Source organism: Cotesia typhae, unplaced genomic scaffold (assembly GCF_013202065.1).
Source record: "Cotesia typhae breed Kobodo isofemale line unplaced genomic scaffold, CoteBio_Ctyphae contig_5, whole genome shotgun sequence".
NCBI classification, from domain to species: domain Eukaryota; kingdom Metazoa; phylum Arthropoda; class Insecta; order Hymenoptera; family Braconidae; genus Cotesia; species Cotesia typhae.
Window position 1 is genome coordinate 4,763,098 of NW_027423757.1, and position 949,417 is coordinate 5,712,514.

At 29.8% G+C, this 949,417-nt stretch overlaps 50 protein-coding genes, 1 long non-coding RNA gene and 1 pseudogene across 104 annotated transcripts; 21 read left to right on the forward strand and 31 right to left on the reverse strand.

Moving 5' to 3' along the window:
* Window positions 1–233: 233 nt before the first annotated feature.
* On the reverse strand, window positions 234–32,143 carry LOC141530697 (uncharacterized). Its single transcript, XR_012479783.1, has 3 exons — window positions 32,064–32,143; window positions 31,670–31,948; window positions 234–383 (listed from the first exon to the last, which is right to left on the reverse strand). It is a non-coding gene; the product is annotated as an uncharacterized LOC141530697 (long non-coding RNA).
* Window positions 7,198–22,207, forward strand: LOC141531456 (dynein axonemal intermediate chain 3). Its single transcript, XM_074249292.1, has 14 exons — window positions 7,198–7,309; window positions 12,337–12,407; window positions 12,473–12,703; window positions 12,752–12,955; window positions 13,043–13,360; window positions 13,413–13,664; window positions 14,101–14,259; window positions 14,340–14,674; window positions 15,025–15,636; window positions 15,801–16,128; window positions 16,331–16,504; window positions 16,626–16,941; window positions 18,964–18,977; window positions 22,097–22,207. Exons 1-14 carry the CDS (start codon window positions 7,198–7,200, stop codon window positions 22,205–22,207), a joined length of 3,237 nt encoding a protein of 1,078 aa, XP_074105393.1.
* Window positions 32,144–32,887: 744 nt separating the features above from the next.
* LOC141530523 (serine/threonine-protein phosphatase 2A 56 kDa regulatory subunit gamma isoform) lies at window positions 32,888–45,467 on the reverse strand. 3 transcript variants are annotated; one of them, XM_074247684.1, is made up of 9 exons: window positions 44,565–45,467; window positions 44,291–44,350; window positions 40,085–40,259; window positions 37,994–38,196; window positions 37,455–37,849; window positions 36,960–37,293; window positions 36,640–36,858; window positions 36,001–36,222; window positions 32,888–35,814 (listed from the first exon to the last, which is right to left on the reverse strand). In XM_074247684.1, exons 1-9 carry the CDS (start codon window positions 44,565–44,567, stop codon window positions 35,665–35,667), a joined length of 1,761 nt encoding a protein of 586 aa, XP_074103785.1. In that variant the 5' UTR covers window positions 44,568–45,467; the 3' UTR covers window positions 32,888–35,664. The 3 variants fall into 3 exon arrangements, with proteins under 3 accessions (XP_074103785.1, XP_074103783.1, XP_074103784.1); XM_074247682.1 differs by having other exon boundaries at window positions 37,994–38,217; XM_074247683.1 differs by lacking the exons at window positions 44,291–44,350; window positions 44,565–45,467 and adding an exon at window positions 40,791–41,763 and having other exon boundaries at window positions 37,994–38,217.
* Window positions 45,468–45,812: 345 nt separating this feature from the next.
* LOC141530530 (dynein axonemal light chain 1) lies at window positions 45,813–46,962 on the forward strand. The gene is made up of 3 exons (XM_074247695.1): window positions 45,813–46,256; window positions 46,322–46,470; window positions 46,535–46,962. The coding sequence occupies exons 1-3, from the start codon at window positions 46,254–46,256 to the stop codon at window positions 46,926–46,928; spliced, it is 546 nt and encodes a 181-aa protein (XP_074103796.1). The 5' UTR covers window positions 45,813–46,253; the 3' UTR covers window positions 46,929–46,962.
* Window positions 46,956–49,291, reverse strand: Zpr1 (zinc finger protein Zpr1). The gene is made up of 5 exons (XM_074247685.1): window positions 49,160–49,291; window positions 48,721–48,878; window positions 48,381–48,633; window positions 47,713–48,132; window positions 46,956–47,625 (listed from the first exon to the last, which is right to left on the reverse strand). The coding sequence occupies exons 2-5, from the start codon at window positions 48,835–48,837 to the stop codon at window positions 47,093–47,095; spliced, it is 1,323 nt and encodes a 440-aa protein (XP_074103786.1). The 5' UTR covers window positions 48,838–48,878; window positions 49,160–49,291; the 3' UTR covers window positions 46,956–47,092.
* Window positions 49,292–49,433: 142 nt separating this feature from the next.
* On the forward strand, window positions 49,434–87,342 carry Mcu (mitochondrial calcium uniporter). The gene is made up of 7 exons (XM_074247687.1): window positions 49,434–49,695; window positions 59,894–60,107; window positions 83,819–83,989; window positions 84,113–84,231; window positions 84,379–84,525; window positions 84,614–84,817; window positions 84,959–87,342. Exons 1-7 carry the CDS (start codon window positions 49,591–49,593, stop codon window positions 85,241–85,243), a joined length of 1,245 nt encoding a protein of 414 aa, XP_074103788.1. The 5' UTR covers window positions 49,434–49,590; the 3' UTR covers window positions 85,244–87,342.
* Jv (javelin) lies at window positions 60,953–78,071 on the reverse strand. The gene is made up of 7 exons (XM_074249293.1): window positions 78,031–78,071; window positions 66,060–66,281; window positions 65,645–65,951; window positions 63,967–65,112; window positions 63,029–63,879; window positions 62,686–62,910; window positions 60,953–62,553 (listed from the first exon to the last, which is right to left on the reverse strand). The coding sequence occupies exons 1-7, from the start codon at window positions 78,069–78,071 to the stop codon at window positions 61,410–61,412; spliced, it is 3,936 nt and encodes a 1,311-aa protein (XP_074105394.1). The 3' UTR covers window positions 60,953–61,409.
* Window positions 87,343–88,845: 1,503 nt separating the features above from the next.
* LOC141530528 (2-aminoethanethiol dioxygenase) lies at window positions 88,846–91,231 on the forward strand. The gene is made up of 2 exons (XM_074247694.1): window positions 88,846–89,478; window positions 90,654–91,231. The coding sequence occupies exons 1-2, from the start codon at window positions 89,170–89,172 to the stop codon at window positions 91,047–91,049; spliced, it is 705 nt and encodes a 234-aa protein (XP_074103795.1). The 5' UTR covers window positions 88,846–89,169; the 3' UTR covers window positions 91,050–91,231.
* Window positions 91,232–92,092: 861 nt separating this feature from the next.
* On the reverse strand, window positions 92,093–95,487 carry LOC141530526 (E3 ubiquitin-protein ligase MARCHF5). Of its 3 annotated transcripts, none has more exons than XM_074247689.1 (7): window positions 95,220–95,487; window positions 94,767–95,007; window positions 94,508–94,670; window positions 94,224–94,432; window positions 93,309–93,627; window positions 93,030–93,210; window positions 92,093–92,949 (listed from the first exon to the last, which is right to left on the reverse strand). In XM_074247689.1, the coding sequence occupies exons 2-7, from the start codon at window positions 94,948–94,950 to the stop codon at window positions 92,794–92,796; spliced, it is 1,212 nt and encodes a 403-aa protein (XP_074103790.1). In that variant the 5' UTR covers window positions 94,951–95,007; window positions 95,220–95,487; the 3' UTR covers window positions 92,093–92,793. The 3 variants fall into 3 exon arrangements, with proteins under 3 accessions (XP_074103790.1, XP_074103789.1, XP_074103791.1); XM_074247688.1 differs by having other exon boundaries at window positions 94,508–94,682; window positions 95,220–95,486; XM_074247690.1 differs by having other exon boundaries at window positions 93,030–93,195; window positions 94,508–94,682; window positions 95,220–95,484.
* Window positions 95,488–95,791: 304 nt separating this feature from the next.
* On the forward strand, window positions 95,792–100,012 carry Pka-r1 (protein kinase, cAMP-dependent, regulatory subunit type 1). Of its 3 annotated transcripts, XM_074247691.1 has the most exons (7): window positions 95,792–96,071; window positions 96,579–96,640; window positions 96,698–96,941; window positions 98,084–98,393; window positions 98,595–98,861; window positions 99,500–99,703; window positions 99,775–100,012. In XM_074247691.1, exons 3-7 carry the CDS (start codon window positions 96,777–96,779, stop codon window positions 99,945–99,947), a joined length of 1,119 nt encoding a protein of 372 aa, XP_074103792.1. In that variant the 5' UTR covers window positions 95,792–96,071; window positions 96,579–96,640; window positions 96,698–96,776; the 3' UTR covers window positions 99,948–100,012. The 3 variants fall into 3 exon arrangements, with proteins under 3 accessions (XP_074103792.1, XP_074103793.1, XP_074103794.1); XM_074247692.1 differs by lacking the exon at window positions 96,579–96,640; XM_074247693.1 differs by lacking the exons at window positions 95,792–96,071; window positions 96,579–96,640 and adding an exon at window positions 97,863–98,006 and having other exon boundaries at window positions 96,926–96,941.
* A 990-nt stretch (window positions 100,013–101,002) lies between these two features.
* Phax (phosphorylated adaptor for RNA export) lies at window positions 101,003–103,373 on the reverse strand. Its single transcript, XM_074247831.1, has 4 exons — window positions 103,174–103,373; window positions 102,464–103,070; window positions 101,902–102,180; window positions 101,003–101,812 (listed from the first exon to the last, which is right to left on the reverse strand). Exons 1-4 carry the CDS (start codon window positions 103,222–103,224, stop codon window positions 101,550–101,552), a joined length of 1,200 nt encoding a protein of 399 aa, XP_074103932.1. The 5' UTR covers window positions 103,225–103,373; the 3' UTR covers window positions 101,003–101,549.
* Window positions 103,374–104,239: 866 nt separating this feature from the next.
* LOC141530622 (egl nine homolog 1-like) lies at window positions 104,240–110,680 on the forward strand. The gene is given in 6 exon segments (XM_074247830.1): window positions 104,240–104,660; window positions 104,733–104,957; window positions 105,288–105,430; window positions 105,433–105,984; window positions 108,936–109,055; window positions 109,890–110,680. Coding segments are annotated over 6 exon segments (1,476 nt in total). The 5' UTR covers window positions 104,240–104,461; the 3' UTR covers window positions 110,127–110,680.
* Window positions 110,681–111,390: 710 nt separating this feature from the next.
* Dnapol-epsilon58 (DNA polymerase epsilon subunit 2) lies at window positions 111,391–114,061 on the reverse strand. Its single transcript, XM_074247832.1, has 4 exons — window positions 113,807–114,061; window positions 112,646–113,197; window positions 111,852–112,533; window positions 111,391–111,710 (listed from the first exon to the last, which is right to left on the reverse strand). Exons 1-4 carry the CDS (start codon window positions 113,872–113,874, stop codon window positions 111,438–111,440), a joined length of 1,575 nt encoding a protein of 524 aa, XP_074103933.1. The 5' UTR covers window positions 113,875–114,061; the 3' UTR covers window positions 111,391–111,437.
* A 176-nt stretch (window positions 114,062–114,237) lies between these two features.
* LOC141530708 (leukocyte receptor cluster member 8 homolog) lies at window positions 114,238–118,408 on the forward strand. 2 transcript variants are annotated; one of them, XM_074247983.1, is made up of 6 exons: window positions 114,238–114,721; window positions 115,187–115,584; window positions 115,657–116,882; window positions 116,959–117,292; window positions 117,562–117,769; window positions 118,165–118,408. In XM_074247983.1, exons 1-6 carry the CDS (start codon window positions 114,564–114,566, stop codon window positions 118,325–118,327), a joined length of 2,487 nt encoding a protein of 828 aa, XP_074104084.1. In that variant the 5' UTR covers window positions 114,238–114,563; the 3' UTR covers window positions 118,328–118,408. The 2 variants fall into 2 exon arrangements, with proteins under 2 accessions (XP_074104084.1, XP_074104083.1); XM_074247982.1 differs by having other exon boundaries at window positions 117,562–118,408.
* Window positions 118,409–120,178: 1,770 nt separating this feature from the next.
* Rsph4a (Radial spoke head protein 4a) lies at window positions 120,179–125,300 on the reverse strand. The gene is made up of 10 exons (XM_074247323.1): window positions 125,116–125,300; window positions 124,866–125,049; window positions 123,828–124,015; window positions 123,641–123,728; window positions 123,502–123,561; window positions 123,234–123,356; window positions 123,006–123,138; window positions 121,811–121,950; window positions 121,458–121,696; window positions 120,179–121,364 (listed from the first exon to the last, which is right to left on the reverse strand). The coding sequence occupies exons 1-10, from the start codon at window positions 125,232–125,234 to the stop codon at window positions 121,217–121,219; spliced, it is 1,422 nt and encodes a 473-aa protein (XP_074103424.1). The 5' UTR covers window positions 125,235–125,300; the 3' UTR covers window positions 120,179–121,216.
* Window positions 125,301–128,562: 3,262 nt separating this feature from the next.
* Window positions 128,563–199,165, forward strand: Ppn (proteoglycan-like sulfated glycoprotein papilin). Of its 5 annotated transcripts, none has more exons than XM_074248975.1 (31): window positions 128,563–128,877; window positions 169,982–170,042; window positions 174,947–175,134; window positions 176,628–176,688; window positions 179,278–179,360; window positions 179,609–179,759; window positions 179,939–180,062; window positions 180,218–180,298; window positions 180,961–181,133; window positions 181,332–181,467; window positions 181,559–181,902; window positions 182,313–182,495; window positions 182,667–182,840; window positions 182,937–183,125; window positions 183,206–183,347; window positions 183,476–186,865; window positions 187,594–187,770; window positions 187,870–188,049; window positions 189,101–189,271; window positions 189,706–189,918; window positions 191,985–192,155; window positions 192,338–192,766; window positions 192,844–193,056; window positions 193,217–193,384; window positions 194,087–194,335; window positions 194,431–194,756; window positions 195,660–195,810; window positions 195,939–196,469; window positions 196,682–196,837; window positions 196,926–197,039; window positions 197,435–199,165. In XM_074248975.1, exons 1-31 carry the CDS (start codon window positions 128,861–128,863, stop codon window positions 197,635–197,637), a joined length of 8,949 nt encoding a protein of 2,982 aa, XP_074105076.1. In that variant the 5' UTR covers window positions 128,563–128,860; the 3' UTR covers window positions 197,638–199,165. The 5 variants fall into 5 exon arrangements, with proteins under 5 accessions (XP_074105076.1, XP_074105080.1, XP_074105077.1 ...); XM_074248974.1 differs by lacking the exon at window positions 128,563–128,877 and adding an exon at window positions 129,700–130,196; XM_074248979.1 differs by lacking the exons at window positions 128,563–128,877; window positions 195,939–196,469 and adding an exon at window positions 129,696–130,196.
* A 1,582-nt stretch (window positions 199,166–200,747) lies between these two features.
* Window positions 200,748–203,740, forward strand: LOC141530299 (potassium/sodium hyperpolarization-activated cyclic nucleotide-gated channel 4). Its single transcript, XM_074247324.1, has 8 exons — window positions 200,748–201,001; window positions 201,085–201,306; window positions 201,372–201,558; window positions 202,192–202,326; window positions 202,415–202,604; window positions 202,770–202,961; window positions 203,161–203,384; window positions 203,477–203,740. Exons 1-8 carry the CDS (start codon window positions 200,748–200,750, stop codon window positions 203,735–203,737), a joined length of 1,665 nt encoding a protein of 554 aa, XP_074103425.1. The 3' UTR covers window positions 203,738–203,740.
* A 17-nt stretch (window positions 203,741–203,757) lies between these two features.
* Window positions 203,758–207,731, reverse strand: Task7 (TWIK-related acid-sensitive K[+] channel 7). 3 transcript variants are annotated; one of them, XM_074248397.1, is made up of 7 exons: window positions 207,430–207,731; window positions 207,209–207,340; window positions 206,683–206,838; window positions 206,267–206,610; window positions 205,702–205,820; window positions 204,010–205,620; window positions 203,758–203,933 (listed from the first exon to the last, which is right to left on the reverse strand). In XM_074248397.1, exons 2-6 carry the CDS (start codon window positions 207,333–207,335, stop codon window positions 205,356–205,358), a joined length of 1,011 nt encoding a protein of 336 aa, XP_074104498.1. In that variant the 5' UTR covers window positions 207,336–207,340; window positions 207,430–207,731; the 3' UTR covers window positions 203,758–203,933; window positions 204,010–205,355. The 3 variants fall into 3 exon arrangements, with proteins under 3 accessions (XP_074104498.1, XP_074104497.1, XP_074104496.1); XM_074248396.1 differs by having other exon boundaries at window positions 207,209–207,343; XM_074248395.1 differs by having other exon boundaries at window positions 207,209–207,731.
* Window positions 207,732–208,086: 355 nt separating this feature from the next.
* Window positions 208,087–209,599, forward strand: Rrp46 (exosome complex component Rrp46). The gene is made up of 5 exons (XM_074248120.1): window positions 208,087–208,287; window positions 208,784–208,897; window positions 208,980–209,101; window positions 209,176–209,319; window positions 209,394–209,599. Exons 1-5 carry the CDS (start codon window positions 208,200–208,202, stop codon window positions 209,574–209,576), a joined length of 651 nt encoding a protein of 216 aa, XP_074104221.1. The 5' UTR covers window positions 208,087–208,199; the 3' UTR covers window positions 209,577–209,599.
* An 833-nt stretch (window positions 209,600–210,432) lies between these two features.
* Window positions 210,433–215,767, forward strand: LOC141530796 (WD repeat-containing protein 3). Its single transcript, XM_074248118.1, has 10 exons — window positions 210,433–210,747; window positions 210,823–211,032; window positions 211,678–212,585; window positions 212,664–212,859; window positions 212,951–213,178; window positions 213,626–213,895; window positions 214,001–214,243; window positions 214,326–214,492; window positions 214,835–215,057; window positions 215,139–215,767. Exons 1-10 carry the CDS (start codon window positions 210,577–210,579, stop codon window positions 215,280–215,282), a joined length of 2,760 nt encoding a protein of 919 aa, XP_074104219.1. The 5' UTR covers window positions 210,433–210,576; the 3' UTR covers window positions 215,283–215,767.
* Window positions 215,768–215,910: 143 nt separating this feature from the next.
* Window positions 215,911–222,739, reverse strand: LOC141530797 (F-box/WD repeat-containing protein 9). The gene is made up of 7 exons (XM_074248119.1): window positions 222,412–222,739; window positions 222,091–222,250; window positions 218,493–218,635; window positions 217,484–217,719; window positions 217,118–217,367; window positions 216,766–217,041; window positions 215,911–216,621 (listed from the first exon to the last, which is right to left on the reverse strand). Exons 1-7 carry the CDS (start codon window positions 222,511–222,513, stop codon window positions 216,538–216,540), a joined length of 1,251 nt encoding a protein of 416 aa, XP_074104220.1. The 5' UTR covers window positions 222,514–222,739; the 3' UTR covers window positions 215,911–216,537.
* Window positions 222,740–223,282: 543 nt separating this feature from the next.
* On the reverse strand, window positions 223,283–226,303 carry LOC141530508 (solute carrier family 52, riboflavin transporter, member 3-B-like). 3 transcript variants are annotated; one of them, XM_074247648.1, is made up of 3 exons: window positions 225,983–226,303; window positions 225,568–225,830; window positions 223,283–224,967 (listed from the first exon to the last, which is right to left on the reverse strand). In XM_074247648.1, the coding sequence occupies exons 2-3, from the start codon at window positions 225,783–225,785 to the stop codon at window positions 223,857–223,859; spliced, it is 1,329 nt and encodes a 442-aa protein (XP_074103749.1). In that variant the 5' UTR covers window positions 225,786–225,830; window positions 225,983–226,303; the 3' UTR covers window positions 223,283–223,856. The 3 variants fall into 3 exon arrangements, with proteins under 3 accessions (XP_074103749.1, XP_074103747.1, XP_074103748.1); XM_074247646.1 differs by having other exon boundaries at window positions 223,284–224,967; window positions 225,568–225,913; XM_074247647.1 differs by having other exon boundaries at window positions 223,284–224,967; window positions 225,568–226,303.
* Window positions 226,304–229,835: 3,532 nt separating this feature from the next.
* Window positions 229,836–233,732, reverse strand: LOC141530473 (uncharacterized). Its single transcript, XM_074247591.1, has one exon. It carries the CDS (start codon window positions 233,646–233,648, stop codon window positions 233,250–233,252), a length of 399 nt encoding a protein of 132 aa, XP_074103692.1. The 5' UTR covers window positions 233,649–233,732; the 3' UTR covers window positions 229,836–233,249.
* Window positions 233,265–279,794, reverse strand: LOC141530472 (uncharacterized). 4 transcript variants are annotated; one of them, XM_074247586.1, is made up of 5 exons: window positions 279,390–279,794; window positions 266,627–266,750; window positions 237,225–237,475; window positions 233,486–235,025; window positions 233,265–233,401 (listed from the first exon to the last, which is right to left on the reverse strand). In XM_074247586.1, exons 3-4 carry the CDS (start codon window positions 237,390–237,392, stop codon window positions 233,739–233,741), a joined length of 1,455 nt encoding a protein of 484 aa, XP_074103687.1. In that variant the 5' UTR covers window positions 237,393–237,475; window positions 266,627–266,750; window positions 279,390–279,794; the 3' UTR covers window positions 233,265–233,401; window positions 233,486–233,738. The 4 variants fall into 4 exon arrangements, with proteins under 4 accessions (XP_074103687.1, XP_074103688.1, XP_074103691.1 ...); XM_074247587.1 differs by lacking the exon at window positions 266,627–266,750; XM_074247590.1 differs by lacking the exons at window positions 266,627–266,750; window positions 279,390–279,794 and adding an exon at window positions 251,689–251,977.
* LOC141530300 (outer dynein arm-docking complex subunit 4-like) lies at window positions 238,104–241,939 on the forward strand. The gene is made up of 4 exons (XM_074247325.1): window positions 238,104–238,338; window positions 239,002–239,277; window positions 239,527–239,950; window positions 241,006–241,939. Exons 1-4 carry the CDS (start codon window positions 238,104–238,106, stop codon window positions 241,937–241,939), a joined length of 1,869 nt encoding a protein of 622 aa, XP_074103426.1.
* LOC141530301 (outer dynein arm-docking complex subunit 4) lies at window positions 244,263–246,653 on the forward strand. Its single transcript, XM_074247326.1, has 4 exons — window positions 244,263–244,420; window positions 244,601–244,882; window positions 245,327–246,044; window positions 246,219–246,653. The coding sequence occupies exons 1-4, from the start codon at window positions 244,263–244,265 to the stop codon at window positions 246,651–246,653; spliced, it is 1,593 nt and encodes a 530-aa protein (XP_074103427.1).
* A 15,270-nt stretch (window positions 279,795–295,064) lies between the features above and the next one.
* LOC141530302 (uncharacterized) lies at window positions 295,065–297,748 on the forward strand. Its single transcript, XM_074247327.1, has 3 exons — window positions 295,065–295,251; window positions 295,606–296,547; window positions 296,898–297,748. Exons 1-3 carry the CDS (start codon window positions 295,065–295,067, stop codon window positions 297,746–297,748), a joined length of 1,980 nt encoding a protein of 659 aa, XP_074103428.1.
* A 2,474-nt stretch (window positions 297,749–300,222) lies between these two features.
* Brd7-9 (Bromodomain containing 7/9) lies at window positions 300,223–307,472 on the reverse strand. 6 transcript variants are annotated; one of them, XM_074247581.1, is made up of 4 exons: window positions 306,935–307,472; window positions 306,837–306,865; window positions 302,173–303,855; window positions 300,223–301,501 (listed from the first exon to the last, which is right to left on the reverse strand). In XM_074247581.1, exons 2-4 carry the CDS (start codon window positions 306,853–306,855, stop codon window positions 300,810–300,812), a joined length of 2,394 nt encoding a protein of 797 aa, XP_074103682.1. In that variant the 5' UTR covers window positions 306,856–306,865; window positions 306,935–307,472; the 3' UTR covers window positions 300,223–300,809. The 6 variants fall into 6 exon arrangements, with proteins under 6 accessions (XP_074103682.1, XP_074103684.1, XP_074103683.1 ...); XM_074247583.1 differs by lacking the exons at window positions 306,837–306,865; window positions 306,935–307,472 and adding exons at window positions 304,954–305,079; window positions 306,345–306,560; XM_074247582.1 differs by lacking the exons at window positions 306,837–306,865; window positions 306,935–307,472 and adding exons at window positions 304,954–305,094; window positions 306,345–306,560.
* A 330-nt stretch (window positions 307,473–307,802) lies between these two features.
* On the forward strand, window positions 307,803–388,508 carry Kcc (solute carrier family 12 member kcc). Of its 4 annotated transcripts, XM_074248980.1 has the most exons (14): window positions 307,803–307,914; window positions 309,884–310,157; window positions 370,416–370,510; window positions 374,560–374,829; window positions 375,448–375,633; window positions 375,760–375,995; window positions 376,347–376,531; window positions 376,817–376,978; window positions 377,489–378,927; window positions 379,895–380,002; window positions 380,194–380,247; window positions 382,398–382,690; window positions 382,789–382,928; window positions 383,866–388,508. In XM_074248980.1, exons 2-14 carry the CDS (start codon window positions 310,064–310,066, stop codon window positions 383,955–383,957), a joined length of 3,354 nt encoding a protein of 1,117 aa, XP_074105081.1. In that variant the 5' UTR covers window positions 307,803–307,914; window positions 309,884–310,063; the 3' UTR covers window positions 383,958–388,508. The 4 variants fall into 4 exon arrangements, with proteins under 4 accessions (XP_074105081.1, XP_074105082.1, XP_074105084.1 ...); XM_074248981.1 differs by lacking the exon at window positions 307,803–307,914 and having other exon boundaries at window positions 309,019–310,157; window positions 380,194–380,220; XM_074248982.1 differs by lacking the exons at window positions 307,803–307,914; window positions 309,884–310,157 and adding an exon at window positions 354,786–354,886.
* Window positions 388,509–390,035: 1,527 nt separating this feature from the next.
* On the reverse strand, window positions 390,036–405,060 carry LOC141530869 (glutathione S-transferase-like). Of its 3 annotated transcripts, XM_074248242.1 has the most exons (6): window positions 397,806–398,042; window positions 397,401–397,627; window positions 396,074–396,265; window positions 394,246–394,413; window positions 392,583–392,725; window positions 390,036–391,826 (listed from the first exon to the last, which is right to left on the reverse strand). In XM_074248242.1, exons 3-6 carry the CDS (start codon window positions 396,219–396,221, stop codon window positions 391,659–391,661), a joined length of 627 nt encoding a protein of 208 aa, XP_074104343.1. In that variant the 5' UTR covers window positions 396,222–396,265; window positions 397,401–397,627; window positions 397,806–398,042; the 3' UTR covers window positions 390,036–391,658. The 3 variants fall into 3 exon arrangements, with proteins under 3 accessions (XP_074104343.1, XP_074104342.1, XP_074104341.1); XM_074248241.1 differs by lacking the exons at window positions 397,401–397,627; window positions 397,806–398,042 and adding an exon at window positions 404,862–405,060; XM_074248240.1 differs by lacking the exon at window positions 397,401–397,627.
* A 1,839-nt stretch (window positions 405,061–406,899) lies between these two features.
* On the forward strand, window positions 406,900–424,320 carry LOC141531523 (carcinine transporter). 2 transcript variants are annotated; one of them, XM_074249410.1, is made up of 8 exons: window positions 406,900–407,080; window positions 417,416–417,674; window positions 420,167–420,380; window positions 420,491–421,161; window positions 422,060–422,274; window positions 422,592–422,767; window positions 423,537–423,709; window positions 423,784–424,320. In XM_074249410.1, exons 2-8 carry the CDS (start codon window positions 417,424–417,426, stop codon window positions 423,881–423,883), a joined length of 1,800 nt encoding a protein of 599 aa, XP_074105511.1. In that variant the 5' UTR covers window positions 406,900–407,080; window positions 417,416–417,423; the 3' UTR covers window positions 423,884–424,320. The 2 variants fall into 2 exon arrangements, with proteins under 2 accessions (XP_074105511.1, XP_074105510.1); XM_074249409.1 differs by lacking the exon at window positions 406,900–407,080 and adding an exon at window positions 416,467–417,065.
* Window positions 424,321–424,551: 231 nt separating this feature from the next.
* LOC141531524 (solute carrier family 22 member 13-like) lies at window positions 424,552–440,124 on the reverse strand. Its single transcript, XM_074249411.1, has 10 exons — window positions 439,209–440,124; window positions 431,222–431,529; window positions 429,565–429,760; window positions 429,202–429,460; window positions 427,765–427,957; window positions 427,577–427,682; window positions 427,370–427,473; window positions 426,001–426,215; window positions 425,613–425,788; window positions 424,552–424,793 (listed from the first exon to the last, which is right to left on the reverse strand). Exons 2-10 carry the CDS (start codon window positions 431,485–431,487, stop codon window positions 424,566–424,568), a joined length of 1,743 nt encoding a protein of 580 aa, XP_074105512.1. The 5' UTR covers window positions 431,488–431,529; window positions 439,209–440,124; the 3' UTR covers window positions 424,552–424,565.
* LOC141530303 (uncharacterized) lies at window positions 432,565–434,460 on the reverse strand. Its single transcript, XM_074247328.1, has one exon. It carries the CDS (start codon window positions 434,458–434,460, stop codon window positions 432,565–432,567), a length of 1,896 nt encoding a protein of 631 aa, XP_074103429.1.
* On the reverse strand, window positions 435,097–436,661 carry LOC141530304 (uncharacterized). Its single transcript, XM_074247329.1, has 4 exons — window positions 436,656–436,661; window positions 436,273–436,552; window positions 435,419–436,014; window positions 435,097–435,345 (listed from the first exon to the last, which is right to left on the reverse strand). Exons 1-4 carry the CDS (start codon window positions 436,659–436,661, stop codon window positions 435,097–435,099), a joined length of 1,131 nt encoding a protein of 376 aa, XP_074103430.1.
* A 134-nt stretch (window positions 440,125–440,258) lies between the features above and the next one.
* On the reverse strand, window positions 440,259–447,729 carry LOC141531522 (organic cation transporter protein-like). Its single transcript, XM_074249407.1, has 8 exons — window positions 447,182–447,729; window positions 445,747–445,960; window positions 444,836–445,094; window positions 442,764–443,062; window positions 442,572–442,684; window positions 442,219–442,433; window positions 440,691–441,039; window positions 440,259–440,611 (listed from the first exon to the last, which is right to left on the reverse strand). Exons 1-8 carry the CDS (start codon window positions 447,490–447,492, stop codon window positions 440,437–440,439), a joined length of 1,935 nt encoding a protein of 644 aa, XP_074105508.1. The 5' UTR covers window positions 447,493–447,729; the 3' UTR covers window positions 440,259–440,436.
* Window positions 447,730–452,189: 4,460 nt separating this feature from the next.
* Window positions 452,190–457,947, forward strand: LOC141531520 (uncharacterized). 5 transcript variants are annotated; one of them, XM_074249391.1, is made up of 4 exons: window positions 452,281–452,530; window positions 452,670–452,765; window positions 452,833–453,681; window positions 453,892–457,947. In XM_074249391.1, the coding sequence occupies exons 3-4, from the start codon at window positions 452,886–452,888 to the stop codon at window positions 457,605–457,607; spliced, it is 4,512 nt and encodes a 1,503-aa protein (XP_074105492.1). In that variant the 5' UTR covers window positions 452,281–452,530; window positions 452,670–452,765; window positions 452,833–452,885; the 3' UTR covers window positions 457,608–457,947. The 5 variants fall into 5 exon arrangements, with proteins under 5 accessions (XP_074105487.1, XP_074105489.1, XP_074105490.1 ...); XM_074249386.1 differs by having other exon boundaries at window positions 452,190–452,530; window positions 452,833–457,947; XM_074249388.1 differs by having other exon boundaries at window positions 452,190–452,530; window positions 452,670–452,747; window positions 452,833–457,947.
* Window positions 457,948–459,487: 1,540 nt separating this feature from the next.
* On the forward strand, window positions 459,488–463,350 carry LOC141531525 (nuclear protein AMMECR1). Of its 2 annotated transcripts, none has more exons than XM_074249412.1 (5): window positions 459,488–459,630; window positions 459,923–460,134; window positions 460,515–460,625; window positions 460,722–460,927; window positions 461,243–463,350. In XM_074249412.1, the coding sequence occupies exons 2-5, from the start codon at window positions 459,929–459,931 to the stop codon at window positions 461,407–461,409; spliced, it is 690 nt and encodes a 229-aa protein (XP_074105513.1). In that variant the 5' UTR covers window positions 459,488–459,630; window positions 459,923–459,928; the 3' UTR covers window positions 461,410–463,350. The 2 variants fall into 2 exon arrangements, with proteins under 2 accessions (XP_074105513.1, XP_074105514.1); XM_074249413.1 differs by lacking the exon at window positions 459,488–459,630 and adding an exon at window positions 459,641–459,648.
* A 1,055-nt stretch (window positions 463,351–464,405) lies between these two features.
* On the reverse strand, window positions 464,406–465,776 carry LOC141531526 (transmembrane protein 126). Its single transcript, XM_074249414.1, has 4 exons — window positions 465,554–465,776; window positions 465,085–465,256; window positions 464,833–464,961; window positions 464,406–464,762 (listed from the first exon to the last, which is right to left on the reverse strand). Exons 1-4 carry the CDS (start codon window positions 465,667–465,669, stop codon window positions 464,508–464,510), a joined length of 672 nt encoding a protein of 223 aa, XP_074105515.1. The 5' UTR covers window positions 465,670–465,776; the 3' UTR covers window positions 464,406–464,507.
* A 135-nt stretch (window positions 465,777–465,911) lies between these two features.
* Window positions 465,912–775,836, forward strand: LOC141531521 (disks large 1 tumor suppressor protein-like). 14 transcript variants are annotated; one of them, XM_074249400.1, is made up of 24 exons: window positions 465,912–466,749; window positions 475,144–475,236; window positions 526,132–526,263; window positions 635,960–636,096; window positions 666,772–666,867; window positions 670,198–670,368; window positions 696,112–696,147; window positions 720,258–720,293; window positions 730,357–730,632; window positions 732,493–732,705; window positions 735,045–735,195; window positions 735,941–736,073; window positions 767,772–767,985; window positions 768,589–768,746; window positions 768,843–769,092; window positions 769,158–769,260; window positions 769,797–769,835; window positions 770,424–770,465; window positions 770,891–771,007; window positions 771,411–771,560; window positions 771,685–771,857; window positions 772,593–772,702; window positions 772,787–772,878; window positions 772,977–775,836. In XM_074249400.1, exons 1-24 carry the CDS (start codon window positions 466,728–466,730, stop codon window positions 773,084–773,086), a joined length of 3,054 nt encoding a protein of 1,017 aa, XP_074105501.1. In that variant the 5' UTR covers window positions 465,912–466,727; the 3' UTR covers window positions 773,087–775,836. The 14 variants fall into 14 exon arrangements, with proteins under 14 accessions (XP_074105501.1, XP_074105502.1, XP_074105506.1 ...); XM_074249401.1 differs by having other exon boundaries at window positions 465,912–466,746; XM_074249392.1 differs by lacking the exon at window positions 465,912–466,749 and adding an exon at window positions 471,207–471,366.
* LOC141530506 (facilitated trehalose transporter Tret1-like) lies at window positions 480,152–481,749 on the forward strand. Its single transcript, XM_074247645.1, has 2 exons — window positions 480,152–480,239; window positions 480,307–481,749. The coding sequence occupies exons 1-2, from the start codon at window positions 480,173–480,175 to the stop codon at window positions 481,617–481,619; spliced, it is 1,380 nt and encodes a 459-aa protein (XP_074103746.1). The 5' UTR covers window positions 480,152–480,172; the 3' UTR covers window positions 481,620–481,749.
* Window positions 484,963–490,348, reverse strand: LOC141530476 (facilitated trehalose transporter Tret1-like). The gene is made up of 2 exons (XM_074247594.1): window positions 489,217–490,348; window positions 484,963–488,891 (listed from the first exon to the last, which is right to left on the reverse strand). The coding sequence occupies exons 1-2, from the start codon at window positions 489,293–489,295 to the stop codon at window positions 487,519–487,521; spliced, it is 1,452 nt and encodes a 483-aa protein (XP_074103695.1). The 5' UTR covers window positions 489,296–490,348; the 3' UTR covers window positions 484,963–487,518.
* On the reverse strand, window positions 495,348–497,469 carry LOC141530475 (facilitated trehalose transporter Tret1-like). Its single transcript, XM_074247593.1, has 2 exons — window positions 496,963–497,469; window positions 495,348–496,883 (listed from the first exon to the last, which is right to left on the reverse strand). The coding sequence occupies exons 1-2, from the start codon at window positions 497,024–497,026 to the stop codon at window positions 495,496–495,498; spliced, it is 1,452 nt and encodes a 483-aa protein (XP_074103694.1). The 5' UTR covers window positions 497,027–497,469; the 3' UTR covers window positions 495,348–495,495.
* LOC141530477 (facilitated trehalose transporter Tret1-like) lies at window positions 498,197–500,844 on the reverse strand. 2 transcript variants are annotated; one of them, XM_074247596.1, is made up of 2 exons: window positions 498,418–500,844; window positions 498,197–498,307 (listed from the first exon to the last, which is right to left on the reverse strand). In XM_074247596.1, exon 1 carries the CDS (start codon window positions 499,298–499,300, stop codon window positions 498,434–498,436), a length of 867 nt encoding a protein of 288 aa, XP_074103697.1. In that variant the 5' UTR covers window positions 499,301–500,844; the 3' UTR covers window positions 498,197–498,307; window positions 498,418–498,433. The 2 variants fall into 2 exon arrangements, with proteins under 2 accessions (XP_074103697.1, XP_074103696.1); XM_074247595.1 differs by having other exon boundaries at window positions 498,214–498,336.
* On the reverse strand, window positions 501,160–503,905 carry LOC141531461 (facilitated trehalose transporter Tret1-like; annotated as a pseudogene).
* Window positions 506,363–508,430, reverse strand: LOC141530474 (facilitated trehalose transporter Tret1-like). Its single transcript, XM_074247592.1, has 2 exons — window positions 508,148–508,430; window positions 506,363–508,054 (listed from the first exon to the last, which is right to left on the reverse strand). The coding sequence occupies exons 1-2, from the start codon at window positions 508,224–508,226 to the stop codon at window positions 506,658–506,660; spliced, it is 1,476 nt and encodes a 491-aa protein (XP_074103693.1). The 5' UTR covers window positions 508,227–508,430; the 3' UTR covers window positions 506,363–506,657.
* Window positions 596,756–598,128, reverse strand: LOC141531530 (uncharacterized). 2 transcript variants are annotated; one of them, XM_074249418.1, is made up of 3 exons: window positions 597,450–598,127; window positions 597,101–597,344; window positions 596,756–596,913 (listed from the first exon to the last, which is right to left on the reverse strand). In XM_074249418.1, the coding sequence occupies exons 1-3, from the start codon at window positions 597,477–597,479 to the stop codon at window positions 596,855–596,857; spliced, it is 333 nt and encodes a 110-aa protein (XP_074105519.1). In that variant the 5' UTR covers window positions 597,480–598,127; the 3' UTR covers window positions 596,756–596,854. The 2 variants fall into 2 exon arrangements, with proteins under 2 accessions (XP_074105519.1, XP_074105518.1); XM_074249417.1 differs by having other exon boundaries at window positions 597,101–598,128.
* On the forward strand, window positions 619,430–621,939 carry LOC141531529 (uncharacterized). Its single transcript, XM_074249416.1, has one exon. The coding sequence runs from the start codon at window positions 621,305–621,307 to the stop codon at window positions 621,854–621,856; it is 552 nt and encodes a 183-aa protein (XP_074105517.1). The 5' UTR covers window positions 619,430–621,304; the 3' UTR covers window positions 621,857–621,939.
* Window positions 710,780–716,804, reverse strand: LOC141531527 (uncharacterized). Its single transcript, XM_074249415.1, has 2 exons — window positions 715,856–716,804; window positions 710,780–711,242 (listed from the first exon to the last, which is right to left on the reverse strand). Exons 1-2 carry the CDS (start codon window positions 716,283–716,285, stop codon window positions 711,100–711,102), a joined length of 573 nt encoding a protein of 190 aa, XP_074105516.1. The 5' UTR covers window positions 716,286–716,804; the 3' UTR covers window positions 710,780–711,099.
* Window positions 741,292–747,908, reverse strand: LOC141531531 (uncharacterized). Of its 3 annotated transcripts, XM_074249421.1 has the most exons (3): window positions 743,876–744,315; window positions 741,670–741,843; window positions 741,292–741,602 (listed from the first exon to the last, which is right to left on the reverse strand). In XM_074249421.1, the coding sequence occupies exons 1-3, from the start codon at window positions 744,008–744,010 to the stop codon at window positions 741,564–741,566; spliced, it is 348 nt and encodes a 115-aa protein (XP_074105522.1). In that variant the 5' UTR covers window positions 744,011–744,315; the 3' UTR covers window positions 741,292–741,563. The 3 variants fall into 3 exon arrangements, with proteins under 3 accessions (XP_074105522.1, XP_074105523.1, XP_074105520.1); XM_074249422.1 differs by lacking the exon at window positions 743,876–744,315 and adding an exon at window positions 747,846–747,908 and having other exon boundaries at window positions 741,292–741,843; XM_074249419.1 differs by having other exon boundaries at window positions 741,292–741,843.
* Window positions 775,837–777,823: 1,987 nt separating the features above from the next.
* LOC141531428 (uncharacterized) lies at window positions 777,824–926,864 on the reverse strand. Of its 2 annotated transcripts, none has more exons than XM_074249252.1 (12): window positions 925,600–926,864; window positions 925,350–925,518; window positions 860,103–860,220; window positions 833,019–833,134; window positions 787,052–791,615; window positions 786,313–786,630; window positions 786,130–786,190; window positions 782,361–785,977; window positions 782,170–782,292; window positions 781,917–782,083; window positions 780,804–781,015; window positions 777,824–780,714 (listed from the first exon to the last, which is right to left on the reverse strand). In XM_074249252.1, exons 5-12 carry the CDS (start codon window positions 791,594–791,596, stop codon window positions 780,296–780,298), a joined length of 9,462 nt encoding a protein of 3,153 aa, XP_074105353.1. In that variant the 5' UTR covers window positions 791,597–791,615; window positions 833,019–833,134; window positions 860,103–860,220; window positions 925,350–925,518; window positions 925,600–926,864; the 3' UTR covers window positions 777,824–780,295. The 2 variants fall into 2 exon arrangements, with proteins under 2 accessions (XP_074105353.1, XP_074105354.1); XM_074249253.1 differs by adding an exon at window positions 886,528–886,574 and having other exon boundaries at window positions 925,350–926,864.
* Window positions 810,159–811,172, reverse strand: LOC141531068 (uncharacterized). 2 transcript variants are annotated; one of them, XM_074248562.1, is made up of 3 exons: window positions 810,853–811,172; window positions 810,504–810,747; window positions 810,159–810,316 (listed from the first exon to the last, which is right to left on the reverse strand). In XM_074248562.1, exons 1-3 carry the CDS (start codon window positions 810,880–810,882, stop codon window positions 810,258–810,260), a joined length of 333 nt encoding a protein of 110 aa, XP_074104663.1. In that variant the 5' UTR covers window positions 810,883–811,172; the 3' UTR covers window positions 810,159–810,257. The 2 variants fall into 2 exon arrangements, with proteins under 2 accessions (XP_074104663.1, XP_074104662.1); XM_074248561.1 differs by having other exon boundaries at window positions 810,504–811,172.
* LOC141530326 (uncharacterized) lies at window positions 830,648–831,915 on the reverse strand. Its single transcript, XM_074247367.1, has 3 exons — window positions 831,826–831,915; window positions 831,474–831,680; window positions 830,648–831,396 (listed from the first exon to the last, which is right to left on the reverse strand). Exons 1-3 carry the CDS (start codon window positions 831,913–831,915, stop codon window positions 830,674–830,676), a joined length of 1,020 nt encoding a protein of 339 aa, XP_074103468.1. The 3' UTR covers window positions 830,648–830,673.
* Window positions 926,865–949,417: the final 22,553 nt, after the last annotated feature.

Below are 949,417 nucleotides of genomic sequence, written 5' to 3' on the forward strand. Positions count from 1 at the left end.
TTCAATAAAAGAAAAAAATTTGTTTTCTTATCGGTCACCACGCTCAAAAAGTGTAACTTAAATTAATATCAAAGAAAAAAAAATAGCTTAATACTGCATGAATAAAATAAACAAATAATTATAATTGCATAAGTTGATAAAAAAAGCTATGCAATAGCTTTACCGTGGCAGTCCCCTAGTGACACACGTGTTTTTTTTTTTTTTTTTTTTTTATTAATTAAGCTTTGAATTAAAAGTCAGTAAAAAAGTTTTAATTAAATCAGATATTTTTGGTAATAAAGTATTGTATTCACTCGAGAGTCTCATAAAAATTTAATTATTATTGAGGTTACTTACCAATATCACTAAGTTGTTGGTCCTTTTTACCTAATCTTCAGTATTACCTGAAAACAAATAAATAAAATTTTTAGTTATTTGTAAGAATAAATAATTCAAAAAATACTTCTGCAAGCACGTATACATGTCGCCCTATTTCTAAACTTTGCAAATTAATAATTAAATGTACGATGTAAAATTATTCATCACGCAAATATTTAGCTACTTAACTCATTCACCGCCTAAGTGCTGTAACTTTACACTGAAGCATATAACATTAAGTTACGCAGTACATTATAAATACAGTGTACATTGTAAAGCAAATGAGAACCTGCGGGAAATGTAAATATATAATGTTAAATGTCATTATTATTATTTTATATATATATATATATATATATATATATATATATATATATATATATATACATATATGTAATAGAGACGAAATTTCGTTAAGTCTTTGACTAATTTAGAATTAATCATTTTAACTGTTACTAACACATTTGATGTTCAAACTAAAATAATGAACGACAGGAACATGAACTTAGAAATTATTTATCACGATTTATGACGATAACGTCAAGGTTGTAACTATTTATAAAAGTAACTGAAGCGGATGTCTTGTTCACAGCAGCTCTAAGTTCGATAAAATCGAGGCTAAAGTGTAGAATGTTGTGTCGTCGTCGCGAATCTGCGGTTTTGTCGCTGGTTATCTGATGACGCGACCAAAAACGTTGTGAGCGGCGTAACCCTGGGTATAAGGTCGGGGAATGAGGTACGGAGTAGATGGAATGAAAATTTATATATGTGGTATGTCGTGTAAGAAGTTTTGGTAGAGAAGGATTGCCTGTGTTCTGCGGAGAAACTGGTAGATTTATCGCACCCTCTAACGTTCAAATCCGCGAGGAAATTACGGTTAAGCTATCTATATCGGGGATGAAATTATTCCCTTTATCGAGGAGATAAAAAAGTAAACTTGGACTAAGATATTTGTCAGTCGAAATATCTTATTCGTGAATTATATTTATTTTATTTTATTTTAAATTCACTTGGAGTAGACAATCACAATAAATGGTGCGGAAAATTCGTGAATAATTTAAAATAAATAGGAGTTTTAGGATTCTGAGTGGTGATTTAAAGTAAAGAAAAATAAAATCTAAAGTTCAAAATGGATACAAAAAAATGTACCGATGACAATAAATATGTATAGAGAGATAGAGGTGAGCAAAGGCAAGTCTGATGTATGTACAAGTACACAAGCCAAGTTTTACGTGTATTTTTATATTTATATTTATATATTTATACAGGTATATTTATATATGTATTTGTATATGTGTGTAAAGGTATTATACAGCGCAGTGAGTAGTGAGAGAAGTACTTTGGTGTACCACTGTCGTCTCTCAGCAAAGATAAATAAGGCAACACAGCATACGTTTTACATCTATTACCCGCACAGTGAGCAGTACGGTGGTACTCTTTGTTGTGCAAAAGATGCCTCCCGGAAAAATAAAACCAAGAATAAGAAGAACGGGTGGAGAGTAGAACGATGAGAAGCTGAGTAGATGGGTGAAGAGTGAAACGACGACGAAAGACACCGAGTACTGTACTGGAGAAGATGTCATGGAGGTGCAACGTCTACGCAAATTGAATACCAAATACTTCGTTTTTTTTTTTTAACTTTTGAAAAATGTTTCTGACACAGAAATGTGAATACCAAGTCTCTTCGAATCATTTAGATCATGACGAACATATTTATTATTTATTCGATGACAAGGTTTTATTTCACTTAAAAACTTGTTTTCATTTATTTTTTTATGTGATGTTATTTTTATTGTTGGGAAAGTCTCAATGATTTTTATAACTGATTAATCATAAAGAATTCAATCGATGTTTGTTTCTGATTTCTCGCTGTAGACTTGACAATGTTAAAAAATTGGGAAATTATTTTTTTACACCAATTTTTTTCTGTTTAATTCAACAGTTAAACTTTCATTGCTGTTATTCTCAATCAATTGCAAATAACAAGAAGAGACTCTCAATACCAAGTTGAAACGTCGCAATAATAATAATAACATGATTGTTTTCTTTTTCATTTATTAATTACAACTAATTGTCATTTTTTTTTATTATTTTATGATTTTGGATGCGATAAAAAAATGGAAATAACGAAAAGTTTCATAAATTGCCTGCAGGACAATCGCTTTCCAGATTTTTTTTTTTATTTATCTGGAAATGATGAAAACTTATCCTAACTCTTCATAAAATTTTATCATGACGATTTTTATAAGCGTAATTAATTTAGTAAGCACAGACATACAAGTTTGATGGTACCAAAGCACATAAAAACGTTTAAAACTTTAAAAGTTGTTTAACTGTCCGACAAAACAACAGAAGTTGAAAGAGTTGGGAAAACGCGAGACTTTCTATCTCTATATTCCTGGTCATCAGAAATGACTTAGTTTTGAAGCAAAAACGCTAGGTTCCACGTAGTATAGCGACTCGACACGTGGAAAAGAGAGAGTACGAACGATAAATGCGCAGAATGATAGAAAGGATAAAGTTAACAGACGTGGGATGAATCAAGTGAAAATAAACTATCGTGTGATAAACGTAACCGTTAAATGACATTTAATTTTACCAAGAATTCAACTTTGATGTCGATTGCCAAGTGCACTTTCAGTTTAAACAGACGGTGGGTCATTGTTGTTACTGAGCGTATGGCAAATTGAGTAAAAAGCTAATTGCACTTCTCTACCCCCCATCTCCACACCAGATAATTTCTCGTATACTCACGAGCACATACGAGTGTATGTATGTTTGTATTCACACACGGGCAGTTTTAACCCTCGGCCAATAATTAATTCCGGTTTTTAGTGTCAGGAATCCGATCGAATCATCAGGTTTTGCTGTGTGACTCACTCGCTAATGTTGCTTTTCATTAGAGTACAAATTATCTTGGGTCGATTGTTTTTATGGAAACTTCTCTGGAAATCGCATTATTCCAAATGTTGATTATAATTAATTAATTAATTAACTAATTACTTGATCAAAAAATCTCTTCGATAATTTTCTATCTAAAGTATGCCAAGTGCTATTGAAAATTTTACTTTGAAAATACCTGTGAATCGACACGATTAATTTGGTACGAATTTTGACGTTAAATTTCCTTAGTGTAAAATTTTTAATTAAATATTTAACTACTTCTAAGCTACTTACTTTGGTGAATATTTTAAATTTAAACTTCGAAGTGGAGTTCTGATCTAAGGATAAAAATTATAATAAGATCCACGAGAACCTGTCCATAAAAAATTTTAATATTCATTAAAATAATAAAATTAAAATTTTTTTAATTTTTAATGATTTATCCTGCATTTGGATTTGAGTTTTAACAGACGATTATTGATTTTAATTCTAAAGATGATAAGTCAATTTCTATCATATAAATATAACGTTTTTAAAGTCCGGTTAATTGACTAGTTTTCACACTTGGTAAAATTTTATAAATAGTGGTGTGAAGAGCGTTGCAGTACGAAGAGAAAATGAAATTAATAGTCAAAAGCGGAATAAAATTAAAAATTTAATGTTAAGTTCATTGTTTATGAATATGGTAAATTCTGATACACCAATAAATTGACTGTTATGTAAAACATTTTTTTCTATAACGTTTATCTTTTCTATATAATATTGAAGACCGTCATAATTTTTCGTTGTTCGTAGACCAGATAAGAAAATAACTAGAGTTCATGTCCCTTATTTAGATGCTCAGTCTGAGACCTCAATACATTTAAGATTACAAAATCGGAACAAACAAATAAATGGAGTTTAAACATTAGAAACAAATATCCAGAGAGTTCAAAGGTATTTCTTAAATACATTGCGGCACTCGAACTCAGACTGGGAAATTTTTATCATTATACTCTCATTACTGTCCAAATATTAGGCATAGAAGATAATATAGTATGAGTCAAAAGAAATAATAATTTTATGATAATAAACAAAATTTCTTAAACAATCTTTTACAATAAATTTAGTTAGATAATGTCTTGAGAATAATAAATAATTTAAGGTAAAAATAATAAATAAGAATTTCAAATTGAACAATTAGTAAATGTTAAAAACTAAAAGCAAATAAATTAAAAGTTACAAATTAATTATTAAAAGGAATTGACTAATTGTTTATTAAAATTTTTATCGATCACAAAAAAGAAATCATCCGATTATTGATAAAATCGTTCGAAGAAATTGTTTAAATATTAAATTAATTTAAGAAATGTTAATATTCAAAAATTTTCATATGTTAAACAACAAGTAACATTAAGATCTCCGTGTGCATTTGTGTGTGTATAGATGCGCCTATACATTAACATAAGTGTACCAGTAAGAGTATCGTTGTACAATGTGTAGGAGGTAAAAGCATACAAGTATAATAAGATAACTTGTGATCTATACTTGTACATCAAAATACGGGGAAACCGCCACCGCAGCATTTTCCGACACATCCGAAGAGAGGGTATTCAATTCTCCCTCCAATTGACAACGGAGGGCCCGTAAAAATCTCGGACCCGGGAAGCTGCTGGGTGTTCGCTCTCTTCGTGTTTTGACCTATCTAGTGTTAACATCATCAATAGATTACGACTAATTCTGTTTTTTTTTATACAACCAATTGTAAAATAAAGTAAAGTTGTGAAGTGAATTAAATTAACGAAAAGAAAAAGAACAAGATTCACCAATTGTACCAGGTAAAATTTAAAATTATTAATTTGTAAATTTTAACACTTTGAAACCGCATTGTATGAAAGAAAATATTAGATTTCACCTTTTTGTATTATTTGTAATGAATTTATAATTTAACCAATTTTTAGTTAAATAATATACTTATTAAATTTACCTAACGAACTATTTATTCAATCAAACCTATCATTCTCAATAAATTAAAACTCGGAAGTTCCCGGTCTATTAGTCTAACACGCTAGGACCAAATACTGTTAATCACTTCAAATGTAAAATTAATTAATTATCATAAATTAAATAATTTTTACATAACATGACCTTATTTTAGTACTAGTGGTTGTAGCTTATATTGGTTCTAATTTATAATTCAGAAGCCATGGTAGTCGATGAGAGTTAATTATTGACAGTTTAATAAAACAATCGAAACTTTTCTTAACATTTATATTTTTAATTTATACTCCATAAATTTCAGCTATTTTAAAATCAAGACTCGAAATTTGCGAATCGATTTATTTCTATTTTTTTCTCTGCTGTATTATTCTACAAGTCTTCAGTTATTTAAACTTTAAAAATCTTATAACAAAATTAGGTTGACAATTTTTTATCAAACTTTCCACGTCAATTAAGTCCTTTAGAATTGGAAGCTGGTAATATAAACTCTCGTTTAAATTTCGTTATATTGATTCAGTTAAGATAATAACTCATTGAATAAGAACGACAGTGCACAAAAAAAAGGATGAGAAAAAAGGTTTAAAAAAAATTGAGTAATAGAGAAGACAATGAAAGCGGAGCTTAAAAAAGGTAGCATCAAGTTTCTAACGAGATGAGTAGTCTCGTATTTCTCGCAAAAGATGTGATAAATTAACGACAGGCGTATAATAAAAAGACTCTGCTACAGCTTCCGCTTTGCGTACTTTATCTAATAATGATTGATGAATAATAGGATTATAAAAATAAATTTACAGTAAAAAGTAATATACAGATAAAAACATCAGTAAGGCAAAAGAAATTGGGAACGAATAAAAAATTTAACGATACAAATGATAAAATAAAAAACGTTACCAAGAAAAAACGTTATAAAAACAGAAATCTACAAGCCCAAACGATAGCCATGGGGCGGACACGCAACCTAAAACCTCTTATATCAATACAACCATCATTCTCAATTCGCTCTTTTATTTTCGATAAAGCTATATTCATGTTGAGTTGATACACAAATAAAAATTTACTTTATGTTCGCATTTATTTGAAGATTTAAATTAATCTTTTTATTCTATTTTCAATGGCCGTATTGTGAAATTTAATTGCTACACAGACCAGATTGAATGAAACTATTGAAATTCCGCACTATATCCTAACTAGTGAAAAAACTTTTCAATATAGCATCACATAACTATAAATAGTTTTTGATGTTTTAAAGTGCCTATATATGGCCTAATAAAAAAATTGGTCATATTAGATGATATATGTGTTTTCTTTATCCATAATTTTTTCAATTAGGAAAACTTCAAAGTCAAGGTTGCAGAGATTTCTCTGTTAACAAATTTTACGGATAAAAATAGATAGACCAAAAGTCAAATAAAATTTAATAATGAAAAGCTAAAAACAAACTCCATTTATAACAAACCGCTTGGACTGCAGATATCAATTCTGACTTTGCCAGATTAAAACTTTTTATTGGACATTAAATACCAAAATAATCTAAAAATCCATAAAGATATTTCCATATAAAATATTTTTTATCTTCGGCCATAAAAATAAAAGGAATAAATTCAACAAACAGGAGGTCAACAAAGAACAATAAAATATATCAAGTAAATGGGTGACTTGGGGTGTAAAATATGTCACTCAATAATTTGAAAGTTTAATGAGAAGCAGTAGATAACTTTCTATTGGCCGGTCTATAAAACAAAAACTCGTTGGAGGTTGAGCGAATAATTAAATTGGGCAGAATATGCGTGACTGTGCACTATCGACACGGCGTTGATCAGTCGCTGAGGGCGATCCAGAAATCGCAGAGGGGTTGTCGAGTAGAAGCTAGGGTGTAGGGCGTTGAGTGTCCACGAACATGCGTGACACCTACACACAATATCGCATCATCTCTCTCTTTCATTAATAGCAGCAGCAGCTAAAGCAGCAAGAGTATATATGCAGCGATTGAATGGCATCAGCAGCAACATAACAGTGATGGTAGCAGCAGTAGGACCTGGACGGAAATTGCTCGACCGAGAAGTGTTTGCGGCTGATCCACAGCATCGCGGTAACCCGCTCGCGTTTCTGCTGCTAGCCTTCGGCCTCTCTTGGATAATTGAAAATTAACCAAGCGTCCGTCTATCCATCTGCTAGCCACCCTCTAATCACAGTGACATCTCTCTATAGTATACAGTGATATCCTGGCGCCCTTTAACCTGCTAGACACTCTGCTCCCGCTTGCTACTTCTATCTCACCAGCAGGCCCTCGGCATACTCGTTAACTCAATCCTCAACACAGCCGGACACTAATAAGTAATCGGTCCTGACGCGGCGTTCACTTCTATAGCACAAACCACGTGCAAACAAGTGCCTTGTTGTCTAGTCTCTATTTTCGAGGGCACTTCTATATCTCTATGTGACACTTAACACAATAGGGCCTCTATGTTTTGTCAACGTCCGCATGGCTTCATGCCAACATTGTTACTCAAGAAATATATTTCATATTGTACTAAATACCTTTTTTTTATATTTTTTACTTTTTTCATTTTTATTATTAAAGTTTAATATTGAAGATCCAAGCACTAAAGTTTTTTTGTGACCAAAGTTGTGAAATTTGTAATAAAAGAAATAATGCATAAACTCAGTGAATTTAATTTTCTAATGGTAATGTTTTCCATTAAAAATTGAATATACTGAGTGATGAGTTAATGGATTATTTTTTCGTCAAAGAATTGAATTTCGTTAAAAATATTATTAATGGAAATGCTAATGCAGGAGAAAATTAAATTTATATTTAATCTAATTGAAAACTCACTCCATTTCTCTGAGAAAAATTATAATTCCCTATCATAGAATATTTTTGGATCAGATTATGCATTATAAAATCAATTGTATTTTTTCAAATTCTGATTGCGACAAATTATTGAATCATAATTGTATAAAATTGATATTTACTATATATATTTTTCTTAATAATTTAAAAAATTAAAAAATATTCGAGTAACTATACCAAGCTAGTTTAATCTTTCATTCAGAAACCATAAAAATTACATTTTCATTAAAAGTTATTATTAACATAATATTTTGTCGATTTTACAAAAAAAAAAAAAAAAAAAAAAAAAAAAAAAAACATATATGAAAAAGTTAAATGAACAGAAAAATATGACATCAAGTTTAGTCATCTTTTTTCATCTTTAATCAACGACAACAATAGATCATGACGGTATAAAAATACACGGCATCTCTTGGTCATGTCCTCGCTTGTATCCATCATACCCTATCCCAGACCGGAGAGTAGTGTGTACAGTAGCCGGTTCGTGGATAAACGAATCATATAGGACAAACCCCGTCATTGATTGACACGCTGACATGGATAAACGATATCAGATAGACGGCCCGAAAGTGCAATAAAAAATAAAAAAAAAAATATTACTGTCGAAAATGAAAATAAAAACAAAAATTATAAAATCACTCACGCAGAAAGCCAAACAATTTATACTCTATATATTATATATAAATATAGTGTGCCTATTATATGTATTCCTGGTTTACCGAGAACGATGTATATTGAGAATAAAAAATACATGCGGATATGGAAGTTTGTGTGATAGAAAAAAACGTTATATATCCCGCACATTCGCTGTGAAAAAGTAGCCGTACAAAAGAGAATAAGAGCTACTTGGAGTGGTTACTGCACCGGCTTCCAAATCCTGGACCACTACATTTCTTTAGCTCCCTTTTTTTACTTTATCTCGGTCTCTCTCTTCAGCATTCAGTGTTTTAGCGTGTTATTTACCGTCGAAGAGAGATTTATCTGGCTTCTGGCGGCGTCACACCAGCCGCACCCCGTTCTCGCAGACTCGATCCGCCCTATCCTACTGCCACTGCAGAGAGTGCTCCAACCATCCAACCTCTATATCCCGGTTGATCCAATATTTTTCCTGCTGCGATCCTCTGCTACTCCTATTCTCCCACTATTTTTGTTATCTCTGATCCTTTCAGAACATTCTCTGTTCTATTGTTTTTTGTGTTGTTCGACTGAAATTATTCAATAGACGGATACTTTATTACTGTAGACACGACCTTTTGTTATAAAGAAAAATTGAAAGCTCCAAGTTAAGACAATGAAGGAAAAAACTAATAAAGAAATTTTTTTTCATCTTAAAATGAAAAAACAGCTGTAATATGTCAGCCCGTGAAAAAATTTTTGACGGGCTCACTTTTCAAATCAGGCCATTTTTATAAAAATTAATAAACTAAAAAAAAAGGAAAAAATGGAATAATCATGAATAAAAATTCTGGTGTAAAATTTATACTCAAATACTCAATACAATTTCTCTCAAACAAGAGTATTTGATTAAATATTTATTTTATTTGATTAACTATTCTCAAAAAAAAAAAAAAATTCATACGATTTTTATTGATATAAGAAGAAAAAATTCAATAAACAAACTTATCAAAATCAAGTATGAAAGAAATTATTTCTACCTCAGAACTTGACTCTTTTGAAAGGAGAAAATTCAGCGATCATGTGCATTCTGTCGGGGAATTGTAATACTAATTTTAATCAAAAAATTATCTATGTAATATCTAAGATCATGCCAGTCAATTTCTTCACGGAAAATCATCCAACGAAATCTTAATGCCATCAATGTAATAAATCAAAGACTTTAAAATAAATTATAACAAGTCTTCATAACGCAAAGAATCATTTTCTCGAGCACGTTAATCTACCAGAAAAAAAACAAACCCCTGGAGATATTTTTGTACAATAGTAATGTAACAAAGTTGCTATCTCCGAGGAGTTAAAGTTCTTGCAGGATCGAGTACAACACATGCAATAGCAACAGCAACAGCAGCAGTTGCCGCGTAATACCGGTAGTAGTTACTATACGGGATACAGTATGATGCCCGAGCGCATCGTCAACGTAGATATGTGTCCCTCAGAGGTCGAATGCCAATCTCACTCATGTCTCCGGAGGTTTTATACCTCCCTCCAACATATCGTTCTCTGGAGTACTTTCCTGTTTGGATTGCGATAACCAAAAGTGCTTTTTTCTATCTCTTAATCTATCTATCACTATACAACTTTATATACGGTGTAAATGTGGAATACCATCAGAAATATATAAAAAATAAATTATCTTAAATGCATCAACAGGTATACATCGTCTTTATTATTATGACAGTCATTTCTGGAATATATACCCGCGAAAAAATAAAAATCTGCATGAGCATACAATAGTTGCTGTATACCATATATCATACAATGTGCAACAAGCCTCTGTGCTGGTACCGGGACTGTTACTAGAGCAGCTTTCTTGGAAATTTTATTCTCACTTTGTAGATCTAGACCACAGCATCTTAATCCGTTGTGTTCCTTTAGAAACTCTGAACTATACACACAAAAACTTACTTTACTGTTTCTTTTCCCGTTTCCACTTGTTTTCTTATTTGCGTCCGTATTCGTTTGACTACATCTTTTATTTATTTAATTTAATTTAATTTAAACTTTAAAAAAATAAAAATAATACTTTCATGGTTAACAGATGAAAAATAACATGGTAAAATAATGAGACGTTATTATACTATCTACAAGACACCTTTGGTTAAAGAAAGTCATCTGCATCTTTTAAATTATAGATCATATTCTTTACAAGCATTGTTTTTCATTGTTACACTTCTTTTATGATTTTTTCATTTGATTGATTTTTTTTAAAAAAAAAGTGATCTAGAATTTCCAAAACATGATTCTTATTTTCAGTTTGAAAAAATTAAATTTTACTTGTACAAAATATTGAACGGTTAAAAGTTTATTAAATCGTGATAAGAATAAAGCAAAGCCATTTCCACCCGACGGTTAAATGAAATAATGCAAATAAAAATAATTTTAGTGAAAGGAAATGTTATGCCCCAGTTATTTCGGAATTTTAAAATTAAATTATATTTTAAAATAAGCATCAATTTCTTTAGAAGCAGAATAAGAAAGAAAAACAAATTACATATTGTGAAATTATTTTTATTTCACACTGGTTATTCTATTTAAACTTCATTCTGATGGTAAGTGAAAAGACAGTAGCTTTGTTCTCACAAAATTGTCAATTTTGCCTCGAATTAATACATCTTTTGTTATATTTTCATTTTATCCATCATATTTAATACTCAACTGTATCCATTAAATTTAATTTAAATAAATTTACTTTAAATAAATTCAATTTATTTACTGTAATAACGAATGAGAACAAAAGAAAATTAAAATTTAATTTATCACCGTAATGCCGTCATATTTGTATAAAACAAACGAGGTGATTGTTTGTAAACGGTAACGACAATTAAGTGGTTAAATTGAAAAAATATCAAGTAAAAAATAATGGATTTTTCTGATAAATTCAATACGAGCTTTCATTAATTTATTTGTTTCATTGATTCATTTAATCGACTCAATAAATTTTTAGAAGCAAAATGAAAATAGGTGTAAATAATTTACTGCCTAAACACAAAACAAATGAAACAAGTGTCACTTGAGTTTTCAATCAAATATCGCTATTATTATTTTTTCATTTAAACTCAACGCATTCATCAATTTTCCAATAATATTGACACGCTATTCGTACGAGAAATTTATTGCGTCGTTCGTTACCGATAATCTTTAATTTTTCTATTAACACTTTTTATTTTCAATTGTTATTTTTATTTAAATTTTATTTTTCAACATACTTCATATACATTAAATGCACATTTACATGTATGGAAATAAATCTACTGCTATAAAGAGCTTGAAATAACCAAGTATCATACAAATTCACTCACATCACATTGAATCGAGTGTGCAGCTATGAAAAGGTCGACAAAAATTTCAAGTGAGTAATAACGTTTTTACTCACTACGTTTGATGATTCTTTCATCAACATTTTATTCACTTTTGCACGTAAACAGACAATTTTATGTTCATGTATGGATATAAAATGTCTGAAAACTACTTTTAACTATTTCATTAGTTTATTAAATAATTTTTTCAGGATATTATTATTATTATTATTATTATTATTATTATTATTATTATTGTTTAGTTACCTATTATTCTTTTTACGGCAGATATTGATCTAAAATTTAATTCCGTTGAAGAACATTTCGAGGACTTTGAAGATGATTCAAACAGCAGAGAAGTAAGAATTTAAATAATGATAAATTTATTTAAATTTATTAAACTTGTTTTTGCATTTAAATTAAGGGTGATGAAGCAGGAATGGTGGAAATAAAATTGTCGCGGTTAACCCAGAAAATAATCGGTTGTGAAATTGGGGCAAATGTGTCAGCTGAATATCCATGGAAATTTGTTAAAAAAGAAATTATTGAAGACAATCTTGATCTACACCGTGAGAACAGTGAGTTTTTTCCAATACGTCATAAAATATTCGAGTATCCAGATGATAATATTTTCATTGGTTATGCATCGAGTAATATTACCGCTGACGATAGCGAAAATCTCGGAACTAATGATGATAATGACAGTGATAGTGGAATATTTTTTATGTGTCTCTCGGAGTCAAGTCGAGATCTAGTCACACGTAAAATCAAAGCCAGAAGAATGAGAATTTATAATCTCATGAAAGAATCTTTCTACAAAGCAGCTGGTCGTTGGAAAACTTTGGGAAGTGAAGCGGAAATTGATGAATCAGTCATCAAAAACTCTCGACCTCTTTATGAAATAGAAGTGAATATAAAAATAACATTTTTCTATTCTTTATTCTTTAAAAAAAAATAATTAAAAAACTTGACGAAAATTTATTTAATATTAAAGATTAAAAAGCGAAAACGTGCGGACACTTTGATAAAATTGGTAAGCCGCAACGCCGAAGACCAGAGAGACGGTTACGTTGAGCTGGTGGGTACCAGGCAAAGCTTCAACAGCGTCTCTCGAAGACTTGTTTCACGAGGTAACCAAGCTAATCCACCGACTAGTGACAACGAGGTACAGATGACAACCAAGACTCCTGTAGACTCGTGGTTTCAGTACTCCTACGACTACACGCCGATCAATACCACAGATTTTAATAAAGATCTAGAGCAAGCTGCTCGGAAATTTCTTGACCGTTACAGAGAATTTACCTGCGAGCAAGTAAACCCTTTTATCTTCAATCCCTCCCCATTGACATTATTAATCTCTACAGGTATTTTGGAATGCCTCTTGGGATCTGCACGCAGACGATTGCAAGAATTTAGTGGAGGATGAAAGAGATACCCGAGTTCCAGTACCGCTGGCTTTTACCGAGTATCAAAGTTACTGTGATGTTAAACTGACCGGAAACAAAGTTATCAGTGAACTTTGTTGGCATCCATTGATAAGTAACATCGCAGTAGCAGCTTATTCGACTTATTCTAAGAGTCAAAGCATTGTGGGACCAAAATATTACCAGGATAATGTATTTTTAATTATAAACTAACTCTGATTTCAATTTCAAATTGATAGGCTTTTAGCGTATGAATTTTTCGTTAAGATGCTTTGAATAATAAAAAAATTAGTAGTTTAAAAAACTAAAAACAAAGGGCTTAGTAGAAAACTGAGTTAAAAGGAGAAAATGATTTTTAATAAGTATTTTTAAAATAAAAATAATGATTAACAATAAAAACAATTTTTTTGTTGATCACTCTATTCTTATTTAAAAAATTTTTTATTTTAATTTACTATTGAAATGTATTTTAGTTTTTTAAATGATAATTTATATGAAATTTTTTATGTTGACAATCCTGGTCAGAACATTAGACATTAAAAAATTCCGTTACATAAATAAATATCTACAGGTCAAACTACTAGAACCTATTAAAAAATTACCTAACTTTGTTAATTTATCTCTAAAGATCTTACGAGCTTGTCATGAGAATAACAAAATTCTCTTGTGGTCTTTGGAAGACTGTCTTGTGCCAAAGTTTATTCTCAATTGCTCTCGTGAAGTAACCGCTGTTAGCATTAGACCACTCGATGGAAATGTCATCATCGGAGGATGCTCCAATGGCCAGGTTTATTTACCTAAGTTGAATTGACGCTTTAAATAGTATAGATAAAAGTTACCAAGTTGTTTACATTTGTCTTATTTTAGGTAGCAGTTTGGTCAATTTCGGAGCAAATTGAATGCATAAAACTAAAGAAATTAAGTGATGACGATGCACAAACTAAGTGCAGTACGTCGATGAAGAATCTGATGAACTGGATGAAAGAGACTACAAGTTCGAGGATGATTTATCCTACGGCAATGTCCTCGATTAGAAACGGGCAGACCGGAGCTATAACTCAGATAATCTGGCTGGCGAGTTACAGTAAGCTCAACGAGAATGGAAAGTTACTCGAGTTGGAGGAAAACTCGGACGTTGAGGAACTCGGTTGGCAGTTTGTGACATCCAGTGAAGATGGCACAGTCGCCTTCTGGGATCTGAGGTCGGCAATTCCATTTCCTCATATTCCCCAATTGATTCTTCCCTCTAAATCCCGCAATCGCTTTTTTTGTTTCTTATCTCTCATTGATTTCTTCTTTTTTGTCTTACAACTTCTAGTTTCTCTCTTATTTTATTTTTTATAATTTTTTTTCTCGTTATTTTATTCTTTTTTTATTCGTTCTTTTCAACTTGCTCCCATAAAATTTTATCTCAAACTGTAGTCAGTGGGTCGCTCGCATTACCTTTCTATTCATCTTTAAAGTGCAATTCTCAAGTATAATTGAGGTGTGATTTTAAAAAGGAAGTCACCTCATATATTATCTATATATATTTCTATTTCCGTCATTGTAGAGTGCGCGAAGATATTGAGTCTCACCTAGGCATTGTATCCAGGCCAAAAAATACAGAAATAAAAATGAAAAAACATCAGCAAGTACTTGGACGATCGATATCATCTCTGAAAGTACACGACGGTCTATTGAGTCCTACATACATACTATCTGTTGAAAGAAGTATATCAAACTCAGAGTCCTGCAGTACCGTTGTCATCACCACAATGACCTTCTACAGTCCCAAAATCCAACGAGTTGAAGTTGAGCCATTTTCGATCGACTTGCATCATCACGACACCACCGATCCTGTTGGAGCCCCAAGATATTATAAATCTGTCGTAGAAAAACCGACAGGAATATCACAAATGCTCCGAATAATTATCGTGGGTACTCTCGATGGCGATGTAGGCCGAATCACGTGGGATGGTTTTGATTTTAAAACTGGACTAACAGTGAATCGCGAATCGGTCCGGTGGATCTGGCGGAACGAAGGCATTCACGATGGACCTGTCACTCATTCAATAAGATCTTGCTATCTTGATAATGTCGTATTAACTGTAGGTGGAAAAAGCTTCGCCATTTGGCGTGAGGATTTTGATGAACCCATTTTCTTCAGAAAATCCTCGATAAGGTACACAAATAAAATCACTTACTCCTTATCTACTTTTTCTTATATTTAATTCTTTCTTATCATTTATTTTTTTTTCTCATTCGAGTGTCTTCTCTAAAGAATTTTATAAGTGTACTCGTGCAGATATAACTGATTAGATAAAATAGTTTGGATTTAAAATATAGATACACCGCGTGCTCATGGTATACCGGCCGTCCAACGGTCTTTATGCTGGCACGTGCTGACGGCACCATTGAATTCTGGGACTTGATGGTCAAAAGCAACGAAGCTTGCTTCACACAAAGTCTCTCGGGTCAGATCATAACGGGAATTTACCCACACGAGTTTGCTACAACGCTTAAAGCTGACGGTACTGTTGCTACTGGGCAGTGTGTTGCTTTTTGTGATGTTAATGGCATGATGCGGGTCTTCACAGTGCCACCAGAATTTTCAGTCTTCGAGGAGGGTAACGTCCACTGGATGAGGGCATTTGTAGACCGTGAGGTCAACAGAGTAAGTTACATTCAGTATTCACAGAGAATGCCGGAGACTACACATTAAGCATTTTTTCTTTACAAGAAAACACATACCTTTGCTCAAATGGTAGACGGTAGACTTGTGTGTACTCTCTGCTACCGCAGTACTCCTCTTTCAACAGTATACTACGAATTCTCAAGTTAAATTCCTCTTGTTTATACACTCTTGAATATTGCAGATAGAATTAACAAGACAATGGACAAAGTCTTGGATGGACAATACTGACAACAACAAGAGTATCGAAAAAACTACCAGCCATTCTCAAGAACTTCGAAAAAAAGTTATTGAAACTGTGGACAAAACCGAACCCGGTCGGGTGGCTAAAATCGATAAGACAATTAAATCCAAACCGGTATGTTCTCAGAACAAAGTTTTATATTTGAATTCTTTCATTTTTTTTTTGTTTTTGAAACTTTTAGCTTTATTTTCAAGCTCTAGCTTCTGTATTGTAAACTGTTTTAATTATCCAACAGGAACGTACAAGACAATTTATTAAGGAAGCACAAAACAATTGGAAGACAATGGAATTGAAACGTATGCAACGAGTAATTTTGGCAAAGAAGGGGCTCCGTGCCGAGGAACTCGAGAGACGTCGGGAGCCAGTATTAAAGCTACGGCAGGAAGGATTGAAAAAAGAAGAAAAAATTCGTGATATGATGCAGCAGAGAGACCGGATATTCGAGGACACAGTGGCCTTCCTTTTTCCGGAACGGAACTACGACTACGGCTATGGCGATGGCTACGCCAACGTGACCACTATAAAGACGGAGAAACTTGATAACAAGGATAGTAAGGGTGTCAGGCAAACTACTACCAATACTACTACTACTACTACTACTACTACTACTACTACTACTACTACTACTACTACTACTACGGCTGCTGCTGCTGCTACCACTAACACTACCACTACTGGTGCTATTACTATTGGAACTACAACTACAATAACGTCTTGTACGAAAACCTCCTTTATTCATTCCTCAAAGACCAATTCGACTTTGGTAAGTTTATGATGATGATGGTAAAGCACTTTCGGTACTCTCAACCAGATATATATGTGTGTGCAGAACTTTACATTGTTCACATTGCTATTTTAGGTAACGCCAGACAATCTTCAACAGATTATACATAACTTCCAACAAGTTTCTGTGGATTTGGAAATTATGCGGCGAAATCATGCAAGGATGTCTGTTGATTCTTTTGATTGGCAGCAGACCTTGATTGAGGCACAGAAACGTGCTAAAGATGATCGAAAATGACGTCAAAGAGAAGATAAAAAAAATATAAAAAGACAGAGATAAAAATCTCTTTTGTCTGTTAGAGGACAACAAAGGAATGATAATTGTGAGGTACTTTTAATGAAATAAATTTAATTTACCCTATAAAGTGACAATCAACTATAATGTCAGTCTTTTGATCACAACTAATTCGGTGGATCGGTAAATTAAAAAGTAACATTAATTTTTTGTACTGAGAAAAAGAACGGAATAGAATGAATTAATTTAATGACCAATTAATAAGTTGAAATGAAAATAAAAAGTCAGAAAGAAAATTAAAATTAATATTAAATGAAAAAAATAAAAAATACGTTAGCGGGCCGCGAAAGGATGTGGATAAAAATGTCGATAAATCGGTTATACGAGGTGATTTTTCATTATAAAAACCTGGTTAAAAAGTTTATAGCCGCAGGGATAATGAATTTGCGATTTCAAATTATACAGCTACGTGATTTTTTGTATTTTTTTTTAGTTAAAATTCATTTAACATTCACATTATTCTGCGGCGCTGAACAAACAATCACGTTAAAATAACACAATAATGGTTTACATAACAATTTCCGTGTATTTAAAATAATTGATTGGTTTTTAAAAAGGTAAAAGAATTTTTTATATGCAATTTATATAATATGCCATAAAACTTATTAATATTTCATGAATAATTTTTTTTCTATTTGTATGAATGTGTGTTTTTGAAAAACATTTTTTTCCGACGTCAATACCTATTATTCAATATCATTGACTTTTCTTCATTATTATCCGGTACACAAAGCATTGACAGAAAACGATGAAAGGCTTTCAATGCCATTGTGCTACCCTCAGTCGCGAAATTAATCGCACTGTATAAAACAATAGGGAAATGACGTCAAATCAATTCGAAAATTCACCGTGTCTTTTATGGTTTAATTATTTTACAAGAGGACATCGATTTTTTATTCATCCTGATCAAGTTCATTTTTGAGTTACTCTTTTGATTTATAAATTTGCATATTTCCAAGCATACGTAATAGTATATTAACTCTCTCGACACAAATTTGTAAATAAAATGCGCTTCATTAAATACTTAATTGATGTTTATTAAAAAAAATTTTTTTTTTGGTTGATCAAATTTTGATAGTTAACCTACTCCTGCTGGTAATCTCGTTTATTAGCTTCATTAAAAATTTTGTTTATGAAACTAGCTCATTATTATTTTTTGAATCTATTGACTTTCCGAAAAAATTGAAAATGATAAAGCTTTTGAGTGAAATTAAATTATTAATTGTCAGTTTTTTTTCAACTCAAACAATCCATTTTATTATTTTGAACCGCCATCAAAATTACTAATTTGAATATTTTCCTTTTAATTATTCAAAATTGATTAATTAGAATATTTCAAATAACGTATTCAATTCAACAATTATTGACGTTACAACAGTCGTTTTAAAATTAAACGTTAAATTATTTATAGTTATCGACAAGAAATGAAATCGTTCATTGATTCTAGATTAAGTTTATACAGTTCAATCATAAGTTATAAATTAAATTGCTTTAGTTAATAATTCAAAGGTAAGTCAATATATCAATGACTTCGAAAATAAAATATTTATCCCAAGGAAACGATTTTCGACAAATTAAAAATTTTTTTCATTATGAAAAAAAAAATAATAAACAAAGTGCATGGTTTTGACGATTGTCACAGATTGTCGATTGTTATTGCCCGAGTTTGCAACTCTGCACAAAATCTCTCGACTGCAGGGGAGTTGGATTCTTATGTGTCCTTCAAATTTTATCTCTAGTTTTCTAACCGCATCTACCTCAACAATCTGACCGCTCATCAAATGCGAGGAAAACTTTTTTTTCGCCCTCGTTTATTGACCAAAGCCGAAGTACTTCGTAAAACAAAACGAAGTTCACCCTTACGAAAATTGTCCACAGTATGTCTTTGACGTCAGTTCGTTACAACTCATCAAGTACACATGTCCTTTATTGTTTTTTCTATTATTACTTGTCCAACAACGTTCCGGAGTAATCAATTTACACTCTGCTGTCTTTATTGGACACAGTTGAACATGAGAATTTAATAATAAAAATTTGTAGCTATTCATCATCCACGTGTCAACATGTATTAAGCTTATTAAATAAATTTCTGATAAAAAAGACCCTATTTACTCCATCACAGCTAATTATCTTGTTGCTGACTTGACTGTACATGTATCGGATAAAAATGAGGCTTGACCTCTACTGGATTTTTTCGTGCTGTCAGTCAAACTTGAAACAAAAATTCTGAGCTAATCAAAATTATTTCAACGTAGAGAAGAAAATAATTTTTTTTTTAAATAAAGATTTTTTTTAATTTCGGATGTAATTTTTTCCGTGAAATGAAACAAGGAATAAGATTAGCATTATAATTCTTGTTGGAATGAGCCTTATGTCAGATTACACGTGACTGAGTGTTAAAACAGGTTAACTGAGATTCTAAGTACCGAAAGGACAAGACAGGAGGATTGTCGAGGAACCCGAGAAGTTTGAAACAAGGAGTAGCATATATAGTGCTGTTACAGTAGAAACTGGGAGCATCAGAGTCCGAAAGCTGTAAGTATGAAGCCAACCAAGTTCACTGTAGAGTAACACGAAAGGTTGGACAGTAATAATCGTTAGGGACCACTAGTGACCAGCTAGTGAAATCTCCCTTGTATCGCCGAAACAAGTTAAGGGATGGTGAGACCTCAGGCGTCTGACAGAACAAACTCTCTACTGTATACTCTACTCCAGAAACTTTAGGGTTCTCGCTGCTCGCTCGGATATCGGAACCTTAAACCTTGTCTTACTACTTTAAACTAGGCAGTACGCTTGTGGTAGTGATGCTGAATCTGGGCCCCAGCTGTCGATACGAGATATTCTGGATTTCATAATCGAGAAAATCCAAACATTTATTTGTTTTATTAAAGTTATTTTAGTTTACTTTGCCAAGTTTAGGAAAAGACATTAGTTTTATTTTTCTTTTGGAGATCAATAGATTTTGTTTTAAAGTTTATTCATATTGACTGGAACATATGATTTTCTTTAGGATTCAAAAAAAATTTTTAAATAAAATGGTCAGAATCTTTTCAAAGTATCAGCTGATTTTTAATTAATTTACTACCTCTAAAGGGAAATTTATTCCAAAGAGGATTTTATTTATATTGTTGGTAAAAAAAAAAAAAAAAAAAAAAAAAAAATGAAATTAAAAAAAATCGCATCAATATATTATTTTCAATCTTTACAAGCAACATTTTTTCAGAAATTATCTCTCTAAAATTTATTTTCTAAGAAATCCTAAAAATTACAATTTGTCAGTTAATTAAAATAATTAATTTTATTCAATTAAACGTAGCAATGTTAATAATTTATAAGTTTTTACTTTTTACATCAGGATTCCTTAACAAGAGTTAAAAACAAAATAATCTTTATTTTTAATAAAGTTATTTATAACAAACTAAAACTTGTTTCAGGTAATTAAAATTTATTTCAGTCTAAAAACTCTGTACTCGGATGTTTTTCAGATTAAGATTCATATTTATTCTAAAATCACTCCACTGAAAAAAAAAAGTTCAAACTTACTTTGTATAGGGAGTGTTTTACTTCTTTAATCCATCCAATGCTCCGTAAGATAGGAGTGATAATTTACTTCCGATTTTTTACAACGTATATTTTTCTATTTTTAAAAATTGTATATCATTAATTGAATGTTAACTGCAAAATTTAGGTCATACACGAAGCACAACTGAGAATTTTATTATACCCTGAAAACCATTTTGTTTAAAATGATAAAAGCTGATTAAAGTTGAAACTATGATTAAGACATTTATTTCAGCTCAGATATAAAAAGAATAAGTGAATAAAACACAAATTGAAGATATTTTATAACAACAGAGTTAGTTGATAGATTAATATAAAAAATTTCACTCATTTATTTATATGAATGAAGTTTATATTGAATTAAATATTTTTATGGCAAAATGGTTCTAAATGTCTGAAAGCTGGCGTTATATAATTAATTGTCGTGTTAAAGTAAGTATACACAGTCTGGCAGATTAAATTTTTTATAACAATTATAATTGAATATACGAGATTTCAAATGGTGATGAATTTCCGAGCATCGTGACGTTGAATAAAGTGCAACAAAAACTCGCTCGGAAAGCATAACGGATAAAAATGAAGATTAAAAATAAGAATAAAAACAAAGTAAGTAAACAACAACAACAACAACAACAACAACAACAACAACAACAACAACAACAACAACAACAGTAATAGCAACAGCAAAAAGATAAAAGATAGCGATGAAAATAAAATACGAAGATATAGAGCTTTCTGGATGAAAAAAAAAAAAGAAAAGATAGAGAAAAAAGACTTCTAAAGTAACACGGTCTCGTCGCTCTCGGGTCTCATTAACATTTTACATTACGAGGAGCAATTTACCTGGGCATCCGTGACACGGTAAATTAATGAAGAGCGATGAGAGAATACTTTGAAAGGGTTAAAGTCGGTATTACGTTTACACCTTTTCATTAATTTATTTACATTTACTGGGTAAATATTATTAATAATACATCTTAAATTTCTCAAACAACAACTCAAAAATATTAAAAAAAAAAAAGATTTGCTTGAATTTTTCATTTTAATATAAACTTTATTTGTTCCAGGACAAAAACAATCGCCAAGAAGATTCACAAACAAAACGTTATGACGCTTTTCTCGGATTGTTTGAGTTCGACTACACACCAAGTAAAGTGGAGTATTGTGATCTTCGCTAATGGCACGGAAAAGCACCTAATGTTCAATTCTCTTTTTTATAAATAAATAACATATATAATTTAAAAAAAAAAAAAAAAAAAACAAAAAAACTGCTCAGTTCCCAGTTTAATTATTGTCTTATGCAGTAAAAAGATAATTAATGGCAGAACACCAGAACCATGTTAATTCGTCATTTAATAAATGGTTACTTTTGAAATATTATTTACGAGCTTTCTGTGCAGTGAAAAATACACATACATTTGCTACACATTTCAGTATATATTATACATTATTATATATTATACATTACTATAATAATAATCACAATAACAGTTACTAGCAATAAAGGTATACTACATGTCAAGTTCGTACTCTAGTATTAAATTCACGCAATCGTTTAAGTACCATCAGACAATGCTAGCTGATGTAATGATGTTCTTAAGGGGTCTCTAGTTCGGGTACAGGTTTAAGTTTAAATACACGTTGTGCATTGCTTTTACGAGAGGCGTTAACCGTTACTGCAGACGGGACGTCTGATTTATACCCCGAGTCGTAAAGCCGATTGTCGGTGCCTTTTATGTGTTTGTTTATAGACGTATTGAGGAGGACAGCTACACAAAAAGAGATTAGTCAACATCTTAGCCAATGAAATATCCAGATCATTCTTTGGCTTTAAAGTGCACACGATTGTCGAATAATACGTATTGATTTTTTGTCAATAAATTATCAACCACTATTAATTTTGGCGTATGTAATATACATCGATACCCACTTTTAATTCGTATCCTACAATATTTATATATATATATATATATATATATATATACTCTGAGTACTTTTGACTGTTATACTCAGATTCACCGTAATATAACCAAATTATATATGATATAGAGTTTATAAACATTGTTTTAAGTTTCGGATAAGGATTCAGTATCATATGAAATTTAAACATTCTAAACACACGAAGATAGAAAAGGGAAAGGGAATAGAAGGAAAGAATGACTTTTGGCATAACACATATTTTAGTCTCATTATAATGAGAGAATGAGACCCTTTTCAACTAGGACAACTCATTGTCTTCTATTGCTCCACCGGTGCAGCTTCTGGTACTCTTACAGCCACTCTTATTGCTATACGGTTCGCAGTGAAGTACAGCCCTCAGCTCTTAGATTTAAAAGTAAATACATCTCGAGTGTATGAGTCTGTTCTTGAGCTGCATAAGTATACCTGACCACGACACGTGATATCCGCTCCTTGACCTGCTTTTACCAAATTCAACTAACTACTATGTATAATGTTCAACAACTGGTCTCTGAACATTATTAAAAATAAAATCTTGATCTTGAATTTTAATTTTAATTAAAAAGAAGGAAAATATTAATTATTATTATGATTATAATTATTATTTATATTTTCAGATTTCTCTGAACCACGTTTAATTAATTTAACGTGAGAGTAAATGAGCAAAAAATGGTATTAGTTGACGACAATAAAACGTACAACAATATAATCTAATACGGGCGTAAAATGTTAAAACTTTAGTTGACAATTAATTAATTTAGGCAAAGAATAAAAGACACTATTTTAATAAATTCTTTAAAATAAGCAGAGTCCGTGAAGTCGTTGAAAGCTTTACCCGCAGAATGATGATAGTAATTGTGTTGCACGTTCCTGCGTTATTTTCATGACCCTGGGACTGTGTAGAGCAAAATATCTCGGCTTTACAGGCACTCACATTGCTTGAAATCTCGAGGATGAAATATTCCAGGCTTTCATTTCCCTCGGGGCATCGTGTCCTATTTAGGTGTCACCGCAAGTGCGCCTGTCCCGAGGATTCTACTCTGAAATACACGGCGTACCGCAGAGTCTACTGTGATACACACAATAATAGATTTTTAGAAAATTTTAATTATAAATATTTTCCATGCATATTATCCCTCTAGCTTTATAAATATTTATTCGCCAATTTACAAGCTAATTTATTATTAATTATTATTGTTATTATTATTAAACCAGAGCTGCTTTACTTTTTTTATGAAAATAATTATTTTCATCATAAATTTCACACTAAGTTTCGGTACTTTTTGTTAATTGAGTACTGGATAGAACAGAAATAGAATAATTTGTCGCGAGCATTCCCAATGATGGACACAAGTTATGGCTAATGAACGAGATCTCATCTGGGTTCATTCGATTAAATAGTAATCTCGAGTTAGATTGGATCGATTGCTATTACCGATCCTCTGTCCTTCTCTCTCTCTCTCCACCTATACTTCCTCACATTATTTCTCTTCCGCATCGACCTTCATTGCCAGCCTATTTTACAGAAGAGAGGAGATACACCCTATTCACTGCTATGATGCAGATCTATTCACGCTTCTCGTTTAAATATACTACACTGGTTCGTTTAGTACTCTAAGAGGTTATACCGTATATGTACAACCGACTCAGGTCATTGTTTGATCAGTCATTTGATATCGATTTAATTGGGCTACATTATAAATATATTAGATATCTGATGAATATATATACTAAGTTGAACCGAAAATCTGCTTTTTTTAAATTTTTATTACAAATACCAAAAATATTGTTTTTTATGTTGAAAAATAATGTTTGCAAAAGAAAAAAATTTTAGGTTTATTTCTTAAGCTCACTAATTTTGTTCAAAGGTTATTTTTCTTTATGGCCTTAAAAAAGTCTAACGATGAAAAAGTTAAAATTTCTGATCGAACATCGCCAAAATTTATGTTACAGAATTTTCTACGGCTTCTAAGATAATAAACTTTAAAATTTTAGCATTAAGAAATCTATTTTTATTTTGAATTCCAAAAAGTTTTTTTTTTTTTTTTTTTGACATGACACGATATTTTATTGGACAATCATTCTGATGAGATTATTCTAAAAATTCTCAGACTTGAAATACTCAGTCATTTATCCTTTGTCAACGCAGCGGGATAGGACTCCTTCGCTTAAGATCTCATAATAAAAAATAAAATAAATTTAATTCAATATTTTTTTTTTACCAGCCAAGCATTTTTTTTTCGTCATTAATATTTTAAAAATCTCAAATAAGATTTTTTTCTCCTTCTTTACATTAGCGTCCCATTTTCCATTTTCACTGTAATAAATATTTTTTCTCATTAACTATAATAACTTCTCTTTCGTACTTGATAATTTAAAAATTCTTAAATAGTTTGAATTTATATATTTTATTTTTATTAATCTCTCAGTCAAGTAGCCAAGTTGCAGTAGCTCGAGGAGGGAGAGTTAAACGAAGGGTGAACGAAATTACGATTACGGTTATTACTAGCATAATTATGATTACACGAATTTACTCAAGCAAAGCAAGTAGCGCAGGGTAAAGATAATCCGACTTAATCGAGCGATTTACACGGCAAGATTTTTACACTTTTCATCTCTTTTTATATATCTAAACTTATGATAATCTCTTGTATCGCTGCGTTTATGCATTGTTGTAAAACGAAAATTGACAAGAGTGTATGCAAGCGTTAAAGAGTAAGTGTACACACCGGCTGAAGTTTAAAACGTGACCCGGACAAATGATTTAATCCGCCAGGAAAAGCATCGGATAATGAAATGGAAAAAGTAAAAAAAGACGGATCACAGGAAGAAAAAAATAGAAAAGCAATGATCCTCAAGCGGAAGAACAAGATGAAATGGTTGAGAAGGAAGTCGATAAGAATAAATCCACCAAGTAACATTTTAATTCCTAGAATTGGCAGTCGGCTCGCGTCTTATATAATCGATCTTATTTGCAAGTGAATCAGAAACACAAAAGCAAAAATAAAAAAATGAAAAAAAAATGAGTAACTCAAATTCAAAGCTTAAGCCAACTAACGAAGTAAACTATGACTCGCTTTTCGCTTTTTTCCTTAACGCGATTTTCATCCGCCTTATTTTTCTCATTATGATCTTCCGTAACTACCAAAGAATGCTTTTTTTTTTTTCAACATATTTTTTCTTACTTTTTACAACTTCAAAGCTGCCCATTTGTAAGTCGTATAAAACGAGCTGTGACGCACGTAGCTCCATAGTTTCCCGGTAGATGCAAAAATTTTTTCTCCTCAAACTTTTCACTACGACTTACTTACGTACTTAAACTTATACTGACTAGTTTTAACCTATGACTTTTTCCGTGGTTTCCAAGCTAAGATTTTTTTCTCACTTATTTTCTTTGTCTACTTCAATCTTGTCTGCGAGCATACCTTTGTAGAACCAAACACAGAGATATTGTCTGTCAGTAAATAACTTCACCCGAAAGTTTATTGAGTGACACGCTTTTGAAGCACATTGGACGTTTTTTATTAAGAAGAAAATTTTTCATTATTTTATTGTGTTCATATTTTCTTTCACCTTTTCGCGGTCAGGCTCTTGCAGCGGTATTATAGTCACCAAGTGTGCTTTTTTACTCTAAAGTAGATCACGTACGTATATCTAGATTTCAGCCACTCAAGTAGTCTTCTCAATTTTTTTCTTTCCTCATTTCTACTGCTCTTTAAGTTATTTTTCTGCACGGCGAGATATTTTTTTTTTTTAATCAGAAAATAAGTCAATAATCGTCTTTTGATTTTATTATTTCCACATCTAGACAGTAATAATTAAACCCAATGATCCGTTATGTCTTGCCAATAATATTGATTTAAAAGTTACATTTAATTACGTTAAATGTTTAAAAGAATTAAAATTATATTGTCCTTTTATCAGTTCACATACTGACCCAGACTAACCCAAATATTTATCCGGAAAACATTCTTAAAAATATTCTGTTTTATTAAAAAAGATGAAACTTTTCAGAATGATTTTCCTAGTTCAAAAGTTTTTTCTCTTGAATCAAGTTATATTGTTTTTTTTTTTTTTTTTTTTTTTTTCAACGGAGTATCGAAAACAAGATATTAAAGTATAACAAAAATATAAACTCGGACTATACAAGCTAACTGACCTTTTATGGCAGATTCTTTTGCAACCTTCCTCGAATATTTTTTAGCGAATCGCTTAGTCGGAGCACGTTCTTGAAAACGAGATTTCCATTGAAACTTCTGGAATCGCTCGACGTAACTTTGACACGGATATAAAAGAATCATGTCAACTATTAATTGCCCTATTCTTACACTTTAAAAATTTTAAAACAAAAACGAACCCTCACAAAAATGATGTCAGCGTTAATTTAATTATTATAATAGCTTATTTGCTCTGTACTCGAGAGTTGAATATAATTTATGGCACCAATTATTTTTTAAAACAAATAAAATTGTTATTAATTTTTTTTTTATTTGTGTTGTTTTTATTAAATCATAAGGAAAAACTTTTGTGTAATGTACGGTGAATCGATTTATTGTAAACATGAGCATCAAAGTTATTACATATGTATTAAAAATTCTTAAAATTCAACATATAACAGCGTTTCACCTACAACAAAGCTCTCTTTGTTTTGCATCACAACGCTTTGTTTATATTAATGGCTCGACCATTAGTAACTCTATACCCGCTACATAATACATATATAACTTCGCAGATATACAACCTTGACATTTTTTTATTTCTATTTTAATCTCGGTCATAAATTGCATCATTTTATCAAACGTATTTTTTAAAATTAAAACAAATATTACTTTAATGCTTAAAAAAATTAATTATAATTTTTTTTAGAATAATTTATCAGCATGAACATTTTTTTTAATAAAGAATAATTAATATTGATATTGATAATTGATATATTAAAATAACGTATTACATAGTCACATAATAATTTTCCCTTGAACATAAATCTATATTATCCTGTTTATATCACGTGTGATAATGATTAATGAGCTTTGATTTACACGAAGCTGCTCTAGAGAGGATCACTATTTATCTGAGGAAGTTGATAACCAAAAATAGTTGATAAGAAAAAATCATGATTCTATATTGGTAAAATTTAATAAATTATAGAGCTTATATTATAATGCATTAAATAATTTAGTATTTTGTGAGCGACAAGTTAAATGATTTGATGAACAAATTAATACAAAAACGCAAAAAATATATCATGAGAAAAGTTAATAGAAGATCTGACAAAAACATGAGTTTGCTGAATAATGTGAAAAGTTTAAGTAAAATGTCACTTGAAAGATTTTCAATGACCCATGTACAAAAAGTGAAGAGGATAAACGACTTAGAGTATTAACGAGGAAGTAACAAACGTTGTTTGTTGTCAGGTACAACGATGGAATTAAAATTTTAATAGACATAGCTATTTTACATAAAGATTAACTTGTTCACACAATCAGATAGTTAATAAAATCATGAATAAGCCATAGTTATATCAAGTAGTCACAAAAAACTAGAAAATTTTAAAACTATATTTAAAGTTTTAGAAGAAAATCTCTACTCTACCCTGCATATAGAATGAGAACAAAATTCAATGGGACTGTGAAAAAAAAAATACTGTTGATACAAAACCATTCATTTTTGATAACTACATGGAGAAAAAAAAACTAATTTATTAATCAAGTAGAAAAATTTTCTGAAGTAAGAAATTTTACTTGATTCAAAAATTTTCATGCTTTATTCATCCATTAAAGATTTCTTCCCTTTAATCAAGTTAATTTTTCTATCGGTATATTAATGATAAAGTGAATTGCTACCATGCAAATATTGATCCGCAACTGATTTTTGATAAAAAATAATGAAGCTAACTACTCCTATTGTGAGAGAACTGCTCTGCTCAAAATCGTGATCAAAACACCGCAATGAAAATTATTGGTACTCTAGTAACCACTATTTAGAGTTGATTGTTTATACAATTCGTAACTTACATATAACGCTGCACTGCACGCAATGGATATGGCTGTGTTAGCAATGTAACACATTGCTGTATGACTTAATATGCCTGAGCACAGCTCATCGTAACCGCGGTATTAAAGCCAGAGCTTATATTATATAGTATACATTATACATCTATACTGCGACATAATATTATATCTCAAAGAACAAGCTGTAAACAGAGGTGGATAAGATTATGAGTTGTATATTTTCCTCACTCTCATTCTCAATATCACTATCAGCTGACAATATCTCTGTCGTAAGCCTCATCAACAAACAGCTTCGCGTTTATGTTACCCGTAGATGGAATTAACACCCATGGAGTATCATGAGTATGCAGATGATGTGACTGGATCAAGCAGCAGGGGGTTGAATGGTATCAAATCCCTACGTAATATTACTGTAATATATGCAAATATTGATTATACAGAATAATTTCCAAATTTGAATTGGTTATTTACTATATTTTACACCTCCTTGTTTAATTTCCTACTAAGTCAAAAATCAAGTATGATAATCTTTAGAAAACTTCAAAAACAACTTTCTAATGAAAATATATTGTCGTAATAACTAATTGTATGATGAAAAAATTTCGTAACAACCAGATTACAGAGCATCAAATAAAATAAAATAAATAATTAAAATTTAAACTACTTAAAACAAGCTTCAAAGGCTCGTTAAATATAATGTATCTTCTTTTAATCTTTTTGAGAGGAATAAAATATTAAATTACATGTAGCATGGTACTTTTTTGAGCAAAACTTTAACCTAGCCTTTGACTTCCTTTGAGTGATCATTGTTTATTCAAGTTAAGAAAAAATTTCAAATCCTACTCAGTACAATATTAACTTCCATGACGTTTTTATCTCGTTATTTATTTTTATTTTTATTTTATTTTTTTTTTTTTTTTTAATCATAAAAAGTCTCACGCGTTGATTGTCATAATGACGAAGATAAAGATGCCTAAAAGTAGATGTTTTCCCTCGACAATCTAGCACCGGCACGGTACGGTAACTCCCAGGCGGATGTCATGGTTTATTAATGAAAGAAAAATGTTGAATTGTCGGATCCTGAATGTTACTGAATGGCTTGATGGGACGGAAAACTGAAGAATTTATCTGTTTCGCACGCTGCTTGAATCACTCACTGAAAATTTGGTGAAACATTTACACAGGAATGTTTACACTATAATGAAATAAAATATATCTTTCAACAGACCCGAGTGTTTTGAACATTATTATTTTAAACTGATATTCCCGTACGCTTTGAATGTCAAAATGACAATCTTCGATACTCCAAACTTGTCTTTTGGTGTTTGACGATAATAACTCGAACAGAAAGTTGTCTTTGCCCTCTTGCAAGCTCTTAACATCTCTGTACACTTCATCAATTTCACGACTGTTGACGACCAAGAACAACAACGGGTTTGTAATTAATTATAAACAAACTTTGTCTACATACTTGTGATGTCTACTTGAGTATCCTTCAAAGCGTAATATATTATGTAATTTTTAATTATTCTGCTCATGTCCGTTCGCTGACTATTAACATCAAAAAAAGCAATTAAAAATATGGGAAGATAACAATCGACAATTTTAATTCATGAGTCGGAAGAGAAAAAAAAATAGAAAAGTAAGAAATATTTATAATAAATTTGAATTGACATAAAATAATAATTTTGGAAACTAAACGTATGTGTATTGTTAGTAATACAATTATTTAGTCGCGGATGTTCGATTGTTATCTGAGCCAGTGATTAATACGAGTCGATAGTCAATTAACCGGAACACTTTCAATCAGATACGAATCAGTCGTTCTCACTGATGACTCATATAAGAGAGGGTAATTTGCGTGCTACACATACATATATATATACTTAGCTCATTTTCTTGCTCTCTCGTTTCGTAAATCCACCACCAGCTACTGTGAATTGGCTTTGAGTTATTTTACAAGACTATTCCATCTGACATATTATCAAGTTCACCAATCAGATATTTTTGATGAACAAGTTGTTGATATATAAACGTATTTATAGTCATATTTAATCATTATACCCGGCGTTTATACAATGAACGTCAGTGTCAAGCTTATCGTCATATAATTGTTATTCACGTCATGAAATTTTGTGAAATTAATTTAACCACTAGATAAACGCTGTCTAATTATTCACGACAAATTTATCATATTTAGATGCTTACACATAATTTGTTTACTAAACAATTATAATTTAACGAGCCGAAAGAGAAAATGTGTGTGTGTAAATCAAATTCCTATCATACACTTCGACCTAATTAGATTTTGAACGCGATTTGGCAATCATTATGGAATCATTTTTCAAAAATTTGTTGGATAACTCTATATATGATTTTGAGAGTAATCGAACTCATCAAAATTGAGTGAAATGGTCTGAAAGGCCAACCATTTCAAGCATTCGAAAATATTTTTTATTGGAAAATAGCATTCAATATTATCAGCATTGAGTACAGTGGAAATTACAGTATCCATAAAAGCAGGACTGCGCACGAATTCCTGACGGGCTATTATTTGATGATAAAATAAATATCTAACTTATTAATTATTTGATACATTAAATGAAAATTTTTTGATTAATTATCCTCAAAAATTAATAAAAAATATTTAAAATTATGATAAAAACTCACCGATCATCAGCGATGATATATTTCCATCTTGATTTCACACGCACAACAACAATGACGTTAAAATTAGCTGTCACCTGACAATTTTTTAATTTTTTTTAACAAGAAAATTTGTTCTAAAAAATTATTTTGAAAAAATTGCATTTTTAATTTATTAAAATTTCTACAAGTCCATTTTTTTAATAATTTTTTTTGTTATAATTTATTTTTAAAAAAAAATTAAAACAATTGTGAAGTGACAGCTAAATTAAATGTCATACAGCAACAAATCACTTTGAATATCTGTAATTAAATTAAAATATTAGTAACCAACATTAGTAATAAATCAATTAATTCATACTTATTTGATTAAGATTAATGGATTATTTAGAAATGCTGAATCAATGATGTGAATTACCTGAATCAACACTGAATGTCATTCTCCATATTAAAACTCACCACTAATGCCATCTACAACCTTTCAATCTCACGCTTTTACTGTGTAGGTTTTTTAATGATTTTAATTAGAAATTGTTTCGAATAATAATGATAAATTCAGGAAAATTATTTTTTTTCTCTAATTTCTAAAGACTATTTAGATAATTGTATTACGTTAAATATAACCTTCACGATAAAAATAGTACACTCGTACCGGTGTTTCGAAAAGTACGCGACGGAATTATTATTTAAACGATTTTATTCAACGACTTAGTAAATTATTTTATCAAAATATTGTTATTAAATATAAATAAGTGACTATTTTATGTTTTCGAGCATTATTCATTAATTATTATCCGTATTAATAAAGTTCTTAACCGGACAATGGTCGGGAGACGCAATTACTCGAGACACTCGATGCTGGTTGACTCGTTTCTCAAAATGGCCGACAATAACGGAAAACTCATTTTAGCGCGAAATTTAAAAATGGCAATAGCGGCATCTACAATATTTTGCCTTAATATTCTTGTTTCTGAACTTCTTGTTTTTTTTATCTTTGAAACTGTTAAAAAAAAAAAAAAAACGTGATAAATGCATAATAACAATTCTGTTTATAATTATCTGAACTTTTTGATCCTTTATTTACTATAAAACTATTATATGTCGTCAACAAATTACAGACAAAAAATTTTAAACTATTATATGGTGAAAAGGTTACAATGATAAATTGATAATTAAGAAACAAACAGAGGAACCACCAATTTCACTGAATTAAATAAATAAACGTGAAAAGAAAATAAATCGCAGTTGTTTCAATTAAATTTTTAATTTCATTCAAGACTTTGGTGCTTATTTAAATTTCCCGATTCAACAATTTTCCCAGCTGCCTTTTTTGAATGTACTCGAAATTTATTCACAGCTATTGCAATGAAAGATTATTTTCCCGATGTATTTATTTATTTTTTTTTTTTGTTACAGTTGACTCAATAATTTTAACATGCAATTCTAACATCCAATTAGTGTCAAATTCATTTTGAACAAGTATTTTATTTTACAAGTAAACAAATAAAAATTTTAAAGACAATGAAATTATTTTCTTTCAGATTAAGCGCAAGAAAAAAACTTATCAATAAAAAATAAAAAGTTGGGTAATGCAATAATAATTTCTGTAGAGCATTAAAATGAACAATTTAATGTGTAATATAAGTTTTTACGTTTGCCCCGAAATGGAAAAAAAAAAAAAAATAAATAAAAAACTTGCTCCAAAAACAATTACATTATTTACATAATATTTACATGCGTGTAAATTACCACTGTTTATATAATTGTTCATTATCAAATACTCAATTATTAAATATTCAAATTCATTTAATATTAAACATTATATCAATCATAATCTTTAATTAAAACTCTATCAATTTATCAACTAATAGAGAACGTATCAAATATTTTGCTTTTAGAAAAAATACACTCATACATTAGTTAATATTAATTAATTAAAAATACAAGCAATAGAAAGGGGCATCCGTGATATAGAAATTTCAATCTTTTCTTTGTTTTAATAGAGACATTCTCAACTTTATATTTTTTTTGTTAATATTTATAAATTTTTATGTAAAGCATTTGCATACGTAACATTCATGCGAATTTTTATTTATTTATATAATCAATACTGATTTTTTTTACCAACATTGCTGCACATTCAGTTAATACTAATATATATTTATATTTATATGTATGAGATATATTTATTTTATCATTAATATGAAATACTCGCAAGTTTTGTGATTCTCCCCATGGGAAATAGAAAAAAATAAAATAAGAAAAAAAATATCAAGACAAAAATTATTATATATTTTTATAATATTATTGCCGAGCGCGCATCACAAAAATATTCGCGAAGGCCTTTTTTTTTTTTTTGCATTAAACTTTGATATTTTAAATTCGCTTCTTATTCATTTTATCATCAATCTTATGATTCATATTTTACACACTTGTATTTGCATATTTAAATTTAATTATCATTTAATATTTGCGACAATAACGATTGTTATATTTAATTATAATACTAAGGTATAAACAACATCCAGCAAAAGTGTTCTAATATTAAAATAATAAAATTAAAATTCAATTACCATTCATTATTGTATTCTTATTAATTTTTTTTTTTTTTCGATATTAATTTTAATTTTTTTCTTCATCTTTTGTAATATTAGCTTTACATTAATCAATATAAGAGCTTACTATATATATATATTTATATTTTTTTTTAACAAGGTTTATTAGTTTTAATATTAACATAACAGCCTGCCAGCAGCATAAAGACTTACAAGTTTTTTTAATTTTTTATCATTGATTTTTTTTTTTATTATTTTTATTTTTATGTTTAATAAATATCTCAGTATTAGCCACGACTTAGCAAGACTAAAAAATTTCTAATACCAAGTGATGATTTTTTACCATGTCAATGTTATTTAAGCAAACGATTCTAAAGTTTTATAAACGCTGATTATTATATTTATTTAATATTCTGACTTGCTGGGTAGAAAGGCATCTAGTGGAACATAATTCGGCCTGATGATACAAGAATTTTTACATATTTTTCTTAAATATCTAACAATTTAATAATTATAATAATAATGATATTAATTAATAAAAATAATAATAATAATAATAATAATAATAATAATAATAACTACCATCCGAGTGGCCTTGGCACCTTGGTGAGTGCTCGATAAGAGGCAGTCCATTTGATTCCCTAAAACCCGAGGAAATTTGGCGGTATTGCAAAAACGAACGGGGAAAAAAAGTATCCGTTTATTTTATTTTATTTTATCATTTTACTATTATTTTATCTTTTCTCTCTTATTATTATTTTTTTGTAGTGTTTGTTCATTGTATCGTAATATAATATTAAACAATTCTAACATTGTATTATTAATCTCCTTAGTCAACTCAATTCACAACTAATGTTTAAAATCGAATAGAATTAACTGATTAGATTTAAATTACCAAACTTTTAATTTTCTTTTTTTTTTTTTTTTTTTTTCGCATTTAATCATTAAGATGCTTACCAAAAAGCGCAGTTAAGCATTATCTATCTCATCGTACAAAAAGTTTTGCGAGAAGTTCTTCTCTTCGTTTATTTATTTATTTTTTTTTAATTAGTTTTTACATACAATAAATTGCACATTACGGTTTATTAATAACCGCAGGCAAGCTGGATGATTATTTATTTTTTTTTTTTTTATATTCAATTACTAACGTCGTTTATTATCCAAAAGATACTTATCATCAACTGTGACTATTGGGTCTGTAATTTATTTTTCTGTCATTAACTGAAGAATTAATTCGTTAGTTTTATGTTTTTTGTTCTTTAAAGTTTACGTAAGAGATGGATTAAATTTTTTAGACAAATATTTAACATTTGATAACAGAATAAAAAGCAGATATCCGGCATCCGCAACAGTTACTTTTTTTGCAATGTTGAAAAATTTCACTCAGCCTCAGAGATTTCAAACTCTTACTCTGAAATATCTGCATCAGAAGAGAGGATACATCGGAAGAGAAATCGGCAGGGACTAGCAGTTGTTTGGATCTGGTGGTGTAACGAGGTACTCATCCGCACGTTTATGATCTGAGAGAGCCCGCATTGTATACGAGTCCTGTGGTAGTTCACTTTTTCTTCGTAGCAACGGCTTTGATTTATTGGTATTTGTCATTTTCTTTGCCTGTATAATTAAATCATTTTATATTTAGTTTTTGATCATCAAAATTACGACTAAAAATATTAGGATTATTATTAATAATATTGTTATTTATATCTTTATATTTTTACTTAGATACGAGATGCATGTAATACGTGAATCATATTATTAGATACCGTTACTAATGTACTGATTACTTAATGCCCGTACCTCGTTAGCCTTAGCCTCGATTTTTTCTAACGTAAGCGGTGTCGCATCATTATCAGCGTCCTCGTCCAACGGTGGACTGTCCAAATGCTGCGACAGATTGTGCGAATTGTTTAGGAGACCTTTCGTAACCACCGTGTAACTTGGATGTCGTATTGCAAGTGCTTCAACACGATTCCATGCTTCATCACGATCTTTCAGCATTCGTTTTTCTCTTTGCCGATCCTTTAAATTAAATAAATGATTAATAAATTTAAAATATCAATTTGATGGTGACTTAAATTTTTTATCAATTGAAATATTTTTATTTTTTCTAATTAAATTCACTTTGATTCATCCGATTAAATTTTCTTTTTACATCCGGCCATCAGTATAAAAATAAACGGTCGAATCAAAAACAAAAAAAACAATTGAGGTAAAATTAAACAAGGATTAAACCTTCTAGACTGCAGTTGTGAATTATTAACTGAGTTAATAATACCCTATTAAGTATGTGCAAATTTAAGTAATTAAAAATTGAAAATTACAATTTAATTTATAACTAGTACAATTAATTTTTGTATCAAGTCTTGTAAGAGAATTATGGTTTATTAACTTGAAAATGAAAATTAGTTCAACTTGTCGACATTAATAAATAAATACCTGGAAATATTGCTGAGTACATTCATCAAAAACTTTTTGATTCATTTCCATGAGACGTTTCAATGCATTATAAATCAATCCATGAATTGTTTTATTCCAATGATTACGCGAATTTTTATATAATGCAGGATACATTATTGGTAAAATAAATGAGTAATTGTCGGATATTAACGACATAATGTATTCATTGTTCCAATAATACAATGTTCGTTCTGCCACCTATTAATTTAGTTGATAGAAATTTTATTATCATCATTACTAACAATAAATATATATATTTGTTTTATACTAATTATTGACAATTGATTTAAAATAGTTACCTGAAAGTGTGGGGAAGAAACGCACTTAGCAAGTTGTCTAAAAAGTGGATCCATAACTTTCTGAAACTCAGCAGGCTCGATAACATCCAGAATTTCCTCGAGTTCATTAAGGAACATGACCTCCTTGGGTGAGTGAGTCTTGGGCCAAAATTTAAGAAGATTTTTTATGACTGGCTCCGTTAAATTTGGATCTTTTTCAAGAAACTGTACAACACAGTATGCAAGTTGCGGATGATAAACAGACAACGACTTGGCTTTGTGAAGAGGTAAAAGAACTTTTAGCAAAAATATCTTGTGCTCTTCTTTGAGCGGTAAAGCAAAACCATTGATAATACTGTAACAATAATAAAAATAAATAAAATTGATATTATATTATTAATATCAATATTAATAATGACCATAATCCATTTATTATAAAATCGGATTATGTCCTACTTAAGAACAAATCATTTCAAGTGTCATATTATTAAAATTAAGTAGCGAAAATTGCATCACCTCCCAAGAATCTCTAGCAACTCGGCAATTCCATTATGATGCTCAGTTTCATAAATAAATCGATAGAAAACATTATTTATCTGCTTTCTAATGTACGCGCGTAGACCCAAAAATTTTCCATAAATTCTGTGAAGTGTCGTTTTTAAGAAATCTCGTTCACGTGGATCCTCCGAGTCAAATAACTCGAGCAGTTGTAGCACAAACTTGTGATCTATATAACGCTTGGCAATTGTCGGCTGAAAATCCGGTGACTCGAGCAGTCGTAGAAAAAATTCATAGACCAATTGTAAGTGAGGCCAGGCAGCCTCAAGGGTTGGCTCGTCCTCTTCCGGATCAAACTCGGCGCCATTCGGATTCGAGGACGGTGGGAGGGTCCGGAACAGATTCACAGCAAACTACAGAAAATTATTTTTCCACATTAAAAACAATAATACAAATACTCTGTAGGCGGTATATATACAACCATCTACCATCATAATCCGAAATTACAAACAACTTGAATTAATTAGTAAAATAATAATGATGAATAAAATACAAACCATATTTACTGCCTCGGGATAAACAACTTCTGTAATTACGCCTTTGTTCTTTGTAACATACTCGACCATTTCGAGCAATGCGCCGCGCTTCACTTCTTTCCATTTTAAATCAGATAATGGATCAGATTCAAAATCAAACAGCACGCAGCACTGCCGTAATTTCTGAATAAAAAGTTCTTCCCGTTCGTTTGGCGCTTGAGCTTCTGCAAAAAAATATTTAATTCCTTTACTTTGAGTTAATCAAGCATACTTATTAATGAGTGAACTGTAAAAAATAATGAATAATAAATGATAAATAATAAAGTAAAATAAAAAATATCCATAAAACTACCAATAAGCAACGGCTGAAGTGGTTGATAATGTAAAGCGGAAATTGGTTGATATTGTTTATTAGAATCATGAGGCTGTATTACGGCGGCAAATGCTAAACCCTGATGAAAACTCGGACTTTTAGGTAACCCACTACCCAAAGAAGGGCTTATACCGCCAACGTGAACCATCGTGTTTGTATTTAGAGGTCAAATTAGGGCAATGCTCCCTGCACCGGTTACTGGATCATTCAAGCTCACTCAGTAAAAGCTGCGTACTACCGGCTCACTAGAGCAAACACTAGTCCAATCAATGTGCCCTATTAATTTTTATACTTATTTTTATTAATACTTTTACTTTATCTATCACAAGTCCCTTAGTATGATGATAAATCAGTCGTAACCCCTTTGAGTTAATAAATTAATCAAAAATGGACGGAAGATATACAAATATAACTTTATTGGTTTTTATGATAATTTAAAACCAACTGGAAGATTTTTAACGTATCAAAGTTTCATTACAATTGTTTTTTTTTATTTTTATTTTTGTTATTATTTATTATTATTATTAATATAAAATAACAATGATAATAATCATAATATAGAATACAAATGTCAAATGTCAGTTTGGCAGTTAATCGATATTATTTCGTCGCACTGGTAAAAAATTAATTAAGATATGTATTAATAAAAAATTTATTTAAAAAAATAGTCTGCGTTAAAGTATTTATAATTTTAGTTGTTACTGTTGTCAGTATTGCTGTTGTAAAAATGTTAATCCACGGCATAATAGTAAATAGATAAGGTCTTTGACCAAACAAACAGTGTATTGATATTATGAAGAGAAAGACGACACAATTATTATTGAAAGTACTTTCTCGTGTGAGGGTTGTAGCACGCTTAGAGGGTGACTGTTTACTTCCATTCTATTCTGTAAAGGTTCGGGGCCAGGGACCAGTACATACTACGACCTCGCGGCGTCTGCGCGACCCCAACGAACAATCGATATCCTCTGACGTAAGTAATTTATTCTTGCAATTGGAGATACAAGAACAACAGAACGGGTCTTATTCACTTTCAATACCAATGTAACCAGCAGCATTGAGAAAGGCCAGGGTGCATCCTTTTATTTTTACCTTTTTGCCTTTTTTTGTTTCCAGCGACTTCTTCGTCCTGCGTTATTTTTACTACGTCTATTTTACTGCTCTTATGTTATACTCACCTAGCTCATTGAATTTTCATTCAATTTACCCGGGAAAAGATATTTTTAAATAAACTTCGTTACCATGAATTTATTTAATAATTTATCCCTACTAATGATCTCGTCTGATGATTCACAATTTCTTGGTAAAATATTTTTAGATTTTGTAAATTATTTAAAATTAAAATTAAAAAATTAAAATATTAATGTCTGAAAAAATAGATAGAATTTTTTTTTTTCCAAATATTGTCAAGTACATAGAATTTTTATTTCAATAAAACATAAACTGTAAACATGTAACTAAATAATTAAAAATCTTTTGAAATTACAAATGTATTCAAAAAGCTTTAATAAACGCTCAACCGTCAAAGCTCATAAAAAATATAAAGTATACTTTCAATAAATTATCAACTGTCCTACTTTTTTACATTCGCCCAGTTTCAATATAAATCCGTCGAATCGTTTGAACACAAAAAAAAACTATTTATAAATATCTCAAGTATTTTTTATATGTAATCTTCAGTATTAGTAAGCCAAAGAAAAAAAAACATATATGTATATTTATAATGAAATAAAACTTACCGGCAATGAAGGGTAATTTTTGAAGTTCACGATTCTTGGATATATTGAACCTCGAGCTGTTTTGCCTTTTGTCCTTCTTGATAACCGGACCACCCGGTTGGTATTTCATTTTGTTGATCAACGTAGGCGGTGGTGGAGTGCTCCCTCCAGGCGGTCCACCCGCCACCTTATTATTCTATCAACAAAAAAAAATAAATAAAACAATCACATTGATTAATAAAATCTAATATCTAAATAAGTAAAAATCATAAATCAAATCTATTAATAATAAATAGTTAATAATAGATTTTTGTCGGATTGTATATATATATATATATATATATATATATATATATATATATATATATATATATATATATATATATTATAATATAAAACATGCGAACAACACACATACAGATGTGTGTATTGATGTACACACAAATCCACAGGAGAAAATAAAATGGCCTAGATAGATTTAAAAAGTCATCTGACCGATCTCGACCGAGATAAGTCAGTATTATCATCATCACAGTTGGACAATTACTCATTTGCCCGTTGGCTATATTATCCAATGTATATTACATCTGTATTATATTATCGAATTCAACCTGCTATAGATAAACATCCACACAATAACCATTATATCAACAATATCAACCAACAATAATTCAGTATATCTACTTAAATTAAATTAAATTAAAATTATATAATAAAAATAACATGCCTTACGTCTGAAGACATTTCCAAAAGCTAAATTACTGAACGTTTGCATTTTATTTTGCATTATTGTCCCAAAAAATAACAGTTAATTAATAGTCACACTCATTAATATGATACACAAATTCAAATAATTATATCCACTGATTTTGTATCTGGTGTACATCATTGTAAATTTATAATTATCAATTAACGGAACAATTATTATTAATGGTAGTGCTGGTAGTAGTTAATATTGTTGTTAAGTTTTATCATTTATAGAAGTGTGAATTATTGAATTATAAATATCGATAAAAATAAACACATAACGAGATCATTAGCTTTCACTGTATGGTAACTAATACAAGGAATAAATAAATAATAAATTGCGTTTTAATATCGTTGTTCACGTCAATATAGTAGAGTATCCTTATTATCAAACAAATACTAATTATTAAATTTCTTCCTTGTTAATAAAATAAATATTTAAAATTTTTTTAAATTTATAATTTCTGTTTTCTTCGTCTTGGTCTTGGTCTTGGTCGAAGTCGTTGTAATCTCACAGCGTTGACAAGGTCGCAGTATGCCACTGGCAATTATAAAAATGACTATCACGCTCGTGACCGAGAATCGAATTACTTGCGACACCACGTTTTGGCGAGCAATCGGCCAGTGGCACGCTGATGATGCGGCTGTCATTGTAACTGTAATTACAATTACACCCGCTCTTTATACATCACTATCTTCCATTTAAATGTCTCAATTTCATACATAAATCTTCCATATACAAGTATTACAATAAACCAAAGTCTCAAACATGGTGACAACTTTTTTTTCTTAATGTATTCATTATGAACACACACAAATCTTCAATTTAATTACATTTAACAGATAAACTTTGTGATATTTTTAATGACATTTAAACTCGTTCATTAACACAATAATGTAGTTATACATTTTAAAATTATTTTTGTTCTTTAATTAGCTAAATAATATTAAATATAAGAGCGCGATAGTTATTAACATCAACTGATTCACACATATAACGCCGTATTGATAAAGATAAATACATCGCAGTCGATAATTGTCGTCAATCAATAATCTATTGGTTATTATTGTTATTCAAATTGTATTTTTTAAATTTTATTATTAGCAATATGTATTGTAGTAATATATTGTACATTAATAGAACAACAGGATTCGCAAAAAATGTAATTTAAAAAAAAAAAAAAAAAAAAAAAAGTCAACAACGTAGTGATGAATCGAGGAACTACGCGCAAGAGTTAATGTAATGTAATGCTGTTGTAATGTATAGTAATTCACGTGAATATTTTTCTCCTCACACTACCGATCGTCCCTGAAAACGACGTACACGGTGTATTGCGTCGCAGAGAGAAAGAGAAAATTAAGTTTTAAAAGATATATATCTTGAGAGAAAGAAAGATGGAGAAGAAGATAGAGAATGAGCTGTACAGACGCGGATATATGTGTTCTTTCCTATTTAGACTTGTTTTTACTTGGTCCATACACACGTAATGTAAACATGTTTGATCACCTTGTTCCATATACCTCAACACAGAGTTCAATATACTTGGACACGTTGTCATTACAATTTGCAATTTATCTTTTATTTTGCGTTATTTATTTATTTATTTTGGTGTAAACTTTTAATGTTAAGAACAAATACTGCTGAAATTGGCAGTTACGTTCGAATGAAGACATGGATAAAAAAAAAACTGGCTGTGTGGGATGCTAAGAATGTACGAATGTATTAATATTATAGGGTGATGTTTATATACACTGGACTTTAAATAGATTCAATCGGCTTTTTCTCATTTTTTTAACAAGAAAAAGAGTTAAGACACGAGCCTTAGTTTACGTTGTCAGTATAAAAATCAATTTTTATAGTTTTCTGAAGGACAAACCGTGTAGCTTTATTCAATAATAATTCTCAATTTTATATTTGTTCATTAGTTTTTTTTTTTCTTTTGTTCTCGAGAGTAATATAAATATTACCAATGAAAATTTTAATTATATACGTAAAAAGTTTACTTTTAATTATTTAAAAATAGAATCTCTACGATATTGATAACGATTGTCTTCTGCGCAATATACTAATTTACCTTTAGAAAAAACATTTCAACAATAATAGCAATGAAAATTTATAAATAAAATTATTACGTAAAAATTTGTTCAACCATTATTAATTTTCACAATGATATTATTTTACAATAATCTAATAATCAAGATATCTTGAGCCGTGCAAATGATATTGTTATTGATACGGCAACAAAACACAATAATAAGATGAGATATCGTGATTGTTGAGAATTAAATTTAAAAAATTACAAAAGAACATACACGAAGCTAGTGATATCTTTCACACGTTCGTGAAACATCGTGCACGAATGAGTTAAAGAGAGTAAAGCTCCGATGATAAAGTCACATTCAATACATAAATACATTTATAGTCTATATGTATATATATATAATTATATATCAAAAATATATGTATAAATAATAGACATCTATCTATAACAACATAAATACATAACTATGTATCTATGCAACATAAAAATGAACATTTTAATTTCCAGTTTACAATCAGTATTGTCCAGTTATCCTACATATTTATCTCGTCCAATATAGATCAACGAGCATATACATTACGTAATAAATTAATTACAGCAGTACAGGTCACGGGAATTACGTCTCTACACGACAAAGTACTAATACCCAAGCAATAAAATAATAAAAAATTATAACTAAATACTGGTTGTACTGGTGTAACATATGATAACATGATAAATGATGACGTGTCCAAGTAAAATATATTTATTTTGACGAGGTCTGCGACCGATACGTTGATATATAACCTAAGCATTATTTTTTTAAATTTCTTTAACACTAAACTCAACTGCAACAATTTAACAAACACCGTAGAGCTATTACATCAAAGTGCTTAGTCGCTGATTGCTGATTTCATTCAGTCTGTCTGTCAGTCTGACTGCCAGAAATCATCAATGTAAACCGTTAATGTCAGCATTTAACTTGTCAGATCATTAAAACAAATTAATTATCCTGACAAATAGCCAATATCTATTACAACCTGTTGGCAAATCATTTTCTTCAATATGATTTATTATTAAGTTTCTATAACACAACAAATTATTAGCTTACTAATTAGTTAACTAACTAGTGAGTTTTTTGATTATTAGATAATAAACAGTTAATGATACCAATACCTTCATCCATTGTCAATAAATTTTTCAAATGGTTTTAATAACATGATTATGATTATTAACAAACCCATTATTAAGCACCACACACCAATGCATTCGAATTAATGCTATAAAAGCATGAATACGTCATTTAATGACGTGTATGCATCAATTAGAGTTGTTATGACAGAATGAAATACCAGTGTATATACTTAGGAATAGTTATTGATAGTGATATTGATAATGGAGCTGTAATCTGTCAATTTAAACACACAGACAGACAGAGTTAGTTGACATTAGACCTCACCTCGTCCCCAGGTTCTGGATCCTTGCCATTCTTAGGCTTGTCCTTGGGCTTTCCTGACTCCTGTAAAGAATAGCAAAATTAATAAAAAAAAGTTAAAACAAATTTAATGATAAAGTTTTTGATTCAATTAATATATTAATAATTAATTATGTCTAATGAGCTAGTATGAATGAAAATATTAGTAATGAAAATAAATAATTTATTAATGTAATTGGGTGAATGATTTAATGATTAGTGATAAGTAATTAAAGAAAGAAGAAAAAAGAAACAGTACCATTTTCTTTGACGATAATATACGCGAGTATTGTTGTAAGTAGATAATTAATTAGCGCGATTATTTAATATTTATTATTATTAATATTATTATCCTTCTTGTAGTTGTAGTTGTTGTTGTAGTTGTAAGTATAGACTGTGTGTAGACCCTTTTGTCGTATGAACTGTTATTGTTTATTTATTATTGAACTAAATATAGAGCGAGGTGATGATTGCTGAATCAGGATACGTGTTACAAGACAGCGATGATGGTTGGTGGTAGCCAAGATTGCCGGGTTGTTGTGTGTGTTCCCCCCTAATTTTTTATTCAATTTTTTTTTTTTTTTTTTTTTTTTATTATTATATTTATTTATGTTGTTGAATTTAAAATTTATCTCTGGTAAATAATTAGTTTTCTTTTAGCTGGCTTAGTTTCTGTTGCACGACGACGACGGCTATGAAGACCAGACGACGACGATGACGAAGAGAGTAGATAGAAGACCAAGAAGAAGGAAATGAATTTAAATAAATCACGAATTTAGTTTGACGCATAAATACCACCACTAAATCATATAACAAAAACAATTTTTATACTTGTAAAAACAACACCCGAATTAGTTATTTAGAAATTTCATTTTACTTCAATAAACGCACCTTGTCTTTCTTTTGCTTGTTTGGCATAATTATTTAGTACGACTACTATTATTATTATATATTTATAATTATTTTAAATCACACTGTGATATTATTGTTGTTAGTTTTATAAGTATTACTATTTATTTTATATAATATAAATATCGGACGGACACGCTTTTTTAGATTTTAGCTTTACAATTATTATTTTTTAATCAAACTTATATAAAATAATCGTCGAAATATAACGGCTAGTACAGCCGACATCACTAGCACACGGCGTTCGTTACGCGGCGGCCATTGCCCATCATTTTGGTCATCTTTTCATTTGTGTTTTTCGCTCAGCGACAAAACTAATATTATATTAAGACAAGTATCGGTCGGTAATGTGAACCGCGACATTCTTATATCCATTATCAGTTATTTTATCATATATATTTCAAATATATCAACAATTACTTCCTTCTATTACGTATACACGATATATTTACATATTTAATTTATTTATTTTTTACACTGGTCTTTAAATATCATTCATTATAAATTATGAGTGTCTTTAACCATGAAAAAAAAATTAAAAATAATTAAATGTTTAAATATTTTTCTTAAAGTACTCATTAAATATTTTTTTTTTTATTAATATTTATGTAGTTTTTTTAAATTATTGTAAAAATATTTTTATTCAGACTTGTTGCGCTTTAAGAAATATCGATTTACATACAAAGTTGATTCATTCGAGTATCGACTGCTAATGGCGGGAAATATACTTGATTTTAAATTCGATATAATTTTTAAGTACAGAAATAATTTAGATAAATAAGAAAAATTATCGAAATAACAAAAAAAATTAGAACAGTACAATAATTCACTTGTAAATTATTTTATAAAAACTAAAATTTAAAGAGGCATTAAAAAATTTTTTAAGAGCAGCGAGATAATTAGCAGGTGTTGCTCTTGGAAACTATATCAAAACATTGAATGCAATAGTTTGATAACAAATGAATGTTAGATTCCTAATAGGTAGATAATTTCAGCAATTACAAATTTATTGATTTATCAATTTCAGTAGCGTGTGAAAATGGTAACTTACTATTTTAATGGTTACCTAAACTTAAAGTAAACTTTTATAAACTTGAATATTTTCAGGCAAAGTCAACTTCTTGCAAAGAAGCGATAGAAAAGTGGGAAAATGAAACTGGGAAAAAAGCGAGTGTTGAAAAAGAAGTTCTCTTGTCATTTCAGTGGCCTCCTATTGAAAAGATGGATCACCATTTGTCATTTTTAAAAAATGTTGAGTCAGTTACACAATTTTTTATTTATTAAAACTTAAATTTGTCATTATAAATAAAATTTTTTCAGGATGCTGTCCTTATCAACAAATGTAATTGAAAAAATATCAAACCTTGATTCACTGAAAAATTTAAAAGTCTTGTCACTGAGTCGTAATAATATCAAAACGTTATCCGGATTAGAATCAATCGGTGATTATTTGGAGGAGTTGTGGATTTCATATAATTTAATTGAAAAACTAAAAGGTGTTCATGTATTAAGAGCGTTAAAAATTTTGTATATGGGTAATAATTTAGTAAAAGATTGGAACGAATTCAATCGGCTTCAAGATTTATCTAATCTTGAAGAATTAGTATTTGCAAACAATCCTATAAATGAAAACCTTGAAGTTGAATCCTGGAGATCACAGGTGATACGAAAACTTCCTCAACTAAAAAAACTCGACGCTATTCCAATAATGTAAGAAATCTAAATTAATTAATTGATATAATTACATAAATTGATGGTTGTTTTATTCATTTTTTACAGACATGAAGATGAAGATTAATTTACAATTTTAAAAATATATTTTTGCTGTTAAAAATTAATTTAAAAAAATAAATCAGTCTGTTTGACTAAATAATTGTATCAATAATTCTCGACCTTCATGTCATTTAATCCAAGCTCCTCATTTTGTTCATCATTCCTGGTATACTTTTCAATTTTAAGTCTCTCATCACAACCAACATCAGCAAGACTCTGAATATAACTATTCCCTGCGGGATCATCAAGAATGATAGTAACCTCACGTTCGCCACTCAATACCTTATCTAATTCAGCAATAAAATCATCCATTTGCTTAACAGCCTCAGAATCTTTACTATCGCCAAATGCCGACCCGCCTGACAATTGTTCTCTGGTCGCCGCAATAATTCCTTCGACCGTAGTAAAACGTCCCCCCAACGCCGCTGGACCAACTTCTAAATCAAGCTCTGGTATTTCCATGGAACAGGTATCTGACTTTAAAACGTCACGACCAAAATCATCTTTACCTTTTACTAAGATTTCTATTCTCACACCCTCAGGTTCAATTCCACAACCGCTCTTGACCTCATTAGTCCGGTGACCACATGAGTCGCAATTCGTTGCCATTATTACGACTTCCTTGAAGTGTGGTATTTCTAATTTTAATTAAGGAATTTAATAGCTCGCAATAAATATCTGAAATGAAGAGATTAAATTAAATCGTGTATCGTGTAAAAGGATACTTGTTACTTTCATGTTTGTACTGCATGGGCAGCTACACTCAGGGCAATTAGTTGGAAATTGCAGAACTTCATTTTGCATATCTTCATACGTAAATTCACCTTTGCCAACAGGTTTCAATAGTTCATTGTTATACTCTGAATAAATTCCTAATAAATTATCTTGTGCTTGAGATCTTACGAAATGAGAAATTTTACAATTTCTGTCTGGGTGTGGAGCATTTGGATTTTCAACATAAACTTCTCCTGAAATGTCTTCAAAGATAATATCAAATGGCTCATCGATAACTTTAAGCCCACGTAACTTGGCAAGAAAGAGATCGATATCAATAGCTATTTCGGGATTTTCTTCACGTCTTCTCGGCTGGTCTTGCTCTAAGCCTTCAATACTTCTGTCAATTATTCCTTCTATAGTTGTTACCTCTGTAAGCAACAATTATGTATTACAATTTATATTATATCAATTAAGAACAGACAAACATTCTATTCAAATTTTTCTATTCGACGTCAGCTCTATTTAATGATAAATATTAAATCAAGTTGTTTCAATGAAAGAGGCAAAGGAGATAGAAATAATTTTATTTGTGTGAAAATACGAATGCTAATTAAGAATTAAGATATTTAGAAAATTCTTGTAATATAACTCGTATAAAGTATGAATGTTTACTCACCGCCTTTTTGAGACTGAGCCGGAATCTCAAAATCTAATTTAGGAATTTTAATACTCGTATAATCGGATTTAACAACTTGACGATTCAGGTCTTTTTCTGTTGTTACTGTAAGTTTTATTTTTATTCCTTTATCGCTTATAATCCCAGATTTTTGTATTTCATTGTTTTTATTCCCACAATGCGGACAATTAAACGACAATAGAACGACTTCTTTGTAGTAAGGTATTTTTGTCAACAACATACGAGTTTCACCCTATGAAGAAAAAATAAAATAATACAATTAAAGCTAACTTAATCTAATGAAAAAAAAAAAAATAAATAAATAAATACTTTTTCATACATTTTTAAGACAATTGCCACATAAACTTTCAGTTACAACTATTTCTGGATTATCAGCACTTAAATTCAAAAAAATAGGTTGTTTTGAATCGTCAATTTTCTTATCTTCGTCCGCCATGGTCAAATATTTTTTTTTTACTCAAAATCGCTAACAAAAATCTGAAATTATAAATAAAATTTTATTAGTCAAATAGAATAATTGTCAATAACACTGAAGTTTATAGACATTAGAAATTTTTTTAGAATTTTGTAGCAATTAAATTATTAAAAAGTTTCACATGTTTCAAAAATTAATAAAAATTACAAGTGAAAGTTTCTAGAAGGATTTTTTTTTATTGTAATTGATTTTTAAAAAAAATTTTTAAAATTAACAGCTGACCGCTAATTTCAGTATATTATAATTATTATCATCTTAAAAAATGACACTAAAATATGCTTACCTATATTTTACACAAATTAAGGTTAGGGTACTTTATTCCAGCCTTTAGACCTGGACCCCTTCTTCAAGTATTCAAAACTGCGTGCGCATTTGTGCTTAACCGATAATCAAAAAACGCGGCAAATTTAAAAAAATGTTCCCGGTTGATAACTACTAGTTGCGCAGAAGAACTTGCGCAGAGACGCCGCTGGCGCGCTCGGAACCCTATTCGGCTCCGGTGTTCGCTCCCAGTGGCTCGAGAGCGGCCGGTGGTCTCTCTCTCTCTTTATTTACATTATCGTGTCTCTAGTAGTCAACACGACCCGACCGCGACTCAGTGTAGGAGCCTCGAAAGAGTAAAGAAAAAAGCCAGACGAAAAACATATTTTTTTAATAAATAAAAAGTAGACCGACAAGTGTTTTATTGTGATTTTAACCGTGTTTACATTAAAAATGGCTGCCACCAATGTAACGTGTCGCGCCTTGGTTTTGCTCCGGCTAGAAATTACCCGTGGTCTGAGTGTTGCGTCCTTGGCTACTCCCCGAAGATACCACAATGTAAGTACAACCAGACTAAATAATCCATCAATCATAATTAACTTTTTTTTTTACCTTTTAGTTACACAGCAATGTACTTTTTGTTTATTTTGTGAGTATCATAAACACTTTTCATAAATCCATCGGTTGATCGTTGGTCAGCATAATATAATAGCCAGTCTTCCGACAAAATTATCTGGTATTAATTTTGATTGGTCGATTTATGCCGCCGTTTGTTCTTATAGACAACGCCAGCCTATCAGACCGAATAAAAAATTATTTTCAAATTAAACGGCTTGGCTACTATATTAGATCAACACCAATATGTACTATTACTATTATATTCATTCATAACCCATTGGAAGTGTCATTGAGTCTCATGATTCATTACTCATTTTATCATCGTCATCCAGTGAAATATCGTCAACGATTATTTCTTAGAACTTCACCTACTAACATAACCATCAGGTATAATTATTTATTTACACCTAGTAGAGGATTATTGGTATATTGTACTATCGTACAATCGACAGGACAACAATTAAATTACCACACATCCTATTATCTATACTACATCATTTCTATATTTATATACATAGACACAAGTTCATTATACATTACTCACGCCGTTATCCATCGGGAATAATAACTACCCTCGCAAATAGACTAACTATTCATAGAAAGTATAGTATTATTTTATTATCACATTTCACAGAATCATTATCTAAGTCCCCGGTGAATACTTCATCCAATCCGATGTTGTTTACTCTATGAATTATAATTTCGCTCCTCGTCAAGAGTACTTGGAAAATATTCAAATTAAAAACTCCGATATTTCTATCCAAACTTTTCCAAGTTTAACTTCGCTTTTTAATTCCAAAGTTTTTTCATTAAAAAAAAAAAAAAAATAAGCAGAAAGAAAAAACTATTTATCGGTTTTCTTAAACTACTGTAATTATTTATAACTACAAACTAACAAATGTAATACCCTAATGATACGCTTTTATTATCTCTAAAATATTCTAGTTTATCGATTTAGCCTACGGCGAAAACGAATTGCTTTATTTATTTTTTCTTCTTTTCTTACAAATAGTTATTGGTATAGTTCACTCAGTTTCTATAACGATAATAATAACAATATGTATACTATTGTTACATTGTATAGTACCGGAGCCGTAAAGTCTGGTGGACTTTTGAAGGCGGGTGAACGTAATTTTAATAATGCACCTAAATGTACCACACCATTCATTTTAATGGACGTTAAAAGGCTGTCAATAACTGATGAACGTAATTATTGAATCAATTATTTAATTGGCATGTTTCACTCATCGGTGACTCTGATATCACCCACCAGCTGAGTTTAATTAATTAATCAGACTAATCTACATGTTTTGTTGAATAAATATAGTTTGATATTTATTTATATTATATTAATTATATTATATTAGAAGTTGGATATTTAATTATATTATATTAAAATTGAAATATATATATGTATATAGAACTATGCTTATCGTCTTACAGCTGAGTGCAAGCGATAATACATAAATTCGCGGCTGTATTAATCGCTACGGGTCGTAAGTTTGTGGCGATCCATACACTATACTACTTTTAATCCAACGACTCCCAGAATAAAAGTGAAAAAGAAAAAAATATATAAGTAGTATATAAATATATGTTAAATAAAATACGGGTAAGAGTAATACTTTTATTGTAACGCGTGTCACATACGAGAGGTTGACAACCTCTTTGCAATTATTTTTCAAGAACGTGCATGTGATGTAATAGATTCATTATTATTTATTACACTTATGATTTGAACTATTTTCATTATTATTGTTATTTTTATTATTATTTTACCTGCTGCGAATGTATATGCTAAACACTAACTCAATATTTGATATGATTTTTTTATAAGTATATATATATATAAATAGATTTCAGATGTATTTCGACCCAAATGTGACATTTGACTTAAAAGTTATTGGATATTTCAGAGTAACCTTTCGCGAATAATTTATAGAACTCTAAAAATGGGATTACGGTATAAATTTTATTAAACTTCTACTAAATTTTATCATATAGAACTTCGGAATAATAAATTAAACATCTTTATCACCTTCCCATTAAACTCATTGTTAGTATTATCAAAAGATGAGGATTAAAGGTACTTACTCTAATTCTCTTGTTCTCATTCAACAATTGATGATAATGTTAATGAGTTATGAGTAATGAGAAATGAGTATGTCAATAATTTATTAGAAAATATTCGACGAATAATAGTACTTCAGTTTTAAAGAATGTTATTACAAATGTTAAAATCAACATTTCGGATAGAGAAGCTATTTTGTCATATCGATTGATCTTGACGGTTTAATTTTCTCCCACTAATTTGTTATACTCAACTGGATGTCGTTTTACCCTGCTCGACCGCATATCGACACATTTGATTAATTAAAAAATATTTGGTGAATTTAAATAAAGTAAAAAGCATTAAACGATGCTTTTTTTTTTGCTTTTGATAACCAGTTTGACTGCTATTATATGTTGTTTTTTTAACACACACGTGCTTAAGCTGCGGCTATACTTGACTCTTATTAATCCCTTGTGTCTGAACGACCTCTATTCAAAGCAAGGTAATTGGAAAATATTTGCCGAAATTAACACACGGGTCGATAAATTAAAATTTTCAATTTTTCTTCTATTTCTTCAATTAACTCTGCGATTCCAATAATAAAAAAAAATCTTTTACAATTTACTTTAGGATTTAATTGTAATAAAATTACGTTTCGGAGTTTAATTCGAAGCTTTTAATCCGCAGATAATTAAATAGTTTTTTATTGACTTAGTTCATTCAGAAAATCCAATTAATTTCTTTAAGCTCTACTTTCCGTCATTTAAAAAAATTTAGTTTTAAGCATTAACGTTAAAAAATAAAAAGTATTGATATTTCGAGCCGTAATTACAACTGTTTAAGCTCTGTGTTCATTAGAATGATGAATTCGTCAGTTAATTATAGAATTACAAAGAAACAAAAAGTACTAAGTAACAGTAGGGAAGAAAGTAATAAATCATTTCGTTGATTTATTACCAGACATTGTTGAACAACTTTATTAGAGTTTAGACGAAAAGTGTAAATGACATTTCTCTATAAATAAATTCAATGATTTTTATACAGTTATGCCTCGAGTATTTACTTACTTATCATAAATATATATATTGTTATTATTATTTTAAGTAGGCAGTAAATTTTATTTGGTCTTTGATTAGTCTGGGGAACTGTTTGAAGAGCACTTACACTTTGTCGTTATTGTTTTATTTAGAAATAGTTAGTAAGCTGTCTACTGATCAGAATAAACAAGTCATGAAAATACATAAATAATATTATCTTTGCGGGTTGTAGATATTTTTGGTTAAATATTTTATGTAGAATAATATTCGCGAAAGTAAAGTGAAGTACAAAGTCATATCGAGAACGAACATGCGGTGAGAAAGAATGTCGTTTCCGCGTGACAAGTCAGGAATTCCTTTAGTCGGATAGTAAAGCAGTCTACAACCATTTGACAATTGTCGAGTTTTTATACAAAGTTGTACTACAGTCTAAAACAAATGTAAATAAAACGGCAAAAGCAAACCACCTATTTCTTTGTCATCTCTATCTCTCCCGGCTTTTTTCTATTCGCTAAATCTAAGAGTTGGTTTCTTCAAGCGGCTACAGCTTTTTTTCGCACAATCAAATCTAAATTCATATCTTTCAACTCCGCGATAGTTTTTCCGTTCACGGTTAAGGCGACAAAGAAAATTTATTCATAAAAACAAATATAAAACTAAAATTTGAAAATTTAAATCTCAGCTCGCAACAAGTCAACTAAATATTTATTATTTTTTATTTTATATACATAGCAAACTATAGATGTATATAAATACTTGAAATTAATTTTGCGCAGATGAAATTGCATATAAAAACATAAAATATTTTTTTCGTGTTAAATAAAATTATTTATTTGGATGAAAATACTAAAAATGGGATGACCATTATCATTTACGAGTTTTAGCGTCGATGTAATTTTATTACATGCAAGGAGAGTATATGGAGTAGAATACAAGGTTGTCCAGGGGATTGCAGACTGCGGAGACTGCGACGGGCGCCACGTGGATCGATCTGCTTGCTCTTCCCCTCTATTGCTTTTCAAGCTTTCAATTCTTATAACTAAATCTTTCAAGGGCTTTGATAAATAGAAGGAACATCACATAACAGTATCTCAAATTTTCACTACTGAGTTAGCAATTCTCAACAATTTTAGTTCAAACTCACTCTCCCGATACTCTTGAGAGTCCACTTTACACTTTCAACAAGCAAGGATAAATAAATACAAACAAAAATATTAATAATAATAAAATCTTATCTGAATTATCTTTCTGAATATGGAAGTTAAGCGAAAAATTCATATAAGAATCATTTTAAGAAATGCACATCTGAAAAAGTGTCAATGCAATCAATAATGCAATATCGATAAAAAGTTTACTTTTTTTTAACTAGCAACATGACCTTTGCCAGTATTATGCCCTAGTTTTCGTGTTCGGGACAGCATTCAAAGCGGGGCGCCAGTAGAGGAAAATACAACCGTAGACGCTTTGGAAAATAATGGAAAAGTTTTGCTCAAATAAATCGCCCAGTGTATAAAAAACAAAAATTGTATTTATAAGAAATAAAAAAAAATCATATAGATCGATATTTTTGTAAATATATATTATATACTGGAGTGTCACGCGGGGAAGTTATTTCGTGAAAGAGCAAATTACGAAGTTGAGTCAACATTTTTCCGCATGACAGCATACAAACTCTATAATAATTAACCTTTTACTAATCTTTTTTTTTTTTACTGTCATATCTTCCAATGCGAGAAAGACACTATGTATAATATAATAAAGAACTTTGATGTCTCATTCGCAACGAAAAACTTACCTTTTTATTTTATTTTTGTTTATATATTTATCCTTTGTCACGTAATTTCGTGACAAAATTTTGAGATGATAAATATCAAATTAAATTTTAGATGTTATATATTTTCAGCTTTTAACTTAAGTTTTAATCCTCCTTTATGGGAAAAAAAAAAAATAAATAAATAAAAAAAAATAGACTTCAACAAATAACAATAGCATATTTTATGACTTTTTTTTTTTATTATTATGTACTTGTTGACATAGAAAAAAGTAATTTTAATAAATAAGAGGTTCTATTATTACTCACTTTTATTAGTAGAACATGTAGTGTGTTCAAGCCCATCTAGGTGAGAGGGCTATTCACAATATAGTATCCTGTTAGATGTTTATCGTATCGGACTAAAATTTCATTAGTTTATGTATCGATCAGTCAGTATTTGCTTATGTATCTTCCTCCTATCGAGTGCCGAGTAGATTAGACTAGACTAGAGGAGTTGTTTTTTATTGAAACTAAAAATTAGATAATCACCCTTGAATTACCCTTTTCAATTATCTCTTTTAATCTCTCCAACATTTATACTAAATTCTAAAATCGTAAATTCTAATTTTTTTTATAATTAAATGAAAATATCTGATTTTTTATAATTAATTAACAACTTTAATCATTATTGAATAAATTAAATTTATTTTGTAGAAATTAACAAAGTACAAAGAAACAATGATGCGCAATTTCAAAGTTAATTAAATTCACGAAATTATAATTATCGATAATCAATAGAGGAATTGATGAAAATGTCTACATTGATGACCAGTTCACGTATAGATTTAATACTCACATATTTACTCAGTACAACAGCGGGCAAAGAAAATCACGTGACCGCTAGTTGATGGATAAAAAATATAACATTACATTTATCCAACTTAACTGAATCGGCTTCGATTACAAGCAGTTAAGAAAATTTTTTTATTTTATTTATAAAAAGCTCGGGTTAAATTTTTTGCTCGTGTTCGTTACCGAAAGTGACTATTTTATTTTTAAAAACTTCCACTCATTCTATTTTTTATTTCAACTGTACCGTACTATTATCGGTGTAAAGTATAGCGTTGCCAGAGACAGAGTAGTAAGCACTGAAAAATTTTTATTTATATCAGTGGGTGACATCCCAATTTCTCCATTACACGAGGATCTACCATTCAGGCAACCAGAAAACAGACCGTAAAATTCGATAGTCTAGACCACCTAATGCTAGTTTACATTTCCTATTTCGTTTTTCCCAAAAAAGTCTACCAATTCTCCGAGCCGCGTAACACGAAAAGGTCATGGATAATATAAAGAGAAAATACGGTTCGGTTGAATAAATCTATGTGATGCAGTTTAGTTGACCCAAATATTGGGGGATGTCTCTTTATATTATCCTTTGCATTATTCTACACTCAGCATTGTCTTGATACTGGGATGTTGATCGATCCAGATTCACCCTTTGCATAAATAAATTCTTTACTAAGAAATAAATTACTAATTATCTGTTAAATACTTTATTTATTTTATTTTCATTTTTTTCTTTTTATCGTTTTGTCGACAGTAATAAATTGACCGTGACCCATCGAGGAATTGAATAATTATGAATTAAAGGAGTGCCGATAGAGATCAATAGAAATGTTCTTTTCTGTTCGTGAAAGAAAAAATAGTTCAGGTTAAAAATATACATCAGATTGTGAATAAATTTCGAATGACAAAAAAAAACAAAAGGTTTACATTTTACATCCTCTTTTATATACAATAAATATTCAGTTTGATAATAATAATAATAATTTTAAATTCAAATGACTGTCGAGAGAATAATTATTTATTTTAACGTTCAAAATTTTATCCAATATTGATATTTTAAATAAATATCAAAGGCAAACAATGCACCAAGCTTTATGAAAAAAAATTTAATAAAATTCTTTAGTGTAGGAAATCAAAGAGATTCTTTCATGATCACTAATTAAAAAAAAATAATACAAAAACCCGGATAGTTGAATTAAAACACTCGAAAAAGTGTTATCAATGGTCACTTGACGACAAGCTTTAAAATATACGTTTATATATTTAAATATGTATATATAGAATAAGGATGTAGCACGTGCTTTGATTTTAAAAGCGACAAGAGAAAAATTCGCATAGCGAGCTTGACGAGAGACAACTTTAATGCCTACTCTAATATTATGAAACTCACAAAAATAACACTAAACTGACGATGGTACCGAACGTAACTGGATGTATGCCAGTATTTACTTACACAAATTTAAATCTATCATAAGTACTAACAGTGTCACAGCTCCCAGAAGTTATTCCAACTTTACAAAGGAGCATTCATGTAAACTTTAATGATCATTTTTCTATTTTATATTTTGAATTTAAGCCAACAAGATTTTCATCAATTGTGGCTATTGCTTTTCATTAAAAGTATTTTTTTTTTTTTTTTTTTTTTTCCAATATATCATTTCACTCTGAAAAGAAAAAAATAAACATGCAAATTTTTTTTCTATACTTTTCCAACTTTCCTACTTCAACTTGCATCTGAACCACTCAAACGAATCTAACAAGTTTATGAAGTTTTAAATTCAAAACACCTCTATGAAAATATTTTCTATTGTCAGCCCGAGCACGCAGAACGGATTACCACGTTCGAAATAGATGATGCTTCTTTTAAATAAAAAGAAAAATATTTCGACATAATATATCATAGAATATATCATAGGTGTTTTACTTTTATTCATATTCGCCAAAAAACAGTCATTTATAAAAATTTTGAACAAAAAGGAATAAAACAAAAACTATTGAATTTTTTTTTTAAATCTATCATTATTCATGAGTGAACAATGCAAACTTTTTTGTTCTTTAAATGTGTGAGTTCTCTCAAGCCTATGTGACATCGTAAATATCACTCTGATAACCTGCGGGACCTTTACGTGAATTGAATTCAAGTGTAGAACGCTGAGGAATAAAGACCTTTTACTATAAAATACATACTTAAACACAAACTTCCTTCAATAACATTGATCGGGTGTAAATCTACTTAAGTGAACACTATAAATTGATCTCGCATGAAAGTACTTTTCTGTAACGTTAACATTAACCATAGCTTAAAAATTTCCACTTGAAACTTTTTTTCTCTGAATGTAAATAGGAAAAAAAAAATAAATAAATCAAAGTTATACTACAAGTTAAGTAAACTGCACATTCAGCTTGAATCTAATTGAATTCAGCAAAGTGTTGCTTTTCATCATGATTCAATGGTTTCATTAAATTTCCACCATTAAAATATTTAGCACTCAGCAATACTTGAATAAAGTGTTAATTTCACGCAATTTAAAGCTAAGGAATTATTAATATTAATAAGCACAAGCAACCCTTGAATTCATACAGCCCTAAAGGGGGTTTCATTGATCCACTTTCTCATTCCCAAGTACATGAACGAGATGAGATTTTTTATTTAATGCAAATAAAATTCTAGAATTACTAAAATCCTTCACGGCTAAAAAATGTTTATAAGTTTTCATTAGATTTTAAAGTCTTAATTTGTGATCAGACGTTTAAATTTTCAACAAACTTTTAAAATCTTCTATAGTTATCCTTGGTACCTTTAGTCGTTCGCGTGGTTCTCTAAATCCGGGTAACTTCAGTATATAGAATAATTTATATAAGCTATATCCTGGGGTATTTCCTGAAACTTCTGACCTGGTTGAACATTTAAATACTCGATGTAATACCCCAATTGCCGTTAGTAACATTTTATAGAGGCAATAATGTTCTAATCAAAAATCACGATTACTCTGTTTTTCCTACTATACAAGAAATCTGGTCTCATAATTTCATTTATTTTTTATCCAATTGTTTCTTGAGTAAAAAATGTATTTAAAGATCAATTGAATAATTTATTTTGTATTTCTGCAGAGAAAATAACGAAATATGATTGTCTTCCGGAACAATTTGAATACATTTAAAATATTGATGAAAAAAAACAAGTTCTCCCCAAATAAAAAAATATCAATTTGAATCAAGATTTTTTCACTAGTACCAGATTCAATAAACCTTATCAATCTTATCAGATTATTTGGTGGGGAGAAAATTCTTGTTGTTTTCTTCAAAGAAACAGAACCATATTCGTTCTCTTTTCACGTATTCGAGCTATCAAACGATCCTTGTCGCACATACAGAATGTACTCATGCGTAAATGAGAATTTTGAAGATAAATTGAAAGTTCCTAACGAAAAAAAAAAGTTTATTTGATAGATGATACATCAAATAAAATAAAATATTTGATGATAGGGGTTTATCAGTTGATTCATCTGAAAATACTTTTTTATTGCCGTAATATGACAAGAGAATAATTTCATATTTTATTATTTTCAATTGGAAACGATCAATATCAATAAGCTCGGTTAATAATTTGTCAGAAATAATGCATTCTATTAGAGTTGAATCGATTTTTATAAATGTTCATTCAATTATTAAAAATTAAACTAGAACTGGTAGGTAGGTGTGTACTGACTCTCTCGAGAATTATACTTCCATGCACGAATAATGATCTCATACATAACAAAAAATCTTTTTACATTTATCCGGTCGATTTATAAAAAAAAAGTCGAGAATTCTGTTGAAAATGCTAGTTGAATTTTTAGCGATGAAGTAGTGTGTGTGATGGAAGAGAAAAATTTAACTTGAAGAATTGTTTTGTTGCATTCGTTGCAATAAATCAATTCAGATGCACCCATCATTTTTCATTTTTATCCGGGTTGTTTGTTATAAATTGTTTATTTAAAACTAGAAAAAACAAATTAAAATCAATAGCAAATAAACAGTAGGAATAATAAATAAAAACTTAGGCTATATATTTTGCTTCTAGAATAAATTACCATATATTTGGTTAATATTAATTTAATCAGATTAAGTAAAAGTTTGGAAACCGTATCACGCTCAAATAATAGACGCTCAACTAATACAAACTACGGAAAATAAACTTCTGCCGTCAGAAATATAATTATAAGTTAAATTTCACTCGTATTTAATTGGAACTCGAATACTGAATCAACAGTTAATGCTCATAAACAATTAATCGTTAGCACACAATCTTGTTTTGCTAGTTTACAACCAATACTCATATTGAAAATAAAACCATCAAAGCCCTTAAACTACACTAAGTTATAAGTAATACCTATCACTTAGTATGCGCATACACGAACGATCTTAAAGTTAGTAAAGTAATTATCAAAAATAATTTTTTTTAAGGAAACATGGTGTAAACGATGGTGGCATATCTCACAAAGAAGTCTCTCAACAACAACAAGTACTTTTGGACCAACTATCAGCCCCATTCTTAGTAAAGAACAGAAAGAGTCTAAGGACACGAAACCCCAAAGTCAGCATCACCAACACAGACTTTTGAAGGATTCCAAAAATGAAAAGGATCATTCTGTTGAACCTGATAGTACGACTCAATCAGGTAAAAATGTGTTATTTATTTATCTATTTTATTACCGTATAATTAACTTTACAAGGTCTAAAATGCTAGAATCTTACCACATTCTTCCTCGATATACTCTCAGTAATTTAATTTAAATTCAACTTAACACGCCTATGCATAATTCTATGAAACGCGCAGGATAGAAGATGGATATTAATATTGGCAAGAAATAGAATTACAGTTATAATTAATTGCAGTTGTAAGATTAAATTCTGCATAGATTGAATTTTTCAAGAACACTAATTCAATCAAACAAAACTACCGAGTACGGGAGTAAAAGTTGTGAGACTTAATCTTAATCATAAAGTTATATCTTTTCAATAAGATATAATATGACTCACGTAAATTTAGCGGATCAATATTATAAGTGAATGTCGTATCGTAGAATCGAGGAATGACTCACATTGTTTCTTCCAGATTGCTGTCCATTTTTATCTTAACTCGGAGACTCTTTTGCTCAATGATTCTTTCTTGTATTATTGAGAAAAAAAATTCACCTTGATTAAATCATAGTTAGAGGCTTCACTTGCTAAGGTCAATAGATATTATCACAAAGCATTGAAGATCAAAGAATGCGATGACAAGATTAGATATCAGGGATACACATTAAAAATGTCTCGGGGAGTTTATTGATCACTTGTCGCCGAACTGTTAAGTATTATAGTAAATATAAAGTACTATTTCCGCTTGAAATAACTTGGTTAATGTGTGCTCCAAGTCATATAACATCCAATTAGATATACTTGCCAACAGCTTGAGGTCGACAGTAAATAGGTGAAAATGCATTTAATACACTTAGTTTTAAATGACTATTCCAATACTAATTGTTATTATTAAAAGTAAAATATATTTTGTATTAGACAATTACATGTTTTACATGATAAATTTTTTTTAAATATTTAGATAAATATAATGTAGAAATAAAAAATAAATTTTATCTATAGAAAAATTAAAAGCATTTTTTAAATGCATTTAATTAAAATGTATAATCACATTAAAGTAGGATGAATGTAAATTTACATATTCTGACTGACCGTTGACCGGATTTGACTTTGACTTTATGCTCCAAACATATTTATGTATATGAATACACGTCTATAACGTGAATATATATATTATCATATTCTTACAATTAGCACACATCATTTATTATTAAGCTTAATTAAAACATTGCATACCGCAGTTGAAACTAACAATTTACTGTGAATATGAATTCACTAAAAATAAAATACAAATTTATTTATTTATTTATTTTTTTTTTTTCTATTATGATATTACTTTTTAATCGCCATTTAAACTATCCTCAAGTACTTCAAACTCCTCGAACTCCATTTTACCAAACTCTTGTTTTTTATTCCAATGATTTTCATTAATCTGCCATCGAGTAAGAGCACTTCCGAAGCCATTGTTTGCAGCTAATGCCGGTGATTTGCTGTCATCTATTTTATCAAGCTTAAAATTGGCTTTGAAACCTGTTAAGTCACTGCAATTACGATTATCGTCTTTTTTTGGTTCCAATCCAATGACTACCGGTGGTTCACGTTTTGTGATACTTCCTTCCGTTTGGCTAGACCCCTCGTCAAATTTCGTATTGCTGTCAAGAGCTGTGATTTCTATGCTCGGTGTTTCTGCAATTGTGCAAGTACGCAAGTCCAATTTTTTTTTACAATCATCATAATGACTATTACTATTATTATTATTATAATGATTATTATGATAACTACTATTGTTACTATTTGCCAAGTTTTCTCTGTCTTCCAATTTGGAGCGTCTTTCAATAACTCTACCAGCTAATTCAAGTCTGCTGTCACAAGAATTGCTTTTCACTAATCGAAATTTAACGCAATCGTCCAGACCCAAAAGTCGTTCATGTCTCTTGGGCATTTTGTTGCTCATCGGTGATATGAGAGGTCCATTACACGTTTGAACGACCTTACCACCATAATAGGTTACAGAAGTGCCACATTCACGTATCTTTCTAAGAACATCCTGGGAAACAAAATGTCCATGAACCCGCCTATTGTCCTGGTCCCGCATTGAACTATCCTCATCACGACAGTATATCTCTTCATCCTCAGAAGACGTGCATTGTACGCCGCTGCCAGGATCAGTATCTGGATAATCGCTTGATACTCCAGAACTCACACTTCCAGCGTCCCAGCTGTTCTGGTTCTGACGCTGACGACGGTGGTGAGTCTGTTGTCGATAACGTGTCGCAGATATTATTTTATTTCTTGCACATCCAGAATCACTTGGGGAAGTATTTCCACTCCGTGCTTCAAAGGATTGAGCGATAATTTTCGTCTTCGAATCGCTTTTGGTAGTTCCTATCTCTCCTTTAATGTTGTGTGCGCTACGTGAACTGTTTTTATCAAGCTTCTCGAAAAGTCTCGTCAGATCTTTAGCTCTGCTAGAGCATCTAGACCTACATTGTGATCCCAAAAAAAAAAAAAAACATAAAGAAAAAAACAAAGTCAGCTTTATTACGATGCAAGATCATATCATAATAAAAAGACGATAAAATAAAATTGAATAGTTATTTAATTTAATGCATTACCTCGAAGTTTCTGAATTTCGCTCACTATTTTCGTCGGAACGTCCATCAATGCTGCTTAAATCTTTCATGCTTACACTTTTTCTCGGTTTTCCATGGCTTCTATCCGTGCTGGTATCTTCTGCACGTGACAAAGTTTTAGAACGAAGAGTTGCCTCAAACATTTCACGAACATTCTTGACCGTGTCAGGATCTGGTAGCTCCTCATCTATAAGCTCCCGATTAACCCTGTTCACCGAACTGATTATTTAATATTATTTCTCATTAGTCATAACTACAAAGTCTAGATAAATAAAATTAAAAAAAGCAAATACTGTTAAGTATAAAAAATTAAAATTTTTCATACCTGATTGGATGATAAAAGAAATGTTTCCGTAGATTCGATTGCTTCGGGCTCTTTGTCACGTCATTTTCAATCTTTCCATCACATTGCTGATTCTCTCCTTTCTTCTGATGTTTCTCCTTTCTGATGTTCTCTCCTTTCTTCAGTGTGTTACTGATTGTAGTAGTGCCATTAGTATTGGCGACTGTAACCCTGCTGCATGGAGCAGAAATCGCCTTGCTTTTATTCTGCATTGATGGAGCCTTTATTTCTACCGGTTCAGCGCGTACTGGTTCAATAATTACGACATTATTGTCGAGTAAAAGTTCTTGAAAAGAGTATTCTCTCAAATAATCCATCAGTCCGTCGTAGCCTTCACTTTTGTTTTGCACATTGCTGAAAATATTCTTACCAAATAATCTTGATTTGACGATTTTGTAACGGATATGATCAAATTCTGGGCCGTCTGATCCCTGAGATTCTATAGAGTCGACACAACTGTGTGATCTGGTTAAGTTAGTTTTGGGCTTCAAATATTTGTCAATGTTATCACTCTGTAGAGATTTATTTTTGAGACCACAATTGCCCGTATCGTCTACACAATCATCACCATCATCAATAGATCTACGCCTAGTATCGCTTCCACAATCAGAACCCAGTCCCAAATCAGAACTCTCAGATCTTGCTTCAAACCCCAGACTCCCTTTAACGGCATTACATGCTTTTCCAATTATGTTCGAAGTTTCCTTAACAATCCTCTCGAATCTTCCTTGATTGCACTCATTTTTAATCCCTTCCATCCCCAAGCTTTTGGCTTCGAAAAAATTCCTGGTTCTTTCAATGCTCAAGCGCTTTTCGCATTCCTGGTTCGGCTCCTGAAATGTAAATTAAATTGAGACGATAAACTAAACGAGATTAAATACCACCCCTTCCAACAAAGACAAACATAAAAAATAACTTACATCGGCTTTGATCACAGCTGCAGGATTTACGGGGATTGTTACTCCGGATTCAGAACTAAAATTATTATTATTATTTGTTTTTTCCTCTTTTTTAACAACTTCCAAGTGCTTTTTTACACAACTTTTAGCTTCGATATCGTTATCGATATTATTAGTGCCATAACTGAGTCTACGTGTGACTTCATTGTCGACAATTTTAAGCACCTGTGGTCTACGCGACATTTTCTCTTTGTCAAGTTTATCAGTGATTCCAGGAACCTGAGTTGATTTTATTTCCACAGTGCTCTTAATTTCCGTAACTATTTCTTTTTTGTCCGCCAGTATCGTTTTGTTATCAACAGTTGAGGCATTTGATTCAGCTAATAAAATTATACTATCATCAGCAGCGGATTGTAGAGAATCAACAAAATCGATAGATCTCGATGAGGTCTTCTCTTCAATAAAATAATTTGCTTTATCTCCGTTGTCTATTTCTGGTAGCGCCTCTCTAGCTTCCACTTCTTCAGCCACTTCCACTTCCACTTCCACTTTGACAGGTTGACCTTGCTGATTTTCCTCTTCAGTTATCCTTAAGGGCTCTCGATGGTGATGGTGGTGATGATACTGATATTGATGCTGATGTGAATCGGTTTCCCAAGCACCGTGACTTGACAACGAGACTAGACTACGCCAAGATTCTTCGTCGGTGTTGGTTTTACGAGTTTTATCGATTACTTTGAGAGGTTGGCTGTCGTTGTCGGTTTTGTTGTCATTGTCGTTGTCTGCATCGTCCTCGTTTCCACTTACCGTATGACTTTTGAATTTTTCTTCATCCGCGACATTACTTCCGAGGAGCACTGAATTGTCTTGATTGTCGTCAGAAAATTCAGAGACTTGGAGTATCTTTGGTGTGTGCCGTAATTCGGAGTCTTCGGACACTTCATCAGTCTCATTGAATGCTTGCACTTCCTCAAAGTTTGTGATACGTGACAGTTGGTTTGTCCTTACAGAGATGCTTGAATTGCTGTTACGATTGTCTGAATCGTCAAGTTCAAGTCGTACTTTTGACAATGGCAATAGATTCAACACGTCAAAATACTCCAATTCGCCCTCATCTTCAAATAAAATGCTGTCCAAACTTCTGTGCTCTTTACGTTTACGTTTGACCTAGATTTTAAAATATACAAATAAATATAATACTTTGATCAAACATATATACAGACAAAAGTAAGTAAAAGCAGAAGGAAAAATCCCCCTCTTTCTCTTTCTCTTCATGATCTGATATTAAATGTATACGCATTGCGGTTCTCTATGTGTAATATCTTTCTTCAAACACCCATTAATAAAATGCCAGAGCCAAAAGCGCAGTCGACTTTTTTATTTCTATTTCATGCTTTACATACTCGACGATTTAAAATTTAATTCGAATTCTTTTCTCATAAATTTATTTTTGTTTTACTAAATAATTAATTAAAATAAATCACTTAACCGTAAACTTGTAACAAGTTTATAAAAAGCGAGCAAAAAATAAAAACCCTGGCATTTGTATTAGCAGTGTCAACTGAAGAATTTCATTACGCTTATGAGTGATGATGCTTGTGTGAATAATTATAACAAACATGCAAGCTTTAGAATTATTTATAAAAAAAAAAAAAAAAAAAAAATGAATTGCCCCGAGCTGAAAGAATAAAATAACAACCTGTGAGTATACATCACACTGTCGATGAATCTCTTCAAGAGGCCAATTGTCTTCGACAATATCAACAAGGCCGCTGACGGTGTCGAGATCCTGATGACTCTTGTACCTGCGCGGAGTCCTTGGCCAATTAAGAATATTCAAACGATCGGGATCTTGACGGCTTTCGCTGCGGTTGCGATGTGTCTCGAGATGATAATAGGATTGAGTCTGTGTCGTATGGAGATCGCACGTCGAGTGGGAGTGATAGGGTCTTGTCTCCTGGTATCTCTCGTTCCCATCCGAAAGATGTTGTTGGCTCTTAGATAATCTAAAATAACCATTCCTTAATATCATTTATTTATTATAGGTTAAAAATAGATAAAAATTAAAAAGTTATCGGCTTAATATTAATTAATAATTTTATTATATTGAATACCTGTCCTTCAGAGAATTTCTGTCGATCAATTTAGCTCGTGGTATAAGCTGCGGTCTCCGAGGAATCAAGAGATTAGGGTCACCAAGATGATAGTTTTGACTTGCTCTGTCACTTTTTGCGACGTCCTCAGATATTACCGCTAAACTTCGTGTTCGCTTTAGTAATTTACGTCTGTCTTGAGTATTCTGCCCATTTTGACTCGTATCATAGTGTGTTGATCTTCTGTGAAATAAATTTAATACTATTTTAATACTTGTAATTTTGTTTTAATGGATTATTTATATCTTTCTTTCATTCTCAATTACAGTCAAGTACTCACAAGTACTCAGTCCATTTAATGAATCTTTAAAATTCATTAAAAAAATTTTTAGTTGCAAATAAATTTATTATGAATTCAATTTTGATAAGGAATTTTATTCAACTAAATAAAAATTTCGATTACCATATGCACATTTTGCTTGCACAAATGTTTACTTGAAAAATAAAAAGGCTTTTAAGTGAATCCATTTATTTATAGTTCAGCAGTTTTTTCATCAAAAGAAATTTAAATTTTGATAGTACAATAAATTTGTTGTTAAAATATTTTTTTTTTTTAATTATATCCTGAAGTCAAATTAAAAATTCATGAAAATTATGTAAATTTGAAAGAAAAAGTATTTTTATTTACTTGACAAAATTTTTTAGTAAAAATTAATTGAAAATGTGATGAGTGATGAAAGTCTCGATCAATTAAAAACTTGAATTACTTAAAAATAAAAAAAAAAATATTTAAATGGATGGAAAAAAAAAATTATTTGACGAGTTAATTATAGTTGGTACCTACTACGCAAGTTTATTTTTGAATAGTTTAAAAAAAATACGATAAATTGCAAGTAATATTTACACACTTGAGTTATGAGTATCGACTCATACGTCAAAAGTTTTTATTTGATTAATAAAATTTAAATTAAATAAATAATTACACCTGTACAGAGATGTTTTTAAACAATATTATTTACATAACAAATTGCCTCATACTCATAAAAATGTTGTCACGCATCGCGATTTCTCTTGTGCAGTAAACAAATGAAAAAAATTATTTCAAGGTTAAAACGCTACTCTGAATCACCAATTCAAGTCTCAAGGTACATATCCAAAAGTCACTGCTCACATTCTCCAAATATTTTAATAAAGGTCATTTTATTTTTATTTTACTCCGTCAATGCAACGGAAAATAAAGTTATATTTTTGATAAAGATTTTTATGTAAAATCTTCAGAAATCTAATAAGTGACGTGTAAAATGTAAAGCCAGTTAAAACCCAATCAAGCTTTCGCCGGTATAGCAAATTAAGCTGCATTGATTTTTCAGCAAGTGCGAACATGAATGGACATAAAAATCGCTTTAACTACTTTAAAAAACATCTTTACTGTGCAATATAAAACTAAACTCTATTTTCAGCGTCAGAGTTTCACATTCTAACTTAATTATAATTGATTTACGAGCACTATGAAAATTAACAAGAATGAAAGCGAAAAAATGACCTGGCCTAAAAAAGCGCGACCTGAAATACATAGAGGTAGAAAAAATTTTGATATTTTTTACCATTAACTAACAAGTTTATATAGTTATATAATGACATCCGCGTCCGAATAATAAACCCGAGGCTATCAAGATAAAGAAAATAATGAAATTATCTGTACGACAACATAAAAAGCGGATAAATAAAATCGGTTCGCGACACTGTAATATAAAAATTAAAAGGTAGTATCGTAATTAAACTAAAACAGCTATAAAATGAGAATACTTAGCTCGGCTACCGTCTTTGCTTTGTATTTTACTTGAATTTATTTTATGTACAATAAAATTCAGAGTATACAACGTAGAATTCCAAAGAAAAGTACCGGAAAAATCCCTAGAGTGCTCACTACTAGATACAGCTTAGAGACGATGGAAAACTTGGATAGAATACTACTTTTTCGCCACATTTCTCCTATCTATCTTAACTTTCTCAACACCATCAGTTTAGTGGAGTAGTTGGTATATATCTGGCTGCCTGTCGGTACTGTACGTTTGTTGAATTAAAAGAGTTTCTCACAAAAAGGATAACAAAAGACGACAAACTAAATGAAATAAAATGTTTTGGCTAATTGAAACGAGATGCCGCAACGACACAAATAAAATGAACTTTTGAGGAAACGCTGAGGTCTCCTCCATCCGTTTTCATTCATTGTCCTTTACTTCTTATTCTGTCGAGCAGAATCAGGAATTGGATCGTTATATAATTTGAATCTAGAGCTGGATTTTCATTGTATCGTCTTTCGGACATTTTAAGAGAAAAATTCGATCCGTGATGCTTAATTTTTTTTTATTAAGACGAATTTTTATTATTTAAATTTCAACGTAATTGAAATAAATTGATACTTTTATTTATATTAATTGAATAAAGCTCTGATCATTAAGCTTTAACAAGATTTTCGTCCCCTCGGTATAAATAATATCTTTGCTTTATGAACTGCGATTTATTGAAATAAAAAATTGAAAGTTATTAGAAAGATATGACTCGTAAATTATTAAATTAAAATTTCTAATAATTGAATTATTTCACAGTTATAATAATACAGTTTTTTTTTTTTTGTAATTAATTTATTTTCTTATTAAAAATAATAATTTGTATCACAATGTTGTGTAATAATATTTTTTACGCTCAGCCAGCATTAACTCAATAATTAAAATAGTTTAAAAAAATTAATTTGTCCATAAAAAAAAACATAATAACAAACTAAATTATTACATAAATTTACGATTTATTAAGTTCAACGGGTTTTGTAATAATGTTATTTAAAATTTCAAACTATCATAAATAATAAAATTCATACATTCTATGTACACGACGATAAATATCAGTTTAATACATTATCTCGAATTCTAAAATCTTTAATAAAAAATATAAAGAGAGCATATAAATTATCCTTATAAAATATTTATACTTTAAACTATCAAATTTATTATCAAGAATTTCCATTGTACGCTCTATTTTTTAAACGCTAATACCAATTATGCTTGCAATAAAAAAAAAAAAAAAAAAAAAAAAAAAGTAACTAATTAATCTCGTAAAATATTCTCTAAACGTGACTTTCGCGGCAAGTTATAATAATTAGTCACATAAATACTACTCTCAAACATTAATTAAGTATCAGCGTTATTTATACGCTTTGAAAAATAACTCAACACACGTAAGGAAATTTTTATATACATCCTCAATTTGATAATTGAGTAATTATTATTACTTATTTCAAAGTCATGCGTTTATCATATCTACGGAGACTGTATTAACGTCACTTTAATATCTCATTAAGAAAAAATTAACTCTCAAACAACCAATTATCTGCCGTAAAAATAAAAATAACTCTCTACTGCTATTAACTCCTTAACTCAATAAAAATTTTTGTTTAATTGCTCATTGTATTGCAAGCTCTCACTTTCTTAACTTAACGGATAACAGCTGCTAATTAATTCAAATACTTATTATGTCATAGTCATAAGTAATAAAGTAATAAATAATGAGTATAACTTCCCATGTCTAAATACATTACGGCCTCCCGATAGCCAATGATGCAAATCGAGTACTAATCGTTTATGAATTTCCGTTGGCTGAAGACAATGTCCACATAAATATATTCTCTCGTCCTTATACCGTCCGTGCCCAACGGTTATTTAGTACTTAATATAGGATGGGTGTATTATGCCCGTCTATGATGGTATTGTACAATAGCCTTGTATCTCCTCACGTATTCTTATACGAGTACAACCGAGGAATATCCTATGACCCTAACCGGAAGAAGTTACACACTTCGAGTAACTGATGCTTGACGTGACAGCTAACTATCTTGGTATATAAGTAAATAACACCGATTCTATATTATGCTATACTCTTTTTTTCGCACTAAATTATAACTTTGTTTCATTCGATTCTGTTTTTATTATTACACTTCTATTAGCTTGACCTGTAGTTCCTTCCACATGTTTCAAGAAATGATTACAATACAATAATTTAATAACTTTACCCACATCAGGATTAAAAAAAAGACTAATTTTATAGATTATTATTAAAATGCCAGTAAATATTGTCATTCTTAAAAAAAAAAATTGAAAAATATGGTTTAATGTAATGTTATGTGTTTATTTAAATGGCCGCAGGACTACAAGTCCTCTAGCAACCAGGACTCTATATTTGTTTTTACAGAGTATCCAAAATACAATGAGTAAAGAAAAAAAAATCGTATATAATATAACAAGAAATAATAATGATGATGATGATCATGAGAATAATACTATGATAATAATATGATATCTCTCAAGCCAATTGCTAACAAACCAAACTAAAAAGTAGAAAATTATTTTGCATGATTGTTAATAAATTAAAAATAGATATAGAGCGATTAATGAAAAAATGCATTTGATTGCAAAAATCATGCCCAAGGTGCTTTTTAAAATATTTTTATAATAATTTTACTTTCATAAATGTCTACCATTAAAATATATGCAACAATTTTATCAAGGACTCTACAAATTTTTAAAATAAAGTCGATTTTTCTTGTTAGTCACTATTCTTATTTTAAACTTATTAAAACTCATTCAAAATTATTTTTTTCTTTTAAGTTTGGTTTTTTATCAAAGCGTGTTTTTTTTTTTTTTTATTTTACAAACAATAATTTCACTAATTTTTTAGAAACTATTTTAAATTAATCAAATTTTCAAATTTAACCAAAATTTCAAGAAATTTCACAGGGCTGTTGTACCCGTGAAATAATTATAAAACTGCTAAATAATTATTTTCTAATTAACAAATTAATATGAAAACAAATTTCTAAAAATATTATTTAACTGCTTATAAATATTTAATGATTTATTACTTTCTCAATAATGAATCACGAATAAATAAAAATCAAATTAATAATAATCACCATATTCTTATTCTAAACTTATAAAAAAACATTCAAAATTATTTTCTACTTTTAAGTTTGGTTTATTATTAAAGCGTGGTTTTTATTTCTTGAAACTATATTTCATTCTTATGCTGAAATAACTTACTTCACGGTCTCATACAGTCAATGCACTTTGCACCGCCTTATATAAAATCCTCGTGATAAATTGGAGTCAAATAAACAACAACAAAAAAACAATTTATACCAATTTTTTACTATTTTTTTTTTTTTTCAATCGTATAACACAACGCTCGATGAAATTCATCATACCCGATCATGATCGTGACAAAGAAACTGAAGCTATTGTAAGAACATGAAAAGCGTAATCTAAAAAATTTTTTTGCACTAATGCTACGTAATCCTTGAAGAAGATATATAGAACAAAAAATAATAACAAAAGTACCAAAGCAATCAGATTAAATTGAAGCTTCAAAAAATCTTAACGTCTCTCGGATAAAAGCTATTATTAATTTTTTTTATTTCAAAGAGGTAAATAGAATTTTTTTTTAAATCTAACATTATTTAAAGTTATAATACTTGTACTTGCTTTTCCCGGTAAAATTTAGCAAAAAAATAAAGTTGTGTGGGAAAATAACAGTCAATAGAGAAAAAATTTGAAAATAAAAAATTATTAATACAGAAATTATTAATGAGCTCTGTCAATCTACTCACCGTTGACGGATTTAATAAAAAGAAAAAAAAATCACCACTTTTTATCTTATTCAAAATTTATACTTAATAAATAGTGATAGATATTTGATACAATATAAATAAATATCGAATTTATAAATAAAAAATGAATGCATAGACGAGAGCTCTAAAATGAGAATCGATATCGCGTGACTGTAATCTTTGACGGTAGCACACCTGTCCACGACACTCTGCTCGGTTCAAACTATGAACGAAAGTGGTAGTTGCTCGATTGGTGGCCTCTTAGGTCGAGTTATGGCCCGTCTTCCCCATCAGGCCGCACTGAAAACTTTTTAAGTAGTGGGAGGTACTCTGTACAATATATACGTGCAATGTTCTCAACCGTACACCACAATATAACATTTAATACCAAACAATACTCTAATGTGACTGGACTTTGTTGCGATACGTGACGTCATTTAGTCTTGGGACCAAGTTTAGCTTATTTGGTTATTAAATTTGCAAATAATTTACTATTCCAAAAAAAATACGCTTATCTCTCAATCTTAGCCTTTTAATAAAATTTTATAAAAATACAATAAAATAATGATAATAATTCATAAATATTCTTAAATTTTAAATTTAAGCATTTTATGCGCAGATGAGTCTGATAGCAATTATAACAACAACTAGAAATATGTTAAAAAATGAAATTAACATAGAATGGAAAAGTGAAATTAGTTGGAGTTAAAGATATTTTAATTTAATGTGATAATAACAGTCTAGTAGTCACGTGTCAAGGTCTTTGTGGACCGAGCATAACGTTATTATAATTTTTACATTTTTCAAACTATTTTTCACATCCCATGGTACAGAGATACACTGTGTGAGGCTCTAATTTGAATTAGAAAACACTCTGATTCATAAAACCATGACTCTCTCGTACATATCAACTTTGCTTTTATTATTTTTTAGCAGCAAAATAGTGCTTGGAATTTTTTTAATGCACTAAAAAGTCGAAAAAAATTTTTAAATAAAAAATCAATACTTGGAATTTTACTTTTTAAAACTTTTATTCGAAACTGCAATCTTTTCAGTTTTTTCCACCAAGTTCCTCTGAATTTATTACTACAGAAACTAGTTTTTAAATTGCTCTTTTTTTCTGTGAATAATATTAATCACTCAATTTATTGCTAATGTCGCTGAAAAGCTTCTTGATAAAAAAAAAAAAGAAAAAAGAAATTTTTTGTCAAGTGAAATTATTTAAACCCATCGCAGTACGAGAACGAGAAATAAGAAAATTATTTTAATAATCGGAAGGGAATTTTCTCATCATCTACTTAGTACATATAAAGTATATACCGTATACTTTTATATATCTGTACATATTTAGCAGCGAAGGTTGAAAAAAATTTCCGAGATTAGGTCTATAAGTAAATTATAGACTATAATTAGAGACAAATGCTCGGTAAGTCGGATAATTGGTTTAGTGAACAAGATTTATTATTGACGTTCAATTTGAATGTTGTCACATTGGTCCTCTTTTATTAAAGTTGATAATTTTAAAATTATATATATTTTTATTTTCAGTTGACTATAATTTTATAAATACACATACTAAAGACTAAACAATTGGAAAAAAAAAAAAAAAAAAATTGATGTATTTTTTATAGAATTAATAATTACTAACTTAAACTTTTGTTAACAAGACCTTGAGGTTACCAGAGCAACACACCTTCACGGCCTCTAGTTTCTTGTATCAATGACATTTAATTTTTCCTATCAATTATCACGGCTGGGTTGACGTTTGCCCTCATTATTTACTTTTACTATTATAATTATCAAGTATAATTCGAGTCATCTATTAAGGTGTCAGATTGTCAATTTATATACGAGGCAAGAGGAAAGTGGTGCCTGAATTTTTTCCCCGTCGCTGTATATAGCGCTGCTGCTTCTGTAGGTAATAGATGTATCCAATTACGCGAAAGTGTATTTATTATTATTATAAATTATAAGTAAACTTTAAAAATATCAACATTCTCATTTGTCCAACAAAATCTCTCAACACTTTTCATTCAGTTATTTTTTTATTCACTGACCACATTCACTGCCTGTGGTTTTAATCTCTCTCCGACTTATTTAAGTGGTTTTTTTATTTTTATTATGATATCTACGTTTTTCTGTTTTTAACAACATAGTAGTCAGAGATAACAAATCTGTTAAGTGTCGAATCGAATTAAACAAGCACCGGTTGTCTATAACTTTTAATTTATCACTCGCAAAACAATCGGAATAATTAATATGTTATTAATTAATCACTTACTTAATTAAGAGCTTTTTTAGGTAGATTATATCTCTCTAGAGCTTTTTGTGCCATTTTCGTGTCTAATTTACATCTCACGGAGAGTACACTTGACGTGAATAAAACCCGAGATGAGAATCTTAACTCATGCTTCTTACTATTTAAAAAAGAAATTTTATTTTCTTAATAATTCATACGTGGAAAAAATTACAAGAGATAGTGCAATATTTTAGATAAATTCAAACTTTATAATGTATAAAATTATCTTTTCATTTTTAACTGATATTTTAGAAATTTATGTCATATTTCATAAACTTTTGAGGAAAATAATTATGAGAACGTCGACGATAATTAGTAAACCTCAAAGTTAGAATAATTTGTTCAAGTTAAGGATGTACAGGTGGCACTAGGTAACTTTGATTTTTTTTACATTCAATTTAAACACGAATAAATGAATTGTGAAAATTTGAACAGGAGTAATCCAAATGTTTAATTAAATAATTTTGTGGGCATTTTTAAGATTACACTTTGTATTTTTTGTCTACAAATTCATCATAAATATTCGAATAAAAATAACAGAATAAAAGTAAATTTCTCAACAATTTAATTTTAAAAATTTTTCTTCTTGATTTAAAATATTTTCTCGAATCGTTAATATTTCATCAGTATATATATTAAGACAAACTACTTTGACACCCATCATCACTTCCTTAAGGATATAGATCAAAATTTATTATAAAATATTACGTTGAAGAATTTTAACAAAGGATATAAGAACAACCTCGTAATTTAACTTGAAAACTAATTCGCCGATACCAGAAATTTTTCGAAGATTATAAAATAAATTCCTTAATCTCAACCAATCAATACTCCCGTGTAGAAAATAATGTTCTAGATAAATTCCTCCAGAATTCTTAAATTTGTAGATTATTGAGGATCACGAACTTCGATATAAATATTTTACGAATATAATAAAGATAATTTACTAGATACAACAACAAATATTTTTAGAATTCGGATGTCCTCTAATATTATTACAAAAAACAAAATTATTAAAATTCCTGTGACATATCTTCAAGTTAAAACTACGCGTTCACTGAATAAAAATTTCATAAGCTAAATTATTAAATATTTACATCGAAGTTCTTGATACTTTAAAAGCCCAAATATGAAAACTCTTCATGAATTTATCATGAATTTTTTACACGCGATAGTAATAAAAGGATGAGATTTTCCAAGAGGATATTTTCGTAATCTTATATGGTGTAAAAGCTTACTCCGTAGATAAAAAATATTTTTATTCCAGACAAAGGTCTTCGACAGCAGAAAAAGAAGCGTAAACGTGAAACAACAAGAAGTAAGTGCTAAAAATACAAGCATCTGAAAAATCTACCTGAAGTCTATTTAATATCATTTATATAATACAAAAAGATAATATTGATAATATTATCATTTATTATAATTTTTATAACATGGTGAAAAAAACATTTATGCTTGCGTGTTTGCATCAACCCCTCATGAGTAGCTAATATATATTCCCTCTATGAAATATAAATCACACCTATGACGCGTTTGTTAATACAATCAACAATGACAAATATAAATAATGAATCATTTTAGTTTTTGTTGTCCAGCACATGCCGCAAGCACGAGAGTAATAATAAAGAATTACTCCATCAATATCTTTATCACTATTATATCGTATTTCTTTCGATCGGCGTTCCATTAAGGCTCTCAGATAGCACTACTGTAAGAATAGAATTTACGTCGTGTAAAAAGATCGTTTCATGCACTCACTACTATACTCACTGATCTAAAACGCATTTTACCTTTTTTATTCGTACTAAGAATTAATGAAAAAATATGTAAAATGAAAAAAAAATGTAATAAAAAAAAAGAAAACAACTAGATGTAAGTAAAAACTTGATGTAAACTTACAAAGTTTATAATTGCATCGCAAAACTTGGAATAGCACAAAATGTAACTAACAAACGTACATGTTGAGAAACAGATCGTAACTGAAACAAATAGCTTACTTCGAGTACATTTGAATATGTTCCCATGAGAACTTACAAACTTGAATAGTCGCAACCCCGAGCTTTCCCGAACAAAACTAAAAACGCACCTGCCCATTCATATATAGTATATAATATAATATCACAGAACAGTACAGAACTCGTGACCGGAAAGTGGAACCTAACCGGTAGAAAAGTGCACCAGGTGAAGGTGGCTCGTGATTCACCATTGAATAATCGACCTTGCAGATGTGACACTAAAAATTAATTTTAAAAAACAGAACCACAGTCGAATAAGAAGATTGCATTGGTGGAACTAAAACACAGGAAGCTCACCCGACCTTACCTTTATATACAACATCCTATAAACAGTTAGTCATTATTTCAATGGTTTAATGAAATCCAAGATTCAAGGTGATACTGAAGTTATCAAGCCTCCGACAATTTTGAGATTTTTTTTTAAACAGATCAATTGTTTGAACGAAATCTTAAAAAAATTATGAAAACAATTTTTTTTTAAATATTTAATTCGGACTGATTTCTTTTTTAATGAAATCAAAAAAAAAATCAGGTGTCTGCTGGTTTTAGTATCAGTATAATAAATATTTAATTATTATTAATAATCAATCCAGTTTTTTTTTCTTCTTTTAATTTTTTGCTTTGAAGATTAATAATATAAAAAATATAGGAAGTTATCAGTTCCACCTGAATTTTCGTCAGATTTTTATTGAGACTTAGATCTGATTAAAATTTAAAATTAATCGGTCAGGCCGTTTCAAAGATATTTAAAAAACAAAAAACCAAGAAAAATTTTGTTAAGTTTTTTGAGATAACTTTGAAATTATTTAAAAAATCGAACCAAAATTGGAATTACGTTTTTTCATGCTTACAAAATTGCATCAAATGCTGTAAAAAAAAATCAAAATCAAACAGCGCGTTCGAAGGACATCGCAGTTAGAAAATTAAAAAAAAAAAAAAAAAGTTATTTTAAAACAATTTTTAGATTTTAAAGCTCAAAAATCAACTAATTGGTACTTCATTTTTAGGGATTTCATTTTAAGGTCAACTGTTTTTCAGATTTTTATTTTTTCTTTTTCTATTTTTAGTTCTTTTCTTTCGTCACGGGAAATTACGTGTTTATATTTATATTTTACACTGATAATCTCACTCGGATATTCACTTTCCACACTTAACTGAAACTTACCATAGATATAGAACTGATTTCTTTGTTGCATAACCTAATAACCACGTCGATTAAATAAATAAATTAGAGATTTGTTTTGCCGTCAGTAACTATCAATTATTTCTTACAATTTTTAATCAAGTTATCTAGTATGTATAAATGTATATACCCAACAGTAACAACGACGATGATTTCAAGTTATTTATCTCAATTATGATTTAATTCGAGGGTTGCTCAGAAATAAGCCTAAAGGATTCATTGATGCGTTCAAGGCTGCGGCCCGCTGAAGAAACGGTCAGAGTGGTCACGGACTGGCGATCGTGAAAGTGAATAGTGTGTGCGTAAGTCAGCCCATTCGTTACGGATCGTCCTTATGAATTACGTCGTCTAAAATTCCTGTGCATTATATATCGCATTAAAAAATATTTTTTTATTTTTATTTATCCCAAAACCAAATCGAATAAAATACAATTCAACAGAAGATAAAAATGGTTAGATGCGCAAATTTAACGAAGCTTTTTACATGGTTGCCTCCAATTAAGAGTACAGTCAATAAGCGCTCCTGTCGGATTAATTTCTCGGTTAACTTTTAAATTTTCTCCCAACCGGAGAAAACAGCTAAATACTTAAACAGATATAGATATATCTATAAATGATATCGCGTGACACCACCAACTAAAACTAACTACAGTACAAGGACACGATATATGATAGAAGAACATTAAGATACTTTTCAATTACGCTGATAAAAGCAACTTAAACTTGCTAGCGAATTTATTCAACAATTAATTTAGCGTGGGAATAAATCCTAGTAATTTAGTAATAAATTTATCTCTTAAAAAATTTTTAAAAATCTTATAACATTTTTAACCCACCTGTCTTGATTTTCCGACTCCTCTGGCTCGACAAACTCCATTGTAACTTGACAGTAAACTATTTTCACCGAAAACATTGTAGTTTGTATACGTGCGATCCATTAAATTCCCCTTTTATTTAAATTATCTATAATTTGGAATTATTGTATTTTCCACTGCGCAAGAGATAACAACTACAAATATAAATCTATAATCCGAATTGCGTGAACTTGCATTAATATTTGAAGTATCTCGCGAATTTGTTGCAAACACGGCGAGTTTAATGGTACAACTGGTAGATGTATGGGCCATCCGAGTGTACCTGAGTAAACCTCAACGAGGGGAATGAGTGCTTTGTTTTCACAACAAATAGGTATTGATGTAAAACGTGATGCTTATGAAGGTGTATAACACTGGTATGTGAAGCATGCTGAACATTCGTTAATGAGTGAACCGAGACAACGGGTATTTACTATTAAAGTCCACCATACTAGCTACTAGTAACTGGTAACTAGTAACAACAAACAGATAATTACTGTGTTTACTATTTTACTAATATAAACAATATAAAATATAACGACAGAGTAAAGTAGAGCTTGTAGCGGGCTTTGTATACACAATAATAGATAAAAGTACACATTAATAAAAATAATTTAAATGTTGAATAATGCAGAGTGAACGTACAAATGTTGAATATAAAGTAAAACTAAAACCACATAACACGAAAAGAGTTCTCCGGTATGACCCAAACATACAATACGGATGTCCGGCGTTCCGCTATTTCCATTTTACCCCTTCTCATCCTCGTTACTCGTTACTATCCTCTCGAATCAACTCGCTTTCCCTTCTACTTTTTTCACTAAAATTGAGCTGTTGATAATAATGAATAAAAATTATTAATAATAAATAATAACAAAAAAACAAACGGGAAAAAAATATTAAGTGTATGTAATTATTATCGGGCTGACATTTCCGTGAATATTTAAAAATTTCTCTTTCCTAATATTTGGTATTAGAGAAATACTAGTAGCGTAATTCAATAGATTTCATCTAATCTGACGACCACGGATTAATGTAATAGAACGTAGACGAAGTAGTACATGCATGCATGGTTTGTGATGATGATGATGATGATGATGATGATGATAATGATAATGATGAGTTGAAACCGCAAATTTTCATTAAATTATAAAATATATAGTTGCAGTATAATTGTGACTAGATAGAATTTCGGTGTTTTGTTGCGTTGTTTTATGTTACTGTTACGGCAAATGAGAGCCCAAACGGCAGCATAAAGCCCAAACAATCGTTTCAGCGGGTAGGACGAATTCTCAGCTATATATGCCATGAGAGTTGAGGGCAGGATTATCTCGGCTTGCTACTGATAGATACAAAGCCAATACTTGACCGCATTTCACTCGACAAATAGATTTACGCTGTTGTTAATGTGTGCTGTAAGCATACATTAGCTTGTAAGCATACATATATAGGCATGCATATTCATATTCTTCTAAAACTGATGATGGTATGTCGATTATCGTAATTGGACTATTATCGTTCACCGTAGCGACATGTTTATTCCACATTTGAATAATGTACCTTATATTATGTTATGGTTATTATTTATTATCATATTCTCAAGATTTCTTTTATATTAATACTATTTATAATTCAAGTTTTATTTATTCATGATTCATTATTGAGAAAGTAATAAATCATAAAATAATTATAAGCCCTTAAATAACATTTAGAAATTTATGTTTTTCATTTGGTAATTAGAGATAATTATTGAGCAATTTAACAATGATTTCACGAAAAAAACAACTCTGTGAAATTTATTAAAAATTTTTTTTAATTTTAGGGAAATTAATCGGTAAATTTGACATTCGTAACTATTACAAAATATTTTAGTAAAATTATAGCTTAAAAAATCAAAAATTAAAGCACTTCAATAACAAAACAAACTTGATAGGAAAAAATAATTTAGAATAACATTTAATAAGCTTAAAATTTGTAAAAGTAAAATTGTTACATATTTTACAGAAAATTTACATTGATAGTTTTTTATTTATAAATTAAACATTAATAATAATAAGTTCGTTAAATTTTGCAATTTTTAGAGCTTTTTTTTCGTGTTACATTTTATGTATATTTTAAACTTCAAAAGTCAAAGATAAAAATTTGTATAACACAAAGATTTTACCAGTAAAGCACAAATATATGCTAAAAAAATTTATTTGAAAAATAAAAATTCAATATTTACATATTAAACTGATAAATTTAAATTAACCTCATTACTCGATATTAAAAAAGAAAAAGAAAAAACTTCTATAACGGATTTTTGAAATAATTGAATCCATAATATAATTTTGCACTAATTAAAAAAAAAAAAAAAAAACTGAAAGAAAAAAATTATACGCGGGAAGTGGAGTATCGCGACGACTCTTATAATTCTTCACGAGAGATGAGCAACTAGATCGCGATCACGTACTAATAATCGTTGCTTGACCGTTGGCAACATTAAGCCAATTAACAGTCAGTCATTATCTCATAAACCAGCAGCATCAAGTAAGTAAAAAAAAATAAAAGAAATCGTTAAAAAAAAAAAACAACTATTGCTATCAATCAATTACTCAGTCTCTTATTATTTACTATTACATGATTTCTACTGTACTGGTTTAACAAACGTAATTATTAAAAGTAACTAACGAGTGTTTGATTAGAATAATATCACGCGATAATGTAAAACGTAAAAGCTTGAATATAAATTCAGCTAGCTCTAAAATTATAATTTAATTAAAGGCAAAAGGGTGGCTGTTTTAACATACACAAAGTATGTTTAAAGTTTTGAATCACCTTAAATCAACTCAAGTAGATTTGAGTTGCACCTGGATAGACACAAAGGTTTATATTCAAGTCTTGAGTTCATATTAGCCTAAGTAGTCTTAGACATAAGACCGAGCCCCAGACCACAACCAGGAAGGAGAAGAACAAGAAGATGAAGAAAAGCAAGTAAAAAAACAAAAAAAGTTTCTTTAAGGATATGCACCCGACTACTCTGTAATCGCGATTAAATGAACCTTACTCAGACTTTAAAATTTTGGCATAAAAAATTCAATAGGAATTTCACGGGTAAATTTTAGTGCTAATAAAAAATTTAATTATCACTCAAAAATTTACGTTTTTAATATTAGATATTTGTTGAAAAAGAAAAAAAAACATGTTCGTTAAGGTGGAACGAAAAAAAGTATTTTTCTTATTTTTGGGGTAGAATTTATAAAAAAAATTCAATTTTTTAAAATAATGAATTGAATTTTTTTTTTTAAAGGATAATTTTTAAAACTATCTGAAAATTAACGAATGTGATAGTTTTCAATTTAACTTTCGTTCTAATATAAAAAAAAGAAGCATGTTATTTTTTTAAACTTTGTTTTTAATTGCAATAATAATCAGAAACATTTTTTTTTTCGCTCATAACTTTTAATTGACTTCAAAGGAGATACTCTAAAGTTTCTAGAATAATGAAAAAAATTTTATTATTTATTTTTAAAATCAGATGGGCCACTCCAAAATTTTGAGTAAAAAATTTTTTTTGGTTAAAAAATTATACTTCAAAAAAAATTTTTTTTCGCTCTATCCTATTGTTCATAAGTGTACATAAACAGTATAGTGCATAACCAAATAATAAACCTTTGACTTTGTTGTCGCTGTCTTTCATGAGTCCACAATGCATCACCCAAGTTGTTTGTCCCGCTTTGTACACCACCCATGATCGATTGCTTGGATCCAACCCCTCTTAAGAAAGACTTCAAGGGGATGAGAGTGATAGTTTGATTACACGTAAATTACCACTTTAATAGTATCTACTGATGACAGTGTGCCATTACAGTCCATTAATAGTGCAATTTCTATTGGCAATCCAAGATAATTCCATTATCATATCCTCAGCATTCCATTCACGGGTATTATATATTGAGTATTTGATTTACAATGTCAGTCGGATCCACTTTAAGACTCACTAGTTCAACACCAGATGGCCTGGACTCCCGATTCTTTTCACTTTTGGACACTTATTGTAAAAGTGTTAAGTTCAATTTTTTGTCCGTTTTCATTCAAACTTGAAAGTTTTCTTACGTTAATTTTCTCCAGAACGGGTCTTAGCTTTGTAGCTTCGACCCAAAATTCTAATCAAAACATAATTTACTACCGTAAATTCCTACCCATTATCCTTTCAGCTAAGAAGATTGTAATGGAATGATGCTCAGTACACATGCACTCGCTCGAAAGATTTGTGATCGCGTTATTATATGAATCAAGTAATATGTATTATCTCTCTCGAGTTATGATACCAAAGTAGATTAATTAAACGTGAAGAATTAAAGACTGTTTGCAATGACAGCATCACAGCTGGGTAAAAATTTACTAAAATTATTTTTTTTTTATATTAAATATAAACACAACACCAGTCGTAAGTTACTTAATTGCTCACAGTCTTGCGGTAAACTGATAAGGTAGATGAAACTAGTGTGAGAATTTGCGCAAAAGTTTAGCAGCGGGGGGTAATTGCCGATTGCGGCTTCTTACCACTTCCAACATCGAATGGTTCCACTAGATACACTTAACTTCCAGTACAGCATAAAAAGCCAGAGTTCCACTTTTCTCTGGTTGTCTTAATTATTAATTATAATTAATTATTAATACATTAGAAACTATTATGGGGAATAATTAACATATCCTTTCAGTATTTAAAATCATTAACATTTCTCTTTATTGATTTCTCTTGGGTTAAACATACTTACCGAATTTGTTTTTCTTAATTTATTCAATAAAAAGAAGATTATATATGTGATAGAGTCAGCTCTACACTATCAGCCACATTTATGGTAATTTGATAGTAGTTACCGGGTAAATAAGTAATTTGTAGATAGAGCAAATCAACCCTCTTCTTTGTGGAGTAACTCGGAGAAGATTGATATGTGGATAGAGTGTAAAGGCAGAGGAAATTGGAAATATATATAAAGCCTTGAGGGTATAGTATAACATATATAGATACATACACCGGAATTGATTAAAAGCCTCTTTCGCGGTTCCGTTCTGCTTCCGTCAGAAAAGATCATCGAACAGGCTATAAACATATAAGTGACTATACCAACAATAATAAATAAAATATCCATAGCTGCGCACTGTGTATGTACATAGATAGATGCAGTAGTTTATTCTCATTGCGAGTCTACACACTCTAATACCTTTTACTTAAAATCAACGGGCTCTTAACCAGGTTATACGGACTGACTACCGATTGCGCGATTATCACGCGAGAATTGACTCGGCTCGTTTCCTCTCGTTTGACTATATTATTCTCTATTCAATTTTATTCTCTATTATATTCTCTGTTGTTCAACCCCATGTTATGTTTACATCATCTGCGACGAGCATGTATATTATGTCCATCAATCTTCAGTCTGTAGACTAACTTAATAATAATATTCCTTGCCAGAATTAATAAGAAATTTCACTTTATTTTACTAATTTATTATTATTATTATTATAATGGCTGAAAATTAACAGGCATTTAATAATTTTTAAGGGTTTTCTTACTAAGAAATTATTATAAAAAAAATCTAAAAGAAAAATTCGACTCATGTCAAAATTATAAAAAATTATCATTGCAAATTTTTGAAAAAAATTTTTTACATCTTAATTTATTCAATAAAATAAAAAATAATAATTAGATGTCTGCCGATTCCAACATTATAATATTCATTAATAAACATAAAATTAATTATTTATAATTAAAATATTTTTCAAGGTGTGACAATTGATTTCCATCGAGGATTCCCGCGAATCACGGTACCTCTGCCATCACGAAAAGAAAAGTGCATCTTCAGCCTCAAACCAATAACTCACACAGTGGAAGATTTTATTCACATGTTAAAAGCAGAAGACCGTGGAATAGACAGAGCATGTGTTACGACATTAGGTATGGTCAATTTATCAAACTTTCAATCTTAAATATCATCTTTAAATTTTTATTCACTTATTTTTACATTTGTAATTATAATTAAATTAATCAATCACTAAAAAATATTTTTTTATTTTGCAGAGGGTCTCAGAATATCCAGTCATAACACGATAGAGTCACTTTTAGAGAGCGACTTTAAACTAGTCATCAACGACGTGACTTACGATGTCTCGCCACCTGAACAAGAAAAGTACACCATGGTAAGTTATTGTAATCGGCTATTCCTGACACATTCAAGTTTAGCATAAAAAGTTATCTCTAAACTGTACTTTCTTTTAAATTAATAGAAGAAATAAAATAAATAAAGAGTTTCAATATAATAAAACTAAATTTGAACTATATAATAGGAGACGATGCAAAAATTGTCGGACGTTCAAGTTACGGTGAGCCAACTATATGAAACTCTACAGTGTACCGAGCACAATTCGATTTTAGAAAGAGAGGTGATAGCTGAGCTGGAGCAGGTGATATTGGAGCTGCAGCCACTAGAAGAAGTTTGTTGTTTTATTTTTAATTATTACTACTATTAAATATTTAAATGCGCTATTTGGATAATTAATTAATTTTTGAATAAATTTTTAGAAAAAATTGGAGCTGGAGGTGGCTGCTGAAAGACGAGCGAACCTTCACTCTTGGATAGGACTCGTTGCCATGGCTGTGCAGTTTGGAATCCTTGCAAGGTTGACTTGGTGGGAGTATTCGTGGGATATCATGGAGCCCGTGACCTACTTCGTAACATACGCTACGGGCATGCTCTGTTATATCTATTTCGTCGTAACAAGACAAGTGAGTGCATGTGCAATGACGATTGATCATCCCCATGAGCATATAAACAGGATATATTATTTGAATTAATTTTATTTAGTAAAATATATTTATTTAAAGAGTAATTATATTTATTTATTTTTATTTTATTATTTTTTTCAGGAGTACATGCTACCAGAAGTTATGAACCGACGGTACTTAAAAGCATTTCACAGACGAGCCAAAGCAGTGGGACTTGATTTAACCAGGTACAATATGCTCAAGGATCAGGCCTACGAGCTTGAAACAACTCTGAAAATAATTCGTGGTCCGTTGTGGAATCATAAGAACAAAGTCGAGCAAAAATTACGTCAAAAAATGAGATCAAGTAGCAGCAGCTCAAGCTCTAGTTCACGTTCTCGCTCACCAAGTTCAAGTCCTAGTCCCGAAAAAACTAAACCCACGTGAATTAAATAATTAAATATAAATCTTTGACGACGTAATTATTTAAATGATAATTATGACTAACGACTGGCTTTATTTATCTATTTTTTTAAAGCACCTACGATTTTATTATTGTAATTATTAATTATAATTATTATGTATGTTTAACGAACGCTCAATCCCGTAGACACTATACATCGAATAACATTTAATAAATTTATTGATGATAATTGATAATGGAAGGAAAAATTTAAAGATCAATTACTATTATTGATAGAGTCCTCAATGGACTTTTGGTATCGATGAATAGAAACTTATTCTCCATAATTTGCGCATATCTCCAACAATCTCTTTTAAGGCTTTGTCTTTAAAATTGACCAAAAATATAATAGTTAAATTAATTATTCCGCATTGTCTGTGGAATTAATCTCACCCACGGGGCCATTAATAAATTAATCAACTCGCTAAAGATGACATTTCTCATTATAAATCAATCAATTCAATATATTATTGTAATCATCAATATTAGTCATATTATTATTTTTATTATCGTTGAAATAGTTTTGAATGTGATTTAAATGTACTTCGATAAATATGATCTTCCACAAGTTATTAGCGATTATCATTTATACTTCAATTATTATTATACTGATTTTCATATTATATAAATAGATGTTGGTTGTAAGCGCATATAAACCTCACAAATATGATTTTGTAATACTAAATTATTTAAGTAGTCGTTATAGTTCAACTTAAAAATGATTTATTACAATTTTTAAATATAAATTTGAAAAATAGTCTTCAAATAAAAAAAAAAAAAAAAAAAAATTTGTAAATAAGTATGGTTATTATGAAATCATGTTTAAGTAAAATATTTTTAATTTATTCTTAATTGTAATTATTATTATTATTATTATTATTATTATTATTATTATTATTATTCTGATGAATATTGTGTTTGACGTCACAAATTGTTGTGCCAATTTTCGTGGTTGTTCTAGTCGAATTTTCATATTATTTTCTACCTCGAAATAATAACCTCGTATATATTATTGATGTCATCATAACGAAGCTCTAATAGAGTTATTAAAGGATTAAAATTGACGCTCTATTAATCAGTAAGAAAAAACATCAAGGCTTATCAATTATTACTGTATACAGAATTAGTGTTTTCTTTTTATTAATTATTAATGTTCTTTAGTTTATAGCCTTCTAACATACACTTGTCATAATCATAATTAAATATTTAACTATAGATTTATAAATTTTAATGTTAATATTTTAAACTTAAAATTGTTAACAAAAATAATAGTCTTATACTATTCTGAAATTTTTCTTCGTCATATATTATTATACTATAGAAATATCTTTCACATTTTATCCGTCCGCGTCTGGATACGTGATCTAAAACCGGCATAATTAGACAAGCACAATGCTTTTGCACAAATAGAAACAATTAAAAATAACTAGATTAAAAACTTAAAAATATATTGGTATGATTTTTCTAGTTACAGAAATATGTTTTCTTTAAAAATTTAAATTTAAATAAAATTTTAAGCCGATAATAGATAATCAATTTTAATAAATCATCACAATTCATGACTCATTTACGCACTTAGTCTCGCACTCAACTTGAACTTTTATATAGGATTAATTGTTATATAAATTTCACTGTAATCAAATAATTATACTATTATAAAATAAAAAATTATAATGACAGAAGAAAAACTCTTACAACGTAAATTAAGATATTTATTTAAATTAATATACATCGCACAATCTTCACGCGTTCATTTATATTTGTATTTGTGAGTAAAAATAAAACAATTATTGAGTATGTTAAGTAAAAAAAGAAATTATTTCAGCTGTTAATCATTATAATTAATATATTAAGTTGTAAATTGTATTTATATTTTTGCTATATGTGTATTTTTCAGTTAGAATATTAAATAGAAAAATAAATTGAACGAAAAAAAAATATGAATATTTGTTAAATTTGAAATCTATTATTGTAAAATATGACATTATAGTTTGTCGATAATTGAATACTTGATAAATCAATAGGGAGATATAATAATGAATTAATAAATGCACATATTTTGGTGCCAACACCACTAATTAAAGTCCATTAGTTTTTTATTAAAAATTTATTTTCAAATAAATGTTTTCCAATAGAAAAAATAAACTGATGAATAAATGTAATAATTTTAAGTGAACAAAATGCAAATTACAATTGTAAATTAATATTAGTTGTATTGTTTTTAGTCTTGCAAACACTCTACGTCACAGCTATTTTAACTCGAGCTTGTTTAAAAAATGCCTAATATAAAATTAAAAAAAAAAAAATAATTTTAGATAATCAAATTGTTGTTATGTTTACAAATAAAATAATAAATTGTATGTAAATAAGTAAAAATAAATTAAGAAAACTAAAAGCTTCGTGATATTGTCAAATAAAAATAAATAAAGAAATTAAAATAAATGAATATTGAACTAACTATTTAGGTCTTCGATTGCGAAAGTACTATTATTAATTATTAAAAATGCTTTATAAATTATTACAGTAAATAACAATAGTTATTCAATTAGTTATTAAAATTTTTAAATTATTCTGTATTTGTCCTCTGTAAATGATTTTCAGCTTAAAAGGTTGACTATCTTTTATTTGAAAAATAAATTATTCCCTTTATAAATGAATTTAAAAAATTAATACTTTAAATATAATTAATTTATTTTAAACCATTATTTTTTTATCATGTACAAAAATAACTAAATTTTATCCATGCTTCATAATATCGCGTTACTGATGCCATAAGGGCGTATAATAAAAATCCTATTTTTTTTTCTAAGTCCAAAAAAAATTTTTAGTTTGGAAAAAATTTTTTTTTTACATTTCTTCATGTTTCACACAAAAATACATTGATTCCGAAAAAAAAAATTTTGCATACGCCCTTATGGCATTCGAGGTGTGTTTATTCGTAACAAAATTCATTTATTCAACGGTGAATCTTAAATTTTTTTATTTTAATCATATTTGCTTATTGATATTAATTTATTTATAATTTAACTTGAAACCACAAAAATTTATATAAAATTAAATAACTTTTAATTTTTTTCCGACAATAAAATTACAAGTAAAAAAATACTTGAAAAAAATTGCATGGATAATTTTAAAAATTTTTTAAATGTGAATTTTTTCTTCCAATTTTTTTATAATAATTTTTTCAATCAAAAAAATTATCAAAATGTTTAAATGTCGGCTAAAGTTATTTTTTAAAAATTTTTTAGCCTTTTTTAACATTCTCTAGTATTCCTGCTCCTCTTTACATTGATTTTTTAATAATTTCATGAATACGAGCACTTGTGACTATAAGTAACAGTATTAATTAAATTTGATGAAAAATAAAAAATAAAAATAATTTTATGAATGAAAATTTGTGACAGGTCTTAATATTTTTTCGACATAAAAATAAAATTTTATGAATGCTAAAACTAGTGAGGTTCAATTCACCCGCTGACAAAAAAGTTACCACGCATGTCTTTATATTACACCTGCTGAAGCAGTACAGTTGATTTGATTACATATGAATATCTACATACATAACTATACAGTATAACCATACATATTATAATAATAAAGTTAGCAGCTGTTTTAAATCATCTCTACTTGTAAATATATTGAGTAAATCTTTCAATAGAAGGGTCATAATAATAACAATAATAACAATCAGCCAAATATTATCAGACTAATCCTAATCAGTGTTTATTTAAAAAATAAAGATATCACCTTTGGTTGACTGATGTATCAAAATATTAGTTCTAAACCAGCAAATATCAACATTGATACAAATTATTTTCTCAAGTGTTCTCGAACAGCCAACTTGTTGATTAAATAATAATAATAATAGATTTATTAATTACAAATCTATATTAATAATAAAAATTGTTTGATGAGAATTCAAATGTCTCGAATAGAGTTATTGTGGAAGCAAGCGCTAAAAACATTCACTGGATGTGAATCTGCAGGTTATAAAATGTGTATAAATAATTTTGATAAACTCCACAGTATGATAAATGATATCAAGGCTGAGGATGTGGGTGTTGATAAACGAGTACTTGATCATGTTGAAAATGATGTTGCACCCATGTGCTGTATTGATATTTTTGAAAACAATGATATTACAATCGCTATTTTTTTATTGAAGCATGGGGAAACTTTACCTCTGCATAACCATCCTGGTATGCATGGCTTATTGAAGGTAATTTATTTGTTTATTTGTTTTTAATATTATTATGATATAACACTGAAGTTAGTCGTCAGCTGTTAATTTTTTTAATAAATTAATTACAATAAAAAAATGCTTCTGAAAATTTTCACTTGTGATTTTTATTAATTTTCACATGTGAAACTTTTTAAATTAATTTTTTTTTAATGACATTAAAGTTAGCAGTCACTATTTAACAAAAAAATTACATTTTTAATTTTTTTAAATTTCTACATGTCAATTTTTTTTGCCATAATTTATTTGTTAAAGAAAATTCTAAAAATTATTAAATATTTGCTAAATTTATTTCATTTTTTTTTATAATAATTAAATTGCTACAAAATTCTAAAAAATTTTTAATATCTGTCAACTTCAGTGACATATTATGACACCTGATGATTTTTAATTTTATTTAAAAAATACATTGATAACAAAAAAATGTTTTATAAAAAACGCAATCTTAGGTTTCTAAAATTTTTATTCAAATTTGAGAAAATTATTACAAAAAAATTTCACAAGTAGATTTTAAAAATTATACGTATAATTTTTTTTAACTTGTAATTTAATTGTTGAAAAAAATCAAAAATCGTTGAACGTCGGCTAATTTTAGTTTTATATTTTTTTTTTTAAATTAATTATTCGTTGAGTAAAATTGTCAAATGTCTCCTAATTTTAGTATCATAAATCAGCAAGTATCTGATCCATCTTTTAATTTATTCAGCTACTAAATTAGTACAAAAAAATTAAAAAAAAAAAAAATTGTGCAGATAACTAGTTTTGTTAAATTTCTACATGTGGAAATTTTTTTAATTTTTTAGAATAAATTTCTTATTAAGAAATTGTCAGATGTTTATTATTTTAGCGTATCATTATTTATTGCTATAATTTCCATAAATAAGCAACATTTCTTTTTTTATATTCAAGGATAATGGCCCGTTAAATTTATTCATTTTACATCAATATGATTCAGCATTCAATGAGTCAATATACGTAGATAAGAATTAATTTAAAAATGTCATAATAGACACTAAGTTTTTTGACAATTTCATAAAATAACATCAGTCATGGTGATTTTGTAATTTTCGCTTGAATCATAATATTTATTTTTTAAATAAATAAAAATTATAAATTTATTAAGGTAATTAAATATTTTAATTTTTTTGTTGCAGGTGATTTGTGGTACAGTTAATATAAATAGTTTCACCCCATTTCAACCAACTGAAAATTTACCAAATAGTACAGAAGTAGATGCACTGAAGCATCCATCAAAAATAGTTGAAATAAATGATCCAGCATGTGTATTATTACCACACGACCAAAACTTGCATGAAATAACATGTGTCAAAGGCCCAGCAGCATTCCTAGATGTCTTGAGTCCACCTTATGAAGGAGTATCCAATCGAATGTGTACATTTTTCAAGCAAATACCCACTTCAGCATCACCATCCTCGCCATCGTCGGAGTCGAAAGATAACTCACCGATAAAAGTAAAATTGATAGTCACAGATCAACCTCCGTGTTTCTACTCCACTAGTCTGAGATATCTTGGGCCTCCACTGAGGTGATCATAATGGAAGTGTTGATATATTAATTACCCAAAGCATTTCCACTAAAAATTTGCAATATTCATACCCTTCTGATCGTTTAGATTTGAGATAAAAAAACCCAGTTATTGACACTGGCCTAGTTAATGACACTTACAATTTTATTTCAATTAAAAAAAAAAAAAAAAAAAAAAAAAAACAAATCAACTCTAATAAATTAACAAATATAATTTGTGAGTTATAAATTTTAAGAAAATTGGTTTTTTGAGAAAATTTAATTTTTTTAATTAGAATTAAATTACAAGTGTCAATAACTGGGTCTTTTATCTTATTTAATAACTCTTTAGATTTTAAATAAAGCTAAGTACAAAAACTTTAGCATCTACTTAATTAACAATTAATTTACAGTTAAATGACACTTTAAATAAAAATTAATTTAATTTTTTACGTCAGTACTTTGTTATAGTACAAAAATTTAGCAATAAATATAATACTTAGATTACTTAATTCTAAATAAAATAAAGTAACTGGCGTGATATAATTTTTTATAGCTTATACGTTAGTGGTTATATTTTTACGAGTGTGATTTATTTTTGTTATGGGCAGTGAAATTTACAATTATTACACTTTATAAATTAATAGGAAGACATTAGAATCATTGAACTGTTTATATAAGTTTTAAATAATCCAAAATACATTTACCAAAGGTTTATCAGAAAAAAAAAACTAATATTTATAGTAGCAATTAAGTTATCATAACTATCATTCAAATTTTTTGATAAAATGACACCATATACTAAAGTCTTAAAACATTCTAGGCCAATTGACCATTTAACGTGATAAAAAATAAAATAAATTTCAGTCACAAACTTGATCGATGTAAATTTGTCTTTAATAATTTTATGTAAATAAGTTTAGTGTAAATAAAATAAAATATAAAATATTAATAGTTAGCAATCAAATGTAATGATAATTAAATACAAGTTAATAATTAAAGGTATTAATATTAGATATCTTAAAAACGAAAATGCCTTATAAAAATAATAAATTAATATTTTCTCATGTGATGATAAAATAAATAATTTTATTAATAAACAAAGTTGAAATTACAAACATTCATTAATAATTATACATCAGCAATCCCGAGCACCCTTAATTAAAACTTTACACGTTAAATGATAAATTTTAGTTTTTTTCTTTTGTTCCAACTATTTTTATTATTTATAAACTATAATTGAACAGATGATAATTTAAATAAGTTCATTCCATTTGATAAGAGTATTATTGTAAGATTATAAATAATTGCTGTAGAGATATAGAATTAAAACAATCAATAAACAATACAAAAAAAATATAATTTTAACTATTTATATATTGATATTTATAAATTATCAAATAGGGATAGAATTTATTCTACTATATCAGTGATAACTACAACTGGGATATTACCTATTGTGATTTGCTTTTTTTTTCTTTTTTAATCTATAACCTGTTTCTGCAGAGATAATAATTATAAAATGTTTATTTACAGCGTGATTTTCTTCCAATCCTTTGTTTCTTTTTTCTACAGTCGAAATATTCAAATTTCCACAAGTCCATATACATAATCTTAGTCTTGTCAAGATTTATTTTATACTACCAATTACCAATACAGCAACTCGTACATCGGAGATTGACAGTTAGATACATAATATATATAACTCCATTTAACATGAATTCTATTTTTATTTATTTATTCATTCATCATATTTTTAAAATAGTAAATTTACGTCTGACCATTTTCAGTGTTCTGTCGTCGTCTGTACATAGCTACATTACTGTCCGTATAATCCAGTATGCGTCTTTGACATTGTCTCACATACTGTTGTTGCTTGTGATATATCTTAAATGCTCCTTTTATCGTAATAAATGCTACGCCACCCTGTAAGTTAATTAAAAAAAAAAATTTTTTTAAAATATAAATTCATTATTTTTTTAACATTAAGTAAAATAATTACTTACAAGGATTGTACGTTGAAAATTAGAATTTATACTTTCGAAAAATATTTTACCACAAATACTAGCAATAGTAGGAAGTAAAAGGGCACCACAAATAATTCTCGTTGCACAAATTGGATCTCTCATTGGTGGTACATCTTGCGATTGAATTCGTTCTTCATCTGAATAACTAAAAATCAAAAATCTATTTAAATAAACTATAAATTTCAAAATCTGTGTTTGATTTCAATAGTCCAAATTAAAAAAATTTTTAATAAAAATTATTAAAAGAAAAATAAATACCTTTGAGGCAAAAAATGTCTAAGAATTGGAACCTTGCAAGCATATCTTCTAAGTAACCTCAAGGCTTGATCTTCCCATCGCAGCATTTTACCAAGAACAAGTATGATGGGGATTGTTGGCAACCCGACTAAAAGTACTAGAGGATCATACGACTCAAGAATAGATACAGCGTCTTTATAACCCACTACTTGCATCACCGTAACAGCTCCATATGTCACAGCAGTCCAATAAATTGAACCTACTACTATACCAGCAGCAATAAACGGACACACTCGAAAAATTACACCGTCTATTGTATCCAACACTACGACTAAAGGACCTGAAATAATGATAAAATATCAATTATATGTAATTGAAATATTATACTAAAATAAAGTCACTATGTGAGTGCCGTGACTTGTAAACTATAAAAAAATTAAAACTTTGCTTTATTAAATAATAAATTTTGTTAAATTGCACTGAAATTTTTTAACTATTGACGTTTTTAAAGATATAAACTCATCTCGATGTTACACTCATCAAGAGCTTTCATTTGAGTACCCACATGCATTTTTGATATATTTTTCATATATACATATATATAACATATATAAATATATAAAAATTGATGTGGGTATTCAAATGAAAGGTCTTAATGAGTGTAACATCGAGATGAGCTTATATCTTTAAAAATGTCAATATTTCACAAAATACAAGGTAATTTCATAGGTATGTATCTAGAGATAGAGCATTTTCGAATGCAGCCTAAATATTTATCATAATAAATTGACTATTGGTGAGAATGATATGAAATCTTGAAAAGGAACACAAAATTTTCCTCATTCTTTTAATAATATAGATTTCAATATTTTAGAAGTAAAAATCCTGACGATTGGACAAGTTAAAAAAAATAATATAATTTTAAAATTTACTTACCCATATGAGGATAAACAATAATATACTGTGTGTTACATTGCGGGCATGCAACATAAACTCCAGCTCTACCTTTTTGTTTTTCATCAACCCATCTCTGTATACATCCTTGATGGACCCATTTAGTAGTACCTCGGCAGTGACATGGCTTAACCCACGAAGCTGTTGCATCATCTTCATCAGTAGCAAAGCATACCCAACAATACCTTTTGCTGAATAATAAAAAATGAGTTTAATTGATGAAAGAATAAAAAATTAACAAGCAAATAAAAATTTAATATGCTTACTCTTCGTCAGAACTTAATGTAGGCGCACTAGCAGACGTTTGATTGGGTGATGATGCTCCATCAGTAACATCCCCCGAAGACTCATGCTCTGTTACGTTTGACGTTGAATTAAATGTCGGCTCATCTTCTGAAGACATTGTTGCAGCGTGTGTGTCTGAGGGTTCTTCAAAGGTCGCTAATAATTACTCAGTATTCAATTAAAATATAAAATACAAAATTTAAATTCAATTAAATGGATTTAATAAATCCGACTAATTACCATTTGTCGAATAACTACTCGATGGTTCTGATCTAAAGCTATTACTAAGCCCTCGCAGTATTTCTATCCGGTATCTCGTGGAACGTGATCCAGCTGTTGCTCCAGTGGTTTCAGTTCGTAGTGCTCGTCCTCGATTGTCTCTGCTTTCTAGACCATTTGATAACGTAGAACTATCTTCGGACATTGTATTTTTTGTCGTTGAAAATTACGCTACTATTTTCTCTGATGAGTTGTCATTGTCCTGCAACATAATTAGTGAATTTAAAATGAACATTCGAATAAATCGATGAAAAATAATTACATCATAAATTTTTTTAATCAGCTTAATAATAGTCACATTATGTTATATAGTTAATTAGATTTCAATTGTAAAAGAATTATACAATGCGCAAGTTTTATATCTAATAGTAATAATAATAAAAATAAAACTAATAATTCACATATGTAACATACCTTATTGTGTATATACTTGGCGATAATTTTCAATGCGCAAAAATTTATAATGATGATCAGGCGTTTGATATTAACTCTAATTGCAGCATTCGATTTCGTTGCATTTAATTGTTAAACATTAATTGTAGTTTTTTATTACCAACACTTAACAAATAAATAAAATAAATATTATCTGAATTTTGATAAATAGAAATTTATGCACGCCAAGCAAGATTTGTCGAGGTAAAAAAAATTTTTAACTTTTTTTTTTATATATTAGTATGCATAGTGAAGTTTGCAATTTATCAGTATATACAACTCTGGTGCTTGAAGTTAACTGCATGGCTGCAACAATTGCTTTGTACGCATGCGCTTTATTATTACTAACTTGTATCGATAATTTACCGATTATTTTTTAATATAACTGATGAAACTTACACTACCGTGCATCGATAAGAAAAAAAACTCTAGGAACATTGAGCTGTGTCATTGTAAATAATTATTTTTCAACAGTTGGCTCAACTCACTATTATTGATCTTGACATTTTATTTTACACATTATTGCATATCTTTATCTTCGAGAATGTTAATGACAAATATATAACATTAAAATAAGACTATATAAATAAAGAAAATAAAGTCTTGCGTGTGTAGAAAAATAGTAAACATTAATCGTGATTGGTAAGTCTTGCCAAACGATAACGACGATAGGTTCATTAAACGATTTCATTGACAAATAAAATTATAACAATTGACAAACTCATTAAATGTCGTTTTATATATTATACACCTACGTAGTATGTAAGGTAAACACATACATGAGTTTATATGTGACAGTAAGTTCGTACGAGTAAACATTGTATATTTTTTAATGTAAGTGGATAATTTTTTTTATATGCCTAACGGTTTGGAGTTTACATTAGTTAGTAACTAATAAAATAGGTATATACAAGTACACATGTACTTAGTCATAAAACAAGTGTACGTAATAAGTAATATGGATTTGTCAATAACATGTTTGTAAACCCATTTTTTATTTTTATGGAATGTATAGTTAATTAATATTTGACACAAGATAAATAAATAATTAGCAATTTTTAATAATAATTTTAAAAATTTGTAAAAATGAATTGGGTGGATTTATAATGACTCTACACAGGCATAATTCAATAACATTGTGTAAATTTAAACATTGCATCTAATATTTTTAGTGTAAATTCATTAAAATATAAAGATTAGGAGTGAAGTGTATTGAAATATTCAAAAATTTCATCTTGTATTTAATATTATTATTATTATTATTATTATTAATTATTATATAAATGATAATTTTAAAAATAAGTACAATTAATTTGCATATTTATTTATTTAATGTTTTAGTGATATTTATATGAAAATTTAAGAACACACTTGGTAGATATCTTTGGTTTCATATTATTGGAGTACGTATATATAATATACAATAGAATTGAAAATATAATAATTAAATGTGGTAACAGGTGTAATCAGACCTCATCAGGTGTATTATCATAGTACTAGTGTATTGAGAAGTAGATAGTTGGTGTTGGTGATTAAAATATGGCTGCCAATCTCGAAGAGGAGCAGAGTTTACGCGAATGTGAAGAATACGTCCAACGACATAACATTCAGCAAGTTCTTAAGGACTGTATTGTTCAATTGTGTGTGGGGAGACCTCAAAATCCGATACCGTTCCTGCGTGAATACTTTCAAAAACTTGAGAGGGTGAGATATTTTTCTCAACATTTAATTTCATTATTTTTATTTACTTTTTACTCATTTAATTTTTAATTTGTTTCAGTTACACTTTTAGAAATTACTATCACTTGTTTTAAATATTTAATAATTAATATTAATATAAAACAGCGAGCTTAGCGAAGATTTATCGAGATAATCAAGAAATTAATGTTGCATTAATATTGACGTTGGCAAAGAGTAAAATAAAATGCACGTGCGCGTGTCACGTACTCATATATATATATATATATATATATATATATATATATATATATATATATATATATATATATTATTACTTATCTCTGTCATCATCAACGTCATCACAACCACCATCACCATCACCATCGTGCATTTCCTTACTTCCTATATAATAACAATTGTGTACATATAATACACTTAGCTGTGATGAGGTTTTAAAGCATACGTATAGATAGACGTAGTATGTCATATGTCATGCAGAGGTGGATTATGATCATTATGATACACCAGGACTGAGTGTATCGTTCATGAGAGCAACTAGAGGGTTTTACGGTTATTGTGTGTAAAATTCTCGAAGGGGATTGACGGTCTAATCTTAGAATATGCTCAAAATATAACGAGTGACATGTTATATTAGCCAACAGCTACAATATCACACAAGTAGAAAGGAGGGAGAAGAAGTGGTCGTGTGTTTTTAACGTAATAACATGAAAATATGGAAACTCGATTTCATATTTTTGCCTCTTCAGTATTCTACTGCGTACGCGAGAGACAGTTTCATTATTAGTATACTAAATATTATCGCTAAAATAATAATAACTTTTTAAACAAATTATATTTTTTATTGATGTTCTTTTAATCATAACAATTAGTATTTGATAGATACACACACGCATAAGTCACTTACTCAATTAAACTTTGTTCCAGTTAATTCAATTTCTCCTCGGAGTATACTACTTTTATTTAATTAGTGAATCGTGTTACTGATATAGACTCGTGTTTCAGTGGCATTTTCTTACCTTAATATTACCATATTTATCTATTTAATTGTTAATTGTTATAATGACAGAGGTATTATTAATTAAATATCTTAAATTTCTTAAGTAAATTAATGTTTAATTTAATTTTTATTGTGTGGATCAATATAGGAACAAGCGCACGATGCAAAACAACAAATTGCGGCAAGTCCCGAGGACATTGAGGATCTTCCCGCGGGTCAGCAAGGTCCTCAAGTTCCGCGGCGCCGAGGTGGGATATCTGCCGAGCCAGTGTCTGAGGAAGATGCGACGAGTTACGTCAAAAAAGTTGTGCCCAAGGACTACAAAACTATGGCTGCGTTGAGTAAAGCCATTGCCAAAAATGTTTTATTCGCACATTTAGATGAAAATGAAAGATCTGATATTTTTGACGCCATGTTCCCTGTTACTTTTCTACCTGGAGAACTTATTATTCGCCAGGGTAAATACATTTATATTTAATTCAGCTAGATTATTTTAAATAATATTATTTTTTTATAAAAAAAAAAATAAAATAAAATAAAAAACAATATGACACGACTAACGCTAAATGCAACAGCTAATAGTCAATAATTATTTATATGGAAGATGACCTTTTAATTTTATGTAAGATGATAATTTAATTTTTTTTTCTCATGCACAGGCGATGAAGGAGATAATTTTTATGTCATTGATCAAGGAGAAGTTGAAATATTTGTTAATGGAGAATTGGTAACCACAATCGGTGAGGGTGGTAGCTTTGGTGAATTGGCGTTGATCTATGGGACTCCACGTGCTGCAACAGTACGTGCTAAAACGGATGTCAAACTTTGGGGTATTGATCGTGATTCTTATCGACGTATTCTCATGGGCTCTACGATTAGAAAAAGAAAAATGTATGAAGAGTTTTTATCTAGAGTATCCATTCTCGGTAAGATTTTTAAATAAATAAGTTATTAATATTAATTATTTTAGATAATTGGCTATCCAGTCTAATACAACAATTTTTAAAATTTCTTATTATTATTTATTCAATTGGCCATGAAGTCAAAACTTCTTGCGGCTATTTAAAATTGATACAAAAATTTTAATATAATATATAATATATAAAGTGGTGTATTAAATACTCAATTATCATTAAATAATATAACAATGAATACATATTGTGATCTATCCAATTCTAAAAAAAATTGATAACAAGTCGTACGAAACTCCTTAAAGGTTGCTAACATCGTACAATCAGCTGGCAATTGATTCCAGATTTTAATCGAAGATATTAAAAATAATTTTTCATACTTAACTGAATGATAAATCAGTAAGTCAAGATAGTCTTGACGAATATCTCCTCAAAAACAATCTTATATATTGTTAGCCTGTATTTCCCTCCAGGCCTAAACAATTTATACCTAAATTTGCCATTAAACATGAATTTGACTGAAAAAATAATTCCAAAAAATAATTATTAAAGTATACCATCGCCTTTAAAAAATGTATTAATATATTAATGATATTTTTTTTTTTCGGTCAACTTTAATAATTATATTCGGGTTTGGTTTGTTTTAATTTTAGAGTCACTTGATAAATGGGAGCGGTTAACGGTAGCAGATGCCCTTGAACCAGTTGTTTTTGAAGACGGTGAAACAATTGTAAGACAAGGAGAACCTGGAGAAGACTTTTACATTATTGTCGAAGGGACAGCTGTGGTACTTCAGCAACGTAGCGAAGGAGAAGAACCAACAGAAGTTGGAAGACTTGGTCCATCCGATTACTTTGGTAAATTATTCGTAATTATAATTATACTTTATTAGAACGAGTTAAATGATTAAATTATTTTTTTCGTGTAGGTGAAATTGCATTACTGCTGGATAGGCCACGTGCAGCAACGGTGGTAGCTCGCGGTCCATTGAAATGCGTTAAACTTGACAGAGCACGCTTCGAGCGGGTCTTGGGGCCGTGCGCAGATATTCTCAAACGAAACATCACTCAGTATAATAGCTTTGTTTCACTATCTGTGTGAATTATGCATGAAATTTGAATGTTATATGCTATTACTAAAAATAAATCTTAATTCGTTTATCGTAATTTTTATCAATTCTTATTTTGTTATTATTATTATTATTTCATATTTATTTATATTGTACTGGAAATTGGTACACAAATACACTGTTATGTTATTTTTATATAGTTAATAACTATGAAAATTATTGATATATTTAATAATCGTAGTAATATTAATATGTAACACGAATGCTCTTATATTGAGCTATTTGATTAATAAATTGATTTTTAATGATAATTTGTGAGCAAATAATATTGAAATTAACGTATTGTATTTTCAATTTGGCCTGAGTTAAAAAATTTTTATCATACAAATCTTCAATTACTAAACTATCGTTTACTAAATTCAAAACTCAAGTCAGATTTTAAAAATCTAAATTAAGATGAACAATTATTTTACTTGTAATTTGGTTTTCTGTATTCGAATTTAATACAACAAAAATTTTGATCCAAATTCATGTACCAAGTTCAGAGTTGTTGAGAAGATAACACGTTTGCTGCAACTACTTCCGTAGGTATTTCTGGAATATAATTTGAATAGATGTCATCAATATCAAAAAACCGACCTAACAAAAATTTGGACATCCCAACTTTATTCATTATTCCAAACTCTTACTTGACAATGTTTGGCACATTGTATAAGATAAAATAAAATAAATTATTAATTTCAATTTAAATAAAATAGTTTGTAAGATTTTTACAAGTAGTCTTTAAAATTTTTTAAAGCATCTGAATTTCATTTGTAAAAAATTTAAATAAATAGTTTTTTAAATATTAAATTAATAAATTGAATATGGTAAGTAAAAATTGAAAAAAATACTTGACAACTAATATGAATTTTTATTAAAAATATTAATTAATCAATAATTGTAAGGGTTATTTCAGTTCAATTTTTTATTTTATTAAATATTTATAAATATTGAAAAACATTGATTTATTAAAAGTTATAACGATTTTATTAATTGAATTACTAGCTACAAATATAAATTTAAATAATGAACCAAAAATGAATTTTAATTTTTTGACATCAATCAAGGAATATGTTAAAAATACGTATTACATTATTACAAAACTTTTGTTTCTTAAAATAAAATTTAAAGTTTTATATAATTATAACTTATAACTAATTAAAATTAAGAAAAAGTAAGACAAAAGATTTATGTCAATGCTTTAACATTCTAACTACTTAATAGTAAAACCAGTATTATTTTAGTTCTTTCAATATATTATTTTTCATAATTTCCAAGTGGTTAAACTATAAACTTAAAAACTTCAATTCTGTTGAATATTATTTAAAAAAATATATTCAATAACATGAAAAATTGTTGAACCTCAATAATACTGGCATCAAGTTATTACTTAATAATTTTTACAGTTATCATATTTTATAAACATATATAATATATAATTGTAATTACAAAAGAGTGAGAATGTTATAATTAAAAATATAAACTTTTCTTGAATTTAATAATAACAATCTCATAATAATTTTCACGATCATATTTTTAGACAAGTGACAGATAATTAAACAGATGTTATTATAAATTGTGCGTGTGTAACTTTAAAACATCTCCATAACATCAACATCTACACCAATATCAAGAAAGTCGTCGCTGTAATCTTGAACTCGTCTTTGATTGGGAGCACTATCGGAATGGTCAGGATCGTCAGTAGCTGGGCTTGGTGGAGGATTTGATACCGTACGTTCGGAGTCTATTGGAAGTCTATCCATGCCTTCACCACGTCTTAATCTTGCTTCCTCAGCTATTTTTGTGGACAACTCAGCTCTTGTTAACAATGCTGGTAAATCATTTTCTGAACCATCTTAATTTTTAAAATGAACAAATCGTTAGTTTGCTTACAACAATACCAATAATAAATAATAAATGATAATATTTATATAAATTACTTACTTTCCAAACTTTTCATTAATTGATTGGATTTTTCTCGTAACCTAGCAGAATTAATTTTCTTTTTTGTATGATTAGCCTCTTTTTTATCTAACGAAAATATTTCGCGTATTTGTTCCTGAGGTATATGTTCATCATTTTTAACAAGATAAAAATAAACACCACCGGGTGTTCGTCTTCTTGATCCATTCATTATTAATAAGCCACCATCTTCTTCGATTTCTTTTGTTTTTTTATAAAACTCAATAGACTTTTCCTTACCAATAATATCAACTATTCGTTCTGAAATAAAAAAATATTCAATTTATGACACTGAAGTTGACAGACATTAAAATTTTTTTTAGAATTTTTTACCAATTAAATTATTATAAAAAAAATTAAACTAAAAAGTTTCACATATGAAAATTAATTCAAATTACAAGTGAAAATTTTTAGAAGCATTTTTTTATTGTAATTGGTTTATTAAAAAAATTGTTAAAATTAACAGCTGTATTAACTATAAAAATAGTTTCAATTAATATAAATAAAATAAGATTTTAAATAAGAACTAATAGAAAAAACTTACTAATAAGAGCATCCTTTTTTTCATTAAGCTTTTCAGCTATATCGTTAGCAACCTCAACATCTGTTGACTCAATACTTGTTTGCAACTCTAAAATAGTTCTTACAGAACCTTTTTGATTATCAACATCCATTGAATTAGATCGTTTACCAAGTCGGAGCTTGACATTACGTCTCTCAGTGTGTGTTCTTTTATTACTTGTTCTGTAAGCCACTTCTTTCTCTTCATCAGAACTCACGTTATTCGAATGTTTATTATATCCATTCAAACGAAAGTGTCTCGGTATGTCGTAGTTCTCAACACTTCTGCCTTGATGCAGTTTTCTCGTCACTCCACATGAAACCAAGTTCTCAGTCAATGCTTCCTCTTGCACTTGTGTACACCATATTTTATATTTATTTGGTTTTTGAGAAGAATCAACCTTACGTCTACGTGCTTTCAATTTGGGTCTCTTTGTTTTAGCCAAATGAGAGTCTGAATCACTGGCAGAGTCTGCAGATCCGTCAGTATCTTCACTGTCATCGCTGTAATTTGGCTCGATTATCGTTTTAGGATTAGACGTTGTCTGTGGCCTCTTGAGAATCGTGTAAGTGTCAAAGGCATCAATCGGCTGTAAATTTATCATTTTTTAAGCAAAACAATTTTAAAAAATAAATAAATCAGTTATAATTTTTTTGAGGTTACTTAATTATGAAATATAAACGTTATTTTACCTCCTCATCAACAACCTCACCATCCTCTAGGATTAAAGGTTCAGTTTCCATTATAAATCAGAATTTTTTTTTATTTTAATTTATCACCTTAAACTATTTTTTTTTCTTTTCAATTATTTTATTTTGTTGTTCAAAAAATATTATAAAATGCGTAAATTTAAAACCGCTTTGGCAGGGAAATGTTTTATGAACGAATACGCAATGACACCATATACATTATATGTCATGTAGTATGTAAGTATGTATTTATTAGCATAAGTGAGTACATGCATACACATTTTGTGGTATGTGTAAGATTTTCAAAATCAACTACTTTAGCTATGTATGGTAATGATGACATTAAAGTTTGCTGTCATTTGACAATTTATTAATTTTTTTTAACTAATAAATTTGCTCCAAAAAATTGCATTCGTAGTTTTTTTTAATTTTTTAATGTCAATTTTTTGTATAAATTTTTTTTTGCCATAATTTATTTGTTACAAAAATTACAAAAATTCTTAAAATTATCAACTATCGGCTAAGTTAATTTTCATATGGTAATGATATATCTCTTACAACTTACAAGTTGTATTTTTTCCTAACCTATTAAATTTGAGTTTTTTCTTTGCTTATTACAGTTTGAGAATAAAAAAAATCAATTATGATTATACAAAAAAAGAGCAAGTATAATTTATGTACTACAATTAATTTATATGTTTGGACACCATATAAACAAACTTTTAAAAATAATTAAAAAAATATAACACTGAAGTTGACAGATATTAAAAATTTTATAGCAATTAAATTAATTAAAAAGTTCGACGTGTAAAAATTACAAGTGAAAATTTTTATAAGCACTTTTTTATTGTAATTAATTTGTTAAAAAAATTTTAAAAATTGACAGCTGACGGCTAACTTCAGTATTATAAAAAAAAATGAATCATCAGTTGTAAAGATAGTAATCTAAAAGGTATGTTATACGCATGTTTGTAAGTATATACAATAATAACATGAGTAAATATGACTATAGATAGATAGCATTTACTATTCGTAATTTTTGTTCATTCTTACTGCGATGGTCTACATACACTTGTTTAATTTCAGCGTCAGGTCGTGTACATACAGCCAAACACACAGTTGATAAACCAACAACTCGCCGTCTAGGTTCCATGCTATATACATTGAGTTACGAGTTGCAACGAATTGAGTCGTGTGAATATCGCGGAAGCGGGTGGCGTATGTGACTATGGTGCTTGTAAAAATGTCGTCGTTGCTGATAATTGTATAGACGTAAATAAAACTGAGTAATATGTCTCATCGAGTCAGTAGTCGGGTAGGAATATCCTCAGAAAACGGTGTTAATCGTTCATCATCACTAAAGTGTCAACAGCCGTCTTGTGCTGTTTGTAACAAAAAAGGTTTTTTACAAAGGTGTTCTAGGTGTAAAAATATTTTTTATTGTTCAAAAGAACACCAAAAAATTGATTGGAAGAAACATAAAGTTAATTGTATTAACGATTCATTATCTTCGTCCACATCTCCTTCATCACGTTTATCACCAACAGCATTGATATTTCCAGATGATGCTGATGTTCATTCTGCTGGTGGTGTTTGTTTAAATGATAGAAATAGCAGAATTAAAGTGGGACCTTCATTGAGCCACGAATCGTCCGATTGTTTGACAGATAGTAAAACATTGGTTAACCTAACTATTAATCACAGCAACAGTGAGATTTTTTCACGATTTATACCGCAGCAGACGTCACCAGTTAATGTCGATGAAAAAAGTAATCAATGTACTCGGGGTATGTATTTTAAGTAAATATTCATGCAATTATCGGCTGTTCAATTTCAAAACATAGTAACTGCCAAATTGATGAAAAATTTGATTTATGAATAGAAAATACTTGAATATAAATATTCTTAAGAAAAAATACTTGAAATTAAGGTCTAAGGAATATTTAAAAAAATAAGGCATAAAAATTTTGCAGTTACTGCGTTTTAAAATTGGGCAGCCGTGATAATAATTATTTATTTTTATTTTTTTTTTTTTTACTGAGAATATTTTACTTATAAATTCAAGACATCTACAGTATTTTCATTCTAATGATTGTAATTGATTTTATTGTTCACAGAATTAAACAATACGAAAGGTATTAATATAATAAACCAAATTAGTAAAAATATTGCACCTGCGAAAAGAAAATTAAAATCTAATGGAAGCTCACCAGAAGATAAAGGAGACACGGATAGTAAAAGTTTACCGGAAAATTTAGAGGAGAGATATTATTAAGTGCGACCGCTAAATTGATGAATCGTATTCCACCCCAAAAAATTTCAAATTCTAGTGAAAAAGCGGAAGGTGTCATTTCTGATACTTCGTTGCAACACGACGCGATGAAGAATTTTCCAGAAGTTGTCCTCAGAGGAGACCTCGACGTTATTTCTCCTTTTGGGTGTAGGGGTAGAAATAATGGTGACAATAAAACTCTTGAAGACATTTGTTCAAATGTTATTTACGATATGAATACGTACGGAGTTTGTGTTGTTGACGGTTTTCTTGGTCCTGACAGGGGTCTCGCGGTGTTTAAAGAAGTTTTAAGTATGTACGATTCTGGGATGTTTCAAGCCGGTCAATTAGTGTCTAATAAAGCTAGTCTTAGAAATTCTCAATCAATTAGAGGTGATAAAATATTGTGGATTGATGGAAAAGAAAGTGAGTGTAAAAATATTGGTATGCTTATTTCTCAAGTTGATGCTATTATTGTGAAAGCTAATAAGATGCAAAAAAATGGTACTTTGGGAAATTACACTATCAACGGAAGAACTAAGGTGACTATTTTTTAATTTTTTATTTACTCTATTTTTTGTTATAAATCATCATATTCATATTTTAGTTTAAAATACAATTTCTTTTTATTTTACAGGTATTTTAAATGAAAAATTTTTTAAATCATTAAATACAATCATTTGTAAATATAGCATGACTAATATCTATTTTAAGAATTTTAATTTATTTCATTGACCAAGTTTTGGAATACCATCGGAATTGCGATATAAATAAATACTCAGTAAAATAATATTTTATCATAGAAATGCTTAATGAGCTTAATAAAAATCTTCAATATTTTATGGTTGATGATTGTTGAAGGTTAAATTTTAATATATAATATTTTTCTTCCCAATTGCTCAGAAAGTAAACAATTACTAAATTGCAATAAGACAAAGCAAAGTCAGACTGCGGTCATTATATCTGAACGAACAAGGAAGACCTAGAGTTATGAATAACTTTTCTTGGATTCATTTACCACAAAATTTTTTTCGTCTTTAAATCCGGAAGTCTATCGTCAACTAATTATTTTGAGTGATTAAAATTTAATACTCTAAGTTCGATAAGCTGGCTCACGATGATAAACATGTATTTTTGAGAGATTGAACATTGCAAATATGTGGTTCACTTTAAAAGATAATTATATATAACTGTAGAATCGGTCACGTACGCCACAACCCCCTTCTCTCGGTTTTTCTTTTCGTTATTAGAAGCCACCCGCGTGCACCTTAGCGTGATATGTAAAACCTATATTGAAGATTAAAAGATTTTAACCAACTAATAATAAGCACTCGAACACTCAATTTATCATTACATTTTATCGAGTTTAAATCTTTTTTTCGTCTTTCTCTTTTTTCTTCAACGTCACGTAACCTTCTGCAAGGTGAAATTGTAATGAGACTAAAGAGATGCCGGATAGGAGTCGATGAAGAATTTTAAAATGTTTTACAAACTCCACGGTTATTTTTTTCTTTGTCATTCTTTATAATTACAAGCACGCGTTATTGAAAAAAAAAAATAAATAATAATTATTTATCTTTTTTTACTTTTAAAATATCATCTACGGAAAATTTTTTCACTTGTACACGTCATTGCTATAATTAAATTGACCTCGAGAAAATTTGCGAAAATTTATATTCGTATCGAATTTGTAAGAGTTTTATTTTTATTAAAATTTATAGCTACGTTCATACTTTGTCAGTATTTTATAAAATTACATTATTACTTTAATAAGTTGGTACATAAACAATGTTTTAATAATTTGTTACTTCATCGGTTATTTCCATCATTTATTTAATAGCAATTAAATTAATACGTTTAAGTACCTGAAAAACTTATTAAATTTTTAAAGATAAATGTAATTAACTTCAATAATAATAAAATATCATTTGTTGTAAATGACCTCCAAATGTCCTTTGGTCATTATTGTTCGTTTCACAATAAAGTTATAGTAAATAAATATCACTAATGGTACGATCGATATCACAGTATATTTTTTTTTTAATTTTAATTTAGATAATAGTTGAGATAGTTACAAGTACTTTATTCTCTGCTGTCTCGTTACTCATTAAATTTTCTTTACAATAATCAAGACTTTTTCACTTGAATTAAAAAAATATCAAGATCAGAATTTTTTACTTTTAATTCATTAAAATTACTGATGATATAAAATTTTTTAGTCCAACAGTTGAATGATAGCAAAGTAATCGATGGCATCGCCCCCTCTCAGCCAGGGCGTTTTTAATAACTAAAAATTATAATTTTGTGAAATACTTAATTTATCATAAGTTAATGTAAGAATTTAAATACTAGAATATACACCAGCTAACTGACTCGACGGTGGCTAATTTATCATGTATACTAACATGTGTTTACATTGATAGTGTTATCCTCTAGACTTTTAGTTTTTTTGTTTGCACTCAAAATAAATAATACACTTTATGCTATTTATAAATGTATATAGCTTCATTGAAATATTTTTATTTATTTATTTTGAGTATAATATTTCACATACATTAAATTTAATTATGCTTTACAAAATTCAAATTAAAAAAAAATATTTATTTTAAATGGAGTATGTAATTTTTCTACCAAGCCGTACTCACTCAAGGTCTGAGTAAAAATTGGGCGAAGGTTATTGAAGTGGTGGTAAAACCTTGAATTTAAATATTCAAACGAACCTTTATGTACTTGGCATAAAATACTCGATTGAATTTAACTATTTTGAAAGGAAGAATTTAAAAAAGGTTAATCTATTGCAATGACGCGTTTATAATAGTATTGATCCACGAAAAATTGTAGTTCACACCTATATACATCCTTAAATATTGACTTTGTAGTAATTTTATAAGGTAAAATTATGTTATAAGTTACTAGTTACTAACTGTTCGTGTTTTTTAATGGTCTTTTACCCAGCTGGGGTGATGACTCGGTTCTGTATTGAATGCACGTATGTAACAAGGGAAAGGCGTATCAAAAATGGTCTACGTGACCAAAGAAACGTTTTAAGAAACATCTACTTTCAGCGCAACGCTTCCATATTCTGTTTTTCTTTTACCTCAATAAATATAGCACTAATGTTAAATTAATGATAAAAAAATAAAAACAGAATTTTTTTTCTATAATCTATTGTGAAACATTTAATGGGCTGCATCACATAGCATTGGAAAAAAAAAATAAAAAAATAATCTTTTGTTCTTTTGATATCTGAGTAATAAAACTACGTATATTACTATTGTAATTATTACTATTCATAGAAATATTTTCCGTTCTATGAAGTGTCTTCCTGTAAACATTAGTGTTGATAAAAATCAAATGACGATTCTGTGAATTGTTTAATACTTTCCACATTTTATTCAACTATTTAATTGGAACAAATACGATTATTTAATTTATTTATACTAATGTTGAATATTTTATCTGTCTACTTATTGATTATGTATTTATTTTTCAGGCCATGTTAGCTTGTTATCCAGGAGACGGTTCTCATTATGTTAAACATGTAGACAATCCAAATCGTGACGGCAGATGCATAACTGCTATTTATTACCTCAATATTAATTGGAATACTATTGTAAGTCTATTTTTTTTTATTTTCTTCTAAACTATTTTTAGTTACTAATTTTTGGATCGTAAATTAATGATAAAAAAAAATTAAATTATTTTTTTAAATAAAAATTTTTACTTTGAAAAATAAATAAAAAGTAAAAAAAAAAAAAATACGGAAACAAAAATGAATATTTGCATTAGTAATTATAAATATATTTACTCGGAGACATTTTGGTCAAGGACGCATTAATTTATTTACCGATAAAATAATCTAATTGAAAAGTTAAACGAAATTAAAAAAAATAATTTACCTAAGGATTAAGATAATTATTAAAAACATTACGTAGATGTTTTTTTGTAGTTATTTTAATTAGTAATTCACTCGATATCTTTTTATCTTACCGGAAATTCCAATAGTCTAGTAAACATAATAGTAGTAGTTATAGATAATAGTAGTTATCATTGTAAATATTATTCAGCAATAATCATTACATTAAGTAGACAGTAAACTAATTTAATGCGTTGTAAAGTAATGATTGCAAGGTGATTAATAATAAAAATGATAATGATAATTAGTTTAGCAGCACTTGTATCAATAAATAAATTACTTGTATCATCACGTTTAAGATACAATGAAAAGAACTCAGAAATAGTGTCATTAAAATTGTAGAATAGCATCCAACAACGGTTTAGATGTCTCTCTACGTGCAGACTATCGTTACTATTTATATTTTTATTCAATGTATTGTAGTGTCGGTTGAGTATCGATGCGTCGGCTTTTATTAATACCACCAAGTAATTTTGTATTAAATGTTGCCGTGCATTGCAATTTTATTTATTTTTATTTTTAATATTTTAGGAAAATGGAGGATTGCTGAGAATATTTCCGGAAGGTTGGAAGGATCAAGTAGCAAATATTGAGCCACTTTTTGATAGAATTATATTCTTCTGGTCAGATAGAAGAAATCCTCATGAAGTTCAACCTGCGTATAAAACTAGATACGCAATTACGCTTTGGTACTTTGATGCCGCGGAACGATCTAAAGCTTGTCAGAAATATGAGAAAGAAAAAGATAAACGAAATCCTTTAAGTTAATTTTACTTTATTTGAAATATGTGATGCCGCTTGTAATTAATTAATTTTTTTATAACTGAGTTAATGTGATTTTTGAAACTAGAAACCCACTCTTCCACTCATAAATACAATTATTAAAAAATATTGTAAATAATTATTAAAAAAAAAAAAAAAAACTCGATTGAATACAAAACAAGTATTATCAAATAAAAATAAATGTATATTATATACTGACGTATAATAATGTGCAGGAATTGAATGATATTTAGTCTCACGTTAAAATTTAATTCAATGTTTATGTTGAATCAAAAAAGTGCAATGAACTCTTATGCTAATTTTTTTTCTCTATTTTAGTATTCAACAATACATCCATTGAATTTTATCTATTTATAAGTTTATTTTTTCTTTTTTCTCTTTGTTGTCTCTACTTTTTAATTTGTTTTCTTGATCAACGCAATACTTAGCATTTCATCACTGTCTTAACTGATCCTACTGATAATAATAATTATTAGATAGAATAAATAAATTTGTATTAACTTCATTAGACCAGTCTTATAAATAATATTTTAAATATTTGCCATTAGTTTTATTAATGGCTTTATAATTTAAATTATTTAAATTCTCTAGTTAGTTAATTAATTAATTAAATTTAGATATTTTACAGTTTCAATATTAATATGTAAATTGAGATTTATATAAGAATATTAAACTATAAATAAGATAGTTTGTAAAAAAAAAATTTTTAAATAGAGAAATGAATTACGGTATTTTTCTTCAAAGCTCATGTATTTTTCCAACAATATCAATTGAATGGTTAATTCATTTTTAACAGTAAGTTATCTACGAAATTTAGATTTAAATAAGTTAAATTGAGTAATTGTTATCAGGATTGTTTTTTTTTTATGTATTATCTACATATTTACCTGAGGATATTAATTTTTTTTATCATTTATATAAAGCGATACAATCCTATTATGATACAATCCTATATATAATGACTTATTGCAATTATAAATAATTTTAATATTACTATTATCTTGTATTTAATTGTATCAGCGATTTAAAATAACTCAGTATCTGATAATTATTGAACTTATTTTTTAATTTTTCCGTAATTTAATAAAAAAACAAATACTATTAATTTAAGTTCGCTATTGTTATTAATTAATTAATAAAAAAAAAAAAAAAAAAACGAACAATGTCTCCCAAAGTATTGTAAATCTATAAACAGTAGATTTTATTACAGAAAAAAATAAAGAAATTTCAAAGAGGTTATAAAACTAAATTTATTCATAATTAAAAATATATTTATTAAGATTAATCAATGTAAATTTATACATCGTCGTCTGCTGGTACTTCACATTCTTCAACTTCATCATTACCAGGTTTATAAACCTTGAATGAAAAATTATTACGTAAAAATGTACCAGGATTAATTACTTTACAATTCATATAACTGGTAGAGTATGCTTGAAATTGATCGGCTGCAACAATAAGATCTGGCGACGGATATAATTGTAATGTATGATCATACTTCCAGTATACTGGTACCACTGGTAAACTCATTGGGGTCAAGTGTGACTGACAAATAATTGATCTTGCGTACTGAAATAAAAGTAATTTAATTGTATGTATGCAGGCCTACATTTAATTTAAATTAAATTAAATTGAATTCTGTCAATAAAATTTAAAGGATTGTTTAATGTAATTAATTTATGATTCAAACCTGGGAGATCAATTACTTACGTGATCCCAAACATGGCCAGTCTCTGGATAACGGAATGTATGTCGACAAAATTTAGTAAGAATATCTTCGCGCAGTACCACTATTTCTTTAGTACAATATTGTATCCTACATGGATTAGTGGCTAAAATAGTATTAGGTACTGCTTTGATAAAATCAGCGAGAAGTGTTTTAGGCAATGGGCCTCTTGGTAAAATTTTAGGAGCACCCAAGTCTAGTGGTCCCGGTACAAAAACAAATTTCGAGTATTTATGAATATCTGGATATTGTTTTATCATTTGAGACAAATTTCTAAATCCTTCTTTTAATTTTTGTGCGCTCGAATAACTCGGTGGTGATGACAAAAAATGCCCGCAGAGTACAAATGCCACAGGTGGATCCTCTGAGTAACCTTCCATTATCACATGCAATTTATCAACAACTTCGGTGCTATCTAGCCATACATCTGATAAAAATACAATCATATTCATACTGTGCGATTGTTCGTATATTTTTAATTTTTCGGACAATTTTAAAGAAGTTTTGTGAGGACCACCAAACGTATTGTCAGCTCCAAATGACACTCGTGACTCTGTTGTTAGTTCTGCTGGTGGTAAACCCATTTCTCGTACAATTAAAAAACCATCTTCATAAATTCCTCTTGCTAGTACTACACATCCTTCTGCGATTAAACCTGATGCGAAAGTTTATTTTTAAATTAAGGAAAATTATTTCATTTAATTATTCGGGCATACTAATTTTAAATTAGTATTAAAATTTTTTAAATAAAGAAAAAAAAAAGTATTTATAAAAGGATATTGTTTTCTTGAGAGTAAGTTTAACGGATCCATCGCTATCTTCCAAATAAAACTGCCCTTCAGTAAGCTGGGATAATACTCCCATAACATAAACTTCTCCAGGTTTACTGCAGTTACTCAATAAATATTCAATGGGAGTCAGTTCATATTTTTCAACATCGACTTCACCCAATTTCCTTGGAGCAAACGGTTCCTGCTTAAGCGTTACTTGCTTCAGTAACTCGAGACGATCGCGAAAAATACTGGACTTACTATTAGCATCACCAAATAACTCGGATGATGCTTTTTCTAATACAAATTTCTTTTTTTCAATATCATAAACAACTTTAGGAATTTCTGTAGCATTTATCACATTGAAAATTGTTTCTGAATCCTGTAGAGAATCTTGAGGCCTCAAGCACTCTTTTATTGCATCTACAACATGGTTCAATGTAATATGTGGTGATTCCAAATTTAAATTTGACAATTGATCTGTTATTCTTATCAGCCATTCTTCTCGTTCATCAGCTTCAATAGATTTTAATTGTCTAGCTACATAAGTACTTACTTCCCTAAAAAAACATTATTTTATTATTATTATTATTATTATTATTATTATTATTATTATTATTATTATTATTATTTATTAAATTTATATTAAATTAAATTTGGTGTTAAAAAAATTTTTTTAATGGTAAAGTGATTGCTAACTTAAACGTCATTAATTATTTATCATTTACATATGAAAATAAATTTAGCTGTCATTTCACAATTTTTTTATTTTCTTTAACAAATAAATCATAGCAAAAAAAAATTATTAAAAAAATGGACTTGTAGAAAGTTTAATAAATTAAAAATGCAATTTTTTAAAAATAATTATTTAGAATAAAATTCTTTGTTAAAGAAAATAAAAAAATTATCAAGTGACAGCTGACTTTAATGTCATAATAAATTTAGCAGATATTAAATAATTTTTAGAATTTTTTTTAACAAATAAATTATGGTAAAAATAATTGACATGTAGAAATTAAAAAAAAAAAAAATAAAAAATGCAATTTTTTTAAAATCATTTTTTGGAACAAATTTGTTTGTTAAAAAAATTAAAAAATTCTCTAATGACTGCTAACTTTAATGCCATCATTTACATTGTGTTTTAAATCATATTGAAATTATTTACATACCTTGTGATAACAAAACCATACATTGAAAATGTACTTTGTATATTTTTAATTAATTTAGCATCAGACATTGTTTATAAAATTAATTTTATAACCTATTAAAATGAAAAATTTTAATAAAGTAAAAAATAATTAGAATTATTTATTTAATATTTAAGGAATAAAAATTTGTGCTTTAATTTAATGTTAAATTTAACAGAAAAAAATTAATTAACTAATAAAAAGAAAAAATAAATTAAAATAATAAACTGTGCAGTGTACAAGTAAATGTCAACAATGAAAACAATGATTGGATTAAATCCCGCCAATTTACTTTATCGGTTAAGTAAAGTTAATTTTTTTGGTAATTCTACCGGCGACACTGGACAATTCTATTGAGTAATTGACAAAGAAGAGACATCATAAAGGGTCATTCGTCTTGAGCGTTTGCAAATTGTAAGTGAAAGGAAGAGCGAAGACTAGTTCGGAGCGCAAATGTTACATATTTTTCGCAGCCATATTTGTGTGTTCACTATGTGTTAATTGATCGTTATTTATTTAACTGTGTTGTTCCGTGTTAATGGTTCAATTAATTTAAACAGAAAAATAATAATTTGTATAATTATCGAATTAAATATTATATATCTATATATTTTAAATGTGTAGTTAATTAAGAAGATAGAGTAAGGATATAATTATAGGAAACATATTCACACACGTTTGATTACAACCAGTAGGTCTACGAGTGGGTTTCAGTTGGTCTGAAACACATTGATCAGGCATGTCGGAAAGCGAGGTTGTCGCATCCCAACAAAAGCAGCAGTCACAGCAGCAGCAGCAGCACTTTAACGCACAGTTTAATCCCAACCCGATGGCTAACATGGTTTGGCAGTATCCTCCACAACCAGCAAATATGCACCAGTATCAAGGTTTTCCCAAGTAAGTTTATTTTTGCTCCAAAAATTATGGCGAGGTTTTAACATTTTTTTTACGACATTAAATGATATTAAAGTTAGCTGTCAATATAATTTTTTTATTTTTTTTAATAAATAAATTTTCTCCAAAAAATTATTTTTGAAAAATTTCATTTTTTAATTTTCCAAATGTCAATTTTTTGTTCTCATTTTTTTTGCCATAATTTGTTTGTTAAAAAAATTCTTTAAATTAATTATTATTTGCTAAATTGATTCTCATCGACATTAAAGTTAGCAGTCATGAGAGAATTTTTAAATTTTATTCAATAAAAAAATTAATTTTAAAAAATTGCATTTTTAATTTTTCAAAATTTCTAAATGTCAATTTTTTTTGCCATAATTTATTTGTTAAAAAAATTCTAAAAATGATCAAATATCTGCTAAATTTAATTTCATCATTTTTTTTTTTTTTTTTTTTTAAATATAACAGTCAGATGTATCCGCAAGGCTACAACCCTCAAGGACAAATGTATTACTACCCTCCAGAAATTATGACGGCATACGGATCAGCTTTTAATGGTCAACAGATTCCCCCTCAACAGCAGCAGCAGCAGCAGCAGCAGCAGCAGCAGCAACCTCAACAGCAGCAGAGTGTTCAAAACACCCAGAGCAACAAGTCTCAAGTACAGCAATCGCAGCAGCCTATCCAGCCAATGGTTCTAGATGATGATGCAGATCTCCCTCCTTTGCCTCCAGGACCGCCACCTCCTACTCAACCACCACCTCAGCATAATAATCAACCTCAGACTCTATTACAGAATCAGCAACAGATGTTTATGTATTACCAAGCAAATTATGGAGGATGGACTGATCAAAATGACATGTCACGTAAGTATTATATTTTTTAATTATTTATCAGATTAAAATTTTTGTGTATTAATAATTTATTTTAATGAATAGAATTCAATAATGGACAACAGCCGATAAGATTCAACTCGCCAAACAAGAAAACTGGCCTAGGTTCAGTACCAACTGGTAACAGTGGAGCAGCCAAGAAGAAGAGACGAAAGAATAAATACGTAACAGCTTCTCAGATGAACAACAACTCATTTCAGGGAAATAACGTAGTTACAACTTTTACTCCGGGAACAGATATAAAACCCGACAGTTTACCTCCGTTGCCTCCCAGCGAAGTTATCGCGCCACTTCCAAAATCAGCCCCACCAGCGATGAAAACCCCCGACGTTCCGGTAGTCCCAGCTTCAATTGTCTCTTCGTCTTCACCGACGAACGCACAACTTTCTCAAATAAATTCAAAAAAATCCACGGTAGGTAGCATCAAACCTTCTATCAACAGCAACACTACTACCAAAGCAGCTCCGGTAACGACATCAAATCCCAGTCCTGGGGGTGATTGGCCCGATAGTTTAAAAAATTATGTTAATCGCTGTTATGAAAAATGTAAGACGGCTGTAGACAAGGATCAGGTTGAGATCATTTTAAAGGGTAAAATAACACGCGCGGCAAATGACGGTTCGCTTTGGGTTAAGGATTGGGACATAGAACCACTACCAAGTATCCACAGCGAGCGTATGACAATGACGATTAAGGCCAAAAGCCCAATTGTAAAAGCATCTAATAACTCATTGACTATTACTATGAGTAATAATTTACGTAGGCCAGGCGGTCTCTCGACGTCACTTGGTGCACGTCTAGGGGCACGTCTATCATCATCAGGGCATCGAAGATCAAAGTCACGCACGCGATCAAAATCTAAATCAAGGTCGCGTTCGCGCAGTATTAGCCCACCGTCACGTAAATACCGACGTAGCAGTTCCTCATCCTCGAGTACCAGTGATCGTGGTGGTAGTCATGATTACAAATCGTCGTCTTCTTCAAAATCCTCTAAAAAAACTAATAATCGCAACAAGGATAATCATAGCGTGAAAAAATCTAAGAAGAATAAACAACCTAAGTCACATTTCTATTCTGAATTTGGTTTAGCTACAGGCAATGCTGAGGAATTAGGATCGAAGGAAAAACTACAGCAACGGGCAGCTCGTTTTCATGATTCTGTTAGCAGGACCGTTGTTGTTAAAGATGATACAGCAGACTTTGATTTCACAGGATTACATATCATTGGTACATGCAAAGATCTTGAGAAACCTTATCTGCGTCTTACCTCTGTAAGTTATTTTATCACATATTTATTATAGCTTTATTTATAATTATTTATTATTTTTTTATTTTTATTTTATTTAGGCTCCAGCTCCATCGGCAGTACGACCGGTAAGTGTTCTTCAGTCTTCTCTGGTTCATGTGAAAAAACGCTGGGTGTCTGAGCAAGACTACAGATACGCCTGCGACCAACTCAAGTCCATACGTCAAGATTTGACTGTACAAGGAATCAGAGACTCCTTTACGGTTCATGTTTATGAGACTCACGCCCGCGTTGCACTTGAGCGAGGAGATCATGAAGAGTTTAATCAATGCCAGACGCAGTTAAGAATGCTGTACCAAGATGTTGGTGGTGATAATCGTTGCGAATTTGTAGCTTATCGTATTCTCTACTACATATTTACTAAAAATACGCAGGGTATATTTTTTAATTACAGTAATTTTTTGCTTAAGATAAAAGACCCAGTTACTGACACTGGTCTAGTTGTTTGACACTTGCAATTTTATTTTAATTAAAAAAACAATATGATTTCAAAAAATCAATTATCTTAAAATTTATAATTCATGTCGGGTATGACCGAATGGCGCTTTTTTTTAATTAAAATAAAATTGCAACTGTCAATAACTGGGTCATTTACTTCATATAATCTTTAGTTGAATGGTTGTTAATTATTTTTTAATTTTTAGACTTGACTACGATATTGGCTGCAATGACAAAAGATGACAAGAAAGATGAGTGTATTAAACACGCACTTAAAGTACGTTCTGCGTGGTGGCTGGGTAATTTTCACGTTTTCTTCAAACTATATAAAACTGCTCCGCGTATGGCGGCATTCCTTATGGATTGGTTCATTGCTCGTGAGCGTAAAAACGCTCTGAAGACCATGATTAAGTCGTATGTATATTATTTTATTCGTCCATTTCTTTCCAATTTTTTTTATAACAAAAAATATTGGTTAGATAATTTAATTTATCGTTTACTTTTTATAACTTTTATTTCATTTATTTTTTCATGTACTTTATTTTTCTCTTCATTTACATTTCATTTCCAGATTAGTGATCGATTGATAATTGTTTAAGCAGATTGTACTCATTCCTATTATCCTCGTTTATATGTCTAACAAATCCAAGATTTATGTTTCAGGCCATCGTTACAGAAGAGTTTAAAAAAAAAAAAACTTATGAATAATTTATGAAATTATTCATAAAAATTCTTATAATTCTTTTTTCTAATTACTTAATATATTATAATTAAACTGTATCTAATGGATTTATTTTTCTGCTGTTTAGCTATCGGCAAAATTTGGCTGTTGATTTCATCATTACGGAATTGGCGTTTCAATCTTTGGACAAGTTTTATGAATTTGTCAGTGATTTTGGTCTTAATTATGCCGATTCCGAGCGACGGCTTCTTGATTGCAAGGCGAGCAGTAGTAGTTTAGGTGGTTGGTAAAAAAAAAATACCAACAAAATTCGTTATCCCTCTTGTTAAAACAAAACAAAATTATTAAAAAAAAAAAAAAAAAAAAAAAAACACTTGCTCGTAATAGGAGAAAACCTCGTGCTTTATCGCGGCATGTACATATGTACATTTGATTAATTGTGTATATAAATTTTAATGAATGTTATATATATATACATATATATATATATATATATATATATATATATATATATATATATATATATATATATATTATATATAAGTAGCAAAAACTATATATAATGTATATATTTATATAAATGTATGTATATAATTTTTTTATACATATAATGAGGCTTTTATTGGCCAAGCATTTCGATCAAATTTTCATCTTGACATGAGCTTAAACCCTCGGGACTGTTTTCCGGGGATATTTGGCTCAGCTTTTATCAATATACTCATACACAAGACGTTACGTGATACGTAAAAGATCTTTGAGTGGGTTGAATAAAATTTTTTATGAATGAAAAATATGAAGATGCTTCAAGAAGATTCTAATGCAGTATGAATGACGGATAAAACCTTTAAAAAAGTGTTTTTTTCCAAACTACTGCTTCATTTCGATTGTAATTATTTACGTAAATTTATGTACATACACATAAATAGATATTTATAATAATTGTGAATAATATTATTGCGGACACGACCGACAAGACGACGCTATTCACCATGTTAATTTCAAGATTAAACATCAATATCAAATCATATATACATATATCTGTCTAAATATATTTCTAATAGTATTTACATCAGCATTCTTCGAGGAATTGAGCTACGATCAATTTTCCTAGTGTCCTCAGTACTCTGGAAGTTTTCCTGGCGTTAATTTGAAGCCATTTGAGAGGATCTGGCAATTATGGAGGAGCAGTGAAGGACATCGACGGCTTGGAATCGGAATCGGAAGTGAACTTATCAATTGACAACTTGTCTGTACATCTTTAGTTATTGAATTAAGAGCAAAGTGCGAGGGATACAGATTTCTGTCAACAGCGGCAGCAGAAGCAGTAGGGGAACGACAAAGAAGAGGACTCAGTGCTTTTTTTTTTTTTTTAGTGATGAATTTACTTTGTATATTAAAAATCGGTTAATGGTTTATCGTTACATGAGATTAGAAACATAATTAATGAAATAGAAACTGCAATTTTTTTTTTATTTTATTTATTTATTTATTTATTTATTTATTTATTTTTTTTTTTTTTTTTTTTTTTTCATAACAAATAAATGAACTATTTCAAGCAGTACCACTAACGCATACACACATACACTTCAGTAATTAATTTAATCTCACTTGTATCGATTTACATCTGTAGGATCTAACGTGTGCATAATAAATTATTTTTTTTTAATTATACAATCAACTTTTAATTTATGTATGAGGTATTGATATTGTTTACAAATTTTTTTATCGTTATTTATTTGATATACCTATTTAATTATTCATATATCTTTAATTAGCAAAATGATCAAGTATTACGCTTGGACCCGCTCGTTCATAAATCCGCAAAAATATATTTAAGGTCGACGTATAATATCACAATATAATTTAAATAATACTAACGCATGGTACAATGTAGAGTAATCATTTAAATAAATAATCATGATTAAAAAATGGTATATTTTTAATTGAAATACCATGGTAATTATTTCAAAATTTTTCCTATGTTTCATCGTAGAAGTAAATTATAATTGGTCTAGTTGTTTAACACTTGAAATTTTTTTCTTATTAAAAAAATAAATTGTTCTTAAAAAACCAATTATTTTGAAATTTATAATTCAAAAATGATATTTGTTAATTTATCAGAGTTGTTTTTTTTTTTTTAATTAAAATGAAATTGCAAGTGTCAATAACTGGGTCTTTTGCCTGAATACTTTTTAGAGAATTTTTGTCTAACAATTATTGAATCATTAGTATTGCAAAAAGATGAAGGAAATTATTAAATTTATAATTATATTTCTACAATATAAAATTAATAATAGAATTGAAGTTAATTAAGTGAGTTGCGGTCAACTAAGACCGACACATTCTCATTTTTCGTCTTACTATATTATATTTATTTAAATTAAAATTTTCATTCGAATGTCTTCCTAACTTGCCTGATAGCTAGCGCTCTCTAGCTAATATTACTGACTGATGGTATTTTCTCGAAGAATTTTCAACTTTGAAAGAATCGCGGTGTCTAAAAATTTTAATTTTTACTTGTAAACATTATAAAAATAAATATTTTAGTATGCGGCTGAAATTAAAATTTCATAAAACCAATTTTTATCAAAAATTTCATGAAATTTGATGTACAACTAAAAATGAAAAATCACAAACATTTCTCAGTAAATTACATTAATGTCACGGTTGCACTATTTCAAAACTCAGTAAATGACAATTTTAAGATTTTTAAAAATTTTTCTTATTAAAAAAAAGTTTACGCGCCAAATTGATAAAAATTTTGATTTGTGAATAGAAAATAGTTAAATATAAATATTTTTAAGAAAAAATATTTGAAATTAAGGTCTCAAAGTTATAAGAAATGTACAGAGAAAAAAAAAATTTTGAATCAAGAGAAAAATTTTTAAACCAAGAAGATAATTTTGAAGAGTTTCATTGTCTTGGATCAAGACGGAAAATTCTTGAATGAAGTAAAATAAATTTACTTAAACCAAGAAAAATTTCTTAGTTTAAGAATTTTTTCACTCAAATCAAGGAGATAAAATCCTTCAAAAATATTTATTTGATTCAAGTAATTTTTTTTTTCTGTGTAGCAATACTAAAAAAAATCAGGTATAAAAATTTTGCAGTTACTGTGTTTTAAAATTGAGTAGCCGATCATTTGATTAACCTGATTCTAAAATTTCTGGTAATTAAATTTAATGAATATCAATTTTTTTTTCCACAGTACGATCTTCTTTTTCCGAGCCTTTCTTATACTGATTTTCAACAAGTGGCGGTTTTGGTGGACGATAATTACAAATATCATATTTATGACCCGATCCAATGTACAAATTACCACATACCCTAAAATAATTTGCACAGTAAATAATGAATTATGGTAACAAACACAGTTGCTTATTTATTAATTTAAATTTGCATAAAAAATTTTTTTAGTACCAGTTCTTAGCAAATGCAACAGCTCCGGGCCATAAATTAGACCTGACAGTAGCAATAGTTGTGTCCAGCTGAATTTCAGACGATAATCTTAAAGTCCATGCTGGAACTGCACCTAACAAAGTGTCTTTTGATAATGATGTTAATAATGACGGGCCTACTTCATCTTCATCTTTTTCTTCTTCTTCTTCTTCTTCTTCTTCTTCTTCTTCTTCTTCTTCTTCTTCTTCTTCTTCACTCGAGTCTTCCTGAACAGATTTAGCAGAAACATTTTTAATTTACATCACAAATCACTTTCTCTTTTTAGCACTATTTTTCATTGTTTGAATTACATCAGATTCTTCTTCAGATGAATCCCAGCTGATGGTTTGTCCATCTTTATAAATGTAACGACTATGGTGACACCAACTTGACAAAGACGGGTCAGTTAAGTCTTTCACAGATAACGGATGGTAATTGGGATTGATACTTAATTTTTCTGAAAGTTGAAACATTATTAATAAATATAGTCCAAAACTTATTTTAAAGTATGTAGTACTGTCGATACTGAATTGATAGAAGAATTTGTTAATAATTCATAAGCTTTATAAATTGTTAATAAATGATTTTTTAATATCAGATGATTTAATAATTGTTTATTAAAACTTAATAAATCATTTATTGAATGCGATATATTAATAGTTAATAAATCGTTTATTAAATACAATTTAATAACAGTTAATTAATATTTATTAAAAATGTATTCAGATCCTTGAAAAAAGTTATCACTTTTGTTCCCAAATTACAGGAAAAATCTGACTTTTTAAGAGATTTTTCAGAAAATTATTTCCAGGAGAATTTTTACAAGAAGTTTTAATAACTCTGAATAACTCTTCTGGTAAAGTCCCAAATCTTGCAGAAAATCTGACTTTCTAAGTCAAATGAAGACTTTTTCGGACATTTTAAGAAAATAAAAAACTTAATGAACTATTATTCGTACTTAATAAAATTTTTTCACAGTTATTTCAGAGAAATTTTTCCACAAGGGTAGTATAAAAGCAATTTTGTATTAAGAAATTGAAAATTTTATTTCTTAGCTGAAGAAATTAAAATTTTTCTCACAGTAATTTTCTTGTTAAAATAAAAAAAAGTTTTCTAGAATTGGGAAAAATCAATTTTGGATAAAAATTCGCAAGTTGTCTATTTTTGAGAATATTTTATTTTTATAATTAGAATAAAATTGCCAAAGTTTCGAACAACTAGGCCAGTGTAAATAACTGGGTCTTTTACTTTACTATGCAATAGTTTAATATATATAAATTATTTGACTACTAAAAAATTTAACAAAACATGATGAAATTATAATTTCACATGAAATTCAATGTTAGATGGAAAAAATTTCAAATAAAAAATTTTTTAAAAGATTCTTGTCGATATTTGTTCAAAAATTAATGGAAAACATCATCTTAACATAATGTACGAACGGATCCCAAATTTTAAACAGAAATTTTCGAATTAATACAAACAGTACTACATTATTAAAATGACATATCGAAGTATCAAAAATCCAACCTGCTTCTTCATCGTCTGAATTTTTAAAAATAAAGTATCCAACTGGAGAAATAAGTGTGGTTGCAGTAATTCTTGCAATTTGGGCACGTAAATAATTCCCTTCATTTCCAGGAAAATGAGGGAAAGTTTGTATCTGAATATTGAATTACCGATTAGTTTAAATAATCACGAATTCAGCAATATAGTAAAGAGAAAACGAGTGTTAAATTATGATTAATGAGGCTTCACCGTAGTTTCGAGACATCCCGTGAAATACCGGATGATTTGTCTTGCTACTACAATTTGTTGCGGCGTGACTGATGGCAATTCGATCCAGTCATCTAATCCTGGAGAATTGCACACTAAGTAAACCTGATGCACATAACATACCATTTGTTAAAAGCAACTTTTGCGAACACATATGAGTTTATAATAAATCACTGATTGCATAATTTGTTAACTTCAACTTTTGCAGAAAAAAAAATTACCATTCAATCAATTTGCAAATTTTTAATACCTTCTCGTTCAAACCGGTTCCTATTTTTTCTTCAATCTCCGGATTTTCTTCAGATTCAATCTACAAAATAAAAACAAAACCCTATTACACACAATTTACACTCGACTTCTATGAGCTCTAAATACTTTTGACATCATACTCTAAGTCGACGTAAAAGCTCTTCCTCACCAAGTTCTGCCTCAACGACGTAGTAATTCTTCGGACTTCCAAGAATCTTACCCCAGAATCTGGAGAAATTATTTAGCAGGATTAACTCTTATCTAAATACTAACTTACTCCAAACAATTTGGTTTTGTACAATGTTACGGATAATCTCTCACACTAACCGAACATTTAATATTTCTTTCTCGCTAACAAGTTTCCGGATACTGAGATTCAGTAAGATGCATTCCGATTTGGGAAACCCAACGTCAAATTGTTCCAAATAGTGAACTAGTTCTATTAAATTGGGAATTGGAATTACTGATTTTTCATAATAAGTTTTGATTTTATGTTCAACTTCTTCTGTAGTAGGCTGTGAATGTTAAAAAAAAAAATGTCATCATTAATTTAGTCTCAAGACTTTCGAGCTTGAAAAAAAAAAAATCTACTTGTTTTCACGGGTTGATAGTGCGCAAATAAAAATTTAACTTGATTTAGAAGAACAAATCATTAACCAAAAATACCATTTAAGGATTTAGATCTTCGTGAATTAAAAAGAAAAATTCTTGAATCAAGTAAAGTTTATTTTAACCAAGAACAATTTTTTAATTCAAGAACTATTATTAAATAATTATTTAAAGTTAATAAATATTTATTTGGACTCAAATAAAAAATTGGTATAAAAATTATACTCTGATAATTTTCTTATAAAAAAACTGTGAGAATAAAATAAATAATAAAAAAATGTCTGTAATAAAAATTACAAAGTTTCTTTTTACGGAAAAAATTACTAGTGTATCGTATCTTTATTTTAAAAAGGTTACGGCTCTACTTGTTCATGGACAATCTTCACATCGTATCGTAAATAAAACAAATTGACTTCAAAAAATAGATTACATTTTTCTATTAGTGTTCGGATAAAATAAATAAAAAATTTTTCCTTTCGAATCAAGTTAATTTTTTTCAGTGTAAGTCACCCTATACAGAAAAAAAAATTTCTTGGTCCAAAAAATTATAAGGAAGACCGAAGTTATTTTGGAGCAAGAAGAAATTTTCTTGGCTTAAAAAAATTTAACTTCATTCAAGAAATTTTCAATCTTCCTTAGGATTTTCTTGATTTAAGAAAATTTACGCTTGACTCAAGACTTTCTTTTTTTTTTGTGTAATAATCACCGTCTCGAGGTTTGTAATATTCTTACTAATAAATTGAGAATTATAAATACTTGGAAAAATTTAATAAGTCTTGGTGTTTCAACGAATTCAGTCGGTGTAATATATACTTTTTGGATGTTAGATCGTTTGATTCTTTTCTCTTTTAATTGACGGCTGTACTCTTCAAAAAAATCCACAGCATTTTGCGGTTGTTCAGAAAGAATTTTAGCCAAAAGCTCGGACAAATGATTGTATCTATAAAATGGATAAATTATGGATAAAAAATGAAAATTTTTATTACTTGCTTGTGATACTTCATACAAATTATCTCCAGAATCTGTGCTATGTCTCTTGAGAAACATCTTCGCTCTTTGGATATCATGTTGAATCGATAAAAGTTCCGGTTGAGGAACTTGATCAATGTTACATGACAACGGCATACGCTTAGAATTAATTTTCTCTGATCACGTCAATCAAAATACCGATCGTTTAATAATCAAAGGTACCGAAAATTAAATTTTAACGCTTTGTAAAATTAATAAAAATAATAATGAAGATTGTTTTTTTCACCTGCGTCAAATGCACATCTGGGTTATAGAATTAAATTGAATCATATAACGACTATCGTAAAATTTCAGGCATTCATTTTTCATTTGTCTATTTTATCTTTTTATTTGATATCTCTTTCTTCAATTTTTTCTCTTTCATTTTTTTTATTATGCTGCTACACATCCTATTCATCGTTAACATCCGGCCTAACTCGGAAAGAATTCTCGTTTGTTTAATTTTTTTTATTTAAAATTTTACTTAATTTTACTATCGTATCCATAATGTACTGCATGGCTTATCGAATGACCCAATTTTATTAACGAACCCGCGGTCAAAAATGGGAGGTTTTTTAAAACTTTAATTTCATATCGCCGATAAGATTCTTCACATATTAAAAAAACCAACATTATTTCCGGAATAAGTCATTTTTTTATTATCATCCGTCAAGTATTTATATTACATTGTTAATTGCATAATTATGTGACGAAAAATTGATAATCGTCAAAATAAAAAGATCTCTGAAACTTTTTTTTTTCAGTTGAAAAAAAAAAATTATTTTCCTCGATAAAAATAATTTATTACACGAAAAAAAAGATTTTATAAATCTAAAGATTAATTTATCGACAGGGAAAAAAATTTCAGTGATGATCTGTGGCTATTTTTATAATTCTATGGAATATTAGTTAAGTAAAAGATATAATAAAAATTATACTTAGAACACGCGCCAACCTATTTATCGCTACTTTGCACATCCTGGTTACTCTTCTAATCAGGATTTCTAAATGGGAACTCTAGTCTGGAGGACGATGGTCATTTCCTCTCCTGTTATTCCACCCCCGCAATTTTGATCACTATTTATTTATAATAGAGAAAAAATTTACAATATTGCACATTGGTAGTAATAGTTGTCGAAATATATTTTAAAATTAAAATCAAATTTTTTTTTGTAATTTAAATAATTTATACTAAAAAAATGTGTAAAAAAAATCGGTAAAATATTTAAAAATATTAATGCATAATGAAAAAGTTTATTACGTATACACTTGGAGTAATAAAGGTAATCCCGTTGCGTAACTAAGGCTTATTAATTGTGTAGTGTATTCATGGGGTAGAAAACAATGGTGGACTAGTTGGTTGTTACGAAAGCTCGTAGAGTAGAATGATTAAATATGTTTAGGAAAAAAGAGAATAAGTAAAGAGAAAAGACTTCTAAATACACTGACAACTATATTAGTTAGCTCAGCTCAGTGTACTGTGTATTATGTATCAAAAGACTCATTACTGCACGGGTATGGTAAGTACCCAACAAACAATGCAATAACTACATATCAAAGACCGGCACACATTGCACAGTACGGTCAATAAATTGTGCAAAATTTCATTGAAATGGGATAATGCAATATTGAATTTATAAACAATAAACCGTTTGAATACATATTGAATACTTGGATAATTTAAGCCATATAAACCTGATAGCCTACAAAATACTCCAATTTGTGGACGTGATCAATCGATTGATGACCACAAGTGCATTCAATAGATATCTGTAAAATACAATTTCACTTCCACATCACAGATTGTGAGTTCAATATTATTATTACACTTGGATTTTATTATCGTTCACTTACTTTTTATAATGCATTATCTGTATAAACACCGTTTAAGTTATTGTTAAATAGAGTTTAAAAACAGTTCATCTATTGTACGGATTCTTTATAATTTATTCTGTGCACTAAAAATCATTTAATTAGTTTGTTTTTTTTTTTTTTTTTTTTTCCAAAGAATTTTAAATAAATTTTTTGTACCTTAAATTTATGATAAAATATTATCAAGTGCCTGATCTTTGATCATTTTTTATAATTTAGTTATTAGACGCAATATTTGAGGCAAGTTGAATTTGAAATTGATTTCAATATAAAAGAATTCTAATGATTTTTTTTTATTTATTGATAAACATTTTTTAAGTACAGAAACTTCACGTTAATTAAAAAAATAACTTGGGTCGTTGAATTTATTTAAATTGATTAAAATTTTATATTTGTGTGTATCAAGAGCATGATATCAGTGGATGAGTGTTATTGGTCAGACAAGAGTACTCGGTTAACCAATTGTCGAATAGTTTAATATTACATTGCTGTTATCATGAAGCTGTGTAGTGAGATAGAATATATCAAATAAAATTAATTGAACGACGTAAAAAAACAAAAATTCATGTATTTTTAAGTGTTTCAAAAATTTATAAAACAAAATAAAATTTTTAAGTAATGAAAATTGTTGATTTTTCAAACAAACAGAAATCAGGCTTATTGAAAGTATCAGATCATTTAAATCTGAGTGTAACAAGAAATACTTCAAGACATAAATTAAATTTTTAATGTTAATTTATTATATACATACTTAAGCTCAGAGCGACCGTTTTGAGATATGTACTCTCAACTTTAATAAAGTACAAGAATAAAATCAATGATTTTATTTATTCACTTTATTATTGATTTTGAAAACAGCGATTAAATTTAGTAACAACAGGAAGAACATGTAAACAGGAAGAAAAATATGAATAATAAGAATTAAAAAGTTTAATGAATGAAATAAACAACTTTTTTAATGTAGTAAACTCTAGTAGAATATAAAACTAAAAATATGATTCAAATAAATCAACAATTTCCTGTTGATAAGGCGCTACATCGTATTTGTAGTGATGACAACGTCCATACATATCAAGAGGAAAAATGAAAGTAAAGAAAGTTCAGTGAATGGAATGTTGTTGTTTTTTTTTTAAACTATTTTGAAGAAAATTATATTGAGAATTTTTTCTATTGGTATAAAAATTGCAAAATAATTTTTTTTGAGGTGCGATCAGTACTCTTTATAAGTACAGTCTAAATATAGAGCGGTATAAATTACTTCCTTGGATAAGTATAATAAAAATAGAAATAATAATGAATTGTACTAATGATAACGCATGTTAAAAAAAGTAATAATGAAAATTCTAGGAAAGGGATGAGGACGAGTAGAGAGGAAGAAAAATAATCAACAGTCGGCTTGACTAGTGATGCTGATGGGAGTACTTGTGGAGGCGTATACTTGGAATGAATGAGCTGAAAATCCCCTCTTTTCTTTCATTACTTCCTTCTCTTTTATTCACCATTATTATTATATATTTATCTTTATCTAGTCTCTCGTCTTCTTCGTGCTTTGCCATCGGCATTTCAGTATACATCAGGGGTTACATCGTTCTCCACATGTGCGGAGGATAAACCTACCATACCATACCATACCATACCGTGGTTTGTTCATTCAGTTGTTCAGTTTGACATAAGTGCTTGAAGACACGCGAGACAGCTCAACTTGTTCACGACTTTTCAGACTTTTTTTTCCTCCGGGAATTCCCTGCCAAAAAAATATTTATCAGTGTGATATAATTTTGTATTTTTTTTGGGACATTTTTTTTCGAATTTTTTTATTTTAATTTCATGTAATAAAATTATTTGTACTGTGTTTTTGGAATCTATTCAATATGAGCCAACGATTTTGGTAAGTAGTTTTGATTTTTTATAATATATGTTGAAATTTTTAAATTTCTGTTTTCAATTCATGGGAAATACATTAAAAGTCAAGCATATCGAAGTAATAGGAGGAAAGAATTTGAAAATTTTTTGGAAAAGTAAATTTTTGGTTTATAAAAAAAAACTAATAAAATTACGTAAAACTAATTTTTAAAATTTAATTTTTTTTTTATTCCAAAAATGCTAAAATTTTACAATTTTTCCAAAAAAATCGCCATTAAAATTTTAATAAAAAAAAGGTAAAGCTTCTTAAGTCTAAAAAAATCTATTTACATTTTTAAAATTCCTCAAAAGTTAAAAACTTAACACTTTTATTAAGCAAAAAATTTTTACAGTAATTTTTATTACCATAAATTAAAAAAAAACTAATAGACGGTTGTAAATTTTAATCTTCCTGGTTGTTAACCTTTTTTAACATTTTCTTGCTCTTCACACGATATATGTCATTTACATACCAAAAATTAAATATTTATGTATTTATTATCTCATTTAACTTCTTGCAAGCTCTTTAATTTTTTGTATGCAAGCTAGTTTAAATAGAAGTAATTAAAGTATAATTACCATTAAAGCTAAAACAAAAACAATTAAACGTCGAAAATTTCATAAAACCCCTGAAGTATTAAATTTTCCTCCACTTAGGCTTCATACTAAATACAGTTCAGCTAAATTTTATCCGAATAATAATAATGATAATTAAAATTACGTACTCTGAAAATATCAAAGTTTACACATAGAAGCACTGATGGGAGGAGACCTAACTATTAAATATTTAGTACATAGTACATAGCGGTAGAGGTAATTAGCGCGATGGCAACAGTGTTCGTTGTTCGCCCTCAACTCTTTATCTGGAATTGTTACCAAAACCAAAAAGAGTAAAACCAAATAAAAGGAAGGAAGAAAGATTATAGTCTCATCTGTGTTTGGTGGTCCCTGACCGGTCGACGGTCGACGCAGCTTCTTAGCCTCCCGGCAGACAGAGGACGGCGCAGCTTCCCCATCGCGGCTACGGCACACTAAACTCGCTGGAGCTATTCTATTCGTTTTCAGTCAGTGTCCGACTCCCGTATGCGGAGGTGGTGTTCGCGCGCGCACCACATAACAAATCTCATTTCATAACATCGAATTGTGTATTATTTATCTCGAAAATATAAAAAATTAAAACCAATTTTGAAAAAAAAAAAAAAAAAAAAAAAACATTAAAAATAAGAAAAATAAACAACTGAGGAATTCCTTGTAGCTGCAGAGATCTGGCTCCAAGTCTGCAATGATCAACGTCCGCAACACGTGGTTCGTGAATATACATGTCATATATATTTTTTAAAAGTTTTAGTATTTATTTGTGTTACGCTTCTTTCCACAAGTGGTTGTTTTTTATTTTTAGTGAATTTACGACACACTTAATTTTTTTTTACTTTGTCATTATTTTTTTATTTAATTATTTACTAATTCAAATTAGCTCTTTGGCTTAATGAAGGGAACATTTTGTCTGCACTCTCGATGCGAATAGAATGCATTATTGAAATCAGATGATCACCGAACACATTAAAAAATCGTTTATTCGCATTAGCGATTGAGTATTTTACCCCCAGGTGACTATCGCGTGATTGCCTGTTCTTAGCTTCTTCCAACCGAGATTTTTAGATGATCGGAAATCCGTCTGTATCGTTAAGCTCTCTCACGAGGATCGGCTTCTCGTGACTCACGAGGTCTCCTTGGTCCCTGAAGAATGAGCGTGTCTGGATGCATATTTATATAAAATATAACCCTCGAAAAATTCTCCTCCAAGTCTGGTCCAAATAATCGTTAATTATTAATTACAACAAAGTTTAGGTGATAAAGAATTAATTGTGAAATTATGTAGTTTTTTATTTACTTAAATATTTACATCAACATACATTTTAGATACTCCGCGATACTTCACAATAATTCTGACCTTCGGTATTCGTTTTTTGTGGCTTAGAATGCTTTTTACACCTATGTACTAATTTTATCTTTTCTCAGAATATTGATAATACAACAAGGAAAAACAGGGGTAAAATGAGACACTATGAGATTTATAGTTAAGAAAAATGGAGTAAGGTAGCCATTTTACATCCACAGAAAAAAAAGTTTACTTGAACTAAGAAAATTAAAAGTAAAATTTTTCTTGAAATAAGAAACTTTCGTTCAACAAAATTTGATTTCGCTTGAGATTGTTATTATATTTATAAATATTTTTTCAAGTCCCAGAAATTTTATTTTCTAATCAAGAATTAATTTTGTTTGCATGCAACGTTGAATTTTTGTAAATAAAAAAATTTACATTTGAGTGTATGTTATTCAAAATATTTCTTCAAATTAGATCAAACAGAGCCGAAATGAAATAAAATTCCATGCTGAAATGAAACAAATTTTTCGAAGCAATTTCTAGAGTAGAGTCGGAATGCGAAAAAAAAATCAACAATTTCTAGCTTTAAAAATAAAAACTATCTTATTAATTAATCGAATGAAAAAAAAGTTTTTATCTAAAGTTTTACCTTAGTTTCTTTGCTTAAATTTAATTTGACCTTTAAAATAATATTTCAGTACCACAGTTTTCTTATCAATAGAACATTTCAATTTTACCTTATCAATTTCTCTTTTTCACGAGTAATTTATAAAAGGTTATAAAAATTAATGAAACGTATTTAATCTTTCATAAGATCTATTATACAAGTTGTATGGTATTAAGATGAATATTTATAGAGAATGATAGTTATTTTTAATCTTCTAATTGAAATAACTATGAAAATAATTTTTGTTTTAATGAATTCACTTATCAAATTTATTGATGCTATGTTTAAATTGAAATTTTAGAACAAAATTTTTTCATAAAGTGAATTTCAAACATTTGAAAACTAATAAACCATTATGCAGAAAATAATAAATTAATCATGCATAACTCTTATCTTCATAAGTTATAAGAATAAAAATAATCGTACTTGAATAACAAACAATGTAACCTGATAACCGAAGTCGGGAAATATCAAATTTACTCTTCCGATGAAAAAAAAGCAGAGAGCTTTGAGTATTCAATAAAAATGCTGTCAAAAAATAAAATAAAAATATTTTCGATCTAACCGGTTTAAACTACACAATAAAAGAAACGCTATTTAATTGCGCTGGAATGAGTTTTCGAACAGATACTGAAAAACTCGTATACTTGTGTATTGTCAGCGATACAGGAAGCGAAAATCCTACCAAATGCATACGACTAGGAACTAAACGGAGTCAAATTAAAAAGCCTGAAAAAATACGGGGGAGAGTTTTATATATATGTATATCTATATGTATCTACCCGATACTAACGCTCCTGTGGTGTTTCTATCCAGCACTATTATTTCTACTCGTTTTAATTGCATGTTTTTCTCTCAACTCCTGCTGTACTCTGGTACTAGGTCTCAGCACATACCGACCAGCACAAGTCGTCTAGTGAGCAGTGACGGTTTGGATAACACGTGTTTTACCAGCTTGTCGCTCTCCACACACCATTTGTCAGTTAAACGATGCAATGACATCGTTACCCACCCGCGATGCATTGATTCTTTTTCTGTAATTTATCTACTCAAAAAATCCATCTAAAGAAGTCTCGAGTAAAAAATTACGTTTATTATTTATTATATTATTTTAAATCGAGTTTATGACGTACAAGATTTATTTTCTCAACGTCTTAGGTCAAGTTTCCTTCGTATAAAGTAATTAATCATAAATATCTCAAGATCTCGGAAGATAATACAAGATTAAACGAGATTAAATTGAGAATAATGAATAAAAAACGTATATTTATCGTTACTCTAGTAGTTTAACATAAAAAATTAACGTTATACTTGTTACTCACCTGCTGAGAATAAAGAACTCGTTGTCATGGTTGTATTTTTTCATTTTTTTCTTATATATGTACGGTCTTCTGTTAACTAGCTGTGTAAGAATCTTGACAGGACAATGACTCATAGTGAACCCTTTTAAATATAAAGATGTCCCTTTATATTATGCAGCCTTTATCTTATTAGAATTATTGTTTTACTTTCATTTCTTATGTAATAAATTTTTTTTTGGTAACATTAATACTAAATCTTCTACAGGGAAATTATCTTATTACATTGTTTTTACCCATTATCTACAATTATCCATTAAACCGCGCAATGAGATGCGTTTTATTTACGGGTGAGAAATTGTATTATAATTTACTCAGTACTCAGCCAGATGTAGTTTAATTAACCAGATTTCTTTAAAATTTTATGATCTTCTAGAGATTTTTTTTTTTTTTTTTTACTGGAAAAATTTTTAAATGGACAAAAAAGGATGTGTTCGTAGAGACCGGAAAAACATTAAATTTTGAACCCAGTCAGTACAGATGTTAAATTTTGCTTCTGTTTATTCTGAAAATATTTAAATAACTAATATTTCATAGCTTAGTTATTCCCTATTGATTTTCGTGGAAAAAATAATTTTTCGACTTTACTTTTTACTGTTTACCCCTGAGTGCTCAATCGTACATTTTTATGTAAATTAAACTTCAATTAAAAATCATTCTTCAACTTACAAGTTCTCAAAATTCGTAATACTTATTACTTACATGTACTTTAGTACTTTCAGCCTGCGCAAAAAGGATCTGAAACCCTTTTTTCTCATCTCAAATAAACAAGTCACTTATCTTAAGAGGACCGGAGGACTGAAATATGCTCACGAGTGCTGGAAAGTAAGGCTTTTCAAAAAATAATATTCCAGTCAGTCGTCACTCAATCCCCATTTAGTGGGGTACAGAGGAACTTACGATGTGAGTTATGTGCTTATCATTTTCATATCTTAAAATACCAGGCGTACTCATATAATTCTAGTACATACTTCTCTATGGTTATTTCGGCGTAACGTAAGAGACGGAAGAGTAAAGGTAGAGGGTGAGCTGATATTTCTGTTTCATACTATTACTTTTATTATATGCATATAATATGTTTATGTATAAATATACGTATATAAATGGTATACTATACCGAGTTATTAGACTCACCCTCACTGAACACTTTATGAGGCGTTACTTTCTACTTAAAAAAAAAAAAAAAAAAAAAATACAGTCTAAGTGCTTAGCAGTAACTTTTTTCCAAATATTAACTGTCAACAACATGCGTAATATATTTACTCTTACGTAATATTATACGATATGCACACATTTTTGAGTAGATTTTCATCTTGTGTAATAAATATTATTATAATTATTAATAATAATAATAATAATAATAAATGAATAAAATGATTTGAGATGCGAAATAATTCAATTTAAACTCAACAAAGAAATGTAACAATCACACCTAAAGACATTTATTTATGTTGAATATAAATATAAGTATATATTTCTTCGAGGCACGTTTAGTTTCATTTAAAGAGCGATATGTTTCTAATAAATATATTATATACTGTATTTGTATATATGTAATATACAGCACTCAATGACGTTACAATTCAATTCCCATGTGATACTACGAGATATTTGAGTGTAGTGTGAGTGAGCGAGAAGACGAGAAGACCAGTGGGTCTACATGAACATGTGTGAAAACTTTTCCTTTGAGTTTGTAGTGGGAGGGTGAGGAGAAGAGAGTGAGTCCGTGACCCCGAAGCCTGAAGCCTACAGTACAGTATCCACTGCAACTGATCGTGTGTTTCACGGGAAACGCTTTTTGTCTATGCCGACGACTAAACTTCTATCCTCACATATGAGACATACTGATATTAAGAAAATATAATATTACGTCTTTACTCGGTTAAAGTTTACTCAGCCAGTCTCAGAATTTTCTCTATAATATCCCAGATATATTTCCGAACTTAATTTATCCTTTTCTTGACGCTTGATGGAAAAAATATTTTTTTTAATTCTGTTGCATTTATAATCCTTTTTCCCATTTCGTCTCGCAAACTTGTAAATTCCCTTATCCCACACTGGCTAATAATTATTCCTCCATTTCGTTTTATCCTAGTTGATAATAAAAGCTTCATTACCATTGATTGTTTGCTGTTCATTATTTATTTATTTTTTTTAATAATAATAATTTAATCAACTCATTTTTATTACTTATATTTCAATGTAAAATAGTCATATTATTGTTATTATTATTTATGTTACTCTGCAATAACATTTTCTATCAATTTAAATTAATAAATTGAATCCAAACATTCGTAATAAAAAATATCAAACAATAATCGAATAAATTCGATTGGATTTGATTTGCTACAAGAGAACAAATTTCTGTGGCAAGCAAGCTTTTTCAAGTGAAAGCAATTCGCTGAAAGGTATATCGGAATGAAATTTCGCATTCGATTGAAGAAAATGAAATTTGCAAGACTTCACATGTGAAACAGGGTAGTCAGTAGTACGGAGTAGAATACTGTTAAGAAATGAATACGAAATCCAATGAAAAACCTTTTTCACGCTTTTAGATGTTACAATTCGTAACGCCCTTGATTGAAGAAATAATTTATTCAATTGCTTAAATGCTGTTTTACTTTTTTAATTCTCTGAGAACTAACTTACATTATCATTATTAATATACAATTGAACTTGAAACAAAAGCAATAAATTATTCTTAGAAATAATTGAAATTATTAACATTAATGCTTTTCAAATTGAATTCTTATGAGGACAAATAATGAATTTAACAATGATGACATCGCTGGGAAGATATATACTGTGTGGTAATTTGTAAATATTATCATTAACCACGTAGATATTTATAGAACTATGCAGAATAGTGAACGCTAATACTATTGACGGAATGGTTATTTTATTTATCCAAAAATATTATCTATAAATCCGATTATATGGTTTTACTTATTTCATTTTAAGCTGAATAAATGTTTATGCTACTTGAGATTTTTATAATATAATATTTGGAGTCGACTCAATTACCAATTAAATTTTAATACTTTGATCAAGTTTTTCCAATTAACCCACCGTAAGCTTTGTCAGCTCAAGTACACGCGTAATTTAATTTTATTCGGTACACATGGTGTGTTGAACGAGTGTATAATGTCAAAAAAATTTCTATATAATTTTTTTGCTAAAACAGAGAGCTGAAAAAATAAACCTAGCTTAATATTTTTTTTTTTTTTTTTTTTTCCCAATTAACTCAACTTCAAATAGAAAAGATTGCTTTGATCTTCCTCGGGAATTAATTTAAATAAGTACAATAAATTTAATTTACTGAAAGTAATAAGATATATAATCTCTTCATCATGAGCTATATATGTAAAATAAAGTTATAAATTAGTGTAAAGGTAATAAATAATATTCAAAAAAATTTAATGGTTATTCTAAATAACGTTACATTATTTACTAAAGTTTTTCTCTTAATATTCTCAAATACAAAAATTAAAATTTTGAAGATTGTTGATTCATTATTATTTTTTTAGTTTAAAAACTTTTAAAAAAATTTTGATGTGCTTAAAAATAAGTCAAATTTAAAATTTTGAACTAATAAAAATTCATATCATTTTTTTTTTTTCAAAAAATTCCAGTATTTTTTAATTAAAATTAACATTAGATTATTTTTCACGTAAAAAAATGCTTTTATATTCTTAAGGATTAGTTTTATTATGCATCCATTTTCTATACTAATATTTTATAGTGCTCCAAATGTCACATAAATATCTGTTTAGTTCACTGTCATAATATTTTCACCTGTCTAATCATAACAATTATAAAAACTCCTCTTACCGAAAAAGAAAAGGTTACTTAATATCTTAAAATATAATAATAAAAATACAAACGTCAGTCTCAATTTCTTTTTTAATCACAATAAAAAATATAATTTCTTTACTTTTACTTTACTACATACGTATTTTATAAATATAAATATTTTTCTTGAAAGAAAAAAAAAAAAGAAAAAAAAATTATAAAAATTATAAAAATAGATCCGGTAGAAAATAAATATAAAAGATAAAAAAAAAAACTAAAAATCTAAATGAACTTACTACATACAGAAGTAATGAAGCAGTACACTTTTTATTGTAAAGCATTTTATGTTATGGTTGAAATAAAATATTAAATGAAAGAAAATACATTGGTTAACAGGGAACATGTGGCTGGTATATATATGGGTTTATATACATTCCATCGGGTTATCGGCAAGTCAAAGCTCAAAGTGGTAGGTCCGCCCTGAATATACGTCGTGAGGGCGTAGAGAATGAATCTGTACGTGGTCAAGAAAAAAACTAATAAAATAAAATAATTTTTTGTATCTGAAATTAAACCAGCTGTGTTCGTTGCAATAACTTGTAGTTCTTCAGGACTTTTATTTAGTTCTCAATTTTTATAATACTTTTGTTATTTATCAATCAAGTTTTATACATTTAATCAAACCTTTTTTATTGGTTCACATGCAATGCAGATGATTGATCAAAAATCAATTTTGTTTTTGCAGTTCTACAAATGAATTGATATATACCATTAGCATTAAGTATTACCGATTTATATTACGCATTATGTGTCATAAATATATTCATACATTAAATTTCCAAATAAATATGCACCAGTAATCGGATATGTATCATTGCGATATCCGGGGATTCATAAATTGATTTTATCATTTTAATCAATAAAAAATATAAATTGTTTAGTTGTTATTTTTTATTACCATTAATATGTTCACGAGACATAACAATTTTATTTATAAACACAACAAAAAATATTACTATTGAGTATAATTACTAAATTGTGATACACTTCTCACAAAAATTAAGGGAGCAGAAAAAAAATCCAAATTTTTGGGGGATTTTCAACAGGCTGTAACTTATACAAAAATGGTCGTACAGCAAAAAAAAAATGCAAATTGTAGCTCTAAGTGTTTTGTTTTTGGATCTGAGTTTGAAAATTTTTTTTTGAAAATATTTTTCAATTGCCAATCCTTGTAGAGAATTTATTCAAGTTTTTAAAACCAACCTCAAAATTTCTGTGCAATCATTGGTTGCTGAGATATTGGTAATCAAAGACAAAATGATCTTTTTCCATTCAAACATCGATATCTCAGCGAGAAATGCTCGTATCGAGATTTAAAAAAAACTAAATTAAATCTGAATAAACAAGCTATCCGGTCCATATGGAGGTTGAGTCGAAAAAATTTTTTCCACGTCCGTAGATTAAAAAAAAAAACCAAAAAAATTTCGAAAATTTTTTTTTCGGTGGTTTTCTTATGATTACTCGAAAAATATTTTCAAAAAAAAATTTTCAAACTCAGATCCAAAAACAAAACACTTAGAGCTACAATTTGCTTTTTTTTTGCTGTACGACCATTTTTGTATAAGTTACAGCCTGTTGAAAATCCCCCAAAAATTTGGATTTTTTTTCTGCTCCCTTAATTTTTGTGAGAAGTGTATATAAAAACAAAAACTCGAAAGATAACTTAAATAATGTTGGTAAAAAAAATATACATATATAGGATATGTTTTGACTTCAACAAAAAAATTTTTGGTGATAACATAATTATTGTATCGATAAATAATCTTGAATATGACTTGAGATGAAAAAAAAATTGAGTGACAGTAAATTAAAGCAAGTAAAATAATTTTAAAATATGATTAAAAAGTTTATAAAAAGTTTATAAAGTATTTATTGACAAAAAATAGAAAAATAAATCTGTGAAAAATTTTTAAAAATTATTTTTTAAACTTATTTAATAAAGAGAACAATTTGAAATTTTCCGCGTTTATATTACAAATTTTTCTAGACAAATCCGCATTAAATATCTATCTTTTCTCAACCATTGAAGACATAAATTATTAAGGAAATTGTCCAATAAAGTAGATAGTGGATCACATTCATATTTCCAAGTATCAAAATTGGAAAAATTTTTTGTAAATTTTTTTATGAGTAAAGTACAAGTTCTTTGAGGCGTGCAAAAGACAAAACCAAATTATCGAAGCCTCCATAGAAGTATTTACAATAGGCTAGTCACAAGTTGGACTAAAAATCAACAACCTGTTGCATCTTTTTCTCCCCTTGCTCGGTATGACCCGTCGATTGTATGAATTGTTGATTTCGCTTAAATTTTATTTATCTTCTTCGAGAAGCATAACAATATATATAAATTGAACTTGAGATTTATCTCTGTTTATCTTCGTTTCTAGTGTCCGTCACTGTTAAACTTCTTGCGAGTAGAGAGTGGCAACCTTCTCTAAAAACATTTTATTTCACTTAACTTATTCTGCACTCGATCTCTTTTACACTACAAACTCTTGAGATAGTTTTCCCTTCGTCGTAGTAACGTTTATAGCAAGTGAAGGCTTCACTTGCGCATGTTACCCTGATGGTACAAAAGCCTTAAACGTTGCACTCTGTTGCTCTCGGTTATTGTTGCTTCTTCATCGCACTACCGGCCCACCCGATGTATTTTTCTCACCACTTCCTTTCTCACTTCACTTCACAGCTACGTATGCTACTCGTATCCACTCTTACCAGCTTTTCACATCTTTCTTCTTATTCATTCTATTCTTCCACGTACATACTGTTTTTCTTTCTTGTACTATTCGCGCCCTCTACTCACACGTCACTCACTCATTCGCTTACCACCACCAATACACGTCATTTTTAAAGTCTCATAGTCTTCTTTTATTTTCATCCGTCGTGCTCTTTAGCTTCACGTCCACTTTACGTCTGTCTTTGTTTACAGTCTTACCATTTTCATTCTCTATTGCTTTTCCTCGTGAACAAAGATACTCATAGTGCTTCCTCTACCAGCTACTGATCTCTTGGTCTACGGTATTATTTAATAGAAGAGTGCAATCTTCATTTATTTCCAACTTACCTCGAGATTTCATTTCACGAAAAAATTGTCTTCAAATTTTTTTTTTTGTGTTGAGATAAGAGATAAGAAAAAACATGTGTTGGTAAAAGAACTCGGTTTTTATTACAACAGTTTTCCTTTTACGAAAAGTTGGTTTTTATTTATTTTTGTTATTAAATTACGGTTGTTAAAAATTATTACAAAATTTTCTTCTTCTCAAAAATTTTTATGTTACAGGTTATTAAAGTTATTTGTTAATTGAAGAAGAAAAAAAAATTCTTATCTACTCTGAAAAGCGCTTCTTCAAAAGAAGATAACCTGTCTTCTTTTCTTGAACTTGAACTCAAATTTTAATTAGTTCTTTGAGAATTAGTTTTTTCTGTGTAAGAAACATTGTTAGAAACTGCCATATCCTTGATAAAAAAAAAAAAAAAAAAAAAAAAACATTTTTATCAAGAAGAAATTTTTCTTTTAATAATATTTTCATTGAAATGAATCTTGATACCTGTTTGTCAGTCAAGGCAAGACAATTTCAGGCTAATGCAAATGATAGAATTCCTAAGGGCAGATTCTGGATGATTTCTGCTTGCTGTATTAGTTTCAGACTTCATTTGAATTTTACTAGAGTAGAATTTAAATATCTTTAGCCTCAAAATAACTAACTGAGTAATTAGTAATCAAACAACAATAAAAAAATAGGAGTGAATAAAAATATTGATTGAAAAAAATAGTTTCTCTGTTGAAAGAATATTGTAAAAAATTTTTTTTCATTTCTAAAGCTAAAAGAAATGAAGCTTGCAATTGACACCCAATCGAGTTAATATAGTTATAAATTGAAGATAACAAAAAAAAAAGTAGTAGATGACATAAGAATAAAGTAAGGTGGAAGAATTAAAATAGAAAGATATAGGATTTTGATTGTTCCAGGTGTCGGTTGTGGATATGGCACAGTAAAACCTGTTCTCATAGGAATGTCGAGGATCCTATTATAGTTTATAATACATATAATCCCTGGTGGCTTCCTTATTCAGCCTCGCTTTCGAGCTGGATAGTCTTCGTCGTCCCTATGACCAACATCTGGTTCAATGATTCATTCATTTCTTATACCCTCAAAACTCAATCCTTTTCTTCTCGCTCAAATTTCGTGGATAAACCCGTTTTAAATCGGCTTTTCATGCATATTGATCTCACACGTATATTTATAGAAGTTGACGAACGTTATAAGTTTTACATAATAATAATATAACTCCCATTTATTACTTAAAAACTAATATTTATTTTCCATTTATAGACTCTATAAATGATCACTTTTTATGTTTGTGGGAGATATAATATAAATAATTAAAAATTTTCTTTTATGTTAATATATATTTACTAGAGTAATCCAAATAAATATAAATCTAGGGCTGTCATTTTAGATGTGAAACCTACCGCATAAATCTGTCACAAACTGCTACATATCACGTGTCTGAATTATGTAGATTTAATATAAAAATCTGAGATTATATTGTCATATTACTTTTTATGGATAAATTACTCTCAGAGTATAAACAAATTTTTCAGCGTACATCACTCAAAAGTATGCTTCTATCAAGGAAATATCTTGTTATTCTAGCACTAATTTTTAAAAATTTAACTAAAGGGTATATATTAGTTCTTTGAATAATTTTCTTTGTGCTATATCATTTTTCTCAGTAATTTAGTTATATATACAAATTCTTAAATAAAGAATCTTCCTTATACTAAAATTATCAACTTTTAAGGTATTATTATTATTATTTTCTACAGACTAACATATTTATTAAATATCTTAGATTTAAGTGTAATTTAGTACCATTATAATATGTATAAAAGAAGTAATAGTAAAATAATACAAGAAGATCATAAAGACGAGAAGTCTCTTTCAGTAAAGCCCAAGGCGAATGTATCTTGTCATCTTATTATACTATTATATTTTCTTATTTATTATCATCACTGAATACAGAATTATTAATTATTTTTTTTCTTAGGAAAAATGTGACTTCAATCACGATATTTCATTTTAACGCTTGCTTATAATGAAGCATATTAATTTCAATTGATTAAGAATTATATCTTCTTTCAAGAATTTAAGTTAAATTGTAAATCAAATAGAAGTATTTTTCTTTTTTTTTAAATATCGATTAAATAATTAAGTGAGCAAAAAAAATTATTTTTTATATCTTAAAGTTGGATTAAAAAAACGAAAATTCAAATTTATCGAGATTCAAATTTTTTGCTTCAATAACACGTGTATAAAATTTATTTGATCAATCAAAATTTTGTCTCAACTCCAAAATGTCTTAAAATACCGAGTTTATAAATTTATTAATTTTTAATTTGAATTTTTGATTTCTTTCGTCGGTGTTAACGAATAAATGATTGAGTAATATGTTGATCTTGACCGTTAATAATATTATATCTCTCTTATATCAGTTAAGCAGACATAAATAAAGTTTTAAATTTAAGTCTCATATAAATATATATAGAATACATATAAATTTGCCGGCCTCTAAACATTTTCGGCATACCATTGTAATCTTCAATGTGGGTGTATAAGACGACTTAAGAGTCATAGACCTTACGGAGTATTTATAAACTTTTGGGTAACGCGATTATTCGTGTCATTTACACCCCCATCATGTATAAGTTTCCGCATTGTATTTACGTAAGCGATATATATTCGATAAAAAAGGCTCCGATATATAAACGTATATGTATGTAATCTAATTAAATGAATCGAAGAATTATTTTTAAACATGAAGCAATCCATTCTTATCTCGGTCAAAAATAAAATAGTTAGCTCCACGTCATGACAATATCGAGCTTTATTTGTACGCTAATAAAAAAGTAATGGTTTATTGATAAATGTAGATTATTGTGTTAGATACTTGTAAAAATGTGTCCCATCATTGGATCAGTAATTATCGATGATGGTGAAGCAGTTGACAAGGTGAATAAAACGAGTTTTCACGTTAATCTAGACGCAATCGCCGCTTCCGAGCTAATCTGTAATGAAATCTCTTTCGTTCCCACTTTATCGGTGTCTCTGTCACCCACACGTTCTCTCACTTTTTACCATCTCACTCGCGTTAACATTTTCAGGAGCACACGGACACAATATTCAAGAGATAACTGACGTTTATTATCCCACCAAAATGCCAGTGGATTCTGAAACTGTCGACGCATAAATGCGAATGTCGAGTGTACCAGATCATACATGATAAGTATCTCATTGCGGATTAATAATAGCGTGTTTCACAGATGCTCTGAATGTTAAATATGTATCTCTGTATCTACAGATACTGGGAAAACTCCGGCTGCTGTTCACTATTTTTTCATTCCAATAGTAAATCATAAAACCGTTTTAAAACTTTTTAATTGACTTTTTATTATTATAACAAACTACCGAAAAAGTTTTTGCATTTAAAAAGTATTAAATGTATGCCTGAAACGATTGTTCGTTAAGAAAAATGAATTTAAAAAAATTGGAACGTCCATCAAGCAACTATGTTGATACAATTTCAAAAAATCAATTGAATTTACTTTAACTTGTGTAAGATTTAATTATATTTTTTATTTTACACTATGTTTTGTATTTTAATTCACTTGAAGGATAGATTTGGTCGTAATCTTTATATCCAGAGATCGAAAATTTATTAGAAAAATAAAAAAATAAATGAAATCAACGTATTGAGGTTTATAAAAGTCTGTTTTTTTAAGATCCTCATTTTTCATATGAAACCTTTTTTCACCCTTACTCACTGTTATTTAAAAAATGGACAACCCTGTTTCCTCTTAAAAATCTTTCACCGCTTATTTTTTATAAATAAAGAAAACATTTCCAACTTTTTTTACGTTATTTTTCACCCTCTAAACTTTTTATCTAAATTTACCATGGTTTTTTATCGTCTACAAGATTTTGGCTAAAAACATATGTCTATTTTTTTATCATTAACCTCTCGAATGACTGATTTCTCAAAGTGTTTATTAATGACCAGGAGTTTCGGATGCTGGGGAAAATTCGTGTGTCTGAAAAAATTCCAACTATTAAAAAAAAAAAAAATAAATAGCCAATTTTCGACTTTTCACTAATTTTATTTTTGGTCTGAGTGAACTGGATGAGTAATAGATTAAAACAAAAAAAATTTTTTAGGCCAAAAAATTTCAATGTGCTTTGAATTATACGAACCGAAAGGATTTTATCTTAGAGACTTTATTTTTACATATGATTAGAATAATTTTTGCAATATAATGAAATTTTAAAATTCATTTAAATATATCACGAAATTTTTTCATTAATTAAAGTTGATTCAAAAATATAAATATGCTAATTGCCATTAAATTTGTTAAATATTATTGTCTGAATTAACAATTCTCTGCCATGTTTATTAAACACGTAACATTTTAATAACACATTAATATTTTATCAATGACAATTTATTCGAATACATAATTTATACTTTTATATCACATGTGGTTTGAAAGTAAATGAGTAATAATTATTTTATATTCCACTCTAACACAAGATAAATACAACAAATGCTTTTAATGAATTTATAATAACTAAATCCTAAACGAGGAAAATAATATTTATATAACTACAAATGTTACTATTAAAATTTAAATTAAAGTTTTTCTCTGTATTTATTTATCATAATTTTTTATGAAGACAAAAAAATTAATTACGAAAAAAAGACAATAATTATAAGCTCTTGAGTAGATATTACTGCAAAGTATCACACAAATATAGAATCTTTTAACTTTAATCACCGGAATTCTTTATTTACTACATAATTTAGGAATATGACTTTCCGCTTTTTTTTCACCGCTACTTCTATTATTATGCATATTTTATTTACATTTTTCAGCAACAAAAAAAAAAAAAAAAAAAAAAAAAGACGCGGTGCTTTTAAGTAAACCTGCAGTTAACAAATTGCCTTAAATCCACTCATTCTGGATATCGTCTTAGCTCAACAAATCATCGAGACACGGGTGAAGAGATTAAGTCGCGAGATAAGTATATAAGAAATAATTCGCGGAAAGGATGTGTTTTGTACACGTTAAATATAAACTTCGCGTGATATAATTTATGCCTGTGTTAACATGAGATTTGTCAACTTAATAAATTAAAAATTTTTTTTAATCAAATTTTTTTCAACTGTAAAAGTATATATCGCAAGCTTATCATTGTTTAAAAAATCGATGGAAACTTCTTATTAACAAATTGACTTATATTTGAGTATATTGTATCAATAAATAAATAAAATTGTTCAGTAGTAATTTTTTAATTTTTTTCAAATGATCTTGAAATTTTATCAGAGAATACGAAAATAAAGACTCTGTCAAAATTTATATGTTCTCATCTCTTTCAAAAAATATTGAATTCTGACCGAAATAAAAAAATTATAAACCAAGTTGTTTATATAAATAAGTAATAACTTTTAAAGTTAAAACTCCAAATTAATTAAAACTTAATTGCGTTATTTTTTATTCGTAAAATGAGAAATGAAAATTTTATAAGCTTTTCATTTTGAGATTCACTAATTAAGTTTCAAGATCATTAAAAAAAAATTGTCGATATTTTTGATAATCCTGAGTATACATATAGAACTTTTAATTTTTTTTAATCATTCCGAGAGGCCCTTCTCAATATAAAAGTAAATGATGACTATCGATATCTATTGGCATTATTGCTTAGACAAGAAAAATAAGTTGAGTAAAAACAAACTGATTTTTGATATGATTCAACATGTAAAATAAATAATAAATGAGATATTTACTATTCAACGCGGTATAATATATCACAGGATAAGCTTGATAAATCAGAATTGTATGATATAGAATTTGAATTGGTAGGGCGTATACGTCCGAATGTTAATGGCACTAGCAATTAATTCAATTGACGCGGTGGTGTGTGTCCTCTGTCCCAAGCGGCTGCAGCATCCGTGAAACACGCGCTTGCCTTTACTACTGGCAGGTGTATGAGACATTTGTGCATGAGTTGTGTGTCATCGCTACTGTCTCTATTAATTAGCGCCTCTATTACCAATACGTCCTTAATGAGCATCCACTCGCTGAATCGGCTATTGATCCTCTTCGTTCATTTATATTCAACATTTCTTTCATAGTAAAATTAAAAAAAAAAAACATTATTTTTTATTTTTTTTTTTTATCTTCATTACGCATATTCGGTACTCGACGAATGCCGAACTGTTAATTAGCTATTTTGAGTATGCAAAAAATAGGTAAAATTATTGATCTATTTTATTTAATTTCGAGTACTCAGTGCGCCAGCAATGTGTAATAACTTTCATAAATAATTAAACTATTAACAAAATTATTATCATTAATATTTATATTTAAGTTTATATTTGCAATCAACGAACTATACCAAATTTATGATCTATCAAATTCCGTGTAACCTTTTAGTGATATTAAATTTAAATGACTCATTTATTTTATTAACAAATTTACGGGAGTAATGTTAATTATTTTTTACGAGCAACCTTTAGTTATTACGTGTCTATTAAATTCAAAATATATGTGTTTGAGGGTGCACGAATTTTATGCTCCCACAGAAATATTTTTGGACATTTTTTGTTACCATAAAATCTATGATTGATAATAAATAATAAGTCATAATTATATATTTTGGGATGAATTTTAAAATTGTCTCAGTTTATGTTATTTTTTAATTGGAATTTTATATATTATAATAATTAATTATTTAGTTAAATCGTTAATTATATTTAAAACAATTCACTGAACTTTAAAAAACTTTTGCTAGTAAATAAATAAAAAAAAACATTGTCATCATTTAATATATGTAATTGAATCACAACAAACTTGAATCGTTAATTAAAAGTCGATTTTAAAACTTTTGACGTAAAATAATTTAACTTAATTATGATAATAAAACTGGCATTAAAAATTGACTTCCTTCTTAATAAAAGTACAAGTTCAGTACCCAGTAATGAAATAAAATAGAATTTAATTAATTCATAAGACTACTCTCGTAATAAAAATATTTTTCGACCATCATTTTTACAATAATTCTCTTTATAACTTTATCCGATAAAATTTTTCAGAATAATGGTTCTTAAAATTAGCAGACTAAGAGTTGGGAGCCTGTTTGAAAGCGATAACGTCAATGAATAGAATTTTTATTGCATACTAGCTAAATTAATCATCCGAGGAATGTTAAGAAAAATTTAATTTATAATATTATTATATTATCAATATTACATTTAAATTATCAGAAAAATGATTGACCTAATTATTTGAATTTATAATTACTGGTCAATCAATAAATTTCTTTAGTAAACATAAGATATTAGAGAGCTTTTTTTCAAATGAAACCCTCAGGGGTATGAAATTTATTGCCTAAAGCTGACTTGCAAAAATCAAAGATAAAAAAAAATATAGCAATTGAAAAAAAAAAATAAGCAATAGTCACGCACAATATTTTATAAGAAGAGAATTAGTAAAAATAACACGCAGTCAGTTGAGTAAGTACGAAATAACAAGTAGCTGTTTGGGGAAAAAATAACAAGGCGATTCGAATCTAGTAAGAAGGCGGTCGCGCTCAGCGATAAGAGTGGTTCGTTAAGAAGACGAGTAAAAACGTGACGTAGCCTAATCATATCCTTGATCCATGAACTAAGTACGTGGATTTCTCATCTGAAACAACTCATACGTACACATTCGATTTTATCGTCCTGTGAAACTTTGCGCGCCACCAAAATTATGGGTATAACGTTGTAATAACAAGCCGGGTACGAAAATACACCATCGAATGTATTAAACCAGTAACAACTCTCTTATTTGCACCATCAAACCTTCGATAATTTTATAAAATTTTTTTCATTTGAAATATAACGACAATTATCCTTGAAAACTCCATCAAAGAGTAATCTCTATATTTTAAAGGATAGATTGCACATCTCAAAGGTGAAGCGTTGAATTTCAACACTTCACACTTTGATTTCGGTCGCCGAGCTTAAGCAATTGCTTCACTCGCTTACAACTTTTATTAAAACGACTTCGTAAATTAAATGGTACAATGAACTTCAATTCAGAGTACAGAGAGTTTGACAGTTCTATTTCATATTTTTCATTTCTATTTCATATTATTGGTGACACATCTATAGATTGGCTTAATGGAAAAAAAAAAAAAAAAAAAAAAAATGAAAAGTACAAGGCGAAAAAGCGAAAACATATGACAGGAATTATTAAAGAAAAGATGAAATAAAATAAAATAGAATAAAATTGGTGAAGTAATACAGAAAAAGTTAGTGGAGTGTACAAGTAAAAGAGCCCATTTATCTCTGACCACTGCAGAGAAAGAGTTTTGTACCCGGAAGTACGAAATCTAAAATGTTGAAAGAACCACACGCTTCGCTGTTCTCGTATTAAATATATATATATATATATATATATAGAAGAAATGACAGAGATATAATTAAGATTTTGTGCTAAAAGAAGATTGACTCGTGCCTTTAACCTTGCCAGGATGATATGAATCATTTAAAAATATTAATTTCATAACAGTTTAAATGTAAAATAGCAGTTTGTATGTTTGATGGTGTTTGGTATGAGATATCTTGAATATAATTATAATTAATGATATAAAGAATCCTTTTTGTCTGCTCAATTTAGTAATACTTGGCTCAATTCGTCCAAGTATTTGAGAGAATTTAAGCTAACTTAGTTCATCGAGTTTCCTAAGTTTGGCTATTAATCAACCTACGTCGAGACTATGATCGGTTAGGATTCTATTAACTTGAATAGTGCTGAATATAAATTAATATTATGCTAAATTATATCCGTTTGTGGCGTTAATACATATGAGGGGCTTAATATTATTTAAAACTTGTAATGGTGAATTATTCATCACTATAGTTATATACAACTAATAATTAATAAGAATCAGTGCATAGTATACAGAATTATAAAAAGCTTCATGATTCACGGCAAAGTTTTTACTGTAAAAATATTCCATTCAATAACTTCTTTTAGCAATAAAAATTAATAATAAGCTGAATAGCGGGTAATAAAAATTTAATAAGTATTTTTAATTATATTTTCAGATCACATATGTGTCAGTAACTTTATTGTGAAGCTTTAATAAAGTTCTAGGTTATTGTTGCAATTTTTACCTTACAAAAATTTATTTAAAATAATAATTTTGACGATAAACATTTAGCGGTTAAAAAAAAAATAGGTATAGTTACGCATTTAAGTTATAAAAGAAAATAGTTATACAAGTACCTAGCAGGCTTCTAGAACTTGTCGCTAACGAATCTAATTTGACGCCTGCCTTTTTTTCACAAAGCCAGCTCTGGAATATGCTTACTCTACCTCTTCATTTTTAAGATTTTTTGTTTTTACTTTATTTTAATTGCAAAGAAGAGTACTTACAAACTTGGGAAAGCGATAACTTCTACTGCATTCTTTTAAACGCTCGTTAAACTTGGTTAAGTTTATATAAAAACTATTTTTCAGAAAGAAGCAAGTTTTAGATTTTGTCATAAACGATTACAAACATAAAAAAACACATAATAGAATCCGATTCTTTTTGGTTTTATCAAAAAAATAGTTGATATTTTTTTTATTCTCATCTTAATACTATTCAAAAATTTTCAACAACCTCAGGTCGTATAAAAAAATTTTTTTTTTAACGATCTTAAAATTTTGCTAAATAACAAAATAAAAAATACTTTTAAAATCTGGAAATTTATATTTTGTTACGCGAGCATTTTATCGACTAGCATGATACATAATTTTGGAGAAAATTTAACCCTCTAAAAAATAGATCTCTTATAAGTTTTAAGTAATAAGAAATAAAATGTGACGATACAAAGTATTAAATGGCAGTGAGGTACGTACATATACAAGTTTTTAAGTTTAATTGAAGATCAAGATGAAGAGGATGAGTTAAAGAGATGAGAAGCGCCACGCTGTCTGGTAAAACGAGACAGTGAGGCGGCATATATATAGTAGTTGGAATGCTCATGTGGTTTACTTGCACTTATTGCAATGCATCACAATCTCACTATAGTTATATAGATACATTTGTTCGTACGTGTACACACGTAGACATATACAAGAAAAAGAGTAATTTATTACATGTTAACTTTCGAAGGAATCTCATAAACTCTCTGAGGAAAACTAGTTTTGTCATGTTCCACATCACCCAACCTCAACAATATTTTAAATACTTTTATAATTTTGTAATTAGTTTTTTTTTATCCTCACATTTGAAAGACGCCAGATAGAATGGGTTTGTAAAAACTGCAAATAATATTACGGTATGGTATTTAATAAATAAATACATCCACATTGTAAGTTATTAAAGTGATCGAGGGTAAAGGTTTAGTATAAGTTTCAAGTTAATTAAATTAATGGAATAGAAGCGAATATGTAAATGATTCTTAATGAGGTATCATACAATAAAAAAAGCAATAAAAATGATTACAGTTTGGAGAGAAGATATCTCGATAATAACTATTTTCTTATGAGAAAATAAAAATAAAAATAAAAAGGAGAAGGAAGATATAAAGAAGGGTAATCAAGTGCAATTACGACATACCGAATACCAAGAGATAAAGATAGAGAGAATGGAGAACCAATCTGGTAAGCAACGTTTTGTCTGAAAAGCTAAAGTGGTTATATATATAAAGCCACGATCCTCCATAATATAACGATCATGTACAATCGGAAAATAAAATTATTAAACCAATGAACGCTTTACCTCCAATCTATATAATGTCATTATTTCTATTTTTCTTTATTTGTTCATTGTTAGTTTGGTAATTGTATACCCTCAAGGTACTTTCATTGTTCAGATGTGTGCTTCCAAAGTTTAAGCTGACCAATTAGTAAAGGTACAGATGCTGTGGAGCGAAAATTCGTTCGATCTTTCAAATATTCATTATAATGAATGGTGTTATTTTAATTTTTTCCCAACATCTGATGTTGATTCTCTGAATTATTTATCAACAATCAAAGTGAAAGAATATTTTATGTTGATTTAATTAATTTTTTTAATGCGAAGTTAACTATTCATTGACTTTAAATTAATTATCAAGTTTCAGAATAATTTTTTATGCAAAAAAAAAAAAAACTATTTTCAATTTTTTGTCAATAAAAATTTTTAATTTACTCAATATTTTTTATATAAAATTAATATTGAGTTATTGTTTCGATAGGAGCTCCTCCGTTTTTTTACAATAAAAAATTCGTAAAATCAACTTATTCAAGTTTTATTTTCATTTTATTCTTCGTTGCGGTGGATTTATGAATACAATTTGAAAAATTATAAAGAGTGTATATTTCGTTTACATTTTTCAATTTGAAAGTCAAATAATTACATATATTTTTCCTGTTTTTCATTGAATTTTTAAGGGATGAATTTGTAGAGTACTTTATTTTTTTTTTCTCAAAAAATAAAATTTTTAAGAAATAGTAAAAAAAAGATTTTGTATTTTTTATCAATTGTACAAAACTTTCCTTTTCTTTACGCTTTAAGTCAAATTTGAAGAAAAAAATTTTTTAGTAATGTTATGATTTATAATGAGATGCTCATTGTGATATATCGATAAGCTTAACGTAATAAAAATAGCATTAAACTATTCAAATATTCGAATTTTTGCTCTTCAATGCTGATTTTCAGTTAGCATAGTTAAGTCTTTTCAATATACATTCAACAATAACAACTTCGATATGTATGTACGAATGGCGCAGAAGAAACAAAGGGAAATAAAATATCGTCTCGATCTCTTCTCGGTAAACGTTCCAATTAAAACAAAAATAATGTCTTATTTTACCGGGTATCTCTTGTATATATCCTTTTCTCCATGTCTTTAGTCCGCGCAATGGCTAAATCTTATTTTCATTTTTATTGTTCGTATTATTATTTTCGTTTCGTTCTTACTGGTGGTTGTTCCATTCGACTGATATATCCAGGGATATAGTATGTTCTCTTTACCTTTACTTGTGGTAAACTTTGAAAGGCTTGCAGACAAATGATCCAAGAGAAGAGAAAAGAGTGAGAAGAGTATAATAGTGTGCTGAGGAATGGAACCTCGTCGTTGTCATGAGCGTTTTCAATGGATTAAATGAATGTCTTGATGAGCAAGACCGAGGTGTATAATCTCTCAACTCGTTAGTCGCCAACTATATATAATTATATATGATGATAGTCTTTTAAAAATTTAATCGCGACGATGATTTAATTTCACCATTAGCTAATTTGCTTATTATTTTTAATTGATTTCTCTCGTTAAACGCAATTAATCTAATGACTGATTGAATATTTATGCGACAGACTCAAATTAATGATAAATATTTGTACAGTAAGACGCCTTGAGAAAATGCAATTAAATCATGCGATCAATTTATATGGTAACGTGCAAACACAATTTCACTGAAGAATAAACGAAAAAAATTTAACACACAACACTAAACGTGTGTGTATAATCGCCAATTAAATTACTAGGGGTAAAATAACGTCGTCTGTTGAATAATATCACTTGTTTGCCAATGTAAATGCTTATGCAAGTAAACTTGATGACATAATGTAAATATGTACGTACTGAGACCCAGGACATCATATGTCCAAAGGTTCAATCAGTTTGTATATTTGAAACATACATATATACAATGTATATTGGTATATATTTGAATTTAACTTAAACCACATCATCTCTGACATTTCTCCTATCGGTTATCATACCTTTAAAAATAAAATAAAATGCAATGATACACTGTACATACACAAGTGAAATCGACATTTGCATATACTTTTTTCTTCTCTTAATATTGTAATGGTGCCCTTTAGCTTTCATTGTTTTAAATTCATATCATCGGTTTATTATTTTCATTTGTTTATTTACAAGGAATATTCTCATGAGAATCAATTTCATTTTTTATTAATCATGATTTTTTTTTCTGATTAAAATTTATAAACTCTTTTTAACTTATATAAATAGTATTAAAAATTTTTTTATTCAACTTCTCAAATTTTTCTACTCTCAAGTTCAAATTCCAAAAAATTGTCTCATTGACTAATGTAAATTTTACGTAGTTTGATGTTTCTCAACAGAAGATGATTTTTAAGGCAATAATTTTACCGTAAAGACGGATGTGTAATAAATTTTGAAACCAATAACATTTTAAAAATACTTAAACTCCCCTTTTTTATAGCAATAGATTTTTATTTTTATAATCTATCATTTTGACATATTTTTAAATGTTTATTATAAGATCAATTAATTTTATGCACTGAAAAATAATTTATTCTGGTGAATAGAAATTTTTTTTTAATTTAGCTTGGCACTTTGAAAATTTTTAAGGATAATTAGAGAAGTTTAAAATTTGCGGATATAATAGAGTTTTATTACAACATTAATAAATAAATTAGTGTTAATATAAAATAAAGTACACACAGACTTTTATAATAATTATAAATTTATACTTAAAAGTAATTTAAAAAGATAAAAAAGCAAGAAGCTGTAGAGGTATAGAGTGTCAAGGATCCATGAAAGCCACCACAGCTACCACAGTTGATTGTTGTACGGTATTATCTGGTGATCCTCTTGAAAGGGAGATGCAAGAGAAACCACTAGCTAAAGCTGAAGTTTAAAAAAAAGTAGAGGGAGTGAAGGAAGAAAGATGGGTGGTTATGTTGCAGGAAGAGCGAAAGAGGAGCAAAGTAGATATGACGTGAGAGTGAAAAAATCCTCCTAGGAGGGTAAGAGGGATCTATCGTTTCAAACGATCCGACTAATTTCAAACGTCCTTTACGATCATCCTCGTGTAGTGTATTACCAAGTAGTTCATATGTATATCTATATTCTGACTAGTATGTAATGCTCGAGTCTCGCATGCGAGGTTACACTTTTTCTCTGTCTTATTATATAGATAATCCCATCCCATATAAAAGTATAGAGCACTCGGGTTGTTTCCATTCCTCAGCGCTGCCATAGTCTACATCTACAAGTTTATACTCTTGTCTACTCCTATCTATATATATATATATATATATATATATATATATATATATATATATATATATATATATATATATATATATATATATATATATATATATATATATATATATATCCACTACTATATAACTGCGATCTTCTATGCCGTTCGGTTTTATATCTTCAGGGAGGCCCAAGGTTCTTTACACTAATCGCTATAGTTGGGACCACTCAAGAATTCTCATAATTCCTGGGTGCGATCCTTTCGTATTTTGACAAAATGATCCTATAACGTGAATTTTTCACTTAATAATCCCTATAATGATAATAACGTTATTTTTTATTCTCCACCATTAAGTTTTTTTCTCAAACTTTCTTCTACATTTCTCAAGTTATTATATTATATCTTTAATTATTTAATTAATGTTATTTTAAGTGTTGGTATCATGAATTTCATTTTTTAAGAATTATATGCATAAAAAATATGAATGTTTATTTTGAAGAAATAATAAGATTGAAATAAATAAGAAATACTAAATTTAATACGCACTTGATACTTCACGTTGATTATTTAATATTCATTTTCATTCTCAAAGAAAATTTATTTCATGGTAATTTTGAACGTTGTTAATTTTATAAAAAAAGCTTTTATTAAAGTACAAGTTCAATTATTGTCACAATCAATAATAATTTGATTTTTACAAAAAATTTCAAAATAAAAAAAACTAAATACATCAAACGTTTCAGATAAAAAAAATACATTAGCTGAAAAACGTGAAAATTAAAAAAGAAATTCGATTTCAAAGTAATTTTTAATAGTATTAATAGAACGAATTTTTTGAAAATTTTTCAACTATAAAATTAATCTTTAAAGTCAATAAAATATCGCTTGAATATTATTTAAAAGCAATATCTGTAAATATTCGTTTCATTTTTCGCGGCTTTGATCTTCTAGTGTATATCGTGGTTTCATCAATTCAGTGTACATTCACTACACCACTACCAACTGTCTGTTAAAAGTGCAAAGGATATACCCAAACAATTCCCTAGCTATTCATGTACTGTAAAAAAGTTGGATGTTTTTATGAGCTATGAAAAATGATATAATTTTGTGATTTAATCACATTAGATATTATTATAATTTTTTTTTTTAAAAACACACAAAGAAAAAAAAGTAACCGAAATTGAAAGAAAAAATTCTCAACAGAAATAATTAAACGTTTTTATAATAATAACAACTATATTTTTTTGTGAAAACTCATTTAAAAATAATTTCAATAATATCCTAAGTTAAGTGATATTGATATTACATATACTATCATCTTCATTAGCAAATCGTCTGACTCGACAATTTTCAGAAAATAATTTTCTTCATATTTTTTGCTTGCGACAGCTATAATACATATTGTATGTGCTTAGCATGAATTTACTTTTGATTTTTATGATAAAAACTTGCTGCATGCAAATTGTCTCATAAAATCAATAGGATAAAATAAAATCTTCTTACAGTGTAATTATTCGTGAGGTCTTTCATATGTAATGATTTATTAATATTCGTAAGCATAATTTTACGCATTAATAATAAAACCTATGTTTGACACAGCGTCAAATCAATAAAATATTATTGCTTAAAATTTAGTTAATAACTCTCGAAACGGTAAATAACTCTTTGTATGTGAATGGACAGAAACATTTTATTATAACAAAAAAAAAAAAAAAAACAATACGAATCACGTCAACAAAGCACAAAATAGCGAGCATTTTTCGATAAATGATGCCTCGAATGAATACATTTTTTGTCTAAATGTTCTATATTTTACAAATAAAAATGTAGATTAATTGGCAATGCATAAAACGAGATTCACGTTATTAATTTAAATGTTTAAAATCAAATCCTTGAACAGGCAATAAAAAACAAAAAAATCAAGCTGTTAAAAATAACGACAAAAAAATCGTCAAGTGTAACATGGAAAAAAATATTCCTTTGTATTTAAACAGAAAAATTGGAAGCTTTTATGTCAATATAACAACCTGACTATCACGAACTGTTAATGAACACTTTTATACATAAAAAATAATGCTTCATCACGTTGAAACTAACATTTATTTATACAAAAAAAGACATTTTACTGGTGACAAATAAATTCTTTGAAGTAGAATCCAATTACTGGGTTATTAATTCTAAAAAAATAGCAATAAACAAATCGTGAGTAAATTTACAAAGACCGGCGTGTCGTAAAGCTCTTAATTTCCTCCATAATATAATGTGAACGAAAATTATACTTGTATATCTTTTCTCATTAAAATACACACTAACATTTTTCACACACAACTGTGGCACTGAATTCTTTTGTTCATTTTTTTCTCTCTTTCGCCCTTTTAAATAATGTTACCATTGCTCACATTATATACATACATATATATATTAGGTATATAGACAATATGCTAAACCGTAACTCTTGCAGTTCTATCTTCTTTTCGACCGCTCATCCTTTTGTATTTTTTATTTATGACGAATTAGGTAACGTTAGTGTAAAAAATTATGATGGATTAATAGTGTTATTTTACAGCTGAATTTTTTTCATATTTTCTTTAATTGTTGAGAAAAATTGACCTTTCTTTACTGTCACTCTTCAATAGAATTTCATAAGTTCTAGTTGTATTTAATAATAGATAGTAATGGAAAAATAACAAGTATTGACTGATGAAATGTGTAGAATTCATTCAAGTCTATCGAAATATCTCATGAACGTAAAGATGATTTCTGGTTTAGAAAAAAGCAATCTTCTAGAAAGCTCATTATCCATTTTTTTTTCGATTAAATGGATTTTTATAAATAAATTAAACAACAAAAAAAAATTTCTTTGGAAGAATGAAAAAAATTCGAACTTTTTCGTTTATTTAACAAATTTGATTGATTAAAAATGATTTTCAATAAAAATTATGGAATGCTTGAAAAAAATACCAGCAATATTCACGTTGAATATAAAAAAATTTTGACATTCCCATTAAAATGTTACACAAAGCGTCAATGATTGTTGCTTTCAATTTCTTTCAATAATCCTTTCTCCTTTCCAATGAAATTTTTCATCAGTTTTTGTTTCTAAACTACAAAATTTTTCTCAAATAAATAATTAATTTTTTCGGTATTTAGCAGCTCTGAAAATTCACATATTTTACTCACAATCAACTTGATGGCTAGCGAATAATTCTACGGTTAAATAAACAAATATAATCATTAGAAAAAGGAAAAACAAAACAAACGATAAATAAAGCTTTTAGCGGATGATAAATTTGTCGTAAATGTACATACGTCAAGCATCAGTGGCTTCATGTAATAACATATTGATCAGAAGGTATACATATATGTTAATGATGACCCTCTCGACATTAATGTTTCTCGCGTATACTCACTTGGGCCAATGCAACACTGTATACAATTAAATGAAGAGAGGTACGCGTACATGCCTTTTTGAAGTCCAATAATGTGCTTGTCAGGTCAGCAAGTTTCGAGTGCAAAGCACACATTCTTCAACACGCAGTATACGATCAGTTGTGTTATGTAATCTCTATTCTTTCCCACGATCATTACATTACAGTTTTTTAACAGCAATAAAACAATCTCTCAATATTCTATTAAAATCCGGTGGGCTGTTTATTCGCTCAAGCTCAATTCGGGTTTGTTTATTTTTTCAGGAATAATTCAGTGTTGCTTTAATTTCAACAAACATTCGATTTGGCTTAACAATACTATGATGTTGCTGTTGTAAGACCAGATAAATAAATAAATAGGGGGATTGTAGTTGTTGAACTCTGACTTTTATGTTCATCCAGAGCCAGAATGAACCCTTAGTGTACTTAAAGTTTTATTATTATTTTTATAGAATATTTATGAAGGAATGCCGGATGATTAGTTTGTGTCTGTTGATCAGCCGCAAGTAATATCGTATCCAAAAGGAATATTTACTGCGATCATAAAGCTCAAAGAGTTAACATGTACTGAGTATGTAAGACGGCTGCGAATGGCTGCATAAAGTCTTAAAGATTACATTTGCACGCTTGCGGTTCATCACACAACTATATACATATAAGTCGGTGCCTTTACACTTCGCCCCCTGTTATCCTTGAGAAAATTGTCTAATATTCTCAATGTTCTCAATAAAAATCTAATTATTTTCTTTTTTAATAATTAATGAGACTATGTTTATTTAATTTAAATCTAAAACTATGTAATGGCGAAGAAAAAGAAGTCAGCTTATTTTTCTGTGTATGTCGAAGTGAACGTGGACTTTGAAATTTTCAAAGGAAAAAACAAGAGAGTAAAAATTTTCTTCTGTATATTTTATTTCCTTTGTCAGACTCTGAATGTCTGTTTTCGATTGTGAAAGAAGACTATAACTTCTAGAAGTTGAAGACATCATAGATCTTGAAGTAAAAATTCTCTGTTAAGTTATAAATGTAATCTTCGAAGAAATTTATCCTCTTTATTGGTAAATAAATGAGTCAATAGCAAAAACAATAGCTTTTCATTGGTATGTAAATTCTATATGCAAAAACATGAACTTCTAATGGGAGTAATAAATTATCGAATCATCTGATAACTATATTATTATCACGAGTCATTAGTCTCAGTAATGTAACTAAATTCACGACGGCGTTATGAATAGATACGATAAGTGATTGAAGACCGGTAATAAGAAAAAAATAATCGATTAAGATTCAGCGGGCCAGTTTTTCGTTATAATAATATTATTACAGAATCAAAGAACCTCCAATCATGATTTACATATTTACGTTTAATCATTTTTTTACGTCAGGCAAAAGTTATGATTGATAAGTTTTGAAACGGAAATTGATTTCTATAAATTGGCAATAAAAAAACATATTTTTAATTAAGTATTTACTTTTATTCACGTAAATAAAAGAAAATTTTTATTTTTTACTTAAAAAAAATTTTAGTAAAAAAAAACGTTTTCTATAAATAATATCTACATTGAGTAAAATAATTTTTAGTTGCAGGTAAGTGCATTTACTGAGTAAAAGTTCGATAGAATTGAGTAAACATTTGTTTGAACCAAATGTGTATCTATTCAATTTATCAGTTTACTTTTGATTCGATAAAATTCTTCATATCACGTTTACTTGCAACGAAAAGTTTTTCTCTCAGAGATACATCCGGTTGAAAATGATCGAAAATTCTTAAATTTTTTTTTTTTATCTAGAGAAATTATTTTAAAATCACCATTTGGAAATAAAAAAAAAATAAATATAGCCATTTTCACAGCTAGAAGTTGAAAATCTAAAATTAGTTTTTCAATGCTACACGTTGAAAGTTATATTATGACGAAACAAATGACTTGAAAACGCAACTCATTTGGCCCAATTACGGATACAAGGATATGCGGGGGATGAGATAAAATCTCATTGGCATCCGGGAAATATGCGTTATCTAAACGGACATTAGTTTGTGTATCTAAACCTACGCAGTTGTATACTAGTATTTTTAAATTTATTGTATATTCCATTTAGTACGAGGCTAAACATTATTTATTATAAAGATTGATAATTAATCGTTGATAATCTATAAAATTAAAAGAATGAGGAAAATTTTGTTTCCAGCGTATTTATATCATGATAATTATTATTTTTTTCAGTTAAATATAATTCCTTTGAAATGTTTTTGACCTGAATTGTGCTTTTTCAAAGTTTCATACGCTTTTCAGCGATAATTAATTAATTATAACCTTTTCAGGGTGGTTCTAAATAAATTTAAATTTCGTGCTTGATAAAATTTATTCATTTTGTTTTGTGCATGTGAATGTGGTTATATATTAAATTTTAACCCATATAATTAAGAGAAGAAGGAAAATTTTATCAGGGGCATATCTTTATTATCCCTTCCAAAAAAAAAATTTCTTTCATTATATTAATAACAATTTTTTTTATAAAGTAACTGATCATAATTTTTATCTTCAGAGTCTGATCCAATTAAAAATTTATTGTTAATATCAACTAAGCCGATAAAGTAAAATAGGTAGCCCATTTTTCTATATATATGGATCAGTATGATGTAAGCCACGAAAAAACGTACGTGATGTTATTTCAAACCTAAAATTATCTCGTATATACGTTTTAAAAATTCATTTACGATAAAACTGAAGGATTGATGTTATTTATATTACCGGCGAATTCAATGTTTACACAAAAAAAAAAAAAAAATGTATTGGATTTTATGAAATTCTCAACGAATAAAAAATGAAAAAAATTTAGGGCATTTGTGTGAACACTATTCAAAGTAAATTATTTATTGACAATTCATTTGAAATCCAATTTATTTTTGAGTGTTATATTTTATGCATTAATTGCTGGCTATTGTATAAAGTCCTGCCGTGACAGTCGAATGGAATAAACGAATACTAAGTAAATAAAAAATACGCCAAACTGTCGTACATACATTTACTTAAAAAACAAAAACAAAAATAATTTAGCGTTTTTAGTTGAGTAAGGGAAAAAATCCAAAGTGACGAACTATAACGTTGAATAATCTAGAATGTACGTCACGTAGCTTTACCTCGAGGGTTCTACACGGTAAGAAAAAAAATCCTGTTGAAGTAGGTAAAATGAGAGAAAAAGAGAAAGAAAATTGCAAGAGCAAAATACTGTCAAGGCAAATATGATTTTTAAATTATTCCAAACTATGAGACTGTATTTGACGTTTTAAAAAATGACATCATTGTTATGACTACGTAGTTCATATGAAAAAATATATAAAATGTGCGATGAGAGCAAGATACGTATACCAACGTAATGTAACATATGCTGAATTAACAAGTTAAAAATATCTATTACATCAAAGCATACCATCAAAATTGATTTGATCGGTGTCGCGAATATCAATGAGAGACAAGTTAAATATTACCCCAACTAACTGACAGGAACGTGATTTGATCTTCCGTTTAAAGATTACACTTTCGAAATATAAAATACAATTTATTTTATCATTGATAAAATTATCATAAAAATTATTTTTTGTGAAATATAAACCATCACAAATTCAAAATATCATAAATCATAAGTATCACTGTTTTTAAACCAAGTAATCATTTTGTATTAATGAAAAGTCAATCAATAAATTATTAATTATTTCTAGGTGATAAATTAATGTGCAGAATGAATAAATAGATAAATAAATGAATAGGGGTGATTTATTAGGGAATAAACTAATATATGGGTACTAATTGAGAGACTCAAAGATGAAATGGAACAAGTGCTCTGGATCGTAATTTTAGAATACTATAAACAAATGTTATGTATAATGGAAGGTATGTGTTACAATATTGATGTTTCATATTTGAAAATATTTGGCTTAGTCATAAAAAAGAGATGATCGCAAAAAATTCTGAGCAAACTACCAACGATTCAATCTGGTATTTTTTTAAGTTTAAAAGTTGAAGTTATTTATTGGATAATCATAAGTACGTGAATTTTTTTTTTTTTTTTTTTTTTTGATAACTTTTTACCCGTGATGCAAATGATCTCTTGTGGAAGGAACAGGATTTATAAATTTCAATTTGATGGTTAAATAAAACTGAAATATTTCGATGAGAAAAAAAAAGGGTAATATTTATCGTACAAGACCAAAGTAAACCCAATTTACGGTTCCCAAGTAAATATGGTAACTTCAAACATTTTAATGAGCCATTTCACTCTGTTTTCATTAAACCAATAATTATATTTAATTATATTGACCACTAAACTAAGTATATGATTTTAAAGGTAATATTATATTTTTAATTTAAATATAAAGCCATTGATTGAGTATACGAAAAAAAATTTTAACAAATAAAAAAAAAAAAAAACAGGAAGTATTTTTACAAATTATCATTTTTTTATTATGGAAAATCATTTTTGATGTATATTTCGTTGTAAAAAAGTAGAACTGTATAGAAATATTTAAAAATTTTTACCCTTTTTTTTAACAATCATTCAAATTTTAAATTATGTGGCGGTCTTGAACGGCAAAACTGATGCTCGGTATTATATTGTAATAGCTGTAAAAAAATGTTAACGACATAAGGATTATACGGAAATTATATGATGACTGTAAAATTTTTAAAAATGTCACATACGTGGTGCAGCGGTTATACTGCTATTCTTCCCTTTAACTCGGGTATAAAATTATAATTTACGATGAATTTTATGTACTATGCTTCAATAAAAATATATCTTAACGATTTCGTCTGTTATTCTCCTTCAAAATCAAACGATTCCTTGAATTCCGTCTAGACGTGTATTTTAAATTTTATAAACTAAATAAATTTTTATTAGAAACTTAAACAAAATAGCTAGCTACATCATTTTTTTAAAAATAAAAGCTATAGTAATAATAGTAACAGAATTATAACTCTAGAAAAGAGCAAGTAAAGTTTTTTTATCTGAGTTTATTATTATAAATATACTAATAAAAATTTGAAATGAAGAACTTGAATTAAATACAAAAAATAATTTGAAGCTCGTGTAAATCAAAATTTATATAAGACGTCCTCTGTTCAGCGATGAAGTTTCCTGAATTTGTAGTGCACACAAAGTTGGGTTCACGTTCCGCCCAGTTAGTCGCGTTGTTTATGGGACTGTCACCCGCAGGTATTTGCGATCGTATACCGGATATAATACGGTTGAGGGTCATCTGGAAGCAAAGAAGAGATTACAAGGAAATTCGAAATGCTTTTTCATATCCAGTTTTTCCTTCAAAGTTTGTATTGATTTCACAAAATCATTTATCTCTTGGAATGCGTGACCTTAAATTTCTTATCACAAATGTGTACACTTTAAAGAATTCAAGTAAATACATGATTTTTTTTTTCTCGATGCAGTCATTATTGACGTGAATGAAAAAAATAAAGATTTCGATTGCTTTTTTGCCTTCAAATGTTGGAAAAAAATTTTGGCTCTCATGTTTTTGTATAAAATTTCTATTTTATCTTTTTTTGATATTTTTTATCTATTTTTTTTTTTTTTTTTTTAGAAAATAAATAAAAATATGAATAATTAAAAAAAAAAAATTTGATTATAATTTCAACAAATTAAAAAAAAAAATTTTATAATTCAAATAGAAAGTTCGTTAAAAAAAATGAAAATTAAAACAGTTGACCCCACTTTTAAACATTTACCCAAAAAATGTTTTTAAAGAGATCATAGATAATATGACATACTTATCAGTCTATAAGAAGTAATTAATCGAAATTTTCTTCTTAATGTCAAAAATCAAAACTTAAAAATAAAACCTTATTATTATTATCTTAAAATATTCACTCCCCAAAAAGTTTTTATAAATGCAATAAATAAAATTTTTGTTGGGGTGAATCTTACAAAAATAAAAAACGATCTCTCCTTATTCACTTGAGGGTTAATCCACGTAGAGAATAGTACGACATTTGAAAAATTTATTTATTTTTATTTGACATACAATAAAGCTCAATGTCACATTAGAATCCGACATTGATAAATAAAATGTCATCAAATGTTTGATGACCGGATTGGATGAGTGAAATCCTACTAGCTTAGTTTTGTATTGTATGTGTGTTAAGCAGCACATCGACAAACTTTAAACTTGAAATGTTTAAAACAAAAATAAATAAAAGAGTATATATGTAGGACGGTCTAGACGTGTATCCTAAGAAGAAGAAGATCTAAGCCCGGTGAATGTGATGCTAAAACCCTTGACGGAATATTCTGGGTCCTTTACGTCTTGTAAATGTCGGGACGCCGTTTGAATAGCGTGCCCACAACCGATTACTTTCCGCCCGTGCCGTTTTTTTGCCGTTCAATCGCGGCTAGACGGCTCCGCTCGCGCGCATTTTTCATTTTGCCTTTATTTTTTTTTTGTCTTTTATTCCTGCTTAAAGTTCTGCTTCTTCCTTTCATTTTTGTTACTTCGTACGCCTCAGATCTCAAATAAAACAAAAGTCTGTTACTTGTTACTTTATCATTACACTAGTGCACAAAGTCAACTTCTTATATTAAAGATTCATTTTTTAATGAAAAGCGGCTTTTATTCTTGTTCGGTCCTTCTAGTTTCACGTTTCTTTGGATAGGTGCTGAGATGGACTCATTAACCTGCTATAATTATAATTAATTGTAAAAAAAGTAATATCAAAAAGATGGCTTGGTAAATAAATCACGGGGTTCAATGTCCTCATTCAGATCTCATGGTATTGTTATCATGATTTACCGCAATCGAAAATAAAATAATAAAGCTCTTATTCAAATGAGCAGGAGCTTTATAAACGTTGTCTCTGGGTAACAAAACCGTATAACAGCTAAAACTAAAGATAAAAACAATAAAATCTGTACAGTCAGCTCATAAATACACGGGATGAAAAATCTCAACAAAAAAATATAATACTGTACCATTGATTCACGGGCGTTGGAAATTTTTTTATCTATGCATAACAGTACAACTCTCTCTCTCTCTCTCTCTGCTATCCCTCAATAGTAATAAGTGACAACTATTCTTATTTTTTTATTACAGTTTTTCTGTCATCTGCTATTTTTTTTAATAAACATCACGGCTATTGTGATAAATGACAACTGAAATGTAAATTATGATCACCACTGTTTTTCAAATTATTTTCTTCATTATCGCAGCACACCAAACATTGCCGAGTTTGTTTATTATTAATATAAATTCAAATGTTAATATTACAAGGATTAATTAAGAAAATGCAATTGCATGGCTTAATTAATAGGATTACAAAATCAATTTTTTTTTTTCGATTGTAGAGTAATTAATTTATAAGCTTTGACTAATAAAGTTGTGGTAATCTTGTCGTATTGATTTTAGTTAATTCGAAAGTACATTGCTAAATTCATATCGGTACTCGTAATTAATCATTAGAAGAGCTTAGTAAGCTTTAAAATTAGATATAGAATCCCATTACATAATAATAGTATCAATATAACTATTGATCATTTTAATGTTATCCCTATATCTAATGTACACTAATGGCAGTTCAATTGGGTTTGGCTTTCAATAATGTTACCATCAACCCCTAATATCACTTTGAGGTTTCGTACGTGGTTTATAAATAACCCTTCGATTTACCAAACTATTATATTCCTATAGTTAGGCTTCATTAATCATAATATTGTTTTTGAATTTCCTGCAAAAGATTGGCTGGTAATTTTGAAGAAGATCTTGTTATCATCATCCGTAAAATTTTTCTTCCGTAATATTTCTTTAGGGTCCGTCGAAAACAACTATGACGTCGGTATAGCATCTTATCAAAGTTTTTATTATTAATTTATGAAAAATTTCATGATTAATTTAAATAATATTAATTTTTTATGCAAAATTGTTCATTTTACCTGATACATTTCTTAATCAAACTTTTGCGTTGATAGTTTCGTTTGTAAAAAAATTTTATATCACCTCAATTTTTTACGCAAAAAAAAATCACAAAATTTTGCTTAAAAATTTATTTTTATTTAAAAATATGTGTCTTTTAATTTGGTCAAAAAATACAATGTTCATTTTCTTATTTGAATAACAAACAAGATTTAATTTCATTGGAGATAATTCTGATGTATTCTTCATGATAGGTGGTGTAAAATTTTCTAGTCATGCTGTAGTAATTAATGTTATGATTTAAAAAAAAAAAATTTATAATAATATATTACAACACACATAACATCAACATGAATCATCTGAATTATATATTTTAATTTTTTGTTCACCATATTTTTTTTACGTTTTATGACACTTGGTACATGCACCAAAAGCTTCGGTAATTGATAATTGAGCGGATCATAAGTCTTAAAAGTAAATTCGTATTTTTAATTCAACCAAATAAATTACACCCGAGTTCTTTCGAGTATATTATCTACCGAAAGCCTGAAATTAGAGGGCAGGTACTTCGACAATTATTATTATTTTTTTTTTTTTTTCAGATTCAGTATTTTATTTTGACCAGTCAAAAATAATGAAAGTGTATATAGTAGAGCCGAAAGAATTATAATTTATACACCGTAATTTGCATAATAAATCCATTATTTTGTATAAGCAGTGTTTGATGAATTAATTTAACAATTTATAGATAGAATTATTATAACACCGAAAAATTTAACTACCATGTGTCTTATTAATTTTTCAGCGAACTTATAAATATTTACGGTAAATAAAACCTAGAAAAAATAAAATGATCCAATAGAATAAACAGTTGTCACAATAAAAAATACAGTAGTATATTTAAAAAAAAAAAAAATTAAAAAAAATAAAACAAAAGTAATGATCAAACATTCCATAGAGTTGCATGTAAAACGATTTAACTCACGCCATGAAATTATATCGTCGAGCATCTGGTCAACGCTTTTCTTCACTTCTTATTCTATTGCTCCGTCTCTTTCTTGTGTCTTTCGACTTGTCCTGTTCTTTGTTTTTCACTTCTTCCTTTTCTTTTCTTCTCTTTTGTTTTGTTTCTTTAGTCGAATTTTTTTAGTCATGTTGGTACACACGCTAAAAAAGAAAGGATAAAAACGCGGGAGCGTAAAGTGGACCCGCAACGTGGGAGATGTCGGAAAGAAAATAAAAAAAAAATTCAAAGCAAAAAAGTATTTGTTACAAAAAAATTTTATTTACATTTTCGATGAAACTACATAACGATACTACCATTCTAATACGTCGTATTCCACATTTAGAAAATTTTACAGCAGACGGTAAAAATATTTCATTTTTAACATTGATTTAATGGGATTCAATGGATGAAAATATTTAGTAATTAAACTATTTGACCTTTAAATTTTTAATATGACTTGCATAATATTGTTATGATTGTATTTTTCAAAAAAAGTCAATTTGTCAAATTTTGTGGGATACGACGTATTAGAATGGCCGTATCGATGATTGAATTTTTTTTGTTATTATTAAATAACTGAATCAAAACTTTCTGAATATTAAATGATATTTACTTATAATTACATTTTCCAATATGTATAGTATATATTGGAGTTTAATTTCAAGTATGAAGACTAACGAGATCCACCTGACGCTGGGAGGTCTCTCCGTTACTGATATAAATGCTCTATACTCAGTATAACCGCTACACTAGTACCGGTTCTAACGTCCTGCCACACTGGCCAACTCTTGGTATACAACCCTCCGAGGATTTACATATTCATAGGGTAGCTCTGAAACTCTCTTCGCCACTGCTGCTACTCTGGTTAAATCTCCATAGTCACTGAGCATTCTGTTCGATGTTATATATTGTTGCAATTCTGATAATAAATATTGCATTATCGAAAAATATTATTTACACTTTTGCATTGTTACATAAATTTCATTTTAATCTGATCTACTTTTGCTTTTGTTCTTGAGCTTATGGCCAAACTATAAAATTCTGCGTTATATTTTTGTTTTATTTAACAAATACATTACAAAAATACTTTTGATGGTGGTACTGAAGTTTATAATCGTCCATAGATATGGAATTATCAAAACCACTATCAATTTTGTCAAAAATTACTTTTTCGTTGATTTGAAAAAAACGTGGAGCACGCTTGTATTGATCATTCCTACCCTGAAAAAAAATCTTCGATTAAAAAAATTTTCTTAACACAAGAATTTACATAACTAAAAATGATCAATAAAGTATTTTCTTATTATTTGAAGAATTGGTCGAATTAATTCAAATAATTTTTATTTAATTCAAAGCGATTTATTTGTATAGTATAATTAAAACAAATATTGATACTCTTTTACAAAGAAATTAGTAAATTAAATGATTAATTTCAACAAATTCTTGAGTTAATAAATCCTTATATGGACGAGATTTTTTTTCTTTTTCTCAGAATACTATTATTAAAATGCTTAAGTGATAGATTATAGTAAAAGAAATTAATTTTTTTTTAAATTCACAATCTGTCAGCAATTTTTTTTCATATTTTTGAGTCATAATAAAGTTTTATAACATAATTAAACAGTAAGATATCGATCTTCGAAGTCAAAACACATTTTTGGTTCTAAAAAATTGAATTTTTGAGTAAAAATTTCTATAAATAGAGCTGAGCAGAATTTTAGAGCGATCCAATTATTTTTTAGCTAACTACATCATTCGTTTTTAAAATTAACCTATTCCCTATCTCAAAACCTTCCTCATAGTTATTTTTGGACCTATATTCAGTTAGACGACTACAATTGTCTAATTTCTGACTATGAGCTAATATGTAAAATCAATTAGACTCAAGCAGCTTCTTAAATTGAATCGATTTTTTAATTTTTTGTAAACTAATTCTACAATTGACTTGAATAAAAAATTAGCACTTTAATTTCTTCATAATTTTCATAATTATCTTCATTATGATTTAATTAGTTCTTCATTTTAGTTGCATATTAATAACTCCAAAAACTTATCTTGGCCACCGAATAACAAAAAAATATTTTAAGAATTAATTATCCATATACATTATTTCAAAATTTTTTATAATTTTTAGCTCAAAGCATAAAATAGTGTGCTTTTATAATACCGGTCATAAAATTCGATGATAGAATATTCAGTGTTACGAAAAAGAGGATATTAATAAAAAAGTTTTAATTGAAATTTTAAGCATGTAGAAAGTAATATAAAATAATAACAATAAAATACAATAAAAAGAATTAGTGTAAAGATTGCCAGTGATTTAAGCAATAAATTCTTTTAGAAATAAATGCTCACAAGTTTAGAGTATATTCTTGCTTTTATATATGTATATATAAAACACGCCTCAGACACTTGGGAGAATCGATGGGCAATGTTCCAAAAACACGAAACTACATCCACATGGATTGTCCAGATTGAAACAACTTAAAGTTATTCAATTTTCTCTAGCGTCAGGTTATTATGTTTAACTCGTAACTTATTACTAAAGCCAAGACCTCGACTTCACAGCACTTGTACTTGAATCAATTTTTATATTTATAATTTCATCTTAAATATCTTATCTTAAGTATTAACAAATTTGCATAATAAATGAACTTATATAAAGTAAGCGGTTAAATTAATAAATAAAACAAAACTCAAAAATGCAAATTTATCAGGGTATAAAATTTTTATCTAACCGTAAAAAATAATTGTTTAGTAAAAAGTATGGTTAATTAAGTTTAAAATACCATGCGGATCTTCTTGTTAAATTCAAAAATAATTTGTGAGTTTAGTTATAAGTTATTCAACCTATTGACCTCGGAAGTATTATTCAAACGGTAGACTAGAGAGAATTATAGAAAACGATTCATAATTTAAATGTTTTCTCCTTAATATTCACTTTCAATTCGTGTCAATACTCTTGTTTTCATATAATTTCTTATTTACATAACTGTAAAGGTAAATTACTATGACTACATGATTAGAAATCTAAGGACACTTAGAAGATATATACTAATGGTTTTATTTTTAACATGAACGATAAAATTTCTTCTTTATAACAGAGTACACTGAAAGAAGGATTTTTTAATATTTAATAAATTTTTTAAATGTTAATAAATTATTTTTTAATGTTAGACGATTTAATAAATATTTATTAACAATTAATAAGTGTTCTTTTCCTCTAGAAAAATATTTATCAAGAGTTTAAAAATAATTACACTTAATAAATGAATTTTTTCTAATAAATCAATTTATTAACAGTTAATAAATTCTTTTATCAGTGTTCATTTTTGTAAGCATATTAGTGCATTTAACAATAAAGAGAATGAGCCAATACAAGTTTGTTCCATCTTCTTCATTTCACAAGCGTAAAGCACAATTTCTTTAAGATGCTCGATACAAAAGTAAAATTTTATTTTAAACTTCTGTAGGCGTAAAAAAATATTTAATGTACATTAATGTTTACTTAAGAAATCTAAATATATTTGTTCCTTCCTCTGGACAAAATCTATTGATTTTCAATAATTCAAGAGTCAGCAACAAAGTTCACATAGATAAATTTAACTGAGATTTACTTTGAATCTCGTACATTGGTATCTATGTGTCTTCCATACATCGTTTGTGACTAGATGCTTGTGTCAATATTAGCTTAATAAAGCTCGTGTGAATCTGTGCGAAACTATACACATATACAAACACCTCTGCGTCTAAAGTTAATAATGTTTGCTCAATATACCCAGAGCTTAAAAAAGATTTCATTATTATTTTTTTATTTTACAACTTGTGCTTATATATGTTCATTACCTGAAATAAAAATAAAGAAAATTTTGTAGTTTCTAATTCACAAAAAAATCTAAAGTCATTAATATTTATTGTAGGTCGTTGGTGCTACTACTATCAATAACAGCGTGTCGAATTGCAGACGTAGCAGGAAGATTCGTAAGTTTATATAATACATACCTTTATTTCTTACTTGTATAAATATAAATATGTAAGATAAAATTATTGTTACTTCTATCCCATAGATAAGCTCGATGGTCAATGCTATTATAAATAATAAATATTAACACACAACAAGGAAGAAAATAAAGTTTTTATTGTAGTCAACAGTATGTCTCTAGTAGCATTATGCGAAAGGGTTCGGAGGTGGATACTTAGGTTGTGACCTTGAAAGAGTTAAATCGCGAGAGCGAGAGAGAAAGAAAAATATTTAATGAAAAAAGAAAGAAGCATGTCTCCAGGGCCCAAACGAGTCCCGGCGGCATTCCTCTAACTTTTATTGCTTTCTCGCTTAGACGCCAATAAGCTGTACGGTAGATTCAGGTTTCTTCGTTCTTTGCCATCCCTTTTTACCTTTCCTCCTTATTCTCATTTTCTTTTTATTTAGAAAATATTCATTGTTGAGATGATGATTAATCTTTTTCAATAAGAATAACATTACATAATAGACAAAAAATAACAGAAATTTTAATGAGAATCTGGTGTTTAATTGACAGGACTTTATTATTATATTTTACTTTAATGACTTCATTTGTACTGAAAAAAAAAAACAACATAAAAATTCTTGTAATACATGAGTGATAATTTAGTCCTTGTAAAAAATTCTGTAATTTTTTTTTTTACTTGACAGATTTTTTTTAAAAATTGTTTCTTAGAATTTTATGAAAAAATTTTCTTCAGAATCATTCAATTTTTTTTTTTGTAAAATAATTTGTTTATTTATTTCTTGTGCGGAAAATTTTTTTTTTTGGTGCGTAAAAATCAAAAAATTAAATAATTAGAAACCAATTTAAAGATTTAGTAAAAAATGTTTTATATCAATTTTTCTTTAGTAAAAGTAAAAAAAAAAAATTATCTCAAAAGTCTTTTAAAAATAGTTTTTTTTTTTTTTTTTTCAAATCGATAGATAAATATTAAACCATTAATTTTATCTGAAATACTAAAGAAAACAAATTCTTTTTTTGAACTTGATAAATTTTCAAAAGTGAGTAATCAAAATATACAAGGTAACATCACATAGAATGACTAAATAAATATATGTATATTTGTATATTAGATGAGTAGTATTAAATGCAAAAGCAAACTCAAAATATTTACGAAAGGTTTTCTAGGATTTGAGGAAAATGATTTGCAGTTTCGTAGAGAAGTCCTCAGAGAGGACATTGCACTTCCTTGACACGTGATCGCAGACGAGGCATTAGCATGAATTAGACGGACATATAATACTATACAAAGACGTAGAAAGGGTAACTAAACCAGTATAAGTCCTCACTAAGCTTTGCCATACATACAATAATACTCGTAGAATTATATACCCAGAAACAGAACTTGTAACTATGAGAATAAAAGCGAGGTCACTGGCTCACCCTGAAAGTGACCTCTCGTTTAGTTTCGTAATTTAGCCTCCGGCAAACCGCATACTCTGCTTTGGATAAGACTATGTAAACAAATTATACCTATATATTTGTATATAAATTCAAAGAAAACAATTTTGTATCCAAATAAATTCAGCAAGCTTCAAAATAATCGTAGCCTCGTGAAGAAATTTAAAAAAGTGGTTGACTGTTCAATTTAATGCAAACAAAGAAATCTAAATATAGTAACAGTGAAAAAAATTCGGGTCGTAACATTGTTTTTATATAACTTTTATGCACTACATTAAAACTGCGCCCCGAGCTTTTATTTTTTCGCTGCGTCGTTATTTAATTAATTGTTTTTTTTTTTTTTTTTTTTTGCGTTCAGTTCGGAGTTACAGCTATTTTTAGTATCAATATTAACTTTCGGTTAATGGAGTATCAATTTAGAAACGCCCGAACGTTCCGTTAATTGATTTATTACTTTAGTAAAAAATTATTTTTCTCTATTAAAAAAAAAAAAAAAAAAAATAGAAATAAAAATACTTTTAAAAGTTAAAATATACAAAAGCCGCTTTATTTATATTTTACCGGAGCGCACTGTCATAATATACTTGTAAAGTAAAATTTCACATGACTACCTTAATTTTGAATAAGTGACCATTCAGTTGCAAATTCTAAACTTACAAACAGTGTGAGTTTAATAAAAGCTCAGGAAAACCATCCCTGTATAGGAATATAAAATTATATGTACTCTTCACGCTCTACGAATTATTATAATTGTGTACCTTCCACTTGTGAAACAGTAGATGAATAATAGACTAAAAAAATTATGGCAACGTACATTGCTCTTGAAAACATTGAAATAAAAACCTAAGCTATAAATAATGATAATTTTATACCTTAAATTTTAATAATAAATTATTTGAGATGTCCACAAAATTATTATTGTATATCTCACGGAAATACTATACAGTCTGTTGTTTAATTCTGATTTGTATTATGTAGAGTATGTGTAAGGGAATTATGCATTTACGAATGGCAAACCTTCTAAGAACTTTAGAGAATTATGTAACTATTTATTAGCGGATTTTGAAGGTATGCTTAAATTGAGCCGAATGTTTGACCTCGATTTGGATAAATAAAAATAACATATAGAGGAGTCTGAAGTAAATAGATGAAATTTTTTTGAACATGGTAGTTTTTACGTAGCCGATAGAAGAGAAAACAGTAAATAGATAAAATAAATTATTGTACGGCTAAAGAATTGAAGAATTTAATAGTTAATTTCATTAGCATTTTTTTTAACCCCATTTCATGAATATTTTATTTTTTAAGCTAACAATTCATGATTTTTATTCCTCAAATTATTTTTTTTTGAGTCGATTTGTGATAAATATATCGGATCATCATAAAAAATTCTGCACAGAAAAAAAAAACTGAGAAATTTTTTTTTGATTTAAGACAATAAAACTCTTCAAAATTTTTTCTTGGTTCAAAACTTTTTCTCTTTAATCAAATAATTTAATAATTTTTTTTTTTAGTGTGGTCTTTCAAATTTTACGATTTATTCTTAATAAAGTTCAAAACACAAGTGATTAATCATGATAAATATAAAATTAATATTGAAAATACGCGTAGCACAAAAATATGAGTTTAAATGGAATAAAATGATAAATTAACAGACAGTATAGTAGTTTATTAACCATCTGATGACTCGTTAGAATAAATTATTATGCGAGTAATTTCTTAATACAAGTAGTGTTGCTCATCACTTGAGATATAATATAACTATATATTTATATTTTAATCATTTGATTTATCGCCAAGTGACTACACACAAACAAACGCGGATTAATAAAAACAACTCAATAAAATATCTCGCTCTAATAAAAAAACAAAAAAATATTTATTTTAAGAAATTGTATAGCTACATCATTAGGACATTGAAAATGTAAATTTGTTAAAATTAGGATTATAGTAGATAAAAATATAATAATTACATGTTATTGAGGTGAACTCGTTTGTAAAAGCGAAAAGGTAGATAGCTTAAAAAAAACATTCAGCACACATACTTACCTTATACATAAAAGAAAGATCGTTGCCGTGAGCCATTCATACAACTTACTTCCCCTCTAATTACATCTTCCGAGCAAAGTACATCTTATAACACGTGCGCATCAAATAACCACGTTAGTTGCGTCTACTGAGGGTTATTATCGCATTACACTTTAAAATAAATATAACAAATTTTCTTACCTTTCTGATTCGTTAAAAAAAAAAAGAACTCAATAAAATTATTCAGGCAATAAATATATTTTTTTGTGATAAAGAAGTCAGTATATAGTAGTTTCTCTTCAATAGAGCTTAAATTCAATGCCGTGAGCATATTACATTTAATTAATAACCCCATTAAATATTGAATGAATACTCGATATTTAAATTTTAAAAATTATTTAATATTAATTTAACAATGTCGAATCGGCATTTAAATTAATGTACCATTTAATTACCATCGTTTGATATTACATATTTGGTATTCTTAAATTAAATTTCAATTAAAGTATTTTAAAATACATATAGATATTTATTTACGATTTTTTTTTATTTTTCACGTAATTATTTTTTGAAATTTTAAAATTAAACATCTTTATTTGCAAAACCAGTTTCAATAGAAATTCTCAAGTTAAAAAACAATTTACATAAGATAATAAAATCTAAAAGTTATTCGTTGACATTTATACAAAAATAGGTTTGAATGATTCTAAACAATTTACCATATGAATGATAAATATAAAAAAAATAAGGATAAAAACTCGACATATTATGTGACTCTCGTACAACAAACGTCAGTGTTTAAATTTTTTGCACCACTTTGATTTCTCAGATTTGAGCCTCGTATCTAAAGTATGGACATTACTCACGACATTCACGTCAAAAACTCTTCGTGCCGGAATCCTAAATGGTGAGAGATGATAAAAAAAAAAAAAGAAAAAAAAACATTACAAGCCTACGAATATGCGAATACTGCTATGGACACGTGCCAGAGCAGTCTGGCCCATTGAAATGTTATATATGACATCGTGTGCATGTTCCATAGTCACGACACAGTCGGCAGTCAGTTTTAGTTATCATGCTACGCTTAAAAAAAAAAAAAATTTAACACCTAAATCCTCTCCGGTTTTATTTTTATTCTTTATCTTTTCTTTAAAAATAATTTCATTCAATTCGCGGCCCTCGAAGAAGTAAGAATTAATTTAAAAATACTATTCGCCGGGTAAAGAAAAAGTTTTAACTATGATATAGGATTCCTCTTCTATATTGTATGAAACCAAAAAAAAATTTTATTCAAGTGCATAATTCTCTGTTATTATTATATTATACACTTACTCCTGTCATATTTTTTGAAATCAAAAATTTTTTAGTGAATATTATATATATTACTGTTATGTAAATTCTTGTATTTTTACAACTGATTAACTGTTACAGCATCATATAAAATTTCGACATGCAAGGCACAGGAGACAACATACAGAAGGCTATTTGCCAAGCAGTTTCGTGGCTGGAAATGACGATCCTGAAGAGGGACTTTGGGGACCTTGGTCAGCACCTAGCTCGTGCTCTAGATCTTGCGGAGGCGGTGTAGCTCATCAAACACGACGATGTTTAGACACTCAGTAAGTTTATTTTGCATATTATACGTATACTACATGCCATTAAATATTTAAACCTTATGTGACTGGTAAATCAGGATTAACATTAAATTCGAGATCGCAGCGGTGCCGTTTTTTTTATATAAAACTCATTTTTAATTATACAAATTTTAAAATTAAGATTTAAATTATATACTATTGGTAAAATACTAGTCTCAAAAAATTGTTGTTTTATCTAGGAATTTTTTTTTATTGCTACATAGAAAATGTGTTTGTTTATCGATAATTTAAGCGCGCGGCTCGCGTTCAATTCTTAGTTAGGGTAAACATTATTTTCACATTATATCATCTGAGTTGTAAAAAATAGGTCTACGTGAGGTACAAAATCTAGTCAGCGCTTCATAAAAATCAACCACAACAAATATTAAGTCAAATTTTTCTTTTTTATCATTTCAATTCAAGAAAAGTATTGTAATTTAGCAAACTTTGCTAATTTTTAAAATATTTGTAAAATTACAAAACCGTTTTGTAAAATTAGTAACCTCACAGAGGTATATATGTTTTGTAATATTACTATACCCGATTGTAGTTTTAAATGAATGTTTTGCCTATTAGCTTCCAATACATTTTTTGTAAAATTATAATAGAAATTTTTAACAGTGTAGAATACAAATCTAAAGGTCAAATAAGTTCAGTAAGTCAACATTTATTGTTATTTGTTATGAATCGAAAGAATCGAATATTATCTATTTAAATTAGGTAATTATTTCACTATAAATTATACGTAAGAAACTGAGTGTGTTAGTTGTCAAAAAGGTTAAAAAATTAATTAATATCTTCATCAACTTTATTTGAAATAAGTATTTAGAAAAAGTAATTAAAAATTCATGAGGTAAAATTTGAAAAAAAAGTTTGTTTTATATTATAAAAAGCTTTAATTAATAGTTCTGGGTATTATATAGTTATCCATTGAATTTTCGAAACAAAGAGAGCGTGGAAAAAAATATATTAGTCGCGAACAAGGTAAAAAGAATCGTCGTCTCTATTCGTGCGTTTGGCTGAAATATAATTCACTGAAAATCGGTTTTGTCGGTAACCTAAATTTAATAGTATAGCGACCTCCCCGTGATATTCTCGCGTAAGAGTTGAATTATTTGGAAGCAGAACACCAGAGATTCAAACAAGAGGAAAAAGAATTAAAGAGAAAATTCAATGAAAAACTAAAAGATATTCTTTGTTAGTCATTTTTCAGCTTAAATTTTTGGCTCATTTTCCCACTTTATTTCTTTCCATTCATTTCTTGCACTCGTTCGCAAATATGAATCCCCTTTCTCTTTTTCTTCTTTTTTTCTTTAAGAAAAAAGCAGGTTACAGGGTGAGGGTGAGTTATCCGCGATATTGAACCCAGTGATCTGTGAAACCCGATTAGAAATTTTACTATTTACTTTTCTTTATCCAAGTGCTCCATAAAAATTTATATTTCCTATTTTTACTATTATGTTTTATATATCTTACAGCAACAATGGATACGACAGATGCACTGGAGCTAAAAAGAGATTCTTCTCATGTAATATTCAAGTAAGTCAATACCTTTGTTAATTTTATGTTTTTTTATGATAAAAACGCATTCAATTTCCATATAAAATTTATAAATATTTAACAATTTACTTAATAATATAACCCATGCAACTTAACAAATATTCATTAACGCGGTATTCTGATTTAGAAGCACAAATTTTAGGTGTTTTTTTTTACAGAAGGCTCATACTGATTTAATTAATGTAAATTGGTTCAGTAATATTTGAGATATGATGCCAACTTAAAGAAGTAACTTTATCTCTGAAAATATTTATAATTTCAAAAAATCCTTTTCAGGACATATTCTCAAAATTTTAAACTAAAAACAAGCGGGAAAATCAATTTTTTTATTTTTTAATTAAAATAGCTCTTCGACAGTGAATAAACTTTTTTGATATTGGACTTCTGGAAAAAACTAATAATAATTTTAATTAAAACTTTATCAACATTGTCCATTATATTAAGATGATTGATAAGAAAATAATACTTTATAGAAACTAGAAAATAAACTTAATTATATATTGTTTAATATAAATTATCCCTTAAAGTAAACGGAAAAAAAAAAAAAAAAAAAAAAAAGCATAGTTAAAAAGGGAGTGGATTGAAAACACACCAAGTGAATAAACAGCATTAATCTTTTCATTTACAAAGTTTGAGTTTATAAAAATATATATACATTTTTATGATATAAATGAAATGTACTTAAAGTTAAATTTGTGTAATGTATATATAGTAAATGAAATAAACTTAGACACATAAAGAATATAGGAACGGAGACAAGAGTCTTACTTCTATTCTGTCGTTGGGTTGAGACTTTTTCTTGAATTAATTAGTCGCCATCTCGTTGATAAAGAATCCAAGTTAAGTTAAGTTTCTACTATACTCTTCCATTTGCACAGTTTGTACTCTGTTATATACCACGTGCCTTTCTTTCTTTTATCTCTGTTATTCTCGTGACTTGAGATCCAATGATAACCTCGGGCGATTAGTATCATCTTTCTATACACACCGTCTAACTACCAATTACAACACGCTCAAATGATATCCAGAGACGGAAAAATTAATTTCTCTTTTTGTTGCTGCTGTTTTCCCCCGAGAAACTATTTCATGTATTTTATTTCAGCATACAAATTTTTCAATGTTAATACTGTGAAAAAAATAATGTTGTATCATGAAATTGATACTAATTAGTAGAATGGTAGAAGAAGAATTTTGTCTGTAGATGTTTATTTTTTTTTTTTTTGTTTCTGTCAAGAGTCATAAATGTCTTTTTTATCTTGATGAAATTTATCGGCAAAATACAAGAATAAGTGACAACCTTATACACAATAAATCTTATGATTTAAGTCAACTTTAATAAATGTCAGCTTCGGAATCTATTAGATAAATTCTGTTGTTAAATTTAAAATCTCGTGAATTTCAAAATATTGTTAGTTTTTATTCTAGCTATTAGTTTTAATATTCCCGAAATTATCTTGATAAAAAACAAACAATTACCTAATTTTATTTTACATAAATATAAATTTTTATTTCTATTAATTAATTAAGTAAAAAATCAATTTTTAAAACTCATGACTCTTAATTAATAAATTCATAAAATTACATAAAATTTTTTTTTTGAAATACAATTAAAAATTTTACTTTGTAGAGTTAATTTAAAAATACGATCATTGAATAAAAAATACTTTTTCTAATTAAAATTTGTTCTCTACCTTTTAAAAAGCAAAAGCTAGTTATCAACTGCGCTGTGAAGTAAAAAGTTATTAAAGTAAAGTAATTAAAAATTTTTGAAAAATTCTAAAACCTCCACAGGGATCATATAAGCTCAGACGAGACAAAATCAGAAACTTTCGAGATATATATTTATGTGCTTCTAAATAAATAGCATACGTAACTCTCAGCTCACATGATTCATATTTTAAAGCTTACCTTTATCTCCCACAAGAAAGTATGCATCTGAGAAAATGTCTCTGTTACATTAGCATGTCATACTCCGGCCTAACAGATATACACAGACGGATAAAAGTATAAAAATCCCAGCCCATATGTGACATTAACGCCATTTCTATGTCAGTTTCCTTCCATAAATCTTCAATGTATATCACGTGTTGTCCATTTCCCGCAGGGTCTCTTCTTTTCCATTTTACACGAATTACATTTTATATATATAATTCTCCCTTCTTATGAGAGGTCCCCAGTCAATTTATCGACGTTACTCGACTATAAAATATTTCTGTTTTTTTTGTTTTTGTTTTATCATTTATCCCGACCTAATCTCATAATAAATCAGTTTAAATCTAAAACGATCTATTATATATTCTTCATAAGCTGATACAATTTTACGATACCACGTAACTTCCCTAGAGAGTTAAAGACACTACTGCGAGCTGTTCACATTTTTTCTACTATCGAAGAATTTTTTTTTAACAAGTAAAAAGTTACAAAATGACTATTAGTAGTAAATATTTACAATGTTGCATAAATAAATTTTTATAAAAAATGATGATAATAAAATAGAAATTAAAATATAAGTTAAAGTAATAAAGTATGGAAGTTATTTAAACAACTTTATTATTTATTAAATTGTAGCCATGTCCAGGTGGTTCTGGGGACTTTCGTGCCGAGCAATGCGCCGAGTTCAACTCAGTGCCATACGAGGATGTGTTTTATGAGTGAGTATTATAACTTTCCAACAGTAGCCATTCATATCGGTGCACACAAATCCGGTAAAGCAAATCCTGTATTATGTATACACATTTTAAAACACATGTATTTGTATAAATAAAATAGAAAATTGCAAATAGGATTTTGCGGAAAAGTTTTGAGACAAAATAAGGAAACGTTTTCCCATATATTCCCATTAATTAAATACATAGACAAACACTAGAGGAATATAAAAAATAAAATAATTTAATTTCAGCTGGGTCCCATACACCGGAGCACCAAACAAATGTGAGCTTAACTGCATGCCGAAAGGTGAACGTTTCTTCTACAGACACAAGCTCGCAGTGGTTGACGGCACGCCGTGTGAGGTTGAAAAAAACGACGTTTGTGTTGAAGGGAAATGCATGGTAATCAATAATTACTCACTGGATTTTGTTTTAATTAATCCTTAATACTTTTTTTAAGACTCTATTGAAAGTCGAAAATAAACGAGTATGGTGTTGGAAAACGTGAAGTAGAATATCGACAATTTCGTCAGCCGTTAAATGAACTAAATTAAATATCGACTTTCTGTTGGATATTTCAGCCAGTAGGATGTGACATGATGCTGGGCAGCGATGCTCGAGAAGACGCTTGCAGAGAATGCGGCGGTGATGGCTCTGATTGCAACACCGTCAGCGGCTTCTTCGACACCGATGACCTCCAAGTTGGTTAGTCAATCCTCGAATTAACCCCCATGACCTTTTGCGCTCTTCCGGAGTCTAACTGCTTGTTCAATTTCGTTATTTATTCACTCTCCCTTTGCTTTTATTTAGTTTTTTCCTTATCCTAATAAATAGCTAATATAATTAACCCTCTATTTCAGGATATATTGATATTTTACTTATACCCGAGGGCGCTACTAATATTGCTATCAAGGAAATTGCACCTTCCAATAATTATCTAGGTAAGATTAGCATTAAGTGTTGTTTATGATATTTAAGTCATAAATGCAAGTTTTTTTTTTTTTTTTTTTTTTCTTAATCGTGTAGACATTAAATTAGAACTAATTATTTATTGATTTGTTTCATCAGAGTAAACAGATTAAAATATGATTTATAAACTCATGATTAATGATAATTTTAAATGATAAACTCCATCGAAATTTCAATAAAGCTCAAATATGTTTCTATTAAATAGCCCACGGTTTCAATAATTAACGAATAATTTTAAATTGAAATTAACAACAGATTAATTTATAGTGTAAATTTATATCTAAAATGCCTATGTAATTTACTACATTATAAATATCAACAGATTTCTATTATGAATAGTTAAATACTTCAAAGTATACAGTTTTAATATAAAAGCATGCTTTAAACGCAGTCAAAGCATGTATTTAATATCCATATTTAATTAAGCTTTATAAAGTTTCAGTAATTAATAAAACAATGTAATTTAAACATTCATCTACAATAGCAACACTTTGTACTATTCATTAATTTTAAAAATGAAAAAACTTTCATTAGTCGAAGATTAAATTAATTCAACATTTTAATCACATTGAAATTTCAGAAAAACTAATTAAACTTGGACTGTAAATTATTAATCAAAGAATTATACTTTTAGCAATCCGTAATACGTCTGGGCATTATTATCTCAACGGCAATTGGAAAATAGACTTCCCTAGAAGTCTTAAATTTGCCAATACGATATTTCATTACGCGAGAGATCCGCAAGGTTTCTCAGCGCCGGACACAATCACAACCTTGGGACCAACTAGTGAAGCGATTTATGTCGTCGTAAGTACAAATTATATTTATATAGATGTACATATTTATCTTTAGAGTACATAAATCTTTTTGTGTAAGATATACACTTAATAAATATTTACACAGATGTATTTATATATTTTAAAATATATCTATCTTATAATTAATATGCCAATAAAATTTCACTGAAATAATGACCTTTTAAATTATTACTTTTTACTTACTCAGTTACTCTATCAAGATCGAAATGTTGGGGTTGAATATAAATACAGTATTCCTAAAAAATTCTCTCCGCAAGCTGATCCTGACAGTTACACGTGGACTGCGGGTGAATTTTCCGAATGTAGTGCGACATGTGGTGGAGGTAAAATATTTTTTTTTTTTTTTTTGTATTATTTATTCACATCAAAACGGATATTGCATTTAAAAATGTAAATATAAATAAAAACTAACAGGATATAAATCAAGACGAGTTAACTGCGTAAGACGGCGCAATAATGAGCCAGTTGACGAGAATCTGTGCGACCCACAATTAGAGCCCGATGACACCCAGTCTTGCGGCGATGAGGCATGTCCACCCGAATGGGTGGAAAGCCAATGGACGCCTTGTAGTAAACAATGCGGCGAAGGTGGTGAACGTACAAGAGAAATCAAGTGTGAGCAGATCATCGTTGGTGGTATACCGAGCATCGTTGACGACTCGATGTGCATTGAGAAACTTGGACCGAAGAAAGAGACCACCCAGGAATGCAATCGCAATGTTACATGTCCTACGTTTCATTTAGGACCTTGGAAACCAGTAAATACTTTGTTTTATTTTTTAATTATTTAATACTTTAATCAGATAATATTTACTCCGATCCGTGACCTTCTCTTAACTATCCTACCGTATATATAATTAACTTGCAATCCAAAAATAAATATATCGTCTGAGTAAGCTAAACGATTAAAGAAAAATTAATAATATTTTACTAACTAATTAAAAATTTTTTTACACGTTGAAATTTAAATTTAAACACTGTTATTGAGTTTCCAGATATTTATTCGATGTAAAAGCTTTTTTAATTACATGTTTTACGAACTAGCTGAATGAATATCGTAATCTTTTATTATATTTAGCTAAACTCGACGGTGTTTTTTTTTTTTATTTTATCCTCCTTCAAATATTTGCTACTCATTTAATTAATCAAATATTTTATTAATTAACAGTGTGATCATTTGTGTGGAGAAGGAAAACAAACAAGAAAAGTAACTTGTTACAAAAAAAATGACGACGGTAAAATAGAAGTATTAGATGATTTAGCATGTGAGGGTGAAGTCCCAGAAAGAGAAAAACCATGTGAATTAAGACCTTGCGCTGGGCTTGATTGGGTCGTTTCTGAATGGAGTGGAGTAAGTTTTTTTTTTTTTTTTTTTTTTTTTATACATCTACAATATTATATTATATTGGATTCAATAGTAATTCCATTTTTCTTATTTTTATCGCTGTCCTTATTTTGTTTAATTACATTTTATGAGGGTGTACCGAAAGACAAACGATGATAATAATAAATGTATTTTAAGTGTGAAGATAAATGCGGACTCACTCAAGAAACAAGAACTGCTCATTGTGCCACTCAAGACGGTACTATTTATCCTGATGACAAGTGTGAGCCAGATAAAAAACCAGAGTTAACACGCGACTGTGAGAACACCAAAGGTTGTGAATATCAATGGTATTCAACTCAGTGGAGTGAGGTAAATAAATTAAGTACCTAATTAAAATAAAGATAAATAAATTTGGAAGTGTATACAAGTGGGTACATAGTTTTAATTTAAAAAATTATCTTTTAGTGCTCGGCTAAATGCGGTAAAGGTGTACAGACTCGTAAAGTTTTTTGCGCAACATTTGAAGACGATGTTACATTGAAAAAAGTTGAAGACGAAAAATGCAAACCTGAAAAACGTTATAATGATACGAAAGAATGTACATCAGAAATTGTTGAATGCAAAGGCGAATGGTTTGCTGGTCCATGGAGTAAAGTTAGTATATTATTAATCATTATTTTTATTATTAATAAAGCTTAAATTGACAAATATTTTTATTATTATTTTCATTTAAGTGTTCTAAACCATGTGGAGGTGGTGACATGATACGAAAAGTTATATGCTTGAAAGACGGTATGATTACTTCAACAAGTAATTGCGATGAAAACTCAATAATGTTTTCTTCTGAAGAATGCAATAAGCATCCTTGTGGTAAAGGTAAATACAGCAATTATTTTTAATGACTCTATCATACAGTAATAGTAAATTGATATGTCATTTATCCATTAATCTCAATAAATGAATTGAAAAAAACTAACGATTATAAAATGAATTATTGATTGTAGATGAAGTAATTCCTGTAGAGCCAGGAAAAGATGACATTCCGACCGATGAAGAAGATTATGATGATGACGACGATGAATGTGAAGTATATGAGGATGAAGACTTTGTTACGCTAACCACGAGCTTAAAAACAGATGAAGGCGAAACCGGATCGACAGAATTATCAAGTTCTATATCGCCTTTCGAGTCAACTGGTTTTAGTATGTCAACATTAGAAGATACAATGATGAGCGATGAGATGTATAGCCGTGGAGATATGACACCAACAGATTTTGAAAGTGGTTACACCAGCGGTGACGGAAGCGGTGACGATGAATTCACGCTATTTACTAATGTTTACACCGACACCTCGTCAAATAGAGACTTTTCAACAACAGAGGGAAGTGGAGCAACCACAGACGAGGATACCACAGATATGGAAACTGATTTAACCACAGGAGTTTCAGTTAGTGAAGAATTCGAAGAAACTTCGGGCTCTACCGATATTTCTGATGTTACTGAAGCATCGATGTCAACTGACTCAACAAGTTCGAATATCGCTAGTAGTACAGATGAATCTGCAGCGACCGAATCTTCTGGCTCTACCGATGGGTCAAGTATGGCTTCTTCGGAATCTTCGGGATCATCAGAAGCATCTGATGTTACAGAAGGATCTACAGAAGCATCTGATGTTACAGAAGGATCTACAGAAGCATCTGATGTTACAGAAGGATCTACCGAGGCATCTGGTGCGACGGAAGAATCTTCAGAGTCTAGTTCTAGCAGCACAGAACAATCGTTTGGTAGTACAGAAGTATCTGCTTCGTCAGAGTCAACGTTATTTGAAAACACAATTGAATCCTCGTCAGAAGCATCTACTGTAGATTCATCAGATATGTCTACAGAATCGTCTGATTTTACTACGACCGAGTCTAACTCATCCACCGTGGATTCTTCAACTTCATCAGACTCAAGCGCAAGTACTGAGTTAGATATGACGACAGTGTCATCAGAAACAGAATCAACCGAGTCATCACAGTCTACTGAATCCCAGCCGACAGATACAACTGAGCCAATGGAAACAACTTCTTCTGAAGAAACACCAACAACTTCTTCTGAAGAAACATCAACAACTTCTTCTGAAGAAACACCCACAACTTCTTCTGAAGAAACACCAACAACTTCTTCTGAAGAAACACCAACAACTTCTTCTGAGGAAACACAAACAACTTCTTCTACAGACACATCTGTAACTGAAACAACGGTATCTTCAACTGATACATCTGACGTCAGTGAAACGTCACAGAGTTCTTCAAGATCTGAGACTACGTCAGAATTGCCATTTACTATTCTGCTTGTTGACGGAGAGAGTGATTCTGAAGGCCTGCGTAAAGACCTTGAGTCGTCTTCAGAATCTTCAGAATCGACAGACGATACAACTGATGCTTCCGAAAGCTCATCTGAAGTTAGTACGACTGAAGTGTCTGGTTCTACTGATTTATCTACGACAGAATCATCAACAGAGTCTTCTGAAATGACAGAGTCTGCCAGCACTAATCAGTCAACATCAGATTCTAGTGATGCTACTGAGTCTGAAATGACAACTGAATCTGGAGGTACTACTGAATCAGGAGCTACAACCGAATCAAGAGCATCAACTGAATCTAGCAGCACTACAGAATCAGGAGCTTCAACTGAATCTAGTGGAATTACAGAGTCAGGAGCTACAACTGAATCTGGCGGTACTACAGAGTCAGGAGCTACTAGCGAGTCAGAATCATCCACAGAATTAACTGGCAGCACTGAATCAGTTGGTTCTACTGAGACTGAAACAGAAGCGTCGACAGTTTCTGGTGAAACAACAGAATCTGGAGCTACCACTGAGAGCGGTATGACAGAAGAAAGCACTGTGTCTGGTACAACTTCAACTGATGAAGAAGAAACTGACATGACTGGAAAATCAGACATATTGGACTTGTTTACAACGATAAGTCCAGTAGACGCAGCGATATCCAAAGAGCACAAACTCAGAAAATGTAAAATTAAGAGGAAGAAGAAGAAGTCCTGCAGAACTTCTGAGTTCAACTGCTGTTATGACGGAATTACGCCGGCTAAAGGACCGTTTGGAAAAGGCTGCCCAACTCCACAAACTTGTGCTGAGACCACTTTCGGTTGTTGTCCGGACGGGGTGTCAGTCGCCGCTGGGCCAAAGAACGAAGACTGTCCATCAATGCATTGCAATGAAAGTCTATTTGGATGCTGTCAAGACGGTGTCACTCCTGCCGAAGGCAACGACTTCGAAGGCTGCAAAAAGCCGTGCAACCAGACTGAATTTGGATGCTGTCCAGATAATGAAACTCCAGCGGATGGTGAAAATAATTTGGGATGTTGCAATTCTACTGAATTTGGCTGTTGTCCTAATAGGATCAAACCTGCGACTGGACCGAATGAAGAAGGGTGTGAAGAAACGACAGAAGAAACTAGAGAGTTTGAAAGTACAACACCCTTTGAAGGAGACTGTGCTAATTCCGCGCACGGATGTTGTCCTGATGGAAAAACTCCAGCGACTGGAGTCAACTTTGAAGGCTGCGGAGTTATTAATGCTGAAAATTGTACTGCTTCTTACTTTGGATGCTGTGCAGACGGTGTCACTCCAGCACTGGGTGAACGAGGTGAAGGATGTCACTCGGCTTGCGAGTCGTCAACTCACGGTTGCTGTCCAGATCGTCTTACTCGATCTCACGGACCTGGTGGTGAAGGATGTTGCTTAACGTCTCCTTATGGATGCTGTCCTGACAACATTCTCCCAGCCAGAGGGCCAGACTTTTATGGATGCGGGTGTGAGTACTCTCGGTTCCGATGCTGTCCTGACAATGTCACCGCAGCCCGTGGACACAACAACGAAGGATGTGGGTGCCAATACACACCCCACGGATGCTGTCCCAATAAATTCACTCCCGCAACTGGACCCAACTTTGAAGGATGTGCATGCTACACCTATCAATTCGGTTGCTGTCCGGATGGAGTTACTATCGCCAAAGGGCCTCGAGGCCATGGATGCGGCTGCGAAAACACTGAGTTCGGCTGCTGCTCAGACGACCGGACTCCGGCCAAAGGACCGAACTTTGCAGGATGCGCTTGTGATGCATCCAAGTACGGTTGCTGCTCAGATGGAGTCGAAGAAGCACAAGGAGAAAACTTTGAAGGTTGTCGCACTGTGCCGGTTGTTCCTGGAGCTGCTTGTTCTCTTTCCAGAGATCGTGGTTCCTGTCGCGACTTTAGTGTCAAATGGTTCTTTGACACTGAGTATGGTGGATGTTCACGCTTCTGGTATGGAGGCTGCGATGGTAATGACAATCGCTTCAAAACCCAAGAGGAATGTAAAGATACTTGTGTATCTCCTACAGGACGAGGTGAATTATTTTTTTTTTTTTTTTTTTTTTTTTTTTTAACAATTAAAGAATTTTATTTTATTTTTCATTGAGCCAAAAAAAAATTTTTGAAAATTTTTTTTAGCGAAGTTTATAAATAAGTGATTTTTATTTTATATTATTTATTTATTAATTAATTTTTAACACTAAAATCGAAATTCCTTAAGAGCTTTAATATAAGAAATAATGAAAAAAAAAAAATAGCAAGAAAGAGAAGTACCGGCTTGGCCTACTTTGAATTTGAGTTAATGTGTAAAAAATTCAAATATTAAAATATTTTTTATAAAATTTTGACATTCATAAGAACCAGATTTATGATGTTATTATGTTTATAAATTTACAAAATAATTTGAATATCAATTCAGATAAGTTGCGAAAATAGGTACATTGGCTACAAATGGTACTTTCATCCTATTTAAATCTATAAGTCTACTATGGAGCTGTTGCAAATCTCTCTCTCTAAAAAAAAAAAAACGCGTAACATAATAATTTTACATATCTTATTAGTAAATCAATAAATTTTACCATGTCTCAGAAAATTTTTTAAAATAGCATTATTTACGACAAAAATTTTAGGGAAAAAATTAAATAAAATTTTCGATAAGAAAATTTTATAAAATATACTTTTTTGAGCTTTATAACTAGATATATCTCCCTAACAAAAGTAATATAATATTTTTAACATAATTTTTTTATTTTGCAATAAACAGATGTTTGTTACTTACCCAAAAGTACTGGGCCATGTGAAGGGTACTACCCGATGTGGTATTACGACAGTGAAAGAAAACAATGTGGACAATTTATTTATGGCGGGTGCCTTGGTAATAATAATAAATTCAAAACTCACGAAGAATGTGAACAACTTTGCGTCGTTCGAGATGACAGCGGTAAATTTTATAAATTTATCCTTAATAGATTGGAAATATTACTTTAAAACTATTATCAATTCACGCCATAATTATTCATACTAATTATAATTATTTTAGATCCATGTGAGTTAGATAAAGAATCAGGACCATGCGAAGGTAACTTTACACGATGGTACTTCAACAAAGATTCTCAAGCGTGCGAACAATTCCGTTACGGTGGCTGCAAACCTAATACTAATAATTTCCCAACTGAAGTTGCTTGTCACCAGCAATGTCTTCAACCAGGGCGCAGTAAAGGTAAATTATAACACCTTATTCAACCCTGCTTGAAAAGAATGAATTTGTTTTATTTTGTTTTTTGAATTTAATCAACGTTGAGTTAAACGTACAGTGTAAAAAATTAGTTGAGAAAAATAAGGGAATGGCACTAACTCGTTTATTAGATGGGAAGAGTTATATACATTCAACATGTATGAAGTTGATGAATTTTACAGTAACCCAAGAAGTATGTTCACTGGACAAAGATCCCGGGCCTTGTCCGGGCTCTTTACTGCGTTGGTATTACGATGAAAAACGCCGGGCATGTAGACAATTTGTTTACGGTGGTTGTAAAGGCAACGGCAATAAATTCCGTACACGCGCGGACTGCGAGCAACGTTGTCCGATTCGAGGTATACAGCAACAATCAAAGTCGTATAATTTGAGGTGTTTAGAGATATATACACATATATATACCTCATCAGCTTTTATAAATATATACGCCGGTGACGGTAAACTTTGCGCTGTGCCCCTCGTTTGTCTAGGTTTCATTTATTTATTTTTTATATATGTCAATTAGTATTTATTTCATTAAAATTTAGTAATCATTGCTGTTGAGGGTGATGGTTTTTTTATTAAATTTATTTTTCACGTCAATCCTTTGATATCCGTTGCCTTTTTCGCATATATTTTTATTTATTTAATGCATTAGTATAAAATACGGGGAGGCAAAATTACGATTACTAAGAAAATTATTTACTTTCGTAAAAGCAGAGTCGTTAAATTTTTTAAATTGAAAAAAAAAATCAATTTTGAAATTGCGGACAAAATGAGGATAAATTAAATTAAAAAAAAAAAATTAATCATTCATTTTTATAATCTTGAAAAAAAATTTTTTTCATCAAAATTTTCATAAACCTATTTTGCTCCCTTGTCTCCTGCAATTTTTTTATTTTTAAATAATTGAGTAGTAATTAAAGTAATTAGAAACAAAGTAGAAAATATTATTAATATTTTGTATTGCACTAATAACATAATTAAAATTGCATGACTAATACTTATAAATTGGTGGATTTATGGATGATAATAGATTCTTGCTCACTACCAAGAGCTGAAGGTAATTGCACGGAAAAGTATTCAAAGTGGTACTTTGATCATTCGGAAAATAGATGCATGCCATTCTATTACACAGGATGTGGTGGAAATAAAAATAATTATGACTCTAGAGATGCATGTGAGGTAGATTGCCCTCCCAAGATTGGTAAGAATAACAAATAATTAACTTCAAAAAGTCTATATATTGCAGATAATAAAATAATAAAATTAATTTTCATTATCCAAATTAACATTCCAAAAAATCATTAATTTTAAACTATTAATTTCATAATTCACTCAATATAATTATTTAAAGAAAAACAATTATTTAATTAGTGACATTTAAATACTAATTTGCATTGTTGACTGACGGGAATTTATTGAACAGCGAATCGACGTTTATAAACTAATAATTCAGTTTCGACATTAAACATTGAATAAGCAAATATAACAAGCTTCAACATGTACTTAAGTATTTAAGTACTTAAGTAATTAAGTACGTGTACTTAATGAAAATTAATTTATGGAATCAATTATAATTTTAATTAAATTAAATTGATGTGGTATTATCATTATAATTAATTAAATTAATAAATATAGAGCAAGACCTTTGTCTTCTACCCGCACTTCTTGGCGAGTGCCATAATTACACTCAACGGTGGTATTATGACTCGTTTGAGCAACGATGCCGACAATTCTTTTACGGCGGCTGTGGAGGCAACGAGAATAACTTCAATACTGAAGAAGACTGTTCTAATAGATGTGTTGCTTCTGTGACTAAACCACCAGATAGACCACGAAGCTTTTCTCCAGGTAATTGTTTTTTTTTTTTTTTAATTAATTAATTTGTAACCGTGGGGTTTAGCACAGGTCCAGTTAGCTACCCCTTTCCTCTTTAGAAAGGGCGCCACTGGGATTTTAGACACGGTGTCCCAGAAACCGGAGGAGCATGAGAAGGAAAGGACAGGGTCGTGAGAAGTCCGAGAAAAGGCTGTAAATAAGACTGAGAAAATTTATTTATAAAAATTAAACTGATTTATTAACCAACTCCACAAACTTAACAATCTCCTTAAAACTAACTTAATTGTGAGAACCTCTCACCTACGTTAAATGGCCCTTGCCAATTTTTCCTATAACTAATTAACCAATTTATTCAACCTCGTCACTCCGACGGAATATCTCAATATCTTAATTTCCTCGTCAACCTGACGGAATACCATAAAATACCAACTAATTACCTCGTCAACCTGACGGAATACCAATTAACATAATTTACCTCGTCAACCTGACGGAATACCAGTTAAAACCTATTCCCGACTGCGCCCCCGACTCGGGCGTCTACGCAGCGGTTTCCTAACTTAATCCGTTGTACCCCCGACTCGGGCGTCTATACAACGTTTCTAAATACTCACTAAATTCCATACAAAAATCGTCCACCGGACGCTAACTTAATACACACTTTCTCTAATTACTCAAATTTCTTCGAATTACTAATTATCTAAATTCCTTGAATTTTACGCTTAACATTTCTTTAATACCAATTACCAAATTCACTAATTTAATTCATTACAAATTTTATCAATCAAAATTATTCAATTAAATTTATTAACTATTTTCAATAAACTAATTTACTAGATTTACTAAATTAATTAAATTCAGCCCAACGGCCTAGAATTAATTTTTTCAACATTTCAAATTTCAAATTCTACAAATTTAATAAGCCTCATTAAATATTCAACTTACATATATTCCAAAGTGACCTTGACTATCTAAATTACACAAATGCTTCTACTATTTCAACTTAATCAAATAATTTTAACTAAATAACTTCCCATAACTAAAAGGCTTGTAACAAACTAATTAATTGACGTTTATGAATAATTTACTTATAAAAGAATCTACTAAATTAAAAGTGACATCTGAGACAATAGCGATCATTAATTGACAAATTTTATTACAGTTAATTCGGCCTCTCAATTTTCAAATTCAAGCTTGGCCTGAAATAATTGTAATAATAATACCTGACTTAACTTTTACAACTCTCCAAACGTTAAGTGAAGTCCCGGTGGAAACGGGCGAAATCAGCGGCTGGTTGGTCTCTCTCTCTCGTCTCTAATAAACTTTCCGGCTCCAAGTAATGGGTTCCCAATTCCGGATCGTAGATTGACTTCCTTCTTGATGGTCCTGAATCTCGATGACAGAATTTATTACACAGCACTACACTGACTCACTGTTGTGCCAAAAGCCTCACTATCTCAAAGCGTCACTGGCTCAAAAGCCTGGCTCAAAAGGTGTTACTTGTTCCAAGGGCTGGCTCAAAAAAGCGTTACTTGTTCGAGGGCCTGGTTCAAAAAGCCTTGATGTTTCTTTTGTCGGATCTTTTATAACCCTTGACTCCGAGTTCTCGAACTTTCCTATTGTCAACCCCGCTTCGTTTTTTGGGGACAGCAGTGGGGACTTTCGATTTGCACGCCCGGTGACAAGTCTGAACTACTTGTCAAAATCGAACGGTAAGGGAAAACCCTCATTACCGTGGCGTCAATAAAGTGGTCGATAACGACCATGAGAAGTTTAGTTTTCCCTGTCACAAATTAAAGACTTTTTTCCCTGGTTTAAAATTTTAAATTAGATTGATTTTTTATTTATTTACTTTTCCCCTTCGAAAAAGGTAAAATTTTATTGGCAATTTCGTAAAATAATTTAGAACACCTGTATTAACTCGTTAACGCACTTAGAGCTAATCTTTTAAGCAGCTTACGAGTTACTGAATTTTTAACAGCTCAGATGGCAAAATTATGTTTCAATATTGCACGATTCATAGTGCGAAATATCAAAGAGTGCTTTAAAATCAAAATTATATTTTCTACGACTAATTTCAGCAATGTGTTTCCTTCCCGATGAGCATGGACCTTGTAGGGATGAGCAAGTGAAATGGTTCTATGATAGCAGAGACGGCATTTGTAAGCAATTCCGTTACGGTGGGTGTGCAAGCAATGGAAATAAATTTGAATCACGCGAAGAGTGTGAATACCGCTGCGGAGAAGTTCAAGGTAAAATATTTAATAAAAGTAGGAAAATCCAAAAATACATACCTCGAATGCTCATATTTTTATTTAAAAAAAAAAAAAAAAAAGTAATAAATCTAAAAAGTGATAAAAGTATGATAAATTTAATGAATCTTTCATTTCAAAATTAATTATAATAACAAATAAATGTACGTTTATAATTACAGACCTATGTTCAATGCCGAAAGTTGTTGGACCATGCAGTGGCTCAATAATTCAATTTTACTACAACCACGAAACAGATACCTGCGAAGAGTTTGAATATAGCGAATGTGGTGGTAACAAAAATCGTTTCCCGGATAATGCAAGCTGTGAGAGTAAATGTAAACGGAGACGACCACCACCGCCACCACCACCACCCGTACCAGAATCACAAGCATCAACATCTAGACCAGACTCTGATATTCTTCCTAATAGCCCTATTTGCTTAGCTCCTGTTGATGCCGGTCCATGTAATTCCGAAATTACGGCTTACTATTACGATCCTCAAACCCAGGCATGTCAAGCTTTCATTTACGGTGGATGTGAAGGCAACGCCAACAGATTCCAGAGTGAAGAGCAGTGTGAAAGACTTTGCGGTCGTTTTCAGGGTCAAGGTAATTGTTATAATAATTACACATCAATTAAAAACAATCTAATTTTAAATTTAATATAATTTTTTTTTCTCTTTTAGACTCCTGCAACATTCCATCAGATGCTGGACCGTGTAGAGGCAATTTTATAAAATACTTTTACGATCCAAATGCTCGCGCTTGTCGTCAATTCTATTACAGCGGTTGCGACGGAAACGCAAACAGATTTAGCACAGTTCTCGAGTGCGAATCTGTTTGTTTACACCGCGAAGAACCAACGCCCGCTGGCAACAATACTGGACTCTCTCACTTTGGTAAAAAAAAACTGACTCATTATTTTATTTTATAAAATAAAAACTAACGAGTTTTATTTTTTTTATTTAAATGCATGTATTGTTAAATACTAATTAAGTAAGTAGACAAAGATTTATAAAACTAACATTTAATGGTTGTGTAATGATGGTAATGGTTTAGCTATTTGCCGAGAGCCAGTGGATGTTGGAACATGTCCAACTGGTAATTACAAAAGATTTTATTTCGACGAAGAACGTCGCACTTGCCTGCCATTTGTTTATACTGGTTGTGGTGGAAATCGTAACAGATTCAAGACTTTTGAGTCTTGTATGCACACGTGCTACAGAGGTGAGCTAACTACTGGTGCAACATTTATTGCTCCACCAAATTAGTTTTTTCCAGTACTAACAATTTAACAATGAACCTCATTAATATCTTTATTAATAAATAACTAGCAACTTTGTAGTTACTACGTGATTGCCATGATTTGTGAACTATAAATAAATAAAATTTTGCTTTATTAAATAATGACTTTTGTCATATTGCACTGTACTTTTTTAACTATTGACATTTTTAAAGATATAAGCTCATTTTGATGTTACACTCATCAAGAGCTTTCATTTAAGTACCCACATGCATTTTTATATATTTTTCATATATACATATATATAATATATATAAATATATGAAAAATTGATGTGGGTACTCAAATGAAAGGTCTTGATGAGTGTAACATCAAAATGAGCTTATATCTTTAAAAATGTCAATAGTTCACAAGATACAAAATAATTTCTTAATTATGTATCTAGAGATAGAGAATTTTCGAATGCAGCCTAAATAATTATCATCAGAAATTGACTATCGGTGAGAATGATATAAAATCCTAAAAAGGCACAAATACAAATCAAGACCTATGCAACGACACTAAATTTCACCAAAAAAAAAAAAAAACGATTTTATCATATGACTATCCTGGACACAAAATTTTTTTAATTCTCTTAATAATATAGATTATAATAACAATTATACTAAGTATTAATTGCTTTACAGCAAGCAACGAAATAGAAGACGTAGATAATAAAAATGTGTCCAAAGACCCATGCGTCGAAGCGAAGGACGAATGCAATACAGTTCAATGTCCTTACGGCAAAGAAGCTTACGTTGACGATCAAGATTGTGAGCGTTGTCGATGTGCTGATCCTTGTAGAAGTGTTAATTGTCCAGAGGGATCTAGATGTTCGATAACTTTGGCAGCTTCGGCTGATCAAGGAACAGAATACAGAGCAGTTTGTCGAACAAGTAATTAAAATTTAATTATTTATTGATTTTGCACACAATTAACAGCTATAAGAATAATAATAATAATTAATATTATAATGTGATGGTTTATTTAGTTACCAAACCAGGTCGCTGCCCAATAGTATCGTACAGTACAAGGTGTGAAAAAGAGTGTGAAACAGATGCAGAATGCCCTGGTGAACATAAATGTTGCGACAATGGATGCGGTACATCGTGTTTAGAGCCTGCGTCTGAAGAACCTCTCGTAACATCACCACCGACTTATAATCTGACAGCACCACCTTATGGAGCTGAGCCAGCTGCTATTCAACAACCGACAGAACCGCATGTAAGCGGTGAAGAGGGTGGATACGTCAGTATGAAGTGTATTGCTACAGGAAATCCTACGCCCATTATCACGTGGAGAAAAGATGCGACGGTGGTAAGTCAATTTTTTTTTGTGCATCTCTACTTTTTAAATTCCTATTCCATCAATATTTATTTGTCTATTTATTTAAAATTTCACAAATTTTTGATGTGTTTGTATCAATTAAAATTTAATTCTTGTAAAAAAGATTTAATTTTATCTTCAATTTCCTAGACGTCTGTTTGTAGCGAATGAATGTACTAATCGATATAGACGATATCTCTCGAAAAAACACAACCAATCTACTTGATTCTTTTCGCAATCGATTGCAACTATTAAAACACACCTCGCTATCGTAAATCACTATCGTAGCCCTTTTAATTTAATTATATTAAAATAAATAAATCTAAGTACAACAAACAACGACTTTTTGTATTTTTGTGTCTGTGAAATGAAAGCCTATTAGCAAGTTAATTTAAATTTAATTTTATTTATCACTAGCTGTTACTCGCCCACTGTATTGAGCGCTTTATAGAATTGCATTTTTAGATCTAGATTTGGAATTTAATTGAAGTATTTTGCCATCCCGATGTCCGCTTTACACGGAAAGAACAAGATGACACGGGATATCATCCCAGATTGTAGTGAGTAAAAAAAATTCCAGATAGTAGCTAATATAATCCAGATTGTAATGAGTATAATCCAGATATCACCCAGTATAATCTGGATTATACTAGCTACTATCTGAAATTTTTTTTCACCACAGATATCACTGAATATAATCTGGGATGATATCCAGTTTCATCTTGTTCTTTCCGCTTACTGTTTGAAACTATGAAAATTTACTGGAATCCGAGTAAATTTTACAATTTACCTTTTTCTGTGTGGGCTAAATTTCATGTTTCAATAAATCCTAGTTTATTTAGTCAAAGGAACCCTATTTTTCTTAAATATATATAGATTAAAATTATTTTTTAGATTAATCCCGCAGAGAAGAGACGACGAATATTACTAGATGGAACATTAGAAATTATAAACTTATATAGCTACGACAGAGGAACATACATTTGTTTCGCTGACAATGGACTCGCGCCACCCGTTAAAACTGAATATCAATTAGAAGTCACAGGTAAGATTATTTTGATGCTTGTTAGTAATAAATGAATAATAATATTAATATTGAATGACAATTAATAACATGGTGTTTGGATTGACTAAATGTGTTTTTGGCATGTGGTTTATCTACTCTTACTCTAGAACCTCATGAACGTCAAGCGGCTATTGTTGGTGAACCAAATACTTATGTAACAGTAACAATGAACTCACCGACAACTCTTTATTGCTATGCGATGGGCTGGCCACGTCCTTTTGTAACCTGGTGGCACGGAGATCGCATGCTTCCATTAACTTCTGATCACTATGAGCAAGATTCTGAGTACACGTTATTAATTCGCTCTGTAACTTTAACAAATCTCGGTGTCTATACCTGCCAAGCTTACAACGGTATCCAACGGCCTTCCTCATGGTCTATGACACTCCAAGCGATAGGACCGGTCTATAATGTTAAGCCAGAATATCAGGAGTATACTAAATACCTTGTTGAGCCTCCTAAGCGGCCTAACAACACTGATAACAGACCACACTACCCATACAGACCATCACGAACTCAAGCTCCTCATTATAACCAAACTTACGTTCCTATTCGTAGTACTCGTCCTACTCCTAAGCCATATATTCCAGCTGTAATTCCTATCACTGAACCTCCACCAGAGCCATCTCAAATAAAAGGTGAGGTTTCCTGGGTACTTTTTGTTTTTGTGTTGCTTTATTATTAAAATAATTTTACTATTATTTATCCTTCTGCATGTTATTACTTAATTATAATTTATTGTATTTTTAAATAAAAAAAGTTTTTATTTTTTCCAGTTATTTTAATTGCTTGTAAATGATATTTAATAATAAATTTAGTAACATATTAAATAAATTATTTTTTAACACAGTACCAGTTGTTGTCAATGTAACATCATCAGGAAATAAATTCCCAGTAGGAAGTGATTTCAGTATTGCTTGTACTGTTGACGGTTATCCGATTCCTCAAGTACTTTGGTACAAAGATAATGAAATACTTAGAACAGATGGACGAATTACAATTTCTGGTAAGCCAAAATATTTGTAATAAATTTTTATACATTAACATATATAAAAAATATTTAATAATTTTTTAATTTTTATTCCTAAATATAGAAACAAACAGGCTTATGATTACGAACGCTGGTTACAATGATACTGGAAAATATCGTTGTGAAGCTTATAACGGTTATTCAAATGATTCAGCCGAAATAGACATTGCTGTTGAAGGTATAAAATTTTGTTTAAATCATCAATTGTTTGGTATCACAATAATTATTTTTGGGAATTATTTACAAGTGGGGTCAACCCTATTTTGGACCATGACTAGTTGAAAAATTAACGTTTTTTAATTTTTTTTTTTTTTATTCTATTCGGTTTTACGGCGCATTTATGATAAAAAATGTCGTGAAAGAAAAAAATAAAGATTTCGATCAATCAACTTTTTTTTTATATTTTTTTATTTTTTTATTTTTTTTTTTTTTTTTTCAAAAAAAAATATGTCAATAAAATCAAATAGAAATTTTGTTAAAAAAAATGAAAATTGAAATGGTTGACCCTACTTGTGAATATTTACCTTATTTTTTTCTTTACTTATAAATAACTGGCTTATAATTTTTTTACAGGCACACATATTGATCCCGAGTGTCAGGATAATACATTCTTCGCTCGATGTGACTTGATAGTAATTGCTAAATATTGTCAACATAAGTATTACGCTAAATTCTGTTGTAGATCATGTACTGAAGCAGGACAACTGCCTCCGGCAAATCTTTATCTCAAAGATTCAGCTCGAAGAAAAAAGAGATCATTTAGGAGTATTTTCTAAGCAAGTGCACGAGTCATTTCTTAAATAAAAGAAAAATAGTTAATATTAATAATGATAGTAGTTATAATGACAAAAGAATTAAAATTACTCCATTATGCCTATTTAAATCAAGACAAACCATTAATTTAAATTTATATATTAAATGTAAATGTCTCGAAGGCTAAATCGAATCCAATCGAGTCTCGTTCACTGCCAAAGCCTTAGAACGTTTATGCATAGATACTTATGGAGTACGAATTATAATAATAATTAAAATAATCTAAAGATGACCACAGTATCCATGTAAACACGATCTGAAGCTAATTAACTAGTCGTTAAGGAACTGCGTGTCAGTACTCTTAAGTCATCCACTTCTGTACAATTATGAGACATTCTTAATATTATTATTATTATTAATATTTTTATAATTATAATTATCTTGTAATTTTGTAAGTAGATTTAATGTCTGAATAGTTTAAATTTCAATTCTGTAATTTCCTGAATATTTTTTTCAACGATTTTATATTTTGCCATGAAAAATATCAAAGATGATAAAAAAAATGCTAACGATTATTTTATAAAATTAAATGATTAATAGTTTATAAAATATATCTTTTATGCCATTTATACGTACTTTAAACAATTAAATTAAATACTTTTTTGTATTGAGTTTTTAATTAATGTTTGCTTAAATTTTATATTAATTAATTTTCACAGAGTTTCCATTTTATTGGAAATTAAATATTAATATTTACATGTTATTTCATGTTTTATGTTTTAATTCTATTACGTCAATTTAATTACGTATTGATGATAAGATTATTTATAAAAATGTTTTTATACCATAAAATTTCGCGATTTTTTTTAAATTTGATCACCAAAAATATGATACATTGTATAGGTATATTTAATAAAATTAATAACCATAGAAAAATATAGAAAAAAATCTAAAAAAAAAGTTTAAGAACAAAAATATCAGTAAAACCACTGAATGTTTGTATGTTCATATAAATATATATAGATATAAATTTATTAAATCTTCTAAAACATATCGATCATCATCGACTAATTAAATAAAAATATTTAATCAATGAAAATCATTTGTAATCAGACAAGATATACATTTTTAAAATAAATATCGTCACTTTGCACTAGGCAATAACTGAAAGGATTTATCAAATTGTTGAACGTTTAATTAACTCATATTAATCAACATACAAATGTAAAAGAAAAAAAAAAAACATTTACTGTTAAAAATATTATTCTATATCAATCAGATTCAAAGAAAAAAACAACGCAGTGCCTTAAATAATGATGTAGATTAGTAAAAAAAAATTGGTAAAATGAAAATTTATTTATAATTCGTTTAAAAAATAAAATATTGTCTTTAGCCGTAATAAAAAAGACGTATCTAAAACATATATACATATATTGAAATGAATAAAGTACATATATCTATAACAATTAGTGTATAATAAGAAATAGTTTGTATCATTAATAATTAATAATTCCATTTTTTATGTTAATAATAAATTAAAGTTAGAATTTTTATGTACATTTTTTTAAGTATCTTTTATTTTCTTTATTACTTTTTTCGCAATCAAACCCACTTAGTCTTTTAATGTATGCTTGAAATATAATTGAATAATTTTCAAAGTACTCATCTGATTTTAGTCAAGTACTTTATATTAATATTTAATGGAAAAATGATTTACTTGATATTAAATAAAACCATTCACTTATTAATTGTAATATACAATCTCAAAATATCATAAATCTAAATGAAATAACCGATTGCAATTTCTTAATTGTATTTGTAATAAAAGTATTAATATGTAAACATATAATTATTATATTATAATATTAATAATATAATAAAATAAAAAAAACTATAAAAATATATAAACGTGTATGTAATGTCACGATAAAAAATGTTAAATGAAATAGTGAATGGTACCATTACACAATTATATATTATGGACAATAATATTATTAATTAATTAATATATATAATAAATATAAAAAATAATCATAAATAATTGGTATCCTCTACTATTAAGAAGATTGTTTATAAGAAACAATCTTATATTTGCTCTACATATCTAGAAATATTTTTCTTCGTTTCATATTGAATAAATATCTCTTACTGAGCAAATAAAGTTCATTATTTAGCAACCCTTTAAAATACAAAAAGTTATTAAATTTTAACTAGCGACATTGCAGTGACTATGTAACTGCCGTGACTTGTGAGCTACAAATGAATAGAATTTCGTTTTATTAAATAATTACTTTCGTTAAATTGCACTGTACTTTCTCAAATATTTAGAAGTTTTTAAAAATATGAGCTCATCCCGATGTTACACTCATCAAGAGCTATCATTTGAGTACCCACATGCATTTTTATATATTTTTCATATTTACATATATATAATATATATAAATATATGAAAAATTGATGTGGGTACTCAAATGAAAGGTCTTGATGAGTGTAACATCAAAACGAGCTTACATCTTTAAAAATGTCAATAGTTCACAAGATACAAGATAATTTCTTAATTATGTATCTAGACATGGAGAATTTTCGAATGCAGCCTAAATAATTATCATCAGAAATTGACTATCGGTGAGAATGATATGAAATCCTAAAAAGGCACAAATATAAATCAAGACCTATGCAACGACACTAAATTTTACCAAAAAAAAAAAAAACGATTCTATCATATGACTATCCTGGACACAAAATTTTTTTTATTCTCTTAATAATGTAGATGAGAAAAAATTAATTATTAAAATTATACTGAAATTATCAGGCATCTAACAGTTCTTGAAATTTTTATAACAAATCAATTATAAAAAAAAAAAAAAAAAAAAAAAAAAAAATTTTTAATACGCAGATATAATTTTTTTTAATTTTTACAGGTTAAATTTTTCTGCTAAATTTTTTTCATTATTATTTAATTATTATAAAAATTTTAAAAATTATTAGATGTCCGTTAAATTCAGTATCATTTATTGAAATTGATTTTAAGTTTTTTAATAATTTAATTACACTTTAATAAAATCATTTTTAATCAAGATTAATAATAATTTTAACAAAAAAACACAAACAATCAATAGTAAATGGTTGAAAAATGGCGACGAGTTTCTTCAACACGTGGGATTCAAATTTTGAATTACCGCAATCTAATATAAAACTTCCACTTTATTCACCAGAATGGGCTGAAAACGGAGAAAGTTTTTCTAGATTAAAACTTTCGTGTTTAGCAAATTATAAACATCCTAGTTGTGAAAAATATTTAAACAGTATTGCGTCAGTCAGTAATGAAAGAAGAAGACAATGTCAATATTCTCGTCCTTGGGTGATTCATCCTTTCAGCGCCACCCGGTATTTTTACATTATCTAATATATTTGTCACTTGAATTTTAATTGTACATCAATGAAATAACCACTAAAAAAATATACCACAGGTTTTACTGGGAGTCATTCATGACAGTTATTTATGCACTATCATTTATTATAATTCCATTTATGACCAGCTTCACAGTATTCGATTTTAAAGTTATTAGACTAGATAGAGTTAGTCCAATTTTTTATTTGTTTTTTTGGATCGACATTTTCATGAATTTCATCACTGGCGTTTACGGAAGAGATAAAAAAATCATAATACTTGATCAAAGAGAAATAATTCAGTAAATATAAAAATTAATCTCCTAATAATTTTCGCATGAAAAAAATAATATAATTTTCTATTTAGAAAATACATCAGCGGATTTTTTTCGATTGACTTATTAACATCTTTGCCTTACGATCATATTACTTATCACTGGAGAAAACTTCCAGGACCAAAGTCATCATTTTTTGTAGCTCTTATAAATGTTTTGCCAATGTTGAAACTTATACGATACGTCACTTTTGATAATAACGTTTCTCAATTATTTGAAGTAAGATAAACAATCAAAGCAATGATACTAAAATTAAGAGACACTTGAAAAATTTTATAAATTTTTTAACAAATTAATTAATGACACTGAAGTTGAGAGACATCTGATAATTTTTAGAATTTTTTTAACAAATAAATTATAGCAAGAAAATTTTATTTAAAAATTTCATTTTTAGAAGCTCTAAAAAATTGTAAATGACATTTTTATAAATAATTTTCTATGCCTAGTTTATTTTTCAAGAAAAATAAAAAAATTGTCAAGTGTCTGCTAACTTCAGCCTCATATTCATCCCAGATTATACTGAGTGAAAAAAATTCAGATAGTAGCTAGTATAATCCAGATTACAACGAGTATAATCCAGATACCACCCAGTATAATCTGGATTATACTAGCTACTATCTGAAATTTTTTTTCACTACAAATATCACTGAGTATAATCTAAGATGATATCCAGTGTCATCTTGTTCGTTCCGTGTAGGGCAAGAAACATTTATTTAAAAAATTCCATTTTTAGAATCTCTAAAAAATTATAAATGCAATTTTTTAGATCTAATTTTTTTTTCCAAAAAAATTATCAAGTGTCTGCTAATTTCAATGTTAAAAAATATTAACATTTTTTAAATGTATATTTAGTATTTTCAGATATCTGATTTTACATGTCGAATCAGTAAAATTTTATTAATATCAGTTTATTTGGTTTACTGGTTTACGTGTTTATGTTATTTGGTACCTGTACTTGTAGTTCATTTTGATCAAGTACTTGTTGAGGTAAGAGTAAAATATATAAATAATTAATGATTTATTTATACAACTTTTTTTTTTTTTTTTTTTTTTTTTTTTTTTTTTTTTTATACAGGATTGTGATTGCTGGCTAATTAATATTATTGATTATGATATTCCCATACGCTTTAAGAGTTCATTTTTTATAATCCTCCAAAATTTTATGACTACCGGAATCCATGCAATTGAACCTGAGTATACTGTACATACCATAATTTGTACTTTATTAATGATTTTAGGAAGATTTTTTTGGGTTTACATTATCGGTATTGTATTTATATATTTCATATCGACGGTCTAATTAGCAATTGATTGTTGCTTGATAAAAATATAAAATTATATCAAATGGAGTTAAACAATTTACTAATTGGAACGTCGATATTTAATATTTTTATTTTCTTCAACTAAATTATGCTGTTGGGAAATTTTAGTGCTTTTTTTTCAAATTTATAATGATAAAAATACGTCTCAATCTGGTTATCAAGAAACAATGAGCCAAATATTAGCGTACACAAGACAAAAACAGATGCCGCATTATATGAGAAAACGTATCGAGTCATATTATTCGTATCGATTCAAAAATAGTTACTTTAGAGAAAAAAAAATTTTATCTAATTTATCTGGTAATTATTTATTTATTTAATATTTTAATACAAAATTTCATCTCTTAAATATCGCTCAACATTTTTGTTACTTTTTTTTTTAAATATTATAGCTACTATTAAAAAAATTTCCTAGGACAATTTATTTGTATTTATTGTTGTATTATTATTATTGTTTATTTATTTATTTATTATTTATTAAAATAATTTTTTCTTATAGAAATTTTACGTGAAGAAATAACAATTTATTCATGCCGTCGATTGATAGAAAATTTAATTCTTTTTCGTAATCTGCCTAAAGATGTTATTACATCAATTGTATCAAGATTAAAATTTGAGATATACTTACCGAATGATTTAATTTTCAAAGCTGGTAATTATGGTGATTGCATGTTTTATCTAAGTTCTGGAACAGTTGCATTATTTACTCCCACCGGAAAAGAGGTAATATGTAATTGACTATTATTATTATTATTATTATTTTTTTTTTTTGTGAATAAAAAATTAATTATAAAAATTTCGAAATAATTTTACAGATTTGTCATTTAACAGAAGTGTCTTATTTTGGTGAAGTATCGTTACTAGTAAAAGATCAACGTAGGATAGCAAGTGTGATTGCTATTGAAGTTTGCGAAGTTTACAGACTCGATCGTCGTGATTTTCGTAAATACGTTGCAATTCACAATGATTTGTTTCAACAAATTGAACGCATGGCTATGACAAGAATGGAAAAGGCTATTCTTATTGAAGAACAACACAAAAGAAATCCTCTTAAACGTAATCAGCAATCAACATAATAATCAACGTATAATTATAATTACAAAGATAATTAATATATTTATTCAATGACTATTTTATTTTAATAATTATTAAAAATAAAAACACATTGATAGTCGTTAAATGAAACTTATAATAAAATTTAATTTTACTTTAAAAATATTGCTAGACATAAATATATGAAATGAACGCTTACAGAGACCTCAAAAATTCCTCCTGCAATAAAAATATAATTCTAAATTAAATATCTAATTATACTGATAAAAAAAACTAAATTATTGATTAATTATACCTCTTGTTATCTTCTTTAGCAGAGAAGTAAGTTGAATAAGCTAGTGGAAATCTATCAACGTTGATTATATGCTTCTTTGGATTATTGAGTAATAAGTATTGCTTCAATTGCGGATGTGAAATAATTTTTTTAAATGAATTTGTACTGACAAGTTCATATCAGTATTAGGTTCACCAGAAAGAATCGATGAGGATAAAGTATATTGGGCAGCCATTATTTTTTTAACACTAAATTATCTACTTGTTATATAAGAATCAAGTCTTAATCAACACTAACGATGGCTCTAAGAATTCATTGTTTTTCCATTAGATCAATTAGTACTGGCAGGTCGTTATCGTTACTCTTTCATTGAAACACATTATATTAAGTATATAATTGAAACATAAAATTTTATCACTTAAAAGCTATTAATTAATATCAAGGTAAAATAAATTCCGGGTGCCTAATACCACGTACATTGTACATATTAATACGGCATTAAATATTAGTAATTCACGAACAATGTCACTTCTATAATTTGAATATAATATAAAAAAAAATTAATTCAATAAATAAATAGTTATTTATATTGAGGTATTTATTAAACTAAATTTCATTTATTTTACGTCTAAGTTTATCATTTCAACATTTATTTTTGTTTATAAATATTTGACAATATTTTTTTTAATTAACACACAGAAACCATTTCTTTTTGCCAAATAAAAAAATAAAAATATGTAAATTATTATTAAATATTCATCACTTGACTTTTAACTTTTTATTTTGATTTTTTTTTTTTTCATTTTTATAAAGACACTTGATGAATAAAAGATGTCAACAATTGAAAATTTTTTTGAGCATCACAATAACATTAATAAATACACACAAATACAAATATATAAAACATAAAGACTATTGTACGATGCAAATTAAAAATAATTAATAACTTAAAGTACCTTTTGGTTTTCAGTGAATACTAATAAACTTCTAAGTTACTTTTTACTAACTTTTAAAAGTTACTTTCGCGGTAATTGTAACTTTATTAATGATTTCAATATAAAAATAATATATTTTTTGTTATCAGTCTTAAAATATAACCGACAACATGGCTTAAATATTTAGAAAACTTTGAATTGTCGGGTTTCTATATCGAGAGGGAATGAGTTTCGTAAGTAAGTTAATCACTTACACTAACATTTTTTTTAAATAAAAAAAAAATTTTTTTTTATAAATATTTATACACACACACACATACACATATTGACACTGAACAATAATTTTTATCCAGAAATATCAAGAAGTTCATTGTCTTCGTTATCAGCTTCCGTTAATCGACGAAGTAAACTACGACGACGAAACTTTTTCCATCAAACAGATGCACGTTTAATGCGAAGGCTTGCAGTACTTGAGGGTGGCTGATAGCCTTGATAACCCGATGAGTCAAATAACTCTGTATTTGTTGTACCAAGACACGTACACGAGCAAACACTTACACAATCATCTGTGTCATGAATCGGAATATGACCGGCTAAGATTTTACCATTTACTGCAACGACTTCACCGTCGAGTGTCAGTACGTGGTGCGACGCTGCTTGTAATTCACTGTCATCTCGACGAACATCTTCAGCATTCCTAGAAAAATTTACAATAATTACTTTTAACTACTTACTTATATCTTAAGTAAATAACGTGATAGATAAACTCTTATCTTACATTGTCATAAATCGCAAAACTAGCAAATTAATACTCGCAGCTACAACTGCTAATCCAAATAGAATAAATACTAAACTTAAAGCAACGTATCCTGGTTTTGTTGATAAAGCTTGATCGTTCTGCAAAATAATTTTAATAAATTAATCATTTTTTAGTTTTAAAAATACAATAATAGCTGTCAATTTTTTAAATTCTTCTTACAAATCAATTACAATAATAAAAAGTTTGGAAAATTCAAAAATGCACGCCTCATAATGTCATATTCTACAGTAAAAGTATATTGTGTGACTAGGGATGAAACAAATAATATATTACACCCGTAGGGAAGTAAAGTAAGAAATGTCTTAGATTACATGTAATTGTTGGCCGAGGCGAAGCCGACTACTAATTTTTTTTTTAATTTTTACATGTGGGATTTTTCTATTTTTTTCTATTAATTCTTTTACATGTGAAATTTTTCTAATTTTTTCTATTGATTCTTTTTCATAATAATTCCATTATTTTATAATTCTACAAAAATTTCTAATGTATGTTAACTTCAAATGATATATTTAAATAAATTTACCTGCAGTGCGACATAATCACCAAATCCGATCGTCGTTAAAGTGACAAAACAATAATAAAAGCTATCAAAATAATTCCATCCTTCATATTTTGAAAAAACAGCAGCACCTGTTGTTATAATAATACTTGATAACATCCCAGTAGCAAGCATCAAATTCATTTCTGTAGCTTCTGTTCTGTTACAATTCATATATTTCTTAGCTCTTCTGATAACAACTGAAGCAACTTTATTCAGACGTTCACCAATACTCTGGAACATTACTAAACCCAGGGGAATTCCAACCATAGCATACGCCATGCAAAATGCTTTTCCCCAAACTGTCACTGGAGTCGAATGGCCATAACCTTAAATTTATAAATTTGATTTTAACATCAAGTTGATTTTAAGATCAAGTTAATTTAAATTTTTATAATTACCAATCATTGCAAGTACAAGAGTTGCAAAATAAAATGCACCAGCAAATTTCCACTGAGGTCCAGCTTTGTGAGGTTTATTTTCTATAATAACAATTTCTACCATACGATAATCTTCTTGCGATATATTGTATTTCTTCATCATGTATCGTTTTATTTCTAAGAAGTATAATTGATGAAATATTTTTTTTTATAATTATACACATGATTATGATACTGAAGTGAGCTGACAGCTATCAATTTTTAAAATTCTTATAGCAAATCAATTACAACACCAAAAGTGCTTCTAAAAATTTTTACTGATAATTTTTTTTAATTTTGACAAGTGAAATTTTTTTATTGAATTTTTTTCTTAACAATTTAATTGTTATAAAATTCTAAAAAAATTTACAAAAAGCTTCTAAAAATTTTCACTTGTAATTTTTATTAATTTTCACATGTAAAATTTTTTAATAATAATTTCATAACCAAAAAATTCTAAAAAAATTTCCAATGTCTGTCAACTTCAGTGTTATAGATGATTACGTACCTGACAAAAATTCCCAACGTTTGCGTTCGGTATCAGATTCAAGTGCATCAAAAACGGCAGCTCCAATTAATAAATAAGTAAAAGTACAGACGACTAAGGATAAAGTTCTAACATTTTGTCTCTTCATGGTAGCTGCTGATTCGTCGTACACCATTTAATTCAATTTTATTTTTTAACATTAATATTTTCTGTACAATATAACTCCTTGACAATCACCTTACCTCAAATATATGTTGTCACTCCATTTAATTGTAATATATTAATTCTTAAAATTTTTTAATGTGATTATAAAATTGAAAAAATAATTTTTCAATATTACAAATAACAATACAAAATAACTTAAGTTATTATTTTATTTTTTCAATATGAAAATAAATTTCGCAAAATAGCCCGCAAAAGTACTGACGATATTTAATACCGCTATAATACGCCTGACCGAATTTATGCATTATATAATAAAAATAAATAATAAAAGAGCACTGTTTGAGCATAAACACGCAGGCTTGCTGATTTATAACTGACAGAATCGTATGGCGTAAGGAAAAATTCATCCGAGACGTGAGTTATTGATCGTCTCTCAGCTTCCCACCTAAATGAACCACTGAATAATATTCCATTTATCTAAATATAGGTCAGCTCAAATGAGGCTTGTGTTTTTAAATCTCATTAAATAAAAATTAATTTATATCAAAATACACAAATAATTTTAAATTTAATTATTTAATTAACCTGTTGATTCTATTCTAAACTTATTGAATTCTTAATTAATATCACTACATTTTAAAATTTTACCGCGAAGTAGTAGAACAAATAAATTTCTTATTTATCAACAGATATTTTAAATTATTTCGCCCGCGAGTTTCTATAGTCTGACCATATTGAATTTTGTTTATTGACATGTGCTTTTCGTAACCTCTAAAAAATTATATTAATCATATAATATTTTTGTTTTATTAAATATAAAAATAAAAATTTTAAATAAACAGACAAAATGACGGAAAATGATTGTTCATTACGAGCTATGAATTGTGAAATGAATTTATTGTCGATGCCTGATGGTTCTGCAATGTTTATGCAAGGTTAGTTTCATGGTAAAATTTATTTTTTATTTATAAACACACTGTTTTATTAATTTTTATGAAAATCAAGTTAGCCGACATTTCAAAATTTTTAGAAATTTTTTATTGAAAAAATTTCAATTAAATAATTAAAAAAAAAAAATTTCACTTGTAAAAAGCTTGAAAAAGTATAAGTGTAATTTTTTAAAAATATCTTTTCAGTTGTAATTTAATTAATAAAAAAAATTAAAAATTTTTAGACGTCTGCTAACTTCAATGACACTAAAGTTAGCCAACGTTTTTAATTTTTTGATTATTTTTCATTCATTAAATTATAGTTAAAAAATATTTTTAGAAAAATACACTCATAGTTTTTGAAGTTTTTGACAGGTGTAAATTTTTTTTTTAATTTTTTTGTAATGATTTTTTCAATAAAAAAAAATTCTAAAAATTTTGAAATGTCGGCTAACTTAATTTTTATTTAACTTCAGTGTCATTTATTTTTACTATTTATTAGGTAACACATGTGTAGTAGCTGGAGTTTATGGACCAATTGAAGCCAAGTTACAAAAAATGATACACGATAAAGCAAGTATTGAAGTTGTTTTTACTCCAGTTAAAGGACCGCCGAGTAAGTTTTTGATATTAATTTTGCTTTTATTTTTTTTAATAATCAATAATTAATACTGATGCTTTAATCATTGTCTTTTAAGGTATCGACGGTAGAGCTAAGGAATTATGTATCAAAGATACATGTGAAGCCAGTTTAATAACATCTCTCCATCCTAGCACGGCAATTTCCATAAATATTCAAGAAATGCAGGATGATGGCGGTGTATGTATCATAATTTAATATAAATTAATCAATTGATTTTTAATTTATTCATAATAATTATTTATTTTATTTAGCTCCTTGCTTGTGCTATCAATGCATCGTGTATCGCATTAATCAATTCGAACTTATCGATGAAATTTACCATAGCTGCTGTTCACTGTATGATTGATAAAGATTCCAAAGCAGTAGTCATCGATCCAGATGAAGTCCAGCTTCAAGTATGCTAAAAATATTTCTCATGACTTCATAATTAAACAATTGAATTTTATTTGATTAATATTTTTTATTGCAGAATGCAAAAGCCACATTTATGTTTGCTTTTGACAGTGTCAGAAAAGACATTATTTGTTGTAACGCAAATGGCCGATTTAATGAAGAAGAATTACTGAAAGCTACGGATAAGTGTCGAAATGCGAGTAAACATATTTTTGATTTCTATCGTGACATTGTTAAAAAATACGCTTATGTAATATAACAATAAATAATATGTTTTGTTAATTTTTTTTTTTTTTATTTATTTCCACGTTTCAGCTTTTCGGTCAGGAAATGTAGACTTTTGACGTCTCTTGCAATTTTCTCATTATTAATTTTGATATAAATTTTCTAATAATAATAATAATAACAATAGTTAAAAATAAATTTTATATTGGAGTAGAAAATGTGATAATACTGAAGCTAAAAGACATCTGTCAATATTTTGGATTCTTACAAATAATAATAAAGTTAGCCGACGTTTTTAATTTATTAAATTAGAACTAAAAAATATTTTTAAAAAATTGCACTCAGTTTTTCAAGTTTTTTAAAGATGAAATTTTTTTTTTATTTTTTTGTAATAATTCTTTTAATAAAAAAAAAACAATTTTTAAAATTTTTAGATTTTGGCTAACTTAATTTTCATTTCTTGCAACAACTAAATTATTATGAAAATTAATTTAGCAGTCATTTGATAATTTTTTTAACAAATAAATTATGACAAAAAGAAACTAAAAAATATTGACATGTAGAAATTTTAATAAATTACATTTGCAATTTTTATGAATCAAATTTGTTTATTAATTAAATAAGAAAATTAAAAAGTTGTGAATTGACAGTTACGCTTAATGTCATAAATTATTATGAAAGAATTTTAATAAAAAATTCCACATCTAAAAATTAAAAACAAATTATTTGAAAATATTTTTTTGTTCACAATTAATTTTTAATGTAACTCAAAAAAACTGTCAATGTCGGCTGATTTCAGTGTCATGAAAATGTGAGAGTAAGAAGTATTTAAATATCAAGGTTAAGTCTCATCCGCTCTATTCATTTAAGCTTATGAAAATAGAAACACGTGCATCGTTGTGAATACATAACCTATATAAAACTTAAACTAAATTGCTTGTAAAGCAATGGTTCATCAAAGTTTTTAAATAAAAAAAAATTGTTGAAATCATCGCATAAAATTATCATTTTGATAATATTAAAAAACTGTAATTATGGGATTAACAAAACAGTATTTGCGTTTTGCTCCTTCTGGAAATTTAAATATAATTTCAAGTTCAAAATGTAATGTCGTGTTTGTTACATTAGAAGGCAAGGATGGTAGATTTGTTGCTGCTGGTGCAAGTGAAAATGTTGTAATTTGGGATTTTAACATTCGAGAAAAGGTAAATATAAACTAAACATCTAAAATATTTAAAAAATTATTTTTTATCAGTTTATTTATTTTTTTTTACACATAGGCTCAAGTGTTGAGTGGAGAGAAGGCTGAGGTTACTCAATTAGCAGCATCACCGAATAAGCGTCATATTGCTGTTGGTTATGCCGACGGTACAATTAAAACTTTTGATTTACGTTCAGGAGAGAATATCAGTATTTTTGTGGGACATAAATCGGAAATTACCACGCTGGCTTATGATTCTTTAGGTCATCGCTTAGCCTCTGGTTCTAAGGTATTAAATATTTTTTTCTTTTTATTTATTTATTTTATATGCCAAGGCAATAAGCCTAATGGCAAGTACAAAAAATTTAACAGTTTTATTCAATCACGTAAGTATTGTAATGTACATTTAGAAGAGGTGATTTTCGGGAATTTTTTTGACAAGGAAAATAAAGGAATTTGGGGATCGGACTTTTTTTATTTTATTAAGGGTACATTAAAGATTATTACCCTAAATTTTTATTAAAAAATATTTAATTATTACAAAGTTATTAACAATCTCGTAGAGCACTTGAAAACATTTCCATCTCCATAGTCGGTTTGACAACTTGAAAACGAATTATCTGAAAATAAAAACCCAAAATGCTTTTTAATTAGTAAGAATGTAGTTATCATCGCACGTACGGAATTTTTTTAATTTTTATTTTAAAAAAAGTGGCGACGGATTTAAAATTTTCTCACTATTCTTACTTTTTTTTTTTTTTTTAACTCGGCTAAAAAATTTTTAAAATTTATGTAATATTTAAATAGTAAGAGGTTGCAAACATAATAAATTTTCAAGAGTTTGTTTCTTTATTTAATATTTAATATTTTCTTTTTACTTGAGCAAAAGTAAATTCATACAATTAAATGTAAAAATTATTTTCTATAATTCTAGGATACAGATATTATTGTTTGGGATGTCGTAGCAGAAACTGGAATCTGTCGTTTAGCAGGACACAAAGGAGTAGTTACTAAAGTATCTTTTATGAAAGAAAATAATATTCTGATAAGTGCATCCAAAGATACTTTCGTTAAATTCTGGGATCTTGATACAGAGTACAATTTCCATACGCTGGTAGGACACAGGTCTGAAGTATGGGGATTTTGTCTGGTTAAAAATGATAAATACTTAGTAACCGGATGTAACGACACTGAATTACGTGTTTGGAAAATATTTAACGTTGAAAATAACGACGATGATAATACACTAAATATTAACGAAGAGGAAGCAAATGATGTTAATTATCCACTGAGATGTGAAAAAATTGGCAGTATCTTACGTGCTGCTCGTGGTCGCGTAATTTCACTGACTACTGATGCTACTAACGACATTATTGGCTGTCATGGAAGTGGAAATAGCGTAGAATTATTTTACATGATTCCTGAAGATCAAGTCACTAAAAAAACAAACAAGCGACTTAATAAAGAGAAGAAAAAAGCGCTCAAAGCTGACCAAGATGAAGCAAGTATTTCTTTGGAAGCTTCTTCAACTCTTCATGATGAAGTCAGACGACTTGTCACGATAAATGCTACTAGCAAAGTTAAATCAATTGACTTAATTTTGGGTGGCGGTGGTGAAGTTCGTGTGTGTGTTGGGCTCAATACAAATTCTTTAGAACTGTACTCATTATCTGCCAACGATGAAAGGAAACTTAAAAATAAAAAAGATGAGGAAAATAATGTTATGTTAAAATCTTCTATCTCGCTACAAGGACATCGCTCTGATGTTCGAGCTGTTTGTTTCAGTTCAGACAATTCGGCTTTTGCAACCGCTAGTGGAGAATCTATTAAACTATGGGAGCGGTAATTTGGCTTTTATCATTATTATTCACTTATTTTTTTAAGTAACCATTTAAACTAAATAATTGTATTATTTTCTAGATCAACTTTGGTTTGTGTTAAAACTGTTGGTTGTGGATATGTCTTATCGCTTACATTTGTACCTGGTGACAGACATATTATTGCTGGAATGAAGGATGGTAAGATTTTGATCATTGATATATCGAATGGTGATATTCTTGAAGAAATTCCGGCACATCAACAAGAATTATCGAGTGTCGCTTTATTTCCCAATTTGGTATTTATTACAACTCATTACTTGATTTAAATATCTTATTATTTTATTTATTTTTAGGAAAAAAAATAATAATTATAAAATTATGTTACAGAAAGGGATTGCCAGTGGCGGGCTTGATAAAACTGTTAAATTTTGGAATTTTGAACTCATAGATGATACAACTAAAGAAACAAAATGCAAAGTATTGTCATTGATCCACTCAAATACACTAAATTTAGAAGAAGGTGTACTGTGTGTAAAAATCACGCCCAATAATAAGTACATAGCAGTTTCGCTTTTAGATTCTACCGTTAAAATTTTTTATTTCGATACTCTCAAGGTAATTATACTTTGAACCAATATAAAATTGAATATCTACGATATTTTGCGTTACAGATGCCATAAGGGTGTATAATAAAAATCAATTTTTTTTTTAAGTCTAAAAAATTTTTTTTTTCGAGAATTAACATATTTTAGTATGAAACTTGCAGAAATGCAAAAAAAATTTTTTTGGACTTAAAAAAACAATAGAATTTATATTATACACCCTTATAGCACTCAAGGTGGGTCCCGGTAGCCATAAGGGCGTATAAATTTTTTTTTTTGCATTTTTGCACATTTCGGACAAAACTACGTTGATTCCCGAAAAAAAATTTTTTATACGCCCTTATGGCTTTTCACCGGGACCTTTTGCCTGTATGCGCCTCAATAGCATCTAGAACGCGATTTATTATAGCATTGTTCTTAATTTAATTTTTTTAATTTACTCTTATCTTTATATTTTCAGTTTTTTATATCTTTGTATGGTCATAAATTGCCGGTTCTTTGTATGGACATTTCTAGTGACTCAACGCTTATTGCCACTGGATCTGCTGACAGAAATATTAAAATTTGGGGAATGGACTTTGGTGATTGTCACAAATCATTGTTTGCTCACGATGATTCTGTAATGGGTCTTTGTTTCGTTCCAAAAACACATTATTTGTTTACTTGCAGTAAGGATGGAAAAGTTAAAGAGTGGGACGCGGATAATTTCCAAAAAATTATAACTCTTCAAGTAAGTTACACTAAATATTAATAAATTTACATCACTAAAACAACGAGACTGTTTATTATTTATATATTGTTATTATAAAATCGAATTTACATTTATGCTTTGTAGGGACATTTTGGCGAAGCTTGGTGTTGTGCTGTATCGCCGAATGGTGTATTTGTAGTATCCTGTGGTGCTGATAAAGTCATAAGGCTATATGAAAAAACATCAGAGCCTTTAGTTTTAGAGGATGAAGCTGAAGAAGAACGTGAAAGACAAGAAAATGAGCTAGCTACAGGTGAAATTACAGCAGTGCCAGGACAGAAACAACAATTATTGCCTTCACGCAAGACGGTTAATAGTGAAAAAGCGGTAAGATTATTTATTTCTTAAAAATTTTTAATTCTATAAGAATTAATTTTTAGTAATTGTTCTTATACTATGTTTTAATCAGGCGGAATTGATTCTTGAATGTTTGGATGTGGTCAAAGAATATAATAAAGAATTAGAAAATGTAAAGCCTCCAAATGCAGCACCACCTTTACCGCCAATAATGCAGGCATACAAATGTAAAACTACTGATGAATATTTATTGGAAACATTCAAACGAATTAGAGCAAGGTAAATATCTCTAAAGTAAAAGACCCAGTTATTGACACTGGCCTAGTTATTTGACACTTGCAATTTTATTCTAATTAAGGAGGATCGATTTTTTTTAGATATATTGTCCCCCTTGAAAAAAAAAAAAAAATGTTCTCAAAAAAAAAAACAATTTTCTTAAAATTAATAATTCAAAAATTATATTTACTAATTTATTCGAGTTGATTTATTTTTTTTCAATTAAAATAAAATTACAAGTGTCAATAACTGGGTCCTTTACCTTATATAATTATTAATTAAAATTTCGTAATTTAATAAAATATTTGTATCTTTATTAATGATAAAAAAATTAATTATTAACAGTGACATGGAAGAAACTCTTTTACTTCTACCTTATGCTGATGCATGCGAAATTCTTGAATATCTTCCCAGGCTATTGAAGAGTGATTATCAAACCGAATTATTGGTTCGATTGGCACTGACTCTCATTCAAGCGCATCATGAACCAATTGTAGCGAATTCAACTATGTTACCGATTTTGGAAGAAGTCAGAGATTTAGCTATGAGTAAAATAACTAAATTAAGGGTGGGTTCAAGTTATTTTTGCTCATGATTATTATATTCTAAATAATTATTTCTTGTAATAATATGCTGTAATTTTTTTTAGGATACTGTTGGCTACAACCTACATGGAATGGCATTCCTGCAACGCAAGTTGGAAGAAAATGAGGGAGTTAAGTTGTTCCAAGACGCAACAAAAAAGAGGAAAAGTGTTAGGTCGAGAATTACAACGACCGTTTTTGTTAAATAAATTTTTTTTTAAAAATACATTTTTTTTTCTTTAAATATTTTATTTTATGGTTTCTTCGAATTTTATTTTAAAGCATAAAATTCGAGAAACATTAAACGAGAAAAACATTAAGTGTCTCGTCCGGTTTCTCGAAAAATTTTCCCGACATTAGGATGTACTGAAAGCTCTAAAAGATTAAAATCCTAAATAAGATAAATTTAGAAAAACTTTAAGTAAAATATAAAGTCCAAAAAAAAAAAAAAAATAAAGAAAAAGATTAGAAAATAAATAATTTTAGAAATAAAATAGTTTTTTATTTAAATAAAAAACGAAATTTATTTTAGGTATTTTATTTATAGATATAAAGCTGTCTCGATTACAGTTTTAACATTCATTAACTTCTTCATTATGAATAATAAAAAAAATATTCAGTAATAATTTTTTTTTTAATTTTACTAAAATTAAATATTTATTTATATTAGAGTATGTAAGTGTTATGTTCTCAAAATTTGAGATATTTAATTTTAATTTTTTTTCAGGTTTAGCCGCGTTAGGTAGTCGACAGACTCCAAATGGGCTTTGTCACTAGATCCTCTCTCAAAATTATAAGAACTTTAGGAATGGTTTCATTAGGAATAAATCAACAAAATTTCGTTAATTAAAATATATTGTAAGACTTAATAATTTGGGTGGAATCAGTTCATCTCCGGACATAAGTCCGGGGCCGAAGATGTTCATCCGCTGACTCCTCTGGGTTTGCATCCAGAGTACAAAGAAATATAAAAATTAATAAAATTGACAACGTTGCATCTCAGGATACCCTAGAGAAGTCGTCGGAGTCCAGCTCTCACGATGTTTAGGCTATAGCCCGGCGACTCTCTTATCACAAACGATTTCCGTTACTTCGCTGATGATGAATTTTATTCATCACCAACGAAGCAGTTAAAATTTTTTAATTAAAAATTTAATTAAATATTATAAATTTAAGGGGAACGTAACAGTAAGTAAAAATATTTTTTAGTATCCATAACTTACGTACAATTTTGTAAAAAAGTAATTATATTAATTGATGTAATTCATGATAAAGATTGTGGATATATATAATATATATAAGTATTTCATAGAAAGAAAAATTAATCATAATGTTAGAAAAAAAAAAAAGGCTAACATTATTAATGAAAAACTCATTAAAAATGGAAAAAGCAAACGTATTGAAAATCAGTACGTTATAAATTAATTTTGGCAGTCAAATTTCAATTAAATTTGTGTATAAATATTAGCAGGCGTGTTCAGTCGTAGGTCTCCATATTTGAATTGCGCTATCACCACATACGGCAAGTACTTCATTCTGGTATTCCATCTGCAAAAAAAGTTTAGTGAAATAAATAAAAAAAAAAAAAAACTACTTTGAATCTGTACTGGTTACATAATAAAAAAAAAAAAGACCATTCCAAAAAAATGCAATCATTAGTTTTCTATTTAATCTACTAATAATTATATTTACCCCAGCGATATCACCATGACGAGATTGTAAGATGGTGAATTGTCGAGGTGGATCAGTCGGACTTGAAATTCTAACAGTAGAGTCTAATGAACTGGTTAAAATACTTCCCGGTGTGACATGAATGCCCGTAATTCCTTTAGTATGTTCAGTCTCGTAAGTTCGAATAATATCAAATTCCTTGTGGATATCTAATATATGAATATTAGCAGCGCTATCTCCAATATATACAGTGTCTTTGTACATAAACATACTCATTGGGAATGACTCTTTTGAAATCTACAATAAAAAAATTAATTCATTAATAAAAAATACATTATTGTACTTAAAAAAAAAAAATCAAATAATAGTTAACCATTATTTTTTTGAGTATTTTTTGAGCTCGTTGATCCCAAATAGTTATACGCTTGTCTTCACTTGCTGATACAATGTACTGAGAGTTCATCTTAACTTTAAGTACAGGTCCTTGGTGAGCTTGGTATTCATTAACAAGAGGCGATTGATTTCGCGGATCTAATACAGAAATCGTTTTAGCAAACGACCCTGTTGCCAATAAATTAAGCTCCGGATTCGAAGCGATACACAGCAATGCACTCGTTTTATCTCTATAAAAAAAATATAATAAAAGTAAACGATTGAGGAATTAAACAACTGCACTGATATTAATATTGATTAAATTTATGATTAAATAATTGAATAGGAATTTAATACGATGCTGTACCTGAATAATTCAATTTTATTTACAAAATTAATGTCAACGTTTGATACGCCCCATTCTATAACTCTTTGATCCCAACTGCAGCTATAAAGTTTATTATGCATTAATGTTATATCGCGGATCCATCCATCATGTCCGAAGCTTTGATGCATTTGAATTTTCTCTTCATGCTCAGCAGATTTTAGCCTCCAGCATATCAACGATCTGTCACGTCCAGAAGAAATGCAAATTTGACCACTCTAAATATATTTTATTCAAATTTTTTATTATTAATTTTTCTCTTTAATTAATGCAAGCATAGTTTATTTAGTCAATTATTAATGATTTTCATCATTATTATTGTAATTATTATGATCGTTACTCATAATTAGTTATTCTGTAAAGTATATAATTACCTAATTAATAAGTAATAACATTTAGCTTTCATGTAATAGCAATTAAAAAAAAATTTAATGATATTTAATTCGCATAATTCTGAAATCAGTCGACTATTACTTTTTGGTTTGATTAAAAAAATTAATTAATTATTAAAAATTATTTTTAAAAATTTACTTTGACAGTTCTCTTAAATTCCTACATGTAGATTTGGATTTGTAATTTTTTTACAATAATTTATTTGTCATAAAATTCTAAAACTGATTAAATATCTCTTAATTCCTGTTTCAGGGGTACAACCAGTGTGAAATTTTCAAAAAATCTATTTTTTTTTTATATTTCGATAGGTCATACCTTTAAAAATAACATATCAAAATTTCAAGTTAAAGTAGGATCATTTTCGGAATTTTAAAATTTGTAAAATTAATTATTTTAAATTAATTATGGAGAAGGCGGGAATCACTCCAACAGTGATTTTTTTCTTCAAAAATTTTACTGTGTATTCTCAAAATATGTATTAATATACAATTAAAATTTTAAAACAATTCATACAGAAGTTTCTTTTATATTAATTCCCAAAAACCGCCTTTTTTTTAGGCTGTCACACTAGTTGTGCCCCTTAATATATTTTACTTACATCCATCAGTAATAATCCATCTACGGTACCATAATGTCCATCTTCAAGTGAAAAATTATCAAACGTTTCAACATTTCTCCATAAATACGATTGACGTTCAACAGCGACACATGACAATTTCCAAAATAATTTATCATTTTCATCTATAAAAAATGAATCATTATTAATAAAACTATGTTAAATTTTTTTATAAAAAATTTAAATTGTCGAGGATCTACTACTGTTAGTATACTTGTTAGTAGTGTTATTATTTTATTATTATTAATTTAAATGATAAGGGAAAAACTAATTTAGTTAGTAAAATCAGTAATTTTAATTAATTACACCGGCACACAAAAAAAAAAAAGTTGTCTGTACTTGGGACGCGCCACATATATTCCCATGTAATTTGACCCGCTGAACCCGAATTTGAGGTCCGTTTGGCCCCTACACCCTAGGATTTTGAGAAAACTGTAAAAAACCGAAAAAAAACGGGAAAATTGGGGGTTTTGGTGATTGAAAAATTTTTTTAGATTCTAACTATGCATGATTTTCATGTATTTCGATCTGCTTTATACTTATCTGAAGTGTACTCAGACCAGCAGCCATTAAAAGTCTAAGTAAATCCCGAAAAACCCATGAAAATTGCGAAAAAAAACAAAAAATTCCCAATATTGTGATAAAAAAATGTATTGAGCTAAATATATGATGATTTTCATGTAGGTTTATCGACGACATATAAATCTCCAACTTTTATAACTCAGACGTCTCGAAAACATCAAACAAATGTGCAAAAACCCCGAAAATTGGAAAAAAATCAAATGTAATATAATAAAAATCGAGTTATTATTCAAAATAAATAAAAAAATCATATCATTCGATCTGTGGTGCATAAAAAAAAAGTATTTCGTCCTAAGACTTAAAAAAATTAATTTTTTCGGAAAATATCATCAAAACCCTTTGGATTTGAATTTTAATTCGTTCTCCGCTTATATCTCACCCTTTTATCTTCAAACGTCCTGCATAAAGGGTTTCTCTTTCGTTTCCTCTCTTCTTCGGGTAAATCTCTCTTCAGAGTCCAACAATGATCTACCATCATATTGACATCCACTCATGTTTTGATGGAATGTTTCTTCTCTTTCTTCACTGAAATTACCAAGATTTTCAGGAAAGTGTGAAAGATGAGATTGTAAATAGTGCAATTTTGTATTCACATTCCCTAAAAATTTCGAGATACTTCCTTAAAACTTCCCAAGCTGCTCTCTCAATCTTGTGCATCTCATACTCAAGATTAGCATCCTGGAATTGAGTCCGAATTTGGGGTACATAAAAATTCCTTCTTTCAATTTATTGTCACTTATAGCTGGAAATTTTTCGTCCAAGTACTTAACACAGTTGCCATTTTTATCGAGAGCTTTGACAAAATGCTTCATAAGGTCAAGCTTGATATAAAGTGGTGGCAGCAAGTACTTGTAAGGATTAATGAGAGATTCTCGCATAACGTTGTGAGAACCATGATTCAAATTCTTTCTTGTTGGCCGTTCTTTTCTACTGTAGGGAATTTTCCAATCGTGACTATCCTACAAACATACAAGAAGGGATATATTGTGAACCAGATTGTTGGCTTAACTAGTGTAGCAATTTTCAGATCACCACAAACTTTTCAATGATTTTTGGTCAAATGAGCTACTGGAGTCGGTGCTTTGAGACTTCGCTTAGACAAAGCAATGAAAAACTTTCACTCCTCGTCCTGAAAGTGTTCGGCTTTAACTCATCAATCAAACTTCTTACATCTGAACAGTCCACTAATGAATTTTCGCCGTTTTAAAAATGTTATCAGATTTTTTTCCCTATCACGATAAAAATAAGCTGTTGTATTTTTAGTTAATAAATTTTTTTTTCTTTAAGCTGATGTTTCAGGGTTTTCACTTCTAGGAACTTTTTGGGCTCAGAATCGATTTCTTGCTTAAATGCTTGTGCCTGTAACCAGGGCACCTCCACGTGGTGACGGCGGGCAACAGGACCGTCTGGCATAGTCCCTGGGTTAACGGCTTGAATGCCGTCATGGCAGGCACAAGTAATAAGTGTTTTACGATGCAGGGACCCTTGTATTAGATAAAATAAACTATTCAGAACATCAATGGAAGGTTTGTGGTGATCTGAAAATTGCAACAATATTGCTAGGCCAACAATCAGGGTTCACAAAGTACCCCTGCTTCTTATGTTTGTGGGATAGCCGAGACCGAAAGAATCATTACATTCAAAAAGAATGGCCAACAAGAACAAATTTGAATCCTGGTTCTCACAATGTTACGCGACAATCTCTAATTGATCCTTCCAAGTACTTGCTGCCCCCACTTCATATCAAGCTTGGCCTTATGAAGCAATTTGTCAAAGCTCTGGATAAAGATGGAAACTGTTTTAAGTACTTGGGCGAAAAATTTCCAGCTATAAGTGACGCTAAATTAAAAGAAGGAATTTTGATGGACCCCAAATTCGGACTCTATTCCAGGATGCTAATCTTGAATATGAGATGAACGAGATTGAGAGAGCAGCTTGGGGAAGTTTTAAGGAAGTATCACAGCAATTTTTAGGGAATACGAAAAGTGATAACTACGCAACTTTAGTTGACGAGTTGTTATACAACTATAATACTTTAGGTTGCTTAATGAATACAAAATTGCACTATTTACATTCTCATCTTTCACACTTTCCTGAAAATCTTGGTGATTTTAGTGAAGAGCAGGTGAGAGATTCCATCAAGACATTAGTGTGATGGAAAAACGATATCAAGGAACGTGGGATGTAAATATGATGGCAGATCATTGTTGGACTCTGAAGAGAGATTTACCCGAAGAAGAGAGGAAACGAAAGAGAAACCCTTTATGCAGGACGTTTGAAGATAAAAGGGTGAGATATAAGCGGAGAACGAATTAAAATTCAAATCCAAAGGGTTTTGATGATATTTTCCGAAAAAATTAATTTTTTTAAGTCTTAGGACGAAATACTTTTTTTTATGCACCACAGATCGAATGATATGATTTTTTTATTTATTTTGAATAATAACTCGATTTTTATTATATTACATTTGATTTTTTTCCAATTTTCGGGGTTTTTTGCACATTTGTTTGATGTTTTCGAGACGTCTGAGTTATAAAAGTTGGAGATTTATATGTCGTCGATAAACCTACATGAAAATCATCATATATTTAGCTCAATACATTTTTTTATCACAATATTGGGAATTTTTGTTTTTTTCGCAATTTTCATGGGTTTTTCGGGATTTACTTAGACTTTTAATGGCTGCTGGTCTGAGTACACTTCAGATAAGTATAAAGCAGATCGAAATACATGAAAATCATGCATAGTTAGAATCTAAAAAAATTTTTCAATCACCAAAACCCCCAATTTTCCCGTTTTTTTTCGGTTTTTTACAGTTTTCTCAAAATCCTAGGGTGTAGGGGCCAAACGGACCTCAAATTCGGGTTCAGCGGGTCAAATTACATGGGAATATATGTGGCGCGTCCCAAGTACAGACAACTTTTTTTTTTTTGTGTGCCGGTGTTATTTACTGAATGATATTTTTGGTGCAAGTAAGATGCTACCAATATAATCTAACCAGGAGGTAAAATTGGAAACCGTGAGTTTGGCCACACACGACTGATCCTAGCTTTCCATAATGAATCATCATCTAAAATATTATAAAACTGCTTGCATGTCATCCCCAAACGATGAACCAGCGTTGATGCATCCAAGAATGAACATATGTGGAGAAATATCTGAAATTAAAAATTTGTTATTGTTATTATTAACTATGTAAAATGCATTTTCATCCATTTGAAATTATTTTAAAATGGCGTCGATCAGCTGTCATCAAAAAATTCAATCAATGCGTACAATAAATATTTAAATAAAATAAATTAATAGTTAAATAATTTACCTCTATTGGAAGTTCTTGGAGAGTTATTCTATCACACAATTCATCTTGTGAATTATCTTCTGACAAAATGTCATTGTCTTTATCATCGACTGTATTTGACATGTTTACTATTTATGGTTAAATAAATGTTTCATTCGAATTTTATAGTAATAAAAAAATATATACCCAATCACAGAATAATTATTATGTCTTAATCAATAACAATGTTTTTTTATTTATAATTCAATGGGAAAATTCATTAAATTTTATTATCAACTTTTTTTTAACTGTTTTCTCAATGTGTTTACTTGTCTTTTTTTAAGATCAACTTTCCAATGCCCGACAGAGAAAGTAAAACAAATAATTACTCAGCAATGCTGCCAACTTAGTAATTAGTTGTAATTATAATTATAATTTAAAATAAAAATTATTATACTGAAGTAGCGGTCAGCTGTTAATTTTAAAAATTAATTACAAAAAAAAATCCTTCTAAAAATTTTCACTTGTAATTTATATTAATTTTCATGACATTAAATTTAGCTGTCACTTCATGATTTTTAAAATTTTCTTTAATAAATAAATTATGACAAAAATGGACTTGTAGAAATTAAATAAAATAAAAAATGCAATTTCTTAAAAATAATTTTTTAAAAAAAATTTTTTTATCAAATTAAATTAAAAAATTGTCAAGTGATAGCTAAATTTAATGACATTTAATTTTCACATGTGAAACTTTTTAATTAAATTATTTTTTTTAATTTCAAAAACATTTTTAATATCTTTTAACTTCAGTGTTATTAAAAATTACAAAATATTGCATATTTAATTTATAAATAAATAAACTACGTTTTAATAACATTCGAAATTTTATTTATAAAACGTTTTATATCTCAACAATATTATACATTCGTACTTTAAGTATTTTACAAATAAACATTTAATTGTTTATTTTTTCATCAAAATATACATACTTTAAATATTTTATTTCATTTGTGACTTTTTATTATTATTCATTAACACTATCCACATTCAATAAATTGGTCTACATAAAAATACAGAATACTGTAAAAAAAAAAAATTAATTTACTTAACGTGCATAATTTTAAACTAAAAAAAATCATCATGATATTCGCTTATGACGATTTATAAATTTAATAAAAATCTAACATCGTTGCAAGGAATAAAAATATAAAAACAATATTATATTAAATTGGAAGAAGCAATCGTTGATTTGAATTAAATTGATCCCTATTAAAAATGTCTAAATAGATATCAATTCTTTCGTAACACATGTAAATTCATCCATTTAAATATTTTATTTGTATGTTGCACAACTTAAAAAATTAATTGTAATCAATAATTCAACTAATAAAAACAATACAATTGATTTAAAAAAAAAAAAAAAAAAAAAAAAAAAAAAATTGTTCAAAATTGTTTTTATATAAATAATAAAATAAGATTCTAGTTCAGTGAGCAGTCAAAGCTGCACAAGGTGAATAGGTTTGGAATATTCCACCGTATTTCATTAGCGTAAATATAATTGCTGCGCCTATCAGAGATCCAACTTGTGTAGCGACGCCTGTGTAATAGAGACCACGACCTGGATCTCCACTGAACAGCGTTGTGATTCCCATTTTTACAAAACCTAGTAGTCCTTTAAGTACAATCCACAAAACAACAACCAGCATTTCACCTCTCCACGTACCTTGAAGTGGCGGGGTTGGTGATTCAACAGCTAAGAACATTACAAAGCTAGAGAGTATCAAAATAATACCAGTAAGTATCGTAAAAAGTCTCAGATTTTGATGATGTCTAAAGCCATCAGATTTTGGTGGAGTCCAAATAAATCCTAGACACATTGAAAGTGGGCTGGCCATCGACGATAGAGTCACCGTTAAGTGATAAGCGACGTTACCATACGGCAAGCACGCGTAAGATTGTATGCTCGGTAAGATACTGTGGTCTAAGAAGCAAACGAATCCCATAATTGATAATAAATATATGTACATTTGTTTAGACATACACCATCCCGCAGTTGTCTTGTAGCTCGGCGGGGCGTTTGTCTCCGTTGGCAGTGTCTCTGTACATCCTGGTGGCTTAGAACGCTCGCCACGGGCAATAGGAAGTTTGTTCAACCCCACGAATGACAAAAAACTTAAAAATAATATCGTACCAAGTATCACGAAAAATACTTCCGTCGAAAATCTTGGTTCCGGATGGATTATTTCCAACGTTGCGTTTACATTTCCTGGCTTTATCACGTATTTACACTCTGAATTACCACCGACTCCTTGAATCAGCGCTAATACGCTGGGAAAGAATCCACTCAGGCCTTCGCCTACCAGATAAGACACTAGGTATATCTCACGGTAGTTTCTCATGTATGGTATGAATAATACCGAGCTGGTGCATCCTACAACTGCTGTAAGGAACATTAGACCAAGTAGGGCTGTTGAGTGATCGTTACTAAAGATCGTCGATGTGTTTTTGTACGTCAGCGACATCGTGTATATTGCTATTGTTTCTGTACCTATTAGACCATATATTATATAATGATCACGAGACCATGATGAATATCTACACAAAAAATATTTTATTACTTTATTACTTGATGATAAAAAAAAATAGTAGGCATCCAAAAAATTTATTATGTATTTTTCTTTTAATAAAATTGTATGCTAGAAATACATAGTAATAAATCTTGCGTCATTGCATCAAAAAATTTTGTGTTAAAAATTTTTATGTTAAATATTTAACACTTTTATGTGTAAATTTAACATTTATTGTGTAACTGACAATTTTAAGATTATTAAAAAAAGGTTTAGACGCCAAATTGATAAAAAATTTGGTTTATGAATAGAAAATACTTAAATATAAATATTTTTAAGAAAAATTACTTGAAATTAAGGTCTAAAAGTTCTAAAAAATGCAGCAATACTAAAAAAAATCAGGTATAAAAATTTTACAGTTACTGAATTTTAAAATTGGGCAGCCGATTATTGGATTTTTTTTGTTAATAATTAAGTTGAAAAAATTCTAAAAAAAAGATGATGTAATTTTTAAAAATCATTTTTTGTAAAATAAATAATTTTTCGGGTATCTGCTGATTTAAGTATAATAATTTTTTGGATGTCCAGTAAGTACTTTTACTATAATTAAATAAAAATAAATACTTACTTGGCATATAAAGTATAAAGTATTGGTCCCAAATTAGCTAATTGAACCAACATGACCATGTAGGTTGGTAGTTCCCATTGCTCAGGTGCCGACAGGACGAAAAGAGGCAATTGAACATAAATACCATTGATTCCAATCCATGCTCCAATACCAAATAGCACTGCTAATCCATCGACGATCAGTTTTCTGTTGCTTAATTTTTGTGATAAATTACTCATGATTTATCTGAATTTTACTAAGACAGATTCCACTGTTACGAATCCCTGAGTAGAGATTTTAGTACTATTATTTGTTGACGTTAGATATCATCAAGTTTTATCTTTTACAGCCTTATGCTTGTAATTAACTGAGATAAATTAAATTAATGATATTTAATTAGTTGTAATCCAATATGTACAAAGTAATATCGACATACCTTACTATTGGAATGTTAAATTTACAATATTTTTTAAATAATAAAATTATTTACAATTGTTCTTCTTTTATTTTTTAATTTTTGTCAATAATTATCTCCTTGGAATTTTGAAGGTTGGGTTTTCAGAACCGTGTCAAAAGTTAATCAATACTTTTATTTAACACATTGACCTTTCTTATCACTTATTATTTACAATTAGTAAGATTTTTAATTTATTTGATAAATATTTTTATTTATTTTTGTTTTTTGAGCAAACTTTTTTATTTTTACTCTTTTTAGGTCGAACTATCACAGCCAACAGTTGGTACACGAATGATCCGATGACACAGTTGCTTACCTTATATACATGTATATATCCACATAAAAAAGCGGGTTATTTAAAATGAGCGGTGTTACATAAAAATCTTTTTTTTTGTTGTACGCATGCGTAATAAATCACAAAAATGCGTTGGCTATTTTTAATCACTGCTTATTATAGCTTAAATCGTTTTAATTAGCGGATTATTTAAAACAATACAGACAGTTGCTATCTACTAAAAATATTTTTATCATTCCGTTTCGGATAAAACTATAATTGTAATAATTATTAGTTTTTAAATGCCATTTGTTAAGTATAAAATTTCAAGATTTTTCTGGAGCAAAATCATTAACCTTATTTTTAATTAATAAATAAATAATTTTATGGTGGAATTAAAAGCTTTGTTGAAATAGAATTGAGATAATAGTTTTTATATGAAGAAATTGATCTATATATTAATTTGTAAAATATTTTTATTAACCAGGAATGATGGGGTCAATTATTTCAATTAACTGCAGTCAAGAAATAAATAAAATAATTTTTTTTAAAGTTATATACTTGGTGTTCTACGTAAAATTACTACAGATAGAATTTTCTTCTTGTTCTGACATTATAGATTATGCGAGCTTGGAGATTTTTAAAAATAAGACCACTTATTTAATCTGAACATTTAACAACACTAATTTATTAAAAATTTATTATTACTTACTGAATTTTATTAAGCAATTGAAGAAATTGATTAAATTCAAATTATGTTTTTTTATGTTATTAATTTTTAAATTTACACAGTAAATAATTTTTCGTCATAGTGTAGTGTTAAAATTTTTGTGTTTAATATTACACTCTAGGGTGTAGAATTTAACATTCTTGTGTGTTTTTATTATTATTTTTACAAAGAATTTTTATATGAAAAATCCTGTAAATTCTACCTGATTTTGTTTGATAGTAGGCTACTATTAAACATAAAAATACTTCAAAGGTAGCTTTACAAGCATTATACATAGAATTATAACATTCGATGCTTGTAAAGATCGACCATCCTGCCCCCCCCCCCCGTCCATCTTACGGCTTAAAATAAATTTTATTATTCTTACAAAGAATTTTTAACATTCTTGAGTGTTAAATTATTGAATCAACACATGAGAATGTTAAATTTTACACACTAGAGTGTAATATTCAACACACAAATTTTAACACTCCACAAAATGATGAAAATTTTTTTACTGTGTAGAATAGATTATAATTAAATAGTTACTCTAGCAAATATTATTAAGATTAATAATAATGATACCAGTCGATATTGTTAATTATCACTCTAATTGTATACTTTTCATTATCTTTATATGTATATATGATGTACCTTTAATTACGTCTGTATTTTTTATAAGTTTGCCATTCGGCCATTAAACCTTGACATAATAAAGCATCTATCTTCTTCTTCAAAATAAAATCAGAATTAAATATTGAACGGCTTATAATTCTATAAAATTACCTCTTAATTAAAGTAACGCGTGAATAAAATTAAAAAGAATTCTTCACATTATTTAAAAGTATAATAGCTGCAAAAAACCGTCGCCTGAGGTATAGAATTTTGTGAGAATTCTATGCATACGAAGTTAATAAAAAAAATCCAATATTTTGCTATGGAATTCAAAGAAGTTGACTTATTAAACAAACTTCTGAAAAAAAAAAAAATAAAAAAAAAACGCTAAGTACTTTTACATTAAATTAAATATTAATCAACTTGAGAACTTGAATATTTTTAGCAGCTATCTTCCGGAATGCGAATATTAAAGTATTGAAGTTTATAAGGACCTACCGAGTTAACAAACTTTTAAAGAATTTTTAAAGCTTAGTCAAGCCTGGTAGCTCAGCTTATGAGATAAAAGCTTCAAATGCGAGCGACGGTATCGATTTCATGAATTTTCTGTATACATTTGCTGCAACATTACCGCACAGTATCTTTTGAATGCAGTCTGAAAAAACATAGATATGTTCTATATTATTTTAAAATATTGATTTTTAAATTCTACAATTTTTCCTTTAAAATAAAATTAACAATAAGGATACTAGAATAGAGAAGGACAATTATGAAAATGGTAAATAATAAAAGTCATTGTTTGAATATAGCAAGAATTTTATAAAAGACGAGGCAGACTCACAGATGGTTTAATAGTTTATCATATATGTATATATGAATGAGTGTTTTAAAAATTTTTCTTGAGTATTTTTGTGTTATGTATACATTATTTTTGCTGGAAGTCGCATGTGAAAACGAGAAATATAAGTTATGTGTGATTATTGTATTTATAATTTTTTTTTTTATCATTATTATCGTTAATTATTATTACAGAGCCCAAAAATTAATCAAGTGTTTTCAAAATTTTTTGATTTCTGGTCGAGTAAATAAATTTCTTTTTGTATTCAATTGATAAACTTATCTGAATAAATATAAATAAATAGGAAAAAATAAATTATCAGTAACTAAATTTTCATAAATTTTAAAGAATGCTTATTTTTTATTTTCATTGTTCTTTGAATTATTATCAATTCATTAAAGTTAATTTACATTAAATATTCAAGTTTAGAATAATGTATTGATATTCTTTCTTTATTAATTTTATTGTTTTAAGTGAAATCAAATATATAATATTCAGTCGTGTTTGTATTGATAATTATAATTGATTTTAAAATTATTGGAAAAGAGCTGATAAAATTGATTAGATAAAAAAATTTAATAGAAATATTTTGTTTATTAATCGTAAATAAGTACTGAGTGATTGGAATGTAGATTTTCTTAAGTAAAAATATTTAAACAAAATTTTATTAATCATTTTTGACATTGTCGTAATTAATCATCAAAAAATATTTTAAAAAGCGTTAATTAGGCTCACAAAATCAGAGTTTAATATTAATGTTAAATATAATTATTAATTTAATATACATCTAATATTAATTATTTGCATTTCATAATTTATAATATATAACACACAATATTATTTTGTTATTATAGATCATTTAATCATTTAATAGTTTAATAATATGTTTACTCTTCACTTCTTCAGCGTTATCGATTTCGTTTGAAACTCTCTCTCTTTCTCTACAATAATTTGCTCAAAATTTATACTAACGAGAAATATACATGTGTATTAAATTATACTGTGATATAATTTAATATGACATATATTTTTCTTTAGTAATCGACAAAATTACATTTAAAATTCAGTAATGAAATTAAAATTATGTACCCTGTTACAAATGAGAAGATACTAAGGACTTAAGTAATTACATATAATCATCTTCGTAATACATATAATAATTTATCTTTAATATAATATAATTAAATTTCATAATAATATATTTATTCATTTGTTCATTCATAGTAATAATAGTAATAATATTTATTTGTTTCGTTAAATTTATTAAATTGACAATCCCAACGCGTTTGGCCAGTGTTATTTCAATTAACATGAACGTTGCGTGGATATTTTTCAAGTAAAATATAATAATGTCAATCATATACTTTGTTTTTTTATTCATTATACAAAAAATATGTTTTTTTTTTTTTTTTCATTTTACCTTTATTTTTATTGTTATTTTATTTCTATGTATTCATTTTGCCACGCAGAGTAAGAGTAAATATGTATCGATAATCGGACGTAAAAAGCGTGAATAAATGAATGCAAGCATTCAATTCTCGTGGATCGATAATTCAAGTTAAATACAATTTGAAACTAAAAAATAAATAACGATGAAAAAAAAAGTTGCTATTCTCTCTCACTCGTTATCTCTTTACAATTTGGATTTTGTAAAAAAAAAGTTTTGTGTCCTGTCAAATATAAAGTTATCAAATTATTAAACAAGTTTTTATTTTAATGACATACTGTAATGTTATAATTAATATAATACTGTAATAATATTTTGCTTGTAATTAGCAAGCTAAAGTTTGTAACTATATTCAATAAAGTTTGAAACTGTCCGAAACAATTCTGAAAATTTAGAAAATGTTTGGACAGTTTAAAGAATTTTAATAAATGTCGTAAAAATCCTGGGAAAGTTTAGAACTGTCATCCGCAGTTTAGAAATTTTTTTAATTTTTTTGTAAATTCAAGAAAATTAAAAATGAACAATAATAATAAAGTTAAAAAGTTTGAAGTTAAAGTAATAATTCATTGTTATTAAGGATGTATTTACCGTAGTGAATACTACGGTTATAAGTTATTTAAATTTGTCTCTTTAATGAAGAGAAAATAAATAAAATAAAAAGTAACAATAGATTATGAGCTTTGAAGTATTAATGATGATGATAATAATAAAAAACAAATTACGTAAGAGAAGAAGAGAGTGAGAGAGTCTTATATATATATACGATTATCATTATATAGTATCTTTCATACTTAATCAGTTTTCATATTGAAGTGAAGGCTGGAAACTTGGAAAGCTCACTGGGTAATGAGCACAAGTCCTCGTCATAGAATAAATTTAAGTTTTATGCATACAGATACATATATCTATATATACATGTGTATATATTTTATATTGTGTATATATGTATATAATTAGTAGCTAAGCGCATTGGCTCAGTTATTTCCTAACGACAATATTATACACATATATTATATACCATTATAATAATTATACAAGAGTATTCAAAGTGATTGGATTATAAATTTTTTTTTTTTTATATTGTATCGAAGCTTTGTACTGCTACAATATATATATGAAGACCCGGGCTCATATATATTTTATTTTATGACTATTATTATAATTATTATTATGTGTCATTCTCGTCATTAAAATAGACACAGTGCTCTTTGCATTATTAGAAAGGGAAAAAATAAAATAATGTGTGCGATTGTCTTAATATAAAGAAATTGTTGACCGACTCAATTTTTTAATTTTTTTTTCTCTTTTTTAGATATAGTAAAATCGTGACTGCGAATAAATTCAAGCAATACTGAGCAAATAGAATAAATTAGAAAAAAAAGTACACATATTTTCTGGTTCAATAATATTAAAATGCATGTTATTGTAAAAATAGTAAAAATGTAATTAATTTCTGTGCATTATTAATTATTAATTATCAATTACCAACTACAAGTTTTATTTGCTATTGCATTAATGATGTAATATCGTAAAAAAGATTTTTAGTTTTAATTAATACCAGTGAGAGATAAAAAAATTTATCATAGTCGTTCATGATACTTGTTAGCTTTTTTTTTTGTTCAAAATATTTTTTGTACGTTTATTTTAAAGTCAGTATGGATGTAAGCTTTGTAAATATCGACATATGAGAGATCAGTTTACAACATGTACACACGTATATTTATATAAATGTATATATGTAGCAGACTTGTGGGAATTGTTTAAAGCAGGAAGTGCGCAAAATGTGCATACACGCTTGATGTTACTTTTATTTAAAATTTAATTAATATTCACTATGACTTGATATATATATTTTTATCAATCATAATTTTATTTAATGTAGTATATAATTGTAGTCTATAATATGTATATGTATATTAATATTAATATATAATTATTAATTGATAATTGTAGGTACAGATTTGTATTTTTGTTGTTAACGCATAACGATTTTTCGTGTTCACGTAGAAGAGCTTGCGCCAAGTGTTTACCGATAACAAACGGTAGATCCTCGAGGTTGGAACTGGTATTAATTGGATTATTAATTAATTTCAAGCTCTTGGCGTCACGTATACGCGAGTCTACGTGATCACAAAGATACGATTTCGCGCTAGATTATTTATTAGTAGATATGTACAAAGTATACAGACTCTCTGCTATTAACTACAACGCTATGCGTCTCGACAAAGTTTTTGAATATTTGTCACTTGTGACGTTGCTTGCTTGCGATTATATAACACTTTAGTTCTTTCAAATTACTCGCTGCTTAATAATTTAGTGATTGATAAATTAATGTTTCATTTAAATATATATTTATATATTAATTGGTGCTCAAAGTACTCGTATTAAATAAATTTGCCGTCAATTAATGAAACTTTTTTATTGAATTTAAATTCCCTTCGTAAATGGATTATGAGAAAGAAATAAAAGAAAAAAAAAGGATGCGATGAAATTTCCGGTTAATTTCCGTCACGTATGTAATGGAAGAGTGAATTGTTAATTGGTGATAAAAAATAGATCGCCAATTCGATTGGATAAATTTATTGTGTACAGAGAGAATTTAACACGGAAAGAACAATTTATCGAATAGTTGTTTCCGTAAATCGTCAATTCACAGCTTTCAAAAAATTTATACTAAATTACAACTTCATATTGTGATGAGTGTCTGTCTGATTGATCTACTGCTACCGAAGATATTACCTTTTATTTTACTCCGAATAATTGATATTTTAAATTTCGAAAAACCAAATTATATTCTCAAAATCCCTGATCCAATTTAACCTTTTTTTTTTTTTATTATTTCATTTTATTAGTAACATTTCTATCCAATCTATAACTTTTGCTATAAATTCCTTTTTTAATTTCTTATTTATTAATCATTATCATTATCATTAAAATTTATATTATTATAATTATAATTATGATATTATTACGATTGGTACTCATTACACATCTATAGTAAATACAGTAATGAACTCTAATAATAATTGTTGATCGATCATTAAATATATTTAAGCGACCGTTTATACATAGATGAGTGAAAAAGTCTTTTATTGTTTATATATTTATATTTCATATGTAATCAGAAGAAAAATAAATAAATAAATAAAATAAAATAACTTTTGTCCTGCTGACTGATACTTACAAGTAGATAGAAGTGTAATCGAAATGTTGTTACCTTAATTTACTATAATAATAATAAATAATTATAAATAATTACTATTATTATTTTGGTTGACTTGTTCTGACCTCATTAGAAAGATAAAATAAATTTATGTTTTGTTTTCATTCCGATTGACGACAATCAACTTGTCCATTCAATTCTCAAAGCATGTCACTCCTACGTGCAGCCATTTTAGCAGCCCTAGAGGCCAGAGCCCCGAGAGAGCACACTAGTCCGGCAAGAGTTTCCCAGAGAGTTGGTCGACGTCTCTTTTGATTAGCAGCCTGACCACGCCAGTATGAATCCGTAAATCCTGGAAAGTTTCGTGAGTATCCCCTGCAGTTATTGTTGTTGTTGTTGTTATTGTTATTAAAATTATTGTTATTATTATTATTACAGTTATTGTTAACAGGATCAGCAGTGGATCTAGATCTCGGCTGTTGTTTGACAACTCCCCGTCCTTGCCTGGGGTCAATCTGAACCAGAGGAGAAGAGTCACGATAGTAGGACTCCCGACGCATCTGTTGTTGGATCTGAACATTGCTGAGCCGCCGGTCCATCAAATTAACAAGATTCTGGTGCAACCTCTGGTCGTTTTCCTGGATGATAGGCAGCTGGTGGCCGCGTCTTGCCGGGGATCGATCGACTTGTCAGGCGTATTCGGTGTCGGTTGAGGCGGACCTTTCCAAAGCGCCAGCATGGGTTGAGTGCTGGGTGGTGGGTGGCGGCCTCCCTTGGACCTCTTCCTGCTGCTGGGCTTGAGCGTACGCGAGACTCTTCTGGTAGCTGAATAGTTGTCGCTCCAAGCTGTAGTTCTCGGCCTGTAAGGCGGCTATTTCGCGTCGCATCTGCTGGTTATGGACCCGGCAAACGTCGTCGTACTTGTGGTAAGTGGCCTGGAAAAGCAGATGGCTTTCATTCCACTCTAGCCTGACCTTCAGCTGACCCTTGTTCGTGAGAAAAGGACAGTGGTCGTCGTTAACTTCATTTACGCCGAGCCTCGTCTCCATAATAATACCCTCATCGGCTGCCTCCTGAGAATAGTATCGGCTAAATGGGGCTCCTGGCAGGAGAATCGTCTCCGCGTCCGGATCGTCCCCTCGTATCAAGTACGCGGACCAGCATATGTACCTCAAATGGTTCCTCGGAACGTTGTGGATGTCTTTGTAGACCAAGTGGAACCTGACAGTGTCAGAGTGCAAGTCCGCGCGCACAGCCCAGGCCTGCTTGTCACGGTCGTAACAAGGCGCTGCTGGAAGCACTGTTGGCCCTAGAGCCTGGACCGCGACCTCAGAAAATGTCCGTGCTTCAATCATCTCCAAAGACACACGCAATATACCTTTGTGAGCGATGTCCGACCAACGGACTCGGGTGTGCCAACCGTAACCTCGGCCCTCTGCGTCTGACAGGTCGTCGATTTGACCTGACTCGATTCTTCGCTCTCCCTCCCCCAGCACCATGCTGTATCTCACTCGACAAGGGTGGTCGAAACCCGTCAGACGGATCAGGTAGACGCTCACCTTACCCTCCGACCGTGGCTCGTCTTCTTTGTTGCCTTGGGGATAAACCGCTAGATTCCAGTCGAATCCACCAAACGTGAAGTAAGTTGTCTCCAGTTTGTTCGGTTTTGCTTGCCCGGTTGTAAACATTCCTGTGGGTAGTCGGACCTCTGCTGAAAAGACCGTTCTGACGTTTGCCATCGAGAGCTCCAATTGAAACTCCCCGTTGGTGTCCGCAAAGTTTCTGCTGTACAAATCTGATACGGGTATGTAATTGCGATTCCCTTGAGCTGGTGCATCGTAGGTAAACTTTACTCGCTTTCCGGAGAATCCTTCGTTTACGGAAAAATGCTCGCGGTTTAGAAGAGTGAATGTAAAGTCCACGTAGACTCGCAGACCTGGAGCTGCTCCTCGCCAGACTAGGTACACTCCTAATACCTGTAGATTTTAATTAATATTGGGTTATTGTTTGTTAGTTAAGTAATAATTAAAAAATTTTTTATCAAGAAAATCATTTTTAAGAATTTAAGACTTGAATTGAGTATAAAAATTATTTATTTCAGTAAATAATTTACTTTAATTAACTAAAAACAATTTTTTATTGATAGAATTTTTTTGCTTGATTCAAAATGATCAAAGTAATTCTTCAAAGTAATGTTTTTGAAGTAAAAAAAAAAAATACTTTGATTGGGAAAATTTTGTTGATACATGAAAATATAGTCCCGTGAAAAAATTTTCTAAAATGTCAATAGATGATTTGATGAGTAATATAAAAACTATTCTGATCAAGACACATATCAGGAAGAATTCGAAAAATTTTTCCGGGATTTTTAATCATTATTGAAAATGTATTTTATTATTTTAAAAATTGATTAAAATAATTTTTCTTCGACTAAAGTGATTTTTTATTTTAATAAAAGTTAATTTTTTTTTATCAGCGTAGTAATATAAATTATAATAAATTGTATTCGATTAAGATTGCTGGGCATTAGAGCAACTTGAGTAAATTTAACAATGCAATGATATGGAATTATTGATCAATTTGTATAATGTACATCCCAAGTCTTTGATAATATAGTTATCAAATCATTGGCAAGTATTAACATAAATTTACATACACTACACTGTCGCCAATTAAACCTCATTACTTTATTAATAGGTTTGTAAATTTATTTAAATGATTAACTTAAAATTTTCTTTTAATTTCACATGGTAAAGCTACTTAAAATTTTTAATTTCAAGTTATTTATAAATTGCTGAAAAATCACAAAGCTCTCTAAAAGTTCACTAGAAAAAAAAAAAAAAGAATATAAACGAACAAAAATAGTAAAGAAAATTTTTCAACGCTTGAAACCACTAGAAAGTTGGATAAAAGTTTAAAATTTTCTTTTTGGTTTTTTAATTCTGGAATAAATTAATATACCTCGGTGTGATGTAAATGACCGTATGATCATTGTAAATGGTAATTACTTTAGTTTTCACTGAGCACGGTATTTAATTTTTTTGAAATACAATTAACGCTATGACACCGTCTCTTGCAAATAATTAACATTCAGTAGTCGAAATTTAAAAAGTTACATTGTAAATTAAACCTTGTAATTTTCTAATTAATGTAATTAAACGTAAATGTTTAATATGGTAATAATAAGGAATAATGTAATGACGATTGTTTTGAAACAGTAACCATAAAAGCTAAAAGCTCTTTCCAACCCTTTACTCGTAATTGTGATTGGACTGTTGTCAGCCAAGATTTTACTAAAAATATTAAATAGTTAAATGCAAAGGACCAGAAGGAGAAAGCTTCGAAAAACGTAAAAAGAAGGCTTTAGCTTTTGTATTGTGTCTGCATGAATACTGGTATAACCACTGAATACTTAGGTGAAATATGAAAAAGGTACAAATTATCGGCTTATACTTTATGCTTTATTTTGTGGCATTGTTAACAGAAAAACTCTAAATATTCGTAAGAAGCTTACGGTCAAAGTTATTTTCGGCTTATGAAAAAATTATTACAGCTTTTTAAAATGGTATATACATTAATTAATTTAAATGAACTTAGCTATTCGGGCCTAGAATTTTTTTATTTTATAATTTATAATCTACAATAAATCGCGTTTTTAATGTCAAAAAAGTGTATCGTTAGTTATACGCTCTTTTGGTTTTTGAAAAATTTTTTTCTCTTATGGTATCGACTGAGAAATGTGAAAATTGACTAAAATAATGGAAATTAGATTTTTTTATGGAAAATAAAAATTCTTTAAGTCAAAAGCAAAAAGTTATTTTTAAACTTTTTGCTTCAGAAATTTAATATCAATTTTTGAAAATTTTCAATTTTTAGAGCCAGAACTGTAAAAATTTAATTTCTTAATTGAGAAGTTAAAAAATAAAAATCACATTTTTTTGACATACAGCTTTTTGGTTTAAAAATTTTTTTCTCTTAAACTCAAAAAGGCAAATATAAAAAAAAAATTATATATTTTATTATTTCAGTAAATTTTTAAATTCCTGACGTCTCTGAGATAATAGAGGAAAAAACATTTTTTTTACACCCCCTTTTGGTATTAAGAACGCAAAATAATAAGTTGAACAAAAAGTGTCTTACTGTAACTAATACTAAATAATGAATAATTTTCGTACCTTGTCGCCTCTTGAAAACGCTACAGCCCATTTTTGAAATCCGCAAACAAGCTCCTTGCTGGTGACATCTCTCTCGGGATCCCGTACAACGCTTCGTGTTACCACAAAAGAGAAGACCCGCGTGCCACCGCGATCTGGTAGCTGCGCGAATCTGTACAACAGAGCCATCACCGCATCACGAGATTAAACTCCAAGTTTTCCTATTTCTTCCTGATATCTTTTTTCAACCCCCTCTGAGCTGTCACGCGCACCTGCAAAATTTAATTTAACTTGTCCTAAATCTTAAATACTATTAATTATATAAAGTATTATTTTCAATAAAACTTAATAGTTAACTAATACAATAAATAATTGCTAATTAATCTTCGTTTAATATCAATACAGATGTATGTATTTATCAACTGAGTATATAACAACTGACTAATGAAATTGCTCGCGTCGACAACAATATCTGTTTATCAACCTGTCTGACAGCTTTACAGCCAATGTATATGCTATCTTCACTGCAATAATTCAGCATGTAGGTTAATATTGATTTTATAAGTAAAAGAAAAGAATAAAAAAATTTTAAAAAAGGTAAAAAGTGCAAAAAGATACGTCTAAATTACAAAGTTATTTATCAGGTAATTGGATAGCTATTGATAGCGCGGTTATTTTTTTCTATTTAAATGAGGTTAAAACTCGACTATCGTTCATTCGAGCTCGTATACCGAGAAACGGTATTGATTTTATTCATTTATGATTTTCTGAACTTTTTTTTCATCCCAGCAGCAGGAAATCTTTGAAAGTCCAAGTCACAAAATTAAACATTTGCCACGTCCCTGATATTCTGATGCATTATCGCTATCACTATTGATTTTGCAGTAACTAAACCCAATCATGTTCTCTGGCAAAGACTCGGAAGCTTTGAAACTCCTTCGCGAGCTCCATCGCCAGTGGGGTCTCAGATTCAATAGGACCCACCAGTATGAGCCGGCAGTTGCTGCGTTTGAGAAATCACGGGAAGAAGCCGGTGAAGATGATCCGAGAACCCTTTTGGGCTTAACCGAGGCATTAGTTAACTTGATGAGATACTCTCAGGCAGATATTATCTCCGAAAGATGCTTACAGATGGGTATGAGGTTTTGAACTTATAAGATAAGGTTAGAAGTTATTAATCACGAATTAACGGTGGAAAAAAAGGTACTTGATTCAAGAAAAATAAGCTTAAAAATATGACTCTTGTTTCGAAACATTCAATTCGAATTAATTCAAAGGTTGAATAAAGAAACTAAAAGAAAGCCAATTAAAAGTTTTGTGAATTTGACGAAGCACTTTACAATTTTTGAAAAAAATAACCCAAATTTCATCCAAAAATTTCTTGAAACAAGAATTAAGATATAAGGTAACGCTGATAAAAAAATTAATTTAATTCAAAAGACAATATTTTGAACAAAAATCATTATTTTGAAGTTTTATCGTCTTAAACTAAGCAAAAAAATTCTTCAATTAAGAAATTGCTCTTGACAACAAATCCTTGAATCAAAACATAGTTTTTTCTTGAAAATAATTTTGTTCTTGGATCAAGAACAATTCCCTTAAATCAAGTAGTTTTTTCAATCCAGCAATACAAAGGTAAATTTCGTGTAATTAGCTGTATTTTCTCTTTGGAAATTTATCAATCTAATTAACAGATTCCACAGAAACATACCTCAACATTTAATTTATAGCTAACTATTTACTAATTGGAGTTTTTAAGCGGATACTCAAGATACTAACTAATTTTTAACTTCATTAGCGCCAAATAACCAGCTGGCTAAGTGGATGAGGATAGAAACATTGTACAGAATCGGGGAATTCTCGAAAAGTTTGATCTTAGCTCACCAGGCAGAACACTCGTGCCGTTATCCGTTTGAGGATGCGATTCATCGTGCTAATGAGACAGTTGAAGATTGCCTGGGATATAACACATTGGAGGATGTTTTGGTAGCTCTAGTACCTTGGATGAAGAAGGTGGAGAAGCGGCGCAACGACCTGATATCCAAGTTGTCGGAAGTAAAGGATGAGTTTGAGGGTACTTGTCTTAAAATTCAATATCTTGGTTCTATTCCAAAGTTTTATCACTCGAAACTTGCCTAGATTATTTATGGCTTATAAAATAGTGCCTTGGAAAATTCAATTACCAAGTATCATAGATTGCCATTTTCGCTGGTTATACTGTAGATTATCATATCATTTGTCATTTTCACTTTTAGTGCAGTTATTTAAAATTTTTAATTAAAAATTTATTTATTAAGTAATTTTTGTTTTGTTTTTATTTTAGGGATCGATGAAGACCACTCTCGATTTCGTGCAAATGATCCTGATTACCAGGGCGACTATCGCGCTAAAAAATTCAACGACATGCTGACACGCAAGTACTTGGAAACGCTAGCAGTTGATAAGTTTTTTGCTGAAAATTTATTAAAAAATCCGGGCTTGAAAACGGCGAACGAGGAGGCTAGCCAGAGGCTACTAACAATGACGCAAGAGCTCGTGACAGGATTCGATAAAATAACGGAGGTTAATCGTCTTCGGAAGCCTCTTTATGTCTATTACTTCAGAAATAAGATTATGCCTCCTTCTTTGAAACGGACTAAGTTTAAAGATAAACAACTGCGTAAAGATAATATTGTTGTCGAGGCTAACTCACTTTTTATGAGGCTTCACAAAGCACGTATGGAGCGTGACTACAAAAGCTTCTTCATGTAACTAACTAACTAATTAATTAATAATTTTAATTCTCATAAAATTATATTTAATACCATTTTCGTGGTACTGACTAAGCTTTGATAACCTCTGGCTTGTCGGAGAAATTCATTTCCTCTGAAAGTATATTACATCCGAGTTTTTTCTTCATGATTGAATTGATATAAATATGGGTAAAGTCGTAAAATATTGATGCTATAAACACATGTATTGTTTATTTCACTCTTACAAATGTATCGACTCCTGGGTTCTTCATTTTTCAATTTGTAAATTATTTTTGTATTGATTTCGTATGGGTCTTTTTTATTGAGCTATTGACCCTTGTTAAGAAGATAAATAACTTTGATTATTTTTTGAGGCGGATCATTTTCTTCGACAAGTCAAAAGGTTCTTGGTTAAAATATCCGACAACGAAAATATTCGACTTATAACATCATAAAGAAAACACTCGAGAAACATTTGCTTGTTTAGGAGCTTTTTATGTTTACCTATATAGAAGTTATACATGAAACGTAAACTTTAAAATTGTCACTTTCCATGGGAACACTTAATGTGTTACTTGGAATTATAAGATGTAATTTTGAGAGTACGCTTGGATGGTACATCTTAGTTTACATTGTGAAAATTAATTTGATTAATTAATTTTCTCTTTAACCTTTGTATAAAAAAATATTAAAATTTTGAATTTTTACAAAAATGAAAAAAGGTTTATTAATTGTGATTTTTAAAATCTCTAAATAGGCATTTTCTAATTTTTAAACGAGTTGAAAGATTTTTGTTATTTTTATCAAATAAAAAGAAATTAAAAATTTAGCCCGCAAAGTGAAATCTATTAATAATATTATTTAAATCCATATCGGAGTGAATTTCACTTTCGGAGAAAGGAAATAAATTGAAAATCATTCACTCCGCATTTACTCTGAAAATTTTTTAAAGTGTGCATAAGCTTGGTAACAGAAATTCGAATATTTTCGTTGCAAAATAATTTAATGAAAAATTCACAAATTAGTTTACTAAGAAAAAAAAAGAAAACAAATGGAAAATAATGTTTTAGGTATGTTGACAGAGTAAAAAATAAATTCGATTCATACAAAGAATGTATGTTCCCGATGAAAAAAGAATGTTTAAAGGAACTGTACAGAATGATATCACGAGTGTACACGGACCCTCGAGACGTGACAAGTATTAAAGATGAGAGAGAGAAGATCAGATACTTAAAGCATCATCTTGGGCTGCGCGAGAGCACGTTCCCAACGGACAGCGATCTTGGCTGGGTACCGTACACCCTTCAAAGCCGAAAGAAAGCGCCAGAAGTATTCAGAAAACGTCTGGCACTGGCATCCGAGCCACTGGAGCTTGCGTGGTTATTTCACGAGTTTTCCAAGCTCCACGTTGACATGAGACTTCTTGATGCAGCTCGTTATTACGGTAAAAGGTCACGAGACATGGGTCTACAAGCTCAGGATGACAGATGGGTATTAAATGCCAATCATTTGATCATGAAAATTGAAATTCAGTCGAGGAATAAGAATGAAGCTCGGGATGCTGCACTCTTGGCTTACTGGTGCGCTAAAAGAATTGGTCTTGACCACTTGATCGATTTTTACAAGCGCGTCTTTATCTTCATCAGGGATGTCGATGTCGAAAAGTTTTTCACTATTGATACCGTCATCATCAGAGAACGCATGATGTTCAAATTAATGCCCAGAGAGCTAAAGCGCGACATGGATCTTTTATTGCAACGCGTAAATGTCATCCCTGCTAAACGGAGATTGTCGGTAATGCCGGGATGTAAGCCCAAAGATCATCATTTCAAAATGCCTTGCAGGAGAAATTCAATACTGGAGCAACGTCAGCAGCCGTATGCCCATCACAAGAGTCCATTTTCCAATCGCAATCGAGAAATGGAAATGAGATGCGATTTAATACGACAGTCTGCTCCTTCACGTGATATTCTCGGTTGGATGGACTTTGAAGATTACCTCTAGCATATATATTATATTTGTATATCCTATATTATATCCCAAATGGTGGTTATTCATGCCATACATCAAGTATTTGTAGATAAGAATTTGTGAATTCAAACAAAAGTAATATAACTTTGAGTTAAAATATATATTTATATATAAATAACTTCGAGCAGTGTAATATTACTGGTCATATTTTATATATTTTATCGGGAAAAATTTTTTACCAAAAATATTTACTAAAAGTATTCCAACTTCAATGCTTATCATTTTGCACATAAAAAATTATCGTATGGTTTGTAAAAAATATTAAGAAAGGTTACTAAATTTCTAAAGTAAGAATTTCATATTTTCATGCAGCCAACGTCAACATTTACAAGGTAAAATAGTTCATTTTAAATGCAATTATTATAACGAAACTTTAGTTATTGATTTAGTGCTTTTTATTTTTTAAAAAAATAATTTTTAAAGAGTGATAGTCATTATTTACTAACTAACCGGTATAAATCACTTTTTTCAGTATTTCGTTACAAATGTTGGCTTTTATACTTTTTCACATTATGCTTCGTAATATTTAATGTTATGCCGACCCAGAGTCCGATGTATCATTTGAAACTCTAAAAAATAACCAGTATCTCAGTAAATTTTACTACTTAGTTTTTTTGTGTTTATTTTTTGAAAAAAAAAAAAAAAAAAAAAAATAAATAAATAAATAAATAAATAAAAAATGTAAATGAATGTCTGATATCATAAATATAGAGAAAAACAATAAATTACAATTGGAACGTTCTTCTATTTTAGTTGTTTTGTAAAAAATATTTATCATTTATGGTGCTAAAACTGGAAATGATTAATGATCGTTGTAATTGAGTTCACCTAAAACGGAAGCTAGATATAAATGTCAACTGTACTAACGACTACGTTAATTTTTTGTTTCGTTTTTGTAGAATTTATAGGTAATAGACTGGACGTAGGATAAAAAAAATGGATGGTAAAAGAAAAAAATAAATTTTATTTGGTTTATTGGATGCAAGCGCTTGCTGTACTACGTTTCTGTCAAATGTAATGGTCGTTTTGGCGAGGCAATACCGTGTCTAATAGCGAGTATAGACATATATATCTGTTTTTGTAATATATAGTATTATATGTATAGCTATCTGATAAATGACAAAAAAGAGGGACAAGACTAAAACAAAGTTATCTTGAAAGTCAGTAGCTTCGATTAGGAAATCTCGTTACAATCTGCTACGCTCGATTTCTCTCCTTTTACGGGGATTGTTTTGTCGGTTGTTAGACGTCAACAGTTCTGTGATACAAATAACAAAGACCAAATAAAATATATTTATTTAGGTTTAATGTGAGAGTTGGGATAAGTTATCAGTCAAATCTTTATTATGATAGTGATTAATTATTTGATTGAATGTTTTATACTTGTAAAATCAAACGGTAAGATTCAATTTTTTTATCCGAGTTTTAATTTTTAAAAAATACCATTTGGCAGTCAGAATAGAAGTAGATTTTCCGGAGATCAAAAATTTGTAAAATTATCAAAAGTTAATTTAAAAAGAACTAGTAAAAGTGTAATAGTATCCAATTTAAAAAAATTTTGAATTCCTGTCATTTCTGAACTATCCGATCGATTTAAATCATCTTCGATTTTGAAAATTGTTTAAAGAATAACTATGTTCAGTTTGATGAAGATCAATTGAAAATTGTGGACACTATATCTCGCATTAAATCATAAAAATATATATACTGTAAAAACTTTCAGTGTAAAAATGACCCCTGAGAACTTAACACGGTCGTGTGAATATAAAATGACGTTGTGAAATTTTTGTGGCGTGAAAATTTTGTTTGAGTATTTTTTACACGGTTTTATATACTTTTTTATAACCGTTTTATGTCATTGAGTAAAATTTTATTTACAGCTTTATTTCTTTGTGACAAATTTTCTGACATTTCCTTATGTTGAGCAAAATTTTACTGAACAGTAAAATTTAGAGAAAGTTCTGTCATGAGGACAACTTCAATAGTGTCAGACTTATATGAATTTCAATAAAAATTGTTACGGCAAGTCAGAAATTCAACTTTGTGACGGTAACAACTGTGAAGTTATCAATTTAAAAACAAAATTAATAACACAAAGCTTGTTATTTTTTTTAATTAAAAGATCATTTCAATTTTTACTACAGGAAAAATTTTGAAGTTATCCTCTGAAAAAAAATGTTTTTTAACTAAAAACAGTTGTGTCTCTATCATAAATAAAAAAGAAAACACAACATATATAAAACATAGATGTCAAATTGGTTGTCAGAAGTGGTTTCCTTGTTAAGTTCACTCAAATATGGATTTTGATACTACAAATGAAGTTAGAGGCATGTCTTACGGTATGATGACGGAATTGGAGAAGCTGTTAAAGTTAGAGGAACGCATTAAGCAGAAATCAAAAGGCCGTCAATTAGCAAAAGCTTTGCATGAACAAGCAGATCTACTTTACAGCAAGTAAATTAATATAGAATAATCTGATCAATTTGGATTTAATTGAATTTAATACAGTACAGTAGAGTGCAGTTATATTCCAATGGAATATAATTTAGCGATCTACTTGAGACTTAATCTAAAGCTTGGTGATGAGAAAATTTAATCCCTACTTTGAATGTATTATTATTGTGTCTATCACAGAGGGGATTATGAGACAGCTTTGGTCCTCTACAATCGTGCGGCTACTGCGGATCCTCGAGATACCAGTCATAATGCAGCCGCTTATACGGTGTCCAGAGCCATAAGCTTAGCGACTTCTGCTGCCGGAGATGTCAAAACTAAAACCACCCATTTGCAAGAAGCTGTGCAGAAAATGATAAAACGTCATTCCGTGTTGCCATCAACGTTATGCCCGTCTGATGTCACCACCGAAATTCTCAGCAAATCTCAAGATCCACTTGATGATGTCAGCACTATTCTCAAGTGAGTATCTGCTCAAAAGTTATGAGTGGATGTTTACGATCATGATACACTGTAAAAAATTGAGAGTGAATATGGATTTAAATTCGAAAAACATCCAAGTACAAAGTTTCTTTTTTAAAATATCATTTTATTCAACTGAAATAAATTTCATATGCCAAATTACTAATAAATACTTCAAAAAATTTATTTCAAGTTTAAATTTAAAAATACGTATTTTATAATTTATTAACGAATGAAAACTATTTTTCATTTTTACTAATAATAAAAATTAAAGAAGTTACTTCACGGAGCTTTCTTTTATATTAATAATATAAATATAATCCTATATTTGGCGCGAATATCATTTTAGAAGGATTAAATAAATTAAAAATTATCCATTCCGCAAATTTTTTACAGTGTAGATGCTGGAATATAAATAAAAAACTGTTACATGACTCTATCCAGGTGCCTGGATTCACAAGTTAACTTTTCCGGTAACTATGTAAAAAATACGACTAAAGCCCGTATCCGAAAATCAAATGCCTCGAAATTGATGCTGAAGCGAAAGTTAAGCCAAAATGTGGATTTGGCCTTTAGATTTAGGTTTGTAGATATCAAAAGGTCCTTCGCTGCCGGCGATTGGGATAAAACCATCGAGATAGGACGAAATTTGTTACTGCAAAAGAAGATCACAAAGGACTTTAATTGTGTGGTGAATATTTATCGATATGTCGCGTTGGCTTTTGTTGGAAGGAAGAGACATGATCGCGCAATCGTCGAAGTTTCGAAAATGATACAGACGGCTAAGCAGTCAAATGATATTAAACTGATGTCTCGATCACTTGCAGTAATTGGGAAAGTCCATCTAACCTTTGGACATGTGTATGCAGCTGCTAAAGCATGGGAGAGACTGAATTCGGATATTACAGAGCCTATAGTGAAAGCTTGGCTGGTTCATGAAATTGGTAGATGCTATTTCGAGATGTTTCACTTTACGAAAGCACTGGAGCTTGCCAAAAGATGTGTTTCATGGTCAGAACAAGCGCAATCGGGAAAATGGCTGTGTTATGGTAAACTTCTTACTGGACAAGCGCTTGTTGAACTCGGTCAATTAACCCGAGCTCTTGAATCTCTGAAATTAGTCGCCGAAATGGCCGGCAAAGAAATAAATGACGACGATGTGGTAAGTTATGTCAAGAATTTGATTGAAAAAATCTATTTCGTTCAACGAGAAAAATTTAATCGTCGCAATTCGAATGTAATTGAAAATTCTGTTAAATCGTTATCGTTTAGTGATGAAAGTATGAAAAAGAATGCTAACCTTTTGAGAAAAGTTGATGACAAATTGAATCAACAGAGTGTTAATAAAAATAACGGGTCTCGTTTCGTCGATAAGTGGAGAAGGGCTTTAACCGAAAGTAAGAGGACAATGATAAAATCTGAGTCTTGTGACTTTTACTCGTCTAATGTGGTTACGGAAAACGATTTTACGACAAGACCAGTTTTTCTTGCACTTGACGATTTAGAGAAAGAAAATGGGACGGAATATCAGCGACGGAAAATAACTGAAGGGAAAGAGGAGCTGAGAGAACAACGACAAGAAGGATATAGTCTGGCGACATTATCAGATAAAATGTCACCAAGACTTACAAAACTTGAATCTTTGAAACTATCGTATCAAATGAAAGTAAAAGATAATAAAAAGTTCATACTTGAGGAGTGTTTCCAAATGGACGAAGATCACTCAGATAAGTCTATCTCAACGAATAGAACTTATGATGTAACAAAATAAAAAGACAACGGGTAGTATGATATAACTTGTTCATCAACTCTATCGTTACTCGATTCTTGTTCAACCTCGTCAAATAATTAACTAACTTTCAAGCATATATAATAGGGTGTGCCAAAATGTAACTTCCTTGATGGACCTTTTAAAATTGGAATTTTCAGTTCCGCTTTTGAAATCAGCTGTGTTTAGGCCTTTCCTAAGATATTTTGGGGTAAGACGATAGATTTTATTTTCATAGAATTTTTTCGGAGGAGGTTTAATTGGGCACTTCCGGCGAAAATTTGAATTTTCAGCGGAAGTGCCCTAACTAAGCTCCAGTTAAAAAATTCTATGAAAATCGAATTTATCTAGCTTTATTTTCATTTTAACTCTCATACTGGTACTGTAACTCATTATTTTCCTAAAGCTTATGATAGTGAATACTGTTAATTCCGTGTATACACCGACACTTTAATGAAACGATTGTGTACTCTAAAATGTAATGATTAAAGTTCTGGGTCGGGGATAGAAAAGCATTCATCACTGTCAAATGACGATCTATTCATAAAAAGCTTTTGAAAAAAAATTTTTCTTCTCAAAAGAATGGTTAAGTACCTCGGATTCTTTTATTTTTCAAGGTATTTAGTTTCAGTTTCATGTTGAAAGAAAATGGGGTATTTAAAAATTTCTACCACGAAATTTTAGTCAGAATATTACACTGAAAAAATAATTACTTGATTTAAAATAAATATTTTTATAAGAACAAATTTATTTTTAAGCGAATTGATTAAATTGATTCAAGAGTTTTTTCGTCTTCAATTATAGTTTTCTTAGCTCGAGAAATTTTACATCTTTAATCATAATTTCATTGTCCTTTGAAAATTTTATATTCTTGATTCAAAAAAAAGTTTTTTTATTCAAAACACCAAAAAATTTTTTTAATAAACAAAATTTTCACTTAAACTAATTTTAAAACGAAATTCATTTCAAGATTAAAATTCACGCCCGATTCACTTCCAATTTATTACAGTGTAAATTCAGTTTAAACAGAACAATTCAAGATTAATAGTACATGTACAAATTTACCTGTCAACTTGGTTTGTTAGAAAGATGTATTATCGTACGGAAGTTAAATAAATGCAACTCAGAGATTTACTAATCTAACAAACAACAATATACTAATCTAACCAGAAAAAATTGTCCACTTGTGTAGAACATAGATTTTATAAATGAAGCATACATAATTACAACTTCCTAGTTTACATTGAGTTTTGTTTTGACTAACTAACTAAGCATTTAAGTTTGTTACTTCAATGCAGATTTTATGCAAAAAATTTTGTTCTACGAACACAAAAGTCAGTTACAAACATATATTTATTAAAATTCTATTTCACTATAAATCTAAAATTCTTAAGATAAGATATTAATTCTAAAAATAAGTCCTCAAGTATAAAAAATAAATTTCTCAAGAAGAAACCACGATATCTCATTTCCCGCGAAACCGCAAGTATCCGCAGTTAGCTGTTAACTTTAATACAACACTAAAAATAAAAAGTTGAGTTTTATTTCTTGTCGAATTACAATATAGTCTCAAGCGGAATAAAACTTTAAATATCTATTAATATTTATTAAAGTTCTCTACATAAGAATATTGAAATCACCCCAGTCACTTTACAAGTAATTTACTCTATTTAAATTTACATATTCTCGATATTTTCTTGACGGCCCTACCCTGATCGTTTCTGGTTTACTTTTAACTCCCCTACCAACTATTTAGAACACGTAAATTTTCATTGAGACGTTAACTTAATAAGTAAATATTTAATTCATCGGGCGTATAATAAATTTTAGGTAAGTTATTCTGAAATTGATCGTTAGTATTCATGGGCTGGTTAATTTAGTTACAGAGTAGTGGCCGGTAGCTCCATTAGCCAGGTTTCTCTTGTCCAAGATTAATAGCGGTGTATTTGGATTGCATAGAAACGAAGATAGAGAGTAGATAGGCGGACAGAGAGACATTCTGACAAACCACCACATGTGTCAGATAATTTCGAGTAGATGCTGCACCCGGAACCCCGTTATCCTTAAATACGGCCCTTTAATATTCCTTCTTTAATCGCTACTTAATATTCTACGCGTGATAATGTTTATGGTTGCTGAGCTCCTTAAAGCTTTATTAGCATTCAAGTGCTATTTTATATTGAACTTAAGATTTAAAATTTTAAAAAGTACTTGACTCCCTTTCCTTCATTTACGAACCCTTCATTTCGCGTTATATTCAAAATTCAATGAATATAATTACGATTAAAATAATAATAATTTAACAGCTTCAGTTCATTATTATTTATATATTTTATGGTCCTATTCTCCAGAAACTCAAGCAGTTACAAGTGGTTACAAACTTCAGACAAGTACTGGTAGACACATTATGTAGGCGAATAATTATCAACACGAGAACCGAAGACTTTTGGATCCATTATCTAGATTGTTATTACTAAGCAGTTTTTTGTTAATTTTAGTGATCAACCGAGGAACTTTTGGGTGTATAATAATTTTGAAACAACTCTTTAAAATTCAAATCTTGTTTTGAAACTTGTTTTGAAATATTTACTTCGAATTAATTCAAGAAATTCACTAATTAAATCAAGAAAATTTCAATCGAGGATTAAGAGAAAATTCAACAAAGATAATCTAAACTTCACTAACAAATTTCTTGAAATAAAGATTAAGATACATATTTATCTTGAATCGGATAATTTTTATCTTCAGTTTAGTTTCTGCAACAATTAATGTAAATTACAATCTCTAGTTTTAAAATGCAAACAGTTTTTGCAAAAGATTTTGTTGCTGCAGCTCGTTATTTTTCCATTAAAGAGGTTGTTAAAAGTAATATCTACCTTGAAGGTCGTTAAAATCGAGGGTAAAAATTTTTATAAAAATAGTATGAACTTGACCCATTGATATTTTCGTTTAACAAATGAAATATGGATAGTTTCTGCACATTATTTGTTGAGTGATTGTGTATGATAAAAATATCGTGTCGATGTAGATCGAGATTAGTTAAGGTGACTAAAAACGTGAGGAAATAGCTTGTTTTGCCGCAACATTTCTATTTAAGCTTTTAAATTAACTTGACAATATTTCATGCTCCAATAATTATTTTTGATCTCCACTGCGACAGGAAAATCTGAGAAAACTAGATGGAAAGATATTTAATAATGTACTGCTCTTCCTTTAGAACTGTAATCCCTGCAGAAGCATATTGATGATTTATTTTCTCATTTTTTTCATGCTGTAACGTAAGCTCTTTTATAATTTGATTTTTTTTTTTTTTTTTCATAAAGCCATACTGTAAAAACATAGCTGATCAAAAGAAGCTCCCAATAACCAGACATATATTACGTCGAATAGATAATTGTTGGTTAGTAATTAAAGAAGTTTTATTCTATTGTTTGCTCGTGTGTCTATGCTGTAATTTTATTTTATGTATTTATGCTGAGACGAATAAAGTAAAATTGAGTTTTTCGGAAAAAAATAAAAAGACATTTCTAGGCTGAATATAAAATAAAAAAAAATTTTATACATCATACGTGAGATCTTGAAAAATTTGTTATTATAAAAGTTATAACGAAAAAGTTTCACTGAATTTCAGTGAATAGATTCAATTTTAGGATCAAATACATAAATATATACATATATATGAATACAACTTTCTTGTAATATAATATAATACAATGAAATATATTGTTTACTTCGTGAAGAGCACTGTTTCCAATGTTTGTTTTATTTTATTACTAAGGAACGAGAGGCGATACAGCAATTCATGAAAATAGAATTGCTGCAGATATGTCAAGCGAATATGAGTATGAATATTACAGAGCAAGAATGCAGGTCGGGCGCACAAAAGAAGGCGGTTAAGTAGCACGTATAATATATGGGGCAGCAAAATGAAATGGAGGAAAAAAAAACCAGGATAGAAGCCAAGTGGATGATAAGTATTAAATTCTCGACTATAAGTTGAGTGTAAGTCAAACATTGAATGACCTTATTGATGATTATTAAATAGTAAGTCAACTATTGACCTTAATATGATAGCATCGTGTTGAATTTAACTGTATACATTACATGAGATATGGCGATGTTTTATTACATCGCATATTTGTTATTTAATATTCATCACATAACTTGTCTTCCTTACTTCGCCTAATAAATCTCGGGTTTTAATATTAAAAGCATAAGATGTAAATTACTTTGTGAAATGTATTAGTTGTATGTGTCATCCTGAATTATGTTTGTTTTTGACAAAGCGTGAGAAAAATCAAAATTTTCTAACACTTTTATAATTGGCTCATTGAATTTTCTATATTGTTTTATTTACATTTATTTATGGATTCATTTTTCAGTTTTAATAAGATGCTTTATCTTGAAATTTTATAGGAAATGTCAGTAAATTGGATTTGTAATTAGATTTGATTTATAAAAAAAAAAAATATCATTTTCGAAAATGCATGAAGATTTGAAAATTATAACAATATGTTTTTGAAAAGTAATTGACTGTACTTGGAAAAGTATTTTTGATCATTGTCTAATGTCTAATTAGTCTAATTCATTCTCTTTAATTTTTCAAAAGTTAACATTTAATGAAAAAAAAAATACTATCGATTCTTGAAGAAAATTAGAAATAAGAAACTAATACTAATTTTTTTTTAAAGAATTTATAATGATTTGAAAAAAGTTAACAATTTTGTTGAAAATTAACAATTAGAAAAAAAAATATTGATAATTTTTTAAACAAGTTAGCAATTAATGACATCATTGACAAAAATACAATTTTTCCGAAAGTTTTAAATAAGTTAGATCATATAACAATAAATAACATCAAAATTATTTTTGGTCTTACAAATAGATTAAAAAATTTTCTCTGTCAAAACAGATCTTTTTTTTATCCCTTCATCTTCATGACATAATTTCTTATATTATTTTTTTTGCTCACCCGGAGAAAAAATCAGTATCAATAAAAAAAAAATGAATTAACAAAATTCCACAAGACATTACTGACAATCTGATTAACTGAAATTTTCCAAATTCTTGAGACATTTATCGGTAGTATTTCAGACACGTTACTTTTTAAGTACGAAGACAATTGTTAAATCTTTCAGCGACACATTAATTAAATATTAAGTACACAATAGACTTTTGGAATGTGAGCGATCGATTTTTACACTTTACACAGTATAATGGTTTCTAGACTTGGTCTACTAGTTGTGTGCCACGGTTTGCGTTGACAACGAACATGTCATGTTGTAATTTGACATAACGAGAAGAGTTGCCCCGGTAATGTCAACTAACATTATCGCGATTGTTATATACTATATACTATATATACATGAATGAGTCTGCCTATTATAGCAGTACGCCGGGGGGGGGGGGGTAACTACAAATAGGGCTATATTTAGTGTACATATTTAATGTTTGAATTTGTGATTCTTGTACATGATTTTTATATTTGTAATACCGAACACGATAGAAACCTTCGCTTATTGGTTGGTACATAAAATATAGAGTAGCGATTGAAAGATGCGTATTCATTAACATGCCACGTGTGAAACTCACACGCAACCAGAAATTTTATATGAATAACGAAGTATAGGTTATTTATTTATTGGATCTATCTATTGATTCTTTATGTCGTGTTGATATAGATATTTCAGTGTGGTGTAGCATATAATATACGTCCAAGGCCTGCTAAAACTTGATAACATATATTATGATGTCAATCGAGCTTTAGGTAAACAATAGATACCCATGCCAAGGCTAGATGCAACAATGTTATTTAATTTAATGAGTTTTAATAATAAATAGTTAATAGAATCTTGTTGAAGCTAATTTAGAAGTTCTACAAAAAAATTTATTATTCAACAATGTCAGCTTCGCTCAAAGTTTTAAATTTATAATTCACCTTAATTAGTTGGGAATTGTGAAAAAATTTTTTGAATGTCGAATTTAATAATTGATGGCGTTAATTCATTATCATACGGTATTTCAAATGATAAAAGGATTGGATTAATAGAATTTCAAGGGTTATTTTAATATTAAATCCCTGGTAATTATACTCATATTGTTCGGTATGTGTGATACTCATGTCGAGAAACGATCGAAATAATAGCTCACATTTCGTTAATTATATTAATGAATATTCGTAAAATACATAGCAATACTTATTATCTGTTATCGCAGATGTTATTGTTGCACACTTATCAATCGCTATTCTCTCTATATATGTTTAGATTTATCAGAGAATTATCGTGGATTGCCGTTATAATCATTTTGAATAATATCCAGAGGGTGAATTATTATGTTTCGTTCTAAATCGTGATTTTTAGTTTGGAAAAAAAAAAAAAATAAATTGAAAAACTAATCATGGAATATGTACGTTGATGTTGAGTGGTTTTTCATGAATATTAAATTTGAACTTTTGAAATTAAATTTAAAATATAAACGGAAAGGTCAGATGTTGAAATAAAAATTTAATGATTGCAAAATTAAAAAAAGTCGTGCATTTTTAAAGTCAAAAATAATTTTTGTATAAATAATTGAATGTTATTACTGTCTAGAATTCAAAAATAATAAATTGTGAAAAAAAAAATAATAAAAATTTTTCTTACTTTCATAATTATGTAGATAATAAATTATCACCGAAAAAAATATAAAATCGTGAAAAGACATAACTTCAGGTAACAACCTTTCTGATGGTATCAAACTTTCCTATTAAAATCCATTTTATAATCTAGATATGTCCGTCACAAAATTTTTCTTAAATGATTTTTTTTAAATCATCCTGTCAATATTTGACATTTAAATACATTCACATTTATTGAACAAAATAAATAAATAGACAAATTTTATCGAGTACAAAATTAGAATCTATCTAAAAAACTCAATTTATTATATAAATACACTGGAAACAAAATTTACTAATTCTCGTAATCATGCAGATAATAATTGGAAGTTAATTTTGTTCTATTTTTAAACGACACTATTCATAAATATTTCCTTTGTTTATATTTGTGCTTATAAGTTGTTTGAACTGCCATTAATGATTAAAAAATTGCCACTGTGTAATATTAAAAGGGCATACGCAGTAAAAAGTACATAAATAAATTTTTACAACCGGCTTGAAAAATAGATGGTGTATTAAAAAAAAACATCCACATGGTATAGAAGTATATGTGCCGGTATAAAATAAAGTCAATAAACTTCAAAGTCATTTGTCATCGACCGAGCATTAAAGCATGAACAATCCTTTCTATATTTTATTTACACACTTCTCATGTACGCATCAATCTTCTTTAGCTCGCTCCGATATATCTCAGAGAGGTAAATTTCATGGCAATATCTGGGAGATAGAAGTGATACTAAGAGAAAAAAGGGGAAATAAAACAGAGAATGTACATTATCTATAGATATAGACAGTTAGGTGTGCTTTAGCAAAATTGGATTCACTGTCTCGATATTCGATTATTGAGTCGATATGTCATTCGTGGCTTGCCAAGATATTCCTATCCTCATTCTAAGGAATTCAGAGCTATTCTCCCTCAGGCTTTACAAAAACCGTAGAATACCTCGATCCTACTTACGAGAGGATAAAAAAACGAATTAGAGGAATAAAATAAAATAAACTTTAAGAAAAGGAATATTTACATACAGAAAACAATTCCTACAACATACTATCGATTTTTTTTATGTTATCGTCGATCAATACAGGTAAAGACTTGACTAAAAAAATTGGACACTCAAAAGTTTAGTTAGACTTTTTTGTTCTTTAAAAAAATAAAAAAACAACTCTACTTTCATTTATTTCTTTAAAAGAAGAATAACTGTTATATTGGCAATCAAGTTTTCGGGTAAAAATAAAAAAATTTTATGTGTAAGACCAAGAATGTGCACTTTTTCTCAATCGTTCCTATTTAGCTAGACGCTCGACCCTCCTTATCTCCACATACTCCCAAGAGACTTTTTGGTTAAGACCAAATGACAAAGGTCAATTGGTTTTTGAACATATAAGCCCTTATTTGCTTGCTTCTCATTCCACTCTCTGGAAAACACGTTTCAGTGATCATTCAGATAGAAACTTCCACTAAAACATTTCCCACACGTACTATTGCGACTCTCATCAATCATTATTTACCCACAAGTTTAATGCCATAATCTATTAAAGTGATTATACTGTAAAATAATAATTATCATTATAAAATAATTGTATACAATAAAAGCTGATTTATTAATTATTAAGGGTTAAATTTCATTAAAAATGTAATAGAGAATTAGTGGCAGTAAATTGTTTAATAAAGCGTAAAATTATATTCAATCAATATACTCTTTTCTATTGTCTCTTCACCGTTATAGTTATAGTTATTGTTATTGTTATTATAAATGCTCTCCGGGCATTCAGAAGCACTTATTATATTATATCAATCTGTAAAACGATTCCCGATAAAATGAACAATGTTCTACAGCTACCACTACTAGTATGATTATTATTATTATTATTATTATTTTTATTATCGTTATTAAATGAAATGTTTATCTTGGTGAACAAAAGAGTAAATTTTGTCTCTGTAAAATCGAACTGCATTATTAAATACTATTCGAGGACTCCTAAGTAGAAAAGGTTTTGCTTTATCGATTATTTATTTATTTATTGATAGAACTAAAAGCTGTTATCTTCTCTGCGCACATATGTCTGATAGCTACTTCAATCACTTAAGATGCAATAAAAGACATGATAGGTAGTTTTTTAAAAAAGAACAAGTTAAAACTCTTCTCTGGCTTATAAAGCTGCCGCTTTTATTCACAATGCGGTACAAACATTTTATCGGTACAAACTATCTACCTTGTAATAAATTTTTCTTTTACTTTTATTTTTATTACTTATAGTCGAGTTTAATTAACAAATTTATTTTGTTCTAGATTGTGGAGTTTGTTGGCAGAAGCAAATGTGACGTTAAGAAATTTTAAGGATATTTTTTTTTCTATTTATTATGTCTAAGTGTGTATACGAAGAACATAAAATTTATTTAAAGGCTACTTTGTGAAAAATAAAATCCAACTTTTGATCCTTAAAAAAAATGTATGGTGACGATAAAAATGACAATATGGTGACCTTTGCGGCGTTAAAGAGAGTAACCAGTAGTCTACTTGTGCAAGCTAGAGGACCAGGTGAGTATTGATCGGGGACTGGTTGAGCTGGCGAACCGACGCACCACCGAGGTCCTTTTCCCTGGGATAAAATAACAATCTCGAGAGTCATTCATGTGCTGAGAGGCAACGAGGGGTGCGGTTTTTTAAAAGACGACACTTCTGACAAAAAATAAAAATAAAAAAAATTCTATTTAATTAATAAAAAAAGCAAAACGGAAAAAAAATTTTTAAATTGAAAATTTCTATCAGAGGATAAAAAAGTTTGAGATAAACTAGAAGAAAAAGCTGAAGTGATTTTTTAGCATGCCCAACTGTTGCACTGGCCTTATTTTTATTCCGTGTTTTTGTTGTTCCTCCCCGACCTTTTGAGCGACCAAGCCAAATTTGAGTAACAGGCTTATATTAGATGTCAAGTTGGAGGTTGGAGTAACCTCCATCAAGGATGGAGGTTAGAGAAGAATTTGAATACATAAATACTAGATAAATTAGTTTGGGATACGTTTGTGCTATTAAACGGGTTAATTTAGCGAGGAATGGAAGTGGGCGTTAATCGCTTAGGGATAAATCAATGAGTGGCGATGGGAAATTGCATGAGTATTTTATATTTATCGTAAAGACCGGATGTTGGCGGGTTGTATAGGAAGATAGGTACTGACCTGATAAACTAGAGCAACAGGCAACCCTCCGTTCGACCCGGACAGAAAAATATAGCGTACTAGGATAGGAGCAAAAAGTGATTGTGGATGAGAAGAATGAGGATCTGAATGTGGATGAGGACAATCGATTATTCTTTCACTCTACTCTTGTCAATTGACACGATTTAATAACTCGGATATTCTATAAATTTTTTTTTATTGTTTTTATTATTATTATTATTATTATTATCATCAACCTGTAGTCACTGTTTGACTGCTGAAAACTGCGAATTAGTAATTAATTAAAAAAAAAAAAAAAAAACTTTGATTCAATAATGTACAAAAAAAATTTTATCTAGCACGAAATTTGAATCTATTCAGAATCACCTCGAAAACTTATCGTCACGAATTAACTATCGCTAAAAAGCATGGAAAGCCTTGGAAAGGCATTCATTTAGGTCAAAACTTTTCCGATGTTTCTAAATTTAACAAAAAAAAAAAAAAATCAATCCACCATATAAATACGCCCGACACAAATGTTCCTTATTCTGACCAAGTCGAGAATCAAACCTGGACCTCCTGATTACATTTTTCCGGAACGATTTTTATCTTAAATGAATGTAATTCATTAAATAATTAAAACTACCATAAATTTTAAGAAAATATGATTACCCCGGATAGAGTTCTAAAAATATTTAATATTTGTTTGAGATTAATTGGAAACCCTGTAAATTCAAAATATTGTAGATAAATTCCAACAAACTGGTCTATGCTTCTCTGAGTTTATATGTAAAGCAACATCTCTAGCGGTAATTATTATTGTATACGCGGAAAACACTGTATTGAATTTCGTCGCTCAAGTTACCCGTCCAGATATAGTTCAATAATTATAACCTAAAGTGTCTTTAAATTTCATTGGAATGGTATTTTAACTGGTGGATTTTAGTTGGCTCGAATCTCTCCATCTCGGTACTGGCTAGTTGGTTGTTTGATGTGTCATAAGTTATAAAAGTTATAAGGATATTTTGAAAGGTAGTTTTAAAGTTTAGCTGGAAGGTTTTCAGTGAAATTGAATAGAATTGTGTTTAAAAGTCATCATAGAGAAAAATTTTTGAGAGAAAATAAATAAGAAAAAATGAGATGGTTAAGAGTTTGAGGATGGCTGATGGATCAAGAGGTGGAGGGGTAAAGAGTGCCGGAAAGTAAGAAAAATAGAAGCAGACTTACCGCAAGTTAATGAAAGAAAGAAAATTAAATATAGAAAAGAAGAAGAATTGGTATGATCGATACCGGTATCAATTACTCCAGAGGTTTTTCTTATTTTGCCTGGGGATCACATCTTGGGATTCAAATTCTTTTTCTCTATTTCCGCTTTAACTCGGCTTAATTTTTTCCCCCTTATTATTCTTTATTCAAGTCGCGATGTTTCTACCGGAGTTAGGTGCCGAAAAAAAGTTTGACGAGCCTGCCAGAGACTCGTAAAAAATTTAAGAGGAAGCAAAAAGTCGAGAGGCTTGTTGGCTTCCGATCCCCTCTTAAGATTATACAACTTTTTACGCCCACGTTTTACAAGAAAAGTGGTAATAACTGTACTTTTAGTCACTATTATAAAACGAAATTTTGAAAACTGTAATCGGGAATGTGATAAAAAAATTTCCAGCCCCAATTACAAAGTTTTTGATGCTAAATGATAATGGAGTTTTAAATAAGATGTGGGAAAAAATACATATAAACAATGTTACTAACGAAGTTTTAATGTTTTTAAACAGCCAAAATTATATGGTACGCCCAAGAAACATGGAGCGAAGAAATAGAACTAAAGAAAAGTTTGTATCTTGCTCCGCACTTAGCCCCGAGTGTTTAAACTGAAGTGTTGTCTCAACTTGACTGGCAAGTAGTACGAAGCAATCTATGGTCTGACAACGATACTTAAGAGAGATCTACCACTTCCACCTCTATTATCCGATTCTCATCAACTAAAACTTGAAAAGAACGCCCACGGAAAGAAAGTGTATCAATTTAATGATGAATAAGCGCACAGTGTAAAGTTTGCAATGTTAAATTGTTAAAAGTTTACTCCAACACGTGATTAAAACTAATTTGAATTGACCTCAACCTCTACTCTGGCTTTACCTTTACCTTATACCTATGTCTATCTTGAGGTAATGTATAGCCACAATCAACACTAGTAGTACAACTTTGCACGTGTTATTATTTCATTCGGTAAAGTTCTTTTTCTGATTCATTCTTCTGTACTACAGTGTAAACCTGACAGTGTAAATCTGCTCTAGGTCACTAACAAGTTGTTAGTTTTTAAAATTCCATCATTAATAAATTAAACATTAGGTTTATAAAGAGAAAACTTTCAACAAAGCCAACATCGCTATCTTTATCCTTTGCCGGCCCGGTAATGCCACAACCAACTTGGTAATTTCTTGTTTGCTTTGTTGTCTGATTAAGTAATTGTATGCTGACTTGTAGAATTATTCTGCGGCCCTACCTTAAGAAACAACAATTCATAATCAAACTTCGAATACAACCGTTTAACGAACCATAATGGCTTATAACTTAGTTCGTTAGATTTTTGGCATATTTTTAAAAATAACAGATGTGCTACACTGATATTTACTGATTTCACGTACTTTAGTCGATTTTAAATTTAATACGCGTACTATTAGGTTGAATTAATAACAAATTTAGTGTATACTTTTATTTATATTACAAGCTGATTTGGCAAATGTTATGCTGTCTAAATTTTAGAGAGTTGATCAGTGACATTTTTTTTTTTTTTATCAAATCATAAAATTGAGTATCGTCAATAAGTAAAAGTTTAAAATAGGCTGGAATTAATTCTTGAACGGGACTATTATCCCAAATTTTCTTCAAAATAATAAAAAATTTTTTTTCAATTGAAAATAAAAATACAAAATAATAATTTTTGTAGTTCAACAGAATTTTTCGACTTTTGGTCGTAATTGTAAAAAATTATTTTTTCTTGAAAACGTTTTTAGGGCTATAAAAAATGAAATAAATAATTTCAGTACATTCATTTTTTGATCATAACTAATGATCAAATTGATACGAAAATTTTAGAGAATAGAATATTAAATATTTTCCAAACTTATTAATTTTTTAATTCTTTTAAGCATATAAGCTTAATTCACATCATTAAAAAAATTAAAAAATACGCAAATCGGCTTATCCATTTTCGATTAATCTGAATACCAATAAATAGCACTTATGTTTTATTGATATAGAATATAGATATTCGTATCAGTGATTTTGTAGAATTACATCCTTTTATCCTGAACGAGTAATTTTCTCTTGCAGATATTATAGGTGTCTGATGATAGTTGATGTTAAAAGGGTTGGATGTTAATGTGCATTGAACCTCATTGCCATTTGATGAATAGCCAAGCCGGGGCATGAGTCCTTTTCAATTGGATCAATAGTTATCAGTTATCATTATCATATAATAATTAAATTATACGGGATTATTACTGACTAGGTGACGAGGTAGGTGGTAGATTAATAAAGTTTCTATCTGCCCACTGTTTTATGTTAAGTAACTTCTAGGTAGTTATTATTATTATTTGAAAATCTAAATAATTAAAATTAAAAAAGCTGAATCGCTTAATAAAATTTTACCAAACCGCGGACTGTTTAATTAATATTAAAATTCTGCTATAATTAAGTTGATTAAATCCATCAGATAACATTGAAATATACTTTTTGCATAATTGATTAAGTTTAGTGAAACTAAAAGAGTTGGTTTAAATGTGATCAGAAATTGTAAGAAAAGTAAAATTTATTGTGGTAAAAGTTTCAAGTAAAGTGAATGCGTCAGCATAACTTGGGAATTAATTCGAAAGATGCTCGTCGATAGTTTAAATTTAGAAGAAGGTATTGATAGTAGATAGTGGATGGTAGTAGTAGTAGTAGTAGTAGTGGAATATATATTTAAATTCAAAAAGCGTATTTATAGTTAAGTTTAGTGTAGAAGAAACTAATGATGACAAAGCGGTAAAAAGAGCTGAAAGAAATCGGCTTAGAAGTCAGGTGATTTATAGAATTCATTAGGAAACTAATTCCTTAAAAACAGTCTTTTGTACCTGATCAAAATGCGCAATCATTTATTAAGGTAAATGAAAAAAAAAAAAAAAAAAAAGTAAACACTTAATCAAACAGTCATTAACTTTGAAGACTATTCAGCGCAGGGAGCACTGTGCATGCATCCGTAAATTTGCATAATAAAATCAAATAAATTGGAGTATACTTGAAATTATCATGTGTAAAAGTAACTTGTTCTTGTGTACTATTCATAGAGTTTTATGATATATAATACATAATGAACTATACATATAGAGTTTGTGGCGGGATAGAAAGCAAGTTTCAAGTGACGGCTTACCCTGTGTAGTATTGAAAATTGTCGTGGATTAGTTTAGCTTATGTATTCGAATCACGTGAACTTTTTCTTTGAGGTAAATAAAAAAAGCTTGCGGAAACACGAGCACGTAAAGGAAATGCCAGAGATATTTTTTAGTTTAAATATAAATAGCTGTATATTCATTTTTTTCGTTTCATTTGATACACTTCTCTTTTTAGAGTTTATGAATAAATAAATAATATACGAGATGTGTTTTACCAAATTAACTGTTTTCATTCGATAGCCAAAAATAGAAAAAGCTTATCCTTGAGTTATACAGAACCAACATATCAGATAAAATCTCTCTTCGCAATAACAGTAAATGGTTATTGTGAATGAAAGCAAAACAAATAAATCCAAGCGCGGGATCCACTCGGACAGGAAAAATTTTGAAGAGAAAAAAATCGCGCAATTGGTGTTATTTGTGCATTGCTGATCCGTCTCTTTGAGCTTGCCCAGAGACATCATTTCAACAAACGTAATTCACATTTAGCACACTTGATTTTTACTCTATTTATATGAACATATATTACATATATGTTTCATGTATAGCATATCATACACATGTATTATATAAACCCCAGTGATCTTATGTGGAAACCTGTCAATTTCAAAGCTCTCATGTGCCTACTGATAGAGACTACGTGGGTTTATTTTTAAAAAATCTCTTCAGAAGAGAAAACGCTCTTCAGAAGAGGCGCTGTATCGAGTTTTGATAGAACTACTTATTGGTAAGCTTATTAAAACGTCAATTAATAACAATGTCAATAATATTAATAAAATAAGGCCATTCGATAGCCGAAATTAAAGTAGATTTCTCAGAGCCAAAAAAAAAAAAAATTGCAAAATCATTGTAAAAATTGTAAAAATAGTATAGTAAATTTTGAAGCTTTCGCAAGGTCTGTAGATTAATCAATTTCCGACATATCGGTCTTCAAAGCAAAATCGGCTTTTTGACTTTGAAAAATCGAATTTTGGAGATAAACACTTTATCAAAAGCTTAAAATGTTCGTTTTAATGTCAGAAATCTATCTAAGAAAAAAAACCTGATCTCTATTTCTCAATTTCATCTCAGGTATCTCGTACAATAAAAATAAATTAAAGCAGTAAGCACTGGATTAAATAATTACACGCAATAATGAAATACACGCGTAAATTAATCTTTCGGCAATGTAGTAAAAGGAACTTGAGAAGAGCAGTGCATCACTTGACGCATTAATAAGCTTCCCACAGGGTAGTTGAACATACGTCTTGAATTCTCGTGCTGCCACAAATTAAATGTCGTAATATCTCAAGCATCTCCTTGACTTGTTCCTCTGGTGTTGTCCTATCATCATTAATGTATATCCATACACCACTAAAATTTATTCTAATGGCTCTACTTGTATCAAGAATTTTAACAGCCGTAATTATTCTTAACTCGATAGGAGTTAACTACTCGTGGAACTTTATCACATCGACAATCAAAATCGTCATATCAATTATATTTTATTGACTACAAGCATCAAAGTTTGAACAAAATAATATCAAATTGTCTATATTCGTTTCAGTTTGATTATTCACGCAATTCTGGGTCAATATTAATAGGAATTTGTAAGCGGGTACACTCGGTCAGCTGGTAGTTCCAATAATGCTGCATAACTCGATCCAGGTGATTTATAACGATACAACTCTGGATGGAAGATTCGCTATTCTACTCAATTCTATATCTAATCGATATCCGGTGAAGCGTACGCCAGATCAATGAATGATATCACATCACAGTGAGCGAATCGACATAGTCGTCCGATTCCCATGTCTGATCGTAGATGAGACTGATCGTAATGAAGCGTCGACACGTAATTTCAAATTCGATGGTGGTGCTTGCACATCACATTTCTCCTTCTCTGTCTGCACTGAGAGAGGATGCATTAGTGCATGTAATGACCAAGTTGTTCCGGGGTTCGGAGATGGATATACATGTAGAGACGTAAATTGTATATTGTTTGTTGTATTATATGTGTTGTAATCTATTTCAGAATTTCAATATCTCTGTTGGACAACCAAACCATTGGCCAGTGTTACAGGTATGAGGATTCGCAGATATAAATTCAAATTTTAAATATTTTAGTACAATAATGAATAATCTATTGCCTGGTCAGAATTGCTAACTACCGCATTAATGTTTATGAATGTAAATTATTGAGAGAAGAGCGACCAGTAGTGGTGGTAATAGAGGTAAAAGTAGAAGTTGAAGTAGAAGCACTAGAGCACTCAGATTTGTGTCGGAGTTTTAAATATTCATTAACGACATTTTCTATTATGTATAAGTAAAGATCTAGAGTCTAGACTATCCAGACAGTAGACACAACGCTAGACAACGTATATCTGTTGAGTTCAATGCTGACGTCGTTTCAATTCGCTTTATATCTCAACTCTCATTTCAGACTGTGAGAATATTAATGCCTGGGTAAATCAAATTCAATCTAGCACCACCTTTGAGTAATGTCTTCTATGACATTTTCTATGCCTTCTATGATATTTTGTTTTGATTGTTCTTTTTTAATGATAATTTTTTAGATTTGTAAGATCTCAGCTGAATTTACGACCATCGGTCTAGTAGTTCTACTACTTATTCTGATAAAAATGATTCAAGACTCCAAATTCAAGTTTTGTTTATTTTATTGATATCTGATCTTCGTAGAATATCATCTATACTCAATAAAATATGAGCGAGATCGTGAAGAAATAATAATTTTTTATAAGTGGGTATAGGCTGGTATGGTTGCGGAGAAATGTGACGGAAATAATCATCTGAGTTGTAGTGTGCATTTATCCATATAAGAAAAATAATGAGTTTTATTCCAATTTCTCTCTTTAGGATTAACGCTCATATAGTATTTTTAATATACTATCGAATTGCTGTACATCAGCTTGTTATAAAACTTGGCTTAAGGAGCATATTTGATATTGATTTTTAAATTAATCAACTACCAAATAAATTTTTGTTGCAATATATGTTAATCGAAGCACACATTTTTAAAAAAAATAAAAAAATGTGATAAATTATTTTTTTTATTCTCATACACGGCATCATATGAAAAATTTTTTACGGAAATGAACTTATGCCGACTATCAATCATTTTCCATCTGAACGGTTACCTACTCTAAAATTTTTACAATGAATTTTTTGAGGGAAAATCTATTTTGATAAGAAAAATTTTCAACCCTTAATTCAAAAATTGTTGTCACACTCATTCATCTTTAAATGATAAATAACACTGTTGAGGAGAATTTGATAATAACACACATTTATGGGTCGGTGATAATTTTCCGAGTCTATTTTCGCTGGCAGTAAATACACCTTACTACTGGCAAATGGCCAAAGTTTATGTTTTTTGCGCTTATTTATAACTTTCGTAAAAGTATTTATGCAACTGACGTTCTAAAGCTTGAAGTGAAATGTATGAATGCATGTACATTTTTTTTTTTTCATTTTCACCTTTGCTTGGTGCACTCATGTGCTTTATTTACCATTTAAAACTGACTGTAAGTCATATTTGTATATAGTCCTACATGTACCTGTATATGTATTTAAGGATAGGAAAGCTACGCAGGCAAGTGCATAGCAAATGTGTTTTCGCGTTAACCTCGTTTGTGTGTACCTAACCCAACTTACCGTAAGTAAATAGCAAAAGCTTATTCCCAGTCTATATCCTAATATGTAGGGGGTATTTATATATATATATAAGAGATTCTCACGTATGTAGTCACTCATCACGATATCTCTGGAACCATGAGACCTAGAAACTTGAAATTTGGTATGCATATTCCTTTCCCCGAGTCTAGGTCAGCTAAGAACGGATTTTTCGAAATTCCACCCACAAGGGGAGTTGCGGGGGTGTTAACCTAAAAAAATTAAATTTTTCAAATATTGCTCCTACGGTCTTGAAATTTGGTATACATATTCTTTTCCCCGAGTCCAAGTCAGCTAAGAATGGATTTTTCGAAATTCCACCCAGAAGGACGGTTGCGGGGGTGTTAACCTAAAGAAATTAAATACACTGACATAACACGAGATCTCGGAAATTATAAGACCTAGAGACTTGAAATTTGGTATACATATTCTTTTCCCCGAGTCCAAGTCAGCTAAGAACGGATTTCACAAAATTCCACCCACAAGGGGGGTTGCGGGGGCGTTAACAATGAAAAATTTCCGTTTTTAAACTATAACTTATATCGACTTCAAATTTGGTAGGCATCTTCTATAAGAGATGTAGAAATAATCTATAAACGAATTTTACGATATCTCACCTTACAGAGGGTTGCGGGGGTAGGTATTAACAATCAAAATTTTTAATTTATAAGCTATAACTCTTACAGACTCCAAATTTTGTAGGAATTTTCTGTAAGTGATGAAAAAATAATTTATGAACGAATTTTACGATATTCTAGCCCAAAGAGGATTACGGGGGCGTTAATAATGAAAAATTCCCGTTTTTAAGCTATAGCTTCTATCGACTCTAAATTTGGTAGGAATCTTCTGTAAGAGATATAGAAAAAGTCTATGGGCAAATTTTACGATAACTCATGTCATAGGGGTTTGCGAAGGTGGGTGTTAACATTAAAAATTTTTGATTTCCAAGTTATAGCTCCTATAGACTCCATATTCTCATTTCAAATTTTTTTCTTCGAGTCAATTATTATTCATTTTTGAAAAAAGCCACGCAAACATTATAATGATTGCACATTGAAAGTTACAATGAATATTAGTTGGAATAATTCCATGGATAAAAGGTATATGCTAATTCGATGAAATTTAGAATTTGTGAAAGTCAAAACAATACTCTAATTAACTTTCAAGTTTAAATCTAAAAATACAATTTTATAAAATGCCCAGCGAAGCGGGCGGGTAACAGCTAGTATATATATATATATATATATATATATATATATATATATATATATATATATATATATATATATTTTTTTTTTTATGCATGTATGTGCTTTCTTTGTTCTTATATCGAGTGCACTAAAAGTACATGCATCAATATGTTTGAAGAAACATAATACAATCTTATCTAACACTCAGTGTAGCATTTTTCTCTGAAACATTTTTCTGATTTAACAGAATTTTTGCTGCCTTAAAATAAAATTCTTTCTTATCCACCCGGGAAAGTAAATATGACAACTTATTGAATAGCGGAGATAAAAAATGTTAAAAAAATCTTTTGGATTTTCGAGACTTCGATGATCGTTTTTCCGTCTCCGACGAGTCACCTCAATATAACCGCATGCTACCACCTCTTTTTTCCCGTTTCCCCTGATCTCCGACGGACGACCTAGTTACCTGGAAGGATCCATTTCTCAGGCACAAGGTGAGCGACGAGGCGCTCCAGGGCCCAGGGAATACAACATTATTTTCTCATCCTAACAATTCACGTCGTTATTTATTTATTTTTCCTCTTTCTAATATCTTTTTTCTTCTCTTTTATTGTCATTTTTACAACTTACAGTCGCGTTACTTTTCATTTTCATTTAATCTCTATTTTATTCATCTCCTGAGCACTATAAAAATGTTTTATTCAGAGAGTTTATTAATTTTGTTTTATAATGAAGTATTTTTCATATACAGTCAACAACAACTTTTTTTTCATTGTGCTCTATTGAGTTTTAATCAATAGCTTTCCTCGAGCGGAACATATACTGCTTGCTTTCAATTTACTTTCGATTGCTTGTATATGTGTACATACATTTTACGTGTATATAAATATAAGTGCATCAAATTTGTGTTCAAATCACGTTTAAACATGTCTTCTGAGTTTCATCGCCAAATCCCAGCATAGGCACGTACGGACCATGAACTATCAGCGTAGGCTAGAACAAAAAACGATTTTCGAAAATGTCTGAAGCTTTTTAGTGTTGTTTAAATCAGCAAATTTTTACGAAAAATATTTTTTTTTTTATTGAATTAAAATATTTACAAATTTGTTCGAAGTAAATTATATAATTAGGGTTTGTAGTCATTAATATTTAACAAGATTTAAAAAATTTATCAGTTGACAAATATGAAAATAATTCCTTTTTATAATTAATTTTTAGAAAATTTGCAATATAAAATAAATTTTTTTTTTTGCTATTAAGTAATTTAAAAGAAAAAAAATTAGTTTAAAATATATTAGATCGATCAAATGCAAAATTCACGGAAAATTGAACTTGCAAAATTACTGTCAAAAAATTTAAATAATTTTCTTGACATTAAATTATTGAAAAGAATTTATGGTGAACAAAATTATTTGTTATGAGCAAAACGTGACAAGATTTAAGAATTTTTTATAGTTTATAAATTTAAAAGTCAATTTTGAAAAAATACTTTTTGAATTATAATTGTATTAGATTATTAGATTAGCAAAATTATCAGATGAATCATTCTCAAAATTCAAGAAAATTGACGATACATAATATTTTCAAAAAGTACAATGTAGTTTTTAAAAAAATAAAAATGAAGTTAATTTATATCATGAATTGTAATTTATTTGAAGTTTAAAGATATAATTTTTATGTTATAAAATGAATTAATTTGTTTGAATTTGTCATTGAATAAATAAAAGAAATTTTCAATCATTCTAAATCGAAATAAAAATGGGACAATACAAAATATAACCAATGAATACATAACTCTACGCGTAACGCACTAAGTTTAAATCGAAGGGAGCTTTTATGCTGTAATTTTTTTTCCTCTACTCTGTATTTTATTTTTCAAACCAAATAAGCCATAGTCACGACTATCAATCGATTATACATTTATGTGCAGAAGAAATGATACAACACAATGTGTAATAAAAACGATAATGATAAATGATAACATTGAAAGTACAAAAAAATAATAACAATAAAAAAATAATAGAATAGAGTGAATAGATTTTCCGCATGATTGGAAGAAATTCGAAATCTTATCAATGAAAAGCATCACGCTTAATATACCGAGTCAACAATGCCGACCGGTGGGTTGAAATTGGTATACCCCTACAGCAATTTACGGAACATTCTCTTGGAACATTGATAATAGTTGATGACGAACAAGACCACGTAGATCAGTACTTACTGCTACTACAACTCAGTAGATCTCTCAACATTTTGGAAACCACAGAGATTATTGGCGTTAGACTGTAGCTTGTGGTGCACCTAAATATGTAAGCTACGCAAATTCTAAATTAATTAATGTTACATCAGATATAGGCACCAGATATATTCTCATATTACCTCAACTTTCAAGATATACATATAACACAAATACACATACATGTTTTACTTTTGTAAATAATACTACGTAGTAAAACTTTTCTGAGGGATTTATAATTTACATTGCGTGAGTTCTTTTAAACTATTATGCTCACAAAAGTTTATATTGTTACGTAAAGTGTAAGTACATAAAACTTTTTAGAAAAGTTTTTTTGTTAAAGAAGGCGGAGTAAGAAACTCGACGAAAAAAAAATTTTCAGGGACGTGAATTAGTTTGCTAATACGAATGTACGTAATCACACTACTCTACCCCTCGAAGGACTTAATGAATCGACTTTACTTATGAATAATTTTAAATTTTTGTTGAATAGAATGTTATTAATAAAATTCTTATAGTTTATGTTTGAAAAAATAACTCAAATTTTTATGACACGTAATAATATTTTTTTTTTCATTTAAATTGCCAATGAAATAGAAGAAGGCCATTTGACAGCCGCAATCGAAAGAGATTTCCCACCGGAACTAAAAACTTGTAATATCTTAGAAGCGAATGCAATGCAGTAAAATTTTTCAAAATTACAGAAAATTTTTTATTTTAGAAAATTGCAAAAGTATGAAAATTAAAGATTATATCATAAGCTTCCACATTCAATTTACAAAAATTAACTTGATCTAAAAACTACAATCTTAAACCAAGAAAATTTTAAATCAAGCATCAAAATTCTTAAATAAATTGAAATTTATTTAAACCAAAAAAAAATTTTTAACTCAAGAACTAATCTGCTAGATTTAAAATAATCTGATTCTTCAAAATTATTTGCTCGGTTCAAAATCTTTGTTTTTGAATCTAGATAATTTTTTTCTTAATTAGATGAGCTGACTCGAAAAATATAAAAATTTTTTAAAAATTGTGTCATAAGGTCAAGCATAATACTCAGGTGTGCACAAAACTTATTAAACGGTACTTCCTTTTAACTTCATAAATCATTATAAAGTATGTTTAGTATAGTCGTTTTGCATGACATTTCTTTCAACTTCTCCATAAATAATAGGATTAAATAAAAAAAAACTTTGGAGCAAACAATCAAAAGTTTGCTGAATGCATCAAAGGATTTTTAAAATATTTAAATACAAATGTAGGAGCAGGAAAAATATTTTGTTGTAAATATTTTCTATGCTTCTACTTTAGTAAAAGTATTCGGTGTTTAAGTATTTTTATTTTAGTTTCAAGGATAAGTGGTTATAAATTTAAGGATTAGATGAGTAACTAGTATTTCTAACATGCTGTCGCCAGATGTCAAAATATAGTTACTCTGTAAGATGTTTAAATATATTGTAGCTTGAGTGCCAGTGAGAGAATGAGTAAGGGTGTATGAAGTATGTTATAAGTATACTGTTTAGAGATGGGGGTGAGAAGGGACCAAGAGGCCCAAGTAATTTTAAAGGATAGTTTTGTAAGTTAATCTAATACCACCCAGGCTAGTGAGCAGTTGTATGTTATTTTCCCTTATCAATAAATCTATTATTATACTTTTAAAAAACATTGCCTTGTGCTGTAATTTCTTTTAATTAAAATAATCTAAAAATCTATATTCTACACAAAGAAAATCAAAAAAGAAAATACAGAGTGCCATAAAAGTTATAATGAAGAATTTTCCTTTTAGGGAGAAAAACAATAATGATATAAAAAAAAGAGTTTATTCCAATAATAAAGAAGTTTATTGAGAACGTAGAGATAACTTTTGAATTTGAAATCTCGTGAAGAATGGATAGAATTAACGAGTGAATAGAAAGGAGAGAAAAGATTCATTGGGATTTTAGTAGTTGTTATATGAGTAGTATGAGTCGTAGTAAAAGGAAACTTTTCCTAACTGTAACACGTTTGCCCGAGATAATATTCCATGGAAAGTAAATTCACAAGAGACTTTGTCATTCAAGAAAATATTCTGTGGGTTTTGTATATTTGACTATGTATGTGAGTGAGGCTAGTGCTCTTTCGCTCTACATATATTTGACTATACAGATAACAAATATTCTGTTGTGCAATCGCTGAAGTAAAGTAAAAGACCTGAATACTATATTATGAAGACAAGGACAAGATACAGAAGAGTTGAAGTACACACATTGAATAGAGCAAACAGAGCAAACAGAGCTACACGGAATATAACGCAGCGCACTGAGTACAGAGCATCCAAAGACGAATACAGAGAATTTAGATATGTATATATTGTATTAATTTATATGTATAATACACGTACACATGTACACATACACGTATGTGGGATTTCGAATCACAAAGTCTATTAGCCCTGTACTACTCCATCCTATGATATTAGGAATATATTATTCGATGCTTCTTGAATTTTGATATCTAGATTTGTTATAGTCGTATGGGGTCTGACGCGAGAGATTTACTTGCAATGTGGGTGGTAAGTACCAAAAATATAATATATTATTAAGGCCAGACGAAAGTAATAGCAGAAAGTTAAGTGGTAGGTATTAACTTGTAAATAATAATTGACCTCTCATCGTTTATTGTTTTCTATGTTGCCTCCAATTTTATCTTATTGCGTGGTAACATTAAATTGAATACAGAGTAAACAAACAATGTTGTATCTATATTTATAAATAACAATATTATTATAATTAAAATAAAACATGAAAAGATAAAGGATAAGAACGAGTAAATGAAAAATATGATCGAAGTTTCAGATAAACAACAGAAACAATAGTACTTAAGTTTAATTCATTAAATTTAAGTCTTTTATTTCTATTGTTTGCACAATTCAGGTGTCCTTAGAAAATAACATAGACCTTTTTAAACCCTCGACGGTTTCTTCGGGTTGGGCTAATTGAGTCGAAAATAAATAGTGAATATTTTTATTCTAGTTAATTAAGTCTTAATTTATAGAATTTTTTTTATATTCAAAAAGTATGTAATGTTTTATGATTTCTACAATTATATAAAAAATTTAATTTTTTGATTTAGTAAATTTTTCTTGGTTCAAAATAAACAGATTCTTTAAAATAATTTGAATTGTCTTAGTTACAGGTTTTTTCTTTTGAATCAACTTAATTTTTCATCAATGTCTAAAAATAACTTTTTATAGCTATAAAAAAATAATTTAATAAAATTAAAAAATACGATAACTTCGAATCGTCTAAATTCGCGTTTAAAGCTCTACTACACACATTAAACCTATAATTTTATCGCTTCTACAACAAGCAAGTTCTACTAGTACAAGTATTTGAAAACAAAAGCTTAAACGAGCTCCGCAGGAACATTTACAGCAAATTACATACGTAGGAAAGATCGCTGAGGGTTAAATTAAACTAATCAACAATTATGACGGAGCAAGATTAGGTTGATTATTTCCAAGGAATGTACATATAACCCAGAGAAGGATGAATTTTATTAGGGTAAAAAACGCACAAAGACTTCTCATCCGACTTTGTTCCTTCATTTAACTCAGAGGGTCTTCATAGAAATTCTCATGGACTTGAATCTTTCTATTCCGTCACACTCCCTCTGTATCTTTAATTTAGTGGTACTGTACATATATATATATATACACTAAAAGTAATCATGCCGAACACTTAAACGAGGATACTCATAGTTTTTCTCAGTTTTCTTTAGTTCGTTTTTATTTTTGTCGTCACCGTGCCATTTTCGCCGTGAGAAGACTTCTAATCGAGCATTCGCTTAGCAGGAAGTTTCATTCAAAGACACGTAGCAGCTTCTCTCTCTACTTTCGTCAACTTTGTCGTCCTTTAATATATATATGTGTCCTTGTCTTTCTCATCTATAACAAACAGGTGTACCCTTAACAGTAGACTGACAACTACCAGCCAGAAAGGGATTTTTCGATACCCCAACCCAAGATAGCTACTGTTACAGCTTAACACTTCATTCTCAAATGCTCTTCAATGTCTCTCTACAACATGATCGTGATAGAAGAGCTCCAGTATCCTTTACAGCAACCAGACTTTGCACCCTACATCTAAAATCTCTATTCTGGTAATGTAATCCCCGGAATGATACGATGATCGACTTGCCCGAGAGAATATTCACGGGCATTGAAATTGTTCGGATGCTCTTCACTAACTCCTTCCATTTCTACGACAGAATAGATATACACTGCTATTTTCAATATCTTGTTGTTTTGTTCTATTGTTTTGTTCTATGACGGTAATAAATTTCGAGCTATTTTACAACCTTTTGCGTGTATACATTTGGTATTATTTTATTTAAACTGGACCAGATAACCTGTAACCCATAATGCTTCCACAGGGGAATTTTTAAAGGTTAATAGCTTTCGGTTCTGGACTGGTTATTAACTTTTTTTTTTTATTTATCGTTTTTGATCATCTGAATCACGGTTACAGCTGGATATTTATATTTTTTGGCTTTCACGTATTTAACAATGTACTAAAAAAAAAATACTCAACAAAAACTAATGATACGGACGGTGTTTTTTCCAGCGATTTTATTGTTTTTGTACGTTTGATGTTTCTATTGTTTCACAATAAATATTTTCTCTTTTATCTAATTTCTGTGACTGGAAAATAAAAAATCATGTTAGAGTAAATGGATGTCAATTGAATAAATAAAAACAAGTGATCCCTTTTTCGATATGTGCTTTTACATCTTAAAAATTCCTAAAAAAGGTAACGTTTCATGAAATAATAGTAAAGTTCGTATCAATGCATGGAAATATTTTTGTAAAGGTTTAGTCGTCTCACAAAAAATACACCGTTTCACGAAAAATATTTAAATAATCAAGTGTGATAGTCCGGTCGATTTACTTTGATAGTCAGATCTAAAAATTCAATTCAACTTTTAATCGATGGTGTCGATTGCTCGTTTGAATATTCCACTGTTTACGAATTGGAGGTGATGACCCTGTTGTGTATTCAATAAATCGATTTCATATTTATAGTATTACGTTCAGATTATTCTTCAATAATACCCTCCAAGCAATTATAACGATTGAATTTTTTAGATTTCATATTAATTTATAGATTCGTCTCAACAGGAGGAATTTTTTATTTTTCGAAAAAAACTGAATAAATATTTAATACATCAGATAAAATGGTAATTATGCAGAAGTGGCTCCACCTATTTTTGAGAGTAAAAAATCGAAAAATTGATTTTTCTGAATATTTTTTTTTTTTTCAAATTGACTTTTTCACGGTGGATTTGTGATAAAAAGTATGAAAATGTAATAATTTGATTTTTTTTTTTTTTTCTATTTGAAAGTTAAAAATTTACGATTCTCGGTGTTTTTATACGAAATGGTGACGATCCTATTTTTTCCAATAAGTGAAATATTTTTTTTTCTTCAAGAGCGATAAAAATAGAATAAATTAGAAAAAAAATTCAGAATAACATAGTTTAAAAATTTTTGGTATTCAAAAACATCAAAATATTTAATTTTCACAATTTTTATCATAAATTTGCCGTGAAAAAGAATAATTTAAAAAAAAAAAACATATTTAAAAAGATCAATTTTTCGATTTTCGTTTTATTTCAATTTTATTTAAAATATGTGGAGCCCCATTTCTGTATAAATAGCCATAAAATTTTATTTTTAGTTTAAGAGCTATATCAGACAATTAAATTCAAGTGTATATACCAATCAAGATATATAAGTTTATTTTTGTAAGTTACTACGTATTTCAGTATGTATTATCTTCTTAATCAACAACTAGGAACCAATTTATTTTTTATTGATCTTCATTTGATCGACATTTTCACCCACATCAATAACAACAAATTCATGTTCATACCAATAATAAGTAACTATTGTTAATATTATTATTTACTCTATTAGAAGAAAAAAAATTTTTAGCAATTATTTTTTGATAAAAAAATTTTGAGTGCATGTGATTGCTCGATCTTACAAGTTGTATGTTAATTGCAGATAGTAGTATAAATAAAAAACCAATAGCAATGAAGTAAAGTTAAGTTTGTTAAAAAAATGTCCATAAATTATAAATTAACAGCACTTGCTTAATTGCCTGCATTAAATTAAATTTAAGAATATTTAAATTCAAGGTCTTATAAATGAACCAGCCAAGATTTAACAAGTTTTGATGTATACTTTTTTTTTATTCAGTGAGAATGAAAAATATAAAATATATTTTTTTGCAAAATCAAATGTATTGGGAGAAATTTATAAATGTATATTTAATGGAGTGAATGATGAAATGTGACAATGACTTAAAAGTTTTATTTTTTATAGTGCTAAAGTGGAATGCAGAAAGTAGTAAATGTTCTACCGATTGTCAATGAAATATGTAAATGTCAAAAACTTTTTGGCTAAGCCAAGTGAATGAATAAGAATAATTTTTTCTATAGATGAATGATATTGTGTTTGCGTTTACATATATAATATATTGTGTTATATTACTTTAGGATATATATTATGATGTATCGTTAGAGTAAATTTGACGTATTTTATACTTTTGGATCAAAAATAAATTTTATTATAAGCACGAAGAGGATTCAAGAAAAATGACGGAAATAAAGTAAAAGATAAAATAAAACCAGGAAGTATTTTGTGCTATAACTGTTATTATTTTTATATTTATGTTGTTCTAGTTGGGGAAAATGAGCGCTATTATTCTTCTACAGCTTTATTAAACAAAAAATATGTTATTTTTATACGAAAACTTATGTATCGTTGGGTCGTGAAAGTGATAAATAATTTAACGGGAGATATAACATCAAGATCCGCAAACACGTGTTTCCTTGACGAGCTTTAAAAATAATAATAATAGTGAGCTACGCGGTTTTCACAAGACATGAAGCAGATTTGTGTACTGTGTAAAAAAAAAATTAGTGTTTTCCTAAGCTCGAAATTTACAGAAATTTGGAAATAAGTTACTAAATCAAGACGAAAAACTTTGAAAAAGTTTGGCTTTACAAGTAAATTTATAAAACTCTGGACAATGCTTGACAACTCGACACTACAACCCAAGTTAATCTAGTTCAAAGAAACGTTACTTACAAGTTCGAGGAAACATTTAAAAACTTGACTTCCAGCGTAACTACAAACTTTAAGTTGTAGTTTAAGACTTCTTGTCGCTATTTTAGTACCACATCAGCTATTAGATTCTAAGACATGAAAACAAGGTTCATTGATGCGAAAATTTATTTTTATTTTCAATAAGAAACTATCTTTTTGAAATATTTAAAGCTTATAGAACATTGAATAGTATTAAACTCCCATTCATGCAAAAAAAACAAAATGGAGGTACTTAAAAGTTATCAAAACAAATTTGAATTTTTCTTTTGTTGGAACTTCAATCAATCTAAGTTACTTTTGTAACATAAGGTATTATCCGCGAACAAAATATCTGCGCAAAAGGAATGGAGGTGCGAAATCGTTAAAATGATAACTTGAGATTGTTTTTAATATCATTATTGATTTTGGTGGCTTTTATTTACAACAAATGTCAATTATATCATCATGATAATAATCAATAGATCACTTGGTCTAAAGAATAACTAAGTTGCGTTTCATCAATATCCGTAATATATTCATAGAATAAGGACAAATAAAAGTAATTCTAAATGGGTATTATGAGCAATATTTCCTAAACACTCTCTTAGGAGAGAGTAAACAATCGCGCTAAATTTCTCGAAAATACGGTAAAATAGTTAGCGGTGGCAATATCAGTAGTCAGTTACCACAACCGGCGTACAATCAGTTTAGTATGTCCCCGACCGATCATCCTCGTCTAAACTAAAATTGATATAATTTATTTCCTTTCACGAATATCCGCATCAGTTTCTTGGCAATCGCCTTCAGCCCAACCTTTTCCCGGCAAAAGTTTTCGTTAACGAAAGTGCCGAAAAAAAATTGGCATCCTAGTTGAATGACAACATCATTTTTTGTGATCGAGTATGAAAAATCTGTCATCTATATCCCGATATGGGTATGATTAATGATAATGATACATGAAATTTTTCAACAAAACCTGACTAAGATAAATAAAAATTCAAACTTGACAATTGCTATCAATCCATAACAAAAACATAAGTCATCAGTAATTTGTCGTTGATGTCGAAGGTGATATAATGAGTGATGTGTAGTTAATCTCCTCCCTCCAACACGTCTACACTAGCAAAGACAAAATTTTTAGATCTAGTACAATGATTAATACTAATGAAGAAATAATAATCGTAAAGAGAATAAAAAATAAATTGTTTTATTCAATTTAACATCAACCCCAAAAATATAGATTATTCACTTTGATTGTTGAAGTAAATTTTTTTAGCTTGCAAGAATTGTTTTTTTTTTTTATTTCTATTCAAAAAATTACTTGAAAGTTTTCATTTTGGATAAATTTTTTTTTTATTTCACTACTATGTAGAAATAACTCACTTAAAATTATACTCCGGAATTGAATTTAGACAATTTTCATCAAGTTACTAGAGAGCTTATATTAATTAAATAAAGAAAAATATTTTGCACTTTCAAAAAAATGTATGATTAAATAATTATTAATTTGCTTAAAAAACACAAATAATTATAATAAATTTGCTTAAGGACCAAGTTGTTTTTATTATATAATAATGAACGAGATGAATGTTTAATGCAGCGTTCCACAAGATTTTAATGAGCATACTAATTTTAATGGAATAACAGCTAAAACGTGATTTACATGTATAATAAATTTATGACAGTATGAGCATTAAATCACGACTATTTGAAATATATTATCGTGAATGGAATGATGTTATTAACGTATAAGATATAACGCATTGAAAAGGTGGGATTTTTCACGTCTGCATATATTACTACTTACGACTTAGTTGAAAAGTGCATAGCAGGGCGTATGAGATTAACTACAGGGTATAATACAGTTACAGTAGAGAGTAGAAGTAAGAGTTATGGTAGGTAATATAACTGACCCCAGAGAAGTACTAGTAAAGTCAAAGAATAGAAGCGAAGAATGAAGTAATACGCGTTACGGAAATAAATCTGGAGTGAACTTGAGACAAAAGAGTGAAAACAAAAAGCATTAAATGATGGAAGTAACAGCGGATGGAATAAAATAAAACAAACAATGTTAAACCTTGTGAGAAAACAAAGACAAGTTAACTTTGAATGGAAGTAAGAGAGGCAAGGAAAAAAGCCTTCTTCAGATAAACTCTCTACTCGAGTTCGTGAGATTTTTCAAAATTGCTAAAGCTAGTCGGCTCGCTGAAGATAATCATCATAAAGATAAAAAATTTAACAGTGAATAATTTAGAAATTTTTTTTTTTGAAACTGAGAAACCAAGAACTTCTTCTTTGTTTTATTTAAATTTGACTACTTGGGTGCTTAACGTTTCATTTTTTCATTATTATCAGCCAGTATCTTATCATAATATTTTAGCTCAAGATGAATTACTGTCCAATGTTGGCACTGCTTCTTAAGATTGTTTGTTCCTGAGATTTGGTGTACACAGAATTAATTTACTTTCTTAATTACTCTTGAAAATAAATAGTAATGATTATCATGAAAATAAAATAATAATATAATGTGAAGCAGAAGTAATATTTAAAATTAAATAAAAGTTAAAGAAAAAGAAAAAAAAGTAGATTAGGATGCTTCGGATGGCATAACATTTTAATGAAATTTAAAGTCCGACAAGCATGAATATTTAAGGTACCCTCGATAATTATAAACTGGATGACATAAAATAACGTACTCGTTATTGAAATTTAAAATATTTATATTTAATAATTTAAAATATGAATTTGAAATAAAACAGAATTTTATAAATTTTTAGTACGATCTGACAAGTATATGTATAATAATATATGAAACGGAAAGTCAATATTAGAATTTACAAGCTCTCTGAACTCTCAAGGGTCTTCGGACGCGTGTGTAATCCAAATAAAATTACATTCGTCCTCTGGTAATCGTACAAATAGAATGAGTAGCTGATAAATCTTCCCCATCATTTCATCTTAGAGTCAATTTACCTCATCTGTATCACTCAACGCCACCACTAAAAATACATTGACCAGTATATACTTTAATACCACAGCTAGAACTTTATACATTTTTTCCGGGATCTTATTTAAAGCGAATCCATTTCTAAAAATTAAATTTTCGCCTCATTGATGCTTCCTGCCCTTATTTTTCATCAAAAAAAAAACATTAAATTACAATCCATATAACAGAGCTAAATCAATGGTTTATCCTTCGCGTTAAATTTCCCAAGACACCTTAGAGTGCTTTGTCCTTATTGTCATTTTGCGTCCGGCAATTTTTCTCGGAGAAAATTTATCCTTTTCACCACTTTCTTTACAAGAGACTTCACATTATCAAAAAAGAAAAACTTATAAAGACATAGAAATTGTCGAGTACATAACAATCGTTCTTGGCTTCTGTTACTCAAACAAAGAGACCGAACTATTGTATACGATCAGACCAATTGCCTCAAAGAATGCTATAATTATCAAAAATATAAGATGAAACCGTTTTTCGAATTTCAATCACGCTATGCTCTTAAATAAATTACATTGTCAACTCTTTCCATACAATTCTTTATTTTATTTTACTATATTTATATTTTATTATGTTGGGATTGTTTTTGAACAAGAGAGTTTATTTTTATAAATATATTTCGTTAGAATTAAATTTCAAAATTTTTTAAATAATTTTTACAGAGTTTTCTAAAATTATATTTTGAAATTTTAATTTCTCTATTTTTTTCTCGAAGCATCTAATTATTAAAATTCACAATCTTAACTGTAATCATTCAAGTATTATTTTTCTGTGCAAAAAAATTATTTTGATGAATTTTTAGAAGTTAAACTTTTTTTTACAAAAATTTTTTAATTGAATAAAATCCACAATGTCTCTAACAATCCACAACTTCATTATTATCGATGAAATAATTTTAACAGAATTTGACGCAAACCCGTGGATACAAAATTTAACAACCTTATACAATACGCATACAAGAACTTAATTGTACAGTCCACAATTAATTATCTCACTTTGTTTATAATAACAAACCAGTAATTAGTGTACCGCAGAAGATAGTTTTGGGATAATCAAATGCCATAACCCGCAATTTAATTAACCAACATACTCGGTGGTAATAGACTGATAAATGATTAATGAAATTCCGATGAAGTACGGTCATGTTTACACACATGTATGCATACAAATATAAATAAGTACGTAGAGCTGATATGAGTGTAAGTAAGAGTGCATTAACGTCAACAGAAGAGTATAGACTTTTAACACGTCGTAAAAACGTACCTGTTACTCTCAATGATGAATGTTATCCAACCTCTGATAGGATGAATTATATTTTACCAGTCAATAGATTTAATTATTATAAAAGTCTTCTGGCTTGGCTTTGCACGTGTGAAATGGCGCGAAATTATCTTCCCTTCGGCGGGATAAAATTTGGTCGTAATAATTTTTTTTTTATTTTTTTTTTTTTATTTTCAGTTGCTATCGATGTTATCAATTTTTTTTTAATGATCGCGACAAATAAAACACGAGACCTGGCCAATCATTAAAGTCACTAGACAATCGGTTGATCCTGTTTGGCTCGCGGCCAGTGACCGAATTGACCACACGCTCGGACTTGTCTGTCTTTCAATGAGTAAGAGCTAGTATTGTCTACCTAGTGTGCCGCCGACGGAGGCGAACGCTCGCGTCGCGACGCCGCTCTGACGGCGTCTCATTGCTCGACCCGGGCTTGTATCACCTCTCTCGCCCACCTGCCCCTAACAAGCCTCTCCTTACACACTATCGCAGAGCTTTCAAGGCGCAAGCGTCATATATTTTTATAATACGTATGTATTATAAGTGTATACATATCAACTTGACCAACACTCTCGGGCGATACCATGTAATTGTGAATATATGAATGATTAGATTACAAAGTTAAGAAAAAGTTTTAATTTATGCGTCGGCAAAGTAATATGCAACACCGAGTACACTACTGTCTATTTTAATGCGTACTTTGTGATGTAAATTTTTTAATTTTACACTTAATTTCATGAAAGTAAAAAAGTTATAAACTTTATTGCTTGTTAAATTTATGATGTGGATAGTAAAATAAATAATAAAATTTGTTTTCAAATAATTGTTACTTTTTTCATTCATTACTTTTTTATTCAGGTGTTTATTTAAAAAAAAAAATTTATTTAAAATTTTAATTTTGTTATAAGATATTTAGTTTAAATTAATTCATGAAATTTATAAATTAAATCGAGAAAATAAGATTTAGAGATGAAGAGAAAAAGTTCGCCAGTTAAAAACTTTACGAATTCAACGAAGCACTCTACTATTTTCAAACAAAATAAACTATATTTCATCCAACAATTTTGTGAAACGAGGATTATGATACAAGGTAACATTGATTCAAGATATTGTCGACTTGTTTCAAGAATACTAACATACTATATGTATCGTAAAAAAAAAGTCTCTAATACTTTTCAAAATAGATTCAAGTAAAATAATTGGTTTTTATTTTTTTAAAGTTCATTTTGCTATTTTATGTGGAGAAACTTGTCCTAAACCAAGAATATATTGAAAAAAAAAAAATGAAGTTGATTCAAGAGAAAAATTTTCGAAGAAAAAAATTATTTTTAAAAGTTTAATCGTCTTGATTTACATAGAAAAATTATTTAAGTAAATAATTAGAGTAAACTACTTCACTCAAGATGATGAAAGTCTAGAAAAAATTTTTTTTGGTTCAAAAGTTTTTGTTTTTGTTCAAATTAAATTTTCTTTGAGTGCTTATAAAATTGTGAAAAAAAAAAAATTATCGTTAGTTTCGAAGAATTCTGTTTTTCAGTAAAAAATTTTATGTAAAATTTCGTAAAAAAAAAGTAAGTTTCGGAACGAAAGGTTCTTAAATAAAAAAATAACAAGATTCTCTTCAACATAATTTTGTTCTTGGATCAAAAATAATTCTTTTGAATCAAATAATTTTCTTTTATTGCAAGAAGTGAAAAAATATAAAATCTTTCATAGAAAAACAAATCTCGCAATTGTGTTATAATATAAATTTAAACTTTCATTAATTATTTTTGTAAAATAAAATAAAAGACTAATTATTTTTTACAGAGCAGTGAAACGAAAAAGATTATTAAATAATGTTTAATACTGAAAAGGTACCTGAATTTTTTTTAAATACAAAATTAAACTTGCAATTTTAAATGTAAAGACCTACATCAAGTTTCTAACGTTAAAAAGGCGAACATTTTCTTTTGTCCGAACGAATATTTGTATAAAAATGTGAGGTCTTTAATTATACATGAATCTTTTTTGGTTGTAATTTTTAATACATTGAAATTATTATTTTCATTTATTTTTAATTTTTTTAAGAATAGGAAAAATTTTTTTAAATAATGTGCTACTATTTTTGGTATGTATTTCCAAAAATAGGAGCATGTTATTATACTTTCACGGACTTTCCGTTTTAGAGAGGCGAATAGGTGATCAATAAACCCGGTTTTCATTTCAGAGATATTAAGGTAGTTGGGTCACGCAAGCAAAACGTTAAGAAATCTTCCAAACTTAAAATATGTCATTAAATGCACTCAATAAATCAAAAATAGTGACTATTCACGCTTTGACATCTGTAAGTACACCAAGTGAGTTTCGCTATTTTAGATTTAAAGAGTATAATGCACTCACTATTGAAATGTTAACGTAGCAATTGAAAAGCGTGGTAAAATGACAGATTTTTCCATTCTTTTTCTTTAAAGAATATTATCTTACTTACGAAAAATTAATATATTGAAAAATAACATATATTTTGCAAATTAAAAAAAAATTAAGATTATTACATCATAGTTTTAATAAAAAATTAATAAAACAAAAGATGTAATTATGAGACTATTTTTATAAAATTTTTACAATTGAAAAAAAAAAAAAAGGAAAATAAAAATAAAATAAATTGAAAAAACAAAAAGAAAATTCAATGTCATTAATATCTATTTATTTTAATTAAAAATTTTTATCTATTTAATATTTTATTATTTTAAACTTCCGAAATTAAATATTAACTTTTTTAATTGTTTATTTTTAATTATTAAATATAAAAAGTTTAATTGTAAAATTTGTGTTAGTTAAAATATTATCAACACCGGAAAATTTACAATATCGATTTAACACAAAAAAAAAAAATATTTACACCGCGAACGATGTTACTGCTACACCCATTTCGGTGTTGAATTTAATACCGGAATTTTTAACACCGTACACCGCATGGACTACAGTGTACAGTAATGCTAATTAATTTTTTAAGTAATTTTATGAAAGCTAATATTAAAAAAACTAATTGATATGAATAAATTAAGCAATTTAGTTCAATAATTCCGATTGTGTTTAATTATTGGTACGTATAATTGCTAAATTTAACTGAAGAAACAAAACGTATTTTATTAAATACTTTGACGTAAAAATTTTATTTCTATTATCGTTTTATAATATCAATAAATTCTTGGTTATTCAGATGATTTATTCCAAATGTATTTCCGTGAATTTATAAAACATAAATAACATATTGAAATGAATGTTTTATTAATAATATCTATATGATTGCAGAACGCCATATTTTGCGGTTTTATTATCCGCATAATTCCAATATTGAGTTTATTCAAAAATGAATAACTCTGTGGAATAAAATCAATCAATTTACAAATTTTTCATAGCTTGAATTTTTATTAAAATAAATAACAAGCAATTTCTCGAAGACTATCGTTAGATTTCAATCGTATTTACGTCGTAAAATCTAGGATTTTATACTGCAGTGAAGCGTAATGTACCTTTTTTTATTATTTTCGAGTCGACTCGGTTCAACTTTTCTTCTCCAGGTGTTCGATCGTATACATAACAGAGCAACCCTTCACTGAGTAAGTAAATTGAGCTTTGTGTCGCAGCATCTTTGCTGTAATCTCACGAAAGTGAATCGTATATCATCCATATGCTTCTTACTCGGCTTTCTTTACTCGTGCTCACTACCTTCCACTCTAGTACGCTTTATACTCTGTAGAATAAGTGCATGTTATATATTTACAGGCGTATCATACACTTAACTAACGATGCAATATGAAAAAACAGATAATAAAAAGGCTGAGGTCAGACCACCTTCATAAACGCGAAACTTTAATATTAAATAAATTTTTGCGGATTATAATTAAAAAATTTCTAATCTATCTTTTCTGTGCATATATATACATTTATTTTTTCAATTAAAATTCGATCAATAAAAACTAATCTCTTAAAATTAATTTAACAGTGAAAAATATGCAAAAAAAAGTGACGGAACAAAATAAAAAGGAAATAATATTGATAAATGTAATCAACGTAATTAAACAAGTTGACCTGCTTTATTTATATTGATTCGATTTCTACGATAACGGGAAATACTCAAAAATGTTATAATCAACTAAAATTTATCGGTATCATTGTCAAACGGATTAATGTTAAATTTTTATATTCAATAAATAAATTATATGCAAAGTACATATAATTTTTCAATTACAATCTATCAAACAAAATTACGGATTTAGTATTTTTATTACCATTGCAGGAATAGGCTGAAAAAATACAAGGCTTTCATCACAGAATATATATATTCATATTATATCATTAAGAATGGATAGCCAATAAGGGATGAGAAGAGTGGCTTCCGGTGAAGTTTTATACTTACAATTTTTTTGGTGGTTTTTCTGACTTCAATTGAAAGTATATAATGAGTTTCAGAAATATAATTATACCGGAAATAATTTTTTTTTTAATTTTTAATAATGGCTAGCTAATAGGAGGTGAGAGGATGGCTTTCGATAGAGTTATTCACTTTACCTTTTTTTCCAAGATACACAACAGTCCTTTAGTAGCATTTCTACAGTTTATTTCAGAATTTTCAATCATAATTTTTTTTTTTAATTTTTCGTTCCACACAACGTTTTAAACTCCAGGTTTATATTTACGTTCGGTACATAGTTTTTGTGTCCAGTAATGCGTGAAATAATGTGAGCCGAAGTCTTGTTTTTCAGGTGAAAATGAACATGATGGAGGGAATCTACGTGAATTTGTGCATTGGTCAGTGTGTTGGATTTCGAGGTGAGGGTATATCTGTGCGTCAGAATAAATGGGAGCAAGAGAGCCAGAGAAAAGTAATGGGGGTCGAGAGCGGTGTACATACTCTATACTATATTATACCGGTACAACGCGAACGGGTACGGTTTCTCTACCAGTAGTAGTGATGTTTATAGAGGTAAACTGAGTTGTAAAATTCGCATGCGCGTGTTAAAATTACCTCTAGGGATAACTACTACCTACGACTGAACTGACTCAACATTGACCATCTCCACTAGCGGATGATCGGTCAAGGCTGCGACTACTCACTCATCTTACTCTTGTATAGTTTTTAAATATCTGTCTTCAATAATAATAATAATAATGAAACTTTATCATAACTATTCTCTTTGATATTTAATCTTTTATCTACTAAAAAAACGTCTAGCGATCACACAAAGAACTGGATTCTGTTTCAATTTTATTATTAATTTAAAATGGTTTTTAATTTATAAATCCAATTACTGAGGATAAAAAGCGATAGATAGCTTCATTTACAGTTTTCAATATCATTCTACATTCGAATTTTCTAGTGTAAAACTGATTTTTTTTTTAGTTGCTGAAAAGAAATTTTTTATTTTTACTCAGAAGTTTTGTTCATAAATTTTTAATTAAATCTACAGGATTTTAATATAGAGCATAGAATAAATTTTGAAGCTTACGTTAATTTTTTTCTAATAAAATATTCTACTAATGTTTTAAAATTTGATACATTTTTAAAAAATCAGAAGTGAATTCGGAGTGAAGATCACCTTTATCACTCGCAGTACTAGAGTGAAGAAAAGAAAAATCTCTAAGTACGTAGTTTTTAGATTAAAATAAATTTTTAATTATTTGAAAAAAGTTTCATATGCTAAATTACTACCAAATATTTCAAACAATTGATTTGAAGCTACGAAACTACCCCGATAATCTTCTCTGAGGTAAAAAATGATCACTTGTTCGACCAATTTTTTTTATAAATATTAATTTAAATAAAACCCTTCTCGAAGTAAATTTCCCTCCGGAGAAATTAAATCGATTAAAAATCATTAACTTTGCATTTTCTTCGTATATTTTTTACAGTGTACCATGTTATTATATTTCTCATCAATGCAAAATTTTCAAAGTTAATCAAAGGTAAATGGTTTGTTAAAAGTCGTAAATTTACCGTCGGATGACTTCCAACTAATAAAGCTCGCAAGTTGCATTCGATAAGCATAGACGGTATGAAAAGTATTCCAGAAGTACTTTACGTGTGAGGAATATATTATACAAGTATGTAAATTCAGTTGATGAGAGAATGATGAAAAAGTGTGTGACCGGATTACGTACGGTTGGAAAAAATAATATGAAAGGTCGAGTGATGATACTAGGCTTTCAGGGGAAAATATTCATTCATCCGTGATGGTAGTGATGCACACGACAACTACCAGGACAACTTGTACATAAGAGAAAAAGAATGAAAGTTGGGGCTATTTTCAGATGTGGATCCTCTTCGCTTCTATTTCCGTGAGTTTGTTCATATATATGAAAATTTTTCACGAGAGACCAATTCCGTCCTCGTATCCTTTTATTTTATTTGTTCAGTGTGCCTGAGAGCACAGGGTACATCCACATGAGTTAAGAAGAAATTGGAGTCATAACTGCGAAAAGCAGTCTCAAGAGAGTGTGAATAAGTCAGAAAAGAACCAACTCAGTCTGCTCAGAGACTCGCGAATCAGAAAAAGCTCTAACATTTTTTTTAAATGGTACTTTCATTGACAAACTTATTTTTTGTTTCCGTGCTAATGATCAAATCATGAGTCTTTGAGGAGCTCATGTTTTTTTCTATATGTTTTAGTGAACAACCTCGGTGGAATCGATCTGTGAGAGAAATTTCATTTTAATTGATAAATAATCTTAATTTGCATGAGCATGAATTTAGCTCGTAGGAAAAGAGTAAAGAGGTGGAAGGAAATTGTAACAGTGCGGTTGAACGTCCAATTTACAGCGAGCCACGTGCACCACCGCACGTTTGTCTGAACAACATTCTGCGGTAGCGAGATTACGAGACAGGGGACCGATTGGTTGTGCTCTGTTGTGAAGATAGAACTATCAAATCGATTTTATCAAATGCTCTCAAGGACCGATAGATTTAATTTTTATTTTTATTTGTTCTTTTATTTCCTGTTAACAAGCATTCCGACTGTAAAAATAAACCAAGATTTTTTTATCGCTTGCGATCGAATTTATTATTTATTATTCGCATTTTTCTCCATGAAGAAATTTATATATTTTTGACCATAATATTGGTGAAAATCTCTCATAGATGGTAAATTTAGAGCTTATTTATAATTAGTATTTAGTTAAATCCACTATAAATTCAGTTTTAAATTTATATAAAATGTTAATTGATGTACACAATGAGAGAAAAAATAAAAAATCATTTTTTTACTCTCAAACAAAGCCTGATGTGACCATATATAACCAGATTAGGCAATATTATGAAATTTTTCATGGGTCCTGGAATAGATTAAGCGTTCTAACAAGCTATCATCAAATTATTACCACAAATTTTAAAATAATGATCGAACGAAAAATAAATATCAATGAAACATGGATATTGAACGTATTAAACTCCAAGTATCGACTTTCACCACTTTTTGGTCCCAACGATAAGGTTAAAGTTATCGCGTAGTTAAGAGGATAAAAATGTACGATCGACGACTACACTCTGAAGCGAAAATGTCTTTTATATATTCTTCCTGTCTGCCACCATGTGTCAGACTTTAAAAAAAGTAACTGAAGAGGAATACGAAAACGAGAGAAGCAAAAAAGTAAATAAAATGAAAAAAGGAAATGACGTTTAATCGAAAGCTCTCATGGGTTTTGTTTGATACTCTAAGGAACGTATCCGGACTCTATATCGATTTTCAACCGCTTTATATAGTCCTACCTGCTAGTCTCTAGTTCCACCAATTACCGGAGTTACACGGCGTTTTCACGAACGTCCATGAAAAAGAATAATCGTAAAAAGTGTCAAAGTGTGAGTTCATCGAGATTGAAACATCATTTTTTAGTGATAAATTATCGGCGCGAGTTTTCAGAGCAAATATATATCCGTCGCGTGTCAACACTATCGAAGATTTAACTACAATAATTTTTTCATTGATCACTAAAATTTTTTGTCTCCTGGATTATTCCAAGTTTGGAAAGAAATTCTCCGCGTTATCTTAACGTTTTTTTCCTTAATCTCATTCAAGAGTAAAAATTGTAAATGGCGAAAATTTATAGTTCTAGAAGATCAATTCGAAAAGTTTTAAATTAATCTGTCGATAAATCAATTTTATCTAATACTGAATGTATAAAACTTTAGCGGCTGCTAATATTTTTTTTTATTTTCGATACTCGGTACTTTGCCTTATGGTTGCAGTAGTTGTATAAAAATTGAACAGATTTCTTTTTGTTATCCTTAGATGTAAAAATAAAATTACAGACTGCAGGCTATTGAAATTTCAGTTGCAGAAAACTGATACATAGAAAGCACAGTTAAATAAAGGGAGAGAAAATACTTTTCGTTCCAGATGGTACACGTCTATAGCTCCGCTTCACTTTGGTAAATCAACCGAGAATCTATAGTGAACTTACCGCTATACTACAGGAAATTGTACATATATAAAGTCAAATGTATAGGTGTAATACTGCGAAACGCCAGAATTGTAACTACAATTCAGTGTTATTATTATTATTATTATTATTATTATTATTATTATTATTATTATTATTATTGTTGTTGCAGGTACACAGATGTAAGCATATAGATATATATAGATCAAGGTAGATAAGTGAGTAGACAATTACATTGTCGCTCGTTACTTCATCGCTCTTCGTATCTTTTTGCTTCATTGTTTTCGCTGGTCTACTGTCGGTCGAATATATATATAACAACACATATTTTTTCTCTATAATTTTGTTTGCTAACTTTCATCAACGTGCTTTAGTTACGAGAATAAAAACAGGATCATATTGTTTCAATATTTTCTGTTCAATATATTATTATATACTTTTTATATAATAATGAAAAACTGGTTAAATATATTCAAAATAATGAAATGTCAAAACCTACTGTGACGGGATTTTGACTCAAAATTCCGATAATACCCCATAGAAAAAAATTAACTTGATTCAAGAAAAAAATTTTTGAACCCAACCATCATTAAAAAAAAACTCTTTTTTATTTAAGTAAATTTTTATTCATTTAAGAATTTTTTACCTTGAATCAGGTTCATTTTTTTTAATTTTAATGAAAAAATAAAAAAAAAATGTGGTTCTACTCACTCAACTCTTCTGACATTTATGGTGGTTTGTTGAGCCATTTGAAGAATCCTACGGAATAATTGGCACCCTTCATCACCAAGAGTAGATCTGAAATGATTCAAATTCCTCTTTTATTGTATAAAAATAAAAAAAAATAATACAGTGATAATAATATTATATAAAGACAGTAAAATTTATCAGAAAACTGATTGTCATGTCACTCGAAGTGTAAATACCAACTCTCACATTTAAGAGAGTATGAAAAATCAAAAGCGAAGAGAGGATTTTCATTACGAACTAACATCAATTAAGAGTGTATAAGAACGGGATTAAACATGACTGGATTTGTTTTCCGTTAAAAATAATCTCAAGAACAGAGGGATTGGAAGCAATGAATGGGAAGAGAATATAGCCAGCAGAGTACAGAGGCTGGTCAACAGGAATTTGAGTTTGTTCTTTTGCTGGTTCTTTTACCGTTGTTGAAATTGATACCGCTTGAGTAAGTGATGTGAAATGGAATTAACGGAACAAAAAATGAAAAAACGAAGACAGCGACATTGAAAAAGAATTAAATAAAAAATTTTTAAAATAGAGCATGGTGAAACTGTAAAAACAAACAAATCAAATATAGTTACGTTACAACTATTTTATTCACTAGATATTTTGAGCGTACTCAAGAGAATAATAAATATATCAAAAATTTTACATTTTGTCATATTTATTGTTTCGTCTTTTATTCATATTTTCATTTTTTTAAATATTTTTCTTTTGTTCACCAGCGATTTTTTTTTATATTTTTTTATTTCCAATTTATTTCTGCTTTATATTCATTTTATTGTGATGTATGCATTTTTTTCCATTCTAGTTTTACTTTCATTTCATTGGGGAGAAAAAAATATTAATGAAATGAATAGGTGATTGTGATTACGTATTATAAACAAACTACGCGATATCTCAGGGGATAAAAAATAGTGAGCAGGTGTGGTTACAGACTAAGATTTGTATATGATTGTCGCTTTTTTTTTAAATCAGGATTTGGCTCATAAAATATCGGATTTTATGGAAATTCATCTATTGCTAATCAAATTTTTTTACGAGCAAAAAGCCTATGAATATAAGAACATGAATCCAAAAAAGACGGTCTGAATTTTTGAGATGTAGTAGGAGAACTCAGTAATGTTGATTATTTCTTAGAAATCAGGAAATGAAAACATCGAAAAATTTCCAAGAGATTTAGGGTGGATAAAAAAATCTATTACGGTAAAAAAATAAAAAAAGGGTAAGTTTTAATTTTGAGCGTATTGGTTTTATTAAAAACATGATAAATCCTCCGACTAAGCATCTAATCCTTGTGCTGCATATGGAACCGTGATATATTTAATATGTCTCTGAGAACGACGTTTTGTGGATTACTGTGTACAAAGAAAAAAACAAAGCAAAGAATAGACAGAAATAGAAGAGGTTGATGATAAAAAAAAATTTTAAAAAGATAACAAAGATATAGAAAAATGAACAAATGACATTGCCTCGGGACTTTGTCTCATTTGTTTACTTTTTTATATTAGTTTTTTTCTTTAAATTAAAAAGAGTAAATATGACTCAGTGTCGACAGAACGTAAATCAAATGTTTTTTTTTTTTTTTTTTAACTTTTGTTGCTTAATGAAAATTAAAATGATAAAATAAATGAAAGGTGGTATTATACTACCAAATGACTGTTTCTAAAAAGATCTCGTCAATGTAAGTGCAAGTATAAATCTATATATATATATATATATACAAAATGATGGAGAAGAGTTGTTTGAGAAAAAAAAACACTGCGATGTGAGAAAAAGAAAAGAATGAAAATAAGAACAAGTAGCTAGGTAAAGAAAATGTGAGTACAGTAAATAGGAACACCCGGAGGGAAAAAATGAGTGTCGACATGTGCATTTTCTCAGTACACGCAATACCAGATAATGATAACTGTACAACTTTTGTTAGGAGTTTTATCCATTTTTTTTCTTTTTATGCAAAATAGAGATGTGAATAGCGGGGGAAAAAGAGAAATAGGGTAAGCAAATGTACAATAAATAAGAGAAAAAAAATTATTAGCGGTTATATGAAGGAAAAAAAAGGTTATTTCTATTCAAAAAACATATTTAAAATAGGAATACAAAAAAAGCAAGATGTTGATGAAATGCGAGGGAAGAAATAGAGAAATAAAAGTGAAAAAGAGACGGGGAGAATTGCTTTGGAATTTTAATACCGTGTTGTAGTATTATATGTATAGTTTCGGGTTGATACGTCAAGTAGGTGTGAGTGCATGGGCTCTATTGTTTCAGTGAGAAAATTATTCGAGGGCGACGTTCTGCATCTCGAAAAGCTACTCACATAAGTGTTGTTCAATATGAGAAGAGACGACAATGTGTTTCGAGTTTATTAAGCACAATAAAACTATCGAGGATACACGAGTCATGTGTACTGACAGTAAATTTTCAGTCAAAAGACCATTTTCGTGTTTCTGGATAATATACACGATAATTTATGGCGATAATTATGGTCTTAGTGACGATGATGACCTAGATTTATAATTTTTATTAGCACGTCTAGTGTATATATATAGATTTTATATTCTACAGAATTAAATATAAAAATGAGAAGAGTCCAATTTATTCGATTTTTCGCAATCGATAAAACAATACAAGCACTCTTTTGTAGGTAGATAAAAAAAAGCTATGGTTAGAGTGTTGACAAAAAAAATGTAATGCTGAAAAATAAACATGAAATACTGCGAAAAATATGAGGAGTTAAAGAGAAAAAAATGATGGAATATTAGACAAAATATTTTTAAAGAATGACGATAAAAACTAAGGAAATCATTGAAAAAGTAAAGGCATGTAAATTGATGGCAACAAAAAGTAGTAATTGAGATTTAAAAAAAAGTTAATGAGTTATTAAAAAAGTGATAGAGAAAAGAATAGAACAAAAAAGATCGCCGCTTTGTGTTTTTTTTTACGTTTAGCTTTTTATCTAGTTTATGAAATTGGTGCGTGAATAAAAGTGCTTTCTTCTTCTCATCCTGACCCTACTGTAAAACGACATCGTCATCATCCTGTTACCGGTGTACAAACGATGGGTAATATCGCTAGAAAATACGATTAGCTTCATCTTTCTACTAGAAAAATAATAACCGACGCGAGAGTGAAGAAAAAGAAGCTTTTGAATTTTATATACAACCACTCAACATTAAATTTAAAGAGCTCGATAATGAGGTCGGTCGGATCTTCTGAAGTGTCTTTTTATTTTCAAATCTAATGAAAAAATATGAAAAATTACTTTTTAAATTTTCTTTACGGCTGTAAAAAATGACCGCACAAAAATCAAAGATAAGAAGTTGACAAATTTTATTCATGTAAGGAGAAAATTTTTGATTCATATCATATGCTATTGATTTATGCATTACGGTACAGGATGGCTTAACATGATATATATACAAATCCATAATTAAACTATCAGATAAATATTTTTTCACGTTGAAATAAAAAAATGAAATTCTATTTTTAAAGATAAACACAGTATTTTTATTTTCTGTTAAAGTAATTCGCCGCATTGTCATAATGCAAGTTCAGGACAAAAATTCAACAATTTTTTTAAAGAGATTATTTTAAGTGGAATAAGCATGAACCTTTACATAAATTGAAGATGACGGCACTTATTTATCTTTTAGATTTATTACTGTCGTGGCGCTTCATGTAAGTTTATTTAATTGCACCCAGTGTAACAGCTACAGATTCAGACACTCAAGTAAAAGTGCACGTGCAAAAATAAAATTTCATTACTCGCGGTTGTTTGTTAGTACTGCAATGACATCTGAAATAAAATCCTCTTAGCAAATTTGACCTGGAATAATTTTTCATATAAATTTGATATTAAAAAGAAAATCAATTTTTGTCACCGTTAAAAACTGACAAAATAAAAATAATTTGACTACCGGAAGGATTAAAAAAATAGTTATAGTTTAAATTAAACATTTAGTACTGTTAACTTTAATTTACCAATTTTATGAATTAACTCGGGTCAAGGGAATTGTCATGCCTTGGGTTATAACTAAAATTTAGATGGAAATTCGCTGCTCGAGGGTTTGTGTTTTAGGGATCTTCCTGAAAACGATAAACCTTTTATCTTTTATTTTTGACCTCAAAAATTAAAATTCTAAATTTGAACTGTGAGACTTGATATTAATGTTAAATTAAAAGTTTGTTGAGAAACATTTATTATTATTATTGTTATAATTATATTATTATTATTATTATAATCGTATTTTTATAAAAAAATTTTAAGGTGGCTCTTGCATTTGGACATTCGATTAGAAGAAATTGTTGTCTAAGCTTTATTGTGAAAAAAATTTTAACATACCGTAGAAAGTATTTAAAAAAAGGTTATCAGGAATTATTGTAATTTAAAAGTTTTGGATAGTTTCTGATCAGTAAAAGTTTGCCATTTTTATCTAATATTTTTTTAAACGAATCTAAAAATTTCCGAGAAATTTATCAGTTTTACACAATTAAAAAGTTAAAATCTATCAAATGCGCGATATTCATAAACGTGAGGTTTGAATAATGCCTTGAATTTATTTTTATCAATATATCTTCTGTTCGCTTATTGTTTTCATCTAATTGATTTTTATTCTAGATTTAACTCTCGCAGGCGGCAATTATAAATAATTGTTCTAAAAATAAAAAGTTATATCTGTAATTCTTATGAGAAAAAAAGGGGTTTATAAATAAAACAGGATTTATTAATAGTAACAGTGACAACAATCTTGACTAATGATTAAGGTCCAATTTATTACATTTTGTATGGCGTTCGATAGCTCACGTGTACATCTATATGTATTTATGTTTAAAATAATACCAAAAATGTTTTATTCATAAAGTCTGAAGAGAAATTCGTTCTAGATATTAGAGGTTCTAGTTGTGAATATGTATATGTATAAGTACATGTTTATTGTACAATATATAAATAGATACTAATAAACAACGAATGAATAATAAATATACAATTGATGCATAAAAATATTTAGCGGAATGGAATCATAAACTTGGTGACGGGAAAATAATATATTTGCATGCGATGTATTTTTATCTTAGTATTACTGTAATTGAACTGCCGTATAAAATATTAAAATTTTCTGTACATCTACATAACAGTGTCATGTATGTATTTTAACCTGACATGGCAATTTAACGGTTCACGGCTCTAAAAGTGTGCTGGCTTGTCGCGATTCTCGACTTAAAAAAAAATTATAACAAAAAATTGCGACACATTTCTTGTTAACGGAGAGATCGTAATAACGTCGAGAACTTGCGGTTTTAAAATGTCAAGTGAGCATGCTAAATTTATTTATATTTTTATATCACGCATTACGATCAAAGTACGATGATATTAATAACAAAATAAAGATAATAATAATAATAATAATAATAATAATAATAATAATAATAATAATAATAATAATAATAATAATAATACATCCTTAAACGAAATTATTTAAAATGAAACTTCATTTAATAGGGTACAAAATAAAACTCTTAAATTAGAACTTTAATTTTCCGGAAATAATCAATGTTACGGTTAATTAACAATACTGCGTTTTATCGATTTACTAGTACGAGTTAACTGGTATGTAATATATGAAACAAACCGCGAACCAATAATAATAAAACGCTAATGATCTTGTGTTAATTCTTAAAGGATTAAATTGCTCTATTAGCAATTGAGTAATTTTATACTTTTATATAAACTTGCTCGAGAATTATTATCGTAATGAAAATAAATTGTTGAAATATTTTAATTGGATTAAAAATACATTTCGCGTGCTGTGTATAGTTAAAGTGTGATTAATTTCATATAATATCTAAGCAACATGTTGTTGAATGCTGATAAAAAAATTACCTCGATATAAATCTAAAAATAATGTTATAATTTAAATATTAATTAATTTTTATATTAATTAAAATGAAGATTCTATTAAATTAAATTTCATTATTAAAATTTTTTTAATTCTATTATATTTATTGTTAATTTAAAAATCATAGTCAGGGGTTGATAGATTGATAGGTCGTGGGTGCTGTTATGTTGGGTGCTACATGTTATAGAGAAACGTTTGCTAATAGCATATGTGATTTAGTTATACACACGTTATACTAGTACAGGGAGCGCAAGAAGGCGCAATAAGAGAGAAGGAGGCTGATGTTTGAGTCTGTAGCTCGTTAAATCAAATCGCAAACAATTATTCGTGACTATTGTATAGTTGATTCCATTACTGTTGTTATTACATTAAATAACAATTATTCTTCGTGTCTCGCACTTCGAGATTACGAAGGTAGTATCACTACTTTTATGTCAATAACCATAAGTTCAGAGCTAAAAAATAAAACACAAGCGCCTCTTGGTTACTATGGCACTTTCTTATAGTTGTTTACTCATTCGTTTCTTTTGTGTCAGACAAACCACACGTCAGTGCATTAAGTAAACATTTTAAATTATTATTTTTATATATATTATTAACAATGGGGAGTCATAAGAAGAGATCCAGAAGCCGTGATCATTCGAGCGAGAGGACGTCTAAAAGACTCCGAAAGTTAGAGGATAGGATGGAAGAAATCGCAACGGGTTTTGCTGCAATAAGAGAAGCCATCTTATCACGAGAGGCTCCACAGTTAGAGATGCCTAATACAGACACACAAGTTTTTGAAGGTAATTTGAAATGGATTTTGGCTATGGTTAAACGTTCACACGAAATATTCGAAATGGTGACGTTTTTTCCCGATGCAATAAATATGCCTTCATGCCCGTGAGGCGAGTAATACTATTCAAATTAGAATATTTATAATATTTTTCTATGAAAGATTTGTTTTGCCCGTGAGGTAAAATAAGTCATACATGCTAATCAGACTTTACCTGAAAGGTTAAGTAGAGATTAAATTATTCTGTCTTATCCGAGAGATAAGTTTGGAGTAAAATAAACAAATTAACCGTGTTTGTTTTTCTTTAACAAATTAAACAAATGACGATTGGTATCGAAATTAATTTGTTTTAATTTGTCTGCAGAGACCAAAGAACCGGAGCAGGATCCTGCGGCAAATCAACATGTTGGTTCTGAAAAATCCCAGGTTATAGAACTGGATCCTCCGACCGAGGAAACTGAGAATCAGAAAGACGGATCTACAGAAGTAGGAGGTTCTTCTGCGGGAAATGTAAAAGATTCTGCTACATCAGCTGCAGACGAGATTCCATGGGAATTAGATGCAGATGGTCTTCGTATCTTTGGGGAAGATCCTGCGCAAAAAGAGCCTGAGTTGATCTTACACTCTAGTGTCGCTATACGTTGGAAAAAATATTTGTCAGAAGGTCTTAAAAAAGAGGTAAAGGATTCCCTTATGGAAAAATACCCTAGAAAGGATAAGCTTTCATTCGAACCACCGATTCTAAATGATGAGGTGGCGGTAAATCTGAAAGAATCGGCTCTAAAAAGAGACAAATATTTTGGAGCAACACAGAAATTGGCAGGATCTGCTTTAGCAGCGTTGGCTCCGGCAATCGAGTCGTTGGCACCACTGAGGGATGCAGAAAGTATGAAAAGATTAAAGCAGATCTGGGACGCTGCGAAGTTGCTAATCGAAATTCGTAGATCTCAAACAGTAGCACGTAAGGCTTGCATCCTGCCTACTTTGTCCAAGCAATGGGCTACTGCTCTTGGAAAAAGAGTAACAGATAATTACTTGTTCGGAGAGAATCTGGTGGATAAAGTGAAAGAGATTAAGGCTATTGGGAAGGTTGATGAGGAGATGAAGTCGGCTCCAGTTAAGAAAATTTTTGTATCACCTGGTCCTTTAAACGCGAAGAGCTCGTTGAGCCAGAAGAAGTCAGTGACTCAGACGGGCGGGAGAACATCAGTCTTGAAAAAACCACTGACTTCCAGATTACCACCCAAGCAATCAACTTACCCAAAGTCGAGTCAATATCGACAACAAAATCAGCGTTCTCAGAACCGTTAGTCCAACAGGACGTCGTAAGTATTTTTGCGGGTCGTCTTAAACATTTTGTAAAGGTTTGGGAATCGATCACTAAGGACAAGTTTATCATTCAGACTGTGAAAGGGTATAAAATAGCTTTTGAATCAACCCCCTTTCAAATTAATCCTCCACCGTCTAGAAATTGGTCGGAGCAGGAATCGGCATACATTCAATCAGAAATTGATAGGCTACTTTCAATAGGAGCGATTGTGGAAGCTGAGGAAGTACCAGATTAGTTTCTTTCTTCGTTTTTTCTAGTTCCTAAATCTGATGGTCAGCAGAGATTTATTTTGAACCTGAAAAAGTTAAATACTTTTATTGTTGCAGAACATTTTAAACTCGAGGATCTTAGATCAGCTTGCAGTCTTTTAGAACAAGGTATGTTCATGGGGACGATTGATTTAAAAGACGCCTATTTCCTGATTCCTGTGTGGAAACCACATTGCAAGTTTTTGAGATTCTCGTATAATGAAAAAATTTACGAGTTCGTGTGCTTACCTTTTGGTCTGTGTACGTGTCCATTGACTTTTACAAAATTATTAAAACCTGTCATAAATTACCTGCGTTTCAACGGTTGGATCTCGGTTGTGTACTTGGATGATTTCTTGTGCTTGGGTCAGTCGATTGGAGAATGCAGCGAAAATTTAACTGAAACTATTGTCTTGCGGAAGAGGTTAGGATTTATTGTTAATTATGAAAAGTCTAAATTGGTGCCCGAAAAGAAATGTAAATATTTGGGGTTTATTTTGGATTCGGTTTCTATGAAGATAGAGCTTCCGCATGAGAAGAAGATCGCAGTACGAAACCAGATTGAGTCTCTTAAAAAGAAAAGGCGTATGAAGATCCGTGATTTTGCGAAAGTTGTTGGGTCGTTGGTAGCTTGTTGTCCAGCAGTGGAATACAGCTTGTTACATTGCAGATTATTTGAAAAAGCAAAGATCCAGGCATTAAATAGAAGTAAGGGTTGTTTTGATGATATAATGTCAGTGCCTAAGTTTACCATAAGAGACTGGGATTGGTGGCTGCAATCTCTACCAAATGCAACTCGGAAGATTAGAAATAATCGGTATGAAAAAACGATCTATTCTGATGCTTCCTTATCTGGATGGGGTGCTTTTTGCAATGGTGAAGACACGCCAATGGATTGTGGGACCAACAGGAAAGGAGTCTTCATATAAATCATTTAGAGCTTAAGGCGGCTTTGTTAGCCTTGAAATGTTTTGCAGCTGATTTAAGAGATCTAGACATTTTACTTATGGTGGACAATACTACAACGTTGGCCTACATCAATAAAATGGGAGGCGTTCGGTTCTCTGGTCTTCATGAGCTAGCATGTGAGCTGTGGGATTGGTGCGAGGTCCGGCGGTTATGGGTCTACGCTACTTATATTCCTTCAGAGGAGAATGTCGAAGCTGATCGTTCTTCGCGAATCGATAACTCGGATGCTGAGTGGGAATTAGCGGATTATGCTTTTGAAGTAATTACGGAGAATTTCGGGAAACTAGAAATCGATTTATTTGCTTCGCGAATCAACACCAAGTGCGCAGTCTATTGTTCATAGAAAAGAGACCCAGGGGCATTTGCCTTCGATGCCTTCACAATCAGCTGGTCTGATTGGATGTTTTACGCTTTTCCTCCTTTCTCTATAATAACCCGAGTAATTAAAAAAATTAAGGATGATAAGGCAGAAGGGGTACTAGTAGTACCTCACTGGCCTATTCAGGTCTGGTTCCCAACCTTCCAAAAATTAGCAGTAGGGAAGTGGGTTCTGTTTGAAGCAGATCCTAACATTTTGGTTTCTCCTTGTAGATCCCGCCAACATCCTCTAGCGAAGAAACTTATCCTGGTTGCCGCCAAGTTATCTGCCAAGCATTATTGATAAAGGGTACACCTAGAGAAGCAATTGATATTTCAATCGCTTCTTTAACAGAGTCAACATTAAAAAATTATAATGGGACTCTAAAACTCTGGTGGCAATAGAATGAACAGAATAATGAGGATCCGTATGTTGTGTCAGTGGCAAAGATTTTGAAGTTTCTTTCAGAAAGATTTGATGATGGTGTTGGATATAGTACGCTTAACTCTGCGAGAGCAGCACTGTCATTAATATCAGCGGAGGATGTCACTAATAATCAACTGATAAGTTGATTCATTAAAGGGTCTTCAAAGATAAGGCCCAGCTTACCCAAATATGAGTCCACGTGGGATGTGGATCCAGTTTTAGATAAGTTGGCAACGTGGTTTCCGTTAGAGGAGTTATCTTTAGAAAAACTAACGAAAAAATTAGTGTTGTTATTAGCCTTGGGTACCGCCCATCGCTCTCAAACGGTTTCGTTAATTAAAATTTCTAACATCATTGCTTCAGAAAGAAAAATTGAAGTACGTATTTCTGATAGAATTAAAACTTCTCGGCCAGGGGCTCCGCAACCAGTATTGAAGATCCCTTTTTTCCGTGATAAACCTGAGCTGTGTATTGCACATACCTTAAACCAGTACCTAGTGGTGACAAAAACCCTGCGAGGAAACATTGACTAATTATTTGTTTCTTTTAACAAGCCCCATAAGGCAGTAAAAAGTGAAACAATTAGTCGTTGGATCAGATCGACGTTGGTCACTTTAGGAGTCGATAAGAGATTCACTGCGCATTCTACGCGGCATGCCTCGACATCAAAAGCATGTGCAAGAGGTGTGAGCATTGCGGAAATTAAAAAAGTGGCTGGTTGGTCTCCAAACTCAAGAGTTTTCGCTGATTTTTTATCATCAGCCAATAGCTATTGAAAATAATTCATTCACAGAGTCTGTTTTATCACCCAGTCTACTAAGTTAGTTATAATTATATTTCATAATTTTGAGTTAAATTGTTGTTGTTTTCATCAAACATTTGTTTGATAATAGTTACAATGAATTCATTTTTTCATTTTCCTTTGTATTACTTAAATAAATAAATACTTATATACAGAGGATTCTTGCTCTAAACAGCTACCTTCGTAATCTCTCGTGCGAGACACTCGGATAATTTAGATCAAACTTCGCCGGCTCGTAAGATCTTCCAAGTATTATTGTTAATTACCATACCATATTTCCGTTGAATTGATATTAAATGAAATAAATATTATTATAATGATATGTTCGCGGTAAGCACTGCGGAATTATCAATTTTATTTCGTTGGCAGATAAAATGAACAAGAGAGAAAGATTTTCAATTTGTTTGAAATATTATTTTAAAATTTTCCAGGCTGTAATACTGTTTGTATCTATTAAATTACTCACGATAGTCTATTTAACGTTGTTAGAAATTGATTTGAAAATTTTGTTAAAATAAACAATTTAATAGAAGCTTCATATAATACTCCGACTATTTTTTAGCGTTAATAAATAGTTTTTCTCGTTTTGACATAAAATTTATATTTAATAATGTTGTCTATTTTTTCAATTTTTTTTTTTAGATTTATTGAGACTAGTAAGATGATTAGTTTCTTTATCTGACGTCAGTGATTTATTTAAGCACCGAGTGCACGCGACGCAGCTGATTCTTCAAAACATGAGCATTGATTTTGTGATTAAAGACACAATAAACGAAAAAAAAACTCACACCAACCAATTTGTTATTCTTTTCGATAAATTACAATAATTAATCATGATGCAACGTTGATTTAAATAAGAAAAAATTAATCTTTATTAAAAAAAAATTATTTTAATTACCAATTACACTTATGTTAATCTTACAAGTTTTACACATTAGTCATAAACGTTTGCTATTATTCAAGATAATTGAGACAATATAATTATCTAAGCATTGGAGCTAGAAAGTAATTAATTTCGTTCTATAATAATTTATAATAAATCCAACAACTGTTGGTGTGTGCTCGATTTATCACAGCGATCATTACAAATTACATTTGCACATTCATCATTTATTTTTTATATCACTAAAAAAATATATTCAATTTATCTTCACTACTTAATTAATTCAGCTCTAATTTTTACAACGTGATTAAAATTTTTTAATGATGAAACTCAATAAATTTATTAAAAAAAAATGTTAGATAATTAATATAAAATTGTCTCAATTGTCTTGAAATATTATTCTCTCAAGTTTATAATAAATAAACCTGAAGAATCATAAGTTATTTATTTTTAATTAATATTATTATCATCATTATCATTATAAAATATACAATATTTAATTGATTAGATTATATTTTATTTAAGTTATTTAATCGTGATTCACGATATATATTAAGACTCGGATAAAATATCTTCTAGGGTTTTATCATCGTGCAACGGTGAGTGTCCAAGAGTCGGATCACTTTCCAAAAATTCACGTAATTCAGATTCAAGATCTGGAACACCAGTCGACTCATTATTGGCCATCAAAGTTGTTTGATTAGGCGCTAAACCGATTTGAATTTGCATTGGAGTTTGTGTTGTTGTAGCCAGACCTATTGTTGAAGTTGTTTGTTCATCAGCGTTGACAATACCGGCTTGAATAGGTGAAGTACTTGCCAATAAATTTGTAGCAGCTGGACCGGCACCAGCTCTACCAGTAACAACAGAACTAGCGGTTTGATCAGAATTTGTTTGGTTTAGTAGATCGTTTTCAGCTACTATCGTTGGATTATGAGTGATTGGATCTACTTCCATAGGCTCTGGGCCGCCAACTGGAGCTATTCCCATCGCACGGCGCAGGCCATCAACCGGTGCGATCGCTGACGGTGGCAATTTCTTGGCTATTTCCATTAAATTTTCAGATATCTTTTCGGCAAGATTGACTTCACTCTCGGGTGCTTTTGGTACGTTTGACAAGTGAGCAGGCGGAGGCCCTGATAACCTGTCATGTTGAACTTGACGCAATTGTCCCAACATTTGAGATGTCTCGTCTAATCGGCTTTGAAGTATCGTACGATCTTCATTTGACTTCATGTCATCTTCTGAAAATTGACAATTTTCATTAATATTAATCACGATAAACAATAGATTAAGTTTAGCAAACAACCCAGTTATTAAATTAAAAATTTAAATGAAAATCATTCTTTTAAATTTTAAAAATAAAATAAATTAACGATTTAGTTTTATTACGTGATAAAAAATTTTATGAGCACCAATTTATAAGTAACCCTACGTTTGATCCTTCAAAATTTTCTACAATCAAATACTTGACCCGAGAAATGACCCTCATTTTTATAAAAATAAAATTAATTATAATAAGCCACTTTGTTTATGGTGTAGGTTATTGATTAGTTTCCTACGGAATTATAATTATAATTATTTTTTATGTGCCTCGTCATCGTTTTAAACATTAGTATAATTTATTTTTGACATGCAAGCCTACTATATATTATAATAATCGCAGACTATGATAATAAAAATCTAAGTTACGGCGCGTTGAGGCTTACGGTAAGAGGTTTCTCTAAGATTTTGATTCCACAACTTAATTCACTTTATGGTGCTTTTAATTAATTACTTTAAGTCATAATAAAAAGCAAATTAAATCTAATTTATGCTTATTATGGGTTTATAACTTTGACATTTTTAATTCAGTTAAGGAAAATTTTTAAAATCAATAACTGGGCAGTTCAAGTTAAAATATAAATAAACTCACCTAATTCATCTAAAAAGTTAACATCGATCCCTAATTCAGATAAAGTTTTGAGCTGATCCATATCAATTTTAACTTTATCTTGCCCGTTTTTATCGAAATCATTAAACGGTTTTTCTAACAAATGTTCTATTTTCTTCTCCTCTTCTTTGAGCCTCCGTTTTTCTTCAAGCAACTTTTTAGTTTTTCTATGATCACCACCGGTAAGTATATCCAACAAATCATCAACCATGTTAAGAGTGTAATCGCAGTCTTTCGCAAAGTCGAGTATTGATTCAGCGTACTGTACAGCAGTTTCATCACCATAAGTCTGATAAACTAATTCTGTTTCTTCTTTAGTGAGATTTGCGAAAGTAGAGTCGTAACTCGGTGCATAAGAACCAAAAGCACCGTAATAAAGTGGCTTTACGGGCTTAGACATATTTCGACGGTCTTCGCGGAAACCTGCAAGTACGCCAGTACCGTGACTTAATTTACCAATCAATTGACCGAGCGATACCGGTCGTTGATTCGTACCAGGAATTACTCCATCTCCATGAACAATTATTTGTAAGCTTGTTGTACCGTCTTTCTTCTGTCTCAAGAAACCCATTTTAGAGTTAAGTCGTTTCATGGTTAATTTATCCGACGCAGCTTTAGCGGCACCACGTGCTTGTTTGAGTATTTCTTCAGGTGTGAGATCATCCGGCACAGCTTCAAACTTCCCGAGATTAGCGAGACGCATTTTACGCTGATTTTCTTTTCTCATTTCCTCAGCTTCTTCATTACGTTCCTCTTGTTCGCGTTCTTTCTCAATCTGCTCCTCAGTAACCAGGGTGTCTGGATTATTAGGATCCTCAACCCCAAGTTCAAATCCTAATTCATCTCTAGTAATATCATGCATATAAGTCAAGACCGGCCTCAATTGACGTAATTTTTCAGGCGTCACCATTTTGAGACCAACATGCAATAATTTTTTTGAAGCTTTGTAATAAATAGTCTCTGGATGATTGTAAATCATGGCGTTATCGCACATCAACTTAAAATCATCAATAAATTCATTCAAATTTTGATAATTATTATCATCAATTTTTTGCTTTATCGTACTAAAATCCATCGGATTTTTAATAATTGACGAGTAACCAGGTGCGATATTATCAGTCACCGGCCAGGCAAAAAATTGCTGGGGATCACGCTTTTCCATAGACCGCAATAAATGCTCTAAAAGTCGCTGCAACGGAGTACGTTCAGCTATTTTTTTCAAAACACAAGTCCGTGGCTCGCGATGAGGTGACAAAGAGCTCGTATTGAGACCTACCCTCTGTTCTGAACCAGAACCAAGCTTTGGTGGTGCTAAGTGGTGATTAGTAGCTAATTTTTTAGGTACCTCCATAAAACTTTCATCGACATCACCAACAGACTCCTGACTTGACTCTTCTCGGCGACGTTTCTTGTCCTTGTGATGGTGTTTGTGACGTTTATCCTTCTTCTTTTTCTTTTTCTTTAATTTCTTATGAGCGCTCACGTACTTATCGTACTCGGACTCATTTTGGGCTACTGAGTAATTCATACCCAGCTGCTGATATTGTTGAGACAACATCGCTGATGAATTTGGCGAATCGCTTCCGTATTCAGGAGTACCGCTGTTACCACCTACTTTGAGGATTAGTTTCAGTGTTGGTTTGTCTGGCGTCGAATAAAGTTCGTCTGAAATAATAATTTTATATTTAGTAATCATGATTTTAGATTTATTTATTCATTAAATAATACTATGATAGCTATTATTATTATTATGATTATTTATTCATATTTTATGTAGAATATCAATGATAATAAATTACAAGCTCAAGAACTACAGCATGCGTCAGCAGTCGCTAAAAAAGTATCATAGAGGCTTAGCATAAAAATTTTTTAATTTTTAATTTTAGTAAATTAAACAAATGATTACTCAGCGATAATTATTTGTTTGTTAATTATAATAATGAGGGTCCACTTTTTAAGAAGTAACAAAAAATGTAAGAAGTTGGATTTATAAGAGTAGAATAATAAAATAATAAAAATAATTTCAAGCTGGCTTTAGTTTAATATTAAATACAGTAGTAGTAGTAGTAGTAGTAGTAGTAGTAGTAGTAGTAGTAGTAGTAGTAGTAGTAGTAGTAGTAGTAGTAGTAGTAGTAGTAGTAGTAGTAGTAGTAGTACTAGTAGTAGTAGTAGTAGTAGTAGTAGTAGTAGTAGTAGTGGTAGTAGTAGTAGTAGCAGTAGTAATAATAATAGTAGTAGTAGTAGTAGTAGTAGTAGTAGTAGTAGTAGTAGTGACTTGGTCTTCACTTAATAAAACGAACTGGAAGCGAGGTTGGATGTAGATTTACTCATTACACGAGGAATCCACTTTTCATACAGTATTTTCAATTTAATAATAATTATTACAATAAACAAATAATAATTATCAAAATTTATTGAAAATACGCTAAAAGGGTCGGTAAGCAAAGCATTTAGTGGCTTTTATGGCCACAACTTAACAGCCAATTGATTGAAGTGCAACCACTTTAAAAGTTTTATTAATATTAATCAAACAATTTTATTATTCAATTTTTTAATTTTTTCAGTTGATAACTAGGAATAAAATGAATTAGCGTCGACTGGGTCGCACTTCAATCGATACAAATAATACAAATAACATTTACGTATTTATGTATGTATTTATAATAATAGAAAGGGATTTGGGGATTAAAAAAGTAACTCCCGAAATAAAAGTTTTTCTAGCTTTTCTCTCGTGCAACTAGTCGGCAGTTACCCCTAACTTACTTCGGTTCAGGAAGTTCTTGCTATGGAACCGCCGTATTTTCTCTATTACTTCCCAATAATCCACCTTATTACTTCTACTCCAATCTCACTCTCAGTATGTCCATGGTGAAAACGCAGTCATTATTCCTGTACACCATTAAACTATGAGTAAGAAGGATTCATATTAAAATAATGATGGATTATTAATTAAAATTAATATTATGCTTTAAATAAATTATTATAATGTTATATGTTATATACGAATTTTTTAATAATTAAGAATAAAAAATAATGGTGATGATACATCAACTGTTGATACCGCTTCATCAAATTTATTATGACTTTATAAAGTTCTGTGAATGTAAAAATACACATGAGTATTATTTATAACCAATAATCATGAAAATAACTTCTGAATAAGTAACCTTGGTAATAAAAATTGATCGTTAAGTAAATAATGAATTTAAATAGAAGATAAATAGTGATAATTGACAATTATAATGATATAAAATGATTAATTTCTTCAGAAAAAAATAATAGTAACAATAATAAAACTTCTGAACTAAGATAAACTGACTTCCAGTGACATTGAAAGGTTATTTAAGATTTATGATTATATTTATGATCGTTGATTGTAAATAACACTCAAATGAATATTTTGTACAACAGCAATTCAATCGTAATAAATTTTCCAAAATGTACAAAAGTCGATGCAACACCGTTTTCATTTTTTGTCCATGTACCTACAACAACAATTATTAATAATTATTAATACGCTATGAATATATGAATAATAAGTTTTTTATGTTAATTAGTTGTAAATTTATAAATATTAATTTGTTCTATTTATGATGCCATCATTTATTTTATTCAATCCTTCGTAAGATGAACTAATTAAGTTGAGATAAATGATTATTTTAATAGATTATTTACAAATTATTTTACAGTTCAAAAAAATCAATACCATTCAGATTCAATTATTTTACAATTAATAGAATATGAGTAATAAAAAAAATTAATTATTTTAACGTCTGATACAAAACGATTTGATTGTGGAGAAGTTAATTGAAAAAATGCAATGTAAATACTTTAAACTGAGAATTCTAACAGAGAATTGAGAAATGACTTTAAAACTCCAAGTTTTCTACAATCATGCGTGGGATTTTAAATACAAAATGAGTAATTGACAAATAAATAAGTAAATAATAACATAGTTTACCAATTAATTTCGATGAAAAATACTCGGAGAAATTGAATCTCAGACTTGGACTAAACTTTTCTGTTTTGCGATCAAACAATGAGGTAGGGTTTCAAGTAAGAGTGAAATAAAAAAATAAAAAGAAAAAAAAATACAACCCGGTATTGAGAAACTATAGAAAAAGAATACTTGTATAAATGAGTGTATTTCTTACCTTCGTGACGCTCACGTTTGTGTTTTTTATGTTTCTTGGGTCCCATAATTTGCTGTTGAGGCCACAGTTTGACGGCTTATTAAGTACGACGTTTTAAATAAGAAAGGGAACTTATTTTTTTTTTTTTTTTTTTTTTTTGTTACAGAACGACGCGATTGTTTTTTAACACATATACGTAATGAAAGTTGCGGATGCTGACAACTGTTTGGCGGCCATTTAATCATTGCGATTATCGACTTTTACCTTTCTATTGTCTTGCAATCGATAGTACTTTTAGTCGACACGAGTTAAGGTCGGCTGCACAAGATGGCGCCTCTGGTTAGATTCCAAGATAAAGTGTAGAATATTTAAAATTTTCAATTGAAAGTATAATTTTTTTTTTATAAAAAATAGTTTAGCAAACTTCAACAATTAAACTTTTATACAGGCATAATATTATTTTGTAGTTATCGCAACGTTTAGAAATTAAATAAAAATTAAAAAATCACTCACCATTTAATCTAAAATTCATCGCGAACACTCTGTAAAAAAAAGATTTCATTAATATTCTTATTAAGAAATTACAAAAATAATAAAAAATAATTTTTTACCTCTGTAGAAAAATGTAATCAGCAACTGAATTTTTTTTTTTTTATAATCACACTGAATTTAATCACAACTATAAAGTTTCAGAAAATATTTTTAAACTTAAACCACAAAACTAATTTTTTTCCCCTCCGGGTGTAAAGCGTCAACTTTAGCCCCGCTGCGCTAAACAAAGTTTCCGCTTTACACCTTCGTCAGGGAAAAAAATAGTATACACTCCTCGGGAAGTAAATAAGAAAGCCTCAGATCACATGTTTGTTGACCTCGGCTTCGCCTCGGCCAACAATTACATGTGATCTGAGACATTTCTTACTTTACTTCCCTCGGTGTGTAATATACTATTTTTTTTTTTTTTGACTGATCACTTTTACGCGGGCAAGGAACTTCAACACCACTTTCAAAAAATTTACACGATGATTTGCAAAATTTAATTAAAAAAGACATTTTTTAATTTATTTCTGACAAAAATAAATATAAATTAATCCGAGAGACACTTTTAAAACAACTTAAATGTATAATTTTTAATATACGATCCAAGCTACGATGTTACGACCAACAAATTAATTTACACTGACTATTTTACGACTTGTCACCGAATAATTTATACGTGATATTACTTACACATTAACCACTGTTAAATTTATATCTAAATCAATTTGAATAATTACATAATTAATACAGAAAACTGATGATAATAAATAATAAATGATCGAAGTCATTGCAGCGCAGCGCAGCGTGCCGTGTGCAAGAGCGTCCGTTGTTCGTTGCACAAAAACGACTGCGCATGCGCGCGTTTGAACAACATGGCGTCATAAACCCGGCACAGACATTCGACAACGGCAAGCCGCGCTGTGTGCCTTTTCGCAGAGTCACGAATCTACGAGTTGAATAATAAAACCGGTCGGTGATGTTTAAATTTATTAAAACTTTTTGAATTAATTATTTAATGTGTGAAATAATTAAGAATAGTTTGTAATAATCAAACGTAAGTTGTTAACGTCTTTGTTTTTAGATATTCGTTGATGACAATCGGGTTTCGATAGAATCTCAGGTTACTGTTGTGAAGCCGGCTTTTAATGCGTGTTAGATTTTCAAGATGTGTTTACTAAAATGAATGATCCTGAAATCAGCAGACACCTAAAATTTTTTTTTTTTTTTTAAGAATACATTAATATTAAGCAAATATTATGACATTCAAATTAGCTGTCACTTGACAATTTTTTAATTTTATTTAACAAAAAGATTTGTTCCAAAAAATTATCTTTAAAAAATTGCATTTTTTATTTTTTTTTTTTAATTTCTAGATGTCAATTTTTTTTTTGCCATAATTTATTTGTTATAAAATTTTTTAAATTATTAAATATGTGCTACATTAATTTTCATGTAAATATTTTTCGAAACTATATCAATAATATTTTAAAATTTCCTGATACTGAAATTGATATTTTCATAAAAATTGAATTATAATGAAACAAAATTTAGTAAGAAAAGTCTATATGTGGCAATTTAAAAATTTTTGTAACAAATTAAATTGTTATAAAAGTCTTCTGACTTCAGTATTAAAATTTTTTATTAACAATTGTAATTTCAGACATTATTAATTTTTATTTATATTTTACTTTTATAATTTAAAAAATTTCCAATATCTACTCCATTTACACTCATTAGTCAAAAAAGCTTAAAATATTATGAGTAATTTTTTACCATTAATATTTCAACATATTTTTTATCGTTTCTTCAATTTTGGGGTCGGTTTGACGAACATTATTTAATATTTACTGAAGTATTTTTTTATTTATACAAAACAATTAGTTAATAATGCATGAAAATGGTAAGGTAGATTCAACAAAAATCGATTAGACAAACACTAGATAGATGCTGCCCCCTTTTATACGTTTTCATAACCTCGGTAGTAGTTAGTTGTCAAGATTCAAGAACCGGCATTATTATTTTATTTATTTTTCTCTGTCCGCGTGAACCTACTGTACGTCAATACTAGTAGTCTGACAACCGGCATACGTACATCTGTATGTATTCATATTCAAATATACTTCATCACACATCGTCATCATCATCATCACCATCTCTATCTCCATCTTCAGCAGTATCTAAGTCATTCTTTCAATAAACCATTTTAAATAATTAAAACTGCATGCGGGCTTTAAATTAAATAAATAATACCAACTAACTTTTTATTTCTAGCTCAATTTTATTATCAGAGTTTAAAAATTCAATTGCTCACGGAGTATCATCATAAGAAACTCCTGTACTGGGCACGTGGATTGATTGATTCAATTTCAAAGGCACGAGTACGTCGCGTGTATCAACAATCGCGTGCATGAAGTGTTTATGTGTATGTTTATATGCAGTAGCTCGGTACTGCACATGTGAGGAAAAAATAAGGAGGGAGTAATGCAACTAAACGCATCAAGTATACATGTCCTCATATAACTTATATTTTTGATATTACACACATCATCAGTCAGTATAGTTTATTAATTGTAAATTAAAAAAAAAAAACCGGGTCTATTTTATTTTATTTTAGCTCATCAATTCGGTGTTGATGTCTTTTGTCATTCTATTTAATTTGTCTTCTAGTCTATTTTTTTAAATTAATTTTTTGTTGTCTAGTCCCCTCTAACGTGTGGGTCTCTCCCACTGGGATACATAATATGGGTAACAAGTAGTTAGTCACACAACTACTTTGTATACATACACACACACACATGTCTACGTATACATTTGAACGATAACTTTCCTCGTTTTCTCATCACATCATACTGTCCAGACCAAACATAACAGTCTCAGTCTACATTAATTGCCGGGTTTATTCACACGAAATATTGCCCACCGGTTTTAATATTTTAATTTATAAAATTGGTTCAGACAAAATAAACAATTTATAAATATAAAACGAAATTAGTAAAAGTTATAAATATATTTTATCTACTCAGCGAATGGAGTATTTGTTTACAAAACGTCGTAGAAAAAAAAGTGCGGGAAATTAATAATTGAAGTTTTTTAAAAATCATTGACAAGTACTATTTTAATTGTGACAAGTGAAATTTCTTTTATGAATGACATTAAAGTTTAAATTTTGAAAAGTTAATCGATCAATAAAAAAAAAAGACAAAATGCAGGAACGTTTTATTGTGACGCCGTCAAACAACACCGTAGGACAATATGAACGCGGTACACTACAATCTAATCTTACATCAGTTGAATTTGGTGAGTGGTTATATTATTATTCATTATTTATTATTTAGTATTATATATTATCTAAAAAAATTTTATGGAATTTTTCGCTTTCGAAATATCTGTAGAAATTTCATCAATCAATCAATAATCATTGATAATATTTTGTATTTTATTTTATTGTTCTTTTCTCTGATAAGCTTAAATTGAATTATTTCTTTTGTTTCTCAATAGCAAATATACATATTCAAATGTATGCACATTAATACATATATATGATTATGATTACAAGGTGAACATCTATAGAGCTTCAGTAGTTTTAAAAAATATTTTATTATGTTTTAAAATACTCAAATCCATTTTAGTAAATTAACAGGCAAGGACAAATGAAAAAGATAAATAATGAATTTATTTTAACTATTTTGGAATAAGTCTAATGACATGAGCAAACGTACAGTGAAGACTTTCGTGAGGAAACGTCAATGAATTTTAAAAATAAATATCAAGTGTCATCTTACCAAAGTCGTGCTAATGACCGCGGGAAAAAAAAAAAAAAAAAAACATTTTCTTAAGCTTTAGCTTTTTTTAAATATTGATTTTTTGGCTTGTTGTTTTATTTATTTGTTTGCTCGTTAATTATTTTAAATTTTTGTGGGATTTAAATCATAGGCTTTGAACCATACGACCCAATTTATTTAAAGCGATAATTAAAGTATCATCTGCTATCGTTTGTATGAATCATACATTCATACTGTCAACAATTTTCAAATAATTAACGCGGACTAGGCGAGAATGCAGCATTATTGACCCCCATAATTTTATATTTACGATTTAATAAATAACCAGTAAAAAGTGGATAAATCTAGATTCTTTTAAATCAATCATATATATTTTCCATTTATTTTAAACTGCTATAATTACGGGTAATTTATTTTGGAATAGAAAAAAAGTATAAGTCAATATATATATAAATACAGCTCACGTCTCTGATATTATATGCTGGTTTTTATATCTAAATATAAATACAAATATAAATAAATAAACTTGCATCAATTTATTGCGATAAAATATTTAAAATGACATATTCTCTACTTCACAAGTCGTCTATAATGTATACGGAGATACTAAGCCGTGTAAAATGATGTTGTTGCTCGTATTTTAATCTGTTGTTTTGTTGTTGAGAGTGTACTCTATTTTAGGATTTACTTTTACAGCACACCGTACATTCATGGATGTGAATGAACTTATATACAAACAGAAAGTCAGTTTACTTATGTATTAAAGTAAAAAAGCAAAGAGGATTTGTCGTCATCTTTACCAACTAGTTCAGTCCCAAAGGTTTCTAACTAAGTGCAGAAGAGTTCCATAAACTTTTATTCTCCAGATGATTCGTAACGTCAATATCTGTTTATCGATCTAAATATTAATTTAATGTTACGTAAATTTCTAATTCCGGGATCTATCAATTTATTTGAAAAAAAATTCCATTAATAAAATTACGCTTTGATGAATAGCTCGATACACGGGTAACAGAGTAATAAAGTTTTCCCGTAGAGTAGAGCAACGAAAAAAAATAAAAACTAAATAATCAACAAGAAAAGCGAAAGAGTAGAGACAAAAGGCAAAAAACATAAAATAGGATACTTTTAAGTTGATAACCCTCAGATTGTGACGCAAGGGTGCTGTTAAATCGTGACGAGTATAAGCTTAAAAGTGTTGCAGCTGCATTGTTATAAAACATGTAACACTGAAAAATTCTGACATTGGAGGGTCGATAATCGCACCCTCTTTCTTCTTTAACCCGTCTCGCTGTAACAATCACGTGCATTTTTTTAGCTTTTTATTTCTTTGCCTATCAGCAGCAGTGAGCTGCTTGGAAGGTTTAACCTACCGGTTCTTATCGCATTCTGCCTTTCTACCTTGTCTTTAGTTGTCTATTGTATCATAGTGAGCTTTGTACAAGGTGTTTCCAAGCACTGCTAGAGGATGGCGCCTCCAGTTATCATAAATATCTACCCTCTCTTGTTTGTTCTACTTCTGAACCTCTCTTCATAAAAATTACGTAAAATGTGTCATAATATTTTACGTTTTTATTATTAAATTTTAGTTGAAATTTAAAAAATGATCACAGTCATGTATGCATTTTTTTTTTTATTTATGTAATAAATTTTCCCCGGGGGCTGTTTCAGTAGTTTATTTATTTTATTTTGGTTTATTTAGATTAATTAAAAAAAAATACGATTTATTGTAAAGTTTGAATAGGAAACATTTTATTGAAACGTCAATTGATACGATGACCTAAATCCTTTCACTCCAGAGGATGTTTGCAAAATTTATCAGTCAATACAGCGACAGCAACATATAATTCGCAAAAACAGCAGTTTTTTTTAATTTTTTTATTTTTAATACAAAATAATGTTTTTATCCGAAAGAATTTTATACTCGCGCAAAATTATTTAGTAGATATTAAGACGTTATCTACTGTTGTCCCTTGCGACTTTCAAATCATTCTGAAATCAGTCTAGAAAAAATTCTAGAAACGTTATGGAATCATGATGGTTCCAGAGTGGTTTTGTGCCTATTTTCCAGCATGAAACCAGAGTGAACCCAGACTAAAGCCAGAGTGGAATCAAATAAAAAACAACTGCTACGCTCGGGAATCAAATCTGGGACCTGACGCTTGAAAGACTAATTCTTTACCAGTTTACCGATGAGAATTACTTAAATATCAGGGTTTTTAACAACTACAAGTAATGCAAATCGTATACATGATCAATGCGTAATGAACAAAATTTTTTATTTCGTTTGTAAATTATTAATTATCAATATACACTGATAGAAAGATTTATTAACTATTAATAAATTAATTTATTCGAAGACAATTATTTAATTGGTAAAATTTTAACAATTTAAAATTAAAATAATTTAAAATTTAGCTCGATCAAATATTAAAAACAAATACATGTAATGACATATAGTTATATATAAATTATATGTAATTATATGTAGTTATATAAAAATTATATATAATCTTAAAAACGAATGTATGTAGTGACGTACAGTTATATATAAATTATTTGCAATTATATATAGCTTTATATAATTACATATAATCTTAAAAACAAACATATCTAAAGACATATAGTTATATATAAATTATATGAAATCATATATAGATTATATATGGTTCTATAGAATTATATATAATTTTTTTTTCCCGGGATCAAACTGATCCCTATGTGAATTTCTAGTATTTTCAAAATAAAATCTTTTTAAGTCATACAAAAATTCATAACATTTAAAATTTTTTAAATAGGGAACCAATTAATAATGTATAATACTAAATTCACCTGTTGACTTCATAATTTAATATAATAAAGATAAAAATAGGCCTTTAACTAATTGTAAGTATTTTCAAATTACAAAATTTGTTATCTCTTATTTTGTAGAATGAAATGGTTGTTAATTATGTAGTCGAAAAATGCTATATGATTATCAATTTATTAACCATTTGTCGTCTAACTGTTAATATAATTAGGTAAATTATGAAAACTCAATACACTACACTCGTGTTAAAGTTATAAATATACTAAGGACAAAATTGAGAATTATTCGAATTTACTCTGAAAAGCGCTAAACCCACGTTGAAAACATTTTCAAGACATTCTGAAAACACTCTAGTTTCATTTTGAATTTACTTTAGTTTCATTTTGAATTCACTCTGAGATTACTTTGAATTCACTCTGAAATTACTCTGAATTCACTCTGGGATCACTGAATTCACTCTGGGATCACTCTGGATTCACTGAGATTTGACTCTGGAAAAAAGGCACAAAACCACTCTGGATCCACACTGGTTTCAATATGATTTCACTCTGACTCTGAATACAGAGTGATTCCAGAGTGAGGTGAAGGTTGCAAGGGATAGCATGCCGTTTAAATTTTTAAAAGGCGCTTACATGTCGGAATAGACAAAATAAATTTTTAAACAATTATATTACGAGCTTTTCTATGATATATGCTCTAATTCTTTAAAGTTGGAAATATTTCAATCGTTTTCGCAGTTTGATGTTAAATAAACGGTTTGTTTGATCATTTTTTAGCTCGATTGATTTTTACCTGAATTAATGGACTCATTCTTGTTCTGTTTTGCTAAAATTGATCATCGACGATATGAAATTTTGAGGGACTGCATTTTTCATGTAAGCTACTGTAAAGAGAAAATTTTTTAGTTTGTGCTAAATTGCTTTCAATAGAGTATAAAATGATAAATATTGTAAAATGACAACCTAATATTTATTTATAGACATTAGATATTTCAGTCGTATATTATGTGTTGGTAGCACGGACGCATTTTATTTGTTTAACTGTGGCACTGTGCCAGTGTCAGTGTAACGACTTTCTTTATGTTTTGTCAACAATAACGAATTATGTTACAATCCATAACTATTATGTTCAGTATATTCAAGATATATGCGTTTTTTATATACATATACATATATACATATATTTGCATTGGTTAAAATTATTGTTATCTCCAAAGCCTTGATATCCACTGTACTAGATTTGTATCGCTGGAATTCACATATGAAATAGCATACCAAAATATTACATTATGCCTCTTCAAACTCTTCCTATTTATTCATTTGATACAACTTTTAAATTCGTTATCCTGTTAAACTTTGTTATTAATGAAATGCAAAGTTACATAAATTTAATATAATAGCGAATGTCAGATTTTGCTGGCAGCAAAATCTAATAAACTTATCAGTGTTTTCAAGTAATTTTGATTTCTGATTATTGTTTAATTAAATTTCAATAATATAATAATATATATGAATAATGTATAATATGCATTATACACTGTTAATGCATTTTGTAATTAAATTAAACTCTGATCACTGTTAATGTTTCAACAGTAGTATTCAATTGTTCTGTTGACTCAAATTCACAACGAAACAGGGAAACTCAAACTTTGTTGACATTTAAATTTATCATCAGTTATATAAATGTTACGAATAAACATACTTAACGTTTTAACTGCTGATAATTTATAAAATTGCATTTGATATTTATATGAAGTGAACCCATAATTTAAAATGATGGGAATAATTTATGTTAAGCTGCTCAAATTTTAAAACAATTCAATTATTAGAATTTTTTTTTAATAATATTCTTGAAATATTTTATTTTTTATTAATAACTACACAGAAAAAAAAAAAGTTCTTGAATCAAGTATATAATTTTAAAGAACTTAATATTCTTGATTTGAGTAAAGAAATTCGTGGTTCAAAGAAATTTTTCTTAATTTAAGGAAATTCGTCTCGATTCAAGATAATTACCCTCTTCAAAATTATATTCTCGGTTAAAAAATTTTTCTCATGAATCATGTTAATTTTTTTCTATGTACTTTAGTGCGTATTTTTATAATTTTGATCTCGTAATTTGATAAAAAAAATTCATTTCTACCTCACAATGACTATATGGAGTACAAAAGCGTATTTTACTCGATCTTTTATCTTTATAAAATTAATTAATAATTCCTGAAATTTATTATTTGGAAGTAAAACGATTGGGGTGAAATAAGCTCTTTGAAATTTTTTATGAAGCATTAGATATTAAAATTTTAAATAACCTTGCTAAAATTTACTTGGATAAATCATGAGCAGCTTTGCGTTCATAAGCTGATTATCATTTTTTCATGCTTTTTAAAATCTATAAAAAATCTACTGTTAAAACATCTAATATATAATTATTTATGTTTTCCCACGGTAATTTAGCCCTATTTATTAATGTTTAGAGAGGAAATTAAGTTGAAAAAATTCAAGGGGTGAATTTTTTGCTTTATTTTCTCTTTATAAAAATAATTGATAATTATCAATATTAAATTTCGTTATTTATATGATAAGTTATAATTATATTTCCATCATTAGTATTAATAATGTAATTGATACAATTAATCTCCTCTCTATTACAATTAGCATTCAATTATCATAAGGACGAATGATTAATTATTTGAAAATAATAATAATATAAAAAATGAATATGCTTATAAGTTTGTTCATGTATTTGAATTTGTATTTTAATTGTCTTGTCTGTAGTGCCGTTGAATATTATTCCATAATGAGATATTCGTTTTGTGTTATTTTACAAGTTGGTAGTAGTCATTTTAATTAAAATACTTGTAATAAAATTAAAAATTAATATACAAATTGTAGATAATTGCTTGTTACGTCATAAAAACGATTTATCTCACTCTTCAATTCTAAAAAATTAAATGATAAATTTTAGTTGTTGATACAATATTTTCCACTAAGTGCATTGACGTATTCTATTTAATTAAATTGTATTGTGTGGTATTAAAATGCTTTGGGAATGACGCATAACTCGTAATCATATCAATTTACTGGGGAGTTCGGGCTGAACCACTATAGAGCAATAACAATTATACTGGGCATGATGATGGTGATAAAACATCTCAGAATAACTATTTTCAGTCGAGAATGTCAAATGTAAATGCCTACATACAACACTAATAATCATAACTAATAACATGAACCCACGATTTAATAGATGAATTAATTGCAGAGACAACCTCTAGTCAAAGAGTTTACCAGTAGTCTCGATGAGACTTTATGAACCCGTTAGACGCAGTATTTTTTAATCGGAAACCCGCGGAATTGAGAAATTAATGAAGAGCAATCTCTGAAGTAGGCAACATCAAAGAGAAACTATTCATATGGAGTTCATGGTCTTTTACGCTTTGGTTCCATCTTATTGTCTCTTCTTTACTCGATTCATTTATTAAACTTTGAAAAATATTTGTCTTCTCTTTATATAATTACTTATTAAAATTCTGAATACATAATTTATTAAATAAATAAATTATTCATGTTTGTTAATTAATTTTATTGTTATGACATTTTACATTTTAAATCGGATCAGTTCAACAATTTATTAACTTCGATTTACGGGTGATTCATTTTCCTGCTGCGACGCTATAATTCATATAAACATATCTATATGTACAAGATAAGCGTATGGAGTTGAATACACAACTATAGATGAGTACGTAATACCAGTACAGCAGCATCACTGGTTTCTCGCGACAGCAATTATTTTATTATTAGCCCAATTACAGTGTTTATTGTTCTTACACACTGATCATAATCAAGCCATGAACCAGCTATTACTTCGCATTTAATAGCATACATCGTACATCTCGCGTTCCGTCACCAATAGAACAATATGTAATCATTAAATTCCTCACTTTACAATTTATTATCTTAAAAATAGATTTCTTTATTTAAAGGCTCTTTTAAAATCATTTTAACGAATTCTCATATCTGGCTGTTAAAAAAAACTGCTTTTTAATCACTAAAATTTTTTTAAGATAATTTTAAATTTAAATAATATTTATTGTCAAAAAATCCGGGCCCTTTAATTATTCTTTCATTGTATTGTTATTATTATATGTTATTGGTATTTTCATTTTCCGGAATTAACTGAAGCCATATTATTTTATTGGAATACGGGGAGGTTATTATTTACCGAGAGTTTTAATCGAAAATATAATCGTGGTCAACCTCGATTGTACGAGAGTAACTAAAATCTATTTTACGCATAAACAATTTACGTTATTATGTTAATAGCATGTCCATTGATTAAAAAATAAATTATATACTATCGATTAGTTACGTTTTGCTACTTTTTTTGTAGAATATCATTATTTATTAACTCAGGTGTGGAAAGATGTCATCAACTTTTTGTTTACTTATAAAGCCTCAAAGAGCTTACCGTCAGAGTTAGGCAGCTCCTATACTCGGTAAATTCGTAAAACAAATTTGCGAAGATAATTAATAAATTTACCATGATCCTCAGACTCTATATTCAGGGTAAAGTACACAAGGCATTAAACGACTTTTCCAGAAAAAAATCCGAGCTTTCAATTATGTCGAAATTAAATCAGAAGGTTTGTTGTTTTACGATTCAAATTATCGTTCTAGTGAATGAGGGTGGTTAGAATGGCAGGAAAATTTGAGATTTTTCTAAAAAAAAAAAAAATTGGCTTGTTATAATGAAAAATCTGAACATTGGGTTCGGTTCCCGACAGAAAAGGTAAATGACTTTTGCGATTTCTCGATGGCTCTGGTCAACATTTTTCACGCCAAATAGTTCTAGTAACCCGTGAAATGCATCAATTGAGTTGGGTTGAAGTTAACCAGACTTCTACAAGTCAATTCGAAATAAATTTCCAGTTAATATTTCTCAATTTCTCGCGTTTTCACCACTATTTGATTTTTGTGGACCACGGAATTGTCCAATTTTCGTCCGAAAATTTCGTATTTTCTCAATATTTTCGCTGCTGAGCCATCTGGAAATAAGTTCAATAAAATTACCAATTATCATAAATTGAAAAAAAAAAAAAAAAAAAAACTTGCAGCAAAAAATAATGGTTAGCTATATAAATTATACAAACGAACTCTAAAATCCTCAGAGGAAATAAATGACGGTGAAAAAAAAAAAAGGAAATCAATAGGCAATTGAAAGCACTGCAGTAGTAATTTAAATACAAGTAGCATACCCAATCGAATGAGTAGCATTGTTGATAATCACGAATATCCCCCGATGGTATTTGAGCATAGATCCATACATCTATACGTTCTTGGTAGGTTAAGCGTGGTATAATTTGAATATAGGATCGAATGTGTGCTTATGTCTCATTTAATATTCAACATCGTCATATAACGTCATGTTGCTGCACCGGCAGTAGGAAATCTCTTCAAGGTCGCTATGAACTTCATAAACTCTAGCAATAACATTTATCACGTCCTTCTAAACTGGAATTAATTTACGCAACGTGCATTTAATGGAAAATGATTCTTTACTCTGCGTTAACCATTGTTATTTAAAGCCTCTATTTACATTCATACATCTGTATTTATAAACATATGTATATATAACACACAATATTAATAATTATATGTTTCGATACTATACTAATATTAGTGCTAATATTAATAGTAATAAAATATGGATATCGAATTTGGTTAACCACATCAATGTGCAATTTGATGTGATCTCTGGTCAAGTGGGTAACCTCGAGCTCCTTGTTACGTACCAACAAATCTGGATAGCTTTCAAAGTTCCGATCACATTACTGACCAATTTTCCTCTTTTTCTCTCTCTATCTCCATTTCTGTTTCACTTTATCGCCACAATACTCACTATTTAACTTTGTTGTCATCTACATTGTTGCTCTACTACACATATACTCCTGTTTTAATTTTATTCCATCACGACATTCAATAAAGTTACTAATTAACTTATTCGAGTTAGCAAATAGCAAATATTATTGGGCGTATAATAACCGGCATTGTCATTACATGCGCGGAAACGTGAGACAGAAAAAGAGGAAGGAAAAGAAAATTTTTTAATAATATTATCAAATTCTTTTATTTTTTGGTCGTTTATTTCGCTGGTAATGGCGTTGCGATGGACTTGATGTTTAGAGTGGAGACTTTTACGTGTGGATATGTGTGGGAGGTCACACCCTTTAGTTCCGTTCTTTGTGCGATATCATATCCTCTTTCTCTTTCGTTGTATTACATGTATGTACAGATATAAAAAGCGTATAATAGCATCTGTACTAATACTAATACTAATACCAATGCGAGACTGGAGAATTCATCGACCGACGGTCATGCCCTGGGCGAAACTCGAGCCACTCGCGTTAGCACCTTCTGGTTATTATCTAAAATTCTCTTATCCTCTCTCACTTTTGTCCGTCATGATGTAAAGCTTTCGAGACATTATCAGCGAGGGCTTTAGAACTTAAGCTTTTAGTATGTTTTTTTAATGCGCGCTATTATATCATACCCTTGTGTTATTATATTATGAAATCCTATATTCTGTAATTTAAATACTCTAAACTAACAAAAATGTGTTTTTATTTTAAGATATTTAAGATTTTATCTTGACACAAAAACTCGTTTTTTTTTTTTTTTTTATTTTAGTAAATAGACATTTTATTGTTATCTTTGAAGAAGTTATTTCTTAAGTCAACTTTAATTTTATGTTCGGTACCTTCATGCTTTTCAAAAAGTTATAAAATAAATGGGTGTACTTATATATATATTTCGCAAAAAACTTTTGTCAGTGTTGATTAAAATGGTGAAAAGGAAAAATAATGTCGAGAAAATTTATATATATTTTGTACAAAAAAAAAGTTGTGCTTGTTTTTACCCATATATTTTGAGTTATAACTTTATAAGTTGTAAATATATTTGAAAACTCATATTCAAACTACTCGCCGATGTATATGTGCATAATCTTTCCAGCTGGCAAAGGAATACCCTCAGAAACTATATGTTTTATATAGTATTCGATTAATCAATGTTTAAAATTTGAATTTTCAATTACTTCAATTATTGTAAATTTTATCATTAACAAGTTTTCCCCAAAAATTACATAATTATTTTTATTGAAAAAATTCAACAGATATTTAAAAACTTTAAATTTTATTAACTTTATTTTGAATACGAAATTTCAATTGATAGAGAAAGTAGGATATGGAGGGAAATTTAGTCTTGTTAAGAAATTGTTAAATTAAACCATGCCGTTTCTTGGTTAATAATTATTATTTATCAATTATTACTACCATAGAATTAAAAGTATAACCACGATTTCTAGTCTCGCTCTACTGTTATTTCCGTGGAAAACAGCCTATCGCGCTTAGAACATTTAATCAGACAAAACTATAATCAGCTGAGCTAAAAGCTTTGGGAAAATCCTCTGTTAGCAATGTAAGCTTGAAATATTCCTTTGTCTATCAGAGTCACTGTAATTACCATAATCGGCATAACGAGAATTTTTAAAAATTCCTGTAGATGGCCAAATAATTGTTCAACATTTCCCAAAAAGCTTCAAAGAAAATCTCCAACCGAGGTTGCATGGTCGCTGAATCGTATTTTTACAAAAAATTTAAATCTCGGATATTCCGTTCGAAAGTAAAAATATTTTTTTTACTTTTATAAGGAGCTTTATTGATGTATATACTTTTAGAAAAAACATAGAATTATAATTATTTTTGATAAATAGAACAGATTAATAAATAATTTAATAGACAGCTTGATATGATCATAATAAAATATAATAGGACATGTATGGCTCTGTATGAACATTTTTTTATGGGTTTTTTCTTCAGCACTCGATAATTGCTAGTATAAGTAACCGTGAATCTTCTTTTAAATTAAAGTCTCAAGATTTTATTTTATTTTATTTTTCTTCCTTTGATATAAAAATTTCCATTTGCATTTATTTACCACAATTTTTCGATAAAACTACTTCAATCAAATAGGTCAATTTGCCTTGATCTACTTTGTACAAAAAAAAAAAAGCTACCGAAAAATATTTTTTTTTGTAAACCTAAATATGTCGAACGTTCGAATAGCAAAGGAATAAATTTGAATAAAATTAAAATATAAAAAAAAGCGTTTAAAAATAAATTTTGATAGTCTAGATTGATTGTAGATTATGAATTTCTGCTGATTATTTACGATTAGTTTTAGTGCTGACATTGTATATATCTTTAGAAGAATCGATTCACCCTGGGTGTCAAGGTTAGAGTTGATTATACGTTGCATAATATATTCTCGACAATTGTGAGGATCTCCAGTATTTTAAGATATAAATCAATTTTTTTTTGTTACTAAGTTAAATCGCTAATTTTAATCTCCAACGGTTGATCTTTTCCGAGCATAAAATAAATTCAAATTCAAATAAACCCGAGCTGAAATAAATTTCATGCTAGATAAACTCAACGAGATCGAATCTTCGAAAGATAATAAAATTTTTAGTCTTCTCTGGAATTCTTGTTATGTATATGGTGACATGACTGAAAATTGCAACAAGAACTTTAACTCGTAAACAATGGATTCAATCTTGTTTAGTGGCATCTCCTCATGTATTTCTCTCATCCGTTATAATCTTTACGTCTCGCTGAAGCTATACACTGAATTTACTCAGCTTTCGCTTCTACAATTTATGGGGTATGCCGCGGGAAGTGACACTATGGATACTAAAATCTGAAACAAAGAATCCAGAAATATATCAGAAAAAGATTTTCATACATAAATAAATACATATGTGTGCATCACTCAATGCGTATATGACTCGTATAAATAAATAAAATTACACATGGATATTTTTTTTAAGTCACGCAAACGCATACATTTTATTTTACGGATATAAAATACTCATACAAATAAATATATGTTCATTCAGTGTGTTCGTGTATAAAATACAATACAATAAAACACAATACAATACAATAATATTTCGAATTGAGGACGGTGGAAAAATATTTGTGAGATTTTTTTATTATACTTTCTTTCATTCCATTGATTTTTCACCTTGACTGGTGTATAAATAGTTATATGCATGTACTTCTCTCTATTCTATACATATCTAAATTTTGTTATTTTTATAAAATATTTGCAAACACAATAATCTTTGAAATATCTTGGATGAAAATATCCTTGACACTAGAACATTTAAAATAGATTAAAAACTCAAATAATCAATTTCTCTTTATTCTGTGAAATACTAAAAATAAACTTTCGAAGTATAAGCACGAAGAATCTTCGTGTTTAACTCCTTTTCGGAGTTAGTAAATAAAACAATTTTTTTCATCAACAAATTGGGCAGTAAAACAAATAAATAAATAGCAGTAATTAAATTTGATAAAATCCGTGATGGTGATGATAATTGAGTCAGAGCCCGATAAAATATATAAGAAAAAAAAATAATCTTTATTATTCGCTAGTAAACAAACAAAAGATAAAAAAATATTATCTCGATCATCGTTTTCATTGTTTTCGGGTTGTTCATAACAGAAACAGATGCTGCTTGCAAGAATGATATCCGCGAAATAAAGAAGAAAAAACGAAACAAAGGTGTTGTTGAGAAAAAATAATAACAACAATAAAATAAAGATGATTTTGATTGAAAGAGAAAAAATTGTGAATGATTGCCGCGGGCGTGGCATCAGCCGTAGCCGTTTAGTAACAGCGACTGAAATCTTGAGGCTTTGTTTTGTTCTTATTGTTAATCTCTGGAGTGAGCTGAATTTCTTGGAGTTTAGTTGTTGTGTTGTATTGGGAGTTGGAAGACGAGTTGTTGAGTTGTTGGATAGGAAGAGTTGAAGATGAGGCCCTGAACTAGGACGAGGTTCATTGCCTACGACCTCGATGGTGCTCTCACTGTAACTTCGTTCATAAATGCAAGCTTAAGTTGATTGTTAACTGACGTCCAGCATGCAACCGAACATTTCCACTGAACTATACTTGTTAAATGTTATGTGTTGTTGTAATATAAGTATAAATGTGTGTACAGAGCCGACTATCCGGACATTATCCTTGCCCCTGGAAAAGGGGTTGCACGAGCGTGACAATGCCAATGTTTCGCAATAAACTACACGCTACGTTTTCCCATTAAACACACACATAATTAACAATGTCATACGTCGAATCAAGGACAATTACTTCAAAACGTTAGTACTTTTATATTTTTTTTTTTTGCATCATTTAAAAGTTAACCTTCAAGGTTATCTGTAAAGCTTTTTTTCATATCCTAGTAAATTTTTCCGTGATGGTAAATTTTTAAATTTAAATCCTTAAATTTATTAGACGTGACAAGAATTTTCTTGGCAGATTAAAATCCCCAGACGTTAAAAATCAGAACCATTTGTTTCAATTCTGTGGCTGAACGGCTATTTGATTTTCGCACAGCGTCCGGACGTCCTGACAATTTTTTACACTATTACAAAAATAGGTATACGAAGAAGAGAAAAATAAAAATAAAAGGACAGAAACGGAAAAATAATAAAATGAAAATAAAATAAAAATCTAGATGAAAAGTAAAAAGAAAATATTGGTTAAAAAAATTGCGACATGTTTCGAGGAGGAAAATTTTAAGGGTCGTAAAATAAATGGTTTAGTGGAGAGTGTTGATGATGATGATGATGATGATGATGATGATGATGATGATGATGATGATGACAATGACAATGACAAAGTATTATTGAGAATGATTGTTGAAGAAAATGTAAACTGCGATAATGATAATTTATTCGGTGTCATCGATTGTATGTCAGTTAAATTTTATCACGATTTATAAAAATAGAAAAGTTTTTATGCTGATTAGGCGCAGAAAGGTGAAGTGATCATTTGAATAAAAGGGATGCAAAGCATCTTCGGGTTTTTTTATTCTATTTAATTCTTCTGTTGAGTATGCACTTGGATAAAGTTGAATGAGTTAAGTTTCTTCGATAATTTCAGAGTTTTAAGTGAACAGACTCAAAACTTTATTTAATTTTTATATCCAGAGATGTTTTATGAATAGCTGTTTCACCAAAGAATAATTTATTGTGAATAATATTTAAAATAACCAGTCAAAAATTCAATTTTTATAGCTTCATATTTTGCGAGAACAGTTTGACCGTAAAAAATAGGTAAATTAATTACTTGCTGATTAAAAAAAAACCATTACCTTTTTTCACCCTAATTGTGCACGAGAGATGGAGTTCATGCGTCAGGTAACAAAGTGCCCGGAGATGAGTTTCCAAATGTGACCTCGTCGTCCGATCGTTAAATCGAATTCTTGCGAGGCTCAAATTAAAGTACCGAGGCAAATACTTTTTAAAAAATGCAATGTCTATAAAAAACGAATTAATCATAATAATAATATACTTTTATTGAAAGATTAACTGGCTCACTAAAACTTTATTGATACCGTTATTACCGGCATTAAAAAAACGTACGTAAAAATATAACCAATACTCCTGTTCCTATTTAAGAACTTTTGATAATAAAAAGTTAAACATGCATTAGCTTATCTATTTTATTACATTAAAAATTTTATCTTCATCTCAGCATTTATTTATCTTATTTACTTTAACAAACAGCCGTCAGAAATTTATCTCGTATTTTTTATCTCAACTTTAAATTTTTCAATTAAAAATTACAAAAAAAAAAAAAAGAAAAAAAAAGAAGATACTTTATTTGCTTTCATATTTTTCATTAAGTTACACAGATAGAATAATTTATTTTTATAAATTTATTTATTAGGAACCAATTTTTTCTTTTAATGAATATAACTAAATATCCCTTAATTATTAATAAATGGTATATTAACAATTAAGAAAGCTTACTACGTATTAGTAAATCTCTTTCCCAGTGTAGATTTATACACAAAGTACTTAACATCATAACTTGGCTCATAACTTATAATCTCATATCCGTTATCGCAAATGGAGTAACAGCTAAAAATTGCGTGTTTTTATCGTAAACTATCAACACGTCTAATTGTAATTTGGGTAATGCATATTTAACAGTCGAATATATAAATAAATAAATAAAAATGGTTAAGGTAAGAAAGGGTGGGTAATCGATAGAGACACTACATAGACATAGACATAGATGTGGACATTAAATAGCGAATAAGAGAAGGTAGAGGTTTAGGCGAACGGTCGAGTATAGCCTGGGGAAAGCGAATAGGGTGGCAGTTGGCAGTCGGCGACGCGACCCCCGGGGGTGGCTGGCCTCCCCTGGCGGTGGTCTAGCACAAGCACCAAAGAGGCCAGGGAGCTTCAAAGCCAGCCAGCTAGTAGTTGTAGGTGCGCACCAACGTGGTTATCAGCAGGTGAGTGGGGCAAAATATACCCCCGACAAACGTGGAAATCGGGCAACTGTCTCACTCAGTTAAACCTCGAGCTGTCTCTATCTCTATCTCTATATAACAGCTCCCAAGTTATATTCTCGAGTTCTCGAGACTGGCATACTGCTACTGTCGATTGTGCCCATCGAAACGAGACTCGGTTTGTGGAGCAGACCCAGTACGACAACGACACACTAAAACTTCCCTTGTTCATATATAATAATATTCGATTCTATATAACTTGGTTGGCATCGTGTCGTGACACTTAAACGTGCTCGGAGTTGTTAGTTGACGCGCGAGTTTCACCGCTTAAAGGTATTGGCTCTCTCAGTATCTGTCACTGCTTGTAAAGACAAGCATTCATCACATATGATATAATATCTCTTCTGTTGTTCGTCTCTGAATAAGACCAAAGACGAGCACTCTCATTTTACAACTAAAAATTTATCAACTGTTTTTATCGTCATGCACACCATTTAAATCGATATTTCACCTTCTATCTTCCTGGTGTGTTTGTGTTGGTGTCTCTCTCAAACTCTGTAACTTCCGTGCAACAGTTACTACCTCCGTGACATTTTACGTGTCCTGGTGACTTTTATTGTATTTTATTATTATTTTTTACGCTGATATGTCAAGATCAAAAGTGTTTCTTTATAGTTAATTTGTTAAAAGTGTCCGTATTTTATAAAAAAAAAAAAATTTTTTTAAGAAACATACATTTTTTTATTACCCGATTTTTACTTAATTACGGTACGGTCTATGATGTTAATTTATACATTATTGAATCTAATCTACATACTCTAATGTTGTATTATATTACATTATATGAAGGTCAATTAAATAATTGGTTATATATTTATAGTATTAGATACACGGTTGCGATCGAGGGAAAGCGTTAATTTCATAAACCTCGCATGTGACTAAATTTATAGGTTGTATTATACACGATACGATATATATAGTGCATACGCGACATACTTTGTCAGTTATTCAAGTTGATAAGTGTGTTGACGGTACATGATCGTTAACGGATATTTGAAGACTAATTTTTAACAATTATTTCACTGTTGATTAGGTAATCACCCTCTTTCGTTCAAAATTGTAGCTAATTAAAACTCTCCTGTAAAATTTATTTTTTAAACATTTAAATTGATGTATTTACACAATTTTTTGAATGACTAAAAGAAAAAAAAAAGAATTTCGTGTGAAAAGTTATAAAAAGTTGAAAGCTTGACATTTACAGCGCGAGAGGATTTGAGATAAAAATAAATACCACAGACTAAAAAAGAGGGTTTAAAAATTACTGTTAAACTAATTTAATTATAATTTACCGGTAATTTTGTTTTGTTGCTATTTTTTTATATTCGTTTCATTTATAGTACAATGGAGAGTGAAAAAAATTAGCGTGTCTGGGATATTAACGAGTTGTCTGACAACTTGGCGTAACTTTTCCCTTTGTCTGACTATAGATCCACTTCTACTACTCCTACTACTTACTACTACTACTACTACTACTACTATAGTATACTGATATCTCTACCTCTGTTTTCACCAATACAATATAATAATAATTTATAAAATACTAATGATAATTCCGTATCACATTAGACTCCGGACACTATAGTTATTACTAGCATGTCCTAAGTCGATCCTTTGGACGATTTAGTTCTATAAATAGTACCACTCATTGTCATTTGTCTACAGGATCGATTTTCGCGTGTGCGGTTAATGTTGCATTATATTATACGCTGAGTGTTTATATTTAATATAACGTCTGTTAGTGTTGACATATATAATAATAATAATAACTATAACTGTAACTATAACTGTCTAGTTCTCCTATTCGTCATTAAGACTTTGGAGTAATGAGTGCTTCCGGGGCAATACCATTAATTTTGGCCTCCAAGGAGCATGTTATTATCGAAGGCAAGTAATTTTTTTAATTAGTTTTTTTTTTCTTTAATCAAAATTAAAGAAATCCAGGGCAGTATTTTTTTTCCTTTTTTCGTAAAAATTACTTTGGGTTGAATGATGAAAATTGATTACGCCGAATCGTGCGGTGCCTTCAAATTTAATATCTAATTTTTTTACCTTTTTATCGTGATTCATTTAATCCTAGAGATATTCAGCTTTTTTCGGATTTAAGAAAGTAATTATGTTCAGATAAAAAACATTTGGGTACTTCAGATCAATTTGCTTTATTATTTGGAACAATAAAAGTTATTCTTCAAAATATGACCCTGGATTTTTAATTTACAATAAAAAAAGTTTCTTTTTTTTTATAATTTAGTTACACGGTCATCTGTTTTTTTTTTAGTGTAATTGAAAAATTAACATATTGAAACTTTTTTTTTGCAACTTTATGTCTAAAATACTGATTTTTTTAAAACTTTTTTTTGATTAGAAAATTTACATTTTTGAAAATAATTTTTTTTAAAATTGTTTCCATTTTTAATAAGCTTTGAGAAAAAAAATATGTGATCGTTCGAAAAAAAATCTGAATAATATTTTCAAGGGTTGAAAATATTGGTGGCCGTGAAAATAAACAACTACCCTCTTTGGAATTCGCGTTAACGTTTTAAAAAATAGAAAGCTTATGAAAGAGGATGGAATGATGTCGTTATCGTTTCATCGGCTAATGATTTATTTAAATTGAATGAGCCATTTCCTGCATCATGTCGACTAGTGTCGTCGGGTTGAGAGAAGCATCAGTGGCCCGTTAGCTGTAATGGGATAACTGAGCGGACACATTTATATATATATATATATATATATATATATATATATATATATATATATATATATATATATATAAACATGTCTGTATAGCTATATACATTTGGTTAAATCCCCACTCGACCCCTTGGTTGCTGGATCGATTTTTCCACAGTACCTAATCGTTGGAAAAATTTTAAAAAGACAGCTCCTTCATTCACCAAGAAACAACTTTTTTGATGTGACTTCTCCAGCTTTCTTCCTTCAGATAAGCCCTAAACATATATTTGATATTGATATTAGAAATATTATTTTATAATTTTTTTTTTTTTTTTTGGCCAAATCGGTGGAAAATCACTCGAATTATTTAATAGTTTTATTAAAGTAATAAATTTCAATGGCTCTGTATGTACATTAAGAATGTTTTACTGTTTTCAATGTGAGAGTTTCGAAGAATAAATTCAGCACGAGCATGGACCGAGTCGAGACTATTCAATGGGTTTTGTGTCTTGACTGCAATTGTAAAGAAAAATTAGAGCGATAAAGTTAAAACTGCGGGTTAAACGTTTTCTTGATCTTCCTATTGAAGTTGGTGTCTTTTTCTTGTTACTTATGCTTCTACTTGTTCTCTTTTTATTTTTTTTTTTTTTTTGTTTTCTCGGCAAACTTTTACCCTTTCAGTCTGAACGCGTCTGTTAATTCTTTTCAGAATTGCCATTTACATATTTATTCATTCAAATTTAAACATCCAATTTAGTTGGTATATTTTGATTGAAATGAGTTTTGAAAGACTAAGAAAAAAATTCATATCAATTTTTTACCCCGTGTTTTTTATTTTAACTTTAAAATGTGTAAGACATTTAAAAAACTATTTACCCACATTCGATTGAATTTTCGATCCATCTATACTATTTCTATAGGCAAATCATTATGTTTAAAAACTTTTACTAGTTTTGACAAAAAGAAATCTTTCTATCTGCTGAACTGATAAAAAATGTTAATTTAATATAAAAAAAAAAATCTTGTACCAAGAAAATCATAAAATATTTAATTAGAAAAATTTTTACAATATTTTTTGTTTGTTTAAAGTCGTATAAACTATTAAGGCTGGATCTAATAGGCTACTGTATGCCTTTTTATAATTTTATTTCGACAATAAATTACAAATTAAATGCACCCTAATGAATATTGACACAATTATCGACGGAAACTTTATCGTTCGGTCGCATTAAATATACGATAAACACATCAATTTTGCTTGATAAGTTATTTAAATACCAAAATATTGTTACAATTTATGACTACATTATTTGATAATGATGACCTATTTTATATACAAGTGTGCAGTTATATTTAATTACAAATTTTCTCGAGTAATATTTGAATTTAAATAACTTTTAAATATATCCCGTTCTGTAATTTAAACTCTATATACACCTATATCTATGTGATTTTATCCAAACTGGCGAAATTCAGTATGAATAGTATCAAAGCTCAATAATTAAATTTAATGAAAAGGTATCTGTCTTACCGAGTATGAAGTTACTACCAAAATACCTCCTTTGATGTAAGTTATCATTTTTTTGTTTTATATCCAATCTTTTTGTACAATTAAACTCCGAACATAAAACTCGGGCTCAGTCTATTGAAAATATTTCCGATGACAGAATTTTAATGACACATAAATAATAAAATAAAAATTTTAAAAACTTCATTTAAATTAAAAAAAAATTTTTCTTAAGGCTTGAATTTATTGAAGCGCAAACAATAAATTCGTTTTCACAAGTAAACCGTTCGTTAAAAGTTAGAGTTGACCCCATCGAAAAAAAATAAATTTTGATGAAAAACGTAATTGACCTCCGAGTTTTTGAAGGTAAACGAGACGGTGAGATGAATTTGTGGATAAAAAAATAAAAATAGTGGAATTCTTCATGTGGATGAGAATTCCAGTGAGCTTGTCATGTCCTCATGCTGTACCGAGTGGTTAAAAAAATAAAACGAATATATATGTGCACATGCATACATATGTACCAACTAACTGTATATATGCAAAAAATATGTGTATATGTGATCTCTTTTAAAGTCTGTACAAAAGAGAGCAAAAGGCTTTTTCGAATTAAAGCCAGCACAGGATCTCTATGTTCATGTCGGCTATACTATACTCCTGTGTACAGTCAGACGAGTCTGAAAATTCAACACGACCCACATTTTATTCTCATCTCTTTTTTTGTCTTTCTTCGTGTTTTACTTATATTAGTTTCTTTTCTCTTTAGTTAGTTCATCACGCTTTTTATAGTCCTCCGATTGAGATTTAAAGCCAGAATGAGTAACAAGAAAACGATCATCAGTCGGTTAGGTTTTATCTTAAAGTGATTTCTATTATTGCTAAATCTACTCATGACCTTCAATTCGGGTTGATTTAATTTAAGGTGACTATGGCATCGGATGAATTATAAATAAAGCCCAACTATTCTCGTCCTTAAATAGGCCGACATTATCCATAAAAAGATATGTTTATATTTATATGAACGAAAGGGAGCCTGAATTTTCGGTTATGAAATCGCCCAAGCTCAAGACAAAAGATGTAATATGTTTATCGATCGATCTAACACGCTTGCTCGGTGTTGCTGTTTCCTAGCGATAAATTTATCCCGAGGTATAATCCCGGGATAAATAGACCGGCATCCACTATTTTTACGATAAAATATACTGTTGTTCCTTTATATTATACTCACATACATAAAAAATTAAAAAAAAAGAAAAAATAAAATAAAATCTAAAATTGCATTTTCAATAGATAAAAATGAGAGACCGTGTGATAGTGGATGGGTCTCTTATATTAGTTTATTGTTAGTTTATTTTATTTTTTTTTTTTATTCTATTCTATTCTATTGGAAAAGTAAATAAACAGAAAGGGAAGAATAAAAGTTAACAAAAGCAGATAGTGAATCGAGTTATTTGTGCGGAGCTTTCGAGAGAAAAATAAAGTGTATCATCGTGCTTCAGTTGATGCGCGTGAGCATCGGCTAACGAAAGCCTCCAATGACGCTCTGAGTTTCTCGATAATGGGTGTCGAGGTAAGAGAGGGAAGCCTCGTAATATATAAATGTTTTATGAGAGCACACGGCCTTACTATCAAGGTTTTCTCCATTTAAAATCTCATCAAAGTACGCTAGTTTATTTTTTTTTCTGTTACATTTAATCAATTTTATTCAAAGCATCCTCTCTCAATCTCAATCTTAATCTTAATCTGCTAATGAGTATCTTCATTTTACATATTTTTAAATTTTTTAGTTATTTTAATTCATTTTTTCAAATTCTCGTTATTGTTTCTCAAACAATTGTGTAAAAAATACTATAAAAAAATAATTTTCCTACTTAACCCAATTTTAAGAGGTTATAAAGAAAAGTATAATCTTTTTTGCGCTTAAGTACAAAAAAATCAGTTTTTATCCGTATTTAATAAAAAAAAAAAAATAATAATAATAATAATCAATTAAAACTGTTGATTTAAAACAAATGTCTGAGCAAACGGCGAAACGTTTTTGTTTTAAAAAAAGTTAATATATTTATCATGCACTTTTACTTGGGTCAAGGTACAAGTACCGTGCACACAAGTTTATTGAACTTGCCATCGAACAATTCCGTGCTTAACTTGTTAATTCGTATCCAGTGTTATCGCTATAATTATTAAAACTGAACAGCAAAGTTTTTTCTTTGAATTTTTTTGATAAAAAAAATCTGAACCTTTTTTAGAAGCAACAAAAAAATTTTTTGTATTGACCCAACTGTAAATCAATCGGCAACTACTCGCAAATATAAAAAGCAATATGTCTGAATTGTGTAGAAAAATTTTTCAGCGTGTTTTTTTGGCATTGTGCCCTACTTTTTTGCTGTAATACGCCCTTTTAACATTAGGAGCGCTATTTGTAGAACTAAATCCAGATAGAATTGAATATTTTTATACTACAGAGTTATTTTTACAATTTTATTGATTCAATCAATCTAACGTGATAATATTTTCCCACAGATTCATTTCTTCCGAAGTAATAATTTATAATAAAATAATTTCTCTCCATAAAATTAAATCCTCTTTTCTAAGAGAATCAACAAAAATTTATTTTTATAAAAACCCTAATTTCGTAAAAAAAAAAAAAAAAAAATCTTTTCTACTGTTGGTCGTCATAATTACTACCGGGTCTATTATTCATGATCTTGTTATTGTTTTATTGAATGTAAAAAAATAAATGTCAAGTATTAATAAAAAACAAAAATTTAGCGTGACAATGAGCCGAAAAAATGATGATGCTTTTAGTGTATCTTCTCAACAATATCCTATTTAAATAAATCTATAGAAAGCGCAGCGTTGAGAGGATTGAGTGGAGAGACATTAAAGGGAGGACAGAGATATAATAAGGAAGACAGTGGATGGTGAGAGAGAAAATATGAAGTGTTCCATGAGAATTCAGGCTCTGTAAAGCGATTACACGGCAATATCCGTACTGGAGACTGGAGCAAGTTGTTGGTGAAGTTGTCTACGTTTGTTCAGCAGAAACCCAAAGGTAACATCATCATACATACTGTGCAGTAGCTATTTTACTCTCGACTACGCTGCTGCGGTATATCCTGGAAGCTCCCAGTCTTGTGTACACGCCAGCAAACCGGTAAATTGGGGCAATCGAGTCCTCGAACGGCTCGATACCTACTTTGCCACCGAGGTAATAATACAGTGACAAGAGAGTTGAGCAAAGTACGGTTGGGTGATAGTTGAAGCTGGAACCGAGTTGTAGACTGTATTCGTCAACACACATGTATATACAACTGTTCGATGTTGCCAACCTGGAGGGATACCTCAGTGCAGCTAAATTTCCAGCAAAGGGTCGATGGCGTGCTGAGTGCCGAGTACTGAGTGGTGAGAAGATAAGAAATGTTCCGGAAGAATATCGTAGCAGAGACGAAAAATTCTCAAAAGTACTTTTATTTCCACTGCCGTTTGTTCACGAATAATAAAAGTCAAAATCAAACTACTAAACCGAGAAATTTTCGCACAGCTTTCTTCAAGAATTTAAAAAAATCCGCTAAAACCATTTAGCTGTGAAGGACACGTCAAATAAAGTTTAACACTACCGAAAACCATTCAACAGACTTTGAAGTAGCACACTGTAAAAATAAATCTATCCCTTAGATATTTTTTATTTTTGACTCTTATCAAAAATTAAATCGACGACGTATCAATTTTCGCAACAATATTTCAGTCTGCGTTTGACAGTTTCCAGAACTTGAAAAAATATGTAGGATTGATCTGTAACTGTGGGGTTTTTCCCAGGTCCAGTTAGCTACCCCTTTCCTCTTTAGAAAGGGCGCCACTGGGATTTTAGACACGGTGTCCCAGAAACCGGAGGAGCATGAGAAGGAAAGGACAGGGTCGTGAGAAGTCCGAGAAAGGCTGCAAATAAAACTGAGAAAAATTATTTATAACAATTTAAAATAATTTATTCAATCAACCTACAAACTTAAAAAATTCCTTATAGCTAACTTAATTGTGAGAACCTCTCACCTACATTGACCCTTGCCAATTTATTCTTACAACTTAAACTAACTTAATCGTGAGAACCTCTCACCTACGTTGGCCCTTGCCAATTCTTCTTACAACTAAATAACCAATTTTCTTAACCTCGTCACTCCGACGGAATATCTCAATATCTTAATTTCCTCGTCAACCTGACGGAATACCATACAATACCAACTAATTACCTCGTCAACCTGACGGAATACCAATTAACATAATTTACCTCGTCAACCTGACGGAATACCAGTTAAAACCTATTCCCGACTGCGCCCCCGACTCGGGCGTCTACGCAGCGGTTTCCTAACTTAATCCGTTGTACCCCCGACTCGGGCGTCTATACAACGTTTCTAAATACTCACTAAATTCCATACAAAAATCGTCCACCGGACGCTAACTTAATACACACTTTCTCTAATTACTCAAATTTCTTCGAATTACTAATTAACTAAATTCCTTGAGTTTTACGCTTAACATTTCTTTAATACAAAATACCAAATTCACTAATTTAATTCATTACCAAAATTTCTCAACTAAATTCTTTAACAGTTTTCTCAAAAATTAATTCACTAAATTTACTAAATTAATTAAATTCAGCCCAACGGCCTAGAATTAATTTTACAAAATTTCAAATTTCAAATTCTACAAGTTTAACAAGCCTCATTAAATATTCAAACTGCATATATTCCAAAGTGACCTTGACTATCTAAATTACACAATTGCTTCTACTATTTCAACTTAATCAAATAATTTTAACTAAATAATTTCCTATAACTAAAAGGCTTGTAACAACTAATTAATTGACATTTATGAATAATTTACTTATAAAAGAATCTACTAAATTAAAAGTGACATCTGAGACAATAGCGATCATTAATTGACAAATTTTATTACAGTTAATTCGGCCTCTCAATTTCCAAATTCAAGCTTGGCCTGAAATAATTGTAATAATAATACCTGACTTAACTTTTACAACTCTCCAAACGTTAAGTGAAGTCCCGGTGGAAACGGGCGAAATCAGCGGCTGATTGGTCTCTCTCTCTCGTCTTCAATGAACTATCTGACTCCAAGTAAAGGGTTCCCAATCCCGGATCGTCCATTGACTTCCTTCTTGATGGTCCCAAATCTTGATGACAGAATTTACTACACAGCACTACTAGGGTGGGTCAAAAAAATCGAATAATTTATTTTTGACTTTATACTCTGAAAAATAGGTTCGTAGACACCTAAAAAGAATTCTCTCCAAGTATAAGCTCTTAATTATAACGGGAAGGTCCTCCGCTTTGCGGGTTTCTATTTTTTTCGAATAATCAGATAAAAAAATTTATATCTCGCTTCCAACTGCTTGGAAAAATATTCCGTGGCATAGATTTTGTGAGAAATTGAATGCTTTACAAAAAAGGTCTCTTATGACTTTTTCAAAAACTCAACCGATTAAAAGATATTCATAGTTGAAGTTTGGCTATTTTAAGGAAAATATTCGTTTTTATTATGAATTTTATAAGTCGATGAAAAAAATTATTTCGGATTGCGGAACTCATGATTTTGTAGGAAATTTACTGCTCTACAAAAATGGTCTCTTATGATTTTTTGATTAAGTGAAGCCGTTACGAGATATTCATCGTCAAACATTAACGAATATCAATATTTCCAGTTTTTGATCAATAATTCGATAAATTTTAATTTAAACTATGAGTTTCAGGAAAATTTACATAAATTTGAGTTTCGATCGATAAAGAAATGTTATAAACAATTTTTTTAATATTGTTTTCAGTCTTGAGCTTGTTTGATTGCATTAAAACAAGAAATTAGAGCATTTTTTTCGACATATAGCCAATGATTAGTTTAATTTGAAGTGAATGACATATTTCTTTGTCAAATTTAATATGAAAAGTATTGAATCAAGTGAGAAACAACCAGTATTTAACTTTTTTATAGATAAATTTTTTATTGAATTATCAATTGCAATATAATTGTCTATATTTTTAACATAACAGTACGCTATTACTATAAATAATTTCTTTTATTACAATTTGGGAATGTTTTTTGATGTTCTTTGACAACTTGCAATAAGTACTGGAATTGTTCTTCATTTTTTGTCAAGCATTGATTATATTCACTGACTAATGCAACAGCTCGCTCTGCTGAATCATTGACAACTTTTAGTTGTTGAAAGTATTCTTTATTTTCGAGATAACTCTCATTAGTAGGCCATAATTCAACATCGACATCAAGAAAGTCATACGGTAGATCGAAGATTTTGAAAAGATTTAATGACTTTTTAGACACAAAGTCACTCAGAGTTCTCTGCGCCAATGAATTCAAATCTTTTTAGCAATTACAAATCTTTTAGCTTTAGAATCTGTACCTTCACGAGTATTAACAGCTTCAACAATACGTTTTTTTACTTCTAATGGAACGCCATCGTCAAACAGTGATAAAATGGCAAGTTCATCGCTCAAATACCATAAGTGCGAAATCATTTTTTCACACGTAGCTGAAGAAATCAAAGGATTGATATGTTTGTACTCCAATAAATTTTTCATAAACTGCAAGTCATGATAAGCAGCAGTTGTTGCAGAAGTTGATGAAAACCAAGCTTTTAAATACAATGTGACTATAAAAATACAGAAATGACGAAGACCATGCAATTCTTTCTGAGAGAGTTTGAATTCATCTCTGAATAGATACATTTTCAAACTATAAATGGCCTTAGCCATCCATCTAGCATGATGAACAGCACCAGGACGTTTGAAAGAAATCTTTTCTTGAGGCATTTCTCCAAGGAAAATCAATGATAATTCCAATAATTCTTTATCTAACTTATTATAACATTTCTTTATCGATCGAAACTCAAATTTATGTAAATTTTCCTGAAACTCATAGTTTAAATTAAAATTTATCGAATTATTGATCAAAAACTGGAAATATTGATATTCGTTAATGTTTGACGATGAATATCTCGTAACGGCTTCACTTAATCAAAAATCATAAGAGACCATTTTTGTAGAGCAGTAAATTTCCTACAAAATCATGAGTTCCGCAATCCGAAATAATTTTTTTCATCGACTTATAAAATTCATAATAAAAACGAATATTTTCCTTAAAATAGCCAAACTTCAACTATGAATATCTTTTAATCGGTTGAGTTTTTGAAAAAGTCATAAGAGACCTTTTTTGTAAAGCATTCAATTTCTCACAAAATCTATGCCACGGAATATTTTTCCAAGCAGTTGGAAGCGAGATATAAATTTTTTTATCTGATTATTCGAAAAAAATAGAAACCCGCAAAGCGGAGGACCTTCCCGTTATAATTAAGAGCTTATACTTGGAGAGAATTCTTTTTAGGTGTCTACGAACCTATTTTTCAGAGTATAAAGTCAAAAATAAATTATTCGATTTTTTTGACCCACCCTAAGCACTACACTGACTCACTGTTTTGCCAAAAGCCTCACTGTCTCAAGGCGTCACTGGCTCAAAAGCCTGGCTCAAAAGGTGTTACTTGCCCCAGGGGCTGGGTCAAAAAGTGTTACTTGTTCCAGGGCCTGGCTCAAAAAGCCTTGATGTTTCTTTTTTCGGATCTTTTATAACCCTTGACTCCGAGTTCTCGAACTTTCCTATTGTCAACCCCGCTTCGTTTTTTTGGGGACAGCAGTGGGGACTTTCGATTTGCACGCCCGGTGACAAGTCTGAACTACTTGTCAAAATCGAACGGTAAGGGAAAACCCTCATTACCGTGGCGTCAATAAAGTGGTCGATAACGACCATGAGAAGTTCAGTTTTCCCTGTCACAGATCTTTAAAAAAAAAAAAAAAAAAAAAAAAAAAAAAGAAAATAAAAAAGGGTATTTTTATATTTCTTGTGAGTAAAAGAAACGACTAGACAGCAACAAAGTTTTTTATGATGTAACCGTACACTTTTTGAGCTTTTTCCTATTTCTCATTTCCTCTAGTATTTTTTTGCAAAGACCAATTTATTTAACGACAACTCTTTAGTTTGTTTTTTACTTAAATTTTTTTATAACCCGAGGTATCGTGTGCACAGATATATGTAGTCAGGCTTATAGTTTGGTGGATGATTACGCAACAGTATTTTTCGTAATTTTCATTTCCCCATGGAGTGAATCTCTTGTTGGAAAATAAAGAAGAAAAAGACCGACTGATAAATAGTCACTTGTCCTCCCCGTGGATTTGTTTGCTCTCGTGTCCAAGTTTCTATTTATACGCTAACATTTTCACAAATGCGCTATCCGAGAAGTCATTATGTTCACTTTGTCACTCTGTTAAGATTTTTTAGCTTGCCTTTTTCTACATTCTGCACCAGCGCAGTCTTATCTTCAATATCACTATAGCAAATAAAACTCTTACTTATTTTGCATATTTAACTACATACTGCTTTGCTCTTTTGTATCTTTTCACTCGTCATTAGCTCAATTGTTCTTCAAAAGCCCTTTAAAGACCCCTATTGCAGATGATATACATTATCTAAGAAAAAAAGGTTTTCCGCAGATTTTTACCTGAAGGTGGCACAAAAAATCAAAGGTTACATTGTAAAAAACTTGGAGTATTCTTGAGTTGAGCAATTTATTATGAAAAATTAATAACTTATAGCAATTATGTTAGAAATCAATTTGGGTTACAACTTCATTGCTCATAACAATTAATTGGTAAATTGAATCTATATGACTGTTACACTATAATTTCCGTACAATTTTCACCATCACCAGATACACACAGTTTAATCTAAATCAATATCTAGATTATGCAAATGCAAATATAGGAGCATCTGGGGAAACCTAAGAGCCGAGAACCGAGAGCTCGAAGAGAGAGACAGAGAAACCGAGTGACTAGAACAATAGAATGACTGATGAATCTCTCACATACAGTGAACTTGGATGTTGACATGAGAGTCCTTGAAATTCAGTGCCTGGCCAATTTTGTCATAAATTAGATAAGTTTGCCAGTTTTACTGTGATTGCCTGTGACGTAATATCATCCATATCCACTTGGTAGTTCTCCTTCTGCTCGTACTTCTGTAACTGGTTCTCCGTCTCGTGCACATACATTGATGCTACGTTATTAATTTATTCTAGCGTATGCCTTCATAATATCTTCATACCTTCATACCTTCGTGCTTGGGTACACTTTAGAGTCACGAGCCATCATGTCAAGCCTGCTGATTCATTTTTTGAGATTATTAATCACGCTTCGCTGTACAAAGCCACACACACCTACATCCTCTGCATATTTATATCTCACAATGCACATTCACACATGCTAAACATTGATAACAGTTTAGGTTGACATTATTGTACTTTAAAGAGAGCTTTCTTTATCATATCGGTTCTTTGGTTATTTTTTCAAACTCGCGATTCAGCGTAATGCAAAGTGTTGAAATGAATCTTTTTATGAAATAAAGTGCTTTATAACGTGAATAGATGAAGGATGTCTTTATGCTCAGGCGCCAAGTCGTCTCGTTTTTTCAAACATTTGGACATTACTATCTCTCGTGAATGAACTAAATTTATATATTTTTCTTTGTACATTTGACTTTAACACCGACCCAAATAGTCGATGGATTTTTAGTGTCCCCATTGGATCGCCAGCATACCTAAACTTTTTTGGGTTCCTGTTACTCTTAATAAATAATCTCATTTCTCTTATGCAGCAATTTTCCATGAAAAACCACAATACACTGAAAAAAAAAGTATTTTTTATTGTAGTAAATTTTTTTCTTCTGTAAAAAAAACTGGTATTCTTCTGGGGAAAGTATATAATTTCAATCTCCACAGCAATACGTATTTTGACTGAAGCGAATTAATTTTTGCAGTGGATAAAATACCAAAATTAAAATAATTGACACATCTTACAATTACGGCCGACTTTTTTTTTTTTTAATTGATTAATTATCAATTATTTTTACTATCTCATGACAACATGGGGTATTAATCCCAAGATTGAACACACAGTAAAAATACGGATTTTTACTGTAAGAATACTTTATATTCTGGGAGGAATAAAACTTTTTTAAAGTGTATAAATAATCCGAAGAATTGATCAATCTTTATTAAAAACAATCAGAAACTGGAGGTTAATTGGCTATTTGGTTTTCAAATAAACCTTTTAAAATTTAATCTCATCGCTCAGTAAAGCCTTGAACTTTGATTAAATAAAATTTTTAATTGAATGATAATAAACTTGGGATTTAAAAACTAAAATATTTTATGTTTCATTGTCATTGAATTTTTATCACCGATTCGTTTAGTTTAGTTTGGGTTATACATAGCCTACACTTGTGTTCTTTTTATCCAAGTTCTAAGCCAATAATGAATAGCTTGAAGTATCGATCAATAGAAGTTGGTTAAAATCTGGCGTTGAGCAAACGAGGTTGAGTGAATTAAGATTTCATTGAATGTTGGATTTGATATAAGAGATTTGTCTGGCTTTTGTAAGTGCTCCCAATGTTCTATGTCGACAAATCTCACCAGTGAAATTGAATTAAGGAGATCTATCATCTTTCTTATATATACAGATATATCCATTGAGCTCTTTAGAGCTTCGCAGCTCTTCAGACTTAAATTATTTATGAGCTTCTCTATAGTCCCAGTGAATCCAGAGCAACAACCACTGTTCATAAAATCACACCGCAAGCTCATGTGATGATTTAATCACACTAACTGCTTTCGTTAATAAAATAATAAATTCAAGAAAAGTTTTTTGCTAGATAAAGCAAGAGGTAGATTTCCCAAAGGAAGATAAATTATTGTAGACTGATAAATATTACTATTTTTTTTTCTCCGTGTATTTTCAAATTAACGATGAATATAATTTATAGACTTATCTTACGATAATTTAATAAATTCAAAACCAATTCTAAAAGTACGATCATTGAAATTTAATTTAATAAATTTAAAAAGAATTCTAGAAGTAAATGTCTTCGGTTTTCTTACGAATTTAAAGAGTCACTGAATAATTGTAAGAATTAATTAAAAATGCATATGAAATGTTAATTGAAGGTTATAAATACAGAACTAACTTGGATTTAATTTGATGAATTTTATTTTATATTGACAACTCGAATTTATAAATTTTCAAACCGTTTCGAGATGCGAAAAAATTTTTCAAAGTCATGTCATAAAACTCTTTAGAAGTGAACCTAAAATTCGTAGTAAAAGTGAAATTCAATTATAAAATTTTACCTGATTGGTTTCTGAGTAGACAATAATTCAATTTCTATACACTCAAGTACCGCATTCGATAGGCAATAAATGAGTTTAGACTATAGTGAGTGGTTTTCAAAAAGATGAAATAAAAAAAAAATTTTAACGAACCCGGGCTCTCAAATCAGGAGTTTGGAGAAGGTCGAATGGGGTCGAGTATGCGCTCTATGCACGATGGTCACTGGTGTAATACCGGCAAGAGGCAAGGAATTGTATGGTTTTATCGAACTGTACAATGTGGACACTGCGTTTGAGCCAGCTGTTTAGTACTCTCTTGATTGCTAACCACCTTGTGTGATGTTTATTGCACCGTTTCTATGTATGTGTGCATCTACAATTATTGGTTTTCATTATTATTCAAACTTTTTTATTTTTGTCGCTCTGTCACAACCCCGAACTTTATTGTTTTTCATTGATTATCCCCCACTACTACTCGTTGTCATCCCAAGTGAATACTTCCACCGTTTTATTTAATTTATTAATTTTTTTGTTTTTACAATTATCCTTAAATACATTTGAATTTAAAATAAACCCGTAAAGCGCTTTTTAATTTAAATTTAACTTTCAATAGATAAATCCATTTTGACTAATTGAAAGGAAGGTTGAACTCAAAGAATTCATTAAATTTAATTATTCAAAAAAATACTGAACTTTTTTTGTTTTATTTTATGAAAATATGTTGTTTTAATTAATCAATGTCAGATAAAATTTAGTCATGCTTTTTTTAAGCTAACAAATATTAAAATTACCGGGAGAGTCTTGAAGTTTATTTCAACTTTTTTTTCACGCCGATCGATCATAAAGTTACCAATGTGCGAAGGATGTCGCGACCAGATTTCAAAATTGTTTTTAATTTTATTTGTTGTATTATTATGCTTGAAAAGCTACAACATTGAAAACTTATTATTATTATTTTAATATAATGTTAAAGTTAAAACTGCTGTTAAATTACCGTGATAAAATATATCTCGGTGATGTGACAGGAAATTAATAAGAAAGTTACTTTTTAAATTGTTTTTATTAAATATTAACTCTCAACAATTTTAATTCTCTTTCTTCTTCTATTTTTATACTCTTTTTTTAATGCCTGTTTCATCAGTTTCATAACTGCAAGCCCATTAAAATTTTACAACATTTTTTTAAATAGTTAATGCGCGTATGAATAACTTATTTTAATCGAGCTGACAGAATTAAAAATTCGCAAGATTTCGTTTAATCTTTTATGCAAAGAAACAAAAAATAAAACAGGTTGAAAAGAGGAAGTAAATAATAAAAATAGAACTATTAACGAATGAAATACACATTAGATGAGTTTGGATAGGTTAGATCTTGTTAAATTATCAAGATCAGTAAGATAACTTGCAGAATCGATGGATAGATGCATCTTTTATAAGTCATCGGATCCTGGAGCAACGTTTTAACAGGATTAAGTTTTACTGTTATTCGATTGTAAGCCACCAAGTACGTCGTGAATAAAATATATATCAGTTGGATGTAGTATTAGTTGATAAACCATAATAATCTGTATGGATAGGTATATATATCGTACATATCTATGTATAAAGGAACGCGAGAGCCCAGAGCAGACGCAGACTCCATCATATCGATCTTTTTGCAATTGCAGACGAGCAAGATGCTCCTTGTAATGGTAACGATAGAGACACTGAAGATTGAGAAAATGAAAATTCTTGATTGAGTAACGATTCACAAGAGCTTACTCTTTTATTTTTCATCCTTATTTCTTTACCCATCTCAATTCTTTCTCTTTTCTTCGACAAATTTACGCTCAAATTTCCGCGTTATTAAGTCAGCAAAGCTTATTATCCTGCTGTTCAAGTTGATGATAACTTTTTAATATTTACTCTTCTTCTTTTTCACTATCCTCAATCCTGAACTTTGATTAACTTTTTAAAATATTAAAAATAATTCTATTTTGCATTGTAATTAAACGCTAATTTTTTAGTAAAGATTATTACAATAGTGAAAATTGGGGATAGATTGAAGTTTTAATGAAAAAATTTTCACTCTTCCATACAACTGAGTTTTTACTAAAAATTTCGTGAAAAAATTATCTGGTATGGCCAATTTTTATTTCAGGCTTGATATTCACCGTATCTCTTGTAATTTTTATTCGCTTAAGCCAAGCATTTGCATGTATCCAATATCTTTGTAAATATACTGAAAAAAATTCGATATACATGTTCAATTCATCATATACTCTAATATTCTAACCTAATATATATTTAAATAACTACATAGCTATGAGCTCTTTATATGCATATGCAGATAATCGTGATGTGGTTTTCGTAGAGGGCAAATATTAATTTCATCTCAACGATCACAGTATGTTACACAATAAAATTCAATATACGTTTTAATTATTTTTTACTATTTAATAACAAACCATTATAAATAATAACTCCACGTAACACAAAGGAGCTTACAATAATGAAAATAATAATAGTTATGTAATTATCATAATTATTATTATTATTACTCTGAAAGTACAAAGAGAATAAAGCCAGCTTTAAAGCTTTGGATATCGCTGAGTCGTCGAAAGCTCATGCACTTAGACCCTACCTTGTTTATAAATTATTTAAAATTTTAATTTAACATTTGCTGGCATATTTATTGTTAAAATAAATCCAGGCTGATCATAATTTATCTTCACGAACTAAATCAGGTTAAGGATGTTTTAAAGTGTTAAAAATTTTCATGTTGAGGGTTAAACATTTTTTTTCAAGTAGATTTATCTTCAAAGAAATTCACTGTTGAAATTTCAAGATAGCTAATTGTTCACATTTAAAAAAAAATCCATTTTAAATTTTTATAAAATGCATTGCTCTTATAAAATAATGAATAGTTGTAATCATAAATCAACAAATGTTAATTTTTTTTTAATATTTATTTAAAATTGATACTTTTAAAACTTTGTAAGTATATTCAAAAGTACGATGTGTAAAATATTCACTGGAAAAAAATACTTTTATGAAATAAATTTTCTCGACTTAAAAACAAATATTCTTCATAATTTCTAAGAATATATTTTCTTACTAGAAAAATTGATCAAAATAATTTTTTGGGAAATAAATAAAATTAAATAATTCATTTTAAAAAATTCTGAAGCGAGGACATTCTGTCTGGATAATAATTTCATAAATAGACAAATACACACTCTAAGTTACGTAATTATTTTTCAATACAAGCCTATCTCTATCCATCAAAACGCATTATTTTTCCACGCCCTCGCATATAATTCCCTAAGAAATTCCAAAATTAGCTATTATTGAAAAAAAATTGGTAGCAATCTTGAAACTTAGGTAGTAAACTAAAAATAATAATAAACAAAATAATTTTATTATTAAAAAGCGCAATTGAACCATTGAATTTTTTTTTGTCTGGTTCTGTTTTCAACAAAACTTTCAGTAAGAATAGTTTACTGTACACTGCCCTTTATATAGGTTCTCTAGACTTGTTTTTACGACTCGCTAAGAAAGTTTACTACGGGTATAAACCAGAGCTTTGGAAGGAAACCGAACATAGGGCGAAGAAGAGAAGAGAAAAGGAGTGAATACTGAGTAAAAGTAGAGTGAGAAACTTTGAACTTTTCGAGATTTCCACGGTGATTCTCTGTTTCTCACTCAGCCTGGCATTGAACACTCCCGTGCAATTTCATTTAGATTCCCGTTCTCTTCTATTACTATATTGCATTCTGTTCTAGTGCCCGCAGACAACTGGCTATTGAAATGAAGCCTTCAAATGTCTTCCTTCTCTTTGATGGAATTGCAGCCTCTGGGTATTAGCTCCTTTACTATAGTCTATCTGCTCCATACCCGTAAAATGTTTTACGTACTCCCACTCCCTTAAATCTCTTACGCGGTCAAACGAAGTTATTAGCTCGATAAAAATCCAATAAACGGTATTTGCTGTCATTCTTCACTAGACCCTTTAAATTACCCGATTTCGAGGATTTAAAAAAGAGAAAATGATAAAAAATTTTATTATTGAGCAAGGGCATTATTCCAAAATTTTTTTTTAAATACGAGAACTGCAAATGTTTGCCAAGAAACCGAATGGTAGAGCTTACACAAAATTTTAAAAAAATTTTAAGATGAAGACAAGTTATGAAGCAAATTTAATGCGTTAGCGCTTTAAGCTCTTTCCTCTATTTTGCTTCTTGTTTTGGTTGAAAATCGCGACTTTAGCTTTTGCTGCGGGTGGTATTTTGTTGGTGCTATTCCAGCTTTTTCACAATAATAAATTAAAGTGACTCGATTTATCGATTGTCTATGTGATGGAGGAATTCCAGCGGGGACAAGTGGCGTTGAATTTAAATCTGCTCGTTCGACATTTCAATCATTAAATTCTTACCGCGTACCATTGCTCTGGGCTTTATGTCAATCTACTTTTTTTCGGATAATTTATCTGTCTGTATTCAGATCTATTGTCTGGTTAGTTTTTCTCTCATTATTTTTATTTTCAATACTTTATTTTTCACAAAAATTAAAATAATAATCAAACCTTTTATATACTGTTGAACACTTTTATTATTTTTCACACGTTAAATTTTTTTAGCTTTTGAACACCTTTAAAGAAGATATATTAATTCTCTTACTAATTAATCACCTTATCCTGTTGATTAAAAAAAAAAAAGTCCCCTGAGCTCCGTTTAATTACTTAACATTTTCAACGCATTTAATCTAGTCCCAATTAATTATAATTGCTTTTCAATAGATTGTCGCTTGCATTAAAATCATTAAAGAACGATTAATTATTTTTTATTTTCTTTGTTTTCTCTACATGGATTTATTTTTAGAAAATCTTAGATTGTAATATCGTTAGTACGATCTCAAATCCTCAAAAATTTATGAATTTCAATGAAATTTCAATTATATACCTCCGAAATTTTTAATTAATATTTTACTTTATTCTATTAGAAGAAAACATCTACAAAAAGTCCATGAAATAAAGTGGCGATGGTATCAGGAAACCAGTAGTAGTAACAAACTCGGGTCAGCCGGCGAGATTATCTTCTTAGTCTCTTTTATACCCTTGTTTCAGCGATTGTACAAAAAAAATAAATCAGCTAAACAACTGTAAAAACAACTGAGACACACACAAAAAAAAAACAAATAAAGTTTTAGGATCCTTTTTGATGTTTTTTGACTTGAGAACCAAGTTTCCACTTTACTGAAGGACTTTTCCTCCGTTTGAGAGCTCAAATAGTTCAATTTTCCCGTGTTCATGATCGGAATTCTCAAACTACAGCTGTCTAGAGCAAAGTAAGAGAGTTTTGAAGGTTAATGTAGGACAAAGGCAAATAACTTTGAGGTTTTTGGCTCAATATTTTCGAATTATTACGCGATAATCGATAATGATTATGACTATTGTCTCCAAATTTAAATAAAATTTCACTTTCCAGTATTTGAAAAACTGACTACCCTTCAAGTCTCTAAAAAATTAAGATTGTAAATTATAAATTTTTCTCCTCTCAACTTGGAAAATTTACACTTTTAATCATTTGAACTGCTGTTATTAAAACTTCGCTGATACAAATTTTATAAAGTTAAGTCATGTAAATTTGAATTTTTATTAACGAATATATTGTGAGTACATTAATTTTGAGAAAGTTTCCTTCTCTTAATATTACACTAATTTAAATTCTAAACAGTTGTACCGGCAGCTAATTCAAAATTTACATCAAAATTACTAGCTTAAAAGCATTAAAAAAAAAACTAATTGATAATATTTTCCAAATTTAAATTAAGTCATTGTTATTATTTAGCATTTTCGCTCTTCAATATCAATTGCAACTTATCAAAAGCTAAATGCAACAAGTATAAATTGCCTATTATAAAAAATCAACAAGCCCATGCTCAAAATATTTATTAAAAAATTCCAAAACAAGTTTATCATAATGAATAATATTCGAGTGTTTTACAGTATCATTAAATCCCTTTGTAGCAGCCGAGGATCCAGTAAAGCAGTAGATATTTCGAATACCCAGAAAACATAATGCATGAATGCACTGCTCATTATTTTATTGTATTTAAGCATTGCTAATGGCTCGAGCAACATACCACCGGCTTTATTCGGGTAGCAGTAAAGCGCACAAAATAAAACGGGTTTTACGCTTGGAGCAAAACTCGGCTGAAACACTAGTAAGTTCATTAAATCGTTCGTAAACTCAGTAGTCACTAGTCGCGGAAATTATACACAGATATCCCCGTTAATCTTCTGTCTTTACACACATTCAGTCGGATAATCATGTCTCTAATTTACACTGTTTCATCGTGACTCCTAATTAGCTGTGCATAAGACTGCTTTCATTAACAAACCACTTACCTATTTGTTTTATATATACAACAATAATAATAATACATCTAAATATGTTCCTACACTAATACTCGTACTAATATAAATAAATGTACATTTAAGAGCTATTTCATTACACCGGAGTCAATGAATAGCGTTAAGTCAATATTCGAGTCACACCTCCATTTCTATCCTTACAAATTCTAACACCGCGTCTCTGGAGATTACTTTGCCCACTTCTTTTTACCTCTTTCTACAGATATATATTTGAATGTTAGTGAACCTTCCTTTCATCTATCACTTCCCGAGACTATTTACATTCAAATGCTTCATTGAATCATATAAAGTTAACTTTGAAATTCCATTCGGTCTAAAAATATATAAAGCGTAATTATATTTCAATTTATTAATTACTTTGATTAATAACAGCGCTGACATCTCTCAATTAATTATTTACATTTATATCGGGTGGATGATTGGGTGAAAAAAAAAAAAAAATTATCATGTAAACGGGCATGTATCGAAAAGAGAAAAATGATAAATGATGATAATATGCTTGATAAGTGATAAAAAAAAGATTCAACAAGAGTTTAAAAGAATTTTTTCTTCACTTAATCTGCTTATAACTTTGTTGGCATTTAATGACGACGTAGAGCTATCCCTTGCGTGACGTCACACCCTCATGACGTAAAACCCGGGAGCATTACGCTACGCAGGCGTGGTAGTAGTGTTGGTAGAATAGGGTGCGGTACGATCACCCAATGACCTATATTTTATTTTCCCTGCAGGTTGTGCCTCGAGATTTTTTTTTTATTCTGATCTCTTTGATCCGTTGATAACTCGCGGAGAGTTGTTCAATGGGCATGAATGCAAAAATAAAAATTTCTTGCAATTTTTTGCTCACATTACGTCATTTAGATTGACGACATTGACGCGTTTTTATAATTATATTTTTAATTATAATATTTATAAAGAAATTTTTATTTTTATGTCGGTTAACTATTAGCTCAATTTACATTTATAACAATGAAAGGTGGTAATTTGTCACAAAATATAATAGCTCTGCTGTTTATGGTAGTTAATAAATATTCGTGGAATGGTATAAAAAAAAATGTGTTGTATTGAGCTGAAAATTTATTACGAATCGAGATGTAGTTAAATAAAATCCAATTTACTTTGCAATATACATATTGAAGATAAATTTAATATTTTCTCTCGATATTTATTTTATTTAAAAATGTTTTTTTTTTTTTTTTTTTTTTATTATTATCATATATCATTATTGTATAAAATATTAATTAAATTTAAATGTTAATTTCTACTTTGAAAACACAGGATTTAAATCCGCCAGAATAATTTAAACGTTTATAGTATACTAATTACTAATTAATTGTGATCTATATTTGAATATTTAAAATTATATGTAAATTACTAATGATACAATTTCAATTTCATTGCTGGTTCGGTAATTCATTGATTTAGTTTTCCGGAAAATTTAAATATTGACAGAAATTTTTTATTATTTTATGTCATTAGATTTTTCAACTCAAAAATATATCGCATTTTAAAAATTTCATTTTAAAACACAAATATTCATTAAACTTATCACTACAAATTTTATTAACACGAAATATGATGACTCTAATTATACTTGATAAAATTTTCATCACGAACTGACATAACTATAAAATAATCAATGTAATAACTAGATAATTTTTTATCTCAGTAATTATTATACATAGCATAGCTATTAATTATGAAAATTCTAAGGCCAGCAATTATATTTCAAAGATTTACGATAAGTAAATTTTTAACCCCCGTTATTACTCAACATTACCTTCTTATACTTTCAAATAATTAATTATAAGAAATAAGCTTAATATTAATGAACATCAGAAAATTGGATAAAATATTTTAACTAGTTACAAAACTTAATTTGCTTTAAAAGTTCTTCCATATAATAAACTCTAACAGAATTAATTTTAAATTATAAAATAAAATAATTTTACGATTAATAATTAAAATTAATATTCTGAAAAGTTTACTGAAATCCACATTTAACTGTCTACCTTTCAAACTAGATAATTAATTATTATAATTATAAAAAAAAGGAGTTTGTAGGACAAGAACTGCAAGAAAATGAATCAAAGAGTTTTATTGAAAAGAATTTAACTGAATTACTAATGCTCCAGTTAAACAAAAAGTTCCTCTAATAAACGAAGCATGAAATAAAATAGAATATTATTGTCACCGTTTGAGAGAGTAGAAGGGAATTCATCGTTTTGTTAGTAAACAGTTTTCTCATTCGTTAAATTTGTTTGTAAAGTATGCTAATATAATGACAGTAATAATTAAAGTGGAGTGTTATAATAGCTGAAATAAGTTGAGTTTGTCCTGACATTTATTATATTATACATTACATCTCAAGTATTAAATCATAAATCTATAATAATAAATTCGCAGTCGTTTTATCCATAAAGAATCTGAATCTTGACGATGGTTCACTCATTCAGGAGCGTCGCAATAGATTTGGAATTCTCATTAAGTCAAACTACGGCTTCTATTTAAAATAACTTCACCTTTTCCTTTTTCTCAGTGTCTTTTTTCTTTGTCGTCGACGATCTCAATCTTCACCTCAATATTTCATTTCATTTATATTAAATGTCTTGACAGCATTGCTATTCCTATTATTATTCATCTATTATTTCGAGTAAACAAAGTTCATCCGATAACAATTATCTGTTGGTTATAATTTCTCATTTCTTAATGTAACTCAAAGTTATCAAAAAATCATTCATGTTGGTACATTTACTGAAAGTAAAATAGAACTATTTATTCAATTTTATTATTTAAAAACTTTTAACTCGTTTTAACTGTTCATTGAAATCCAATCATCTAAAATTCATATTATATTACTTATTAAACGTAACACATGTACTTTTAATTGCCCCTACTCGTTAAGTATTTAAATTTTTTCTCCGCCGAAAATTTAATGAACTATCGATTCCTTCAGGGAATTAAAAGGAAAAAATATTTAAATATTTTCAGCTTCAGTAATTAAACTCGGGTAATCATTTCAAGGTCTTCGGGTTTTAATAAAAGTCAAATATTGAATTTATTGAATTGGTTACGGAGGAATAAATTTATCGAAAGCATAAGAAAGTTAAATTCTAAAAAGTTTAAAACTATGATTTGAAATACAAAATGATTCAAAAATTTAAGAAAAGAACTTGATCTTGGTAACTAGACCAAAAAAATTATAGGTAATGTGTCATCGATGTTCATGACTTACGAAGAAATTTATAGCTTCAACTGCAATAAATCTTATCGAAATTTAGTCATGTGTTGGAATAAAAAAAATTGAATAGGATATTTTAAGTCTACTAAAAAAAAATTAAAAATTTTATTTAGAAAAATTATTGAGGGTTAAATTAAAGACTTTCGTTGGAGTAAAATTATTTATAGTCTGGAAAGTTTGATTTGAAGAACGACGGTATTATATCGACTCAAGTTTTTTTTGATAAATCATATGTGGTCCTTGGTCGGGCATGGCCGCACCACTAGGGGATTGGTTATAAGATTGAAAGAAAAAAATTTAAAGGCAAAAAAAAAAGTTTTAGGCAAGGCAATCTTGTTACGTATCTTATACAGATAAAAGTATGAATTCAAAAGGTTGGTACAATAATATGCAAATTGAATAGAGCCAAAGTTTCAAGACTTTTTACTGGGGCTGACACTTTAATCCAAAAATGATGGAATTTTTTAGCCTACTAAAACTTTTTGTACAAAGAAATTAGTCGAACAATATGCATTACTATCAGAGTTATTTTTGAAACTTATAGAGACATTTTTTTTAATTAATTAAAACATAAATATATTTTTTTATTACATCGCGAAATTTAGACATAAAAAAAGTTAATTTTTTTGATCTATGACATTATAAATAATAAATTTATAATTAATTTGAATGAATACGTGCTGATATAAATTGAGGAAAAGAACCCTCATTTCACGGCATTTCGCCGGAATAACGGAGACATATATGGTAAAGTTTTAGGTCTTTTAAGTTTTTATCAGGACGTCTATTAAAATATTATTACCCTGGGAACGTAACTAATGGAAAAAGCAATAGCAATATAACTGGGCGCACAAATCAAAACTACGTGATATATATATTGGTATCCCGAGTGGATTGTTCTAGTCTGCGAATATCTATCGTATATCCTATCTGTCTATCTATTTATATACATGTGAATGCAGATAGATAGATAGATATTATCGTGAAATCTGCAATGACGTGGTGGGATCCTGATCTCGTGGCGCTCAGGAGCCCATCAGAATTTACGAAGAGTATTCCTCCGGGTAGACGTCGAGACAATTGAAAAGCTCCAGATTATATTGACCGTGGAAAGTGGTATTACGATAATGATAATGATAATGATAATAGCACAAAAAAAGCTTTGTGTCTTGTTGATATTCAACAACAAGTTATTCTTGAATCGGTGATGTGCGTCCTACTTTGCAAAATAAAAATAAAAAAAAATAATAATAATAATAATAATAATAATAATAAAATTATATGTTTAAATGGTTGACATGGCAAGAACCGAAAAAAAATTAACAAATAAAACAAAAATGAAGTTTCAGATTTAGAAGAAAGGTTGAAGTTACTTTTTTGCGACCCTTTCAACTCGATTCTTTGATCTCAATAAACTTTAACAGCTAAGGTTATAGTAATGTCCATGAATAAAGAGAAAAAAAGTTTTAATCAGAACAGTGTGACCGAACATTATTTATGCCTGAGGTATTAACTCATTAATAAATTACCTCATAAATATACATACATAATAAATATTGTCTATACTATATTAAATTTATGACCGAGATTCAGTGTGAATAACTCGTCGATTAATCTGTCATGTATTGTCATCAATGTTTGTGCGCTGAGGCGTGGCCTTGAATATCTTATGATGCACCTCCACCACCAGAATGATCCAATCAATTGATTATATTGTTATACATATCACCTACATAAATTCACGATACTTAACCGACTAAAATAACACTAATAATAAAAAAAAATAATAATAATAATAATAACAAAACCACAATTTCTAATTAACAATAAAAGTATAAAATTTATTATTTCTTCTTTTGTTGATAAAATAATAAACAATCAAAAAAATTCAATAGGCATGCAAACAAGATTCCTGATAAAATTTATATATTTTTTTTTATTTTTAATAATTTCTGCTCAGTCGTTTGTAAACACAGACAATAAACTTTTTTTCGGTTATCTGAAATCATCGAGCCGGTAGGTGATTCAATCAATTTATTAAATGAAATTTATAACGAGATAAAAGCCGGATGAAAAATACACAAGACCAAAAATAATCAATAAATTAATAGCAGTGGTGTGAATTTTAATAAATATTTTATGTCACCGATTAAAAACTTACCACTGGGGTAGTCAAATCAATAAAAGCTAAGTATCATTAAGTATTATTAAAAAATAAAAAGAAAGAAATGATACTTAGTACTTGAAATTTCATACGATTAAAATAGAGTCAGGCGTATCGGTAACTTTTAGTGTCTATAATCTAGCGGTTAATATTTTTCAGTAGTAGGGCTAAGGAGTAGCAGTGATAGTACAAGTGGAGTAATTTACGAGAATTAGATGGTAATTTTGCGCTAGGATTCAGCCGTTCGCTGTTCGCCGCTCGCCGGTACCTCCTTACTCAACTTTTGATCCTGGTTCTATACTCCAGCAGAAAGTGTTATCGCGGCATAGTAGTGAAGCTGGTGCTGCTGGCCAGAGAAGCGCGCGCCAGAGTTTCATAGCACAAATGTGTGTACAAAGATAAAACTAACGCACACCATCCTGCGGCCTCACAATCATACATCTACGTACATTTATCCTACAAAATGTGTCCCGGAAAAGGCGCAAGCGCAGATATGAGGGTGGAAAAGCGGGCAGCAGCTCACTGCGCCCGGGACGTCACGGGTCGTGGTACGGAGCTGGAAGAGAAACGAGTGGAGAGCAACTCTGTACTGAGTGTGACGAGAGTACTAGATATAGAGCTGAGGATCACACGCCCTCTCATCTCGGCTAAAACTCTTGTGCCTTGGACCATTGTACACCGCACACTCCTCACATCAGGGCCGGAAAATAATTTATACGGTTACTTTTTTGGCTGTCAAAATCTCTCTCGTCTTTTGAGACCTCAAAAGTAAAATTATAAAATAATTTAATTAGGGCGGTGATAAAACGATTAATTACCAAAAGTGAATATAAAATTTTATTGAATTTAAATTTGATTCATTGTCGGTAATCAAGAGACTGAACATTTGACACTGTACTGAAAGTTTGGTTATTTTGGTGGAGAACCCGTGGTACGAGCTGAATACGGCTACGACTACGACTGGTGCTCTGAGTTATCGACCACGTTTGGCAGGTTCGATGGAAGCTGCGTCGAGGCCGCAATTCGCTCGGTGAGGACCCGGGGGTTGCAACGACTTAAGAGCACCCTCTCTGCGGAGGGTGAACAGTCTTTCGCTGCCTCCGATTCTCACTTCGTGCAGTTACACTCACTCATTATTATCAACGAGTCCTCGTGCTCAGCCTCCGCCAGTTTCAGTGCTGTTTAATGTTTGTTTCGCTCTGAGACGACCAAAGGATCTCCCTTTTTTATTAGTTTTTTTTTTCTCACCCCCAGCCGAAGTTTACACTGACCATTGTTTATTTATAAACTTTTTAATGTTTCGCGGGACATTCCAGTGACGTTTTTTCAAATACTTTCTATTTATAGTTGAATTATAGTTATATTATAAATGAAATATATTTATTTATTTTTAGATTAGAGTAACAATCAAAGGTGCCATTTGTAGACTGTTTGTTTTCAAAAGTAAATTTGGCTAGTGATTATTAATATAAGTATTATTATTATTATAATTATTATTATTGGAGTTATATTATGAAGATGAATATATTGAAGTGTTAAAAATAGTTACTGGGGAGAAAAACGACTCCCCGTTTTTTATTTTATCAAAAGGATTGAAAATTAATCAAAAGAAGAGGTCAAAAATCTAACCAAGATCAAAATATATTTAAAAAATATATATTTTAAAAATTGAGCATTTATTTTTGAAAGTTGAATTTAAAAGTTTGTTAAATAAATAACCAAATCATGAGTGGGGGATCGAAAACTTCGCCGGCAAAACTTGAGTCCGGTATGTTACTTTGATATATATTAATATTTGAATTTACTTTTAAAGATTATTTATTCTATGCACTATACTATAAATATGTGTCACTTTCAAATAATACTTTTTTGTTTATTTACTGTTACCATTGTATATTTAAGTAATTGCTGGGAAATGGGGCGCGAGGATTGACCAGTAATTAAGTCCACACCCCTTAAGAGTTTGAATAAATCGAGGGTTGATACAAATTTTCTCTAAATATCTCGTCAATTATTCAATTTATTATTTGAAACGTAAATAATTTTTTTATAAATATCTTTGTCATTTTATTAATTGTAAAATATTTGTTAGATTGTTTTTACATTCAGGCAATCAAAAATTCAGTGAAAATTCAAATTAATTTGATCGTTTTTTTTTTGCCAAAAATTTTTCATACCTTTATTTTATACAAAAAAATTTTTTTTAATTTATTTATTATGGATGTATGAAAGAATTTAATTAACTTATATATGATAGAAAATTAACTTCTTTAAAATAATCCTTGTTTTGATAAAACATTATTCCAATTATTTCTAGTATTGACACAATTAAAAATAGTATTTACTCAATTATTCTAGCCATTAAAAATTATAATTGCCTCCCTCATATAAAAAAAATATTTTTAATTACTAATTTAAATATTTCTTTAATTAATTAAATAAAAAATGGGTTAGTAACAGTAAAAAAATAACAATTAAAATATTGTTGTTATGAGATACATTTATTCATTAATGTGGGTAGGCATGGGGGTAAAAAACGGCATTTTTGTTTGATACGTACAACTCTCCAGTTGTTTTTATTAGTGCCAAGTGTTTTTATACTTTATACAATTTATTTTGGCGACAATTTATACTCATACCTTTTTTTTCTACACTACTAATTTATTAAAGCTGTTTATAAAGTTATAGCGTTAAATTTTATGTTTCATTTTCCAAAAACAAACGAAACCCTCGTTTCATAAAATGGAAAATAAAATGACGTTTATATTTCACTCTCTACTTCCATACATTCTTTATTAAACTCATGTATATTATATAAATGTATAGACAAGACATTTAAACTTATATCACACCGAGTCCAGCGTGAAAAGGTGACTTTATTGTTACAACTTATAACCCTTGGCCCAAGACCGTTAGAAAAAGCATGTAAAATTGTAAGGCCTCCAACCCACTTACATTTCTTCATTTAACTTTTGCCTTGTTTCTCACTACCAGTTTTATACATCCATTTAGTATTAACTCCCACTGCAGTTGACCTCTCGACTATTATTTAATAGATTTAATACCTCGTATAATACCACTGCATCAGTGCTTAAATTAAGCTTAATTATTGCTTTTTTTTTTTTTTCAATATTTTTCATTTTACAAGAATAATATCAAAGAAAAAAACTCGATAGCATTCGACTTTTATTTTGCTCGATTCAAATCTATTCGCACTCGTAAAAATAACTGTCGATTGCTATTCTAAATCTTTACTATTTTTAGTATTTTTCTTTTCACAAGATTACTTTGAGAAAAAAATTCAAATTAAACGGTGAATAAAATGAAATGGAAGTCTGATTTGAAATTGTTCAATTTATATTTAAAATCAATTTTCCTTTTAAATTATTTTCTTATAAAAATCTTACCAACATGTCCAAAAATGACTTCCCAAATTTATCATCGATAAGTTAAGAAAAAAAAAACTATCTATTACTTTCTTTAATCTAAAAATCGTGAGCAGAATTAATAGTAGCGTGTGTGACAAGGGATAAAAAAGACGAGTACAAACGAGGGTGAGTGACGGCTGATACCCGAAGTCTGAATTCGTATTTTACTCCATGACATATTTTTCTTGTCACCTGCATTAAAACTACTAGTTTTATATCTTCAATCGGTGACCCAAAACAAAGAGATAATTTAAGAAAAATGGGCCTTGTTTCAACTGTACTCAATTAGAAGTCTTGAAGTTGATGATAAATAAATGAAATTTGACATTAAAATTGAAATTAGTAAGTCAAAAGCTAGACACCAAGTACCTAACAATATATTTCTTCCTTGAGGATCAAATTAATCAGTAGTAGACTGTAAAATTTCACATTTGAAATTGGCTTCTATTGACTAAGCAAGTGTTCCAAGTACGTGATATTCTAAATTATGAAAAAAATTTTATTAGTTTCGTATTTTTTACTCCAGTGACACAGGTTTAATTTTGAGAAAAAATTTTTAATGACAAAAATTTTAATACGTCTCTTTAATTACAAAATATAAATTACAGCTTAAAAAATAAAAAAAAAATTTAGTAGCCAAAAAAACTAAAAAGAAGAAAATAATTTTGAACAATTTTTCATTAGTTCAAAATATGGAAAGAGTGAATAAAAGGTTACCACAAAAATTTATTTCTTGTAAAATAAAGTGTAGAATGCTTGATATCAACTAATGTAAATATTTGTAAAAGTAAAGTTATTATAAAAATATTTTGAAAAGCACTACACGCTTTTTTTCGAAAAATATTATTTTTTCTTTTGTTAATCATTATATTTTTATTTTAAACTTCTCATAAACCATTAAAATAGAAATTATTTTCTTATTTTTAGTTTAACTTGCTAAAAAAACATGAAACTCAGTTTTTTAAACTATAATTTATTTTTAAATTTGCAAGATTAATTTAATTAAATCCCTATTCGTTAGATTATAATATTTTATTTGACTAAAAGAAGGCCAATATTTACTTTAATTCCATAAAAGGTGTATTTTTAACCTGCAAAGTCAGTTTTTTTTCTATCCTAGTGATCTCAATCAAGATACTAGGATAAAGTTTTTGAATTATTATATTATCATCGGTCTGTGATACAAGTGTGCAATTTTCAAATAAATAAAAAGTCTTAAAGTTAGTAAAAATCATTCTAAAAAATTTCATTGAATAAATCGACGTATAAATACAGATCAAGCTAATAAAAGCATGTTAAAAAATAATAGCATCTTAAAAATTTTTTATTAAACTTCAAATCATTATAAATTTATTAAATGTTATTAATTGAAATTAAAAGAAATTGTATATTGTATTTTTCTCATAAAAAAGAACTAAAAAATGTGTTCTCATATTATTTATTACGCAATAACAAAATTAATTGCAGGATTAAAAGTAACGACAATACCGTTTGCGTAATTGTGTAATAAATAATTATTGATACCTGATTTAATAATAATAGGTTATAAAATATATGTTTATACGTATGTAGTACATATAAAATTAAAATAACTATACATTACAGAACATGATTATATCATGTTCACTTTAATTACGGTCGACAAGTGACGTCGTTAAAAATATACTTTTTCTTGTATTATACTGTATTATATTATATATTATATACACTAGACTTTATTAGATCTATGTATCGTAGAAAATGAAACTACAAGGGACAGTATAACCTCGATTAAAGAAATAATATCTTTTACCCTCATGTTTGATGACACCGCTGATAGGATATTTGATAACAAATCAGGTCACCGAGACCCATTACAATTATTATTTACTTTTTAACCTCAATATACCTGACGATGTCAGACAGTATAACAGGTCAGAATTCTATTATTTAATAAAAAGTATAAACATATGATTGGTTTGTCTCCTAAAAATATATCCTCAATTTTTATCATTGTTTATTTCTTCTTTACCGCTACGCCGGATAAAACTTTTATTAGCGTATAAGCATTATGCAAACATAATGTAAATAAAAGTAATGATAATAACAATAACAATAATTATAATAATAATAAATATACAATCGAACGGAAACGTTATTTCAATCAAAAACGTGAGTATTTTCCAACAATCGCGTTCGATTCAATAAATATTTTAGTTTTATTTCTAAGGAGTTATTTATTGAATTTTATTTAAGTTGACGGATACATTTATTAAAGAACTCAAGTGAAAAACTCAATCTAATATTCTATCGAAGATATTTTATAAAAGCCAACGGTAATACACAGATAATCTCTTTCTTTTTTTTTTTTTTTTTTTTTTTTTTACGCTTCAAACGGGCTTCACTTTAGAGGTTTATCTTATTAAAAAATAACTCCCCATTTATTTATTTATTCTTATTATTATATTTTTATTTATTTTAATTCATAAATTTTTCTATGCTCTTTCGTATGTTTGCTTGGTGAATATAACTCAGAGGTAAAACTAAGCAACTGAGGAATATTTAACGAGAGAGAATAAGAAATGAAACGAGAAAAGTTAACTTTAGTACCAAATGTAACTTTAGGGTATTATTTCTTCTCTACTCCTTTTTGACATAAGGTGATGATGATGATGAAGGAGATGGAGATCCTAGTAGATAACAAAGTTTCTTTCATAGAATTTAATACTTCCTTACTTTTCAATTATAATTAAACATTAATAATAACGATAAGAAATTCACTTGTAACACATTATCGAAAATATAATATTTCATACCATTCACTTCATCTTATTTGAAGAAAAATAAAACAACATATCAATCTTATTCAAGTTCCATTAAGGAAATTTTGTATTTTTTGTCAGCTTAAGCTATTCCAAGTTATACCACATGTTACGTGATCATCTACACTTGGATGTTATCCAAACAAATGTTTCAAATTAAATTTTACAAAGAGAAAAAAAAACGTAATCTCTTTTAATGTTTTTATCGTTCTATCTATTTTCAAAGTATTTACCAATAAAATTCCTTCCCTTTTCTTCTGTTCATTTATACATTTAACTGTCAATCTTTCACCCTTGACACTAAACATTTATTGCACATGTTAGAAAAAATTGTTTCAATTAAACTACATATTTTTTTTATTCCATTTTGACACAAATCATTTTCCAATCTATCAACTAAAGCTCTAAATTGAACAAAAATTCTGACAGCTTAATAAATAGTTCAAACCAAATGTTTATTTCTTGACAGCAAAAAATTTTTAAAACATTGTGTTCGATTGTTCAATTATCGGTAAATTTTTAGCAAATTAATTATTTAGTAATTATTCTCCGACAAATTTAATAATTTTGTATCGATGAAATAATTAAGTTATGCGTCACGTACTCAATTAAAACTTAAACTCGTCAATACCTTGTGGAAAATTTTTCGTATTTTACCACAATACTGAATTACCTCTTTTGTTTTACATTTATTTTTATTCATTATTTGTTTTTCAATTATCATTATTAAAAGTTTATATCAATAGTTACATTATTTGGGATCATTTTAACAAAGTACATTATGGTTTAATTACTAAAAGTTTTTTTTCATTCCTTACAAAACTTTAACAACTTCAAATATTAGTACTAAAACCTTTTATGCATTAATTCGAGTCTATTTCAACTTTCCTTTATATCATCCAAATCTTAATCTCAAACAGCAAACTTTTATCTTAAAACTGATTTCATCTACATAATATACTGCTGGTACTAGTTTTATTTAATTCCGAAGTCTTAAGACTCTTCTTTGATCATAAATAATAATTTTATAATTATTTAAACCAACATTTCGAACATTTTCGATCCGTTATAACTCTCAATTCGCTATCACAATAATTACACCGCTATAAATGTAGTAATAAAACTTTATCTAAGAATCAATTGAATCCATTATGTACTTAGAAATTCCAAAATCAATATTCACTCCCACGTATTGAGTAATATCTAAAATTAAAATTAAATTACTGATGATTTAATTAGTTTCCAATTTAAAACATTTAAAACATTCCAATTTAATTCCATGATCATCTGGTCTTCGATAATACATTCCATACGGTGAATTGTATTGTATTACAAGCTGCGATAAATACCAACAATGGTATCGATAAATTAATTTTTGATTTGCAAGATCAACTCGTTTCAATATTTCTAATCATAATTATAATCAGCGTAATATCGTGTTTATTTGTAATGAAAAAAGTTTAGACATGTATGACAGCTTCAATTTGTTTCTCACTTATCTAAAACTTTTATTTGATTAAGAACTTTGATAGTGACTTATAGAATATGTAAGAATACAGTAGACATTTTATTGCATTAAAAGTTGCTTTAATTACCCATCAGCGATTTGCATCTTTACTTTGTAATTAATTACAACTTTTAGTAATTGGACTTGAAAATAATTTTATTACTTTTCATTTAACTGATATTATAATTAAAAGATATTTAATGATTTTTGGAATTTTTTTAACAAATAAATTTATTTAAAACATACGTACAAAATTTTTATGTTAAGTTCAAAAATTACAAACAAGAATTCTTTAGAAAGGTCACCATGTCTAATTTTTTTTTTTTTTTTTTTTTTTTTCACATTAAATCTGTACAAATTCTTATTGCAAAGTTATGTTCTCAAAAATAATTTATCAAAGCTCTAGTTTGTTGTATTGAAATAAGACTTATTAACAAAAATTTTAACTTCACTTACTCTTTAAAATATTTCAAACAAATGTGATAAAAAAAAAAAAGATTTAACTTGAGACAAGATGTCTCAAAGGCTAAAGGAAGATTGTCAGAGGATTTCCTGATCTTGAAAAAATCGTAACATAAATCGGATTTACAGAGTACTATATTCACTAAAGTTTCTTCATAGCTGAATCCTAACGACATTTATCCACTACTTCAACAAAAAAAAAGAGTTCTTTTATTGGTATAAATTGATCAGCCACCTACCCATCTACAATTGTAAATATAATTATTACAATACCAACCGACCAAATTAAATCGGGTTCTAATTGTTGAACAATTTTCCAAGAAACTGAAACGTTTCTCGATTAATGAACGCGTAACTCAATACTTTGGTTAGACTCTTTCGATAAAAACATTTTCGTCCTTGGTAAATCAGGTTATAGTATCAAATTTCCACGGATAGTATTTATACTCCACTATGTTACCGGATAATGTCGTTTGATTACGAGTTTGGAAAATGATATTAAGCCATGTAATATGCGTCACTAAATACACAATTTAATTTAATTTAACATGTTGAAGTAATTAATTCAGTGTAACTTTAATGCAATTATTAAATTCATATCATGATCAATTGTTAATTTTTTTTTCTACTTTTAAAATTTGTTTATTATAATAATAAAATGCAATTCATTTAAACCCATCAATTAAGAATAAATAGTAGCAATAAAAATTTCAATAAAACGTGAAAAAAACTGGGAATTACTCTTGATAGTAGTAAAACTGTTGGATGACAGTAAACTACCTTTAGCAGTAATTATTCAAAGGACAATGCCTGGCATACAAGTGATGGTCCTCTGACCATTGGTTATAATTATCCCGAGATACAATGTGCAATTACGACAGTTGCATGTGTGACATGGTGACCTCGTATTCCCATCAACTATTAAACATTCTACATATCCAACTCGATCCCCTCATTCAAATCCACATGCATGCACATTTACATAGACATTAATGTTGAGTGTTACTGAATATGAGTATTTGACAAGTCAACAAAGTCTCTATCTATATATTATAATGGAATTTAGCCATTGACTGATTTCTAGTCTTGCTTGGATGCTATTAGAGTAACACTAACATCATTGTCGATCACCAGTGTCTCTATCCATCACCCGCGGATACACGTGTCACCACCATACACCCAAATTGCAATATATATCGATACCATATACATACATCTATCGTCAAATGTATAATTCCATCAATAGCCTGTATCATTTTGTCAAACGCAATCGATTATGAACTCGTATACTTGTACATAACTAGAGTTTGTCAATTACCTCAATCTCTTACTCGGAAATTCCTAAAAGCTATTCATCCATTAAATAATTTTATCCCCATTGTATTTGAATCGTCATGCCAAGTCAACCGAATTTTACACATCCGTTGGCTTTGCTCAATTGCTAATCAAATTTTAATGTTATACTTTCGAGTTACAAATCCATGTATTTGTTCATTATTTTGTGGAGAAGCGTAGTAGAATATTCTTTGATGAAAATGTCACAACTCTTGGGTAAAAAATAGTTCCGTAATTTTTTAAGTTCTTTATTACACACATTAAGACGGTGTAAATTTTCAGCTCTGTCCATGGAAATATATATACCAACAGACTTTTGAATAAAGTAATAATTTAGTATTTTGTATCGAAAAAATTTCACAGTTAAGTAACCGTGGAATTGTGGAGTGTGTTTTTATGGCTCTGAAGTTTTGTAATTTATTATTTATAATTTATCGATACGGATAATTTTTGTTCTTCTTATTGATAAAAATAAAAAAAATTGTATCTACGTTCATAGTTTTTTTTAACTTGAGCTTAATTTTTTTTCAATTAACCGATAAAATTGTAATAGGATTACGTTATTTTAAAATTAATACACTATCGGTAACAAAAAATTCCAGACAACTGTGAGTGAGCTTTAATTAAATTTAATCCATTTGTTTTATTTGAAGTCAATATCCAACTTTTAAAAGCTATTGAAGTCTGTTGTTTTGATTGAAAGCTGATCCTGATACATATTAATGAACACTGAAAAGTTCTTTTCTGAAGTGCTTGAGATCGTCCATATCCAATTGTATATTTATTTAATCCATATGATAATAATAATAATAATAATAATAAAATAATTATTTAGCGTGTATTTCTCATCATTGTATAATTCCGGCTACCGTCACTTGAATTATACTCTCGTGAAAAGGTCACGAACTTTAATTGAATAAATTGTTTTGTCTGTTGTATTAAGTTGAAATAGTGTTGATGAACGCGTTTCCCATAATGCACTGTCATTTTCGTTCGTAGACGTGCGATGAATTTTTCAGTAAGTAACTACTGTTAAAATCTTTTATGCACAATGTTTTTCTATTTATTTACTCTCAAATTTTTGATGTGTAAATATATAAATAATGAATAAAACAGCGGTAACAAAAGAGAGTACTCGAGGACAAATGGATTTTGACAAATGAGACAAGGAATAAATAACTTTGAAACTAGTGTAATTGTTACTTATTTTGTATACTATGCTAATAGGAAAACTTCTTGCTTTAAAATAACTCAGATCTTTTGAATAATTTCCTTCGAGATTTTCGAGGTCAAGTTTAAAAACAAACCAAATTGGCCGTTTAAAAATGACAATTCAAAATTTTCACAAAATGTAAACTATCACACTTACTGGTTTTTCTTAAAATAACTTTCGAACGCTATGACATCGAATTCCTATAAAATCCATCTGACAGCTTATTAAGCAAGCTTGAATTTTCACATCTACTCGTTTTTTAAGATCAAAAGTTACCTATTTTTCTATCAATTTAACGACATTGTACTATTGAATCCGTTCGAACAATTCTGCAAGTTTTTGATAAATCTAATAAACTTACTTCTATTTCAGTTACCAAATAGTTTTTTTTTTTTTTTTTTTTTGTTCAACCAAGCAAAAAAATGGAAAATTATTGAATCAAGTAAAATTAACAAATCCATAAAAATTTCTTAACTCAAAAACATTTTTACTCAATTCAAAATAATCACATTTTTCAAAATTGTATCTTGGTTCAAAATTTTTTTCAGTTTCTTCAGTTCAAGTTAATTGTTTTATCCGTGTGAAAAATTTCATCAACGGAAATTTGTTCATCTAAAAATTATCGAAATAACTTTTTTGGCCCATCAATTCTCCAATAAAAATTAAAAAAAAATGTTAATGTTCAATTGAAGCGAGAAATTGATAAAAAAAAAAAAAAATTGAAAAAACGTATAGCGGCAACACTAATGATGTACAAGTGAGATAAGATGTGGCGGATTTATATATGTATACATATAACCTGCTGACAGAGAAATTTGAAGCCCCTCCACCGTCATCGTCGGCAAATATTCACTCGTGCTCCAATTCGTTCAGAGAGGTTGCAAGCGCGATCGAATGATCGATCGTGGTGGTCGTCGTCTCTGGCGTCCACCCTCTATCTACTCTTACTCTATTCACTCACTGTTCTGTCTCTCCTCGTATCTATCCCTTTTACTGGTAGGTACTCCCTTCCCTCAGTCCTCAGTCCTCAGTTTTACTCTCTACTGTCTCGTAGGCTATTGCAAGCAGAGCAGAGGGTGAATCCTCGCGCGCGTGTCAGTTTCAGGGCCGGGTAATTGAAAGGTCACATCAAGGAGTGAGAGCCTACCGCTTTAAACACACACTCTCATCCTCACTAACATACATTTTATTATATTATATTATATATCTTGTAAAATGTAAACCTTCGATCTATCTTTCATTTTTTCACCGCTAAAAATATTTCTCAGCCAATCAGCTCACTACCGGCTCCTATGAACCACAACCGCAATAAACCTTTTTATTACTGCATTTTATTTATATTTTTTTATCTCTTCGAACTTTTTTGCCGTCTGCATGTAGCCGACCTATAAGTTCTCCAACAGTTTCTTTGGTGATATAAAAAATAGCATATCAAATGCATAAATTTTTACATCTCACACTTTTATTATCACTCAATATTTAATATTATACGTCTGATGTAATATAATTTTTATTTATATATTTATGAGACGTCTACGTATCTTTACGCTTACATAAATCATATATCTATATATTTATTGATATATGGATATCGATGGAGCCGAATATTACTATTTTTACTTACATCAAACCCTTTTATGATAATATTGAAACAAATATATACTAATAAATAATCTGACATAATAGAGATGTTAAATTTAAATTTTTACAAATTTTTATCGACAAAAATATTTTATTCATCTCTTTTTACACGTAAAAAGTTATTTACTAATTTACTCTGATGGATATTGAGTGATGTAAATGTACATTGATATTTTCATTCATATCAAAGCTTTTTATAACATTGACAAAAAAAAACTGTAATAATAAATATTCTGATCTTATACAGACTTAAATTTAAAAATTTAAGTAATTTTCTGGTTACTAAGAAATATTTTTTATTGGTGTATTTTCTTATTAAAATTTATTTATTAATTAACTGATGTACTGATAAAAAATATTAACTTTATTCAACAGAAAGCATCTTGAAGTAAAATATTGTTCTTGGTTTAAATTAAGTAAATAATACTTGATTCAAGATAACCAAAATCTCTAAAATGATCTTAGTTCAAGATTTTTCCTCTCAGATTAATTTTTCATCAGTGTAAATAATCTTGTATATTATTTTCTTTTATCTACATCAATTTTCATAACGACGATATTGGAAATAAAGACATATTAATAAATAATTTGATTTAATACAAACAAAAAATTAAAACAATCCAATTTTATAAAAAATTAATTTTTGAGTTAATCACGTAACTTCATATAAATAAAATAAAAAGATACTTTAACTATACAATCAATTATGAAGGATCTTATTAAATTATTCTCATTTTGAAAAATTTTCTTGTTCAAAAATTGAAATTCCTAGAATTACCCAGAATTTATTTCCAAAATAATATACATTCTCCAGAGAATGTAGAGGTATTCAGAAATAATAAGAAATAATTCGGAATTAATATAAGTAAAGAGAATTAGTAGCAACAGATGTTAATAATTATCAGTGTCCCATTTATTTGTGAGTATTACCACATTGTGAAATCCAGCTGAGCATGAACATAAGCGTGAATTTCTCATTACTGTATACAATATACAACATAAAGTGTCACATGTTAGTGATAGCCCAGTGTACTACGACCTACGATATATTTCGAGTTAAACATGTAATATAATATATAGATATATACATGGGCAAGCAGTATGTTGTGTTGGTTTATTTTATCCATTTGTGGTAGAGAGAACCCTCAAGGGATTATATCATGGGTGGTTGATCCCCCTCGGAGCCTGATCGAATCATCAAGGAATAACCAGGGCATAATACGGATTTTCAGAGAAAGATATTAGACATTAGACTAGTTTGGGTTGAGACGTTGGTTACCAGTGAATATAATGCTGGATCCTCGAGCTGATGCTGTATAGTAGCAGGAGGATCGATTTTACAGGAGTTGAGTCTAGGAAGCTCAAGCCAAAAGCTCGCTTGTTATACACCAGAAAGGAGAAAGGGGTGATGGAGTGAGGGGTGAGGGGATGGAAGTAGAAAAAGAAGAACCTTTTTGTCCCCAAATACAGTCATATAATGTTTCTCCGTTCTCGTTTATACGTCTGTATGTCTGTATGTCTGTATGTCTGTACGTCTGTATGTACTAACACACTAAGAGAATTCGGGTTCTCACACCCCCGATGATTCGCGTTTCCTCTAACTCGCGGAAGACCTACCGACCCAGTTTTCCAAGCCTCACCCGCCACACCCTGTCTCGCGCTATTTCCAAGCACTATTCTCTTTGTATATATGTTTAGGTACTCGGTGTACACATATATACATACACTGGGAGGAATATGCTGTACATATATATGAATGTACTCTGGCTTGCCATCGACGCCCTCTTTGGTATCCAATCCCATCTATGAAACTCTTCCACTCCCTCTGCTCTCTGCTCTCTTTCTCTGCTTCTGCTGCTGCTACTTCCTAGACTTTACATTTGGTTTTGCACAGTCACCAGTGACCTGCCTGATAATCCCGATTGTCCGTAGTAACCGTTGTGGTGAGCATGATAAGAGAAGTGTTTTCCAACAACTTTCAAAATTCCTTTTTCATTTATTTTTTCCGATAATGTTTTTACCTAAATTAATATGACCTCGTGTAATAATTTAATGCATTTAATTAAATAAAAATCATCGCAACCCGAAAATTATTAATTTACATAGCAATCAAGTCATTAAATATTAAATTGAAATTATAAAAATTAAATTAGAGAGAACAATCAAAAAATTTTTAAAAGAATTAAATTTATGAGATATTGTACTTTATTATGAAAGAATAAATAATTTTAATTTGAAATTTTTTTTACAAAAGAAGTAAAGATAGTACTTTTAGTTTAGATTATGAAAGTCGAGATGACTAATTTTATTCTTAATTTCTCTACTTTGTACAATTGATATCGTTACTTTAACAATAAGATTCGGATAAAAGTTGGCTGGAAAAATTAAAGTTTTTAACGTCACCTGAGGTCTCAATACTTGGCTATGAAAAAACTTTTTATTTCAGCGCAGTGGTAGAACTAGAAGAACAAAACTTATATTACATAACACAATTTCTGTGATGCACTGAATAAAACGTCTCTGCTGCTCTCCAAGTGGCTGAATATGCGCAAATATATAAATATATAACAATAAATACATGTATATTATTATATTAATTCGATACTGCACAAGAGAAAAGTTTACGAGAAACTTGTCTCGTTTTCAAAAGATAAATTTGAATTCTCAACTATTAAATTAAATGAGCAACTTGGTGACGTAAAGAGGTTGCATAAACGTTTCAGTTTTTTTGCTTTTTTCGCGAAGCATCTCAAGTACTCGGGGGTATTAAGAGTAAAATATTGCCGCTTAGAGGTTAGTAATTTTTACTAATTGTTAATAATTGTTAAAACTTAACAAAAAAATTTTTCATTACTTTTTTTGAGTTATTATTTTTCATACATTTGTACAAACTGTATTGTCGTTACGTTTAATCCTGCAATTAATTTTATTATTGAGAAATAAATAATATGAGAACATATTTTTTATAGTTCTTTTTCATGAAAAAAATACAATTTAAATTCTTCAGAACTTTAATTAATGATATTTAATGAATTCTTAATGGTTTATACTTTAATAAAAAATTTTTCTAGATACCGTTATTTTTTAACATGCTTCTATTAGCTTGACCTGTATTTATAAGTCGATCTATGTAATAAAATTTTTTTAAATAATTTTTACCAACTTCAAGACTTTGAATTAATTTAAAAATGTACACAAGTCTTAAGAACTGGCCACAAAATAGTAATTTAGTAACTTAAACCTAATGTCTTGATCACGATTATCAGGATAAAAAAAATGACTTATTTTACTGATTAAACATGCACCTTTAATAGAACTAAAGTAAATATTGCCTTTCTTTTAATGAAATAAAATATTATAATTTAACGAATTGGGTTTTTAATTAATCTAACAAATTTTAAAATAAATCCTCACGGTTTTTAAATAGAATTTTGTACGAAATATAGGTAATCATAGACGTTTATTGTTAATATGATCTTTGATAAATGAATCCTAATTTAGCCTGCGGTTATATAAAATATCTATAATATATACAAAGTGCTAGAGGGAGGGATAATTAAGAGATGCAATTACAGAGTGTGACAGTTATGCGTTTGTGTAATTTGTTTGTCGGAAACTTTGAGTATTAAAAAAAAAAATCCGGATAAAATGACGACAGAGAAATAAACATAAGAATAGAGAATAGAAAGAATAACCTATCGCGTATGAAACATAGACTTCATCCCGTCATTTTTACAGAAATCACGTTGACCTCATTTGCACAACTCTTTTGTTAGAAACGCATTCACATTTTGTTCTATTATCACGAGCGTACGTTTTGTCGGCGTTACTAACCCACTAACTATAGAATCTCGAGTCCTTCAAATGTCTATTTGCTACTTTTCATCTGTTTCCTTATATAGATACACATACATTTTTATCTTTTTATTTTATATTTTACTTTATTTTATAACGTCGCATGCATACATATCCACATCTTGGTCTAACCGATAATATTCTCCTCACGAAAAGGCATTTCATCCATCTGAATTTTTATGTGGAAATTCTCGGGACAATAAAAAGTAAAGGGCAAACTTTTTGAATTCAAACGTCTCCAAGTGATAAAGGATGTCTCAGTAGAACTGATATTACATATATAGAACTGTATAGATCAGACGAAAAAGTTTATTCGGTACAATGAATAACAATCCGCGAGAATTAAATCAAGTAAAAAATGTTTTTGAATTATACATCTATATATACTTATATTATTAGTACAAGAACATTTCAACATTTTTACGGTTTAAAAGTTCTTTGAGCCTGGAGAAACGGAGAAATATCATCCGACATTACATTCCATCTCATTCGAATTCAATTTTATAGTTGACTGTACGTAAGAATTTTCATCTCGTCATTGCAATTCTTTTTAAAATTTTTTCAAATACCTTTTTTATTCGCTCGAGCTTATATCACCCTTATATTGTGTTACGTGAAAACTCTAAGTGTATCTCGGGTCTTTCCATGACCCATTTTATTTAATTAAAAATTTATGTTTTTTTTTATTTATATAAAAATTGAATTCATTATAAATTATTATTGAAAAAAAAAAAAAAAAACATGTAAATGTATTTGTTGTTTATTTAATTATTGGAGTGTATAATATTTTTAATAAATGTAATGGATCGTCCCAATTAAAAACTGCAACGTCATTTCGCTCGGAAATATTAACACATGAAGCATACATGACGTATCTGTTGCTGAGCAATTATACTGTAACCTGATTAAAAATGTGACAGGTGAAATATAAAATAAAATATAAAATATATATGGCAAATGCGGATGTAGAATATCAAGTTTTATGTATTGTATCAGAAGAGTATAAGTGTATTAAGCTGTCGAGGTTAATAAAAAAATTTCTCCGTATTTTTCAGGCGATGGAGGCACCGCTGGGGATGGCGAGCCCATTGTCGGGGGTGGCAATTCCGGGAAAAAGCCTGGATATGAGACTAACCTTTACTTGTACAGCGTAAGTACATATATTTATGTGGATATAGATATGGGTTATTCAGGCCAGCGACTGTTTTTTTGAATCATTTTAAGTCGTTTAATATTCTGTTGCGTGCTTTATAAGTGCTTGTGTTGATTTTCGAGTTTACATTTATATCAAAAAAATCGGTTAATAAAAAAAAAAGAGCTTAAAAAATGTATGGTGTAATTCCATCAATTTTCATTGTTACTCAACTACTTATTAAAAAAAAATATATATATATTTTCGAATTGAGAATTAATAGATGTAGTCAAATAATTTGAAAGCTTTTTTAGATTGAATGATATCATATTTCAATTGAAATTTTTCATTTTTTATTCATTAAATTGAGAATTCATTTTTTTTTATTTTGAAATAAACAGAAAAATTTCCGAATCGAGTAAAATTGACTTAAAAAAATTCTTATTTGAAGAAAGTTTCGTTTTCAATCAAGTTAATTTTTTTTAATATGAAAACCTAATAACATGTATTGATTATCTTCAAGAAGCAAAAAAAATGTTGACTAAGGAATTACACTTTTGCTAAAAGGTTTTTTCAGTCAAAATAAAAAAGAAGAGTCAAATATAAGTAATTTGACAAATAATGACCCATATCCATAGTTTAACCCGTATAGTAATTTTATTAAATTAAACTCTCAACCGGCTGACGACTTACTCTCGATATCTGAAAACTATACAACAATACATTACAGTCAATATTAACGTAACATTTTTCATTGCTATTTTTCCTCCACTCAATCGACTATTTTCAGTAAAATACTGTTGTTATTGGCAGAATTCCACTCGTTCTATTCACGGGATAAATTTATACGTATACTTAAGAGACAAGTGGACAGAAAATCATTTGCAGACAGATCATTGTCCAGGACTTTGACCGTGATATATTTTTCCTCGATGATTATTATTATTATTATTATTATTTTGTAGTGGGTATAAAATATATATGTAACGAGTTGATAAATGAAATTTTTATTTAACATCGAGCACAGCTAACGGAGACAAAGGATATAAAAAGTTTATAAAAGAATATAAAGTTAAGGTCGAGAGAGGAGTATTTGATTTCGATCAGCGATTCTTGAAGTCTTTTGCGCTTCGGTCTTTTTCAATTTCAAACGTACTCCCAACGCCACTTGTCTCACATTGAAATATCTGCATTCACAATGTGGTCAATAAATATTCAATAGACTTTAAAGTTATTTTTACTTTTAGTGATGCTGTTGCTGGCTTTTAATTTTTGTTATTTTAATTTTTAATTCTCAAACTTTTATTTTATTTTATTTTATTTGTTATTTACTTTTTTTCCTTATTTTTTATTATAGTTTAGTTCAAATATAAAAGACAGGAAGGGGAAGGAGAGGAGAAAGGAAAGGTATAGATTTTTCTTTACATTTCGTAACCTCAGTTCGCTTTTAAAAGTAAAGTCGAGGGCCAGGAGGCACAGCGAATTGCCTGGAGGGTTCTACCGAGCGACAATTAAGAGAAGTCGAGTTGTTGGTTTTTTAATGAAGCACTCTCCTCATCTCAACGTGGTTTATACGTTGGCCCACTTTTTCTTATCACTGATCCTTCGAACCGCTATTTTTCTCATCTATATTTTATTGATCAAATTTCATAAAATTTTCCGCATCCACATTCTCACTCTTGGGTTAAATTACAAAAAAAAATTACAAATATCTCGTTTTTAAAATTTTTTAACTTAAAAAAAAAAAATACTACTACAGATAATATAAAAAGGAAAAAATATCTTTCAATTTAATACGTTTCATGTGTAAGAATCCCCGTTTTAGTGATTATATAGTTGTTTAAAAACTTTATAATTAACAAGTTGAAGAAAAAAAACAAGTTCTCAGTACTCTCAGGTTCTTATCCAGAGAAGAGATTTCAGCTGTCAACTTTTCATAAACTTTCATGAATGTTAAATTAAAAAGTCTTGTATGAGTTGGATAAATAATCTCATAAGTCATAAGTCTCAATTTATTTATTTTTAAAACTAAATATTAAGTTCCTAGAACTTTTAGAACCTAATTAATAGGAATTTATTCAATGGAATTAATATTAAGATTGTAAAAAATGAAAAAACTAAACTATATTGAATAATAAATAAGTAATAATCAATTGATAACAAATATTATTCCAAACAAGAAAATCGAGTTATTAAAAGTTAATTTACGGAATTTATTATTATTAAATAAAATACTTTGAATTAAAATTAAGGGCCAACATTCTGAGGGATTTTTTTTTTTCGATATTTAAAATAATATTTCACATTATACGTAAGAAAAAAAAGTAGAATAATTTTAAAAACTTTATCTTACTTAATAAAATGTCTGCGTAAGCAATACAATGTTACTTTTTTACATACTAAGCAGTGAATTAATTAATTCGGAGATCAAAGCGCAACGTGATACCTGTGCTGTAATGGGCATGAACTTTGTACACTAAAAGACTTGAACACCCCATCTTTTACTTTCACTGTCATGTTAATTCTTCACTTACAGTTTACATCCTTTGAAAATTTACAAAATTGTTGGACTCAGTGAGTGACATTACATAAACACAATTTAAGGGAAGTAACATTTTTTTGATGCGACAATTAGTGTTGTGTGTGTTATATAATATCTATTAAACTCTTTGAACTTCGTTGCACAAAATTAACTTTCGGAATTTAAATATCCGAGTACATTGCGTTGGCAGGATGTGACAGGCGCGATTATACTAAAGGGAATTTATTTGATAACATTTATTTACTAAATGAACGGGTGATTCGATCGTATTTCAAGTGGGCGTAGAGATGAACTCACAATAAAAAATAAATTGTTTTATTTTATTTCAATTTCCGCTTAATAGGGAAAAAATAAACTAGGAACGAAAAAAAAACTTTTGTTATCTAAAATACTTTAGTTTTTTGTTTTTGATCTACTTTTAGGGAAGTAACTAGTGATGCGAGACTTAGATGTGTCTGACAGTTGTCTATTCAAAAATCAATCAGTTATACATTCAAAAGAAGATAAATTGTAAATAAAGAAACATTTAATTACATCGAATTTCACGAGAAAATATCTATGCAAAAATTAATAAAGTCAATAATAAAATTATAAAGTTGATGTACAAAAATTAAGAATTTTACTATGGATGCAAATTTTCAAATTAATTTCCAAAAATTTTTTTTTAACTAATCTCTCACAGACAAATTACAATTTTTCTTGTTTTAAAAATATATAGTCCATAAAATTTAGAGTTTAAATTTTCTCTCCAGAAAACTTGCGAATAATATTCTCCTTATCTCATTCCACCGTGAGTTGCCCTATATAAAAATGACTTCCTTTAATATCATCAGAAATAACCGGGTATAAAATAAAAATAAAAGAGTTTCAAACATATGTAATCATAAGATGAAAAAAGAAAAATAATAACCGGTGATAAATTAACGTGAATACTCTCGCTGATTTTATATTCAAAGCTCAACACCAGGCCCTAGTTCTACCATTTCCAGCACCATCAGAATTAAAAGTAGGAGCTTTTCATTCCCATCACGAACAAGACACTGAAGCGAAAAAAGATGTAGTAAAAAGGAGTTAAATAATAATAATAAAAAGTATAACAACTGCAGCTCAAAAGTTATCTGATAGCTTCTATTACCGAGCAAAGATTTAAAGAACAAACTTTATGAGTTTGCGTTAAATTCACCAGGGGTTGCAACGACGTGCTGAGCATTTTAAGTTTTATCCCTTGTAATAAGATTATTGTTGTATGCACTATCAGTTAGCTTCGGCAACATACAAGTACAAGTTTAGTTCTAAGCTTGCATAGATTAGTTAGTCGTGTTGCTCTTACTATTAATACTAATAACTAATAACAGTGCCGTCAAAGTAAGTAATAGCTGGTGAGGAAAGTTGAGAGGAAGGGCATTAAATACTAAAGAGATATCGAGCATTTTGTTTAAGGACCTTAGTAATTAGTAATCAGAGAATTAATGGCTCGAAATAAGTAATGCATGTATAACTTAAAATTGATTTTGGTGTTTAATAGGAAGATCTGGACAATCGACCTCGGGTCACCACTCTACTCAACAATTTGGCGAGCTACAGCAACACGATCCCAGTCGCTACTGATCCAGATGCTAAATCACCACCACCTGCTGGTGCTCCTGGTGGCGCACGTATGGGCACCCTTGTCGGCGTATTCTTGCCTTGTATCCAGAATATCTTTGGTGTCATCCTCTTTATTCGTCTCACGTGGGTCGTTGGTACTGCCGGAGCTATTCAGGGATTCCTCATAGTTCTCTGCTGCTGCTGTGTCGTAAGTCATTTACATTGTTATTACTACTATCATTTTATTATCTTTTATGGATCAGAGATAAAAATTCTATTTTTTTTCAATACATTTGGTAATGGACTAACTTATCACGTGTTTTATGGTTGTAACTTGAATTTTTCATCTGTAATTTAAACTTTGAAAATTAGTGTTTTATTGCTGCCTGGGGTTTTTCATCCTAATAAAGTTTGAATTTAAATTTAAATTAATTTATTAGAGTTGATTTGTTTCTTTTTAATTGAAATAGAATTGCAAGTGTCAATAACTGGGTCTTTTACCTTAGTAAGTCAAGAAAAATTTCTTCAAAATGATTTTTTTGATTAAAAATTCTTTTGTCAAATCAAGTTAACTTTTTTTCAGTGTTCAATAATTTAAGCTTCAAAATTTTATTTCTAAAATCCCTCTAATCCGTTGTCCTTTTCTACCTTTATAAAAAAAAATCTCACTTTTTGTGAATGAATTTTAGTACTCTCCGTAACTTTTCAGCATTATAAAAATTACTTTCCTAGTAAAACAATAAATACCAAAAACTAAAAATAAACCTATCAACTATCTCAGTCAAATAAAAATGAAAAAAAAAAAAAACTAAATTTTTTTTTTCAGACCATGTTGACAGCCATAAGTATGAGTGCCATCGCAACGAACGGTGTAGTACCTGCAGGAGGATCGTATTTCATGATATCAAGAAGTCTCGGTCCAGAATTCGGTGGTGCTGTTGGTATGTTATTTTACACCGGGACCACTTTAGCAGCCGCTATGTACATTATTGGAGCTGTTGAAATTGTTTTAGTAAGTACTTTAAATCCCGACGTACACTTAAGCTACTAAATAATGATAATAACTTTAGCAAACATACATTACCTACTGATAAATATAATTTGTTATGGTTGTAACTCATGATTATTATTACTGTAGACGTACATGGCACCCTCGGCAAGTATCTTTGGAGACTTTACCAAGGACCCAAATATTATGTACAACAATTTCCGAGTGTACGGTACCGGGTTATTAATGGTGATGGGTACTATCGTATTTATCGGGGTGAAATTTGTCAACAAGTTCGCTGGAGTCGCACTTGCCTGTGTCATCTTGTCTATCATCGCAGTTTATGTTGGACTCTTTACTAATATCAACGGCAATGATGCTCTCAAGTATGTATTTTCATTATTTTTCCTCCTCCTTCTTCTTCTTCTTCTTCTTTTTCTTCTTCTTCGTCTTCTTATTTTTCTTCTTCTTTTATTACTCCTCTACGTGTAGTACAGCACACTTATTCTTAGCATAATAAAAAGTAATTATAATGTCAAGTTGAAAATTACAAAGTAATTAAGTAAGCTGCTGCACTAGGTCGGTGAGAAAATAAGTGACCCGAGTTCCTCGACCACGCGGCTTATTATTAACATTTTAATTATCACGCCACCACACACGTCGCCACTAACAACTATTAACTATTAACCATTTTATGGGAATTAATTAATAATAATAAATATCCCAAAACTTTTCAGGATTTGCGTGCTTGGTAAACGGCTGCTGAAAGACATTCCCATAACGGCGTGTTACAAAAACGAAACGAGTCCGCTTGCAGACATTTTCTGCAACAAAACCACCCAAGTATGTGATGCTTACTATTCTTCGCATAACGTATCCATCATCAACGGAATTAGAGGACTTTCTAGTGGCGTTTTTCTAGGTAATATACATTTTTATATTTTTTTACTAATTATGAAAGGCTTATACAAAAGTTGTTTTTCATTTTTAACTTTGCGCTTCAATTAAAAAATTGAAAATTTAGAATTCCGGCTATGAAAGTTGAAAATTTTCTAAAATTCAATAAATTATTTATTTTAGTTAGATTTTTAAAAATAAAGCTTTTATAAAATTTTGATGTTTTATCGTCCTAAGAGTTTTTTTATATCCAAATATTAAAAATTTGTACTCAAATTTTAATCTCTTATTTTTGTTGGACTTTTTTTAGAAAATTTGTGGGGCAATTTTCAAGAAGAAGGACAGTATGTTGCCTACGGAGCTGATCCAGTAGATACCGACAAGATAACAGAGTCTACTTACAATTTTGTCCCCACGGATTTGACTACGGCGTTTACTATTCTTATTGGTATTTTCTTCCCTTCTGTCACAGGTAATTAATAAACTTTCATTGATGATAACTGATGAAAAATAATTAGTAGTTAAACGAGGAAACATTTTTTTCAATGGGATTTTCAAGAAATTTTGAACTTTTATTAATCTTGCAACAAAATATCGGCAAATAAAAGATTCAAAACAATTAAATGACATCAATTACAGATTTAATAAATATAAATTTATAAATTTCCAGGATATTTAATATTTTAACGAACCCGTTGTTGAATCATAATTTTAATGAAATATTTAATTCTATATAAAAATATATAACCATTCCATGAATAATTACAAAAGTTAGTATTTTTCATTTAAAGTAATTATTTATCAAAGCAAGTGTATTTAATTTCCAAAACTAGTTGAAAATGAAACCAACTCAATGAATTAGCAAAACCAAATCCCGGATTAGCATGAATGCTAAATGAAAAGTAATGATTCCTAATTAGTATCTCCCACTGTAAATTAGAACAATGAATTAATCGATCTACGTTATTTATAAAATTACCAGGTATAATGGCCGGTTCAAACCGTTCTGGAGATTTAGCTGACGCCCAAAAATCAATTCCAATTGGTACAATATGCGCAATAATAACAACTTCAACCGTGTATTTATCAAGCGTGCTGCTATTTGCGGGAACAGTTGATAATTTACTGCTGCGTGATAAATTTGGTCAGAGTATCGGTGGTAAATTGGTAGTGGCGAATATGGCTTGGCCAAATCAATGGGTGATACTTATTGGTTCATTTTTGTCAACTCTCGGCGCTGGATTACAATCATTAACCGGAGCACCGCGATTACTCCAAGCAATTGCAAAGGACGAAATCATCCCTTTTTTGACACCATTTGCCGTATCATCGAGCCGGGGTGAGCCAACTCGGGCACTAGTGCTGACTATTGTAATTTGTCAATGTGGAATACTTTTGGGCAACGTCGATTATTTGGCTCCTCTGCTGTCCATGTTCTTCCTTATGTGTTACGGGTTTGTAAACTTAGCCTGCGCCCTCCAGACTTTACTAAAAACTCCGAACTGGCGACCAAGATTCAAATTTTACCACTGGAGCTTGTCCTTTCTTGGGCTGTCACTTTGCATCGCGATCATGTTTATGACCAGCTGGTACTACGCACTTCTGGCGATGGGTATGGCCGGGTGTATCTACAAGTACATAGAGTACCGAGGAGCCGAAAAGGAATGGGGAGATGGAATTCGCGGTCTTGCCCTGTCAGCAGCAAGATACTCCCTCCTTAAACTAGAAGAAGGTCCACCGCACACCAAAAACTGGCGCCCACAAATTTTGATCCTCGTTAAACTGACAGAGGAACTGGTGCCCAAGTATCGTAAATTATTTGCATTTGCAAGTCAATTGAAGGCGGGACGTGGATTAACAGTTTGTGTCAGCTGTGTAAAAGGCGATTATACCAAAAATTCTGGTGAAGCATTGGCTGCAAAGCAAAACCTCAGGCGAATTGCTGATGAAGAGAAAGTTAAGGGGTTTGTTGAAGTACTGGTCGCTGGAAATACTATTGATGGGCTCAGTGCATTGATACAGACCACCGGATTGGGCGGAATGAAACCCAACACTGTAATACTGGGGTGGCCGTACAAATGGCGTCAATCTGAAGACGACAATACTTGGCGTGTTTTTATTCAGTCGGTACGCAATGTTACTACGTCACGCATGGCTCTGCTCGTACCTAAAGGCATTAACTTCTTCCCTGACTCGACGGAAAAAGTCGTTGGGTACATTGACGTCTGGTGGGTTGTTCACGACGGTGGGTTACTTATGTTACTGCCGTTCTTGCTCAAACAACATCGCACATGGAAAAACTGCAAGATGCGAATTTTCACTGTCGCACAGATGGAGGACAACTCTATTCAGATGAAAAAGGATCTCAAGAAGCTGTTGTACAATCTACGTATTGACGGTGAAATTGAAATTGTCGAAATGGTAAATTTTATTATTATTCAATATTAATTTTTTTTAATATTAAGCTAAGCAGTAGAGCGAATCTAAAGCAGATGTATAAAAATATAAATCTGCTTTTCTACATAAAAAAATTTCGAACTCTAAATAAATATTTTGCTTTTATTTGAAACTTTTTTTAATAAAAACTTTTGATTATAGTGTACAAGTAAAACTTTGATTGCTTAAGCGTGTAAAAAAATTTATGACATGAGATTTTACTTTTTTCTGATCGTTTCGTTCATCTGTCGGATTGAGTTGTAAAAAACAATTTATTGTGAAATTTTCATTAGACACAAGAGTTTGGAAACCGGAAATTTTTTTTTACTAGTGACTTATAGTGATGCGACTGATTTTTTTTTCTAGAAAAAAATTTTAGTTTTAAACCGGGAGGACTTTTAAATCAACACAAAATTTTTTAATAAAAACTCTTGAAATTTTATCGGATTTAAAGAATCCCAATCAAAAATAATAATAATATAATTATTAAAAGCAAATACTGAAAATATTATATTTATTTGGCTTAGTACAAACAAAACTTCAATTAACTATTAAAAAAATATAACTTTGTTGAGAGTTGAAGCAGTATTAATGTATAGTACTTTGACGAACTTTGTTAACTTTGATAAAGTAATAATTAATCAAATTAAATTCCGCAAAACCAAACAGATAACTTTACCTTTAAAAGTTTATTATAGAATTCATCAGCTGCAGAAGCAGAGTAAGTTCAATCGAACTCGGAATAAGTAAATTCGATGTGAATAAATATAAACCAACCAACTTATCAAGTTGAATAAATTACTATTTCAATTGCAACAGAATAATTCAGGATTCTTGCATCCGTACATTTACCATTTTACATTTAAAAAAAACACTTCTTGTTTCACCATACTGCGCACAACGTCGATCGATTTCTGAATAATATTAATAATAATAATTCAAATTTATCCAGATGGACTCTGACATTTCGGCGTACACTGTCGAGCGTACTCTGGTAATGGAACAAAGGAATCAAATGCTACGCGAGCTGCAGCTGAACAAAAAAGAGTCCCAGGGATTGGTAAGTTTCCTAATTTATTCATTTATTAATTAATTAATTAATTAATTATTAGTTAATTAAAATTGTTTGGTTAAAAATTAAATATTAAATAACAAAATGCATTAAATTTATAATTAACGTGATGAATGATTTAAATAACGATGGATACTGATAGGAATATATCTCTTTGTTGTGTGCTCGTCACGGATAAGGTGCCGACATTGGTGGAATTCAACGAGGTACACACCGAAGAAAAGTTACCTCTGGTTTGTCAGATAGCACCCCAACTTCCCACTTCAAAGCCTTTAATTCCTAACTTACCTTGACTATCCTGATTATCAAGTATGATTTATCACCTTACATCATTTATCATTACCTCATTTATCATTCAACACGAGTACTCGCAGTATTTATTAATATATATATATTTTTACACCACTTTATACATTTATATACACCATCATTTATAACCATAAACAATAACAGACTTGTCTCGTTTCTTTTGTCGTTTAATTGACAATCATTTTATAGTTTAATCTAATATTTCACTGTTAAGAATCGTTTTGTTCGAAATACATTGTTCTAAATTTATTAATACTATTCATAGGTATTTACAAGATAATTGAAAATAATAATAATTATTTTTTCAGTTGCATTACGGAATTATTAACAAAAGTCATTATTTATTGTCAAATTAATAAATTTATATTTTGTTAAAATTAATCTTTGATTCATAAGAGCAAAATTTATATTTTTTCACTTTTTAAGTTTAAAATTTAACTGATAAAAATGATCTAAATAAATATATGTGTAGAGTTTTTTTTTTTTTTATTTAAAAAAAAGGTAAATTTTTTAACAAGACGTAATTTGTTGAGAAAAATTCAAAAATTTTCTGATGCGTTTCTTCTGATATCGTTTAAAAAAAAATATCAATTTTTTTATAAATAATTTTAGAGCACATTTTTTAGACAAAAAAAATTTTACAATTAAAAAATCGAAAATTTGTTATTAAAACATTAAAAAAAAATAAATGACTTAATTTTTTATAAGAAATATTCATAAATTATAATAAAAGTAATTAATAATTTTATTTGCACGGTAATATTACAATAAATACAATAATTTCATGACAAAGATTTTAAAATTAAAAAACTGTTGGTATAATTATCGGTGATAATTAAAATAACAGAAATAAATATTATTTATTGCAGGTATATTAACAGGTTACTATATTTTAAGCAAAACTCTCCACTTATATGTAAAAAATTTTAATAAATCTACTCAGTATAGATTTTTCAGAACTTTGTTTACAGAAAAATAAAAGTCTCCGTTTTAAATAATCAAAAAAAAAAAAAAAATTTGCAATAGTACTTACTACAATAAAGTAAAGAAAATATGTTCTATCTTACAAATTTATTAACTATACCAAAGAATAATTCAGGTGCAATTTTAAATAGATAAATTTAGCCGACTTTTATAGTGCCCGTAAACACAACGTTGTTACATCGGAATACATTTGAATACGCGAGATTCCATAGTCTAGATTCCGAAATACCTGAGCTGCTAGCGTAAATATCATTGGCTTAGACCTAAGATAGAGCTTTGTTACTAGACTCCGTGTAGTGGTCCATCTTACAGCATTACGTGAATAGAACTGTCTTAAAAATTTTATCTCTGCAGTTTAAATGCCGCCGAATTTATGATACTTATATTTCAGGAATTCATAAAATATATAAAGTTGTATGATTTACATTTCAGAAATTAAACAAAGTACCAACCTCATTAGATCTTTATTAACGACTACAGTAATTTAAAAAAATTATAATATACTTTTTACCATTTGCAATAAATAATATTTATCACCTATTAAAAAATTTTTGTAGCTCAATAAAATATTACAAGACTTAAATGTGAAAATCCTTTTATCAAACTTGTAAAATTGAAAATTTATCAGTTTTGCTGTTTACTTTTAAAACTTTAAAACAAGTATTGTATTTTTATAATGCAACTATAAATTTTTCTTGCACAATTTATCTATAAATTTACAACAAAAAACTCATAAATTTTACGATAAAAAACACTTGTCATAAAATAATAATAAATTTTCAACAGTGTTATCAACAAAACTTAACTTGACTTATTATAAAAAAACAATTACATTAATCCTTAGTCCCGTTAACGTTTTCACAGCTTGGTTGGCATAAACAATCATTGCCACGGCTTTGATAGATTTTTTTTATATAGAATTTTTGCTGGCGTTCATAAGAGCTTATTATGCTAAGTGAATCATTAATTGATTCCTTATTGAACCATTTCATTGAATAGTTTAGTTTTACCTTATCATAAATCCAAAACCAGACTGCTAATAATTAAAAATATTTTTTTTTTTTTTTTTTTTTAATTAAAAAAATAATAGGTACAAGCTGTCGTCGACCATCACCACAGCGTTGACGTGAAAACTGCAACCAAGGTGCGGTTCCAAGAACCGAACTCACAGCAGCCCAATGGCATTGAAGAGTCCCAGGATAAATCTGCGACTCAAGAGCCCGCAAGTAAGGAGGGCGATGCTGTTGAGAGCAATGAAAAATCCGAAGATGCTGCTGATAGCAAAGTTGTTGGCTCCCCTAAGCCCGACGCTAAGGAAAAGAGCGACAAGGAAACTAAGGAAAACGATACATCTGGATCGACGACTAAGAAACCTAATGCTCCGTAATTATTTTTTTTATTGATCTTTCATTTTTGATGAGTTGAGCGCTTGTAAATTTTTATTTTGCTCATGTTTTTTTTTTTTATTTTTATTGTTTTAGAGACCAAGATGACGTGAGACGTATGCACACAGCTGTTAAATTGAACGAAATTATAGTTCACAAGAGTCATGATGCCCAATTGGTAATCTTGAATTTACCTGGACCGCCTAAAGATACGAGAATTGAACGAGAAGCCAATTGTAATAATTATTTTATTTATTTTTTTTTTAATTAGTCCTTTTTAAAATTAATTTTTTCAGGAATTTTTTGACGAAAATTTCAATATTAATTATTGAAAATTTGTGCAAAAAAATTCGGTCTGATTGTTGTTATTAAGGGGCACAACTAGTGTGACAGCCTAAAAAAAAGTAGTTTTTGGGAATTAAAAAAAAAAAAAAAAACTACTGTATCAATTGTTTTGAAATTTTAAGGGTATATTTATACATATCTTGAAAATACACAGTAAAATTTTTAAAGAAAAATGCTCGAGTGATTCCAGCCTTCTCTGTGGATGAAACGTAAAAAAAAATTTTTTCGTTAAATTAGAAAATATTGTAAATTCATATTATTAATCATTTCTTTCTATGTTTGCTAAGAAAAATATTTTCAGATTTGTTATAAAGCAGAAGCTTGGAGAATTAAGAAAAGTAATGCATAATAAATTTAATAAAGAGTTAATTATGCAAAAAGTTTAAGATATTGTTATTGGGAAGAATAATTAATAAATTTTTATAAGAAAATTAAAATAGTTTTTTCAAAATATCATCTTAATAATAAAGTTCGTAAAGAGAAAAATTTTTTTTTAAACAGAAAATTTAATAAAATAATTGAAATTAATTTTTAAAGTTAGATTAAGCTGGTAATTTGACTTTTATCATAATAATACCATTAAATATAACGACAAAAGTTTTAATGTGTAAATTAATCACAAGTTACCACATTAAATGCGACAGATTTTCAAACGAAAGTAAATACTATAAAAATATGAATAAATATTTAAAAAAATCACTTATAGTTTTTCAACTGATTAATGATCAGTTTGTATAAAATTTTTGAATTATGTTATTTTAAAAAAGGACTTATGTTATATATTATTATGTTATTAATAAATAACTGATAAATTATAATATTTTGCAGATATGGAATTCCTTGAAGTATTAACCGAAAGCCTGGAAAAAGTATTAATGGTACATGGCGCAGGCCGCGAAGTAATTACAATGTACTCGTGAAGTGAACTGGCGGTAATTAATAACCTCAACAAACATAATAACTACAACCATCTGGAACGCTTCTACAACAAAAACCACCACCTTGACATCCTCCACCGTCTTACTTATTTCAGATCTATCGATAAGAGCGGGATGTCTTACACTAATATCGTGCCATCGTGCGCGGCATGACTTACGTTTCACTGCGTCACTATCATTTAAAAAAATGATAATTATTAATTAATTAATTAAATTAACTAAACTAACTTACCACTAATTACTAACTAATGATCTAAGGATTGCGTTTGTTTCTTACTTTAAATAGACTCTTACTATATAGCTCGACGTATGATTAAGTATAAACTAATATAACATTAATAATAATTTTAATATTAATTACTAAAGATAAGATTAACAATAATAATAACTTTTAACATAACAATAAGAATAACATTAATATTAATAATTAATAATTAATAATAGTTGTAATTTATAATTATATAACAATAATGATCGCACGAGGACGAGATGGAGATTCCATTAAAGCGGACTTACTTTCTGGTCTCGTGACGTCCGGATATTCTAACTTATCGATGCCAAAGTTACGTGCCAATGGATAAGTTTACTTTACGTGGATTCCGCGGGTAGCACAGCGTAAAGAGAAAAAAATTTAATTATCTAAAAATATTGATTGATAAGTATTATAATTAAGTAAAATGATATAGATATAAAATCAGTAAACGAGAAAAAAAAATTTTAATGGTAGGTAATGCACTCTTTGTTAGACGGCACTTGCTCTTTTAACCGAGAATGAAGCTATGAATTTCGCTATTAGAAAAAAATAATAATCGGCTCGATTTTATTTAGTTTAGACGCTGTATTACCTTTTCGTAAACTTTTGAGGTCGCTGTACAAAATTATATTATTTTTATGTTTTTCGACCTGCTGAAACCGAATATCGCAGTTATTTTTTCGAAATCTCGGGCCATTAATTCTTCATAACCATTTTAAACAATTGTTTAAAAAATAATTTTTTCGGGATTGGTTATTTTTTTTTATATTTTCGGCAATTTGAAGATAAAATTTTCCTAAAATTGACAGTTTCTACACAGAAAAAAAAAATTTCTTGAACCAAGAAAATTGTAAGAAAAACCGAAGTTATTTTGGAGCAAGAAGAATTTTTTTTGATTTAAAAAAATTTAACTTCGTTCAAGAAATTTTAACTTCATTCAAGAAATCTTCAATTTTCCTTAAGATTTTCTTGATTTAAGAAAATTTACGCTTGACTCAAGATTTTCTTTCTTTCTGTGTAAGTTATGAATTCTCGATTTTGACAAACTTTGATGATTAATTACACATAAATAAATTACGTAATACTAGGTTTTCTGCATGCGCCGCCGAGTCAAGCGAGTTACTCAATAAATACAATAACTTTGATCACTTTTTTTTTTTTATTTAATACAAATTACAACGGGATATTATTATTTTAATAAAAACTTTGAATATGCTTCTTTACGATCATGTAAATAAAACTTAGTATTACGTAAATTATTTATATGTAATTAATCAACAAAGCTTGTGAAAATCGAGAATTCTCAATTTTCAAAAATTCATAACTTAGAAATTATCAACTTTAAGAAAATTTTATCAAAGTAACTTTCTTCTTCAAATTGCCTAAAATATTAAAAAAAAAAAAAAAATTACTAATCCCCACAAATTTATTTTTTAAATAAATGGTTATAAATAATTGATGGTTCGAGATTTCAAAAAAATAACTGCGATATTCGGTTTTCAGTGGATCAAAAAACATAAAAATAATTTCATTTTGTACACCAACCTCAAAAGTTTACAAAAAGGTAATACACCGTCTAGACTAATTAAAATCGTCCTAAAGAGTAGTAAAACCTAAACATTCTTAGATACGAAGAACTAGTCTTAATCCTCCGAAAAAATTAATATTAATAAATTTTAATCCATCTCATTGAAACGCAAATCAAAATTTCAGATAAATAAAAATTAAAAAATTATAATTTCGGTTAAAGTCGAAGCATCTATGAAAAATCACTGCCAGTAATAATTTCTAAATGCTTCGGCATTTAATTGACATTTAAAATTTATTAAAGAATGATATAGGCTCATTTTTCTACATGCATTGTCGTTAAACAGTTGAATGTGTGTAATGTCACTGCTTGTTAGATTACTTAAAAACGAAATCAATAACTAATTTTATGAGAAAAGTAATTGTAAATTTAGGAAGCTAGAGTATGTAGTGATTTTATTTTTATTTTACTTTAATATGAATGTCTAAAGTCAAAACTAAATATTATGTACTTGAAAAGAAAGAAAAAAAAATGAAGAAACGTTAATTTTAATAAAATTCGCGACTGATTAATTTCATTTGGACTTTGTACTTTTAAATCTCAGATCTCGTGTTTATATTTATATTATAAATATATAAATATATATGATACTCAACCATACTGTCCAAGGCCTATCGGTCCAACCGAGACGAAGTATCGTTAATACTAAAAAATAATTAAAGAGAAAAAAAATAAGAAAGCATTAATTAATAGTAAATTTTAAAAATATTGTACGCCTTTTCTTACTAGAAATTATTAATAATTAATTAACAATTGACAATTTAATAAGTATTTTCATTCTTATATATTTTGATCCAATAATGAAAAATATATAACATGAATATTAGACTTTGATTGATTAATTAATTAATTAATTAAATAAAAAAAATAAATTTATTGATTTAATTAATTAATTAATTTTTTAAGAAGGTAAATAAATAAATTTATTGACACGGGCGTGTTGCGTTCATGTGTATCCGATTTTACGGCTATACATCTAGGCAGGCACTATAGATTCGTGATCTTTTTAATGAAAACTAATAATAATGATAAATAAAAAAAATCTATATATAAATAAATATGTGTATGATTAAAAAAATTACAAAAAAAATAATGATCGAAACGGTCGTGTAGAAAAAATTAAACTAGATAAATAATCCTGTCTACTTAATCGATGTCTGTACACAGAGATATATATGTTATATTACTTAATTAACAAATAACGATTGTAAGTCTAAATGAAACTATAGATTATTTATAAATATAAGCGGCAAACTTCTAAATGTTTGAGTAAAATTTATTTGGGCGAGTGTTAATTAATAATTGACTTAAAAAAAAAAAAATTATAAAAAAACGGAAATATTACTTAAAACTGAAGCAGGATTAATGTCAAAAAACAAAATATGACATGATATGTATTGTGATTAGAGAGCGTGGAATGGACACGCGGGCGTGTTGATGTATTTTAAACATATATTTAACAAGTTAACGACAATGAGAGACTAGAATGAAACATTTAAAAAATTAGTATTTAAATATCACGTCAACAGCTCGATTGTTAGTGCACAGCGACAGCAATAGTAGATAGGAACTCGAAAGTATGTTATATATAATATGAAAAATGAGTAAATTATATTATATTATATTATTTAATATTATATTATATTATATACGATATATACGAAAAATTTTAAATGAGACATCGCGATGACGATTTTAATTAACTTGCCCGATAATAATTCTGTACAATTAATTGACTATCAAAAAATAATTTCTAAATTTATAATAAAAATTACGATTTTGCATATCCTGCTGAATTTAATCATCTTTACTCGTCTATGAAATTCTATCGTGAATTTCATCTGAAATACATTTTATTGACAGAAATTGATAAAGTACTTGAATCAGATTATAAATATATATTTATATTAATATAGAATTGATACACGGATTATTATATGGTAAAAATTATTCCGATATTCGATTAAAGTGTCTCAGATTTTAGTGATAATTTTTTATTTGAGAATAAATATTAAACGAAGAAAATTTTTAAAATATTTTTAACTATTCTTCTGATAATCGGTTATTTATTAATCAATAAATCCGTCATGTTCAATCTCACTGTGGGGAAGATTAAAATCAACTTGAATTATGATTGAGTACTGAGTAATTTTTACCATAAAATTTGCGTATGAAAAAAAATATTAAAGCAATATAAATAAAACTTTGTCGACGAAAAATTCAATCTTATTGCTGCATCGTAACAAAACAAAGTATTTCAACGCAGAGCTGATGAATAGATTACTATTATATTTAATAGTAATTATTATAAATTATAAAATTTATTGAAAGAAGAAACAAAATATTATAGTTCAATAATTAAATTAAATTTTATTGTCAGTTGCGATTTGTATTTTATAATTTTATTACGTTGATTAATTGATTAATTAATTATATAAATATATAAATATTATTATTAATAACATATGTATATTATAAATATCCATGCGGATGATTATGTATTTTGTGAGTATATTAGTGATCGGCACTGCATAGTTTATACATCATTGTTAAAAAAAAAAAAAAAAAATTGATTATATTATTTTTATTATTATTATATAAATGAAAAAAAAAATATATAAATGCTGTTTGAATTAAGTTACTACGTTGTAAATACAGATTGAAAAATAGATAGTCAACGAAGATCAGACAATTAATGATTAAAATAATTTTAAATCAACAAAACCTTTTTCATTAATCCGTTCGTATTAAAAACAATATATAATTAATAAATAAATAATATATACCGTGTTTTTTTGAGTGCACAATTGCCCGTATGATCATTATCATGTAAAAACAAAATTAATTAATTAATAAATAAATAACAACGTACGTATTGTATTCTATATATATATATATATATATATATATATATATATATATATATATATATATATATATATATATATATATATATATATATATATATATATATATATATATATATATATTATAAAAAAGTTCATTAATTAACAAGCTTGGAGTTAATTGAATTATTATTATTATTAATAAGTCTAACTGTTGATAATAAAATTTTATTTTAATTTATTTATATCATTATAGTTTATTAGTTTGTTTTATTTCTTCTTTTGTTATTGAGAATAAAATCACCTCTAGGCTGTGAGATGCGAGCTAAGCAGCGATAATCTTGCTCGAAACCTCAATCATATGTGTCAAATGAATAAATTTAACCTTTATCATACTAACTATATAAATATTAATTAAAAAAAAAATAATAATAATAATCTTTACGTAAATTATAAATTATAAATATATAAAACACATAAATAAACATATTACACAATATTTGGAATCTTAATCACCCGTTAATGACGATCGAATTATATTTTAATCGGTTTTCGGCATTTAACTTCACGTACAACAATATTTAAGTAATTATTATTATTACTACTACTATTATTATTATTATTATTATATATATACATTTAATTATCGAGCCATACGAAGGTAAATGGATAATATATAAATATATAAACTATTTAAATTAATAGAAATAAGAATAAGAAAAATGTTTAACAGAAACAGTAAAAAGTATACACTTATTATTGCGATATTATATATTTGTAGATACAGAACAAAATAGTCGTCTGGCTAGAGAGTAAAAATATAGAGTCAATACTGTGAGATACCTATAATCCGCATAGATGCTAGTTAATAATTAATAACTTGTAATTAAATTATACTTAATAAAAATAAGATAAATTCTATGATAAAAAGAAGGTATTACGATTAAACTAATTTAAAATAAATTTTAAAAAATCACATTATTCCATTTAATTATTTATCTCCCATTTTATTTTCTCGATTACATTTATTCATTGTTTTTTACCTGAAAAGCTGCACGGAAAAAAGAAAACTTCAAAAATTACAGTATAAAATGTAAAATCGGTCTCGTCGTGATCAAAACTAAAAAAATTACAGTTTGAAGTAACATTTTTTTTAATTCAATTTTTTAATTTAATATTCAGAGCTTTCAATGTAAATATTACATTTTACAATATATCTTATAAAATTTGTAATAATTACATTTGAAACTGTAATTTTTCCAATTTCCATCACGAAGCGCCACGTTGCATTTCTTCAGTGATATAAATTCAGGAGAAGAAATGTTTATTTAAATTAAATGCATTGAAAATTGAATTTACAATAAATACTCAGATTTTTTAGAATAAATATTATTATTTATTATATATTACCATACTTTGTTTTCAAGCGAATTGGAACATTACAATAACATTTATTGTTTTTGTTTGGTGTAATCGTATACAACAGTTATGATATGATTCATTGACATTTATTTCTTCCTCTAGAGTCAACTACTATTTTTAATAATAAGAATATTAATTATTATTAATATGAAACTTAACGAACAATAAATACATTTAACATCGAAATTCTTGCAACAGTTACATGACAGTGATTGACTTTTTAATATATTTTATCGCTTTCATCGCATAATCACAATTATAATTAATAATTATATAAATCGACAATAAATAATTGAATTCAATTTTATATTTATAATTTGCAAACTTTTTAATTGAGAAGTACATTTAATATATATAAATTCTTTGAATATTCCGATTAAAACTTAATCATAATTACGTTATTGATTATTTAATATACTTATTACCCTTTTAATTGTCAATTATTATATTTATTTTAACAATGCAACGTACACATATCAACATCAATAATAGTAACATCTATACACTCAAACATATACATGCCAAATATATACTATTTATACTTTTGCAATATAGAGGAACCCGGGTACAAAAAAAAATTAAAAAAAAAAAAACGGAGTATGATTTTATGGGAAATTTTTTTTTTACGAAAAAAAAATTTATTTAACGTTTTTTCTCTTAAATGAAGACAATATAAATTATTCATCTATTTAGACTCTATAACATGAAAAATAAAACTTCATTTTAATGCCCTAGTTTCACAAAGTGCTTTATCTTGTAACGTTAATTGCATTCTTATATTATATCCTTCATTTTCACATAAAATTTAGTTTTTGACGTGATAAAATTATTTTATTATAACAAATGTTAAAATTAAAATTAAAATTTTAGTTTTAGAAAATTTATAAAATTAATAACAGCAAAAAAAATTGATTTATAATTTTAATTGATCAAACTTGCAATTTATAAAAATATTTATAACATTAATTTTTTCCGCGTGGTCTTAAATCATTTGATTAATAAAATCTGACGGCAAAATAGGGGCAGGTAATTGCGTACTTAACTCAAATCCACATTATGTTTCAAATTTATAAGATTACATCAGCTATAAAAAAAAATTGTCTAAATTTCAAATTAGTTTTTTATTTTACTCAAAATTCCTCTATACTATTAAAGATCGTAAATTTTATTTCTATATATATATATTAATTTCACAAGTCGTACGATGTAGGGCTGGTCATTATTTTTCCCAAATAAGAGTCACCCTAGTACTACATGACCCAAAAAATGAGTAACAAAAAAATAAATCCTTTTATTTTATAAATAAATAAATAACAAATAATTAAATTTTACTAATTGTATTTTAGATTGTAAGTACGTATATATGTAGCAATTTGTACGTATATCATGATATAATGAATTCAATAAAAATAAATGGGCGCAAGCCAAGTAGATTGTAGGTGGTAAACAAAAATAAATACAAGACTTGGCTCTTTGGAATATTATTGACTCGTTAATTAATTAAATATAAAGTTGAGTTTAGTTTTGTTGGGAGTTGTCAGTATTCGCTGATTAAGACGAGTTAAGCGTTTGCTTTAAAAATCAGTTAGCGGCCGTTTCGCAAGCCACTCAACGATCGCTGGAATCTCGTGAACTCGTTGTTTTAATCCACGAAGTCCTGGATAGTTATCTAGGGCAGCTACACCAAAAATTTGCTCGAAATTCTCGAGAGCCACTGCCAAAACAAAGTCTGCCCATGTTGTCTGAAATGTTTCATTACTATTACATTATCATGTATATTATTAAGAAAATAAGAAAAATTTTGTGTCCAGGATAGTCATGTGATAAAATCGGTTTTTTCAGTAAAATTTTGTGTCATTGGAAAGATCTTGATTTGAATTTGTGCCTTTTCAAGGTTTCATATCATTCTTACTGATAGTCAATTTATTATAAGTATTTAGGCTGCATTCGAAAATATTTCTAGACACATAATTAAGAAATGACCTTGTATCTTGTGAACTATTGACATTTTTGAAGATATAAACCCACCCCGATATTACACTCATCGAGACCTTTCATTTGAGTACCCACATCAATTTTTCATATATTTTGTATATATATATAGTATATATGAAAAATATATCAAAAATGCATGTGGGTACTCAAATGAAAGCTTTTGATGAGTGTTACATCGGAATGAGCTTATATCTTTAAAAACGTCGATATTTAAGAAAGTACCGTGTAATTTAACAAAAGTTATTATTTAATAAAGCAAAATTTTATTTATTTATAGTTCACAAGTCACGGCAGTCACGTAATATATTTTATTTTTCAAAGGCGTTTATTTTTTTTTGTATTGTGGTTGGAAATGTTTGCACAGATTAGCTAGTATTGATTAATTATTATACTAGACCATATAGTGTATTTTGATCAACAACAATATCAACCTTTGATTCAGATATATGTGTTGTTAGTTTTTCATTTTTTTTTATTTTTATTAATTACTTTGTTTGACTTACTACTGAGCCGACGGCAAATCCACCATTCTCAGCGATTGTTTGCTCAAACTTGTTAAGATAGAAGGGTATTGTTTCTTTAAGGAGCTTGACCTTCTTCTCTTCTTTTTTTAGAGGATCTTCTTCCGTTCTGTACTGAAATATAACTGTTGAATAATATTTGTGAGTATTTATATAATTTTTTAATTTTTTCTACAAGACTAAAATTTTATTGAAATATTCTGAAATTTATGATCACTCGACAAAAAAAAAATTTTTTTTCTCGTTTGAAAAAAAAATGATAGTGATAAAAAACTTTATCAAGACTATTAAAGGATAAAATAATTTCGAAATATTATAAGTAAAATTATTCACATAAATTATCTAGGGTAAAATTTTAAAGAATACTCGTTTAATTTACAACTCAAATGATCCCTTTCGCCAATACGCTTTTAAAAGTAAACTTTTCATTTTATATTATATTGAACAAAGTTTTAACGTGGAATTAGGAAATTTCATTCAAAATTCAAACGACTGTTTAAAACTTTTATAAAAGCTAGTAAAATATTCAAAATATGTTATTAAATTTAAACTTCGATACGACTGATTGAATGTAGTAATACAATCCAAAATGAAGTTTATTATGAGGTGAAGTAATATTCAGAAATAAAATATGAAGCTGATTTAATGCAAAGAGGATTTTATTCAACAATTTTGGTCATGGATAGTGCAATATTATGTTGACTAAAATTTTTTTAATTATCAGTCAGATAATCATGACAAATCATTAATTATTTTGCTATAAAAAATAAATTTTGAAAAGTCAGACAAAATTTTTTCAACTTTATTGTTTCCCGAATATTTGAAGTATAAAATTGATTTAAAAAAAATTTTTATTTGAGTTAATAAATGGATTTTTGATTAATTTTTTTTATTTATCATGCAATTGTATAAAAATAATATTAACAAAAATCATTTTTTATTTCAATTTCTTTTTCTCAAATATTTTTACTGAAATTGATAAAAAGAAATTTTTTTAGCATCAATAAACGAACTATTGATTGATAATTTTTTTTTACATTCTATTATTTTTTAATTAAAAAAAAAAAATACTAACAAAAATTAATAACTTTAGATGATAATAAAATATCGATTTTATGTTTAATGTTTTTAAGATGGTAAGACATGTATAATTGACACTTTAAATGATCGGTCAATACATCCTTGACCAAAATATCCCGACAAAAATATCCCAAACACAAAACACTTCCATCATATTCCCATCCTCGCAAATAATTTAGACAAAACTGGGTCAAAATATATATTATGAGAGGTAAAAAATTATTTTTTAAGTCAAATATGCTTAAAATTATTCTACCGTGTAAGCTTGGTGTTAAAAATTGACGTTGACGTCACAATAATTAATATGATGCTAATAAAAAAAGCCGAGAGATTTATAAAGCATTTGCGTGGGTTTTTAATCCCACCAGTCTGTATCTCACCCTTGAAACAATTCCTTGGCAAATATTTCGCTTAAAAAAAAAAAAAAAAAAAAAAAAAAAAAAAAAAAAGTTGATATTAACGATAAAGTGTAAAGCGTATTGGCGAAAAATGATGAGATTTCTGTTAAATAGAACATTTTCAGGGTAGTGTTTCTAAACTGGTATATTGATTTTAGGCTAATTACCCAACTTAAGATCCCCAAGAGTATCAACGAGTACATCGCAAAGCATTGACTCCCACTCATTTTGACCTGCAAGTCCGTATTTACGTGCGAGAAATCTTCCCACTGCATTGCTTTGGGCTATTGGTTTTCCGTCAATCTCCAGCACCGGCAGCATTCCGTACGGCATTGCTAATAAATCCACAATATTACTTATCATATATAATACACTTTTATTTCTTCCTCCTTTTAATTTTATGTTTAAATTCTAAGCGACCCATTATTTTAAGTTCACTGATCATTTTTAGCTAGATAATCTCGTGAATTTTTTTGGTATGGAAAAAAACTGGCGAAAATAAAATTTCATGGATTAATACAAGGCCAATTACCTTTTTTATTCGACGCACAATTTTAAATATTTATTTTCAAAGTTTATAATATTTTTTTTTCGCTCCCCATCGTACTTTATAGCTTTGGAATCATTGAAGTCTTAAAAATTTTATTTTTTTCAATGAAATCATTTTTTTCGTATTTTTTTTATAGAGAAATAATATTTTTTATCAAGCAAAAAAAATTTACCAAACAAAAAAGTATGGAAAAATAAAACAAGATAAAGCAAAGCATGAACAAGAAGGAAAAAAAAATTGGTTTGCTAAAGGGAAATATTTTCTTGGTTTAAATTATAAAACATTAATTTCCGTTCAACTACACACAACTTGAATGAAAAATTTCTTAACAGAAAAATTCATGTTGACATGGTCTCTATCAGAAAAACGGAAAAATATTTGAAATACTCGATCACTGATTATTTTCAATATTTTTTGTATTTATAGAGAATTACGCAAAAAATATAAAATAAAGTTAATAAAAATAATTTCGACATTAAAGATTCGTTAATTTATAATGTAAAGTATATCGCGTTACTAATGCTAAAAGAATGTATCTCATATGATACGTCCTTTTGATTGTACAAAGTCAAAGTGAAAATGTGTGTAACATTAAAATCTGTGGGAAAAATAAAAAAAAAACATTTTTTTAGCTCTAAGAAAAAAATGTTTAGAATCAAAAAAGTGTATAAAAAGATTTTATATTTACATTTTCTAACTTACTGCTTTAAAAATTGAATACTTTGAACTTCTGTTATTATTTCTTATTTATTTAGGACATTTTTCATTCTAACATCCCTATAGAATGATTGGAGCAAAAAAATTTTCTTTTCTTATACCACTGTCAACTCTGCAAAACCAGAAGGGTTTATAATTTGAAAAAACCCTTTTGGCATTTGTAACCCGATATAAAAATCGAGAAAATAAAAATAACATTAAAGACTCGTTATTTTGTAACGCAAATTACATATTATCCATCATTCAACTTTTTGAAATTCTTACAAAGAATTATAATAAAGAATAAAAAGAAAACCACAATAGAAAACCTGAAAAGAATTTAACTAAAAAATTTACATAACAAATTTTTCTATTTACTTTTAAATGAAATTTAACTGATTTTAAATTTAAATAGAAAGATCAAGTTTCATGAGCTTTAAAAAATAAAAAAAAAAAAAATCAATCTCCATATTTGATAGAAAAATATTTAAAACTCAGTAAAAGAAAGTTTAGCTTCTCAAACTCGTGCTAACAGTTTTTGCTTTACTTGTTCACTTGTTCATAAGTTCAACAATTTTTATGTTGCTTGAATAAAAAAAAGTTTCATTCACTTTCCAGTTTCCAGAGTGACGCGGGTGGATCTGTTAGAGGTTTGTACAAGCATGAAATTAAAGGCGTCAGATTGTGTTTGTTTTTTTATTTATTTAGGATTAAGTATTATCATCATTATCAAAAAGCCTTGAACTTACATCTCTTAACTTCAGGCCAGCGCTCCTTGGGGACTCGTTCATCGATGTAATCCACACCGGCGTGTGCAAAAATGTAACGGATGTGCTCGGCTCTTCCTCGGGCATTGAAGTAAATTAACTTATAGCTGGACTTTTGCTCTTCCGACATCCTGTTAAGCTATCCGGCTGGACTGTACTGGCTGCGCTGGAAATCTAAACATGATAAAACTACCCAGTTATTTCTTCATACATTTATTCATTAAAAAAATAGAGGTAAGAATTAAGTAGTAAAAAGAAAAAAAATTCCAACTTTTTTCACCCCAGTAAGAAATTATTTAAACATTAAAGTTATAATTTTCATGAATACTGAATCACATGTCTAACAAGTAAGTATAAAAAAAAAATTATGTTATTTGTGTGAAAATATTTTAAACATGAGTATACTTCGATACTTAGTAAATTACATCGATCAACACCGATCGAAGGATTTGTTTATTTATTAACAATTAATAAGTGATTTTTAAATATTACTCATTTAAACAAATATTTGATTGGAATCTTAAATGAGTCTCGATGATTATAACATTAGAATAGCCTTTTATTTTAATTACTAATGTGAATTTATCATGTATTTTGTATAGATAATATTTGTGAAATATTTTAAAATATATTTTAAAATTGAGCAAAAATTATCCAAGTTATATTCTTAAATTATTTAAAAAATATTCTACATAAAATTTGAAGGACATCAAAAAATATTTAAAAATATTTAAAATCTATGAAAAAGTGCCTCGAATGCATTATTTTAAAATTTCCGATTATTTATAAGATGTCCCAAAAATGTCCTTTATTGTGTCACGTTTTGATGTTCACGCTTGGGACATTTTTGGAATATTGAGACCTTTCATTCGAGTACCCACATTAATTTTTTTATATTTCACAAATATTGTATATTAAAAAAAAAATATGAAAAATTCACTTGGGTACTCAAATGAAAGGCCTCGACGGGTGTAATATCGAAATAAACATATCTTTAAAAATATCATTAGTTTCAATGATTGACATTGAAAATAATTAGAGTGATAAAATTTCTGAAACTTTGGGTATATAAGAACATAAAAAAAATTTTTTTCTCAAAAAAACGTTTTCGAGCGTATTAAAGAATGAATCGACAGTTATCGAAATCGTAATCAGATATTTAGCAAAATTATCGTTAAGTTACAAGCCAACGATGCCGTAATATTTCAGCACAATCACGAGAAACAATCTGATGTTTTCTATTCTTCAACATAGAGTTAAGTATTCTGTAGTCGGAGATGCGTGGTATATCATAGATTAGTAAGACTACCGTCTTGGTATTGGTCTTAGCCCAATTTGCCAGAAATCTTTATCGAGCGTTGTAAGATTCTTGAAGGCTGATTAAGTCAGAAAGGCAGCACACGCAACTCGATCATTAGTTTCGTAAATAAACTGCTCTGATAATCAGATAATGGGAAATATTTATTTAGCCTTTTTCAAATAGATTTTTTGGAGTAAAGTTATACGGGAAATCCTGCACCTCTCACAAAAACAAATCTAAAAAAAAAATTTATTTAATATTTATCAATAATGTAATTCAAATTATTTCTTTCTTCACAATAATTCAATACAATAGTCGTTTCTAAATGAAATTAATCTAGTTAATCCACTACCTTTACTTTAATCTCATCTCTCCTTACAATTATTTAATTAAAATTATTTTTAATTTTCCTACCTCTCAATCAAGGTTACACTTTTCTTTTCAATGAATAATTTAATTTTACGGCGACTTTTATTCAGTATTAAATTGAAAAGATTTTCACTCCAGTTAATATTTTAACTCAACTATGAATATGTAAATATATAAGACTAAAATTCATTAAAAATAGTCGAGTTTATATCTTAACTTAAAAAGTAAAATCCTCGTAAAAGTACTGTTCAAACCAGGTCATAATGTACTAAGTCACTTGTTTCTTAACTTTAATTTCTGCTACTCAACTTCCCTGTTCATATATACTCGATCATATTCATATACATATATATGACCTTTATCTTTATCTATATTTACCCATTGCATAGTGAGTATTTGAATACGAATGACAATAGCAAGGTCCCGCGTTTAGTTTCTCAAAGGAACGAACTGAAGGATAGTGGCCTTGGAGTTTTGTTTGTTTTGTAGCAGAGCAAAAATGATATTCATATATTTGTACACATGTTTTATTTATATAACTATGTTTCGCTTCATTTTCTCTGTATTGTGCTTTGTTTTGGTTGCTCCGCTCGGTATTTGGGTATTTTTTCAATACAATAGAATTTTCTGAGCGACTTGACTTTTTACACTTCTCTTTCACATTCTTTATCGTTATATTTCTTCTCAATTTTAAGTGATGAGAAATATCATCAAGACTATCGAATTAAATTTATTCTTATTTTTAAATATTCACTGATAAAAAATTAACTTGAGATAAAAATTCACGAACCTAGCAAAGTGTTGTGAAGAATAGCATTAGCTTGAATCAACTAAAATAAAATTTTTTTTGAATAAGAATTTTTTTTTTTTTTTTTTTCAGTGAATGAAAATTTTTCTCAAGAAAACTAGATCGATCAAATTCAGAAAAAATTATTTACAAGCATTGAAAAATTGATGATTGGTAGAATTTAATCAGCTAAATAATATTTTAAAGATCATTCTAATCAAAGATCTTTTTTTTTTTTTTTCTTTAGTGTTCGATGGACAAAAGTTCATCAAATATCGCAAAATACTTTTTTTTTATTCTCAAGGGACTAATCATTGATTTTATCAATGCTTTACTTAAGGGTAAAGGTAGCAGTTCTATTCGCCGAATGATCCTGTTCGAAAATACTTTTATTCTTATCTGATCAGAATTACTAACTTAGGGACGATCAAACGATTCAGGATCGTTCGTAATCTTAAACTCTATAATAAAATCCCAGAATGAATCATAAAAATGAAAATAAAACTTTAGTTCTTATGCCATAATTTGCTATCGTTATTATTATACTTTAATTACTTTTTAATCCGTATAAAAATAAAAAAATTTGTTCATACTCAAAAATTTAGGTCTTGAAATGGGCTACTTAATAAAATTCTCAAAAGAAACTCATTCATGACCGCAATAAAATTTTATTGCAAAAAGATTCAATAAAATGCAATCTTCTACTCCTTCGACGGGTGTTTCAATATAAACAAATTCCGACTGTAGTATCAGTCCGGCTACATCGGTGGATGCACAACATGCACTGAAAAAAATTGAAAGTAAACTCTGAGAGCATTTTCAATTCGCACTCTCGGCAGCGATTGAAGTTTTAACTAAATATAAATCTGCAGTTGAAGTAAATACAGTTTTTTTAGGTTTCGCGAAGAAGATTTTATTTTGATTGACATTTTTGAAAGATTCTCAATTTTTTTTTTTTAATTTATATTTAATTGATGTCAAATTTATTTAATGTAGATTTAAATAGAAACAAAATTTTTTATTTATCAAAAAATTGACTAACTATTAAATACTTAAATTTTTCATTTTATTACTAAATGATTACTTCTATACTTTTCTTTAATTTTTTTTATTTTTGTCGCAGATTTATACATAATATAAATTTTCAACTGGTTTAAAGAAAAAAAATTTTTTATACACCCTGATGGCATTTCTGACGCGATATAAAATTTATGAGGTAATTTAAAAATTTTAGATAATTTTTGTTTTAAGTTTAATTTTGAATAAAAATTACGATATTAACTTTGTGATTTTACTCCTACATACTCTAAATAAATCTAAATATAATCTCGGCTTAAAAGCAATTCAATTTTAATGTCAGCTTGTGTGACAAAAAGTCTTTGACTTAAATCCGAATTCTTGACTAAAAGTTATAAATGAAAATATTAACCAACCATCTGTTCAATAAGACACCTATTTCTTTATGTACAATGGCAATAGAAGCATTTTAATATTGTTCCATAATAACTGATCTGGTAAAAGAGCTGTTACAAGTGATGAAAATATTAAGTACATGGAATACAATACAGATATTTCTTTTAATAGCTCAAATAAAAGGTTTTAGGTGAGAAAGAATGGCGGCGATAAAAGATACTGGAACAAAAGGATATAAGGTATCATTTTATCGCATCTCCAGTTTCTCCCAATGAGTGTCACCGCGTCATTAGACTGTTTCAAGAGAATTTATTTTTATTTTTTGCTTTAGGTTTTCATTAATTAAAATGTAACCGCACACTGACTGTTGACCTGCACTACAATGGCAAATTTTTCTGACAGTATTATTTATTGGAAAAATCCACTGATAAAATGAATTTGTAGAAATCAAGTGAACATTTTTTTTTAATGTAAAGTTTTTTTTTTTATTTATGAGAACGGACGTGGTGAAGCGAAATCTAATTTGACTACGAATACTCACGTTCGTAGAAAACATACAGATTGTATAGATATATGATTTGATATCGTGTATTGATAATCGTATCCTTTCGAGTCTCCAGGATATTGTAGAAGATCAAAAGTATTGAAAGAAATAAAAATTACGAGAAATATAAAAATAGAAAATATTACTAAAAAAGACATTAATATCAGGAAGTAATAAAAAAAACCACACTAAAAGTTGGAAAAATCCAATGTACTGAATATATTTACAGTAGAATAAAATTGTAACAACTGTACATTTGAAATATTTTGAAAAATAAAACAACTTGCCTCACGAAATTACTGAGATTGAAATTATGTTACAAAATAAATGTTTTATAATATAATAAAAACTACTTTATAATATAATGATAATGATACTGACGTTGATTAATTCTAAGAAGATAAATTAAAAGCATCTACAAACCACACTGTTATTTTAATTGCTAACTTTTCTGAGCAAGCTTTTATTTTTTAAAATATATGTCGTACAAGTGCGGATCTTTGCATACATTGTCTCTGTACCATTTATTCATTCGCTATGTACATTATGTATATTATGTATACATACAGATAGTAGCATACTGCAAAGTTTATTCATCTAATTATTTAAAACAACATACTTCAACTTTATTATTTTAACAATTATTGTCTTCTACCTGGGACTAATTATTTTAATTAAACTACATTAGGGTAAATTCCATTTTACGTATTTTAAAATTATGCAAGTTTTAGATTTTAATTATTTGCATTTAATATGGGAGAATGATTTGAGTTATAAATTAGGAAAGTCAAATAATTTATAAAATATACAAAAAAAAAAAATTTTTATTCTCATATTTTAAAACAAATTTAATTTAATAATTAAATAATCATAAAAATTTTTTAATTATCTTACAAAATTGTTGAAAAAAAATTTTTACAGCATTGCTGTAGCTTTTATTAATTTTTTAAAATAGTATTTGTTACAAAAAATTCCACGCATCAAAAATAAAAAATGAAATGTTATTGTAAAAAAATTGAAATTGATATTTATGAATTTATTATAAAGCCATATTATTTGTTTAAAAAATATGAATGTAAAAATGAAATTAATAATAAAACTAATTTTTCAACTTTATTTATAAAAAAAAATGATCTTCAAATGTCGGAATTTATAATTTTTTCACATAACTAATACAATCATGTCGTTAAAGTTTCCAATGTTTCAAGAGTTTAGTCGATTCATCATCTCAAGTTCACTTGACTTTCTATTATGTATAATTTGTAATTGTATAAATGTCACTCTGACATCCGATATTTTAGTTTTTTATCAAACCATTTATTATTGAACGGTTAAAATTTATAATCAATAATCACTATCAGACTTCAATAAACTGACATTCATTTCAATGCTCTGCGCTTTATCTGTCTGTTCCGATCGAAATCTACAAACTGAAGCATTACTAAAAATTTATTCCAATGATAATTGTCACTTTGTAAGTCTAATTCCCAGTCGCTACAATTTACAATTGCTAAATATTCAATAATATTAAAAATAAATTTCATTTAAATCATTAACATTTATCGCAATTTTTAGATAAATAATTTATTTTTTTTAGATATACAGCGAAGAAATTTGAAATGTAAATAAAATTTTATTTTAATAAATTTTCTAGTCGATGGACTTTTTAGCTTAACACAAAATAAAAAAAAAATAATAGACTATTAAATTACAAGTACTTTTAACAAATTTGCACTAATCGTATTGAACGGACAATCGAATAAAGAAGAATAATAAAATCCGTAAAAAGTGTACAGTACTTTTACGTGAGAGTGCTAGATTGAAATTTCCCGCATGTACACAACAAGAGTATTTTGAAATAATCAAGTAAATCTCTTGTTGCAAAGGAAAATAAATAAAAAGAAAAATGGATTGTAGAATTTGACGAGCAATCACACTAATTGCAATTATTTCGACGAGTCAGCTTTAGCGAAGTAGATAAATTTTGAGGCACTTTGTGTTACAGAGGAATTATTGTTCTTAGCATTGTTATATAAGCATTTTGATATTGCTAGGTATTGTTTGGAGTGAATGGATTAATTAATCGAGCATTAATGGTGACGCACAGTGGTGCAGATCATCCAAAGAGATTGATTGGCAACATAGGATGCATTGGACTCCCATCGTATTATCGTATCATTGTTCTGATTCATTGTTAACTCTATTAATTAATAAATTATTGCAGTAAAATTGTTATAAACAAATTTTTTGTAAAAATAGTTTAATAGTAAACTTTTTTATCAAATTGATAGATAAAAAGAATAACTGGTCTGATCAACAATCAACGTTTTTTTAGATGAAATTTAACTTCGTTATTTTCAAATTTAAGGACCGAAATCAAGGTCTGTAATTTGACAGTGACATTAATAATCAATGTAATATACTTAGAGAACCAATTCGTACGCCCAGGGTCGTATAAATAACGACGTAAGTTAAGAGAAAGTCGTTACACTTGTGTTTTATTTTATTTGAAATCCCAATTCTCTTGACCAAAAAGTTAATCCATTATCTACAGATGCCCTACACCCTACATTATGTTAGATAATATTATACTACACGAAGGTAAATCTTTTGGAACTGACAAAGTGTGTCTTTAAATCTAGAATGACCGATAAAAAGCTGGCCAGAGTGTTATCGATTAGAAATATAAATACCAAGTTATGAATAATAAACGTAAATCTATCACAAGAGATTGTCTAAAACATAAATTGAGAGTTACTTTTAAATAAGTATTTGCCGTTTATTCTAGAGCATTGAGGTGATTGAACTAGTGTCGTAGAAGCCTAGGGTTTTCGCTGAAAATCAATGTTTTAATATATATATGTGCCTATAAAGTATTACTTTGTCGTCGAAATTTTTCCCTCGAATTATTCCAATTGGAAACACCGGTTTATTAATAGCCCACACCTCGAGACAAATAACATTCCACATTTATTTTTTCCCCTTTACCATTTAATATTTATTTTATTTAATTATTCATGAATTTAATTTTTTTTGTCAACAGCTCGAGCATTTAGCTCAAGATTTTTATTTATGCTGTCATCATCCTTAAATTCATCAATATCTATAATAAAGTTGTGAAAGATTGATGGTGTATCGATTGTGTGCTTTTTTGGACGCAAGGGCGTGAAAAAAAATTTTCATTGGGGTGCTGACTTGAGTTATTAATTATTTATACAAGAGTAATGATGTAGATTATTTACTCATCAAATATAAATAATAAAAAAAAAAAAAAAAAAAAACATCTCATTAAACTTTCCGACGGCAATTCTCTCGTAGTACTCGCTTATTAAACTCATTCGTTAAAAAATATTTTTTAGTTTCGTTAAATTAAACTTTGTATCAAAAATAATAAAAAGTGAAATTTTTGTTAATGTAGTAATACTTTTTTAAAATTAAAATTAATTACTTCTTTGAAAAAAAAAAAAAAAAAAAAAAAAACAATAATGATAATAATCTATTATGAAAATGAAGAGATGCTTTAATAGTAAGTGGAATATGTCACTCATGTTGATTACGAGGAACCATGAATAATTGTTGTTGTAATAATAATAAATCCCCGACGGATTTTTATTTATCATCCTACATAATTGAAATTAATTTTCTTGGTTAGCGGACGCGATTGCTCTCGCACACAGACACGAGACAACACAACAATATAATGCTTTACTTAATAAATATCCCTTTACTAATGGTTAATAGTTCATTAGATTTATTTGGCCATCGCTCCAAGTACCACGAGGTTACTCTTTGAGGTCATATAAAATATAGAATTTAAAAAATCAAATTAAATTTACTGATCACATCAATAAGAAAATTAATTTGATTCAAGAACAAAAAAAAATATAGAACTAAAAAGAACTCCAAATTGCTTTTAGTTTAAATTAAATAAATTTCACTAGATCTATGCGTTTTACTTCGTAATTCAAGATAATCAAATAGTTAGATAAGACATTTGGCATTTAAGATTTTTTCTCTGGAATCAAAATAATTTTTATATCTATACATAAATAATAAATCTAATAAAAGCATTCAAATGAATACCGATAAACAGTTTACTTTCCAATCCCGCAAATCTGATTTCACTTTGATTATATAAAAATAAATAAAAAATCTTTGAAAGCGTACTTTAATATTAAATTGATAGTCGAAAAGTCGATGAGCTCCGACAAAATATCGGAGAAATAGGAAAATCTAATTTAAATCCAAGATTTAAAAAAAAAAAATGAGTAAAGTTGTGATGAATGTCGCGTATGAAATTTGGCGGGCAAATAATTGTTAGTTGAATATCAGATAGATAAAAACACGAGGAACTTACTCAGAGGGTTGAGGGGAGCGAAACGGGTGCAAGCAAATTTGACGTTGAACAGACACTAGAGCTCACGAAGCTCGGTTCAAACTGAACGTTAAACTCGTATGAGTCGATCCGGAGGTTTAGTTCGCTCCGTCGTTCCTTCAACTCCACTTGCGCTCCTCTCTCACTCACAATTCGACCTACCTATGCTTCGCTGTACTAGTGTACGCCGTTAAAACGTGCCGCCGCGCAACCTCACTAAAATTTATGATGTACTCCCGCTAGGAGAAGAGGGTGGCCAGGACGCCCGGCGTCGGCGAACAAGTTTACACTCACCCATCGCCGGAGTATTACACTACACAACTACTCTCCAAAGAGATTTATCTTTTCACACCGGAATCGCTTCATAATCTCTTCGTTCGCTATCTGTCTATCTTTCTCTCCCTCTACACACACACACACACACACACACACACACACACACACACACACGCGCGCGCGCGCGTTAATCTTAACGTACGGTTGCAGTTATTACCGTTGAAATACTCATTTATTCTCTAAAACGTTTATCTGCTTATTAGAACGAACAATCAAAACTCATTACATTACATATGTTTTTTTTTTTTTTTTATTTTATAGAAATATTTTGTAATAAATAATTTGGAGTAAGGAATTTTCCTTTAGCTGACCAAGGTGGAGCTTAATCACTGAAATACAAAAAGTTTTATCTATAAGTTGGTTATATCAGGTTTATGAATATTTTACTCGACAGATGGTTATAAATTAGTCGCAATAATTAGTCTTGACTGGTGAATTTTTAAGTAAAGAAAATTTAATAAATATTTGCTTCATTATTTCCTATAGAAAAAAATATTTTTTCCTTTTTTTTCAATTACTTAAAAAAAAAAATTATTTTATTAAAAAGAAATTTTTTAATACAGAAATTTAGTAATAAAAATTTTGCGACATTCAATTATTTAAAATATTAAATAAATAAATGTTAAATTTAAAAAATTTGCTATGCAACACATAACCTTTCTTAATATTTTCTTCATTTAAACGCTTAGATGATAATTATTTCTCTCTTACAATCTATTTTAATTTTACTTAATTCTTGTTGACTTTATCAGAGTTTCAATGTTTTAAAATTTTAATTTTAAAGTTCAAAAAAATTTTAAATAAAAATAAATTTTTAAAGAACGACCTAAAATTTTTTTTAGTCCCAAAATAACAACAAAAAAGAGTTATAATCATTTATAAAAATGTAGAAATTTAAAACAAGAATTTATAACTTAGCTGGTGAATGATCAAAATTTTCAAAAATATATGGTAATAATGTACGAAGAAAATATCCGCGTCCGCGTGTCAGTCAAGCGTATCCGGGTGTGTTGACGTTACTTTGGAAATCAGAGTTGAGGATTTCCTTGTAACACTATCGTAGATGATTGTGTATTAGCGATAGCGAACAGGAGACGAGGACACATCAAATATTATGCCGTTAATTGACCAACCCAGAGCCAGTTAGTTTCATTACGTTCCCTCTATCTTCGTGAGTTTCACACAATGGAATACAGCCTCTTTATTCTCCTCTCTCTCCTCTCCTGCTCTTCTAGCTTCTTCACCTCATTATTTAAACTAATACATCGCAACCACCCGCCTGTACGTGGACGTCAGACCGTCTCTTATTGTTAATCCGATTAAATAATCTTGTACACAATAGCTTTCAACTAATACAACCAAGTTTGTTTTTAATTATTTAATAAGCTGTCTATTTACCGCTTTTTTAAATTCAAGCCTTTTTTTTTCATAATAATAATTATTATCATGTTTATTCACTTTATTAGCCTGCGAGTAATCACACAAGAGCAGAGAAAAAAATAAGAGAGCTAAATAAATTAAGCTATTAATAGTTATTAGTTTTAGGAATTAAAATTAACGGGCAAGTGTGATAAACCACGTGGCTGATAATAAAATAAAATATAGTCGAATAGTAGTAGAGCAAGTAGGATGCGTAGGATATATACAGCATGGATGACACACGACTGAGTCTGCCAATGCAGGGTCTTTGAAAAGCCACTCTCTGTGCGTCCGCAACTTTTGTTATCGCGTGATAGATTGGACGATGCAGTTTAGTGCAAGGTTAGTCGGCGATGAGCAAAGTGACTATCTGCTCTCTTGCCTGGTACTCGAAGTACTGGTGCAGCCATTAAGATTACTCTCTAAGGATCCTCATTGTTTATCCTGTAAGACATATTTATTTTTTTACTTTTTACCTTTTTTCACCTCATGATATATTTAAATTTATTATTTGAGGGTCATAAGTTGTTCTGAATAATTATAAATGAATACGCGGTTGTTATGAATATAGTAAAATACTTTTTTTTTGCAAGTATGACCTTTTATAGTTTTTATTATGCGTTACACAATATTAATACATTCTACAAATATTTAAAAAAAATTTTTTTTTCATTATTTATTTATTTTTTTCATTCATTTTTTTTTTTTGAGGATCGGATTTTAATTTTTAACAACTCATTTCATTAATTATAAGCTCAATTTCCAATCCAATAATTGACACCGCTACATCACGTTTCGAATCAGACCCATTAATTGTTGAGTGAGATTTAATGTAAATTTTACATACTGTAATATAATTACTAAATCAATGAAAGTTACGAAATAAATTCACTGAAAATTTAAGAATAATTAAAAAAATATTACTATTAATATTATTGAATTGAAGTCAATTGATAACATGAATTATCACTAACGGAATAAGAATTAAAATAGATCACTTAAAATGAAATAAATATCAAGATAATTAAAACCGGTTAATAAATTCATAAACCACTTCAAACGTACTGACAATATAAATACATAATTAAAAAAATTAATTAAGTAATAATCAATATTAACATTAATTCTAACAATAACAAAATCGATAACTCAATAAAAAAATTCATCAAATCAACACATCTAGATTGACAGAATTAGGACATCTGAAAATTATAGAGGAAATATCAGTTGCTAAATCGGAAGTATTACAAGCAAAGCATTCACTGTTCACATTGTCCGAAAAACAATCAACTCTAATCTCCTTACCATTACATAATCACACGAAAAAAAAAAACAGTGTTATTAAACCCAAGAATTACCGTTTATTGTTTTTACATATTTGCCCTGTTTGTATTTATAAAGTCCGTGTTACTAAGTACATTGTACAAAAATTTCCGTTCAAGTCATTGTTTTTTTATCGCGCCACGCTTAGTGTGTACAGTGTAGAATTTACTATACTAAACACTTACTTCCAAAAACCACATCAGGAAATTAAGATTATAAAATCTCAATTATTATCAATTGTCAAAATAAAAAAAAAAGAACACAAAAGTTTTATTAGGTTTATATTTTAAGAATGACTTTGAGCGCTTGCGAGTCATGATTACACAACCAACAGTTAGTTTAATTGTAAATTGTGCCACTGAGACGTGCCATATATATCATTAAATCATTTTTGTATTATTATTATTATTAATTTTTTTTCTTTCATTTCATCTCAATCGAGAGAGATAATAAAGACTCAAACGATATAAAAATAAATTTTTCTAACTGATTGAGTCGTTGAGACAATAAATTATTTAAAGAGAACAGTTTTTTATTATTTATTACTTATTTTTAAATGATTGATTGATTTTTTTTTGCTGAGTTGACGTCTCTTTATCCGTGATAGTTTTTCACCCTTATCTGTTGTGACACTTTTTGTCTATCTATATCCATCACATCACATCACATCATATGATATCGTATTATACATATAAATATAATACATAAATTTATAATGTATAAATATTATAGATATATATCAGGAATTGTCAGACAATTGTCAGCGGTAACAAGTGAGGCGGAGTGTCGGTATGATTGGGTGGATACAAAACTGATTGTTCGTGATGATACATGATACTCAGATTGGCTTGTTATCATCGCTATTTTATTGAATTAATCCGTATCATTGCACTCGTAGCATCAATGTCCATTAAATATTCCGACGACGCGATTCGCCAAGTACAATTGCTGGTCAATTCACGGTTGGATGTGCCTTTAAATGTGCTTAAGTGTCTTCAAGTGAATCGCGTCATGATACGCTTCTAATTCACTCAATAATTGTTATTTTTTATTCGCGTTAAATTATATTAGTTTAGTTAAATATTTTTATATCATAATGAAAATTTATAATTCAAATTTGGGGATGTTATTTATATCAGCGATATAAGATAATCCACTAAAGTCTGATTAATCCTTAAAGTTACTTTTTCGGAAGAAAAATAACATCATCAAGTAGATGGAGAAAATATTTTGTGGAGATTAAGTAAAATGAAAAGCTAAAAGTTTACGTGTCGTGAATAATAATTACTCGAGTTAATTCTATTCTCTATTCTGTTTCACTATTATGGTCATTTACTTTGATTGAATTAATCAAAAGCGGATTTAACTTTTATCCATCTATTGAATATTTCATATGTATTCTACTGAATAAGTATGCTCCTAGCAGATTAAAATTTTCTATAAAGATAAACATTCAAGATGAAATCAATTTTTCCAACCATCAATATCTTGTCTTCTTTAAAATTTATCATATTTTGATCTTTTCAAAACAGATAAATTATTCTATAAAATTTTAATACGGTGTTTAAATTTTTTACATGCATACTTTTTTTCAAGAAGAGATTATTAATTTTAACTAACATTTTTTATAAATAAAATAAATATAATAAAATTGATCAAATATCTTAAAAAAAAAAATAAAATAAAACAAAAACAAATGTTTACTCGAGCCTAGAAATGATTGAGAAAGATCAAAATAAAAATAAAATTCTCTGAATTAAATAATTTTCTTTTGACTAATAATGATTATTATTCCAATAACTATTTTCTGAACTAAAAAATTTTTTTAATCTGAATCATTTTGTATTTTTTACATTATTTTTAATACAGAATTCATGTTAAAATTTACAATTTGTGTTTTGCGTAGCCTCTCAATAATTATATTTATTTTCAACTAACTTTTACATAATTCTTAGTTTTTAATTAAATATATCCTCGAGTTCAAGAGAAGTTCATTTAGCTATTCAATGTAACTCTACTCAGTTTGCGTAAGATCAATGTATCTAAGCAGCGTAGACTTTTCTATCTTCACCCGCGAGTGTTGTCATTTGATTTACCAGATGCTTGACACTTAATTATATGCAAAATAATTATTTATTCAGTAGCTCCCAGCAAATAATTAAATTAAATAAAGAATTGTATTTAAATTGCATGATTTTTAATAAAAATACCGTGAAATTCATTCGAATGTGGACTCTCAACTACCGAGTTTTAATTTTTATTATGAAAATTAATATTCCATGCGGGCTAGAGTCGCGAGATTGATGTCACGTTTTCAAGCGACGCAATGTTACCGGGTCTCGCCAGAGGAAATACTGTTAACCGTTGCAGCGTAATGCATTTATTACTTTTTTTGATACCAAGTATAATTGTATACACCAATAGAAAAATTTTTCAATTGCGTAACTTTCATTTACATAAAACTAAACATCGTGTTGTAATAATAATGCTAATAATAATATTCGTCTGAGGCATGAAAAATGATAAGTAATTGATAATAAATTAAAGATAATAATAAGAGAATGAATTTATTTAAATATATACTGCGATGTTTATTTTTTTAATTTTATTTCTTAATTAAGAATCATGAATTTTTTATTGTTTACTTCATTAATTAATTATGAATTAATTCTTTGCTTAGACAGATTTATTAATAAATTAATGACTCTACTAATATCAGTATAAATTTTCATGCGACATGTGAGGGCAGGTATGACAACAGGAATCCCGCATTGAATAAAATTTTTTTAAAAATAACACTAACTACTTGTCATAAAAAATTTTTAATGATGCAGGCCTTGAGAAATATATGTTTAATAATTACATTATTTACTTATATATATTACTATAGAGAAAGAAAGTGAACGTTAAAATCGATAGAGAGTTTATTACGCGAGATTGAAATGCGAATGACAGCCAGAGATGGAAAAGATAAATTAGTGGGGTATTTTTTCACTCAACAAACAGACCAACAGCAACGTAAACTACTCGTTAATCGAAATATTTTTCAAAATCAACATTCTCGTTTTTCTTTCGTTTTATTTTCTCTTATCCGCACTCACCTCTATACCTTTACAACGTTTTATCACTACTCTCAGGCAGCAGTCTTGATAGGCAAGAAAAAAATTTAACTATGGACATGCTTGACAATATCATCGTTAATTTTTTTCCTGCTAACGGAGGGCTTAAAAACATAAACACTAAAAATTTTCATTTCCTCAATATTTTCCTAATTTATTTTCTACTCGATAAAATTACTTTATATTTATTTTAGTCAACAAAAAATAGTTTTTCCACTCATGGTATTTGTTTTTCATTAAAAATCATAATCTTATGGCTGAAACTAACAGGCGTCACACTTTTTTTTCTTTTTAATTTTTTCCTTCAACCTTTAAAGCTAAAGTACAAAGAGAAAAATTCTTACTTTCCAGATGAATTTTCCTTTGTAAGTATTTCGTTAATACATGATAAAAATAATAATGAAAATTAAAAAAAATATTATGATAATAATAATAATAATGTAGATTATATTTTTGATGAAACACTTACTTATCCAAGCTTAAGGTACTTTATTCATGTAATTCTTTTCTCAAATTCCGGTTAGCAAGGGCGCAATAATAAATTCCTACTTTGATACGATCCAACGTTGAATAATAGATGAGAACTCGCACACTCATCTATGTGTGAGCGCTGTAATACGGCTTAAATATAACACACATACTTAAAACGCTGGATCATGAGTCATTATTCATATTATAACTATTTCAAGTAATATAAATTGGCATTAATTTGATGTAAAAGCATACAATCTTTTTTTTTTTCATAAAAAAAAAAAAATAAAATAAAATAAATTACAACCTTAGACTTGGACTTAGGCTAAAATAATTAAGTGCATTAAGATTTTAAACTGATAATCCGCAAGTGTAATATTTTTTATTTTGAATCACAAATAAAGTAAGGAAATCACCGAGGCTGAGACCTCGCGTTTTTACTCATCAAACTGATCAATACATGGACATGCATATGCATTTCTTTTGTGCATCGTGATTACTGATTACTTATATGGTTAATCCGTCCAACAGTAACGACCTTCTTAGGCGTCTTTAAATATCAAGAGCGAAAAACAAATTAATTGTTTTATTATTATTTATTATTATTCAATTAATCCTTGTTCATTTTTTCTCGATTCCGGACATCCTACATTGTTAATGAATAATCTCATAGTTCTGTTAGAAGTTGTGAATAATTTCAAATGTTAAAATTTTTTTTGTTTACAAAAAATTTGAGTAAAATTTTTATTGCAATAAAAATTATTTATAAAAATTTTAAAGCAATGTTTTGAGTAAAAAAATTGTTAAAAAAATTTAATTGTCAATTCAGTAAATTTTATTGTGTTTTATTTTTTAGACAAAATTAAAATTTTCTTAAAGTGTACAGCTATAGTTATCAAATCAAACAAAAACAATGAGCGAGTTTTTTATCATTACAACTATTGATACTTTTTAAGAGCAAGGCAAATTTTGACTCAACATTCAATTTTTTTTTAATATGACCCCAGAATTTTTTTATTTGTCGTCCTACACTTTTTGAGTTCGACTCTTCAAATAGTGACGTATGTTCATGAATAATTAAGTCCGTCGGTATTTTAAAACCTCGCAAATCATTTACAATGTAGATTTTATTTCAAATCGAATCGCGTGTAAAGAAGCTCTCGATGGAACTAGAGTGTAAAAAAGTGACATTGCCGTAATTTAAATTAAAACTCACTCGGTGATTGAGAATATCGAGCGGTAATTAATCCGAGAATATAACTTTTTTTTTTAATTGCGGAAACAATGTTGAACAGCATTTATTATTCAATACTGATATAATAAATATGATAATTTCATTCTTCTGATTGTACATGGCTATATTTATATTTACATTTTCTTGCGTGTCAGATTATCTTTTCATTGCTCCAATGACTTTTAAAATTTTATCCTACTGACGATAAATCATAAGTTCTTTAAGTTTTAATTCATTTTAAAAACCCGTATCACTTAAAAAAAATAACCCGTAGATAAATTAATTTGGTTGCAACATTTTAAGTAATAAGTTGTTATGTACTGTAAATAATTAATGTTGATTAAATAAATAAATAAATCTGATAATTCTAAAGTAATTTGTAGGAATCAGAATATTTGCCTTATCCGTCTTTATTGAGGAAATAAATCAACTGTTCTTGATGAAGATATCACACTTCATGCTTCGATATTACTCAATGCTGTATTGAATTAATTCACGCAGATTATCGAACCAAAAATGTGATTTAATTTTGGTATAAACTGATCAGGAAAATTCAATAAATTTTGTTACAATTTTTTTTTTTATTTAATTACTAAATTTAATTAAATCTATTGTATTATAGCGAGAAATTTTTATGAGTGTAGAGTAAAGAATAATCGAAATTTTGAAAATTATAGCAAAATTTCTGGTATGTAGAATTTGGGATTATAAACATTCTTGAACTAATTTTTATGAAAAAGAATTTAATTATCAAAGCTAACGATTTTTATATATTTTTTTACTCAAATAAAGGAGGTAAAAAATTAATCATTTATTCAATAAAAATTTTAATTTAATCTTCCGTTTATATATTTAAAAATATTTCAATGTTTTGTTGATTAACTCAATGTAAAAATTGACCTGACGACAAAATGTTACTACACTATCGTAATTACTTATTAATCATCATAATTTTTGATAAAATGAAACGTATACAAAATATATAATTGAATTTTTACAAAATTACTATTAATACCTTTATTTAATGGATATTTTGACTTGAGATCAATTTTATTGATATCGTTGATTAAATTATTTTTTTTTATTTATATCAATTGATAATAATAATAATAATAATAAATGAAAACTTAATCAACAAAATCATTTTTATGAATATAAAAAATTGTATTTAAAAATAAATTTCTTTCAGAACTCTATTGTATCTTACTTTATTTAGCAACTAATAATTTTAACTAGCTAAGTCGAAAAAATGAACTTAGGTGAAATTAAATTAATTATTTTCTTATAGCAGTTAAGTTCATTTAAGTTAATTTTTTCAACTCGGGTGTTATTAATTCACCTGCGGCTAAAAAAACATAATAATAAAACGATTAAACACTGTTTTATTTTTGAATGGTAATTTCCAACGGAATGTTACCGGAGATAAGATTAAATTTATAACTATGACCGAAGAAATAAACTAACGCAACAATTTTAGGCTGAGGAATCTTGTCTCAAATTTACGAGACAACTTTCGGATGTGTTATAACACTAAATAGTTGTTTATTCAGACATAAACACTCAGGTCTTTGTTTCATAATCCCTCTGGTAAAATTAATTAATGTTAATTCTCATCAAAGAAAATTTATTTATTTGCCAATAAAAAAATATTTATATTTACATTTTTGTAATTCGTAATTACGAAGTGAGCAACGATTCGCTACATCGATTTCACAGACACAGATGACTAAGAAAGTATTTATATTTAATCTAAGTTTTTTGTAGTTTCCAACTTCAATGTTAATTGTTGCTGTGAATAATGAAATTTGCATGTGTTGCAGTTTCAAGACCTTGATGTTTATTTAATACGTTGAAAAGATTTTAAATTTTTGAGCTAACGCTAATTAAATCTTTGCAGCTCAAATTATTAATTTAGGATTTTAAATATTTTTTTTCAATAATTTTTTTTATTTTTGATATATGTATTTGAAGTGGAAAAAATTACTACATTTTTTTTTTATTGTACTTTACTTTAATAAAGTTACTTAACAAATGATTCGCGTTATATTTTTTATGTATGAAAATGTATTATAGTAAAGAAATAAAGCTTTTAAAAAAATTAACCGGTTTAAAAACCCGTTTCTAGAGAATTCGGAAGTCCAAAATAAATAATTTCATTACCAAACTTAATCTCAACACTGTGCATTTGTTTGTACTCAAACAACTAATAATAAAACAAAAACTAAAAATATTCTCATCTTCTGTAAATAAATAAATCACTAATTAAATCAAACACTCTGTAAAACTTATAAATATAAAAACAACCTTGATAATGATCTCAGTAATTCTTACTTAATACATTCAACTCTATGCCACATAATTATTAAGTACATACAAATAGTTGAGTAAATTTGTACATAAATATTTTGTTTACTTAATTAAAAACAACAAAAAAATTTTTATTGAAATAAATCACCATCTTTAAAAATAATAATTTAAATTTAAAAACAACATTAAAATGTCTTCCTACTTACAATAAAAAAGGTCACATTTATCAACTATCCATACTTATTAATTTATATTTAAGATGTTGTATTCTGTAGTCTGATTTAAATTTGAAGACTCGCTGATAAATTGACCTTTTAAATTTTTTATTATAACAAATGATGAAAAAATAAAATAAATTAAAAATAACTAATCAGCGGTTAGATTAATGTGTTTTTTTTTTTTTTTAATATACTTCTCGCTAGTAAATTAATCAGCTTAAAATAGTTTCACGATATAAAGATTAATCGTTATCATATCATCCCGGAATCCTTTGAACGATTTTTCGAACGACCCTTTGAACTATTTTTTTTGAATTTTTTTTCAAATTTCTAAGTCTTTGGGGTGGCTCGAAGGGTAGTTCCGGGGGAGTTATTGTCTTGATTATTTTTTGTAGTCTGTGGGGGTGTAAAAGGAGTATTTCGAAAAAACCGCAGCTTCAAACGACCCGTTGAATTATTTTTGTTGAATTTTTTTTTTTAAATGTCTAAGTCTTAGGGGTGGCTGAAGGGGTAGTTTTGGTATTTTGAGAATCCAATATACTATTTTCCGGGCTCTTTGACTTATTTTGAAACTGAAAAATCATTTTCAGTCTCAAAAGCAAAAAAATTTTTTTTTTGATTTTCGTTCAAAAAAAAACGTTCAGAACTTCAGGTACATGAATCCTTGGGCATAATAAGCGCTTAATATTGACAATTAAATGATAGTTATTTGTTAAATATTTATTTAACTCGCGGATGTAAATAAACCGACTCTTTTTGTCTCGCTATAATTTTATTTTTATTTTTATTGTTATCATTATTATTATTATTATTTTTACCGAGAAGCCGACGTCATTGGAAATGTCTAGCTCGCTGAATGCAAGTAGTGCTGCATATATTGACAGGTTTAGTAAGTTAAGGGGAAGTGCGTTTGACGACGAGTTTTACTTCGCCGAGACTTTTCTCGTTTTGCTTTGATACTCGTGCAAATAAAAATTCATGTGCGATTCTCGAGTCATATATATTATAATAAAAGAGAAGAGATACCTTGGAAAATTTTGAGTCCAGTGACGTCACCGCGAGTGAGACCAATGAAACGTGTTTAATAATTAACTTGGGGAATCTTGTCGCTACGCTAAGTGGGGGTTTATCTTGGATGTATAAAAGTCATAAGAGGCCCTAATGTCAAGAATAGTTATAGTTACACTTTACTTTAGATTGCAGTGCGGTTTAGTTCTAATATGTACATTTAATTATTTTATTGTTAATAGTTAATGTTATTATTAATATTAATATTTTTTTTTTCTACTATTATTAAATCAGTACTAAATATAATAGCTTGTATTTAGTCTTCAAGGTATAAAATATGGGCTAGTGTAGTGATAACATTATTGTTAATGTACGAGATGATTATTAAGTGGGAGTATGACCAAAGTCAAGCATCATTTAGCTTTCGGTACTCTTAGATCTTTATTGTACGTGGTATTGGTCGGGTCAGTTAAGACATAAGACATAACAAGTGCTTCAATATTATTATTTAAAAAATTTTTATTGGACGTGTAAATTTAAGTGTTATAATTTTTGATTTGTGATTACTGTTTTTTATTATTGTTAACAAATAATTTTATTTATTTTTAACTTAAAAAGAAGAAAACTTATGACTACTCTATTTTTCTCTGAAGGATTTATTTAAATAATATTGTAAATAATAAATAAACAGTGTATATATTATTAATTAATTATTATTCCGCTTCATTGACCCTGTTGTATATCTTCATATGTGAGTTATAATTTGCTTTATCTATTATGTACGAAGGACTCCGGATTTAATCAATTGCTAATTAGAATAATTGGTTTATTTGAATTATGGAGAAATTTACTTGATTAGCTATGTGGTTATTTTCGTCAGTTTGATTTTTACTAAATGTGATGATTAGAATTTTTTTTTAATTAATAGTGTTGAAATAAAAAAAAGAATATTTTTATCTTTAATTTGTATTGATGTCTATAAATTAAAAAAGCTATTTACATCGATTGTATAGATTAAAAGATTATTTAATTAAAAAAAAAAAAAAAAAGTTTATTTATTTGTGCTAAGTTGAACTAACTGAGTGTTTATTTTGATTGTAGATTAAAAAATGACGGTAGCAGTAGAAACTACCAAGGCTGAAGAAGGCGAAAACCGACCCAAAATAGAAACCTTTGATGACATATTGCCGTATGTCGGGGAAGCTGGTCGTTATCAGCTCATTTTGTTCATTATTTTGTTACCATTCACGTTTGTTTATGCATTTCTATACTTCACGCAATTTTTTTTGACGCTTATTCCTAATGAGCACTGGTGCTTTGTTCCGGAACTCAATGGGACAAATCTTAGTGATGCTCAAAAGTTAGTAAATTATTTTTATTTATTTATTGTAAAAAAAATTAATTAAATTTAAGTGATACAGAAAGTTTTGCTTGCACAGTAAAATATTTTTAGAATTGTGTTGAGAAAATTCTGTATTAAATGTTTGACATTTTTGCATGATAGTTCAAGTTATTTGAAGGAAAATTATTATCCCAATATTATCCTCGTTCTATTCATTCGAAAGAAAAGTATAATAAAAAATCCTTAATAAGTTAAATTTATGGATATTAATATTTAAAACAATAAAAAAATTTTATATTACAATACGTGATTGCATTTATTTTATTAATTATATTCCTTTTTAAATATTGGGCATTTTATGCTAAATTATTTTTCTATCGAAATTTACAACTCCGATTTAATTGAGTATTTTCTTTTTTTATTTATAATTTTTTTTGAAAAACGTATCTATGATATTTTTAAAATTTTTCCGACCAATTAGTTACGAGACACAAATTTTCAAAAATTTTCATTAAATAGCTATAACTTTGTTGAAACTAATTCAATTTAAAATTGTTCTTTCAAATTGAGTATTTTTTTTTTGATTTTCTAAAAATGTACAAAAAATTATTTATAGTTTTTAATTGATTTTTTTTTAATGTTAAAATTTAAATATTATTTTTTTGTGTAGTTTCTTCTATTGAATTTTTTTTCAGAAATTTTCAGAAATTTTTAAGCCTACTACGGTAATGGAAAAATAATAATCAACATCAAGAATTTTTATAAATATAAATTAATTCTAATTGACGTATCTTAACTAATTCTAAGTGTCGCGTTTTCATAAAAACTTTATTTATGAATTATAATTGATGTTCTATCAAGGATGTATTAATAATAAATATTAAATTAAATATTTATATTTAATAATCGCAAATTGTTAGTTGTAGTTATAAATATTGAAAACATTTTTCTTAGTATAAATAAAACATAAGTATACTGTTAGTTGTGTTATAGTTTCAGTACACCTTTTACTGTTAAAATAATCTAGATAAAAGTAATAATAATTAGCATAATAAAAGTAACACACAAAGAAGGATAGCGGCTTCTGTTTAAATTCCGTGAAATAAAAGATCTGGTAATCTATTCAACTGACCGTGATTCTTCAAAGGTAATTTCAAGAGTAAAAGAGCTCGGGGGTTTGACCTTGTGATCACTCTTTGAGTTAATAATATATTGTTAAAGATATTCATAAGACCAAGGTTTCAGTTTAACAGGGAATATTTATAAAAGAAAAAAAAAAGAATGGCAATTAAAAACCAGGTGATTATATCACACGAGTGAGAGTAAAAATGTAATAAATTAGAGTTAATTGAACTTTGCTGTGAATTATAAGTTATTTGATTAATTATAATGGAATTTTGCTGATGTATTTGCTGTGTGTATTACTTGTGTAATGGATTATTGTCAAGGTGTTTACATAAATTAATAAATTAGCTATTGTTACATTATTGACTATCTACTTTTTTATGAGCACAAATGGCCATTAAGCTGGCTAATTGTTTTACTTTAAATTCACTTTCCGCAATTGTTACAATGTTAAGTTCTGTAATTACATCTAAAGACTCTCGGTATGATTTCATTCTTACATAAATTAATTATTTAACAATTTCCCAAGCCAATACCTATTCCGCGAATTTAAAAATTGATTCACTGATCACTTACGAAATATTTTTCCTTTATATAAATATAAACAAAAATATGTCATTTAATTTAAAATTTTAGATGTACTGAAATCAATGAATCTTATTATTTTTAAATTAAAACATTAGACATCCACATAAGTATGCAAGTCATAGAATTGTCAAACTTGAATATTTTTCATTAAATGCTTGTTTCAATCTCTTCGGAGGACACTGAGAGAAAGAAAAATTATTGTCTAAAAAACGATTTCTCGGCTCAGGGATTGATTGAAATGAACCATCTAAATTTATTAATTTTTTGACAAAAAAATTTCAATATCTGCCTTCATAAAGAAATTTTTATCTTCAACAAAATCGTTTTTATGCGTGCACTGATAAAAAATTTAACTTGACTCAAGAGCAAGAATTTTGAACCAAGAACACAATTTTTAAGAAAATGAATTTCATTGAATGAAAGACAAGAGGAAAATTTTTTCAGTTCAGAAAACTTTCTTGATTTAAGAATTTTTGTTCTTGCTTCAAGAAATTCATTTTCTTGAAAATGGTGTTCTTGGTTCAAGATTCTTGCTCTTGAGCTAAGTTAAATTTTTTATCAGTGTACTCTCAATAATTACTAAGAATATATGTTCTGAGAAAATTATTTTTAATAGGAATATATTTTTTCTCTGTGTAAGAAGACATTTTCCGAAAACAAAAAAAAAAACCTTTTTGGTTTAGAAAAATTTGATTTTAACTACAAAATTTTTCACTTTTATATAGTTCTTTCTATGTATATTAACAAAAAAAAAAAAAAAAAAAAAAAAAAAAATTAATGAAAAAATCTTTATGCAGAATTAGTCTATCGATTCCACCAGCGAGTGATGTTGCCGAAGTCCAAGCTGAAGGCACAACACACTTTGCAAGATGTTTCATGTACGCTGTCAATTATACAGAATTGTTAAACAACAACATAACAAAAGCAGATCCTTCATGGCCCACTAAACCATGTCAGCACGGATGGAGCTTTAATTACACCGCTGTACCATATGCATCGATTGCTGCGGAGGTAATTATAATTAAAATTAAAATTAAAATTAAAATTAAATTTCCATCCCCTGTCTGAAAGTATAATTAGCACAAATATTAACAATAATAATAATTCTCGCGTAATTTCAGCTCGAGTGGGTCTGCGATAAAAACTATCTATCGTCAGCTGCCCAATCGGCTTTCTTCGTCGGCAGCATAATTGGAGGTTTCATATTCGGTTACATCGCAGATCACTACGGAAGAATACCGGCATTGGTGTCCTGCAACGCTGTGGGATTCTTCGCTTCAGTAGCCACCGCGTTTTGCGATAATTTTTGGAGTTTCGCGTTGGCGCGTCTAGTTGTGGGGTCTTCATTCGACAACTGCTTCAATATACTTTTCATAATAACGATCGAGTATGTTGGACCGAAGTACCGTACATTAGTAGCGAACATGTCCTTCGGTATATACTTCGCCGCAGCAGCGAGTTTATTACCGTGGATTGCTTATTGGATTGCTGATTGGCGTATGCTCAGTTGGATAACAGCATTACCATTAATTACTGCATTTCTCGGACCTTGGATTGCGCCTGAAAGTGCTCGGTGGTATTTGATGGCCGGCAAAGTTAACAAAGCCATCGAAATGCTCAAGAAATTCGAAAAGGTCAATGGTAAAACTGTCAAACAAGAGGTTTATGACGAGTTTGAAAAAAGCTGCAGGACTATGGTTGAAAAAGATAAAAAGTTAAACAATTACACTGTACTTGACTTGTTCAGTAAACCGAGGCTCGCTCGTATCACAGTTGTTCTTGTTATTTATTGGTAAGTTTTTCAAAAATTTTTTAGCATTTAGAATTTTATTTAAAGTAATTGGATACCTGAACTCCTTAAAACATTTATTTATCATATAATCAATTTTATTAAAATTTTTTTATTATATCATAACAATTTTCAATGATTTTTTTGACAGTATTTTACTTTAAAAACATTTATAACTCACATTTTTTACTAAGTAAATAAAAAATTATAGTAATTACCTTATTAGCCATTCTTAAAAAGTAGTAAACTTTTTAGATCCATAAAATAAAAATATATTGCCCATAAAATTATGGATAATTAAGAATCTCCATTTTCATAAAATTTGATTGAGAATTAAAGCAAAGATCTCAATTTTTGTTAAAATTTTTATGTATTTTCACAATTTTTTTTAATTAAATCGTTTTAAAGATTTCTATCATTGAAAAAATCATCCTTTGAATAAAATAATAAAAATTATAATTTATAATTTACACACTTATTGAAGGTTGATTTAATATTTAATAAGCTGTATTAATTGTTAATAAATAATTTTTTCATATTAGTTGATTTAATAAATATTTGTTTAGATCCTTGAATAAAAAGTTAGCATAAAAAATTTTAATATTATAGACAATATATATATATATATATATATATATATATATATATATATATATAATATTTATGATGTTCATAATTATCTAATAAAATAAAATTTTCTTCCAAAAAAATATTTAACTGCACCGAAAAAAAAAAACTTTTTGCACCAAGAAAATTTTAAGAAAGACAAAAGTTATTTTGGAGCAAGAAGAAATTTTTTGATTCAAGAAACTTTGACTTGATTCAAGAAATTTTCAATCTTCCTAAATATTTTATCCTAAATATATCAGTGTATGACAGTAATGTTTAAAATACTTTTCAGGCTGTTAATAATTTTAACATTCGACGGTCACGTGTGGAACATGAAATTATTGCATCCCGATGTATTTACGTCATTCTCCTTAGCAGCGCTGACGGAGTTACCGGCCGCAATATTACTGGCATTATTCCTAGACAAATGGGGACGTAGATGGATGGGCTTCGCATCAATGCTCATCTGCGGAATATTCTCGTTCATTGCACTGGCGACGCCTGAAGGTATAAATTTGATGACATGTTTAAACAGTAACTAGCAGTGTTGTGCTACTTCGGTCCTGTTATGTTATACACACTCGACTCTTGTTCAATATACTGTACTATATTGTATCAACAGTACTAACAGTTAGTATATAGTCTTGTTCGACATACTTAAGCTATCACCCCGACGGCAATCGCCACCCTTATGTAACACCCTACTCTGTGACTGAGACATAGACTGAGACTGAGATACTGGGAAGCTGTTAAAGCTGATGTACTCACAGCACCGTACAGGTACACATGAAGAGTCTAAATCGATAAATTTATACTTGATTTAGGTTCAATTACGGTCGCCATGGCGATTCTCGCTCGTCTCGGTGTTAATGTTGCTGCTAATATCGGCTTCCAGTATGCTGCTGAAATGCTTCCCACTGTTGTTCGTGCTCAGGGAGTTTCTCTTATTCATATTATTGGATACTTTGCTCATATAATTGGACCCTATGTTATTTACTTGGTAAGCTCATTTGAAAGCACTTTTACTCTTTATACTACATTTAGTGGCAAAAAGAAAATACATAATTGTGTCTCTTTGAGATATTAGTGCTAAATACCAAAAAGGAATATTACTTTCCTGAGCTTTGTCAATTAAGACGCTTATATAACCAGGAAAAGAAATAATAATTTGTTTTCCAACAACAAAGGTGTTTGTTATGAGAAAAATATTGGAAAATATTTTTAAAATAAAATTTTTTATTGTTATTTTTTCTATAATTTACTGGTAAAAAAGTCTAAATTATTTTTAAAACAAGTGGATAAATTTTTTATGAGTTGTGAGAAATATAAAAAAATTAAAGTATTTTTTAGGCATAACATTTAAAAAATTATTTTAATTTCTTTGTAAAAAAATTAAAAATTATAGAAAATACGTCAGAAAACATAATTATGTATTATAAACTGCCTTTTATATATTTAAGAAAAAATTAACAATTAAAAAAAAAGATTTTGAACAATAAATTTTTTATATCAATTTAAAACAACGAAACAATCGTGTTTAGATAGATAATTTAATTATCTATCGAAGAGCAAAGCGCTTATTTGAAAATTTTCATTTATTTATATATAAAATAGTTTTTAAGATTCCATTTGTTGTACAAGTATAACAGAGATACTTTCGTTGGACCAATAGAGGGTGAGAGAGAAAAAAGTGTAAACCCTCCTGAAGAAAATATTTTAAATATTGAAAATTTTTTATGATAACATTTTTAATTAAACATATTTTTCAGGCTGATGTTAAAAAAGAATTGCCCTTAATTTGCTTAGGATTAATAGCAATAATAGACGCTTTTCTTACATTAACTCTGCCAGAGACGCTAGATCAAGAATTACCAGAAACTCTTCAAGAAGGCAATGACTTTGGTAAAGAACAAAGTTGTTGGTGGGTTCCTTGCCTAACTTCGTAAGTATTTATAATAATGTATATTTTATATGGTTTCTATAATCAAATAATTAATTTGATTTTTTTGATTACAGGTCACATGAAAAGAAGAAAAAATACCGAAGAAAAGTAGGAGCCGTAAATGCCGGTTATAATCCAGGAAGTCTTACAAAAATAGACTCCACTAGATTATAACATTAATTGATAAATAATAAATAATAATTATTTTTAAACTCTCGTAAAAAGTTTGAATTACTGCAAATATTTTTTTTGGCATGGAAAAATTTTTTTCATTATAATTAATTTAGATTTTACTTTGTCATTATTTTTAATATTTAAATAATTATTAGTAATATAATTAGTAGTATAGTTGAAATCCATAAGATAAAAGTTATCAATGAAATACTCTATTCACTTGAAATCATTCGCGTACTTACCTGTGCCAAAAGACCGTCAATATTGTTTTAATTTAAGTATCATCTTTGTTATTATTAATTATTATTATTAATTAATAGTAGATAGTTTTTTTTATTAGATAAGCTACTAACAGTAATTAAATATTTAAAATTCAAATTAAAAAACTTTGTATAAAGAAAAATAATAAAACGCTTCACTGTACAGTACTTTAAGAATTTCAAGTGCACTTTATTGTATGTTGTTATACTTTAATCAAATGTAAATCTGTAATTATTATTAATTAATAAAGTTGTTAGAATATTGTTTACGTAAACGTTTTTCAGGTGTTAAATACTTTAATGATTATCTAGTAATTAAAAACTAAGACATTATTGAGAGTAATTAGTCTTTCAAGTATTATATTAGCTTCACTATAAAAATATATCATATACTTATTATTAATATTAATAATAATAAATGATTATCGTTCTATAGTACAATTGTTGTTTCCGTTTCGATGCCGATCAACGTCTATTTTATTGCAGCAAGGAAAAGACCAAAAGTGGTCACCTTTACTGAAATCTTCTCCTTGTTGTAACGTTTGAGGAAGCTCTCGTCCGGCTGTTTCCGGTAGAAATAATACTAATAATGACGATCCTAATGCTAGTACGCCGACAAATATCATTGGTAACCCAGGCCAAACTGATGCCTAAAAAAAATATCATTTTTAATGTCTTACTTTGGTGAAAAAAAATTTTTTTTAGAAATCAAAACTTGATTGATTTTTTTTAAATTTTCATTGAAAAATTTTCCTTATAAAAAACTTTGGTAATTATTTTCAAATGGAGTCAACCCCATTTTGGACCATAACTAGGTGAAAAATAACATTGTTTCATTTTTTTTTATTCTACTTGTTTTTACGGCGCATTTATAATAAAAAAATGTCGTGAAAGAAAAAAATAAAGATTTCAATAGCTTTTTTGCCTTCAAAAGTTGGAAAAAGTTTTGGCTCACATTTTTGGATAAATTTTTTTTTTTTTTTGAAAAGTACATAAAAACGATCAATTTAAAAAAAATGTTGAATATCACAATTGTTTAACAGATTTATAAATTTTTTTAAAAATATGTTAAAATTGTGATAATCAGATTTTTTTTTAATTGTTCATTTTTTGTGGATTTTTCAAAAAAAAAAAAATCAAATAAAAATTTCGTTCATAAATATTGAAATAAAAATTGACCCAACTTTTAAATATTTACCAAAGCTTTGAACAGTAGAAAAAAATTTGAAAAATCATTTAAAACTTTTTTTTAGAATCCATAAAAATCAAAAATATTTTAGTGAAATTTTAATAATTTTTTTTAATTATTTAGTAGTTGAAAAAATTTTTATAAAAAAAGATATCTAAGCTTATAATTGTAATGGAAATATAATTTTTTTTCCTGACATTTATATATCTAATCATTAAAAATTATTTTTATTTTAATAAAAATAAAATAAATGAAAATTGAATAAGAAAACAAATCTTACGAGATCGGTTATATAAGGAGCAACAGCGTGGGCTAGAATACCAAAGAGGTGCACTAATGCAACGCCTTGAGCTCTTACAGGAGTTGGAAGTAATTCAGTCGCGTATTGAAGACCAATATTTGCAGCCATATTTGCGGAAAACCGTGCTACTATCGATGAACTTAGTTTAGCTTGAGCTACACAATTAAAATAAAATTAATATTTGTATAATATAAGTGATAAAATTATATTTGAGATCGAGAAATAAGAATACGGAACACAATTGCTGTTTTAAAATAGCCGAGCATTGTTTACAATATCCTATTGTTCGGTCTCGTTTTCAATGTGTCAAACGTTAAGTAATAAAATAATAAAAACGTATTGTAAATATTGACATTGCGGTATTTACTTGATGGCAAATAGAGTTCAGCGAAGCTACAAGCGCCAATAGCACCGAGAGTGAGGAATCCACAAAATCTACGGCCCCATCGATCAAGAATGAGTGTAACAAGTAAACCAGCAGGTAATTCTGTTGCTGAAGCTAGGGTGAATGAAACAAATACTGAACTGCGTAGAAGTTTTAACGAGTAGACATGCCCATCGAAGCAAATAATCAATAAGGTCCTGTTGAAATAATAATGTATTTTTATTCTATTTATGATTTTGGGTTAAAATTAGTATTCTGAAAAAAAAAAAAAAAAAAAAAAAAAAAAAAATCCACTTGATTTAAGAGGAGTATCTTTGATTTAGGAAAACTAATTAATGAAAATCTACACAGTCAAAAATTTTTGTGTTATATATTTAACACTTTTTCGCATTAATTTAACACAACAAATATTAGATTTACACATAAAAGTGTTAAATATTTAACACAAAATTTTTTGACGCAACGACGCAAAAAATTTTTTGTCTTGAAACACGTTTTCTTAGCTTGAGAAATTCTACATTTTTGATCAAAAGAATGTTATCTTCGTGAAATACAATCAAATTTTTCATTGAAACATACAATTATTTAAAACTAACAATAATTTATTTTTCCTTCAAGAATTTTGTATTTTTGATTTTAGAAAAAATTTTTTCATTCAAAATATTGAAATAAGCTTGAAAAAATTCAAATTTTTTACTTGACCCCATTATGAAAGTTATTTTTGATAATATAGAAAATAACAAAAATCCAAGGATTGTTTGTATCCTTCAAACACGTTCACAATAATTTTAATCAATGGTACTTAGTATCTTAACTTAAACCAGGTATCAAGAAATTATTGAGTGAAATATGGTTTATTTTGTTTGAAAATAGTTAAGTGCTTCATTAAATTCGCCACGAAAAAATATATATATGAGAACATACACTTTTTTTTTGCCAAAAACGTATATGAAAAATTTATCACATGTTCTCAAATATAATGGATAAGAAAATAACTTTTCCAAAATTCGGTATGAAAAATTGACTTAATTTGAATTGATTATCTTGAAGAAAGAATAAAATTTTGAAGACAATATTTTTCTTGAATCTAGTTTTTTTTTTTTTTTTATTTTTCAGTGGAGAGGTAGGATAGTGCGATATTAAAAAAAATTTTTTTTTAATATTCAAAAGTGATTAATTAATATTGCAACACTGCTAATATATAATAGTTAATTAAATATTGATGTTACGCATTAATTTATTAATTAAAACGGTAATAAATATTCAAAAGTAATTATGATGCATAATGATTGTTAATAAATGAATAATTTATAAGATATAATAAAATTAAAAATAAAAATCATTTATTTACCAAAAAGAAATTAAGAGGATTGTAGTCCTAGCCAGTCGTGGTGTTTTAAATAGGTCAAATAATGTTGCAGATTCGACGCGATTATTGATATCTCCGGTATTTCTCTTTAACAGTACACAAATACATATTTTATTTAATTATATTTGTCACAGAAAGATAAATCAATACTTTAAAAATATCAATTACTGTACAATAAAATAAACTTACAATGAAAGCGTCGTAAATTCTGGGATCGGGATTTTTTCCGTTAATGCGGGCGACGTTTTTCAAATTTTCAACAACTTTTTCCCACTGCTCTGTGGATGCGTACCATCTAAGTAAGTCCCAATGAATTGAAAGCAATGCATTATTAATTGTTAATAGATATTTTAGGTTTTGCTTACGGAATTATTTACCGTGCACTTTCCGGAAGAATCCACGGTGTGAATAATCCAACAATCATCGGAATAGCTACAATGTAGGCGAAATGTCTCCAGTCACTAACATAATACGCCACCCAGGGCAGTACAGTACTACCAATTGCGAAATGAATTCCAAATGCGATGTTAAATACTATTGTCCGTCTATTTATTGCCATGTATTCAACAACTGAAATTTACTTATTCAAATTAATCTTTCACAAGGATAGTTAAATTTGGGATTCAAAACTTCATTATTCGAATAAATTGTGATTTACTGCAGGATCATTAAAATTATTATTAAAGAGGATAATAATATATTTTAATAATTACAATTACTGTTATTTGTTATTGAAATGAATAAAAATGGACAAAATTTTTATTACGTTTGCATAAATAAATTTAAGGGTGAAATAAATTGGAGGATAGTCACGATCGATAAAGCAAAGGAACTGTAAGTAAAATGCGAGCTTACTTCAAAGAGAAATTTCTTTTGAAAATTCTTATTTAAGAGTCACTTTAAATTTTTAGAAATAAAATTCTCGTTTTTAAAAAAATTTAAGATATAAATTTAATAGCTACTTAATTTACTTATTTAAAAATTAATTATAAATTGTTAAATTCACCCCTAAATATTGTATCCAATGAAAAAATTCAAATTCAGCATTCATTTTTATAATGTAAAAAAAAAAAGTTTGCAAAAATATTTTTCGACAAAATAATGTTTTTAACACATTAATTTGCATTTGTAGTTATAAAAATTTATAAAAACAATTAACAAAATATTAATAGTTCAGTTTTTCATTTTTAAATTACCGTAATGTCCGATCTACTGTTTACACAAAGTAAAATAACGCTTACACAGAAAAAAAAATTTACTTGAATCAACTAAATAATTTTGAAGAATTTCATCTTCTTGGTTTGAGTTAAAGAATTCTTAAACTTGGTTCAAGTACATTTTATTTGATTTAAGAATTTTTTGTCTTGATTCAAGGCAATGAGCTTCTTCAAAATTATTTTCTTGGTTCAAGAATTTTACTCTTGATTCAAGTTAATTTTTTTTTTCAGTGTATAAACCCAAAATTAGTATCAATACAGAATACCACATGAGCTTATAATCAAGTATATTAAAACGGTGAATAAAATTTATTTCTGATTTCAACAACGATACTTTTTCAAAGTTATCAGTTGGTCAGTGATTGAGATTCTACAAAAGATATGTCATGAAATATATGTATGCTTAAGAGTAATTTACGAGTTTAATACTACCGAGTGCGTATAAGGTCGATTTAACTATCTAAAAAATAATATTTAAAGTACTTAAACTCTTCGAGGTCAAGTTCATTTGGTAACAATAAAATAAAATAAAATTACACATTATTATTGACTTGTTAAATTTCTGATGATAATTCACTATTGAATAATTGAACTTACCAATAATGAGTGGTATATTAATACAGTTATCAAACGCAAATCCAGTAAAAAAACGACACAACGCAAAGGTCCAAAAATTGTTGGACCAAGCCGTGGCGACAGTTCCAAAGCCAGATACCAAGCAGCTGATAACCAACGCCGGTATCCGTCCTTTGTGATCAGCGATCCATCCAAATATAAATGAGCCGAGTATTGAGCCGCAGAAGAAAATAGCTTGCGAACTCGATATCAAGTATTCTTTATCGCATACCCAATCTAGCTAATCGACAAGGGTCACGAAACAGTCAATTTGGTCGCCTTATAAAATATCTAAGAAATTATTGTAATAATTATAATTTTAATAAATGTAATAATTTATCGCACCTCGCTACTGATTGTCAAGTAGGGAACTTGTGTTAAATTGTACTCCCATTTTTCACATTTGACCTTTTTGTCTGTTTTCCATGCCGATGAATTCAGATTTTTGTTGTACTGGACCAATTCACGGAAGTTTAAATCTTTTCTATTGCACTTGTCGTAGTAGGGAAACGTATCCATTGCGGGTATCGCCGCCTTTATTCTGTAATTAAGTTTTAAAATGATTGATTATATAATTATAAATATAATAAATCGGCTTCGCCCCGGCCAACAATTTCATAAGATCTGAGACTTTTCTTATTTTCTTTCTCAAGGGGTGTAATATATTATTGAGAATACTATTTAAGAAAATGGTTAATGTCCATTCAAGAGCGACTATTAACTTTACAAAAAAAATTTATCCCTGATTAATAAAAAGTATTCAAACAAAAAAAAAAGTTAATTCAATACTTTTTAATAGTTTTTTCTTCGTCTTAATATTTTTTTTTTTATTCAGGGATAGTTTACGCCATTTTGTGTAATCGTTGAAAATACTTCTGGTGCTTTTTCATATTTTTCGCTTCATAATTATTATTTAAATGATTTAGATATGTTAAATACTAAGTTTATTTTGTTAAATAGGCCTACATGATGGTACAATTCTTATGAATCATACGTGTCTATTCACTTTTCCGAACCTATGCACAAGAAACATTATGTTTACCTCTATGATATAAATGTACTATGTCTATATATATTTATCTATCTTTGAGAAATTAAATAGAAAATAAATAATGTAAAAGTGTAAATTTAAATAAATGACATTCGAAAAGAGCGAATTAATAGTAAGAATTCATATAGTTATTTAATTAAGTATTTAAAAAAAAAACATCTTGTCATTTATCAATATAGATTGTATACAATAACAATAGCATGTCATATCAAGTCTACTTGCAATTGAATATTTAATACCAATACATTTACGCTTTTTCTGAGGTAATAATAATAATAAATACAGATAATTATATTGTTTTCTAAGTAATGATAACTACTTTTACAGTTATTAATTTACTCATTCGCTCAAGTTATTTTTAAGTCGTACATACGATACTTTACGTACAAATCGATCCACGCGTACTAACGATTACTTCATTATTCGTCGGAAAAATAATACAATTGATAATATAATACAACAATTACTTTAATATGTATTTGTGAAACATAATGAAGACGTTGAACTTGGTAGTGTCATACCATTTATGAAAATATTTTTTTCTCGGTGATTATTTTATAATTGATACTTTAACAAAAAAATTGCTGTAACATAATAAATTATTTGAAATTTTTTATACTTTATTGTAAGGACACTCATAAAAAATCAATTTGATTCAAGAAAATAAAATTTTCAACCCAGATAATCATTTTAAAGAATTAAAATATTTTTAATCAAAAGAAAAATTATTGAATGAAAAAAATATACTCAAGTTTAGAAAAATTTTTTTGCTTGATTCCAGACTTTGAAATTCTTCAAAATGATTTTTTTCATCAGTCTAATTATAAAAAAAAAAAAAAAAAAAAAAAAAAACTTTAAACTGAAAAATGCGCTCATACAATTAAAAAATAAATTTTTATAGAATTTTACTATAAAAATATTAAATAAATGTTTAAAATAAAAGTTCCTTACCGTTCTTCGGCAGTGAGGTTTAAATCCTGCAATTCCGGAACATAACAATAGTACTCCTGTGGTACGAGTGTCAAAAAAAACGTCGAAAAATACAAATTTGAATAAATAAGCCCATAAGGAAAGAGCACGAGCAATAAATAGAGCTGATATTTTCCAAAATTTCCTACGTGAGGTAGAATATCGTCAATAGACTCAAATTTCTGTCTAAGAGCCGTACGTTCACTTAGTTCCATATCGTAGCTTCGTGTCTTCAAGTGTTCCTTCATAATTGCCGGCTTGTTAATCTGGATCGTATCTTGGATTTTAATCTTAAAAAGTATTAGTTTAATTTATTATTATGTCTTTCAGATGTATCTTATTTGTCTGTCTGATCAATATACATATATATATTACAAAACAATAATAATAACAATAAATAAATAAGTTAAGCAAGTAGACTGGTTGTTTAGTACTAATACCGGTACCTTCCCTCAAACTTGGTTAGGTTTTCTTACAAGTGGAATTATTTAGTGGTCTTGAAAAAGACCGTTTTGATTAAGACTAAGTGGTAGTCTTGAGATGACTTGTTAGTCACACACTCTTTAAAAAGAGTTTTGAATAGTGAGCCCTGAAAAGAGCTATTTAGATTTTAGCTCTTAAAAGAGCTGTTAGGATAGCAAAAAAACGTAGCTGCCGTTGAAACTGACTCAGTGTGTCTGATATGATCCGAGGTGACTGAATAAAAACCTTGAGTTGAGGATAGACAAGCTTTGCACGCTTGTTATCCGAAACACTGCACTGTAGATGGTAAGCCTTGCTCGCTTACTGTAGATCTTGTAGTTCTTTCTTCTTCTTCTTCTTCTTCTTCGCTCGATGGTTTAAAGTGGACTGTGTTGTAGCTATCCTCGCTGCCTCTTTTAAACTATCTGGTGATTTGAGAGGGGATTGAATTGTGTGAATGTATTGGCTCGCTAGCTCCGATGGACTGAGTGGGGATATCGAAGGTAGCGGGCCAATTACAACTTAGAATACTTTCCCACTATGACTGGCTCTCTCGTCATGGTCTGTGCGTTTGTTAATACCTGATAAAGATCTTAGCTAGGACTGGCTTTCTATTCATGATCAGTACGATTATTAGACTTAATGAAGACTTTGACTATGGCTAGCTCCTTAGTCATGATTCTTGCGATTGTTAGTACTTCATGAAGATCTTGACCATGATTAGCTCTCTAGTCATGGTCCGCGCGATTGTTGGTACCATGACTAGCCCTCTAGTCATGGTCCGTGCGATTGTTAATGCCGAATGATAGGTTTGATGGTTTTTTCAACATTCTCCCCCAATTCTGCAGGAATGCAGAATTTTACTATGATGTATCTTGATGAGGAGCTAATGGGAGAAGAGCTAACTTAACAATTGGTCTGGTAAGAGTTGTTGTAGCGGTCTTGAGTGTGACTACTCGAGTAAGTCCATCTTTTCCGGGGTGAAGTTGAATTACTCTCGCGAGAGGCCATTTTGAAGGGGGAAGTCTTTCATCAGTTATTAGCACTAAAGATCCTAGTTTGATATCGTCTTGTTTGTTGTGCCACTTTGAGATAGACTGATGTGCAGATAAGCATTCAGCTGACCATTGGTTCCAGAATTGTTGAAATCGTTCCTGAATCCGTTGGAATTGAGATAGTCTGGACTCGTTTACGGAAGTTAGAGATGGTTCAGGTATTGAGTTGAGCGCAGCTCCTCGAATGAAATGGCCTGGAGTTAGGGCTGAGAGGTCCTCTGGATCATCTGATAGAGCACTGAGAGGTCTTGAGTTGAGCACTGCTTCAACTTGTGCTAAGAGGGTAGAAAAATCTTCGAATGTGAAGCTGGTTTCCGATATTGACGATTGGAGATGACGTTTGACAGATTTCACTGCAGCTTCCCATTTACCTCCCATATGTGGTGCTCCTGGGGGATTAAATCTCCAATTGGTACCATCATTGGTGAGTAGGCGTTGAAGCTCTTTTGATTCTGATGTAGCCTGGGAGAAGAGACGTTTCAATTCATTGTCAGCTCCTTTGAAATTAGTTCCACAATCGCTATGTAATGTTTTGCAGATTCCTCGTCGACTAGAAAATCTTCGAAATGCCTTCAAGAAACCTTCGGTTGAGTAATCTGAGACTGCTTCAAGATGAATTGCTGATGTTGAGAAACAGACGAAGACAGCTATCCACCCTTTAAATTTTCTTGCACCTTTTCCTTGGAACGTTTTAAGAGTTATAGGTCCAGCGTAGTCCACACCAGTGGTTTCAAAGACTGGTGATGGAGTAACTCGAGATGCTGGAAGAGGGGCCATAAGTTGTTGAGTTTTGACTGCTCGAATTCGAGCGCATGTTAAGCAATGATGGATATAAGATTTAATAGGAGCTCTGCCGCCCAGAATCCAACATTGACGTCGTAGATATGCCAAAGTAAGTTGTGTCCCGCCATGAAGGGTTCGAGTATGAGCGTCAGCGATGAGAAGTTCTGAGAGTTTGCATTTACTCGGGAGTATTGGTGGATGTTTGCTCTCTGGATCAAGTTGAGAGTTCTGAAGACGTCCTCCTACTCGAAGTATGACTTGATAATCTAATCTTGCTGTTAATCTAGAGAGGGCATGAGACTTTATCAGTGGTTTTCCTGACATGATAGTGCTGATCTCAGATGAAAAGTATGCTTGCTGCGTTGATTTTATCCAGAAGAGTTTTGCTTTTTCCAAGTCTGCAGGTCCAATTGGAGATGTTAATATGTTTGAGTTGGGGATCCGTTTGAAACATGAGATGGCTCTTTGACAAAGTGCTGTTATTCGTAGTAACTTGTTAAGATCCTTGTGGAATGTTTTTACACATGGAAGATCGATCAAGTCCCAAATTGTTGGCTGTATAACTGCTGTTAACGAGATGCCAGGTCGTTCCTCGAGATCTTCTGTTGGAGATGGAGCTACGGAGATTGGCCAATATTCAGGAGATTGAGCTAACCATGGTGGGCCTGTCCACCAGAGATGATGCTGAATTAGTTGAGAAGCGGTTAGACCTCTTGAAGCACAATCTGCTGGATTGAGCTTTCCTGATGTGTATCTCCAACTTGCATTTGGAAGTGTCTGATGAATAGTTGAAACTCTGTTTCCAACGTATTCTTTCCATTTCATGGGGTTATTTTTAACCCATGTAAGTGTTATTGAAGAGTCGGTCCATAGAAATAAAGGGACATCCTTGAGTTCCAATGTAGATTGCGTATGCCTCATAAGTTGAGCGAGAAGTACAGCAGCTGAAAGCTCTAATCATGGAATGGTTAGTCGTTTGATCGGAGCGACTCTAGTTTTTGAGCAGACTAGAGTGACTTTCGAATTTCCTGTATGATCGGTGACTCTGAGATAAACAGCGGCTGCCATTGCTAGCTGAGATGCATCGGAGAATCCATGTAGTTGGATAGAGTACGAATTAGATTGCAGATTAATCCATCTGGGTATTCAAAGTTCAGTTAGCTTTGAGATATCTTCTTTAAACTTGGCCCATTTATGAATTGTATCAGGGCAGAGTTGATCATCCCAGTCTAGCTTCTCAAGCCATAGCTGCTGGAGTAGAATCTTTGCTCGAATTACTACAGGTGAGATGAGTCCTAATGGATCAAAGAGCTGAGCTACTTCAGAGAGAATCGACCTTTTAGTTATTGAGTCTTTTTCTGAGATAGTACCTTGGAATGTAAATTGATCTTGAGAGGACGACCACGAGATGCCCAATACTTTTGATAACGAATCATCAAAGATATGAACTGTTTACTCGTCTTTTAATTGAGATGCTGATGGGATGATGAACTCCTGACTGTTGCTTTTCCACTTATCTAATGGTAGGCATGCTGAAGCGCACATATGGTTGAGCTGCTAAGCGATTTCATTAAGAAGTTCAATCGTGTCAGCTCCACCGGAGATGTCATCTACATAACTTCCTTTCAGAATTGCATCTACTGCAAGTGGATAATTTTCTCGTTCGTCTTCCACTAGTCTCTTGAGGGTTCTACAGGCAAGATACGGCGCTGATTGAGTCCCATACGTAACAGTTGTCAATTGATATGCTTGTACGCTGCTTGTTGATCCAAAGAATTCGTTGCAAGTCCCAATCTTTCTTATGAACTTAAATTTGCCTAAACATTTTTACAATGTCTGTCATAAAGATGTATATATAGCGTCTGATCCATAACAATACATCAATGATGTCTCGTTGAGTTTTTGGGCCTGTGTGTTGAATGTCATTGAGAGAGACTTGAGAAGTGGTCTTGCACGACCCGTTAAACACGACTCTGAGCTTTGTTGAGGTGCTCTGTTCTCTGAGAACTCCATGATGAGGTAGATAATAAGGATATTGAGGTTCAGGGGCATCATTAGGAACCGCTACCATGTGGCCTAAGGTTTCATATTCTTGCATGAAGTCCATATACCGCTGTTTGAGAAGTTCGTCGGAATCCAGATGCTTGAGAAGTCGTTTCAGACACCGGTAAGCGATAGCTCTGGAATCTCCCAATTGCGAGATTTCAGCTGATAGTGGGATTCGCACCACGTAGCGACCTTCTTGGTTTCGTGAGAGTGTGCTAGTGTAATAGTCTTCACATTGAGCTTCTGCTAAACTGAGAGATGGCTTTATTTGATCTGGAACTTCTTTCTGAACCCAGAACTTTGTGAGCGAGTCTTGAAGCTCATCGTTTGTCACAGTATGAAGCGACCTGAGGGGGTGATTTCGTGCCTGAGATGATGCTGGTCCAAGAAAGGCCCATCCAAAGATTGTGTGAATAGCTAATGGCTCATCTGATTACCCTTTAATTATTGGAGATGGTTCTAATATTTGATTAAGCGTATCTGCCCCGATGAGGATTTCAACGTGTCCAGGCTTCAGGAAGTCTGGATCTGCTCTTTCTAGCTTGCTCAGATGAGACCAATGCTGATCTGTGATGGAGACTGATGGAATCTTAGTAGTGATTTGAGGCAGGATGTATGCTCTGATATGGACTTGCTTATGTGAGATGCAAGATTCAATGGTTAAGTTCGTTTGACCAAGGGTTTTACTTGGAGACTGATTACCCACGCCTAATATTGGTATCACAGCTGCTAGATGGTTGAGTTTTGCATCTTTAACTAGCTTGGCTGAAACTAATGTCAATTCTGATCCTGGATCGATGAGAGGACGAGTTGTATATGTTTTCATATTAGGAGACACTACAAGTACTTTGCAAGTAGCCAGGATTACTGCAGTTCTTGTTTTAAATGCTGATAAAGCTGTCACTTTTGCCTGAGCAGGCAATTGCTCTGGCTGAGATGACTTGGAGATGTCAATTGTCTGAGAGGACTGGTTGTATTTCGTGATATTGGCATCAGTTTGAGATGCTCTTGATCTGAGATAACTTCCTGGCTTGAGATGACTGCGTGGGTTCTGAGAAGACGGCTGCCACCGTCATTGTGGAGTTGATTTGTCTTCTGTTTGTGAATGCTGAGACAGCGATGTTAACTTTTCAGAAAAGGCTGCAAGAGGTGCTGGCTTTTCCTTGGGTTTTGTAAACAGGCTGTGCAACAATGTATGATGGCGCTCTTTACACAGCTTGCAAGTTTGAGTGTTAATACACTTGTACAAGTTGTGTCTACCTAAGCAGTTGTAACACAACCGCTCGTTCTGGACTAACTGAAGTTTTTCAGCATGAGGCTTTGCTGAGAAGTCTGGACAGAAAGCAAGGTAATGATTCTTGCCACAGTACTTGCAAGTGTTGTTCAAGTCCTTCGCCCATGGCTTTGCCTCAGTTAGAGATGACGTTCCAGGTTGGTCTGAGATGACGTGATGAACCTTTGCTGGTTGAGATGGCCTAATATCTGGTTTTATTTTTTTTTAAAGCGCTCTTGGACTGTTCTTCTATGCTTTCCAGAGCTCTAGCGGCACCAGTAAGAAAACCAGTTAACTGATCTAAAGATGGGTACTCCGTTGCTGACCCAAGGTGCATCTCCCAATCTTCACGAGTCTTGGGATCCAGATGATGTGTCATGAGGTGGACTATGAGTGAATCCCATTGTTCAACTGGAAGTCCAAGGGCTTTTAGTGAGTTAGTCGATTCAGAAACAACATTGAGAAGCGCATTGAGAGTAGCTGATGATCGGACTCCTGGCGTCTTCAATCGTAGAAGCTTATCCAGTTGAGCTGCTATGAGAAGTCTTTTGTTCTCATACCTCTTGACGAGCATGTCCCAGGCTACTTAGAAAGAGTCAGCTGAGATTTTGATGTTGGAGATGAGACTAGCAGCATTTTCACTGAGACTATTGCGGAGATGGACGAACTTTTCTGAGTTTGAGATGGCTGTGTTTTCACCAATTAGTGAGACGAACAAATCTGAGAAGGCTCTCCCATCTCCGAAATTACCAGAAAATGGTGGAATCGGAATCTTGGGCAATGATGATGGTCTGACTGCTGTACTTCCGGTTAAACTTACGTTGGCAAGGCTGGATCCGCTAGGAGGGTTAGCTGCTTCTAGCTCTGAGATTCTATCTTCCAGGGCAGCTTAGATATTTACAACGCACTGCATAGCCGTTTCGTAAGCGTTGTTCTTGATATACGGATCGTCTGATGGAATCTCGACCTTTGATAGGATGATTTTTTCGTGCTCAGCTTCAAACTTTTCCCAGTTTGTCTTGAGCATTAGCAACTTTGCCTTGGCCACGTGAATATTGAAGTTGTGGTGAGCTTCTGCCTGGACTTCCTTCTGAAGAGACATGATGAAGGCGTATTTGGACTGCTGCAGAGACAGTCTTGCCTGAAGTGCCGACATTATTGAGGATTTGAATAACAAAACTTCCCGCAGCACTTAGTGCTCCGCAATGCGCTAAGTCGTGAAATCCAATCTCAAGAAATGTCACGCACGCCAAGAGATGTGTCTTGAGATGTCGCTGATAACTACCCAAGTTGAGGGAAGATCCGGCTCGAGGGACCACAAAATGTTTAGTACTAATACCGGTACCTTCCCTCAAACTTGGTTAGGTTTTCTTACAAGTGGAATTATTTAGTGGTCTTGAAAAAGACCGTTTTGATTAAGACTAAGTGGTAGTCTTGAGATGACTTGTTAGTCACACACTCTTTAAAAAGAGTTTTGAATAGTGAGCCCTGAAAAGAGCTATTTAGATTTTAGCTCTTAAAAGAGCTGTTAGGATAGCAAAAAAACGTAGCTGCCGTTGAAACTGACTCAGTGTGTCTGATATGATCCGAGGTGACTGAATAAAAACCTTGAGTTGAGGATAGACAAGCTTTGCACGCTTGTTATCCGAAACACTGCACTGTAGATGGTAAGCCTTGCTCGCTTACTGTAGATCTTGTAGTTCTTTCTTCTTCTTCTTCTTCTTCGCTCGATGGTTTAAAGTGGACTGTGCTGTAGCTCTCCTCGCTGCCTCTTTTAATTACAACTTAGAATACTTGCCACAATGACTGGCTCTCTCGTCATGGTCCGTGCGTTTGTTAATACCTGATAAAGATCTTAGCTAGGACTGGCTTTCTATTCATGATCAGTACGATTATTAGACTTAATGAAGACTTTGACTATGGCTAGCTCCTTAGTCATGATTCTTGCGATTGTTAGTACTTCAAGAAGATCTTGACCATGATTAGCTCTCTAGTCATGGTCCGCGCGATTGTTGGTACCATGACTAGCTCTCTAGTCATGGTCCGTGCCATTGTTAATGCCGAATGATAGGTTTGATGGTTTTTTCAACACTGGTTAATTTTTTTATTTCCATTCTGTACTAATAACTTTTTATTACTCTTTATTAATGTAAATCATTATAGTTTTTATCCACGCACTATTTTTAAACACACACTCGAATAAATCCTTGAATCAATTGGTTTTATCAATCAACTTGTCAAAGTATTTATTTATTTTTTTATAATTAAAGTCTATTTTTTTTTTTTTTTTTTTTTCTATACATAAATCGGAGAAAATATGCATGATAATTTAAATAAAGCTGATACTTACTTGTAAAAAATTTTTAAAGATTGTTTATTAGCGATTATTGATTAACACACATCGCTTTTAATAAAATACTAAAAATCACTGCAATTTATTACAAACAATTATATTTAAAAATAAAAAAAATTTAATCAGTAAACATATTTCAAATTATCCGTTGACCTTCGCAGTGACAGAAAATTGCTTAGAAACTCAAAATGATAAACAGTAGTTGTACTAGCAGTTAAAAAATAATTAAGGAAGTAAAACTGAAATTGAGTGACAATGTGCCGAGGGAATGTTGTGGACTGGACTTTTGTAATGTAAGTTACTTACACGAGAAACAATTCACGAGTATGAGCGTAAAAAATAATAAAGAATTAGAAAGAGTAAGAAATAGTTCGGCTGTGTGGACTGAGAGAGGGCAATGTATTTCTGGGAGTTGATTATGTCACGGCCAGAAGCTTTTCACACACTTCTCTTGTTCTGTCTATAAATAATTATTGGATATATATAATGTGTGTATAAGTATTACAAGAGAGTGTAAGTGCAAGTGTTGGATAAAATGTCATAGGAATACATTGCTGTAAAAGTTAATATTTATTTTAAAATTTAATAACTCACACTTGTTTTTTCACGAAGAACAAATTTTATCCGTATTATCAGATTTAAATTATCAATGTCTGCTGTCTTGATTTTTTTTTAGTGTAAATATAGAATACAGAGCTATAACCAGATTATTTAAATTAGTTTAATTATTTTTTTTGAATCATGTTTTCATTTTATTGAGGGAAAATTCATTGTTTGAGAACAATTTATAATTGAAGAATTTATAAAAAAAAATTTTTTCATTGCCTGAAAAAAAATTTAAAGAATTTACCAAAGTTGATATGAAACAATTTCATTAAAATATTTATTGAAAACTCAATGCAAAATATTCATCAATAACGCTCCGATAAAAAGTAACAACGTTTAAAATTACAGTACAAAAGAGATCGATTAAAAAATTCGACTCTCGGAATTTAAGAATTATTGTCCACAAATTTCTACCACAGGTCGATTAATTTATAAAAAATATAATACATAAGTCAATTGTATTTTCTAATAATTACAATTATAATTATAATTTGTCTTCCCGAGACAGTAAATAAAAAACATGCAATATTATACAAAATAATGAAATAATGGTGTAACAATACATTTAAATAAAATAAAAAATAATTAATTTAGTTGGATGAAGAATAATCTAATGAATTTACAATTTTACAACCTCGACGGGCGCCGAGGAATTTTTTCGTGACCTCACGCTAGATCTTTGGATCATGCTACTCCTGAGTACTTCACCGCGAAGTGACAACCGTCCAGAACTGCGGATACTGTCTGCTCTGTAGGACCTGATGAATTCTGGCCTTTGCTCGTGATCAGCTTTCCTGTGATTGAATTAATTAATTAATACAGTTTCTAATTTATAATTTAAAACAAAGTAAGATTGAAAAAATTGATAATCACTTCATCATGCAAGGCATATCCCAGAGGCCTTGATTTTTTCCAAAGTCTTCACCATCCTGCAAAGTCTGCGGTAATTCTTGATCAAGTGTCTCGGGAAGAAATAGAGCCAGCGCTCCACCGATGATACCCAGAATTCCTAGTAGAAGTAGAGGTAATTCCGGTGATATTACAGCAAGATAAACGACAAAAGGCGCTATGATACTGGCAACATATCCCATTATATGAATGAGTGCCATGCCCTGGGCACGTACAACGGTTGGCAATAATTCAGCTGCGTATTGTAATCCGATGTTGTAAGATATGTTCACGAAAAATCTTCCAACTATTGCTAGTGATGCAGCATAAATACCTGAAATTTATTTAAAATAGTTAGTGCTTCTACCAATAATTAATAATTAATAATTAATAATAATGTATTATAATATAAATCTCTAGAATTTATGGTCTTTGTTCCGTAACACATAATTAACTATCCTTCTACTTAAAATGAATTTTTTAATAATTTTTAGAGAATATGCAGACTTGAATGATAGACTAACTTTTAGATTAATATTCAATCACAATATCTATCTTTAATTATAAAAATTTACATGAAGTATATCATTTTAATGGATTTTTAAACTTCGATTATTTGTTATCAATAGAATTTGTCGATTGATTCATATAAATTTTTAATACAATTTTTTAAAATATTTTTATTAATTTTTGACAAGCAAATTCCTATGAGGTGAATAATGTGTTAAGAAACTAAAATAAAACTCTTTCGGTTGAATAATATTTAATATTGAAAATTTTTTTCAACAGTGCCAATTAATCTTAACAATCAGTAAAGCCATTAATTTGACTCGTTTTCATTCGAGATATTTTACTCAAAAAATTTAATGTTAAAAAATTCCATAGTTATGTCAATAATATTAAAAAAAAAAAAGCGCGAATATTAAATCGTCAATAAATTATTTAGGAAGTGTTGAAAAAAATAAGAAAATGTATGAATAACATTATGTGCTTGTAAAGGTGGACCATCTTATAAACTCTGCCGCCCATCTTACGGCTTCAAATAAATTGTTATATTTTGTGAAAGATATCTGATGTGAAACATACTTTTTTTTTTTTTTTTTTTTACGTGGTGTATTTTATCCTAAGATGGTCCACCTTTACAAGCATGGAATATGATCCATATATGCTTGTAAATTTGCCATGAGGTAATTTTCTGTTCTTTAGGAACTATAGTTTCAGAAAAAATATAACTCAGAAGAAACTACTTTTCATATAAAATGTCTTTCACAAAATAAAATAATTTTACTTTGTGAATGAAACAGTTTTCTTATAATTTTAAAACGAAGTAATCTTCATTGATTATTTACAAAGAAGGCATAGATATTATTAATACTTAATTAAAAATGTACCGAGCAATGATCTGTGAGGATCTCGGACACGACATTTAGGAACAAACTCTCCAACCTACTGTTATAAATCTTGACTTTTTCTTGACATTTTTCGTGATATTTAATAAACATAAAATACTTACGGCTCGAAACTGCACAGGCTCCAAGGCTGAAGATTCCAGACACAGCCATTGAGCCGAATGCAAGCCAACGTCGTCCCCACCGATCGAGTAATAATGTCAGTAATGTATCAGCTGGCATTTCTGTTGCCGAGGCTATTGTGAATGTAATAAATACATTTAAGCCAAGATTATCGACGTTACGTACGTGACCATCAAACACCAGAGATATTGCCATCCTAAACATTAACGTACCGTTTATAGATAAATCATCATTACATTAGTAACCACGATAATAACGGTAGCATTAGTCATAATCGGCATTAATATAGATATAAAATAATATATTTATTAAATTAAATTAAATGAATACTTACCAGATTACAATTAATAATAGTACTATCTTCCGTAAACGAGGGCTTTTGAACAGATCGATTACCGAGTATGTTTTATTGGTGTCTTCAATAGAAAGTTCTTGCTCACAACTTTCCTAATAAAATCAAAACTCGTGAAAAGTTTTCAGAAATGAAATTAATGTAATATAAAGTAAGAAATTCAATTATAATTACTTTGAAGTATTTGTAAACGTTATCGGGAACCTGGGTACCGTTTATTCTTTCGAATTTCTTTAGAATATGAATAGCGCGATCTATTTGTCCTTGACTGACGAGCCACCTTGCACTCTCGGGTACCAGCCAGGGCGTTGCTACAGAAAGTGCAAGTGGAATGGATAAAACAATAGTGGTCATACGCCAGTCTGCTAGATAGTAAGCGATCCATGGAAGAACGCACGCAGCGGTTGTGAAGAACAATGCTATTGACATGTTTGCCACAAAGGTACGCCATTTCGGTCCCACGTACTCGAGAACTGAGGATTTCAATTGTAATTACAATTACAAGATTATTACTTTTACCTTTTAAGGAATTACATAGTAAGAAAAAAAGATACTACTACTGAAAAAATTTTCTTGATACAAGAACGTATATTCTTAGAAGCAGATATTGATATTAAATTCATTTAAATGGATTATTTCAATAAATTTGTTTAAAGAAAAAAATCCTTGAATCAAGTAAATTTTCCTGAAATTAGCAACAATTTTTCAAAATTTAGAGGCTCTTAAAAATGATTTTTTTTTTATTCAAGAATTTTTATTTTGACTCAAGTTTTTTTTTTTAAATGTAACATATCTTTCTCTCAATACATATATAAAATTTTGTATTATTGTATTGTATTGATAAATCTCAGACCTACGTCATTGAATGATTGTGACCTTCCATCATACATTCAACAGTTAATCCGAGCTGACCGCGAAAAAGTGGTTAATGCCATATAGGTAAATAATTAGTAAGTAATCGGATGATTGGTTGAGGTTTTTATAACTATTTTTTATTACTGTATATTTGATTACTGATTATGGTTGTGATTATATGCAAGGATATCTCCATTCTCTTGAGATATTGGCTGGTTTGTATAACATATGTCTGTATTAAATACATAATATATGTTTAAATTCGCAGATTTAATGCTGTCTTATGCAAAATCCGCTTACGTATGCACAATCTAGTCGATTTAACGCTATCTGTTTTACTCGTCACAGAATCTTGCTATAAATGACGTACAGCTGCGGTTAGTTACTAATGCTAGTGCTAATGACCTGATATTATATCCTTTACAATTGTATGTACCTATCTCTGAAGTATGTATGTATGTGTGTCTGTTTATCTCTCGTGACCTTTTATGTAATTAATATTGATTTTTGCAACTTGTTTCACTTACATTCATTGCAGGTAATTATCATTAAAAATATTAATTTTCAATAAATTGTTAATTGTGTGAGTAAAAAACTGTCTAGTCATTTTTAAAGTCATTATATCGTTAATTTAGATAAATGAATACCAGATTGTAATTATAGTGTGATTTAATAATGTGTTGTGAAAAAAAAATTGTAAAGAGCACTTAGAATATTTTGTTTAGACAAGATATCTCATGTACATGTATGTCACGGTGGTTTGTTTATTAAATTGTTGATGTATAATTTGATAAGGATGTACCAATACTGTGGAAACTTTTAAAGAAATGCTTGATTTTTTTATGCAATTTAAATACGAACAAATCAATTCGGAATATTTTAACGGGTTAACCTGAGCGTTTAATTAAATATTTTGAACATTACCTTTATGGAGTGACCCAAAAACGTTGACATTTTTTTGTACAGAAACTGCTGATAAATATTAAACAAAGAAATACGGGTCGAAAGTTAATATATTAATGATGATATTAATTCAATAAAATTAATACTTTACCGAATTAAGCAAAAATTGAAAATAAAAATATAAATCTGTACTCTAATATCTTGCTCATACTGTCTTAATTTCGAATTGATTATAAAAGATGTTTTTGATGGTGAATATTTTTACAAAAGATAAAGAATACATTAATAATAAAAACATTTAAACACCATAAATCAGAGGCACTAAGTTCACTGTCACTTTAAAAGTAACATATAATGGTAGTAAATTTTTAGAGCAATCAAAAGTTACTTTGGGACGTAAAAGTGTCATGAGAGAGGAAGATTTGGAAATTTATTTGATTTGAAATTTAGGGGAGCTTAAGAGAGCAAAGTTTAAACCTAATTCTTACCTAAAATGTACATCATGGTGAAGCAGTTATCGAATGCAAAACCCAAGAAAAAACGACATGCTGCGAACTCCCAAAAGGTATTAGAAAAGGCAGTTGCTATCCCGGCGATACACCCGATAACGTTTGCTCCTACTAATGCGGGAATTCGGCCGTACTTGTCGGCGATAAAGCCGAAAAGTAAACCACCCCATATTGCTCCAATAAAGAATATACTCTGAGCATATGTTGGGAGTGCTCCATTGTCACATACCCAGTTGTTCTAAAATAATTTTATAACAGTTATTAATTTTTGTTTGATGTTAAAATTTATTTGAGAAAAGATGTATAATGGGAAAAAGCTTTTATGGTTAAATGCTTTTACAATCATGGGGAAGTTAATTTAATTGAAAAGAAAAAAATTTTGAACTGAGATATTGTTTTTAGTTTCAATAAATTTAAATTGATTTAAGAATTTTTTTTTTTTTTTATTAAAGGCGATCTAATTCTTCCGAATAATTTTTTTTATTCAAAATATTTTTCGCTTTAATCAACTTAATTTTTTTATCAATATAATTTCATTCCTATACTCCGTTTCAAAATACAGTAATTGATGTTTATCCCTTAAAAATGTTATAAATATATCTCTGACATAAAAGTAGAATTTTTTATTGATTAATAGTGTAAACTTTCTTCTTATCAAGGAAATTTGAAAAAATTTTTAAAATCTCTATTACGAGAAATGTCTTGAAATAGGAAAGCCGATTAATCATATGATTATTTTTACAAATAATTTTATTCGTTAGTGTCAGCTAAGTTAATAAAATTATGACACATTTAAAATAATAAATGATCAGGTGTTAGAATAAAAACACTGCATTGATTAAAGAGCAGTCTAGTCTAGAAAGTAAATTATTCATTAATTTTTTTTTTACCTCTGTTGCAACAGTTTCATAAGGAATTTCAGTGAAATTATATTCCCAACCGTACTGACACTTTTGGACGGGCCAGGAAGGATCAGAGATGGGAATGATTGTAGTGCGGTTTATCAAAATCTGAGTGAAATTAACTTTGTACATAGAGCAACGTGAGTGTCCTGATGCACCGGCATTATCGTAAATTCCTGCCGGCGGTATTGCTAATGCTATTCTACAACACAATAATAATAATAATATAATACTAGCAATGTTTTTTTGCTATGAGGATCGGTTGTTAGTTTTTAAGAGATAATTTTATGGATTCAACTAGTAATTAATGAAATTATCTCTCAAAAAAAAAAAATAAGAATAAATATATATTACATAATATATATATATATATATATATATATATATATATATATATATATATATATATGTGGTTTTGAGATTGTAAATAATAAAAAGACCTCAATCAAATAGCTTGTACTCAGATATTTAGTTAACTGATATAAAAGAATATGACATTGGTTTTTTAAAATCGTAGGATGTGATAACTAGTTCTTGTGAGTTTCAATTGGTTCTTAGTATTTTTTTCTTTATTTTATCATTGTATTTACTTGTATATTAATAGCACGACACTCGTGAGTTTCATTAGATCCTATCAGTCGTCTTTAGTTTGTAATAGACACGATTTTTCGCAGATAAATTAAATATGCAATTTGCTGTTTAATAGTGACGATAAAGACATAAACGCAACGTTGTGTTGAAATCCAATGTCCATGCCATTTTTTTACTTTCACGCTCTCATTGCTCGTGTGAAGGTTCTGCATAAATATTCATTTTATTTTTAAATTTCAATTTTATTGTAAATCAATATTATTAAAATTAATGAAACTTTTTAACATTTTTTCAATAAAAAAAAAAAATATCACCTAATTGATAAATCAAAAAGTAAACATTGAAAATTAATTCATGGAGTTATAAAAAAATTACTGTCTTATTATTTTGAAAACAAATCATTAATGAATAGTTTTGTAATCTTAAATTGTAAATTGAGTTATTATGTAATGGATAATAAGCTGTTGCATTTTTTTTTGCGACCAAAAAAATCAAAATCTTTTGTAATGATAAATGATTTAATCTATACGAAGCCGCTTGTGCGATTATTTGTTTGATTAAATTAAAAAAAAAAAAAATACTTTTATTGCATGCAGGTAGATAAGGCCAATTGTAATTAGTTGATAAAAACTTGTTGTCTGAAGTAGATAGCAATTAAAAAAAAATAAAAATAATAATAAACGAATGGCAATGGCTGGTCGAAAATGAAATAAATGTATTGTCCGATAATTTTTTGCATAGCTGCTGGGCCTTGATTGTTTTAAATGATTAATCACTCCAACATTGAATGACGGAGTTTGTTAGTTTTTTGGCATTAATAACTCTCTCTTACCTCTGTTCAATGGTAAGGTTCTCTAAGCCGGGGACTTTACACCAATGCTCGCCCGGCACTAGTGTAATGAATATTTGTGTAAAGTAAACCCACGCGACAAACGAAGCAAATGGTATCATTAAAAAAAACAATATTTTTTGATACAGCCCAAACTCTCCTACGTAAGGCAGCAGCTCGTCAAAATCCATTCGTTTTTCCTCCTTTGTCTTCGGTTTACTTTGGGTAATCGTGAAAACTTCATTGTTATTATCGTGTGTTAGTGAATTCTGCCCGTTGCTATCATTCACGATGTAATTATTTTTAGTGGTCATAGCCAAGTTGTTTTGTCAAATTTTAAATTATTCACAAATTTATAAAATTAATATTATCCAATCAGAAACTTAAACTCCATCTATTTCAAACTTATCACTTTTAAATATATAAAAAATAATATTTTTATCTTCCTTTGAGTTAAACTGATAAATTTTTAAAAATATGAAGGTTGTTTTTCGAAAAATATAATATTATATTTTTCGTGTTTCAACAATTACAAATATCTTAGTTGATAACTAGACTTGATTAAACCGCACTGAAATCATTCAACGTGTTACTGTCTCTTTATAAGTTCTGACTAACTCACTCTCCCTCTCTTTTTTTTTTTTCTGTCAGTAGAGACTGAATTGGATACTTTTCAAGTATTGTTGAAAGTTGTTTAGATTTTGTTATTACTTTATTGCCATTATTACTTCCAAGTTTACTAATTAGTTTTAAACGACGTTGAAAGTTTTTGATCCTAATAAATTTCATAATTTAATGACGGACTATTTACTTTATTCTGAAGATAATGTAATTTTTGTATCGATTAAGTATTTAAACTAAGATTTTATTAAATTAAAAAAAAAAAGATTACATGTTAAATGAGGAGCACATTAAAGAGAAAAAAAATTTTGTTAGTTTTAATAATACGATAATTTTAAATAATAACATATTTAACTTAAGTAATTTATTTATAGTATTTAATATCAATTTAATAGACATATTATTACTTGACAATTTTTTTATATTAAGTATTAAGTTTTATGAAATTGTGATACAAGTTATTTTAGATTTTGTAAATACTGTATTTAATACAGTGATAGAAAAATTTATTGACCGTAACAAAATTTATTTATTTATTTAGAAATCATTTATTGAGTTATTACGAATAAGTAATTATAATTTGTTGTAATTGATATTTTTATTTTGAAAAAAAAAAAAAAAAAAAAGTATAATTTATACTTATAGACGATTTATTGATAGTTAATATAAAATTTCAAAACTAGTTGTTTCTTGCTTGAAAGAAGATATTAATTATTTACAACATAAAATAAAAAAAGTTTGACTCTATCATTATCAATGTTTATGATTTATGATACTTGTAAGTTTTGTTTATAAAATAATAAAATTAGTCTACATCATCGATTTAAATTTTTTATCTCCTCAAGTCAAAACAAAATTTCTACACTAAATTTTTTTTTGAGAGTCCAAATAGATATTTATTAAGTTAAAAAAATATTTATTATCGGTTAATGAAGCTCATTAAATAACAACAAATTCTTCTATCAGTGTATTATCGTTTCTTCTTATACTTCTGTGATAAAAGTACTTTGTTACATAATAAACTTCGAAAAATAAATGATGATAAATGAAATGATTGATAATTCAATTTTATTATGACTTTTAAATTCTGATAAACATATATTATTTTTACATGATTTATAATTGAAATAATTAGTGAGCAGTGTCTGTTGAAAGAATAAAAAATCATCTTGAGTCTTAATTAATTTTTTAAAACAATCAACACTTATTTTAACGTGTTCTGTTGCAACGCAGTCAAATGTCTCTAAACAATGTATAGCAATTGAAATGATGTCACGCATCAAAGTGTTTGTTTGAAAACAAATTTCTACCAGAAAATCAATACTGAACTAAAATATTTTCTTGTAATTTATCAGTATCAAAATATTAAACAAGTTTTATCACCGAATGACCATGCTTCATGATAAAGTTGCATCATTTTATTTAAATTTAGACTAATATAACCGGTTTTTGACAGAAGAGAAACGATATGTACTCTCCATTAGAATAATTATGATCAATATTAAAAAATTTTGTTGTAAAATAATCTATGTTGAATTTTTTACACAAACATTTCCATGAATTTATAAATAACTATATCATTAATTGATTAAAATGATTAAGATGAAACAACAATGTTCATATTTTTGATCGTGAGCGATAGCAATGATAGCAATGAAGTTTTTTTTTCATTAAGAACTATAAATAAATCTAAAGAATCAAGAAATAGTATTTTAGATAATAAGCTTTATTGTCAATGTCATGCGATATTTATTAATTAATTCAAGCTCAGTTTAGTGGAAAACAGTTCAAGACATTTATTAAATCTTTTGATCTTGAATAAACATACAGTGTACACATTAATTAATAAAAGAGTTAGTTACTTCCTGGAAAATATGTCACAAGCACTAGAATAATATTCATGCATCAGACATGATTAATATAAGTCATTGCTGAAGCAACTAATTTTCACGGACATTCCAATGCACTTGACAAGGTACTGTGTAATGTCTCCGTAAGGTCTGCTGTATAAATCGACTAATGGAATCATAGATTATTAGTTTATAAAAATTATTGAAATGCTAGTACTAATGTGTGATGCGAAAAAATTGTCGCAAAAAACTAGGTCAATGGTAATAATTAAATAAATTTTATAGTAATAAAATGCTACTTGGATTCTTAGACTTTACATTTATCTATCTAATTGATTTAATTATTTTCTCAGACTAACTATTATTCGATATTAATCACTTCTGGTCATTGAACGAAATGGCCTTAATATTTCTGATTTTCTTGTTACTTATTAACATTTACATAATTGGTGATTGTAATTATAATTACAATCACCGGCACACAAAAAAATAAAATTTGTCTGTACATTGGACCGGACCCACCTACGGACATGTATTTCAACTCGCTGAATCTGAATTTGAAGTCCGTTTGGCCCGGTCACCCTTCAGTTTTGATTGAAATGCAAAAAACCTCGAAAAATTGTGAAAAAATGCAGTTATAGCGATGAAAAAATTTTTGTGGACCCGGATCAAGTATGATTTTTATGTATTTCAATTTACTGAATCTAAATATGAATGTTAATTAGTCCTTTGAGCCGTCAAAATTCGAAGAAAATGACAAAAACCCCCAAAAATTGCAATAAATCATGAAAAATCGAAATTATCGAGATGAAAAAAATTTTTTGGATTTAGATTGAGTACGATTTTTATGTATTTTGTTCCACTGAATTTGAATCTAAAATCTTGTCCCATTAACGTTTTGAAATTGGGTGGGTCCGGTCTAATGTACAGATAACTTTTTTTTTTGTGTGTGCCGGTGTTATTAATTACAGAGATTTTATCTTTACTATAATTTGAGCGACATTGAAAATAAAATTTAATAACTAATAATAGAAAATATAACATGAAAATATTCAAGGAATTTTTTAATAACGACGGGGAGATGGTTCGTGAAATATTTAATTTCTGTTCAATAAATTTGATGGAAAAGTAAAAATCCATGTTTATTTGTAATAAAAAATAAATGTTTTGCTTATTAAAACTGTATTATATAAAATTATTAATTTTTTACATGACAGAGTAATAATCATAAACATAATACTCGCTCGTAGTCATGTATAATTTTAAACGTGGATACAATGGATTATTACTCAAGAGTACTTTATTATACATAATATATTTTAATGGTGATATTTATTGTCAGTAAGATATTATCGCTGTCTCCTTACTACTTAAAGGCTATTTGCATTCGCATTACTAAGGATAATTATTTATGAACATATACATATATAATAGTATATTGTGTATCAAATATTCATTTAATGTTTAAGTAGATATGAGACAGTTTTGAATGAAAAGAACAAAACTAGGTAAAGTAGGCAGTAATTGAATTGTACTGAAACTAAAACCACTTTTTAAGGGTCGATCACAATGACAGCGGGAAAAAATGACGCTTTGCGAGTGAACATCGGGAACGTGAGAGATATATCTTCGCATGTGCGATTAGTTTCAGTTATATGCGATTGTTTTTTTTATTCTTTTCTGCTTTCATGTTATTGGTTATTAAATCACTTAATTTACCTTGAAGGCCAGTCATTTTTTCGCAGTAAAATTAATGCAGGGTGACTCAGTAATTTTTTCCATGGAAACTATAACTGATCGTACAATGATCTGGCTCACGGAGAAAAAAATATTGCTACTTCTCTTTAATAATCTTTAAAAATGTCAATAATTAAGAAATGAGCTAGTATCTTGTGAACAATTGATATTTTTGAAGATATAGGCTCATCCCGATGTTACACTCATTGAGACCTTTCATTTGAGTACCCACATCAATTTTTCATATATTTTGTATATTTATATATATTATATACATGTATATATGATAAATATATCAAAAATGCATGTGGGTACTCAAATGAAAGCTTTTGATGAGTGTAACATAAGGATGAGCTTATATTTTTAAAAATGTCAATCATTAAGAAATGACCTCGTATTTTGAGAACTATTGTCAATTTTAAAGAAATAAGCTCATCCCAAGGTTACACTCATCGAGACCTTTGAGTACCAACATCAATTTTTCATATATTTTGTATATTTATATATATTATATACATGTATATATGAAAAATATGTCAAAAATGCATGTGGGTACTCAAATGAAAGCTTTTGATGAGTGTAACATCAGGATGAGCTTATATCTTTAAAAATTTCAACAATTTCATATAATCAAAGATAATTATAATGTTATCATACATAACATATTAATGGTAAAAAAAAATATAGGCAGAATTTAATCATGGAATATTTTAAATACATTAACTTTAATTCGCCGCAAATTTATATCTTTTTTTATTTTAAAAATTTAAATATAAATTATAAATTTCATGTGTCGATATGTATCAAGAGAATCGCGGTCTTTATGCCATCTGTGTTAGCAAAATCTATGTTAGGTAAAAAAGGTCGTCCTATCTAGCCGACAAAAATTTGACAGCAGCGCTTCGTGTGTTTGTGACGGTAACAATAACTCAATCGTCAATAAAATTTTATTGCATATGTGTATGAGTGTATTATGTATATTTTAATTGATAACAAAATTTGTTTTTTGTTTAAATAATCTTAAAATCGATCATTGTTGTGATTGTAAAAAATCTTTTCCAATTGGACTTATTTCAATAAAACAATTTTTCCATTGGATCTGTTGTATTTATGCTGGAAGGCTTTCTAGCTATCGAGTACGTAGGTTAGTTTTCTAATATCAAGTTTATTTATTTAATTTTCTGTCATTATTATGTAAAATAAACTTATTGATCAAATTTTTAATTTTTTCTTATTTGGTTGTTTGAAAAATGATTTCTATTTAATAATTTAATATTTTTTAGATAAAGCTTCAATAAAGATAGACGTCAGCTTTAATTTATTTATACCCGAAAAAAATTGTGGTAAAAATAATAATAATGGTAAAAAAATACTTTGTCGTAAGTAATTTTTAATTATTTAATAATATAACAATGTTTTTTCTACTTGCATATAAATATTTTACAGATAATCTGAGACGCTGGATATAATTTTGACAATTGATGAAAATTTATTAAATTATGACTAAAAACAATTCAATCAATAAGTTAGATCGTAATTATGACCAAACAAATGCAATATTACTTACAAATCAAAGAAAACGACGATCAAAAAGCCAAGTAACCTCAAATAAAACTCAAGACGTACCGATAAAAAACGGTATTACGCCGCGGATATCGACAAAACGAAAAAAATTGTGTGAACCATCAAAATTGCCCGCTTCAACCGGGAATCTACAAACTATCATAAATTCATCATCTACGGAAACAACAACTGACTCTACAAGTACGATTTGTAAGGAAAAATTTCTGGATAAATTGGATTTACACGTTAAGCCCAAGGTCAAAGCATCCAAATTTTTTATTTGTGATTTTTGCGACGAGGACTTTTTAACTCAAAATTATTTAAATTTGCACGTATTTCGGGCGCATAAAGACATAATAACCTGCAAACAAATATCGAAAGTGCATAGCAATTTAAATAACAAAACAAAATCAACATTACGGGAAGTTCGTCGTTATGTTTCATTACGTCAGCGTTACGATACGACAAGTACGCAACTGAGCAAATTCAATACCCGATTTGTCTCAAAAGTTTCAGAAGAACGTAAGCAGCGTAGGAAGTTGTTCCGTGAACAAATTCAAGCCAATAAATCCCAGAATAAACCAACTGATTCAAGTACAAAAATGTCTGAAGTTGAAGACAAAAGTAACCTGCAGGTTCCAACATCTACTGTTGAGATCGATGAGTCTTCGAAGGACAATCCAGCTGACAGTCCAACGTCAACATCAGATATCAACGAGTGTAAATCCAAAAGTAAGCGTTTGATTAGTAAATTTAAAGAGTTCGTACGATCAAATGGTGACGTAATTAGTTTATCTACTATAAAACAAAAAAATGATTCTAATGAAATTTTATCTCTGTTATCTGATGATAGTCAGACTTTTAAATCGCCTGATAGAAAGTCTGGACAGCGTAAAGTCGGTAATAATTCAATAGAATTAAAATCTCTGGATAATGTTTCAGAATCACCAACAGCGACGACTCCTCCTCCTAGACCTGAGAAACCCAGAATGTACAATAGAAAAAAAAGTCCGAAGGCTAATAAAAAAAATACAAAGGATCATGGGTATTGCGATTCGTGTATCAGATCGTTAGCTAAACTGGATACCCATTACCAAAGTGACATTTATGGAATTAGAAAGATAAAATGCGAATTTTGCAGTAATAAATTTGTGTCAGTCAATGGATTATTTCGTCACGTTGCGCTTTATCATTTGAACTGTACTTGTATAAGAAATAAATGTCATTGGTACGATCCATTTACTGTTGACCATAACCAACTTAGCTCAACTGCTGCGAGTAAAACTTATCGCTGTAATTATTGCTCAAAAGACTACGATGATTACAGAAAGTACAATTTTCACTACTACAGTTTTCATGAACTCGAGCCGGTTTCAGATGAACTGTTTGAAAAAACGCCAAAGTATCTGAAGGATGTGGACAATAATGTTCTATTTAAATCCTGGGTACCCAGTGCTTGCAAGACTAATTTCTTTGGTAAAAAACTAAACAGCGGTGAGTGTGATGAAGATTATGATAACGACACTGGAGATTTCTTACCTCTAGTTTGTCAAAAATGCGGGGAATTTTATTTTAACAATAAGGAGTATATGATTCACTTAGACAATTGCTACTACCTTCACTTGGCACCAGTCACACCGCTTACTGAGTACCCTAAAGAGTCTAGAGCAGTTGAAGAGCTCAGAGAGTCTAGTCTTAAACCAGAATCGAATCAAAATCGACGAGTTGACGTAGTAGTCAAGCCCAATATTAAATTGCAATTTTTCCCTCAAGATGTTAAAGCTAAACCAAGAAATCCCAGGAAATTAGACGCTAATTATGAATTATTGCGCAGAACTTGTCGTCGGTGTAACAAAACTTTCCCTACTGTCAAAGCACTTAGTATACATTACCAAGATGTTCATGAAAATAGTGCAAATCATAATAATGCTAATAATAAAAATAATAATAAAGCTGGTGCAAAAGCAAAGAGTGGCGAGAAAGATGATTCAGCTAATTATGTTACGAAAACTAAAAAAGACTACGACGATGAAAATAATATTACTTATTACAATTACAAAAATACACCGTGGTATGGACACAATGTTCGTCATAAATGGCAATGTGTTCATTGTAAATTATCATTCAAAATATTCCGTGCTTTCAGCAATCACTTATTCTTTGAACACAATGACGAATCGTTGATACACATTTGTGAAAATTGCCATGAAATTTTGACTAATTTGGACCAAATTAATAAACATTTATGTGTTAATGTTACCTCCTGGACATGTAAATTGTGTGACCTGCAATTCAAATCAGGATTTGAGTTCCGGAATCACAATACCCAAAATCATTATGAACTTTTTGAGCCGAGTGTCTGCTTGGCTTGTGGTAAAAAATTTTTGACTCATTATATGTTGATGAGGCATATGAAAAACAAGAAATGCTCATCAGAGAAAGTAATTGACGAATTAATCAATACATACACGAAAAAAAACAAGAAAAATGATTCTCCTGATCCTCAACAGACTCCGGTTGAAAAGAAGAAAGAAACCAAGGAAGATGCTGATGATGATTGTATCATTATTCTCGACGAGACTGGTGATGAAGTAGAATCAAGTAAGAATGGGAAGAATGTCAAAGATGTGGCTGATGGAGTTTTTGAATTAGTTGATTGCTCTGGGGACAATTTTGTATCCGAATTGGAGTCAGATGTAGATTCGAGAAAAACTGATGTACTTGCTACGGCTAGTGTAGCGAAAGAAAAAATAGATGTGGTTAGTAATAAAATAGAAGAGACGAAGAAACAAGTACCAGATACTGAAAGTGAAACTGTGAAAGAATCAACCGAAGAAACTACGAACGACGAAGATACTGTTGCTGAAGAAGAAGGTTTTGATGACGCGTCCATGGATGATGACTCTGCAATAGAAGACACTAATGATGAGGATTCAGATGATGGATCTGAAGATGATGACGATGAGGACGATGAAGACTTAGATGACGAAGATCTTGATGATGAAGAGCTTGATGACGAAGAATTCGATGATGATGAATCAGTAGATGTTCCAGACAGCGATGATTTAAAGAAAGATGAAAATAATTATGAGTGGATTAAAATCAACGATCATTGCAGCAAAATTATTGATTTGAATGAAGACACCTATGATGAATTGGAAGGAATAAAAAATTACGTATCAGCGAGTGATAAAAATTTGCCGGATTCAGCGAGTAGTAAATGGAAGAGAACTGATGAGTCTCTTACAAAGAAGAGGAAAAAATTATTAGATATTCACGATACTTTTGTTGCTCAAGCGGATCAGTTGAATGTTCAGGGAAAAATAAAAATCAAGGAAAGTTTAAATAGATCCGCAGAAACATCACGTAAATCTCCGGGTCAAGTAAATCGTTGCAGTATGTGTAAATTACAGTTTCCGTCGATGACCTTGTTGAGCAACCATTTCAACCGGAGTCACACCTCTGCTGTTGAAATATGCCAGCTTTGTTACAAAATGTACATCACGGGTAATCTAGTGAAGCACATGGTTAAAGATCATTTCAGATCGGACACTGACCTGGCTGATGCACTAGTTACGAAGGACGAAATAAGTATCGAAAGAGATACTAGAGATTTTATCAGCATAGTTGGGAAGGTTCAATTACTAGCCCTCTGTAAGTATCAAGAACCACCGCAAGCCAGCAGTGAAGAGTCGGTTGATTGCTCAGACTGTTCGCTGACGTTTGAAAATTCTGACAAATATCGGATACACAATGTCGAGGTTCACGATAAATTCTGCGCGCTTTGTATCATCAAGTTTCGCAATGGTCAAGAAGCGGCTAAACACAAGCTGGATGTCCACGGCTCGACGGCCTGCTACGTCTGGTTTGCGAGTAAGATGATAAACGCCATTGGTGATACTGATACTTTCAAAGAAACTGTTGGGTTGAAAGCTAAAAAACGTAAACTCAAAAATTCTGATGAAGGTAATAATCACAAAAATATGAATAGGAGTGTAAGCAATAGTAGGAATGTTAATATTGGCAAAGCTAATATCAATATGATTAATAATATGAGTGTAAAGCAAGAGAGAATGACACTCAAGGATAAAATTTTGGATATTCTACGAAAATCCCAGCCCACGTTGGACCGACTCAATTCACAGATTCAAACAACTCGTAGCCCACTGGATGACAAGCAGACCAACAAACCTCAAGCTGTTTGCCAGTTTGGAAAAGGAAGCAATTTAGAAGAGGCGTTAAACAATGATTTTAATGTAGAAAAGCCTCAGATGATGATTAAAACTGCAGTGAGAACTGATAAATCAACAAAATTAAATATAATTTCATCAAGAGTCGAGTCTCGTCAGTCACCGGCGTTTAGTCAAGTTGCAATAAAAAATGAAAAAGTTGAATCATTTATTGCGAATCAAGTAAATGAAGCCAGTGATAACGAATCGATAATTATAACTTGTGGTTTGTTGAGAAAAGATGATGGTCAGGATAATAATTATGATAGTAATGAAGATGAAAAACAATTTCTTATAGTAGTTAAGAAAAATGATCTTAAAAAATATAGAAATAATTTACAAGAGTTAGCAGCACAGTTTGTCGCATCTACGAACATGTCTACGGAAGAAATGGTTCGCTTATTAAAAGCAGAATTGGACAATATGTAAAATGTATATTATTGAAGTATTTTTAAAGACAATGTCTAACAATTTTTAATTGTTACTCTTTTAAATAATGATGATCTTCTTTATGTTTAAATGAATTTTTCTTCACGACACTTATTCAATCTATCTCATTATTATAATGACAAATTGAATACTTTGTGTAGATAGAGTTTGAATAAAAATTATTTCAAAAAGATTTATTTTACTTTTATAAATAACGTAAATGATTATATTTTTAAGTAGTTGTAATTATTGAAAAATTTGATAATTACCGTTGTAAGATTACTATATAAGAGAGAAATGTTTGACTAAAATATTTGTTCATTCACCATCGGAACATGTAGATTATTTGATACTTTCTGAAACAAAAATAAAAATTGATTTTTATATTAATTAACTTATTTATTTATTTTAATGTTAGGAAATTTTTGCTATTAAAATACCTTTTCAGCTGGCAGTTGAGCAGAAGCAGGACGAAATCCTCCAGAAGTTTCTTGACGTATCGAACAAAATCACACACTTTTCAGATAATTAACTCACTAATAGACTTTTAGAAAACATGACAAAATTATTTAATTTACTTGTTTGTAATTCACTGGTTAGTACATTAAACTTTTGAACGCCAAGACAACTGGGATCATCATCACGTAAATTAAGTATTGGTAATATAATGAAATAATTTTATTTATTCATGGCTAGTTTTAATAATTTATTGATGATAGAATTTTGAAATATTAGTCGCTGTACTACACAATATTTTTTTAATTCTATTTAATAAAGAAATTTGTTCTGAAAAATTGTTTTTAAAAAATTTCATTTTTAATTTCTTAAAATTTCTACACGTTAATTTTTTTTTTGCTCTAATTTATTTAATAAAAAATTCTAAAAATAATTTAATTTCTGCTATTTTAATTTTCATGATTTATCAATTTGAATCTCAGATGATTAAAATGTTATCTGACTTTTAGATCATTCGAAAATATGACATCTAAATTAGCAGATATCTGTCAAATCTATGAAAATTAAGTTAGCCAACATCTAAAAAATTTTAGAATTTTTTTTTACTGAAAAAATGATTACAAAAAAATAAAAAAAAATTTTCATTTATAAAGAAACTTAAAAAACAATACATGGAATCTTTTAAAAACATTTTTTAGTTCTAATTTAATAATTTAAAGTAAATCAAAAAATTTAAAACATCGGCTAACTTTAATAACACTGAAGTTGACAGATTTAAAAATTTTTTGTGAATTTTATAGCAATTAAATTATTAAAAAGAAAAATTAATTAAAAAGTTTCACATGTGAAAATTAATAAAAATTACAAGTGAAAATTTTTAGAGGCATTTTTTTATTGCAACTACTATGACATTAAATTTAGTTGTCGCTTCACAATTGTTTTAATTTTTTTTAACAAATAAATTATAGCAAAAAAAAAAAATATTAAAAAAATAGACTTGTAGAAATTTTAATAAATTAAAATAGCAATTTTTTAAAAATAATTGCCTAGAACAAATTTTTTTGTTAAAAAAAAATTAAAAAATTATCAAGTGACAGCTAACTTTAATGTCATGTAACTACTTTGTTAAAAAAATTTTTAAAATTGACAACTGACCGCTAACTTCAATATTATCTAACTTTAGCATTATTCACTTTGTTTATTTCTATCTACCGGTGTATAATTAATTTAAAATGAAAAAAAAAGTGTCTGCTGTTTTCACTATAGAATTAAAATATTCGAACTCAACTTCTCGCTTTCAGCAGCTTCCTCGTAACAGCAAAATTCAAGCACTGAACTTCAACACAGCCGCCATCTTGCTGAAATGCTTTAAAACTAAGACTTTATTCTCGAGCACTGGTGTCGCGGCGATCACAGTAGTAGCTGTTGCTAACTCATTTCCTGTATTGCTTTTGCTTTCTCCAGTATATATAAAAAAAAAAAATAAACATGTTTTGATCAACCCATTGTTCTCAACTTCACCGCAAAACAGTCCAAGCTAACATTGGCAACACAGCTGGGCAAATTGGTAACTCATTTTTGTTCAGTTAAGTCAGTTTTGATTGACCCGTCGGTGGTTAATCGTTAATGTCTGTTGGTGATTGTGGTGGGCCTGTTGGTGTCAGTTGATGTTGATCTGATAATCACATAAAAGTGGATACCTGATTCCTTATCATTCAGCATCAGCACCAGTATTCAAATTCAACTTCAACTCTTTTTTCTGATTGATTCGACATTTGACATCAAATTTATAATACAACATTAAAATAATCACAGCCTGATTGATTATATTAAATACTAAATAATTTAATTTCTACCAGATAAACATGGCTTCAGATGACTGCAGTACAAAAAAATTAAAATTAAGTAATTCATCTGGAAAAATGTCAACATCATTATCAAACCGTATCAGCGGTACGGAAAATCCATCAATAGTGCATCCTGAGATGGCCTTTTACTGCTTCGATGTAGTCTACTGTCAATTGAATCAACTCGACCCACCGAAGGCTCCCAATTTCAGCAACGAACCATTGTAATTTATTTATTTATATTATTTAATATAAAATAACAATTAATTGATAATTATCCTGTTAGAAGCTAGTAATTTGTAAGCTTTATCTTAAATAATAATCGCCATCTTGCGCTCTGTTTTGCTTTGTTTCCTATTCGACTCATGACCTCTATACATTTTCTTTGTTTAGCATCTTGATGTTGTTTTCATTATTTACGGTACATATTTACTATATTTTCCAAGTTTTGTTCAATACTTCTCTGATTTAATTTTTCTAACTTAATTGTCAAGTTTTTTAAACTTTTAATTTCAATAATCAATATTTGTTATTGTAATTTTGATGTAGATAAAGCATGACCTTGATGAGTAAATAATTAATTGTATTTAATATAATTTTACAGCCCGATTTTCGTCACCTGGATGATTGGGAAAGAAATGCGTCTACGTGGGTGCATTGGCACTTTCAACGCTATGCAATTACACTCAAGTCTGCGTGAATATGCTGTTACGAGGTCTTAATCTATTATTTATTCTTTTATTTTAATTATTATGAGATAATTAATCTATGAGTAAGTATAATTGATTGTTATGGTATTTTTATTCATCAGTGCCTTCAAGGACTCACGTTTCAATCCAATAACACGTGATGAATTACCACGTTTACACGTAAGTGTATCAATTTTACTTCATTTTGAAGATGGTGCTGATTACTTAGATTGGGAGTTGGGTGTCCACGGTATCTTTATTGAATTTTATAACGAGAAAGGAAACAAACGTACTGCTACTTATTTACCCAGCGTTGCTGAAGAACAAGGTATGTTTAAGGTAGTAAAGGTAAGTAAGGTAGTAAATTTAAGGTAGTACTTCCGCGAAAAGCATATTTCAAGAAACTTATAGAATTTTTTTAATCGAAAATGTATATATCGAGGTACCACCTTAATTCACATTTTATAATAATTAATTTACATAAATAAAATGTATTCTTATTATATTTTTTTAAAATGTAATATATTTAATAAGTTTAAAATTTTAGTTAAAAGTATTACAATAATTTTTAAAAAATGCAATTAATTAAATTTTACTCATGCATTGAACAAATAAATTTACAATGATTAAATTATGTTGAAAGGTTGGGACAAAATTCAGACAATAGACTCATTGCTTCACAAAGGAGGATATAGAGGTTCAGTGACACCAGACTTAAGGCGTAGTTTAAAATTGAAACGATATCAATGCGAAAAAATAACAGTTAGTTATCAAGATTATGTAAGTCATGTGAACAATAGACGTTGCTAACAAACGGCTAAGAAATGAGAATCTATTGCTATTCATCTACCCTCGCCTTTATCTATCAACAACAAAAATATTTCAAATAATGGAAATAAAATCATCAATGTGAATGGCAATAATTATCAAACGTCGAAAACGAGCGTTAATATTTCATCAAAATGATTATTCATATCAAAAATGATGTTATTGGCACCATCAGTTGTACCTCCAGCAATGCAACAATTTTATCCTTGGTGGAATACACCTGGTCTTAATTCAACGAATTATTATTATCATTACCCTAGTATTCATTCATATATAAGAAATAACACAAATTATTATTCACGTAAAGACAGTAAAATGGGCCGCAATTACTTTTAATTACTTTCATTTTTATTTTTAAATGGTGCCTAGACTATTCAAATTTAACGTTAATTAACATACGTTGTTTCAGACTTATTAAGAATTAATTGTCATTGTTATTAATAACAAAGTAATTTTATTAATAATTCAAACATCTCTGTATGTTTTAATAATCGTTAATTAATCCTTACTACTATGTCGTGTAATCTAATTGTCTATGTGCTTTCAAAATTATTGTTCCTGAATGAATATTTTAATTTTGCTTTTGTTATTACTATAAATCTTTTGATATTCCTTTGAAATTTAAGTTTGAATAATTAAATTACTTAAAATTATTATTGATATTCTCTATCTTGGTTTATTTAGTAATAAATAATTTTTTTACTTGTTATTCATTAACAAAATTAATACAAAGGTTTGTAATATCTAAAATTTATTTATATACGAGCAAGAAATTATTTGTTAATAAATTTGAGTTCTTTATTTAGTAATAAGTCTGAAAATCGGTTAAAAATGTCATAAGTAATTCATTGTATTCATAAATAATTACCTAGATTAATAGTTTATTATATATTAACTATTATTAATCTTATAACAATGAAAAGCGGCAATTTTATTTTTTTCAATTTAACCAGCTTGTTTAAAATTTCTGACTATTAAATTACAAAGATATTGTAAATTAATTATTATTATATAATAATGAGAGACAGTAATGTCGATAATGAACGAGAAGATCTCATTGTGATTTAAAATGAGTGTGATTAAATAAAAGGGACGAAAGCTCGGATCTATTAAAAAATTATTAGAGATTAAAAAAGTATAAATAAATAAATATAAACTTAAAAATAATTACGAGGTTTTATCTCGTTTGAATAAAGAATAAAATAAACTAATAGATGTTTAATATTTAAATAATGTATTGGTGCGTAAAATCATAAAATTAACTTAAAATATAAAAACGTTCTATATTAGATCGTCAAGTAATGTACTTTAATTAAATTGAATAATTATAGTACAGAGGATAGAGGATAATAATTATAGTATAGAGGATATTAACGACACATTTATATGGGTTAAGTATTTGGCAGTTTAACCAGACGTTTTATTAATATTTAAATATCAATATTGCCTTTCATATATTTTTTGCTTTCATTTACTTAGAGCAGCTTTCTGCCCATTCAGCTTTGTTGCTGATATTTTTTTCACTGCCGTATTAGTATAATTAATATTATCAATTATTAATCAATATTAGAATTAATTAGTGTAAAACAAAAAAAAAAAAAAACTTGTAATCGTTACTTATAGCTAATGTTATTAATTGTTGAGATCTCGATTTATGATTTCAGATAAGCAATATAGTCTAAATCATTTATAAAAAGCGCCCAACTAACTGCCAATGCTTTATAAAATTGTTATTTAATATTTAAATAGTGCAATTTAGTTGGAATTTCATTCAGATATTTTTAATTCAACTTCATTAGCTTAAAAAATGTGTCGTAAATTTATAATTGTTATAAATTATCAATATCAAACTTCCAATCGCTGTCTGTGTTGAAATAATTTTTTACGGTCAAATAAATATCGAATTTGAAGTAATACAATTATTATTTTTTTTTTTTTTTTTTTTTTTTCAAAATAAATATTTAAAATTTTTCAAACTTTCAGCAAATGTTTATCTTTGATCAATTTTTACAAAAAAATTAATGGGCTTTATTGGAATACTCATATCCATTGTTTGCTTATGTAATATCTATATTGTACTATTAGTTTTTTTGTTTTTGGCGTATTTAATCTTATAAAAAATTCTTGAATTAATATTGATTCTATTCTGTTTAAATATTAAGTATAATAAATATTTTAATTTAATTATTAGTACGTAAAAATAACAACAAAATATATTTATTGTACAATAATAATTCTACAATATTTGTATCAACTTTAGTAATTAACAGAATATTTTTGTATGTAGGAAAAAAAAAAGAATTTTTATAAACATAATAAAATTTTTACTTAGCATACTTATAGCAAATTCATAAATTTCATCTTTGACAAGCGACATTGACAAGTAGATATTGGTTTTAAAAAAAATATATTAATTATATAAGTATTTTAAGTCAAGAATTTGTTGTTAAATAAATAAAGGTTAAAACTTACTTTATTTTTAAGGGAAAAATTTGTTATTCAAGTACAAAAGAGATCAATTATAATGATGTAATAATTAAAAAAAATGTTACATTATTTTATGATAAATATATTGATACGTCCTCAGTAAGGTTGATGTCAAGTAATACTATTACTCAATAATTTAATTCTTGTAATTAAGTGAAAATATTGATTATTGCAATATGCGAGTAGAATTGAATCAACTGAAAATTAATTTCAATGGATTTATTTACGAGTTATAAATACGCCTTTAAAAAAATTTAAGATTTATAATCTCAATAATTAAATAATACAGTATTTAGATCCACCTGATTTGATGTATTAAATATAATTAGTAAAAAATTATAATTGATTATACGACGAAATATATTGTGCCTACTTGTGAAATTTCAATTATTTAAATGTGAACTTTAATTCAAAAATAAAATTAAAATATATGATATTAACAAAAAATTAAGTGCAAATAAACACTGTTGATGAGTAAATAAATTCAAAAATTTTCGTATTGATACACAATTTTTTATTCTAAAATGCATTTAACAAAAATTACTTCAAGTCATTATCATTAATAATAACTAAATAACAATAATAGAAAAAATTTATTGCTTGAGTTTTTGTAACTTAGCACTTTCTCCTTCTTTATGTAACTGTTCAGCAAACTTTATCAATTTCAATCTAACTGTTTGTATTGACATTGCTTCTTGATACGTAATAAAACCCGCAGCCAAAATATTAACAGCCGTCAGTATAACTAATTTAAGACGGAGTGGTTTCAAGAATTTAATCCATAATTTATAAATTTCTTTCCCTTCAGTAAAATAGGGTAGTCGGTAAGTTCCAATTCTTGCTGCTAGCTAAAGTATAACAAATCATTAATCAGTAAGCTAATCATTTAATTAATTTAAAAAAATTTTAATTACTTACGAAAAAATTAGCCAGAGGTGCAGCAATACAAGGATATATGATTGCAGCTCCAGTTTGAATTAAAACTGCTCTTGTTTCAACACAAAGTGGGCATGGTGTTAACTTTAAAAACAAGTCCTGCATTACGTACTGGAAAAAATAAAATATATAATTTAATTAGTGAATACTGTACTTTTCATTAAATGAAAAGTACAGTAACTGTTAATATCATCATTCATAAATTTTTGCTATAATGAATAAATAAAATATTACTGCAATATGTGGAGCCGTTGCAAAAATTATTGCACCAGTTGCAGTAGTAATCTGAGATGCTATCACACCCTGGTTTCGTAATTTAACTTTTAATCTGAAATGGCGATTTATCACCAAAGCTGTGCAACCGGCTAAGCCAGATAGAAATGGAACTCCGGCTTTGAACGGCCACCTATTTAAATAAAAAAAATGCAAATTAATTTAGTAAATATTTAATAATTTTTAGAACTTTTGTTAACAAATAAATTATGGCAAAAAAAATAAGAATAAAAAATTGACATGTAGAAATTAAAAAAAATTAAAAATGCAATTTGTTTTAAATAATTTAATTGTTAAATTAAAATTAAAAATTAATCAAGTGACAGCTAACTTTAATGTCATTAAAAAAATTAAAAAATAACATTCACAATTTTTTATTTTTAAAATTTATTCCTTAAATTAAACAAAAAATCTGCATAAGAATATTTACACATCACGAAAGTGAGGCCATTCTTTAATTTGCCGGTACTGATAAGCAGTGGCTTCGATTCTGCTAACTTGGATCGCACCTGGGGGTACACTTCCAATAGAAGGTTGCAATGCCATTGTATATAAAATATAAAATTAATTAAAAACCATCAAAAAATATTCGCATAACCTTATTTTCATTGAAAAACAATGTATACAACAGCGGTTGTAAATTTTAAACTTGCGTGCATCTTTTCTGCGCAATCGTTCCTCACGCGCATGGAAGTGAGTACGCATGCGCGTTGTTAGAAGACCCTAAGTTATAAAGACGGTTAGAAGATGGCGTCATACGCATCAGTCGACCGCTAGTGACGCTTTGCGTACGTTCCAAAAACACCTTTGAATTACCCCAGTAGTTTTTGCTCTAGATTTGCTAATACTCGATAGATAAACGCGAATACTTGTAGGTAGTGTTATTATACAGGGATGATTTTGACAGACGCATTCAACAAACCACCACGGGGTCGTAGCGTCGTCGTATGACGTCACAAGATGCAATCGACCAATCACACTAACCGGGAGTCAGTTTTCCGGCTGCTCTAAACTCGCGCTTACGCCATATTGCCGTGGTCGTGGTGTGTGTTTATGTATTATATTGTTATACTTTAACGTTAATTATATTTATTCGGATTGTTTATCGTGTAAAGTCCGTTTGCAATTGATAAATCCCTTATTTAATTATTAAATCTATTTTTTTCGTTTATTCTACGTGCTTCAGTACTTGTGACACCAGGGTTTTTTTTTCTCAGTGTAACGTGAGCTTTAATTGTCAGTATTTTAAGGCACTTGTATGCATACATAAATACAGTCCTGATAAATTGACACCGCGCGAATAGAAGACCCTTGAATCGTCGCAGTGTGAATATAAGGCCCTATATTCACGCGGCGTGATTATAAAACGTAGTAAATTTATCAGGAGTTTTCTGTGTATGAATAGTGACTCCTTTTATTTTCCCAACAATTTTTTTATTGTTTTAACATTTTTTTTTTATCATTAAAAATTAGTAATAAAATAATAAATAAATAATCAAGAAGTGAGTGATTTTAAGTGCGCGTTCAACAATCGAGCTGTCATTGTCATCATCTGATCAGCCCTTGGTAATTGTCACTAGAGTAAGCTGCGACAATCAGCTGAGATGCCTGTTCGTAAACAAGGTGGTAAGCTCATGAGATAATATTAGAAATTATAAGTTTATTATTTATTATTTTATTATAATAATAATAATAATAATAATAATAATTATTATTATTATTATTATTATTATTGATTTTATAATTATTATTATTCCATTGGAATTTTTTATTTTATCTTTTATTTTGAAGATAACCGCTGGGTAAAGTAGATTTCAACCCCTGGAGTTTGTTCCAATTCATTTGAGGTCACTCGGTCTTACAGCTGTATTGCAATTACAACTATATGACAATACCTTACGTTAATACAATTCGACTTCATCGGATGTAAATCGTGTATGTGTACGAGAAGTCGATATCATTTATTAGAAGTTTTTTTGGCGATCGTCCTTGTCATTTTGCCCTCGAGACAGACGAGACAATCAGTTTTATGTCCGTTTACGCAACCCAACATTGTTCTTCCCCTTCTATCATCGCACCGACATGTTAGTTTCCCGAGCAGTCTGCTTTATTAATGTAGGCCAAGATTCTGTTGCAATAATATCTGAATCCATAGATATATGAGTAGAGCGCATTGTCTCTGGATAAATGCCAAGCAAATGTTATAATTTCAGTCCTGGCACGACAGTCTTTGATCATTTTTAAAAAGTTTATGCTTTAATCATTTTTTAATATTTTTCATGGCTACAGCTATTTATTATTTCATTTTTGACTAACCAAATTGATTGATATTTATTTACACGCGGTATATATATATAAGCTCATTTGTCAGTTTTATTTTTATTATTTTCTCATTTATAAATATAACAGGACGGTATTTTTATAGAAATTATTTTATGCAGTCTTGTACTTTGTTTTTCAGGCGTTAATGATAATAAAAAATCGATAGGTTGGTGATACGAAAACAATTAACGACTAATAATTAATATCTAGACCGTTATTTTTTCATTATACATAACAATATAATTAAAAAAAAAATATCGTATGTGTTTAAAAAGCTTGATAGTAAAAATAAATTTTTTTTATTAATGTCAGCTGAAAGACTATAAGCTTGACATGAAAAATGCTTAGGTTAGCGATGTTTATATCTGGATGCCACAGTCATTTGACCCTATCATCGCGTGTCTTAAAAAATGTATAATAGCACTTGAAAGATTTCAGTCTCTACATATTAAGTGTCTTCTTTGTAATTCTTTATATTGTTTAGCGCAGATTAAGATGTAGACAATAGACTGAGTAGAGATCTGTGTCGAGGTATGAATTTAAAAAGCTTAATCTCTTGTCACTGATTTAAAAAAGAAAATATTCTTATTTTTTGTTCAAGTTTTGATAATAATAATAATTATTATTTTTATTTTTTGGTGACCATATTCGAATGACAAATGTCAAATTTGATGATTAAAAGTAACGTGATGAAAAGTGGAGTCCAATTTTGTTGGACGCTGGACAGCCGCGGATTCAGTGATGTCATTTACATGCAAATGGTTCGGTAGATTTTCAGTTTCAGTGTGTACACGTGGATTCACGCAACCGCGTGTGAACAATTGGATTCATAGTATGATTGTGGTCAGGACTTTACACATGACACATTGAATTATTGCAATATTCATGGATTCATTGACCAATGATAGAGAATAATTGACAAATAGTTAGTAGTACAGTCTATTTTTACTTTTATTAAGTTTTGAATAATTACAAGAATTTCGTTTTTTTTTAATTTTTATTATCATTCTACGCGCTCTGTAAATTTTATTTTTAATTCATCAATTTGATTAACTTTAACTCAATTAAATTTTGTTTGGTGGGAATACATTTTTTTAAATCGAAAAAAGTAGAAATAAAAGTCGGATTTCGTTCCGACATTTTAGGAATAAAACCTTTTTACTTTACCGTAAAATTAATGAATATTAAACAATCTAATCATTGATTGATTTTACTGTTTTTTAATAATGTAATAAATTTATTATCAATGATTTCAATGAATCTTGACGGTTATACACCAGTTAAATTATTATATTATGTATGAATAAAAATTTTAACTGACGATACTTAAGTTGCCTTATATCTCTTAGATGGCACTCGTCGCTAACATCCCTACTTACCGTGAAAATAGGTCTTACTGAAGAATCGAGGGTATAAATGAAATAAAAAGATAGATAAATAATAAATAAATAAAAAAGCCATGAGAAAAATAAAAAAAGAAAAAGAAGAAGCCTATGTCTTTTTGCCATGTCAGAGCTTTTTATATTTCGCTTCCGTTTTCTCACCGTCACCCTGTCGGAAATTGATTCCCAATCATTTTCTTGCCTCAAGGAGTCATCTCCCCTTGTTAAAAAAAAAAAAAAAAAAAAAAAAAAAAAAAAATAACCTTCAGAAATATATCTATCTATACAAAAAGAACACAGATAAAAGAAAAAACCGTCTAAAGATGCAGCTAATGCGGCGACCAATATCTCGTTTCCTATCCTCCTACACACCATACTAATACACATTTATTACATCCTCGAGATCTTTGATACGGGATAGGCTCAATGGAATATACGGTGTCATGCTATCGTTTCGAGATGACGAATTTAATGCGACCCCAGCTTGGAAATGGTACTAGAATATACTAGACTGAAGAGAGGTATCCAGTCCCCCAGTCGTTCAGTTCTGGCGAGCCGAGAGAAAAAATGAGGAATATAAAGACGAAAGTAAAAATAAAAAAATAGAGTAAACTAGTCTACTCGTGTTCTCCAAGATTTAAAAGAGTATATAAGCCGCAGTTCGCATTTCAGCATTCGGCTTTACCAACCTATTTCCATTTCCAAGATTTTGCTTAACCAACGCGCATACATCTTTAAACTCTGTGCAAATGTATTTCCTTTCCATTCATGCATATAATTTAAATATATATCATCACAACATGTACTCGTTTGCGCGTACATCTACATTTGTATTCAGATAATACAATGTCTCATATTGAGTAAACATCCATATGGATGGTTACATTTATTTTGGATTAATGTTCCGCGCATACACATTCGGTACTCCATAATATCATATGCTCTCATTCTCTTTACCCTGTACAAATATGTATATGTATGCGAATATGATAACATTAAGCGTGGTAATGTTGTTATTGTTGTTGTTGTTGTTGTTGTTGTTGTTGTTATTGTTATTGTTGTTATTGTTGTTATTGTTGATGTTGATGGTTTATATAGCCGCAAGCACAATGTCCTATGAGAAAGGAGATAAATTTCCCGTTGGAATATGTATTCAAGTTTGGCGAACGATCAACTGACACGTTCGGCAACCGGTTTCAAGCACTAATGGTTTTACTCGGATCTTCGCTTCCTCGACACTGCACTAGACTAAACTCCACTTTGGGCATACCCTGCTAAACCAACGCTCGCCATCGGTGCTTACAGTATCAACCGCTTCCAAAATCACCATTACATAAAGTTCCAACAGCAGTAATAGTACCGGCAACCGTCCACGAACAACAGCGTCCAAGAGTACTTGAACATTGATACGAGCCACCGTGAAATGTCGATAAAATTATTCATGCACTAGATAATACAATATTACGTCGGTCAAAGAATATCATTATTGTTATTGTTATTAATGTCAACAAACAACATCATGACACTGCCGTTAGTGAGCGAGTATGAGCTTTCGAGCAATGGCACCAACGAACAAAATGCTTTTAGGTTTAACTTAGTTTACTTTTTTAAATCTCCGAGCATTTGCGGCGATGGATGGCTGCTGAGTCGAGAGTGGTGGCCAAAACTATGTGGAACACATTCACTTGAGATTGCTAAATTTAGTCCGAACAAGAATTTGAATATAGAAGATTGGATAGTAGCAGTAGGCAATGCTAAGAATCTTTAAATCCGTATAGTCGAGAGATCATTCAGTGATTCTGATTACTCTCAGCAGTGGTGGGCTAGCTGTGGCTTTTAATGCAAGCTTTTCTGGCTGTAGGATACCCGCGGGTTATATATTTGACGGGATTTTAATCAGTACCACAAAAGAATATAGATTTTTTATTATTCTACATTCTAGAATCTAGATTCTATATGTAATACTCTATGTATATATTTTAAGTGTAAATATCTATGGAAGGATTTTTTGTCATCCTTTTTTAGTCACGTCTTGTTTTGACATCTTTCTGTTTCTGTGGATAGCATACAAACGCATACACGTACCACGTATATATGTGATAATAAAACCCTGCTGACATATGTATACATTTAATTTACCTCATTCGTTCGTTCATCTTCCTCATCACGTGTTTCATCAGTAGCCACGTGGTGTTTTGTGATAAATAAATATTATATACACTTTATGCTGGCAATGGGCCAGCAGACGTGTTGGTTTTATTTTAAATTTGGAAGTAGCAAAAAGTGATATGGTAGAAGTGAAGTAAATAAAAAATAAAAATAAAAAGCAATATTTTATATTATCTTTTAGTACAAAAAAATTTGTCAGACATAATTCGCTTCTAATACGTCAAAATGTGGGTACCGCTAGTATCAATAGCGTGGAGTATTGTTTACTTGGTGCAAAATAGATTGCGTATTACAGAAACTGGATTTAGTGCTGGAAGTTTAACAACAACCGCAACAGCGGCAACATCAACAGCACGTAGGAATTTGAGAGGTAATATTGACCTAATATGAAATTTATCGTCCAATCGTGCCGGTATCCAGGCTACTGGGTATAGGAAATCTTTAAATTTGGTCCGGTTGGGGGGATACCCAGAGTAACAGGAATTATGAGGGAAATTGGCGACGTGTTTGGCCTCGGGCCTAATGATACAAAGCCTCTCTTGTTCTCCCTCTATTGTTAGTTTACACGGTCCCTATCTTCGTCGTATTCTATTTCGGTGTCGATGTGAAATACGCATAATACTGGAGTTATGCTGCCCGAGCATCTCACGCGCATGATCATCCTACTATACTATCAACGTTACTACATTGCACAGATGCTGTCATATATAAACAGACATACAGACAGAAACATATATTTGGAGACATATATATGCTTAGTGATTTAACAGAGTATGAGGAGGGTTGAATAGAAGCCAGCCCTAGTTTGCCCATCTCCAATGGGCGAGACAGAGAGAAACAAAGTCACCGTTGTTGGGCTGCGGTATTAGGATACACATGGATTTGGATGAGTGGTTCTTCATCAATAAAACATTTTACATTTTCAAATGTTTCTGTCTATGTCATGTATCCAGGTGTAGGTGTAGGTGTAGGTGTAGTTGTATATTTATAAACATTTGTGTGCGAGTGGTACCGAAAGGTTCATGTTTGCACGTCGCGATTGAATTTTTCAGGAAAACTTATTTATTTAACATGATTTTTTATTTCAACTTCATTCACTTACTGATTCTATTTTTCCCATTGACAAGAACGGCTTAAATAGGAGGGTGGATTTTTGATCCGCCAATATTTATCTTCCATTTAGTTCTGTTCCCGCGGTGGAAAAATGTAGGATGTATTGATGGTTAGTCAAAGTAAAAGCGGTTGAAAGAGGGCGAGGGTGTGAAAGGAAAGTTAATGATCAATCGTAAATATTACTGTGGGATACATCGAACAGCTGGAAAAAGATAAATTTGTTATCGGTTCGTATTTTGTTACCGATTGAATAACTTATTTTAGCTTTGAGAATCATTTAACTTCAATATAAATTCATCAATTAGTTTTATACTTTATTTGATGTACCATTCATTTTGTTTTTTTTTTTTTATTTTTTTTTTTTTGGCGCTAAATGCAATGAAATTTTTTTCATGAAATTGTTGATATTGATTTCAAGTGTGTATCATGTAATCAGAAATAACAAATGTCGGCTGTCTTTTATTAAAAAAAAGTTTCAGAGTATTAAATATTTTTTTGCAGAATCGTTAACAGTGCTATGGTATTAATTCTTTTTTTGGTCTTGTAATGTTCTATTAACTGTCGTTAAATTTTGTTAAAGTTAAATAATCTTTCGACTTTATTCTTAATTGGAATAGATCCAAAATATAGCAGATGCGCCCCAGACATATTGGTAAATTGGTCAAGGTTTAGCCGGCACTGAAATGTTTGTTAGATAAATTAGTAAATTTTAATTGATGGAAAATTTGGTTGTACTTGGTGATAATAAATTTATAATATGAAAATAATTTAATAGTTTGTGCGTTTATAATAAACGCTTACAAGCTATTAAGAGATTATTTGGTCTATTTATATTTTCAGCGACGTAGTGACGTTGTGATTACAAAAGTAAATAGAGTTGCAAGGGTAAAAATACAAGCCATTACACTCAATACGAGCATCTAACAGTCGTCTCGACTACTATTATATGACGACAACGCAGACGATAATGACAACCTCTAATATTTTCACTCCCTCTTCTCGTCTTTACTTTGTACTTGACTTGTCTCAGCCAATTCGTTCACACACAACTTTTCCGCTTGTCGTAATACAACGTGTCTCGACTCGCGAATGTCTTAAAGGTCAAGCTCTTCAAAGTAAAACCTCACGGCATTTTCGTTAAGAAAATTTCTTTTTTTGCCCTCCGGGCGGAAAGTGGCAACTTTCGTCCCGCTGCGCTAAACAAAGTTGCCGCTTTCCGCCTTCGTCGGACAAAAAAATAGTATACAGCCCTTAGGAAGTAAAAAAGAAAACCTCAGATCACATGTTTGTTGACCTCGGCTTCGCCTCGGCCAACAATTACATGTGATCTGAGACTTCTCTTATTTTCCTTCCCAAGGGGTGTAATATACTATTTTTTGTTTTATTTATTTATTTTTTTTGAAATATTTTACATTTAACATACAAGGCCCCACACGCATTGTCAACGTCATGGATAAAGGAAATTTTCTATTTCACAGATGAATGGACATGAATGTTTATTTGTTATTATCATTATTATTATTATTATTTTTTTTTTTTCAGAAAAATTCAAGAAACATATTTAATATCATTTTTTATTGAAACCTTCACTTTGCTAGTTTAAGAAATATTTACATTCAATAGCTTTTATATAAAATATAAAAAAATATATATATATATATATATATATATATATATATATATATATATATATATATATATATATATATATATATATATATATATATATATATATATATATATATATATATATATATATATACGAAGCAATCGGGCAGACATATCTTTTTTAATAAAATATTTTTAATTTTCTAAAAGTTAAGTTAAATTGTTATTTGTTATTTGAGAAAAAGGAATTCAGTAGTAAATAAATTAATTTTTAAGTAAATAAAATATTCAAAAAACTTGAGATATGTTCTTGAAATAAAGTCTACGTAGTTTCTAATCTAAATTACCTAAGAATAAATATTAATGTCTTGAACAATTTATGCTATTTGCACTTGGCTGCTGTTTAATTATCGCGTTACTTATATCATAATCATCATTTCATAAAACAAATCTGTGACCTTTTAACTTGTTTTGTTGGAAATTTATTATTGTGATTATTATTTTTTTTTTTCCGTGTTTTGAAATTGAACTTGATTAATATTTTTTTGTCTTCATTGATGCTTGATTTTAAATCCATATTTTATATTTAACACGCGGAGCGGAGTTTCAAATTAAAGCACCAGTACAGGAACAACTGATCGTTTTGTTTCAAAATTAAAAGTTAAGTGGGTCAGGGATAGGAAAACCGTGTGAATACAATGGAGAGCAAAATACGTGGATACATCGAAGGGAAGCGTAGGTACAGAAGTTAAAGAGTAGTATAGAGTTAGAGAAAGAGCTATAACGTCCAAACCATTTTCTAAACGCTGGTAGTAGACGCTATGCAGTAGAGAAAACGGGTCTCGCGAATATCGATCGTTTTTACTTCTCCCGCTTCGTTATGAACGTTAAAATGTAAAGAAAAAAAAATAAATACAAGGTAAAAAAATTACGACGTTAGAATGCAATAAAATTTTTTAATTACCACGATTACTGCGAGATGAGGGTTGAAAAATTTTTTGCTTTTATTTCTCAAGAAACCTCGAGTGGAGCTTCAAAATGATATACACATTACCTTCCATAATAATAATACACATTTTCCTTTTGTACCCGTCATCTTAAACGTGTCTCCTCATGTATCGTCGAATGCACTTGACTCTATTTCGTAATTTTAATTTTCTCTTTTTTGTTAATTATTTTTACTACAAAACATTGCATCGTATCATTATCTTTCTATTTTACTTTTTATATTTTTTTATTAATAAAAATATTTTTTTTCAATGTTTGTTGATTTCTTCTTTTTTATTGGTCAAATTTTTTTTACGTAGTTTTGACATTGAAATTAAAATAAAAATTACTGGACTTACTGTTGAAAGTTTGTAAATTTTATGAATATTGAGCGTTATACTTTTATAGCTGACTTTCCTGTTTTGTTATCTTGTTCCAGGTGAGTGCCTCGTCCTCGTTCCAGAGCCAGAGCTGTCTACTAAAATTACAGCGTTATACGCTCACGGCATTTGGCGGGGAAATTTTAATACAGGTAGCGTAGTGAAAAAAATGATAAATTATCATATATCATACCGTATTTTATTTTTACATATGATTTATTATCAAAATTAATTATACTTCTCTACATTATTATTCACATAAAAATGAATAATTTGTTAATTATGTCTTTATTAAGTGCGATAACGGGATCTGAATTTAGTTTTTTTATCTACTATATATTACTACATTACAGTAGTGCTGCAGTGTCTCTGCATCGTGCAGGCATTCACTCGTTTGAATAACTTTCAGCAGCTTCACTATGCAGATATTCGTATGTCCGACGCGTAAAGATCTAAGAGAATTTTTCACTTTACTTTGCGCTATTGCACAGGTCAAAAGATTCATGAAATGAGGCTCTATTTTATAGAAAAAATTTCTTCATATCTATACCATACATACATTACATTACACTGTAAAAAAAGCAGTGTTAAAATGGACTCATTTTAACACCGTTATGTAACACCTGGATATTAACACCGGTGTAGCGGTGTTCTTTTGCGGTGTTAAGAATCCGGTGTTAAATCGGTGTAATAACGGTGTAACAGTAGAATAAATTTACACCGTATCGGAGTATGAATATTACATGATCCATAACACACAATTATTATTCAATATTTATCAAAATGAGACAAGTAAAATTCATTGAAAAATTTTTAATTTATAAAATTACGCAGAAATCGATTTAATGAATGTTATAAAACAAGCTAACAATATAATGGATGTTTTTAACATAATAAATTAATAATTTGATAACTTGGCTTTTTTTTTTCTGATATTTAATTTGCACATAAACTCATATTGTAACACATAATCTCCCATAGCTTACATAATAGCATTATATTATCATTATACAGTCAACGCTCTCTGTATTTGACTCACCCGTACAAGACCATTCTCTGTATTTGACTCGTCCTTGTCCATAAGAGCTGTGTAAAATCGTCAAATATAGAGGAAGAATGTGGTCAAATAGAGAGAGCGTCGACTGTAAAAGAAAATTCTTTGAATTTCACCGTGAATGGGTAATTTGTAAATTCTTAAATTGTCCCATAAACGTCCTAAAATTGTCCAAAAAATTTTTCATCCATTAATTACGGGACAAATCTACAGCTGTGCACTGATAAAAATTTTAACTCGACTCAAGAGCAAAAATCTTGAACTAAGAACACCAATTGGTAGAAAATGAATTTCTTGCGTCAAGAGGAAAAATTCTTGAGTCAAGATAGATTCTCATGAATTAAGAAAATTATCTCGACTCAAGAATATTTCCTCTTGGCTCAAGAAATTCATTTTCTTTCAATTGGTGTTCTTGGTTCAAGATTTTTGCTCTTGAGTCAAGTTAAAATTTCTATCGGTGTGCAAAAATAAATTATCTCTATGAATATCATTTAAGAAACGTTCAAAATTATCGTAAAATTGTTCTAAAAATATAATATGTTTCAAATTTGTTGTAAAAACACTCTAAAATCCTTCAACAAATTTTCCACAATTGTCTCAAAAATATCCGAAAAATGTCTTAAAAGTATTCAAAATTTGTTCTCAAATAGTTAAAAAAATGACTTAAGATTATTCAAAAAAGGTTCCACGTAAGATTTAAGGACAAAATTTCAACTAAATTGCTTCAAATAAATTGCATTGATTCTAAAATTATCTTAGAAATATTCCGAAAATCTTAAAAAAAATACTTCAAAGTTATGAAATAATTACTAAAATGCACTATTTTGAAGTTTCCGATTATTCATATGATGTTCTAGAATTGTCCTTTAATAATGGTATTAAAGTAACACGGATCGAAAATTTACATCGAGAGAATTTCACATCAGTATTTCACCCATTTTTACATCGAAATTTTTTACAGTGTATATATTTTAATTAAAAATTTTTATCGACTCAATATTTTATTATTTCAAACTTTCTAAGTTAAATATTTACTTTTTTTGATTATTTATTTTTAATTATCAAACATAAATAGTTTAATTATAAAAATTGTGTCAGTCAAAATATTATCAACACCGGAAAATCTATAACACCGACTTAACACCAAAAAAAAATATTTACACCGCGAACGGTGTTACTACTACACCGATTTCGGTGTTGAATTTAATACCGGAATTATTAACACCGTACACCGCATGGACTTACACCGGTTTTTTTTTTACAGTGTACATTACCTACAATACTATATGTATTATTTCATTTTCCGGACTTTAGCTTGATGGAACAGAGAAATTTTCGAAGTATATCCGCTTTCCGAGAAAGACATTTCGATCTATCATTTCTTCATTTTCTTTTTTATTTTAAAATAATTTCGTGTACAGTACAGCATTAAAGTAACTAACCGCTGCCGTTTTATATGAAAATTTAAGTTGAAAAAAATTTTTATTACCGAGTTTAATAATATTTAGCAAAAGTTATGATAAATTTTGAGTAATTTGTTTTACTCGACATAACTTTTTACTCGAAAAATAGAGCACTAAAAATACAAAATATTTAAAAAGATAACGATAAACTTTTTAGTTACATTATTATTAGAGTTTTATAAAACAAAAAACAAGTTTAGCCGCTTAGATTAAAAAGTAAATTACGTTTTATTGTTGCTATATTCCGTACATAAAAGTGAGACACAAATAATAAAATTTATAAATATATAAGTTTAACAGTTCAACAGTGCGCTTATGTATCACAAATATTTGCTCGGTATTGTACCCAAGAGTTTAAAAGGACATGTCATATGCGATGTGTATATGTTGAAATGGTAAAAGAGGTTAAAAGGGGTAGGTCGAGTGCACTCGATATTTTATTGAGTAATGCTAATATTTAAACGGAAATTCGTTTCCATAACCACCCACGAAATGCTAAATGCTAAAAATAAATTATAATATATATATTTAAATACAACACTCACGATATACGTTACTTCAGTTTACGCTTGTTTAAATTAACATTAAATCATATTATTAACCTATGCGCCGTGTGAAAATAGGTTCAATGTTTAGTAGCGAATCCAATTTCTTGATACCATGTCATTATGACGCCTGAATTATTATCAAGACAAGAGTCTTGAGGTATATGATAATAATAATAATAATGATAATTCCGTCAAGACTTACTAGTTCCCCGGCTAGCGACCTTAAGGGTTGATGTTAGAGATAAATTATGACAACGTGACAGCCGCTGCTCATGCTTTTACGTGATATTCTTCAGCAGGATATATCTATGTAGATGCGTATTCTCTAAGAGTAATGAGATGAAATTACTTACAATTAGTCCTCGTGTACTCTCAGAGAGTAGGAAAAGGCAGGCTAGCACAAAGCGCTCATCATTCATCGCATTCATTTATAATTTAACAGTTTATATTAAAGCTTACTTACTTTTATCTGCTAATAAAAATTTCTGTTACTTTTTCGTTCTACATTATACTGGAGAAGTGTAACTGAGGAAAGAGGAAGCTACTTAAGTATACCATTATCGTTACTATTAATTTTAATGAAATATTTTATTTAATTTATTCATAAAAGATTAATCTTTAAGCCGTAAAAAGCATCGTAAAATTCTCATTTTTAGATGAAATAATGCAGAGATGGATATTTTCCGTTATAATCCAGTTTTTTGTTTATTTCAGTATCTTGTGCTAGTAAATATGAATCTAGGTTAGTCGGGAGTCTGTTGAGAATCAAAACATAACACAGCAGAGCAGCTGATCTCTGCTCTGTTGTATTCGGCGGGAGGGTACCTCAGCGCAATAATTTTCGGCCGGCTTACCTGTCATGTTGACCACAGAGGGAGTCATTTACCCCTCAGACCCTTTCCAGCTGGCACTCTCGGGCTAACGTCGATGACAATGCGTGGTCATAAAGTACGTATATCCGTATAGTAGGTTTAATGTAGATAGCTAACGGGTGAAGTGTTGAACTCAAGGCTCCCAAGTTGTTGGTCATCGCGTACCGTCACCCTCTCTCTATTCCTCTATTCTCCATTTTGCATTCAGTATTATGCAGTCGGCAGTTTGTAGTCTGTGTTCGCATGCTCTCTGGCTTGATCTATCCGCAAACTCTCGCTTAGCTTCACGATAGTCTTGATGGTTGTCCCTAGGTGCTGCTATATTAGACAGCATACACTGTCCTCATATCACACATGTGTTCGTATTTGTATATCTTGGGTGTTTGGTGTTATTGGTAAGAACGACTTCGGTGAATCGCGTGCACTGGATTAGTCGTCTAGAGAGTGTAAATGGCACTGTGGAATTACGCGTAAATCATTGGCTTCGCTATGAGACTACCGTACTATACTGCTAGAGTGCTGAGTGCAAAGGTATATACAGATAGAGCAAGACAGAATATACAGAATTGCAGGAAAAAAAAAATAAAGAACATAATACAATACAAATAATAAATAAAAATGGATTAAGAAAATATACTTGACGGGTGACGAGAGTATGAAATGAAAAATTATAAAAAAATTACGGCACGTATTAGATTTTCTGCAGTTATCTTGAAAAGTATTGTACAGAGAGGGAGACAGGATAGGAAAAATGATTTAAGTTCTTTGCTGGTGGTACGCATCTGTGGCTTTAGATAGTCGTTAGTTATAAATAATGTCGTTATTAATGTCGAGCATATCACTTTCATGATAATGCCGATGTTTAATATTAAATTTGATCGCATTGAGAATCGCGTGACGAATATAGATATGCGATGATTTTTACTTTTTAGTTAAACAGTATTTGCTCATTAAATTTAGCTGATTTACTGTGACAGCGGGATTTAAAATTAATTATTATTATTATCGCTACAAGTTTTCAATTGTTGACAATGATAATATTTTTCCTGTCGTATGACTTCTTATCAGTTATGTTTTATTAAAACCACCCTCTTAACCGTAATGATAATCAGTTTTAATTGGAATTCTGATCAAGTTTCATTGACAGTAAAATGATTTATTTGAAAAATTTATTGAAAAATTGGAGTACGTGGCCGCAGTGGTTCGCCGCTTTTGACAGTAATTTTTATTATTTTTATTTATTGATAATTATTCATCAATACTAAAATGAAATTTATTTCAACAGTATTTTTAATGGCTTTTGTCTCTGGTCTCGAAACTGGATGGGCCTCCCCGTCGTTAGCAAAATTAATGAGTATTAATTCAACATTACCAATAAATGAATATCAAGCATCATGGATAGCATCATTATTGAACACAGGACGTTCATTTGGTGCAGTATTAGGACTATTAAGTACAGAATACTTAGGAAGTAAAACATCGCTAATTTACAACGCATATATACACGGAATTGGTATGACATGCTTATTGTTTGTTTACTCAGTTAATTGGCTCTATGCATCACGTTTTATTGTTGGTCTTGGCTCTGGAATGTGGGCAAGTATATTTCCAATTTATATTGGAGAAATATCAAATCCTAAAATACGTGGTGCATTAGTTTGTCTTATATCCATTGGAATGCCAATAGGTTTTATATTTGGCAACATAATAGGTGCTTACACCGAAATGTGGATATTTGGAACAATTAGTTTAGTGCCAGTATTATTGTTCTTAATTTTATTTATGTGGTTTCCTAAAACCCCTCACTTTCTTGTGCTGAAAGGCCAGATAGACGACGCACTGATTTCAATCGAATGGTACCAGCGTGATGCAAATGCAATTGTTGACTTAGTTTCAATAAAAAATTTCGTCGAGGAAAAACGATTTTTGAAAGCTACTGATTACATTAGAGATTTAATGCTGCCATTCAATCGCATCGCCTTGATTAAAGTTAACACCGTGCATTTCTTGTTACAAATGAGTGGATTTTGCACCGTCAGTTACTATATGGAAATAATATTAACTCAAGCACAAATAACATTGATGGATACTGCATTAGCAGTACCAACTATCGCGGGAACAGCACTAATAGGTGGTGTTATATCGATATATACCTGCGATAAATTAGGTCGAAAAGTTCTCTTAAGTACCAGCAGTATGTGTATAGCATTGAGTATGTTTTCTATCGGCATTTATTTTCATTTATTAAATTCAAAGTTTGATATTACGTCGTACGATTCGGTGATATTCTTTTTTTTCATAATGATTGAATTTTCTGTTTATTTGGGAATTGACCCCATATTAGGGACTATTAATAGCGAAATATTCTCACCAAATATTAAAATAATTGCCTGTTGCTTAACTAATTTTATGTCTGGATTATTTGCATCCATCGCAACACAATTTTATCAAACATTAGTTGACGCGATGTCTTTAAAGTGTGTGTTTTATTTTTATGGTGTAAATATGATATTGTTAGCGGTGTTTGTGTGGTACGCTTTTCCGGAAACCAAAGGAAAGTCACTACAAGAGATTCAAGATATGCTGAGGAAAAAGTGATGGACTAAAAAAAGTTTTTATATTCTCAGAATGTTAAATTTATTTTATATTATATTTGTAATCGAAAAGATCTTTTGTACTTTGTTATTGTTATAAGTAAAAAAATATATCATCTATTAATTTTTTTTTAGATTCGGATTTGAAATTTATTGAAAAACTTTAAAATATCACTGTACCTAGATATTGACATGGGTGAGAACAGTGGAATCTGGATGAAAAAAAAAATGTGTTACCCTATTTCTTTTTTTTTTCCTCCCACACCTCATAAGTTGACACTGTCATGAGGTGGTTTAGAGTCAAAAGTTTAAGTTCCAAGTTCGAGGAGTTGTCTCTTCTTTTTCCAATTTTTCTTCTCTTTCTATTTCTTCGCTTATAACTTCTACAATGGATTCTGTTGGTAAAACTAGAAGGAGTAGATTACTGACTCGCGTCTTCGGGCTTCTATTTTCAACTCAACTTTTTTTGGTATCTTTACATTACAGTATATAGTATATACATATCGAGTAACAAACATTAAGGCACATATGAGTAACAGCATGCATTATTCCGGTGCTAAATCGTTTGTGAATAATGGTGGCTATGAAACTTTCGGGACTTTATGAAATTACCTTAGTGTGTCGGTACTCCCATTAGCTTGGATCAAAATTATTTCACCTAACCCGATAATACTCCGCAAAAATCAACATTATTACAGTCTTAACAGTGTAAATTATTTTTGATGAAACACATCTCACGATAATTTTCATTATTTTATTTCTGTTATATTTTATTATCTTTACGTAAACATCATAGCTAATAAATTAACAAAGCTTAAGTAATTAAATACGTCACATAATTTTGATACGATCGTCGATACATACCGACGTATATCATAAAATTGGGTTGTCAACACCAATGTTTATTGGCGTGTACATTAATGGATTTAAACTCATAATAATGTATATATATGTATACATACAAGGAGAAGTAATTAAATTTTTAATCAACAAATTGATGGCATAAACCAAGTTCGTTTTTTCTAAAAAAAATTATTGACATTTACCACTTACAGTTAAAGTTGTAATTGTAAAAATAAAAAAAGAATTATCGGAGCATAAGATTAACACTTCCGAGTCCGAGGATTTACGATCTTCCAATCGCTTAACTCTCGCAAGGCGCCTGCTGCCAACTCAGCAGTTTTTGGTATTCCTAGAAAGTTATTACCACCAGAGTTTTATCATCTTTTGCACTATGCTTCCCTCACAGAGATGAAATTTCCTTATTATCTGTATAAATATATATATATGCATTAAAGATGTGTAATAAGATATTCTACCAGCTTAGAAGTTTGGTGGACCTGCATAGAATGACGATACCATAAAGGGAAAGTCCCAAGTCCAAAGGAAGGATTGTAGATGATGGCTCAACAGTAGTTTCATAATATAGTAACGGCAGTAGTCTGGACAACTTCGTGGAGTAGTATAAAGTACTTGTGAGACAAGTGGCTGGTTCTCAAGTCTCTTTACACCGAGACTTGGTGGGCTTAGAGTTCAAAGCTTCTCAGAGTACTTCTCATAGCCTTTTTTACGTTTTCATACAGTACTCATTATGTCATTACTTGTTTTATTTTTTTTCTCTTTGTTGTTTTTTCTTTTGTGCTGTTTTTTTCACTTTTAGTTACGCTCGGAAACTCTGCTCGCTAGTTGGCTCTGAAATCTTTCATAAATTGATGTCAAAAATAGAAAAAAAGAACGTTAAATCGGTATGAATTTATAAAACGCACTGCGTATCATTAAATAAAACTCGGAATTATTAGTCTGGAAGTTTTGATGTTTACACATACTAATGCTCATAGTTCATCCAGGCAATATATGGTTACATCGTATGATAATGGAAATAACCGAGGTAAGCCATGGATATGGTTTATAAATCGATAAAAGCTCTGGTGGATTGCCGGAAGTTGTTTTCCAGAAAATTTAGGTCATCTCCTTCCCTTCTCTTCCCTTCCTAACCCTTTAAATGAACGAATGAGAGTCATATACATATAACTTGGCGACTAACCAATGTCGTTTGCTCTTGTGTATCGTTCATATCCAGTGCATGACACATAGCTTCAGCTCTGTCGGAATAGTTCGAAGCAGATTGGAAAATTTAGCCGCATTCACGGCGTAATTCATTGACTATGACTCTGTAGATATGTGTGGTAACGTTGAACCGATTACACGGACTATTTATTACTTTCATCAATACATTTACTGCTGCACTTGTTACCATTATTATTATTAGTATAATTAGTATTGTTATAACTTAATATTATTATAATTTTTTTATTTTTCATTCTCAGATAACAATTGTTATGATTCACTGCAATAAGGTAATCAATAATGTAAAATTGATGCTAGACCATTCAAATTCTAATTACTGACATACACTACGAATTTTTAACTAACCAACTAATAGATTAATTTAAACAAACAATTTTTATTTTTATTTCTATTTATTTTTCTTCTGTTTTCAGTAACTCCATTTGTTAATTAACAAAATCAATTATGCCTTTATTTTTCTATTTAATTTAAGTTTACAACCGAGTGTTTAATTTGAAAAAAAAAAAAAAAAAAAAATCCTCGTATTCTTCAACAGTATTCATATTAGGTGACAAAAGTTTGAGCCCCGTGTTGTATAGAAGACTGCTTCTTCAGTATAGCATGGTTCTGTATTGATCCAAACATTTGAATAGAGCTTAGTAGTTTCCTGCGATAAGATCACGTGGAATAGATTTTTCCATACTGAATGTATGTCAAAATATTTCGATTTTTACTATGCATGTTCCCGGTTTTAGACCTAGTTATTATTAGCTGTCTAATTGGTTGTAAAAATTACATGATCGCGTCTCACTCGTAACTGATGTAAAAATAACGAACGTATGATGTATCACGGAATTAAATAAATATAAGGAGATGATCATTTATCTTTGATCCCTTACGTGTATCATTTGTTCTAAATAGTTCCCCTGCGGTAATTTGATATATATATATATATATATATATATATATATATATATATATATATATATATATATATATATATATATATATATATATATATATATATATATATTAATAAATAAATCAACAACTGCGTGGCTGATGGAGCAAATTCATTAATATTTCCTCCAGACCTCTTTCTCTCTCTTTCTTTTTTAAATAAATATATCATTTGCTAAGTATCAATTATAGAAAATAAATATACATGTGCAATGCGTTTGTTATGTAAAAATTATTTAATTTATGATAATTAATTAATTTTACATTTGAAGTGATTAACAGTATTTGGTCCTAGCGTGTTAGGCTAATAGACCGGGAACTTCCGAGTTTTAATTTATTGAGAATGATAGGTTTGATTGAATAAATAGTTCGTTAGGTAAATTTAATAAGTATATTATTTAAACTAAAAATTGGTTAAATTATAAATTCATTACAAATAATACAAAAAGGTGATATCTAATATTTTCTTTCATACAATGCGGTTTCAAAATGTTAAAATTTACAAATTAATAATTTTAAATTTTACCTGGTACAATTGGTGAATCTTGTTCTTTTACTTTTCGTTAATTTAATTCACTTCACAACTTTACTTTATTTTACAATTGGTTGTATAAAAAAAACAGAATTAGTCGTAATCTATTGATGATGTTAACACTAGATAGGTTAAAACACGAAGAGAGCGAACACCCAGCAGCTTCCCGGGTCCGAGATTTTTACGGGCCCTCCGTTGTCAATTGGAGGGAGAATTGAATACCCTCTCTTCGGATGTGTCGGAAAAATGCTGCGGTGGCGGTTTCCCCGTATTTTGATGTACAAGTATAGATCACAAGTTATCTATTATACTTGTATGCTTTTACCTCCTACACATTGTACAACGATACTCTTACTGGTACACTTATGTTAATGTATAGGCGCATCTATACACACACAAATGCACACGGAGATCTTAATGTTACTTGTTGTTTAACATATGAAAATTTTTGAATATTAACATTTCTTAAATTAATTTAATATTTAAACAATTTCTTCGAACGATTTTATCAATAATCGGATGATTTCTTTTTTGTGATCGATAAAAATTTTAATAAACAATTAGTCAATTCTTTTTAATAATTAATTTGTAACTTTTAATTTATTTGCTTTTAGTTTTTAACATTTACTAATTGTTCAATTTGAAATTCTTATTTATTATTTTTACCTTAAATTATTTATTATTCTCAAGACATTATCTAACTAAATTTATTGTAAAAGATTGTTTAAGAAATTTTGTTTATTATCATAAAATTATTATTTCTTTTGACTCATACTATATTATCTTCTATGCCTAATATTTGGACAGTAATGAGAGTATAATGATAAAAATTTCCCAGTCTGAGTTCGAGTGCCGCAATGTATTTAAGAAATACCTTTGAACTCTCTGGATATTTTTTCTAATGTTTAAACTCCATTTATTTGTTTGTTCCGGTTTTGTAATCTTAAATGCATTGAGGTCTCAGACTGAGCATCTAAATAAGGGACATGAACTCTAGTTATTTTCTTATCTGGTCTACGAACAACGAAAAATTATGACGGTCTTCAATATTATATAGAAAAGATAAACGTTATAAAAAAAAATGTTTTACATAACAGCGTTATTCACAACATGAGATGTATGACTGAATTTTCAATTATAATTGTCATCGATATCATATTGGATTATTTTATAAAATAATTCATTTCTGTGAACCTGATCGCTGATAATATTTGCTAGCCAATTTTTCCAGTAATTAATATTCCTAACTAACCATTATTCCGCTTAAAATAAAATTATTTCATAAACATACGCAAAGCTTCTGTTGATAAACATCATATCATTACAATTATTGTTATTCAGAGTAAATATTAATATTAATTTAAAAAACTTATTATTTATCATTCAAATGGCTTTGGCTTGCTTATTGATTTCATTATCCCTCCGGCATTGGTTAAAATTGCAAGCGCGTCGTTTTTTAAAAAAAATATACCCGTCGTTATTAATATTCATATACGTCAAAAATTTTTTTCTTTTATTTCAAGCGCAGATGTAGGTGCAAATGGCATATTACTCACGATGAAAATACATTATGTATCTAATGGATTGATTTTAACTTTAAAAATGAATTTTATAAAGCCAACAATAAAACGAATCAAATAATGGAAATAATCAACCACTCATTATTTAGTTTCATGTTTTAATCGGAGCTTTTATTATAATTTAACTGTAAAATATGGAAAAGCGCCAATTTATAAAAATATCATTTTAAATTATGAACAATGAATTGTGAATTACAATCATATCAAGTTACTGAAAAGACTATTAAGTTTATAATTCACGTTATTGACATTCATCAAACGGTTGCGCGAAATTCGATATATTTTAGCATTTACCACAACGTTTGTAGTAATTTTAATCAAAACTGAATATAAATAGATCAAACGCTCCCGTTAAGTGCATCAAAATTTAGTAAACATCTTGTTTTATCCATGTACATAGTAATATAGGATAATGTACAAGTTAATACATGATTCATCTTGCTTCCGTAATTATGTGTACAAGAATTGCACCTGTGATTGCTTTAAATTTATGTCCTAGATTTATAATAGATGTCGTCGCAGATAGGTTCCAACTGATTTATTGTCTGACAATTTACCTTGATAAGATAAAAACCAATCGTTGATGAATTCTCATTGTCTCAAATGGAAGTTATTAGTTAAAAAGTTGTGAAAAAATTCTATTTTCTAAGCAACCGTTCGTTACCAAAAGAAATCAGGTTTCTTTTTCAGTATATCAGTAAAAAAATGTTTAAAATTAATTTTGATGATTGAATATTTTTTAATGAGTTTTTTCTTATATAATTTTACACAGTTACACTTTTACGAATCACACTTTCGTCAATCAGTTCATTTTTTTTCTTATCAAGTAACATCTCTTGTATTTCTATAAGAGATTTACCCTTCGTTTCTGGGATAAACAATCTTATGTAAACTGCAATCACGATAAACAGTAACGAATATATCCAAAAAACATATTTTTCGGTGAAATTTTCGACCATTGGTTGGTAACTCTTGACAGAAGCAAATGCACATAATCCATTCACAGCATTAACGAACGAAACTCCTACGATTTTTACATTGGGTGCAAACACCTCACTCAATATTGTAGCAACTGTTGGTTGTATACCGATAGCAGAGAAAAGTTGAAAAATGACAACCGCAATTATTGACAACCACTGTAAATTTTTGTTATCTTTACTCAAATCCAACAACTGATAATTTAGTCCCAATAGAAACGTTGAAAAGGCTATGCTGATTGAAGAAAAGAGTAGCATATTACTTCTGCCAAATTCATCGCTGGTGTACGTTGCAAACAAACCGAAACATGAACTTATAAAGCTCACTATGATTACCAAATCAATTGGATTTATTGTTTGTATTTTGACGTTTCTTAAAATAATTTCCATATACGCAGGAACCGTATAGATCCCGCTGAATTTAGTGAGTGCCACAACAACATTTATTTTAAACAATATTTTGCGATTTGTCGGCGAATTGATGGCCCGTAACTTAGACACTAGTGTTGAGGTTCGGTTTGCTCGCATAAAATGTGAAAGAGCATCAAGTTCGTTGGTAACATCAGCATTACGATTATAGAATCTAATTGATTTTATAGCCTCGTCCATTTTACTATTGAGCACAAGAAAAGACGGAGTGTGAGGCATAATGCTAAATGAACCCAAAAATAATAAAGTTGGGACCAGACTGACAGTAGCAAAAAGCCACATGTCCAAATATTTTCCCATCAAATTTCCACAAAAATAGCCTATAAAGCATCCATTTACGGACAAAGCTACTAGGGCGCCTCGAATCTTAGGATGTGAAATTTCTCCGATATATAACACATATGCGCACTGATAAATTCCAAAACTAAGTCCACTGAGAATTCGTGATACGTAGATCAATGGTACTGACTTAATGATCAAGAAGCATGTCCAGCTCAAAGCCATCGGAATTCCAGTTATTAGGGCTGACTGTTTACTACCGATCTTGTAAACAAGTATTACACCCAAAATGGAACCAAATGTTTGCGCGAAACTTATAAGCGATGCTATCCATGAGGCCTCTGATTTAGTGATTGGAAGTTCTGAATTAGGGTTTGTCGTCGCATCCAGTTTTGATAAGAATGGTGATGTCCAACCTCCTTGTAATCCTATCACCGATGACATCAGAAATACTAAAAGTACCATCGTAAATATATTTATGTATAGTAACTTTATTTACACGGAAAAAAATAAATAGGTCGTACAACATGAAGTTTTACTGAATACAAATTAGACTTTTAAACTAAAAAAGTTAATAAGCATAAAAGAATTCTATTTTGGAGCTTTGTGATTTAAAAATAGCCATAAAGTCTTGTTTTTGAGCTCAAAAACAACGTAACAGGCGAAATTTGAAGCACTTTGCATTTTAAATTGGCGGGAAGTTGCCGGGGTGGCTTACAGGGTCAACCGTTTTCCTTATTTTTTTCCGTGTAGTTATTCCTTTCTAACTTAACTTACATTCAAAAGCAGCTAACCACTGAGGCCATAAAATAAAACGATTTCGACGATGAGAAATTATTTGCGATACACTGTCCATAGTTGAATATTTTTTTCATCACGAAGTAGTTTTACCATTAATTACTGTTTGGCTACTATTATCATTTTCACTTGACATAATAATTATAAACTTGAAATTTTGTTATTATCGATGATATCATTCTTTTGTTTAACGATAAAGAAACCGTAATTTAAAAATAAGTGGAAATAAATGTCGCATAACAGTAAATTTAATGCTTACGCCACTAATAGCGCAATTTTTTTATTTTCAAAGCAAGAAGTGAAAAAAAGCATTACGATTATATAAATTAGAATTTTATTGATAAAGACATATACACAATAAAACAAGCGGTGTTAAAATGGACTCATTTTAACACCGCCATGTAACACCTGGAAATTAACACCGGTGTAGCGGTGTTAAGAATCCGGTGTTAAATCGGTGTAATAACGGTGTAACAGTAGAATAAATTTACACCGTATCGGAGTATGAATATTACATGATCCATAACACACAATTATTATTCAATATTTATCAAAATGAGACAAGTAAAATTCATTGAAAAATTTTTAATTTATAAAATTACGCAGAAATCGATTTAATGAATGTTATAAAACAAGCTAACAATATAATGGATGTTTTAAACATAATAAATTAATAATTTGATAACTTGGCTTTTTTTTTTCTGATATTTAATTTGCACATAAACTCATATTGTAACACATAATCTCCCATAGCTTACATAATAGCATTATATTATCATTATACAGTCAACGTTCTCTGTATTTGACTCACCCGTACAAGACCATTCTCTGTATTTGACTCGTACTTGTCCATAAGAGCTGTGTAAAATCGTCAAATATAGAGAGCGTCGACTGTAAAAGAAAATTCTTTGAATTTCACCGTGAATGGGTAATTCGTAAATTCTTAAATTGTCCGATAAACGTCGTAAAATTGCCCAAAAAATTTTTCATCTATTAATTACGGGACAAATCTACAGCTGTGCACTGAAAAAAATTTTAACTCGACTCAAGAGCAAAAATCTTGAACTAAGAACACCAATTGGAAGAAAATGAATTTCTTGAGTCAAGAGGAAAAATTCTTGAGTCAAGATAGATTCTCATGAATTAAGAAAATTATCTTGACTCAAGAATATTTCCTCTTGGCTCAAGAAATTCATTTTCTTCCAATTGGTGTTCTTGGTTCAAGATTTTTGCTCTTGAGTCAAGTTAAAATTTCTATCGGTGTGCAAAAATAAATTATCTCTATGAATATCATTTAAGAAACGTTCAAAATTATCCTAAAATTGTTCTAAAAATATAATATGTTTCAAATTTGTTGTAAAAACACTCTAAAATCCTCCAACAAATTTTCCACAATTGTCTCAAAATTATCCGAAAAATATCTCAAAAGTATTCAAAATTTGTTCTCAAATTGTTAAAAAAATGATTTAAGATTATTCAAAAAAGGTTCCACGTAAGATTTAAGGACAAAATTTCAACTAAATTGCTTCAAATAAATTGCATTGATTCTAAAATTATCGTAGAAATATTTCGAAAATCTTAAAAAAAATACTTCAAAGTTATGAAATAATTACTAAAATGCACTATTTTGAAGTTTCCGATTATTCATATGATGTTCTAGAATTGTCCTTTAATAATAGTGTTAAAGTATCACGGATCGAAAATTTACATCGAGAGAATTTCACATTAGTATTACACCCATTTTTACATCGAAATTTTTTACAGTGTATATTTAATTAAAAATTTTTATCGACTCAATATTTTATTATTTCAAACTTTCTAAGTTAAATATTTACTTTTTTTGATTATTTACACTAGTCACAAAAATTAAGGGATATAAAAAAAATTCCAAATTTTTTGGTGATTTTCAGCGAGCTGTAACTCCGAGGAAAATGATCGCACAGAAAAAAAAAAAAAGCAAATTGTAGCTCCAAGTGTCTAGTTTTTAGATATGATCATGAAAATTTTTTGTCATCGTCAGGTCTGGAGAAATCCTAAGAAAACTACTGAAAAAAAATTTTTCGAAATTTTTTTTCGTCTTAAAAAAGGTCTACGGGCTTCAAAAAAATTTTTTCGATTGTTTCGTTTAAAAGCTCTTTTAGTAAATTTAATACCCTTTAATTTGACGTAATCAAAAAGCCTGTACGATAATTTGCCGCGGAGTTATCGTCAATCAAAGCAAAAAAGGTTTTTTTGACTTTGGAAATCAATAACTCTGGAAATAATGACCGTATAGGAAATCGAAGGAGGGTTTTGAAAACTACACAATATTCTCTATAAGAAAACGTAAACCGCTTTTGAAGAAAAAATTTTTTTTGAATTGAAAACTCGGACTGAAAAAAAGACAAAAATTCGCATAATTAAGGATATTTGGATAACTTGGTATAACTTTGGATAAAATGGATGAACGAAGGATATCGTTGGTAATTTTTTAACTTCAAAGTGTCCCCTAAAATCCCTAAGAAATTCAAAGCGCTGCGATTTTTTGTTCATAGTGCCCAGAAGCTTCAAATTCTGTGTTTTCGCAAAAATCACCATTATGAGCAATTTTGTGATTTTTATTCATTTTTCCATTGAAAAAATTTTTTTCAAAATTCTTTATTTTTCGATCAAAGAGATTGATTTTTCAAGAAATTTGAAAAAAAAAAAAAAATTTTCAATTTTTTCGAAAATTTTTTTCGAAATTTTTTTATCAAAAATTTTTTTTTAATTTTTTTTTTTATCGTCTTCAGAATGCTTCACTATTGTCAAAAAAATTAACTCAATTTTTTCTGTCCGCTACAACTGCCTTAGTTTTAAATCTCATTTTAAAAATTCAATAAAAACAAATTGATATACCCCCGCGGAGTTCGGCTTTTCCTCACACAAAACTTGAATTTTACGTTTTCTTTTTAGCCTAAATTCCTTACGTGAATTTTATGTAAGCTTTTCTTTGATAAGCACCTTTTGATATGCCTCGTCGACATTTAGCTGCCACAGATGTGGCTCGCATTGTTACCCTCCTTCAAGAGGGCTACAGTCAGGTGGAAGTAGCAGCTTCTATGGGAGTGAGCCAGTCCGTTATCAGTCGGGCCTATGCCCGATTTAACGCGACTCAAAGTTACGATCGTCGTCCGGGTCAAGGTAGACTACGAATCACTACCGAGCGTGATGATCGAGCTATCATTCGAGAAGCTCGTCGAAACCCTACTGCGCATGCCCACACGATCGCTCATCAATTTCGCAGTCGTCGACAACGTCCTCCCCAACAACACATATCGGCATCGACGGTTCGAAATCGCTTTCGAGAGCAAGGACTACGCGCTAGACGCGCAAATCGCGTGCCTATGCTCACTCCACGACATCGCCGAGCCCGATTGGCCTATGCTCATGATCATCACCATTGGGGTCGTAGACAGTGGACCAGTGTATTATGGACTGACGAATCTCGATTTTGTCTTCATGGCAGCGATAGACGATCTCTCGTTTGGCGCCGTCGTGGAGAACGAGATCGGGATGGTTTTACGAGACCAGTTACAGCTTTCAATGGTGGATCAGTCATGGTGTGAGCAGGCGTGTCCTTCAATACCAGAACCCCGTTGGTCATCGTTCGTGGGACGTTGACTGCCGATAGGTACGTCGACGAAATTCTGGAGCCACACGTCCTGCCTATGCGCACACGCATGGGGGCAAGACGGTTCATTTTGATGCAGGATAATGCTCGTCCTCACACTGCAGTTCGTACGCGAACTTTTCTCCGCGCCAACATCGTAACAACGCTTAATCATCCAGCGATGAGTCCTGATTTGAACCCAATTGAGCATGTTTGGGACATGCTTGGGCGTCGATTGCGGCGAGACTATCCGCAACTGCACAATCTTCATCAGTTGACTCAAGCGTTGTTACGTTGTTGGCAAGGAATTTCGCAACGTGATATTCGACGATGCATCAACATGCAAGAGCGTTTACGAGCTGTGATTCGGAACAGAGGTGGCAATACACGGTACTGAGCAGTTACTGCCGTGCGTACAGAGGTCATTCGGCAGCTGCAAACAGACAAACACGCAGACAAAGACACACACACACACACACACACACGTGTGTGTGTGAGAAGCGTAAATCCGACCGAGCAACCTCCACGTGGTACGCTTTGGGTAACGCTAATGCCGGCGGTAAAACAACAGTCGAAAAAATTGAGAAAATTTCGAAAAAATTTTCGAAAAAATTGAAATTTTTTTTTCAAATTTCTTGAAAAATCAATCTCTTTGATCGAAAAATAAAGAATTTTGAAAAAAATTTTTTTCAATGGAAAAATGAATAAAAATCACAAAATTGCTCATAATGGTGATTTTTGCGAAAACACAGAATTTGAAGCTTCTGGGCACTATGAACAAAAAATCGCAGCGCTTTGAATTTCTTAGGGATTTTAGGGGACACTTTGAAGTTAAAAATTACCAACGATATCCTTCGTTCATCCATTTTATCCAAAGTTATACCAAGTTATCCAAATATCCTTAATTATGCGAATTTTTGTCTTTTTTCAGTCCGAGTTTTCAATTCAAAAAAATTTTTTCTTCAAAAGCGGTTTACGTTTTCTTATAGAGAATATTGTGTAGTTTTCAAAACCCTCCTTCGATTTCCTATACGGTCATTATTTCCAGAGTTATTGATTTCCAAAGTCGAAAAAAACCTTTTTGCTTTGATTAACGATAACTCCGCGGCAAATTATCGTACAGGCTTTTTGATTACGTCAAATTAAAGGGTATTAAATTTACTAAAAGACCTTTTAAACGAAACAATCGAAAAAATTTTTTTGAAGCCCGTAGACCTTTTTTAAGACGAAAAAAAATTTCGAAAAATTTTTTTTCAGTAGTTTTCTTAGGATTTCTCCAGACCTGACGATGACAAAAAATGTTCATGATCATATCTAAAAACTAGACACTTGGAGCTACAATTTGCTTTTTTTTTTTTTTCTGTGCGATCATTTTCCTCGGAGTTACAGCTCGCTGAAAATCACCAAAAAATTTGGAATTTTTTTTATATCCCTTAATTTTTGTGACTAGTGTATTTTTAATTATCAAACATAAAAAGTTTAATTATAAAAATTGTGTCAGTCAAAATATTATCAACACCGGAAAATCTATAACACCGATGTAACACCAAAAAAAAAATATTTACACCGCGAACGGTGTTATTACTACACCGATTTCGGTGTTGAATTTAACACCGGAATTATTAACACCGTACACCGCATGGACTTACACCGGTTTTTTTTACAGTGTAGAAATTAAATGCTTATCGACTATCGAGTTGCATGCATACAGCAATTATATTGAGTATCAGTATGTTGAATTATTAAATGCCTAACTTAAAACACGAAATTTATTTCAGAATGCATGCGATTGATGGACTATAAAAAATTGCTCAAAGTGTTTTAAGTTATTTTGTGACAGTAATCCAGCACAATGTGAAAGTTAATACAAGACTTATTCTGCTTCTGTAATTATATAAACATGAATCGTACTTGTAACTCCATGTCATTAATAATAGATGCTATCCAAGATGCTTCCCAACTGATTTATCGTCTGTCAATGTAACTTGATATTACGAAGACCCATCGTTCATAAATTCTCATTGCCCTGAATGAAATTTATAAGCCCAATAGATATTACGAAAAATTATGTTTTTTAAACAACTGTTAGGTGTCAGAAGAAATTATTTTTGTTGAGTAATGAATATCGTTTTAAATTGTACCAATACTCATAAATTATGGTATCATAGATAACCATCGCAGCCCTTTGTAATTTAAATTCTTTTCCGGAAATTTTCTGATGTTTATTTCATTTTTCGATAAGATATTAGAGACGAATGTTTTATTTGAAATGTCGTCTTTTATAAATTATGAATGAATTTCTCTGTAAATAATGATCGAAAATACATTTGAGTAAAAAAGTAATTATGATAGGCATTAATAATTGTGAGTAAATCACTTAAAAAATTTACTTTACTCAATTTCAATTGTTAACGATCAAGCTGAAAATAATTATAAGTTACAGCAATTGTCTAAAATTAGTTAGAAAAACAAACAAGTATTAAGAATGTATAAACCAAACTTTTTAATGACAATAACAGCTTTTACAGATTTTCTGAAATTAAGATCACAAAATTTTATATCATATTAATTGTCAAAAAAGCATTATAATCATAAATTAAAATAATTTTATCTATGTGTGATAAATTTTACACTTTTTTAATGACTCTATTATCATCATCACTCGATTTATCTTCTTTGTTTGATTTAGTTTTAATATCTCGCGATAAAATTTCTTGTATTTCCGCTAGAGATTTACCTTTAGTCTCAGGAATAAAAATAATCGAATACAGTCCTGAGGAAAACATAAGAAAACTATAAATCCAAAAAACATATTTTTCAGATAGAACGTCTACCATAGGTTGATAACTACGACTGGCAGCAAATGCGCATAATCCAGAGACCACACTGCTAATTGAAGCGCTTAAATTTTTGACACTTGGTGCAAACATTTCACTTATCAACGTAGATGGTACTGGTATCAAACCTAAGGGAACTGAAAGTTGATAAACAACTAACGCGATTATAGAAATCCACTGTAGATTAGGATTAGTGTAACCAATATCTAACAATTGATAATGAAGTCCCCATAAAAACATTCCGATTCCCACACCAACAGATGAAATCAGGAGCATAACAGGTCTTCCATACTTATCATTTGTGTAAATTGATATCCAACTGGATACGATGCTCAAAACATTACCGCTAATCACTAAATCCGAAGGTACCACGACGTTTATGCGCGCATTCGTTAGCAAAATTTCCATGTAAGCATTTACGGTGTAGTTTCCACTGAGTTGAAAAAATGCAAACACAATATTTACCATTATTAATGCCTTTCGATTCACTGGAGTATTTAGTTCGCGTAACGTTTCTTTAAATGTTAGTGATTTGCTTGATTGAATAAACTCTTTAAGGGCTTCTAGTTGGTTTTTGACGTCGGCGTTGCGATCGTAGAATTCAATTGATTTGGCTGCTTTATCAATTTCATTGCGCCGTATCAAATAGTGAGGTGTGTGAGGCATAATGCTAAACGATGCTAAAAATATTAAATTTGGCACAAGAATTATGGTTGCAAACATCCACAAATTAACAAATTTTCCTATTACTGTGCCACATAAGTTACCTACCATAAGGCCTTGCATAACTAAAGCAATTAATGCACCACGAATTTTGGGGTGTCCAATTTCTCCGATATACAACGGAAAACAGCTGAAAAACATTCCGAAACTTATACCATCAAGTGTTCGAGACACATAAATCAATGTCACTGAATTTTTTATGAGAAATAACACCCAGCCAATAGCTATTGGTACTCCCACAAATAGCGAAGATAATTTTGTTCCGATAATGTGAACTAATAATGCTCCTAAAATTCCACCAACCGGACGAGAAAGATTGATTAGCGATGCTATCCACGAAGCTTCGACCTTATCTATTGGAAGTTCTGAATTTGGATTCTCTTGTACATCTAATTTAGCCAAATACGGTGAAGTCCATCCTGCTATTGAACCCATCATGACCGACAGTAGAAACACTGAAACCATCATCAATTAATCACTCAACTGAATTTTATTACAATTAATTGATCAAATAGTCATTTCACGTGTACTTACATTCTGTGCCTGCAAGCCATTGCTGGAATAAACCAAATTTCTTTAACGGTTTTGATGAATCCATAGTTAGCTGCACTATTTAACTTACTAGCTAATAATTAACAGTTTTATCATTATCAAACTCGAAACAAGTATTTTTGGTTCTTTTGTGGCAGGATTTAAATATTACTCTATTGTATATTTTAGACAAAGAACACGGAATAACATTTCGGGTAGTGATTAGTATTTTCCGCAGTAACAGAACTGACTGAAGATTAGAATCATGTTTCATTATTTCTTATATATGTGTGATAATGTTGATTAATCAATGATTGACACAGTAAACAAAATTTCATTTATATTTGACGAGAGATCTACATTATCAAATAATTAACTCGATCACAATATGTCTAAGTAGATAAGGTTATATTTATTAACGTTACCGCCATTATATTTATTAGCTTATTACTGTTTCTACCGTTAGAAGTAAATAAATAATTAATTAGATTCTTATGCAAATAAAATAATTATAAAGACAAATATTTTAATGATGGTAATGAACAATAAGTTCTATTTTTTATGATAACAGAATAAAAAAATGTCTATATTTATTTATATGATACAAATAAAAAGTGATACATAGGAGAAGTTTTTTTTTTTTTTATTTTTAGTATCAATTTTTTTATCTTCCCGCTGAGAAAGTTGAAAATTTCAAAATTTCCTAAAATTTGTTTTTTTGAAATATTTAAATGGCTCAACCGATCAATTCTAAAAACTAATCAGCTCTTATTCTCAAAAAACCATGTCGATCGTCACCGGTACGGTCAAAATCGATTGATTCGTTCGTGCATTATCATTGTCGAAAAAATTTGGAAAAAGTGACTTTTGTAAATCTTCAATTTTCTTAGCGGGACGTTACAAATATTATACGAATTTTTATTATACATCATTTTAGGTACAATATTTGAGTAAACCATTCGGCTGTATAGCTCAATCATACAAGACTAGAATCATTGATGTTACATCCTTTCACTTTCTCTGATTTTTTTCCAGAGGATAACATTTCATGTATTTCGATAAGAGTTTTATCTTTCGTTTCAGGAACAAAAACTATTGTATAGATTTCAGTGACGATCATAAGTAATGTATAGGTCCAAAATACATATTTTTCGGTCAAAATGTTTACCAATGGCTGATAACTTCGACTTGCAGCGAACGCAAATATCCCAACGTTTATATTAATGATACAACTACTTACACTTTTAACGTTTGGTGCAAACATTTCACTAACTAGTATTGCAGGCACTGAAAGTAGTCCTAAACTCGACATAATTCGGTACATAATTGTACCAGTAATTGATAACCACTGTAATTTTAAATCGCCATAGTCAAGATCTAATAATTGAAAATTTAAACCTATCAAAAACATTGCAAATGCAACTCCAATACTTGAAATTAATAACATAATATTTCTACCCATTCTATCAATTGTTTAGATAGATAACCAACTTGATACAATTCCGATCACACTGACACCAATAATGAGATCCGATGGTTTCATGATGTCGAGCCTTGCTTTAGTCACTATAATTTCCATGTATGCGGAAAATGCATATGGACCATCGAGTTGAGTGCAAACAGTAATTATACTAATCATTAGTAAAGTTTTCCAATTAATTGGTTTACTTAATGATCGAAATTCATCCCAGAATGAATGCGACGGATGAGCTCTTAAAAATTGTTCAAGTGCTTTAAATTCATTTGTGGCGTCGGCAGTTCTATTATAGAAAGACATTGATTTAACTGCTTTATCCATCTTATTACAACGAATTAAATAGTGTGGTGTGTGCGGCATCATACTAAACGACACCATGAATATTACATTAAAAACAAGACTCACAGCAGCAAACAGCCACATTTTGAAATATTTTCCCATGATGTTGCCACATAGATGGCCCATCAAAAAACCTTGGATGTTGAAAGTAATTAATGCGCCTCGAATTTTAGGGTGCGACATTTCTCCAATATACAACGAAAATGAGCTATAATACATTCCTATTCCTATACCACACAAAATACGGGATACATAGACTAACGTCACTGAATTAATGATAAAAAAACATATCCATCCAATAGCTAATGGAATTCCAGAAACCAATGTAGTTGATTTAGTCCCTATCAAATAGATGAAGATCGCACTTAAAATGGATCCCCCTGCTCGGGATATATTGATTAGAGACGCGATCCAAGATGCTTCGGTTTCATTTATCGGAAGTTCTGAATCCGGATGTTTTGTTACATCTAATTTAGCTATAAATGGCGAAGTCCATCCTGCTACTAGGCCAGTGACTAGTGTCATCAAAAATACTAGCCAAATATAATTAGTTAATTTAAATATTTTTAGCTAACCTTTGTAAAACATTTGATGTAATTTATACTTATATTCTGAAGCAGCCAACCATTGTGGCCATAAAGTAAAGAAAATCAGTTCCATAGCAATTGTTATTTTTCAATCAATTTAGTATTTATGATCTATTGAATAAAATAATACATGCCTTACAATGCTTACTACCAATATGAATTGAAATAATCTTTCAATCAAATTTTAGTTGGAATAGTTTTGTAATTGTAATGGTGGACTTGACTTGACAGGCAGCCATTGACTGCCTTCACTCACGGTTTTTTTTTTTTTACGTAGTATTCAAGTGATCAATTACCTAAGTCAATCGCTAGTTTCCATTATTGTGAATGGTTTTTGCAATACAATGAGTGAATTATATCATTTCTTAGAAGTTTTAATTTCCTTTAGTTATCTTTTGTTGCGTAAGTTTAAGAAATTAACATTTGTCGATAATGTCAAAAAAAGTGAAATATTAATTGTAGCTTTATTTAATAACTTGACATGATAAGTTATGTATTATTTTTAATGTTCATGCATAATACTTAAAAAGAATATTATAATATTCATATAAATGGGATATTCAATTTTAGTATAAATATAAATATTTATATGGAACTAAATATTGCTGGAGGGCCCGAATGACAAGTATTTAAATTTGGCAAAACTATGAATTTTGGTGAAATTTAATTTTTTTATAAGTTTATGCAGTTCCTATTGCTTCATTCACATCATTGTAGTAACCGACTCTTAGATAAAAAAATATGATGTTTTATAGTAATCACAAAATACCCACTTGAGTAAAAAAAAATTGTATCGAATTATAAATGATTCGATTGTATAATCATAGAGACTTATATGTAATTCTAATAATTATACAAAAATTACAAACATCATTATTTATAATTATACATGAATTATATGTGACGGATAGAATTAAAAAAAATTCATTAAATATTCATACGGTGTTAATAATTCTGGTGTTAAATTCAACACCGAAATCGGTGTAGTAGTAACACCGTTCGCGGTGTAAATATTTTTTTTTTGTGTTAAATCGGTGTTATAGATTTTCCGGTGTTGATAATATTTTGACTGACACAACTTTTATAATTAAACTTTTTATGTTTGATAATTAAAAATAAATAATCAAAAAAAGTAAATATTTAACTTAGAAAGTTTGAAATAATAAAATATTGAGTCGATAAAAATTTTTAATTAAATATACACTGTAAAAAATTTCGATGTAAAAATGGGTGTAATACTGATGTAAAATTCTCTCGATGTAAATTTTCGATCCGTGTTACTTTAACACTATTATTAAAGGACAATTCTAGAACATCATATGAATAATCGGAAACTTTAAAATAGTGCATTTTAGTAATTATTTCATAACTTTGAAGTATTTTTTTTAAGATTTTCGAAATATTTCTAAGATAATTTTAGAATCAATGCAATTTATTTGAAGCAATTTAGTTGAAATTTTGTCCTTAAATCTTACGTGGAACCTTTTTGAATAATCTTAAGTCATTTTTTTAACAATTTGAGAACAAATTTTGAATACTTTTGAGACATTTTTCGGATATTTTTGAGATAATTGTGGAAAATTTGTTGGAGGATTTTAGAGTGTTTTTACAACAAATTTGAAACATATTATATTTTTAGAACAATTTTACGATAATTTTGAATGTTTCTTAAATGATATTCATAGAGATAATTTATTTTTGCACACCGATAGAAATTTTAACTTGACTCAAGAGTAAAAATCTTGAACCAAAAACACCAATTGGAAGAAAATGAATTTCTTGAGCCAAGAAGAAATATTCTTAAGTCAAGATAATTTTCTTAATTCATGAGAATCTATCTTGACTCAAGAATTTTTCCTCTTGACGCAAGAAATTCATTTTCTTCCAATTGGTGTTCTTAGTTCAAGATTTTTGCTCTTGAGTCGAGTTAAAATTTTTATCAGTGCACAGCTGTAGATTTGACCCGTAATTAATGGATGAAAAATTTTTTGGACAATTTTAGGACGTTTTTGGGACAATTTAAGAATTTACGAATTACCCATTCACGGTGAAATTCAAAGAATTTTCTTTTACAGTCGACGCTCTCTCTATTTGACCACATTCTTCCTCTATATTTGACGATTTTACACAGCTCTTATGGACAAGGAGGAGTCAAATACAGAGAATGGTCTTGTACGGGTGAGTCAAATACAGAGAGCGTTGACTGTATAATGATAATATAATGCTATTATGTAAGCTATGGGAGACTATGTGTTACAATATGAGTTTATGTACAAATTAAATATCAGAAAAAAAAAGCAAAGTTATCAAATTATTAATTTATTATGTTTAAAACATCCATTATATTGTTAGCTTGTTTTATAACATTCATTAAATCGATTTCTGCGTAATTTTATAAATTAAAAGTTTTTAAATGAATTTTACTTGTCTTATTTTGATAAATATTGAATAATAATTGTGTTTTATGGATCATGTAATATTCATACTCCGATACGGTGTAAATTTATTCTACTGTTACACCGTTATTACACCGATTTAACACCGCTACACCCGTGTTAATATCCAGGTGTTACATAGCGGTGTTAAAATGAGTCCATTTTAACACCGCTTTTTTTACCGTGTATATGTAATTCGATATAATTACACAAAAATTACAAACTTCATTGTTTATAATTATTATATATGAATTATATGTAACGGGTAGAATTAAAAGAATTTATTTTTATTAATATCTTTTAAACATCTATGAGTATGATAACGGCTGGTAATAGTTGTGAGGATCATTGTGAGGATAAATGAAAACTTATTCAGAACAATTTTTTTTACTTCACTCCGTATATTTTTCTAAAACGTGAAGACAGTGTACGGACTAACCGCACTAGCAATTGACTGCCGTACTAGTAATTTTTTTACATTTTTTATAAATGTAATTAAACAAATGAGTTCAAAAATCACGCTAACTTTATAATATCAGGTATTTAGTTTTTGAAATATCTCTTTTTTACTGATTTACCGTTTAAATTGAGACATACTAACAATTTTTTATTATAAAATCAGGCATACAAAAAATTTAACACAGTATTTTTACTGTAGTTAACACTTTGTAGGATTCTGAAAAATTACACAATATAATATTTTATAGACTTTCATATTACAAAGAATTACTTGTCATTATTAGACTCTTTATTATCATGCGACTTGGCTTTAACTCTTCGACTCAGAATTTATTGGATTTCTGGAAGAGATTTACCTTTAGTTTCAGGAATAAAAAAAATCGTATACAGCGCCGTAAGAATTAAAAGCAGTTAATAAGTAAAAAATAAATATTTTTCTGTCAAAATATTTACTAGTGGTTGATAAAAAAAACTTGGTAGCCAAAAACGCAGATATTCCGATCAGTGAACTTATAATACAAGAGCCTACACCTTTCACACAAGGTGCAAAAATTTCACTCGCCAATGCCAAGGGAACCACAGTTAATCCAGAAGAACCAGCAATTTTGTATAAAATCATTGAAACAATAGATAACCACTGCAAGTTTGGATTACGAAAATTGAGATCTAACAGCAGATAATTCAAACCTATCAGAAATATTGCAAACGCTGCTCCAATAGATGAACTAAAGAGCATTATGGTTCTACCATATTTATCATAGGTTAAAATTCCTAGAAAACTGAATAAAATACTTATCAAACTCACAATAATCACTAAACTTGATGGTTCAACGATTTCTACGTGGGCATTGGCTAGTATAATCTCCATGTACGAAGAAAATACGTAGCGACCACTTATTTGTGTTAGTATAGCGATGATACTAACCATCAGCAATGCTCTACAGTTAACTGGTGTATTGAGTTCATGCAAAATATTTTTGAATGTTGTTGATTGATTAGCTTGGTAAAAAGCTTGGAGAGTGTTAAAAAAGTTCTTTTTTAACATGAGCTTTTCTGTCGTAAAGCAGAATTGATTTAGCTGCTTCTTCAACTTTATGGCAACGAATTAAGTGGTGTGGTGTTTGGGGCATTACGCTGAATGAGATCAAGAATGTTATACTTATAGCGAGACTTACTGCAGCAAACACCCACATGTTCAGGTATTTTCCCATTATACTGCCGCACAAAGTACCCACTAAAAATCCTTGCATAGTTAAGGCTATCAAGGCTCCACGGATCTTAGGATGCGCAATTTCGCCAATATACAGCGGAGATACGCTAAAAAGTATTCACATACCCACACCAGAAACAACGCGTGATACATAAATCAGTGGTAATGAATCGATTACGAAAAAACACAGCCATCCCAGTGCAAATGCCACTCCAGATAATATTATTGACAGTTGCGTGCTAATAACATACACTAGTACTCCACTGAAGATTGCGCCACATGGTCGGGTGAGATTTGGAAGAGATGCTATCCAAGAAGCATCGATGTCACTTAATGGGAGTTCTGAATTTGGATATTTTCTTGCATTTAGTTTGGCCAAGTAGGGTGATGGCCAGCTTGCTACCAAACCAGCATTTAATTGGATGAAACATACTGAAAAATTTCAAACATCAAGTCACGTATTTTATTAATTTATGGAAAAAATATTTAATATTGTACGTCTTACATCGTGCTAGGATTTTATATCATAATTTAGATAGTTAAATGCGATAGATTAATGTAAATCCTCTTGAATAAATTTTCATTCTATTGATTTTGACTTTGTGTTTTATTAATATTTCATGGAATTTTAAATGAGCAAGTGTATGAGGCATGGATTTTTATACAGGCAAACTTTTTGGTTTTTTATACTTACATTCTATAGTAGCTAACCATTGCGGCCATAAACTACAACAGCCTAATTTCAATGATAAATTTATTTTCAATAGTTATTATTAATTGAATTATTTGAATCACTATCAAATTATTTTTTCTTATTTCTCTTGTTATTTGAACATTAATGCAAGCATATTTACGTTATTTCAAGTTTATACGAAATAACGCAATATACATTTACCATTCTAAGAAATTACAGTTTTAAATAAGTGTGCAGATAGTATAATCGACTCAGCAATTTAGATAACGCACACAGTTAAGTCTTATCTGCTTCTTTCTGTTATTAGCCACTACATGAAATTTATCGTATCATTAAAAATAATAGAGTTATTCCTTACGTTTTTCAAGGATTAGAAGGAAATTTCTGTTTAATAAAAGCAGACCTACCCGGAAAAAACAAAATTTAACTGGTTTCCATCTCGGATGGAACCTAGTTCTATCTATAGTGAAAAAATTTACAGATGGTAACTACTTCTATGTAGATTGTAGTAGGGACAATTTTCGTTGAACTATTATAAAAAAGCATCGATTTAGCGACCTCTTCTAGCTTGTTACGGCGCACAAAGTAATGAAGCTTACTATAAAAAATGAAGCCAAGCATAGTAAATTTTAAACGAGACTTGTAGCTACTGCATGCATATCCACATGTTCAAATATTATCCCATTATGCAGTTACACAAATTATCCACTAGAAAGCCTTGCATGGTCGCGGCCTCTAGAGCTCCTTGAATCTTGAGATGTGAAATTTCGCCAATGTACAGCGGGAATGTGCTGAAATACATACCGAGACCAATACTACTAAGAACACGATATGCGACCAATAACACTGAATTCTCAAAAAAGGAACATTTTCATCCCACTGCAATGGGCATTCCAGAAAGCAGTGTTGATGTTTAAATGCCGATTGGCAGTTCGTTTTATTAAGCGCCCATTGATCGAACAACGTTGGTAAGCGATACAATCTAAGTCATTTCATTTAAGTCTGTTGGAAGTTAATCATCTGGATTTTTCGTTGCGTTTAATTTTGTTAAGCACAGTGAAATTCATTCCTATATCAGTCTAACCGTCTCTGTGTATACTGTATTCTACAGTATTTTTTTAATCGAAGAAAAATATATATAAAATTCTATTACAAGAAAAAAATTATTTCAACTAATAACTATTTACTTACTACGAAATTATTAAAAAACTTACATGTGCGCTGTAGATCACGTAGTCTCGCGAGAGCTAATTGTATCGCAATAATCATTAGTGAGAGGTTCATATATTGCTCTTCCAAAACCTCAAGTCTTTCTAACCTTTAGTAACACCTCCATTTTAACATTTAAGGGTCCTACCTAAAAGTGTTCTACTCTTCTACTTATACTGTAATGTAAGTTCAAATTTTTAATCCAACTCGACAATTCATGGCTGTTTATTTAAATGCATGTAACTAGAAGACATTGAAGTTAGTAGTCACGACTATTTTTTAGATTTTTTTTAACAAGTAAATTTGTCTCGAAAAGTTGTTTTTAAAAAATTGCATTTGTAATTTTTCAAATTTCTACATGGCAACTTTTTTTTCTAATTTTTTTTGCCATTATTTATTTGTTATTAATTATAAATTTGTTATTAATTATAATTTTTATTGCAACTAGTCATAAAATTGATAATTGTATTCAAGATCATTTTGGTTTGTTATTTATGATTAATCATTAAATGACGTCAGTATTTATTTGCCGATTATATTACGAAAGAAACAATTTATTAACTTGATAAAAGGTAATCTCAAAATGAAAGTTTCCTTTAGACATTGTTTTTTCTCGTTATAATTACTTTGTTTTTATTGTTGACGTTTAGAATCTATGAATGAAAATCTATATGCATTCGTGGTTTTTTTTTTTTTTTTTTTTTTTTTAATCGTATAAATTGAATTCAAACTAAAGAAATCAATGATTGCATAATTGTTTTGATTGTCTATACATAGTTGTTTTAATTAAAAATAATTTACCGTAATTATATAAACATCATGTCCACATGCCGTTTGTGAGATTAATGATAATGATGAAAGTATTTAATCACATTAATATTTCAGTTCAGTGATGGTTTCCAAGAAATAGAGGAAATGTTGTTCCTTATCTCAGCTAATGTAGTGGAATAAGGTGAAAATATTTTAAAATATATATATTAACAATAAACATAATTACAAAAATGTTTTCTTTTAATTTATAGAATACAAATTATTTTATAAAGAATTAAATAGTATAGAATATAATAATTTTAACTTGTAGTAGTTATGGATTTAAAATTAAAATTCATTACAGAGTATCATTCAGTATATAAAATATTTTTAATCTCGACAGTATATTGAATCATTTAAATTTCAACACACTCATTTTCAATTACATATGTCAAAAATATAAGCTAATATAAAATACAAAATATGAACAAAAATAATTTGTATGAATAAAAATAATTTCATCTATATCACACAGTTATCATACTTTTTCAGTAATTCTAAAATTTTCATTATACACTTGACTCTTGTTATTATGATTATTAAATTTAAATTTAATACCACGAGATAGAATTTCCTGTATCTCCGCGAGCGATTTACCTTTTGTCTCCGGAATAAATATCATCGTATAAATTCCGGTAGTAATCATAAGTAAACCATAAATCCAAAATACGTATTTCTCCGAGAGAACATCTACCATAGGTTGATAACTTCTACTCGCGGTGAATGCAAATACACCTGATATTCCGCTGCTTATACAAGCACCTATACCTTTAACACTGGGTGCAAACATTTCACTTATAAACGTAGTAGGTACCGGCATCAAACCAATTGCAAGGCTAAATTGATAAACAATAGCTGCAATTATTGACATCCACTGAAGATTCGGATTTTTATAACCCAAATCTAGTAATTGGTAATTCAAACCCCATAAAAACATACCCGAGGCGACACCGATACTTGACAGCAGGAGCATTATTTTTCTTCCGCATTTGTCATTAGTATAGGTCGCTATCCAACTAGAAGCGATACTTATGATACTTACGCTTATTACTAAGGTCGAGGGTTTTATTATATCTACATTAGCTTTTGTCAACATTATTTCCATGTACGCAGAAATGGTGTAGAGGCCGCTTAATTGTACAAACGCAAATATTATATTAACCATTAATAAGGTCTTGCGATTTAACGGAGTATTGAGTGCTTGCCATGTGTCCCTTAACGTCAACGCCTTATTTGTCTCCATAAATTGCTTAAGAGCATCAAGTTCATTGGTGACGTCAGCATTTCGATTGTAGAACCTAATTGATTTAGCAGCCTCTTCCATCTTGTTTGAGTGCACCAAATAGTGTGGCGTCTGCGGCATCAGACTAAATGAACCCAAAAATATCAAATTCGGTATGAGACTGATAGAAGCGAAAAACCACATGTCTAGATATTTTCCCATTATTGTTCCACACAAATTTCCGAGCATAAGACCCTGCATGATCAAAGCCACCAGGGCGCCTCGAATTCTAGGATGTGAGATTTCTCCGACGTATAGTGGGAATGAGCTATAGTACATTCCCAGACCGATACCGCAGAGGGTTCGTGATACATACACTAATGTCACTGAATTCATAATTATAAAGGATGCCCAGCCCAGCGCAAAGGGAATTCCGGCAAGTAGCGTCGTCACTTTACTACCAATAACATAAACAAATATTGCTCCTAAAATTGCACCACCTGGTCGAGAGAGATTGATCAGTGATGCTATCCAGGACGCTTCAACTTTATTTATTGGAAGCTCTGAGTCCGGATTCTCTATTGAATCCAGCTTTGCTAAATACGGCGAAGTCCAGCCGGATATCAAGCCCACCATCATTGACATAAGAAGCACTAGAAATATTTTTTTTGTTTTTATTATTAAATATGTAATTACTAAAATATATTTTTAACGGAACGAATATATGATTGAATTCTTTAACTTACGTTCTAAAGCTGCTAGCCATTGCGGCCATAAACCAAAACGATTATTTGGCAGGTGTGGAGATTGATTGGTCATTATCATTCGAATTAATTCACTAAATTATCACAAATTTGTCAATAAAAAAACACAACACTAAAAAATGATTAATTAGAAAGGAAGTTAATTATTTTTTTGCCGATTATTTCGAAAATATTGTCTCACGGTAAATGTCATCTTCTTCGAATATGATAAATCTTGGGTCGAATATTATTTCTCTATTGTTTGTTCTCAGCAACAGCAGCGTTAACTGAGGATTTAATTGATGTACCATACTATTTTATATATTAAATTGCCTCGCGTCGCATCGTTGGCGCACGATTAACTGACTCAATCATATTTTATTTACTGAAACTAACATTAGGAGAACCACTTAATGGGAGAAAATTATTTTTGATATACGCGCTTACGACACGTTTTAATAGATAACAGAGGTTAGTTTGTCAATATTTTTCATTTTATACTTTTACTGTTTAGTTTATCAAAGCCATGTACAATTAGTTTAAGCAAATACCAAAATTAATTATCAAATGATGTAAGTGTTTGATTTGGATTTTATTTTGACGGTGATATAAAAATATTATTATTTTATAGGACAAGCAATGATAATTCATTTTAAATCATTTATTTTTGGTAGTTTATCTTAATTTTATTACAAAATTCAACAAATATTATTTTATGATAATAATTTGTCATCATAAAATCTTTTGTTTTAAAAAATATTTTTTTTTAGATATTTATTACCTTGAATTTTTTTGATTTCTTTTTTATTTTTATGTTGAAAAATCGGGGCAATTAATTTATATCAGTAGTTTTTAAGTGCCGTAAGTTAATTGGTTCGTTCGATGAAAAAAAAAAAAAAAAAATATCGTTGAAAAAATTTTATTATTTACAATTGATTTTTATTAATTTTAATGTTCTCTATTTTTCTATTGGTCTTTAACCCAATGAACCGCTGATAATCCATCAATGATTTTTATCGAAAAACATATATTATTCACTTCGTTTACGGAACTGAGAGTCTTGATTATATCTTATTGAACATAATACATCGTAACGAAGGTCAGCTATCATTGACATTAAAAATACATATCAGTTTATTATTACTTAATCGTCTTCAGCCGGCTGGCTATTAATTTTCAATGTACAGGTTCTCTCACATTCAATAATCATAATCTGAACTGTCTTTTTAATTGTATGCACGTTACAGTACAAGTTTATATTATCAGATAATCACTTATCACTAGTCTTGTTAATTCTCTAATTAAATTAATTTGTCATCAGTTCGTTCATTATTTGACACCGCAATTATGAAACTAGATAAATCTACAAATAATATTCTCTAATTACAATTAAAATAATTATATGTTTGTCACGTTACCGGTGGATATCAACTAAAAGTTTTTTTTAGATATGTGTATTTTTGGTGTTAATATCTCAATCATTAAATGGTCGATTTTTTGTAATGCATAATTTATTGAATTAATTATTTTTGACGACAACCAAAAGCACATTGATAAATTTAGTAGTTTCATGCTTGAAAGTATATAGATGGTGGATACTGAGAACGGTTACGTGTCATCAAAAGATAAAAAATGAAGTATGTCTAAATTGAACGTTCCACTGACTCACAGAGTAGATAATATGTGTTACGGAAGTGAAATAATAATAATACGCTGCAAAAAAATTAATTAATAAACAAATTCTTGAACTGAAAATTTTTTCTGAATTCAAGGAAATTCTACTTGATTAAAGAATTTTCGGTCTTGATTTAAGACAATTAAACTGATCAAAATAAATTTTTTAATTCAAAAATTTTTTTCTCAAATCAAGTTAATTATTTTTTCAGTGTAATAATAATAATAATAATAATAATAATAATATTGACCAATATTAAATTTCAGTAACTTTCTATTGACTGTAGGTTACTCAGTAGTTGTTAGATGCCAATTTCAGAGCAAAGTTATTAGTAAAACTCATACCTAAAGGGCCGTCTTAAATCCAGAGCTTCCAGTAGTTGAACTTACCAAGCCATACAATGTTCACTGGCGCGTATCAATTACTCAATTATTTTTAAATTGGAATTTCAATCAAAACCTACTGTAGTGTTCTTTCATAAGATTTTTTCTTCCAACTTCTCAACCAAGAATTAATGATCATTCAAATCAGCATGTGGGAATATTTTTTAATTCGACTGTCTAGCCGATAAATAAATACGACATTACTGTCGTATGTCACGAAAAATTTTACTCAAATAAGAGCAAAAGGGGTCGGTAGTTTTTAACAGGTGAAAAATATTGGAGGTTGGAAAATTTTATAATAGCTGTCGGGTAAGCTATTTGTCCCGGTAAGTCGTTCATCTAACGTAACGACGAGTAATAAGGCGTAAAAGCCATTAGGTCGCTAAGATCTAATACGCCCTCCCATTTCTCCTCGAGGCACCAGCTCGGAGAACGCTCACGAGAATACGATGAAAGAGGATTTTTTACTTTCTTACAACGAAAGTACAACGAGGGTCGAGTAGTTCCTGAGGGTTCAATCGGTTTCCCCAGTCTGCTCTCGGGAAATTCGTCTCCTCTTCTATCTTCTATCTCACAAAGCCCCTACATCATTTCCTTCCTCTCCTGTTATGTGTCTCAGACCTTATTCCGTTCCATTCCTCCTCATCTTCTGCAGCGTACACATACTACAAACACTTTATCTCTGAGTTTTTCTCTTCACGAATTTTTCCAAATTTCGATTTTGAATCGGAACCACCGCAAGAATTGTCTCTTTGGAATCTTTAACAAATTCTACAATGTCAACTTTGTAAAAATATTTTCCGTGTCTCTTTTATAGCGTCCATCTTTCCAAGTTCTCGAAAACTTTAATCTTTACGTGGCAGAGGCGTTATCATTTTTTTTTTTTTTTTTTTGATACATTGAGAAAAATAGAAAAGACACATGAATGAGCGAGAGAGTGCTGCTAGTTTGGAGATGTAGAGGCCGGATTTATTTTTTTTTTTTTTTTTTTTGTCAATTCACCCCTTCTTAGGTCTTAGTCGTCTACTTCTACTCTCAGGTCTTTTATCTCGAAAAAGGTTGATCCAAAGTAAGAATAAGAGGTGGTTGCACTTCCTAACCGAGGTAAACATAGTCCGACACAACACTTAACTAGGAAAGTAAGTTGCGGGGGTGGATATGTAACAGTATAGTAATACAGCAGAAAGTGAGGGGTGGATGATTCGGAAGAGGCCAGAATCATCAGGGATATGGTTTGGTGGGAATGCGGATGAGATGGGGTAGTAGTGTAGCTGGGAAGGAGAGTTTTCGGTTTGAGTTGGTGCTACTGGGGCTGGCGGATGCTGCGGGGTCAGGGATGCTGCACACTAGGTCGTTGGGGATGAAAAGAGGCGACGTCGGCAGTCACTGGATTCTGGTCGTTCTGTTCGGTCGTCCCAGTGTTCTCTGTGGTGGTAGTTTTATCTTGCTTCGGCTGTGCTCAACAGTCGCATTGTACGTGACTCAAGCTGCACTGCTGCTGACTAAAATACTAAATTCCCGTGACAATCTGTCTATTTTCAGAAGACCCCTACTCGTTACTTGTGGATTACCGTTAGGTGTTCTTCTACCATTTTTTTTTCCTTTTTTATTCTATCGCTTGAATTTATTTTATTGTGAAACATAAATTTTGTACACCTTCTGTTTTTATAGAAATTTCTTTCAACATTTTTTCATTTTTCGTCGCCAACTTTCTATTGTTTACAATTCCTCTCTACCAGAGTACTGAGTGCTTATAAATTTTGGCTGTTTATGTTTACCCAATTAATTAGTGACCTCGATTCAAGGTTTATGCAGATGCCGTTGGATCCTTGATTCAGTTACACATTGTTGATTTTATTTACTGCCACAAATGGTTCTTGTTATTTTCGTTGTTTTGATGTTACTGTTCATTATAATTACTGTGCTCAGTTAATAATTAATAATACAGCACAACAATAATTATCGTATATTTAGTGAATTCGTGGATAATATTTATGTTAAATTAAATTGAATAAAAATTTTTTCTTAAAAAGCTTTGATTATTAAGCAGTTAACAGAAAATATAAAATAGTTTATGTCTAGTTTGAATTTTAGCTTGTTTTGTTTTGCCAACCGGCAGTGCGTGCTGCTGTACGAGAGTTTTGTTTGATTGTGTACAAATACGAGGAAAATTAATGATAAACATGAAGCACAGACAAATATTATTCAACATCATGGAAGGTATCATGCTTGTGGAAATTCAAGTACAATCGTATAACAATATTAACAGTAAAATGGTTTTGAATTTCTCCCGGGATTAATACTAATGACATGAGTAGCCAATACTTGATCACCGGTTAACCGTTTCAATATTATCTTATAATAATTCTAATCAAGATTAAAATTATAGTTACAATTATGATAATGATTATGATAATAATGATCATGATGAAGATGATCATGACAAGTGAAACGGCAACATGGGATTGTACAATTATCTGACAAACAGCCCTAATAGTTGTGCGAGCTAGTACTCATTTGTGATGAGCTGATGATGTGATAGTGACATGAGTGAATGCTGAAGATTAATGGATAAGTGATATGACATTGAGAGAATTCTGTCACCCGTCACGAATAGTTGACAGATAGAATATAGCGAAAAAAAATGGAGAAAAAGTGAAGCTACGGTAGCGTAAATATAAGCAGGAAATTCACTCGAAATGTACGCACACGTTCATGGAGAAAATGGCACATGCTGTTATCTACCAACAGTGCTTTACCTTGAACGTTACCGTAAGTTCACAAAATAACTAAACCACTTACGTACTTTTAGATAATAGTTTTTTGGGTTTTTTTATATGCATGTAATTTAGTTATCCAGATTAGCCATTATCATGAAAAACTATTTGAGATAAACCAGTTGCTGCTGTTTATCCTTTTAGAGCTTCTGCTTCTGCTTCTGTATATATATTTAGATTGAAAGAATTTTAAATAGAAACTAGAGATAAAAATGAGGCTTGGGTTGATATATTCATAAAGATAAGAGATATTAAATTAATTAAACGTCATTTAGGAACTATTTTTGATGGGTGATAATAAAAGCATTTGCAAAATAACATTATAAAGTTTGGTTCATCGTCGCTGTAAGCCCACGCCTGTAAATGAGATTTATTCTCGTTCCTTTAATATAACGGGTGACTGACTGTACATCCAGAATATTTAATATCAACTGAAAATTCAATGATGCATGTTGAGAGCATTTTACATGTAAAAGAATGTTGTCAAAGTATTAATTTTTTAATTATATTAAATCGGTGCAGCGCATCAGTGCACATTTAATCGATCTGCTAGAAAAACAAAATTTAATAACTTGTACACCACTTGTTGCTATCAAATCAGATGGAAACTTGTTCGCATTTCAGCACATTGAGGCTGTTGATGAGGAAAAAAAAGAGCAACCGTTTAGAATTGATGGTATTAAAAATAGCTTAAACATTTTCATATTGATTTGTAATACTTTAACATTTACTTTGTATTCAGGATAAATATTATGCGCAATACGTCATTCGTAATTGCATAATAAATACCTAGCTTATTCTAAGTATAAAATGATTTGATTTGTTTGTACCTGTTATTTACATCTTTCCAATTATTTATCATTATTTAATTGTGGTACGGGATTTTTTTAATCATCGAACGTCTTTCCAATTATTTTTATTCATGGCCACTCATTTTTATAACATTATTTCCTCATTGCAACTATTTATTCGATATCAATCGGATTTGGTTATATTTTTTGTATAAACGTGATTAATATATCAATCATTTCAAAACAATTGATAAGTTCAAAACCTGTTGCGTTTATGCATAAGGAACAATTTTTTGTTTTTTAAAATAGTTCTGAAAATTTAATTAAAATATTTTCAGTACGTGAATTTACAAAATAATCACAATAAAAGTAATAATAATCATAGTTGTAATAAAGAAAAATTAGGAAAACAGTTAACCCTAAAGGCCATCACTGAAATTTCCCGCTAATTCCATATATAAGCGCTTAAAATTGCACTTATGCCGTTTTTGAGTTCTTCGAGCTTGAAAATATAATTTATATGTTATTTCAAGCTCGGAGAGTTAGCTGTTCTATGCTTTTGAGTTCTTAGAGGTCAAAAGTCTAATAGAAGTTTAATAAAACACCAGTCTTTATATTTTCAAACTGCAATTGCTTTTGAATGAATAAACCGATTTTTTTTTTTTTTTTCTATTGTGAGGTCAATGATACCTCACAAATGAATCAACCGATTTTGATCAACCTGGCGCCGATCAACATGGTTACTCGATGTTGAGAGCCGATTAGTTTTTGAAATCGATCGATAAAGCCGTTTACAATTTATTCCAAAAAACCACATTTGAAAAAATTTGTTTTCGTAATTTTTTTAAGATTTCTCAAAATTTACCAGACCGAATCGGTTCAAATTCTATTAAAAATCTAAGTTTGGTCAACGCCTTTCGAATGGTGCCAACTACAATCAAATGGGGCAAAACCAATAAATTCTCAATTTTTGAAAATTTCCAATTTTCTTTACGAGAAGTTAAAAAATATTAATACTAAAATTTATTTTGCAAACATTAGAATTACTTTAATCGACATAAGCTCTCATTCCAATGTAATAATTTCACTAATTGGTATTTCGAAACTAATTATATTTAATATCGATTTACGGTTCACTTAAAATTTACAATTGCGCACTCGACTTCCAGTATCTCATTGATATTTTTTTTTCCTTTTTTATTCCAATTACTTTCATTGTCCGTTCATCCGAATTTTCGTAGATCTACTGAAAAAGGTCAAAAAAAGAATAAAAATTTTTATCCCATATGAACAATCGAAAAGGTTATCATTTGAAATGAAGGGTTTTTAAGGTCAGGTATAAAAATATAAAAACAAAGATCTATTTATTCAGATACAAAATCCATTTTCCTATCATGTTACGTCAGTAACAATACGCTACGTTGAAGCACTTTTAAATTGTTCGTTACACCGTACCTTTGAGAATTGTAGATACACATTTTTGAAACACCATAGTTGACTGATCACTTTATATGGATGTTGTTACTTTCCAAACGTTCTCATCTGTGACCCTGCGTTGCGCTGGCTCGTTTTTCAACATATCCAGTTTTGAATATAAAAATTCTCAGTATAGTAGTCTACAGTACGGTTCACATTTTTTTATCTATCCCCAAGGGCGTATGTGCTACGCGGAATAAAAATTATCCATACCCTGTTTTCTTCGTACGCGATATGAAAATACAGCTGTTTTGTTACAGTAGAACGAACAGAGTTTATTTTTTATTTTTTATTTTATTCAACTTTTACTGAATATTGTTACTGAGAATCCACACGAAAAGATTAGAACCCGACTGGTTCGTTTCTGCACCAGACTCGAGTGCAAGAAAAAATGGAAGAAAAATTAGTTTATACCAGACTGAGTCGTGTGCGCACCAGACTGAGTCCTGTGCGCACACGACTCAGTTGTGTTCTGCAACAGACTCAGTCGGGTGCTGCACCAGAATCCGTGCACGGGACGTGGGCCAACTTTGGCTTCCTGATTCAGCGCGAGCTTGGAACTCGGCATGCCTAATTCGGAACGAACCACCGCCGAACTTAAATTTCTGGTCGGGCAACTGGAAAAATTCATGATATTAATGATATTGACTTTGACGTCGTTGGTCGTTTCTAAAACGTTGCAGTGGTTACTTAAACTTCACTAAATTCAAAGTTACTTCGATGCTCGGCTGCAGAAACGTCAGAAGTTTCTGTCGAGTTATTAAAAATTAAATCAAAGGTTATCTCGTTATATGTTTGCTTAAAAAAGTAATTAAATTAGTATATAAATTGGCAGATTGCTAAAACGTCAAAACGTCGAGATTTGATAAAAAAAAACTTACTTTTCTAAAATTTTAATTCCTAAAAGTTTTCAATATTTCACATAACATTTTTAAAACATTATAGAATTCAATAAATGTTTTGATTCAATTAATACTCAGTTGATCAATATTATTAGTGGAAACTTTCTTTCTATTTTTTTTAAATAAAATGAAATCACACGTAACTTTTTCAATTTTCAATACAAAAAAAGAACTACCACGCAAGAAAAGTTTTAATAACATTTAAGTTTTTTAGCAAACAATGTCTATTTTTGACACAAATTAAACTATTCTACGTGAGAAAGCTTCTTCCATTGAGTATCAAAAGTCAACATTCCCGTTATTTGACTATCAATGATCGTATATTTTTCTCTTAAAAGCTTGTTCGTATAATTTATCATTTTTTATTTATTTTTGATTTTAATTATCTCCTAGAGAAGGAATACAATATCAATGCTTCAACAATAAATGCATATTTTTCAATATTGATCTCGCTTAGCTACTGGCGAGTTTTTTTTTATCATCAGAATAATATGAAGAAATTTTAATTGTACATACAGAGCTTTGTTTAATAAACGACTTAAAGTTAATATTCTAGTTTAAACAAGCACCGTAGTTTTTCTCTTTAAAAGCTTGTAATTACCATTAACCATTACTCCCCTATTTTTTTCATTTTTCACTTGAACACTCTAGAAATTTATTTACCTCTCCAAAGCTAATTCTAAAGTCATTACTAAAAAATAATGAATTATTAATCCATTAAATGGAATAATATAAATTTTTTTTGAGCTTGCACTGGGATCTTTTATGAACGCGTATGCATCCGCATAAAGGTCCATACTATATGAATAAGTAGTATAGTAAAGGGGATAGGTAAAGTGTGGGAGCAGAAGAGTAATCAATCGTGACGTAGATGTAGAGACCGTCTGGAATAAGTTGATCGGCGCCTACTTTACAGTAGAACATCCTCTTCTCTATTTTATTCTATTCTGTACTACTTTATACTAGCACTAGCATAGCTGGTCGGTAGATATACGAGCAACGACAGCACTTGATAAGTGAACGAAAAGAAGATAGAGAACGATCGTCTTCTGCATTTATACTATGTATATAAATTTACACATGTCTAGCACAATTATGGTATGCTTTTTCTTGGCGCCGCGTTATTTCATTTCACAGTGCGTACATGGATATTTCATTCGTTTGTTAATAGATAGAATAAAGCCTCAGAAGACATAAATAGACAAGCTGATACTCGAAATACTCATTGATAAATGGATTACATTTTTGTTTTATTAATCCGGGGATTATTTGATATCGAAAAACCAAAAATATAGTCAAAAGTTTTAAATAATTTTTTTTTTTTTTTTTTTTTTAAGTTAAATATTCATAACATAGATTTTTTTAATTATTTTATGACAGGATTACAATATTTTATATGTTTTGAAAGCACTATACAGAAAGAAAAAAATTCTTGAGTGTACAACTAATCTTTTTGACTAAAGAAAATATTTTAAAGTAAAGTTTTCTTGAGTCAAAAAAATTTTTTTGTTTTCAAGAAAATTTCTTCTTGCTACTAACCAACTCTGGTTTTTCGGAAAATTTTCTTTGTTCAAGTAAATTATTTTTCTGCATCTTTAGTCAGGCCTAGGTACGAGTGTTACTCTTTTTTATAGATTCACACTATTATCTTGGTTAATAATAAAAATATAAATAAAGAAATGAAAATGAATAAATTATTGCAGCACTCCAGTCACAGTTTTGTACGTCTAGTTATTAATTAAATCTTAATTACAGAAGTTAATGGCAGAATTAAAAACTAAAATTTTTTATTGAGATCTGTGACCGTGGAAGCCGGGATCCCTCTGCAAATTACTGAAATGAAAGCAGTAAGCACTGGGCGATGAATTAAATTATTAAAGTCAATTAAAAAAAAATAAATCTCTTAAATTGAAACAAAGACGCTTGTTGGGTTTATCTTTGAGAATAAGGGTCTCGAAGCATTTGTCTTGGCGAACATTATCATGTGAGAATGATATATGTGCACAGACTTGATCCAGACTATAATGTATAGTGTGGGAGTAGTTTGCGTGCGATTACCAGTTTTGAGTGTATGTAGACGCTTTCGCGTTCACAATTGCGAGACGAATTACGAAGCTGTATAAAGGGGCCTAGATGAAGGACTGTGAATGAGAGGGTTGATAGCATAAACAATGAGAGAGAGAGAGAGTTTATTCATGCCAAGGCACAAGCCTAATAGCAATATTCAGTTATAATAGATACAAAATTTTTTACATATTTAATATTAATATTGCAAGTACATAAATTAAAATTAATTCTAAGCATTTTACTAAATATTTTAACGATATTAAGCAAATGTTAAATCTTATCTGATTCAACAAATAACTCTAAATTCTAAATAACATTTGAAATATAAAGACATATTAAGGTAAATTTCACAATAATTGAGAATATTAAGGGTCATCAAGCGATTCTTCAATTATCCAAATTTAATAAATGATCAAAAATTTTATTTTTAAACACCTCCAAACTGCTTGAGTTAACAATGTCGTCAGGTAGCTCCTCCCACACTCTTATCACAGTAACTATAAATGAACGCTCTAAATAGGTAGTAGTAAAGTGAGGTAGTTTAAATACAGTGTGTTTTTTAGCTGCCAATCTACTAGAGCGTCGCACATCAGTTTCTTCCAAGAATGCATCTCGTAAATAGCCCGGTTTACCGATTTCCAGCAACTTGTAGAAGTTGCTACTTGTAGAAGAAGAGAGAGAGAGAGAGAGAGAGAGAGAGAGAGAGAGAGAGATTGATAGTTTATTAATGCCAAGGCACAAGCCAAATGGCAATTTTAAATACAATATGATTTACAAATACAATAATAATAGCAAAATTATATAAGTACATAAACTAGAATAAAAATCTAGTATAAAAATTTATATTAATTTTATCTGATTCAACTAACAAACTCAATAAATTATTCAATTAATAACAGCTGATAAAAGAACAAAGTTGGAGAATTTAACACTTCGAATCTAACAGTAATTTGCAGAGAACTTATCACTTTACAATAACATAATTAATAATCCAAATTCAACAAATGGTTAAAAATTTTATTTTTGAACACTTCAAGACTAGATGAGTTGACAATCTCTTCAGGTAGTTCTTCCCACAATCGTATTACACTCACTTGGAATGACCGCTCCATGAAAGTCGTAGCAAAATGCGGAAACGTGTAAAGAGAGTGTTCTTTGGCTGCTAACCTATCTGAACGTCTGACTTCGGTCTCCTCAACAAAAGAATCTCGCAGGTACTTTGGTTTACCAACTTGAAGTAGCTTAAAGAAGTAACAACTCATGAAGTACATTCTACGATATTTCACAGTGAGCCATCCCAATTCTCGTTGATAAGGTGTTATATGCTCATCTTTTCTAAGATTAAAAATGAATCTAATTGAGCAATTTATTGCACGTTGAAGTTTCAAGTCATTTTCAGATGTTGAGTCTACTAATACGATGGAACAATAATCAACAAGTGGTAAGATGGTTGATGATACTAACAATTTCCTGATGTCAGTTGAGAAAATGTTCTTCCGAACCTTGAGAGAATGCAAGGCTGAATTAATTTTGCTAACGACTAGCTTGACATGATCATTCCAACTTAGGTTCCTACTGATGTGTAATCCCAAGCACTTGGTAGTATCAACATATGGAATTATGACACCATCTATAATAATAGGTGGCAGATCAAAATTACTCAGTTGTTTCAACTTGCTATTTGAACCCAAGATCATTGCTTTGGTCTTGGACAAGTTTATCTCCAAGCCATGCTTCCTTGCCCAATCTGCAACTGATTGTGCATCAATGTTAATCAAAGAGAGAGAGAGAGAGAAATAAGGGAAACGGAAGCTTGCTTTACGTGTAACGGTGAACAAGCTTCTTGTACTCACGGGTACTTTTGTTGGCCTCAATATTTCATATCCGTTCGGCGGTCCCGTATATGTATTTTTATTATTACCCTTTTCATTCTGTACATATGATGTAAAAGCGGTCGTTTTCACCACTGGCAAAAACTTGTTAAATTCATCATTGTCATGTTAAAGCTGTTGGCACTTTTATTTCTTTCATTGCTTGAATAACTTTCGAAAAAATATATAACATAATGTTTATGCATAAAAATATATCTTTTAGTTAAAACATGTTATTTTATATGTTTTATTTTATTTTGTCCCGTATAATATTTTGAAGAATGAAATATAATAAAATAAAAAAGCACCTCATAAAAAGTATCTGGATTAATAGTAAATGAATTTCATATTTTTATTTCCCCTTTCAGCGATATATCTTACGGATTGCGTGCTGGTAAATGTCAAAAAAACATATCCTCATTTTCGATTCACACTGTAGAAATGCCTTTGTGTGTATAATGTAAGGATGTAGATCAAAAAAGAAAATTACTGTACAATATTTATACAGCATACAATCTATTATATTATAATATAGATGATACTATTAGATTTTTTTATATTTATTAAGTAAAATACGATATGATTTATTAATGCGAGTTTCACGTTTTTAAATTCATTCAATTTCCTATTGACAGATTTAATAACAATAAATCTTCTGGAGTATTTATACTGAAAGGAGAATTAAACGCGGAGTACAAAGAAGAAAATAATCACAAAGGAAACCTAGAAAAAGGTTTAGTTACAGAGTTGAGTATACTTATAATCAAGGTGGTATTTAGTCGCGATACGTGAGGTATTCATGGGCCACGTATTCTCATTTCTTTCTTGTTATCGAAAATCTTACCAATCACAAATTATACCAATCTTTTCGAGCTTACACCTACTTTATAACACTCACCACCTTAACTTTACTTCACCCTACATTCCGATAGCTCCTCTTTTTCAAATTCTTCGAATACTTTCGTAAATATATGTTTACTATCTAAAAATCGATACTTGAGGCTCTAACAAATTAGATTTACCGAATTTACATACATCACGTGATAAAATTTCTAACTTATAAATAATTTCATCGAAATGGCTTTGTTAAAAATTTATTTTATTGAGATATTCTATCCGGATTTGGCTTACATAAAATCAAATTAACTATAATTACAGTCAATTGAGGAAATTCGAGCTTGTCATACCGACATTGTCGACCCTAAAATGTAATATTCAGACGTAACTTTAATAATTTTTTCCCTTCTTTCTTTGCATATCAAATCGATAGACGAAAATAAATATCAGTGAAAAAGTTTAATCACATTTTTTCAAATATTTTATACCATTAAAAGAATGTACTTATTCAACATTGTAATTTTTTATAGAAAATAGTACTAACTAGAAATTCAAATCGCGCGCAACGCACGAGCTCTAATCTAAACTAAATGGGGATCAGGGACCATTTTATTCGATCGTTTGGTAAATTTTTTATCATAAGACACTTCTTGTACATTTGAAAATTAAACTCATTACTATGTAACTTTAACATTATTGCTATTCAAATTTCTAAGCTAATTAATTACGACTTCAGTTCATTTATAATTAAAACAAATAAATTAATTTCAAAAGCTCATTATTGATTAACGTATTTTCAACTATAATTAAACGTAGAAGTCTGTAATATGTATAATGATTCTCATTGTTCTATTTATAAATTAACTAATTAAAGTATATCATACACATTATTCAACGACTATATTATGTTTGGTAAAACCAAGATTTTTATGTTAATGAAATAATTATATTACAATTATTATAGAGAGTCACTACTAATTTTTCTCTTCATTGTGAGATGTTCACTCTTAATTAAAATATTTTTCGAACGTTCAGTCAAAATTTCCGCTCTTCCTCAATATTTTGTGATGCTTAACAATGTTATATTTTTATTTAGCTCTATATTGTAAACAAAGTTTTCCATTAATCAACAATAAAATGAAAAAGTTCATTTTTACATTTAAATAAATGTCAAACAAAAAAAGTAATTATGTTAATTACTAATTTTTCACCAAAAAGTTTAAATGGATTAGTAAACAAATTTTAATCGTCCAAATGTTTTTCATGGGATATCTTACCTCCTGGGTGGGACGATAATGACAGTGACAGTTAATTTATTTAACGCTGCTAGAATTTTCTCAGTCTCATTAGGCGCACCCTTGTGTATAATTTTCCTATTTTCGGCTTAAAGAACACTTGTTTTTAGATTGACTATCACTATCGCGATACAAACATCTTAATTATCCGTCGGAGGTTTATAGTGGAATATTAAATTAAAAATTACAATATAAGTTTTTGTTTGTCTTACATTAAAAAATTTTTTCTCAACTCTGGTTTTAAAAATGTATTTTTTTTTACTATAAAGATTGATTTATAAGGGAAATTGGCAGCAGTCTGCTTAACGATCACCGGATCCGTGGGTCAGAGTCTTAATCTTGTGGGTCTAATGGATGAGGGTCGTAGAAGCTAAATTTTTTTTTATTTCATACATTTTACTTGAAATGTTTTTTTCTTTTGGCACGTGACCAGATTTCTCAGACACTTTTATGTGTAAGTGAAAATATAAAAGGGTAAAATATCTAACGTTTTTGCGAGACGAATTATTGAGAATGAATATCGATATATATATATACACAGAAGACCTCCTTCTCCTCCTCCAAAGTATCTCGAAGAGCAATCGAAAAAAGAGACCCCGATAAAGAGTAGCACTTAAGGTGATTGCAAATGGCAAAGATTAATTATAATTAATTAACCGATTTTCAATACCATTATCATCAAAGCTGTTAGTCAATCGCAATTATATTGCACGTGTTTTTTGATACAGAGTTAATTTTTAAAACAAAAGACTTACGTAATATAACTCGAGATTTCAGCTTTGCTTTATTAATTGATTCCGTGAAGTCTTACTCTCTAGATGTACTTACATAATCCTCGTTAAAGTTAACATTCACTAATTAATTAAGCCGGTGCCTGAATTTGTAAACGGAATATTCATTGTTTTATTATACGGTGGGCCGTATCGATTTGAATTAATTTTCAATTTTATACGCAACACTAGTCTAAGCTTTACCGTATGAAACAACAATCGAGTTGTGTGTGTATGCATATGTGGATATTATTAATCATCTATCTGCAGACTGCGCAAATCTCACACAATTGGATTGTGTAGTTTTTTTTTTTTTTGATTTGCAATCACCTTTCTATTGTAATAGAACCTTATTGTTGATATTCTATTCATTAACGGCTTTTGTAAACGTTTCCAAAAGTCCGAAATTTATTGACCAAAAATACTTTTTTTTCAAATTTATTTTCTAAATCTATTTTTATACAGTCAAAGCTTAAGAATAATAAAATTGTATAATTTTTAAAAATTTATAACAGAAATTTTAGGGACAATTTTTAACATGTTAAAAGAGTTAAAATAAATTATCAATTGTTTTTAAAAATTTTCATCTTTTTTATCGTAAAAAAATGTTTCATGTTAATATATTAATTTTTTGTGAAGAGAAAATTTTCATTCTTTTATATTAAAGTTGGTCATCAAACTCAACGATTGGTCCTTGAATTTTCATTTTTTTTAAATACTATTAAAAAAAATAACATTCATAATAAATTGAACACGTTTCATCGACATTGTAAGAAAAAGAAAAAAGGAAAAAATTTGGATCTTGCGCTCGGTAGCGCAGCATTACTTATACACGCGTCATTACAGAAATACACTTTACTCGGTACCTTTTGTTTCGAACGTATACTCAGTAGTTGTTTCAACCTGATGGGTAAATAAATATAGGCTTGTATACAAACATATATCCGGGTATATAGCCGTAGTAACGTGAAAATGTCCTCACTCTTCACATACTGTTTCCCGGTAATAGTATTAGGTAGGTACGAAAAATGAAGGTGATGCACGAAATGGGGTGAGAGCCAAGAGCCAAGTTGCGATGAGCAAGCGAGAGGGAGCAAGAAATGCTAGCGAGGAAACTCGGTGAAAGAAAAATAAAAAAGATCAAGTTAAATAGAAAAAAGTTTAGCAGAACGATGTTTTTCGCTTGGCATGCCATTGTATCAGGAAGCCGATGCAATCGCCATTATTTGTTCAGACTCAGTACTTACGTTAAGGTCATTTTCGCGTCGCTTACCATACAGCTTAAAGTTGTGTGTACTTGCATGACATTACGTAAATATATATTGCAGTTGTTATTGATGTTGTTACTGTTATCTTTTCTCAATCTTTAGATTATCTTTTTCGGGACGATACTATCATTATTGTTACTGGTTTAATGTTTTTCTAAAATATGTAAATGCACAATTTTTTTTTCAATAAATATTCAATACTCTGAAACTATTTAACAATATTTTATGAATAAACACCCCCCGGTCTTTTCAAACTGAATTTATAAAACAAATAATGGAGCTCAGTAATGGATTCGTATCCATACCTCCGGATATCGTATCGGTTGTTCATATAATTTCAAAACAAGTAATCAAATCTAGTATTAAATTAACAGAAAATATAATAATTATGAAAATTTAATTCAATATAAATTGATGAAAATTTTCTTTTCTATCGTAATCATTTAAAATTTTCATAAAACAGAACTTTATATTGAACTTCCTAATTGACACTTTATCGTAAGATAGACAGTGATTTTAGTTGCTTGGTGAATCTTACTCATAAGGCCATGTTTTGAATAACTTAATTGGAGAATCTTTTGGCGTGTAACCAAAGGATTCGGATTCAATTTCGATTTGGCTGAATTATTTTTAAGGTACCAAAAATTTTCTATTAAAACAATCTACTCGAGTATTATTAGATTATTACTTTACAGAAGCAAAAGCTTATTATTATATCAAAAGTTATGAAGATTATCAAATTAGAATATTATCAGAAATTTCTTAATTAAATTGTGCGAAATAAATTTATCCTTTATTTTTTTACCTTGATTTTTTTATGATCACATAAAATATTTTTAATTCTCACAAAATATAAACTGCATAGTTTTTTTTTAACATATATTTTTAATTTCGCGCTAAGAAAATCGAAGATTTTCAAAAATCGGGAAGTTATTGGTTTCACGACCGTTTTATAGTAACCATAATAAGGTTAAGTAAGGAATTCAAACTCACATCTCTTGATAACCCATCAGTGAAAAAAATCTTCGATTTTCTCAGCGGGAAGTTCAAAAAATAAAATTAATTTGATTAAAGAGAAAACCTTTTAATCCATAAAAATAATTTGAATCAAGAAGAAAAATTCTTGACTCAAGTATAATTTACTTAAACCAACAAAGTTATTTTCGTGCAAGAACTTTTTTTGCTTAATCCAAAACTTAATCATCTTATTCCTGCTGTTATTATTGTTTGAAATATTTTAATCCTAACAAAAAACTACGTAACATTTCTATTTTACCAATCCTCTTCTGCTATTACTAAATTTTTTATTTTAAGTTTATCTGAACAATAATAAACTTATTATAAAAAACTAATAATAAATAACTATAACCACAACTCGTGTAAAAAATTTATTACACAAAGATTTATTCACAAAGTAAGTCAAGATTAAACCTTTAAATTCCATGCCTTCGATTTTATAGCAAGAGGAAAAAAGTTAAAAAAAAAAAAAAGAATAGAAAAACGATAGTCAGTGGAACGGCGACGCTGCTTCTCGTAACTTGCTTATTGAAAGTAAATTTAATAAAGGTCTATAAGAGCGTCGAAGAAGACGGTCTTACTTTCCATCGAACTGAACCTAGCAGAGCAGAGAGCACAAGGCTAACAGCTTTGACGTTGGTATACAAACCACGGTACCAGTCTCTGTCGACGACTGTTGGTAATCAAATTCAATCTCGAAGCTTATCACATTATTCAATGTCGCTATTACTTCCGCATACTTATAGTAAAAACATAAATGAAATTGTTGCTCGTCATGTCTTTGATCTATTTATTTATTCATTTTTAATGTAAATATAAATAAATAAAAAAAACGTATTTATGAATTTCTGATTACAGAGGCTCATCGGGCGTTGGAGTTGCTGGAGGATTATCATGCAAAGCTGACGAGACCGCAGGATAAACAGCTGCGGCTTGCTATTGAGCGTGTCATCAGGATTTTCAAGAGCAAACTCTTCCAGGCTCTTTTGGGTAAGTTTTATTCATCCACTTGGCTTATATTTACTCGGTACACATTGTACACTTTAGCGGAGACTTTCCTCGTTGAGTTAACACACAACCAAGAGTTTAATGTTTAATTCAATGTTTGCTGTTAAATTAACTTGGGTAATATAGTATAGTATTATATCAACAACAACAAACACTCTTGAATAACTATTTATGTGTAATTACAGTGTTGCTTGCAAAAGTACATGTCATGTGAGCTTCAGTGCACATTGCCTTGTGTTTAAGCTTGATAACAAGCAACAGGAGATATTAGATTATGTGCTTTAGCTCTATCTATCGTCTCTTTAACACACTAAATATACATTTATCCTACCGAGATGATTTTACAAATTATCACTTTCGAGTACAATATAAGTAGCTTGGCTAGTTATTGTTTTCAATTGATTACTGTAATTAGCTAAATTTGATTATGCTGAATTGTGGAGAGCGCGATACTCCGGTTGCTTTATGCAAATATACGTTATGAACCATTATGTATTATATATTATACATTTGGTCTGTAAATTGATACAGAAATGCTCTACATTGCTCATGTAGCAGTAATGATCACAAATGAGTAGACTTGTAAGGGGTCAAGAGGATATCCAAGTGGAATTGTTGCCAATTCATTGGTTGGATTTTCAAATGTGCATCGAGAAATGATGTATATTACTTTAATTTAATGGGATTTTATGTGAATATATGGTTAGTTCGTACCAAATCATTATTTTTTTTTTCGATTTGGTTCAGTTTTTTTTGTCCATTAGAAAAACTTTGTTGTAAAGTTTTAAGAACGTATGGAATTTATAAATTCATATGAAGTTATTATCTCCTTATTTTATTTCTAGACTAGCATTTATCCATTGAACGCGGTTATAAAAAATTCAAATTAAATTTTCAATGTACGAATTTTATTGTTAAATAAAATATTAAGCTTGAAATTTAATTGGGATATTAAAATAAGAGCTTCACATATAAAATATAATGAGAAATAATAAAAAATTTACTGTTTAGTTACATAAATAAATCAAATTTAGTTTTATTTCGAATAATTGTTCATTGATTTTTATAAAACTTGCAATGTTAGTAATAAATTCAGCTTGGTCTAAATCTTCAAATTTTGGCCTTTACAACTTTTTAACAAAATTTTCGTCATTTTCTGCCTGAAGAATTTTTTCAAAACAATTAAAAATTGTCCGGTAGATTTATGTAGGTTCATTATTCTGACTCGGGGTTTTATCGAATTTTATAGAAATAGAGCTTCGCTGAATATAGTTTCCACTGAATCTTGAAAAATAATTAGATTTAAAGAGTCTTAAGTGGAGTGTGTGATAAAATGATAATTGCTTTGATACAGAATTCATTTTTTCGTTTAGATTTTGATAAGTTTTTTTTTGAGAAAAAGTTTTAATTTTTAATGATGTAGAATGAAAATAAAGTTTATCGATTAATAAACATACGATTTCCCGCTTGTTTGTTAAAAAACTGCTGCAATCTAAAAAAAAAAAAAAAAAAAAAACTGAAGCACCTTTGGAAATACTTTGTAAAATTATAAGAAAAAAAGTTCAGAATTGAATGCGTCGAAGTCTTTAGAGACTGTTGCTTGCATATAAATAAAAAATATTATAAAGATAAGAATAATAATTATTATCATTGCAAAGATTGTGGTACGAATCTTCTTTACAATAAAACATGAAGCTGCGCGTCTTATAGGTTTCGTTTTATATTATTGTCAACGATAAAAAAAAACAATACCCACAGAATTGCTGCTGTTACAAGTACGAAGACTCATTATTGTTCTGCTGCTCTGTCAAAGATTAATCTTTTTCCGCGAGTCTTTTGTTTCAAAATATGTGTAGAGTTGGAAAAGGCTGTTGATCTTACAAACATTTTAAACATCTTCGACTTTGTGTTTTACTCGCGACAAAAAAAAATAATAATAATAATCATTAGCAGTTGTGATGAATGGATAATTAATTCCGACATTCATACCATGATTTATAATGGAAATAAATATTTGATACTAATATATTATAGTGCAATGAAAAATGATATTTTTTTAATTCAATATAAAAGATAAATGAACATATTGTTATACTCGTTTATTTTTATGGGATTCAGTTTGTTTTTCATGATGCGAATCAGTAATAATACAAGATCTCATTTATCAAATTAAATATTTTTTAGCATAAGAAAAGTCGGAGATGCTTAATATTAATCAATACATTTCGACTGACAGGTATATTTAGACAGAAATATGATATTTGATGATTTTTGTAAAAAGTTTTATCCTTCTCATGATTTCATTAAGTTCTGTCACAGAAATACAAAAATTAGATTACGCTTTTAACAGAAGTACAAAAATATGAAAATAGATTACAAAAAGATTATTACAAAATTTTCTAAATACTAGTTATTAAAAATTCCCTTGAATAAGTAAATACTTACTCATTTTCAAAGCAAATCGAATTAGTGCTTTATTTCCTACTTGAAGTAAGTAAATATTCACTTATTAAAGAGAATTTTCAGTAATTCATGAAATGAGAAAAAAACTTGATCGAAATTTTTCTTTGTTTAAATGAAATTTTCTTGCAAGTTAACTTTATATTTTAGTGCGTATTTTATTAAAATTAACTAGAATGAAATATATATGATATAATAATCGGGTTCTTTGTTGAACTTTATAATATCAATATTTTTCACGGATATTATTATTTATTTCAATCTAAATTAAAACGATTTAACTTAATAACAAATATTTCATTTCTTCTACACACTATTCAGTTAAAAACAATTTCTTCGCTCATTAAATAAAATTCAAATCCAAGTACACGGCCAAAGGTATGCTCACTTTTGTTCTCATTCTCAGATTAAACTCATAAATTCTCGCTCGTTCATTACATTGCCACGGACATAACATTAATGGTAACAGCGAAATCGCAAAATAGAGTAGGAGTGTTATAAAAATTTTAAACCGCAATTGTTTTTTTTATATTTTTTTTATACTGCGTTAATTTTTTTATTCCATATTCATAAAAAATCAGAAAAATAGAACTAAATTCATAGACGTGTATTTTTTTTACATTCTAATTAAATCTAAAAACTTTTTTAATCAAATTGTTAAATGAAATTCAATGTAAAAAAAAAAAAAAAAAAAAAAAATTTAATCCTATTCATTTTTTCAAATTCAATTAACTTTTATTACCTACATTAGAAACATTTTTTTATTTCACTGAAAAATACATTTAATGAAATATTTACCGAGTAAATTGTAGTATTTTTATGCCCCTTACTAACGCAATTGTTCCACGTTGATAAATATGTATAGGTATGTAAGACACATTAAATAATTCAACGTGCTAATTTAACTCTCGAGTATTTATTCACCGCCGAAAAATATATGCAATAAATAAAGATTATTTCTTTCACATTTTACGTTTTAAGTTGTAATTTTAAGAGACTCTAAATCATTTATAAATTAACTCAACTAATTCCTGAATTAACTCGACAAATAGTTAAAAAAATTTTTTCTTAGCGGGAAGTTAAAAAAAAAAAGGAAGAAACTTTGATTATCGCATTACTTCTATTCTACAATAATAAGAGACCGTAAGGATATTGCATTATGCACTACTACTTATACTTAGCAGTCGGACTCTTCAGTGAATTCTATTCTCCTTACTGTTCTGAGCGAATTAATTCACATTTTATTAAGCTCTCTAGAGCATCGTTGCATCCCTAACAAAGTTAAATAGTGGTTTAGAGTAGGAAATACACGATATACACAAGTCTGTCCGCTACCGCTAGTTTAGAGCTACACGATACACGCTTCAAACTTGGCTTTTGCCTTTACTTCAACGGTGCACTTACGGCTGCGCAAAGTTTATCCAGTTTCTTAGTTTAGCATCTGAAATGCAGCTTTGTACTCGATCTACGAACGACTCAAATAAAGACTTATTAACTATATTTATATCATTCACTTTATTCTATTTTTATTCTAATTAAAAGCATTAATTTAATTAGCGAAAGCTCCGAGATTCAAATCCTGTTCACGATACTTTAAATGCTGAATTTTAATAGATTTTTTTTTTTTTTTTATTAAATTATTCTTTCTGAGTAACATTCTTACACTATACAAGCCTTGAGGGCAAATGTTTTGCTTCACTCTTCCCTGAAAATCAGAACATTAACTTCGTTGTTTTTAAAACTTATTAATTATTCATTGCATTATTTTGAAAAGGAAATTAAGAGAGAATATTTTATTGAGCTCCTTCGTAACATGCGTTTATTAACTTTACCTATATGGATGTATATAACTATCCATTTAGAGGAATCGTTTGAACTTAATCAAAAAATAGGGACTTATACACAGAAGAGTCTAAAGTCTCTTTCGGACTTGGACCCAAAAAATATCGACAAAAAATTTGAGTACGGAAAAAAATATTCGATTGTTGATTTATAGTAAAAAAAAATTGTAACAATAATGTAAAAAGTCGGGTTCAAAAATTTTAGACTTATCATATTATACTCTAATGCTACCAATAAAATATCAGCAACAATCCATTAAACACTCTAGGATTTTTTTGCAATTAAATAAATTTTGTTGTTCTTCACTCCATTCTTTTTTTAAAACTTAGAAAAAATCAAAGTGTATTTTTTAATTTTCACCCTCAATATTTGAAATAATTTTTTTTTATATAATTATATAAAAAGCTTTTAATTAAATTTTGATGAATATCTTTTAATTATGAATATTTTATATACAGTAAAAGCTCTTTATTCGCGGGGTATATGTTCCATAAATATGCCGCGAATACAGAAACCGTGAATACGGAATGGTAATTTATATGGAATTATAGGGGATACGTTCCTAGGTGACAAAAAAAACAACAAATATATAAAAAAAATATTTTATTGAAATTTTTTAAAAATTTTAATTAATTATCTTACGGCTTAGGCAATGGTTTGAAGAATTTTGTAATTTTTTCTTGCTTGGCAGTTTTCAAAAGCTCCTTCAATTCAGACTGATACACAGCAGCTGCATTAGCAACTTGCCTCTTAAAAATAAGACTTCGTTCCATAGATGGATCAATGTTCATAAAGAAATCGCAAAGCTCATTTGCCATTCTTAAGCCTTCACTAAGATTTTTCAAATTAAATGTCACGTTTCCAGTGCTTGTTGAAGCCTCTTCTTCAATGGGCTGTGAATTTAACATTTCCTCCAAGTCGGTTTCAGTCAAATCTTCATCTTGCGATTCAAGCAATTCCTGAATGTCACTTGATTCGATCTGTTCGAACCCATCTCGTCATATTCCATTCGCGATTTCGGCTATGTTTGTAGTCAAAATTTGAGCTTGCACAGATTCTACGTCATTTTCCGCAGTCACAGCAGGCTACAATTTTTTCCAGCATGACTTCAATGTGTATGGATTCAGTTCTTCCAATGATTCTTTTATGTTTACGATGCATTTTGCTATGTCAAATTTCTTCCAGCATTCCATAACATTCATATCAGGATTGCATTCCATATTATCCAATATAATTTTGAAGGTTCGTCTTATGTAATAGAGCTTAAAGGCCTGGATTATGCCTTGGTCCATAGGTTGAAGCAAAGCCGTCGTGTTGGGAGGTAAAAATGTCACTTTTATATTTGGATGCATAGTTTCAAGTTCGCGAGGATGACCTGGTGCATTGTCCAAAACTAGAAGCGCTTTAAAGTCTAAATTCTGTTTTTTTAAATAAGTTTCAACTTCAGAAACAAAACAATTCCGGAACCAGTCACAAAAAATAGCGCTTGTAACCCACGCTTTTTTATTAGCACGCCAAAACACTGGCAGGTTGTCTTTGTTTTGATTTTTTAAAGCCCGAGGATTAAACGATCTGTAAAGCATCAGTGGCTTTATGACACAATCTCCAGAAGCATTAGAACATAGCAGCAGTGTAACTCTATCCTTTGCTGCCTTAAATCCAGGAGCAGACTTTTCGCTTTTAGAAATGAATGTTTTGTTTGGCATTCTCTTCCAAAACAGTGCAGTTTCGTCTGCATTAAATACTTGCTCAGGTTTGTATCCTCCATCAGCTACTAGGTTTGCAAATTCTTCTGGATATCTTCCTGCTGCAGCAGTGTCTGCAGATGCAGCTTCACCAACAATTTTGATGTTATGCAATGATTGTCTCACCTTAAATTTATTGAACCAACCTTCCGATGCTTGAAATCCGCTATCTGTACATTCACCACTAAAACTACCATCAGGTTCTTTAAAATGAGCGTAAAGACGCTTTGCCTTCTCCCGGACCATTGGACCACTCAGGGGCACTCTTTTTTGGTTGCGGTCTTCGATCCATAATGACAACGCCACTTCCATTTTTTCTATTGCTGGATCGCGAACAATTTTCGCTGACAGTGAAGTTGAAGCTACAGACGACCTTATTTTATCTTCGGATTTTTTTATCGATCGTACAGTTGATTCGTTGACATTGAATGAGCGTGATATGGATGCAAATGACTCTCCAAGGCGCAAACGATTAAGCATTTCTATTTTCACTTTAAGCGGTAACACAGATTTTTTTCGTGTCGAAACACGTTTCTCAATTTTTTTAGTTGACATTATAAACTAGGAAGAGTGCAGTAAAGACGTGTTACTCGATCACAATTTTTGTAACGAATGTGAAAGACGAAACAATAAAACACGCAAAGCGGCTTTTACTATAAACGGAACAACAACATTTAAAAATATACTTTATTTATTGAGTAATAAGGTTGCTTTCATTCTGTTTGTTTACATTCTCAAAAACACCGCTCGCGGCGAAGGCGGCTTGTGTCAAAGTCCTCGGCGATATCATTTAACAACATACTTTTTAAGTTGTAATAAGATCTATTTTACTTTTTTATTAGTCCATTTGACAAGGATATTGTGTTGGATACTTGTTGGAATAATTTTATTATTATTATGTATGTACTTATTAGATCCGCGAATAAAGAAATTTTTAGTCGCGAATATAGGAATTGGGTAGCATTTTTTTAATCCGCGAATAGTGAAAACGCGAATAAAGGAAGCGCGAATAAGGAGCTTTTACTGTATTACAAGAGTGAGAACAAGTAGTAAAGTACAAACATAGTTTCTAATTAAACCGTGTCGACAACTGACAAACATTTCTCATTATATCGACGACTATCTGCTATTGTATATACGCGAATACAACTCTCGTATATCTAAATAATATATAACATCTAATACTTTGTACATCCTACTGTAGTCGTAGTTTGGTGTGTGACATTTCACGAGCGAGCACACAATAAAACTTTTTCTAAACGGTATAATTGCTAGACGAAGAAAGTAAAGTAATTTTGGTTCGATTGAATCGTAGTTTTCGTTAACTTAAATTAATTAAAACTTTCATCTAATTTCATAAAAGTTTCATTGATTTTTTTTTTTTAAGACAAAATTCCGACCGTACAACAACTAATATTTTAAAAGCTTGGCTCTAAAAGTTATAAATTTAAAACTAATATTTTAAAAGCATGTGGGATAGGTGTTTACTTTTTTTAGTAAAATGTAACTATTTTTATGGAATTACTTTCTCAGTGATGTGATGTGAAAATAAGTTTGTTCATGAATATATATTAGTTTTTAGACATTAAAAAATGATATTTTTAGTTTTTTATTGGGTGGATTTTGGTGCAGTAGTGTTTATATCATTCCACAGAGTTATTTTAATGTCAGTTAATTTGCAAAGACGTGAGAGTAATGGATTTACTCAAGATATGAATTATTCAAACCTCAAAAATGATGATAAGTATAATAAGCGGTAATATTACGAGTGTTTAATATTTGAACTAATAGAAGAGTAGTGCATAAAATTACACCCTCTGTTGATGTATGTGCGAGCACAAGATGCTTCATCTCTTTATCTTCATAAATTTTATTCATGCATATAACGGCTGGACACAATTGTGGATGTTTATTAAGGACCGCTGAGTTGATGAGACACATGTAAATACTTTAGCATATTAAATGCTTCAGCCAGCTCATATCGTGCTTTAATTCTTATTCTGTACGTAATGGTATACCTCGTTGTTCTTAAACTCATTAAACAAGCGTAAATGTCCTTGCGGTTTCTTCCTAGTAGTTAATCGTTTTGTTGACAGCTTGTCAAATTCTTTCTACTAGTTGTTAGTTATTTAAGTCGATAACTGAGACATTTTTTGCTTAAAACACAATGTAAGAGGATTTTATACGGCATAATTTTTATTCTTCTTGTTTAAAAAAAAAAAAAAATACTCTTACACTGTAAAATATTCAGTTATTATCTCAACCTCTTTATGTCGAATCAAAATCCGCCTAAGTCGGAATTCTCTATAATTCGAATTTTTTTTTCTCTCTCTCTCCCTTGGAGCTCGAGTTATAAAAGTTCTACTGTATTAAAATCAATTGAACATTTTTTAGAAAAGTTGGAAATTAGTTATTTTTTTAGTTCATGAAATTCGAAATTTAAATAATTAAAAATATTTTTTTTATAAAATAATATCAAATAAAAGCCTGAAGTAATACTAAGAAATGAAGATGCTATTGTTTAATTAAAAAATTTTTAATTGAAAAATTTGATAGGTTTACATCTGAAAGATATACATATCTAATCAGCAGTAATTGATCTATAATTGAACTGCGTTCTAATTATCTCTGAAATTTCATTTTACGAGTATTTTTAAAATTTTTATTTAATCTATCAACTCATTTGACAACTTGAAAAAAAAATAATAATAACAATAATGATAAATTCAATTATTGTTTTCTTAAAAAAAAAATAATTACATCAACTACTTTTTCATTAATAAACATTGAACTTCAGTCTTCACCTGCCATAAATAAAAACTTTCCACAGTATTGATTGTTTGGTTTATTTTTTTTTTATAATATGCAATAATTGAATATTAATTAAACGGACGTGTTTGATAAAAGATTGTGCTCATTCATTCTTAATAACATTCAAAGTGAACATTAATTCACAACCACTGTGTATAGAAGCAATTATAATTATTGATTTTACATTTTCTAATAAACCTAAAAAGCCATTTTAACAATTTAAAAACAAAGTATAAGGCTAGACGGACTTTTATGCTGTACTTACCGCGACAAAATAGTGACTAGACATTGTAATATATTTTGTAAAAAGCTAGAGAACAGTCTTTTTTTTTTTTTTTTATCCGTAAGACGCAATATCGTTGCGCTAATGACAAATATTTCTCGCTGAATTGGCAAGCCAAGTCTGGTGTTTGACGTTTACGAGCAGTCAATGAACCCTCTTGCTTACAGCGAGAGCTATATTCGACTTTAAATGGGAATACCATCAGTGACGTTGTCGTATTTTGTCGATTAAATTTTTGTCAGCTTTATTAAATATCTTAAGACGTTGTACTTTTTTTCTCATTTATAATTTAGTTTGCCTTTTTTACAAAGATAAATATCATCTGTTAGAACAGAGGACTCGGTGACTTTAAACTAAAAATTAGTACAATTTAATTGAATAGGTTCTATGTAAATACAATCCCGTAAATAATTTTGTTAATATGGCCTGTTCATTTTATTATCTGTTCATATATAGTCATATCAAGCTACATAGAATAAAGAAATATTTTAATATAATTTTATAAAAAAAAAAAAAAAAAAAAATTTGAACCAAAAACATCATTTTAAGTCGAGAAGACAATTTTTTTGATTTTAGGAATTGTTCTTGATTCAAGTAAATTATATTCTTACTAAAATGATTTTCTTGGATCATAATTTTTTCACTTGAATAAAGTTGATTTTTTCATCTGTGTAAAGTTGTTTAAATACTGAACGAGAAATTAACTTCAATCCAAAGAAAAATTCTTAAACCAAAAAAATTATTTTGAACAGATTTAAATCAATTTGTTTTCAATATATGCCTAATGCGGCCTGATATTGGCATATCAAGTCATATTAGAGCACATATGTTAATAAACTCGTTCAATATTGACGATATTAGTCTTTCGGTCACTATTCAAGCAACAAAATATACTCGTGATATTAAATTTGTTGCGTTTTGTTAATAATTAGGAGGTATAACTTTACGGAGGTATAATTTTTTCCACGAGGTATAATTAAATGAGTTGATTGAGAGTTTAGCAGTATATTATTATTAATATAGCAGAGTGCAGGTAAAAGAGAATGAGTGTGAACAGTTAGTTGTTTATGTATCATATTTCCACTGTATGCTTTACTTGTACATGCCACCAACAACAGTTTGCTGTAAATCACAACTTCTGCATCCAAGACTCTGTTATTATATTACAGTATTATATGCATTCGAGCATGTGACTTTTCTCATTCCTGTCATTGTCTCATGAAATACAACTCCCGTGAACAGTAATTGAATCATAAAATTTATCTGAGATATTAAGAAAGAAAATAAGAGAAAAGAAAATAGAATGAACAACGACAATATCTTAAAATTTTTTACAAAACTTTTTTATTTAAGTTGTTTCATTTGATATTTCTCAGAGTCATAAAAGTAACAACAGTAATTTCGAAAGAGTACTGTATAGATAAAAATAGAGTAAACGGGAGGTGCTGGTGTTTATTTTCACTGAGAACATAAGACTTTGTTCTTAAAGTTTAGGAGTTAGTGTATTTTGAGTAAATGTAAAAGGCTACAAAGAAACGGTGTTGGGGTTCAGAGTGGTGTTTTTTTATTTTTTGATAAAGAGCAGAAAAGAGAGATGATGGAGACGGTGTTCATCATAAGCAGCTTTCTCATTTGATGCTCATCCGGGTGGGCTCTTGGCTCACTCTCTTTACTTGTTCTACTGCGAACCTCATTCGAGACCATGTCGTCTCGCTGAATATTCTTAAGTGTACACACGGAACTTTCAAGCTTTATATTATAGGTTTTTAACTTTCAGCTCTCGAAATTAAAAACTCGAAAAGCAAAGTTTCAGCGATCAATCTCCGCATCAAAAACCACTTCTTAATACATTTCTTTGGTTGTGTCTGGAAATGAATTTTTTTAATACTTACTGTTACAGTTTGAAGGAAAGAAAGACGAATGAATTATCGGTGATGAAAGATTCAAGATTTATTTTCTTTCCAACGTCACTGTTACTTTGATGATTTCATACTTGGAGCTCTTGTCGAAGTTACTGAAATTTTTTCATTATACTTTGTAACCGTGAATTTGACATGAAAAATTTCCGACCATTTTCAATAGTTCCGTTGAGGTTTTGATAATTTATTCTTCACATTTTTTTATTCAACTACTGAAATTAAAGTGCAAAAAATTTTTAAAGTAAAAAATTAAAGTGAAAGTAGAAAACAAGAGTTTAAGTAAAGTGAATAAATTATAAAAAAAATTTTTAATTATTTTTGACGTAAACAATTATTGTATCAATTGCGATTCATCACACATCAACATCAGTTTTCAATTAATCCTTGAAAATCACCAATTAATTGAAACATTGAATATTAAAAATACAGCTTCATTTTAAGAGAAATAAACTGAAAAATAGTAATTTAAAAAAATATGGAAAATAATAATTCATGCTATTGTTAATAATTTTTTAAGTGAAACATGAAACAATTATTTTTTCACGCTCCAATAATAAAAAAATAAAAAAAAAAATTCTTTGATATTTGCCATGCAAACTGATTGGAAAAACTTAGGAATAAATTTTATTTTTTTCAGTACTAAGCACACGAAATTAAATAGTGATAATTGATAGATTGAAGATGAAGCTAAAATCTTGAAGACAATTTTTATATAGAATCATACATAAACAATAAACTATATAAATGAATTTTTTGTTTGAAACATATTGATAAATTCATCATCATAAATTTATCATTCGAATAAACTTAATTATCATCATACACACGACAATAAGTTATTACTCAGATTTTGCACAAAATTTATCTCGAATACTCCAGATTTTTATTTATTGCGGCATTTGATACGATTTGTGAAAAATTTATACTCACCGAATTTAAAATGCATCATGTTCGTGCAGCTACAGTTCATTCGTCATTTATAATATAGTACAATTTTAATGTTCATTAGAATAAAAAAAAAAAAAACATAATTCAATCAATTTGTTGAAAATGTACATTCAAGTTTTAAAAAAATAGAATAGTTATGATTATGTGAATTGCCGCAATTCAAACAAATTTAATTAAATAAACTTTAGTATTCATAAAATTATTTTATATAGTAAAAATAAAGCAATATCATTTTTACCCTGCAGCTAAAGCTAATGAAAACAAATGTGGAAAAGTTTTGTTAATGTTTTTATTAGCCAATAACCTAGATTTAAACTTTTGCTGAAAATAACAAAACTCAACGTCATAAACTCCATTAACTTTGTAGTCTCTAGCTAGTGTATTCTCAAGAAAGCTATTCCCGCGATATTTATCTACCATTCAAGAGACTTAAATTATTAATCAGTTTTCACAAACTTTTCTTAAAACAATCAACAAGTTTTCTACTCATTATCTTCAAATCAATAACAGTGATATGAAGTTACTAACAAAAACAATCTCAAAAAAAGCAACAAAGAATTTCAAGTTTTATCATAAATTTTCTATCTTACCGGCCAACCTCAAGTTCAAGCTTTAACCATCCAACCTTACCGACCCTCGAAAGCTCAGCTTTTGTGGGCAACGAAGACATCCTACCTATCCATTGTTCTAACAACTCTCACCATTTTCACACCTCAGTACAGTCTCTGATTCTTTTTATCAACAAACTCCCTTATCACCTCCAGATAAATTCCCGAGAACTCCAGTTGAGGATTCAGAAATTCATGAAAGATGCGTCTTAAAAGTTTTCACCATTACCCAGTTCTGAACAAATGGAATTACAAATTTTTAGTTCTGAAAATGACAAATGTGTTTTACTTAAACGATAAAAAACTTAAATTACAAGTTTCGTTGTCCTTATTCCGTTTTTTTTTCTGTCTCAACGACAAAGAACTTGAAAGCATTAAGAAAAGCCAGCGGAGATGGAATGCATTCAACGTATTTAGAACGAAAGTTTTATGCATGCATATATATTCGAAAATAATGTATGTATACTATATATAAAACCTAATATAATTTATATGGTAATTACTGGGTTCGCAGACGGCATCTTTCGAATACGTAAATTTGTTCATAGCATTCAAGTGCAGACTCGTCTTCTGGTTTCCTTCTTTCGAGTTTCATCGTAAGATGCAATTTGCTCATACATCTTATTCTAAAGAATGGAGAGCCAGAATTAAAGCCACCGGAACTTTTATCCCTCTTTCGAATGAATATCAACGTCGATACACACATTCACATGTTTTTTTAAATTTTTTCTCATGTGTGTTAGCATGTGTGTCTTCATCAGCCAGTCAAGATTCCATTTATATTCTAAAGTCTAGTTCGTATTGGATGCTAATAGAAAAAGTCAGCGTGGTTGATGAGAAAGGAAAATAGATTGCTGTAAAGAAGGAGACGCAGGAAAAAAAAATTCGCTTAAGTTGAATCCCACGAGAAACCTTCTCCGTTGCTCTTCACTTTACAGTCGATGCTTCTCTATTCGATATTTTCATATTCTTCTATCCGTGTTGCGAAAAACTAAAAGTAAAAATAATAACAATGATCTAGTAGTTTAGTTTAGTCAGAACAAAAAAATAACGCGGCCGCAAGAAATTCTTTTGTTATTAGTTTCTAGTATTTATGGTTGCGGAAAACAAGTACGCTCATTATCATTTTTATTGTTAGAAATTCAGAAAAATTTTCGCTCTTGCTTAATTTTTCGGTAATACTATCCTTTTCTCGCGAAAAAATTTTTATATCAAACTATTCATGAAAATTAAAATATAATTATTCATAAATATGTGTACGTCAATTAACGACATGTTAATTTAACAAAATTGGTTTCGTAGTTGATTTAATTAAAGTAACATGACAAATATGTTCTTTAGCAGTATTAAAAAAAATTTTTTTATCTTATAATTTAATATCTGAAACAAGATTCTCTTCTAAGAAGAAAATTTAGTGATCATGCGCTTTATGTGGGGGATTTTCGATATAACTTTTGATCGAAAAATTACATAAGTCCATATATGCCTTGAAATGCATTTGTATATAAAAGATAATAAAAAAAGTTTTCTCTTCCTTAACTTAGGCATAGAATTTGTAGTGTGTGAAAAAACAAAAGGTTTTTGTAAAAAATTTTCTTCTTAACATTTCGAGGTAGCTCATTAATTTTTAAAATGAATAATGAATTTAATTTTTTAGTATTAACGAAATTTTTTTTATTAGTTTCAAATTCTACCCCCACGCAAAGAAAAAAAAATTTTTTTTCTCCACTCTAATATAAATCGCCAATTTTCCTATCAGGCCATAAATATGGACATATAATGTCACATGAGAATATTTTTTCACGGGTCATATTGATAATACGTACATTATATACATTTATTATGTAATATGAAGATGCATAATGCTTGAGGGAGAAATGAAAGGAATGAAGAAGATCCGCCAAGGTATCTTGGATTATAGTTGAATAAAGTTCTTAAAAGGATGATCTCTTTAGAGTTTAGAGGTTGAAGATCGATTTTGATTTGTGACCTGAATCCTGAGTTCTGTGTAATAGAAACCATCGCTCGCCATAACCATGGCCGTCGGCAACCACCGAGTCTCAATATCATTTCATTGTTAGCAATTCACTGGGGTGAACTCGCTGATAGTAAATAATAATCCACTCGGTTTTAAATACAACCAATAAATAAATATTTTTTAGGGATTTAAGTTCAAACCGAGCAGAGGAACAATCAATCGCGTCACGAATTACTGATGAATTGAGTATGGATTTTAATATTCGTTAAGCCGTAAAACAATGCAACATTGATTGAAAGCTACTGAGGCGTGATTGAAATTATTCATATATGAAATAATGTTTATATACATGTATAAGTTTTTAAATTTAAATTATTTTTTCAATAAAGTGAATCTAGATGAAATTTAATGTGAAAAAAAAAATTTTTTTTACCATTTATTTCTCTTGAAAATATTTTTTATCACCAGTTCTTAATTATTAAAACTTGTTAATTTGACGTTAGTGAGAAATTTATATAGTTAAATAACCGCTAGGTAACTCTAATTTATCTGAGATTAAATTGATTTCCAGAAGCAATTTGCATCCTCAGTTTAATATACCAGAGGCATCTAATTTCAAGTCATTAACTTTTCTCGTCTTCTTATTTAATGAAAAGTTTATTCTGAGCCCTCTTCCAGTTGCTTTTGCACTCACCAAGTTTCCTTTTTACTGCCCGAACTTTTGACGTATTAATTGCCCAATTAACGAGTTTGTCCTCTAAATCAGAAACATAACTTACAATTCAATTATTAGTTAGTTGCAATGAAAACATTTTCGATCGATTACCAGACCTGTCTCAAGTAATTCTGAGTTTTCTTTGAAAATTTAAATAAAAAAATTCTTAATCAAATCTTTTAGTTAAGTCTCCTTCAACATAATAAATAATTAATAATTATATATTTACTTATCTACCATCATGAAAAAAAAATTTCACACGATCTACGGAAATTTGCAATGAACTCGTTAAATTTCGCGCAATAAAACTATTTATAAAAGTTTAAAATCCAATTTCCGGACTAAATATAGAAGATAAATAAAAATCAATTTAATATTATTTTGTGGAAAATGAAAAATTTAATTTCCAAAAAAAAAAAAACTATATCTTTTTTTATTCGAAGTAATGTCGAGTTAAAATCAAAGCTTCAAGCACCGAAAATTATAAACGGATTTTAGATCAAATAAGCTGGAGAAATAGAGAAAAAATAATTGATCGTTTGCGATTGAAGTTTAACAAAGTTTAAAATAAAAATTGATTTCGAGACCTGTCTTCAAATCATTTTTTCAATAATTACTCCGTAAAAATTCTGATTCGAAAATACTATTTAAATCATTATAAATAAAGTATTTAATTAAAAATTTTTTATTAAAAATTTTCATGAGAAAGTGAAATCTGACGTGTTGTTATGTATTTCTACTAGGGGAAAATTCTTTAAAAGAAGGTTACAAAAGCCGGTGATATTTGAAGAGACGGTACTTATATTCAGCTGTCACAGATTCTTATTAAGGCCCCTTGACCTCATGGCAGAGTTTAAAGCACCTCGATTCAGCATAAAATCCACTAAGAAATTTTCCCTCCCTTTTTAGATTTTCCGTTGCGAAAAGTAAAGAGGAATTAAAAAAAATTTCACGATGGCTAAATAAACATTTGTTAATCGATAATCGGTTTGATATAGAAAACGATAGTAAAACATTCCGACGATCAATTACAGACAATCCGATTCGTTCGTTGTCGCGTCGTTTCAGTTACTGATAATGTCAGTTTGGATAATTTACGAATATCAAAACCCGTTATAGATAGAACGTAAATGTATATAGGTAGTTAGATACAATATATAACAGAACGAAGAACATAGAGCACCTCTACTTCACGTATGACGGATATTGTCAAATTCGTACGCTATGAATATTTGGTTCCTGCAAACATGAACTGGGTCCGAGCGACGAGTCGCGTTGGTAGTTAGATAACGTTAAATGGGATCTAGATAACAGATAAAATTTTATTGCCCTCAGCGTCGTTAATAAAAGCAAAAAATTACTATTTATATGAATACTGACTAGAACCGGGAATTTAATTTACTGTTGGTAATTTTAATGATTAAAGACACCCGTTTATTTTTTTTGAGGATGTTTGATCGAGTGCAAACGTAATGTGTGACTAGAAAATGAATCAAAAATTTATTATTTTTAACTTTTGCATTTAATAGTTAAATTATACGACTGGAAATTACTTCGACAATCAAAAATGTCGTTAAATTTATTATACACTAAAATATTCGTGACAAATCATTGTACTGTTTAAGTATTTAATAACTTCGAATATTAAAATCTTTTATGGATACTTAAAATGTTATGAAATTTAAAAAGCAAAAAATTCACGAAATTTATTAAAAGTTCTTTTATTATTTAGCTGTAAAATACTTTGAATTTTTGACTAATTTATGAAAAAAGTTTTCACCGAATTTAGATTAAATTAAAGTGACTTCTTCAATTTTTCAATAAAAAATTTACACATAAAGTTTTTCGATAAAAGGTAGTCTAATTTTAAATAAAGTATGCTAAACATCTGAAATGTTTTCTCGTACGGTATTATTAGAAGTGAATAAAAGTGTTTCTAACTAAACTTGATTAGAATTAAACCGAAGATAATTATTAAAATGTCAATGGTGATATCGTGACGATCATAATTTGAGTCTTCAAATTTTAAGTAGGTTGCTTGAAGCTATTCTCTGCAGAGACACGAAGATACAATTTAATTTTAGATCCATGATTGTGGAATCTGTTTGCGGTTTCACCGCGGTACGTACATTCAGATCTGCAGCCCTGCTCCCAGGATAGATAAATTCACGTGCCTATGAAATTTCATAATGTCACATTTCATCCCTCATCACGCTGCCAAATTATTTCACATTATTGCACATTTAGATATGTGGATTAGAATTTATGTTCTCCTGAATCATATTTAATTGGCAATTATTAATTATTAGTGTATTGTGGAGTCATTCGACCAAAAGAAGAAATTCAATCCGGTTATGTGTTGAAACAGTAATCGTTTATCTGATAAAAAAATTACATTCCTTCAGGAAAAATAACTTGTACAAAATTATATATTGAAATATTACAAGAATATAACTTAAAATACATAAAAAATACATGTATGCAAATATTATAGAACTGCATAAACATTTATAATTCTAAAAATTCGATTTTTTTTAGACATTTTCTTCATATCATCATACATGTATTTTTTATATATTTACGTATTTACGTAAATTTAAAAAGCGGATATTTAAAATTCGTGTATTTTGTTAATTATTGCGTGTAATATTAACATACACTAGTCACAAAAATTAAGGGATATAAAAAAAATTCCAAATTTTTTGGTGATTTTCAGCGAGCTGTAACTCCGAGGAAAATGATCGCACAGAAAAAAAAAAAAAGCAAATTGTAGCTCCAAGTGTCTAGTTTTTAGATATGACCATGAAAATTTTTTGTCATCGTCAGGTCTGAAGAAGTCCTAAGAAAACTACTGAAAAAAAATTTTTCGAAATTTTTTTTCGTCTTAAAAAGGTCTACGGGCTTCAAAAAAATTTTTCGATTGTTTCGTTTGAAAGCTCTTTTAGTAAATTTAATACCCTTTAATTTGACGTAATCAAAAGCCTGTACGATAATTTGCCGCGGAGTTATCGTCAATCAAAGCAAAAAAGTTTTTTTGACTTTGGAAATCAATAACTCTGGAAATAATGACCGTATAGGAAATCGAAGGAGGGTTTTGAAAACTACACAATATTCTCTATAAGAGAACGTAAACCGCTTTTGAAGAAAAATTTTTTTGAATTGAAAACTCGGACTGAAAAAAAGACAAAAATTCGCATAATTAAGGATATTTGGATAACTTGGTATAACTTTGGATAAAATGGATGAACGAAGGATATCGTTGGTAATTTTTAACTTCAAAGTGTCCCCTAAAATCCCTAAGAAATTCAAAGCGCTGCGATTTTTTGTTCATAGTGCCCAGAAGCTTCAAATTCTGTGTTTTCGCAAAAATCACCATTATGAGCAATTTTGTGATTTTTATTCATTTTTCCATTGAAAAAAATTTTTTTCAAAATTCTTTATTTTTCGATCAAAGAGATTGATTTTTCAAGAAATTTGAAAAAAAAAAAAAAAAAAATTTTCAATTTTTTCGAAAATTTTTTTCGAAATTTTTTTATCAAAAATTTTTTTTTAATTTTTTTTTATCGTCTTCAGAATGCATCACTATTGTCAAAAAAATTAACTCAATTTTTTCTGTCCGCTACAACTGCCTTAGTTTTAAATCTCATTTTAAAAATTCAATAAAAACAAATTGATATACCCCCGCGGAGTTGGGCTTTTCCTCACAGAAAACTTGAATTTTACGTTTTCTTTTTAGCCTAAATTCCTTACGTGAATTTTATGTAAGCTTTTCTTTGATAAGCACCTTTTGATATGCCTCGTCGACATTTAGCTGCCACAGATGTGGCTCGTTACCCTCCTTCAAGAGGGCTACAGTCAGGTGGAAGTAGCAGCTTCCATGGGCGTGAGCCAGTCTGTTATCAGTCGGGCCTATGCCCGATTTAACGCGACTCAAAGTTACGATCGTCGTCCGGGTCAAGGTAGACTACGAATCACTACCGAGCGTGATGATCGAGCTATCATTCGAGAAGCTCGTCGAAACCCTACTGCGCATGCCCACACGATCGTCGAATATCACGTTGCGAAATTCCTTGCCAACAACGTAACAACGCTTGAGTCAACTGATGAAGATTGTGCAGTTGCGGATAGTCTCGCCGCAATCGACGCCCAAGCATGTCCCAAACATGCTCAATTGGGTTCAAATCAGGACTCATCGCTGGATGATTAAGCGTTGTTACGTTGTTGGCGCGGAGAAAAGTTCGCGTACGAACTGCAGTGTGAGGACGAGCATTATCCTGCATCAAAATGAACCGTCTTGCCCCCATGCGTGTGCGCATTGAAAATTGAGTTAATTTTTTTGACAATAGTGATGCATTCTGAAGACGATAAAAAAAAATTAAAAAAAAATTTTTGATAAAAAAATTTCGAAAAAAATTTTCGAAAAAAATTGAAAATTTTTTTTTTTTTTTCAAATTTCTTGAAAAATCAATCTCTTTGATCGAAAAATAAAGAATTTTGAAAAAAATTTTTTTCAATGGAAAAATGAATAAAAATCACAAAATTGCTCATAATGGTGATTTTTGCGAAAACACAGAATTTGAAGCTTCTGGGCACTATGAACAAAAAATCGCAGCGCTTTGAATTTCTTAGGGATTTTAGGGGACACTTTGAAGTTAAAAATTACCAACGATATCCCTCGTTCATCCATTTTATCCAAAGTTATACCAAGTTATCCAAATATCCTTAATTATGCGAATTTTTGTCTTTTTTCAGTCCGAGTTTTCAATTCAAAAAAATTTTTCTTCAAAAGCGGTTTACGTTCTCTTATAGAGAATATTGTGTAGTTTTCAAAACCCTCCTTCGATTTCCTATACGGTCATTATTTCCAGAGTTATTGATTTCCAAAGTCAAAAAAACTTTTTGCTTTGATTGACGATAACTCCGCGGCAAATTATCGTACAGGCTTTTTGATTACGTCAAATTAAAGGGTATTAAATTTACTAAAAGAGCTTTCAAACGAAACAATCGAAAAATTTTTTTGAAGCCCGTAGACCTTTTTTAAAACGAAAAAAATTTCGAAAAATTTTTTTCAGTAGTTTTCTTAGGATTTCTCCAGACCTGACGATGACAAAAATTTTCATGGTCATATCTAAAAACTAGACACTTGGAGCTACAATTTGCTTTTTTTTTTTTTTCTGTGCGATCATTTTCCTCGGAGTTACAGCTCGCTGAAAATCACCAAAAAATTTGGAATTTTTTTTATATCCCTTAATTTTTGTGACTAGTGTAAATAGCAAAAACCGAGAGTTAATTGTTTCATGCCACACGCTAGAAGATTGAGACCAGTATGGAATTAACGTGTAAATTTACGTTGATACATAACATCACTATCCTTGATATACACATATATATATATATATATGTTTCTAACTCGAAATATTTGCTAATTAGTTAATGAGACAACTTCCCTTCGCCTTTATCTACAACGAAGTTAATCACTGTGAGGGTAAGAGCGTAGGTACTACTTGGTTGCTGCCTGTCAACTCTAATTAGATTCTCCGTGTCAAAGCTTCTGTCTCCCTTTATCTCCTTTTATTCCTATACCGGATCCATCCAGAGTCTACAAGAACGCGAGCCAAGAGAAATGAAATTCCTTGCAATGTTTCGTTAAATAAATTCACAAAAAATAATTCTAATTAACTTAACGACTGTTGTGTTTGCAGTCAGTACGAATAATTATTTTAGTTTTTCTTTTATTTTTGTTTTTATCTAACTTTACCTAATTATTCAGCATTTTCGTGCGGATATTCACAATAGAAACTCCAGAAAATAGTGAAAGGTAATAAATTTAATGAAACTAAGAGGATTGAGGTTACCAACGAATTTCAGATGCGCTTGCATACTAATTATTATATTTATTATTTAGATTAATACTGTAATTTAATGATACGGTTCTTCATAAATATCACTAATGTTTCAGAGTTTTTTATAAAAATTTTCTCAGTCAAAATAATGTTATACATAAGTAAATTTAATTAATTATTCAAACTGGACATGATGATCTGCGTAATATTAATTATATTTTTTTAAAGCTAATATGTAATATTTTATTCACTTAAAAAATTTTATTTAATTTTTGCGCTGTTTTTGATTATTCAAGCAATACTTGAAAATTTTGTTTCGAAAAAATTTGAACAAATATAATTAGTTTTATCATAAAATCGTATGCTTAAATTTTTATAGAGTGTAATGTAATTTAACGTCAACACGCTCATGTGGGTTTAATATAAATTTTTTGTAAATATTGCATTGCAAACATCGTAAAAATTATTTGTTATTTCATTATTATTAAATTTTCCAAAAGAAAAATAAAAAAAAATGTGCACTTTAAGTATTAAAATGCACGACGTAATTTAAAATTTTTTGTTATTTTTATACAACCGTTATATCCGTGAGATTATATTTAAAGCCAGAGCATACCAGCAGACAGTATTAATTTAGATAAAATATTCATCGTTAAGTGAGTTGTTTGTTTTAATTTTTAACCTAACGTGTAAGCCATTTAAAATCACTGAAACATTAATGAAAGTAGCATTTTCAACTTAATTTTCAGCAGAACTAATTTACCAAGTTAGAAAGTCTTAGTAGTCCATTTATTTTAATGAAAACTCTCTTTGCTCAATCCCACCTGCTCTTATACTTACCTTGTACATTAAACTTTTTCATTTATCACCAAGTAGACCATCGTTTACCCTCTACGTTTACAAATGTCCTACAGCGTCAACATTTTTGTAACAGTAATTATCGCCATCTTTTGTACTACTGCGATCGTCTTCCCTTATTATTTTTTTCTATTCTCCAGATTCTGCCTTCTCCTTATCTTTTCTCCTTCTATTCTCTTGATCCTCTGGAACCTGTAACGCTCTAATTACTTTTTTTTTTTTGTGATGATAATAAAGGTACATCACTGCTATCCGGTTAATGTAAAAAGTATTACTGAACTCTGAACAAAGTCGGTAATACTATTATTAAATTTTTTGATCTGCTTTTCTTTCTGTCCCTTATTTGCAATTGAAAAAATCTTTTGTTAAGTCAATATTTGCAATTTAATTTCTTTGCTTCACTTTGTAATTAATTTTTAATATTAAAATTTATAATATATTTTAATATTTACTTTCTCGTAATTTAAATTAAATTTCTTTGTTATCAACATAAAATTCGCTTTAAAAGTTCATTGTAAGTGTGACGTCTGCTGAAATTCAAAATTTTTGCTTTTTCTTTCCCATAAAATTTTTAATATCTAATTTACACGGAGAGAAAAGAATAGAATTTATTTCTATGTAGAATGGTAACCATTACCATGTTACATAGTAAAGAAAATTCTATTGTAATACATATTAGCATTTAGTGCATGATTTATATTCAGTTTTTCTCGTAACTTTTTTTTCTCAATATCCTTTCAAATTTTTGAATCACTATCTGTAATCATAGTCAAATTCGGAAATAATACGATGTATTAACCGCTCAATACTCGTATTGAAAATATAAAAATTAATTTAGTTATCTTACGGAAAACTTGTGATTTAGGGTTTAGGGATTATTTCATAGCCTTTACGCTCCACCACAAACTCCGTGACATAAATATTTAATGAGGAAAAGGCAAACTCCCGTATGTATAGTTCAATAAAAAAATTTTAATGAAAGTTTTATACAAACTTTTGAAATACTCGAGAATTTTTAAAATTACTAAAGTATCTCAACTTTTTTTTTCACTCTACAAAGTTTAAGTTGAGGTTATAAATTTTACAACGAAAAAAATAGTTAATTGATTGGAATTTTACAAGTTATTAATCCAAAAGTGACGTGCAATTTTTAATTTTTATTAAATTATTAATGCAATTAATAATTTTCACTTCTATGTTTCTGCATTATATATTATAATTATGTTCTACAAGGATTAAAAGTTGATGCAAGTATACACACAACATGTAAAACAAAAGTAACATTTTGAGGTACTTGGGGAATTCTATCATGTGGTTGCATTCTCGTAAATCCAGCGAGAAGTCGTTTATCGTGTGCTCAAGTACCTAAATCAATTAAATATCTCACTGAGTTTGAGTGCTAACTCGGAACAAGTTTAATTTTCATTGGCATAGTTTCATTCTCAACAACTTCGTTTTGAATGATAAAAAAAATTTTTATTCAACCCTCTCTCATCTAGAGATTAATTTACCTCAATACTAATTAAAATTATCCCAGCTGGAAAAATTAATACGTTTAACATACAATAAAATCTCTTCATATATGTGATGCATATAAAAATACTCTGCATTTTTGTCTCCGTGTTTATAAAATGTTAAAATAATGAATGCAATATTCTTTTAAAAAATTACAATTGATATATATTATATTTAATCAGCTATTATTTTTTTATAAGCCGTATCCAATATGTTGAACATATATATTTTTTTTTGCAGAGGATAATTCTAACTACCAATATTAATTCAATACTCTCGAAACAATTTTTAATTATACTTTACACTTTAATTATTCATTTAATCAATCGATAAAACTTCATATAACTAGTTAACCTGTGGTATGTCATTGCGCTCGATGCATTTCTTAACGTCCCCGACAATAGAGCACCCAGCCTTGAGAACTTTCTGTAGAATTTTCCTGTCGCACTCCAGCAACTTCATGATAATCCGCCTCTTAACTTTGTATTCCATGCAAAAATTGCAATCTATTTTCTTGGCGAGGGCACTGACGTTTGCCGTCAACGTAGAGATATTTTTGTGCAAATAGGCGAGTCGATTTTCACTGCGCATGCAGTCTTCAACAACCTTGTCCGCTTGGTCCTTTAATTGTATGGCATCGTTGTGGAGTTTTAGCCGTTCTTCGCATATTTTGTCTAATTCGACAGTATATTTTTTGTAGCAGGCTACCAGAGCTTCCTTCATCGTCCGTTGCATGTTGTCCAACTCAGGTGCTTTTTTGTCGACGCACATTTTTGCGATTTCATCCATGCTTGCGAGTTCTACTAAATAGTCCCGGGTATACGCAATCGCTCTTACAATCTGGGCAAAAATTATTATTGTTATTGTCATAAAAAAGAGGAGACGAAAACTACACTGCAAGAAATCAGAGATAATTTCGAAGTAAATATGGATTTTAATTTAAAAAATATCCGAGTACGGAGTTTTTAGACTGTAGTAAATTTTTGTGAAGCTAAAGCAAATTTTATGCTTAAAAAATACCAATAATTACTTTAAACAATTTTTTTCAAGTTTAAGTTTGTAAATATTGATAATTAAATTATTATAGAGAGAATTTTTCAAAAAATACTAGTTGTAAATTAAACTATAAATTAAATCAATTTCTTAAATTAAAAAAAAAATATTGATGTAATTTTTTTTTTTTTAATTTAAAACTCTCAACAACTTTCAAGAAGTTCTTTAAATTAATAATACCCTTATTGAAGAGAATTTAACTCGAAAGGGATTTAATCAATTAAAAATCATCCACTCCGCATTCTCTTCACAAATGACTTCCCAATTTTTTTTACAGTGTAAGGGAGGTTATTATACTAAGATCTCGATAATTTACTTCTATGTGTGCTCGGTTATCCAAATTATCCAACTCAGTGATAACTATTTCACGAGTAACAGAAATTAATGAGGATAATTGTCGAATAATGCGGTGTGATTCCGACATTAGCCATTCTTGAGTGACACTTTGATGAACTGATGTGCCCACGCCCATCACCTTCAAATTTATCTTCTTTTCTTTTTGGTTTTATTTATTATTCTTACGATTACTGACCCTATCACTCTTACTATTACGGTGAGATTAAATTTTTTATTTTTGACTTCCGTCTTAGTGCACAACTCCCGTTTTAATGTTTCAACTCAGTTCCTATAGAGCTGAATACAAGAAACAAAAGTTTCATATTCTCCTCAGTCGAACGTGCAAAAACCCCAACTATTCAGAGCTGAATTGTAAGACGATGACCTGGAGAAATTCAAAGTTCCGGCATTAAAAAACTGAAAAAAACTGAAAAAAAAAAAAATGAAATAAATAAATAAAAGATTTTTCTTTTACTAATAAATAAAACACCAGACAATATACTTGATCTTTTTCGGGAAATAAACATTTCACATTTTACATTTTCCTTATCCGGTCATCCGCAATAATAATTTTAAATTTACTTCCGCCGCAGTTACCAGGACGACCGACTCATTCCCGTCATTTAAATGAATAGCAAAAAAGGTTAGAGTATGACATAAGACATTATATTTTATTTCATCTTCCATACTATCCTCGACATTATACATTAAAACATTTTTACAAACGATAATTGAATTGTTAATTTCTACAAAAAAAAAAAAAAAAAAAAATGAAATAAAATTGAGTTTTCATTTTTTTCACTGCAATCATTGACAACGGTTCGTATTATTGACGTTACTAGGATACAAATGCAATGAACAAGAGATTCGTAATTAACTGCAGCAGAAGCAAACCCAAAGTTTGATTAACGATGAGAGCGTGTTGCATTTATGTGCGGTTTATTCTTCTTACAATCATAAATATATTTACTAGTGCAAGTTTATGTATATTGTACAATTACATTAAATAATTCATCGTTAAAGATTTAAATTACCTCGCTAATTTTCATTTATTTTTTTTTCTTTATTGTTATCCATCGAACGACTTGCAATTTTTCTGGGTTAAAAAATTCAAGACTACTCGCAATAAAATCTACAATAAAAATAAAACAAACGAATCGATTGTTCATTTTTCATGCGGATTAACTAAACTTAGCGCAATGTTCATGGCACATTGAAAAGTAAATACACATTGCTAAGAGGTTAGAGTTTAATTTATTCTCAAAATAAAAAAAGTTTAAAATAATATAAAATTTTAAGAGCCCATAAAAGTTAAAAGTGAGTGAATAATTTGTTTAGTAAAGCAATAAAATTAAAAATAAAATGGGGTCCTGCTGGTCAAGCAGATCGACTCAAGACTCGGACTCGATAATCGACATATCGATGGACCCCTTTATCGACATGACCAGACTCGCAAATATACCAGTGCCTATTGTTTGCGTAATTGGCGGCCCAGGAGTTGACAAAACGCGGCTGGGAAAAAATTTAGCCGCGGAATTTGGACTCACTGCGATAACCTGCTCGGAGTTGATTCGGCTGCAGGTCTCTGCTGACTCGGAACGGGGTAAAAAGTTCAAAAAAATAATGCTCAAGGGTCGCAACATCCCTGAAGATGTAGTATTTAAAATGATTCAGCTCAAAATGTTAGAATTTGAAGCGCCCGCGGGTTTTCTTCTAATTGGATTTCCAAGAACTAAACACCAAGCACGTCTTCTGCGCAGCCAAATTAGAAATCCTGATTTGGTGATCTACGTCTGGGCGAGCAGGCAGATGCTTGAAGACAAAATGTCCGGACGAATTGTCGCGAACGAGCGATTTGATGACACCGAGCTTGCGGTGAAAGTTCGGATAAGAAAATTTTTACGAAACGTCGAGGATATCATCAGGATTCACAAAAATTTCGTTACTATCGTTGACGGACAGAAGTGCTTCAATGACATTTTTCAAGCTTGCTACAATGCGGTCAATATTGTACTAACCAAGCATGAATACTATCAGCGAAATCGTCCGACTTGAAGCCTTTCATTTTTCTTAAAATAATAATAACAATTATATTTTGTTTAATGTATTTATCATTTAATTTGTTAATAAAAACGTCACAAATTTAACGGGATGAAAGATTTTTTATAGATAATTTACGAGGAAAAGCTGACTGACGAAGAAAAATTTAATCCTCCGGAATTGATATCAATCGAAGGGCCAACGTTTAAGAGATAGACGTCGCGAATGGAAAGAAGATTCGTAAAGGCTCCTTCTAACCCCAGTCGAAGTTGCTTCCCCGGATGTTCATGATCAATTTAGGGCATTGAAATTTATCGAATCTTTGACGGCGTTGAATACACTCTTAGCTTTTGGTAGAATCCATCAGTGGCATGCAGCGCTATCTCTATTTACCTTTAATTTATTTTGTTTGCTGCTTAAAAAGACTTGTAGATGCGGAATAATTGAACGATTCTGAAAGTTTTCGGTCACGTAACGGTCGTCAGGATCTCCAAGTAATATGGTGGCCTTTAAGATTAAACCCGGTACATTATTTAGTAGTTATTTTGTCTAAGTCCTTTTTACCCTTTTCGATCTCATTTTCTCTTTTTTTCTTCTTTTTTTTTTTTTTTTTTTCTGTTGACTCCCACATTCGCATTATTTACAAGCGCAAAGAACAGAGGGTAATGGAAGGAACAAGTTTTATCGTATGATCCATCCTAGGAGCTTTTATTGTAAATAATTGAACGATCGTAGCCGAATTATGGGGGAAAAGGAGAAAAAATAGTAAGTAGTGTAGTGCAGAATGTAAGATTGAGATAAATTGAATTTTCTTAAGATGTCACGTATCGTGAAATTCCTTTTGCTGCTTCAGTAAGGGATGTGGATGCTACAATAGTTTTTACTCGTGACGCTAGACATTTCGTGGGGAAAAAAAGAGGTCGTTTGGGTACTAGCTGGTATATGTACTTTAAAATGGTAACAATAAGCTCGAAAACTCTTGAAAATGGGATCAGACGGTCAGACTATTTGCTGCTGCTGCTACTGGTGCTGGTAGTACTAGACCATCAGATAACTTGTAAAACTTGCCCAATCAGCCGTGGGATTGCATATCCCAGTTTCCCTAGTGGTGTAACCCAGACACAGTCTGGATCGAATATCTTTCTTCGCATGGGTCACTTTAATATTATCCTTTTCATATTGAAACGTTTTCGTACTATTGTTATCTTCAGAATTAAACTTTTACATTCTGGCTCTGTGTAACCATAAAAGATCATGTCTTTAAACCTCACTGCTGTTAACTGAATATTTATGAGCTAGACCAGGATAAATGAGAGTCCAAAATTTTTTTTCAATAATTTACATATTTTTGTTTAATAAAAAGAAACTGAAAAAATCACAGATTTGTTTTTAATGATTGCTCATTTTATTTACGATAATTTTTGCTTCAATTTCAAAGTTTTTTGACAATTTTATGACTGTAAAAATAAATTATCTTGAAATTTTAAATGAAAAAATTAGGAAATTTATAAGAATGGGGGATTTAAGTTATTAGCTGATTTTTCTTAATTATTCTATTTTTGATGCAAAATATGAAAAATTATCGAACGTCAATATTAACAAATTTTCTAAAAATTCGTAATTAATTCTAAAATCATCTTTTTAAAAATATATACAAAATCTTAATAAATTAATTTTTGAAATCAATAAACTTGCTTACAACAATATGTTGATTGTAAATCCAATTTTGCAGTGATTAGGTCAGAATACTATTACCCTGAGAGTTAATTTGAAATTACAGCTTCAAACGTTCAAACCTCCCTTTGTTCTGCTCTGAGATGATTAGTCTGTTGTTCCAGTAGTGTAATAGTGCCCAGCAGAACAATAGACGAGAACTGATTAGTGTTATCGGATTACGAGCAATTAAGATATTAAAGAAAAATATTTCATTGATTAAACTGAGCAAATTTGACAAGTACAAGGATCGTTATTTTTAATAAGCAACCTTTTTTTTATTTTTTCTACATTTAAACAAGTTGAATGTAAATATCTTAAATATGTGAATCCTGTTTGGATCTTCCTTTTTGAATGATTGTTGACATATGCATAAAATCCACCTCAATTTTTGTAATCCCAGAGGATACGTTATCTTATCTTCCGTATAGTAGCAGTATCTAGTGGATATAAGAGATAGAAAATAAGAAAAAGCAAAAGAATAGAAGCAGAAGCCGGGGAAGCCTCGACAATGTTCCTTAGAGAGTGTATGCATTGCATTACAAGGAGCAATATTTTTGAGTTTGCTACCTCTGTGAAGGAAAGTATTTCCACTATAAACTACACTTTATGACTTGCAATTTCAAGTTTGTAAAAATGTAAATAACACCAGGGATCCCTTGCTCAACATCTTTGTGACTATCCCGCTTCTTTTGAAAAATGCTAGAATAAAAAATTCTTGGAAAATTTATTTTAATAAATTTGTCTCTTTATTTGAAACTATTACATCCAAAAATGAAGAAAAAAAAAGCCACGTGAATTTCAAGACTCAATTAGTGGTTTTTTAAATTAAAATTTTTAATATTATTCTCTTCATTTTACATTTTAATTTACTTCGCTTATTGAAGGTAAACATACCAATTATTGACACTATAAGAAAAGAGGTTACATTTTTTTCAAGATTATTTGAAAATGTGTACGATTATCGACAACATTCTAGATAATTAAATATACCATAAAATAATTTTGCTTTTACCATATTTATTCATCTACGCCAAGAGTTATTAAGCACAAAAGAATAACAATATCATAGAGAAAATTATAGTTGATTAAATAGATTATATAAACGTGATATATAATTGATGAAAATCAATACAGCTTATTACATATTAATATTTGAGTTACCATTTAGAAAGAGTACTTTCGAAAAAGCAAACGGTATTTCAATACAATAGTACGAACATGCCTGTAAATTAATATTCGCTTAGTCAGATAACTTAATTACGCAAAATCTATATCCAATGTAATCTTAGGGTTTCTCTCTCAAATACAACAGATCGGTAGTGACACACTATCTCTGCAGGTAACCAACCTATTCTAAGCCATACATGTTTGCGAAACCATCCAGATTGTCAGAGTTTCCGGTATTTCCATCGATTGTGGCTCTTCTCAATACCTCGTCTGCATATTCTCTACTCGTATACACATATGTGTATCTGTTCACTTGACCATCAATGTAATACTCTCTAGCTCCTGCCTCGCATTTACATCTGTCCCATATGTACTGGATATTTTACGTACTCTATTTATTATCATGTATCATTCATCAAAATTCTACATGCTTTTAACCATTTTTTACTATTATGTTTTAATTATTTGGATCATAAACTATACTGCAAAATTCACTCTGATCAAAATTTTTTTTTTTTTTCAATTATATATTTGAATAAAAGCTTTTAAAAATGGTTAACCTTTAATTGAATTACTGATTTCAGAAGTCAAAGTGTAAATTTATCACTTTTAATGATTTAAAACGTCTTAAGTTTGTAATTTAGGTAACCTAAATAATTCTTGGTAGATTTAGAGTTGACGATGGGAAATTTTCTTAAACTTATTTTAAGACTTACCTTACATCTACTATATGGAGAGAATTTTATATTAACTCTAAAAATACTTGTTTCATAGATTTTACTATTTTTGATGGTAATAAATTTTATAAAAGTTAAAATGATAAATATAACAATTTAAATTATAATCAGTACAATAATAAAATGATTCGAAATTATATATCTTTATTGAATTTATACATGTAAGTGCAATTAAATTTATTAAATATCTTTAATCTTTTAAAGAGGCCAGAAGTTAAATATCAAATATTTGTCTTACTTTTTTTTTTCTGAATTCAGCAATAATTTTTTTTTTTAATACCTCTAATACTCGTATTTTTCAAGAGGGTAATTATTTTGTTTGTAAGTTGGAAAAAAGGAAGAAAAGCATGTAGCTTAAACTTTAAGATACATTTTACGGATTTTTGCCCTTTTCCAGCAGTTTTCGACATCCAACTCTTCATGCTGTCTGCATACATCATTTTGTTCCCGACTTATAATACCCCTGCTTGAACTGCACCCACTAGCATTACCATCAGCATCACTGCCACTGCTCGCCGGGCTCCGGTACATCCCCAACAAGAATAATAGACCTTTAGATTATCATTCCGATGGTACTTGAAGTCTTTCTATCCATCTTAGACTGAATAACTTGCGTTGCCTTCTTTTCCCCTTCTTTTTTTCCGTACTTTCATTCAATATTTGATGCTGATGATATTACATCCAAAAAAAAAAGGACAACACACATAAGAATTCTGATTAAATTAAATTTTTCATCGTGAATAGATCATACAGACAATAAAACACTAATTGGCCTAAAAATAAATTGAATCCTGGATTAATTCTTAAGGACCAGCTTTAATAAATCCACAATAAAAAAAATTAAGGGTCTACGTTGTTAAAAAAAAAAAAAAAATTCGCATTTTATCATTGTCTTTTTTTTTTTTGCATTTACAGATAACTTTTCCTTTTATTCTTATTCACCCTCCGAGTATTAGAGGCTTAACACCAACGACTTGGGGATTGGAGTCTTACATATATAGGTATATACACTACAATATATATCAACAGAACCTGCCTGTGGCCAGTAAAAGAGGAGACTAAGTTTAAAAGCGAAATGGCGTTGTATATCATGTGCGAGTATTTTGTAGAGGTAAGGCACTGCGGTGGTACACGAATCTGCAGATGGCTCAAGGAAATTACACAATTCTGATACGATTGTCCACAAGTTAATAAAATAAATGGAACCGTGTTCCGATTTCGATAGTTTACCAGATGCTTTTAATGCACCCATAACAAACAACGTACACTCGTGCAAACAAAATTTATTATTAAAAGGCATGCTTGTTATGCTTTGCAAATTAAAAATTGATTTTTTTAACATTTGAATCCATCTGGATGTACCTTTCAAATTTAATTTTAGTTTTATTTCTATTACTGGAAAACTTACAGCTTTTTTACGCAAGACAGTAAGTGTGTCATAAATCATAACTTTAAGCGAGTATTTTCTTTTAAGGTAGTATTGTCGGTAGTGGAGTTACTGTTCAGAATTTAATGAAATTTGTAAATTTTAGTAACTCCGAAACCAAAAAAATTTTTACAAAATGATTATTATTATTATTTAAAATTTCAAAATTTATCAAATCTTTTAAACTTTTAATAGAATTATAGATCGTTAATTTTGAACATAGGTGTCGCATAATAATTTTTCTGAAAGATTGAAATATTCAATTAATAAAAATTAAAACTTTGTGCACCAAACAGATTAAAAATTATTGAATAAATATGTATTTAATTGCGTTCAAAATTCAATATTCTAGATTAATAAATCATCGCTTGAGTAACGACGATATTGATTCCAGCATAAGGATTAAAGTTTAATCGATAGTAGTAATCGAGCATTAATGTTAATTGTTAATATTCCGGCTTATAAAACAAAATTGATAATTTTGTTGATATTGCGAGAGTTTTGTGGACTATAACTACCGTAAAATAGATATACTGAATAATAGATGAATTATTCACGATACACCGGAAGACGAAATTAGCAACAGGATTCTAGGCAAGTGATAAGTTACGTGAGTGTAAGATTTCTAGCCTAAGGCACTTTACTTCGTCTAGACAGCTCGGTCTCTGCATCTTTACGGACCACTTCACTTCTAAATAGCTGCAGCTTCATCGTTCCCTACATACAACACCATTTACGTACACATGCATCGTATATGTCTACTTAACTAGAACTTGAACTACCTGTATCGCTGTACGCTCATATTTGAACTTTATCTCGCCGGTTTAATATCGTCATTTCAATCTTTATTGAGTAAAACAGATTTTATGTCGTAATAAATTCAATCTGGTTTCTTCATATTAAAAATCTAAAACATTGATGGACAATTAATGGTGTTTGTTTAGTGAATATCATTTTCTAATTGACAATGAATCGAATACAATTTTTAAAAATCAATAAAAAAGAAATTTTAGTTTTTTTTTTTTCTTAGCTATTGTATTTTATGACTGCCTTATCCTTTTTGTGAAAGTAAATATTGTAAAAAAATATCAATAAGAGAGAAAATAATGAAAATATCTGAGAACAAAGAACAAAGTGGTTCGAGTGAAAAAAAATCCGCATTTTCGTACTTCTAATAAAAATCTAAACCAAGACTCTGGCATTTTTTACGTGATCCGAGTACGCTAGATAGTCTTGGTATTACATCGCTATATCTTTTCAACCGAAAAGAGATTCTCTTTCTTTTCACCTACATATATATATATATATATATATATATATATATATATATATATATATATATATATATATATATATATATATATATACCCCATTTTGCGTTGTGTATAGTCTCGTACCCTTTCTCTTCAACTCATCTCTTTTGACGGAAAATATCAGTATATGCTTAGCCGTGAAAATGAAATTCTTGAAATATTTTATCCTGCATTTCACCAAAAATTCTATTTTATAATATATAAATATAGATATAGATATCAATCCTGATTATTTTTGATAATTAAAATTTTTTCTACTTTTTTTGTTTCAGGTAAGTTGCTTATTTTATTAAATCTCGAGCTGTTACCGTGAGTAAGTAACATGATTAAACATTAATTCTGATATAAGAATCGGTAATATATACATAACATTTTATGAAATCATATTAAGTATATTCTATTGAAAGTTACACTACTCCGTTGTATTGGAGCGTAAAGTGATGTAGAATGCCGTACTCATATAAACTGAGTTATATCTGTCGATATATGATTTTTATGTGGATATTTATATGCATTTATATGTACATTATTATATATAAATGTATAGAGAAAGCACAATTTCAAAATCATATGCTTCATCTTTAGCATATATAGTTGTATTTATATCGCATTCGGGAGACGTTCAATGTGCTGGCAATTTCTTTGGCAAGCCTGTCACGACTCAATGAGCATTGAACTCGTATAGAATAGTACTGAAATCTTGTATATTATTGAATTTATTAAAACGTTTGTACACAGAAAGAAAGAAAGTCTTGAGTCAAGTGTAAATTTTCTTAAATCAAGAAAATCTTAAGGAAGATTAAAAATTTCTTGAATGAAGTTAAAATTTCTTGAACGAAGGTAAATTTTTTTAAGCCAAGAAAATTTTTTCTTGCTCCAAAATAATTTCGGTCTTCCTTACAATTTTTTTGGTTCAAGAAATTTTTTTTTTCTGTGTAGTATAAGTGCAGTTTTAATTTTTTTTTTTTTTATCGTTTAATTATATTTTGAGATCTAAGTAATGAATCAGTTATTTGTTAAGTCTTATTCAGTAATCGGAATTTTCGGTATTGAATAAAAGCCACTTAATTGCTGAGCGAAATAAGAAAAAAAATAAAATTTAAATTTAAGAGTTAAAATGCTGGACAAATTGGTTGCAGAGAAATTTGTAGCGCTGGCGGGTCGAAATAACAGGACTTGATCCCGAATTAGAGAAGGTAGGTCGTGGTAAAGGCTGCGGTAGAGGAAAAGTACTGAAACAGGGTCGAGGGTAGCCTCAGGGCTTCATATAAAGTCGCTTGACTCTCGTGGCAAAGGTTTCCAACTGTTAGACCAAGGGGAAATTTTTTTTAAGAGTTTTAAACACAAAAAAAAAATTAGTGTAAATCCACGTATTTACTCTCCTGTTTTTATCAACTTCTTAATAAATTTTAGTTTTTTTGTACGAAGGAAATAAAGTTTTTTACTCACTTGTCAAATGTTTAACGTAAAATTAAAAATTAAATCAATTTTTACAGAAAATATTAGTGGTTAAGATTTTTGAAAATTTTTACAATTGTCAAAACTTAAAATTAAAAACACAAAAAAATTGAATTTTGGACTGATTATTAGAGAGAGCACTCAAAACATGATAAACTTTTTGATTTACGTCGTAAAAAACATATTCATCTAAAATTGAAATTTGAAGTTTTTTGTTTGAACATTATTTTATTATTACTTAAAAAAATTTTTTTAGATATTCTAAATTCTTTTAAATATTACAAGAGCAAATATAACGCTGTTAAAATTTTCATCGAGGTTCATGGAATTTCTAAATGAAAAAAATTAATAATAAAGATAGTTTGTAGGAAGTTATGAAGTAAAAATTGAGGTGATGTCAAGGTTTTGCTGATGATAGGGCGATGGAGGAAGGTTCACCAACAAAACTAGCGTTGTGAAAAATGACAGGTACTGAGGGTAGAATGTGGAAAAGAGGCGAAGCTTTCAACTAGAAGAAAGTGCAGTACGAGTGGTACGGCTAGTCTCCATTCACTAAGTGCTGCAATTAATTTTATTACGTTGCGTCTCGATTCAAGCTGCACTTTCTCTCAGGTCTCGTAAATACAGATACTTGTATCCGCGTCTATATTTATAAATGTTTACGTGAATATGCACGTAAAAAGCAGAGTGGAGAGACAGGAAAAAAGCAAGATAACAAGATTGCAAAAGATAGGGTGCGTAGAGTGCGCCTCGAAAAAAGTAAGATAAAAATGTAAATATAACTAGATCTCTCTTAGCCCGGAGTAAACTAAATGTGAGAGAGCTAAAACTTTATTTAATGAGTTGTGATATGCCAAGAAGAGGTTCACTTAAGAAGACGAAAAAAAAAAAAAATAACCTCTACCACCACCAGCATCTGACTTCGCCGCCACTACCGTCGCCACCACAATAATTCACGCCAAACCACCATTTCTCTCTAGTATTCCACCGGAAATTCTCAGTGATGTTTTATCGTGGAAACTCGATTAAACGAACCGCTCTGGCGTTACCCAGGTTATCCCCCTGACATTTCATGCAACTGCACTAAACTTGTAATTGAAAGTCTCCTCCCTCCCCACCTGGTCTAGTGTAAGTAAAACTGAGATTGAAACCGCGGATAGAAGTCCTAAGACGGAGCAGGAAGGACAAAACTTGAATTTTAACTCTATATATTTCTTTCCTCAACTATTTAAAAGTATAATTTTGTCATTTCTGCACCTGTCAACAATATTCCCCCATTAAGGTAACTCGAATTCACAAGTTTATTTCCCGGGCCGGTTATTTACTCATTTATTAGCAATATTATCATTTTTTTTTTTTTTTATTTTTTTACTTATCTTATTATTGTTCCTTTTGTTTTTCGAATAAAATTAAAGAGAATAACCACCGTGATAAAGAAAAAAGTTATCGTGGACAAACAAAGTGTCCATCTAGCCGGAAGAAAATTCTTTTACAGCATTTTTATGTCTCTGACGTTGTACTTTATAGCGAATGTGAAAAATTTTTATCGATAAAATATAACAATAATTCTTCGTAGGGATTTCTATCTATAACAGTAATATCGTTCAAGAAATTACGTTTGTTTCGTTACAGTCCAAAGCTATATAAATCAATCTAATTGTCATCAGCTTTGATTTTTATTTTCGTCATAATTCTTTTCTATATCTATGATATTGTCTTTATCTTCAATTATGTTTCAAAGCTCACTAGTACAACAGCTTTTTTTTTTTTTTTTAAATAAAAAATCGAATTAATGGTAATATTTACGTGAGATTGGTTCTTTGTTTTTAATTCAATTTATAAAAATAACAATAATAATAATAACATTTTTTTTCTTCGATAAAAAAATGAATAAAATAGCCTTGATATCATTAAATAAAAATAACTGTTGACGAAATTGTTATAAATGTCTTGTTTTTTTGTATCGAATAGTTTTGGAAAGAATCGAGGATATTTACGTAACAAAAAGTGTGACATATACGAAACAATTAGACTGTAACTGTTAGAGATATCTCAGTATAAAAGATATCAGTAAAAAGCGAGTGATAGCTGGGGACAAGAGCGGGGGAGTAAAAGAAGCAAAGAAGCAGAGAAAAATAGAAGGAGAGTGAGAGAGAGAGAGAGATAGAGAGATTGCGGGAGATATGGAAGAGGGCGCGAGTGAACCGTGGCGTTTGCGCTTAGGGGTTGTTGAGAATTCAACGGGGATGGTTTACTCCTAGGGTGGACGACGGTTGGTTGCGGCAAGGGGAAGGCGTGGGATCGGTGAAAGCAGTCAGTGGCTCGCCGCGCGCCACAACGATCATCATTTCATCTCTTTCTCTATTTGTAATCTTTTGTATTATTAATATCCCATTATTGTAAGTACTATCGACACCATTGCTGTTACTCTAAGTATTATTATATACACCATCATCATCGTTATCGATACCGATCAGTTTAGTGATTACACTGGATTTAAACAGTGATAAGTGATTTTGCTTCATTTAACAATTACACTGTGATTATTGCGAGTGTAATAATAATTACTGTGATTGGATTTAAAAATCTTTAGAAAACTTGGAATTCTTGTAAATTTTTTGAACTCAGTGACTTGAATGTTGTGTAAATTTTTCTGGTGTTTTCAGTGAATTTATTTGAAAAATAGTGATGCATATTTTTTGAAAATTAATATTTGTATTTCTAATATTATTATTATTGATACAGTAAAGATCGATAAGGTAATGTATGGAGTTAGATAAAAAGATTTAAACTTTTCGATATGGCTGACAATACGCGGGCGTAACTACTGAAGATTGAAATGTTATTTTAGTTTCTCGTTATTTAATTTACAAAATAGAATTCCATTTATTTGGCGAGCTGTCTTGATCAGATTCAATGAAAAATGGTTTTAACTATAATTTAAACCGTGAAACAGCGAATTAACAGTGATCGTGGTCGATCGGGATTATAATTAATTATCCGTATTCTCGCGTTGTATTTGAAACATTTATGTGTGCATACAATGTTTGTATGAAAATAGAATTTCATTCATTTGCACTAAGATTTCAAGAATATTATATGCATCACTGATTTAGGATAAAAAATGAGTAAAATTGACGAGAAAATTATTATGATTGAAGAGGAGACATTGAATTTTATTATAAAGATCAAAAAGATAGTCGCTATTGTTTCCTTTTTTTATCACAAAATCCGCTCTTTTATATATCAAATCATTTGATCTGCGACTTCTTTTATAATAATTTAGAGTTCTTGATCTTTCAAAATAACATTTTATAAAGTAAATTTATATCTACACGTAACATCAAGGATTAAAGAAACTTCAGTACTTGAACATGAAATATAAGTAATACGATTGTACAACAAGAGAAGGAATACTGGGTTTCACGATTTTTTTTTACTTTTCCTCAGTTGTATTTCTGGCTGAGTAAAAGAATAAGTATTAAAGAAAAAAAAATGTTGGGTAGGTTAAGTTAGGTAGGAGGGGTACAGGTCAGAAGAAAAAGAAAGTATAATAAGCAACTATTCTACATTTGAAAAGTTTTTAGTCGTAATGTTTTGCCGTTGTTGTGCAAGAATGACAGGATAAAGGTAACTGGGAAGGATAAAGTGAGCCGGTAGAAAAAAATAAATAAAATGAAAATGGAAAAAAATAAAAAAAAAAAAATAAAGGATGTATATGTCTAAAATAGTAAAATAAAAATGTACATAAAACGGTGAGACTGGAAGAAACTGGTGTGGGAAGAAAAGGTAACGAGTTCCACAAAGTAACGGCGTAATAAGAGCAACAAAACTTACGGACAATGTTCTAGGGTCACTCGTAACTTGTAGCGCGTTATATGACACCATGTACATCCAACAACTGTGACAGCTATAAAGAGATAGACATAATTTTGAAATATCTAGTGGTGGATATTTTTTTTTGAACTATTATTGTTAGTTATTTTATGGCAGAAAACATTTACGAACTTTTTTTTTTTTTTTTTTTAATTACTCGGTTTTATTTACTAACTTTTGTTTTTTTTTTTTTTTTTTTTTTTATTTTATGGTTTTTATAATAGAGAGTGAAGAGCGAATAATGAGAGTTTACTAGCTTGAATATGATTATAATTAATTTTTTTTATATAAATAATATATTTTATGTGGTTGTTCTACTCATTCCGGTGTAATCAGAAATTAAAAATGTAAAAATATGCTGTTGAAATAACTTTTATAAACTTTTTTTGTTTTTTTATTTTAATTATTTCTTCTAAATACATTCTCATTCCTTGAAAATTTTTTTTTTAGTTTTAATACTAAAATACTTTGTGTAAAACAACCTGAAATTAAAACGTTTCTTCCGTACATCAAGCATAGAAAAAAATTCGTGAATTTTATTGAAAGTTACATTAAATTAGATCAAATTTTTCAAGTTAAACAGACATATATACAATTCGAGCAAACGGTGACTCAATTAATTCACATAAATTGAATTGAACCTGCGTTTTTTATGATAAATAGAGACCTAACCTTTAAATGGTCATGCATATTTTAAAATCTTTTTTTTTTCTTTTAAAGCGAATTCGTTCAATGTTTTGATATCGGTAATGGTGAAAAGTGTTCACATTTCCTCTTTCCCAGAAAATTCTTGGCCGTCGTAATAAGCAATAAGCAATATTTCATGCACATTAATTTGCTAAGTAGGTCACATGATATTCGGTCAATTTATTGTAGAAATGATTTTGTAGTTTATATTTTCACGACTACATATTTTTATGTTTATTTTATATTTTTATATTTCGTTTGGCAATTATTTTTATTCTATTTTTTTAAAATTGATATTTACAAGCAATAACTTAATTTTCCTATAAATAAAATACCTTTTAAATAATTTGTGATAAATATGTACATACATATATTTTATCAAATATTTACATAGGAGATAAAAAATAGAATAATTTCAAAAAATAGTAGTGCATCAATTTCAATGAATTCATAAAGTGTAAATACAATATAAAAAATGAAACACCATCGACTACTTTATCGAAAAATCAAACATAATATTACTCTGACTCAGAGTTGGAGAGATACGAACAATGATCCGGAATCTCTGAAACATAAACTGCCTGAAGCAAATAAATCTTCGCTACAACGGAGTTCTTTAAAAAATTTAGTCCTCAACTATTCAAATTATACTAATATATATTTTCAATCATTCACTCAATAATTTAGGTATAAAATTATTATTATCACATTTGGAAGTTAACCATAATTTAATTATCAAAAACAATACCCGCATTGGTTATTAATTTTCATTTCATCACTCGACTGCCGTAGATTTTGATTAGGAGTGCATTAATTTAAATTCAGCTGATATGACGAATAATTTCACCGAACAAAGAGATTCAAAATTTAACATTTAAATATCATACCACGGTATTACATTAACTCCATACATCACGATTTTTGTATTTACATTTATATTTCTCTTTCTATTTCCATTTGTTCGTTTTTTTAAAGTACAATCGGAATTGACTAAATTCAATGGCATATCAAGAAGTACTTTGCATACGCGCCGGTAGACTGCCTGAAAAATCGAGGACCGTGACAGAAATTTTCAAAGTAAAAACATAAATATATTCGTTGCGAGATTTACTATTCACATAAACACCCACTGCATATACATATATACACATAAATATTTTTACACAAAAGTATATCCTCCGAGATACATACGTAGCTAGTGTACCATACGCACGTTTGATTCCATTGGATTTAACGTCGCCGTGCTTATAAATCAAACTAAAATCGATTCTCTCCTCATATTTGTACTACTCGAATGCATACTTTAAAAAGTAAATAAATATGAAGATCGTCTAGCTTAATTTTTATTTGGTCGGACTATTTCTCTAAAACTTTTTCATCTCCACAGTTTCAGTTGAATTAATAAAAAAAATTTCCAACATTCACAGTTATCTCATTCTAATGCTGTTTCTCGTAGTTTTTCGACCTACTTGCCGGCTTCACCGCTCCTTATAATTTTATACCGTCTAGAGCTCTATAATACTGGTAGTACAAGCTCTAGGTAAAGCCAAAGCTAAAGCTAAAGCTTCAGTTAAGAAAAAGTAAAAGGAAATAAAAAGGAAAGTATGTAAACTAAGAGTCTCGAGAGCTAGCTAACCTCATCTCCTATCTATATTATTTTTTAAAAACTCATACGCGACATTATTATTATTATTATTATATTTTTTGGTGCTCGGGAACACGCTCATCTTCTTCCGGTTTCTTCCTCATGCTGATTTTCTTTTATATAATGTATATTCTGGCATCTTTGTGACATACATATGTATATATGTATCTATATCTACAGAGAGCGTTCAACTGTATACATCTATAGAGTATTAGTCGTTATATACATGCAGTCACGTCGTTGATGTATGGGCTGAACGGTAGATCATACTTTCAACGTACGTTCATTCTGCCCTAAATCTCCAAACGTTCTTTTTTTAAATTATTTTTATTCTTTTTTACATTTCACTTTTTCTGCACTCTTTGAGCAGCATAAAAATATCGTAAATTCATGCATCATTTTATGATAAAAAATTTAAGTCGAAAATATTTATTCGTCAATCGTTTGATATTGCGGATATATAAGAATAATTTTACATAGAATCGGATGTTTTGAATAGTTTTCAGTTTTGATTTGTTTGTTTTTTTGATTTCTTTAAAGTCTTTTTCTATATAATAAAAAAAAAATTAACTTAATTCAAGCGTGAGAATTAATTAAGAATAAAAAAAAAACTATTTAAACTAATTTAATTATTCTTTTTGCTAACGTTAAATTTTTTTCTATAAACTGATGGTGAAATTTTTGGATTTTAGTTAAAAATCTGTGAAATAATGGTTTAAATCTTAGTACTTAATTCCAAAAATTTTAATATTCGTTGATTTTTGATCTTTTATATTTCAACATATTTTTTAAAGTTGATAGGTTTTTTAATGTTGACGACGAATTAATATTTATGTACTTACAATACATTCATATCCATATTAATATATGTCAGCGTTCAAATATATACATTAATAAATATCCTCTAAATAAATGACATCTTAAAATGATTTAATAACCTAAATCATATAATTCATGTTATGATAAATAAATGTTGGTTTCTAGAAACATTGATTAATTAACGAATATCCGTTATCATCATCATCGCAAATCAAGTACATTTTCAAATAATCAAAATATTCAAAGTTGTCAACACAAATATCCAATTAATTGTTATCTTAAGTGAATCCATTAATATTAATATTAAGGGCAAATTTAATTCAACGATCGAATTATGATTTCGACAGTATGAATAAACATAACATAATTTATTTGATAACATAATATTTACAAATATTATGAAAATTATATTTTGAAAAACAAAAAAAAAGTTTGTTTTCCTGTGTACAAAATTCTGTGTGATGAGTTTATGCATCCCTACATTAAGCCAAAATATGTGGCATTACAGTTTGGTATTAAAGCTTTATCATCGGCGCAAATCCGTATTAAGTGGTGTCCTGAGTGTCTTTGAGTCCTGTGGGGATTTAAACATACGCTATGAAGGGGTTAATGGACAAGTAGTTTGAGTTTAGACACCACGTGACGATAGCTAGATTACCCACTGGCAAAGTTTCCCTCGAGAGTGCACTACTGCTGTGTAGTAATTTAACTACCGACACTCGTTCTCCTCTAATAATTATGCACTTTTAGTGTGTGGAAGTTTACCCTTCACATTCGACTTTTGTTCCTAACTGACACATCTACATGCTTAATCAACGTGTGCCCGTCTACACACACATCCACCTACGCCGCAGTTAATTACTTTATGTTATTAATTATACTTCATTTGAACAGGATGTAATTACATGAATTATTTTTATAATTTGATATTTTTAATTATAGAAACTGTTGATAAATTATTATTATTGTTCCAAAGCAGTATTGTTGCAATTTACTTGTCTCAATGTTATTTTAATACAAAAGCTAGTTTTTAATGATTTATGATTCGACTCCATGATTATCTACAAATTATACTGTAGCATAATTTTAATTAAAAGAAAAAAAAATTTTTTTTTAATGTTTCAACAGATATTTTTGATCTATATGCATAAATTGAGAGTCGTATTAGAATTTACGACACTTGCCTCAAATTATGTTATATTTACGGAATCTAGAACACATTTTGCTCATATGAAATTATGGGCGAGTAGGTGTGAGTTTACTAAACTATGTTACAAATAATGTAACACAATCTTACCATGTAAATGGTGAATGGACCATAATCTTAGAAGGGTGTGGTTAGTTTAAGTCTCTTAAATTTTTCAGTGATTAAAGCCAGCACACACCTGTTGTCACAGAGAAATTTTTTGATTAGTATTTTTTTGGAAATAAAACTTCAAATTGAAAACATTTTAATTAAATAAAACCGATTATGGCAAAATTTTCTCAGAATTACGATATAATACCGGCTACGTTTATCTTTAGAAATAAAAAAAATAAAAATGGATCTTTAGATAAAACATGAAATCTGAATACAAACAATTTTTTAATAAAAAAATGAAACTTTAATCAGATATTCGTTACTTTTAACAGCGTAATTAATATCATAAAATATCTTGTTTATTTATAAAAAAAAAAAAAAGAGTTTATAATCTAAAATTCCTGGTCGTTTATTTAAATGTTGAGCCAGCCTCGGAAGAGTGGAAACAAAATAAGAAAAGAAATAATTTATAATAGCTATTGTCTGAAAGCAACGGAAGAATATTAAATAAAAGCCGAGTAAGAAGTGACTAGTGCCGATGATTTATGTTGGTCTTTTCAACAACCCGAGACTAACGACTGGCGGGTAACTAAAGCACAGATAGATATAGAAAGAGTCGAACGCTGAGTAAAGTAATATCAAATGTACATATATATGTTAAGAGTTTAAGGATGGGGATAAGGAAGAGTGAGACTTAGTAAGGTGGGTTAGTTTCAGCGATGATGCAGAGGAATACGGATAGGGAGTGTAATATTAAGAGGAGTCAGAGTCGCGGTGACTTGTCAGCTCCGAGGGGTTAGAAAGGGTTATCTTGCGGACGTAGGAGATTGCTCTCAGTTCTCTGGTTATATATTACTGGAGAAACAGTTGAAATGGTGTCTACTTAAGCCTCTAGGTATAACCTACGTAAACGAAACGATGAGAATATTTGCGCTCCCCTCCGCCCTCTACTTCTCCGACTCTACAACAAACCCATTGAGATTCACTGTAGTTTCGCGTGACAGCGACAAAGCACTTCTGAATTCTAGACAATGAATTCCGGTGCCTAGCCTTTGGACTCGAATAAACTACTCGACTTACGTGATTTGTCTACTATACTCTCCTCTTACTATCACTTAATGCACGTTATGATGCTCGATAATCATTTCATATTTTCCAAACAGAGTATTTCCTTGGAATGATTTCGTGTTAAGAAAAAATGATTGTTTTGAATTCTAAAAAGCTCAAAGCAAACGAAAATTAATCAATTAGTTGATTTTTGAGTTAAAATATCTGATAATTGGTCAAAAAAATTGAATGTGATTTCAAAAATATGAAAAAAGTAATTTTTCAGCCATCATAAAATATTGATTTTTATTTATTCAATATACTTTTCATTTATAATTCTCAAGCAGTCACTTTTTAATTAATTATTATTTATAATATTAATACAAATTTTTTTTTATTTGTTCATGGTAATAAATTTCCCTTTGTTTCTGTTAATTTATGGGAGAGACAAATTATTTTTTAATTAAAAATTTAATGAATATATTTTTTTTTTAATTTTCCAATATACATTAATTTAACACAAGCAGAGTTTTTTTTATTGTCATTTTATTTTTAGAACAAAAATTTATTGACAGAATTGCTCCTACGTATTGAGGATAATTTACCAAAGCTCGTGAATTTTTAATAATATATGTCTATTACAGAAAACTCTACAGAGCAAAAGGGTAAAATTTATTCATATTCCGAATGAATTTTCCAAGAATGTCTTTTGTTAATTAAATATTACGTTATATTATGCCCAAGAGAGCAGTACTGTGCGATTTAAATTATTTAAACATTTTGAATTGGACTCTAGTGAGTAACAAATTTATTAAATGCTAATAAAATGTATTTATTTTTAATGAACCGTATTTAAAATAACTTCAAAAAATATATCATAAAAATTCAATAAATCAAGAGTAATGTACACTAAAATAAATTCTCAGACATATATGTTTATTTTAAATATATTTTACTTAAATTTAATATCATTAAATTAAAAAAAAAATTAATCAACAATTTATATAACTAGAAGCTTCAAAGCAAACTTGATACAGAAAATAATTTTTTTTTATTAAGTTTACTTCAATAAAAATTTCATAAAACTTTTCCTTCAAAGAATATTTCAATTATTGGAGAAAGTAATTACTAAATTTTGGATGTCTACGGATCTTTAGTAATTAATATTTTAACTTATAAAGAAGTTTAAGCCAATATTCAACAATTTGAAGAACAAAGTTATCCTTAACGCTACTGAAACAAATTAACTAGGCATGTTCTTTATTAAATACTGCATTGAAACTCTGTTTGCGTCGAACCTGAAGCAGTGGATAACCGCTCTGTTCATCAAACATTTTTTTTCTATCCACTCGCTCATAAATCGACACTGTAGTGCAAAAAAATTCTATCTAGCCTTGCCAAAGAAAAATAACCTCATAAAAAATAGTCGCTGAAATAAATTAACTTTAAATGAGCGTACGAGTTCATAAGAATTATTTAAAATAAATTAAAACCCCGTTGAAAATAAATTATAAATAAAAAATGAGCTAATAAACGGAAGTAATGCGGGTGTATGTCGAGGATTAGTGTATATTTCAATGAAGAAGTAAGGTCTTTACACTGTTACTGAGTTGCAAAAAGACAAGTAGACCCTCGAGCATTTTTCATCAAGAAGTTACTCCGCGCTCGGGCTTTATTTCGTGGATAGAATTAATTAATGTAAAGACGTTTTCACTTACTCGCATTCACTTGGTCTTATTATTACCCTCTAGACGCCTTGGCTTCTTCTTCTTCATCATCATCTCTTTCTTCGCCGACGCAGAGTTTTCATTTATTAACTGTAACATAATTACAGCAGTTAACCAATTCTGTGCGTCATTATTCATCGCTGTACTACTGAAAATTATTTTGTATTTAGCATACATTATATTTCTCATAGCTTGCTTAGAGCGCCTTGAATGTAGATAAAAAAGTAACCATATTTTCAATTTAGAATGGTAATCATTACTGTGTTAGATGGTATCGAGAACTTTTTAACCATTAGAGTCATGAAACAGAATAATTTTTAATTGATACACTGAAAAAAGAAAAAAAAATGGAAATAATCTTAAACTTATTAAATCACAACGTAATAAATAACTTTTTTCTCATAGCAATTTTTGAAGTATAAAATTAAAACATTAATTTGGATGTAACTGCTCATTTTTACGCTGGTATCAAGATCAACTACCAACGTTATGTAATTATTAATATTTCTTAATTAAAATAAAACAAAAAATCTTTAACTTTTTTGTTATTTTCTAAGAAGACATAATAATTATTTTTGAAACACGAAATTAGATATCCTGGAAATAGTAGATCAGAATGGGTATAATTATTCTCGTACGTGAATTTACCGTTTCTGGTACCACCGGTTGTGATAGTGGCGAGGAAGAGAGAAAAGCGGGAGCTAACGTACGAAATAATTGCTTTGAAGTTCTTTCACGATGCACAAGATCCAAGTGTGAAGAGTCCAAGCACGTGCACATGCGGATTCTCGATCCACTGAAAATCGTCTAGTCGGATGCCGACGAGAGCTCAACCGAACCATTGAGTCGTGAACAACTGACTCACCTCACATACAATTCAACCGTCAAACTTACCGATTTGATTAATACTTTATTATATCCTCACTACTCGCTTCCGTCTACATTTAAGATTTATGAAGTTTATATGAACTTACTCACCTGTCAAATACAGAAATTTCACTCCAAAGTTATTTCGTTTTGACGTTTTTCATTACAAGTAACATGTAACTGTTATTAACTTTAATTATCTATTTTTAACGCTGTTAAAACATTTACTGCAATTAATACTTTTCATAGATTGAGTATAAATGGTTTAATTAAAATTTAATTCAATTATTCGATAAACATTTTCCTTGTTGATTTAATAAAATTAAAATTATTAATCAGTTATAAGCTATGAATGATTTAGTTTGTGCAGAAATTATCGAAGCTGAAATAAATTTATATAATAATAATCCGCTATAAAACTTTCTGATAAGCCTGCATATGTCCTGATATGATTAAATATACCTTGATATAATTTTTCGATCAAAAAAAGTGTTAAAAATTCTCAATAGAGAGCTCATTATCACCGAATCTTCTCCTTATAAGAGAGTTAAGTTCTAAAAATAAAATTTTTTTAATTTATTTTTGGAGATACTTATTTGCCATGGATTTTTCGTTTAATAAATTACTCAATCACTTTTTGTTAATTAGTCTAAAAATTTTTAGAAAATAATTGACAAATATAAATTATTTTTTTACTCTAACAAGTAGTTTGATATGATCAAATCAGGCCATTTATGAAGTTTTTTCCCCGGTAAGAACTCTAAGATCAATTTGATCACCATGAAATCAAATTAAATATATATAAATAGCGTAATTTATTAAAGTAACAACATTGTTATCTGATCGTACATAATGTAGATAATATTCCATTTATATCAGAAATAAAATCGTTTGCTGGTACTGAGTATTCTATACGAGAAATTTTCAAAGCAATTGAGACGACGAAAATGGAGTCTGATCTGCAGAAAGTGTCAATAACAGTCGGGTCATTCATACTCTTGTACATATATTATATACATATATACATGATACTTTGTCGTTGCTTATATCTTATATCCTCATATCATTGTATTATATAGTATATATCACATACTACATACTATATACTAAATCATATTGTATTATTGCTTGGATATGTGGAGCGTGGCGTTAAAGTGATATTAGAATTTGTATATCGCTTAGACTTACCACTACATAGCGCATTATAAATACTATAATATATTTCGGACAATATAACTTACGTAATCGTATAATTCCTGTGGATTGTATCATCCCTTCTCTTCTTATTCACATATACATATATATTGCTTTTATCTTTATATTTCACTATTTCTCTCATTCCCTTTTGTGCTCGACTTCTATTCGGTTGGATGCAAAACAATACATCACATACAAGCGGATGTCCTACGACTCTGCAACTCATTCACTAGTCATGTTTTCAGCTCCTCCACCTACATGCATACATGCATATACATCAGCCGACAGTTGTCCAAGTGTACTCGCTTGAATCTATTTCTGGCGTGTTATGTCCTTTAATTTTTTTCTTTCACTCTACTCATGTATTTAAAACTCTAAAGTTAAATAAATTTATTTTAAAATCGTTTTAAGCATTTAACCACTTTGATTTACAATTATTTTAACATAAAACTCATTTCATTTGAATTGACTAATGAAATTTTACAAAAAAAAAAATTTAATTCATGTCATTAAAAGCAAAAAAAAAATGAAACATGTATAATATAATTGCGCGACGCAATAACAATATTAACATCCTCGTTTTACGGAATTCGTAATGTCGAAACATGCAATGTGATTATTTTATTTCTAATTGAGCTTGAATCGTCCGTGTCGCACACTCGCATGCGTATAATTCAAATTTAGTTAACAAATTACTCTTCATGTGTAGGTACGTAGACTGTAAATGTGCATCCACGTAATATGAGTACCAACATTTTCCTGCACTTTCCCAGTATCGCAAAAGTAATGCGAGTCGTATGAATTAACAACTATATATATGTGAACGAAGGCAGGCAATTCGACCAGGTGGTCAATTTCACAAATGACCCTCGATGTTGTGGAGATAACTTCCGCTATGGTGAGCTAGATAAATACACTGTTGTCAGAATTCTGATAATAAAATGCTTAACGAACTGCAAGGGTACAAGTTGCCTCTATTCTGAAAAAGATAAAAACTCAACCAAATATACTGCAATGATAATGATAATAAAAATTTTTAAGTAAAGTAAATATAATTAAATTATAACCACTCATAGAGTTTGATTCACGGAAGAGTTATCTCAAATTACAACTTGCCATCTTCATTCTCATCCTCATCTTTTCCTCCTACTACAGTACATCTTACTCTCATAAATCTAACATTTCTATGAGTAGGTTCAACAGGTTGCTTCGACGCTTCACCATTCACCTATTTTATCCTTTATTCACTGTACATAATTCTCTCAACTTTCAACAGCTGAAATAAAAATAACAACTTAAATAAACCGACGGTCTCCCGAAAAAATATTACATACAGAAATCATAATAACAATACTAACCAAACTTGGAAGACAATGACTGAAAGTAATAATACTAAAACAAACGAAACTTAATTTCAAACATATTTACATTATTCTTCGCTACGCGGTAGGTACTCACTTACAATCATAAAACTTTCATAAACAGTGAAAGAAACATTTTCAGTGATTCTAATACACTCTTTTCTGGGTAATGTATCACTTTACAAAAGTTAAAAAAAAAAATAGCACCGTGAACTTTGTAACCAACGGGTCCTTCACCCACAATTCCATCACGGGCTTTTACAGCATTTTTCATCATCATCATTATTATTATTATTATTATTATTATTATTATTATTATTATTATTATTATTATTATTATTATTATTATAATTTTCTCTCTTGCTTTTCCTTACTTTTTGTATGTATATGTATTTACATATACATTTTTTTATTTTCTCATTTTCTTTTAATCGAATGAATGAACTTGAAAGCCTGGAGGGTCGCAGCGGCAAAACGAGCATAGAATAATACAAGAAACGTGAGAGACCGAGAATGAGAATGAGTAGAAAAATGAGGAAAGAGAATGTTACACCCGAGAGGAAGAAAAGAATGGGCTGGTACATAACTAGTGCGAGCTGAGTAGGGAAGTCGAGTTGGTTCTATTTAAATTCACAGTACGTTATAACAAGGGCACAAGCGCACTTTATTTTTCCGAGGTAATTAATTAGGCAACTCTCATCGTCGGGATCCTAGGCATTGTATGTAGTATATACTATATATTTATATATATATATATATATATATATATATATATATATATATATATATATATATATATATATATATATATATATATATAAGCTTCCTCGATATGGTCCAGCGGGATGGATACAAAAGCTAGGCGACAAAGCACATCGTGAGATGATAGGATACATTATTAATGTAAATTGAAGCTCATCATCTTCCGAGTTGAGAAGTGCCAAGCAAACGTGGGCGTGGTAAGAGACGCGAATATTTTCTCGGTTATCTGTATATTATGTTGCCAAGCTAAACTTTAAACTTGCATATATATTATCCTGTCAAGGTGATGCAATGCGCGAGATTGTTACATGTGAGTTCATCGGATGAGACAACCCAAGTCGTCTTTTTTTCACCAAGTCGCGTGTGTCGAGCATCTTTTTTAGCTGTCATATTTGTTTGTGTCTGTCACAGAGTGGCTTATCCAGTAAAAAGATGTTCTTTTGATTTTTTTTGTAATTACTGAAGAGATTAAATTTACTTTTAATAAGTGATTGACATTTCATTACAATGTAAATTATAGGGGTTGTGCGTGCTTTAGTGTAAGTTACTGGTAAAATCATCATTCATTAAACGAATATTCATTTACCTATTGAAAGGTTTAGAAATTTAAAATCTGAATGAACACAATCTGTCAAATATTGTTGATAGTTGACATGGCCTATTCACATCATTTAAAAATTGATTAAAGGGTGAATTATAGTCGTTATTTAATTACGCTATTATATATTATTACTCACACACTCTGTAATATTTTATGTATTTTTTGGCTGTTAGGGGACGTTGTACTATAGTCAGTTAATAAATTAAATTACATTACATCAATGCAGTAAAAATTTTGCGTCATTGCGTCAAAAAGTTTTGTGTTAAATATTTAACACTTTCATTGGTAAATTTAACACTTTTTTGTGTTAATTTAACACAATAAATGTTACATAAGTGCAATTTTGGTTTTAGGGATGGTTTTTAGGGTCAACCGTTTTCCTAATTGTTTTTTTTTTTTAATGTGTAAAGAAAAAACATCAAAAAGAACGGAAAATTAAACCAAAAAAATAGCAGCAGCATTTTCCTACTAATATTTGTACTTCGAAATGCAGGTACTTGCAATTACAAATAAAAAAAAAAACCATGTTTATTTCCGTCAGAGCAATGGGAATTTGTTGAGCACATATTATGTTATTTACACAATAAATTGCGATCTAATTATCACTTCGTCTGTATATTTGTATTTTATTTCTATGAAAATTACAAAAAATATATTATAATAATTAAAGTATATAATTAAACAAAAATTTTTGTGATAAATATAAAATATAGACAAATAAAATAAATGTTGAAATAAAGATTTACAGCGCAACAAATATTTCCTTATCATGTAAGTAGGAACGGTCAATAATAGAAAATAAAAGTAAACGGACGTGTGGATACGGGTGGAAATAACTTAACGCAGAAGATAGTTGAGGGAACAATGGTAGAGATAGTGTAGTCAGATATCAAGCACTTTGGTAGATTAACTCCTATATCATCGCTTAAACGTAAATGTCAATAACGAGACAATTAATAGCCGCGATAAAAATAATCGTCGAAAGTTTATACTTTTAAGAGGTATATTTTCAGTGATAATACACGGGTGTAGTCAGCCATCGCTAGCGCTGGTACTGCATTGAATTGTTATGGGCTGCACTTGTTACTCACCGAAGATTTGTTGCTTGAAACCCGGGGGATCAAGATAAAACTGAACGTATAATATAGAGTTATATCTTGGCGTTCTAATAAACGACGGCATTTTACAAATAAAACTTGTTAATTTATTTTGTTTCGAAATATCGACATTCGGATTGGCTTAAAAATCGAGCATGTAGTATTGTATTATACTTGTTCTTGTATATTTTTAGTACAGCATAGAGAAAACTTTTATTCCCAGAGAGTAGATATAAATATGGGAAGAGTTGTGTTGGTAGTAAAAATTTCTATGATTGAAAAATAATAGGGAAGCATATGGAACCGTCGGGGGATAGATGTTATCGACAATGCACGAGTAAGTTGTAAATTAAGTCGAGAATAGTCGTGTAAAGATATCTTATGGCATTGATGTCACATATTTTATAATTTAAAAAGAAGCTGTGGAAGCCCTGTTAAGCTTCTCCAATAGTCTTGATAGTAAAACGACACACACAGCTAACCTGCTGGTGGTTATAGTACCAGCAGTAACAACAGCCAAAGAATGTAACTCTCCACAGTGTACAAAAAGTGCAGAGATATGGAAGCACTTGGAAATAGTTGATCCAAGTGAGAAAAATCTTGGCATAGTATCAAAATACAAAGAGGGAGGAAAGAGAGTTACATAGTAGCACACAATGTGTACATCAATTCGTGCCACGACTCGATTATCAGACCGACAGAATTTCCGTGCTCGTTATTTCCTTTTGGAGTACAGCCAATTTACCAACTAACGTATTAAAAAGTACATCATCAGTAATAACTATTTTTATTTTAGCTTTAATTAATTATAATTATAATGCTCTGGTGCTAAGCTTTTCGGACGTTTGATATTGTTTATTTTATATTTCCCCTTTTTAAATGCTTTGTCTGTAAGGAAAATTTATTAGATTATATACATAAGATTCTTGTTTTTTATTTTTTTTTCTAGTTGATTTTATGCTCAATTTCTTAGAGTTCAAATAAATCGAAATCTATAGCTTCTTTTATTATCGATTGCCTTTTTCAAGAATCCTGAGAACACGCGTAACAGTAATATTATACTATACTTGAAAATGGTGTTTCTTCGGTGAAAAATTGTATTTCATCACAAAATAATTGCACTTTCATAATGATATTCGACAAGATTTTAAAAAAAAATGTTTTACCGAAATAAGATTAACAAAATCAAAACATCAAAATATTAAAATATATAAACAAAACAAGATTTGAAGTTGTTAAGCCCAAAAGAGGCATTATAAAACACAATTTAATTATATTTGACTGAATTTATACACACATACTAAAATTTACAAACTTTTTATTACTATCTCCATCATATATAAACTGAACGTAAAATAACAATGATGATCACCAATGAATAATATTGCCTGCAGTTTGTCAGGTGGCCTTTTTAATGATGGTTATATTCAGGCCATTTGCGGTTGGAGCAAACAATGTGGACCATTTGGTTTAGTATGAGTGTGTATATATGTGTGATTTAGTATACATATATATAATATGTACCTGCATACCTATGTATGTATAAATGCACATCGGATTCAGAAAGCAAGTACACTTGAGAATATAGTAGAGTATAGAATGCAGAGTCGCTTGGTGAATATTCTAGCGTCAAGCTATTGCTAGGATTAATACGGTCTACTGGTTAGATTAGAAAGCACACTGTACGTATATACTACTTCCGTAGTCCAGCTGTACTGTTATTAACAGGATTTAGTTTGTCAGGATGCTTTTAATTGAGAATGTAATTACGTTGTTGGTTATGTTCATTTTTGATTTCACTTTTATTAAGTTATATTATTACTAATACTAATATTATAATTGCGGACTGAATTAAATACTTATAGGGTTTTATGGAACTTACTCGTTTGAGTTATTTTATGCTTCATAAATATAGTTTCATGAACAAAATAGTTTAATATGTCGTTGAGCATAGTTTTCGGTTTTATCCGCAATATTTGTAAGCATGTGTGTAATATCTTTTCTTAACGTGTGTAAATTCGGAGCATTTTTTGCTAAAACGATATGAAAGCTCTTCGTTCTCGGTGAAACGTGTTATATATGGCTCACATAATGCTCGCTCCAATAGCATTCGCAACTTATGAAATGATATTTCCGAGTAGTCACGATCTGTGCCAGATGTAATGCTGAAAAAATTTTGTGGTTTCTTCATCGATTTTTATTTTTATGCAATTTGTACAAATTAGTTTTTGGGTTGTATTGAGTAGTGCCATTGACTATTATCAACTTTAAGTTGCTACTCACACTTTTTTCTGTCCATACAACATATTTAACATGTGAGTATTTAAATACTTTACATTTGGTGAGTAAAAAGCTTGCTCAAAAGTTGTGACGCAGTTGTTGTTGATGCGGATATACAAATGGAATCGAAAACGTCAATGTTAAAATGACTTATGCAAATATTAACTTTTGATAAAAGTTTAATAAAATTGCACACGTCGAACGCAAATGTGAAAACGAGTTCGACATGGATTTACACGCTGTGAAAAGAATAATATTATATTATGAGAATTATCAATAAATTTTGTTATTGGTATGATGACGCGGAGGTCTTCTCTTATGACACGATATTTCTTACAAAATTTGATTTTGATAAACTTCCAACTTTTTTTAAAATTATTCCCTTTTTTAATCGTGTGTCAATTGAGTTTTGAACTTAGAAGTGACATGTTTTCAGAATTTTCAAATTTTTTATTCATAACTTCTTTTAGTGGTCTTAATAATTATTTACAATTCGTCAATTAGAAACGTAATTCTTTATGGTCTATTTACTATTTTTATTAATTTAATTACTATTATTTTACATTTATCCAATCAATTTTCTACAAAAAAAAAAAAGAATTCTATAACAAAAGAAAATATCTTGAAAATGCTATGCTGTATTTAATGAATATAAACATGTTATTTCCAATAATTAAATTAAATCTATATATACATATACATATACATATATATATACATATACATATGTATTTCGTTATTTACATTTTTCACAATAGAATACCAACTCAATTCATTTTTAAGTACCTTCAGCGAAAACCACCAATTAATTAAATAAACATTACCGAACAATTTAATTATCAAAAAAAATTCTTTCATAGTGCCTAGGGTGGTTGAAAAAAAACGAATATTTTTTGTTCAGTACCTTTTTCTAAAAATCCTTTTCGGTGAAAAAAAAAAAAAAAGTCCTTAAACCAAAACTTTTTTGTTGATACCACCTTGAGCTTAGCGAAATTTGCAAGGCAAGTGACTTGAGTCGATTGGCTCGCCGGATCACTCATATATATTCATTGACGATCCAATCCATTAAGAATGTTGAAGTGGGATGAACAAGCAAACCCAAGGGAACGCTAAAAAAAGAAGGGTTGATCAAAGGTTTTAAAAATTATGACCGTTGCAATATTAAAGTATAATTCAAATGACACTTCGATATTATTATTGTTCAATTTCTGTTTAGGCGTTGTTTTTAATCATAACTTCTCTCCTTAATATAAATGTATTTATTAAATTTTTGACGCATAACAGAAAGTTTTCAAAAATCAAATCATTCAAAACTAATTATTTAATAAAACACTCGGATAACCTCCATTCGAATTTTCAGTATTTGTACCTATTTAAACTGCGTATAAAAAAAATCAAATATTTATTTCAAAGATGCCATAGTGCTTGTACATTTTTAAAAATAAAATCCAAAATTTTGAAACAAGAAAATAATTATCAATTACAATTATTTAATATTTTAGGTCAGATGTATCTATTTGAAATGATATGATCATTTGTATTCAAAATTAATATAATTGAATTTTCTTAGCACAAGGATGATATGCACGTGTGTGCAAATATTATTTCATGAGAAGTAAGGGAATTCATAAAGAGCATGATAGCTACTACACCACATTGCTGTCTACATTCCACATTGATTCTGCAGGGAATTCAAAGGTGGTTCGCATCCAACCACCACCTCTCTTGTACATTGTACAGACAAAGTCTGTCTGCTTGAACGAATAGAAATTGAGCTAAAATTTCAGTCCACCGGTCTGGAAGAATGTTAAATTAATTCTTAAATTAAATTCTCGTTATCACTTTAATTCTTGTAAGTAGGTATCTACAACGGTTCGTGCATTTATTACTTTGTTTAATATTTTATTTTTCCAATGCAGTATTTTGGCCCTCTCAACTACACCTGCTAAGTCCCGATATTAATTAGACGTTCAAAGCCAAGACAAAAATCTTTTTAGTACTTTCATCAACGATATAAACCTACGCCGTTAAGTTTTCAAATAATGTTTAATAAATTTTCACTATCAAGCAGAAAGGATGAATTTTTATGACATTTTGGATAGCAGTAAGCAAAATCTAATTATCTTGTCATTAGATAGATCTTTGACTCGCCTCTTTTCTGTTCATAGATAATTGGGTTAAAAGTCGTCTCAGTTGAGTCTTTGCTTTGCTGTGCCGCGAAGACCATTGAGATTTTAATACTCTACTATACACTTTGCTTCTGCTGCTTTATCGTTCGAATATCCCTTTGGGTTTGACTTGTTTATTTTCTTTCCGCTCTTCCAATTTCACTGCTTACTTCTGCAATTATGATTTTCTACTCTTTTAACTCATTTTGCAAAATTATAAATTATGTTGTCGTCAGCGTAAATGCTTACAGCATAATTGTCGATTATTAATTAATTTCAATATTCTCATTAGTCGTAATTATTTTAATTTATATTTCGTAGAAAAATGCTGGAATATTAAATTACAAAAAATGTATTTTTCCAAAATTTTTAAAAGAAAACTTTTCGAAAATCATGTTTTCTAAATTAAGGATTTGATAAATGAAAAATGAGAAATAAGAAATAAAACTGATGATTTTGTCTATTTGAAATTAATCTGACATATCATCGGAATATCCTCATAGAAATTCTCTATGACCCACTATATTGGGTTTCTAATAAAAAAAGGTTAAATATCCGAACTGTCGATCTCAAAGCCAGCACATAAATGACATTAGTTAGATAATCGGTAGGAAACTCGTTTCGACACGCTCGCAAATAGTATTAGCGCAGGCATTGAGAGGATAGGCGGAGGCAAATATGACTATCTATCGATTGGAATGTCGCGCTAATGCACGCACTATCCGATTTAGGTGCCGAGAACGCTCCAGCACACGCACATATGTAACACATACAGATGAATACGTGTTCAGAGAGTGGATGCTTATTCTACCGTTATTGGTCGCACAGGTGGACATCATCGTTCAGGTCGGAGTAATAACGTTTTCAATTGCTACTGAAAGTGACATAAAATCATTTATGCATCTGTTGACACACAAATATGTCCTTTATTTCAACACACCCTTTCCCACATTATTCTAAAATTTTTAAGTGGATATTGTTGACTCGAAATAAAATTTTAATTCAATTTAAAGTAACTTATTCAATTATTCAAAGTAAGTTCGTTTAATCAGCTTTAAGCCTCCTTTACTTTTTAACGAATATTAGTGCCTATTAATCCGGTTTTGAAAATCACTCAAAGCCTGAATTTCACAACAGACAAAGGGGATTTTCTAAAAATTAAACTGTAAAGCATTGAAAATCTTTTCATAAAAAAAGTAATCCGTCCTGTTAGAGGAGACAGAGGTCTAACTACTGTAGGCCGCCTGACCAATGCAATTTTGATTCACTGACGACAAAGTTGAAAAAACTCTGATAGAAAAATGTTTAACTATCGACTACCAACTAGTAACGAAATTAAAAATAGGACCGGCTAATTAAAAATGATGATAGAGCACTAGAATAGTACAATGCCCGTTACAAAAAATATCGATGAATAGAGAATTTAAATTAAATCTTTTGACTGCTAATGATGATAAATCGGATTTATTTTGTGTAATGTGTATAGACTTTTTTTACGCGTAATGCTCATCATATATTGTTTGCGTACAGCCAATACAATATACAATATAACGAATATGCGTAAATTCATGTTCCGCAAAGTTTTATCTTTATGGTTACACAACTTCAATTAACGATAAACCCTGGGGAATATGCAGCAGTTTACAAATTTTAAAACCGCTAACTGGCAGTCCGTTCCAATATAAACACTACTCAAGTGTATTTTGTTAGCTTACCATTAACTGTTCAGCGGTCAAACAGTTAAGGGGGATAGCCACTGTGACGCTGGAAAAAATAGGCAATTTTCGGGAATTTTTTTTACTAGGATAATAAAGGAATTTGGGGATCGGGTTTTTTTGTTTTATAAAGTATATGTTGAGGATAATTCTCCTAAATTTTTATTCAAAAATATTTTGTTATCACAAAGTTATAAACATTTTTGTAGAGCACCAAAAAAATTTCCCCCTCCATTGCCGGTACTGTAACTCAAAAACGGATTATCTGAAACAAAAAAACCAAACGGCATTTTAATCTATAGGAATGTCGCTATCGTCGCACGTAGGGGATTTTGAAAATTTTGATTTGAGAAAAAATGGCGCCATATTGAAAATTTTTTCGTCTTTTTCCTCATTTTTTGGACTCAAACAGCCTTAAAAATCTTAAAAATTAAAATTTTCAAAATCCCCTACGTGCGACGATAGCCACTAAGTAGACGAATACGGGGAAACAAAAAATTGAGAATCGGTTCATATTTACGAAAGTTACAGTACCGGAAAGTTTGAAAAAAGTCGTTTTGAGAAAAACGCGAGTAAAGTTTTAAGAAGATTCTTGCAACTTTAAAATCTAGTCTTTCACAAAATATTCATACTCACATCAAACTATCAAGTCCTGGGCCATATGAGGGTTCTTCCTCCTTATCTTTAGTATTGACCTTGACTTTTTTATTTTTTACTGGCCGTTTCCATGCGGCTTTCAGCAGCTTTAACCCGAGTAGCGTCGCGCTCAGCGCAGTATGAGTAGAGTGTTGGTCCTACTTTAACATCGAGATTCTCTAATATCTTCAGAGTTGCTAGAGCCCCATCATTGAATGTAATTGTTGAAATATATAAAGCTATTTCAACAATAAGGGAATAAGAAGAATTTGTTTTTGGGGCGAGCTGCCACACTAATGCATTGAAGCTTTCATTATTATTTTGTGTAAACCCACCGACACATCGTTCCAATAACTCTGGATTCGATAGATCTTCATAAATCGGTATTAAAGCTTCCGCAATATCTGCAGGAAGTGGTGGTTTTTCAACTAATGAGTCCAAAGTATTTGTTGCCACAGCTTTTGAAATTGACACCACGAATTTGCACCTTCAGGACAAAGAAAATGCTGCGGATCTTCGGGTGATGAAAACTTGTGATAAAATGTTTGCCAAATAGCATTATACATCTCATCAACATCATTAGAATGACGTCTGATTGCTAAACCATAATACTTTGTAAATTCATTAATTGCTTTGTCCGTTAATCGACCTTTCCCACCTAAACTTTTCTGTGTATTTTCTTCTTTTCCTGTTTTTGTCTTCTTGTTAGTTCGTTGCTTCTTCAAAGCCCTTAGTCGACTGCCCATTCGTTTTTGCACGTGATTAATACATTCCTTTTTTTTATCTTCACCATGTCCCCATACGGTTTAGCATCACAAATATTTTTATACGTTTTAGTGTCACCATCACCTATATAGTTTACATACTTAACGTTATGTAATAACTCTGATCGCATAAACATCTCTTTTATTCCATCTACCTCCATTTGTCCAGAAGAATTTTCATGGTTTATTGGACAGTCTAGAGCATGGTCTTGCATAAATTGATCGTATTCAGCTGTTCCTTTTTTGAGCTCATTAGCGCACACATCTTACAATAACTGGTTTTCATACTTACATCTACGATTTTGCCAGTGAAGTAACCAATTAGAGAAGATATACCAAATGAAGATTTAAACCCTCTTTTCTTCCAACTACCGTCACCGGAGACAGAAATTCCAGGAATGTCATTGGATTTTAAATGCTTGCAGGTTTCTTGGATTTCTTCTTTAGCAGCTTTTTTCAACACTAAATCACAACAGTTTCTAGCTGCATTTCTGATTTGTGTGACCAGACGATCGTAAAAGCTATGGAACATTGGTCGTGGTAAATCCATGAAAGCACAAAATCTTTCAGCTCCAGATAACCCAATACTAATTATCCGCATTGCAAAGATGAAACGGCGATTAATTTCATACGCATTCTTGATGAGTGGACATGAATTTATCAAAACTGGATCACATTTTTGCAGTTCACAACTAGTTTAAAACCTAATCCTCGAATACTTGTCTCAGTAAAGTTTACATCACCACCACACTTTTTACACGATACACAGCCACTTAGTAAATTAAATATCGAAAAAAATTTATAATTTTGTAGCTAATACTCGAATCAATTGTACAATCAGATTTTTGTGATAATTTCCTCTTGGAAGCACTATCACGTCGTTGAGAGCCAGTATTTTTTCAGTTTCATATCTGTTGAGCGGTCGATTAAATTTTTTCCTGTCGTTTGGCAGTTTTCTTTCGTTTTTAATAACTTTACTTTGTTTACGATCCATTATTTAACAAAATTTTTTTGTTAAATAAACAAAAAAAAAAAAGATCAGAAGATTTAAAAAAATAAGTAAGTAAACAATAACGAGTACACTAAGAAACTCAATAAATTAAAGAACGAGTGTGTATTCATACAAAACAACTAAACTATGAGGTACAGTATCTCAACAATAAGAAAAAATATACGTTAAAAGTCAAATAATTGTAACGGTTGACAATCGTGAGGGAAAACAATCGCCAACCCGTACGAATCAAAGACGGAGCGAGCAGGCGACGTTTTCGTCGAAGCGCCGCGCGTAAAACGGTCAATCGACGCGCTCTTATAAAAATGACTATAACTCGAAAACTATTCGGAATTTTTCTATAAAATTTGAAATACATAATTTTGAATATATAAACTTCAGTTTAATGAAAAAAAAAAAAAAATTTTTTTTCCGAAATTTTACAGTGGCTATCCCCCTTAATCCTCCTTTCATGATTTTAATTATTAAATGCAATGACATTAGTTAAAATCCGCGAATCCTTTGATAGCTTTTGTTTTAAAAAGATTAAGTCTTCACGTGTTTATCATGAAAAAATAATTCGTTAGTTGATGGAAAAATACTACCAGCAACTTTTGCCAAATGAAGTTGTTTTCACAAAGAACGTTTCATGGTTTTTGCTCAAAAGAGTGGATACCAAAAGTTCCGTTGTTTTAGTTGAATCATCAGAAGTAAAGGAACAAAGGAAAGCAAACTTGTAAATTAGTTCATCTTGGCAATAAAAAACAATTAATGAAAAAAATACTCTTTTACGAAGAACTTTGATAATCGTTTAGATGTTAGACGGTGGAATTTGTTCTTTAAGCACACTCAGTGTTTGCTGATGAATCAATTGTGCATGATTAAGTTTCTTAGATCCGTAAAAAGTTTATATAAGCTGCTTTTCCATTTTACTTTTTATTATTATCAAGTTTTTGTAGTTTTTTTTTTTTTTTTTTTTTTTTTTTTTTTTTTTAACGCGATCTAAAGGTTAAAGCGTTGAAACTTATTCATACCGTAAAACTCTGGAATACTAAAATATGAAAGTACTTTTTTTTAATTTTTTCGATAAAAAATTTACATAATTTATGTGTGCTTTTTACTTGATATTTTATAAATCTTTTTTATTTAAATGATAAAAATTATGGTTCCCCAGATTTTAGCTGTCAATTAAAAACATATTTATTACACGGCTTGTTTCTTGGAGCGAAAAAAATTGGTTGGTCGCACATCAAACGAAATTGTGAATATAACAAATGCAAACTTCGTTTTAATTGCATGCGGGATTGACAACTCTCGAAGATCAAAGAGGATAACTTTTGATCAGTTTTGAATTTGACTGTTCAATTAATGAGAAAATATTTCCACCTCGGATGTCAAACCGGATATTGAGAATTTCCTAACGAATTAAATCTAATATAATTTGTTCGTACAGCTGAGTAATTATCATAATTTTTTTTTTTTTTTTTTTTTTTTATTATCTGAATGGATTGGTATTGACAGTTACTTTTGAAAACCTTCAGATCTCATCATCGATTTCATTCGACGATGAGAACTTTGAAATATGAAAATTTTATTGATGAAGATATCCGAAACCGCTGATGCGTTCTGGCATAAGCTCTTTGAAGATCCGCGAATACGTTACCTTTAATAATGAAAACAAAGTAAATATGTAGGATAAAAAAAGCCAAAAATAAAACAGAAACAAAAGGTATACGGGAAAAACAAGAGCATGAACTAGTGAAAAGTGAATTTCCGATATCCCCTCTAGCGAGTAAAGTTCTGTGTCTTTTAGATTAGTTTGAAAATTGGTTTATCGAGAGGGCGTCACTTTCCTCAGCGAATTTATATTCTCATTCTTGTTAGCAAGGAGAACAAAAGAGAGTTAAAGATTAAAAGATGTAATAGAGTGAAGGCGAGTAGCATCCAAGAAAGTAACTTGTGCACGGAATTATTATTCTCATTTAAAACAATCTCTCTTTCATGCTAATATCTTTTTATCTTATTAAATAGCCATGGAAATTATATTCCTAGAAAATTTAATATTGCACTTGTTACATTTCTCGATCATATAATTCCATTAAATTGAGTTAATTCTATTATTAGTTTTAAAAATATTTTTTATGTGAAAATTTTAATGAACTCAAAAAAAAGTTAAAGTTACTTTGAATAAAGTGAAATCTGGCTATTGTATGTCGAATAATAAAATGGAAAAATATAAAGCGGCAAAGTAATATCGACTTTGTTATTTTTTTTTCTGCATGGAAGTATAAAGAGCAATAATAGTCCCCGTCAACTGAATATAATGCTTTAACGATATTTTGTTCTCGTAACTTGTGCAGAACACTGTGACCTAGTCGTTAATAATAAGAATTGAGGGATAATGTACGTTGAATACAATGGAAAAACGTAAAAAATATAACATTTTTTTTTTAAATTAACTTACTATTTCAATAAAACTCAGTTATTTTATTTAATTAAAATGATACTGAATTAACTAAATTTTTTGTTTAAATTTCATACAGAAAAAAAGTTGTGTTAAAATTTTACCAGCTGTTACAAAAACGGTATAATATATATCTAATATATTTTTAAATAAAACTAAATTGACGGTTTTTGCAAAATCATCGATCACTTTTATCTTATTGGTTTCAGGAATAAATATAAAAAAAATTTTTAATATAAAAAATGTAATATACAACCTATACTTGGAATGGGAAGCGCAGTTGGTTTGCGCATGCTCTTAAACTGATCATTAATTCCAACCATAGAGTAAAAAATTTTTAGTATCACTTACGGTGTAATTTAAATTATATTAAAATTTTAAATCAACATTTTTACTGTGCTCAGTTGCATTTAGTAGAGCACTAAGAGAATTAAATTACATCATCTACAATACTAAATTTTTAATGTTAATCTTCTAAGATAGAACTAAAATTTTCCAATGTTAAAATAATTGGTATTATAATTTTAAAATTAGAATTAATAATTACTCAATAAATATTTCTGGAACAGCGTTTCGTAATATTTTTCATGTGAATTGTTTTAGTTGTTATTGAAGACGGTAATTTTTTGTACGAAATTTTAATTCACTTAGATGAAAATTATTATACTTTCTGACGGTAACTGTCACCATCTTCCAATTATTCATATTCTAAATATCTTTTTCGAGATTGTAAATTTAATTATACAATTTACAGTTGTCAATTTTTAATTTGATGACAAAATTCTGATCATCAATGTTAACATTAGATTGTAACGTCTACAATATTGATGATGTTTATAAATATTTAATAAGATAAAATTTATCAACTCTTGTTATATTATTATCAAGATAAATTATAAAAGCTCTACAACAACTGGATAATAATTTTCACTATTCAATTCTCTCAGTGAGGTAAATTTAAAAATTTTCCACGTAGCGATTCTAAATAAAGTTTTTACTCCTGATTTCCTGTGAGTCCTTAGTAATAATAAAAAAAATATTAACTCAATTTCCGTAAGTTTTAAAACCGTAACCACAGAGGCTGTAAAAATTTGATTTAAATTTTAAAATTGCAATCCGAATCAACTTTATTGGTTTACCGGTGCAATGTTCTTCTGTATATCTATATATCTATAAATCTAGGTATAGAAAGTATACACCGATGGTAGAATAGAAGGATGGTAGGATATTGATGAAACATCACTGTCGTAGGTGAATAGATGCGGTTACACGACGGGAATTCATTTCCGGCAGTCTCAAAACGATCAATCCGTAGAGGGTTCACAGTATAGTACTATCTACAATCTACTATCTGCTATCTACTATCTACTTTTAAGCATGTACGTGCGAATGTATTACACAGACCAGTATGTATTATATTGACTGCCAGTGAAGTAGACATTGAAGTGTAAGTGTCGGGTAGATGTGTGGGATTGTCAAAAGTCAAACGTTTGCCCTCAAACAGAACCAAGACATCAATAATCCCTTTTCCTGACTCTGTCGAACAAACTTCCTTATTGTTTTAACCTCACACTATTTTCCTCGTTTTATCTCCTCTCGGATCTCGCCCCTTTTATCATTAACCTCCGGTGGAATGTAGGCGGACAGATGTACAGATATACAAGTGCGTTATAAATTTTCATTTCGATTATAACCCTCTACTCATCGCGATACCTACTCGAGCATATCACTTGATTCACATAATTCCTGATAAAGCTTCTATATAAACGTTAAATTTAACATTATACATGTGTTGAAACGAAGCTAAATGTAGACACAACACTCGATTGCATCCGGACCGGAGTGCTCCGATTTTCCGGATCTTCTGTCATAAATAACCAGGTCGAGTATCCCGTACATCGTTTGTACAACTCGTACTCGTACTCTGTACTGTTATATTCATTTAATATTATATTACACAACGTAGACTAGGGTTTCCTGGAACATACATGAGTATCAGTTGTGAGTGTACATATCGACATTTTGGTCACAATTTCAAATGGTACTAAAATGACATGACTTACAAAGGTATAGTGTGGTTTGATATTGCACCTGCATTGCCCTCACTCTTCCACCGTCTGTGCAAGCTCAAATAATAATGTACTTTCCTGAGGGCCACGTGCGATCGCACATTCCCGCAAATGTGTCGCTATTCACTCTACAAATAATGTTCACGAGGTTTATGTAAAGGGTCTTTGAATTTGTGTTTTGGCTCTGTGGTTTATCCTTCGCTTCCTACTCTGCCTTTAAAGTATCAAAAACCTCGAATAAACTGCTTACTAAATCCGTGTGATTAATTGGAGGGAGTTTGAGGGAATTTTATTAGAAGTTCTATTGATTTACTGAAGCTACATCATTAATTTTTTTTATCGATATATTTTCAAATTTACACTTAAAAAAAAAAAAAAAAATTAAATTGATTAAGAAAAAAAAATTATTCAACCAAAAAAATCACTTTGAAAAATTAGATCTTTAATCAAGCCGAAAAAATTATTGAATTTAAAAAATTTTTCTCGATTTATTGAATAAATTTTGCATGACTCAGGACAATTAAATTTTTCAAAGTGATTTTTTTTTGCTGCTCTCTTTATATTAGAATTCTTTATTTTTAAATTTTCCATTTACTATCTAGTTTTAGACATAAGAAGTAGTACAAGTCAACGTGAGATGAAAAATTGTCTATTAATATGAGTTTTGTTCATAAAAAGTAAAATTATAAAATTTTTAACTGTGAAACTCTCCTTCTATTGGAAAATTTTTGTTTATTCAATTTTTATAAAATGAAATTTATCGAGTTCAATATAAAATTTCAAAGAGTGAATAATGGAAATTGGAAGAATAAATTAATTATTTTCAGTGAAAAAATTAAAAAATAAATATATTTTATGCAATTGAGGTAAAATGTTCAATAATTTCCGCACTTTATCTCGAAGCAATTCACTAGAGAAATTATCGGACTGCACAGTGCAGACTTCATTTTACCTCTACTATTTTTTTTCATCTATACACTCGATGAGAAATTACAGACCGTTCGTGTACACTTTTATATATGTGTATAGATATATTTTTTATATGTCTATATATATATATATTTTGCTCATTGTCCTGTTTGACGAGGCGCCCCATTTAGCCTCATTCATAAAGGCTATATAACTACATCAATAGCAAGCTCTCATTGTATATTATATACGTATATGCGGATACCCCGGGAGAGGTTAACCTGGGTAAAAATTCTCTATCTGCAAAAAAAGCTTTGCACAAATTTCATCTGCAAATTGAGAACGGGGAAAAGAATGCAGATAATAGAGTCTCGTTAAAGTTGAGTACTCGGTTCATCGTCCGAACTTCCGTCATTAAAATTTTCTCATCAGCACACTGGACTTGATAAGAAAATATTATAAAAAATCCAAACAATGCCAAATTAAATAAATATTCAACAATGTGAACAATATATAAGAATACAATATCGTGAAACTCAATTTTTAAAATATTATTCGAATTCTTCACAGCTAAATTATATACCATTGAAAAATACTTTCAAAATATTTTATTCGGAATGTGTTGCAGAATTCAAAAACTGAATTTTTATGCCGGAAAGAATTTCATTCGCTCAGAAATTTTACAAATTAGAAATTTTATTACCATTGAAAGAAATCGTCATTTTATGACATTGCACATAAATTTTAAACAATTCATAACGTCTTCAATTTAATTCGCAAAGTGTTTAATGAATCATAGGGAAATTTATTTGACCATAAATTTCGAGTGTCAACTGACTGTAATATACACTAGACATGTTTATGGATAAATATCGAAATCTAATGCTGTACTAAACGCTACGAGTAGTATATATGTTAAGCGTATTAATAATATTGAATACTATTTCGAGGAAAATGACGTCATTTGAGGATCCTTGATACAAACTATATGCTGATATATATCGAGTAAAATGAAATCTATGGGATGAATGATGAAAACCCGCGGTGAAGACCATAAACTTGACCAAAAGCCGTCGATTTTCCATTTACAACATCGTAAAATACCGGCGTTAGATCCTCGAGGATTTATATAAGCTGTATCCAAGCTCGTATAACATCTCAGCTAATAATATGATATTTTATGAATAATCTGTCCTCAGATATAAATCATGAAATAAGTTGATAATGTAAATAATATTGTAGAGATAAATAAAATATAGGAATAAGCTATCAAACATTTGGATTATTTATCCATATCACTGTAAATTTATAATAAAATATTTCTAGTAGTACAAGATGTATCCTAACAAGATTGTTCATTTAAATAAATATTGAGATTTATACAGCGAGCAATTTTTTATGGATGAATAAATTTGTAGAGTCAATAAATAAAGTAAATTAAATTCTTTCGGATAAGCTATACATAAATATATTTTTTTAGTTATTTATTTTAAACATATTGTTTTAAACACATGAAGAGCGGATGAAAAAAAATTGTGTCATGGAATCCTATTGAACTGGCACTGCATTTCAATGAAGTACAAATCGGATATTGAAAGAACTGGAAAAGCAAAAGATAAAAGTTAAATAAAGAAAAACGATACCTGTGATTGAACATCAAATATTGCCTCGACATCGATGAGAAAGAAATTTGTTGTGCAGACTGAGTTAAGTGATCTATATATGTTTTTATTCAGTGAGAATAAAAAGGAGAAGATAAATAATAAATGAGTTTATTCAGTAAATCAACAAGTAACAAAGAGATTACAAATTTAAAATGCAATTGAAGTTTACGAAATAATTAAAACAATGTAAAGTTTTGAGCATGTAGAAGTAGCAGTACATTGAACAAAAAGTGTATATGAAAAAAAAAAAAAAAAAAAAAAGAGTAATAGTAAGTTTGTGTCATCAGTCGTAAATCAAAGGACAAATATCTAAAATTGCATTAGATTTAAAAGTAATTTATATCTTAAACTTTTACGAAAATTCATTTTGACGTTAGTTTTCCACTCAGTAACTAATCCTCTCAGCGTTTCAAAACTTTCTAGGGATCATTAAAGGCTGGCTCTCTTTTCTCTCTTACGTGGTCTCTTTTGAACTAAGCCAGGGATTCTATTGGATCGATATATTACGTACATCTAAAAAGAGCAAAAGAACTCGAGGAATTGAGTAAAGTGAGTAAAGAGAGGTGCTAGACGTTATTTATACTCTGGCTGATTTATTTCCAACGGAAATCGGAAAGGAAGGACGATTAAATTTTAGCGACGTCTCTCTGTGTACTTACTACACTCTTCTCCTTCTCTTCCTCTTCCTTTTCCTTCTCAAGACCCTCTTCTTTTTTCTCTCTGTCTTCGGGTTAGCTTGAAACGTTTTGCTAGAAAATAAATAAAAATAGCTTTACAAAAGGATTAATATATTCCACTTGTTTCTTCATCTCGAGAAACGTATTATAATGTAATATTTCACTTTTGGTTGTTTTAAATTCGCTGGAGAACAGCGGAGTGCATGTCCTATTTAATGTCTTTTTCTTTTTTCATACTCCTTGTAATGCACTATTATTTAGACAGCTATTATTTATGACACCGTTATGGTTTCGGTTATCAAAAGTATTTAAATTCAAATTTACTTTATTCCGGTGCATTAATTCTTTTAAAACTTCACATTGTTGATTTACTCGCTATTTCATCGAGTTAATAAAAAGTTTTTGAGTTAAATATTCTCGAACAAAGAACTCACCAATTATATTTATAATAGAAAACTTTAAAGCAGTTTTATTAGAGTGTATTACTGTCAGTTTTATTTTAATTGTGAATATTTATTTATCGTCATATTAAATAGCTGTATATAAAGTTAATATATATATATATATATATATTAGGGTGATTCAAAAAAAAAGAATATTTTTTTTTTCGTTTGGTACTCTGAAAAATAGGTTCCTAGACACCTCTAAGAAAGCCTCTCCAAGCATGAGTTCTTAATTGTAACGGGAAGGTCCTCCTTCTTACAGTTTTCTATTTTTTCTTATTATCAGATAGAAAAATTTATATCTCGCTTCCAACTACTTGAAAAAATATCTTGTTCCTTAGATTTTGTAGGAAATTGAATGCTCTACAAAAAAGGTCTCTTACGATTTTTTCGTAAACCCAACCGTTTAAAAGATATTAACGGTTAAAGTTTGATTATTTTTGGGAAAATTTTTTATTTCTTATGAATTTTATAACTCAATGAAAAAAAATCATTATGAATGATGAAACTCATAGTTTTGTAGGAAATTTACTGCTCTATAAAAATGGTCTCTTATGATTTTTCGATCAAGTTGAGCGTTTACGAGATATTCATCGTCAAACATCAATGCATATCAATTTTTCTAGTTTTTGATCAATAATTCGAAAAATTTCAATTTATTCTGTGAGTTTCAAGGAAATTTAGACAAATTTGAGTTTCTATGAATAGAAATATGTTATGAACTATTTTTTTAATTAGTTTTTTTAGTCTTGGACATGTTTGATTACATTAAAACAAAAAATTAGTGCATTTTTTAAATATATAATTCAATTTAGTGTGTTTCACATGTGTTTCACTTTTTTATCGAAGAATTTATTTATTTAATTATCAACTGCCATATAATTTTCAATATTTTCAACATAACGGTACACTTTTACTGTAAATAATTTCCTCTATTGCAGTTTGGGTAGTTTTTTCGATGTTCTTTGATAATTTGCAATAAGTATTGGAATTGCTCTTCATTTTTGTCAAGCATTGATTATACTCACTAACTAATGCAACAGCTCGTTCTGCTGAATCATTAACAACTTTCAATTGGTTAAAGTATTCTTTATTTTCAATGTAACTGTCATTAGTAGGCCACGATTCAATATCTTTATCAAGGAAGTCATATGGTAAATCAAAGATTTTAAAGAGATTTAAAGACTTTTTAGAAACAAAGTCACTCAGACTTTTTGCGTTAATGAATTCAAATCGTTTTTATCAATTATAAATTTTTAGCTTTAGAATCTGTACCGTTACGAGTATTAACAGCTCCAACAATATTTTTTTACTTCCAATGAAACGGTATCGTCAAATAATGATAAAATGGCAAGTTCATCACTTAAATACCATAAATGCAAAATCATTTTTCACAAGTTGCTGAAGAAATCAATGAATTGATATTTTTGTACTCGAATAAATTTTTCAAAAACTGCAAGTCATGATTAGCAGCAGTTGTTGCAGAAGTTGATGAAAACCAAGCTTTTAAATACAGTGTAACTATAAATATACAAATTTGCCGAAGACCGTCCAATTCTTTATTAGAAAGTTTAAATTCATTTCTGAATAGAAACATTTTAAACTGTAAATTGCCTTCGCCATCCACCTAGCATGATGAATTGCACCAGGACGTTTGAAAAAAATTTCTTCTTGAGGCATTTCTCCAAGGAAAATCAACGACAATTCCAACAATTCTTTATAGTCATCTCGGGGTTGTAGTAACTATCAAAAACAATTAAAAATTTGTCAGAAACAAGAAAATTTTTTTCTTAAAATCGCAGTTAAATCATACCTGTAAGGATTGTGCAATTAAACTAGATATTTCATTTTTTTATCCAAAATGATATCAGCAACAACAGTATCTTCAATTCCAGATTTATAATTAGTTTTATTTATTTCATCCCATGATTTTTAAATCTTCCGAACATTGGTACGTTTGGCCCAGATGACACAGGCCAATATACTTCAAATGCACTTCTCAATATGATCTCAAAAATGTGGTGACGACATGGTAACTAGATTAACTCTCTTCCCAAAGTCTTTTCAATTGCCTTACATGTACCGTTATGAATTCCTGTATAAAGAAAATAGATAACTATCGTTAAATTTAATATTTTCAACAAATTGTAGATTATATTTAAAATCCAAATGAGTAAATAATTCTCAATAATTTCAAAAGTGAAATTCAGTAAGCAATAAAAATTAAACTAGAACGTTAATAATTAGATATTTTTTAGATTAAATTATCATTGATAAGTTACCTGTATTAACTGCCGTCGTGTCAAAACACATCGCCTTAACATAATTAGTAATACCCCATTCACTCAATGTCGATAAAATGGCTGATGTTTGATTGTCTGCCGTCCCAGAATTCATTTTTGGAACCCCAAGTAATTGTTCGGTACCAAATGCAGTTAAAATAACTGGTAGCCGTTCCACAGATTTTGATCCAACAAGGTCATTCAGCATTTTTCCGTCCCAATGCACAACGTATTTATCGTGTGTCTTAAAGTTGTCATTAAGTCCTTTAGCAATGTCTTCTCTTTGAAGCATACGAGCTCGTTGAATTGAACTATAACTGAGCGTTGTATCTTCAATTTTAATACCTACTGCTAGTAAAACCGGAGCAATAATAAACATCGCATTTCTACTGCTGACATTAGCTCGGTCGAGTCCAAAAATGACTTCAGGAGTTAAGACATCAAGTTTTGCTCGTTTTGTCGGAATTGGAGGTTCATACTCTGAATCAGATCCAAGATTTGTAACTCCACTTAATGTATACGTAGAGAACGACTCTGATTTTTCACTTGGAACAATCGCATGACTGGTAGACGGTTGACCTAAGTCTGGAATAAGATCTGTTTTATAAATTAAACGAAGAAAATGTATAGAATTTATTCATTTTGATGACAAATAATTAAGAAAGGACTCCAAAAATTGTCTAGTCAAATGTCATCTAGTCATCTATGAAAAGTTATACTACTACCTGACTTTATAATAATTAAATATCTCAGATACTTACTACTCTCATCTATTCCCATCATAGTTGTGGTTAAGTTTGATACAGGTACATTATTAGAAAGAATCTCTTTATGGGTACCGAATTTTTGATCCAAATACAACTTTCTAATATTATCATCAAGCACTTTTAAGGATTTTTCGCTCACAATGTCGAATAATTGTTCAAGATCAGTCTGAAATTTCATTTCCTTTTGGTTTTGCGCTGAATTCTTTTTATCGAAATTTTTTTGTAATTTTAACCATTGACTGTGATAGCGAAGAAATTTTTGACTGCATTAGGAGCTCCACTAGTTGGAATCTAAATTTTTTCTCCACAGTTCAATAACTTGGTCAACTGAATTTTTAGCACTTTGTTTGATTGAATACTTTAAAATTTTAAGTTGGTAGAAAAACACACGCATAACCTCTTTCACTTTTGGTAACTTACGTTCCGAAATTCTTTGTAGAGGTATTCCGATAAAACGTATTTCTTTATTCATTGTAGGTTAATTGATGATAAATAAATTTATGTGATGATTATAAGACTTATTTAAAATGAATTATTTTATTACGTATTCAAGATGATCAGTTTTAGGAACACTGAAAATACGGTATTAAATGGGTAGATACTGAAGATAGTTGAGAGTAAAAAACATAGATGGCGTTAGTTTCAGAAGACAAACAGAAGAAGAAATGGAATTCAAAACAAAAATCCCCTCGAACGAAAATTTTATGTATATTTTGTGAAAAACAAATTGAAAATACGCACTGAACAAATTTCATAATAATAAATGACAACGCGATTAAGATTTTAAATTATTAAAGATAAAATTTAAAAAAATATTATTAGAATAAAAACTTTCAAATGAATTTTTGAACAGAAAACATCTATAGGAGTTGCTTTTATAATAAAAACTCAAATTTGTCTAAATTTCCTTGAAACTCACAGAATAAATTGAAATTTTTCGAATTATTGATCAAAAACTAGAAAAATTGATATGCATTGATGTTTGACGATGAATATCTCGTAAACGCTCAACTTGATCGAAAAATCATAAGAGACCATTTTTATAGAGCAGTAAATTTCCTACAAAACTATGAGTTTCATCATTCATAATGATTTTTTTCATTGAGTTATAAAATTCATAAGAAATAAAAAATTTTCCCAAAAATAATCAAACTTTAACCGTTAATATCTTTTAAACGGTTGGGTTTACGAAAAAAATCGTAAGAGACCTTTTTGTAGAGCATTCAATTTCCTACAAAATCTAAGGAACAAGATATTTTTTCAAGTAGTTGGAAGCGAGATATAAATTTTTCTATCTGATAATAAGAAAAAATAGAAAACTGTAAGAAGGAGGACCTTCCCGTTACAATTAAGAACTCATGCTTGGAGAGGCTTTCTTAGAGGTGTCTAGGAACCTATTTTTCAGAGTACCAAACGAAAAAAAAAATATTCTTTTTTTTTGAATCACCCTAATATATATATATATCACCCTAATATATATATGATATTTTAATCTTTAATTCTCTGCGGTAATAAATTACCGATCAAATATTTATGAATCCGATAATGTGTACGTCATTAGATATTATTTCCTCGTTTCTTTGATAAAATTTCGTATAATTAGGTGTATTTTATCTTTCATTAGCTAACAATTCAATCAGCGAACATTTAAATCCTTTGACAGTAAATTTTTCCGATATTACCCGGGGGATAAAAATTTTTATTTTAATAGAATCGGGACAAGTATTAAGCAAAAGGCAGTAGTAAATATATTTGAATTCATACACTGAAAAAACTAAATGATATAATTTACTCGAATTTGGTTGATTTGTTTAAAATACTCCATCAGACACTGGGGTAGCGTAACATTAAATATTGCGAAATATAACGTGAAAAAGTATAAAAACCAACGTTTATGATTTAATATTGAAAAAAACGATTGTAGCAGTTGCTGTCGTAAATAACGACTCTCACTTTTTAAAAATCGTTTCAAACAGTAAAAAGCGGTAATTCAATAATTAACATAGTTTCATTTTTATCGTTGCATTTAAAATTAAATATTTACCTTAAACTTTTTCGTTAATAGAATATTTTTTTAAATTTCATGTAATTTTATATTATTTTTTAAACAATCAACCCTTCATTGGTTGCGTCTTTTTTAGTTCTTCACTATCACTACAGCGAGTTTCTGTAGGTTGAGTTTTTACTAGCCGGCGATTTACTCATAGCGCAACCAACAAAGGGTTAAAAGATAATTTCACTTATCTATAGCGTATTTTAGCAGTTGTGTAGGAATGTAGAGACAGATAGAGAGAGAGAGAGAGAGAGAAGTTACCTTTCGATACAAGTGCGAGATAAGTTAACTAAATAATAGATGACCAGAAATTGTATAGTTTGCGCCCTCTTCATGTTACTCGAAAATTCAACTTTCACGGTTGATATGTCAAAAATGCGATAACCGTACAAAATAAATTAGTCTAAAAAATTCGATAAAAGAATGCAAATTCCCCTGATGCATTTCTAAGCAAACTCAAGTGAAATTTGATGTATAAGAAACGCTTGAGCATTCTCTGGCATTTCAATTTTAATGGTACTTTGTTTCCCGTCAAAACAATAAAAAAACGATTTCAGCATCACCTGTTGTATTGATTTATTTTATTATATTTTTTAAACTTCCATTTTCATTCTTCTGTTAAATTTTTTCACCTAAAACGTTGGGAATAGAAGACGCCAGGCTTCACTAGATCAGAGCCAATACGTAAGCCGGAGTCATCTCTTCTCTTCTCATTTTACTTTATCTGGTTTATTTAGCGATTCCCAATGGAATTCACGCTGCCACTATAATGCAATTTCGTTTGCGGATACACTGACGAAAAGGGACAACTACAACCTATAACCACCACTACACGACAAAATCATAGTACATGTATATAATACACCAGCGATAGCAAAAACACAAGAACATTAACTTTTAGATCAAGTTAGTGCCGGTCACAAGTTACCGCGCCATATACGATACCTTCTACCTTCTACCTACCTTCTACTACCTATTTTCTTATATACTCCGACGTTATAAAGCACCGAAAGACCTCTTCGACCATTTTTTACGCTACCTACCGTATATAAAACGACGTCTGTTTATTTTTGACTTTTTCCCTTTTTCCTTTATTTTCACGTTATTATTGTATGATATTATATTTTATTTTAACACTCGGTCTCGGTAGAATCACAGATTTCCCTCAAGATATATTGGACGACAGATGCAATCATTTTTCCCTGCATTTTTCTCTTTACAAGACCATCGAAAAAAGTTGTACCGAAGACCATGATATCGATAAGAATAATATGTTCACATCCTGCCAACTCCGTTATAAATTTATTATATTTATCATCTTTTCAATTTAACTTATACCACATATTACATACAAGCTACCACTAAGCTACAAATGTTTCATATGTCCGTCCTTTGTTTGAATTATTTAAATAACCATTCAAAATTTAACGGCGTGTTCGTTAAACGTCACGCGTTACATCAGAATTAAAATGCATAATCTACCTGGAAATTTACATTTTAATGTGAACCGCACATTTATAACGCACCGCTGTAACTATTACACTATATAGTTACTCAATGTTACCCTCAACTTTAAATAAACTTTTATGTATTGTTTTTTATTTTCGTATTCATTATTCAAATTTATATTTACACTCCAAAAATTTTAAATAGTCGAAAAATTTTTCACTTAATATTTAGATTTAAGTTCATAGAGATTGACTTTGTCCTAATTTAAATAATTTTGATGAAAAATTATTAACATTCATTTAAAATTGCATTATTCATCCATAAGCATAAGTAAATATCAGTATAAAGAATAAAATTTTGCTTAAAATGAAACAATACAATGAAATCGTATTAAAAAATCGCTATTTATAGATTTATGTTTTTTAAAAATGAAAAAAAATATTCTAGCTTAGAAAAGTGAACATTTTTTTCGATTTCTTGGAAATTTGTTGGAATTGAAAAAAGCGGTCACTTCTGCTTATTGTGAAAATACACATCGAATATATAAATAGTAGCTTCCAGCCATACAAACAAATAAAAAAGATTAAAAAGTTAATATCAATAATAAACATCATTAAACTTTTTTTCGGTGAATAAAGTTAGGATAGTAAGGAAAAAAAGTAAGAGCTTAGGAAAAAGCGAGTCCGTCTGGGTAAACGCAAGGTACGTATATTGGAATACACAGTGAAGTATAAATAGAGTGTACTTAATGAGGATATAGCTTGCGCGTTGTTTCTAAGCTTACATTCAAGATGTACTTCTAAGTAGTGCGCCCCAACGAATCCCATTTTAGATAAGTATTACTACTATCCTCATCAGCCACTTTTCTTCCATCCAACCAACCGAGGTGTATACTCTCTCTTTCTCTTTTTCTGGCTCAGCAAAGCTTGCATTTCTGGCTGCACGTCCGAGTACTCAAAAACTTTTTACTCATCTCTTATCCGTTATTCCCGTTCTTCACTCGCCAGTGAAAAATAATCTGCGGTGATAGCAAGAAGATGCGGAATAGAAATAAGTACGTGAAGTTGAAAATACATTTCACATTCTTCACTCTCAATTCTATATTACACATTATACATCCTCCATTGTATTCTCGATTTTGCATTGCAAATTTTTTAAAGTCATCGAGAAATTCAGCTACTCGTTTATATTACCAAACAGTTGTAATTTATTTTGAATTTCTCGTCTGCAGTAAAAAAAACTCCCAGTTCATTCGAGTCACATTTTTTTCTACTTTCCCATCCAATCGCTACTGGATGATGATATAGTACACCAAGAGACAGTTTCTCATTCACTTGCTATTACTCCTGAGGGAAAATCGTGGTTCTACGTATATAAATGTATACACACCTTCGTGCAATATGAAGTATTGAGTATTGAGCTTGTGTGAACCTCGGGAAGTTCTCTACGATTCATCAAAGTTAAAAACTTTGTGTGTCAGAGCTGGAAAAAATTTTAAATTAAAGAAAAACAAGTAAAATGTGAAAATTGCATGAGAGATGTAATATCAGAGATGGATAAATTTTAGTGATATAAATTTTAAATTTGTATCATCAGGTTTTATAAAGAGAAATTTAATAGGTGAACTCTTTGATTTTTGATTCGTACTTCATGTTAATTAATAAATATTCACCATTATATAACTTGGAAATGTTATGCATCAAAGCTAGTGGGTAGTTTTTAACTTTGAGTTATTAAGACTTAATTTTTGTGGGAAATTTTTATAATTAAATAAATTTTAATCATGTCAAAGTGAAGCTCCACTTTTTCTTAGCTATAAAAAATTTAGAAATATTGAAAAATTCGTAAATTTTTTAATTGTTAACCAAAGGTCAAAATTTCCAAAGATTCATAAAAAATGTTCCAATAAATAAATGAAAAACAATTTTTTTTTATTTATGCTCTTTTGGTTTTGAGAATTTTTTTCTTTGGGTTGAAGGAGGATACTTAAAAAAAAAAATTATACTTTTCGTTATTTAGTTCTGTAGAAGAAAATTATAATTTAGGGAATCCTGTAGATGGATCTGCTATTGGGTTCGGTGTTTGTTATGAAATAAAATAAAATTAGATTTTTCTGCTTAAAAATCAATGGAGCGCCACTTCGACTTATAACCATCTTAATTTAAAAACGCACGTGAACTCGAATCAAACGTGTGAGTTTTTATCGCATGCTAGATAGACTCTTTCGCTAGATAGACTCGATCTCAAAGTTATGTAATAACCGTGTGAGTAATTTCGAGAATTCTATGTAGCCATAATGAAAGGTGAAATTCAGATGATTAGCGATATAGAGTACTGGACGATGGATGATATGACCTAGTATTTGAATGTCTAAAACACTGACAGAGTACAGTATGTTTGGAATATAATTTCAGGATAGAGTGAGCTGATGGTGAATGTGAATGTGGATTATAGTAGGTTTAGGAAATATGAAACATCATTATGTGATTGGGCAACTTGTATCCATACATATCGTTCACTCGTTAATCCCAAAGCAATTGGTAACCCTTCATATTCCGTAAATCCTCGAGGGTTAATACTGAAGTTATACTAAGAAGTTAAATCCTAAAGTCTGTTAACAAAATAAACTTGTATACTTTGCGGCTTATGGATTATATGTATATATTAACTAGTTGTATTACAAGTTACTTTATTTATCGCTTATTCTATGCTGCACTTAATAATTTATATTATTTCATTTTAATTTAACTAAGTAGATGTTGAGAAAAGCGGAAGTAGCCAAAAGTTTATACCTAACTGCTATTATTCTTCATTTGTAATTTGAAGAAAAACAAAAAAATGTGTGTTCTGAACAAAACAGAAGAGAAATGTTGGAATAAAATTCAGTTGGCATTTAGCCTGAACTATCTGGAAAAGTGAAAATCTTTGGAGCAAGAGAAGATTCTTTTCTTACTTTGACTCTATTTTCACTGATGGTTTTTAACTTTTTGTGGTTAAGTAAATTCTTAGGGAATTTCACCTCCGGCGTAATATAATAAGAATAAGTCTTTCAATATTCTTTTTTTTTTTTTACTTTAACAATTTAGTGAAAATTTTCATAATCTTATTTTTATTATCATTGCTATTCCTATCGTTATTGCTATTCCTTGGGTGAGGGTAGCGACGGAAATTCTTGACTATTAAATGGATGTCAAGTGAGATAAACTGTAAGATGTGGAATAAAAATCTTCACATTTCCGAGATCTGAGGATAATGGATATACGCCAAGATAGTTTTGGTTATATGGGATAAGGATGAAAAGTAAACTCTTGGCGTAGCGGATGTGTGTCTCGCGTGGTGTCCTGAGCAACGACTTGCTTCCGGTTAAGATACCACTCACTCACGCTCACTGATTCCCCTGAAATATTTACTCTACACACATTTAGAGCCATACATCTAAATACATAAGTAACACATATAAACACATATATATACATTATCTGGTGCACTCGAGAAACAAAATCGTTAAAAATAGAAGCTACCGGATATTACCGATAAAGTGATTGTCCTGAGCCAAGTAATCGTGTGCCAAATTTATTCTATGCCTTACATTTTTAAACTTGTGATTTAATGGATAACCTACTATTTTTCTTAAATGTCCTATTTCTTAATGCTTATACATTTCCTCGGATTTTTCGGTGACAGTTCGTTTACATAAAGCTATGATGAGAAAAAGTGATGATAGATATCTCAAAATTTAGTTGTTATGAAATTAAATCTCATTAAACTTTAATCAAAAGACATCTAACAATTCTTAAGATTTTCTTCATAAATTATTATAAAAAAATGAAAAAGTAAAAAAAATTACACTTATAGAAGTTTTAAAAATCATGAACAAAAAATCAAAATTTTTTTGCTTGTTCCAAAATAATCGATTTTTTAAAATAAAATGATTCATAGACCGAAAAATTTACCTCGATTTGAGTAAAATTCATATTGCTTGGACTATTTTTTGTCAGACTAAGTATTATACTTCAAATGTTTAATTTCGTTTCTATTTGTAGCAATAATGGCCATGTTTCATGTGTACATATTGAAAATATTTTCCAATAATGACTATTACCCGAGGATCTTTGTAATTTTTAACATGCTTTTCTTGAACAAATTCATTCGTTAAAAAATTAATTATAAATAACTAAAGATAACAAATGGCAAACTGAAATAACAGCGAATGGTTAATTTCGAAGCTGCCAATGTAAAGTACTATTAATTATACTAAACACTCAATTAAATATTAACTGTGCACTGAAACAATAAAAAGGTACTCAATGCCTGTAATTCCATGTAATGTTTAACTAAAAACCTCCGTCTTCATTCTGTGGAAAGCGATTAAAATTCAACTCAGCACATTGTCACCCCAAAAAACCGAAATTTATTTTCAATTAAATACATACAGATACAGGAGTAAAAACAATTTGATTTAGCCGTAGAGTGAAAAACTATTACGCACACCAATTACATGTATTGAATTTGATCAAGATATAAAATCAATTAATGGAACTGGACTTGTAATTGAAAAACAAAAAACAACGAGCGAAAAGTGATTTTAAAAATCCTCGACATGACAGAAATATAATGTACAACGGAAATGGATTTATGTCATCGTTCTTCAATTTAAAGAATCGAGTGTTGATGTTTTTCAGTATTATCGACAACCGATGTCCATTATTTTCCATACCATCCATCTATACCAAGTTAATTTTATTTATTTACTTTTTTATCTTTTCCCGTATATATTTTCTGCATTCCAGGCTCTTGCACATGCATGTATATTCCATACGTTTCTATATGTATGTATTATATCGGGAAAATCCGGTAATCGAAATCAACAGTTCATTAAAATTCATCGCCACCGATTTATCGAGTACGCAATTAAAATTTTCATTATCAAAATCACACACTAATAAAAACACTAGACCTTCAACTGATTAATGCTGATTAATTAAAAAGCGTGTTACTGTTACGAAAAGTATGCTCTACATTGGCAGTTAATAGGATTGTTACATAACAATAACAAGACCAGTCATAGTCCCATGAGTAAAATCCGACGGTTTTAACGTAATCGAATCTCTCTCGAGTATCACACATGATAGTTCTCAATCTATTCGTGCGTTTGGATTTGTTCCAACATTACATACACCTTCACACATTACACACGTAGTTTGTAAATTGAATCGAATTTACTCATTCGTCGAAATATCCAGTCTTTGTCAGTGACAATACGATGCCTGTGTAATAATGTTTTACTAGCAGATTAATGGTCTTGCTTTTACTACTCAATAGAGAGTTTAGTACTGTATAGCGCTGCTATGCAAAATATAGAATGTATTTTGCACACTGTATACTGTCTGAATGATTTATGTCCAACGAAGCATTAATGTACGTGTTATTATTGTTCATGATTTGATCAAAAACAGGATACCACTGATTTTCTACTTCCCTTTTGGTTAGATTTACCTTTCTCTCCTGTGTACTGCTGATGCTGACTGTACCAGATTTCGTTTGATCACCTCGTTCTAATTGAGCCGAAACGTGCTGTTTTACTCGTGAAAAAATTTTCTAATAAGGCCATACCAGGCTGTATTTAGGAATAAAAATATTATTGTTTTTTTTCTAGATATGTGTTCTTCAAGGGACACATCGTACTAAACAAGAATTAATTTATCGGTTGATTAAATTGAAAACCAAAGTCAGATAAGCTTTTTCGGAGAGTCAAAAGTATAATTTGTATTTTATGACTTAATGTCTCAAACTTAACTCTCTTATAAATAGAAAATTGAGCGATCATGCGCCCTCTGTCAAAGTTTTTTAACACTATTTTAGTCGAAAAATTATATATGAGCATATTCAGTCTTATCAAGCTAATGCAGGACGTATACATTGTCTAGAATCAAGAGAACAAATTCTTGAATCAAATAAAATTTATTTAAATCAAGAAAAACTTTCAGTTTGATTATTTTTCCACTTCAATCAAGGCGGTGAAGGTATTCGGAATGATTTTTTTGTGTCAAGAATTTTTCTCTCTGTGCAAATATCTTGATATGACCTGACATAGCCTGTTTTCATATTGGGTCATATATGGCCATAAAAATTTTCTTCACGGATAACTATTTTAATTATCATCCGAAACTCCTTAAATAGAATACTAAGAGTGTTTTCGTACAAGGAAAATTGTTTCAATAAAAGCAAGTAAGCATTTGCAGTTTAAAATGTCTCGAATTCTAATTTACATTATCTGTGGAACGATATTCTTTTTATGAACTTCTATTTTATTTGCTGAGGTTACTGCAAATTTATTCAAAATTCAAACACTTGACTGTCAGCAGCCCAGTTAAGTACGAGCCATTAAGAATTTTATCAGTGTACCTGTAATTACAGTATCATTGCTTCGAAATTGAGAGCAACGTCTAGTTCTTTTTTTCTCCATTACTGTATTGATTACTCAAGCTTTTTATCAACGTATTTTATAAGTTTATTAATGAAAAACAATAAAAAATTTTTTTTTTAATTGGCTGAATGAATCTTTTGAAAATGGTACAGTGAAAATATTTTATGGATTCATTGTGATCCTTACAAATAGCAAAGCTAATTTATCTTCATTAAGCAAAGTAAATCTCATAAACACGCTGCTAAATTGCAAATCTAATTTTGAAATAACTGAATTATCTGCACTGTTGATCTGACATGACGTTAATATTATACTAATTAAGTTATATTACTTTGAAATGAAAGTTATAAAAGTACTTAACTTTTTATAACTAAATCCTAATTTCTTTTTATTTGTCCTTTGTTTTTACGACTTCAATGAATTTCAGTAAAAACGAACATGGATAATTCCTTCAATGCACAGTTTGATAACAGAATAAAAGTACATAAATGAATTATAATAATCAAATTTCCCGAATTATTTAAAACAACGTTATTTACTATCGACAGATTTTCACAAAGTCGAAAGCTCGGACAGTTTTCAATTAATTATAAGTTAATAGTTGATAAACTAAACATTGTGGGTATTGGATTACAATTCTTAATTAAAAAAAAAAAAAGTTAGACGGTAACAAAATACACAACAGTGGCTTCATCTTAAATTAGCTCTTGTACTTTTATTCGGAGTTAGCTTAGTTATAGTAGTGCACAATCATAGCTCGAAGCTGTGTCAAGAGACTGAAACTTACATTAACCAATTTCGCCTCGAGGAAACTTCTTTCGCAATTTCGTAAACTCTCTTCGGGCTCCCAGTTTACCTACATCAATCCCCCAAGACAATACAGCGATGTACAAAGTGTAACAAAAACATCTGGATTGATTACTGAAAAAAAGTTACTCACTCTTGACGCTTTTAGACTTTGAAATTAAATGAATCGATCAACTAATGTTGTCTCATCAAAATTTTAAATTACATCGTTAATCAGATTCAGTTGATTACTGTTAATTATGCATTTACATTTAATACATAATTTAAATTCATTTAGTGATTTATTATTATTGTTATTTTTATTTTTAGAATAGATAATAGGAAAATAGGGAAATATAATCGATTAATGTATTTTGAAATAACGTATGATAAAGTATAATATTGCTTATAACGTATAGGTCATCGTGATTGTGGAATACCTGTCTATTGTCGAGTCTCATATTTACGTGATAATGATAAATTAAACTTGATATCTGGTTGTGAACCGTTTAAATAGAACTTTCAACATTATATTGATAACTACACACTCACATGTACAAATGTTCATATTCAGAACAAATGGTTTTCATTGAAGTTTAGTTAAATATACAATCCCGTCAGTGTATTTACGAGTATTGTGTTTAAACAAATTTAAACAAATAGTTTATTATGTCAAAGTATGATGAAGTATATGGAACAACTCATGCATCGATCAATCCATAGCAAACTTTTTTTCCGTTTATATTACGTTTATTAAGCTTAATGATGTTTATAAACTATTAACCGTATGTACACCCATAATATCAATTTTAAACACAATAATTATTGTAAATTCGAATGTTGGTAGATCCAAGTTATTAAGATTTGTGCTTGCTCTAAATTGGTTTAATGACCTTTCACTATTTGATGATTTTGCAATTACATCAACTTATACACGATTATATTTACTGGAGTAATGTTTAATTTTAGTAACATTTGCCATGGAACGTTATTTAAATTACTTTGGTCGTGCGGTGACTTTGTTAAGATTAAAAAATTGTGACTTCTTTTTAAAAGAAGATAATTTTAATGGAAAAAAATTCTCATTAACGATGCAATTAAAATGTTCTAAAACGAAAAACATGAAAACAAGTGTAACAAAAATTTAGTTAAGAGCTTAACAAAAACAATAGCTTTTTTTTTTATTATTCGATTACAATAATTGATTATTTGAAATTTATAAAGAAACTGATACAAACAATCTAAGTCAAACTTAAACTTTCAATCACGAGTTGTAAAATCAATAACTTAACAATTGATTCAAAGTTATTGTCTTTAGTTTGAGCTGGCATTTAGTTGAATTCCTCGATTCATTATAATGTCTTATTCATTTTCAGTCTGATTTTTTTTCACTCAATAGTTGGTATTCTTAGAGTTGAAATACTTACATAAAAAACTGTAATTGACTTATTTTTATTATTAAAAGAATCAACAAAAGAGAAAAAAGTTTTTATTGAAGTTGATCTAAAATTCGAAACCAACAGCTACCAATTTTCTTTTAGACGCCGATAAGAAAAAATGGTTGAACAAAAAAAAACGTCGTTGAAAATTATTACCGTCTAGTTTTTCCCGTAAGTATAAGAAACTTTCAGTATAAGTGGGTGGAGAAATAGGATAGTAAAAAGAAGTATAAAGTTTATATAAAGTAAACGTTATTACCGAGTAAAATAATATTAATAGGAAATTTTTCACTCCAGTGTCTAGAGTTAATTCCTTGGGAGTGACTTCCAATGTTTTCCCGCGACCTCGTCGATCCTCTGCTCTGGAAAGACACTTGAGCTTGTATTGAGTAAGTCGGTCATATTACACCATTTTAGCGGCATTAACTTTCCACGAGGCAACAGCGATAGCGATAACGGAGGAAATGATTAAATTGCATAACTAAAAAGTTAATTTTTTCTACCAATTATCTGCTTATTTTTCGATTGAGTTACAAAGCAACTTTTAAATAACGGAATTTATTGATCACCAGTTTACAGTTTAGAAATTTTTCAATAATTGAGAATGATGTCTTTTTTTTTTTTTTCTGTCAAAGTAAAAGTAAATTGATCTGTTGAATATTTAACTATTCCTGTGTGTGAAATTCGGAAATAGTTTTTATCGGAAATAATTTAATTAAATTTTTATCGCTTGACGAAGCAAATTCGTGTTACGACGTTTGATAGTGGCAATTAGTCTTACAAATAGGAAACATTTTCAATATTTACCCTAGAACTCAAACTCCATGATACAGAGTATCATCGAAGCGGAAAGGAAATGCTTGCAGCTGCTAATTACTTCCTCCCGTGATGAAGAGTACACCAACTTCCCAAAATACATAGCCATCATCAGTCTTAGTAGTGATGTATCATAAATCATAACTAAGCGAAATTTTGTTAATTTGTTCCGGTGTAATCGAAATCAAAGTTTGTGCTCGAATTTTATTTTTAAATTGATTAATTACCTTAATTGGTTGGTTGTTTACTGGAGATAAATCATTAACTTCATGAATATATTTGAAAATTGGGCATTGTTTCAGTTTCGAAATATAAAAAATACTAGGATTTAAATAATTCATCTGCTTTTACAGTAATTGAACTGTACTTGAATTTGTTAATCTATTTGTAAACTCCAATACGTCGAAATTGGTTTAAATTCGAACTACGACAATATAAAAATTAATTAAATTTCGTTAGTGCAGTAAATCGCAATGAAAAAACTCAATCAAATTAAAACATCTCCTATAATTAATTTTAATTAAATAATGAAATCTTTGACTCGGAAAAACGATTGCTTTCCGAGAATACTCTGACACAGCCTCGAAACTCGATTTTATTTATTTTTGGTGCCTTCGCGATTACTAAAAAAAAACTTGAATCGATTTTAGGGGTAAAATTTTATTGAAATATTTCGTAGAATAATCAGATTTTGATAACAAAGACGATTATTTTAAAATTATTTGTTATAATGTTTAGATTATTATTTTTTTAAAATATGAAATTTGAGAAGTAAAGTTACGTCAAAGTACCCTCGATATGGTGTCAGGAGTTTTTTTCCCGAAAATTCAAAAATTCATTCATAAAAATAAAACAATTTAATGACGTTAAAAAAATTTTCTTTATTTTCAAATAAATTGCAGTTTACTTTTAACAACAAAAATGGAAAATTAACATCTGAAATAGATTTTTTGTAATAACAACCACAAAACTTAAATTTTCGAGTTATAGTTAGGAAGGGTAATGCGCCTATAATCTCAGCCTCGTGACGTCATTTCAAGCTTACCAAAATGCCTATCTTTACGCATACGTATCGAAAATAGCTATTTTTCTGTTAGAGTAACAATTTTTTTCGTTTATGACCGGATACTAATTTGGTGTTTATGATTGGACTAAAAAACAATCAGTTTTTAATCAATTTTTAAAAATGAGTTAATCGAGGTATGTACCTACTTTGGTACATAGATGAAAATTATTTGAAAACATAATTTGCTACCTTAGCGAACGAACTCGTGAAAAAAGTGAAATCATTAAATAAATAATAAAATAAGATCCTTGTAATAAAAACTCGTTTTTTATTGATAAAATTGCAAAAAAAAAAAATTTAATTGCCTCGAATATCAAAAGCTGAGATTTCCTTCATAAATCTTAGCATAAAATTTATTCATTGGGAATTTACTTCTACCTGAATGCTTATATTCAAGTATTTGAATTAAAAATCTCGAGTACCATCATAACAATCCGGATATAAATGTTTAAAGGTTTCAGCACTAAAAAGAGTTTTAATTAATAGTTGAAAAGATGAAAACACATGCTGTGCAGTTTTTCTTAAAATTCAAGCATATCATATTGTATATTCGGCTAAAATTAATAAAATTGTAGCTCATTATCAAACTTTTTACTTTAATAATAACTATAATAATGGCGGTGAAGGATAGAAATAAAAGTACGTAAAGCTCTTCAGCTATAAGCACTTAGTTACTTCAAAGCTATTAGTATTTTTCCATTATAATCAGTTAAATATTCCATTGCATTGAACAGAGTAATTCTTAATGCCGATAATAGCTGTTGAATGTCTGAAGATGAGAATTTATGAAGTAGTTTTATTATTTTTTTATTTTATGGAATAACTTATTAATTATAAGAACTGAAAATATCCTTAAAGAACTAATTAAGATCGAGTGAATATTTTAGTTGAAAAGTTTATGAAAAATCTTGAGAGTGGTTATCGATCGCCGAAGAATTTCTGATGACGGATTCAAAGCACTTTGTGAGAAAGCATTCGGCTAAAAAGAAAATGAAAAATATTAAAGAAAAGCTTGTTATTTGATCGGGAAAAGTTTTGATAAAACTTATTTATTAATTAAATTTTGTGTGAAAATTTTTTCACAATTACTCCACTTCAATTTTTTCACCTTACATTGCCTAACAAGATCATATTGAACACGAGAATCACGAGCATGAACACATGTAATATGACGAAAAAAAAAACTTCTTAGTATTTTTTTCCTCGTATACTTTTGCACTCTTTGATATTCGACTCTCCACACATCAATGTTTTAACGGCACGTCTCACAGATGAAAAAACTTTTTATAGGACGTATATATATTCATCTGAAGTTTAAGCTGACATGAAAATTATTTACGATCAATATTTCTTTATCGGCCCGCTTATTTTTTTCATCAACCTTTTTATTTTTTATTTCTTAAAACAGTTTTTATTGACGAAATAGTATATCTTATTTAATACTTTTTGCAGTGATGACTTTAAGCTGAAAAATATTGTTAAAGTTAGACAATAAATCCTAGATGAAATCTCCGAGTTTTGTAACAATGCTGGGTCAGCAGCTACTCTCAAGATTTTTCAGGAAACGAATCTCTGGTTAAAAGTCGCTCTCGGACGTGCAAGTGTCAACTTTTAATGTTACTTATTAACAAACTTCCAAAGTTTATCGAGTATTATTGAATGTTATGGCACTTTAACTCTATAATGATATCGATTTTCAAGATTAATGTTTTTTTGATTTACGCTTATAATAATTGTTCTTTTTTAACTTCAACTTATTTTTTTTCAGTTTATTTTTTACAAATTGACCAAAAATAATTTATCACAATTTAAAAATGCTTTTATGTGTTCAAGTAATTGAAATAAATAAAAATTTTTAAGGTTCAATCAATAAATTTTTTCATTAAAATGGAAAGTACTTTTTCGATTTTGTGAAAATAAAAAATCCATTTAAGCAGACGGATATTAAAATAAAATAATAGAATTTTAGCAAGAAGGGGTTGTTGGGTAGTCGTTATCGTAGCGATTCAATTTTCTGAACCGCAATCTTGAAGATTCGTCGGCACCTAAAAGCTTTAAGGATAAGTCGTCTGTGTAGTTTTGAGATGCTTGAAATTTATCAATTTGGAGCGAATTGGACACGTGACAAAATCGTATTGTCTAACGAACTGTGCTGTAAAGTGTTAGCGAAATAGTGTGTATCTTTTATATATACTATGAGTGGGTACTTTTCTTCAACTAAACGTCTCGACTGACTAACGAAGGGACTTGTACGTCAACGGAAATTGTTACCGGAGCTTCACTTCGCTATTTTTTCGTTTATTTTTTTAACGTTTTTCATCTTCTTGTCTGCCAAACCAATGTCATTTTACGTTCGTCGCGTCTGTTCAATCTTATCATTTTTTTATTTTTATCATAGAAGTAAATTTAACTCTGAGTCGGAGCTCCCGTCAAATCGACTTTGATTCAATACGCCAATTTCAAATCGCCAACTCGACTACTTTTTTACTGCTCAAATTAAGCTTAAGATTTTTCACCTGTGACATAATAATTTTCATGTTCGACTTACCTCGATTTTACGTGTCGAAATATCACCATAGCAATGATAGATAAAATATAAATTTATATATTATTTTATATTCTCATTTTATATCAACATCTACTTCAAATAGTTGAGTTTTATTCAACATTAAAAATCAACGTTGTATTCTGATGATATTTAAATATTTGAACAATTTATTAATTTTTGAATCACGTATTACTTTATCAGTTTCACACATTTTTTCATTTTTGGAAAATAAAAAAAAATGTAAACATACCGAGAATGTATTAGAAATTTTTAATTTTTATATACTTTTTAAATTATCAAAATGCATCGGTCATTAAAAGTGGAAATCAATTGACTTCTTTAAGTACGAAATAATCTAAATAAATTTGATAAGTCTTGATTACATTTTTTTTTTCAAAGTTATTAAAAAACTAGTATATTAAACAAAAAAGACCATGAACAAAGTGAAAGTTCCAAAAGATAAAACAGTGGTGTGATATGATCATAATTATATTTGGAAATTGCGTTTCTTGAGTTAAAAAATCCGTTTTTTGGAGAAAAAAAACATTTCGAAGAATCATGAAGGAACTTCAATTTTATAATTTTTTAAAATTTATATTACTGATATACTGTCAATACTTCTATAAGAAATTTTTTTTTTTTTTTTTTTTTCAATTAATAACTTGTATAACTAAAACGTTTCCTACAAAAAACATGTCAATAAATTTTTCATTTCTTCAACTATAAAATGCGCGTATATTTGTATTCACTAAACTTTTTTCTTTATTAGTTCTATCCACATTCAAAAATGTACGATCAAGAAATTCAATGAAAAAAAAAAAAAACTTATGGTGAAAAGTTTATCGTGAAACATTCTAAGTATAAACATTTACACGATAAACTACAAGATATATAACGCGGGCTTACTACTAACTTTATCGATGTTTTGCTCTGCTAAAACTTTTCATAAGCAGCACTATAAACACAAACAATTAATTTCAGATAGATTTATATTCACGAATGTATTTAAAGTTATATTCAACTATACTGAACACTAAAAAAAGGAAGATTGGTTATCGAAAAGTAGCAAACGGTTCTTATCTCCTTGACATCTCGAGAGGTGTGCAAGAGTAAGTTAGAGACCACGAACAAAAGTCGGGGTCGAAACTGGAAGCTAGGACAATGAAGAATGGTGGTAAGGAGGTATAAAGTTGGTCCGATCGTTGACGCGAATGCGTTCGTTGGTTTTATTCCTGGGAGACTGAGCCACTTCTCAAACTTTTACTTCTTTCTCCACGAACATTTTTTTTTTATTTATTTTCATTCTCTGCTATCCCTCTGTTTGCCAACGGAAAAGTTTATGTGGGTGTTCAGAGCTTTGGTCCAAGAGCCATCGAGTTTAAATCCCCCGAGTAGATTAGGTTTCTTGCACAGATTTGTACACTGTAAACTGTACAGTTTTCCTGTGATTGGTGTGCAGGGGCTAAATTTTTCTAGGGCTCTCGTCAAACTGCTGAAAGTAATGAGTCCTCAAAAGATAAAAACTAAAGTTTCCGCATTTTATTTGGTAACCGCTCTCTGCTCTCCGCTCTTAAGTACAGTGCATTATTAGAGCTAATTAATCCAGTGGAATCATGAAACCGAATATAATGTACAGTTTACTCCCTTTACGGTTATTCTGGGCGAGGGTGGCGATATTACAGTCATTAACAGCTCACAAGTAAGCTCCTGGCATTAAATTATTATTAACCACATAATTGGGAGCGCAATTTATATTTTACATTGAAATTTTCAGGATTGTAAGCGTTTTATCATTTACTAGAGCAAAAGTTTCGTCAGTGAATTCTGAATTCCACTGGATATGGAGGATTATTATCATCTCTCGAGAATTATACAAGCTATCCTACTTACTATGAAGGCATTTGATCCCATCAGAGATCTATCTGCCCGGCTATATTCTCATCCTCTGTATATACCTACATTGAGTGCTGTGAATATAGAAGTGATAAAGAGATAAATTCTACCCGAGAGACTGGTGAAAACCCTGGGGATTACTCCAGACACTGATAGATTTTATTGAAAAATTAACTTCATTAGTTACACCTATGTTTTTTAAGTACCTTCCAATCGATAACGCCATTTTGTTCTTTTTATAACGTATTAATAAATCCAATCATTTTTTATTCTATATTAGCAATCTTTACTCGAGTAATTTGAACTTCAATTAACTTGTACTTTAAAAGTTGAGCTTTATGTACTGGCAAATTGTTTAGTTTATTGCTTCAAGAAGTTAGGGGAGATGGTATTGTTAATTTGTTGGATTAAATAAACGAAAATTGAGCAGCGAAAATTGCTTGGAGAAATCTTTGTATTCAAAACTAAAAACTTTCATTGAAATCAAATATTAATGGTGAAAGTTTCTAACATTTAAATTCTCAAAGTTTAAATCAATAAAAGTTATCTTCCAAGGTCAGGTTGATAAAATTTGAAAAGTTAGTTCTCCAAGTCTATTTTCACAAGTTCAACCGCTTCGAGTTTTTGAGAATAATCATTATTGATTAAATTTGTAAGGAAATGCTGGACAGGAAAAAAGGGATAATAGCTTTTGTGAATGAAAACCAAGAGTAGGTGAATGAATAAATTAGCAAAATATTATTTAACATAAAGATTATTTGATCAAGAAGTTGAAAGTTCAGTTGAATGTTATGAAAAGTTTAATACGACAATAACACAAAGCTGACATTAGTAATACACTTGTCATTCGTACAAATCTTCCGGTGTCGCTCGCAGTTACATCAACTCATTCGTTTTAAACAGAAACAACATTCAACAATAGCACCAACATCCGCTGCACTATGATAAAACAACATCATGATTCGCTTTGAATTATAAACTGACAGTCTACGAAAAGTTGTATGCAATACAAGTTACACTGTGACAAGTTAAACCTCCTTATTTACTCACTTTGCATTTGTAAAACGCATTGAAGCACGTTTTGTCATTGACAATGTCGGTACTCAACATCAAAAATGTTTGCATTCGGATTAAGAAGTAGAAAAATATTTCTATGTAAATAATAATTGATTCGAACAAATTAAATCAGGGTTTATTATTTTCTTCGATAAAACTAACTTTGTCGAAGCAATTATCCACAAGATTATTCTATCGATCCTTGCTGGACGCTGAGTACATTCAATGTTCCATTAAATTTGTAAATACAATCTTGCAGAATCTTGTTAAGTAAAGTTAGGTTACCTGTATACATAGTTACCATCAATGGAAGATTGATACTTGAAGTTAAAACTGTTTTTTCAGCAGATTAACTTTCTATTATGACACTCGAGGGTCAAACGAAGGTTTTGTCAAAAAATTTTTTAAAATTTCAATTTTTAACTCACTCTCTACATTATAAAGAGGTTTAACAATGACAATCAATTTTTTAATCTTCAGACGAGAACAAAGCATGGAATAGTAATTTATTTTTTAACCGAATTGAAGTTGTCTACTTAAAAATAATGTGTATACGCTTTTAAAAGTGTACAGGCGTGGCTATTAATTTAAAATACGAGATACTAGTTCGGGTTACTGATATTGCTGTAAATCTCGGTTGATATTTACAGAGGAGGATTTTTTGGAGACAATAAATTGTACAAAGGGAGTACTCAGTTGAACTGATGTAAAGAACAGCTGAGTTTTTGTATACTACAGTAAATAGTGCAATCGAGGGCAAACCTGATATATGGTAGCATACGGTACTGTCGTAATATCTCGAAAATTCAATTTATACACCAGTGATGCTGATAGCAGCATACCTTGCTCGGTGGTAGTGGCGATGCTGGAATGAGGGACTGAAAACAGGAACAGGAGTCTATAGAGAAAGTGGCTCCTACTGTACCTAGATCATCTAGGTCATAGCTTTCAATTCAATTTACATCCACTTGTAGTCACACAAAATTATGATCAGGAGATTTGAACAACCGCGCGATTGCAAACAATTTGGGACGGTTCAGGGAATCACTCAATGGTGCACTATAGAAATAGAGATCAAATCTTGGGTTATATCTTGGTCCCGTGTCTAGGTATTTATTTTATTGCATCCCAGCAAATATGCTGGCTCTAAATTGCTACCGGAGAGCCAGTCAGCAAATTTGAATCTACAAACATCAAGGATCAATAGCCGTGAGCGACTATATACATATCAAAAGCTACATTTAAATATTCTCTTTCAATAACCCTACTAACTTATAGCCTTTTAGTTCACTACTCTGTCAGTTTCATGTTATTTCTACAGTCCGGCATATTTCTATTAGTGTTTATGTGTGAGTGTCTGCTTGTCTGTTTATTAGTATTTGAACATTTTGTTGTTTATTTTTCGTTGTGTATCTTTCGACATTGTTAGAGGATTCATAGTGAATTTTATATAGTCGCTCGGAGTCCAAAAAAATTTTGTCATTTCAAAGAATTATAAACATTTAAAATTATTCAAAACTTGAATATTTTTACTTCATTTTTATTCTATTAAAATATTATACATTTTTTTTTGAAACTATGTTTTCAAAGTTAATGAGTGAGATTTTCTGAAAACTGCTGAATCGATCGATCTTAAACTTCCACAAAATTTTCAAAAATTAATGAATCCAATAAAAATTGTGATCGTGCTCACTTTTTTTTATAAAACCTCTCGGAGATCGTCTATAGAAGATAAAAAAAAATTTATTAATAAAGTTCGAAGTAACCACTATATATCAATTTTAATATTAGTCAATCAAAAATTGATTTCTGAAAAATTAATTAAAAAGTTCCTTTGAATGAACTTTCTTTATTTTTTTAATAATTATAATTAACTTTTCAGCTAAGAATTCAAGCTGCTCCAACTTCAAAAGCCTTTCAACTCTTTTTGATCGTCTTTACTTAATTTTTTATTTATTCAACTGATTTTTCTCTTTAGAAATGAGTTCTACTTCTCAATATATGCATATTGGGTCTCACCATTTTTTCCTCTATTATTAAAACAAGAGAACTAGCTAGAATCAAAGCTAACATTATTTGAAATCAATCAGCAGAGGATAATTTTTATATTGGCATTTACTTACACAGTTGAGTGTAATATCATTTTATTGATTGAAACTGAGAAATAAGAAAGAAAGAGCAAAGTTTTCTTAAGGCTACTTCATCGGTTGGCTTCCTTCAATTGGTGTGACGCTACACGGTGATTTTGCCGTGTGAGAGAAAATATTTTTCCGAAGTCGATACTATCGATTTTGCACCGGTAGACATATAGTAATAGTAACGGTAACAGTAATCTAGTATATGTAGAAGTCGAACAGTAGCAATAATAGAATAAGAGAATAGTACTCGTCGAGGAAGGAATATAAACCCGTTGGGAAGTGAACTCACGACTGGACTTGCACACGTCCAAAGTTCTTCCTACACGTTTTCCTACATTCCCGATGATAACGTTGCGGTCCAATTTCGGTTACGTGCATCAGTTTCAAAGCAAAGACACCTATAGGTACATCTATATAAGTATCGGTGTAAATTTTGTGTATATGTATGTATATATCAGTTAGTTTATCATACATGATTATAATCTCTGATTGCAGTTGCGTACTTGTTATCAGTTTTAGTAAATTAAGAGTAACTCGTTTCGGTTAAGTTTAACTCAATCGAAAAGCCATATCGGAACGTTTAATCTGTTGATATGTATTTTATTTATAAACTTGACGCTTCGCTAATGCCACAACGCGATTTCAAACTTAATATTCCAGTGGATTTCAAGTTTGGAGTTAGTAACTTGAAAAGAAGAATGAAAGTTTTTTTTTGATTTCAAAATAAAAGCAACGAAAATTATATAATGCAAGATTACAGTGTGGCTTTAGTAAAGCTGGAAAGTATTTGGGTAATACAACGAAGGTAATATTTTTCAGGTAATCCGGAAAATAAACCAGCTAAAGTGATTACTCTTTAGCTTGTGAAAGCAAAAAGCAAATAAGAGAATGAAAAACAGTGAATAATCTTGAAAAATGTAAAGCTGTGTTTTTTTAGTTTGCCAGACTTTTAAAATAAAGCAGATAAAAAGGTGGATAAGAGTATGAACAACTTGAACTACAAAATAATTCGCACTGCTCTAGTGATGTCGAACTGTTAGAAATCTCATCACTTTTATTCCTTGAGAGTTTGATCTATCTTTCCCGAGTATTACTACAACTAGAACTATAACTACTACTCTCAATTCCAACGTCTTGAGTATTTTCCCTTTTTATATTCCTCCTCATTCCTCCCTTTCCAAATCATGAAAGCTTCGCGATTCCAAGTGAATACCATCATTTCCATTCGCATTCAACTAAAGTGCACGCAAATGGAACAATCCAGCCTAAAATTTAAACGAAAGCCAAGTGTTCAAATGAATTGAAACTTTTCTCAAGACGTAATTCATTCAAGCTTATATTATACCTACTTTTCTTCCTTATACATTCTTATATTATTATTTATAATACAGTATGTACCAAAAATAAATAAAAAATAACAAGTCAACGACCAAAAGCTAAACCACTACCATTTAAAACATATTTTAATCGATAAGTGCATCTTTAATATCCATTCTACTCATGACAAATCTGAATTCATTTAATTCCATTCCTCAAGTCCAATTTCTGTGAATCTCAGGCACCTTTGACATTGACTGATGCTTTTAAATCAGTCTTAAAATACCAGATTTACTTTTTTTACCCCAAGACCCATAAATTACTCTGCCAGATAAAAAAGTTGACCTCAAATAAAATCTCATCAAAAAATAAACTAAAAAACATTGATCACTGAAGATCGATAGTTAAGAAAAAAAAAAAACAAGCCGTCAGGGATTGATTGGTTGGTGATGTATCACGAGGACACAACTGCAAGCCTCAATGACTGTGATTCAACGAGCATGAAGCAACCGGCGAGTGAGTACGTCTTGGAGGTTGCTATGGCACTGTTTGGTATGGTTTGGCTGTTGCGTGTTCGTTCGGAGATGCGTCGTTGCTCAAAGTGCCGACGCGAAGAACTGTTGACAGATCAACAACAACAGCAGCAGCAGCAGCAACAGCAGCATCACCACCAACAGACACATCCACGTCACCACCATCATCATCAGCAACAGCAACAGCATAATCAGCATCAATCACTGTCCCAAACGACCAGCTTGATTCAAACACCAGATGACGGCATCACAATGTCCTCCGTCAACACTCTGTTTACTTTGGACACTCCCGGAGCGACTGGACCCGCTGGAAGTTACTGCGAAGTTCACGGATACGTTGCGCCCAAAGAAGGTACAATCAATCTGATTACTCATTATAAATTCTGTTCTTACCTTATAAACTTGGTCCAACTCCTTTGGCACTTTCTTTCCTCATTTATTATCTTGATTAAGATTATAACTTTATAAATTATCAATTATAACTTTACACATTCAACGAAATATGTCACGCTAACGCGATAACTTATGCAAATTTCCAAAGCCGATAAGCAGTTCGAACACTATTCCATCGGTGTACTTATCTATGCCTACAAATACGAACCTATATATATATATATATATATATATATATATATATATATATATATATATATATATATATATATATATATATATATATAGATTTATACCTTCTATACATGCGAGTAATACTTGTTATACTTATTATGGGAAGCATCTGCGTAGTTATGGTACACTTCAATAATATGCGTTCTACTCGCAGATGGTGCGGTTAACGAGCCGGTTGTGACGACGTAAGCTCGCTAAATTTTAAACGCCCGAAACTTTGCATCACTCTTTCGTTAATTAATATAATACCTTTTTTAAAGTAGAGTATTATTACTAATTATCATATTATAATTAATTAACGTATTTTTGACACACCTAACACCCTGAATTGCGGATAAGTTTCAGCGTAAAATCACTTCTTAATTTTTTTTCCTTACCAAATAATAATTTGCGGCTTTTTGATTTTAAAATACTGCCTATGAAATTTTTAGATCCATTTTTTGAGCATTCTTGCACTTTCTATTATTTCCAGTAAACAATTTGACATTTTTTTACCTAAAAAAATTTTCATTGAAATATCTTTTACGCAAAAGTATTAATTAAATTTTTACTTATCCTAAATTATAAACTTTATTCTTATAAAACATATTTTCAAAGTATCAGTTACGTTTTTTTTGCAGTAGAGCAGATGTCCTCATGGAAAAAACATATATGCGTAACGTGTATGAATACATATAAAAAATGTATATTCACATATTATATCTATTTTATACGTATTCTTAGCAAAAACGTGTGTTAAAAGTTTTTTATACGTATCATACATGGAAATCATTTTAATTTAATTTTTGTTGAATATATTCATTCATTGCAAAAAAAAAAACTGAAAAATTTTTCAAAAATTGTTTGAAGGTCGAGAGCTTATTCAACTCTTTCAATCAACTTTCAATAGCTTATGTTTTTTCATCAATAAACTAATATATCCAACAAATTGAAATCATGATTGTCAGGTTATTTAACTCTTAAATTTTAAAAAATTTTTCATTTCCGCACAAAAACAGTAAATCAAAAATTTTTTTTTTATTTACAAACCAATTCAATATTTATGATGCGTACATATAATGTTTCTGAAAAAGTTACCCAAATAATATGTATTTGCACTATTACTATTATCTAAAAATTTCTAAGGCAAGTTTCATGAAATGCAGTAAAGATCATTATATTTGACCGTAAAACTTTCACATTTAATTGTTCCATAAGAACAGTTACATCCAATCCAATAAACAAAGAAACCAGAAAATATGTTTATTGCATAACGTTAGATTAAATCCGGTGTCGACACTGTATGTGTTGAATCATTTGTTGTCTTCTATCACTTACAGAGTTTTCCTCGTCCTCTTACATGTTAGTGAATACGATATTATATTTGATCTCATTGTACTTGAACGTTAACATACGTACTTCCGGTATGTATAAAGTCCAAGCTATTCAGCTGAGTACGCAGGCTTCTAAGGCTTCTAAGGTACATCACACGAAGCTCCAACCCCTCAACGAGCTTTTATAACTATATGCTTCACGTGTTACATTGACATTCTCACTATAGTACACTTGTGTTATACACTATGTAATACATAGTATGTATAGACACTTTTACCTATATACATACTGTAACGGGTATTTTTCCGGTTTTTTTTTATGGATTTTTTTTCCGTTGTGATTCAGTAATAGGCTTTACCTACATATCTATATCCCTTAGCTCGAATAAAATCTCGCCGGAGTCCAGGATCTTTTCAGGGATAGCTTATATTACTTATAAATGAAATTTGAGCCTGATTATAATTAGTACTCTATTTATTTAAGACAACAAACAACAAATATCGAAACTTAAGTTATAAAATTTACAAACTTTATGTCAAACTTTACTATATCGCACATAACCCGCACACACCGTTTGTTTTTCCGTTTTTCAGTGCCACCTGGTGGCCAAACTCTGTCTACTACCTTTACACAGTAGTATTCCTATTTTACCGATGGTTGCGCACGGCCCTACCTGCCCCTAATCCAGTCGGGGTGCTTGGAAAGCAACCCTTTCCGGTGGCCAAATTTCCCCCAATGAACAAGTCAGCACTTACCTGGTTCCTGGTCGGAGACAAGGTACGAGTTCCTTGGGTACTTCCTGGTGAAGGGTCTTCTACCAGAAGATTATAACCACTGGGAAACTTGGTTGACTTTTCCGTCAATTAAAATTGCTTTTATTAATTCCTAGACCTTTCTCTACGAGTGAAAAATTTTGAAAATTTATCGCCACCTATCGCTCGTCGTCGAACTTCAGATTTTGCAACCATCGAATATCAAATTCGCACATCCATTTCATTAGATTACAAAAAATTTCATACAAAATCATTTCCATACAAAAAGTCGTTCGGGACTTAGAAAAAAAAATAACATTTGTCAATTAATAAATTTTTATCAAAATAATTTCCTATACTAATTTTATTTCTGGGACTTAGTAAAAAAAATTAATTCTGCAATGAAAATAATTAATTAAATAATTATTCAGATATTTTGAATCTGTTCGTAGATTTTAATTAAATCTTTCTTTCAGGTAAAATGAATTTTTGTTCTTTTAAAGAACAAAAATTATCGCCACGCAGTTTCGCTTATATTAGCTCGTCAGTCTTTACTGCAAGCGATCGAGCGGCGAAATTCTTCGCCACCTCTCGCTGTGATGGTGAACTCAAAAACTTGCGCGTATTTTCAAATGATACTTAATCGCGGTCAAATATATTTTTCCTTAAAACTAAATAAACTTTTTCAAAAATAATTCGTGATATTAAATAAACAAAATTTAGAAAAAAAATATATTAACAAAAAACAGAAAACATCAATTGATTAAATTGTAAAATACACTTCGGCATTAATAGTAGTGATAATAATAATAATAATAATAATAATAATAATAAAATTAACTGCGATCGCTACGTTATCTCGCTCGCACTCACTCTCTATACCATCACAATACATAAACATTCCTATGCATGGAATATATATTATATTATATATTGTATAAAATACTGTACAGTAGTTCTATCTCCGATACAGCGCAGCATAACTGTGACGAGTGAAATTAACTTGAGCCAACTTTACTGTTGTTACCCAGCAAAACTCTTCTGACATGAGTCTGCTGGTACAGCTTCATCATCTCTCACTCTCTCCTTCTATTCCTTTTTACTTTGCTTCCCAACAATAACTGTAACAGCAGTAGCTATAACACCGTATTCTTGTATACATAGTTGTGTTCACTGTTTGCTGAATAAATACAGCAAGTCCTTCAAACTTCTATTAACAATCGACAATATTTTTGTCTTCTTATTATGGTCGGGAGCACTCGCGACCTTAATTAAATAAAATAAAGTTATAAATAAAATAAATTTGAATTCAGTTTCTTCTCCAGTCTGTCATTCTATCGTGCATCCAAACAGGCTTATTATTTTTTCAACACACATTTAGTCGACGGAAGTGAACTCTGGCGAGACTTGTTACATATTTTATGGTATGACGTTCAACTCTGTTTACGTCATTCATATTTGTTTCGCTACTATTTATCATTCATAGTGTGTAAATACAACGGTAATAAATATTGATTTAAACTAAATAATAATAATAATAATAATAATAATAATAATAATAATAATAATAATAATAATAATAATAATAAAATATTCAAAACTCAACAATAAATAAATAAAATAGTAAATTGAACTTATATTATTGTAATCTCTCTTTTCTACACGGAGAGAATTTTATGGTCGAAATATTGTAAAAAGCTCTAAGATACTTCAATAGTAATGAATACTACCTTTTATTATCATAAATATGACATCAATTATTAAAGTTATCACCAACATATTAATTTTTATCATCTGTTATGTTACTATAAAATTGTATCTTCAACTATCTCAGATAATTTGATTAAATATCTCGATGATAACTTTTAAAATCAAATTTATAATTTCTACAATCTTTGATGATAATTGTTACCATCAGAGTTTATGTTTTATTAAAATATATTAATTTTCAGTTTATGTCCACCACCACATTATTAATATTATTATTATTACAAGCAACCTTGCAGTCACTATGTGACTGCCATGACTTGTGAATTATATATAAATAAAATTTTGCTTTACTAAATAATAACTTTTGTTAAATTGCACTGTACTTTTTCAACTACTGACGTTTTTAAAGATATAAGCTCATCCCGATGTTACACTCATCAAGAGCTATCATTTGAGTACCCACATGCATTTTTAATATATTTTTCATTTATACATATATATAATATATATATAAATATATAAAATACATGAGAAATTGATGTGGGTACTTAAATTAAAGGTCTCGGTGATTTTAACTTTTATAAAATTTATTACCATCGAAGATAGTAAAATCTACAAAACAAGTATTGTTAGGGTTAATATAAAATTCTCTCCGTGTACTTATTTCAACTTTTATTTGATACTTTGCCGACTAACATTGGAAGAATTTTTTCTACAAATGTCAAAACAAAACCTTTCATCAGAGTAAAGTAATATTTATCCTAAGCAGATTAAATAAATAAAAAATTATTCACTCAATATTAAAACCACTTATGCACCGCAAATTTTTCAGTGAACAACTTATCGAAAATTTGTTTTTCTCTTTACCATTTATTGGCAATAAAAAAAAACTATTTTCGCAGTGGACCGCATCGAGTATTTCATGAACACTCAAAGGCAATTTTATTTGGTGTAAAATTGATTTTTTTTGTGAAATATTTTTCTAAAAATAAATTCTGTTAAATGCAAACAACTTTTCTATTGAAGTTATTTTCTCTCGGACATCAATTGGTTTCAACAATTAACTCATTTCAATTTTTTTTTTTAAATAAAATAAAACAATTTAATATTACCGATCACATTTATCTAAGGAAACTCTACTTATATTTAAGTTAGTCTTTTTTTGATTCAGCATCCAGTCAGATAGAATAACTGGAACTGAACACTAGATGGTCAATGTGATGTCACCGACTAGACCTTTGTAAAACGGTGGCTCTTTACAGCGGAAGCCCAAGGCGTACTCACGGTATCGCACTTTAAAGCTGAAAGCATGTTCGTGTTGGCTTGGTTCGTTCCCACTAGCTCAGCTCAGCTTGTCTACTAAATATATATGTCTTATATACTACTACCACAAGCTTTTTCTTGTGTATAATATTGTTTGGCAGTTTATTATATGCCAACCACCTTCGCACAGTTGTGACCTCTTTCAAAACAACCAAATCCACCCACATATTCTACACAACATGTCCACTCTATAGCTTTCAACCTCGTTTCTTGTCATTTACTGCTTAACTATTTTTACTTCCTTTTTTACTACGTCATTCATTTTTGTTAAAAACATTTTTTGTCCATCTGCACAATTTATGGGAAAATTTTAATCCACTTTTTTTGTTTACTTTAATCTATCTACATTCGTGTATTAATAAATAGGGAAAATAATGTTTTACTTGCTGATATAAAGTTAAAAAATGATTTTACTAAAAAAAATGAACACGATTGTTGTAAACATAAATACAATTATTGTTTATTTTTTTTCATGAGAGTTACAACTCTGTTAACAATATTTCATTCTATTTGTTTACTGTATAGAAATTGAACATTCTTTGTCTGAAAGATGAATAGATTTGTGAGTTAATAGATAAGTTTTCGAAAAAATACAACGAAACTTTTTTTCCACCAAAACAACAGCGCAGAGGTACTGCGGGTAAAAAACCGCGGATAAAGCTAATAAACAAATAAAGATAATATAAAAGTTAGATTACTTCCGTGTGGTAACTTTCTAAAAACGGTCACGAGTGTTGTAATAAATACCCCAGGAAATTAGAAAGCTTTATCTTTACTATCTTCAGCAATCACTTTTTAACTCTTTTTTTTATTTATCCTTCTTCTTTCTCTTTGTCTTCTACGGCTTCTCTATTAAGCTAATATTTTATTTTATTTTTAAAACTTTCATTGTTTACGTATACATTAAAAATAACGGCTCTCTATTCGGTGAATTTAATTTTGGTGTTACACCATAAAATCGTGTTATTACATTTTTTTTTTTTTTTTTATTATAAAACCCTTTTCCCGGCGAAATGAGCATACTTATTTTTCTTCTGCCTTCTCACTCACTCTCACTTTCTTCGTCTCGTTGGTAGCTTACTAAACGTTGTAAATTTAAACGGTAAAGTACCAGTTGGAAGTGTTGTAGTTAATGATAAAAAAAAAAAAGTTTAAAATAAAAACACCTCTAAAAAGTATACCTACAATAAGATAGAATGAGATGATTCTACAGTGGTATAATTACCAACGGTTAACTTCTTGACATATGATAAAATCAAGTGTACACTGTGAAAATTTTAATGTCCATTAGCATGAGGATGAGTATGAAAAATTTTAATAATTCAACGTGGGATATTCATTCGTAATTTGCTTACATAATTAAAAAAATTTAAGACTGAAAGTAGCTCATCTTTTTTGTTAGTTTTTGACAATTTTTTTTTCTGTCAATAACATCAACCGGATGAAATTTAATCATTATTTATTAAAAAACGGTACGTGTTTATGATCATATTTTTAAGTAATTATTGAAATAACTTAATTTTTTAACTTTTTAAAAAGATACAAGTTTTGTTATGACTAAATTTTAACAAAAGAAATTTGATATTATTTTACGAGCTTGAATATGAAATTTAAAAATTTATTATCACTTACTTTATTACAAAGTTGTACGAAAATGTACAACTTTACCCGAGACATGAAAATGATAATTTGTTTGAAAGTGATGAATCTTTGTCCTCAGAAACAATTATTATTTCCGGAGAATACAAAAGTTGAAGTGAAATTGGTGTTATCAGTTTTCTGATAATGTTAGAGACTTAAGGTAGTTGTCCTTTTGAAGGCATAGTGTCAGAACATTTAAAATTTTTCTATGCTCATTGAGGATATTAAGATACAATTACTATTAGAATTTGAAATCGATTGACGGTCTTAAATTCGAGTTATTTATAACGTACGGTTAATTTACATTGCGAGCTATGAAGAGTATGCGTTCTAAAGGGCGTTCGCAATTTTAATAAAAAAAACTAACAATCAGAAACTTTTAAAAAACTAACAGGATATTAATTAATTATTTTTAAAATTGAAAAAAAAATGAAAAAGGTATTCACTGTTTCATTATTGAGATATTACAACTGAAAGTTTAACAGTAAGGGAAAAAATATACCAGTCAGTGAATTGGCTAGAAACAATCTGATAACACTGTACGCGGGCAGAGATAGTATTATTTGAGCGGGAAATTTAAACACATATTCGTAAGCGACATTGTCAGATTTTAATTTAAGTATATGTGCATACGTAGTACGTACATATGAGTAGTTTGTACATAACCTTTTCTCGTGTACAGTATCAGTCAAAAATGATATCTCATTTTTACCACAAGCTAACTTACTATTACCGCGCATATGATTCATAACTTTTTAACAATATTGTAGCGGGACAGCTGCCTCAATCTTTCTTTTTTCATCAAAAAATTACGAAAAAAAGAAGTCATATGAGTAATTTTTATCATTTGTTGAAATTTTCAACTTCTGTATTATTAAAGTTAATTTTACAAGTACAGATTTGAAAAAGTTTTTTCATAGAATTGAGCTCTACTACTTCATGAAAAGTTAAAAACGATAGAAAACATAGAAGTCGTATTTTAAAAACCTACTTTACTAATTAAATAGTAACGTTTCATTTAACATTTGCTACGGTAATTTTAAATTAATCTATAAACTATTCAATAGAAGTATGATAGAAAACAGTGATTTGAATAGAGAAGTAAACTTTAAATTAAATAAACATCATATTTAGTAGAGTAGAACATTTTTTTCTACTATTTTATTTAATATTAAGGAGTACAAGAACTATATGTTTGGAACTTTACATGAACATACACTAAACGGTGGTAGGAGCGTTCCAATCCATTTGAGTCATGCTCACTGACCACCTGAGTGGCTATTCATCGTTCTGGGGGTTCGCATCGGGTGAATAGATGTATAGATCTATGGATGTGTGAGTATACTTCAGTATTTCTCGTTCTCGGCAACAGAGCATGTATCGATACCCTCGTACTCGAGCTTCAACAGTTCATCTCGATAAAATCGATTTTATACAAAACTTCGGCTGCATCTATATTTACCGCTTTGGTATTTTCACCCTCTGTGTATATATATATATATATATATATATATATATATATATATATATATATATATATATATATATATATATATATATGATTACTGCGAGAAACTGTTTTCGACCTGAAATAAAATTTTTTTTCTCGGTTTGGAAACTATTTTTCTACTAGCTTCTTTTTTAGCAATCGACGAGTTGATTGATTAAAATTTTCTACAGTAGTGACTCGAGATTAAATAGCTCAGTAGTAAAAAAAAAAAAAAAAAAAAAAAAAGTAATAATAATAACACATTCCATATAATAAGATATGAGTGCCACGCTACGATAGTAAAGCTAAATGCATAAGTTTGTTGTTGTTAAAGCTCTGATGAGCAAAAGAAAATAATGAAGAAAGAGATAAATGATTCGCTTCTTCTCAAACTATTAGCGGTGGGCTTTTTTTAATAATTTATCTTAGTCTTCGTGTCAAGATACGAGAATTTGTTTATCATTTTTCTAAAGTAGAAGGTTGAGATTTTTTTTTTTTGAAAAAATAAATAAAAATAATTGCTCAGGAAATTATCGTATTTTTATGTTACTTTGAAAGCTCTCAATTAAAAAAAAATTTTTTTGCGTCAATTTATAAACATTATAACTGAAGTCGTAATTTTTTTTTTTTTTGTGAATTTTACATTTAATTTTTTCAAATTAGTTTACAACGAAATGTCATTGAAATAAATTTTTGCCTTCAATCAAGCTAGCATGAACAAATAAAAAATTTTTTATTTAACCACTAATTTTTTATAGTTCTTGTAAATGCAAACATTCGTCCAAAATTTTAGATCGAGGATGAGGAATGATAAATGACAATTACCCATGTTTATTAAAGTATCAAAGCCATAAATTTTAATAAACTCATCAATACGCGGCATAAAAAAAAACGTTAGCAAATGAAACAACTGAAAGTGAAAAAAAAACAACCAATCAGCGGGCTGTACAAACTGTTAAATTTGTAAAGCCATTTTCTATGCAACTTTTTGCAAAGTCAGATTAAATCTACAGTCTCACATTCATTTTATTATTTTAATTTATACAGAAAACTCGTTATCACTGAATGTTGAGTGCACATACACACACACGCACCACGGCTGAAAATTTCATATGTAGCAAAGCCCTCATATATATAGGGAAGCTCAGTGTCATACCATTTTTCTCGTAAAACTAAATACAATTGTGCAACTAATGATGTACGTTAGTAAAAGAACAACTGTTAAAAAAAAATGTCCTCTTCCTCTCAATGCTCGGAAAGATTTTTTTACACCGACTAAAAGTGAACTTTTTTTCCACAATGAAAAAATCTTGTTATATTTCTAACCTTTATGAAAAAATTTTACTTCCAATTATGTAAATTTCATAGTTTAAGTATACAACCCCATATCCATCGTCATATTTTTTTTTCATTTATTCCCTTTTGTCAAAGGAGATAATACGTAGAAAAATAAAGCTGTTTATATATTATTAACTGGTGTAATATTCATATTATTCATTTAAATAATATTATTTTTTAGATACGCTATTTAAATATTTAATTAAATTTCTGGTAATATTAATGTCTATCGCTAATATCAATAGTGTAACTATAATAATGTTTATCTAAATAGTTTTACTGTTTATTTAGTATTATTTGAACAGATTCAGATATCCTATTGGTATATGCAAATTAAATGGATCTATCATAAGTGACTGTGAAAGAAACATCAAATCCTGTAGTGTAGATATATGAGGATTCACTGCATGGATCAATAGACGTTTATGAATTTTCATGTTTTTATGTTTGTTCACAATTTGCAATTTTTTATCAAAGGTAACAGTTTGAAAATATTTCAAATGAAATAAAATATAATAATTTATGCTACATATGTTAAAATAAATATGGAAAAAGATTCAATTTGATAAAAATAAATAAATATTAACTTTTTACGAATCAGTGATTCAGTAACCTCAAATAAATGATTTATTTGCAGTAAATATTCATGTTGTTTTCAAAAATGATAAAACATTTCAAATATTTGAAAAATTCACACAATTGTTGATCGAATGAATTAGTTATTTACGTCATTAAGCCGCAAAGGGCCAATATTCTGAAAATTATAAATTTATTTTATATTCCTTGCAAAACACTCATTATTATTTAATAAATGTTTTAGAATGCTTTTATAAAAGGCACAAAGATAGTCTAAGTTCAGTGTATATACTAATTATAAGCAAAATAGCGTCATTGTTATTTTACTAATATTCGATCTCCTTCGCAATAAACAGCAATAAACGAAAAACAAAGAAAAAGAAGGGGAGGTTACTTTTGTGGCTTAGATTGAAAAAAATAGGGGGTACAGTCAGTTTTCTAGAAATCAGTTTCTATATGGACGCCAACTGGGGTTCAAAATTAAACTTACTGACTGAGTATGACGAAAAACATTTAATATGTTTCCAATCGCGCTTTCACCATGATAATATTTAAAAAATTGTAGTAATTGAATTTATTATTAATTTTGAGACAGTCTTCTCTTTATGATCATAATGATAACTTGTTTAATGAAAGTAAGAAAAGTAAGAAAGAAAATCCGGAGGTTAATAAAGTGAAGCTATGAAGATAATTAATGAAACATCATATCCAGACTCACGTATGATTAAACTTTTATCATAACAAAGCTGTCAAAGAGTTACAAACAATCTCTCCTCAGATCCTCCTGTAAAATTAATTGAATTTCCTTCAGTAAAGCTGATACATACCTATAGGTATAGGGATTTTAGACAGCATTCGAACTCGGTAACAAGGAAGAATCGACATTTGCTTTGATCAGTACAAGGAGATTTAATGAACGTACTGCCTGTGATCTTCAAATCAACATTATACAGTAAGTAATTATACACCTATGAAAGCTCCCGCGATGATAGTTCTAGCAGCTAATTTTCATAAGCCGCTTTTGGTAATACTTTGGTGATAAATTTAAGTAATCGAGTCATTTACTTAACAACTCTTTGAATTTTTAATCATTTTTTTTTTTTTTTTGTAATAATTAACCATGTTTTTATTTACGTTATAATTATTTATGGGAACAAATGTTAACAAGAGTATTAATTAACGAATACAAATTTTGGTTACCGCTCGAATCAATGAATGTTTGCTTTTATATAGATATTTGTTAGGAAAATATAATAATTTTCCGTACTGATAATACGATGACAGATAATGATAATGCTTAAAATCAAATTAATATTTCCAAATAATTATTTTAGAGATGAAATGGCAATTTGATGACGATGGCAGAGAATAATAAACAGGAAGTTGAAAGTACAGACCAAATATATAATAATTCAACGAATTTAAAAGCAAAATAATTCAGTATCAAGGTACTTTTTAATAGCATTATAAAAGTCTTAAAGTTATTCGAGATTACTTTTTAATTCATTGGATTCATATTACATGATAAGAATATTAATCTTTATAAAAGCACGTCTCCTACATTCTACCAGCTCAACTCAACTAGTACTTTCCTGGGTGAATAATTCTTCGAATACTTTGCAAGTGGTCTCACGTGGCCGAGAAAAAAAATTTAAGGAGATATTCATTGCATCAAATCTTTAAAACTGGAATTCGAAAGCTATATCTGTATCCATAGTTTCTTTCTTTTTCTTTTGTCTTTTTCTTTCGCTTTTTTTAACATCAGAATATGCTCGCTGTAAAGTTTTATAGAGCTGAAAAAATTGATATTTTAAGTATGATAAAAGTCTACGCGGCTATCAGAGATTATATACTGTAATAAAAATAAACTTTAAACTCAATGGAACATCGAGATAACTTTTAATTTTTCGTAAAATAGAGCGTGAACTGGAAAAGAAAAGTATGAAGCATGTTACAGTGTTGATGTTGAAACAACAAATTTTTAACACCTGGTTATTGATTTAAAAGCCATTACAACTTTTTATTATTCTTCGAACATCATTTTATTACTGATAAAAATAAAAAAAAATTATCACAGTAAATAAATCACATTTTTTTTGAGTTTTCTTTTTCATTAGATTTTACACCCCGCTCGTAAATATAATAAATCAAAAAATTTAAAATACAATCTAAAAACAGAAATATATTTTCTGGTGAAAGAAATCTCTTACCAGGACACAAAGGTAACAAGGACGTAAATTACAATGAAATAAATAACATATTTAAAATACACAAAGTAATGAATTCATGTGTTATGTAATATGTGTGTTTCCATAAATCGTGCTCGGTAATGCATCATCCAATTCTAAAAATATGCTGATCCGAGTTGACATTTGCGAAGAGGGTAAATGTATCGGCAACTAGAAAGGGATACAATTAAAAAACGCAATGATTTATTCAAAATTTTTATCCATACCACCAAAATATGAAATAAACTCGTTATATAACAACCTAAATACTCAATCATTTAATTTATTACCTATTCCGATTATTTATAAATAATTTTGATAAATTTATCCTATGTATCTATTAGATATATCATTGTAATTATATAAGTATACATTATAACGATGATATTAACATATTTAGCCTGGGACTTTAGATAAGCGCGTCAATAGTCCGTTAAATTTTTATGTCTGTTCATAAACAGTTATTTGAACATTTTATGCTAAATTTCTCCCAGCACAACTTGAGTATATTTAATTTCATAACAAAAATAATAATAATACTTCTGTGATAAGAAATTAAGCCAAATTTAATCCAAAAAAATTATTATCAAAAAATCAATTTTACTCAATTATTTAATGCCAATATCTCACCTTTGAAAGGTATCAATACAATTTAACTATGACCATTTGAGATGTAAATTATTTTCCATGGGACTGAATATCTAAATTGAAATGAACATTTTACAAATACTTGCTTATATTATACAAAGTTTGCTATGTATTATGTGGGTAGACATAAATCGATGACTACTTGTAACTTGTACCAAACTGCTTGAAACTGTCGTTCATTACTACCGACCCAAGTATATAACAGCATAACACATTTTCACAACTTGCTGTTAGAATATATATAACAATAAGTTGGAAACAGTATACATTCTGATTATGTAAGTTATTGTAACTTATACACAAATACATACAACATACAACATATCTATCCTTGACTGTTTTCCCATAAATAAACATATATATTTTGGGAAAAGACAAAACTTGGTGCATTACTTTTATTATAGCGTAAAACTAGATGATAAAAAGACGAAAAATATCAGTGAAATTTAACTTACATGAAGCTGGGATATAAGATATGAGATATAGTTTTACCGTGCATGTATATGTATATAGAAAATTTTGTAAGTTTGGGATATATTTATGTGGATCTTCAGGACAAGGAGCTGGCCATAGACTGCTGCATTCGCAAAACGCTTTTTCAGAGAGATAGAGACGTTAGCAAAAGAGCCAGAGCTAAAAATTACGATCCGCCTTGAACTCTGGTAACCTGCAGTAGACACATCATGGATGATATATTTTTCTCAGCTGGTCCAGAGGTACATACAAAATGGCACCTTTCTCCTCATATGAGGCTGGACTCTTTCTATTCCGGTGGAAGTTAGTTTAAACTATTGAAAATAATGTTTCTTTCTTATCTTGACACTTGCCTACCATGAACGTACTGACCTACGTAATAACTTATACGCTTAAATGATTTATCTGTGTTTATTTTTATTTTTAACTGGTATGCTTCTCCGTGTTTCAGATATCCAAGAGTTTTATGAGCTGACGTTGCTTGACGAGTCTAAGTCGGTCCAGCAGAAAACCGTTGAAACCATTCGCATTGCTGATAAATGGGAAGCCAGCGACGGCCCGATAACACCGACACTTGCATCAAATGACGTAAGTTTTGTACCATACATCATACACTCTACAGATATTAAATAACAGGGATTAAACTATTCTATGTCACACGGGATTGATTTTTAGGGTTTGTTATTACACGTTTCCCCTCGTTATTTTTTAATGAAACGTAAAAATACCAGATCTATTGAATCGAATTTCACCAATTGAATTCATCTATTCAAAATCAAATTACTCATATACTGTTTTTGGCTTTCACTGTCTCTCTCTCTTTCTCTCTCCCTCTTGTTCGATGTAAATGTATATTTATCTGGATGTACCTTTGAATATACATTGGTAAACAATGATATATCATCGGAACAAATAGTAATTATAAGCTAAAGTCAGATAGCTAAATACCACAATAGTATTATCACAGAGTAACGGTAGTAATGGCTTCGGAGTAATTTTATCCAATCCACAATTTTAATTGCTAATTGGGTTTTATCAAACGCTACATTCACACATATGCATCCGTATATACTAGAATTAATACATTAATACAATATTATGTTGTGATACTGGAATACAATGTAAATCATTTAGGGTTACTACATAAATATAAATACGAATACAAATTTGATCGTTTTGATAGAATATTTACACACTAAACTGAGAAAAAGTATTGTTTCACTCGAAATACAAAGTATGAGGTATTTTTTTTTTTTTGACATATTGCATTATTTTTTTTCCTATTAGGTTTTTAATAAATAACTGTATTGTTAAATTTTTAGTATTTTAACTAAACAATCTAATGTTTGTTTTTTCTTAAAATTTTTTTCTGTCTAAATCAAATTTTTAATCAGTATATAAAGAAAATTTTTTAAAATCAAAGAAAAGTCAGCTAGTGTGAGACTTTTAAAAGTCTCTAAAGTGAGACATCCGATCATTGAACGAGTATTTTTACAATAAGTATTTTTACTTCAAGAAAAGTATTATTATTATTACCACAGTAATACCATGTTTATAAACTTGAAAAAAGTCTAGCGACAACAATAGTATAGCATGTGAAAAAACATGTAAATTACAATCATTTTAGAAGTAAAAAATTTTGTGAAATTATGAAACTTTAAAAAATAATTTTTATTCTGTAAAAGTTTTATGCACTCTTTTCAAAGTTAAAGTTTCGATAAATATCGATTTATGTTGTTCATTTAGTCTCATGTATAACCTAGTTTTTTAACACGTTTTCAACTTGAACTTTAATATTTTTATAACTTATTCAATTTTTATATCAATCACAACTTTACTATAATATCCTTAATGCTGAGATTAATACCTCATGCTATTGTAACGTAGCAAAAATAATTATATACTTATACATTTATGTAAGTTGATTCTTTTGAACAAATGCTGAAATCAATGATATTTAATTTTCAGGCCATCATAAACATGTAATATTTTTTTTTTTTAATTTTTAATGTAATCGTATCTATTCACCAATGTTATACTATTAAATAACATCAAAAGCAACGCAGCATATTTAACCCAAAACAAATGACTAAAGTTTGTTATCTTATTACATTACTGTTATTATTTTGTCTAAATAATATAATGTGACGTTTGTTTTGTGTTGATGCACCTTTGTTTGGTGGTATAAAGTTGAGTGGATACAAAGTTGATATGATTATCATGAGAAAAAGACTAGACATAGACATAGACACTGAAAACATAACAATGAGAATAATCATAACTGTAAAATACCAGGTACTTTAATAATGACACTCACCACTCTCTCCTAAGTATGTTGCGATCGCAAGGGGTGATTTCACTGAGCGTTCGTCGAGGATTCGTGTCTACTGTCCTCGAATCCTCGTGGTCAGAAAGATAATGCGGAATGGCTGTTATGAAATGACTACACGACGCATATGGCTCCTCTGTCTCTGTAACAGTTATGTTACAGCTTACAGCCTCTGTAGCAATTGTAGTTGCATGGTTGTAGACGGTAAAGTAAAACGAGGGTAACTGTTGGGCAAATACCCAACCAGTAGCAGTTGGTCAGCTGTCGCACTTGAGAGTAATGCGGGCAGGATGTGGTTACGCCAACATTCCAGGAAGTCTTTGATTAAGCAGACACGCGTTAGTTCTTTAGTTCTCATAGGTAGTAAGAGAGTGCGCGGTCAAAACTGAAACCGGCGTGACATGAGTCGAATAACCTAGCCTACAACCTGGAACTTGGACCTATATGTCACATCGTACATCGTGTTTATATTCTATACATATAATGCATGAAATGCTGGTGGTACTCCTGCTGATGGTCAATCCTTCACTCAGTCAGTTGTTCAGTCACTCGCTCACTTACTCTTTGACTGACACTGATGTTTAACATCCAGTCATTCACTCGGAAAATTCACTGTTAACCACTAAATTCGGCTTCTAGTCACTACACTGGATCTTTGTAAATTTATGCCATGTCAAAGCTTCTAGAGTTTACCAAACATAAGAGCTGTTTTGCTTTGTTTGCTACATTCCTCAGGCGTTTTCGATCAGATTACTCTTGATGGTAAAATAGGTCATTTGAAATTCGAAATAAAAGTCGATTTCTCGATTCTGAATCTTTTTTAGTTCTTCCTACAGTAAACATTAAACTATCTTTAAATGTGTGAAAATTGTTATGGAATAAAATAGTTAAAAATGAATTTAACTCTTTTGAAATACATGGCTGATTTTACCCACCGGCAAATTTGCATGTATTTGAAGTTTCGAAATTTGCTGTAAGCAATCGATAAAAAATTTTTATTTCAACAATATGACAAAAATTTCAGTAAATTTCATTATGAAACTAACTACATTAATTACACTTCTAACTAATTCTATTAAAAACAAATTGATTAATAACCGAAACTCTATTAAAATGTCAATATAATTTACCGTGAAAGCTTGATAAATTGAAAAAACTCCATTGGGATGACAGGTTTTTTTAACACTCTCGCGGGGATAGTCAGAGAAATTTCCTATGACCTTCAAACGTCGAGATCTGTTGAAAAATCGTTTTTCGCAGAACGGGGTAAAACCAATAACTTCCCGATCGTTCAAAATCTTAGATTTTCTTAGCGGGAAATTAAAATATCTCAATATAAAATTTATTGCTTTTTACATGTAGATTCTCAAACTCGAAAAAAACAGAAGCTTTAAATTTCAATCCTGTTACAAGAGATACTTTGATTGAAAGGAAACTGATGTTTACCAATCAAATATTTGTTCCTCCTCCTTTAAATCTTCTTTTCTCAGATTGTACAATACTTCAATTCAATATTTTCCGTATTTTAGCTGCAACCAAGATACGTCTTTAGAAACTACTCAATGATACTTTTACTGTAGCCTTACATAAATAATGCCATCCTACTATACATCTCAGGAGAAATCTTGAGAATAAAAAAATGTGAATTTTTATAAAAAAACTAAAGTAACATGAAAAATGTATTGAATTAATTTTATATCGGGATATTTTTGTAATACACCGACAATATTTATAAATTATTTCAATACGTATAAACACACGCTATTATTTCTCCAGCAGAGGGTTACTCAAGCTCGTGATGAATCAATGTTATCCGATATGTATCTCAATATATAGAAACTCACACATACGTAGACTCGTATCAAAACATTTGTTACAAGCAGATAACCGAGGTACAACGAAAACTTTTAACGTTTCAATTAATCATCATCAAACCAAAACCCAAATTATGATAAATCATATTATATGATCTTCACATTATATGTGATGTCGGAGGAATAATCCACCAGATAAGCACCCTGAAAAACGACTATTTAACAAGTTTATCTGGAAAAAAATGAACATTTTGAACGAAAAAAAAAAGAAGCAGTGTGCGTAACCCCAACTAAATTTCAGGATCATGAGAGACTGTGGTTGGATGATGACGTCACATTCATCAAGCAGTTCACAAACATCCCGCAGTTCACCCCGGGGCATGCGGACCGAGAACTAATATCGCTGCTTCCTCAACTACCATCCTGCTCGCGTGTGATTGCATTTATGGCTAAAGGGTACCACTGGTGAATACCCGTAAATTACGGATAGCTTGTATTGTATATTGTCGACATTTAGTTCCCATATACGGATGTATGTATGTGTGTGAATCTTTATCCAACACAAAACTGACAATTGGATCCACTGTAGTACGATTGTAGCTACCATCACTTTGTTCTAAGCTAAGTATTTTCATTAGTCAAACACACTAAGAAACAAAGGAAAAAGGAAAAATAAATTAAATCTTTTGTGCGTTATTTTCGCTCTTACTTAACCACAAATTAATTAGGAGAACACTAAGGGTTTGCCATTTTTACTCGTAAATTAATACAAAGACAGACAAAGAACCTCCTAAAGTCTCAGGATAAAGACAAAGCGTGTTTTGCTTTTGTAAAAAAACGAAATAAAATAAAATTAGGTTAAGTTATTTCATTCAACTTTAATTGGCTTGTTTTCGAGAGAAATTAGAGGGTTATACGAACAAAATTTTTTAAAAATCAATTTTATTCGTTTCATTTTCATTTATATTCAAGCATGTATGCTTTGTTTGAAAATATTAAATCGATTTTTCTCAAAACTTTCTTTTTGCAGTCAATCAGTCAGATCTTTTAAAAATGGTTGATTGAATAAAAAATTATTTCATGCGTATTTAATATCGATTAACAACATGTTAAAAATTCAGATTTTTATTTTTACATTACCTAAACGTTCGATCTACCTGAATCAATTAAAAAAGGCTCTTCAAAAAAAAAAAAAAATCATTGAAGAACCACTTTTTACTTTTTGATTGCATATACCTCTAATTATTACAGTAGTAAAATATTTAATTCACAAACAGAGTTTAATTATTATAAACTAACTTCTCAATATTAATGAATATTACCTAAGATAACAAGAACCCTGGGTGCTTGCTCACATCTATATATCTATGAAAGCGGCTTATTTGCTATAAGGTATAGATAGTTACAGATACAGATATATACATCTACAGAATTAGACATAGACATACAGATAGAGATAGAGGTAGCGGGTCCAAAGATTGCCCTCACGTAGGAAAGCCAAGCATTGGAGATTTGTCAAGCAGTGATTAATTAGCTGGGTAGGAACGTAGTCGTGTGTTTACCATGACCCTTGTGTTAAATGCAAGATCCGACTGTAGCTTGCTGCAATTTATGTTCAAAACCGCGTGCGGAAGTGTGCAGAATGGTGGTAGCAACACCAGTAGCGCCACCACCGTTATGTCCGAGTAGGCTTCTCTAATCAACGGAGCGTGCCAACTCTGGCTCTAGTCATTAAACATCTGTTAATTTTTATTTATATATTTGATTTTTTAAATTCACATTTACAATCTCAGAGAAAAAGTTTTGTAAAAGCTCCATCAAAGCGATGATTGATCTGTTTGATTATTTGAGACTATTTCACCCGATTAATTGAATGATTGATTGATAAGCCGTAATTGTTAAACGGGTGTTGATCAATATCCTGGAAATAATTGAATAGAAGGATTTAATTTGTTCATTTTTGACGTATTTATATTCACTAGGATCTATAAACAAACCAATCAAATTTTTTCAAATGATCATGTCAAAATTTGAACCCTTAAAATTGATATTAAAAAACATGGAAATAAACATTTTTCCCACTTCCATTCGCGACCTCTAAATATCAAATATCGAGAGTTCAATCTTTGCCAGGATTTTTATTTTAGCACTGTTGCGGAATCATTCAAACCTTCCCGCAACAAACTGGTAGCACCGAGGCGCCGCTACACAAGCGCCCTCGGGTGTCCTACCTCAACTCAACTGGCTCACCGGCAAGCAGCCATACTCCTCATAACACGTGCTAATTGTACAGCGTACACACGCATTTACCGTGACCAGTGCATTTCTTTGTGTATTTACAAAATCATCAAGCTCATCCACTCAACTTTACTGAAGCCAACTACAGCATCGCTACTCATCTTTATTCACCAGCAATCATTGGCAACTTAGGTACAATTAAGTATTTATTGTAAATCATCTGAGATCACTTTATCACAACCTATACTCTCATGTTCCCTCTCTCTCTTACTCATTGTCACATGGCTACCCATGTGTCGCTCTTTCTCATACATATGTATAGCAGCCACCTACACTTTCCACCTAGCAACAATCACGTGTTACAATTGTTAATAGAAATTCGTCATCCTGCGGCAAAATCAAATGCCGCATTGCAGATGTTGCTTGGTGGGGATTGGGGGTGACTGCTACCTGCTCTTGGGCCTGTCGGCCATTCTGTGTTCAACAACCTGGGCTCCATCTCGCATCCCGAGACCCACGTAATCAATTAAGCTCATTATTGTTAAGGCTCATTCGCTCACACTGTGAAAGTTAATTATATTGTTAATTGAATAATGATCCAGTGACTCCAAATTATACAGCTCACCCAACTAAACATTACTCATATTTATCGCTCATAATTGCTAATGTTAATTATATTGTAAACTAATTAACAGTTCAATTGAAGATTGAATTTCTACAACTCATGCTCAGTCTAATTAATATGCTTTAATTAATACAACTCAATTAAACTCAACAACGCGTACTCATGAATTAATGTAATAATTCAAGATCATAATAAGTGTTCAAAGTGCTCAATATTTGTGAACTACTCAAACTCTGTACAACCAAAACTACGCCTATGATTAATTTTAGAATAAATACTATTATAACCACGAATGTGTCTCCTCCATCTTTTAACACCTAGTCCCGGCAAATAAATATTTAATGTTAAGACAATTATCTTACAAGCACTCTCTTCCAAAATTAAATAATCATTTAAAAAAAAAAAACATATGTAAATTTTTTTGATACATCCTTATAAATTTATACAAAATGTAGAGCATTATTTATTTATATTTAACAGTAGCATCATGCAAAATGATGTACGAGGAGTAAGTGAAATAGCAAAATGTTTGCAGTAGATTATTCACATTTGGCGTCAAAAGCAATTTGTTAGTCATGACCTCTAGTATATTTCATCTTGTTGAACGTTTCTCTCTTGATACTATGTACTCTACTCTATGCTATTCGTCTATATCTCCATTCACCGCACTGTTGGTTGTTCTCAATGTGTGTCTATGTCTGGGATATAATAACGCTAACGTATACAGCAAGAAACCTGTTATCAAGCACGATAGCAAGCATCCTACCTCGATAGTATCTGGTACCTACTTATCGACTAACCAGCCAAGAGAAATAGGAACAGAAGCTATAGTATTATATGGAAGACACGGTTCCATCCCGGATGGTAGATGTAGGTGACGAATACAAAGGAGAGTAACACCCGGCGTGCACACCGAAATACGCCAGGAGGATTTCCGTTATATACCAACACATTTACAACACCTCGATGCTGCTGCTGCTGCTGCTGCTAGCGTGCATACATACGTTCTCTCGACATTTTAGACACTCATGGAGACCCCGAGTAAATGCAACAAGAAACGACGTGACTTTCGAGATCTAAACTCTTCACCCTCCACCCACCACCCACCACCTACCCAAGAGTATGAGGACGCATTCCTCTCGATCTTGGGTTCAATTGTCTTGTTGTTGTCAGCTGTTGATGTGTGTTGTACTTTATCAATGCGCTTTTTCTCTGGTAATATTTTACAGTTCATTCGAAAAAGAGTGTGTTATATTTTATGGCGATGGTAATGGATGAGGTGATTGATTTATTATTTAAACAAACTGTACGTTCTTCGATAATAGATTAAATATTTGATAATAATTAACTCATGACGTTCAATAGGAAATAGTTCAGGCTAATGTATACTCATGTTGAGGACCTGTTACGTAAATATATATGCTCATCATCTTGCTTGTCTGTGCAGATTCTCTGTCAATATTGATGTTGGTTAAGTAATTACGAGATTGTATTTGGTGGACTTATTTTAACTTTGATAGGCTAATTATCTCGGTTATTATTTATAAGGTATCTAAAACTTTATGCATGACCTCTTGTGCCTGTTGTTGACATGGTATTTGAACCTATCTATTATTTAATTTGAAATTTATTCATCAAACTGATAGTAGTAAATTTTGAGGAGATTTTATCAATGACTTATAGTGTTGGTAATTTAAATTTAGGTGTAAATATCATTTGGGAAAATGATAGAGTTTTTCAATGAAACTGTTTTTTCGAAGTTTAAACGGCAAATTGATAAACTACAAAAAATATTAAAAGAATACGAGTTTTAGATGGGTAATAATTTTGCAATCAGCAATCAAAAATCAATCGTCACAAATTTTTTATTTATATTCAGCGAAGCGAGTGAATAAATGCAAACATGTTGATATTATTTCAAATCAGAATTTATGGCTTAACCAATAAAATAACTCAACTTTCAAAAGCTGTTCGGGGTTGGAAAATAAATTATCTATGAAACAAAAAGTAATGTGTCAAATTGACCAAGTGATACAAAAATTGTATCTTATCTATTTTTAAATGGAAATGACATACTCTTGCTCCTATTAATATAAAAGCACTATTAAAAGAGGCACTAAAATTATTAAGAAAAAAAATTAACTATAATATTTCATATATTTCACTGATAAAGTATCTCAATTCGCTCCAGGATAAAATAATTTTGAATTATGTAATCCATTATCATCTTAGAACAGTGTTCACGTTAATTGAAGTTAAATGGCGCGACATCAATTCATCGTTACCTGTTATACCCAGGATGTTAACGACAAATGTACCACTGAGTAATATAATAATTATTAACGTACTAAATGGAATTAACTCTAGATACAATAACCATCATGAACAATGAAATTAATAATTATAGCTTTTCACTTCGTTTGTAATTAAGTTTAAATTGTCGTCGGGTTGTACTAGTGTTTACGTTAAAAGGTCAGTATATAATTATTTTTGCCACAGCTAATTCAATTTAGCTAAAACACCTTTCTTATATTCATATCGTTGCGATAAATTTATAATAGGAGCAGCGAGATTTTATTTATTTGTTCGGAAATATTTAAAATAAAATCTAAACTTTGAGTAAATTTCTTATTTTAAATTTAAAATAAAATTTCGAACACAATACTACTGAGTAAATATACTAAAAATACTAGTGATAATAATAATAATAATAATAATAATAATAATAATAATAATAATAATAATAATAACAATAATAATAATAATAATAATAATAATAATAATAATAATAATAATAATTTATTATTATTATTATTAATATAATAATAACTGGGAGTCAATCCCGAAATAGTGGAATGTATTCGGCGTACAATGCAGCTCTGGCGAACGCGATTTCACATTGGAAGTGGAAACGCATTGCACGTAACCGGAGTTGTAGAGTACAAACGAGGGGTCTTCCAAGGCGATTCCTTGAGCCCTCTGCTGTTTTGCATTTCACTGCTGCCTATATCTGTTGCTCTCCGTAAAACTCGTGGGTACTCTGTGGGGCCTCCGGGTGATCGAAGATATTCGATCACCCATCTGCTTTACATGGATGATCTGAAGCTATATAGTGCTGATGAAGATCATCTACAAGCAGCCCTCAACATCGTAGCAGAGTACACACGAGATGTCGGAATGTCTTTTGGGTTGGACAAGTGTGCGGTCGTACATCTGGCGAGGGGTAAGTGCTCTGATACTGGTGATGATGTCGAATTAGTGGATGGGAGCGTCTTAAGCCAATTAGACGCCGGGGAGTTGTATAGATATCTAGGAATGGAAGAGCACCGCATGCATGCGGTCTCTGAAGTCCGAACAACTCTCCAGAGCGAGTATGTTAGGAGACTCCGGAAAATTTGGTCCTCCGAACTTTCCGGCAAAAACAAAGTCTCAGCTACTAACATGCTCGCTGTCCCAGTCTTACTATACTCTTTCGGTGTCCTGAAATGGACCTGAAAGGATTTACGAGATCTCGACATCAAAACCCGTAAGATCATTAATATGAATCGGAGCATGCACCCCAATTCATCAGTCGCCAGATTATACCTCTCCCGGTCCATCGGTGGGAGAGGTTTGCAGAGTTTGGAGCGGCTTCACGACCGTTTGGTCCTGGGTTTAACTCACGAAGTTGTCAATTTCACTGCAGACGAGGATGACTTTCTTATGCAAATTGTACATAAACATGAAAATGCGCATAAGGGGTCATTCTTGTATAAGGCAGCAATATATGCGGCAAGAACCCTTGGTCTTGGAGAAATAAACGCTCTTATGGAACTCCGAAAGGAGGAATTTAAGAGCGTCATCAGAAGCGCCGAGGAAAAACTACTCCTTGGCGAACTGATGGACAAGTCCATGCACAGCGTGTTCTTTAAACACGTGCGTGATCATGGCTTGTCCATCCAGCTGACGTTTTCCTTCTTAAAGTCAGCGGGCCTGATGTCCGAGACTGAAGGGTTCATATTTGCCTGCCAAGATGGTGTCATTAACACTCTTGAGTACCGTAGCAAGGTGCTCCAGGTGCAGCTTCCGGACACGTCCTGTAGGAGGTGTAGACAACATCCGGAGACGCTTATGCACCTTTTGTCGGCATGTCCAGTGCTGGCGAGAGGTGCATATATCCAGCGTCACAATGCTGCCCTGAGAGTACTGTACTACTATCTTCGTCATTGCTACGGTATTGACGTGACACCAGTGCTGCCTTATTTGCCAGGAGATATTCCCCAGGTTGTTGAGAATGACAGTTGCAAAATTTATTGGAACATGCCATTTGCAACAACCCGGCGGATAGATCACAACAAACCTGATATTGTGCTCTTCGACAAGGCCACTCGTGACATTTATGTCATTGAGTTCTCGGCCCCGGCTGAATACAACATCTCAGCCAAAGAAGAGCACAAAGACAAATATATCAGGATCTCCTGTTTGAAATTGGTAAACTTTATCCAGGTTACCGTGTCAAGCTTGTCGTCCTGATTGTTGGCGTCCTAGGAGGGATGAAGCAGTCTTTTGTATCCTCACTTGCCAAAGTTCCAGCTTGCTCATCAAAAGCTGAGTTCTTGGCAGTTAGGATGCAGAAGGCTGTTTTACTTGGTTCTCTCCGTCTCTTAAGGGAAATGACTTTGGCCTGCTGTGATCACTAACCGCCTTGTTGTGCGGAGTGGTCCAGCAGTAACGGACGGAGCTCAGGCTGGGCCCTCGGAGAATCGGACTCCGGGGATAACCCCCCTGAGCATTTAATAACAAAATAATAATAATAATAATAATAATAATAATAATAATAATAATAATAATAATAATAATAATAATAACAACAAATATAAGAAAAGTAATAAAATGTTGAAATATTTTTTATCGGGATTACTATCAAGTGAATTTTATGTTGTCGAAAGAATTGCAGAACCAAGTAAAACGTCTACTTGTGCATTTTTCTTTTATTTCGAGCTCCTCTTCTTTAAATGAGATGAAAAAAGTGCATGGATAATAATGGATCTATGTGTATGTGTGTATGTCTGTATGTAAGAATCGACTACTGGTTACTGCGTTGTGTTCAGTTCCTGTTAACTCGAGCAAGTCTAACGCAACTCGACGCTTTTGCGACTTTTCTGTCGATTCAAACTTTTCTTGATGTGGAATAGGAAACTCAAGTTAAATTTATCGTTTTGTTCTTACGTCCGGTAATATTTTTAAATTTACCCAAACTTTATTGATTCTTTTTTTGTCAAAACAAAAATCTTCGGAGAATAAAAAACATTTCAAATAATGTGTCACTTTATATTCATTTTCTTTTACAACAAATTCAAAATAATAAAAATAATAATACTAAAATAACAGAATTACGGATTATTGAAATTAATAATGTCAAATCAATTAAATTATTGTTAAATAAAGCGACGTTTCGTTCCCATTGAGACTTTACCAAGCTTTAAAAAATATATAACAATTAATTAATACATGTTATTATTATTTATTGCAATAATGAACAAAATAACATGTATGAGATGAATTGAAAAAACAATTACCCTGAGGAAGGCTTTGATATTAAATAATTATTAAAACAAAAAAAAATTTTCAATCTTGAACACAAAAACTACTAATTATTATTAGTAATAGCTAATAATAGCATGTATTGATCATCATCATTATTGTAGTTTTCAGAGTTTGATAGAGTCTCAATAAATGCAAAAAAAAATTAAAAACAAGAATAATTATTATAATTGAAATAAGTAGAACTATTTAAAACAAATATTAAGAGCTGCAATGAAAATAAGATACAGCTAAAATTTTTAAATATCTTAAAATAACTACCTGAAGTGGAGACAAACTTTCGTACTCTAATGAATCCTCTAGTGGAGAAGCGAGTGATTCCCGATAAGACAAACTTCCCTGGAAAAACAATTTCCTTTCTCGCTTGATTCGCTATCCCCGACAAGAAACTAAACACATTTATATACATGTATAAAGTTCACCGTGAAATGAATTTTATCTTCTTCACCGCCCTTAGACTCATTTAGTTGTCTTAGAGCTTCGTGTTCGCCAGCTTAATCTACAATCCGATTTATTTTGATTACAACCCGAGATACTAAAGACACTGATGGTGACAACACTTTTGCTCACCATCATCATTAATCCTTTATCCCATTTACAAATTAATTGTTCGCTAATTCTTCACTTGATCCCGTATTTATGTTGGTATTTATATTTATGGTTTGAATTATAATTATAATTATATTAAATTACTACTCAACCCAATTTCCACAAGCTCAATTTATTTAATTAAATTCTAATGCAATGGCGGATAATTGAGTTTACCATTCCTAGATACGTTTGCTAAAATTAATTTCTGCTTTTATTATAATCGATAATTTACAATGCAAAAATTTATACCGTCCACTAATTATGTAATTGTATTGGCGTCACTTTACATATCACTTTAATGAAATTTTCATAATTTAATTTATTCAATAATCAAGGTTTATAAAAATTTAACGTAATTATTTATTTTTTTTATATCACAATTTTTTCTCACATAAAGTATTATTAAAAATGAAACATTTAATGTAACAATTAAAAAAAAAGTATGTATTCAAAATTTATCCTACACGAAAACTGGATTAATTTTTTTTTTTGAGTTAAAACGAATTTAAAATTCATAAATTATAAACAAAAGTTTCTTATAATAATCAGATAAAGATTATTTAAAAATGACAAATTTTAAAATACGAGTCAATTTTTAAAGCTGGAATAACTAAAACAACAAATAATGAAACTCAATTCCCAAAAAAGTAAATAAAAAAATGAAAATCAAAGTATCTAATTTAAAACTAAGAGAATCAAAGCATCAAATCCTCAAGTATTGATTTGAGATATAAGATAGTGATAATATCGCCAATTTACGTGATTTAACGATAAAACAGACTACATACCCACGAGAGAGAATCGGAAATGCTTTCTTACTATTTAGTCAAGCTTTGAGCTCCTACTGCCGACTATCTAGCCCTCCAACCACACACACACACAAAGGTATAGTACATCTTTTATCACTTGCACACAATACAATACCGGTAAGCTCCCACATACACTTACTCACGCTTCCACCAGAAAATAGCGTAGTAGCCTATCACTATTACTATACACTTGGGTTTGTTTGCGATAAGTACTCGAGAGTCGAAGCCAGCCAAGAGCACAAAGTACTTATTGTTAAATCCCTTAAGTTCCAACTCTTAGGCGTGCTTCATACTCATTTCGTTATCAACTATTTATATCTATAACTAAAATCTTACCGAATAGTTATAAAATGGTAGCATCTGAGTATCTAGTAAATATAAATGACTTTCTATTCTTACCTGCAAAGTTTTTGCTCTAAACTAAAGACTCAAGACGAGTTTATTATTATTATTATTATTTTATACCGCATACGACTTCAAGCGTGATCAATTATTCCAAAAGCTTGGAATGAGAAACGCACTACCAAAAGCATGCACTGTCTACGAGAGCTTGGGTAAATAGTTGCAGGTGCCTTCAAAGTTCTTGATTTTCGCTCGACTTGCTAATCCATCAGATCCTCCATAAGGTCCTTTCAATTTATCTGTCTAACAAACTAACTGTATGACTATCTATCCATCTGTCTATCTTCCTCAATACCTATTTCTATCCCCGATGTACAACGCCGTCAATGTCATTGACCCATTTCAGCAGACAAGATAGAGCCGTAGTATCTCCTCCGAAGGCTTGACTCTAATACCTCCGTTAATTCCATCTAACACTAGATAGTTATACCTCCTTCATCTATTTATACCTATGCATATATATATATATATATATATATTAGGGTGGGTCAAAAAAATCGAATAATTTATTTTTGATTTTATACTCTGAAAAATAGGTTCGTAGACACCTAAAAAGAATTCTCTCCAAGTATAAGCTCTTAATTATAACGGGAAGGTCCTCCGCTTTGCGGGTTTCTATTTTTTTCGAATAATCAGATAAAAAAATTTATATCTCGCTTCCAACTGCTTGGAAAAATATTCCGTGGCATAGATTTTGTGAGAAATTGAATGCTTTACAAAAAGGTCTCTTATGACTTTTTCAAAAACTCAACCGATTAAAAGATATTCATAGTTGAAGTTTGGCTATTTTAAGGAAAATATTCGTTTTTATTATGAATTTTATAAGTCGATGAAAAAAATTATTTCGGATTGCGGAACTCATGATTTTGTAGGAAATTTACTGCTCTACAAAAATGGTCTCTTATGATTTTTTGATTAAGTGAAGCCGTTACGAGATATTCATCGTCAAACATTAACGAATATCAATATTTCCAGTTTTTGATCAATAATTCGATAAATTTTAATTTAAACTATGAGTTTCAGGAAAATTTACATAAATTTGAGTTTCGATCGATAAAGAAATGTTATAATAAGTTAGATAAAGAATTATTGGAATTATCATTGATTTTCCTTGGAGAAATGCCTCAAGAAAAGATTTCTTTCAAACGTCCTGGTGCTGTTCATCATGCTAGATGGATGGCTAAGGCCATTTATAGTTTGAAAATGTATCTATTCAGAGATGAATTCAAACTCTCTCAGAAAGAATTGCATGGTCTTCGTCATTTCTGTATTTTTATAGTCACATTGTATTTAAAAGCTTGGTTTTCATCAACTTCTGCAACAACTGCTGCTTATCATGACTTGCAGTTTATGAAAAATTTATTGGAGTACAAACATATCAATCCTTTGATTTCTTCAGCTACGTGTGAAAAAATGATTTCGCACTTATGGTATTTGAGTGATGAACTTGCCATTTTATCACTGTTTGACGATGGCGTTCCATTAGAAGTAAAAAAACGTATTGTTGAAGCTGTTAATACTCGTGAAGGTACAGATTCTAAAGCTAAAAGATTTGTAATTGCTAAAAAGATTTGAATTCATTGGCGCAGAGAACTCTGAGTGACTTTGTGTCTAAAAAGTCATTAAATCTTTTCAAAATCTTCGATCTACCGTATGACTTTCTTGATGTCGATGTTGAATTATGGCCTACTAATGAGAGTTATCTCGAAAATAAAGAATACTTTCAACAACTAAAAGTTGTCAATGATTCAGCAGAGCGAGCTGTTGCATTAGTCAGTGAATATAATCAATGCTTGACAAAAATGAAGAACAATTCCAGTACTTATTACAAGTTGTCAAAGAACATCAAAAACATTCCCAAATTGTAATAAAAGAAATTATTTATAGTAATAGCGTACTGTTATGTTAAAAATATAGACAATTATATTGCAATTGATAATTCAATAAAAAATTTATCTATAAAAAAGTTAAATACTGGTTGTTTCTCACTTGATTCAATACTTTTCATATTAAATTTGACAAAGAAATATGTCATTCACTTCAAATTAAACTAATCATTGGCTATATGTCGAAAAAAATGCTCTAATTTCTTGTTTTAATGCAATCAAACAAGCTCAAGACTGAAAACAATATTAAAAAATTGTTTATAACATTTCTTTATCGATCGAAACTCAAATTTATGTAAATTTTCCTGAAACTCATAGTTTAAATTAAAATTTATCGAATTATTGATCAAAAACTGGAAATATTGATATTCGTTAATGTTTGACGATGAATATCTCGTAACGGCTTCACTTAATCAAAAAATCATAAGAGACCATTTTTGTAGAGCAGTAAATTTCCTACAAAATCATGAGTTCCGCAATCCGAAATAATTTTTTTTCATCGACTTATAAAATTCATAATAAAAACGAATATTTTCCTTAAAATAGCCAAACTTCAACTATGAATATCTTTTAATCGGTTGAGTTTTTGAAAAAGTCATAAGAGACCTTTTTGTAAAGCATTCAATTTCTCACAAAATCTATGCCACGGAATATTTTTCCAAGCAGTTGGAAGCGAGATATAAATTTTTTTATCTGATTATTCGAAAAAATAGAAACCCGCAAAGCGGAGGACCTTCCCGTTATAATTAAGAGCTTATACTTGGAGAGAATTCTTTTTAGGTGTCTACGAACCTATTTTTCAGAGTATAAAATCAAAAATAAATTATTCGATTTTTTGACCCACCTAATATATATATATATATATATATATATATATATATATATATATATATATATATATATATATATATATATATATATATATATATATCTTCGAGTTATCTTATTATCTCTGTTTGATCGAAATTGTTTCAGCCACAAAACGCAGAAAGTCAACAAGTTCATCAAACTATTTAATTATTAACTCTCGCAGAATAAACCGATCAAACGAGCTCGCCGAAGGCGAGCGAAGTTCGATCGATATTATGCGAAGACGTCTCGTTCGAAGATGATTACAAATGTAGTAGCGTCAGCTATGTCCAAATCCACAACTTTTAGAGTTTAAACTTTAAAATTCTCGGTGCTGCCGTCTCTCATGGTGGCGCTCCGTATCACTTACTCACTTCATATTTTTTAGAGCTTTTGCTTTGCAATTAAAGATTAAGGAACTTAGTTTCATCGTTTCAATTTAGAAGATGATTACGGGCAGGGATATGCTTGTTTGTGGTGGGAAGTAATCATCTTCGAACGAGACGTCTTCGCATAATATCGATCGAACTTCGCTCGCCTTCGGCGAGCTCGTTTGATCGGTTTATTATGCTACGACGTCTCGTTCTCGATGATTACAAATGTAGATGTTTAGAGATGTTTAATTTCCTTACTCTTTTATTTTTCTCTTTTTTTTTTTTTTTTTTGTAAGTATGATCAAAAATTAAACACTCCTTTATTCATTCTAATTTTTATTTAATGAAGCATGCAGATGATTTAGTATGATAATTATATTAACTTTATGTAAGAACACTTCGTGCAAATGAATCACTTGATTCCTGTATTGGTCTATTGTAAAACCTAGCGAAGACGGATGACTGCTTGGACCATCCTGCGGTCCGTCTAATTGTGTCGATATCAATTCCCCGAGCATTGGCTTTGGAGACTGCGGCGTGTTTGGTACTGTACGCGCTGAACTGAGTCGTATCAACTCCAGCGATCTTCAAGAAATTTTTTACCCAATGGCCGAGAGTTTGAGCACTTATAGCCTTATGTGGCTTAACCGTAGAGATGAACAGGGCTTTAACATTTCCTCTCAACTGTTTAGTTACTTCCAAATATTGTAAGAGACACTTAGCTACGCATATTTTTTGTTTTTCTCCAAAAAACGGAAGAGTTAAATCTGGTTGGTAACCACCCGGTTTTGATGTCTTTATTAATTCTGGAACCTTGATATTAATAGCAGTGGCGGATATTTTGATATTATCTATGCTGATGACCGCCATAGTTTGCAGGCGTTGAGCTGTTGCGAGCATCATGAGTGTGACTGTCTTTTGTGATAATTCCTTAATTTTTAAGCTTACAGTCTCCGGCATAGATTCCATATACTGCAGAACGCAATCAACATTCCACGTCGTTGTATATTTAGGCCTGGTGGGACGATTTTTGAAAATGCCCCGCATGAATCGCGTTATAAGTTTCTCATTTGAGTGATCTTGATGAGTGATGAGAGCTATAGCTGCCCTGTCGGAATTAAGTGTACCATATTTATATCCTAAATGAAACCTTCTAGTAAGAAATTCTACGATCCTGACGTCGTTAGTTTGATGGACATCGTAATTCTTTTCCTTCGTGAATAACCACCATGCCTTAAGAGAGGATTTGTATTGCTTCAATGTAGATTTTGTGACCGAGTCTACCATGATATTTACTGCTTCTATCGGGAGTCCCTGATTTAAGTATTTTTGCCTGATAAGTACGCCACTACCAGGGAAAGCGTCCTCGCCAGCGGATGTGTCTTGGTTCTACAAGGAGATAATAACAAATTATTATTAGGTTTAAATACAATAGGTGGTTCTCTGAGCAACGAATTAAATAGAGGATACCACGGCTGAGTGGGCCAGTTTGGTGCTACTATTACCCCCTCAGCTTTGTCGGTAATAAATTTCTTAATCACTGCAGTGATTAAAGCGAATGGTGGAAAGGCATACACCCTTTCATTCTTCCAGGATATTGTGAATGCATCTACTTTAAAAGATTCTGGGTTAGGGAATCGGGAGCAAAATCTTTTAACCTTCCGGTTCTCATATGTTGCAAATAAGTCTATAGTAAAAGAGCCAAATTCTCTAACAACTGAGTCAAAAACTTCATTTGATAATTCCCACTCTGTGTCTATGTTCGTAATTCTGGAAGCTGTATCGGCATAAAAATTTTCTTTTGACGAAATATAACTGGCAAAGATCCAAATTTTCCTATGCTCGCACCAATCCCAAATTTCCTGTGCTAGATTACTAAGTTTCGGAAACTGGACACTGCCGGCTCTATTGATATAAGCTATGGCTGTAGTGTTGTCTATTCTTAGGAGTATTTCACAGTTATTTAATTTACTCGCAAATGACTTGAGAGCGTGAAAAGCTGCTAAGAGTTCTAAGAAGTTTATGTTGTATCTGAGCTGCTCAGCATTCCACCAGCCATGGGCTGATTTCCCATCGCAGAAAGCTCCCCATCCTGTTAAGGAAGCGTCTGAAGAAATCTCGATACTATATTCTGTTGTTCTTATTGGATTTTTTCCAATTTGGCTATTTATTCCCCACCAAATTAGATCCCTTTCCAAATAGGACTTAACCACCATTTTACCATCATAATCTCCATCATTTACCAATAAATCCAGGAATTTTTGAGGTTCTAATTTTTTACAGTGGGACAAACCATAAGCAACTGCTGGACAGGCAGCATTTAGCGTACCTAACAACGTAGCAAAATCTCTAATTTTACACTCTCTTCCTATTTTAAATTTAGCAACAAGATTTTTAATGTGCTCCTTTTTTGCATCTGTTAGTTCAATAGTATAGTCAACTGAATTTACTATAAAACCAAGAAATTTGCATTTTTGTGCAGGAACTAAGCTACTCTTCTCATTATTAATGACAAACCCAAGTTTTTGTAAAAAATTCTTTGCCCATAAAACTTTCTCCCGACCGATATCATAAGATTTCGCTATGAAAATTATGTCATCAAGATAAATTGCTAGCAAAAAACCCTTCTCTCTCAGGAAATTCACAACTGGTTTCATCAACTTGGTGAAAATATAAGGACTTATCGACAAACCAAAAGGGAGACACGTGAACTGATAGATTTGGTTCCGGAAAATAAACTTCAAGTATTTCCTAGTACTTTTGGCAACTGGCACAAGAAGGTAGGCATCTTTGAGGTCTATAGACGCCATAAAATCATTTAACATCAGAAGATTTTTACAGTTCTGATGTCTTCCATCTTAAAATGAGGGGCTGTAATATACTTATTTAAATTTTTTAAGTTCAATATAAACCTATGAGAACCATCCGGCTTTTTAACCAAGAAATAAGATGAAATAAATTGATCTTCGACAGCGTCGCATTTTTCTATAGCTTTTTACTGAAAAGTTTGTTAATTTCTATTTCAATTAATTTTTCCTCATTTTCTGACCTAATTCGTTGCTCAGGAATAGCCTTTTGCTGAGGCATATTCTGGAACTGGATATTGTATCCTTTCAAAAAGGATAGAATGAAATTATCTGTCGTTATATTTTTCCATTCTCTCTGGAAAAAACATAACCTACCGCCTATGGGTAGCTTTCTTACCTCAGTTACTTCTTCGACAGGTCCTTGGAGTCCCTGCTCTTCTCCCGCGATGAAATCTGACCTCTGCGGCTCTGATTTCTCAACTTGAAGCGCGAGAATTTCCGATGATTGACTGGGCTCGCCTGTCTGTATGGGGCAGACGGGCCTTTCCAGTTTCCCTGGGCTTGAGAACTTGAGAACGGTCTCTTGGGAGTTTTATCAGTCCCTTTCAAGCTTTGACAAGCACTTTCAATAGTTCTTGCTTCTTTAATTTGGTCTGCCAGCTTGTCACCATAAAGCCATTCTTCTGAATGGATTGAATCCACCAAGGATTTTACACTCTTTTTCATTACTGGTGTAATATATGCTTTTCTAGCTGCCGAGTGCTGGTGGAAAGTTTCAGCCAATAACTTTCCAGCATCACTGAGGCACTCCAACAGCTTCAATTCATCAACTTCGTCGTCTGGATCTTTGAGCAGTATCGACATAGCAGACCCCACAGCAATAATTGCCGTTCCCACCTGTTCCTGAATTTCAACAAAATGTTGATCTCTCTTCTTGGTAACTTCCGCTAGAGCTCCCATAATTTCCAAATTTATTTTTGGAGGTTCAGTATATAAATCCCCTTTTCGCGGATATTTTTTAAGCAAATTTTTCTTTACTTCATCCGACAGACCTTCTTTCATCCAAGCCTTCCAGCGGTTTTTTATTTCTGTATGCAACTCAACAGAATTTTCTGGTTTGACATTAGGATCCTCTCCCAGAATTTTTAGTACCTCCGAATCTAGAGACAACGTCTCTTTTTTAGCTTCTTCTGGTTGTATTTTGGTGGGAGGCACCTGTAGGATTTCAAGTACTTTTTCATCAGCCGTTTCCTCCTGCTGATTATCCGCATCGGATGCTGATTGCTCGAGAGCTTCTCGATCTACACAAAGAACAAATTGTTGTCAATAAAACACCAACACTTATTGTGAAGGTTTTATTTATTATGTAGCTGGTAATCAAGTTAGGAAATTCGTATTGAATTTGACCTATTTGCTCTGACTTATTGTCTAGTCGCCCGTGTTGGGTCTGCGTTAGTCGTATTGACACTACGCAATATATTCAAGTAAATGGCCAAAGACTTTTTTTTTTTTTTTTTTTAATAAAAAAGAAAACATATCCTACCTGGAGTTGAATCTTTTTGATTATCCTCCGGTTTTTTATTCTCCTGATCCTTATTCAATTCTCGGGAGGCAAGCATCTTAACAACCTTTGTGAGGTTATCCAGTTGCTTCTGCATACCTTGCCATTTTTTGTCCTCCTCACGTCCACGTTTTCTATCATCTGATCTGGATCGTGAACGCTTTCTTTTTCTTTCCTTCGCCATTATTTTTAGTTAAAAATATACAAAAAAACTATTTAATTAATAATAATTTTTTGTAAGTTGTTAAAATTATCGGTGTTGTTATTTGGACACAACGAAACTATATGAAGTGAGTAAGTGATACGGAGCGCCACCATGAGAGGCGGCAGCACCGAGAATTTTAAAGTTTAAACTCTAAAAGTTGTGGATTTGGACATAGCTGACGCTACTACATTTGTAATCATCGAGAACGAGACGTCGTAGCATAATCGCGATAAGTATAAAATAAAAAAAAAGCAAATCCATTAGTGGAACAGCTTTCAAACTTTTTGATAAAAGGCCTTTTTAAATTCACCGTAAAAGTCCTCCAGGCAAAAGAGTTGGGTCAACAAATGTTTTTACCGATTGTTTTATTAACGTCGAAAACACAAGAACTTTTGTTTTTAAATGAAAAGTTGGTTACGGGTTTAGTTTTTGTTTTTCGAATTAAACCACTCGGTACTTTACTAGTTTTCAGCTGTACGCTGTTTGTATCTGATTTTGCACGTAGTTTAGCATGTAATGTGATGTCATGTATCGCAACAAGTACGCATATAATTTAACACTTCCACGGAGTATGAGTATATGAGCTCAATTTACAAGTGAGTCGTTTCATTTCAATATCGTTGATTTTTACCATTGGTCAACTTGGCTAGTTCGCTCCCGATAATCCAGCTCATGTTTCATGTGTAGGGTAAGAGGGATGGTCATTGAAAATCGATCTTGCCAAAATGCTGTTCACCGGGTGGTAGATCCAATTATTTTCGTATGTCATTTATTATTTTTGTTTTTATTTTTTGGAATGTTTACAGAGCGAGCAATGTTTTTATGTGCAATATCCATCGATGGGTTTAAATTTGAATTTTCGAGGTCTTTTGCCAAGTGAAAATATTTCATCGGTGACTTGGCAAAAGTAATTCGCACGGAATGACGATGTGAATTTGAAAACAATCCCATGGTATTGTGAAATAAAAAGAAAATATTTTTTTCTGTTTCTCCGAATAGAAGCAATGAACAATAAACAAAAAATAAATCATGTACTGAATATACTGGAGTAAGTACACAACAAACATATAAATATCTATTTAGCGAACAGAAAATGGTTCCCCGTGGAAATTTATAAAAATTGAATTTATAAAAAAGTTACCCCGATAAAATAAATTCAAATGCACATGAACATAGACATTCACATTGTTATTCTCGGGAACCGCACACGTATTTCACATCCAGCCCTTCTTAAAAATGAAAAACGGGTTTGAAGCTCAAAAAGTTTTAAGTCATATAAGGAAATAAATGACACCACTTGGACTATAACACTCTACGTGCTTGTGTATAATGCACACAAAATACCTTTCTGAGCCAGAAAACTGCATACTTACTCACCCATTATAATAAATGTATGTACATGCAATATGTATCGAACATACACATGCACGTAGACCTATACAAGCAGAGTACACTGAACCGGATATACATAGATAGTACAGCTTCGAAATAGCTCGATGTCTAGGAAGCAGAAGCCTAACCTACATGGGCGTAACCTAAATGCTCGCAGTACCTTTAACCCTCTCTCGGGAGCTAAATAGTGTTTACTATTAAGGCCATAGGGGCAAGAGATACACTTAGCCCAAATTTAGTTTGCGGAAATGACGACCTTCCGATCCCCAAAATTTTTATTTACTCCCTGTTATGTAATTACATTACGTGATAATGATAAACTTTATCGTTCATATTTGAACATTAATATTCAATCATTAATCAAATCAATACATTTTTAAGATTTTATAAATCTTATATGAACTGTGAAAAATTTCTGATATAGGTTTATCAGGTCTTACATAATCATATTAGACTTTATATGACAGTAAAAAATAAATTTTTAACACAATGAAAGATAAACTTTTTAGAAGAGTAAAAAAAATTTTTTAGCATTATATTTCATTGATATCATCATATACTTACAAAAATGTATGTATTATAAAAAATTTACAATATTTTGTGATTTCTGACATTTCAGACGTAATTCAATTGAAATAACTCTTAAATTTATTTTTATAAAGTATAATATTGGACCTTTTCAATTTATAATACATTATTTTTTTATAAAAAGTTTTTTCAACAACCTAAATTAAACCTTGTTGGTAGGCCAGACTTGCTAGCGGTAACACACTGTTTCCATTTATTTACAAACTTATAAGCTAAATAGCCCTTTGGCTTAACTTATTTTTTACGAGTATTTGATAAGGGATTTTATATTTATTCCAAGAACTATAATCCATACTACATTTGTTTTTTTAAATGTTCCGTGTTTTTGTTTCTAAGTCGTGAAAGTTTAAAGTTTGTATTAGTAAAAAAATTATTTTTTTTAACATTGCAGTTAGTAAAAAAAATTACGCAATGAACACATATGTAACATAATGAACATATATCAGGCGATTTCAGGAAATTTTTTCATGCATAGTCTAATAATTGAGAATCTATTGCTAAAATTTGACGTACTCTTCTTTAAATTAATTAAATGCATTTATTGTATAAATTACACAATGCACAATACATTATATATTTAATAGGTTTAATCATACATGAGATCTATTATATAATAACAGCTTTTACACAATTAGTGATTAACATATAAGCAGTCTAATTTGTCGTAGCTAATACGGGTTAGTTAATGTGACAGCTGATCCTCTTTCACTTTTATCACATATTTCCCTTCTCTCCTGCCGTACCAATAAATCCAATTATCTTGCATGACTACTTGGTTAATGCTAAAATAATGCCATACAACAAGTATTCGTAAACGGCACAATAGTCTATTTGCATATCGATTAACAATTAAGAGAAATTACTGCTCGATGTTGTTTAATGTTCCGTCGGATGTAACATTAGTTTATATTTTAAATAATTTTTCATCTTTTTGGTTTTTTCTGGTGAATAACAATAAAGAGAAGTGTTGTGCTTGGAAGTAATTAAGGTCCAAAGTTTTGAGAAAGTTATTTTCTTGAAGTGGGAGTGGATGGAATATTATAAAAGATGAGATAAACTAGTGACATCTAATATGGTTGTGAGCAGCTGCTGGTTAATAATGAGCTCGTTACTTCCTATTAACATATACATATACATGTATATTGTATTTGCTGCATACATTTTAACGCTTCGACTGATATGTTATCGTTATCATACACTCCCAGCGATACGTATGGATACATTTATGAATATTCTGTAATTAATTATGAATTGTGATGTATTTTATTCCAGTTTACAAAATTGATAAAATTGGTTATTTATATTTAGTGTATAACTGTATTATTTGAGAAAATATTGTGTGGAATATTTTATCATTGATGTTGTTTTTTAATTATAAATCTTTTAAAACTGTTGAAAATAAATTTACCCTTTATTTTAATCGGAGATTTTTATTTTAATAATTAAAAATTAAATGATATCAAAAAATTTTTTCTTTTAATTATAACAACTTTTTCTTTACCGAAAAATGAAAAATTGCATGATTAAAAAATTTTTAATGTTTCGACAAATTTGAAAAATTAGTTATAGTATTTAGGGCGACTGAAAGCTGGCTTGAAAAAAGGTTTTTTTTTTTTTTTTTTTTTTTTTTACCAAAAATTATTGAAATGAGGAATATGTTAGAGAGATATGTACTTGAGAATAATAAACGTGTGATTGTCACAGAATACCAAAAAAAAAAGTTAACATATAATTGATTGGCTACAAAATAAAGCATCCAGCCTTAAAATTTATGTATGAAAATCCCCAGCTTCTGGCTCTGATGAAAATAAATTTACTTTTTACGTTTTTTCCCCGAGAAACAGGACGAAACTAAAAAAAGTAATCCAAAACAAAAATAAAGTTCGTGGCAATAAATCATTAGAAATAATAAACGTGGCCGTAGAAAATCCATTTGTCACGCCGGGAATCGCCGGCAGAAAAGTTTGATCTGTCGTATGGTTGTCGATACATTCTACGAACTAAAATAGAAGCGATGCCACGTCGTCCGAGTCCAGCAAACTAATCCCGACAATCCCCAGACTCCAGATAACTTTGTTGACCATCCACCGCACTGCTACCACCACTCAACACGATACTATAAGGAGAAACAGTCAAACTCAAGGTGGACGTTTATTTCCAGGATAGATCAAAGCTAAATTAAAAAAATCAGGAAAACGCTACAAAAAATTAAATAATATCAAACAACGGAACTAAAGAAATTTTGCCGCATTGTGAGCAAGTATTTACTTTGTACAATAATAGTTACATTATTATACGCTGTACGTAACATACTTCCATTGTTAAATTACTCTTACGTATATATTATATATATCGTCGTTCTCATTTCCACCATCTCTATCGTGTTATTCTCGTTGTCGTCGTCGTCGTCGTCCGGTCTGCAACCAATGGATTCTCGTTATCAACCACCGTGAAATCCCACTTCGATTATTGTCCACATGAGCAAGTATTTCAATGGTATCGTTCTATTCTTGAGTCATATCTATTATATTTTATGTGTGTTACTTCGTTGTAAGTAAGGATTCTCAAATTGACTTCGATTTTTTGCAATAGAAAAATTTTAATGGTTGGCTATCAATTCAAGATTTTACCACGATGACGTATATTTATATTTTTGATCGAGGCAATAATATATATTCTTGTAAGGTTCACAAAATTTTAATAAAAACATCATTAAACACTGTAAAAATTTTGTGTAGGATGGTTTTTAATTGATTTAATTACTTTGGAGTAAAATGCACTTCGAGAAGGATTTTATTTGTATAATTATGTGGATTGAATTCTTTATTTTTTTCGTAATTAAAAATAAAAAAATACTCATTAAAAATTTATTTTATTCTAAAAACTCGAAACTCGGATGTTTTTTTTTTAATTAAAATTCATATTCACTCCGAAATTATTCCACAGATTAAAAAATTCCAGATTCACTTCGTACTCCGATTAATAGGAGAGAAAATTCACTCTGAATAGTATTAATTAATTTAGTTGAATTTTTTTAAAGATCACATTTTCCTTTTTAAAAACAAATTCGAAGCTCAATGTAATTTAGTAATTTTCTATTTAAAATTTAGTTTGATGATTGACAAAATATCAATGGATCATAAAATTCAATGCATTATTCACAACTCTTTATTTTTACTACATAGAATTCTAAAAAATTTATAAAAAAAAATAAAGTACATACCTCAATATTGATTTACTTTTATTCTCAAAAAAGAAGTTATCGATTTGTTTATGCATTGTATATACATGTGGGAAGATGAGCACATGTGTTTATAAACATTACGTATGCATATGCAGTGAGTTCGTAAAAACAAAATTGCATTTCGGTATTCGAGATTCTAAACTCATTCTTGCGGTTACATTTGTATTCTCAATCGAGAAGAAATCATATGAGTAGGGAAAATAAATGCGCATGTTCTTCTCTGGAAACACGAGGTGAAAAAAAAAATATATATACATATATATATTTAAAAATAAGAAGGTTGGCAAAAAAAAAGATAGATACGCGCGAAGCAACTGGGGATAACAATCCGTGGTGTGGTTGCTTGTTATCGAGAGCAAACCCATTTTTCTTGCCATCGTGTTGTCTCGGATATATATGTTTTATTTTTTGTTCCACAATTCTTACAATACTTTTTTTTACTCCGGCTCGAAGAGTCACTGCGGTAGGATTTCGCACGTACATCACCTGATGTGTATTTAATGTACTGTAATATTAACTATTCAGACTTTTTCTTCTTTTTTTCATTAAAATTCAATTGTTTGGATTAAATAAATTCTATATATTTATTCATAGCATTCATATGTAAATAATGCACATTTAGGTGTACGGGTTTAAATTATTTTTACATTCATTATCAGTTTTTACGGCATACACACTCTTGAACTGTTCGAATGTTTAATTATAAATAATAATCAATTTGAATTTTTGATGCGTATCTAGTTTGGTAAAATTTTTCTATTTATGCAGCTAGATATGCAGTTAAATATTTTCCGTCATAGTAGCAAAGAATTTTATGTATAAAAACGCCAAATTTTTTACTGTGGAAATTAAATATTCGGGATAAAACGAAGTTATAGTAATAATTAATGGAAAAAATAAATATGTATATTTTTTTTAACCGATTAATAATTGAATTCATAACATTGTTCATGATTGCGAATAGTTTTAGTTGCATTTTTTAATAAAACGTTTCTAATAATGAATTTTTGATAAAGTTTCGAATTATTTATTTTTCATCGAAGCTTGGAGAGTTATGAACATTCAATAATATAAAATATTATTATCGGCGGTTCAATATTTTTTTTTTTTTTTTTTTTTTTATTGCAATATATACCGAAAGATCAATCGATTTGTAAGAAAATTCAGGGTATTTATTTTAAAACATTTCAAACATTTGAAATAGTTCATTATCGTTACGAGCTTACAAAGTTTATAATGTATAAATTTACAGAATTTGCACTGGTTTTTGATTGAGAATTTTTCGAATACTGACATACGTTAAATAATATATCTAACTTCATGTAAATCTTTTTAAAAATATTTTTTCCATCTTTTAATTTAAAAGGAAAAAAATTAGATTTTTTTAAGATTCTCGAAATCATAATAATAAGTATATTACATAATCAATTAATTTGAAAATTTGACACGATTTTATAAGACAATGTGTGATTGTATAAAATAACATAGATAAACCAATCTCCGTACAATAAAACATGTTAATTTACCTACACATTTCTAGAAAAAATACAAAATTATAAAACGAGCATATACTTTTTTTCTCCGATGTGATAAATATTTTGTAACTACATCGCTGTCAAGATTTGAATACCATTCACAATACTTTATATTAAAATTTTTTACTTATCTGAAGAACCATTCAAGGATAATTTATTTAAAAAACGATATTTATAATATCACAGATTAAAGTATAAATGCAGCATTGTCACATTTTTATTTCTTTAAATCACATAAAGAACATACACTTGAACAATTCACGCTTTACTTCTGCACGAAGAAGATAATACTCTAAAAAATAAAAAGCAATACACGTAAATACATTATACAAAAGTCAGGTACCGAATAAAGAATTAAAAACTAAAAAAAAATAAATAAATAAATAAAAAGCTAAGAGAAGAATAGCAAAAAACGCTTTCATGCCTATTCCAATCTCTCCAATTCTCCGGACTGGCGTTGGATGCTCAGGCGAGAGAAGTAGTACAGAAATTCGCAGCGTCAGCCCTTGAAATAATGGAACAACCGTAGGGGAAAGTTACCACGTACACACCTACATACACATGTATACACATCCACATCCACACATACACAGACCAACATATAAATATAGTTGCAAGTGTGATGTAAAAAAGGTATGGCGTGCAAAAGTGGATGTCGCCATAAAAAGAGTGCACTGCAGCAGTATTGCCTAGGCTCTGTCGTTTTAGCAATTGCCAATGGTGCATCTCAATTTTCCTTGCATAGTGTCTATGTGAAAAGGGTGAAAATTTTTTTGATGCTTTGTTCGTCAACCACATTGAGCTTCAAACCATGAATTCACACTTTTTTATTCATTTTATTTTATTTTTTTTTTATTCTGTAGCAAACCAAAACATGTAATATACACATAATAAAACAATTGAGGGTTATCGTTACCCTAGAATCTCAACACCCCTCCATCTCTCGTTACACTATTATTTTATTGAACAAAACTTTCATTTCGCGTGACGACTTCTCTGGTATAATCGGTACACATATGAATAAAAAAAATATATATACATTTTAATACCGATTAACAAGAATGGTACTGGTCGTATCCATGACATGTGATACTTTTTATTTTATCGCATTTACACTTTATACTAACATCTGGGGATTTTATTTTATGCTGTATTTTTTGTTTTTACTTTTGCTTTTATTATTATTTTTTATTGTCACCCCAGTAGTCTGTACCCAGGGAGTTATAGTTTCATGCTGCCGTTCAACGGGTTGTTTGTAATCGAACAAATAGTTGAGAGATGGTTTAGCTCCACATCTATATGGTATACTCCGGCACGAGAAGCACCAGGTAGCTTATCGTGCAAACATTCATGCTGGATTTAAACTCCGTCGCGGCGCGTTTATTATATAAGGATTTTTTACGATAAAATTTTTCAACACTATTATTTTATGCTACTTTTTTTTTAGTACGTGAAGTAAAGAGTGTGTGAGAGGGGTGCTTATAAAAAATTCATGGAATCTTTTGTGAAAATATTGAAAAACTGTAACTTTTCTCGTAAAAATAAATTCTCTATTTAGCGCAGGCGTTGGTTAATTTTAAACAAAGAAGTTGGATAGACATGAGTTAATGTCCGGAAAAAATTCATGGATACCTTACACTTATACTGTGTAACATTGTGACTGTGTTGAGTATAAATGCGGGTGTGTTTAGGTGAGTAATATTAACGATGGGCGATGAAATAAATTCTGATGATCACGGTGGCTGTTGCTGAGCGTAATCCTGGGGAAACTAAATTAAAGTGCGAAAGCTCACGCAGAATAAATAAAAAGAAAAAGCTTGAGTTTGAGAAAGCGACATCTCGTCAAATTTTATTAGCTAGTTATTATTAATGTCTACAGTTGAAAGAAAGAAAAAATAAAAATGATTATCATCATTGTTATTGTTGTTCGTTATCATTATTCAGCTTTCTTTTTCTTCGTTGTGTCTGTCCTACTTTGTGTCCTGATGAATTTACATTAATAACTATAAATTACTGTAATTAAATATTTTTCTCCTTACACCCAGCGTAGAGTTTCTTTTCTAGTGTCATGGAAAATTAAAATTAAAGTTTGTAATAATTCACTTGAACTTGGCTCGTCAAATAAAGCGTTTTATTTAATTTAAGTAGAATCCATTTTTTCAGCTGCACGTTAATTAACTAACTTGATTAACGTCATGCTCATAGAACATTTTACAATTTTGTAAAATAAAATGTCAGGCATTTTTTTATTGTTGATAAATTTTTTCAGTTTCCTTGAAATTGAATTTTTAATTTAACGACAAACGAATTTTTAACAAACAGAATCAATGTCATTGGCCAGTACAAGTGCTTTTTTTTCATTTATTATTATTATTTTTGTTTTTTTGCTTTATTGAGTTTTGTTATCATGCATTTTATCATATAATTTCAGGGTGGTCCAGCTTCCGCATTTCCATTGACACAAACGTTGCTGAACATTTACGATCGTAGATCTGCCAGCCCTGATGCTCCGGTAGATCAAAACCAGGTTTGTAAAATCACCACGTTATACTCATAAATAAATTAAAAAACTGGAAATAAATTTTTATTACTTTTCACAAATAATACTAGTAATAATAACAATAATGATGATAATAAACAAAAATATATAAATTATTACTACGCATAAAATAATTACTCGGAAATTAAACCTGAATGAAATATTCAGTTGTATTTCCTAGAGAAGACTATAAAAATATTATTACCTTTCGAAAGTTTATCATTTATTTCAAGTTATGGAAAAATATTCCGATCATTTCAAGTGAATATCTTCGCGTGATTTTTTTACGATGATTTGAGTTTTTTTATGAAAGTTAAAGTTACTGTTCAGAATCTTAAGTTTCGTTAAAATTTTAAATTTATAGTCTATAACATCAAAAGTTTTATCTTCGATGTACTTATACGGTAGACACTATTTAAAAATTTAATATGCTTCTAAATAAAAAATTTCACAGATGAAAATACACCTTTAGTAAATAAAATTGATAAAGTTATGAAGCTTTACTTTAAAATTGTAATTTTAACAATATTTAGTTCGACGCTTTGATGCGTATGTACTAAAAAAATTCGTTCATTTTTCAGTGAAAATATAAGGGATATGAAAAAAATGTCTCTTCATTATCAAAATTACATTAATTTCTTAACGTGTACTCTGTTCAATTGTATATATATCGACGTTCTAATTAGAAAATTGCTCAACTCCACATTGTTTGGAGGTAATTTTTTGACATTTTCATAACACATCCATAAACTGAGCGAGAATCAGCTAGTCATTTAATTACATATCGATTATCTGCAACGCTAGTGCAAGCTTTCGAATTTACCGACATAAGCACACAAGTGCATAGCAACTCTTCTCTACCTCGGGAAAGCCCAGTGATCAGACACATTTTTCTTTCCAGAGTTATCTCTGGGTCGGTAAGTTATCAACTACAACGTAGTTCCTTTGCAAGCATCGGCATCATCATAAGAATTTTCAATTGTCCGTTTTCCATTCGTGTACATCCAGTTAATTTTTCAAATGAACTGCAGTTAATTTCACAAAAAAAAATAAATTTATATTAAGTAAAAGATAATAATACAGCACTGACAGAATTTTAATTACCGTTCTATTGAAATAGCTATTTTTAGAACTTGAATTATTGGAATTTCCTTTGAAAAAAAAAGTTCGAAAAATTGTCAATGATCTGTATAAAAAAAATCATGGTTCATCGAGCAATTTTCTAACTGAAAAACCAATTATATCCGCATCAATACCAGAACAGGCCGTAATATCTTTTTTCCCTATGCGCGATTGTATCTATTGGGCAATAGAAAAAAATATGACAAATTTAAAAAAAAATTCTTTATCAATTTTCTCATTCACCAAATTTTGTTTTTTCTTTCCTATTCAATACCGATTTATTTCGTTCACCAACATTCAAATAATTATTTGTATATATGCATATTTCCTCCCATATTACCTATCATAAATTTAATTGGAGAGAAATAGGCGTCATTACACTTCGATTTATATTTACTATATTTATTATAAATTATAAATATAAATATTATTTTTATGAGCATAGCTCTTCGGTGACATAGCTATTGGTTTAACTCCCTATAGTTTATGATCACAGTAAGCAGTATTTCATCGGCACAAGCTTTAAATGAAAGCTTTCCAACAATTAAACCAACTTCATTGTTTTCACGAGTAATTTATTAATAACTAGTCATTCAATTGCTGCTATCGCAAACACTTGATAATTATTGTTATTGCTGCCATTTTATTTTTAATTTAATATCAACTTAATATAACTTTTAATTGAAGTTTTTATAGGAAGTTATGAATGAAAGTGTAAATTAAGGATATTAGTTTAATTAGTCGATAAAGTCTTTTTTCATAAATGTCATAAAAACGGTAACAACTTGACACGGTAAATGTTGAAAAAATTAAAAGAAATATCTATACTGAAAAAAAAGTTTCTTGCTCGACGCCTTAGACTTTTCAAACTCTGCTAATATAATTTTTTTCGATCAAAATTTCTTTCTTCTGAATAAAGTTAATTATTTATTTTGTTTTTAATTAATTATTATCTCAAGTAAGCTTTGCATTAATCTGTTTTTAATTATAGAATAATTTATGTATTTAAATATTTTTTTGCATGTTTATTTTTCATAAAGATAGTCACTAATTTTCAATATTGCCTTGATAAAAGTGAAACAAATAATAAAAAAAAAAAAAATCATTATAAAGAAAAATGTATTCAAAAGCAAAAAGTAAATTTTCACACCGAGGTACAGCTGAATCAGCAACTCCGACAATAGTCTCTTTTAGGCCTTCTCGTTGAAATAAAAAAAGCTTGTGCTCTAATCCTCACGTCAGTCAGGCTGCTCACGTATATTGCAAAACCCGTCTTTTACCGATCCGTCGAAATATATATCTTTTTTCTGATATTATTATTATTATTAATAAACAAAAAAATTATTATTTACACCCCACCGGCGCGGTATTCATCTTCGCAGGTATTATGATAGATTGGGTGTCAATTGTACGACATTTGCGACGTCGTTTCAGCGACTATGTTACATGCAGTGCCAATGAAAATCCGGAAGCGCAGACAGAAAAATCCCATGGATTTATTATATTTGTCGAGTACAGATGACAAAAATAGTGTCGGTTATTACGAGCGATTGTGTGGTTTATGTATATGTTGCCGTGTAAGTCATGTTGCTATATTATACACTTGATACTTAGTGTCAAAAATATTACGTGGAAAATTTTTTGACAGTCATATTATTTGAATTACTGCACCCGAAAGTTATTGTTTATTGTATACAGCTATATTTAGACGTACTTACATCCAATATTTCACGGGAAGAAAAACAGAAGCTTTTAAATTCCCCTAATGTAAATTCATAATTCTGGGTGCTATAATATATTATTTTAACGCACATTTTAAAGCTTTATTTGTTTACGCAAATTATTTTTAACGTCGGAATATTTGTTAGTTAAAAATACTGTTGTGTTTTTATATTTAACTTGCTTAGAAAAAATTGACAAACTTTTGTGTACCGAAAATATTAATAATATCCGTGATTTTATCCGGATTTGTACTTGAATTAAATTAATTTTGTGAATTAAAAAAAATTTTTTTTTACATAAATAATTACTCTGAATTATTATTGATGAAATAAATATAAAAATATTGGAAAAATAAATTGTACAAATTAATTAAAAAAAAAATGTATTTAATTTCTGTAGAAATCACACATATATGTGTGGTAAATTTTATTTAAAAATAATTTCCTTGAATTAATAAAAAAATTTATTTTTCAGAAAATAAGATATGCAACGAGGAATGTAGATGAGCAACTTCCACCCCCGCCTTCACCGCCTCAAATAAAAGAGGCAGTGCAATTAGACGGTGTGTCAAGACCGAGTTCGGTAGAACGCGTTATCCATTCCGAAATATCGCCTCATATTTCGGCAAACCACGATACCCATAAAGTAAGTGCTTTTAAGACTCTTCATTCAAAAAAATTCAAATTCATAAAATTTCCTACTGCTGGCTTGAAAAAATTTTTACTTCCGCGCATGCGCTGTGCGGGATCGCAGCCGCGACATCTGTAGCGCGCGTCCTGTACCTCTCGGAAGCGAAATCGGAAAATCAATATGAAAAGCTCGTGCTTGCAGCTGGAAAGCTCTTGACGTTTTACCTTCCGAAATTCTGCTTTACCAGCATATTCTGCTTTATCAGATACCAGTCTGGCAAAATAACAGTATTTGAAATTAAAATGAATCAATAGTACTAAATAATAAAAATTAACGCAATAGTTACTTTTATTATTCCATGAACAATAAAATATGTAGGTTAAGAGTTATGAATTGTAAGTTATAACTCATGATTTATCCAACACGCATATCGTCAGTGAGCCAGAGCAGCCTTGGATGAAAAATATTATCAGCGCTGCTTATCGCGTTGAGAGTAATTGTTTGGTCTACACCGTTAATTAGCGCACTCGCAACAATCTACATTGGTATGAAATGGAAATTCATTTATTTCACAAGCTTCAAGTAAAGGAAAAGAAATGAAAAAATTTATTTATTGATCAGGCAATTACTTGGCAATAAAAATTTGTTTTTACTGTTATTTGTTCATCGAGGACTCAAGAGATTTCAAACGCGATAGACAATAAAAATAGCCAATAAAAACGGAGTAGAATGAAGCAATAAATTAGCATTGTCGGATATTCCAGTCGTAAAATTTATCTGAGTTTGAAAGCAGTATCTATAGCAAATACAAATACAAAGCTAAGCTAAGTTAAGTGTTGCTGTTGAACCCGGTCATTTTTAGGTCGTCGACAATGCCTATGGCAGCACATACACTCGTAGTAATAAATAAGACCTCTGCATCACCGGTCGAGCTGAGCGACTACAACACGTGCAACAGTTCTACCTGCATCGCCGCCGTTGCACTACCTTTCAATCGTTTGTCTCGCTTATCATTATTTTTTTCGTTTGTTTTTTTTCTCCGGTTCTCTCGAAACAAAAAAAATAACAAGAATAAAAATTTCCTAACAAAACTCGGTGAAAAATTGCCTGCGCAAAAATTACAGTGATTTTATAAAAAAGTAATATTAATTAGTTTGAAAACTAATTACAATACTGCGAGGTGATATTAGAGTAATTAATAATTTATTATTATTATTATTATCATCGAACCCAGAGGTAATTTATAATTAAAAGCTTCGGTGTTTGTTTTTGTAATATTTACGATAATTTTAGTCATTTAGAGATTCATTAATCTTTAATAAGTACTTAATTATGTTGACTAGTTAGAAATTAATCAGGAAAACTTGGTTCTCTTTTATTAAATTATTAAAAGCAGACATTTGATATTAAAAATAATAAATTATAAATTGTAATTATTAATTTCATAATTAATTAATATATAATACTTATGTGAATTGCTAATTAATGGATGATCTAATTATGGAAAGTTTTTTTGATTTTTATGAATTTTAATCGAGTTGTTAAATTATTTGGATTGACATTTGTCTAGTGTTAAAAGTAACTTTGCTGGATATTATTGAGCAGATGAGTGTAAAGTGAATAGAGAATTGTATAGTCAGACACTACAGCTCGTGATAATCCTTGAAACAAATGCCTTACTACGGGTACTTGTGAAGAACAAAGTATTAAATCGGATATACATTTAAACAAAAGTGTTTTCTCTGGACTTTAGAGTGTCATGTTTGCTGGCAAAGAGAAATAGAAAAAGTATAGAAAAAAAAAACGTTTTTTATCTGTTTGAAACTTAACGTTGCGTGTGTGAACGTGTATAATTGCACGTGTGTGTGTCAACAGGGATCGAACAATGAAAAAGACATTGTTCGTGCAGATAAGCCTCTAGCATTTTTAATTAAAAATTGCCTTGAGCGCACTATTGATCTTGTTTGGGGTAAAAATTTCGAATTTAAAAGTAAAACGCAGTTATAGTCGAGGTCTGGTGCTTAAGCGTTAATTCGAATAGTGGTTCACAGTACACAATACGAGTTACATTAATGGAACTAGCTCGTTTCTGGTTGCACGGTAGGCTGATAGAAATATAATCTGGAAATAGAGAAATTTCATTTTTTTTTTTTTTTTTTTTTTTTTTTTTTTTTCCAGTTGTTTCAAAAATGTTAAACCGAGCTTTTGTGCAAGCAGTTTCTTCTCATATTTATCCTAATATTTCTAGCTTTTGCGATATGGAATGAAAGTAAAAAAATAAGTACGTGCCTTGTTGTAAGTTTTTAAAAGTAGTAGAAGTAGAAATAGAAGATAAAAAAAATTCAGTGACGGGTGAATTCAGTGAGCATAAAAATAATAGTAATAAAAAAAAAGTTAAAATGTCTGGAGCTGTCGCTGCTGGTTTCATCTCGGTATTACATTTTAAATTCCTGAGTTATGTTTGAATGTAAAGCGAATCCTGCTCCTATCCACTAGCTTCAATATCCGATGGATCATCCGCATTACCAAGATCCTTGACTCAGCGAATATTTACCACGCGATTTTTGACTCGTCAGTCTTACGATTTATCTTGCGATAAAAAGCTCACTGATTCAAACTTCAAATCAACTCGTCTCGAAGCTTTGGATTTTATTACAACACTCTATTTATTATTATTTTTTTTTATTTATCATTATTATCCGTTTTTATCCCATTGTTGGTATTATATTATATATTACGTTGAATAAAAAAATTCTCAAGCTTTTAGGCAACAGATGTTCCGAATATTAAAAATGGTTTAGTTGAATTAAAACTTCGGAATCACTACGATATTTACATTTCCATCGGAAAAAACGTAGAGAAGCTCTCGGGGCTACTTGTAACGGCGGCTTACTTTTATGATACGTGTATAGTAGTAGTAGGTCAGTGTTTTTTATCATAAATTTACCATCACATTAATTTATTTTTCAATATTTTATTAGTATAACTTTCATGTGAGAGAAAATTTTTGTGGTTAAAGCAATATTGAATAAAAATTACTGCTAACGAAAAAAAGTTCAATGAACCGTTTATTTACAACTTCTGTGTGTAAGGCCAAAGTTTTTTTTTTCAGCATAAAAATTAAGATGAATTAACTAAATTTATAAATCTTTTACAATATTTACTTATATCGTGTAATATTTGCTAAAAAAATGAAATTCAAGCGTTTCCCCCGTCGGATCGATTTCAAATAAAAATTTGAGCTTTTGACACGAGTAGTAAAACTACGTATTTGTACCACTAGTTGTATTGTGTATCGGATTTTCATGTATTTCTTAGTTGATCCCGAGTATTCTAACAAAAAATAATCAAGACAATTTTCTGTCAAAGGAATTTTCACATAGGAGTGATTTGCATATCTATCTTTACTAGAGGAATCTTTCCTTTAGAAATTACTTTGAAGCTTTATTTCAAGCAAAAAAAAAATGATCTCCTTGAGTTTTGCATTCATTTCTTTTTATTAAAAAAGTATCTTCGATAAAGTACATTTTACCTTGTAACAGAGCAATGTTGAAGAACACAAGAATAATTCGTGACGACCCAGATTTCCTCAAATAAGTCGAGTAACACTCGAAGATTTTTTCTGTAAAAAAAGAAGAGGTTACTTTCTGTCCAAATAGAAAAATGTAAAAGTAATTGACAAATAATTGTTTAAAAAAGAAAAGATATTTAATTTTAATGCCAAAAAATTCACGAAAATATCTATTGGCTCTACTTATTAATAAGACTCTAAATAGAGATTCTATAAAAAGTTTTCTCCGGTCATCAACCTCACAAATTTCCTACAAAAAAAATTGACAGCAATTTCCGATGAATCCTCGATAGAAAAAATAAAAATACCTCCAGCATGCAATTATAGTTGACTTGAAGGCTCTTAATATAAATATTTCCCATAAATTTCACAGCGGACCAATCAATCATAATCTACTTCAAAAAAACCCGCCGTAAATAAACAAAATAAAAATAGCTTTCATGATGTATTTTTAATGAAATAACACATAATTGATAGATACTGATAAACAACTACCTGCAATAACTAAGTCTGCTGATAACAATGACCGACGCCGCAATAATCGATGAAAGGGCATGCAGTCGGCTCGTATAAGGGCATGCATTCTCGTTCGCTGGTACTAGATTCATATCAGTATTGCTAAAACATATATATACATATATACATATATTCATCAATGTAATGTAGTATCGATACTCGAAAACAGGATTGAAATACGAGACTAGTAAGTTTCTTGGTTGGTAGCACTATCGATCTACACCGTCAACGTAATGGTTTATTCGGTCAACCAAAGACTAAGTTGATGATTTATTTAACAAATAAAAGACAACTTGAAATCCATCCGACCGTACTCTATTTATTCGATTCAATTCGATTTTATTATTATTTATTTATTTTTTTTTTTTTCTATTAAATGTCGCTGCGCTTTATACCAAAGGATTTAAGGAATTTATTTATCATCCAATGGTCCCCTACCCGTATAAAAGCATTACAGTCGGGCTTAGTTATTAGCCAGGTGAATAAATAGTGAAACTGCAGTATATATATACGGCGTAGAGCTGAAGATTTTCAATAGAGTATTCTCTATAACTAGTATTATCGAAACTTGAATTATCACTGACGAATAATAGATTAATTGTATACTGATGAACAATATAGAGTGTACCGAACGCCAATGCAGATAACGTTAATTAGTAGGATTAAATGTATTTTGAATCAGCGAACCAATCAACCTGTTTGTTTATAACTTTTGTTAATAATTAATTTTCGATATGTTTAATCAAGATAATTAATTATTGCTTATTGTTTATAGAGTATTGTTTCAGCTATCAGTTTGTAGCAATGTCGTGTTGAATATAAAGTTTCGAATAGAAGCAAATATTCAAAATTTAGCGATCCGAGTAGAAGAGTTACAGCCGCGCACTTGCAACTGGTACAGAAGAGTTAACAAAATAGAGTTTCTCTTGTTGCCAATGAGTAAGAATAGATCTCTGTATTCTGCATTCTGTAGTACCGACTTGCACGAAAGCTCGGGTTACTTTAATCGGTGAATGATATAGCATGGAAAGACGGCATTATCAACTGGTTAAGAATTCATTTATCATTACAGCATACAATTAAATTGATTTTTATTTTTTATATTCATTTCAAATAGAATTATTTATTTCGGGTGATGGGTCACAGAGTATTTGATAGCTAAAGGCTTTTTGGTGGATTAATCATCTGAAGGGAGACGGATAATTATATAAAATGTAATGATCGATGGGCTGTACTTGGTTTAAGTAATTAATTTTATTAATTGAGAGACCGATATCGGTGGAATTTGTATCCTTCGAACTGGTAATGTGAATAATTTGAGGGACTAATGATTATCATGCCCCCGACCATTCCACCGGATTCGGCAATGTGTTCGTTGTGTCCAAGACCGAAAAAGCCACAGAAAAAATTAGTGCGTTTTGATTCTGTTGTTGATACATTCTCTATCTCTGATTCTAGTGGACCGAGAAGGGTGAGTTTATTTATTTTTCATATTTCCAAAGTAAGCAATTCAATGAATTGTTAAATAACAAATATTTGATTACTGAATTCAATTCATGTTGAGTTTTTTAAAGATTTTCATTGAAAATTAAAATTTTTTTCCAATGTTATATGTTGATTTTTTGTGAAAAAATTTAAAATAACATGGTTCAAAATTTTTTAAGGTAACATTTAATTAATACCCATTTAGTAGCCAATTATTTCAAGTTCTTTAAATAAGAAATTTTATGATTCTTAAGTTCGTATAACTTGAAGATCAATTTTCGTTTTAATATTCTTATCAGACACTCGATGATATTGAATGAGGATAAAAATGATTTGTAATAAAAATTTTATGCGATTTAAATTTCACATACGATAAATCCACTAGTACTTGATAGATTGTATATAATAATAAAAATCATGACATTCTTAAAAGATCATACGGGCTCGAAATGTTATTTAATCAAAATTACACTTATAACAAGTATTAAAAATAACTTCACTAAATATTTTACAGTGGTTATAACTCTAAAAATAATTAATGAAAATTACTTACAGTGTGATTTAACATAAATTAACTATTTACTGTAATAGCGCTCCGGGGAGGTGATTAATTTTTCTAATCGATAAAATAACAACTACTGCATTAACTTCAACAAGCTAATTTTTTTATAAGTCATTGCACGTTATGTAATAACTATAGAGATCTAATGATGAAAAAGTATTTACATTAAATACAAGTTAATTATTTTTGTTTTTAAATTTGTTTCTTTTTTTATTATTATTATTTTAATTGTAAAATACAATATTTTTAGAGAAAAAAAAAATTAATGCAGTTAATTATTTTTTTTACATCGAAAATTCTTAGATCGTATTTTTACATAATTATCTCTATCCTGACTCACAGAAAAATAAAAAAAATAAAACTAAATCCAGAAATCTATTAACTGGATGATAATTTTTTTCCATTAACTAAATATTTGCTTGAGCTAAATAGATACCCTTTTAATTAAAAAAATTATTCGATTAAATAAAATTTCAACATCTTGTTTTAAACCAGTGGTGATTTTTTCTTCATTCTTATTTTTTAATTATAAATTACATTCAGTCTTTATTAAAAAAAATTCTGCGAAAATTACTGAGAACAAATATTGATTGTGAGATTAAAAAAAAATCAGTTTTTAATAATTAAGATTATGAAAGCAGTTTGTTAAGTAAATAACGTATCAGTGTACTAAAAAAAAAGATATGTATAAAAAAATAAAATAAAATGTCATGAACGATGCACAAAGCTCATGAATGAAGTGAGAGATCGTGTTCGCGAAAATCGAGTAATTGGATCCGCAAGCACAGAGAGCCTTTTGCACACAAATAAACATGTGTAAGTGTGTGTTTTTAGACATGCATAAAGAAGAGAGGATAAACCGCGATAACAGTAAATAATTGTTTCACCGTAGGAAGATAAATCGGTACAAATAAAATAAAAAAGTGTGAATAAAAAAAAAAGGGGGGGGGGCAGAACTGAAAAATGGAACAAGTATAAGCGAAAATAAAATAATACAAATCGAAAAATACAATTGGATTGTTAGTTTGTTTCTGATAGTCAGTCTGGTAGTGCTGACTCGTTCTAATTGCTCTATCTAAACATATAACGAATCCGTTATATGTTGTTATAATCCTATACAATAGTTATAACGGATATTATCTCACTTATAACGAGGATTTCATGCCGCCATCTGAAACTCAGCTTGCATTTTCACCTCTGTTTAAATTACAAATAATGATAATTTTATTCACAACATCTGTTAACTTTCCGTGTATGAAACTATACAAAAATAAACAGCTCGTTGGGTTAACAAAAATAACAAACTTTGATCAAATTATATGAATATATTAAATGTGTATTAAGATCAAGTTTAAATAAGCGAACAAATGTTTGTGGAAATAATCATTGCATCAAGAAAAATTTCTTTAATTAGTCTTGTCAGTTTATTTCTCGAAATTAATTAGTAAATACGAAATTTTTATTTTTCTGATTACAAATGAATTATTAACAAATACGAAATGAAAATTATACAAAAAATTTTTATAAATTAGCGACATTTTGCAATTTTTTTAAATTTATAATAATATATCTAATAAATATTGTAATTCTCTTGATTGAAAATAATAATCAAAGAGATTAAATTTTAGATAGTTTTTAATTAATAAATTGACAATTAAATGATAATAATGAATACGCTAAAAGATTGATTGATAAAAAAAACATGCAAATATGCGATTTGAGTTGTATGAGTAAAATAGAGTACTTCTGTAGAACTGATTCGTAGGGGAAAGGGTGCTTCCGTGTGGGGGTAGATCTTGCGCTGTTCACCCTACCTAGCAGCATCCCTCCAGCATAACTGAAGCTATCAAGCAAAACGACAGTCACTCGCGTGAATTGCGACCCGCAGGATCGCTGAGCCCATACTCATGTATCTCTCAAAATTAAATACTAAATCAAAATTTTAAGTAGAAAAATTTTATAGAGTAAAAATGTGACCTTAAAATTTTTGATGCTCAAAAAATGTTTAGTGGGTGTTTTTTATTTTGTAAAATAAGTTTTGAACAGTTGTCACGTGCTCAAAAAAGTGATTGACGTTTTAATTTAAAAGTCATAAGTCACAAGTTTTAAGGGAACAAGGATAACGTATAATAATTAATAATTAATTATTAACTACAAAATGTATGTTAAATAATAAAATAAACAAGTCACGTGCGAGTGTTTTTATAATTTGAAGCAGAGTAATATAATACATGAATGTAAGATAAAATAAAGTATCTGAGGGAGAGAGTGAAGAAATTTAAATCTATATGTCAGGTGGAGACTGCATAAACTCCTGAGCGTTATCATTTAGAGATACGGGAGTTATCAAACTGGAGTATCAATGCGGATCACGTGTGGCGCCCGTCTTCATGGGGATGGGCTTTAACGATAAAAAGCTGCGGAGACTGCGAAGATTGCGGCTTTTTGGCCGCGCAAAGGTTTACCTCACGGTCCGGTGGCCTCATCTGGTATGTTTGCTTGTCCAAAAACTTTGACACATAGTTTTACTATTTTCTGCATTTACCTCTGACCCAAACTCCGATCTGGTAAATATTTCTCATTAGATCTCGCAACGTTTCCAGCTAAATATTACTATCGTTGTAATATACCTCTCGGAACTCCTGATAGTATGAAAAAACTTTTGAGTCCGCATCAAGGGCTAACTCACATTTACCCATTACATATTTTTTTACTTAATAAATTGGCTGGTTTATTTACATTAATTAAATTAAGTGAGTTTGGTAAATATCAATATCGATATAAATAAAAATATAAAAAGGATCGGAAAATACAATATATACATATAATAACACAATAAGGAAACAGTTTAGAGGAATATATATTTAATTCAATTATCAAGTACATGAGGATAAGTTTTTTATCTTGTATACTTTTTCTGCACACCCGATCTTCCAATTGTCCACTATCACAACCGTTTGCCGCTATTAAAGTTTGACCTACTTTTTGTTCAATTTATCCCACAAGGTGTCACACAATTTCATACGCTCGTTGATTCTCGTTTCGCTATAAAAATAACACACCATTTTACCACCATTTTTCTTCAAATAACTTTTATCAACACGAAACCACGTTAAAAACTTGCTTCACAAAAAATCTGTCCCAATAAAAAAAAATGTTATCCCGAAGCAACACCCTGAACAAATCCGTGCTTATAAATAATATTTGTATCGGGATAAGAATTACCAATGCCAATATAGAATTGTTTGTATGTTTCTCTTTCTCTCTATAGGATACTCTATAAAAAAAAAAAAAAAAAAATTTTTTTTCTATTAGGTGTTTATGAACTTTACAATGTCTTTAAGTTTCAAAGCATTATAATTCTTGAAACACGATATTAACACAAAAAAAAAATTTGCTAATTTGATGAAAAATAATAAAAAATTTTTTTCGCACCTTAAAAAAATTTTTCTGTGTAAAATAAAACTAATTAGCACATGATTCAAAAATTTAATAACGCGGGGACGGTGTTAATTTTTGTAACACATCTAAAATAACAAAAACGAAAATAATATAGTTAATGTTTTAAAAGGAATCTGTATTAAGTCGTTAAAGTTTTATTTTGTTTTAAAACTTTGATTTTAACTTTGAAGTAGTAGGCGGTTTCATGTTGAGAGTATTTAACGCAAAGTACTTCACAAAGGCGGCAGGTTGTATAAATCTAAAGCGTGCGTGGCTCCGACATTGTTCGGCCCAGCTACATAACACAAGAATAGGAAAATAAAAGCAACCTATTTTTAATTCCTTTTGTTTTATTGCTTTTATTTTTTGTTTTATTAATACCTGAGAACAAAAAAGTTCAAATATAAGAAACACAAGTACGATACAAGCACAAGTGGAACAAGGAGAATAAGAGGCAGTGAAATACAAAAAAAAAAAAAAAAAAATAAGTAACCGTACCTGGTAAAAAAATGTAAAACTGTAAAAGCGAAGCGTACATCTCCCGGGAAAAACTCACGTCGTTATAATGGATCTCATTACTTTTATCGTCTAGGCATACATCTTATTCTTAAATTACCATTCTAAAAATGGGGAGCCCGTCATGTTTCTCTCAGGTATCATGTTAAATTTTAAAAGATTAAAAATCCCAGACTTAAACAACTTTTCTCCTCTGACACACTAATTTTCTTGCTTTTCTAAATGTCCTACAGCTTTTTTAATTCACGTCAACCTTATTTATTATGGTCTTTATGACTAGCATTTATCGTTGTTACTTTAATCAAAATTTAATTAATTCTACATCTCTTTCCCTTCTTACTCAATTAACTCGCTTTGAATAAATTTAAAAACAACAACAACGAAATATTAAAATGAACGTGTCAATTGACAATCTAATTGGAAATTGAATAGGTGCCAATAGAAACAGCGCGGTTAACGCATAGTTCACTATACCGTGGTTATAGTGTCTACTGACAAGCATAGTAGGATTCTATGAGGACAATATCCCACCTGATACGTAACATATAATAATACGTACTCCAGCACAAGCACGCAAAGGCATAGAAGATAGGTGAGCTGGAGGTGAGTGGAGATGGGTGTATCAAACTCATCGAATGATTCTGGTACTTCACCAGCAGCGGCTATTGGATTTCGTCTACAGAAAGGGCTTTGTACCGTACACGTCCGTGATACATCGTTATATATTGTCTTGCTACTCTCTGTGTTATACACTATTCAATTAACATTTCGAACTTTGTAACCTCGTCACTACACAATGTGGCTTCACCAAATCATTTTTTACTATTCAATCGATCATCGACACATCCAATATCGTCTTTATTACTTCCCTTTATTATTTCGAAAATTAATTAGTATTACTAGCTATTGGGCAAACTGTTTATTGAAAATTTTGTTCTACATATTCTATCAAGGTTCAAAGTTTATTTTCTCATCTCATTTCCATTTTTTATTGGTGTTAATATTGATATTAGATAAATCGAAAATAATATGTTCAATAATTCATTGACTGATTTTTGACAACCTTTAGGATTTTTTACATTACAATTTTTAAAAATGTTTGTCAATTTTTTTAATTTTCATTATTTTTACAATAAACTGCAAATCTAATTTTCAAAAATATTTTTTTTACAGTAATTAATTCGCTTAAAGCAACCAAAAAAGTAGTCAGATGTCTGCTCTTTTCTGCCTTATTTTTGACTCTTTTGTTTTTTGATTTTCATGAACAAAAAAATCAAAATACTAGTTTTTCATCTAAACTTTTTAATTGGTTAGACAAGTTTCCGGTTATAGTCATTTTCAACAAAATATTTCTGTTTTAATTAAAAATGTATGGAAAAACAATTTCATGAAAATCCTGTTTAGCTCTGACAAAAATCAAAGTTAAAATTGTTACATATATTACAACAAAACTTTCGTAAGCTTCGTGAACTACAGTTAAAATATCTCGTTTTATAAAGTTACCATTTATTAAAGAATAAAAAATCATTTTTAAGCAATTTCTAAAAATAAGTCAACCCAAAACGAAGTCTAAAAAAATTTTTTGTCTCAGAAACATTTTTTAAAGCTCTCTTATTTTCTTGCATACATAAATACAATAATGTTATTCGAAACCCGACAGTAAAAATCTAAGTTAATAACTACACTGAAATAAAATATTAACATAGCAACCACGTCAGAACATTCACTAAGCAAGAAATAATTTATCGAAAAATGAAATTAAAACGGTGTACACCGTAGACCATAAATAAGATAAAACGCAAGGAAGCTTTAATGGTTGGTCGAGTTTGTTTTTGACTTGACTTGTGTCACAACGAAACTCACATCGTAAACGATTTAACATGAAATGTCGTTTGCCCATCACTCGACTGTGAAAATTAATATCATGAATCAACATCCATAACCCTCTGCTCCTACGGTATAGTGCTCAACTCAGTACACTACGATTCGAAATGCATTGAAAGCCCTAATTTCTCGGTCACTTCGACTGTTGATTGATGTCCTATGTATTTTACGACTGTGGACATTGCTTGTGTTTGACGACCCTGATGACCAGCTAGTACAGTCAAGACTTACCAACTATAGCTATATAAAAGGGACAATAATAATAATAATATGGCGGCAATAACGATCTAAGTCATAAACTGCAGGAAGGTACACAAAAATTAACTATTTAGTTAAGCTATTAAATATAATGATCGATGGTATTTATTAGGGTGGGTCAAAAAAATCGAATAATTTATTTTTGATTTTATACTCTGAAAAATAGGTTCGTAGACACCTAAAAAGAATTCTCTCCAAGTATAAGCTCTTAATTATAACGGGAAGGTCCTCCGCTTTGCGGGTTTCTATTTTTTTCGAATAATCAGATAAAAAAATTTATATCTCGCTTCCAACTGCTTGGAAAAATATTCCGTGGCATAGATTTTGTGAGAAATTGAATGCTTTACAAAAAAGGTCTCTTATGACTTTTTCAAAAACTCAACCGATTAAAAGATATTCATAGTTGAAGTTTGGCTATTTTAAGGAAAATATTCGTTTTTATTATGAATTTTATAAGTCGATGAAAAAAATTATTTCGGATTGCGGAACTCATGATTTTGTAGGAAATTTACTGCTCTACAAAAATGGTCTCTTATGATTTTTTGATTAAGTGAAGCCGTTACGAGATATTCATCGTCAAACATTAACGAATATCAATATTTCCAGTTTTTGATCAATAATTCGATAAATTTTAATTTAAACTATGAGTTTCAGGAAAATTTACATAAATTTGAGTTTCGATCGATAAAGAAATGTTATAATAAGTTAGATAAAGAATTATTGGAATTATCATTGATTTTCCTTGGAGAAATGCCTCAAGAAAAGATTTCTTTCAAACGTCCTGGTGCTGTTCATCATGCTAGATGGATGGCTAAGGCCATTTATAGTTTGAAAATGTATCTATTCAGAGATGAATTCAAACTCTCTCAGAAAGAATTGCATGGTCTTCGTCATTTCTGTATTTTTATAGTCACATTGTATTTAAAAGCTTGGTTTTCATCAACTTCTGCAACAACTGCTGCTTATCATGACTTGCAGTTTATGAAAAATTTATTGGAGTACAAACATATCAATCCTTTGATTTCTTCAGCTACGTGTGAAAAAATGATTTCGCACTTATGGTATTTGAGCGATGAACTTGCCATTTTATCACTGTTTGACGATGGCGTTCCATTAGAAGTAAAAAAACGTATTGTTGAAGCTGTTAATACTCGTGAAGGTACAGATTCTAAAGCTAAAAGATTTGTAATTGCTAAAAAGATTTGAATTCATTGGCGCAGAGAACTCTGAGTGACTTTGTGTCTAAAAAGTCATTAAATCTTTTCAAAATCTTCGATCTACCGTATGACTTTCTTGATGTCGATGTTGAATTATGGCCTACTAATGAGAGTTATCTCGAAAATAAAGAATACTTTCAACAACTAAAAGTTGTCAATGATTCAGCAGAGCGAGCTGTTGCATTAGTCAGTGAATATAATCAATGCTTGACAAAAATGAAGAACAATTCCAGTACTTATTGCAAGTTGTCAAAGAACATCAAAAACATTCCCAAATTGTAATAAAAGAAATTATTTATAGTAATAGCGTACTGTTATGTTAAAAATATAGACAATTATATTGCAATTGATAATTCAATAAAAAATTTATCTATAAAAAAGTTAAATACTGGTTGTTTCTCACTTGATTCAATACTTTTCATATTAAATTTGACAAAGAAATATGTCATTCACTTCAAATTAAACTAATCATTGGCTATATGTCGAAAAAAATGCTCTAATTTCTTGTTTTAATGCAATCAAACAAGCTCAAGACTGAAAACAATATTAAAAAAATTGTTTATAACATTTCTTTATCGATCGAAACTCAAATTTATGTAAATTTTCCTGAAACTCATAGTTTAAATTAAAATTTATCGAATTATTGATCAAAAACTGGAAATATTGATATTCGTTAATGTTTGACGATGAATATCTCGTAACGGCTTCACTTAATCAAAAAATCATAAGAGACCATTTTTGTAGAGCAGTAAATTTCCTACAAAATCATGAGTTCCGCAATCCGAAATAATTTTTTTCATCGACTTATAAAATTCATAATAAAAACGAATATTTTCCTTAAAATAGCCAAACTTCAACTATGAATATCTTTTAATCGGTTGAGTTTTTGAAAAAGTCATAAGAGACCTTTTTTGTAAAGCATTCAATTTCTCACAAAATCTATGCCACGGAATATTTTTCCAAGCAGTTGGAAGCGAGATATAAATTTTTTTATCTGATTATTCGAAAAAAATAGAAACCCGCAAAGCGGAGGACCTTCCCGTTATAATTAAGAGCTTATACTTGGAGAGAATTCTTTTTAGGTGTCTACGAACCTATTTTTCAGAGTATAAAGTCAAAAATAAATTATTCGATTTTTTTGACCCACCCTAGTATTTATATGCTTCAATTGCGGGGTTGTTGCTGTGATGAGTAATGAGTAATGAGTAATAAACCTGAGACAATCGATAAACTAAGAATCTAAATAACACTTAGAGATAGTTTAGTAATAGTCGGAAGCATGGTAAACATTCTGTCCTTGACCATTATTTATTTTTAGACGAAACTTGTTTGGTCGATAATCCCGGAAATATCGTGGCTCATTATACTTTATTTGTCTGATATTCGTGACGTACCGCAGTATCATATTATTATACACTATCAATCTATTTGTCATTCAAGTCGAGTTACTGTTATTCAAATCCAAATTCATCATTTACTACTTACATCTAAAGTAAAATCAAAGTTCAATTTTTTTTTCAAGGCTTAATCACTCATAAAATAATAAACAGAATTTAGTTAATAAAAAACTTATTTATGAGCATGAAAAAGTTGAAAACGGATACATTTATCTTTATATTTTGAAGCTTTAGAGACAGTAAAAAATATAGAATTCTATAGATGTAGAAGTAGAGGGAAAACTCGTAACTATAACACCTTTTTAGTGCCTCATAATTCACTCAAGGGCTTTTGAAAATGCTATTGTTGCTGAGCTTTTGCTTTAAGAATCGTGTTCTTACCTTCTTTTAAGTCTGGTTTCCGGTGTAACCCATGTTGGACCTTAACCAAAGATGAATGTGTCACTTTATAAAAAAAAAAATAAAAATTTTATTTGTTACTTTGTCGATTGAATTCACTAAAAATTTTAACTTTTAACATTGAACCGTTTTTTGAGTCATAAATTTTTTATTATTTTTTCTGAGGAGTTTACAAAAATAAATATTCAATTTTGATAAGCTTCAAAATAATTTTTTATTTTGATTTTCAATTGAAATAAAATTCTATAAGAATGCATTCATGTTTATATTTATCAAATGATACATTATGTTAACTCGTAAATTTTTAAATAATGTAATTAACTCATTGTATCTATGAAAAATATTCACTGACAAATTTTTTGAAATTTAGAAAAAGCCAACGTCTTTCAGGTCAATTATTTTTAAATATAAAAAATCCAATTTTACTTGAAAATATTCAAAAAGTTTTCTAATATTTCAAAATAATTTTCGTAGAAAAAATGCACGCTCGCAATAAAAGAGCAAGTGAAAAAATAATAAAAAGGCAAATTGACACTAGAATGTACTAAAAGGGCAGAGTGCCAGGAGTTTAAGTGAAATAAAACGAAACTGTAAGATTTTGCCTTGTTGTCTCGACGTCTCAAGGGTGTTGGAAGCAACCAATTGACTCAGATGGACCGAGAATCGATGCGTTTGCAATTTACCGTAATATTATTCTTTTATTATTCAAAAATATTACAATATTCAGTGACGCTGTCTAAAAAATAACTCGAGTAACAGCGCTGGAACTGAATTAGAGTCTATTAAATTTAATGTCTCTGGTGAAATAGTTTAAGTGATATTATATGAAATAAAATAAGACAAAATAAAATAAAATAAAATAGAATAAAAAGGTGGTAGTAGAAGATTTTAAATTCACTGGAGCATGATTATTGGCTCTGATGGTTGTTACGCGCGACGTCTCACGCCGACGTCGTTCAGGAGATCTTGCACAGGCAAGTGCATCCTACCGTGCAGGAAGATGTCGTCTGGTGTCGATAGTACGGGTAATTCTATTGAGAAAACTCAAGTATCTGTCTCTTCTTTTTACCTCTCATTCTCGTCCTCGGCCCCTTTCTTATCTCCGTTGGAAGATCTCCAGTCGTATGCGCTGTAAAACCCAACCGTCTCAATGATATATTTAATTGAGAAATCATTGGAAATGGGATAAATGGTTCCCAGTAATTACCAATAATAACTAATCACAATCTTCTACTTTATAATTTCTTTTTTTTCTGAGTCTTCATTATTTTCTCTCTATTTTCTTCTTACACTGTTCTTTCTTTATGAATCACAAAAAAAGTTCTACTTCTTATTGATTAAATTTTCGCTTTATTTTTAACATTGAACAGGTTCACTTTACCAAGTTTACTAATGACAACAAGATTTTTCCATTTTAATTTATTTTTCCTTTAAAATAAAACGTTTATTTCAACGAATTCTCAATTTATTTTTATTTCATTGCAATTAGTCTCTGAATGTGAACAATTGATAGTGAATTAAGATTTGTGAAAAAATTATAAACAAAAAATAAGCTCACTTTGATAAAATTATTTAAAAAAAAAAAAAAAACATGTTTAAGTAATTTGCATACTGTTTGAGGAAAAGTTATACCGATGAATGACAGAAAATTATTTCAACGATGCTGCTATTATGGAAATATTCAAAAATGTTTAAGCTAATTAGGCAGGAGCTCGGAATATTTGAAATTAAAATTCTTTATCCTTTTACCTCTTTACTACATAAAAGTAAAAAAAATTAATAAATTATTTTTCACTCACATTTTTCATTATACAAGACTTCGTACATCTTTCGGAAAACAAATTTTTTTATGACTAACACCTTTATCTTCATTATCAAAATAAATTTTTCACATTGAAAAATTCAATATCAGCAAATTTTATGCGAAAAAAATTTTTAAAAATCTCATCTTGTCGAGGACCTATTTATTTTCTTTTCTCTATTTTTTTTTTTTTTTCCACCACTTTTGTTAGAGCAATATATTGCATCAACAATAAAACAGTTCAATTTAAAAAAAAATAAAACCAAATACTTCATTGGATCTTTTATAAATATAAGAGATAAATGGGTTTGAGGTTTTTTCATTTTTATACTTTTTCTGTATGGACAATACGTGCCACTGCCATACAGGACAATAGTAGGTATATATATAAACTGGAATGAAACATATATATCCGGTTCATGAGACGGTTCGACGATACGAAGAACGATAACGGAAATGCCAAGAGTACAGTATACAGTACACAGTATAGATATATACGTACATACGAAGGTAAGGGGGTGATAGGGGGAATAAATGTGGAACCATCTGGTATCTCGACTGCTGGGTGACGAAAACCTAGAGCCATACCAAATAATCGGTTGAATGCAGCATAGTAGTAGGAGAAGTAGCCCGAGTAACAGTTGAAGGCATGAAGAAAGATAAGCTTGATAGGGATTGTAAGTCTTCAACAGTACAACGGGCCAGGGGGCAACGTCTAGACTCTCTGAGTTATTTTAGCTAGCGGGTGAGTTTCACTTCACAAGAGAGTACATTTATTCATGAGTGTATCAGAGTTTTACTTCCTTAAAGTGCTTGTTCCACATCCAGAGTTAATAAGCCCCATATAATATTCAAGTTTTTACTATTTATCATCCAATTTTCGATTAATTCGATTGTCTCCGCGATCCGCGATTAAATTATTCATATTAAAGCACTATTTGCATACGTAAGCCTACATTCATCCCTAAATATTAGTACTTGTATTTATATTTGTATTATAATCATAAAGTTTGTTTATAACTGATTGCTATCGTCTGAATTATGTTCTCAATTAAAATGATTTAATCTCGCGCAATTAAGTTTTGTAATTACCCTATCGCTTAAGTAGTTTATAACCGTAACAACTATTTTTATCTAAATGTTATATCGAAAGTTAATTAATAGTTTAATAGTTTTGTGAGTTATCAAATTATAGTTATGATCTAAGTTTGATCGATCAAAAATAATCGAGTAGTCGAAGCATATGTAAAGTCAGACGCTTGCAAAATAGTTACCTACAAATCAGATAAAGGTATTGAATAGGAAAATTTTTTACGACAAAAATGTGATGGTAATTATTGTTTACGCAACTAATTAATTAATTTTAATAAGCTATAGAGCTTTTATTAAAAATATTTTGTAAGCACTTTATTTTATTTAATTATTTCATGCTTATGATATATTTGACCAATCATGTAATGAATAGTTTGCTTACATGATATACTTTCATATATTTAATTTAAATTATAAGAGTGGATTGTTTTTACGACAATAATTTTAAATTAAAAATTTTAATATTTATTTTTAATAATAACAAAATATTAATGAGTCATAATTAATTAAACAAGGGAATGATTAATCGATTGATGAATAATTAGAAGAAATAATACATGAAATAATTTAGTCATTGATTAATTTGATTTTAATGAATACATAAATCACTAATGAAGCGTACCGATTATAAAGAGCAGTGGAGGTAGAAAATGTTAACAATTAAAAAAAGAAGGCGCAAATATAAATAAAAAAAGGTCATTGTAGTCTGTTGGGATTGTTTGAACGAAAGTAATAAAATTTAAATTGAACACTATATTTTATTGAGTCTATAGCAGTTAAACTCCCTTATACACGCAATCAATTCTGCTTTAAAAATGAAAACTAAACACGAAAAAAATCTGTTTTTTTTTTTAATTTTCTGTGAAATAAAATTTTTTTATTCCAAACAATCTTTATCATCGAAAAGCGATTTCATGTTTTTATTCCAAAACAATTGAAATATTGATCAATAAATTTCTCCCGATGCTTCATTCAATCATTTACAGACGTCTAGTAACCCCGAGTGCCCACGGACTAGTTTAATTAATAAAACAAAAAATTGAAAAACTCTGACCTTAATTAATAAACGTGACGTAAACGTTTTTGTTTCATCGTCAAAAAAGAAAACTGAGAACAAAAAGACTTTTTGTTTCTTTCACTCATTAAATGACTCATCAGAAATCTTAAAGTTTTTGCTTTGTTGAGAAAGCAACACAAAAAATATAAAGGTCTTCCGTTAATTAACAAAAACTTGTAGTCCGTGATTACGAGCTTTTAATACTCGAATTTAATTAATTTCAATGTATGAGCTAAAAATTATATGAAATTTATCTATGGAATATGTTTAAGGGATATCATTTCAAGTCGTAATGTAATATAATATGAGAAATCTCAAGTATGCTTGTCGTAAATTTTGTTTCTCGATCTACTCATGCAATCGAGCCAGAAAGCTCAAACATCCGGAGTATATATTATGCCTTATCCATCCAAGAAATGGCTCCTGTTTAATCAAACCGACCGACTCTGCTTCACCGGAATCGGTTTCGATAACCATAGCTGAACTAAATCTAGTTCATAAATAAAAAATAATAATAATAATGGTTAAGAGAATGAACTAATAAAATTAATTCTAACTATCATAAATTTGAATGTGAGTTTGTTTATTTGTTTGATAAAAAAATAATTTCTAGGTCAAAGCCCAGTACAGTAATTTGACCTCCCGGTATTTTAATTATTTTATTGACATTTTTTTGAGTTTTTTTGACTTGGTATTAAACTGTATTTTTCAGTTTTCTAAGTAATAGATTATCGTTCAATTTTTAAGATTTATAAAAGGCCTGAAACGTCAGAATTTTTATATTTCATTTAATGAAATCGACCTTTTTAAATTACGTAGAATAACTTTTTACCCACATCGATATTCTTTTCTTTCCATCTCAATGAGAAAAAAATTTTCATTGTCATTCTATACTTGGTGAATACATAAAAAATTTCTCAACTTTTGTTTCATCCCCATGACCCTGTTCAGGACTTAAGGATCAAGTTATCAAATGATTATATTGTCATGCTGGTTTTTTGTGATAAAATTTATAAGCTTCTTAGTGAAATAAAACATTCAAATATTTTTGATGTAAGTAAATAACCATTAAAGGATTTAAGTTTGTTCTTGGTCAACATGATCAAACTTCGGAATAATTAACTAACTGCTAGGATAATTAACTAACTAGCATTATTTATTACTCTATTTGATAATAATACGCTAAGTTAATAAAAAAAAAAAGCAAAGTTTATTAAAAATTTACCACCTTTTAAACTTGAAAGTGTAATCATTATTTTTTCATTATTAATATACAGAAAAAATGAATTTTTCAAAAGACCTGAATTGTTTAAACAGAAAAAATTTTCTTGAGATAAGAAAATTTTCATTTTTCTAAATATTATCTTCAGTCAAGGAGGTTCCTTCTTCAACAAAAACTTTTTCCTCTCTACAAGCAAAAATGAGACTTCACTAAAAAGTAATATATTGAAGTCACCGAATTATTTCCCTGAAGCTGTCTAACATTGAAGTTTAATAACCTTCCCTTGTTCCATTTAATGTAATATAATAATATACAGGCATATGTTTGCAGAATAAATGTTTACATTCCTAAGTAAATAGCCCTGCAGTTATCTATTAAGAATCTTTATCGTCAAAGGCGCCCTTTGATAGAGTTCTAGGTCGTAAAATTGAGTTTTTATTATTTACTTTTTCCTTGGAATATAATACTGATTTTGTTAATACATGCTTGAAGAATGCTTTATGTTTTTTTTTAGAAAAACATTTTTAATGATAATAATAATAATAATGATAGGGATTATGATAATAATGATAATGATTTTAGAGAAATTTAGGAGCTGAATACTCGACGCAAATTAAACTTTCGAGAGCAAAGTTAAACTGAACGATAAACAAGTTAAGGATGAAGTAGAGAAATACACAAGTAGAGAGGGAGTGTATGTGGTAGGAAACGCGTCTTGTATGTAGGATATAGGCGATGGTTTCTTAACTATGAAGATGTGTCTCTCGATTAATTAATGTACGGAGTAATAGCTTCTCTAGTCTTGTGCTTGTGTTTTACGATGCGCGAAAATACTAGGTTTCTTGTGTGCTCAGTTTTAATTATATGCCAATGGAAATTTGAATAAGATAACTACGACAGTGAAAATTTCAAATTAATTATTATTTTTTTTTTTTTTTAATTATTATGAGCAGCAGTTACTACTAAGTACCGTTGACATAAGTACTTTGTAATGGGAGATTTAAATTATTAAAGTACTGGACGATACTGTTAAAGCGCTGACGTTTAATTTATGAAAGAGTTTTAAATAAGTGTGACAGTAACAGATTAACGCGGCTGATTAACGATAATAACCATGAATTTAGTTATTTAATTAACAAGACGGGCTTTGAAGATAGCAATGACCAGACTTGACCTCATTGTATAATTCTAAATATAATTATTACGCATAGAATGTTTTTATTAATTAATGAATGTTTTAAAAATTTTATATCATGAAAAATTTCTGTTTTCTCAATTTTTAGTAATTTTTGATTTTAATAAATATATCATTTAATTTTTTTCAACTTAAGTTCATTGATTTTTTCCATACTATGTTAATAGAAAAATTTATTGGCTAAAAGTTTTATTAATCAATTACAATCTCGGCTCATTAATAATTTTTATAAGAAATATATTCACTGATAAACTTATTCAAAAAATTTCTGGTATTTTTTTTAATTGTCCTTGAGCTCAAAAAATTTTTCCATTATCATTAAACCAGATTTTCTAGTTCTGATGGTATTTTTTGTAAAAAAGTCACTCTTTTCATCATCGATATCATTTGCAATGACAAGTCCAGTCGTCTTTAATTACGTTCTGATATTTCAGAAAAAAAAATTCTATCCCCAATATTGATTGTAAAAAACAATCAATTAGTAAAAATTTTAATAAAAATACCAGCTAAAAAATCAAAACTATAAAAAAGCACCAGCAAAAATGTATTCGATTTCCAATGCAAGTACACAATTGAAAATGTTTTAAAACTTATATTGCAACAAAAGAATAAATTAATTACTTATCTTAGCATATTTTCATTCGGACTTTAAATTGGAGCGATTCGTAATTTCATATCGCCATTGAAATGAAACATTACGCGTATAATTTTGAAAGTGGATGAAAAAGTATTTAACCTCCATTATTATAAAAGGGCGAAGGCTGTACTCACTCTTTATAATAATAAAAATCTTACAGAAATATATTTATAGACACTGTGAAATGCCATAGAGCATAGTATGTTTCAACGTGGCTCGAGCTCGCTTATATTGTCGCTATAAATCTAACAATGCGGTTCAGCATTAACCCGACCTAGTATATAGTACCGCCGCGACTATTGTACGCGAACGAACGAGCTTTATACTTCCGGTGGCACGCGTATCCGATAAACCCCAAACGAAAGAGATGAACATGTCGGTTTATAAACCACTCACCATACATACATATAATAAATCAAATCAGACCTAATATATTGTTTATATCAATTTGATAAACCAGCATTTATGCCCACTGTCCATTCAATCTCAACTTGCCTCACCGGATTAATAAACACCCATATATCGTCAGATGAACGTCCGGCGAACAGAAACGATCCACCGAAATTATAGGTTTATTGCCATAAGTCATAAGTCATAAAGAGAAATTTACATATTTATTAATAAATATAATAAAGCGGCATGATGGCCGAGCGGACTATCATTATCCCGTTAGTTCGGTCGCACATCATGCCGTGAGGCGAGGGTTCGAGCCCCGACGGTTGTTAGAATAGTTCCAACACCAACCGTCGGGGGTAAATGCAGTACAGAAAAGCATAAGTCGGTCCACAGCCGCATCGAGAGTAATAAAAGATATGTGCAAGAATAATATATTGATAATATTAAAAGAGAGTGCAAAAAATGTTGATAATAAAAAAATGGAGAGATAGTGAAATATGTTGATAATAAAAAGTGGATGAGGGTTGAAAGATTGTGTTGAATATAAAAAAGCGAGGAACATACGATGATAATAGAGAGAATAAACTATATGTGAAGACGCTGAGACAATCACCCTTGATTGCCTGACAAATCAGCCTTGTAAAAGCCAAAATTGGTATACAAGTAAAACTCATAATAATAATAATAATAATAATAATAATAATAATAATAATAATAATAATAATAATAATAATAATAATAATAATAATAACAATAATAATAATAACAATAATAATAATAATAATAATAATAATAATAATAATAATAATAATAATAATAATAATTTGGTCCTCCGAACTTTCCGGCAAAAACAAAGTCTCAGCTACTAACATGCTCGCTGTCCCAGTCTTACTATACTCTTTCGGTGTCCTGAAATGGACCCGAAAGGATTTACGAGATCTCGACATCAAAACCCGTAAGATCATTAATATGAATCGGAGCATGCACCCCAATTCATCAGTCGCCAGGTTATACCTCTCCCGGTCCATCGGTGGGAGAGGTTTGCAGAGTTTGGAGCGGCTTCACGACCGTTTGGTCCTGGGTTTAACTCACGAAGTTGTCAATTTCACTGCAGACGAGGATGACTTTCTTATGCAAATTGTACATAAACATGAAAATGCGCATAAGGGGTCATTCTTGTATAAGGCAGCAATATATGCGGCAAGAACCCTTGGTCTTGGAGAAATAAACGCTCTTATGGAACTCCGAAAGGAGGAATTTAAGAGCGTCATCAGGAACGCCGAGGAAAAACTACTCCTTGGCGAACTGATGGACAAGTCCATGCACAGCGTGTTCTTTAAACACGTGCGTGATCATGGCTTGTCCATCCAGCTGACGTTTTCCTTCTTAAAGTCAGCGGGCCTGATGTCCGAGACTGAAGGGTTCATATTTGCCTGCCAAGATGGTGTCATTAACACTCTTGAGTACCGTAGCAAGGTGCTCCAGGTGCAGCTTCCGGACACGTCCTGTAGGAGGTGTAGACAACATCCGGAGACGCTTATGCACCTTTTGTCGGCATGTCCAGTGCTGGCGAGAGGTGCATATATCCAACGTCACAATGCTGCCCTGAGAGTACTGTACTACTATCTTCGTCATTGCTACGGTATTGACGTGATACCAGTGCTGCCTTATTTGCCAGGAGATATTCCCCAGGTTGTTGAGAATGACAGTTGCAAAATTTATTGGAACATGCCATTTGCAACAACCCGGTGGATAGATCACAACAAACCTGATATTGTGCTCTTCGACAAGGCCACTCGTGACATTTATGTCATTGAGTTCTCGGCCCCGGCTGAATACAACATCTCAGCCAAAGAAGAGCACAAAAGACAAATATATCAGGATCTCCTGTTTGAAATTGGCAAACTTTACCCAGGTTACCGTGTCAAGCTTGTCGTCCTGATTGTTGGCGTCCTAGGAGGGATGAAACAGTCTTTTGTATCCTCACTTGCCAAAGTTCCAGCTTGCTCATCAAAAGCTGAGTTCTTGGCAGTTAGGATGCAGAAGGCTGTTTTACTTGGTTCTCTCCGTCTCTTAAGGGAAATGACTTTGGCCTGCTGTGATCACTAACCGCCTTGTTGTGCGGAGTGGTCCAGCAGTAACGGATGGAGCTCAGGCTGGGCCCTCGGAGAATCGGACTCCGGGGATAACCCCCCTGAGCATTTAATAACAAAATAATAATAATAATAATAATAATAATAATAATAATAATAATAAATATAATAATAAATAAAGGCCATTCGGCAGTCGAAATGGAAGTAAATTTCTCTGAGCTGCCAAAAAATTGTAGAATCGTTAAAATCAATGCAAAATTAAATTTTCATTGGCTCGGTAAAAAAATTAAATAATTTTGAGCCTAGAATAATTATTAAGTTTGAAAATTAAAGCTTATTTGATAAACTTTTAGATTTATTTTACAGTCTTCTGATTATTTGATTACTAATGTATAATAGTTAAATTTTTATGAAATTAAACTCATAAAATGTAAGTCAATAATTGAATTTTTTTTGTTCAACTACCGGCAAATTTATCGAACAATATAAAAATATAATAATAAATAATAATTTAATCATAAATATTCATAGAATTTGTTTGTTTCTATGGGCCGTGAGCTATGACTAATGTAAATGTTATTTTATACAATTTAAAAAACAAAATAAAAAAATTGTAAATACGAGGATATAATGTACAAAAATAAAATGAAAATTCTGATACCGATATTAATGCAAATTATAAACTTGCTCGGATAATCAATGCAGGAAATGGGAATCTCTTTCAATGTGAATATATTTTTATATTTATATAGAACTGATATGATATCGAAAAAGTGAAATAAACGTATCGATTTTCAGGCAATCACATATCGCTTTTCGCCACTTTATAGAATCCACCGGATTGATGGTATATTTGCAATAAAAATTCAAAACCTGTGGAAATATCGTTACTACTTGACTTTTTTTGTTTCACCCAAATTCCTCGCGCTCTAGAGCTTATAGATGCTCGTTGGTAAAACATATTCATGAATTTCAAGGGATCTCAAGTACGGATTATTTATGGTACTTTTTTTTTGCAGAGCCATGACAGCTGGCAAGGACATGACGGGGATCAGGTAAGCGTCAAAATTAATACTTGATGAATAGCCAGTAATTTTAATGCATGCAATTTTTCTTTTTTTTTTTTTTTTTCCTTAGAAAAACAGAGAAGGTTTAGTGCATGGATTTAGTTGGCTTTTATTGGTGTTTTTTAATTATTTATTATCAGTTTTTGCTAAGCTGTGGGTTCAACAAAAACGAAGCTTTGTCTAGACAACCTTTAACGCTGAAAAATAACACGGCTTATCTGCAAGAAAACAATTTTGTGACTAAAAAAGGAGTTTGCTACTTGAGTCGATTATTCATGAATAATTGAGAATAGACTCAGCGGTTTTTTTTTTGTTTTTTTTTTTCTTACAAATGTTCTTCTATAGTGAAAATAAAAACTCGACTGGTGCATTCGGGGCTTCGAGGTGATAAATGTAGCAAGGTGTCAAGTGAGTAAGAAACGAGCAATCGATCTTGTCTTATCATTTAGATTCATCTGAGGTGTCTTAATGTGTGCGTGAATAAGATATTTCACCGCATTTATAAACCGATTCTTTGAGTACATAAAAAAAAGCTATCTTCATTCACGGAAAAACCTTAAAAAAATTTTGCTTTTTGTTATTGACAATTTTAAGTTAGAAGTATTATAATCGCATAAATTAATAAATTTCCGGAATGAATTTGTTATTTTTTAATTAAATAAAAATAAAAAACTAGCTGTTGTTTGTTTAAAAAATACAAGTTTGGTATAACAAATAAATTTTAATCTTTAAAAAAATTTTTCACTAATAATTTCTTCAATTTCTAGAATTAGCTTCACTCTCATTTTTTGACAGGGTATATAAGTACACATTTTTTTTAATCATAAAAATTTTATAAAGACAATTTTCTAGATTCAAGTAAATCTTTTTCCAGTACGTTTTTCTTAAATTTCGTCTAAAACTCTAAAACATAGCGGGCGTAAATTTCATCTATCGGTAAATTAAAATCTCTGGTCGCTGTACAAAATGAAAAAGCTTTCATCTTTTAATAACAAATGGAGGTTAAAATAAAAAGTGTGTAAAAAATCAATATCCCGATATAAAGTGGGTTTTTCTCGTTGAAATAATGTCTATTAAAATTCGTGGCCCTTCAATACTATATTCCATATTTGACACGAGGACAAAGGGCCACTATTCTGAAGACATAAGTAGAGAAAAACGAACGGACCGACGAGATGAGACTACATACCGGTCGAATGAATTGTCAATAGATACTCAGTCTCAAGTAGACCGTTGTTTAGGGCTTTTTCAATCCGAGTGTTCTGATTATTTTTCATTCTATTTTCTGCTCAGCTATTCTCCACATAAGAAAAAAAAAAAAAAAAAAAATTCCATTTAACTTTTAACACTTTCCAATAACCTCTCGGATTTGGGTTTAACTTTTCATATAATAATATTGTAATACTTAGAAATTACTTCTGATGTATAACGGTAGTTATAAAAGTGTCGTCTTTTGAAAGCTCGGTTTTTTATTGCTATATATACGTAGTCGCCGGACAGGATAGGGCCGCTACTTCTTATCCTGAACCATTAAAATAAATATAAAAGTAAAAACCTCAACACGTATCTCCGCGAGTAACCACTACACCCTTAAGTGAAAGAGAGAGGACCGGACGTAAAAAATTTTGAATAAAAGTTTGAGTAAGAATAAGAGGTAAAAAATTTAAAATTCAAACGAGATTTGCCTGGGGATATCCTACCAAATCTTCTTAGACGTAATATCCTCAAGTGGAAAAAGTTTTATCAGCTTTCCAAGCGATACCTAAAGACCACGTTTTTATACATACGGAGGGAGAACATATGTCAGCTTTTTCTTCCCTTTTAAACTTATTAAAACAATTTATTTTTTCCAGTTATCATTATCATTACCCGCATAATTATTGATAATCATTTATGCGCTTCACCTAATCTATAATATATATGACTTGATTAAAAGTTTAATTACAAACTGTAATATGTTGTTGAGTGACTATCGTTCGGTTGAATACTCAGTAATTAAATTTTAAAGTTGAATTTATCCATTCATTGTTAGAAATGTGAATTTAATAATTTTATCGGCTAATATAGTTGATGGGTTGTTATTCTCATTATTATACTTCGGAAGTTAAATATGTTATTATATTGTAATTAATTCTCGTACAATCAATATTCAAGCAAATATTTACTGTAATTGAAAATTGGAAAATAATTTTTCAACATTAAATTTAAAGAGAGAATTTAATTAGAATTTCGCTTTAATTATTTTTTTTAGGATAAATCAATACACAATATTTTTCAATATACTGAAAAATTTCTGCAATTTTTAAATCTCAATTTTTATTTATTATTTTAAAAGTATTTACCAGAAGCAAAATATTTTCCAAATGGAATATTTATTTCACAATAAGTAAAATTTATAATTATTAAACTATTATTATTTTTATTATTACTAAATATTTTTTATATCAAACCCATTACGTAAATGAGTTGTAGCCTTGAAGGCTTGTCAACTCCCGCGGCTACTATAGTTTGGAACACTTAACTTCCACGAGAGTGAGTGTGATGGTAACTGAAGATAGTTACTCTCATTTTCTAATTTAATATCGTATAATGAGTACAGCAAGTTTGCTTCTCTTCCATGCAATTTGTTTAAAATGTCGTGTCTACGTCCTGGTGGTGTACAGGCTTGAGTAGAAGAAGGAGTACTAGGAGTTATAGCAGTAATACTATGACAACACAGAACGAAAACAAAATTAACGTAACTTTTAGACGTATGCACGTTTCATTTCACGATAAATTATTTTGATACTTAGCACGTTATCACAATGGGACCTTTTATTTACAATTAAATTGGCTCGAAGCATTCTTCAAGCTTTTCTGTTATTTGTCACTAATTACATTCATTTTTTTTTTTTCATTCATTTATTTTTATAATTTTTTTTTATTTTTAATTATTAGGATGTAATCGCATGGAGTGATTTGAAGAGATCGAGGCACTGATTTATCGCAGTGGAGCTGAGTTTTGATAATTATTTTTATTATTAAAATTTTATCCAAAATCCAATTAATTTTTTTTTGTTCCTATTTTTTTATTTTTGCTAATAAAATAGTTAACAAAACAATTAAAATTTTTTTTTGTGTTTATTATTTTTAACATTTTTATCCCATTTTCCTGGTTCCAATTTTGCACGTTTTTGTGATTTACGAAATATGAGCCATCGACAGGCAGATTCATCAAACGATTGAGCGCATGTTGAAACAGTGAATGCACATGAAAGGCCGAGAATGTTGTGAGTAGAATACTATTTTTCAGGGGTTGACGCTGCTACTGCTGGGCACTCAACACGTCCCAGTCCCAGTCGTACCCACGTCAGTATTAGTACTGAAGCAATCCTATACCCTACCCACTGGAAATTGAATTCTGTTCTATCACTAAATTTTCAGCGGGACTTTTATGTACAGGAATTCAGTTTGAAAATTTACATGACAAATCACGTTTGAAATTTTTTTTCGTTTATTACCAAGTTAAAAATTACTCGCATTCATTCGGACGAAAAGTTGCAACATTTTTATTAAATTCTTGCTAAATTGATGAAAAAATATTTGTTTTTACGTTATTGCTATTTAAAAGCTTTCGATGAATTCGAGGATGAAACATTTTTTACTTTATTTGTGCATTTAAAAAAATATCAGAGCAATTTAAACAAAATGAATAAAATGAAATTAAATATTCAAATATTTGATTGATTATAATAATAATTGTTATTGTTGTATAAAACTTTTTGTATAATTTGTTTATGGATAGATTTTTAAATATTAAAAATTCGTAAAAAAATTTTTGTTCTCATGACTTTGATTTTTAAATTGATATTTTCAATAAATTTACCTCTATTAATGAATTATTATGAAAAATTTACTTTAATTTTTTTATAAACAAATTTCAAAAAATAAAATTTTGAATTAATTTTTTCATGAAAAAAATTTTGATTATTTATTTAATTTATTTAAATTGAATAAATATGAAAATCATTTTAAAATAAATATACTTTGCCCAAATAAAGCAGTACAAAATCAAACTTCCGCACACCTATTTTTATCTCAATAATTTATTTATCGCACTTACAGGACGGATTTTAAAAATATAAAAAACCATTGCACTGAAGTCTTCGTTTAACACATATAATAATAATTTTAGCTCCTTGTAATCGTTAACTCGAAAAGTTTTAATTTTTTTCTGACAAATTCATTATAAAAGACATCTTTATTTAAAAATATCAATTTAAAGATCAAGTTTATGAGAAAAAATTGTCTTATCACGGAATTATTAGAGTAAAGTAAAAGATCAATATTCATTTGGCCTTTAAATATAACATGACGTTTGTTCAAACCCTTTACTGCGCTTGCGCTGTGAATCTCTTTCTGTTTTATCGACCCTCAAGTGTCGGCTGCATTCAAAAGATGTCAGGTCATCCAAGAATTTCATGATAGGATATTGTTCTGTATGAAATGTTTTAGTAACTAAGGAACAAATAATTATCTGAATTACAATATTGTGGATATAAAATTAATCAATATAATTGATTATTTAATTGTTAAAAAATTAAAGAAAATGATAAAAATTTTAATAAAATAAACAATAGCAATAAAAATTGCTGATAAAATATGTAAAAATACAAATTAAAAAAAAAAAGTAAATGTACAATCCAAAAATTCAGCCTCTTAAAATTAACCTCAACACACTCATCATGCACCGCAATAACATTGAATATTTTTTTCTCTTTTGATTCGATGTCCTCTTAAGAATCACTAAAGCTTCCGGGTCATAGCTCGAGGGCGTCTGTTCCAAGTGTGAGGTGACACACTTAAAATACTCATTTTATTTTTTGTCCCGCCATGAGCGATTTTAAAAAAAAGAGTTCAGTTAGCTTGAGATCCTCTCTCCACAATCTCTTCTCCGCCTATTATTTTCTATCAGCTCATCCTGTTTATTACTTTCTCGTCTCCTCTCATCTCCTTTCTATTTAGTTCTCATGTTTGTGCTACACTACGCGTAACTCAGTACTCTCGTGAAATTTGAATGCTTCATGACCCTGGCGAGCACAGAGCCAAGAATATTGTTCCCACTAGATGTTGAGGTCATGTACATTTGCTACAGTGAATTCTCTACTTCTCTTTAGTGTTTTTCATCTTCTTAAATAAAATGAAATTTTAACTTTAACAACCGGCATTTTTCATCCTGGAAAATTACGAAATTTAAATTTTAATTTTTACCACAATAAATCATCTTTCATAAATTCAACTTTAAATTTAAATTTAAAATATTTATTGGTACTGAAAAGATTTGTTTGTTAATAATTAATTATTAACGATACAATTCTTTAATAAACTAAAAAAAATACCAAATATTAATCCTTCTAACAGTGTAATATTATCAGATCAGTTAATATTTTAAAATATCTCAAGATCGCACCCACGCAATCGTGAAAATTCGTAAGCACTCGGTTATATTCGTCATGAATAATTTCAGTCTTCAGTCTAGTCCGTCTAGTTAAGTCTAAATATACTATCTAGTCTAACTACATTACATATTATACATATATGTTATTATTATTATTATTATTATACCAGTAAATATTTCTCTCTATTTGTAGATTCGTAGACCAAATACTACAGTAGTAAAATAGTATTTTCTTATAACATAAATACACATACAAGCTAATATATAGTAAATGTATGATGACGTCAGCGGTTACGGTACCCAGTGTCGCGACAATCGCGAGCTGCAAGAACTGCCGCCATTGAAATAAAATAAAATGTATAATACTAGTGCAAATATATTCAAATTCTTTATCGTTAAAGTAGAAATTGTAGCTAAAAAGTAATAAAATAAATAAATATTTAATAAAATGAAGGGCTGAGTAAGAATAAATGAAAAGTTTTACTTGAATAGAAAATTAAATAAGCCGGTCGTAGAATTTGCCGGCACTTTAGACTAAATTATAAAGTATATTTAAGTGCACCGTGAAGTTAGTTCAAAGTCTATGGTATTTTAGTAAAATGGTGGGGGCTACTTTTGGAGTGTAGTAGTGCTGAGAAGGCTTGTGTTAACGTGGTGACGTGTAGGTGTACGTACCACAGGGGCAGAGAACGACTTCTCTGTGCAACCTGTTTACGCGAGACGCCGTGAACCATGTCCAAGCCTATTCTCCGGGCGCCTGTTTCACGATAAATTTCCCTGGCTCCAGAATCAAAAAATTAATACTGTTGTTAAGTAACTATTTATGGTGTTAGATCGGTGTTTAGTTGATAAAAAAAAAGTTTGTTTGTTTATTTATTTGTTTTTATAGCGTGAGATAGTATGTACTTTTGTTGATAATATACGCCTCGGATATTAATTAATATTATTTATGTGGATATGGATGTATAATGTATTTTGTTTAAATATATATTTTACATGTGAAAGATTGTGGAGGGAAATTTAAGTCGTTGATCTTGGACTGCGACGACGCAACAGGCGTGGAATGCGGCTTAAATATATTACAGTTGACAGTGATTTTAAAGTTACACGCGTGCTCAGTGTCCAGTGTCGAAAAAGTTTTAATGTATTAAATTAACTTGGAGCAAATTTACATTTTTAATATTTTTTATTTCATTTCAAAACGGAGCTTTATTAAACCGGTTAAATTTCCGGTCTCTAAATGGTCTTTAAATAAATAACAAAACGGTAAAATTTTGAGTTTAATAATTTATTCATCAATTCGCAGTTTTGTTACGAAGATTTTACTTAAAATATAAGAGCTTTTCCCACGTGTAAAAAATTTTTTAATCAGTCATTTGAAGGAAATCATTTGGAGTATAGTACACCTGCGCGTCAGCGACAATTGATATTGTCCCGTCAAAAAATAATGTTAATAAAAAAAAAAAAAAAAAAGTAAAAATTGACTGCACTGACTGAGGATTACGCCCGGACCCTCGTAGTCACGGTACTCGATTCCAGCCCCCTCTTTTTTTTTTTTTGTACAACAAACTCGTCCTTCCGACTCTCGTTCTCATTCTCTGCTCTATCTCACATTTTATTACTATATCCCTCTCTCTCATTTACTCACTATACATGGGTATACATACATACAACACATTACTGAACACGTAACGTATGTATATTTCGTAACGTATATATATATATTTATATGTATAAAAGTAGCAACAACACAAACGACAACGCGGACATGTGACCGTGAGAGTAATACCCACCTGCGAACTGACGGATAGGGACATTAGGGCAGCAACGAGCAATACGATAGTACACTTGGTACTTTATTATCGTTCAACTACGCCAGTATTTCCTCTTTACAATAGAATAGAGTTTAAATAAATAAAAATTTAAGTCTAAAATCTAAACAGGCAAAATTAGTTTGAAATAAAAATTTACTCCAAAGTTTGTTTATTATTTACAATTTACTGATTAAAAAATTTTTTATACTTGAAAAAATTTTGATCGTAAAATTGTGTTAATTTATTTTTTTATTGTTGTTTTTTTTTTTTTGCGGTTGCAATAGTGTCACAAGGCAATAAAACGAGAGATTGATGGAGCAATAAAAAAAAGTGTAATATATTCATTGTAATAAATATATAAATTGTTGGTGAGACTGAAACTGTACCCTAGATTTAATTAGTGAGTTTGATTTGACACATAAGATGTGCATTGATATTTGAAAAAAGTACATTAATACGATAATAACGATCTGATATATTACTGAGTAAAGACTCAGCCTTGGATTAATTCACGTTTGAATTGGTAAACTCTGATCGCTAAGAGTAAAGGACATGGCTACGAGAAGGAAGAAGAAGTCGCAAGACGGGTTTCTGAAGAAAGTCTCGAGCCTGTTTAATCTCGATACGGTGAGTCATCGCCACTTAAAAATACTGTATTCCTCAATGTAAACCGTTGTACTCTCGACATTCGTCAATTTTTATTTCAGTCATCATACTACTGTACAGTTGTTGTTATGTTTTTCTGATATAATAAAAAATCATATGAAATAAATAGCATCTTTAATTATATTGATATTATTTGGGAGAATTTATAATCATTAAGCTTTTAAGTATGAGCTCGGTTTCGATACTGTTGAAAACATAAACCCAAAATGAGATCAGTTGTCACAAACATTTCATATGTAGAAGAATACATATTTGATTCCTTTTGATACCAGCACCGATTGACAAATTTAAAATTTGAGTAATCGGTTTAGTTTCGGTTTCATATCAACCGGGGCGCTCATTGGCTTTTAAAGAAATGAGTAATTGACAAATATACGGTTGAAATCAGCGGAATAATTAATTCATTAATTCACTTGACGATAGAATCGCTATAAGTCTATGAAACATAATATTATATGAATATTAAATTGTTATGTATTATCGAGCAGAGATTAATAGATTGCACATGAAGGATTTGTTTGTAGTAATAACATGTTATGATTCACATTTGAAGGCTGTGTTGATATAATGCATCACGTTACACATTTTAATATTAATGTTTCGTATTTTATTTTATATTAGATACTTCCAGTGTTAATGAAAAAAAAAAAAAAAAAAAAGTAACTTTTTAAAAAATTGTCTGCGAAAATAATTTATAACTCATGCAAAGAAATATTACGATACTTCCTTGTAATTTGAAAATCTATTTATTAAGTATGCTAATTTTTGTAAATATGTAATTTAAAAGTCACAAACACGAAAAAATGCTAACCCGGATTTTATAAAAGAAAAATCAAACTTTAGTAGAATAAATTTTCCAAAATTATCCATAAAATAAGAAAATTTTTAAAAAATTTTACAATCTCAATATACATTCGTAAAATGTTAGGAGATAACATAAAATATTCAATTTAAACTATCTTTTGTATTCTCACATATTTGAGTTCGTGAAAGTACATGAGGTCCATTTACCATTATTACCGATTTTAATTTACAAGTCTATAAAATTTGTTAATAAATTTAACACCGGACGTTGTATTAAAAAAGTATAATTATCGACACGGATATTTGCTTTCAATACATTTTGGTAAAATATTATTTTTTTTAACAGTGTAGATATAGAACGTACTGAATTTTTTTTTTTAAATCTAGCTTTTTATTTTAACGTGTTTTTGTCCTGTAATCTTACCAATATATTTTTAAATATATAATAAACTAATCTTTACATCATACATGAATACATTTTTTTCGCAGACTCGATGTATAATTTTTACACATATTTGTACACTAAAATGTTACTAAATATACAAAAAATGTTAAGAGTGTAGCATTGAAAATATTTAAATAATGAATGAGGATGTGGATGTGTGACAGTTCTTTTATGTGCATCGCAATAAAACATAATAGCGTTGTTCTTTTGTCGAGTCAAGTAAGAGACGTAATATTACATATTGTTATGTATTATATTATATGTACATACTGCGTTTCATTCTCGGTTATCAAAAAGGAGTCATAAGTAACAAGTAATAAAGTTTTTTGTGATATGACGTGACGAGGATATCACACATGCTCCGACCATTATTGCAGCTTGTTCATGTGGATTTAATGGACTCGAGTGTGTGCTTAATATAAATTGTGCGTGTATGCAATTCAATCAATTGTAAGCTATTTGATAGTACGAGCATGCATCATAAATATCTGAGTATATGATGTATTATATAGTAATAGGCATAGGCATAGATGGTTTCGTAACTCATTGGATAACTGGTTGCTGTATGGGTTATTCCGATGGCTACAGAGCTACTGGAAGTAGTAATAGTGCTGGTGATAATATACTTGTCTATATTATGTGTGCCACGCGATCAGTTTGTATGATTGTGCTAACCAGCCGGGACGACCTCGTAACCATTATCATTGATGCAAATACATTCACGGTTGGATGGTAAGAAAATCGCGAGCGAGGTCCTGATTCTTGTAGGTTATACAAGGAGCAAGTTCAAGGCTTTCATTATTTATTTATTTATTTATTTATTATAAACGTTGTTTCTGCAATACATGCTAAAATTGAAACATTGTTTTTTAAGCTTATGTCTACATTAAAAGAAAAATTAACGAACCAAGAAAACCATTTCGAAGAATTGTGTTGTCTTAAATCGAGCACACAGAAAAAATTAATTTGTTCAAAGAACAAATTTTTGAATTAATTAAAGTTTACTTAAACCAAAAAAAATTTCTTTAGACAAAAATTTCTATTTGATTCAAAATAATCAAACTCTTTAGAATAATGTTCTTAGCTCAAAAATTTAGGATCAATTGCTCTTACCAGTGATATAGTGTCACTTGCATTTTAAAGTGAAAGATATTTACAGTAAAAATATTATAAATTTATAAAAATTTGAATGTAGTAAACTCAACCTATGCGAATGTTTATTTTTGCTTTTTTGCTGTTTTTTCTTTTGCTTTGAAACATTGAATTTTTTTTACTTCGATTTCAGGACTTAAAATACATTAATGAATATAATACATACTTGATTATTAGTATAGAACAATTTTTTGGCCTAATAAAGATTTTAAATATTTGAATTCTTTGAAATGATTTTTGATCCCATATTAATTGTCATTATTTTTGTTTGAAAGAAAATAAATTATTTCAAGTAAACTGTCTACATAAAATACTGTTATGGTCAAAAAAAAAAAAAAAACGGAAATGAAATAAATTACAGAAGAGTAATTATCAGAACGTTAATAAGTACGCGGGGGATTAATATATCCGTCGATATTCCGTTTCTCTTCAATTTTGGGTTCACCGCAAGAGGAATGAATATATAGCACGTGGTAGTACAGTTGAATGGAGTGTATGTTTCACGGAAGACTGCCGACACATCCATTTCGCGGCAGACAGCTCGAGTATGGGATAGAATTGAGGGTATGGTATGCTGTGCGAAATGCTAAGGTACATCCTACATACTACAGACTACATACTGCATATTGAGTGCAGGGCAGAGTATCCAGTATGGAGTACTATAGTGAGAGTACGCTGTGTGTTTCCTCAGCGTGACTGAAGGGATTTCTCAAGGAGGAGCAATTGTGGTTTAGCCTTCCCAGACGTTATACCGCTTTTCCTACAATTCTGATTTGCACGCCGCTAACTAATTGTTCAGTCGATCAAATTAACTTCTCATTTAATTATCTGTTCGCTTTATGTTATCAATTATCCGATACTTTATTCAGCGCGTTGTTCTCCGTGTCAATGACTATCAGAAATTATTTATTGGTGTTATTGTAATTATATTATTGATTACTTTTGGTTATTAAGTTATTATGTAACTGTTCTTCATCCGATATACGTATTTAATTATTTTTATGCCTGAAAATTTTAATCAGTTCGCGAATTACAAGTTATTATTATTTATTCAATGTACAAATTTTGAGTACATGTATAATGTATACAAATGCAATAGTAACAATATTAATATTATGGTAAACTTGCGAGAGTTGAAAGAGTTACTAATTTCCCACGCGAGTTCACCGAGACTTATTGGACTTAATTAATTCTTGAAATAACTTTTGAATTACGGATTTTCAATCGCTTGCTATTGAAATTATTATTGTTTTAACGTTTTGGTACGCACTTTAGAATTTATTCAAATATTTAATTATTTGTTGAATTAGTTAATTTATTATTCTTTATAAAAAATAAATACAAATATTGTAACAAATAAAGAAAAAAAAATACACTTAGTATATTATATTAAATTTATTCTAAACAATATTTCTACGTATAGAAATGTAATAAGTAGATCGATAAGACAAAACGGCAAAACAGCTGGGTATTTTAGCCTGGCAATAAATTCCGAAAACGATTTGTGAGTACTCGGAAAATTATACGGAAGCTGTATAAAGTAAATCCATACAAATGAATTGACTGCTATCTGAACGTAGTCCGGCAGTTTATGTTAGTTTGGCGTTTCGTGTTCTCAACTAAATTGGACTTGATGAGAAATGGAACCAGTCTATTTTGAAATAGTGAGGAAAGCTTGACTGAAAAGACTGGTGTGGCCCAGCCGGTAATACCTATAAACTCCGTTGAGGATGAAGTCGAGAAATAGGAATGAGAATAGGAGAACTGAGAGCCACACCGGTCAGTAAGTGCTGAGTGACATTCAACAAATGAATTCTCATCTATTTGCAAACCCTTGTTTCAAATAACCATTTCCTAATCTTCTTTTTTTTTTTTTATCAGCTATAAAATCGAGTTACGACGTTGGTTAGTTTAAAAATTCTGAAATTGTTTTTTTATTAGAGTATTTTTTTTTAATTTATACATTCCTAAGTACGCTGTTAAATTCCTCAAGAGATCCAACAGTCTAGCGTATAGAACTAAAATCGTTAAACTGCACGCGACGTACCCTTGATGAAGGCGTAAAACTCTTGCATCCGGCTGGTTGCTACGACGAAATTACCGTCATTCCTCAAAAGCTCTTCTTATAGTGGAATATACGATATATGTCTGTATATCGTGCCCAGCTATAATTCTAGAAAAGAGTTCTTGGGATTCATTTTTTTATTTTCTCGTTTATAGTCAGACTCTTTCATCCATATGTATATTAAATTAAAAATATAAAGTTTAACCTTTCCACATCGCAGTTTTCTAAAGTCTGAATTAAATTGCGTCATACACGGAAAAAAGTAAACTGTAATAAATAATAGTCGATTTATATTAAATAATGATCAACTGCTAAAAATTACCATTTCAAACAGTAAAATCGTGATTTTGATAATTACTATGTAATATTTATCATTTAAATGCGACAATTTCAAACAGTAATGTTCGCTATGTGAATGTCTAAAATGTTAAAGTATAATAATTAAGAATTTTGACTTTGATATTTATCATTTCGTGTGTAATTAACTTTAAAAATTATTATTGTTGGGATAATAATTTTTTATCTATTTCAAAAAATATCTTATTCTAGTAAGAAAAAAAAATTATGGAGCCATGCTCAAATTTTTCAGTTACTATACAGTTAAAATTGGATATTCTTAAAAACGGATAAAGAATTTTCATCTAAACAATAATAATAATACTGCGCCTATATTATAATAACTTTAATTAAGACTTTCAATTACTTTCCACAATCAACGCGATAAAAATAATCAAATAATAAATAACGCTGACTAACACGTGTTCTTAATGAAATTGACGGTGTAAAGTTCTACATTAATTATTTTTATTCTGATGACTACTACAATATTATTTTTAGTTTTTATTACTATTCAATATCACGTAATATTTATCACGTTGAATTTGAGCAATAAGCTTTATCTATCAGCTCTACTAAAATTTTTTCTCCAAGTGTTTTTATATCTATTTAATCAGTGACTTAAGTGATAAAATGACTTAAAAACTCGAATTTCACAAAGTTAAAAGAGCACAAAAAATGAACAAATCAGCAGTAAGATCTTTGAGTGCACGAAAGTATTTTTTAATCCAGTCTATCAACTCAAAGGGTTTTCCTTTCTTAACTTTTCCAAGCTTCAAGTACTCGTAATTAAGAATTTATCCTTACAAACTTTGTGATAAAGAATTTACTTTTATCCACAAAGTGATTTTTTTTTCTACACCAAGTCTCACTTTATCCATATTACAATATTTTGAAAACATAATATAAAAATAAATTTTTCTATTCATTGACGTCAGTCCTTTCAGTCACCAAATTTGACGTCACCTTGTTCGTATAATACAACAATAAAGTTAAGTAATATAGCTTGAACTATTTATATTTTACGGCCTTTACATTACGAACAATCTGTCAATTGATATTTTTTAAAAACAGTATAATACGCGCTCTACGATAATAAATAAAAAATGATAAATAACAAAGCCTGATAAATTATAAAAGATAAACATTGACTTAAAAGTTAAAATTATTAATAAATACTATAAATAAAAATTTATTAGTGTGCATAGCTTTCTTTGATATACGGTTATTTTCCTCACCGCCCTTGTAATCGTCGCGTTTCACACGATACCCGTTATTCACTGTACTACACGGTATAATATGATGTACTTCTATTAGAAAAAACGTAAATAAATATAATATAATATCCTTTATATATTATACTCTTTACAGTTAAACTGACGCGAGATAAAGCACGAGTAAATTTATTAAAATCACGCAGAGTACAGGAGCGCAAACTTTGAAGTACACTTTGTTTGGATAAATTTTAAAATCTCATTAAAGTATCATTATTTCAACAGCGATAAATACCTGTGTATAATAATAATAATAAAATTTTATTTAGACAATTGTCGATTTATTTTATATTACTATTATGATCATTATCATTACCACACATTAGTTTATTTAAATCACGCATGTGATTTCATTGATGTGTTTAAAGAGTCATTACACTATGAAATCGATAACAGTGTTTACAATGTTTATAATTACACAGATAAATTTATATGTATATCGAATTTATCTTTATCATTAAATACTACAATGATAACACGTGATACCTTATCTATTTATAGGTATGAGTATCTATATATAAATATATATATATGATTTATACGCTCACAATAAATTACCAATAAATTTTCAATCGATATTTCACACGTGAATCCAACTTTTCGTTCTGTAGTAGTCTAATTCTTTAATTTAACAATTTATTCAATTGATAACTATATCCTTTACAACACTCGAATGAAGTTAATTAAGTTTTATAATAATTAGACAATCCCGTAGAATATAGTTATCTGTAAGCTGATACAATAATTAAAGTTTATTATAAGTCTACGTATCAAGGTGGTACTCCGCGATTACAATATTATGATACGTTAAGTATGGGAAAAGGACCAGTTGTCATAAACCACTGATGCGCGTATCTCAGAGGCTGAGGAAAATCTGCTTCGTGCCCCCTTGACTCTCGAGGGTGTTAGTTTTTCTAACCCAGCGGTGTTCTTGGGGTCTCGTGACGTCATGAGCCCCTTGGATGCCGGGGAAGGGATTTTATGGCCCAAAGAGTACGGTGGTTGACGGAAAAATTTGAGAGTGGAAAAGTACTCCCACATTCGGCCTCTCCTGACCACGCAAGCCGTCCTCGGCTTTGACTACCTGGATCTGAAAAATTCATCCAAACAAATCCTCATTAATGACCCGATCAGGGTAATAAAAGTTACAAGAAGGTAACTATCGCCGCTCAATCCACACTCCTCTAGTCAGAGTGATCATCTCTACCCAAGAGCGTGAATTGACCCGCAATAGCGACCAAGTGGCGCCTAGGGATAGGATAAGTTAGGATTCTCAACCATTCCAGGGCCTTACCCCGTGAAGCCTTCCGTGTTTACCAAACGGTTCGGTTCACGGATGCCTGTTCAGGATGAGACCTCAGTTAGGTATCCACATACTGAGTTGTCTGAGCCTAGCGCTAGAGTGTACGTCCCTGAAGACTATTGACTGAAGCCCAGCATGACACTCTAACTAGCGGCCAACTGGTCCAACCTAGGCCAGCGTCCTCCGAACCTGCCTTGACCAATGGCCAGGAACCAAGAGGGCAACTGACTCGGTAAAACAGTCCACGCCTAACTGGCCTGGGACTTTCATAGTATTTCCCGACAGTGACAAGCTGCCGGGCTCTCAAAAGTCCCAGACTTGGCGAAAATAGTCGTGCCTGACGCCTGGAACCTCCATAGTATCTCCCGACAGTGACAAGCTGCCGGGCTCTCAAAAGCTCCAGACTTGGCGGTAGGTGAGATCGAGCATCCACTGCCATGTCTAATTGACCCCAGTGGCTCGGAGTTCTCAGAAAAGACCAGCACGGTTACTGAATCCGGGCAACCCAACTCGTCGTTGGTCCCATGGGAGTCAGCTCACCGTCGAGCATTCTGGAGACCTATTATGGATCCTAAACGCCAGAGTACTCGCTGTTGTTCCGGTCACCCTTCTTGGTCGATCAAATTACCCAAAGGCACGTTTCTGAGACCTGCAAACTACCAACATTGATTAAAAATCATAATCTCACCATAATTTATTCCAGTGCGTTGAAGGATATCCATCTTTTCATCCTGTCAACCGCTACGACAGTCTTTTGTCCCCTGGATTTCTGCATCTCCCGCAAATCTTGGACCTCATATCGGTCATTGGGCAGCACTGCAGTGACCTTGAATGGACCCTTAGACTTAGCGACTAATTTGTTGCTTTGTCCAGTCGCGACTGGATTGGTAGCAACCACAACGATGTCGCCGACAGTGTACTGTGGTGGTTTGGACCGCTTGGCGTCAAACCTGGCTTTCTGCTTTCCTTGTTCAACTCCCGTAGCTGCTTTTGCCTGTTCCCTCATCTCTCTGAGGTCTAGGGCATCCAACGAGCTCTGAATTGAACCTAAAAGAACAGAATCTGCCATACTGCGGGGCCTGTAACCAAGTAAAAGTTGAGCTGGAGTTTTCTGTGTAGTCCGATTGGTAGCACTATTGATACCGCTCTGGATGGTCTTCACAAATCTATCCCATTGGTCTTCAGCTGCCCCAGCACTGGAAGTAGCTAATGAATTCAGCAACGTGCGATTCATGCGTTCGCACTGTCCATTCGCCCTTGGTGTTGCCACTGCATTGAGGACGTGCTTGATGTTGTATTCTTTACAGAAGCCATCAAACAGCTGTGACGTAAAACTCGTGCCTCTGTCACTGATGATCCTCGAGGGGACTCCAAAAAGTGAAAACAGTTGGGTCAGTGCTCGAATGACCCACTTAGCTTTAACGTCCTTCACTGGTTCCAGAATACAAAATTTAGTAAACCCGTCAACTATAGTTAGTATCTGGGTATTGCCTCGTTTACTTTTAACAAACGGACCCACATGGTCGATGTGTATTGTGTGGAAAGGAAGGGCGACCTTCTCTATGGGGTGTAACATGCCAGGCTTGCGGCCAGAGGTAGACTTATAATACAGACATTGTAAGCATGCAGTAACGTATTTTGAAACAAATCTCTTCATGCCTTTAAACCAATAATGTTCGCGCAGTTTCCCAAGAGTCTTATCAATTCCGAGGTGTCCCTGATCATCATGACACATTTTCACGACATGGAACCGAGAAGCTCGTGGTACTAACCATCTATTACCGTTCTCGGTTCTCCGGAAAACTACTCCATTCCTAAGGTCATAGATTTCAAAATAATGTTTGGTACTCGCTTGACTATCTCCCGATTCCAGGATCTTCATGATTGTCTCAATGTCGGGGTCTTGTATTTGAGCAACTTTGATCCACTCACTGGGAGTGACATCGATAGCTAAACATTCGATGGGATACCGACTTAAATAATCAACATGCGCTCCTTGAGCGCCAGGTCGATACACAATGTCGAAATTGTAGTCTTGTAGATATACCCACCATCTGGCAACACGTGGTTGTATGTCCTTCTTTACAGCTGTGGCCCGCACAGCACTACAGTCAGTGACTACAGTGAAGTTTATCCCTATCAGGTATACGCGAAAGGTTTTGAGAGCTGCAACGACCCCAAGAGAGTTTCCAAGTCGTACGAATGATATTTTTGTTCTATTGGTGTTGTTTTACGACTATAATAGGAAACAACTTTCTTTTCATTCCCATGCTTCTGCATGAGTATGGCTCCAAGACCCATTGAACTAGCGTCTGTGTGGACCTCGGTTTCGAGGGTCGGGTCATAAATAGCGAGAACGGGTCTTGTTGTTAATATTTCCTTTACTTCGTTTATGACTTCAGTATGTTTTTCAGTCCAAACCCATGGACTGTTTTTCTTCAATAAGTCTGTTAGTGGCGAGACTTTTGAGCGAAGTGTTTAATAAATTTCCGGAAGTATCCCGCAAGGCCAAGGAATGAACGTACTCCTTTTACGTCTTTGGGGATTTCTGCGTTTTTAACGGCTTCGATTTTATGAGCGCCTGGACGAACTCCATCCCTGGATACTTCCCGGCCCAAATAGTCGATCTTTGTTTGAAAGAACTTACACTTATCTAAATTGAGCGTAAAGTTGTAATTTTAAGTGCTTTCAAAACAAGCCTTAGGTTTTGAAAGCCTCTGCTATGCTTGAGCCTATAACCAGAATGTCGTCGACATACACAAGAGCTATTGTAAATCTCAGTTCTCCAAGAGCAGTGTTTATGGCTCTTTGGAAAACAGCGGGTGCATTCTTTAATCCAAACGGCATACGTAGAAATTCGTAATGACCATCTGGAGTTACAAATGCAGTCACTTTAACAGAGTCTTTATCCATAGGAATCTGGTAAAATCCGGATTTCAAGTCGAGTGTTACATAATATGCGACTCCGCTTAATCGATCGATCTGGTCATCTATATGAGGAATAGGATGAGGATCAACAATGGTAACCGTATTAACTCCTCGAAAATCGATACACATGCGGATATCTCCTCCGGACTTATGGCGAACCACTATTGGGCTTGCATAAGGCGAATGACTTTCCCGAATAATTTCCCCGTCCAATAGTTCCTTGACTAGGTCTTTAACTTTGTTACGCTCGTCGTAAGATAACCGTCGTAGTGCTGAATGAACAGGTGCGTCAGTTGTCAGCCGGATCTTCATAGTTGTCCCATTGGCTTTGCCGATTTCTCTCATGTTGAGCGCGATACAGTCCCGGAATTCGTTTAAAAGATTTACGAGTTTGTTTTGCGTATCTTCATCCACTCCCGGGCAGCAAACATCAGTTATTCCTATCTTTCGCTTGCCGGAGTCAACCATGTGTACTTCAATGGTGTCTCTGATGATCTGTATACCGGCGGCGTCTACGATAGCTTTGACTCGGGGTTTTCTGAGGATGTCGCGGCCAATAAGGATGTCCCTTGATAGCTGATCGTCAGGGACCACGTACGCTTTTAGTTTGAAGGTAATGTCGTTGATCTTGAGCTTCAGTTTTGCTCTCGCGATTGGGGTTACCACGGACTGATTAAACGCGGACAGTGTTTCTTGAGTTGGTCTTAGCTTTAGTCCTAAAGAGCGAGCCTCGCGGTCTCGTATGACTGAACAATCGCTACCCAAATCAACCATACACTCCTTTCCTTGTTCATTCACGACGCATGTTACTATCGGTTTGTTAACTTCGACTGAGCATACATCTAGTCATGCAGATTTCTTCTTCCTGGCTTCATCCCGTCGCTTGGTGAAGCAGTCTTTCTCCGAGTGGTTTGGCTTTTTACAATAGCCACACAGGTCCTCATCCGATGATTGCTTGTTGGATTTCGGATTTCTTGGCTTGGTATTATCTCCCTCTGGGCAGTTGTAGCGTTGGTGACCAGATTTGCCGCACCCGTAACAAACGTTTCTTGATTTCTCTTCCCGAGTTTTGACTTTACTGGAGTCCCGCGCGTGTGACTTTTTCGCGTCTTTACTCCTATCTTTTAATTTATGCGTAGTTTCATAATTTGCGAGACGCTCATTCAGTTCCGCAATAGTTTGGAATTTATGAGTCATCAAAGTAGTGCGGATCGAATCATCTTGAATCCCCCCAACTACGCACGAAACTAATTTGTTCTCCGGTATCTCGAGCTTCAATTTCTTTAATTTACCTATTTTAAGGAAAGAGTACGCGACAAGATCATGACCCGCGGCGCATTCGAAATTCGCGGCTTCTTTAAATAATTTGCTGTAGTTCGACTCGCCCGGAAACTGCTCGGCAATTAATGAAGAGAATGTCCCCCACGTTAACTGCGAATCATGCAATTCTGTATACCAAAGTTTTGCATTACCTTTAAGCCTGCATGTCGCCATGTAAAGAGTTGTCCGCTCGTCCCATCCATAAAGCCTAGCGTGCGCGCTGACCTTAGCAATCCACTCCGCAGCAGATAGGTTGGTTTCCTTAGGATCAAACTCCGGGATCGCCTTCTCATTGGTGAAACAGCCACCACTGGGTCTTGGTGAACGTGCTGTTTGTGCGAAACCCGAAAGGACCTCTGTGAGTTTCTCAATCATCAGGAGCTCACTGCTTCTGCTGCTGCTGGCCTCACTGTCAGTCTGTCGGTTATTTGGTACAGGTGGATCTAATCGAGAATTGGAAGAACCTCTCCCCTGAGGTGGTGGTTCACAGTGACGGTGTGGTGATCGGGATCTATGACGATCTTTCCGGTAACGGTCACTTTCATGATCACGGTCCCGCCTTGACCTTCGGTCACGACTCATGATTTTTCCTCTATTGAAAATCACTATTCACCACCCTATTTACTGCACTATTCACTTATATGAGCACGATAGTGTATCCCACTTCTGACTCTGTAGTAGTCTAATTCTTTAATTTAACAATTTATTCAATTGATAACTATATCCTTTACAACACTCGAATGAAGTTAATTAAGTTTTATAATAATTAGACAATCCCGTAGAATATAGTTATCTGTAAGCTGATACAATAATTAAAGTTTATTATAAGTCTACGTATCAAGGTGGTACTCCGCGATTACAATATTATGATACGTTAAGTATGGGAAAAGGACCAGTTGTCATAAACCACTGATGCGCGTATCTCAGAGGCTGAGGAAAATCTGCTTCGTGCCCCCTTGACTCTCGAGGGTGTTAGTTTTTCTAACCCAGCGGTGTTCTTGGGGTCTCGTGACGTCATGAGCCCCTTGGATGCCGGGGAAGGGATTTTATGGCCCAAAGAGTACGGTGGTTGACGGAAAAATTTGAGAGTGGAAAAGTACTCCCACAGTTCTATTTATTAAATACCTGTGAACTAAAACCGTATTTCGCTATTTTTATTTCTGTATATTGATACTGCTATTCTAATACGTCGCATCCCACAAAATTTGACATGCTGACTTTTTTTGAAAAATAGAATTACTACAATATTATTCGTCATATTCCAAATTTAAAGGTCAAATAGTTTAATAACTATTTTTAAATTAATATTCTATTATAAAAAAGCGTCCGATTGATTTCATTAAGAACTTCCTACCCGTATTTTGCAGTGTGTATAATATTCAATAGAATTTATGTATAAGCGTGAGAATAAACTGAGCGAAATAATAAAATCGATATTCCATAAATGTGTAAATTTAACAAAATTCAAATACTTATTTTTTTATCTTTTTATTTTTATATTTTTTTTATACCGAAGAAAGTGCTACCATTAAGCTTTTGCTAGCACACCTGTCGTACACCACTACTATCGTCTTTACGGAACACTTTCAAGACTTATCTCAACATTTTCCAAATACTAAAGAAACATCACAAATGTCTTACGTATATATATCTACAGTCTTTTTATACACGACATATTGCAATAGAATAACTTGTACAGTTTTCTTATTCGATTTATCTTTCCACCTCTTTTTATCTCTTCATAAATAATTCTCGGGAAATTTTTTTATGCTAATTTTTTTTTTCCTTTAAATTCGTCATTACTCATCCTCATAAGTAGAGATAAAAAAACGTTGGTGGTGTTTTCTTTCGCCTGGAAATCTATAAATTGATTTTATCATTCCTTAAATACCTCTTAAAAAAAATACATATAAATGGTTTTGATAGATGACCATAGCGCTTCAATACGAAAATCCTACATAGAAATGGCGTTTTTTTCTGTTAAAAAATTGAATTTGTGATTAAAAAAATTGAAAATAAATCAGGATTTAAATTCTTTTCATTTGTAACTGTTACTTTAATTTTGTAAAGTAATACCTTACAAAAAATCGTAAAAATAAAAAAAAAATAGTTAAGGAAAGTAAGCAAGAATTTCCAACTTTCTTGTTTCACCACAATTATTTTTTAAAACAAAAGCAAGAAAATAAAACCAAAAAACGAGTATTCGAGCTGGTACGTTTGGGTATGGAATTAATTGAATTTTATATTTCGCTGTCGGTGCAAATTAAGTTAACACTCCCCCGACGGTCCGCTGAATTAATTATCATTCTACTGGCCAGTTGACGTCGTGTCGTAGTTACCGTCTACGTCTAGATTGAGCACCAGCGAAGAAAAGATAGAATAAGGGAAGACCACCGGGAACTTTTGGGAATGGCTAAAAAAAGCTAAATTAAAGAAAAGAAGGGTAAAAGAAGAAAAAACACTTTTTAGCTCTAATTCTCAGTGGTGCTCGAAAAAAATTCATCCACCAGTAAAATAACTTTAAATTGATTTAATATACTTCTCCTAAATAAACTTTTTCCAATCGGTTATTTTAAGAAGAAGAAGAAGAAGAAGAAGAAAAAGTATAATCAATTGTAACATTTTATTTGAATTATTTGTTTTTAACTTAATTTTATTCTGCTGCTTAGCAAGCTCGAGCTTTCAGTTGCGCCAGTTAATTATTATAACTCAAAGTATCTTTATTTATCATATCATATACATATTGATCATCGTGAAACTTTGTTAAGACAACAATATTTCAGTCAGCTGTATACAAATAACTATTATGTGTTTTTATAAGTCTGCATAAATAGGTGGCATCTGTAGATAGTACACATAATATCTTCTCTAGAATTGAGCTGTAGAGTAGCTTATAAAGTTTGCCTTCTGAATTAAACTTATTATGGATAGGAAGAAATTCTGCCAATAGAGAAATATATATTAATAGAGACGAGAATAGAATAGAAGTAACTCGTTGAAGTGTCGAGTGTCAATCACTACGATAAAGTTATTTCGACAACGATGATAAGGTGGTCTTGGAATGGAACATCCAAGAAATTCTGTTCACGTTGTGTACCGTGTGGCTCGGTGTATATACAACATAATATACTGCATATACTCGTATGTATTGAGTATTATAGAAGAGACCAAACTAAATAAACGATAAGAGTTTCCTATCCATGCATATAAACTCAAGATAACTTTGTTGTTGTGTATATATTTTCAATATAATCTCTAATCATAGCTACCAATTCCGGTTCAAATTTATTAAAAACCAAGAGTATCTCTTTGCCGTCGTCGATTCAGTATGACGTACTTTAAAGAAGTATTTTAAAGAATGCAAATTTTTTTTAATTTATCTTTTCAGTACAACAATAATAAATAAAGTTTCAAATGAATTTTTTTTGATTAAAATGAAACTAGTATTCAATTTCATGAGACTTAAAACTTGGTACAATAAGAAAAAAAAAATATAGTAGAGAAGCCTGATTTATTTGATCAAAATCAAGAGGTCTGCTCTTTAAATACACTGAGTACGAAGCATGAGACAATAACGAGTCTCATAACCTTCCTGCTATCTCGTCTTGGTGGATCGTTTCTCTGACGCAGCAAGAAAATCATCAGGACCACAATGGCTTCGTATCTTCCCTTCCTCCTTCGCTTTTCCTGGTATGCTCTCATCGAATGTCGGGATGTCTTGGAAACCGCACAAAGTCCACAGGAGCTATTTGACCTGTTTTTCTAAGCGAAAATTACTCTACCCACACCAGAGTATTAATTAATTTTAAGCGGATAGACCAGACAAGAACCCCGTACTTGATGTAATACTTATTCTATAAGTATTTATAATTATTTAACACAAAATATTCGGATTATGGTTTATGTTGTACTTGAGAAAATTGTAAGATTAAAATTATATTGCGGTTGAAATTTTTATTCTTCTCAAGATATTCATTGCTCTCATCTCAAATTTAAGCTGATTTTAAAGAAAATTTATTTATAAGTTGATAAAAAATATTTTTTTACTATAAATTATTTATTTATTCATTTTATTATTTCATAAAAATTTAATTCGCGGGTATTTGGATTAATCAAATATTTATATTCGTGTATTTGTAAACTTTTGTCGATGATTGCTTTTCGGTAAAAATCATTCACTGAAAAATTTAATTGAACTAGCTGTGTAAGCTTGTATCAACAGTACAATGTAATGGATCCAAAACAAAACAAAGGAAATAACGAGGAAATTTAATTAACAAATTTACACTACGATGAAGTTTACAGATATCTAAATGCATTAAATATATTGTGCAGTGTCTGGAGTTTTTTCATTCCTACTGTTAACAATCCGAGTAAACTAGTATGCACATAGTTTTAGTGTACTCTGCATGAAATTTATCACTAGTAATGAAATGTTAAAGCTCAGCAAAATATTGCATGAAATATATGCGGCATTGGTAGAAACATAATTAAAAATTGAAGGTATTAGCAGCTTAAAAAAAAAAATACATGAAAAAATACGCGTTGTTACAGGCTCATACGCCGCTATTGGCAGCAGACCCTCGTCATGTGAGTAAAATACTAACATTTATTTTCCTTACTAACAAACAAAAGTTTTTTGACGTTTACGTTGAGTTTTTTCGATATATAAATAATATTAATGTAATTTTTGTTTGCTGGTCGGTTTTAACAAGAGAAAATTGAAATTTCTGATTGGAGCTAGTGTTTAATTATCAAAATTAAAACTGTCAATTCATTTCTCTGAACTCAACATAACGGCATTGTTCACTATTTTAGCTGTCACTATCACTCTCAATGTTCAATTTACCACAAAATTATTCAAACAAACTTTACCAATTGTGTGCATACCTAAAGCAAATCGCGGTAGTGGCTGGGGCCGTACTATATAAACTACTGTTTTCTATTTGAATTTAACCGTTTTAGCAAATTGATATTTTATAAATTTAGAGGGTAAATTCTGAGTTAAATTTACTCGGTAAATAATATTTATTATCAATATGAAGGGCTAAATCACACATTGACAGATAAAATTACATATTTATAATAGTAGAAGGATAGAATGCTTGTTTGTTTTTAAAATTAATTTTATTAAATAAAAAAAAAATTACAATAATAAATATTTCAAAAATTTACATGGATAATTTTTAAATTTTTAATGTACAAAATTTAAACTTTTTTAAAAAATTTATTATGTTTTTTTATCAGAAAGTAAAAAAAAAACAGTTTTAGGACGTGTAGTTTATTTTTATTCTGTTTTTAAGGTAAAAAAAAAATCGAATAATTTTATACTTATCCAAACTTTAATACTAAAATTAAAGTATTCCATAAAATTTGACGTTATTCCATCTTTCTTTAGTTAATTAATTAATGAAATTGATATCAAGTACCCTTTCAGCGGAAAAAAAAAAAAAAAAAAATGAGTAAAAAAAAAAGTACCGTTTTATCAAAGATCTTACTACCTTTCTCAAATTATTAAAACCAAAATACAAAAGCAAATTATGGGGCTTTAAAACATTATCGCACAAATAAATAATTTGAAAAGTATATCCATGTTACTGAAACAAGTAGACCTTGTAACAATAAACAAAACAAGTAAAGTTCTGATGAGAGATAAACTTTATCAGTTCTCAACCCTTTCATTAAGATTTCCCTCGCTAACTGTTCTTTATCTTTACTGCTCACTTTACCAGATTTATCTCTGGGCTAATTCAATTTTCGCCTCCTCAAAAAGACAACCAACTTGGCATAAGTTTTACTTTCCTTTCTCATTCTTGCCCACAAACTATTTCTCCGCAAAGAAAGAATACAAAATATACAAGAAAATAAAATAAACGTTTTAAAGAATTCTTTATACATAGAATCCACAAAATAACAATTGGACAGTGAAAGATTTAGGAGGAGCAAAATCTGGTTTCTAAGGTCCTAGTACTTAGAAATCCGTCTCTCCCTGTAATTCCTGGCCTCAAGCATTGTCAGCTTCCTCGTAGTAACATAATAGCACGACAGGACGCAGCACGGAGCACCAGTGTCACACCGTATATATCATTTCGGTTGACAAACGCACACGTTACCTCCTCACTTGTCTTCCTTCCGTTGTTCTCTTGCGCCCCCACAAATTGGTGGGATTAGGTTGCCGACGGGCTGCTCTAACACTCTCAGACTTTAACTCGATGACAACTAACATATGAATGAGATTTCCTTGTCATAATCATCAGACAAACTAACTTATATGTCACACATATATTAAATATACAATTTATAACGGATGCTGGCAATTTTTTGTTGTTCAATTAGCCACCACCTTATAAGTACATATTATATTAAATTTCTCACTTAATAAGGATGTATTCATATTTTGTTGGTTCGCTCACTTTAAATATGAAGTTCCGTGTTCGAATCCCGTTCATTATAGTTCAATACTAGTAAAAAAATTTTCATTTATGGACAATACAAAAAAAATTCATCATTTTTTTTTTCCGAATGTATAAGCCAATCAATATGTCATATCAAACAAAAATTGTTTTGATAAATGATTAAATTAAAAATATACAATAAATTAGCTCCTTACAAAGTTTAGAAAAAAATTTTTTTTCCACTATAAATCTCCTTATTGATTAGTTTCATATTTTCATTAAATCTGTATAAAAAAATTTTATGAAAAACCTAATTAATTGTTATTACAATAAGGTTAAAGATATAATCTTTATTTTATAACTTAAAATCACAGACTTAACTCTCTTGAAATGAGAAGATACAGCGATCATACGCCATCTGTTGCTAATTTTCAAAACTACCTTTGTTTGAAAAATATTATATAGGCATATTTGATCGAATTAGGTGTAATGTAAGTATATCAAGTTGTCAAAACATATCAAGCCATACATAGACTGATATGGTATATTATATGTGCAAAAATCGATTTTTTTACCATGGCCATATTAGAAACTTTTTTACTGGTAGACATTTAAAAATAAAATCCTAAAAAAATGATTTATTTCAATTATTACATTCATAATTATCACAAAGAAACATTCGAAAAAAAAATTCCTGCTATCAGAGCTTTTTAATCTTTCACTAAATTAAAAAATTTTCTCGAAACGTTTAATCCTAAATGATGAAGATAAACGTATCTCGAGACTTAACTCGAAAAAGTAAAGTGTAAAAAAAAAGTTCAAAGTAAATCCAAATTATAATCTCACAACTCAGGATAGTCTGTAAATCCACTTTTGCGGTGAGAGTTATAAGTAAACATTTTATTTCTTGTCTCGTTGGATAACCACCAGCGAGTCAAGTTTTCCAATTTGTCCTCTCGTAGCTCGTAAAAATAAAATTTCCATGCAAAATACTCTCGGTGTAGGAACCTAAAGTAAAGGTAAAAGACGCATTTTCAGTTTTCTCTGCCTCTTTTACCTTCTCTTCTATTTATCTTTACAACTTTCCTTTCATACTCGCAGTTCTCCTGTTCTAGTATAAACATCGCGACATACATTCACCTATACGAATCTGTCGTATAGTCTGTCGACACACCAATTCTTAGTTATTCCTTTGAAACAGTTTTAATGTTAAATTTCAATCGAGTTTCCAAGATAAAATTGAACGTTAATAAAATATATATTTCCTCAATTCAACTTCACTAAACACTCATAGACACACACATATTTACATATATTTATCTAGCAGTAAATCAGGGAATATTTTAACTGTCAAACCAGTCGAATAATCCATGAATTTCAGTCAAGTGTATCATCGATTCACGTTAAATCGAAGCTACCGTGGAAGGGGATAATATATAGATATATTGCCATACAATTCTCTGCGTTTAAGGCTGCGTTAAGCTCCGAGTTTGTAATGCGAAACCTCCCTTTGCAGCTCTACGATTCTGCATTGCACAAAAACAGCGAATCTGGGAGTGCGATACTGTGTACATAATACATATAATGGATAATACATATAATAGAGAGGAATATATTGGGTTGAATGGTCGACACACGGCTCTCATAGCATCCCCGATTGGAGAAAGGCAGATACAGCGCTCCGGTTAGAGGCCACGGGTAGATAAACAAGTTTAGAGAGTTTGTACAAAAGTACTACCACTCGTTGGGGATGAAATTTATTTGTGAGCTAAGCTTGCGGAAAAAACATCCACCTTTAAAGCTACGATACTCTTGTACTATTCGGCAACACCGTGTTCCTGTTGCTGGTAGTGGTAGTATATGGTTTAGTATGTAGTAGACGGTATGTAGTATATGGTATATAATACCCGCACAGTAGTTTAGGTTGAATCTTTTATCGGCGTAATTGACTAAGAGGATCCAACGAACGAATGAATGTTACATGAGGATTAGGGAAAGGGGTTGATGGATAGTACGCCGTTGACAATCTAAACCATCTCATTCCATGTGTACGTGTTAAATTCTTCCTAAGGTTCCTTTACCTTACTTTTTATTTACATATGTCTATGTCTTTTTTCACTTTCTTTCTTTTAAAGTTGAAAATATTAGAAAATAGACGAAATTTTTTCATATGCATTATTAGGGTGTTTCATAAAAATTAACAAATTTTATTTTTTCAAATAACTTTTAAATTTTGTTATAACATGCCGAAAATTATAACTGCATTTAAATTTTACAAAATCTCTCAACTTTAGTTGATAGCAAAGTCAGGATTAGAGCACTCAATATTAATACTTAGAGGTCGTAAATTGAAATTTCCATTTTTCATTTAAATAACTCGGGAAAAATTATTTTATAACTTTAAAACTTTATATCTTGTCTTACAAGAAAATTACCCTCTAACGCGATTCATTTTTTGTTGGAAATTGAACGCTCTACAAAAATAGGTTCTTATGATTTTTCGATACGGTTAATATTACAAAAATTTTTCAAAGTTGAAGTTGAACATGTCATTAACTTTCAGATTTTCTTTCATTTTTGGCGAAAATATTATTGTTTAGATAAATATTCCTTGTACTCTGACGTCAATCAATATTCCAACTATTTTTGGTGATATTATAATTATTATTATATTCAAATTACTTTTTTAGATTCAAAATTACCTCAAAGCCCTTGATAAAAAAGTAAATTTGATTAAAGAAAAAAATCATTTCTTTTAAATAAATTTTTATTATAGTTTAATAATTTTTTTGCCTGATTTAAAATAATCAAATTCGCAAAAATATATGCAATAAAATACAATTTTTTGAGCCGATAGGAGGTAAAAATTATTACCTGAGCTGCTAAATCGCTATTTTATTCGGCTTTCGATAACAAAAACTTTTTTTTTCATACATGACAAATAGGTACACTCAGCGGATATACGCGAAACATAAAAAATTATTTTCATACGATCCATCTATTTTTTCGGAGACAAAACGTATAAAAAATATACATATTTTTATATGTTAACATTAACTTTTTTTTCACTGTGAAAATACTATAATATTATAAGAGATAAAACTGATGGTCTGAAGAATTGAATGTTTTCACATTTTTTTCATTTAATATCTCTATTTTATCATATGTATTGTATCCATTATCGAATGCTCAGCTCTAAAATATTATATGTAGTTTTATCAATCCGATACGTAAAGTAAAAGTACGTCCTGCGGAAAATTTTAAATTTTCAAACGATGAGTTAAAGTTTAATCCTACAGTGGAATTTAAAGTTCTATGCTCTGTATAAAAATTAATAATGTACATTTCATACTATTTTTATGACATAAGTTGTGTTGGTTCAGTTTTTCGAGTCGTATAATCGATGAAACAGAAGTTTAACGTCGTCACGTACAGTCGATCGCGTCGACCGGACAATTGTGTCACCTCTTCGCATTGGAACGTTTATCCCGCTCTCTCGGCATCTCTGGAGAAAAGAGGGGTAGTAAAATAAAAATAAAAATAAAAATAGAGAAAGAGCCGTGGAGTAAAAAAATCAGCGCCGAATAGAAACAGGTTTAATCCAACTCCCAAAGCACCGTAAATTTATTCCAATCCTGTATTCCGCGCTGGTGTGCATTTACCCTCTTTCTTTGGACTGCTCTCGGTGGTACTCTATGGCTCTTCGTTTTCCTCTTTACTGCGTTTGAAAAAGAGTGAGGTTGCAAGTGGAGACATACAAAGGAAGCTTACCGTTATCCTAGTCACGTCTGTCTAGTTTTCTTTTCTCATTTTAACTTTTTTTTAATTTTATTTTTTGTTTTTGTTATTTTTTTTTTCAGTACCTTCGTTTTACCTTACAATACGTTCTATCGTCTTTTTCGTCAGACGAGTTAAAAGGTCGGCTTTTTCGGTAACAATAAAACAACCCATTGTTTCTTTTCAGTCACAACCACGATTTATTGCCTTTAAAATGCGCTATTTCAAGAAAATTGAGTAAGATATCTTTCATGAAATGAAGGGATAGGGCAGAGGACTCGAACTGTTTATTCAAACCGGGATATTAAACTTCTCTTTTTTTATCGCTCTTTTATAAATAAAAAAAATATTTATTTAATGGATGTAAAGAGGATCATTGAATATTTATGCGTTGCTATGTCGATAATAGAGCTGCCAATTTATAATGCACTTAAAGAGCTTTTTTTCTACTCATCCAAATCTATACTTTTCCTTTTTTGTATAATGAACAAAATGAAGTAAAGAGAAAATAATATTATATCTGTGTTATAAAATAAAAAAAAAACGATTTTTTCGCTAGCCTTTTAAATATTCAGGCCAAAGAATTATGGTTCTAATTTCTGGAGCTTCCTATATGAATTCCCATGTAAAGAGAATTATAAAATATGTGGCCTTTCATGTAAAGCCCTTCTTCGGACTTATGAAGGAAGGTTTTATAAATTTAAAAGTTAACATACGGATTTTTTTATTTTATAAATTTATGTCGGTATTGAAACGTCAATATTTATCTTTTTATTTTTATACGAAAATTCACGAGAATTCGTCTGTATAAATAATACTTATTGTTTTATTATATTATTTATTTTTCGTACTTCTAAAAAGAAATTCAATTAATCAATGAATAAATTAATTTAAAATTTTTATAAGCGTATTTTTTTTTAGCAACTTAAAACTCGATGTTGAAATCTTTATTTATGTCAGGCGCGAAAATTTAACGGTTGAAAAGTTTTACGGAAATTTAAATTTATCAAAGTTCATCTACTTACTCTACTTTTAAACTTATAATTTCTATCATTTAATTGCACTCGTAGTTTATTTACACTTTTTTTTTTTTCAAGTTATGAAATCATCTCATTACTTAATTTTACGTGCATTTTTAGATTTTTTATCCATTAAAAATGTCACTCGATCATAAAAATTAAAATGAATTATACAAAAAATTGAAAGTTAAATTTAAAATTAAAAAAAATGATTCAAGGCTATCATTAATAGCTTCTGCAATTATAACAACTAATATGTCTATCTTCTAGCATAGCATATAACAATAAAAATCGAATAAAGTTGGAGGTACTCCAATTTAGCCTATGCATCCCTCCCGGGCTAAGCGCATATACGTAACCAGTCGCCGTCAGAATCAAATCACAGCTATTAGAAATGGGAGGAGTTTTCAAAAGAGTACTTAGACTTTGTTATTGTACTTACTTTCAAATACCCGACCAGCGTCAGCGTTGGCTATTAATATCGCGATAAATAGCAATCGCAGTATCAGCAATCAAATTAGCAAACTAACTTCAGTTCAAAATTACATCATTAAATAAAAATGTAAAGATATAAATGCAAAGACGCAATTGAATTTTTTTATAAATTCGACATTTAATTGTTGGCAACAAAATTATTATGCAAATTAATTTCAGCTATAATTTATGTGTGTCAATAATTAATTAATTTAATTATCTAATTAATGATTAACAATATCAAATACTCGGAATTATTAAACTAGAACTATAAGCGTTTTAATAAAACATAAGCATAAATGCATAAGTAAGTGCGCTATTAAATATTGCAGTGACATAATGACGATGCATATTATGTTCTCGGCAGTCATTATTGTTCACTAGAGATATCTGAACAACCAGTATAGTATAGTATAGTTTGTTCCTGATAATACAAGACACTCGACATGCTCCAAATGTCGTTTCCGGCTCGTAGCCACGCGACAAGTGCAACTAAACACACTACGCGCAACCACGTGGCTCTTGATTGTACTATTTTATTCACTGCTTTAATATAAATAATAAAATATTAAATAAATGTAACATTAAGCCCTATTGTAAACATAGGCCCCTATTGTAAAATGTTTCTTTTATGATTATTATTATTATTATTATTATTATTTTTTTAAGAAGATAAGGTTAAATTAATATAAAAAATGTTTACATTTAATATTATATTTGTTATTAATATTATCATTGTTGTTTACATATTTTATTACATTCATAATATACTCATCGAAATATTTCACAAAGAGTAATACCACAGAATTTCTTATTCATATAAAAAAAATAAATAAATAAATAATTTATCTTTTCAGAACGAGTTTTAATAAAAATTAGAATAAAACTCAAATATTTAATAAAGTACACCGTACAATTTATCTCTATCAAATTGCATTCAAAGTAAACAAATAAAAAATAAAATATTTTACTTCATTTATGAAGTATTGATCATGTAAAACTTAAAAATATTTCGGCCAAAAAGTCCAATCCCACGTTTTAACTTAAATTAAAACTCAAAAGTAGGCACTCGGTCCAATTCCAATCAGGTGTTTGAAATTGTTAACTGAGATCGCGCTTAACAGATCATACATACGTAAATTGTAATAATAATAAGAATGAGCTCTATAGGTAAGACAAGGTGATAAATAAATTACAACGGCGTTAAGCCAAAATTGAGCCAGCACGGAATGAAATGGACTTCCACTTGGCGGTGTGACTTGGTGCGTGTGCGAGCAGCATATGACCGCGGGAGAGTTATTTCGGATAGCACACGTCGTTGTCTATGTCTATTTCGTAGCGATGTGACAACCAGAGTACAGTTGCTGACGACGTATTTAGCAGCCCCCTGTATTCCTTCATCCACTGTACTCCTCTCGAGTGTATTTTCACAGTCAGTTGGAAATAGTCAGTCGGAAATAATATTCACAGGGGTATACGAGGAGTATAATCGTCACAACGACGTACATTTACTCCACGTCAGTTTTAGAGTTAATAACTCTGTGATTTAACCGTTCGTTTTTTTTTCGCTATTTATTTTTATAAAAAAAAATTTCTGTTTTTTTTTTTTTATTTATAATAATAATAATAATAATAATAGTGAGTATAAAAATCAAAATGTATGCAAAATTGAAAAGTGTATGTTTTATTTTCTTTACATCACTTATCTGTTTGCCTTGGCAGTGAACGTTTAAATAGAATAGATCTTTTAAAAAAAAATTAAATACTCATGTTTGTGCATATGTGTATGTGTGTGTGCAATAAAACTGTTTAGTGTCGTGTTGTATAATAGCCTGCTCGTAATGAACGTCACAGTCGTCACATCATGGAGAGTTGCGTGAGCTCATTTTATTTTGAAGGAGTACCTACATGCAATGTAATAGTGTAAAGCGAGTACGATTGTTATAGGGACTAGTTTAACGTTAGAGTACAGTGTACAGAATTATAGTTGTAGGCTGTTGGTACGTACATATATATATATATATATATATATATATATATATATATATATATAAAATATATATGGATAATAGTGCGGTGTTGTACGGACTCGGTATTACACGAGAGAAGTGATATGCCAGTGCGTTGACGATGATTGCCACGACGTGGACGTACCACGATCTCGCTGCTCACTCGATGGTATTTTACATGCATACATGTTATATTATCCATAATATACCAGTATACGATAAGCTTATATACAAATGTGTTGGTGGTAGTTATAATAGTATACTTCATAATATATATATTTTATATTGTGTATTGTATATTATATCTATATGTCTACGTAATAATTTCGAACTTGCTTCCCTCTTGGATTATATTATTGTGGCAATTAATTACTTATCAGACGGAATGCCATCGCGTGCTTGCGAAAATAGTATACGCCTACTATGTTTCCTATATAAATATATATTATATATATTTCGATTTAATATCCGCTTTTATGTCGTTATTCTTTTTATTGTACTAAGTTGTTTTGTTAATTAACTTGGAGTGGAAGATATTTAAATTTAATTTTTTTAAAAAATGCGATCGGGTTTTTTATGGAAAAAATAATTAATTGAGTTATTAATTATACAAAATATTTCATTATGTACTTGACCACCAAGTATTCTTTTATGAAAACATATTTTATAGAAAGTCATATTAATTCTTTTAATTAATTTTGAAAGGTATTTCACTTTAGTAAAATACCTTTCAATAATAAATTTCTTTAAAAGAATTTTCATTCATTACTAAAAGTATGCTTTAGGCAAAAAATTCAATCTCTTTCCATCAATAATAATTAATTATATCAAATTTTACATATTTTTATTTTAATACACTATTCTCAACAGTGAATAAAATTATTTAAAAAATAATCCATCTATTCAAGATGTAATAAAATATCTATTGTATACTTTTCAACAACAACACTTAATATGTAAAATGATAATCTGTTAACAGGCAAACGGGGATGATGACTGGGAGTACGAAGAAATCATACTGGAACGCGGTGGTGCGGGTCTGGGATTCAGCATCGCCGGTGGGACTGACAATCCTCACTTTGGCAACGATACTGCAATTTATATCACAAAACTTATACCAGGCGGTGCGGCATCAGCAGACGGCCGTTTGCGTGTCAATGACACGATACTCCAGGTGAATGAGGTGTCAGTTGTCGACGTTCCCCATGCATCGGCCGTCGACGCGCTCAAAAAAGCCGGCAATACTGTTAAACTGGTAAGTCCTAAAATAATAAAAAAAACTCAGTCAACAATTTAAATTTTATTTTTGTCATCCGAACAATATTGCTCATACTCATAGCATTGTCAAATGTGTACTTTAATACTTTAACACTTGACATCTCTTAAACATTTTTTATCCAGTACCATTTCTCACTTTAGTGACTGGTCGTACGCCCGCGGCCGACGCGCATTAATATCTCTCTCACCGAGAAACTTCTCTCGACTTACGGAAGACTTCTTGTATCTGACGTGAAATGAAGGATGGTCTCGCGGGTCTACTCTGGAGTAAATGCCCCTGAATCCTTGACTTTTTCAAGAAAAAATATTTCTAAACGTCAATTATTAGTTTTTCTTAAAAGAAGAAGAAGAAGAAGAAGAAGAAGAAGAAAAGATTTTTTTATTTAATAAAAATGAGGTTAATTATCGTAAAAAGTAATTCTTACACAACTCGGAAAAAAAAGTAAATTGATTGAGTCCTCGGGTGGGTCTATTGGGAATGTCAAGGGTCCAATAGTAAGATCTCTTTCTAAATGTCCAATTATCGTTTAGAGACTCGATCGAATGGCCATATATCGTTCCGTTGTATCCAGAATTGTTTGGATTGGAAAAAGTCTTTCTACTTTCGATGTACATCAATGTATTTATATATGTATATATCTATGTGATGCTTTTTTCACTCCCTAAGAGTTTGTTTTTTTTTTCTCTCAGGAGAACGCGACTGTTCAGTCAACTCCCTTATCCCGGTAAACTTTTTTTCTGCTGCTCGTGATATTTGAAAAGAAATGGCTGACGTAGCTACGAATCGATGCGTCGATTTTTGTGAATTACTACTATACTCTATATACTAACTTATATACATACACATATATGAGTACACGTACATATAAAAACCAATTTTATATCACAACATTTTCTGACATATTACTTTAGATATAAATCATTGATCCATTTCGATAAACACGATATTGCTTTTGTATGCTCATTGTCTTTTTACACTCTTTTATACAGACACACACCGCAATATATTTATCTATGTTTTATAGATACATTCTATACTGCAATAACATTCATTTTTACTCGACAAAATAAACTCACACGTTTATATTAGTACTGATATTTTTACGCTCATACAACCATATAAAATTAAGTAAACATCGCGTATTAAAGCGTATAATACGTTTAGTTTTTATTCTTTAGAATTTTGTAAAATCTATTTATTTTTATAATTATAAATTGTAGTTTTAAAAAAGTAAAAAAATGATATAATAGAGAATTAGACTATAAATTGGGAAATTATTTTCTGTGATTTTTAACAATTTCAAAATAAAAGTAGAATGATTATAAAAGTTTATTTTATCGTAAAGAAAGCGTAAAGTGCTCCATTATATTTTTGTAAATATTTTACGGATAAATATTTGTAGAATTAAACTGATTAGAAAAATGTCGGAAAATGTATCTGACACTTTTTTTTTTTACATTGAAATTAAATTTTTTGTTGGTTAAAAAATATTTTCTACTTTTTAATTCAATTTACTATCAAACCGTGAATTTTATTTTGCTAAATTAAAATTTATTATAAAAATTTTTATTATAGTTAAAATCTAGAAACGTTAGATTGTAATATTTTACTTAATTAAAAATAATAATTAATGGTATTGTATAGATAACGTATTTTTAAGAGTTTCATTGTCTTATATCATGACAAAAATTCTTTAATTAAATTTACTTGAATCAAAAAGAATTTTTCAGTTGAAAAATTTTTCTTTTGAATAAATTTTATTTTTTTTTTATATCAATGTCAAGCTAATGAAAGTGAATTAAAAAGTAACTGTAACCTATTTATTTATATTTTCAGTACGTACGAAGACGAAGACACCTACATTTGACAGAAATCGAATTAATAAAAGGGTCAAAAGGGCTTGGATTCAGTATTGCCGGTGGTATTGGCAATCAGCACATACCCGGTGATAATGGAATCTACGTCACGAAAATTATGGATGGCGGAGCAGCACAGGTTGACGGACGACTCATCGTAGGTGACAAATTAGTCGCTGTCAGAAATAGTTTGGTAAGTTAAATATACTTTCTGCCTAATAATTGCCTCTTGCTCGAATATAAAAAAAAAAAGGTTTTTAATGACAATTAATAACCGAGTAAAAAAAATAGCAACAATCTTGAAGCGGTAATTTATCACAGGCGGACTGTTTTATTGGTTCGTCAGAAAAAAAAAGATTTACCTTTTTCTTTTTCGCTCACTTGAACTTCTCTGGCCTATATCTGTTTCCGTATTTATATCTATATTTCTACAAGTGTCGTAGTGTTTACTATAGCGGTTCGCAACAAATGGATGGTTAAGTGCGGATGGGAGAAATAGATTAGGCCGTGGAGTTAGGTCATCGTGGCGGTAATTGATAGCTTTGGGTAAAGACCCATCGTCTGCACGTAGCACAATCTACTAGAAAGCCTTTTCGCGATTTTATACTTTGACGACTCCCCCACGTATTTCGGTTTTCGCAATAGACCGATTTATCTTGGTCATCCCTTGGGATCTCCCGCTGTTATCCAAAGGGCAAATGAAAAAAAAAAAAAAAAAGAAAAAAAAACTCCTATAAAATAGAATAGAATAAAATATAAAATACTAAATCCACCAGTTTCAACCAAATAGATATTTTATTATTCAATTCTCGAATCCCCATCAAACAACTTTTCCGATAAATTTTAAATTACCATAAATTTTAAGTGCGCCCTCCCCTAAATATATATAAAACAATCCACTAAAAATTTAAACGAATTAATTAAACTAAAAAATAAAAAGCCTCTGATATAATATGACGAGTTGAAACTTTAAATTCTCCATTAGTTTGTCAAAAGTTTATGACCACCTGTGCGACCGGAAGAGTACGAGTTTGCGATTCGTTGGGCTTATAATCGCATTTCCGTTGTAACAAATGAGAATGGAAGCGAAAAATTTTTTTCTTTCTTCTTGTTCTTCCTTTTTATCTTTATGTACATATATATATATATATATATATATATATATATATATATATATATATATATATATATATATATATATATATATATATTTTTATATTTTTTGTTACGGTGTACTAACCTAGTGTACTAACGACGTCGCAATAATGACCGCCGTTAGTGCGCCAGCGTTTTCGTTCGCCAAAAGGAACTTCTCACTTCAGACAGTGGCAATAAGAAAGCCCATTATCGATCCCAACCACTTACTTGCTTGGTCTCTTGCTTCTTCTTGTTTGCAAACAAACTATCCGTCTTTTTTTCCTCGGATATATCTCTATTTCTATCTCAACCTCTATTATTTTAGAAGCCCGTCTACGAAACTACCCTGTAGCATCCGTGTCCAGATGCTTCTTGTCGTCTCGCAAGTAATTCACCGCGGTAATTAGTTGTTCATTGCAAATTCGGGCTAAAAAATACACTACTGTGTTGCTACTGTATTGCACGCAGACTTATAGTAAATATTTAACAATGAAGAAAATTTATTATTGTTATTATAATAATTATTCGAGTTAACATAATGACATTGATTTCTTCAAGGAGTATTTTAGCTCAAAGAAAAAACAGAAAATATTTTTTTGTATTACATTTTTTACTATTTCTTTATCATTTATTCGTATTTTAAGATTATGCAGAAACACTTTGAATATAAAAATTAAAATCTTTTAAAATGTTTCTTTAACTGAGAAAAAACAAGATAATGAAGCAATTAAACAAATATGTTTGAAAACGAAGCATTCCTAGAGAGGGATTAAAAAAAAGGTCCTCAATCTAAACCGAATAGGTCCGCCGCATCTCATTACTGTTCAAGTTTTACAATTGGTATACTAATTAATATACTTTTGTATACAATATTTATTTTCGATATGTATACGCAAAGATAGAAATTCTAACGGCTTGAAGTGACGTCACGAGTTTGAGGCTATGGAGCGCATTCTTGTCAAGACCAAGTTAGTTATTCGGCCGAGCAAAGCGTCCGGATATAGTACGAGGTCTTGATGAGAATGTATCCATAACCTCGAACGTGTGCCTTCACTTCAAGTCTGTCAGGTTTTCTACCGTTGAACATAAAGTATCGAACAAAATTTTTTGTCATATCAACAGCGGAAGTTGGATTTGAGAGAGAAACATTAAAAAATATTTCATTACTGTTCATTTAATTTGAAGGCACAAGAATTATGTCAAAACATACAGTACTAATGATATAATATTCAATAATAGTTTTTAATTATTTATGAATAAATAATATTCTTCAATGTATAAATTTTAAAAATATAAAAAAAAATTTTTTTCGATTCATAAAAATTATTAGACTAGATTTTTTAATATCTTAGAAAAAAATTAATTAAACTAAATATGATGTTTATTTGTTAACAGGGTGACAAAAACTTGGAAAATGTAACACACGAAGAAGCAGTGGCGACTTTGAAGGCAACTCAAGACAGGGTAGTTTTGCTGGTCGCCAAACCAGAAGGCGTATTGCCTCCGCCACCGCCGGCATCAGACCACTCGCTATCACCCCAACCACGTAAGCACACGTTGCTAAACTAGACGACTTTATTTAGTTGTTTTTATAATATTTTTATTTTTTTATTCTGGGGACTTTCTTCACCCAGCGTGGCATGCTTTTCACACGCCAAACCCGCCAGTAACAGCAACACCGCCAAACCCCGGTTTTGCACAAAGTATACAGACTCAAAAGAAAACTCAGTCTCTGAAAAGTACATAACTTTAGGGAAAATTTTTCATTGCCTTCAGTTGAAACGTTCAAAACCAGAAACCGTCTACGGCCTTCCGCTCGATAAAAGTTTCACGCCGCGCGAGATAAAACCACCTTTACTTGGCATGTACACCCGGTCAATTCTCTTTTGTTTGGAATCTCTGGCATGAAAAACTAAAATCTCACCCCTTCGAGCCACAACACCCTATTATTTTTAACGTCAGCGCCTGAAAAACGTACATATTATTTATTATAAATTTTAAATTATAAATTTAGACGGAACCTATTTGAATAAATGAATAAACAAATATACACTTAGAGATTGTAAAAAAAAAAAAAATTTTTAATTAAAATCACTTTATTTTTAATTACTCATCATTCATCGGGAACGATTTTTTTCAATTACACAAAAATAATAGAAGAAATGAATTAAAAAAAAGTCACTCGCTTCACATAAAATTAAAAATTAATTTTCTATTATTTTAATTACCGAGGACATACGTTTCGCTTGATTAAAATGTACTTTCTTTTGTTTCCGCTCTTATTTCTTAAGGTAAACAAAATGGCTCTGTAACTGCATTGGAAAATAATTCACTGGCGTATTCACAAGAATCGCGGCATGCTTCCTCCCTGGCACTCCATGGAGCGGTAACACCACGAGCAGTATCTCAGGAAGACATCTCACGGTGAGTTTAATATATTTATTTATTTCTTTCGAGATTTAAAATTTATTATCTTTTCGAGGGTCCCTTAGTGCTTATAAAATCCATTTAGCTGAGCTTGATCCATCCAACTGAGCTTGATAAAGATTATTACCATAAATGTGTTTTTGTAAAAAAATCAATTTTGTGATATCATTACAAACCCGTGCAATAAAAAAAATTTAGTTTAATAATTTCCTTCTAAAATTCATAATTCAAAACAAAATTAAGGCTTTATAATAAATTGATCAACAATCTATTTCAATTTTCTTAAAAAAATATATAAAAATTTTTTCCCAGTAAATATATTTTGCAACAATAATAAAAAATACAAATTTAAGGATCAACTTGCAAAAAAAAAACTTTGTCTATTAACACAAGAAAATCGAAATAGTTTTTTAGATGAATTTATTACATAATGATATTTATTTCAAAAGATGAATTTAAAAAAGAAATTGACAATAAATTAAAAAATTTTTTTCCGGAATAATTTTCTTCCGATATTGACAAATCGATTAATTAATAAAAAAAAAAAAGAACCTTTCTATGATTGTAAAATAAGAAAAAAAACTGACTCAAGTGAAGCGAATCGACCAGAATTTGAAATCTAAAGTCCAGTTAATTATGCATACGGTAGACTGGACATTGGCAGTATGTGTATCAGAATTGGCGGTAGATATAGTAAGAGGGAGGGCGGTCAGGGGACATGAGAAGGGCCGGTAGGAATTAAGCTAGCCACTGCTCGAGCTACTTGCCAATGGATTAAGGGCTTATCGAATAGACCAGGCATTGCATCGGACACGATATACTGATCGGAGTGTAGTTGTGCATCCTTCCATAGACCTGTCGCTCACTATTAACCCCATCGAGCTCTAAAGTCACGTGCACAACACATATCCTTAACCACTATTGTTGTCTTGTCATTGTAATTGAGAAATTAAACCTCACAATACCAGAATCTTCTTAATCTTTATTTCTAAATCTCTTCAGTATTAGTATTAGAGCTTTCACTGCTTTGTAACCAGCACACACCGGCTTAAATGTTTCGTTCTTATCTAATTAATCTGAAGGTTTATGCCTTATTTTATTGCAACTCCAACGTCATTTTTAAGTATTGATTTTAACTTAAATTTTAATAGCTAAAAATTTATTGCTCAAGAGTTATACCAGGCGCCAGACGTTTGTAATTATTATTATAATAATAATGATAATATAATTTAGTTAACCAGTACTAGTACCAGCAGTTCATAGAAAAAGGTTCTTATTGCGAGAATTAGCTTATCTTGTAATAAGAAGTAAAACGGGGTAGAGTTGTAAAAAATGAGTGGCACTCGTTTGTACATACTCAAACGAAATTTTTTACCCCCATTTATGTTCTTTAATATAATAAGTCAGAAGAAAAAAAATTCAACGTCGTCTTGAAACTTTTATTGAGGCAATAAGAAATGAAATAACGAGGAAAAAAATGAAACCTTGCAAAAAAAAACCCAACACTAAAAGGTTACACTTTTTATGGAAAATAAAAAACATTTGAAATATTGTTTATGCAAAGTGTTAAACCCCCGTCAGGCTTCGGTCCATTAAACGAAATTATTTTTTTTTTTTTTTTTAGCATTCGATTTAAGTAGGATCTTGAAATACGTTTTTTCGAATAAAATTTTTCTCCCTTATTTTTTTTATATTACTCAAAACTATCAACGTTTTATCGTAAAAAATATATTTATTAACATTTATATGTAGGTATAAATTTTTCAATAATCTCTTTTGTCTCTGAGATATTTGTCGAAATATTTTTACTTATGCGCGCAATAAAGATTTTGTTTGATCAGTAAAGTATGAAAGAAGAAATTCTTCTCAAGTAATGAAATTTTCGTTGCATGAAGATGTATGACAAAGACTTTAAGTTTATTAGATGTATACATATGTATGTATGCATGTATAAATGTCCTCTTTCATATGCCATTATAACAACAATAAATCCCAATGACAGCCCTCTCGTAATACGCCGAAAGTACTATACTCATGTCGTAGATATTCATACGTCATATCTAAACCCCGGACAAACGGCTTAAACAAACTTCCTGGTTATCTAGGTACCCACGATCTATGGTTTTGGTATTATTATTACTTTTAAGTTAAATTATGGACACTTTATTCCCGACATAATTAATTGACCGGTATTTCATAGTAATTTACCGCAATAATTCTACTTTTTCTTTTTCTATTATCTTTATCATAAATCACAAAATTTTGTGATGAAAATCTTAAGATAGTATTTTACTTTTATTATTATTTTTCAACAAAAATCAGTTAAGTAATATGCAATTTTGTTATTGTTGTATGAAAATTAAAAATCCTTCTTTAGCCAGTTGCTGGTAAAATATCGAACAAAATTTAAAACATTAAAAAGGTAAAGAAAATAAAATAAAATTTCTTTTAGTGTATTTCAAGAAAAATTACAAAAAATATTTTTTTTTGAGTGCCAACAGTAAAAAAATACGGCTTCAATATAAGTTAATATCATAAAATGCAAGAGTTAAATTTATAAATTATTTTTATTTACATTTTTCCTCGGATTCAACAAAAATAATAAAAAAGTTAAAGAAGAATGAAGGAACGTAATATTCCGACTATGTGGTCCTTATCAACAGAGAGCATAATGTGGTCCAAGTAGGCACTCAAAATCATAAGTATGTTCAATGCTTGTAGCACTTGAACTTTCTTAGTACTTGTGTGTACTCAGTAGTACATTATATCAGCGGTGAGTAGAGTAGAGGCCAATGCAGTGTGCAGTGTTAAATGTGCATGTGCATGTGCTGGATATTATAAGGGAGAGAAGACGGAGGAACTTCTTGGCACGGGTACGTCTGTTCGGAACATATATAATCCCGCTTTCAGATGCAGTAGGCCAGGGTCAGGCAACATGCACAGCGTTCTGTCACGAGACCAAAAAAATATAACATACTCTCAATGATTGATTCACCTGATAAATTATTTCTAAATTTTTTATTCTCAACAATGGATTTGTAATTTATTCCAACATTTTATAGAGTTCATTTTTCCTTTGAATAGAAACCAAAAACTTTGGCTCTCAACTCTTTTCTTCTCTTGACTGTCGACTCTCGACATTCTTGTTTAATGTGAACAGAAAGAAGAGAAAAAGTATAGTGCTATGCAGCAAAAAATCTAAAAAATTAGGAAATAAAAACCAGGGTATTTAATTACGTATACATAAAAAGAGAAAATGAAAAATGTGAGTGAGGATACTTAAAATCCTTTAGCCCTTTTCATCCACTGGTCACATTGTCATCCGTAGCAAAGTTATCCGACACGTACTGAAGCATATGTAGAAAAGGAGATGGAAAATTTAATTTTTTCTGGGCTCACGTTTCTGTTTGACGGTGAGCTACGTGAAATTACTATTCCGGGGAATCTAGCTCAGAATGTAAACTCTAGAAAAAATCTAAAAAATCATTTATGCTAAGAAGAGTTCATACCCATAGATTTACATAACATTCACACAGATATAGATATATATGTAGATATTTTAACCGGAATTGTCTGACGCTGACACAGCGACAATTTAAAACTCGACAAATACAATTTTTACTTAAGATATTTTCTTAACGCTGACGCTATTGTACTCGGTAATAAGTTTAGTGTTAACAAAAAAAACAATAAATCTCTATTATATAATTCAAATAGAATATGATTGTATAAAAAAATAAAGTAATGAAACTGGAAGCTGATGGGATATTATTTAATAGCACACGCCGGCCTTGACAAGTACATTTATAAACAATGAAAGTAACTGGGATTAAGTAATCATCAGATACACCGGAAACTTTGAATACTTTTAATTAATTACGGCGGTTTAATTGCATTGTTTGATTTGAATACTTCTCAGGGCAATTTGTTTTATCGAATTACTTAGAACAGAAGCTGGATTTTTTTTTTTTATTCTAATACAATGTCCGCGATAATAAAAAAAAGTAGTAATAAAGTATGAAAATAATTCCAGTAATTTAAATATTTTAGTCTTAATTAGAATTAATTATGATTTCAGAGTGAAAAAAATTGTTATAATTACTTGTAATTTGAGTGGATAATTATCCGAGAGAAAATGTAGTGAGAAAAAATGAAGTTGTTAATTTAATGGGAGTACACAAACCTGGTTTGTAAGCGTTAGGATAACAAGACAAAAGACAAACGAGCCGATAGTCGATAAACCTTTAATCTAGAGAGTGTAGAGGAGTTATTGACGGGATTATAATCAATGTGCTTTGATACCTGAAACGAAGGCTTTCAATTGTGCGGTTATCGCGGTCCTCGTTAATATGGAGAACAGTTCATTAACTGTCGTATAAGTATGCCGCAGAATATGACGTAATAGGCAAAGAGGATAAGGAGCAATTACTAGTATTTGATAGCAATACGCCGGCTTCTATCTCTGCTTGTAAGAAGCTCTTTAGTTGTTTACCTTAATATTATCATAAATATACGCTTCTGAAAAGTTTATCAGCATGCGTGAATGATGTGATACACTATCAAAGGTTTAATTAAGTAGACGATGGAACAACTGCTCAAGTCGATATTGAAAGTTTTTAGTACAAATTTAGATTATGTTACAATCACGATTGGTAAAAATAGCAGTACTGAAAAAGTTACCAGTGAGAAAATTTTTAATGCGACCATTTATGTCCTAATATACTTATATCAGTCGTAATATGATCATATATGCTGATATACAATTTTTCGGGATTTAATAAGGTTTGTTGAAGTTATTTTTTCGTCCAAATAAAGATTAACATCTTAATAATTATAATAATTAACATCTTAACAACTATAAAAAAATTTTACGCATTACACATTGTAATTTGTAATACAATTGAATAAAAAAAGAGAGGAATTGTAAATTAACGAACATTTAATTGCTTCAAAAGTAAACATTTTTAAAAGCTAAAAAAAAAAACGATTTTTCGACCAAAGGTTTAAAAGTTATTTTTTTTAGCCTCTTAAGAAGCTTATCTCATACTGATTTTTAGTTAAATCAATCCTTAAACCAATTTTTGTTTGATATTACCCATTAATTGGCTTCCAAATTTCTCGAATAACAATAAATAAAAAATTATAATAAATTATTTTATTATTCTCATACATAGACTGACATAACCATTTATGAAAATTTTTTCACTCCTGAATATCAACTGCAGAACAGAAACACCTAAATACTTTTTATATAAACAAAAATTGTAATAAAAATAAAAATAGGAACACATTATTTAATATTTTATATTCAAATCATAAAAAAAATGACTATTTTTTTCCAATTAAAAGTAACTCTAGGTAGAATCAGACAAGATAAATTAAACGCAGATCTCACAATTTTCTTCTCATGACTTGACGCTGAAATTTCCTCACGGAATAACTTGTGCAAAATTCATTCATCCTCGTTACTCGCTCGACAAGTTTATTTCATCTGTTCTTCTGTTCTCTTTTTACCTTATGATGTTCCTGAAATACGAATAATTTTCATCATTTCTTGTCTTTCATTTTCTTGAGTTTCTTCTTCTATATCTACATTTTCCATTCTTTTTCTCAAACTACTTATCCTTTCCTGTTCCTCTTCCTTATTTTTTTCTACCTCGTCTTCCTCTTCCTCTTTATTTTCGTTTTCTTTTATTTCTTTACTTCCTCGTCGAGTGTATTTAAGCAGATCTTTCAGAGTCTGCTCGTAAAACTTTGTGGATCGAATCTATCGAGGCGTTAAAAGAACGTAAAATAAATTTATTGATCTTAATTAAACTTTTGATACCCAAAATTTCAGTATTGTGCTCTATAATAACGAAATAAACTAAACTAAATTAAAATGAGGTAATAAACAAGAGTGCTTTGTGAAAAGTGACAAACAAAACAACAGACAACAGTTAGTTAGATTTAATTATTTCTTCCGTGATATTTTTTAAATACAAGATCTAATGAGTTAAAAATAAATAAAAAAAAAATATATAGAAAGAATAAAATAAGCTCGTATAAATGTTTTATTTTGTACAAAACCGTTCATCCCTTGAGGCAAAAGTGGAATTACATTAGATAATTTGGTGTTACTAGGTTGTCTGATACTACAACCATACTCCGTACATATAATTCATGCACAGTAAAGAGACAAAGAGGCAAAGGAAAATGAGCGAATGAGATCCTTTCATAGGACACAGCAAGGCACTGATTCAGGAAGTTAGTCAACGGTTCTAGCCACTGGTTATAGAAGTAAAAGCACAGCAGCTCTCTTGCTGCCAGAATTCGCGCTGATGAAGAGAACTTAAACATATATACATACATACATATATATTATAAATAGATATATCTATATTTATAGCTTCTCGTTTCATATGAATACAAGCAACGACAGTTAACATCGCTTTCTATTGAAAAAGTTATTCGGGTCATTGACGCAGCTTCACCGTTAGATGAAAACTTTGTTTACTCTCAACTATTATATATCTTATCTACCATTACGCTTTCATTTACTCTTTAACAGTTTGTCAGTATTCATAATTTACATTATTTAAAAATTTTAATTACGCTTCTCTCTTTATACATTATTTTCATTTAAAATTCAGAAACAAACAATATTGTTACAGAGTAGAAGATAAATATTTTATAGCAATTTCCATTTACTAATAATATTATACCGAGAAAATAATATCGTTGTTTTTTTGAATAGTAAAATTGTTATTTATTTATTCATAACTTCATTATCTTATAAGTAGTAATGGTGACCGAGATGAGTAAAACTAAATAACGATAATTAAATCACTCATCATTCCATTAATTATGACTCATTTTAAAATTTGCATAAAAAAAGATTGGTATGCTCATGGATATTCATTCACTAAATTACATATCAAAATATTTTAAATTAGGATAATGAAAAGTTTTACTCCATATTTGATATTAAAGATAACAATAAAGTTGAGTTGTGTAAATAATTTTTTGATTACTTAATCTGATAACTGAGTTATTATTGAGTCACTCTAACAAGATTTTACAAATCAAGATTCTTGAATTTTTAATAAAATTATTATTATTATCATTATTTTTCCATAATCAACCACATTTTAAATTTAAGTTAACACTCATTCAGTTAATCGATAATTAAAGCACATGAAAACGAATTTAGTTTTAACATTTAAGCTTAGCGACGGTTAAACTTAATCCTAATATGTACAGAATTACTTTTACTCGAATTAACTCAGGGCAACTGGTATTTGGATTTGAAACTCTTATGGTATTACAACTAGTACACTGGCGTTTGACCCAACCCAGCAAACTACCTCTTCAGCTCGGCTTCAAACCCAGCATATGCAGAAAATACAGTTAAATTGTGTATCAATGAGCTTGGAGTGAGTCAAAAGTCAAGAGACTCTTACCAGTAGCTAAATTGCCACGTTTATATGTATATGTCATCGACTTCCACTTAAACGACGTGTAAATTCAAACGGAGAGTTAAATACAATTAGCCTCTTCTCTTGCCAATCTCTTTCTTCGGTTCTCTTCACCTTTAAACAGTACACCTATGTACCTACTGTACAGATTACAAGCGCAAGTGGCTATTCAAACGGAACGTTACTCAGGAAATTTTCAGCTCAAGTCAATCTTATATGTTATACATAACAAGGTTTAGTCGCCCAGAGGTAGCTTCTATTCGGTTGAATCGCTTTTCCTTGTGTAGCCTAGTGTAAGTGTTATGTATGGGAAAATAAAATAGTAAAGTAAAGGTAAAATACCTCAACCCGTAACTTCAGTATGTTATCTGGTATTCCGTCCAAGTCCGAGCGAGTAACCATCGCATTGGTAATCATATGACACGTCTGTACGTCGTTAGTTGTTGTGTCACGAGTGTGACTCACTCTTCTGCACATAATACGTACACGTATATCTATATCTACATCTAAATAAATATATATGTATACAATGATGGGAAGGAAGGTTCTCCTACTGCTTTACACACTTATTTCTATTCGACTTAGTATTCCATTGCGAGGCAATCACGAAACATTGTCAATTGCTTTAAAAGACTCTACACACTAACTATTCATTTTTAGCTTTTCCCTTACTGTTATTATGTTAATTATTGTTATTATCGATTTATTCAATCAATATTGTTAAGTGCCGTATGTTGTTAATTTTTAACTAAGTGAATAAAATTTTTTACATGGATTTACTGATTTAGGTAATATTATATTCAAGTTAATTTAATGTTACACTCCGAACTAATAATACAATTACTCAATTTGCTTTAATATAAGTTTTTGTGATAAGATTATTTTGTACATAAAATTTTTATTTTATGAAATTCGAGTGAATTATGTTTACTATTAAACCGGATGCACAGAAAATAGTCGTTCAAAACACCTGCTGAATGTTTGTACGTAAGCATAAGTATAAGATGCGCGAGTAATAAATAAAGTATACGTATAGGACGCATAAATTATGCGGATAAATTTTTCCGAGTTAATAATCTACCGACTTGAATTTGAGACGGAAAATAATGTACAATTTTTATTTTGTATTAAAATTTTATTTTATTATTTTTTTTTTTTTTTTTAAGAAACATCTCGGCTACTTTTATTTTAAATTTTTAGATATTATACGGTGAACGTTGTCGTTAGTTATGTTCTTTATGTATTTTTTCTTGCATCGGCGTTCACAACCAACGCTAGTTATTATTATGGAAAAATAAGAAAAAAGTTAAGTTAAGGAAAGTCTAGAGGAAGTCTCGACGTAACGCCAGTAGACCGAGCTATGCCGTACACGTGCGCACAAATTTATACGGTTTATTTCGAGTTTCTCTGCTGGTGGTCCGGACGATTTCATTATAATGAAAAAAAAAAAAAAAAAAACATTAACGAAAAATAAAATCTTTAGATAAATAAACTAGGGTTTGTTTTAAAATGATTATAATAACAGTCATAGTAACAATAATAATAATAACAATGGTGATAATGATAATGAGATATTAAATACTGAAAATGATCGACGGTAAATAATTTAAATTTTCACTTGTCAATTTCAAACTCATTTTCTCCATTGCATTATTATGAAATATCAATGTAGATTGACAGGCTGACAGAAAATCTTTTTCCCAATGAAATATCGTAGAGAGTGCTAGACATATTTACTTTAATAAAATATCAGGTAAAAAAAAAAAAAAAAAAAATAAAAAATAATTTTTGATAAATATTTTAAAATATATTTTACCTAGAAAATATTTATTCGCAATCGTTTCATTGAAGCGAAACGAATAAAAGATAAATATGTTTTAATTGAATAACAGCGTTTATTTATTATCACTTTGTTTTATCGAACAGTGGTTTCAATTTTTATTCATTTATTCACGTCACAAAAATAAATACATTCGTAGCGAAAAATGTAATTGAAAATATGAGTTCAAAGCTTTACATATTTACCAAAGAACAGAAAAAAAAATGTTTCATTCGGCTTTGGTTGAGCTAAAAATTTTCTATGACCAATGAATCCCAAAAATTTAATCGGATCGCGGGTGAGAATTCGATCGGCATAAGTGACGTGCCATCTCGGGCTTCGGATGCCAAAGATTCTCCGGACTGGTAGTCTTAGCTTTAAGTATTCGCGATATAATGCGATGAGCTTATAAAGTCTTCTCCGGAAGACTATTGACTGTAAGCTATAAACTGTAAACTATGAGCTATAAACTGCAAACTAAACATCGAGTTTATCGAAAATAGACAAGATGAGACGAGACAAGATGGAAGCTGTTTTGCAGTGGTGTGTATGTAGTAGGCTGGTATTAAATGCAGCATCAAGTAACGGAAGGTGTGTCCGATGAAATGAAAATACACGAGTATATTGAAGAAATTGGTTGGATGGTTGGTTGGATTCTATGGCATCATCACCAGGTATCGCGTTATCGCGCACTAAAATCGAGTAGCAGATACTAGGCGGCTCTAGGAGAGAATATTCACACTGTTAGCGAGAACATTGGATGGGCATACAAACATACCATATGTTTACATCGACGTACAACAACGTCCATTGGAACTAACGATACCGCGGATTTGGCATTAACGACGAATTCCCATTTATTTTACGATACCCTCGGTTTTAGATACCCTATAGTTATTCTATGTACGACACTACTACACTGCACTAGACTTTACTGTCCCATGGTATCGTCAGAAACACAATCGGGTCATTTACGGATGAATTACGCTGGTATATTGATCGTAAAAATGAATCACATATTTTTTCATTCATCAGTTCCCTTTTCATCACTGTTTTCTCTTTTATTTATGAAACAAATACACAAATTTTAATGCTGTTAGCTGCAAAAACAATCATTATCATAATCATCATAAAAATATATTTGAATGAAATTTTATTCAATTACTAGCTGTCAATCGCTGGGCTTGAGTTTAAATTTGGATACCTTTATCATCGTAATTATGAATCTATTGAACATAAAAAATATCAAATTATTCAATCAACGATAGAATTATAGCGTTTTATTCATTTAAATAAAATTATAAAAGAAAAGATTTGTAAAGAAAAATTATTTTATGATAAAAAAATTAATTGGATTTAAGAAATAAATTCTTGAACCAAGAATATCATTTTCAAGAGTTTGATCATCTTGAATTAAGTAAAAAAATTCTGCTCTCAAATTAAGTTAATTTTTTTTTTTTTTTTTTTTTTTTTTTTTTTTTTTTTAATATATTAAAATGTCAACTGAGTGATAAAATTTTATGATGTCTATATAATGACTATTATTAGTTTCCTAGTTTTTTCGATTAGGCATGTCTAAAAAATAACTCTTTATTTCAGTTTTAGTTTGACATTCAAAAATTATTTGTAATTTAAATTTGATTCCACATTAAATTAACTATCATTGAATAAATTAAATTTTAATTGAATTAAAAATAATTAAATCATTGAATTTTAATTTTCATTTAAAATATTCTTGGTAATAAATTGTATCTATATAATTTTAATAGTATTACCAATTTAAAAAACATCTCTCCTCATTAAACACAATTTGCGCAAAAATGTATCAAATAATTCAGCTAAAATGATGAGCATCCAATAAATTAATCCATTTCGCTCTGACATTAAGCTCCGTCGAATCTAATCTATAATTCTGACGTGTCAATTCAATAGTGCGATATATTACCGTGAAAAAAAATTTAAGATTTGTGGATGCAATTTACCACTAAAAGATCCATCCACATCGCGCAATTTCCGTCTCCGAAATCCGAAATTGCGGTTGCATGCATACATGTGTGATGTGTACACAGCACACATGTGAGCAGATATCCAGAGACTATAATATAAGATCGGCAAATCGATATTGGTCTCGAGGCGTACATCGATTATCTATACAATATTCATTGAGTCTCGCAGGAAGTTTCTCTTGCATTCTGCTCCCTGAATATGCCATGCCTTGCTTGTATATATAGATATACATACGCAGATAGTACGTCAATGCATACATATGTACATGTAGACACCATGAGCCTATTTCGCGTTAATAGGTTGCTCCTCGATAGTAGCTCGAAATTCATAAATATACATGTTCCTCCCTATCCGTATACATTAATACAGTTATGTCTACGACAAGTTAAATCGACTTGACATTTTTTCGATAACATACCTTCAATACCACATGAACTATAGATATATATGTATTAATATTGAAATTGAAAATTGAAATGTACTTACAGCGTGTTCTTTTCCTTCACAATAGATAAATAGTGGTTTACACAGGCTCGCGTGAACGTGCATATCGGCGTGTGACAGCTAAAGTAAGAGTGAGAGTAAAAGTATATAAGATAAGTCTCGGTTTATTTCTGACAATGGCATTCATCTATCTGGTAAATATCCAAGTAAAATGTCACAGTAAACGTTAAAATATCTACTTTGGTACATATGTGACTGAGTAGCGGGCTTTGGAGATAGCTGAGCGTTGATGCTTGTGTGATATAAACGTGAGCTATGAGTTTAGATAATGCCAGTCGGACCAAGCGACAGAAATGATGCCGTGCAAGAAACTCCCGCGGGAATTTGACACATTCTCCTTTACTTCTCTTCTATCCCGTTTACGATATTCTCAACAATTCCTTACTTTGCAGTATAGACACATTATAGTTGTGTATATAAGATAACACAAGTTGTGTATATAACACATTGTACGAAATGTTCCATATTATGTTTGTATACATTTTAGATGTATGTTAGTTCTAGTGTGGAATAAGGAACGGAGAGTAGTGTTCGAATCCCAGTTGCTTTCGTCAGCCATGCAAATAACCCAGTCAACCCCCAACAGCTAGACTCGTGTTCTAACGTCTCAAGTCTCATGAGAATAAATATCCCACGTTGAACAAAGTCTCTGCAAATAAGATCTTGTGTAACAATAAATTTTTTGTTTTTATTGGCACGAGTTATAAGTTATGATTTATTATTATTATTATTACAATAATATTTCTGATTTGATCAATTTTCGTGGTTCAAATAATTCAGAAAATAAAATTTTGATTGAAATAGCTGATTTGTAATGTAAAATTATTCATCGTTATAATTATTTCGAATAAACAAATAATATAAGCGCAAATGAATATTCAGGTTTTTTTTTTTTTTTTTTTTTTTTAAGAATTAACCATAGAGTAATTAATATTTAATTGAAATTATCCACATTAATTTACTGAAAATCATTTTTGTTTTAATACATCGGAATTTTGTTCCTCTTTGATAAAATAAATTACTGATATTATTAAATTATTCATGATATCTATCCAGAAAATAATTATTTCGAAAATATATTATCATGGCTTATACGATATTATAATATTAAATATTCTATTAAAAATAACAATAATAAATTTTTATGCAAAAAAAAAATAATGTTATATTAAATATTTCTGTTTCAGGTGAGTAATAAAGAATTAATAAATATTAATAGCCAGAAAAATGGGTAAGAAATAAAAATTAAAATAGCTTAGTGATTAGTAAGCGCAATTCATAAATAGAAGGTAGTGGTATTGTACAGTATAATAAAATAAAATAAAATAATAAGCCTGTGTATTATGTATAGTTAGTAATATAGGAGCCGATACTCATTGGCTGAGTCATAAGCGAGAAATTCCAGGAAAGCCCGGGGACATGTTACGTTATGCAGTTATTTCCTCTTTCACGTGTTTAAATACTTTCACGTTCAATGAACCACGTGATACAGTTTATTTTCCTGGAACAAGAGTTGTAAGTACTATACGGTGTACGGTACACGGTACAGTAGGATATACCCCGGAGTCAAGTCTGTGCAGAAACTAAATATATCGTATGCATATACATATAGAGCGATATAGTATAGCTGAGATAATTCAATCGAGCTTGATAGTTGAGAGTAAACTAAACTGTGATGCTGTAAAGCGTGTCTTTTAGTGGTTAATCCGACGTTCCATACTATCTAATGATATTTCGCAGAGCTTCCTATTTGTAATTAGTTACCAGAGACATTTCTCTAATATATATATACATTTAATTATCTGTAGATTTATCTTATCGTTTATTTACTATTTATCGTTAATTGAACCCTAGGGCTCCCTCTGATAAAATATATTGCCCTACAATTTCGTACTCGTTATTTAAATCAACCGTATTCAATTTCATTTAAACATATCCCATTCTCATTTTATTTTATTTTATTACTTGAATTAAGTTATTCGTTTTATCCAGTCCGTTGTTTAAATCGTGGAATTTTTTAATTAAATAAAATATTTTCCAGTCTTTGATGAAAAAAAGGAATTATTTTACATTCAACGGTTTTAAATTTAAGAAAAGATACATTTTGTTAATCGGAGTTAATAGCAGCTAAGTTATTTGAACGATTAAAATAACAATAGATTAGTTTAAGTACCGTTTAATAGTTTAACAACGTGTACAAGTAATCCGCAAGATCATGAAAAAAAGACGAAGATATTTTGATGAAAAGTCTCATATATTTATTCGGGTGGGTCAAAAAAATCGAATAATTTATTTTTGATTTTATACTCTGAAAAATAGGTTCGTAGACACCTAAAAAGAATTCTCTCCAAGTATAAGCTCTTAATTATAACGGGAAGGTCCTCCGCTTTGCGGGTTTCTATTTTTTTCGAATAATCAGATAAAAAAATTTATATCTCGCTTCCAACTGCTTGGAAAAATATTCCGTGGCATAGATTTTGTGAGAAATTGAATGCTTTACAAAAAGGTCTCTTATGACTTTTTCAAAAACTCAACCGATTAAAAGATATTCATAGTTGAAGTTTGGCTATTTTAAGGAAAATATTCGTTTTTATTATGAATTTTATAAGTCGATGAAAAAAATTATTTCGGATTGCGGAACTCATGATTTTGTAGGAAATTTACTGCTCTACAAAAATGGTCTCTTATGATTTTTTGATTAAGTGAAGCCGTTACGAGATATTCATCGTCAAACATTAACGAATATCAATATTTCCAGTTTTTGATCAATAATTCGATAAATTTTAATTTAAACTATGAGTTTCAGGAAAATTTACATAAATTTGAGTTTCGATCGATAAAGAAATGTTATAATAAGTTAGATAAAGAATTATTGGAATTATCATTGATTTTCCTTGGAGAAATGCCTCAAGAAAAGATTTCTTTCAAACGTCCTGGTGCTGTTCATCATGCTAGATGGATGGCTAAGGCCATTTATAGTTTGAAAATGTATCTATTCAGAGATGAATTCAAACTCTCTCAGAAAGAATTGCATGGTCTTCGTCATTTCTGTATTTTTATAGTCACATTGTATTTAAAAGCTTGGTTTTCATCAACTTCTGCAACAACTGCTGCTTATCATGACTTGCAGTTTATGAAAAATTTATTGGAGTACAAACATATCAATCCTTTGATTTCTTCAGCTACGTGTGAAAAAATGATTTCGCACTTATGGTATTTGAGTGATGAACTTGCCATTTTATCACTGTTTGACGATGGCGTTCCATTAGAAGTAAAAAAACGTATTGTTGAAGCTGTTAATACTCGTGAAGGTACAGATTCTAAAGCTAAAAGATTTGTAATTGCTAAAAAAGATTTGAATTCATTGGCGCAGAGAACTCTGAGTGACTTTGTGTCTAAAAAGTCATTAAATCTTTTCAAAATCTTCGATCTACCGTATGACTTTCTTGATGTCGATGTTGAATTATGGCCTACTAATGAGAGTTATCTCGAAAATAAAGAATACTTTCAACAACTAAAAGTTGTCAATGATTCAGCAGAGCGAGCTGTTGCATTAGTCAGTGAATATAATCAATGCTTGACAAAAATGAAGAACAATTCCAGTACTTATTGCAAGTTGTCAAAGAACATCAAAAACATTCCCAAATTGTAATAAAAGAAATTATTTATAGTAATAGCGTACTGTTATGTTAAAAATATAGACAATTATATTGCAATTGATAATTCAATAAAAATTTATCTATAAAAAAGTTAAATACTGGTTGTTTTCTTACTTGATTCAATACTTTTCATATTAAATTTGACAAAGAAATATGTCATTCACTTCAAATTAAACTAATCATTGGCTATATGTCGAAAAAATGCTCTAATTTCTTGTTTTAATGCAATCAAACAAGCTCAAGACTGAAAACAATATTAAAAAAATTGTTTATAACATTTCTTTATCGATCGAAACTCAAATTTATGTAAATTTTCCTGAAACTCATAGTTTAAATTAAAATTTATCGAATTATTGATCAAAAACTGGAAATATTGATATTCGTTAATGTTTGACGATGAATATCTCGTAACGGCTTCACTTAATCAAAAATCATAAGAGACCATTTTTGTAGAGCAGTAAATTTCCTACAAAATCATGAGTTCCGCAATCCGAAATAATTTTTTTCATCGACTTATAAAATTCATAATAAAAACGAATATTTTCCTTAAAATAGCCAAACTTCAACTATGAATATCTTTTAATCGGTTGAGTTTTTGAAAAAGTCATAAGAGACCTTTTTTGTAAAGCATTCAATTTCTCACAAAATCTATGCCACGGAATATTTTTCCAAGCAGTTGGAAGCGAGATATAAATTTTTTTATCTGATTATTCGAAAAAAATAGAAACCCGCAAAGCGGAGGACCTTCCCGTTATAATTAAGAGCTTATACTTGGAGAGAATTCTTTTTAGGTGTCTACGAACCTATTTTTCAGAGTATAAAGTCAAAAATAAATTATTCGATTTTTTTGACCCACCCTAATATTTATATATAGACATATACGGTACTTTGGAGACCCGCGATAGCTCGGAGAAATAATAAAATTGAGGTCGAATGTTATCAACTCCCACGTACATCTTATGAATCAGTCATCGAGATGATGAGACGGTACATTAGATTAGTAATATCATCTGATGTATCATTTCCTTGTATCTTCCGTCAATGAGGTGGGATACTGTGTAATATATAATATATAATATATAAAATATAAAAAATAATGAATAATGATAAAAAAAAATTACTATAATTTAGAGAGTTGAGATTGAACCTTATCATCAAGAAACAGTTCTTATATTTTCTCACGTTTTGATCCCTAATTCAATCAGACAGCTTTGATAGCAACAATAGTGAAGCTTGTTAGGTGAATTGAAAACTATAATAATAAGTTGTATGGCGAAAAAAATACGTGAATGAAACTAAAGTTACAAAGTGCGCCGCAATAATAATTTATGTGATTGAATTATAAAGGAAGAAGTTGCGCTTATTTTATTTTATCTGAAAGGTAAATTGTTCAAAGGATTAAATTATAATTTATTACTCCTATTACTATTATTATTAAATTATTATGATTATTTATTTGTTATTATTATTATCGATATTACTTAAATAAGATTAAAATAGAGTGAGAGAATGAGAAAGGGACAACGATATAAGTTTTCTTTAGTTCATTAATCTAAGTGCACTCTTTACATAAGTTTCGACACAAAGCACGCTAAAACCCAGCGCCAATTTGCGAAGTACTGCACGACGTATTGTATAATTTCAGCTTTACATTAGGAGCCTTGATATATAGGTATAAGCGACATATTTTAGAGTGTCCCAGTAAATTATTGTTTCAAAGTTTTGAATATTTTATTTACATCAGTTTTTTTTTTTTTTTTTTTTTTTTTTTTTTTTGTATTCATGTTGATGATGACTGATGTGTTTCCAGTTTTTGGTATGCAAGGTCTCTAAAAATTGCAGGAGATATCCTTGACTCGGGTAATTTAAACTGAGTATGTAAAAGTTGAGATGAGTGAGACATTAAGCTAAATGATGTACATATACACAGACTTGGAGAGCTGAAAAACCGGAGAAAGAAGTAGCTAAGTGTGATTTTTTCCTTTTTATTTTTATTTCCAAAACCCGTTCTCTCTTTAGCTACTTCGAAGCCTTGAGGACATAATTACTGAAGTTTCTAGTCTAAGATCTTTCATACTAAATTATTATCATTATTATTTTTTATTCTACTTGGAAAGTTAAGGAGATACTTTTTCCGGTAAGATTGATGCTCAAAAATATATATTTATTATCAGAATTAATTGTTTCTTCAGCCAACTTTTGTCGTTAATTTTAAATATTATCAAGTTTAAATTGGGTTCAAGTGTTATCAATTTTTTTTTTTTAATTGCCGCATTAGTACTTGTAAAGTCTGTGTAACTAATTGAGATTAATAATAATAAAGTGAGTATTAAGATTATTCACTGAAAGCACTGATTTAGTTGGTATGAGAGGCAGCACGTGGGTGTTAGGCATTTTGTACTCTCGTAAAACGAGTAAATTTACGCCGTTACCGAGTAAAGTAAATACGTGAATATACTCGTAACTATTGTACGCGTGGTACAATGCAATAATGCTTTTAACCGTGAGAAATAGCGTCCTATCTAACCAATGAAAGTTACGATTATCTTATCTGTTACATTTAAATTTTAATCTTTTATTTGCACAAGTAATTGTAATTGTAATTATAAATTCATCAGTCTACGGTATCAGCATGTGTATGTATTTATGTATTTATGTCTCGCATACATTTATTTTACAAGCTGAAATTATTAAAAAAAAAACCTTTGTTTTACCCACAATTGCTTTTATTCAGATAATAATAGTAATTTCCATCCACTGAATTTTTGACGTTAAAAATAAAATGGAAAAATGAAAATATGAATTTAAAATGATGTGAACTCTGATTATGTGCAAATATCTAATAAAGTTTAACAGTTTATATAAAATCAATAATACTATTGAATTTTAGCAATGATGGTAGGTATAGATATAGGTAAGATATAGAGGTATAGAAAATATACAGGAAGCATATAAAGTGCTCGGTACGAGTGCAAATACATATTGTTAGACAATGTTCATTCTGATTTCTATTTGTAATGGAACAGTAAATAATAAAATTCATGGTAGATATATTTTTCACGTATCAGCAATAAAAAAAAGTAAATAACAATGATAATAATAATACCTCCTGTGATAAAATTTTCTGAAATGGCCTCAATGCTTTTATATGCCCATATATTGCCTCATATGGTCGTATTTTCTCACGCATAACTTTTCGATCAACAGTAGTGTTAAAAATCTCCAACAGATGGCGTATGATCGCTAAATCGTCTCTATGTAAGAAAGTTATGTTTAAGAAAAATTAAGTTATGAATTAAAATTAGACCATTTCAACAGTTTAATTTAAAAATCAGCATTTAATGTCAACAAAATTTCGCGCTAATGGATTTTTACAGTATATATAATTGAAATAAGTCAGTTTAAAGTGAATTTCAAAATTTTAAACGGTATCATAGGCATTTAAATTGTAAATTGCCACTAGTATTTCGCTGGGTTTGTACACATACGTATATATATAAATTTCGGAGTGTGGTTTTCCTGCCTGACGGTTCGTTTAAAAGCATTTTCTACTCTGATGATCCTTTCTCATACGTCGGACGAGGTATTTACTTTCTTTCTTTCTCTATCTCTCTCAGATTCTACATACACACACACACACACACACACACACACACACACACACACACACACACACACACACACACACACGCGCGCGCGCGCGTATAATTGACAATAGCACATATTCGAAAACTAGTTGCGCAACTTTGTCAAACTGTCGAGTATTACAACGTTGTAGACCTGAACAAGACCTCCAAGTCTACTGGTATTTACACACATACGTACATACGAAATACACATGGACACACACATGAACATGTATGGACAGGAACGTTTGTATGTAGAGGCTTACCGACATTGTATTGCATGAATGTCCAAGCAACCAGTTGAGGTGGCCAATTCCATCCGCATAGTGCCGAACGCCACAAAATTCGAGAATGCGTGTCGATAATATTAACCTGGACGGTATGTCACTCTGACCGCAGGGCAAACTAATATTCAAACTATTATAATTAATCGCATCGTAAAATAATATTTCTCTTTCGATTTATGTCATCCTCATTCTTTAGTCGATTAATGTTTGTTTGTAGATGCATATTAGTAATTTTTTGGATTTATATATCGTTGGCTATTTCCCCTCAGGAGTGCTTGTAGTCTAAAATAAACATGTCTGTATCAAATAAATAAAAGATTTTTTTTTTTTAATTCGATCAATAAAATAAAGCAGACTATTGAAGTTTTAACGGTTGAAAAAATAACTGAAAAAAATTGTATATACCCTCGGAATATAAAGATCACCTGGTAAATGGAGACTGATGCAAGAAATCAAATCACCCGAAAATTTTTGAGTGCATTGTACTGTAATTTCTATAAAAAAAAATTTATTATAAAAATATATCATCAAATATGAATAATAAGTAAAACTACATAAAATATTTTAGTAACTGTCTTTTGGCACATTTTTGTGTATATTTTTACTCCAATTTAAATATATTAAAAATACATAAAAAAAAAATTTAAGAAAATATTTTTTACATATTGTTAATTTATTTTCAATAAATATTTTCATATTTCAACAAATAGTTTAAATATACATTTTTTCCCGGCGACTATACAGTTATACATAATCACAGTGTGCTAATATAATTTTCACACATACCCAGATCTAACGGCGTGCAAGAATGAAGGTAGCAAAGAGGGTCGTTAGCTGTATCCAACATACAATGGGCAAAGGAATAGTTGTAGAGAAGCCCGGTGGGTTGGCAACCCCTCTCGAGGTATTATAACCGGGTGGTGCGTGTAGTGTGTCTACTTTTTAACCTTAAATACGTTAGTACCAGTTGGTGCGGCAATGTAAGAGGTTGTCGTCCATTTATTGCTCGACTATATAAATTTTACTACACTTCTATTATCTTCCATAGAATAAAATTACAAAACACGGCTGGTGACCGTTTTTTTTATCAAAAATTGTGCTAAAAAAATTAAAAAAAAAAAAAAATTATAACAATTTTTTTCTGGCGTTAAAATAACAACGACAGCAGTTTAAAAGTTTTTATCAATGTTTGTGCAAATAAGTTTGATAATACAAATGAATATTTAACGAGTAAAAAATATCAATAGAGGAAGTGCATACACCGGGAAAGACTATAATAAAAGTTATAATCGTAAAGTGGCACCATTTGCGAATAGTGTTCGTGACAGCTCGAAGCGCGATATACCAACTAAACGAGGAGCGCATACTTTCACGCTGAAAATATACGCAACGGTATTCTCTATTCTCCTCCACCCATCGCTCGACACGATCTAGACAAACGAGCCGACGACATCCAACGGGTCGAAGGGCGATTATATATAAATATATACGATATACAATACATATAAAGTATAAGAATAACTCTATACTTATTATATATATTGTATATATCTATTGAGAGTCGCGGCTAGTCAAGACCGTGCGACGGTAATCTCTGTAGTGAGAGCTTTGCTAAATCGCCCACGAGCCTTCAAGCTAGAAAGTCCACATTATTATTCTCTTTTTATTCCAGTCCCTCTTGCTCCCTTTCTTCAATTCCTTTTCCTTTATTTCATTCTTTATTACCTTTTTGATCTCCGTTTCCGGTTTTACTAATCGGGTTGATATGATGCTTAATGTAATTCTCAGTCAGCGTCAGTCTAATAAAAGCTGTATAATATATACCTTGCATATTTTAAATAAACTACAGATTAAAGTACTATACGGCTTCATGCTTGGTTCTTGCTAATTCCTCCTTTTCTATTTTATTTATTTATTTATTTATTTTTTCTTTCCTTCACGTGTTTGAATCTTCGCCGCAGCTGCACGTGAAGCCTTTTAAAGTGTGTTATTGATTTATACATGCTTTCAAATTTTATTATCCCCATTTTTTCACACGGAAAAATTCACCTATTCAGATAAAATAATATTTTGATTAATTTCAAGCGTTAAATTCTCATATCGACTTGACGTTTTAATATTTTTCAATCAGTCAGAACGAAAAAAAATTTTTTTTAACTCATTCGGAACCAATAAACCGAACTAAAATGCTTGACAATTATTTCGATTGGACATCGGTAAAAAATTCGAGTAGTCTTATTTTTTATTTTATTAATCATATAGACTCCAAAAAATTCGTGAATTGGATGATTTTTAATTGCTTTAATTACACTGTGGCAAAATTTATTTCAAGGAGGGTTTTTTTTTTTAATTGAAGAATAAAAATGAATAAAACGTGATATGATTGCTAAGTACTGTACATAAAGTTAATTTTAGTCATGAACATGAATACACAATAAGTACACTGTGATCCACGTGCGTCATAGTTACGCATAAAAAATCCAAAAAAATAAGGCCTCGGTATTATATTACGATTCTGGCAGTTCAGGCCAAGTCGTATTATTATTATTAATTCCATTCATTTAAATTACACACTAACACACTCTTGACTATTAGACCTTTGATAATACAGTTTGTACAGTTTATACAGTAGTGTTTGAATAGTCTTCGTCGTGGCTTACGTGGGTGGAGATCAGTATTAGTATGGATGACGCAGAGAAGTGAATGCTCCTCGTGGCAGTAGACAGACGGCAGTCTGCGACTCGCGACCACGACAACTTTTCTCCTTAAAATCACACTCCAGCCTTTATTCTTATCCGACAAAATTAAAAAATCAATTTAAATAATCTCATATTATTGGTATAACGATATTTATAAAAATTTATATAAAAATTCAGGATCTTCGGACTTTTTCTCATCCAAAACAATTAAATTTATCGAAAAGAAACAAATGACTTGTAACTTGATGCTCGGTGACATCAATTTTAAATTTTTTATTCATTTAACTTTTATGATTTCAAACTCTTTTGTTGTTGTCTACACTGAAAAAAAAATTAACTTGAATCAAGAGAAAAATTCTTGAACGAAGAAAATAATTTTGAAGAGTTTCATTTTCTTGAATCAAGACAAAAAATTTTTGAATTAAGTAAAATTTACTTAAACCAAGAAAAATTTCTTAGTTTAAGAATTTTTTTACTCAAATCAAGAAGATAAAATTCTTCAAAATTATTTACTTGATTCAAGTAAATTTTTTTTTCTGTGTACATTCGTTTGCCCTCCGCGAGTGTGTTCCCTTTGTTCGATTTTAAAACGGTTATTCCGTACAGGACACAATCCCCCACGTTGACATCCCTGTGAATGTAGTGTTTTTATTTTTCATTCATTGTGAACAACAACTCATTTTTCAGTTTGACATTTTTTCACCAAAAAATAAAAACCTTAAATACTTGAATATTTTAAGTGAAAAGTTAATTAAAAAAAAAAAAAAAAAAAAAAACGTTTTAGCGAAAAAAATCACCGACTAAAATGATATAAATTATGTAATTTTTATTACGACATAAATCTTTAAAATAAAGTTTTGTGATAAGAGATAAGAAGGATAAATAATTTGACAGCAGCTGGTGTTTGATTAAAAAAATAAAAAAAAGGAATAGACTTATTTAAAAATAATAAGAACCCAATGAAAAATATGACACGAAACAGGCAGCAGATTTTTCCTATCGGCCCCTTTGCCACTCTCAGACGAAAACTCCTCAGGGATAAACTCGTCAAAAGGTATTGTAAGGTTTATCGTTATCTCAAATTTATGTTTTACTTTTTTGTTTTATTGTACTTACTGTAGATTTTTTTTGCTTTAAAACCCGCAAGGATAAGACTCAGACATAGACGTAAATTCTTCACTTCCGTATAAATTGCATAGCATATAGCGTAAACGTATCGAGGCCCGATGTCGTGACACAGCGATTTATCGCCATTCTCCAAAGAACGTTTGACCTGAATCCAAAGCTTCGCCGCCGCCGATGGGGACGACCATTACATCTATATATGTATAAATATAACATATATAGATGGGGCGAAAAGACACTCCAGTCTTTCTCGTCATCATTTATCTCTTACAAGCTACGACAAAATCCCCTCTATACTATACTATTATATAGTACACTCTCAGCTCTGCACCAAGTGTGATATGACCTGTACGGTTTAAATCAAACGTGTAATAAAGTGTCACGCTGATCGAGTAATATCTCAAAAGTCAATACTCATGAATATATACTCCACTTCTCACTCTTCAATCCTAAATTTTATTTTTTACGATCGCGTATGTGAGAATCGAGAAAAACTGTCGGAGTAATAATTTATTAGTACGATCTTTGATTTGTTAGAGCTTTCATTTATCAAGAAAAATTTATAAAATTGATCAACTTTTTTTTTTTCTTTTTAAATACATAATTTAAAAATTTTTTCATCTATTTTAAAACTCAACATTTAAAAAATATTATCTCTGAAAATACTAGCGGAATTTAACTTTCAAATTTCGGGCAAAGAGAAAACAATTACCTAAACATGAGTGGCTAGGTCAGGCATGAGAATTCATGAAGAAATCATGTCCTTTCAACCGTTATAACCTGACCTAGGTTATACAGTATCCACTCCCCCTTTTTTATTCTCTCTCTCTCTCTCTCTCTCTCTCTCTCTCTCTCTCTCTCTCTCTCTCTCTCTCTCTCTCTCTCTCTCTCTCTCTCTCTCTCTCTCTCTCTCTCTCTCTCTCTCTCTCTCTCTCTCTCTCTCTCTCTCTCTCTCTCTCTCTCTCTCTCTCTCTCTCTCTCTCTCTCTCTCTCTCTCTCTCTCTCTCTCTCTCTCTCTCTCTCTCTCTCTCTCTCTCTCTCTCTCTCTCTCTCTCTCTCTCTCTCTCTCTCTCTCTCTCTCTCTCTCTCTCTCTCTCTCTCTCTCTCTCTCTCTCTCTCTCTCTCTCTCTCTCTCTCTCTCTCTCTCTCTCTCTCTCTCTCTCTCTCTCTCTCTCTCTCTCTCTCTCTCTCTCTCTCTCTCTCTCTCTCTCTCTCCTTTATTGCTATCTCTCTCTCTCTCTTTCTCTCTCCCTCTTTCATCAACTAGCTCCTCGGGCTATGAAATTGAGGGTCAAGTCGGCCCTCAATTCCTCCTTCACATCATGCAGCCCTCCATCAAATCGTCTCAAAAAATTCCAATAAAAATCCTTGATATTTCCTCTCGGAGTTAAAATAAAAAAACTATACATGAAAACCGTCCAAATAATCTTTTGACCTGCGTTATTGGTTTAAGGGTAATTGGTTCAAAAGATTTTAAAATTTTTCAACTGTACTTTTAAACTTCCGTCCATTTACCAACGTAAACATTATTACCGAAAAAAGTTTTATTTATAAATATATATATTGGAATTATAGATTTTCATTTTATCAAAAAAGTTATTCAAGGAAATAAAATTATAAAAGTTTGTTTCGAAAATTAATCGAATATTCTTGATTTCAACTGCAGCTGAGTTATGATATGTAATAATAAATAAAGGATCAAATTTATGAAAATTGAATTCTGAGTAATAACTCTCTAGAACCAATCGTAATTAAGTTAAAATTTTATATTTTTTACTTCCAATTATCAACAATCGAGTTGCTCATCCCACGTCTTGAAAAGTTCCTCGGTGTCTAAGGGAGCGTCTATAATCCTATTGAAGTTTGGAAACTCCTACAAGGGTTTGCCAAGGATTTTACTGGTTATACGAGCATAGTACCGGTAGGTCTTCTCGGTTAAGCTTCTCCTTGTACTAGCAATGCAGTGAAGTACTTTGGTATGCGGTACATACAAGAGTACTCAATGCTAATCTTTCAATCGTTATCTTAAATCTAAACTCACAACTTGCGTTCATTCCTATTTGGTAGCTCTCTACAGTATTGCGCTGATAATATCAATGATTCACAATGATAATAAATATTCAGTGCAAATATTCACTTAAATAATAATAAGCTGTGAAAATTTTTATGATATAGTCGTATGTACCTATTTAGAATTTTTCAATCGAAATATTTTCCTTATAAGAAAGTGAATCTGGCATTATTTTTTTTTTATTTAAGTCAATTTTACTTGATTTAAGTAAATTTATTTTTAGTGTAATGGTTTTTCACGAATCCAGTTCTAAAATTAATATAGTCTAATATGGCCATATATGTATAGATCGAGCCGAATAAAAAAAAATGACAATAACAGAAATTTTTTCAACCGAAAAAAAAAAATAATAATAATACTGATGAGAGTATGGATAAATGTAGTTGTATTAAACATCAGAAATTCTATTGTGACCAGGTGTTTTCTATCTTGACGGAAATGTCATCAAAGAAAAGTCCAAAAGGCTTCTTCTGTCCAATTCAACGTAACTCGGTCACAAACTATAAATAAATGTCCATATAAATACATATACATAATACCTACATGTGTGAGAATATACTTCTATCAGCAACTAAGAAAGATGACTTTGAAAACTCTTTGAAAACGCTTTGATAGCTCAGGTTGGCAATGTCCAAAAAACGTAACTTTTCTTCAGTGTCGGTAGACTCAAACGTAGGTACGTAGATACATAAGTATTACTTTAGTCTCCGATACAGTTGTCTAGCAGGTGAGACGGCACTTGTGAATGTCAACTTATTCGTGAGAAAAGGGTATAGAATAGGCGACTTGAGTAAACCTATCGGATCTTTCAAGATAAGGTATACAAAGGGTATTCTCTTTTGTGTTATAATATATCTGTTAAAAAGTCTTTGACTAGTGACAACTTAACCTACTTTGTAGCAGAGCTTTTTTAATTTGTTTGTAAAAAGAATTGTTTTATTTTTTTTTTTTTTTATTGTTTATCTGAACCACCGATTGTTCTTTTGACGGAACGAAAATAAAAAATTTTTTAGTTGCCTAGAGAAAAAATTATAAAATGCTTTCTACGCAAATACCAAAAGACAAGGATATCTGAAATTTACTGAAAATGTTGTTTTAACTCCCCTTCGAGGTAATAAAAAATAAATTAAAATTTATTTAAGCAATATATTAAAGTTTAACTGTTTTAATTTAATGCAAAAACTAGTATATATTAAAAAGGCACCTTGTGGCCCATAAACCAACATCGCTGGGGTCTCTGTTATATCACTTGAGTTACTCGAAGTAGCTCATGAACGTGTCTAGAAACTGTGGGACAATTTCCCGCGTAAATACGAGATCTTGGTTGTCGTAACCCAGTAATGTGTCGTTACATAGCTCTGAAATTTGCATTTTACGGGATCACGTTCTCATCAGGTCACCGAGGATGGATAGAGAACCAACATTGAATTTGAACTGCCACCAAACTACATATAGACACAGACAAACACAGACATTGACATATTTTTATGTAAATCTTTGCATGCTCATATCATACACATATATATTTATTTAATAAAAAACTTATAAAATCCGTCAGTTTAATACACTGGCACATCCATTTGTTACCTTTATGTTCTTGTTAAAAAGCTCTTCCATTCAAACATAAATATTCATCCCTTGAAACTCAAAATCTCTGCACGGTGTAAAAAACTAATGCCCGCAAAAAATATCATTTAATTTGAACTTTCAAGTAAATTTACATATCTTTATTAATAAATTTTGTGTTCAGATTTTTTTATTATCTTTAAATTAAATCATACGATCTCATACTCGGAGTTAAAAAAATAAATAGAAAGGTTTGCATTTTGCTCTCTAGTTTCCATTATTTTTTTTTTTTTTTTTTTTTTTTTACGAGGGACGTTTTTTGTACGTTAGCATATTGTCGAGTAATTTCGAGCTCGTTATGCTCGAGCAAATGATTCCTCAGCAGAAATAAAATTAAAAAAGCATTCTCTAGTCTTTATTATTATCGTTAAAATCTTATTCACCTTTGATCATTTCTTTTTCGCAACTATGAAAAATAATTTAATTACATGTTCACTTTTATAATGTTAATTATCTCATTTCATTCAGAAGCCATACTATATAAAAAAAAGCTATAAACAAAATGCCTAATAAACTGAGTGGTGGATTTTTAATTACCAGCAGAATTCAAAGAACTAATTACGCGGTAGTTTTAAATTAAGAGCGAGAGAAAAACTTGAGAGCGGGAAATTTGAAAAATTGCGCGCGCGACAAGTTAGAAACACACTTGACTTATATGTCTCTATCGATTTTGTGTGATAGCTCCTTGGTACCCGTACAGGCGAGCCGCGCATGGCGATGCCGTCGTCGCTCGATCTTTAATCCTTCGCGACGCTCTTGACGTAGAAACAGTGAATACCAAAGCCCTTCAGTATAACTCAACTCGGACGTACCAAGATTAGATAATTTAGACTCGTCTGTCTTTAATAAAAATTACCGTCGTACATTTAATTATCGCTAGAAAAAAAAAAAAAAAAAAAATTAGTTCCTCAGTTGTGTTATTGAAAAATATCCATGTGAGCCCGGATGCGAAACGTGCAGTGCTGAAATTCAAATAAAACAAATGTTGATCATGTGATCAGTGAATAAATCTCAGCGAGTTATTTTTCTTCTTAACTTCCAACTATAGTATAAGTAAGTTTAGTCACCAACGTTGTAAAACGAGTTACGATAAGATTACAAACCCACTGACCTACATTTAATAGAGTTATTTTTCTGCCACGCCCAATGACACTTGAATTTTTCTATTTTTTCGTCTTTGCGTCACTTAATAAAATGAAATTAAACTCCCACGGAAAAATAACCGTCGGTATGACGTAAAGATTCGCATCGAAGCAATAACTTTGCGATCATAATAGTACTAGTGGATGGATGGTGGGAGGCGAATTCTTTGCTAAGTTACAGGTGGCATTACCACCACAATTGCTTTATCACATTGCACACGCGCTCACGCATTTACTACCACGCATATTTATATTATATTACTACAAGCGTTCATTCAATAAATGTATGACATTTTTATAAATTATTTATGATCAATTTTTAATATTTAACAAACAACCTTTTAATAAAAATGATACTGTTTTATTCTTTATCACTGCGTTAATTTAACCTTTCACTGCATATTTAATTTTAATTTTAATTTTTTTTTTTTTTTTTTTTTTTATTGTTGGTCTATACATTCTTTAATATTTTAATCGATATTTATGAAAAACTAAAAGTTTGAATGAAACAAAAGTTATTAATTATTTTTTAGCAACAACTTATTAAAATTTTTGCTTGATATCAATATTACTTTATTGAATTTAATTAAAAAACTTTATTTTAAATAATAAACTTTATAGTTTTTTTTTTTTTTTTAATATAAGTATGAAATCGATAAAATAGTATGTCGAATAAAATTTTAAAATATTTTTATATAAAGACATTCTCGTGACGAGAGTGGGCTTGCAAGGGATTAAATTAGGTAGCTATTGTTGGTATCGACTATTGACAAAGTACCATCAATGTAACCGTATACACTCGAGCTACTGGAAATGATTGGTCATAAATACTTAATCAACTATGATCGATTCGACAAGCAAAATTGTAAAAACTCTTGAATAAATTACACTTAATATAACCTATAGGACGCATTACAAACTCAACAATGCGATGGATGTCGATGAGTATCAGTATAAAAATATAATTACATGCTATCGTTTTAATTATAATTAACATTAATTGAGAGTTTAATTACCCCGGGTTAGTCATGCATTTTGTTTGGTAATTATGCCCATGTGGAAGTAACGAGAAGAATGACTTTTATTTATAATTTTTATTATCGTATGATTACAATGTCACGCATTGTATTGACTAAATTTAATTATAAGTTACCGTAAAAATTTTTCAACCGTGGATGTCATTTAATTAATAATTACGGCGTTTATTATTTATAACAATAAAATATGCATTTGAAATTGATACTTTTATCAATAACACACCTGAAAATAATTAACGCCAATATGGATAATTTTTGGGTTATTAAATTAAAAAGAAAGTGGAAGAATTTTTAATTTGAGGGGGTATTCTCGGTTAGAAGCCCAAAATTTAAGTGTTTTTTCGATCGCGATAAAAAAAAACATCAAATATTTTTATTATTCATTTTTTTAAGTTTTCTTTTTTTTTTTTTTTTTTTTGGTATTTGAAGAGTAGAAAAAAAACAAATAGTACAAATAGAAAAAAAAAGATGATTCAAATTTCATGATTTTTTTTTGTACAGTTAAATAATAAATTTTGAATGTTTTTTTTATGAAATTCATTTTTATTATAAAGTCATATTTATTTGAAAACATAAATTAACGAATTAAATTCTTAGTACATTTTAGAAAAATTAAATAAATTATCGCACTTAAAAATCATTCTAAAAAGAACCACTAAAAAACAAACTTCTTGCGCCAAGAAAATTTTAAGGAAGACAAAAGTTATTTTGGAGCAAGAAAAAAATTTTTTTTTTAGTATGCGTTAGCATTTTTGGAAAATTTTGAATTGCTACAACTTTTAAACTATTCGATCAATTTGAGGTATCTTTAAACTTTACCTCGTGAATCGTCTTAGGAATAACCATTGAGTTTGATAAAGATCTAGTAAAAATTTAAAACGCTATCACCGTGACAAGTCAAGTTATATCGCCTGAATACATACATATAAAAACTTTTGAACCAAAGATATTTCTTAACCTACTTTGACAATTTTGGTGAAGAGAAAACAAAATTTTTTATATATTTCATCATGAGAACAAATATAATGGTTAGATTTCTTAGAAATTTACTATAAAGCGGCAAAGAATATGAAAGGTTTACCTCTTTCATTAATTCTTATTAATTTTCTAAATTATAAATTAAAACAAATGTCCGTTAAAAACTGAAACAAAATTTTCCTGTATGATCCCGTACAGTATCTTAATAATGTAAATCAGTGAAACTTGTCTGCAATTATTTAAATCTTATCGAAGAGTAACTCATCACCATAATGTAATTTTAAACCTTATCAGCATACACATGCTGTCCATCTACATATTATCCGCATGTACTAGATACAGTTTACAAGCGCATCAGCCTAATGAAACGTTATCAAATGGTATACTTGGGTCACATCTACACAGATAGGTATCACTCTGAACATAGTAGCATATACCTACAACGTACATATGCATATGCACATGTGACGTGTTTAGTATGGTATAGTGTAGTAGGTAAAGGCTATAACAAAACCATTTCTAAAGCCAGACTCTCTTGCTCTCCTCATTTACATCTGTTAGGTTCCGTTTAGTTTTGCATAATATGTCACCTGACATAACGTTAATGAAATTTTGTTGATACATATACGGCGTATTCACTCCTTGTCGCTCGATCTGCCAACTAATTTGAGCTCTTTGTCAAAGGGTATCGTACATTCCTCCACTAGTATAGGATTACCTGGGAATATACGAATTCTCGGTACATAAAGTACAGAGATAGATAGATCTGTATACCCATCCACCAAATAGTTTGAAGATAATTTAATGGTGAAATAGTCCAGAGGTACTTGACGCTTTTACCAGAGTGGTTCAGTGAGGAGAAAGCTCGGTTGGAGTGGATAGTATTGGTGAGTAAGCTTGTACATTAGGGGATAGAAATTCGCCACTACTCTATTAGTTCCACTAATCTTCGGTATTATTCAGAACTAAGTTAAGAACCCTTCTCCACTCACCGACTATAGTTTCATCTGTCTTTCTTGGTCTCTTTATCTCCTTGCTGGTCTTCCAGTCGACATAACTCGCTCCTCGAATCCCACTGAAGATCTCAATTAACGTGCTAATTTTACTAGTCCAATTCACGCTCCTTGTTTAAAACATTCAAAGAAACCTCAATCTCAATAAACCACTCTTTTTAATAATTCAAACTTTTATAAGGTATTAAAGTACCAATTATTAACGTCCTATCTTATTTTATGATGTTGATGATAATCGTACGCATTTTTAAACTATTTTTATAATTCAAGAAATTAAAACTAATTTTAATTTTTAGTAACAAAAAAAATAAGATGATTAATAATTGGTGCTTTTACCTTATGCATAATAATATAATAATTAATTTTACTTTTAATTTCTTATTTATCACGCGTAAGAAGACTTTAAGTTTAAGTGAGTCTCTAATTGCGGGAGTAAAATTTTTTTCTCATTTAAATATTAATCTGCGTAATTTGAGATAATGATAATAATAAAAATTATGTAATTGAGTAGAAGTGAGTGGGATATTGAAGTAAAAGAGTGGCAACCTGTTGCGCTGAATTTTATTGTATTTTTTGTTAAGAGTTGGCAACGATTGGACGCTATCCAGGATTAATATTGGTGTTTTTTTTTGCTATTCATTACAGTGAGGTACGCACGGTGATACTGAACAAGGGGACATCGGGATTAGGATTTAATATTGTCGGCGGCGAGGATGGTGAAGGGATTTTTATATCTTTTATCCTAGCCGGAGGACCCGCTGACACTAGTGGTGAATTACGGCGTGGTGATCAAATTCTCAGTGTCAATGGAATTAATCTCAGAACAGCTACTCATGAGGAGGCTGCTGCCGCTCTCAAGGTATTAATTACTAACCATTTATTATATTTTTAAACAACCGAATTGAATCCCAGGATTACAGATCTTAGATAACATTTTTCTGGGAAATACGATCCTGCTATTAATTTAATTTAAGGGATAATATATAATTTTTTGGAAAAAAAATTTTATTTATGATGAATTTTATGTGAAATTAGCTGAATTTTTGGATTTTTTAATTTTAATGATTTAAATTGAAGGTATTGTGCTCACACCAAGACTTTTTTAGAGGTTTTTTCAAAAATCGTCAACAGGAAATATAAATTTTTATATTAATTAATTAAAAAGCCTCTGCAGAAAAAATGATTGAAAAATTACTTTTTACGGCCTTTTAAATCCATACACAGTAAAAAATTTTGAATAATTTTTTACAAAAATTGTGTGTAACGATACATGACAAGTAAACATTTTCATTTTGTTGATAGATAAACACTTAATGTATTTTATTCACAAAAAATTTTGTACACAAATTTTTTTTTTTGCGTAGCGACGAAAAATTTTTTACAATATATAACCGCTTAATTTGATTAAAAAAATAATATATGTATGTTTAAATTTATTAAATAAAAATTTGTGTATGCTCAGGGTACTGGACAAACTGTAACAATCGTAGTACAGTACAAGCCCGAAGATTACAACAGATTTGAAGCTAAAATCCATGATCTTAAGCAACAACTTTCACAGCAAAATTTAACAACTGGTACTCTAATGAGGACCTCACAGAAAAAATCCCTCTACGTTAGGTAACATCTTAAATATCTACTAAATATTTTCTAGAGCGTATTTTCATTATTTATCACCAGATGTTAACTTCCATTATTACTTTTTTAATTAACTAGGGCTCTGTTTGACTACGATCCGAACAAAGACGACGGTCTTCCGAGTCGCGGTCTGGCTTTTCGGTACGGAGAAATATTGCACGTGACGAATGCCAGTGATGATGAATGGTGGCAAGCGAGAAGAGTCACTGCTCACGGGGACGAAGAAGGTCTGGGTATCATCCCCTCGCGCAGACGATGGGAACGAAAACAAAGGGCCAGAGATCGTTCCGTTAAATTCCAGGGTCATATGCCTGTTATTCTAGACAAGGTAAACAATTCATTAAAATAAACTTTTATTTAAACTAATTATAATTAAATTACTTTTAATTACAGCAATCAACGCTCGACAGGAAAAAGAAAAACTTTTCCTTCAGCAGAAAGTTTCCGTTTATGAAGAGTAAAGACGACAAATCCGAAGATGGCTCCGATCAGGAACGTGAGTACTTTAATCCTCTTTTTAAGTTCACTTGAAAAAAAAAAAAAAAAATTAAGATCAAAATGTAATTAAAAATTCTTGGTATAAATGTATATAAATAATCAAATTTGTTTGCACGATCGGTATTTGCACGTACAGTATATGTTTATTATTAAATTAGCGTCGTAATAATTAATAATTAATTAATTAATTTAATTACAATACTACCTTACTCCAATGACAAATTAAAAATTATAAATATGTATTATATTTTTTTAATATACGTCCCATCTACAATAACAACAAAACAATTACACAGTAAATTTTTTTTTTTTTTTTTTTTCTAAATGTACATATAGCAAAATACATTACCCTTAATTATAATTAAAACCCAAAAACCAACAGAGTATGCTGTCAATATAATACCAACTGAAGTAAAAATTCCGAATGAGCTTATTTGTGTATATTTTTAAAAAATTATTTTTTTTTTTATAATTGTTTAATTTTTTTTGTACTTGTGATACGTGACATGTCTTTTGTTTTGCCTGCTTGTGTAGGGTCGCCCACAACACCTGAGAATGAAAACGATCCTACTCGTAAGTATTTTATGTAAACCATTTGACATACACACTTAAACAAACATACTCTTTTAAAAATATATAAAGACTCTCATCCTATCCTCGAACTTTCAAATTATCGATCTTCATAACATTAATTACACTAATTATTAAAAGCAAATTAACATACAAAGTCAAAGTTCCTTTTTTTATACTTTTTTCACCGTAAATATTCAGCTTATTGATACTCAATACTCCTCTATAATTATTTTAATCGAATTTTAACACACCTCTGTATGTCTCCAATTGGCTTATTGTTTGTCTATTCAGCTTGCTGTTCTTATTAAATATAAATATGTCAGGGTGGTGCTTTTATATAATTTAATTATATTTTATTTTATTTGTATTTATATACTTAATTAATTTTAACTTTATTTACTCTGTTAATTATTTATTTAATTTCATCATTAATTTTTTAAATATTTTTGTATCATGCTAGTGTAGTATAGAAGTAGTCAAAAATAAATATTTAAAGCGATTAATTATTATTATTCAAAGACGACATTGTAGTTTCACATTTAGACGGCTTTCACGTTATTATTCAATTGTCAATCTAATGTGTTTTAGCATTCATGCTGTGCTATACCCAGGACGACACTAATACTGAAGGTAATATCACATAAATGTCAACCGAGTTTATATTTATTCTAACATCTCACAAAAATATTGCATATATAATAATAATATTAGTGATTACAATAATAATCGCAACTATAAGTAATAAATTATTAATATTAACAATTAGCTTTTTAATGGGTTAATATTGCACACAATAAACGTCTATTGTGTGCAAAATCATAAATGCCCTGGCTTCAAAAAATTCAACCGAGTAGTTTATTATTTTTTAATGCTTTTGTAGTTGTCTTTTGTGTTTTTTGAAATTATTTTTTTTTTTAATTATTATTCTGTTTGTTTTATTTACTGTTTTTGTTACTTAGTTTAATTGGTATAATTTGTTGTTCATATTCATAAGAAAAAAAAAACAATGTCATTTTGTTGGTGTCTATTATTTTTTTTCTTGTTATTTAATAAAGATTTGTCATCCGTCGCAGGAAGTAAAGAAATTTTATATCGCGTTGAACTACCCTATATGGAAGAACTGACTTTAGTTTATCTGGAAAAGGAGGAAGATGAAAATAATGTTGAACTTTGTAAGTCATACGTGTGAGACAAAGTGTGAAAAATGTTTAAAAAAAAAAAAAACAATACAAAAAAAACTAATAATGCTTCCATATAAAAATTTATCAATTTTTATGAATTTTATTATTAAACATAAATTTATTATTTTTTTTATCGAGAACTCCGTGCAAATAAGACAGTCGCGGTACGCATGTCTCAAAAATTTTGTTTTTACTAAAAATACTTTTCTTGGGATACGAAGAAAAGTTTTAATATTTTAAGTGAAAAATGTAACATGATTTTTATAAGATAAATTAGTCTAATTGTAAAGAAAAAAAGTTTTCAGTAAGAAATTGTTTTGAAAAACTAACAAAAGGTTTAACAAAATTTTCATTGAATCTTTTTATTTACTTTGGTGTTGTAAATTTTTTTTAGGTAGTGAAGAAAACGTACTATCTTATGAGCCTGTTCAACAAATGACCATTCAGTACACGCGCCCTGTGATAATATTGGGGCCGTTGAAAGACCGCATAAACGACGATCTTATTTCCGAGTTTCCGGATAAATTTGGAAGCTGTGTACCTCGTAAGTATATATATTTAATATTTGTTATTAATGTACTTTTTTTTTTAGTTTAGTTACGCATGTACTGAAATAACTCACCGTGAGATGAGTATTTAAATGATTCATCGTTATTTTTATATCTTAGACACGACGAGAAGTAAACGAGACTATGAGGTTGATGGCCGCGATTATCATTTCGTTGCGTCGAGGGAACAAATGGAGAGAGATATTCAAAACCATTTGTTTATTGAAGCTGGCCAATATAATGATAATCTTTATGGTACTTCCGTAGCTTCTGTACGAGAAGTTTCCGAAAAGGTAAATTGTTTTTATTTTATCTTCAAATAAACTATAATGCTAGATACTGGTAAAAAATTACCTTTACTTAGCAGAAATAATTTTGAACCAAGAGCATTGTTTTAAATAATTACACTTGAAAAAAAATACTTTTATTAAAAATGGGTTAACCATTTTTAATTCTCATTTTTTTAAACGAAATTTCTATTTGATTTTATTGATATTTTTTTTTTCAATACATAAAAAAAGAAATATTACAAAAAAAAGTTGATTATCATAATTTAAAAAAAATTTTACAAAATTAAAAAAAAATTCATAAATATTTTTGAAAATTGTGATATTTAAATTTCTTTTTAATTGTTCGTTTTTTTATGTAGTTTTCAAAAAATATATATCAAAAAAAGATAAAATAGAAATTTGTTCCAAAAACATGAGAACCAAAATTTTTTAAAAAATTTTAAAGGCAAAAAAGCTATCGAAATCTTCCTTTTTTCCTTTCACGATATTTTTTATCATAAATCCTCCGTAAAAACAAGAAAAATAAAAAAAATTAAAAAATAGTAATTTTTCACCTAGATATGGCCAAATATAGGTTTGAATCCGCTTGTAAATAATTACCAATTTATTTGCATGATTGAAAAAAATTGAAATTTATCAAAATTGTCTTCTCTTGATTCAAACTTTTTTTTTTTTTTTTTTCATTAATAAGTTGTAAAATAATCTAGAGCAAAAAAATATATCCATGATTGTTTTTAGGGCAAACATTGTATTCTGGATGTAAGTGGTAATGCAATCAAGAGGTTACAAGTTGCTCAACTCTATCCAATTGCTATTTTCATCAAACCTAAATGCGTAGAATCGATTGTGTAAGTATAAATGTTATTTAAATAAAAAATAATAAAAAAAAAATGAAGGTTTGATAAATTAATTGAACTATTAAAACGTTTCAGGGAAATGAACAAAAGAATGACTGAAGATCAAGCCAAGAAAACGTACGAGCGGGCATTAAAAATGGAGCAAGAATTCGGCGAATACTTTACGGGTAAGTAACGAAATTTCTCTTTCTTTTATGAATTTGTTGTCATTATTGTGAAAATAAATTGTAATTATTATAACCGATTGTTTGAATTATATTTACAGCGGTTGTACAAGGAGATACACCCGAGGACATTTACGTAAAAGTAAAGGAAGTTATCGCCGAACAATCAGGACCGAGCATTTGGGTACCATCTAGGGATCAGCAACTGTGACGTCTTGCCCCCAATGCGTCTCAAGGTCCGAATTCATGGACCGTTCCACCAAGGCGTAACGAATAATGATGATAATAAAAATAACAATAACAATAATGATAATAAAAATTAAATTAACAATTATCAAATTAATGCAGCTTGACTAATACGCCTTCATATTCTTCAAGTAGCATAAATTGAACCGAGACGCGTCGAAAATTGAACAAATAATAAATATTAAATGTCTCGCTAATCATATAATTGATTTTAATTCAACTTTATTGTTAAAATTATTAATAAAAACGGTATTAATTGTTGTTAACAAGTGATTCATTTAAAATCACAAATAACAGCAGAAAAAACTACTATGAAGTGAAACAAATAAGTATTCTTCAGTTCTTGCTTAAGTTAGAACCGATATGAACGGTATTTTATGATCATGATTACGCAAATTATTAAATAATTAATATTTAAAAAAAAATCAATAATAAATAACGAAAATTAAATTGTATTAATGAACGAAAATTCGATATTAAATTTTAATGAATATTCGTTGTAGTCGTTAAAATTTTTTGAACAATTTATTTTTAATTACAATAAAAAATAGAATTACAATCATTTTAACCAATTAGTAAAAATAATTTTAATACACTGACCAGAAAACAAATTTATTGATATTTTAATAAAAAAAAAAAACGCGCCATATTTTTATCTTAAATTATATATTATTGTTCTTCTGTACTTAATTCGTAAATTTTATTTATGTATTTGTTTAAAAATTGGCGCAAAATTGTGTGCGAGATGTTTAGAAAGCTAAGAGATAATTAACGTGGAATGAAAAAAAAAAATAGATGAAGAAGAAAATGATAATTGTGACTTTGAGATGATAAATCGTAAGGGGTAGGATTTAATGAGTTAAAAAAAATAAATCAATTGACTAAACGAACAAACAAATAATTAAAATGAAAAGTCATTCAGATATAGTATTGCAAAGTCAAGCGCGCAACTTTACGATCTATCTGACCTCACAAGACAAATCGTTAGTTATTTAGGATAGACGATATATAATGTTTTGTACAGCTAGATGATAATACTAAACCAGTAATGGGTTACGTGCAACATTACATAGAAAATAATAATAAAAATAATAATAAATATAATAATAAATAAAAATAATAATAATAATAATAATAAAAATAATAATGATAATATTAATAATAATAATATAATTACATGCATAAATAAATAATAAAATATTGTAATTTAAAATACTACTAATTTATTATATAAAGTAGTAGTACGGAATAATTATTGTACATATTTATTATTATATAAATAAATAAAATTAAATTAAATGAATAAATAAAAAATATATATAATAATAATGCCTGATGTATTTCGGAGTGAAAAAAAAACGCATGAAGAAAGTATAAGAGGTTTTGAATGTTAACTATTGTAGGCAGTATTTATAAATAATTAAATTAACACAACATTTCACATCGCGAAATCTATACGCAAGAGATATAAATATATATATAATATTATTAATTATTATTATCATTATTATTATTATGTGTATGTACGTGTATTACTTATTATCTAAATAAGTCTTTATTATTAACATTTTAAACTCGAATTGTTGAGTCACATACGTTAAACGTCCTCGCGACACTTGCCGTCATTTCACGGGATATTTTATTGACTAATTAATGGGTCTTTTTTTTTTTTTTTATTAAGTGATTAATGATTATAATTATGATTAAATATTCTCGTGATTTGACTGTTAATTGCCTTCACAAATTGAGTTATTTATCCGATAAAACACGAGATAATTATATGGATAAAATAATATTAATTTTTAAGAATGCGTTTTTTGATTTTAATGTTTTTTTTTTTTTTTTAATGGACTGTACTTATTTTACTTGAAATGTGTTTCTATTATTTAAGAAAGTAAATTAAAAATTATAGTTTATGTGTAATAGGCATGATATTACGGCAATTATTTGTCAATTTAATTATTATTAATAATACTGTAATATAATTAAAAATATATGTTATTATTAGTAATGCGTGATTTAGTTTGACGCAATTTAATTCGCCGTTCATTATCATTCTAATAATTATTATTATTATTATATTATTATTATTAAAGAATTACTGAAACATTGACACGTTAATATTTGTAATAAAAAATAAAATAAAAATCTCAATAAGCTATAATTAATTTAATTAACGAAACTATCACAAGTTGAATTTTTGTAAAATGTAACGATAAAGAAAATAATGAAATTTAATTAAAAATCTTCGGCGTTTGTTTTCGTACTATGGCTCGAATTTATTTGTAATTTTTTTATTTGTGGAAATAACTGCCGTGCATTTTTTTGTTGAAAATGAAAAAAAAAAAAAAAATAAATAAATAAATATAATGACAAGTGCACCGCCGTTATTCACAGGTTGTGCCTGATTATTATTAATTGATAAATTTATTGATTTATTGATTGATTAGTTATAATGATTATTAATATTATAATTATTATTATTATTATACTAGATGTCGTGATTTTATTACGATTGACTTAAGACATCTGTCTCAATGTAAAGGAACATATATAGGATAAAAACAAATAATAATTATGGACACTTATATTATTATTAAACATCTCTATAGTCTATTTAATAATAATAATAATGACGACTTATTGAATTATCAATCTCATGTTCACCTTGTTTCATCGTTTTTAAATAGTTAATAAACGTTTTACCAATTTTAATAGACTGTGTTGTTTTTTTTTTTTTTTTTTTTTTAATTTATATTAATCTTTTTTCTTTCTTCACATTATTAATTTAATTTACTATTACAATAAGATTTAGAATAAGATTTTGTATAGAATTAACTAGAAAAATAAATATATCTTCATAGATATATTACTGAATTTTTTTTTGCTATTTCAATTTTATCTTACTTTATAAATCTATAAATTTTAAATTATTTTTTAATACAAAATATGAAAAGAAAAGTTTTTGATATATATAAATTAACGCATACGTGTTAATTCAAATTTTTTTGGTAGAAACTAACGGTGCTGCTTGCGAGTTGCCTCTATGATTGTATTTTCGTTTAGGGGATATTCTCGAAATTTTAAAAAATTTATTTTTTTTCATATTTTCAAAGCTCAAAAATTTAAGAATATTTTTTTAGGAGAATTTTAGAAAATTCGTATTATTTTAGGAGAAATGGCCTGAACTAGACTGTTTTAAAACGATCCCACAATTTTTCAAGTTTTACTGAACTGAATTACTTGAAATTTGGTGTAATTTTTCTTTGAAGATTTCTCTGAATATTACATGAATTAACCTCATCTTCAATTTTCAATATTGATTATTCTTAAAAAATTCGGAAAACTCAAAAAAAGTAGTACAAAAATTGATTTTAGGTAGATTTCATAAAATCTATCTATTGCATTCGCCCTTGTATTAAAATTCACATAGAATTCCCACAATTTTTGATGAATCTTCATGAAACTTGGTAAACTTATTCTACAGACAGTCAGTATGAATGAGTTAAAAAATGAGCTGAATCTATCAAATAGTTAAGAAATGGCAGCCATTTGAAATTTTTGAAAATGTAAAAAATCAAGTGTTTGGTGACTTTACTAGGGAATAACTTCATTAAAAAATGATAAATCGTTTTTCTACATTTCATTTCAAAGCTTTTACGAATAAGAAGTTGAATATCATCTAAATATTGTTATTAAAATTATGGATTATATGAAATTTACCTTCTATCTTGGCGGATGCCGAATGTCCTTTTTTTTTCAAGCAGTTGTCATTTTGTGAAAAAAAAATATTTTTTAATTTTTTTCTAGTTAGTACGATAGTAGCATTACTCTAAATTCATAATCTTTTTTTTTCCAGACTGCTAGGAGAGTTGGAATCGTGGGTATGATCGCGTGCCAATTTTTTAAAACCCACCACTTAATTAATTATTAATTATTAACTAGCTGAATATTGAATTTTTTATTTTTTTTTCTGTATTCTTGAAATATTAATAAATATCTTATAAAAAAAAATGAACCGTAAAAATATTGATTTCCTTTTTTTTACGGTACTTCAAAAATTATCTTAAATTCAAGCTTCTAGATCAGAATACCCCCTTAATTGATCAGCTAACAGCACGTTGAAAAAAAAAAATCTTGATCAGAAAAATATTGAATTTAAGAAACGTATAAACAATTTAATAAAAAGAAGAAATCATAAAAGGGAATCAATGAAACTTTAAAAAGAAAACTAATATTGAAAGAAAACAAAGACATTAATTGTATATTGTTTTTAATTTTTCCTTTTTTTTTTACAAATCACAGAAAATCTCTACTTTGTATTTGTTTCTTTGCATCAATACATTTATTAATTTACTTTTTCTTCTGAACAAAATCCATGAAATAAAATATATATATGCTTACAAGTATATATATTTATATTTCTATTTATTATTTTATTTTACTTCATTTTTTTTGTAATATATAATACCTTTGTATTGTTTTTTTTTTTTTATATTTATTTGAAGCAGTAGCGTTAACACATTTAGAAGTTTTTTCCATTATAGTTATTGTTATAATTAATTATTTATTTATAATTATCATTATCTGACTGTTCTATAAAGATCAGGAAATGTTATAACTTAATTAATATCTAAGAAAAAATTTACATCAATATCTATTATATTTTACAGTACATCAAAAAAGCGAACCATTAATCGCGTAATAGTCATTATTATAGTTTATTTAATCATAATATTTATATTTATAATTTATAATATAATAATAGTATTTACAGTATAATAGCAACTCTGCGAATTTTGTTCAGTGCATCACATTTAACTACGTTTCAAAACTAATCATTAATATTATATTTATTCTAATAAATTCTACGTACACAATAGCTGATTAATATTTACGCTCATAAAATTAATAATTACAATTTAAAATACATACAGTACATACACATATTATCATAATTTGTCAAACTATTTATTATTTTATAATTAACTTTATTTATTTTAAGTGGAAAGTGTTTTTTTTTTACTACTATATTTTAAAATGATTTTTACTTATAATTCCATTCATAAATCGCAAAATATATTGATATTTACAGTAAGCTAGTAAATTTACATTAAAGTAATAAAAACCCTCATGATGTACTGCATTGATATTTATCTATTTATTTATTTATATATTCAATAATATTGGAAGATAATTAATATTTATAATTTATAATTAACTATACAATTAAATTAATTACACAATTAATTCACGTTCACATTAAATAATTATTTTCTTTCGTCGTTTATATGCGTTGTTAATATTTTATCTTTTAAGGTTTTATGTATTTTTAACTATCGATTTATCATAATTATAATTAATTGTTATTTTTTTCATTTATTTTATTTTCATTTTTACATAAAGATTTCCCTGAGACTGATTATAACAATTGAAAATTTCAATTTATTTATTTTTTTTTCTGTCAAAATTTACGGCATTGCGATAAATTTATTAAGCTTGAAAACCACTCATACAAATTACACATCACTTCAGATTATCTAAATAAAAAAAAACTACGCATACTCAAACATACTTGTCATTGCAAAAAATCAATAAGTACATAAAAATTTTATTTACTCCGTTATTATATATATTTTTTTGTATTTATTAATAACGCACAAGACAACGCGAGCTAAATGTTAAAAAATTAATGTACCTTAATATTAATTATATATTAATAATAAAATATTACACTGAATAATTTTTAATTAATTGATGCAAGCAATTGAATGCGTTATTGCACGTTGTAAATAGATAATCAATTATATTAATTACGAGTTATTAAAATAAAAAGGATAATCATTGATTAATATAATATAACAGATAAAGAAACTATAATAATAAAAATTTAAAAAAAAAAAAAAAAATTAACTAACAGAATTCAATTCAATTAAAACGAGTATTATTAAGACAAAGAAATAGTTACTTATTGAAAAATTAATTATCTATAATTATTTCATTTCTAATAATTGTCAAATTGCACTTGCCAACTGTTAAATGCCTCGTTGCACCAAAAATAAAATTATATACAATTAAGTAAAATTATTTATCAACGTAAATTGTATTCACAAAATAAAATGATAATCAGAAATAATAGTAATAATAATTACTGGTAACATTTCATTAATTATAGTATTGTTTCATTGATAAAATAGTTGTTGGCTTACGTGAGACGTCTATAAAAGGTTTTTTTACTTAAAAATGAATTCAATCGTTGAGTATCTTTTTAGTACATTTATTCTCTTTGCTAAAATTGCTCCGTTTACTTCACTCATTATTAATAATTGATATTCATATTCATTTACAAGATAAATCACGTTATGTTTATTTGTGTAACAAAACCTTTTATCATTTATTTAACGGCTCACGTTTTTTTATATTATCATAGCGGCAGTTTATCTCTCTAATAAAAAGCATTAAATTAAAATTATTCAGCTGCCGAGGCATTATATTAATATTTAATTCTATTATAATATTCATTTGTTGATTAAAATTACTCTTAATTATTTAATAAACATTCTAATATAATGTCACAGGTCGCTGCTTTATTCAATTTGAGTTTATTTACTAACGAATTAATTACTCTCAATCAACGTCTGAATTAAAATTGCACCTTCATATTTTTCTATGCACCATTTGCACTATCAGTCAGTAATAAAAATGAAAAAAAAAAAAAAAATATTCGTAGTAAAAAAATTATTAAAAAAATCTTTTTTACTAATTTTTTTTTTTTTTTTTTTTTTTTTTTTTAATTAGTTAATCTTTAAAAATTCAGATTTATGTTATCACGTGTAAATGAGTAAATAAATGTATTGATTATTTAAACAAAATAAAAGAACAAATATGAACATCAATGATGATTCTATTTCTTCCGTAAACGTTCGCGCTTAATTGTTACTTTGGAAGGAGATTTAATCTCATTTAGTTTTTTACTATCATTATCATTATTGGTAATTGATGTCGATGGTATCTGAAGAGTTGAGGGCATATTACTATCGCTATTATTAATATTAATTTTTTTTTTATCATTACTATCATTATAGTTACTATTATTATTATTAATATTTATATTATTATCATTAACAATAACGTTAGAATTATTACTAGTGAAACTCTTCAGATTGTCCTTTTGTCACCTCAAATTAATAACAACCCTCTCAACATTCAACAGAGATTTAACTTTGTCGTTGTACTTAATAAGTGTTACTTTGGAACCGCGAACATTAATACGCTCACCAGAATTTAACAAATGACAACAGCGTGATTGTTCAAGAAAATCGGATAATTTGAATTCTCTCATAACACTGCGATGAGCAATTGCCGGAGGGCCAGTAGCTTTAGGGTTTATTTGCCTCAGTAACGCATCCCGGCTCTTTAATTTTGATGCGGCCATTAGATCCTGCAGCAGTACCCATTTATCGGGGTCATTTGCTATAGAAAACAGGACCGGTAAATTAATGTCACTGACTTCCATTTCTATTTCGTCTATTTCGGACTCTGGTGAGTCCATCGGCGGATCTTCTAATGGATTATAACCAGTTTCTTCAGGATCTGTGATCATATAAAAAACATTTATGTAAAGATAAAAGGCAATAACAAACATTTGTTGGAGGAAATATAAATAAGCATATTTAACTAACCGAACAAGGTCGAAGGGCCGCCAAAACTCCAAGGTTCCGCTGACCGGCCTTGAACATCGTCCAAATGTTGCGCGAGAATAGAATGAGCCTTTCTGTCGGCCAACATTAACGGAGTTTGTCCGGCGTAAGTTGCCAATAATGGGTCAGCACCATATGAAAGTAGTAATCTTACTAGTTCTGTAGCACCATTTTCAGCTGCTTCGTGAAGAGGCCTAATTATCAATAAAAATCGTTTTTAGTACATTATAACATATATATATATATATATATATATATATATATATATATATATATATATATATATATATATATATATATATATATATATATATATATATATTTGTTCTATTATATTAATAAAACTGTAAGAAATAGGGAGTGAATTTTTTCTTCAACAACTTGGAAAATACCGGAGTGAAGAAATGTTTTTTTGAAGTGAAACTTCTTTATCAACGTAAGAGAGAAATTTTATAGCAATGTAAAAAAAAAATCTAGTAAACATTATTAATTTTAAAAACAATTTAAAAAAATAAATTAAATAATAATTTAAAAATAAAACAAAACAAAATTAAAAAATAAAAATATGTATACGTACATTTTTTTTAATTATTCGTTTCTAGTGATTTATTTATTCATTTTGAATTCTATAAAATTATTGCATCTGGTGGACACCAGATTAACTATCATCATATAATTGTATTAATTTAAATAGATAATTCCAATTATTTACTCATAACTTGTGTAATTGAGTAAATTATTATATCTGCTCTTGAATTATTTTTACTGTTATGACATGAAATATGAATATTAAAGTTCGTTGTATAATTTTTGTAAACTGATTAACTAATTTTTACATTCAATAATGGCAGACTCTAAATAATGACAACAATGGTAATAAATTACTCATATTATTTGTATGCATGTCTATAAGACTAAAATAGCTTTAATTTAATACGGAAAAAGAATTTTTTTTAAGCCTTATCTACCTAATTTCTGTGAAGTTGTAAATACTAGGAAAATGATGCGTCATGAAGAAGTTTCACTTCTTACCTGTGTACTCTTGTACACATACATATTTAAAAAAAAAAAATGATGTAAAATATAAATATTTACCTTATTCCACCATTAGCACTCTCACTAACATTAGCTCCATACGCCAGTAATAACTTTGCGATTTCCAAGTGACCGCGCGAACATGCTTCGTGAAGTGGAGTGTATCCTGCATTATCTTTCGGACTAGGAAGGCTATTTAATTTTTCTAAACAATAAGCAGCAACGTCCTACAAAAAAAAAATATAAAAATTTTTAGTTACTTAAAAATAATTTTTTTACAAAAAAAAAAATCAATTAATAATTTAAAACGTACTGTACAACCCAGTCGAGCAGCACGATGCAGAATAGTTTCTCCAACTCCTTTCTTAATGACCCATGTCCTAATTTCGTTTTGAATATCCGCGACACTCTCAGCATTCGGCCTCGATATTGTCGGCTGTAATAATTTAACATTATTAATGATTCATTACATAATTAAACTAAAAATAAAATAAATGAACTAACTTTTTTACGTTCTTTGGCAGTAGTTTCATCTTTCTTCAAGGGTTTTTTCTTTTTACGTATATAATCAAACCCAGAGCGGAATTTTCTTCGGCCAGTGCGTAATTTGAGTTTCTTTTTACCCAATATTTCATTACCATCATTATTATCATTATCAGGCTCTTGAATATCTTCAGTTTCATCCTCATCCTGTTCATCATCTTCCTCGTCATCATCAGCCGGCACAACATCTACTTCATCATCCTCTTCTTTCTTTATTTCTTTTTTTATCTTAATACCGCCTCCAGCGGCATTATTATTACTTTTACTATTAGTACTGTTACTGTTACTATTAGTATTACTATTATCGATTGCTAATTTATTATGTTTGCTCTTATTTTTGTTAACATTAACATTACCGACAACATTAACATTAACTTTAGCTTTGTCATCAGCATCTTCATCGTCATCATCTTTATCACTTAATTTATTAAGCAGTACTCCACGTCTTTGTTCTAACCGTAAATAACGTTTCGACTTATAAGCAGGATTATTACTTGTTAATATTCCGGCATTATTTAATCTATTGACAACCTTTTGTTTGAATAATTTACTCTTATTACTACTATTATTACTATTACTATTATCGAGTGTACTTTCTTTAATTTCGTCTGTTTGAGAGTCGTCATCTTGGGAAGTATCGCCAGCGTGATTTTGCATGGGCGGAGCAGAAGCTGGTCGATCTTCGCCAAATACCTCTCTAATAGTCGCTTGTTTTTTCATTACCCTAGTTTCAGTTCTCGTACGACTCTTAAGAATAAAAGTCGAAAATTCATTCGGTAGTGCATAATTATTTTTAAAGGTATCGCGAAAATTATTAACAGTCTCTTTTCGAAAGTAACCCAATAAATATGATGAAGATGATGAGGATTCATTAGTCGCATCAATTTGTTTCAATAATTTACTGTTACTATTTTTAGTCGGTGTTTTACCGTTATTGCCCTTTGCTTTAGAATTGCCACTTGAATTATTATCATTAGCCGTTGCTCCAGTTACAAGCGGACTAAAGCTAGGAGTTGCCAACAATTCTGGTTCATTACTACCCTTGGGCAATATTTTACTACAGCTTAAACTTTTTTCCAACCTATCTTTGCATTTCTTTCTGCTGTCTTTTTTACTACCGCCAACTTTACGAGCCAGCAAATCAACTATTGAATTTGATTCTGACCTTGTTTGTCGTGTTGTTGTCGTCGATGTTGTTTTAGGTGGGCATGATACAGTTGTGGATGATGTGGCTTCCTCATCATCAACAACTTTGCTACCGCCACTGAGACCTAGACCCAAACCGCTGATACTAAAGCTGTAATTCGAATCAACATCGCTGTCTGCGGCGGTTGCTGCTTGGATTGTTGTTCGTTTACGTAGTAAACAAACATCTGCACTATCCATTGATACCGCAGATAGCGCCGGCGAGTCAGGATCCAAATCAGGTAATGACGTTGACAAACGATGAAAACGCGATGGCTTTGACACATTTATTAACCGCGCCGGCATCCGAAGAGATTTCTTGTAAATAAATACTTCTTCCTCCCAGCCCGGACGAAAATCGCTTCCATCACCAAATAAAGGTTTCGGCTTGCATTTTTGCGATAGATTATTTTTAGATGCTTTTTGTGGTTTTTCTTCCTTTGTCTTGACCTCGCGAGGTCGCAACTTCATACCATCGGGAACTGAAGCAGAAACACCGTTAGCGGAACCTTTTCCAGCACGTTTACGAGGTCTTAATCTCTGTGCAACAGTCGAACCACGACCAAATTCAGTGCTTGCGTCACTCTCTTCTTCCTCTTCCTCATCCTCGTCATCCTCCTCCTCCTCCTCCTCCTCGTCTTCTTCTTCTTCTTCTTCCTCCTCTTCATCGGCTTCTGCTTCAGCTTCACCTTTGTCTTCTTCTCTCTCTTCTCCCTTTTCACTTGACGACTCACTCGAGCTCGATAATTTTAATTTCATTCTATTCGCCTGCCTGAATTGACGTCGCATCAATCGCATTTCTTCATAATCATCACTATCTGATAAATAATTTAACACCCTTCTCGTCCTAGTTCTTACAATCGGCAACTCGACAGTATTATCATCATCCGTATTATTGTCATCTTTTTCATTCACTAACTTCCCTGCTGATACTGTTTTAGACGAAATTTCTTTCTTATCCTTTTTATCTTTTTTAACTTTAACCTCAGATTTCGACTTTGCAACCGTATTCGAAACATCAATTTTAACAGCAACTGGCTTCACTGACTCAGCATTGCCCTTATTTTTCGTTTCACAGTCGTTGTTTTCATTCTTTAACGTGGTAGTCTTTGTTGTACCCTCGATAGTCATCACGGTCGATGATGTTGGAGTTTTAGTCGCAGTTGTAGTCATTCTGCTCGTCTGCCTATAGTGACGTCGCATCATACGTATTTCTTCTTTATAATCATCACTGTCGTCTGATAAATAATTCAACTTTTTCGTCCTAGTTTTTACAATCGGCAACTCGACAGTACTATCATCATCCGTATTATTGTCATCTTTTTCATTCACTAACTTCCCTGCTGATACAGTTTTAGACGGAATTTCTTTCTTATCCTTTTTATCTTTTTTAATTTTAACCTCGGATTTAGACTTGGTAACCGTATCCGAAGTATCAATTTTAACAGCAACTGGCTTTACTGACTTAGCATTACCTTTAATTTTCGTTTCACCGTCGTTGTTTTCGTTCTTTAACGTGGTAGTCTTCGTTGTACCCTTGGTCGTCATCACAGTCGTTGATGTTGAAGTTTTAGTTGCAGTTGTAATCAATGTTTCATCTTGATTAATTTCTTTTTTGATATCTTTTGGTTTTATTACAACAACTGGTGACGTAGCAGTACTAGAAACTTTGTTTTCTTCTTTACGATCGCCGATAGTTTTACTATTAGCACTACCACTTTTACTAGTACTATTTACTAATTCTGTCGGTGATGTTTCAGCCGTTATTGTCGAAGGAGTACTTTTACGAACTGAATTATTTGTTGTACCAGAAGTGTCACCAATTTTTCTCTTTCTTCCACGTTTTTTGACAGTACTAGTATCACTACTATTACCACCACGTAATTGTTCGATAAATTTATCACAGGTTGCCGACCAAAATGGATCCACTTCACCTACATTGTCATTTTCCTTGAGTTCAATTTTCACGAGATCGATGGATGACGTCATTCCGATACACATAGCATCATCCAGCGAAACTGGTGGTTGTACTTTAGACAACTGTTTACGATCGCGACGCATTTCTTCAAGCGTTTGACGCTCAAGTACAGGCATTTCACCTTCAGAATCGCTTTCGCGAAAATCAAATACCGAGGTTTCACTCGAGCTGCGGAATCCGCTGGCACGTGAAACGACTGTTGCCGCGGATGCTACTGCTTTAATTGATGCCGGTGTTGTAGCGGCCTGAGCAGCGGGTACCGTCGCAGCAACGGGCATATTATCTTCATCTGATCTTGAAAACAGGCGACGTCGAGGTGGTAAACACGCGGTTTTTTCACACGTTAGTTTCGGGGGACTACCTGCCGATGAAGCTACTGATTGGGGTGTTGACGTTGACGCTACGCGTTCGTAATCTGTAATTATAATTACAATTTATTTAATAATCGATAAACAAGTGTGCATGCTAAATATAATGGAAATAATAAATAATGTATAATCTTGATAGTCCGCTCAGAGCAGGCATTTAATTATAACATGAGAGTAAACATGTGTTATTGATGCTCACCATTAGGTGTTGTATCTTGAGATAGTAACACCGGTTTTGATGCAAACTGACCAGTTCCAACCTACACAGAAAATAATAATAAACTTATGTGTAAAAAAAAAAATTATTATTTTTATCTTCATCACTTAGAATAAATTTAATCTTCTGATAACAAGCTTTAAGATTAATAATTAATATACTGACCTGCTTCAACTCGGCTTTGGTGCGAATTTTAGCAGCAAGGATAGCTGCAAGGCTATCGTCCTTATCACGGTGAATTTGATTTTCAAGTTCTCTGGGTCCCAAAAGTGCCTCTTTACCCGCAGGTAGAGTAGCCGATGAATTAACCCTTGAGGCATATAAGCTGCGGGGAGTTTCTTGAGTGATCGAGTCTACTGCCCTTGGCACATGGAACTTATAATGCGGCGGCGTATTGCTATTACGCTCGAGTAAACTCGCCGCTGTAAATGGCGATAGATTGTGTCTACCTATGTTTGTCTTCGGCTCAACTGGCGCCACCACCTACCATAAAAAATTTATTAATAATAAATTCTTTTATACATTTATTGAGGAAAAATTGAGGATTGAGCGGGGATGTTAAGAAATTAATTACTTTTCGAAAACTTAAATACAATAAATTTTCACACTTTATGCAGAGAAAAAACTTCTTTTGATAAAATTAAACATTTTTTGGAGAAGAAATAAATTTTTAATAATTTTATTTCTTGAAAAAATAAAAAAATAAAAAATTTTTTTTCAACAGAAAGTTACTGCGAGAAAAATTTGGATTTTTTTAATTAAGAAATAAAATTATTAAAAATTTAAAAATTTATTTCTTGTCACAAGAATGCCATATTCTTCAGAAGAAATTTTTTCTCTTCTAAAAATAATAAACCAGAATTCTTATCACACCCAATCTTCTTAATTAATAACAAACTATTACCTTATTTTGGAAACTCTGTTGACTATGATTAACCAAAATAGGCTGCTGACTATTGAGCTGCTCTTCCCTCTGTTGTTTGTTTTCAAGGCTATTTCTCAACAAACTAAGCACGCGTTTATCAGCGCCTGTGTTGTTGGTGGGTTGATCCAGCGATTGTGATGGTACACTGAGGTAAGGTGATTTCAGACTTTGACGTGGATAACCAGAAGAAGGATAAGCCATTTGACTAGCTGTCGGTTGCCCTAACGACTGAGTCGCGTTAGAATGAGGCGACTTTTCGCCGGTATGAGGACCCATTATATTGATATTATTACTATTACTATTGTTATTATTATTACTACTATTATGATTATTAATATTACTACTACTACTACTATTGTAGGACATAGTATTTGAATCTCTCGGGAGTTTGGTGGACTCAGTGTACGCCCGTTTATCACAGAAAGCCGTGTGTTTCTTTGGTGGTGCCGGACAAGCAGGATGGTCCCTTTGGTTAAACGGAGACGGCGCCACCAATGTCCCATTTGGCATTGCCCGCGGCAAGGTCATCTCATATCTTTTTTGTTGCTCGTGTAGTATACGTGCTTTTTCTAACTTTTGCTGGAGTTCTTTGTCAATAATAGCCTTCCAGTTTTCTCCACGCGGCTGTTTCGCTTCAGTTGATCCGGGTTCAGAGCCACTCATCGATATCGGCTCACCGGGACGTTTTACAGGAACTCTATCACGCGTCGCCGATGGATAATTATGATGAGAATGCGGATGATGTTGGTGTTGAGGAATAGCGTGAGGATTCTGATGCGGATGAGGATGTGGATGATGATAAGAAGATTGATGAGGATGTTGTTGTTTATTTCTACTATCCATGTAATACTTATTATCGGACGGCGGATAATCGTGAACCGGAAGTACTGGTGGCCTGGCTGGATCAACTGCCGGAGTGTACCGACTGAATGACGACGACCGTGAACTGTTTGAAGAGTCACTGTTAATTGGTGAATAAGAGGAAGAAGTTAAGGGTCCTTTGATGTCGTATAATGGACCACCGGTGGGCAGTAAAGACTTTTTAAAACTTGACATGTTAGGTAAAGGCGTTGAATTTTGATGCTGAGGTGGCTGTGGTACGTATAACTGCTGATAAGACGAACTACGTCTCAGCGGACTTTCCGTCATGTGATTGGACTGTTGACTTAGTTGATGTTGATGATGCTGCTGCTGTTGATGTTGGTGATGATGGCGTTGCAGCGGCGTCGAGTTAAAGTTGGGAAGAAAGTCGACTTTTGGTGCACAAACGGGCATTTGCGGGGTCGACGGCCTGAGACTTGAAGCAACGGAGTTTCTTCTTGAGTCGTACGTGACGTAAGGAGTCGCTCCGGCTGGTTGTACTGCCGGCGGGAGCATGTTATTTCTGCCGACAGTGGTTCTCGAATTATTACTACTACTGCTACTGCTGCTGACTTGTTTATCTGTGGATCCATTGTCAAAGTCATCGCGAGCAGTCGAGTCTGCTGAGGTCTTAATAGTCTTGACAGACAAATCGAGAGGTGATTCTCGCTTGCGCAGAGGTAGTCCATTTGCTGGAAGCGAGGATGACTGTGCTGTTGATCTTATCCCGCTTACTCCCGATTGACTATTTGTTGGCGGTAACGAGTTGCTGTATGAATAATCTTTGTACGCATAATTTTCAGCGGTATTTGTGACTGAGGATGACGAAGAAGAAGCAGAGTGTTGGTAAGCACCACTGGTTTTAGTCGCTGGATCGGAAGACGGACGTGCGTGTATTGTTGTAACGGCGGACGGCGCTGAAGAACGATCTGGCACACCAATTGATGTTACCGTTGTGCTAGAGTTATTACCATGGTGACTCGGTGCTATGGTTGTCGCTAAATTCCTGTAATTTGAACCACTGTATGAGGTGTTTACACTGTTGTTGTTATTATAGCCGGAACTTGCAGTGGTTACAGGATGAATGAGATTTGATGACGAATCTAATTGATAGTCTGACGTAGGTATTCCTCGAGGAGAATGTACCGTTGACTGTGATACTGAACTGCTTCCACTGCCGCTACTTATAGTATTACTGTTACTATTATTGTTATTATTGCTATTACTACTCGGTACAATCATTGGGGCACGTTGTCGTGAAATAGTTTGAGCTTTACCAACAGCTTCTCGTGAATTTCTATTTGAGTGGTAAGACGATACCGCAGTAATGGGTAAATTGTGCGTGTTGGTATTCCTCTGTGACACTGCTGGCATACGATATGAGCTACTATTACTATTGTTGTTGTTATTACCATTATTATTATTATTATTATTATTATTATTATTATTATTATTATTATTATTATTATTATTATTATTATTATTATTATTATTATTATTATTATTATTATTATTATAAGATGTAATTTGATTAGCAGGAATAGTAGTATTTCGTTTTGGATCAATAGTGCCACCATTGTAAATATCAGCTGATTTACTGGGCGATGTCAGATAAGGAGAGACACCATTTAAATGATTGCTAGTGGAACTAGTCGATGCTGGCGGTAGAGGCGGTGTCGGTTGGTTTAATGTTTGTTGACTGTACGGGTGGTGTTGCTGCGATCGTGGTGCTGATTGGGAATAAACGCCGCTTTGCGGATTCTTTTGGTAGGAATGATACGAAGACTGATGTTGTTGCTGTTGCTGTTGCTGCTGGTGCTGATGCGGCGAATAAGCGCTGGCAGGATAATTTGCTGAAGGTGGTCGATGATGTTGCTGGGACACGGCAGTAAGTCCATACGGATGAACCGGGGAGCGAGTTGGTAGCGGTGGGGGCGGATAGGTCGGCGAATGAGGCTGGAAATTTCCGGTGTTGTGGGGCGAGGGTGTGGTATTATGATGGTGGGGCGAGGGAGTATGGTGATGAGGAGAAATGGCGTTGTGTGGATTGTGGGCAACTGTAACGTGCGGTGATTGCCGCTGGGATGATGGACTGGCGTGATGATTCGATTCGTGAGGTGAAGCCGCCGTCGCTGAATGATAACTTGATGTTGTTGATGACGACGAGGAAGAGGAGGTGGATGACGAGGAGAGTGGTAGCATTTGCTGTTGATTTACATTTACCATCGGGGGAGGATGAGCCGACGGGTAAGGATTTGTCGCTCGGGGATACGAATTAGAGGTGATATGGGATGACGTATTCATTCGACTAGGATGTTGGTTTTGCAGATGTTGTTGATGTTGCTGCTGCTGCTGATGATGATGGTGTGGTGGTACTGATGCCACCGGCAAATGTGACGATGGTACGTGCCCCGGATGAATACGCTGCGAGGAAGGAATGTGACTCTGACTGCCGTGTCGTGAACTGCAAGGATTTGAAGAGGTCCCTGTTGTGGAATGCGTTACATCTATTTGATGATGTAACAATGACGGTTGATTGTTTGAATTTTGAGGCAGTCCTGGACGGTTTGACTGGTCGCGATTGTTGTTTGTTTCTTGATATGCCGGGTAGTTAGACGGTTGGTGATGTTGATTTGTATCTACGTTAGTTTGTGGTTGTTGATGCTGTTGTTGTTGTTGCTGTTGCTGTTGCTGTTGTTGTTGTTGTTGTTGTTGATGTTGTTGTTGTTGTTGTTGTTGTTCTTGTTGTTGCTGTTGTTCTTGTTGCTGTTGTTGTTGTTGTTGTTGTTGCTGCTGCTGTTGCGATTGTTGTTGTTGTTGGGGCTGTTGAGGTTGTGGTTGTGGTTGTTGTTGTTGTTGTTGAATTTGAGCCACGGAAGGCGGCGTATAAATAGCCGTTTGTGGCGATTGATAAATACTGCTCTGCGAAAAAGGAACTGGAGCACTTTTAGTTATGTCTGGATGATGATAACGAGGGTAGTACTGCGTCCTTTGCGCTGCAGCTGCTGCCGCTGCGGCAGCAACTATCGGGGCGGAAGGTGGACGTTCACCTGGACCAGTGGTGCTTGGCGACTGGTGATGATGATTGGGGTGATAATTCGAGTGTGAATTATACATCTCAGGAGTCTGATATGAGGAGTTTCTCGACACAGTATTGAGCTGCTGGTAGACGGGCGGCGAGTGTGGTGGGTTAAGCTGCGGCTCAAGTTGGTGCAGCAGCTTAGGGGACGGACTGGCAGCTGTAACGTTTTGGGACTGAGGCCTACTTGGCGGTTGCATTTCTGTTAGATTTTTACTGTTATTGGGAGCACCATCAGGTCCCCCGTCCTCGGGCCTCGTATCTGATACCTCAACACGCGTTGGTTGAGGTGGATAAGGTTCGACAATAGCCCGTAATTCATTCGGATTGTTTGTGGAATTCCAGTACGAATCAGTGTCTCTAGCGTCAGTTGATTTATTCTCGTCGTACCTTGAATCACTGGAGGGTGTTTTAGAGTGCTGTTGGCTCGTGTATCCATTACTCTCGTTATTTTTATCCGATGACGACGACAGCGATGATGACGAGGACGAGGATATAGGTGGTACTGTTAATGTACTTGGCGCGGGCAGTCCCTGAAAGTACTGGCGAGCCCCCTCTAACACGTTCGTGAAACTCACATCCATGTCACGCCGACTCACGAATCTGTAAACAAAAATTAATAAACTAATTGAGTTAAAGTTTAAATAATTTTAATTCTATAAATTTTTAAAATTTATTTAAAGCGGTAGTAAAACTTAGCCTCTACATTTCGTGTTAGAGGCATATAATTATTGTATTAAATAATCATTTTTATTAATAAAAAAATATATTCTAGAATAGTTAATTAGATAAAGCGTTAGAAGGGAGAAATAATTTGAAAGATGATGGGCATCATATTAATGTTTATTAGTTGGTCATAACATGGGTCATGTTGAGAGATAATTTCTGGTGACATGTGGGCATTGTTATGTGCGCTGTAATAAACTAAAGGGAGATAAGAATAAGAGTGTGTGTATAGATGTGTATATTATACAAGATCGATCGAGACTTATGTGTAGAACTACTAGAGTATAGATATAGGTATTGGGTCGAGTGGCGGTCAGAATTGTAACACGGGGTGTGCACTGCCGAAAGATAGTTTCTCACGAGACAGACAACTGGTGCCATGGTCGCGTCAAGCAACATTAATCTTCATCCTCTTGTATTTGTCTTGTCGTGTTCACGCAAGCTTCCTCTGTATACTCTAAGTATCACTATCCTTTATTTTCTTTCTCGTTACCCACACAACACACTTGCTATTATATCTCTCGTTCACTTGCTCACGCTATTTTATCCAACTTGCGCATCACACCCCGCTACACCTCACTGGCCCCATAACCCCCTCTACTTTTTTATTTCACTTAGGGACATACTTTCAGTCACGATTTTTTCGCTTTTATTAGTTATTACTTTTTAAAATTTTTTGCAGTAAAAAAAAATAAATAATAATGGCATCTATTAATTACAAAAAAAAAATTTGTAAGTAGCTATTAAATTTACTCGAGCAACTTAATATCAGAGTAAAGTTTCCTTAAACAATGTGCTTTGTGTAAGATTAAAGACTATCCAAGTGTGTACATATATTATGTATGTGTAGTTACTTTAGCTATGTGTATAATGTATATGATGTATGTAAAAGAGAAAAGGTAGCTTAAAAAGTTGTCTTTTTCGGACCTGTTTATTTACGAGCTCATTATCGCCGTAGCATGCATTTTTATAACAAGTGATTATAATATTTTTTTATTTAAAATATAAAGTTTATGATAATAATCTAAATGACCGCTCAACTCAAGCTCATCCTGTTAACTATACTCGCTTATGAATAATACTTTTGTGTGACTTTCAACCCTCGAGTGTTTAACACGGTTTCACTTGGTTAAACTCGACATAACTTGTTTGTTTTGATTTCATTTAATTTTTTTTACCCTCTTTTTAGTTAACGTTATATACTTTTATTATATTTTTAAACCTTTTATTTTACTCGCTCTGCTTCCATTTAATTAAATACAAAATAATTTCACAGTTAACAAAACAAAGAGAACGAGTCGCTCAATGGTTCATTTTAATTTTGACAGGTATTTTTTCATCAAAAGATATATCATATAAAATATAATATAAATGTAATTGCAAATATTATTAATCAAACTATCAGTTGTTGTTTTATAAAATCTTTTTGTTTTAAATAATTGATTTAATTAGTCGCGGATTATCGTTTTATGTATATATGTTAGTACTCTAAAGACTTTACTCGTGATAATAAATTAAAAGCTAAGAGTTAATTTGTGTAAAAGAAGATAAATTGAAATAAAAAATAAAATAAAAAGACAAAAATACCAGACGAGGAGAAAGAGTAGAAAGAATTAGAGCAAAGAAGACAGGAAAAGAGAAAAGTGTTGGAGAGAAATAAAAATAATACGAAGAAGTTGTCGACAGCTCGATTTATCTTGCGTTTCAATGGCCGACGTATCGAACTGCCAATCGTGTTGCGGTTCATTGAGACGTACATAGTACTATACCCGGAGTTGGTATACATCGCCGTACCGGGATATAGTAGTAACTAGTAGAGCAGACCAGATCAGACCAGGCCAAAGTAGTATGTACGTATATATCTATGGATGTACATATACGCGAGAAAGCTGTCGATATGAACGGAAGTTTGATGATAGAAGGGTGTGAATAGGAAGCGAGAAATTCAGGAGATATCGGAAAGTCATATAAAGAAGAAGGTATTTCAACCGACAACGTTTTTATGCCACTAAATAATTAATAACATTAAACATTATTTATTGAAACTCGCGATCAACATGAAGACATTCTACGAAATAAAAATCTATCGATACCTACTATTCCTAGAAGTTTAAATGAGGCATCATTTAACTTGTAATAGATATTTTCTATGTACTGTAAAATTTGTATACAAACTAGTGAACGGAAGTTAACAATTTAATAGAATAATAGAAAAAAGCTGGACAGTAAATTGTTTGGAAAGCGCATCATTACAACTGAGTAGCCATGCGACATGTAGCAATGGAGTACAGTCGACTCTGTTTAAACATTACAGAATAACATTGTCTAAAGTTGCTCACATATGTGAAAACTAATGTTTCTTATTGCGCATCCAAAACACGCACCGTTTAAGAACTAGAGTCGACTGTAAAGCACACAATCTCGACTCAACGACTCAATAGTGACGACAATTTTGTTTAAAACGACACAACTACAACCACGTTTCTGCGAACGGATACCTTGTGCAAAAATAAACAACTAGAGGTAGATAGAGACCAAAAGAGAGGAGAGATGGGTATAAAAGTAAAACAAAACAGAAATAGAATAAAATGTATTCCTTGCAGTTCGACTTTGAAATCTAGCTTTTTGGTCTGTGGGGAAATCAACTTGAAGAGACACAGACATTAAACCAGATAAAAGAGACAAAAAGATAGCGATTTACCTTTGTTTGAGTTTTTGTACGTGTTTTATTGGCGAGTTAGAATCAATGTGTATGAATAGAGGTTTTTAATATTACAGTTGTCTATTGTAATAAATGAATTTGTAAAAAGAGTTGACCTAAGTCGTTAAGAAAATGCCGTCAGAGTGTAAGATTTTCGACGAAGACTCTTAATGCTTTGGTTTTGCGGTTGGAATCTCGGTGAAAACGGGTTTGTCTAGACAACTTTGACTATGTTGTCGAGTGAATTGCCGGGATTGCAATAAGACTAATGGGAGTAATAAAGGATGTCCACGGACACAAGACATGTACTGCTCAGTTGAAACTCCCTGACCCACTCTAACATCAGGTTCTCTGCGGCTGACTGGTTGACTGCCTGATGCTGAGCTCCATACTCAGATATCGTCGTGCAAATACTCTTCTCTCTCTCTCTCTCTCTTATTTCGCTCGCCAGATCCGAGACAGTCAAGTTAATTTAAGTGATTTATAAACACCTTATATAGATAAATCGGAATTTTTTTTATCTCCGAGGTTTATTTATCTTCCATTTACATGTGACAGTATTCAAAAATAATAAATCTTTATTTATGCTGATAGATCGTATGGTAATTAAAAGTTATCAGAGCTCGAGTTAATTGAAAAATAAGTTACTCTGATTATTTAATCAGAGTAAATAGTTTGCTTGTAGGAATATTTATTATTAAATAGCAATAAAGGAGTTTAATACGGAGGAATAGGAAGTGAGCTAGGTGTAAGAGAAGTACGTTAATCATCCTCGGTAGATATAAGAGCTGATGAGAATATAAGGTGAAGGTTTCAAAGAAACTTGCTGTAGTGAGCAAAGAGCGATCTAAATTACACTATATGCTGTACTTATGCCTGTGAAATTCCTAATTTTCTTCTTCACTCTCTTAGAAGCTACTTCTACTGATACTACTACTACTTACATTACAATTATTTAACTATATATAGATATATACGACTTCTGTATTCTCGAGTCGTTCCGGAACGAAGCGCCATGACAACCGCCTCTCGGTCCCGTTTCATTTCTCACACCTCATGATTTATTACTGACAAAGTCTGCAGTACATTTAAAAACGATAAAATTTTAACAATAATAGCAATGAATAGAAAAAAAAAAAAAAAAAAAAAAACAACTAATAAATAAATTTCAGAGATGGTGATGTACAAAGGAAAAATAAAATAAAGTAAAAGAAAGTGTTTAAGTTTGAGGCGTATTTAAGCTAAAACATTTTATTGTTTTCGCTGGTAGGTATTTCCCCGCAAGTATGGTATTTGGTGTTTTTTAAAAATAATGGTAAAAGACCACTGAGTAAAGTGTTGAGTTAATCGTGGAGAGCTCGATTTTATTCTTAAACCTCTTGTTGTTCGGGATAACGACCCTCTTGAGACGGAACGCGCGCTGGGTGGCAATGGGGTCACGAGAGTGAAGTTTAAGTAATGCTGAAAGAAAGACCCAAAGAAAGAAGGGTGTCGCTGCACATAGGTATATATACTTTTACTTTATACATCCTAGGGTGGTAAAAGATGGAAAATAACTCTCGAATATTACTCCAAGTCATTATGTTTGAGAAAGAATAAAAAACATATCATTTTTCTTGAATTAATATACGTCATGTTTTTGTAAGCTTGATCTTTTATTTTTGTTAATTTTAGTCACAAAGAAAAACACTAAAAGTATAACAGGAAATTTAACTGAGTAACAGTTATGTTAGAGGTTCACACATTTTAAATTAACTTGCTTAAAATGATTTTAAGAATGTTAATTTGAAAATATCATCTCACTAATTTTAGATGTAATAGTTGTATTTTTGTAAGTTTAAACTGACATTTAGAAAAATGTGAATACTTAATGACACATGCTCGTGTTATGTAACTTGAATTTAAAATTTATTTTCGGAAAGAAATAAAAAAAAAAATTGATTTTAAAATGTTAGAATGACAAATTGGTCTTTTTGTAAATAGGATATAACACGAGCGCGGTAATTTTGGCATAAATTTTCCGTAATTTTCATCCTCGCTAAATTTGATAATTATTTTGTAATTAAATATCAAGTATTATTAACATCGATGTGATAATGACAAGCTATCTTTAAACTTAATATATAAAATATAAATAAGCCATAGTGTATCAAAGGAAATATTTGAACGTAATGGCAAACGACAGAAGGGAAATTACCCGACATTAAAGGTAAAGGTAACTTGACGAGGATTAGCATCGGAATTTTCGCTCGGTTGTCATAGACATACACCAGCTGATATCAGACATTCGATAACAACATCCGTTCTCTTTTTGTAACCGACTCCATGCGGAAATATAATGGCAATAATAAAAACAGTAAAATAAAACACACAAATACATAATAATAAGAGATAAAATAGACAAAAAAATAAAAACAAGAGTTATACAACTGTACACAGCGCTTCATCATCCGTCGCTATTCATTCTTTTTATTCACGATACCGGTCATTTGGTGGAAAGCCTTGAGACATTCTCCGCGTCTCTGTAGCTACTGAACTTTACTGTACTGTTACCGTACCTTTTACCTTTAAACTACCATTGTTACTTTACTTTTGAAATAAAAATAACAAACCAACTACTCAAGGTCTCGTCGACTAATTTCTCGAGCGTTATTTCGCATAATATAAGCATAAGAACAAGACTTATTAAAGGCTACCTGTTACCATTAATTTAGTAAATCATTCTTTACATTACACGGAAGAAAAAAATAAATAAAAAGTAATTGAAAAATTACAAATTACAGTACCATTTATAAAAGTTGGATGCCTCGAAAAGAAAATTAGAAAAGTTTACCTAAAAACTGTAAAAATCAATACTTGGGATTTTATTTCATAAAAATATAATTTTTTTAGTTTTCTGTTCGAAGCTACTCTTAAGAGCTTAATCGTCTTGACTTAATTAGAAAAATTTATCTCGCTTTAAGTAAATCTTACTTGATTTAAAACAATGAAAATCTTCAAAATAATTTAATTACTTTAAGTTATTATTACTCTCTGTAGTCAAATTTGAGTATTTATTTATAACTAAATAATTCCGATTGATCGCGTGTTTATTTGAATATTTCTCTTCACCTCATATCAAGTTGATCGTGGAATACAAAAGATTGGAAATAAAAATGTTGTTGAATAAAACAAAAAGTAAAACCAATATCTGCTTCGACATTCACGAGTATGCAAAATATAGATTATTCTGTTTTATATACATTCATTTCATTACATTATTATATATATATAAATACACATATATATATAGATATATTTATACGTCTAGAGTAACAACTTAAACCGCATGTTCTTGTTGTCAGACGATCGATGCCCGAGTTCACGTAGGTGGAGTATTCGTTCATTTAATTTCCTGCCCGCGTGCCCAAGACACCCACACTCATGTGGCGAACTAAACCACGGCTAGTGAGGCCTGCTACTATAAACACATATGTATGTGTATATATGTATTTATATCTACAATATATATGGCTGTAGAATGCATAGAGTGGAGCCTTCTCTGCTATGCTGGTACTCTCGACATTTTCATTGCATTGGAATAATTATAATCAAGGCCGCGGTCTGGGACATTGCCTTCCTTACCAATACATTGTTTTTCCATCAGGAAATTTTTTGCTCCTATCCATTCTCACCCTTTTGCGAAGCAAACCCACTAACGTTAAGTCTTTTAACGAGTTAAGAGCTCTTTTAAATTATTTTTATCATACAACATTTTATTTATATATTATTTATTTTAACAACCGCGAAAAGTATCCCAAAATAGTTAACTTAAAGTTTCTGTAATAATATTTGAATAAAAAAGTTTAAAAGTAGTTTTTAAGTTTGTAACAAAAGTACAATAAATATAAAAAAAAAATATTACGATGATAATAATGATAAAAAATAAGACACAAAAGTCAGGGCAAAAGAAAAAGAGTAGGGTAATAAATTTCAGTGTTCGCTGTGATTTGCGAGCTAGCACGCTCACACACAGCAGCACCCGGGGCGTTACGAGCCGCGTATGTATATATGAACGGGTGTAGAACGAAACAAGGATACGCGGCGCGGGATTCGATCATGCAAATCGTCGACAAATATGCGCAGGTAGATAAAGAACAAAAGAGAATAAGAACCATCGGCAAAAGAAAGCTGAGTAAATGTTAAAGATGTAAGGCTGTATACATCCAGGATATATGTGTAGATGGATATAGATGTCTAGGGAATGAGATGCGTTTTTTTTTTTTTTTTTTAAAAAAAAAAGAGAAATAGATGTAATGAAAATAAAAAAAAAATAATGGCAAAGTAAAAAAAACTTAGGGCGTTCGATAAAGAGAGTCGTCGACCTCTCACCGAGGACTTTCTTACCTTATTTTCGTCTTAAGCTTGTTCTTATTCTCATTTTTTGACCTTTTTTTCTATCTACCTATCTGCACTACGATTTTATTGCACGTCTGTTACCGTGAGAAGGAGAAAACCCGGTTGGACGTGAGAAGTTAAGGGAAAAGATGGTGAAGACGACGACAAGGACAACGCGGTTATGACGTCGACCTAACCGCTATATATAGTTTTAAATCGAAAAGAAATTTCGCCGCAGGATACTAACTTTGCTGCAGCTTCGCTCTCTTACCACATTTTTCTCTTTGTCATCATCTTATCGACCAAATTAATATTTTAGAGTGGATTAGATTAAATTTTGTCCGATACTATTTGTTTTTTTTGGTAGTGCGGAACATTTTTCAATTATCTATGTTAAATGGTTTTTTTTTTATCTACGTGGAGTTTGAAACGATGGCGTGGTATTTATATAAAATTCTATGTATAAAGTAACAAGGGAAAAATGTATAACATAAAATGTATAAGTTTTACTGTTGATGTTTTAATTGCTCTAAATTGAATTTTTGATTCCCAAAAAAGAAAAGATACTGAAAAAAAAATAACTTGATTCGAAAAAAATATTATCGTGAAAATTTTACTCTTAATTTGAAATATTCAGATGTTTGTTTTGATAACTTAAATGAAAAAATTTTTTTTCAAAACAAGAATATAAAATAAAAAAAAATAAAACAGAATTATTAATCATTTAAGGAAATTGCATTTTTCGGAAAAGAATTTGATTACATCTCACGAAAATGTTATTCTCTTAATCGAAAATGTTAAATTTTAAAACATTTTGTTGAATCAAGAATATTTGTTTTGAATTAACTATTTTTTGTTATACTCGCTCCAAAAGTTCAACTTTTGAGCGCTGAGTGACGTCCGTAAAGGGACTCTTCTCTAGAGATTCTACTATACCGTTTTTTTTTCATGGCCTAGGCCATGAAGTTTTACTCCCTCCTTCTTTTTACAAACTTTTCGTATACACCCAAACGAAATTGAGAGAAATTGTAAAAAAGTCACATTCGGTTACACCTCGGACGTTAAAATTACACAACCCTTAAGCTCATATCGAAATATCGTCGCTGTCAGAAAACGCTGTATTATGACATAAATAAATATTTTTTCAGTGTTTCTGCTAAAATTGTAATTATAAAATGAAATGAAATGATTTGTAACTTAATGATAAGTCAATACCGAAGTAATAGCAAAATATAGAATAATTTGTTAGTTAATTAACTGTTATAATATAATTTGAAAACACCTGTAGGTCAATTGAACATTGTTGACCGAGTTTAATTGTATTATACAAATTAGAAAAATATTATATTTATAGTAATCGTAATAACAGCATGATGATTAATAATTGGCGGTAATTAGCTGGAGAGATTATTTAATTAAAGATATATGTGGCTATTAATTAATATAATAGTGATAACTTTAATAATAATACTAATTTATTGAATGATAGTAAATTGCAGACACAGTTAATTTATTAATAGAGTAAAAGTATCGAGGGGGATGTAGGATGTAGGCCAGGTAGCGGAAATTAGTGTGAAATAGAAAATTGATGATTTAGTTAATAATGCAGTAATGATTACTCGAATCTCGGTGAATTGTTTGTGCAGTCTTAAACTGCACCGAAGGGGAAATACACAGGTAGATAGAATTTAAGATGTTGCTTTTAGTTGGCAGTCAGCCAGTTACACGGTTACACATGCCTCCTAATGTAAGATGTGAGTCAGTCTTTTAGTTTATATACCCTCTCTACTTTAATCTCTGTAGGTATTTATTTTAAAATGCTAAAACTTCCTAAACTTTATTTCAACATTTTTTGTTTCGTTAATTTTTATTTATTTTTAACGCTATTATTTTAGCTTTTATACTCCTCTTTGAACACATATTTTTGGCAAGCTCACTTGTAATTTATTCAAGTTTATTTTATTTTTAATAAAAATAAGTCGACTTTATTTTTCAGAAGCGAAATCTTATTTGCGATATGAGTATCACATCACAAGGGTATTAAAAATGAAAATAAGATATTTATAAAAGTAAAATGGATATGATATGTTATAAAAAATATTTTATGATTTATCAAATATTAAAAATATTATAAATCAAGTTTGTATTTATAAAGTTTTCTTATTTCTCGTTTCATTCAAAACACAAAAAATTATATAGAGATCTTTGAATTTATGCAAAATTTTTATGACATTCAAAAATTTTTAATTTTTTTCATTAACTAAATTAGAAGTAAGAAAATTAAAAAAAAATTGCATTTTGATAAATTTTTTAATAAAAAAAACTGTCAGATGTCTGACAATTTAATTTTCATAATTTTTTTTAATACAACCTTAATTTCAGAGATTGTGATTATAGTTGTTTTAAAGAAGAAATAAAATAAATTTTATGCGTATTTTATTCACTTATTTATAAATAAAACTCTCGTAAAATAACCTTTTTATTAGTAAGTTTACTACGCATTATTTATCTCTTATACGATGACAACTTAATGAATTAAAGAAAGGTTAGTAGGGTATGAAAAGAAAGTAACAGTTAACCGGGAAAATCTCAATTTAATTCAGGAGAGCGCTTGAATTCCAGTTTACTCGGAATAAGGATTTTGCTAAATTTATGTCGCGATAAACATGAACCGCGATTCCAATCCGACCTTTGATACAGCAAACCCAATACCAGGCCCACGCTTACCCAACGTTCTTTCTAGTAAAATCTAGTCGTAGTCGAATTAATGGTATTTCGATCGAATCAATGCGATTATCCGGATTTTCGAGGTCACTTCTTGATGTCGACTTACTCGTATACAAGAAAAATCAGATAAAAAAACAACTATAAAATAAATTAATCAGGTCGCTTGGTTATATTATTTTTTATTATTTCTTTAAAGCTATTCAATCAAAATAAAATAAATAAATAAAATTTGGAAATTTTAAAAACTATTGATAAACACTTGAAAGAAATGTATTGGAGATTGTTAAACGACGTTTTAATTTAATGTACGATCATTAGTTCGGGATATATCGATGATCAAAGATAAAAGTGTCTTTTTTATTCGACTGGCGTTTCAATAGCAAATTGACATGCAGCGTACAGAGACCATTAAAAACTAATTGATGGAAAACAAGCTGACAGCATTGATTTAGCTCGTAAACATTTCTCCGACCCCAGTGATACTTGAAAAAAAAAAAAAAAAAAATTATTTTTTTTGTCGCTTCTAGTTCAAAAAGTGCTTTCATTGAAATGAAAAATTAAAAATTTACAGAATTTATTCATTGACAAAATAAAAATTTTCTATAAATAAATTTATCTATGCACTTGTTGTCCACTATATGTGAGTAAAATAACATATAATCCATGAAATAAGACTAATAATCTTGGAGGACATTTTATACTGAAAGACGCGGATATCCGGAGTCAATATATGCGTAATGACCCGTTGAAATTCTCACGGGTGCAACCGAGCGTGTGATCAATACGTACAGCAGACGTACGTGATCCCAACGTGAGTCGACGAGCTTCGCCATCACTATTACTCCTATACTATATGATACCGACCAATTCAGGAGTATTGGTGAAACGCGTGTATCGCATCCCAAAATAAAAATGTCTCTGAAGGACTAAAAAATAATCCGTATAACAGAAAAACATTAACCTAAAATAAATAAATAAAAATCAGTAGAACGGAAAAAAACAACCTGAAGAAAGTATAGCAGAGAATGGGACACATATCGGATACGAATAGCGAGGCAATGAATCGGGAGAAAAAACAGCCAAGTAGAAACAGATGAGATCGAAACGTGGTTATAGGTTTCTGTATCTATTCAATTGAAAATTCCAATCGTATAAAAATATCGATACCATCCCGTCTTTTTTTTTTTTTTTTTTTTTTTTTTTTTTATATGTTTATTTATTTATTTGTTTACTTTTTCATTATTTCTTTACTCTTTTTTCCATCTACAATCGGATCGAATTTCAACAACGTAATTCTCCGATGTACGAATCGAAATGAAATGTAGAATAAACAATATAAAACGTAGAGTAGAAAAAAAAACAATAAATCCATTTTCACACTCAATAAATTTTACGTTTTATGTTTGCAATTGTTTATATACTCTGTCTAAAATTCATAGAGTTAACGTAGATTTAGTTTCGATTCGATGGATACATTTATTAAGAGTAGGAAAAAATTTTGAACGCCATCTGTTAGGTTTTTATGGGAAATAACTTTAACTCTTAGTGATAAAGAAGATGTCTGTCTCTTTTGTTATTCTTTTACTGTTTTCCTAAAAAATAAAATTGATGGTAAAGTGAAGTTAATTTAGTATTGAAATTATATGGATATTGATCGAAAAAGTGGCCCCTGATTCCTTATTGGTTCAGAATTAGAGCACGCGCGTGTACACGCAACTTAAATTCCTAGTTAACCATTATAGTTACAATCAAAATGACACTAATCATTCTTTTCAAGTATTGTAAAACTTTTTAACTACTTGCTGACATTCAAAATGCACAGTGATTTTTATAATAACTAAAATCTTTAAATTGGAATAAAAATTTTCAATTTTGTAATGCAATTTCTAAATTTACTTTTACAAAATATAAATGTTAAAGCTAACGAAATAGCATTGAAATACACAGAATGATAAAAAGCTTTTCCGACATTCCATTTAATTTTCGGTATAGAACCTCTACAGTAGAGAACTATAGCAGTGTGTCTGAATTTTCCCCTCGACATTTCTCAGCTCTTACTCAAACTTGTGTATTATGTATACTATATATATATCGTTTCAATCCTATATATATTATATAGTTATAGTTATAGTTGTACTATACAGAACAGAAGGGACAAAAGCCATCGTTAGTATAACTCGGTTCATCCCACAATCAAGTTGCCCGCATTCCCGGTCAGCTACAGCAAACCATCCACATCTAGATCAGCTATACACCTACATATCTATATCTATAATGTGAAGTAGCCAGATGACTACACTCTCGATCTTACAAATCCTAATCTAGCTTCTCTTCTTGAAATTGTTTCACAAATAACCTTACATTGATTATATATATACTCGTGGCTCCGTTTCCTCAAATCAATATTCTGCAGTGTAATCTCAAACTATCGTACTCAAATATAATGCAATCTAATGGTGATAATGATAAATACTGTTAATAATTCAATAACATAATTAAGGATTAATACAGATGATTCGTCAGTAAAAGTAATTTATTACGCGAATAGATAATGTTATCAATATCAAAACGTTAATGTTGATTTGCGTTGATTTTATGAACTTGCAATAATGTTATATAGATATATAAATGTGAGTAACACCGAGTGAGTAGATATAGTTATAGATAGATGTAGATGTGTAGATGTTGATATAGATGTAAAATGTGCAGATGGAGCAGAGGGTTTAGTAGCGTGATAAATCGTGAGGGGCAATTGGACGATGATTGAAGAGTTCTCGGAAAGCGAAGCAACCGTGTCGCGATAGAGCATTATATTATTCATGCATTGTTCACCATTATCAAGCTCATCGTAATGGTATTAATTGATGATAATAATTATTGTCATTATAAATGTATTCACTATTAACGAAGATCTTTATAACATATTTATTGTATTTTTTTGTCGGGGTATTATATTCAATAGTGGATTAATAATATATTGCGTATCTGTTTGACAGTGAGTATTTGTTTGACAGTGAATATTATATTATTAAATATTAATCTCTTTGATAGTTTCCATTAATTTAATATATATTCAACTTATAACTGTATTTAATAAGAAATTTGTCAAGCTTTTTTACACAGAAACAAAAAAAAGTCTTGCAAAAAAGTCAAGCGTAAATTTTCTTAAATCAAGAAAATCTTAAGAAAAATTTGAAAATTTTTTGAATAAAGTTAAAATTTATTGAACGAAGTTAAATTCTTTTGAGCTAAGAAAATTTCTTCTTGCTCCAAAATAACTTCGATCTTCCTTATAATTTTCTTAGATCAAGAAATTTTTTTTTTTTCTGTGTAGTAATATGATTATTGAGTCAAACAGAAAACATCAAAATAGTTTAAAAAAACTTTTTTTTTTATTCATAAAAAATTGTTACTTTATTCGACAAAAATACCGATGAAATGCAGACTTGGTGATCCGACAATTAATAGAGGATAAAACGGTTGATACCAATAACACCGAGTGAAATAAATCGCGTGGTAGTAAGGGAAAAAAAATGAAGATAACAGTGGCGGGATATCGCGGCCTTATTCATAGAATCGCGTATCGGTTCGATTGTACTTTACTGAGTAGAGAGGGTTTAGGTTTTAGTATGAGGGTTTCGGTGAGCATGGCACCTAACGATGTGTCATATGTAAAGGCCCAAACACAGAGTTCTCGACTACACGGGCGCTACAATGAAACAAGTGTGATAAAGCTTTTATATCTACAACCTACAACCTAACACATTCTCATTCTCTTTGCTCTCTTCGCTTACTTTGCTTCTTTTTTTTGCGATATTTTATTCTATGCATACATACAGAAATATTTTTCGATACAAGTCTCATACCCGCCGATACAAATATCTAGACAAGACTCGAGATGGTTGATGGCGCATCTGGTGGTTGTTGTTCGTACCTATATGCCCGCCGATTTAGATATAATAATACTGTACCGTTAAAGCGCTATACCTGGAATTTAAACTACCCGGTATTTTACTAGCACATGTGTACGTATGAGTATATATATTGTTAATAATATCCACCAGCCGAGACAGTCGATTTATCATCTGTCAAGGTTGACGATTGTATGATGGATAAAAATTGTAACCTTGGTTGTATACTCATGAGAATTAATCTTCGTGTCTGAAGATCAACCGAATAATGTTTAAAACTTTCATTTTTTATTTTTGTGTTTTCCATTACCAAAACTTTTACAACTTCTCTTTGTGGCTCTATCATGTACTTATATTCAGTTTCATAATTTTACCGTTAGTGTATATTGTTTGTTGGATATACGGAAATTGTAAATCTTACGACTTTATAGACTTCAGGAAACACTACAACTGTCTAGAATATTAAAAATGTTTCAAATTTATCAAATAATTTTAAAAAGTCTACAGTGTTAAGAAGTTTTAAAAGTTGCCCAATTTAAACAGAATAAATTTATGGAAACATGTTGAATTTTTTTTCGGTCCTAAACATAAATATTTCATTGCAATTTCAACATTTACTAAAATTCAGATTATTGAAAAAAAAAGGTTAAAAATTTAATTGGAATAAAATTGAATTTTTAGTGTCCTTAAATTCTGGTTTTTATTTGCATTTATATTTATATTAGTCTAGGTCAATGAGTAAATAGTTTAACCGGAATGTTGAATTTTGATAGGAATCCTGATACCGTGAACATACCACAGATTCACAGTGACTGTAGAATAACTGTATCGTTAAATCGTGAAGGAACTCGAATAAGGTTTACTGTACTGTACAGTTAAATCACAATTTTATTGCTCTTCTTCACTTTATCCTCTCCATTATAAGCTTATTTCTATAAAGTATATTTAAGTGTATACATATGTATGCATACAACTATATAACATAAACATATAAGCTTTTCCTTCTTCCGTTCATTTCCTTTCCATACATTTACTTACTTACTGCATCCTACCACCTACCACTACCACTATGACTATAGTAATAATAATAATAGTAATTATTATGATTATTATACGCTGGGATATACCGGACGGCATGAGATAGCGTAAACGAACGAGCGATTTATATTCACCCGGTGTTTATGAGCCGGCGCTTCCATGTGAAAATGAATAAATCTATCCGTGCACACCTCTACCACTATCGGAACATGTGTGCGTATTATTATAAAAGTGAAATTCCGTGTTACGCCGATACAATACCAAGAAAATGAGAAGGTTAATTTATATTGATATTGATTATAGTTTTTAAGTCTCTATTCTTTTTTTCTTTTCGAATTAATTCACGGTGTTAATAAACGGCGGGATAATTTTTTATTTTATCAATTAAACTCTGTAGAAAGTCGGTCAATTTAGTACTAGCTGAGTGTATTTAAAATTGTTAATAAAATCGCATGAAATACGATACAGAAATAAAAAACGGGTGAATATCGACTTTGCTGTGTAGAGTTATATTAATACTTTGAAATAATGAATCACAGTTAAGTACGATAAGTCTATCTCTTACCGGTTTGCAAGGTGGTTCACACTTTATTCATAAAATGTCTCTATAAATACATATTAAAAAGTTAAACGCTCGTTTTATCGCATTAAAGACAAAAATTTACGATAGATTTAAATTAAATTAATTGAATTATAATTTAAAATAAAGTGAGCAAGAAAATTTAAGGGAAGACCATTAATGGACTCAGAAACTCGGATCTCTTGAGATTCTTCGAGTTATAAGTGTCTGGACGAAAAAAAATTTAATAACCGGATGTGGGATAGAAAATATTATCGATAATATTAAAGCAAAGCAGAGACCAAGTTAAATTATCTTGAGGATCGTGCTTGCTTCACTTTCAACTACTCGGTTTAGATTCAGTCGCGTCCCAACTGTACTTAGTATCAGGAGCTAGGGAACTAGCACTACCAAGAGAAGCTAGAAAAGCAGAAGCAGGCATCAAGCCACGAACACGAACTCTCGGAGCTACGAGATGCTGGCAGAACCACCAGTCAAGTAGAAGTTTAACTCCCGACCTCGGATAATTCGAATCGACGGCGATAACTGACTCACAAACAATCAAGAGATAAGGTAAGCTTGGGAGAGTGAGTGAGGAAGAGAGGGATAACTACGGGAATTGATATAGATCCGTGTAACTATTTAACTATGTAATTATGTAGATCGCAGAGCTAAGGAGATGTATATAACAAGAGAGATTTTATAGATTCGCGACTGCTACTAATTGAATGTGAGGAACTGACGGAAACGAAAGAAATATTTCGCTGTTAATAATAATTGGAAAGTTTGTATAAGTTACAGATGTGCGATTTATTCGAGTTTAGTATTCAATTACCCGCTTTTATCACTTCAGGTAACGCGATCTTTTGATTTATGTCGAAAATGTACATTACCGCCATCTTCCGGTAATCTTTAGCGACAATCAATATTCATGAAAAAATTTTCTGGTGTGATCATACTTACATAATTATACCAGACTATATGTATTAATATGAAAAAATTATTGATCAACTTTTTATTTTTACAGAAAATTTTTACGTCAATCAACACGACGTATGAAAACAAAAATTGATTTTGTAGTTGACTAAACTGAAAATCAATATCAAATAAGATGCTTAAAAGAATAAAAAATTAATTTTTGTTTTATTGCTTAATACCACAAGCTTAAACCTCCAGTAAAGAGACGATTCAGCGACCATGCAACTTCTGTCAGAGTTTTCAACACTACTTTTAGTCAGAAAGTAATATATTATAGCTTGATATGACCAATTTTTATATCAAGCATTATATATGAATACTAGGGTGATTCAAAAAAAAAGAATATTTTTTTTTTCGTTTGGTACTCTGAAAAATAGGTTCCTAGACACCTCTAAGAAAGCCTCTCCAAGCATGAGTTCTTAATTGTAACGGGAAGGTCCTCCTTCTTACAGTTTTCTATTTTTTCTTATTATCAGATAGAAAAATTTATATCTCGCTTCCAACTACTTGAAAAAATATCTTGTTCCTTAGATTTTGTAGGAAATTGAATGCTCTACAAAAAAGGTCTCTTACGATTTTTTTCGTAAACCCAACCGTTTAAAAGATATTAACGGTTAAAGTTTGATTATTTTTGGGAAAATTTTTTATTTCTTATGAATTTTATAACTCAATGAAAAAAATCATTATGAATGATGAAACTCATAGTTTTGTAGGAAATTTACTGCTCTATAAAAATGGTCTCTTATGATTTTTCGATCAAGTTGAGCGTTTACGAGATATTCATCGTCAAACATCAATGCATATCAATTTTTCTAGTTTTTGATCAATAATTCGAAAAATTTCAATTTATTCTGTGAGTTTCAAGGAAATTTAGACAAATTTGAGTTTCTATGAATAGAAATATGTTATGAACTATTTTTTTAATTAGTTTTTTTAGTCTTGGACATGTTTGATTACATTAAAACAAAAAATTAGTGCATTTTTTTAAATATATAATTCAATTTAGTGTGTTTCACATGTGTTTCACTTTTTTATCGAAGAATTTATTTATTTAATTATCAACTGCCATATAATTTTCAATATTTTCAACATAACGGTACACTTTTACTGTAAATAATTTCCTCTATTGCAGTTTGGGTAGTTTTTTCGATGTTCTTTGATAATTTGCAATAAGTATTGGAATTGCTCTTCATTTTTGTCAAGCATTGATTATACTCACTAACTAATGCAACAGCTCGTTCTGCTGAATCATTAACAACTTTCAATTGGTTAAAGTATTCTTTATTTTCAATGTAACTGTCATTAGTAGGCCACGATTCAATATCTTTATCAAGGAAGTCATATGGTAAATCAAAGATTTTAAAGAGATTTAAAGACTTTTTAGAAACAAAGTCACTCAGACTTTTTGCGTTAATGAATTCAAATCGTTTTTATCAATTATAAATTTTTTAGCTTTAGAATCTGTACCGTTACGAGTATTAACAGCTCCAACAATATTTTTTTACTTCCAATGAAACGGTATCGTCAAATAATGATAAAATGGCAAGTTCATCACTTAAATACCATAAATGCAAAATCATTTTTCACAAGTTGCTGAAGAAATCAATGAATTGATATTTTTGTACTCGAATAAATTTTTCAAAAACTGCAAGTCATGATTAGCAGCAGTTGTTGCAGAAGTTGATGAAAACCAAGCTTTTAAATACAGTGTAACTATAAATATACAAATTTGCCGAAGACCGTCCAATTCTTTATTAGAAAGTTTAAATTCATTTCTGAATAGAAACATTTTTAAACTGTAAATTGCCTTCGCCATCCACCTAGCATGATGAATTGCACCAGGACGTTTGAAAAAATTTCTTCTTGAGGCATTTCTCCAAGGAAAATCAACGACAATTCCAACAATTCTTTATAGTCATCTCGGGGTTGTAGTAACTATCAAAAACAATTAAAAATTTGTCAGAAACAAGAAAATTTTTTTCTTAAAATCGCAGTTAAATCATACCTGTAAGGATTGTGCAATTAAACTAGATATTTCATTTTTTTATCCAAAATGATATCAGCAACAACAGTATCTTCAATTCCAGATTTATAATTAGTTTTATTTATTTCATCCCATGATTTTTAAATCTTCCGAACATTGGTACGTTTGGCCCAGATGACACAGGCCAATATACTTCAAATGCACTTCTCAATATGATCTCAAAAATGTGGTGACGACATGGTAACTAGATTAACTCTCTTCCCAAAGTCTTTTCAATTGCCTTACATGTACCGTTATGAATTCCTGTATAAAGAAAATAGATAACTATCGTTAAATTTAATATTTTCAACAAATTGTAGATTATATTTAAAATCCAAATGAGTAAATAATTCTCAATAATTTCAAAAGTGAAATTCAGTAAGCAATAAAAATTAAACTAGAACGTTAATAATTAGATATTTTTTAGATTAAATTATCATTGATAAGTTACCTGTATTAACTGCCGTCGTGTCAAAACACATCGCCTTAACATAATTAGTAATACCCCATTCACTCAATGTCGATAAAATGGCTGATGTTTGATTGTCTGCCGTCCCAGAATTCATTTTTGGAACCCCAAGTAATTGTTCGGTACCAAATGCAGTTAAAATAACTGGTAGCCGTTCCACAGATTTTGATCCAACAAGGTCATTCAGCATTTTTCCGTCCCAATGCACAACGTATTTATCGTGTGTCTTAAAGTTGTCATTAAGTCCTTTAGCAATGTCTTCTCTTTGAAGCATACGAGCTCGTTGAATTGAACTATAACTGAGCGTTGTATCTTCAATTTTAATACCTACTGCTAGTAAAACCGGAGCAATAATAAACATCGCATTTCTACTGCTGACATTAGCTCGGTCGAGTCCAAAAATGACTTCAGGAGTTAAGACATCAAGTTTTGCTCGTTTTGTCGGAATTGGAGGTTCATACTCTGAATCAGATCCAAGATTTGTAACTCCACTTAATGTATACGTAGAGAACGACTCTGATTTTTCACTTGGAACAATCGCATGACTGGTAGACGGTTGACCTAAGTCTGGAATAAGATCTGTTTTATAAATTAAACGAAGAAAATGTATAGAATTTATTCATTTTGATGACAAATAATTAAGAAAGGACTCCAAAATTGTCTAGTCAAATGTCATCTAGTCATCTATGAAAAGTTATACTACTACCTGACTTTATAATAATTAAATATCTCAGATACTTACTACTCTCATCTATTCCCATCATAGTTGTGGTTAAGTTTGATACAGGTACATTATTAGAAAGAATCTCTTTATGGGTACCGAATTTTTGATCCAAATACAACTTTCTAATATTATCATCAAGCACTTTTAAGGATTTTTCGCTCACAATGTCGAATAATTGTTCAAGATCAGTCTGAAATTTCATTTCCTTTTGGTTTTGCGCTGAATTCTTTTTATCGAAATTTTTTTGTAATTTTAACCATTGACTGTGATAGCGAAGAAATTTTTGACTGCATTAGGAGCTCCACTAGTTGGAATCTAATTTTTCTCCACAGTTCAATAACTTGGTCAACTGAATTTTTAGCACTTTGTTTGATTGAATACTTTAAAATTTTAAGTTGGTAGAAAAACACACGCATAACCTCTTTCACTTTTGGTAACTTACGTTCCGAAATTCTTTGTAGAGGTATTCCGATAAAACGTATTTCTTTATTCATTGTAGGTTAATTGATGATAAATAAATTTATGTGATGATTATAAGACTTATTTAAAATGAATTATTTTATTACGTATTCAAGATGATCAGTTTTAGGAACACTGAAAATACGGTATTAAATGGGTAGATACTGAAGATAGTTGAGAGTAAAAAACATAGATGGCGTTAGTTTCAGAAGACAAACAGAAGAAGAAATGGAATTCAAAACAAAAATCCCCTCGAACGAAAATTTTATGTATATTTTGTGAAAAACAAATTAAAAATACGCACTGAACAAATTTCATAATAATAAATGACAACGCGATTAAGATTTTAAATTATTAAAGATAAAATTTAAAAAAATATTATTAGAATAAAAACTTTCAAATGAATTTTTGAACAGAAAACATCTATAGGAGTTGCTTTTATAATAAAAACTCAAATTTGTCTAAATTTCCTTGAAACTCACAGAATAAATTGAAATTTTTCGAATTATTGATCAAAAACTAGAAAAATTGATATGCATTGATGTTTGACGATGAATATCTCGTAAACGCTCAACTTGATCGAAAAATCATAAGAGACCATTTTTATAGAGCAGTAAATTTCCTACAAAACTATGAGTTTCATCATTCATAATGATTTTTTTCATTGAGTTATAAAATTCATAAGAAATAAAAAATTTTCCCAAAAATAATCAAACTTTAACCGTTAATATCTTTTAAACGGTTGGGTTTACGAAAAAATCGTAAGAGACCTTTTTGTAGAGCATTCAATTTCCTACAAAATCTAAGGAACAAGATATTTTTTCAAGTAGTTGGAAGCGAGATATAAATTTTTCTATCTGATAATAAGAAAAAATAGAAAACTGTAAGAAGGAGGACCTTCCCGTTACAATTAAGAACTCATGCTTGGAGAGGCTTTCTTAGAGGTGTCTAGGAACCTATTTTTCAGAGTACCAAACGAAAAAAAAAATATTCTTTTTTTTTGAATCACCCTAATGAATACATTAGACCATATCAAATTTCCTGACATGACCATACATAGAAATATTAACTAATCAAAAAAATTTTTTGTGGGTAGAAAAAGATCAATATAAGTGAGTTTAAAAGTTTTTTAAATAAATTTTAAAGATAAAACCGTCTATTCAAATTTACACCTGATGAAATACCATAGATCTTATTTAAATTTCCCACATATTTCCTTTTCCATGAAAATAAGGGAGTTACTACTTACCCACTTACTCTAAAGTCAATGCATCAATGTTTAAATCCTCTACTTAAAAGTAATGAGAACAAGTCTACACAAATTTATTGTCTCTCCACATTACTTAGATTTATTTTTTTCGGGCACGTTTCGAAGAAACAAGAATATCTGGGAAAGAAAGTGAAAAAGATAGAGATGGAAATCAAAACAGAGGAGATAGAGAATGTGTAAGGGTGATGAAGAATGCCGAGCCAGTATTGAAGTAAGTACCTACCTCAAGCGGTCGTGCTTGCGGTTCGCGCGACGCTCTGTATAATTAGATCAGGGACCAGGAGCATCGGCATGTCATGCATATTCCATGAGATAGGAGCCTATCTGCAATAGAAACGCTAAAGTCGCGCGGTCCTATCAGCAAAAATGACTTATCGATAAAACCCATTTACTTTTATATCACTACACTAATCTTACAATCCATTATTATAATTATTTAATTTCATTTTGCTTAATAGAAAAAAGATATCGTTTCATTTTAACGTAATTTTATAAATTTTTTTATTACTCATTTCATATATAAATTGTAATTTGATTGAATTCTGGAGGTGGCAGCGCTAGTATATTAAAACTGTACCTGAAAATGGCGTTTTTAAAGTTAATAGAGCAATTTGTTTTCAAAAAGCAACATTTAAAGAAAAAAAAAAAGCACCCAGTTTAGTTGATATTCGGATTTTTTAACATTTACATCATTTGTTTGTCCAAATATTGCATAAAAAAGCTCAATCATCAAACGTAAACACAATCACTGAAAACAATACAAAGTTACCAATTCAAATTTATGTATTCACTCAACCGATTCCGTTTATCCAAAATGAATTCATCCAAAGAAACGCAAATCTAAAGTTCGAATCCATCAAACTTTCTCCATCACACCCAAACATCTTTCCAGTGAACCAATGTAACACAGTGAACGAATAAGAACCGACGCCTGTCGCTCGGAGCAACATATAATAATACAACAGCTTCATCTCTTTTCACCTCAACAACCTGTTCTCTATTTTCTCTTTCGACCAAGGTTTCTCGTCCCCGTCATCGTAACATTAGTCGTCCTCCTGGGTAATACACTCAGTACATTCTCCTCAGAAACCCGTTAGAAATTCATATGGAAACGATAACGACAGTTCGATGACACTCAAGTGGCGTTTAAAACGTGCGCTGACTCAAAAAAATCCCTTTGTAGTAAATAAAAAAGCAATAAAAATTATTTAACGCGAAAATAAAATACTTGCCGATAGTTTGTCATAAAAATAACTAAGTGAATATGATGGGCGCTTATGTTTGTGTTTGTATATCATCTATTATATATTATACATCCGGGTTTGGTCATCAATATTCGGGTATAAGGATGTGACAGTGACAAGTATAATCGATCGTTGGAAGCAGTGGACCACAAGCCACCGTCACCGCCAATGCCACCACCTTAGGGGACACATCGGTAACCGACCGGTTGTCGCATGGCTAATTAATTTGCCGCGTAACGTAATTACTCGCTCACTCGCTGTTCTCTCTTAATCAGTGCGTCACACAACTGAACTGAGATGTCTTGAGAGAGACTCGTGGGAATCATTCTCTTGTTCTCGTCTCAGATTTAACATCCATTCGTTTAATGTAAGGTGCCATCATAAATATATACATGCACTTACGACTACGATTACTAGCTCAGGTGATTTTAATAAAAATAAATGAGCAACAGCGCGAAAAATAGTTATTTAAGATTTAGTTACTCAAATGAAGTCGGAAGCAGTAAATTGATTCATTGTTTAAAGCCTCAATGACTTAAAGTGTCTCTAGGTTTCTAATGAGTGTGGAAATAGCGAGTAAATTAGAGAACAATGTAATCGTATCCAATCTGTGCACGGTACTATGAGCTGCACTGGTGCTCGTATTACTGCTTCAACTGCATACACTACTACATCAACTACTAGTACTTCTGGTGATGTCTGTGCCAGTGAGCCTCGATTGTGGAAAGCCGGTTTGCTTGTATTTGCGGTATACTGGATTCACCACTGCTACTACCACTATCGCCACTATTACTATTATTATTACTACTACTAGTGCCGGTACGATAAACCTACCACCATGGAGATATTCGAGATCGTGGATAACCTGATATCTCGCAATCCAGCCACTATCCGTTCTATCCAACTATATCTGTATCTATATGGATTTATATGTGCATGCATGTGTATATGTACACACACGATAGGAAGATACGACTGACCGAATACGATCCATTGATTTTAGATTACTGGTTTATAATTTATTTATAGAAATTATACGTTTTTAATTGATTCTAATATTGAAATTATTAAGAAGAAACTATTGAGAAACCAAACTCTTTTTTTTTTTTTTTTTTTTTTTTTTTTTTTTTTTTATCGTGAATGATACTACATTGAATAAGATTTATTGATATTTTTCTGTTGATCATTACTGTATTACATTGTGACTAATTAAGCATTATACTGAAAAAAAAAAATTTATTGAACCAATAAAATCATTTTAAAAATTCACTTGTATTGAATCAACACGAAAATTTCTTAAATCAAATAAAATTTACTCAAACCAAGAATAATTTCTTATAGTTCAAATACTTTTCTAATTGATTCAAAAGTCTTCAAAATGATTTTCTTAGTTAATTTTTTTCGAGCTATGACTTGACCGTAAAATATTGTTTATTAATCAAGACACCAGCATAAAAGTGAATAATTACTATGTTGACATAATCCCGCCATTTATAATTGGTTGAATAAAAAATAACTCCGTCAAATGACTCGTCACTGAAGAATCCTCAAAAACATCTAACGCAATAATTATAATTAGAAATGAAACTATTCTCTCTGCCCCGTTAACTACTTTAAGATCACAAAGAATAAAATAGTCACTTTTGACCCTTTCAGTAAAAATGTATAAAAGGTTAACCTAAATTAATTGCAAGAACAAATGTTTGAGAAAAGATTGTGGTATTTGATAAAATAGTTTTGGAACAAAATGTATATAAAATGAATAAATATGAAATTTTTATTTCAATTCTTTCTTTACGTTTTATCTTTTTTAACGCAACTAAACATCTTTCCTAACAATCTTTTCTCTTGTCTGCGTCCCGCTTTATTTTCCTTTAATCAATGTTCCTTACGGAAGAACTACTTTTTCTTTTTAAAACTAATCCAATTACACTTGTACTTTATTTATTATTATCTTTGTCGTTTTATGATATAAATATTATTTTTGCTAATAAAAACAAGATCCTTTTTACTCCGCTCTTTTTCTGCTTTAAGTGAGAAGGTTGTGCTTTTGCAGTTAAATCTATTAATTCATTCTTTTTTTTTTTTTATTTTTTAGATCTTTAAAAGATCTTTTAATTAACTATTTGGAATATTTATTGTCTAATTATAAACAATAAACAATATTATATAACCAACCATTGTTATAGTTGAATTGAGTCGAGACGATCGTAAAATCAAATTTGCCGATTGGCCTCAGGGAAGGGTTAATTTACTAACTAGTCTGCACATATGTACTGTACGTCCCTCTTGTATACGTTTTTACTCTCTCTACACATTAATACATGTGTACATGTGTTATATATAATTATAAATACACAGACAAGTACAAGCAAACATGTAGAGATAAATCTCGGAAAGTTATACTAAAACTATCTGATGCATCGCAAACAACGCTGAGTCAATCATCTTGTTTACCTCAATTACATACCATATATACTATCAATCCGTCGTATAAATTGAATATTACTGTTTGTGCTTGTGAAGTATGGAAATATACTTCGATAACAGAGTATGATAATTAATGAAGTTAATTATTATCTATAATCGACAGTAAACATAAATAAACTAATTGAGTTAAATTATTATTGTAATATGCCGGATTAGTAGTAAAGTTAGGGTAAGCATTTTAGAATAATAAAATGCAGAATGAAAAAGATTTAAAGAAGAAGAATTGATGAAAATCGTCTGGACGACAGTTATAGTGAGTGATCTAACTTTAACTAAAAGTTTCTCGGGAAGTTTCGCCGGCTCAATATAAGACCGGACTAAGAAGAGGATTATTGTACCAGAGGAACTGGGGATGTGAGACAAAAAAGAGGAGAAAAATAGATAGGATAGTGTAGTATAGGTAGGGAGTGCAGTTGAGGTCGAGGAAGGCAGAACTAATTTCACTGGCCCAATATCACGGTTAAGTACACGGAAGATCTAAGTTTAGTTTATTAGCGAGAGTGTGGGTGTTTTATGCCCATGAGATTCATCTGTAACTCCCCATTGGCTTGTCAGAACATTCTACAAGTTTACTAGAGGTTTAATCAACGTCATTTTAAATATTCTACTCTCAAGAAAAAATTATTATTTTTTTTTTTTTTATGGCATTTGTTTATAAATAAAAAAAATTATACTTTTTGTAAATTTCAGTTTTGGACTTATCACAAATATATTTTAATTTTGTTATGATAATATATGGAATTCTTTTGCAAATAAATTTACTTTGCAACAAAATACTACAAAGTTAAACTTTCTGATTTTTTTTTTTGTGCAAAATTGAAACATTCTAATGATAAATTATATTGTAAAAAAATATTTGTCTTAATATATAAGTTTACGGATTAAATTTATGATGAGTCAAAATTTTTTGCACGGGTAAATATGAAGTATTCTTGATTGAAAGAAAAAGAAAATTTACAAAAAAATATCTCAATCTGATTTCAGTAAAAAAGTTTTTAAAACAAAAAAGACAAAATAAATTTAATTAACGTCAATAATAAATTTTTCTTTTATTTTTTTCCGTGACATTTATTTAACATGAGAGTGGGCAGTTAAAAAAAAAGCTCGTACGCGTGGACAGAATACTGATGAGTATGAGCTTAGCATTGAATAATCCAACGATTGTCGTGCAATAAATTCATAGAGAATGGTGGCTTGATTAAAGTTATAATAATAATAATAATAATTTTGAAAATAATGACAATGGTAATATGTGGCATACTGGCGAAGTATAAATTTGCAGCAAAGCACCAACAGTGGCGAATAGATGTTATGTCACGGACACATACGTACAGAGACTGGGACATTAACGCGATCGATCGGTCGAAGCGCGAACGTGCCTCTAGCAGTAGACGTAATTAAAATTCTCCCACGACAACTCTTGCTCTCTCGGCGTGTATACAACGAGTCACCAAGTGAAGAAGAGGGCGAAGGACGACAACTAATACTAACACTAATGGTACTCGACTTCTTCACTTCTACTTCAGCTACAACTTCTACTACTACGGCTATTACTACTACAATGACATTTTCACAATTCAAGAGGAAACTCGAGTGAGAGAAATTTCCAAGGAGAATTGAACTCGGAAGCCAGCGCACACGGATAACAATTGCATTACAAGAGGGTAAGGAAATCGACTATACACCATCAAAAGAAGAAAAGCTTCTCACGATAATAGTATAGTCCTTTCGTGAATGAAATATCTATTGTAATACATACTTTATATTTAAACATTTTTTTGAAGCGGAATTTTTTGAGAGGATAAATACATTTTTTTTGTTTTCAATAAATTTATGCCAGTGTATTTTTGAGACTGAATGAAAAATTCGAGTGTAGTATTTCGCTATAAGGATTATTTATTAGAGCATTTAATTTGTTAAAAAAAAAATCTTTGATATAATTTTTTCCTATCTACAATAGTTGAGCCAGAATTTGAATTTCAAACTTGTAAAAATAATTTTTGACAGTAAAATATTTTTATTTTAATTAATCACCTGAAAATTGCAGAGTAAACAGGGTTGTAAATCAAATATTAATATTGAGCTAATATAATTATAGAATTACTGCAGTTAAATATCAAATTAAAGGAACTTTGAGAGATTACAAAATTGGGAAGAATAATTCTTGGAAGAGACAATATTTACAGTGCCTTAGTGTGGTAAAAGTAACTTTAGGATGATATAATGATGACAACGAGATGTTGAGTATGGGTACAAAGTACAGTTCCTACTGTATAGTTTAGTTAGTATAGCGAAACTACGACGACAAGGAGGATGATGCGCGGTCTATGAGATTTTGTGCACTGCTGCAGTCGATGTTTACCCATTCAATTTACACGTGTGTGCAAGATGAGTAGAATGAGTTCGAGCGGGCGCCGGTTAATTATGAATAAAGCGGCTTCACCAACTTGGTGGCTGGTTTGATAAAGTGCCACGTTACCCGAACCGGGAGTCACTAAAAGAGAAAGAAAGATAGCTTAAATGAATAGTCGACAGGTGGAGAATGTGAGCGCGAATGAGAGGAAAATTACGAGCGAGGCGCGATGGCAAAAATAATATATTGAATTTTAAATAAACTTTTTTTCACATTTAAACGAAACATTGAAAAGTTTTTTCTAGTTTTAAAGACGGTGAATTTGATATTGAGAGGAAAAATAAACTTTCAATGCCAGCAACTAGTTTTAAGTGTTTTAATTTATTCAATTTAAAAATTTTATAATAAATTAATTATTGTCTTTAAAAAAATGTTTTTTTAATGAAAAAGAATTTTTTATCTGTTCAAAAATCCTTTTTCCACTTAATAAATAATAAATATTTTTACTCCCTGATAAATGAAGATTCAAACTCAAGGGAACACATTTTAGAATTTCCTCGAAAAAATGAAAACGATTTTATAATTGCAATCAAAAATTACATAACAGAAAATTCATTTTCAAAGTCTTTGGAGGTAAACAAAAAAATAGTACATACTCCCGCTCCTCATGAATCACGATTCGAACTCATATATTCGTATTTTCATTTAATGAATATTTAAATCCTTTTAAAATACATGACTTTAATTATTCACGAGTGCGATAGTTAACATTCAAATCTACATTGAGCATCCATGTAAACATTTACACGACTAATTGTTTAATATTATTTTCATTAAACATGCTAATATTATTTCTGATTAATATCCTCATTATTATTATCATCATTACTCTCTCTCCCTCTCAATTATCACAATTACATAAGTACAAATATTACCAAGAGAATTTCAACCATTGGAACAAACTACGAATCACTAAACCATCCTAAATATGTATTATGTCGTACATAATGCAATAATAATAATAATAATAATAATAATAATAATAGTAGCGATGCTTGCTACGTGGCCTCCAAGCGGCGCATCGCGGGAAACGCAGACCATAACATCAGGTCTGTAGGCGAACGACGTAGCCCGTGCAGTGGGCCAACTACCCACTGCATGGAAATAACTGAGTTACCACAAGATACCAACTCAGAAGTGCTCCCCACAACCGGTCCTTTTCGGATGAGGACCATTCATCAGGTGGGAGGAGCACGCCGGACCCGATGAATGATGACGACCCTGGCGCCTTAAGGACTTACTTTAAGTGGACGGAGGAACTGAGAGTCGATCTCTTGGTGTGCTACCAACGTAGCGAGCCGGGGGTGAGCGGCTATATGGCCCGGATGCACACTCTTTGGAGTGATATGCATCCGGAGCTAGCGCATTTTACGCCCAAACACCTGCGTAATTATGCCGCTCATCTTCGGCGAAATAGAAGATCGCTTGTGCCGGACAGAAGGCAGTCTAATAGACTTTCCTTTCCGGCGCAACTACACCAAGAGCGACGCCGTTCCTCCTTGGACAACAACAATCCCTTTGTAGGACGGTAAGTAAGTATATCTAAAAAGATAACTTACTCCCAACAACAGCTTGACGCGGTAAACGAAGATCTCCGTGCAAACATCCTGGAGGATTCCACCCTGCTCACTGTGAGAGCCAGGTTGTGTATGGTGCAGCAGTTTCGGCTTTTCCGAGAGAGAGACAATGTCTCTCGATCGAGGCAAGGTTGAAACAGCGCATCTCACAACTTGGCTTGAAAATTGACATGTCCGGAAACAGGTCTCCCGCATTCAGTGTGTGATTGAGTACGACACAACTCAAACACCATACACGCCCCGAATTCGGCGCATTGCTGCTGAACTTCGGTGGCGTCATCACACACTGAACAAGAGTACTCTTCATGTCATCAAGGAAGAGTCTCTTAATAAATTGCGGGCTCTAGTGGCTGCTAAAAAGTCATTAGAGAAAAGGCTGAAGCGGTTGGTCGACAACTCGTTGTTTCGATCCAGCCCTTCACGGTTTCTGACACCAAAGACCGATGTTACCGGGAATTATCCAACACCTGAGCGGGTGGAAGCTTTTGGACTGAGTTGTATGGAGATCAACCAAACGTGAACGCCAACACTCCAGCTCTGCACGACTTCAAAGTATTCTGTCGGGAACACCGTCGACAGAATGCTGATGAAGAGAGCCCTGCAGTCAGTGTGGATGAAGTTCGTTCAGCTCTAAATGGCAGCAAAAATTGGGCTGCCCCGGGACCAGACGGCATTAATGTCTTCTGGTGGAAGAAGTTTACTTCTACCCACCTCCATCTGGCCCGCATATTTACATCATACATTAGAGCTGACGATCCGATTCCGGACTGGCTTGTAGAAGGGCGAACCGTACTGATACCTAAAAAAGGTGACTTGTCTGACCCTAAGAATTTCAGGCCTATCACCTGCTTGAATGCGGTTTATAAAATTTTTACAAAAATTTTAAATAACCGTATCTTGCAGCAGATAGAGCCTGTATGGCAACAGATATATGAACAACGTGGCAGTAAAAGAGGCCTGTCAGGTTGCAAGGAGAACCTGATAGTGGATCGATGCGTCTTACAAGATGCGATCTACTATCAACGCAACCTGTCAATGGCTTGGATTGACTATCGCAAGGCATTTGACTCAACTCCACATGAGTTGATTTTATATCTACTCAAATGCCTGGGAGTCAATCCCGAAATAGTGGAATGCATTCGGCGTACAATGCAGCTCTGGCGAACGCGATTTCACATTGGAAGTGGAAACGCATTGCACGTAACCGGAGTTGTAGAGTACAAACGAGGGGTCTTCCAAGGCGATTCCTTGAGCCCTCTGCTGTTTTGCATTTCACTGCTGCCTATATCTGTTGCTCTCCGTAAAACTCATGGGTACTCTGTGGGGCCTCCGGGTGATCGAAACTATTCGATTACCCATCTGCTTTACATGGATGATCTGAAGCTGTATAGCGCTGATAAAGATCATCTACAAGCGGCCCTCAACATCGTAGCAGAGTACACACGAGATGTCGGAATGTCTTTTGGGTTGGACAAGTGTGCGGTCGTACATCTGGCGAGGGGTAAGTGCTCTGATACTGGTGATGATGTCGAATTAGTGGATGGGAGCGTCTTAAGCCAATTAGACGCCGGGGAGTTGTATAGATATCTAGGAATGGAAGAGCACCGCATGCATGCGGTCTCTGAAGTCCGAACAACTCTCCAGAGCGAGTATGTTAGGAGACTCCGGAAAATTTGGTCCTCCGAACTTTCCGGCAAAAACAAAGTCTCAGCTACTAACATGCTTGCTGTCCCAGTCTTACTATACTCTTTCGGTGTCCTGAAATGGGCCCGAAAGGATTTACGAGATCTCGACATCAAAACCCGTAAGATCATTAATATGAATCGGAGCATGCACCCCAATTCATCAGTCGCCAGATTATACCTCTCCCGGTCCATCGGTGGGAGAGGTTTGCAGAGTTTGGAGCGGCTTCACGACCGTTTGGTCCTGGGTTTAACACACGAAGTTGTCAATTTCACTGCAGACGAGGATGACTTTCTTATGCAAATTGTACATAAACATGAAAATGCGCATAAGGGGTCATTCTTGTATAAGGCAGCAATATATGCGGCAAGAACCCTTGGTCTTGGAGAAATAAACGCTCTTATGGAACTCCGAATGGAGGAATTTAAGAGCGTCATCAGGAACGCCGAGGAAAAACTACTCCTTGGCGAACTGATGGACAAGTCCATGCACAGCGTGTTCTTTAAACACGTGCGTGATCATGGCTTGTCCATCCAGCTGACGTTTTCCTTCTTAAAGTCAGCGGGCCTGATGTCCGAGACTGAAGGGTTCATATTTGCCTGCCAAGATGGTGTCATTAACACTCTTGAGTACCGTAGCAAGGTGCTCCAGGTGCAGCTTCCGGACACGTCCTGTAGGAGGTGTAGACAACATCCGGAGACGCTCATGCACCTTTTGTCGGCATGTCCAGTGCTGGCGAGAGGTGCATATATCCAGCGTCACAATGCTGCCCTGAGAGTACTGTACTACTATCTTCGTCATTGCCACGGTATTGATGTGACACCAGTGCTGCCTTATTTGCCAGGAGATATTCCCCAGGTTGTTGAGAATGACAGTTGCAAAATATATTGGAACATGCCATTTGCAACAACCCGGCGGATAGATCACAACAAACCTGATATTGTGCTCTTCGACAAGGCCACTCGTGACATTTATGTCATTGAGTTCTCGGCCCCGGCTGAATACAACATCTCAGCCAAAGAAGAGCACAAAAGACAAATATATCAGGATCTCCTGTTTGAAATTGGCAAACTTTACCCAGGTTACCGTGTCAAGCTTGTCGTCCTGATTGTTGGCGTCCTAGGAGGGATGAAACAGTCTTTTGTATCCTCACTTGCCAAAGTTCCAGCTTGCTCATCAAAAGCTGAGTTCTTGGCAGTTGGGATGCAGAAGGCTGTTTTACTTGGTTCTCTCCATCTCTTAAGGGAAATGACTTTGGCCTGTTGTGATCACTAACCGCCTCGTTGTGCGGAGTGGTCCAGCAGTAACGGATGGAGCTCAGGCTGGGCCCTCGGAGAATCGGACTCCGGGGATAACCCCCCTGAGCATTTAATAACAAAATAATAATAATAATAATAATAATAATAATAATAATAATAATAATAATACATTTGTTGGATTAAAAATAAACTTAAATGCCATTATCTGATTAAGTACGCGTCATCGGAACTTGAAGATAATTTAGCGAGCAAACAACACGATAACAACAGCAAATATTTCTCCGTATTTTTATTTTCAGTTCGGTGAATATTGGAGAGATAATTTTCATAGACATGCATTGATATGCTATATATGTTTTATATGAAGTTTCATACGAATAGAATGAACGAAAATGTAAATATTTATTTCATAAAACGCTCAAGGGAGTTTAAAATTGCATTGTCTCATCGTAACGATGTGTATATAGAAATATGTAATACTTATTCAGTTGTGCATTGTTGTTTTCTCTTTTGCTCTTTAGCTTTAGCTTATATGTCCCCCAGAGGTATGGGATATTAAATTTCGCAGCAGTCTGCATGGTGCACTCGATATGACCGCGCGTGCTTATCGTATCCGTTGTAAATATGTTCTCCACGTATATATGGATGTCTGTGGGTGTGTATGTGTGCATGGACTCACTCTACTTCTCTGTGAGAAAGTATATAAAGTAATGTACGTGTGTATGCAGTGAAAGTACTATATATCGACTTATTGATATAGTTATATACATATATACATATATAGATGGTATGGTTATAGAAAGCATATTCAAAGCCACCATATGCGGTGGTTATTTTCGAGTAAACTCAACCGAGTTAAGGTATTCAAGGAAGTCTTTTTAGGTGCGAGAAATCGACTAGGCGATGAAGTTAAGTTAGGTAGACGCCACGTTCGAGAGTGTGAGCGACTAACTCGTCGCGATAAATCCTACAACTAACCACGGCTATTAACAAACTCCTTGCTATGTCTTTTGTTATTTTTTTCTACTCAAGATCTTTGAATGTCTTCCATTTGTTTTCCTTGCTTAAGTGAAAATTAAATGGAGTAAGGAACTATTCAAAAAATACTTACATATTTAAGATTATTTTCATTTAATTTAATAATTGTATGTTATTACTTTATCTTTAACAACTAACGATGAATTTGATAAAAATTTTAAAAATTTTCAAGTTCAATTAGGCGACTTTGGTTTTAAAACGACCTTCTGGTTATTCACCTCAAACTCACTACGCCTTAACTTTTATAAAGTCTTTTTTCAAGGTATAAAAGTACACATGTACTCCAACACTGACTTTTCAATCTGATATCATTTTATATTTCCTAACTACTACATTGTAATTTACTTTTATCCATATAGAGAGACAGGTTATTTTTGAACTGTTTATTAACAGGTTGGTTACTTTCATATTCTTTATCTTTATAGTTTCTTAATGTGTTTTTAATTTATTACCATTAATTTCAGTAACTTCTTCAAGGTTAATTGGCTATGTTATATCATAAATACGTCTGATTTATAAACTTATCCTTAACCTTAAATTTCCATCATAAAAAAAAATTCTTGGGTAAGAATTCATATTTCCCTAAGTAAAGTACCGGTTTTATAGTTTATCGTTTCAAAAATTTTCAGCTGAAACCTCATTTATCAGAGCTATAATATGTACCTCGTTATAGTTAATTCTTTACCCCTCAAAATAATTTAAAACAAAGCTCAGTTTTTTTTTTTTTTTTTTTTTTTTCAATAAAAAAATTTTAAGAACACTTTTAAAAATAAAAATATTTATTTTTAATTTATATTATACGACGTCAGCAATATTAATAGAACAAAAAAATCTTTAATAACGCTTTCACATTAAAACGTATGAATAACATCAAGACCAAAATTTACAACCAAATTAAATACGAGCGGTTATACAAACATTTATCGAGCAAACATTTCTCTGTAAAATGCATTAATATTACGGAATTTAACAACCAGGTTAGTTCTATAAAAAATAAAATTCTAGCTCTAATAAAATGAAGCATAAAAATTCAAAAAAGCTTTGACTGTGTAGTAGTGATTCAGTAAATTTTTAAATGCAAAAGCCTTTGCTAATTTTTATTCAATTTAATTTATTCAAACATAAAATGAATCAATCTTCGATCAAATCTGTTAAAATTAATTGTATCAAATTATTACAAACATGTGTTTAAACTTCGATTGGCTATATTGGGGTTGGTAGAAACACACGTGACGACTTATTATTAAATCATCGCGTAATTAGGTGACTGTAGCATATCCCGGAGAGTTACAACGAGGTTCTATTCGATAGAGAGCGAACTACTACACTGAATTTCCTCTTTCTCTTTCTATCTCGCTTCTCGATCCCATTTCATCACATTACAGACTTGTACATCTATCCTGGTCCTGTGCTGGCTCCCCATGTTCTCTGTGTTATATATATACTCTACCATACACTACTCTCGACCCTACAGCATGTGGAAACGACACAATTTGCCCCGGCTTAATTACGTTCCGAGTATCGCAAGCTCGTTCTCTCTCAGCTCTGTTCGGTACTCGGCCATTTTGCCAGACAACCATGTGAACATTTGCTACTGAATAATTTTTCTTAATCACACACCATTAATATCCGATTTTATTGAAATAAATATCTGGTGAAAAACATTTTCATTTTAACTAAAAGTAAAAATAGCAAAATTTCGCATCGATTTTAAGGGCAACAATATTAAATTTCAATTTTGAAATTCGAAACGGAGATTTGGGAGCTCCGGTGTTGACACAAGTGGTCCATATTTATGAAAATACTAGTATACATGTTGCGTGATATGTATATGTATGCTGACTGTCAAAAAAAGACAGTAATAAATGTCCTGACAATGAATTCCCGCGCTTTAGTCTCTTCTTCCACCTTCTACGCGGAATTCTGTATTCTCTATACGTGTAATATTATTTATCTGACACTCGAAACTGCAAATTAGAGTCGGCATTAAACTACAAGTCTAAGTTCGGTTCAATAAATCAGCATATTTTATGCTTTATGAACAAATAATAATTTACTGTCGATTAATATTTTAATGTGTGGAAAAAATTTACCTTAAAGTACGGCGATTTGATAAAAAGATAAAAAAGTTTGTGATAGTTTATCGCAAAAGAAACACGTGTTAAATTTAAATAGTGCTAAAGACATTTATAGAAAATGTATCAGTACTTACAATAATATATATACATAATACAAGAAGCGGGTTTCGCTTTGAACTATGACAGAGAGAAATAGAATTCTTTCGTATTATATATAATATTATATTATATTGTAAAAATCGATAACATGTGTTTACTTTCATGACTACAGCTGTACTAAGCTTTTACTTTTCTTATTTACATATTTACATTTATTCGAATGTTATAAACTGAAATTATTTTCACTATTTTTTTACTGAAGTACAACCTACTGAAAATCACTGAAAAATTTGGAAATTTTTTTAATTCCCTGAATTTTTGCGCAGAAAGATTTTTTAATCGGAATAATCTAACTTTTTAGCTAATTTAAATTTTAATAAATTCATAATAATCTAAAACATAAAGCTACGGTAATGAAACTAAGGACTTTTTTTGTTTCAAATATCTTAAAAATAACAGAAAAAAATTAGTTTATTGCCAAAAAATTTTTTCTCATGCAAGTTACTTTAATTTACCTTGTTAGAATAATAACGAGTTTACAAAAAAAAAACTAGGACTTGAAACATTTTTGTAAACGAATGGACCACTCTGCTTAGCTTCAGAAGTTTTCACTTTTTGAACTTATATAATGACATTTATTTCAATATAAAACATTTTCTTTTTTTGAACACTCAGAGTTTAAAAATAAGAACAAAAACGAGAGTAAAAATGAAAAAACAAAAGACTCGCTTGCTGATAACTGAATGACAATTGAATGTTTGGTAATAAAATAAAATAATTGCAATTAATAATTTGAAAACAATTAAATAGCTGTATCGTGATTGACGTGTTGATAAATCCGTCGATTTATCATAAGCGTGAAAATGACCTGACATATGTATATGTATGTATGCATGTGTATCGTAATATTCACTCATATATATTGACATGTTACGAGTATTCGAGAAATACATACTTAAACGTATATACTCAGTGCAAGTGAGATAATTAAATGGATAGGGATAAAGTTAGCGCGATAAACGATCAGACAATGAGGAATGATAATAACATATATGCCAATGTACAATGACAATGAATCGATCGCATATGTATGCTCTGTTCCTATAAGATTCATGAAACAAAGCACACTCGGAGTGCGCCCTATTCCGGTATTGATTTCACATCGAGGGTCATGCCCGGATAATACGCTGTCTCTGTCCCTCCAACAACCTTTTCAACCGACTAAACTCACTCTCCAGTCCTCCCTTTCACCCTCATACAGCCACCCACACCATACACTAGCTAGTCCCTCATGCGCTTCATCCCTAGCTCGTTCCTATTGCTAGTATTATTCACTATAATATACACACACCTTCTCCCTACTACCCTTTATACAAAAGCATTATTATTATTGTTATATATAGATATACATATATATAATAGCCGACAGTTGACACAAAGCTACGAACCGTGAGTAATTCGTGTCTCGCAATATTCATCCACGTAAATGATCGATCACTTTGCTTGCAATCCAACTAAACATAACTGAACAATGTATATGTATATGTATATTCGTAATGTGTGTTTATGATACACACCGTGGAATTCAATGTCAATTACAGCAGAAGATGAACAATTGGTTCAGTATTTTACATCTAATTTTTGGTAAAGTAATTTGTGGAGAATTTTCGAATTATAAGTTTTATCCGGTGATCACTATAGTAGGTTAATTAAAATTTGGCTTGTATTCAAATATGGATAATAGATCATTTTTTATAACAATGACATTTTAATCAAAATGAAAAATTCAAATTTTGGTAAAAAATTTACAACTTTATCATTTGAAAAATAAAATCAATGTATTAAATGTTTAATTTTAATTATTTATTTTGTTTTGTTTCTTTTTCACGACAGATTTTTGAATCTTAAAATAAAAAAATTTTTTTCTTATCCAATTTTCTACTTCAAGAACCAAAAAATGAGTTGAAATTAATTTATTATTTTTTTTTTCAATAAAATCATTCATGCAATCAATGTTATAGCGATTGTATTTGTTAATTATAATTTTTAAAATAATATTATATCAATTTGACAAAATAATTTAATAATATAAATATTGATTAAGAAAAACTTTCACTTTAGTTGATCAAAAATAAATTATATAATGATATAAAAATATGAAGGTATGTAATAATTATTCGCGTTTTCCTGCTCGGAAAAATAAACTCAATATATTAAATTCTAAGCTAGTTATTTAGGGGATAATCAATAAGTGTCGGAAAAAAGAAAAGTTACATAATAAAAATAAAATAGTTGATAAAGTATTAGATTTGTAACGGGTTAAAAATTTCATATAGTTTAATTTAATATCTAGTGAATTGAACTAATAAAATAGGGAAAAAATTAATTAAATGGATGAGATGATAGGATGGGTATAAAACTTATAGTGTGGGAACGAAAAAAGATGTAATAAATTATTGGAAAATATTTTTCATTTATTACTCTTATTACATTTAAAGTTTAGTGCGGAGAAATACAAGAGGAATATAAAGAGTTGGTTAGAGTAGGTACTTTCGGAGACTGGCGGACTATGCGGAACCCGCGTGTGTGGCCACGAGTAATTAACTTTAAGTGGCTAATTAATATCAACGCCCGAGTGCTTTTCTCTCGCGGCGAAAGACCTTCCCCTTGGCCTCCTTGCTCGTTCTTTTACATACTTTCCCGGTTAATGTGTTACTCGATATTTGCATCATATTTTTAATATCTGATAATGGTAATCAAATCAGTGACCATATTATGCCCAGCCCAAAATTAGTCCAACTTTGGTATAAATAAAATATTAATTTAATGGTTAATTAAAGCTCTATTAAAATATACTCGCTCTAAATTATTGTGTGAAACTAAGTAAATCTCGAATGAATCGACTGATAATTAATTATTAATTATGCAACTGATTTAATCGATGAAATTGTTGAATGGCTACGTTATGTAAGAATTGAATAACATATCATCGATATTTCAATTTAAAATAATAATTATGATTATTATTGAAAAGTAACGTCGGATAGAACATAAATAAAATATCAATAATTATTATTAAGTTAAAATAATCACCGACCACCAATTGACACCTGGTATGTTGATTTATCAATATCAATATAAATATTTTCTCCCGATAATGACTAACGATTACTGTTATTATTGCCATACATGTGCACGAATATTATTTATTTGAAAATATATCAACCTATGTGGACATTAAAAATTTAAAACATACTTTATCAAACATTGAATGATAAGCTTTATGGATAATAAGGGATTGCTAATAATAAGAATAATGTATAAACTACATTTATGTATTATTATTATCTTTTAGCAGATTAATGTTGTGTGATGTATTTTTTTATGAAAAGTAATACATGATTAATTGATTTTATGATGTTAGTGGAATAAAAGAAATTTTTTAATAGTATATTGTGCAACTAGTGCGATAAGTTGTCGATTGCTCACGAGAGCGAAGTTGAACGCACGAGCGAAGCGAGTGCGTTCATTCGCTCGAGTGAGCAATCGACAACATCGCACGGGTTGCACATACTATTTTTTATTACAAATGCGGTGATATACGTAGGCACAAATAACGGGGTCCAGGAGCAAAGCCCCGATGGAGTCCAGGGGCGAAGCCCCGGCGGGGGGTTGGGGGGGGGAGTCACTAAAAACAAATAAAAAATTTAAAAAAAAGAAATAAATATATTTTGAATATTAAATACAAATTAATTAATATTAATTAACATAGTGTAAATTTATTTGAAACAATCAACACAAAATTAAACTGCTCAATATTAGTTTTTTCTACTTTCGTTAAAATAAATTGTCAAATTTGAACAATTTGAAAACGTGATGTTTAAATTTTTTAAGTTTTTTGATGGGATCGCATCTAAAATTTCAAAATTAACATTTGCTTTGTCTGTTATTTCAATATCCATCGCTGTTTCCACTGCTGCTTCATTAGCCGGATCAATCGGTGGTTGTTGCTCTCTTGAGGTAGATGGCTTGGCTGATATGGTGCTAGCAATTTGTTGACCGATTCGTTTTTTGTTGCCCACAGAATCTTCAATGTAGCCTTCAGCTGTTGGGCTGGATTTCCATCCTCCGTGTCTCTTGATAGTAAGAAGAAGATCAACACCAGAATCAGCCAACAAAGTTGCTGAAGTTCTTCTGAATGAATGTCCAGTGTAAGACTCAGGATTGGCCAATTTTAAAAATGTTGCTATTATTTTCGGCATACTACCAAAGGTGTTGATACCGATGTTTTGTGACCTACATTTGCCGTTTCGATAACTTACAAAAAATCTTTTTGTAGCTAAGTTGGTAGGGCGCGATTTGGCATATTTTTTATAAATGTGGTAAAAATCATCAGTTACAACAAACGATCTAGGTCTGCCAGTTTTAGTATCCGGAATTTTGACCAGTAGCATATCACCTTTATCTTCTATATCGCCCACAATCAACTCAGTTAATTCTTTTCGCCTACATGCACCTTGCACTCCATAAATTAAAGCTACCTGAAATAATGAAAATTCTAATAAGTTTATTTATTGATTCCTAGATCACACTAAAGTATTTAATTAATTATAATAACCTTTATAGGCAAGTACTGATTGTCCGGAGCTTCACCCAAGAATTGATTGATTTGCTCTGCACTCAGTGTTAAAGCTTTTGTGCTTTTAAAACCTTTGTTTTTTTGCTTTAAAAAAGCAATCAATCTTGAATAATTGTAAATATTAATGTTGTGTTTAATATCAACCATACTTCTTAACATTGAGTACGTTGCCCACAAACTTGATGGCTTTAAATTTTCAGCGAATTCACCAAAATAACTCAAAAAACTGTTTCCGACAGGCTTAATTTTTTTGACGTTCGCCACTGCATGAATTTTTGTATGCTGCTTCATACTTCGGTCTTGATTTTTCAGGAGTTAAATTATTAATAACCTCATTAGCTTTTTCACTAATTTCAGGTGGTATAAATTCCTCATCGGCACTTTCAAGGGTTTCTGGGATAAAGTCGGGATTATTATCCATTTTCAACCTTTTTTTAAGTGTAATTTTTTATTTTAATATCGTTATAAGAATATAAACTTTCGATGTCAACCTCACTTCTTTAATATTGACAGTTAGATTGTGTTTTTTTTTGTTGTTCATTTTAATTTTAGCAGATTTAGCAGTCAGTTTGCGTGCGACAAGGATAGTTTGCATGTGCCAAGTTTAATTTGCGTGCGACAAGTAAACTTGTCGCACTCAAATAACAGTTTAATTTGCGAAAAAACTCACGCATAATTTTAAAATGGGCAAACAGCTCTTTTTCAACTGCAACAGCGAGCGCAAAGATACTACTTATCCCGCATGAGTAATAAAAAAAATTATTAAATTTTTTTTAAAGTGTTTGTAAGCATAAAAAAACAATTTTATTTTTTTTTAAACATAAGCTCATGATTATATTAAAAAATTATATGAAAAAAAATTAAACGCAATAATTACAACTCTATTAAACCAATAATTTATTTTCTAATTTAAAAATAATCCACCCAAAGAATTTCCTTGAAAAAAATAAACGATTTTAGGACAGTTGATTTATTTTTCAACCTAAAATAAAAGAAGCTTTGAACTATTAAATCGCACGTCCCTACATTAAACCCGACTAGAAGCTTTATAAAATATATCACAAGGCGTAGTATATCCCAAGTTATTTTATCTGCCTACTAAAGCCGCTTTTAAGTTTGAGAGCCGAAATAACCGCGATTTCGGACTGAAATTCATTTTTATCTGAAAAAGTAGTCCACGGGTTTAGGCTATCGAATCAGACATTTGTATCTCCCAAGAGGTTAGAAGCGCAAAAAAGAATCTCAATTTCATTTATTCAATCCCTGGCCAGTAGTCGTTGAAACTTGCAATAACATTGTATCGGTATTAATGAAATCTGACTTTGGTGCTTTGAATATAAAAGTCATTTTATTAAATTGAGATCGATCAAAATTAATATTTCAGAAACACTTAAGCACCGGAGATTGTAAAAATGAGAAAAGGATTATAAGTAGTAATTTTTAGCAAACATTATTTTTGTTTTATTTTGCCTCAGAGAAGATAAGATGAAAACGATGAATTGTATCAGGAAAATAACAGCTTACCTGGTGTCTGGCTGCGGGGTGTCGGGGATTGGCTTGGTGTCTATTAGCCAGCCGTACTTATGGGGTGCATTTGCGCAACCTCCACTTCCGAACGACTTCGGTCACGTTTCTGCATTCTGTAACAAAAACGAAAAAAAATAATAAATTAATGGGTGAATAGAAAACAAATTGTTTATGGTTATTATATTTTACATTTACATTATAAATAAAATTACTCGAGAAAATTTACATTAAACTTTTAAAGTCTAAAGTCATAAACTTAATTTAACTTAACAGAAATAAAAAATTTCCCTACAAATAGTCAGACTTGGAGAATAAAAGTTTGGGAATAAATTATTTTATTGAAAAATTTAGGTGCATTAAAAAAGTTGTTGAATGGTTGAAAAATTAAACTGTAAATGTCTTAATTTATAAGTTTTAAACTTTTGATCCTTGACTTGGAAGTACTTATTTCATAAAACTATTTTCATTAATTGAATTATTGAATATTAAGAAAATCTTCAAAGTCTTTTAATACCAGAGCTTAAAAATTAATTGATCGTATCAATAATCAAATCTTTCATTCGGATTACAGTATACATTAGGCTCATTATAAATTATGAAAGATTATTTAATTTAATATATAATATAAATCACCTCTCATTCATAGTTTTTAACTATATAATTGATATCGGAATAAACTTTCGTCGAGACGTTAATAATTTACCTACTTAAAAACTACTAAAACACTTTATACTTAAGTAATAACTTCTCTATTTCCGTACTTTATACCTTTCCGAAAAATTATAATTGTTTCTCATAATACAATTCATTTGAATCCGTTCTATTCAAATTTAATTAATTTAATTTAAATCCCTCGAGAAAGAGACTAACGGACCAATCACGAAAGAGAGCTAAGGATTTAAAAATAAGGGTTAATGAACCTCTGTAACTGTAACGAACCAGGATAGTAATAATAACCTAGTGCACAGGTTTGCCGTTTAATTATTCAAATACTGTACATACAAATTACAGGTTTGAATTGTAACATGCAAGTGCATTCAATATTGACAAATAATTACCAACGTAAACGCTACTAAGTGGCCAATAGTTGCTTTTTTTTTGAATACTTATTAATATTCAACTGTTATTGAAATTGAAACTTTTCGACTTTTCTTTTTATTAATAAATTTTTGTATTGGGTAACAATTCAATTTGTTTCATTAGTGGAATTCATACAGCTTCAACAAACAATAATAAAGCATCAAATTATTTTCGTTGTACTTTTTTGTAACATTTAACTTCGGAAATTAAATACCTTTGATATCAATGTTTCAATTTGCTTGAATAAGCAGTTTTTTTTATCAATAAATATCAGTTTTGTGTGAATGTTAATTTTGTTTTTGAAGTTGATGGAATTTTTTTCGATTGAAAAATTATACTATAACAGTTTTAAAAAAATTTTTTTTAAATTGTTTCTACAAAATTAAGGATGTGAAAGACTTAAATTGACAACACTTATTCATGTAAAAAAATTTGTTGAATGAATGTACTGCACAAAAAAAAACTTTAAGGCAAAAAAAGTATTTAAAAAGACAAAAAATTTTTTTGATAATTTATTATTCGTGAAGAAAATCATTTTGAAAAATTTTATTTAAGTAAATGATACTGATTTAAGACAATGAAACTCTTTAAAATGATTTTTCTTAGTTCAATAATTTTTTTCTTGAATCAAGTTAATTTTTTTTTTATTCAGTTTAATAAACTCTCAAAATAAAAAAAGAGGAATAATATAATTTGAACATACTTATCAAGTAGAATATTTATTGAAAAAGTTGTTGGAGCTTAAAACAATGCAATAAACATATAAAAAAGTTGTAAAAACGGTCTAGTTGTTTAGCAGTTTATCAGTCTGTCATATGTATATTACTTCGTAAACCGCGCATTATCGGAAAAAATCAACAAAGTAGTATACGTTTAGGTAACATAAAACTAAATAAAAATGGAGTAAAAAAGTATGAAAAATCGTGAGGGTGAAAAGAGCGTGCATTGGTATGCGAGCAGTGTGTCTGATTAAACGTCGATATACGCTCCTATCCCGGGGGCTGGCCAACTAAAAAGTATATATATATATATATATATATATATATATATATATATATATATATATATATATATATATATATATATATATATATATATATATATATATGTCGGAGAGTAAAGTACAGTGGAGTATTTTCTGACGAAGAGATGAGAATATTCTTTAGGATATTTCTATTTTTTAGTTATTTTAAGAAATGTACTGTTACTTTAATATTTTGTAAAATAAGATATAACTAAAATGTTTTATTGCGGTAGGCTTAGGCCTAGGTAGGCATATGGTTGTCAACGTAGTCGGGATCCCAGAACGATAGGGGTATCATAAAATTAATAAGGAAAAGAGAAATGTGCAGCAGGCAGACTACTTGAGAATAGTTTTTGAAAAGACAGTCTTGCTTTGAGATCGAGATCGAACGGACGTCCTGGTGATTGCGAATTCGTTATTTCCTAAGTCTCGGTCTATCGCAAGATATTATTAACATTGTTTGCATTCTAAATTAACTTAACCTCGTACGAGTTTATCTACTCATTCGTAATAATTGATCTTTTTGTAATTGTGAATATTAATTAATTGTAACAATATAAATGAGTAAATCACAAGGTGCTGAATCTCCAACAATAACTCCTGCTTCCCTGACATATATATAGACTGGTTAAAAAGTTGGGCGTCTTAAACTCAACCAGCCAGCAGCCACCCCAAGCTCGCTACTACCACTCACTCTTTGCTCCCTTTCCTCCCCTATACTGACTGTAGACGGCGTAGTAGTTGCGTTGCGTCGCGTACTACCATACCATACAGCTTAACTCCTCTCCTCTTCTCACAATACACCCTCCTCCCTTCCTTTATCAGTAGCAGAGAGCGAGTAGAGGCAAAAGTTTATATTGGATTTCATATTTAATGCAATACATCGCAGCCCGTGCTACTGCTCCCGGATAAATTATTTATGTCCGAGAGCTTGTGCAGTTTCATCTGCAGTTTCTTACTTACGGCACGACAACTCTCCTCTCAAATATTCCGTGTTTTGTCTTTGTTTCCCTGTTATCTCAATAACTCGTTAATCCTTACATTATTATAATTATAATTATAATATTATATGCAAAACATTGTTGGATAAATACGAGGGGAAAAAGGTGTTAAAATCATACCAAGAATATAAAAAATGTAACAGTTTGGGACTAAAAACCAATTCTTCACTGTAAGACAGATTTTTTGATAAAGAAAATTTTTGAAAAAATAATAAAATGAAAATTATTTCAGATAAAAATAAATTTTATAATACCTAGAAAATTTCATTGTCTCAGAGAAAAATTGGTAGTTATTAATTTTTATTTTTTTTTTTTTTTTTTTTTTGTGAAAATTGAATTATCGAGTTTTTTTTATATCGTTCATCAAGTCAAACCTTTATTAGAAATTTGCAAAATTCAATATTTTTTTTTTGGCAGATTAAAAATCAAAAAAATATTTACTTAAAAATTTTTAAATTCATGAAAAAATGTTTCAATTTTATTCTGACATTTTTTTGTCTTTTTCAGATTAAAAGAAAATCTTGAACAAAGTAATATTCTGAGTTTTGATTGTAAAAATACTATAGCGCCCAAAAATTAAACAATTATCAAAAACTTCTAAATACTTCAAAACAATTAAGGTCTCCGAAAACATTTTTTCACTTCAAAATGATACAATAATTTCTATTTGTAAATTCTAATTACAAAAATTTCTATTTTTCAAATTGAAACAAAATATCATCATAAAAAAATTCCTTCTCTATCTATTGTTATTCATCCCCCATAATATGTTTCTATTAAAATAATTTTCTACATACAATTAGATAATAAAAAGAATATTTAACCGGCGTGAGGGCGTTTTAAGGTCAGTTTATTGAAGGAGGTCGATCATGACTTGAATTTCTCATCATCTTGCTCCCAGTACTCCCATCTCTGTCTATTTTTTTCTCTCTTCCTTCTGTTAGCTCAGAGATTATTATATTAAGGTCGTTCTACAAAGGCGAAGGCCTTGTCTTTAATATCTCCTCTTCGGGTATACCTAAGACAGGTTTAACCATCGTTTGGAAGTGGGTACGCCATGCCAGAGCTCGGAGTAGCGCTACTCTGTGTAGTGAGTTGGCCAACGATGAGCATCAGGGTCTCAGTCGGTGCTCAGATGATGGGAATACGCTCGTTTGTAAGGCCTTACCACTTACCTGTTATATATGTTATATGTTGTACGTAACATTCTCGAATGTGCCAAGAAATAGCTCCGAGAACATCATCCAATTCCCTGAAGTCTGTACAGTAGTTTTCTATGATGAGTAAGGTGTGTAGAAAAATAACTGAGGAAAAAGGAACAGAAAAACTAGACTTCGAGGAAATAGGTCAGACTTTAGTTATTTTGACTCACAACTCGGAGGAATTTCATATATTTTTTAATAAACGTATTATATCCGGTAAATTTTTTAATTCGTTTTGCAATAAAGATTAATCTCGTGAGGAAGAAATAAATGCTAAGCAAGAACATTATGTCCTCTTCCTGAGAAGAGAGAATGAAAACGAAAGAGTTGCAGAGTGAATTCACACCGATAATGAACCATCGTCGGTAGTTCGACGGGCTTATGTACCAGTTCGCGCTAATTGCCGTACCTTCGGCTTCTCTTTCTCGCTCTTGCTTGCTAAGGGGTCTATCTGCTCTCTGTTGGCTGATTCCAAACAGGGAATTACCGAGAGTTATAGACCAGAAAGCAAATCGTAGATATTCCAGTTAGTTCCTCTTGGATAATAAATGATTTCTATTCATTTGCTTATTATTGTTTTTACCTTGTCGACTAAAATAATTTATAGGAGGATGAATAAAAATCAAAGAATTGATTTAATTTTTTCTTGAGAAGTGACTCTGTTTTTTAAGCTCAAGATTTTAATTAAAATGAACCAGGTAAAAGATTGTAGTTTAAAAAACTAAAAAATTAATTGATTATTTAAAGAAAAAAAGGAAAAAATAATTTCAAATGAAATGAGATATTTAATGGAATTATTTTAACTAGTTTATTAATCGATATTTAAAAAACAAGAGTTGTTATTAAAATATCTTAAAAATCATCCTGAAGTTTTTTTTGCAACTAATCATTTGATTTTTATTTAAAAAAAAAAATAACAAATTTTCAATAAAATATATAAAATAATTCTATTAAAATTATAAATTAGTTTTAAATTTAAATGACAATCATTATATTCATAGGGCTTTATTAAAAACATTAAGACGAACTCTAAAGCTTTAGATTTAAGATACAAACTTAACTCTGTTTGAAGTTATAATCCTCATTAAAGGTAGGAATACTTATAAAAAAAAAAAAAAAACTCGAAACTTAAATCACGTAATATGTTCTTAATAAACAATAAATAATATTTAATAACACTCGATACTTATCCACCGCTATTTAGTATGCGATAAATAAAATATAGTATTTAAAAGTAGATACATAATTGCATGAAAGATATAAGTTTCGATAAAAACATTTATGATACACTAAACTGAATACCGATGACGCGAGTTTAGCGTTTACAAAACCGGTTTAACATTCATCCTTACCTACCAGATAAACCACCAAGCACAGTATTTATATTACTGAATTAGTAAAAGAGTATTTGCCGTTCAGTCGGTAATATCGTGTGTAATAGTACTTCGGAGTAGGATGATACACGCAACCGCATTTCTGTATTTAATTTAATCCACATTACATTCATACACGCCCAATGCAAACTATCAACATTTATAGACTTTCACTATCTATACGACTATAAACATACAACCATTAAAATCGTGAGATGTAATTAAAAACTTACAAAACATTTCTACCAGAAAACTAGTAAATTAATTTTTTTATTAATTATCAAGATAATAAATTTAAATCATTATTCAATTCGTAAAAGTTGAGACTTAGAAAAAAAATTTGTAAGGTTAAAAAATTACACGCTTGTCAAAAAAGTGAAAGTATAATTTATAGTTAAAACTTCAATATTTATAGTTTTGCACGGTTAGGTTTTACAGCTAGAGCTTTGCTTTTTAATATCGTTCGTGTGATAAATATTGACATATGTAATTGTCATATTTTATAGGCAGACTTTATTAAATAAAGCTTATTGATTTACGGTAAAATAAGTTCTCTGGAGAATTTAATATTGGAGTAGCTATTAAATAATATCGATAAGCGCTATGGAAATTTGTAAAATGGAATATTTAATCTATAACTTTGTAATTATTACTTTTCTTTAACTTTTAAAAATTATCTAACGCAGAAATTTTTTTAATTTTTTTAACTTTAACAAAATTTAATTGACAATACTTATTACTAAAAATATAAATCGTAAAGTAAATGTATAACATCTTATGATACGTGTACTTTTTGACAAAATACGCTTACACGACTGTAGTTTTTGAGTTTCTTATAGACCGTATGGTTTTTATTTTTAGTCTATTAGATATGATTAATTTTTCAGCTGTTCCGTTCTAAAAGATGTAACTATAAAATATTTAAACCTATTTTTTTTTTATTTTTATTGGTATATTGTTGCATTTTATACCACTGAAAGTCTTATGCTTTTTTCAATAACAAAATTTTTTATTTATTACTGTTTTGAAATTTTGCAACCGATTCTATTTCAGAATACTAAATTTAAATAACAATTTCTTTTAATTTACTTTAAAAATAACTCGATAAACATTTTTTTTAAGCATCTAAAATAGATCTTATTTTGATTGATATTTTTTCATTCAATTGTAATTTTTGAATTTATATGCTCTGGTTGGTAGAATCATTATTAGCTGTATGTGGATTTAGAATTCAGCTCTGTCTACAAACGTGTATAAAAAAAAAAAAAAAATAAACCTATTGTTTCTCATCTGAAATTTATAAATTTACTACAAACTCCCGTATAACTATTTGCAACATACAACTTGTAAAAATCAGAGCACATTTCAGTAATTATTTTTTTTTATCATTTACGTACTCCATGTTGTAATTAAAGAAAAAAAGAAACAACGTACAGAAGTGGAGCTGTTAAAGCAATAATTATCACAACACTTAGCTTTGTGATTAACACATTTATTTATTGAAACGAAGCGACGACGAAGGATAAAGAGACACGGTATTATATATAGCACTGCACTACAACAACGCGGGCTCGAGGATTCAGAGATCGTTAGCAAGTCTCGCTCAACTGCAAACTATCTCGCGCACACGGCGTCACGCTTGGTTTAATGCATCGCACGTTTCAAAAAAAAATCTGCTGAGAAACAAAGACATAATTCGCTATAAGAGATAAATAGATGGAGATATGTATATAGATTGATAATTATAATAATTAAGAATAAAAATATACATATTCATTAAATTAATGTCAAGTTTCAAAGTTTCAGTATTTAAATTATAAAAAGGAAAATACATAATTATAAATTGAATTTTTTCAACTGCAGGAGAGGAAGAAAATTCATTGGACAATTAAATCAGAAAAAATAAAATAAAAATTCAAGTCACATAATCTAACAGATTTTGAGTAATTATAAAAGTTTATTTATAACGAGCAAATGTAAACAATAAACTCAGGTGTTTAAGCATGTTAATGACCATGTCAAACATTTGAGATAATAATAGTATAGCGTATACTGTATATTTATGAGTTGGTATGTATATCTTCGTAATGTGCGAGTGTATCCGCTGGACAGAGAATCGCTCAAGTTTAACGTCCGTGAAGCAAATTCATTATCGGTCATCACGTTGCTGTGCTGCTCTGCGCACATTCAGAGATTAAAAAAGAAGGAGAAAAATTGAAAAGAGTTTTTGACTCTTTGTTTTTCAAAATTGCGAAATCGAGCATTCTTTAAGCTTCTGAAGAAATAAATTTTTTTCAACGCTCAATACCGTGAAAAGAAAATCTCAAAGCTGCAGCGATTTCTATTCTTGTGTTCTGATTTCAAAAGAAATACGCACGATTAAGAGTGATTTTTCTCAATTTTGTCAATCTTATTTTTATAAATCAAAGAAATTATAAAACACATGATCAAAAAATTTTTAATTACGTGTTCATCGAAAAAACTTGGTAAAGTAAAAGTACACAATAAATTTATTTTTATTGTTAACCCATAAGTCAATATGTATAACAGGGGACAAGTGAGTTAGTGTACATACCCGTAAAAGTATCTAAATAAATCAATGACGAGAGCGTAAGTTTACGAGCAAGTCTTCGACTTTATTATTATTATTTATTTATTTATTTATTTTTATTTTTTTTAACCAGGCTCGCGTTAATATGAGAGAGATACCAATAGGACTCATAACGAAACTCGACTGTATATATATTGTGTAAGTGTGTCTCTGTCATTGTTGGCGGGCTAGTACAGTGGATGTTATCCTATATAATCTACTCTCGATTTACTCGATAACAACATTTAATGCTCCAAGTTCGTTCTCGCTATTATACTAACTTATACTTATCTTATTAAGATTATATGCGTACAAGTTAAGTTTAAATAGGTGTGTCAAACTTTAATTTAAAGTTTAACAGCTAATAAAACTTTTAATATTTGTCTAAAAGTGAACTATTTAATAATATGACATGATATATAATATCCATGATTAATTCTAGCTAAAAGTCTTTGACGACCAATAAAAATATTCATAAACGTGAATTTAAAATTAGACAAACATAAAAAATCAAATGTATTTTTTTATGCATGAAGAACAATTTGACTGTGCGATAAATTCAGCATGTATTATAGGTTAACAGTACATGATGAATATTGCTAATAAAGTGCCGAGAAATAATTGGAGTCAAGTTATAAATTAAATGAGTCTTTAAAAAAATTTTTTTCCGGTATTTTTAATCCGGTTAGAGCAGTATATAGAAAAAGCGCTCGTCATAACGAGTTAATGGATGTACTACACGAGTTATCAGCTCTGCAGTCGTTGAGTTTTTTATTTTTAAATTTCATAACGAATTGAAAAGCACGAATAGCCGAAGGAAAAAAATAATAACCGATGGAGCTGCAAGCGATGTAGATGTGCCGATTTTTGTTTTATTTTTGAGTTTTTTTCACGACTTTAATTTCAATTTTTATAAGAGCAATTCGATAGAGGATAGAGGATAAATGTAGCGGAGTTTTTTGCCCTGTCCTGACCTGCTCTCTGGTCTGCCACGAGTTGGCTGTAAATCGAGAGCGGCAAGCAGAAGATTTATTTCAGAGAGTTTAAGTAGTATCGAAATAGTTAATAAATAAAGTGTAATTAAATGTCTGTGAGAAAATAACAGTAACTAATTCTACTGTTAATTTTTTAGCTCATTAGTCGACACTCGTTATTAATTAAATAATAAAATGGCTTCTTGGAGTTTGATGCATCGCCTACAGCCAATTAATCTGTTAATTCTTTATTTCGTTTTTGATTATAATTTATTCGGTTGTTTTATATTTATATGATACAATACCTCTTAAAATTTTACATTAATTCAATAACCTTGTTCGCGAATTTAAAAATTTATCATCTCTAATTGTCCGTGCAGAAATATTATTTAAAAAGAGTTAGTTTTTTTTTTTTTTTTTTTTTTTTTTTTTTTTTAAAAAAAATTAAACTGAAAACTTTAGAGACTAAAAAATTTTTTACATTTGCATTTCAATCTTGTCGTGAGCCAACACAAACTCTACTCGGGAAATAGTAACTGAGTGTAGTTGAGCAACTTTAAAATTAGAGAAAAAAAAAGTTTCATTTCATTTATTTTAATAAATTTAATTATTTTACTCTAGTATTTTTTGTAAATTTTTTAAATAACTAGAGATGTAATTCTCATTCTCATTTTTATTGATAAAAAATTCTTATTATCATTATTATATTAATTTTTTTAGTGCATCAAGTACTTTTTGACAGGTAATTTTAATGTCTGTAATTATTCAATGCCGATTCAGATATTTCTTAAAAAATGTATTATTTAGTTTTTAAAAAAATTTAAAAATTCTATACATCTATTAAGTACGCAATTTTCACATTAAGATATACAAGAACATACACGATCACATAAAAAAATTATAAATGCGTACATTAGGCCATAGATGTCCATATACAGACATATAAGAAAAATTTTCGATGGGTATCAAGTCACCTTGATAGTAAGAATATGTGCGATTAGAGTTTTAGCTGACGGTTATACCGTTGTATTGGGACCTTGCGATATATATCGACGCCGAGTAGAAACGATTCCCCGGACGGCACACGATATTTATGTCAGCAAGCACACGGTCGCTCGCGTGTTCCAACCGGAAGTTATTTACTGGAGATTCAATGTTCCGTGATAGCGAGAAATCGTTTCTGATCCATCGGGAATTAAAATAAAAACCAAACAAAAATACCATAGTCTCATCCTATCCTATCCTATCGCATCGTATCGTATCTATTAACAACCATCAGTCCTCAGAGATTTACAGCAACAACAACAGCACTTACTGTGTATTACTTTTTCATTAATTCTGTTTAAAACTATTGCATTGATAAATCAATTTGTTTTTGCTTGTAATTCTGTATTCTCAACAGGTGTACCCGTGAAACAAAGTTTCTCTTCAGTCTAAGCTATATTACAAAATTTTCATAAAATAGTTATTTACTAACTAATAATTATTAACTTGTAAACAATAATATTAAATGGATACATATATCATAATAAATTGATATTTATGGATTTTGTACTATATATGTATTTATTATTTAATAATTTTTGTCAGCAATGATTTAATAAAAAAAAAAATATATTCGTATCATCTGTTTATTTTCAATGATAAAATAATTTATTTAATTTATGAAAAAGAATCTTGAACTAAAAAAGATATTTTCGAACCAAAACATGATATTTAAATTTTTTTTTAATGACAAATATATAAATACAAAGTTTTCATGATTTTAATTAATTATTAATATCCCTTGTATGTCAAGAAATTTATAAAAATCACTGAAAATAAGAAGTCTAAATTTTGATCATGGCTCAGAATTTTTTGTTCTGAATTAAGTTAATTTTTTTATCAGTGTGATCAAAGTATCATACCTTTTTTATCTCGAATTTGAATTTGCGATTATTGAATAGAGAAATTTTTAAATTTAACAGAGTATAAAAAAAAAGATTCATTGATCGATTTGAACAAATATTGACACAATTATTGTTAGTAGAATGCATTTAGTTTACTTATCAATTTAATTCACGCACAAGACAAGTGACTGATGACATGGATACTTTACTCGGTACGAGCGTAGATTGAGGATGAAAAAAAAAAGGGACGAGCTGAGAAGTAATAAGAAAAAGAGAGAGGAGATATGTGAGCGATGAGAAAATGAGCAGAACAGAGAAAAAGAGCGGTATAGTATAGTATGAGAAAGTTTCAAGCATAGCAGTACCTAGTACTAGGACCTTTGGATATCTGACATTTGCTGGCTGGGTCTACATCTACTATTGGTAGTACTGCTGAGAAAAGACGAGATTAATATTATTCTCGCCACGTGCCAGGGCTCATTTCGCACCATCCCTTGGAGAATGTACATTTCCCCTCAGTGTTTTGCGCACCAAAAACGTGTAAGTTAAAAAAAGAAAAAGTAGCAAGGAGGGAGCAAGAAATATTTTGAAAGACGAGATGAGGGTACAACCCGATTCATTCAACTTGTACGTCTACGTCTGCTTCAACTTCTTTTCCCGTTTTATCTTTACTTTTATACAAGAAAAAGAAAAGGGAAAAATATTTTAGCGATAGAAAAATCACGATCCGTTCATTCCTTCGTTGCTTCGTTCATTCGTTCTTCGTTCTTCGTTCTTTCTTTTTATTTCTATTCCTCTTTTCGAACTGGCGCTGGCTTCCAGGTTCAGGCGCTATAGTACTCTTTTGTAATTCGCATTCTTTAAAATACGAATGATGCCACCTGACAAATATTCATAAAGGCGATATTAAAATTGTCAATGTCATTGGCGACTTTTTTTATATTTTATTTCTATTTTTTTTCCTTTCAGAGGTTATTGAAATAAGTTATTCGAGAAAAATTTTGCTGGCCAATTGCCAGTTTTAGTTATTATTTATTATCTAGTTCACCTAAAGTATGATTAATGATTAATTGCTTAAAAAATATTTACTTGTCGATCTATAAAATAAATAAGATAGATAGATAAATTTGTTACATTGTACAGCAGTAAGAACTGCCTTTTACAATTTTTTCTTCACAATTGTACTGCCTCTCTCTATTTCACTGCGTTCGAATTTCTTTCAAATTTTTCTCTGCGTTCAAGTTTTTCTGCCTTTTTCAATTTTGCACATAGATATCACAACCTGCTCTTTTCAAATTGTTATAATTACTGCGTTATCTTTTGCGGCTGTGGACCGACTTGTGCTTTCTGTACTGTATTCACCCTATTCCTAACCTCTTTCGAATGGCTTGTTGGAATAGTGGCGATGGGGAAACCACAGAGAAAACCCATGCCAGTACAAATCGGCTACCGGAGCGATCCCCGACGGTTGGTTTGGAACTATTCTAATAACCGTCGGGGCTCGAACCCTCGCCTCACGGCATCATGTACGAACGAACTAAAGATATAATAACTTAGCCCGCTCGGCCATTCTGCCGCTTTCTATAAAATAAATAATTTATATTTAAAATTGTTAGTAAGAAAGAAAAAAAGAAAATCTTTTATTTTTATATTTTTAGGCGGAAAAAAAAACCACTTAATTTATGAAAAATTTTACCTTTAAAATTTGATTTTTGTTTCAAGATATTCAGTCGGAATTAATTTAAGAAATTCACTCGCAAATCAAGAAAGTGAAACGAAATCTTTGAGAATTTTAGCAATTTAAAAAAACATTTACTATTTTCAAACAAGAAAACAACTTATATTTTATCCATATTAAAAAAAAAAAAAAAAAAAAAAAAAACAATATCCCAGACGAAAAATTGTTGAATCAAGTCATTCGATTTTCTTCAAAATAAATTTGGGTCAACAATATTTCTGTTGAATCGAGTAGTTTTTGTCAATTTAAAACTCATTGTAAGTCGACTTATGTTTGTCAATAATAAAAGCAAAATACGATATGGTATAATATCACATAACAGTAAAGCATAATATAATGCATGATTCAGTGCACGTATCTCATATGTTTGCTTAGTATCATAAGTATAAAACTTATGCATGACCTTTTGTGTCAACTATTGATGACCTTTATACCAAGGAAATGAAGGCAAACTTATACAGACGAGAAGTAAGTCTTAAAGATATTGTAGTGATTGCTAGTGGTAGCCTAGCCTATAAAAAAGACCGAGAAAAAAAAGAATCGGAGTTGAGTAAAAAAGAGTAATGAAGTAGATCTTGAGAAACGATTTTAACGAACGTAACATTTTTTATAGGCACTTGAGCTTCAACGTGCTTCAATTTGTTACGTTTTTTTTTTTATTTTTTTATCAAGAGTCATTGCCATTAAATGTTGAAAAAATAAAAAAATAAAAGCATAAAGAAGTAGGAAAATTATTCATCGCATTTAGATTAGAGTATTAAACTTTTTACACTGGTATACATTTTTATGAGAGTTTAAAACTTTATAAGCCGCTGAAAAAATATAGTTTTGTTTTATTATTTTAGTTTCAATTAAAAAACATCTAAATAAATTAACCATGATAATTAAATTGATGTATCTAGATCAGTGAGCATGCAGGAAGTTTAAGTCGATTGAATTAAATAGAGTGGGAGGGAAAGAGGAGGAGGGAACGGAACGAGGAGTAGAGAAACTCTGATAGAAGACAGTGTAGTAATCGATCGATGTTATAAAGTCGAGACCGCGGTCTTGGACTAATCAAACTTGCTATGGACTTCTGACCTATCCATTCTTCCTCTCCTCCTCCTACTCCTCCCTCTTCTACGTTTTCCTGCTCGTCATCTTTATCTTGGTTTCTTCTTGCTCAACTTCCTCTTTTACTTTGATCTACGCTTCCTTCTTTTAAATTTTACCAATACACCAGAATTTTATTTCCAGGTCACGGGATTCAAGGACGAATCGCTTTTCCGAATCGAACGCTTCTCTTCTTTCCGGGTACTATCACTATAGCGCAGCCATTATTACGGCTACACCACACCACCATAACTTTTTTATCCTCACTTGGATGGTTATCAGGAAAACCCGAGGCAAATTCATTGGAACATCCATACCACGACTAGCTTGACTCACATCTTCGCTATCATTTTATCCAAATAAGACGATCGAGATCGAGATGAGAAAAAAATATCGGATTACTTTCGTAATAGTCGAAAAATTCAAAATTTTCCATCCAATACCTTTTAAGCTTTTGAAACTTTACTTTAAATTTTATTCAATACAATTTTTTATAATACTCAATAGATAATATACTGAAAAAAACTACTTTAGTCAAGAAAAATATTTTCTTCAAAATTTTACTTCTGCTTAAAGAAATTCAGTTATTGAAATAAGTCAGTTGAGAAAAATTTAGCTGGCCAATTGCCAATTTTAATTGTTATTTATCATCCACTTCACTTAAAGTAAGATTGATAATTGATCATTTGGAAAATATTTAATTGCCGATCTACTAAATAAATAAATTAATTAAAAAATTGTCGGTGAAATAAACAAGAAAAAAATTTATTTTTGTATTTTTATTATGAAAAAATTTAGTTGATTCAAGAAAAATATCTTTAAAATTTAATTCTTTAAAAATACAGAGAAAAATATCCCCACTTAAAAATTTTAGCAATTTAATATAACACTTCACGATTTTCAAACAAGTTTTTTTTTGTATTTCTTGTAACCAAGATAATAAAATTCTTAAAGGAAAATGAAGTTATTGATAGTTTCAAGAATTTTGTTTTTCTATCTAGAATTTGATTGTTTTACTAATGAGTTTAAAATTGAAAAAAAAAAAAAAAAAAAAAAAAAAAACTATCCCGAATCAACAGAAAATTTGCGATTGCCATTATCAAAGCAAAGATGACAAAGACGAATACGAATACGAGGTTCGGGCTCAGTAAAAGTCTTAAAATCTTACCAACTGGAGACTAAGATAAAGAAATAGAAAACCAAGATAGAAAAACATCTCGCCATTACGTCGAGCAAAGTCAACGTTATAGTTTAAAGCTAGAAAAGTTTTAAAAACTTTCAAACAAATATATACCGGTTAACTTTTCTTTGTTATTCCAAATGTATGCACACATTGAAAATTCAAACTAACCTGCAACTGCTACTGGTTTCTGGATCTGACTGTGCATGTATTGGTATTACATACAATAGTAGTTACTGTATGTGTTAGCGGGGGAAACACGAGAACTGAAACGCGGAATTAGGACATTTTCATTTTAACGGTACTCGGTGACTGTGTTAGAGCATCCGCTCCTCGCAAATATAATAGTGTATGTAGGAAGCCTGGAGTTCGGTTGCTAGAACTCCAGGCTCAGACGTACATATAAGACTAAACTAGAAGCTACTAAGGATGAGGGAGTCAATCCCGTGGGAGCGGCCAATTACGCGAGATGCATCCCCGGATGGTCTCATGTTCCGGCAGCTGTATCCGTTCTATAACATTCTATCATTCGAGGTACATACTATCTTACTGTTACTCTGCTTTTAGATGCATATCTTTGTATATATTTCAGTTTAGCATGTTTAAATGAAGATATTAATCAATGGAAAAAAATTTTCTTAAATCTCAATTTTCAATCATTGACTTTTTTTCTTAATAAATCGTAAAAATCAATAAAAATATAAATTGGTAAGTAAATAGCATTTTATGTTAGTATTTTTGAAACATTTCGCTTTTTTAACTCATGGAACGCCATTTTCAAGTATAGTTTAAGTATCGACCCATGTAAAAATTTTCTGATATGCTCACATGTAAGTTTGATATGTCTATAAATGATCTGATATATCACATAAGTCCATATATAATTTTTCGAGTAAAAATAAAATTAAAAATTACATATTTTATTCTTATAAAGAGCTTTTTTGAGATAGTTTAATTTACTACTAAGCCAATTTTTGGCTAATACGACATATGAATTCACAAACACATTTCTATACACATTAAAAAATTATAATTTATTATTTATGTATTCTCATTTATGCCCGGATATTTATGATTAAAACAGGTCATATATAATCAGATATAAAAATTTATTCACGGAAATTAACTATTTTTAATCATAACTCGTAACAAACAATACATGATTTATTGAATGATAGATGGTTGAATAATTTCCAGATAAATTCAACGAGTAATAGAGTTACGGGTATTTGGAATATTTCCATCAAAATCAATTAAACAATTGTTGATTTGCGACGTTGCGTCTCCATTTACTGGAAATTTATCAAGCTCTCAACGTGTTTAGGGGATAGTAAGTAATAAATACAAGCATCATACAATCATGATCAGTTAGACAGGTTTAGACCTCGATAATCTTCATATATATTAATATGATAGATTTTAATTGAAATACTCTAAAGATTAGTGATTTCATCACTCATTAGAAAATAATGAAAGGGCTGTTCAAGGAGACAAAAATTAATGCAAAAAAAAACAAGTTGTAATATTCAATAGACATTTTTGTAATAATTTATAACAAAATTTTTGAAGGAAAAAGTAATCTGGATAGTATTATCAGAAGTTGTCATGCTAACACTTCCACGAAAAAATTTGACGAAAAAGGTCTTAATTAATTGGATGACAAAATCGATTATGAATGGAATGGATAAGGGCAAATAGAAACGAAAAGACTGGTAATAAAAATGAGATTAATATAATGAATTGATATACCAATATATAAATTGATATTGATAAATGTGACGATATATCTAGATGTTTCTCAGCCAGAAAATAGGGCGATAGAGCTACTAGACGAATATTCATTTCCATTGGGCGTATCGCATTAGCGCGTGGCTGGGTCGCATTTTACCCTCATGTTCAGTGGGTAGTTTTCAAACCAGCAGGGAGTGAGAAAGGCTGTGCAAAGAGAGTCGAGACTGCTGTGCTGGGGGTGTTTCTATCGATGAGTGAATGAGTGTGCGAAAAGGACCGAGCGAGGAAGTATGTGTAAATGCACTAGATTGGCGGTCGGACCAATTCACATACGATTATTTCCAATGACGAAAATAATTTACCTGCTTCACACTCTATTCATCTATTGAACGATTGAAGATTACACATCAATCTATTGATCTATATGAGTTCATAATTAATTTGCTGCTGCTGAGGATTAATAATAACATCACTCGACGTATTCATTTTTCATCGATCGAAATTTTAGGGCCTCTGTTACTATACTACCTGATTTTAGATCAAAGGGTTGTAGATGAAACGTTGCCAAATTAAATTCAAAATCTTTTAAAATATTGTTTTTCATCGATATTAGCTACAAATTATTATTAAACAATTTTTTGTTCAACAAAACATAAATTTTTTTAAGAATTTTTAAATATATTGTAGAATATATTTAAAAAAATTTTTTACGTGAAAAATTTTACATTATTTAGTGAATACAAAAGTATCAAGTTTAAAGCTTTGACATGATCCATTCGATTTTAAATTATTCACTTCAAATAAATAGTTTTATTATTCACAATTTTGTCAAAAGAAAGATTGATAATTAACAGATCTATATACCGTCAATCGTTATCAGAAATATAAATACATTTTTTATTAGAATAGATTTATAGCAAATAGAATAAAACGATTTAAATGAACTTAATTTCATTATTAAAAAAAAATTTATCACGCCTATCAAATTATAAAAGTGTCATACTGTGACATCACAAGGAAGGGTCTAACAGAAGTGTGACAAAATGTGACACAGGGGAGGAACTCGAAAAGTTTAAAAAATCTTTTGATATAATATACGACCCCTAATCTTGGATTTTTAATAAAACGAGATGTATAAAATCAAGTTAATTTAAAATTTTTTTATGCAATTTCTCGTTACAGATGATCAGCGATCGTTTTTTGACGTAGAATTGGGAGTGATAATAAATTAAGGATGTATTCTTTTATCTAAATTAAATTTTTTATCAAATCATAGTGTAAATATTTTTCTTCGACACTCTTAAGGAAATTAACTTCATTCAAGGAAAAAAAAATCTTGAACAAAAAAAATCATTTTGGAGAGTTTGATTATTTTGAATCAAAATTCTCAAATCAAGTAAAATTTGCTTAATTTTTTTTTTCAAGAATTTTTCTGCTTCGTTAATATGATCAAACTTTTAAAAATAATGTTCTTTGAACAAAATTTTTTCTCTTACATGAATAAAGTTAATTTTTTTTTATCACTGCATACAAGTTTCCACCAACTGAAACATGTTAAAAGCTTCTTCTCAGAATACTTAGTTCGTAGTTGGTGCATCAGGAATAGCGTGCGATCGAGGACGAAGATTACACTTTTGGAATCCCTTTGCTCTGCTCACATCTGAATCAGTACGAGTTGAGGTTTCGTGAGGTCTTTTAACCTTTACTTTATGAGATGAGATCACGGTTGCGTAATGTTATTTAGCTTCAGCTTCACTTTTTTTCACAGATTGGTGTAGCCTTTTGAGTAAATTGAAGCTCGTTTTTGGTGCAGTAAATAAATTTATTATTCATTTTTTATTTCCAAATATTTTGAAAGGTTGGAAATATATCAGAGCTCGGTACAGTATTCTATTTGGGAAAGTGGCTCAGCTAAAAGGATTTTCAGAATTGAAACTCAACTCAGCTCGTGTTGAATATTCGGTTTTAACAAAGAAGTACGCCCACGTGAGCGATCGGCCGGAACAATCGAGCCGTTAGAAGACCACTCGTAGTTGTGTATTTTAACATGTATGTACACAGTGTGTAGTTAAGTGTAAGTGTAAGTGTATAATGGTGTACAAAGATATTTGCACAGAGAGACTGCAACGTACAACGGATCGTTTGTGAAGCTGGTGAGAAGCCTACGGCGAAACACGCTCTCTATACTACAAGACAGAGTTTTAGTCGAGTCTTGAAAGCTGAAAGATGAATCGATCGGTTGCCAAGCATGACTTTGCATAACCAAAACTATAATAATAATGACAATAATAACTACTCATACTAACGTCCTCATTGAATGCTTTATGGGACAATAATAACAATCATTTTTGCCCATTAATTTATAAGTTACTTTCTTTTTTGAAATTTATATTTTGTGTATCATAAAATTCATTTTTGTGGAGTATAAACTCGGAATACAAGCTCAAGAATTAAAATTACTTGTTACTTGCGTACAGTTTTTTTGAAGACTAAAAATATATTTTTTTTTTAACATTTATATTTTTATCAAAATAAATCAATTTTGCTGTTGATTTAATTGATATTCATCTCAAAGCTCAATTAACAATAAAATCATGATCTTCCTATCATAGCTTTTAACGAACAATTTACATACTTATTAAATAAAATATCACTATATCGTAAAATAAGATTAGTTAAGCGAATGATTCAAATGAGTGTAGACACACCGAAAACAAAAAAAAAAAACGGAAAACAATTTAAAAAATGATGATTGAAAATACGCAATGAATAATTGATGATTGAAAACAGGTGAATGTGAAAGTGTAGCTGACAAGTCAAAAGAAATAATAAAATAGGAAAATGTGTATACACTATACATGCACATATACGTTTTTCATGCACCCTAGTTTTTCAGAGTCGTTTGAAGTCTCGTGTGACATACGGGAAAAGACTGTTGAATGTCGGATAGTAGTTCGGAGAGGAAAGACGGAAACCGGGGAGCAAAGTAAAAGACACAAAAAAATACAGTAAAGCGAAAAATGTCGTAGTTAAAGTAACGCGAGAGCGAGAAAAAAGATTCAGAGGGTGAGTCTGTGTAGGATATGTGTAGCATAGTAGTCGGGATATATTTGCTGGCGCACAGCACGGACGAGGACGAGCCGGTAAACAACAATGGAATGGAATCACCCCCCGCGTATGTGCGGCACGGTAATCGACGTTGGAATATTCATGAGGGAGTCACTGTAACTACAACTACTGACGGCAGAAATCGCATTGCTGGACAGGAGGGTTAAGTATGGAGGGAATCTTAAACTAGCTCATGTATGTGCTTTTACTAGTACCACTACAGATCAATGTATGCATGTATCTGTATGTATATAAGGAGTAAAGGCTAAACTGGAATACACAGGCACATTAACAGAGCTAAACTGGCGTCGTTGTTGGTGATGTTGCATAGGTAGTTATAGTGTGCAGTGCAGGAGACTTTGACCGTGATGTTAATGTGCAAAATCCAACGAGCAACTCGGGTATCGAGCTAGTTTGCGTTTGTGATCGTTGTCACGTTCATCCTGTCCATGAATAAATCTTATTCGTTATTTATAACCTCATTTATTTATTTGTTTATTTATTTATCATTTAAGTACAAATTAGATTAACAGAAATTAAAAATTCATTGTTTAATGAGTTGCGTTATTTTTAAAAGAGTTATCTACTGAAAATTAGATGAGATTGCGATACATGTAAAGGTTATAAAAAATAATGATAAGAGAAGAATATTTTTATTTTTTTAATCTTGCGTTAATTAAACGAAGAGATGTTTATTCGTTCTTATGTAATGATTTATTCGAGTAGTTGTTATTTATTTTTGTTCAAATACTAATTAGACTAGTAATAACCTATTTTAGCTGTAGCCGAGTGACTATTAGTAACCTAATTTTAAATTGATTATATTGATATAAAGGCTGTTCTTACCACTAATATTTTATCAAGATATTTTTCAGGAAGTACAATTTAAATTCTCAATTCTCACATTAGAACCAAATTCCTAAATTTTCTACCCATCAGGTTATAAATAGAATAGAACTTTGAAAAATCAATAGGAGTATTAAGCGGGGGTCGAACCCACGTCATTCGGAGTCGCGCCAAAGGTTTCAAGTCAAACCAGACTTAACTATACCACTAAGTTAACCCTCTATATACCTGTTTACTTAAGCTATACCTGAAAATGGCTTTCTGTAAGTGAAAGGTACAAATTTCTCTAAGAAAAAACAATCGAATGTGCATAGAGAGAAAATTTGGCTAAAAAAAAGGTAATCATTGAGCTTTTGTTTTTTTTAATTATAATTTGTAAAGAAATATAAATTTTAAGACTATCATATTTTTCTCTAAAAATTTATTTTTTTATAAATCTAATTATTTCCATTATAAAATGAAAAGACAAACTTTTCATCTTTTTAATTTCTGTTTGCTTTTTGATAACCAAGTTTTATTGTAACGTAGTTTGATCTCGAAAAGTTGAAAAGCGGCTAAAATAAATATAAGAGTAAGAAAAGTATAAAAGTGGATGAAATTTTCTAAAAGACACACCAAAGACTGATAGATAATTCTCAGTAAACGGGACGGCATGAGTACAAGGAACGACGCTAATTGTTTAGCTCTCAGGCATAATGGGTTGTTCTTGTAATTAGTGCCGGAAAGTAGAATAGAAACTTACTGGAATAGTCTGCCACCACCGGCACTATTACTACTGCAACATAACCACTACAACTCCTGCCATACCATACCACTATTATTATTATTATTATTATTATTATTATTATTATTATTATTATTATTATTATTATTACTATGTATTACTATTACTACAAAATAGCGTAGTGTACCATTCATCTTTAGCGAGAGAAGCGCGACGAAACGAAAATAAGAGGGAAGCAACAAGACTAAATCAAAGAACAAGAATAATAATAATAATAACGAGAAAAGAGAAGAAAAGTAAAGCTCAAGCTATATAATACAACGCTGTTCTGTATATCAGTGTTATTATTCAGAACAGAGGAAAAATCTTCCGAGAGCCATCATCTCACACTCGTATCCTTTCCCTGATCCTTCTTTGTGTACTCCCTTAATGTAACCATCACAACCAAACACCATTCTCAATCCCATCTTGTATCTTGTAGTTTGTAGCTTGTATATTACTACAGAATTATTACGGTGCCTCAAAGTTGTTTGCAAACTGCTTTCAATTCCTACCTGTCCATCACAGGCACAAGTACTAATATATATGCCATGGGTAATATTAATATATGTGTATATGCTGAGCGTAAGCTGCACGGCAGAGTGTATAATAGTGTAGAGAACTTTGAGGAAGCAAATGAGATTAATTAAATAAATGATGACAAAGGGGGCCACTGTATATACATACTGAACATAAAATAGAGACAATCAACGATAATAATGTATATCACATGCAGATTTATATTATTTCGGTGCAATAGACACTGGCCACATGCCAAATAGTTGATAATTGAGACTACAATCTAAATTTTACTGATTTTACTTTAAAAATCCTTTTATTTATATCTCCACTACTCTTTTTTGGTCATTTTCTACTGGAAGTTTTAATTATGCTCGTTGAACCGCTGGTATTTTATCTTCACAGTTTTTTAATGAAAAATTTAAATTGAAGTTTTTGAAAATTTAGTAGTTATCAGAAAAATTTTGTAAATGTTTTGAAAAATTTTCTTAATTTATTTTAAATTTCAGACACCAAGCTAATTTTTTTTTTTTTGTAAAATTTTAAGAAAAGTCTCGTCAGACTGATAAAAAATTTTTGAATTAAAAAAATCATTTTGAATTTTATCCAGTCGAAAAATTTTGAAATCTATTTTAACCAAGAAAAATAATTAAGTTCAAGATTTTTTCACTAAAAAATTCACAAATGTTAACCAGAGTTATAAATCATAAATGTTATTTATACGAAGCAATTTTTACAATAAAAATTAAAAAAATTCTTCATCGACGTAAAAAATAATAAATCCAACGAGTATATACTTTTTATCGTGACTAGAATCAATAGAGTCTTGTATCGTATTGATGAAGGAATAATATGAATAAAAGAGAAGTAGAGCTTTAGCGCAAGAATGTCGAGCAAAGTTGATCAATCAATCACCGGTGTTCGACAAGCAAACGAAAACGAGTGCATAAATGATTTATTACCAACTGTAATAAGTGTGTATCAATCTTATCGCACGATTTAAACGTTTAATGTAATACATACAGTTGTATAACGGATTATTACACCGGTAAATATTTTTTTCCGCTTCCACACGATCTTCATATCTTGTAATATCATCATTATTATTTCTATTATTATCATAATCATCATCAATATTATTTCCATTATTACTAAAGGAATTAATCGTATACCGTGCAACTGGCCTTGCTTTATCGTCAGTGTGCATATAGAGACACTTTACTAAGACAATTGATCAACCTCTTTTGCACTAGACTGCACTGCACTAATGATAATATGTACGTTAGTCTGCAATATCATTGAGCATTGAGTAGTTAACACATATATAATATATACATACGTACAAACATTGCGTTGACGAGAGTACCATACGTACAAATACGAGACAAGACAATGTACACACGACATGTATGTAATTGAGTCAAAACGTCGCGCATGCGCATTTACCGTGTTTTATTATCATAATCACACATGCTTGATAGATATAATTCTATCCAAAAAAAAAAAAAAAAAATTTAACAAGATTATCAAACTCATGAAACTCAACCTTGATCCGAATAACGTCGCAAGGTCGTGGACGAATTATATTATTTGAGATCATTACATTATTTCATTTTATGACTATGAAAACATTTAGGTTCTTTTTTACTGGTATAAATTTGAATCTTTCTATCAATTTTTGTAGATGGATAATTTTACGTAGTATCAAGTATCTATTGAACATGTATTTTTAGTTTGATTAAACTTTATAATTAATTGGGTCACGTATGAATTTTTTTTTTTTTATTAAAATGTTTACTTTCACCTGGTGGTTTTTTTTTTAATATTCGAAAGCAATTTCTCGGCAAAAAATTTAAAATGTGTCAATGTTAAAAATACCCATCTTTAGAATTAAGTATTTAATTTAATACTTGAGTTAGACCAATTAAAAAATAAATAAATAAATAATTCGTACGTATAAAAAAAAAAAAAACTGGCCTTAAATTCGAAAAAAAAATCTTGAACCAAAAAAAATAATTTTGAAGAACTTTATCATCTTATTGTTCAAAACGAAATTGAAAGATATTATAAAGTTAACTTACGAGTTTTGATCTTGAATTTTTTAAACTATAAATTTATAATTTGATTGTTTTGTTTAAAAATATGTTAATAAGAAAATTAGCATTTCAAATTACATAATAATTTTGTCTTCATCATGAAAGCTTTAATAATTCATTACAAAGTTGTAATTAGCTGCCTCAATATTGGATTAATGCTCTATTAAAAAAAAGGCCATTCGGCAGCCGAAATGGAAGTAGATTTCATGAAAATGAATGTAAAAATCTAAAGTTTTGGATGACGTTTCGTAAAACGAGTGCAACAGCAAATTTCATATTTGGTATAGCGGAATAGGACCTACTTTTGAGATAAAACATATAGTATGGTACTCAAATTGAAGCTTATTTAAAGAGCTTTTAGATGCATTTTACAGAATTTCAATAAGTTATCCCATTCAAAAGTTATTCGAGTAAGAAAGTAAAAATGTAAATTTTTATAATTTTGAAAATTTTATAATCCTAGCATTTCTGAATAATTTCAAGTCTACACATATGAAATGGTACTCAAATTAAAGCTTATTTGAAGAGCTTTCAGATGCAATTAACAGAATTTCGACAAGTTATTCCATTCAAGAGTTATTCGAGCAAGAAAGTGAAGAAATATAAATTTTTATGATTTTGAAAATTTCAAAATCCTGGCATTTCTAAATTACTTGACCGATTAAGCTCATCTACGAACTTGATTTCGGAATCTATCTGTAGAATAATTATGTTGAGTTTGGTAAAGATCCGACGTAAATTGGCGACGCTATCGTCGTGACAAGCCGCGTTATATCTGATATATATATATATATATATATATATATATATATATATATATATATATATATATATATATATATATATATATATATATATATATATACATACATATATAAACTTTTGAACCATATGCATTTTCCGACTCAGCTCGACAAGTATAGTCGAAATATAGCAAAATTTTTCAAAAGTTCCGTCATGAGGGCCAATGCAATAGTTAGATTTCTATGAAATCTACTAATAATCTGGTAAGTAAAATTTTGAATAATGTACATTGTACATATTTAAGTTTATAATGAATCTCGTAATCTGAAATCCAAGATGTATAAGCTCGATTATCTCGATTAATTATTTATTATTCATTAGAGGCGATAATGATTTTGTTTAGATTTATTTATCAAAGAAATAAAAAGATATTATTTCAGTTATCTTTCAATAAATATGGAATTTAGATGTTTATGATGGCAGTGACGAATCGTTAGTATGGCATATGCGTCGTATCGGTACGGTGTAAATTGACGCTTCCGCGTCGAGCTGCTACGATAACGCTAGTCGACACGCAACGAGAAAGCGAAAGCGAAGACGTGACTGACACGTAACAGAATCGAGCCCACACGAGCTTTGCTGATGTGAGACTCTATACTACTTTATGTACTCATATATAGTCCGTACTCTGTGCTCCGTTGAGTATATAGAGGTGTTTTGCTCTTGGATTATGTTTTAGTGGGAGGAAAAGTAAAAGGAGAACCATGCAGAAGGTAAAGGAGTATTACATCGAATAAACCAACGCAAAGTGAATAGAACCGAAGGTAGATGTGGATGGAAGCGGAAACCTTCTTTACATATTACTTAAACTTGCTAACTCTCAACTTTGCACCTGTTTCATCGCATGAATTTTCTGATTGCTTTGTTTTCTTTTCCTTAAGTATCCTTGTTTATTTTTGCCCTTTAATAAACGTAGTAATTAATTAATCAGTTTATCAAATATCTGGTTCTAAGTTAAAATGTTCCTCAATATTGATAAAAATAAATTAATATCATAAATGTGATTGCAGCAGATATTAAACGATTTTTTTTTTAATTTGTCATTAATTCCATTCCGATAAAAATAAAAATAAAAAAATTGTTCAAAAGTTTTCGTCTGATAAAATTAAAAAAGTTACTCATTTAAGAATTTTACCAATTTTATAATACATTTTACTATTTTCAAAGAATATAATCTGTAATTCAATCAAAAATATATTTTTTGAGGATTAAAATGCACTGTAACATCCATTCAAAATAATACCAACATATTTTTGATGTACCAACAGTCTCTGAATTTCTATTATTTTATATATCATTAAAAATAAATTTTAAATACGGTTTAAAATGGATTCAAATAATATAAATTCTATTTTTTTTGGTATGATGAATTAATAAATTTTTTCTTGAATCGAGAATATAAAATTTTGAAAGGAGAACGAATTTATTAATAGTTTTTGAAAATTGTATTTTTGATTGCATCTCATGAAGATAATATCCTTTCGATCAGAGATGGACATTTATTTATGTTAAAAAAAGCAGTTTCAAGACAAGGAATTCTTGAATCAACACGTGAAGTTTTCTTAAAAATAATTTTGTGTTTGGACAAAAAATATTCTCTTAAATCATCTAATTTTTTTCAGTGTAGGAGCTTTTAAATTACTCATTTTAATTTCAAGTCATCTATTAGTTACTGTATTAATTAACTGAAAGTACTTTACACAAATTCTTCATTATCAAAAGCTAATTAAATGAAAGTAAAATATATAGTCTGAGCATCTGATACTTGTTTGACAACAAAGTTAAGCCTTCTAATTTGATAACATAGTTTAGTATTTTTAACCAAAAGCCAGGAGTGAAAAGTTTACAGAGAACTGCATTTGAGTGACCCGGTTAGTTATAGAGTTTTAAATACACACTAGAGTGTGCAATGTAATTAATGAGTAATTAAAGAGTTGCTGCAGCTATGAATAGTGTTCTGGCTGACTAACAGGACAGCGTTGAATCATTAAAACAAAGTGACATTCGATAGATTAGAAAATTTATTCGATAAATACCTTTAAAAGTTAAGCGAGATTTAAATTAAATTTACCTGTTCCACGTGCCCTCCAAACTCGGTCAAACTTGACGAATCAAACGGTAAGAACTCGCCAGGGAGTTGAATGGTCTCTCATCTCTTCTTTCAACCGAGTAAGTTGTCTTTATCTTACCTAAAAAAAAAAAAAAACGAAAATTTTCATGTTTAAAATTATGATTTTAATAAATGAATAAGCAAACAAGTTTGTAAGTTTTATACGCAAATTAAATAAAAAGGAAAAAAATCCTAGAAGAATCGCGTGTTTATTATAAAAGTTTTCACCAGCGTAAAGAAGTAAAAGATAAAAGGATCCCAAGTAGAGATTAATCAAACACGAAACCCAATGATGGGGCGCCAGTCAAAAGCTTTTTATTTCTGCTCCGTTTTTTTTTTTTTTTGGCTATTGCACTGCATGAAAGTACCAAAAGGATGTATAGAGTGGCTGTGTGGTCGTTACGAGAGCTTTACTTCTGAAACTATAAACTGAATAGCCATTATTCGGGTCGGGTCAAACTTTTACTTTTTTCCAATCGAGCGATCGATTAAACACTGGCATTGTACTCCCTGAGTTTCGCTTACTCTGTTTACTTTTTACTAAAGATTCATCTCTTTATTCTTACATCGCTTTCGACAACTAAAATCACTGTGGAGAACGAAACTTTTTTAATTATAAATTGTTGAACTTAAATTTTAAGTTACAGTAGCGCTCGTAAATCATGTCTAAGATAATTATTCGTCATCTTTACTAACATTATTTGTAACTTTATATTATATTATAAATTAGATGTTATTCAAAATAAATGACTAATTTTATATAACTTTTTGAATTGATAAAAAAATAGTATGAAATCATTTTTGTTGTTTTCGAGTGGATAGATTTAAATTGTCTTAAACCGTAGAAAAATTTGGTAATATTTAATTTCACAGTCACCTGGTATTTTTGGTATAAAAAATCCCCAATTAATAATAGTGATCTTTAATATTTTTTCAGAATGTCAATTTTTTAATTTTTTGTCATTTAAAAAAAAATCATTGGCATTTTCTTTTTAATTTTATTAAAACAATTTTTGAAGAACTTAAAAAAAAAATTTAAGTACCATTTTTATAATTTATAGGAATTTTTGAAATAAATTAAATTAATTTTACATTACTGTCGTAATTTGATGTTTCAAAACAATAATTTCACAATAACGAGACTTTACTTTGTTCGAGTAAGCCGATTCTCCTTTGAAGTTTTGTAAAAATATTAATAATCAAGATTTTATAAATACATTATCAATTACTTTTCTTTCAGGAGCTTTGATACTCCTGAAGCTTACTATTATACTTAGTACTTTCTCTCCCATCCATATCGAAGTTAAAGAGAATCAATAACCAGCCGCAAGTATGAGTAATGATTGATTATAAATAACTTCTAATACTTAAAGATGAATGGCTTAAGAAATAAGCTTGATTTTTCCCGAATAGAAATTATCAATCCATTTTATTATCCGTGAAAAGAATAGATTTCACTATTGTTAGAATTATATTAATTTCCTTTGACTGTGAGGTTTTTCTTTTCTTTCGAGCGAGTAAATATCCGATGAAACCATATGTTTGTTGTCAACTTAAATGACAAAAGCTACATCTCTGTCTCGAGAGAAGTAAAGCTTGAGGATTTATTCGGTTATTTGGGTCGCGTGCAAATAAATAAAATAAATTTCTGGGACAATAAGCAAACAAATTGGAAGTGCTTTTTAAAAAGACGTCGGAAGCGATGAAAAGTGAGACATTCTTGTAACGTCGTGAGACGTTTTTCCCGAGTTTTAAAAGAATTCTCAAGTTAACTTTTATTTAACTTTTTAACTTTGAGAGTTAACTCTTTTTTCTTTCATTATTCAAGAATTTTATTTTCCCTCGGCGGGGACTTTCGGTAACTCCGTGCCGTCGAGACGCCGGAAATAGACCGTAGACCAAGTAGAGTCGATGACACGGATCGATTGAGATTTAATCACCACGCCGGACGAGAGAGAGAGTTTCACGCGAATCGATCGATTAGCGGGACATTCAACTCCCACTATCGTGATTACTGTTCTCATTGCTGTCCCGAGTCTTGAACTGATGGCTAGTTTGCTGTCTCTAGTTTCTAGTTCCTACACTTGTGTTTAGTTGTCTGTATAGTCCAGTAGATGGTAGATGGCCAAGAACATCTCCATATCCGCCCCTGCATCACCTAACCGTGCCACGCTTATCCCACACCCGACTATTCGGTGACTACTGTATTTTATCTGACATAATTAATGTCGATACGTTAACGAGACGCCAGATGTCACTTGATTAAATCCTTTCTGAGTCACCTTATGGTTGGTTCTCACACTTTAACCCTATAATGCTTTCTTTACACAATAGCTCCGTAATTGGATTTATGGAAGGCGTGAATTACTTCGGTGGTATAAATTATTGGTTATGGTACTTTATGAAATTAGATTGGTGAATTCATACGTGTAAATAATTACTTGAAAGTCCTTCATAAAAAACTTTTGTTTTAATTTTTTATTTGGAAGTTCATAGTTTAATTTTGAAACCTTTAAAAAAATTTATTTTAATTTTTTCCCTTCAGAATAAATTAATAAAAAGTATTTTTATTGTACTAAAGAATTTTTGCAAGTATCAATTTTCTTATTTATAGTTTTTTTTATCCAAAAAATCTTTCAACACATTTATAACTGTTGATTTATGATCATTTCAACTACTCATTTTTTCATAAGAGATATATATTTCATGTCAACTTTCAATTATTTTTTTCTAAAGAATATAAACAGCTACCTACCCTGAAAATTTACAATAAATTGCTTGAAGCAAAATCTACAAGGATAAAAGTTTTGAGTAGTTAATAAGTATTTGAGAAACGAAGATTTTATCCAACAAATCAATCAAAAAATGCTTGTTATTAATTCTCTAATTACTTTCTTATTAAAAAATCTATTTATTATAAATGCCATATGTACTTAAGCGTACTTAATACATTAATAATGGAGTGACGTCTCGTAGCTTTTCGTAAATAAAATTTTATCAATTTCCCGAGTATCATTGGATGTCATAAATTAAACTTATAAAATTTATGATAGCAACCTTGAAAATAAAAAAAATTTTTAAGTAATTTTTATGACAATAATAAAAGAAAAAAAATATATAAATATATTTATATGTATTAATATAATTTGCTAAATATATATATGACATGGAAGCCTTGAGTGTGCTTTCTTAGGATTACGTCATCGAACGTTACACACTTGAATTGGGTCAGTGAGAAGAAAGCATCGACATAAAAGCAGAATAAACAAATTGTAAAAGACGAATACAAATTTACGGTTATTATTCTTATTTTTATTCCATTGAATAATTTTATCGCGAAGTCATATTTATATTCAAATATAACGCATGAATAAAATGATATTTATTGCAAGAAATAATAATAATAAATTTCTAAAGGTCACGGTGATTTAAAGTCGAGATAAAAATATCTACTGAATCTTCTGAATAAAAAAATACAAAAAGGAGACTAAGATTTTATGGATAAATGATAAAGCGTTTAAAATCGGGTCTTGACTGTAAAATCTCGAACTGACGGATAAAGAAAGAGATGGGCGGGGGCGAGGAAGGATTCATGTCGGCTTCACTTTCACAATCAGCGGATTGCGCGGTACTTAAGTCCCTCTACTCTCTACTCTCAACTCTCAACTGGTTCCAACTCTTTTTTTTTTCTATTAGAATTTATTCATTCTCTCCTTCACTATAATTTTTCTTATCTTGTCTTCTAACTCTCTCAATCTCACTAATATAATGCTAACTCGAGTGCGTTCATTCACCCTACACTAATATAATATAATATAAACGTCGCAAGATTTTCATTTAACGTGTCGTCACTTAACATCCTGAATCCCGCGTATTTTATTTTTAAATTATCCGTAAATGTTAATTTATCTCCTATACTAAAAGGTGTCTGTCTTTTTCCTCATCCACAAAAATACTAAAATATTCATATCACTCACACTTGCGTATTCTAGAAATTATGTTCAAGAAAAATAACAAGAGCCTTCGAATATATTTCTAAATTTGTCACTCGTGTATCTTTTATACCATCATGATTCATCATGGCGACAAATAAACATTCATATATGTGTGTCTATACTGTACACATACTACACAGGCAAGCATCAAAATAGATGGACCTAAGGAGATAAAAATACCACGCTTATTTTAAAATAACTTCTCTTTGTTTTACTTTTTTTCTTCATATTACTATACATATTTTTCTAAGGTCGGAGGTTTCATATTATTTAGTAATTGCTACAGGGTCGTATTTCATTGACTCGGAAATTAAGATCTCTAGAGTAAACAAACATCTGCATTACTAATTTAATTTAATTTTTTATCAACAAAACAAACATTCGATTACAAGAAATAATTAATTGCAATGTATATATGTTTTGATTAAATAAATCAATAATAATTTATTTTTCGGGATGATACTCTAAAGTTTGGTAAAATTTTACAGTCATCAAACCGTACTGAATAATTTAAATTATATGTTAAAACCTTCCAATGCTAATTTTTCAACAGAATCTTTATTTCTTCATCAAAAAATAATTATCAAGTTTTTGACAAAAAATTAACTCACTCACTTAATTTTTTTTAGTTAACCCGTCAGCACTCACGTTATGAGCATTTTGCTCATAAAAAAATTTACTTTCGGTAATGTTCGGGCCAATTCGTGTATCTTCATAAGTGTATAGCTGTTCAGCCGCATGCAGATTAAACGTGAGTAAATCTCTCATCACGAGAGTAAAGATTACCGAAAAGTTCACGTGAGTGCTGACGGGGTAAGAAATTTGATATCGATTGAAAATACGAAGATATTAATTCAAGAATCAGGAACCAAAAGAACGATTGTGAAAGTTTTTTTAAGATAATTTTTTCTCGGTTAAAAACAATTCTTCTATAAATTTACTTTTCTATCAGTCGGACAAAAAAATATTCCTCTAGAATAAAACACCCTAATGTATACAGAGTAGTTGTAACAGAAGTGAATATGACGTAAAGTTAGCTCTTACGAGTTGGAGTAGATAAAATAGAGGTCCAGAAAGAAGAAAAGGGAGAGAAACTTTAATCGCGGACAGAATTGTCACCGTGGGGATTCATTCGTCCGTAGTTGAGTCTAGTCTCGCACGAGTAGAGTTCTTAGCCTTAATTCTATTCTTACTTCTGTTTGAGAGACGGTCATGACTAGAACATTCATATAATATAATATAAAATGTAATATAATACCACACGAGTGTAATGTTGCGTTTGTACATAGATGTAAGTATATATCCACATGCATAATAGCACAAGTCCGTACAGCGACTTTGGCGCGTGCGAGTGAACAAGGGATACGATTAAAGTCGAGTGACCTCACATGCACTCTATACTACAGCAAGATAGAAAGTGTACAGGTTTTTAAACACAATACTCGGCGCTTGGATGTGTTAATTTTTTTGTTGGTCTTTGCTTTACTCCTTTACAATGTTATCCTCTACTCTGTACTCGTACAGTATACACTTGACTACTAAACATTACATCTTTTCTTATTCGAGATTCGATTTCATGTATGTACACAAGTCCTTGTGCTCCAAGTAAATTTTCGTTCTTTCTCCAATCCATTCTCTTTCATTTAATTCGGTCTTATTTAATTTTATTTCTCACTCGCCTTTACGTCTTATACACTCGACATGACGTTCTGTTGCAAACACTTCAAGGGAACATCGACGTTTTGCTCGCGTCAGCAACGACGGGCAAATATTAGCTAACGGACAACGCTCTCTTGGGTGTACCAAATCGTAATCATTATTATTCTTTATCCGCCTTTTTCAGATTAGATGTCTTTTTTTATCACTTTTCTCACATTTTTATTTTATTGTGTTATTATTATGAGTAACGTCGGGAATTTATTATACGCGGAAGTTGACTCGGACTGAAAAGTTAGTCATTTTTTTAAGACAATGGAAAAATTACTATCTTTAGAGGGAAAAATAATAAAATTGCCGTGCTATCTTGATTGACTTGATTTATCGGTGATGTAAGTTCAACAATTGATAGATAGTAATCTCGATGAGAATTAGTAACAGTGATTTGTTCGATTAGAGTCATCGATTTGATGTATAGCAATTCCAATACTAGTATTTAAGGTTTAAGTGACTTTAAGTCATGTAATTCACGAAATATCTATCTATAGATTGTCTGTTTCTGGTTACACATGTTTAAAAAATAACTTTTCCGCTCAGAAAAGAGTTGATCTGGAGAAAGAAAAAATTTTCTTCGTTCGATTAAACTTAACTTTTTGTTTTGGTGAATATTTTTTTTTTAATTGAGAAAATTAGTTCTCTAACAAAAAAAAAATTTTTTTTTGTTGCACTTTTAGACGTAGAAGCCAATTAATTTACTGGACGTAAGTGCTTAAAATCGCGCCCAAAATTTTTTTTTTCTTAAAATATTTCAAAAATTGGAAAATTTGAAATTATGAATTTTTAAAATTTTGAAAAATTTTTTCCTTTTGTATTGTGATTTAAAAAATAAATTCACGTTAATTTTCTAATTTTTATGGCTGAAAATAAACGAATAAAATTCACTTAAGCTTTTTCATTTCCATAATTTAACCACAATAACTAGGATTTCCTTAAACCAGAAGTTTTAAATAAAAATCCATATGCATAATTGTGGTGGAAATTAAATTCGAATAAATAAATATTGACTAGAGTGCCCACAAACGTATAGATAATACCGAGTACTGTAGAGAGACAGAGAGGGATAGAAAATACGTGGACATGTCATGGGCATAATATAAAGATATGAAGAGTGTCTGAGTACGATTACGAGTAGGAGTACGACGAGTAGAGGTCGATGAAAGAGGAAGTAACGGGCGGAATGAAAAGAGAGGGTTTTGCAGAGAGTTGATGGCCTGGAGGAAATTGAAAAAAGACGCCCAGAGTGATGGCGAAAGAGTAAACGAGTATAGTATAGTAGTCATAATAAAGAGCAAGAGAAAAAGAGTGAGAGTGGCAAGTGATGGAGGAGATAGATAGAGTGGTAGTGCTTTGCTTGGTATACGAATGGAACGTAACAGGCGAGATGTAAAGAGAAGGAAGAGTAGTATGGAGGAAAGCACCGTTTATGGACGTGGAGATATGCAAATAGATCTCGTTCACTATTCAGTCGCGTCTCTCGACCCATTGACTTGTTGATCTCGTGCGCCAGAAGCCACTAGCTCCAGAGTCACCGCTTTATGAGAGACGTGCATGAAAAGTCTCTTGAGAACCCACACACTCAGCTCTTCTTCATAATACATAACAATACAATGTTACACTATTCTCTTGTTAGGATATTGTCTTCTTCGTGATTCACTTTTAATCTTACACTCTATTTTATTCTCATTTATTATTATTAGACTGATAATCGCTTTTTAATTTACTTTCGCTAAATCTTTCGGTACTTTATCGACAAGTTTTATTTAAAATTTTTAAAAGTAATGTATGAAGTTAATTTATAATCAACCATTAATTAATAATCATTGGTATGTAATTCAATTCAATCTTATACCAATAATTGTAATTTAATCACAATTCATTAAACTATTTCAATTTAATTCACTAATTAATGATAAATAATATTTTCGTACGCCGTGGCGTTTATTTTTATATAATTATAAATAATTAAACAGAGGGCTTTATTAAATTTTTGTACCTAATTATTCTTAATATTTTCATATTTTAAGGAGATTTTTTATATTTTTTTAATCCTTTAGTACCTACATGATTTTAAGTTTCTCACTTGCACTGAAGTGAAGTCCTATCATATAATGGATGTTATTGCATGAGTAAAAACATTATTATACAGCCTGAGTGATGAAGAGTTAACTTGAAAATTATTTTAATTAATACATTATTTTTTATTTAAAAATCGAATATATAAAACAATTTTGCAAGCAAAATTTTTTCACTCCGAGAGAATCACTATAAAGAATTTTGTATTCTGGTATCAAAAAAGTTTTTATTTTTAAGTCAAGAAGAATTTGCTTCAGATCATTCAAATCCTCAAAATTTTTTTTCTTGGTTAAAAATAATTTATTTTGAGTCATAAAATTTTTCCTTGTATATTTTCGAAAAACCAATTTAAAAAATTATATCGTTATTATTAATTCATATAATAGTTGATAATTTAAATCGTTAAAAATAAATCAGATTTACTGATTAATATCTCTACGAATTGTCAATAAAATACCCAACAGTAACGATGCGATAAAAATAAATCAATAAACTTGAAACACCTGACCGAGAATTTACTCGTTTTTTGGTGTGAAGCTATTTATATTGCTCATACATGGATTTATACATATAACGACAATAATATATCGGAAAAAACTGTGTAATGTAAAAACAAAAAAGCGAGCCTATTTTATAATTGATGACACTTGGTAATTTACGTGAGTGATATATTTAAATAATAATAAATACGAAGATAATTGATTCAGTCGGTGTTATGTGTTATGTATGTCTATTATATATCTATCGCGCTCAACCTTGGCTGTCATAACGAAGACCATTAATAATCTCGTCCCGCATACATCAGCGGCAAAGCAACTAAAGCAACCAGAGTGTCTATATATATAAGTAGACATAGTAATACTTATTATAACGAACCAAGTGCTATGCAGCTTGACGTCTTGACGAAGAAAGAGTAATTATCGCGCGATAATGCACACGAGGTGAAACTACTGGAGTTCGTACGTACCTACGAGCTTGTTAACTGGCCTTGTTTTCGGTCGAGGTTATTTCTTGTTTCATTATACTTACTACTTACTACATACTACACTTTACTTTACTACAATATCAGTGTATAACTATATATACTACTAGCAACCCGGCCACGCGTTGCTGTGGCTGAGTGATTTAGAAAACGTGCACAACACTAAGAAAATTTGAATTAAAACGTACCGCCATCTATGATATATTTATGTCAGGCAGTACTACAGTTAACTAAAAGGCGCCATCTGTTTCAGACTTATGAAACTTACAATTAATAACAATGATCAACATAAGTAATCATTTTATTGTTAATTAATAAATACTAGAATTCAAATTTGCGCGCGCAAGCGCGCGCATGAATTTAGGGTTTGCATATATTTTTATGCTTTGATATATTTGACCAATCACGTTACGAATAGTTTGCTTACATGATATATTTTCATATTTTTCATGTAAATTATAAAAGTGGATTGCGACCATGAATTGAAATGAAAACTATCCTATCTCTCAAGTTGGAACAAAACACACATTTTAAAGAGAAAATAACTAAAATCGGTTAAGTAGTTTAGGAGTCCATCGCGGACAAACATCGTGACAGGAGATTTATATATATTAAGATATTATTTTATTTATACTGTTTACCGAGTGTGCTGCTATTACATTATTATGTTTATACTATTTTCATCTACTGAGGAAATTATTTTTGGTAAACACGTATTTACTTGTCGATAATTGAAAAATTACTTCAAAAGTCTATTAATTAATTTATCAAAAATAATGTATCAATTTATTTCGATTTAATATCAAAAACATTTTATAATTGTTAAATAAATTTCAAATTAAGGTTACAAAAATCCAAATAAAAAATTAAAAGTTGAAAAGAGTTTTTTTTTATGTTTTTTGTGAAAAGATAAATAGGAAAAAATTTTTTTAATTTCAGTATTTATTTTTTGAAAAAAGATCATTGATAATTTTTAACAAAAAGTATTAAAATTTAATATTATTTAAAAAGTTTTACTCTGTTAAAAAATTAGTTTTCGTGGAGTTAAATTAATTTGATCTTAAGTTATTTTAAATACACAAATTTTATAAAGAAATAAATTAATCATTAAATCAGATTTATCTTATTAAAAAAAAAATTGTGTATCTATAATAAGATTTGGATTAAATTTCATAACTTTATTGTGTTGTCTAATAAAAAATTTAAATTTTATACTTCAAAGGTTTCTAAAAAAGAGAATTTTGGAACATATTTTTGAAGAAAAAAAAAAAAAAAATTGGTAAGAATAATTAAACAGGTAGTTTGTCGTAAGAGGACAAAGCACACAGGTTTGTTGGTGCAGATAAAGACTCAAAAGAATTTAAATTGATTGCCAGTGAGTAAATGAGAATCGGTATTTACGATAGAACGATTTCACGGGATATTTACAGCCATGATACGCCCGAGGGAGATTCACTTGCCGAGAATTATATTACACTCCGGGCCTGTTGGTTCACTTGCAAGCTGAGCTAGTCTACCGCCGCTCACAAACCACCAACTCAAAGGTTTATGTAACGAATAACGAACAACCATGGGCATGGACATTACCACGAGAAACAAGGTAAGAAAGATATAATAATAAAGCAAGAAGAACGGGGAACGGCTCGATGCTCTTGGGAGCATGCGCCAAAAGCGATGATACCAATAATTTATCAAAAACAACAATAATAATATAAAATAAAAATAGTAAGCTATGTCACACTGAGACTGTTAATCGCGGTAATGAAAAAACTCAAATGCACTTTTTTGTTTTATTTTTTAAATTATACTCATAATAACAATTTGTAGTCATTATCCTCAAGATTGGTAAATTTTATTTTTCAATATTAAAACCGCTTCAATCCTCTAATTTGGCGTCATTTTTATTGATAATTTTAATCACAACGTTTTAGCAAGCATTATTGCCTTATTGATGATTTTTGTAAAATTAACTTGAAAGTAATAATTGCAATATCAAAAAAAAAAAAAAAAAATTTCCATGTTTGATTTTGTAAGTAATTTTCATTAAATACGCAAAAGCTTTGATGGTACCCATTTGATCGTTAAAAAAAAGTAAATAATAATAATGAAAACAAAAATAATTAAAATAGAAGATTCTCTGACGGACATGAGAGAACATAATAATTCATTTGATACTAAGCGGGAATTGAATATGATGTTGTTGCGAGCAGCGGGATAATTTAAATTCAATGTGTTCAGCGTAAGCTTTGGCGCAGCATGCTCGTCGTTCCATAGCAAGAGAGCAACCGCGCGATACGTCACGCACGACACGCTTTTAGATATAATATATTTACACATATATATCTTTATCTGTACACACATAAACAAACATAAGCTGCAGATGAAAAACATTTATTCATTGAACACTATACGTCGATTCGTCGTGATGAATGCACCGAGATTGTTGATGTCACTCTCTATTTTTTTCTCTTTATCACTTTCTATCTGCTCTGCTTGGTTCCATGGAGCATACCAGAATTCTGTTGATTTTTCGTCGTTCAGCATATTTGTATGTATATTAGTACGTATGTATGGTAAAAACCGAAAACGATAAAAAGGGAGTATAGTATGTATAGTTCTTTTATCAGGCAAATGCACTTTGGGCATTGAAAAAAAGGTAGCTCCGGCTTGGACTTTAGCTCCGAGCTTAAACACTGAATTTTTATTGGCACGTTACGTGATTTGCTCTTTATCAATATCAATAACTCTTGTCCACATTCACAGTAGAGTATTTCACTATCTACGAATCAACAGAATGAAATATAATAAAATATACATTACTAAGCTGAGTAACCCTTTGTTTACATTTTTATTTTTATTTTTTTATTTATTGTTGTTTCTTTTTATTATTTATTCAATTTTCAAGTTTGTTTAAAAGGTTTGCCTTGTTTATTTTTATAATATTTTTATTAAGTCCATTATCGCGAGTCGTATTTTGTATCGATTGTACCTTTTGGCCCCAAGTTTTATTATCGAAGCTGCTGCACGGAACCACCTAGTGTAGAGTAGAGTACTATATATGTGAAGTCTGCAGTGTGTGGAGTAGAGCGGGTGGATAATGTACGATAAAGTTTCTCTTGCTTCAACTCTTGTGCTTTCTCTTTCTCTTCAACTATGCTCGTTCGCTCCCCCGCATATCATGTGGCGAGTGTGTAAATGAGTTAACTCGTGTGTTTGTAAATATGTTTATATATATATATATATATATATATATATATATATATATATATAGATCTGTATAATGTGTCTACTCATGTGGGTTCATGTGAGTGTGAGTGTGTGTGAGTTATTTATTCTCGCTTCGTGACGCGCCCACGCGTTCTACACTCTGACGTGATATAGCCGACCGAGACTAAAAAAAACACGCAATCACTGATGTAAGAGAATTATCTTATTATTAGTCGTTTATTATATACGTATTAAAAATCCATTTTATTTCAATTGTTTAATAATAAACGTAACATATTTAAATTTACTTAATACTTTGTTAAGCGGTTTTTATTTTCATTTCAAGTACATACTGCAGAATCGCGATTACTGGTGGAATTTTTGACGGTTCAGGATTATTGGAATTCTATTTAGATTATTTTTATTTTATTACAGTTTGGAGATTTATTCGAATGGATCCAAAAATTTAGTTGAAATTTTTTTTTTTTAATATTTTATTGGAAGTTGTATTACCAGATACATTTTTAGATATTTTAAACAACAATATTAAATTCCAAAGTTCACGTTTTCGAGGCTCTTATACATTGTACTGTACGAGACACCGAAGAAATAAAATGTTTACTTGCATGCTAACTGAAAAACCTTCATTAAAATAGACATTAAACTAATGAGTAGAAGCGTAAAGTTATCTTTAAGAAATTTTCATAATGACTCTAATATTTCCAACAATTGACATGAAGTATCCCAAGCTTTTTTACGGTTTAATAATTTTTTTTTTAATTCCTCTAGTATCATTTAAAACTTGTTGGAAATTATTTTCTACTGTTTAGTTTGGTTTTTTATTACAGTGTTTTATTATTATTATTATTATTATTATTATTATTATTTTTTTTATTGTAAAACGTACAAAACTCCCTAGTTGATCCTGATCTTAATCTTATGTTCGTCTCAAAGATTAAACTATGCAAATCTTATTAAATTATTGTATCAGTATTGTCATCAGTCATTGATAAATGTGGAAAGTTATAATTTAATCTGACGTTTTGAAGTAGCGAAAAATAAGTTCAAAGATTCTGTTACATACATAGGTACAAGCGACACTAATAAAATCATGTTAAAAAGTGATACACTTCTAACAAGTTTAAAATTTATCAAAACTAAAAGCTCGGACAGCGTTGCCAATTTTTTCAAATGAATATATACACGTACGGAACTGACTAGGTGAAGTACAAAAACAGCAAAAAGTTTGGAGCTTATCAATTACGAGTACTGGCTGCCTCTACTCTATATACACTTCAACACAAACTTTTAGCTCCAAGTATTGCGATACAACTACTTTTAAACGCTGAATATTTAAAATTAATTAAAATTTCAAGCATAAAAGTGGATAATAAATAACAAACAGAAATTTATTAAATTAATTTATAAATTTGACATTTTTCATTTATAAATACCACATATATCCGATAGAATACGAATCCTGTATCGAGTGTTCCTATTAACTGGCATATTTCAATTCACTGTGAAATAATGAAATATTTCTGAATAATTAATAACAAGAGGTTATGAATAGTTGATTTGGGTTATTAAGAGAATGAAAAATAAATATTAAATACAGTCTTCCGAGTATTTTAATTATCAAACGTAATTTAATTTACATAAACAGGTTATTAGATTAAAAATCTTATGAAGTATATTAACAATAATAATTATAATGATAATGGCAACGAAAAAAATGATTTGAAGTATACAAAGTATTTAAATTATTAAAAAGCATTTAAACAGATCGTTCATGCATAGCAATATGTTTTAATAATTACATGTATGAAGCTATTAAAGTCAACTGTAGACAGTCTAGATTGGAGTAAATAATAAACGAGCAATAAATATCCGAATAAATGTGCAGTCATAAATAAATAAAATTAGGTAATAAGAATTAATGTTGAATAACATTAAATCATAACTTTTGGGATTTTGGGAGTCGAGGTTTTATTTTACCGAAAATAGATAACTCTTGTTCGTATTCTCTTTGCCCGGGTTTTCAGCTTTTCCAATCTTCCGTGCTTAACTCTCCTGTCTTTTTATTTTCCGTCTCTACTCTAACATTGGTTAGGTATACACTACTTTTATTTCTTACTATTCACAACTGAACCTTTTCCTTTCTTTTTAATGCCCACATTTATGCGGATAGAGCAGAGGTATAATATATGTTTCTAAAACTCTCTCTCTCTCTCTCTCTCTCTCTATATATATATATATATATATTACATCTATATAATACTAGTCGTTCAGTAAATATAAGATAGAGAAGCGAATTATTGATACCGTGAACACGCTACAGTGCAGATGCAGTGGTGTAGTCGAGGAGGTAAAGTTATCGAGCCAAAGTATAAACTACAAAACTCCCTCCTACAATATACAGCTATGCATCCATGTACATGAACGAATATATATTTAGATAAGTATATATACGATGCACCGTGCCCCGTGTATATGAATATGTACTTTACTTTAAAGTGATACCCGTACGTTCTTTTCACGATAAATTTTATCCGGAATTTTTTTTTTTTTTTTTTTTTATGTATTTTACAAATATTTTTCATGCTTTACTTACGGCGTGATAACTTGTTTTATTTCGGTATAAATTGAATAAAATAACTAAGAAATATTGTAGATTTGTTTTTTAACTTCCCGCTAAGAAAATTGAAAATTTTCAAAAATTGAGAAGTTAAATGTTTTATAAAATACTTGTATCATGTCTAAAATACTCCTGAACTTCATAATATTCTTGTAGAGCAGAAAATCTTTGAAAATAAACACTAGTGAAACTTGAAATTAAACACAATTTTCTTCCGTAAATATAAATGAAAATTTACATTTCATCGAATAAAATTTTAGTTATAATTATATATTTACTAAAAAAAGAAGCGGCATGATGGCCGAGCGGACTAAGTCATTATCCCGTTATTTCGGTTGCCCATCATGCCGTGAGGCGAGGGTTCGAGCCCCGACGGTTGTTAGAATAGTTCCAACACCAACTGTCGAGGGTCGCTCCGGTAGCCGAACTGTACTTGCATGGGTTTTCTGTGGTTTCCCCATCGTCACTATTCCAACAACCGATCGAAAGGGGTGAGGAATAGGGTAAATGCAGTACAGAAAAGCACAAGTCGGTCCACAGCCGCATCGAGAGTAATTAAAGAAATGTGCAAGAATAATATATTGAATAATATTGAAAGAGAGTGCAGATACGTTGATAATAAAAAAATGGAGAATATACTGGAATATGTTGATAATAAAAAGTGGATGAGGGTTGAAAGATTGTGTTGAATATAAAAAAAAAAAAAAAAAAAAAAAAAAAAAAGCGAAGAACATACGATGATAATAAGAGAGAAATAACTATATGTGAAGACGCTGAGACAATCAGCCTTGTAAAAGCCAAAAACCGGTATACAAGTAAAACTCATAATAATATAATAATATTTACTAAAAAAAGTTGAGGTTACAGAGCTGAAAAAAATTTCATAGCTTTGAACATTTATACTATCCAAATAAAAATAAGATTTAAAATTTTCAGTAAACATCAAACATTTACGAATAAAAAAATGAACTGATCAATCAAACTAATATTTTATTAATGTATTCGAAAGTTTGAAAATTATCCACCGTTTAAGAAAAAAATTTGAACCAAGACAATTATTTTGGAGAAGCTCTTTGCCTTGAACCAAAAAATAAATTTTTTTGATCAAGAATTTTTCCGTTAATTAAATTTATCAAAATAACGTTAATTCCAAATTGTTGTTCTCAAATCAAGCTAATTTTTTGGTTAATTTATTATAAAATGCACGAGATCGATTAAAAAGTTCTACTTTTTATAATTTTAAACTGTTGATTTTGATAAACCAATAAATGTAAATGTCTAGCGGAAACTTAAATTGATCCGGGAGCACTGATAAGTGAATAAACTCGGAGCTGACTAGAAGTATCATGTCTGCATGACATCCCCTACATCCGCAATTATTTTTCAGGGATCTTTGGAGTCCGTTATATATGTGCACAAGATCTTGAACTGAAGTGAGCAATTTGGAGACATTTGCCTGGCAGTATTTCTTCTCGATTGAGCTTTGTAGTGTGTTGACTTTTCTCAGTATGCTACAGTACGGGTATATCAGATTTAAGTCCGAGAAATGTTTAGCCACCGGACTATTTTAAGTCTACCCGGAATCCGTACCGTGCTCTACACTCTATATTGCGCTAAAGTTTAGATTGCATAGATACAAAGTGGAAGGAAGAAGCTCTAATAAAGTAAACAACAATCTTGTTGCAGTGACTGACTTACCAGAGTTTACTTTGTTTAAAATGGTCTTGACAAATCAGTAGTTTAAATTTATTCAACGATATTGGATAACATGAAAACTTTGTACAGTGTCGAGTCAATTCGAGTCAATTGTCGCTTCACGTCAAGGGTAAGAGTAAGAGTAAGAGTTAACAGCACAATCAACGATTACTTTGATAAAATTTTATCCCCCACACTAATTTATTGTACACCTCTACTCCCTGTAGTGCTCATACCTAACCGTTTCGTTATACTCTGCACACTACCGACAGTGCCTCACAGCATACTCTCTTTACTTCTCGTTTATTCTCTACTTCGCTTCATGAATTTTCATTGCTGAATAATAAATCGCGTTGAATAGATCCCGAGTAAGCCCAAAAGAAAAAGAACAAACAATTAAAAAAAATAAAATATTTATATATATTTTTAAATTATTTGAAAAACTTTAACTTGCATTCAATTTCATCTCTACGATCAATTACTAACTCAATTACTATTGATTTTTATTTTGAGAGTTCTATTTAATTACTCGAAATATTTACGTTTTATTAACTCGATGAGATTGCTTTGTAATCATACTTCAAAGGGCCAATAGTTTTCTTTATTTTATCAAAATTGTTTCTCTCTGATTCGATGAAAATTTGTTTAATACTCAATAATGATGTTATGAATGTATTATGAAAATTTAATTTAATTTAACTACTATCAATTATTACACAAAATTAGAAGAAATCTGTCAGGTAGTGAAGAGTCAGAGTCGTATGGCTGATATCCAGAGGAACTCAGTCCGAATCTCGGTGAAGTTCAAAACTTATCTAGATTGGATATGAGTACTCAATTTATCAATCCAAGTTTTTGGATTTGATTCAAGACATTCAAACTCTTCAAAATTATTTTCTTAATTCAAAAACATTTTTTTTTCTGTGGGCATATCCAAAAATATCATTTACAGGTTTTCTGAACCTTTTTTTTTTTTTTTTCTAAAAATAATATATCTTAGAACCACTCCTTTAATTCAACGTCTCAATCAAGTCATCAAATTTTAATAAAAGTTGAAAGTCTACAATTGAATGAAATAGCAGTTTTTACTCATTACTTTTAATTGATTGTGATTCACGTAAAACAATATTGTGATATTCTCACAGATAAAATTTCATAAATACTAAAAAAAATATTTGTACTCGTAAAATCGATGAACTAAAACGTTATTTCCGTAAAATTACCAACCGGGATTCAAACTATAAATATAACATGTGAATTTTTATTAAAAATTCCATGAACCGTTTTATGATTTAAATATTTTACGAGAAAAAAAAATGTAAAATCGGATCATGGATTAACGAATGGCATAAAATATTAAAATATTCATTTTAAAAACTCGATAACTATTTATATTAGTACAGCCATGGGTCAAGAAGTATAAAATAAAATTTTCCAGCAAACTTTAGATTATAATGACAGGAAAAAATGTTGAATGAAAACTAAAATTCAATACGCATAAATAATGAAAGAGAATAAAATATAAATAAAAAGTAACATGATAGCAAAGCGTTGAAAATAAACAGGTAATTTAATCTGTTGTAATAATCCTTATCGTGCAGAGCACAACAAAGATTACAAATACACATGACATTATACATAACACTACACGGGTGTATGGTGTACAATACTTGATTTGGATTGGAACCAGCCGGAGAGTGAAATTACAAGAAGCGATTGAGGCTTTTTCCTGCTCTCCCCTTTTCTCTTCCCCAGTCGGGAACCCCAACACATCCCTCATCCCTCATCCCGTTTAGTTTGCGATCAATGCAACAGCAGCAGCAGCAACCCCGACGATTTCGAATAGCATTAAACCCCAATGTGAAAACGTTTCGACTTCCGGCGGGCACAAACGAATTCCGACGGGTCCGTATGCACGCGCTTTGCAAATTCAAACTCACAACTATTGCCTTATACTTCACAAAACCCACCTCTACCACTGCTGGGTTCAATCAATCGTCCTTTGACGTGATGTATCTCTACAAATACAAAAATTGAAATGAAAATAAAAATTTTTTTAAAATATATGACAATAGAAAACATTTAAAATGACATTTTATTTCAATGATGAAAAGTCACGATGTTTTTAACTTTTTTATTGTTTTTCCAGCATAAAATCTTAGCGAACCACGGAGTCTTGAATTATTTCCCATCATTCGTTTACTTGGTTCAAGGCTTATAATTACTCGAGCCGCAAGTAGGTCGCTTTCTACTCGGCACTTTGCACAGTACCGTATACTGCCGGGACTTTAAATGCAAGAGAAAGAGTTGAAGAACTTTAGCTTAAACTTGTTAAGAACCCATGAGATATGTCTGTAGTTGATGATGATAATAACAATAATAACACGATTTTTATCTTATACATCTTCAATCTTAATATTCACTTATTTTTAAATTTTTGTCATTTACTGAAAAAAAAGTATTCTATGGGTATAATCCGTACAATTACGAATAGCAGTCTGAATAGTGACCGTCACGATCCATTCGGGTGCCATTCACGATACTATTGCTACCGTTAGTATATAGTTTTCCTAAGCTCACTAATCTTTAGATAGTAACGTGTGTATCGTGACAGTAGTAAAATATCGTATCGTGCAAAGCAGAAAAATTTTTTTTTCAGTGTACGTCATAAGTCATAAGTATGAAATACATTTTATCTATTAATTACATATTTACCTTTATAATCTCTTTGCTCTGTACACGGTATATGTAGCGTTTACAGATTAAACTCGGGACGTTTTTTAATCTTCATTCAATTCTATCGGGAATTATTTTACTTGAAAAGGGTTTATTTAATTAAGTAGTATATTATTGAAGAAAATAAAGGTAAATATTTACTAACTTTTAAGTGAAACTGAATTTCTATTTTTTAGTACAATTCGGAACAATTCGAAGATTAAAATTTTTGATGAAACAAGTCTATATATACAAAAATGTTTAAAATATGATGAAACATTATACAACATGATTTGATGTAAAAAAGATAGAGAGATAAAAATGTTTAATCCAAATCCGTCACGAGTAACGACAAATTTTGAAGCTATTTTTAAAGACAAAAAAAAATACATATTTTAGCATATCAAAATTTCTTACGATTCATAATTTTGAACAACACATCGCTTCAAACCCAAATCAGTTGAAATTACATTATTTCCAGAGCGGTGAAAATATCAGGACACAAATTAAGATTTTAAATTTAATTCAACCGTACATTTACAACTCCGAAACGTAATTCTCAAGATTATTTTCATCACAGCATAAGTCATAATTACAATTACAATCACAATATACATAGACTGAAACGAATATGTATTTGAGTAATGAGAACTTATATTTAATAATGAAACTAATTTTTAAACTTCTCTCTTTTCCGTTATTTACTAAGCAGAAAAAATTAATGTAAAAAATTTCTTATCTTCATATAACTACTAACATTCACGCGCACAGTTTAAAATTCCTCTGTTAATAAAAACTCAATATTTATTTTACACCAAGCAGATTAAATTTTTATCTCTTTATAAATTTATAAATTTATAAATTTACCGCTCACTCACTCTCATTACATGTAATCAAAATAATCGGTATCAATTAAAAGTAAAATACATACGGATAAACACGTTTAAAATCAACAGTAATATTATCGTAAACATTAAAAGTTTGTTAATTAAATAACAACGTAATGTATGTATGGTAGTAGACTAGCATGTGAATAAATATCAATAAATGCTAACGTCTTGTTGTAATTCATTATAATCTCAATGTATTCAAAATTACTCCAATAAATTAATTTGTATTATCAATTTAGTATGTACAGTGGATGCAAATATATAAATAGACATGAACAAAACATTGTAAATGAATGGAGATTCGATTTTTGAACCACGCATTTGTTTCTCGATATGATATACAGTGATAGAAACAATTACCGAATTCTCCACATGTAACACAAAATATATACATCCTGCACATGGATATAACATTCCATTATAATCTCCAGAGTAATGAACAGCCAGTGAACTGAACCAAACAAACAACCAACAAGCTGACAAACCATCAACAAAACTTTTTTAATGACCTCCAAGTAATATAATTTTTAATTTTTTTATTAATATTTTATGTTGACCTTTGAACACCGGATCTTATAATTTTAATTATATTTTTTGCTTATCATTTTTATCTTTCACAAGTAAAGCACTCAGCTTTTAAGTCTTGAGGGCTACTTCCCTTGTCCCCTTTGCCTGGCCAGAGATAGTAGTGCTAGCTCTAGCTCTACTTCTGCTCGGTAGACTCTTTGCTTGCGTCTTGCCTTTTACTTGCCTCTACTCATACAACTCGGCGCCATACTAAACTTCTTTATTTCCTTTACTTTCGTTCTTTGCTCCTTTACTCGAGATATACCCAACCCCTCCGGGCTAGAAAATGTCTTCGTGGCATTCTCTCTATTTTCTATTCCTTTCCTTTATACCCGACTACCACCGACACCGTTATACAGACGGTATAAGTAGACAGACAGAGACATGCACACATACCCGCTCGAAAGACCGTTTCATATAAATTTTGTGATGTAAAACGTGTTTGAAATAATACTACCATGAAATCACTATTATTTAAATTTTCTTGTATGTTTACATTTTAGTTTTTGTTTAAATAAAAATTTTTTATTTTGTCTTGCAGTTGAGAAATTTCAACGAGTATATGTCTTGGTTTTAACATTAAATAAGTCAACCAAAAATAAGATCATTCATTCATGCATTATACGTAATAATTGACAGTTTATTAAAGAGCATGCGGTGTAGCTAATAAAAATTACGCCAAAGATGCAAAATTCAAATTTTTTCATCAATCAAAATTTAATTTTACAACTGCTACAAAATTTTTGTTTCTTAATAAATTTATACTCAGATATTTAAACAGACCAAAAATCGCCCTCATAACTATCTACTAAAATTTTACTCTCGCTTTTACGATCTAAGAAATTTTTGATTACTAACTTCAGCTGCTCTAAGATATTTTCATTAATGTTTTATACTTTTAAACATCTGCATATTTTAAATGTTTATTTTCATTTATAAAAAATTGAAAGAATTTTTATATTAATTTTTGATAACCCCTTAGAGCATTTAATTATTTGAGTTATTAACATACATTTAAAAAAAAAAGTTCCCGAACATAAAAACACGAAAAAAATAAATAATTAAAATAACAAATGTAAAAAAAGTAAACTAAGTGATGTTAATAATCATAAAGAACAGGGTTTAAAAGTGTAAACGTGAGTCAGCAGTAGCAAAAGTAAATTTCAGCCACAATTCTACAAGACCGCGATCTCAACGCTCCGAATTAACTTTCTAGCTCTAGTCTTTACTTTAATCTCTTTTTAACAAAACTCTTTGGTACTGTAGTGCTATACCACGTCTCTTTGGGTTTAGCCGGTGTCTCCCCATGCTTGGGCTAGAATAATGTACAGTACAGTGCTAGAGGAAGAGGAAGAGTAGAGGTATCTGTACAGATGAAATTCGCTCAACTACAACCGTCCACATTACTCTGTATCCACAAGTACAGCATATACTGGTATGGTATGGTTGATACACAGACTACAGGAGTAACTGTAAGCTCGATTCGTCGGACTATGACGGTGGAGACGAGCTGAGTACGGGAACGGGTGGTAAAACTTAAATCCGTCAGATTGGATTCGCCACTTTTCCCAACAGTTATATTGGCTGGCCAGAGTCCAGAGAGCAAGGCAAGAGCAAGAGCAAGAGATTTCGCTTAAGACGTTTCAATCGGTCATCACGTCCCCACTTTAAACCGAGCAAATCCCTTCAATTATTCTTTACACCAGCTTGCCTTTCGTTATCCCCTTCTTAGCTAAGTAAATAAATTTTTTAAATCTCAATGAATTTATCTTTAAAACCGCATCTCCTGTTTATTCATCCCTCATTTTTATTTCATCGGTCAAATAAACTTTGTAATTACCTTTTACCTTTAAAAATTAGATATATGTGTACCGAGGTATGTACCTAATGTCTAAGTACCAGTATTTTATTAACTTCATTTAAAATGCTTTCGTGTTGCACAAGATTGTATTTATAGCCGACGCATAGTCAACATTATTTTATGTACAAGAACTTTATTATCGCGTGTTTCTTTTTATTTTTTATACATATACACGCATTAATACGTGTATACTATATTATTACACAGCTATAATTAATTGTGGAAAAGCTAAACAATAGATTTTGGAAAGTGGGAAATTTTCTCCAAAATTTATTTTACTTATATTGGAATTTTTATCATTCTTTTAAACCAAAGAATTTTTTTTTGCATCCTCTTAGTTTTTATTTTCTATCGATAAAATTTTTTTTTCTCTAAAAAAATTTTTTAATTTTACTGAAAATCATTTTTATCACGACGAAAAAAATATCTCTCTACTTTTCTTCGTCAATTAATCATTATTGAATTACTAAAAGTTTTTTTGAAAATCAGCATTTAAATTAACACGTTTTTCGGTACCTCGCCAATTGCTGTAAGTCAAGCCAACCAATTATTGTACAAATGACATTGACCATTAAACTCTCAATAATTTTAAGAGTCTAAAATCAATATTTAAAATTCTCGTTCTATTAATTAAACAAAAAAAATTTGTCTCCACCCTTTTTAATTAATTGGAAGTCCTTCATTTAGCATTCGCCGACTGAAAATTTGATTTATTTTATTTAACTTTATGTACATACCAAATAAGGAACTTTTGTACATTCTATCTCTTATTTACCCGCAAAGCCTTTTATATTTCTATATAAATGCACATATATATATATATATATAAGCGCATATAGATATATAAATATATATATATTCATTGGAAGTCGTGTATGCAAACAGCATCTTACGATGGGTCGTTTCTTCTCGGTTTACCATGCAACAGCTTCAGTAATGTCGTACATGTAAATATATACGGCCTTGACATCATCACTCGACTTGTTGTTGCTTTACACCATCGTGAAAGTCATCTTTATTATATTATAATGATATCAATATCAATGCATTGCACACTGCATATAACAATTTAAAATGACACACTATTTGCTATTTATCATTATAATACAATCATTATTTTATTTTATCTATTCGCATATAAGTTCAAATGATTTTTATATTCACTGTATTATATTATGAATGACTTTTTCTTACAAGTTATTCTTGCTGTCTCTGTTTTTTTTTCTAACGTAAAAATTATGATTGACGGTCTATTTATTTTTGTTTTTATTTACGATAATCCCTTGAATTTGAAGATGGCAATAGAGATTTATTTTAGCAACTTGCGATATATATCTATATATTTCGGAGCAAGTATGTTATATTTCGAATACGTTGGCGAACAAGAATTTTGAGACCTTGGAACGTGATTGAATCCTACTGGTTGACCCACTATTTATAAACTCTGTCTTTTGCACGAAAACCGACGACGCTGAAAAACATTTATTTACTTTTTGGTAAAAACAAGATTTTGATTTATGCCAATAACTATAATAAATAAATTGAGTTTATTTGTAAAAAAATTAATACAAGCCGACCTCAGACTTCGGGCATCGAAATATCAACGAGACTAAAGTTCACTGGTTGACCTTCCGATTATTTTTATTCTAAACAAACCCACTTGTTTTTATTTTAGGATCGCGTTTTGTTGATTAAGAAATTTCACCTGACGACAATTAGAAAGGATCAAACGGTAGCAGTGTTTTTTTTTTTTTTTTTTTAATTCTTTTTTATTGTTTGTCGAAAGCAAAAAAGATCCTCGTCACCTCTGCTCGCTCAAAAGTTTTGCGTGTACAGTAAACGTTTGGAAGCAGCAGTTAGATAGAGTATAATATATATTTAGCAGCATTTGTGGAGCGGATGCTACATGGATTGGCGTAAGTCCAGTGAGTTCAGGATTACACACCACTGCTTGTTTAGCTTCTGCTCTTGCTCCTTACACACACCATTTCTCACACGGTAAATGATTTTTTTTTTGTCATCGTCTGAAAAAGTTCGTGTTTGGATTGTTTTGTTCAGTTAACTTTTTAGGTGTTAATTTATCATGATCCTTCATCGAACAATTCAAAATTTTATTTTCATAAAACAATTCTAAAGATTCTTATTTTTTCAATAATTTAATTATTTTAAATCAAATCATTAATTAATTTTTTAGTCAAAACTTCGAAGTTAAAAATAACTTAGTCACAGTTTTTAGTAAAAAAATTTACCAAACCAAAAAACTAATTATTAAAAAATTTGACCCATCATTTTAAAAGTTGTCAATTTAAACGAAAAATTTTTCACAGCACATTCAACTTCCTTTCAGCCAGTAAATTAATTTTTTTATTTTTTCAGTATTTTTGTTCCACTTGGTGTCTCCAAGTGCATCCGACACGGTTTTCCCCTTCGGTCTTTACGAGGAAGAGAACAACCGCTACACACGTGTGGTGTGTACCGTTTTTGTTCCTTCAGCTCCCGACCTTCTTATTCTCTTCCTCTTCCCTCCTCTCTCAATTATATATCTCTTTCTATTCTCGAGCGCTCCATCGCCGATAGGTGATTACAAATACATCCAGACTATCGCCCTTAGGGTGACCAAACTCAAACGATTCAGAGACTTGTTTCTCAGCAATTTAAATCTTTACTAACGCCAATTATTTATTTTTCCCTTCAAAAGCATGCTTCGACTAAATTACATAAAAATAAAACTAAATAAACTTTAATAAAATCCTCGCTCGTATTAAAAACCCATTTTTTAAAGTTAAATTGGGATAAAATAAATTTTCTATCCCGAGTTTCAATATAAATAATTATAATTAAAGATGAATTTGGGCGCGAGCGATAGTAAAGTCGTGCTCCAATTCCAACCATGAATAAGCTATTAATATCACAGGCCGTCGCAAATCAAGCCGGACGTAAAGTATGCTTGGAATGGCTGCTTCTCCCTTCTCTGGGTAAAAGACCAGCCTTCTCTTGCCCCGCGGACGATCTCCTCGTGATCGCACACAACAGACCGTATAGTATCGAGATAGCAGTAGTATACTTTACAGAAATATAGAGAAGAGAGCCTTTGCTGTTTCATCTCATCTCGTATTCTCTTCTTCTCTCTGGTGAACTCCAACTTCAACATGATACGATACGATACGACTTTTTTTTATCCAGACACACACTATTTTACTTTAAACTATAAAAGTTTAAAATTTACTTTAAAAAGTTTATAACTTAAATGGATTTTAGATCTCTCTGATTTAAAAATCAAGCAATCCTCGAGTCAAATAAACTTTTTTTTTTCAGCATACTAAATTAATAAATTTTTATAGTCGTACCTCAATAAAATTTTAAAAGTAAATGAACTTAACATTTATAAAACAAACTTTAAACTTCAAAATTTATTTCTTTTGATACTGAAATAATTACAAAATCTGAAAGCTTTTTACGCTTAACTATTCTTTTTATCTCTTAAAATCTTCTGGCAATTGTGCTTAAAAAAGTATAAGCATCTTTGAAAGTAGAAGAATTTTGTCGATCTTCAAATGATACCCTAGATACCAGCGGAACTTAACGACAATATACATATAGGTAATTTAAAACAGTTGGCAGTTAGTACAACATAATACAATCGACAAAAGACTCTTTTACGATTTGTTGTTATGAGTTTAAAGCTTACAATCTCACTTTAATGCTTTTTATTTAACAACGATTGTATGCATCAAGAATAATAAATAACACCGACTATTTCCGTTTATTCTTCGTCTTTATCGTATAACTATTTTTTTATTTATTTTTCTATTTAATAAATCAATTAAAAAATAAATTTACTTTTACAGTACCGCAATGGTACTGGATGATAATAATACTATATATACTTAATATTCATCAAAATATATTCATGCAATGGTATGGTATTAATTTAACGAATAAATAAAACTATGCTTCTATCGTCAAAATAAATTCCTCGAACTCGCGGAGATTTATCACACGAATGCAACTGTGTATTAAAAAACGATAAAAGTAATAAATTCTCACTTTACTCAGCGGGACAATCTGCAGATGGAATTCAAATATCGACTTACCTGAAACATAAATAATAAAACAAATTAACATTTATTCATTATCATTGTTATTAAAATTAATGTTAATTCTTATAATAATTCTATTAATATAGTTTATAATAAACTTTATTTGATCGAGTTTTAATTAAGTTAAATTAAATTATATCACTGCCAATTACACATTTAAACTTTCTGTCCACAGCCAACCGCGATTGTCTATTTTAAACCAAATATCGTTGCTACAAAGGTTGTTGACTGAATACTAAGATATGGAAATTTTTCATTAATATTATCGATGCGATGGCGTCATTTTACGTACCGATAATAAATACATTAGTTACTTTTTCAAATAAATTTAATATACAAAGAATAAATACTTATTATTTTCTATAAAAAAATTGAGTAATTTTTAAATTCTATATAATTAGAAAATTTTACTGGTTGAATGTCATTGATATTTTTAATTATCTATAATCGAATCTGGCATGTATAAAAGTTATAGCAACGAGAAATACGTCCAGCTAAATTTCAACGATTTACTCTGTCATTTTATCATTATTTTGTACACTGTTCGTATTCACGTGACATAAAAATTCGTACAAAATATACATGTTTTCGCAAAAAAAGAAACTCAACTATTGTTACTGCAAACTGAAAAAATGGATGAGTTAAATTAAATGATACACGGGGAAAATAAAAGATCAGAACGGAAAGAGTTTGAACAATAATAAAAAAAAATGTTGGAAAATATTGATCTTTTTAAAAAAACAAATTGGAAATTTTTTTTTTTTACGAATATTCATTTCTGTTTCACAAGTCAATGATTTATTTATCTACACTGTAAAAATAATTATTTTGATTTAAGAGAAAAACTTTGGAAACAAAATTTACTGTCAAAAAAAAATTTTCAACTGAAGAACATAGATAATTCAAAATAATTTTATTGGTTAAAAAAAAATTTTTTTTAGTGTTGTAACTTTGATTATTCAATTATACAAAAAAAAAAAAAAAAAAAAAAAAATACTTACTTCAGCCAAGAAAATTAATGAAGAAGATTAAAATAGTCTTGGCCCAAGTAAAATTTTTCTTAAAACAATAAAATTGGATTTTGCCAAAAATAATTGTCTTTAAACGAAAAACTTATAAAATTTCAATTAAAATAACAATTACTATAACTAAATTGAATATATAATAATTTTATCAAATACTTAACGGTAATATAAACTACAAAGAGTTTGTAGGAGCGATAAATATAATAATGTAATAAAAAATGAAACTAAAAATCTAAATGAAAATAACGGAGTCTACAAAAAGGAGCTCGTTGTCAACGGATAACGACTGAACACGATACATCCTATGGGTAAAGATACAAAAAGTTAAATTGATATAGAAAATCAATTTTCTCTTGAGAAAAATATCAGTAGATAGCTATAGAATATATAAAAGTGCAGAACAGTTGAACTACTACAAGGACGACTGGGAAATATTTGCATCCGGTAATTGGATAGATATGCGACGAGGTGTGCGAAAAAGAGAATGAGGCAAATGGGAGGCCGCAAATGGATGCGTTACCAGTACATATAATAGGAGTAGAGAGAAGAGATGTAGTAGATGTAGTATGTACGTAGGTAATGTACAGTACTGAGCGTGATATACTCGGCAAGTATAGGTTTAGGTTTGTACAGTATAACTTTAGTATTATACTGTGAATAGAACGAGGAGGAAATAAAACGGGAGCACGCAGTCAGGAAGTTTAAAGAGAGTATACCCACTATTACTATGCACTATCACATAAAACGAGTTTAGTTTTAAAACTAAATAAGAAAATAATAAACGTATAATGTAATATAATATACAAGTTAAGTGCAGCTAGTAACTATTTGTCTTTATCTATCGGTCTCTATCTCTATCACGTACTGGCTTCTATTTCTATAGAATAGTTTTATTTTGTAGATATTTGTTAGTCGCGTCCTCCAGAGGCCCTTGTCATGCTTAGCGTACAGTCCACACTGCACAATTTAACGTCTTATCTCTTTCTCTTTTTTTTTTCTCTCTCTCTCTCTCTCTTCTCTGGGTCTTGGCAAGTGCCGTCAGACATCCCGTGCACCGACTTGCTAATTATAGACTCGCGATTACAGCACACAGCCGTTCGTTACCAAGAGTCAGTCCCAGCAATAACCAACCAACCAACTAACTTCCGTTTCTCGCACGTTTTCATTCCTTCGCTTTGTATTACTTATTCGGACACGATGTAATGTAATATAACGAATAACATATAACATAACTATATAAAGTATTATTGAATTTATTTACATATATATCTGTGTTCGATATACATGTGGTGGATGTATTTATCACTGTATGAATGTATACGCAGAATACAAGTAGTAAAAGTATAAGTAATAGCTTTTTATGCTTTACAATGACAATTGTACTAGGTGAACGACTAATTTGTTGTTGTTACATCAGTCATATTTTATTTTACTTTTTTTTTTTTTTTGGTTAATCGTTTATATCTTTAATGCACTTTTATTATTGTAATTACGAACAAAGAACTGTTTTATGAGCAGAGTCAAAAGAATGAAATAAAATACAGGTTTTTAATTTTAATATTAAAATTTTTCAACAATTTATTTTTAATTTGTTGTTATTATTATTATTATTATTATTATTATTATTGTTATTTTCTCAAACGAAAAGTTCTGCTACCTTTTCCTTGCTTTTTCAAACGTACGATAACGTCTGGTTTTGACGTGTCTCTTACTATTTTCACCTTGTTATTTCACAGAGCTTGTCAAGCAAGTTGATCCAAGAAAGGAAAATGTAAGATGAAAAAATCGTTTTTTAAACGTGAGTTGACGTACTTGAAAGAACCTTGACCCTTCGTTACTACAACGCTACATCATTTGAGTATTTTTGTTGGCAAACTGATCACTTTCGATTTTCCCTCAAGATTATTTTTTGTTATAAACTAATTTCATTATTTATTTATAACTTATAATTTGTAATGAATAAATTTACTGTGAGAATAAATTGAACAAATTTCAAAGTTTGAGTTTAACTAAAAAACTTTATAACTTAGTGGTACACTTTTTCAATGTCTACTTATCAATTCATATCGAAATCGAAATTATTTCTATTACATGTCGACGAGCTGTCATTCATATTTATTTATGATACATAAAATGACGTGATAAAAAATTACATGGAAAAGTATCGACTGTAAATATATGATGTGACTGATAAAAATGAGAGAAAGTTTTATTATTATTGTCAGATATAAGGAATAATAACAAGTGAAGAAAAATCGTTAATAAAATCTACATCGACATATTATGATAATAATAATAATAATAATAATAATAATAATAATAATAATAATAAAATATTATGGAGTAAAATTTCACTTTAACTTGACGGTTTTCAACCGATAGATAATACGCGAATACATAAAATTTTCCGTTTAAAGAGTACATACGACAATGTTCCACAAGTTCCATTTCCAACTATCGAGAAAATGTATGTACACACACATATATATGTATATATATATATATATACATTATATATTATGGTAGGACGAGAATGGCCGCCACCCAAGGTGTATCGCTTTCACGCTGCATACGCTCGATCGGATCCAGGGATCGGAGGTGCAGAACTCGACCAATGAGTATCCGATGTCTCGGCTATTGGTTTTCATCTTTACCAAAAGCGTATTGCACCTTTCGACTAACCTATTTTTTATTAATATTCAACATTAAATTAAATAGAACATCTATAAAGCATAAACAAATAAATATTGCACAATATATAAAATAAATCAGCTTTATTACGAATATAAAACACTGGAGGAGAATTTAAATGAAATTAGCTGCGTAATAGTATATGACTGATTTATTGTATTTGTAAAAGCTGATAAAAGATGAATGTATAATATAGAACGCATACAATGTTTGCATACATGTGTAAGTTTGTATGTGTGTTTGGGTATAAATTGTTTAAATCAACTTGTCGAGCTGACTTAACACTTTCTATCCGAGTAGAGCAAAAGACAACCGAGGATGAAGGTGCGGGTGAAACTTTTAACACACAGCGATTTCCCACGCGCAAGATGGCGCACGTCAGCACTTCCGCCGATCCGCAACTAAACATTAATCATAAAAGTTTCGGACTCTAGTTTACCTATACTTTTAAAGTCTCGAGGTTGTTATATGTCGGGCAAATTAAAAAACGTACAAGTAATATAAAGTATTTTACGGACGTAGAGACGTTTGCACTTTTATAAAAATAAAAAACATCCAAAGACTTGCTTTATAAATTCTTCATATATATATATGCATGTATCTGTATAAACTTTGCTTTTATTTTAGTATCAATCAATTAATTTAATTACTTTTTATTTATACCCGGCGTCGTCTGCAATTTGTTCTTTTATTTTATGTAACTCGAGCAACAAATCAATTGTCTCGTCAACAGACTACACATTTAATTTTTTATACATTACACATTTGTGCATATACATGCAAATAATTACACGGGGATAATAAAATTAAAGGCAAATTAAGAGAATGAAAATGTATTTGTATATTTTAGTATTTATGTATGTACGCGAGGAAAAGTTTATGAGAGTGACGTTTGAACGGCAAAGTAAAAAGAGGAGAAGTAAATTTACGTTAACCGGTTCGTCAAAAAAAGGAGCAGCCCAGAGAGAGAAAAAGCTTGTATGTATATATGTATAGATGTTGGCAAGTATTATCGATCCTCAGTATATCGTCGGCATGCCAGACACTATCGCATGCTTGCGGTGCACGTGTGCTTGTATAGTTCGCAGTTCTCTCTCGTGGTAACGTTCTATTCTATTCTCTGTCCGTATTATTATTATTATTATTATTATTATTATTATTATTATTATTATTGTTGTTGTTGTTGTTGTTGTTGTTGTTGTTGTTGTTGTTGTTGTTGTTGTTGTTGTTGTTGTTGTTGTTGTTGTTGTTGTTGTTGTTGTTGTTGTTGTTGTTGTTATATATACCCATACAACCGTACTGAGTTTGAGAGGACAGTCAATGCTATTTTGCTATATTGGCGCGCAAGCGTTTCACACATATGTGCCCCGCGTAATCTCAACACCCCTTCGCCCTGTCCCGTCTCTCCCAAAACATATATAGACGTTAGTACAATACATAATATTTTAGCAATGTCCTCGGTGAATCGCGATTTACGAGAGCATCTATGCATCCCAATTATTATATTGTCCGGTCTTGCCAAAATTCTCGGGCTTTTTCACTCACGTCACCGTCTAATTATTATCATTATTGTCATCTAAACACAATCCCTAATGAACATTATGTACATTAAAAATAAATAATACAAAGATTTTTTTTTAGATTTATGTTATAATCAATTTTTTATAGTTGAATTTATTATGATAACATTCTTAAATGCCTTACATATTTTTCATTGTAATTAACCTATTTCTCATTGTTTTCTTATTCAGTCATTTTTTTTAATTCGTCTGAAAAATAATTTTTATATTATTATTTATGTACTGCTTACATATTTTTTATATTAATCTTTAATGTATTTCAATCATAATTAAAAAGTATATAAAAATCGGAAAAAATATATTTTTCATAAAAATTGTATAAATATTTTTACTACAATTTTTTTTTATGGAGAAATTAAATTTACCGTAAGAGTTACTGGCGACTTTACCTTGACTGTAATAGATAAAACAGATTGTCAAATAAAACTGTCAATTGGTAGTTTAACAATCAAAACATTTCTCACGATAGGCGGATTGCAACATTCGCACGAACAAAAACTTTTAACTACTCGTGAGAATTATTCTAAAACAATGTATTATAATAACAATATAGTGCCCAGTAAAAATGAAACTGTTGTAATATTTTGATGTATACTTTTCAGGAAATATCTTAATGCATTTGTTTATGCTAATATAATAAATATAATGGACCAAGTACTTAACAATAAATATATCTAAAACGTAGTATTTTATAATTTCAAAACTAAACAGGTGGATAATCACGTTTTATTTCGTAAATAAAAGCAGCTTTTGCTAAGTCGTGATCTAATAACGAGTCATCATTTGATTTATCGATTCTGGATCATACTACACCGTATTAAGAATCATGACTATACTGTCGGGTATTGTGAATTGTGTTTACGTTGTGTGAATGGAACTGGATGACTAAAGATTTTATTCTGTAGAATTTAAATAGGGAAATCTTTAATATATTAAAATCAATACATCAATAGCCATGGCGGATAAAAAATGACTCGATTTACAATCAGTGCCAGTGTGCTGAGTTGAATAGTAGTCTTTGGATCTACTCAGTCGATCGATGTGATGACTCGGGATTTATTTTCCTTGGGCGACGATAAAGTATAAAAGGGATACCTAAGCAGTGCGAGACTTGTCAGTATTATCTTATGAGTTAGTGTGGATATATATTTGTATATACTGTTTAAGTTGCTAGAATGGCTTTAGGCGCCGCGTCGTAATACTTGAGTGTATAAACATATAGATATATATGTGTTCTATTCTATTCGTAAAAAAAACGGGTCGCGGACTTGGATCATGCAACGACCCGTGGGTAGATTGGGGTCACGACTCAACATAAAAAACCTTCTCTCTTTCTCATACCCGGGATCGATTGAAAATATATATACACACATATACTTTATCCTATAAATATATCTATGTAGATTTCTACGTGAATAATCGTTTCATTTTAGTGAAAATTTTTTTAAATTTGGAAAAAAAAACATTAAAATAAAGGAAGGTATTAATGTTTGAGATGAAAGTTCTTACTGAAGCCGAGCTGGATTAAAGGAAATATAAAAAATTATTCCTTTTTTTTAAATTACAAATTATGATTGTTAAGAGATTGACTTTTTTTTCGGATGTCTGGATTGAGTCCAAAGATTCTCAGTTTCAATTTTTTAATTAGTTAATGTGTTTTAAAAATTTCAACAAAAGTATGTTGGGTACAAATTCGTGTAAATTCGATCTTGACAGTGAAAAATTACACAACGATAGAATAATTTTAAATTGACATTAGAGAGTTGAGGAAAGTTTTAATTAATAATAATAATAGCAGAAAAAGTTTTGGTCAAAATTAAATTTTTATTCTTAGTTCTAAAGAATTAATTTTTGAAATTAAATTTATTTAAAGCAGATAACTTTTATTTCACTTTCCAATAAATAATTAAGCAATAATAATAAAGCATTAAAGATACAAAGAGAGCAGTGGTTAACAATAAATAAAAAAAAGTTTAAAATGTGTAAAACGTGAACTTAATGATTGCACAGATGTTTTTGTTTAACTCTCACGAAGGGAATTTTATCTGAGTGATGAAGAAGATTGGATTCCCTGGTGATTTTGCGGTGGACCCCAGAGGCAATAGCACTTCTTACTTGGCTTATGTCTGATGCTTCTACCTTTACTTTATATTACTTATACATATATATTCAGCATTGAGTAGAACACGTCGTACAGTATATATCTTATATTGTATATATTTAAGTTGATCGATCGTAAACTCGGAAGCGTCGATACGTCAAGTGGAAAATAAGAAACTGTGTTCCAAGTTAACGATTATCAGAGTCCATCAGGTATACGATGTTTAAATGGTCGATTAATGTCTCAAGTGACGTAACTTTCCTTTTAAACCAATCTTCGATTTATATTAATCCATATTTATATTCAAACTACATGATTTAAAAATTAAGTTGTGTTATGTCGGACTCAACGTCCGACATTTTTATTTTATAACAAATAGAATTTAATTATTCATAAATAATTTTATGTTCTTACAATTAATTACATACATTTATTTTATTTTTAAAATTTTGTTATCTTCAAATTTATCAATAGCATTTTCAAAAGAAACTTATTTGAAAAATTTAGTTTTAGTTGGGCCTGACCATACTAAGGGATTTGAGCCTGAACAAATACCCTAATAGAATTTTAAACTTTGTCGAGATCCGAAATAGAAGTTTTCGATAACAAAATAAATGTATATATAAACAATAGTTTAAATAAAATAAAAGTAAATAATGATAAAAGAAAAAAATAAAAAGGAATGTTATGATAATTCTAGTATTAACAAAAAAAAATATATATATATATATATATATATATATATATATATATATATGTTGATAATTTAAGGAACAAAATTTAATAACTATAATTTAAGTTTAAACAAAAAAAAATAAATAGATGTTTTCTTTTATTTTCGAATAAAATAACGACTTAAATAAAAAGAAAAATTTAGATCTAAAAAACTAATGACAATTTGTAATCTATGCACAAATTAATTTTTATCTAACTAATTTAATATAAAAATTTGGTCACAGTAAATAATTTAATGTAAAATAGTACACATGTATGTCTTTGTCTATGCATAAATGCGCTTACGTATACACAAACACATAGATGTATAATAGAGCATAAGAGTAAAGGAGAAGCGATATTGTACTCTGACCCAAGTAGAGGGAACTCATGCAACATTATAGAAAAATCTAAGAGAGAGGGCAAGGGCTCAAGGAAATAGAAAAATAATTGGACATTATTTCTCCCATCTAGTAAAAATAAGTAACGCCCTAAAATTCGACACCTTTACGATTTTTCAACAAAAATATCTCTCGTTGTCCTGACGTCCTAGTGTTAACATCGAAAAAGTTTTTATAAGTTTTAATGAAACCACGCGTCAGATTAAAAAAAAAACAATTGTTAGTAAAGTAAATTTCAATTATGTAAAGAAACGGTAACAATGACATTTAAGTAAGTTCTTAATTGAGATTTTTATGTTTGTTTTAATAATTCAAATCTTTGTATGATAATTTTATAATATATTTATTAAATTGAATTCATTTTCTTATATTATAACTTCAACCCCTTCCCATAAAGCTTCAGATCCTTATCTATTAGCCTAACGGCTAGGATAAAAATAATTAAATTTTAGTTGCGTTTTCGACGTAACAGTTGAACTTGACAAAAAAAAAATCCTTAAGCAAGAAAGTTGTTTTAAAGAATTTTTTTTAATTCAAAATAATCAAATTTTTAATAAAATAATAAAATATTTTCTTTGTAATAGTTTTATGTTTAAAATATGATAATTAAATATTAAATTGACTTGAAGATTTTTTTTTTTTTTCATAATGAATTTCAGTTGCAAGTGAAGCAATAAAAAGTTTAAATTTAATTACACGTCAGAGAAATAACAAATACATACACATACATTGTATACGTATAACGGATAGGAGCACCGTTGGCGGTAGGTTGTCGTTACGGCTGTCTAACATAAATTACAAACTCTCTGTGATGGTAATGCAAATGACTATTCTATTCCAAGTATAAACTATCACACTCAACTCTCGCTATTTTATATAATTTTGCGACAATTATAATGCTTCAAGAGCACTCCAAATTATTTCAACATTTCTATAAGTATGTTGAGCGGTTAAATGAAATCGGTAAAATAAGTCGTTTTTTTATTGACAGTAATTGATAAAAAGTTATATACATCAATAGAGAAACTTTTGAATTTTATTATAAAAGATCGAGCTTGATGTTCATATACATATACAAGACAAAATGTTTATACACATATACAGGACTAAAATTTAATAAAAAATATTATTTATCGCATCAGTGATTCATAAACAGAGTATGACGCAGACTAAACAGGAATAAAGAAAAAATTTGGCATTTTTGAGGTTTGGAAAAATGACATAGATCATTTATCTTCAGAAGAATTTTTGAGAAGAAGGTATATTTATATAACTTCAGAAATTTAAAAACTTGCCTACCGAATCCCCAAGGCCTTAAAGTCTCGGTTGGTACCAAGGGTTTAAAATCACTTCTCGAAAGTGGATATATAACGTCAAGAATAGACAAAATATTATTCTTAAGTTATTTAAGAGAAAACATTTTATTTCATTCAAGCGGTTTAGAGTGAAAAATGAAAGCAACCGGAAATTGACCTTTTTAAATTGAAATAAAAATTCTTGCCAAGGGAATTTTTTCCGTCAATCACGATCGACCTTTTTCAATTAGGAGTGACGGCGCTGAAAGTGCCGACTTAAACAATTAAATCAAATCATGTGCGAAAAATATATACAATTTGAAAAATTTTTCAGTTCAAGAATTTTTTTTTTTTTTTAATCAAATTAATTTTTTCTTAATGTAAGAATAATTTTACAAATTATTCAAGTCTTTAAAATATTCCTCCCTCAAGTTCAACTCAATTATAATGTAAATGCATGCACATGTGTGTCTTCGTACATGTACCGGGAAAATTAATCTGCAATAAACGGAATAATTGAATTTTATGGCAAGAGTATGTTACGGTTGTCATGCAAACCGTAGTCAGAGTGAGCAATTCATCAGATAATTATTCGAAACACGTGCGTGCTTATTCGCCCCATCTATCACGATGCTGATGACGATCAATCGAAGGTCGGGGAATCCCAAATCAAATTCAACAATTCAATACGGATTTACTATCACCATCCGTCTTGTACTTGCCAATTCCAGTCTAATGTATTGCGATGAAAATACATTATTCTCTTTTTATATAAAAATATATATATGTACATATGCATATATTTTTATATAACATCTACGGTCGTATGTATTACGCCAAAGTTAGGAAACATCGCAAATATTTTTCCTCAATAAATAAAAAGAAAAAAAATAGCAGACAACTACACATATGTATAAATATAAAATTTATTGGTTACTTCTTTAGCAGATTCTTTTTTTGTAAATAGATAAAAGAATTTGCTGACAAGATTATTTCGGGGCATTGCTGGTTTAATACTCTGACAGACAACACACAACTCAACTTATGCTCCGAGTGGTGTCGACGACCTTCCAAGTAATATTAACACTTTTATTTTAAATAAATACGATCTAAAATAATGTGGGTGTCACTATAAATATAAATATAAATGCATCCAAGTATTTATATTTTAATTTAATGATATTAATAGCAAATGAAATCATGATAAAATACAAGAATAATTTTTGATGTACACGGGTTAGAATCGCAGCAGTGCGTGATATAAAAACGAGAAGAACCCTCGAGACAATGACGATGACGAGTCAAGAGGGAGTAAAAAATAATACCGTGCTTCGATCAAAGATGCTCATTCACGGGCATAAACCGTACCTGCTGAAGGGATCTCGGGCTTTTACGTTATATTCTTTTATTATTATTGTTGTTGTTGTTGTTTTTATAACTACTACGATGGTTGTTATTATTGTAAGTAAGAAATAAAAAGGCAGTAAGTGTGTAGGGCGTAAAGTATACATGGGAATAAGAGCAAAGTTCATTGGATCGGTTGATTTAATTGTGCGAGTTATATTATCCGTTAGAAAAATAATGAAGCTTTTCCAAGGTGAAGGACATTCCACTTATTAGCTTCTGAAGCAGTCGCCTACGACAGTACGCCCACTCGAAACGCTTATCAATTAACACTGTTAATAAAACTGCTTTAAATCTTCTAAGAGAACACAAAGCGACTTAACTTGTGTTATTTTAATATAAGTGGATTATATTTTATGTTTAAAATACTTTATTTATAAAGTATCTATTTATTTATATTTTCATCGTCGTCGCTTTAATAAACTCATAAAAATAACGCGCTAAAAATATATATTTATATGTTAATTAAATAAAGTGAAATTATTTATCGACCCGCCGGTTAAATGAAAACTAACACGCTGAATTTACGTCCGGTAGGTCAAGCCTGTGCTTTTATGGTTGAAACTTTTCACGTCGCGAGAAAATAAAAGAGCAGGATCGAGTCGAGTCTAGAGACAATATGTAACTTTTATATGTATGTTATATTAAATATTTACCTAACACCTGGAGGTTCGCGAGTCTGATTTTTGTTTATGATGGTAAATATTAAATGATGAAATAGTCTAGTGAGCTTGATAATTGGGTAATTGCGAATAAAATTTGCAATTTAGTAAAACACAACCGTTATTTCAGTAAAATATTGGCTAAATCAAGTTACTGTTAAAAAAAATTTTTTTTTGTTTTTTTATTGCTGTCTTAACAATGAACAAATTTAAAAAATTTGACATTCTAATTGAATATCATACTAAATTTCTCTGCAATTATTTGGAAGCTTACATCTATATTGTAATTGTTTCGCGACCAATCCAAAAATTTTATTTTAATTTTTTCACGATAAATCTACTTATAATAGAAAAAATAATTTTTTTGTCTCAATAACTAATTGCTGAAAATTATTGTTAAAAATCACCAAAAAATTTCCATTAACTGCGCAATTACCCCAAAAAATGTACAGATCAAAACTTTTGAGTTTATTTGGGACATCAGTTTTACACATGTGTTGGGAGCAAATTGTGTCAGGTAACATATCCATACATTTAACATGCAGCTGTGTAGATAATACGACTCGTAAAAGTCGATTATGAGTACAAGTTAACCGTTAAGTAAAGACAAGTAGACACAACTATCTTTATATTTTTATTTATCTCAGCTGTTTTTCGACTTTCTCTTTCTCTGTTAGTGTCAGTGCCTGTAACATAATTTCAGGTCTACAGTATTATATTCTGTCTCTTCTGTTTTTTATTGCTATTACTATTGCTATTGTGTTTCCTCTCGTTCTGTTGCTGGTTGTGAGCAATAACGCTGTCTCGGTTGACGCACATGCGCGAGAGTAAGAGCTTAATGTGCGCCGACGTGCCACATGGCCGCCACCTTGGCAATGCGTTGACCCTAAAGTGGCGCGGCATCGGCATACGAGTTGATAGAAATATATATGTATGCATATAAACTTAGGATGAGAATGAGAAGAGTTTAAGAAACGGAGAATGTGAGAGCCAGAAAATAAATAAGAGAGAGGAAGAAGGTTGATGGTTCTCTTGTGCTTTGCTTGGAACGCTGCGTGACGATTGAGGGTAAACGAGTCGAGAAGAAGAAGTTTAAGACGAAACGGCTGAACAGAAAAAGAAGAGATACTCTCGAGAAAGAATAATATAGGAGATTGTTAAATGTTTACATCGATGTCTGGACCCTACAGACCCTACGTAAAGCTGGATGGTACTGACTGGCCAATTTATACTCGGTCATGTTGCTATGACCAATTAATACTTGGAACTGGACACTGCTATAGTTTTATTGAGGTTGATACTAAAATTCATATGGAATGTCTTTTTCGCGGTACTTTTACGTAAGAAGTAGCTTATCGGGTGATAAAAATTTTGCGATTAAAACAGCTACTTTATCTCTATTGATATCCGTTGATGAAATACGTCTTGAAATATATTTATAATCTCAATTATGGTGTAAAATAAATGAATATATCTTTTAACATACAAATAAAAATATGCTCAGATGATTGGTAATTTTTAACGTTTCAAATGGCAATTAAGACTTCTTCGTGGTGGCATTGTAACTTTTTTGGCACTTATATAGTTGTTATTACTATTTAAAATGCTATTTCTAGTTGAATAATTATTGAATTATAAAATTAGAATGATAAATATCACAAACTAATAATTAAAAGAACGAAATAGTATTTATTATTCATTATTAAAATTCATTAAAATTCAGACGATAAAATAAAATTATATTTTCCCAATACACTTCTTTTTTTATTGCAAGTACAAATTGGAGTAATTAAACTAAAAGATAATATTTTTTTAAGAGAATTAAATTACTCCGAGTTAAATCGAGTGGTGTATTAAAAAAAGTTATTTAATTACCGTAAAATAAAATAATGAAAAAATCAATTGTAATTTTTTTATAAAACTCAAGATCGCACTTGAGCATTTATTTTAACGACATAATAGCACACTAGATACCCGAGACATTATCATTGACCTCCTTCGCCTTTTCAATATTTCTTTTTTTGTCAATAACAATCTCAATCTCAATTCAATACACACACACACACATATATATATATATATATACTAACGACCCGGCCACGCGCTGCTGTGGCTGAGTGATTTAGAAAACGTGCACAAAACTGAGAAAATTTAAATTAAAACGTACCGCCATCTATGATATATTTATGTCAGGCAGTACTACAGTTAACTGTAAGGCGTCATCTGTTTCAGACGTATGAAACTTACAATTAATAACAATAATCAACATAAGTAATCATTTTATTCTTAATAAATATTGCGATCATGAATTGAAATGAAAACTATCCTATCTCTCAAGTTGGAACAAAACACACATTTAAAAGAAAAAATAACTAAAATCGGTTAAGTAGTTTAGGAGCCCATCGCGGACAAACATCGTGACAGGAGATTTATATATATTAAGATATTCCATTTATACTATTAACCGAACGCATTTTAATCGCCAGATCACACATTAATCAGCTATAAGTACACAATATACTTACAATACAAACGATACGAGCTAAGTATAAATATATTATAAGAACAATACACGGTACTCTACAGTGTTTCGTCAGCTATCTTATCACCGCGATCCTGCACACACATTAGCATAATGTGTAATCAGCGGTCGTTATCGCTTTCTTTTGACAGTAATCATAATCACGATTAAATTATTTTAAGTATTGCAGCCGGTGGCTGCATTTTAAATGTGTGATATTTTTTACCACTGAAATATTTAACTTATAAATTAGCCTGATAAATTAATTAATTAATTAATTAACGCTCCCCCTTTTTTTCCTTCTCCATCCCTCACTTGTGATACCAGCTCGTTAGTATGTCTAAAAATTGTTATACATATATGCATGTAATACTATTATATTGTAGAGATTAACTTGCCAACGAAATGAAACGCATAAATCGGTTCTCGTGTGCTGTGTGTTGAGAATCGATTACGAGCTGACCTACTTCGCACAACGTTGACCATGAAGACGTGACCTGACCGATAAAAATGGATATTTTAAATTTTCAATTGACAATCAATATTACTGTCATACATATCGGCAATAAATTTTGTTACATTACAATTGCCTGTCTCACATAAAGTATCATTTTTTAAAATAAACCCGCGATAGATGAATATTTTATTTCTATACAATTATTTTTCTCTATTTTTTTCCGCGAATAAAAAAAAACTCGTTGGAATTATTCTGCAGTTGAAGCAGAGTCGGGCGCAATTCAAAGGGTTAAATGTCGAATGTAAATTACGGTGTTTACCGGGAACAGACAAAGCCCTCGTCCTTATTTTTTCTCAAATTTCTTTCAGTACTTTTCCTCAACTCAATCTCTCAGCTTATGCTGCTCCTTTCATCCTTCGACGTAACGGTACGCGGACGGATCCCTCGAGTACAAAAATCATCTCACTAACCACCACAACCACGATACAATAGGTATGTATACAGTATATCATATATATTGTTTACTTTTTACTCAACTCTCGGTGCTCTATAATCTACCCCCGGTTTTATTCCACCTGAAAAAGTTATTCAATCCACTTTATATCGTGTCGTTAAATGACAACAAACAATCTGCATTATATTTTATAAAAAATATTATTATTTATATTTACAAGTTAAGATTTTTTTGACATTATTTTGAATAGCTAATTTTTACTAATATTATAAATGTAAATGTAAGTCTGTTTGTTACGCTTTCACGTGAAAGCTACTTAACTGATCATCATAAAACTTTGTACATATACTCTTGGAGGTATTAGAATTAATATAGGATACTTTTTATTAAAAAAAAAAAATTATTTGTTACGAAAGACAAAAAAATTGTTTATCAAAAAATTAGAATCACATGTTATAATCATTGATATTTATCTAAGGGCTTAAACGCGGACGAAGCCGCGGGTAAAAGCTAGTAATTTATATTTTTACTTTCTAGGAGCTCCTGATATTTAATTAGGGAGGTTCGGGTTCAATTCCCGATTTGGTAAAGATCTCTTTACTGTTTTGAAACTATCTTCGCACTTTCTGAGTAAAAATTGTTGAAATTTGTAATTATTATCACTGTCACATTCTAAGTAGTTTATAAGCATATAATTATTTACATTATCATTGTTAGTGATTATTAGGCTCAATATTGTTAAATTAAAAATTTTTAATATTAATTAATTTAATATTGAAGCCTTTTTATTATTATAATAATTATTCTTATCATCACAAATTTTTTTCATTATTTATTAATGAGTTCATTTATTAAATTAACGCGTAAATTTCAGTGTATTTATAATTTATATCATTAATATTTGTCAAGTCTCGAGTGTTATTATCTCGAAATAATATTGTTCACAAATCAGTGAAAAACGAATAAAAGAGAATAAGAAATAAAATAAAATAAATAAAAAAAAAAAAAAAACATATACACAGTTTGTCCTCGAGTATAAACTTGCGCAACGGAAGATTGTCGCATTTGTATTTCAACATCACGCGAGTAGAAATGCCGTGTACTGTTTCAAGTTTTTAACGCCTCGTTTAACCAGCGTATTCATAGTTTAGTCAAGTTAAGCTTAAGCCGCTCTGAGCACGATTATAAGCGCGATGTAAATATAAAACAGCATCAATAATTAACCAAATAAATAAATGATTTTGTCTTCCTTAAATTTTATTAAAACCTGACAAATACTTTTTTACAATTGAAAACAGCGAGGTCATTGGTCAAAAATTGTTTTAGCGACAAGTCTTATGCTCCGTTATAAATAGAATAAATTTCTCTCTCTTTTTAGCCTCTCGCGTTTGCGTGTACGGCAAACAATCGCCCGGCAAAAGTTGCCAGACAACCAAAAAACCGCTCGATAAAAATATAAATAAATATTTTTTGCTTAACCCACTGTTGTACATGTATACAATTTTTTTTTTACTTACAGCTCAGACCATTTTTATTAATGATTATAATTTTTATAATAAATAGAAGAAAAAATTTCTATTAATTTTGTTTTTTATTTTAGAAATGAAAAATCCGACGATAGAGAGAAATATCAAAGTGTCTAGAGAATGTACGGGAGCGTTTATCAACCCACACTGATGAACAAACGGAGTATAGTCTGTTACAAATATTTCAACTGTCCGATATTGGACATTACACACCAGACACTCGGGTGCCAGTTAAGTATTGTTGCTGGCGAACGGAACAAGTTTGGGTACTGGTCTAGAATCTACGGTCTACAGTTCGCATTCTAGATGTATATATATATATATATATATATATATATATATATATATATATATATATATATATATATATATATATATATATATATATATTTATATATTTGTGATAAAGTCGGTAAGTTTGAGAAAGAGTATCTGTGTTCATAGTACAGTAGAAGACAGAGCTTAAGAATTGGAGAATCGCAAGAAGTTGCTCGGTAAAGTGAGAAACGAGGGCACGTCAAATAAAAAAAATAAAGCGTTATATTTTCTTTAATTTTCAGGGTTTTATTTTTACTCCTTGCTTGCTCTCTTCTGTTCTTACTCTATCCGTCTTTCTTATGTATACAAGTATGTGTACTTATTCTCACATTCTTACTTATTTTATACACTGACAATTTCGCAGTTCACAGTTCGTGGTGTAACTGTGTATGTATTTAATATATAAGTCTTCCTACTTAACCGCCCGCTCATTTTATAAAGTCCGCGAAATAGTGCGACGAGTGTGTAGTATGGCATAGAAGACCGGGTGAGTAAGGAGTAGTTATAGTTGTAGTTTTGTTTGGTTGTGTATTGCACACACGTAATGCTAGAACCGAGAACTGTAATATCGTGAGTTGTGCGATGCGATAATACGAAAGCAGTTGGGTATATAAAGTAAATATGTATGAATGTATGTATGTATGTAGGTAGGTAGTATATGGAGCGCTCGGATGATTCGTACGTACTAGGAGAAGTCAACCAAACCTATTTATAACGTCGACGTGCAAAGCGAGAATAATCGGTCACTCTGATGATGTTAAAACCGTTTCGGGTTCGTATTCGCCGACTCATTTAACGCGTTATTACGTACATTTAAAAAGGATTATAAATTACAGGCTGATTGATTAATAAATCAACACTTTATTGAGAAATTTTTTATCGGTGTCTGGTAAATTGAAAATTGTTAACATTTTTTATGTAATTTAACTTTTTATACACATTTGAAAGTTGTGAAACATTTGAATTTTAACAAGAAATGTAATGAAAATGATGAGAAACTTTTTTTTAGACGAGTAAATTTGCTTTACGAGATTTCTTATTATTTTACTGAGGATTGTAGTTTTGAACTTGAAAAATATTTATTTTCGTTAATTGATTGCTCTGATATAACTTTTTTCTGTCTTTTGAGTTAAATTATTTCTAAAGAATAAAAATTCTTTCACAATTTTTGTTATCAATTCTTCAATAATGTTTTGCCCAGAATTTTAACTTTTAGTTTCATAATAATAATTTTAGTTAATATTATTAGTTAATTTTTATTCAAAACTCACAACAAATTTTCCTCACTACATCATTTTTTTCAAGTATATTAAAATTATTTGAGCTTTTGAGTACAGCGTTATAAATAAAATCATAATAAATAGTTTGAAAAAGGCAGTTAAGCCAAAAAATGTATTAAATTAATTTATAAAAGTTTGGGGAAACGAAATTGTGAAAGCCGGGAATTGAGTTGGCAGACTGAAGCAGCGCATAAGCATCACGCGCCGGAGAAAAAGACCGAGTGAGTGAGTGAGTGAGTGAGTGAGTTAAGGTAGCTTGTAACGACGGAGCAGTTCAAGGGTTTATCCCGGTTACGTTGAGTGTAGTGATATACACGTGGAAAAGAGTAGTATGGAGGATAGAGGATAGGAGCTGGAGCACGAACAGAGTGAAGGTGTAGCGATGGAGGAGCCGGCATAGGCTTGAGAGGCACAAGAAAGAAAGAGAGACCAAGTATTTGACGTCGTAGTCGGATAAGTAGATAGACGAGGAGAAATCGAGTGAACAAGGAAAGGAAGAGCAAGAGAGAGAGAGAGAGAGAGAAGCTGGTAAATCGATATTAGCATCGCCATCGGCACGGCCTCGTGCCCGTCAACCTTCTCCATGCTTGAACCCAGACCTTCACGTTACTATATAATACTATGTATATGCCTGTGTCTTGTGTACGTTCGCTGTCTGCCGACGTCATCGATTATCATCAATCCTCTTTCCTCTTTTCTTGTGTTATTCTGTCGCTCTATACAATTATTTGGAGAGAGTCGAGACTTTTTTGGCAAAACGATATGTAATGGAAGAGAAGTTTTGATCGAATGAATCACACGAAACATTACCGGGGATATTTGTTTTATTTTATTTATATATTTAAGTAAAAAATGTGTAGGGGTACGTCAGGATATTTTATTTTTTATTTTTTACTGAATGGAAGCGATAAAATGAAATAAAATAAACAGAACGAAGAAAACGTAGCTCCTAAAAAACATTCTGAAAAATTTCCGACTTTCCGCGTGTTTTTCCAACTGGCATTATGAAGAGACAGGTTGTTGTACTCGTCAAAGGATATTTCAAAATGAAAGTGGAAATATGGAGGAGTATGGAGTGGAACTAACATTGTAAAGTGAAGGAGATACTATAGATAAAAGTAAATACTAACGGATCTTGTGAAAAATTTTTTGTAGGTTCCAAAAGGTATTTATTTATTTGTAGGAGTAAATGAAAAGGGATTGTAAAACGAATAGATATGTATGAATTTAAGTTTATGTATGAATGGATGGATGGATAGACGAGTCGAGTGCGAAGGGTAAGGATTGGATAGGAGTGATTGTGATAAAATGCATGAACTCCAGATAGACGAACAAAGAATAATGTCGCGCGGAAAAAATAAAAGTGAATAGCAGAGTATAGACGCGAATTTATAGCGCAAAGAGAAATGTTGTTTTTCTCAGGAAACAATACACTCATACTGTACTTTGTAGTGCTGAGTGAAGTACAGTCTACTGTATAAATACTGTTGTTAAGCATTGCTACACTGTGCTAGGATTTTTACGTAAGAAAATAATATATAAATGGACCATAGAACTTCCTTTGGAAATTGTAATCACTGTTTCATGCAAATATTTATTTACAGATAAATTTGTAATGGTAATAAGCATAATATGTGTGGGTTATTTTTAGCATTTATGAACGATAAACTTTGCGGAAGGAATTGTAAATAAGGAATGATAATTAAAATTTAAATTGTAATTGTCGAGTTGCGGTTGTTCAAGTTCATTATTTCTCACGTCTTTGTTGCGCTCGCGAGATCGATATCTGCACTCGAAAACCGTTTTACTTTTTACATACTTAGTCTTATGATCTGTAACTTAGTATGTATGTAATTTTTTTTTTTTTTTTAAATTATACACGTGGTTAAAAATAAGCGGAGTTAATGAGGGAAATGTTGGTGTACCTAACCCAGTCTGGTTAAAATATTATTGTCGTCGTCGTCGGTCAATGTCGTGCATAACAGCCTTCGCAAAATACATGCATAATGTGTACGAGTTCAGTTGAGTATAATATAAAGCATAGCACGCCATCATTTGAAATAAATGAATGAACAAGGTGGTGAGCTAGTACGTGCACTCTCACCCGATTATCTGTCGTAATACATCAACAGAGTGGCATTAAAAAACCGTGCGGACTATATATAATAATATATACTGAAAAATAAAATATAAGCTAAAGCAAAAGTTAAATGCGAGCGCTAAAGACAAGAGCACAAAAGAATACAAAATAACTGGATAGGATCGAGAAAAAAAGAAAAAATAATCTACAATGTTAAATAAAACAAGTAGTCTGTACACATAAAATAAAATAAAATAAAATAAAAAAAGGTTTACCACTATCAAAAACCCACATTGACTTCCTGTAAGCCCGCATCCATGTAATAAAAAACGGCGTTATGCCGCGATGAATAAATGACAAACCTCACTCACATGATTTCAATAATATTAATAAATAAAAATAATGGCGATTAGATTGCATAACAGAAACGAAAATTTCGACTATAACCATGAAAATTTTTGGTATAAAAAACTGTTTTTGAGCTTAAAGATTTTTTTCTTAATTCAAGAAAAATTTTTGAATTACACTGTAGAAAATTTACGGATGATTTTTAATGAATTTAATTCTATCGAAGTGAAATTTTGAACCAAATTCATTTTTCTAAAAATTTTACTGAACAACGATGTCCTTTTTTTCTGTGTGTAGACTAAAGTAAATGTTAATACGTAGTGTATCCTAAAGAAATAAAAAAATGGCCATTCGGCAGGCGAAATGGAAGTAGATTTCATGAAAACACTATAGATCTGAAATTGAATGTAGATAATAATAATAATAATAATAATAATAATAATAATAATAATAATAATAAATAATAATAATTTCGAAAATACTCATCCGATTAAGCTCATATTCGAACTTGACCTTTGTTTTGAGCCAATCAATGAATATGTAAAGTTTTATAACGATCGGTTAAAAATTGTAGACGTCATCGTGCCGGCAAGCCCGCGTTATATCCCATATATATATATATATATATATATATATATATATATATATATATATATATATATATATATATATATATATATATATATATATATATATATATATATACATACATATATACATATATACATACATATATAAACTTTTGAACTGTATATATTTTCTGATTCAGCTCGTCGAGCTGAGTACGGAGGTAGCAAAATTTTTCGAAAGTTCCGACATGATGACAAATACAATAGTTAGATTTCTATGAAATCTACTAATAAAAAGAGTAAAAAAAGTTTTTAATTAACTTAAAATTTAAAAACTGAAAGGAAGAATAAGATTTGATGAAATCAAGCGGATAATCGGGCTGGTTTGTGCGATTATTTTATCGCAGTGTAGGCAACACACTGCCAACAACAGAATGGAGGGGTCGACGCCCTCTGGGTAAGAGGGAGACCCGTCTACATCGGGCTATAGCATACCGTAGCAAGGGTAGACATAGAATATAGAGAGAATTCTAGCAGGAAGAGGAACAGGAGCAGAAACAGACGAAAAGAGTAGAATTCAGTACAATAGAATAGAGGAGAGTGTAGAACGGTGGAGCTGTACTGGATCTCGATAGCAGAGTGTAAAAGACGGAGAGGAGTATAGTTATAGATATAGTAAGTATAGATAGAGCATTACATAGTTAGGTATGGGTATGGTGTAGCAACGGGGAATGAACGACGTGGGCTAGGGCCTGAGGGTGCGGCTGCAGTTGTGAACAAACCCCCGGTCGTCGCTCGGGAGTAGAGTAGAGGCCCCATGCTTTAGATATAGAGTAGACTGAACCCTCGTCCTATCCCTTGTAGTCGACTAAACGACCAACATTGTGCTCAGAGGCTCTACTCACGTTGCACGAACATTTCTCGCCCTGGCATTTTGACGGGTTGATGGGTAGTCGAGACTAAACTTGGATTTTATCGAACCCGCGGAAATAAATATCAACCCTTTAATTGATATGTTTATTTATAAATAAAAACCTACATTATTACTTTATTGATGCTTCTAGATATTTTAGAAACCTAAGTACGATTGTAATTAAATTTTACGAATAATTTAATAATAAATTATTGATTAATAGAGTAGCGAGCAATTGTTTAATTATTTCTGGATGCAAGCTCACGTGCTTGACGGATATTATATTAAATTTAATACTAAATATGATCTGGACATTTACTTTACTTATTATTTCTGTCACGCGCGCCGAGTTGCAAATATATCACTGCCAAGTAAAAGAGATAAGACGGTTTATGTATTTATAATGCCGGAGGACGGAAATGTGAAACTTAAATTTCTACTAATGTCATTTTAACTTAATTATAATATTTTATGGCATTAAGTACTTTGTGCGACGAAGTGGGGGGTGAAAATGATAAAATTTTCCTTGTTACATGACCGTAGCACTCCTGCTTAAGTACATTTGTACAGTGATATTACAAAGACTTGTACAGCCGGACTATTACCTGGAAAATGTGTTACGTTCGCTTCAACTATAGAAGGCAGTAGGCTCTAGGCTATTGAACAGACACAACTGCTGTTGAATTTACACGAATTTAAAATCTCGACCCGAATAAACATTTGTTAATTTACGATTAGATTATAACTACCTGGAGTCGAAGAATACCGAAATTAGGAATTTTAAGCCCGTGAAAATTTTTTTTCGATAACAACTCATTTTGAGTTTAAGGCGCCTAATAATCATTTGTGTTGAGAGAAATTTGGAGATTTTAAATCATAATTTATTGCAGTGTTTACAGAAAAAACTTTTGAGAATTTTATTTTGAAAATTGTTAAATTACAAATTTTTTTAAAAATAAATAATATTAATAATAATTTTTTCAACTCCGTAATAAAAAAAATGATAATGATAAAACTTGAAACAAATTATTATTATTATTATTATTATTACTATTATCTAGAAAAATTTTTATCATTTTCTTCAAATTTTGATTAACTGGCTATTTTTGGATAACAAAAAAAGAAGGCAATAACATATTTAAATTTATTTATAAAATGTTGAACATCGCTCTCCATTATTCTCATGCATCTAAGCTCCTAAAACAACAAACTTCCTCTTAAAAATTTCCTCCGAAAAAGTGTTAACTCGACAAATAAATTCTATTCATTACTCAGCTGTGAAATTTAAAAACAAAAAAAAAAGGCAGTAAAAACTAAAGCCATTAATTTAAATTACGAATTGTTCGCTGACAAACTTGATATCAAAGTACCGAGACTTCTCGGTATCCGACAAAATAACATACAAGTAAAGCCAGGCACGTGAGAACGGGATAAGGAAACAAAAATAATAAAAATAAAAATCAAAGGAGCAATACAAGCAATGAGCAAGACAAGAGTGCCAGCCGATATCCGGCGGAACGGGTTTGCGATTGGGCTGATCCACTCTACTCTCTACTACTACTACTACTACCAATACTACTACCAATACTACTACTGCTACTATTATACATATATAGAAGACATAATATCGTAGCATGTATATACCGGAGAAGATAGATGGTATGAGAGTTCGGGACTGCTTTGTCTCGGTCATCACGGTCAAGCCGTGTTGCAAGTGAAACAGAGGAATTAGTGCTGTACCGTTTCACGGGATAATTACTGAATCCGCTAATCGAACAACTTAGACAGTTGACTAGCTATTGATTAACCTCATGACCCGTCTTCCATTCACTTTCCAATCTCATCAATTTTTTTCTGCATTATATACAATTATTTATTTTATTATTAATTACCGCTAATAAATTTAATTACTGTTCATATTCCCGCTATTTTTTCTCTCAGCTCGTTAAATAAAAAGTTAAACAGAAATTAAGGTTTGCAATTAAAAAAAGTGATAAAATACTGAACGATAAATAAAATAAAAATAAATAAATTGCCCGTAAATACGAATAGAAGCCTTATTGAGGCGGTAGCACGGTGTTGTGTGCAATTGCCGACCTCGTGCGACGTTACGTCAGCAAACTTTGTCCTTGAGAGTAAACAACAAACGGCTGCAACGTACACCATCACGATCTGACGGTTTAGTCGTGTTGCTAGTTGCTAGTTATTATACTAGGTAGAGAGTACAGAGAAGAGGAGCGGTCTATTATCTATATCTATATCTTTATGCTCATACAGATATATTATACATATATTATTCAGGATATAGATACAAATATGAGGCATGCCGCGTGTGACCGTGTGCTCGCGACAAACGACAGGAAATTGTTAAGATTCGCGGCCTTGACTATCCTCTTTACTAGTGTGTAGTCTGGTCTTGTATTATGTCTATTATGTATTTTATCAGATCATTGCTTTATTGCTCGCTTTAGATATTCGATCGATTTTAAATCATTAATAAAATGAACAAAATTTTTACATATTTATCGCATCATTAGATTTATTAGAAAAATATTTATTTTTCGAATTTTTTTTGAGATCGAGAATAATTTTAGATAAGAAAAATATAGGAATTAATATTTTCTTAACACATAGTCGAATAAATAACTTTGAAAATTTTAAACGTCAATTTCCTTTCAAATTACTAATGACGAAAGTATGTATTTATAAATTTGGGGATGAAAATTTAATGCTCCATTGAAGTGATTGATTTTGTTTCACAGAATACACGACATTCTATGTAAATGTATAGAAGTTGATACCGATAAAAATAACGTGAATTTGACAGGATTTGATGTTGTGAAAAATTATAAAGAATTGGAAAACTGAGAAAGTGTAAGTTTGACATTTTACTATGGTCACTATATTTTCAAATTTGCTCCAAACTAGCCAGAAAAAAATTTTGAGTTTTAAATATTAACTTTATAAGTTGAAAGAATAGTTTCTTGAATTCTTTACTTTTGAATTCAAATATTTTTTAGCTTTTTTTAAGAATAAATTTTGTTCCTATGGAATAGCTGTTTTTCTTATTCAAGTTTCTTCATTCTATCAATTAAAATAAAATAACTACTTTAGTTTAAAAAGAAATTTTTGAAAGCTAAAATGTTCGTAACTTTTTCTGTTTACTTTTTTTTTTTTTTTTTTTTTTTTTTTAATGACCCAAGTAACATCTAAGGAAACTTTATTTCGCTATAACTTTTTATTTGCAAAAAATTTCCCTATATTTTTTTCGTAGGACCGTCGTAAAAATTACTGTAGTCTAAAAAATTTCACCATTGAATACACCCAAAATCTAAACCTTTATTTATTGCTGCCGGAGATTATAATAAACTTTCAGGTAAACCCGAGTAATCTTCATGGTCTTGGTAAATTTTCAGTTATTTTTTTATAATAAAACATAATAAACTAAATTTAGACTTTATATGCTCCAGTATCACAAAATAAAATATTTTCTTTACAGAATTAATATAAAATCTCGATACAAGTGTTGCTCTAAAAATTTATCGAGTAATTAAAATTTAAAAATATTTTTAATTCATGTCTAAAAAAGCTATTAAAAAAAAATTCTCATAATTTATATTTATAGAATTAACTCCAATAGAATATTCAGTTGCGTTTCTATTTTAATTGCTGATAAATTTAAACGGGATGTATATTTATAGAAATTAGCGCAAATAAAATCTTTATTGTATTTTATTTTATAACATAAAACGAATAAAATAAAAGTAAAGTAAGGAGTGAATGCGCTGACAGTTGACTCGATTAATGTCTAAGTATTTACGCCGCGATGAATACGAGAGCAGACGTAGAGACAAATGAGAAAATAATGCGTACAGAACGGAGTGTAATTAAGTTGATAAATAAGAACAAAAATAAATGAAGCTGCAAATTTAAGAAAGTTGAATAACCTTATTTACTTAAAAATCGGCGACCGGGATTAAATATATTTATTCGTTATCGTTATCAGAACGTGTTAAAAAAAAAAAATATTAAAAATTATCTCAGCCCAGTTCTTTGCATTAATTTAAAACTGAGCTCAATAAAAATGATATTTAATACTCGTCTTATTAAAATTCATGCTTATATTGATATATAGTAAAGTAATTGCCTTATAATTTACTTTCATAGCTCAATTAAATAAAAATGTAAATAATTATTTTGCTTGCAGAAAATTTCAATTTGTAATCGAGAAAGTTTGCATTGAATTTTCCGCAATTGATTTTATTTGAGTTTGTAAATATTTAAATCAGAACAAATAAATAAATTGCTTAGCTCTACTCGTAATGTTTAATAAATTTGTTGTATTGCAATTTATGTGTATTGTAAAAGTATAAAATACAAAGAAAAAAAAATTTGAGTAAGTAGCGTATTATTTTACGACAGTAAATTTAATACTTAATATATTTCGAGTGTCAATCAATTTAATATAGCGCGACAAGCACACACGGCAAAATTTACCCGTAAGAAACAAAATATAAAGTGATTTATCGTACATATAATAATAAAAAGAACTTAAATGATAAAACGAACGACTGAAGTGAAGTGACATGAGAGATAGTTCTTTTATAAATCTATATAATAAAATAGAAAATAACAGAAAGACTTTTTCCTTCTTCTATTATATTTCATAGTAGACCAGACTGTACTATAGATCTTGATATGTACTCATTCTATTCTCTCAATTGTTTTTTATTATTATCTCACACTTTCTCAAGTTATTTTTATCAAGTAAAATTACCATTTCTATTTTTATTTTATAGATGAAGGCTTTTATTCTATTAATACGACGTGTGTACATTTATATCATTTATATCATTATTTTAGTAACCTAAGTCACCTTCAGGGTGGCAATGACTCTCTGTGCTCATCGTCATTTATATTGTACATCGGTGAATGTAAGTGTATAAAACATTACGTGTGTATAATAATATGTACTGTACACCTATCCCGAAGCCGAGCAGTAGTGACCGTAGCCTGTTTGCCAGTTATTGTAACCAACACGCACGGACAACTCAACTCGACGACGACGACGAACGACCGGGTGGTATCGACCGTCCTCACTCTCTGCAACAACGTCCATTTCTCCGCACGCAAACTCCTTCTTCTTTGTTTTTTTTTTTTTTTTTGTTAAATTTATTTATTTTATTTTTCAAATCTTTCTTCTCTGCTCCTCCTGCTCGTTCTCGTTCTACAGAGTCCCGCGAATTTATATTTGGCATTTACGTCACGATCATACTGCGATTCGCCTCCGCATCGTATATACGCAAACTACTCTTTTTCTATTTCTCATCCGTGTATTCCGTCTCCCAGGGAGATTATTCTGATGTTAAAGCTACAATCATTTAATATTGTGTTGGGGTATTTTAATTTTGTTTTTAATAAGAAGTTATAAGCACAGAAGGCTAAAAAGCTAATTTTTTATTATTTTTTCTAAAGAATATTTTTAATTGATTGATATAAATTTAGTAACGACTGAACTTTACTAATATTTTTTAATTTTTTTACAAATAATTACTTTTTCTAACTTTTAACGATCTCTGAGAGACTTTATAGTGTTTTGATGTGAGCACAATATTTTTGATTTAAACTATCGAAATTAAAAAAAAAAAAAATTCTGCTAAAATAATAATTAATTGAAGGAATAATGAAAATATCTATTTTCAACAAAAATTTTAGCCTTAAATTGTTCACAAAAATATAAAATATTAATGAGATTTTTTTAATCCTTCGATCACTTATTGAAAAATATAGTTAAAAAAATTGAATGAAATAAAAAAAATTTTAAGGGTACCTAACTCCTGATAATATCAACAACATTGAAAGTTTCTGTCGATACTCTCATGTATATAGTTCTCTAAAAGCATAGAAAATATTGACCATAACAGCAGATGCTGAAGAATCCTTTCTTTTCACTGCACTTGGACTCTTCCGGTCGTTGTGCTTCATCTCGTTTAATACGGAAAAGCACAATGCAGAACATACACACATATATAGATATACACTTGACCACACATCTTTGTACATAATGCTGGTCAAATAAAGAAAGAGGAAAAGAGCGAGTACAGAGGGCAAAAGCGAGACTCATGTCTACTACGTTATAAAAAACCCGAGTTAGCCACTCTCTACCCTCTTGTTCAACTTCAACTTCCCTTAAATCTCCCTTTCACTATTACTTCCTACACATGCCTCTTTCTATACCTATTACTATAAGCCACATTCTATTCCGAACAATCTGTATACTGCACAGCTCGGCCTGCAAACTCTACGCTGTTATTTTGCTAGTTCAATAACTCGATCTAAATACAACGACCGTATGTACTATAAAGTATGTGTTGCTTTGGATTCGAAATATTTTTCGCCCTTAAAATACATCCAGAATTTTGGAACAAAACAATAATATTTTGAAGTTTCTAAATTAAATTTTCATGTAAAAAAAAATTATTTTATAGGTAAAATTACGAGAATTGATTAAAAAGTTTTAATTAAAAACAATTTAACTATAATATAACTTTTCATAACATTAATTAATTAAATATTTTTTAAATGATTATAATTAAAGTTGACTGAAAAATAGTCTGACAAAATTTAAGTATTGTTTTATCAAAATATATAAATATATTTCAATTATAATAATAATAAATAAATATACAGTTAATTAAACGTTTAAATTTTATCTCAAGATTGAATTTACAGATATAATAAACTTTAAAATACAAGTATAGTTTTAAACATTGAATTTACTTGTTATCAAAGTATTTATGATAATTATAGCGTACGAATAGCAGTTATTGAGATGTTAATAAAATAGTTATAACGTTGTAATAAGTAATAACGATAAATTGTATAAATCTAAGAAGATAAACGGGAAATTAATGTCAACAATGAATTTAATACTCTCGCAGATAGATAAAACGTGTGTAATAAAGGTGAAAATTGAAAATAACCACCAGTTATTCATCCTTTCACAGAGTATGTCCTGTATGTCCGTAATACACACACACATATATGATGTATTGTATATGATAGGGGTGTATAGAAATATGTATTGGCATATTACATCAGAATTTTCCAAGTTTTTTTATTTGGTCTTCGGGTGTGCATTGCCGATGAAACTTTTTTTATCTATTTGCCCCTGGGAATATACTGACGCCGATACTATTTCTATTGTCCCTCTGGGTCACGTTTCAAGCTAACAGCGTGAAAAAGAGAATAAGTAAAAAAATTTAATAAAAAGACACTCTACTCACTGGAATGTACCGATCGCATCAATTCCGGATTTTCAGACTGTTTAACGACCCACCGAGCACTTTTAAACTATTAACGTTGCACTCGCTGACTCGAGTGTCTTTTAATCCAAAAATTATTGACCGCTGTACCGCTAAAGTTCAGATAAAATGTATGTCTTTATGCCCCGGACAATAACAGTTACTTTTACTTTGGATATATTTTTTTTTTTTATTATTTTATATTAAATAAGAAAGCAATCTTAGTAAAAGTTAAGTGAGTTTACGTTCATCCACGATTTAAGTGTTTCGATCTATTAATTACTTTATTCTTCTAACTTTCGTACGGCAATCTGTAACAGTATTGAAAATAATTTAACGTTGGAAAACATTTTCACTGATTGAATTTTTCTCAATTATTTTCCCTCATTTTCGTTTTTTAGAGCAATCATTAAGAATAATTTTTGTGGAAAATATAGACAAGTTGTTAGCGAGTTTAATGAGATTTTTGCATCCGGTAAATTGGAAGAATAATAATAATTTATAGATCATTAATTTTAATGTATATTCAATATATTCAATATATTTTGATAATATGTAGATGTAGATAATTTTGTTTTTAATTCGATGTAATTCCAGGATGAATTAAAAAATTTTTCTGCCCATGTAATTGGTACTCTCTCAGGTGGAAAAATTCAGTTTATTTAGTTTTATAATAATCAGCTTCATGGAAAAGAAACTTTGAAGTAAACTGTCAGAAACAGCAAGGCAAAAAAAGTTACTGAAATTGCAGTTTCGCGTTACAACAACTTTCAAACACGAAACTAGAAATTATTTTTTGACAAAGTTTTTCCAATTCTACTAATATTATTCAACTGAAATGTTTTTGCTGTTTCTCAATAAATTTCAGCTTTTCACGGTTAAAATTTTAGATAAGATATTTGTAGTGTTAATTTTTGAATTTAATAAATTATAATAAACACTTTACTGTTACTGAAATTAATTGACGTAAGGTCATTTTTAGAATATCAACAAATAAATTATTTTAGAGATAATTGAATAAAAAAAAAAAAAATGTTACTTGTAAAAATTAAAAAAAAAAATTTGTTGTATCGAACTAAGAAAAAGGTTACATTAATTTTTAAAATCTTCGAACACATATTTTGTAATTTTTAAACGAATAAAAAATATTTTTTATTTTTATTCAATAAACAAAAAAAAAGTAAATAAAGAGTTTACTTTTCGGAGTTTTTTTTACTCCGAAGGGATTAAATCAAGTAAAAATTATCCACTCGGCAAATTTTTACACTGCGTAGTTCGAATCAAAAAATTTTCGTCAGTTATTTTTCCCATCCAACAAAACAGTATTTTTATTTTATTACAGAAGATTTTTCTCGGTGACTATGCGCCCCTTTTTTTATCTCGCTCGCTCGTGGTTAGTTTCTACGACGTATTTATTTGAAGAGGTCCCGCCAGGATCTCAAGGATTCGTTGATCTTCCAAGACGTTTCTTATTTTATTATTTTTCTTTAGCTTGTTTTTTTGGTGATTTTTTTGTGTTCCCTGGCGCTCTTGCTGTCTCGCTTTACTTTCGGTAAACGTCTACATACACATATACTTATACTCGTACACAGAGTAGGTTATAAAACTACACCAGCTTCTTCAGCCGTTGTTAATGTTCTCGGTCGTATATGTAGTCGGGTTGTTGCTACTCTTCCTCCTATCCACTCTCTCTGGCTGCTCACAACATAAATCTTGACCGCAATGGTCGAGCCGACGAGTTTCAGAGTAAAAGGCCTCGCACTCTTCTCATCTTTTTATTATTCGTCTCTCTTGCTGTTATTAAGCCTTACATACATCTACGCTTTACTACACTCGTTTAAAAGCTAACGCATATCCGTTTGACTTCATCACGTGTGTTCCTTTAAATTTCTCGCGTTCGAAATTAAAATAAAAAAGATATTTATATTATATTATACTATACGTATAAATGTTTAGCTGGATTTCATTTCATAGTTTTTTTTTCTCACGTTTTTAAACTCACCGTATCAAACAACTGACCCAATGATTCTACGAACACGCCGATATATTTTTATTTTTTATATATTATATATGTTATTTTCGGAATTATATATGGAACGTGATGATAAGTGAACAGAACGTTTAATTACATATGTGGAAACTAACGTCCTACTTTTGCTGTTTCAATTTTATTTTTCTTAGTATTTGTATTGTTATTTTTTAAAATTCTCTTGAAAATAATAACGCGCGAATTTGTCTTTCAGTTTTGATAAAAAGTTTAATTTTTCATACTTGGTTCTTTTTTTTTCCTAAACGACCTTTAATCTCATTTATTAATCCTAATAAACTAGCAAACTTTTTAATTTAATTTCTGAAGATTGGTAGTTTTAATTATTTTACATTAATACTCAGGCTAAATTAAATTTACTTTTGACAAACGTAACAATCTAATGTAACTCATTTCACACATTTCAGAAAGAAACTTTCTCATTTAATGTAAATTATATAAATTATAATTCTATTATTATCAAAGATTTATTGACTTTTTGAAAGCATAGAAAGTTTTTAAAAAAATTGAGGAGGTTTCTAATCCAAGAAAAAAAAATTAACATTATTAAAAAAAAAAATTCTTGAACCAAAAAAATTTTTTTAAATCAATTAAAAAATTTTTGAATTTAAGAGTTTGTTGTTTTGACTTTTGGTAATCAAACTCTAAATTTTTTTTGTCAACATACAAAATAGCAAAAGTCATTTGAAATAAAATAAGAGTTCACGTTCTTCATTACAAGTTTACAATAAAAAAATTAATTTTTTATAACAAATTGGCAACAAAAAACCGTACACATCATTACGGAGTTTAGTAACAGCGCCGTAATGGAGACTTTACGAGTGAGTAGAGACAAAATAAATAAAACTGTGAACTCGAAACTCGAGCTGAGCAGCACACACTGTCATTAATACATTTAAACTACTATACTACTACTCCTACAAATTATACAGACAGAAGACATAACAACGCAACACACAAGTGGGCTATTTGAAAGGAATAAAATGAACATTATGACGTTTTATATACAATAATTGACAAAGCGTTTAATAAGATGTGTATTTCAAGTGTATGATCTTTATAAACGTCCTTGATACAAGCTTGAATGGCACATCAGACGACTCGTATATCCTTTGAGACTCTACTCGCAGTTGTTCATAAACTGGGTCATAAATATTGCACCTACTCTCAAGAGACTTGATCGATATCGAGCGTGACTCGTTCAAGCGCACGACTTTTCTACCGCTACAAACACACACACACACACACACACACACACACACACACACACACACACACACACACACACACACACACACACACACACACACACACACACACACACACACACACACACACACACACACACACACACACACACACACACACACACACAATATGTATGTATGTATGTACGAATCCTCACAAACACAATAGTCATCATACATATGAATCCACATGACTGTTATGTAAACATATGCATTCCGATGGAATTTCTATAAATTTTTTGCCTCGCTCGAGGACGAATTGTTCGGATCTTGAATCGATCAAATCACGCATCGCAGCACTCACGTGACAAACTTATCACTTTAATATATATAATATGAATGGCTTATTTCAGCATTACTTTTTCAAGAGGTTTATTTCTGGTTTACGATAACCACGTACTGTCACTATTTTTCAGAATTCCACTCTCAGTACGTACATGTTAGATAGTACGTACTTAAGTTTTATTTTTTCCGCGTTTCTTTGATCTACATACCTCAGAAATCCACTTAACTACACTGGCTTTACCGTTAGCATGACACTTCCTATTGTTACACTTAGTACTCGTGTGACGCAATTCAAAGCAAGGTTAAGGCACGATTCAACGTTTATTTAATAAAAAATTTATTCCAATCTCATTAAAAAAATAAATTTCATTTTATAATTATTGAGGGAATATTTTAGTCTAAAAGTTTAAAAAAATCAAAAATAATTTTTTTTTTTAATTTTTAAATATTTCAAAAATTTTTTTAACCTTTACCAAAATTAAGTTAAGATTTTGATTTTTACTATTTTTAAAAAATCTTTAATCGTAATAAAAAAATTGACAAGTATAAAAATTAACAAAATCTAGACAAGTATAAACCCTTAATTAAAATTAATTTATTTCACAAGCAGATAAAATTTATCAGTAAAAATTTTTCCGAAGCATGATAAATATTAAATGAAAAAAAAAAAAAAAAAAATAATAATATTTTTCTTGCTAATATACAAACAATAAATTGGTAATCGTACATATGTTGTAATAATAAAACGTCATGATTATTTTATGTTATTTGTTAAATATACCGCATCGTTATTAATGTTTATTTGTACTCATAATTTACCTGTACTTCATTTCTCGTTTCATTAAAACGACAACTAATGACGGTAATTAATTGATATAAATTTAATTACGAGCGGATTGCGCGATTATAACAAAACTCGAATATAATGATAATGACGATTATTGTTTGTTTTTAACCGTTGACCTATAACATTAAGAAATAATTGTATTAGACTGAATCGAACAAAAAGTGTGTACAATTATATTTTATTTGATATGTTTTGAGATGTACTTGTATTGAGTTGAACTTGATTATTGAGCATTAGATTAATGGGTTCGTTAACGTTGTGACTTATAACTTATTACTTATAGTAGATATAGTAGATACCTAAATATATTTGAACGTATTTAAAAAATAATATAATCGGATAGATAACTTTTTTAAGCGTTACACCCATGTAAACCCACGCGGCGGTCGATAAACTGGTGTTTAAATATATAATAGTTGGTTTTTATTTAATTGAAGTAAAATCTCAATGATCCGGCATGCTAATAAAACAAACTAATATTTTTATTTACTGAGCTTAAAAAAAAAAATTATTAATGAAATATTTTTATTTTAAAAACGTTATTCGGTGGGCGGTCTGACAACTGCATTACAGGTCAATCATTAAAACGAGAGTTACGTATTAAAAAGAGATGGAGTTTGAGGTAATCTATATATGTGTATGTGTGCCAAGAAGAGAAAACGGGAATTGGTGAAAACAGAGGAGAGTATGTAGCATTATATAGCGGGTAAAGTAAAGAGAGAGAGAGAGAGAGAGAGAAAGAGTAATGAAAGACACGACGTGGCTTCACTTCGTCTGCCCCTCAGCCTCATACTCAGCTCCTGCATTGCCTTGGGCATCCGACCGAAAGAGGAGTATAACTGTTGGAATTTATACGACAGTGAATCGAGAGACAAGACGACGACTACGACGACGAGCAAGTGACAAGATAAAGAGAGAAAAAGAGAGAGAGAGGGAGAAAACCGTACCGTGGCAATCGGCTCTCTTATAAATTCGTCTCCCTACTGAATACGCGTACCACACTCAACTCTCATCTCATCTCTCCCACCGTCTCTCTTTTACTCTTATCAACCTCCTTCTCCTTCTCTATTATTCGTTCGCTTTCTCTCATTTGTACTCGCTGATGATAAAAATAAACACCGGGCAACTTTTAATAAAAAAGTTTATCTTTTAAACTCTCTAAGCGACACACACCGCAGCATAACTACTTTCGGAGTTTCATCTCTCACATATATATCGATTTTGCTTGTTTTTTTCTATTTATAGACTGATACATTTATTATTTATTTTTTATTTTATTTTCGTGACATGTTCATTTTATTTGTTGTTTATTTTTATTAGCCAAGCGTTTTAATGTGAATCAATGATTTTAATATGAATATATTATATTCAGGTTTAATTTGAGTATTTAAAACTTTTTGTTACAGCTTATACATTTATCGTCAGTACAAAGAAAGTAATCAATTTTTTTTACATTTTATAAAAAATCGACAATTTTTTAATCCAACTCTTTTTAACTTAGCTTTAAATTTTTTTATTTTAAAAAGTTGAATTCAGAAATGATTTTTTTCGGAGTAATTCAATAACCTAAACTGCAAATAATTTATTGCTCAGCAAAAAATAATATTATATTTAAATTTTCTACAGTAGTTTACAAAAATTTAATTAAAAGTGCATTTTTATTAATTCATACGAATAAAATTTAAACTCTGACATTTATAATTTGTCGGGAAAAATTTTGCAAAAATCCAAGTTAAAAATAAAAAATTTTAAATTACCGTTAGCTATTTTAACTGCATTTTCATTCTCGTAAATACATTAAAATCATATTATTTAAATTTTCATCACTAGAAAGTTTTCATTCAAGCCACACACATGATAATGAAAATAAAATTATTTTCACTCAATAAATCTCACTATTAAATACCATTATTCTAAAATTTTTAAAGCTTAGAGAAAGTACTATTACCATTGCAAAATTTTAAAATAAAAATTACCGACACACTAAAAATAATTACAAAGTAAAAGCTTATTATTTCCAACATTGTTCTTTCAACGTTTTAACTTACACACAAAAATTAAATAATAAAAAAAAAAAAAAGAAAAAAAGAGAAAAAGCAGCACAAAGATAAATATCTCAATGACAAAATATTAAACCGGGTAATCGATACTCGCGTGTCTGTCAAACCGGGACAGTATAAACGAGCTTTAGAGTGCAGACTCCGATAAATAAAAGGAAAATAACGACGAGCAATATTTATTTCTACACAACTAAACGGTAGAATAAAAAAATTAGTAACAATAGAATCAATGGTTATTAAATCTTACAGATTAATTGTAATTTATTGTGATTAATTAGCAGATTTCAGAGAGAATACCTCGATCAGAATACACTAGTCAATAAATAGATGTATACATATAGTTATGTACCGTATTCAAACGATCAAGTGTATTCAGATTTGCATAAATCAAGTTATTCAATATGTCAGACAATGACGCATCAGTTGAGGGATGACGAGTACAGATAGGAATTGAGCGATGAGAGAGAGAAAGAAAACCCACTAGCTCTAACTCAACGTAAAACTGACAACAGTTATATTACATTACAAGCAGTATCTAAGCCCAAACCTATACCGGCAATGCAACTATACCACATGTATTAAATATATATAATATAATACAATATAACTATGCTACTACAAGCCGGTGAGTAATGAGGTTACTGGAACGCCTTTGGATTTAATTCACTCTCGTTTCAAGCAAGTATGCCAAAAAATATATCAATAAAAAGAACAAAAAAATAAAATGAGTTAAGCCCCTTTAAATTTATTCCTCTTAAAAAATCTGGTTCGAAATTATATGTATTAAACAGACCGAATTTAAAGACACGATAATATAGAGCTGTAATAGTTGGTAAGAGTGTCGTACCTCGGTCTCGTTTTAGTTTCCTCAGTTGCTAAAATGAGAATAAAAAGAGCTAAAGAGGATTATAAAATGATTGTAACGAGAGTATATAGAAGCATGAGAATCTGTGAGAGGATATTGTGGATTTATCGTGGCCGTAACATTAAGATTTAGTGTCGGTTGCCAAGAGACTCTACTCCCGGTGCAACCCCTGACTGCTCTCTCTACTCTCCACAGAACCTCATATCTTTCCTCTTTCGCAAACTTATCTACCTCGTCTCCTTTATAGTTCGTATCCCGTGGCCGTGGCCAATTCAATTTCTCATCAAAGACATAATTATCCTACATATAGTTAACAAATGTCTCTTTAAGTCGTTACGTTACACTAGTTACTGGTTACTAGTTATCCCTGCTCGACTTAGTTCCATAGATTTCTATTTGTCGGGCTATAACTAACGATTTTTCTTTATTGTGACAAGTTATTGTTTTAGTTGTCAGCGACATTTGTCCTGTTTTGTAGTTTGAGTTTATCCAGTTAAAGTATTCATGTGAATAGATTTATGGCAAATTGGAGTTAAATGGTTTATAAATATCAAAAAAATGGTGAAAAAAATTTTTCTCTTGCTACAGCTATTTTCAACAAATTATTGAAAGTATTTTTATTGTTTTTTCAATAAAAAAATTTTTATATTATTAATAATAAAAATTAAATGCACTTGAATATTTTGTTTTTAATACTAAAAATAATAAATTTTATTGAGTAACAAAAAATGAAGAAATTGGAGTTCAATAAAATTTGACTTTTTTTTTTTAATCATTATTTACTTTATGTACAAAACAAAATTACTTATATAAAAATTAAATGATACTGAAATCAGCAGACACAACAATTTTTTTTTCTTTAATTAAATTAAAATTGTTTTTTAATAATTTATTCAGTAAAAAAAAAATCACAAAAATTTTCCGATATCAAATAATTAATTTTCTTAAAATCAAAGAAACTAAAATTAATATTTATCCATCAATTTTTTTAAATAAATAAATTGATGCAAAAAAAAAGAGAAATAATTTTTCGCCTGAATTTCAAAAAATCATTAATGTCATTTTAAATAAAAATATTTGTTAAAAATTTTAACCGTCTATGGATAGTATCATAGGAATTATTGGAATTTCCTATTCGTAAATAAAAAAAAATTGATAAATTAATATACTGTGAATGTAGGGCCCTTATATTCACGCAACATAAATTTATCAGTACTCTTTTTAATACATGAATAACCATCACTAAAATAATCAAATGCTCATTGTTACTCACAAAAGTTATAAATTAATCTCTAGGCCAAAGTAACTCCAATTTACAAACTTATAATAAAACATCTTATTTTTAAATGTGAACAAACAAATTAAATTTATGACATTAAAGTTAGCAGTCATTAGAGAATTTTTTAATTTTATTTAACAAAAAAAATTGTTTTTAAAAAATTGGATTTTTATTTTTTTTTTAATTTCTAAATGTCAATTTTTTTTCCTAATTTTTTTTGCCATAATTTATTTGTTAAAATTATTAAATATCTGCTAAATTTAATTTCATATTAAATTAAAAAAAATCAACTTTTTAGACACGAACTTAAAAATGATAAAAAAAATCAACTGCTGCTACATTTAGTCACACTATTTTAGTCTCATAAACACTTGAGACATTTTACCGAGTTTTACACTCAAGCACAGAAATATATTAGTTTACATAAAACTCTCCGTGAGTATTTTCTCTTATAAAAATGAGAAAAAAAAATAAAAATAAATGAATAAACACTTACATAAATGATAGCTGGGGGTAGTAACAGCAAGTAAACACACTTCTGTTAGTTAAAATGGCTGATGTGTTAATATATATCCAATAATAAATCCAAAGGGGCAGATTGGCACGAGCACACTTTATTATCACTCGGTCGTTTAATCACTGACAAATAACACCGTCACATAAAACTAAAAATTTATAAATATAAATTTAAATACTAATTTTATTTTATATTATATTATAGCAGAAAAACAAAACGCGTTACATACATTTTCCACATATTATATTCAGCTGAGACACAAGTAAAGGCAACAGAGAGCACCAGAAGCCGTTTGTTGTAGAAGTAGCTGATGATAAAGAGTACACAACTCGAGGATCAACTTTGCACACACATATAAGTGTGAGTGATAAAGAAGATGATACGTACGAATATTTTACTGGTTGTCAGTCGCTTTTATTAATATTATTAACAACAACAATAATAATAATAATAATTATATCAACTGGACACTAATCTCACATCAAATTGTTTAATCACTCGATACACAAATTTATTTATTTATCTATTCAGCTTCTACTGATATGCGCCAAGTAGATTTTTTTTTTTTTTTTTTTTTTTTTATATCAATTATTATGATTAAAATAATAATAATTAATAAACACTAGCACCTTTCACCGTCACTTAAAATCACTTTATCAAATAAATTAACCACAAACAAGTTACTGTGAGCAGTATGAGCGAGAGTACCCAGCCGAGCTAAATATCTCGCCGGTAGACAGCGTAAAACTTCCTCGAAACTTTTCACTGGCAATATTAAAATAATATTTTATTTTTTCTTAGAATTATTTTTTAATGACAAAAACGCTCACGATTAATTCACTATTTTAATAATAATAAATAAAATATAAAATTTATAAAATTAGAGCGGAGGAAACTTTTTATTAAATATACTTTTAAAATAATTTAAAATATAAATATTTATTATTTTGGTTAAAATAACAAGCGTGGGGCTACGTATAGTTACGTAAAGTGCGCGTCGGTTGTTAAAACTGGGCCGTCCGATGCTCCTGGGAGTATATACAGAACAGATAGAGACAAGAGCGGTTGTAGTTGGTTTAGTTGTTAATACCGTGTGTATTGTATATTGTATCGGGCACTTGTCAAGGACACGCACCGGGGGTAACCTACTTTTCACCACACAATTATTCGCACTTGTATATTGGGGGAGGAGAAGAACACACAGGTGTGTTGTACGTGCTGATACTTTACTCTCTACTCTTAAATCTTAAACCTCCAAAACTCAAACTTTAATAAACAATTAAACACAATAATAATAATAATAATTAATAATAATAATCACAGAAAATCCCAAACTCTAAATCAACTTCGCAGTATCCATCGATAGCTTTTGTTAAATATTAAAAAATAATTATTAATAAAAATAACGTAGACAGTTTGTGATTGCCGCGCGCGCACTACTATACAGGACACTCTCGGATAAAGAGTAATATCTATATCTCACTTAAAATATATCTATATCGAATAAAAATATATATATATATATATATATATATATATATATATATATATATACATATATATCACTTGTAGGGAAAGGGAGTAGAAGTTTGGTACTGGTTAAATACGAGCGACAGGCTAAACGGACAAACGATGACGCGTCGACGGCGGAGGTCCGACTCGAACTGAGCGCCGAGCAACTGATCGGAGCGAACGACGAACGACGGGCGAGCAGCAAACCGAAAACCGAGTCGCGGACTCGGGACTCGCCGCTTCAAGCGCCCGCCTTCGGGGCTCTTCGCGAGTCTACGATAGAAGGATAGAGCCACTGTATAATGTGTATGTATTATGTACAGTGTTTTGTGTGTTGGTGTGTTTTGCTTGCCAAGTCGCCCGGCAGAGGTAGTAGTGTATTGGTTTAATATATGTGTGGCCAACGCATTGCTGGGATATAATACTACTGTACGCTATACACACCCACAAAAATATACCACGCAAAGTAGTGTGCAATCGTTTATACGTATACGAACATTACCACGAAATGAACGAGTACTCTTTGGCTACATGTACGTACACAGTAGCTTGCGTTAGATGGTTTATTGGTGTAAGTGTGTTGTATAGCTATACTGTAGCGAGATCAGCTCTACTAATGCGATGGAAAAGTGTGGAGTTGAGTATATTATATATGTGTGTAAAGGTATATAGGGAAGTAAATGAAAGAGCGAGTGAATATCGTATAGGATACTAACCGGAGCACTGTCCACCCGGAAACTTTCCATCCTCGCGGTCATTTATCGGAAACACTACCAAATTCTGCACGCCATCACCCGCCCGCAATAAGATCTTTTGTGGTTTTGATCATATAATTGTGGGCTGAAGAGTGGAGAATATGTATGTATATACTTTTTTTTAAATACCGCAATTTGGTAGAGGATGTTTAATAATCATGACACGTATGGAATTTTTAGGTTTTTGCAAAAAAAATAAAATAAAATGTCCTGTGAGTTTTTTATTTGATTGATGGGAATTTTCAATGGGAAAATTATGTTTTAATAGTTTTTTTTATATTTTCAATTGAGGAAAATATATTTTGGAAAATAAAATTTTATTAAGTGAATAAATAGATTTTGGATCGTAGAATATGAATATCTTTAATAAAGAATGTAAAAATTTTAGGTCCAAATTATATTTTACTGAATATACTACACCTAATGTTTCAAATGTAATCAAGTACGTCATGTATTATTTTAAAATAAGTGTTTTAAGTGTATTTAGTGTGTAAATTTAGTATTAACTACATGGATAGAGAGATTAACAACTTAATTGAAAAAATTTTAAACTAAGAAAATAATTTTGAAGTTTCTTTGTTTTGAATCAAACAGAAAAATTCTTAAACTAAGTTAAAATATAAACTAAACAAAATGTTATTTTTTTGGTTTAAAATTTTTTTTTTTCGAATTAAGGAAATGTTTTATCAATGCATTCTTACAATTGAACTTTTTTAAATTCTGGTTTGAAACTATAAACTTTCAACTATTCATTTTTTTAACTATAACTTATCATTTAAATACAATATAATAAAATTTAGTTTATTATCATTATTAACATTAATTGATAAAAAAAATTTTGAAATATTCTACACTGATAAAAAAATAAAAGATAAATTGACTCAAGAGAAGAAATTCTGAACCAAGAAAATTATTTTGAAGAAATTAATGATCTTGAATGAAGTAGAAAAATTTTTGAACCATTTTTTATCAGTTAAGCTTTACATTTTTTAATTCTAATCATTGAAATTTCCTTAAAAAAAATTTTACCCAAATATTTTAATGTTTATTATATTAAAAAATTCTACTACATTCTTCAATATTAAACTACGAAAGTGCTCTTGGTTCCATTTATAAAATTTTGGATTACCGAAAACTAGATTTGACTCGTATACAGTCCAGAGAGCTCCTTTAAAAAAACACAGCTCGAAGTGTGTAAGTCATTGTACTGTTCCGGGGATTCTTTTCAATCTGTCCGGGACAATAAATTTTTTCTCTGGTCCTTCCTATCCCCATACTGGTGCACATGTTATATACATGTATATGTGTGTCAGTGTCAGAGAGTAATGCTCTGTGTCTGTTAAGTCTCAAAGCCTGTGTAGCTCCGTAAACTATAGCACAAGTAAAGAAGTGAGAAGGGATCTCGAGAAAAATAATAGGATAAAAAAAAATCCGGTTGCCCTCCAGATTCTTTTCGCGCCTTGCCGCTGGTTCCCGTGTTATGTGGAATAGGAACGTAGAATATTTTCTTGGAGCCGGGTTTCCGGCGTACCATCAATTCAGCCCATACTCTACAGCTGTGTAGTCGGTACATAAAACACTAATACCTACTAATTGTAAGTCTAAGTTAGATTCTAGTGTAGAGAAAAGCCCAACAATTAATGTAAATATAAATATAATTACTGCATAACATAATATAAATATTGAAGTACAGCCGTGACTGCTACGCTGCATACTACCCATCAGAGGCGGGAGAAAGACTTTTAGTTTCGCACGCGACCAAACTTTCGCACGCTCGTCGTCATCGCGATTATTCTCCATCTCCAAATTCTTATCTGTATAATTACGAGAATGAAGAAAATTTTGTCTCTGGCGCATTTATATGATCAAATGGGTTTTTTAGTTAAATTTAGTGTCATTGGAAAGGTCTTGACCCTAATTTGTGCATTTTGAAGGTTTTATAAATGGTTTTCACGGACAGTTAATTTATTATATTTTTTCAGAGTAATTAATAGATTCAAATTTCAAGTCAGATAACATTTTTTGGTTTAATTATTTTGTTTTGTATCTGTTAATGTTGTTATATGTCAAATATTAATTTTGTGAAATTTGGTACCATCAGAAAGGCTGTAACCTGAATTTATTCTTTTTGACGATATTTTTTTTCGACGATTTATCATCTAAATAATTAAGAAAAAAAAGGAAAATTTTGTGATCAGGATATTTTTCTTTTAAAGGAATTTTCATAGTTAAATTTGGTATCGTTAGGTAGGTCTTAATATTAACTTGTGCCTTTTCATGATTTTATACTTTCTTTGCTAATAATAAATTTTTTATCTCAAATTTTAAGAGCAGTTTTTGATGGCTTTTTGGTTCTGTAAATTTGTTCTTTCACATTTTTCATTGAATAATTGATCCTGTCATAGAAATATTATTAAAATTTATTTAAAAAGAACTCAAACTATAATAAATTCGGCACAAAAGAAATAAAAATATAAAAATTACATTTTATTGTATAACTAAATAATTTTTAAATTAACATTGAATTTTAATCTAAAATTGTAATTTTTCCAATTTTTTTCTTATGAAATGCTACGTTGTAATATATAAAGTATAAATTTTTCACACAGTAAAAAATTTTGGGATAATAATTTTTATATTAAATATTTAACACGTTTTTGTGTTGATTTAACATAATATATCTTAAATTTACACATAAAGGTGTTAAATATTTAACACTAAGTTTTTTGACACACAGACACAAAATTTTTTACTTTGTATTTTTATATTTTGCATCGCTTTGAATTACTTAATTAATATAACACAAGAAACCAAATAAGAAGCATTTTAATCAAATCAGCCGAAACTAATCGAAGCTATCAATGTCGCTACACTAGAGTAGAGACTATAGACCCGATCTCTTATCTGGAAATCGCGCCTACTCCAATGTGATCCGGGATATCGGCAGCACACGAGTGTACTATAAAAGTATTTATGTTATTTCTCTGTTCTTACTCTGTTCGCCGTTTTCTGAGTATAACAACTTGGTGCCAATGTCCAACAAGTTGTCGTTGCTCCAGTGTTTCGTGAAAGCGACTCAGACACTCCATACCACGCCGTAGAAGCTTTACTTTATCTGAACCTACACAAACATACACAAACTACACATACCCATAGACTCAAATGAATAGAAGAGTATATAGCTATAATATACAATGTATAGTATACAGCAATGTAATGGCAATAGTAATCGCTCGTGCGAGTTAATCCGCGCGATACTACTCTATACTCTCTCTTACTCTCTAACTACTCGCGTAAGTGATTAATTCACGTTACGTTCACGCAAGCCCGCTAACTTCAATAATATATACATATATTGGGATTATATATATCGCAGCAGCTAACCCTCATCTCGTTAATGCTGATAAAGCAACTATGATCATTCTATCTACGTATTAAATTTAATCGGAAATGTCATCTCGTAGATTTGATATTTAATATCATGTTATGTAATTATTTGCTAACAAAGATCCGGCTTACAACAAAAAATCTTTCGATATAAAATGATTGAGTTTTTAATTTAATAAATACCTAAGCTGATTTTCAGATAAAAAATTTTTGTTCGAGTTAATAAGTTTAAAGATATTAACTTTTGAAGAATAATGATAAAATTTTAATTTAAAATGGAAAGACCAAAAAAATGACATGTTTTCACTTTTTAAACAATAATTTAATGGTCCATAAACCATAAAAATTATTATTAATAATTCTGATTGTATGTTTTCTATATTTTGTTTAAAATGTAAGTATTTGGATATAGTCCTGATTTTCATTAACATTTTCTTTTTCAGTAAAATTTTGTCAGAAAAAATTCTAAAGTTTATGGAATACTTTTATAATTTGAAGAAATTTTTTATCAAGAAAATATACGGAAAAAAAAGTGCCTTTTGACAGTCGAAATGGAAGTAGATTTTTTACTTGAATAAAATCATAACACTAGTAATACAAATACTTCAATCACATTGATGGAATCCCTTCTCCTTAAGTTAAAACGAATGCAATACTAAAATTTAATTGAATATCTGCAGACGAATAGATTATTTTCAGTCTAAGAGAATAAAATAACATGAAAATCAAAGCTCGTTTGATAGGCTTTAAAATGCAATTTACCAAATTTCGATAAGTTAGTTCATTAAAAAGCTATCCGCGTAAAAAACTACCAAAATATGAATTTTCGCGATTGTGAAAATCCTAAACATAATTTAAAAAAAGAAATTGATCCAAATAATGGCTTTTTTCTTGAGTTTTTAGGTTCGCGGGTAATGGACATTTTTTTTACTGCTTGACGAAAAATTATTTTTACATTTTGATATTTTTTTCGATTCTTAGTTAATCAAATCAGTTTGCAAAAGTAACAAACTTATTCTTTATTAAATTCTCTATCTGATGATGTGCAACTTATTTAAGTCCCGTGAAGTAACAAGAGTGTAACAATGAAAACGGGGAAAAAGATGCAAACAGAATTTTTTGCTCGTAAAGCACACTCTGATGCTTCGCATCATGAGTCGTGTAAAATCTTATTTTTAAAAATTAAAAATATAAACTCAAAAATTTTAATCTAAATCTCATATGTCAATAATGATTAATCATCGTATCAGCAATAATTTTTTTCAAGCATAATAACTTTAATGAAAATTATTTTCTCTCTCAGTTTATCAAATACCGCAGAATTAATAATTTATTTATGGACAAAAAACGTCCAAGTATGTAATATTTGAGTAATAAACTGTACACACGTTGAAAGTAACTACACATGTGTAATAACAGCTTATTATGCTGTATATTTATTAGCTATTGATCTTGATCGGTGTATGGCGAGTACATAACAGTAGCCAGTAGATATTTACGGGCAAAAAGAGTCAAATGTTGTCATCGATGGAATTTCCGCAAATTTCCGTTGCGGAAAGGCCGCACCTGATTTACCATCGGCACTGTTGCTATGTACTGGACATACATCGAGAACGGCACCTCATGCTCATGCTTTGCGCGACAGTGGCAAGTAGTCATACATAGATACAAATATCTATACATACATGGATGTATAATCCTGTGTATGAGGTGCATGCTACATACCGTTGAGCAGTCACGCATACTGCATGTCCGTGAAGAATAGTATGTGTGGATGCGGATACAAATACACTCTCAGGTACGTCAGCAGTGATATGCGACGTTGCACGAGGACGAGGTGTGTGTGGTGTGTGGGGTGCTGTGGTACGTTGAGGAATCACAGAGCCGCGGAGGCTACGCACCGTTGCCAAGTTGTACTTGAGCCTCTATATCTGAGTATGTATATGAGTGTAGTGAACCAAGTAGAGAGTCGAACCGCTTTTCCGTCAAGCATTACGGCTCCTCATCGAGTCCGCGTTGGTTGCAAAATAACATGTTAGTCCAAAAAAATTTATTTTTTAATTTTAAGACCATTTCTGAAAATTTTTCAGAAAAAAATTATTTTTTTTCAACCTTCGGAGGGATGAAAAAAATAAACAAAATATTTATTAAAATTGTACAAAAGGGGTAAGAGCTAAAAAAAAATACTTTGAACAAAATTTTGCATCAAAATGATCCCTTGAATTTTTTTTTTCTTAATCGGAAATTCACTCCGTTCCTTTTATTTTTTGCATTAAAGATAAAAAATTAAAATCGAAAAAGTGTAATTTAATTATTGTAAATTCTGTTCTAATAATTAAATAGACTAATTATTATTCAGCAGTTAATATGAGTAAAGAGAAAAGAGACAAAAAATTGCGCGTGCAGATTATTGCTTTCATATTTTTTGTTATTTTTCCTCAAAAGTCCGAGTAGTACACGTCAAACGTCGACATACGCTCCAATGAAAGTTTTTTGTAATCTAAGTTTTTTATTCGGTAAAAAATCCAAATCCAAACTCCAACTTATGTAGTGCATGACCATAGATGTATATATGGACTACCGTGGACGAAATCTTTCCCGTTCGTTCATTCGGACTTGCTGTCGGAATAAAATTTCATAACTCTGTATATAATGAGAGAAAAATAGAAGAAATGGAATGAATAGATGTGGAAATGCAAAAGAGAGTATAAAAAATTAATAAAAATGAGAGATAGAGATCTTGAATCTAAAAAAATTGGGTATTTGCATGATTTTGATATTCATAAACTTTTGATATTTTTACATTCTATATAATTTTTTAAAATTTTTGGAAGAAAAATTTTTCGATTTTGTTCTTAAAAATTTAAATAATTTAATAAATAAAAGTGATCCTAAATTACACAAAAGTCACGTGATGTAAAACGTGATGTGATTGGTGTGACGTCATTGTGCCGTTTGTAGCGCGTATATTTGAATGAGCATTTAAGTCATGTATAATATTTTACATTGCTAAAAAACTTAAAGTTAAGTTTTTTTCAATTTTAAGTTTTATACATTCTATTTTTAATGCTAGATTTTGTTGAAAATAATTAAAAGTGAAATAAATTTTTGTGAAATGTTTTTTTAAATTTAAAGTGAATGTGTTTGGAGGTTATGAACATGTCAATGTTGTTATACTAAGACTTTTGAGAAGCATCAGTTCAACAGTGTAGTTTGTGATTATCAACGAGTTAATAAAAATGCCTCGGCGAAAAGTGGATCCTGATTTTTCCGTTTAACAGAATTTAATGAAACATTTATAAAAATTTTTTCTGGTGTCGATTTACCAGTATTTCTACACGTTAGAACTATACACCAATAAAACTCATTTTTTGACGATATTTCGAGTAATTAAATAATTTTATTTTATTATAAACAACACAACCAGATCTTTTTTTAATCAATCACAATTAACACAACAATTGTTTACACCTGCCACGTGTTTACAAGAGATTGGCGCTTAAAATTTCAAATGAAATAAGCACTATGACGTCACATACACGAGATGGAGCTACTTATTCATTTAAATATCTGCTTTTTTTTATTTATTAAATTATTTAAATTTTTAAGAACAAAATCGAAAAATTTTTTTTCCAAAAATTTAAAAAAATTATATAGAATGTAAAAATATCAAAAGTTTATGAATATCAAAATCATGCAAATACCCAATTATACATACATTCATATTGTGAAGGAACAAATATGATCTATACCCACACCAAGAACCAGAATTCAAATATTTGTATAATAATATTATAATATATAAAATACATCGAAAGTATTTCATAGATAATATATAGCCAATAATATCACATCATCTTTTTCCCGTCTCGTCGAATCGCAAATCACCTTTACTTATACCCCTGTAGCCTCCATTTCTCGGTCATAGTTCCCAGTTATGTGTCCCAGTGTTGTTCCGCGACATGACGTACATACACACGAAAGACACATACAGTCCATCCCTCGATCGATACTCACTACCACTATCACTGCAGGACTAGACACACTGAAATACTGCTATGCTACTTTGCTGTACACAAACACCACCACCGACTCCAAAAATGTGTTAATATATACTGTATAGTATAACTAATACAAGTTAAACTCGAACCCAAAACGAGGGTCGGGTAATCACCTACGATTTTTCATTGTCATTAAATTTTCCTTCTCTAACCTGCTAAACAACCTTTACTTAAATCCATCACACCTAAAAAAATAACTGTTTGCTTCTCTCAGACGTAATTACTGCGTGTTACAGTAAACAAAAAAATAACATACTTTTTATTGTAAATTTATACACTGATTATAATTAAATAGACATTCATAGTAAATTTATCTATTAGCATATTTTTTATTTTCAATTACATAAAATAAAAACACATAATAGCGCAGTTTAAATGCAAGGGAATAATAAATGAGTTCGGACAGTAAAAAGTTTTTAAAAAATCTCGCCAGGGGTAGGTCAGCACCGCGCGGGAAACATGAGTGAGTACCTGCGCTTGGGAATGACGTTGGAGGTATTGTATGTATTATAAATATGTATATGTATGTTTGTGAAGTTATGTTGTATAAAACCTGCCAGGTGAAACGCGTGTTGTCGACGTAAGTGCGACACGCGAGCTGATCCTCCCCTTTATATTCATCCTCCTTCTCTTTCTCTCTCTCGCTCTCATTGATTCTCCGTTCGGTTCCCTCGGGTTTTATTACTTTTTTCTTTCAATTGCATCGCACAGCACCTGTCGTTAACCCGAGACTTTTCAATCACTTGTAAACTGTTTGTTAAAAATTGTGTTGTGGTTATGATTGCTTTATTGTTTGACATTAAAGAGGAGAAATCTGCAGCTGAAGAGGAATCGGTGACTTTTTTAAGTGTATTACTAAAACTATTGTGATTTCTTTAATTATTTTTGATCAGAAGAGTAAACTGGACTTGAGATGGTCCATAGTAGGGATGCAAGAATTAATCGGTTCTATCAAAATTAAGTTAATTTAAGAGAAAAATTCTTAACTAAGGAAATGATTTTTAAGAGCTTTGTCGTCTGGATTCAAGTAAAAATATACTTGAACTGGAAAATTTTTCTTCATTCAGAACAATCAAATTCTTTAAAATAATTTTATTTGTTCAAGAATTTTTCTTTTAAGTCTAATTAATTTTTTTTCTCAGTTTGTACAAATTTAATTATTAAAAATATTATTTTCGTTTATTGTATCAATTTTTTTTTTAATCGAAAAGTTCTTTTTGCAAAATAAAGTAAAAACTGTGATTTCTTATGACTTTTTAAAAGCAAAAAATTTCAAGCTCTATATATTATAGCTGACTTTCTAGAGCTTTTAAAAAAATTTAAGACTATAATATTCATTGGAAAAAAAAATTAATTTGGTTTAAGAGAAAATTCTCGGGCCAAGAAATGATCTTTGAAAAAATTTTTTTGTTTTTAATCAAGCTGAAAAGTTCTTGAATTGTTAAAATTTTCTCTGTTGAAAAACTTTTAATTTTGATTTAAGTTAATTGAATTCTTCCAAAATTTTTCTCTTTAATCAATTGAATTTTCTTCTATTAATATATTAAATTTTATTAAATTTAAATCATTAATTCCTTCGATAATTTTACGACAAAGTATCAATTTTTTAGCTTTAAACAATACGTGCCCCTTGTTACGACCCGCTAAAACAATAAATTCTTCCTTAACTCCAAAAATAACCGATGAAAAAATACAAATTATAAATTTGTAAGAGTGTAATCGATTAGCTTAGAACGGGTAATATATAACATCACATGATTAAACGAATAGAAGGCGTCAATGGATTTGAGCCCCCCTCGTAGTACTACTTGACTCTCGATAATTCCCTGATGACAACATTCAGAAAAATTGTCAAAGCCGGTTCTATTTGCTTGTCCATGGATCACAATTCAAGTGTACCACCAGAGTAGAGCACAGTACCGTGTGTAGTGGATCGGTCTCAATAATACGAGTATAGTATGGTAGAGTAGAACTCGACAAGTGTCACATACTCATGAGCTTTCTCTTTCTCTTTCTCTTTAATATGTTTACCAACCTGGCTGGGCACATATATGAATACACACATACATCCAAATACCGTTAATCATTTATTACATAGTACCGCAAACTAATTGCTAATTATTATCAATATCAAATAAAGTTTCTTGACAATTGACAACTAATTCATTACAACCACAAATAAGAGTTAATAACGCAACGGTTTACTTTCATTGTCACCATATAGCTTCATCATTGTCCAGATAATTAAAGTTGATAAACAAATAAACAATAAATTGTTTGTATACGGACAATACTCGATAATATTGAACTTTTAATAGCAATGCAATGAGTTATTTATAACGTTTATAAGTCGTGAGTACTTGAACTAGTTTGTTTGTGAATCAAGTGCCAAGGACTCGGACGGGAGGCAAACGTTAGGTCAGTAAACCGTCGGCCGAACGAATTCTACGGAGTTTAGCATCAGTATCAACATACATGACAGCCAGAAGTTAATCGTTGCGTTAAGTTGAGTTGCGTTCTACCGTGAAATGTCGTTTCGCTATCACCGTAAAATGTTAATGTAAATTGAGAAATATTTAAAAAAAATCTGATGTGGCCTGATATGACTCGATATGTTCATAAATCGTAAGATGTCGTCATATTTGCCCATATATAATTTTTCGACGATAGTTAAGGTTAAAACTTGTTGACAGATAGAGTATGATCGCTGAATCGTCTCCTTACAAAAGAGTTATTATAAGTCTGAGGTGTTAATTAAAAAAAAAAAAAAAACTATTTTTCAAAAAAATATCTACGTCTATTAATGTGTTTCATTAAATATCTACACATTAAATCGTATCAAGACATACGATATAAATATATCAAAATTACTGATATAGTCAAATATGAAAATTTGTTTACGGATGAATAAAAGTTATGAATTTTGGTTGATTTGCGTGTATAAAATTATAAATATATATATATATATATATATATATATATATATATATATATATATATATATATATATATATATATATATATTATTATTATTATTATTATTATTATTATTATTATTGTACACTGTAACTCGCGGTTCGGTGGTGTATGATATCGTAACCTTAAGCTTAAGCTTGTCACGTCACTCGACCGTAAAAATTAAATCCTGCACACAATAAACCTCGGTTATTCAATCTGACAAAACGATATCCATGATACTCAATTTAATCACTTTTTATTCCTGATAAAATAAATTCAACCGGCTTTTTAGTTTTTATATTTATAACACGAATTAGATCGAACTTTTTAGATTTAGAGGATTTAACGGTCTTGTAACTGTTCCTCATTGTTTTCTAGATTCAATTATTTTATCAACGGATAAGTAGAGAGTGAGTGAGTTTGATTCCATTAAAACTACGTGTGAAAAATTAATGCGTGTAAAAATTGAATGAGGGAAGAAATAAAAGCGCTAATTCATTCCTCGTTAGTCAAAATGGTATAATTTCTTCATTTTATACAACGAATTAAAAATTAGAGTAATTTAGCCTTCTCAGAGTTATTCTCGGTATTTTACCTAATAAAATATGTTCTTTTAGGCAATATTAAATATTTGCTATCACATGTGATGGTTCTGCTAGTAAAAAAAAATTCATTAGCTTTTTTTAATTTAAACTTTAAGTAATATTATAGTTAAATTGTAAGTTATTTTCAGAGAATAAAGTTGAGATTTTTCAAACCGTATTTTTCTAATTTTCGTCCAAGAACTAATTCATGAGTAAGCAGTTTTTTATCAAATTCGAAAGTGAGATACTTCTTCTGATGACTAATTTCCCTTTGCTCGGTTAAAGTAAATAGATTTAATAGTACATAACTTAACTAATGGTACAAACATTTTTTTGAACTCATGTATTAAAATTACTATTTCTTTTTTATAATATTTCAACAAGTGTACTTCTATAAATATCCGCTAGTCACAGTTTTAAAACTAACAGAATAACATTTTTTTTCTTTTTACAAAGCTACACTTTTAAAAACCAATATTTTTAAGTGATGTAGATGAATTGATTTATCAATATTTAATTTATAAAATTCCAATAACAGAAAACGTTTTATACAATATCAGTAAAGTATTTTATTTATTAAATTTTTCTAGCCAAAAACCTTATAATTGATAAAAAAATGTTCAAAAAATATTTATAGATTCTTCACAGGACTTTAAGTAATAATAATAGAGGGAAAATATCTATCAAAATATTTTGAGAAAATAAAAAAAAAAAAAATTCTACAAAGATTATGCTGCATTAAGATTTCATATTGCGCCAGAAATAATGCAAGTTACTTATGCAAACAACTCTTAGAAACTCGCTGTTACAGTATTACACACCAACGAGAATTCCGAGGGCAGCGTACGTAAGGATGAGAGTTTATTTAACTATTACACGGATTATATCATGGAATATTTACAGACATTGTGTATATCTATGTACAACATACATTTTATACAAATGGATTATTTTATTTATGGGTAAAAAATCACTAAATATTCAAGTAAATAAAAATGAAGGATTCAAGAAATTAAACGGTTAAAACGGTTACTCGATAACCCGTAGATTATGAATTATTATAATTATAATAATTTAGGTCAAAGGTCACCAGTAAAAATTAATCATCAGAGACTGACATTGTGATTTAACGAGGATGTTTGAGCTTTTGTCTTATGCTCAATTAATTAGTCTTTCACATTGAAGATTGGCAAATTCTAGTTGACAAGGATAATCTCTTGTCCACTCTAATCTCTTCAGCTCGCTTTGTAAATACAGTTTACATAGAGGACAAATCTAAATGTATATTGTACATATATACTTCTTGTATAATATGTATTGTACATGCCTTATTCATATATTTAACATTATATACAGGCATACTAATGCTCATGAAAATAGATGAGCTGTAAAACTCGTGAAAATATATAACTGATGAGTTGGATGAACTGGGAAAACCTTTTGGCGACTATCGCACGCTTACGAGAAGCATCACTGGAATGAATGCGTGCATGTTACATGTTGTTGGTTAGAATACGGTTTTCCCCGTCGGAACGCGTATTTTAACGCTCGGCCGCACGTGTATTTGCGTTCGGCTGTTGCTATTGCTGCTGCATGACCTCGCAAAATGTTAAAACGACCATAATTCATCGAACATTTCCGAAAACCAATTTCAATTTATCTAATTAATCCTTTTTCATAATATTTACTTTTTGCTATTACAAGTTTCAATTTTTGTTGCTTCAATAATTTCTAAGCTTTTATTTTTTCAATAAAAATTAACAATTTTTATTACTTTCTCGATTTTATGGATAAAAATAACAAGAATAATTATTAGAAATTTTAGTTGGTTAAAAAAGTTTAAAAATTTTTTTCTGATAAAATTCGGAGCAATAGAATAGACCAAGATGTTCGGTATACAAAAAGAAACACCGTGAAATCTAAAAGTTTCCGGGGCAGAATAGAAATATCTTAAAGTAAAAAATGTTTTTGTGCTGTAAAAAAATATTTTCTTTAGTTTTTATGCTATCAGCTTCTTCTTAAAATTCAATTGACGTTAAGCCAAAATAAACGTCATCATATTATAATCCATAATAAATCATTCACTTAATGAACTATCATGCTAGTTCATGACTGTTGAATCTTTAATGGTAAATGTTAAATGTTGAGTAACGATGTTACTCCTCTGTAAACTAGAATTTTATCTACGCCTCTAAAACAATTTGATTGCTTTAAAACACATGTTGACCCTCCGAGGCTTGTCGACCATAACTTACTAAACATATATGGATATAAGTAAAGGTTATATTATATTACTCATATATGTATCTAAAATATGTCGATTTTTTAGAGGGGATATTTAGTGTGTGTCTGGGTGTCGATTGACGCCAAAGCGATCGTAAAAGTAAAGAAAAAATAAAACTATTCAAAATAAAATTTCAATTTTTAGTGTAAAATTTTTTTTATAAAAACTAAATAATTAATATTTTGTTAAAGATTTTTATGAAAATTCAGTCAAAAAAATCCGACATAATTTTTGCATTAAATTTTACGTGTCTTAAAATTTACGATGCTTAATTAAATTTCAAAATAAAATATATCAACGTATAAAAATTTATAATTTCTTTTTGAAAATTTAAATTCAATCCCGTAGATTGATAAAATTTATAAAAAAATTTTTGTCCGAAATATATTCATGAAAATTAATAATTTTATAAATTTTGAAAAATTTAATCAAAAATCTAAAAGTAACTATAAAAATTTTAACCATAAACTTTTTTTTTGACACAATGACGGAAAAGTTTTTATCGTTAATAAAAAAGAAGATAAAAATTAACCCAAAGTAAGTATGAAATAAAAATAAAGATGTTTGAATATAAATTTTATCTTCCTCTCATTATATATTACAAAGATTCGGTCGGATGTAAAATAAAGGGACCACCATAGATAGATAGATACAGATAAAAATCCAAAATTATTTAAAGACATAATAGTGATACGAATTAAGAAAAGTATAGAGTAGATAGGATAGATGAGTAGAGTTGGCAGATCAGAAAGGTAGTTGAATGTGAATAGAAGCTGGTGTAGTAGAATAAATCCATCGAAAGACGCGCGTCGAGACATATTATAGTCGTTGGCGGTGGCGGTGGATGGTAAATGGGAAGGCAAGCCCAGGCATGGTTGCCATGGTACCCGCGTCCATCCCCCACGTCGACGGCAGCTCACCTCTATACACTGCTCGGAGTTTCTATGCTATTCCCGATTCCCGCGCTCCATACCAATACTAGTTCAGAGATTCTATACACCCACACCTACAGAGGCATATCCTGGCATCAGCCACCCTACGCATGTTCTATAGCACCCTCTTTGGTGTGTCGTTTATATACAACTATCATTCGCCATCCTTGCTCGTCTGCAATAACCTTTCCTCCCCCTTATCCTAGCCCTCCTCATCCATCTTCTCGATTTTTTTTTTATTTTTATTTTGTTTATTTTCTCACTTTATTCATCTACCTGAGATTATTTTGTATATCAATCACGACGATAAAATAAAGATATTCTCTTCATGTTTTTATTTTATTTTATTGGCTGCAGATAACGACTAGTAATAATAGTTATAACTAATAAATTATTATTCAGGTCAGTGTGACAATCTTGGAGTTTACTATGTCATTATAAACATACATGTATATAAAGATAATTGCAGACGATTACACTAACGCAGTAACGTTTATGGAACAGACACGTGAGTTGCAGAATATTAGCGTTCTATGAGTCTGATTATGTCTGTAGGTGAGTGAATAAACGTATAACGTGTGATATATGTTTGTGTGTGGGTGATGATGTACAAATACCTTTATTGTATATATGTATGTATGGCTCTATATTTATGCACTTAACCATGTGGGTGGATGTATGTATATATCCATTTAGTGTGTGTAGTAAAGAGTCGAATAGCAGATGAACGCAATGTTACGTGTACTACGTCGACACACACGGATTATGTACCCTGTGAGAGTCGAGGATGCCTGTAAAGACCAGACGGATGATAGAAAATCGATATACGCGCAAGAGCTATGAGAATTACTCTACTCGGACCAACTCTACTCTTGTCGCTCCTGTTTAATCTATCACTATAACCTGAATCATGTCAATTGCACATGGAGGAAATCATTGGGAACACATTCCTATATTTTATTACTGTTACTATTATTATTATAATTGTTACTTTTATTTTTGTAGTAACAAGCCGACTCAATTCATTCAACAAATTTTCAGTATTTATTAATCATACACCTTGAAGTAAAGGAGTCGAGAAGGAAATTATTATTATTATAGTGTTTTTTTTTTTTTTATAAATTATTAATGTTCTTTGGCTTGGTTTTTGTTCTTTTAAATTTTTTATAGAAATGAGCTTTGCTTTTGATGAACAAAATTCGCCTTTTATCTGAGTATTGTAGTATACTATATTATAATTTGAATCGGTAATTATTGAGTAATGACAATGACAAATGAAAAAATAATTACATTATTATGATTTATGATTATCAATTTTTTTAACTTCCGACTATAAAAATCAATTGGAAATTTATTGATTTTAACTCATTTTTCGAAAATCGAGTTTTCATCAGATCTTTACGTTTTGAGGTCTGAGGAAGTAATTCTAACTATTTCTATACAATGATGACACTGCACGAAAAAAAGAAAACTCGAAAAATTACAGTTTGAAATAACATTTTTCTAAATTTAATTTTTTAATTTAATATTCAGAGCTTTCAATCTAAATATTACATTCTACAATGAAAAAAAATTACATTCAATCCCGGATACCGAATCAAAATTGGTGAATTCGTTAATTTTAATTTGTAATTTAAATTATCGATAAATTCCATTAAAAATCATCCAAAAACATTTTGAATTCACTGATTTCTTGATTAATTTGATAAAAAAAATACAAATTGCGATTATTATGTAATTAAATTATACATATAATAGATTATGTGAAGGAGAGAAGAATAAATAGAGAAAAATTGATAAAAATAAAATTTGATAGCTGAATAAAGAGAATAAAACTTTCTCTCAATAACTTTTATTATTTTAAATCAATTAACTTTTATGCATTTATACGTGGAAATACGCGCGAATATTTGCTTCCATTCTTGTCACGGCAATTTATTAAAAAAAAATAATCTGAAGATTAAACTATAACTATAACTTATAATTGAAATAAATAAATTCCGAGTTATATTGTTGATTGATGGTGTAAATGACAGTTGGAAAAATTATACGTATACATTAATTAACGCTCAAAGAATTAGCGCTCGATTTGATTAATTAAAAGGGAAGTTTATCAGACAAACAAGATAATTATTTTAGTATGATAGAGTATTAATTTAATATAATAATAATGAGATGGTGATAAAAAGGGTATAAATTTTTTAGTGGTATTATTTTTATAATTCGCGTTCTTGAAGTCGTTGGAGTCACAATGTGTCGCTGGTTTCCAGGCGGACCGTAGAGTACGATACTATACCAGTACAGCGGCTGTTAATCTAACGGTACTCCCCCTCGCTGGTGAGCCACCATGCCGTACACATAACACATTTCCATGATGCACATACACACAGACAATTCCAGATGTAATAGTGTAGGTACGGCATAGCAGGACGGACTGGAATGGCATCAAGTTGGAGAAGCCAGCGGTTCAATGACCGACCGACCGACCGAGCAAGTCGCATCTCCTGCTGCAAGCACAAGAGGAAGAAGCTATATAACTTCTCCATATAATATTATATATCCATATGTACTCACTACTCACTACTCACATCATCAACCTCTATACTCTTATTCTTTCTTCTTATTCACTTATTCTCTCTTTAACGAACGCTCTTACATTAATATCTTTAGGTGTGCACACACGGGTTTAGACGCATCTTCATTCACCACTTTTTTTTTTCATTTACAATTTTAAAGAGCTCCACCGCGAATCATTCATTACGAGATGAACGCCTCAATCCTCTTTGATTTAAAACTCAAATCAACTGATAAAATCTCACGTTGTATTTTTTTATTTCTTTTTGAATAATTGTTGAGCTTTTATGTATGCATTTTTAACCGTAAATAAACGAGTATTAACTCGAATTATTCACGCAGATAAATTTCAGTTTGCAGTACAATGTCATACGTATCATGAATAAAAATAAATAAATTTTTATCAAACAATTCTGGAGTTTATTGACAGGGTGAATATGAACAGGGAGTATTCGATCGATCACTTTGGAATGGGAAAGTACATTTTTAACTAAAAGATAAATTAATTAATCAAGTATATTTTTTATAAAAATGCTGAATTAATTGATTAATAATGCAATCAGATTTTTTTTACTATTGTAATTATAAAATTTAAAAGAATTGTATTTTTTAATTTTTAATTTCGTTTTTGGAGTAATATAATTAAATTTTTATTTTTGATCCCACGATTTGAATAAAAATTAATCCTTAAACTTTAATTACCAACATTTGAATAAGAAATTAAAATTTTAACTCTTAATCCTATTATTTGCATCGAGAATTAAATTTTTAAATTAATTTTCGTAGTTAAATCATTAGTTTATAATTGTTGATCCTCTGATTTAAATCAAAAATTAATTATTAAATTTTCAACTTTGCATTCGATTGTTTGCATTAAAAGTTGAATTTACAAATTCATGTTCGTGGTTAAATTATTGAATTATTGAATTCTTGACCTCATAGTCCGAATAAATAATAATTTTTTTTAATTTTTAATCCGATCATTTGTATTAATAAGTCCAATTTTAAATTCAAAATTTTTCAATCAACAAATTTGTAGCCCAGCATACGAATAATGTATTATATCAAACAATTATTTCACTTTAAATTGATATTGTAAATAAAAATTGATTCTATGTATTTCATTTTTTTTCCAGTTAAAACTTTTATACCTTGCAAAGATTAATAAGTCCTCTAATTAAACTGTCCAAGAAAATAATATTTTCGATATAATTATATACATATAAGAAAACCTTCTCTTTAACTGTGTCACAATTTACAAAAATCATATTTTCATAGAATTCCATACACTTAAATGATACGATATCTAGAAATGTTATGTTACAGCATAAATGTTTTAAAAACCTAACGAACCACTTAAGAAAACTCTCAAGACAAATATGTACAAAAAATATCTACTTAAATTACAAATTTGCTGGGTGAAGCTGGAGCACCCAGTTGGCAAATTTCATATTCATCCACGGCAGTATGGTACATATCTTTTTACCAATTCTTTATTCTCCTTGATATTTCTTATATATCACAGCTCAACTACACAAACGGTACCTACGCACATCTCGGCATATTCCTGGGCATAAGTTAAGTAAACAAGTGTAAGAGAGTATAAAATTTAAAATACTTGATAAATCTCTGGCACGGATTTCAAACTCAAGAAATGAGAGTGACTCTCTTTTGGTAGTAAAAATAGTCATAAATTATAGATTTAAAAACAAATTTATAGTGATATAGAAAATTAATTTAAAAAGTTGAAAATCTTTTTGAATAAGTTTAAAATAGTAAATAGATCGTTTAACAAAATTAAATTAATATTCTAACATATCCCATACTATCTTCCACATGAATTCTTCCTCACTCTGAAAAAAGAAATATAATTAAAAACTAAATGAGAGAAAAAAAAAATTCTACTATTAAGAAAATTGTCTTATCACAATAATATATACTCTTGATAATTATTGAGAATATATTTTCTTGTCTGAAGAATTAGTCGAATTGATCAAAGTAATTTGATTAATTCAAGTACATAGTACTTAATATTTCACCACTCCGGAGTCCGATGTACCATTTGAAACACTCAAAAGTAACTATAATCTGAATACATTTTTCCGAACCGAAAAAATGCACTTGTGGACTTACTCGGTACACAAAACAATTGGTTTGAGCTGATGTAAGCTCATTTTTTCTAGATAAAGGTCAATTTAACATTAGTGTGTTAATGAAAATAGGAGGAGTAAAAACCTGTGTTTGTTATTGTCATTAAATATATTACATACTACATTAGAATGGTATATAATAGATGTTATAGTGATGGATGCGCATATGCCATTCGCGACACAAGTTATATTTCCGAAATAAATGTGTCCTCTCTTACGTCTGGCTGTGACTGCGACTGCACACTCATGTTCACTTTCCTCTTTATGTATGAATATATAAATATATGTATATAGATTACATAGAGAGATCTCTCTTACTCAGAATTTCAGTATATAGTATATAGTAATAACTCTACGGCGGCAACACGACGTGGCCCTCTTTGCCCCCAACTGCGCCATCATGCATGGGAAGAGCCCGTTGGGCGCGATCTCTCCCGGCTCACTGAATAAATTACACAATTTCCTTGCTCGACCCCTACTCGCTCGGCATCCTTTTTTTCTCTATCATCTCATTTTTTTCCTATCCTTTATCTTTTATCCTCTGTCCTCCGTCCTCTGTACTTCTATCCTCTGTACTCTGTAACGCCACGTTTACTTCACTTGTGCCCTCTCTTTATCCTTCGTCACGCATTGTGTCACATTCCCCTAGGAATTCTACGTGAATGCTAACCTTACATTTGTATATAGATATAACATATATACCTATTATATTATACATCTCCGTGTCTATCTGTGTCTGTATACAAAAGACATAAAAATGAAAACAGGAAAAATTTTTAAATCTCTTATTTTTTATTCTTTCATATCTCAAGTACTTGCTAATAAAAAATAATTAAAAATTCATGTTAACTCAGCTTCCGTACATCGCTAAAATTTACGCTGTAATTACTTTGTTTTTTTTTTTTTTTTTTTTTTTTTTTTTTTAACTGGAGATTACAAAGATCACGCTAATTTTCAAATTAATTATTTTGAGTAAAGCTGAAGAATTAAAGCTGTTGTGTTCCAGATTAGAGATAGATTATTTGATTACATATTTTTATTATTGAGTTTTGTTGTAATTAATATAAGGGAGGAGATGAAAGCACAAGTGGATATCAGTGTAGAGTGGATATTTTTTTCAAAGATCACGGTCAGGACAGGAGTTATACTATACGAGATGGGCGGGAAACAATTGAGCCGATAATCGCTCGAATGAATTTGACTCGGGCGCAATATAATACATGACTCGAGAGCGTCAGACAACGAGAACGCGCGGATATATGCTGTTGATGCTGATGCTGATGCTCGTCGAGAGCAACGCGGGATATCGATTAGCTTGTTATACATACAAGGTCCACTGCATCAATGTTTTACGGTAAATATGTAAATGATGCGCATGCTGTGAATAATACTAACATCATACAGATTATTATTATTATTATTATTATTATTATAAAAATAATAAATGATTAATATACTAAATAATTTAATTGGATTGTTTCAACAAAACAGTATTAAATTATTTTTATTTAAATTAAAAAAATATATTTGTAATATTACAGTAATTATTTAATGTCAATAAATTATATTATTAAAATCTAGAATCCATACTCAATTATATAATTTCTCTACAGCGCGTAAAAAATAAAAAATATTATAAAAAAAAAAAAAAACAGCTTGATTTGTATTTCAACTGAAATGTAAAACATCAAATTGATAAATATTTCCTACAATGACATTTTCCGACGCATGAATAATTATAAAACAACAACAACGGCTACGAAATTTGTGTGGGCCAACGAATCAATTTTATCACTTTTTGATTGCATACTATTAAAATAAACCTCTTTAAATATTTATGATTGTAGTCACATTAATCAAATACCGTTAGTTCTTAAAATACCTGTCAAATATGTGTAATAAATTTATTTCTATTTATATATCTTTATAGTTTCAGTTAGTAAATATTGTAATCGCCAGTTACTAAATTATTGAATGTCATCAAACAGCGAATTAATTCACTACTTTTGGAGTAAAAATTTATTCAGTAATTGACCACTAATTATAAGTTAACAATTAACCAATAATCCGCGGTTATATCTATGACGTATCTGCAGAACAATACTGACACTGATATAATCCTTATAATTTATTTAAAATTTTTCGATAGTATCCCAGCTAATAACTTTTGTTTATGACCATATTGGAATTTTAAATGACTATCAAACTAACTAAATAATTAAAGCTGTTTCGTGATAGATATTATCGGAAGTTCGTGACCTGACTAAATATACAATGTGAGATCTATAAAAGATGTCATACATGGAGTTGTATTTACAAATGAAAACTAAACTTTGATCAAAACTTTTTTTGTCTGTAATTAATTTTATTTCTTTTTAAAGTACGAAATTGTTCAATTATTTTTTTTTCTTTTGACAAAGTAAAAAACAAATTTTCTCTGCGTAAGAAATATTTTAATTTTTGAATGTTTGAAATTTTTAAATTAAAAAAAAAAATTTATTGACTCAAAACAATATTTATTTTAATCAAAACTATTCTATTTTCTTTAAAAATTACCTTTACTCACAAAAAAGTTTCGACATTTAAAAAAAAATTTTTTAATTCGATTTATCATTAATTATCAGTTCCTTTTTCATCATTTCAAGAGTTAAAAATCTGAAAAAGTCTTGACCAGCAGTCTATATCTTGGAACTTCCCGCTTTTTTTCCCGCTCAAAAATTTAAAAGTTATATCGAAAAAACAATCATTTAGAAATTTTTAAATGAATGTGACTCTCGAACCTGTCATTCGATTTTTACTTACTTTGTGGCTGAAGTTTATTAAGGTAAAACAAAAGTATCTCCGAAGGCT

Coding starts and splice junctions, on each gene's coding strand:
- LOC141531456 (XM_074249292.1), top strand. CDS start 7,198: ATGCAGCGATTGAATGGCATCAGCAGCAACATAACAGTGATGGTAGCA. Junction 15,637..15,800: donor TTCAGAAAATCCTCGATAAG/GTACACAAATAA, acceptor TTTAAAATATAG/ATACACCGCGTGCTCATGGT. Junction 16,129..16,330: donor TAGACCGTGAGGTCAACAGA/GTAAGTTACATT, acceptor TGAATATTGCAG/ATAGAATTAACAAGACAATG.
- LOC141530523 (XM_074247682.1), bottom strand. Junction 37,850..37,993: donor ATCCCGAGGCAGTAAATATG/GTTTGTATTTTA, acceptor AATTTTCTGTAG/TTTGCTGTGAATCTGTTCCG. Junction 36,859..36,959: donor TTTCTTCCCCACACTTTCAG/GTAACTATTTTA, acceptor CTAAATTAATAG/GTGGCAGAACGAACATTGTA.
- LOC141530530 (XM_074247695.1), top strand. Junction 46,471..46,534: donor TCATTTTTAAAAAATGTTGA/GTCAGTTACACA, acceptor AAATTTTTTCAG/GATGCTGTCCTTATCAACAA.
- Zpr1 (XM_074247685.1), bottom strand. CDS start 48,837: ATGGCGGACGAAGATAAGAAAATTGACGATTCAAAACAACCTATTTTT. Junction 48,133..48,380: donor GGCTCAGTCTCAAAAAGGCG/GTGAGTAAACAT, acceptor TGTTGCTTACAG/AGGTAACAACTATAGAAGGA. Junction 47,626..47,712: donor TACAAACATGAAAGTAACAA/GTATCCTTTTAC, acceptor AATTAAAATTAG/AAATACCACACTTCAAGGAA.
- Mcu (XM_074247687.1), top strand. CDS start 49,591: ATGGCTGCCACCAATGTAACGTGTCGCGCCTTGGTTTTGCTCCGGCTA. Junction 60,108..83,818: donor TGATAGTACGACTCAATCAG/GTAAAAATGTGT, acceptor ATATTTTTCAAG/GTGTGACAATTGATTTCCAT. Junction 83,990..84,112: donor AGCATGTGTTACGACATTAG/GTATGGTCAATT, acceptor TTTATTTTGCAG/AGGGTCTCAGAATATCCAGT.
- Jv (XM_074249293.1), bottom strand. CDS start 78,071: ATGGAGTTTGTCGAGCCAGAGGAGTCGGAAAATCAAGACAG. Junction 65,952..66,059: donor AGAAATTCTCTGAAGGACAG/GTATTCAATATA, acceptor TGGTTATTTTAG/ATTATCTAAGAGCCAACAAC. Junction 62,554..62,685: donor CGAAATTCAGAAACTTCGAG/GTAATGCATTAA, acceptor ATCACAATGTAG/GTCTAGATGCTCTAGCAGAG.
- LOC141530528 (XM_074247694.1), top strand. CDS start 89,170: ATGAGAATTCAAATGTCTCGAATAGAGTTATTGTGGAAGCAAGCGCTA. Junction 89,479..90,653: donor GTATGCATGGCTTATTGAAG/GTAATTTATTTG, acceptor TTTTTGTTGCAG/GTGATTTGTGGTACAGTTAA.
- LOC141530526 (XM_074247688.1), bottom strand. CDS start 94,950: ATGTCCGAAGATAGTTCTACGTTATCAAATGGTCTAGAAAGCAGAGAC. Junction 93,211..93,308: donor AGACATTTTTTGCCTCAAAG/GTATTTATTTTT, acceptor TTATTTAAATAG/ATTTTTGATTTTTAGTTATT. Junction 92,950..93,029: donor ATTTTCAACGTACAATCCTT/GTAAGTAATTAT, acceptor ATTAACTTACAG/GGTGGCGTAGCATTTATTAC.
- Pka-r1 (XM_074247691.1), top strand. CDS start 96,777: ATGGCTGCCAATCTCGAAGAGGAGCAGAGTTTACGCGAATGTGAAGAA. Junction 96,942..98,083: donor ACTTTCAAAAACTTGAGAGG/GTGAGATATTTT, acceptor GGATCAATATAG/GAACAAGCGCACGATGCAAA. Junction 98,394..98,594: donor AGAACTTATTATTCGCCAGG/GTAAATACATTT, acceptor TCTCATGCACAG/GCGATGAAGGAGATAATTTT.
- Phax (XM_074247831.1), bottom strand. CDS start 103,224: ATGGAAACTGAACCTTTAATCCTAGAGGATGGTGAGGTTGTTGATGAG. Junction 103,071..103,173: donor GTGAGGTTGTTGATGAGGAG/GTAAAATAACGT, acceptor ATAAATTTACAG/CCGATTGATGCCTTTGACAC. Junction 101,813..101,901: donor ATTAATGAAAAGTTTGGAAA/GTAAGTAATTTA, acceptor TTAAAAATTAAG/ATGGTTCAGAAAATGATTTA.
- Dnapol-epsilon58 (XM_074247832.1), bottom strand. CDS start 113,874: ATGTCTGATGCTAAATTAATTAAAAATATACAAAGTACATTTTCAATG. Junction 112,534..112,645: donor CTTACTCTCAAGAAAACAAT/ATCCTTTTATAA, acceptor TTAAAAATAAAC/TTTCGCATCAGGTTTAATCG. Junction 111,711..111,851: donor CTGGCCATGTTTGGGATCAC/GTAAGTAATTGA, acceptor CTTTTATTTCAG/TACGCAAGATCAATTATTTG.
- LOC141530708 (XM_074247982.1), top strand. CDS start 114,564: ATGTCGGAAAGCGAGGTTGTCGCATCCCAACAAAAGCAGCAGTCACAG. Junction 114,722..115,186: donor CAGTATCAAGGTTTTCCCAA/GTAAGTTTATTT, acceptor TAAATATAACAG/TCAGATGTATCCGCAAGGCT. Junction 115,585..115,656: donor TGATCAAAATGACATGTCAC/GTAAGTATTATA, acceptor TTTAATGAATAG/AATTCAATAATGGACAACAG.
- Rsph4a (XM_074247323.1), bottom strand. CDS start 125,234: ATGCCGTTGTCATGTAACATTGATCAAGTTCCTCAACCGGAACTTTTA. Junction 125,050..125,115: donor ACAGATTCTGGAGATAATTT/GTATGAAGTATC, acceptor TCCATTTTATAG/ATACAATCATTTGTCCGAGC. Junction 123,357..123,501: donor GAACCGGTTTGAACGAGAAG/GTATTAAAAATT, acceptor TATGTGCATCAG/GTTTACTTAGTGTGCAATTC.
- Ppn (XM_074248974.1), top strand. CDS start 130,174: ATGATCAACGTCCGCAACACGTG. Junction 180,299..180,960: donor ACCTTCCAATAATTATCTAG/GTAAGATTAGCA, acceptor TTATACTTTTAG/CAATCCGTAATACGTCTGGG. Junction 193,385..194,086: donor TATGCACACGTGCTACAGAG/GTGAGCTAACTA, acceptor ATTGCTTTACAG/CAAGCAACGAAATAGAAGAC.
- LOC141530299 (XM_074247324.1), top strand. CDS start 200,748: ATGGCGACGAGTTTCTTCAACACGTGGGATTCAAATTTTGAATTACCG. Junction 202,962..203,160: donor AATTTTATCTAATTTATCTG/GTAATTATTTAT, acceptor TTTTTCTTATAG/AAATTTTACGTGAAGAAATA. Junction 203,385..203,476: donor TTACTCCCACCGGAAAAGAG/GTAATATGTAAT, acceptor ATAATTTTACAG/ATTTGTCATTTAACAGAAGT.
- Task7 (XM_074248395.1), bottom strand. CDS start 207,362: ATGGTGTACGACGAATCAGCAGCTACCATGAAGAGACAAAATGTTAGA. Junction 206,611..206,682: donor TCTTGTACTTGCAATGATTG/GTAATTATAAAA, acceptor TATAAATTTAAG/GTTATGGCCATTCGACTCCA. Junction 205,821..206,266: donor GTGATTATGTCGCACTGCAG/GTAAATTTATTT, acceptor ATTATTTTGCAG/AACGATCAAGCTTTATCAAC.
- Rrp46 (XM_074248120.1), top strand. CDS start 208,200: ATGACGGAAAATGATTGTTCATTACGAGCTATGAATTGTGAAATGAAT. Junction 208,898..208,979: donor TCCAGTTAAAGGACCGCCGA/GTAAGTTTTTGA, acceptor TTGTCTTTTAAG/GTATCGACGGTAGAGCTAAG. Junction 209,102..209,175: donor AAATGCAGGATGATGGCGGT/GTATGTATCATA, acceptor TATTTTATTTAG/CTCCTTGCTTGTGCTATCAA.
- LOC141530796 (XM_074248118.1), top strand. CDS start 210,577: ATGGGATTAACAAAACAGTATTTGCGTTTTGCTCCTTCTGGAAATTTA. Junction 212,586..212,663: donor TCTATTAAACTATGGGAGCG/GTAATTTGGCTT, acceptor ATTATTTTCTAG/ATCAACTTTGGTTTGTGTTA. Junction 213,179..213,625: donor TTTATTTCGATACTCTCAAG/GTAATTATACTT, acceptor TTATATTTTCAG/TTTTTTATATCTTTGTATGG.
- LOC141530797 (XM_074248119.1), bottom strand. CDS start 222,513: ATGTCAAATACAGTCGATGATAAAGACAATGACATTTTGTCAGAAGAT. Junction 217,368..217,483: donor AATAAAATTGAATTATTCAG/GTACAGCATCGT, acceptor TTTTTTTTATAG/AGATAAAACGAGTGCATTGC. Junction 217,042..217,117: donor AAATACTCAAAAAAATAATG/GTTAACTATTAT, acceptor TTTTTATTGTAG/ATTTCAAAAGAGTCATTCCC.
- LOC141530508 (XM_074247648.1), bottom strand. CDS start 225,785: ATGAGTAATTTATCACAAAAATTAAGCAACAGAAAACTGATCGTCGAT. Junction 224,968..225,567: donor CTTTATACTTTATATGCCAA/GTAAGTATTTAT, acceptor TTTTTTGTGTAG/ATATTCATCATGGTCTCGTG.
- LOC141530473 (XM_074247591.1), bottom strand. CDS start 233,648: ATGGACCGGCGGCTCAGCAATGTTCAGATCCAACAACAGATGCGTCGG.
- LOC141530472 (XM_074247587.1), bottom strand. CDS start 237,392: ATGGCTCTGTTGTACAGATTCGCGCAGCTACCAGATCGCGGTGGCACG. Junction 235,026..237,224: donor CGTTTTCAAGAGGCGACAAG/GTACGAAAATTA, acceptor TAAAATCTACAG/GTATTAGGAGTGTACCTAGT.
- LOC141530300 (XM_074247325.1), top strand. CDS start 238,104: ATGTTCTCTGGCAAAGACTCGGAAGCTTTGAAACTCCTTCGCGAGCTC. Junction 238,339..239,001: donor CGAAAGATGCTTACAGATGG/GTATGAGGTTTT, acceptor TAACTTCATTAG/CGCCAAATAACCAGCTGGCT. Junction 239,278..239,526: donor AGTAAAGGATGAGTTTGAGG/GTACTTGTCTTA, acceptor TTTTTATTTTAG/GGATCGATGAAGACCACTCT.
- LOC141530301 (XM_074247326.1), top strand. CDS start 244,263: ATGGATTTTGATACTACAAATGAAGTTAGAGGCATGTCTTACGGTATG. Junction 244,421..244,600: donor GCAGATCTACTTTACAGCAA/GTAAATTAATAT, acceptor TGTCTATCACAG/AGGGGATTATGAGACAGCTT. Junction 246,045..246,218: donor AAATAAATGACGACGATGTG/GTAAGTTATGTC, acceptor TTGAATCAACAG/AGTGTTAATAAAAATAACGG.
- LOC141530302 (XM_074247327.1), top strand. CDS start 295,065: ATGGGGAGTCATAAGAAGAGATCCAGAAGCCGTGATCATTCGAGCGAG. Junction 295,252..295,605: donor AGACACACAAGTTTTTGAAG/GTAATTTGAAAT, acceptor ATTTGTCTGCAG/AGACCAAAGAACCGGAGCAG. Junction 296,548..296,897: donor AAATCAGCGTTCTCAGAACC/GTTAGTCCAACA, acceptor TTATTGTTGCAG/AACATTTTAAACTCGAGGAT.
- Brd7-9 (XM_074247580.1), bottom strand. CDS start 306,390: ATGGGACCCAAGAAACATAAAAAACACAAACGTGAGCGTCACGAAG. Junction 303,856..306,344: donor CAAACGTGAGCGTCACGAAG/GTAAGAAATACA, acceptor TTATTATTTCAG/ACGAACTTTATTCGACGCCA. Junction 301,502..302,172: donor TAACTTTTTAGATGAATTAG/GTGAGTTTATTT, acceptor GTCAATTTTCAG/AAGATGACATGAAGTCAAAT.
- Kcc (XM_074248980.1), top strand. CDS start 310,064: ATGCAGGAACGTTTTATTGTGACGCCGTCAAACAACACCGTAGGACAA. Junction 376,979..377,488: donor TTTCTTCCCTTCTGTCACAG/GTAATTAATAAA, acceptor TAAAATTACCAG/GTATAATGGCCGGTTCAAAC. Junction 382,929..383,865: donor AATTGAACGAGAAGCCAATT/GTAATAATTATT, acceptor AATATTTTGCAG/ATATGGAATTCCTTGAAGTA.
- LOC141530869 (XM_074248241.1), bottom strand. CDS start 396,221: ATGTCGGAAGAGCAAAAGTCCAGCTATAAGTTAATTTACTTCAATGCC. Junction 392,726..394,245: donor TCTTGGGGATCTTAAGTTGG/GTAATTAGCCTA, acceptor ATTATTCAACAG/TTATATTTCAGTACAGAACG. Junction 391,827..392,582: donor GATTTGCCGTCGGCTCAGTA/GTAAGTCAAACA, acceptor GAAACATTTCAG/ACAACATGGGCAGACTTTGT.
- LOC141531523 (XM_074249410.1), top strand. CDS start 417,424: ATGACGGTAGCAGTAGAAACTACCAAGGCTGAAGAAGGCGAAAACCGA. Junction 420,381..420,490: donor ATGCATCGATTGCTGCGGAG/GTAATTATAATT, acceptor GCGTAATTTCAG/CTCGAGTGGGTCTGCGATAA. Junction 422,275..422,591: donor TGCACTGGCGACGCCTGAAG/GTATAAATTTGA, acceptor TACTTGATTTAG/GTTCAATTACGGTCGCCATG.
- LOC141531524 (XM_074249411.1), bottom strand. CDS start 431,487: ATGAAGGAACACTTGAAGACACGAAGCTACGATATGGAACTAAGTGAA. Junction 429,761..431,221: donor AACCTCACTGCCGAAGAACG/GTAAGGAACTTT, acceptor ACTTAATTACAG/AATAAAGGCGGCGATACCCG. Junction 427,683..427,764: donor ATTCTTCCGGAAAGTGCACG/GTAAATAATTCC, acceptor GGACTTACTTAG/ATGGTACGCATCCACAGAGC.
- LOC141530303 (XM_074247328.1), bottom strand. CDS start 434,460: ATGAGGCATACGCAATCTACATTGGAACTCAAGGATGTCCCTTTATTT.
- LOC141530304 (XM_074247329.1), bottom strand. Junction 436,015..436,272: donor CGTGGGTAATCAGTCTCCAA/GTAAAACCCTTG, acceptor AAGGGTAATCAG/ATGAGCCATTAGCTATTCAC. Junction 435,346..435,418: donor CTCAACGAGACATCATTGAT/GTATTGTTATGG, acceptor GGCAAATTTAAG/TTCATAAGAAAGATTGGGAC.
- LOC141531522 (XM_074249407.1), bottom strand. CDS start 447,492: ATGACCACTAAAAATAATTACATCGTGAATGATAGCAACGGGCAGAAT. Junction 445,095..445,746: donor ATGAAACTGTTGCAACAGAG/GTAAAAAAAAAA, acceptor AAATTATTTTAG/AACAACTGGGTATGTGACAA. Junction 442,434..442,571: donor CTATTATTAATTGTAATCTG/GTAAGTATTCAT, acceptor GTTAATGTTTAG/GATGGCAATATCTCTGGTGT.
- LOC141531520 (XM_074249386.1), top strand. CDS start 452,886: ATGACTAAAAACAATTCAATCAATAAGTTAGATCGTAATTATGACCAA.
- LOC141531525 (XM_074249412.1), top strand. CDS start 459,929: ATGGCTTCAGATGACTGCAGTACAAAAAAATTAAAATTAAGTAATTCA. Junction 460,626..460,721: donor CGTGAATATGCTGTTACGAG/GTCTTAATCTAT, acceptor TTTATTCATCAG/TGCCTTCAAGGACTCACGTT. Junction 460,928..461,242: donor CAGCGTTGCTGAAGAACAAG/GTATGTTTAAGG, acceptor TTATGTTGAAAG/GTTGGGACAAAATTCAGACA.
- LOC141531526 (XM_074249414.1), bottom strand. CDS start 465,669: ATGGCATTGCAACCTTCTATTGGAAGTGTACCCCCAGGTGCGATCCAA. Junction 465,257..465,553: donor TGGCCTCACTTTCGTGATGT/GTAAATATTCTT, acceptor TTATTTAAATAG/GTGGCCGTTCAAAGCCGGAG. Junction 464,962..465,084: donor CAACGGCTCCACATATTGCA/GTAATATTTTAT, acceptor TATTTTTTCCAG/TACGTAATGCAGGACTTGTT.
- LOC141531521 (XM_074249392.1), top strand. CDS start 471,222: ATGTGGGTACCGCTAGTATCAATAGCGTGGAGTATTGTTTACTTGGTG. Junction 736,074..767,771: donor TCTCAGGAAGACATCTCACG/GTGAGTTTAATA, acceptor TATTCATTACAG/TGAGGTACGCACGGTGATAC. Junction 771,561..771,684: donor ATTTGGAAGCTGTGTACCTC/GTAAGTATATAT, acceptor TTTATATCTTAG/ACACGACGAGAAGTAAACGA.
- LOC141530506 (XM_074247645.1), top strand. CDS start 480,173: ATGATTTATTTGAAAAATTTATTGAAAAATTGGAGTACGTGGCCGCAG. Junction 480,240..480,306: donor GTGGTTCGCCGCTTTTGACA/GTAATTTTTATT, acceptor TTATTTCAACAG/TATTTTTAATGGCTTTTGTC.
- LOC141530476 (XM_074247594.1), bottom strand. CDS start 489,295: ATGGACAGTGTATCGCAAATAATTTCTCATCGTCGAAATCGTTTTATT. Junction 488,892..489,216: donor GTGGTTAGCTGCTTTTGAAT/GTAAGTTAAGTT, acceptor TGGTACTTTTAG/TATTTCTGATGTCATCGGTG.
- LOC141530475 (XM_074247593.1), bottom strand. CDS start 497,026: ATGGATTCATCAAAACCGTTAAAGAAATTTGGTTTATTCCAGCAATGG. Junction 496,884..496,962: donor ATGGCTTGCAGGCACAGAAT/GTAAGTACACGT, acceptor TGATGGTTTCAG/TGTTTCTACTGTCGGTCATG.
- LOC141530477 (XM_074247596.1), bottom strand. CDS start 499,300: ATGACACTAGTCACTGGCCTAGTAGCAGGATGGACTTCGCCATTTATA.
- LOC141530474 (XM_074247592.1), bottom strand. CDS start 508,226: ATGATAATGACCAATCAATCTCCACACCTGCCAAATAATCGTTTTGGT. Junction 508,055..508,147: donor ATGGCTAGCAGCTTTAGAAC/GTAAGTTAAAGA, acceptor AAATATTTCTAG/TGCTTCTTATGTCAATGATG.
- LOC141531530 (XM_074249417.1), bottom strand. CDS start 597,479: ATGTTTATTATTGCTCCGGTTTTACTAGCAGTAGGTATTAAAATTGAA. Junction 596,914..597,100: donor CACGACGGCAGTTAATACAG/GTAACTTATCAA, acceptor TTCTTTATACAG/GAATTCATAACGGTACATGT.
- LOC141531529 (XM_074249416.1), top strand. CDS start 621,305: ATGTATCACGAGGACACAACTGCAAGCCTCAATGACTGTGATTCAACG.
- LOC141531527 (XM_074249415.1), bottom strand. CDS start 716,285: ATGAGTCGTGACCGAAGGTCAAGGCGGGACCGTGATCATGAAAGTGAC. Junction 711,243..715,855: donor GGCGACATGCAGGCTTAAAG/GTAATGCAAAAC, acceptor TGAATTTTTCAG/ATCCAGGTAGTCAAAGCCGA.
- LOC141531531 (XM_074249419.1), bottom strand. CDS start 744,010: ATGTGCAGAAGAGTGAGTCACACTCGTGACACAACAACTAACGACGTA. Junction 741,844..743,875: donor TACTGAAGTTACGGGTTGAG/GTATTTTACCTT, acceptor ACGCCTCGATAG/ATTCGATCCACAAAGTTTTA.
- LOC141531428 (XM_074249252.1), bottom strand. CDS start 791,596: ATGGATGTGAGTTTCACGAACGTGTTAGAGGGGGCTCGCCAGTACTTT. Junction 786,191..786,312: donor CCAAAGCCGAGTTGAAGCAG/GTCAGTATATTA, acceptor TTTTCTGTGTAG/GTTGGAACTGGTCAGTTTGC. Junction 782,293..782,360: donor CTGCCAAAGAACGTAAAAAA/GTTAGTTCATTT, acceptor AAATTATTACAG/CCGACAATATCGAGGCCGAA.
- LOC141531068 (XM_074248561.1), bottom strand. CDS start 810,882: ATGTTTATTATTGCTCCGGTTTTACTAGCAGTAGGTATTAAAATTGAA. Junction 810,317..810,503: donor CACGACGGCAGTTAATACAG/GTAACTTATCAA, acceptor TTCTTTATACAG/GAATTCATAACGGTACATGT.
- LOC141530326 (XM_074247367.1), bottom strand. CDS start 831,915: ATGGATAATAATCCCGACTTTATCCCAGAAACCCTTGAAAGTGCCGAT. Junction 831,681..831,825: donor TTAGTGAAAAAGCTAATGAG/GTTATTAATAAT, acceptor GAAAATTTAAAG/CCATCAAGTTTGTGGGCAAC. Junction 831,397..831,473: donor ATCAGTACTTGCCTATAAAG/GTTATTATAATT, acceptor TCATTATTTCAG/GTAGCTTTAATTTATGGAGT.